General features: G+C 41.5%; 96 protein-coding genes and 1 long non-coding RNA gene across 173 annotated transcripts; 50 read left to right on the top strand and 47 right to left on the bottom strand.

The window, feature by feature from the left end:
- Window positions 1–5,832: 5,832 nt before the first annotated feature.
- Window positions 5,833–55,611, bottom strand: LOC135938572 (probable 3',5'-cyclic phosphodiesterase pde-5). Of its 10 annotated transcripts, none has more exons than XM_065482278.1 (19): window positions 55,368–55,611; window positions 54,018–54,282; window positions 50,105–50,227; window positions 22,171–22,227; window positions 21,177–21,329; window positions 21,072–21,109; window positions 20,017–20,237; window positions 19,012–19,162; window positions 18,709–18,941; window positions 17,777–17,980; window positions 17,387–17,600; window positions 15,070–15,275; window positions 11,227–11,524; window positions 10,221–10,379; window positions 9,711–9,880; window positions 8,949–9,060; window positions 7,908–7,988; window positions 7,417–7,497; window positions 5,833–6,385 (listed from the first exon to the last, which is right to left on the bottom strand). In XM_065482278.1, exons 1-19 carry the CDS (start codon window positions 55,503–55,505, stop codon window positions 6,221–6,223), a joined length of 3,069 nt encoding a protein of 1,022 aa, XP_065338350.1. In that variant the 5' UTR covers window positions 55,506–55,611; the 3' UTR covers window positions 5,833–6,220. The 10 variants fall into 10 exon arrangements, with proteins under 10 accessions (XP_065338350.1, XP_065338351.1, XP_065338353.1 ...); XM_065482279.1 differs by having other exon boundaries at window positions 11,227–11,464; window positions 55,368–55,610; XM_065482281.1 differs by lacking the exon at window positions 7,417–7,497.
- A 760-nt stretch (window positions 55,612–56,371) lies between these two features.
- On the top strand, window positions 56,372–59,114 carry LOC135940260 (zinc carboxypeptidase-like). Its single transcript, XM_065485070.1, has 9 exons — window positions 56,372–56,531; window positions 57,250–57,459; window positions 57,513–57,612; window positions 57,666–57,974; window positions 58,023–58,113; window positions 58,169–58,302; window positions 58,356–58,412; window positions 58,703–58,787; window positions 58,863–59,114. The coding sequence occupies exons 1-9, from the start codon at window positions 56,467–56,469 to the stop codon at window positions 59,060–59,062; spliced, it is 1,251 nt and encodes a 416-aa protein (XP_065341142.1). The 5' UTR covers window positions 56,372–56,466; the 3' UTR covers window positions 59,063–59,114.
- Window positions 59,115–59,396: 282 nt separating this feature from the next.
- On the top strand, window positions 59,397–61,384 carry LOC135940259 (carboxypeptidase B-like). The gene is made up of 8 exons (XM_065485068.1): window positions 59,397–59,539; window positions 59,592–59,801; window positions 60,081–60,180; window positions 60,236–60,632; window positions 60,689–60,828; window positions 60,884–60,940; window positions 60,989–61,073; window positions 61,143–61,384. Exons 1-8 carry the CDS (start codon window positions 59,472–59,474, stop codon window positions 61,331–61,333), a joined length of 1,248 nt encoding a protein of 415 aa, XP_065341140.1. The 5' UTR covers window positions 59,397–59,471; the 3' UTR covers window positions 61,334–61,384.
- Window positions 61,385–62,265: 881 nt separating this feature from the next.
- On the top strand, window positions 62,266–64,294 carry LOC135940608 (carboxypeptidase B-like). Its single transcript, XM_065485582.1, has 7 exons — window positions 62,266–62,357; window positions 62,408–62,617; window positions 62,672–63,159; window positions 63,564–63,709; window positions 63,771–63,827; window positions 63,888–63,972; window positions 64,030–64,294. The coding sequence occupies exons 1-7, from the start codon at window positions 62,290–62,292 to the stop codon at window positions 64,224–64,226; spliced, it is 1,251 nt and encodes a 416-aa protein (XP_065341654.1). The 5' UTR covers window positions 62,266–62,289; the 3' UTR covers window positions 64,227–64,294.
- A 353-nt stretch (window positions 64,295–64,647) lies between these two features.
- LOC135940607 (zinc carboxypeptidase-like) lies at window positions 64,648–66,609 on the top strand. The gene is made up of 8 exons (XM_065485581.1): window positions 64,648–64,718; window positions 64,784–64,996; window positions 65,057–65,144; window positions 65,203–65,596; window positions 65,747–65,883; window positions 65,949–66,002; window positions 66,065–66,152; window positions 66,224–66,609. Exons 1-8 carry the CDS (start codon window positions 64,648–64,650, stop codon window positions 66,478–66,480), a joined length of 1,302 nt encoding a protein of 433 aa, XP_065341653.1. The 3' UTR covers window positions 66,481–66,609.
- A 1,849-nt stretch (window positions 66,610–68,458) lies between these two features.
- On the top strand, window positions 68,459–70,438 carry LOC135939494 (zinc carboxypeptidase-like). Its single transcript, XM_065483904.1, has 8 exons — window positions 68,459–68,530; window positions 68,606–68,818; window positions 68,879–68,966; window positions 69,024–69,417; window positions 69,571–69,707; window positions 69,773–69,826; window positions 69,890–69,977; window positions 70,049–70,438. Exons 1-8 carry the CDS (start codon window positions 68,460–68,462, stop codon window positions 70,306–70,308), a joined length of 1,305 nt encoding a protein of 434 aa, XP_065339976.1. The 5' UTR covers window position 68,459; the 3' UTR covers window positions 70,309–70,438.
- Window positions 70,439–71,798: 1,360 nt separating this feature from the next.
- Window positions 71,799–73,783, top strand: LOC135939384 (zinc carboxypeptidase-like). Its single transcript, XM_065483721.1, has 8 exons — window positions 71,799–71,887; window positions 71,963–72,175; window positions 72,241–72,328; window positions 72,390–72,783; window positions 72,928–73,064; window positions 73,130–73,183; window positions 73,245–73,332; window positions 73,404–73,783. The coding sequence occupies exons 1-8, from the start codon at window positions 71,817–71,819 to the stop codon at window positions 73,661–73,663; spliced, it is 1,305 nt and encodes a 434-aa protein (XP_065339793.1). The 5' UTR covers window positions 71,799–71,816; the 3' UTR covers window positions 73,664–73,783.
- Window positions 73,784–74,957: 1,174 nt separating this feature from the next.
- LOC135938332 (carboxypeptidase B-like) lies at window positions 74,958–77,688 on the top strand. The gene is made up of 10 exons (XM_065481947.1): window positions 74,958–74,963; window positions 75,122–75,270; window positions 75,736–75,807; window positions 75,875–76,087; window positions 76,150–76,237; window positions 76,295–76,688; window positions 76,839–76,975; window positions 77,041–77,088; window positions 77,153–77,240; window positions 77,306–77,688. Exons 1-10 carry the CDS (start codon window positions 74,958–74,960, stop codon window positions 77,560–77,562), a joined length of 1,452 nt encoding a protein of 483 aa, XP_065338019.1. The 3' UTR covers window positions 77,563–77,688.
- Window positions 77,689–79,469: 1,781 nt separating this feature from the next.
- LOC135940664 (carboxypeptidase B-like) lies at window positions 79,470–81,660 on the top strand. The gene is made up of 8 exons (XM_065485639.1): window positions 79,470–79,635; window positions 79,694–79,906; window positions 79,967–80,057; window positions 80,118–80,511; window positions 80,661–80,797; window positions 80,851–80,910; window positions 80,968–81,055; window positions 81,117–81,660. The coding sequence occupies exons 1-8, from the start codon at window positions 79,559–79,561 to the stop codon at window positions 81,326–81,328; spliced, it is 1,272 nt and encodes a 423-aa protein (XP_065341711.1). The 5' UTR covers window positions 79,470–79,558; the 3' UTR covers window positions 81,329–81,660.
- A 330-nt stretch (window positions 81,661–81,990) lies between these two features.
- On the bottom strand, window positions 81,991–84,573 carry LOC135940522 (carboxypeptidase B-like). The gene is made up of 9 exons (XM_065485442.1): window positions 84,429–84,573; window positions 84,164–84,373; window positions 84,014–84,113; window positions 83,654–83,956; window positions 83,505–83,595; window positions 82,535–82,674; window positions 82,424–82,480; window positions 82,280–82,364; window positions 81,991–82,217 (listed from the first exon to the last, which is right to left on the bottom strand). The coding sequence occupies exons 1-9, from the start codon at window positions 84,494–84,496 to the stop codon at window positions 82,036–82,038; spliced, it is 1,236 nt and encodes a 411-aa protein (XP_065341514.1). The 5' UTR covers window positions 84,497–84,573; the 3' UTR covers window positions 81,991–82,035.
- A 116-nt stretch (window positions 84,574–84,689) lies between these two features.
- Window positions 84,690–86,586, bottom strand: LOC135940521 (carboxypeptidase B-like). The gene is made up of 9 exons (XM_065485441.1): window positions 86,366–86,586; window positions 86,093–86,302; window positions 85,943–86,033; window positions 85,589–85,891; window positions 85,447–85,534; window positions 85,261–85,394; window positions 85,148–85,204; window positions 85,002–85,089; window positions 84,690–84,950 (listed from the first exon to the last, which is right to left on the bottom strand). Exons 1-9 carry the CDS (start codon window positions 86,458–86,460, stop codon window positions 84,742–84,744), a joined length of 1,275 nt encoding a protein of 424 aa, XP_065341513.1. The 5' UTR covers window positions 86,461–86,586; the 3' UTR covers window positions 84,690–84,741.
- A 941-nt stretch (window positions 86,587–87,527) lies between these two features.
- Window positions 87,528–89,278, top strand: LOC135940348 (carboxypeptidase B-like). The gene is made up of 8 exons (XM_065485194.1): window positions 87,528–87,662; window positions 87,718–87,921; window positions 88,015–88,408; window positions 88,463–88,553; window positions 88,613–88,749; window positions 88,812–88,868; window positions 88,922–89,006; window positions 89,067–89,278. The coding sequence occupies exons 1-8, from the start codon at window positions 87,592–87,594 to the stop codon at window positions 89,249–89,251; spliced, it is 1,224 nt and encodes a 407-aa protein (XP_065341266.1). The 5' UTR covers window positions 87,528–87,591; the 3' UTR covers window positions 89,252–89,278.
- Window positions 89,279–90,292: 1,014 nt separating this feature from the next.
- Window positions 90,293–92,697, top strand: LOC135940351 (carboxypeptidase B-like). The gene is made up of 8 exons (XM_065485196.1): window positions 90,293–90,409; window positions 90,466–90,669; window positions 91,081–91,474; window positions 91,565–91,655; window positions 92,005–92,141; window positions 92,199–92,255; window positions 92,307–92,391; window positions 92,448–92,697. The coding sequence occupies exons 1-8, from the start codon at window positions 90,339–90,341 to the stop codon at window positions 92,630–92,632; spliced, it is 1,224 nt and encodes a 407-aa protein (XP_065341268.1). The 5' UTR covers window positions 90,293–90,338; the 3' UTR covers window positions 92,633–92,697.
- An 855-nt stretch (window positions 92,698–93,552) lies between these two features.
- LOC135940350 (carboxypeptidase B-like) lies at window positions 93,553–95,304 on the top strand. The gene is made up of 8 exons (XM_065485195.1): window positions 93,553–93,686; window positions 93,743–93,946; window positions 94,019–94,412; window positions 94,468–94,558; window positions 94,619–94,755; window positions 94,817–94,873; window positions 94,931–95,015; window positions 95,066–95,304. Exons 1-8 carry the CDS (start codon window positions 93,616–93,618, stop codon window positions 95,248–95,250), a joined length of 1,224 nt encoding a protein of 407 aa, XP_065341267.1. The 5' UTR covers window positions 93,553–93,615; the 3' UTR covers window positions 95,251–95,304.
- Window positions 95,305–96,286: 982 nt separating this feature from the next.
- On the bottom strand, window positions 96,287–98,478 carry LOC135940722 (carboxypeptidase B-like). Its single transcript, XM_065485737.1, has 9 exons — window positions 98,286–98,478; window positions 98,016–98,225; window positions 97,857–97,953; window positions 97,141–97,443; window positions 96,998–97,088; window positions 96,804–96,943; window positions 96,691–96,747; window positions 96,549–96,633; window positions 96,287–96,497 (listed from the first exon to the last, which is right to left on the bottom strand). The coding sequence occupies exons 1-9, from the start codon at window positions 98,357–98,359 to the stop codon at window positions 96,307–96,309; spliced, it is 1,248 nt and encodes a 415-aa protein (XP_065341809.1). The 5' UTR covers window positions 98,360–98,478; the 3' UTR covers window positions 96,287–96,306.
- Window positions 98,479–98,946: 468 nt separating this feature from the next.
- Window positions 98,947–114,272, bottom strand: LOC135940161 (uncharacterized). 3 transcript variants are annotated; one of them, XR_010574827.1, is made up of 35 exons: window positions 113,910–114,272; window positions 113,657–113,702; window positions 113,548–113,604; window positions 113,415–113,490; window positions 113,331–113,365; window positions 113,196–113,275; window positions 113,029–113,137; window positions 112,616–112,799; window positions 112,530–112,561; window positions 112,205–112,363; window positions 111,274–111,556; window positions 111,124–111,213; window positions 111,033–111,073; window positions 110,916–110,973; window positions 110,698–110,864; window positions 110,595–110,644; window positions 110,431–110,542; window positions 110,156–110,333; window positions 110,069–110,094; window positions 109,968–110,017; window positions 109,802–109,913; window positions 109,566–109,743; window positions 109,481–109,503; window positions 109,297–109,349; window positions 109,136–109,244; window positions 108,872–109,082; window positions 108,798–108,814; window positions 108,684–108,742; window positions 108,282–108,390; window positions 107,976–108,225; window positions 107,901–107,914; window positions 107,795–107,853; window positions 107,604–107,715; window positions 106,453–107,552; window positions 106,331–106,399 (listed from the first exon to the last, which is right to left on the bottom strand). XR_010574827.1 is itself a non-coding variant. In XM_065484940.1 (34 exons), exons 1-34 carry the CDS (start codon window positions 113,958–113,960, stop codon window positions 99,715–99,717), a joined length of 3,444 nt encoding a protein of 1,147 aa, XP_065341012.1. In that variant the 5' UTR covers window positions 113,961–114,272; the 3' UTR covers window positions 98,947–99,714. The 3 variants fall into 3 exon arrangements, 2 of the variants coding, with proteins under 2 accessions (XP_065341012.1, XP_065341011.1); XM_065484940.1 differs by lacking the exons at window positions 106,331–106,399; window positions 106,453–107,552; window positions 107,604–107,715; ... (4 more) ...; window positions 108,684–108,742; window positions 108,798–108,814 and adding exons at window positions 98,947–99,965; window positions 100,019–100,133; window positions 100,246–100,304; ... (3 more) ...; window positions 101,109–101,167; window positions 101,224–101,240; XM_065484939.1 differs by having other exon boundaries at window positions 106,331–107,552.
- LOC135940523 (uncharacterized) lies at window positions 102,086–106,663 on the bottom strand. Its single transcript, XM_065485443.1, has 16 exons — window positions 106,613–106,663; window positions 105,812–105,920; window positions 105,417–105,609; window positions 105,321–105,352; window positions 105,065–105,223; window positions 103,841–104,123; window positions 103,724–103,783; window positions 103,629–103,666; window positions 103,538–103,574; window positions 103,227–103,483; window positions 103,117–103,166; window positions 102,961–103,072; window positions 102,614–102,800; window positions 102,534–102,559; window positions 102,414–102,463; window positions 102,086–102,358 (listed from the first exon to the last, which is right to left on the bottom strand). The coding sequence occupies exons 1-16, from the start codon at window positions 106,661–106,663 to the stop codon at window positions 102,218–102,220; spliced, it is 1,785 nt and encodes a 594-aa protein (XP_065341515.1). The 3' UTR covers window positions 102,086–102,217.
- Window positions 114,273–115,910: 1,638 nt separating the features above from the next.
- On the bottom strand, window positions 115,911–121,146 carry LOC135940117 (uncharacterized). Of its 3 annotated transcripts, none has more exons than XM_065484868.1 (20): window positions 121,093–121,146; window positions 120,890–121,035; window positions 120,779–120,837; window positions 120,617–120,725; window positions 120,174–120,378; window positions 120,092–120,123; window positions 119,365–119,803; window positions 118,891–118,913; window positions 118,772–118,832; window positions 118,495–118,718; window positions 117,974–118,023; window positions 117,808–117,919; window positions 117,570–117,756; window positions 117,495–117,511; window positions 117,393–117,439; window positions 117,223–117,340; window positions 116,972–117,173; window positions 116,710–116,779; window positions 116,536–116,650; window positions 115,911–116,138 (listed from the first exon to the last, which is right to left on the bottom strand). In XM_065484868.1, the coding sequence occupies exons 2-20, from the start codon at window positions 120,942–120,944 to the stop codon at window positions 115,927–115,929; spliced, it is 2,337 nt and encodes a 778-aa protein (XP_065340940.1). In that variant the 5' UTR covers window positions 120,945–121,035; window positions 121,093–121,146; the 3' UTR covers window positions 115,911–115,926. The 3 variants fall into 3 exon arrangements, with proteins under 3 accessions (XP_065340940.1, XP_065340941.1, XP_065340942.1); XM_065484869.1 differs by lacking the exon at window positions 121,093–121,146 and having other exon boundaries at window positions 119,365–119,596; window positions 119,645–119,803; window positions 120,890–120,954; XM_065484870.1 differs by lacking the exons at window positions 116,536–116,650; window positions 116,710–116,779; window positions 121,093–121,146 and having other exon boundaries at window positions 115,941–116,138; window positions 120,890–120,954.
- LOC135940118 (phospholipase A1 member A-like) lies at window positions 121,093–126,305 on the bottom strand. Of its 2 annotated transcripts, XM_065484871.1 has the most exons (7): window positions 126,177–126,305; window positions 124,796–124,943; window positions 124,595–124,743; window positions 123,696–123,956; window positions 123,135–123,314; window positions 122,228–122,408; window positions 121,093–121,961 (listed from the first exon to the last, which is right to left on the bottom strand). In XM_065484871.1, the coding sequence occupies exons 1-7, from the start codon at window positions 126,223–126,225 to the stop codon at window positions 121,739–121,741; spliced, it is 1,191 nt and encodes a 396-aa protein (XP_065340943.1). In that variant the 5' UTR covers window positions 126,226–126,305; the 3' UTR covers window positions 121,093–121,738. The 2 variants fall into 2 exon arrangements, with proteins under 2 accessions (XP_065340943.1, XP_065340944.1); XM_065484872.1 differs by lacking the exons at window positions 121,093–121,961; window positions 122,228–122,408 and adding an exon at window positions 122,481–123,056.
- Window positions 126,306–126,653: 348 nt separating this feature from the next.
- Window positions 126,654–131,971, top strand: LOC135940226 (phospholipase A1-like). The gene is made up of 7 exons (XM_065485029.1): window positions 126,654–126,882; window positions 127,189–127,336; window positions 127,405–127,553; window positions 128,979–129,239; window positions 129,804–129,983; window positions 130,042–130,225; window positions 131,658–131,971. Exons 1-7 carry the CDS (start codon window positions 126,852–126,854, stop codon window positions 131,785–131,787), a joined length of 1,083 nt encoding a protein of 360 aa, XP_065341101.1. The 5' UTR covers window positions 126,654–126,851; the 3' UTR covers window positions 131,788–131,971.
- A 282-nt stretch (window positions 131,972–132,253) lies between these two features.
- LOC135940224 (phospholipase A1 VesT1.02-like) lies at window positions 132,254–136,952 on the top strand. Of its 2 annotated transcripts, none has more exons than XM_065485028.1 (7): window positions 132,254–132,411; window positions 133,294–133,471; window positions 133,533–133,678; window positions 134,111–134,356; window positions 135,108–135,290; window positions 135,373–135,535; window positions 136,667–136,952. In XM_065485028.1, exons 1-7 carry the CDS (start codon window positions 132,351–132,353, stop codon window positions 136,863–136,865), a joined length of 1,176 nt encoding a protein of 391 aa, XP_065341100.1. In that variant the 5' UTR covers window positions 132,254–132,350; the 3' UTR covers window positions 136,866–136,952. The 2 variants fall into 2 exon arrangements, with proteins under 2 accessions (XP_065341100.1, XP_065341099.1); XM_065485027.1 differs by having other exon boundaries at window positions 135,343–135,535.
- Window positions 136,953–137,281: 329 nt separating this feature from the next.
- LOC135940494 (phospholipase A1-like) lies at window positions 137,282–139,925 on the top strand. Its single transcript, XM_065485402.1, has 7 exons — window positions 137,282–137,437; window positions 137,628–137,868; window positions 138,250–138,392; window positions 138,446–138,691; window positions 138,749–138,931; window positions 139,478–139,643; window positions 139,703–139,925. The coding sequence occupies exons 1-7, from the start codon at window positions 137,386–137,388 to the stop codon at window positions 139,809–139,811; spliced, it is 1,140 nt and encodes a 379-aa protein (XP_065341474.1). The 5' UTR covers window positions 137,282–137,385; the 3' UTR covers window positions 139,812–139,925.
- A 2,100-nt stretch (window positions 139,926–142,025) lies between these two features.
- CarT (Carcinine transporter) lies at window positions 142,026–147,927 on the top strand. Of its 3 annotated transcripts, none has more exons than XM_065486313.1 (12): window positions 142,026–142,282; window positions 142,938–143,159; window positions 144,024–144,179; window positions 144,259–144,517; window positions 145,176–145,344; window positions 145,400–145,526; window positions 145,585–145,706; window positions 145,834–146,048; window positions 146,152–146,333; window positions 146,831–147,012; window positions 147,087–147,154; window positions 147,502–147,639. In XM_065486313.1, exons 1-11 carry the CDS (start codon window positions 142,172–142,174, stop codon window positions 147,130–147,132), a joined length of 1,791 nt encoding a protein of 596 aa, XP_065342385.1. In that variant the 5' UTR covers window positions 142,026–142,171; the 3' UTR covers window positions 147,133–147,154; window positions 147,502–147,639. The 3 variants fall into 3 exon arrangements, with proteins under 3 accessions (XP_065342385.1, XP_065342384.1, XP_065342383.1); XM_065486312.1 differs by having other exon boundaries at window positions 147,081–147,154; XM_065486311.1 differs by lacking the exon at window positions 147,087–147,154 and having other exon boundaries at window positions 147,502–147,927.
- A 39-nt stretch (window positions 147,928–147,966) lies between these two features.
- LOC135941072 (heme A synthase COX15) lies at window positions 147,967–150,958 on the bottom strand. Its single transcript, XM_065486314.1, has 6 exons — window positions 150,824–150,958; window positions 150,487–150,764; window positions 149,668–150,040; window positions 149,136–149,381; window positions 148,962–149,075; window positions 147,967–148,368 (listed from the first exon to the last, which is right to left on the bottom strand). The coding sequence occupies exons 1-6, from the start codon at window positions 150,890–150,892 to the stop codon at window positions 148,237–148,239; spliced, it is 1,212 nt and encodes a 403-aa protein (XP_065342386.1). The 5' UTR covers window positions 150,893–150,958; the 3' UTR covers window positions 147,967–148,236.
- Window positions 150,959–151,517: 559 nt separating this feature from the next.
- Window positions 151,518–154,841, bottom strand: LOC135941073 (gamma-glutamyl hydrolase-like). Its single transcript, XM_065486315.1, has 7 exons — window positions 154,566–154,841; window positions 154,381–154,507; window positions 153,347–153,397; window positions 152,851–153,077; window positions 152,686–152,792; window positions 151,745–151,976; window positions 151,518–151,682 (listed from the first exon to the last, which is right to left on the bottom strand). Exons 1-7 carry the CDS (start codon window positions 154,678–154,680, stop codon window positions 151,555–151,557), a joined length of 987 nt encoding a protein of 328 aa, XP_065342387.1. The 5' UTR covers window positions 154,681–154,841; the 3' UTR covers window positions 151,518–151,554.
- Window positions 154,842–156,067: 1,226 nt separating this feature from the next.
- Window positions 156,068–200,515, bottom strand: dysc (dyschronic). 7 transcript variants are annotated; one of them, XM_065486303.1, is made up of 18 exons: window positions 200,226–200,515; window positions 186,146–186,437; window positions 184,883–185,303; window positions 183,318–183,622; window positions 176,740–176,870; window positions 175,787–176,041; window positions 174,207–174,332; window positions 172,426–172,637; window positions 172,177–172,363; window positions 171,682–171,831; window positions 169,991–170,193; window positions 169,017–169,122; window positions 168,640–168,744; window positions 161,288–161,368; window positions 159,950–160,126; window positions 159,552–159,683; window positions 159,050–159,128; window positions 156,068–158,984 (listed from the first exon to the last, which is right to left on the bottom strand). In XM_065486303.1, exons 2-18 carry the CDS (start codon window positions 186,384–186,386, stop codon window positions 158,842–158,844), a joined length of 3,054 nt encoding a protein of 1,017 aa, XP_065342375.1. In that variant the 5' UTR covers window positions 186,387–186,437; window positions 200,226–200,515; the 3' UTR covers window positions 156,068–158,841. The 7 variants fall into 7 exon arrangements, with proteins under 7 accessions (XP_065342375.1, XP_065342377.1, XP_065342376.1 ...); XM_065486305.1 differs by lacking the exon at window positions 159,950–160,126; XM_065486304.1 differs by lacking the exon at window positions 161,288–161,368.
- LOC135941074 (uncharacterized) lies at window positions 163,567–167,348 on the top strand. The gene is made up of 2 exons (XR_010574946.1): window positions 163,567–163,807; window positions 166,911–167,348. It is a non-coding gene; the product is annotated as an uncharacterized LOC135941074 (long non-coding RNA).
- A 778-nt stretch (window positions 200,516–201,293) lies between the features above and the next one.
- On the bottom strand, window positions 201,294–203,370 carry LOC135938331 (trypsin-2-like). The gene is made up of 4 exons (XM_065481946.1): window positions 203,327–203,370; window positions 202,122–202,313; window positions 201,653–201,885; window positions 201,294–201,580 (listed from the first exon to the last, which is right to left on the bottom strand). The coding sequence occupies exons 1-4, from the start codon at window positions 203,368–203,370 to the stop codon at window positions 201,294–201,296; spliced, it is 756 nt and encodes a 251-aa protein (XP_065338018.1).
- Window positions 203,371–203,632: 262 nt separating this feature from the next.
- On the bottom strand, window positions 203,633–205,131 carry LOC135939983 (trypsin-1-like). Its single transcript, XM_065484609.1, has 4 exons — window positions 205,065–205,131; window positions 204,742–204,913; window positions 204,275–204,524; window positions 203,633–203,973 (listed from the first exon to the last, which is right to left on the bottom strand). Exons 1-4 carry the CDS (start codon window positions 205,111–205,113, stop codon window positions 203,671–203,673), a joined length of 774 nt encoding a protein of 257 aa, XP_065340681.1. The 5' UTR covers window positions 205,114–205,131; the 3' UTR covers window positions 203,633–203,670.
- An 11,346-nt stretch (window positions 205,132–216,477) lies between these two features.
- Window positions 216,478–232,192, top strand: LOC135940325 (free fatty acid receptor 4-like). The gene is made up of 5 exons (XM_065485167.1): window positions 216,478–216,647; window positions 218,397–218,761; window positions 227,176–227,496; window positions 229,359–229,759; window positions 231,309–232,192. Exons 2-5 carry the CDS (start codon window positions 218,414–218,416, stop codon window positions 231,625–231,627), a joined length of 1,389 nt encoding a protein of 462 aa, XP_065341239.1. The 5' UTR covers window positions 216,478–216,647; window positions 218,397–218,413; the 3' UTR covers window positions 231,628–232,192.
- Window positions 232,193–237,025: 4,833 nt separating this feature from the next.
- LOC135940006 (uncharacterized) lies at window positions 237,026–241,212 on the top strand. Of its 4 annotated transcripts, none has more exons than XM_065484644.1 (10): window positions 237,029–237,290; window positions 237,632–238,322; window positions 238,651–238,850; window positions 238,908–239,068; window positions 239,134–239,326; window positions 239,392–239,535; window positions 239,675–239,815; window positions 239,923–240,068; window positions 240,133–240,355; window positions 240,559–241,212. In XM_065484644.1, the coding sequence occupies exons 2-10, from the start codon at window positions 237,694–237,696 to the stop codon at window positions 240,960–240,962; spliced, it is 2,241 nt and encodes a 746-aa protein (XP_065340716.1). In that variant the 5' UTR covers window positions 237,029–237,290; window positions 237,632–237,693; the 3' UTR covers window positions 240,963–241,212. The 4 variants fall into 4 exon arrangements, with proteins under 4 accessions (XP_065340717.1, XP_065340716.1, XP_065340714.1 ...); XM_065484642.1 differs by having other exon boundaries at window positions 237,030–237,290; window positions 239,131–239,326; XM_065484643.1 differs by having other exon boundaries at window positions 237,042–237,180; window positions 239,131–239,326.
- An 834-nt stretch (window positions 241,213–242,046) lies between these two features.
- LOC135940008 (arylalkylamine N-acetyltransferase-like 2) lies at window positions 242,047–243,987 on the top strand. Its single transcript, XM_065484646.1, has 4 exons — window positions 242,047–242,156; window positions 242,709–242,857; window positions 242,912–243,130; window positions 243,227–243,987. Exons 2-4 carry the CDS (start codon window positions 242,714–242,716, stop codon window positions 243,548–243,550), a joined length of 687 nt encoding a protein of 228 aa, XP_065340718.1. The 5' UTR covers window positions 242,047–242,156; window positions 242,709–242,713; the 3' UTR covers window positions 243,551–243,987.
- Window positions 243,988–245,495: 1,508 nt separating this feature from the next.
- Dnaaf3 (Dynein axonemal assembly factor 3) lies at window positions 245,496–248,118 on the top strand. The gene is made up of 2 exons (XM_065485604.1): window positions 245,496–246,331; window positions 246,751–248,118. The coding sequence occupies exons 1-2, from the start codon at window positions 245,705–245,707 to the stop codon at window positions 247,531–247,533; spliced, it is 1,410 nt and encodes a 469-aa protein (XP_065341676.1). The 5' UTR covers window positions 245,496–245,704; the 3' UTR covers window positions 247,534–248,118.
- Window positions 248,119–249,303: 1,185 nt separating this feature from the next.
- Window positions 249,304–269,586, top strand: LOC135939300 (ATP-dependent translocase ABCB1-like). 3 transcript variants are annotated; one of them, XM_065483603.1, is made up of 27 exons: window positions 249,304–249,458; window positions 254,415–254,611; window positions 263,364–263,424; window positions 263,851–263,988; window positions 264,049–264,158; window positions 264,221–264,341; window positions 264,398–264,531; window positions 264,579–264,750; window positions 264,846–264,970; window positions 265,161–265,332; window positions 265,515–265,739; window positions 265,794–265,919; window positions 265,980–266,183; window positions 266,367–266,537; window positions 266,595–266,675; window positions 266,733–266,887; window positions 266,938–267,220; window positions 267,278–267,379; window positions 267,431–267,592; window positions 267,650–267,853; window positions 267,906–268,006; window positions 268,056–268,196; window positions 268,250–268,406; window positions 268,461–268,655; window positions 268,711–268,914; window positions 268,964–269,110; window positions 269,168–269,586. In XM_065483603.1, the coding sequence occupies exons 1-27, from the start codon at window positions 249,441–249,443 to the stop codon at window positions 269,360–269,362; spliced, it is 4,101 nt and encodes a 1,366-aa protein (XP_065339675.1). In that variant the 5' UTR covers window positions 249,304–249,440; the 3' UTR covers window positions 269,363–269,586. The 3 variants fall into 3 exon arrangements, with proteins under 3 accessions (XP_065339675.1, XP_065339676.1, XP_065339674.1); XM_065483604.1 differs by lacking the exons at window positions 249,304–249,458; window positions 254,415–254,611 and adding an exon at window positions 263,152–263,276 and having other exon boundaries at window positions 263,856–263,988; XM_065483602.1 differs by lacking the exons at window positions 249,304–249,458; window positions 254,415–254,611 and adding an exon at window positions 263,152–263,276.
- LOC135939304 (cytochrome P450 6j1-like) lies at window positions 255,113–257,762 on the bottom strand. Of its 2 annotated transcripts, none has more exons than XM_065483609.1 (5): window positions 257,307–257,762; window positions 256,586–257,167; window positions 256,314–256,535; window positions 256,001–256,252; window positions 255,113–255,956 (listed from the first exon to the last, which is right to left on the bottom strand). In XM_065483609.1, exons 1-5 carry the CDS (start codon window positions 257,677–257,679, stop codon window positions 255,910–255,912), a joined length of 1,476 nt encoding a protein of 491 aa, XP_065339681.1. In that variant the 5' UTR covers window positions 257,680–257,762; the 3' UTR covers window positions 255,113–255,909. The 2 variants fall into 2 exon arrangements, with proteins under 2 accessions (XP_065339681.1, XP_065339680.1); XM_065483608.1 differs by having other exon boundaries at window positions 255,120–255,936; window positions 257,307–257,761.
- On the bottom strand, window positions 258,002–260,178 carry LOC135939303 (cytochrome P450 9e2-like). Its single transcript, XM_065483607.1, has 5 exons — window positions 259,729–260,178; window positions 259,021–259,602; window positions 258,740–258,961; window positions 258,438–258,689; window positions 258,002–258,379 (listed from the first exon to the last, which is right to left on the bottom strand). Exons 1-5 carry the CDS (start codon window positions 260,099–260,101, stop codon window positions 258,216–258,218), a joined length of 1,593 nt encoding a protein of 530 aa, XP_065339679.1. The 5' UTR covers window positions 260,102–260,178; the 3' UTR covers window positions 258,002–258,215.
- LOC135939302 (cytochrome P450 9e2-like) lies at window positions 260,537–262,530 on the bottom strand. Its single transcript, XM_065483605.1, has 5 exons — window positions 262,081–262,530; window positions 261,447–262,028; window positions 261,167–261,388; window positions 260,802–261,053; window positions 260,537–260,749 (listed from the first exon to the last, which is right to left on the bottom strand). The coding sequence occupies exons 1-5, from the start codon at window positions 262,451–262,453 to the stop codon at window positions 260,586–260,588; spliced, it is 1,593 nt and encodes a 530-aa protein (XP_065339677.1). The 5' UTR covers window positions 262,454–262,530; the 3' UTR covers window positions 260,537–260,585.
- On the bottom strand, window positions 269,385–270,305 carry LOC135939307 (COA8 family protein Y39B6A.34, mitochondrial). Its single transcript, XM_065483614.1, has 3 exons — window positions 270,171–270,305; window positions 269,703–269,978; window positions 269,385–269,645 (listed from the first exon to the last, which is right to left on the bottom strand). The coding sequence occupies exons 1-3, from the start codon at window positions 270,210–270,212 to the stop codon at window positions 269,424–269,426; spliced, it is 540 nt and encodes a 179-aa protein (XP_065339686.1). The 5' UTR covers window positions 270,213–270,305; the 3' UTR covers window positions 269,385–269,423.
- A 277-nt stretch (window positions 270,306–270,582) lies between these two features.
- Window positions 270,583–278,203, top strand: Wdr81 (WD repeat domain 81). Its single transcript, XM_065483601.1, has 13 exons — window positions 270,583–270,773; window positions 270,837–270,963; window positions 271,024–271,189; window positions 271,240–271,692; window positions 271,742–272,055; window positions 272,473–272,673; window positions 272,731–273,058; window positions 273,112–274,389; window positions 274,441–274,869; window positions 274,942–275,013; window positions 275,073–275,545; window positions 275,897–276,871; window positions 277,558–278,203. Exons 1-13 carry the CDS (start codon window positions 270,655–270,657, stop codon window positions 278,044–278,046), a joined length of 5,424 nt encoding a protein of 1,807 aa, XP_065339673.1. The 5' UTR covers window positions 270,583–270,654; the 3' UTR covers window positions 278,047–278,203.
- A 50-nt stretch (window positions 278,204–278,253) lies between these two features.
- LOC135939306 (uncharacterized) lies at window positions 278,254–282,571 on the bottom strand. 2 transcript variants are annotated; one of them, XM_065483613.1, is made up of 3 exons: window positions 282,439–282,571; window positions 281,815–282,178; window positions 278,254–281,477 (listed from the first exon to the last, which is right to left on the bottom strand). In XM_065483613.1, exons 2-3 carry the CDS (start codon window positions 282,168–282,170, stop codon window positions 281,012–281,014), a joined length of 822 nt encoding a protein of 273 aa, XP_065339685.1. In that variant the 5' UTR covers window positions 282,171–282,178; window positions 282,439–282,571; the 3' UTR covers window positions 278,254–281,011. The 2 variants fall into 2 exon arrangements, with proteins under 2 accessions (XP_065339685.1, XP_065339684.1); XM_065483612.1 differs by lacking the exon at window positions 282,439–282,571 and having other exon boundaries at window positions 281,815–282,418.
- A 2,328-nt stretch (window positions 282,572–284,899) lies between these two features.
- Window positions 284,900–338,630, bottom strand: LOC135939305 (uncharacterized). 2 transcript variants are annotated; one of them, XM_065483611.1, is made up of 3 exons: window positions 338,429–338,630; window positions 300,019–300,252; window positions 284,900–285,810 (listed from the first exon to the last, which is right to left on the bottom strand). In XM_065483611.1, exon 3 carries the CDS (start codon window positions 285,797–285,799, stop codon window positions 284,900–284,902), a length of 900 nt encoding a protein of 299 aa, XP_065339683.1. In that variant the 5' UTR covers window positions 285,800–285,810; window positions 300,019–300,252; window positions 338,429–338,630. The 2 variants fall into 2 exon arrangements, with proteins under 2 accessions (XP_065339683.1, XP_065339682.1); XM_065483610.1 differs by lacking the exons at window positions 300,019–300,252; window positions 338,429–338,630 and adding an exon at window positions 291,747–292,813.
- Window positions 338,631–340,632: 2,002 nt separating this feature from the next.
- On the top strand, window positions 340,633–343,396 carry LOC135940250 (uncharacterized). The gene is made up of 8 exons (XM_065485057.1): window positions 340,633–340,818; window positions 340,993–341,461; window positions 341,522–341,834; window positions 341,896–342,037; window positions 342,098–342,170; window positions 342,226–342,543; window positions 342,847–343,202; window positions 343,259–343,396. The coding sequence occupies exons 1-8, from the start codon at window positions 340,781–340,783 to the stop codon at window positions 343,314–343,316; spliced, it is 1,767 nt and encodes a 588-aa protein (XP_065341129.1). The 5' UTR covers window positions 340,633–340,780; the 3' UTR covers window positions 343,317–343,396.
- On the bottom strand, window positions 343,391–350,086 carry kay (transcription factor kayak). 3 transcript variants are annotated; one of them, XM_065485058.1, is made up of 4 exons: window positions 349,927–350,086; window positions 344,905–345,079; window positions 344,367–344,551; window positions 343,391–344,153 (listed from the first exon to the last, which is right to left on the bottom strand). In XM_065485058.1, the coding sequence occupies exons 1-4, from the start codon at window positions 350,038–350,040 to the stop codon at window positions 343,578–343,580; spliced, it is 1,050 nt and encodes a 349-aa protein (XP_065341130.1). In that variant the 5' UTR covers window positions 350,041–350,086; the 3' UTR covers window positions 343,391–343,577. The 3 variants fall into 3 exon arrangements, with proteins under 3 accessions (XP_065341130.1, XP_065341131.1, XP_065341132.1); XM_065485059.1 differs by lacking the exon at window positions 349,927–350,086 and adding an exon at window positions 346,867–347,007; XM_065485060.1 differs by lacking the exon at window positions 349,927–350,086 and adding an exon at window positions 345,159–345,411.
- LOC135940253 (serine/threonine-protein kinase 16) lies at window positions 347,083–358,668 on the top strand. Of its 2 annotated transcripts, none has more exons than XM_065485063.1 (4): window positions 347,083–347,204; window positions 357,231–357,687; window positions 358,105–358,233; window positions 358,291–358,668. In XM_065485063.1, the coding sequence occupies exons 1-4, from the start codon at window positions 347,107–347,109 to the stop codon at window positions 358,540–358,542; spliced, it is 936 nt and encodes a 311-aa protein (XP_065341135.1). In that variant the 5' UTR covers window positions 347,083–347,106; the 3' UTR covers window positions 358,543–358,668. The 2 variants fall into 2 exon arrangements, with proteins under 2 accessions (XP_065341135.1, XP_065341133.1); XM_065485061.1 differs by lacking the exon at window positions 347,083–347,204 and adding an exon at window positions 356,615–356,783.
- A 77-nt stretch (window positions 358,669–358,745) lies between these two features.
- Dph5 (diphthine methyl ester synthase) lies at window positions 358,746–359,799 on the bottom strand. The gene is made up of 4 exons (XM_065485064.1): window positions 359,664–359,799; window positions 359,183–359,537; window positions 358,999–359,130; window positions 358,746–358,949 (listed from the first exon to the last, which is right to left on the bottom strand). The coding sequence occupies exons 1-4, from the start codon at window positions 359,796–359,798 to the stop codon at window positions 358,765–358,767; spliced, it is 807 nt and encodes a 268-aa protein (XP_065341136.1). The 5' UTR covers window position 359,799; the 3' UTR covers window positions 358,746–358,764.
- A 283-nt stretch (window positions 359,800–360,082) lies between these two features.
- Window positions 360,083–368,739, top strand: Klp98A (kinesin-like protein 98A). The gene is made up of 16 exons (XM_065485056.1): window positions 360,083–360,221; window positions 360,724–360,796; window positions 362,009–362,050; window positions 362,327–362,419; window positions 362,727–362,903; window positions 362,961–363,242; window positions 363,304–363,577; window positions 363,631–364,034; window positions 364,913–365,419; window positions 365,681–365,773; window positions 365,837–365,887; window positions 366,341–366,939; window positions 367,579–367,621; window positions 367,686–367,758; window positions 367,816–368,099; window positions 368,155–368,739. Exons 1-16 carry the CDS (start codon window positions 360,175–360,177, stop codon window positions 368,305–368,307), a joined length of 3,195 nt encoding a protein of 1,064 aa, XP_065341128.1. The 5' UTR covers window positions 360,083–360,174; the 3' UTR covers window positions 368,308–368,739.
- Window positions 368,740–369,217: 478 nt separating this feature from the next.
- Ctr9 (RNA polymerase-associated protein Ctr9) lies at window positions 369,218–378,729 on the bottom strand. Its single transcript, XM_065485055.1, has 13 exons — window positions 378,571–378,729; window positions 378,181–378,519; window positions 377,722–378,116; window positions 373,286–373,583; window positions 372,888–373,225; window positions 372,335–372,584; window positions 371,934–372,284; window positions 371,781–371,873; window positions 371,460–371,722; window positions 370,947–371,375; window positions 370,447–370,659; window positions 370,012–370,383; window positions 369,218–369,890 (listed from the first exon to the last, which is right to left on the bottom strand). Exons 1-13 carry the CDS (start codon window positions 378,616–378,618, stop codon window positions 369,791–369,793), a joined length of 3,489 nt encoding a protein of 1,162 aa, XP_065341127.1. The 5' UTR covers window positions 378,619–378,729; the 3' UTR covers window positions 369,218–369,790.
- A 528-nt stretch (window positions 378,730–379,257) lies between these two features.
- LOC135940462 (transmembrane protein 222) lies at window positions 379,258–380,354 on the top strand. The gene is made up of 4 exons (XM_065485358.1): window positions 379,258–379,469; window positions 379,538–379,748; window positions 379,816–379,946; window positions 380,005–380,354. The coding sequence occupies exons 1-4, from the start codon at window positions 379,396–379,398 to the stop codon at window positions 380,084–380,086; spliced, it is 498 nt and encodes a 165-aa protein (XP_065341430.1). The 5' UTR covers window positions 379,258–379,395; the 3' UTR covers window positions 380,087–380,354.
- A 1,845-nt stretch (window positions 380,355–382,199) lies between these two features.
- mmd (mind-meld) lies at window positions 382,200–609,853 on the bottom strand. Of its 11 annotated transcripts, none has more exons than XM_065485337.1 (28): window positions 609,641–609,853; window positions 480,363–480,416; window positions 454,768–454,824; window positions 447,217–447,377; window positions 439,439–439,492; window positions 419,939–420,021; window positions 418,157–418,226; window positions 416,191–416,337; window positions 402,806–403,000; window positions 401,941–402,015; window positions 399,966–400,138; window positions 399,597–399,766; window positions 399,008–399,183; window positions 398,782–398,949; window positions 398,056–398,251; window positions 397,807–397,912; window positions 397,543–397,744; window positions 397,392–397,487; window positions 397,137–397,335; window positions 396,554–396,656; window positions 394,268–394,306; window positions 391,503–391,685; window positions 391,347–391,430; window positions 390,560–390,624; window positions 389,770–390,433; window positions 386,332–386,358; window positions 384,894–385,073; window positions 382,200–383,814 (listed from the first exon to the last, which is right to left on the bottom strand). In XM_065485337.1, the coding sequence occupies exons 1-28, from the start codon at window positions 609,693–609,695 to the stop codon at window positions 383,439–383,441; spliced, it is 4,158 nt and encodes a 1,385-aa protein (XP_065341409.1). In that variant the 5' UTR covers window positions 609,696–609,853; the 3' UTR covers window positions 382,200–383,438. The 11 variants fall into 11 exon arrangements, with proteins under 11 accessions (XP_065341409.1, XP_065341411.1, XP_065341413.1 ...); XM_065485339.1 differs by having other exon boundaries at window positions 402,806–402,997; XM_065485346.1 differs by having other exon boundaries at window positions 383,668–384,167.
- A 2,900-nt stretch (window positions 609,854–612,753) lies between these two features.
- Window positions 612,754–616,391, top strand: Elp2 (elongator complex protein 2). The gene is made up of 12 exons (XM_065485349.1): window positions 612,754–613,025; window positions 613,286–613,583; window positions 613,633–613,848; window positions 613,912–614,148; window positions 614,207–614,412; window positions 614,463–614,615; window positions 614,674–614,848; window positions 614,908–615,027; window positions 615,192–615,357; window positions 615,410–615,552; window positions 615,610–615,934; window positions 616,224–616,391. Exons 1-12 carry the CDS (start codon window positions 612,897–612,899, stop codon window positions 616,360–616,362), a joined length of 2,307 nt encoding a protein of 768 aa, XP_065341421.1. The 5' UTR covers window positions 612,754–612,896; the 3' UTR covers window positions 616,363–616,391.
- On the bottom strand, window positions 616,379–632,937 carry nemy (no extended memory). Of its 3 annotated transcripts, none has more exons than XM_065485354.1 (6): window positions 632,745–632,935; window positions 619,830–620,059; window positions 618,991–619,202; window positions 618,762–618,931; window positions 618,394–618,556; window positions 617,707–617,848 (listed from the first exon to the last, which is right to left on the bottom strand). In XM_065485354.1, the coding sequence occupies exons 1-5, from the start codon at window positions 632,870–632,872 to the stop codon at window positions 618,403–618,405; spliced, it is 894 nt and encodes a 297-aa protein (XP_065341426.1). In that variant the 5' UTR covers window positions 632,873–632,935; the 3' UTR covers window positions 617,707–617,848; window positions 618,394–618,402. The 3 variants fall into 3 exon arrangements, with proteins under 3 accessions (XP_065341427.1, XP_065341426.1, XP_065341428.1); XM_065485356.1 differs by lacking the exon at window positions 632,745–632,935 and adding an exon at window positions 624,923–625,074; XM_065485355.1 differs by lacking the exon at window positions 618,394–618,556 and having other exon boundaries at window positions 616,379–617,848; window positions 632,745–632,937.
- On the top strand, window positions 627,977–629,452 carry LOC135940601 (uncharacterized). The gene is made up of 4 exons (XM_065485557.1): window positions 627,977–628,417; window positions 628,468–628,770; window positions 628,821–629,095; window positions 629,153–629,452. The coding sequence occupies exons 1-4, from the start codon at window positions 628,061–628,063 to the stop codon at window positions 629,427–629,429; spliced, it is 1,212 nt and encodes a 403-aa protein (XP_065341629.1). The 5' UTR covers window positions 627,977–628,060; the 3' UTR covers window positions 629,430–629,452.
- Window positions 632,938–635,616: 2,679 nt separating the features above from the next.
- c11.1 lies at window positions 635,617–642,863 on the top strand. Its single transcript, XM_065485331.1, has 23 exons — window positions 635,617–635,916; window positions 635,971–636,116; window positions 636,176–636,385; window positions 636,551–636,740; window positions 636,792–636,946; window positions 637,001–637,304; window positions 637,354–637,532; window positions 638,359–638,836; window positions 638,891–639,159; window positions 639,220–639,392; window positions 639,452–639,602; window positions 639,654–639,805; window positions 639,866–640,154; window positions 640,216–640,473; window positions 640,526–640,694; window positions 640,750–640,888; window positions 640,939–641,092; window positions 641,146–641,363; window positions 641,450–641,584; window positions 641,651–641,765; window positions 641,821–641,964; window positions 642,022–642,372; window positions 642,434–642,863. The coding sequence occupies exons 1-23, from the start codon at window positions 635,889–635,891 to the stop codon at window positions 642,794–642,796; spliced, it is 4,770 nt and encodes a 1,589-aa protein (XP_065341403.1). The 5' UTR covers window positions 635,617–635,888; the 3' UTR covers window positions 642,797–642,863.
- On the bottom strand, window positions 642,854–644,803 carry LOC135940461 (TIMELESS-interacting protein). The gene is made up of 4 exons (XM_065485357.1): window positions 644,028–644,803; window positions 643,438–643,700; window positions 643,188–643,379; window positions 642,854–643,129 (listed from the first exon to the last, which is right to left on the bottom strand). Exons 1-4 carry the CDS (start codon window positions 644,188–644,190, stop codon window positions 642,983–642,985), a joined length of 765 nt encoding a protein of 254 aa, XP_065341429.1. The 5' UTR covers window positions 644,191–644,803; the 3' UTR covers window positions 642,854–642,982.
- Window positions 644,804–646,000: 1,197 nt separating this feature from the next.
- On the top strand, window positions 646,001–648,693 carry LOC135940459 (hydroxylysine kinase). Its single transcript, XM_065485353.1, has 5 exons — window positions 646,001–646,459; window positions 646,528–646,660; window positions 646,722–647,096; window positions 648,054–648,304; window positions 648,359–648,693. The coding sequence occupies exons 1-5, from the start codon at window positions 646,313–646,315 to the stop codon at window positions 648,551–648,553; spliced, it is 1,101 nt and encodes a 366-aa protein (XP_065341425.1). The 5' UTR covers window positions 646,001–646,312; the 3' UTR covers window positions 648,554–648,693.
- Window positions 648,684–650,729, bottom strand: Alg7 (Alg7 dolichyl-phosphate N-acetylglucosaminephosphotransferase). The gene is made up of 6 exons (XM_065485350.1): window positions 650,396–650,729; window positions 650,225–650,339; window positions 649,952–650,165; window positions 649,655–649,886; window positions 649,408–649,596; window positions 648,684–649,212 (listed from the first exon to the last, which is right to left on the bottom strand). The coding sequence occupies exons 1-6, from the start codon at window positions 650,536–650,538 to the stop codon at window positions 648,912–648,914; spliced, it is 1,194 nt and encodes a 397-aa protein (XP_065341422.1). The 5' UTR covers window positions 650,539–650,729; the 3' UTR covers window positions 648,684–648,911.
- Window positions 650,730–650,757: 28 nt separating this feature from the next.
- On the top strand, window positions 650,758–655,347 carry Mgat3 (beta-1,4-mannosyl-glycoprotein 4-beta-N-acetylglucosaminyltransferase). Its single transcript, XM_065485351.1, has 6 exons — window positions 650,758–650,891; window positions 650,962–651,230; window positions 652,541–652,924; window positions 653,471–653,710; window positions 653,765–653,992; window positions 654,465–655,347. Exons 3-6 carry the CDS (start codon window positions 652,554–652,556, stop codon window positions 654,778–654,780), a joined length of 1,155 nt encoding a protein of 384 aa, XP_065341423.1. The 5' UTR covers window positions 650,758–650,891; window positions 650,962–651,230; window positions 652,541–652,553; the 3' UTR covers window positions 654,781–655,347.
- On the bottom strand, window positions 655,336–704,654 carry shg (shotgun). 4 transcript variants are annotated; one of them, XM_065485335.1, is made up of 18 exons: window positions 704,415–704,654; window positions 679,654–679,698; window positions 667,057–667,190; window positions 663,984–664,220; window positions 662,776–662,925; window positions 662,593–662,616; window positions 662,090–662,278; window positions 660,800–661,526; window positions 659,911–660,605; window positions 659,644–659,797; window positions 659,380–659,582; window positions 658,793–659,320; window positions 658,499–658,737; window positions 658,095–658,440; window positions 657,473–657,688; window positions 657,278–657,413; window positions 657,014–657,214; window positions 655,336–656,888 (listed from the first exon to the last, which is right to left on the bottom strand). In XM_065485335.1, the coding sequence occupies exons 1-18, from the start codon at window positions 704,479–704,481 to the stop codon at window positions 656,593–656,595; spliced, it is 4,587 nt and encodes a 1,528-aa protein (XP_065341407.1). In that variant the 5' UTR covers window positions 704,482–704,654; the 3' UTR covers window positions 655,336–656,592. The 4 variants fall into 4 exon arrangements, with proteins under 4 accessions (XP_065341407.1, XP_065341404.1, XP_065341408.1 ...); XM_065485332.1 differs by lacking the exon at window positions 704,415–704,654 and adding an exon at window positions 684,958–685,096; XM_065485336.1 differs by lacking the exon at window positions 679,654–679,698.
- A 24,824-nt stretch (window positions 704,655–729,478) lies between these two features.
- LOC135940175 (E3 ubiquitin-protein ligase RNF170-like) lies at window positions 729,479–730,467 on the top strand. Its single transcript, XM_065484964.1, has 3 exons — window positions 729,479–729,585; window positions 729,637–729,812; window positions 730,170–730,467. The coding sequence occupies exons 1-3, from the start codon at window positions 729,495–729,497 to the stop codon at window positions 730,449–730,451; spliced, it is 549 nt and encodes a 182-aa protein (XP_065341036.1). The 5' UTR covers window positions 729,479–729,494; the 3' UTR covers window positions 730,452–730,467.
- Window positions 730,468–752,560: 22,093 nt separating this feature from the next.
- LOC135939048 (Kv channel-interacting protein 1) lies at window positions 752,561–784,890 on the bottom strand. Its single transcript, XM_065483191.1, has 6 exons — window positions 784,547–784,890; window positions 761,427–761,496; window positions 758,964–759,034; window positions 757,613–757,777; window positions 757,441–757,551; window positions 752,561–752,760 (listed from the first exon to the last, which is right to left on the bottom strand). The coding sequence occupies exons 1-6, from the start codon at window positions 784,703–784,705 to the stop codon at window positions 752,710–752,712; spliced, it is 627 nt and encodes a 208-aa protein (XP_065339263.1). The 5' UTR covers window positions 784,706–784,890; the 3' UTR covers window positions 752,561–752,709.
- Window positions 784,891–785,699: 809 nt separating this feature from the next.
- Window positions 785,700–787,888, top strand: LOC135939383 (hematopoietically-expressed homeobox protein hhex-like). The gene is made up of 4 exons (XM_065483720.1): window positions 785,700–786,009; window positions 787,285–787,457; window positions 787,602–787,652; window positions 787,705–787,888. The coding sequence occupies exons 1-4, from the start codon at window positions 785,820–785,822 to the stop codon at window positions 787,873–787,875; spliced, it is 585 nt and encodes a 194-aa protein (XP_065339792.1). The 5' UTR covers window positions 785,700–785,819; the 3' UTR covers window positions 787,876–787,888.
- A 1,699-nt stretch (window positions 787,889–789,587) lies between these two features.
- On the top strand, window positions 789,588–790,860 carry ytr (yantar). Of its 2 annotated transcripts, none has more exons than XM_065483251.1 (3): window positions 789,588–789,819; window positions 789,885–790,069; window positions 790,380–790,860. In XM_065483251.1, the coding sequence occupies exons 1-3, from the start codon at window positions 789,719–789,721 to the stop codon at window positions 790,574–790,576; spliced, it is 483 nt and encodes a 160-aa protein (XP_065339323.1). In that variant the 5' UTR covers window positions 789,588–789,718; the 3' UTR covers window positions 790,577–790,860. The 2 variants fall into 2 exon arrangements, with proteins under 2 accessions (XP_065339323.1, XP_065339322.1); XM_065483250.1 differs by having other exon boundaries at window positions 789,590–789,819; window positions 789,879–790,069.
- fbl (pantothenate kinase 3 fbl) lies at window positions 790,848–800,730 on the bottom strand. Of its 5 annotated transcripts, none has more exons than XM_065483241.1 (9): window positions 800,596–800,730; window positions 794,706–794,893; window positions 793,480–793,658; window positions 793,251–793,424; window positions 792,975–793,142; window positions 792,289–792,542; window positions 792,101–792,236; window positions 791,442–791,555; window positions 790,848–791,382 (listed from the first exon to the last, which is right to left on the bottom strand). In XM_065483241.1, the coding sequence occupies exons 1-9, from the start codon at window positions 800,610–800,612 to the stop codon at window positions 791,326–791,328; spliced, it is 1,287 nt and encodes a 428-aa protein (XP_065339313.1). In that variant the 5' UTR covers window positions 800,613–800,730; the 3' UTR covers window positions 790,848–791,325. The 5 variants fall into 5 exon arrangements, with proteins under 5 accessions (XP_065339313.1, XP_065339314.1, XP_065339316.1 ...); XM_065483242.1 differs by having other exon boundaries at window positions 794,763–794,893; XM_065483244.1 differs by lacking the exon at window positions 800,596–800,730 and adding an exon at window positions 794,989–795,142.
- On the top strand, window positions 795,235–866,590 carry LOC135939071 (charged multivesicular body protein 7). Of its 2 annotated transcripts, XM_065483240.1 has the most exons (10): window positions 795,235–795,369; window positions 795,445–795,738; window positions 796,025–796,223; window positions 796,287–796,439; window positions 796,967–797,164; window positions 800,624–800,743; window positions 800,936–801,040; window positions 801,150–801,315; window positions 801,376–801,465; window positions 866,579–866,590. In XM_065483240.1, exons 2-9 carry the CDS (start codon window positions 795,455–795,457, stop codon window positions 801,441–801,443), a joined length of 1,293 nt encoding a protein of 430 aa, XP_065339312.1. In that variant the 5' UTR covers window positions 795,235–795,369; window positions 795,445–795,454; the 3' UTR covers window positions 801,444–801,465; window positions 866,579–866,590. The 2 variants fall into 2 exon arrangements, with proteins under 2 accessions (XP_065339312.1, XP_065339311.1); XM_065483239.1 differs by lacking the exon at window positions 866,579–866,590 and having other exon boundaries at window positions 801,376–801,553.
- Window positions 802,141–804,943, bottom strand: eRF1 (eukaryotic release factor 1). Of its 2 annotated transcripts, XM_065486670.1 has the most exons (10): window positions 804,802–804,943; window positions 804,564–804,739; window positions 804,386–804,513; window positions 804,180–804,330; window positions 803,928–804,118; window positions 803,737–803,866; window positions 803,461–803,681; window positions 803,259–803,406; window positions 802,976–803,074; window positions 802,141–802,638 (listed from the first exon to the last, which is right to left on the bottom strand). In XM_065486670.1, exons 1-9 carry the CDS (start codon window positions 804,900–804,902, stop codon window positions 802,995–802,997), a joined length of 1,326 nt encoding a protein of 441 aa, XP_065342742.1. In that variant the 5' UTR covers window positions 804,903–804,943; the 3' UTR covers window positions 802,141–802,638; window positions 802,976–802,994. The 2 variants fall into 2 exon arrangements, with proteins under 2 accessions (XP_065342742.1, XP_065342741.1); XM_065486669.1 differs by lacking the exon at window positions 802,976–803,074.
- Window positions 804,838–811,093, bottom strand: Fs(2)Ket (Importin subunit beta Fs(2)Ket). Of its 3 annotated transcripts, none has more exons than XM_065486665.1 (12): window positions 810,936–811,093; window positions 810,296–810,354; window positions 810,054–810,236; window positions 809,795–809,995; window positions 809,582–809,737; window positions 808,988–809,522; window positions 808,521–808,930; window positions 807,869–808,411; window positions 807,489–807,632; window positions 807,208–807,437; window positions 806,930–807,094; window positions 804,838–805,325 (listed from the first exon to the last, which is right to left on the bottom strand). In XM_065486665.1, exons 1-12 carry the CDS (start codon window positions 811,006–811,008, stop codon window positions 805,091–805,093), a joined length of 2,934 nt encoding a protein of 977 aa, XP_065342737.1. In that variant the 5' UTR covers window positions 811,009–811,093; the 3' UTR covers window positions 804,838–805,090. The 3 variants fall into 3 exon arrangements, with proteins under 3 accessions (XP_065342737.1, XP_065342738.1, XP_065342740.1); XM_065486666.1 differs by lacking the exon at window positions 804,838–805,325 and adding an exon at window positions 805,885–806,312; XM_065486668.1 differs by lacking the exon at window positions 804,838–805,325 and adding an exon at window positions 805,885–806,224.
- Orc1 (origin recognition complex subunit 1) lies at window positions 811,468–818,792 on the bottom strand. Its single transcript, XM_065486664.1, has 17 exons — window positions 818,589–818,792; window positions 818,311–818,434; window positions 817,653–817,789; window positions 817,394–817,590; window positions 817,152–817,340; window positions 816,889–817,045; window positions 815,631–816,839; window positions 815,135–815,524; window positions 813,265–813,500; window positions 813,101–813,210; window positions 812,929–813,034; window positions 812,705–812,875; window positions 812,501–812,650; window positions 812,329–812,444; window positions 812,123–812,272; window positions 811,940–812,064; window positions 811,468–811,822 (listed from the first exon to the last, which is right to left on the bottom strand). The coding sequence occupies exons 2-17, from the start codon at window positions 818,406–818,408 to the stop codon at window positions 811,656–811,658; spliced, it is 3,708 nt and encodes a 1,235-aa protein (XP_065342736.1). The 5' UTR covers window positions 818,409–818,434; window positions 818,589–818,792; the 3' UTR covers window positions 811,468–811,655.
- On the bottom strand, window positions 819,239–821,814 carry LOC135940990 (T-cell activation inhibitor, mitochondrial). The gene is made up of 9 exons (XM_065486174.1): window positions 821,590–821,814; window positions 821,352–821,475; window positions 821,179–821,293; window positions 820,628–820,865; window positions 820,356–820,576; window positions 820,210–820,301; window positions 819,912–820,156; window positions 819,716–819,847; window positions 819,239–819,657 (listed from the first exon to the last, which is right to left on the bottom strand). Exons 1-9 carry the CDS (start codon window positions 821,652–821,654, stop codon window positions 819,423–819,425), a joined length of 1,467 nt encoding a protein of 488 aa, XP_065342246.1. The 5' UTR covers window positions 821,655–821,814; the 3' UTR covers window positions 819,239–819,422.
- Window positions 821,944–823,847, bottom strand: RabX6 (RAS oncogene family member RabX6). Its single transcript, XM_065486179.1, has 3 exons — window positions 823,512–823,847; window positions 823,215–823,453; window positions 821,944–822,550 (listed from the first exon to the last, which is right to left on the bottom strand). Exons 1-3 carry the CDS (start codon window positions 823,689–823,691, stop codon window positions 822,349–822,351), a joined length of 621 nt encoding a protein of 206 aa, XP_065342251.1. The 5' UTR covers window positions 823,692–823,847; the 3' UTR covers window positions 821,944–822,348.
- Window positions 825,893–828,241, top strand: LOC135940992 (carbohydrate sulfotransferase 11-like). 2 transcript variants are annotated; one of them, XM_065486178.1, is made up of 7 exons: window positions 825,893–826,174; window positions 826,247–826,328; window positions 826,398–826,598; window positions 826,647–826,795; window positions 826,850–827,027; window positions 827,086–827,318; window positions 827,530–828,241. In XM_065486178.1, exons 3-7 carry the CDS (start codon window positions 826,437–826,439, stop codon window positions 827,837–827,839), a joined length of 1,032 nt encoding a protein of 343 aa, XP_065342250.1. In that variant the 5' UTR covers window positions 825,893–826,174; window positions 826,247–826,328; window positions 826,398–826,436; the 3' UTR covers window positions 827,840–828,241. The 2 variants fall into 2 exon arrangements, with proteins under 2 accessions (XP_065342250.1, XP_065342249.1); XM_065486177.1 differs by having other exon boundaries at window positions 825,893–826,328.
- On the bottom strand, window positions 828,068–833,218 carry senju (UDP-galactose transporter senju). Its single transcript, XM_065486175.1, has 6 exons — window positions 832,789–833,218; window positions 832,606–832,723; window positions 832,501–832,547; window positions 832,268–832,407; window positions 832,038–832,217; window positions 828,068–830,597 (listed from the first exon to the last, which is right to left on the bottom strand). The coding sequence occupies exons 1-6, from the start codon at window positions 832,892–832,894 to the stop codon at window positions 830,079–830,081; spliced, it is 1,110 nt and encodes a 369-aa protein (XP_065342247.1). The 5' UTR covers window positions 832,895–833,218; the 3' UTR covers window positions 828,068–830,078.
- Window positions 833,472–835,869, top strand: LOC135940989 (KIF-binding protein). The gene is made up of 8 exons (XM_065486173.1): window positions 833,472–834,030; window positions 834,093–834,382; window positions 834,439–834,537; window positions 834,592–834,788; window positions 834,855–835,095; window positions 835,144–835,404; window positions 835,458–835,608; window positions 835,661–835,869. Exons 1-8 carry the CDS (start codon window positions 833,569–833,571, stop codon window positions 835,781–835,783), a joined length of 1,824 nt encoding a protein of 607 aa, XP_065342245.1. The 5' UTR covers window positions 833,472–833,568; the 3' UTR covers window positions 835,784–835,869.
- Window positions 835,793–838,899, bottom strand: Cog8 (conserved oligomeric Golgi complex subunit 8). Its single transcript, XM_065486172.1, has 7 exons — window positions 838,743–838,899; window positions 838,488–838,559; window positions 838,302–838,426; window positions 837,977–838,252; window positions 837,557–837,910; window positions 837,292–837,507; window positions 835,793–836,622 (listed from the first exon to the last, which is right to left on the bottom strand). The coding sequence occupies exons 1-7, from the start codon at window positions 838,795–838,797 to the stop codon at window positions 835,858–835,860; spliced, it is 1,863 nt and encodes a 620-aa protein (XP_065342244.1). The 5' UTR covers window positions 838,798–838,899; the 3' UTR covers window positions 835,793–835,857.
- Window positions 842,785–862,425, bottom strand: oaf (out at first). The gene is made up of 4 exons (XM_065483228.1): window positions 862,111–862,425; window positions 858,492–858,605; window positions 847,217–847,541; window positions 842,785–844,627 (listed from the first exon to the last, which is right to left on the bottom strand). Exons 1-4 carry the CDS (start codon window positions 862,207–862,209, stop codon window positions 844,359–844,361), a joined length of 807 nt encoding a protein of 268 aa, XP_065339300.1. The 5' UTR covers window positions 862,210–862,425; the 3' UTR covers window positions 842,785–844,358.
- On the top strand, window positions 862,735–864,438 carry mRpS35 (mitochondrial ribosomal protein S35). The gene is made up of 5 exons (XM_065483249.1): window positions 862,735–862,937; window positions 863,003–863,326; window positions 863,375–863,694; window positions 863,750–863,915; window positions 864,270–864,438. Exons 1-5 carry the CDS (start codon window positions 862,868–862,870, stop codon window positions 864,338–864,340), a joined length of 951 nt encoding a protein of 316 aa, XP_065339321.1. The 5' UTR covers window positions 862,735–862,867; the 3' UTR covers window positions 864,341–864,438.
- Window positions 863,941–867,639, bottom strand: LOC135939075 (WD repeat domain phosphoinositide-interacting protein 3). Its single transcript, XM_065483247.1, has 7 exons — window positions 867,456–867,639; window positions 867,226–867,402; window positions 865,457–865,830; window positions 864,868–864,953; window positions 864,710–864,811; window positions 864,466–864,587; window positions 863,941–864,413 (listed from the first exon to the last, which is right to left on the bottom strand). Exons 1-7 carry the CDS (start codon window positions 867,514–867,516, stop codon window positions 864,325–864,327), a joined length of 1,011 nt encoding a protein of 336 aa, XP_065339319.1. The 5' UTR covers window positions 867,517–867,639; the 3' UTR covers window positions 863,941–864,324.
- A 353-nt stretch (window positions 867,640–867,992) lies between these two features.
- LOC135939067 (protein yellow-like) lies at window positions 867,993–881,373 on the bottom strand. 4 transcript variants are annotated; one of them, XM_065483229.1, is made up of 7 exons: window positions 881,189–881,373; window positions 879,650–879,993; window positions 879,034–879,337; window positions 878,443–878,816; window positions 877,344–877,665; window positions 876,546–876,831; window positions 867,993–868,762 (listed from the first exon to the last, which is right to left on the bottom strand). In XM_065483229.1, the coding sequence occupies exons 2-7, from the start codon at window positions 879,965–879,967 to the stop codon at window positions 868,600–868,602; spliced, it is 1,767 nt and encodes a 588-aa protein (XP_065339301.1). In that variant the 5' UTR covers window positions 879,968–879,993; window positions 881,189–881,373; the 3' UTR covers window positions 867,993–868,599. The 4 variants fall into 4 exon arrangements, with proteins under 4 accessions (XP_065339301.1, XP_065339303.1, XP_065339302.1 ...); XM_065483231.1 differs by lacking the exon at window positions 881,189–881,373 and adding an exon at window positions 881,018–881,040; XM_065483230.1 differs by lacking the exon at window positions 881,189–881,373 and adding an exon at window positions 880,055–880,361.
- Window positions 881,374–881,664: 291 nt separating this feature from the next.
- Window positions 881,665–889,736, bottom strand: wcy (WW domain-containing adapter protein with coiled-coil wacky). Of its 4 annotated transcripts, XM_065483235.1 has the most exons (11): window positions 889,553–889,736; window positions 889,358–889,391; window positions 888,774–888,990; window positions 887,881–887,957; window positions 887,598–887,826; window positions 887,014–887,160; window positions 886,741–886,949; window positions 884,923–885,298; window positions 883,950–884,119; window positions 883,765–883,892; window positions 881,665–882,950 (listed from the first exon to the last, which is right to left on the bottom strand). In XM_065483235.1, exons 1-11 carry the CDS (start codon window positions 889,591–889,593, stop codon window positions 882,875–882,877), a joined length of 1,704 nt encoding a protein of 567 aa, XP_065339307.1. In that variant the 5' UTR covers window positions 889,594–889,736; the 3' UTR covers window positions 881,665–882,874. The 4 variants fall into 4 exon arrangements, with proteins under 4 accessions (XP_065339307.1, XP_065339305.1, XP_065339308.1 ...); XM_065483233.1 differs by having other exon boundaries at window positions 887,598–887,957; XM_065483236.1 differs by lacking the exons at window positions 889,358–889,391; window positions 889,553–889,736 and adding an exon at window positions 889,056–889,351 and having other exon boundaries at window positions 887,598–887,957.
- Window positions 889,737–889,965: 229 nt separating this feature from the next.
- Window positions 889,966–894,339, top strand: LOC135939070 (phosphatidylserine lipase ABHD16A). Its single transcript, XM_065483238.1, has 13 exons — window positions 889,966–890,153; window positions 890,643–890,699; window positions 890,755–890,961; window positions 891,020–891,090; window positions 891,152–891,324; window positions 891,382–891,499; window positions 891,549–891,684; window positions 891,741–891,905; window positions 892,859–893,043; window positions 893,096–893,232; window positions 893,291–893,442; window positions 893,494–893,598; window positions 893,650–894,339. Exons 1-13 carry the CDS (start codon window positions 890,070–890,072, stop codon window positions 893,653–893,655), a joined length of 1,596 nt encoding a protein of 531 aa, XP_065339310.1. The 5' UTR covers window positions 889,966–890,069; the 3' UTR covers window positions 893,656–894,339.
- Window positions 893,493–894,915, bottom strand: Urm1 (Ubiquitin-related modifier 1). Its single transcript, XM_065483252.1, has 5 exons — window positions 894,746–894,915; window positions 894,620–894,690; window positions 894,481–894,562; window positions 894,360–894,408; window positions 893,493–894,289 (listed from the first exon to the last, which is right to left on the bottom strand). The coding sequence occupies exons 1-5, from the start codon at window positions 894,781–894,783 to the stop codon at window positions 894,221–894,223; spliced, it is 309 nt and encodes a 102-aa protein (XP_065339324.1). The 5' UTR covers window positions 894,784–894,915; the 3' UTR covers window positions 893,493–894,220.
- A 239-nt stretch (window positions 894,916–895,154) lies between these two features.
- LOC135939074 (short/branched chain specific acyl-CoA dehydrogenase, mitochondrial-like) lies at window positions 895,155–898,391 on the bottom strand. The gene is made up of 9 exons (XM_065483246.1): window positions 898,244–898,391; window positions 898,025–898,092; window positions 897,066–897,189; window positions 896,908–897,008; window positions 896,336–896,713; window positions 896,138–896,263; window positions 895,887–896,069; window positions 895,651–895,786; window positions 895,155–895,594 (listed from the first exon to the last, which is right to left on the bottom strand). Exons 2-9 carry the CDS (start codon window positions 898,055–898,057, stop codon window positions 895,419–895,421), a joined length of 1,257 nt encoding a protein of 418 aa, XP_065339318.1. The 5' UTR covers window positions 898,058–898,092; window positions 898,244–898,391; the 3' UTR covers window positions 895,155–895,418.
- Window positions 898,392–899,735: 1,344 nt separating this feature from the next.
- tna (tonalli) lies at window positions 899,736–960,730 on the bottom strand. 4 transcript variants are annotated; one of them, XM_065486439.1, is made up of 14 exons: window positions 960,561–960,730; window positions 927,564–927,754; window positions 907,331–907,552; window positions 906,535–906,733; window positions 905,660–905,845; window positions 904,992–905,435; window positions 904,550–904,934; window positions 904,172–904,386; window positions 903,800–904,111; window positions 903,280–903,422; window positions 902,928–903,217; window positions 902,667–902,869; window positions 902,151–902,414; window positions 899,736–902,005 (listed from the first exon to the last, which is right to left on the bottom strand). In XM_065486439.1, exons 2-14 carry the CDS (start codon window positions 927,614–927,616, stop codon window positions 901,847–901,849), a joined length of 3,075 nt encoding a protein of 1,024 aa, XP_065342511.1. In that variant the 5' UTR covers window positions 927,617–927,754; window positions 960,561–960,730; the 3' UTR covers window positions 899,736–901,846. The 4 variants fall into 4 exon arrangements, with proteins under 4 accessions (XP_065342511.1, XP_065342510.1, XP_065342507.1 ...); XM_065486438.1 differs by lacking the exons at window positions 927,564–927,754; window positions 960,561–960,730 and adding an exon at window positions 908,164–908,673 and having other exon boundaries at window positions 904,172–904,383; XM_065486435.1 differs by lacking the exons at window positions 927,564–927,754; window positions 960,561–960,730 and adding an exon at window positions 908,164–908,672.
- A 25,130-nt stretch (window positions 960,731–985,860) lies between these two features.
- On the top strand, window positions 985,861–987,415 carry LOC135939500 (suprabasin-like). Its single transcript, XM_065483912.1, has 3 exons — window positions 985,861–985,943; window positions 985,998–986,087; window positions 986,150–987,415. Exons 1-3 carry the CDS (start codon window positions 985,926–985,928, stop codon window positions 987,341–987,343), a joined length of 1,302 nt encoding a protein of 433 aa, XP_065339984.1. The 5' UTR covers window positions 985,861–985,925; the 3' UTR covers window positions 987,344–987,415.
- Window positions 987,416–995,410: 7,995 nt separating this feature from the next.
- Window positions 995,411–1,008,558, top strand: LOC135938547 (fatty-acid amide hydrolase 2-A-like). 3 transcript variants are annotated; one of them, XM_065482232.1, is made up of 11 exons: window positions 995,411–995,559; window positions 999,175–999,353; window positions 1,000,030–1,000,249; window positions 1,000,684–1,000,901; window positions 1,002,148–1,002,259; window positions 1,003,507–1,003,664; window positions 1,004,453–1,004,593; window positions 1,004,649–1,004,750; window positions 1,005,839–1,006,006; window positions 1,007,494–1,007,676; window positions 1,007,898–1,008,558. In XM_065482232.1, exons 2-11 carry the CDS (start codon window positions 999,177–999,179, stop codon window positions 1,008,006–1,008,008), a joined length of 1,590 nt encoding a protein of 529 aa, XP_065338304.1. In that variant the 5' UTR covers window positions 995,411–995,559; window positions 999,175–999,176; the 3' UTR covers window positions 1,008,009–1,008,558. The 3 variants fall into 3 exon arrangements, with proteins under 3 accessions (XP_065338304.1, XP_065338303.1, XP_065338302.1); XM_065482231.1 differs by lacking the exon at window positions 995,411–995,559 and adding an exon at window positions 997,495–997,693; XM_065482230.1 differs by lacking the exon at window positions 995,411–995,559 and having other exon boundaries at window positions 999,099–999,353.
- Window positions 1,008,559–1,010,771: 2,213 nt separating this feature from the next.
- Window positions 1,010,772–1,027,741, top strand: LOC135938548 (fatty-acid amide hydrolase 2-like). The gene is made up of 9 exons (XM_065482233.1): window positions 1,010,772–1,010,953; window positions 1,018,575–1,018,747; window positions 1,022,341–1,022,560; window positions 1,023,770–1,023,987; window positions 1,024,459–1,024,570; window positions 1,024,633–1,024,793; window positions 1,025,025–1,025,168; window positions 1,025,222–1,025,674; window positions 1,026,434–1,027,741. The coding sequence occupies exons 2-9, from the start codon at window positions 1,018,577–1,018,579 to the stop codon at window positions 1,026,533–1,026,535; spliced, it is 1,581 nt and encodes a 526-aa protein (XP_065338305.1). The 5' UTR covers window positions 1,010,772–1,010,953; window positions 1,018,575–1,018,576; the 3' UTR covers window positions 1,026,536–1,027,741.
- Window positions 1,027,742–1,028,450: 709 nt separating this feature from the next.
- Window positions 1,028,451–1,030,868, top strand: LOC135938941 (uncharacterized). Its single transcript, XM_065483008.1, has 4 exons — window positions 1,028,451–1,028,571; window positions 1,028,800–1,028,949; window positions 1,030,215–1,030,375; window positions 1,030,511–1,030,868. The coding sequence occupies exons 1-4, from the start codon at window positions 1,028,475–1,028,477 to the stop codon at window positions 1,030,583–1,030,585; spliced, it is 483 nt and encodes a 160-aa protein (XP_065339080.1). The 5' UTR covers window positions 1,028,451–1,028,474; the 3' UTR covers window positions 1,030,586–1,030,868.
- Window positions 1,030,828–1,042,371, bottom strand: jar (Myosin heavy chain 95F jaguar). Of its 3 annotated transcripts, none has more exons than XM_065483005.1 (24): window positions 1,042,213–1,042,371; window positions 1,037,402–1,037,590; window positions 1,037,105–1,037,178; window positions 1,036,923–1,037,052; window positions 1,036,701–1,036,865; window positions 1,036,382–1,036,644; window positions 1,036,175–1,036,318; window positions 1,036,000–1,036,114; window positions 1,035,792–1,035,936; window positions 1,035,578–1,035,735; window positions 1,035,352–1,035,516; window positions 1,035,135–1,035,285; window positions 1,034,811–1,035,075; window positions 1,034,526–1,034,750; window positions 1,034,268–1,034,475; window positions 1,033,975–1,034,216; window positions 1,033,684–1,033,904; window positions 1,033,057–1,033,180; window positions 1,032,796–1,032,923; window positions 1,032,466–1,032,516; window positions 1,032,213–1,032,330; window positions 1,032,003–1,032,120; window positions 1,031,615–1,031,830; window positions 1,030,828–1,031,449 (listed from the first exon to the last, which is right to left on the bottom strand). In XM_065483005.1, exons 2-24 carry the CDS (start codon window positions 1,037,586–1,037,588, stop codon window positions 1,031,307–1,031,309), a joined length of 3,756 nt encoding a protein of 1,251 aa, XP_065339077.1. In that variant the 5' UTR covers window positions 1,037,589–1,037,590; window positions 1,042,213–1,042,371; the 3' UTR covers window positions 1,030,828–1,031,306. The 3 variants fall into 3 exon arrangements, with proteins under 3 accessions (XP_065339077.1, XP_065339078.1, XP_065339079.1); XM_065483006.1 differs by having other exon boundaries at window positions 1,033,057–1,033,147; XM_065483007.1 differs by lacking the exon at window positions 1,032,466–1,032,516 and having other exon boundaries at window positions 1,033,057–1,033,147.
- A 1,462-nt stretch (window positions 1,042,372–1,043,833) lies between these two features.
- Window positions 1,043,834–1,044,734, bottom strand: LOC135939442 (perlucin-like). The gene is made up of 5 exons (XM_065483837.1): window positions 1,044,541–1,044,734; window positions 1,044,461–1,044,479; window positions 1,044,336–1,044,400; window positions 1,044,180–1,044,279; window positions 1,043,834–1,044,117 (listed from the first exon to the last, which is right to left on the bottom strand). Exons 1-5 carry the CDS (start codon window positions 1,044,598–1,044,600, stop codon window positions 1,043,870–1,043,872), a joined length of 492 nt encoding a protein of 163 aa, XP_065339909.1. The 5' UTR covers window positions 1,044,601–1,044,734; the 3' UTR covers window positions 1,043,834–1,043,869.
- On the top strand, window positions 1,044,730–1,045,692 carry LOC135939443 (C-type lectin 37Db-like). Its single transcript, XM_065483838.1, has 5 exons — window positions 1,044,730–1,044,904; window positions 1,044,978–1,045,002; window positions 1,045,107–1,045,156; window positions 1,045,218–1,045,317; window positions 1,045,402–1,045,692. The coding sequence occupies exons 1-5, from the start codon at window positions 1,044,851–1,044,853 to the stop codon at window positions 1,045,647–1,045,649; spliced, it is 477 nt and encodes a 158-aa protein (XP_065339910.1). The 5' UTR covers window positions 1,044,730–1,044,850; the 3' UTR covers window positions 1,045,650–1,045,692.
- Window positions 1,045,693–1,046,124: 432 nt separating this feature from the next.
- Window positions 1,046,125–1,049,934, top strand: LOC135939878 (AN1-type zinc finger protein 4-like). The gene is made up of 7 exons (XM_065484482.1): window positions 1,046,125–1,046,283; window positions 1,046,348–1,046,607; window positions 1,046,991–1,047,174; window positions 1,047,229–1,047,372; window positions 1,047,424–1,047,577; window positions 1,048,216–1,048,575; window positions 1,049,060–1,049,934. The coding sequence occupies exons 2-7, from the start codon at window positions 1,046,418–1,046,420 to the stop codon at window positions 1,049,237–1,049,239; spliced, it is 1,212 nt and encodes a 403-aa protein (XP_065340554.1). The 5' UTR covers window positions 1,046,125–1,046,283; window positions 1,046,348–1,046,417; the 3' UTR covers window positions 1,049,240–1,049,934.
- A 280-nt stretch (window positions 1,049,935–1,050,214) lies between these two features.
- LOC135939858 (C-type lectin domain family 4 member M-like) lies at window positions 1,050,215–1,051,570 on the top strand. 4 transcript variants are annotated; one of them, XR_010574787.1, is made up of 7 exons: window positions 1,050,215–1,050,358; window positions 1,050,418–1,050,434; window positions 1,050,507–1,050,564; window positions 1,050,839–1,050,878; window positions 1,050,928–1,051,011; window positions 1,051,065–1,051,200; window positions 1,051,259–1,051,570. XR_010574787.1 is itself a non-coding variant. In XM_065484448.1 (7 exons), exons 1-7 carry the CDS (start codon window positions 1,050,284–1,050,286, stop codon window positions 1,051,498–1,051,500), a joined length of 633 nt encoding a protein of 210 aa, XP_065340520.1. In that variant the 5' UTR covers window positions 1,050,215–1,050,283; the 3' UTR covers window positions 1,051,501–1,051,570. The 4 variants fall into 4 exon arrangements, 2 of the variants coding, with proteins under 2 accessions (XP_065340520.1, XP_065340521.1); XM_065484448.1 differs by having other exon boundaries at window positions 1,050,947–1,051,011; XR_010574786.1 differs by having other exon boundaries at window positions 1,050,217–1,050,358; window positions 1,050,418–1,050,453; window positions 1,050,947–1,051,011.
- A 307-nt stretch (window positions 1,051,571–1,051,877) lies between these two features.
- LOC135939856 (uncharacterized) lies at window positions 1,051,878–1,057,607 on the bottom strand. Its single transcript, XM_065484447.1, has 10 exons — window positions 1,057,473–1,057,607; window positions 1,057,000–1,057,072; window positions 1,056,734–1,056,939; window positions 1,056,493–1,056,668; window positions 1,056,314–1,056,437; window positions 1,056,058–1,056,256; window positions 1,055,743–1,056,005; window positions 1,055,469–1,055,692; window positions 1,055,343–1,055,415; window positions 1,051,878–1,055,287 (listed from the first exon to the last, which is right to left on the bottom strand). Exons 1-10 carry the CDS (start codon window positions 1,057,495–1,057,497, stop codon window positions 1,052,052–1,052,054), a joined length of 4,599 nt encoding a protein of 1,532 aa, XP_065340519.1. The 5' UTR covers window positions 1,057,498–1,057,607; the 3' UTR covers window positions 1,051,878–1,052,051.
- Window positions 1,057,608–1,059,125: 1,518 nt separating this feature from the next.
- On the top strand, window positions 1,059,126–1,063,283 carry Tasp1 (Taspase 1). Its single transcript, XM_065482069.1, has 7 exons — window positions 1,059,126–1,059,341; window positions 1,061,532–1,061,599; window positions 1,061,652–1,062,003; window positions 1,062,212–1,062,276; window positions 1,062,334–1,062,453; window positions 1,062,506–1,062,701; window positions 1,062,761–1,063,283. The coding sequence occupies exons 1-7, from the start codon at window positions 1,059,314–1,059,316 to the stop codon at window positions 1,063,027–1,063,029; spliced, it is 1,098 nt and encodes a 365-aa protein (XP_065338141.1). The 5' UTR covers window positions 1,059,126–1,059,313; the 3' UTR covers window positions 1,063,030–1,063,283.
- Rnmt (RNA guanine-7 methyltransferase) lies at window positions 1,059,338–1,061,215 on the top strand. Its single transcript, XM_065482068.1, has 3 exons — window positions 1,059,338–1,059,954; window positions 1,060,008–1,060,305; window positions 1,060,649–1,061,215. The coding sequence occupies exons 1-3, from the start codon at window positions 1,059,401–1,059,403 to the stop codon at window positions 1,061,108–1,061,110; spliced, it is 1,314 nt and encodes a 437-aa protein (XP_065338140.1). The 5' UTR covers window positions 1,059,338–1,059,400; the 3' UTR covers window positions 1,061,111–1,061,215.
- Window positions 1,063,284–1,063,801: 518 nt separating the features above from the next.
- LOC135938432 (E3 ubiquitin-protein ligase TRIM37-like) lies at window positions 1,063,802–1,068,595 on the bottom strand. Of its 2 annotated transcripts, none has more exons than XM_065482065.1 (15): window positions 1,068,237–1,068,595; window positions 1,067,905–1,068,173; window positions 1,067,630–1,067,843; window positions 1,067,263–1,067,579; window positions 1,066,999–1,067,208; window positions 1,066,648–1,066,942; window positions 1,066,062–1,066,503; window positions 1,065,826–1,065,904; window positions 1,065,523–1,065,722; window positions 1,065,223–1,065,468; window positions 1,065,055–1,065,167; window positions 1,064,703–1,064,788; window positions 1,064,490–1,064,650; window positions 1,064,330–1,064,432; window positions 1,063,802–1,064,271 (listed from the first exon to the last, which is right to left on the bottom strand). In XM_065482065.1, exons 1-15 carry the CDS (start codon window positions 1,068,297–1,068,299, stop codon window positions 1,064,241–1,064,243), a joined length of 2,829 nt encoding a protein of 942 aa, XP_065338137.1. In that variant the 5' UTR covers window positions 1,068,300–1,068,595; the 3' UTR covers window positions 1,063,802–1,064,240. The 2 variants fall into 2 exon arrangements, with proteins under 2 accessions (XP_065338137.1, XP_065338138.1); XM_065482066.1 differs by having other exon boundaries at window positions 1,065,223–1,065,465; window positions 1,065,520–1,065,668; window positions 1,068,237–1,068,593.
- A 217-nt stretch (window positions 1,068,596–1,068,812) lies between these two features.
- Window positions 1,068,813–1,073,278, top strand: smid (nuclear valosin-containing protein-like smid). The gene is made up of 15 exons (XM_065482067.1): window positions 1,068,813–1,069,125; window positions 1,069,183–1,069,315; window positions 1,069,375–1,069,481; window positions 1,069,543–1,069,595; window positions 1,069,651–1,069,822; window positions 1,069,884–1,070,054; window positions 1,070,110–1,070,244; window positions 1,070,305–1,070,524; window positions 1,070,714–1,070,990; window positions 1,071,684–1,072,026; window positions 1,072,079–1,072,246; window positions 1,072,308–1,072,430; window positions 1,072,491–1,072,697; window positions 1,072,748–1,072,975; window positions 1,073,035–1,073,278. The coding sequence occupies exons 1-15, from the start codon at window positions 1,068,913–1,068,915 to the stop codon at window positions 1,073,083–1,073,085; spliced, it is 2,601 nt and encodes an 866-aa protein (XP_065338139.1). The 5' UTR covers window positions 1,068,813–1,068,912; the 3' UTR covers window positions 1,073,086–1,073,278.
- A 23-nt stretch (window positions 1,073,279–1,073,301) lies between these two features.
- Window positions 1,073,302–1,076,004, top strand: LOC135938437 (sialate O-acetylesterase-like). The gene is made up of 11 exons (XM_065482070.1): window positions 1,073,302–1,073,392; window positions 1,073,436–1,073,588; window positions 1,073,635–1,073,714; window positions 1,073,765–1,073,860; window positions 1,073,915–1,074,228; window positions 1,074,671–1,074,765; window positions 1,074,828–1,074,967; window positions 1,075,033–1,075,184; window positions 1,075,237–1,075,336; window positions 1,075,533–1,075,628; window positions 1,075,732–1,076,004. Exons 1-11 carry the CDS (start codon window positions 1,073,338–1,073,340, stop codon window positions 1,075,945–1,075,947), a joined length of 1,497 nt encoding a protein of 498 aa, XP_065338142.1. The 5' UTR covers window positions 1,073,302–1,073,337; the 3' UTR covers window positions 1,075,948–1,076,004.
- The last annotated feature ends 16,879 nt before the right edge of the window (window positions 1,076,005–1,092,883 follow it).

Raw genomic sequence — 1,092,883 nt, 5'->3', positions numbered from 1 at the left:
ATTGAGATCAAAACAAATTTTGAATTATTTTCGCTCCTTTGTTTAGATCAATGCACGACTCCTGGGTTGGTTTTGTAGTAGATGGGGTGGCAAGGTTGTTGATTTGACTCCACCCGCCAACCGCATACGCCTATTTCAGGGTCGAAGGTCAGTCCCAAGGGGCATCTGAGCTCGACGGGCACCATGCCACTGCCGACGCCGGAGAAGGCGCACTTGAAAAACGAGGAGCAGTTTTTCCAGTTCCACAGGATGACTAGTTCATCGTTGTTGGCATCTGGACAACTGTCCTGGTACAACACCAAACCTGTCAAGGGAGTTAAAAGATACTGATTTATTATCATATAAGGATTTAGCTTACTTATGAGGCTCAAAATAAACTTTTTGGTGTGATATAATTATCCTTAATAAAAAATCGTAATGTCCTAAACTAAAATGTTTTCCTACCTTTGCACCTCTGACAAAGCTATCATGACAAATCAGACGAATTTTCCGTATTGAAACAAAATAATTTATGAAGCTGTAAACTACATTTTTTCACTACTTATTGTTACCAATTAAAAATCTGATGAAACGTTTTAGGGGTGTGGGTTCCTTATACGTTTGACTCAAAACGTATTCAGTCTATTCGAATTTTTGAAGCAAGTGAGAGCAATCCATTGCGCTACTTGCTGGTTTCCACCTTTTCAGCATGCAAAAGTCTAGCGTTTGAAAAGAAGAAAAGAGTCTTTCACAGAACTGGGCTCCCTTGAGATCCATGTTATTTGTAAGGGTGATTTTGTGGACATGATGATGATGAAGATAATGATAAAACCTTTCTGATCGAGATCTCAACTTTCTTATCAGATTGAATTTTGAAACTTATTGTCAGTCCTGTCTCGTGTGTCTGTTTGCAAAAAGGTCGTTTCCAATTTTGGTTGACCTCAGCAGGTATGTCGATGAATAATGGGTTAATTCCAGAGATTCTAATTCTTTTATCAAATATACATCCAAAAGAAAAAATTGTGAAAATGAAGCAAAAATTCCAGCAAGAAAATTTCTGTCTGAAAGATATCCAAACAGGTGACCGCAAAAGAAATAATTTTGAAGTAGACTGTTGAATACGCAGATATCCAATTTCTTGCTGGGGATCAACACATTTGGAAGAGAGTGTGATCAGCTTAATAATACATTCATATTCAACTGAAAGATTCAACTAGAAATTTTTTGAATACTATATGCTATAAGTTAAAAAAAATAACAAATTAAGAAACATGGAGTGTAACAATAGTAAATTGTATTTCAGAGACAAATCAACAGATTAATTTAGATTTAAACCAAATTTTTGCTTAAAAGACTCCAGAAAAAATTATATCCGTAAAATTGGAGCCCAGACCTTGAATGTGATTTTGTGTGACCGTCGAGAAGCGGTGAAAAGTATCCCCGACAATGCAGCACAAATCGAGTTTGCAAACAAGGCCACTGGAGCGGCAACGCAACTTTGGCCTCGATCCCGAATTGGCATTAACCTCACAATGCACTGGTGGACGCAGCAGCCATGAATGGCAAACCCGGCCAAGCTGTTTTTTCCCTCAAATACAACTATAATTACGGTGGTGGCTGGGCGGAAAGATGATCCGGTGGCACACGTGTGTTTGTAACAAAACCCCTGACAAGCTCACGTTCTCCCTCCGGATCATTATCTGCGGCGTCAAGTGAGCATGAAATAAGGAAAAAAGGGAAAAAGAGTGATACCTCGAGCTGTGGAAACGACGACGAGGATGAGCAGCAGCGCTAATCCTGAAAAGTGAACGAGCATCAATAATTGCCGAGTAGAGCAACGTGAGCGAGCTTCGAATTACGAGCAGGGAGCACAATTCCGAATATAAATCGGCACGCACGCTTCCGTGCGTCTAATTACAAGGCACCCACCTGAGGACAGGCTTGATGAATGTGCCACTGTGCTCATGACTGACGAACGAACGAACGAAGCAGCTCGCCAGAAGAACTAGAACAAGTGCTGATTTATATTGCTAATTGCAGACGAGTGCCGGCATGCAAACGCGCGACTTTATTTATACTCTTGCCGCTTCTCTCCTGCGCGCGCGTTATAATTGCTTTAATAACTCTTCCACGAGCAACGAATGCACAGCATTGTGTCATGCGAAGAGTAGGAAATATGATTCGAAGCCAACTGAGCTCAGTTTGTTTTAATTAAACCAGCCTCGTGCGTCTTTTTTGCTCCTAGAGTTACGGCTATATTGCTAATGCTTGGAATTCCAATTTCACAACATCTTTGAGCTACTTTGGCGCATTTTTAAATAAAATAAATTCAAAGCATGGAAATCTCACCAACAGGATAATAAAACAGAATTATAAAAAATATAAATATCAGTAATGATAAACATTTATTTAGAAGTCTTAACTAAGCAGCGCACATACTAAACTTATTAAGAAAGAAAATAGCGATTTTGTAGGCAGTTTTTGCCTTGTTCAGATGATTTTTCTACGATTTTTAGTATTGAGTAAATTTGGCTAAAATTTAGACTTTCTGTAAGGGTTCATGGTTCCCAAATATCAGACAATTATTCAAATAATCCTGAAACCTTGAGGAAACAAATTAAAAAAATTATTCTATTTTGTATATTTCATTAGAAAAAATTATTCTTATTTCTTATTATTATTATATTTGTTTATTTTCATATAAGTCAATATACTGTACATATTAAATGCAAAGTTCGTTGTGATTTCAATATTTTATTTTATGGTCCAATTATAAACCAAACAATTATAACCCACCCAAAATAAATTGAATGATTGAGCTTTGATGTTGAAATTTCAAAGAAAGAAATAAATCGGGGGAAAATATTTTGTCGAAAGTTGGTTTTATTTTTATTGATTTAGGATGAGCCAATAATGTATGTTTTAAATTAACGCATGTTTGGCTCTTGCATGTTTCGCAACAAAAAATCATAAACAAATAACAGCAAACCCACGTCTCGATGATATACAATTTAGCAAAGGGTATATTGAGTTGTAGACTCTATTAAATTTCAGAGGGGGAATAATCGGAATCACGTATTTAAGAAAACGGATTTCCTTGAGGAAAAAATTGTATTCGACATGGAGAAAGACGCCCAAGCTTTGCGGAACGCGCGGGCCAATTTTTGCCGCACCTGCAGGCCAAAAGAAGCAGATAAAGTTTTGAAGATTTATAGCTGGCCGTGTGTTACGGCATAATAATCTCGCCGGAAAAATGAGCCCATCGTCTTAATGATGCTATCAAAGTTGAAATTGCCTGAGCTCACTCGCGAAAAGTTGAAGAGTTGCTCTTGTGTGCACGACACGCCATTGAATAAGTAGTTTCACTTGGGCGACAAAAGCAATTTGAGCACGCTTGCTTTCTGACATTTCAAAATATTTACTTTTTCGTCAGCACAGACAACTTAAGGAAGTCGTCTGTTTTAGAATTTGTAAAGGCTTCATTATCTCTTTCTACGTTTGTTTGGACTTGCAATTTGCTGTTTCATATCTGTTTTGTTTTTTGGATGTCTTAATACAAAATATTGCTAGATGAGTTCGCGGTGTTATTGGGACCCGGGTTTCAGCATTCGTGCTTGTGCAGTGCGCGCCCTTCCCGGTCCGAGTAGACAGGGATAAAAAAGAGCAAAAAAACATTTTATTTTTAAATTACTACATATCTTTCTATGAAAAGCTTATTAAATCGAATAAAATGGGACAAAGTTCCGCAGAACCATGATAAAAATAATTTGAAACCCAATGTATTTTTTCCAATTTAATTTTAATAGTCAATGACATTGAGATATATTTTAAAATCTTTCTCTATTAAAAAATTTCATATTTTTGTCTTTAATGCTTTGCATCAGCCATAGATTTTTAAAACTTCAATGTGGCGCATACTCTTATTTAGATACGAGTTGCAAACGCAAAACCTTTTTTGCAGACGGCCTTCTACAAATTCCGCCTAGAAGTTGCTGTTTGACTTTTCAGAGTAAGGCAAATAATCCCGGGTGGTGAACCATGCCACCCAGGTCTACGGGCTATTTCTGGCTTTGCAATAATAAGGCTCACCCGGAAGGGATGCAGATGCTTACGTGTTCGAATAAGGGCCGAGCTCTGGTAAGCCTGATTAGATGACCGACCAAAAGCTGCTATGGCTTTGAATAAAGGAGAGGAAAAGATTTTTCCAATATAAAGGGTTTGCTATAGATTTGTTTTATATCGGAAGGCTCAGTTTTAAAGATAATTTGCAATTTTTATAGTTCTACAAAATAGTTGACAATTTTCCTCACAAAAATTATCGTGTACATAGCTTGTTTATTAAATTTAAACTGTATCCAATTAGCCATTTTCTACTCTTTTTGACAAAAATTCAATTTTTATCGAATTATTTGTCGCGAAATCTAGAGGTCTCAGCCAGCCGCGCTGGAACGCGCCAGCCGGAAAATTTTGGGTCACGTGGGCAGCCGTCATAGCCTCCGTGAATCTGGCTAACAAAAAGCTGCGCCAGCCACGCCAGCCGCCGGTGAAAAAGGGTAAAAAAATTAAAACGGTCAGGACAAAAAATGTCTTTCGGCCCTTCAAGCACTATCAGACTTTACGTCTAAAACATAGTCAGCTGCGCCAGTTGCCGAGGAAAATGGCCAGCCGTAGTCGGGGAAAAAATTCGGCAAAGTCAGCCGCCGCCTTAAATCTCGCGGCTGAGACCTTTAGAGAAATTATTTTAGTTAGAAAACATTTCTATGTCTCTGCGCTAAAGCCTAAACAAAAAATAAATTCACATTTTTGCAAGCACTCTCAGAGAAAAGGAATCCTAAACAAAGAAAATTTGATTTGCTTTTATCAATAAGCAGCTAAGGAGTTTGAAACTTGCGAAGAAATGCCCGAGTGTAATTTTATGTGCGACACGGCAAAGGAGGATATCTTCAATTCGCTCGACTTTATTTAATCAAAGCAGAAACTGGCCTCTCTTCCAGCGTCTATTCTATATTAGCCGAAAAATTCAACACTCTCATGGTCAAACCCAATTAAGCTGTGCTGAAACTCAACTTCCTCTCCTAACAGCCTCGACAAAATAAGGGGTCAACCCTGCTCGACGCGTGTGCATTATCGCGAGGCCATTATTGTTGCTCCATTCGCACGTGTAACAGGTTGCACTCAGCGCTGGCTGGGTAGCTGGATGGGGCTGCCGGCCGCACCGGGTTCACCGATCGCTCGGGGTTGGCGCCCCAACACACGGAGGTGCCGCCACCCAGTTGTGGAAGACTCGCCGAGAGGGTGCACCTCTAGACGAGAGCTGCGTTTCTTATGCATTGCGTTGATTTGCTCTTAAATTTTATTAAAATAGCTTTTCATCGTTTTTAATTTTTAATTGTACCATGTCAAAAAGATGGAATAGTAGCTAAAATTCCAATTTTACTACTCGACAAGAAAATCATGGAATAAAAGACTACACAATTGCGCACTGGTAACATTATGTGTAAGATGACTAATAGGAAAATTAAATATCTAGACACGGAATATGATTTATTTTTCAAGATTGTACGGCCAGTAATGATTTGATCTATTTGGAAAATTTATCATTCCATTTTGAATTTTTCCTATTGAATTTGAAATGATTATCTCCTCTCCATTTCAGACCAAATACCAAAAAATAAGACACACTGAAGTGAAAATTTTTTCTAATTTGTTTTCATCTGCGAAATTTTTTTGCGCTTCTGAACCCAGATTTTAATACTTAATTACAGCTCTTATACAACGACACACTCGAAACAATCAACTGATTAATTGACATTTGATGCAACAGATGCACGCAAATGAAAGAGATGCAACAAGTCAAAATATTTCATCATAACATTTATTTGGTTTTGTCACAAAATCCAGTAGTGAAGAGTGTGGTCGAACAACTTGTTGATTTCATCCGTCGTCCTAACTATTTATTTCATATTAACCTCCTTCCCTTTCTCGATAAATGCACAATGTATAATTATATAATAGTACATATTTCCACGAAATTAGACATTCAGCAGTTATTATTAAATATATTATCAGGATCACGATCACATTTATGGACATTAAGCGTAGTTTCGTCTCAAATTTTTATCATCGGTCGGTGTGAGAAAGTAGACAAACATGTTGTATTTTTGCATTATTTTGCTGCAGCTCTCAACTATTTGCGGCGGGCGCAATGAGCAGGCAGGGAGGGGGTTGAAGAGCCTGCCGTTCACGATGGAGTAGCTTTATTTTCGCGCAGCTTTTTCTGCTGCTCGTTGAGTTGCTCCCAGCGGGCCAGGTTGGCCTTGCACTGATCCAATAACGGCTTGGTCTCTGGCATCAGCTTATAAAGCAGCGAGTAGCATGGAATGCAAATGCCGTTGATGAAGCCAACCTGAAAATGAGAGTTGCTAATTAGAAAAAACGTCGGCTTCTCGCACCGGGATTTACAGGCAGGCGAGATTATTTTTTCCCGTCAACGCCAAGCGGATGCAATTTTTCTCTATTTCCCCCTTAATGGAAGTGCCTTTTCCATTCCCTTTTTGCAATTTTGTTGCAGCATGAATAATTGAGTTGTAAACTTTGCTGCTGCTGCTGCTGCTTTGAAGATGAAGACTGATGTGACTGTGTTACGCAGAGACAAACTTCTAGTTCATGTGATTAACTTTTAGCTCGCAATTACTTCAGTCTAGCCTCATTAAACTATTACTCAGTTTGAAACTATAATTTATGCCATGTCATGAAAGGATTCATTGAGTTCACAGAGGAATTTAAATTTGTAAAATTTCATTTTTTCCATTTTGCACTTTTTATTCATTAAATTTACCTTAAATTCTACAAGTAAAGTAAATTTTCAAAAAAATTGAGGACTCCTTTACTTTTTCAGTCAGGATATTTTGGTTTTAGATCAACCAAAAAAATAATTAAATTCACCCCCTATGGTTTATTTTCCTTTTTACTCAATTTTTGGCTTGCTAATCACACTCGTTTACGCACTCACCTTGCAAATCAGGGAATGGGGAATAGAAAAACCTATTTTAACGCCATAAAACAGGAATTGCAGCTGCTTGGATCGACGACACGAGATTAGTCAAGTGGCAGGACAATTTTGCATGCAAATTGCAGAAAGTGCGAGAAAAATATACATGCGAGAAGAAGAGCTGGCAGAAGGTTATAAACTGGCGTGCGTGCCGCGAATGATCAAAATTAGTCACCGCCGTGGTTAAGCAAACAAAAATAGTATGCACTTTTCCGCAATAACAACCGCCGGCCAACAAGAACAAAATTAATCCACTGACCACCCGGTGGTAACCAATCCGTGTTAATGTTTTAATATATATGTATATGAATGTATGAGAGACGGGATGTCTGGATGTTAGGTGAACCTCAAAATGTAAAATGTATATATGGTGAGTGCATTTTCACCTGCATCTCGGCCAACTCAGATTCTTTGTCGCGATCCATCAAAGGAATTGGCACGCGGCCGGCCATTTTTTCTTGATCACCCTGGAACAAGTGAGCACGCCCAGGTGAAGAGATGGCAGGAGCAGGGTGGTTAGTCACAGCAGGGCAATGTTAAAAGTCAGACACGCGCCAACAGAAAGGATTTTTTTTTTTGAAAAATCATTAACACTGAGTCAAATTCAGAACAAAATTTACTCTGGATATAAACGCAATCCGAAAAATTCCGAAAATTAAAATAGTAATTGGATTTTAAGAGAAAAAATTCATCACGCCCTTTCTGTTGGAATGATCAACAAGAGGTTCAAATTAAAATGAAGACAAAAATGCGCAGCTCCGCAATCGTGATTTGCAGCACACACTAAGTTTGGACAGAGAGAAGTAGAGATAGCGAAAGACACTCAGAAAGATTATGCGGCTCTTCTTCATGCTGGAGGAACATCGATGGTGCAAACCTGAGAGGCGGCCTGCTGGTCCGGTTGTTCCCTGTCCATCATGGGAATGGGATTGCGGCCTGCGGCTTTTTCCGCGTCACCCTAATTGTTTTGGAACATGCATTAAAGCCAGACAATCACAAACACACGGTGGCCAGGTTTATTTCATTTAAGAAATTCACAGATATGGGAAGGTTTAATAAAAATTTAAATAATGTAAAATTTAAAGATGAAAAACTTAATTATGCAAATGCCGATGAGGGCAGAAGCACGTCATAATTTTCCAGTTTAAATTAAGTTTTCTTATTTTCAGTGTAACAATCTGATAATATTTTCTTAATTTACAACATGAAATTTGTGATGAAAATGAAAATTGTATCGTCCAAGGAATTTCAACTGAAATCAAATTTAGTAGTGTCTAAATGATAACGCTAAATTTCTTGAGCATAAAATTGTTGTTTCTTTTCTAAAGGTAAAGTTAAATAAATAAAATCTTAACACTTTAGGAAATTAATTATTCAATTTCACTTCTGTAGGTTCAAATCCTTTCCAGAATAAGAAATACTGGACGTTAATTTTCTGAAAAAAAGAAAACTAGCAGAGAAATTTGTTTAAGCCCCTGGCATTATAAAAATGTAGGATTTAACCTGAAAATGACGAGAGAATCCTGTCGATGCATATGCTACAGCATGTCTCGGGAAAATAAGCAGTTTAACCAAGGCCAATTATGTCTGCCCGAGCAAATAAGAGGAAAACGCAGCGCTGTTTACCCCTGACTAAACTGGCTTTCAGCAACAAGCTGCAGCCCGGTAATTAAATTTGAAACTTGCCGTAGACGGCTGCGCTGAAATGGCGCTTTAAGAGCGACAAAGTTTTCCCTTTTGGCGAGCTAGACGGAAAAAAGAAAAGGCCACTTTGCAACCGCGCTCACCCACTCAGTTTCCGCTGGAAAACTGCTCAATTTCCATATGAATCAGGTCCATTAGTGAGAGACAAAGTTTGCGCGCACCAGAAAAGAGAGAGAACTCTTCTCAAGTGCGCAATCGCTCTCGATTGATTTACCTGCTCGTAGAACTCCTCGAAAATCACTTTTACGGTTTTTACTTGCAGCTCCCAGGGCTTGGCACTGGCGGAGAGGTCGCTTGCTGTCATTGTGATTGCCTCGAGCAACAACCTAAACACACAAAAAGTTGTGTTTGTGGCACGATGCGGATATAAGGCGGCAAAGGTGGAGTTTCTGCCTCACCCACCCCATATATAGCAAAGAAATGCAAACAACTTGGCAAAAACGATTTGTTTAAAATGTTTACCACTGTTCTGAACTACGTTTTGCGTCACGACAAAGCAATTTACTTTAAATTCCAGTGTTGATTCAAAAACTTCAGAACGAAAATTTATGACAAGCGTTCAAAGGAGTAGAATAAGGACTACGATTTTTTCATCAAATTGGGGGGAATGTAACCAACCTCTAGTGAAAATTTGCTCTTGAGAATTGCAAAAATATTTGACTTTGATATGGACCTAAATTGCTTGAAATACCATGATTTATGCTCATTTAAATTCCATTACTTTGAAACATCTACCGGGCAATTAATTTAAAAAAAAACTAAACATCGAGCTCTAGAGACAAACTTCCACTCACTTTGTAAAAATAAAAATACACAGTGATTTATTTTAAAACTCACAGCAAAATTGCTGCTTTCATATTTCAACGCCCTAGAGGCAAAGATTTCTCTCAGACTGAGTCAATTTGCCAAATCTGGGTGGGTGGGCGAGCACGCCATTTCATCTGGCGGCAATTATATTATTGACAAATGTAAAAACCTGTGCTCGGGATTGGTCCAGGAAAATTGGTCGTCCTCAACGATTTTTGCCAGTCGAGCCTTGTTAGGGAAAAAGAGAGCCAGGTCGGTTGCTAGGATGCAGTGCTTGATGTTGGACAGCACCTGCTTGTACTCCTCGCTGCTAAGCTTGCTGAAAATGTTATGGCCCTCCTGCAAATATTTGCGCTCTGTCAGCCGTGCAATATTGCTGTCTCGTAAAATTCGGCGTAGTCAATCACGCAAAAAGAAGTCTTTTATGTTTGTTTATTAAAATTTCCGATATATATGAGGAGAAACCCAATTCGATGTGACACAAAAGAGAGCAAGAAAAGCATATATTTGATGTAAAAATTTCACTCTTGTTTCTCCACTTAAAAAAGATTTTAAATATCCACTGTTTTTTGTCTGAGGATTTTTTTACCGTCACAACTAACGTCATAAAATTTGCGCTATCTGTTGAAATAAATGCCAAGTACTCTTTACGGTAATTCAGAAGTGAACAAGGGCCCACCTGTTGCAGTATGGTGATGGTTTGGTTGAAGTGGTGGTGCTCCATGGTGCTAGTGCTGTAAATGCTGGCCAGCGGAGACTCGGTGTCCAGCATGAATTTGTTGTTCTTGCCCCTGTGGTCGAGGTCGTGGCATAGCGAGCCGATGTACAGCGCGAGGCACTGTCAAAATAAAAATAACCATTTCCTCTTGCTTAAAAAGGGCTGACACTTGATCGGGCGGAAAATAAATTCTCTAGACTGGAAGGGCGGAGAGGAAAATGTTTCGTAACCAGAGGGATGCTTTTAGTCGCCAAAATAAAGCACCGTTCTGTCTCTGACACGAAATATAAAAAGCGAAAAAGTTGACACTTTTGGATAAACAAGAAGCTATTTTTATGGATGGTGGAAAGTAAAAACATCGTTGATGGAGTAGAAAATGAATAATTGGGCGGGGCTAAACCAACTCATATTTTTACGACTGTTGCCATTTTGAAATTAATTGTCAGATTTGAACCATGAGGTAAGACATCTTGGTTGTATCAGGGTAATTGAGGCAACATCTTAAATAAATTCAACAAACAAATATTGGAAGAAATGCACACGCAAGAAAATTTATGAAAATAGATTCGAGGTTATTCAAGGAAGGAAGGAAGGTGCATGGAAATTTATATCTTAACAGTAATATATTGATAAAAAGAAAATTATGTTCATAAAATTAACAAGATTTGTTATTACTCTCTCTGCACAAATTTTCATTTTTTTACAATTCTAGCTGTACAAGCGGAGGGGGTGGGTTAGGGCTTGGAGTTATTATCTGAATTATCTGAAAATTTCTTGATTATATGACAATTATTACGGCTGCCGTGAGAAGAAATTTAAAGTTCCACTTAAAGAATAATTTTAGACAGAGAGGCTACAATTTTTTAGACTTTTCTACCACTTTGTGATTGTATAAATCGAGAAATAACGCTTTGGGACCCAACACTCCCCCTTGATCATGGGTTAAAGACATAAGTGGTGCACTTACCTCGTTGGGCTTAAAGATGGTCTTTGAGTGCTTGATAATGGAGAACATGGAGTTGGCGACGGAGAAGCCGTGCGCCCAGTTGTGGTAGGGCACGCGGCGGTAGTTCTTGCGCACGGTCAGCGTGAAGCGGATGATGCTGTCCTGGTCAAAGCGTGACATGCCGAACAGTTCGCTGAACATGGAGACGGCGTAGCGCACCTTCTTCATGTCGTCCAGCGAGTAGATGTTGAAGTAATAACTGGCAACATCAAGTGACGGTGATCCCACCGAGTCCTTGGGCACTGCCCTGCTGTTAGTGCTGCGTGCATCCAACCGTACGTGTTAGCTCTCACACCACAAGCTCGCCATTGCAGGCTGGCTAGTGCACGACTCGCCGTGCAAAACTAGATTCTAGCGCAATTAATTGAAAGCCGCAGACGCGAGTTAACAAAAAATTGGAACGATCAGCTCTGTTCAGGGTTTGCTAAAATTGCAGGGAAATGGAAAAAAGCAGTGTTTTTCTACGGATAATGAAGATAACCACCCACAAGAAGTAATTTTGATGGGACTGGGAATTAATTGGATATTCAGGCCAATTTATCTGGGACAGGTTTTAATTAAAAAATATTTATGGTGTTAAACATAGGAATAAAATATTTCATTCCCACCAGAAATTTAGTTTTCTATTTAAAATTTAAAATTTCTATTGCCGCATACAAAGTTTTTATTTTATAAACTTTAAAATATAAAATTAAATTGTCTGAAGAAAATAAATGAAAAATAAACAGCTCGCTTCACACTAATGAAACTGCATTTATTTCGTTTCTTCTGACAGTTATTACAACACCTCGCGTGCTTCTACATTCATTGGCTTCTATCAAACAATTAAACTTACACATATTTGCTAGAAAAATGAAAACCACAATTTACAAATAAAAAATTCTTAAGCATTTAAATGGATTGGGAAGAAAATTAGACAGTGTCAAATTGGGTAATGCTTAAAATAGCTTTAAAACAAAATAAAATTGCTTGATGCTGATTTTCCAGCCCTGAAATATTCTATCAATTCAATAGGAGATTATTTGAATTATGTTAGCTTTGAAATGCACAATCACCTGTTAATGAAGCTTAAAATAGCTTCATCATTCATATTTAAACAATTTCACCGCTATAGAAATGAAACCCGCAAGCAAATGCAATGATCGAAATCCGCGAGCAGAGGTAACGCGGCGTGACGCAATCAGAGTTCAAAGAAGGGGCAAATAATGGAGCGTGGATCCAATGGCACCGCAGCTGCTGTGCCCAGCGCTATTGCACTGGGCACGTGCTTATTTGCACAGCGGTGCGGTGAATAAATACACTCTGTTCGGCGTTGTATGGGTCGTGATGGGTGGTTCGTGGAAAAGCAGCGGATTAGCGCGCGCGGGGCAAAGGCTGTGTGTGTGTGTGTGCTCCAGTTATTGCCGGGAGGAAAGGCACGGGATCAGGACACAGCAGAGAGAAAAAGGGAGCAGCTCAGCTTTCACGTGCTTGACAACAAGGCTGTTCAATACAATGAGCGCAAAGGGAGACACCCGCCAGACAAATGGGTCGCAAAATTGGTAAAAACACTATTTTTAGCCCCCCCTCCTTCCAAAAAAACGCCATTTTTCATTTAAATTTGTATTGATGGTTTTAATTTGAAAACCATGGTGTTCTGGCATTGAAATTAAAAGAAAACTACAGAGATTTTTCCAACCGTGTTTTTTATCCCTGTCCGAGGACCGGGAAGGGCGCGCTGAAACCCGGGTCCCAATAACACCGCGAACGAATAACATGGGCGCACCAGGCCACACAGGGACCAGGCCCACTCAAGGGCCACTTGCCTCCGCACCGAGGACTGCATTGAAACGCCAGACATTCGTCCCGTGATGTTTATAGAAAAAAGGTATTCTTGAAATTTAGTATCCTTTGGCTAACATGAGACCTGCATTTTAGGCATCCATCCAAAACCGTTTAATCAGTGTCTTAACTATGTTTATTAATCGATTTTTAGATATATAATCGACATAAATATAAACGTTAATAATTTTCCTAAGACCATTTAAGTGAAATCGGCTCTTGGTTTCTTTTCTGATTAATACGACAAATAATCGATTTCGAAGAGTTAAGCCATTGAAAAATGAACTAAATCTTTTTGAAAATTTTTCAGTTTTTTATATTTATATCAACATAAGTTCCTCTTAAAAACTCATGATTCGTACTCACTTGAAAGCTTGAACCTAAAACGGCCATGGTTTTACACATGCCTTCCCATTGTCTGACAAAACCAGATATTTTCTTGCATTTTTTTTCGGAAAAAATGATCTGTCGAAAAAACCTGATAGACAATTGTTCCTGACACCGACTGGCCCGTCTTTTATTCTGCACCCGCTTGTCCCGCCAGGAATTACGCCAACTGTCAAAAAGCTGTCGAAACAAATGTTTTCCCGGACGCAATTTCATTTTCGGCATCGTCTGCCGCTGACAGCAGGTGGAGAGGTGAATTTTCTAGGGTTGCCGATTCAACTGAAAAGTGCCGGAAAACAAAAGCAGCGGCATCCGGGCCAAGCATTCCTCTCACCATGTGGCAACCCCATTTTCTCATCAGCCTCGTGACGTCGGCAGAAATGAAATTCAATCTCGCGACTGTTGTTGGAAGCTGAAAGCAAGAAGTTCCAGAGTGCACGACTTGAATTGAACCAAGTTTCGGGCCAGAATCGAGTTTCTTTCTCGGTACCACCGCTAATGGCTGCTGATTTAATTAATTTGCATGCAGCACGAAAATTCAATTTATTAAGCAGGCGAAATGATCAGAAACGGCGCCGCCGTCGGAAATTTGATTTATTTTTCGCTATTTACGGAATTGTTTATTGAGCGGCTGGTAGACAACCGGCGCAACCTCCGCGTAGCGCAGAGCAGCATATCTCGAAGCGAGACAGGAGTCGAGAGTGTTTGTGCGAGATTTGCATTAGACGCGCAGCCAACCACTCAAAGAGGACACGCACCGAATTTCCTGTGAATACTCGCTTCTGCACTCAGAAGGAGAGCAGTTTAATTTTGTATATCCTTTGCTTATACGTACTCATGTAGCCTTGCGTACTCTGAATTCCGTATTTAAACGCAATAGATCAATTTCTTTACCAGAACGTTACACATTTTATCGTTATATTCTCCGACAAAACTAAAAATGAGTTTTATTTTCCGTGATCTAACAATTATTTACTCATACTAAGGGAACCATGGCTTCGTTACAATCTTAACTTTTTCGCATAAAAAAGATAATACTTGCATGATATTTCGAGAAAACAACAATAAAAGGTTTTTTATTTGAAGCTTTTAGTTTAAAAATAATCTAGTCTCTTTTTAGATTGAAAATATTCAACTGGTGGTCTATTTAACATCACACGCATCCGGGTTTCAGGAAAAAATTGCTGGTTTAAATCTGCAAAAGTGTTACAACCTGTGAAGTGCAATGAAATGGCCATGTTGCCGTTTATATGGGTGAAATTGATATAAAGATAATTGCAACATTTGGTAAAAAATATATTATGCTATACATTTCATATACATTTTTGAATCTATTTATAAATTAGCTCTTTCTACTTGCTGCATTTATCGTAAAAACATATTCGTTTGAATGTAACTATTTTAATTCAAGTTTCAAGTGCTAAAATAAAATAAAATTAAATAAATTCTATGTTTTGCGTTTTAATTTTTAGTGAATAATATTCAAGTACGTATATTAGTTTATGAATAGTCACATGCTGTAAGCGCACTCATTGCAAGCTCGTGAAAACTGAGTTAAATTATTGGAATGCAAGGAAAGTGGCTGTTGACACTTACGTGTCTGTGTCGGGCTCGCCAGGGTCGATGTCGGTCATCTGTTTCATCATGCGCACCTCCTCCTCGGAGCAGGTGTTGTGGTAGCTGAGCACGTCCAACGCAACCCGGTACTTTTGCTCCGAACGCTGGATTTTCTCGTACAGCTTGGCGTGGTGCAGGGCCAGGCCGCAGTAGACGGCAAAAGTCTCAAACGCCTCCTCGTCTTCCTGCCAACCGGAAAACAATTTGCAACTCGGCCATTTGCGGAGGGTGCGAGTGCGAGAGCCCCTTTTGTTGCCCGGCCGGAAGCGGCTGGGGCATAATTAGCGCGATTTTCCTATTTTCCGCCTGCCTAGAGCTCTTTGAGGCCGACCAACTGCTCTCCCAAGGTCTCACCTGTGGGAAGCCGAAAATTTTCTCTGAATTAATATTTGCGCGTCCGCGGCCGGAGATCAAAGACGCGTGCTGGTGATGAGGATTCCAATGAATTTTGGCAAGACGGAAGTTAATCGGAAAAGCGCCAGCAACAACGATACCTAAACCAAAATGTTCCGAAAAGCTAAAACTTTTTAGTTAACTGAAATTATTATCATTTTTAAGGTGTTTTCATCTGGCTTAAAGTGATTCGTGATCATTTTTTGAGTACATATAAGAAAATCTATTAGACGCTAAGTAAAAATGGTCGACTTGTCTATAATTCCCAACCCTAAAGATGAGATACCTGGTTTTCTATTTTCCACTTAATGAAGTATGTGTACTTCACCAGCACTAACAACCTATCATCGAAACTTTCCTTGTTACAAGAGGAGAGAAAAAATAATCTACTTTCGCGATGAGCAGGACAGCTGGTATAGATGCCATATTTCCGCAGCTTTCGTGATAAGCCGAGCGTAATTGAACGGGACCGTAAATACACTGTCGGCAGCTCAGCAACATCAATTTCCCAATCAATATTATGCACTTGTACCTCTCTCGGGACTGGAAAAAGAGAGGAAGCCGTTGCCTGGATGAAAGAGGACAAAGATGAGTCACGTAAAGAGGTGCAATGCGAGTCCCGAGATTTAAAAAAGTGGAGCATTCATAATCGATAGAGTGTCTCGGATTACTCCCGGTGACGTCACGGGCCGAGGGAAGCAGCCCCAATGAGGCCAAGTAAACAACACAATTTGGGGGAAGTGAGCGAGAGATTGTTATGGTTTTGCAAGGCGCGTCTGATTAGTCCAAATCAACAGAAATACAAAATAAAACATTGATACGCGAACGAAGATAAAAGCAATTAAAAAATCCCCTTTTGATCGATGACTGATCATTTACCATATGCTTGCAATTTATTTGGATTGTGGGGGAGGGACTGAAAATTTGAAATTTTGGGTTAATTCAAGTTATTTAATTATTGATGATATTTTTAATAAATTAGAAAAAATAATTTACATATTTTGCAACATGCACAATAGGATATTAAACAATTGAACCTAAGATTTTACAAAATTCTTTAGACATTTACGTGGTTTGGTTCATGTCAAATTTATCAAGCTAATATTCCAGTTTATTATTATGAACTTAATATACTGAGAGCTACAAATATTTGTGATGTTAAATCTGTAAAAATTTGCATTAAATTTTTTACCTAACTGTAAAGCCAATATTGAAATTATTAAAAAAAAAAAATGAAGAGAGACAATAAAAACAAAATTTGTTTATTTCTCCTAGCACAAATATTTCAACTAGGCGTTCAATTAAAAAAAAACAATTACCATTCCACCAAGAGATTTATTTTTAGATTTGATCTGTCAAAACATCAAAGCTTAAATGATTTAGGATAGATTTTCGGCAAATGTCTTGTTATTTTATATTGCACGTTTCTCTCTATGAACAAAGTGTAAATTTTAATTTTAAAATAGTCTACGTGTCTGATCTGCAAGAAGATATATATTATCCAGTTACAAAAAAGCATACTTGCTAAATAAATCAAATAAGAATTTATACGACTTCCTCGGAGAACGGTGGACAGCATAAGCCTTTTGCAAAGACAAATTGATTTATTTTGTCTACGAGCGAGAATTGAGTTGCGTTGTCTCACTTCTGGGTCCAGCACTGTCCCCGAGAGTGCCGCAAAATGCGCTCGCACGCAACGAGCAGAGCGAGAGAGGCAAACACACAAGCGTATGTGCGAGTATATGCGCGTGCGGTGTTTGTGTTTGCGTTCGTCTCTTTTTGTGTTATGTAAGTGTAAGCCTCTTAGAGGGGCGGCGAGCGGCGGCAGTGACGGTGGTCGCCGCAGCCGTCGCACCACCAAATGAATAATTCAGCCTTCAGCCTTCTGCCGGGCGAGTCTCACCTTGGTGAAGAGGCCGGAGCGTTTGTTGACCATTTGCACGACCCCGATGATGATGCCTCTGATGAAGATGGGCATGCACAAGATGGTCTTGGTGTGGTAGCCGGTCAGCTGGTCGACAGTGCGGTTGAAACGCGGGTCCGAGTACGCGTCCGTGATGTTAAGCACCTCGCCCGTCAGCGCCACTTGACCAGCGATGCCGGTGCCCAAGGGAAATCTGCCGATCACACAGCACACGCGGACGCCATTACGCTCCGATCGATTGATCTTACTGATTGCCGCGCGAAACGGACTTGGCACAATAGCGGCCGGCCCAGCAACGGCGATAAAAGTCGCCCACACTGAACGCTTTTTGTAGTACGTGCATTGAGCCGATTAGGGGGGTAAGCCGACCTGATCTCTTTGCCACGCGTCGAAGAGTTCTCCTCGCTGTCCTTGTCCTCGTCGGTGCCCATGTCGAAGATCCTGGCGTACAGCTCCTTGTTCCTCGAGTCGACCAGGAACAGAGAGGCGCGGTCCGCGTCCACCAGGCGTTGTGCGTAGGTCATCACCTTAACAACCAGCGCGTCCATGCTCACCATGTCCTGGAAAATCGATCTGCGCAATGCCAGCAGCATGATGAGGTTAATAACAATGTGTAAATAGAACATTGACAGCAATAAAACTGGAGAAAATTTATGATGTTCCAAGCGCATCAATAATGAATTTCCTAAATTTTTAGGATATTTAGAGTTCGTTCTATTAAACTTGAGGTCCTAAATATAAATATTTCAATTTAGACAAAAAAATCAAAGACCATTAGAAATCAATTATTATAATTAATAAAGTTTCAGATTTCGACTAGTTTCTAAAGAACTTAAATAGTTTATCAAATATTTTTCACTTGATTTTGATTCATTTCATCGCGATCTATCCAACAGTGCAAATTATGAGCCAAATTTTTACTTCTTGCAAAACAATTCAATGCTCGCGCTCGCTGCTTGATTAGCATGAAAATTTCTCATGCATATTTCTCGGAAATTTGTACGGCAATCTGGGAAAATTTTAGCCTTTCCCCTCTATCCTAATATCAATAGAAAATTAAAGGTATACATTAAAGGCAAAGGTAAAATTTGTTATAAAGAATTCACCAGTAGATACCCACATTGAGTAAATAATTGAAAATCCTAATTTGAAAGCTTCGCAAATTATCAATAAAAAAGGTTGCTCTGCTGATACGCAATAAAATAAATCTTGAAATCTAAAATTCAATTTCACAATAACTTTGGTACCCAGCGACAATTTAAATTAAAAATTTCATGCCTAAAAAACATTAAAAGGCCTACTTGACTACTTTGAGAAGGAAATCATTTAGTCTGCGCGTCTTGTCGATGGATAAGAAGAGCTGTGCGTAGTGCAGAGCAATGCCGCCCCAGACGAGGTAGCTGCGGGCAATCTCCTCGTCTTCTTCATGGAACGCGGGCCCCTGCCGCCTCCACATGAACAGCACGCCGGTCATCTCGCTGTCGGCCTGCACGATCGGTTGCCACAGCGCGTGTTCAGCCTCCAACACCGAGTCCTGCCAAACAACACACCGAAACCAAAACAAATATATATACAAACACTCAACACTGAGGGCGAGAACGTACGTCTTTTCCCTCGGAGCGAGGCGACGGCACGGGAAATCTTTGGTCCCCGGAGCCGCGGGAAAGTCTTAGAGGTTCTCGACTGCGCGCTACGAACTCAGGCACGGTCGTCGGAGAGCTGATTGGAATCAGAAGGGGCTCTCCGTTGTCCGCTCTGACAGCAACAAAGGCGGAGAAATTAAAGTGAGATTGATGTTGGCATTTTCTTAGTTTATGATAAGAAATTAACTGTCAACTTGGGGATATCTCAAGAAGACATTTTTGAGTTTATTATTAAATTTTAATTTATATTAAAAAACGATTTATGAGATGAAATGTTGTTCAAAGTGTTTGTCACATGCCCAGAAATTTTCAGAATGAAGTAACTCTTAGTTTCTAAGATACCGAGGGTCTAAGGTTGGAAAATGGAATTTTTGAAGGAGTCCTGAGGTCAGACAAGACCGTCGGAACAGGTAAGCAAAAGCAATCGAACTCTGGCGTCAGGGTAGCCCTTGAGCGATCAATAATTAATTATAAATTCTCAAGACGTGTCACAACTTTACCGGTGCCTGTGGGCTTTGCATTGGTTCGATTTGCAATATCAACACTGTTGTAACGGCCAAGTCGAGAGCTTTCAGAATAAATATGTTAAATTTTTACTCTTTAGAAACCATCAGGGAGCTTAGGACACGCCCTGACGTGCCCACAATCTCGTTCATAAGCAATCCTATGGCGCTTGGAGGGTATAATTGCGACAATTTACAAATGTATGAGTCTGTAAAAACTATTTTGGCACAAAATTTCGATTGTAAAGTTGGCTTCGTGGGTGATATAGCCGCGACTGAAATATATAAATTCCTTCATATATAGTCTATAGGAAAACATATCTGAAGAGCAAAATCATTTTAGCAATTAAGTTGAGGAAATAGATTACCTAAATTATTCAATTTGTCGTGGACGCGGATATTCATATCAAAACAAGACTTACAATGTAATGTTGAGAAATATAAAAAATTAACTATATCCTACCGGAGGTCATGGCCAAGGTATTGCCCAATCAGTTCAGATCCCTTGAGGTTGTCAGCGCCCACCAGGTTGGGATCGGCCAGGTACAATCTGAAGCCGTCGGCGCTGACGGCCGAGCAGATGCAGCTGGCCAGCTCCCAGAGCACGTTGGAGCGGTCAGGCCGTGTTTGCAGAGAATGGGTGAGCTCCTGCAGCATCTGTCTCTTATCTGCATGCACGCAGAACTGCTCGCGGGCCGGGCAGGATGGATAGAACATGAGTTGGAACCACACACATACACAATTTCGGAGATAGATGGACACAAGAGGGAATTTATTGCTCGTTGTTTGCCGGGCGCAAATAGCATCCGTTGCACACTTTGCTGTTTGCAGAGCAAACGCGGCGGAAAATGCGAATTCGCTCTTTCTCCGTGCGTGAAGCTACACAAGCGGCCAGAGACAAAAGGGGCGAGTGTTTGCAAACAACTTAAAAGAGAACTGGAATAGAAAGAAAGTTTGTTCGCCGCTGGAAACGACTCAAGATGATTGCGGAGAGGACAAAGACGGAAGTGACACGCAAAGTTCCTTTTAATGCTCCGAGAATTTACTTTGTCAGATGCATTCGTGTACACAAACGTAAACGTGGCAAAGTAATTTTTATCGAGACCAGTATATTTTTATCTCTTGAAAAGGAAATAGAAAAAACACGAAAGAAAATTCTTAAAATCAATTGAAGTTCCTAAATTACGAAATTGTTTCCATTCTCTGCACCGATCTTAATGTGGGTTGGGGCATTGGGGGCTTTTAGTGAAACATTTTAAAAAAAACTAGCCCGATCCTTATATAGATAAAAGCCTCAATTTCGTGGTTAATTTTATTAAATATTTAATATTAATTATTTAGTATTCATAATGATTTCAAAATGGGGGAATGTATATTAAAACCTCCCGGTGAATTCCAGTCTCAAGATATTGAGTGGAAATGCTGCTTGGAGCAAAAAAAAAAGGAAAACAATGATAAAGCAGAAGCAGTGTGTTTCCGTTTATGCAAAATATTTTCGCTATCCAGGTTAACGCATACCTTCCATCGCGATAGACTAGTTTTTCTGCCGACTTTTCCTGTCAAAAGAAAACAAAACGTATAATAGATTCAGCACACTTCAGAGAACGTCTTGTGTATGCAAACCATTTGCGTCGTTCGACTGCTTTTTCTTGTCGCGCTGCATCTTGCGGATCATCCAGCGCTCCAGTTGCTCCAGATCCACTTCCTCCATGAGCCACTGATCCAGGAACTCCGGGTGTGCCTTGAGGTAGCTGCTGACTTGCTCCTCGCTTGCACCTACGCACAATTCCACCACCGAACGCATATATAAATTCTCGGAAACAGAAATACATATAGAAGCATTGATCGAGAACACTACATTAGCATTCACTATTTCTATGCTTGAAATCTCTCTCTGCTTTTATGTCGCACAACTTTATGCTATGTTCATTAAATGTGACCCCGTTTCTATTTAAAGCATGTATCAACGCAGGAAATAATGATACTTTCTTTTACATTTCCGAAAAAAGAGAAGACTTTGTTTAAAAGGGGGTATAGAATATTGGTGGTTTATAAATCATAATAAAAGTCAGACAAACGGTAGAACTATTTTTAATTTTGCTTTGCTACAAAGTGTAAATGTGCGAGGATAAATTTTACTTTTTTAAGTTTTCTTTAAGATGTTAAGGAATTTTGCATCGTGAAGTTAAAATGTTTTTAAGACCTTTGCAAGTATAAAACTGACTGTGAATACCTATCCTTCGGATGCACGATTTAATAAAGAAGACAATGAAATTTTTAATTAGACAACAACGACAATTCTTGAGATCTTGATAGGGTTTCTATTCTTTAGTCGGTTTTCAGAGACAATGTGGACAGGAAGTGAGATATTTACCGGCAGTTCTAGAAGTTTTGGGTGTTTTAGAAAGTTTTCAAAGTCTAGGGCAAGCGAAATTGGTGCTTATTTTTTTGTTACAAAGTTTCTGGCAAGCACGGAAAAATATATCCAATCGTTTTTGGTTCACAACCAAGTATGAATAATTTTAAAAATCTGACTCTCAAGAATATTTATCAGAGATGTTTAGTAAAAATCAGGAATTCCAAGTGAAACATTTTTTGACATTAAAAGTAACCTTACCATTTTGGTCAGCGTTTCCACTTATATTTACACCACCGTTGAATTTCTGCGGTCGAACTGAAACAGAATACATAAGAAAATTTAGCTTTCGCCTGCTTAAAGCTTAAAGTGCATTTCGCGTTACTGCTCTTTTGCACGAGAGTCACATCATGTGACTGTGGTTGCATCACAATTAATTACAAATAAGTTCATGGTGCGTAGTTGCAACGCGAGGCACAATAATGAGCAGAGAGTGGTCTGTTGCACTCTCCCTTCCTCTCTCTATAAGCCATTAACTGGTTCAAATGTCAAAGAGGCACAAACAACACGATCGACCTGTCAGTATATTGATTGTATTGTTCGAATCGCACTTTGCATATAAAAAGTACGCAGAGTGTGTAGAATGAAAACAGAGTGTAGCATGTAACTCGAATTCCGTGTCGTTGGCATTAAATTGTGCTTGCTGGAACTGGGACATATGCACAAGTTGCGGCTTTTGCAACCGCACGTTACCTGACGCCCACTGCTATTCCAATTAAAAGCACCTCGGCTGGGTAGTACGTAGCACAGTTCCTTTCCTACAAGACCAATAGAATTCCGCTGGACGCCGCCACCGCTAAGGTCTTTTCTCCGCGGACTCTTGCTTGCGCCTGCCCTCACCCAATCATTAAAGCTGACCGCATCAAATTACGCGCGTGCCTCTGCCATTTGATACGCGCAAATCTTCAGACTTTTGCGTCTCAAGATTTTCGGAAACCTACTGGCCTGATTCTAAATGGATCTTTCATATCGAGCAATTATTGGGCACAATTGATGGATTCTTCGCTATATAAATAAGATCATTTATTGATATTGATGCCAATGAAAGCAGAAGCTCGCGAGGTTGTCATAATTGTCCGAAGAATTTAATGAATGCAGCTTCCTCGGTGTGTAGTGAGCTGTTTATATTTCTATACAGAAAGGTCCTGCTCTACTACTAGTTTCAGTCCTAATTCATGAGCTATATAGAAACATAAGTTTCAATTAGAGTCTCCCAAAAATTTAACATTAAAATGTATTAAGAACAACCTAGTATTATAACTCCTTTTACGTTTCAGATTTCTTGCATTTTGGGAAAAAATTTGCCAGGCTGCGTTTAATTTACCTTCCTGTCCCATCTGGAGGCTGAGGATGACTAAATTTAAAAGGCTAAACGGTCTGCTTTGGGCGCTTCACACGCTATCCCTTACCTGCTTTCTTTTATTTTTCACTTCACGTCGTTTCCTGTTAAATTTTCTTTCAAAATGCCAGAAATCAAAGCTCTTTTATTAATTTGGAAAATACTTGCATGAAAAATTCAAAATGTAGAAAGGAGTTACAACACTAGGTTGTTTTTAATACGTTTTAATATTAAATTGGTGTAGACAATTTGTGATAGACTAATTGAAACTATTGTTTCCATTCTAGCTCATGAATTAGGGCTTGAAACCAGTAGCCGAAACTAGTAGAGAAATCTGGAAAAACAAACATCTCAGTTCACTCCGAGGAAGTTGCATTCAATTCTTCTGACGATAGCAAATCATGTTACACGCGGTAATTCTCTCGCAACTCATTTTAGGTTACCGAAAAAAGCTTTCAGAGATCAAAAGGCAGCCTGCAAAAAAGTAATTTACTTAGTGTTACACAACACAGAGGATTACCTGCCTTAAAAAAGGAGTTTGCTCAAATTTAAAAGCCAACCGAAAGTAATGCGCTTTTTGCTGGCGGGAGGGAAAAGCAAAAACATCAAACGATGCCATCCGCCTTATTAAGCCCTCTCGGAAATCAAGATGTAACCTCGAGGGAAAAGCAGTTTATCTGATTCAGCCATGCAGCAACAAAATTAAAATGAACTGATAAGAATATTAATTTGCAGCGTCGGAAAAGATCTTGCCGTAATCCCACAGAGACAAAAGTCTTGGCGCAGCGGCAGAAATTTGCATTCAAATTAAATCTGCGGCCAGCCAGTGGCAGACTGATTATTCGCGCGACAAGGCGTATTTGCATAACAATAATATTCACTTGACCTTAAACCCTGCGCGCATGATGGGTCAACACTGTGCCATTAGGTGATGAGAGCGGCACGAGTTGCAGTTTGTCACGCACCCCGTGGGCGGATGGCCCGCAAAAAGAAAGGAAGGGAAAAACAGGAGAGCGAACACGCACAAATAAAACGCCTTCGTGAAAGAGCACGCAGCCTTTTTACTACGCGGTGTTGCGAAAACACAGAGTTGAGTGATTTTCGAACACCAACCGACTGCATAATCAGCACAGAAGTAGCTGTCAAAGATTTGCAATTTGCATGACTTTTTTCTGTTTCAAAAGATATTCATCTCTTTTGAATAATTTGCTTTATACGAAAGTGTGCAACAGGTCATTAAAAATTAATAAAAACGGTGTGTTCACAATTTCACTTTGGCGGCTTCACATAAAATTACACCATTTTTATCACAATTTTAGAAATGGTTTAATGTAAAAGGCAAATCACATTTGATACAATTACAGCCATGCGTCGTAGTTTGTTTTTCAATTAAAACGTGGAAGCCTTGGCAGGCGTGTTGTGTGAATTCAAGCCCACTTCCAGTTCTGGTCAACCATATCGCATGGGTGACAAAATCAGAATCTATTTAGCACGTTTTAAAAGGCTGGATCTTAGTTAATTTTTATGTGCTAGAGAAAAAAATTATCGAAAAGATCATCCTCAAATTAAGCTCGAGTATTTTTAGTATATTTTTTGAAGTAGTCGGTTTTTGACAATTTCAAGTAGCCTTTTTCAGCAAAATTCATAGTTACTTGTCTCTTTAAATGGAATATTCGGAGAAAACTGTAATTTTCATTGTTGTTTTGGCAGAGGAAGATTTTTAAATTCCCGTGACAACCGGTAATCCATCTAAAATTAATAATTTAAACGGAATATATAATATTTTTAGTAAAATTTGTTGTTTTTCCAGCATCTAATAACCAAAATGGGTAAGATGGAAAGTGCCTTAAAAGTAATTTAATGTTCTACAAAATTTAGACCTCTTTACTTTTAACAAACTTACAATAATAATTAAATATCAGATTGAGTCAGATAATACATAATACCTTTAGGATATTTTTTAAATTTTAAGACATTCTATATTATTAATATGATAAGCAAAAAGTGCTCGATTATTTTTATTTAACATCACAGCTAAGTCTCTCTTGCAAAATCTCAACTAGAATTGGAGCACAAATGGACCTAATTTTAGCAAAATAACCCTAATATTCGGTTCATATATGCGTTATAAAAGAAATACTCCTGATTATGCTCATTTGATGGCTCGAAATGGTTAAAAAAATTGTCGACTGTGAAAAGTAGTACTTTGAAGAAATGTACTGGCCATGTATTTTAATAAATTTTCTAGCTGAATTTCTGGAATAATACTCAAAAGGGAAATTCATTTTTTATACTATGCCAGCTGTTAGAAACTCAAGAGATCGTCATTATTAATTAATATCGTTATGATTTCACGCCCAGCTGGGAAATAAGCTGAGTCACCACATTCATAAATCATTTCGAAATAAATTTTCAATTAAGATCATTTGCACACACTAATCTAGCCGCGAGATGGCAGAGATTATCGGTCCGTGTAGTAAAATGTGTTGGTAAAAACGAGTCCTCCAGACGGAGATAGCGATCAACGGCGCGGCTGTTATGACAGCTTTCGAGAAAGCGACAGCCGCCTGTCCAGCCAGCAGCGACACGCATATGTTGCATCTACACATGTCGGACACTCGTATTCGACGGGCTAATCTCGGCGTGGTGCATTAAATTTGCGAATGATGTGTGTGCGCACTCGTTCACTCTTTTGAAAGAGGATTACGCGCTACAAATGGAGCCTCGATTCGATCACGCCAAAGGGCTCAAGGGGATCCTCCTCGGGTCCAAAGGTGCCGACAGGCAACTGTTGCGTGACGCGTTAGCAACGTTTGTCACTTCACTGGGTTGGGGGATGAAATAGGATATTTTTGCAGCCCATTTGTCATCCCAAGAGAGTGTTTTAATTTGGTATCTGGCACAGCTATTGACAGTGGAAAAAAATTGTATTTGATAAACTTCAATAATGCAGCCAATTGTGCCTTTCTAATAAGCCAAATAAATTTTAAAAAAAATCAATTTTCTACGGTGCTCTTATTTTAACTTAAAAAAGAGCACAGACCTAAAAGAAATATAATTGTTTTGTTCTTGCTTTGATCAAGTCTGAGAGAGTTTAAAAATATTAAATTTAACATTCTTGGCCTGGTATTATTAATTATTTAAAGGGCAGGTAATTTTACAGGGGAACTTGTAAACAAAATCCAGTTTAGGCTGCTTATAACTATTTTACCTAATCATAATATTGCATTACATTTTAGTAGGTTACAATATTTTTAAGACTTCATTATTAAGAGCGCTTATAGAAATCAAAATCAGATTCCATTTCATTACCATTAAATTGATTAATTTTGAGTACAATTAATCATAACCGGGAATTTTTCTGGGTTTTGATTATCTTAATTGCTCAAGAGGATAACTAATTGCCAGTTAAGTTAGTTCAGCGGAAAAAACAATTTTTTAAGCTGTTAAATATTTATCAGCTATACCAAAAATGTCTTGAATCAACAGGTTTCATCAGCCAAAACTTTCATTTATCAAGATTTTACCTGTATGTATATATTTTTATTCCATTTTACACCAACTAATTGTACTATTTTACTCATTTCCAAGGGGCTATTTAGGCTTTTAGATGGTTTTAAGTGTCTAAAAAGTCTTGAAATCGCGTTACTTGTTGTGATCTAGTAATAAATGAGACTCACAGATCAAATATAGTCGATGTTGTTGTCCCAAACAGTCACCTCGCAATTTTAAAGTCACTATACTCAGCCTAATTTTTATTTAAATCCTGCCTTGGAAATCAAAATAATTATTTAAATTAGGATCATTCAATTTCTTAAAAAATTCCCCCAAGTTTCTTCATCAGCCCTGTTTGCGTCGCTGGTTATACTCTTATATCAAAGACGGTCTTTTCGAACGAAGCGTTTCAGGCGCTCGATAGGTGTCCCAGCCCAGCGGCGTGCCCAATAAGCCCTTTATTCAATGCGCCGGTCGGTCTTCGTGTCGTAGGACAGAGAAATATAATCTGATAGCAGCAAGCCGGCGCCAATTTCATCAATTTTCGCATTAGGCGCGCGCGTCGCTTTTTTGCCCGCCGCCCGCTGCTGCTTTCTTATTTAATTTTCCCTTCTATCTCTCTCCTGCCGGCACTGGTGGGCGAGAAAGAGGAGTGCTCATTTGCATAAATTACGAGAGGCATGCGTTTGACGCGCGTGAATGATGTTTCGAGAATGCAGGGCGTGGAGCATTCGATTTGCTTTTGGGTGTACGCTCATCAATCTTAAACGCCGATCTGCTGCTCTTCACGCTCCGCGGCTTTTCAATTGCATTAGTGTGTAAATTGATATTTTGTTTGAGACGGGTTCGTTATTTGCTTTGTCTCAAGCTGGACCACAAGAAAGAGTCTTTCAGAAAAAAGCCAAGATTTTCAGTTTGAGTGTCATATGTCTTCTCTATTTTAAAAAACTTTTCGGCCCCATCAGGGAGCCAGCATCCAGACTTTGGTCGCTTCCAGTGGCTGTCATTGTGGAACTGCGGTCTAGACTCTCGGCTAGCGCTACGTGAAAAAGCCAATCAAAGAACCGCTTCCTTTTCTGATTGGTCACGAGTATCCTTGAGGCACTTTTTGCTTGGCTCAGATCAAAATCCGCTGAATGAACATTTCCGTCGATTTTCAGCATGTTGTGTCGAATTTTTGACTGATTGATTCGCGGGACACAGTCAAATAATGAAATTCCACTGCTACATTTTTATGATTATCAGACTTTACAAGTGATTTAAACAGTTTAAGACGGTTTGAATCGATTTTAAAAATGGTTGAAGAGTCTGAAAATTGCGTGATTCATACTCATTTGATGTCTATAAGTAGAGGTCTCAGTCACGTAATTTTAGACAGTGGCTGGCTTAACCAGCTGGGCCGGCGGCTGAACATTTTTGCCGGTGGCTGGCATAGCTGACAAATTTTGAGAAGCGCAGTTTGATTGTGATTAAAGGCCTCGGCCAATATTTTCCCTGGAAAGTTTTCATTTTTTGACCGGTGGCTGGTGCGCCGGGTGTGGCTGACACAGCTTGGCCAAATTCACTGCGGCTGACCACGTGACCCAAATTAGCCGGCTAGCCCGGCTGGCACGGCGCTGCGTAAATCAGACACCCTGAAAAATAAATAGTTGACCGACTTGAATTTCCAACCCCCAATTGATTGAAATAAATGCTCCTCATTTAGGGAATGGGGATTAAGGGATGAGCGGTTTGCGTTTGCACTACAGACCTATAGGAAAGCAATCGAAAAAGTTGAATTGACTGGCGAGAGGCAAGAAGGCGCCCCCCGCCAGCAGTGGAGGCGGAATCGATTTGCATGACAGCGTCTTGTTGAGAAATCCATCTCGCAACAAGCAAATCCAGCGGGCGGAAAACAGAGCGGCCCTTTCTCGCGCCAGTTAATTCTCGGTGAGCCTGGCCGGGCCCTGCAAAACGCACTCGATTCCACAGGGATAGCCTCGCAGTGCGGCTGGCTGCATTGTGTTTGTTACAAACAAGGCCGCCGCCTGTTGCGAGGGAACAAAATTGATATCGCTCTCCGCTGCGCCAACCAGCCAGCCAGAGGCAGCAGAGCGCACTTATTTATTAACGATTCTCGATTGTCGGAGCCAAATGGAATGAAATTTCGGTCCATCGACCACGGACGAATGGCAACAAAAGCGGAAAAGTTTATCCTCTTCTTTTGATTGTGCCGAGTTGTTCTGTACCGCACTTGTTGCGCCACGTGGAAATTTTCCCATTGACTGCATTCTAAGGGGAATAATTCGGATAAATGCTTGGCAATTCTCAAAAATCAAGCAACAAAATATCAACCCGAAGGCTCGATTGTTATGTTATGGGATCATGGTTTACCGTTTAGTTCTCTTTTCAGCTATTTTTCAAGTATGCCTAAAAAAGTAATCCGAAACCGTAGAATTTTAAGTAATTGCGAAGCCCAAAATATGTTAAGTGACAAAAAATTGCTTGCAACCGACCATCCTTCTCCTTGACTTTCGTAAATTAGCCATTCGGTGTAATTTTTTGTTGAATTTTGTAAAATTACAATTACAAATTTGTTTTAAATATGTCAAAATTTCTCTAAAAATTCAAACTATTTTAAAATATTTGAAAAGTGCGACCACTCGAGGTTGTTTTCATGTTGAATATAATTAAAACCAGGCTTCATCCTCGTTGTCAAATTAAAGAGAAATTCGTCTTCTTTATTTCTCGACCAGTTTCGACGTCACCAAGTACGTCCTAATCATGAGTTACAATTACAATCAAATAACAAACAATACAATAATGTCACATCTAAAATCATATAAATTCCATACAATTTTTAAAAAAAACACCCACCTATTCATGAGGCACTTGAGGCAAGCTCCAAAGACCAAATGTAACAAATTCTAAGCCACCCCTTTGTTAAATAACACGCACATCTCACAGGTGGTAGGGAACCTTTTTGTTCCGTGAGCTAAATTTTCCCCTTTCAGCGCGTAAAATATTTTTCCACACATCACAAAGCAGGTGGCTTGGGTTACTAATAACGTTTTCTGAGCATTCCATTGCAACCGCCTCCAAAACTACCCTCTTCCACAAATTTGTTTCTTGCTTCAAAATTTCCACATTCTTCCAATCAAACGTATGTCCTTTTTTCTGTGCATGCCGCGCTAACTGGAGACCATTGTTCGTCGAGCTTCCAGTGCTTTTTCCTACGGCTCTCCTATGCTCATCTAATCTGTACTGCACTTGTCTCTTTGTTTGGCCAATATATACTGACGTGCAATCTAAACATGGCACTAAATAAATACAGTTTTTAAGTACTGGTTCCGATGGAGGTTTCACGCGCATCAACCGGTCTCTTAGGGAAAGTCCACTTGAGAAAACTACCCTCACATTTGCGATTTTCTTGCTGAAGTTTTTAAATTTTTCAGAAAACCCCCTCACAAATGGAACGACCACCGACGTTGAATGCACCTGCTCCTCCTTGTCCTCTCTTTTTCTCATCCACTTCCGGTATGCCTTCTTGATGAATTGTTTCGGATATCCGTTCTTCTCCAACAAACCAAAAATCGTGTTTATCTCCTGGTTCAAACTCAAACTGTCGCTGCAATAGCCATGTGCCCGTCTAAACATGTTCAGTGCCACCGCCATTTTTGTTTCGCAACTATGATTTGAGTCATATTGCAAGAAACTATTTTCACTTCCTGGCTTCCTATACACCGTCAGTTTGACTTTGCCTTGTTCGTGTACTAGTAACATATCCAAAAAGGCGATTGACTTGTCCTTCTCCAATTCCAATGTAAGAGTTATGTCAGGATGTACACTATTACAGCTATCCAAGAACTCGGCTATCGGAAAACATGCCTGGTCATAAATTACCAAATAGTCATCCACATACCTCCACATCACTTTCGGTTTTTTTCGGAATTTCTCCAAGCATTTTCTCTCAAAATCCTGCATAAAAACTTCTGCGAGAACCGGGGACAGTGACGAACCCATCGCCAGACCTTTCTTCTGCTTGTAAAATTTTCCTTCGAAAATAAAGTATGTTGACTTCATGCTAAAATCTACCATTTCACATAACGTATCAATCGGAATCAATGTTCTCTCCATTAGCTTGTGATCTTGCATTAACTTTTCTTTCAGGATTTTCAAAACACTGTCTCTTGGCACCGATGTAAATAGACTTTTTACGTCCAGACTACAAAAACAATCCGTCTTTCCTAAGCTCATTGACTTAATCATCGGCAAAATCTGCTCTGCATTCTTGATGCTAATAGCACTGTCATTTGTAATTGGACTGATCATTTTCACCAAAAAGTTCCCTTGCGACCAATTGTGAGTACGATTGGTTCAGCGTTTCAACCACTGGCTAAATTTTTGGTGAAAATGATCAGTCCAATTACAAATGACAGTGCTATTAGCATCAAGAATGCAGAGCAGATTTTGCCGATGATTAAGTCAATGAGCTTAGGAAAGACGGATTGTTTTTGTAGTCTGGACGTAAAAAGTCTATTTACATCGGTGCCAAGAGACAGTGTTTTGAAAATCCTGAAAGAAAAGTTAATGCAAGATCACAAGCTAATGGAGAGAACATTGATTCCGATTGATACGTTATGTGAAATGGTAGATTTTAGCATGAAGTCAACATACTTTATTTTCGAAGGAAAATTTTACAAGCAGAAGAAAGGTCTGGCGATGGGTTCGTCACTGTCCCCGGTTCTCGCAGAAGTTTTTATGCAGGATTTTGAGAGAAAATGCTTGGAGAAATTCCGAAAAAAACCGAAAGTGATGTGGAGGTATGTGGATGACTATTTGGTAATTTATGACCAGGCATGTTTTCCGATAGCCGAGTTCTTGGATAGCTGTAATAGTGTACATCCTGACATAACTCTTACATTGGAATTGGAGAAGGACAAGTCAATCGCCTTTTTGGATATGTTACTAGTACACGAACAAGGCAAAGTCAAACTGACGGTGTATAGGAAGCCAGGAAGTGAAAATAGTTTCTTGCAATATGACTCAAATCATAGTTGCGAAACAAAAATGGCGGTGGCACTGAACATGTTTAGACGGGCACATGGCTATTGCAGCGACAGTTTGAGTTTGAACCAGGAGATAAACACGATTTTTGGTTTGTTGGAGAAGAACGGATATCCGAAACAATTCATCAAGAAGGCATACCGGAAGTGGATGAGAAAAAGAGAGGACAAGGAGGAGCAGGTGCATTCAACGTCGGTGGTCGTTCCATTTGTGAGGGGGTTTTCTGAAAAATTTAAAAACTTCAGCAAGAAAATCGCAAATGTGAGGGTAGTTTTCTCAAGTGGACTTTCCCTAAGAGACCGGTTGATGCGCGTGAAACCTCCATCGGAACCAGTACTTAAAAACTGTATTTATTTAGTGCCATGTTTAGATTGCACGTCAGTATATATTGGCCAAACAAAGAGACAAGTGCAGTACAGATTAGATGAGCATAGGAGAGCCGTAGGAAAAAGCACTGGAAGCTCGACGAACAATGGTCTCCAGTTAGCGCGGCATGCACAGAAAAAAGGACATACGTTTGATTGGAAGAATGTGGAAATTTTGAAGCAAGAAACAAATTTGTGGAAGAGGGTAGTTTTGGAGGCGGTTGCAATGGAATGCTCAGAAAACGTTATTAGTAACCCAAGCCACCTGCTTTGTGATGTGTGGAAAAATATTTTACGCGCTGAAAGGGGAAAATTTAGCTCACGGAACAAAAAGGTTCCCTACCACCTGTGAGATGTGCGTGTTATTTAACAAAGGGGTGGCTTAGAATTTGTTACATTTGGTCTTTGGAGCTTGCCTCAAGTGCCTCATGAATAGGTGGGTGTTTTTTTTAAAAATTGTATGGAATTTATATGATTTTAGATGTGACATTATTGTATTGTTTGTTATTTGATTGTAATTGTAACTCATGATTAGGACGTACTTGGTGACGTCGAAACTGGTCGAGAAATAAAGAAGACGAATTTCTCTTTAATTTGACAACGAGGATGAAGCCTGGTTTTAATTATTTTAAAATAGCTAAACAAAAATATTTTAAATTTAAAGAGCAAACGAAGGAATTTTTTGACCTAGCCGGGAATGGGATGCTTCGGCGGAGGACGAAGCTGATGTCTGGCGCACGATGTTGACCCCTGAGGACGTCATTTCGTGAAAAACGTTCGTTCTTTCTATCTTTTCTCCTCGTCTCCTTAATTTCACGGCTGCGATAAGGGCTTGTTATTAATTGCCAAAGTTTTTAGCCTCCCCTGTCGCCCCCAATTTAATAACTCTGTCGCAAAAACGCCGCTCGCGTGCTGCTGCTCCATGTTCGGCCCGGCGCTGCAAATAATATTGTTTCGCCAACACAAATAAATCAAAGCCGTCTCGCGTGAGTGTGTGCTGCAAAATTTTCGCTTTTTATTACGCAATGGACCCGTCTAACGAACAAAAAATGCTGGTTTGTTTTTAGTGATTTTAACATAAATTTGTTCTGATTCACGCGTTTGGCAAACATTTGAACGAATGTGTGGAGGAATGATTGATTTTTCGTTAGAGTAATGGAAAAAAGTTTGAGTGTGTGCTGGGAATAACCAGTTTGCAATTACGCCTCGGGGAAAATGAATATTAGTCTGCTCCACTTGCATGTTCAATTAGCTGCTCTCGCGAGTACCACTCCACAAACACTCTGGTGAACGAGGAAAAAACACAAAATTGACGTTTATTTCAGACCACGGTGGAAGAAGAATGAGTTATGAATGCACTTCCAGTTATTGAAGCGTATTTTATTCTTTATCATCTAAATGACATTTTAATTAGTGTTGCAAAGTTAAAGCTGTAAAACTCTATATCCACAAACACTTTCATGAATTGCTATTTGAAATGGAAAAATGGGAAACAAACATAAATAAAATAAAAAGTAATTGCAATGATTTCTATCAAATTTGGTTATAGCTATAGCATGTTCGAAATTTTCATATTTTTAGTTTGGATTTACCTTAAGACGCCAAATGAGATATAGAATCACACAATTTTAAGAGTTTTAAGTCACATACCAATAATAATCTAATTCCATATTTGGTGCCAAAAACATGTTAAAATTGAAAAAACCTCCAAATCACCTATAAGTACTGAAGCCGTAAAAACACACTCGAAACTCTCAAAATGGTATCTACTCTACATAAATCATGTTTTCCATAGCGGGTTTTCAAAAGATTAATTCATTTTAAATCTGCGTCGATTATTCAAATATCACATATGTTTGGGGGTTAGGAGGTGAAAATAAAACCTGGCGGGATCTTGAACAATTCTTCTCTTTTATAAGACAGTCACTTGGAAACTAAGCCTAACAGAATACAAGGACCTTTAAACAGAATTCATATTCGACTTTAGAATTAATAGTTTAAGAGAATTGACTTGCAGAACAATTTAAAATGAGAAAAGAATTTACCCGGAATGAACCGGGTCCTTCTCATCGGAAATCTTAAGATGCGACTTGTTGGCTCGTGCTTCCGGCGAAAACTAATTTAAATTCAAAATCTCTCTCTGTTGCTTTAACGAATTTCTAACAAATATCTTCTAACAATCATTAATAACAATAACCTAGACCAAAAGTGAAATAGGAGTGGGAGCTCGGCTCCGCAACCACTACATATGTGTATAGTTTGGAGATTCATCCAGCTTTCGTAGAAATTGAAAAAGTCACCAGTGAATAAAAAACCAGATTTTACTTTCAAGCTCCTTTTATTTGAAACTAAAATCAAGTAAATTAATCACTTCCTTCTGAAAATGCAACAAATGAAAAGAAAATTCTAGGAAAACAGTCGAAAACCGTCCAAATTGGCCATCTAAACCAACCATGAACGTAAAAATCGTCTTACCCTCCCGATCATAGTTTTTACGTATTCACGACAAGATTAATCCTAGCACTTTTATATCTCAGGGTTTCAGGTGAACACCTTTTTTTTATCAATTTTCATCAAAATTTTAGTACGGCTAGTTTAAATACATATAACGGAACACAATTTAATTCCTGAAATATACTAAGTATGTAATTATGTGACTATCTGGTTTAAAGTATAAACATTTTCTCCAATAGATGTGATACACATACATTTTAATGAATATGCAGCTAACCAGCTACTTTATAGTTTCTAAAATCGACCCACGATTTCTCGACACCGCTGTTTTGATCAACTAAATTAGAAGGGAACCTTGTTTGCTGGCAGAAACGTGTGTTCACGAGACATGACTGCCAAGAGTTTTATTATTTACTTTGAAAAATGTGATTGTGTTTGTGCAAATATTAAAAATACAATTTCTACCGTTTTCTCAACTGATTTAGACCAACGTTTTTTATTATTATTTAATTTGATTAACGTCTGGTATAATTATACAGAATTGAGCCAAAAGCTACAATAATTTTTTAGTGTCACAAAGAATCAACTTGTTGATTAAATATTCATGTAAGGATTCATAAAACGAATATATACAGTGCACAAACAGTTGTTTTACTTTATCAAGTTGCCAGAGAACATTATATAACGCATTTTACACTTAACGTCAAATCGTATTCCATAAGATTAGAACTGGACGTGTAAATTATGTACTCCTTGAGTTTGATTGCGTCATCATGAAAGTAGGAATTCCCAGCGGGCTCTGCTATTTACCCGGCTCATTAAGCCCGAAATCAAATACCTTGTCACCCAATATTTCGTGCGATACCATCAAAAGGCAATAACCATGCCACTTTTGGGAAAAAGGAATGGAGTGCTGAGAGTGAACTAGCTTTATTCCTCCGGCAGTCTGCTTGAAATTCACCGATAACAGCGTGGCGATAAAACGTGCGAGTTTAGCATGTTGCCTGTGCGCGCGAGAAAGTCGTCGCGCGGAGAGGCAGGTGGCGAAACGCGAGCATCTTTTTGGCTCCAGAGCATTCCTCGAGACAAGATTCGTTCGTTCGTTCGGCGTTTCTAAGCCGATTACGCCTGTGTTCGTCCGCCTTTCGCTGTGCCGCGGCGGCAAACGGGGAATTCGCATTGTTGCTCGTCGCGTGTAATAAGTGAGTGCGCGCGGCGCGTCGGGCAAATGACAAAAGACTTCGGCCTAAGTAGGCCTCTTGGATATTAATGAGACGTGCCAGCGACAAAGGGCGAGAGAGTAATGAAACTGCGACTGACATCCGCCCCAAAGCCCGCGTTTTGCCGCGCGCGCATGCAGAACAGCACAATATCTAAAAGGCGTAAACTTTTAATTATTAACACGTCCAACTCGCGGCCAGCCTCCTTTTGGGAAATTAGTTTGCAAATAAGTTATGACTCCACGCGCTTGATTAACTGCTAGGCTTCAGTTCCGACGTTATTAGTTCTCATTTTTCTGAGGGATTCCATTTTCAAGTAAAGGATCAACTTACGGAAGTAAGTTTAACATTTGTAAGTTTCACATCAACCTTTTTTATTTTGTGTTTATTAATTTTTTAACCACTGTTCAACTCTTCCCGAAGGCTCACTGGGTTCCAATAACACCTGGTGAGCGGGTAACATGGGGCCCGGATTGCCGCAGAGGAGCTTGGGCTTTTCACGCATCGAGTTCTTTTATTGAAACCCCAGACATTTGTCTGTAAAGCCGCTGGAGAGGTGCGGAAACCAGCAATGGTGGGGCGGCGCTGGTACGCCTCCCAGCCCGATGAACTAATTTAGCAGTTGGATAGTTTCCTAATTAATCACCTTTTGCCATCTATGACATTGGGCAAGATTCCCGAAATGCTCAATTATCACTCATTGCCTAGCAAATGCCTTAAACAAATGCGAGCCAATTGCTTGTGATGAATTCTCATCGTTATTTAATTATTTGTGGGTTTTACGGGACATTTTTTCACCTCTATTAGATCCTGGTTGTCGAGAGCAACAGAATTATAGTATAAATAATCATGATGAAATTAAACAACTTAGTAAATTATTGAATTTTGTGAAAACAACTTATTATAAAATCGGTTTATTATTTTTTAAACAGCGAGCGGTAGTTTGAAAAAATCATTATCACATTATTTGGAAGATAAGATAATGAGATTAATGAGGAACCACAGACGTTAGTGAGTAACGCTGTTTCGTATTCTACAATTGAAGGGAATCAAACTCGTGTTTGTGAGAAAAATTGTTACGCTGAAGAAGACGTACTCAATTTTGCTGCTGTCTTATTAGGAATGAAAAAATTTCCACATTTTCATACATAAATTTTTTGATACTCGCAAGTAGTTTTCTGCCGAAACCTCATAATTTTGTTAACAATGAATCGATTGAAACGTTTTTACAAGAAAAATCTAGTAGCAGACTATGTTTTATATAAAAATACAGCGGTTAAATTTGGAGAATAAGCTTCTCCTCAGTACACTGTACCACGTGAGAAACATCCAATGCATATCTAGTTGATTAATTTATGAATTGTTTTGTCTTATGTATATTTGTCCACTAAACAAAAACTGCTTAAAGAGCGCACAAAATAAACATATTTTATCTGTTAATAGATAAATAACAAAACTCTGCGTCCCTAGTTACAAATGAATGCTTGCAAATGTAGACAAAGAGACCAACCTGCGTATTATAAAAAAAAAACAAGTAAATATTTGTTTCGAGTAGCTTATTCATCATCATCAAACATTGCAGTAGAACCAAATCAATATTTATTCAAGGAGGAAAAAATGTCAATTTGCATACGCAAGACGAAAAATATCGACGGGTTCAACTTTGACTTTTTTATCGCACTTTACGCCTTTCAAAAGGTAATTATTAGCTTTTATCAGGCACGTACGTAGGAGGGCTGTGCGGCTCGCATTATCAGCCGCATTGACCGAGGATAAGCGACTCAAAGTGAACTCAGCTGTCCGCGCGGCACAGACTGACTCGCTGAACAGGGAAAATAAACAAGAGTACACGCGTGGCTCACCGTTTCTGGCACCAACAGGTGGACCTGCCCGCCTCCAAAAGCGGCCGAGGCGCTCGGCCAGAGTGCTCCACATGGCATGTTAGGCGGCGCCGGGGGACGCCGACATAGAAACACCGCTGCCAACTACACGGAGCGGCGCCGCGCCTTATTCTTTTATCACGTGTTGCTGATAACTGAAGTGCCAGCCTCGGTTAATCGCCGGGCGGCTGGTCCCGCCGGTGCGCGCAGAATCCCTCGCCGCCGCCCTCACCCCCGCGGCCCCCTCCCTCCCACCCTCACGCTGCAATTGCCCTCGCCCTTCACCGCCGCCTGTGTAAAAAGCTAGGGCCCCCCGTACTCGTGCGTATTTTGCATATTCGCACATGTGACGCAATTTTTTTTCGTTCTCAGCTTTGGCGACAGCTCCACTTTTCATTACTTTCCCCTGGCAGATGCAAAAGCCGCCGAGCTTGCACGCGTGGAATGTTTTGATTTGCCGAAAGCGGTGAGGAATTTCCATCTCTATAATTCCTCTTCCACCCTGTCCTCATACATATTGGTTTTCAATACAGGTATGATCAGCGCCGCGACCTCACCCGACCCTAAAACTGATTGCAAATTAAGTGGCAAACGCGTAGCAGGGGGAAAAGTAGCCGATTTTATGGTTCAGTTGGAACTCCCCAAAAACGAGATAACGTGGAATTTTTAACGTTTCTTATACTAATTTTCGGCTGATGTTCGCTAATCGTAGCTATCTCATGACAAAAATAACACAGTGTTGCAAAAAAATCAAATGAAAGGAGAGAAGCCATTTTGTAACTCTCAGTTTCACTTAATTAACGTGTCCGATTTCTTTTAAATCACCTGGTTCCACTGGGAGAAGTTGCAGCAAAATATTTAATATATTCAACATTGGTTCTACAGGATCAAGTTCAATCTAGTTTAGAACCATATATTGGCGCGCTCGTTCAGAGCCAAAATTACCATCAAATTTTTTACTTTATTTATAATTCAATTATAATGGATCTAAATTTATCCTAAGGCATATTTATCATTCCGAAATTCAAAGAAATTTAATTTTTATTTTTTTAAATTGTGGAAATTCCCTAATTCAGGCTAATCTTCTATTGAAATCCACATGTGGCGGGCCATGACCCATGACAAAACTTATAAGTGCACAATATTGAACAGACGTTTTTCATTCTTTCTCTAGTATAATTTTCTCACATAAAAAGCAAAAATACGAGTATATTAGCTCTCAAATTCTTCAGACACAGTAATTACAATAAAAACAGCAATCTCTATAACAGAGTCATAAAAAATCATATCTGATCTGCGAATTGCTGCAAAGAAAAATAATCTTGTTTTTGCATGGGCCACTTATAAATAATGAGGACGAAAGTGATAAGCAGAGATTTTCATTCTAATTTTGCTTGTGATAACCATAATCATGCTGTATTTACCAATATTGCAAAAAAACTTACTTTTTTTCATTTTCTATCTAACATTCAAAAAAATTATTGAAAAATCAGGAAAATCAATTTTATCTCTTCCCTTATAATTTTGTGTTTGAATCTACAATAATTCATGTTGAGAAAAAAATTCCGAAAAAAAACTATTTATTTTATTTTCCATTCAACAAGCAGGAAATTTTCATTAACACAGTTGAAACATTGAAATCAGTTTACACATATTACTAAAAATCATTTTTTATCTTACGGTATTTTTTTGTGTAACAAAAAAAACAAATTTTCATTTCTTAACAAACATAAAAAAATGTCAAAATCGCGAGTGCAAACAAATAGCCAAGCTAGGAAACTGTCGTCGCTAGAAGAAAAGTTTGTTTTTCTTCCTGTCTCATCAGAAGGTATAAATTTAGCTTCTTAACGTCAGAGCTAGATAACTTGCGCAATTCTTCAAAAAAATCTGGCATCGGATTTTTACAGCTTGTGACATTTTCTGTCCTCTTTTTCCTGCGCAAACAACGCTGTTCAAATTTCCCTTTCTCCGGCCGTCTCCCGATGCCAAGTATAAAAGACACTCATTACTATTCAGCTCGGTGCGAACTCTATTCTCCCTTTTCGCATAAAAAAGAAAACAGCACGCACAAAATCACGATCTTCTGCTCAACGCCAAATTCTCGTTATGAATTCAAAAGAGAATCGGCGTCGATCAGTTCATTTTTTTAACCTCCTGGTCTCTTCGCCGAAACAGAAATCTCTGGCGACGCATCTGCTCTGCGTGGGTGGAGATGAAAGAGCGTCCGAGTGTTATTGTGAAGCTCCCCATACGTGATAACTTGGGGTGCGCTGACGACAGATCAAGTTCCCGGAACGACCAGATCGATGTCACAGTTATTCCGCGTAGATTTACGCACTAGGCAAAATGGTCAACTTGTTCCTATTTGATATCATTCCGACGAGAGTGATATTATTGGAGCTAAATTTGGGTTAATTAGGGTTTATTCAGGGCGTTGTTTACTATCTTACAGAGATATTATGTGGAAGGGGGTAGTTTTTATTGGTTGAAAGCAGGGAAAAAATAAGAGCCATTTGAATGGCTATGATAATGCATCAAATAGCTGAATTCGTGTTACTGTATAATTGTAATTCAACCAAAAGAGATTAAAGTGAATACACTCTTGTAAATGTAAAGAGCTAATGCAACATATATTTAATTACTTGCATCAAATGTAATTATTGGTTAGGCAAAACATCGATTTTACGTTATCTGTTTAAATTCATTTATAATAATATTTATAATGTGGTTAATTTTCTCCATTGGTATAGAAACAAAAATTCCCAACAGTAAATAATCCAACAACACTTAGCCAAATTATTCATCAAGCTTTCCTAACTTTGCATAATCCATCCTTATTATTCTAGGCGGCAGCGTAAGAGAGGAAATGGCGTCGATTTGTATTGCGAATAGTCAAGGAGAATAATTTACAGCATCAGAAGTTAATACAAACGCGGCGAACTTGCCTTCATGCGGCGCAAGATAATTACTTGGCTTGTGCCTTTGATTAATGGAGGTGCACGTGAGAGGACGGAAAAACGGTGACATTGACGCGCATGACGTCGTCAAGATCGTGTCTTCAGCGTGGGATTTTAATATAAATTACGCTAATGCGCATTGACACGAGCACGCGGCACAAAATTAATCGTCTCCCTTAACGAGGACTATTATTTATCGGTTTGCAAATCTTAAACCAACTGTGAAAAGACTGAAATGAGTTTAATTAACCTTTATAAATGGGTGTTTATTTAGTTGAGTTTAGTGGGTTAATATATTATATATAATATATATATTTTTTGTTCCGTCAAAAATATACGTCAAGGGGTCTCAGCTGGGGGTGGCGAAGCATATTTTGTTATCGTAAGAAATTTATTTAATTTTAATTAACTGTTTGTTCTATATTGTGGAATTTAGAAGTTTAAATGCCGAGTTTTAGAGTTTAAAATAATTAATATGATGTGTTCAAACCTAAACTTGAACGATACATTTAGCTTAAATGAGATAAAGTTTTATGTATACGTCTTGTGGCTGTTTTATAAATTCGATTAAGAAGCTTCAAATAGCTTTGGCTGTAAAATTCGCGTCCAACATATTTTGAAAGCCGTTTCTTTCAAGTGCGTGTCTCTTCTAGAGCATTAGTTGACACATGCCGCGAATCTTATCATTCTGGCAGACAAGTTTGAGAACAACTCCTCCCAACAGCTGCTGTCAGTCCACGTTGAGAAAATTTAAATTAAGACGTGTACCCTTACCGAAAAAAAATCTATTTCAATATTCACGAGACGCGTCGGTTTCAAATTTCGCAGTTTTAACGAGTAATAATTGGGGTTTATTCAAGTCAATGTGCCAGGCGCGGAATTTATGTAAATTTCGAGAGGCAGAAACTGGTTGCGCGGCGGCAGGACATTAATTTGGCCAGCCGACACGAAAGGTGTCGCGCCGAATGAAACGAATGCAGATAATGAGAGCCGTTCTGCACGAAAAGCGGTTCATCTGCTCACCTTGGACGCTGCTGTTATCTGGCTCCTCGTCGAACGAGGCGCTTTTGATGGTGGCCAGGGTCACTTTGCGCGGCATCTTGGCCTCCGAGTCACAGTATCCGCGCCCGACGCATTTCCACTGTCCGGCGGCGAGGAAGAAACTTGCGGCTGCGGCAACTTCCTATCGGCGGGCCCGACCGCACGCACTTAAACTCCACACTCTGAGGAAATAAACAAGGGACTGGCTGGCTGGCTGCTCGGCTATGGCTGCTGGCTCGCTCGAGAAGAAAGAAAGAAAGCTCGGGCTGCGGTTGTGCAAATTATGCAGTCGCGCGCGCCGCGTCACCACCACGGGACACGTGCCAAAAATAGTAGCAGTTTGTTCGCCAGCATTTAATTAGAGTCGTTTTCCCCTACGCGCGTCAATATAAATTCTGCACGGATTGTGAAAACGCTTGACTGGACAAAAAAAATAAATAAGCGGTGAAATAAGTGTAACAAATGAATGTTTTCGCCGCAGCGTGTTTTGTTTTCGATTGCCAACCTACAACTCGCTCCGTAAATTGGGTTACAAACGTACCTCAACTGCAAAGAATGTTTATTTAAAACTGTGTTCTGCTGTTGTCGGCTTTCTCGGCAGCGGAAAGGAAGTACGTAATATTCTAATCTCTTTGCTACGGCATCGATAAATCTTAGCATTCATTATATAGAAGCATGAATGGTCGGCAGGTTGTGTTCAAAATTTAAATGAGCTCGAGTAGGAGAGATAAAAATTAAAAACTTGTTCTTCTTTTCCCGGCTCCAAGCGTTGTGAAAAATCATTTCTGCATTCAGCTTTCACATTGTTCGGTTGTTCATGTTCCTTCAATTTCTGTTCTTCAAAATAATATAAATTTAATAACAGCTATTGACTGAACCAAAGTAGGATTTTAGCTTTTTAGAAGAAAAATCAAAATAAGATTCTGCTAAATATTAATATATAAAATTTTATCCAAAAGTTTTTAATTTAACATAGCTCAGGTTGGAATTCTCGGACGTTAAAACATATTTTCTGTGACCTGTCTGACATGATTGTAGACACAAATTTAAGACTATAATTATTGTGTCACTCTTAAAGCCGTCAAAAATGAACAAAAGCCATGAATATTACTTTAGAAAATCGTGGGAAATAGTATATTTTAGAAGAGCCCTTTTGGAAGGTATTCAAGTTTTTGATTGAATTGAAAAAATTGGGATTTTAAAACCTATTCAAGACATAAATATGTATGCTGTAAGAATAATTTGAAATAAAATAATTCTAAAAAATCCATTTATTGTTTAGTTGAGAAGTCAGTGGCTTGAACTTCAAAAATTTCGATGAATAAATCATTTGAAAATTCACATATGAAATCAAAGTGATCTTTTGATCTTTAAGGTAATTGTAGAAGCTAAAATAATGTCAAATAATTGATATTCCCTGAATATGAGAATTGTTAAAACATATGGAAACCCCTACTTGAATATTTTCTTTTTGTCAAAAAATATAAATAAACAAAGAAATAAAAAAAACAAGTTTCTAACGCTATTAATAACATAATCTAGATATTTAATCTATTTAATCCAATATCAGTAGATTTAAATCATTGATAAGTAAGATCCACTTCTCTCTCGCAGACACGGATCGAATATTAGTGTGGCGACACAAAACTATTCTTGGATCAAGTGGTTTGTTTGTGGTCGCGAGCATATTCTCTCGCTTTATTGGCTCGCGTGGTGTGTGTTGTTTGTATGCGGTGACTTCGCATCGTGCTCTTCTTTCACACACAAGAATATTATTATGTACGAATGGAGCTGCGAACTCTCTGTTTTGTGATGTAAACAAAAGTCGTTTCTCTCGCACATACACATACGCTCGGGGCTGACGACTTTCGTTATCGAGAATTTATTGTGTTAATGTGTTTACAAACCGCCTCTAAGGACGAGTTTGCAATAAATGCAGATGGATGTTTCTAAACCGCCGTCAAGCATAAATGACAGACAGAACACACGCAATGGCATTTTGCAACAGTTCAGCTGTATTAAATTGAAACTATTAATTCAAATATTTTTCATGATTTAAAATGAGGAATCTAATCATTTTGTAATGAGCGAAATTAGGCCTGTTTGAACTATTGTCAGAGAAGTTTAAGCTGCAGAGGGAGATGTGAGTGGCGGAGTTTACAAAACTTTGACACTAATATCTCTTTTATCTTGTTCTCAGAAAATTTAAAAAATGTTTCGAATATTTTCATCTTTTGGGTTTTAAAATAATTTTCAACTGAGGAAATGGCTCTGTTTTTAGTAGGAATTCTTCTAGAATGGGTGGCTAAAAGTAAACTAAAGACAAGACAAATTATCTGGCTGAGGGCAGCAGCTGTTTTGGCCCCTCAGGCATCAGCAGCAGTACTTTGCCAGCAAAAACAAAAATACTGTATACTCATCTGCAGAAGATGCTGAATGAATGGCTACTCAAAACAATGGATTACAATCATAACTGACAATGAGTACTACCAAAAATATAAACAGAACAAATGTTGCCGAACCTTCGCTATTCACCCAACAAAACAAATCTTGTAGAAAATTAAAAAAGTCCAAGTTTTATCATGATTTTATTCTGCAACTGACGCCCTAAAATGTTACTGACCATTACAAAAAAAAATATTAAAAATAAAGAATAATGAGCTTTTAAATATTAAATGTAAATAAATTTGCAACAGACCTTGTTGGAATTTTGCAATCTTAGTTAGGACAAAACGAAAGTGACGATTTCCAACAATATAACCGAGCCGGAATGCGTAGGTGCGAAATGAACCGGTCTTTCACGCCTCGAAAAAAAAGGAGAGAGGTGCTTTACGGTGCGAAATAAAAGACATCCGGCGTCTCTTTGACCCTGACTAATTGTAATTGCAGACTCGCGTCCAGGTGTCAACTGCGCGCGTCGAAAGTGGAAAACAACACTGCAATGCACACGAGACACTCACACACAAGCGCCGAGCAGCAGCAACCACCACAAAATAATTAGCGAATTAGCGGGCGCGAGCAGGACACGGCTCACTAGTCCGCTCTCGAAAGGCGACACTTGAAAAATAAACGTAGGACACGCGGTGTATTGCAAACAGGCGCCTCTGCCTTCTCTCACTCTCTCGCGGCTCATTATGTGGGAGGCTTGTAATAAAAAAGACGACGAGTGATCACGTGGCCGCCCGACGCGGACTACGGCAGAGGGGACAAAACTCGCTAAAGAGGAGGAGAACACAAGACTAACAAAATTAAAGGAGCGCAGGATATTCAAGCCTCGCTTTAATTTTCTCAAAAGGGGTAAAAATAATTCTTCAAGCATGATATAGAGATAAGAAAAATAAATTTGCAAAATAAAGATAATTAAATAATATGCAAACAGTTTGTGCATGATTTTTTTTTATAATCGTAAAGATCAGACTAAAATGCTTTTGCTTGCATTGCAACATCACAGACGTTTCTTCGTGCGTCTTTGATCGCAGCACACACTGTTGCAATAAATATCATCGCCTTATAAAAGTGTCAGCAGCACACAAAACGTTTCATTGTTGCAGAGCACCTGTGTGCAAGTTTGTAAGTTCTATATTGCTGCTTTCAAGAGTGGGTGAAATAATAAAATGTGTGCTGCTGCGCGCGGTGAGGACAGTCACCTTGTCATATCTCAACATGCACGGCCGCTTGCCGCTTCCCTTCGTGATAACACAATTTTCCATGCCATTGTATATCGTTTACCCTTTTGACACTGTTCCTTCCACCTCAACAAAAGCTGAAACGCACGTTTGTTGCATTATTTATCAACAAATTTTTTTGACACGCACACACAGCCGGAATGGCACAAAAGCTTTTAACGCGCTTTCACAAGGGCACAATTGTGCTGATAAAATGAAAAGTGGAAATTGGTCTTGACGTTCTCTCTCGAAAAATGAAATTTGCTAACATGGGCTCTGCAAATCATTTGCCAATTTGTGGACATTTTGGAAAAACTCGTATTGGCATCTAAAAGCTTTCTGTTTCAACCCACATGCGAAAGCCATCGAGGAATTTTTCTTAACTATTGAAAATAAAACAATGAAATAATGGTTTAAATAAGAAATTGTGGCTTCCAAAATTGTTTTTTTTATGAAATACAAATTCGAAATAACATTTAATTGTATTGCCTGATGAGTTTAGAGAAAGAAAGAAAAGAGGAGCAAAAATTCGTGCTTTTTGATTATTTTTAGTCGATTCATCTCTGACTTGTTTGTATTAATTTGCTTTTGCCGTTTTAATTTATGAGAAAATCAGGTTGTATGCTACTCAAGTGATGAGACCTGCCTCCGTGTTATATTATCGCGATTCATTTCAAAATTGTACTTGGGAAATTCAACTAATAGTTTGCACGCAATCAATCGTGACGAGAGGAATCGAAATCGAGTGAAACAAGTGACAAAAAAGATTTTTTTTTAGAAATTTGGCAAAATATGAAATATAACTGTCACTCCATCTTGACTTGATTATTTCACATTGTGAAGAATATTATTCAAATCAATTGATCATCTGCAAATAGTAGAATAATATCAATCGAGAAGTCATGTTGCCGACAGAGATTTGTATCGGGTTAAACTGCTAAGATCCCCAAAGTCAAAATTAATACAGCTTAAAAATGTTAGGACATAGCTGAATAAGTCACACATGTTTCTTCTATATCTTCCTTCAAAACACCTTTAACCATGATTTCATTTTATTTGCTGTCAAAGAATTAATACGAAGTGCGCATTTAAATTAATCAATAAGCTATTATACAAATCTAAAAATCCCTTTTGATCTATACCCCGAATACTCAATTCTGATTCCCGACCCTTTAATTCTGTTCTCTTTTTGTCAGTCACATCTGGACCACGGCCTTTAATGTTGATCCAATTACATCAGGGGATGCCTTCGATTTCCGCAGCAGTCCGGCGGAATGAATGAAACTGCTCTACTTGCTAACGCAGTTTTAAATAGCACGCACTGGCTATAACAAAGGCACCACTGCACAAAAGCATTCAGGGCAAAAAATCCAATTTGCTCGGAGAGATTTGCACCCTCGCATACCCGTCGGCGGAGATTAATTTGGCTTTCTCGTGCGTATTCATCGCTCAGGAATTTCGCACACACATTCACTGCTGCGACAACAATAAAAGGGATGCTGTTTGTTCCACAGAGAGTTATGCTCAATCAGCAGGGGGTTAATAGGTTTGACACTCGAAACGCGTCTTTAAAGACGACGAATTGGTCCACACGGTGCGGCTGCTGACGCACTATGCTAGCTCTAAAGCGTAAATAATACGCAACGTTGGAGCAGAGATAAAGCACCTGTCTCGTTTTCCTCTGAGTTTTATAGCGTCGTCAAATTTTTATATCCAGCTGGTTGGCCAGTGAAGATTTGAAATCTCTCTCGCGCACGCACGGGCCGTTTCTCGAAATCAATCGCGCGCGCGGCCAGGAAGATTTTGCAACAATAAACACAGACAGGTTGGCTCTCGGTGTATCTGGCCAGACGATCAGAGACCGCGCCAAAGACCAATAACTTGCGCTCCGACGACCCAGCGGGATCCTAGTCGAAACGAGGGAATAAATAATCGGCCCGCGGCGAAAATTAGGAAATATTTCTGTACGCGGATGTGTCACACACTCACGGCCTACACTTTGCGTCGCTCTCAAAGCTAGATCCCTAAACAATCCAAATTTTATCGAAGGTAAATACAGAACATTGTGGAGGGCAGTTTGGAATTTGAAGTATTTTAACAGACATAAAAACTTATTACTTAGAGTTTTATGTTAAATTTTACGGAAATTTGTGAAAATTGATCATTTATTCTGTTTAGTCTTGCTTTCTTGTGCCGTGATTATCTGACTTTTATCGGTATTTTTATAAAGAGAAAAATTTAAAGAGGAGTAAACAGCTCAAACAGCGGTAGATGGCTGAGCTGGCTGTAGTCGAATTTTGGTGGTGCGGCTGCTGATCGTATTTTCCTACGGCTGGCGTAGTTGACAAATTTTTAAAAATGAAAATAGTGCTTAACGGCCTAAATTGTTTCTTCGCTATTTATTGTTTTTTCCGTCTTTTCATTGATTGCTACATTGCTAGTGAAGCTGGCCCTACTTGCAAATCGGCTGGTGACTGTAACTGGCTACAGGATGTAACGTTATTTGAGGGATATTTAAATTGATTTTTTTATGAAGAGCAAACTTGTTTGAGTTAAAAGTTGATTGAAATTTTTAAAATTACATTACAATGACATTTTTTATTTAGTATCATCTTATACACCATTATATTTGATCGGCTCGGGTGTTTAGACGAGGTTGTGAAAGGCAGAAAACGCGTTGTGTGGTGCTGACTGGGAGGTTGTGACCCGACCCAAGTGCCATTCGCTCGCTCGCTGGCGCAGCACTCGCTACATATCTTTCGCAAATTGAAATTCCAGCCGCAAGTGCCCATTAAAGTTGACAAGTGTGCGCGTCTCGAATGTGTTTTCCGTGCTCAGAACGGATTTTTGCGCCACTCCGCAGACTGAAGCGCGGATTATGCTTATGATTTGTGGCTCGGCCGCGATTGTATGATTTGTGCCCGCGAACTAACACACAGCACCACAGCCGAGCGGTTGTTACTTTTAATGTGCGCCTGCCACCAAGATTATTACTGGGAGATTATGGCTTGCGTTTGATTTTCTAGATTGGCGTAATGAAAAGTTTAAAAGCTCATTCGAGCGGTAATAATCATGAGAGTAATTACTTGTTAAGAACGTGCAAATGGTCATTAAGAGGACTCTAAAATTTAGACCGGTGGGTTTTTTTCTGGGCCCCTATTTGTTTTTGAAACATCCAACGGTCACGAAACAAGTTACTTCTAATTGTGGAACATGCACAAAGCTATTAAAAATGTGTTTTGATCCGTTTAATATTGTACAATTTCATTCGTTGCAAATGTCATTAAAAAATATACAAATTAAAATGAAAAGAATAGTGTCAAAAGTCTCAACAAGACACACATCAATACAGATCTTAAAAATTAATTCATCAATACTAGAAAACTTCCCATTTCCACAGAAAAATTATTTTGCTGCCCAGTTTGTTTGGCGCTTCATCTGAATAGCAATTTATCGATCAACCTGCGCCATGATTATGTAAAAAGCAGGTAATGAAGGTTATGACGTAATGCAGAAAAAAAGCAAATTGCGTTTCCAATTCGATGCACTAAAATGTGCCGTGGACATGAATGACGAGAGGCCGCGTTGCGTTTTTGTTTGGCCAACAGCGGGCGGCCGCGGTGAAACAATACCGCGCGTCAACCGACTGTCCTGGCCCTTTTACAGGCTCAGCGCTATTGTCCGCGCGTGTGTACGCGATCGCTCAAATAGGAATTTGGGTCAATGCGAAACTTGTAATTCTGCACGCAGATAATTGATTAGCACACTGCGAATGCACCTCATTTTTGCGGCTGCTACCGGATTACGCCCGCGACATGTAACAATTGAATACAATTACTATGACGGACGAGTTAATTAGATTCTGCGGGCGTGATCAATTATTGTTCTTTTGCGTCTTCCCCTGGCTTTTAATTAACATCAATCAGCGCATTTTAATGAGGTCCATCGCTATCTCTGCTCTCCCAACAGTGCTATTTTGGAGTCTATGCTCCTCTCCTTTTGAACTTTTCATGCTAGTCTTTTCATCTGTTGAGGATGATAAAATGTTTCCCATGCTCAAGGTCTGATTAAAATTCTCTTACAAAAATTATAATTAGTTCTTTTGCAGTTAACGGAGGAATACTGCAGAACTGCAGAGGCAAAAGTGTCAATATATTTTTTTCTGATTTTACTGATAAGACTATGTGCGTTTAAGTTTGCAATTAAGGTCGAAATATATTGTGGGAAAAACCAAGAAAACAAAATATCTTTTATCATTCCTATCAAATCTTTTGTTTAAATAGTATTGTTCTTGAATGGATCATTTCATATTTTTAGCAAATTTCGTAAAAATTAACTAGATAAAAGGCGTGTTAACAACATTTTTCACATGCGTACTGGAAGGCAAATGAGATATAAAATCCACAGTAAACCCATAAAATAAACCTTTAGAGCATCCATATCGTGGGTGTTTGAAGTTGGAGCAGGGCAATTGCGGCATCGGAATGGAAATGATCGGAATTATTGCTGCTTTTATTGGCTCTCTGATGCTGCTGGTCGGACTACACACAGCCGCAAAACACGCACCGAAACGACATGCGGTCGCAGAAGCAACGCGGCGAGGGTATCAATTTGCATTTGGCGTCAGAGGTCGCCTTTTCAGTCGGCGTCAGGACGGCGCTTTTATTACTTACCTGCTGTAGCCTCTTTGGCGCGGACGCGACGCATCTCATTGTGCGTGATGAACGAGTCAGAGCGGCGTCTCCCTTGCGCGACGGGACTCTTTGTCCGTAGCATTTCGTCTCCCTGTGGCCACGCTGCAAAGAAAGTGAGGCCAAAGGTTACCTTCACTCTTCATTCGACGCGCAACAATCAATTCGAAACGAAGCAATCGAAAGTCAGCTTTCAGTGGCATGAGAAAACTCATCAATTTCCTTATTGAAATATTCTTTGACAGCCAGTAGCATAAAGATCTTTGAAAAATTAATTGGAGCTCTGAGGTATTTTTGCCGGTTTTGTTCTCAATAAAAAAACCAACTTCGCTACTGGCGTCATTATTTCGTTTAGATAGATAAGAAAAAATTACCTCAGTGTCTCTTTTTAGCTTGAAACGAAATTGAAATGATGTCCTAGTTCATTTTTGGCATCGAAGAGTATCCTGCTTTTACTTTTGTTCCTCCAATGTTAATGCTGCTCAAAATATTTCTTGCACGTCAAATTCGCTCATCGTTCCACCGCAAAATTCTCTTAGAGTGGAGGAAACTCAATTTACGAGCTTATTTTCGTGGCGAGAATTAATTACTCATAATCCCGCGCCTCCATTAAATTCGCATGATGCAAAAAGGGGACTGCGTGCCGATAGAGCTGCTAATCGATTTCATCTATCGCCGCTGCTCCTGTCTAGCTAATAGGGACAGGGAGGCTGCGCATCTATTCTTGATTTAATTAGCAGTTCATTTTGCCCGCGCGCACGAATGCACAGTACACACAGAAGGAGTCATCTCATTAATCCCGCTCATTGTGATTGCGATCGTTGTTACGAGCAAATCTATTTCCACTCGCAGCTGCCAGCAATATACAAGGCCGAAAGTGCAAATTGAAAAGTTTGCTCTGCACTACAGTGGCAGTAGCAGCGAAGAACAGATTGACGCGCGAGAACGGGAGCTTGTTTCAAGGACGCAATTGAATCTGCACACTGCACCTCCCAAGGATGAGTGTGTTGTGCTTTCCCAACAACTACTCTCTAAATCGGTTTTCTACTTGAAAATTGCCGCGATTTTTTTTCGCAATACTTCATGTCAGATGATGTTGACAATGTTGACACATATTGCAACATTATTGATCGTTTGTACAACTCACAGGTGGCCTTTAACTGAACTTATCTATTGTTGAAAAATCATGATTTCACTACTTGTAAGTTTTAAATTTTCCGTTGCTCTATTTTTTAGAAACGGGAAATAAATGAGAAGTAAGATATTTATGTGAGAGAGAATTAATATTAAAGCTTGTATTACATCAAAGTAGCTGCAGCTTAAAACACAAGTAATAAAGAAATTTTTTGTTGGCTACGTAGAAAGTGATCCATTGAGTCCATTGTTTGTGGAGTTTAGAAAAAATGTATCTTAACACTGTGCAGTATTTAAATCAGAACCGAGTAACAGCTGAATTTCAGAGTTTGCCCAGTCAAAAAATTAAAAGGTTTCTTGACGATTTTTTTTCGTTCCATTTCATTTCCTCTCGATTGTCATGTATGCGATTTATATGGTAAATTTCCTTTAAGGGGAAAATAAATTAAATAAATCATGATTTTAAATAAGGAGATTGTGCTCCTCGCTTAATTAGCGTGCAAACTTCGCAGCCGATTTTCTAGAGCTAATTTAAACGCCAAATGTGGAAAGAGAGCATTATTTCAAGTTAAGCTAAAAAAGGTTTTTCTGAATAGTTTTGCTGCAACTGAAAAAATTGAATTCGGTAGAACACAAATTCTTCATTTTCAAGGCCCAAAACTAGTTGACTCAAACAGTCTTTTAAATGTATTATAACAAAATCAGCTTTTCATGAAACAAATTAATAATTAATCTTATCATCTATTAATTTGCAATTTTTTTTGCACATGCATTCTATCAATGTTAAGCGTAGTTCAATATTCGCAGCTAGAGTGACGTGCTTCGAGTGGAACACCAAATTATCATGGCCGCAACGCTAATTGAAAAGCACCTTTGTTGGCTCAGCAAATTAAACTGTCGACCGCAGCTTGGTGCAAATAATTAGTTGAATAATTAGTGCTGGCATACATTCAAATACAAACACGCAGCTCATTGTTTTACTTCTGGGTGTGTGTGACAGACGCACGCGGAATCGAATTAGCTAATTGGTATTCGGTGAGCGGCTATCTCTTTCCCTTCAAATGTTATGAGAAGCTCGATTTTTTTATTACATTTTTCTAATCTAATTAAGTGCTGCATTGCCGCTCACGGCCCAAATTCACCAGGGAATTGATTCCAGCGCGCGGCGGCCGGTGCACGCGACTCTTTTTGATGCAACTCGCATGACAACTTTCTTTCGCTTTCCCAATCGCGCATGCAGTTGTGCAACCTTTTTCTTTTCCCTCCAGCGACAACCTACAATAAATTTTTCTGATAAATTGTTTTGTACTGCAAGGAAGTGGTGGCACAGTTATAGTTGAAGAGCCGATATAAAATAATAGATTTTTTCTGTATTTATGTTATGCATTATTTTCTCTGAACGTCTGATTTAACTGATGACAAATGAGTCTGAATCACGCAGTTTTAAAACCTTTAAGCAACACTATAAATTGTCAAAAAACTTCCTATGAGATGAAAACCATCTTAAACACTTCTAAAGCCGGAAAATGGTTTAACCTTACATAATATATGAATTAAAAACTGTTTTTAAGAAAATATAAAATGAGGTTAAATAATTCATTACTTTTCCCTGACCATGTGATCTTTTTGGAAAAAATCACGGGCAAAACGACTAAAAACAAACACTGTATATTTTGGATCTTACAAACCGTATAAAAAGCGTCTTTTTGTCACGATCTCCCAACCCTACTTACTCGTTATGAGTGCGGCGCTTCTCTCAATACAAAAATTGCAACAATAAAATTCCATATCTTTGTCCCAGTTTTCGACACACTGATAACAGCACTAATTTATATCTTTTTGTTGACCTGCCTTAGTGGATTTCAAATCACCCCTGTTTCGTCCTTGCGGATATTAAATTATTTGCCCATGGAAGATCTTAAAAAGTGGATTAGCAGGGGCCTTGACCCCTCTCAAGAGATAATTGAAAAATTGGATTTGCATTTTCCTGCCGATGAATGCATGCAAGCGCAAACTTCGAGACCTGTCGCAATCATAAAGCGCCTTTTATCCGTATTTTATAGAGCGCTGCTCGTCATAAAAAACGCGTTTCTCTATTTAACACTCGCGGCTCGGCTGCTTTTAGCTCTTATCTGCGAAGCATTAATTTTCCCGGTATTTGCCCGCCTACGAGAGAGAGAGAGAGAGAGAGAGAGAGAGAGAGAGAGAGGAGGGGGCAAAAAGTATGTGTTTATTTTCCTAGCGTGAGCGCTGATAAATTATTTACCCTCTCTCGCGCGAGCGGGTGAACGCGCAGAGCGCCCAATCTGTTGGTGGCACCTGTTGACTCGCAGCCTGATAATGTTTCTTGTGTCAATAGCCACGCCTCGCCGCCCACCCTTCCTGTCACCCCCGTCGACAAACGGTCGATCGCGAAATGAGAGATGCAATAGAATTCGTGTCAAAGGCTCGAATGAAAAGAGAGTTTAATTTATTTCTAGCCTCTCCTGATTGAATGGAAATGGAATGAAGGAAAATTAATGGAAGCGAATGTTCTGGTGGAATTTGAATTAAATTCAATTTTCAACCGTGTAAATTGAACAAGAGAAAAAGAGAAACGATAAGTTCAAATGTATGTCAGATGTGCTTCTCTTTTTTCTTTCCTCTAAACTAAATTGTGGAGAACTAATTGTAATATCTAGATCTTAATATTTTGCACAATTATTTCTGCTTATGTACTTAAAATATTTCATTTGTGTGTTACTATTTTCCGTCTCCTTACCTGGAGTCAAAGAGTTTTTTATGCCTGGTGTGGGGGGTGTTGGACTCTTGATGGCCGTGCCTTGGATGCAGAGTTGCTTGCTGGAGTCCCTGCGGACCAATATTGGCGGCGGTTTCGGCTGCCGAGACCTCGACGGGGTCCTGCTGCAACTGGAGGCTCTGCTGCGAGCCGTCGCCCGACTTGGGGACTTGGTCTTCACTGTGATATTGGACCCGGCTTGTTCGCTGCCAGACGCGTTCGTCATGGGTCGTACCACGATCTGGACCTGCCCAAACAAAATAATGAATGTCCTGGTAGTGAACAGTTTGCGTAAATTTATTTAAACCTTTTGCAAAGGATTAGCCAGTTATGTCTAATTACTTTGAATATCTTTAATGGGGTGGTCTTGGGCAAGGCTAGATTGCCGAACGGTAATTCAAACTAACGGCCAGGGTTGCAGGGGTGGGTGAAAAAAACAACGCGATATATAGGTCAAGGTTGCTATATAGTGACGAAAGTACGTTCCCTAGAACACACGTTGTCGGTTAATGCTTATTGATTTCTGCTATACTACAAAAGGTTTGCTGTTTGCTGGTTAAGTACGCTAGCTCTTTTTTTATAAAAGATTCAAAATAAAAAATAATTATAGAGTGGAACTGTAATAAATAAATTTCACTCGATAAGGGATTTATCAAATATAGACTGCTGCTAGAAAAGATTTTATAAGGTTTTTATTAAATAGGAATATAAAATGTCTAGATGAATTTGAATTTTTCCAGGATTGTGCATGCAAGTATTTATATCATAACTAACAAATGCAGAGAAAATAAAAACAAAATTTCTTTGGATTGACCAGGCAATAAAAATATCAAGGTGGATCAAATTTTTATTATATTATCTGCACAACTGAATTATTTCATTTTTGACCTAGGGCAAAAATTCATTTTATCTAGAGATTACTTTTCCTATTTAATAATGATTACACCAAAAACAGAGAAGAAGCCCTTTGAACCAGCCGAAAGACCAATGTTTTTATTTTGATAACTTGCAATATAATGAGAAATCGGGTGTGGTGGGTATGTTAAATAATCTTGGCAAAAAATAATCTTTGATGATGTTGCTGCTCCGTTTAAATTTATTTCATAATCAAGAGGACAGTTTTGTCTTAGGTGCGAATAAAAATTTAAGAGGTTTATTTTGATTTATTTAATGTACTACTCTCAGTTCGAATTTTGACAGATTTTCTCCTGGAATAAAGAACATTTAGACATTACAGAGTCATTTCCATTCAACGTAATTAATTTACACTGATTTTCCAAGATATCGAAGCAAATCCTGGCGTCAAGTTGAGTGACAAGTGGGGGGTCGTACCTCGAACTGCATGGCGTCCTCTTCGGGCGACATCACAGCGAATTCGGGCACTCCAGAGAAGAACTGCGACTCATTGCTGTCCGAGGTGTAGTCAAGGACGGGGTCGCCAAAGCTGCTGCTGGTGTCACTCTCACTCATTTCCGAAAATAAAGCGATTAGGCAGCCCGCTTGCAGTGATCGGACCCTGCCGGCGAAGTGGCCGCGCAAGCGTGCTGCCTCTTAGCTCTGCTCGCGCGCGGTGTCTCCTTTCAAAACTCATTTCCTGGAACACACACTTACTCACTAATTTGACTCGATTTTGTGGGGGAGAGAGGAACAAAAACGTCTTAGCCCTATTCTTTAAGGGAGGACGGGAGTGGTTTTATTACGGAGTGTTTCATTCAATTTTGGCGAAATCGATTCAAGATAAATGTTATTTTTACGGGTCTCTGTGATAAAAGCACAGGCCACCCGCTCGACAGCACTTCTTGCCCGGTTGCATAACCACTAGAGATTGTCGTTATGAAGACACTGACACAGAATGTCAAAAATGGAGAACACTCACACGTCAAATATGAAAAAATATCTAGATGTGATGAAAATCCAAGACTGTGCAGCCAGTACTTAAAAAAATTAAAATTTAATGGAGAAAATAAATAAAAAATGTGTCTGTGCAATTTTGGGCAATCTCGGAACTTGTCAGCAAACCAGACCTTTGAAAATGTTATTTATACCGTGTGCCATTTAGTTTGAAAAATATTCCTGAGCAATTTTTGCTCAACCTAATTAAAAATTAATTCTAAACACACTCTTAAATATTCTCTCAATTGGAAAACAGTTTATATTTCATGTAAAGAACGAGTTTTCTCGATAATAAAAGAGATATGTAGACTTGCAAGACGAACCAACAGCCGAGCGAGATAGGCATCTTACCCACCGCAAGTGGAGCACTCTTCTTGGAACCGGTACAGTCTACCTTGATTAAAAACAAACTCGTTAGAGACGCGAGATTATGTTCTTTATTTTCATCCGTATCTCGGTGAGATCAGTGCGTGCGACTGATTTGTTGTGAAATTCCCTTGTTATTGATTGATCGTTTGTCACTTTTGTGGTTTTCACGATGAAGGTGCTCTTGCTCTGTGCCTCCTTGCTCTGCCTTGCGGCGGCCTACAAGTCTTATGATGGGTGATTGACATTATTATTAATTGTTCTCTTTTTCATTTAACTTCTTATTGTCTTTTTACTTTTGCGTGTGCATATATAATTTTATTTGAAAGCTTAACTCTGATTAGTAGGAAATATAAATTTAAATCTTGGCACTAAATAAAACTTACACTTATATCCGTTCTGTTTTTATTGAAATTAAGCGTTTCGAATTTTGACAAAATTGAGACATATTTTCTACACTACTAAATTAAAAAAAACATTCGTACATCTTTTAAAAAGTCTTGAATTGGATACTGTTTTAAATTTTTAATCGAAAAAATTATAAATGTAGGTGTTCACAATTTAACCATGGTTGTTTCAAAAAAATTCAATAAATGTTAAAATACCAGAGGCAAATCACAATTGCTACATAATTAAGCCATTCGTTTAGTTTGTTTGAACAAATTAAAAAGTTGGAGGCATGGCATGCTTGTCGTGTGGACACATCATGCCTGTTTGTGAAAAAGGCCTATATTATCCAGTTCTGGTTATTGCAGGGGTTACAGGAAATTCATAATCTTTTCGAGACATTTAAAAAAGGTCGTTCTTTACGAACTTTAATTAGTTTCCTTCCAAAACTGCGAAAATTTAGTGTCCCTCTACCAAATTGAAAATAAATATCATAATTAAATTGCATTTCTATCAAAGCAGCATCAATGCAATAAAAAAATGAAAATATTTATTTTTATTCTTGCAGGTATCGCGTTTACCGGACGATCGACTTGGATGCCTCGATGGCTGGAAAAATTGGCTCTTTGATGCATCGGCCGGAGTTCGATTTCTGGACAATGCCGCGTGCCGGCAGGCCATTGGATATCATGGTGTCAGCCGAGCACGCCAGTGAGCTGGAATCCGCCCTTGAGAAATTGGGCTTATCCCCTAAGGTGCACTTGGAAAACGTCGGGCAGTAAGAGCGAAATATGATATTCCTCACGGCAATAAAGGCATGCTTTTTCAAAGGTATGTGCAGCGGGAGAGGATGGAAATCGAAGCGCTTAGGAAGAAAGAGAATGCTCTTGGGAGAGCACCTAGCTTTGACCGTTATCTCAACTTTGACGAGGTCCTAAATTAGCATTTTAAAATTTAAATAAACCGAATTTAATATCACTTCAGATCTTGGCTTACATCGCTGAAATCGAGACCCTCTACCCTGACATTGTGTCGGTTCAGGACATTGGCACCTCCATCGAAGGTCGCCCTCTCAGGGTGGTCAAGCTGTCCAACGGCCCTGGCAAAAAAGCTATTTGGTTTGACTCAGTGCTGCACGCTCGCGAGTGGATTGGACCCCCCACCGCCCTGTTCGCCATCAACGAGCTGACCGAAAACTTGGCCAACGGCAACAACCAGGCCCTTCTCGATGCCAACGACTGGTACTTCCTGCTGGTGGCCAACCCTGACGGATTTGTGTACGCCTGGGAAAACGTACAACATGAATTATTTATAGAAATAAAACTGATTCATAAATTTCAGGATCGATTCTGGAGAAAAAACAGGAATCAGAACGATGGTGCTTTGTGCAAGGGCGTCGATTTGAACAGAAACTTCGACTACAGCTGGATTGGTTTGAAGACAATTTGCCCTGGTCATCAACAGCTATGACTATTTATCATTTTCAGCTCAGGGTTCAACCTGCTCCGAGACCTACTCAGGAACCGCCCCTAATTCTGAAGTTGAAGTTCAAGCGATATCGACTTTCCTTTCGTCCACCCCGGGTATCACTGCGTACGTCGCTGTCCACAGTTACGGCCAGGTACACACATCTAACTATTGTTAATTGAAAGATTGTGATTAACATTTTTTTAGTATCTTCTTTATCCTTATGGAGACACCACCGTAGAAGCACCAACAGTTGACGAATTGGTAAAAATATTAGTTTAAAATTTAAGGACTAATTGACAAAAATCATCAAACTGAGATGGTCAAAATTAATATTTAACTGTTCAAAATACCCTATGAAGACGTATTGAAATTTTTTATGAATTAAGGTTTTGAATTTTAAGGATTGAATTGAAACATAATATCTTTCCCCTATTCGAGATTTTGAACATTTGAATTTCCGTCCCTATTAACTAACCAAATCAGCTTACTTTTAATTGAGTGTTAAAAGCTCTAGGAACACTTTTAAAACTTTAATAATTTGATTAACACAGGCCCGAGTTGCGAACGAGGCAACGGCAGCGCTGACCGCAATCGGAGACACCCCCTACGTAGTCGGCTCCACTTACGACGCTTTGTGTGAGTAGTACTCAAGCACCGTGTGTGTGCCGCAAACGCTTTTGCCCGTAAAACAAATTTGCTCCGTTTCGGCAGACGAGGCTCTGGGCATCAGCGTCGACTGGGCCTACGACAAGGCCGGCATTCCTCTCGCCTACACAATTGAGTTGCGTGGCGGCGGGTCTGGTTTCGACCCTCCCGCCTCGCTGATTGTGGAATCAAACGTCGAGACCTGGGAAGCGTACAAAGTGATTGCCGCCAACTTGCCGACCGCCCGCCGCACAAAGGCTAATTGAACGCTGCTTTCAATTATGTTCACGCGTCTGTAATAAAAAAATTCCCTTGAGAGCCGGAGTTTGATGATCATTGAGGAATTCCCAAAATTATAAATATGGTCCTTAAAATTAAAGATAACCAACTATAATGAAATCCCATGGCATTTGTAGTTTGTACTGATGTAGCTCAAACGCGAGCTGATAAAATTCAAATTGAGTGGCAACCAACCTCGTGCATAAAATTATTGCACGTTTTTTTAATGTTATCAACTTTCGCAACATGTTTCCAGTTCAACCGGTTGACAAAATCGAATGTAGCTGGGAACAAAGTCAGAAAATCAAGAGCCGCTATAGTGAGATAGTCTCGTTATCAGCTTGGCTCCTTGCAATAAATACTGCCAGGCGAAGCTGCGAATCTTTACATTTAAAGATGAAGTTGGCAGCGTGCCTTTTGTTAGCCCTGCTGGGCACAGCCCTGGGCTACAAATCTTACTCGGGGTAAGTTGCAGATCGATATTATTAGTTATTTATCTCAACCAACAGAATTCAGGTACCAGGTGCTGAAGACCAAGGTCCTGACCAATGAGGATGTTAACAAACTGACTCCTTTCCTTGAGCGACCCGAATTCGATTTCTGGATAACTCCCCGCGTTGGTCGGTCGGCTGAAATCATGGCTTCGCGCGAAAATGTTGTCATCCTCAGGAACAACTTGAAGAGACTGAACCTGGAACCTCAACTCCTCATTGAGGATGTTGGAGTGTAAGAAACTCACACTTTTTGTATTAAATTGTGTAGCAAACATATTTTGAAACATAAATTACCAACATAAAACAATTACATTGCTTTGAAAAAAATAACTTAATTTTGAAACGACATATCCAAATGCCTCTAGAATATTTAGGTTCCAATTTTTTTTATTTTCCACTTTGCTATGTCATGTTAAAAATTTAATCTCGCTAATTTAAAAAAAAAATGAAATTTTTAATGCCTATCTTGTGATTTTGGTTGCAATTACTTACGCACTAAATTTAATTCCAGTACTATTGAAAAGGAACGTGCGGAAATCGCTCAAATCCGCGCCCAGGAAAAGAGAGAGGGTCGTGCTCCCAACCTGGACACTTTCCTCACCTTCGAGGAGGTTAGTACAGCAATTTTAAAATTAATCGAAAATGCATCACAATTTAATTTATTAGATCTTGGCCTACATTGATGAAGTGTCGGCCGCCTTCCCTGATATCGTCACTGTCAGCGACATCGGCACCTCGACGGAAGGTCGTCCTCTCAGATTGATCAAACTGTCCAATGGCCCCGGCAAGAATGCCATCTGGTTCGACTCCGTGTTGCATGCCCGCGAGTGGATCGGGCCCCCCACTGCCCTCTTCGCCATCAACGAACTGACCGAAAACTTGGCCAACGGAAACAATCAGGCTCTGCTCGACGCCAACGACTGGTACTTCCTGCTGGTGGCCAACCCTGACGGCTACGCCTACACCTGGTCGGACGACCGCCTTTGGAGGAAGACCCGCAGCCAGACTGGCGGACTCTGCACTGGCACCGATCCCAACAGGAACTTTGACCAGTTCTGGAATGGTGAGTTTTTTTTCTAAATATTTTTGTGTTCACTTTGTTAAATAAATGCTATTCAGAGGACCAAAACAGCAACACTTGCTCAGCAACCTATCCGGGAGCGAACGCTTTCTCTGAGCCAGAGGCCAAGGCTATTGCCGATTTCCTCCTCGCTAACCCCAGCATCACCGCCTACGTTTCCATCCACAGTTACGGACAAGTGATTAAAGTTTTGAGTAATCCAAATATTAGTACTAATTATCTGTTCCCTGCAGTACATTCTGTACCCGTGGGGTCATACTACTGAGCTGCCACCCACCGTTGCCGAATTGGTAAGAAAATAGTATAAAAAAATAACTAAATACAAATGGTATTCTCAGGACCGTGTTGCCCAAGAAGCAAATGCTGCTATTGAATCTGTGAATGGAAACTCTTACACTGTGGGTACTGCCGCAAATGTGCTCTGTAAGGAATTGGAATTTAAACGAAAATAATTTAACTACTCCTTTCTATTTCAATGCTATTTCAATGTAGATTTCGCTTATGGAACGAGTCACGATTGGGCCTACGCAAAGGCTAACGTTCCCATTTCGTACACCATTGAACTTCCCGGAGGTGGCTCGGCTGGCTTCAACCCCCCTGCTTCCTTGATTGCTCCAACAAATGCAGAATGCTGGCAGGCGTACCAGGTGTTCGCCGCCAACCTCCCTGCTTCCAGGCCTTGAACGATGTACTATTCGTGTGAAAATTAAACGAAGGAATGAATGCTAAACAAATCAGTATTTTGATTTAAAATCTTCATCCCAAAATTTATTTATATATATTTGTTTCAAAGATACAATTAATGTTTAAACAATCAGCATACTGTATGTCCTGCAGAAATTATTTCATCATTGTAAAAAATACAGGAAAGTGGATCTGGTGATTTCTTACGCACTAAAAAATCTCATAATAAATAATTCATGAAACAAAAGAGTTTAAAATCAATTCCTATCCATTAAATGCAGATAAGAAGGACAAAATATGTGTGATTCATTAATATAATTTTAAATGCCTACAATGGTTGATTTAATAATGTAGCATTTATTTCTCTAATTTTACGTTACCAAATAATATCCCCTATATAAAAATATACTTATTTTTATAGCTTGTCGATTATTTTTGGCCGTTTAGCTTTGATTTAAAAATTACCTTAAAGATCCATGAAATTGTAAAAAAAAACTTTGATCTGCAATAAAATTTTTTTGATATGATTAAACGGTCTCTTCTAGCCAAAACATCTCAAAATGAAACTAGGTTTTATTGTGCCACGCAAAATAAAGATATTCAAAATTATTTTGCAATGCTTTTATCGATAAAAGAAATTTATTTTAATTAAAATTAATTATATTACCGTTAAGGTACCGCACTTGTTATATCTTGAACAAACTCCTCTTTGTACAATTAATAGTTCAGACATGAACAAATGGAATCTGAAATAATTATAAATTTAATGAAGTATAAAAGCGGTTGGAATTTAACATTTGTTTTCAAATTTCCAATCGCCACCAACCACTACAACAGATCATTTGCATACAAGTTTGATAAGCTATCACGTTCCCTCAGAAAAGCACTTGAGGTCTGTGCTTCAAAGTCATAATAATATAACCTCTTCTTCGTGCCTGGACACAAACACTCAACCATGAAAATCGGCGCTTGCTTTCTCCTCGCCCTCTTGGGCTGCGCTAACGGCTACAAAAACTACTCAGGGTAAAAAAATTCGACTTTAACGACACGAGTAAAGGGTTTTATTTTAACAGGTTCCAACTACTGCAAACAAAAGTCCTAACAAATAAGGACGTGGACTCGATTTCTCCGTTGATAGATTTTGCCGAATTAGATTTTTGGATTCAGCCCCGCGTTGGGCGCTCAGCGGAAATTTTGATTGCACCTGAACACGCTGCATACTTCAAGGGACTTTTGAATTCACTCGGATTGGAACCAAGAGTCATCGTCGATGACATATCCGTGTAAATAAAATTGGGTCTGATTTAAAAAGTTTTATAAACAGTTTTCTTTCACAGACATGTGGAGCGCGAGAGGAACGAAATCGAGCACTTGCGGTTGTTGGAAAAACGCGGCGGACGAGCCCCGGCGCTGGACAGATTCCTGAACTTTGAAGAAATCATGGCTTACGTTGACGAAGTGTCTGCCGCCTTTCCTGAAATCGTGACCGTGATCGAAATTGGCTCGTCCTGGGAAGGTCGGCCCCTAAAGGTTGTAAAACTCTCCAACGGCCCCGGCAAGAACGGCATCTTTTTCGACTCGGCCATCCACGCCCGCGAGTGGATCGGGCCCCCCACCGCCCTATTCGCCATAAACGAACTGACTGAGAACTTGGCCAACAATCAGGCTTTACTCGACGCCAATGACTGGTACTTCCTGCTGATTGCGAACCCTGACGGTTATCACCACTCGTGGGTGCAGGACAGATTCTGGAGGAAAACCCGCAGGCCAAACAACCTCTGCGTCGGAACCGATCCAAACAGGAACTTTGACCAGCACTGGGCAGGTACAATTTTAAAATTTTAAATTAAAAATGATTTTACTCGTACTCTTAGCAGAGTTTGCGCAGTTGTCAATCTAATTTTTTTCACTTGACTGTTATTTTCCTAAAATAGAAAATTAGAATATATTTTTTTCTGTATATGTTTGTAATATTTACTTCGGAAACACAGAAATTGACAGTTTACAATTCTAAAACTAAGCGGTGGGTTTAAAAATATAGCAGTTATTATGCAATTTTTTACTTGATATATCTGGGATAGGGATATTACTCAATGAAAGTTAAAATTACAAAATTTCCGGCAAAAAACGTATGAAAATTAATGAAATATTTGTTTAAAATTATTACACATATTAAAAATTACGTGTTCTGTCAATATTTCGCTTTTCCCAAATATTTTGAGTTTTTAGAGGGTGCCAATTTGACGGAGTGGGAGTGCTCTGCGACCTACCCTGGCAGCGAGCCTTTCTCAGAGCCCGAGTGCAAGGCGATTTCTGACTTTATCTTGACCACTCCAAGCATCACAATGTACGTGGCTATTCACAGCTATGGAAAAGTATATGTTTTTATTTAATTCTTAAACACAGTGTTAATAATTTTGAGATAATTTAAATTAGTACATTCTTTATCCTTGGGGCCACACGAACGACCTGCCACCAAACGTGAACGAGCTGGTAAATCAAATCGAATTTGATTCAATTTTTACTCTCCTTAATTTTGATTTTCATTGACAGGATGCAGTTGCCCAAGAAGCAAACGCAGCGATCACTGCAGTAAATGGAACTGTGTATGAAATCGGGACGACAGCTAACGTCTTATGTAAATAATATGATTTAAAAATATCTATGGACCAAATTGATATCCATTAAAATCTAGACCACGCTTTCGGGACAAGCAACGACTGGGCTTACGAACAGGCCGGAATCTCTTTGGCCTACACAATTGAGCTACCGGGTGGAGGATTGGGTGGTTTCAACCCACCAGCCTCAGATATTAGCCTGGTGAACGATGAGTGTTGGGAAGCGTACAAGGTTTTCGCTGCAAACATTCCCCTATCCAGGAAAAACTTTTAGTTGAGCAAGTAAAATTCACATGGTTATTTCAAATTTAAAATAATAAATGAGATTTTCAATTCGTTAAATTTTGCGTTTTCATGGTTTGCTTTTACACTGGCCCCTGCTAACAAACTTAAGGTTATCACAATTAAAATTAAATTACTTTTAGACTTTATGGAGCAATATTAGGTAAAACCTGATTTTTTATTTCATATTATTAGCACCACGTACGAATTTATTTTACAGCCAGCACAAAAACCGTAATCAATAACAGAGTAGGAAATAGTGACAACGATGAGAATAATCTAATAGGCATTTAACTGTAAAAAGGGCCACCATAGTTAAAATGCGGGCCACAAATCTATTTGCGATACCTTGCGATTCGCGGAACCCTATATAAACGCGATTTAGAGCTCTAATATTGACATATCCAAAAATAATGATGTGGAGTGTATACTTGTTGGTGGTCTGCTGTGCAGCGACCACGCTGGCATACAAATCGTATGAAGGGTAAGCAAAAATAGTATTCATTTATCTATTAGAGTGTGACAATATTAAAATATTTTTATATTTAGGTACCATGTCATTCGTACAAAGGAATTGCAATCTATTGACGAGGTGAAGAAAGTGTTGCCGCTCACCAAGTTGAACGATTACAACTTTTTCATCAATCCTCGTATCGGTTCCGTGGCGGAAATTTTAGTGGGGCCTGAACAAACTGAACACTTGCAAAACACTTTAACAACGCTTGGCCTAGCCCCTACAGTAGTCGTCGAAAATTTTGAGAAGTAATTTGTTTTTAAAAAGAACAATTTTCCTGATGATATCATATTAATGCATTTTAACAGAGAATTGAGGAAGGAGCGGGAGCAAATCGAAGTATCTTCATTACAGCGTAATTCACTTCCAAGTGAGCGCTATCTGAATTTTGATGAGGTATAACATTTTAAATTTTTTTAAAAATCCTCTAAGTTAACTCTAACCTGTTCCATAGATAATGGAATATATCGAGTTGGTTGCAACAACGCATCCAGAAATCGCGACTATCATCAATATTGGAAATTCCTGGGAAGGACGGCCGCTCCGAGTCCTCAAACTGTCCAACGGTCCTGGAAAGAAAGCCATTTTTCTGGAAAGTCTAATTCATGCAGCCGAGTGGGTTGGTCCCCCCACTGTTCTTCACGCAATTAACGAGCTGACGAGCAACTTGCTAGAAAACCAGGCCCTGCTCGACGCTAACGACTGGTATTTCCTGCCAGTGGCCAATCCCGACGGCTACGTTTACTCCTGGACGGAGGACAGGCTTTGGAGGAAAACTCGCAGACCCAATAATGACTCTGATTGCGTGGGGACAGATCCGAACCGTAACTTTGATTACAAGTGGCAAGGTGAAAAAAAAAATTTAATTTTAGACACAGCAAAAGTAAATTAATGCATTATTTTAATGAAAATTAAGGTAAACTTTTAAGTTTAAAAATTTAAAAATTTTGAAACCAAATTTAATTTGAAAATTAAACTATTCCTGGAATATGCTTTAGATGGAACTACAGACATGTGTAGCAGAGGCTATCATGGGAGCATGCCGTATTCAGAACCAGAATGTGAGGCCATTGCAAAGTTTATACTAGACCACAAGGAAATTACTTTCTACCTCGCGGTACACAGTTATGGACAGGTATGTAACATAGAAAAAGGAAATTTTCCTGATTTTTGGCGGAGCTAATTAAATACGTTTTCCAGTTCATTTTGCTACCATGGGCGGCGGAAAATCATCAACATGAACATAATGCTTTGGTAAAATTTCTTAAATGTCATAATTATAGTTAATAAATAAAATATTTTATATGCATTTATAGAAAAGTGTTGCCGAGGACGCGAAACAGGCGATAGCTGCTGTGAATGGAACGCAGTATAAAATTAGATATGCTCATGAAGCGTTTCCCTGTACGTTTCATCATACCTTTTTATGGAGCATTAATTTGTTAACCTGGACGATTTTCACTTTTTAATTGTAGATTTTGCTCACGGAACAAGCTACGACTGGGCTTATGCCAAAGCAGGCATCCGTCTGTCTTACACGATTGAGCTTCCGCCGGGCGATGAGAAATATGACAGGCAAAATGTCATCATGGACAGCAGTAAACTGCCATTAATCAATGCAGAATGCTGGGAAGCCTACAAGGCTTTAGTTTCGCACTTGCCTAAGACAAGAAGGGAAGAATCGGAGGTTGAAGATGAAAATTCAACTGCAGAAACTACAACTATGGGGTGACACTTACTTAATTCAACATTTTTATATTTTTTTGCATTAAATGGGCTTTGAGCATGCGTCTCGGTTACACAGCGTCGTTTAATACACGAACAATAAAAATAAAAACAAAACTTGAGAATTATCACATAATTTGTTTTATTTTAAATAAATAAAAAAATCTTGCTATAACTAGTAATCTCAGCAATGCGATTCTTAGGTGGTAGTTAATTGAATTATTAGTTAATTTTTTCCTGTTGGTAATTGGAAATATGTGCAGCAGACAGCAGGGGCTATATAGAAATTTTGAAATTTAAGTTATATCGAGAGCATACACAAAGCTCCACGGCCCTCAGGGCCCTTAAATTAGAATGTGATACAAATTAGTAATCTGAATCCTTGGGGCCATTCATCTAATGAAAAGTTGTTAAATTAATTCGATTTTTTTCGTATCTAAATGGTATTGCTAGTAAGACATTGCCCAAGAAGAAAACGCTGCAATCACCATAGTGAACTGTTATTCGAAATTGTATCGATTATATACTTAAAACCATGCAAACTATATGGGGCAAGAAACGACTATGTTTACGAAGTTGCTGGCCTATATATCACCTTGATTTTACTCAGTTTTGCTAACCAGCGGAGGGTTGAAACGTAAAAAATATTTCAAATGAGAATGCACTGAAGGATTATAATGCATGTTTAGCGAAAAACGCCTGCAGCTAACATATTTTGTGGTGCGTCGTCCAGCGGAATTAAACATGCGATTCCTTATTGCAGTTGGTTGTTTATTGGAGTTCATAACATAGCAATTAGACCCGGTATAGTCTTCGGGTCTAAAAATTACAATAAGGTATTTGCTTCTCGTTTGAGTGGCTCCTGGCCAGGAGCGTGAGAGTAACACGACCAGTTGTGAGCGAGGGTGAGCGTACAGTAAAGAGTCTTATAAAGGGTAAAGGAGAAAAGCTTATCATAGTAACAGTGACATCTATAGGTTGAGATTAGTACAAACTAGTTAACGTCAAATTTGCGGGACCGCTACACTATCATTGTAAAATATAAATTGCTTTTTATTTTTTTGAAGATGTTTCTCATACCAAGATTCACTCTTGTGTCCTGTTAAGCAGGACAGACTCAAAACATCTTTTATTGGTGTATTTTGTATATGTTATTTCAAATAAAATAATTAAATCATAATAATTATTTAATTGATTCAATTTTTACTCTCCTTAATTTTGAAATTCATTGACAGGATGCCATTGCCCAAGAAGCAAACGCAGCGATCACCGCAGTAAATGGAACTGTGTATGAAATCGGGACATCAGCTTATGTTAATGTAAATTTCATAATTTGAAAATAATTTTGAAGAAATGGTTATGCATTAAAACCTCTAGACCATGATTTCGGGACAAGCAACGACTGGGCGTACGAACTGGCCGGAATATCCTTGGCCTACACAATTGAGCTACCAGGGGGAGGATTAGGTGGTTTCAACCGTCTAGCTTCGGATATTAGTCTGGTGAACGCTGAGTGTTGGGAAGCGTACAAGGTTTTCGATGCAAAATTTACATGTTCCAGGAAAAACTTTTAGTTGAGCATGTAAATTTCATGTGGTTATTTCAAAAATTTAAAATAAAAATATTCTATTTTTGGTTCATAAATTTTGCTTCATGGTTTGCTTAACACTGCCACTACTAACAAACTTAAGGTTATCAGAATTAAAATGAAATTACTTTTAGACTTTATGGAGCAATATTAGGTAAAACATGTTTTTTCATATTATTAGCACCACGTATGGCTTTTTTTACAGCCAGCACAATAACCGTATTCAATAACAGAGTAGGAAATAGTGACAACGATGAGAATAATCTAATAGGCATTTAACTGTAAAAAGGGCCACCATAATAAAAATGCGGGCCACAAATATATTTGCGATACCTTGCGATTCGCGGAACCGTATATAAACGCGATTTAGAGCTCTAATATTGACATATCCAAAAAGAATGCTGTGGAGTGTATACTTGTTGGTGGTCTGCTGTGCAGCGACCACGCTGGCATACAAATCGTATGAAGGGTAAGCTAAAATGTTATTAATTTATTAATTATATGTAGTGTTATTTTATATTATTTAAATAATTTATAAATTTAGGTATCATGTCATTCGTACAAAGGAATTGCAATCTATTGACGAGGTAAAGAACGTGTTGCCGCTCACCAAGTTGAACGAATACAACTTTTTCATCAATCCTCGTATCGGTTCCGTGGCGGAAATTTTAGTGGGGCCTGAACAAACTGAACACTTGCAAAACACTTTAACAACGCTTGGCCTAGCCCCTACAGTAGTCGTCGAAAATTTTGAGAAGTAATTTGTTTTTAAAAAGAACAATTTTCCTGATGATATCATATTAATGCATTTTAACAGAGAATTGAGGAAAGAGCGGGAGCAAATCGAAGTATCTTCATTACAGCGTAATTCACTTCCAAGTTTGCGCTATCTGAATTTTGATGAGGTATAAAATTTAGATTTTTTTTAAAATTCTCTAAGTTAACTCTAACCTGTTCCATAGATAATGGAATATATCGAGTTGGTTGCAACAACTCATCCAGAAATCGCGACTATCATCAATATTGGAAATTCCTGGGAAGGACGGCCGCTCCGAGTCCTGAAACTGTCCAACGGTCCTGGAAAGAAAGCCATTTTTCTGGAAAGCCTAATTCATGCAAACGAGTGGGTTGGCCCACCCACTGTTCTTCACGCAATTAACGAGCTGACGAGCAACTTGCTAGAAAACCAGGCCCTGCTCGACGCTAACGACTGGTATTTCCTGCCAGTGGCCAATCCCGACGGCTACGTATACTCCTGGACGGAGGACAGGATTTGGAGGAAAACTCGCAGACCTAATAATGACTCTGATTGCGTGGGGACAGATCCGAACCGTAACTTTGATTACAAGTGGCAAGGTGAATAAATACATTTAAATTTTAGACATAGCATAACAAAATTATTGCATTATTTTTTGAAAATTAAGGTAAACTTTCACATAAAAAATTAAAAATTTATAAACCAAATTTAATTTGAGAATTGAAATAAAACTCCTGGAATTTATGCTTTAGATGGAAATAAAGACATGTGTAGCGGAAGTTATCATGGTAGCATGCCGTATTCAGAACCAGAATGTGAAGCCATTGCAAAGTTTATACTAGACCACAAGGAAATTACTTTCTACCTCGCGGTACACAGTTATGGACAGGTATGTAACATAGAAAAATGAAATTATCCTAATTTTTGGTGGAGCTAATAAAATACGTTTTCCAGTTCATTTTGCTACCATGGGCGGCGGAAAATCATCAACATGAACATAATGCTGTGGTAAAATTTCTTAAATGTCATAATTATATTTAATATATAAAAAATTTATATATGCATTTTTAGAAAAGTGTTGCCGAGGACGCGAAACAAGCGATAGCTGCTGTGAATGGAACGCAGTATAAAATTACATATGCTCATGAAGCGTTTCCCTGTAAGTTTCATCATACGTTTTTGTGGAGCATTAATTTGTTAACCTGGACGATTTTCACTTTTTAACTATAGATTTTGCTCACGGAACAAGCTACGACTGGGCGTATGCCAAAGCAGGCATCCGTCTGTCTTACACGATTGAGCTTCCGCCGGGCGATGAGAAATATGACAGGCAATTTTTAATCGTGGACAGCAAACAACTTCCGTTAATCAATGCAGAATGCTGGGAAGCCTACAAGGCTTTTGCTTTGCACTTACCTAAGACACGAAGGGAAGAAGAATCGGAGGACGAAGATGAAAATTCAACTGCAGAAATTACGACTATGGGTTGACACTTACTTTATTCATCAGTTTTTTATTTTCAATTATTTGCATTCCATGGGCTTTGATCGTGAGTCTCGATTACACAGCCTCATTTAATAAATGAACAATAAAAATAAATGTGAAACTTGAGAATTATCACTCAATTTGTTTTATTTTAAATAAATCAAAATTGCTACAACAAGTAATCTCAGCGATGTGATTATTAGGTGGTAGTTGGTTGAATTATTGGTTAAATGTTTCTTGGTGGTCACTGAAAATATGAGCAGCATGGGCTAAAGATTTTGAAATTTATGTTAGATCGAGAGCATACACATAGCTCAACGGCCCTCAGGGCGCTTAAGTTAGAATGTGATTCAAATTAGTAATCTGGATCCTTGGGGTCATTATTCATCTAAGGAAAAGTTGGTAATTTAATTAAGTATATATGTATATTTTGTGTCTTAATTTTATTGCTAATGAGACATTGCGCAAGTAGCAAACGCTGCAATCACCATAGTAAACTGATAATAAAAATTGTATCGATTATTTACTTAAAACCATTCAAAGCGTAATTGGGGGCAAGTAACGACTGGGTTTACGAAGTGGCTGGCATATATATCCCCTTGATTTTACTCACTTGATATAACCAGTTGAGGGTTGAAATGTTAAAAATATTTCAAATGAGAATGCACTAAAGGATTACAATGCACGTTTAGTGAAATACGCCTGCAGCTAACCTTTCATGGTAAATATACATTAATTTTTTTGGGGTGTTTGTCAGACCACGATTTCGTTTTGTAGGCCTTATCCTGATTAGGAGGGTGGACTAAAAACACCCAAAAATTTTTGAAACCCCTGCTATGTGTAATTTGGATTGGACTGATACAAATTGTAAAGACAGGGCTATGTTAACTAGATATTCTTTTCATGGCTATCATTTCCTCGTCTGTTCACATAAATGTTTTCATCTCGATGTCACCACTAATTGTAAATGTATTTATTGTGATTCTTTGCTTTCTAGTATGTACCATTTACTAGACTGTGTCAAAAAACCTTTAACTTTATCTCAAGCATTCCGTTATAATAAATAAATTTGTAATTGACTGTTAGTTGTACACCGATGGTGTCCAATAAAATGAATAATAATAATAATAATAAATAATATTTTCGATTCATACATTTTGCTTCATGGTTTGCTTATACACTGCTCCTACTAACAAACTTAAGGTTATCAGAAATAAAATAAAATTACTTTTAGACTTTTTGGAGCAATATTAGGTTAAACCTGTTTTTTTATTTCATAATATTAGCACCACGTATGAATTTATTTTACAGCCAGCACAATAGCCGTAATCAATATAACAGAGTAGGAAATAGTGACAACAATGAGAATAATCTAATAGGCATTTAACTGTAAAAAGGGCCACCATAATTAAAATGCGGGCCACAAATCTATCTGTGACACCTTGTGATTCACAGAACCGTACATATATATAAACGCGATTTTAGAGCTCTAATATTGACATATCCAAAAAGGATGCTGTGGAGTGTATACTTGTTGGTGGTCTGCTGTGCAGCGACCACGCTAGCACACAAATCGTATGAAGGGTAAGCTAAAATATTATAAATTTAGTAATTATATGTAGTGTTATTTTATATTATTTAAATAATTTATAAATTTAGGTATCATGTCATTCGTACAAAGGAATTGCAATCTATTGACGAGGTGAAGAACGTGTTGCCGCTCACCAAGTTGAACGAATACAACTTTTTCATAAATCCTCGTATCGGTTCCGTGGCTGAAATTTTAGTGGGGCCTGAACAAACTGAACACTTGCAAAACACTTTAACGACGCTTGGCCTAGCCCCTAGAGTAGTCGTCGAAAATTTTGAGAGGTAATTTATTTTAAAAAGAGCAATTTTCCTCATGATATCATATACATATCAATGCATTTTATCAGAGAATTGAGGAAGGAGCGGGAGCAAATCGAAGTATCTTCATTACAGCGTAACTTACTTCCAAGTGAGCGCTATCTGAATTTTGATGAGGTATAAAATTTTAATATTTTTTTTTAAAAACCCTTTAAGTAAACTCTAACCTAATGCGTAGATAATGGAATATATCGAGTTGGTTGCAACAACGCATCCAGAAATCGCGACTATCATCAATATTGGAAATTCCTGGGAAGGACGGCCGCTCCGAGTCCTTAAACTGTCCAACGGTCCTGGAAAGAAAGCCATTTTTCTGGAAAGCCTTATTCATGCAAACGAGTGGGTTGGCCCACCCACTATTCTTCACGCAATTCATGAGCTGACGAGCAACTTGCTAGAAAACCAGGCCCTGCTCGACGCTAACGACTGGTATTTCCTCCCAGTGGCCAATCCCGACGGCTACGTTTACTCCTGGACGGAGGACAGGCTTTGGAGGAAAACTCGCAGACCCAATAATGACTCTGATTGCGTGGGGACAGATCCGAACCGTAACTTTGATTACAAGTGGCAAGGTGAAAAAATACATTTAAATTTTAGACATAGAAAAAATCAATACTTTGAGTATCTGAAAATAAAGGTAAACTTATCACATAAAAAATTTCCAAACCAAATTTAAATTGAGAATTGAAATAAAACTCCTGGAATATATGCTTTAGATGGAAATACAGACATGTGTAGCAGAAGTTATCATGGGAGCATGCCGTATTCAGAACCAGAATGTGAAGCCATTGCAAAGTTTATACTAGACCACAAGGAAATTACTTTCTACCTCGCGGTACACAGTTATGGACAGGTATTTAACATAGAAAAATGAAATTATCCTGATTTTTGGTGGAGCTAATGAAATATGTTTTTCAGTTCATTTTGCTACCATGGGAGGCGGAAAATCATCAACATGAACATAATGCTTTGGTAAAATTTCTTAAATTTCATTTATATGTGATGTATAAAATGATTCTATATGCATTTTTAGAAAAGTGTTGCCGAGGACGCGTTACAAGCGATAGCTGCTGTGAATGGGACACCGTATAAAGTTGTATATGCTCATGAAGCGTATTCCTGTACGTTCCATCATACCTTTTTATGGAGCATTAAATTGTTAACCTGGACCATTTTCACTTTTTAATTGTAGATTTTGCTCACGGAACAAGCTACGACTGGGCGTATGCCAAAGCAGGCATCCGTCTGTCTTACACGATTGAGCTTCCGCCGGGCGCTGAGAATTTTGACAGGCAAAATTTCATCGTCGACAGCAAACAACTTCCATTAATTAATGCAGAATGCTGGGAAGCCTACAAGGCTTTTGTTACGCACTTGCCTAAGACACGAAGGGAAGAAGAATCGGAGGACGAAGATGAAAATTCAACTGCAGAAATTACAACTATGGGGTGACACTTACTTTATTCAATCATTATATATTTTTTCATTAAATAGGCTATGAGCGTGAGTCTCGATTACTCGGCCACGTTTAATACATGATCAATATAATAAAGATGAAACTTCAGAATTATCACACAATTTGTTTCATTTCAAAGAAATAAAATTGCTAGCTATATATCAAGTGATCTCAGCGTTGCGATTTTTAGGTTGCAGTTGGTTGAATTATTGGTTATTTTAATTTTTCCTGGTGGTCTCTGGAAATATGAGTAGCAGAGGGGCTAAAGAAAATTTTAAATTTAAGTTAGATCAAGAGCATACACATAGCTCAACGGCCCCCCAGTGTCCTTAAGCAGATTGTGATACAAATTAGTAATCTGGATCCTTGGGTCCATTCATTTAAGGAAACGTTGTTATATTAATTAAATTTACGTATACTTTCGTGTTTTAATCGTATTGCTAGTAAGATATTACCCAAGAAGCGAACGCTGCAATCACCATAAACAATGAGAGGTATTTGAGCAGTTCGGAGATCTAATACTGGCAACCCAATGTCAGAAATGGCAAAAAGTGGTTAGTTTAGTGACTCGAAATGCTCAAATTGCTCAACGGGCTGGGAGGCGCACCTATAGCTACTTGCTGGTTTGCACCTTCCCAGCATGCGTGATTTGGCTTCACGGGACGAATGTCTAGCGTTTCAATGCAGTCCTCGGTGCGGAGGCAAGTGGCCCTTGAGTGGGCTGGGTCCCTGTGCGGCCCGGTGCGCCCATGTCATCCGTTCGCGGTGTTATTGGGACCCGGGTTTCAGCATTCGTGCTAGTGCAGTGCGCACCCTTCCCGGTCCTCCGGTCCTCGGACAGGGATAAAAAGAGCAAAAAAAACAACTTTTATTTCAAAGTTTAAAGATAATATACTTAAAACCATTCAAAGCGTTATTGGGGGCAAGCAACGACTGGGTTTGCGAAGTGGCTGACCTATATATCCCCTTGATTTTACTCACCTGAGCTTACCAGCGGAAGGTTGAAAGGTTAAAAATATTTCAAATGGCAATGCACTAAATAATTATAATATGCATGTTTACTGAAATACGCCCGCAGCTAACCTATCAATGTAAATAAAAATCGTGATTTTTTTTTAGGTGTTCGTCAGGCCAAGATTCATTCTTGTAGGCATTGAAGATAGCATCGACAGATAATTAATTTAAGTACGTTTGGAGAAGGTTTTACCACCAAAGAGAGGGATATGAGGGTAAAAAAAATATCTGGAGATCTAGCATCATCTGGAGGTTTCCACTGTTTCCGGAACTTAAATGGGGGTGAGTACTGAAAGCGGACACTAGTGTGGGAGAGATTCACTACAGCCTTGTCCTGATTAGCAGGGCAGACTCGAAACATCTTTTATTGGTTCATTTTTTATGTAATTTAAAAAAAATAATTATGACATTAATATTCATTATTTCTTAACATTCATTAGATTCTCGTCTTCTTTCTTGTAATCAAGGCCACTGTCCTAGTTTCCGGCATCTCCGTGGCCTACATAATTGAGCTACCGGGTGGAGGATTGGGTGGTTTCAACCCACCAGCCTCAGATATTAGCCTGGTGAACGACGAGTGCTGGGAAAAGTACAAGGTTTTCGCTGCAAACATTCCCCAATCCAGAAAAAACTTTTGGTTTGGCTCGTTAATTTCACGTGATTGTTTCAAAATTGTAAAATATAAAAGAGATTTTCAATGCATTAATTTATTTGTTTCATGCGATGCTTTAACACTGGAGCCTGCTGACAAACTTAAATCAGAGCTAAAATAAAAAATAATTTTTAGATTTTGTGTAGCATTTTAGGTACAACATGCTTTTTGATATTATTGGCACCTTGTATGTGTGACTTTATTTTATAGACACGATAGTTGTAATCAATGTTAAAAGAAGAGAAAATAGTGAAAACGACGAGAATAATCTAACTGGCGTTAAACTGTAAAATTGGCCACCATAATTAAGATGCGGGCTAAAAATCTATTTGTGACACCTTGTGATTCGCGGAACCGTATATAAACGCGATTTAGAGCTCTAATATTGGCATATCCAAAAAGAATGTTGTGGAGTGTATATTTGTTGGTGGTCTGCTGTGCAGCGACCACGCTGGCATACAAATCGTATGAAGGGTAAGCAAAAATAGTATTCATTTATTTATTAGAGTGTAGTATTATTTAAAATAAATTTTAAATTTAGGTATCATGTCATTCGTACAAAGGAATTGCAATCTATTGACGAGGTGAAGAACGTGTTGCCGCTCACCAAGTTGAACGATTATAACTTTTTCATCAACCCTCGTATTGGTTCCGTGGTTGAAATTTTAGTGGGGCCTGAACAAACTGAACACTTGCAAAACACTTTAACAACGCTTGGCCTAGCCCCTAGAGTAGTCGTCGAAAATTTTGAGAGGTAATTTATTTTAAAAGGAGCAATTTTCCTGATATCATATACATATCAATGCATTTCTTTAGAGAATTGAGGAAGGAGAGGAAGCAAATCGAAGAATTTTCCTTACAGCGTAACTTACTTCCAAGTGAGCGCTATCTGAATTTTGATGAGGTGTAAAATTTTAATAATTTAAAAAATCATTTATGTAAACTCTACCCTTATCAATAGATAATGGAATATATCGAGTTGGTTGCAACAACTCATCCAGAAATCGCGACTATCATCAATATTGGAAATTCCTGGGAAGGACGGCCGCTCCGAGTCCTTAAACTGTCCAACGGTCCTGGAAAGAAAGCCATTTTAATGGAAAGCCTAATTCATGCACGCGAGTGGGTTGGCCCACCCACTATTCTTCACGCAATTCATGAGCTGACGAGCAACTTGCTAGAAAACCAGGCCCTGCTCGACGCTAACGACTGGTATTTCCTCCCAGTGGCCAATCCCGACGGCTACGTTTACTCCTGGACGGAGGACAGGCTTTGGAGGAAAACTCGCAGACCCAATAATGACTCTGATTGCGTGGGGACAGATCCGAACCGTAACTTTGATTACAAGTGGCAAGGTGAATAAATACTTTTAAATTTTAGACATAGCATAACAAAATTGTTGCATTATTTTTTGAAAATTAAGGTAAACTTATCACTTAAAAATTTAAAAATTTTGAAACCAAATTTTATTTGAAAATTAAACTATCCTGGAATATATGCTTTAGATGGAACTACAGACAAGTGTAGCGGAAGTTATCATGGGAGCATGCCGTATTCAGAACCAGAATGTGAAGCCATTGCAAAGTTTATACTAGACCACAAGGAAATTACTTTCTACCTCGCGGTACACAGCTATGGACAGGTATATAACATACAAAACTTAAATTTTGCTGACTTTTGGTGGTGCTAATAAAATATGTTTTCCAGTTGATTTTGCTACCATGGGAGGCGGAAAATCAACAAAATAATGATTTGGTAAAATTTCTTAAATGTCATAAAATAATTAATATTATTCAAAATTTGTATAATGCATTTTTAGAAAAGTGTTGCCGAGGACGCGAAACAAGCGATAGCTGCTGTGAATGGAACGCAGTATAAAGTTGGAACTGCTCATGGAGTGTTATCTTGTACGTTTCATCATTACCTTTTTATGGAGCATTAATTTAATAACCTGGTCGATTTTAATTCGTAGATTTTGCACACGGAACAAGCTTCGACTGGGCTTATGCCAAAGCTGGCATCCGTTTGTCTTACACGATTGAACTTTCGCCTAGCTTTGAGAAATATAACGAGCAAAATTTCATCATGGACAGCAAACAACTTCCATTAATTAATGCAGAATGTTGGGAAGCCTACAAAGCTTTTGTTACGCACTTGCCTAAGACAAGAAGGGAAGAATCGGAGATTGAAGATGTAAATTCAACTACAGAAACTACAACTTTTGGTTGACACTTACTTAGTACATTATTTTGTATTTTTTGCATTAAATGGGCTATGAGCGTGAATCTCGATTATACAGCCTTGTTAATACATGAACAATAAAAATAAAGATGAAACTTGAGAATTATCACACAATTTGTTTAATTTTAAATTAATCGAAATAATGCTACCTACAACAAGTAATCTCAGCGATGAGACTTTTAGGTGGGTGTTGGTTGAATTATTATTGGTTAAATTTTTCCAGGTGGTCACTGGAAATATGTGCAGCAGACAGCAGAGGCTAAAGAAATTTTGAAATTTATTTTAGATCGAGAGCATACACATAGCTCAACGGCCCTCAGGGGGCTTATGTTAGAATGTGATTCAAATTAGTAATCTGGATCCTCGGGGCCATTCATTTAAGGAAAGTTGTTAAATTAATTAAATTTAAGTATATTTTGTGTCTTAATGGTATGATATTGTTAATAAGACATTACCCAAGAAGCAAGCGCTGCAATCAACATAGTGAACTTCTATTTAAAATTTTATCGATTATATACTTAAAACCAATCAAAGTGTATAATGGAGCAAACAACGGCTGGGTTTGCGAAGGTGCTGGCCTGCTATATCCCCTTGATTTTACTCAGCACTTGAGATTATTAGCGGAGGGTTGAAATTTTAAAAATATTTCAAATGAAAATGCACTAAAACGATTGCAATGCATGTTTAGTGAAATACGCCCGCAGCTAACCTATTATTGTAAATATAAAGTGCTTTATATTTTTGGAGGTGTTGGTAAGACTAAGACTCAGTCTTGTAGGCCTTGTCCTTATTAGCAGTGCAGAATGAAACATCCCTTATTGGTTTATTTTTGTGTGATTTTGAATAAAATACATTTAGTAATCATTAATTATAATTATTTTGTAACATTCATTAGTTAATTATCTTATTTCATGTATTAATCAGGGTCATCATTCTAGTTTCCGTCATGTGGAGTTTGTTGTAGGATGTTGGGAGAAAGAACAAACGGAGAAATGAGACACGCTGCAAGCGCAAAAGGAGTTCTGTTGTTAGAACCAAAAATGCGAGTGATTTTGCGAAACTGTTTTGGTTTTGTTGATATATTAAATCAATCTATATACTGCTAAAAATATATATGAGATATAGGAGTCATTGCTTAATATTAAATATTATGTTTATTTATATATTAATATAATACTGACTTTAAAGAGTTTTGTATGTCAACGAAGAGATTTATATTAATTACAAATTTGAACTTCTCTTTGATGTCTTGAAAGATATGATTTTAAACATCTCGACATGTTTCCTGTCAGGCTCTAAGGTACAAAAATTTGTGCCTGAGAGCTGACGTGATAGGAACCCCGCTAACCACTAAGGCGCCAGCTAGATCCGAAACATGTCGAGAGAAAAATCTCAACTTTCAAAACAACGAGGTCAAGTCGGAATATTTAATTAATACAAATAATCTGCTTAGTTGAGATATCTCGAGGTTGGTTGTATCCATATTGTAAAACAAATAGACTTAATCCTTGTGGCTTGAATACATTATTCTTTCTTTAAAAATGTCATACTGTACAATTTTTAACTTAATTTAGTGCGAGTTTTGAAGCAATTAATATTGTTTATTTTCATTTGTTTTTGTTCCTAATGCACAATTATCTTGGTACCATTGTAATCAATATAAAGCATGTTAGGAAATAGGGGAATTGGCACGAAAATTTGATTGTTGAAAACTGTGGAGTTAATCGCCATTATTTTTCTGTTAGTTTTCTGACTGTTAAAATTAACCACAATTTATGCCGTGTCTATTTTTAAAGTGGCAATCTCACGCGACAATTAGGGCAATAGCCGTAGAATTGCAAATCATGCAGGTATAGCAGCGTAACCTTCCTTCCGCCGCGATTGATTCAGCAATAGCCAACTTTATCGCACACTCTATACGCAGCAGTCGTTATATAAACGCAAACACGATTCCCCAGCTTAACACACAGCAACCGCGAGTACAATGCTGTCGAGCGCCTATTACTTTTTGGTGCTGATCTGCTGTGCCACCACCGCACTGGCCCACAAATCGTATGATGGGTAAGCAAACAATTTTTTAAAGAAGCAAGAAAATAATCCAATATTTGACCTAACTAAGGTACCAGGTTATTCGCACCAGAGAATTGCGTGCTGAGGACGAAGTGGAGAATGTGTTGTCACTTACCGAACAAAACGATTACGACTTTCTCACTAGTCCTCGCGTTGGTTCTGCTGTTCAAATATTAGTCGGACCAGAAAAAACTGATGCCTTGCAAAGCAATCTAAGGACACTTGGTTTATTCCCAGAGGTACTTGTACAAAATGTTGAGAGGTAAATATCTAAAAACTCTTGGACATAAAATACTCACTAATTTGATATTCTTAAAATTAGAGCATTAAGTTTAGAACGGAAGACATATTCTTCAATGAAGCGGCGGTCTCGAAAATCAGTTTCGAGTGATAGGTACCTTAATTTTGATGAGGTATATATTACTTATTTTTTAACATAACAATATGACGCAAGTATGTCCGCTTATTTTTAGATAATGGCCTATATAAAGACGGTGGCGGAGACGTTTCCCGAAATTGCCACGATCATTGACATTGGTACATCCTGGGAAGGCAGACCTATGCGGCTTTTGAAATTGTCCAACGGTCCGGGCAAGAACGCTGTGTTCATGGACAGCGCAATGCATGCACGCGAATGGCTTGGCCCACTCACTTTAATTCATTTCATTGACCAACTGACGAAAAATTTACAAGAAAACCAAGCTCTGCTCGACGCCAACGACTGGTTTTTCCTTCTAGTGGCAAATCCGGACGGATACGTTTATTCCTGGTCCGAGGATAGGTTTTGGAGAAAAACCCGCAAGCCCAACAACGGATCTGATTGCATTGGAACGGATCCGAACCGCAACTTTGATTACCTGTGGAAAGGCAATAAGAATATTTTGCGACTATTTACCGATTTTATTTCAACAATTTTGCTTTTCAGTTTGCAGTAAACGATAATCTTCCGATTAAATTACCATATCAAACTCAGAAAAGCTTCAGTGTTAAAATTAATTTTTGTTTTGAATTTTTAGAAGCTAATGACGATGTGTGTACCCAACATTATCCCGGGAGGGAACCGTTCTCAGAGCCAGAATGTGCAGCCATTTCCAAATTTATTCTAGAAAACACGAAAATTACTCTCTACCTCGCCATGCACAGCTATGGACAGGTGAAAACACCAACCTAACATTAAATTCGGCTTTCTATAAATATTTTTTTTAGCTTATTTTACTGCCATGGGAGGTCGAAAAAAATCAAACTGAGTCAAGTGACAACAAATTGGTATTCATATTTTGGTGATACATGTTTTGCGTGAGGAAATTAACAGTTAATTTCCAGGAATCAGTGGCCAAGGAAGCACAGAGAGCATTAGCTGCCGTGAACGGAACGCAATATTCAGTTGGAACCACAACTCAAGTGTTGGGATGTATGCACAAACCATTTGTTTATACTGGCCTTAAAACTTTTAATTTTTATTGTCTTCATAGATGTAGCGCGTGGAACGAGCTTCGACTGGGCGTTTGCTAAAGCTGGAATCCAATTGTCTTATACAATGGAGCTTTCGCCAAAGTGGAATGGACAAGTGATAGAGGCTAATTTCATATTGGATCCGGCTAGGATTCCAGTAGTGAAGGTTGAAAGCTGGGAAGCCGTCAAAGTATTTGTCTCGCACTTACCTGAAACAAGATTGAATGTCTAACAGAGGCAGAGAATTCCAATTTGTTATACATTTTTGATGAAAACATTTAGTATCTAGACTAGAATGTTTATTTTTAGCCTGTAATGTTCCAGAGCATATTTGTGGCCTGTTTAAATAAGTTGTATGAATAAATAAAATTTGTTGTATTTTAAAAGGAAGTTTAAGAAGAGTGAACATGCAAAATAATTTTAACCATAAAGCACACAACTAATTAACTTAATTGTTCAGATAAAACAGCTGCACTTTACATTTCCCAGAATTATTTAACCCAGGCTGCTTCGTCCCCACAAGGTTGTGGGATATTATAAATAAAATTTTATTTGCAGATATTATTTAACTGTCAGCCTGTCATTCCATTCTTTTCAGCGTATGAGAGTAGCCGTAGATCTATTAACTTGAAAATTAAATTTCATCTTATATAGGCACTTTCCTTCCATATTTTAAAATGAAAAATCAAAATAATTCTTGAAACTTTTCGTTGTATTGAAATAATTTATATTGTCTTTAAGAGAGCATCACAATTTCGTTTCAAAAAGACAAAATTTGGATTTGTTTTAAATTTGTGAAGCTCCTGCTTGACATTCTCTTAATTTTTTGTCTAAAAAAATTATAAATTCTACTCTAGTCAGTCAGCATAAAATAAGGAAACAATAACAACTCGATTTTAATCAGATTAAATCTCATTTATTAAGTTGAGTATAATTTCTTTACAAGGGGGGAATGTTCTCGGCAAAGACCTTAAAGGCCTCCCAGGTCTCGGTGGCCACAGGAATGATAGCCGAGGCTGGAGGGTTGAAGCCAGCCAAGCCTCCTCCCGGCAGCTCGAATGCGTAGGCTTGCTTGCCAAGGACGCCGAGCACCCAGTCAATGGTTCCTCCGTAAGCGAGGTCTGTGGTCAATTATATTTCATTTTAGTCTCCTATTTCCACATGGGTTACGCGTGATAATTACAAATAGTGTTTGCGATCGATCCGATGTCATAAGTGGTGCCTCGAACAGCGGACAAGGCGTCAATTGCTGCAGTGGCGATGCTGTCCTGTTAATTGTGATTTATCACATCGTAAATTTTATATTTATATTATCTAAAAGCTATACCAAAATTCCAACGTTGGGAGGAAGCTCATTAGTGTCTCCCCACGAATAGAGGAGCATCTATGATTAATCAAAATTAGAATTGACGGTAAAGTTTTGTTTTCTTTATCGTACTTGGCCATAGCTGTGAATGGAAATAACCATGTTGATGCTAGGGGTAGCGACCAAGAAATCAGCATAAGACTTGCACTCAATTTCAGAGAGAGGACCGGTTCCAGGGTAGGTTTCGTCGCAGGGCCCGGGAACACCACCACCTTTGAAATAAAAAATATATATTTTGAATATATTTAGATTATATACACTGCAGCCCAATAATATTTAAATTATGGATTAACTGCTAGCGAGGTAGTTAATCTAACGGCTCTATTAAAAAGTCACAAGAAAAACATTTGAAAAATGTGTCCAAAGACTCAAGTAGAGGATTGACATATACATATATACTTCTTAAAATTCTGGAATGTTTTGTCGGTTGATAAAATTTCTGGCTCTCGAGCTTAGTTAAATATATTTTTGTAAATCCAGGTTTACTAAGAACACATACAGTCCCCTATTCAATTTGACTTATTATTTCATATAATTTGTATGCATAATATTTCTTTGAAAATATAGCAGCCTCTACAATTTTCTTCTTCATTAACTAGACATGTAACATTTATCCAATAGTAAATGTATATAAAAATTAATTAGATTTAGCTTGCCAGAGACTGCTGATGTTTATAAAAAGTTTTGTGAATCAAATAAAACAAAATATTCATTTGTGCCATATTCTACGAGACTAACACTATGATTAATGAGAACTGGCGTGGCCCTGATTTTCACGATAAACATATTTTTACAAGATTTGCTTGTCATGTCTCTAACTATATCTTCTGTACTAATAGAATAGTAATACAACATTATGAACCTAACAACGATTGTACATGTAATTTCTATGGCGAGACTATGAAAAATATTATATTCAAAAGTTTAAATGCAAGAAAATTGAATTTGAGAGAAGCAGATTTAGTGTTGCACGCATTTTGCGTTCAATAAAACATTTTAATAATTTAATAAAAATTAATAAGTCATATGAAAAGACACGAACCTCCCCACTTCCAATCGAAGTTCCTGTTTGGGTCGGTTCCAACGCAGCTCGAGCCAGGATTTGGTTTGCGAGTTTTCCTCCAGAAACGGTCCTGTAATGCGAGATTAAAAGAGTATTAAATTATGATAGACAGATAAAATGTTACGAACAGTGGTCCAAGTGTATTCGTATCCGTCGGGGTTAGTCGCAAGAAGGAAATAGAAGTCATTCTTGTCCAGCATGGCTTGATTGTTGGCCAAGTTTTCGGTCAGCTCGTTGATGGCGTACAGAAGGGTGGGCGGCCCGATCCACTCGCGAGCGTGAATCACAGACTCGATGAAGAGGCCAGATTTACCGGGGCCGTTGGACAGCTTTAGCACTCTCAGGGGCCTGCCTTCGAAGGAGGTTCCGATATCGATAATGGATGCAATCTCAGGGTAATTGGTGACTACCTCGTCAAGGTAGGCAAAGAGCTAAAATAAAATGAGTTTTTAAAATTTCTTTAATTTTTTTGAATTGCCACTGGAAACCTCAGAAAGGTCCAAAAATCTGTCAAAGCTCGGCGCCCTTCCGCTCAATTTTTCCGCTCGCCTCAAGGCCTCGATTTCGGCTCTCTCATTTGCAACAATCCTATAATTTGATTAGTAATCCTCGACTTATGTTGAATTCAGGAAAATTACTCTTCGACGTTTTCGATGACAACTGTTGGCTCCAGCCCGTATCTTTGCAGCCTGCTGTGGAGCAAGCTCACATTTGCCGGCGGCACCATGATTTCAACGGCGTGACCCACCTCAGGGAAGACCCAGAAGTTGAAGGTCGGATCGCTGCGCAGGGCGTCGAACTTGCGCAGGTCCTCCTTCGCCAGGGGCTTCGTCTTCAGGACATGGTATCTGAAGAGATAGTGGCGGATTATTACAAAAACAGTGCGTTTTCATTTTTGAATACCCTTCGTAGCTTTTGTAGGCAAAAGCCGTGCCGCAGAGCACGGCCAAGACAACCACCAGCACCTTCATAGTGGCTGTGCAACTAGATCTTTGTTGGGTTGCTACGTCTTTTAAAAGTAGATTGTGTTGGCTTAGTTGCGAGATAAATCTCGTCGTGTGTAGCAGTCTGAAGGTCGTGTTTGATTAATTTTCAAGTGGTACTTCAGCTCTGTAAGTGGTCATTGTAGAGGTAATTTGAAACAAAACTTCTTCTTGGTGTCTTTAAATTAGTAACTTTTATTTTTTGATTAGCTATATCGATTTTTTTAAAAAAATTATATGAACCACTGCAATTGTGTGGTTGTGGGTGGCACATTTTGCGCAAAAACCTTGAGAGCCTCCCAGGTCTCAGTGGCGACGGGTAAAATTTCTTCTGGAGGAATGTCGAAACCGCCGCTCCCGCCACCGGGCAGTTCAATTGCGTAAGTCAGCGGAATTCCCAAAACGCCATGGGCCCAGTCAACGCTCACGCCATACAAAAAGTCTAAAAAAATATCATCACCAAAAAGCATATTATTTTAACTAAAAATTTAACTAGTGCCGCCGTTTGTCACAGAATGAACGGTGTAATTTGTCCCCCTCACTGTTCTCAGCGCTTCAGCAGCCTCGTTTCCAACACGCATCTATTTAATTAATTGCATACCAAAGTGATAAAATGATTACAATATCAATATCATTTACCAGTTCTGGATACAATGGTGACTGCTCGTTGCTGCTTGCCCAGGGAAATATCATTGACTGGAATTTAATTAGCCGAAAATATAGTATGAGTTATTTGAGTGCTGAATACATGCCTGTCCAAAGCTGTGCAGGTCAACGTAAAAAGTTATTTCATTGTGTTCCTGCAGAAATGACTGGAGGCCTTGAATTTCTGGTTCAGAAGCAGGAGCAGTGCCAGGATAAACTAATGAGCACATGTCGTTGTCAGCTTAAAAGTTCTTAATTAAAAATTTATTTTTTTAACAATTTTATTTTATTACGAGCCCACTGCCAATCAAAATTTCTGTTCGCGTCCACGCCTAAGCAATTCAGGTCATTCAGACTTCTAGTTTTGCGCCAGAAACGATCCTATCGACAACATTTATATATTTATGTTGGAATTTTTAAAAAGCTTCAAAATACTTGTTCCCACGAGAAAACATATCCATCTGGATTAACAACAGGTGCGATGAAGAAGTCGACAGAGTTGAGGATTGCTGAATTTTGATCATAAAACTCGGTCAACTGATTGATTGCGTACATAGCAACAGGAGGGCCGATCCACTCTCTGGCGTGAATCGCTCCGTTGATAAAAATCGCCGGCTTGCCAGGTCCAGTAGAAATGTGTAAAACTCGAGTTGTTCTTCCTTCAGTCGTCGTACCGATTCCAAGCTCTGACACAATGCTGCTGTAATTTGCAACAACTTCGTCCATGTACTGATTGATCTGATATTTCGTATTAAAAATAAATTTGAGATTAATTAAATCAAATACAACCTGATCAAGAGTCATAAAATTTTCCCAGTTTGCCACTTTCAACTTGGCCGAGTTAATTTGGTCTATCTTGAAACGTTCTTCAGCAATTTCTCTGGAATTGGATTGAGTGATTCCAAGAAATTCTCTTGCAAAGAAATGAAAGATTTTCACCTTGATACGTCTTCCGTAAGAATTTCTGGTCTCAACTCTAGCCTTGATAGCTCCTTAAATATTTCTTCCGCCTGTTGCGGCTCGCAGAGAAGAATCGCATTTTTGCCGTTGCGAGGCAAAGACCAAAAGTCCAATCCACTTTTGAAGGCCAATTGAGAAAGCACAGAGGACTCGTGCACGCCCAGGATCTTTGTTTTAATCACTTTGAAGCTGTTGGCGTTGGTCAATATTTCTTAGAAATAAAATAAAATAATTTAAATTAGACAAACTCACTCTTTGTAGCGCCTAGCTGAATCAGTCGTCTCGTAAGCGGCAGTAAGAATTACTGAAAAGGTGAGAATAGAAACAACAGTTCTTGAAATTTGCATTTTTGCGTGATTCCCGCTACAGTGTCTGAGAGAGAAAGAGAGTCCAAATTACAAGTGCTTTTTGCGCAACTATTTGTCAAAGGCGAGGACCCATAAGTGTCACATCAAACATACATTAATTTGTAAGATAAGTGTTAAGAACATGCCCCGACTCTATCATATCAGAGATTTTGATTTTGATTAAATAGTCCGATGGAAGAGGCCTCATAAAAAAGGCCTTAAAACCATAAAAAATCACAGCTAATTATGTTGCTCTGTTCCCTTTAACACTAAAAAAATGTTTATTAATTCTTTACAAGTCCCGTATTTTTTAACTTTGACGTTTCAGCATTAACGATCTATCTGAAAAACATTAAATGCGATAGAATAATTCCTCCTGCTTCATTCTTGATAAATTAAAATTTATTATTCATTAAATATTGACCCTGAAAAATCTCTGAATTCATACATACATGTTTGCAGATGACACACGTTTTTTTTAAATTCCCTTTCGGCAAGTTATCAAATACGTGCATAAATATAAGAACAAAACAATCTAAATTGGTAGACAGCTCTCTTGATTCATTCTTATCGCCTCGTCGTGCAAGCTGATTCCCATGCTAATGATCTATGTTTAAGTTTCACCTCGACACGTTTCAGCCGAGATATGTATTTAATATTACAAGAAATAGATTTCTTTAATTATGGAGAGAATTTTCCTTCTTTGAAATATAAAAAATTCGGCTACTTGATAGACTCATTTTTTATTTAATCCAACCACAATATTTTTATTTAATTCGATACACGTCAATCATGAAAGTCAACGTAGATTTGGTCTAAATAAATGAAAGCTCTTTGGACGCTTAAGGTGAAAATGCAAATAATTAAATGAGTTGTTTTTTTATCATAAGAGTCGAAATAATACCAAATTGAATGATCTATATATTGCGTTCACAATTGAAAATATCTGATTTAGGGTGCTTGTTGATTAAAATTATCTTGAAATCGGAACATCTCTAAATACTCTTCTACGTAGAAAATAATCATTATTCATTGAAATGCAATGCTTTTTAATGACAGAGGGTATCACAAAAGCACTCTCAAAGAACGGTATATAAGCATCAAGCCAAAGATTGATTCTTACTCGCCACCATGAAACTGCTGGGTTCGGTAGTCCTCCTCTTGGTCTTGGGCTCTGCCCTGGCCTTCAAGAGCTACTCAGGGTAAATCACAGAGTATTTTCCACGAAGCAGTGCTAAATGAATATTTTAAAATCAGGTACCAGGTCCTGAAGACAGCTCCCCTGACCCCTGCTGCTATGCCATACGTCAACAGACTGAGCCGCCGCTTCGACTTCTGGGGAACCCCCCACGTCGGAAAGCCCGCAACCGTGATGGTTTCACCCGAAGATGCCCCAATCGTCATTACCGCCCTCAACAGGATGCGCATCTCCCACGAAGTCTTGATTGCCGATTTGGGACCGTGGGTTATCTCTTTTTATACAAAAAATAATAATAAAAAAATAAGACTTAAGGGGCTAAGGTTTTTTTTATCTAAATAAATATAATATTTTAGTGAAGTCGAGAGAGAACGTGCTGAGACCGAGGCCCTGAGGCTCACCCTGCCCCGCAAGCCCCGCGTGGCTGCGTACGACCGCTACTTGACTTTCGAGGAGATCGACGCTCACATCCACGAGACCGTCGCCGCTAACCCTGATGTTGCTTCTCTCTTGGACCTCGGCCTGTCCTATGAAGGACGTGAACTGCACGGAATCAAGCTGTCCAACGGAGCCGCCGGTCAGAAATCAGTTTGGTTCGACTGCGCCATCCACGCCCGCGAGTGGATCGCACCGCCCGTCTGCCTGAGAATCATTGATGAAGTCCTCGCCGATCCTGCTCTCAGGGACCTGGCTGACTGGTACGTTCTACCCGTGGCCAACCCTGACGGATACAGTTATGCCTGGACAGATGTAATTTATCCTAACTTCACCTGGAAGAATTTGCATTAATATATTCTATTACAGGATCGTTTCTGGAGAAAGACGCGCCGTCCCAACGAAGGCTCGTCCTGCGTCGGCACTGACCCTAACAGGAACTTCGACTTCCTGTGGGATTGTAGGATATTTGAATTTTTATCATGAGCACTTGAATACAAAAGTTTAAATTATTTTCAGCTGCTGGTGACTTCTGCTCAGAAGTCTACCCTGGTTCCAGTGCTTTCTCTGAACCTGAGTGTGGTGCCATTGGCAACTTCCTCTCTGCCAACGCTGATAGTCTTGTCCTTTACGTCGCCGTCCACAGCTATGGAGAGGTACAATTCCAATATTCCACGAAGTTTAATTTATTTAATAATTCTAATATTTTATTCCACAGTACATTCTTTATCCTTTCGGCCACACTGTTGAGCCCGTACCCAACGTGGATGATTTGGTAATGACTTAAAATCGTGGAAATTATCAAAATTATTCAATTTATTCATATAGATTGCTGCTGGAACTGCGGCTGCCGACGCCATTGCCGCCGTTGCCGGCACTAGGTACAGCGTTGAGAACTCTGCTTCTGGCCTATGTAAGAAAAAAGAGAGCGTCTTTTAAAGAACAGTTAACACAATCTTGATCTAATTTTTAGACTTCACTTATGGCGCTAGTGATGACTATGCCTACGGCATTAATGCTGTCTCGTACGCATATACCTTCGAGTTGACTGGAGGCGGATCTGGAGGTTTCAACCCTCCTCCCTCCTTGATCCAGATTGTTGTGGACGAGGTCTGGCCAGGCGTCAAGGCTCTTGTCGAATATACTCTTGCGAACTGAAAATATTAATAAATGTGGTTAAAAATATTTTGTAGCAGCTAATTATTAACAACCTCAGTACACCTAAATTTGTATAGACAAGCAATCAATTGCAAGTATGCTGTATGGGGTAAATGAAGATAAAAATACAAATATAAATTTTCCTTTAGCCAATAAGTGCAAGTTTAATCTTATTTAAAATAATAGGATTAACGGGATGCAGTATTAATCTAAATTATCGTAAACTAAAACACCAGCTACAAGTACAAGGGTTGTAAGAAGAATATGCTAATTTATTTTATTTTCAAAAATTATTCGTCCTTTTTTCATGTCTATTTTATATTATGATCTATTTAAATTGCTTCATATTAAACATTTATTACTTTCAATTACTAAATGAGCAAGGATTGTCCATACTTATTTTACTCTTTTAAATCGAATTGAACAATAAAAAAGGCTAAACGCGTCCTAAAATTAACGTGCTAACGTGTCGTGTTCTTTGAAATTGGTCAATGTTGAACATTTTTGCTTGAAATATCATGATTCAATAACTACTTTTCAAAGCTAAACAATGTCAGCGTTGAAAACTATTTTGAAAAAATGGTTAGTAAAAATTATAGCATGCATTTGCACTAACCATTATGAAAAAAATCAATGTTAACTATTAGAAACGGAATTTTTTAAGTTCAAAGTTATTGTGATGTTTTTAATGTCCACAACTACTAATACACACGTAACAAACTAAAAATATCTTGTAATCTACGAAATACATTTTTCAAAGCTTCACTTCACATGCTGGACACATCCTTTGACATATTTATACAACACTAAATATTTTAAATTCAACTTTTAGCCATGATATTGATTTCACCAGTCATTTACAAACTCAGAATATTATCTGATCTGGGGTCCATTAGATGATTGCTTTATCTTAAGAGTTCCATTTAATATTAGCAATTTTTTCCCTTTTGAAATGAGCTAATGAATATGAACCATAATGACTTTTTTGTGGCATATCTTACAGCCTTTTTGGGTCAATAAAGCACTTAGCACCACATGTTCGGTGGTATAAAAGAAAACGAAAAATAATTTTAATCTAATCGGCAAAATGAAGCTGTTAGGTTCGATTATCCTTCTCTTGGTCTTGGGCTCTGCCCTGGCCTACAAGAGCTACTCAGGGTAAATCACAGAGTATTTTCCCATACAGCAGTGCTAATTGAATATTTCAAAATCAGGTACCAGGTCCTGAAGACGGCTCCCCTGACCCCTGCTGCCATGCCATACGTCAATAGACTGAGCCGCCGATTCGACTTCTGGGGCACCCCTGGCGTCGGTAGGCCCGCCACCGTGATGGTTTCCCCTGAGGAGGTGCCAATCATCATTGCTGCCTTCAACAGGATGCGCATTTCCCACGAAGTTATGGTTGCTGATTTAGGACCGTAAGTAAATAATTTTCATTTCAAATGAACAGAACGTTTTTGCTTATGGAAAAAACTATAAGGCTTTTTTTTTAAATTGAAGAATGTATGTTAAATAGGAAAATAGGTCTCTGGATGCAGTAAAGAAATATTTTTTTTATAAAGTGACTAGTTTTGTAAAAAAAAAATATGCTGAGCATAAATTACAACAAAATTTATACTGCAATTTTACTATTCTTTTCTCATTTTTTCTAACTTACCCGTAAAATGTTTCAATGCACCTGCAGATTTATTTATTTTCCTACTTATAACATTAAAAGAAATTTGATATTGGTCTAGTGTCTTTATAGAGTAAATTTAATGTGGCGAGATAATTTGGAAATAGCTTCATTTTTAAAATGTTCCTCACTCTGTAATTTTTCACATACATAGTGAAGTCGAGAGGGAACGTGCCGAAAATGAAGCCCTGAGGCTCGCCCTGCCTCGCAGTCCTCGGGTGGCTGCCTATGACCGCTTCATGGAATTTGAAGAGATCAACGCTCACGTCCTCGAAACCGTCGCTGCTAACCCTGATGTTGCTTCTCTCGTGGACCTCGGCCTCTCCACCGAAGGACGCGAGTTGCTCGGAATCAAGCTGTCCAACGGAGCCGCCGGTCAGAAATCAGTTTGGTTCGACTGCGCCATCCACGCCCGCGAGTGGATCGCACCGCCCGTCTGCTTGAGGATCATCGATGAAGTCCTTGCCGATCCTGCCCTCAGGGACCTGGCTGACTGGTACGTTCTGCCCGTGGCCAACCCTGATGGATACAGCTTTTCCTGGAGTGATGTAATATATTTTCTTTATTATAAAATCGTTTCATAACCGCGATATTTTTGTTTGAAAGAATACACGATTAAGAAATATACATTTTTGCAGGACCGCTTTTGGAGAAAGACGCGCCGTCCCAACCCTGGCTCAAACTGCATCGGCACTGACCCAAACAGGAACTTTGACTTCCTCTGGGAAGGTTATATATATAAAAAAATACTTGCTCTATATTCTATATATTTAAATCATAAACTATATTGAATTTAAAAAGTCCACCAAACTAGATTTTTTAAGACAGAGAAAGAAATATATATACATTACGTCGGATGGTTTGAAATTGTGAATTGTTGCCTTGAGGGAATTTTAAATCACAGAGAGGGCGAATGGTGGTGTTGTCAGGATTTCATAATCAAAGTACATCCTTGATCCGATTTTACTCATAGCAATGAGCAAATCCGGATGTTTTCTAAAAACTCTGATTCATAATTCTCTGCAGCTAATTTTTGCAAAATAATTTTTCTTTTTACTGGAATTATTACTTTTTATAGGAAATAATGAATTCTGCTCTGAAACGTACCCTGGCAGCAGCGCTTTTTCTGAGCCTGAATGCGCAGCGATTGGCAACTTCATCACGGCCAACGCTGATAGCCTTATCCTTTACGTTGCCGTCCACAGCTATGGAGAGGTTTGAATAATTTTATCAATTTGACGCGTTTCTTTAATTAATTCTTTTCTGAAACAGTTAATTCTCTATCCTTACGGTCACACGGTTGAACCAGCACCTAACGCAGCTGACTTGGTAATGAAAAAAAAATATTTATGAATTTCTGCCATGAAATAATTTTACTAGGCTGCTGCTGGAACTGTTTCTGCTGACGCCATTGCCGCCGTTGCCGGCACTAGGTACAGCGTTGAGAACTCTGCCGCCGGCCTTTGTAAGAAAAATATATTGAATTTCCGCTCAAATATCGAGTATGAATTTAATTTTTAGACTTCACCAATGGTGCCAGCGATGACTTTGCCTACGGCTCTGGTGCTGTCTTGTACTCGTATACTTACGAATTGTCAGGAGGTGGATTGATCGGTTTCAACCCTCCTCCCTCCTTCATTCAACCTGTTGTGGATGAGGTCTGGCCAGGCCTGAAGGCCCTTGTTGAATACACTCTTGCTAACTGATTTTTTTAATGTTTTAATTGGTATAAATAAAATAAAAATTAAGAAATCGTATTAAATGTTTTTACTCTGCAATGAAAGTATCAAAATGAAAAGAATAATTTGAGCATTTGAGAAAAAATATAAAACTTTAATTGAACATAAAATGAAACCATTAGGTTAACACAAAGAGCTTTCATGAATTGTCATATTTATTGTGAAAAAAGTTATTTCTCAATTTACATTTTTAAAAGTTAATTTTAAACTATAATATTTATTAGGATCGTGTAAGGTTGCTCAAGATAAAAAACATCTGATAGTATGGTATTCGGCGTTCTTTCAGTCGCATTTTATTATTATATTTTATACATTTTTAAGTGCTGCGAATATTCCATTGCTAAAGTTATCACTCTTATAAACTATAAAATGGAAATCCCATTTATAAGTTTGCAGTTTAAGTATAGGAATAGGACACGTAAATCTCTTGGGGAAACGAAGTGCTTTTTTTGGGTTCATTTTCATTTATCAATAATAGTAATCGATTGAGTCCAGTTAATCGAAATGAACGCGTAATATACAATGCTGATTTTCGAATCAAAAATCACGAAGAATTGTTTGAGTTTAAAAGCAATATTTATCTTATATTTGAGTAGATATGTGGCGCAAAAAATGTTAGCTGGTATATTTATTAATAATTTGTTTATCTGCCGTTAAAACCAGCTGCTAATATGACATATAAATTTTCACATTTTGTAACATTTTTTTGCCTTACATGTATGGGTTTGATTTGCGATTAACTCAATTGATATATCTCATCGTAGGCTTTAGTTGATAGCATTATCTTAAAATATTATTGAATAGCAAATATTGGCACTCTAAAAGACACAAACAATTGCGAAGCATAGATTAATCTTAGGATATCTTGATTGTTCTATTCAAGTCAAAGCACTACCCGCGCCACACGGTATAAAAGAAAAATACAAATCATCATCTTTTCACTCGACACCATGAAGCTTCTGGGATCGATTGTGTTTCTCTTGGTCTTGGGCTCTGCCCTGGCCTACAAGAGCTACTCAGGGTAAATCACACAGTATTTTCACATACAGCAGTGCTAATTGAATATTTCAAAATCAGGTACCAGGTCCTGAAGACAGCTCCCCTGACCCCTGCTGCCATGCCATACGTTAACAGACTGAGCCGCCGATTCGACTTCTGGGGCACCCCCAGCGTCGGAAGGCCCGCCACCGTGATGGTTTCTCCCGAGGACGCTCCAATTATCATTGCTGCCTTCAACAGGATGCGCATCTCCCACGAAGTCTCGGTTGCTGATTTGGGACCGTGAGTTTTATCTCAATTTTTAATTGTTCTTAAGTGGCTGAATTTTTTGTCTAAATAAATCGAATATTTTAGTGAAGTCGAGAAAGAACGTGCCGCGAACGAGGCCCTGAGACTCGCCCTTCCCCGCAAGCCCCGCGTGGCTGCGTACGACCGCTACATGACTTTCGAGGAGATCGACGCTCACATCCACGAGACCGTTGATGGCAACCCTGATGTTGCTTCTATTTTGGATCTCGGCCTGTCCTACGAAGGACGTGAACTGCACGGAATCAAGCTGTCCAACGGGGCCGCCGGTCAGAAATCAGTTTGGTTCGACTGCGCCATCCACGCCCGCGAGTGGATCGCACCACCCGTCTGCCTGAGAATCATTGATGAGGTCCTCGCCGATTCTGCCCTCAGAGACCTGGCTGATTGGTACATCCTACCCGTGGCAAACCCTGATGGATACAGTTATTCCCATACTGATGTAATTTATCCTAACTAACCTGGAAGAATTTGCATTAATATATATTCTATTACAGGATCGTTTCTGGAGAAAGACGCGCCGTCCCAACCAAGGCTCATCCTGCGTCGGCACTGACCCTAACAGGAACTTCGACTTCCTGTGGGATTGTAGGATATTTGAAATTTTTTTCATGTGCACTTGAAAACAAAAGTTTAAATTATCTTCAGCTGCTGGTGACCCTTGCACAGAAGTCTTCCCCGGTTCCAGTGCTTTCTCTGAACCTGAGTGTGGTGCCATTGGCAACTTCATCTCTTCCAACGCTGATAGCCTTGTCCTTTACGTCGCCGTCCACAGCTATGGAGAGGTTTGACTTAAATATTCTCACTGATTAATTCAATATTAAATTATCTTTTTTCTTTTGACAGTTGATCCTGTATCCTTTCGGCCACACTGTTGAGCCCGTTCCCAACGTAGATGATTTGGTAATGATTAAAAAGCACGGAAATATCCCTAGATTTTTATTTTATTTAATCATATAGATTGCTGCTGGAACTGCGTCTGCCGACGCCATTGCAGCAGTTGGTGGCACAAGGTACAGCGTTGAGAACTCTGCTGCTGGCCTATGTAAGAAAATCCCGATATCCTCGCACTCAAATATTAAGTAAACTTTTCAGACTTCACGTTTGGAGCCAGTGATGACTATGCCTACGGCATTGGTGCTGCTTTGTACTCGTACACCTACGAGTTGTCTGGAGGTGGATCTGGAGGTTTCAACCCTCCTGCCTCCGCGATCCAGGGAGTTGTGGACGAGGTCTGGCCAGGCTTGAAGACTCTTGTTGAATACAGTCTTGCAAACTAGAAACTATTGAAAATAAATATCACCTAAGTGAATTTCAAAATGTTGTATTTAATTTAATATTTAACATTGTCACTACTGCCAGTACATTCTTTCCCATTCAACTATCACTATTTATTTCATGCGCAGTACTACTTTTTCTTATAGCTAATAAATTTGCGACTAATCAGTACTATGAACTAATTTAACTATACAAAATATTTGTGATTTATCTGTTTAGAAGAATGAATTTATTTGTGGGCGTTTCTCTTGGAATTTTCCGAATTTTCAATTATTAATTTCACCGCCGCTCAGCCCATTTTTTATCATTTGTATTTTATATCTTTAAAAAGCATCAAGTAGAGAATTGCTTTGTGATAATCAGACTGAGATTGTAGATCCCGTAAGCCACAATTAAACATGCATCGATCAGAGCAGCATTTTATTAAAATCCACGTTAAGAGAGTATTATATGCAACCTGCTCTGAATTGCTGTTAGGCGGCACAGTTTGAACCACTCTGCAAGGCGTGATTTCATCAAGTAGGCGCATCGCATACACAAATCTTATAGAAAAAAATAAATAAATCGTAAAACCACTAGTCTCTTTTAACTTAGTTAATTATTTCTTTGAAATTGTATTTAGTGACCGTAAGTAAGATTATTTAAATCTAATTTGAATGTGCAAAATAAATTGATCGATATAAGAGAAAATCAAAATTGTTGTGTGAGTCATGCTTGATTATGAAAAATTATTTAAAAAGTAAAATTTTAAAACATTATTTCTCGTCGAAATTACTTCATTTCTCACACACCAGATATTTAAAAAAATATTATTTAATTATATCAGGAATGACTATTGAATAAATTGCCCCCAGTTTTGTTTGTTGATGTCTTTGTTTATTGCATTCTTAACTCCCGATAGTTCAAAATACTTTATTGCTATTTATATTTCTTAATTTATCTGTTCTGTTTCCACTATATTTTTAACATATATTTTTTATAACTTCATAAATCTTTGTTCTAATATGTTGTTTCAATTTCATAGAAAATCAATCACTATATATGAAATCAATATATTTTCATGGTCGTACAGCACCAGCCGCAGCAACAGCCAGCACCTTGATTGCCTCCCAGGTTTCAGTTACGACTGGAATGATGTCGGTCGGTGGAGGGCTAAATCCAAATCCGTTACCAGGCAGTTCAAATGTGTAGCTGAGAGGGAGGCCAGCGGCACCATAAGCCCAGTCACGACACGCACCATAGGAGTAATCTAGAATAAGATATAATGGAAATTCAAATATTATTTTTTATTCTAACTTACAAAGAACATTGGCCACTGTTCCAACTTCATACACTGTGCCACTCACTGCCTCAAGAGCTGCAGCAGCTTCGAGTGCATGTCCATTCTGATAAAATACATAGATAATTAATGTTGCGATTCAGATTCATTTTAGTTATTTTACCAATACATCAAACGTTGGCGGCAGTTCTGTGGTGTGTCCGTACGGGAATATAAGCAGCTGCAGGGAAATTTTAAATTTTAACCTTTAGATATTATATTTAAATGAAAATTTACTTGTCCATAGCTGTGGAGTGCTATGTAAGTGGTAATTTCCAAGGTGTTGTTGATGAATACGCTCATTGCTGCAGTCTCTGGCTCAGAAAAAGGTCTTGTGTTTGGCCAAGTTTCGCCACAAGGGTTTGTGACTCCCTCTTCTGTTGATGCAAAATATGAGAACACTGCCAAAAATGAATTAGCAGCAAACTCACCTCCCCAGTGGAAGTCAAAGTTCCTGTTTGGATCAGTTCCAATGCAAGAGGAGCCGGGATTCTCACTCCTCGTTTTTCTCCAATAACGATCCTGTTTTTATTTTTTTCATCAAAACTTTAAAATTTAGTATGCAATTTTTTACCGACTCCCACGAGTAAACGTAGCCATCGGGATTCGCCACCGGTAGGATGTACCAGTCGACGAGGTCCACCAGTCCCTGATTGATACTGTAATTTTCTAGCAGCTCAAACGCGATTTTCAGCGCGACAGGTGGTGTAATCCACTCGCGGGCGTGAATCGCCGCGTCCGTGAACAAAGCCTTCTTTCCAGGACCGTTGGAGATTTTCAGTACGTTCAGTGGACGTCCACCGGTGGATGTACCGATTTGTATCAGAGACGCCAAGTCTGGGTACGCGGCCACTAGCTCAGCCAAATAAGCTTGAATCTGGAATTTTTGAAATTCAAATTAAATTCCACTCATTGACTAGTTCACAATAATTAGAATTGATATTTACATTTTATTTATTCAAACTATAAAATTACTTAGTAAAAAATGGTTGTATATGATTACGACTTTACTAAGCAATGAACAATAATATATTTTAAAATGATTTTACAATGGCTACTCAAACAGGCAAAAAAATTGGCATGACGGAAGGCTAACAAATTGGACACTGGGGCCAAAACAGTTGCTGTACAGTACGAGAGTGTATGTGGCCTTAATTTGCAATCGTTTAATTTGTTACCCTTCGATGCCTTTGTTCGCCTATAGAAGTAGCCATATTGTAAAATCATTAAAACAAATTCACCCCGTGTATTTTATTTTTCTCAAATTCATAATTATTAGTGTTCTATTACCTCATCAAAGGTCATAAAGTTGTCGAAAGTAACTTCCCTGCCATTTTTCCTTTGCGATTTGATCTGCGCAATGTAGTCACGCTCCATTTGCTCTTCTCTTGAATTTTATATATTTATTTATTTTTATTAAGTTCCATACCTAAAATCAATTTTGTATACCTTCCGACGTCTTCGATTATCACAGTCGGATTTAATTTCATTCTGCGTAAAATCCCAGTAAGAAGGGCTTCATGTTGGGGTGCAACCATAATTTCCACAGCTCGGCCTACCATGGGCTGGCTCCAGAAGTTGAATTCCGGTCTGTGTTGCAAGGGGGCAACGCCCTTGATGGATTCCTTGGACAACACATCCGTCCGTATGACCTTGTAGCTGTTTACCAAATACTTCTTAGAGTTTCTGAAACCTTTAAGCATTTAAATTTCATCTTACCAGGAGTAGGATTTGCGCGTTGCGTTGGCACAAGCGAACGCGAGTAGTAGAACAATGCTCAGCGAAAGGCGCATCTTGTAATTCACAAAGACCCGCAATAATGTGAAATCTCTTGTTGATTTGATCTTTTATATCAAGGCAATTGAAAATAATGACAGTTTCTTCGAGTCCAATGCGCGAGCTGATTAAAAAGTCTAGCAAATTGTTTTGAAAAGTTCCTATCAGTGGCATTGATTTGATTTATCAGCTGGAAAATGTAAATGACAAACACATTTACCTTTCTGCTGGACTCTTATCTCTCAAGGGTTTGGCACACCTTGTGTACAAGTTGAGTGTCTCTTTTTTAATAAAACAGTATATCGGATGCTTGGATAGGTTTTAATTGTAAATGTGAACGATTTAAAAATACATAGTTTTATTACAAATTTGCTTTTTTTTATTATGTATTATATTGAGAAAATTTGGTATCAAAATTAGTTTTGCAACAAAGGCTCTGCGTGTTTCATGAAAATTCTTAATTTTATATTTCACAAGCAGTATTTTTTGAAATTATCTTTTTAAATAATTAAAAGTTTTGCACTTGACACAACTGCTTGGTCGTATTCTAGCTCAGATATATTTATATATCTGTTTAGGTTGAAAAATCCTTTAGGGCTGCTGCTGCTTTAAAATGAATTTTCCTCCTAGAATCAAGTCAGTCCCCAAATTTTTGGGGTCTCTGCTGGCCTATATACCCAAAAATTAAATCGATATATTTACTAATTTGAACACAAAACGTTTATTGTAGAAGCGGTGCAGCAACAGAGTGTGCTTGTGATCGATGGAAATAGTATTTAGCATTCAATGAAGATGGCGTGTGTAGGCGCGAATTCAGATCGGGAAAATTGATAAAGTTTAGTGCTGAGAGAGATGCTAATTTTTAAGACTCTAAAACCTCCCTGTGCTCAATTTTAGAAAATAATTATTTTTGGTACATATCTCTGTTATTTTCCTAGTGCAGTGCGAATTGAACGAATAAAAATAATGTGATTTTTTGTAAATTATTGCCGCTCTCTTTATTTCAAACTTTTTGGGGGTGGAGGTAAAAATAATGAAGACCGATAAAATTCTATGAAAAATTTGTTGGTGGAATGGTTTGCAGTTGCAATCCGATCGGACACCCTTTGAATCGGGTTCTGCACAATTAAACGATCCGCGTCAGCACCGTATTGCTGACGGCAAAATCTGAATTCATATTTTTAAAATCATCTTTCGGCAATAATGCAAAATTACAATAATATTTCAAACCACCGACAAATGTTGGATCACAACAAAGCGCAGGACCGCGCACCTGAACCACTACAAAACTATTCAATAATTCTAACACAAAAATTTCTCACAGCAGAGATAATTATTTTGTAATTTAACTTTGAATTATTATTCTTCAAATTCAGTTTACCAAACCATATAGCTCGGTGATTTTCGGGATAGTAGAGTTGTTGGTTTCGCACATAAACAGCGCTCCTGATTCGTCACACTTGGTGGTTGTCCACCGAGAGAGGGTCAAAATGACGCAGATCTTGTCTCTTTCCTCACCGGGAGCGAAAGCGTCGAAAAAAAGGCTAACATTGTTGATCCAATGACTGATTGTTGGCCGATCGATTTGATTTAACCCAATGAAAATCTTTTCTTTATTCATGCCTGATAAACGAATGATTTATTCCCTGAATTCGTAAAAAACGTAAAATATTTACCAGTACTAGTTAACCAAGAGTTTAGTTGATCGCTCTCAATCTGAGACTCGATTATTACAAGATCCGAAGAAATCGCCTGCTGGCATTTCATTCTTGCCTCTTGGTAAGTAAAGCCCTGCAGTACAAAATGATAAATATGTAACCAGTGTTATATATATATATATATATACACACACACACAAATAATTAAAAATAGTAAACAATAAATTCTCTTAATTTAAATTAACCTTTTTTGTAAATAAATAGTATGTGGAAGCGCCAATTGATGTTATTTTGTAATAAGCAGCTGAAAATAACTACTATTTAAAAGCAAATTCTAATTAACTTAGTGGAAATTAACCATCATAGGTGATCCTACAAAAGAGAGGCGTTAAAAACTAAGACTTAATCTGAATATTCATAATATCTCACGGCCTAGCGGCCACGGTGGTGACCTCCGGGGTAAAATTGTCTTCGCAGAGGAAGTAGCGCGGCGTGGTACAATCAGAGGCATAAAAAGCAGTGCCGCTTTTGCTCGAGATTAGACACGTGCCCGTAGGATAAAACTGGGCGTTGAAGTCGGCGTAGGTCAACCAACCCAAGTTGGCCGAATTGACCCAAGAGGCCGCGTTACTGCCAATCAACTCGGCGGACACGTAAAAGTCCATTTTCGCGAATGTTTCTGCAATAAAGGGGGTTAAATCTGTAAAACAATCAATTTTAATGGAAATAATACTGTTTGTCAAGAAAGGCACCACAATTGTTTCCAGCTCCTTGAAGGAATCGAGTACGATCAAGTCTGAGCCATAGCTTTGGCAATAAGTCCTGGCTGCGCTGAAGTTGCTCTGTGAAAAGCAGCAAGGTATAGGAAATTAGGTTAAATAATTTCTGTATGATTTTTTATTAATTAAATTGGACCACATTCCAAGTCACTAATTGCCATATGTAGAGCTCCTTGATTATACACCTGAATTTCACCCCCATTGAATAAATTTCAATTGCTAAATAGATTAAAACAAATTTCACGTAGTCTCTTGAAATTTAAAATTTACAATTAAATAATTATCATAATTTTTCATCTTCCAATGTGCCAGGCAAGTTAAGCACTTACGGTCAGATTGAAGAACTTGTATGTGTGGTCTGTATTGTTAGGGTCGGTCAGCGTGATGACTGAAAATAAAAATCCGGAATTAGTATCTAGGTTTTTCAAAGAATACTTATTTTACAATTTCCAAAGTCTTTTCTAAAAAACATATCAACACGCATTTATAACAGTTTCAAATCCACATATAAATTATTACGATTCTTCGCAGATGAGTGGCATGGGATAGAAGCAATCGACCAAAATAATGCTTGATTGGTAGAAAGCACCGCAGTCACCTGAGCCGTTTATAGCGCTCATGTTGGTCCAGCCTATGACTGTAGGGTCGAAATCAGCGCCGTTTCCCCATTCAAAGCTTGAATCGGCCCCTCTACTTAGGTCAATCGCATAATTCGTGACCCTCAGATCTGAAAATGTTATTTCTTTTAAACGTCGGCAGCAATTCGTTTGAGACTCACCCTTGATGGAATCCCTAAGTGCTTTAAATTCCGCGCTCCACTCTATGGAAACCATCTCCAATCCAAAAAATTTGCAGAAAATGCCTCCGTCGACGGGTGAAATCTGCATATTAAAAAAAAAATCAACGGCTCAGTTTTAACGTACCAACTCACGGCCAAATAATTTATCTGGTATCTCTTTCCGGACAACATTATGGAGAGAGGGTCTACACAAAATTTTAAAATTAGCACTGAAATAAGTTTCGTTAAATTCGAGAGACATTCAAGCTATCAAATATGTTTATGTTATTTAAGATTTAAAAAAAGGATTAGCAGAGATTTTTGTGATGCAAAATTAAATGATATCTATATATGTGTATGGTTCGTTACATTCAGAGGTAGAAGATGGAACACTGAAAATCACAAAAGGGATTTTTAAATGAGATAAATGCAGAGCAAATTATTTGATTATTATTACATCTCGCAGATTGGGTACGCGACAGTGGTACAGTCAATTGAGACCAAAGAGTAGTTGAGGTAGGCAACGCAGTCCTTTGAGTTGTCAGGGTTACCAGGTGCCCATTCTAGGTACCTTTCTCTGGGAAACGAGCCATTGATCTTGTTGACGGAGACGTGGAAAGGAACATCTTCCATGCCTGCGAAACTCATACTAGATTTTTGCTAAGGATAGGTGATTGTGCAGTCCTTGCCCGTGATGTAAATTAAGTACTTGAGCTCTCCATAGAGCTCAAAGAAACGGTCAATCGCTGCTAGGGCGAATTTGTGGTCAAAGCAATAACTCCTGGCCTCGTAATTTGTGTACTAGTTTTGATAATATATAAGCATAAGGGGATAGAAAATAATGTTCGCAAATCACCTGAATAAATAGTTGCGCAGCGTAGTTTCGGAAAACGGAGTAGTTGAGAACTTTGTTTAATTTAAATGATTGTTATTAAAATTATCACTAAATAGAGATATTCAAATTTTGATAATATACCTGAACCCATATTTATATTTGATTTTCTGGAAAAAATTCAATATGAGTGAGGTTTAAGTTAATGATTGCGGGACTCTCACTGGGATTCGCAAACGAAATAAAGGCTTTCGTTGCAAGTCGTCCATCGGTACGAATTGTTGGACAACACGATGCATGAGCCGTTGTTTGCCTTGTTTACTGCATCTCTCGCGTATTTGTCACTGAAGAACGATGCAGACCACTTATAGTTCCACGTCAGTCCCGCGTAAAACGAATGATTTTCGCGACCTTGAACACAGCCAATTTTAATTTTTAATTTGCTTAATATTTTATAAAAAAAATCCACTTTTATTTGACACTTTGCTAGAGATAATTAAATCAATACAAGGAATGGGAAAGTATATTTTTACTTTCCAAGTACAAATGTAAATGTATGTTTTTAAATAACCTGAATTTGGTCCAGTTAAGTTGTAAATCATTTGGAACTTTTCGAAGCAATCAAGGACCACCAGGTCCAATGAGTAATTGTTGCAATACTCAATCGCGTTCGCATATGGTAACTAAAAAAATTAGATGTAAATAAGCGAAACGAAAGATTTCTTACTGTGATGTTTGGACTGAAGATGTCTCGTCCAAATCCGGAAGCATTGAAAGCTAATTGTTAAATGCATTATAAGTTAATTTTTTCTGTTCTCAACAAATGCGCAGATTTACGTAAAATGGGTGCAGTAGTGTCAGTGGTGATCATGGTGGAGGTAGAAGTATTGGTTGTCTCGGTCCCTGAATAAGCTCCGTTGCCACTCTCTTGAGCTGCTCCTAAGAGCACCACCGTTGATGCTGGGGCTGCGGTAGTTGGCCCTGGGACCTGGACGTATAGCGTTGCACCTGGCGGCGGCAGCATGGCTGGCGTTGTTACAACTGCCACCGAAAAAATATTGGTTACAGCATTTGTAACGCCGCCGATTATGCCACTGGGAGAAAACAAAGTTGTATATCATTTAGAGAATATTAAATATGCTGGCTACTTAATTGTTGAAAATGGACTTATATTCGCAAGAGTGCCTGTGGAAATGTTTTTTGTCGTAATTGATAAGTAAAACACTGGAATTGTCATACTTGAAGTTGTGATAGCATTAGATTTTCTCGTCGGCGTCCTGTATTTTATATTGGTTTAATATTTTTTCGTCGATTTCATCTATGTTACAGTTTACTTAGAAACAATGACTGAGGGTTTGCGCAGGGTTGTTGAACTTTCTGGTTCCAGAAAAGTGCTGCCAATTATCGGTGTGAGCGATTGTTAGCAAACGCAAAAATATTATTTTTGGTACCCGACGCCGAGTGCTGTGGCCATGCTCAACAGGTCTTTGCTGAAGGGTAGCTCTTCCCCAGTGTCGCTGATTAGTTTCGGTGGCGGCGCCTCGCACACAAAGTTGGAAACCATGTCGCAACTGACGCCGAGCAGTCCGAGGGAACTGATGCCCATGCAGTCACCAGCGTCGGCAGGGTTCGCTGGCGGCGGCAGCAGTGCCGACGCCAGGTCACCCAGCCAGTTGGAGCTCGAGTCACTCGTCGTCTTCTTTAATGAGGTCAGCAGGGTGCTCGAAGACAGACCTATGGAAATTGCCACAGATGAACAATCTCTGTATTGCGTTTTTGCTACAGATTTCCTTTTTAAATCTGACTGTTTATTTAATTTTAACTTATGATATTACAAGTAAATAACGTTGCACAATGTATTGACAAAACTGTTACTCGTTGTTTTAAAATACTGAAATGTGTATCAGAATAGAGCAGAAATAAATAAATTTCCTATTAATATGCACTATTTACCATTTGGCTGCCTATTATTTGTTCAGTTAATATGCATTGGTTAAAAATATTTAGCATGGATGTGTGAAATACTTTATTAAGATGAACAAATTAGGAGTGAGCTCAGAAAAGTACAATTTTAGACCTATATCACCCTTAAAAACCTTGCTGCCACATATTACGGCAGTGCCGCCGAGCAGTGATTCAGTGCGGGTGGCATAATTATCGTTGATTTTACGCAGTAGGCGAGTTTCACATGACTCACTACAAAATAAACAAACTAGGACGCTACGCTTTTGTAAGAAGTAATCTAAAGGGAACAATAGTTTGTCGTGATGTGAGCCATAGTCGTATTTATTTTAAATTTTCAATTCTAGCGCTTCACAGAGCTTATGATTTGGGAAATAATCCTTTAATAAATCAGACAGGTTTTCTTTTTTTTAAGAAAAATACTAAAGCATCCAAAGATTTCACGCAGTAAATGATCAAAGGATAAATCTACTTCCAATTTTATTTCACTACTGGAATTTAATTTAGTTCACCTCAAAAGGACTGAAATATTGATACCGCCTTGATATCAATTTTTAATTTTGCTGGCATGATTATTGTTTTGCATTGCTAGAACCAAATTTCTATGTGTGTCATCCGAGCACAAAAGTTTCAGAGAAATAATTAAGCACCGCCATGTTTGTTGCTGGTCTTTTCCGGCCACAAGCTCTGTTTCGAAAATTATTTTCGCATACCAATTCCTCCCAGGAAGGCCTGCACAGAGCCGAGCTGCGTCAGCGAATCGAGACCCATCAGTTGCATGCCCTGGTCCTTGCACATGCTAGTCGCCTGGGGCACACTTGCCCTATCAGATGGAGCGATAATGTTTTTACCCCCAACGAAGTTCAAAACGGCTGAAAATATAAATATTTAACATTGGTTGCTTCAAATTATTTGTTATAAAGTAAGACACGTGGAGCAATTTAATATTATTTAATTTATATTGGTTACCATCCCCGATCGATGAAAACAAGTTGTATCCTCTGATGACATTGATGTGATAAAGAATAACGTTCAGATCTAATTTAAAAAAAATAAGTATCGTACTCTGTTGTCTCTCCTGTTGGTGCAGGTTTCTCCTGGCAGGAGAACTGCGAGGGCTGGTTGCAGGAGGCGTTGTAAAAGGCACCCTTGAATTGGGTCAGGCACTCGCCAGGGCCGCCAGGGGGCTTCCCCACGCCCCAATTCAGGTCAGCCCCTTCAGCTGGCAGCGAGGTAAACAGTGACTCCGAACCCAATCCTTATAAATGAAATAAAATAAATGAACTAGGTTTTCAAAATAATAAATTTAAAATTTTATCGTTTTCCAAATACGGTGGGCAATATGCTAAATATTCTTTCCACCCTCATAAATATGTCATTTAAATCATTTCAACATCATTTGTGTTGATACATAAAAAAGCCTGTTTGATTAAATATACCTCACAATCTATATCACTTGCCTATGTAGTTGAGGTAATTGTCAATTGACTGGGACTCCTGGCTATCTGACACTGAAGTAATTTCTAGTCCCTGGTCCTCGCATATATTTTTCGCTTCCTCAAACGTGGCCTATACCTTTGCATGAGTTCCTTTTGGCGTTAGAAATTGAGATAGACACACCTTTTCCGGTGGGAATTTGTATCTCTTTTTGCCAATCGCGACCAGCCGGTGCGACGGACCATTCAATTCGTTCCTCACGACTGAAGAAATTGAAGAATTCAAGGAGCTTGCCAAAAATTAAAATCATTGTATTTGCTCACTTTTTGCTACCCGCAGGGATGCAGTTCCATTCTTCCTGAAAAAGTTGAACCCATAAATGGGATAAGTTTTTTATTTGGCTCACACCAAGGTAGCTTTACTTGTTCCTCGGTCGGTTTTTTGAACACTTTTTATTGCCGCAGCACTTAACAATCATAGCTCTTTTGTGCACTGCCAAAGTTACAAGAAAAGTGTTAATTTAACAGAAAATCTATTTGAAATGTTTAAAATACAATTTTTATTAGATCCCTTGGTCAACTTGACCACCACATGTCTTTGACCTATTCCAACTGCAAAAAAGTATGTAGATAAAATCCCTCGGCATATTTAAAGATTTCCGAACCCAAGGACACTCTGCTCTCGGTGCTATATCCCACATTCCACATAATCTGAGATTTAAAATTAAAATACATATTTTTATTGACTTTACTTGTGCATTTGGAAAAAACCGTGTAGAATAAAAGTATGAAATATAATATCAGAAAAAATTATATCTGACTCACAAAAAGACTTATGCCGATTGAGGTGACAGTGAAAAAGTGCGTTGGCTGCATCTCATTTGCGCAATTAAATCGACACCACAAAATCAATCAAAACCAAAATGGAGCTGTCATCTGCAGCGGCCGATTTACTGCTCAACGAGTGCCAGTTACTGATAGATGAAAGCTTTTTAGCGGATGTTGTCCGGCAACTACGTTGCGATTCCTGCTATTTCCCCTTATTCCACGTCAATAGCGACAGGTTTTCACGGTGACACACGAAATATTCACTCGCTACCCAATAAAAGTTTTACGAAAAGATAAATTGATTACAATATTTCATCTTCTGATAAAATGGTTAATTATTGTTTTATAATATTTCACTTTGACCGATAAACGTCATTTCTGTGATACATTACTGATGTAACACGGAACATCACAGAGCTGACAATCTCGTTGCTTTTAACAGCAGCACGAGATGCAGTAGTTGTTGGGGCTGTATAGGTGTTTTTTTTATTAAATATTCAAACAGAACTCAACATTTCAAAAATTCATAAAGTGCAGACATGCAGTAATTTTCAAAATAGAAGTAGTGTGCTAAACAGAAACAGAAAAATTGTGCAGAATTATTTTTTTGCACTAAATTACAAAATTTTCTTTCGAATTTCATTAACACGCGTCTTTTATAATTTTTATTTTCAAATTGTAGCTGAATCCGCCCCACTTGATTGCTGATTAGTAGTTGTCGGGACTGTGGTGCTATTGGTTTCGCACAAGAATATTGCTCCAGAGTCGTCGCAGTCGGTGGTTGACCATTTAGAGGAGCTCAAAATGACACAACTCTTGTCTCTCTTATCACCACTGGCGAAGGCGTGGAAAGATAGACTGACGTTGTTTATCCAGTGACTGATTGTTGGCCTGTCAATTTTATTCAGCCCGATGAAGATTTTTTTGCCGTCAAAGCCTAAGAAACCAATAATCAACTTTGGATTTGATTAAAAGAATTTATTTTTACCCAATTTACTAATCCAAGGGTTAAGGAAATCACTTTCTTCTTTAGACTCGATTGAGACCAAGTCCGATGAATACTTCTGGCACGTAGCTCTCGCTTCTTGATATGTCGTATCCTGCGAATAAAATTTTTGCAGCAAAGTGAGTTAAATATATATGTAAAAACGCAAATTAAAAATAATTAGCAATAATCACCTTCCTGTCGTTCAAAAAGTACGTTGAATCTTTGAATGTGGTTTCTCCGTCATTATTATCTTAAAAAAAGGGTTAAAAAGATTACAAAATCAATGATGAGTGCTACCTGATTGATTGGTCCTGCAATCAAGAGGGTACGTAATTAACCGAAGCCAAAAAAACAAATAATTTAAACTCGTACGGTCTCGCGGCCACGGTGGTGACCTCCGGGGTAAAATTGTCTTCGCAGAGGAAGTAGCGCGGCGTGGTACAATCAGAGGCGTAAAAGGCAGTGCCGCTTTTGCTCGAAATTAGACATGTGCCCGGTGGGTAAAACTGGACGTTGTAGGCGTCGTAAGTCAACCAGCCTAAGTTGGCTGAATTGACCCAAGAAGCCGCGTTGCTACCAATCAGCTCGGCGGACACGTAAAATTCCATGTTTGCGAACATGTCTGGGATTTATAGTTTGAGCCAAGAAAATCAATGGGCATAATATTTGAGTTATTACTTTTTTTCAAGAGAGGCTCCACAATAGTTTCCAGTTCCTTTTCAGAGTCAAGTACGATCAACTTCGAACCGTTGCGTTGACAGTAAGCTTTTGCTTCGTCATGCGTTTTCTGAGAAAAGCAACAAGATTATTATGATAATTTCAAAGCTGGTAAAAATTTAGCTTTTTAATCTGTTTGCATTATTTGCCGGTTTTAAATTGACTTGTGATTTTAAAATAAAGTTCAAATTGGCAAAACAATTGTGTTTAAATATATATAAACAAGATGTTGTTAGAGCCTCCAATAAATAAAGCATACCAAAAAGTTCAACACTGATTTTCAATCAAATAGACATAAAATTTTGAAATTTTTCCACCCACATTTTAGATAAAAAAAATTATGTTTTCATAGTCAATACGTACGGTCAGTTTGAAGAATTTGTATGTGTGGCTAGGATTCTTTGGGTCGGTCAACGTGATGGCTAGAAAATCGCAATGTAAATTACATAACATTTTTACCTTAAACCAATGTTTTACCCTCTCCAATTTTCTCTCTTAAACGTGAAAAATAACTTAAGTACGGTTTCATCCCAAATCAGTGTTAGCATTACGGTTCTTCGCAGATGATTAATGTTGGATAGAAACAATCAACCAGAGTAAATTTCAATTGGGATATCGCTCCACAGTCGCCGTTGCCTTTCATTTCGCTGCCGTTAACATTCAAGCCAATTGCCGTGAAGTCAACATCGGCACCACTTCCCCATTTGAAGGTCCCATCGGACAGTTTTTTGAGGCCGATTGCTATCGTGTCATTTTTAAAAACTGAAACATGATTTAATTTTAATACTCTGTAACAAACCTTTGCATTTACTCACCGGTGTTTGTCAGAACATTGATAATAGCTTTGAATTCAATGTTTATTTCCACAGACACCATCTCTTGACCAAAGGACTGGCAGTAAATGCTCCCGTCAACAGGCAAAATCTGTAGATTTTAATTATTAAAAAGAACAGCCGTGCTGGTCGTTCCAACTCACGCGCGAAATGCTTATTGAGTAGTTCTTGCTATTTATTGCCAATGTCAGAGGATCTGCATAAAATTTAAAATTTCTTTCAAGCTTCTTCAGTGCACAATTATTAGTGAAATTTCCGACATAAGCAATTTATCTAATTCTTAACCTAAAAAATATAATTATTAATTTAACAAGAATATCTGCTAACCTTTGTAGATGCTGGTAGTTTTGCTGAAAATCCCAGAATAAAGATATTATAAAAAATCCAAAGAAAAATGTGGCTAAATTTATACTTTTCGCATATGGAGAATGTGACGGTGTTGCACTCGATGGAAACCAAGGAGTAGTTGAGATAGGCAACACAGTCCTTGGAGTCATCAGGGCTACCAGGCGCCCAGTATACAAGCAGGTCTTTGGGGTACGAACCATTGACCTTGCCAATGGAGACATGGAAGGGAACGCTTGCCATGCCTGCAAAACCAATGTTGAAACTTGAGTTTTGCAAGCATATGTGATTATTTAGCCTTGCCAGAAGTGTATATGAAATTCTTGAGTTCACCGATCAACTCAAAGCGTTGGTCAATCACAGTCAGGTTGAGCGATCGACTGTAGCAGTACCTTTGTGCCTCGTAGAACGTGTACTAGTGATAATAAAGTTATTGCTAACAAATAAATGGTCAAATTGTTCAAATCACTTGGTTAAATAAGTGAAATCCATAATTTTTGAACACGGTCAAGTTGAGAACTGAATTTTGTTGAATTAGTTATAACTGACACCACGAAAATTGAAATTTACCTTCCATAAGACTCATATTCGGCTTGCTGTTAAAATCGGATTAAAATACATATATGTCACGTCGTGTATAGAGTATTAGACTCCCACTTTGATTCACAGATGAAGGCCCGGCTCTCGTTGCAGGTCGTTACTTGGTATGTGTTGTTGGACAATACAAGACACGAGCCGGCGCCTATCGCGTTCACGGCATCGCTGGAGTATTTGTCTCCAAAGAATTTTTTTGTATTTCCAGTGAATCCAGTGTAAAAAGTCTGATTCTCACGGCCTTAAAAATATTTAAAAAATTTCAAGTAAAATGAAATTATTTAAAAATCGAAAATGATTGTAGGTTAAAAACTATAATATTTTGAACTTATGGAAACCTGAATTTGCGCCGGTGATGTTGTATATTAACTGGAACTTCTCGAAAGACTCGAAAATAACAATATGCATAGAAATGTTTTTGCAATAAGCAGTCGCATTATCACCAGGGAGCTGTTTTCAAATGATTATTTTCAATTGAAAATATTAAAAAATATTTTATAACCGAGATATTTGGACTGAAGAAGTATCGTCCGAATCCTGACACATTGAAAGCTGTGAAATTGAGAAATATGACATGATGAAAAAAATTATAATTAAAATAATACATAAAGGCGGTGGAGTGGTGGTGGTTGTGGTTGTGCTACCAGTTGTGGTGGTTGATGACAATGCAACTGAAGATGCGGCCGGCAATGTAGCCTGCACGGCTGGAGCAGTCAGAGGAGCAGCCGTCAAAACGTTTGTCAGAGCAGTTACGACGTCGGTGATCAAGTCACTTGCACGGGTTAGTTTTTGTTTAATTGAAATTAGATTAAGAAGAGATTACTTTATAATAGTTGCCGGCTCTGGGACATAAACATCCACGTAAGCATCCGTTATTACTTCTGGAAAGATGGTTGTTTAGAGAAAATGATATACCCTAATAAAAAAAGGAGTAATATGCCTTTGGTCGTTATTTTGACGTTTGGTTTCTTTGTCGGTGCCCTGAACAATTATGGTTAAATTCAGACTCGCATATAATCGGGAAATAATACCTAGCAACGGTGCCTGCAGGTTTGCGCAGGGTTGTTGGTGGTTTCTGCGTCAAATCTATTTTCACTGGGACGGCCGGTTCAAAAGACGTTCTGAAAGATTTAACGATTTGGAGCACCTATTGGAGCAATTGAAATAAAAATTATTTCTACCCAATGCCGAGCGAAGAGGCCATGCTGAGTAGATCCATGCTGAAAGGCAGTTCGTCCCCGGTGTCGCTGATTAGCTTTGGTTTCGGCGCCTCGCACACAAAGTTGGACACCATGTCGCAACTGACGCCGAGCAGTCCGAGAGAACTAATGCCCATGCAGTCGCCAGCGTCGGCAGGATTCGCTGGCGGCGGCAGCAGTGCCGACGCCAGGTCACCCAGCCAGTTGGAGCTCGAGTCGCTCGTCGTCTTCTTCAATGAGGTCAGCAGGGTGCCCGAAGACAAACCTGCCAAAATATCATTTTAGCGAAACGTTATGTGAAATGAATTGGCTTTTTTGTGGGGGGTTCCAACAAAGTCAGAAAATAAATGTATTTAAAATTTTATTGCACCTTAATTTTGTATTTTTTTATTCATGGAATCACACTACCGTTTTTCTATCTGGAAATTATATGCTTGAAATATAAATTAAATATTTAATATTTTTTAACGTTTGGATGTAGATGCACTCGAGGTTATTATAATTTTACAGGTGCATTTTCCTCGTTTTAATGGAAGCTCTTTATTTTTCTTCATTTATACAATGAGAAAATAAATTTGGAAAAATTAATAGCACGCTTTATAACGAAGAAGCTTAATTTGGTTTCAAATGGAATATATATAATATTGCTAAAATGTATCTGGATTTTTAATGATTTTTCGTAAACATTTTCCACTTGGGCCATATTTCATTTTTGCAGAGAGTGCATTAAACATCATTTTCAGCGATAAAAGGTGCTGGGAATTTCCAAGTGGCCTCTTTTATATTGCTACGCCATATTTCCTGTGATCGTCATCGACAAAAAGGTGTTTGAAACAAGCATTCCAGAGGAAGCACAGCCATGTTTGTTGCTGAATATTTCCGGTCGTGAGACAAGTTTTCGAAATGAGCTCACCAATATCTCCGAGGAAGGACTGCACAGAGTCGAGCTGCGTCAGTGACTCGAGGTTCATCAGATCCATGCCCTGATCCTTACACATGCTCGACGCCTCGGGCACACTCGCCCTCTCTGACGGAGCGATGATATTTTTCCCACCGACAAAATTCAAAACGGCTAAAATATAAATTGAAGCTTAATAAATTAATATTTTTAACATTAAGGTAAACAAATTAAATTCACAAAATAAATAATTTTGATTTGCATAGCATTTAAAGAGATAAGAAATTAAATGCAGTCATAGATATTTAAAATTAAAATGTATATAATTCTCTATATTCACAGTCTGCAATGGACGAAAGCAAGTTATATCCTCTGAAAATTTAATAAACAAATATAGAGAAATGCAAGTCTAAAAATTTAACGCACTCTGTAGTCTCTCCTGGTTTCTTTTCGCAGGAGAATTGCGAGGGCTGGTTGCAGGACGCGTTGTAAAAGGCGCCTTTAAATTGGGTCAGACATTCGCCAGGGCCGCCAGGGGGCTTTCCTGCCCCCCAGTTCAGGTCAGCGCCCGCGTCGGGCAGCAAGGAAAACAGTGGTTCCGAGCCCAGACCTAATTTCAGACGAATGTAATGAAATAATTAAATTAATACGCATCTTAATTTACATAAAACTTAACTTGTTAGAGAATCATTACAAATTTACTTTTACGCGTTCATTTTTTTCTTGTTTGATAATATTTCAAGCACGAAAAAAGTTTACTTGATTTTAAAATTTATAATAAAATTTTAAGACAAATCATCAAAACATTCTAAATTTAAAAAAATTGCAATTGCACTTGCCTATATAGTTAAGGTACTCGTCGATCGACTTAGACTCCTTCCCACTAGTCACTGAAGCGATTTCCAGGCCTTGGTCCTCACATATCTTCTTCGCCTCCTCAAATGTGGCCTTTAACGCCATTTTTTAATGACGCTATTTAAAAAATTATAATTTTAGAGCAGCACACCTTTTCTGGTGGAAACATATATTTCTTTTTTCCAATCGCGACGATTCGGTGCGATGGACCGTTCAGCTCGTTTCTCACAACTATAGAAAGGTACTAATTCTGGGAAACATTATTAAATTCAAAAACTCTGCCTACTTTTCGCAACTCGCAGGGATGCAGTTCCGTTTTTTCTGAAATGTGGAGAATAATTAATTTTTATTTGTCTCATGCTGAGTTTACCTAGTCTTCGACTGGCTTTTTGAACACTTTTTACGACCGCAGCACTTGACAATCATGGCTCTTTTTGCGTGTTGTGCTGGTACAAAATGAATCACGCTAATTTTAAAATTCGAATTTTCCTAATTTAAATTACAGTTTTTGTTGGATCCTTTGGACAACTTTATAACAACATTCTTTCTACCAAATTCCACTGCAAATTGGAGTGTAAATTTACTTTCTCAATATTTAAGATATTTGCAAACCCTTGGATACTCTGCTTTCAACGCTGTTATTTTCATTCCATAATATCTAAAATTAACATTCATGCTGTACTTTTCACAAATTTTATACGATTTAAAAGAACTGCTGAAGCAAAATATATGATTGATCTTTTTTGTGATCCAATGTACAATGAAACGAAAAAAGAATAAGCAATAAATTACAACACCGAAAGTTATCTTCAAAAATATCGTCAGCTTTATTCAGGGTAAAAATAAATTGTTGCTTGTAACTCACAAAAAAACAAATGCCGATTGAGGCGATGGTGAAGAGAGGTGTCGGCTGCATCTCCTTTTATCAAATCAATCGATTTGACTTTCGAAAAAGCTGGCAGAAAATAATAATGGAGCTGTCATCTACGGTGGTTGTTATGTCGCTGAACGTGTGTTAATTACTGATGTACGAAAGTTGGCTAGCGGATGTTGTCCAGCAGCTACGTCGCGATTCCGGGAGCTTTTCCAGATTGTTAAGCGGCAGCAACAGGTTTGTCACAACATCAACCATTGTTTTACACTCTGACGCATACGCCGCACAGCAAAATAAAAATGTTTTCGAATTTTAAAACAGGGTTTTCTTTACTTTTAGTTTTCGATAAAAAAGTTATCAAATCAATATTTACGTCATTTTTTGAAAATACATCTTAATCGAAGCCTGTATCCGTTGGACGTTTATTCCAGTGAGATATCACCACAACAATAATGGTTATCGGCGTTGCATTCTAATCGTTTGAACGGCAGTATCGAAAGCAGCAGATGATGGCGGTGAAAATGATGAGAAAAATTAAGATGCCTACACCAATCATGATCCCAATAGCCATTATCCTGGAATTATAAATGAACCACTCTTTCAGCTAAAATGCTCTTTGTAGTTAACAAACAATATACAATGAGTTTGAAATCGATTGACAATTTAAGTGGAGTTATTCTTATCCATAGGAAATCAACAAATATGCAAAAACGAACAAAATTTAAAATAACTAATATCATTGGTAAGACTCACGAGTTTTTACTTGCGGAGGCTTCATCGCAGCAGTAGAAATAGAACGAGCCGAAGTCGTAGCAGCAAGAATTGGCGCTCTTGTCGGTACCGTTTGTGGAGTTGCGGTAATTATATTCCACAGTGATGTTCATAGGACCTTCCATGCTATTCTCGATTGGACAGGTCAACGTGTGGTTCACGTCGCTCGTGGTCATCATGTTAATCACATTTTGTGCGAGGGTCGTTTCAGGCGAGTTGCACAGCTTAAACTTTTCTTCTGCAAAATATTCTGTATTTTTTGTTACAGATAAATTTTGGATCATTAAAAAATGCCAGTTTTTTTCCAAAGCGATAAAAATTAAAGAAAATGTCTTTAGTTTTCTTACCGTAGTTCTTAATGTGGGGATGATCTTTTCCTGAGAATTTAGAATGCACTGCCGCTAATTGTAAGGTAACAATGAAGAACAAGAGCACGAGAAACTTAGCGTGCGACATTACTGTTTCCTTGAGGTGCGTTATACCTTTATCATTTAGTTTTCATGCCGAGTGATTCGGCGCCTTTATACTGTAGCCTAGATGCCTAGAAAAATATTCTTTTCAATCTAATTGTAACGTCACTATTGAACGTCATTATCTAATACTTAGTATGTAATTATTTCTTAATGGAACCTATGCTCAGCAAATCTCATGAGCTTACCGGGTGTAAGCTCATAGCACTGCTGAGCGAGGGGCCGCAGTCAATTCAATTTCAATTTATAATTCAAGATCACTTTTGAACCAGATTATTGTTTAATTTTCTATAAAAAGTTAAAAATAACATATTTTTCTCTCGAAAAATGATAAATAAGGATGTGTTTAAATCGTTTTACATATGTATAGTCGGCATTGAGTGAACAATTGGGTAGAATTCTCTGCAACCAAAGTATGGATTTTTCCTTGCAATTAAAGTTATTGATGAGAAGACCTAATTGTAAGTGGCCGGAAAATAGCTGCTGTTTTACCAATAGCGAACGTGAAATAATATGATTCTTCTGTTTAATTTCATTTCATCAATATATCTTTGTCGATTTCTCAAGAACTTGTTAATATACCTTATAGTAAATAATTTATCGATTAATTGTTTGCAATTTAATATGATGTTTGTAAGATATTATGCTCTACTTTGGTCACACAAGCATGACAGGTTGCATAAGCTCATCGTCTTTTCTTTACATTAGGACGAGATACAGAGAATGAGACACGTATTGATTTAAGCTTTAAGTGGATTTATTGTTGTTCAATAACATATAACCCGTTTTGGCTCAGAACAGGGGAAAACCACAGCGGCGGATTCGGTGGCACCAATGCCCGCGCAGTCGGCGTCAGTGCCGCTGCCAGGCGTTGAATTCCAGTTGACGAGGCTATTGAAAAAGGGCTTATTTATGTACCATTTCCAGCCACTATTTGAGTTCCGTAGACCCAAGGCGATCACGTCTGGATTTTTCAGCGCTGAAAAATGATTTTTCTGTTTTGTAAATACGAAGGATATTTACAATAAAAGACGAAAAATAAGAAGTGAATGAGATCTTGATCACTCGGAAGATTTCAAAGTGTAATGTAAGTAATATGTGAAACATAAGAATTAACTGAGCTATCGAATTGTTAAAATTGACCAATTCATTGTGCCCTTTGTAAGGATGTGTAGTAATAGCTTTGTAAAAAAATATATAAATGGGGTTAATTCCAATTAAAAATCTGTATTTTCTTATAAATTGCCTCTGAAAATGATTCCGCTTTGCAAACAAGCTGGTAATGATAAATTATCAGGTCAAATTATACAATAATCTGAGCAAATAACTGAGCCACACGAGGATTTTAATAAACCCAATAACAAAAAAATCCACACCTCCTTTGTTAGCGCTTGACTGCAGTTTGTCTCTGATTAATTCAAACGTGGTAGGACACATGAAACCATCCGAGTACACCGTCCGACACCACTTCTCCGCGTAGTCGTAGTTTATCTAGTTCAGTCAATTTTGTTTATTCAGACCACTTTCTGCTTCTTCTGAAAATTTCATACCGGAAAACCAGATATGGTGACGTCTTTCCCGTAGTACCCAATCGAATAGTCAGGATAAACTGGCGTTTGACTACACATCACAAGAAATTTAAAAATGACGGGCATTTTATGTGGACCATAATTATTATAATATACACGGTAAATTTATCATTTCCTAATTTGATGGTGATTTTAAATCTTCTCAAAAAAACTCTTTTTTTCTTGGGGAACAGAAGATCTGATAATTAGTCATTATTCTAATCATGATCGTAGCAGTACGCACATTTCACAAATGAAAGGCAAGCTTTGGTCGCACTCAACGCTGTGGATGAGAACGTTGTTAGAGGCGACGCACAGGCCCTTATTGTAATTGGGGCTTCCGCTCCTCCAGTCGAGCAGCTGCTTGTTGTCCTTAAGGTACTTCCACGCTGCCTCGGTACCGTTGGACGTTCCATTGTGCACATGCACGTCAGTCATATCCAGGGCTGAATTTAGTGCAATTTATATTTTCAGTATTTTTAGGGTTAATCTCACAAATGTTTTTAAGCAAAAAGTATAGCTCATTGGCGTGTTCAAAAGCTGTGTCGATGAAGGTCAGTGTGGCATTAGCATTAAAGCTGGAGCAGTAGGCGTTTGCTTCACAGTTAGTTAACTATACAGATCACATGTGTATTCTTCGAAATTAAACTATCCAAAATCTTTACTGAAATGCCCATTGGAACAAAGTATCGTCCATAAACTGAGTACTTGACTAGAAACAATGTTCCTTTTGAGAATTTGAAATGACAAAAATAAAAAATAAATACTTCCTGAGTGGTTAGCCCTACGAAAATTAAATTTTTGAATAAATGATTAGTTCCTAATTTTTGGCACAGTCGTACATTTGTTCGCAGGCAAAGTTGGACTTTTCTTCGCAAGGAGTCGTGTAGTAATCACCCCCACGGACGGACACGCATTCGCCAGACCCGTTTTTTATTTCTTGCAGAGGTTGGCTCTCAGTGCTGTCAGGATTTTGGAAACTATCGTTGATCTTTTTTAAAGCGATCAGGTACGATGCATTTTGTCGGTCTAGTGAACGCAAATTTAGATTCAATTTAGGTCTAACTGATAAACCTCAACCTGGAGAAGACTGAGTTTCGTTTATTAGCCTTGTGTACTGTGTGGAACACTCGGCGACAAAAAGCATCATGCCCATAGACTCGCACTTCGTGACAGCTTCGTCGTATGTCGCCTGCATTCAAAATAATTAGAATTTCCCTCAGATTTTTAAAGCCTTTTGTTTCACCGTTTCGTTCGATAGATAGAACGTAATTGACGAATCGTTATTCGTGTTAGCTGAGGAAAAAATACAGTTTGTGTATTAGCTTTTCAATTTACATAATATAGTTAAAAAACGCTATTTATTTCTTAATTTAAAATATTCCTATTTAAGTTTATCATTTGCTCCTGACCAACAAGACAAATATCAACAATCCTTATGGAGAGAGAGAGAAAATGGTTACAAAACCTTTTCTGCTAGTCTGTAAAATAATTTTAAACTTATAGTGGCAGAGCACCCTGATGAAGACAGCCCTTTCAAAGAATTAAACCCTGGAGAGCATTTCTGGAGAACTGCTCTAACCAGCTAATTGAAAGTTCCATTTAGGACCCTCATGCACAATTTGATTTGTTTACGCTTGCATATAAATCATTAAGACAATTTTTTATGATAGATTTTCAAACTCGTTGCATTGGTTTGGTAGTTTGAGTGAACAGGAGCAATCTCTGGGAGTATGTGTGTTTTAATTTCAATTCGAAGAAATGAACCTGTCAACGGCGGGGTATTGGTTGATGACACAGTCGGCCCTGATGTTTCTGCTGTGCCGGTTGTTTTGGTGCTTCCTGTTGTTGTGGATCCAAATGAAACCGTGCTATCACTGGCAGCTGTCGATGCAGTAGAACTTGAACTACTTTTCGCACTTGCCGAAACTGTTGTCGAATCTGCCTTGGTTACACCCGCTGCTGAGCCAGCAGCAGCTTCTGTTGTAGGTCTACGAAATGCAATATTATTTTCACATCGTACGGAAATCCTTTAAAAACTAACTCGTCTGGGCTCGGATCCGCGACCGTCTCTTCTGGCACTGCTGGTGCAAGTTCCTCCGGAGCTAAAAGAATTTTATTGTTTCTCTTTGTTTGCTCTCTGTGGCAGCGAAAACTGATTACCTGGTTGGGTTGTGGTTCCTCCACTGTGTTAAGAAAGTGAAAATAATTTAATAGGATTATATTCCCAAATGATTTGCTGAGAGTTTGTAATAAAGAAGATGTTTGATGTAGCAGGCGTTCAAAGCACAGCCTCAAATGACACATATACCGACAAAACTAGGTCTTTTGGCCTGACCAAAATATTAATTTGGTCGAACCAAAAATGAATACCATTATTCCAAAATGTTATGATGATATGGATATATGATGATCTGCGGTGTAAATTTCGTTGAGTTTGCATGTGACCTCATTCCAATTTTTTTCTCCAATCCGTGACATTTTGTCATTGTTTATTCAATTTTTTCGAATTCATTTATTTTGTTTTGAAAATATCACAAAATCGCAGAAAACTTAAAATGTTTTTTAATGAAGCATGGACAATATTAATGGAATATGCCCTACATCTCCTGAAACATTTTGGTGTGATAGACCAACCTTTTTACCGCAACGTTGGTAGAAGAACCTTCTGGCTCTGGTGCCTGACACACAAAATTGGACACGGTGTCGCAAGAGAGTCCGACAAGTCCAAGCGAACTGAGGCCAGTGCACTCTCCGTCCTTGGTGGGCTCAGGGTTGGGCATGAAGGCGGAGGCTAGGTCACCCAGCCAGTTGGATCCTCCATCTGTCACCTTCTTCAGCGATGTCAGCACCGTGCTGGTCGACAAGCCTGAAAAATTCCTGAAAATCGAAGACTGAAGGGGAGTGAGGCACTTGCCTATGTCGCCGAGGAAGTCCTGCACGGAATCCATCTCCGCGATCGAGTCCAGGGACATGAGCTGCAGACCCTGGCCGGCGCACATGCTCTCCGCTTGCGCCACTGTCGCCTTCTCTTTCGGCACCAGGATATTTTTGCCGCCAACGAAATTGAGCACAGCTGTGAAGAAAAATATCAGAATGTTAAAAGGAAACTAAAGATACAAATTTTACCTGAAAGGAATATTACATTTTTGAAAATATTCAATACAACAATAAATCTCTGTTTGAAATGTGGAATTTTTTAAAATTATGTTGCCAGAAAAATGAAAAATAATTAAAAATGCATGGGCAGAAAAATTAATCTTCAATCTAGGATTTTTTTCTCTTAGAGATTTCTTTTCCATAAATCGAATATCTCAAAAATATTTGTTCAGGATTATTTTATTTTTAAACCATATATTTTTACCATCCTCGATGGACGCCAGAGAGTCCGGGCCGCTAGAATCCGAGCTTTGTAAGTGCGAATTGCTCTTTTTTTAGTCACTTACATAGTAGTGGTGACACCGTCAGGCAGGGGCCTTTCCTCACACGCGAAATTTGCCTTCTGGTTGCACGAAGCGTTGTACATCTGGCCGCCCTCCTGCACTAGGCACGTGCCTGCCCCGCCAGGTGGTGTGTCTTGACCCCAGTTCATCAGGGCCGTCGAGCCTATACTGGTTGCCAGGGACGCAAATACTGGACTGTCCGAAAGACCTGATTATGATCAAGTTTTTTACTTTATTCACATCTTCGTGTTGAAAGCACATAGCTTTAAAGAACTATTTCAACTACATTTTATTAATTAATTAAGTGAAAATTAAGTTAAATTGTCCGTTGCAAAAGAAGTGAACTTAATTAATATGATAGTTTCGCGGATACGTTTCTGACAATTATTAAACTTAACTTGAAATTAAATTATTATAAAAATGGTAGAAAGAGTTAACTCGTTGACCTATATAATTAAGGTATTCAGATATTTTGCTGGCTTCAGCAGGGTCGTTAAAGGAAGCCACGTCCATGTTGTCCTTTTCGCAGATCTTCTTGGCTTCGGTGAACGTAGCCTGCAGTTCAAGTACTCCAGAAAAACTCGGACAACGAATGTTGTTCCACTTACCTTCTCTTTGGGAAATTTGTATTTAGAATTGCCGATTTTCACCAGTTTTTTAGATGGGCCTAAAAAATGGCAAGCGCATAAAAAGAATATGAATATCTTTCAAATTTTCACCATTAAAATCGGTTCTGATGATTTCTGAAAATTTCGTAGACATAAAATGTCTCATCGTACAACAATTTATTTTAAAATATGTCAAAAAGCCAAATCAATTTTACAAAACAATACCCTTTTCTTTTTTCAAGCTCGTTGAGTTTTTTCTTTAAATAGGGATAATTTTTTAGTTGAACGAAAGTAAGATTTTTAATAAAATCTACTTGAAAGTCGTGTCGTGGCAGCTCCTATGACCACAGCATCTCAAAATGTAAGCGCGTTTTGGGTGCTGTATACCATTCTTCCTTCCAATGTTCAAATATATTGTCTGCCCTTGCTTTGGGACTAAAATTTTCCATTTAGGACAAAATCGTAATTTATATTCAGGGAATATCTAACTTTTGACCGAGTTCAAGCGCAGTCCAGTGTTTACCACGCTACCGACTACAATTTTTAAGTGTAAAATTATTAACAATAAAAATCTCAAGACTTGCCTTTCCCGCTTCGTGCCGCCTTGTGGCCTGATTTCGCCGATGCGACATTCTGCAGTTTCGCGTAATAGACGATCGCGACACAGAGAGCGAAAATCGAAGGGCCCTTCATCTGTTTTTGAAGTGCGATGAACAGCACGGAAAAATCTATGCGAATCAGTTCATTTATTTCAGATTTCGTCAGGACATGTGGAAAGTGGTGGAATTTCCAAATGAAATCACAAATTACCCATCATTAAGGCACGTGAGCACATATTTTCAAGCACGAAGCTATTATTGGGGTCGAGCTCATTCAGAAATATTATTTAAAAAATAAATATGTTTGGATATCGCGAGTAAAAATTTGATTAAATAAATAAATATTTAATAATAAAATTAATCACAACTTTTTCAAAAAAATGGGGAAACCAGTCGGATGCAGCGTATTTCCCTGCGTTTGGAGTGTCGTCACTGGTAATTCCTGTGAATCCTGTTTCGTGGTAAAGATGGATTCCGTGGATGTCGGCGTCTCTTCCGCCTCCGGTTGGTCAGCGAGCAAAGGGTCCAGTCCGAGGCCATACGGCGATTCCCAACCCGTGTTCACAAAGTAAACGCCTCTTGTACTGTTAGAAAACAAATTGCTCAAAATTAAAAGAAAAAATAATAATAAATAATCATTTAAATTAACATTTTAAAATCACGTTGTTTGCCACGATGCTCTTCATGGCTGTTTTGATCGATTGAAATTTATATGCTACGCAGTGTCATTTTTTTGCAATAAAGTACACTCTCTCAAAAAATTGAAATTCGACAATTTGACCCATTAATCAAGCAAAAATAAAGCTGTATTTTTTACAATAATATAGACTCTTATGTGCAAAAGGTATACCTTTTAGGACAGTGTTCACCCATTTGGACGGCGTTCTTGACTGAGCGTTTCTCTTCGCACCAGCCGAGCGCGAAGTAAAGGACACTCTGGCACGGAAAGCCGTAAAAGCCGCGCGCCTTCCTTGAAATTGACTCAGCGAAGTAAGCAGGCGCCAGCAGGTGGTTGCACAGCGGCCTATGACCTGAGGGATCACCCAAAAAGGCAGAAACGGTGACACGAAACCGAAGATTAGACAGCAATATTTGAAATTTTAATGCAGAAAAATCATGGTTAAAATATTTAAAATCTCCCACGCCATTCTTTAATTCCAATGAATTTCCGTGGGAGCAACAAAAATGTATTTTGTCTTGCTGACATAATTTTTTAAATTAAAAAATGTTAACTTTGAATTCAATTTTTAATTTAATTTGAGTCGCATGAGTTGTATTTGTGTCAATCTATGATTTTGGTAAATAATAAGTGCTACATTATGTATTTGAATGAATAAGAAGGAATAAATACAATTTCATTAAGTATATTTTTATTTCCACGACGAACTGAGAGAGGGACATAGTATTCGCCTCTTCAAAATGCTAAGAGAAACTTCTAGACTTCATATAAAGGTTGCCCCTCGCAAAACCAGATTATGGTGTTTTCACGTGTTATATAATTCATTAACAAGAGAATAAACTACATTTTAATGTGGATTCAACTCGACTTCTGTGCGTTTTCCTTAATCTTTTTATATCCTTGGCCGTGAAGTAGAAAAGCCATAATATTCCAGTTTGGTTCGGTGCCAAAAATGTTGCTGGCAATCACAGTTATGGAGGCAGGGGAGAGAAGATTTATGCTTTATGTTGGAGCGAGAGAATTGGTGCGTTAAAATGGAAATGAGAGGTAGGCGTCGCGGGCAGAATATCAAACTCACTGTTGTTGCACGCGGGTTGCAAGGTGCCACCGTTGACGTAGAAGTCTGCGTGGCCCGTGCTGTCAATCTTGCCTAGCACGCCGACGTTCGTGTGGATTACGTCGACAAAGCGAGCGTCGTTCGCGTCCAGCTTCCACGACCGACTCAACGACGCAAAGAAAGGCAACGCTGGGTCCAGCCCTGTGAAAATAATCACGTTCAGTTTTTTTTTATAATTGTTCGTACTTTTCTTCTTTGCTTCTAAATAATACGAACATCTAAAAAAGTAATTTTGAAATAATTTGGATTAATGGTATTTTTATCTTTATTTTTACTCATGCTCCTTGAGATTTCCTATTAGCAAAAGAACTGTATAAAATAATTTTTACATAATGGTCAAAGAATTCTGAGTAAGAATAATTTGGACTAAATTAGGTCAAATTCCAATAGTTAACGATTATATCCAACGCTTAGAATCTTCTCCGTGAGTTTTAAGATAAATGTTATTTATTTCTAAATATTCACCAAAATTTCTCACTCGCTTCTTAAAAATTAAATTAAATCAAATAAATAAATTTATGCCTGTTATCCTTCCGATCCTGAAGGGTTTGAGGTAAGCGCTTGCAAAGCCGGCCACGTGGGCGCCGAGGCTGAAGCCAATGATGTGTAAATCGAAGAAAAACCTGCGGGGAGCGCCGCTCCACTTGGCTAGGTGCTGCAGTACCTCAGCAGTGCACCGGCCAGCCTGCCAAGTGTTGAGCACCGCGCTTGGGTAGCACGGCATGTTCGAGTACGCTCGCCAGTCCAAGACTACCACGTTCGAGCCGCCCTCCGACAGGTATGCTTTGAGCATAGAAAATTAAATTATTGGAAAAAGCAGAAAAATTTAGATTTTTTTCAAGAGCAACTGTCAGTGTTATTTGTTTTATAATGAAAATTATGTTTGCGTTAAATTTTTTTTATTTTCCTCCTGGAACTGAATTTTTCTGACTGGGCTGCTAATTATAATTTGTAATCAATATTTGTGTGAATCGTTACATTTTTATTGCAATATGGAATCAATTGAATTGTTGTAATAAACAGTCAGTAAATGTTTCAATCTTCAAGCTGCGAGAGCATAAATTAAAAAAATGCACACTAAAAGAACCCTGCTGGAATTTAATAATTATCTCCATCTTGTGGGGATTCTCCATGTAATTTTTTTAGAACGTTTTTGCTAGAAAATATTAATTTGATATTAAAGACATTTTACTTCCGTTTTCTACATCTTAAAAACTAAGCTAACAGTCTAGCCTTATTAAAATAAATACCCTTACAGACAAAATTAGAACTCTTACACGCGAGTCATATCTTTTTGCTTAGAAATATTTATTTAAAATTGAGAGGTCAAAATACGCATAAAATTAAACAAATAAAAAACTAGTATGCAATCGAAGCTTCTCTGGAAGGAAACGGGTTACTCCGCTTCTTGGCAAGCTCACCTTTGGCGATTTTGAAGGTGGGTTCGTAGTAGAGCGAGCCGTTGTAGCCGTGAATTATGATTTTGGTGGGCAGGTCAGCGTCGAGTTGGCTCGCGTTCAGCGACTCTGCGTCCGACGCGTTCAGCAGACGGTGGTCCTGCTCGTCCAGGCTGTCGCACATGAAACGTGAAATTTTTCGTATTAACGAGAGAACAATCTTACCTCGGAATGTGGTAGAACTTCAGCCTGGAGTTTGTGCAGGGTTCGTTCAGGTGCAGCAGGCACGGTCCGAAGGTGACCTCGTACTTGGTGCCGCCGGGCCCAATCAGGCTTCCAGGTCGCTGCACCGCGGCGCAGCTTGCCGCAAACACTGAAAAACGCACACATGCACGCTGCACTAATTAAGGCACAGATAGTAACGCTGGTAAGTTATAAAAATTTGAAGATCTTCCGTTGCTGTGGCCAAATTATTTATTTATTGCCTTTATCTCAATTGATACCGTACATTATCTCATTTTAGTTTGTCTTCACATTAAAAAAAAAGAAAATATTGAATTAGTTTAATCTAAGAAGAAATATTCTTACATTATAAATATATACAAAAACTGTGGGCTGTCGAGCTTAAATAGTATTTTAAAAACTTTATTTCTGGAGAAAAATATATAGTCTCGATTGTGAATTTTCCGTAAGACAGAAAGAAAAAAAACAAGTTTTGTCAACGATGCGGTCACGCGGAACATTCAAATCAGGTCGAGATTTTTTGTTCACCAATTCTGCGGTCCGATTGCGGCTTTTGTTCAACGCCCTGAGACAAAAACTATGGTTTGTTAATGGTTTGACAATCCAAATAAAAGTTGTCTAACACTCAATTTCATCAGATCAAAGCCACGCGTCACAGCGACACAGGAAAAAATGATAATTCGTCCGGCCTTCATAATAACAACTAAAGAAAATAATGAACATATATAATACAGCCATTTATTTCTCCGCTTGTGATTAAAATTCCAAACAAAAATAAAATTGCTGTTTTACGAAAACATGGTTGAAAACCTTCAAAGGACTTGTCAACACGCCAGGAATGATCAAGAAGCTTGTAAAATCTAAACAATTAATCGGCTGGACGAGGCGGCCTTGGCAGCGAATAATTGCATCTCAATATTATGCAGCAACGCGACAACTGTGAAAGCACGTCCATTCTCCAGCTGCATTTAAACGCATTAAACTGGAATATCAGATTTTTATCGACTAATCTATGAATTTTTCATCTCAGTTAAAAAATATTGGAGCTCCGTTATACGGTGTGAGACGTGAGATGGCATTTCAAAATAATTTTATTTGATAAAATCAAAATATTTACACGTGTGGGCTTGTATTTTATCTAAGGTAAAATGTAGAAGAGTCGAATAAAATATAAACATAACATTATAAAAGCACTCTAGATATTTTGAGATACGCTCTAATATCTCAACTAAACAACAAACATTATAAGAAAATTTTAAAATATTTCCAAACAGAAAGACTTAAAATAGTTTTAAAATTAATTATTTGGAAACCTAAACGAATTAGAAGGAGTTTCAATACTGGCGTCGGATTCGGAACTCACGTGCGAGGACGAGGGCAGCAAGGGACCTGCTCGGGGGCCGCGGGGCCATGCTGGGGCCCTGCACTGCTCTCGTCCGTCTGCTCCACTCCGCGTCTTGTCGGCGAGTGTGCCTGTCGCGTGCGCACTTGATTCATTTCTGTACTCGACTCTACGGCTCTCACACCTGTGCAATTCTTATACTCCACCTTGCGGGTCGCCCCTGACTATCTGTATCAATTTCATATTTCGATGTCTACTTCGCATTTATTAATAATAAATTGACATAATTTATTGCAAAAAAATCACTCGAAGATATTAACAGCTTGCTGCAGAAGACTATCCTTGTATACAGCTAACTTAGCTTACTTTTTTAACTTATTGTTAACTTAACTCTGCTATATTTTGTTTTTTAAGATACAATGAGGTGACCACTTGATCTGCCCATGAGCTAATCATTTTTTCTGTATGGCTGCTGATTGATTACTCAGCTCGCGTGCGGATCGCAGGCTAAATATAGTTTACGGCTGGGAAGCTGCTGAACCGGGCGTTTTTTCGCGAGATGAGATTAATGCGCGAGACCGAACCCGAAAGACGCAGTTATGTATTTGAGGGAAAAAGGCGGCGGGCAAATTGAGCGGCGTAACGGGACGAAAGCGGCTTTGCGCGGCTCGGCCTGAAAGACAATCAGACGCAGACATGCCCTCCGCCCGCCTTCTGCTCCTCGCCGGTGAGTTTGTCGGTCCTAAAATAGCTTCAAGTCCTAATCGGCGAGTCCGGTTATTTAAGCTCTCTTATCTTGTTTTGTTCGTCGCCGCCGTGTACGCATGCTGTACATCTGATTGAAATTTATTTCGTTGTCTTTGGCTATGGTGATTGCTATTTTTCAATTCATCACTGACGCAAATTCTTTTGGTTTTTAAAATTGTAAATCTTGCTGGAAGTTATAACCGTGAAAAGGCCATTTACATTTGAATCTGTTTTTTCCTTTTAAAGAGATTGGTCTCTCAACCCACGACCATTTATTCCATTACAGGTTTTTGTGTGCAGATTGCAGTGGTGGCGAAATCTGGCTTGGTGCTGGGTCCGGATGGATCCAAACTGGAAATCAACGCCGGGGCCTGCATGCTGCAACTCCAAGAACCTTGCGCCAACGGCCGGCTGCTCTTCTACTTCGTCAGGGAGTGCGTGTCCTCCTTCTTTCTTTATATACATAAAGTACATAGTTTTTCAAACTGGATTTTTCCTGCAGTATCGAAGCCGAGGACTTCTTCCTGATGGACACGACGGACGAAAACTCGCTGAGCGAAAGCGGCCTGGATCCCGAGCTTCCGCTCAAGTTGCTCATCCACGGCTACAACGGCTCGCTCAACAATCCACCCATGAACAAAATCGGCCGTGGTAAGTAAGCTTAAAGGACACGAGTTAGATTTGTCAACCTCTTCTAATTTTTCTGTTAAATGAACGTGCTTTTCAAAGACAAAAATCTAATTTAGCGTGTAATTTTTTCCGGTCAGATAACATAAATTTATCAAATTAAATATTTGTTTTTTAAATTTTTAAAAATTAGTCAGAGTATTCTCTCTGTTGTGTTTAGGAAGCATTTGATTTTATTTTTTTCTGGCCTAAATTTAATACTAACTATGTAGATATGAATATAGCCTGCTCAGAGACGAGCAACAAAATCGTTAATTTTTTAAGTACTTTTGGGTCATCCCATTTCGTTCCTCATATCAGTCAAACCAAACATTTTGATTCTACGCATTTATTCTCATTTTTAACCAATTAAACTGACGCTACAAAAAGGAACACTTTTAATGTAAGAATTCACACAGCCAAAACTGTCACTATAAATAGAGCCAGAATTTCGATTTCATGGGTTATACTTTCCTATATATTTTTATTTATGAAATTTTCAACAATTTACGCGACTTGGCCATATCTTTGTTTGAATTTAACTGCTTTCGTCAAAATCTATCCAATGGCTCGTGGCTTGCAAGGAATATTATCTTCTCTAGAAAAATAAATCACAAATTACAGTACGAATTTGCAACTCACCATGGGCAAATGTTTGCTTTCTCTCCACCAGGAATATTAATTTCAGAGGTTGTTTTGACACATCGTCGTAGCCAAATTTACACATTTTTCGATTTAAATGTCAATTTTGAGTAAAAGTTGTAAGTTTTTTGTCGAAATTTCAATGAAAATATCATTTTTGGTGATTAGTACAAACGACATAAACAATTTTTTTTCCAATTGAAGTGGTGCTCTTATAAAAAAATTACCAACCTACGAAATTTTGACAAAAACTTGTTCTATTTTTTCTCTTTTTAACATGAATTATTTTGAAATCGTATTTTAAGAATCGTTTAAAATGTATTGTTAATTTTTATTTGGCTTTTTAAAATACATACTACCTGTGCATTCCCATCGAATCGGAGAGACAAGAGGTTGTACTTCAAGTTGGAAAATATGTGTCATTATTTAAAAATGTTCTAGAGAAGCAACATTTTCTTAACTAAATTTTTAATCAAAATGAACTAGAAACTGACCAAAAATATGTCTCAAAATACGCAACAACATCTACTTTTGCATGTTAAAAACTTTTCGCTCGGGCACTGAGACACTTCCAAACGGTGCCAGGAGTTTAGTAACACAGTTTAGAGCCAAGTCGTTGTTATATTTTTAGTTATAATTTCTTTTGACAGACAGAGCTCCAATAATATATGTAATGTCATTTATATGTTTACATTTAACTTTAGATTTATGCGTGTGTATATTTTCGGCCCACTTGGTTGCGCAATTAAAGTCATATTGTGTGGACAGCGTACGCGGCCGAGGGCGGCTCGAATGTGGTGATGCTGGACTGGAGTGCGTACACCAACATCCCTTGCTACCCGACGGCCGTGCTGAACGCGTGGCAGGTGGGCCGGTGCACGGCCCAAGCCTTGCAGGACATGGCTGCGTGGACTGGCGCCCCCAGAAAGTTCTTCCTCGACCTGCACATCGTTGGCTTCAGCCTTGGCGCCCACGTTGCTGGGTTCGCTGGCTCCTATCTAAAACCCAATCGTATCAGCAGGATAACAGGTTTCCGTCACGTGATTTGCATTTATTTGTAATTATTATTATTTTGTCTAATGTTAATTAATTATATCAAAAATTTCTCGTAGGCATCATTTCACTCTCAGAATGACTAGATTAATTCTAAATATTTACTTAAAAGGTTTGAGGTTGTTTTTTGCAAAAGATTTTCCGTTAATTTGAATCGATCTTTTTGAACAAAAATTATTAATTTTTAATTTTAGAATATATCAGAAGTTACCAACCTGCAAGTAGCATAAATAAAAAAATAATCGGCTGATTGCTCTTTTTCAGTTAAAAGCTAAACTACAAATGACTTTGGAAATATTGATTTTAAAATTTGTATTTAGACTTTAAGTTACATAATATAGTTTATCATTTTATACAAATTGAATTAAACTCGCGATGAAATTGAATCATTCTTCATTCTTCACTATTTAAATGCAAACCTTTATTCTTAAAGGTATTTCGATAAATTTTTACACTAACAAAATTTTTGTATAATGTGTACACGTGCTAACAAATCTTCATATTTTGTCAAATCACATAATATAGTATTTTTATTGTGAGGTCTGGACCCCGCTTTGCCATTTTTCCAATCGCTAAACCGCTCGTGGCGGCTGGACCAGTCGGACGCACGCTTCGTCGACGTGGTGCACACGAACGCTGGGCAGCTAGGCAAGCTGGGCAACGTGGGCCACGCCGACTTCTACGTCAACGGCGGCTCGACGCAGCCGGCGTGCGACCACAGTGAGTGTTTCCCTCTACCGTCCGTACCTCCCAACTCGCCACTCTTGTCCTTTCGCAGGTGAGAAGCCGGCGCTGTGCAGCCACCTGATGGCGCCTGCCTACTTTGCCGAGTCCATCGAGGAGGGCACCAAGGGCTTTTTTGGCTACCCCTGCCGCAGCTTCCTTTACTACGCCGCCGGCTGGTGCAACGAGACCATCGCCAGGAAGGACTCCATCGTCATGGGCGAGTTTTGTCCAATGACGTACGTCAACAATATTTTTTATTTTAATATTTAAAAAAGTAGTCATCACGATTTCACCATTAAAAATCATTTTCTTTTGAGCTTGGTTGTTATAATGTTTTAAATCGGCCACAACAATGATTAACGAGCGTTGAACTCTGATATATTATGACAATATCCATTAAACTATACGACGTCAGTACTTTAAGCAATCATGATTCAGGTTAAACTTTCCTTAATCAACATAGTTTGAAATATTTAGATCGAATATAATTGGAGAATTCGCACAAAAAATATTTTCTATGCAGCTTTGATCTTAAATAAATCCGGCTCAATAAACTCATGTATTGTTAACTGTTAAAATCTTGAACACGTTTTTATATTTTTAATTGTGAAAATTGATGTTTACGTAGTGATTGGTCAAGGTTACGTCACAAGAAAATGGTGTATTTAACCGTAAAAATTCTTCCACCACAAAAATTTATCCGCCTCGTTTTTATGACGCCAGCGGCAGCAATAAGTGGCTTTCCTTTACAAACACAGCTCAGCTATTCCCCTCCTTTTTAGACAATTTTTTTATTAAACTCGCCAAACAAAATTTATGATAAAACGAGCTCTTATAGGCATGAATTCTAATTAAAAATTCATTTTGAAATTTCTTGACAAGATGTCTAGATCTATTTACCCAAGGGAAATTACACAGCTAAGTTTAATGATGTTTTAAAAAGGAATGAAATCGTCAGAATGAAAATAAATTTAACACGGGATTATATGGAATGTGCTCTGAAGGTATTTCGTATTTGTTAGTGATGATATTTTAGATAAATTATCCAGGTATAAAAATTAACTTCCTGCTTCTCATGGGTACAAGGAAAGTAAAGTTCCTCTCATTTTTAATTATTTTGCGGTTGAGATTGATTTATATTTTTGACCGTTGTTGATTTTCAAAGCAATATTCACGAAAACCAAGCTGAAAAATACAATATTAATTTTGTTGGATTATGTCTTTATTCATTCTGTTGTTCTTGAAGAAAGAGACGCTTGGGTTTTCGCAGCATCAATCCCCTCTCCACACATTTTATAGCCTGCCGCTATGAAGTCAGTTGATAATTTCCAAAGCTCTTGGAAATATTTTCAGACAAAGGAAAATTCCAGATCGCGATTTATTCTTGTTAAAAATATTCCAAATTTGCCAGTGAAACCAACTGAATGTGACCTTCAATCTTTTTTAAATCCACAAAAACTCTATATGAACTGTATAAATAAATTATGGAATCCCCATCCCACTGATATTATTGACAGGAAAATTGATATGTAAAAAACGAACAACAAAAATTTCAAATAATCCGTCATTTTTATTTTTTTAAGTCTATCTAATTTTTAAAAAAGGGTATAGATAATCCAGCCTCTAATTTTCATTTTTCATCGTGCTTTCATACAAACTGTTTTACAGGGCTCGAGGGGTTTTTATGGTTGACACCGGCATGGCGCGTCCATACGCCCTGGGAATCGACCTTCCGGAGGTCGAGGAGAAGTACCTGTCTTCGAGGAACTCAAGCCGACGAGGAGATGTCGAACAGTGAGAGTGAACTGGCTGTTTACAAAGCAAAAACACTTTCGCCGCGTGCTGTAAGCTGTGGCCAGCGCGGCTGCAATTAGCAGGCCTGCTATATACCTTATAAGATATAAGATAATTGAAGAGCAAACGGCTCACGTTTGCAATTGGGTCGTTTCGCGCTCTTGAATAAAGGGAAAAGTGTTGCAGAATGATGCATTTTACTCTTGCGCCTCTAGCCAGATGGCCCGTCCTAGCAGAGCAACTTAGCTTTCAGTCTTGCTCAACTGTGTCCAGTCATCGCACGCTTTTAAGTCATTAATATCTGGATTTTTTTCACGTCTGGGCTTAAGAGGATGAATCCCGTAAAGCAATTATTAATGTATGGAGGCGGCTTTGACCTCTGGAGAGCAAGCATAAATTCGGCTCTCCTGCAGTGCAGTGACTTAAACTTTTCGTGCATATAACCTCCAAAAAAACGCTGTTGCGAGGCTGCGGCGACGGCGGCAGGGAGTGAGATGTTGAGTGTACCGCTATTCCTATAGTCAGTTTCTGGCGGTTCTCGCGCGAGAGCGAGCGTGTTTGCTGAGGATGGCCTCCTGCGTGCCCTGGACCGTCGCGGTCCTCTGCGTCTTCGCCGCCTATCTCGCAGGTGTCCGAGTTGTTCAATATTTTCAATTTGTTTTGGCAGACCCGGTGATTTTCATTTTTTGCTAGAATTTGATTCACATTTTGTGTCTGTAAAATTTGTTTTGCATTCATCGAATCGCTTCTCATTCAATCTTATGTAGTATTTCACGTGCGTTTCGACGAATTCTGGTACTAATAACTTGCAGCAATAATTATAAGAAAAGTGCTTCTTGGGAACAGAAAATGACGTCAATGCAGTATTATCGGGTTTCACACATAACTGTTAATTGCCTTTTGATCTGGCATAAAAAAGAACAAATTTACTCTCTTGGAATGACTGTTCATTAGCAAATGAGACGGAAGCAAATAATTGTCTCCAAGTTGATAACGGTGAAAGTATTGAATTTTAGTAACGAATTTTGATTCAACTATTTATTTAACACAAAAGTGTGCAACAGACTAATAATAAAAAATATAATACAGGCGTTCACAATTTCACATCGATATGGCTTCGAATAAAAGTTACAGAATTTTTATACCAACTTCAAGTATATAACAGTAAAAAGGGTGAAATTAAAAAGGCAGATCACACTTGATAGATACACAGCCATTTTTGTCAGTTGTTTGTTTGTACAAATTAGATAGTGGAAGGTAATGCAGACGAGTTGTGAGAACAAAAAATGTCTGTTAGTGAAAAAAGCCAACTTCAACCTCAGATAAAACAACTTGTACGAGTAACAAAAATTCAGCATTTATCTGGGACATTTTAATTATCTAGTTCTGAATGGATTTTTCATAATTTTCTGTGCAAAGAGAACATTGATTGCGAAGATAATCAACTAAAAATCCTGAGACAGCTTGTTTGTATGACAGCTTGTTGGTAAATTCAGCTCGGATATTTCAGTAATTCCAAATTGCGAGGGACAACGACAACGGCCGCACCAAGCGCGCCAGGATCCTCCCGCCGACATGCTACTGCTCGACCGGGAAAATAAAACAGGAAACGCGTCAGCCAACTGCTTACAGAAGGACGAGAGACTGATGTGCCCTGACCCTGATATCAGGTTCTACCTTTACGTCGGGTGGGTTTTTTTGTAGTTGAAAAATCGGTGAATAATTTTAAATGTTTAACGATTTCGACAGATCATCTGGCGAGGCAGACGAAATCAACACGACTGATCCTGAGTGGTTTGCCAGGAGCAAGTTCAACCCTGAGGCGCCAACGGTGATGCTGGTGCACGGTTACCGTGGTGGTGAATCACTTATGCCAACTGTTGTTCTCAAAAATGGTAATTCTTATGGTTTAATCAATGAAACCTGGATAATTTAAACTGATATAAACTACAAGGTGTCTATTATTCTCTGCACTTATCTTAATGAGAGGATAAGGAATATTTTATAAAAAAAATAACCTCGGTACGCAGGCCTTGGATCAGCAGTAATTTATCTTCAAAACAAAATTCATAATTAGCAGAGAGAATAATGATTCAACGGTCAGTTAAAATGTCTGAACGCTCTAATCTTTGAGCACAGACAAAATACGGTGATAAAGATGATTTTTATTTATTTGCAACTCAATTTTTTTGTTTTAATAAAAAGATGAGAGTTATTTAAAGGAAGAAAATTAATAAACCAATTTACGAAGAGAGTACGAGAGAATAAAAATATCTTTAAATTCTCCGTTTTGTCACGAATCTGAGATATTTAATCTTTTTCAACAGCTTACATAAAACTGGGCACATACAATTTGATCACTGTCGACTACGGGCCGCTGGTGAAGACCCCGTGCTACATACAGGCTGTCAACAGCCTCAAGGCAGCGTCTAAGTGCATCGCGCAGATGCTCTACTACTTCCGCGAACAGAACATCGCCTCAGAAAAATTCACCTGTATTGGCTTCAGCTTGGGATCGCACGTCTGCGGGCTCATTGACAATTTCGTTGATACCAAACTTGAAAAGATCATTGGTAAGAAACAGGTTCAAACTTATGATAATTATAGCTCTCTTATTCACGTTCAATATGTCTTAGTGAGTGTCCGGTTAAAATTTTTGTGAGCTAATACATGAATTCAATTAAAGTTAAATGCATTGATGCAACGTGACTTAAATAAAGTCTTTTTAGTGTTATTTAGGATAATGAGCATGACGTTACTAATGATGAAATTTATTTTTTTAAAGCGAGGACCGGAAGATAAAAAAATAACCATTATTTTTATAATTTATTCCGCTGTTCTGCGTTGACTCCCATTATTGAGCACATGCTTAACGTGCACTGCTTGCAATGTGAAAATCTGATATGTTTGGGGTCGAATGCGGGTATTGCAATGCCGAGTTCATTCGGATATAATTCGCTGTTTTGCTGATTCGCACCTTTGCAGCATGCGTGAATTAATTAATTGCATGGGGCGAATGCAAAAGACCCTGATGCGGTGGCAGTGACATGAGTTTGTCCTTTCCTCGACTGGGCTTCCTCCATTGAGGCTCTTGAGCGCATGCTATTCGTTCACCATGCTATTTGTTCACCATGCTATTTGAACACAAAGTTTTCGCGGTTTGTTCGCTATCAGGGGATCGCTCATAGCTCGAAAGAGGTGAACGGATCAACAATAAATAAATGAAATTAGAATTGATCCAACTCTGATCAGATCAAATTTTCGGTTTTTTTGGACCTAATAAGTTTCAGAAGATTTAATTTTGACACAAATTTTCAAATGCAGCTCTAGACCCGGCGCGTCCGCTGTTGGCCAACAGGTGGGACAGCGACAAGCTGGACCCAAAGGACGCGAAGCAGGTGCAAGTTGTGCACACAAACGCCGGCTTCTACGGCCAGACGGGCTGGACGGGCACAATTGACTTCTGCGTCAACAACGGCGCGCAGCCGTACTGCCAAAAAACTCGCAGTGCGTTATGCCGGTAGTGTCGCGACGAACTGATTCTTTTCATTTTGTCAAGGGGTCTTCCGGCCACGGCGTCCTTCTTCAGATGAGCAACTGTGTAGCCACGCCCACGCCGTCTGCTACATGGCCCAGAGCCTGTGGATAGAGCGCGCCCAGGTCGGCGAACCCTGCGCCAATCGCTGTCCGCAGAGCAACTTCTTCGACCGCCGCGGTCCCGAGGTCATCATGGGACAGTTCACGCCGTCCTAGTGAGTCAATCAGGAGAATTTTGCCATTAGTCTAGTTCACACACATTTAAGATTTATTAGAGTGCACCCAAATATAATTTTAAACTCTTGAAATTGTTACAAATTTTGGATCAGTTGAAAATACACAGATGTTATTGGGCATATTTAATTATGATTGTAAACGGCATAACTGATCGAGTTAGTTAACATGATTATTTTTCTTGACTATTAATACAAAATTTAATTAGATATATTTTTAAGGTGAGAAAAATTCTGAGGGGAATAATGTTAAACAAATCGAATGACTATTAGTGATTAAAAATTGAAAACGACTAAATTTTCACACATTTTATAAACTTCGTGGATCTCTTCTCAGGATAAAATGAAAGTAATAGTCATCTAAAATACATTTTTTTTTTAATATTTGTTACTCCTTGTAGAGCAAAACAAATAAATAATCGAAGGTTCAATAAGAAATTAAATTCACAAGTTTCCGTACAGTACAGATTCCTTTTTCCAACCCACTGGCCTCATCAAAATTATCATTTTATTTCAGCTTCAATATTTTAAATGAATAGTCAGATATTCACCTTCCGACCATCTAGAAGTTTTTTTTGCGGATAAAACATGCAGTTATGTCATTTTACCGGCGAAACAAATTCGTTTCCCTGCAAATTTATGTGTATAGTGATTTTGGTGCTAATGATGAGTGATAAAGCCAAATGGGCAGAAACAGCTGCTGTCCTCTGAGTGAACCTTAGTTAAATATGTCACTCTCATTAACTATTTCTGCTTTCAAGAATATACAATGAGATCTAAAACCATTTTGACGAATCAGGTTTAAATCCGAGTGTTTAATGTTGCACTTGAAGTCAATGCAGGATAATTCTGACTTTAAATTTTAAATACAGACCTCATTTAAGACCGGTTTTAAACGGAAAGAAGGCATGAAATAAAATATTAAAAAGTTAAGAACGGCTCCAAAAGTGCGTCAAACAGCTAGAATTGCAGAGTGTGAGGTTTTCGTTATTAATTAACGAACAAAAATTGTTTTGCTTTTTCCTTTTGAGTCTTTTATTTTTTCCTGGCACGTGATTTATTTCCCACTAAACAGATGTTTCCAAAAAAACCAATGAAAATTGCGATTTTTAGTGCGACGGGAACATACTGCGTGAGAAACGATGTGCCAGCCTACTGCCTGGGTGCCGACCCGAACGACCCTGAGTTTGGTGATATCCGCTGCTGCCCTGTTATTCACAACAACACCAGGTCAAGAATCAGCAACTTTGTCAGTGATCGGCGGGCTGAGCGACGCAAAAAGATGTGGCAACGATTCGAAAACGACGACTAACGAACTCGCATCGCAGAATAACCATTTTACCTTTATTGTTATTTATGAAAAGTTTGTTTCGGAAATAAAGCGGCCTTTGCCCCCAAATCCTGCAGTATTTTCATTAGAAACCAGTTTGGCGAGGAGCGAAAGAAAGATAGAGAAAGAGGGGATCCACCCGCGAGCCACACATAAATAATTGAAAACAAAAAACCAGTTCGCCCAGCAATTGAAGATATCTCTCTGTGGAAGAGTTTTTTTTCTGGAGCGCTAGAAGACACAAACACGGTCAATCACGAAGCGTGATAAAGGAGAGAGCAGCCAGGAGATTGACCCTGCCGGCTTATTTGAATGTGGCACCATCAAGATAACCAGATTTATATTTGGGTTAAAAATCGGCGGCTGTTGCGATGGGTGGAATATATGCAATGTACGTCAAGAGAAGAGAAGGTCCCGTTAATGTTGGCAACCGAGCGTCTATAAAGCAGGCGTGCAGCATCCAGGCCACGCACTTCTGGACCAGCAGCAGCAGCTAGGCGCCATGGTCAAACTGGTGCTCGCCCTCGCCGCTCTCGCATTCACTATCCTCGCAGGTACGAAAATATTTTCCTCAAATCGGCTGTTGTTTTATCTGGAAATATCAAATTTCAGTGTACAACTTTTATTTTAAGCTACCATAAAATAACTTAGAATTATGAACATTGAAACTGATAACTTAAAATTGTTTTTAATTTCAGTGTAAATAATTTTTTTTTTCAATAAATCTACGAATTTTATTTGCAGTCTATGCGGAGGATGAGGTGCATGACATTTCCACGTTCAAGTTGGGCGAAGGACCCGTCGAGGAGGCCCTGGCCGAGGGCGAAACTGAAAACCCTGATGTGGTGACAGAGGCGCCGCCGGCAGCCAGTGGAATTTTATCGGCCATTGCTAGCATCCCTGGCATCTCTATTCCGCAGTGCGTGAGGAAGAAGGCCAATCTGACCTGCCCTGACAGCGATATCAACTACTACCTCTACAGCGGGTGAGTGTTCTTTAAAAAATGGTTTGATTCCTAGGAAAAGGAATCGTACGTCTTTTAAAACCATAGAGGCTTTTGAAATTTTATAAATTAAATCCGGACATTGTATTTCCATGTTGCCAAGCGTGTCAATTTTATTTCCCAACTAGTTTTAGCTTAACACCTCGAACATCTAAATGAATACATATTTCCATATTTGCAAATATTAACTTTCTACAACAATTACACTGGTTGATATTGTGTTTTTTCTCTCCAGAGAGAATTTTCAATATGCTTTACCAACTACAGTAAAATGATATAGCAATAATATTAATTTTGAATCTAAATTTATTCCTGGAATGGATTTTTAATGAAAATTTTTCAAACTTATCAATTTTCCCTCAGAGAGACAAAGAAGATGAAGTTTGACACGACCTCTGACGAGTGGTTTGAGCAGAGCGGCTTCGACGTGAACAAACCGACCGTATTCCTATTCCACGGCTACCAGGGTGGCGAGAACGTGATGCCGACGGTCATCCTCAGGGACGGTGAGTGTTTCTCTCATTCGAGAAACGGCGGGCTTAACCCCTCTTTCTTGCAGCGTACATCAAGAACGGCTCGTACAACCTGATCACGGCCGACTACCCGACGCTGGTGAAGGAGCGGTGCGACCGCGCGGCCCAGCAGAACGCCGAGCCGATTGCCAAGTGCACCGCCGACGTGTTCACCTATCTGAAGAAGAACGGCGTCACTGCCGAACAGACCACATGCATCGGCTTCAGCCTCGGCGCCCACATCTGTGGCATCACCGCTAACTTCCTTCCTGAGAAGATGGCCAAGATCTTTGGTCAGTAAACTTGTTCACCAGCCTGTCCAATTTAACTAAATTCGAAATTTTTCTCAGCTCTGGATCCGGCCGGTGCCCGTTTCAATAGACGCAACAAGGACAAGCGGCTGGATGAAGATGACGCCCAGACCGTGCACGCCATCCACACCGACACCAGACGCTACGGCGAGGGCGAGGTCGTCGGAAAGGCCGATGTCTGCGTCAACAACGGAAGGCAGCCCGCCTGCAAGGACGCTCCTAGTGAGTCTTCGAATGATTTTATTTCAAATTTAAATGCGTTTTTTGGCAAACGATAGTTCAAACTCGAGAAAAGGCATAAGCACAGGATGAATAATAATCAGATATGTCCTCGATTTTCTTAAGTTGAAACTTCAATAGTCTTAACACATTTTGGTCCTAGCTGGTGAGGATTTTTCTAAGGATTATCATAAATTAAAATAAGCATCTCATTTTCAAATATTAGTAATACTTTTGTAATTCATTTTTTAAAATTTAATATCATGAATAAAGTGCACTTTGGAGCAGAAACATGTTGAGGCTAATTAAATTTCAACTTTTGAACAGTATGGACGGGTCCAATTATAGCTTGTCCTGCAGGTCCACCAAATATTTAGAAATCAACCCAAAACCTACTTAAAAATAAGCCTAAAATAGCTTTGCCAGGGTATGGGATGACAACCGTTACTTATTTATCAATCTACATTTTTATTTGACATTTATCTTCCAATAATCTTACAGTTTTAAAATTTAGGAGAACAATGAACTGACGCCTTTCTATTCCTATAGATCGACAGCTGTGCAGCCACGCGTCGTCCGTGTGCTACTTCTCGGAGTCGCTGTTCCAGAGGGTGGAGCGCAAGGCGGAGGCATGCGTGAACCGCTGCCCACAGCCGCCGAGGGGCACCAAGCGCGAGGCCGAGCCCGTCTTCGTCGGCGCCACCATGCGTGACGAGTAAGTTTCCGTCTGACCTACACTGAATCTAGAGTTTAAAATTGCAAATAATTTCACAGCGCCCAGGGCATGTACTGTCTGGTCACGGAGGACGCGCCGTACTGCGCGCAATCAAAGGATGCCGAATTTGGTGACGTCAGATGCTGCACATTCACCAAAAAGAATTAGACATATACACCAGCGCTTCTATTTATTCACCGCCCACCTCAACTCTGTTTTAGATTGTAGAGTATGGATGTAGATTTGCTATAAATAAATATGCTAGATAACTTTTTAGAATAATTTGATTTTGATTTTTCTTCGCATACACACATTACTTCATTTCAAAATCATTCGATTGAAGGGAGATAGGGCTATAATTTCTGAACATTATTAAAAATGACAATAAAAATCTATTGTTGAATTAAAATCAAATTGGTTTGAAATTGTCACTTAAAACATACTAATTCGTTTAATGGCCAGTCCTCAATTATCGGACAGTAAAAGGCCTAACGCCTAAAGGCACACACCTCCTTAAGTGAATGGAGCGCTTCGCTTGCCACCTAAATTTGTGCGTCTTCGTGACTGCAGCGAGAAACAAAATAGAAATATTTGGGTGGTGGGGTCAATTTTTATGCCTGTTGTAGAGTTATGCAACTGTTAAAAATCACTAATTCAATTCCATTTTATTTTAAATCATTAATTAAATTTACTATAATGCTTCGAAACCAGCGGATAAGAATGATCCGCCCAGTGGAGAGCGCCTGAATTTTCAAAACTATGCAACTGGTACAACGCGAGCGGTGAGTATGTTGCATAGCCTCTAAATTTATTGGCAACGAAAAGAATTGACCCACAGTTACCAGCGTAATGTAATTCAGAGAAATATCAAAATAATCTAAGGAACGTGCAATGCAATTCCAACGGTTTTGCACACCGTGATGAGTTGATTGGCAAGGAGGGATTTAATGGAGCTGTGTCAGGAGGCCAAGCTGATTGCAAACGTGCACCTAATTTTCTGGTAAAATTTCGTCCTCAGTGTTTACTACACATTAAAAACTCTGGTAAAAATGTATCAAATAACTTGTAATTTCCTTAATTTAATTTAATTTTAGAGCAAGCCAACCATGAAAAAGAGGCATAAAAAATAGTCTGCAATACTGCGAAGCATGATTACAATCAGTTATTTTGTTTAAATTGTTACAGGTCCATTTTTGTGACAGGACGAATCAAAGCCGAAATTCAGATATGTTAGAATTTCTGGCCGGTGGGCTACTTTTGGTAATTTTTTGAGCTGCAGTCGTGGGCTACTAATATATACATGTATTGCACCTGCGAGGTGCAGAGACTGCAACCAGAACACTGATGCTGGACTCGGTGATAAAGGGACACCTCACTTGGTACATATGGATCGTGAATCTTGGTCGTGGATCCGCTCCTGGTTTGATAAACTCACCCACTTCGTTGGTTGGACCCTCTACGCTGTGACTTACGCAATGCTTTCTATCGGTGTTGCCTTCGTCTGCTGCCTCAGCGAAACTGGTGCGCAGCGAGTGGAAAAGTTACTTGGGGTTTACAACATCTACACGTGGGTCGGCGTCACCCTTAAACTCGCTATGCTACTTTGCAGGGTTCGTCTGATGATAAATTTAGCCACAAATAAAGGGATGCTGATTTTTTTCAGGTGAACCTATTGAAAATGGTCCTGCACATCCTCTCCATCCTTTTTTAGATCTTCGATAATATGGGGGGGAAAGGAAACGGTGAAAAATTATTTGTTCGGAAAATCGATTTCGTTGTGATTTAATTCATTTCTTTCTTATACTGAGATTTTGTTAATTTTGTTAGTCAGACAAGGATGCAGAAATGCAGACAGTTATTTTAGTTATCATAATTTAATTTCTATCTCGTAATCTAACATAAAGGTCAAGAAGGCCATTATTGCGTTTAGGATTCTCTATAGATGGCACTCTCCAAAAGATTGACACGCCAATCTGTTTGACCTATAACATATATCAAGATCAATCTAAGAGACCTAAATGATTATAGCCCACAACTCTTTCATTATACCCTTTGTATTTTTATTTTAATTTATTGCCCGCTTCGCTACAAACATTTAAATTATAATTTTGAGAAAAATTATTTTCATTCCAGAATAAAGTGGCCGTGTTCATTTTAATTGAATTTCTAGTTTTAAGAAACTATTACACGTTGACAGCGGAGTGAATTGCTTGAATTATATGATAAAAGCTGTTATATATACAAAATTGTGTTATTGCTGACGCATGCGGAGGAGATAAAGAACATAATGCTAATTATTGGCGCGCATCAGCTAGCTAAAAGGGGGAAAGAAGAAGGGTCTATGCCATAATAAGTTGTCGCGGCGGCAGCTCCAATTTCTAAGGTATCATTTGCTCATTCGTGTCGGCGGCGTTCACTGGGTCGGTCGGGTCGCCTGCTTCATTTGCGGCCATGCAAGCGACAACACTCGATTCAATCTCGCACGCCAATTACTGAATTTCATTCCGACACTCACTCGAGCCCCGAGGATGGACGACCAACCGTCCACTTCATCCCATCACCAACACCAAGATCAACAACAACCCGACAATCATGCACAAAAGGAGCAGCACCGACCTCCCAAAAAAAGAGATTTAAATGTAAGTACTGAAAAAATGTTAATTTTGACCAGATACATATCCATGTTAAAAATTGCACAAAGCAATTAAAAGATGAAATGAATAATACTTTTAAGATTATTTATAACATTAAAAACAATCTTGAATCGAATAAATGATTTTGATTAAATTGTCATGGAAGAAAAGCATGCCCAAAACTTATCATGAAAATTTGTATTGTTCTATCGTTAAATTGAAAGCGTTAATTTTGATTGGTGAAAGTCGGAGCTTTATAAAATATAAATTCAAAACCGCAATTGACGTTGAATGATATGACGTCAAGAATATGCAGCAAGAGAGGAAATAATAAAAATCATAATTGCGTTTTTCTATAACTGTTTTCATTTTTCTTTGGAATCGATTTCCGAATTATAAACATGAAATAATTCAATTTTCAATTTTTGACTGAATTTTAATTAAGAGAATGAGTATTCTTTGAATGATTAGTTTATAAAACACCAAGAATACAACAGAAAAGGTTTCTATTTTATCTATTTTTTAGAACTTACTTTATTGTACAAATCGGAATAAATGAGCTATAGTTATTTCCCATTGTCTTAAACCACTCATTGTGACTTCCACTTGGTTTTCTCAATTTGAAAAAAATTAATTCAAATTCCAAATTTAATATTGACAGGAGCCGATGGACCTGGATGACCTGCTGCCTCAGCTGGATGAATTCGGCAAGTACCAGAAAATCCTGATCTGGCTGATTTGCCTGCCGGCGTGCATCCCGTGTGGCTTCGGCGCTTTCAACCAACTCTTCATGGCCGAGGTGCCAGACCACTGGTGCCGCGTCCCAGAGCTCGAGCTCTCCGGCGTGTCCCAGCACGTCCGAAGAGAGGTTGGTGTGCCGAAGGTGAGAAAAGAGCATATTGTTCATTTTACCTTTTGTGAAATATTTTTAAAGTATTAATTGTGTTTTTAATATGTGCGGAATCGTTTCTATGCTTTAAGAAAATATCAACAAGGAAAACAAAACAGCGGCGCTTGTCACAATAGAATAATACTAATTGCGTGTGTGCGTGGGTGTGATAAAAGCGTGGAGATTAATTCTCCCTTACTAGGTCAAGTGATGCTTATGTCGGCTAATCCAGTTACACCTGCAGCCTTCAAAGGTTTCCTAAGCTTCGGAATATTGGCGGGCTCACGCGCTCGATCGCAATATTGTAAATGCTGGTTTAGAGGTTCCTAATAATGTTTCTTTTATTACTAGAAGTCAAATTATTAGGATTATATTTAATTGAAAATTTTATTGGATTAAAATAAAATAGAACAACCAAGAGCTAAAACATTTATTTTTCTCCATGGCTTAGAGAAATTATAAGGGATGAAACATATTTCATTGATTTATTTAGTTGGACTTTGCTTGATTGGAAAAATAGATATTCCTAAGTTTTAAAAATAAGAGAAACATGTATACACGTAATGATAGCGGTGTCAGCCAGCCGCACCAGACGGCAAATTTTGGATCACGTGGTCAGCCGCCAGGCCCCAGCAAGAAAATGGATATCCGAAGGATATTCATCTGTACAGCCCAATGTCATAGGGTGGATATCCCGGATATCCAATTTCTTGCTGGGGCACCGTGAATTTGGAAAAAATTTCAGCTGAATTACACGGCTGAGACCTTTAATTTACACCAAAAATGATTTTAAAATAATTATTCGACATTAAACAACATTCCAGTCAAAATCCTCCTTAACTTTATTAAAACATTCAGGGGGATAGCTGTCGGCGTTACGCAGTGAACTTCACCACGCTCCTGGAATCGCAGTCATTGATGGACATCACTCCAAACTCGAGCTGGCCGACGGAGGCGTGCGTCCAAGGCTGGGAATACGACCTCTCGGACATCTCATCCTCCATCGTGATCGACGTGAGTGCCAGATAATCTGCGACTTCCCCCACCGGCAATTTATACAAAGCTCTTGAAAATATTTATAAAAATTATCTAGTTCTCGCTGGTGTGCGAGCACGCGATTTACCCGACGCTGGGGCTGGCAGCGCTAAACGCAGGCGGCCCGATCGGCGTGTATGCTTTCGGCGTTCTCAACGACGGTATCGGCCGAAAAAAGTCATTTTTCCTCTGCCTGGCCGTGCTGATCGTTGGCGGCCTCATGACCACCTTCTCGCCCGACTTCTGGACCTGGGCCATCAGCAGGTTCATCGTCGGACTTACCATACCAGCTATCTACCAGATTCCCTTCATCATCGGTCAGTATTCCGACGAAAACTATAGTTTCTTTTATTAATTGCCATTTTTTATGAACAGATTTGGGAATTATAAATGTTTCTTTTATTCTACAATAAGTTTTTAACGGTTTTGGGTGCAGTTTAGATGGTTCTTATAATGTTTTTCTATCCATTTTTTGACAATTTTTTTCTAAAAATGTTACATTAAATTATCCTCTTAAAGAAACCTCAAAGATCTAATTCAGAATTATTATTATTTTCAACTGGATTTATTTTAAAAATTAAAATTTATATTAATAAGATAAGGCTTAAACTTTCCTTAATATCAACTTTAAAAAGCACTAGATTTACATCTTAGATATTATAATTAAAATGAACGTTCTCCTCGTTGTCTTAAAAACTTTATCCTTTAATCTTTCATTCAAAGTTTCGGCTTTCCCAGAAAAACACAACTGGCTCCAACAGCAGCAAACTTAAAAATAAACAGAATTGTGTTTAAGGATGAAGTAGTCCTGTTTGTAATAATTATTATTATTTGCCTATTACAAAACAAGAATAAAATTGAAAAACTACACCAATAAAACTTAAAGGGAAATTTAAATTGCTTCCATGCGTTATGGTCTCTATTGAGCACTGTTTATTTTCAAATCGGTTTTGAATTCTATGAATCGAATTTCAGCACTGGAGCTGGTCGGCGCCAATTATCGCTCATTTGTTACCGTACTCACCTGCATTTTCTACACTCTCGGACTGGTTTTGCTTGCTGGCATTACCTACTTCATTCGCGACTGGCAGATAATGGCCTTCGCCACTTCTGCGCCGTTTCTCCTCTATTTTTTCTATTGGCGGTTAGTCATAATAACAATACAAAATCAAAAGTAATAAACACGTATTTTTGATTAGATGTCTCCCTGAAAGTCCGCGGTGGTTGCTAGCGAAAGGGCGGCTGGAGGAAGCGTCTCTGATTTTGGAAAAGCTTGCTGCGACCAATGGCAAGGAGTTGCCTGCATCCTTCAAGCAGAAGCTCAAGGTGCGAGTAATTAGCAGACAAATACTGTGTTTGAACGATTTAAAATTATCTCGTGCAGCAACACATGATGCTGCAGAGGACCCGCAGCGAGGAACGCAAGGCGGAAAAAGGACCCGGCGTCACGGCCCTGTGCAAGACGCCTAATATGCGTCTCAAAACCACCCTCATCACACTCAATTGGTAGTTAAATTTTTTGTTAAATCGCGGAAAATAAAAATTTAGTGTCTGTTCATAATAAATTTTTTGCATTTCAATTTAAAATAATCGATGGTGGATCATAATTTAAAAATGAATTTCTCCTCGAAAGGTTTGCAAACGAGATGGTGTACGTGGGTTTGAGCTATTACGGACCAGCGTTAGGCAATGACCGCTTTCTCAGCTTCCTACTGTCGTCGCTGGTCGAGATCCCCAGCTACCTTTGCTGCTGGGCCGTGATGGATCGCTGGGGCCGCCGCTGGCCGCTCTCCATCTGCATGGTCGTCAGCGGGATCGCTTGCATTATCACCGTCCTCCTTCCCGCAGGTACACAAAAATAAAATTCATCGATTTGCTACTTTTTATTTGAGCTATTTTGAGCAACATTTTCTTAACTATTTCATACATGATAAATAAATATGATATACAGATGCTGTGGTGCTGACGCTGGTGCTGTACCTATTCGCCAAGTTCGCCATCTCAGCCTCGTTTCTTATCATCTACCCTTTCGCTGGTGAACTCTACCCAACGCAGTTACGAGGCATCGGCATTGGTGCCAGCGCCTATATCAGTGGCCTTGGTCTCATTGTCATCCCCTTCATCGTTTATTTGGTTTGTATATGTATTAATGTTCGACAAATCTTTCACGCTCCTAATTACAAATGTTAAAATGATGTTGAAATTCCAATTTAACCCTCAGGCAATTATAAAATAACAAAGAATATACCAATAAAACAGCATGGTTTTTATGATGGTGACGGAATGGAAGGGAAGATTAAAACTCTGAAATATGAGATAGGAAATTTTCAAAGATGGTACGCCTTGTAATGAAATAGTTCGACAAATTTGTTTTTCATTTTTGAAAACATCTTGAAATTAAATCAATTAAAATTACTCCGTTTTTGTTTGCAATTTTCAAGCTTCAAACTTAGTTCACTGCTTTGTTGCGCGCCTCCAAAGTGTGTTAAATTTTGTCAAGATGTATTCCTGATCAGAATTATGTCGGCGATGTGATTTCAAATTATTTCAATACGGACAAATATTAATTTTTTTCATTTTCAATTAAAAAAACAGCTTCCTTGAATGTAGTTTTTTTTCGCAAAATGTAGGGAATGGAGATGTTGGTGCTTCCGCTAGTGGTGATGGGGGTGATTTCGGTCATCGGCGGACTGGCGGGACTTCGACTGCCTGAAACATTGCACACAAAGCTGCCGCAAACGGTGGAGGAGGGCGAGGAGTTTGGCAAGGACTTCACAATGCAAGACTGCCTGCGATGCGTGCCCATCTCTCGGTCAGACATAACTTTCCTAATTCCCCTTGAAATTTTCGTTCATTTTGTTGATTGTATCTTTGCACAAGTTTTAGGTTGTACGCCAAGTCACTTACAAAGCCAGAACATCAGTATGATTAGTGTTGTAGATTTGGCTCTAATGGTAATTATTTACAAATTTAGCTGTTTCTTTTGAACCCATATAGTAATTAAGGTTAGTTCCCCTCGTAGCCATTGATGGAGTAGAATTTACTGTAAAATATTGAATGTAATTAATTGGTTGGTTTAGATGAATTTGTTTCTTAAATTTGTGATTTGGAAAATAATGAATCAAAATCCCGGCCAAGGAGAGGATTAAATTCTAATTTTATCGTGCCTATATCAAATTTGATTTTGGATTCTGTAATTATATAATTTAAAATTCTTGTCCTCTTTCTTGTGTGTTTCAAAGTAAAAAATCAAATATTTTAAAATCTGGACTTACTAAAATCAACTCTTCAACATTCGCAGGCAAGGTTCATATGAGGACCTGAGCGTGCAGCTGAGCGAACTGCACGACGTAACATCGGAGGAAGCACCTACGGCGGCTGCGGGCGAGGTGACAACGCCAGAGGGCGCAACAGAGGAAACTCCTCTCGGTGGCCGCAGCAGGAGCCTCCGCAAGAGCATCGCGCGGCAGTCCAAGATTTTGGTGCGCCAATCGAGTGTGCTAGAGACGCCTTACGACTCATCCGGCGCAATGAAAATGACCTACTGGTACTGAACATCGCAAACAGTGTCTTTTCCGTTTTCCAGAACAAACTGTGCGCTTGGTTTGCGATTGTGACAAATAGTTAAGTGAATCTCAACGGAAGATTTGCGTTTGTTTAGGTTTGAGTGTGTTGCATGTAAAAAGAAGCTAGTAAAAATTATAAGTACCTAAGATATTGGATAAATCATTCTCTTAAGTAAGGAGATAAGTCATCAGAAATTAAATTTCTAATTTAACTGGCCTGTCACTTCAGTGTTTATTTCTGTAGCGGATCTAATCACAATTCTTTTTATGACTTTTGATTTTTAATTTACAACATCAGTTCCCTTGGAGCAAACTTGCGTGTACACTTTCTTTATTTTGAGAGATCAGCGGATCAATTCAAGAAATGACACGCCTTTTTGCCACTTACAGTGGAAATTTCTGACCAGGCGCCTTCCAGGCGTCCTGGACACTTCAGTCTCAATCAGAGTAAAATTTCGTGCGGAAAAAGTCTACTTTGGCACTCGCTTCAACTCGTGGGACAGCCAGATGGCAAATGAGAGCAGCATCAAAGAGCCTGACTGGTGTGCTGCGGCTATGGGCACTGGCACTAGGGTCAAGAGGGTCGTTATGCCCAACAGCACCTAAAACAGGAATGATGACAAATTAGTTTTTGCTCAACATTATTCAATAGTTTCTACAGATATCGATGCGTGAATTTGATGTCTAGATGGAAACTTCGCAACATTAAAATAGAAAGGAAGAATAAAAAGCATTTAAAAAAATAACTATTTATGTTTATAAAATTAAAGCCAAATGAGGCAAAACAAAAATAGACATCAACTGAATATTCCACTAACGTATAATAAATATCGCAGGATTCCAGACTGATAAAAATTCAAAATTGATTTTTTTGTGCTAAAAGCATTTAATTAAAATGAACATAAATCAAAGAGTACATTTACTTATTCTATAGTCTGTTATATTTTCAACAATTTAACTAATCAATGTATTTTTCCAACACTAATTGCACTGTAGCAGGCCCTGAATGTTTGAAATCACCTTAAAAATGATTTTAAATTAAATTTCCTCCCTAATAAACCCTTAACGCACCCTTTCAAAAGCTACCGTGCGTCAATATTAAATAAAATATTTTTATGGTTCTAGAGTTTTTAAACACCTAATCATAAATAAAAACCTATTAATGTTTAAAGAAATCTTAAGGAAGATGGTTTACCTGCATCCAGGCCATGGCAGCGGCGGCAGCAGCAGCTGTATGCGCCCTGGGCGGAAGGGTGCGCCTCCTGGCAAGTAGCCACACTCCTGTCACTAGCAAAAGCGTCCCCGTGCCCTGATAGTAGATCAGACTCAGTCAGGTCAGGACAAGAAAACTTAGGATCAAAATACTGACCAATACGCGGTGCTGGAACTGTACAGTGGTGGGATTTTCAGTCAGGTTGCGCAATGGCGGCGACATGGCCAGCACGTCCGACGGGATCCACCTGTCTGCCATCTTGGGGAATGAGTTGTACACCAGACCAGCGTCCAGGCCGGCCACAAAGGCGCCGGACACTGCCGTCAGCAGCACGGCCGCCTTGCATCCGTGCACCATTCCTCGAAGGCGTCGCGCCTGCTGCACTGCTAATGCTGACGCACCCTGAATAGCAAACAATTTAAATGTAAAGAGTGAGTTAAAGAGGGTATGCACACAAACGACCCCTCCTCTGCCAATGGAGGGGGATCTATGCTCCTGGGAATTTTTTATCTACCCATAGCTCAAGTAAGGGTCAAAGGAAAATAACCTTAACAAATTATTGTTAACTTTAGGGCAAAAAATAATGCTCAAAATAGGATACAAATAAATTAAAAAAGTGCCCTGAATTTAAAAATAACTTGCAAATTATTCTTTGAAATCCTACTTCAGGAAAAAAATAGGCACAGACCTGGGGCATGGGTTGGGCGGGCAACAGCTGGTCAAGACCATTCCACAGAAGCAGCGTGTATAGGAGGAAGGCGGTACCGAGGTGTGCGGCCAGCCGGTACTGCGACACCCTGGGCTCAGAGCTGTCAGGCGCACTGAAACGTTCATGTTCGAGGCCTGAGCGCACCATATACCAGCCGAGGAGGCCCTGTACGCCAAGAAGTCCGCCACACGCAATCACCCTGCGCTGTAAACCCGGACTGAGGCGGCCCCTGGCCCAAAAGAAGGCGGCCGGAAGGAAAAATGCTGCGCCGATGGTTCTGCCCCACTGACGGTGCAGGTACTCCATCCACCAGATCATCTTGAACTCCTCCAAGCGCATATCCTTATTTTTGCTGTAAAAGAAAGAGCCATTAATAGGAGAATTTAATGGTTTATACAAAGGAAATGGGGTATTATTAAATGAATGGCCAGAAAATTAAAACAGAGTAAAGAGATTCCTATAAAAAAGAACTGTGCAAAAATGTCAGTTATAATTTTTTTCTAAACTAAAAACGTCCCGTCTGTAACGCGAAAACAATGCTTGGTTGAAATTTTGTACTATGTAGTGGTCCGTGTTAACATCCCGAAAAGGTTATATCTCTTAGCTTGTTGAATACTACACCATTTCAATAATTTTGCCAAAAACGAATACATAATTATATAAATCAAATACTAAAAGAGATACCATTTTTAAGCGCAACTAACCCAGGGCTACTTTTTGTAAAACATTATTTTTGGTTTCCTCACTTCCCCACATTATTTGTTTCAGTTAGTACCAGTTTTACCAAGAAATACATACATCTGGAACTCAGGGAACTGCTGGTAGCGGGCAAACTCGTCTTGCCACTCTTGCTGGGTGCGAGGACGGTGCTCGCCCAGCAGGCGCCAAGTGACCATCGAGAGGCCGGACTCGGTGAGACGCGTCACGCCGCCCAGCACCACGGCGCCGAACACCATTCCTCCGCATCCCATCAGCCACCAGCCCACAGCCTTCTGCGAGCCCTCGACGGCGACAGTTGCGGCGCCCCGCACTGGCATCCTCGCCAAAGGGCCAACCAGCAACTTCACGGGCCGAGTCTGCGAATTACGTAACGAAACGTGATATGTGTAAGAAGGGACGCCATACTCAGTGTTACCCTTTGGAGGGGACAGGACATCCGGCTAACGGCCCTCTGCAAACCGCAAGCCGCCCTCCACATCGACATCGCCTTCCGATTTTCGGACGAATTTAGAGGAAAAACACACGTTACCGGCGACTTGTTTTGCTTCGAGCGATGGTATGGTACAAGGACAAGGGGAGTAGGAAAGAGAGCTTGCATATTTGGTAGTACCAGACATCTTTGAGACGAAAATACCGAAAACAGATGTAAAAAATTATTCAAAAATATGATCGAAGAAAAGATTATCATGATATTTGTTTAATTTGGAATGTTTACCGGTTTATTCATTTTTGTCTGATGTCGACACACATTTAACCTAGATACTTCGGATACTTCACTTTACTCCTCGGCATTCATTTCATTGGTGCAATGAAAGTTGCGTCATCTGTGTCAATAATGCAGTAAGGAAGAACTTTTTGCTAATATTCTTGTGCTCCACGCTACACACGTGTCGTTCTCTCGTTTTCACTGTTTATCCTGACGATTTTCAATAATCATGCCATTTTTATAAAAGTTTTCATTTGACTTGCATTGAAAAAATCGAAAAAATGTAAAGTGATATTATAAATTAATCATCTAATCATTATATTTGCAAATTTTATTTTATTTGTGTATATTAAAGTATTATAAGAACGCCACAAAAGCATATACTCAAATTCATTACATTACATTACATTGCGGTTTTAATACTTAATATTCAGAAAGGGTTAGTCAGTGAAAAAATAGCATTGCTCATAAGTCTTGTTAGCAGCGCCGGTGAAGGTCGGCGCGTAGTTGTAGATCAAGCTGCTCCTCTCATCGTCTAAGCTGGTGAACTGATGCAAACTCTTGCGAGCTACGTACGAGGAAAAATTTATTCATTGATATTCCGGAATATTTGATAAAAAAATTTCCAACCTTCATTGACGAAGAACTGGGCAAAGTAAGACGAGACGGAGATGGAGTTTGGCGTGTGCGGGATGTTCTTCTCCCTGGTGTTCCATTCGAAGGCTGGCTTTTCAGGGTGAAACTGCACCGCGTAAATGGGCATGGTGCGTGATTCAAAGGCCGAGACGTAGCGCAGACCCTCGTGGTCCACGCTTGTCGCCAGAATTGCGATGTCGTCAACTATATTGGCCGAACTCATCAGCTATAAAAATAATATAAAAAATAAGATTGAATTTGTTGTTATATGTTAAAATTAAATTTAAATTAATTTAAAATTTGTTGTTAAGTGAAATTTAGGAATATATATGCTCATTCCTAGGATTGGGAGTTTGAGATGGTCGACTATTACTGATTGGGAGTTACTTTTAAACGCCAAATGAGCACCTATGACTCAAATTTAAGACTGTTATGAGCCTCAGATTAGATCATAGCTTTTTCGAAAGACGCAGAAAATCCTTGGTTGCAATATCTCATTCACCATAAATATATAATATGCATATTCATTGGTGATTGAATTTAAGCCAAAATTGCTAAAACTATTTTAGGAACTTGGTTGCAGACTGGCGTGCTTTACAAAAATTCGCAGGCACTTGTCCCCCTTATAATACAAATAATATTTTATTTCAATTCAATCAGAAGTTTCCCCGTAACAAGGATATGAACTACATTCGTCATTGAGGAGAAAATGGTTCGAAATCGGTCACGATAATATGTCGCAAGCATTGTTACAGTGGAAAACACAATTCAGATGAAAATTAATTTCACTCTTCCTTACATAGTAAAGTTTGACAACAAGCTATTTTTTAATGTTTTATGAATTTTGACTTGTCCTCTTTGATTTGTGAACACTCTTTAGAGTCTAATTAATCAAACTGCCGTTTGAAAATCAATCTCAATATTTCTTATATTACCTCTTTCGTGACACAATACCGATGGAAATTGGCGGTGACCGCTTCATTGGCCAGGATGTTCACGACGGCTGGCAGGGCGGGTGCAAACAATTTGCTCTGGTTGAATCCTGAAGCAAAAGAGTCACGATTCAATGTGGGAATTATTATGACTTCATCAACCCAAACCTGGTTCAAAGTCGAGCGGGTCGGCTTTGTCCCAGGCATCACACACGATCCGCGGGTCGTCCTTCCCCGCCATCAGATAGACGAGCAGCTCGAAGCCCAGGCAGGTGCCCCACACAGGGAAGTAGTCGCCCTGGCGATTCAGTTCGACGGCCAGGTTGTACATGATTTCGCCGGCTTGGCCATAGCCCGACGTGTTGTAGAAATTGGCACCACCCGGAATCAGCAATCTTGCAAAATATTTTAAACGTATATCAATTTAACTATAAAAATAGTTAAAAATTTGTCTTTTTTAAAACAACGATGGAATTTTTAAATAATTGTTTGCTATTCAATTTTTTTCAAATTTTGCAATATTTTCTGTTTGCAAGGCCATTGAGTGTAGTTAAGTGGATTCGTATTACGTGAGATTATTATCAGTTTTTGAACGCAAAGTCAAGATCAATTTAATCTTTCACTTTTATAATAATTATTGCTGCAACGAGCAAACGGCACTCACCCGTTGATTGAATGGATGAGCTGCTGGTAGTAGGAGAGATCACGGTTGATCCTGTAATAAAAAAACAGATTTGTAGCCTGTCGTGTGAGCATCAACTGTGTAGCGACCGAGGGTGAATGAAAGAAATAGGAAATTGTACATAAATACTCTTTTTCTTTTACGTAAATCAATTTCTGGGGTTTATCTAAAATTTATATGCCTAAGATACATATTATTTGTTATTGGAAACAGGTGACAAGATTTTCGTGTTATGTAATAAACAATGAAAAATACATTTTTATACTGTCAAATTGTTGACGCCGATCGAGCATAGAGATTATACAAACACAATTCTTGCTGCATGCTTCATTATTGAAGCATGCAAGCTTATAAGCCTTGTAGGTCCATGCCTTTTTGCAGTGTGGAAGTCCCTGTACCAAAAAAAAACTGTTGAAATCCCAAGTGATCATTTCAAGAATTTAACGTATTTTTTCTTATTTGGCTAAAATAATGTTCTAAGAAAGATTTTTGGCTAAACCATATTTTAGTGCCAATGTATCATAATTTTTTACTCAATCTATAGTTGCTTTTATACTACATAATAAGTAATAAGATCCATCTTACAACTGGAGCTTTTATTCGGTATGCTGTGCTCGTCCTGGCAGCGCAGAACATGCGAATGCCAAAAAGAAAATAAAAAATTAAATTTATCTGCAGGTCCTAATTGTGCTAATCAATATTTTTTTGTTGAGATACACAGTTAAATTTTTCCAGCAAAAAATGGATTCTTAATAGACACCTTATTGTTTTACTGTTTGCAATTAAAAAAAATGATTGCGATACAATATTGGTTGATGTTGAAGCAATTTCAACATCAACCGCAAGTCGAAACTTCATTAAAAAATAATCCCCTTGAAGAAAAGCAGACACGCTCAAGTTGGATGGCTGCCAAACTCAGCCAGCTGATCCATAACAACAGTAAAATTTGCGTCTCGTGCAACGCCAAGGGGAAAATTGGAGGAAATTAGAGCGTTTAAATAAGTATTTTTATATACTTGACAGGGACGACCCTGGCGCCGGCGGCCTCGAGGAATTTGACGTAGGATGCGGCGACGAAGCTGGTGTAGTTTAACTCGCCCCACACGGACTCGAGCGAGCTGGACAGCTCCTGCGACAGCACCCCTGCAAGTACCAAGTGGATTGAGTGAAGAAACGCGGGGGTGGGACTGCACGCACGCACCGATCACGGGGCGCAGGTTGAGGTCGCGCTGCGCCGTGACGACAAAGGCCGCAGATGACGACTCTGGGCCGAGCGCCAGCGCGCCGACGCTCAACGCAAACAGCAGCAGCAGCATGTTGTTCTATCTTTGGATGCGACTCGCGTTGCACTGGCTCTGGTTCCTCTCATTGCGTCGGCCGAGTCACGCTTCGCTTATCTGCCTACAGCCCCGTCTAGCTTATCTCGTTGCCGTTGACCCCACGCCTTACCCAATACACAGTGTTACGAAACTCCGCAATCGATACCTATATGGGAAGGGTGGGAAGAGTTGGACGGTCGGCACCGCGTACGCTTCTTTTTGGCGCAAATCTGTCTGGAAAATTATTTGGCCATTTCAGGGATTTTTTATTATTTAATGAAAACAAAATTGAAAAAAATGCCGAACATATAAATCCTCAAAAATTATGGGCAAAATTTTTACTGTCAGCCTTTGGTGTAACATTATCTATCTACATTTTCAATTCATCCTAAGTTTTTGCTTTAAAATATTTTAATAAAAGGCCAATGTTCAGGGGAACTTAAAAAAGGGAAATGCTTATCAATTAAAAATATTAATTTCATTGATTATTTTATTGGCAATAATGTCCTTTGTAAAGAGATTTTTTTACTAAAGTCCAAAAACACTGATAATAAAATGAAAAGGTTTTTTGGCCACAAAGTATTTTATGCAAGTTTTAAAATCACCTTAAAGCGCAATTCTGGCGTAGGAGGTCAGCTTATCTTAATGAATAATTTTGTGCAATACCCTCCATTCGAAAAATAAACATTTTTGACTTAAAATGCCCTAGACCTTTAATATACCAGTAAGACATCAACAGAAATATGATAAGAGTTGCCCAGACAAGTCGTTTCTGAATTTTTGCTCTCCGAGAAACCAAAACTATGTTGAGAATGGGCTCAAATATTTAAAATATTTATTAACCTTAAAAATTTTGTTCGTAAAGATTTTAATGCCAGGAAATTCTCAACAGAATATTCGGTCAAATGAAAAACATTTATACTGCTATAATAAACTCCATTATCATCTATAAAGCTATCCCGAAAAAGAGTGGTTTGCTGTTTTAGAGGATAATATATTAATTTTCTTAAAATGTGAAATATCTTGCAATATGTATATTTTGAAATAACATATTCAATAATTATGCGCCTAAAAATCATATTATGGATCCAAAATAGATATTCAAACCTTTGATTAGAACAGGAATAAACGGAGAGACAATACAATTAACCAAAGGCCGCCCGCTTCCAAAGCAGCTCCTTCAACTCCACTGAATTCAACGTTTGAGTATATATTTCTTTTGACCACTGGTGTGGGCAGCACAAAACCAATCTCCAACTTTCACAAAGACAAAAGAAGAGTTTTCATGGTCTCGAAGCAAGTTTAAACATCTAATTGTTGTCACCTGGAGAAATGCGGTTCATGCGGCGGAGGTCGTGAGGAAATGAAAAACAGCTGCAGCTGATTTTTCGTATGTTCGTTTGCTCTGTCTCATAATTTGTTGTTTTATTTTCTGTTTTACACAATGGTCTCGTTACAGTACTGCATAAAAATTGAAAAATAGGCATCGCACTTGACTCGCTATTTTAAGTTTGCTTTTTATGCACTAAAGAATATATCGTACAGAAAAGAGAGAGGAAACGCAATGAGAGTGAGAGTGAAAGAGTGAAAAGACATTTCGGTTTTGCGCAGAAGGAGCCTTTTTGTGTTTCGTAATGCAAGCGTGCCGAATCAAAATATAAATTTTTGTAATAATTATTTGTAAAAAAACAAGAGTGTGTGAGTTTATTAAGTGAGTTGAGTGAGTGAATCATTATTTATTTCCCCTTTTTTCCCACCGCAATAATCCGTCCGCTCGTTTTTTTTCGCTCGTTTTTAGTGGTAGTAAATATTTGCGCTTTTTAATTATACTCATTATGCACACATAACAGGCGTTAAGGCAGACAATGTAAGTAGATATGTTGAGATAGTGTGTGTGTGTGTGTGTGTGTGTGTGTGTGTGTATGTGTAGCGTGAGTGAGTGTGTCTGTGTGTGACTTTTGTTTTTGTATTATTTTACCAAAGCTTGAAAGAGGCTGCCAACATTTTTGCGGTTTGGTTAGTTGCATCTAAACGCGCGTGAGTGTCTTTTTCTCCAGCAATTCCCTTTTTTCTACCAATACTTTTCCCTTTCTGACCAACGCACACCGAACGTAAGGCATTTCCAACATCGAAATCATCGATTTCCTCTTGAAAGAAAATGACGCGTTTCTCCTAAAATTTTCCCTCAGAATAAAAGCTTGTCTAAGTCGTTGTGATGCTTATCACCTTCCTTTGATAATTACTCGCAAATATTTTCAAAAGGAAAATTTCCATTTCGAGTTTCTGATTGGCAATTAAAGTGCTTTTAGAAAGTGTTCAGAGCTTCAAACGACCAAAATTACTTGAATTTTTAAGATTTCGCCAATTGGATCGGTAGAGATGAAAAAAGATGCATATATTCGGTCGTTTTGGAGTAGCTCTGTCCCACAAAGAAATGAGAAACTAAAATTATCTCTCACTGAAAACTAAGTGATTACACATTTGACGTCTAGCTTTCTGCTCGTTTCCGCTTAACAGGTTATTATATGCGTGGCTACATTTTGTTCAACAACATTTATCGCTTTTTTAAGTTATGTACACTGACGGTCGAGTTAGTGAGTGTCTGTGTGTGTGAGTGAAATGAAACAATGGCTGCTTTTTCTCGATTTCTCTGAGTAGGAGGACCACAAAAATATATGTGTGTAATATACTGCGCACTTACTCGATATATAGGCCTAGCGTGTGTTGTGTGTGTGAGTGAGTGTATTCGAGTGTGAGGTCAATCCCGAAAATATAGACAAATTGCTGAATTGAATCCACATTCTGGTTTTAACATGTTTTTCTTCTGAACACACTTCGATCAAAGGGAACACGACGGGTCAAGAATCTTTTTGAAACCTAACGTGAGAAGGAGATATAGATAATAGACAATAGAGAATAGAAGCTACAGAGGCGCGAGACCGGTTCCAACCAGCGCCTCAACGCCGATTGCAACCCGACTTTTGATATATCTGCTTTGGGGTTTTGATTTCGAGACGAGAACGAGAAAAAAGTGCGGTTTCGCCACTCGCGGTCACAGAAACTCCTTTTTTTGTTTTACACTCGATTTAAGTACACGATCGCGCAGTTTATAGCATGCACACTGCTTGTCTAGAGAGCACAACTTTTTTAATCTTTTGTCATTTTTAGTTAAGTTGATTTATTTCTGTGACAGGAAGCAGGTAGAAACTGCGCTCAGAGTTGGAAGCTAGACACCGAAACATCGAACTGCTGCTCTACGCGAATTTCGTTTCACTACTTTTCCGGTTCGCAACACCTGCGAATCGAGCCTCTCTGTCTGAGTTCTACTTCGAAGGGGCAGTTGGCACATCCATAGTCAGAGGGATAGACCGAAACTCAATTTGGCCCGTCGCCGCGCCAACAATCTTCACGACAACTTTCAAACTGACCGAAATCAAGAATCAAGGCTGGAACGAATAAATCAAGACTCGGATAATTTTGCTCCCACGCGTCAGTAATATATATTGCTGCATCTAAATTTTTAGGCAATGAAAGTCTGGTTAGTATTGATTACAACCAAAATAACACATAACAATCATTTTTCTCTTGAGGGAATTCAATACTGACAATTTATAGAATTTCTCTACCCTTGGGTAACTGTCCCGAGTGAAGGTTAAAAAATGAAGTTACATTTTTGAGCAATTAATTTTTACTTTCAGAGTTCCAAGCTTGCTTTTAGAGGTGTGTTGAAGGTCGATGGTGAATTTTGTCGGCGCGACGAGCGCCTTTTTGTCAAGAAAACTTGCTTTGATGACGCCTCGTCGTGTGTGCGAGTGTATTATTTTTATAGTATGTACTTTTAGCCATTTGCATCCGTTTTGAGAAGGGTTAACGTGTGTATGTATATCCGCCGCTGCGTGTCCGTCTTATATAATATGCAAAACTTAACAAGTAACAACAGAATAATTTCGATGATCGCAGTTAAATAGAAAAATCGGCTCAATCATCGAACTTATTTTTTCCGGAAAAGAGTCCTGCTGCTCTTAAGCGCAACCAATCATGTAGAATGTATTGTACACAATAGCACCGGTCACACAGTCATTATGTCACTGACGAGACTTTTGCTTTTTTGAAAGCTCTGCGGGAATCACTTTGGCACACACCGGCTGCGTGCGTCTCTTACGCCTCGAGGAAAATCAACGCGGTCGGCTTGGCCTCGAGGTTCGACTTCTTGGCTTCCACCACCAGAAATTCGATTTCCGGCCGCGACCTCGCCGCGAAAGACTCGGCAATCAGTCTCGCCACCTCCTGGTGGTGCATCCCTGCGTAAAATAAGACAAAATTAGAAGCTGCGGCCGAATGCACTTAATTTTTGTGATTATTTTACCCTCCACTTTGTGTCCATCCACCTCCAAGATCAGCTGACCGACTTCCAGTCCTCCTGCTTCGTACGCAGCGCCGTTTTCCTGAGGAAATAAATCGAAACTTTAATTTCAAATTAATTTTTATTTGCGTACAAAAACACATTGGTGTTTTATTCAGAACTCATTTTTAAGGCTGGTTTGTCTCTTGATGTTACTTTTAGCTGCAGGATTAATTAGAATTAAACATTAACTAAGAAAAAATAAATACATTTGAGGATGAGCAGGATCGGGAAATCAAGTCGATTTTTTAAACGTAATAGACGTGTGATATAAAAATTTTAAAAACAGTTTTGGGCTTGATTTTAGACAGTTAAGAATCCAATTGTTTTTATCGTTACTGTTTCTACACATCTTATTTCTAAACAATTTTTATTGTAAAGATCTAAAAGGAGCTACCTAAAAATAAAAATATTGGTTAGAAAGAATATGCAAGGAAGCGTTTGACATGTATGAATTGCAACTCACGTGTATGTTGATTATCCTGGGAAGCGGGTGCTTAGTGTTGGCACCACCCTCGATCGCGATGCCCAGCATGGGTTTGCATTTCTTGACGGTGATGCGCAGATTGCCTTGCATGTCAGGTACCACCATGGCGCCCTGCAAACAACAACCATCCCTTGTCCACTTTATTGCAACTCGGTGCACGCCAGGTTAGGGCCAGAAACGACACGATAAATTATTCTAGTCTGTTTCATATGGATATTAATTTCTAAAAATATTCTACATTTAAACATCTGAGAGGGGCCGATTACTAATAGTCAAAAAGACACTCTAAAGGTTTAATATATTTAACTATTTGAACTATACGATCAGAATTATAGAAATAGAGAGTCGGCGCGCTTGTGCAGGTTTGGGTTGTTCACCATTGCGTCTTCGTTGACCTCTTGGAGGTCGCCGCAGGTGGGCACGCCCCTGGCCGCGAGCCTCTGCATGGATTGTCTTCTGCGCGGCACGCCACTGCCATCCGCGTCCATCAGCAGACTCTGCTGGTCGTTGTCGCCGCTAATGTCGAAGCTGCGGCTCAGCTTTTGCGCCAAGTCCTGCGGCAGAATCAAGTTCTCAGCCAGCCGCACGTGGCAACCGGCGAAAGGATCACGCAACCAACGTACGTGTACGCTACAACATGCACGCCGGTAATAAAGGGAAAATGGTCTTGGCCGCCCGCTCGTCTCGGCCTTGCACGGCTCATGCGGTTTTCCCAATTGTTTTATGATCAACTGCCATTTAACACTATCGGTCCTTCAATAAGAAAGATGTCAATGTTTTTAAGATTGATTTGCCACAGATAAGAAAACGCTAATTAATACGTTTTAGTTGGTTGTGAATCAATTAAATTCGCGAAGTCTGTGATGTTAATCAATTTCAGCGGTAAAAAATTGTTAAATTTTCAGATTAAAAAAATTTACCTACAAAATTGAGCTTTTTTTTAAAACAGCTCAGAACGAAAATTTAAATACTTGTCTTTATAATATCTTATTTTGAAGCCAAAATTTTCAAAAACAGGACTTACAAAAAAATGTTGTCTAGTCGCAAACCTTTAAAATAATGGTTTGAAAAAAAGACAACAAAGTTAGATTTTTGACTATTTCTCATTTTTAAATCCACTATGAATATTTTCCATTGGATTTCCATAACTTGTAATCTCCGCATCGTATTAAAAAATCCTTGGTGGCCTAATTTATGTCTTTGATAAAAAAAACGCCTGCATTTAATGAATTCATCACGAACTAAAACGTTATGCATATAAAAATTACTTAAAAAGCTCAAAACTCACTGTCATTTATGTAGCAAATTACGCAACCATATATTATATTGCTAAAAACAGAATTCAGTGGCGTATTTTGACATTGAGAAGTCAGTCAACCTTGTTCAAGGACACATTTTGATTGTCAGCATGTCAGTCGGTCATATGTTTGAAGGCCATTTTCCGCCTACAAAGTGCACTATTTACCGGTCTCGAACTTGCCGTTTGTCGGAATCCTAACTATGATTGATCATGCACAATAATAATAACACTAAAAACTGATCGACTACACGCTCCGGCGGAAGGATTGAACCAAACCGACACGCGTCACCCCACATCAAATCAATTCAGGATGGTCATGCGCCAAAAAACACCAAAAGGATCGAGAAAAGTGTGTGCTCGCATTTTGCAAAACGAACGAGTGAGGAGTGAGTGAGAAGAGGGATGGGCGACTTACTATGGGTCGACCCCAGTACCAGGATTTCACCCTTTGCGTTAGTCCGCCGATGGACGAGCGCAGACCATCGAGGTACCCGCTCTGCGGAGCCAATCAGACACATATTTTCAATTTTCAGTCCCCTAATTTTGCATAAGTGGGCCAAAAGAAACTCTTCATCAAAATTTCGAACGAAAGAAAAACGTACGGGACGACGAATATTGTGTCTCGGCTAAAATCTCGGCGCTCTACGGCTATTCTCGCATTATTTTATATGCAACTATTATAATTGTATAGGCGATGAGTGACGAGAGAGACGAGCTTCCAACAAGAAATGCAAACAAACCGAGCAGGAGAGAATCAAAGGTCGATGACTCAGCGCTACAAATCGAGGTCAAGTGCTCCAGCCGCGTGATTCCAAATTATATTTTAAAATGATTTTTAATCCATTCATCCGAAATATTTTCAGGTGTGATTTTGGAAAAGGTCGAAATATAACACTAAATCAATGGGTTTTTTATATTGAGACATTAATTGTATATTTTCTTGATATTCAAATATAGTTAGTTCTGGTATTTTTTGTTTCTCGAATACATTACAAAAATATTGACTGGGATTGTTTTCGAAAACATTGTTGCGGATTAGGAAAGCTAAAAATTAAAAAAAAATACAATGTTCTATTTTTTTCTTGGATGCCGGAATAAGTATTGAATTACCGGATCTCTCATTACAATTTTTTTCTTGTTCAGGAAATTCACTCTATTTGAGGTGTTGTCCGTGACACGAATCAAATACTCGCGTTTCCAACCTGTATCGCTTTTCACCCGCAAATTGCGAAAACAAACCAACGTACGGCTCTATTTCCACTGCAATATGCATATCGGCTCTGAATTATAATTTTTTTTGTGTCGCATGATATTTAAAATGAAACTGACCCCGTTTCAGGCTTTGTCTTTTGCCTCTGGAAATTATGCTAATTTATCTCGCTGAGATAACATGACTCACCGCCAGGATTATAAATCTGAGCGCGCGCGGGGAAAACGACCACGCGGGGTCAATAAATTTAAAAAGGTTGCTCTCGACGCGCGGCTTTCAATGGAAATTATCAAAGCGGATTTATTCATTTACATGAAATTAATCTGCTCTTTTTGTTGCACGTTTAAATCATTAATTAATTCCATGAGAACCGAGATGCACAGTTATCTAGCATGATCACGACGAGACCGGGAGTTGTATGTATGTAAGTATTGCCGCGGTGCATCGCGAGGTGCAGGGGGGCGTTGCCGCGATTCATCAGGTCGCACAAAAATGTCAAAAGGCGTGTAACGGACCCTTTTATTTCTCTCTGCGCGCGTAACAGTAATGTTTGCTATATTCTGATGTTTTCGTAGCATGAATAAATACACTCACTTTCATATAACGGGCGCCCACTTAAATTGCGCTGCAAATTGACGAGACGTGCAAGAGACAATTCAGCAGTTTCATGCTGTGCGCTTTGGAATGGGGCAGTTAATTCAGAAACAGTTCTGCGGCTTTAATTTATTCGGTAAATTCGAATGAATGAATCTTTTAACTCTCGCTCGATTTAAATTTGTTGGATAGGTACTGTATAGGAATACCAGTGTGGCTTGCATTTTGTTTAGGCATTCTTCACAGTTTCAAGTCAAAAGGAGATGTTTGATCATTTCAGGGATCATACTGATTGACCACTGTCAGAAATGGTAAGAGGTGGTTAAATTAGTGATTTGAAATGCTCACATAACTCAACAGGCTGGGAGGCGCACTTGCTATAGTTTCGCACCTTTCCAGAGGCTTTAGGGGTAAATTTCTGACTTATCAACGAAAAACATCGGTACGTGGAGACGAAAAGATGGCCATATTGGGCCCAAGCTCCTCTGCGGCCACTCGGGCCCCATATTTTATCCACTTTTCAGTGTTATTGGGAGCTCACAATCCACGAGATGTGCTAAAAGTACTCAGGAAAAAATGTGAAGCTTTGTGATAACGACCATTATCAATTGTGTTTTTTAAAATTATGTAAACACGGGTGGTATAATATAAAAGTTTCTTAAATCTAAAAAAAAAGTTAGATCAAACCTTTTATTTTAACACCCCCTGATGCTATAAAAAATGTTGGCGGTGCCTCCAGCACAAACTGGCAAAACACCACAATATTTCCAAATAAAGAAGCAAATTACTGTTTTTTTCTGATTTAGTTTTTAGGTTTTTTCTCTATCCCGATAAAAAGGAGCCTTCCAAAATATCTTTCTTGACAGATTTGATTTATTGAAAAAAAAAAATCAACCTTTACAAAATCATTTGCAATGGCCCTTGGTTTTTGGAGCTATGTCCGTGTGATGGACAAGGCGCGTTTTTAATCAGCGATAAGGAAGATAAGGCGGCGCTGAAGAATCGCGGCAACGTCGCCTCTGGCTCGGCCCTGGCGGTCAGGTGGCAGTGGAGGGGCAGCTGGCTCGCCAGGTACAAAACAGCACACTCGAGCCGCAGCAGCACAGCAGACAACACATCGAGTAAACAAACGTGAGTACTTTGCCAACAACAACGCACTTCTCTCGTTTAACATCTTTGGTCAAACGCAAAAAGACATCCGACGAATTGTGCCGCGAATTAAACACGGAAGCCCGGCAAAAATTTACGAATTTAAGGTGGCTGATGTTAATGGGACGCGCTGGCTAGTTTCCTTTTCGAGCCGTTTTTACTGCCGTGAATTCGCCTTTTATACGAGTTGGGAATTGCCGACAACACCTGGGAAATAGTTTTGTTATTGGACACTGTTTAAAGGTCGTTTGCATCCCGTTAGTTGGGTTGAAATTCGAGCGCGTGGAAGCGATTCGCATCATGTGGCCCAGTAATTGCCGCAGATCGAGCGAACGAGAGAGAGAGAGAGAATATAAAAAATCATGCTCGCGGTCTTCCACAACAACAAAGCGGATCCGATTGCCCCGACGTAAACCCCGCTTAGATTAATCAAAGGAGCGCAGCGCTTTTGCAGCAGGAACGATATACCATTTTCCATGAATGGGATTGAAAATAATTTTCCTTCCTGTTCGTGCCGAACCAAGGCTGGAGGCGAATAAATAAATCTCGAATCACACGTTTGAACACATCTTTTTCATGCCATTATCCGCGAGGAACAACTGTTGATTTTGCCTTGAAACGCGGCGGCGGTGCAGTCACACTTAATTTCACGTGCGTGCGCTAATTACACGGCCGCATGACTGTTGCAAAGTAATTTGCTTCGTCGCCGCTGCCTTTTTTGACACGCGCGAAACAGTTAAATCATCGCCATCACCCATCCGCTCAAATCCAAAGTCACTTTTTAGCTAAGCAGGAAGAAATTAATTCGAAACACCAAGCGTGTAACATCAGCAAATAGTTGCCAACCATCCAGCTTTAAATTGAATTAATTTAACTTGGTTTTGTACCGAAATATTAAGAAAAATATTCCCTGAATATTGGGGAATAGATAAAATTTTCACAGGTCTGTGTTCAAATTTATGAAAAAATCGGCTCCAAATATTTATGCTAATCAAGCAGCGAGCACTGTCTCTTTATTGAAAGTTATGATTTGTTTCGCTGGAAGGGAAATTTGCCTCGCAAATCGCACACCGTTGGATAGATCGCAACGAGAGGAATCGAAATCAAGCTAAAAATCATAAGCAAACTGTTCGTTTGCCGAAAGATTTGTTTCATTCTGAAATTTAATTGTGAACTCAGTCAAAATTTGATAATTGCACATTGTAAAGAACATAATTCAAACTAACTTGATCAACTGCTAATTGTAGACATCAATTCCCATTTAAATTGTTTCCCTGTATCAATCTTAAAATTATAGTGTACCAAAATATTAATGTTTGCATGCCAATAATTTAAGGGAATCATTATTCAAATGAACTATGTAATGATTGCAACTATTTTTTACGAGTGATATAGACAGAATTTTATTTTACAGATAATTCAAATTTCTTGCATGTTTGCTCTATTCGTGCTACAAATTATCTTGAATAGCAATCAGAGCGTATAAAAGATTTTTGCTCAGGCGAGAATCGACCGCTAGTTCTCTCTCTATGCGGCTCTGGGAAACTTTGCAATATATTTTTTTTAAATTCTTACTTCGAATCGAAGTTTGAAAGAGAAGAAGTGCATAAGTTGCAATCTCCTTTCACTTCCGCTCGCACGATCAAACAAGTTGCATTCTATTCAAAAGTAGATCGTCACGATTTTCGTTTCACACTGTTTCCGCCTTGATAGACATTTTAATAGTGCCAAAACAGTTAATAGTCAGGAAATGTCCAATATATCTTTTGAAATTGGGATATTAACATGAAGTTTCGGGTGTGATGACCCTCAAGAATGAAGTGTGTAGAAAACAAAAAAAAACTTGTGATAATTAATGCGATAAATTTTGACCCGAATTAATTCAAGGACTGCATTGAAATCAATCGAAGACATTGAAAACTGGAGATAAGAGCGCTAAAATTATTGGAAAGCGATAAGACGCAGGAGCTCAACCTTGCAAGGCGTAATTCGTGGAACAAAACCAGTGTCAAAGAAATTGGGCGCTTTCTTTTCTGCTTAATTGGCTTGAGAAAAGCGATTATACAATTACTAGAGTGCGTTCGTTCAAGAAGGACGTTTCAAAACAATGAACGACTCATGTGAAAAAATTAGCCAGCCTTCTCCCGGCACCGCGTTTTCTCTCAGCGCGCATCTCTTTTGTAAGGAGCCAGTCGCTTCGCCACGATGAGTCTCCGATCGCCATCTGCTCACTTTTCCCTTCCGAATTAAATAATTTTTACAGCATGAATTCAACAAAAAACAAATCTGCAGATTAGATTGAAGTAATATTATTATTTGCAAGAACATTGCACTCACTTTTCTTTCTGGCGAATCAAATTGACTGTAGATAATGCGTAGGCTTCTGTATTGCGACTTGGGAAACACTGCTGATAATTTTGTTTTTAGATTAGCCTGCAGATGCCAAAACAAATTATGTGCTTTCGAAAAATAATTTTGGTATCGTCGTAGATTATATTAATAGTTCTTTCTGATAAAAACGGCCATTTTTATTATTGAAGAGTTACGTTTTTTAGTAGGGATCGTATTTCATTCGTAGAAAAATAAGTCGTTCATTCTGGAAGTGAATAGAATGACTTACGACTTTCTTTGCCCTGCTCCTTGGGCAAATAAAGAAAAAGCGGATTTGCGCGCCGTATTTTTCACACGCGTTTCGGACTGCATGACGAACGAGCCACAAAGGTCCAGGTTGTGACCCTTTCCACCGACAAAATCGACCGGCACAAAAGTTGTCTCAACCACTAGAGCGAAAAAGGAGGAGCACAAAATCTATTGCTGCTATCGAGACAAAGAACTTTGAGCCGAATAGAATTTTCCGCTTGTACCAATATTAATTTCATTTAGTGCACTGAATTAGCGAATTTCATCGTACGATCAAAGATATTTTTATGTGAGAATAATCTTGAAGGAAAACAGCATTAAACTGATGTCAATCTTGTTTTCAAGTGTTTTTATCTCTTCAAGATGTTTGTTGTTTACCAAATTTTGAGTAGATTGCTCTTTTAATTTAAAGCGCATTAATTTCAATTTCAAATGAAATTTTCAGAGAATGGAGTCGTGGATGAACGAAGTGAAAGTGGTGCGGATCCCGCGGCCAAAGTTTGCGTCGGCAACGAGCGGAGGAGGTGGCGGCGCTGGGGTTCGGCGCCATCTACGGCGCTGTCCAGCTGAACCGCCGACCGACTACGGCGTTGACAGCGTGTCCAACGACCTGGACAGGGCCACCGAGGAGCTGCGACGTGCCGTCCAGGACAAGTTGTGAAAACGGACGCTCTTTTTACTTGTCCGCAGTGCAGTTTGTGATTCTGTAAATACGCTTTTCTCCTCATCAGATAGACAATCTTCGACGCGTAAACGTCCTACACGGGTGTCTTCTCTCCCTGTTTTATTATTTAATTGCGGCGGCAGGCGAACTCGTTTCCAGCCGCCGTTTCCTCTTTTTACGACTGTAAATAAACTTAACATTTATTTTTCAAACTAAAAACATTTGTTTTCATCGAGAGAAAGTATGAATTAAAAATTGCAATTAATCAGTCGCCATGCAAGACTGATCGACAACGTACTGCTTCAGAATCAGTTTCGGTAAGATATCGCATTGCCGTGCGATTAGAAACTTTGAGAGCACGCGATCAAGTTGTTTTTCGTCGTCTCTTTGTCGACGACTTTCAAAAACAATGAACCTGCGTCAGGGTTGCGCTGCCGAGTGAAAGTGAGAAGGCAGGTCAGCAACGCAAACGGGTTGACCCTCATCGGCATGATCTCGTTGCACTTTCACTGCCGCGCCAGATGAAACTCATTTTCGGATTCAAGCCGGTGACCGACAATCGGATCTTTTTCCTTGTGTTTGCGCTCTGAATCGCACAATGCAGCAATCAAACTTTGCAATTCGCGAGAGCTTAACCATAACACATCCACGTCATCTATTAATGCGCAATTTTTCTCCATAGATATGTTATAAAAAGTTACATTTCACTGTAACAGTTCTAAATTAAAAATTAGGCATCAGAATGTGATGAAAGATTAAAAATATTAATTTTGTTCTAATTAATAACAGTCAGAAATGTTCCAAGCATTAATTTTTGTCTAAAAATGTCTAAAATTCCCAACAGCAGCAGTTTTTTTAACTTTTCTTAAAGTAAACCCTTTTTAAAAATGTTAAATAGGAAAATAAATATCAGAATGGAGTGAAACTTTTTCCTAGGTTGAGAGACAAATTTTGTTAATATTCTATCCTGCATATTTAAACAGTTTTATTATATCAATACTGGCCGTAAAATCTTAGAAATATTTTTTCATCCTACGCGTTTAGAGATTTGTTTTTCTTTTTAACGTACGTCTTAAAAATTAAGTCTTATTCCATAAATTTCCTTGCTGGTAAAATTTGAATTGGAACTAAATTTTTAACATTATTTACACATGTTTTCAAACACAACTTTTAATTTCAATGGGGTGATTGTAAGAGTGTGTTATAGTTTTGAAATAAGGAAAAACAAAGTACAACACTGGGTACAGAACTGCTAGAAAGATCGATATCCTCTGTTCTTTATGAATAGTTGGAATAGTTTGACAGAAACAGAAATCCATTCTAACAGGCAAACAATAAAAAGTGGGAAAAGCGCCAAAAATGGAAGCCTATTCATTCGCGGAAACGATGCGAATCACCACCACGCGAGAAAAAGACAAGTAAAGCGCCGGAACGAGATAGAGTATATTCGCATTTTCTTGTTGGAAGCGAGAAAGAATGACAAGAGAGAAAAAAATCGGCGGATACTCACGTTGGCGTCGTACTGGCTGCGGTTGGCGCCGGGGTCGGCGCCAGGGTCGCCTTCCTGGTCGACACCGGGACTCGAGTGTCTCCTGCTGCCGTTGGCACGCAACTCCTGCGATTGGGACAGAGAGCAAACGGACGTGCACGTCCGCGTCACACATCGGACAAGCACACATTACGCGATTGGTCGGCCGTTTCAACAAAAATGAGTCCAAATTACCCCGCAAATTGCGCTCAAGTTATCATTCGTTTTCTGTTTGCTCGTTTGCTCACGCGAAAACGCGTCGGAAAAACACTTTACAGCGGAAGTGAAGGAGACAGAGAGAGATAGATAGAAAGAGAAAGAGAGATAGTTTTCCGACACGATTCGTTGAAGGGACACACCTGCTGTTGGTCGTCGACGGCAGAAAGGTCCGAGGTGCGCAGTTGCTGCGTCCGCAGCGGCCAGCCGTAGGGGTCCACGGCCGGGGTGCGGTACCACGTCGCCTCGCTGCCGGCAAAAAACCCTCAGTAACCCGCACCCCTCGCTTCGACCCTCCGCCGACCCAAGTGGATGCCAACGCACGTGTATTATTTAAAAATAAAAAGAGAAAACATAAATAAAAAAATAAGGATGACGTCAGACGCCTTTTTGTTAGTTTTAATGAGTCATCATTATAAGTGACGTCTTTGCAGCTTCCGTACAATCCTTTATTAAGTAGCACATTTTATGATTCAGGAAACCCATTTTTACCTCTTTAAAAATTTCATTTCAGCCTACAGCTTGTCTATAAAATGAAAACCAGCTCTACAGTTTTCTGGTTTCTAAGTATACTTACTGAAAATTGTGGTTAATTTTACTAAGAGAAGAATCAATTTCACAAAACACAGCTCTATTATATTTAACAAATTCAAATTGATCTCCCAAACAAAATTTGGATTTTAATAATTGCTTAATTGACCCTATTTTTACAAGTAAAATTGTAGAGCTAAATTATTCCGAGAAGTTAAAAAATATCTAATCGAATGAATTGTTCTATTTAACAATTAATGGTTGAGATTTTATTGTTAATCCCTCTTGAATTTTGAGCATACAAATATGTAACACTTTTTTATTTGGTCTGCTGCTTAGGGGACATAAAATTGCTATCTTAGAATTGATCAAACTAAATTAAAAAATTTAATCTCAAATAATTAACAGTGATGACACTGATGTCCCTTTGAAGTATCATTCCTCTCATAATTCACACAAATGAAGCCCGTTAAACCCTTCCAGACAAGATAGGATTGCCTCCCCTGAACTAGTCACCCTGACATATTCAACCCATGTTCACTGTCCACTTTGGGCGGCGGTGGGGAGAAAGGGAGGGGAGCGGTACCTGGGGCCCCACTGCGTGGCCAGGTCGACGCCGGAGTCCTCGCTGGGTGTCTTCATTTCGGGCTGCTCCGCCTCCAGGTGCTGCTGGTGTTGTTGTTGTTGTTGTTGTTGTTGCTGCTGCTGCTGCTGATGCTGCTGCTGCAGGTGATGGTGGTAGTGAGGGTGGTGGTGGGGGTGGAGTGGCGCCGGCTTCTGCCCTCCCACCTGCAACGCGCCCTGCTTTTGCCATTTTCGCGCACGGAGGGTGCCCTCTACTAGCCCGGCGGCGCCTCCAAGGTTGTGGGCATCACCCAGACTCAAGGGACTTTTTCCAAATTCGATCCCTTGAGTCTGTCTTGGTTCGGACCACGACCTTGGCGCGGCATTGCTTTTAGTCGATTAATCAAAGACACAGACCGAGCGACACAAAAAGCACACATCTGGTGGAACACGACTGAGTGTGTGAGTGTCAATCAAACAGCTTTAATAAGTCGGCGTTTATATACTCCTGACGATTGATTCGTTGGCTCCAAAATGTGCTTTTGCGTGAGGGTAGAAGAGGTGCAAATTGCTCTGTCGGTGTTTTTCGTTGGCCTACGAGTTTCGAAAGAGCAGCAGAGGGTGTTCAAGCAATTCTACTAAGTATATAATATAGAGACGTATACGAGAAAAGATAAAGACAGGAGAGAGCAGATCAGATAGAGAGAATTAAGACAGAGTGCTCAAAGGGTAATAAATGCTCGAGAAAGATATAATCATTATGCAGCCTAGCAGTACAAAACAGACGTGGTCAATCTTTATTACAGAGTATCAGTTTCAAAGTAATATTGTTGGCGAAGCTATTTGCGAGATTATGTTGCAACAGAGAGAAAACAAATAGCTTTAATATGAATAAACCAAAACCAACCGATAAATAAAATAAAAAAATATTTCTTAAGTTTTCAAACAAAGTCCAAACAAAACGTTTGTTTTTTGTATTTATTTTACATGCAATTTTTTCCAAAGAGATGCAAATAATTATTAACAGTGATATTTTCACTTGTTTATGAAATTTTTGGTGTTTAAAGTGTAAAATAAACGAAATATTAAATAATGCAACGACTACATTTCATAGATAGTTCGTTTGATGTAAGAGGAAAAAGGATCGAGTCGAGATACGATTTTGACCACGTCCAGTCCAGAAATCTAGTTAGTTGCCTCCCCTGGTGGGTGTGTGTTTTGTGAGTGAGTCTCAAAGGTGCCTTTTCTTTAATGCTCGCTTATTTAGTTTAAACTCGTGGATTTATATAATATTTGACAGTGCACTCTTTGTATAGTAGTTGAATTTTGTTTTACAGTGCCTTTTTACACCTCTCGCGCGCGCGACACGCCACAAGGAAACTCGCAAAAGAATGATAACTTGCTGATTATTTAGTGATTGTAATTAGGACTCATTTTAGGTTTCAAGTGCGCCACAGGTACACGGTTCCGAAAAAAAGGAGATAGAGAAACAGACAAAAACCACACTGCATGCAACTCTAATCTCTGGATATATTTTCTGCGATGGAAAAGCCCCCTAAACACACTAAGGGTCAACTACTAGGAGGGGGGACTTCGGAAGCATTGCACTACGTGCCAAAAGTTAGCGTCTCAAACGACCTGTAAAGCACTCGGATTAGACAACCACTAGGTCGCTACGGGTGTCCAAACTCCGCACAGGTCGCCGGCACATACCCTGAGGTGGTCCTGGCCGCCCCGGTGGCCCAAAAGATCACGCAGCTCCCGGCATCTCTGACCCTCCGCTTCTCTTCGGTATACAAGCTCGTCGAACCTCGCTCTGTCCTCAGGTCGCACCACCTCCCGCAGTTCAATCAAAAGGGTGTACTGTGCACGGATATTTCATTAGACTGCAAACTGACACATGCATCCTTTCCCCACTCTTTAGATGTGGTGAATCAAGCAATTGTTATTGTAGGAACCTGATGCATGCACGCACCCCTCCAGACTTTACTTAAAAAGTCAGTGATTGCTGCATGGATACGGATATGTTTCCACGATAACCTTTCAAAATTTGACTCCCTGATAAATTTCCCCTCCATAACCTGAATATGCCTCCCCTCACAATGTGGAGATAATGCCACCCTTCAATAGCTGATTATATTAGATAATTTTACCCTGACCTGGTAATTGTAATTTCCCCTCTGGACCCTTCTAAATATTATTGCATACCTTCTCAGGAGTGTTGAGCATTTCCAGCAGCACGGCAACAAAGGCCTCGACGTCCATCTGCCTGGCCGCGTACTCACGCTGATAGTAATCGAGGGAGGCGTACTCAGGGTGCGGCAGGATGACTCGTGCCTTCTCCTGCACCATTTGGAGTGCAGCGCCACTTGGTTCGAGGTTGCGCTGCCAACCCCTGCGAACCAACACCCGTCAGGTGAGACCCTAGGATCGGCGATGGCCGTAAGAGGGACTCACGCGGGACTGCGCGACGTATGTGGTAGGTGCGTCTCCCACGCATGACCCAGCAGCCCTGAGGAGGCAGTGTGCGGCGCCCCCGACGACGGCACCTTGCCCACATCACGCACGATCAGACTCATCCTCTTGTGGTACTTGAGCTGGCTCACGGCTTCATCGTGCGTCACCGCCATGAAGCTCTGGCCGTTCACCTCCAGAATCTGGTCACCAACCTGAATTCAAAAAGGGCAAAGTTAACTGTGAAATTTCAATCGATGGAAATATAAAATATTTACTTTCGTCATTTAAAAACTAATGAAGTTTTTGCAATCTCATGGAATGTTTTATTCGCGTGGAAAATTTAACTGTTGCATTGAGACATTGCTCCTTATTAAAATTATATTTTAATTGTTTGCCGGTAGTCATTTTCTATGTTTTAAGTCTGACTAAACGTACAATAAGTACGTTAAAAATAACGGCGAGAGTTGATGATAAACGGTAAAGATTAATTTTATATCTAGGCGATAAATGAAAATGATAAACACGAACGTATTGTGGAAGAGTAGCTTTGAAGACAACAAAACTACATAATACTATTATAGATTCAAGATAGGAGCGCCGCGCTGGTTATGCAACCTGCGCGCCATTGATGTCGTGAAATTGCCTGTGTGAGCTTTTTTGGCATTCTCTGAAAGCGTTTTGGCGAATTAGATTTCCTGCATTCCGAGAACAACGCTGATCGCATGCAGAGTTTTGCGGCGAACGGAAAAAGCGTTCCGACGAAAAGGCAGCAATAACTATAAATCTGCCGAGACTAAAAACACGCTTCGCTCTCAGCCTCCGCAACAACACACAGCAGGTGAATCTGATTTCGCTCCGGCGCAGAAAATTCACTTTGTACGGCGCGGAAAAAGCCGAGTTCACGGTCAAAACAACTAATCGATTGACCGCTCTCGCAACAAAGGGGTGCATTGTTGCCACTCGGCACGCAAGATGGCGGCTGCGTCGCCTCTTGTTCTCTCCACCGTGCTTTGTGCATTTGATTGAGCGAAATGGCAAACGTCCAAACCGACGTAAACAAGTCGTTTCGCCGGAAAAACTTTTCACTTCCGCAGGATCGCGTGCCAAACACCAGTTTCAATCTTCGAACTGAAGTGATTCGCCAGTGCAAAAGTTATATGTCTCAAACAACAACAACAACAAAACACAAAAGGCGCATATTCAAAGTTTTAACTGGCCGCGTGAATAATTCAATTCTAGAAAACTGCTTTTAATTTTTTTCACGGGCTGTTTGATGTGTTTTCCGTTTGATTCGGCGTTTGAACATGATGGAGGTCGTCGCGGGCAGCAAATCAATATTTACCCATTCATCCGCGCGCGCTTATTTATTGAAGCGCTGCACTTGGCCCATCTGATATCGAAAGACCGACTTTCGCTTTGCAACTTAATTGAAATGCAAATCGATCCACCTTTCAACCGAGCAGCCAACTTAAACGTCACCACCGTTTTCACCGTCATCCAACTCTGAATAAAAAATAGCTGCAAATCGAAAGAATTTATTTATGCTGTAATGAATTGAATTTTTGTTCTGCTGCTAAAAATCGGTGAATGATTTTCCTCTTCGAAAAAGAATGTTTTCGAGAGAGTAACAGAATGAGTCCATCTTTGAGTAGTTGCAAAACAAACAAATGTCAATTTTCCCAAGCAAATGGAAGGAAAAAGACGCGAGTATGGGAACTGGCAGCTGCTGTTGTTCTCGGGTTGCGCGTTAGCCAAGGTTCACACAATGCACTCATACTGACCATGAGGCCGCAGCGCTCGGCCACGCTGCCCGGGTCGACGCCGGTGACAAACACGCCGAGGCCGTACTCGACGCCGCCACGGATCATCAGACCCAAACTCTGACCCGGCTCGATGCTCAGCTCCACCTGCACCAAATAACAGACAAGAAAACCCATTTAATAAATTCACGAGAAAAAACGTTGATATACAGAAGATATCAACCGACCTTTTTCAATTCTGGAAGGTGTTGGTTATTGAAAAAAATCCATCACTACAGCTAATTAAAAGTTTACCAAGAACACATAGTTACGAAGATTCCATGTATTATATTTTTAAATAGTATAGGCTATGTTTGTCTGTGTAATGCAAAAATCCCCTTATCTTCTGAATTGTCTTTACTTGCAACATTAGAAAAATACAAAAAAATCTCTGTAAGTGTTGTTCAATGAAAAACATTTTTAAGCCCTGATTTCATTTAGTGTAGTAAAAAAGGACTGGCAATCTTGAATAGCTAAAGAGAATTGATTTCTAGCCAGTTTCTTTTGGTTAGAGTGATTTTTGACGCCTTGGACCTAATTTGGCGCGGTGACAAAGCAGCGGAGGAATTGGAAGGAAACGAGGAGGAAAATGTGGAGCAATTAGCGCGTCGTCAGTTGGTTTTGTTGGTTGGGAGTCTGAAGGTGACACGTCGTTATCGGGCCAATTTGGGCGATTCACTGCTCTGCACTGCGTGTCTCCAGCCGTGGGCTCAATAATATGCAAATCGTCACGTGAGGTCGAATTCCGCCGCCGCCGCCGCAGCGGCCGTCGTTTAACTACGCGGACAATACAACGCAGAAATCCACTTTGACCTTTTTCCGCTCGAAAGCAATTATTTAAATCCTCCTGTCCAATCTAATGTTGAGCTTTTTTCATTTGTATTTTAATCAGCATAGTGTGAAAGAGGTCACTTAGTATTTTGAACGAATAAATAAATTTTTGCAAAAACAATTTTGCTTTTGAAAACAATTTCTTATCTTCAAATCTTAATACAAAATAAAATTTTAATTGAATTTTTACAACTTTGATACCGGAGAAAGTTATAACCCGCTATTGTAAGAAAGTATTTCAAAATACAACATCTCGTTTTGTAATAATGAACGGTTGCCAAAGGTTCTAACTCTTTGTAAGTAATGTAAAAATAAGCCGCGTTTCTTCCTTGATATCGTCCAGGGGCTCAAAAGAACTTAAATATAAATTTTTGCTTAATTTGATGTCAAAAAATGTGAACTGGGTTAAACCTCATTTACTATAGGGACGTTTTTCACTCAATATGCTTATCATGGCTATCATTTTTTTCAGGTTTTTGTGTTTACATTATAATAATTGGACCTGGTGAGCTCATAGCCCACGGGAAGTGCTGAATAAATTCCAAAGAGTAAATTTTGATGCGAGTACTGTGACAAGCACCATATATTAAAATTGACTACCAACAAAAATTTTCATCAAATATGCGCAAAACCTGAACTGTTTACTGTTTAATGCTTTAGTGTTGACCACCTCATGCGTGAAATATTTTTTGTTCTAATCAGAGCATAGAAATAAAATAGTTGTGACTGACCTTTCTAGTTCTCTCCTTACTTCTAGCAGAGTGGAAGTTCCAGGTCCTGGCGCCAGGGCCCGGGGGCGGCAGTGGGGGTGGCCCGCTCAGGGCCGAAGCGTATTCTGGAGGCGGCGACACGGGCCGGCCGTGCCGGTCGGTCCACGTGTACAGCTGGCCCGCCCCCGCGGATGCCGACGCCGAGGGTAGCGCGTACCCCGCGCCCCCCGACGCGCTCCGCACAGTCATCGTCACCTTGCGACACGTTTTGAGCATCTGCACACAAATCATGGTTTATTTTTATTAGATTTCTATTTCAATGAATGTGACACTTGATATGTCAAAGACAATTTTCTAAAATAAAATATCCCGTAAAATATTCGGTAATAGTCTTGGGTCTTATTATTTTAAACGGCTCCATGATAGTGTCGAAACGTTGTTAAAAATAAGGCTAAAACCGAGAGATTTAATCTTTCTTTTTTTGTGGTGTTTGGACTTTGGGAGATGTGATGTGAAAGGCAGCATAGATTTGTTTTTGAAGGAAAAACATAATTACAACTATGCTTAGGTGTATGTTTAAAAAATTAGACTATTTTATAACTCAATAATTAGATTGCAAAAAATGGAACTGTCAGAAAAAAATGAGGTGGCGTTAAAAAAATGTTGTTTGTACAATGAAAGTCGACAGGGGCTCTACGCTAATCTTCAGCATCAACCACTCATTGACGTCACAATGAGGTACATATCAATTCTAAACAACGGATGCGATAGCTTTAACTGCCTCGTATAGTGGCAGAATCAAATTGCAGCATCCTTCGTTTCAGGCGCTTTATAGGTAAACAAAGGCACTAATGACGTCAAAAGTGACGCAATCGCGTTCTATGCTGATTGAATTTTATTCAGAGTTTAAGTCTCAGACGAAACAAAATAAAATCGGTCTTTACAGAAGACACGTTTTGTTTATTAATTCTAACCTTGAGGGCCTCGTCGTGGCTGACCCCGCCAAAGGGCATTCCGTTGACCTCGAGGATGGAGTCTCCGGGTCGAAGGCCGACGTGTTCGGCCACGCTGTTCTCCTCGACCCTCGAGATGTATACACCCACGCCTGAAACAACAAACTCTTTCGTCACACTTCCCACCCCTCACATTTATTGCGTTTTCCCGCTTCTTTGCGGTTTTCCGTCTCTGCCAAATACTAGAGCTCACACTCTGGGAAATTAAACAGAACGAAATTTACAAAAACCACAAAAAAGCGTGGCACTCGTTCGAACGATAGAGCATTTAATGCGAATAAGTCTCGCTTTGTTTTTCAGGCAGGCAGCAGCGTGTGCCAATTCTGCTCAACAGGCACTTTATGAGCCATAAAATACGCTCTCATGATCCCAGCGAGTTTATTTTATTTTTTTGGCACCAACTAACTTTCAACAGCGAAAATCTATATCGGGCAGCATAACTGAAAAATTGATGCATGCATTGTGCTCGTTTGCGAAAATTATGCTAACATACACACAAAGAGTTGGGAAGAGTGCAAAAAGCAGTCAGGGTTAATGCGACGGAAAATTCGCTGCCAGCAAAAGTGCATTCGGTCCAGAGTTGCGAATTCGGTAATAAACTCAATCGGCTGGAAGTCGTAAAAGGAAACGAGACACGCATCGATCCGCAATTTCTCGTCCAAATCGGCCTTAATTCCCGCTGCCACGTGACCTTTATCCCGGCAAAAGAACAACGTCACATTGACCGATATTTGAGATGAACAACTCCGTAAATTGCATTGCAGCGTTCATTGCAAAAATATAATTTTCAAAAATCTTTGAAAAACAAAACTGTAACATCTTTTAGTGACATTAAAACAAATTGAGGAAAATTTCTTAATTGGAAATGGTAATTTTCTATTTTTGCTTGTATGATCAAAAATATTTCTCAATTTGTTTTGACATCATTATTAATCAGTCTAGCCATCATTCCATAAATTCCCGCGTGTACTGGTAAAATTTGAATATTCAGCTTCAATTTAGTTTTTCACTTAATTTCTTCTGTAATTAATATTAGAATCAAATTATGCATTGTGGTCTAAAATACCATACAATCTTCCAAGCAATTTGAATGTCATTTTTTTCGTGAAATGATGTGACACACATATATATGTCATCATTAATTATAAAATAAAATAAAAACCACATAAAAATCTAAAATTCAGTATATTATTTTAATTTTATACGCATTTATGTTGTTTTCAGGGATTCTCTTAAAATAAGTTATAAATACGTTTTGATTTAGTTATAATAATAATTATATCACAAGTGAAACTCATAATGGATGAATGATCATTCAATTTGCTGTACACATCATCAATTCAGCTTAGTTTCATTTTTAATGTATGCAAATGGACTTTGCGTGCGGAAACAAGAGCACAACAATTTGCGACTAAATTCTGCTCTGATGGCTTTCGTCTGGTGATAATGAATTCAATTGCACGGAGCAAAAAGCGGTCATTAATTCGGCTTTTTGTGCCACGATTGCAATCTCGATTCAACGCGCGAGGCGCAAAACAGAGACGCAGAACAATTTATCGCCCAGACCGCAAACTACGGCTTTGCAGCATTGCATCATCGAATATGGCATCATGAACGAGTGAGCCCTTTGGGAGCAGGTGTTATGTAATTTTGTTAATCTTTGTCATTTCTTCTGTTGAGCTAACTTGGATCAACAGAACGATTTTTTCGATTATATTTATCTAAACTTTATGAAGACCTTGTCTTCCCAAGAAGCAAATTTTTCCCAATAAAATTACTTAAATAGCTAGAATTTAAAAAATTCTTATATTAATATATAAAACTTTCGAGAATCCTTGTGACATTTTAACAAGCTTGTGATTAATTTTCTATTGCAGACATTTACTGCTCTCTAAAGTCTCAAGAGCCCCATGCTTAATAAGCTGAAAACCAGGTTTACAACTGTGAAGAACGGGGCCAGCGAAAATTTTACGGCGCCGCCGAGACTGTAAAATTGGCACCGAGAATGTCAAATATGTCTGCTGCACTTGTTTGCAAAGCGCCGACAGATGACCTGGATGTGAGAAAGCCAAGTCTCTTTATTTTTTGTGTGGCAATTCGACGATGCAAAGGTCCAAGTAGACTGCTGTGTGCTGCTTGCGCGCGCGATTAAATTGATTTGCGTCGGGCTTTTTTTCTCTCTCGCGAAGAGCGAGTAGCGAGCGAGGTTGCAGGAGGAGCTCTCGAGAAAGTGTGCCACCCCTCGTGCTCTCCAAGTCCAAAAGGGTTAATCACTCGTTACTAATGATCAGCTGCCGCCATCGATTGCTCTCCAGACAGACACACGCTCCACATCCACGACCCATTTCTTTCCGCCTCTTCACCCAATTAATGATTCTCAAGTTTTTGCATAGCTCGTGCGACCCTCGTTGCGTTGTCTTTTTTGCTGCAGGGCACGGTTCCCAACTCTGCTTCAAATGCCATCCTTTGTTGGAAAATTCATTTCATTAATGTAACGCTAGATTTTAACCGCAAGGGAATTTATGGATAAGACCGAAATATTAAATAGGAAAATAAATTGCAAGATGGAATCATAAATAAATCATAATTTTAATATTGTACAAGAGTATAGAAATATCTAAAAAATTTGGGATAGTTTAATAAATATCGATATAGCACCGGTTTACACTGTTTGAAAATATCTCGTTCCTTCGAAAGATTGATTTTCATATTTTACATTAATATATACATCAATCATATTTTAACCGATAAACAATCTATGGCGGGGTAACAGTTTTCAAGCTATGCATTGAGTATTCATTTTAAAAATTTCTGCGATCATTTAGCTGAAAACAAGAGACTAAAAATTACTCTAAGACTTTATGGGCCTTTTTGCCATTTCTCTGGTGTCCAACAGCGAACAAAAGCCTTTCATGCTTCCTTTGAGACTCAATTTCAGCTTTGACACATTTTCTTGCTGCAAACAAAAGTCCATTCGCCGAGGGAAAAAGCTGTTTGCGGCGCTTTTCTGCTCTCAACTATCTTCTTTTTTGCGTCAAACAGAATACACGAGAAAGTCCTGTTCCCGGGGATCGATATTAATTTTATGTCACGCTAGAGAGAATGAGAGAAAATATAGAGCAAAATGACGTGAATTTAATCAAGTTTTTTAATTTGAAAAATTCAATAAAGCAGCTAATACTGCTTAGCCGTTTGTTAAATGGAATGAAAAAATTAATTAAAATTTAAACCATTTGGTAATCTGAGTTAACTTATAATCTTAGACTTAGAGATGCTTTCTGCGTCAAAGATAGCAATTTTGCCGCGAGAAGAATCGGAGTTTTGACTGGCCTTGAGAAGCGAATCGATCCTTGCGGAAAATGAAATGTGGCGTGTTTTCCGAGCGATTCGTGCATTTTAGATGGGAAATTCTGGCCGACAGGATATTGCACGCTATCTTTTATGGCGCTGCGGAATGTCTAGAGAGAGAGTTCGAGTCCAACTCCGCAACGCCCTGCTAATTAATTGCCCCAACTCTGCCGACAATAGCACACACTAAAACCAACTTTTTGCCCCACATCCCAAAGTGGAAATTGCCTCTAATCTATCTTTGATCAAAGGGAAGCGGCTTAATTTATTTCCACGCTTTTATCTACTTTCATCTTTCTTCAATGTTAAGTTTTAACTTAATACATATCCCAAGAAATTTGCAGCAAAATATCTTTAATTCGCTTTTGACGACATCACGCTTGCCTGGCAAAGGGTTCTGTACAAGTTTTGATCTGTTTCAGACCTTCTAAAAATTAAGCAGTTATATTTACAGCATGAGAAAATTCTTGCTAATGAAATTCTCATCGCCTCAGACAGCATTCATTCTATCGGGGGTTGTGTTTGTTTTCGATTCGGGGGTGGTTACAGAAGGGGTTCAAGGGCCAAACAATGTGCTGTTGGACTCGATTTGGGGCCGGCAACAAAGGAGGAAGGTCGATCAGCACTTAATAAAGGCAGGTCACGTATTCGCTCAGCGGCGCAGAATCGATCCGGCCCAATGCATATGCTGCCGTTCCTTCGTTCGTTCGCAACTGACAAATTAGTTTATCAACTCGCCCCGACAAAATTATCTACTCGCCGCCAGCCGCCAAGACGCTGCCAACAAACTTCGACCGCCGAGAAAGTTAAAGACGCATTTTTTCCGCAGCCTGCGTGGGAAATTTGAAAAAGGGGAAAGATATTACGAAGATTGTAAGGGAGAAAGTCTATTTTGTTAAAAAAATCGCCTTGAAAGTCCCTCAAATTTATTCAAACCAATATTTAAAATATCTGTTGGCTTATTAGCTCCATGAAAATGATTGGAGAAATCGAATGAAATTTGATTTTTGTGTTACGTAAAAGTTAGAAACAAAATATTGAAACATCAAATAATAATAGAAGCTGTCTGGGAGAAAGGAGGAAAAGGTCTTTGTAGAATGTCAAGTCTACGTCTGCAGGAGGGATTAACATTTTATTTTCGTTCGGATTGGAACGTTGGAGTACGGAGAAGCGCCATTTTCCGGCCGCTTTGACAAAGGGCATTTGGCAGAGAGCGGCAGCCTAGAGAAGAGACGCAAAAAGAGCTAATTATCGAGCTAGAGGAATGCGTCTGGCAGCCGCGAGACGCGCGCGGGGGTGCAAACTTGGCACTGCAGTAAGAACGCAATGCGACGCAGATAAGTCATGCGAGACACAATTTCGCCAAAACGAATAACAAGAAAGGGTCATGCAAGAGAGATTTCATCCAGAAAGTGTAGATTAAAGGAGCCTGATGCTTTTTCATTCCATACAGACCGTGAAAAAAGAAGGCTTTTGAACCATCCCACGCCATTATAGCCCACCCGCTAAATTAAAAATTCTCCATAGTACAGCAAAATTAAGAAATAGTGTGATTGCTTAACTTTCACAAAATGCGAGGAAAATTTTGATTTATGTATTTAAAAAACCCAATAACATTTACATATATGCAATGAATGTAAAATTTAAATATTGCTAATCGTTTCAACATTAAAATTTCAAGAAGCATCAAGCCACTTTAAAATCAGTGCCGTAAGACGTGACAAACTATTAATTTAAATCGTGCTCGAAGCAGAAGTGCAGAGAGGAAAAGGAGAGAAAAAACTATTAATCGAAAAGGCTCTCAACTCACCTTTGGCATCTGCGAATGGAACGGACAGAAAAACAGATAGAGAGAGAAAGAAATGAACATAAACACTCCGCCAGACAATCATATTCAGAGAGCAAGAGAATTGCAAGAACGATTTCATAATGCACACATACACCAACGTAGAAATTCAGGTCACAGAAAGAGAGAAAGAGGGACACGAGGAAACCGCGGATCAAATTATTTTGTATGTATGTATCGTCGACGTCGTTGGAAAAGAAAAAAACCTAAAATGCATTTCAGCATGCACGAGAGAGAAAAGAGTCGAGTTTACTGCCGTGTCGAATCCGACTTGATTATCATGCTCACGGGAAACTCGGTCAGCGCGAATACACACACTCTTATTTATGCAAATCGTTGGAGGCAAAAATATGTTTTCCATACTCAGCCACCCAACGTCCTCCTTTTTTTGGTTCATTTCTTTTATCATACATAGAAAGTCTGATGATGGTATAAAATAAATGTAGATGATTGGAAGTTTTTAGATGCATGTCACTCTTTCGAGAAAAATTCAAAGAATTGTAGAGCTTCATTAAAAAAATAATTCACATGGGAAAGGTCCTTAGTTTTCAAAGCCACCAGCAGAGAGAACACCGCAAATTTACAATTTTTTTCGGGTACTATCACTCGATTTAAGATTAAATCCTTTTGTTGTGCATTCTTCGTGTAAAAGGATTTCATTTGACGTTCTGGTAACCAAAATTGGTTTAGCAAATCGCGGTAGAAACAACAGCAAAAATTATTAGTCTAGATTTTTTTTAGTTTCTACAGCGATTTGCTGTACCGATTTGGGTTTGAAGATTTCAAATGAAATATTTTTACGCCAATAATGCATATAAGTAGAAAATAATCTTTTATCGCAGCGCAAATTGTAAAATTGTAAATTGATTGCTTCGAACTCTGAGAACTTCCCAACAGTTGAAATTTGAACAAAACAAAAAACATATTTCTGTGCGACCGTTCTTTCAATAGTGAAACAATTTGTTGTGTCTATTTAAGCAGCACTGAAATTGTAGTTTTTAACTTTGCTAATCGATTTCTGAAGGTCATTTTTTGAGAGGAAGTCGAATCACTCAGGCGAAAAGTTTGACATGACGTGCCGCATTGTCGATAGAGTGATTCTGCTCTCCTCTATAACTCAACCCTCAGGAATCGATAACAATAAATTATAAAATGAAATTCCAGTGACAGTAAACATTTAGATTTTGAAGATATTTAACTTTCTTATTTAAATTACTGGTGGATACAATTTTAAAAAGTTTCATATCCATGAATTTGTGTGTTTTTTTCATTGGTGCTTCAAGAAATTGTTCCTTCGGTTTTGCGTATGGAAAGTGAACAGTTAGAAAGAGTATAGGAAACTAACCTGACTCTCTTCCGCCTTTGACGCAGATGCCGAATCCGTGGGCGGATTCGGCGGGTCTGCTCATGGTGACGGTGCGCACCGGCATGTTGTTCATCATGTTGATGGGCGGGGGTGGCTGGTCGCGGGCCTTGACGCCCCCGGGGCCGCCGGCGCCAACTCCGTGGTTCGACGAGTTGAGCATGCGAATCACCTGCTCGGGCGAGATGGCGGCGCCGCCGCTACTGCCCAGCTTGGCGGCGCCGCGCGACGCCGACGCACTCTGACGCACCGGCGGCGACTGGCTCGCGGCTCGCGCGTTGATCGGCCTACGGGGCAGAACAAACACGGCGGGAAGGTCAGCCGGCGGAAATTTGCTATCTCTTGGGCAATTAAAGTGGGCAGAGAACATAATGGTGGGAGCGGAGAGCGAGCGGAAACTGAATTAGAGCAAATGAGGGCGGAAGTGACGTGCGCGGGGGCAGTTTTTACCTGAGCCGAGCTTGGCTGGCCGGCTAGTGTTTTACAAAAAGATAACTGCAACATAAAGAGCAACAGATAGTGAAAGAAGTGCCAAAAAGTTGCGGAGGAAAAGATCGGGACAAGCGGAAAAAGCGAGCTTCCGGAAAAGTTCGAGCAGTAGAACGTATTTACAATTTATTTGGATTGTGCACACAGAAAACAGTCAGTAACCAATATGAAAAATTCAATAATTTAAATATATCACATACTTAAAACTCTGCATTGCATCAAATTAAATTTAATAACAATCAACAATTATTTATAAATTGCTCGTAATGCGTGAAAATTAAAACATTTTTACATATTATGATTTATGATATTGGTCCTCTCTTCGATTCGGATTTTTGAATTTGAGGACAAAAAATTAAAAGACATTGTATTTACCGCTGGAAAATTTACGACAGTATGTCCGTTTGATAATAACTTTGGAAATATGGAATATAATTTCCTTTCTCTTTACAAAATACTTTTAAATAAAATGTATCAATCATTCCTTACCATAAAACTGCTTTCTCTCGTTTACTGTTGAAATTTAAAAATTTCCTAACAATTTTTACAATTTTCCCATTTACCTAGATTAGAAAAAATTAAAAAAAAATCACCAGTTTTCTCATTTTGGTCAAAGCTACAATTAAATATTGTGAATTGGTGCTGTTTAGATTCAAAGTAATTTAATTGCGGATCAGCAGAGCAACTAAGCCCTATACATCCCCACATTCAGAACAACAGCAAAATATAAAAACATTTTTTTATACCTTTAAACAAATAAAAATTATTTTTTACATTATACGTTCAACCAGTTCTGACCTGCTCATACTAATTAGTTGCTGGTGCTAATCGCAGCTACCAACATAGCAAAAATAAATAGTCTGAATAGAAGAAATATATAAATGATAAAAAATAGCCCGTATTAGCCAACCAGTCAATGTTGAAATTAAAGAGCTTTTTAATTTTTACACGCCGATTTTAAAAGTAACCGCAATGAGAAATCCACAAAGTCGAAGAAAAATTGAAGAAATTAAAATCCAATTTCACGCTCTTAAAAAAGCAACAAATTTGACACCAACCTGAATCCAATCTCGCGGAGCGGCAGGTCCCTTGCGGAAGGTCTGGCCTCGACAATGGTGTAGGAGGTGCCGGGCGGCGAGTAGTACTGTCCGGAGCGGTGGCGGGCAGAGGTGGCGTCCGGGTAGGCGGCGGCATCCTCGGCCTCGAAGTAGGCGCCGCGGCGGTGCGGCTCCGACGCGGGACCACGCTGCAGCGTCTGCACGGCCCTGCGGTGCGGTGAGCACGACGCGCACTGCCCGTTGGCCGCCGCCGTCGGCGCCACCACCTGCGAGCAGCCGCAGTACACGCACCACGACGGCGCCGCGGCCGCCGCGGCGCTGATCAGCCCGCCACTGCCCCGCGCGCCGCTCGCGGCCAACGGGGCCGTGGTTGAGTGGAGGCCCACGCCTCGACCGCTGCACGACTCGCAAGCGACTCCGCCTGCGCAACAAACACGAGTGATAAACGTCAACAACACACGTTAGACCCCTCTCTATGACTGGAATTCCATAATTTCCTTCTCTCGTAGGAAGTTTCAGCCACAGCATGGTTTTGGCCCACGTCAAGCAAAATGCAGGAAATTTCACCGGTAGTCATTCGTGGTTGAAATTGTTTGTCAAGTTTTCGGTTTTAAGATTTCTAGGATTTCTTAGAGACAATTTACAATAAATTTCTCCTAGTGGTCTGATTTAAACAAAATAATATTACTGTGTGCATTTTGCATTCACTTTTCATGCTTGATTGAATGAACGCAAAATTAAAGTCATCAATGATTTTTTAAATATAGGTGTTTCTGTAACAGTCACCATTTTTAAAAATCTTTTGTATCCTCAAAGCACTTTCGTGTGAATTTGTGTGAAAATTTTCAAAATGGTGGTTGAATTTTTATTCGTAAAATTCAACTTTGAATCTCAGAAACATGAATTTTTCGATTTTCGCTAACATTTTCACAGCCTAATTTCAAGTTGTTATACCGTCAGAATAGCAAAAACTGCAGCAATTGAAGTCGTCTTGGCCTTCCCTAACCAAGTGATTGGATAAACTGTCCTAAGATCTGTGTCTTTAAATAAAAAAAAATATAAAACTCCATTAATCTCTAAGAGGTGATGCAGGGGAGGGCGATGAAGGTCGTTTTCGTCAAATTGAAAAAGAAATAAAAAATTAATGAAAAACGGTGATTGATTTCTAATATTGATGTAAAACATGGTTCAAAGGTTCTAAACCTCTTACTCATGACCTTGCCAACCTTGGGTATAGTTAGAAAAGTGAGAAGGTACACGCACCTGCGCGGGCGTAGTGGGCGGTCGAGGCCGAAAAGTGCTGCTGGTGGGGGTGCTGCTGGTGGGGGTGGTGTGGGTGGGGGTGAGCCGGCGGCAATGGCGAACGATGGAGGTCGTGCGGCTGCGGCCTGCTGCGGCTCGAGATCTCCTCTAGCTCTCGACTGACGAGGTACTCCTCCTCGGCCAACTGCGCCGCCGCGAACGCTGCGTCAAAGGCATCTAGGGCGGTTGACGCTGAGGCCATGCACGCGCGGAGCGACACGCCCACCACGACGGCACATCACACTACGCCAGCCTGCAACACAAACATACAATTCTTTGGTTTTAAAGTTGCACTGGAATATTTCATTTTTTGATTGTGCCAATCGATCCCAAAGGGTCGAATTAGATGAGGCAGCTGAATCACTCGGTCGGCAGCGCGACACGGCGTGTTGAAGATCGGCGTAAACGTAAACGCTGTTGATTTAGCGGTTTTTGGTCAGAACCTCTATCTTTTGAACAGTGCGACAAGAACGCTGAAGATCAATCAGGGAAGGGAGTGGTTTTCTCTGGGCTATTTGACGTAGCGCAGGCCTAAGATTGAGACTGCAGCGACAGCCAGCGCAATGAGGCGTCAAGGCTGACTGCTGGCCAGCTGCTATGGCTGACCTTTGCTGACTGTCGCTGTGTTGCCACCGTCTCGGTTCAAGATCTTAGGCTATCGCTACGTCAATGAGCCAATCAGAGAACCTTTCCATTCTCTACTTATAACTACCGGCGTTCTTGTGACACTTATTCAGACCAAAAACAACCTAAGCAACGATTGCAGTGCGTCGCGGAGTGATTCCGCTACTTAACCTAATTTGACCTTCAAGAATCTCCTTAGTAACTTCCATGTAAACATTCGGTACAGATTTTTCTTAGTTTCATTTTGCCTTTTTTATTTTTGATATCAATTGGTTCACCTTTAAACTTGTTAAGGTAGGTTTTTAATTTTTTGTAAAAACAAATAATCCTGTTGTTGAATTGGTGATACTAAAATTGAATTTGTAAAATTATTTTCCTGTTGTTTAAATAAAAAATATTAAAAAAAAACGAACGTGTTTTGGAATGAACCAAGGAATTTTTAAAGAATTCAGTTATTTTGCGATGTCGTACTTATTGTTAGTTTTCCGAATATACGTGATTTTGTAAAGTGTTATATTTTGAGAACTTGAGAGTTCAAACAGTGTCATACTTTATAGAGTGAGAGTTTGGTGGTTTAATTATTCTTCAAATTAAAAGTTGTCAGTTAGCATCGACGATGCCTTGACGTGGCAGTCCAATTCAGCTCAATTATCACGCCATTCTGGCGGAGCAGTGAGTGAGTGGCAGTGCGCAAAACACGCTCGAAGGAAATAGCGAAGAGAGTCGTAAAACTATGGCGTTGACGGCCGGCGCGAATTCGACGAGGGCCATTTCAATAAAGCAGCGAATCCTGTGTTTGCGTGGCCACGGAGGCGCGTGTGTTTTGACAGCCGAAAGGTAAACAGCGTATGCAACCGGGTCGACGCAAGTGCTGCGCGGGTCGCCTAGCTCGACACCTGTTCGGAACGGCGGCGAGACATGCGAATTGATGGCCTTGTTTGCCGACTGCTCGAGTGAGTGGGTGACAAGCGGCCGCGATTGCTCTTCCCCGGCCGGCACACTCGCAACGCGGCATATCTAATTTCAGCCCGCAATCGGTGTTCTCGTAACGCGCGCTGCTTTACTGCCGGCGTCCTCGTGTTTTATGCCGTGTCGGACAAGAACTCGACCGCTCTATAGCTCCTGCTTCCGACTCTCCAAGCGCCCAGCGCATCGATTTTTCCCTCCCCGCTATGTAATCCCTCAGGTAATAGCGTTCTCTAATCGAAAATTAATCTCTATTATCCATTTATGCTGCCACTGCGAAACCTGTTTTCATTTTCCTCGTCGAAAAATATCCAATATATTTTTTCTACATATCAAACATTAATCCTCGATTGTTTCGGCCCCTGTATGCTGTTTTAGTGAAAATTTTTACATTGAATAACTTTCATGATTTATATTTTTGTCATATAAAATTTGGAATTTAATCAAACACAAAAGGAGGTAGCAGAAAATTAATAAATATGATCAACTTGGGAAAAAAGAGGTATTTCCCTTAAATTTAATTCAAAAATATGGCATTATGACACTTAAACTCCAATATCGCTCGCAGGGGAATTTATGGAATAAATATAAGACCACAATATCCAAAGTTTTATTTCTTAAAAAGAAAAAAATTATTGTAAATTGGGGAACCGACCACGATGTCTGTATTAATTGAGCAAGAATTACAAACGACAAAAAATAAACCTGCTAAAATGTTGAGTAGTCTTCTCGAATCAATTTTTTATCTGGAGATTTTCAACGTCCCTTTCTCGAAAACAATTTAAAAGCGAACGGGAAACCGCTGTATCTCCCCATTTACTGAAATAGCTTGTATATCTAATGTGCAACATTCTTTCTTAACCGCTCAAACGTGTTAAATGGAGCAGTTTTTGTACCAAATGTGTTATTGCTGTCGTGGCGCCGGCAGCAGCTCGATTCGTTATTTCCGCCGAGAGACAGCGGACCCATGTTTTCGCAGCAGTTGCGAAGTTGTTTTGTTATTTGGCCCATAAATACGGAGCCGCGTTTGCGTGCAACGCCTTCTCCCGCTTCTTTGTTCACGCACGCACGCCAGCACTCGTGTGCGGAGCGACTTTTTAAAAGCGTAGTCCTACCACGAACGCACAGTACACAAGTATGGAATTTGTTTGTCAACCTTTCAGGCCAAGTGTGCACCTGTTTCAAGTCTCAACTTATTCGGATTGAAACCCAGGTATTTTCTAAAGGACGAAAACTGACAAATAGAGGTGATATTTTTTGCAAATGACTGGAATTTTGTATTCCATGCATTATAAGAATAATTAAAATCAAGAATCTCACTTTTTCTCTACCGGAAAATCTTGACACTATATCATGTCCCTTTGATGCACAAATTTGGTATTTAATGCAAAAAAAAACTAAAATAGCTTTCAAATAGTTATGTTATCCTTATATCTTATTTATAGCAATTGTTTTATCCCACTTTGCTCTCAGTGATCAAAAATTTAAAAGAAACTAAGATGTTAAAATGAAGTTAATGTTTTAATATTAAACATTCACGCGGGAGGCTGTGGAATGTTGCCTAGTCCGGGTCAATTAGGAATGAAAATTATATATTTATGTTAAAACAAATCGGCGAAAAATTTCCATAGATGGATGAGGAAATTTGTACGCTAATGAAATGAAAGTTAAATTTATCTCCCGCCATTTTTTTCATTTCTCAACCATACAGGCAAAAAGACCCATCCACCAACCAGGGAGTTTTCTTCAATTTGTTTTAACATCTTTTCCACGAACTATTATGTTTACCAATTTAAAAAAATTAGTGTCCTTTGTATCTTTCTATTTATTACTCATTTTGTGGTTTTTAAGGAAGTTTTGGGGATCTCAAAATGTGGAGGATTTTTTAATATATATGCCCGTAGAAATGCCGAACGGACAAAATTGCCGACCCTGACTGAAACGCTGTCAATTTTTAACCAATTTCATCGTTGGCTGTTTAATTTTTCACAGAGCGGCGCTCGTTTGTGTAGGTAATCGCATGGGATCAAACGGGAAGCCCTTGCGGATGATCATAGCTCTATTTTGGTCCTTTTTTGCCCTGCACCGCGAGAGAGAGAGAGAGAGAGAGAGAGATTCGCAGCAAGCAATAAAATCGACTAGACACTACCGCCGCGCTTTATCGAAAATCAATATCGCGCGCCGCTTACTTCTTAAACTCTCACGGCAGGCACTCTTCCTGCGCGAAGAAACAAGTTGAAATACTCAAACTCGTTATTTGTCCAGGATTAAATTGAACGGAGGCAATAACTGCAACTCTTTCCTCTAATTTATAACGTCTTTGCTCTACACGTCGCTTTGTAATATTGAAGGAAGCTGCGGAATTTCTTACTCCAAACCGAAAATGAAATGCCGCGAGCTTTACGATCTGCGCGCACGAAACATCTTTTCCTTCTTTCCTTATTACGCAGAGAGAAAGGCAGAAAGACATTTTGGAGACGAATGCGGTGCATAAAAAAGTCTGTTAACCCAATTTTCCAGGTCGTAGCGAAAAGAGCGGAATTTCCTTCCCTTTTGCGTCCCACTAGCGTCCTTTGTAACTCTTTCCTCTTTCAGTATTGCTGGGAGAGAGACATTCACGAGTTCGAAAAAGTGCATTCGGAGGCTGAGCGGGGAGCGGGAAAAGGCCAATAATTAATGTCTCGCTCGTCGGCGGTTTGTTTGATCGCGTCGGCGCTGAAGGGGGCGTGGCCGACACGAGAAATGCTTTATTTTCGCTTCTCACGTGCTCAATGGCCGTTTCTTGGCTGCACGAGAGTGAGAGAGAGCGCAAGCAGAGAGTAATCACATCAGCTTCTCATTCAGCCGCTTTACGGCCATCTCTGATTAATGATCTTTCTTCTCTCCTCTCGCATTCGCGCGCGCTGCGAAACCAACTGAGCAGTTTTCTTTAAATGAAATAAACGCGATTCCAGAGTCCGTTTTGATCCTTGATGAACGAGAGTCCTGAAATTTGTGTTGCGAGCGTGGACGAGGCCAATTTATCAAGCGCGCCTACACTTAACGATCCTAATTAGTTTCCTTCAGCCGCGCCCGTTTCCATTTTCAAGCGGAATAACGCAACACGTTGCAATGCCAAGGCGGGAAACAGTAATGGCTAGATGCCTTCTGATTTATTCAGTTGAATGAACTCGTAAGTCATATATCACTATAGCAATTGGCATTTTCACCAAATAAAATGACAAAAAGTTATAATAAATTCACACAGGAAAAAATAACTGTAATTCTCTTCAGCAAAGATGGATTCAAATACATAAATATACTGCATGTACATCATCTTTCGTGCAATAGGAGCTATACGCATGTATTATTTTTTATAATTTTCTGGTATATATTGTTACGAAGCTATATCGATTTGAAATGAGCACGAACCTAGGAATTTCAAGCCCAACTAACTTTCCTAGCTAGAAATGAACCATGCATTATAAATTTTGAACCAACATTCTAATTTTTGCAAAATTTTTGTAAGACGATTTCTGTGTGTTTTATTCCTTTAATTTTTGCATCTCTACTGTATAAAAACTATAATCAACTAATTTGGTGCTAGATAAAATTATTACTTTATGATAATATAAGGTATAATTATTTATATTACTACTGACAGACTACGAAAGTTTAAATTTTTATAAAAACGTTGGATTTTAGACCTGGCGAGTAGAATTTGAAAAAATAGTTTATTTCAATGAGAAGAAAAATTATCTTTCATTTCCTCCAAAAGGATTAATTATTTGAGTAATAATCTGAATCCGACATCCATGAACCCTTAAAACAGTTGAAAATTTATCATGCAACCGCCTGATTTTTTTACTGAAATTTCCAGAGTAGAATACTGAATTGAATAAAACAAGTGCAAAGATCGTAAAGCCATACCGGTTAAATCTTATTTTCATTATTAAATATAGATCATATTTCTTCTGACACCATCTGAATTTTGCAAAAATTGGTCAAAACAATCGTCTTTTGGTGCTAATCACAATTCTAATAGCTATTTTCAAGGACAAGCTTCACTTAAAATAATTTAACGCAAATTTGTTGATGTGATAGAAACAAAAATATACCTTTTTAATGTTAATAAAACTAATTGCGTATTAATATGCGCAGCCCTGTGGCTCAACTTGTCTTTTGAAAATCAATTGTAAAAGAATAAAAACGTCCAGCAAAATCATTTATCGTCTTCAGCAATTATTGCTTCATGTTCGAATCGAAGAAGTTTTTGAGTAATTTCTCCTGTCTACAAATCTCTCGTCATCCAGCGTGCAATTATCTCTTTTTATTTGAAGCACACTTTAAGCCCTTGTGAAAATCGATGGCAGTCGTTTGTGCTGCAAATCTTGGCAAAGAAATTACGAGCGAATTCAAAGCAGAGGCGCTCTCTCGTTTTCAATAGCCCTTATTCGGCCTCTCGACACGGCGCGGTCTTTCGTTTATTCTTTTCTTTGTCGCCCTCGCCCTAAACAAACTTGGCTTTCCAGTCGAAAATCGGCTTCGTCGCCGAAAAAATTGAGCCAGGATTGAATTGGCAGCAATTTACAAGCGAGCGGGTGGAAAGCGCGGCTAACGAAGCTTTCACCGCCTGCGCGCGATGGCCTTAATTGAGCATTATTGTTTCCTCTCTCACTCTGCCGTCGCATTCTTTCGTTTTCTCCCGATTGTTTGCGCCAGATTCCATTTTCGCTCCTTTGTCCGCCGGATGACGTCCATCTGAATTAACGACCTGAATTGTACTGCTCGCGAATTCTAATCATTTTCGCAACTGTTGTCGCGAGTGGAAGAGAAAGAATTGTGACGCAATTTCTGATCGATTTTCTATTCATTGCAAAGCGAATTGGTTTCAACACATAGCAATGGGATGAAAAGAATAGCAAATGTGCAATTGTCGGACACGAAGCGACAGTTGGTCGTTTGAAAACCGCAATCTAACGACTTCCGATGCTGCCAATCGCTTGTTGCACCACCAGCGTGTCGACACCGCCTCGCATAGCCATTCTATTGCAATTAATGTCCAGCCGAGATGTCCTTTATTAATAATCAGTAAGAACTGCTCTTGTGCGCAATGCAAAATCAAAATTAATAACAAAATTCAGACCAAAACCATATAGTGAATACTTGTTTATGATCTGAATTGGATTTTTATGAGTTTTGACTAATTAAATGCTCCATATATGCAACGTTGAGCTGGAGTCTGCCAAGTCCAAAGTGTAGAAAAGAAAAGTGAGAGGGACAGAAACAGTCCAGGTACAGCAGACGAATGAATCTAGCAACAAATAAGATCACACCCTTTTTTAATAATTCATTTTATATTCAATCATTTCCTTCGCTTTCTTATCTATAGCAATTTTAAATCGTTAAATCTGTTAGCTCTCCAAGAATCATGCAATTTCTTAAAGAGTAACTAGGACCCGACACCAAATTAAATAAATGAGGAACATTTTCGCCTATTCTAAATTTTAATTTTTAATTTCCTCCATTATATCCAAATATTTGTACACGTTATAGTGACCTTGACCTACTAACTACAAATTTGGACACCAGAGAAAAGTAGCAAAAGCTCCTTCAACTAAAATATCCCATTTTTTAAAAAGATGATAGCTTTGAGTTCCTGTAAAATAGGCAAATCTAGGATTTATTTATACCTGATAAATATATGCAGATTGTCCATACATCCATTAGAGCAATTAATACATGCACCAATTTTAATCAAAAACACATTATTTTTATCCCATGCCGTTAGTTTTATCTTCGTTATTTATTGGTCTTTTTAGGGGGAGGGGGCTTGGGAACTGACGATATAACGTACTGCAATGAGTATATTTGTTGGAACATTAGGATCATATGATAGCAGCAAAAATCAAAAGTAGCATGGTTGACATTTTCTAATCTTTACTTTCCTGGGTGGGAATAACATATATGTATTAATAGTCCCGTGAAATTCATGACTGTCACCAATGTAAAGAAACAACTGAATGATTGCTGTAAGGGTGAAAAAATTAGATAGGAGACAGAAAAAGTCCAGAATAAGTAAAATTTAACAACTATTTTCGAAAAATATGAGTAGAAATTTTGTCAAAGATATTTGTTAATTTTATTAATGTGACTTATTATTTGTTAGGAAAATGATATAAGACGCACTGAATACGCCCAAACTGATCGAGTTATATCAACTAGGACAAAGTCTTGTTTTTTCCAATAGTATTATTTTCAAATTTAAATGGTGAAAATCGTGTTCGAAGAAGGCCTTCAAAGATTCTATTCAGAAACCTATCCAACGAACAGCTTCATTTTAAACACTTAAATTTGGCTTTGCATTCATGTGGAGGAATTAAGTCGGCTTTGCGTGCAGCAGTTTATCACTCGTTTCGTATAAAGTCATATTTCGCGGAGCAGGAGCGTTGCCAAAAGCGCTCTCCCGGAGCTAGCGGCACAACATAATTCGTGCGGTGGCAGGGCACGAGACAAATGGATTGGAATGCTCTGGCGTTCGACATCAACAGGCCAAATTCAGAGAAGCGATCAGGCGGGCAGACGAGCGAGTGAGCGTTATGCAAATGCGCGAGTCTATTAGGGCAGCGGGGCAGCGCCCCTCTTCATTATTAGAAACGCACGCTCGGCCTGATCGATACCGTGCCGCCGCCGCCGCTGCTTCGGATGGGATGGAAGCCTCGCTCGCACCACAGCTGCCGAGAGAGCGAGCGAGCATGCCATCCTCCCCCGCCCCGCTCCGCCGCACCCCGCGCCCTTCGACCGCCGCGCGCCAGGCCCAACCGATCCCGTGTTGCACGCCGCGCCGCACCAGACCCTGAAGGCGCGCTTGACCTTGCAGTCCTGACAGCCGGATGGCTTCCGTTTCACCTGTTTGTGCGAGCGAACACATTATGGATTTATCTTTAAAATGAAATCGAGCGCAATACAAGGGCGGAAATTAAAGAGATTTTTATAATAAGCTATACAGCGACGTAGCTGCGGTAGAATGCGAGTAAATTAACGTAATATATTTTTTTCGGTGGTTGGGAATGAAACTAAAATTAACTTTCAACGATTATTCAGAGTGGAAAACAGCTAGTTTTTAGAAAGCACAAAGACGAGGGGAGTTCAAATTAAAATTAAAACCAAAAAAATATGTAACCTCCCGAATTTCAAAATCAATTACATGAGTTCTGTTCATGCAGTTTTACACCTAGTTTTAAATAGAAACTCTGTTAGTTAACAAAACAAGGAAAAACACGGTGAAATTCAAAGTTTCCTGTGTTATTTATACAGATTAAAGTACTGGAAGAAACAAGCTATAGGGCAGAAAGTTGTACTATTTATTAAGCAATCAAATTAGGTTTTCTATCAATTGGAAAATGTTATCAAGCAAAAAATTCATTCTCATGTCACAACGATAAATCGATTTTTTTTCATTCCCTAAGGAAAAATATGTACAAATGATGCTTGTATTCATTTCACTTATGTAATACCACATCCAAATCGGGTATCGCACGTTTTTCCGTTCAAAACGCGTTGTAGGCGTCACGTACGCAGGGGGAATATTGAGAACGGAAATTTGGGTATTGCGCGTTTCCACGTTTAATACGCAAAGAATATTAATCATCAGCAGAAATATATTTTTCCTTTCCAAACAACAGAGAATACAGTAAAAAATAAATATTTTTTTTCTGAGAGTTTTGAGGTGGCTCTCGGCTACCTTCGGGATCCGCCAATATTTTCTATCGCCAAAATTATAATTTTGTATATGCACTGCGTCAAAAAAATTGGTGACCCTCTATATCTATGGTGGAGATCTTGAGAATTCGGACAAATTTTGGAGTTGAGTTTGTCTCATTCACACTCCTGGAAGTCGAGATAGTCGAATTGGAATCAATTTAGTGGCACTTTTTTAAACCCGTGACTTTGTCCCCCTTTTAGGCAATTTCCAGTAAATAAAATTTACTTTTGGTTCAACACCTTCCTAGAGGCTATCAACATATCTAGTTTCATTCAAATCGATTAACAAATAATGGGAAAGCCCTTTAATATTATTTGTAAGTCTTGAACACACAGATGTGGCCAAGTTATTTCAATTGCGCATTGCGCGATAGGTGAGATTTTAAGATCAAAAAGTTGGAAGGCATTTTATTAAGAATGTTTATGCAATGACTGCATTAAAATATTAACATTTTATTCTAGAAATTATCTTAAGTTGCAAATCTATATAGTGATGGTGGAGAAGGCGATTGCGTGTTGCCACTTTACCATTGGGATCGTTTCACGCGAGATGCAGTTCCGACTTTGCAAACAAACCTGACTAGAGCTGATATTTCCTGTAAAGGCTGCATCTTTGCGTGCGTAACAACAACTAACTAACAAAGGTGCAAAGTGAGAACACGCAATTCCCTTCAGCCGTAACCTTTTAGCTCAACATGATTTTATCAAAATATCTGTTCGCAGACTAAACTTTATTAGAAAAATCAATACCGCTATTTTATTTTCTCCAGTAATACTTTCCCTGGGTTCAAGGGAAATGGTTTGCTTTATTTTCTCTGCCTACGTCATCTGTCTCGTTTATCCAAATCGAAAGCGAGAGCAGTAGAATAAAATTCTCTGCATTTTGCGTGCGGATCTGCGTGGAGCCGGAGATGCAGGGGCTGCAGGCAGGGCAGGGGTGAGCTGCAGAGATCGTCTCAGAGAAGTGGCTTGGAGCAGCGCCAAGCATTTGCACGTGCCGCCCCCGCCCCCCGACGCCCCCGCGCCGATAGCCGCGGCGCATTATGCCTTAATTTAGGTGCAAATTTGCGTCTTGTTGCGCCCGCCGCCCCTCGTAATTCACCTTTTGGCGCGCGATGCGCTTAATATTCCGCGGGCACGTTTAACCGGTGCTTAACAAGCCGTGATTTAAGTACTAGACATTCAATCTGCTCCCTTGCCGCAGTTTCCGCGCACCCCGCGAATGCACGCAGGGGCCAAAAAACACCGAAATCAATTTTGACCGCGCCGCGCAGGCACGGCCTGCCCCTCGGAATGCATAAAACATCAGCCAGTGGCTCTCGTTTCTCGACTTTATGTGTGGCTAGGAAAGGATGCAACAGCCAAAAGAGCAGAAAGCCTTTTTAAAAATGCAAAACGCTCTTACGCGACTCGACTTTAGCAGCTTTCGCCCGGCAAATAGACTCTTTCGGGAAAGGCGAATTATTTAATAGCTCACGCAACGACATTTCAAAGCAATAAAAATGAAACTTGAATTCACTCTGCTGCAAATGAGTTTTATTATTTCTTTTTCACAAATTTGTAAGAGTGATTGATATTAATTCTGGTTTCTACGTGAGCAATTAAATTAATCTTAGGTCAAGATCTAAGGCTGCTGATATTGGTTTCTAATTAAAATTTGAAAATGAGCTCACAGAATTTTGATTAAGTATTTTCCAATGATTTGTGTGAACTTGTGAGAAAATTTCAGAGTGGTGTTCATTTTTGTTTTTGAGTAAAACCACTTCAAAAATCAAAAAGACTCTTTCATTTTTTTAAAATGCTTTCAACTCCAAATTTTGGGTGATATTCATCAGAATTTAAAAAAACGGCACATTGTTAGACTCGTCTAGACCTCTAATAACTATTTCTAGGTTTAGGCAGTACTAAAAAAAATAATAATTACATACTCTGTTAAAGAACCTCTCACATCAATAAGACACTATTTAATTTAAAAAAAATTAAATTGATGTATCTTCAAAATGAAAACTTTTATCTTTCAATAGAAAAACTATCTGCAGAAAATTCTGGATTGGCTGGATTTTGAACGACTTAAACAACGAAAATACTTTGAAAGGATGGTAGTGGCGGAAAAGTACATATATGTTTAGATCGTATTCAATCAGTGTGTTATCAACAACTGAAATCTTGATGTGAGGTTATTTGAATTGTTGGTACTATATTATGAAAATAATTATGTGTTGAAAAAGCTTACAATTTGCTGATTATAGCGTGTGCTCTGATTTCGCAAATGAGAGTCGTTTGTGGCTTTGATTGCCGCCTGCCAATTGGTTTTGTCCGGTTCGTCGCGAAAGTTGTTGGCAATCGCGGCGATAAAAGAAGCACCCCAAAGCCGCTTTTCCAAATGTGTGGCTTCGCCGCGATATCAATGACGCCGAATGCAGCACTGCTGGTTTCTTCATTTGCCTTGTAATAGGCGCGGCCAGTGATTCAATTTGCAACACGCACGTACACGGCTGACTGCGAGATGTTGTTCAGTGCGGCGTTGGTTTTTCGCCACAAATATGTATATATTCGCCGCCGCCGCGAGATATTCGGGTCACGTTCGCGGTGCGATATAATAAGTTTCTTTCTGGTGCTGCCGGCGCAAATTGGCCTCGCGTCTCGGCAATAATTGGATAATTGAGCGCCCCGCGACCGCGAGGGGTGCAAACGAGACCCGCTTCACGTGCGAGCACATAAATCACAGGCCGGTAGCTCATGGCTCGCGTGCTGCGCAAATGTCCCGAAAAAACGCTCATTACCCATCAAAATGGCGCAAGAAGGCTAACTTTGGTAATCGCGCGAACAGAACAGATTGCTTTGTTTGCCGAATCGATCGCCCCGCCGCAATCGTAACTACGCATCAAACTGCACTTCTTGTTTCTCGAGCAACGCTCGATTTCGCGCATCAAAATGTATATTTCAATTTAATTTCACAACTTCCGCCTTGACTGGAAGAATTTACGCAATTATTTCCGCGATGAGACTAATTGAAAAAGCACTTTCGTAGGCCACATAAAAAATTGAACGTTTATTATCTTTTGGGTGTTTCTAAAAGAGATTCAATTTGGTTTACTATTTTTTTTCTTTTTTTAGCACCATCCTAATTTATTGGTGTGTTGTTAGGGTCGTATAGTGGTGCATGCTGTAATTCGCCCATGAGTTCAGATTAGACCATGAGAAAAGGTGAGAAATCGAACCCTGGTGTCAGGGTAGCCCTCAAGCCATCGACTATATTTTTATGATGCCTTTGGGTTTTCAATTGGTTCGATCTGCATGATCTGCACACCGTTCTAACGGCTAAATCAAGAGCTTTCAGAATATATTTAATTTAACCCCTTGGAAGCTCTCAAGATGCTCAGGAAAGAGATTTTGGGCCCATCAGGTATTTCGCAGAAGAAAAATAAAAATAATGGATAGTGGATTTCACAGTTCCCATTGAATAATAGCTGACAATGTGAAAATTCAACTGTATATCCTCCTAGTCTTTGGAAATTTCTTGGCTGACGTGATTACTTTTATATTTTAATCTAAAGTTAGAATTAACATGAATATTGATGAAACCCAATTATGGTGCTACAAGAACCAAAAAAACATCTAGCCGAATTGGGAATCTAAAACGTTTCGTCAGTGTTCTGTTAGTTTGAAAATTTTTCATTTCAAGGATATCATTCAATATTTATTTGTATTCAAGATTTATATATGATATCATCACTGAAGTATTGGATTTCGGTTTATTTCACACAGTTGTGTTGCAAAGAACTAACTTGTTATCTTTGTTAAAGTGTATAATCATAAATTTATTCCTTTTGCTCATATAATGGCAAGAAATGCAGAACTGCAGCTAAAGAGTGAATAGATTAGAAATTTAAAGCCAAACAGCACTCACTTGAAAACTACTTTATCCCAGGTAGACAAGAGAGCAGAATAGAAGTGGTTAGAGGTTCAGGGGCAGAGGTCAAACGATTCTTTCGAGAGCAGCTTTCAAGGCCAGCCGAGTGTGTGAGTGAGAGGAGTGCGTTTGTTTGAAATGCGGAATTGCGCCGGCAGCGGTCGTTTGCGTTCACAGAGTCGGGCATTTCACACTCGGTCGAGCCGATATCGCGATTAACGCACCATTTGCTGCTGCTGCTGGTGCGGCTGCGGTGGCGGCGGGAGATTTGCATGAACATAAGTTTCGCGAGCGTGCAATACATGCTGTTTGTGTTTTAGTTTTGGTCAAGCGGGGCTTTGTTTGCTCGCGCTGGGTTCGAGTGCAGTTTGACTCGTCTCTCTTTCTCGTCAGCTTTAACGTGGACGCGGCGGTGGGCGCGCGCAAATCAATAGCCGCTCGGCCAGATAGGGCCCACTCACTACTCGCTGGCTGACTCGAGCCTCAAGGTGGCTCACAGACACCTGCCGCGGCCCCCTTCCCCCAGAGTGCGGTCGGGTCGCCTCCAAGAACCCAGCCGCCTCCGTCGAGCCCGCTTCTCAGCTTGATTTTTAAGAATGTCCGAGACCTCAAGTGTCCAGCTGACCCAATTCCTGGCCGGCCAGCGCCCAATTTTCAAAATAAGACCAAAATTCTCCAGATCATCTGGTGACAATGGGACAGTTCAAACAGGTTCTTTTAATACCCCCAATTTTGTTTTTATCAAATTGAATCAACGGGGAGAGTGGGGAAAGTGACAGACTCAGGTGGACTGACCTGCTGGAGCGCGGATGACTGCTGCTGGCTGGCTGGCGGCTGAGGAGGCTGCGACAGTGCGGAGAGAGAAAGGGGGAGAGAAAGAGAGGAAGAGAGACGGCGGCCGCGGCGGCCACTATCCGGCGGCCGAGGCCCGCTCAGCGGCCTGCATGCTGATGCTGCTGCTGGTGCTGCTCCTTGGGACACACACGCGCGCGCCTCGCACGGACACACGCACTGCTCTCTTTGGACCCGTTCGGCCGCCACTGACTGGACTGCGACAGCCTGGCCTGGCCGAGCTGCTCTGCTCTGCCTCCGCCGCGTTCGCGCCGCCCGCCGCCAGGGGCGCTCGCCCCCCGCCCAGGCAACCCCCGCGACCACCGGGACATCTGCCAGGCCGATACACAACCCTTTCCAGTCGATACGTACCGCCCACACACCCCCGTATGCAACCGGCGCGACGCCAACGACAAGCGCGTTGCATAACCGAACCTCAACCGCAGAATATGATTCCGCGGCTGCGGCGCCAATTTTAGAGGAAATAAAAATGCACTACTTTCTCATTTGAGGTCAATGATAAATAAGCGTGGATTAACATTAAAGCAAATAAATTCTATTGGAAATGTATTTTATGTTTCCTAATATTGAGGTGAATGAATTGAATCGAAACAAAGTAAAAAAATGAACTAGTTAAGGAAGAAAAATCTTTGATAAAGTCTTTATTATAAAATTTACTCTAAAGATTAAAACTTGTCAAATAACTTATTCAATTTTTGCAGTAATTCCAGTTTATATAAAAAACATGTACAAGCAAGCATTGCGACACTGTTATATGATTTTATATAATTACGATGTTTTCACTGCATTATATCACTGTGTGTCCCTTTAGTTTGTTTCATTGACTGATCAAAAGTATGCATTTTCCTAGATGAGATTTCGAGGAAATGGGAAGGTTTCCGGCTCATTTAACGTATGGATTTATTAAAAAAAATAACTAAAAAAACATACGTAGCTATTCTCAGCCATTCTTTCCAAAAAATAAAAAAAATTGTAAGTGATTTTTGAACAAATGATTATTGAATTAATAAATTAAACGCCGGTACTATGGAAGATCCAGTTGCGGAAGGCGGAGACTTCGTAGTAAATACCCAGGTCTGCGTTGCGCTTATCAGCATAGAAAAAGACGCCACGCAGTTCACCATTGTAAACGAGGGGGCTGCCATCGTCGGCGCTAGAGCACAAACCGAATCCAATGGACGGTAATCCAACACAGATCTGATTCTGACCAATTCCTCCAAATCTCGAAAAGATACTGTCGCAATCTGCTTTTGACACGATCGGTGAATCAAACTTCAAGAGAAAGTCGGATGGCACTCCTTGCGTCTGGATTAATTTGAAAATAAATTCAGAATAAATAAAATTTGTGGATATACTTTGAAAGGAAAAACCTACAGAATCGCCCCAGCCAGATGAAGTCATGAGTGTTCCTGCTTGAGACTCGGTGCTCTGAGCAGGCAGCTGGACGGCTTGCGTAGCAGGACCAAACTCAAAAGGAGGGTACACCTGCCACAAGGAGAGGAAGGAATCGCCGCTGTCTATTACTTTCGTGACATGGTGAGTCGAACCAGGACGGGCCCACTCCAAAGTGCCGGCCACCACGCGGAGATATGTCGAAGTGGAACTGTGCGATCCAACAATCAAAGAGCAGTATGATTTATTAATTCAATTATTTTTAAACATTAAAATTCTTAAATCATAGCCGACAGTAAATGGGAGTGTAAGAAAATTCCTAACGAGATTTAGTGATTGATTTTGTTAAAAATATTGAATGCAAAATTTTTAAGGAAAAATAGCTAACATGTTTAAGAACAAACTACTCTTCTAAAATAAATTGTTAAAAGTAGTTGAAGATCTCACGCTGCACAGGAGCCGATTGTGATGATGAAGTCGTGTGATATGATGCTTCCGCCACACCATTGTGACCAAACATAGCCGTCGAAAGAGTGTTGGGTGGAAACTTGCCACGGAAACTCGCCTTTTGAAGCATTTTCCGCACCATATAATATCTTGTTTTTCCACTTGGTTATCTTGCTACCCTGCAAAACTGATCTAAAATATGAAAGTCAACATCATATCTTAAAATTTGCAATACTAATATGTTTTAGGGATGCATTTTTACATTCACAAGGGGATGGAGGAATATTTCAAATTACTACCAAAGACAAGAACGTAGCAGCAAGCAAAGAAAGCCAACACTTTTGACTGCATGCTGAGTCGGATTCATGCTCTGGCACAAGCATTTTGCCTCTCGTATCAATCCTTACTTTAATCTTTCTGTTATCGTGCATATCAATAACCAAATAACACACTGCGCAATGAAATTGATAGGCAGAGTGGGAAAAATTATTTGCTGATAATATGACTTTTAGGGTCTAAATTTTCAACATAATATGTAAATATAGCTCAGGGAAAATAAGTAATAAAAAATAAATTGCTTAACATTTTTCAGCAAATTGATCTTGATTACAAAAAATAAGCTTAGTAGTATATATTGATGGATGAGACCGTCATGAATGGTCCTGACACAGACTCGATGACCGCAGCTGGCACGAAAATCTAAAGGCGGGTCTTACTTCCACAGGTTAAGGTCACCTCTGTTGTTTTCGTCGGTTCTAACAAATTCGATGACCTTGTTTACCGAGTGAGGTTTGTCCAGCAGAAAGGTGCCAGTCACCACTCGGACAGATGAAAGGTGTTACTGCTGTTACAATCACTTGTAATAGAGGCAATAGCAAAATTGGCAAACACGTAATTAGTGTGAAATGATTTATTTATTTTTATTTTTGTCAAAAAAATTATTACTTGTATTTCGTATTTGTGCAAGTGAAGTGACGATGTGCAAAAAAACTGTGCAAAAGCGAACTTGTGTGCAGCACGAGTGCGACAACCCAGCGAGAAGGTGCTTTGCCCTCCCAATTTTTAACAAAAATAAATAAATCATTTCACACTGATTTTCTAATATCACTTTATGTTGGAATAGCTTGTTTCATCTACCCCTGGCTTAAAATAAAATAAATTATGGAATGCTCGATTTGCCTAAAAAAGTGTTTTTAATCTCTAACATCCTGCCGGTTGCGGCCGTGATGATGTAGTCGTTGGTGACCATAGAATCAAAGCTTTCAGAGTAATTATGACAAACTGCCCTCTTTTAATTGTAAATTCAAAAAGCCTGCCAGAAATAGGAGCAAATATAAAAATAAATTGACTTGATATTTCGACAGGCGGGCGTTGAAGTCTCCGTTAATTCGACGCTTGCAAATAGAGATCTTGCTTGAAGTTGATGATATTTTTCATTTTTTAATTTGTTTCAGTTTCTCTAAAGATATTTTTCGTTTTACAAATCCCAATGAAATAAAACTCAAATTTTAAGCAATTTATTGCCCCACAAGCACAAATACGATATAAATCAGATGCCGGTAATTTGACCGATCCAGTCGCGGAACACGGAAACCTCTGTGTAGACGCCAGGGAAACCCGGCACAGCGCAGTCCGCGTGGTAGCCCCAAGAGTAGATGCCGTGGAGCAAGCCATCAAGGAATAGCGGACCGCCCGTGTCGTAGAGGCACGCGTCGACGCCACCCTGTTCCAATCCAGCACAGATCTGGTACGCACCGATTCCTCCGTATATTGCGTAGCTGGCGTTGCACTCACTTTTCGACACAATCGGCACGTCAGCCTTCAGCAGGAAGTCCGATCTTTGCCCAGACCACTGCAAAATGTGACAAAGCAAGGATTTATGTAATTTTTAAACTGTATTATATGTTGAAATATAATTTTGGTATTACATTGCCTCCTTGCTAAGAGCGTCTATTTATTTCTCAGCTCAATGAAAGACCAAATATATATATTAAAAAATTATCTGAGAAGCCTCTCTTTTAAGATCAATCAAATGTAAATTATTTTTCCGCTAATAATAACGTAGATAGAAAAAGAGTTATTGAGTGAAAAAAGCATTCAAGAACTGTCAATTGCACAAAAATGATGCTAAAAGACTGTCTAATTGAATTTACTGTTGTGATTCCCCAGCCTGAGACAGTCATGACGGTTCCTGGCGTGGATTGTGCGCCCTGAGCAGGTAGCCGCACGATGTTCGTGCTGGCATCGAAGGTGAAGGGCGGGTTCACCCTCCAAAGGGAGATGTCGCTGTCTGGGCCCAAAGTCCATTCGGGCGAGTTAATGATTTCAGTGACGTTGTGCACCGAGCCAGGCTTGGCCCACTCCAAGGTGCCGGCCACCACATGCATGTCTCTCAGGTCATAACTGCGTCAGATAGTGTCAGTTTTATAATTTTGTACTTGCTGCACGCCCAACGTTAAAAATAAAAAATAAATATATGAAAACTATATAAAAATTGATAAATTGTGTAGATTTAAAATTGTTGCACGCATATGCGTTTAATAAAATAATTAATGTAAAAACTAAAAATTATTATAGATGCAGTTTTTAACGAACGAATATTAGCAATGAAGAAACTCACGTTGAGCATCGGGCAGTGGTTACGATGAATTCCTCCGAGATTATCGAGCCGCCGCACCAGTGGTCATTGTTGTTGTTGAACTGGATTGACACCTGCCACGGGATTTCATTTTTGGCCACTTCCGTTCCGCCCACAATCCTCTCGTTTGACCTTTTAAAATCTGAAGGGCCACCTGAGGATGAAAAATAAATCAGTTTTGTTCTATAATTTAATGGGAAGAAATTCAAACATAATTAATGTCATAAAATGCAGTTTCGGGACTTAAACTGTTTCAATCTCGTTGGGGGGAGCTATTTTGATGATCAATTTAACGCATTTTTTACCAGTTACGATGACCACGCAGCAAAGCACAGCCACTACTGTGGACAGCATTTCGAATAAACGTGGCTGTCCAATTACTGTCATCTAAACACGTATCAATAAGCTGATTTTTATCGATTCATCACAATCTCTTACGCACGCCGATAAGCAAATAATCTCATTGCTGTGATGATGATGATGATGATCGGATAAACTTAATCATTCAAAATGTAAACATTTTTAACTGTGCATAATCTGAAAAGTGAAAAAAGTTACATATCCGAGGGTAATTTAAAAAAAAAATCTAGATCACATTCTCTTTATTTAGAGACCAGTGATTTGGTAAACCCAGTCGCGGAAGGCGGATACCTCCGTGAACTGGTCAGGGTATGTTGCAACTGGGAAGTCGCAGCCAAGTCCATTGAAAATACTGCGAAGCTCGCCATTGAGAAAGAGAGGACCGCCTGTGTCCCGAATGCACGCGCCGACGTTGCTGCCGGGAAATCCAGCGCAGATCACGTTCGGGACTATGCCACCACTATAGACAAATATAGATGCAATTTGATGTGGACACGATCGGCACCACCTCTACCTTCAAGAGGACGTCAGAATAGGGTGTTGTTGCCTGTGAAATATTGTTCCATGTCTTTTACATAATTCAAATCGTTTGATTTTTTGGGTGTGTGGTGGTTTGTTTTAGATCAGCATTGAGAGTTCTGATAGTAAAGTCATAGATAGTTTGATTTATTGGCATTGTTATATAGAATGAATTAAAAGCAGTTTGGAACTAGAAATTTGCTACATGAAACTCCTTCCCCAATGCAATTAGTAAGATAGAATAGTGAAATTAAAAATATCTAAATATCCAGAATATTGTATTATTATATTATTTTTTAATCTCTCTTTTGTAAAATATTGTAAAGATGTTTTTATCTCACTCATTCTAATGAGTTGAAACAATTTCTCACTGACATATAGCAGATATATAAAATATATTGAATTATCAAAAATCTTAACTGTTCCTCATGTGATGATAAAAAAGGTTAGGAAATATGAGTTTTACGCTGCAATTATTAGTATATTTATTTTCAATTTTAGGTACAATTTGAGACCACCAACATTCAGGGGCTAATTTACAGTCATATTTAAACATCCCAAATTTGAAATGCCTGATGATAGTCATTTGTCAATCATCTTGCACTTGGGAGCTAATATTAAGAACACTGCAAGTCAGCGGTGAGAAAATCTCACCCCGCCGCATGTCACTGCTGTGTGGTGCTGTGTGTTGCAGTGATCCAAAGGAGATCAGCTGGAAACGCTGATTCTTGCGCATGTGACGCAGCATCTACCATTAAGATAAATTTCAAATCGATGCGCACCTTTTGTCCGAGTTTGGAATTGCTAGAGTTGCGCAACATGATCAATTTGCTGCCCGACGACGCTAATCGGACCATGGCTTCTTTCACCAAGCTGGAAGAACTGACTCTGATTGCAACTGATAGGTTACTTTCCTTTCATCACAGCTTAGTATTTTTAACTAATGTTTTTCCAATAGCCAGGATCCACCTGACCATTTGAATATCTTGTCTGCACCTAAACTCGAGAAGGTAAAGCTGACAGGCTTCAGATTCCAAAATGTTGAGTTGCTAAAAACGGCCTAGTAGGTGGAAAATTTTTGAGCAAGATCGACCATTTTACTTTAGAAATTAAGGTTGCCACTAGAGCAAACGTAAAAAGGATTATTATTAAAGACATCGGCTAAAAAAATTATCGCTGCAAGAAGAAAATAATTTGAAATATGCGCATTTCATAATTTTAGTTTCAAAATAATCTTTATTATAGATCTGCAGGGCTATTTTGCCACATATATTGTCCTTAATAATTGCAAATATGAACATAAATGCTAAAAGAGAGGTGAGACGTTGGTTCAATAACTCTTGAAGAACTAAAAACTAAAAAGCTAGAATAATATTTAAGATATTGTAGATTTTTTTCAAATTTTCTTACAATAAAATATTTTAAATAATATAATGTTAGCGGAACTAAACATCTGTATTTGTACAGAGGTAAAAACTTAAAGTTGATAATTCCTTGTCTTTCCTTATGTTTCCTAAATTCAGGTAGTTGGACTGTCATTTCCTGATTAATTATTATTTTTAGACATCGGCCAATTTAGAATCTAGTCCAACATAACGACGTGTTCCGCTTTCTCAAGCGAATCGAGTGCACCTTCAAGAAGCGCGTCGTTGATGAAATTCCGTCTGGGAAATTCGGCGCACTACTTTCCTCGTTCCTTATTTTTCTGTCCTATTTTTGGTTCTTGCAAGAGGGGAACGAGAAGTGATTAGCGCTGGACACTGACCACTCGCCGTCGTGCTGATTTGATTGGCGCGGCTTGTTTTCCATCTTCTCGTTAGGCGTCGAATTCACAGCGACTCGAGGTCAGTGTGTTGACCGGAAAGCCGCTCGCTGCGCCCAATAGAAACAAACTGACCCGAAAGCGACTCATTTATGTGACGCGACAAGAAGCTTACGTTTGCAGATAAGGAGTGACACTTTTGCGTTTCAATTTTACTCAGTCAAGCTGCAACTGTTAATCTCTAGATTTTTAGCAAAATCATGAAAAAAAAACAGGACAAATTATCCGGATTACTAGTTTTTACCTACAATGTCTCGATTAAAAATCATCAAAAACTGGTGCTAAATGATTTGGCATTTATTTTATACCAGTTCAGCAACTTAGAAAGTTTAATATTATAACCTCAAGCGTTTGAAAATGAAAAAACAATAAAGCTAAACTTAATTTTTTAACCTCTGCTCAGCATATTCCGTGGGCTATGAGCTCACCGGGTCCTAATAACACCGCCGAGCGGATAGCATTAGAGATAGGCGCTTGGGCCCAGTTTGGGCTTCTTTTCGCCTCCTCACACCGGGGTCTTTGATTGAAACGCCAGATATTTGTCCCTAAAGCCTTTGGAAAGGTACGAAAGCCAGCAAGTGGCGAGTCGGTGCCGGTGCGCCTCCCAGCCCTTTGAGCTATTTGAGCATTTCGAATTTCGAGTCCCTTAACTCACCACCTTTTGCCATCTCTGACATTGGGCAGCCAGTATTAGATCCCCGAAATGCACAAATATCTCCCATTGCTTTGACACTCTTGAGAATTCCTTAACAATTCCTTAACAATGCGAGCCAACAGGCTGGTTGAATTAAAGAAGATCAGCAATGTTTTCTGAGCTTCCAAACGTCATGGGGTCATTACATAAGCACGAATCACATGTATGTAGTTTTAATTCATTAAAATAATACTAAGACTATAGCTCTGGAATTTTAAAGTTAAAACACCTGTTAATTTTTACGTGTTTTTGGTCCGGAATTTGCAAAAGTTGCACGGCAACAAGGATTTACCAGGATTTTCTCTTTAAATATCAATAACATTTATTAATATTTGAAAAGTGCGACCACTCGAGGTTGTTTTCATGTTGAATATAATTAAAACCAGGCTTCATCCTCGTTGTCAAATTAAAGAGAAATTCGTCTTCTTTATTTCTCGACCAGTTTCGACGTCACCAAGTACGTCCTAATCATGAGAGATGTGCGTGTTATTTAACAAAGGGGTGGCTTAGAATTTGTTACATTTGGTCTTTGGAGCTTGCCTCAAGTGCCTCATGAATAGGTGGGTGTTTTTTAAAAATTGTATGGAATTTATATGATTTTAGATGTGACATTATTGTATTGTTTGTTATTTGATTGTAATTGTAACTCATGATTAGGACGTACTTGGTGACGTCGAAACTGGTCGAGAAATAAAGAAGACGAATTTCTCTTTAATTTGACAACGAGGATGAAGCCTGGTTTTAATTATATTCAACATTTATTAATATACTGCCTTTTTATCTCCAGTTAAATCGATCAAACTTACAAATAGGTCTAATTATAGGTTTACCTACGTTATACGCACATGAGCAACTCTTTTGATGATTTACGCTGTGAAATATTGCTGCTGAACTCCTAACAAACTCGATCTCGTGTACTGGAAATATCATGCCGCGCGCGCCACGTAACGACTTCTCAGCAACAACTTTTCCATTAAAAGGTGTAGTCGGTGAGAGGAAAACCTTGAGGGGCTTGATTCACGTATTTACGTTTCAATGTCAAATCACAACTCGGAGGCAGATTAATTTTGCACTGCACCTTTCTTCAGATGGCTGGCTGGGTCGGCTTGGCTGCACTTGCACAGCTGCACTGCACGCGCGCTTGACCTTAATGAAGCCTTTGTCGCTGCCGCCCGCGCTACCGAGAGAGCCCTGGCCGCACAATCGCGTTTAATTAAGTGCTAAATCTGCTCGCTCTCATCCGTCATCTCGCCGGTGGAGCGAAATTTTCCGCCGCCGTCTTTTCCACTTTGCGCACCCCGCGGCTAATGAAAATTTGCGCGCGCATAAACACGAATTATGCGTCGCGCCCAATTAGCCCCGCCATTGCATTAATCCCATCAGACTATATCGCTTCCACAGCACCCTCTTCTCATAAATTTAAATTTCGTTGTTTGAAAACTGAGCTTCCTGGCAATCCAAAATCGATCTAGATCGTGCCTTTAAACGGTGAATTTATGGTGTGAGGAGCCATGAACTAATTTTTACTACACCGGATTTCGATACTTGAAAAAAAAATTCAAAGCGTGTAAAATTGTCTACATTGTTAGTGCATGTATGACTTTTTACAAGATCAAATTTTTAGGGTTAGGCATTAAAAGTAGCACTCTAGAATTCGTAGATATAGAAGAATAATCGGACATTCTGCGTTGAAGTCGTCTTTTTAAATATGCTTACTGGTTTCGGCGGCCCTAATTAATGGCACAAACTCGCTTTGTAGGCGGGAAGTTTAGGCTGCAGTTGACAGCCTTAACTAGTTGGCATAAATAAAAGGACGGCTTTCAACGAGGAATTTCTATTTTTGCTATATTTTCAGAGAATTTCTCATTGAAATAAGAAAACTCAATAACCAATTTTTGGCCTTTATGATTTTCAATATTTAATAAGTTTGGTTGGGAAGTTAAAATTTTCGTTGTTTGAACTTGTTTTGTTTACAATTTTGATAGTTTTGTAATCGGAAACAGATGTTAGATATGGTTAAGCCGAGTTTGGCCACAAAATCTTTGTTTTGCGGAAAATAGATTTGTATACAAATGGAGTATTTTTAATTTTGTTTTGAGCTTTAAACTCAAATGCTGACTTCAAATTGACATTAGAAAATGCTTCGGACCATGGAAAAATCCAATACGTTTGAATATTTTTCTTCAGATTAAATCCGAAATGCACCAATGAAACTATAACCTTGACCTCAACAGGCTTAAATCATGCTAAGATTTGTAATGTTCTGAGAAATATTATTATTGGCAAAATAAAATTTGTGAAAAACTAAAATTTGTAGTAAAAATAGGGGAAAGCTGTTCCAAACCGTCTTTTTTGTGAGAAGAAATGCCTTATAATCCCAACCATACAAATATTTTTTGCAAATGTTTTCCAATAAAACGAATGGTGCTTAACATTTCTGGGCATTTTTCTCCAGCTGAATGCAAGGTTTCCATATTAAAATCAAGGAAAAAGACGAACTTCAATAAAATAAATAAATCTCGATTCAGCTAGATTTTGCTCCTTTACTGACAATAAATTTCAGGATAATATCTTGCCCTGTATGAATCGATCTGACAGCTTTGTAACGTTTCAGCACTGAAAATAAAAATTATCAAGTTTTCAGTTCCCACTTTTGATTTTTCCTCTCGTTTTCTTGCGTTAACTTGGAACATTTTTAGGGTGGTCTCCCCCTAAACAAAAACTTCGGACCGTGACCTATAATCAATCACTTTAAGCCAGCCACGCCCGCGGCTGTTAATTAATCCGTTTGGAGATGCCAACACAATCCAAAATCGATTTAGCCAGCCGGCAGCGTGGTTAACGCGCGCCACCACACACATGCCGTGCAAAAACCTTTTTTGTCAGCAATGATTTATGGCTTCTCGCTTCTTCCGAGAGAAAGCAATACCAGTCAAAGGCGTTATGGCATTTTTTCTTGTTGCTCAATAAATTTGTTCCAAGTGCTAGGAATCGAAGAGATATACTTGGGAGAATTCCTAAATATCCAAGCATTATACACGATTGTTTGTAGAGAATTTTAAAATTAAATGCATGGAAAAACATGCTTAAGATGCTTTTCAATATTTCTGAGGCTCATCCTGGTTGGGATCTAATAGACCAAACAATTAAATTAACCTGGCTATAGCTGCCTCTAGCTTTTGGCTGAATTTCTCGATAAATTATTAATGAACGGAATTATTTTTAAAGAATGAACCAAATAATGTTTATTTCCTTTAACCCCAATCCATAAAAGCGACACATTTAAATGTAAATCTGGTATTCACACATAGGCAAGTGTTGCTTGCTTATGTGTATTATGTAATTTTTAAATCATTTGCTCTTCTTTATATGTGTGGAACATACAAGTTACAAGTTTCAGTTGTTTTATTCACTCGATGTTTTATGGTGGTAATATTAATTTGGTGAATAAATAAATAAGTATGTAATAGATTGGGGTATTTCTTCGCTTTTTAAAGGAAATCTGCACCATTTCAAATAAAAAATTGTCCGATATAAAACAATCCTGAAAATAGAAACTTCAATTATTGTTTCTTTTCCCAGAGTGAAATTAGAAAATAATAATCATTTATATCCATCTGCTCCAGTGCGTCGTTTCGCAACCCGCTGGACGCTCGAGTCGGACCAGTTGCCTATGCAAGAGACCGTCAATTACGTATTATAAATACATATAAATATGGTCTTACTCTTTGCTGTGCAGTGGCGATCGCTCGAGCGAGGGAGTGTAATCTGAGCAGAGGCGAGTTATGCAAAAACACGCGAAACGTGAGAGTCGAAATTCGCGGGCCACGCCTCGGCGCGCGCTTCCAGTTTATCTAACTTGCCAGCTATTTACCTAGATAAACACGCACCAGGGCAAAACAAACACCACTCCAATCACTACAACAGGGTCTGACACTCTGAACGCATCCTCATTCGATTTCTTTGTGATTATGTATAGAAAGCACACCTAAAGGTTAAAATAAGGAAAAATATATCCGGCAACGGGATTGGGAGTGATTTCTAGAATTTACCGCCGCATTAAGGTCTTCTTTGTGGAAAAATCTGTGGTCTTGAACTTCGTACTAAATTGGCTTGAACTTTTTTTAAATAATACATTTTAAAAAGCTTTGAAGAACTGAAAATTTTAAATCTAAAGCAAATTAACATTTTTCGTTAAAGAGAATTTAGCACAATTTACTTGATTGCACGAACCAATTATTAATTTTGAGATAATTTAGAGCAAGAATAAAGGAATAATTGTGTCTTGTAAAACATATTTATATCAAATTCAGGTTATATTTTCGGAAAACCGACTCACACCATTTGGAAAACTACTCCTTCTTCTCATATAATATCGAAGTTCCAAAAGCTCCAATATCATATCTATCTTATTTACTTTTGAAATATAAATTTGAAAAAAAAACATTATTTGCAGATTTTCCCCTAAAAAAATGTAAATAAAAATAAAATAAATACCAATTCCTTTAAATTTAGAACAGATTTCTTTTTTTCTGACTAAGATGTGAAACCCAAGATGACGGGCGAGGGGTCGGCGTAGCATGACATGAAAAGAACGAACGTGTTTGGATTACACGCGGCGCTGCGCTGGTTTCGCGAATTGCGCGCTTCCTGGGGCCCGCGGCAGACCTGCTTGTAACCAGAGAGCGCGCAGCGGAAGACTCAAGGTGTCTCTCTCGGATCTCGTTCGCGCGCACAATGCGGCATTAGCATTCTATTTTCGCGATGAAAACGGAAGAAATTCATTTTCATTTGGCGACGTCATTCTCGCAGCGAGATGAAAAGATTCGTATAAATAGAATACGTGTGTGTCTAGGGTCTCGGCAAAGGGCGCGAGTCCGTCGTATTTCTGCTTCAGGAACGAGAGCAAGTTTGTTTTGTCTCGACAAGAAAATAGAGCGATTACGTTCGCACCCACGCATCAATTTATTTCCTCGCGTTTGCAATTTCAAACATTATATAGCCTCGCGGTGAGCTTGACTTTTTTAGCTCAATATTTGTTTGATGAAAATTATATATATATTATATCTTATATTTCTGCCAAAACTAGCAAAAAAGGGGTTTTGCTGAGGTTAATCTGAACATTATTGTTTTTTCACTACTACTCGTGAGCGTTTGATTAAAGTTATTTGCGAGTTTCAATAATTACTGATAAAGCACAAGTAAATTTATGAAACGGCCGTTTCTTAAAATTAGCAAAATTAGGGAGAGGGAAATTTTTTATATAAACTAGTAAATAATTGAAAATTTCACCACCTTTCTCGCTGTAAAAAATTGATAATTCCTGCTATTTTATGAATTTCAAATAACAGAAAATTGCTAATTACACACATGGTAAAACAGTGATTATAAGATAAGCCGTTCTGCAATTGGCATAATTTTATAGTCCCTTTCCTTGTCGGCTGATCATCACTTTAGCAAAGACATGTCCCTCCGGTTCGACAAGCTATGTCAGAATCAGAGTAATTATAATTTTCTATATTGCTTTTGCCGCAGGCGCGTAAAATCGACTCCCTTTGAGGCCTAGTTTGCCGCATATCGGAACGCAAGCGAAAGCCCACACGTTTTCCCGCTTGAGACGACGCCCACCCATTGCATTATTTGGCGCACGGGTTGCTTCTTAATGTACGACGCAGGAAAATCCCAGAAGCAGAAGCTTTTCGGCCACTCACCCGTATTAAAATTTGTTAATTTGTCTGCTGCTGAACCTGCAAAATGATGTTCTATTCTCGCAACATGCAGACGATCAAGCAAACGGCCCTAATATGAAATGAAAAAAGCAACCATCGCCTATGCTCAAAAGAATTTTTTGTGACCGGTATTGCCTTCTAACTAAATGATTTACCTCGATTAATGGATGTTCCATTGATTTTCATCCGAGCATCTAAAAGACACATTGCGTAATGTCAGCTTTTCCAACTTGTCTAGCTCACTTCGCTTCTTTTTCGTCGCACTGCTGCGGAGCGAAAAGCTTTCTCGTGCACTCGCCCTATTTAAAATAATAAATAATTTTTGCGTGCTTTCAACAGGTAAACTCTCGTGCTTCTTTTTTTACCAGTGCTGCGCGAGAGGAAAAGTCAATAGAAGTGCGCGTTTTTCCGCTCTCGGTGGACACAACGCGCGTTCGCGTGTTGCCCATCTTGCAAGGCAGAGAGAGAAATAATAAAATGTTTTGTCACTGTTTCCCTTGAGGCTAAAGCAAACGAGGACAAAATTCCGCTTTGTATCTGGAACAAGGAAACCAACCCTTTCCCCATATTTATCCAGCTTGGAAATTAACATCAACGCCAACACAACATGAACTTATGTGCAAATATTGTCAATTAATTGTAAACTTTGAATCGAATTTCCTTTTGTTTTCGCGTTGGAAGATATGCAATTTTGAAATTTCTGCGATTGGATTTCCACTTCAGAAAGCTCCTGAGTGAGTCAAAGAGAGGAGTCCGCATTTGAATGTTAATCGAATCGATTTGAATACATATTCCGCGCGTGGGAATATCGCAGGTGAGCTTTCCACCGCGCGGTTCGCTGAGCAAATTCATCGGAAATGAATGTTTCGCCTCAGATGACGAGAGCAAAATGGTCCAATCAAGTTCAGTGTTTATTTACATTGGAGCTCGGAATTCCAATTAAATATTGAAAATTCGTTATAGCCACCTATACAGACTGTATTTCCCAGTAAGGTTGAACATTGTGAACTATTGTGAAATTTGACTTTTCATTTTGTGTGAAATAATCAAAGTGAATGATGTGCCCAGAGGGGAAGCAGACACTAGCACGAAATCGAATTTTTTATCAATCTGTCACTACATATGGAAGAGCCATTTGAGAATTTCTGTTCAGTGATTATGTATCATCGTTTGCTTTAGGCTTCCTGAAATATTAAATCAGATATAGTTATCTTTTTTGTAACGGTGACGTTCTTGGAAGTGGAGAACCTCAAACCACATTAGACGTCTATTTTAACGATTACTTCATAAATTTTTCTTGGTTGGAAATCATTGTTAAGATGATATATATAAATATCGTTAGATTCCTCAAGCCTAAGGAAAGTAAAGATTAGTAATCAACATTCCCTCTGATTAATTGTTCGGGACAATTTTTGTAAACTCTTCTTTTGGTATAATTAATGTAAATCCAACATGAAAACAAAGTCTGTTACTTTTGTTGAATCCTAACCTCTACAAACCTTCCTCACACCACTAGTAGTTTCAAAAGTCCCTGAAATATCCAAAAAAGAAATTGTTATAGAATGCAATTTTTAATTTGCAGTCAATTAATTAAATTCCAGTACTACAGAAAGAGAAAGAAATGTGTCATTGAGCTTTGCAGAGATACAAAATGGCTTTTAACATGAGGATAGCTTTTAAAATTAAATTTAAAAGCCTCATTTTACATACGATGGATTTTATAAAAATGGCCAGATGAATAAATCAATTTGTCATTTTTTAATGTCTGGAATAATCATATGTTTGTAGACTTTAGCAAGGCTGCACGAAATTTCATTACCATTATTTAAAACACTGAGTCGTAAATTCCCTTTAGAAAAAAATAATTTATGCTACGTACAAAGTACAATAAATTAAATAAATAGTTCAAATCAAAACTGATGAAAAAAGGCACTCTGTCACATCCTTTGTTATTGGTCATTGCTAAATTTACTGTGTGAGCTAAGACTTTCAATGAATATATTATTTTCTGGATTTTTAAAAATACTCTGTGAAACTTGTTTGGAAAGTTTTCTAGGTCGGATGCGTTTATTTTAACAAACTTGCAAACTCTGCTCAGCACGTCCTGTGGTCAATGAGCTCACCAGATCCCAATAACACCGCCGAGCGGATAACATTAGACCCGAGTGGCCGCAGAGGAGTTTGGGCCCAATGTAGCCATCTTTTTGCCACCCCGCACCGAGGGCTTTTATTGAAATGCCAGACATTTGTCCCTAAAGCCACTGGGATAGGTGCGAAAACCAGCTAGTGGTGAGTCAGCGCCGGTGCGCCTCCCCGCCCGTTTCCTTGCTGAACCCTTGTTTATTATTTCCTAATTAATTCTCCCAAATCATTTACTCAACATTATGCATACACATAATGAAATGAAAAATAATATAAAGACAAAACGCAGAAGTGCAGTGGAGTCATGCATCAGAGCGCGTTGCGAGAGAGAAGATAAAGGTGCACAGCCAGGTGGGCGAGCGTGACGTCACGGTGCGCGCGCGGGGTTGGTGGGGGTTGGGGCACGCTGGTGGCGCGCGCTCGGCCTCCATTCAGCCAAGTGAGGCAGCGTCTCCGTTGGGCATAGGGAGTGTTCTGCTCTTGTCTCGCGCTCACAGCAGCTGCAACGGCCGCGCCGGACGCACGCACCCCTCCTTCCTTTCGCCGCGACCACCGACCGCCGACTCCTGGGAAGAGTCATGCCGGCCGTAAGAAGCTCTTGAGCACTCAGTCCACCACAGAAGTGAGTACGAAATGCGTTAATCTTTATTGTCTTTTTCTTGAATTCTCTGCGAAACAGATCTTGTTGAAAAGGTTTTAATTTCCATTGATCGTATTTGTCATGTAAAATATTGTCAAATATTTTATCCGCATTTAATAGAAAATCTTAAGCTAAATTCAGGAAAATTGTTGGCTCACCTTATCAGATTTGCTTACTACGCCACATTATAATCAGAAATGTGCGATTTCTCTCAGTTATAATCATTCTTTTACTTTCCACTACAGTTAAAACCGACGATATCATCAAATCTAACAAATTTTGTAATTGAATAATTAAGGAATATAATATATTACTTAATATTTGTTTATTTACTTTGTTGTTTCAAAGTCAAAGTCTTATACAATCAATATAATTTTAAGAAACGGAGAGCAGAACTAGCATAATATTGCAAAAACGATATACTTCAAGGAGAATCATGTATAAGTGTCATTATTTTGGCTAGAAGTATAAATTTAGTCCTAATTTAGTGGAAAATTAAAAAAGGTGTCGAGTATGGATTTTTCAACTGTAATTAAAAATTTGACTGACAAAAACATTTTCTAAGTATTTGTATTTTCAACAAAAATATTCAATATTACCCGAAATCAATTAATACGATTGGAAACCTTTTAGTGCGAGTAGGATAGTATTGCACCAATACCCTCTGCTGTTAAATAATAGCCTCGTTCACGATCAATACTAAACCGTTCTTTTTATTAAATAGTCTAATTTAATATTATATTTTAATTTGCTTTTTTAAGAAAAAACCTGATATACTTTTTATCATTATTTTGAAAAAATAATAAAATATAAACCAAAACTAGAAATGAATACCAAAAACTATCAATTGGACTTTTATACGATCAAAATTTGCATTATAAGCTTCCAAAAGACATGAGACAGTGAAATAAGCACAACTAATTTTAAGCTATTTAATATTTTTTGTGCCACTTGCAACGAAAACTTGCAAAAAAAACTCTAAATATGCTCAAATGGGTCAGATTATTTTTTTTAAAAAAAAGTTGGTTGAAAAAATCTTCTGCTATCCTTCTTTTACAGAAATGAGTTCCAATAATTATGAAAAACTCTTGAAAATTTTTTTATATTACCTAATATATCAGATAATATTTCATCATTTACCTTTAAAATGTAATCATTTAAGTATGATGTAAAAAGCATTTGCTGAAAATTCTTCTCCTGATTGGCTACAGTGTAACGTTCCAAACAAAAGATATTATTTAAAAAAGTCAAAAACACCAACATTACGTTAAAAGGTTACGTAAATCTGGCATTATTTTGTAACCAGGACAAATTCCACTTCCTCGTTCGACATTGTTTGAGCATTTTAAAAAATGCTTTATAAAGCCTCAATATTTTTTAAAGCAACAAACGTGTTCACCCAGAAACAGGCATTAATTTATCCTTTCTGGACCAAAAATGAAATTTGTTTTGTTACTCTAGATTTTCATAACAAAAATATTCTAGACCCAGATATTTTATGTATTATTTTGTTTAGTTCTTACAATGTCTATTGCGGGCCTATTTCGACATTGCTCCCAAGAACAAGGTTTCATCAAGTTGTTTGCCTTTTTTCACTTTTTTTATTGCTTCTGGCTTGTGTTGTTGATGTATTTGTATATAAGTGAGAGTTAAAATCTCTAATAATAGTAATAACGTGTTCTCCCAGAAACCGGCATTGATTTATCCTTTCTGGACCCTTTTGTTCGGCAGGTGTGCGTGAGAAAGTGATGCCGAACGCATCGTATCTGTTCGGCAATGACACAGTTTCGGGCTGGGGGCCACGCGTCTTCTTCTCCTTCTACAGCGAGTTCGGCGGCGAGGCCCGGCGGCCGGCGGCCGTGCTGGAGGCAGCCGCGCTGCTGGCCGTCGTGGTGACCTCGGCGCTGGCCAACGCGGCCATCGCGGCCGCCATCCTCCGCTACCGCGAGATGCGCACCGTCACCAACGCCTTTCTGCTCAACCTGGCGCTGGCAGACCTGGTGTTCGCCCTTAGCGCGCCCCTCGTCGCCGCCACCAGGATCACGCAGCAATGGATCTTCGGTGACGTCCTCTGCAAGACTCTGCCCTACACTCAGGTCAGTTTGCAACCACAATACTCTAATATATAAAATTATTCTGCATAAAGCCCCGCAAAACTACTGCAGTAGCTGTAGTTTTTTTTAGATTTTTCCGAATTTATTCGTATTTTACCGAATTTATTTACATTTGTATAATGGATCAAAATATGAACATTGAGAGTATTTTTTATTTCTGCTTGTTCAATTTGCTAATTGATTAAAAAACCGAATTCACAAATGTATTACAAATCTTAGGATGCTCCGCAAAGCGCAAACAATAGATAGACTTCATCCGCAAATCTTCCATTCCTTTGTCCGTTTATTTTTGGCTTAAACAAAGCGCCATAAAGGAAACTTTCACAAAAATCGGACCCTTCGTTTTGCTTATTAGTTTAAGAGAGACAAAGACATTCACCAGAACCTCGATGCGTCATCAATGACGAAATTGTTGCCTGGAACAATTAAACTGTAATCAAATTGATGCAGTCCTACTTTGAATTAGGTTAAAGCTTTGCGCGCATGTAGGGATCTAGAACGAGGCAAGTACAAAAATATAACGTCACTAACGACGTTATTTATTTTTTATTATAGGCTCTACTGGCTGGCTCTCTTTGCTTTGCTCTGTTTGTACATCCCGTATATTGCCTCTTTCACCTATAATAACGATTTTTTAAGTTGGTCTTATTAAATGCGCAGTATTTTTACTTTCTTATCCTCCATCGAACCCATCGTTTCATGCACTTGAAATTAATGCTCGAAGTAACAATCGACAAATAATGGATATTTGTTCCCAGAACTCGGTGTTTTTTTCCAATCTGTTTGTTTCTTCCATCTTCCCAGTTTCAATTTCTCCAACGTTTACAACGAGCAGCATTGGAAAAGAATTACGAGCGTGCGTAAGGCAGTATAATTCGCTGTGGTCGGTTCATATTTACACGTATTTTGGAGGCGTAAACACCGAGATGTTTATGCTTTCTATTATGGGCCAAAGTGGCAAAATTCCAAGTGCGCCGCGGCCCTTAATCAATTTTTTTTCGAACGCGAGAGAAAAAAGCCAGGAGACAAACATGTCACCTTGCATTTCCATCTCGAGGTCTGGGGATGAGCAGCTGTTTTGTCCGCGAAATTAGACAGCATTCCGAGCTAGCGATCGTCTCTGGACTCGCTCACGCGCGAAACTCGGAAATAGCTTCACACTAGCGCGAGAGAAAAAAGATTGTTATTAAAAAACGTGCCAGTTAATATTGCTTTCTTGCGTGAAATTGTCTTTTTCGGAGGAAAATAACTGCTTTTTGAATTAGTTCTCGTTGGGATTTTGATTCCGCTGGTTTAAAAATAGACTGCATTCCTAAAACCTATTTTTGTGTGTATTAAAGTGTCGAATTTTTTAGGTTTTGGCAAAAAAGAGGGTGCACTGAAACTTGTGGTTCCTATATCATGGACATATTCAACTTGAATGATTGTAGGATGAAATTTAAACTGGACATTTGTTGAAAATTGAAATTAAAATGTAACACTTTTTAGAAGAATATTGATTTTTAACTAATGATAATGGCAAAGGAGCATATTGAGATAATATTTGAATGCTCATGTGGCACTAAAAATTCAACAGTTTTATGTCATCAAATTAAAAAATATAAACAACAACGACAACTTCTCAAAACTATTTGATAAAAGCTAATATATCACCTTCATTTAAAATTTAGTCCAAATGTTGCTGACAAAACAAATTACTTGCATCGTGACGTCAGCAAAAAAACCAAAGCAGCAACAACATCGCGGCTTGCGGCCTGAAGTAGTCGTCAGCGTCAGCCAACCCCAATTTTCGCACTTCAAAAGAGATTTTATCTGCACAGGAAACCACAGAGATTTTTTGCTGGCCCGTAATTTAATTCTTGGCTGGGATTTAGCTCCAATGGTGTCTGTAGATGACTGGATTTAGCTTCAAACTCCTCCGCCTGCTGTGACTTTTGAAAAATTGGCTCAATTTTTCGAGACGGCAAAGTTGTTCTACAGCCAGACAAGAGTTTGATGAGCGCGAGAAATGCCTCGGGAGGGATGCTACCCCCTAATCAATCGTGTATTCGGTCGCTGTGGTAATTGCAAAAGTTTTTCTGGAAATCAATTTGCTGGCCGCACGTTCGCAGATGACAAAGACAAAAGCGAGAGCGGCCTTGGCTGGCCTCAATTGCGAGGCGGCGCGCTATTAGCGAAATGTTTGTTTGCCGGCCGTCCTGCCTGCCTGCCTGTCTACCGAGGGGGAGGGATTGTAATTGAGTAATTCGCAGCACAGCAGCAAGATGCTCTCTCAGCACGCCGGCAGCGAATAAATAATGTCGGCAAAGCCGTGGAGGCAAGCGAAACTTTGTTAGCCTCAATTGGATAATGAAGGTTTGCCAGACCAAATAAAACCTAATACAGGCAGACGCGCGCTACCCTCTAGCCCCAATCATTAGCTCAAGAGAACTGGGCTATTCGGTTTTGAGTTAAAAGGTGCAAGTGCGGTGTACGTGGAGAATACCTAACAATTTGTACCACAAATGCTCGCTACAATGCAGTTTTTGTTCGTTTCACCAGCAATCTTTTCAGATTCTAAATAAATCAATATAAGAATTACAGCGCAATCAAGGTTAAATTTGGCATTTTATTGAATTTTTAGGGATTAGTTTTTGTGTAGGCAACAAGGATTATCCAGAGTTTTGCAATGTCAATCCTATGCAAACGAGAGAAAGTAGATTTTTTCTAAATATTTTGCAATAAATTATGTTTTTTTGGGGTTAACTTAATTTCGAGACGTTGAACTCTTGCACTGGCTAGGAATCTTGTTTACTTTAAAATGATCAGAGTCTGGAAGAGGCTTTGCGGATTAAAATGAGTGTGCCGTCGATTTATTAAGCCGGAGCCGAGACTCACGCGGGAAGAGGTCAAGAACGACAGAAATAGAACGCGTTTCGCGTCGCAGTCCACTCTTCCCGACAACAAAAATACACATTAAATGAAAGCTCAAGCCGCGGCATTTAATTATCCCGCCGCTACTAATATACATAAAACACATAAAACATTCCATGTCTCGAGCTCAAGCTGGGGGTTGTGAAAAACAGGAGTTTAACGCACTTTCAAACGCTACAAAACAGCAGAAAATTTTAACAATAAAATATATGTTATTTATTTTTTGTAATTTGTTCCAATAAAATACGTGTTGTAATTCTAGATTTTCATAGCAAAAATATTCGCGACCCAGATTTCGTATTATTTTTTTAGTTCAAGAGTTACATCTTACAATTTTACTGCTCATATTTTACATTTGTCTCAGCAAAATTGTATAAATGCCGAGAAAAGTAATGATTGTGCAATTACGGAAGTGCTAAGACAATCGTGACTTGAGCAGTTTTTCCGAATAGCAAACGATATTGATTAGTCAGCAATGCGCGGTGCAACTCACTTTCACGACCCTCCCTCTAATGATCACTTTTGTTTTATTCGCTCGTCCCGTGAATGCATAAAAAAGACATTGATAATCAAGGCACGTTTTCACATGTGCATTATTCAGCAACGACAGCAAGGTCGAGAGGCGCGAGCGAGATGCAGATTAGCTGCTGCAACGCGCCCTCCGCCCCCCGCGCCGCCCTCTGAGAAAAGGCAAATAAGCACCAACATTGTTGTTGACACTCGCTCTCTCGCTCCGTGCAAGAAAACTTTTGCTCTTCAACAACTTTTTTAATCTGATTCAACCGCCCGTCGCTCGACAAGTCAATTTCTCTTCGTTATATGACACGCAAGAACTATTTGCTTTTTATTTCCAATGCAAATTTGACCTCAAACGCATCTCTTTAAAAAAAACGATTTCAACGCAATTTCAGCAGCCTATAGGCTATAGGTATGCGTCATACAAATTTTAACACAGATTTTTAACATCGGTCCGAAATTTGAACCAAAATTCAGCGTATTTTTTATTTCATGCTCTCACATGTTGTATTTGCTCATGAAAATGTACACTGATTAAAGTGAAACGGGTGAAACCAAGCCGACATTAATAAACCAAAAAATGGCTGCGGGAGTGAATGATGACTTTCATTTGATCTCTTTTTGATGAGTGGACACAACTATGAGAGCAGCAATCGTTTTCAACGGCCGGTTAGGCAGATCGTTGAAACGTATTTAATTGATGCCGGAGGAACTGAAACAGCAGCGTTTTGAAATTAAAATCTCATTGTATCCATCCACAAATGTGGCGTAGTAGTTTATCAAGAAATAATAAAATATATATGTTGCCTGCTCTCAGAGCTAAAAAAAACGTCGATTTGGTTTCTACCTAATAGATTTCTCTTCAATAAAAACGAAATGGTGGCTTTTTGCCCTTACAGTTTGCTTTTTGATGTGTATCAAAAGCGTTTGGAGAGGAGCCGGGAAATTGAGGTGTACTCGAGCTCAATCTTTTTTGCTACGGCGAGCCCAGCCAATTTGCGAGTGACCACATGCTCCATTTTGCTGTGCGGCGGCGGAAAGGACGTGGCGACGCGATCAAAATGCAAATTTACCCGAGATCGTCTGCTGATGGATGAATAAGAAATGTTTTACGACACGAAAGTAGTTCGACGGAGGAATATAGGAAAGCGTTAATTTGCCCTGGAACGTACAAAAGCAAACAAAACAAAAGTTAGGGAAATTCCAGCAGCGAATCGCGAGTGTTTACTTTCTCCGAGAGGGCGATATTGGATCATACGGAATGCGCATACATAATATTGGGACGAAGTTTTAGATATTTGACCGGCGGCTGCTGCCGTGCTCTCCTCACAAAGTTTGCGCCTACGAAATTTGCTTTTTCCTTTAGTAAACATTAACTAAAAAAGCATCATGCAACTCATTAAAAACAGACGAGACCTTTGAAACCTGACAAACTCTATTTCGCATAATAGCTTTGAACATTATTTACTATTCCGGAAAGCACGTCTAAATTTGCAAGCTCTGCCTGAATTACAAATGGTCAGTCGGAGCTCTGCCACCACGACTCTAATTTACCGTGGCACTCGGCGTGTTTTAAAGTATTTGCATCCATCAGAGTTTCGCGCAAGAGGGCGGAAAATGGACAGAATACCTATGACCAGTGTTTCTCCTAAAAGGCCGTACTTTTTCATAGCAGTTATGTGTTATGTAACTATAAAAATAAAATCAATAAAAATAGAAAATCCTATCTCTGACGTTGAAAAATAAGTAGTTATGTTATTAATTAGTTTCTACACACATACCTAAAAGACGCTACAAAATTGCTGACCTGGCTTACTTGATGATGTGCCTCTTAGATAGAAAGACAAGATGGTTGAATAATTAATTTTTAATAAAACATTCTCCGCATTGTTAACTTTCCTTACAACTTTACAGCCACATTATTAACTTTTCTATTTCATATTTTAACCTCTAAGTTTGACTAAATATTAAATGAAACTAGTATCTCTACCTGTTTAAAAAACTGAGGGTCTTCTTTCTTAAAATCACACACAATATTCATGTTTCGCGGGAAATTTCCAGGAACAATTTTTGGTCGCTTGGAAAAAACAGGTTTTTGTTCTGTTTTCCAGCCATGGTAAGGCCTGCTCATTCCCTTGACGATCCACGTCACAGTGGAAAAATCCTGACGGACAAAACTGCGAACATCGAGTGCCAACGGTGTGGATTACACCCGAGCCAAACTGTTGCGTTCCGGTCTGAAATTTCCAATTCCAAATCGCCGGCAAGAGGGAAACGGAAAGCTGTTGAGTAGCGTGGAAATCCGGCTGGCAAACAAACAGGTGGGACGCGGCGCATTAAACATCAATGCACAACACGGGGGCTGAAGTGGAGAGGTATTAAAGATCGATCGGTGGAGGCGCAGAAAAGCCTCTTTTTTCCCAGCCGGCACTCTGTCTCCCTAATTACGCAAGCAACTCTTCCGCTCGCAACTCGCGCTCGTAGTCGAACAGCACATGCCACTTTGTTGCGCGCCATGGCGGGCGACGATTCGATTATTTAAAAGAGAGTGCGCGCCGCACTTTTTCATTCATAATCAAGTCCGACTGTGTTTTCCTCGTTGCATTCCGTCTGCGTCGCAGATTTTGATAAAAGGACGGACAATTGACTAAACAAGCGATTTTCCGGAAATAACCGCAATATATTTGCGGCAATTATTGAGTCGCATAAAATTAGGGAAACCCACTAACAGTTGGAAATCAAGGAAATTTTATAGATTGATTAAGTTTTTTCCAATTTGTATATCTTTTGATTTTTCAATTGCTAAAATAATCCATTTTCATGTCCAGAAATGGAATGCAAATAAATTTAGACATCTTAGAAAAGAAATGCGATCCCCCGAGCTTTTGACTTGTCTTGCACTTTTTCGTTCGTCATAGAATTTCTGTTATCTTCGGAAAACCAGTTATTTGTTGCAGTTTAATTAATTAATCGCGAAACTAACCTGCTTGTGGCTCGGTCAAACCGGAAAAAAATAGACACCCACGTGCGTGGCGCTCAGGGTGTTGCCCCTGAATAAATTTCTTGCTCAGTAGCTACTGCAAATTTTATCAATGAATGTGCGTGGGAGTGGAAATGGGGTGCGAGAAGAGCTGTGCCCTTTCGACCCAGATGCAATTTTCCAATAATATTCAGAGTGCAATCACAGCCCTCTCCAGAGAGAAGCAAGGGCCGTGCATGCTCCTCTGCAGGCCGCTTTTCCGCCGCGGTGATTGCATTAGCGCGCCTGCTTTGCTGTTGCGCTGCGCTCTTTGCAGCCCGTGAAACTCGATTACGCCTTTCACCCCGTCGACTCTGCAGCATTCCACCCGCCCAATTTCACGTTTCCACCTCTAATCCGTCCAATGCCCAGCCTTTCGGCCTTTGCACCCGCTCAATCCGTTCTGTGGTCGCCACTGCCCGAATTAAATTTTTTGTGCTGAAACAAGATTAAGGTTCAGATTGCGTGTGAAATTTATAAAGCATTTTTGACTGGAAAAGTTTTTACATGAATTTTGTATTGTTAAATTCTAGTTTGATTAATTTAAATGGATAAAAATTGATTTGCAAATTTTTTTTCTTCTCTTTTTTTGCGGTGCTACATTAATAAAATAAAAACATTCCTCTTATCCGGCAAAAAAATAACTTTTTGAATTGTGAATAAAAAATATGTCATTTAATATCCTCCTCAAATCAACAGACATGTGCATTTTTTTGGCTGGAATAAACTAAATCGACTTGTGTGAGATCTAAAAATGTATACTTTTATCATAATCGAAAAACATAATTTTTTGCTTTTTTAATTTTGATTTTATCCACCAGCATTTCATTGTTTTAACACCAGATATCCATTTCGATGCACAAATCATATTTTATCTCATTGTGATCGATCTTTAGTGAAGATTTCTATTCCCTTTTAACACTCAAATTTTTTTGATAATGTTGCATAACAAATAACTGTTTCAAAATGATGGCTATTTTATAATATCATCCAACAAACTGTTTTGGTCAAAAAATCGACTAAAGCTGCCAGGAAAAGGTAACTATGTTAAGTTCAATCGCCGCTGGGCTTTTCCGACCTTTCCTTCTCATTTATAAAATTTCAGATAAAAGTTTGTCACTCATTATGCTTACGGGCAAAAATCACAAATGCTTTTTAGTAGGAAATGGAATGAACAGCCCATTTCACTGAAATTTTTACCTCTATAGAATATACATTCACATAAAATCAAGCGTAAAGCACGCAAAATTTCCAATCACCAATTTATATACACACACATAAACACAGCAGACAAACTGATATTTGCAAAGCGTGCACGCAGCAATGCGAGATGGGAGACAACGGCTAAGAGGTCTGAGCCGCCCAATTTTTGTCGGCTGCTGGCTAAACTGGCTTAGCCGCCTAAATCTCGCGGCTGCGGTGGCTCGCCTAATATAGGCGGCTGCTGGCTAACGGCGAGGCTCGCGGCGTGGCTCTGCACCCCATTTCAGAATTCTGAAATGAGGTGCAAAATCTGAAACGGGGTGCACTGCACTTCACTGAAACGGGCAACGGCTTGATAAATAAAGCTTGGTTCTTTAAATAAATTACAGAACTATAAATTCCTCATTTATTTTAGTTTCAAAATTCAAAAAATTTTAAGTGTCATTTCCAATTTTGTTAATCTTGTAATCAGGACAAGATGGCTAAAAGCCGTGTTTTGCCATTATATTTGTGTTTTCTAAAATGGTAAAATTTTTGAAAAAAATATTCCCGAATTGCTCTGCATTTTTGTAAAAAAAAAAATCAAAATGCGGTCCAAAACCACCGAAAAAAAGTCGTCTTTTTGTTAAAAAGCGTCTAAAATTCCCAATCCTAGAATTAACCTATGTCGCTTTTCGTTAAAAATGTTGGCGATTTGAATTCCAAGGTGCATTTTAACTAACCTTTGAATATTATTCCGTTTCAGTTTGTGTGCGGGAGCGTGCTGCTGTGGACGCTGACGCTGATCAGCATGGACCGGCACCGGTGTATCGTGGTGCCGCCGTACCGCTCCCGCCTCACGCCGCAGCGTGCTGGCCTGCTGATGGTGGCCACGTGGGCCATGGCCGCGCTACTCTTCATGCCGGTCACCTTGTGGTTCCACGTGCAGCAGGTCGAGCATCCGATTGACCACCACGACGTGCTCATCTGCACGCTCGTCTTCCCGCGCACGGCCGTGCTCACCGTCTCGCTCGCTTTCACCGTCCCCGCCATCCTCTTCGCCTGCGTTCTCCCCATGCTGCTGCTCGTAAGTATTATTTCTTAATCTTCCTTGTTTTAATTACAAAAATTATGGACTCTGATTGAATGATACAATCTTTTAATTATTGGGTGTTTATACAAAAAAAATGTTAAAAATAGCAGATGAAATGTTACGGGTCAGACGAAATATTTAGCATGATCGGGGTCTAGCAAACTTTTAGAAATTTACACGGGAAATTTGTCTTGAATAGCAGATTGCGTCGTTTTCGATAAAATATTTATACAGGTTTACAGGGCAGTTTTGGGAAATATAAAAAGGTGCTTGCTTTAGATTCCTCTTGCTGAACCCATTTGAACAAATACCAAATTTAATGTCCTCAATTGTTACTACTGTTAACTTTTTTCTAACTACAATTTGGAAATGAGTTCAGGATTCAGGATTTAAGAATTTTTAAAATATGTCAAAATAGTTGTCACATGATATGTGAAATTGTTTGAAAATTTCTGCGTGGGTGTTGTTTTATATTCGAAAAATTGCACTTCAACACTCGAAAAAAAAACGAATTTTTCACTTCACCTCGACCTTTTCATTCTTTGCTAATATTGGACTGGTCCTCGTTGCTGTCAGGTTTTGACTCCAAACACTGTTATAGTTTAAAGTTTTGCTAATTTATAAACAAATGGTCATCAATAAAAAATTAAGTAATGTACTTTTACTGAAACAAAACATTTAGATTAATGTGTCTCTAAAATTATGTAAAATTTGACATTTTAAAGTGTTAAATTTTGTTGCACGCATATTTTGCGTTTAATAAACCATTAATTAAAAGTGTTAAATTTCACACCTAACGTGTACAGTACAAAATGTAAGCTTTCACAACTTTTAAATTAAATTTCTAGCGTGCTGTGCCTGAAACTCAATTTCAAAATGATAAAGTGGCCACGCCCGACTAGAGTAATTTACACGCGAAATTGCAAAATTGTTTCTGCCAGCAAACAGAACACACTCGTCGACGCAGAGCTAATTAGCGTTCTAACGCGCGCACTGAGCTAATTTAGCAAAACTGCACAATGTTTTCTTTCGCGCGAGAGAGAGGCGGTGTGTATTATGTTTCGCAAGGTGCACTTTACTCAGTCAGCCAGCCTCTTGTCTGTCTTTGACGTCAAAGGCGACAGCATGGAACGAGATCAGACGCGTTGAAAGCGAATTTCGTTCACGAATTGACAAGAAACGTCTACAAATTAATTCTCTCGAGCAGCAAAGTTGACATTGGTCGCGTTCATGAACTAATTAAATTCGTAGAAATTATTTAAACAAGTTTTCAAACCACATTGTTTTTAATGTGTATATATACAGTCTTTCTACAATATCAAGATTAAATAATAATTCTTATTGGTAAATTAATTTACTAACTTGGGGTTTGCAACTTAACTATTTGCGTTGCTGCTCGCTGAGCAGATCTTCAATAAAATATGACAGTTTCAAACTTAAAACATTTTTGAAATTTTGGAGAAATGGATCTATAGAGATCCATAAATAGCGGTAACTATTCCTTTGGCAAATTGTCATCTTATTTCAAACTCTACCGAATGGTATCGAAAAAAACACCAAAATTTACAAAATAAAAAGGTGTGCTCCCATTATTTGATAAATTTAGGAGGTTTTGGCAATGATCACGATTTAAATTGAGGTCCAAATATTACTTTCTTATTCATTTTTCTCATATAATGTTCTCGTGATCTGAAAAAACGTTGACCGCTTAAAATCCATGTAAAATATTCAAATTTGGTTTAAAAATAAAAATGATTTTCAATTCCTATTCTGCTCGGTCCCAAAAAATCCAGAAGTGTAATGATTTTGAGTGCCAAAAAATCGACATCAAAGAGAACCATGATTTCTGTGGACAGGTGTACCACTACCAGCGCATCTTCCACAAGCTGTTGACGACTCGTAGTCGGTGGCTGGTGCCAGCGAGCTGCTCAGTGTCGCAGACGGCGGCGGGGACGGGCGACAACCATGCGGAGAAGGTGCGTCGCGACAGCCAGATCAGCTTCAGCGGCATCGTGGGGCTCAACAAGACGCTGCGCAAGCTGTCCGTGAACAGCCGGCTGTCGGCGCCGCGCGGCTCCGTCTCGATGACGCAGCACGAGGAGCAGCGCCTCTCCAAGCACCTGCGTGTCGTCCGCCTGCTGCTGCTCAACGTGCTGCTTGTCCTCCTCATGTGGCTGCCCATCACGCTCGTCCTGGTGCTCATCTACGTCGACGGACAGCGCCCCAACGACGCCCCCCTCACCGACTACTTTCTCAGGTATGATTTTATCTTTTTTAGCATTGATAAGGAAACTGTTTTATTAATGGTGATGATTTTATTGAAATTGAGTGTTTTTCGACAGTGAATGATCACCAAAGAAAAATTTATTATTTTACAGGATAGCAATTTTTGGAGCTTCAAAAGAGTAAAACCTCTTTGGGACTTAGACAAATGTCATAGTAATGTAATTTTAAGTCAGATGTTGTCAAAAATCATATTATCCCCTTCCTCTCTGCTGATTTTCAGCAGAACGTTTGTACGCGTTACATCCTATCTTTTTCGCTGGAGGTACGACCGTCGTGACCCCAGAAGCGAAGGGGGAGAGTGTAGGGGCGAGTATTTTTAGGCGTTTGCAGACTTCACACCAAAAATTGGACAGATTAAATCAGACGCCTGATCAGTCCGCTTCTTCAATTTAACGGGGAAATATGCTTGATTCAGTTTACCATAATAAACCTAATAACTTCCATCCTTTAATAGACTCTCTGGGGGGTTAGATGAGCTGCTGGTGCGATTCACTTCACATTTTTCAGCACGGCATTTTGACGTGTTCATCAAGCGCATTGTAATCAATATTCTCGGGAGGTAGTAAACCCGCAAGCTTAAGTTTTAAGCCTCTAATTTTTATTTGTTTATTATTTTATGACTGGTTTTTTACTGTAGAAATAAAAAAACGAACATTGTGTTTCCTTCGTCGCCAAGAACGTCAATTTGTTTTTCCGGCTAGTTAGCATATGACTTTTAAAATTACAATTTTTAAATGTTGTAACATTAAATAGGGCTTCGGTTGTTAAGCTAATTGTAAGGTTGAAAAAATAAAATGACGCTCTTTTGTCGACGATGAAATACTACGCTCTGTTTTTATTTCAACAGATAGAACATTCCTCGAGCGGTTTCTTTAATGGTCGTTTTTATTCATTAGTCAACTATTTCAGCAACAGTTTCAGTTCGAGGAAGATGGTATAAAAAAACAAATAAATACCAGGGAAAATACTAAAGGACAGGAAAGGAGCACAATAATGCAGCCCGAATCTTTCTTATAAAAACTGCCATTTTTTCTGTGACTCAAAATGGTTTGTTTTCTATTCAAGGGGACGCGTATTACTTCGTACTAATTGAATTTTTCCTGGTTATATTGGGTTTTTTCAATTAGTCTGTAGGATCTGAAATTTGTCCGGAATCAATTTGTTGTCCAAATTGGAAACTGTCTGAAAAGTAAAAAGAATAATACTAGACTCAGAAAATAAATATAATATAGAACCTTGATGTTCTCATTCAAATTGCATCTTTTGCTCAGGGGCCAAGGCCTTGTATTTGCAGATAACTGAAAGCCTTTACATCTTCTATCTCTGTATTTCTTTTAGCTACAGCAGAACTAAAAATAATTCTATGATTCAATTGTGAGTTTAAAGTTGTATACCAAAACGGATTTTTTTAAACTTTCATGTCCATACTGTAGAAAAAAAACGAAATAAATGATACCCGACGAAAACATTTTAAATGATTAGTAGAAATTGCAAAAAAAATGTTTGTGTTGGTGTTGCAGGTCATGTCACTTTGTGTGGGCGCTGACCCTGGCGCTGCTGAACACAGTGGTGAATCCGCTGCTGTACGGCGTCTTCTCGGAGAACTTCCGTGCCTGCCTGTGCAAGATGTGGAGTGGTGGCGGAGGTGGTGGGGGCGGCGGAGGCAGTGGCAACATCACCTGCGACCTGGCGAAGGAGGCAGGCGGCCGCAAGATGAGCCTCTACTGCAGTAGCGGCGCCCTGCCCAAGCGCAGCGGCGCCGGCAGCTCTGGCGGCGCCTCCGAGGGCCGCTCGCCCTCCGCCGTGCACGTCGCCAACACCACCAGGACCAAACTTTAACCACACGTTCCATTCCACCTTTTGTTGGCTCCACATACATAATATTATTCGCACGATGGCGTGCGATCTGAAAACTCTCTTTGGCTTCGCTCTCTAAATAAATTTATTTAAAGTATTCCCCTAATTATTTAAATTTGAATATATATCCTTTCTACAAATTTCCGAATGTATACTTTATTTAAAGATGAAAAACTCGCTCAATTAAATTGATCCAAATACACTGATTTTTTAAATCAATGGAATTCATGACTAAACTTTCCTTTGGTTCATTTGATAATTTTGTTGATGAATTCGAAGCCGGGAATGTGTCTCAGGTGCACCGCTTTATCAACCTGACACGTTTTATCTTGTGGAATCTCTATCTGTGTTGACACTTTTGAGATATTATTAATATTGTATGCTATACTTACGCTCGAGTTACGAGAAAAAGAGAGATATATAATATGTGAGTGTGTGTATATACGATGTGTTCTATTTTTGCGTGACTGCCAAAGCGAATCTACCTGGATCAACTTGCATTTAATGTATACATGTATTTTAAATAAACGTCACATATGCGTTAAAAGCTGCCGAGGAATTTCATTTCATGACCTCTCATAAGTCTCATTTTGCCATGTGCATGCCAAGGAAAACTTTCTGTCTTCTGTAGGAATGAAGGAAGGCTTTGATTTGTATTCTGAATTCAAACGCAGAGGACGTCGTAAATAAGGAAAATTAGCCTCCTGCGCTTGACATCCGTGCAGAAGCAATCTCGTTGGCACAAGATAAAACACAATAACAAACTCCAGGGACTTGATTCCGTTCGGAGCAGGCGGTCATTTCTGTTGCAGCTGCGAGGGCGACCCGCGACCCACTTAAATGCACTTTTCCTCTTCAAGCTCGCTTGATAGGAGGCAACCAGGGAAATATTTTCTTGTCTTCTTAATTGAAGGTTGTGCTCATTCAAATGGAAGGAAAAGTTCTGAAGTGGATCTGATCTGAAGCACTCTGAAAAAAATACCTTCAGCTTCAATATCTTAAATGTTCTCTATAGTAGCTAATTTTTCCCTGATTTTATACCGTTTAAATTTCTAAGAAAATCAGCAACAAAGTTTGCATGCTAATCCAGTGGCTCCCACAATCTCCCCATTCAAAATCAAGATTTCCATATTTTTTTAGAAACTGTTCTGCTGGGTCCTACCCCCGAGGGAATAACATGGGGCTTGAGTCGCAGCAGAGGAGCTTGGGCCCATAATGTGCGTGGCCATATTTTCGCCTTCCCGCACTTAGGTTTTTGATCGAAACGACAGACATTTTGTCCTTGTCCCTACAGCCACTGGAAGGGTGCCAAAACTAGCATCCTGTTGAAGAAATTTTTACATATTCTGCAGGTGGTAGTCACTCAAGAGATGTGAATCGACGCTGGTGCGCCTCCCAGCAAAATTAATTTAAACTGTTGTTTTATATCAACCCACATAAAATACATATTTTTTTAATAAATTCTACTCAATTTAAAAAAATTCAACCAAATGAATCAATGAGAAGAAAACTTCTAATCATGTATTCGACTACTCGTTCCATTTTAACAGGAATTTACTTTCACTTTGTCATCCATTCAATCCAATTATCATTATACTTGCCATGTCATTGCGATTAATAAGTTTTTTCTATCAAAATCGGATTAGAACCCTTTGGCTGCTCAAAATACTCCGTATCGGAACCAAAGTGGAGCATTCGACCATCATGCAGTTCTATTTCTGTGCTTATATGGCGTGCGTGTGCGTGCAGTGGAACCGGAATGATTGCGCCACTGGCTGCTGAATGCGTTTGATAAATAATCAATGCCGCCGCCGGTGCCGTGCCGAGCGATTCAAACATAACACAAATTCAATTTTCCGCGGAAAAACTTTTCCCTCTGAGAGCATACTCTAATTTTAGCCTCGAACAACTCGATCATAACAAGCTCCCTATGCTGGTGCGTGTCGAACTTTTCCGAGCCCTTCATAAAAGTCTTGAATTGTTTTAGTCATGTAAATCGAGTTTCGATTTTTCCTTTGTTGTTAGATGCAAACATAGGGAAGTAGGAACATGGCTCAATTTTAACCAAAAATTGGTAGATGAATGGATGCTATTATGCCATGAACGAAATTTATTCTGTATTCTCCATTTCAATAAACAGGGCTGAACTTTGCACAAAAGCAACGGGCAATACAAAATTATAATTATAAAAAATTAATAATTCTTTTATTTCAATTTGAAATTACGTAATCCAAAATCATCACATTTTAGTGAACATCAGTTGTTGCTTTAATTCAGACCTACGATTTTAATTTATAAAATAGAATCACTTTGTTTTTTAATTAATTTTTTAAACTCCCCTTTAGCTCATGAAGTCACTTAGTCCACAATAAAATATTTACGATTTGAATGTTTTGTTGGAGCTACAAGGAAATTACTTATGTGAAAAATGTCGATTCATTTTCCTTATCACCGCGGTTGCAGATGCTGGATGTGTTTAATGTTGTTTGAAAGTGCGTTTGACTATAAAGAAAAAGTGGAGCACGCACCGCAAATAGCATCCGTACGCTTAATTAGTTTAAGCATGCGAATAATATAATAGAAATGTGGAGCAAGTCGTGAGAAATGGCGCGTGTCAACGCCCTCACTCTGATGGGGGCGGCAAATCAGATCGGCCCGCGCGAATACGTGTTTACTTTGCATTAAAAGAAGCCAAGAAGTGTGTTTGTGTTCTCTCTCGAGTCGTCTTGTAATATTTTTATACGTGAGTGCGTCGAGTCGGTCTAAAAATACACGGCGTCTTCCATGCACTTTGTACAATTTTATAATTGTTTTCAAACCTCGTTTCCTGCACAACATTTTTCCTTTTGAGAAGAGATGGGAAGGTCACCGAAATTACGTTAAATACGAACATTTAATTTGAATAATTAGTAATCTAATTTTGATGAAACAGAAATGGTGAATTATTTTAAATGCATGTAAAAATACGCCAAAATCGTACCTTGGAAAGGTGCATTTTTAATTTTGAAATGGGCATTATTTATTAAATGCACTGTATACGCGTAGTGCTGCACCAGATAACAAAATTATCAGGAAGTGAGGCAAAGAGCTATTAGAGTGCTTTCCGCCAGCTTCTCGCGCAAAGATATCTGTTGCTATTTTTGAAAACCGATATGAGGCGATACTTTCACAACCTTTCATTTATTTTTTCATCGAAAGACGAAGGGTGTCCAAGAGTGTGTAAACATATGTTCAGCTTTGAAATTGCATCGCAATATTTTGACTCCCTTCATTCAATAATGACGGCCTGTTCAGCCGGTTGCTTTACTTGCAGTTCTGCAGGCGTTTTGCTCTAGCTCACGGCAAATAGCTCTCTACGCCTCTTTGCGTATCAAGAAACAAACATTTTGACCGTGTACATTTTTTAGCATACAAATTAAAAACAATGAGAGGCACAAATAAATTAAAATGTTATTTTCTCCGGTGGTATTATGTTATTGTTTAATTTGTTTTATAGGAGAACAATTTTTTATAAGTTTGTTTATGTCGCAATTAGTCATAAATTGATGATGTAGTATTAAATTCAAAGTAAATATCAAAGGCGCATATTTACGGGAAGGGAGACACTTCAGGTAAACAAGGAGGACAAAGCCTAGACTAGTAAAATGCAAATAAAGCAGAAAGACATCAAACAAAATCACACTTCAAAATCTTGCCATCACATACGCCTTGCATTGGGAGGGAAACTGTGCCGCCGAACAGCCTCTCAGTGCGGGTGGCATACCATTCCACTCTTTTACGAAATGAAATTCAAACACATTTTTGCCAGTTCAGTGAGAACAGGCGGCTTATTCAGCCGAGAATGCAGCGGGTCGTCACTGCGGTGCACGTGCCCCAGGGTGATTCGTGCAATTGCGTCGTAGTCCGTCACTCCTTCTAGGCACTTTTTGAAGAACGCAGGAGGTCGGTGTTGACAAGCTGGGCCAGCACAGAGGAGATTTTGCTGGTTCGGCGGCGGGAGGCGCAGCGGCCTTAAATAATTAATTATAGATGAATGCTGCGTATACGGTCAGTATTATTATATTGAGGGAAAGTCTAATGGTCCTAATGGAAGTAAATTATTTGTGAATGCAAGTAGAGAGAGCTTGATGTTCAAACTCTTTAAATAACAATTATAGCGATAAAATTTAGTGTAAATCCTTGTATAATTAGAACATTTCGATGCTTTTGAGTCACAAAGTTAATTACATTTATTGTTTATTTTAAACAGTTTCGGCAAATATCGAACACTCAACAAATAGAGTGAAATTCACTTTCTCTTCGTGAGGTCGTCGCTGCGGCCGGAGAACAGGTTGTTCCATTGTGCGCTTGGGTGGTCGTTGGAGGGTGTTAACGTCAGACATAGGACAATATAAGGGTTGTTGGTTCGTATAATTTTATTGTTAATTTAGACTGAAAAATATTTGTTTTCGTTTTCATAACAAAAACTTGCTTATATGTCTACGAACGAAAACATACTGAAAAACTTACGCTGATTAGAACTTATATGAATTTTAGACTATCGACTATTTTTTCTTGAATTCCAATCATTATGGAACGATCAAATGGGCACGAATCATGAAATTTTATGAATTTTAAATATTTAAATCACTCTTAAAATCGCTTAAAACTGTCTGAATTTTCTTTGTTTTTTTAATGTAATAAATAAAAAAATAATCAACTCTGCGACAGAGGTAAAAAATCGTTTCAGTCATGCATTCGGTGCAATGCTCCCTGAGAAAATGACATTTTTTGAGTCGAAATTCCAAGAAAAATTCAAAGTTGTAAGGAGATGAAGTGCCATTTTTTTCGATCAGGGTCTAATTTTTTGATAAACTTATATAAAAGTATGCTTAAAATACGACTAAAATAACTCCATTAACAACGTGGCAGCATACTTTTCTATCAGTGAAACAAAAAAAAATGATATTTTTATTCATCAGAGAAATATTCATAAAAAATACTGCTTTTAACATTATAAACAAAATATCCAAAATATAATTTCCTCCGTGCTTATTTTAATTAAACGGAAAATTGACTTTAAATAGGCGTAAATTTACTTTTTTAGAGTTTCAGCCACTTTACCACGAGGAAAACTTCATGACGAAATTTGTTGGAAAGACATTGGCTTGTTTCAACAAAGCTTTAATTTAAGGAATGCAGTGATGTATGTACAAATTTCGTTGAATTTATTCCTCCTTTCCTGACCAATCCTTCTCAAAAAAGCAGTGGAAGCGATAAAGTCGAAAGCAAAAAAATCACAAATAGAGGTCAGCACTACGAGTCTGTACGAGGATTCAGATTATAAGTAATGTCACTAGATGGCGTTCTAGTGCTTGGCTAGGATGGTTGGATTGGTCTGAAATTTTGGTGAAGTGTAAAAATCGTATGAGTACATAAATTGGTTTGATTCGGATGCGCAATTTTCAAGATGCGCAATTTCGACGGGTTAAGCAAGAATCACCAAGAATGTGAAGAATCTTTGCGAATTTATGCGCTACCACGACGATGCTGATGGTATAATATTGACGCAATCTCTGCTGATGAAGCCTTCTTGAATGTTGAGAATAATTAAAACATTTATTATACGAATAATACTTACATAATCAACATTGGAGAGCTAGAAGGTACGTGCATGTATGTATATGTAAATATATGTATGGTAAATGATAAAGTTACAGTTTCTAATGAGAATCCCATCTTAAAGTAGGGGTGGCGAAAATTGTAACTCGGCGGCGAAAACTGTAGCTTTTCCATGCATAGATTATGTTCAAATTTTACAGTTTTCGCCGCCGAGAGTTACAGATTTTGCTACCCATATATACATATTACCCATACATAAATATCATACATACTTTTATGGGATTCTCCTAACAACTGGCGAGATGTGTAACCCTTCTAAATAACTAACTTCTAAATTTTATTTTTCTTTTACTCCAAAGTGCTAAAATGTGTGAAAATTTTACAGCCTCAGAACCAGACAACCCCCCAGCAGTTCGTCCAAATTTGTGACACAGTAAAATAGAAGTTATGGACTTGGCTGCTGATGCTGAACAGTTGAACATGGCTAGTGGAGAAGAAATCACAGACATTGAAAGCAGAAAAAGAAAAATGGACAACATGAAAAAAGTCAGCCAGTTTACTAGCACCAACAAAAAGCTCCGTCTTGAAGGAAAGGACTACCTTGGCATTAGTGTAGACAAAGACACCAAGATGACAACTTATGTCCTTAGAGGTGGCAAAACAGTGAAACCTGCATGTCCGCCATCCTCGAGATGCATGAAAGATTCGTCAAAGTCTGCATTTCAGTGTCATAAATTATCTCCTGAAGACCGAGAGGGCAATTTCACTGCCTTTTGGAACACGAATAGCTGGCCTGAGAGAAAGGCTTTTGTGAGTGGCTTAACCGAAGTTCGCCACCCTAAACGAGTTACAAATGAAGCTTCTAATGTTCGCCAAACCAGCGTAAAGTACTTCCTGAAGACTGGAAGTGGGGAAATGGTGCCAGTTTGTGCAAACAATTTTGCTAATACCTTTGGAGTTTCCAAGAGGACCATTCAAAGCTGGATTTCACTGAAGACAAAGGAGAGGTCAGCTGAAACGCCTGCCCAAAAGAAAACGGGGGCTTTGCGTGCAAACAGGAAGAGAAAACTGATAAAGTATGTATGTAAGTACCATGTAAATGTATGAATGAATGTATGTATGTGTTCGTATGTATGAATTCCTAGTGTTTCTGTATATTTTCGTTTCATTTTAAATCGAAACAAGCAACACATAATATATTATGATAAGGTAGACTACTTGCACCTTGCACTTTCCGCACACTTAATATATTTTACTCTTTTCACGCTCATTTTGAATGGAAACAATCTATGTTAATATACCCTATCCTTACCGAGAAGTGTGAGTTGGTCAAAATGTGTGAATTCTCCATATTTCATAAAGAGATAGGTGTCATTATTTTACTCATTTTTTTTATTTTTCTAGCCCTCCAGATAGGAATCTTGGTGGTCCTTTCTTTCTGATCGAATGGATTGAGAGTAAGAAGAAGCACATTGCAAAAGCCTCAGAAATATGGTGTCTGGAGGAAACAAACCCTACTTTTGAGAATAAAAAGTACAACGTGCTGTATTCTGAGGCAGGTGGTAAAAAAGTGTACAAATCAGCCATCATTCTGAAAGGGCCAGGTATATTTACTTTAATTTTTTTTAATTTGCAAATTGAACGAATTGCTATTTTTTCAGGAAGTTTCCAGGAGATGAACAGTTGGCTTATAGAAAAAGATGGCACCGTTGGGGGCAAAAGACAACGAAAAATTAAAAGATTCCCACCAAAATCTCTTGAATTTGCCAGTGAAGATGCAGCGTTTATGCAGCCTGCTAAAAAGACTAAAAGAGGCCCCAAGGTAAGTTTCATTGAACATTGTTGATGAAATATCCTTTTACTTAATGAGAATTTTATGCACAGCAGACAGCACAGACTCCTTTGGTTTTATTGGAAGACATTAATATGCCCGAGGCCGTGGAGGACAGTGCTCTTGCTGGAGATGGAAGCACCCAAGAAACTCCTGAAGTGCATTTAGAAATTCGTCAAAGTGAGGCTAGAGAGTGGGACTTCAGTGGCTTGGCATTCAGTGATGTCGAAATCCAACCACAGAAAAAAGGTATTATAGCTGAGCATAGTCGTTTATTATGATCAAATTATCATCATAATTTGTTTCAACTGTAGCTGTTGGCAAAAAGAAGTCGAGAGAGAGCGTTTTAGCAAAGAAGGATGAGAATGAAAGCAGGACCCTCCTCGAAACTGCATGCGATCAGCTGGCCAGCCAGATGAGAAAACCGGAGGAGGAGAAGCAGATGAGCAAAACAGATGGTAAAATTTTGGAGTCTGCTCTTGATTAAAATATGAAAAGTCTGCGTAGCTTACTTATGTATGGTTAAAAAAACTTAAGCGATTCCATGATTTTAAAACATTTATATTGAATGATTATAAATTTTTGCGTTGGTATTAGGTGTTGGCGAAAAGTCGAGGGAGACGGTTTCGGCAAAGAAAGACCAGAATGAAACTAGGAGCCTCCTCAAAACTGCAAGTGATCAGCTGGCCAGCCAGAAGAAGAATCTGGAGGAGGAGAAGCAGATAAGCAAAAGAAATGGTAAAGTGATTTTTTTTAGCACGAATTATAAAAAAATTTGTAACTATTGAGATTAACCAAAAATGCGATTATCGTTTTTGAATTTTTATGATTATTTGCAATTGCAGTTGACGATAATCGTGATGTTCATATGAAACTTTTGATGGATTTGCACAAGAAAGTTGATAAAATATTGGAGATGATGGCAAAAAACAATCCAGATACTACTTCGCCTGATGAGCCACCACTACTCCAAGTGCTCAACAATAGATGGGTATGTATTTGCACATATTATTCTCCTGATATGAAATAAAGTTAGTAATGTCGATCACGCTCAGGTATACATTGGCCGAGGATACGTAGTATCACACAAAAGATACTCAAATGCCGTGATCTACGCTTGTTCCGAAGCAAAGAAATTTGTTAGCCAGATTACCAAAGCTATTTTCGGGAAAGAGCTATTAAGTCAGTCAAGACTGGCTCCAAATAACAGACCATGCATCAAGTCTGAGGGGCAAAAACTGACCTTCTTAGAGCCAGCTTTGCTGGATGCCATTTTCAGTAAGTAGATTTTTAAAATTTTAATTGATATATATCCTCTCCAATATTTATATAGTTTCTCAATTTAAAATTGATACTTGAACTTATTTGGAATGGCATTCCTACCAACATACTCCTTTTTTATTTTGAACATCATAATTAAATTGGAATAATATGTCACAAAAGTTAGAAGTTTTCATTAATTATCACTTGAACTGTTTCAGTGACCCAAGAGAGATTCAGCCAAGATAGAAACATCACTCCGTTAGCCATGTCCCAGATTCAAAGAATTGTATCCTATTTATGTGAAAGAACGAGTGATGTTAAATGCCCCTGGTCAACTCCAGGATTCAAGAAGTTAAGCCAGATTGAACCAGATGATGATGACGATGAAGATCCACAAGAAACGTCAGATCAAGGAGAAGTAGAGGAGGAAGTATCCATTGAAAGGGAGGAGTACTACGTGGATGAAGACCAGTATCATAATCTGAATTCAGACGGAGACAAGCACGAGGAAGAGGTGGAGGATGAAGAGAAGGCTGAGGAAGAAGTGGAGGAAAACGAAGCAGAAGAGACAGATTTTGAGGATAACAAGGTATTCATTTATGTAAAAGTTGATGGAAAATGAGCAAATTGATATGAGAGTATCCATGGCATATTATATGCAAACGTTTGTTTTTGGTAATCCATAACGTATTTCCACGTCAAAATTAACCAGACTGGTAGTTTACCATACGGAAGTGGGTCAGATTTTTTTATTTTGTGGTTTCAAATCAAAGTGAGTTTGAATTGTCTAATTAAAACATTTTTTTGCAAGACTATGCTATCAATTAAACTCATTGCATTTGAAATAAATAAAAGTTAAATCTGAATTGTCAGCTTACATTTTTATTTCTTACCAAAAAACCTGTCTCCTCGCATGTCAGCGGTACAAAAAAGTAAAGCTTTGGGTAACCCTAACAATAAGCAGGATGAGCGAGTTAAGATACAAGGTAATTTAAAAAAGAATATTAAAAAGCAATTTAAATAAAGCTAGAGCACGCAAATAATTGTAATTTTTAAATCGATTACACATTCTGATTTATAATCTTAGCAGCAAAGTTAGTTATGAATATTATATTTTCAATCGTGTTAACTCTATAGGTAAATTATGTGAATCTAAAGCGCATAAATTAGAGCGAAATTTTTTAAACCAATACACTGCAAGTTTCACATTGCCTCTATAATCTTACTTAAAAAACATAAAAACGCAAAGAGCAACAGACGCAAATAAAAGCGAAAAAATCCAAAAAGTAAAATTAAGAAAAAAACGAAATTGAAATCAATATAAATTTACTAATTGCAAGACCCCTTTAAAACAAATAAATAATGATCAAACACTGGACTAATTTATGGAAAATTGATCAAACATAATCAAAATAAAAAGGTTGAGTGAAATGCTAAAATAAAGCTGCCAAAACATAATATATCGCAATAATAGCTCTTTGTTCTTAGAAGCAAAAAAAATGAATTTGCTCGCAAGCAAGAGCAGAAAAATGTCCTGAAGTAATCAAGCGTTGGAGCAAGCAAGAGCTAAACGGTCCGAATTATGTTTTAGTTTATTCTACTACACTGTATTGTAAGGAGTGTGATGCTCTCCTGCACTGGAACAGAGTTGAACATCTCAACAGTAAATGCCGTGTTCGCCGATAGATGTCTACTTAATGATGTCAACACCAAGAACAAGAGGTGGTGGAGTTGGTCCTGGTGCCTACCTGTTCTTTATCTTTTGTCACTCTCTCGTTTTGGTGCTTTAGCTTAGAAAAACACGGTTTTTAACAGGGTTTGTATCCATTTATCTAACACACCTGTTCTTATTTCCCATAATATTTTTCAGCGTCATCACTTCTCTCTTATGATATTAATAGTTTCAATTTAATATTTAGCACATAAAACTTAAGAGAAAAGTTTGCCTTACGGGGTATACCAAAGGGTCACTAGTGTAAGCGTATGTGTTCCTTGTTTTGCGAATTAAGTGAAGGGATTGACTAAATTTCTACTTTAGCTGTTAATTACGTCAAACAAAAAGGTTTTAAGTATTTTATAAAATTATATTTTTATGAAGTATTTTTTCTCTTACGCGGGTGTTATACTTAATAGGGAGAACGATTGTGTATTATAGTGTAATCGGTGTAATCTCTGTTGTCTGTTGCACAATTATGGTCAAGTGATGTTCGTTACTTAACTTTTATTACACCTTATGTGGTCATTTTTTACTAGTTGAAAGAATTTTTACTAAAAATTTGTTTTTACCTCTTACAATTTACAGAAATTTTAATGAGCTTAATTAAATTGAACGTGTAAAATACAAATTTGTATGTTTTGCTGAATTTAGGAGAAATGGATATTCCTAAGGTCTGGATGAAAAATGACATGGGAGTCGTGATACTTGACTTAACACAATCAAAACTAAAAGAAACCCTCCTGTTGATGAGAGATTCTTACTACCCTGAAGAATCGGCAGCAGTTGGCATTAACTTACATGTAATATCAGTGCTGAAAATTAATTACAAATTTAGTAAAATCTTGGCTAACTAGGAGTGTCCAGAGGGAATTGATGAGTTGGAAAAACTCACAATTGAAACATTCGAAGATGGGACCTCATTAATTGCAATTTATGAAGGCAAAGTTGTGGGAGCCTCCTTCAATAAAGTGCAGCTGAAGCCAAAGCCTGGGGACCAAAGCTACTTTGAAGAATTCAGAGATCTGAAATGCAAAACTGAGGCTGCAAAAGAATACGTCAACAACATGATCTTGGTGAGTACCAGCCCGCATGTCCTAATTGATCATTCTTTCATTTTTTGCACTTTTGAAAAAAGTTGATAAAAAAGAAATCAAATTTTGTTTCTTCAGGCTGATTCAAAGAAAGATGCTTTTGAACACTACGGTGTTGAAATGTCACTGGAGCTCATGTTCCTTGGCGCCTCACGACACTGCCGTGGACTGGGCATCGGTCGTCTGCTAGTAGAAGCCACCGTCGCTGTGGCGCAACATAGGCAAATACCAATTGTCACCGCTATTTTCACCTCGGTTGAATCGCAGAAAATCGGGCGAAAACTGCAGTGGGACGAGTTGTGCACCATGCCTATGTCTGAATTCGTGTTCAAAGGAGTTCCATACAGCAATTTCACTGGTAGAAATCAGTCAATGGTGCTGATGGCAAAGAAAACCTTTTAACTTTTTACTCCCACTTGCAATTTCCCCCTGGAATATTTATTTACCTTGTATACGTGATCAGCTGCACGGCAAAGTGTGTGATAAAACGCCATAAACTAACACCACAAATGGTTTCTGTATTTGCTTCACATGAGTTATTTTTGGCCATTTGGGTGGAAATGTATAAATATATTGCAGTGTGAAATTTCCGAGGGGCGGAAAGAGTCAAAATAGAATGATATATTGCCATAACATCAGATTTTACAGAAGCTAAATATGGTTTCCAAAAATTAACTTGTGACTTTATTATATGTAATTCGTTGCAGTCGAAAATTAATGTTACATGTTTGAATAATTTTAAAACGATCTCAAGCTTACGTTTTACGGTGAATTTCTATGGTTCTTATTGTAACTTCATATCACGATTTTTTCCATTAAAGACCCTGTGCCATATTTAATCTTAAGAAACTCATTTACTTTCTTGTCAACCTCAACAGTAATAAAAATGACTCTATTCCAGCCTGACGTTTATACTATGAGATGCTTTTTCAGGGTTAAAACCTATTATGCCCTCAACAAATTTAAATTTGGAATTAATTAAATTGGCAGTGGATATACTTAAAATTGATATCTCTTCTCCATCTAAAAAAGTGAACTCTAACCTGCGTGCCGGCATGCGTCAATCACGCACTGAGGCTGCGTAATGACATCAAACAAAAAATTTCCTGCTTCTCTTCATGACATGTGTTCATATATAGATTTTCCAATCCCAAGAACTCGCGCAGCAGCTCTCTGCTGTACGTAAGTGTAATAAAAGGAACCAATTTGTTTAAAAGAATCCATAGCAACGTCAAGTTGTTGACAAGCCGTGTGCAATAACACCTATACACTACGCTACCACTAACCAAATCTATATGAACAAATGTTATCTGGAACCTGATCGTAGTCATCGTCAGCTCGCCGGCGCGATTGATGTGCTGACAAGTAAGTGAGAGGTATAAATCAATTGGTGTACAGTTAAACAACGAACGAGTGTTAAGCGCTGTTGCAACCAGTTCCTTTGCATGCCCGCGTTGATTGCCCTGTGTGCTTATTAGTCGGCGCGAGCAGTGTGTGTCATTCTTGAATCATCTCTCTGTGCGCGCACGCTATTATTTAATTCCCTTGCTATTTTAATTGGGGGCTGTAAAAGTGAGATAAGAGCGTCACGTCATCCCCGCCCGAGCTGGATAATTAGACAAACGTTGGGCACGGGGTTGCTCCGAAGGGGCCCACGCACGACTGACTTTTTGACTAGTTCGTGAGAACCGACGCCTACAAGCCGCTTCTTGTGTGGCTGAATTTTGGCAATAAATTTGCGTGACACATTTTAATGTGGACGTGCAGCACGCTTAATGGTAGAATAATGTTGTGCCAGAGTGCGTCACATTTATTTTTCAAATTCAAATTTGTTTTTGCAAAGAGAATGACATTAACTGCTTCGCTTTATAACTGTTTCATACTAAGTTCATCTGCAGAATCGCGTATTTCAGACGTTACGTTTTTTTTTCGTTTTTTTTCGTGCATGGTCAAACAAACGGAACCACGCAACGTTATTTATTGTGCGTGTATGTCAACCTAATCTAACGCACCTACACTAATTAAAAATCATTTGAATAGTGTTGTGCGTTGCAGTTTTGGAAATATTGCATAAATCAAAGAGGAATATTGGTTCACTCGCATTAGTAATAATTATTGCTTCTTCTTTATTTTTTTGTCACTCGTTCATTTTTGAGATATATTTCAGCAAATAAAATCTGCTCTTTTCCTTTTTTAATACAAAAGAAATAAATTGTAGGAAGAAGTTAAACCATTTAAATTATCATCAATTTCCTATAACTGCACAAAAATCTTTGTAGTCTTTGTATTATTTTTATTGAAAAAAGCTAGTCTAATTTTTTCACCCAATACAAAACAATATATTTTTGGACCGTGTTTCAATTATTTTATTCCGTGTATTTTTCCATGATTTTATTTGAATAATCACAAAAAAATGAAAAATTGATCTTGTAAATATTGCGTGTTTGAAGGAGTTGAATCGTCAAAACACAATAAATCCCTTCAGCTTCGAAATAACACAATAAAAATCAGACAAAACCGTTCTGAGATTAACACCTGCGACCTTTCTTAGGAAAAATGTGGGGCTTCAGTCCGTCCTTTGACATCCAGGATGAGCTCGACCTGGGTCCTCCGTGCATCAAGAAAGCCTCCAACGTGAACGTCCTGCTGGTCGGTGTGGGCGACTTGCGACACGTCCTCCGCACCATCGCCCGGTCGTACCGCCACCCGAACAACCGCCGCATTAACATGCACGTGCTGGAGTCCTCCCTGGAAGCGACGGCGAGGCAGCTACTGCAGCTGAATCTGGCGCTGGAGCCAGCCGACGTAATGAACCCGCTGCAGAAGGCGCGGATGTTTCTGGAAATCCACGGTAACACCCTGGTGCGGCCCAACACGCTGCAGTACATCAAGCTAAAGGCCTGTCAGATGATTTATATGGTGACCGACCACGTTTATCTCAAGAACAGACTGCCCATGGTGTCCCTGGAGAATCTCAAGTACAAGGAAAAGGACTTTATGGAGGCCACGTACAAGTTCTGGAAGAACTCCACCATCGATTACTTTGACATCACCAAACTGTGGGATATGAGACTCAGGTCGTACCTGGGACAAAGGTACGATTCCAGGGATAACGTGTTCGACTGGGACTACCACATGAAGCTGAGTTCCAGCGCCGAGCACGGCCTCCCCGTGACCCACCAGGTAAATTTGCAATCGTTTTCTTTTCTCTCGTGAAGTCAATCTAGGCGTTTCATTTTTCTCCGGAATGCTACTGCACTATATTATGTGCACCACGAGATACATTAAGTTTCTTGTTTCCATGATGAGTTTACGGAGAGTTAACGTGTGTTTGAGTGGAAAAGCTGCTGCACGCTATGTGTTTGTTTCTGATTGATCCCGGTGGAGCAGACGAATAGAATTTATTTTGTATAACGTCGTCTGTGTTTATTGCTAAACAGAGAGTTGCATGCTACTGAAATAAAAGGATATAAATTGCTTTAATGAGTTTAGCACTTTATAGTCAGCACTTCTTTGGAACTTTTATTGAACGGCAGCAGGTGTCTATTATCTCCAAATATTTTTGGCAAATAATTTATACCACGCAATCCACTTGACCGCAGGAGTACCTGAACTGGCGCGAAACTGGTGTTGCTTTTCGGTGGCTCAATTCTGCCGAATGCACCGACGTCAACATGACGATGGCTACGGGAATAATCAGCGATCCAAACCAAAAAAGTAGCCAGTTTCTTGGCGACATGCTCACCGGCCCCTTTATCAGCTTCGGCGTGGAGAGCGAGGACGCAGAAATTCTGAAGAAGTGCAACAACAAGTACATTCACAGCGCTTCCGCAGTATCAGAGCACAACGTCACCAGGATCATGTTCGAACTGGCTTTCAAGAAACCGTACGATTTTGAAGAGGGCTTCGTCGACGACTGGGGCGCGGTGTACGACCTCTCTTCGCCGACCCCCTCGAGGTTGAGCTCGGCCAGGTCCATCAGCCGCGAAGACTCGGGATACTTCCGCTCTCCTGCCAGGGAGGAGTACAGTTCGCTCATTGTTGACGATATGGAAGTGACCTTTTTGTCGCCTACCACCCTGGCAGACGAAAGGCCGAGCAGCAAATTCCGCGGCACTTTCAACGTCATAATTCTCGGTCAAACAGTTGTGCCCTCGATCATCAACGAAAATCTGCTCTCTTTGGCTGCGGATGACGCCTTGTTGTTGATTGAAGGAAAGAAATACGTGGTTGGACCTCGGAGGTGTGACCTGAAAGACTTTAAGGAGAACTTCATCGAGATGATGAAGGACCTGAAACTGGAGCCGCACCCATATAACACTGAATACGACCCGGTCAATGAAGGACTAGTGCGCTACACGTTTAACAGAAGCAGCGTTCAATGACAACTAGCTCAGCAGCAGAGCCTGAGCAGTACAAATACTGACCATCACTTTGTGACCATTGTGGAGAACCACATGCCTTAATTTACAGGCCTGAACGTTTAGTGTGACTGTAAAGTTGTGCGCTTATATTAAGTGGTAGCAGATCGGTGAATGGAAGTAAAGATCAAATAATTGTTTAAATTGATAAGTTAAGTGGGGAAAATTGTTTGAATTTCACAAGTAATTAAATTAAAAAGATTAGCTTTTTTAGAAATAGTGAATGAATAATACATGTTATTGCTCACACATCATAAAAGCGCAATATACACTTGAATGTGATACAATTTTAAGGGAACACTTTTACCAAGAAGAAGTACTTGCGTTATCGAAAATCAAATAAGAAAAATCAAATATAATTATTTAAATACTTTGCATCCGCGACACAGTTTTCACAAAATGCGATCCAATCTTTGTACAGTTATCCAGCATTGGATTTCCAAGATAAACTCCGCTTATTTTACACTGAATTTTTTGTTATTATTGTTCCTTTCATCAATGTATTTGGTTAAACGACGAGTATGAAAAATAAAATTACTCATTGTATATGTGTAACATTTTTAACGGTATTATTTTAAGACCTTTATTGAAATTTATATTTTTAAATTAAAGCAGCATATACGCAGCTGTCTAAATGTGCTTGACTTAATTTATTTACCCATGATACTCTAGATACAAACCGTGGACATTTTTTGTCTGCTGTTCCCTTTTCACGCCTACTAATTTTGCCCCTCGTTGCTCCAGGCCAATTCCCTGTCATTCCACGTTGGAATGAATGATGAGGATAGGAATTGGTTGGGATAAAAAAAGAGAAACGTTTCAACGCTCGAAAAACAATACCCGCCCACTTGGCATTAAAATTCAAGCGAAGCTGTCACCTAGCATTATTAAAATATGACGGGAAAGGAATTATTTTCGTTCAGCGTCGGCGCCTTTTTACTTGATCAAAATAAAAATCGTCATAAAAACAATCCATTCGCTATGCAGCATATAAAACGTTTGAATCAAAGGCAGAACAATTTTTTACATAGGCTCAGTATGCACGCGAATAAGATAATGAAATTCAGGCACACGGCCAGATAAAGACGACGGGGGAGTTTCTCATATCCATAATTTACCTTTCTCACGGGAGGTTGTTGATTCTCTCTGGCGCGTGTTCTGCTATTTTTGCAGATTTCATTTGGCTGGCATATTTTAATTTTCGAATGAAACCTCTAACGCCGTCGTATTTATTCAATTATTGTTTTGTGATGTCTTTCTAAATTGAATTTTGAACCAGCACAAATAAAAAAAATTATTTCCTTATTCTGAGTAGCCTTTGTTAATTTTATCTTTCAAATCTTCGTTGAAGCTAAATACTTTCAATTCATGAATTAAGGAAATTTGTGGTCAGTTAAAAAATAACTTGGCGTGCAGTTTCACATGTTGTAAAAGTCTTGTTACTAATGCAAAGTGTTTCAGATCAACACTTACGTCGCCCGTGCGAAATTAAATGTTTGCCACCGTGACACCGGTTTCTCCACCTCTCTAAATTCCACCACCCCTAATTGAACTAGAAACCGGTTGATATGTCAAAACAACAGACCGCCGCGCTGCTTCACGCTGCTTTTATTAAGGGTCCGCGCCGCGAAAAACCAAAATCGAATAAATTACGCACAAAAGCGCGGCGATCTGAACACGCGCGACCGGCAAGTCAAGAATAAGATTGAAGTGGTAGTGGCGGTGTGGTAGTGGTGGTGGTGGTGGTTGGGCGGCCGACACGGACCGCGACCGGCCGGAGGGTCATTCATGGGCAGGCCGATTCATTGGCATAGTCCTCGAGCAGCCAGCCTCCTCGTCAGATCTAGGTGAGAGAAGCAGCGGACGACGTGATGCAACCACGCGAGCAGGTAAGAATTAATTCGTATCCTTTTCGGTTTCTTTTATTTTACTATTGATTCAGCTAATGCACTTTTCTTCTCGGCTCTTTTATCTTTCTCGCTCTCCGGCCGGCGCTGTTTTACATTAGTTTTATGGCGGCCGAGGCGCATTTATTGTTGGACTATTACACACTCTCGTGTTCGGCAGACGCCTCGGCCAGCCAAAGTGATTCATCTTTCAAGTGTTTTCGGCTGGTGCGCCGGGGTTTCGTGGTCTGTTTGATTAGCATCGGGAAGTTGTTGCTTTCGGGCCAGACGTGGGATTTCAAATATTTGGGGAGATGGTGTTACAAGAAAAAATCTAAAGAGCACATTTTAGGGGGAAAACGCGCTCTTACTCGCAAGACAGTAATTTTCTTGTTAACATTACAAAGCAAATGACCGTTTTTAAAAGGCCGTTTTAAGACAGAGAGGCATTTTTTAATGTTATAATGGCAAAATTGTGACACGGATTTTTTTGAAAAGCTTTACAGTGTTTGGTGTTAGCTGTCACTCAACATTTAGTAATCAGCTAATTAAATTAATGACCCTTTTCACGCAATGCTTTCAAACTCATTGTATCGCTTTAAAATCCATCAATCTTGTCTCCCTTTCAAAATTTGGATTGCTCCATCGTTCACGAGGTCAGCATTTCCAGGGTCAATTTTGATTGAAGTTGAGGAGACGGCCCTTGGACAAAAACAAATTCAAAAGTAAACCTCTGTTGTTGTTTTTATGCAATTTTATTTTGCAATATTTCCATATGTAACAAAAGTACCAATTTAAAAAACCCAGACTGCTTTTTACATGCAAATTTTATTATAATTTAAATTCAGCATTATTATTGTCCAATTATTTTCAAGAGCACATAATATTTAAATTTCAAAAATTTTGCTCAGTCAATCACAGGTGTCATCTGCTTAATCCTTTTAAGGCGTAACGCCCACTTAAATATTAGCAAATAGGTTTGGTTTGACCGGGCTGTCAACTGAACGACTCAATTCGAGCACAAAATGACAAAACACGATGTTATCGTAATATACGTCTGCTTGTGTATGTTTAAAACAATTAATTTGCATATCAAGCCGATCTGAGTAAACACACAGCCGGCCTCACAAACGAAAATTTATCTGCTCACTCATAATGAGCTCCGCATTAATCCGAGAATTACCGACAGATAAAAGCGTCTGGCCTGGCCGAGAGCTCTTCGTTGCCGACTTGTAGATTCACACGCACGTAAAATTAGTGGGTGGCTATTTTTGGCGAGAAAAATCAAGATCGCACGCAGCAGCAGCAGCAGCAGCAAATCGAGGCTTGTTGAGAAAAAAGGCGGAAAGAAGTTCGCTTTTCAACTAGATCGGCGATATCGCAGGCACCGCGCACGGCAGGGTGGTCCGCAACCTCCGCTTTTTCAGGGCTTAATCTGCGCACGCAAACAACCTGTTCATGACCAAAGCAATCGCAACTCGTGAGCTACATTTGACAAATAATAAGCACGCTCACTCTTGAGGCGCACACACAATGAGCGTATAATTTGCGCACTTGCCATAAATCACTGGCGCCTGTCCGCTATTAAAATCAGAGATACGGACGCGGATATGTTTTTTAAACGTCTGGTACTCGCACAGAAATAGCAGAAGATCGCACAACCAGCACAGTCAGCCAGGGGGTCGAATACTTGCGCTACGCAATATTTTACATCCTCGTAGCGAAGAGACACTTTTATTTTTTGCGATAATACTCTGGCCAAGTTTTTTTACTCACTTGAACATCCTACGAAACGCTCATCCCGTGAACACCTCATACATATTATCTGCTGAAGTGCTAAGACCTCCGTTTATGTAGAGTTTATTTATTTTTAGTTTCTTTTTCTAAAAATCTTGAACTTGAAAATTATTTTATTACCTGCTAATTTGTTAGTACATAATGTCTCTGGATTTTGTTTGTGGGATTGATATGCGATGTAGTAATAAAAAAAATTGCAAGCGTGTTAGGTGTGTTTGTTGCAATAACTTATCCTCAACTGGGTATCTAATATTTCAAATGTCTGCCAAAATTATCTCACTGACGTGAAAAGATTAGCTAGCAATTGAGGTACCTAAGAACAAAAAGGCTCTTTGTTTGCGGACGCGCCTTTTCATGAACCGTCACGAATTTATGAATTTGAATCGTTGACCTGCGTGATAAGCAAATTCAGATTTATCCATTATAGCGAGTGAGTTATTTGGCACTATTTATCTGGTTGTTATTATTGCGGCGGCGAGTTTCCCTGCTGTCGCGCGTCTAGCGTGGGCCGCGAGAAAAATAGACGCGCCACTTTTATCCAATATCAACCTCCAGAATAGGGAAAGCCACTTTATCTAGAGCTGCTCCTAGCCTAATGTTTTCGGTACAAAGCGAGTGCCGCGCGCAAGACCATTTTACGCACACACTCACACACTCGCATTAAAAAAAATCCCCTGGCCAGTTTGTTGCGTGGCTCGTATATATAAATTACGATCTCCTCTTGTACGCGAGCCGAATGCTTGATGCGGCAGTAACAGAAAATTAGTGGCTCCTTGAAAACCTGTAAATTGGTTCATTTGGGCGTTTGTTGCTCCGGGTAAAATATAAACATGTGCGTACGCATAGTGGCTTCAACCTTGATTCACGATTTAACGCCGGAACACACTTTGGAGGAAATTCCCAGAGTTCAATTCTTGATAAGGGAGATTTGTCATTATAATTCCCGAAAATATAGGGCACGCACTGCATGCGTTCTCCCGCCTCGTACCGCATGAGGCCAGGGAAGGTGCCTTTTGATTTATGAATTATTGTTATCTTTTATTTACGACCGGCTGTGTGTTTGCACGCGCACTTGGAATTGGCTGCCTTGTTCGACGACGCTTGAATTTCTATTGAGCACTTGTAAATCTGGACCACTCTGCTGCCGTTTGAAAAGCAATCATTCATCGCCTTTTGGCGTGGCGTGAATTTAAAGATTTGCTAGCAAGCATTCTGTTGATTGACCGTAACGACAAGCCCTCAAAGGTTAAGCTTTATGCAGCAATCTTGCTTTCTATAAAGAGACGGTTTGTTGGCCCTAAAACATTTATTATAACAAAGCTTCAATGGTTCGTTTAATTCATAATTTTGAAACTTATCCTTTGGCAAATGCAATTATGAATAATCAGTTAGTTTTGAAGCCAAAAAGTCTAAATCCACAGAAAATTAACAACCAAATTTGTTGTGCTGTTTTTAAGCAACTAAAAGCTCCTGTCAGTAAGCCAGATTTTATTGTATTGAGGTCAATGCTCTTTCATATTGACATTTTTTTGTGAATTACACTCACTTCGATGAAGATGTGGGATTTAAAAAAAAGCATCTTGACAAAACTGTTGTTGTCATGGTATACAATAAACTAGAAAAACGCGTGACCTTTGAATATCCTGCTATTAGTCACTAGGTAAAGTCGCCAAAATCCTTTAAAACCTTAAAAGCTCAGATTTGTAGAATCCAAATTAATTGGCGACATTTAACTGTGAGCAGCCCATTGTCGCCGATCGACTAGAAGCTTTTGATAATTTATATTTCCTCTCTGGCAGCGAGCGTCTGCGTTTACTTCGCACATAAATCCAGTCTCTGATAAGATATCTGCGCGTCCCTTCTTCAATTCGGCACGCGATTTGTCAGCAGCCAGCGGCAAATCGAGCGTATGGTGCGCGACGGACCGAGATTATGCCAATTTCCTCCTCGAACCACTGCCTCGATAAAATAAAAAATCCCACGACATTCTAGTCCGTTGTCGTAGAAAATATACACGCGTGTGTGATGGCATACAAAGCAGCAGCTACACGGTTGTTAATCTTCGCACCGGTGTCTATTTTACATTTGCGGCGGCTGCCCGTTTTGTATCGCGTGGGTTCGCAGGCGACGGCAGCTCCAATTCGCCTAGCCGATATATTTTATTCACTCGGGATAAGGCCTCATTAAAGTAGTAAAACCGCTTATATATAATTAATCGCCCTCCGCATCTCGGTGCCTTTCGCTGGGCTTTAATATTATTATCATTTAATTGGCCCCACACCAATCAGTGACCATTTTTTTCTAGCTGGATTGCAGGACAACTCGATTTTTTCGCAACGCCGCGCCGGCCATTTATGGCGTCCGCCGGCACGCCAACATAAAATCTTGCAAATTGCCGTAAACAAAAGGGTTTTATAAGCTCTCCAGTGAAGCAGAGACATAAAATGCTGCGTCCTAGAAACAATAGACGACGCTCCTGTATGTTGTTGTTCTCTGTGGACCAGATATTCGAACACGCAAAGACATATGCTTCCAGACGCCACTGGAACATAAATACATCGGGCATGTGCGCGCTTTTTGAGTGGGTTTTTGTCTTTCGTAAATCGTTTCCTCTGGCATCGAAAAATAGCCGACTTCCGCCGCTGAAAGGTTAGATTGATTGGACCAAATGGGCGATTAAAAAACATTTCCTCCACGTGGAGAGATTTGTCTTACAAATGGTCGTAACTATGAAAAACATAATGTGCGTTGGCACATAAAAATTATAGTTTCATTAATTTATATCCTTATACCAACTTTGTATTCGTCTAGGACTGTTGAAAAATCTGTTATAATTATGGTGTGTACCATAATCCAGCGCAACTTTACTGTTATTCTAAAAATTAATAATTTTATTTCTTTCCAAATTGCTGTACTGAATAAAAATCTAAAAAGAAGAAATGTCACACCAAAGATAAACAAAAGTAAAAAGATTTTAAACTAAATTTGAGGCCTATTTTTAATCAATTAGTGTTTTTACTCTCTTCTGTTACCTAAAGTCATTTTTTAAATTTTCGAATAGTTTCTTTAATTAGCTGGAAATTTGTTTGTCAAGTTTATCGTGCCTAACTTTAATTATAAAAAACACAGCTGCTTAAAATATCAATTTAACAAACTTTGCAGAGCAACGGCTTTGGCTGCAGCGCGCACCGGCAGCGTGAAGGCCTCCTGACATTCGCCAAAGCGGAGTGTGTGCTCATGGGGTCGGATCTGCGTTCTGCAGACGAAGAGTCTCACCATATCCACTTCGCAGATTCTGGTTTCAACTCTCTAGAAAACAACTCGATCAAACCCAATGGCAGGCAGTACGAAGAATGCAGGTAGGAGAACCCGAAGCGTGCATGATACAACTCGCTTTTGACAGACTCACTCCAATTTTCGGGCCGTGTACGCGAATTTATCGAACTTTTTGCCGGCTGTAACAACTCGTGCATGATAAACTCTCTTTTCTTTTTGTTTACTCGCCATCTGAGGCAGACATGGAAACGCACTCGAGAGAAAATCAATTTGCTGATATCCAAGTCCTGGCGCTTTTGGCTTTCGACAACATAATATCATCGGCCGAGTTGGCGTTTAATTCGCCGCTGAGTGTATTAAAAATCTCATATATGCATGGTAATCAGCTTACGGCGGGCCGTGAAAACGGCTCTCGCCACTATATTCGAGAATTATGAGCGACCTGTGATGGAAAGGTGGTTCCCTCCAACGAATTTTAATATGCCGACGAGGCAGAGAAAGGCGCGCATTTTGATTAGTAGCGCTCACTTTAAAATTCATTAGCGCATGCATAATCACCTATTGAAATGCCAAGAGAATTTATTTAGTGATCGTAATGGTTATTTTATTCAAAAGCTGCGGCTTGAGTGTGCGATGCATCACAATTTAATTGTCTGCGATGGACTCCGTTTAGAATTGGTAGAATGACTCTATCCTCTGACTGAGTGAAACAGAAAATTTAGTTTCTCAATGTTCGATAAATTTTAATGTCAATCTGACAAACAAAAATTATAAAATAGTCGAGGCTATTAAAACTTTCACCCTCTACAGTCTATGATTGCGTTACATTTGATCAATAATAAAAATGATATAAATTTTAAGAAAGCCCGGACGTCTAAAAAACCAATAGCATGTCGCGTTTTGTAACTTTGTATTTTTATAATGTTGAGCAATTTTAGATCTATAAAACTTATAGGCCTAATTTGTTAAATATTCTTGCAAGGTCAGATACACAAAAACACATCCATAAAAATTAACGGAAAATAATGCCAGGATGGGCATAAGAAAGCAAATACACGAAAAGAAAAACGACTAGTAATCTCTCACTGCACTGAGCCGCTGTCATTGACAATTAATTTACTCCAGGTTTATAATCGCTAGTTAATATATTGCAAAATAACATTCCATCAATTTATTTTGAAGTGTAAAATCATATACCATATTTTTAAGATCTCTTTTTACTCTTATATATAGGATGAAATTAGTTACAAAGGAGATATTTTTAGGTGAAGGCCATTTTTAGCATGAGGAAAGAAATTCCGTTCATCGAAAACCACAGGGTGCTCGGTTTTCTCGGAGGGTTCCAGCATGAAGTTGAGCACAATTGTAGCGATGGCAGCCTTTACTTGCGCTTGAGCGAATCGAAAGCCTGAAGCACGGGTGGTTCGACTAAATGAGCCATTTGGACCGGCAATTTGCGGCAAATTACTCACCGATGCACTGTCTGGGGCCTTCGCCGAAGGGAAGGTACGTGAACGCAGGCCGCGTCTTCTTCGCCTCTTCTGTGAATCGGTCCGGATCGAAAACTTCGGGATTAGGGAAATATTTAGGATCTTGGTGCAGACCATATATTGGGATGTTAATGATGTCTCCAATGTCTATCTGCACGTCAGAATCGGGGATTGTGTAACGCTTGGTGCATTCGCGCGCCAAAGCTCCGACGGGTGTATAAATTCGCAAAGTTTCTGCACAAATATTATAGAATTAATTAGAGTTTTAATTATTTACCAATTTTTTTTGTATTACCATGGAGAATATTGTCCAAGTAAGCACATCCCCTGATATTATCATAGTTTATACATCCATCGGTTGCCTCAAAACTCTTTCTCAATTCATCTCGCAAATTTTCCTGAATTCGAGGGTTCATGGCCAGCTCGTGAAGGGCAAAAGCAAGTGCCATAGAGGAAGTTTCAAAACCATCCAAGAAAAATCCAACTGCTTGAGCAGTCAAAACAACGTCACTAAATTCTGAAAAAACAATCAAAATTTAAAAAGGGAATAAAAATATTCAATTATACCGATTTTTCCACTATCGCTTGCCGTCAAGCTGATGTCATTCGTCTGGTCTTTCCTATCAATCTCGTCCATCTCCACTTCTCCGAGCTTTTTCAGCTGCATCAGCAAGTTAATAAAATCGTTTCTCTTGAATTCAGGGTGCTCCTCGCGATAGGCAAATGCTTTTAGTATCAGATCTTGAAAGAACTCTTCAACGTATTTGGCAATGAATTTTACTCTCAGTAACTCAGCAATTTTTGGGAGGAAAAAAATTAGAGCCATTTCTATCTGCCTCCAGAGAGTAGACGGACTCATGATTTCCTTTCCCATCCTGCGAAACTGGTTGTCTGGTTCAGACAAAGAGTCGCATTTAATTCCAAATGCGCAGCTGCCAACAACGTCCGTGGTGAAATTTTTCGAGAGTTCATGAGCTTCAAAATCGTTGTCTTTAGACTCGATTTTGGAGCTGAAATGGCTCTTCAAGTCATTGCAAACTTCCAGAATCAGAGGAAAGGTGTTGCGAATTTTTCCAGTGGCAAAAGCGGGGGCCAATTTCGACCGAGCATACTTCCATTTTTCTCCCTTCATCGCAAAAATGTTGAATGCTGTATTCAAAACATTTAAAATATTAAAATTTCTGAGTAACCAAATTAATATTTAACTAATAAGTGAATAAATTTCAATTTATGAAAGGATCTAATCAGTTACTAAATGCAGGTAGGTCGCACATATTTTTATAATTACCGAACATCGGATCATTTATTTCGCTGATATGCATAGAGTTGTCGGTGAAGCTTGAGAAGTCTTTTACCATGATGTGTTTTATAAGTTCAGGATCACGCACTATAAGCGCTGGCGTTCTCATTGCGTACAATCCTCCGAATCTGTGTCCCTCGAGTTCTCGATACGCGTCCAAGATACACAGATTCATTTGCTTCTTAAATAAAACTGCGTCTGCGGTGGAACCGAGGAACGGAACCTTATTCTTGATCTCGGGTACTCCTCTCTTCTTCCAATAGTCGAAAGTGCACGTACCGTACCAATACAAAAGGTAGATAATCGTCAACAGCAAGAGGGCCGTGTCCGCGAGGCACGAATCCTCGAGCAGAAGGCCCATTTCTGAAAATTCCGCTTTTGCTTTTTGCGAGTCTGTTGCTGGGCGGAACTGCAGCTCAAGGATAGTTCGGATGGTACAGTGTTTATTCGTGAGGAGGAAGCGCCCCTCTTTAAATTTGGTTCTACTGGAGGGGCCAATATGCTTTTAACCCAAGGCTGGCCCATCAGCACGTTTCCTTCATTACGATACAGGCATGCTGGGATGAATACAAAATATTGCTTGGAGATGCATTCATCGTTTATTCCATAAAGGAAACAGTTTTTTTTTATTTTGGAGCACTGACATTAGTTATCGCGTGAAGATTATTAAAAAGAGGGAAAAATAATTTGACAGCAATAACTTATTCGTGTATTTATTATGATTAACAAATTCCTCTCGTAATTTTAGCAACTTGCGTTTTCTATGTTATTTTCTAGAACAGACAGTGAATCGATTCATATCCATTTTTATTGGTGAATTCAATGGATTAATATTCATAATATGTAGTTTTACAATAATTATGGTCTATTGCTTCTTTTGAGAAATAATAAGAAATCTTAGAGTGGAGAAATTTTCAGATGGAGGCCGTTTTTCGCATGCAGTAAGAAATTCTTCTCATTAAACACGACAGGGTGTTCAGTTTTCTCGGATTGCTCCAGTCTGAAGTTAAGTACAATCGTGGCGATGGCAGCTTTAACTTGCGCCTGAGCGAACCGGAAACCTATGGAAATAATATGAAAATTAATTTTACGCCTGATTAATTCCGGCAAAATGCGAACCAATGCACTGCCTAGGACCTTCGCCGAAGGGAAGGTACGCAAAAGCCGGTCGCGTCTTTTTCGCCTCCTCAGTAAATCGGTCTGGATCGAAGACTTCCGGGTTCGGGAAATATTTGGGGTCGTGGTGCAAGCCGTAAACTGGAATGGTGATCAGGTCGCCAACTTCTAGCTGCACGTTGGAGTCCGGGATGGTGTAGCGTTTTGTGCACTCGCGTGCTAGAGCTCCAGCAGGAGAGTACATTCTCAGGGTTTCTACGTACTCGAAAGTTACACAGGTTTTATATCGAACGCGAATTAATTACCGTGTAAAATGTTGTCCAAATATGAACATCCCCTGATATTTTCGTAGTCAATTTTGCCACCGTTTGATTCAAAGCTATTATTCAATTCCTCTCGCAACTTATCCTGGATGGAGGGATTCATGGCTAACTCGTGCAAGGTGAACGCTAGTGCCAATGACGAAGTTTCGAAACCATCGATAAAAAATCCAACGGCTTGTGCAGTTAGCACGGTATCAGTAAATTCTAAATAAAATTAATTTGTTAATTTTGAGTCAGTTTATTTTTTAGTGAAATATACATACCTATCTTTCCTTTTTCATTGGCAACAGCGCTAATGTTTATCTCCTTCTTATCGTGCTCGTCTAATTCCACTTCACCGAGCTTTTTGAGCTGCATAAGCAAATTGATGAAATCGTTCCTCTTGAATTCAGGGTGCTTCTCGCGATAGGCAAATGCCTTCAAAATTAAATCTCTGAAAAAGTCTTCGGTGTATTTGGCGATGAATTTAATTCCAATGAGCTCAGCAATTTTTGGAAAGGCAAAGAGCACAGAAATCTCGACTTGCCGCCTAAAAGAGGCTGGAGATAATATTTCTTTTCCCATTTCGCGGAACTGGTTGTTTGGTTCTGACAATGAGTTGCATTTGATCCCGAAAGCGCAACTGCCTACAACGTCTGTAGTGTAGTTTTTCGTGAAATCGTGAGCTTCAAATTCATAACAGTTACTGTTAGATTCGATTTTCTTGTTAATATGTCTCTTCAGGTCCTCGCAAATTTCCAGAATTAAGGGAAAAGTGCTGCGGATTTTTCCAGTGGCGAAAGCAGGAGCCATTTTCGAGCGGGCGTACTTCCACTTATCTCCCTTCATTGCAAAAATGTTGTAAGCTGCAAAAACGGATGAATTTTAACAATTAGCCATAACGAAAAAAACATAAATGATGTGAAAATTTAGGTCTATTTTTAAATTTTTAAAGCATATTTTTAAAATAAATGTTGTGAAAATGAATTTACCAAACATTGGATCGTTCTTTTCGCTGGTAATCTGCCCGTTGTCTGTGAAGCTCGAAAAGTCCTTGACCATGATTTGCTTGATAAGTTCAGGGTCGCGCACCAACAACGTTGGTCTTCTCATAGAAAACATTCCGCCGTATTTATGCCCATCTAATTCATTATATAGATCCTGAATGACGAAACTCATCTGTTTCCTGAGCAGCACCGCGTCCATATCTGAACCGAAAAAGGGTACCTTCTTCTTGATTTCGGGTACCCCTTTCTTCTTCCAATAGTCGAAAGTGGATGTGCCATACCAGTATAGAAGATAGACTGCCGTCAGCACCAAAACGACCACATCGGCGATGTACGTGTTCTCCAAAAGCAACCCCATTTTCGCAGCTCTTGGTTCGTCGCTTGTTGCCAAGGCGAAACTGCGGGGACTCTAATTTGGGCGTCAGATATACACTGTATACTCTGGAGGAGGCGCTTCTCAATTTGGTGGCGTTGGTGGGAGTCCAGTTGAGACGCACTTGTCCATAATTAAGCGTCCAATGTATAATATTTTTGTGTCTATAGTCAGGGCGATAAACATTTTTACCATTGAATGAATGCTAATAATTGAAAGTGCCAGGAAGAAATCGAATTTATAAGATAATTCTAATATTACGATATCTCTCAAATAAAAAATCAAGAAAAAGCCATTTTCGTATGAAGGAAAAGCTATCAATTTTTGTTTAGTTAGACGACTGATGGAATATTTTAGTAATCTTTTACTATTAGTATTTTCTATCATTTGTTCAATAAATTTTCTCAATAAAACTCATGGTTCTATGTACTTTTTATATGTGTTCAAACTCTTATTTGTCCTTGGTGAATTACAACGGCGCAATTTTTAGATTCAGACCATTTTTAGCGCGCAACAAAAAATTCGTTTGGTCAAATTTAACAGGATGTTCAGTGTCCTTGGATGGCTTCACTTCAAAGTTAAGAACAATTGTAGCCAGGGCTGCCTTGACTTGGGCCTGAGCAAATCTAAAACCTGAAGGGACAAAATTAAATAAATAAATTTCTTCAACCTTTTTATTTATTACCAATGCACTGTCTCGGTCCTTCTCCAAACGGCAAATAAGTGAATGCCGGTCGTGTCTTTTTACCCTCCTCCGTAAATCGGTCAGGGTCAAAGACCTCCGGGCAGGGGAAGTACGTAGGGTCGTGGTGCATGGGGTAGACGGGGATGACTACGGCGTCGCCTACCTCGAGGTTTATGTTGGTATCAGGTATGGTGTAGCGTTTGGTGCATTCTCGTTGCAGTACTCCAGCGGGAGAGTAAATTCGCAACGTTTCTGAATTGATAAAAAGGAAATTGAGAAAAAAAATCTAAAACTAACAATAAAGTCATGGTTTTAGGCATTGACTTTAAATTGATTTTAAATGCAATCTAGTACAAATAACAAACCGTGTAAAACGTTATCAAGATAGGTACAACTTCTGATGTTGTCGTAATCAATTTTCCCGTCTGTCGCTTCAAAACTTTTTTTCAATTCTTCCCTCAACTTTTCCTGCACTGCTGGGTTCATTGCCAATTCGTGGAGAGCGAAGGCGAGTGCTAGTGAGGAGGTTTCAAAGCCATCGATGAAAAATCCAACTGCTTGCGCTGTTAGGACGGTTTCGTTAAATTCTGTTTGGATAAATAAGCAATTATTTTATGGAAAACGGTGCGTGCGAGCTAAAAATACCAATTTTTCCCTTATCAGACGCCTCTTTTTCAAGTCCACGATTGATCTCTTTCTTATCAGTCTCATCCACTTCTAATCCACCGAGCTTTTTGAGTTGCATTAGTAAGTTTATGAAATCGTTTCTCTTGAACTCGGGATGTTTTTCGCGGTACGCGAACGCCTTGCCTATCAGGTCCCTAAAGAAGTCTTCTATTTGTTGGCTGATTAATTTTAAGCGGAATATTTCAGCGATTTTTGGCATCGTGAAAATTATCATGAATTGCAACTGCCTGAATACAGATTCTGGGGTCATCAAATCTTTGCCCATTTTCCGGAATTGGTTGTTGGGATCAATCAGGGAGTTGCACCTAATCCCAAAAGCACAACTGCCGACTACGTCCGTGGTGTATTCTGCAGCGAGATTGTGCGCTTTGAATTCGCAATCGTTTGAGTCGATGCGGCGCTGCAAGTGCTTTTTTAGTTCGTCGCATATTTCCATGATGAGGGGGAAAACGTTGCGAATTTTCCCCGTGGCGAAAGCAGGAGCCAACTTTGATCGTGCATATTTCCACTGCTCTCCCTTCATGGAAAAAATGTTGTAGGCTAAACATAAATGAAGTTATAAACAATCTTTTGATTTAAAATATTTTTTTACCAAACATTGGGTCGTGTTTGGAGCTAACAATAGCAACATTGTCTGAGAAATTAGCAAAATTCTTCACCATGACATCCTTGATAAGTTCAGGGTCCATCATAACCAACATGGGCCTTTTCATCTGAAATATTCCTCCAAATTTATGCCCCTTGAGGCCCCAATAGAGCTCTTGGAAGTGGAGACTAAATTGCTTCTTCATGGTCACCGACTCCAGCATTGAGCCGAAAAAGGGCACTTTGTTCCTGACCTCAGGCACCCCTTTTTTCTTCCAGTGATCGAACGTGTTGGTGGCATACCAATACAGAAGGTAAAGGGCGGTCAGAAGCAGAACCGCTGTGTCCGCCCAGCAAGAGTCCGCAACCAAAATTCCCATTTTCACACTCGAGCGATGCGCTCTGACTGAACCATCTACTCGCAAGTTTAAAGAGACACTCGAAAAGCCGAGATGACGTTTGATTTGTTAATAGCACCAAGGTCAAAGGAACCGCAGTGATAAAAATAACCCGCTCCAGTGACGCACTGGAAACAAATGCGCCAATCGAACAGGCTGTGTAGATTATCTTTGAAGTTTCAATAAAATTGAAATTTACTCATTGTTCAATTGGAACCTATAGTGTCCATCGTGTTTAAGATATTTTCCTCTACATGTTATAAAAAAAGCAAAAAATTCACCACTGGCTCCAACGCAATAATTTGTGTTACTTAAACATCATTTGTACAGAGTCCAATATTTACAAAATTCTAAATTTGAATAAACTGCTTTCCTGGTAATTTCGTCATTTATACCGTGATGCATTAATAAATTCTCTCTCAACCACACAGACAACCTGAAATCCAAAACTAGGACGGAAATAAGAAGGCACATAAAAGGTTATTACTGTAAAATAGATAAGAAAACAATATTGAATCATGCTCGTCAGCAAATGATCGACTTGTCTTTTAAAATATGAGATGCTGAACATATATTATTTGTTTATTTTAAATCCTCTATCATTGACTATGGCTGATATGGTAAATCAACACGTCAATAGAGAATTCATTCTCGAGTTTAAGGAGAGTATCCGAGTCTCTTCTACTCTCCTTACTCTAGTTCATTGTCGAGCGAGAATGACAGACGAAGAAACACGTCCATTGATTTGTCAATCTTCACGAGCTAAAAATGAGTGTTGTGACACTAAAACTTCCTATCAAATACGGTGAATTACAAAATGTCATTTTAATCGCATTACATCTGTTAATTCTGTTTATATTTTTTCTATAATAAATAATTGTTGTTGTTTCAGGCGAAAAAGAAAAAAGGATGAATCGGATCCTTCGCAGGGGAAATCAGGGGTTATGGGCTTGGTGAGTAAAATTATAGTTTTCGTTAATTAACTAATGCTGGTTTCAATTTAATGGCGGGAAAGTGCAAAAAATTGTATTGTTAAGTATATTCTTTCTCTTTTCAAGCATGTAAAATAAAGCACATTAATTTGTTCAATTTATGGCAATCATTAAAACATTAACTGCAATTCCATTAATTCACCTTTCTGTGTTGGCAAAGTGGGTATGAAGATTATATTATTTTTATCAATTAATTCCATTAATTCTAAAGCAAAAAAATTTATGCTTGAAACACTTCTCTATAACAGAAAAATATGGTGGAACCAGTAATGATATATGCACTCATCACACTACTTCAATGAAATCTATATTCATTTGGACAGAACAAATCGCATTCTTTCACTGCATGTTCAACTGTAAGTGTGCAATTTTTCGTGTTTTGTTCAGTTCAGATGTGCCGGCAAAACAGATTTAATTGTGATGTCTGTGGGACTCTTCTTCGCTGTGATCCACGGTTCCAGCTTTCCAATATTAGCGCTAGTTTTTGGACAAATGACCAACACGTTTATTCAGCAAGCAACGCAAGTAATAATATTTATTTATATCTGGTTGGTGGCATTTTAACTGAAAGCGTTGAATATATAGGGGTTTGTAACAGAAAAAAGAGAGGACGGTTTATCGACAAATTTTACCCACACCAAATTTCCTTCGGGGACGATATCTCATTTTGAACTATTAACACAGTTCAACAAAAGGTAACTAAATATTTTTTGTTTGCATTTTTATAAGTGATTAAAATAATTTCATTTGCTGCTAGTGATCTGCACACGTGGAGGAACCAGCCACTAACTCCAGAGCAGTTCACGTCCTACATGTCAATATTTGCCTTGTATTACGTGTTTATCGGCGTCGGAGTTCTTGTTGCGGCATTTATGCAGGTTTTCAATCGCTGCGAAACAATTTTATTGATTTAACTGACACTATCTTCTTGAAGACTCTGTGTTGGGAGTTGGCGTGTGAGAAGCAAGTATATCGCCTACGTCAGATGTTTTTCGCGCAAATCTTGCGACAGGACATCACCTGGTTTGACAGAAATCAGTCTGGTGACCTCGCAAGCAAACTCTCGGAGTGAGTTAAAAAAATGTTGTTTCAACTGCCTGACTTGTTCATTTCAGCGACATGGAGCGAATACGAGAAGGGTTGGGCAGCAAATTCTCCATGGTGGTGCAGTACATGTCTACGTTTGTTGCCGGATTGATCGTGGGTCTTTTTGCTAACTGGAGACTCACGCTGGTCATTCTGTCCGTGGCACCGATTTTAATTGGAACATCTGGCTACATGGCTAAGGTGCAAAAATAAATATTTGAATTATTTAAATATTTTTGTTAATTTTATATACAATATTATTAAATTTAATAAAACGCGATAAAATTGGCCCACAGATAGCTGCCGCGTCAGCAGCACGAGAGCAGCTAAAATATGGAATCGCGGGTGGCATCGCGGAGGAAGTTCTAACCAGCATTAAAACAGTTGCAGCGTTTGGTGGGCAGGCCAAAGAAGTGGAACGGTAAGGATTACTCTGAAAAATCAGTTGGTTGCATGGTCTTCAAAATTTAAACGAGAATACGCGCTATAAAAAGAAAATGCTCCTTTCCGCGAAACTCGAACAAAGAAATGTCGTTAAAATCACAATAAAACGTTCGTCTAGCGCGAATCGTTTGTCGGTCAGACAGTAATAAAAATTTCTGCAAGCGCAGCTACAAAGAAGCTTTGGAGGAAGGTCGGTGGATCGCGATGAAGAAGTATTACGTGTTGGCGGTCGGCATGGCTGTCGTCTTCTTCATCACCTACGGCGCCTACGGTCTCGCATTTTGGTATGGCGCGCGCCTCATTGGCGCGGAAATCTGCACGCCCGGCAGTGTTTTCACGGTATTCTAATTTGCATAAAATATATAACGCATGAGGGTAATACACTTACTACTGTTTTAATTTTCTTAATATCCGATCACTGCAATGTATATATAACTTAAATTCTCAAATTTACTATTTTTAATCATTTTCTTTAAAGAAAGGGAAAAGTAAATTGTAATGCAAAATGCTCTACTCCTCAGGTGTTTTTCAGCGTTATGACCGGCGCCTTTTCGCTGGGCAACGCTCTTCCATTTGTAAACGCAGTTAGTTCAGCCGTTGGTGCCGCGTCAACGATTTTCGCCATAGTGGACCGGGTGCCTGACATTGATGCTCTGGACCCAACAGGTCTGCGGCCAAAACACATTAAAGGAAAAATCCAGTTTCACAATGTATTTTTCACATATCCCACAAGGCCTGAGGTTCAGGTAATATTTTTGGCGAAGCATAAAAAAGATAAATATTAAGTCTTGGTATTACAGGTTTTGAAAGAATTTAATTTAGTAATAGAGCCAGGGAACAGAGTTGCCCTAGTCGGTTCCAGCGGCGCTGGCAAAAGCACAGTTGTGTCTCTCCTACAGCGCTTTTACGATCCTGACCAAGGCGAAGTACGCGTTCTTGCATTTCATTTGCTCCTCTCTAATTTGTACTGTCTTAAATTTATTAAGATCTTGCTCGACGACGTGGACGTAAAACTAGTTAACGTGAAGTGGCTCCGAGCGCAAATAGGCGTTGTTTCGCAGGAGCCAGTTTTGTTTGGCACCACCATCTGCGACAACATCAGATACGGCCACGATAAGGTTAGCTATGAGGAGGTAATCAGAGCTGCAAAATTGGCTAACGCTCACGGATTCATATCCATGCTGCCACAAGTAAGTGAAATAAAAATTACACACCTGCGACTTTAAAACTTGTAAAATACTTGATTTAAAAATTGAATCGCGCTACTGCATATAGTGTGAAACGAGCAATTTTTTATAAGAAAGAAGTGCTTCTCTAAATTTAGTGTCACTTGGAATAAATGTTGTGATGCCCTGATAAAATTTTCAACACAGAAATACGACACGCTGGTCGGGGAGCGTGGCGCTCAACTGTCTGGAGGCCAGAAGCAGCGAATTGCCATTGCCAGAGCCATAGTGAGAGATCCAAAAATTTTACTCTTGGACGAAGCCACTTCTGCACTCGACACGCAGAGTGAATCTGTCGTACAGGAAGCACTCGAGAAAGTATAGTAGCCTAAAAATCACCTTTTAAGTGCATCATTCAAATTCAAATTGTTCTAGGCAATGGAAGGGCGAACAACGGTGATTGTGGCTCACAGGCTTTCGACTATTAGGAACGCCAACATTATTTACGCAATGAGGGTGGGTTTAAACTGCCGATATACGTAATGGTTCGACATTTTTTTTTTAATATTTCAGAATGGGGAGATTGCTGAGTGGGGCGATCACGAGGAGCTGATGATGAGCAGAGGTCTTTACTACAGCTTGGTTACCCTTCAAACAACGCACAGCGCAGATGAATCGGAATTTTATGAGTCTGAATATGAGCAGGATTTTTCTGAGGATGGCAACAAGTACTTGAAGATAACTTTTGGTCACTTTTTTATTTAAATTTTTTCCTTAGTGATATTTATTTATCAAACAAACCAATGCTGGCAAATGACAAGCCACAGACTGTGAAGATTCAAAATAAGAGCCTTTCTACACTCTCCATTACCTCTTACAATGAGACTGAGATGGAAATGGCAACTCCAAAAGAGCCGTTTTTCAACACTAGCAATATTTCTTTGAGACTGATAAGACTGAATAGCCCAGAATGGCGCTGGCTAGTGCTTGGGCTCATCGGCTGCACCATTTTTGGATCTGTGATGCCCGTGTTTGCTTTTTTCTACGGGGAAATTTTTGCCGTAACATCAAAATTTCTATTAAAATTTAATAAAAAATAATATTTTTCCGTCATGCAGACATTTACTTTGGTGGGAGATGAGCTGCACGCAGCAGCCGAATTTTGGACATTTATGTTCCTCGCACTGGCAGTAGGATCTGCTTTCAGTTTTTGGCTTCAGGTGAGACTCTAAATCGATATCGCTCTCCTTCTAAATATTTTTTTTTCATAGACTGTTGGCATGACGAGTGCAGCAGAAAAGTTACTGGTAAGACTGCGCCTGATGGCATTCACTAACATTTTGAGACAAGCTGTTGGCTGGTTCGACTTAGAGCAAAATTCCGCGGGAAGACTGGTAACTAGACTTGCGAGAGATGCGCCACTGGTGAAAGGGGTGAGGGATGATGGCAGCGAACAAAAGGCCCTAATTGCAAGAGCACTTTCCCTCCAGGCTTCCGGACTGCGCGCTGGAATGGTGCTGAGCGCACTCGTAACCTTGGTGGCTGCTCTGATTATAGCTGTGATTAACGGGTGGAAACTGGCTCTGCTTCTGCTGTTCGCGGTTCCCTTGCTTATCATGTCTTCCTACCAGCAAACAATGCTCCTCAGGAGACACCAACGGAGGGATGCCGACTTGTTCGACCAAGCAGGAAGAGTAATTTCATGATCTTTGTCGAAATTTATTTTTAAAGTCTGATTATTTTAAGATCGCCACTGAAAGCGTTCAAAATGTGCGAACGGTCCAATCTCTTGGCAAGGAAAGACTATTTTTCAATAAATACGTGAAAAATTTGGAGGCACCATTCCGGTACAAAATTTGAATTAATATTCGGTTTAAAACTTCACGAATTTCATAGGGAGGCAAGAAAACAGGCATTATTGTACGCCATGGTATTTTCATTTTCTCAAGCCGTCATTTACTTGATGTATGCTGGAGCATTCCGATACGGCGCCTATTTGATTGAAATTGGAGATATGATTCCTACTGACGTTTACAGGTCGGTGATTCTAATTTTCCTCTATTATTTTTATCGAATCAATAATTTTCCAGAGTATTTTTCGCACTGGCGTTTTGTGCAACTTCTGTGGGCCAAACTTCGGCTTATTTGCAGGACTACACAAAGGCAAAGCACTCAGCAAGTTTAATGTTTGAATTGATTGAGCAGCAGCCAGAAATTGACGGGGCCGCCACTGCTGGAGCTCGACCAGTTAAAGCCCAGGAATTGCGTGTTGCCAGTATTAAAGGAATAAAATAATTGCAGGATATTAAAGGAGACGTCGAGTTTCGGGAAGTGCGATTTCGATACCCAAGCCGCCCTGCTGTGCCTGTGCTCCGCGGTCTCAGTTTCAAGGTCAAGAGGGGTCAAACTTTGGCCCTTGTCGGTGCGTCGGGTTGCGGCAAGAGTACAGCAATTGCCCTGCTTGAGAGATTTTACGACCCTCTTGAAGGGCAAATTGTAATTTTGAGAAGAACAGTAATATTTAAATGAAAGCTTATCGTTTTAACTTCAGCTGGTGGACGGATTTGACATCAGGACGCTAAATCTGTCTTACATGAGGTCCAAAATCGGAATTGTGACCCAGGAGCCGGTTTTGTTTGACTGCTCAATCAGGGACAACATTGCTTATGCGGCTGTTACGTTTGTCACAGACAGTGACATCGTACAAGCTGCAAAAATTGCCAACATTCACAAATTTATATCGACTCTGCCCCAAGTAAATATTCAATTAAATTGAAACTAAATAATTCCAATAATACCTGCAGGGATATGACACGTTAGTCGGTGAACGAGGAACACAGTTGTCAGGAGGCCAGAAACAGCGTGTGGCGATTGCTCGGGCGCTCATTAGAGATCCAAAAATTTTGCTGCTTGATGAGGCGACGTCAGCATTGGACACAGAGAGTGAAAAGGTGTGTTTTGGCTAAAGTATTGATGCAGCTGACAGTGAGAGAAAAATATATCTGCAGGTGGTGCAAGAGGCGCTTGACAAAGCCAGAATGGGCCGCACATGCATAGTGGTTGCGCACAGATTATCAACAATAAAAAACGCAGACTGCATTGCTGTGATCCACCAAGGGAAAGTGGCAGAGGTGGGAACTCACGAAGAGCTAAGAGCAAAAAGGGGCAGATACTTTGCACTGACGCAAGGACAGAAATTGTGAATTTTGAAAGGAAATAACTATATTTTTAAGCTTTATAACTAGAAAAATAAACATTTTATTGCTACGATGACCGATTGAGCCTGCCAAATGATTTCAAAACGAGTATTTTAAAAGACTGCAGCATCAGACCGATATTTTTCTTGTACCATTCTGCGTTGTATTTGACGTGCACTTGCCAGTTGTTGTCGAGGAATCGCTTGTAAAATACAGACATCTCATCTGCACTCAGAGGATCATTATTGCCCTTTTTCCTTTGCTCATTTTCAATAAAATCATTTCTCTCCTGAAAAGTACAAAGCTAGTAAACGAAAAAAAACATTTTCGATAGTTCATCACGTACTTTTATAAACTTTGTGTTGTGGTTACTCCAGAAATCTTGATTCCACTGCAAAACTTGCTGTCTCGTCAGCCTGTATTCCTTTTCCACTGGCGACTCGTTTGCTGGTATGTGAAACCTGATGGGCCGAATGTTTGAGACTTTGTCTGGGGGGCCAACCATGTCCTTCTCGCCAACAGCTTGTATAACGAAGCTGCTGCCATCCGCATGTTTACTTGAAGAGTTTGGACCAGTAGCGGCAGCTCGTTTCAACAACGCTGACAATGAGCAGGAGGGATTCTGAAATAAATTAAACATAAGCTAGTGACTTAAAAATTCTATATAAAATATTCAAGAGAAATTTGTTTCATCTTTAATGAAATATAAAATGAATTATGAACTTCCATAATAATAAAGATTATTCTGTAGCAGTGGAAAAAAATAACACGGATTTGCATAAAATTATACATTTTTCTTTAAAAAAAAACGTACCAAATCTGCCGTTCTCATTGAAATTTGCCGCAGTCGATACATTGCAACGATCCACCAAACGCAAATGTCTATACAACCAGCGACCCTGGACACCACTGCACTGTTATTCAGATTGTTGTCAGAACAGGCAGAACAGCCAGCTGAGCCACTGCCACTAGCCAGCTGTGGGGGCGCGGTTTCAAACAAAAGCGACGCCCCACTCGAAACATCTCCAGTTTGCTGATAAATTTCCGAGTTTGTTTCTCTTCATGGATGAATGAATTGATATTTCGTGTCAGCGTTTGCGTCGATTCCGAAACAAAACACATGACTGCCCTGACTGCAAGATAAATTGAGTTTACTCGCTGGCGCCAACGATGAATTTGAAGAGTATGATCATAAATGACAGATCACCTTTGTTTAAATAATATGTTTTGCTACCACAACCACAGCACGAAAAAAATTTGCTTAGTATGATTATTTTTGCAGATTGATCGGTGGGACCATGGAGAATGATGACGTGAAACAATCGCTGAGAAAGTTTTTGTTCATCCCGGAGAGATACACCAAAGCTGCTAAAAATGACAATCAAATAGTTGCTGTGGTACATCGCTCTTGGCTGAGGTTTGATATAAAAAAGTCTCACAATATTTTAATTCTACTCCTTAAAATTTATGACTGTTGCAGTTCACTTGTGCAAAAGGGGCGCCCAGACATATTCAAATATCATGAGAAACTGACTGATTATGAAGTGGATTTATTTTTGAAACTAGGAGAGCCTTTTGAGCCAGCTTGGCAGCTTGTATTAATTACTGTAAATCGCCCAACCTTCTTATCTGAAATAGAAAACAATGTTTAATCAATTGAATTAAAGGTTCTTCAACTTGAACCAGATGAAAATGTTTACCCTCTGCCTCGACCGAGACAAGCAAATTTGGTTTCCTGGGATGCGCTTAATTTGACATACTCACAACTCCTGCACTACATTGCAGACACCAACTATAAAAACTCATGGAAAGAGGCGTTCAAGAAATATTCATGTATGCTACAATTGAAAATAATTTACTGAGTTTCTAAAATAATGGTTTAGGTCTGCCAGATACCAAATCCGCACAAAAAGTTCCGCTGGTTTCAATGCGCGCAGTCATCCTGGAAGCTATCAAACGATTATTCTCTTGTCCGGTGATAAACCTTGATACTCAAGAAGTGTTTACCGCTCCCAAAGACAGATACAATACTCATCCGAACTGCCTGCCAGCCATCTGTGCCGCCTTCACCTCTGATCACATCTTTCTTCTCCAAAATTACATTCCACATTCGTTGTTTGACTGCGTTACCTTCAGCCCTGCTGTACTCAACTTGGCAAGGTCGAGGTCACTATTTCTCATATACCAAATACTGCAGCTGCTTAGAGATTCATATGACAAAGGAGTTGCTCTCGGAGGGATTAGTTTGAATGATGTGCTGATCACTCCAAGTTTATGGGTCACTGTAGTTCCAAAACTGGAGGAAAACTTGATTTACCCCAAAGAAATGCTGTCAGGTCAGTTCCTCAACAAACTGAAAATTCTTTTTAAAAATATCCATTTCAGAGGAAATTTCAGATGTGGCTGTTCACTGTGAAAAGAAGCCAGATGCATCGCTGAGCAAACTCTTGGATTTATGGGTTCGAGGGCAGTTGTCCAACTTTGACTATCTGATAGCCCTGAATCGCCTTGCTGGAAGAAGATTTGGTCATCCAAGTCACCATTTTGTCCTGCCATGGGTGACAGACTTTTCCTCCTCGCATGGAGGATGGCGAGATCTTACCAAATCCAAATTCCGACTGAACAAAGGGGATCGCCAATTGGATCTCACTTTTGAGACAGCTACCGGACTGCAAAATTGTGATTCATCTCCATTACAGGTATGTTACCATTTCAGAGGTCAGGCAGGACATACTAGACACCTTAATGTTATCTAATCATCAGAGATCTTATTTCTTAATCAGGAAAAATAAATAATAGACATGGAGATTTTAAAAGACAATGATAATGTATAGAATTAATCCTGGCATTCATTTTCTGCAACTAGTAACTCGTTATTTTCCTGAAGTTAAATCCACGGTATATATTTTTGTAGTTTAAATAGTGCAGATGAGGCTGAATTTGCTGCAATCTGGTACAAAAACAAAGAAAACAAATTTTCACTCTTGCCGCTAATTCTGGTTTAAATACACATTCTGTAGTGCTGTTTTTCAAAAATAGTTGTACAAATTTTTATTTTAAATAATGTCATTGAGTTGGTTTACAAATGATGTGGTACGTACAACACTTACTTTCAGATACCTCACCACGTGTCAGACTTCCTATCAGAGATTACATATTTTGTCTACTTAGCTAGAAGAACCCCAAAATCGCTTCTTTGCAAATACGTGAGACCCAATTGGGTGCCTGCTGAGTATCCTAGCTCCATTCAAAGGATGCAAGAGTGGACTCCTGATGAGTGTATTCCAGAGTTCTACACGAATCCCAATGTTTTTAAGGTTGGGAAATATAATATTCCAATGCTCCAGTTTGATTGACATTAATTGCTTTTTCAGTCAATTCACGAAGACCTTCCAGATTTGGAGATTCCATCTTGGGCCACATCTCCAGAGCACTTTATTGAAAAGCACCGACAAGCTTTAGAAAGTGTGTACGTCAGTGAAAAACTTCATCATTGGATCGATCTCACTTTTGGCTACAAACTGAGTGGATCAGCCGCCATCAAGTCAAAAAACGTGTGTCTCTACCTGGTGGACAACCACACCAACATCTCTGGGAGTGGGGCCGTTCAGCTCTTTACCCAGCCACATCCTCACCGAACGACCCCCAATCCTTACATGGATAAAATTGCACCAAAGATTGCTTTCCCATCAAGCAAGAGGAGTAATAAAAATAATTCAATTGTTAACTCAATTTTAACTCTTTCTGTATGACAGGACTAGAGAGCACATTACCCTGCATACTGTCTCCTGCTGTTTCTACTCCTGATAAAATTGATGAATCCAGCGAATCTCTGAGTGATCAAGTTGGAGAAGAATCTCACCCTCTGGAAGGCCCCAAAACATTGCCTAAAATTAAATACACTGTCTCGGCTGAGGATGCTGTAAAAGCTATCCACTTGCCCAAGGATTATGGGATTGTTTCCAGCCTGCAAGCAGTTGAGAACCTCTCCAATTTTTCATTAGAAGTTCTTCATGAAATGCCAAGAGCTGATAACTATGGTCAGCGTCAGTTGTCTTCCCATTACAAGAAAGCAATAGCTGAATCCAGGGTTAAGGAGATGCAAACTCTTGGTTGCTTAATTGTGGAGATTTATTTGTCCTCCAAGTTGAGAGCAGCAGATCTGGTGCATTATGACTTTGCAGCCAGACTAGAGAGGTGTTTGAAAGTGGTGGAAAAAGAGTGGAGGGATTTGCCTTGCGCAGTGAAGAAAGTTACCTGTGTGCTTCTGGAGTTAGACGAAAGCGGCAGAAAAATTTCTAGTCACAGTCCAGATTTCTACCAACCAATTTCTCCTATGGGTCTTCCACCCCCGTCCGCGCATCAGCTGCTGCAGCCATTGCTTTCTTCAGTTATACCATTTCCAGAATATTTTGGACCACTTTACAAATTGTTAGCGGAGATTCACAACTTGGAAAGGAGCTCCGATGAAACTTCTGAGCTCCAAGTCAACATTCTTAATTCAGGACTACCCAGTCTGCTTCCCAAGATGGACGAGGACGGTCTGGACTTGCTGGTTCCTCACGTTGTACGCCTTCTGAAAAGCGAATCGGCCACCAACGCTGCCTGGAGACTTTTCGATCCATTGGCCAAAGCCCTCGGTCCGAATAGGGCTGCAAAAGAACTCTTGGACCCGATATCCGACTTGATGGACAGTGGCGGAGCGACCAGAGCAAAGCTGTATCACAGGAGTTTCCTCCTGAAGCTGATGGTCAGATTTGGCCTGAGGGCATTTATCAACAACTTCATCAAATCCTTAGTCGAGGCGGTCGGTGGCTACAAAGATCAGCAGTGCAAGACTCCTACCCTTGAAGCGGAACGGAGAAAATCAGACACACTGAACGTGGTGGAAAACTTCAATCTCTGCGACAACGAAGCTGGAATATTGTCGCCATTGGACGAAGACTCATCGGCAGACTCTGATAAAGTGATAACTGAGCAAGAAATAGTGCCTGGTAAAAAGGAGGAAGGATCAGACGTTGAGAATGAACCTGGTATTTGTTTCTAATCTCAAGCTAGTTAACAACTAATAAGTTAATTTTCAGAGGTGTTCGTTCTTGAGAATGAGGGTGATGAAAATGACCCTGCTAACTCAGTCACATCTCCAGCTGTGGCCCTTGATCTGATGGCTCAGTTAGAAATTGACATGGATCAAGAGCCTGAAGGAGTAGCCCAGAGTGGAGATATAGAGGAGCCAAAGACCGCTACTCCAAATTTGGAGCCTGAAGAAGCGGCGGCTGCCACTCCGGTTCAAACTGAATGGCGTCCACCGCGCAGACCGAACACGGCCACCGAATTTCCTGTATCTGAGGAGAGCGCAGAATCTTTGCTTTGGTTGGCACACAGATTGGGACCAGTGTTGACAGCTCGCCATTTGTCGAGAAACCTGCTTAGGATGCTGTCTCTTTGTTACCTGGGCGAGTCCAGCTTGGCTCCCAGCAAAGGCCAAGAGTCCTCTGAGTCCTGCTGCCAAGGTAAAACAATATTTACTAATAATTGAACATCAATCTTTCAAACTACTATTAAATTCTCCTTGCGATCTGTAGCAATCCCTGGAATGAAGCTGGTAGGCGATGTAAACTCTGCTCGAGTTTTATCTTGCTTGGCTGAAATTGCTGGTAATGTTTCAAATTTTTTACAGGTTGAAGAAAAATATAACTATCCCTTCATTTTGCAGCAATCTATGGAGAGCAGCTGGTGGTTGTTCAGTATTTTGGACATATGACTGAGTTGATTGCTCTCTGCAAAAGGAAACTCACATTGAATATGGAGGCAGGCTTGATTGGCTGTCTTTGCCTGATGTGCAGCATTGTTCCTTACCTGTCAGATGCGACCCTAATGGAGCAGATTTCGGATATCCTCAAGAACATTTTGCACCCTGCCGTTAGATTGGTGGCCACGTCCCGCGCGCCGTTTCCAAGTGGGATCACCGCCAGACGGGCTTTGGCCTACAAACTTCTGGAGGCTCTCTACATGATTGCCATGAGAATTGGCTCCGACATGACTAGAGTACACCTCTCAGTCACTCTCCAAAGATATTTTCTTGCGTTTGACAAGGCCTACGACATGATTGACGCTGAAAGTGGCTTTTTGGAGGTGCGAAGAGATAATGGAGAATTGCTGAAGGGCTCTCCTTTACAAATTTCACAGGTAAGACAAACTATTGTGTATTTTAACTTGTCAAATTGCAACACTAGTGCAGTTTCTTTAGCAAATCGCAGTCACTGCAATATTTTCTATTCTTGACGGTGCTGGTGATATTTTTCTAGCCCATTTGTTATGGGGTCTAAAAATCATTTTTTTTTATCCCTTCGCATTTCTGATGGTAAATTTAACGTCGTTTTTTTTCTTAGGGTATTCAAAATATATTTCAGTATCCCATGCTGTACCTTAATATTTTCTGTGCTCAATAAGATTTTTTTAAGGATATTTGCGTCAATATTCTTCCTTTGATGGCTAAATATGAAAGCTCTGACCATATTAAATATTTTTCCATTCCAGGTCATGGTATACGAATCAATTGACTCTTTTTCACCGCCAGCCCCCATTCAAGAGGCAGCAAATGAGTTCCGCATGAAAGCCTTGCACGAAATCAAAGCCGTGTTCAATGAAAAACTTGCGCACTGTATTTACATTCCGTTTTACCGGCTCCTTGGCGAAACCTTAATGGAAAAGATATTGAAAAACGAGTCGTTGGTGCGTGATCTCTGCTACCAGTATGAGCAGATGACACCCCGTCTGAATCAGTGCCAAGGCGCTGGAAGCCTGGTGTACCTCTCCGACCTGCTGCCTCCCGAGGAGAATCTGATTGGCACCTCTAGCAGTTTTGGCACTAACGTGTCTGTGATCGGCAACCGAATCGAGCTGCAGCGGCCAGACATTCCCTCGACCCTTCCAAGCCCGGGCTTCAAGAACTTGGACGAGGTGTCCAATATTATCAGCAAGCGGATGGAGAACACCAGCCGGCACCTGCGGGGCAACTGGCTCGCCTACTGGGACCACGAAATCGGCCGCTCGGACAAGGACAACAAGTTCAACTTCAAGCAGATAAAACTGCAGCAGTTCACGGGACACTCGCACAGCGTACGCGCCCTGCTGGTGCTGGACAACGAGAACAGTTTCATCAGTGGCAGCCGCGACAAGAGCGTGAAACTGTGGTCCCTGCGAAGCCAGGGCGACGGCACCACCGCCTCCACCTGCAGGTGGTCTTACAACCATCACCGCAAGTCGGTGTTGGCCATCGCCTATGTTGAGCCCGTTGGGTTAGTGGCCTCGTGCGACTCGGTTGTGCACCTTTGGGACCCTTTCATGGGGGCGACCGTCGCGATACTCGATGGAGCGAGCCGCGTGAGCAACGCGCCCGTCAACGTGCTTCACGCAATGCCTGCGCCAAGCTGCTCTGTTTTGGCCGCAACCACTGACGCGACCTTGAAGGTCATCGATGTCAGGACTGCTGAATATGTCATTGAGATGAAGGTTAGTTGGAAAATATTTCTAAAATCTGTGTGTTGTAAGAAAGTCATTTAATGATGACAGCTTGAAATATTTTATTAATCAAAATTTGAAAAACACTTGAAAGTTTATTGTTTTAATTTGCAATTGCCCTTTTTACTTGTCAAAAATCAGGGTTATTGATGGATAAGCTTATGAGAAAATTTACTTTAGACAATGCAAATTAACTAGGGAACCCTGCATTCTATCCGCTCCGACACGCAAAGCTTTTCCTTAAATGTGTTCACTTTTGTGCTGTTTACATGGACCACCAGTCCAAAGTTTTCAATCGAGCATTGTTTTCCAGTTACGTAATCCAGAGTCCCCTTGTAAAGTTTTGTTTTGTGGTATGCGTGGTATATTAATTGTATTTCTCATAGACAATTTTCAATTATTTAAAATTCAGACCAGACAATTATTTTGTTAACTAAATAAGTATCACTTCAATGTATGACAAGTTATTAATCATTGTTCCTATTTGCTTTTCATTTAACCAAAGTACAAAAAACGAGTTTTCTGGTATTTAATTGCTTGAAAAAAAAAACAGCTCCACGTAAGTATGAATGACCGTGCAATCACTGAAAAATTGAATTTTTTAAATGACTATTTTTTTAATTAACTTAACTGGAAAAATATTCTCAATACTCTATGAATCTATTTATTTGCTCCAGGTAGCGAACGCTGCTGGCGGGCTGATTCGGTGCATTTCCGTCTGCAGTAACGGCCACACGATTGCTGTCGGACAGTCCTCAGGTCACTTGTCGCTGCTTGACATCCGCACCGGCATGATTCTGGCCTCGTGGAAGGGTCACGAGGGGGAAGTGCTTCAACTAGCCGCTTTCCCTGGATCGACCGTGGTCAGCTCCTCTCTGGACCAGACGGTGGCAGCTTGGAGCTCGGAAAACGGCAGCCTCAGGTGCGTGCTGAAAGGTCAGACCGAGCCTGTCCACTGTCTGAATGCGTACAATATGGAACTCATTTCGGGCACAACCGCCAACCGAATTGGCGTTCACACTGCCGTTGGCGAGCAGGCCTCCTTTTCGTCAAATAGACTGCGCAGTGACACCTTCAAAGGAGTCCTTACCGCCCTTGCGGTTCTGCCCCTGAACAGGCTTTTGCTGCTCGGCTCGGATGCGGGGCACATCAGTCTTCTATGCTAGTCGAATTATATGCTTAGCACAACCAAACATTCCACTGTACTCAATCATTTTTAATGTCTGAATTTGCAAAATGCTGTTTGTAGACACGTTTGATATAAGTACAATCATATTTTCTTTGGTTCTATTCTTGAAAAAATAAAAATCCCATTTAAATGAAGACATTATGTTTTATTCAGGTCATTTCGGAAAATAATTAAAACAATTAAACAATCTTTAACCATTTTTATTCCCATGAAAGTATTACAATATCAATATATAATAATATATAGATCTTCTCAAGTGTACGTTATGGATTAGGAATAGCTTATGCACTGAATTAAAAACATTTTATTGGCAACATACGCAATGCACTTTTCACACGCCACTTATAAAAATTTGCCACGACATCCTAGAGAGCACAATTAAAATCGTCTCAAAATGTTACAAGTACAAAAAATGTTCAAACAAAGCAAACTCTCTACAACGCAAGAAATAGAAACCTTTTTGGCACGTTTCCGCGAATGAAATTGAAGCTTCTAGAAAAAGCAGCCCAGGAGTCGGCCTGAAGAAATTTCACTTGAATAAGACGTGTATATTTTTCCTACTATGTTATAATCAAAACTCCTTGAATTTTCCTATTCATTCCTAGGTGCCGTAATAAGTGTGCCTACTTAAATCCATGCAGCCTAACGAGTTGTTCCGCACTATGCCAGATCTAAATTTAAGTAAATGCAAGAACAAATTGAATATTTCGTGGCGCTGGAAGCATAATTTAAACATTATATATCAATTAAATTAATTGAGACAAAATTGCCAGTACATCTCATAAAGGCAGCGAGAGACCAAGTAATTCAGTGCATTCTCAATAAAAGGAGTGGGTTAAGTTGCTTGATTTGGTTTCAAGATACATTTAAGTTGGTCCATAAATATTCAATACTCCAGTGGATTTAAGTTTATAGCTTTGGGAAAAATTGTGCTTGGTTTAGTGTTGCTAAAGACAGAGGATTGTTAAGGATTTCTCAAAAGATTTAAATATTTCTCAGGTAGCATTATTATTAAACAGACTTTTCAATAGAAACTATGAAGAGCTATGAAATCAAATGAGATTTGCTACAAAAATTCGTGATCATCTCCAAAAGAAAGAATGTGTGAGGAGTGTGTGATAAATTAGAATTGATGACGAGGCCTTCTGAGCGAATGATTATAGTTTTGTGCGTCTCATTTTAGAAGGCTACGCTTTCTGTAACGTTAATCTCAAACTCAACGTGACGATCGCTCCAGAATAGAGCAAACCAATCTCGAACTCAATGCCAAACTACGCACCTAGAGTTCCTCTCTGAAATAAAAATCGACAAAATTGCAGTATGATTTTACAACCGGCGTGCCTTGCAAGCTCACCGGGTTGCATGCCTAGGAAATCAGCAGGCGCCAATCGAAATTTCGCTCTCGTTACAAGTTAAATAACAGCGCTAACACACACAGCTAACTTTTGAACGGGCCGACTGTTGTCCGAACTAGCCAAACCGATCCGCCGGGATGGTTTGCGAAATTCAGACAATACGGTCCTGGTTGCAACGCCCGGTCGTACTGGCAGACCCTCTGGGCGTCGTCGCGAATTGATCTACTTTGGCAAAGCACATCCTGAGTTTGTCCTAACCAGTGAATATTGACAAAAGAAATCGATCAAACACAGATTTCCACGTAATTTTGCGGTTATTCACGTACAATTTTTTCTCTTAAATTTTCATGGACACACCACGTATTTCTTCTCATTTAACCGTCGTATTCCAAAATAATTTTCACTGTCGTTTTGTTACATATTCTCTGAGCAATTAATTCATATTCTGCTGTTTTTGTGATGATTCCGAGGGTCGAGTTACGTGTTTTAAATCGCGGGTAAGCTCTTCGGTTGTGATTTGTGACCTTCCTTAAAGCTTTGAACGTCCCCGACTAGGAGACAGACCCAAAATTTTCATCTAGTACAAAATAAACTTCGCCAGCCAATTTTGGAACGCGACTACATTTATAAAACACAGAAATATTATGTTACCTGTGTAAACGCTATTGTACATACACACTTTGGATACCATGAAAAGAAAATAATAATTTTGATTGAGGAAAAGTAAGTTTTTTAAAGACTATACATAGCATTTTTCGTATTTTTATACAGATTTCTTATGTGAATTGTGTGTTGTTTCAAGATTTTCGACACCAGGTACTTTTTCTGAACTTTACAATAGACACTTTAGCGATAGGCTAGAGAATATTTACTACAATTCATAATCAACAAACAGCCTGTTGAAAGTTCCCATTCAACAAATCAACTTTGCCATTTCACATTTTTTCGTTTCTTGTTAATGTTTGACGGTTACGTGATAGTTTGAAAGTGTGTGTGTGAAGACGCTTTAAACAGACATTTAATTTTTATCCATTAAGCTTTAACATTTAATTATATTTTAGTTCCATATTTTAAAGACAGCAATACTGCGTTAGAGAGAAGGTTGAGAGTAAGTTTAGGGTGTGCAATTTGAAAATTGACCAAAACTATTCATGCGGCTCGATATCAGGGAAAAAACGAAAAAAAAATCCAAAGCTCATTTAGATTGCAAGCACAAATACAAAAAAGGAATAGAGTTAAACCGCATTGTCTCCAACATACAGGATCGATTTAATGTACAAAATTGTATTCAAATCTTTTGTGCAAGGAAAAATTCGCTGAACCCTTGGAAATGGGCCGAGGGGATGAGTTCCGCGTTAATTCCCGTCTGCTGCAACACCACACAGAACTGCGCGTGTTATGTTATATTTATTTCAAGTTAAAATATCATATTTAAATGCTCCGTTTAAAATTGGCCGCCAGCAACTTGATTTCGCGTGGCGGCGAGAGGTTTTTTGCGAGTCCACGCTGCGCACTTGTCACGGCGCGCAGAGGCTGCGAGCTAGCGAGAGAAAAGCGGCGGCCGAGCGTAACCCAGCACCAGAGGATCTACGTTTTGGCCAGCGACGGCCTCTTGTGCAGGTGGTCGTTCTCGGACGGCGACTTGACCGTCGACACGAGCGTGTCTTTGCTGCTGTGCGGCTCGATCTCGATGCTGACGCTCTGGCTCTGCGTGAGGGTGGCACCGTTGCGGCCCGTCGGCGCCACCACCACGTCAGCGTCCGCACGCTCCTCGGCAGACGGCATCTCCTGGATGATGTCGTGCGACGCCCTATGCGCCTGTGAGTGGTGATGGTGGTGCTGGTGCGGCTGCGCGGGCGTGCTCGAGTTGCTGCCGTTCTGCGCAGCCGCTGCCTTTGTCAGCGCCAGCGCCGCCGACTCCTCCTTGCGCAGGCGCCGCAGCCGGGCCCGTCGTTTGTGCAGACACCGTCTGATCGGCGACATCACGCACCGCGCCATCAACAACAGCGTCCCGAGGCCCAGCAGCAGGCTGCCCGCGCCCAGGATGTAGAATCTGAAATTAACACGTATTTTTGGGGGTGATAAGTCTCAGAGAACTTGAGTGGTTTGTAATTAGTTCGGTTAGAGTTATGGTAGTTTTGGTATAACAGCAATTTGTTCTCTGTAAACAAAATTACACTTTAAAATTTTTTAAATACTTGTTAAATTATATTCTTTGAACCAAGAGTTGTTGAGTTGATTCATTTTAAACTGATGAATATTTTCAAAAAATAGCTTGGGAAATTAGTATAAAAACCAATGAATCTAATTTTAATTTTCTCTTGCGTTTATTTTTTTAAATGGTAGCAGTTCGAATTGTTTAAAATATGTTCATATTGAATTATTGATACCTGTGATCGCTGGCGTCGGCGCCCGGTTTGAGCTGGACGAGACCGACGATGAGGAGGATGATGCCGAGGAGGAAGGAGACGACGATGACGTGCAGGGTGGACACCCTGGCGCACACGTAAAACTCCTCAGTCTGCGGCGAGTCGATGCCGTGCGGCGGCGTCGTCACGATCGGGCTGTTGGCGCTGCCCGGACTCGGGCTGCCTCCTCTGCTGGGGCAGGGCGAGCTCGTGCGCGACGACGAGGTGGCCTGCTTGTTAGCATAGTTGGCCAGGTAGAGGTGGCCAGGGCGCGTCTTCTTCTTCTCCTGCTTGCGCCTCTCATGCCTCACGGCAACTGCTGGCATGGCACCAATCATCGTCACTCCTGCAATTCGAGCAAAAGTATGCCATCGAGCATGCAGTCAGACATTCAATCACGACCACCACGGGGAGGCATCGGCAGGGCTCGGAGGCTTGCAAGGCTTTTTGTACAGGGTAACTTTTTACTTCCTTACTTAAGTGAGAGAGTGAGCGTTTTTCAATTTTTAGTTATAATATTTACTTGTTTTTATTCGCGGCTACTTTATTTAGGAATCATTTTTGGGCAGTTATTATATCTCCTAGAAAAAATCTTGGGTGATTTACCTTGGAATCTCTGGGTTCAACAGAAAACTGCAACAAATTCCGCACATTAAAAATGCAATATGCGTCTCTGTTAACTTATGCATGAAAGGAAGAAGAAAATGTACGAGAGTGCCGGAAATTAGCAGAGACGACGCTATTTGAAGACGAAAGTTGAAGAGAGTGCTCTTTGCGTGAAACTACGAAGGAGGAGAAGAACCTAAATTAAAGCTCAAGAAAAGTACTTTGGACCAGAAGTAGTTTTTAGCCTCGTAAAATCTCTTCAATGATGCATTTCCTACATAGACCAGCGAGATATTCTGCATTCTTTAACGCTTCTCTGTTTGATTTCCATGAACAATAGAGTATTAACTGCACACTCGGCCGTATAAGATTACTGCCGTATTTATTGATCACATTAATCAGTTTAATTATACGCTCATCGCGTGCTTATGCAATTTAATTACACCGAACGAGCGCTCATCGGCAGAAGCTCTCGCCAGCTCTGGTCCAGAGCATCGCGCGGCTCTCACGTTTCTGTTTAACCAGAAGAGTGTTCGTTCTCGGAGCCTGTTTATTGATCTGCTTTAGTCGGTTAATTTATATTTGGAGGCTTTATGGATGCACCATTAAAATACACAAACACAGGCAAACATTAAGCGTTGGGAGTATAGCATGCTGAGAGAATCATGCGAGGGTTTAGCGAGAAAATTTAATATTCCAGAAGCTGTACTTTATTTGTGCGTCTCTAGGCATGTTTACTGCCTCGAAAGCAGATGAGACCGTCCGGAGTCTGGCTGAAAATGAGTACGTCTGGAAAAAATACACGTTTTTGTGGAGAGTATTTGTCAAATGCTTTATTGGATCGATCAGGGCAAAGAATACAGAAATCATACAAGTGCAAATCGTTTGTGCGGAAATCAAGAAATCGACCGAGTTTTTCTTCCTGATATAGCTAAATGGATAAAATATCTGGTCACACTCCAATTGATTGAATTTAATGTTCGAACCTTAAAAGGCGACTGAGGTTAGTGATTGCCTGAACAGCATAAAAGGGTGTTTTGTACGCGAGTTGCAGATAAAATCCTCTTTTGTTCTAATGCAGCACTAGGGAAATTATTTTCAAAATCAGCACAGCAAACATGAAATTAAATCCTCTATGACAGCATGGGATTCGGTATAGAAAGTGGAAATTTCCTTACCAGCACTTGATCTACCTCTAAAAGAGAAATATGTTTATACGGTCGTGTAAAAGCTGGTGACTACAGCTTAAAACACAAAAATCGGCTATTTTGTGAGATCGAATGCTTTGCATTTTTATAATGTACAAGCGCACATATATACAGCTGTGTGAGTAATAAAATAACATCATTGTATATTTATTTCGCGGTACATAATGTATTTAATATTTGTATGCAAAAACAGTAGAATTCGAGCGAATTATAACTTTCAACTCTTTTATCGCAAAGATATGGTACGATATATTTTTTTAGTAATTTAAAGACTCAAAATTTGCGCAATTTCCGACTGTCATATTGATTCCATCGAAGATAATACATTTAACGAGACGCAGTAGGAGTAGAATTATCCAAATGTAGATATTAATCAAGGGTGACGGTGCGCTGTGATTTTCAATGCGTTTTGAGTGCGGAAGTCATCGCGTCAATATACACGTTAAATAGAAATATCAGTCTTTTAAATACAACATGAGAAGATAATCAGAAAACGTTTTCTCCATCACTTTTCCAAATTGAGACAGTATATTTATATATTCAATGAATGTTTAGCAGACAAATGCACTTGGTACGGATTTCCTTAAAAACTACACTTTCATTGTTTTTTTTAGCAAAAGGAGACTGGTGCTGCCATTTTTATGTAATATTTATTTTACAGTTAGTGAATGCGCTTTGCAAATGCTCTGAACCTTTGTGGATTAAAATACACCGTATTTGAATATCACACGTAAACGTGACAAAAAAGACACTCAGAAAATCAATGACGAAGAAGGGCAGTCCAGCTTGCTACGATTTTAATTCCACAAGGCCTTGTGGAAATCAACCTCTAAGCTAATTTTTCTTGCCACCCAACAAAAATAATTAACAACGAGAAACAGCGAGAGTTTTAAATTGGCACTGAAAGGACTTGAAATATCATTTTGATTGCGCGGAGATTAGAACACCAAACTTGAACTGAATACTTGGTAAATTTGTGCTTCTGGAATGGTGGTAAAGGGCAGTATTTGCGATCGACCAGATGCAAATCAATTATCAATCCCCATTCAGTTGGAGGCCTTGTACCGTCGCTAGAACAAATACTGTTAAATGCAAAGCGCGAGCGTGAAGCGGAAGTAGAAAATTGAAAATCTGGGATCCCTCTGGCATCGTTCCCCCGGTTTCCGTAGCAGTTCGGCCTCGGCCGTCTTGACGACGGCATAAAAGGCTATTCAAGCAACACGACCTCTCGAAAGGAAGGCAACGACGCCCGTTCACATGCGGTACATCTTCATCGAGCGGCTGGTCAGCAGCTCTCGCGTTTCGGACGGCGTCGTCGGGCTGACGCTGCCGGTGGTGCTGTTGGTGGACGCCTTGTCGTTGAACGCGTCCATGGTCAACCGCGTCTCCTCCTCGCCCTTTTCGGTGAAGAATCTCTGCCGTCTGCTGGACGCGATCGAGTACTCGCTGCAGTCCTCCTCAATGATCTTCTCCAGGGGAGGCTCGCCATTTATGCAGGGTGGAGGGGAGTTTAGGGGCGATTTGTGCGGATTCGAGTGGTGGGACCCGTGCACGGGTGCTGGCTCAACTTGGTCCGCGTCCTCCATGTTGCCCTCCTGGCTGTGCTGCAGGCTGCTGGCGCTGTCGTCCCTCGTCTGGCGTCTCGGGGTCGACATGTTCCCCGTCTCAGCGTCCCGCACCAGTCTGTGACCAGACTTGGACCTGTTCAGCTGGTTGGTCACGTAACTGTTGAGGTCGTCGTCGGCCTGCTTGGACACGAAATGGTTGAGGATGATCAGAAAGATGCCGACAACGAGGCAGAAGAGCCCGGAGAAGAGCAGCTCGTTCCACAGGGTCTTGCCTTTCAAGTTGGCGTCGTCGTCCGTCGCCGGCAGGATGCCCGAGACGATGAGGAAGCCGCCGAAAACGATGAAGACGACCCCGATGTGCATCATGCCGACACTGGTCACCACCTTCGTGTCCATCATGGTGGGATGCTTGCGTGGCTTGTGGCGGCCTGCGGTGTCCAGACTGACTATGCTGTTGCGCGGCGACAGCGTAGAGTGGCCGTGGCTGTCGTGTGAGTAGCGGCGTTCGCGCGCACGCTTCTGCTCCTCGCGACGCTTGCGCTGCCGCTTGATGGCCAGCGCTGAATGCAAGCCAACCGTGTGCATTTTGGATTATTCTGCGAACAGATTGCAATTTTAGTTTCCTTTCTGATTAGTTCATTTAACTTAAAATTCTGAATTGTGACATGATTCTACTTGACAAAATAAAAATAAAAATTAGACAATAACCCCCTTGATTTCTTTTCCTTAAGATAGTTTATAGCTCGTTTTACATAGGCAAAAAATTTAGTTCGTGGTATTTTGAGGTTAATTGGAGAGCAGTAACAGCTTGAAGGAAGTTTTTTCTTTTCTAGGCAAAATTTTAATTTTTCATATCTGTAATGAAACGGTAATAATAAATATTTATTACATGTAGAGCATATAATTTAACTTTTTATTGCTCGAAAGAAAAGATGGAATTTTGGTCTAGGAATAGTTATGTCACAGGGAGGATGAGTTCGACGGGGTTGACAAGATCCTGCCACTGATCGTTTCTCTTTATGATTGGCCCAAAACAGCTAGTTTTACAGTACGAAAGCATTTGATATAATTTTTCTCTGCAATTCAATTCACTCTTATATATTATATTGTTGTTTATTGCTCGTGATTCATACATTACAGTCGGAAAAATACAATAATTAAATTACACGAACAAAGGCACAAAATGACAGGCAGGATCTGCATAAACGCGTGAAACAAAAAGTTGATTCGACGTTTTCACGTTCCGCTTAGCCACCAATTCTTTATATTTTTGCATAAAGGAGTAAAAAGAGATTTCTGTTCAAAGGTTTTGATCGTTAGAGATCGAGCTTTTGTGCCATCCTCTCCTGCCATCTACTGCACACTCACTCAAAAGCGTAATCTTTATCAAAGAGACACTTTCCTCAGCAAACACTCCCGGAGGCGAAAACCGATTGGAGTGAGAAATCAGCACAGTTCGACGAGTTGCATGAATAGCAGCTGACAAGCTGCCGAAGCGGGTCCGTGAATATACGCTCCAAATTACTCTCTTTATCAGCCGCTCGACATTTCCGTGAAAGTTCGCGTAGAGTGAGTCGACAAGCATTAAATATTTCACGCTCCAAAGCGCAAAGTGCGACCCGCGAGGAAAGGGATGAAAATTTAAAAGAGCAGGCAAGTACGCAGATTGGCATCAACGGAACTTGAGTTGCAGGAACCTAATTATCCGGCAAAGTTTGGTGCCAGCCAGAAGGCGCCTGCGTGCAATTATTTGTCGCCGCCGCGGTAAGGAATTGCATCGACTGGGAGGGAGGTTTCGCGAGTCATCGAATTAAGTATAAGGGTGCGTGCCAGCTGGACCGGATTCAATTACCGCGCGCACACTTCATTACACCAGGCCTAGTCGAAGGAGACTTATATGTCTGTCGCCATAGCGGTAATTGTGTCTCGTCCCACATCCTCTCCGTGCGTCCGAACTGTAGTGTATTAGGTGTGTTTGATTGCTTTCCGTGAAGAGCATTAACCTCCCAATGGCACGAACTGCTACATTTTTAATGACTCTTCAAAATGCCACCACCAGCGCATATTTTCGTGGAAAGTGATAATAAAAAATTACGCGCTCTGCCTCTATTCCAACTAAACCGGTTGTTCCATGAAGCATCTGTTTCGCTTGCTGGCACATCATATGGGGCGAATAGGGAAAAGCTTTTACGTCGGAAGCAAATTTATTGAAAAGTTGAGAGTCCCCAGGGAAGTACCCAGAAGCGGCCGCAAATTATATTATCGATCCGCCCCAACGGGTTGCTCAGCGGATGAAAAAAAATTCGCAAGCAAACAATTTTCGCTGTGGATCTCGTAGACCGAAATTCATAGCCGTGGCCTATTTACGCCGCTAACACCTTGTAGGAGGAAAAACGACACGAGTGTATACATTTCTGCACGTATGAGCGTGGGCGAAGGCCACGTCTCGAGCGCACACACGCGCCGCTCGGCAAGTCATAAACATAACTTGCGCAGCGTATGGGCACCAGTCAATATCTGCGTCAGCGGTGCCACTTTTTGAAAGGGTGTGTTGCCGTGGACTCCCCGCGGCACTACATCGCCTCGGAAATCTCTGCCACCCACGCCATTATAATGTGAGACAATGTTGGGCAATCGGAAAAGGTCGTGCTTTTTGACATTTAAAGCGCTTTAAATGGCATTGCGATAAGTTGAGAGCAACAGTTTGATAAAAAAAAACTCCCTTATTATGCCGCACGTGTTTCACGACATATTGCAATAAAGTCATTTTGAAAATAAAATCCCTGTGTCTGCGTCTGCACCAAAGCCTAAAGTTAAACAACTGAAACAATTTGGTGACATTAAAAGAGTATTAAAAAATAATTTTAAAAAATGTTGAATATACTCGCACTTTCCAAAGTGAATTCTCACGCAACAACCAATGTGAGAGATCATAAAATCTGGAAAAAATCATTTTCTCTACACATCGAGCAAGCACTGAAACAAACTGAAAAATAGTATAAAAATCATATTTTTTACGATTTTTCAGTTCGTTCCAGTGCTTGCTGGAAATGTTTCGAAAATTTATAATTTTGTTGCAGATTTTGCTTGTGTTGCATGAGAATGCCCCCCTAGAAAGTGTTAGAAAATTAATATTTTTTAATGACAGGGAATTGATAAGTTGCATAGTTATTGTATATAAAAACAATTAACTATACTTTTTCACTTCATCACTGCGCTTTCAAGATATGTTCCAGATATTCATGAGTTTCTCATATATACAGATTTGTGTTACCAAGCAAGGTGGAGTACCAAATTTATTCTAATAGAAATGAGAAGAAAGGGCCAATTCTCTTAATTATCGTAACAGTTTCTTTGTAAGGCATTCAATCAGTTCCCCATTAACTTGCCATTGAATTTGCAGCTGTGGAGGCAGTCGGAATTGCCGCCTGAGAGATCCCATTTTCACCGCACTGCTTACGACCGGCCACTTTAATTAGCCCATTCGCAATTTCTGCCTCGGTGGTCCGCGTGATAACGACTGCCCACGTTCTGCCTGAGCCAGCGAGGCAGTTTCCCGTAATGAGAGGCAGTAACTCCAGCCCTTTTTGACAGCTGAACCACGAGCGCACGCACCTTGGCCCTCGCATTCGGCCTGCACTCTGTGTGTTTCTCCAAGTGCGCAATTTAGACGGCGGAGCTGCTCGCAGAAAAGAGGAAAGCACGTTCGGCGTCTGGAAGCGGAACACAACGTAAATCGCGACCGGGCAATGTTTTTAATGATCATCCCTGTTGTCATGAGCAGAATCCTGTGACGCACACGGCTTGAACACGCTTGAATGAACATTCAGGTCGAACGGAACGATGTTGCGCTCATAAATGCGTTTAAGAATGATTGTGCTTCGTAGAAAGAATTTGAATTGTGAATGACGAAAGAAGCGAACAAGTTATTCATTCGTTCAGGCTGAATTCCTCAGGTGCATTGTTCCATATGGTGGAGACGAGGTATCTTCCAATATTGAATGCAATTGAAATATTTCAGTGAGCGCTTGATACATCTGTTATTATCTGGTTTAGGTTTTTTGAGCTAAAAATTCACTCTATTGTTTTGACTTGAGAATTTAATTTGATTGACTATTTCGTGCTAAGATCTGCACATTGCAGCCAAAATACATTTTTTTAAAATAATTAAAAGACATTAAAAAATGGTGTCTTTAACTCGATGCTGGAAAAAATTGATTGACTGCCGTAAAATACAGATATTTTTCTAAAACAGTTCAAATTTCAGCTCTTGTTCGTTTTAGCCCTCGAAATAAATCAAATACTTTATAGAATAGCTTGAAAATGAAAAGTGCTAAAATAGATTTTATTCCTATTGTGGGAAAAATAACGAAAGTGGCAAAAATGTAATTAGATCAACATCTTATCTTTGTAAATAACGTCAATTTCTCAGAAAAATAAATCAAAGCCGAGCACCAATTTTTTTAGCTGAAAAATGCCAACTAGGTTTATGATACATGTGTGGAAGTGAATATTTTACCCATGAAAAAGATTGACTGTTCTCATTCAACATGATTGTTGCAACTTTCCCTTGAGATTATCGCGTTTGATTATTCCAATGGGTTATTCTACAAGTATAATTCAGCGGTTGCTCGCGTGTCACGAGGGGCAGAGAGGCGCGTACCAAACTGTTTCCATTCCATGAGTTGGGTTGGCCAGCAAACATGTTTAATATACTAGTGCAACAGATGCACGATCGTGGCCTTTTTTACTCGGCATTTTGTCGCAGAAGACGAGAAGTCAGATAATCGATACGCTGCAACAATGCACAAGCACATCTCGTGTGCGCAGTAACAATTTACTTGTCAGAACAACGCTCTATATTTCAACAGTATGAAAGTGATAAAAGCGCGTGAACGAACACCGAGTTAATCTAAATTTGCATTTAGCCTTAAATAATTAAGCAGTGTTTCATAGATATTATTCGACCTTGGTCGGTTTCACGCTAAACCACGCCGACGTGTAATCGGAAGCAAACAACAGTGCGGCGTTCTTGAAAGGCATGAGGGCCTCTCAACTTGCCCGTCACTGCCGTGTGATGAGTAGACAATTTTATTCGCGTCTATACACGCCACTTTTCCGCTTACTAGAGAGAATACACAAACTCTGTGCATTAATAGTTGACTAAAACAGTTCGGCGGGGTGTGGCTTTTTTGCGAAACGCACACTCCGTCCGACTGGGTTAAAAATGACACGGTGCATTACAGCGACCGTCTGTCTGATGATTCTCACGTGACCTGCTGCTCTCGCCCGACAAAGATAGCGGACAAAGGGACATGCAAGCGGCTTATTGAGAGGAGGAGACTCTGTTCGGTTCAAAGCATTTTTGTTTTTATTGAATCTAGAGATAGGATGTACCTGAAGGGGGATCCATCACAAAGGACTGTAATCCGCACGCGAAAGAAAACACACACGCTACGCGGCTAAATTGTGTCAGAGAGAAAACCATTTGCAAATTTCGCGTTTTTCCTGCACAAAGGACTCACGCACTTTCCCAGGGAAAGAGAAATAAAGATGAAAACGAGCGAGTGGATCGCATGCTTTGGTACTCTTATTCCTTTGTGCCACGTTTCTCATATGGTGAAGTGCACTCAAGAGTGCGTCGAACACGAAATCGCAATTTTGATTCCCGTATCACAATTTTATGTTTGATTCAACATCGCACTCATACATTTTCACGTGAATATGGATTTCGTGCACGGCTTTTCCTTCGAAGCATCGTATGTGAACGAAGTAAATTAGAATAAACTTGGAGAAGTGTTTTTCTTTTTATGAATCGATCATCTTTAAGAAATATCACGATGAAATACCGCAGCATTCTGAACATTTGTCCCCGAGTAGATCCCGAACCTTCGGGAGTGGATTGGAGGTTTTGTGTTAATGTCACAATTAGGGCTGCACGCAGCCCCCCGACTGACAGCATCCATTCTGATTATTGCGTCACCATCAATCTTAATGCGTTTGCAGCCGAGCCAATATCACGGTGACGGAGTCTGAACCGTGCGCTTGGCAGCACGCTCTCCCATATGATGTCGGGGGCACGCCGTGTGGGCAAGAGAGGCGCGCGCGGGGCGGGGGGCGTACTGCGGGAAACCTGCCCGTGTTCCAGATATCGGAACGCACACAAGCATTGTGACCGATTTAATTGCGTGCCCCGCTGGAAAAGGTTATAAACAATTTGGCTGCCCGATACTGCATACTACGCGTCACATTCATTATCATAATTGAGTCGGGGTGCCGGGCTGACGAGGTGTTGTCGCGGAAAAGGGACCTTTCTAATGTAATGAGTAACGCGAGACTGAAGAGGGAATTTGCATCTTTTGTCTCAAGGGGGTGCAAATTGAGCGCAAATTGGCTGCTTGTGGGCAATGAACTCTCCGCTTTGAAACAAAGAGGGGAATTTTTTCATCTTTTTTTCTGTGGCAGATTTCGAGAGATTTCTGCAGAACCATGTCACAATCCAAATTCAAGCAAAAACACAGAGGTCACTCACCTTTGCTAGTTCCGCCTGTTGTAAATATGTTATACTGCGTGGAATGTGTGCGGTGCTGCGGTGCGTAGGCAATCACATAATTCGGACCATGCAGGCGGCGTCCGTGCCTTTGTCCCGACGGCTTCTGCACTGGACTACTGGGCACGCAGCACTGGCGGTCGCATCGCTCTCAGCCCAAGGTATGGCGTGTGTGTGTATGAGCGAGTGCAACCTTCGGCCAGCGCCGCCGCCGCCTCCCCTTCGACGCCGCCGCCGCCGCCGCCGCTTTATTGATCCGCGTGGTCGTATCGAGCAGCGGGCACTACCGCCCTGCTGCTGCTGCTGCTGTTTCTGCCAGTAGTGGTGGTGGTGGTGCTCGAGGGGTGGAGTCGCAGGCGCCACCCCGTGTGTACATTTGGCTCTCGCTCGCCCGCCCGCTCGCCCGCTCGAGTGTGTTCCTTCTTCTCTCGCTCTTCACGCGCCGTTTGTAGCTGCTAAACAAAAACAAACGCACTTCGGCGGCCTCGTCTTTTCATCTTCGGCGCCGATGCTTTGCAAATCGCGCCACCACCGGTGATGGATCGTTCGATCGTTCGTTCGTTGATTGTACGTGTCACGCTAGCCCTCGCTGCTTTATTAGACTAACAACGGCTCTGAGCTTCTGCAAACAATGCGCGAGAGGAAAATTTTCCGCTCTTTTAGTTTTTGACTTTCTGCCAGCGGCGGATGACAATCAAGCGAGACTGCTTGAAAAATGTTTTCATTAGCTCTGACTTATGAGGCTTGAAAAGAGACAGAAAATGTTTCAGCTTTATGCAGCTTTATGCTTGTGAGGGTATTAACATCAGTTTTTTTAGTGTGAAACTGTAAAAATGGAAGGAAAATCTTGGATGCCATTTTTTGCCCAAGGATTTGCTTGCTAGCACATTTCCAGGGAAATATATAAGGCTTTTTTGTCTTTCACAGCTTTAATACGAAAATCTAACGGCTTTTGTGATTGTGGGTTCTTTTATGGAATCCTATAGTAAGAGTAAATTCTCCTTTTGTAATTTTAATGGGGTGGCGGCAAGACTGTTGTTTTCTCGTTTTTATTATTCAAAATTTTAATTGAAATAAAAATAAAAGATACACTTGCCAAAGCCGATTTAGACCAACTTGGCATTTTTATAGTAAGAAATTTTTTTATTTTTATAGTATAGAAACTGCTATTATAGTAAGATTTTATATATAATTTATCTAATTTATTACGAGACTTTCAGCTAAATTCTTTAACTGTTTAATTTAATTTCAATGAAACAAAATATCATCTGTTAAAGCAAAGAAAATTTACCCACTGCACTTTTAACTTTCACAAACATAGATTTAAATGGCTTCAAAAATCAATAAAATAATAAACCCATTTAGCGTTTTTCTGGTGTTTTCCAAATCAGAATTGAATTGTATCGCTATTAAGCACTGCTTTGAATACTGTAATGAAATGGGCCCTTGGCATGTTTGACGTAAATGGGCATAGAAATATACTGAAATTCTTGCACGACAGCCTTGCTACCTACAGTTAAAGTCAATATTTTCTCAGTGATCAGCCTGTCAGTCAAGAGGGAAAGCACTTAACATTTGCGATTTGATAACGGTAACGAGGCAGATAAGTGAAGTCGAGTAGATCAGCCGTGATAAACTGATATTGTCGTGACACGCGTTGCGGGGAGAGTATTCAAGTCAGATAATAAATTTATCCCAGTTTTTTCTGCAGAGGAACAAGCTTGCAAAAAAAACAGCCGCTGCGAAGGAGGAAAGCCATTTATTGTAGATTCCTGGAAATTTTCCAAGCGCTCGTCGCATTTTTTTCAGCATCTCTGCAGAGACGCCCTGAGCCGGAATGATGGTGACCCTGATTCTACGCAAAACGCAATCAATGCCGTGCGTCTCACTTTTCCCACTCGTCCAGGTTATTTTTTGCCTTTGATACAAAATACGAGGTCTTTTTCATCGATCCAATTCATATCACCGTCTGTAAAGTAAAAGCGCGCTTAATTAGGTCCGTAGCGCCAAATGAAGCCTAATTGCGTGCTGTATCTCGCAGCTAATTGAATAATAATGCAGCCGCTCCACGCATACGACTCTAACAAAAATAAAAGTCGGCCGCGTTAGGCACAGGCGAGCAAGCAGCTTTTGAATATATTTCCCGCCCACCAAGATATCATGAGAGTGTGCAAACTGTGAAACCAGCTCGCATCCCTTTCCACATCGCTTCGTTTCAAGGCCCAGTAGAGGGTGGATTTTCAAATTTAGCAACAGAAAAGAAAAGCGCTCGTGCTTCAGTGAGCAGGCAAATGCGATGCGAGCAAATGCGTGGTTGCAACAGGAATTGACAATGCCCATATTTTGCTTAAAAATGGCTAAGGTTGCACGTTTCTGACTTTTTTTGCGGATTATTGCGTTTTACAATTTTTTAGTTGATTTTTAATTACATGAATATAACGAATTTTCAATGTTGGATTGAATTTTGAATGCAAATCCAAGCAACCTGGTTAAATTTCCAACAAAATTTTAGTTCAATTGCGCAGTTTAACAGCTTAGCTGTTTAACATCCTCATTTATTTAGCCTGCAGTACACTTTGTATGTTTGATAAAATTATATTATTAATTTTTTTGCTGGTAGCGTTACGAATATTTCGAATGAACAAACAAAAAATCAATCACTAAATATCTCCACTCCTAAAATGGAAACTTAAGGTGAACGATAAAAATTGAAAGAAAAATAATCAATTTCATACATTTTTTAGAACAATCAAAAATACGTAGGATATGCTAAAAACCCTGGAACAAGAAATAAAAATTCATTTTTTGGATTATCTTTCCCAAGAAAAGACTAAAATAAAGCTATTCAGGATTGCGCGTTTGGATGATTGGTTAACAACTGAGGTGCTATGAAAATTAAATTCCCGCGTTTCTAGCCACCCAAGTAAAAAATAACTGCACCACACAATTTTTTAAATATTTTTTTTAAGTGTGACGAGAATTTCCTGCAGTGATTGAATCTAAACAAAGATTTTGAGTAAGCTCTCATCAAAAAAATCGGTAGATTATGAAGTAATGTGGACTGTGCCAAATAATTTATCACAGTCTGTCAAACAGCAGACACGGGAAAATCAAACACAATTAGACGCGGCCGTCTAATTAAACCACTTTAGGTCTGGCAACCCTGGCTGCGCGGCTGGCGCCACTCCATTTTCCGGCGGTAATGCAGCCGTCGGCAAACAAAAGAACACGCGGGTTTCGCCCAGCGCGACTAAGTGTGTGTGCAGCGCATTAAATATTAGCGAGCGGGGCGGCCTCTTTCTGGCGCCGGTTGCCTAGATACCGGGCGCAGCACGGCCACTTGTTGGGTGCGCCATCTAAATCATTATTACCGCGACGACCCGGCTGCGGCTACCCGGGCAGGTGGATATTATTTACACGCTCGGCGCACCAGCAGAATGAATGAGTGTCGGTAATTAAACTGCACACTTCGACAGACACAAGCATGTCACACATTGCAGTGTTTACTTGGGCGTCACGTTTGAACGCACATTATGCAGGCGCCGATGATTCGGGCCTGTTCTGACGCGGAAAGGTTGTGGAGTGCGAATGTACGGCAAAAGTTGAAGAGAGCGCGTGATTGCCATGCTCGGCTGACAAATTAAATTGCCGCGCTCGTTACCCTAGTGCACAGCCGTTTGACATTTTCATTGAAACAAATATGGATTACACAGTTCTCACAATAGGATCACCAGGTAAAAAAATGTATTTAATGGCGCAAGCCGTTCGAGCGAGCTTTTATGGAGCTTGATGGAATTAAATCCAAATGGGATTCAGTCGCTCAGGGACATTTTCCTCATTATTGAAACATCAAATGGCTCGGTTATAGTTTCATCAAAAACTATTTATTTTAACCAAATTTTCCCACCTATTGAACATAGATGTATTTTCGATCAATCTTAAAATTTTTGACCATTTCTTCAAAGCTACAAAGGTTGTTAAAATGGTCAAATCTATAAAGAAACAAAAATAAATTTTTTTAAAAAAATCAGAATTATTAAATCTTAAAATTATTCAATTTGGTCGTGGTTTACAATAAAGACTGATGAATTCGAGATGTTCTTGATATCTGTGGGTTTAATTTAAGAGATATATTGAACAATAAACAGCACGCTATACACCGAGCTGCATTAAATTTCAACTATAACATTATGACAACTTCGAGTCATCTGCCTTCATTGTTATCTCTACTAACAACTGTTTAAATGAAGCTGCTACCCTGGAAAATAACCCAGTTAGCTGCTTTTCATTGCACCAACTATTTTGTTATTACTAAGTCAAATGTGTTTTTACAAGGTTGAATTTTATTAAAGTTTGTTTGCTAGCGATAGCGATGCTCAAATGAGGGTGTAACATTTCAATGTCTTCAATTAACTTAAGGAAGCTCATTACGCGCAATCTAAACATAATTTATCATCTAATTTCAAAGGGCTGTTTACGAGCCTTCGCTCTATTTCCAAACTTCTTCTTACAAAAGACTTTTATTTCAAGACGAAAACAACTATTAAAGCTTGTGAGAAACAAGTGATGCAACCTGTTTGTTCCCGGTGTGCAGCCGGTTGCATACTCTCCGAATCCCACAGGCGTCGGGCGCAAATTGCATCGCGTTTTAGAGCTGCATATTTTAGGGTTCATGCGTTTCCGTATTCAGGCGTCGTCAGCAATAAAAGTAAAAATGGCGTTAAGCAAGGAGGCGACTCATTGTTCCGAATATGATGGTTTGGCGGCGTGCCAGCGGGAAAAGAGTCTGATGATGGCATTGTTTTAAATGAATAACGACGCGGATGGGGAAATTTTAGTGAGCTGCTTCGACGGACCGAAACTCGCACATTTTAGAGCAGCAGGTCGACACCATGGCAACGGAATCCACATGAATTTTATATCAGAGCCGAGATGGAAGGCGGTGGGAAAAGTAAAACGACGGCAGTTTGGAAATCATTGCCAGATAAATATTCCAGCACTTCAGGTGAGGGGTTTCGAAAATCAATCAGCTTCTCTCTGGGGACGAGAGCTGAGAGGAGACAGCGAAAATTGGACCTGTTCGATTGCCAGAGAAAATATTTAATCCTCGGCACGCAATCTTCACACGTCAATAATGACGCAAAATTCTCGCTATTTTTCCTCGCGTTGGAGGATGCAAAGCAAACACATTCTTCTGAGTGCGCAAGAGGCATTACCAACACGTGAGGAAAACCATCAAATTTTCACAGCCAAAGGAGAAACGACAAACGCACACACAAAGCGGGAGAAGAGAAAAAGCTCATACGGCATGCGAGTAAGAAAAGTACAATAAGAAACGACGCTTGTAAAAGGAAAAGGACAGCTCTTTCACGAAAGTGTCACAATGGTACTCTGATGTGAGATAAAAACGGGGAAAACTGTATTTTATGAAAGGGATCTCTTAAGGACGGGAAGTAAATTGGAATTTCAGGCTTTCTGCGCTGACTCGTCCAAAGAGACGCTGGCAACGGGGAATCTAGAAGAGGAGGGCAGGAAATTTAAATTAATATTGCATTCAATTGTCAGGGCCTGGTCGCCAGCCGTTTCAGAGGAAGCAGCTAACACAGTATATACATTTAGACGGCAGAAATATAATAATACACGGGTCTCCATGCGATCTGCTGGAAGTTGAGAGAGAGATTGAGTACCTAGTGTGTTGCGGTACTGGCCACCAGAGAGCAGGAGCTGCAGTATGAGGTCGGAGCGCCTGTGGAGCACGCAGGACCGCCGACCGCACTTACAGTCACTCTCTATGCCCTTTAATCGAGCACGCTGCTGCAAGAATCACGTACACACACCTTGTTTGCTTTGTTGGCTCACTTTTTGCTCATTTTGGTGGAGGAAATAAGGCGAGAGTTAGCTCGTTCTTTTCTCTTTATTTTAAGCTGCGATCCGTGTGTGTATCGTGAATTATTTTTTGGTTCGGTCCGGGATTTCATGATTTGGCATGGATGGACGGGAAAATTGATCGAGCCGCGAAGATGTGGTTTTTGTGGAAGGCTCCGCAGAACGCGAGAGGATATTGCACGGAAATGGACCCGCCGAGTTTCCAGAAAATGGATTAGGTGAATGCTCAAAATAGTTCCCCAGCGCTTTTATCAACTTGGCTCATGCAAAAAGGAAAGTTTCTTTTTACAGCGTTGCAAAGTGCAATTTCGTAAATTTTGCTGTTAGCTGAAAGTGCGACGAAAGTTAATAGACAATTTTCGGAACTTTAAAAGGGCCGTTTCATATTCTAAACTTTCCTTTTTCTCATAACCTTCTTTAAATATGTATGGCCTTGTGATTACAAAAAAGGAAGAAAAGTTGGCATACTTCTTCCACTAAATTTTCAATAATTTGAAAGGGCACTGAGCTTTCTGCCATAAATTAGTTCAATCAAGAATTCCACAAATCATCTGTTTAAAAATGCAATCCTCTCACGTTCTCAGTTTGCTCAGCGACGCAGCAGCAGTTTAAAAATCTTTTTATTCATCGGCGCGTTAGAGTGATGGTAAATGATTAATAGCCATGTGCGACGTGAGACCACCGTTGGCAGCGGTTTTGATTGAAAGCTGCGGACTCGAGAAGCTCACTGACGCGTGAATTGTTGGGCCACACACGCAGCATGAGCGCGTAGCATAAAAATTAAATTGAAACAACACACGAGTTTCGACCGGCATCATAAAATGTTTGTGAAAAACACGGAGGGAAGTATTCCGACGGATTTTTTTCACAGCTAGTAACACGCATTGAATGCAGCAACTAACATCAAGTTTCGTTTATATTTCGAAAGAGGCAAGAGTATGCTGATTATTTTTTCAACGCCTCGTGTGTTTCGCTTTTGATGTCCGTTTGATCCCGGCGTATTTGAAATTTGTGTTAAGGGCGCAACTCAAATAAACGATTTCATTTATGGGATTTAATTGCCTCGATGTTGCTTTTAACTATTTGCAACAAGTTTTATGTCTACAAAATCAACCAGTCAGGTGCATTCAACTTTTAAAAATCTGTTAACTAGGAATAATTAATCATTTGCCATCACTTCTTCACTTTTTTTATTTTGTTATATATTAATATATATTATTCCGCGATTTAGGGACAGGCGTTTCAAACAGAAAATGAACCAACCAAAAAATTGTGTATTTTTGTGTAGGTTAATCGCACTAAACAACACTAGCAATTACCAAAATCACAATCTACAAAAGCTAACCAGTTTGGAAAACAAACAAGGAAGGAGAGAAAGGTGAGCAGATAACATGTAAATTTGCATGTCTGCGAGAGAAAGACAGCAACAGTTTCGTCTTTGTTGTAATTTTGTTTGCGTCTAGTTTTGAGGGAAAACGTGTCCAGGGGAAGTAGTTGGCGTAAAAGCTGACCGTTACGATGAATAGCATGAAGTTGTGCCTTGTAAAAAGAAACGAGCTCTACTAGAGAGAAAGAGGGGAGGTTCGATGAGGAAAAATGTCAGTAATGCGCGTTTGCTGTTGCATGTCTCATGGGTAGCGAGAGGAAGCTTGTAAAGTGGCGAATAAACAGCAGCCCCAGAGGTGGAAAGAGCAGGGGAGACAATAGTAGGTGTGTGTCAGAGAGAATGTGTCAAAATGCATATTCAGCACTTTTCCTTGTTGCAGCCAGTTTCATAGAAATTACAAGAGTGAAAGATGCTAACAATCTTATTAAGGGTACTCAGAAAGAGGTTTTCATTGAAGCGATGAGTATTTTTAAGCGTGCCTTGCTTGAAATCGATGAAAATAAAAATATGACTTTAACTTTTTTACTTACTAAAAAAGGGTTAAAATAAAAATAAAGTTTGGACAGTGCCCTCTGCACCAGAAAAGGTAATGGCCCAGATTAAAAATAAAATGTAATGGATGTTAAAAATAATAAAGTTTATTCTCGGCTACAAAATTTTTAGTGCAAAAATTTAGGAGTTCTAAAAATTCTACAGTTAAAAATCAAGCTTTTATTTATACAAAGGCAAAAACGTTTGGAAAATTCCAAGCAAGACTTGCTATGCAGTGAACCTACGCATTCGCGAAAAGAATCTGTGTGTGTGTGTTTGGATGAACGCTTTCGCAAGTTCACCATACACACACGCGCGCTCGCACGTATCTGCAAAAGGCAAATAGAGAGAGAGAGAAAGAGAGAGAGAGAGAGAGAGAGAGAGAGAGAGAGAGGCAAGGAGAGCAAGGTGTGTTTGCTCTCGGGCGGCGAGCAGAAGTTTTGCACTCACTTTCCTCGCAATGGCGCGGCCGTGCGTAGCTCCTGGAGACTGCAGGGTGTCTGCTTTACTTTCGATGCCGCGGCGAGTCTAGTCCTCCTCCTCAGTCCTAGTGCTTTAGGACGCGCCCTTTGCTCCGCGGCATGGCAACTCCCCCGCCGAGCGGTCGACCGGACCAGAGAGCAGATAATACCGACGCGGCGCTTCTTCTTCAACGACTCTTCTTCTGCTGCTACTTCTCTATTCCTGTAACATACAACGCACGCATTATGTCCATGTGTCGGTGTTTATGACGCGTTGCTCTCGCTTCAGTTACGCGGACCCAATTTTTACTTGTGTTACGCGTGATAAACGGAATTCCTAATTTTGAGTATGCAACCGGCATCACCTGGCTCAATTTTGTCTGATAATATGTACGCTAGGGGACACACAGGGGCGCAGATTGGGTTTTACTAATTCAGGTACCAAGCTCCAAGTTTAAGTTGCGGGTACTGTTGATTTTTTTGCATCATTATCTTACCAAGCAAACCCTAAAATTTCACTTTCACTACAAGTATCGCACTGCAATATTTCAATTCAATGCAATTTACAAAAAAAAATAAAGAGAAATTTAGCTATTTTCACGACATTATTTGTAACACTGATGTATTTTGCTTCACTTCAAATAGATTTTAAAATTAATTAAAATTCCTCTCCATTATTGAGTTTTGGTTTGATTGGTTTAATCAAATTAATTTACAAAAGATTAATTTTATTAAGTAATGTGGATATCAAAATTTCACTCTTTGAATTTAGCTTCAAAATGATGGAATTTTGGGTATCTGAAAATGATTTTTTGTGAGAGGGAGTTTTGTAAGAGAGAGGATATGATGCACGGTTTCACAAGATTTCATTGCTTTTATTTCTCTTTTTATTTTACTCATTGTCAGCAATAAGTGCAGTCAACCGTTAACAACGACTGGTGGTTTGGGACCCTCTGGAGTTCATTCTGTTTCATGGATTTTGTTTTGCAGTTTAAGTGCCCGAAGAGTCGCAACAGCCGCCATCTATTATGATACCGTTTCCTTTTCATATTTTTCACCATTACATCCTCTATCCAAGCCATTTGTTATTTTTTGCAAATTTTGGATTACCAAGTATATATTTTCAACCGTTTCCTGTTGATACCAAATGATATTTATATTTTTGAGTCACGATGTTTATTTCTTCAAATTGTCCTTCCGTTGCAAAAGTGACTAAATAAAACTAAAAATGCACTTAGTGTCTCACATTATGCTCGATTTATCGCGCTGAAAATTGCAGTGTGGGCTTCAAGCGGTTCCGTTTTATGGCTTTCGCGCTGACCGGTGGTATAGCTGCCGAGACCGTTCATTCATACATTCATCACTATTTACTGGGAAAGCAGCCGCCGCCGCTGCTGCTGTCGGGCAGGCGCTTGGTTTTACGGCTGCATTCCGAGGCGACTATCCCATTCATTCCTAGCAGTCACGAAACCGAGAGTGAACAACACCCTCGAAACACAACGCGTGTCCCCCCAAAAATGGAGCATTTTTCACGGGCCACCCACGCGGCGTGTCGTTGTCAATCTTGCCGAATGACCCGCACCATCGGCTAATGAATTAGTTTATCCTCTGAGTGGAAAAATCTATTAAACTGCCCAATAAGTTAATACAACCAAAAAGATGAATCAATTGGTTAATTTTTCGTGGGGAAACCTGTATGTATGAGGCGTTGTAAATTATTCATTGTCAAGGTCATGAATGGAAACGATAGTGTTTCAACGCAAGCCCTCAAAACAAGCAGCTGCCAACATCAACACCGTCATTACCGTCAACGACATTGTTATTAATCACGTTTGGCATCTGGCCACGTGTACGGACCCGTGCTATATTCTTGAGCGTCGCTGATATTGAAATTCCATGGAGGTACGGGAGCAAGTGAAGCGAATTATTGTACTTCGCACGTGCAGCGACAAAAGGCAATGAATTAATTCTCAGGCTAATAAGCCCGAGCGTCAAACTTGTTAGCGACGCCGGAGCATCAATCAAAAGTTGGAAACTCGGTCCGTCGAGCTCTACGCTAGCTATTATCGATCATCGACGGCAATTAAAGCGGCACGTTTTGACCCGCAAACTGCATTACAAATGTTTATCCACACAGGGTGCGGAGACGCCGCCGCGAAGACGTCGAGCCGGGGCGAGCAGGAAAATCAATCGCGCTCCTTTGGCTCACTTAATTACCTGGCAGCGTCGACGGCCGTCTATCTAACGAGACTCGTCGGTGCAGCCAGTCCATCCGCGGCCCATAGTCATGAGCAGCTATTTTCGGCCGGGGCACACATCACAAAAGCCACGCTGCCTGCCCAACTTGGCCGCTGAATGGCCCTATTATGTCTATGCGTGTTTGTATCTGCGAAAAACAGACCAGCCCACCCCTCGCTTGGTCCAGCAGCGTCCGGGAAGACAACATTGCACAACAACGAACACACCGGCCGACTGCTGGATGCGTTTGATGTCTTCTCGGAAGCGATATGCGCACGCGAATTTATTGACGCCAGACGCTCTCCGCACAGGATGCAATCTCTTTCTTGCCTCCAGCTCAAATAAGAGGATGGTCGGCTTATTTTTCGCTTCTATAAGTTTTTAAAATCAGGGTTGCTGTGTTCCCCAGACAAAAGATGTTTTGGAAATTTTCAGTACAGTCAGGATTTTTGTTTTATGCAGTTCATAGCACCAAAACTGAAAGCTCAGATGGGAAAAACTAGCTTGAAAAACCTATTTTACTTCGTATTTTCATTAAATGACTCAGTAAAACATAATTTAAGCCTTCATATTTCCCCCAAAAATGGTTTGACGTGGAAAATAATATTACAAATTTTAAACAGTTAGAGAATATTGAGGAACATGAGGATTCCATTTATTGTTTACCTAACATACTAAGCACAACTGAAATAAATAAAATATATATCACCGTGAGAAACCTTTGCAAAAAAATCAGGGACTCATTTAACTAATTTTTTAAAATAATTTTCTAACGCGCAGAAATCGTTTATGTTCCTTGAAAAAAGTGTGTCTCAGAACTTAAATGAAGGTACAAAAGGAGCGTTTAGTATTTTCAAATAAACGTAGAAATGGTTCAATCTACTTGGATGAAGTAACAAGAAAAGTGCGAAAAGCCATTGAAATGCTTTTAAGTAAATTGAAAAGTGGCCTGCGTTATTCACAGGCGCATGAAAGGCAAATCATTCGACAGCGGCAGCGCCATTTCCCTCGCCATCCTGCAATTTCCCCAATTTTCGGAGGCCGGAGCAAACAAGGAGGGTAACAAGATTATCCGAGTCCGCTCATTGAATAATTCCGGCGAGATCGGCGGCGGCCCGACGGTACAAGCCGACCGACCATCCACCCACGCCCTTTCGCACACGATATCGGCAGCGAGGCCGGCGCGTGTCCCGTAAGACGTGATCTTTGACCTTAACATTCGCAAGACCCGAACAAGGCAAAAATTCTGCACGCGCGCGCGACTTGTTTGGTGAGCAGAGCTACTGCCGAGCTCGGGGGATTTGGGCTCTCTCTCTCTCTCTCTTTTCCCTTTTGCTTAGCAGAAGAGTTGAATCATTCAGAAGCTCACCTGTCGAGCGGGCGTGGGCCGATCCCGCACAACGCGTGCGACACAATTGCGATTTCGTCCGTCGGAACGTCTGTCTCACGGAAAATTTGTCACGCTTCAGTTTAACCTAGGGATTTCCTCGCACGGTAATTGAATTTCAACCTTTTTTCTTTATATTTTTGGCTGTTTGAATTATAAATTTAAAATTTGATGTGTGTAGAATTCAAATTTATCGCGTGTGTGAAGTAGGTAAATTTAGATATGATTTAATAGTTAAGGATACTGACCCCGTTGATCTCGTCTAAATTGATTTTGAACTGTTCAGCTTGGTATTTTCCGATTAATTTAAAGCCATCTAATTTGCCTGCGAAACCTTTTAACCAATTTTAAAAAATTATAGCTGTTTTTAGACATTTAATTGTTATTTTTAAAACCAGTTGGCTTTAGAAAGAGAAGAAAATCGATTAATTTGATGTTACATCTAAACAATTTGTATCGATCATAGTTATTAATTGAAAATTCTTTAGAAACAATTTAGTAAGCAGATTTTATGGATCCTGTTGAGATTGGTTGGCTTTTGCAGAGCTCGGGGAAATGTTCTTTACTAAGCTTTTATTTTTATTTGCGGAAAATCACTCTGAAAATGGCTAATAACTCTCTCCCTCTCTCTAAATTGTCTAGAACAGTAATTTTTTATAAATAGTAAAGCATCTAAAATTTAAAACCTTAACCATTGATTTTGATATTTTTTCCGATTTTACCATACCAATTTTTGTGTTACTTGAAAATTTCATGATCAGTTTATTTTTAATCCAACGTTGAGTCAAAGTTTTTTCCTTCTAACAAGTTTTGAGGATGATTTTGTTGATATTTCTCTAGCTTGCATTTAGACGACGTCTTCCACCCAATACTCAATACTCACGATCCTTGTGCCAACGGCAACTCATTGTCAGTGAGAAGACTTTGTGTACCGCGGACGATTCTACTTGGCAGGGTGAAATTTCATAGCTGTTCGCACGCCATTCTGAAACGGGGTCGGGTGGTTTGCAGACAAACGACGCAGGGTCCGTTTCCCACATCAAAACCAACGCCATTTATCTCGTTGTCACAAATGGCGTGAATCTGGCTGGTGCGGTGACGAGGGGGCTTTTGTGTTTTCCACCGCCATCGCCAAAGTTTGGCCGAATCGAAGGGCGCGCGCGGGCATTATTATTATCTGCTGCGCGCGTTTCCCTCAAGGACGGCGGCTGAGGATGAATCCGCCGGCCGGGTGAGTGGAGAAAAAGCGAACGATAGGGTAATAATCCCGGCACGGCCACTTTTAGACGCTGCACAACTGTCGGCCTTTTGAGCGCGAGCGCGGCAATTAACTTTTAAAATCGTGCCTCATTCTCGTCGGTTAATTTGGAAGGAGAGCTGGAGATTAAGTCGATCCGTCGTCACTCCCTTGTTGGCCTTGTGTGCACCGAGAGCCCAGATTCTGGGTCAAAGTAGATTACACCCACCCACTCAGCCGTGCGGCACGGGGGTTCCGCGACAAAAGTGGGAAACGCGTGCAGGGCGGGCCAGGGGTGCGGATGTTTTTGCCAAATTTGTCTTCGCTGCTCCAGCCGAGCTCTCTCATTTGTCATAAAGTGCTGCAGGGCACCGCGCGGCCAGGCAAAAACTACTCGAATTCAGCCCTTTTCCGACGTGCACGCGAACGCCGGCGAATGCAGATGAGAGGCTAATTCGCTCGGAATTAGCTGGCCAAAACACTGCCGCTCGACTCCCGAGCATGAAATTAATTCTGATGCTTGGGAACGAGCAACCAGGTACAGCGTGCAAAAATGCGAGAGTTCCACGGAAGATTTACCGTTGGGTATTAACGACTTTCAACTATTTTTGCTGAGCGTACAACCATCACTCTTTTTGCACCACATTAGCACGAAGCGCCCAATTTTAAGACTTTAGGTTCAACTTAAAATAATCTAAAGGCAAAAGAATGATATTTCTCTGCTACAGTTGATTTTACATAAGAAAATTTGTAAATAAAAAACATCTAAACATATAAATGTCAGGGTTTTACCTGACAAATTGGCATCAAAACTTGGTTTCTAAAAATTGTCATTTGTAGCGTCGGAAATTTGGAACTACTTGCTCAGACACTAGCGTGAGGAATAGAAAATTAAATTTGCTGTGCAATGGGGAATTGAAAATTATGCCGAGATTTTACCTGAACTAGAAAGGAAATATTATAAACGGTCAAATTTTTCTCTATACCGGAAAACATTTGATTAACTAACTGCTCTGAGCCCTTCTTGTTCTCTGCCTAATTTATTTACCTTAAAATAACGAATATTTGTTTACCTGATGTAAAGCTATGATTTATTATTTTTATATACACTTATCTGTTAACAACCATAATGCAAAAATAATAATTCATACGTTCCCCGGGTACATGCTGTTACGTACACCTTCAGTGCGAATTGTCATGTATGGACGAGGAGTTGCAAAGGCGGAGTGTCTAAGAAAGCAGTGTTGTTTGCAAAAGCGGCAACGATTGATCTGCGACAAAGTTTGCTGAGCGGCTCAAGTGCGAAGTCACTCGATGAAAGCCACCTCAAAAGGCAGCTAGAACCATAAAAGGGGACCACCCACACCGCAGCCGACTGCTCATTTTCTTTTGCGATCAAGTGCGTTGCGCCTCTCCTTACATACGCGTACGCTTGCTTGTATTATTAAAAAGGGATCATAAAAGAGTGCTGCTGTTCCTTGCATAAAAAGTCTGCTTCTTTTGCCTCATTTACTGCCCTGTGTTCTGACGCAGGCTTCGCTTTTTTTAAGCTCGTCGGCATAGAGTGCGTATTATACGCAGAGACCAACAAAAGGGCAAACAGCACTTTTCTTAGGGAATTTTTTTAAATAATGCGCTCCGAGAAAATATCTTTTCATGAAGAAAACGCTTGAAAAGACTATTCACTTAATGATTCGGTTGCCCGATTTTCTTAAATGGGCACATATTTTTTTTGTCCTGCGTGTTAGAAGCAAGCAATTGGGACATATCATTATCTCATTGCCGCTTCTTAAAGAAAAATGATGGATGATTTTGTAGCTTTCAACACCAAGCAATTAATCACGAAGGGGACTATGCAAGATTGATGATTACGTCGATTTCACCAGACCGATAATTAAGTAAATCTCAACTCATTACAGCGTGCGTGCTGAAAGTTACTTGAAAGATTTTTTCATTTATTGAATTTTTCCCTTAGCGAAAGAAAGTTTGTAATATCATACCCGTAAAGAAATTGTTTAATTGCACTCAATTTGAGGGCTTGGAGTTTGGCAACTTAAAAGTTTAGTAAAACTTGCATCGTAAAATTACATTTTAGTGCTTATGTAATAGTGTCTGAATACTATCAAGGCTGAGAAATCTGCGCTGCTTAGTTTAATGAATTCATCCCGCTGAGAAGAGTACTCAAAACTCGGAGCCAAGTGATCTTGTCGATGTAAATCTCGTCTGGCCGGCTCGCTGGGTCTGCGTTTGCATGAATGGAGGATGTAAAATGCAGAGCTCCCAAGTCAAAATATTTGCACAGCTCCCGCCGGCGATAAATTAGCATCACGTTATGGACACCGAGACTTTTGACGTGTTTACGCAGTTTGGATGAAATATTTTGCTCTCGACGAGAGTTCGAAAGAACCTAAGGCTTAATTATCACGAAAGTGCAGCTTTCTGCAAGCCGTTAACGGCAGTTTCGCCGTCCGACGTGCAGACGGATTTCATGATGCCGACCGTGAAAGCTGTGTGTGTGTGTATAGTTTGTTAGATATGACGGGGTTCACATACAAGTTTGTGTATTCGTCCAAAACACTCTCGGATTCAGCTCTGACTAGCCGCCGCGAGCACTGAATTTTTCATTTGACTGCCGGCCGAAATGAAAATCGAGCGCGTATTGCGCCGGGATTATTATTAATACATATGCGACTGCTTTTGCTCCTCGTGTATTTTATTTACTTTGTGCAAATTAAAAAAGCTTGAAAGGTTGAATTTAATTATAAATACATACAAAAATGGCCACCATAAATTTCGCAAGACTGTTTATTTTTGTTGTATCTTCTTGTTTAATTGAACTGCAGTTCTCTTTTTTATTCCAAAAGCAAAAAGCAATGAAATTGGCCTCGAGTGAGAACCAATTCACTGTTAACTGTAACTATATTTATTTAAGCATCTAAAATACTGGAACCAGTAAATAAATATTTGCACATTGTGGGAATTCAATCAGGGGTTTGCAGGCTTGGAAGATCAGGAAAGGCTTTTTAATTAATTAGTCTAAGTAGCGAAGTTATCTTTTAATTTATGAACATGAAAAAATTATCATACGTAACCCTGAAAAGTTTACTCTAAAACTTTTGTGAACTTAAATCAAATATAAACTTATAAGTTTTATTATTTAGGATATAAAACAAATCTATTCTTCTGTTTGTAAAAATATTCGACATCTGTAAACACAACCAACATAAAAACATGACTTTTTAAGCAAAAAAATATTTCTCTGCCATGTGAAAAATCAAAGCAAACGTAAACTAATTAAATATTTTATCTTGCATATTTTGGTAATTATATGACACGCAATATATATCTAATATGATCCAAATAAGTATGTGGCAACTAATCGCTCTAAAATAAGCGGAGATAATGGTTTCACAAGTTAATTAAGTGATTTTTAAGATCAGCAATTTCGTGACCCCATTTCAATGAAACATTTTTACAGTCGGATATTACGCAGGCACACTTCTGGCGCGATTTTGTCGCCCGCAGATCCTTTCCTTTGTACGAAATGTGCGAAATGACAATGAAATTGGGCATCGACGGACCACATAAAGGAAAGGACAAGCAATTCCTTCTGGCTAGATTGGGACGTGCACCCGTAAAAGAACAAGCCGCCGAATGAACATGCTATTTTGGCCCAGTGTCTCGGCCGCTGCTGGGTGCATAATAAATTTTTACGGTCTTTCGGGGATCTCCCTTGCCACGTTTGTGCATGCTCGGAAAAATTTCAAGTTGTCGTCGAAATTTATGTTAATGTATGTGCGAGTGCAAAATTCAGAGACGACGAGTGAGTGTACTTGGGCGTGGCCGTGCGCGCCGACGGATCCGCGAAACGCAATTTCGCGCGCTGCGTGAGCATATCACACGGGTGGGCTGGAGATCGATCGCGAGCCGCGTGTGTTCCTCGCGCACTCGCTTCACGAGAGAGAGAGACTTTCTTTCTTTCCTTCTTTCACACTCGAAAGCTCGAGAGCACGGCCGAATAAGTTCATTGAATCGCTCGCACTCCTCGTTTGCGCGAGGCAAAAAGTGGAGACGAAATTAAAAGCGCTTAATATCAACCTCAACGAATGAATATGAGCCAAAATTAGGAGTACTAAACTGTATCCGCTAATTAAAATAATTTTCACAAACTTCAAAAGCATAAACTTTTATCTTACCATAAAATAATTTTTTCCCTTAGAATTTCCTTAGATTTTTAAACGGAATTTAATCAGCGTAATTGGAAAAAAGTACAATCAAAGCAGTTTCCAGAGCCGGATGTATTTTATTTAAAAAAAAATCAATTTAAGTCAGCATATCAATAACCAAATTAAACAGGGTGAAAACTTTGTCTACAGAGAAAATTTATTATTTTAACAAACAGCTTGCGGTTATTAAACGGACGTTTTGAATACTTGTTACTTAATTTACATCTGAGGTTTGAAGGATACTTTTCAATTTTGATATATATTCATCAATGCTACTTGCTCTGGAAATTGAATCGCAAATGTTGCAGCCTGTTAAATTAAATATATGTTTTTGCAATAGATTCGTTGCCAGGATGTGACAATACTTGGGTAGGGTAAAGTTAATTTTGAAACTAAATTCAACATTTTCAACAAATTTCTAAAACAGAAATTCTTTTATATTTCTTTTTCTTTAGTTTAAAATATAAACTCTTTATGAGATAATTAAAAAAATCTTTATAATGCTTCCAGCAATTTAGAACTGGTGATAGAAGAAATGCCCTCTCTCGATGAGCCTTTTAACATTTAAGACTTTATGACGAGCAATATAAAATAATCTTTTTTCATCCGGCATGGAGGCGTCGCGATAAGCATTAATCCGGCGCGACGGAAAGGTCGGCGACTCCAAACAATGCCACTTGGCCGTCTTTTGAGCCGTGAAATTGGAAATTAAACGGCCGCGTACGAACGAATGGAGGCTGCCGGAGAACAAAACTTGGCGTTGCTACTGTTTGGGACAGTGGCGTGCACAAAACTCGACGAACCGGCGTAGGTAGGAGCGTTCTGCGTCTTCAATGTTGAAATAATGCTCCAGCAGTCGGCGGGCAAAAAGGATGCGAACTCGGAGCGCTGGCGAAAACGGCAAGAATGAAAGAGCACAGGAGGAAAGTGGAAAATGGACGGCTTCCTTCATCCTGCCAACTGCGAGCGACGTATGCAACCTGCCGAGCTTCCCGCCAGCCTCTCGTGTGTGTGCCCCAGCTTTTTGCTTCCTTTTTTTCCTGTTCTGTGCTGGAAAAGCAACCGAGTTCTGTGCTTTTTGACGAGCGGTTCGGATTTCATATACGTGCGTTTTACGCAACACACAACTATTCTTCTCGTCTAATGGAAAGCTGAGGGAGAAAAAACGCGTCGCAAAAGCTGTGCCATTGTAGTCACAGAGTTCAATTTTGGAGGAGGACTCCCACATGTTGATTTTTCTTCAAATACTTGGTGGTCAGAATTTTTTTGCACCAAGCAGAGTGACATTCTGATTGCATTAAAAAAAGAAATTTTATTTCGTGAATAAACTTAATCATTTAAGCATTCCCGTTTAACTTCTTCCTGTCAGCAGGCCTTTTCTCTTCTCCCCAAATCGTCAGCCTTAGTTCTATACACCTGCTCCTATCACGATCTATAATATAGTCTTTTAAAACCTGGTGAATCATGTTTTCACTTATTTTTAGTCTGTTTCTTATCACATGAACTCTATCCGGCATATTAATTCGCATTTATTTTAGTTATTTTTATGAGTGATTTTATTTACATTGTAGTAAATTAAAATGGCACACATTATTCATTTTAAAAAAAATGAAAATCTTCAATTTTGGCTAAACACAATAAAATAAGGCAATTAAACAGATGTAGATGTAATTTGGCTTAACTTAAAACTAAGTGACTTTGAAAATTTGGAAAGAGTATCATGTAACAATATCACAAACTAAAATGCCGTGCAAGAAAAATGACTCAAAAAGCTTCAAAGCTATGCAAAACTTGATACTTTAACTGTAATAATTTTTGTTTTGTACGCCTATTGCGTTTAATAAAAATGTAATATTCTATATTCAAACGTTCAAAGGGTTGATTAAATAGAAAATCAGTGCACTAATATTTAATAAGCAATCCGAGTCTAGAATTTTTGCAATGGTGTTCAATGCAGCTAAGCAATTGATTTGCCCAACTATATCTTGACTCGTCACAGTGTCTTTTTTTTCTCTCTCTCTCTCTCTCTTCTAATGATCGGCAGAATCCGGAAAATTGGCGAGCATTCCATCAGTGTCAGTGGGAGGAATGGGCTCCAATATCAAGGCATTAAGATCAGAGACTGATTGATAGTTTGTCTCGTGTTAGCAGGCAGCCGAAAAAAATTGGCGCTTTTATCACACGAGCGCAGGAAATTGACGCGGGAGGGCGCGAGAAAGGACTGGAGCTAAACATACATATATGCACCGTCATCAACGGTGCAAAAAACGATCTGCGCCGGCGACACGTGTTTCGATTTCAGAAAATGTGGGGTAGAGGTGATTTTTCGCTCAACATTGTCAAAGGCAGGGTCTGTGATTAGAGATATAGTTTGATCAGCTAAGCTGTCTGGTAACTGGAACTTTTTAATCAGCTCGACGCTGATGATTTTCATTGATTTCGATAGAGTTTTTAATTAACGCGTGCTCCCCCGTTGTGCTTGTTGATTTGACAAAACAATATTTGCGCGACGGACGAGCACGCGTATTGATTTGTTGGCTAACTGCTCTCGTGCGTATGGAAATATTCACCGCATGCCAGCCATTTGCCGTTTTATTGTCGAGCAGCGTTTTGCACAGGTGCTGGCACGTGGATTAAACTCGAATGACGACAATGCCGAGTGCGAGTGAACGGCCGTTTTGCATAAACGCACGACGCAATGACGTTGACGGTGGAATGATTCAAATTATTTCGCTTCGAGCAGCAGGCACAAAGCTTGTTAAAAGCGGTCAGTTAATTGGATTTAGGCATGTACTTCACCGAATAATAACGTGCGTATCAAATGCTGCGAGCGAGATTATTTTGCGATATGCTGAAATTAATTTCAAGTTGCCATGTTTTTGTGTCTGCCTGTGCCGGCCGCTAGCTGAAAATGTTGCGTGGGTTTGCGCTACACTTGCGAGTGCACGCGGCTCTGTTCCGATCAATCCGTTTGATTAATGCTACCAATTGTGGCATTGCATATTTATTGATTGCGTTGAGCTGCATTATGGATACCAACGGCAACGAGCTATTCATTAACGACGAACGATATTTAATGCGGACTGTGAGCGTGCAGAATGATTTAAGTTGAATGCCTTTACTTGTCACTTTGTGATTTTGATAATTGCTTGTCATTTGAAGACTGGTAAGATTTGATTCAATTTTGATTACCTTTTAAGATGAAAGGGGAAGGTTTACCAATAAAATCATTTCTACATAGGTGCGGCACGCTAGTTTGACCTAAAAATGTGATTTGTGAAATATTTTTTGAAAAATACTTTTTCTTATGCTACATGAAACTGTTCCGAATTGACTGATAAAACAGTAAAAAAATTTAAACTGGAGGTAAAATATCATGTTTTGTATTTAAGAATTTTAAATTTTTAATGATCTGATTTATTTAAATGTGAGTGGCATGGATTTTTGGGAGCCTATCGTGTATATTTTTTGCCAACGATAATCGGACACACCGTTTTAACGTCTGTTTTCGAATATTGTTGATATTGCAATTTCTGGCCAACCAGGAAACTCATCGGCTCTAATTGAAGACAATATACATAACAAAATTCATTCAGAAAACAATTAGAATCAGTTTCAAACTTGCATCTTGCGCATCTAATACATATTTTTAGATATTCTGTGGATTGGAGGATGGCAAAATGAATTCATAATGTTCCAATTCAAGCTTGGAGCTACAATACTGTTGGCCCATTTGTCTCCATTATCTTATGAATGCAGTATTTGTACATTTTCAAATAAAGTTAGCTGTATTAAGCTGAATCTGCGATCAGAAATTTCAGCGCCGTGTAGTGCTTGGGATTCTTTGCACGCTACTCTCTAGCAATCCCGGAGGAAATAAAAGAGTTTAATAAAACGAGTCGCTCGCCGTGCGGTGACGGAAAAAAGAAGCACGTCAAGTTATTATTATATTCTACAGGATAATCTTGTATTGAAATTTATGAGGGGGAACAGGAGAAATTCCCCGAGAAGGAGGTTAAATTTACCAGCGGCAAGAGCAGAGAGAGTGGCTGCGTAAGAAGTGCGTAGGGAAAACGAACTCAAGCCAGTGTGGATGATATAAAAGTTGATTGTGTGTTGCAACTCAGAGAGGAAGAGGCCAAGCGAGTGATAGACGCACACTGCTAAATGGGCCAGACCCACTTTTGCCAGTGGTGCAGATAAAAGAAAATAACACAGTCGAATATTCGGGGAAACACAGTCGAGAGGGGGAGATTCGAGTTGTATCAGTCTGGCTGTCTCTTCTTTAAACGCCTCAATTTTCCTTATAGTAATGTCCAATTTGGATTTACACCAGTAGAAAGAGCTGAAATTTAAATAAATTAATTATTAGAAGATAATAAGCCAAAAATATATTTTGCAAGACTCGCAAACTAAAAATCAACTGACTTAAATTAAAACCCTTGAGTTCAGTATCTAATTTTGCTCCGAGTCTCCGACGAACGTTCTGCAAAAGGCAGTTCAGGGCCGTTATTATAAACGGACCAGCCATTTGCAGCCGTCCGGCGCCCCCTCAAAGATGTGTCCACACATGCAATTAGCAAAGCTCTTTTCATTAGCCTCTGGCAGGACGTTAAAAGTGAAAACGCAAGTGTCTGCATTAGCATCGGTGGCAGTGCAATAAAAGCTGCCTCTGCGAGTGCCGAAAGCTGCTAATGGCCCGCTTTATAGTGTCAATAGCTGGCTTTTCATGAACCGCAACAGCCGTGCAGAGTCGAAGGCAGATTAAATCTCAATCAGGCAGCCACAAATTGTCGGCGACGCACGCGAGAGGCAGAGATAAAGGACCGCAATTTGCATTTTGCACATTTACATGAGCACCTACACGAATACATATGTTCCAAATGTGGAGCACGGTGCAACATGTGACTCAGATTCTCCTCCTCTGATGCTGACGCGCCTAATCAACTTTCAAGGATGAATGAAATGGAAAATGCAAATGGTGTATGTCAATATTCCTCCCTTTTCAATGGGGTTTAGATGATTTTAGTGCGTTAGAAGTAAAATTATATCATTCAACCGGCATTATAGCCAGGCTCTGACCGGTAGCAATTAGCGCAATTAGGCAATTTAACGCGAAATCAATTATTGTTTCCTGCCACTTGCTTGTTCTCTCTGGAGACGACCATGTGACGAGCTGGACGGAAGGTAATCGATTTGCCGATAATGATCATATATATACAGAGCACTAATTGGCAAACCGTTCAACCTATCAGCTAATCGATCGGAAGTCCTGGTACCAGTTTTGTTCATTATTGGTATGTTACGTAAAGTGAATAAATAATTATACGTATAATAAGTACTCTTACCTTCTTTGACTTTATTATCAGGTGTAATAATTTTATTCATATTGCCAGATTTTACTTGAGCTAACAAGGAAATGGTGAAAAATTAAATAGCGAAGATTAACAAGGAAACCATCCAGATTCTACGTTTTTAAGTAGCAATCTTATTGAATTCAATTAATCCGTCGTGATGTGAGCCAAGTTCGTCCAGTGGTCTAATATTTCAGTGAAAGAATTGGACTGTTGAAAAAATTATCAAAATTATTTAACATTCACTTATATGGATTTTTTGGTCAAAAACATTTTTAAATGAGACAAATTGATCAATGAGCCATTTATGACATTTCGAAAATATTCAAAATTATCATAGAGGGTTGAATTAAAATGCAGGATATTTTCCTCTAAGCTAACAACGTCTATAATAAGCTCTACTAGTTTAAGCTTCAACCCAAAGCCCTATTTCATAAACATAATTTTTTTATTTGTAGAGCGTAATAAAGACTTTGTTAGCTCCGAGGTAACTTTCCAGCATTTTTATTCAATGTGAAAAATACCTCATTTGGATTCACCAGCACTATTTCCTATAAGGGTTTGTTCTGGCCTCTGTAGCATTTGTATGTAACTAACCGGAAAACTAACATATGGAACAAATGTTGGTGTATGTGTATGTTTTAAAAGCTGGTGTAATTTCTCTTTTTCGTGTTGACACATCGATTCGTTAATTTAATGATAAAAAATAAATCTTCATCGTGCACTAACAAAAACTGATGATTTTATTCTTTTGACTCCATATAACGCGTCGAATTTATAATTTTTAAAAGGTGATCTTAGTTACCATCGTTGAAAGTGCAATAATGAAAAAAAATCACCACAGATTTCAACGCAGCATCCTCCTTGTCAGTGATGACCCAATACGATTGAAGGACGGTTGTTGTTCCTTTAGCATATTAATTCAATAGAAAATAGCATAGGTTTTGGGTTAAAGAGGACAAATTTACGTAGCTTGTACGAGGCAATTGCTTTCCGATCCTGTATGTGGCTGACCGAGATTAAAAGGCACTCATTGTCAGCAGACAGATATTCGTACTAAACACTGCCTGCTGCAGGCGTCCGGAAGTGGCTTATTTGTTTAGAAAGCGTGACGAGATTACGCTGGCACAAAAATAATGCCGGCGTCACGCGCGCTTTCCATTATTACAGTATGCGAAAAATGCATAAATTCCAACTGCTGCTACTGCTGGATATGGGACCATTTTGTTCGGCCCTAGAGCAGATAACAAGGGAAAATGAGACACCACCAAGAGCTGTTTGTTTGTTTTTCGAGCGCGTTTGTGCGAGTCGGCATCAGCTGCTTCCTTCATTTGCATCCGACCTAGAAATATTTGCACGGTCGGTGTCGTTATCACATGCTCGGTCTGCGCTGAACACGTCACGTGTACATTGCAAAATATTAGCGTCTGGAAAAGGGATTGAGCCTTCAGGGAGGAAAGAATGAGCCTTGCTCCGCTTCCCACAGCAGGAAAGAGTGAGTTAGTAATGCGAGTTCAATCACTTTTCATGAGATTATAGATGCAAGGACGCCTGCCTGCAAGGGGATTTGCAAATCCCGTGTTATTAGAGGAGATAACACACGCGCTGCTCACTATCACATACTTGTTTGCTGGTACAATGAAAAGGATTTCTTGCATAAAATAACGGTGTAAATAGATGCGGTATTAATTACATAGCATTTGATCTAACTACGAAAGCTAGCCGAGGGTTCGAATGCAAAAACAGGCAACAATGGAATATTCTTCCGTCCAAGATTAAAATTTGTCCACGTTCCTACTATACAGAATACCGTGAAATGTTCAGGGTCTTAAATATTAATTTTCGTGTAGCTGTGAGCTGCAAAAAATGCGTAATTTCTTCTGAATTTTAAATTTTTTTATATATGAAGTTAATTGTTTTTAGAAAAACAACCTAAATTTGAAATTAAAAAGTATTAAATTTATCTTATCAGCACAGTTCATAGAATTACACTCTGTATATTTTCACTTGAGCATGCGGTGAAATCTGATGAGGCAACGCCGCACGCAATGAGCTGTTCAAATAGCATGTCAAAGAGTTTTAAGGCCGCAATGTCAAATCAAATAGCTCGTTTAAAATCTCTTATAAAAAATGTAATGATGATCATAATCTGCAATAAGGCAATGAGAGATCTTTTTGTTTTTAGGGTTTCAAATTTTTACATCTTAACTTAATTTTTCCTGCCTGTGTATCGTTTACTTACAAAAGCACATTTTATAGGAGCTACTAGTATATCACGAAATATTAAACTTAAAAAGTTTCTTTTATCCTTTGAGTTTGAGGCCGGACTCATTGTTCGTTGCTAAATACTTCCTTTGACATTCTAAAAGGTCAGCGTCCGTTGGCGGCGCTTGCAAACCGCGATAGCTTTTCGCAAGCCATTGACATTTTGTTTCCATTTTCACGAACCACAGCAACAACCCCAAATCCTCCATCCAGCTGATAACAAGCGAGTAAAAAAGCAGTTAAAACGCAAGCGCTGAGAGCAACGACAAAAACAAACGAAAATCCCTGGGCAGTGCGTGCGAAAGCATCAGTTTTATCCAGCAAAAATGAAGTCATCACGTGCTCGCGGGAGCAAAAGGGAAAACATTTGTATTGCGCATTGGCGTTGGCCTGTGTCTGTACAACACACCGCCGACCAAACCAGCCAGCTAGCACGAGAGTGTGAAAATAAATTAAATTTCCCATCGAGTCGACGGTGTCGGCGGGTACAATGAAACTGCGAGAGCGAGCGAGCGAGCGAGAAGGAGAGCCGGTCTGATATGGAGCCGTTATGAAAATCGATACCATCTATAGCATGTATGTATACGCGTGTCCGAGGCCAGCAGCAGCAGCGGCTACGTGAGTGTGTGTCACTCGCATGACATATTAAATTTGTGTCGGCCGCTTTTGTGTCCTTTAGTGCAGATAACTGCGAGCGCACATCTCGCTACTTATCCGTGTTTGTGAGTGGGCAGGAAACAATTCTCAGGGGGCGCGAACATGCATCTCTTTGCACAATGGAGAAAAATGGCCAGCGGGCGTGGATCAGATCCAGAAGCACTGCTCCTCGGGGAGCGGCGAGTCGCCGCCGCTGACCGCTCACCAAGCAAGCAGTGTAAAGACCCATTTTCTTCGGGTTGACTTTCAACTCTTGGCCCAAACTGACGAAATGCTCAGTTCCGTGTGTGTGTCGGCTGCTGGAGAACGCCCGCCGGCTTCACTTGCTTTTGTGCATTTGTTGCGGCGAGCAGGCTTGAGAAGCACTTTAAATAATGGGGGGTTGATATTCACACTGCTGCCCCCACACAATAGCAGCTCGCAACCCTTCTGATTGTCTTCTATAATTGTTATATGTATGTTCGGATTGTGAATGTAAGAGTCAGTTGAATCATTTTTCCAGCAGTTTTTTTCGTGGTTAGGATAAGTGACAATTTATGGCCTAGCCAGAAGCTCTAACGCATTGATGTCACGAAATCATTTTGTTAGAGGCCCATTGAAATTCCTTGTCGGGGAACTCTTGAATAAAAACTTCAGTTGTTAAATAAAATGTCTTCTTCCATAGAAACTGAAAAATGGACTACATCCTCGTTGCTTCGTAATCACAATTTATTTCTTTTTCTTTGCTATTTCTGCTTCACAATAGCAATATATATATATCATGTTAAAAATATCAAATTGCACAATCCAAGGCAAAATGAACACACAAAAGTCCTAAAAATTCCTATAAATTTATTTCATGTAAGGCAAAGGCTGTAACGAATAACGAATTATTTTGAGATTTTCTTCGTCGCTACATTGGCGCCAAAAATTGATCAGGGTCACCAGTGACACTTATTGAGAAAAAATCAATTTCTCAATTTTTTTTCATGTTACATAATTTATTTTTTATGTGAATGTCTGGAATGTGTAGTAATTTTGCAATGTGTCTCAATTTGCGTGGAAAATGAACGATCGAAAAAGGATGGCAGTATGCAACGCTTCCGTCTTGCGTGTGCGGCTCGTTGCATAACTCTTTTGCCAGCCAGGCGCGTGCGGTCGCCACTCATCTCGGTGCTCCACTTTGGCGGCCTTCGCATTCTCGGACCAATTTGCCCACGCGCAAAAGGCTCACCTGGCGGAAACGCTTGTGCGTCAGGTAAAGTCATCAAAGTTTCCAAAGGCAGGCGCCGGCCGAGGACCCACCTGCGACCGGGATTATAAACTTAATTGATGGCTAATTCCTGAGTCGGCTCCCGCAGTTGGGCCCGGCCATTTATGGACTAGGCGCACGTTTTAATTAAATTAAATTGGACTCACCTGCGCGACAATAATTCTGCCAAATGGGCGCCGCCCGTGCAGTAATGCTTTTTCTCGGCCGATACGGCAGGTATTATGTTTTGCGTCGTTAGGGATCGTTGTTTACGTGGATCGTTGCAGATTTTAATCTCACTTGTTGCTTACAAATTAGAATATAATTACGCCCGTGGTACAAGTTTCATACTGCTCAACTGAGCAAGTCGAGCTGCAGCGGGGCGTGAAATTTTCAATCAGAATTCAATTTACTCCAAGTTAGAAACACTAAATCCAGGCCATTGGCTGCCTACCGTAGCGCCGTGCTTCTCATGCGTTTCGGGCCAGACGCGTTCGTTGAGCAAAGGTCAACCGATCAATCGAGAGGGAGCCTTGTTTCGCAAGCCCCTTGACTTGTACCGGGTTAATTTGCTCGCAATTACAGTTCAACCTGCAGTCGCGCCCACCCGCTGACTAAAAGGGGTTTAAAATAAATTTGCATGATGCCTGCAGGCGATTCATTCCAGTTCACGGTGCGGCTGCTGTTGCTGTTGCTGCTGCTTTATCGCGCTCGATTGATTTATTAGAGCGGCCACGCAGCATTTAGCATCTCAAGGGGTCCGCTCTGACCGACATATATCTTGATCCACGCCAAATGAAGCCGACACATCAATCGATGGCGAGAGCTCTCTCTTCCGCCGTGTTTGCCGCGCTTTTAGTCTGGAATATATGAGCAACTGTGCTCTCCAAGTCAAAAGAACATCGCACCTGCATCGGAAATTGCGATTTATCTCCTGAGATCGAGCCAACTTATCGTTTGGAGACAAAAGTATGATTCTTTTGGTATCGATTTCAGATTTATTTCTACGACAGCTATCCTTTCTGATGTCAGGAGGGGAATTTTCGAGCCGTCAATATATTCCATGTGTTCTTTCCAATTTCAAGACGACTGATAGTAAAAATTTCCCAACTTTTCGTTTCAAGGAAGATTCTTGACTCTTTTCAAGCACCACTCATCAACATTTTCATTCTTCTTACAGCTGCAATCGTCATATCACCCGAGAATCCAGGAAGCACTCAAAGAAAATTCTGCGGAAAAGTTTAGCTCAGCTAGGTATTTTCAATATAGCGCAATCATGGATACAAGTTGTTTGTTATTTTTTGCCAGAGACTAATAAAACGCGCAGCATAAAACCGCTTTGTATGCCGAGCAGCACAAGAGACAATAACTCCTCCTTTCATCAAAGAAGTCGCGATTGCTTTGAAGTTTGTGTCAGCAACCGTGAAGTAGAAACAATTCAGCATGCCACCATGGACCCATGAATATTTTCCACACTAGCACACAGGTCACTTGAAATAATAAATTTGCAACTTCAATTCAAAAAGAGACAATGCAGGGGTCCTGAAACGGTCCGCAGTGAGATATAAAAATTCCCGAGCAAACTTCCACAAACTTGTCGACATTCTGAAAAGGAAACTTTTGCTTCTGTTCCTCCCAATAATTCTTCTGGTGCACATTGTACCAAATAAGCTTTTCACAGCTGCAGTTTTACGACTTTGAGATTTAATAATGTCGTTATCGCCGAGCAAACTTTCGGAATGAGAATTTAATTGCACTCGCTGGGTATTGCTATAGCGAAACCGGCAAATTATGCTGAGGACTAGCCACTCGCTCTGGATTTGGCCGCCGACGCGAGTTTGGTGCAGGCTCTTTGACTGCCGCTAATTTAATTTGCAAACAAACTTCGTGATGCATAAACTTTTCATCTAATTGACTCGAACATTGCACCACCGGAACGGTTGAAATGCGAGTGGGCTATCCAACTTTTTTGGTTAAAAAATGAGATTGAAAATGATTTTTTTTTTTTTTGCAGAAAAATAGCCCTTGTTTTACGAGATTCAGTATTTACAAGATGTTGGGCTGTTTAAAACATGCGGGATGTTTAAAAGTTTAAAACCGTGGAAGGAAGGAAGAGACTTCTTTCCTCAGTGCCCAGGGAAAAGAGTTAGTTACCTCCATACTTGGTTGTTTCTTTTAACAAAGGCTCTAGAGGAATCCCCATTGCCTACTTTTAAACCAACTTTACATTATTTTTTGAAATCTCTTTCTGCAATATATACGTTTTGCCATCATCTACCACGGTGTATTTACAATTGCATTTGATCTTACTTCACAACAACGCATTGAGCAACGCAAACTCCCCACGCACGAATGTTATTGAAGCCGCACAAGTAATGGCAGTGCTTTCCCTTATATCTGATCGGACAAGAAGGCGCAAAGATGGCTAAGTAATTACGCGCAGAGACAGTCGTATTCATGGTTTGCTTATGTCACTCTCGGCGTTTATTGCAAATTGGTTTGGCGTCGTCACCGCACTCTCATAGATATTTCCGCCTTTCATCCCGCGCGCGGCAGTGGGTGTACAAGCACCTAATCTTTCAGTAAGCACATTATTACAGGGCGCATGAAAGCCTTTTCTGGTCGTCGTCATTTACAACTTTGTGTGTGTGTGTGCTGTCGTATCTCAGGAGGAAACACGGAGAGCGCCCGCTCGCCCGCTTGCTTACCCGTGTGCCCATTAAGTGATGGTCAACATAAATAACTTGAAGCACGCACCGGCGGCAGCTGAGGCACCTGCCTTTGCTCACAATCAGGCAACGAGCAAGGACGAGCCGAGCAAGAAATTGCTAAATGCTGAGTGTGCAAAGATGACATCCCTGAAATGGAAATGCCTGTATGGGGAAAGATGCGCATTCATAAAAATGTGTCAAATGGAAAGACGCGTGAAAAGTAAATTGCTCTCTGCGGACTTTTCAAATCTTTCTCGACGCACATTTCAAGCAAACCTCCTTTTCCTGACGTGCAAACACATCAGTGCAAGCTATTGATCGTTGTTCCCAAGTTCAAAACTTTCAACTACAGATTAAAAATTTAAAAAACCGAAAGTTGAGAACAATACACACGCAGGGAATTTTTATCAAAACTTATCAATTACAAAATGGTACACGGAAGTTTTTCTTCGTGATTTCTCGTGACGTAAGAAACAGATTTCTCTCCTTTAAAATAGATTCAGATGAAGGAATTTTTGTGATGGATAGATAGATCGCAGGGATGGTGAGTAGCAGGGTTAACAAGGTTTCGTCAAACGTACTTATTTTTAATTTGTACTCATAAATTAGTGTTGTCGAATGATATCAACGACCGATGATTCACGATTCTCTGCAGCCAATTCTGTATTCTATGGCATGAACATTTAGCTGAATAGTAGGAGAACGGGAGTTTTAATTGTAATATTTCACAAACCTTAGTAAATTTTGCGCAGAGGATCCCTTTTGCAATTTTCATTTTTCACAAGAACGAGGAAAAACAGTTAAATTTTGCGCTGCTCACATCTGAATTGTAAAAACAATATTTTGTAAATGCTAAAATTGTATGACTCGCTGTCGTAAATTATTAAAATGTCCTTTCCTTCGTCGTAAATAATTAAAATACCAAAACGTTAGCTGTGTAAATGACCGTTAAGCTAGGCCAAAAATGTCTGGCAAATGATGAAAAATCTTCCAACGCCAAAAATCAACGAGCTTAGCAGCAGCCATATAATTAATGCACAGACTACGACAGGGAGTGGCTCAGCATGATTAATATCGTGTTGGTCCCTGAATATAATGTTGTCCGAAACGATTGCGTGATGCGTGCGATGGCTGAAATCCACCCCAACATTGGATCGCAGCGGCTGCGTCCACCTTCCCCGCTGATGCTGCTCTGTTTCTGTTCACTAGTTTGCAATTAGCGCCGAACGAAGCGTGTCGGATTAATGGAGCCGCGCCGATAGATAATTCGTTCCCTCTGTGAAACACAAATTACGCCCTGCCTTGAGATGGGCCTGACACTCTTGTCTTTCCGCTCAGCTGCATTTGCGCTTATCAGAGTGTGTTTGAAGAGGATTGAGTTGCAACTGCTATAGTCGAGGGCAGTGCGTAGCATCGTCAGCAGCAGACGTCACAAAAACAGCTCAAACACGTCTCTAGCAATCGGTATATCTATTCTGTTGACTTTACTGCCACGTTCATCCAAGTTGAGTTGAATTCAATTCCGTGTTATAAAGGGAATCTGAGCTCCACGTTGATAACGGATTCATGAATATTTTATTAAAAATCCCTCTGATCCACTGAGCTACACGAATTGTTGCTGGCACTCTCTACTTTGCTGTAAAGAATCTAGTACTGCCCTTTGCAGATCCTTTTCTCTTTCCTGGCTTGCCCCGCGTTTCCCTTTTATCCATTAAAATCGGTCGGCTGGTCTTCAGGCAGCTTTACCCCTATGCGGACGATCAGATTTTCCCAACTGACGGACCGACCGACGGACGGCCTGCATGCCTGAGCCTTTTAGAAACACATATTTACGTGAAGGCCAACCTGGCCAATATGGTTTCCAACTAATAGATGGTGCACATTCCGTACGCATGCTTGTCTCCCTTCGCATGTGCAAAACATAATCCCTTGAGACTATTACTCTATTGCTCTGCATCATCTAAGCATGTTTGCTGAGACAGAGAGAAATGAACGAGATTTTTTAATATATTGTGCCAATTTCTATTAATGGGAAATGTACAATACCAATAATTATCATGATTAGGGCGCCAGTTGGAGCCGAAACTCGTTGAGAACAATAAAAGTCCTAAATGAAACCAACGAGGGCAAGTCCGTTTATTTCTTCACCGTCAAAAATGACTCCCTCGAATGAAAATTTCAAGTCAAGATTTTTATTTAAAATTTAGCCTTATATATTTGCTATGAAAATAGCAGAAGAAATATGGAATTAAGTACTGGGCTATGCAGTATATTTTTTTTAAAGAGATCTTAAGCTTGATCCGAGATGCGAACAAAAGTGTGTGTATAGAAATATGATTTCCGTCCGTTATTTATGTATCTCATAATAAAGCCAAACCTGTTTAGTTCCATTTCCAATGCTATCTATGAAACGTGGGAAAAATTCACTACTACGTTACATTATTTGAACTACGTAATAAACAAAAACGATGTTTGAAATGAAACGCAGTTGGACCTAAGAGTTGCATGTTGAGGAAACATTAAAGTCTGGCAGCTTTATACTTTCGTACCATCACGCTGTAATCAAAGGTGCCGGGCAGAGTGTTACTTGCGAAATTTACCCACGGCTCTCCTCGTAGGCCAAGACCGATATATTTCAAGCACGAAAGCGTATGCTAAAAGTCTTGATAACAGACTATTTTCATTTGAGCGGCAGGTCTCCCACAATCGTTCTACCTTACAATGTTTAATTTAATTCAATTCCGTTTTTTTTCTACATAGGGACTTGTTCATTCAAAATTATAAATAAAACATTATATTTAAGAATAGTTAAGTTAAGCAACATATATGTGCTTGTAGTCGGTATAGATGGATGGGTGACCGCCTGGAAAGCCTCCCTGCCGACTATACATATAGCTCTAGGCAAACTCGCTACTTGCTGGTTTGCACCTATCCAGCATGCGTGATTTGGCTTCACGGGACGAATGTCTAGCGTTTCAATACAGTTCTCGGTGCGGAGGCAATTGGCCTTTCAGTGGGCTGGGTCCCTGTGCGGTCTGGTTATCAGTTCACGGTTTTATTGGAACCCATTAGGTTTCAGAATTCGTGCTAGCACAGTGCACGCCCTTCCCGGTCCTCGGAAAGGGATAAAAATAAAATAAAATAAGAGTTCTTAATACAGGATGAAAATAAGACCCGAGTAAGAAAAAATGGCAAGACTTAATCTATCGCAATATTTGGCTCCAAAATTAAGTTTCTTGCTTTCTGGAATACTTTCCAGTTGCAACATTTCGTTTGCACGGCGTGTTCGAATTAAAAAATTAATTTTTAACATATAAGTTTACAGTTCCTTTGAGGAATGCTTCATTAATTTTTGGGTTGCTCAGGAACAACTCTTTGACCCATTCCAACTTGAAACTTTGATGAAATTTTAACAGGAACCGTAAGGAACTAGGGATTTCCTCAATCTGGAGTGAGAAAGACAAGACTTAAAGTCTGAAAAGTAAGGTGCGAGAGCATCTTATTTATTATAATAAGCTTAATATTTGGACGGAGTTTGAATGGACCTTATTAAAAGTTCAGCACGGGCAACTTTCCCTCCCCAAAAGTAAATGGAATCTATTTACCAGCCTGTTGAGAGCGAACGTCTCTCTTTCCGGTGGTGGTATGGTGGCTGCCGAAAGGTGGCGCTCTCTCCTACCCTGGCTGCCTGAGTATATCCGTGTTAACCTGATAAGGAGTTATTCTAAACTCGACGATAAACGTGTGCGGTAGCAGCAAATATTGCTCCCTCGGCCGCACATTTTAGGAGTTCGTTAACCTTGAGCACATAGCTCCCTTTTACGAACCCTATAATTGACGAATAATTGAACTACCCTGTTTGTATATTGCCAATCTCTGACAACTCCCTTTTAGGGACTAAATTACGGCAAATACAATAAAGGCATTGCAACAATTTGTGGGGTTTGACTTATCTCGACCATTCCCCATATTTGGTGACCCTCGACGTACTTGAAATTTCAACATGCCGAACGAAGCAATGCCACCACGAGAGGGTCGTTCAACCTTTTTCAAACCTCCTACTTACTCATCTCAGCATGCGGACAAATTCTTCACCATTTTGGAAGGAAGATTCCAGCAATTCCAAATTGTCGATGAGATTGACAAATACCTGACGCTGGCTTCCGCATTGGACTTTGACGACTTACCTGAGGCTGCAGGAAACTTAGTGCGGAAGATGCCTGATGCCACTCCCTATACCCAATTAAAAGCTGCGTTGTTGGAGAATCTGAAACCGCAAAATTACGAAGCTCTCCGCGCGCGCATGAAGGAAATTCCTCTTGGATCCCTCAAACCAAGTGAATTTTTAGCCCGTCTGCGTGCAACAGCAGACGAGGCAACATTGGCGAATCCGATTTTCAAAGCGGATCTTCTATCAATTTGGCGCGCTGCAATGCCTGCGGAATGGCGACATGTGCTTATAGTTGAACCTGACATAGATGAGGCCGCTAAGAAAGCGGATGTGCTGCGACAGTATCAACCTCCACAGGCCGTACCTGCCCCTGAAGCCGCTGCATCAGCACCAGGTCCGTCGTGCGCGGCGCTTCGCACTTCAGCAGACCCGGGCGAACAGCGCCTCGCTGCCCTGGAAGCTGCTGTGAATCGTATGACTGAGATGATGTACCTTATGCAGGTGGATAGCCCGCGCGGCAACCAAGAGCAGCGCGGTAGAAAGAAGCAGCGTGACGACCGCAGCCGCGATCGACGTTCCTCGCGAAGCAAGTCGCGCAAGCGACGCTCTCCTTCGTGCGAAATGAAGCTGCAAGACCCAACCCTTTGCTGGTACCACCAAACTTATGGCGCTCAAGCTACTAAATGCCGGCAAGGATGCCGCCTGTTTCCAACTGCACCTATTGCAAATTCGGGAAACTTGTAGAGCAGAAGAACATTGCGGCGGTTTTCTGTCATTCTGCTTCACGCCGCCTATTTGTTTATGACCCTGAAACCAAATTCACGTATCTAGTTGATACTGGCGCTGACTTATGTGTCATTCCACGTTCTCTAGTGCCAGGCACGCACAAAGAAACAGACTTCCGTGTGACGGCTGCGAATAATGATTTTATTAAAACATATGGATTTACTACCCTGAGTCTCTCCCTGCAATTAAGAAGAGACTTGCAATGGTGTTTCCTAATTGCCGATGTGGCCACACCAATACTTGGCGCCGACTTTTTAGCACATTTTCGGCTCTCAGTCCATTTGGATAATGCGACTCTCGAAGACAAAACTACTGGCATGACCGCAAAAGGCGAATGCCGCCTGGCTCATAGTCCAAAAATAAAGGTTGTAGAAACCTCCAACCAATTTTACCTTATCTTGAAAGATTTTCCTGATCTGTTCCGCGATGCTACGGTGCGCCGTCCAGTGAAACATTCAACAGTGCACCAAATTATCACTTCAGCGGGACCTCCGTCCTTCGAGCGCTGTCGTCGTTTGCCTCCAGACAAACTAAAAGTTGCGAAAGAACTCTTCCAGAAAATGGAAAAATCAGGCGACGTACGCAGAGACAAGAGTCCTTGGGCGTCTGCCCTTCATCTCGTCAAGAAGAAAGATGGGACTTGGAGACCTGTCGGCGATTACCGAAAATTAAATTCTCGTACTGAAGCTGATCGTTATCCCATGAAACACCTGTATGATTGCACTGCGACGCTGTCTGGCTGTTCGATCTTCTCTAAGCTGGATTTGTCCCGCGCATACCACCAAGTGCCGGTTGCACCTGATGATGTCGCAAAGACGGCTGTGACGACGCCATTCGGCTTGTTTGTCTACAACTTTATGCCTTTCGGCCTAAAGAACGCTCCAGCGACTTTTCAACGCCTCATGGATGAGGTTTTTGGAGACTTGTCGTTCGTCTTCTGTTATATTGATGACGTCCTCATCGCTTCTGCTACGGCCGCCGAGCACGAAAGTCACCTTCGTGAAGTGCTCGAGCGTCTGAATAATCATGGCCTAATCCTTAACCTTAATAAATGTGTACTTGGAGCAGAGCAAATTGACTTTCTTGGATATAGAATTTGCAAAGACGGAATTACACCTCTACCTGAACGAGTGAAAGTAATAAACGAGTTCTTACTACCTGCCACAGCCGATAAACTTGCACGATTCCTGGGTATGATCAATTATTACCGTCGATTCATCCCTAATATTGCAAAAACCCTTGTCCCGCTGCACCAATTACTCTCGGGACCTCGGAAAAGCAAGAAAGAACCTGTGAAGTGGAATGAAGCAGCGAAGAAAGCGTTTGAAAGGAGTAAAACTGAACTCGCCAAAGCAGTCTGTCTCGCTCACCCTAAAGAAAGTGCTCCACTTGCCTTGGTAACAGACGCTTCTGATTTTGCTCTTGGCGCCGTCGTACAACAACTTGTCGATGATATCTGGCAACCACTTGGATTTCATAGTAGGAAGCTCAGCGCCGCCGAGAGAAACTACGCTCCTTATGACAGGGAGTTATTGGCTATCTACGATTCTGTCAAGAAGTTTCGTTACTTGCTGGAGGGACACGAGTTTGTCATTTATACGGATCAGAAAGCCCTTGAATTTGCATTCACGAAAAATAGAACGGACTGTTCTCCTCGCCAGATTCGCCACTTACAGTTTATTGGTGAGTTCTGCACGGACATCAGGTATGTACCTGGGAAAGCGAACATTGTCGCCGACGCCCTTTCCAGAGTTGACGCGCTGACGTCAAACAAAAATAGCATTTCCTTTTTAGAAGTAGCAAACGCGCAGAAAGATGACCCAGAAATTAAGGACTACCTTTTGCCAACTAGCTCGCTACGTCTGAAACAATTTCCTGTCTCCGATTCTAACGAGATGATTTGGTGTGATACAACGACTGAAATTGCTCGCCCTTTTCTACCACAAAAATTTAGACGTGAAGCATTCGATGGTCTGCACCGACTGGCTCATCCTGGAGTGAAAGCCTCCGTAAAGCTAGTGATTCAACGTTTTGTCTGGCCTGGAATGAAAAATGACTGCAAAAACTGGGCCCGCACATGCTTGGAATGCCAAAAATCGAAGATAACTCGCCATAACCAAGCTCCATTTAAGCCATTTCCTATAATTTCAGAACGCTTTTCTGTTTTGCATGCAGATCTGATTGGTCCTCTACCGCCTTCTGAAGGTAACCGCTATTGTCTGACGTTAATTGACCGTTTCACACGCTGGCCAGAAGTAATCCCTCTTGCCTCTATCACCAGCGAAGCGGTCATACGTGCTCTCAAAGATGGCTGGATTAGTAGATTTGGTCTTCCAATCAAGTTGATTTGTGATCAAGGAAGACAGTTTACTTCTAAAACCTTCAAGACGTTTGCTGAGAAAGCAGGTATAGAAATTCGCCATACAAATGCTTATCATCCACAGTCCAACGGCCTCATTGAGCGATTTCATCGCACCCTGAAGGCCGCCCTGATGTGCCATTCGACGACCTGGTCAGCCGCGCTAGCACCTGTTCTTCTTGGCTTACGTTCAGCATTGAAGGAAGACCTTGGTTATTCGGCTGCCCAGATGGTTTACGGAGAAAGTATTCGCTTGCCAGGAGAGTTTTTCGTTGAACCTCAAAATCAGATGACTCCGACCGAAATGCTCCTGCGACTTCAAAGTCATCTCTCTCATCTTTGCCCGCAACCAGTATGGCATAATTCCAAGAAGAAATTTTTTGTACATCCTGAACTCGCTATTTCCACGCACGTTTTACTCCGGTGTGAGCAGCGTGCACCTCTCACACCGCAGTATTCTGGTCCACATAAAGTACTGCAAAGAGGTGAGAAATCTTTTATTATTGAGTACAAAGGACAGCGAAAAACCGTTTCAATCGACCGCTTAAAACCTGCATTCCTCGAAGCAATTTTGCCGAAAGAGCAGAAGGAAGCACCTTGGATAACACTGACGCCTGCAGAAAATGTGCAGCAACCTGCCGCACAGCAACCCGATGTGCAGCAGCCTGTCGTGCCGCAGCCCGCCGCACAGCAGCCAACTGTACAGCCGCCTGTCGCACCGCAACGTGCCGTGCAACAGCCGCCAGATCGACCTGCAGAGCCTGCTAATGAACCTCAACCAGGTCCTTCGTGTGCTGCTCCCCAAACACCGTCAGCCAGAAAACCAAACCCAGCGCCAAGTGCCCCACAACGCAAAACTGTTCGAATTCAGCCACCGCCAACCAAGACTCAACCTAAAACAACTCGTTTTGGCAGAACGATAAAGCTTCCGGACCGCTATGGTACTTCCTCGACTTCCAGTCTTCAGTCCGGGGGCTGTATGGTGGCTGCCGAAAGGTGGCGCTCTCTCCTACCCTGGCTGCCTGAGTATATCCGTGTTAACCTGATAAGGAGTTATTCTAAACTCGACGATAAACGTGTGCGGTAGCAGCAAATATTGCTCCCTCGGCCGCACATTTTAGGAGTTCGTTAACCTTGAGCACATAGCTCCCTTTTACGAACCCTATAATTGACGAATAATTGAACTACCCTGTTTGTATATTGCCAATCTCTGACAACTCCCTTTTAGGGACTAAATTACGGCAAATACAATAAAGGCATTGCAACAATTTGTGGGGTTTGACTTATCTCGACCATTCCCCATAGTGGCAAACAAGCGCTCATCATAGTTCCACCCGGCCATGTTTTTATTCATGTATGAATATGTATTCACACGCACACGGCTAAATTTCATCGTGTTCCAATTTAACTAATTTGAACCCAGAGAGCGTATTCTTCGAAACTTTTTTTCTCAATATAGCGAGGAGAGCAGGGGGACGAAAACAGAGGGTTGTTCCAGGAAATTATTACACAAGAAGAGCGTATATATTTTGCTGTGAGACTAGTCTCTGCTTGCGCGGCCTGCATACTAAACGCAGAGCCACCCGAGTAATGCTGTACACCGCATTAAAATGCAAATTGATTTTTTACTTGTAAGCGCTCGGCAGCGGCGACTAATTGTGTTTCGCCGAAGATTCACGACTCACAAATATAAATGATTATTCAGCCAGCGTCAAGCGCGAGCAAATTAATTAGTTATGACACCTGCGCACAGATTGCGAGTGGTCGAGCGAACGACCCCTTTTCTGCTTTCTGCTGCTCCAGCAAAATGAACCAGTGCATCGCGTGCTAGGTGGAATATCGCTTGTTTGTGTTCAGAATACTCGCACGGTACATCCTACTATGACATTTTAGTTTTTTATTCTGTTTGAACTGGAATTTTCTTTTTCCAACCTCAGGTCTGCTTTAAATTTTTAGATTCAAAGAAATTTTTATTGCGGATCAGCAGAGCAACAGCAGAGTAAAATCAGTCTGTAGTGGTTGCGGAGCCGAGCTCCCATTCCTTTTTCATTTTTAGCCTAGGGTATTGTTATTCATGATTGTTAGAAATTCGTTAATGCAACAGAGAGAGAGATTTTTAATTTAAATTAGTTTTCGCCGGACACACGAGCCAACAAGTCGCATCTTAAGAGTTCCGAGCGTTTAATTGTGAAGGACCCGGCTCAATCGGGTAAATTCTTTTCTAATTTTAAATTGTTCTTCAAGACGAATCTCTTAAAATTGTCAATTCTAAAGTCGTTTATCAATTTTGTTTAAAGGTCCTTGTAAACTGTTAGACTAAGTCGCCAAGTGACTGACGTTTATAAACAGAAGAATTCGTTGAAAATCCCGCAAGGTTTAATTTCCACCTACTACCCCCCAAAGTGGTGACCCACGACGAAAATTGACACGAACACGCGCAGCCAGAGTGATATGATGTCGTTTGAGGTGACTGATTTTGGATTCCCTGGCGGGGCCAACGAAAATCTGAACAATCAAGAAGACGGTGAAGTGCTGAGATTAAAAAACGACAATGCAGCTTTGCAGCAAAGAATCGCCATGATGGAACAGCAGTTGCTGAATTTGAATTCGCAACAACGTGGTTCGCAACAGTCGACAGAAATTTCATTGAATGAGTCGATGCAACCATTGTTGATTGATATTGGAAATACTGCTGCTCAGTCAACTATGATTCAGCCTTCTCATTGTTTCAAAATGAACTACAAGCCACCAAAATTCATTCCGAGCAATCCTGAGATCTTCTTCGCTCTTTTGGAAAACCAATTTAAAGAGTATGGTAACCTCTCGGATTTGACAAAATTCAATATGTTGGTGAGCGCGCTGGAGCCGCACGTTCTTCAAGGCCTGGAGAGTATTCTTATGAATCCACCGCTTCAAGATGCGTACAAAACTCTGAAAGTTCAAATCCTGAAGAATTTCTCCCCTACTGTTGGACAAACCGTTCAGCAGTTTTTGAAGGGTGAAAGTATTCGAGCTAAGGAATTGCCAACTGCATTTCTGGCTCGATTGAGGAGCATGTGCTCTAAACTTAACCTACCGAACGTGTCGGATGCATTGCTCAAGGGCATTTTCTTGAAGGGTTTGCCCTCTGATGCCCAAAGCAAAATCTACCATCTAGAAAACCTTGATGAAGCTGCTACCATGCTGGACAGCGCCCGTGAATGGTCTTTGATGGGCAATGAGTTGTCGGTTCATGCGATTGCGAAGACCGCTCCAGTCGAGAAGGAATCGGACATAACGAACGTGCTCAAGGAACTGCAGAAGAGCAACGCGCTGATAATGGAGGAGCTGATACAGCTTAGAAGATCAAGGAATCGGTCTCCCACACCCCGTGGTACAGATCGAGAAAGAAGACGATCATCTTCGAGGTCGCGCCAGCACAAAAATGGTGTCTGCTGGTATCATTACAGATTTGGCGACAGGGCTTTTCAATGCAACTCCCCGTGCTTGCTGGAGAATCATCCCTTGGCCACCCCTCCTGAGATTGAGTCGACAAACGCCAAGGGCAAGCAGTAATTGCGGCCGCTGTTTGCCCACCTTCATCAGGTCGCCTATTCATCCCTGACAAGACTTCAGAACAGGTTTACCTAATTGACACCGGGTCCGATGTTAGCGTTTTCCCGTCATCCTATTTGCGCGGTACTAAATTAATTCCATCAACAATTTCTCTCTCTGCGGCAAACGATACGCCGATTAGAACATTCGGATTCGTTGAAAAAACTGTCAGTTTGGGACTAAAAAGGGATTTCAGATGGTCATTTCTCGTTGCCGAGATTTCAGATCCCATCATTGGGGCTGATTTTTTAACACACTTTGACCTGTTAGTAGATTTGAAGCAGAAAAAACTGATCGATAAATTGACCAATGTGGCTACCAGCAGTTTTAGCAGTCTGATTAATTCTAACACACCCAGTGTGCGGGTGATTGAACAAAACCACTCGTATTTCCATTTGATACAAAAATTCCCAGATCTCTTTTCTGCTGACAACAAACGGCGTCACATCAAACACAATTTTGTGCACGAGATTGAGACAGTTCCAAATTTGGTAGTGAAAAATAGATTTCGGCGATTAGATCCAGTCAAGCAAGCTTTTGCACACAAAGAGTTCCTTAGGATGTTAGAAAGTGGGGAAGCGCGCCGATCGTCGTCTAGTATGTCATCTGCATTGCACATGGTGCCTAAAAAGAACTCGGGTCAATGGAGATGTTGCGGAGATTATCGAGCACTGAATGCGGGAACAGTCCCAAATAACTACCCAATGCGTTCCATCCAGGATTTTACCCATAATTTGGCGGGATGTAAAATATTTTCTGCTCTAGATTTGCCCCAAGCGTATCACTTTATCCCAGTGCATCCAGATCATATTTACAAGACCGCTATTACCACGCCTTTTGGACTCTTTGAATTTCCTTTCATGCCTTTTGGCCTCAAAAATGCTTCTCAGTCATTTCAATCATTCATTGATTCGCTGATTGGAGACTTGGATTTTGTCTACGTGTATATAGATGATATTCTCATTGCATCCAAAAATGAAGAAGATCATCTATTGCACGTGGAAACTGTCCTTAAAAAGCTTGACGAAGCAGGTTTGAGGTTAAATGTGCAGAAATGCAAATTTGGCGTGCAGGAGATTGATTTTCTCGGCGTTCATATTTCAGCTGACGGCATCTCCGCAAAGAAGGAAAGAGTGCAAGCTATAGTTGATTTCCCGATTCCAAAGACGGTGGGAGAATTGCGTTCATACTTGGGCACGATTAATTTTTACCATCGTTTCTTGCCTCACATCGCCGAGATTTTAGCACCTCTGACAGCACTTCTTTCAGGACCAAAACAGTCTAAAAAAGACAAACTAAAATGGACAAATGAACACCAGAAAGCTTTTGAAAAAAGCAAAGAGTTGCTTGTTTCGTCCACTTTGCTTGCTCATCCGTTACCAGGTGCAAAATTGTCGCTCGTTACTGATGCGTCAAATTTAGCAATTGGTGGCGTGCTGCAGCAGCAAGTGGAGGAAGACTGGCAGCCCTTGGCATTTTTCAGTAGAAAATTGTCAAAAACCGAGCAAAAGTACTCCACTTACGATCGCGAATTGTTAGCGATCAATGACGCGGTTAAAAAATTCAGGCATCATCTCGAGGGCCGAAATTTCACTATTCTGACTGACCATCTACCGTTGACTTTTGCTTTCACCAAAAATAGACAAGACTGCACCCCGCGACAATGCAATCATTTGGAGCGTATAAGCCAGTATTCTACCGACATTCAATTTATCCGGGGAAATTGCAATATTGTCGCGGACACAATGTCGAGACTAGCAGCGATCACAGCTAGATTCCCACTTCTGGAATTGGCGCAAGCTCAAGTAAGTGACGCAGAACTTGCTCTTGCACGCAAGGGGAAGTCTGCATTACAACTTCTTGATTACCCTCTGCCAAATTCAGATTTGAGAGTTTGGTGTGATTGCACCAATGGAAAAATTAGACCATTCGTCACTTCACAATTTAGGAAACAGGCGTTTGATTTGGTGCACGGACTAAGCCATCCTGGTATTAAAACCACTGTGAGAATGATAACTCAAAAATTTGTGTGGCCAGGAATGAAGAAAGACTGCACAGAGTGGTCAAAAGCGTGTCTTGCTTGCCAAACGTCAAAGATCCACGTGCACAATCGCACACCATTACAAAGTTTTCCCCTGCCTGAACACAGATTCTCATCTTTGCATGTGGACTTGGTCACTTTGCCATATTCAGATGGTTTTAAATATCTCTTGACAGTCATTGACAGGTACACCCGGTGGCCTGAGGCAATTCCGTTAACCGACATTACTGCCGAGACCGTTTCTCGAGCATTTTATGAAAATTGGATTTGCCGTTTCGGTTGTCCTCTGACTGTGGTATGTGACCAAGGTAGACAATTCATTTCTGATCTGTTTGAAAAACTAGCCGAACAAATGGGATTCAAGTTAGATTTCACAACTGCTTATCATCCACAGTGTAATGGCATGGTGGAGCGCTTGCATCGCACGCTAAAAGCAGCGCTCATGTGCCACAAAGGGCAATGGACAGCCGCCTTGTCAACCGTTTTACTAGGATTGCGAACTGTGTTAAAGGAGGATTTGAGGTGCAGCACAGCAGAGTTGTTATACGGCGAACAATTAAAATTGCCGGGTGAATTTTTCGTTAAATCCGAGAATGAAATGCCGCAACATGAGTTGTTAATTAAATTGCGCGCGATCATTGAAAAATTACGTCCGACTCCTGCTTCACACCATTCAAATCACCTCAAAACATTTGTTCATCCTGATATGGCTACTGCTTCACACTGTTTTGTGCGTACTGATGCGGTCAGAAAATCATTGCAGCCTCCATACACTGGTCCTTTCCCGATAGTAGAAAGAGGACCCAAGTTTTTCAAGTTAGAAATCAAAGGCCAGCACAAAAATGTCAGTGTAGACCGTCTGAAACCAGCTTTTATTTTAGCCACAGAGTCTGTCTCTTCAATAGAAGTAGTTAAAAGCAAAGTGGTGGAAGAGCAGACCGATCAATTTGAAACTGTCGAGAAAACTGCAAAGTCGTGCAGAAAAGTAAGATTTGCAATTTGAGTTTAGTTATTGTCTCTTAAAACTTCCAGTTTACTCCCCCCGGACTAAATGTAGTGGTTGCGGAGCCGAGCTCCCATTCCTTTTTCATTTTTAGCCTAGGGTATTGTTATTCATGATTGTTAGAAATTCGTTAATGCAACAGAGAGAGAGATTTTTAATTTAAATTAGTTTTCGCCGGACACACGAGCCAACAAGTCGCATCTTAAGAGTTCCGAGCGTTTAATTGTGAAGGACCCGGCTCAATCGGGTAAATTCTTTTCTAATTTTAAATTGTTCTTCAAGACGAATCTCTTAAAATTGTCAATTCTAAAGTCGTTTATCAATTTTGTTTAAAGGTCCTTGTAAACTGTTAGACTAAGTCGCCAAGTGACTGACGTTTATAAACAGAAGAATTCGTTGAAAATCCCGCAAGGTTTAATTTCCACCTACTACCCCCCAAAAGTCTATCAGTTCAGTATTCTGCAAAAAACATCTTGCTAACTTTTTGCCTAAATGCACTCGAGTTCTCGTTCATACACAGATTTGGTGACAAATTGTTCAATAGACGATAGCACATGACCTGGAAGCACTGTTCAGACACTGTTGTACACTTACAAAGCAAATAATACCTAATCACGAAGGAAAAAAAATTATTTTTCTCATGAACACGATTTTTCCAAGGTAATTAATTGACTTAAAATAATTGGAATAAGATACCGAGATAATATTAAGAAGAGAAAATCAACAAATGATTTAATTAGCAGCCATCACCCGTTTTTCTAAGTGCTTGTTTGACCGTTCTTAATCTTGGCATTCGACGCTGGGGTTAAAGATAGCACTTGCCAACAATGCCAATTAAATCACCCCTATTGAATTGCTAAGTTGTGACACACTCACACTCTGTACAAGTATTTCTTTCGTCCTACTCGAAACCCACGTCAGCCGCTACATATTTAGACAAATGGTGCAGCGCCCTCTTCCCCATTAGCATTGATTTGTATATTCACCAGCAATAACTCACGATTTGCAATGAAAACAAATAATCTCGGCGTTGACAACTCTGATTTGAACAAATGACAAATCTTGGTGGGGAATGTATTCAGCAGGGATTGCTTGCAAGACCATTAGTCAACGTCTGCTGGCGCGAAAGAAATTTTCTTTGCCCGAAAATAGCCCATCTTCAAATTAAAACGTTATAAATATAGACCTCATTAAAACACGAATCACTTCACTCTCCATTGTGCGCCGAGGATTTTTGATCTCGGCCTGCCAACAGCAGCAGTTCAGTGTCATGGGGCGCGGGGTAATTAAAAAAGCGCCCTCGACTGATTAAGCATTGGGTGGTGCGCGCGCGGGTGGGATGCTGGGGCTGTATCAAGAGCCAAGTGCGAGATTTTATCGCCTCTCGAAGTCATTATCGGATGGAAGCAAGCAACAAATGCAGCGTAGGGGCGGGCAAACTGTCGCCTTTTCCCTTTTCTTTTGTTATTTGGGAAACGCGGGCCTGGCGAGAAGCAAGATTTACCGATGCTACACGGGGATCTATTCTGCTTCCCTTGTTTGTAAATTTATCTTGGCAAAAGTGTTGTGCGTGCATGTTGCCGACGGGTTTTGTGGCGCAGAAGGAAGCGGGCGGCTGCAATCCGCACGTCGTGGCTGGGCGTCTGGCTTTTGTTTTTGCATCGCGCACCAAACCGCAGCGATTTCATTTTACAACGCCGTGTTGACGCCAAATTGAAATCCGCTTGACTGACTGCGAACTCTGCGTACGATTTTTTTTCGATCGTTAAACTTAAACACACTTCAGACCCCTTCCTATGCCATTTTACAGTTTCTTCATGCAGCCAATCCAATCCAAATCAATCTCAAATTTTATTGATTAGGATTACGCAACAATAATCAACAATGATGTTTTTCAAGCCACTAGTTAAAAACATGCTAATAAATAATTAGCAGAGCCTTCAGCATCGCCATTAAGAGTCGCAGGACCAACATAGATATTTTCATTCGTTGAAGAAAAACTTGAAACAACAACTTCCTCATGTGCCACAATCAGAATTACCAATAACGTTTTGACACAAATTAATTTATTTCAAATTCAAACAAATTCAGCTTAATTTTCCGATCCAAATCTACTGCTCTTGTTACAAAATGAATTTGCAGAGTTTTAAAACCATTATATATGCGTGTTAGACCCTTAAATGTGTGATATTAGTTAAAATGTTGGAAATGTAAGACATAGTTTTCAGATTTGCAACTCTTGTTATTTTTTTGGGGGGGGGGGGAGAAGAGGGAATAAACAATTGCCCAATTTACGTAATATCGTATGTATTTTAAAAATTGTAAAAATATCTGGTAAAAATCACTGAAACTGAAAAATGAGAGTAAGTGAAAATTGTTGACTTTTATTAACTGCAGCCGTTAGAGGCAGGTGCCCTTTTTAAATAAGATGTTTACATGGCCACAATAAGCACCATTATTTATGAAATTGGTTGAATCTTTAAATTTGATTATTTAAATTTGAATAGCTTTAGTGCGCCACAAGGCAACGCTTTAAAATGCGTAAAAACAGAGCAGAGAGCAGACCAAGTGGGCATTAAATTGAATTTCATTCAAATGCTCAAAGCAACAGCGGAAGAAAAGGAACTTACGAGTGAAGAAAGTATTGGTAATCTTCCAAAACAGAACAGCGCCAAGAGAATGACAAATTTGCCGTTGGAAAAAAATGTTTCTCCAAGAACAAGAGACAGAACATCCCAGCTCGGCTGTATTCTGTATAATGTATGTGTCGCACGCTTAAGGCATAGAACATTCAATATGCGCCAAACAAACAGAGTGAAGGGGAGTAAAAAATTGGCAGCGGCGTGGGCAGTGAGCCGTTCTCCAAAAGGTCACCGCCAATTTCCACGCATAATGCTGGAGCAAAAGGAACAGGGAGCTGCGAATTAAAAGGGCCGCCCGCGCTTGCGTCCCGGAGCGACACATTATTTTAATTCCACCTGCAGACGGCCCGGCCGGATGATTTACATCGAAAAAGAGCCGTGTGCGCAAAAAGCACCCTCCGAGACGGAAGGTGACATTTAACTTGTTGCTGGCACAACCCTTTCCGAGGAAGCGCGGGCGGCGGCGGGCGGACCGAGCTGCCCGGTCCGGGACTCACCTGAAGGTGTAGGTCGACGAACGGAGAGCATCAAGAACAGGCGAAACACGCCATCAGGCCAGGTCCAGGCAGTTGCGTCGCACCTCAAAGCCGCCCTGCTTGGGCAACGGGTAGCAGGCCCGGCCGGAGCAGATCAAGCAGCACCGAACCTCGCGCGACTTTCGGCCAGTGAGGATACGCGGCGTGTGTGTTGCTCCGGCGGTCGGCTGCCTGCTTGCCCGGCTGCGCTCGCCGCACGCCCTGCCCGCCGTCGCCGCAACCCTTGCACACCTTCTCGTCCGATGGCATAGATGGTGCTCGCCTCGGCTGCACAGCGCCGGGGTGCTGCTGCTCTCACCCCCAGATAAAAGTTTTGCACCAGCCGCCCACATGGAACGTCAAGTTTTCGCACGTACAACATCTTAATTGGCACTTTTTGGAGCTTTTCAAAAGATGAAGCAACCAATTTCTGATGATTTATATTAAAAATTATGGTTTCAACAGGTCAACTCTGCCTCATACCTCCCTACAAAAAATCAATATATATTTTTTATAAAGAGAACTTGACAGAAGCTACATTGGCTTGTGTTCATAAGTATATTTTTCATGCTATTTTGCCTCTGCTCAGCACATCCCATGGGACACCGTCTAGCGAATAATATGGGACCGGAGTGGCCGCAGAGGAGCTTGAACCCAATTTGACCATCTTTTCGCCTCCCCGCACCGAGGCCTTTTATTGAAATGCCAGACATTTGTCCCTATAAAGCCGCAGGAGAGAGCGAACACCAGCAAGTGGCAAGTTGGCGCCGGTGCGCCTACCAGCCCATTTGGCCAGTATGACCCCCGATCCCCGATATGCTCAAATTTCCCTTGACACTATGAAGAATGTCTTAAAGCGAGCCAATGGGCTGGTTGTCAATTTAATTTTAGAAAAAATTGAAATATGATCAGAAATAACATAAATAAAATTGCAGTTATGGAAACTTAAATTATTCCTTTTCCTCTGAATTTACTAGATGAGCAGATTTTTAAAATTCGTTATTTTCGTTGGGCTCTTGAACTTGAATTTTCATGTTGTACAGTTAAGACGAGTTCGGTGTTTTCTTTCATTTATAGGTTTCATCTATCAGTCAAATATCAAAAGTAAAGGAGTGTTAGTAAAGATTTATTCTCCACAAAATGAATACAAAAGAAGCAACATGACACACATGATGTCTCCATTTATTGTAACCTTTTGAATTTTGTTGTAATGACGATCTATTGGAATTACACTTCACATTTTATTTGTTATTACTACGCACAAACTCTCTGCATTTTCAAAGGCCTCTTGAGCCTGGACTCAATATCAAACTCAGTGAGTCGCGAGTTGAATATCTCCTTTTAAGGGCCGAGAGCTCGAGCAGAAGAAGCTGTCTTCAATTTCCGGTTGCCTCCAAGCTATGGGGGACTTTCCGTTGGGAAAGTGGGCGCTTTGCCAAAGTTAGGGTGCGCACGCGGGCGGGTATATGAGAGGTCAATGCCCGGTGCACGCGCCGTTTCCTGCCGCCTCAAAGCACTTGCAAATTAATTTCCAGCGCACTAGTCGTGAGTTTTGTACTTTGTGTGTGCGTTTGTGTCAAAGTTTTGTTTAGTTTCTTGGCCGTCTGAAATGAGCAATCTGACTTCATAGAAATCAACAAAGTTATAATTATTAACCTAATTAATTGTACACATATTACTTTAAAGAATGCTAAAAAATTATTGAGATATATGTTATTTATTTGAATTTTGATCCTTAAAGGGGTTCTAGTCTGAATGCAACGCAACAAATATGCGCACATTACAAAGAATTTGCGTGTTTCAACTTTCGTTAACCTTCCTGTTTTAATTTAAATTATATAACGATCCCTGATCATCCAAAATAATTGCAAAGTTGAAATTTCTAATTAATAATCCAAATTTCGGCAGCAAATTAGGAAAGGTTGAAATAAATAATATATGTATATATTATGGTCAACACGATCAACATAAAAAATTGGAATCTTCAGTTGTTAATATAACAAGAAATTTGAATAAAAATGTTTTTAATAACATTTGTAATATTTTATAGTAAATGATTCGCATATTGAAAAAATTAAAGTTGTTTTTAATTTTTATTTTAGCATCGCAACTTTCCCGCACACAGGCTCCCGCCACTGAAGTCGGTCGATGGCTCTCCCCACCAAGCCACGAACCACGCCCATTCGTTTTAAAGCATGGCGAGGAAATCAAAACAAGTTCATCATCTGTTCATCTGTCTTCGTAAAATTCAAACAATTCAACCTGACTGAATAAGTAAATACTTGGGATACATATAACAAAGTATAAGAGTAAGGTGCAAGGCAAAGCTGAAAAATGGATCTAGTGGATGACTTTTTTGACTCGATTCCTTGGTTCGTGATTCTTTTTTCCTGCGATTTAAAATTACGAAAATCCCTTTATAACAATAATTAATTATGATAGATATCGTCTTGGTGAATAAAATTCAATATTTTTATTTATTTTCCCCACGTATATTATTCCAGAAAGGGCTTAAATTATGTAATTAAAAATTGCTTGTTTCACAGGGACAAGCTGAAGAATCAATCGACAAAGGTTCCAATATCGGAGGAGTGCAGAAAGTTTCTTGATTCTTTCATAAAGAAGAAAGAACCAAATCCAAACACTGAAGCAAAAGAAACAACAACTATTACTAATTGTAAGACACAGGCACATCCTCCTGCAAGTAATAGTGTTGATGCTGGACCCACCAAACCGTACTTTAGGAAGTTGCAATTCCCTCGACACAGCTCACTGACAAACGTTGACCATGCCTCATATCTTTCTGCGAGGTATAGCGGTCAGGTGACCAGCCAAAGCTTGCAAATTTTCCAACAATTGCACCTGCTGGTCGTTGCTGAGCAAAAGGAGTTCAACGAATGGCTAGCCAAAGAAATGGCTGGCCAGCGTCCACTGGTGAACAAAGCCTTACTTCAGATTGGCACATCTCTGCTGGCTTCTAAACAAGATGAAGCTAATCTTCAATCTTCAAATGACGTATGTTAAGTCAATTAGTCAATTTTTAAATTTATAAATTGTGTACTCGGTATTTTTCAGACTTTTAGTCTACACAAGGAGCTGCCCATGAAAAAGCCAGCGACTAGTGAAGTTCACTTGAAGCCTATACAGCATCTGTGTTCTTCAGGTCGAGTTGCTTCTTGCCAAAAAATCAATGAGGGAGCGAATTTGATACTTCAGCCAGAGTTAAATTGTGTCAAAGTCAGCAGCAAGCTGAGAGACGACAAGGTGGCAGAAGGATTGGCTTGCAAGCACTTTGCTGATGTGATCCTCAGCCCTGGTGTGGTTTTTGCGCTCATCAATGCTTCGGGGAAAGAAACAGATGTACCGCTGACTGTTCGAATTATTAAAGGTTTGTAAATAATGTAGCTCACAACTGAATAAATAACTTACTGTTTCTTGGATGTTATTAGATGCTGATGGAAGGGAGCGAAAACTTATTGTGATGGATAAGCCCTTGCCCGCAAAGAGTCTTGGAGTCTATAAGAAAATGACCTGGGCTGCCAAAAAAGCTGCCAAGAGAGAATTCTTAAGTTACAGAGAAAAATACTTTGAGTAAGAACATAAATTTGACTATGTACTCGAGCAAATTAAATTAACGAACTCTTTGTACAGTTTTACTAAAATGAGTGTGGAGCAATGCAAATCAGATTTCGCACAGGATTTGGTCGACTACTCTGCTGCCAAGGTATGTTTAATTTCTTGATACTCTGCAGTTTATTAAACCTTAATTTGTATTTTAGAGCGGCCATGCAAACAGGAATCATGTCTACTCTCTGTGGTGCCTTGAGCATAAAGTCGCCTCAAAAACAGCTGACTCAGCTTGGGGCCGACAAGGGTGCCCCATTAATCTTCTCGTTAGGTCCCAGTGTCACGGGTTTATTGAAGGTGGGCCCGCAGAACCACCAAGGTTTGTACAAATGGGAGTGAAGCTGGAGCGCAAACCTGATTTGGGAGCTGAAGCCCTGGATCTTGCTGAATTCACTCAAGATTGGGTGTCTATGATCTTGCGGCCCGAGGCATTACTTCTCAGAACAAGAGTGGACGCCAAAACACTAAAGGTTAGTTATCTTTTAAAATAATCCTTCAAACACTTATAAAATTAGTTTAAAATTTAGCTTTGCTGTTATAGTTGCCACTCTGCTTCATACTGTGCAGGATTATGTACTCAAATGATTTTCCACATTTTATTAATCACTGCTTGTACCTGAAAAATACCACAAAACCTTTCTGATTCCAATTGATTACATATTTTCCGAATTGTTTGGAATTTTCTATAACCCCATTAGTGAATTTGACTAGTTTTTTGGAAGTAAAAACTAATATTATTAGTGAAATGATTTTAAAATTTACTAAATTTCTAGGTAGTCCAAGTTGAACACAAGGACCTCAAAGTGATTACCAAAGAGGCTAGAGCAAAGGAATTTGATAGCGTTGCAACCTTAGGCGCCCTACATTCGTTGCTGTCTGAGGTTATGCATCTGCAAGAGGGCAGATTCCTGTTGAGAGTTAATCCAAAGGGTGCTGTCGTCCATGTTTACGGGCCTCCTTTGCCCAACCACACCTCTATCAACCTGAGTCTTGATTACAAAAGTCAAGATGACAAGCTGGTAGTTGAGAAGGAACACAGCATTCAAATTGATCCAGAGGTTGTCACTCCACTCTGCTTGAAACACCAAAGGATCCCTGCTACGTTTCTTCCCAGAAAAGAGCCTAAGAGGTAATGTCGATTCTCAGCTTTTTCAATGTCTATTATTTATAATCTCTTTCCCTTAGGTATCGTAAGTCCAAAACCCGATATAAGAAGGGCAAGAAAGCTAAGTTGCAAGATTAGCAGCCTGTTGCGACTGCAAGAAATCTTTTGAATGTGCTGAAGTCATTCATTTTGATGAATAAAAACACAAGGAATTACAATTTGCAATAGATTTAATTTATCTGAGTATCAAAAGTACAATCAACTTGTATACAATCATATTCGAAAAAATATCGTCTGCATAGTCATCATAAAAATCTTAATATTAAATAGCGAAACGAATTGTAGATGAAAGTCCCGACTAGTATGTGCTTGTTTAGCAAAACATCCTCACTCGCCCCATCAAAGGGCCACAAACTTTTGGCTCCCACTTCCCTCCGGACTTCCAGCTTCTTTCGTTGGGCTGGCACTGGCAGCGACGGGCCCCATAGGAGTCAGGCCTGTCCTCGCCTGGCTGGTGATGGGAGCGAGGCCCGTGATGACTGGCGTGAGACCGTTGCTGACTGGGGTGAAGTCGGTGCCGACCGGCGTGAGGCCGGTACCGCCTGCTATGAGACTGTCGAAGTTGAGGCCGGTCGAGGGAGTTGAGATGCTGTAGCCCAGGTCGCTGCTCTTAAAAGAAGGGGTGACTGCAAGGGTTGAAGGCCGGGCCGGACGAGGCACCAAACTGGGAGGCTGGCGTCTAGTTTCGTGGCGCCTGCAGTTAGGTACGTGCGCCTCCAGCAGGAACTCCAGCTCCTCCTTGGCACGGTTCAGTTGCGTGATTTCTGTTTGCATGGCCTGCTTCTTGGCCTCCAGACCCTCGGTTTCTGTGATTAACCTGTTGGTTTCGTCGAGCCTGCGCTTACGACAACGGGCGGCAGCAAGCTTGTTCCTTTCGCGTCGGACTTTCCTCTTTTCTTCCTCCTCGGGACTACACTGCAAAACGAGGAAAAAACCATTAGCACTGTGCCAAATTTACGTCGGTAAATTATGTTCAATTACTGGTTACTGCATGACTCTGTAAATTAGGTTTATTGAACTCCAAAAAAGGCAAGACTAGTACAGCTTGTGAAATATCAAGTATAATCCACTATCAGTTTCATTTATGGCAGAGTAAGCTTTAAATTTAGTAACTCTCTTTTTACTTACATTACTGTTCTTGTTTGGCCGCCTACCACCAACATTCCTTCTGGCCATTGTGGCTGCTGGAGCCGGTGTTGGACTGTTACTGAGGGCAGGACTGGCTGGGGCCGATGGATGACCAGAGATGTGAGACTGCTGATACGGTTTCAGGGTCTCTGAGTTGACAAACACCGTTCCACCACCGCTGTTTACTGTAGACAGATAGAGAAGCTGGATAAGTCAAAAACCACTAAAATTTTCCCGAGTTAAGAAAAAAGAACAACGCGTGTAATTAAAAAAAATCGGGGAATAAACGTACTTTAACTTGAGGAAAGTGACGCAACAAATTAACTAACGCGTGTTAATCTAAGAACGATGTTGAAGCAACTGTAAATTTACACGGTGGTTCAAATTCCTCCCTGCCTTATTGGGCCAGAATAATTAACGAACCAATTAATTAGCAACTCGACGGCCTTATAAAGGGAGAGCCGCCCCGCGCGAGCGAGCGGCGTTTACGAGGAAGAGAGTGTCGCGCTAAACGAAAATAAACCCGCACTAAACTTACGTGTGCTTGCGTGGTTTGAGTGGTGGACTACCGGGGGCACGAAGCCTGCTGAATGGTTCGTGTGTTGGGGCTGCAACTCTAGGAAGGTCTGCTCGATGCTCTTCAGGGTAGTGGGCGTCAGGGTGGGCGTCGTTCTGGTTGGTACACCCGAGTTCAATCCCTCTAGCGCCGCAAACTGCAAAAATACAAAAGAAAACGAACGTCAGCTGAGAATTTTCGAGAGATTGGAGGGGTGGTCAGGTTGCAGCAACCACCTGCTGGAAGAGCAAGTCGGGCGGCGCCGCCAGCAGGTCCAGCAGGGGGTCGGCCATGTAGGTTGCGTTGGGTCGTTCGGCTCGCTCGCGTTTGTCGCACAAACTGAGAGCGCCCGATTTAGAAATTCGCCTTGGCACGCGGCCCAAAGGGGAGGCAAGCAAAGTGACTCAGCCCCCCTGCCCTTCAACTCTTTGACTGCTCGCACGGATCATTGTTGTGCCGATTATGCACTCTTTAGGAACAAAATCTTAGGCGTAAACACAGGCATTACGCATTGCTTCCGCTTTGATATCAAGGGGCGGAAATTTCCTGTTTCTAGCAAGTAAACAACGTTTTTTGATTTTTTGCATTTTAAGTGCACGCTTGGTGTAAAATAATATTTTGGTACACATACCAAAAAAATTAAAGTGAATGAAATGCTGTGGTGGATACTATCTTATCGACGGAAAGCAGCGTCAAAAACCACAGTGGATTTCGAAGAAGCCGTTTTTCAGGAAACGCACTGCACAAACTCCGATTTTTATCACGTCCGACCCATTTTAGCTGCCCTTGTTCTGATAACAGTTTATTGGCCCCCATCATTATTGGCCACCTTTGAGGTGAAATTAAACATATTGGCAATTTAGATAAGGGAACACTGCAGAAAACAAGAGCGGTAATAAAAGCTCACGGCGGACTTTTGATCTTAAAGGTGCAGGAAATACATTAAAATAATCACACAAGAAGCTTGAGCGAGGCGTTGTTACTTAATGGGGGAATCCTATCTTCAATTCAATCCGTTATTTACTTTCAAAGTAATGTTCAAATCGGGGATTTCCAATTGAGAAATTTCTGACTTGAATAGGTTTCCGGCTTCGGTTTTGAAACACGCGGGTCTATCTAAATAGAAAATCGGCGTCGCCAGCGAGACAATCACGAATTGTCATTCGGACAAACAATGGTAAATAAGGAAATTCGTGCGGGGTCGCGCGCGACAAACAAACGGGCTCGCAGGCCAGTTCATTTTCCTCTGCGCCACACCCAGCCAACCAAGTTCTAGTTCCGCTCCTCTTCGCATTTCAGATTTAATTTTCAGCCAACTTTTGTTCTCGTGTCGATTTCAGGGTGAATTTCACATGTAACGAGCACCGCAAATTGCCAAATTATTGGCAAATATTACGCAATATATAGCAAACAAAAACGTGTCCAGGGGGCGTAAATAACTGGTGACAAGCGTGAAAAAAAATTGTCGAGACAACGAGTTGTCATACCGTGATTCGTTCGCAAAAGTGTCCGGCTCGGACGGCGAGAAACTCAGCGGGCGTCACAAACGCGCGGCACGATGAATGGCAACTAAAGCTCCGCGCCTGGCTTTTGCCTTATCAGAGGATCACGTGACACGCCACCTGCCGTAGTGCCCCAAGAATGACGTCATCCCGCCGCCAAGGAGTGCCTCAGCCGCGCCGCGCGGTGTGTCGCAATCGTGCAAAATGAGCCAGCAAATATTTCAGTTCGGATTTTTCCTCCGATCTTATCTGCACCGAGTGATTACGCGAATGGTGAAAAAGTCAAGCCAGATTAGAGGGAAAATGGTATTGACGAGCGCGAGGAATGCACCTGCCGCGCGCAACCGGCGGAGGAATTTCCGGCCATGCCGCCAGCAGGGGGAATGAGTCACTGTTGTTTTCGCGAGGGCGCGACGGAGCGTGAAACGGGACCGGGACTCACCAGTTTGTTCTCCAGCGAGGGTGTGTAACTAAAATCCGAAATCATGGTGCTGTATTCGTCGAGGAACGGCGTAGTCGCAAAGCACTGGGTCACTGGCAGTAAGCACGACATCAACGGCTCTGAACAGGATTACACTCGCACAACTGAGAGAGACTACAGACGCACTGACAATGAGAGCTCGACGCGACCAGCACACTGGTTATAGCCAAGGACGGCAGTGACGTCAGCTCGCCCAATACGATGGAGGGGCGATACTCGGAATCGCCGCCGACCAATTCTCGGCACACGAGCGATGCGCGAGATCTTTCATCTCTCACCAGCTCCAACCTCTCAAATCGGTAGGGACAATGCACCGCGTCCACCCCTCACCCTCCCTTGCAATCCATTCAAAGCGTCCACATCAGGGAATTCTCGAAAATAACACCCAAAAATAATCGACTGGATCTTTTAGTGCACAAATATTTTCTAAACCTATTGTCAGCGTGTCTCGCCCCGCAGCGATGCGGGAGTCACGAGGGTTGTAACATTTTCTTCCCCTCATTCATCTCTCTCTCTTTCTCTCTCTGATCAAGCGGAACATGCAGGTACCTGCTTTGTCCGAATCAATTTATAAATTGCGCACCCGCTGCCAGATTTCAAGCGTGACTGGTGCTGTTTGTTGGTAATTAACGTTCAATTGCGGCCTCTACTTGCATAATGCCAGGGCGGCGGGGGTTTATTTTTAAGGCTTGTTTGCGCTCTTGCCGGCATTTCTCCGTCTCTATTTTAACACCTTGACGATTGCGTTGCGAAATGCTTTGTACAACACGAGCAAGCACTTTTTATCAATTAGTGCTGAGAGGTCTTACTTCTATGAAGCCGCTCGCATTTGTAAGTGACAGAAAACAAGTACAAGCTAGCATTGATAGCGATCACGAATAAAAGGCAAATTATATGGAGTGCCCCATTAATTAAATCTCTCAGATATAGAAACAAAATAATTAATTAATAATAGGTTTTTTGTAAAGGTTTAGCAGTAAAATTTTGATTTGCAACTTGTCTGTGCTTACGCGGGATTAAAAAATGAAATAACAAACTTATCGAACAGCATGCTATTGATTTCAAAAGCGATACAAAGGCGTGCACACACGTAATTAAAGTGGTTGTGATTGATATGAGAAAAAGCTTGATAAACGTTTTTATCTTTGCTAAATGAACTTCTTGAAGAAGCGACGCCAATTCTTGAAGCAAAATTACGAATTAGCTTTCTCAATATATTCAGTGTGCTGTTTCTCCTGTATACAGTATTTCCGTGCAATCCTGCACATTTGTCATTCTCAAAGTGCTCGTAATAAAAAAGCCATACCCTTTTTTAACTGACCACAGCTGCACCTCTGGTCGGCCGGCAGACGAGAGACCGTGCGTACTTGCCTTAAGATTGGCTTTTAATTTCCAACAAACCTCAAAACCTTTTTATATCAAAACCGAAAAATCTGCCATTGATATCGAATTCTTAACAACGATTTTGAAGTCAAACTGCATTATTTTTTTTTTTTTTTTTTTTTGGAAAATCCACACGATAAACCGTATTTTTTATCATGCACCTTAACACAAAAAATTGGATGCTTTAGCAAAACATTTTGCGTCACCCTCCTGCGATTGCGGTAAAAATATATCTAGAAATCGTTTAGAGCGTAGTGAAAGCTAAGAAGAAGATATTATTTTTGGTGTAGTCCTAACATAATTATCAAACAGCACTAATTTTCACTACCATGTCAAAATAAAGACAAACACGCAATACTGGGGCCTCTAAAATGAAGAACATTGACCCTGCAAACCTTGAAACGAAAATAATGGTCAAAATAAGAAGATCTATATTGCAGCTTTGTTGGCGACGAATTATTATTTTAGCTACATTATTTACTTTGTTTCGAAATTAAATAAAAAATACGTGTGTCTAGAAAAATAAAAGAGACGGTTGTTTCACATCCGCGTGCGCCACTCCCTAATCGGCGAGCGCCTTAAGCCATTAAAACGAATAGATCGCGAAATCGCGTCCTGATAATAAAAGCTATTTCCGGAGCTAAAATTCCTTTGGACTTGAGGACTTGTTCTTTTCCTCATCACGGCGCCGGTTATTATTTTTAAACTCGATCTGCGGTTCAGAAAAACCAGCATCTCGCAGTTGGCATTGAGAAACGTGAAAATCCCCGGTGTCTGTTGCAAACACGGATCTGAAGAGTGAAAGTGCTGTACAAGAAAGAGCGGGTGTGGGAGCAGCCCCTTGCATGGCATAGTGGGCCAAATGGTCGGCGCTGACCTCCCCCACTGTTGTTTGGCAACACAGACGAATCGATCGATAGTGGTGCACGCGACGGATCCCACCCCTCGAAAATATGCACCCCAGCAAGCGCAAATTTACTCGTCCGTGCAGTGTACACGAACACAAGGCGACCGAACAGAGAGTAATTTGCCTTCATTTCAACGAAGAATTCTGACCGAATGCCGAATGTTTAATTGAGATTGTTTCATACGGATTTTGCGTTTTCTTTAAGCGGGGCCTCGCAGGGTTAGCGAAAACCCTGCGACGAGCACGCGAGCGGCTAGCAGCGCGTGTTGTTATTATTTGGGGGTGGAAGCACGTGCGGCGATCGATACGGACGGCGGCGCCTGCCAGGGGGAGGTAAGTGCAATAAAAAAACCACCCCTCGCAACTTCATGCGGACATTTAATTTTTTAAAGCCCGACTTGCATCATGAAAGAATACTCGCGGACGATGAACCGCGAATTATTCATAATTTTGCAAAAAATCGTGCAAATTAATTCTGCGTTTGCGTCACTTTGACAGGTGGGCGGGCACCAACAGCAGACGGCACCGCAGCATGTCAACCAGCTGTCTGGAGCTGCGGAAGCTCCAATCGGTTTGCTCAGAGACATAAAATTAATTTTACCGCCTCTCGAGACGCTGGCCTGAAGATGAAAGGGCCAGGGTGCCCCTGGAGGGTCAAGCGGGGGTGGGAAGTGACAGGTGCTATGGACCGCAGAGGACCAATGCACGCACTAGACACTGTCTGTCCGTACCTGAAGGCTTGCTGGCGGCGAGAACGTCTCGCGCTTGATCTCGACGGAGGCCACCGTGGCCAGAGTCGCCAGGAAGCCCGGGGGCATCTTGTCCTGCAGGCCGGATTCGAACATGACTCAACCGGGGAAGCCCAAGGCTTGCGTCACCGCTTCGCTATTTTCAACGACTGACGTCAGGCACGGAGGAACCCCGACCGAACGTTTCCGACCAGTTGCGAATGCTCGCGAAGCTCAATCTGTGTTGTGCTCGTGCTGGCTGACGCTGACTCACCCGCCGCGGCTAGGAGACTCGGGCAGGATTGCCTCCTGCCTGTTTTTTCTGCCCGCACACAGCTTCTCGCTAAGAGCTTTTCTTGGAATCATTTAAACCAGTTCTGAGAAATGTCACGCTTTCCATTCGAATGTTTAGAAGCACACTGAAGACGACTTTCCGTGCAGAAGGGACAAACCTTTTAATTACGGCTAAAGCAGGCAAAGGTTTGCTCGCGCGGGAATAACTAATATGATATTAAAAATGCTCAGCCGCGTGCACAATTAATTAATTTATGCTGCGGTCAACGTAACTAACTGTAACTGATTGTATTATTTGTCGTATTTGTTATAAAGCATATTATAATACAATGTGAACGTTGCCAAAACAACTTTGATCCTGTTAGCATTTGCAATGCATCACTTTTCCGTATAATAGATTTTCATTTGACACGTTTTCTCAATCATATAAACTTGTTAATGAACATGTTGATTGTTGAATCACTTCTAGGACACTTTCCATGTTTCGAAACATTTTCAATGAAAAAACTGAAACAGTAACGCACACAAAAACAAAACGAAAAATATCTTAAAGAAATGTGAGGTAAGTCTAAAAGCCTAAATGAGGAATTTTTCGTAAACACCACATTCAAGACGAAACTTGATTACAAATAACTACATAAATCTCATTCAAAAATAATTATTTTAATCCACCACACGTGTTGAGACCTACAAAAAGCCACTTGAATGCAGTAAAGCTCGGAAATTAACATCGCAAATGAATAATTTTCAAACAAATATTTGATATGAGCCTATGTGTGGTGTGTAAGCGTGCACTGACAATGAGAGGGACGCGCAAATCCGTGCCGTCAGTTGACTGCTCCCTACTTGCGCTAAAAGCAAATAGTGTCCGCAATAATATAACAGTGTGCTCGACTTTTTCATATTAGAGCAATAATGAGACTCATGTGACTGTTCATTATTTCTGTGTTGCGACAAGCACAAAGCACCTGCATCCAAGGGCACGTTAGCCAAGAGAGCATGAGCACAAGTTGTCAATTACTTTTATTATTTCGTCTATAAATTCCTCGCGATATATAAGAAGTGAATAAACAGAGCCATATATATATATTATTTTTATCCATAGTTTTCTACGACAACCGGCATAAAAGTTTCTATGGCAGACAGGAATGGAGCATAAATAATATGACTATGCGGGAAACTTCCTCAAGAGAAACCTGGCGCCAAAATGCAATTAAAGTGTTGACTAGTAAGGCGGCCTCAAAAGCCAAAACTAAATTGCACGGCATTTTGATTTTCGGCCAGAGTTTTCCTCCTTCTTTCCGTTTGACTCATATGTTCAACATCCGCACTTTTTATCACGACGAAATGCTAAACCACAACAGAGGGAGTAGAGGCGGCGTGCGCTCTAACTCGTGACACTCGAGTTTTTATTTTGTCACGCGATTTATCTCTAGCTGGCGCCAAGTCAAGATAGATATAATTAAAAGCCCTCTCTGGAAGAAATAAAAACCCTACAAACTGCATATATTAGCCATTTTTTATAGAGTGTGATGTATTACTCAGGCAGCTGCTTTGTGTTTGTTTTTCAGGGGAGGAAACGTTTTTTTTATTAAATTTTCTTCAGCTCAGCGGCTATCCCTTTTTGTTTGTATTAATTAAAATGCGTCCAAGTACTTCAATTCATATTCTAATTATCATTTCAACATCCTTGAAGGATAATTTATAAACCGGACATACAAATCGGAAACCGGATGTCCCTGCACATCTGCATGGAGGGTCTCCTAATTGCGAATATCTGTCACGATTTTCCCTTATCCTTTTCCTTACTACAGTTATTTTAGAATTAATTTTGAAATATTTTCACTAACATCAAATCTTTATTGTTGTTTTCGTAACCACGCAATTAACACTCACAAAAAACCTCTACAATATTTGCTGATCTAATCATTTATAAGGAGCATTGAAACCACTACTCTTTGTTTTGAGATTTAATCAATTTCATGCTAAGTTGAGAATTTAAAGAATGACTTGATTAACAATTTTATAAAGTTTGCCATAATTGCCATTAACTTTAAGGAACAAATAAAAGGAAGTTGAGTCAGTGTCTGAAATGATTGCAGCCAGAGCGCAACAGCAACAAAAAGCAGCACGCACGCATTATCCGCAGGTGAAGCGGAGAGAGATCTTGTGAGTCCAAGACCAAGGAGCAAGGAGCTGCTCTTTTCACGGGCGTGAGTCACCATCTCACGATGACGTCATCGACGCTGCTATTGCCTCTTATGGCCAAATGCAGTACACCGTTTTCCTCGTGGCCCAGCTGGCGCCGGGTAGACAAAAATCGCGTGACGCGGGACAATTATCGATCTCTGCAGCCCAAAGGCTTTACTAAACACACACGTGTTTATTCGGCCGTTCCTCTATTTGTTAATGCTTATTATTACAATATTTTAAAAATAGCCTGCCAGAAATTTTTATCGATTTTTATTATTCTCTGTAAATTTTATATAATCTCCAGGGAAAAGTATTAATTTTTTCAGCTCAATTTTAAAAGCATAAAAATATATAATGATATTAAATATCATGCCAGTAAGAAATAAATTGTGAGATATTTAAGCTAGAAATAAATTATCTGATTTCTAATGGCGATGAAGGATATGCCTAGAATAATTTTTCATTCATAAATCAATCAAATACCATTATTTTAAAAAACGAAAGTCGTTTTAAATTAATGTCCCACAAATCACAAATCAATAGCCATCAATTAACCATAATATGTGACACATTTATGTAATAATCATATTTATACAATAAAATGTTATAAGAAAAGAAAAAATAGCAGGAGAAATATCAATTTTTTATCCAGGCAATGAGAGAGGTAATCAAATAAACCACGTAATATCATTCTTGTATTTGAAACCTGTATTTAGCTTCTTAGCAAATAAACAGAAAATTCCACAAGAAGCTGGGACTAATTTTAATCGAATGGAAAACACGCTTATACAGCTGAGGAAAAATGCATCGGCGCAGTAAAATCCAGTTTTTTTGCTTTTCTTGCGCGGCTGCGTTCGTTAGCAACAATGTGTTGATTAGCACACTTCTCGCTCAACGAATGTACCAAGAGTTGCCGACCTTGCACATTATCGGGTCTCTCTTGCTCGTAAGTATTAACTGCTTTTTTCTTGCAGCTGCACAGCCGATAATAGAAAATACTGCATTTAAAACGACACGCACTTTGCGAAGGAGTATTAGAAAAACAGAAATTGTTTAATTTAAGGCCACGATGGGTCTTCGTGCTCGCAAGCATGAAGATAACAAGAATCGCACTCGCTGCGCGTCTTGCCGTCGTTGCGCTGTCGTGCTAATTAAGGTATAGCGCTCGCTCGGTAATTAGTTCATTTGCTCTCGTGGGCGTGTCTCGCGACCAGCTTAAACACCAGGAACACGAGCTTGTGTAATTTCAAGGTTTTTTAAACATTGAAGTCTACATAAAACTAATTATTGTATTTATTTAAGGCCCATGAACAAAGTGAAGCTAACTAATTAGTATTAAAAACTAATTTGACTGCAAGAATTCCCAGTCTCTCAAAACCGATTGGAATTTATGCATTTCTTTCCTGATATTCTGTGTAACGCAGTAGGAAATCATCAAAAATCAAATTTTTCGCACTACAACATTAACCTGGAGAGTTTAATAAATTTATGTGAATTTACCTTATTTTTTACACACTAAAATTATAATTTCATTTTTTATACCTTTAAAGACCTATATAATAGGTCAGAAACTTCTGATAAACACGAGTGCCTCATAATTTTACCACGCGCAAAATACACATCAACAGAAGTGACGTCAAAATTCAGCTGCGATGCCGTATGGTATTGAAAAATGGACGTGACGCCAAAACATTTGTGATGCAAAAGTAAATGTGAATGAAATAGTGGCGCTCTCGCAGAGTTCTCGAAAATTCGCATTACGTGAGTCCGCTAGCTATACGATAGACCGCAGCGAGATTTTCACCTCCTTTCCCTGTGATGACGAGGTTCTTTTGACGTCATCTAAGCGAAAATAGCGGCCAATTTAAGATAACAAATAAAAGGCTATTCAGCCGCCAGTAATCGCTGTGCAAATTCGGTACGTCCTCTTTCGAAAGGCGGGCGTGCGCAGTTGATAAGGAACGAGTGCGTACCACACGGCTCGTAGCAGACGTAACCAATAATGAATTTAAATTAGATTATACCGTTCAAAACATTCCCAGATAAACTGAGAGCCTTGCTTACGAACAAAATAATTTCTCTCGAGCTATTAACTTTTGCTCCAAGACATATGATAATCTCTATTCATCTCTATTCAAATTATAATATCTCTATTTCGTAACTGAGTTGTCATTGAGGTGCTCTTAAAGGTCAACTCTCTATGCACCAATAAAAGAAACAATCACAACTGATTAGCATAAAAACGCAAAGATTAACTGTCACATAAACCTACACACTTTATTTCAATGATCAATCAAACATCAGCGTTTGAAACACATAGAGGCACAAAGGTATTATAATAAAACTCATATATTCTCGTGTCGCTTGCGCAAATGATAATTAGTTTCTCTTTCTTTTTAGTACCTCCCTGTTTGAGTGATTGAGACAGATCGAGAAAAAATATTATGGAAAGAGTGACATGGAAAGACAACTTATGAAAGAGCCCATTTCATGCATGTATCGCAACGAGGAATAATCGTTTTTCTTCTGACAACACACTGCTCGCACCTCAGGCCTGCTTGAATCTGAAACGACTTATTCTTTCTAATAATAAATATGCTAATCGCACTCTCGTTGTTGCTTCTCTGCTGCTTTTGCTTCGGCGCGCACAAGCAAATGCGTTTGAGAGAGAAAAAGTGGCTCCGTTACTTGACCCTGTCCTGTCTTCTGGGTGCGACACACGGCGCTGCATTGTCTCGCCAGCCACAGCCTTTCTATTTTCCACACGCACTCTCTCAATACTATATCGCGCACACTGTGTCTGGACATTTTTTTCTGGAAGAACGAAACACGCGCAAAGTTAACAATAACCGCGCGCCTGAAAGAAAACATAAAAACGATTTGTTTTGTTAATTTTTATTTTTGCATTGGGACACGTTTATATAAAGTCGTTTTGCATTATTAATTTTAATACTGGAGCCAAATTAAATTGTTAGTATTAGTTTCAATTATGCTAACAGAAATTGATTTGCTAGATTCAAATTGATGTTTCAAGTTTAACCGTTCGCGTGAAAAGTTATGGAATGATGCATGGACTGATTATTTAAGTTATTTTTATTTGGGAAAAATTTCTTGTGGAGCTGGAAATTATCTCGGTTTAATATCAGAAAATATAGTCTTGTATTCAAAATTTTCTAGATTCAAAATTAAAAATAACTGGTGAGAAGCGAAGCAAATATATGTGAATTTTATGAACTGTCGTCGGACGAGAAGTTATAAACTTAACGCTTTCATATTCAGATTAAAAACCGATTATTTCAGTAATATAAAACAAATTAATATAATGTTTTACCACTCACAGATATTAAAATATGCATTGAGTATCTTGAAGAAAGAAGTGATAATTAAAGAACTTAGTAAAATATGATTCATAAAATCATCTTAATAAGTTCTCCCGCATTCTTTTACACTGAAGACTTGCAGATATACAAATTACAAAATTGTAAAGAACAATGACAAGAACAAAAGAAAGAAACTAATGCAAATACACCTCTTCCTTTGTAAAGAATAATTATTTTTAACTGCTAAAACATGTGCATTATATGGTAATTGACCTGTTGTGTGCATATTGTGTGCCATTGTTATCTGAGCTTGAGATAAAGAATCAAACAATTTGAGTTGAAGTTCTCCTGCCAGCATATAAATCGCGCAATATAGCACCGTATACGTGTTTATAGAATGAGTGCAAAAAGAGATATTATAAATGTTTTGTTATTAACCAATCACTTCTTCCGCGTATTAATTTTATTCTTTTTATTTACAGCATATTATATTGTATATATATGTACATTATTATGTTTCTATTCGAAGACGCTGTTAGAATACTGAAAGACAAAGACAATAAAAAGGAAACACATTAAACATATACTGCCTCACAATTTATTGGTGTATATGCAGTGATATTTTTTAAAGAAATTGTAAAGATAAAAATATTGAAGATTTCAAAGATATAATAATATGAAATAATTCGGATGTTTTATTACCAATCCATAATTTTTGTCAGTAGTTATCGTAATTATATTGGTATCTGATAAAAGGAAACAACCACAGCAATGGCAGCAGATTGTGAAAAAAATTCAAAAAATTAGCCTCTTTCAAATATTATCTCACCGCCGGTTAATTGATTTTTACCGGTTAAGCTATATGCACCGGTAAATTTTGCTAAATCACTGAAGAATATAACCGACAGCTGTAGCTGTAAAATATCTTGTTTTGGTAATGGATGCGATTTCGGACGCGTTGGCCGTTGTGGCCTCCTGTTTTTCGTGTGGCCGCCGACAGAGTTTGACAATCGATGGCCACACAGTGGTAGTTCGTAAAAGACTGGCAACTGGGTAAGAAATTCATATTAAAGGCTCAGAAAATATTATATTTAAATAGATAAGTATAATCGTTATTATAAACTTTTTTAGCTTGGAAATTAACCTAGCTGCTGCCAAGATATGTTATATATTATGCTTATTTTTCGTTTTTGAATAAATTATAAATTTAATATATACATACACCTAGAGCTTAGTAAAATAGCCCTGCAGAACCATAATAATGAACACTATTTGAATAAACTAAAGAAAATCTCTATATGTATGATATTGCTAAATTTTTATTTTTCATTGAATTTTCAGGATATGTTATAATAATATAATACAATATATTTTTTAAATAATGATATTTTGTTTAGCTTTGATTTTATTTACCGTATAATTTTTTATTTGTCTGTACCAGCAAACATTTTATGATATATATCTCAGGAAGATTCAATTTTTAAAAATATTTGATTTCAGAGGCTTTAGTGTCATTGACCTAGTGGAGGAGGAGTCGACAGGGCGACTGCTAGCCCTTAAAAGAATTGCCTGCCATGGCTCTCAGGACGAGGCAGCAGCTTTGCGAGAGGTGGACGTGCACAAGCAGGTCCGTCATCCAAACCTGATCGAGTTGGTGGGCCACCGGTTGTTGACCCTCCGAGGGGCACAATTGGGGCCCACAAGCGAGCTGCAACTCCTGCTGCCCTATTACGAAAGAGGATCCTTGGCCTATGAACTGGAGAGGCGACAGCAAGGTGGCAACCACCTGAGCGAGAACCTCCTGCTGGCCCTCTTCAGACAAGTGGCCGAGGCGCTGAAGGCAATGCACCAGGCTGGAATTTCCCACAGAGACGTGAAACCTCACAATGTGCTGCTGTCTGACGACTTCAGTGCCATTCTCATGGACCTTGGTTCGGCCACAACGGCTAAAGTTCAGGTTAACTGACTCTTTTGCTTCATTAGGCTGTGAAACAGTTTTAAGTGAAGTGACATTAAATTTGTCTCATTTTTAGGATGAGTTAATTGTAAATTTCAATTTTAGAATTTGCAACACAGCAAACCTTATTCAAGTACAAAGAAAATGTTGATATTGTGGAAGCAAATCAATATGTCATTAAAAGTTTAATTAATAACGATTTCTGAAGTATGATACTGTCATGCTTTATCTTCTCTGATTTTAAATTTGTATATTGATATCCATTTTCCCTGTGCTAAATTGTAATTTGTTCTTTAATTAATATCTATAAATTTAAAACGTTTCCACCTTCCACCAAGAAGTCTACAAGGATTTGTCCAAAAGATTTTGGCATCTAATTTTGCTCAAATATTAATTCTGTTTTTGGTGTGGTTGCAGGTGTGTGGAACAAACGACGCGTGCAGACTCCAAGACGAAGCAGCGGAAAAAAGTTCCATGCCATATAGAGCCCCTGAACTGTTCAATGTTGATTCGTATTGTACTATTGACCAAAGGACTGATGTTTGGGTAAGCTCCAATAATTGCAATTGCGCTCTAAACATGACACGTGTGCTAAATTTTCAGTCTCTTGGTTGCCTGATGTACGCAATGGCGTTCTACAAGTCGCCGTTTGACGTGGTGTATGAAAGAGGGGATTCCGTGGCTCTTGCTGTTTTGAGCGGCAACATTGAAATTCCTGAAGGATCGAACTACTCGCAAGGCCTACATGACCTTATGCTGTCGATGCTGAGGGTTAACGCTTCAGAGAGACCATTCATTGACGATATTTTAAAGACCGTGGCGCAGCTCCAAACTGCAGCCCAAAACAAAGTGTGACTGTCCTTCCTCAGTGATTTCAAATATATTTCTAATATACATATTTCAGATGAAGTTACGTCCAAATTAAATTGTATTGTGCTAATCTAATTTGGATTAGTTAAATGATTATTTCATAAAATGAAATGTTTATATTGAAACATGTTGACACATAAACATATTTTAAAACAGCACGAGTATGATTTGGACAAACACGGTTAAAATAATTAATTGGAGGGTGGTTTATTTGACAAGATACTGTTCCAAGTATTCAGTTTCCAGTGGATGCAGTTCCCCAGGCACTATTAAACAATGTAAAGGTGGCCCCAAATCACTCGCAGACATCATCTTCAAGGAACCAGCCATGATCTTCTGGGAGTCTGATCCAACCCTTGCGAGTCCAACGATCAAATTGTCTTCAGTTATCACTAAAACGAAAACTTTTAATAAAAGTTCGCTATATTTTAATCAAAATACCTTTCTCACAGTCATCTTCAACAATTTTCAGTAGCTGTACACTTGCTTGAGCCACAGACATAAACCGAGGAGGAAGGTATTGCTTTACTTTCTTAGTAATGCTCTCCGGAGTGGGCTCTTTAACCTGGATGTCTGAAAGATATCTCTATCATAACGCCGCATTAAGACGCCAAAAACAAATTACCAAGCAAACAAAGTGTGTGCAGTCCTCTTGACTTATTTTTTATGATTTTCTCATAGAAACTGTCTGGTTTCCAAGTTTCCGTCCAGAATGGAATAGAAACAGTTTCTCCAAAGTGGTAGAGCTGCAGACCACAACAGGCCACTGCGTTCATGATGCTGGCGTTATGAATGACCTGGACAGGCACCCCTTCGTTGCGAGCCCTCAGCACCAGGTCAGCATGAGTTGTGGCTCCGAAGGGGTCGCCGACTACCAGGAACGCAACGTTTGAAGACTTTGCTGCCTCCAGCATTTCAGCCGCACCTTGCTCCACAGCATCTCTATCTGCTACCTCCACAGGCTTTCCATAATATTCCTCCTGCAAAATTGAATAAGAAGAAATTTTAAAAATATTATAAAATGATTAAAATTTAATTTATTTTTAATGAAATGTCAAAATTCCTATTTTAAAGTAAAAATGAGGGCTAGTTTAGACAAAAATTACCAAAGCTTCTCTGCCGATAGTGAGGATAGAAGTATAAGCTTCAAGAATAACTCGGTCAGCTTGTCTTACGGCCTCTAGGCCCTTGACAGTGATGTCCTTTGCGTCCCCAAGTCCCAGTCCCACGACGTACAGCATGGTCTTGTTTACAAAGTGCTGCCAACTTATGACAAAATAATTCTCAATTGTGCATCAATTCAAGCCAAATTTGACTGATTAATTGGAAACTTTCAATGAAAAAGTAGCAGAGGGAACATAAAATTGTTAGTATCTAGTTATTTCCATTATTTGTTTAAACTATAATATTGATTAATTTTTTGCAGTTGGCTACACTTATCTAAAGTAAAAGGCGCAGTGAGTGTGAGTGGGAGGAAGCAAGAGTGGCATGCGCATGTGCTGCAGTCACCTGAGCGCTGTCTATTTTTTTATTTAGGTTTGAGAAGTGGACGTACGATGTTCGATCTTAATTTCGGGCTGATTTTTCGAATTTAGGATGCATACTTGAAACGGGACCATGGCGTCCGTGAAAGTGGCAGTTCGGGTGCGTCCCTTCAACCAAAGGTGAGTGTTTAAATGACATTCCTGGGCGACTATGGGCCAAAACAGTGTGCTCGTGACTAAGGTGCACTAAACTTTAAACGTCGCTTTTTCATTTTAAATTTAAAGACCGTTCACATACTATCCACCTTTTCAAAACAAAAATAAAGTGCTCGTGGCGCCAAAGAAATCCATTGAATAAATGAGGTTTTCTTGATAGTAAACTGATCTGATATCTGATCAACATTGACTTGTTTTTTTAAACCTTCGCGATCGAGGGATTATTTTTCTTCTAATTCTATTAATCTGTTCTTGCCAAGGGATTAAAATGTGGAGTGTACATAGTCAGTGATTTTTTATAAGTCGCGGTTGAATGTATTAGAAATACAATTATTTTTCAATCCTATCATACCCGTACCTTCGCAAGACAGACAGCGAGAGTCCCGAGCTCGCTTGACTGGATTTGCCAATTTCAGTTGTGAAACTTGATCTCACAGTGAAACCTGACACATTTGACGTATTGCAGGGAGTTGGACATGGGGGCTAAGGCGGTCATCAGGATGGACGGCAAAAAGACCAGGATTGTCAATCTGTCAAAGGTGATATATTGTTCGTTTTTCAGAGATTTATAGTGACTTGCTGATCGGATTTCTCCTTTTGCGGTTGGTCACCAACTCTACTGGATTGAGTTATATAGCGATACTTCAAATTCGATCAGCTTTCGTGCGTTTATTTGCGACTTACTCTTTGGCACGCGTTCCCTCGCCGCCTTTTCTCTTTCTTAATAAACAAGCGCAATAACACTTCGACTTTTCTACGGCTTGCCTCCGACAACTTATTGCCAAATTTGGCCTCATGCATCGCTGGGCAGTTGTATTTTTTCTGGAGCTTAAAGGATGAGCGAGAAAGCCAAACAGAACACTCTCTTGCGGTAGAGAGCGTGTTTTTAGGTAAAATGCGCGGCAGGCCGAATCGTGAACAAATTGAGACCAAAAGAGTAGTTAACCTCCACCAACTTTCATGCCTTGAAATTTTGCCATAAACACATTTTTCCGTATAATTATGTTACGCAAAAGTTTATTTTTGACCCACTATTTTTACAAATTAACACAAAACATCAGAAATATGACAACATTGGTTAGCTGCGGGATAAATACAAAAGTACTTGAACCCATATTTCTGCTCAAACGGATAGATTTCACCACGTGATATATTTTGCTGTTCAAGTGCTGCTGACGAGGCTCTAATACAGCCAGTAGGGTTGTTCAGCAATATAGTAAACGCCTGTGCTTGTTTTATACGCGACAGCCTAAATCTTCAATCTATCGTTTTATTTAAAATATCGACGTAAGATTATAAAAGAATACTAAATGTTGAAGAATAACAACGTGAACAACTTATAACAACAAGAAAGTGTTTGGCTACCAATGACTTTAATTTGGATAAAATGCACATTAATTTGCCACTTGTGCGCCAAGGTGCTAAAACTTTATACTTGCAGTACGTGCTTTTGAAAGTGTTTCAATGATTTATTTCCAGCATGAAATCGAGCATGTTAAAAGAGATAGAAGGAGGCTGATTGAAGGAGATTTGCTCTGCCAATTTGTGAAGCGTAACGCAACTCACATCAGAGGCATTGAATATCAGTACCTGACACTTTTTGTATATACATTTGTTCACATCCATTTTTTATGCACTGCAGAAAAAGTATGCAGAAAAAACCCGTCAAGGGCGATAGCTCACATTCCCCTGTGTGAACAAACGGCAAAAAAATAATCATTACTGTCACTGACGCCCCGTTTTTTTTCCAGCGTCCGTCCTTAACAGCAAATCCCTTAGCAACTTCGGAATCAGTAAGTTCTTCCGAATTGAACAAACTTGTAAAGACGTCCCTTTTTTGTTGAACAATTCTTGTAAATTAGCTTTGCTTTATATATAAATAGTGATGCCACAGTAGGTGATGCGCTCGGCTGTGGGTAAAGTGATGCTTTCGAGATATCACGCTTTCGTTACGTCTTAGCACTGCAACCGCAGACAGGCTTTGTTGTTTAGAACCGCACAATGCAATTTGCTTTGATCCTTTTGACTTAAACTAACTAGAGCTTTTTTGTTTCCGTCTCCCCTTCCAGACTGCTGGAGATGTTGGCTTCAAAGACTTCACTTTTGATCATTCCTACTGGTCGTTTGAACCATCAGATCCAGATTTTGCCACTCAGGAGCAGGTATACACTTTTTTGTTTATCCTCGTCAAAAGACTTTTGGCACCAATAATCTGCTTCGCGTGAAATTTATATATTTTTGTAGAAAACGTGTACCGCTCATGTAATTATTTTTATTGTGATTTAAAATGACCCTTATTTTCTTTAAGTTATCTGCGCAATTTTTACCAAAATTTAATAAGAAATATAAATCATGAACTATTTTTGTAAAAGATTTTTATTTTGCCAAATAAATTTGACAGATTTCAATGGCATATTTTATTCCAAAATTTACTCGACAAGAAGAAATCATTTTATTTTGATGATTCAGGTCTTTGAGGAATTGGGAACTGAGGTTGTTGCCAGTGCCTTCGAAGGCTACAATGCCTGCTTGTTTGCGTACGGCCAGACTGGAAGTGGAAAAACTTTTACGATGACTGGCCCACCTGATGACCCTGGGCTTATACCAAGGATTTGTGAAGCAATGTTTGGAAAAATGCAGGAGGAGGTTTGAAATGTTTTTATATTTTTGAGGACCGGTTCCCTAGTGCATGGTATTTTTCAGCAAGAGGATAAAAATTATAGAGTAGATGTCAGTTATTTGGAGATCTACAACGAGAAGGTACGCGACCTTTTGGCCTCCAGCAATCCATCAGGTGGTCTCAGAGTGAGAGAGCACCCTCGTCAAGGTCCGTATGTATCGGATCTGTCGCATCACTTGGTGACATGCTACGACCATGTCGCCCAGCTGATGGAACGAGGCAACCGCGCCAGGTGCACAGCTGCCACAAACATGAACGACACCAGCTCTAGGAGTCACGCCATTTTCACTCTTACCTTCAGACAGGTATTGTTCAAATTGAAACAATAGCCATGGAATGCGGTATTAAATTTATTTTGCATTTCAGGCTGGCCTGGGAGCGGAAGGGCTTCCGTGCGAGACCACCTCCAAAGTCCATTTAGTGGACCTGGCTGGAAGTGAAAGAGCGGACGCGACAGGTGCCACGGGCCAACGTCTGAAGGAAGGAGCCCACATCAACAAATCTTTGGTCACACTTGGTTCTGTCATTTCGGCTCTTGCTGAGAAGAGGGTCGGTTCCTTTGTTCCATACAGGGATGCCGTCCTCACGTGGCTCCTCAAAGATAGCCTCGGTGGAAACTCAAAAACCATCATGGTGGCAGGTAAGTTTTTAGTCTGGTTTGCTGATGTATGCTAAGCTTGCCGTTGTCCTTAGCGATATCGCCTGCCGACTGCAACTACAGCGAAACACTTAGCACACTGCGCTACGCAAACCGAGCCAAGAACATCGTCAACCAGCCCACAGTGAACGAGGATCCCAACGTTCGTCTCATCCGCGAACTGCGTGAGGAGATTTACAAACTGCGGGGGTTGTTGGGTGAAGAGACTCAACCAAAGGTGCTGGCCGAGCTTCAGCAAAAGGAGGCGAAAGAGAAGAGTCTGACTGCTGAGTGGGCCGAGAAGTGGCGGGAAACCCAGGCTATTCTCCGAGAGCAGCAGGCGCTGGGGTTGAGGAAGGCAGGCAGGGGTGTTGTCCTGGACAGTGACCGGCCGCACTTGGTAGCAATAGACCAGGATGACCGACTCAGCACTGGAGTCACGCTTTATCATTTAAACAGAGTAAGTAAAGATTACTAGTAATCTTAAAAAATTAATCACGCTCGATAAAACAGAAACAAACCATTTTCACGGCTCATTAAACCGATTTTTTTAAAACTTTAATATGAAAAGTATATAATTAAATATCCCTGTTTGCTCTTAAACCGTTTTTGTTGGTGATAAAATACTCTAGAAAAAGAGAAGACATATCGTTGGACGATTTTATTAGAATATTTGAATGATTTGATTCTAACACAGTGTATTGCACAACAATAAGTTAAAGCTTGAGATTATATTCAATGTAATTTAATTTCGGGTCAGACCCATACATCCCCTCATTCAAAACAACTCCAAAAATATCAAAATATTGTTTTGTTTTGGTGACAAGGGGAAAATAATCAGTCAATTAGTTCAGTATTCTTGTATTCTGTCAATATATGTATCTGCCTAACTTTTTGTTTGAATTCACTTGAGTTCTCATTCATGCGCAAATTCGGTGACAAGTTGTTCCATTGACAATAGTACATGACTTGGAGGCGCTTTTCAGGCACTTGTACGCTTACAAAGGGGGGCAGAAGTCACATTTGATATTCGATGACCTGCCCAACAAATCGACACCATGCATTGTTGTAGCATAGCCACGCAAATGTTCAGGACAGTTATTATATAAAATGTTATGCGTCTGGACTAGTACAAAGTAGTTTACGCCCATCTGTGACACTCAGATTTTGGCATTTTTATGCAAGGGGAAAGTCGCTGTCCACATTTCACGCCGAAAAAGATTAGTTTGCGATACTTAAAATTAGTGAGTGAAATTTCGCATTTTTAATCCCAACGCTAGCCTTTGCCATCCTAAGTATTTGAAATCTCATTTAAATTGATTTTAAAAATATCCACAGAATGGTGACACGGTGATAGGCGCTGCGGAGGGTTCGGACATAGTCCTGCCTGGACTTGAACCTCACCACTGCATTGTCACTCTGAAAGACGGCATTGCTGTTCTCACCCCCAAAAATGGCTACTGCAGCGTGGATGGATTGGCAACTGAAACGTCCTCCAGAATAAGTCAAGGAAGCTTGATAGGTCTGGGTAGAGCGCATGTTTTACGGTACAACGACCCTGCTGAGGCGGCTCAGCTGAGAAAAGAAGGCCGGGTGATGAGCAGAAGCAGTTTGTTTGGCGGATCGACTAGTGATCTGAACCTGAATGTGGAGGAACGAGAACTTGAAACAGAACGAAGGCGGCTAGCCAGAGAGTATGAGGAGCGCAAGAGACAGTTGGACGAAGAGCGAAGGCGGCTGGAAGAGAGGCAGAAGGAGGCAGAGGAGCAGCTCAGACTAAGGGAAGAGAAATTGGAGGAGCAGCGGAAGCGAATAGAAAATAAGAAAGAGGAAGAGCTGGAAAAGGTATGTACCTAGTTTTGCGTCAAATACTGAAACCTTGACTTGATCTCATTTTGATAGTTCACCCTTTTTTTACCACAATTTGAAACTTGAAACACACTTACAAACCTAGACATTTTTTGCACATTAATACTTTTTCTCGTGTTGAACGTCCCCTTTCCTTGAGCTAGTGGTGCTTCTTTTCAACATGCGCCAGCAGAGCTACTTACAATTAAGCTACTGTTGGCATGACTGTTGGCACGAATTGTTTTTCTTTCTCCAAAGGTGGTAGAGGAGCAGTCACAGCTCAGAATTCTCCAAGATGAGATGGTGCGAAGACGGGCGCTGCTGAAAGATCTCATGGACCAGATGGATGAGGTTTGTCATTGAGTTGCTGTTGTTGTTGTCTGTGTGTCGATGTTAGAGTTTTTGCTTATTTAGGAGCAGTCCGCTGAAACCCTAGAGGCCATCCAGCAGGTTATTATACTGCAGGTTAGTGTTACTACTTGCTAGACTTGAAAACTAAGTCCAAGTAGAAAGCTTGTGTTTTTGCATTTTCATCCCATTGATGTTTCCCACCTACAGTTTGCATTTTGAGTCAAGGATTTTTTACGTTAATTAAGTGAATAAATGCTGTGCCTACCTCTGACTGTATTTAAATTTTATTGCTACAAAATTTTTTTTCAACTAAAACTGCTGAGGGCATTAACTATCTTTTAGCCTTTCAGAATTACTTAAAAAAATAAACAATATATTTGGAAAAAATAAGGTTTCTAATTTTTTGGTAAATGCAAGCATTGAAAACATAAATATGAAAAGTAAAATTGCTTATTGACTTATTTTCTATAAGAGAGGTGCCACAATTCCTATCAATATTTTCATGAATGTCATTTGAAACTATCTTGTATATTTTTATTTCATTAGTCAAATCTCTGAATTTTCTAGCGGGAGGAGCTGCAAGAGCTTGAAAAGCGAGTGGTAGAGCGACTAGCAACGTTGCAGGAGCGACAAAAAAGAGTCGCCGAACTGGACGCGCAGCTGGAGGCGGCCAGGGAGGAGGTGGAGACAGCGAGGCTAGCCCTGAAGGAACGCACCGAGGCCGAGTTGCAGGCCATGCACAAACGACGCGCCTCCCTTTCGCTGGCGCTGAACGGCCGCGGCCGGCTTGGGCCGCCTTCCTCGGACGACTCGTTCCACACAGCCACAGACCAACCGCAGACTCTTTGGCCGCCCGACTCAGCCCTGAGCGACTCCGGCCTTGGACTGGCCTCGCCTGGAGAGGCCCTGGCGCGGAAGGTAGCTCAGCAGAAGGAGAAGATATTGACCGCTCTTGAGGATGAGAACTGCGACAAAGAGGCTTTGAATGACCACATTGCTCATCTTCAGGAGCTACAGAGGGAGCAGATCCGCCTCGAGACCAAAATGAACGGTAACCTCAAAGGAGGCCCTGCCAGACGACCTTTAGAGGCTGAGGTCGATGAACCCCCAATAACGGTGCGAGCCAATGCGTTTAGACGGCACTCCGCATTTGAATTATCTTCCCCGTAAGTAAACCACTTCCATTATTTTCTATTTTTAATTGATATTGTAATTAATTTGCTGATTTGACTGTGCATGCTTTCTTTTCATTAAGTTTTGGACATTTGAAGCAATACATGGTGTAAATATATCAATTATTCCATCAATCTTCATGTTTGTTATGGGCAATTTTTATCAATCAGTTATTCAGTTTAGTACGAATACTTGACTAAAATTTCTCATAACATACAATGTACATAATATCAGGTGTAAATCTAGATTATTGAAATTTTCAAAGAGGATCAATTAGGGAAGCACACTCCTTCTGACATCTCATGAATTTAAATAAAAGGGACATGTTTAGGCGCTACATCTTAGTTAGTACCGTTAGTACTAGTTATAAAATCACTGAATTTGGTTCACATCACAACATGCTATGCTATGCCAGTCAAATACAATGAAATTGCAACATATAAGTCATTGCGTAGAATTTCTGGATTAAAGATTTGCGTTCAGGCGTTTCCCTTTTTACCACTAAAAATGTCATGCTTCATCATTAGCTTCTGAATTAAGTCATTTGCGACTCCTAAGTAGTGTAGCCATTAAATTTTGTTCCCCTTCTCGCACGTGTTGTACTTTAGTGATAACACTGTTTGCATTTTTAGGAATCGAATGCCTCTCACACCTGTAATGTTTTCTTCAGTCACAGTAAGTTGATTGCAACTTCGCACTCTGCTGATCAACACTAACAATGAAATTTTAACCATTCCAGAGCTTGGACAGAGTGACTCCCTTAGGGAGGTCTTTGGTGTATTGCTCACCACTTTTGTCTCCAGCTTCCTGCAGTGAGTTTTCCTCATGAATGATTTTATCAGAATTGTACTGAATTTTGCCTTTCTAAGATTTGGCTTTTGCTGACGAACTTGACGAGACTGAACTGCGAGTCAGCGTGCCGTCCTACCTGTTGCGGGGCGCGGGCAGCGGCACTCACTACGAGTACGAGGTGCGAGTGAGCGTCGCTGGCGCCCGGTGGACCCTGCTGCGACGCTACAAGAGATTCAGAGAACTGCACATTGACATGAAAGCGCGCTACGGCGTCCAGGTAGAAACACTACCCTTCCCGCCGAGAAAATTTTTTGCCAAAAATTCTGAAGCTATAGCCAAGCAAAGAAGAAGGCAACTTGAGGTAATCCCGTTAGATTTGTCCTCTCATCATGGTGATGAGTTTGCACTGCTTTTAGGTGTACCTGCAAAAACTGCTGGCTGTCTGTTCACAAATTCCGTCGTGCCCCTTATACCCTTGCAGAGAAACTCCATCCCGACTGGCTCTTTTGGAGTTCTCGTCTTTCTTCAGGAAAGGTGTTTTTGAATCGGGCAAAGCGGGCACCAGCTAGCTAATTTTTGTTCCATTTTTCCTAACTTATATTATTTATGTGTAAGTCGTGCTTTGGGAGCAATCATATTTACCATTGTATATTATGCTAAAAGTGATCATTCTAATCAGAATTAATGTTGTTGGTGTCAATTCATTAAGTTTGGTCCAACGTGTTAAATCCTTGTTGACGTGTGTAAATGCCAAACTAATATTGCAAGTCACTTATGGAGACTTAAACTTTTACAATTCCAAAAATGCAGCGTTTTGTCGTCTCAGTTATTTTTTAATAAAGAAAATTAAGAGTGTTATGAGATGTAAATCAAATGCATTGGCATTGACTGAATAAGAGATTTTAACCAATGTTATCACAAATGTCGAGTTCTCCAAGTGTGTTTCAGCAAATCAATAAACAACGTTAAAGCGTCTAAATATGACGTACACAATTATAATGAAGCGTTGGTCTTTTAATCAGAGGCGTCCTACGCAAGCGAGAAAAACATATTCCTAGTAAGATGGCCCTATTTCTTTATTAAATTATATTGGGCTTTAAAATTTGATCTTGAAAGTGGTTTGCCATTTTCAAATAATTCATCAAATGCAGAGGCAAACTCGCAGGCTCTTGAACTGAATGACACCCTCGCGGTGGCTTTAATTTCAAGTTTAAGTCATTCAGTCTTAAAATTGCCCTGCAGAATCATAATGAAGATCATTTAAAATTATAAGTGACGAAAAATATTTTATGATTATCAGTTTGGGAAGTAAGTAATAATACTCCTTAGTATGTGTATAAAAGTGAATTTGAAGTGTCCAAGAATCATCGATTGCATTCCATCATTTTGGCAAGAGAACTCTCTTCACGAGCGTACTAGGTTTATTTCTAACTAAATTGGAGAAAATAGGCTCATATTTAAATGAAATGATTTTGATAGTTAAGAATCTAAGTGCTTTTTATTATTAAAAAACGTTTACCTTTTAATTTCAAATAATACAATAACTCGGAAGTTAATCATTGTTTAAATTACAACACAAAATATTTACGCTAAACATGATGTCAATCGTGTTTGCAAAGTTTCAGTGATATGAAGGTCCCACAGACCGTGTTGGAGGTTAGCCGTCATTTGACTCTTGCCAACATTTTTACCGTCGGCAAGGAATTTTGTATAATCTTGCCTTCATTTCAACATAAAATATAGTACTGCAAATGGAGCCGATTTCAGTAATTTTGATATTTAAGTAGCAAAGCGCCCCAAAAATTAATTAATGCAACGGTTATGGACTTCCATCCACTATCTATGTTCATTTTTTATAGCTTTTACCAATTGCAATATATTATGACGTGCTGCAAGTCAAGTTTGACTGAAGGAAGTTTGGTATAAGTCACAATTTCAATCATTGATTTAATAGAAGCAAATGTGTATGGTTCGGTTACTCTGAATGTTTTGATTGATGAAACACTACGATTAAAGTTCCATATACACTCAACAAGCACTATTGTAGATTTTTCAATCGCTTCCAGAACCACTTCTAGAGCCACTTCTTGAACGTGAGCCACTCTTATTGGACTTTGGAGAAGCACTTCCAGACCGAGAACCACTGCCACTTCTGAAAAATTCAGATCTAATGAATCAGAGCAAGAAAAGTTATATCTAACGAGATTTAGAAAAGCATCGTTCAATAATTTAATTTACCGCATCCATATAGAAAGAAATCAGTTATTAGTTACCTTTTGCTAGCGGGTGAAGCACTTCTAGACTTTGAGCCGCTCCTATTAGACTTAGGCGAGCCACTCCTGGATCGCGAAACACTTTTTCTGGACCTCGGCGAACCACTGCCAGATCTGGATCCACTTCTAGACCTGCTTCCTGATTTGCGTGAGCCACTAGCAGACCTTGATCTGCTACGGGAGTCCGACTTGCTTCTGCTCCTAGACTTGCTTCTGCTTTTTGATCTGCTACGAGAACCAGATTTGCTGCGGCTCCTCGACTTGCTACGCGATCGACTCCTTGACTTGCTTTTTGACCTGCTTCTTGAGCGGCCAGAGCTACTGCTTGAGATTTTGCGTTTACGGCGACCACCGCTTCTGTCACTTCCCTCTCTGGGGGCGCAAGAGAAATTACAATTAAGTGTGAAATTAGTGAAAATAAAGTCGAATTCTTACTCATCGCTAGCGATTCTGAGGTTTGGATTGTCACTGTCGCTTTCCGAGGTGGATATAACAGCCTTGGAGACAATCCGCATCCTCTGCTTGGCAGACAGACCTTCGTCAGCCTCCATCTTCTTCTTGGGCTTCTTCTTCTTCTTGCCCTTAGATCTCGGACTGCCTCCTTGGTCAGAATCTGAGCCACTTGGAGTACCAGCCTTGCGCTTGCGACTGCAAATATTGCACAGGATTAATTAATTTGATACATTTACCAGAGCCCCTTTATTAAGAAATTCAAGAATTTAAAAGAGAAAACGAAGCTTGTACTCTTTGCTGATAAGGAAAATTGGTGGAAAGTTTTTATCCATTTTAATACAAATTAAGTTAAACAGATTTTCCCAAATGTCTAAGTAATCAAAAATTGCTGCCGATGATCAGGAACGGCTCAGAGAATTTTAAGAGAATGTATTGCCATAATTATTGGTGTAAATGACAGCTTATATAATATGATTTCCTACCTGCGTCCCTTGCCACCGCCTTTACTCCTCCGAGACCTGGGCTCCTCGTTCTCGTCGTCGGCACTGCCGTCGTCTCGGTCCTTGCGGCTGCGGCCCTTCTTGGAGCTTTTCTCGCTAGGCATCTCCTGGAAGAGCAACGCGTTCTTGGTCTTCTCGACGTATTCCTTGCGCTTGGCTAGCATTTCCTCGTCACGCAGACGCCGCTCTTCAGCCGCCTTAGCCATCAGCTCGCGTTGCTTCTTGCGGAAGATCTCGCGCTCCTCCTCCTGCTTGCGCCGCAACGCACGCTCTTCTTCGTCCACCTTGCGTGCACGAGCCACGTGGTACTGCGCCTGTGACATCAGATCCTGGCACTTGCGCTCCTCTCGCGCAGCCTGGGCCAAGTCGAACCGCATGCGGTCGCCATTCACAGACAAGTGTTTGAAAAATCTATAAAGGAGATTCATTATTGAAATATATTGTTTCAAAGCATAGTTTAGTGATACAAACATAATAAATGAAACTACCACTTACTTCTGCGAGAGTGCAAGTTCATTGACTGCTTCCAGCACAGTTCCTAAAGTGGATTTCTCCATTTTGAGAGTGGCGATAGCTCTCTGCTGTAGCACAATGGCAGTATTGAAGAGCAGAACCGAGTCCTGAGGAGCGACCCGCAGGGCCTTCAGGAGAGTCACCTTGGTTTCCTTCAGCTTGCCAGCTTTGAAGTAGGCTCTTGCCAAGTATAGTAGCACTTCCACGGTGTGATTCTTAAAAAATTTGCGGAGGCAATTCTCATACTGAAAAAGGACAAGGTGTAATTAATCCAGATACTATTTTAAATCAGAGGATAGATACCATTTGAATGGCGCTGACATATTGCTTCTGCTCTACATACACGTGGGCAATGTTCAGCCAGACATCACAAAAATCAGCAGTTGCTTCGCGCACCTGAAACAAATTTAATTAAAGATTATTTGCGACTTCAAACAACTAGGATTAATTTTTTACCTGAGCGAAAATATCCCTGGCCTCGATGACGCAGTTTTTGTGGGCCAGAACAGCGCCAACGCCGTTAGCTGCCCAAATGTTTTTGGGATCATTTCGCAATACCTGCTTGTACATGGCAAGTGCTCTGTCCTGGTGCCTTTTCTCCCTTTCCTTGTCCCTTGTTGGTTGGTGCAGGGTCTGCAGCCACACATTGCCGAGAGCAATTAAAGAGTAGGCGTCATCTTTCGTGGCTGGATTCTTCAAGATTCGCTCAAACTTCTTTTGGCCAGGGCCCCACTCCATCTTGGCCAAATGGAGGTTTCCCAGCAGAGACCAGGCATCAGGGTGCTCGTTGTTGATACGCAGCGCTTCCTGTTATTCGAGTTTTAATTTTTGCTCCAACAAATTCATTTTCTGCGCACTTTAAACCAATCAGAGGCTTCGTAAATCTGGCCTTTGTCCCTGGCCATGCAGCCCAAGCGCAAGTAGCAATCTACGTAGTTGGGATGCTCTTTTAAGATATCCTTATATAGCTTCTCAGCCTTGTCAAATTGACACTGTGCCTCTGACAACCGGGCAAGATTATAAGTAGTTGTCACAGCAATCGCATTGTAATAGTGGGGATCATGCTCTGCCTCGCTTCTGGCTCTTGCGAGTGAATCCTCAAAGTAGCTGAAACAGAAGGATTTAATGTTACTAACTGACACGAAATTCCAACCAATTTTTTAGTATCCTTTGTACAAATAAGGATCACGCATTAATTAGAAGTGTCTCAAAAAAGCTGCTAGTTGTAGCATTGGACTGTATTCGATGATATCTTGGCTGGCATTCACTAAATATTTTTAATGATGAATTGCATTCATTAACCATGAATTAAATAATAAGATAATTAGATTTTAAGTTTCCATCATTAGAAGTGATTGTTCGTTAGAGTTAATAAAGGCTCACATCAAGACATATCGATTTCATTCTTACTGTTTGGCATCATCAAGGTTCCCGAGTCTGTAGTGCAGTGATCCAACATTGTTGAGAATTTCAGGAGGCACTTCAGCTCCAACTTTGTCACGGAGAATTTTGGTTGCCGTGCCATAAGCTGTGAGAGCTGCGGCCAGGTCGGTCTGCTCCAGGATCTGAGCCATTTCGATCCACGCTTCCACGTCTTCAGGAAACTGTGTCGTGACCTTTGCTAGATGCTGTCTAGCAATCTCCCTCTTGGCTTGGCTGCTGGAGTTAGCGTACAAGGATCCAAGGATTTTCATTGTTTCGTAATTATTAGGCTGCACTTTCAGCACCTTTTCAAAACAGTTGGCAGCCTGAAAAATAAAAACAGACATGAAGGGGTTATGCACAGCACACAACACAAAGTAACGTACATTTTCAGGATCCTCTCTGTAAATGTACATCTGACCCAAGCCAAAATGCGGCAGGACGAAAGACGGAGGTGCAAACTGAGTCGACTGATAGTAATACTGGAAAGCCTGGTCGTAATCGCCTTGAGCGTGGAACGACCTTGCCAGCTGGAAGCAACTTTCGGCTCGCATTGCTTCGTTCTCGGTGTTGTGGAACGCATGTAAGGCAAGATGCTGCACTTTGTTGAAATCTCGCTTGAAAAAGAAGTGGTTGGCCAAGTGGTTCAGCACCATAGGATTTCCAGGGTCAGCGGCATAAGCCCTGGAAATAAGTTCTTTGGGTAAATAAAAAAGTTTAATGACCATCTCTCTCAAGGAACCACAACAGACAGAGTTTATTGTATACTGCCACAGACAGCTGTTCAGTATTGTACTATTCTTGGCAAGTGTTTGATTTATTGGCAGAATTTATACATAAGCCAAGAGGAAATTTCTCTGACCCGCGTTGGTAAATTTATGCTGAGCAGTTATTTGCGAGATTGGAGGTCGATTGGACGCGATTTTTCAGCGTTGAATTTTTTAGGTGGCAGTCATATTTGCTTAAAGTACTTGTTAATAGATGGTGATATTCCAAATTTGAAGCTCGGGAATGCGGGCGTTCCCTATTTTTTCGGTATCTCAAAAATACCCAAAAAAGGAATTATGTTAATGAACTCTAAACTGCAACTCTTGACTGCGTTGAGGTATCACGTTGAAATTTTCACTGCCTAACCTAGTTTTTAATCCTGAATAACTTTTGCATTTACAAAAAATTCGCAGGTCGAAGGTCAAGGTCACCTTTTGCGACCTTTTTTTGAAAATTCAAAATTAAGGGATGATAGCCCCCTACGATTTTTTTGGGGTTAAGGGCTGAAATGTAGCCCGTGAAATTATGCACAAGTACACCAAGTTTCATAGGTGCAATCGCGATACTTTTGCTGCAATTTGAATTTGAAGTTTGAAAACCTGCTCGAGGCCGCTTGACCGCGCATGCACTTTGAGCGGCGACTTGCTTTGCGCGGGTCGCGGGTTTGAGGGTTGAACCCGCAAAACCCGCACCAAACCCGCGGGTGCGGGTCCAGATTTCGCAAATCCAATATGGCGGATTGCGGGTGCGGGTTGGTGTTGTGCGGTTTGGTGCGGGTGCGGGTTGACTCGGCAAACCCGCAACTTTTATGTAATTGACCAGTTGCATAAACCTTTAGTTATTGAAGCCGCCAACAGATGGCGCAACCACAGAATTTTTTAAAAAAATTTTTGTTTCAAGCGGTTTTAAGACATTTTTGCTGCGATTTCAGACACAATCTAGCTATTTTGCTTTTTTAAATTATTTGCTTTTTTTTGACGTGCTGAAAACCAAAATCGGTTCAGCCATTCGCCGTAGAAACGTTGAAACATATGTTTTTATTTCAAATAATAGTTTTTTCACGATTTTACAGCGATTGGCTGAACCGATTTTGGTTTTCAGCACGTCAAAAAATAGCAAATTAATTGAAGAATGCACGGTAGCTAGATTGAGTCTTAAATCGCAGCGGAAGTGCCTTAAAATCGAGAGTCTACGGTGGCGCCATCTATTAATTGGTGGCTTCAAACACTTAGGGTTTATGCAACTGGTGAATTGAGCCAAATCTCTGAACTCAACGAATTGTTGTCCAGGGGTCGATGGATTTTGATGAATTTTTTTGCTTTAAATTTGACCTAATTGAACTAAAAATCAGTTGAGAAAACCCCCGACTTTCCTATTTTTGCGGGTTTTGCGAGCGTTCAAAGATCAAAATCTGGGAATTTTGAGTATTTCATAACTTTGCTCAGGGTGGTCCTATAACAAAAATTAAAAACCCCGTAAACTCGTCTTAACAAGACAAACAACTTTTATCGTGACCTCAAAGTGGTAGGTCAAAGGTCAAGGTAAAAAAAAATTAATTTTTAGATTTTAAACTCCATTTTGAAAATGAATATATTGAAATTTTTTATGGTACGTATTTTTTGTAAATAGGACCACCACAATCCGAGAATCGGGTGTACAAAGTTTTTTTTATCGAGACGGGTGCAATAAAATGCTTGATGAGCACCAAATCTCGAATTCTGCACTAAAAATCTTGTCGCAATTATAAAACAAAATATAAAATCGAATTATACCCCTTTAGTGCACTTAGGGATGTCGAGAGGAGTCTAACGGTATGTGGTTTTTGAAATTCGGATGATTTGAAGTCGACATTTTTTGGTCAATCACCGTTTTTACCTACCGCGACAAACAAGGGTTTTCGAATTTTTCATTTTTAATTAAAAAAAATTAGGAACAACGCCATTCCAAATTTTAACGTTTTTAACTTAATTTATGTGTTCTACAAAACGGTTTTGAAAAAAATAAAAAAAATTCAATATATCTATTTTTAAATTTAAGTTTTAATTCCAAAAATTAATTTTTGTGACCTTGGGCTTTGACCTACCACCTTGAGGTCAATGTAAAAGTTGTTTGCCTCGTTGAGACGAGTTTACGGGTCTTTTAATTTTTGTTCTAGGATTACCCTGAGCAAAGTTATAAAGTACTCAAAATTCCCAGATTTTGACCTTTAAACGCCCGCAAAACCCGCAAAAATTGGAAAGTCGGGGTTTTCTCAACTGTTTTGCGCGGGTCGCGGGTTTGAGGGTTGAACCCGCAAAACCCGCACCAAACCCGCGGGTGCGGGTCCAGATTTTGCAAATCCAATATGGCGGATTGCGGGTGCGGGTTGGCGTAGTGCGGGTTGGTGCGGGTGCGGGTTCAAATTTTGAAAAAGATATGGGTGCGGTTTGGGTGCGGTACGAAATAAGCGGGTTCGGTGCGGGTTTGGGTTGAAAATTTGTACCCGCGCAAAGCACTACGGCGAGTTCGCCTCTCGTTCGTCAAGTTGATTTTTTTCGCATTTCACTTGCTTAGAAACACCAAGAGGTCCTAGGGTAGACCAAGGAAGGTAGAAATCGACCTTCAGGGTCTGTCCCTGACGTGACCCTGAAATACAAAATTTCGAAAATTTCCAATTTCATCGAACTTGGTGTCTTTTTATAGGTTTTCACCACTGTACAGCTCAAATATAGAGCCAAAATTGCCGAATTACAATCCTGAAACCGGTTCTTGAAGTAATTGTGGTAGCCATTCATCCAGACATGATGTGCAAAATGGTCAAATTTTGAAATCTTTAATTTATGATATGATTCTTCTGTTTTGTACACACAGAGTTCATATTGAGTGTTAAAAATTAACGATTCTTTTTAAAAAAGAGTTAAAAAAAAATTATTTAGAGCAAATAACAATTAAATTACATGTTTAATTTTTTTATAAAAAGAAAGGAAACAAAAATATTTGGTTTTTAAAAGTAGCTTATTTGCCAGTGCATTTAATAACATTTTTTCATAGTATTAAGCATAAGATCCTTTATTATCAACACATATTATGAACTTCATGTGTGCAAAATAAATAGAATTAAGAATTTAAAATTTTGACCATTTTGCACATCACGTCTGGATGAATGGCTACCACAATTATTTCAAGAACCGGTTTCAGGATTGTAATTCGGCAATTTTGGCTCTATATTTGAGCTGTACAGTGGTGAAAACCTATAAAAAGACACCAAGTTCGATGAAATTGGAAATTTTCGAAATTTTGTATTTCAGGGTCACGTCAGGGACAGACCCTGAAGGTCGATTTCTACCTTCCTTGGTCTACCCTAGGACCTCTTGGTGTTTCTAAGCAAGTGAAATGCGAAAAAAATCAACTTGACGAACGAGAGGCGAACTCGCCGCTCAAAGTGCATGCGCGGTCAAGCGGCCTCGAGCAGGTTTTCAAACTTCAAATTCAAATTGCAGCAAAAGTATCGCGATTGCACCTATGAAACTTGGTGTACTTGTGCATAATTTCACGGGCTACATTTCAGCCCTTAACCCCAAAAAAATCGTAGGGGGCTATCATCCCTTAATTTTGAATTTTCAAAAAAAGGTCGCAAAAGGTGACCTTGACCTTCGACCTGCGAATTTTTTGTAAATGCAAAAGTTATTCAGGATTAAAAACTAGGTTAGGCAGTGAAAATTTCAACGTGATACCTCAACGCAGTCAAGAGTTGCAGTTTAGAGTTCATTAACATAATTCCTTTTTTGGGTATTTTTGAGATACCGAAAAAATAGGGAACGCCCGCATTCCCGAGCTTCAAATTTGGAATTTCACCATCTATTAACAAGTACTTTAAGCAAATATGACTGCCACCTAAAAAATTCAACGCTGAAAAATCGCGTCCAATCGACCTCCAATCTCGCAAATAACTGCTCTGCTGAAATATTGATTATCCATGATATTTTTCCTCTCAATGGGACGCTTTTGGAAAACAATAATCCATAAAAATGATTTGCAAAAATCCATTCAGTAATTTGACACAGCACTAACTAACCTGGAGAGCATTTGAACGCCTTCCCTGATAGAATCAGTTGTCTGCTCGTTCAACTTGAGCACAGCAAGGGCGACAAGGGCGCCGACACATCCGTGGTCGAGCTGGAGTGCCCGTTCAAAAGCTAGCTTGGCTTTTTCCAAGTTTCCCTGTCGGGCAAAGCAGTGTCCCATCCCGAGACGAACTGCCGCTGGGCACATGGGGTTGTTGCGCAGGGCTTTTTTGTAGAAGGCAAGGGCACCCCTGTAGTCCTTTCTGTTGAAAGCAATGCAGGCTTTGCCCAAGAGCGAAGGGATGTTGTTGGCGTCTTGTCCCAACACGAAATTGAACTGGGCATCTGCCTGGTCCATTTTACCATCTTCAAGGAGGCAAAAGTACGCACGGCCAAGCAAATGTTGCTATTAAAATGGAAAGTAATATGAATAGATGTAGATGCTTCGTAATGATTTTAGAATTGTTTACCTGATCGTACATGATGATTTTGTCAGCGGCCGTGTACAAGAGTGTGGCTTTGGTAAACAACTCGCGCTTCTTGTCCTTATTTTTCTCCTTGTTAGCAATTTGCACATAATAAGCGGCGAGCATGTCCAAGGCCCGCATCTGGTCCTTCTCATTGTCCCGATAGTCATTGTTCGCCTCTGTCCTGGCCGCTTCGAGGATCTGTACAAACGCTTCATGCTTGCTCTGCCGATAATACTCTTCAGCCAACCGCACCCACAAATGCAGGGCGGCATGTTCCTGCCGCAAAATGCTGAGAACCTCTTCTCCGTCCGGCAGTTGGTCGAAGCTCAGTTCAATCACCTGAAATGTGCATTTTAGAGTGAAAATTTCACATTTGGAAGCTTCTTGTACCTCATCCGTGTCCCGGAGAGGGATTTCGATCGAACCAATCGATGACATGTCACAACAGGACCGATTTCAATCCAAAGACCGAATATTGAAAACCATGCGACGCTGAAACCTCAAAACAACAAGGCCACTGCCACTACAACTTCTTGCCTGCTTCTTACCAGGTCGGAACTGGTCGGATGAACGAATCGGAGTGGATGTGGATGAAGAAAATTGTGGGAGCAACTCGGACGCCATCTTTGCTTTTTGTGCAGCCGTCGGTCGACACGGGATTCGTCGAGAAGTAATATTGGTAAACTAGTATGGCGTCATCACGCATCGTCATGGAATGTAAAATTTTTCCCAGCATGCAGCCATGTTTTTGTGATCAAGGCTGCAAACCATTATAATCCGAATAGTCCGAATAGTGTTATTGGTCAAACTTTTTGTTTCAGTGCATGGACTATATTCTTCTGATAATAAACGATTTTAATAAATAAATTAACTTTCATGTTGATTTTATTTTTAATTTGTTCGTGATGTACTTAGATATTTTATTGCAATCACAATACCTACTTCGATTTAAAATACATATCACAATTTTTGTTGGCAAAACTGCTGTTGTTTATGATAGTTCTAATAAATAGGCGTGTCTACTCCAGGTCTACTCGATCTCAGTGCCCGGTGAGACCGGGTGATACACAACACAACACACACAACAGGAAGAAGATCATCCACGAAACACAACATTATTTTACAATATAATTAGAAGATTATAGGTGGAACAATTAATTGACAGCTTTGAAGATAGTAACGATACGAACCTCAACCTCGAATATTAATTTTTTTATGGAGTGCGAGATGGATCACAGCAGAGCAAGATACCCTTTTAGTATTGTTTGGACGCCCATACCACTTCTCACGTATGCAATTTCTAAAATTCAATAACTACATATCGCCAAATTGAAACATGCTGTAATTTTATTTTTAGATGGCTATTCCCTTTTATTGGTCACATGGGCATCTGCATGTCGTCTGGCGTGATCAGGGATTTTGCTGGACCGTATTTTGTATCCGAGGACAACATGGGATTCGGCAGACCTACAAAATACTGGAGACTAGACCCTAGCAAGGTGAAGGGTGGTCCAGCTACCTGGGACAGGGCTGTAGTGGAGGCTTCCGAGGAGTACAAAGGGAGAATGGTATTATAATCTATCTAGTTTATCGCATCCACATTATGTAATATTTATTTTTTATTTCTTTTTGCAGCATAATTTGTGTTGTGATAACTGCCATTCCCACGTCGCAATGGCTCTGAATTTGATGGAATATGACAACAGTAGCTCCTGGAATATGGTGACGCTGTGCTTCCTTTCATTATTTCACAGCAGATATGTCAGGTAGATAAAAAACAATTACTGTCTCCCTCTCTATGCTAAACGAATCAAACCTCCTTAGTTTTGGGGCATGGCTGAAGACTTGGCTGCCATTTCTGGTGCTGGTTGTGATAATTGTATTGACTGTTTATTTCACAATTTGATTTATAACTAATAACATACCTAAGGTGCTCTGTCTAGTCGAAGAGATAATACACAAATTTTGTTATTACGTATTTAAAACTATTTAATAAATAAATGAAATAAAAATATGTATTACTTGATAAGAAAAGATTTGCTTACATCACACGTGGAAATAGCCACTTGCTGTCAATTTAAGAGACCTAATCGATTGAATATCAGTAAATTGTGCTAACTCAAATACCAACAGGTGGAAAGGAATTAAAAAAATAAAAGTACCATTATTTTTTTCACTTTTCTTATTATTTTCTCATCATTGTCTGAACATTAGAAATAGTTTCAACATTTGGGTTTGTTCAACTGCCGTTAGTGAGTGTGTTTTCGTGTTGTGTATATACATAATTATGTCTTTGCAAAATAAAAACACAATTGATATTTTTCGTATATAATAAAAATTCTTCTCTTTTGTCGCAATGTATACTTACACCTAAAACATTAAATGCAATAACTATTTTCTTCATTTCATTAAGTCTAAAAACTGCAACCGCTTGTGTTTTTCGTAACTCAGGTTGTGTAGGAAATAAATTTAGTCATCTCGTCAACAGTAATAACCAAGCTGGAAACAATATGTCGATTTTCACTTTTCTTGCATCCGTTCGTCACATAGAATAAGTCGGAGAAGATAAGAGGAATACATTTTGTTTTTTGCTTTTTAAACTCTATGAAAACAACAAGAACGTGATTTGCTCTTTCTTTTTTTTGGAAGTGTACAGTGATAACAACAGGTGAGCCTCTTGAGAGAAAACCCAAGCACATACTCGATGATTTCTCTTCCTTTTTCGAAGATGCGGTGCGCAAATCAATGCCAGTGAGTGATTCTCATATAACGCGCACGCATCGATTTGATTCCGAGAAAAGTGTTGAATTCTTTCGCAAACACAACGGATGAATATTATTAATTTTCAGACACAGTTGTCGAAGAACAGAATGATTTTTCAGGCAGCTTTTCTCTTTTTTCCCATTTAAATCCTCGCTCGAGCACGACACTTTCGTTCGCCCATCTTTCACTTAATTATAAATGACAGTTAACAAATGTTTATCTTTGGCTCATTTTTTCCGTCACCATCCGCTCAAACAGCATAATTTTTGCACTTGTTTAAACGTATCTATTTACAACGCTCGTTATCAAGAGTAAAAATAAACAATCGTGTTTATGACAGCAGTTTTTTAATAATTCAATATCTTCACCTATGTTTGCTCGGTTGTTTGTATGCCTGCACCAATATTACATGCAGAGTTCCTCATTGTGTAAATATATATAATATATTTATGTATTTTCTCTCGTCGTCTCTCTTGTAATGTGTGTGAGTGTGTATATTCACTTTCATATTTAAATAATCCGCACGACTCACTCTCGCCTACACACGCACACTGACGCATTCTCATCGGTCGTTCGGTGGTACAAATAACAGCTATTTTAAAAATGCCAACATGCAATGTGTGTGTGTGTGTCTAATGAGTCTAATTGAAGTTGCGCCGGCTCGTACGTCCGCCGGCAGCTAGCCGGCTCGAAAAATATCTAATTCGGGTGATTAAACGCGACTCGAAAATATCGGCGGCCCTTTTTGTAAGGAGTCTGAGCGTGGAGGGGCCGGCGGACGGTCCGGCAACTCTCTGATCGGTCAGAAGGAGACAAACTATATCGCACGCATTCCGCACTCGTCGGCTAAAACCATTTGACAATAAGTTATTATTGAGCTCTTTATTCATTTTGGTGTTGCGAGGTGGCTCTGCATTTAATCTTGGTGCACAGGGAGCGGCAGGCCACGGGATAACACGCGCGTGCGGCGCACACTTTGCGTCTCTGTCTGTCAGCAGTAGTTGAGTTTGTGGCCGGGCGGGCCCAGAACGCGAAAGGCGGGCCGTGGGCCGCGCGCCGGCGCAGGATAAAAAAGCAGCGTTAAATTCGGAGGGGCGCCGACGTTATCCTGCGACCTGCAGCCTCCTTCAAATTAGAATATGACGCTCTTTGCTTGTTAATTTTTTTTTGTGTGAGCCGTATGTGTTTCTCAATACACTTTTCGCTTCACTCTTTTTTATTTGTAGATGACCCGCGCATTCTTCTGGCTCTCGCTTTCTCTCTCTCTCTATCTTTCTTTGCGTATTACGTCGCGTGTGACCCTCGGGCAGTGAACACAGTATATTTCTCTTCTTTTTATTTGGAAACAGCAGCAGCAGCAGTGCTCTTTCAGTGTGAGTGTGTGTGTGAGACACGTACAGAGATTCTCTGGCTAAAAACAAAACTGTCCTTTTTGCACTTTCTCTCTTCAATTCATCTCTCCTCTTCTCCTCCTGCACATATTTTTACGACACGTTTTTCTCGGACATTACATTCTCTGTTTACCCATTTCCGCTCGCGTTGCTTTCTTTATAGTACAATTTATTTTGCGTTTTTGTTCGTTTTTTAGAAATATGTTGTATTAGAGAGGAGATATTTCAACAACAGTTGAGAAGCATGCAGCGCTCAGTCTTTGGTGAATCAATCCACTAAAAATACTTTACAACGAGAGTCCACTTCGTACGTCGGCCGGTCTTTTTCGCAAATTCTTTTTTCTGTCCTTGGAATTAACGCGTGAGAGTGTGTGTATGTCTTCCGGAAACTGAGGGGGGCACAGCGCGCTCTCTTTCTCTCTCTCTTTCTTAGTGTTAGGTTCACTACAAACAGATTGTTCGCGTCTAAAATTTACTTTTAAAGCTCGCGCACTCACGTGGTTTGTGATTAGTTTTCTTGTGTGTGGATTCTAAATATTTTCGTTATCAAAAGTCCGCGTTGGATTTTTAATATATAAAAGAAGCGCTAGCTCGCGTGTGCTGTTTGTAATAGGATTATTTATTCGGCTCGGGAAGTTGTGCTCCTGCTTCAAAAATAATAAAAAAAAAAATTGAGACGGCAGGTATCAAGGAGTAAAGATGTAGCTAGGCTACATTCAGTCCATTTAGTGACTAAAATTGCAACAGAAAACTCATCAGTCCAGTGCTTTCGAATTTAATTTGGTGAATTGATAAATTAAATTTTAAAACTACCTGTTTAGAATTTCGAACCAGTGTACCATTGCTGAATTTTCACAAAATTGATAGCTACATTTGTTTTATAAAAAATTCTCATTTTTGTCCTTTTCAGCAAGTAGTGAGCTTAGTTTGAAATTTAAAATTCGTGTTTCTATTTAGGAAACTGAACATAATGCATTGCCAATTTCGAAAAAAAGACGTGCCCTGGAAGAGCGACCAAAACGAATCGAAGCGGAATAATCGAGGTCAAAGGCGGAGAGGCGGGTGGAAGGCGAGCCGGAAGGAAGCAGGAGCAGCTTTCCTTGCTCAGTGTTTGTATTCGGGGTAGCGCGTGGGCTGGAGCAGCAGAGCGGCGGCGGGGTCGTCGGACGCGGAGACGGCGTCCCTAGAGGACTCTCGGGACTCGTCGCTGGCCGAGAGGCGCGTGTAGGAGGCGGTGAGGCCCGCGGGGGCGGCCGTCGCCGCGTCGAGCTGGTCGAGCGACGAGTTGGGAAAAATCGCCGTCTTGGCGTTGCTGGCACTCGCGGTGTCGTCCTCTTCGTCCGAGTTGCGGCACGTCGGACACTCGGACTTGTCGTGGTCGAGCAGGTGGCGGGACTTGCGCTTGCCACCCGTCACGGGCAGGGCCTCTTCGCTGGCCGACCGCACTAACTGTTGGGCGGCGGCGAACTCGTCGTCTCCACTGGCAGCGGCACACACACGGAATTTTTTGTGTTAAACAGACGGTTTCATTGATTGCATTTTTTTGTTTTGTTTTTCAGTTTGGCAGTAGTAGTTTTGCTTTATTCACTCGTATAATTGTTAACTATTCATTTTGGTTTCTCTGAATTTTTGTCCGCTCGGCATGCAGAGGCGAGATTGATTCTTACTTTTTTGCGAAACAGAGTGTGATTGCATGCTCCAGTCTCAAGTTGACTCTAACAAGCTACAGTTTTTCTTGAGCACTTGGTTTTTTGGCAAAATGTCATATATACTTTCTTTTTGTTTTGTTTTTAGAGAGAATTTTAGTACTGGTTTCTGCCGCGTAACCATTCACTGTTAGAAAAAAGAGAAAACGAGAAATGGCATCAAAATTGTGTCAGTCAAATCCTTATAAATTATATATAAAACTGAGATTTGGAATTAACGTATGTACAGATTTTGGACCAAAATTGTTTTATAGTTAACAATTTTGCATTCTCGCCTGTCCGCAGCAATGAGAACAGCATCGCTGGTAAAATCATTGGCGACGTCATTTTCGTTGCTGCGAAACGGCTGGAAAACTTTTGCTGCGTCTGGCAAAATATTTTTGGCAAAATTCATCGCAATCAGGGAGCAGAAACAAGTCTTAAAATTGTTTCCCAAAAACTTTAAAAAAAATCTCAAAATCTAAAATCGTGGCTATCAGTGCGTTAGATTAAGTGTGCCCGACATTTTGTTCTAATGCGTCTGCAAAAATATCTACCGCTATACCACTTTAACTGTCGAGAAAGCTCCAGAAGTTTGCCAAAAGCAGAAAAGATATTATAGAAATAAACATAGCTCTAGAAAATCTCCGGTAAAGGGTGCTCTAACTATTTAAAGAAATGGAAAGAAGTGCCAATCGGTTAAAAACGGAGAATGAGAAAAAATATAATTAATTAAGATGCAGCAGAAGTTTTGCTTTTCCAGCAAGACTGAAAACAAAGGGGCCGAGGGAAGGGGTCTCTTTGAATCTAAGAAAGTGGTGGGGAGGGGGGCTAAAATGAAATGAGAGCTGAGTGATGTGGAAAAGGTTCGCACCTGCTGCCACTGTGCGGCGCCTCTTCTATTTCCCCCCGGTCCGGATCGGCGCTCTCGTAAATTTCTTCTTCCCTGTATGAGCCGGTTCTGGAGCCACTCTGCGACTGCGGGGCCCTCCGGGTACCCGAGGGGCCCTGCGGCAGGCGGTAGCGTCCGAATACGAAGCGCGGGTCCTGACCCCTGCAAAAAGAGTTAGCGAGGTGTTAGGCGGCGTCGCCTCGGGCCCGAGTGCGACTCCAACCGTCTCCTGCCAAAGAAGGAAAGCCCTGAAATTTGCCTCGACCCTCTGGCACCTGATTTTGGAATTTGGCTCTAATAATAATCTACAAATAACGGGGATTCGTTCCAAGGGGAAATCGTCTGCTGAGGTTCAGAAATGATCGAGCTGAGAATTGAAGGAGTGAGGAGGAGTGCTGCTATGCAACCGGCTCGACATGCTGGCGGAGCGGGTTGCATACTCTGCCCCTGCAGCGATCGACGCGGCGGGCCTAACGCGATTCCAATCAGCTTGTGAGCACTCAGGCGAATCGAGGGCAAACACGGCACTTGGCTAAAATGGCGGGAAAAGTTTGAAGTCGGCGAAATTCAGAGCAAACTTGGTGGACAGAGAGGAGAGGAGGGAATGCGCTGTGGGTTCTGGCCCTCGTCACAGGAGCGTCGGACGGACGGGGGATCAGCGAGAGATTCGAGATGGAGTGAGAGAATGTGTGAGTGTGACTAGATTTGTACAGTAGTTGTGTGAGAAGTCGGGGGGACGGGGGCAAGGGCGAAAGCAGGCAATTTCGAGAGAGTGCACAGAGCGAAAGCATGCGCGAGTGCAGAGTTACCTCCTCTACAGAAGGCACCGGGCCATGGACTTGGGGGCTGGTCATACATTCACATGAAGAATTTGCGAGTCCTGCAACATAGATAGGGTCAGGCTCGCGTCTTTGCTACGGTCTGGTGGGCACCAGCACGCACACACGCACACGCAACGGGCAAGGGGGTGTTCAAAGAGAGAAAGAGATAGTTTTTGTAGTGTGTACCAAGAAAACAGCTACTCTTTTCGTGTTTCTGCCGTCGCAGTGGTAAGACATGCCACACGAACACAACGGGAAAGCGTCAGAAACAGCTTTTGCCTGTACACTGCTTATTGACACTGATCTCAAAATCCGAATCACAATAAATGTATATTTTTTCTCTATAACTTGAATTTTCCAGGGGTTTGCCCTTGTGCTCAATGGCAAATTGGTGCCTTTGAAAGTCAAAGTTGGAATGTTTTCAGGGGATGAATAGGGCATCGTGATAGAATAGACGGACTTGGAAGGGGGACGCTTTAGCGGTAGAAGTGCCGAAATCGTGAAAACAATCTATCGCTAAGTTGTGAGGGACTAAAGCAGGCATTTTGAGTCTAGATAGAGTGTGAAAGCGGCAAAATGAATGAATGTGCTACTAGTACCTTCTCCGTCCAGGTGTCATGTGCACGCTGAATATATTTCAAGTGTTAGTAACTCAAGTCACCAAGGTATAGATAATAATAATGAGAGAGTAGTATAGTAGCAGTAGTATGTTATATAGCAGAGAATTTTGAAAGAACAAGAAACAGAAAAGTATATCTTGTAAAAAGATCTTTGTTTATATTTTGATACAAACTATTGGCAGTTATAATATATATTATATATATCCACAGTTAGGATGACAACGAAATAATAAAATTTATACACCATGTATAGAAAGAGAGTATCTAACAATTGAGTGTCTAATAGTAGTAAGTAATAAAATCGAAAGTTCAATTGGCCTAGGCGCGAGCGTCGGGCCGCCGAGGACCGGAACGACAGATTTTCTTTCGGTACTTGTGTCGTCGGCGAGCCGAGCGCCGCGTCGAGAATACTGAGAAGATGCTGTGCAACAAATAATAAAGAATACATTGATAAAAGGTGTGAAGCAAATCAAGTGAAACGTGCCAGTAAAGAAGATGTAATAATATACAATAATTAACTTGGTGCGATTGACAGAAAGTACACAGTCCTCAATTCTGCAGATAATGAATTAAAATGCTGTCTCGTAATTAATAATTCGAGATAGGAAATAATAATCGTATCGTACAACTACCTCATGCATCACATTTAAGACGTACACTTGCTTGCAATCTGAGTAGTGTATTATTTTTTTTTCATTTTAATTTAAGGCTGCGCCTCTTTCTCGAAACCAAGTCAAACGAACCAGAATATCGACAGAGTGATTGCAAAACACAAGTATAATTAGTTAATAAACTTTTAGCATTTTTATAAGTATTTAAGCATATTATTATGTGAGTGAGTGAGTGCGTGTCCTTTTTCATAGTATATATTTAGTTATCACCATCAATATTTAGAATATCTGCTTCAATCGCAATCCCAAAGTTACTTAAAATCTCTTTTCCGTGCGGTAGAATAGCAGTAGCAGACCCTTTCCGAATCCCCATCCCTGTGCATTTTGACCGCGAGTAACTTAGTGTTTCCTGCCAGATTCCATCAACACGAGAGGGAACGACTCCAATCTTTATTCACTTTCGTAGCTTTCCTTAAAGTACGAGATATTGTTATGTAAACTTATTTTTAGAATTGGGTGAGTTTTTTGTAAGTAGACTCTTTCTTTTTCGCTTTTATTACGACCGGAGAAAAGTTAAAAACGCGCTACGCAATTACGAACCTCCCGCCCCTAAAGTGACAAAGGGTTTGTGAAAGATTTGGGGGTTGAAGAGCAGTAAGTGGTCTACATCTACGGACTAGAACATTAAGTATGTCAGACGAGTCATTTGTAAAATATCCATAGTATCGAAATAAGCTATTCGGGCCAAGTAACACTGACATTGTTCATTGCTAATCAATAATAATAATAAGAACTCCAACCTTAATCAAAATCAAAAAACAGTCGCAAATCAATCAATTTCACCTGCTAGCTGCGATGCTTACATTCGAAGAAGGAACATTGATTCACACAACAGGGACCTGCTCATCACCTCTAACATTAAATCAGCTCCCAAGATACACCAAAGCTAGAGATATAGATAGAGTAGCGTGTGTTGATTGTTACGTTAGCCGAAAGTTTGCAATAATTTTATTGACTCTCTTTTTAGCTAAATATTGATTTTTTTAGGGGGGGGGGGCGTTTTCTCTCATTACAGGTTCTCTTTTGAGCTATCTTTTCTGGGACACTGAAACACCAAAAGGGGGACTGACACTGAGAGGGAGTGCGGGCTCTCCTGGTTCTAAGCACGAGGGGGCTTTTGACTTTGGCTTGTACAAACGGGTTCGAAAAATTCTAGGTGGGAAACAGCCACAATGAGCTTGCGGAGAGAAAATGGGACTTTCTTTCTCGACAATAATAGGACAAAGATCTCGCGCTATCAAAAAATTTTTGATTGATGTTTCTGCTTGAGAAGCAAACACATCATCTGCTCGGATAAAAAAACAAGCCACGCAGTTAAAAACTTCAACTATCGTACAACACATGTGACCTCCGCGAAATTATGTAGATTCATTATTTGAGGTTGAGCTGAATTTATTTATTTGATATTATGTTATATAAACATTAGAATATATAGAGATCTCCCAAAGCATGCTTGCTGAAAAAACCTTACGTACTTGGATCCGATTGTCCAAACTTACCTTATCATATTCTCTCGAAAATTCAAAATCTCTGACGCGCCAACAGTTAAAAAGTCACATTTACGTGTATCTCTCGTGAAAACTAGATTTAATCAACAACAACAGTTAGTTTCTGCTTTAGTTGCGGAAATCGCCCCGAGAAGCTTGAACGAAAATCTGCAAGATGCGCAGGCATCGCGAAAAAATGTTTAGATATTAAACGATTGCTGGTAAATGTTCAACAAGTACAGCACAATGAAACATCGCAGGCTACCGCTCGCTACTCTACGCATGCAAGTGCCAAGAGAGGGCTCGAAACGAACCAACGAGACATCAACACCACAGCTCCAGTTGCCGAGCGAGCGAGGAAATAGTAAAGAGCTCATGCACGTAAGGCTCGGGGATGGCAGAGCACGATTTTCAAAAACAGGGAACAGGGGCAGGGGGTTGAAAACGCAGCCACCGACGGCGGTGGGCTGGGCTCGAAACGGGGCGCTTGAGCGTGACGAGTTTAGAATATATTTCAAGCGTGGCGGTAGACGAGAGGAAGCTGTAATGACGCGCTTACGCACACCACTGTTGGAAGGAACGGCGGCATTTATCTGAGCAACAATGGTGATAAATAATGCAGCGTCAAGTAGGTCTTCCCAGCGTCATACTACATAGTGAGGTGCCGCGGATGAAGAGTGAAAGAGGCGCTGCGTTTTACAGCGTGATAAATTTGGACAAATCTCTGGCGCGTGTCATTTCTTGTACGAGTAAATAAAAAACTGTCACGGTTTTCCGAGGCAAAACAGATTGAAGCCACTATGAATTAATATTTGAAGGCCATCTTGGTTAGCTACGAACAATTAAGCTTTGCAAAGGACCCCTTTGATTACAATTAGGAAGTTGGTCCGGCAGACCCCTTTTCACTCTCGCCCGCCGACGCGATCTACGGTATAATAAGCTCATCTCTTTGTGTGTCCGTCGGTGTGGAAAACGGGGATGTGCGGGGCTCTGTTTTTGGAAATCAGGCGCTCGCAGGCGGCGGTGGCGGCGACACCGACACTGGGGGGAGACACGAGGCGCACTGCTAGTAGTAGTTGTACATGAAAGCCTCTTTATACTATCTAAGGCCCCAGGACTCGGGCGTGTCGGGCGAGTCGGCCTCGCGCCACGGTCTGGGTAGCATGCGTCTGTGGACAGGGGCGGACGGGGGGGCCGGCAAGTAGGAAGGGCGCAGGTAGGGGGCCGGGGAGGTAGTGAAACTGGCAGGCGACACCCACCCCTCGTTCTCGAGACGATAATGCCGATCAGCCTCTGTCTCCGACATTCTAATGTCCTCGGAGCCACTGGGGCTCATGTGGCGCGACGAGTGGTGCTCGAGTTGGCGGATTAAATCCTCGAGGTTGCGGATACGTATCGTGTTGCACGGCGGCACAGCGTCCTCGTCGCCACTATCACCGGCACTGCTTGCGATGGCCGCGGCCGCCACGGCCACCAGCTTTTCCTGGCTGGACTTGAGCAAACTGGGGTTGGGATAGTCGCTGGCGTAGTCGTGCGGGTAGCACGCCTCCTTGACGCGCAACTCCTGACTGCCGAGGCCCGACGGACCCGGCCGGTTGGCAGCCGCCACAGCGGCCGCCGCCGCCGCGGCCGCCTCCAGGCCCACCGAGCCCGTGCGGTGCGACGCGGCCGTCCGCAGCGCCTCCAGGATGTCCTCATGGTAGCCGTTGAGGCTCTTGAGCGTGCGCTCCACCTCGGACACGGGCATGTCGCCCATCAGGGTGTTGTCTGACGAGGACATCATGTCCTGGCTGTCCGACATTTCCTCCACCCACTTGTCCTTGAGCTCTTGCACGGTGCCGTACGGACCGGACTTCTTCAGGATGCCCTTCTCGGGCAACTTTGACGTCGGCAGGTCGATGAACGACACAGCCTCTTCCTCCCCTGAAACACGCCAGCCGAACGTCAGCCTTTCGCGTAGTTTGCTGTTTTTCGATTCAGCATCATAAACGGCAAATTCATGCTGCCGAAATTCTACATTTTTACTACGGCTCGCTCACACATACGCACCTGAAATCATGTCATCTTCGCTGCCTGAGCTGGCACCTAATCTCTTGAGCTGCATTTTATGATCCCTGCAAAAGAAAATTGAGTGTTTTTCTCTTGAATCTCTGATAAAACACAAAGCTTTTCTAATTCCAGGTTTTGTGGGATTTAATATACAACTACATTACCTACAAAAAAAACGTGGTTGAGAACACTTTAAATCGTGTTTCAAATTGAAATAAATATTAAGCTAACTATCCCTGATAAAAAAACGACCAAATGAATGAAAACGTGATAAAATTAGTAGATTTTATGCTTTTTTTTTATTTATATCCCATTATAATCGAGAAAATTGTTTTTCATTTCAACTTGAGTGGCTTTTTTGATAGGAAAAATAATTTTCGTCTACTTCCTCTATGCCTAAAGGCTTCAAAGTAGAATAGCCCCGAAAATCCTTTATATGTGTAGAACCTTAGGTAGAAAATTCTATTTGTATGAATAAAAAGGGCCAGTTTGCTGTGGATGGTGTATTCACGAATATAGATGATTTTAAAATGTGGCCCAAAAGACTTGAAATTGAGTGTTTTGTGCCTAGTTGGTACAAAAAAGATATTGAAACGCTCATAAAAAAATTATATCGAGCTTTTATATTTCCGACCTTCAACAAATATTATTTTGATGCTCAGATGCATTTCTTTTTTATTTTGCTTTAACTATTTGAGAATTAACAGCATTAAAAAAAACTTCATAAATGTGGTTGAATCATTTAAAAAATGAAAAGAACGGTAGTAAAAAATATGACGATACTCACTGTATTCGAGACGACGACATGCCAGGCGCTGTGGCGTGATTTACAGGTCTAAACAAAACTCTACCCTGCGGATCTTGGCGGCTACTGCTCGTAGAAGTGAAAAGGGGCGTCATCAGTAGGGGTTGAAAAAAAAACTCGTATCGATGGATTTCTCACCTGTAGGAGGGCATGTTGCCAAATGTGAGGATTTTGTTGGCACTGTCGAGCGCCGCCTGCTCCTCGGCGGTGAAGTTGGCAGATGGGGGCGGCGGGGGCGGAGCGACCCCCTGGTTTGGGGCGTAGTTCTTGGGCAAGGGTTTCTTGGCGTACGGCGGATCGTACGAGTGCAGGGTGCTCCGTCTAGAATGTGCAAAGCGGCGCCGGTTAGAATGGCCGGTCGATCGTCTTTGCCGGGTGTGTGTGCTGATTTGATGAGGTGAAATATGACTCGGAAAACCCAAATCCGCTGCCGCGAGAGGCTGCCATTGCGCCGCCGCTGCTGAATTTTGAGTTCAAGCTCGACCAATTTGGAAAAATCAGCGGATTTGGGCACCTTTTGATCACAGGACATACAAACAGAGAGTATACATACTTGCAACACCGAGAGTTCAAATTACAGCGTGCAACTTTCAGAGAAGATGAACGAACTGAATCGCCGCCAAAATACTTGCCTCGCTCTGACTGACTATGAAAAAGTAAAACTTGCCCCTGGCAATTCTTTGAATTGAAAATAAAACGAAAGATTAAGTGAAAATGAACCGGCCCGCTTCTAAAATAGTGCTTATCGATGTTATTTGTAAAAATTCGGACCTAAATTAACAGTTACGAATAAATTTTGGCAAAAGAAGTGAAAGAGCGCTAGGTATGCAACCTGCTCGTCCTTTTCGTCTGCAGGCACAGTCTAGCTGAACTTTTTATAGTAAAAGTAAATTCAGGTGAGTGTGTGTATATCATAAATATGAAAGAGACGCATGCATAATACATTTCGGCGCTGGAATCCGTGGAATGACTGATTCATCGGTTTTATAGTTACCTGCTCAGGCGGCAGCTCTTGCGGCGACAAGATTTTGGCGGCGATATGTGAGTGTGCGGAAGTGTTTGTATATTTTTCGTTTTGTGTAAAAATAGAGATACATGGGAGATGGGCAGATGTCGAGAGCGAGAGAGAGATAGATAGATAGAGAGAGAAACTGACGAATTTCAACTCCTACTAAATAGTACACAGCATGCACTGACAACCTATGATAGGTGAGGAGAAGGAAGGAGAAGCAGGGAAATCGATAGTTATTTTTGGGTTTCTCCGAACTCAAAAGCGAGTGCGGTTTGTGTAGTTGTAGAGTATTATCTAACAATAAGATTTCCAATTCTGCGGGTGAACTTGGTGCAGGGTAATCTTGTGTCAGTTAATCCACTTTTCCATAGAACATTAAGTCAAATATTCTGATTGATTTAGCTGAGAGAATATTTTTTGTTATGTTAGCAGCTCGATTATTTATTGAATCTTCCAGCTTACATTATTTAGATAGGCACTAATTAGTCAATGGAGAGTGAAACTGTTGTTGACAAAAATCTAACGACATACCTGAAGGTGAACACTCTGAAAATTTTGCAACAGTTTGTCCGACAAAAATCAAAGGACAGTCGGAGAAGTGTGATTTGAATGGGACCTACGTCAAAAAAATAGTTGTTTCATGCTCTAGATGGTATTTGTAGAATAAAAAGAGAGAGAAACGGTTAAAAACTAAACAAAAATCATATATGAGAGGTTCGCAAAGAGAGAGAGAGAGAAAGATAGAGAGAGCATAATTGTTTCTAGATATAATGAATGGTTCAGTATAGACATGGTTCTAGAGTCTGTTCAAAAAGGTTAAAAGATATAACATCTTTGGGGAGGAGGCAGCACTTAATGCACAACCAAAAAGGTAGTATTTCCAGTTCTCATTTGGAACTTCACGCGTGTAATAGAAAGCCGGCAAAAATGATCATTCGCGCAGCCAATTCGAATCAAAGTTAATAGAATGTAAGTTTTGCACCATCCAGAACAGCGTTATTTTGCAGGGGGTTGAAACGAACGAATTTTGGTTGAAGATTACCCATCATTTGAGAATGTAGTCGTACATGCAACATAAAAGAGATAATTCTTTAGTCTTTTTGGCAGAGTTTAGAAAGATAGATAGAGAAAGTCTGAAAGAAGAGAAAGAGAAAGAGAGAGCAGAGACAAGAGATAGACGGATAGAGCTCAGTCTGATTTGCAAGAAGAGAGGTGAGCTACATTACAACACACTGGCATGCCAACACGGTTCAAATAACTTTGGCTTGCAATAAGTAAACCTGGGTCTACTATTTGTAGCAAAAAAGTTTTCTATGAACAAAACTTATGGGGTATTTCTAAAGATGAAAATTTTAAATTAACAAAAATGCAAAGAATAGAAGAACAGAAGATATTTTCGGGAGCTAACTGAATCGAAAGAGCCAGGTGTCAAAAGTGGGGATCGTTTTTGAAACGAAAGAGAACGGAAACAGAATCAAATGTAGGTCTACTTCTCGCAATTCATAGTAGTCACAGGTTTTTTGTCTGGTTTTCGACAAGGAAACACAGATAGATGTAGAAATGATATTGCCCAATAAAACCAACACTGTTTTTGTTTGATCACACGAATATAGAGCACAATATAAAATCAGAGATGTCGCGGATGTTGAGAATGGTGCATAAAAATCAATTACTCGTCAGAGAAAGAGATTGAACACAAGATGAAACTTTTGATTTGAAAGTTGAGCAAATTTTGAAAAGTAACTTGTCAAATGTACAATCCCGTGAGAAAAAATATATAATTGCTCGAATCAATCAATCAATCGAAGAGAGAAAGATAGATAGATAGAGAAAAGAACACAGATACAATTAGAGCAAGTAATACCTCTTTAGTTCTGCAATGAACACTAACCTGAGACACAGGGAGAAGTTTTTGTGGACAACCACTGACCTGTAGCAAAGGGCCATCAGGGCAAACATAATGAACACGCCCCCCACCACGGACATGAGCGACACCACCAAGAACACTGTGTTAGTGCTGTGGTAGTTTTCTGCGTCACGTCAACCAACAAACCACATTTAAGATTGTTATAGAAGTAGTGTGACATCCAGCGGGATCGGCAGGCACAGGGGTACGGCACATTTCATCGCCATACACGCATTTTGAGTCAGTTTGTACAGTGGATGCAAAGACGGACGAGTCCAGAGAAGACGGGCATGCACCAAACAGACAGAAAAACAAACAGAGAAAAATAAAAATCAATTTTGGTTTACTTCATAGGTCAACATGTTATCAATAATAATAGTATCAGAATCAATCGGAATTTTCATTAGAAGTAATCATGGTCATCAGTGAGAGGACATAAAATTGTTGGGAGGACGATTCGGGGAGCAGAGAATGGTCGAGAATAAGAAATAATGCAGCTCGTGACACGATTAATGGTGGACAGAGTTAGTAGGCACAAATCGAGGCGGTATTCAAAACTGATCTCTACGCGGGGCTGGAGAAAAAGGCTTTAATTTTCAAGAAAAAAGTTAAAAACGTCCTAGAAGCTCAAAGGCAGAAAGATGAATGAATGCATGGTTATGTAAAATGTAATGTGTGTATTTTTTTCTTTTAAAAATGCAGATTATGATCGACTTTTAAAGATTACTGCGATTGGAATTTAAATCGACTGATTACTTAACATCTACTTGGACTATATTGATTATTTTAAATATTTTAAATTACTTGGTTGTTGTTTAAAAATATAAAATATGTTTTATAGTGAAATTCGAGTTTTATGCTATGTTTCAAGTGGGCATTTCAGCATTAAAATTTCAAGTCCATAACCGCAGAAGAACGGCCAACCTTAATTTCCCCAGCCCCAGCATGCAGTTAGTTTGAAAGTTAAAAATTGCCAGGGTCCGCTTTCAGAAATAGAAGCTGCGAGAAGTTCTTTTGGTGGGGCCGATCGATCGATAGGAAAAACGTAACTAACATAATGAAAACATAATTATTCAAGATAGAGAGTAAGTATGTATACAGCTGGTCCGTCTTTTATCTATTAGAACACCGAAAGCCATGGCATCAGCTCCTGCAGGCACGAACTGGGCGGTTTACAGAATCGAAAAATAAATAGTTGTTTGTAAAAGGGCAAATAGCTGGTGAGAACACAGTTATGGGCCAAAGACACAGCTGCATCAGCCTCCGTGCGACACTCACACCAAAGATAATTAATCAGCAGTCAAAACAAAAAAACCATTAATCTTTACTCTCTTTTTTGGCTCGCCGCAAAGTACAGTTTCGAGATATGTATATATAGTGAGAGCAAACAACATCACACACATAATGAATGATATTAAGTTAATTTATAGCGTGTACACAGAGTAAATAATTGTAAGTGTACGTGTGATATTTGCGCCCGCGAGCACATCACAGACTAACTTTGGAGTCTCTGTTGCGCTCGAGAAGCGTTTCATGCAACAAGGAGTTTATAAGAGCTGTACTTTTCTCTCGCTCCTACCGATTTTGTTATATTTCGCGGCTTGTGTGACGTCCCGAGACTAGAATTAATATCTCATCGATACATTGTATTTTTAAATTTTATATTTGAAATGTTCCTATTCTTGTGAGCAACTTGATGGCTTCAATTAATTAAATATATACTAAAAATGATGTAATCATTTTATTCAATTAATTTTCATCTATTTCCATGTATAGGAAATAAGAATCCAGCACTTAAATTCTAACAACATTTAAATTTATCTAATTATTTAGAGTTAAGATAGCCTGCTCAAGAAACATTTAGTGGTGATTTAGCTAGCACATAACTAGTAATAAAAGCTACGCACATTTTAATTTACTCAATTGAACTATCTCGAATCGTCAAACAAACGCAGTGAAACGAATGATGCAAGTATTTATATCAACCACAAAGACTAGCATCAAGAAAGATACAGTACTTCTACCGAGCACAAAGTACAGTCAAATATAAGTGATATTCAATGTGATGGAAATCGATTGTGTTCGATGTTTTAGATTAAAATTATATAGAAAAGCAACCAATATGGTGGAGTTTACAACAACCAATTTAGAGCTTTTATTTTAATGGAAATTTAGTTAAAAATAGAGAAAACACAATGAGCGAGGGCGAGTTATTTGATAAATAAATTGCGCCCGCGCCCAGCTCTGCTGACATAGAGGGGATCACTGTACCTGTAGCAAACAGCCATTAGTGCAAAGCATATGAAGACACCTTTCACTACGCCGACTAATATGAAAACCATGGTCAATGTGGTTAGATTGTTTGATTGGCCACCTGTGAAGAGCGTCACATGCAAACACGGATGAGAATCAACTTGTTCAGTAGCGATGAAAAGCGTCACACAGCTGAATATTAATGCGCCTTAATTGAATCAGCTAATTATTTTTCAAAGGCTATATTGTGCGAGATCCAGCTGATTAATTAATTTGCTCGGGAGGGCGTGATGTTCAGCATAATTTGCACCAAAATGCGTGAGTGAGCATGTTTATTATGCATAAAATGCACGGCAGCAAAATGTAGTGCTTTGACACAACTGATGTGCACATTGCGAATTTTCGACATTGTAGTGCAAATGAGGTGAGAACGAACGCTAAGTCAAACAGGGTTTCTGAAGATTAATTCCCACCTAGAAAAATGATCTCTTATCTCTAAAAATGCAATTATTTTGAAAAATTCTGGAATTCTGCAAAAATTGTTATAAACAAGTGGCAGCTAATGCGACTGCCACGGTTCATTTGGAAAGTGAATTCTCACCGTAGAACTTTTCTTCTCTGGTCATTTTGTCTTTGAAGTCCTCTTTGGTAGAAGTACTTCCAGGCGGGCCACCAGCGGGCGCCGGTACCGCCGTGGTTGCCCCTGACATGGGGGGCAGTTCAGAAACTTCAACCGGCACTGAGCAGTCGACGCCTGCCCAGCCGCTGTTGCAAAAGCACTTGTTCAAATTACTGCACACCTGCCGGCATCAATATTTAATTAGTCAAAATTGTTGCAGCTGTTGCTCCCACTTACCCCATTGCCAGAGCACTGCAGGTTGTTGTGATTACTCGGGCATTTGCCCTGGTCTATGTGTGGAAAAATGCTTACACACGTCTGATTCACGCATATCTGTAATGAAATCATTTTTATAAAAAGTGTTGCGATTGAAATCTTTTCAACTAACCAAATTCTCTCCACAAGGCGACCCGTCCCTGACGAGTCCCATGTCAGGGATTTCATTTGAGTTTATTGAGCCTGACGTAACTTTGCATTCAAACTCCTGTCCCTCGACTGACACGATGGTTCTGTAGTATTGCCTGTCCATGCCAGCGATGATGGGATATCTGTTTCCTCCAGCACACTGCAGCGAGCCGCACCGCACATTTCTGCACCAGGCGTGATAATTGGGAATTCTTTTACGGCACATGTTTAGTAATTCAAAACTCACTCTTTCTCGCATTTGATGAAAAAATCGCCATACTTGCCGCAGTTTCCATTCACGGAACCCTGAGAATTGAAGTGCTCGTAGCACTTGACGTCTGATTCAACGCCGCCTGAAATTTGAATTGCAAAATAACTTATTCTGCGTGCAGCCGAGTTGCTCGCGAATATTAATTCATAATCTGAATGGTAATTTTAGGTCTGCGGTTGAATAAGTTATTCAAGGGCTGCATATTTGACTATTGGAATTGCATACCGAAGCCCCAGATTTGTTCACACTGCAAATTGAGCGTGGGACAGACGCCGTTGAAGCAGTAGCCAGAGTTGGAAGCACACGGACTGCCATTCTTGCGATAGACGTCCACAGGACACTGGCCACTCTCGCCGGAGCAGAATTCGGGCAGGTCGCACTCGTTTGTCGCTTCTCGGCACGGCGTGCCTTTCGACCGCAACTGGAATAAATGGAATTGACCAATTACAGTCACAGCCTTTACATACTAATTTTAAGGAATAGAATTAAATAAAGGAGCAGAATATAAATAATTTGTATTACAACAGTTCCTAATATGAGATGAATTGATTATTTTATAAATAAAAAATTACTAAATTATAGTTAATTTAATTAATTAAAGCGTTAATAAAAATAATTGTAAAACATTGGAAAACAAATAAGAAAATTTTAAATTATTGAATGATATTTATTGTTTATTGTTAATGTTGAAGTCAGCAACATAATTATTAGTTAAGTATAAGGTTTAATGACTATTTTCTGTAATGCAGGAAACTCAATAATAGCTCGACACACACCTTCTCCATGAAAAAAGCCTGCTCTTTAAGATCACAAGACCAAATTACATCTTTTTAGAGATTTGAATTCACATATTTCTACAACTAATGCATGTGAATGATTTTTTTTGTCTGGCTACTGACTAAATTTAATGAAATTGAGGAAAGATTTTGCAGTAGCTTTTAGTTAGCGTACCATGCAGTTGTCACAACACGGCCCAGAAGCGCACTCGGACTCTTTGGTGATCTTGCACGTGAGGGGGTCGCAGCACGGGTCTTTCTCGCGACACGAATCCATTGTGCCGCAGTCGCATTCTTCACCCTCCTCGACGATCATGTTCCCGCAAGTGCGACGAATCTGCAACTGTTGCGGAAATGATCCGTAAAAATGCATTGCTTAACGGGACGTGGTGTTCACAAACCTCAATGTTGACTTCGTTTGGCTTGTTGAGCAGGCAGATGCCGTGGCCGATGCGCATTGCGTCGATGTAGTCGTTTCGGCTGCACTCGGAAAACAAGTAGGGCTGCACATTGTTGTGACCAACGATGCTCTGGGCCATTATGCACCCGTGCCACAGCGTGCACTCGCAATCTTTCCCTGCAAATGCGCAAGTGAAATTGAAAATCGGACTACAGAGAAAATTTGAGTATTACTTAATAAAATATAAAAAATTGAAAGTTGATTTCTCAAAATTTAAACTAATTTTTTTAAAACTTTTTATTTAATTTGTTTTTAATGCGGCAAGGGATTACTTATGCTTCTATTTTTTTTAGTATTTCGCTAGTTTTGTTGCTTTTTTCTTTGGTGCATTTTTACTATTCTGGTGACTAACAAAAATGTTTATTTTCAATAAAACCCGAACCAAATTGACAGGTGATAAAAAAACAAAGCGATTTATTTGTAACAGTAACGAGGTGAGCATTGAAGAAGGCTGGTAAAAAGTTTCAAAGGAAGTAATGTTTAAATTGCGTTAAGAGCAGTGCCGGGAGTTAACAAGATTTGATACTCACTACCGTCGTCGTGCCCCATGCCGATGTTGTGGCCGATCATGTGGGCCATGGTGCTGGCGAGGAGGTGCGGCTCGTACACGTTGATGTCGACGCTGATGCCGACCGACTTGGGCGTGCACACGGTGTCGGACACGGCGATGCCGCTCTCGCCGCCGGCGAAACTCTCCCCCCTGCAAAAGCAGTTGTCGTCTTTAATTAAGGAAAGAGCTCAAATATTGTTGCTCAGGCAGGCAAAGTCGGTCGAAGAAGGAGAGACTACAATTTAAATATTTGCTGCCACGCGCCGTCAACTTGGAACTCGGCACGAATCAGTGTGCAACTTTGCTGCCGAGATAATTTCGTTTGGCGCATTAATTTGCGAGCACTCACGAGAGCAGTTGGGTCGTGTCCTTCTCCACGTTGAACAGTTTGCGTGACGCGTACTCGTTGAAGTTGAGCAGGGCGCGGCTGATGTCTTGAGTGCGGTCCACCATCGCCTGGTTGGTGTTCTGCCACGTCTCGATGTACACCACTGACACTCGCGTCCGCAGCCGTTTGAAATACTGAAAAGTCAAGAGTAACGCTCAGTTGTAAAATGCTGACGCGTCCATTAACTGGTCATAAGAAGTTCATGCACTAAGTAAGGCTAAACCGGATCAATGAGAAACGCCAGGAGCATGAACAGAGACTCAAAAGTGGTATTTTGAACACGCATAAATTCAAAAGTTTTGGAAACGGAACTATCGTTTTTTTACGAAGAACTATCGTGTTTATGGAGTTAATAAATTTCTAAATGTTGGGGTTTTTGTTATCCGATAAAAAGAAAATTACGAAATTTCCGAAAATATGCACCAACAACCGAAAAGATAAAATAAGCCCCGTTCCAGAGTTATCTCTATTCAATGCTATCCTCAAATGAATAAGAATTTATGGTATTAACTTGATAATTCAATCGCTTATTTATTGCTAGTGAAAAGATCTATGCACGCTTTTATACGTACGTTATAAAATCGGAATAAAAAATAGTTTGTTATTCACATTCATTATTAAACATTTTTTGTTATTTCCTAGCCTTGAGCCTGAATAGCAAATTGATGCCATCTTCCCATGTCATCTAATCATAAAGCAAAATCTCGGCCGTCCGGATATTTTGGTCATAATTGCCGTGACAAAAGCTGAAAGAGCTAAAAGACGAAGAAACGGGCGTATATATTTGTCAAGCGTAGCGAAATCATGATTTAGCCCGGCAGAAGACCATGCACACGCTCCACTGGTCTTTTTGTCTGAAAAATCTGTTGCGTAGAGTGATTTATCTGCAGCGTGTGCTCGGCTGTTTTTTGCACGCCAACAAAGGCCAGCCAGCAGCATTCCCTCGACAGCGAGATGAGCGATAGAGGCCATTTCGCGGCACCGACACGCCTAATAATAATAATAAAGCCGGTCTGGCTGGCTGCGTGTACGCACTGCCTCCTGTACAGTGCGAGAGAGATGTGACAAAGTGGAGTAGCACCAACCCATTTTATTCCGGCCGCGCGGATCGTGCATTTTCGCATGCGGTGTCCGCCGCAGATAATCTTTCGCTGTGTATCTCTGCGTGGATGGCTTTGTGCACGCACTCGCTTTCACCACGAGGCTCGCTCGGGGTTGCCACGCTTTGGGTGAGCGAGCAATAATTCACCAATAAAAACGTTCAAATTGAAACTGTATAAACTTCTGATTGGATAATTTATGTTCTTTCACACAGTATTACAATCTGTGCCAATATTTCGTGATTGAAGTAAATTAAAAATTGTTTACAAAAGTGTCGGTTGGGCTTGATATGAAATCGAAAACTCAAATAGAGCGAAAAGCAATAAAACTGGTTCTGGTGGACATGACCGCGAGTGCGTCATATGACAAGATGTGATATGTCACAAAATGATTGTGACATGTTCATTGGAAAGAAAGACAAACGTGAATTGATATAATATACATTGCGAATTTTTATTTTAATCTCCTGACGTGTCATTTACCACGGACTGTTGAGTTCGAAATCCAGAAATAATAATTATTTTCTTTCATACTATTTACCAAGACAACCCAACTCATCCTGTAGTTGAAAAGTTCAAATTAGACAGATTTTTAATGAGAAATCTATTTCAGGCTGGGATGTTTTGCGTCTGGCATGTGACACCCCTAACACGCGTTTGATCAAAGGAGAGTGCGTGCTTTCGCTCCTCCACTCTGACAAATGAAAATGGCGCTAACGGAATCTATTATTACCACTATTCGTCAGGCAAGTGCGCTGCCAGCTTCATACAGAACTATTATCGTTAATCGGGCTTGGGAGGAACAAAAGCGGCAGGGAGGAACAAACGAAACTCACCATGTCGGCGATGTTTGCCACCTGTATGGCGTCCTGAATAACGTCCTGCCGCGAGCTGCCGTTTCTCTTTTCAAACTGAAAGCAGATGAACGTGTTGTTAGAAATTCGCTATATAAATTACAGTTTTTTTTAAAAAAACGGCTGGATTTGCTGTGATTTAAACTGGTTTTAAATAAGGATTTTTGCGAATTTAAATTTGAGGGAAATGATTTTTGCACGTCCTCGTAATGTAATCCAGCTGTCTCAAACTCAGAGCCTGAGACATTCTCAACGAACGTACAGATTTTGCGCGAGCCAGCTAATTTGGAAGTATTATTATCTCTAAGCGCCTCAGGCGATAAAGACGGAAAAAGCTTTTGTGTGGATGTCTTATTTTAGAGCTTCGCCTTCGGGAGTTTAGGGTAAATTATTCTTGGGTTTCGACGCTTTTAGTCGATTACAATGTTTTTGCAATACAAGCATGCTCCGATAATCCTCAAAAACACATGTTGTTAAGAGTGACTGTGAGAATTAGTTAGTCAGAAAAGTTTATAAATATAATTTTTAAAAATACATTATCTTATTTCAACATTTTCTTTTAAATTTCTCCCAAAATAGATTTTTAATTAACAATCGTACTTCTCCCAAGATGCGGAATGTAAAATATGGGTGGTTAAAAGGACACTAATCATATGTAAATCTTGAATATAAATGGAGAAGTGATTTTGTTGACTGTATTTTTTAAATGAATTCCCCCATGAAGTTCATATTCCTGTTTAAATTTAAAATTGATTTATTATTTCAACTTAAAAAATATGTTTTTAATATTATTTATAATTATTTATCAGACATTTTCATTATAACAGGGTGTATCAGGGATATTCACCATGGCTTTGTCCAGGACGAGCGCCGTCTCGATGTACTTGGTGGCGTCACGCACGTCCCTGGGCATCCTGCTGGGGGCGGAGGGGGCGGCCTCCCTGGTGAACTTCTTCTTGAGGCGCCACTCGATGTTGACGTTGTTGGCGCAGCCCTTGTGCTGCTTTGTGCGCGCCTCAAATATCACGTGTGGATGCTTCTGCTAAAGAAAGGAAAGCTGTGCAGCAATCATAATCGAAACAACACCTCGCTCGCTCGCCTCGCTTCGCCTCGCCTTCCACTCACAGTCGGCCGACGCGTTTGCCTCTAATTATTCTGCTCGCCTGCTTGTCTCTAATTCGAGCGAGCAGCCGCAAAAGCGAGCGGCGACAACCGGCAAGTCTGCAAGCCTGCACGACGCCCGCCGACGACGACGACGGCTCGCACTCGAGCAGAGAGAATTATGTGCCAAGAAATTACGCTTTAATGAGAAAGGACAAGTACTAGTGGCGGCGACAGCGCGACTGCTGCGCGAGAGGGCTTTTGTCGCCTGCTACCCGCAGGGATTTGCAGTTGGGCATAATTGAGGCTGCCAGCACCGAATCTATCCTTTGTATCTGCGATTTTCCCGGTCATTCTATTCTCAAGGAAATTAGTCAGTCGAACCCCACATACGCGCCGGTAACTGACAATATCAAATATCTATACAAACTCGAGCATCCTAAACGCAAACAACAGTGAAATCCATGCCACGTAAGAATATTATGACAGCAACGGCTGCCTTGTTTGCTTTTCCACGAACACGGAGAGATGTTCGCCCAAAATACCGAGACAGAATGCTAACGGGGTGATGTAACAAAAAATGTTATCTTCTTTTGTTATCTCCTCTCTTTGAACACGAAGTGCAGACCTTGTCAAGCTGATAAAGTTCCCGCGAAAAAATTTATTCCCGGCTTTGTACCTGACATAGGAGCAAAAAATAAGCTCGAGGAATTTCAATCGCACCAATTAAGCGGCACACCGAATTATTTACATTAATGAATAATCTCATAATGCGTCCAAAACTGAAAAGAAGTGAGCCGTAAAATCATAACGTATTTATCAAGTGAAAAATGAAAATTGCAACTGAAAAGGGTGATAAATTGCATTGATGTAGCAAATCCAATTCAATTTGAATGCCAATAATTTCCCGCTTTAATGAACATCTCCCTCGAAATTTTCAAAATCCGATTCAGCGGCAGACCGGCGTCGTGCAAATTTTCCGTGCGAGATCCGATTACGCTCTGCGTTTAATATTCGGATCACGCGCAAACTGCGCATTAGAGGACTGCTGTTGCGCTCGCTGCTGCGTGTGTTTGTGCTTTTCGTCTGCAGTAATTATGAGACAAAGCCCTCACCACTAATTTGTGTCCCCAGCGTGCAGCTGAGACACTGCTGCGCGGAACGCCACTAGGAGCAAACCGCTGCTGATTTCTTGGCGTCGCCACTTATGCCGCGCAATAGACGTTTTAGAATGGCAGTTCACTTAAAAGTTATGTTTAATTTACTTTTCAAGACATAGACAAATTTCCTGAGGTGCACTTTTTAAGTTCGCTCATTTACTTCAGTGGCTAGTAAATAAAGGTTGATCTGTTATTGATTAGATTTTTTTATTTCGTTATTTGACCTGACTAATCTTAGGGTATTTAGGCTTTTACTGGATCAGGTTATTTAAAATATCCAATTATTCAATTTTAAAATCAATAGTTTTTAATTTTATTCCATTTTCATTAAAATCACAGTTTAACCATTGCTCAGAGGTTGAATGATGCCCATTTTCTATTGAATTTTTAATTATTTCAATATGCTGCTGCTCTCTTTGTTGTGCCAGCCATGAATAAATGAATCGACTCCGCCGGCGGTGGCAGGAATGAGAGCGAGCGAGATGGGGCAAGAGCAAGAAACGGCAGCAGCAGCAGGCAACTTTTGTCGCAGCGCTTGAGCTATTATTTTATTTCTCGCCACTTTCTTGCCTAGCAATTTTCATTTGGAGCGTGCGTGTCGGCCTAATAGAGAGAGCAGCAGCTCTTTTCGCAAGTCGACAGAAAGAAAATTCCGCTCACTCACTACATTTCTCAGCCGGCAAAGTTTTGTGTGTTCTCCCACTCGCTTGCCGCTCGTTGTTAATAATTCTCTGTTGGGGGAAATTTACTTCCTGTTTTGCTCGCGGAAACTTCGGAAAAATTTATGCCTCCCATTCCGCCATTTCACCTTTTTGAGCGAGTGCGTGTGTCTCGTTTCGCAAATGGCGGACAATTTTACAAAATAAATTAATACCCAACGCTCCTGGGTGGATTCGCTTTTCTTGGAAATGCCATCATACTCATCATTGATTTTAATTGAAAAGTGGCGCTTTGCTTTTTTACCTTGAATTATTTTTTACCGAACTTGATGGAAATAAAAAAAAAGTTTTTTATTAACATATAGATGTCAGGCTAATTAGATTTTTTTTTGCAGAGAGATTCGCACTCTCATGAAAAAAGTACTGCTTCATTATTTATAAATATCAATCCGTCAAAACGGCATGTGGCAACGATAAACAATTATCTCAGAATTGAGTGGTTTCATAGATTGGTGGCTCTGAGGACATACCATGTCAAGAGTGCGCTCGAACGCCTTGCCTTAACCGTGGGATAACTTTCGCTCTCCCCTTCGTACTCCGCTGGGGGAAGAATGCAATAAAAAATAATAACAGCATGCCAATCTAGAAGCTGAACGGCCAAACAAAGCCTATCATTTATCAATATTGGTCCAGTCCGGCTCATTGACCGACGCAGTGGACGAGCGGGAATTCCTAATTCTTCCCCGGACACCGCATCGAGGCGGCGCGAGCGATGCAGACAAAAACATAAAAAAGTTATGGCCACCGCTTTACTCTTCGTGCTTCGAAATTTATGATTTGCAGCAGCACTCGATTTTTATATACGCGTTTGTGCCCGGCTGCTTTTTTGTTGCGATGCCCGTGCGATTTCTCTAGCCATCTTCTCTAGCCTCTTGCTCAAAAGGCGGCTTTGAAGTTGCTGCACTTGGCCCGGGTACGTAAAGGGTCACAATTACACGCGCGCGTCGCAGTTGACGTGAAAAGCAGGCGAGTGACTGGCCGAGCGTTATGTAACACGCCACGGCACCGAGCGAAAGAGAAACTTTGGCACTTGGCTTACAAGGACCCTATCTGCCCTTAGCTGCTGCTGCTGACTGCGCCCGGCTCGAGGAATCTGACAAGGAAGCAATTACTAATTCCTCGGGAGGAAACGTCCCCCCCCCCCAAAGCTACAAGTATAAGCAGGCCGACACGACCTACAGAATCGCACGCTCGGGAATATGACCTCATTTGCGCAAATGACCGTGCTTTGCTTAAAATTAACATACAAGAAATTTTACATATTTAGAAAAGGGTAGTTTAAATTAAAAGTTTTTCCAACATTTAGTGGTCAACAAATTTATGCAACAAAAATTAGAACAAGTATTTTTCTGTAGAAATTTTCAGTAAGAAAATTAATGGTTCTAGGCCATTTGAAGAGAAAAATAATTATGCAAAGTGTGACATTATTTTTATAGAAATAAGAGTGAAATTATTTTCTTCTTTGAAGGATGTTTGGAGCGATTGTTATCTGTTATCTTTTGCTTGGTTTTGGTCCAGGAACGAAAGGTAGTGTCAATTTGGCCAAAAGGGTAATAAATTTTTAATTCAGATTTTTTGTTGAGACAAAAACCTTACTCCACGTCAGCTATTGATTACGAATTAAGCCTCTCTGAATGAATTTACTTGAATTTCCTGAACTCGTATTCCTTTATGGCTTCATGAATTATGAATGCAGCCAAGAAGAAATAGTTTTTATATCTCGCTAAAAGCATCCGCAGCCAGCGCCACCCAAAGTTTCGTCGGCTAACAACTCTTGCGAACTGATAAAATTTGAGCACGCAGGTACGTAATAGAAAATGAATGTAGTTGGCAGGCCAGAAGTGCTTCTCGCAAGATGGTTAGGCCGTCCGTTCGTCCGTCTGCTAAGAATTCCGCGTGTGTAGCGCCGGTGGGCACTTCATCTTCTTTATACGATATCCAAATATGCACGTGCGAGAACACATTGTGCGAATCGCCGGTGATTAAATTGGACGACGGCCTTTCGCAGACAGAAATCCGGCCCGGAAATGAGCTCGATTTTGAATTTACGATTGGGTCGCTTTTATGGCGCCGCTGTCCAAGTCGCGTCCGACGCACAAAGCGAATTTTTAACGGCACTCAAGTTTCCCCATGCAAAAGCGGATGTGTGTGCTTTTGTACGGGGGAATTTGAGAGAAAGATATGGGCCGCGTACACTTTTATCTCGTTAATTCAGAGTGGCCGTTGACAGGAAGACGTGTTTTGACGCGGTGACCACCTCGAATATGGGCCGAGGTGTCAGTTCTCTCTTTGTTCCTAAAATATATAAAACTAGAAAAATCAGAAGACATCTTGCTGGAATAGTGTATGGTTTAAACTAAAACAAAATTAATAAAAACACACACGCAGATTTTATTAAAAAAAAAACAAGTGAAAATGCGATAATTTGAAGCATGCTGCTTGCTCGCATTAAAACATTTTACGTCACGTAAATGGATGACAATTATTTCTTTAAATTGATTGGAAAATTGCTACTTCATGTGATGGAAGAAGAATGGAAAATGCATATTTTTAGCTCTTCAAATTAGACTCGATTTTCTATCTTTGAGATTTGATCGATTTTATAAGGCATCGTAATTTTGAAAATATTTTCTTAGTTTCCAATAAATGCCACACGACCACTGTCCAAAATATTTGGCACATTATCCGGCTCTTCGCAGTTTGTCGTGAGATGGGCCCACCTTTTTGACGGGTTTCACTAACAAAGGCAGTTTAATAAAGTCGTCGGTGAAAAGGCAACGAAGGGGCAGCAGTTGTTGTAGGTTTTTCCCGGCAAAGGCCGCCCTTTGCTGGGCTCAGACGCGTTCGATTTGCATACGACTAATGCAGCATCCGGCAGCGAGCCCAGCAGCACCTTGCAGAAGGGCGGCCGCCGCGGCTGGCAGGCCAATTTGCGGCGCACAAAAGCAGCCGGAGGCTGTTGCCATGCCGACGCCGGTGCCGTAAAAAGCGACCGAATCGGGGCCGACGAGCGTCCGCCTGACGCAGATGGGGAGAGAGAGAGAGAGAGAGAGATTCGGTACGTATGTTTTGTTTATTTTGCCAAATAACAGGGTGTGTTTGCGCAATCAACGCGGTCGCGGGTTATTCATTATTATTTGCCTACACTGTTAGTCAATATTGGGTGGGTACTGCTGTGTGTGTGTGGCGGTGGTGGTAAAGCCGAAAAACGTGGCGCATTGCTTTAACTACTCTACAAAATCTGCCCGTCAATTGCATTGGTTGGATACATTTGGCAAACATCGTTGGATCAACTATGATATGCCGACAAACAAAGAAAGCGAATCCAAACATTTTGAAAATATGATAAGCTTTGGGATGAAAAAATCAAGTGAAAATTATAGAACTTTCAAATTTGATTTAAATTTAATGAATAAAATCCGCAGAGTGTGGAGATGTGATTTATGTTTGCTTTGAAAAGAGTTGAAATTGCCTCAATACTTTTTAATATGATTTATAATTTAAAAAGTTCCTGCCCAAATTAAGCATGAAAATTCAAGACCTAATTTCATCATTATGTGGAACAGGGAAAACTCAAAGCTTGAAGCAAATAGGAAAAAAGTCAAGTACAAAAAATTCAAATGCCGTATTTCGTAACTGCATTAAATTGTACGACATATTTGCACAAAGTCTACGTGCGTCAATTTAGACTTCTATTTAATTTCTACCTTGTTGCAGACTGTGCATTCAACCGAATGAATTGTGTATGAGACACTTCAGCTGTCTTTTTCCGCGCACATTAAAAAATAAAAACACTTAACTTAATGAATCGTGACCCAGAAAACTGCGCATTTGTTATGAAAACGACGCCATTTGCTATTTTTACTCGGAAATGTGCAAGTATAGCGCAAGTCTTTTAATTGCAACGGGCGAGAGGTGAAATCCACGTTTTTCGCATTTTCCCTGTGTTGCTTGTGCAGGCGGGTGGGCACACGCTCTAACCGAATCGTAATTAGCAGCGAGCGCTTGCTTGCTTGTCAGGTGCTGCATTTCCAGTTTTATCCCGGCGGCAGTAGCTGTAATTACCCCGAACCGGAGTTGGAGAATGGTACAGCAAGCGAGCAAGCGTGTCGAGCCCGACGAGCGGAAATTTAATATAAATATAATTAAAAACGGCTGTTTGAGCGTAATCAAGCTCGCCCAGTTTTTTAGTATTGCGGCGGGTCGTGCACTCTCGGTGCTCGTTAGCGAGAAAAACCGGAACGAAGTAAGCTTTCCTCTTAATCTGCATAGCGCGCGCAAAGGAAACATTATGAAATACATTTTTTAACGTGGATTATTCGTAAACCACAAAAATATTTTGGTATTTAAATACACAACACGCTTGAATTTTCATTGATGCTGTGAGATAAAATAAATATCAATAGATAATTCTATTTTGGTTTCGTATCATGTCAATTTGAGCAGAGAAACAAACAAAAGAAATTAAAAATAGGCAAAAGTGAAAATTCCTGCTATTTTTCCTTCAGAAATAAATAGCTTTCAGAGTCTGGATGAAAATAAAAAGAAAAAAAATTGTTTTTACAGTCCACAGCCGAAAATTTAAAAAAGGATCTCAAACCACAAACCATATAGGGCAGGAAAGTGTCCTTAAAAAGGATTAGTCGCTTCAGCGTAGGCAACAAACACCGTTGGGGTTGCCTCACGCTTTGAAGGCAGATTCGATAACGCGGCGGCTGTCCAAGAGTTCGTTTGACCGTCTAGTTGACGTAATGGTCGCACACGCAACATTTTGCTCCGGCCGAAATTGAATCTGCCCGGCAAAGGCTATGCAACGCGCATCACACGCGCGTCCGACAAAAAGCCCACCTGCCCGCCGTCAACAGTCTGGCTCTGGCGGCCAGAGCAAATATGGCGGCCGCAGGTTTGCAAGACGGCTGGGTGGCTGGTCGTGCGAAGAAGACGCGCGCTCTTATTGGTATCCAGCTTTATGAGAGTTTACTCAAAAGGGTGGCGCTCGCTCGCCCGGACGGTAAACAAGCGCAGCGGCCTGTCGAGTTGCAGGCACACGCACCCCGGCGACGGGCGGGCAGTGCGAAATCTTGCCAACAATCTACGCTCATAGATCTAAAAGATGGTTTCATAGAACTTTGAAAACGGGAGGAGATCAAAATTTCTCTCCTTCTCTGACAGATGAGAAGAGCCCAGTATGCCGTATGCTTATGCTTATTGAAGTCTAAGAAGTATTTCGAGTTGCGTTAAATATATCATGTTAGAGTGAGCAGTTTAATATTAGGTGATTTTTCAGAAAATTTCTGATCTGTAAGAAAACATAGACAAAAATAATAATCATGCTCTGAATGTGTTAGAGATCAGCAATATCAACCAATTCTGTGTAGCATGCGCAGTGATATATTTTGTGATTTGGCTTTTAACTGTGGCGCCTTCTCGCCACTACTGTCCTAACAACTGTATCGCTAGGTGGCAGTAAAAAGGTGTGCGACAAGCAATGCACCCTTACTGCGCCTTCTCCCCCACTGCACTTAAAGAAGACTTCTCCGACCGCTTCGCAACAACAATTAATTATTTTTAGGCTTTTTTAAGGTTGAATCGAACTATTTTTTAGTACCATTTGACGCGGCCAGTGATTACAGCTTAAATAAGGCATGCATAATTACAGCGAAGGATTTTTTAAAGAAATAATTTTTACTCTTCTGTCAAAAATCTAGATAAATGACTATCTTGACAGCCAAGCAGTTTTAGTATTATAATTTTTCAGCCGGGAGTCTACTATTGTGAATTTATTATAGTAGTTGTACATAAATGCGGAACTCCTACTATCACGAGGCATGAAATATTTTAATTATTAACAGGAAAAATCCATACCATGTTTTGTCACAAACTGTGGCCCTTATATTGTCAGCCAGATAAGCAAACCCAACCCAGTTTAAATCTTTTGGCCATACGTTCCACCAAAAATGTCACCCCCCTCTAGATTCGTAAGAGACTTAAACCTACCCCAGAGATATTACATGTATCTGACATCGCCCGCACTTCCTGCTGAGGGCCGATCAGAAATTGAATATGCTCGAATAAAATTTTCCACGTTTCCAAGTTTCCGCGCCGCCTGCCTGCTGAAGGTGATTCAGCGAGAACGTGTCGACGCAGAAAGAGAGAGAGAGAGAATCGTCGTCAGGCAGTGAGTCGCGATAATAATTACATCAAGCTGCTGGTGACAGCGAAAACTCGCGCCTCGCCTGCATGTATTTTACGCTGGTGGCGCTGGCTCTTAAACGACTTGTCACTCGGCGCCTTCGCCTTCGGAAAAACGCTACGTGTCAGCGTTTTCTCTTTCATGCGCTAGGCAAGCAGCCAGCCAGCCAGCCGGTCGGCTTATTTACAACTTTTCAGCGCCACTCAGCCGACACGTCGTTTTCGCGAGCAATCAATTAGCTTTTCTGCAAACGAACTCCGCGGCAAAAAAAATAACTCGGCGCTCCATCAAAGCGGCAATGCTGCGTCAAAGGCCAATCACAAGCGGCGCCAATTTTCCGCAACGGAATTTTAATAGGGTCGGCACTGTTTAGTGAATATATGTGCTTAGTGTATGTATTTGAGGAACAAATGCTTGCAAACTAGGCAGCACCTACGCCCACGAAAACGATGTCGTCATTAGCGAACTCCTCATCGATCTCTCCGTGAGTAGGAAAACTTCGGAGTTTGCGAACTTCTATTTCTGCCAGCTCCCGAATTTCTTTTTGACAGAAAAGGTATATCTGGAAATTCATGACTCAGCAGATTGTTTTGCTGATGGGCAAGTTGTAATTAGATTCATTTCCGAAAATCACACTACTTGACAAAACAGAAGCCAGAGGTGGGAAGCGGACAAAATAAATTATTTGATGCAGTGTCTATTAAATGAAATGAATTGAGAGTGAGAGTTTTTATTAGTTTCTTAGAATAAGAAAAAATCGCTGGGTTAAGAAAGCTACCCTAAAAAATTATGGTCAATTTGGCGAGAGGAATCCAAAGCACATCTTATTTTTTAAATTGCTGTGAGGGCTTTGTAGAAAAGAATTATTTTATTTTTATTTTTTTCCTCTCAACTGTAGATCCCATGCCAGTTTATTGTTGATAACGGCGACAGTACAGCGTGGCTACCCAGAGGGACGAGCGGGAGAGCGAGAGAGTTACCCTCTTGCTCGCGTGCCGTCAGGAGAGCGAATGTGTGGGTGCGAGCAGGTCATGTGCTCGCGAGAGGGAGGCTCTTGCGTTGCCTTTTTTGATACCTGAGTTTCTCCCTCCACTCTCCCCTGTGGGCGTCCGAAAGTTCACGTCTTTACATATCGGTGCACAACAATTATTAATGCGATCGTAGTATCGACAGGTAAAACCCTGACAATTGCACAACCAGAAATTTTTCCACCATTCTCTTAGTGAAAATTTTGATGACTTTGTTAAATATCAATCGACCCGTGAATTACGCTCTAGAATAAAAACGTAAAGAGAGATGTCTGAGGAAAAATTAAAAGCAGAGCTCATCATTACGCAGCAAGAGATGCTGGAAGGCAGCACGCCGCGGGCCTAATGGCCTGTGATAAAGCTCAATAAACAAACTCTAACGTGTCTGCGTTCGCAGCGTGAGGGAGAATTCAGCAAGCTTATTTTGCGCCGCGAGAGAGAAAGAGACTGGGAAAAATTCACGTCAGCACGCGTTAATATCGGGAACGTGTTGTTGCTGCTCTTTTGTCTCCACTCACGAGCTGGTTCGCCATAAACTCGGCCTTCTGATGCTGCTACTCGCCATTTTTATTGCACGTGCGGCGACGGGTGTACTGCCAAAGCCCTCTGACCCCGAAGGAGCCGAAAGATTCCGCACGTTTGGCCCTCAATGAAGAAAAGGGTTCGCGGCTGCTACACTGCTGCTGCCGAGGCGCTTTTTGACGAGTTTGCTGGCCGGCCCGACTTTCCCGATAAGGGGATTTCAATCACGCAAGTATTCGCCTCTCGGCGGATGGGATTCGCAAAAGTTAAGCAAGAGCAGCTTTCTCTCCGCTGTACGGGCACACACAACTCGCCAACATTCCGATCGGAATAGAACTCTAATGCAATCTCCAGTTCAGGCCAATCCTCTAGTGTCAATGCGCAAAAATAGCACCAGCCCGACGAGAGCGAGTGTGTGTTCATTGCGGCAAAAATGAGGAAGGAACGTTTGCTTTGAAGCGAAAAACTGGTGAGCGTAATATCTGCTGAACAAACAACACTCAGAGAAATGACAAAAACTTATGACACCATTGCCGAATGTCGAGCACCTTGTTTGCTTGGGATGGCTACTCAAATAAATTACAGCAGCTCCGTATTATGGGAAATTTGTGGTTTGTCGAGGAGCCTGCTGATTAACGATCTTCCAAACTATCCCACCGAAGGTCGGTTAGCCAAAAATCTCGAGAGCTCCGCAAGTCCGTATTCTCTAGCCTGGTCGGAGATTAGAGCAGGAACAATCAAATTGGTTTGCAATTTCAATCGTGGCAACAAAATATTAATGAATTGAGCGGATCAATGCAATTACCAATTTAGATCGCTATATACTAATAACCATATGGTTACATAGTAATTATTTGTAAAGTCGATGGCGGTGGGTGCAATGCAGGTGGGCAGGATCCAGCTGACCAATTTTGCCGCAACCGGTCTGGGAAATTGGTTGTTGACGCGAGTGGCAATTTCTCGTCGGTTTTCGGGGTGGGCCTCGTGGGTTTAGCGGGCTGGCGGGCACGAGTGGAAAGTCCAGGGATTACAAACACCACGTTATAATTGCGCCTTATCCACTGGTGGCAGCGTCGGCAGATGAGGGATTATGCAGATAGGCGGAACGCACTACTTATAATTTGCTGCTAATGGCGCCGCAGAGAGGCCGCTGAGTTCCGCCGCGCTCGTTTTCACCGGATTAGGGCGGAAAAACACCGGCGAAGTCCGGTCTGGCCGACCTGTCCGGCGGAGCGGCAGAAAAAAGCTGTGCCCGACAACGGCCAAATAAGATATCGGAAACCAATCGTTTGCCTGCCAAGCCGGTGGTGATTGAGTTGCAGTATCGGAAGAATGAAAAAAAGAAAGAAACGGCTGACTGACAGACAGGACGAGCGAGGCCTCTCGGAACAAATATATGCACGCCGCCAGGCGCCTCGCTACTATGGCCTTCCCGGCCTTACACTTTTGACACATATCCAGCAGTGTCTTTTATGTACTTTCTATATCGGTCAAGTCAACATCTGTAGACCGAGTCGAACGATGGCAGTAATTACAGCTGTATTGCGCTGGTGTATAGAAAATAACAAAAAGGTCAGAGGTTATATATTGTGTTTTTTCCAAGAAATAAATAAAGCAATTCTGCTCTCTGTTTGTTAGCAGATTGTTAGCAACGGTCTGGAAGTCTCTATCACGTTCTAAAAAATAACGTTCCTCCAACTACGTCTAGAATTCTGTGTGAATTCCAATTTAATCATTGGTAATTATTTTAAAATTGCATCGGTGCCTGTTTTAATTATAATTAAGTTTTGTTGAAGTTCTGAAGGGACGTGTATGGACGGCCCTGGTTTACCCTATGCAAATGAATCAATTGATCATACAATATGGGATAATATGTATTATGGCCTAAGAGCCTGGCATTAATAGGCACACCGCAAGTAACTAATTAGAATTCAGCTCCTGTATAAATTATGCGGCAATGCCAATTACAAGCAAGCGTGCATGCTTACGTTAGACGGCTCGAGCGATCTTCCTTCGGCCTGCACTGGCCACACTTTGCCTTATTACGGACTGCACACAGTTCACGTAACAGTGTTTGTGTAGCGACCAACAAGGCATTCACTTGCTGTGATTACTGCAAACCGGCCGGACCCGATGACTAGTGCACGCTCCGCCTCGTGCACTAATGTATTCTAGATAGGTTTCGGGCCGGCTCCTCGCACCAATTAAGACGAGCCGCTCCGTTTGTCTGTGCATTTGGCTCTAGACGGCGCTCGCCTCTCTAGTAGTCCACCCCCGAGGGATGCAAATTTGCGCGGGCTGAATTAATTTGCGCGTTAACTAACTAAACGACTGGTGACAAAGTAACGGTACGAGCGGGTAATAGCAATTTGCAATCGACAACTGTCCTCTCGTCCGTTAACGGCTTCTTTTTAATCAAGCTGAGTATATATATGTAGTAGTACGTTGTGGAGAGTGAGAGAGACGATGATATTGATTCTTTCTGCGCGCTAGCCTAATGGGCGTGACGGCTTGCCGCTGTTGATTGCGTCCCAATTGATTCTACGTATTGGCCCTGGTGGAATGTGATAAAATGGCAGTCGGCTGATCGAATTGGCAAATGATGTGCTGCGCTAATGGATAACTGGATTATCCTAGTTGAGTCCTGTTTGGCACTGAAACGAGATGTTGACTTTTGCTTTGCTCAAAATTAGTTGCCATTTTGTGTAGTTCTGTGGCTTCCCAGATTAGTTTGTGATATTTAACCGTAGATCTAAATCTACCTAACTAAACGTAAACTTTCACGTGGAAAATTAACGCAAACCGACACGCAAGGATTTTCTGCGTTATTTTTCTGACAATAGATTCGTATAGCCTACCATTGGTATGACAATTTTAGCGATTAACAGAGCTCTGACAAATATAGCAAATATTTTAAAATCGATTTAAAAATACAAATTTTTGTTTAATTTAGGGGAGGTTCCTCGACTATTTTGAATGAGACGAATCGATCGATAGGTCATTTTTGTCATTTTGAAAAATCCTAAAAATACCATAAGTTTGTCCGGGCTCTTTAACTTTTGTTGTTTCATGTTTTCTAAATTCACAATTAAATAAAATAAGATTCGAAAGTAAATTTTTAAAAAAAAAATTCTCATTCCGATTTAACTTGTTTTGAGCTCTGTAATACGCTCAAATTGTCAAATTAAAAATTTCCCCCCAATGATACTAGTTTGCACCACATACTGAAATAGTGTGACGAAAGATAAATGTGCATTTCCAAGGTTTGTAAAGCATACAAGAGACAAGATTGACATTACAAAAAATTGTTAACATGCTGTGGAAATTGGCTAGCGGATTACCAGAAGTACGATTTTGTGTACTGCTAGTGTGTTTTATCCGACGGCGATATTCGACGCGCGCAGCACTAGTTGAGGCCGATCGGCACGTTTCCGCGGCGGTGGCGGTGTCGCGAGCGAGCTGAGGCTTATGGGAAAATTTTGCAGGGTGCGACAGGGAAAGACACTCACCGACAGGTCGCCGCCGTAGAAAGGGTGGATCACGAAAGTCTCGTTGCCAATGTGGATTACGCCACTCACGCCGTTGCACGTGTGGAAGGCCGCCGAAGCCGCTGGGTAGTCTTTGACGGTGCCATGGTAGTAACACAGCTCAATCTCCTGCAATAAACACCACAGAGACGAGTGAAAAAGCAGCCCCCTCGAAAATTTTACGCGCCAACTTTGCAAGAGCGGCGGAAAGAGTGAGCGAAAGTAAAATTTTATTGCGACCCCGGTTGAAGGTTGAACTTCCCGTCGTGCAAACTTGCTCAGAATCCATCAAGTCTTGCAGTGCGAACAACAGCAAACGAGGGATCGTAAAAGCGCGGGGAAATAATAAAATAAATAGGCAGCAGTGAAGATTAAAAAAGTCGGCTGATAATGAAACAGCTTGACTCCTTAGCTTTAGCGTCAGTACATTGCTGGGGGCAATTCAATTTAACTACCGAGTTGCTGGAGGAAAAAACGGATTTGAACACAATTATTTTAAAAGTGCTAATAAATAAAAAAATTCAAATGTATTACATCTCAAGGCTTAAAAACATGCATTAAAGAAATGAATTTTTAACAAGGAAAATTAATTTTGATTACAGAGACTTTTACATTTTATTTTTATACAACTTATATTAATTAACTAATTTATTTTCACTGAATCTTTTACTTTAAGTGAAAAAGGCACAATATACAAGCAATCAAGTCACTGAAACGTCGGTAAATAAAAAATTGGTGAGTCGTACACTGCATAATGCAAAATCACATTCACACACGCTAAAATTATTGCCACAAAATGATTTTTGAGTTTAGACGGGAAAACCCGATAGGGATGGTCATGAAACCCTAGTTCAAAGAACAAGTGGAAAATTTGAATATCTTTTCTAATGAATCTAATTTATAAATTTGGGAATCTTAACAATAAAAAGCAACAAAAAGTCGTTACCCCAACTTCAAAGGCTAGGAGATCTTTAATTATTTTTTCAAAGGTTCATTGAAATTGTTCGCTTCTCAAAAATAAAGCCAAGAAAAACACAACTGAATTATTGAACAAATGAAGAAATATTTTCGAAGACAAAGAGATGACCATGTCTTCCTGTGACCCCTCTTTGCAAGCAAAAGTTTGATTCCGAGTTTGTTTGCTTTGAAAAGCAAACGGCGCATGCAATCATGCAGGCCGTTTCTGATTCTATCAATTCCGAGAAGTGCGGATCCCTTCCTATTGTACGCATAGGGGTGTTTTCGAGAAAACCACCCGCGGCGGGAGTCGCAAATAAAAAGTCGATCGACCGAAATGCCCGCACGACGCGCGCAGCAGCAGCGGCAATTATGATGAAAACCCATTGAGCCGCATCCCAGAAGCAGCAGCGTCTTTGAGAATGTTTTACAAGCAAAAGAATAAAAGCAGAGGAGGCGAGTGCGGCGGTGCAGAAAAATCAGCAGCTCAAAAAATGTGTAATGGATATTCGATTTGATTTTCATGGCGACGCACTCGTTCTTATTCTAAAAGGAAAGTTCGCAGCGTGTGGAGTGAGAGATAAATAGCGTCTGCTGGGAGCGCGCAAGCTAGCGCACGCAGTGGAGAGTGAACGACGAGGTTTATTGATGTTTCAATTTTTAAATCCCGGCCGAAAGGAGTAGCGGAGCTGCTGGTGCACGAGAAAGAAAAATTGCCGCCTGCCAATATTATACAACGCACAAAATTGACGTACTGCTGCCGCTGACGCAGCTTGGAACCCCATGAGGCAAAAAAATTAATGTAGGATTTTTTTGGCAAAATTGAAACCGGCGGGGCATGGAAGATACTTTCTAGAAAAATGAGAGTAGAATGGTTTAAATTCCCCAGGGATCATTTCAGACTTTGCATTTACTTCTTAATTAAATCCAAAGTAAAATACGCATACAAAATACAATTTAGCTCGACGAGAAGAAAGAGAAATTGACTTACCTGTTTAGCAAAAATTTCCGCACCACTAGGTAAAAAATGCTTCTGCATGAGATTAGGCGCTAAAAGTTGGCTGCAATCAGAGGAAATCGAATTAGAAGCGGAGCCGCGACGATGGAAATTCAATACACAATTAAATTACAAGAGGGGGCCGAGACTTTAATAAAGTTAACGCTCCTCGGCTTCAGGAACAGCAATTAGAATTTTGCGTCAGACGCTTATCAAAATAAAGCAGTCAGAGATGGAAAAGAAATTATCTCCCGGCGGCGGAGAAGACGGAAAAGGTCGAGGCGAGCGACGGCTGGACGGAGAAAACGGAAGATTAATTGGGAACGTGCTTTATTAGGAACCGCTTTTCTCGCCGACTGCCATTGTCGGAGGAGGCGGATTATTTTATTCGAAGAGCGGCCAGGTCAGCCGACGAGCAGTTTAATAAAACTTGGTCGTTTGTTCTGCGAAATAAAAAGCGCTTAGTGGGAGAGAGAGAGAGAGAGAGAGAGAGAGAGAAAAGGTTTGTCTCTCTGCGAGAGCGCGCAGAGCGTTTCCTTTTCGCAGAGGAGATTGTTCTCTCACAAATCAACCGTTTTATGGCTGACAAATTTCGCAGTAGTAATGAGCTTTTGATTGCTTCTTGGAGCTTTATTTTTAGTTAAAACAAAAGCAGCCCCGAGAGAAACACTCAAAGCGATTTAATTTTGACGTAGAGAGCCACGGCTGGAATGCGAACAAGTCGAAAAGGGTACTCCATTGGGGCGGAATTCCTTTTGAAACACTGCTTTGCCTTGTACGCGTATAATTTTACATTATAAAAAGGCACGCACGTAATATCATTCAAGAAACTCAATAACTAGGATAATTTTTCATCTCGAATTACGTTGGAAAAGCTCGACAATCACAATTGACCCTATTTAAACCTTCAATATACAAGGCCGATTGGTAAATTGCTTCAAATATATTGATACAAACAATATTGTAAATAATAATGAATTAAGAAAAGTGAATGAATTTTGTTGACGTGAAAGCAATTTGCTCTGTAAAATACAATCGGAGTATTTTCAAAATAAAAAGTGTTTTATTGATGCTTTGTTTAAATGTAAGCCCTCATCTATGATTATGTGAGAAACGCAGCTCCAACCGAAAATATTACGAGAAACTCGCGAAAGCAAACCCAAATAAAATTAATTAGAGATAAAGTGCCGAATTCCAGAGTGAGCAAACGTAAAATCGTTTTGCAATATTTCGAGCGGGAAGGCCGGGAAGGCTTGGGCTGTCAAATCGAGTAGAAACAAGCAGAAATATGCTCGTGCATCACATTCCATCTTCCACGCGCGCAGAAACAAATGGCATTTTTAAACTTGAAGGAGCCGTATCGCAGCCAACAACTCCCCGAGCAACGTTTTTCGCCAAAGCAGGAAAATGATTGCCGCGCGCTCGCGTTCGAATTGGCTGCGAGCAAAAGTGCGAGCGCACGAAATAAGGGTCATGATTTACTTTGGTATTTTGGTCCTGCAAAAGTCACGCCCCTCGCCATTTCCATGCGCGATAAATTTTTTTGCGCCCGCTCACTGCTTCTTTACGTGGTTATTTATGAGACACGCGGTCCGCTGTCGCTAACCCTATTAACTTTTTATTCATACGCTCTCATTCTCCCTCCGTCGATGAAAAATTATTATAATCGCTTTTGCGCAGCACTCGCCGTCGCCGGGAAAGTTGCGGGAAATTGAAAAAGCTGTTCGTTTCTGAATAATGGTGCCTGCGAATGTGGGGGAGCGCCGAGCAACTTACGTGTTAAGCTCGAGGTCCAGCCGGAACTTGTGATTGAAGGCCTTGATGAGAATGGAGGTGTGGTGGTAGTGTTTACCCGTATTCTGCAACAAATAACGAGAAAGCATTGAAGTCGAGTTGAACATGATTTTTTTTTGCAAAAAATAACATTCGCGTCTTTTTTACTAGATCCTAGAAATTAATTTAATGTTAAATGAAAATATTCCAAAAATGAATGGTTATATCCATGAAAATTTCTTTTAAAATTCAAAGAAAAATTAGAAAAGGTAACATGGAAAATTAGTCAAATATAAAAAGACAACAAAAATGAAAAAAATTAGGGGTTGGTTAAGTTGGAAACTAATTGGAAATGGGGGGAAAATTTCTAATTTTATGTTTTCTGTTTTCATTAGTTTATGATTATGTAAATTTGTTATAGCAAAAAGCAAAGCAATTTAGGTAAAAAGTGTTTCCCTGATTTTATATTTTTTTAAATTTAATTTTCCGTAGGTTTGGGGCACAGCTTGACAGTCTCTAAAAATACGGATTTCATCCTTTTGGAACCAATCGATTTTAAATGATAGTATTAAAACTGTTTGTTTCGATTTTTGGCGTCAAGCAAATGGTTGGATTTGTTAGAGTTACCGTTTCTGGCAATTTTTGTTTTTTACACGTTGTTATAAAGAGCAAAATTTTTATTTAAATAAAAAAATTAAGCAATCAATTTTAAGTTAAACTTAGTTGTTTTTCACTACCCATTAAACTAGAAGAAAATCATGGATTTTTTTCGTTTTGGCAGTTTTTCAAGATTATAATGTACGTTTAATGTTAGAATTGTCTTTTATTGCATTGCAAAATTGTTATTTCACACAGGATATTGAATTTTAACGCATGTGCTGATTAAATAATTACCTTCAAATAAAAATATATGTGAAACGTGTTTATAATTAAATATTTGTTTATCCGCGTAAATTATTATCGCCATCGCTCTAAAAAATCATCTCTGCCCGGTGACCTGGACAGCGGCTGCTAAAAATTTATCTGCATATCAACTCAATAACTCGATTGCATTGTAAATTCAGGGGGATCAGCATCATCTGCCGTTTGTTCTGAGTCTGCTAGCTTGTTTGCGGCTGACGGAACGCGGGCCGAGACAATCAGCATGAGGGAGGAGGCAGGTTCGTGTCCTCTGCTGGCTCGACTGCTGCTGCTGCCGCCGCCGCCGCCGCCACTGCGTGTGTTTCCATGGCTACCTCTTGTGAGATCTTAATTGAAAGGCAGGCCTCGCTCACTTGCTGATGAATCAATAAAACACGGCGACCAAACCAGCAGCAAAAACAGCCTAATGCGTGGCGCGGCCCGCGGGCCTTCTACGAATCGCCAAGGGCCCGGAAAAAAGGCAACCAGAGGCCCTTAAACTGGGCAAAAAGCGGCGCACAGGTTCCGCAACACCACCGAATCGCTTTTTAATGAGCTGTTGACACATTTGAGCGCCCCTTTTTTGTCTCACAATTTATTTGACCCTTTTTGCAGCGCACTCAAATTAATTAGCACCATGGAATGTGTGCACACGGCACCCGAAATTATTCCACGGTGCTGCGATTTCCAGCAGGTATTTTGTTGTTTTTCGTGCACGTTTTGCGGAGCCCTTGGGAGGTTGGCTAACGACAATATCGTTTTATTTTTATAATATAGGGTTTCGAGAATTGAACATAAAAATATCGTATATTGCATTATAATGGGTTCCTTTTGAGTTTTCTTTTTATTTTTTTAAAGGAGCCTGCTCTTTAGAAAAACCTTTATTAAACAGCAGTCTTTCATTTAACAGCTCCATTTTCAGACGTATCACTTTCTTGATATTAAAAAAGACAAGGATTTCATTTAATTGGAGTTCAGTAATGATCATGCTGCAGAGCTTTCAAATTTAACTCCAATCAAAGTTTCTCGGAAACTCTCCGCCTTTGAATGCAACAATTCTTCCGTGAGAGCGGTTTCGAATTTCCGAGCGTCTGCTATGCTGTTCGAAAGGACGCAAAAGACAAATGACACTCTTGCTACGGAGGCTACAAATGAATGCCAGAACAACTTGTATATATGTATGTCCTCGAGTTTGCAAAGTTTCATTTTTCTCCGCGTATTTCAGGATAAGTTGGAGGCGGCTGGCTAGTCGTCCTTCTCAGCGAGATCAGGCAAGGGACGTGAAACTTCACTTTCACAAAGAGACAGCTCGAATTTTGAAATAGGTTATCAGTCAGCAACTCTCTTTCGGATGACAAAAGAGAATGGCGGAGAGTCGATTTCAAACGTAGCGAAACAAAAAGCAGAGCGATCCTCGGCTGTAAATAAAAGAGACAGGAACAAAAAACTTGCAGTCGTGACGAAAAGTCTAGAAAGATTAATGTCCCTTTTGAAGGCAGGCGTGATTATTTGAAAAGGGGATGTTAATGAATCCAAACACCCAAAAACATGCGCTCTCACACTTCTCATTTTCATGTTTTTTTACTTTATTTATACTTAGCACACACACCGGCTTTCATCTCTTGGCGTTTCGTGCAAAAAAAAAGAAAACAAAGCAATCTCACTCGCTCCAGCATCATTTTAATTTAACGCCAAAAGGCCGGGGGCGGAAAAAAGGAAACGGCCGAGGAGTCGCGAAAAAAATTTCCTTCCTTGCTTCCTCTCACTCTGCCTGCAGATTTATTTGCGGTGAGAGAGAAGAAATGACAAGCTCAATGCATAAAAATTCAGCTGGTGGGACGAGCAGGAGCGGTGAGAGAGGGCACAGGTTTCTCCTTCGAGAGTGTGAGATGGGAAAGAGAGAGAGAGAGAGAGAGAGAGAGAGAGAGAGATCACGGGCGAGCGAGAGGTGTGAAAATCCAATCGCATATTGCGAGCAGCCGTGTGGAAAGCTACAATGTGACATCTTGCCAAAATTACGTTATCACATCCGCAGACCCTCATCAAAAAGGTGCGAAAAATGTGTTTCCTGAGCAGATTAATTGGTGGATGCAAACTCGATATGTCCATGGACTTCAAATTTTTTGTGTTGGTGGATTCTGATGGAAAGGACTTTAGCAATTATTTATTTTTAATAAATTAAAAGTGGTTTTGACAAAAATGGAGCCGACGTGAATTAAATTTAGAAGCTTTTTTTAGCTCACTAAAAAGTGGTATATTGATCATGGGGATGTGCAAAATTAATAAATTATTTTAATAGTTTCCTAACTTTGTCTCATTGGCAAATTTTTCCCAGCGTATACATTTATCACGTGTGAGATGATAAAAAGTCGTGTTTCACTTCCCATAAAAAATGACCAAAAATTTGGTCGATATGCTATGCAATATGTTCACTACATCATATTTTGACAGTGACCATACTGGTATCTCGCGGGAATTCCGACAAGGACCGAAGAAAGGAATGTATCCAAAGAAACTCAAAAAGGGACGTGCCAGGTGCCATAAACTAGAATAACTTCTTCAGAAAATTATTTAGATTGATTGGTTGAAAAAAATAATTGGGTTTTAAAAAAAATTAAATTAATAAGCTTTCTCTTTCTAACAGATTTAAAATATTAAGTTTTTGGACAATATTTAAAATTCAGTTTTCAGTGTCTAAATTTTGGAAACATTTGAACCACTCCCCGCGGACAGAGATTGGATTTTAGACGGAATATCGCAGATAAGCACATAGGCACAGATTTTCTTTCTTTTGGTCCTGCACCAGCACAGCAGGGCAACAGAAGGAGAGCTCGCTCGTTCGCTCCGCTCCTGTTTCATTTATCATAATTGGTTCAGAGAAATAAGATGGAAGTTTGGGGCCCTTTGTCAGCAGCCAATATCCAAGATTGCTTTTCTTTTCAGCGCAGATAGATGTTTTCTCTAGATCTCTTTCTCTCTTTCGCCGGTGAAAAAAGTTGGCAAATTTGCAGATTTTTCCCTCGCAAGCGCTGCTCACCTCGGCAGCAGCAGTTGTGAAACTTGTTTACATGCCGGAGAAATATTTGATCCCTCAGCAGCTTTTGAGCGAGCGTGAATGCAGCGCAGAGAGTGGCGTTTTCGGCGTTTTGCTTTGTTGTAAGGCGAGTGTTTAGTCGGTGCGGAGGGGAAGCGGAAATGCTATTGATGTGATGGATTTTCTTTTCCATAAACAGCCGCTATAACGACGTTTTCCTTTGCTCCTCGGCAAGAAACACACATATAGCAAAATAAAAACACGCTGGCGCAGTCTCTCTGCCACTCGAGCTCGCTAAAAGTATAATGTGTAACATCAGCAACAAGAACACGAGAGGAGCAGAGAAAGAAAAGCGGCAGTAAAACATTTCTCTGTTGCAGCAGAGGCCTTAAGATACCGCGAGCTTCTCTATTTCCAACGCTCCGATGATTTATAGACCTCGCGAGCTGAATAAAAGCAGGCGCTCCTCGCTGCTGGAGCGGCAAGACGCTCGGCTTTTAAGGAGCTCCAAAACAATCATCATTCAATCACAATATATATCTGTCGCGCGCGCGTATACATCATCTGCTGCTGCCGTTGCGGTCGACGCAGGCAACTCGCCCTCTCTAGCAGATGGATATTTGCACCAACAGCGCGGATAAGGAGATGCGCGCCGCACATTTTGCAAAATGGAAGGAATCGCATTTTGCGGCCACTCAAGTACGCGTTCGATTCGATTGACGTGCATTTCGTTTGCCGGTCGACGAATCGTATGATAAATGTGAAGCGTAAAAATTCGAAATAGGCGTTGCTTGCAAAACTATGTGCTGGATTTATGCGCACCGAAAGGGCTGGCAAATGGGAACCGATAAATTTGGAAAAGCCGACTCCTGGTTGCCGCTCGCATTACGCTGCAGGGGTGTGAATTTAATTTAGCGCTACTGGCTGTTTACTTTACTCGCCAAATGCTTACACTATATTGACACTGTACAAATCATAGCATAATTACAAATGAACTTGGTTGTCGGATCTGTTTCGAATCAAAACACGTTGATTGGAACAGGAAAGCTGTAGCTGAATGCAGGTGGAAAATCAAATTATCTGGAATTACAAATAATCAGTGGTAGTTTGGCGATTGGATTGGAAGCGTAATTAAACTTATGCACACACTCTTGATTAATGGCTTTATAGTCAACCAAACACGAGGAATTCGACTAGTTTTTAATATACTATGATTTCCACCAAAATTTACACAGACGAAATTCGATTACGATTATTATATGGCAATATATGTTTATTTAATAACAAGTCCAGCCAATCCGGATGCATTTTGGTTTGTGCTCATATTCAGTTTCTAATATTTAGCTGTCACATAACGAAAATACAGTGCAACACTCCCTGACATATTTCTTAATTTCAATATTACAGTATTCGTACGCTGTAGAATCGATCATAAAATAATATAAGAAAATGATTTAAAAAATGCAGTCTACACACAGGAGCGATATTTTAAATATTAACTCCTAGCCTCTCAAATAAACTGAAAGTCAACTTCAGCTATATCATAACTAGTCAATTATTTTAAGTGAAAAATTGTTGCGACTTTTCGTATTTTTGACAAACCGTTTTTTTGTCTTTTACGAACTTAAATATTCTAAAGACAACTTTCAACTGAGTCAATGAAAACTGTCAAGCGTTCATATTTGTTTGTTTATCGGCCTCTTCAAAGAATTTTAAAATTATTTTAAATTAGGCTAAACAAGTCTTTCAACTGCGTAATTCGTGCTTAATATGTGCAAAAATGTTCTTGCTTAGATTTCATTTTATGTATAAACTTTGTTTTCGTTTAAGTTTAAAACTTTTTCGATTACGTAATCAAACAAGTAGTGCTGTGTGTCATTGGCCACAAACTAGACTACATACATATCTGAAGCTATAACTTTACTCCGACCCCAAGTAAAACTGTCAGCTGAATGGTCCTTGGCCTCCAACTAGATAAGCACACGTCCCGAGAATAAAAGCGGAGAAGCGGCGATTTCCGGTGGCTGATAGAATTCCAGCAGGGGCACGTGCGCATTATTATTTTTTATCTGCCGCCGGCCGTAAATTCGCGGGCATTTGCGTGTGGTCAATTGCAGCACCTGCGGAGCCCCCGGCCGGCGATTGCCTTGGAGAGAAGCGAAAGCAATAAAACGCGCCGGCCACAATCCAGGGCAGCAGAACGATAGCGAAAGGCGAAGGAACGATTTTGCGGGGCAGGTGACACGGCGGGTGTGCGAATTTCGTTTTATTATTTTTTGCTCTCGGCCTGCGTCATAAATAACGGCAACATATAGAATACAATTTGTCAATGGAGCTGGATGGCGGCGGCGCGCGCGCTCGCTCGCGAATCATTAATAATAACTACACTCGCAGGCGTCAGGCCTTTCTTCCGTCGCGCTGCTTTCTCTCGACACACGCATTCAGAGCACAAGGATGAGCCAGCCCAGCCTTGTTACGCGCGGCAAGCGTCAAACTGGCGCGTGAAAAATGGCCAAATTTGCCAACGCCGGGTGCCGGCTGAGTGGAGAACACACCACTTTGGCGCGGCAGAGAGCTTCGCAGCCAAATGAGTTATTTATTTCGACGGACGCCACTTCATTTCTCCTTTTGTAACACGGTTGAGTGCGCGACGCAACAGCAATCGAATTAAACACACGAGAAATGACTTCTCATCGCCGCTGACAGCCGGAGATGGATTTCCCAAATTGTTTTTTACCCGGCTGCGCGCATTGTTGTTGTTGTTGTTCAAAGTAAATTTATGCACCCCGCGGGAGGGAAATGGGTGCTCTCGGGGATTTGATTAGGCAGGACGAGTAAATGCTCGCTCGGCTCAAAATAATGCGCGAGCTAATATCCGTCAACAAGTAATGCTTTCCGAGTTTTCTGGCAGGCGCAGACGACACCACTCGCACGACAGCGTCAACGGACAAGTTGTATACTTTCTAAAATTAATATTTAGAGGCACTTATCCACAGCCGTGCAAGCATATTTTCTAAAAGCTGACGAGACATTAAGTTTTTATGTGTAACTCACGGAATAAAAACGAAAATACGATGCTGTTTTGGAAAATGGATATTACGTTGAGTAAAGTGCTAGTCTCTCAAATTGTTTAAATAGATCATTCAACAAACTCTAGGATAAACATCATCCTACCCTGTGTGGAAAATTCATTCTGGACGGTGCTATTTAATTTTACTTAATATAATTTTTTATCACTATTAGTTAACCGTCCAGAGTTAATTTTACACACAGAGTAGAGCCATTCAGTTTTTCTTAAGTTTGAAGACAAATAAAACCTCATGCCCTTTCTGCGATAGATTTTCATAATTATCATTAATAATTAATCCTTTTATATAAAAGAGTTCTGTTTCTTACCTTACAGAAAATCTAGAAGGATTTTAAACATGCACTCGAAGAAAATTGAATGATTTGCATTCATTTGCACAAATTTTGCAGTTAAAAAATACCAGTGCTACCTCAATCTTCTAGGATCATCTAATGTAATTGCATTTTAATGTGTCATTGTCATTGCAATCACTCTTTAAAACAATCATGCATCATCATTTTTGATAGAACGTCAGAGAGCCTCAAAGGTCTCCAGCTTCCTTTCAAAATGCAAATAAATATACTTGCACATCAATCAATGCCATCTTGATACCCTCAAAACCCACTTGAGGGAAGTGCAAATGTGTTTTGGGAATGAGCTGTCCGAAAAATGTGCTAGGCAAATGTTCGTCGACCAAAAGGGACGTCTACTGCACGCGCAGGTGAAATAAGTCGATTGCGAGCAGCGCCCGAGAAGCAAATTAAAAGAAAGGCGGGTTGGTTTGGCTGTCACCTCGCATGATTGAAAATGCGTCAGCACGGGAGCAGGAGCCGTCGGGCTCCCGTGGGAAATCAAAATTCATGCGATGAGAACGAACGAGAACCCACGTGCGGCAGCGATCGTGGGTCGTGGGGCGCTTAAAGTGAGCGCTGGGGCGCGTGCGTGATTAAATAATTGCCAATCCGGGCCCATAATCTCGATAAGAGCAATTAGGCGGCCACACACTTGCGGTCGTTCTTATCATTCATTCATTGCTGCATCGCTGACGGCGGCAGGGGGTGCGAGCCAACGCAAAATCGGCCCCCAGCGGGCTGGATAAGGCGCTGTTTGTTCTACAGAGGTTTCGCACCCCCCGACGAAATTGCTTCTGCAGACCCGGAGACTCTCTCTCTCTCTCTCTCTCGGCGGGGATTAGGAGAGCCGGCTTCTGTTAATGTGTCTTTCACGCGCCGTCGGGCTGAGCCAAAATTGGCCTCACCTCATCATTATTTAGCCATTTCCTTTGATTGCGGAACAATTGCGCCCAGAATGGCGTCTGAATTAAAGCTTTCTCCCGGGCGGAGGTGAGCTGCTCATAATCCGGCGCCGGCGTCTTTCCAGGATGGGTGAATTTCGTTTAAATTCGCCCTCGGCGCCATTATTTACAAAATATTGCCTTACACACAGATTAGCGCATGATAAGTTGGTTAGGCGCATTATATTCAAAGCTGGTCGGGCAAAAATGATTATAAACCTGGATGAGACTGTGGCGCGAGTGGTTTGAAGGGGGGAAATGTAGATGAGAAAGGCAGATTAACGAAAAACATTTTCTAATCTGAAATTTGTAGAAGACAGTTAACTTGAAAAACATTCAAGGACCAATAATTTCTTGTGACAATTACAGCCTTGCCAGATAGTTTTCCAAGTAGATTTTGAAAGATATATATTAAATAGTTTTTTGTTAAAATTTTTATTCTGATTATTTTTTGCCGTGAAATAGGGCATTGTGAAGCCGAAAATGGTCTAAAAGGAAATAAATGACAACGAGGATAATGCGATAACATTTAACCTTCGAAGAAAATAAATGCTGGATGCGCCGCCATTCTTGTTCCCACGTTAATCCCCAAGAATCGGTCTCCTCGAATTCCATTGAATATCGACAGTCCCCTACTTGGTCCGCCCGGCCAGGCTGCAGGAGAGGCCGGGCGGTGCACACGCAGTTTCCGCGATCCCAGGCATAAAATAAATTCGCCGGGATGACATTAATTCCGCTAGGGTCCCGGCCGGCACCAAATAAATATGCTAATTTTTCTGCAGCCGCCGCCGCCGCGCGCGCACTATGATGTAATAGGATCCTTGCAGAGCTGCGCCGTATCATAACGGGCATGCACTTTATTTCCACGCGCTTATCTCGAGTGCAGCCCTAGTAATATTTCAGCCGATTCGGACGCAGACAGACGGACGCGGCGAATAAAACTTGGGCAGTCGTAATCCGCAGCTGCTGGAAATAATTTTAATCGCATTTGAAGAAAGGCACGCGGCAAAGGTGGCCCGAGCCGGAGCGAGCGAGCAAGACCGGCGGCGGCAGCTGCATGTTAAATAATAGTCGGCCCAGCCTCAAGGGTGCACCTTATAAAACGCGCATCTCGTATAATGCCCGCAGCCAGCGAATGTAATGCGATTACGGTGCGGGATTAGCATATGGAAATTATCAACCCCAATTAGAGAGTCGTCGAGTCGCCGGCTGGACATCTGCGCACCAGATATGACTGGCCGGCCGGCTGTCGACGCGCAAGAAACTTCTATTTATTGGCGCAGGGCAGTGGAAAATTATGATGTGTGCGTAGCAAAGTTTGCCGGGACGCCCACGGCCGGGTTTTGGCCCTCTGACCCTGGCGAGTAAACAAACAAGGCCGCCTTCTCGAAATGCTTGGCACGCGTCGAGACATGTCCTGCATCGAAGTGAATTTAATCGCAATTTCTCAGCCAACTCGGTCTGATGTGTTTGTCTCTGTAAACTTTTGCCGGAGACTCCCGCTCATTAGGGACGCGTTTGGGGATATAGAGACTGTTTTTCCTCCTTGAAGTTTGTTTTGAGATAGTATCCTTGAGAATTTGGCAAACACCAGAAAGGCTAGAAAACCTCATTTGGACCGCTTCCTGCCGAGGCTGCCACTTTTTAATTTTGTAAAAACCAACGGTATCACTCAAGTGCTAAACAACTGTATTTTTGCCTGTTGCATTTTTCTATTTTCTAAAGTGTGATAAAATAGTGTATATATTTTTGAATGCACCCTACTACGGTAAAATTGTGAACATCTGCAATTTTTGTTTTATTATATTTTACTGTCCATTTTCTTGTTCAAAACTGTTTTCAATTTAATCCCATTTGCCTCGGAAACAGTTTAGTGTTTGGGAGTGCCACTAAGTTTAATTTTTGAAAACCTTAAAAGGAGTAAAAGTACTTTTGAAAAATAATAATAGATTTGGTTATGTGTAGATAAAATAATTTTCCATCTATCAAAAATGAGATGATTTTTTGGACAAGTTGGTTTGAAAAATGCGAAACAAGTATGGGGAAGACGTATAAAATTTTTAGAGAGTATTTAGAGACCGAAACTAGAGCAAATTTTGATTGGCAACACGGTATTTCACCAATATCACACTTAACTAAACCACTTCACTTGTTTAGTGTCTATAGTAAGTGACTAATGAACATATTTTGATAGCCAATAGTTGTTAAATTTTGAACCACATCGCAATCGTTTTTTATTTTCATATTTTGAGGTGATTTTACATATATATATTGTTTTTAAATTTTGTAAATCAAGAAAAATTCTTCCCTCAAGTGGCGGAAGGGAAATATAAATTTAGTGAACATTTTTTTGGGTTGTTTAAATATTTCATTTATTAAAACTTTTTTAAGAAGCTTTTTTCTATAAAAATCTTTTGATGTGGTTTGCATTTCGTCGATAACTATGAATACCAGACCTGAAATAGGCATTCGTTTGAAATGGGAAAACTGCAGAGGGCTCACTTCTCACTACCCCGGCCAATATAGTAGCGGGCGATGTCATTCTGAGAAGCTCAAGTTGTGCACGCATTAATTAGCCATCGACGACGGCGAGCGGCGGACGGAACGAGTGCGCTGCGGCCGAAATGAAATCGGCTTCGGTCCGCAGGGACGACCCCGCTCAAACCTGTGTCAGTCAGTGTGCTCGCCAACAAGTTTTAACTCCCTGCCGACCCACCCAGCCCGACTCGGAATTACATAAAATTTCGGTGACCCCGGCGGCGACGAATTGGTTGTTGCTAGCGCTCGTGAATAATTTCGTCAGCAGAAAGTTGGTAGCGAGAGCATGCGACGCATTGTTCTTTTCCTTTAGAAGGGTGGAAAGCTGCTCTTAACCTAAGCGCGGGTCCCACGAGTCCCCATTTTTTCTCAAGACCAAACAAAAGCCGGTGCGTGTTCCACATCACCATCATCATCATCGCCGTCGTCATCTCGGTGGTAATGCAGTACAGAGAGCGGCCGACATGTTCTTTTCTGCTCGGCTGCTTTTTGTGAACTGCACAAGATTAAATCAAGGGGCAGCGAAATTGCCTGATTTTCTCTGTAGCAGCAGCAGCAGTCGGAGCAAATTGCTGCGTGAACTAATGCTTTGATCTTCATCGCGGAAATTTCATTCTGAGCAGGACCGCATTGGACGGTTATTGCCGCATTGGCGAGTTAATGCGCGTAATTAGCACAGCCGAATTCAATGAACTCCCGAATGGCACCCTCTAATTGCAGGCCGTATTTTAAATAATCGCTCTCACTTTGCGTAATTAATCGAGGGAAGGTCTCTTTAAAATATGCGCCATTCGCAGCTTAATGTTTGCTGCACTCATTTGGCCTGAATGACTTTTTTCGGTGGTGCCAATTTCAGACGAAACTGCCTGTTTTATTTCAGCGGTGACAGTAGGGACATGAATGTTGTGTTTTAATTACCCTGTAAAATAAACTGAGACGACCTACACCATGCAAGATATAACCTGTCAATATATGTCTGTATGTAAATGAGGAGTAGGGGACAAGCGTATAAATAAAGCGCGCCTGCTCATATTCTTTATCATTCTGATTCTGAGTTTGCTACCTGGCCGCTCTAGTTAGCCGGCCAGAGCAGGAGCGATACAGCTCAGCTAGTTAGAGTTTTATTCCTAGATCCCAAACCCTAACTCGCTATCGGCAAGGGAGAAACCGGCCTGCGGTTTCCCCTGTACAGCCCGGCTGTTCGTCATACCGTTCTTCCGGTTGACGCCGATTGCGAGTGAAGTCCCTTTCTAAATTCGCGCGACCGGTCGGCTATTCCCTAGTCGTCGTCGGAGTGCCCGTCACGTTAGCTTTTGTTTTAGTATTTAGAACCTAAACCCCTAGACTAACCGGAAGGCCGCTTCAGTGGGGGCTCGGCCTATTAAAAATACTTAATAAAAGTTGAAACCGACCCGATTTAAGATCTATCAAGAACCTAAGTTAGGAACACCTTGCGCTAGATCGGTTTAGCTTTATTTCACATAGAGTTAGGCAAAAATTAAAATCGGAACTCGCGTTAAAGTTAGAGACTCACTACAATCACCATGTTTAGCTCCAAAGATTTAGGTGATATTTTCCATCAACCTAATCCAGAATCACAAACTCTTGAGAAAGAAATAGCAGAAGAACTGCAAAACTCCACTATCGTCAAAACTCATGTTCCCAGCCTTCGCGGAATGTGCGAGAACGTGTTGATGACGGACGCGCTGTCCGAAGCAGACCCAAATGAACTAATCGGTCAGCTCAATCGACATTTCGACCGGAATAGATCCCAGCAAAAAGGCACTGCTGCGTACGCGATCCAGCAATTTAATCACGCGAGAGCCAAGTCCAAAATCGCGGAAAGAAGAACAGGATTAATTGCGAAACAGCTCGAAATGATGAATAAATCGTTCTACACAGCCCCATCTCATCGTGATCGGATCACAGAAAATAACGCGAAGTTAGTAGACATCGAGAATTTTGACGAGTCCAGAGAAGTTCAATTTGTAGCAAACAAATCGGCACCGCCGAATCCCTCAAGCAGTTTGCACCGCGAAAGCGAAGACGCTGATGCAAGTCGTAATGATATGCACAGACGTACATATGAGACAAGGGAAAAATCATTTTACCCTCCGTCAGGGCAACTCGGATACCCATTACCGTCCGAAAGTCCCCAGAATTTGTTCGGCAGAAATTCATTCAGCCCTCAGACCGCTAATTATTTAGCAGCAAATTCTAAATTCAAACGCGCCAGCAATTCATCAAGAAATGCCGGCGACGAAAACATTCCTGACCTACCCAACACCCAAAACACCATGACCACACTCAACAATTCATTTATGAATGCAGGACAAAATTCCACGCTGCATTCTGCTCCAAATTACGCAAATTCCACATTGCATTATCCCGTACACAACTCAAATTCCTTGTTCGGATCGTATGGCATGCGCCAGCCGCAAACAAATCCTACAAATGATAGGAATGTGCAAGGCCAGCTGCATAATGACCCAATTTCACACATTACTCAAGCTTTCCTGCACGCCATGCAAATGACGCAAAAAAACAGCAGCAATCGCGATGAATCAAATAAAATTCACAAAATCAGAATTCCCCAGTATAAAGGCAAACAAGACTCAAAAACCCCGCTGGAATATTTGAAGTTAATTTCAAACCAAGCAAAGACGTACCAAGTAGACGAGTTGCACTTGATTCAAATCAAGATGCCAGCATGCTTGGAGGGTGATGCGAGTTACTGGTATGATTGCGTGGGGAAAAATTGCGCGACTTTACAAGAATTCAAAAACTTGTTCATGACTGAATTTGCAGCCGTTGATTACCTCCGCAGTTTGAAACGCGAATTAGAGCGCCGGACCCAGCATGTTAATGAACCACTCACGACTTATATACACAAGATCAAGGCGTATTACGATATCATCGACAAAAATGCCGACGACAGCGAGATCATTCAGCGGGTACTTGACCAAATGAATCCCCAATACTTTCCGTTCATGCAGAAACACAATTTCAGCACGTTAATGGATTTATTGGAGGAAGCCGCGCGCGCTCAAAGTTTCATGTACAAAACAAAAACGTATATTCCACCGCCTTCTGCCGCTGAGAGTGTCGAGACATCTTTAGCGTATACCGGACGCCCTGTTGACAATACCCTTGCGCCGCAAGAGATTCCGCTCGAGACGCTGAATCCGCAGCTCTCACGTTCACGATCGCGCCGCGAAAAAAGACATGAGAAGAGAGGCAATTCGCGAACAAGTTCCTATTCACGCGAACGTTCCTACTCTCGTGATAATTCGCGCCATAGGTCGAGTGAGCGGAACGCGCATTTCAACAAAAACCATGACAGGCGCCGAGATACGCAAAGATCTTATTCACGCGGATCACGTGACCACTCTGCTAACAGAAACGACAGTCGTAGCGACTATCGCCATTCATCTGGCGATAGGAAAGACAAATACGCGAATAAGTACAAAAGAGACTATTCCGATTCCAGCAAGCAAAAACCAAAATATGACAACAAAACCAACAGCTCAAGCCGCGAGCACAGCCGCGAGAAAAAGCGAGACTTAACTCCACACAACAAAAAGTCGGGAAACTAAAAAAGAAACCTGTGACTCAGGCCTCGGAGAGGCACAGGCGACAAAAAATGAAGGAGAAAAACCTAAAAGCAATGCTTGACCAGTCAGTTCCACAAATTAAGAAAATGAAAAACACAAACAGCGTCAATTACGATCGCCCGTATATTCCTTTAACCATTTTCGGACGCCATTATAAAGGTTTAGTCGACAGTGGCAGCGACGTCACTTTGATTGGAGACAAACTATTCCAAACTATTAGAGAAAGGAAGCAAAAAATTTGCTATGCAGCAAAAACAATTAGCACGTTGGGTGGAAAAACAATCGTAGAAGCATTAGTAGAATTGAAAATTGAGTGGAAAGCAGGAAAAGTCACAATTCCTAGTTACGTTCTCAAAGACAACGGAAATTCCATACTATTAGGCAGAAATTTCATGCGAGCAGCAAAAATCGGATTGACAGTAAATGGTTATTTTCACGCTAGCCAGCCAGAAAAAGTTTTCAGATTCACGCGCAAACGCGAAGCGGACTTGAAATTGTTCCACGCGAAAGTAGACGAGCAGCGAATTTTGCGTGAGCTGCTGAAGGAGAAAATTGAAAACGACCAGAACGACCAATTCCTCGTCATGCTCAAGAAATATAACAAATTCGGAACATTCAGTGAGAGTCCTGGATTAGCAAAAAATTTTGCGGTAAATGTGGAAATAAAAGATGCCCTTCCATTTAAAACATCACTACGACCATTGAATAAAGAGATGCGGACGATATTGGACGCTGAACTCGACAAAATGCTCGAACACGACGTTATCGAGGAAACTGATAATATTGTATTCGCTTCCCCTATTCATTTGGTTAAGAAGAAAACTCCACCTGGAGAGAAACAAAAATACCGCTTAGTAAGCGACATGCGTTTCCTAAACGGTAGGACTATTGCAAGGCCATATTTGAACGCTCAAAACCTCGACACCATATTTAGTCAAATCAAGGCGAAATATTACACAAAAATCGACTTGAGCGGTGCTTATTGGCAAATGCAAATAAAATCTGACGATCGAAAATATTTTGGAATTAACACGCATCGCGGATTATTCCAATACAAACGAGCTCCGTTCGGATGGAACGCGTCAGGTTTCGAATTTCAGAGACTGATGGACAGAACATTAAAAGGATTGATTGGAGATTTTGTTGTTAATTTCTTTGACGACATTGTTATTTACAGCCATTCCTTTGAAGAGCACGTATTGCACGTGGAAAAGGTTCTAAAACGCCTACACTCTGCAAATTTGACAATAAACCCTAAAAAGCTACAAGTAGCAGCGACAGAAATAGAATTGCTTGGACACAAAATTTCACAAGGAAAAATGATTCCTATGGAGGAAAAAATAAAAAGTATAAAAAATTACAAAGCTCCAGAAAACAAGAAAGAAGTCATGCAGTTACTAGGTTTAACCGGATTTCTTCGCCGTTTTGTTCCAAATTACCAGATCGTGGTAGCACCAATTACACAACTTCTCCGTAAAAATGCAAAGTTCAACTGGAGTAAAGCGCAGCAAAAAGCATTAGATCAAGTGATTCACCATTTGACGTCCGACCAGTGCGTATTACATTTGCCAGATATGAACAAAACATTTGAAATTTACGTGGACAGCTGCAAAAATGGAATTGGCGCAATACTGATGCAAGACGTTGACGGAGAAGGCGCAAGACCAATTTTCTACATCAGCAGACAGACAACAGATACTGAGAAAACCTTTTGCGTTTCTGAATTAGAAGCAGTCGGTTTAGTCTGGGCTATTTCTAAGTTCCAGGACTATATTCAGTATTCCCGTTTTGTCGTCTACTGTGATCATCAGGCAATAAAAAACCTTCTGCACCAAACAAACCCTTCCGGCCGTTTAAAACGGTACGCACTTTACTTAAGTGGTTTCAATTGTGAGTTAAAATATCGCCCAGGTGACTCAATGGGAGCACCCGATGCACTTTCGCGAAATGCTATTTACACAATCGACGATTTCAAAAAGCCGAACACAGCGCGTGATTGCACGATCCCTCTGGACGAGATCAAACAAGATGGACAAATTACGTTCAACGATGAAAATTGCCCAACCGAAAAACACAATTGCAATAGATGCGAAGACAAACCAGTCAAGCTTGTGCACTCAAAAGGACCACGGAAAAAGAAAAATAAAGTTGCTGAAAAGGAGAAGAAAAATGAACCAAGCAAGAAGAAAAAATTGCCAAAAGCAAGATATTCAAGCAAATTAGTAAACCCATCGCCGCAAGAACTGAAAATGGGAAACAGACTAAAAGTTCTGATTGCGCAACTCCAAGATCTACCAGATTTCCCAACCAATGACGAGCAGTGGAAAATTGAGCAAGACAAAGACACAGAAATTGTGGCACTGAAACAAGCAGTTCAATCAGGCCATAAACCGAAATACGGTTTAATAAATGATGTGTTGCACTATACTGCCAAAAACAAACACTTAATTGTTTTGCCAGCGCACTTGAGACCTGCCGTATTAAAATATTGCCATTCTGATGTGTTGTCAGGCCATCCAGGCAAGTTCATAACACAAAAGAAAGTTGCAAATTATTTTATTTGGCGCAACATGAATAACGACATCAACGAGTTTGTCGCAGGATGCGAAATCTGTCAACGAGTTAAGTCAAAAAACCAAACAAAATTTGGCTTATATAACAGAAAACTCGAATCTCACGTCGGAAATTTACTCAGCGTAGATGCTATCGGACCTTTGCCGCGCAGTTCAAGTGGAAATGTACATGCCATTGTTTTTACTGACGTATTCAGTGGCTATACAAAAATTTTCCCAACTCGCACGTTGACCAGTAAAGTTGTAGTCGATCGTTTAGTGTCGTACTGTACCACTTTCGGAATACCAGAACGAATACTCTCCGACAATGCTTCCCAATTTGTATCAAAATTGTGGAAAGACACTTGCAAACGTTTAGGTATTGAGTACACAGTGATCAACCCATACAGGCCATGCGAAAATAGAACTGAACGCACAAATAAAGAGTTAAAAAAGAAGATTCGGTGTTACGCACAAAGCAATAACAAATTGTGGGACGTTAATTTGGACGCGATCGCCTTTAGCATTAACTCCGCGGTGTCTTCAAAAACAAAATTTACACCGAATATGCTAATGTTAGCGCGCGAACTCCATCACCCACAAATGCCGCGCGAACCAGCTGACGAGATTGAATATCACGAGTACGCCAATGAGTTGATTAAACGATTAAAGACAGCAAACGAAATCGCACTTGAAAACTCAGCAACTGCACAAGAGAGATACAGGACCCGTTACAACAGAACAAGACAAAACCACCCATTTGACGTCGGAAAATTAGTCCTGCGCGAAACAAATACTCTTTCCAATAAAGAGAAAAAAATCGCCGCTTCCCTCGCGCCAAAGTACGAAGGGCCATATCGTATCAAAGAGATGGTAGGAAAAAACTCATTCCTCCTAGAGACACTAGATGGACGGCAAGTAGGCAAACGACACGCAGACCAGCTCAAATTATTCACATCTTCACCACCCTGGACGTATTAAATACAACAACCAATAAAAACCTTAAACTTAAATATATCTCTAACATAAACATAGTCACACAAATAAACATCAAAAAAATTAAATCAAATTAAACCAACCCACAAATTACATGACTCATCCATATAAAATAATGATTACCAAAACGCTACTTCCGACTGTTGAATTAAACCTAAAAGTATAAAGTGTGCCTGCTGCTCAACGCCGCAACCATTCAGACCGACATACGGTCTACAACCTTTAAGACCGACATCCGGTCTTAACCCTTAATATACCAAAATTTGGTTTATTAGGAGGCCTTTTTGGTTTAGTCAAAACTAACCGCAATTCGGTTAGTTGACTAATAAATCATGCCAATTTTAAAATGCTATTTTCATTACTTGAATAAAAATGTATTCAACATTTATAATTTTTGTGTAAAACGAAAATTCATTATTTGATTGAATGTAAATAAAGATTATTAATATTACTGTTCATATTCAGAAGGTTCATGTTACTAGTCAAAATTTCATTTATGCCCTTGTTGTAAAATGATTTAATAGTTAAAAATTGTTTGTTACATTGATTATCCACAATATTGTACACAAGCCAATTTTCTTTTTGCGACCCCGGATATGAGACGACCTACACCATGCAAGATATAACCTGTCAATATATGTCTGTATGTAAATGAGGAGTAGGGGACAAGCGTATAAATAAAGCGCGCCTGCTCATATTCTTTATCATTCTGATTCTGAGTTTGCTACCTGGCCGCTCTAGTTAGCCGGCCAGAGCAGGAGCGATACAGCTCAGCTAGTTAGAGTTTTATTCCTAGATCCCAAACCCTAACTCGCTATCGGCAAGGGAGAAACCGGCCTGCGGTTTCCCCTGTACAGCCCGGCTGTTCGTCATACCGTTCTTCCGGTTGACGCCGATTGCGAGTGAAGTCCCTTTCTAAATTCGCGCGACCGGTCGGCTATTCCCTAGTCGTCGTCGGAGTGCCCGTCACGTTAGCTTTTGTTTTAGTATTTAGAACCTAAACCCCTAGACTAACCGGAAGGCCGCTTCAAAACACAGGCGTAAAACAATTTCCAACTTTAAGACTGGCTCGTGGAAGTATACACACTTAAAATTTAAAAAAAGTAAAACCAATTGTGATAATGGAAATTATTATTTAGCTGACATAACTTGTTTTTTACTTATTTCTTCCTGGACCATGAAAGAACAGTATTGTTTTAAGAAAACATGAATAATTAAACAAAACAAAGTTTGCTGTCGATAAAAAAACCATAAATCCAACGCAACTGACAAAAAATTAAAATTTTGTGAACACAAAGTTTGCTGCGAGCGTACTAATAGGAGAGTTCAATTAGAAATTAATCAACGCAAAAACAATGCTAAATTTTAATTAACAGCAATTCAATCACAGCTGTGATGAAAATCTTGAATTTGTTTAAAGCAATGTTCCATTAGCATCACAGACAGGAAATCAAATTGATCCCGTGAAAACATTTTGATAGGCCTTTAATGACGGCAGCGGTACTCACCCTTGAGCGCCCTCTGTAGCTGGAGCCACTTTCGCCATAGCCTCTTTGCGGGTACTGCGAACAGAAGGGATTCGTTAATTACGACGCTCGTGTGTGTTGGTCGCGAACAATAAAAATCGGTCGTCGCCAACGGCAGGACAAAGGAGGCGCGCGGGGCCACGTGCACGGCTGGGTAATAAGCATATTGTTTTTACTGCAGTAATATGGAAATATGCGCGGGCGCGCGACTTAAAACTGTTTTATTGCGAGCGGAGCAGCCGCTAATGCCTCTGTACTACATAAAACTAGACATTTACGGTTTCGGGTTTTAGCGGGTGTAATTTCATTCGGCCGCCGCCGCCGCCACTGCCGCGCCGCGAGTCGTGCAAACAAAGCTCAAGAGAGAAAATAAAACGCGCGCGCAGGCACCATGCTTGGTTTGTTGCGGTCGCTGCTTTTTCTATACACACACAACGCCTGGCATTTGCATAACGGGCAATAATTTAGCCGGCGCGCTCGTGCTTGTTGTGCTCGGGATTATAATCAATTATATGTGTGTGTTGTGCTGTCGGTGCTCTTTCCTCTCACTCGCCCGTCGCTCAGCGCCTGATTTATTGTTTTCTGCGATCACAGCTCGCTATTCTTGTTCCAATTAATTTTTTACACCACAATGCTAGCAAACAATGGATAAAAAACGAATTAATTTCCCTAGAGGTGAAATTTACATATTTCGTGCGAAAAAACTGTCATTAGCTGTATCGCCTCAACAGGAAATGTTTGGTTAGAGGCATAGATAGCAAAAAAACTAATATAAGCAATTTGAATTATATAATCTAAGTGGAAAATATTTCCTTCTAGCTTTTCATTCTCATTTTAAGATTTGCTATGGTTAACCAAGCGACTAACCGACTAAGAAACTTTGACTTTCTAAATGTGAGGCCAAAGAAATAATAAATATATAGGCTAGAAAGTTCAACTTTAAAAGCAAACCTTGGACATAAGATATAACGCATTTCTTAATTTTAATATAAAACAGCCAAATAGACAGGTTTTTAGTTGGTTCTAATTGATTCAAAATGCATGATCCGTGAACATTTGCAAAACGACTGGGTAGTAATAAATATAGTTTCAAAGCCCTGATCACGAATATGTTGAAATAAACCCTTGATTGCATTTAGTTGAAACTCGGCCTTTGTATCAGCTCTCGCGGATCCCAATTTGGCGTCAAAGGGATTCACACAGCAAACTCGATTCTCGAGCCGTTTCAATCTCCTCGGCGCGCTTGTAGCCAGCAAAAAGGCGCAACTATCAAAAAAGTGATCTTCCTCCTCAGCGTTTCAAATCTCAATTGGTGCTGCAAAGGAGAGAATCTGCAAGATGCCGGAACAAGGAAAAACAGTTTGCAGGGCAAGCACGCGTGCCGAATAAAAACGGCAGCGCTGATTAGACAGAAGCGCAAGCGAACGACGCGCGTCTTGGGCAGACACATCAAAGTGTTTATTCTGCCGGGCCGCCGGTGACACGAGCAGGCCTCCTTTTTGTCGCATGTGTGTGAGAGCGCTCACGTCTCTCTTTCTGCTGCCGGGCGACGAGGTGGTTAGTTGCATGAAAAAGACGACGAGGGCTCGAGGTGCCCATTAAATTTAATAGCTGTCGTTTAAAGTCTCTTATTTCTTTGTATTTGAACGCGCTCGCAGCAATTTCCTCCCCGCCTGCCGTATGTGTGCAAGAGGGTTGCCAGACGACTCGCCTACTTTTTGATAATCCTGTACTGGTAGGTCAGAAAAACATTTAAATTGATTTGAACCTAAAATTTATTTTTAGAAAAGGTTTTATTGGGAAAGACATGTTAGCCTGGCCGATCTCAAATAGCTATGACTGCTGAAAAGGGCGACTCATATCACACTGCAACATTTTGTGCAAAAAAAAAAATAGAGGAATAATTTGAAACTCAATCTAAAACTTTGCTCTCGCATAATGGTTATCCTAGAAATCTTTTAAACAATTTTTAATCAGAGATGAAACTCCACGATTCATCATATATGTGTGCATCTTACAGGATTGTACAAAGGATCATTAAAGGAGTCCGAGTTATCCTGGCAACCCTAACTTGAGCAAGACGCAAGGCAGACAGGCAGCCAGGTTTCTCCGACTCTCATTTCGCCAGGTTTTTGCATGCCTTTTTGTAACCGTCGACATAATTGTTCTGCTCTTGCTAGAAATGAAGCCTCGGAAAGCAACATCAATCAACGCTGCGCTTTCTTTTTAGCAGCCGGCGCGCGCCGCCAAATGAAATTCTATTTCGCGTGCCACCCACTCTTGAGAAATGAAAAAGGGAAGCACAAAGGCTTTTTCCAAAGCCTTTTGACGGATCAAATTTCCTCGCATCAACGTGAGCTGCTGCAAATTTTGATCTGCGTCTTGTGTAGTAGCAAGACCCCTTTTGCTCTGGCAATAATTTTGGCTAAGCGAGCACACTTGGAGCTTCTTCAGGAAAAAGAATGGGTGGCTTCATTTCATACTGCCGGAGTTCAGAGAATATCTTACTAAGACTGAGCCAGTCTTCTTTCAATTTGTTAAATTGAAACGAACGGTTGTTTTCTTCCCAGGCTGCTCTTGATTCGTAAAATTGAATTTTTATCAAATTGGGACAATAGCATAATAAAAAAACAAATGTGATGAGAAATGCTCACAAATGTTGGAAGTTTAAGAAATAAAACCGCCAATAAAAGGAAAATTGGAGCTTGTGTCACAGAGATTGCTTCCGATGTAATTCTCAGCAGAAATTGTCCAAAAAATGTGAATTAACACTTATGAATAAATCTGGTGGACGTGTTTTTCTACTAAATACATACATATAAAGGCTGAATAATATAATATACCCCTAGTTAGCCATCCTTCTGACGGAACAGAATGAGATAGAAAAATTCTCATCATTATTAGTGTAAAGCAAAAGCGTTGGAAATTCTCCGATGAAGAAAACCGTTGGTAAGCATAAATATGCCCCATTTTTTTATTTTTCCAAATATTTTCCCATCAATTTTTCGCTGTGAACGAAGACCAAGAAACATTTTCCAGGCCTCAACGGCTAGCCCAGTGTTCCTGCTGGTCGGCAACACCTTGAGGTCCGTCTGTCTGCTGCAGGGTGGACCAACTTACCAGAGACAAACGCCAGGCTCTTTCTCACGAGCAGAGCGGCCAAAATTTCGGCGGCGAGCGCGTCTCTTTTGAAGTGCCAGCTGCCCGGGGGCTCTTTCTGTCTGACACATGAGAAGAAGAAGAAGAACAAGGGGAAGAACACAGGGCAAGGTGGTGGTGCTGCTTTTACTGCCGCTGATTTATAGTCACACGCCGCTCCGGATTTGGAGCACAACACACACGCCCCGCGCGCTCGCTGTCTGCGCAAAAGGGTCCAGCTATCCATCACACACACACACACAAGCACACACACACGGCCCGGCACGAAAATCTGCGGAAGATGTGCTGCAGCTGCCTGACTAAGGCAAATTCGGCGCCGCGGGCCGAGGTGGAACGCGCGCGCCTTATCTTTACTCGGCGTACAAGACGCACAAGAGTGCACCAGCTACAAACAAAGCAATTTAACTTTGACTGGGAAACCGCCCGGCGCTTTGTCAAGTCTCGCGCTGAATCGGGATGAATGCTGGCGGCCTCTGTTTACAGCGCTCACCCATTCAGCCATTGAGACAATGGACGTCGAAATTGTGTTCTGATTCCAGTTTCGACAAACAGCCTGCCTTCTATTTACGCTGGAAACCGATTCCCGATGTGAAAGGACTTGCCCGCCCGTCTATTATTTAACGAGACGTGCCGAGCTGTTTGTCAACCACGTACGCGTGGAGAGCGCAGGCAACCGGCATGACACGAACGAGAAGCACGTTGCATAATTTATATTGAATCCTCCCGCGGGTTCCAATCCCAATCACTGTCTCTTGCACTGCTGTTCCATTAAGAGCACTCCAAATTTCATGACAGCAAAGCGAATAGAAGGATTTAAAAATAGTATGAAGTGCAGCTAATCAAAAGAAAAGCTAAACGATATTATTAAAATCTAACTTAATATGGGACTAACTCAGGACCAAAATTACTTATTTGTGCAACTCTTACGTTGGCATTACAAACTGTTTTTGCAGTGGCGTCTCTCAAAGGGATATGAGAATCACAATTATTTTCTAATTTACCACAGTCATATATCGTTATACCGCCAAACATCAAATAGAAGGATCAAGTGCCGTAAATAACCGCATAAAGCAAAGGCCAATATTAGCGGTACCTTGACGTCAAACCAGCCTCAATTTGTTCTAAAAGCGACAGAACATTTCCCACTGGGCAGGCCTGACGTGACACGATTCCAGCATGTTAACAACCCACTCGACTCGAATGCTTTCCTGCGAGGTTGCATTTGCGGGCAAAAATGTGAACATTAATTTTTTCCTCCGCTCGCCAGCTGCATTATTAGACGGAGAAAACAAAGGCGACGCCAACTCTCTTATTATTTCCCTTGCAGAAAACACCTCTTCCAGTGACGGCAGCAGCGGCGGCGGCAGCAGGCACTTGTTCCGAGGAACAACAATCTCATTAGAGGAGGCGGATCGACTGGGGCGAGCGGAGTAAAAACAATTGTATAAACTCGACTGCTCTCGACGACTCCGAGATAAGCTTATTTACTGTTGCTGATTCCCCCGCATTGTCCCTATTTACCGGCACGTATTCGCTGGAATCGGTTCCTTTTGGGATTTTTCCATAATGAACTCGATTTTTCTAGAACCAATCAGAGGGAATGACTTTTCAAATGCGGTGGATTTTTTTTCCTATTTATGCGGGAAATGATAAACAGAGGCTCGTCAAAGCAACAGTGCCAGGAATGTCCAATATTGTGTATTAAAAAATGGTCGATTTTAAAAGCAATCAACGCTTTCAGAGTGAAATACGACAGCGCTTTTTGTGTAAATGTGCGTTGCAATGGGGGAGAAACGCGCATGGACGGGCTTCAGCTTTATTGGCTGGAAAGTATGCATGGAATAATAAAATGTATTACATGTGTGTGTGTGTGTGTGTGTGTGTGTGTGTGTGTGTGTGTGTGTGTGTGTGTGTGTGAGCGCGGCGCGTGACACAACTGCACGATTGCCTCGGCGTTTGCGAGTGTAGTCATATTTTTCCAGCGAGCGCTTCCATCTGATGGCAGCGGCGGCGGCGTGTCAATCGGAGCTGTGTGCCGCGCCGCTTATTAAGTCGTCATCGCGAATTCATTTCCATCGCAGATTCAATTTCACACTGAATGGCTCGACTGATGCGAAATCGCGGCCATGCAAAAGGAACAACTCTTCCATCGCTGCCTGCTACACCGACCGCGTGTACCGCCCCAACCGACCGACAACCCGCCGCTGCCTTTCAGCGTCGCGAAATTGATTCTGCTCGCATCCGAGCGATCTCACAAAAAACGACCCGGCTGAATTCGACTTTGGAATCATTCGAGTTGGAAAGAGTTCTCCCCCTTATGCCTGCATCGCAGAATTTGTAGCTGGAATCGGCTTGGAGTGGAACGGGTCGTCGCGTTTTTTGTCGGAATATATATGTAGATAATCACTGATCGAGAAACTAGCTTGACCGCATGGCTTATTGATAGCAGTTTTACTTATAAGTTCGTCTCAAAAAGGTTTTATGATTTAAATTTAGGTGCTTTTCTTTGCAAGTTTTAATTTTATTTTAAATTTAGAATCTTAGTTTGCTCTGGTTTATACAAATGCCTGACACAGTTAGTCTAGATCATTAAAATCTGCTTGGATATGACTCTCGAGAAAACTAATTACTGATTTTCAGATCAAGCTTGACGATATTTCTCCTTATTTATTTTTAAAAAAACATTAATATGGATTTCATCCGTTCGCCTTTTTTCTATGTAAAAGTAAATGTCTTGAAATGGAATTGTTTAATTTTTAGTAGAAAAGACAATTTTACCACCAAAATATCGACAATTTTGAGCTTAATTCTTAAGAGGATGCACAAACGATTAATTCAGCTGTTTGTAGTTTAGGACTTTAAAGACCATTTAATGCATAATTAAGTAAGCGTCATAAGCTACATTAAGTGCCAGAAAGAAAATCAAACGGAAGGAAACCATCTTAAATTCCCAAACTGCAGGAATCTCTGTTAAGATAAGATGTTAATTTTAGTTTGAAAATTTATGCGCATTAGAAAACTTTGTTGGCATTCACCTCACGCTGGCGATAAAAGTAAACAGGCTGAAACTGGTTTCAATCTGCACCGTTTGGAAATGATAAGAACGGATGAATCTGAAGCAGTGCTCGTGCAGTACATTTAATCCTTTCATTCTCTTCGAGGACATGCCGCGTTATCTCCGTCTATTCCGAGCGCACAGACTGTATGTATGCGCGCCCTTAAAAAGAACGGCCCGCCCGGGACTCCGGCAGGCCGATTTGATTGAACCTTGGGCTGGTCCCGCATCAGCGCGGCTGCTGCGACAATCATTAAATTAAACGCGCACGCGACCCGGCATAAAAAGGTCGGAGATAGCACCTGCACCGCCGAACCTAGATTATGCGGCGGTTGGCGGCAAATGAGTGTGTTTTTGCAGTGTTTCTCGTGCGGGACATCGGCAGCTGGAGCCAGCCTTGTGTTTAGCGATGAGTACAAGATTAATTACTCGGCCACGCTGCTGACAGGCTGACTCCCTATCAATCAATCGGCGGGCGAGAAGGATAGACGCCTTGGGAGCCGGCAACCGAATGATTAATCGCGCGCGCCAAACATTTCTATCATCAACAAAGCGGGCGAATCCGACTGCTCGCCAAGATAATTGCTGTTTACCTTGCCGCGCAGACTGCAGGGAGCGACTCGAGAGGTACGTTTATGTATTATTTCGCGACGTCGATCCGACGCCGACGACAAATATTTATTCTTCCCCGCCCGCGGCTGCTCGCAACGATGGATGTTATTGTTGCCGAAGCGACGAGACTCGACAAAGAGTTGAAAGTTTGACAACTTGCCTAGCCAAGTAAAAAACGCCGCGACTCGAGGATATTATTCTGAGACTTAGCAAGCATGACAGAGTAATGAGAACTGTATCGGAATTGTCGTTTTTGTTCCCCTCTTGGATAATATTTGATCTACTCGACAACAAAGAAGATTTTGAAGAACAATCGAACCAGGCTGCCTTCACATTGACTTTTTTGCTGAGCATTTCTAAAAAGAGCAAGTAGTCACTTTCGATAAAAAAAGTTAAAAATCTTCGTAATATAAAAAAACATTGATTAAGGGCCATTAGGTTGCAACGTACATCTGACTCCTCTTTAATCTAGAAAATATTTATCGTGTCAGTCGAATGCTATAGTCTATGGTTTTGTTATTAGGCTTTGAATTACACAAAAATTGCAGTAAAAACAGGTTCCAAATAAATCCTTGATTTAATCCCAAGAATTAATTTATATATTTTATCTGTATGCGCGCAGAGAAAGCGTAGTGTAAAACGCAACGCGTATATTTCAATTCTGTTATCTATTTCTCTTTGAATGATAATATGAATTCCTTTATTACTTTTCACACAATCAAGTGGAAAGTTAATAAATTAATTCAAAAATTTCCATGTTCCTGAACATATTTTATAAAGTAATCATTCACGTGGAGAACCTTTTTAAAATTGCGTGATGTGCACGCGGAAGATTTGCTATAGTAGATTAGCCGACCAATTTTAATGTCGAACTGAAGCAATTACACAAAGTTAGCTGTGCTGATAAGCGTGCAAGATGCTGCTTTTGCCTTACCTTTCCAGCGCCAACCTCCCTGGTGGAAATTCCCATCTTCTCGTGGTGTCGCAGCTGCACCGGGTAGATGACCTGATAGTAGTGGGTCCCGATGGTTCGCACCATCTCCTGGTTTTGGCGGTACTCGCGGAGGAGCCGCTCCACCTCGTCGGTGTTGGTGCCTGCCACACGAGATAATCAAGTTAGTGCTGAAGAAGCGAAAAGATTCATGACGCTCGTTAAAGCGAGGGCATGCATGTGCAGTCAACGAGTTTGCCTTAATTGTATAATAAAATGCGGCGTCCAAACTCGCAAACTTTTCCGCGCTGCAGCGTAAGAGGCGGAGCAAGTTTCTGAGGAAAAAATTGGGGCGTTCGGCGTGCGGCGACGTCATTATCGGGGAGCCTCCTGTTTGCGTCTTGATAATATTAAATGTCAACGACGACAATTTAATTATTCTGCGTGCACGCAGGCGGAACACAACGGAGCCGTTCGTTGTTCCGCCGCCGCGTATTTACTCGCCGAGCAGCTATAGCTTTCTCTAGTCACTCGCTCAACAAGGAACTAATTAATATTGCATCCAGTGCTGCCTGCTTCTTGATTATTCGACCTCAGGAGCCTGGGCGTCGTGCTGGGCCGACGGAGGACAGATAAATAATACCGAGAATACACGCACTCCCGCTGAGGACGTATTCTGCCAGGTGAATCTGCCAGCTACAAAGGGATTTAATAATTTTAAACCGTCACACGCACGCCTCTGTGCAAATTACACATGTCAAACAGAGAACTCTACCCTCCGTGACGTGAAAATCTCCTCTACGCACATCTCCTGAGTATTATTATATCCAAAAACATTGCAGAACTTTAATAAAAAATACTCATTGGAATGGTGAAATATCTTTCTTACAGCAACTTCCAAAGGCTTTAAAATTACAAAAAAAATATATATTATTAGCTTCACTGTCCTGACGGATAAGTTAACCCAAGTTTATTTTCTACAATTACCAGGACGGTTAATTAAAAGAACTCAGCATGTTTGATTGTGAGATAGACTTGGATCTCATGCAGCGGTAGCAAAACCAACTTATGAATTATGCATGAATTGAAACGGTTGCAAGAAATTTGCAGTCCGTGCCTGCTCTGATCGAACTCACAAGTGAGCAAACAAAGCGCCGTGTCACTGACTCGGCGCTTGCAGAAACCCTTTATTAAATGCGAAATTAAAAAATATCGATTTTCGTCGGTTCGCAAGGCTTTTTCTCTTTTCTGCGCGTGCGGTGGTGCCGGCGGAATTTCTCGAGCAAGAAAAATCACCGCCTCAATAGCTGACTAGCACTTATAGTCTCGGCAAGTGTCAAAAACACGCTTTTTGTTTTGCACGATTGATGATCAGCGGCGAAAATTTTTGATTACGCGCTCCAAGAGACGTGAAACTTGTTTTCGGTCCCAACGCGCTCCAACAAAATGCCGGAGACAACAATTGATCGCTATTTAAAGTTCAAATTGCAAAATTACTACTTCTCTCAATATCTAACTGTCTGATATTCACTGAGTAAATTTCCAGCATTGATTTATTCTCATTATTGTGTCTTTTTAAAAAAGTCGGAGTCATTAATAATTTTCATTGAACTTCCGAGTGATAAAAAAGGAAACCACAACTAACTGGGGAGCTGCAAAAACGGATGAATGGAAAAGTAATCTCTTACTGAGCCCTAAAAACAAAAATGGTTGCCCTCGCAGATGTAAAAATGGCTACGTGGAATTCAGCGGCCATTTTGGATCCCCTTTGGAAGCCGTCTATTTCTGCGGATGCCTTTATCTTTCTGCGCTGTTTGGAAATCGTGGGATGAGCTAATTATTGGCGTAGGTCGCGCCCGGCTGCGCCTTTTCCTCGGTGGGCACGACCAGGCCACTCACTCAATTCATTTCACGCTCCAAGTGCGGCTTACAGTGTCGAGAGCGAGCAGGCGAGCAGGATATATCGACGTACGTACGTGCAAATATAGCCTTGGCGGAACCGGTCGCATCGGAGATGATGAAAAATGTAATGAAATATCACTCGTGAGGGCGTGTAAAGCGACCGTCGAGCCAACTTTCGAGCACCCTTGACTTAATCATCGCACGTCGTGTTGTCTTTTATTTAATATCAATTTACACGGCTGATGGAAACGTGCGGATGGACACTCACGTTCGAGCCACCACACTCGACGCACCAAGGTGTCGTTTTTCACCGTTTTTCCTTTTTTCCTACTCTCCGATTAACTTTTCCACTCACATGGATGTGTGTATTGAGTTTCACACGTATTTCCGCACGTCCCGTTAATCCGTGGAGGAAAAAAGCAAACAAATTGAACGGCAACGGCCTTTTTACGACTCCGAGCACAGTGGGTTTTGTGCTTTCGCTATTCAACCCGGGATTAAATGCGCTGGATTGTTGAGCTCACATCAACGCGGCGGACGGTTTTAACCGGTGGCTAGAATTTTCTACCATTTCAATTGTTCGAGAGTGCTTGGACAAACAGCAAATTGATGATATTTGTGATGGGGAAACGGTGTAGCTCATCATTTCATCGAGTCTGCACGCAAAATGGCAAAAATTAATTATTTTAAGTGCTGCTCTTTTGCAATTATGCAAAATAGGAAATGAAGCAAGCACGAAACACAACTCCTTATTCAAATTAAGACTAAGCATTCCGTCGGAATAAAACATTTCACATTTCCTCGCTCGTACCGCGTGCCAGTGACACCATTATGGTTGTAACAAAGACATCAAGCTGCCGACTCATCCGTCTGCAACAAGCATCACTTTTTGCACGCAGCTTATATGAGGGGGCGGGGGCGGCCGATATAATTCATTCCGCGAGGTATCATTTTCAGCGCTCTCCATGGAAATTAGATTCCATCGCGCGGCGCGTGTTGCAAACACGCGTTCGGATTAATATTAATGGCTGGTTAAACAGCCGGTCTCGCTCGCTCGTTCGTTCGTTCGCGGAGCACTTTTGCTCGCTGGCGATATATTTCACATTCCTGCTCCGTCGCTCGGGCTTAATCTGAATATTCACGCGCACATCCTGGCCTGATCCGTTGATGATATGCACTCGCAGATAAACGCTCCGGCAGCTCCGAGCCGCAGGATCAACACTTTTCATTACACACGCTGACACATTTTGCTACTCCGTACCTCCGCCGTATTATTTATTCCTTCCTCGGTGGCTGCTTTTGACGGCATCATCATTTTGCAATCCGCCAATCTCCCTCTTTCTCTTACGTCGTCATCAACGAATATATGTGTGTGGCTCGCCCGCCCTTTCTATTTATCTCCTCGGCGAGGAGCTTTTAGCCAGGCGCGCGATCATATCACGGCTTCAAACACACAGCGGCGGCTTCTCTGCAAGCTTTTGCCAAAATGATGCTCTGGGGAGTGTCGCTTACGTAATTTTCAAGTTACGTGACACACCAGAAGTATCGCGTTTCTTGCATAGTTATGAAATTTGAGCACTCCCGTAAAGTTTTTGGGTATAATATCAGTCACCAAAATGCTTGAAATGACAAGGTATACTAAATTTGGACTCAAACGTCCCATTCGGCTTTATTGACAAAGTAAAATCAAATTCAGTAAATCTGAAATTTATATCTAGAAGGATTAAAACTTCTTGTAAAATAAATCTGTTTGACCCTGATTGACTCTGGAAATAGTAAAAGAGGAAGCACACATTAAAGCCATCAAGTTGTCTATTGAAAATGATCAATCAATCAGATCCGGGTTGGAAGGGAAAAGCAACAGCACTGCCAGCTGCGTTTGTCACTGCGCGTTGGGACATCTAGCAGTCGCTTGCGTGCGAGGCAAGAAAAGGGTGGTGTGCCGTTCAGCGGCAAATCTTAAGTAGAAATGCCGAAAGCAGACCAGGATTTGGGCATTTTCGAGCAGTGTATGTGCCGCGCGCGCGAGGAAGAAGTAGCGCATAGTGTGTTCCATTTTGTCGCACAGTTGCCGACAACAAAGCGGCCCACACAATGGCCCCATTGTGCCGGCTGTGCTGCTCTCTGCCCACACGCGTCTCTCTCTCTCTCTCTCTCTCTCTCGCTCTCTCTTACGCACGTCTCGTGTGTTCCTTGTTGTCTCTCTGCTCTATATGTAGCAGTGAGCTATTAGATAATGCAGCGAACAAGAGAAATTCGTGTCTCTCGGCGGCATCGTTTGTCTTGGCGGTGTTGATGCCTTGACAATTCTCCCGTTCACCCAGCCGCCTGCCAGCGTCTCTTTAAGGCAGCCGGCCGCGAAACAAATGACACTCGGAATAAAATAAGGAGCACGCAGCCGGTTGACAGATGTTCTAATGCAACCCATTCATCCTCTCCTCCATCATTCGTTCTGCTGAATCGCACTTAAAAACGAAATCGACCGGCAGTTAGTGAGCTTTCCCTGAAAGGATGCAAAAACGAAATGCTTCTTGGAAGAGCCTCTTTCTCAAAGTCGTTATATGTGCCTTGTGGCAATTATCTTTTATCGAGACTGACCAACTGTTTTTATAACTTTTGTTACAATAGTGTCCTGACGAGACATAGGGACAAAGCTGCATCAGGAAAGAAAAAGTAAATTTGATTTTATAGATCATGCCATAATGCACTCCAACTACTGCTTCAATGATATTCTTAAATTTATTATGTTTAAGCAAAAATAATTGCTCAAATTTTAAATCCGCTCTAATGGGCCAAACAACTATTTTCTCTGACCCGATCAGCTTCTTGGTCTCTCGCTTAAATTGAAAGTGCACTGCTTGCCGCTAATACGTCATCAATAACTCCGACCTAATTCACAAGACTTCCGCACACGTCTGATGGAAGCGGAAATGAGAGCGGCATTCATTCATTCATTAGAGATCGTGCCTGCGAGCACATCACCGCGGCAGCACCGGCGGCGAATTCGTGCTTTGCTGATGCTATCTATTGACGGCTGCGTCAGCGAAAAGCGGTGGCTCACGTCAATTTGTGTATGCATCAGGAAAATGAATGCATTTTCCGCACACCGAACCGTGTGCAACTGCTGACGCAGGCCCGAATAGTGACGCGCCGGTGATTGATTGGAAAGTGATTTGGGCACGGGCACTCGCTGGCAAGCTGGAAAGCAGCCAAGAGGTCCATCTACGTCAATTGCCGTGATTTGCTCTTCAGCAGATGCAAAAGCAACCTTATTGGTTGAGGAAACCTGGGAAATACAACATATTTCGAAACGAGACACAGAGAGCGATCAATAACGAACACATTGCGACGCGTGGATTCGCTTATTGTCAAAGGATTTCTAGGCAATTTTGCCACAAAAGTTTTAAACCTGTGTTACGTGAATGAAAATTGACGAAAATAACTTAACAGTTGTTATAATCTCAAAATATTTCAAAGAAAAACATGGATCATCCAAACAGATTTAATATCAATTTATTTATGAAATATAAGCCTCTTGCAAAAAAATAAACAGTTGCGGCCTCCGTACATTGAGCTTGAGCACTGCGGATAAGCCTTTATTCTATAGTTTAATTTTGTTTCCAAAATTGAATATCCTCGTTTTAAAAAACGTTAAAAAATCACAGCGTTGTTCCTCGAATTTTTCATTTTCCGGCCAGTTGCTGGAAACGAAATTGTGCTTCAAAAAATAAAAAATCTGCGCGGCGCTCGCAAATTCAGCAGACAAGCAGCCTCTGCTCCTAATACCCTGCGGCGTGAAAATTAATTATCGAGTGCAAAAATGTTGCTGCCGCGTGACATTTTTTCCTGCGCTAAGCGGATCTCACATACGAACGTGGCTCGGCAGTAAAAAAGTTTGATTAATTTTGAATCCTGCAGGGGTTTTATTATTTAAATGTGCCCGTAATTATCTGTCGGCCGATGCCGGTCACGCGCCGCCGGCTCTCTGTACCATTTTCACAGAGCATGTGAGCTGGAGAACGTGATTTTTAATATTAGTGGGGCACGAAGTAATTTGCCCACGCCGTGTGTGTGACGCTCCCACGCAGCTGAGTCACCCCATTCGAGGGGGGGGGGGGGGGGAGATAGATGAGAAATCATTGATTTTGACGCAAGCCTTGCATAGCGAGCGCATTAATCATAGGTCAGAGGGCGTTGGCGAAGCTTGGAAAAGACTTATCTGATATAAAATTAGTAAAATTACGAATTACATTAAATATGTACTGTGTTTGGCATAAGAATAATTTTTCTTTGATTATTGGCCCTTCCAAATGAACTATATCAATATTTTTATCAAGACTTGCGATTAAAACAAGTTTGACATAAAAAAATAAATTAAAATACATTTTTTTCATCATCTAACAATAATATTTCTTGTGCTTTTAAATTCAAAATGAACAAATAAAGTAAATGATATGGGTCTGATGAACAAACGTGGTTGAAACGTGCAAACGATCGGAGTGCGATTACTTTTTTATTCGTGTTGGCGATGGAAAGTTCACCGTGCTGCTGCAAAGGGGAACCAGAATTTTTGCAGGCACAGCGACGTGCTTTTTTCGCTCACAGGAGAGTAATAAAGCACACTTGTTACGTCAGGCGCCTCGTTATTATTAGACAGACTCGCCCTATTGATTATTATTAGCGCCTCAAGTGAGTTCGCGGGCAAATATTTGCCCGACCTCTTTCGAATGGCGGCTGCGAACGCTCTTAATTGCGCTCTAATTACACAAGACTCATCGCTGAAGGTGATTTCTTGCCCCAAGCGCTGCCAGTCGCGTTGATAAATGAAAAAAGCAGCAGATGACTACGCTTGCTTTCAGCTGGAACGTGTATTTTGCACATTCTCAGGCTTTAAGCCAGGATTACAAGAGAGAAGGTTCCTCACAAATTATGTTTTAGCAACATTTAATTTTTCTTTACATAATGTTTTATGGACATACTATATTTAATTAATGATTAGAACTCACATCGAATTACAAAAAAAATCCGATGTCTATGGGATGCAGATCTTCTGCGGTGCGGAAAAGCTCGAGAATTCCTTAACCGCGTCGACAACAAACACTCGGATTGTTATTCATTGGCGCGCTTTGTCTCTTTCGCAGAGTTGTGCAGCAACGAGTCCTAGATACATTTGCACAACAAGCCGTTGGTTTGTTTTTGCGTGGTTTTTCGATTCACTGCATTCGTCTGCGTCGGTTCGTCCGTTTGCTTCTTGACGCACATTTACAATTTAAATCGGCGCGCGTACAACACACACCGAGCACTTGCTCCGACGGCCCCTTTCCATGCATCAGCATAAATTTGTACAGACGAGCCCAGCACCGCCGCCGCCGCCGCTAGCAGCAGCAGCGGCAGCGCCTGCCGCCTGGGCTTTGATTGCGTAGGCAAGTTGCGAGGTGGAGCGGACGTGCGGGTGGCCTAACATGAGCCGCGACACAACCCACGCTGCTAAAAGGCTTCCTCCGCCGCCGCCGCCGCCGGGCAAACTTATTTGTACGCGTGTAAGACAGTTCCATGACTCCTTAGCCATTTGAGATATGAGTTTGGAAACGGTACTTTGACTGCATGCAACGAGGCATGAAATGATGTTCCAGCAATGAAAAAACAACTCACCACTCGTGGACGGTGTCTCCTCATTCCAATACGAATCATCCAGCGTGTAGTCCGTCTCTGCAACAAACAGTGAAATGCGGCGATCAGACCACGTGGAAAATTCAGCGGAAATCGGAGCCGTCGCGATTATTTCGCGTCAATAATTGGCAATATCCCGGCAGCGACGTTATCTCGCTTTAATTGGCGAGCGCCACAGTCATAACAATAATAACAATATCATCGCGCCGTGAGGCAGTTCCGGTGGTTCTCATCCGGGGCGCTTGCTTATCTTTACGACGGCCTGTTAATTTACCGCCTCGACTAGGCAAATTAACTAAAACAATAAACGGCTCCGGGCGCAGAAATGAGAACAAGCACACACACACACACACACACTCGTTCGTTCCTGCGGGGCACATGGGGGGCGCGAATCGATTGTGTGCAGAGAGAGAAACTTGGCATCCATTTATAACCTCTGAATATTGCATTCAGTGTAAATTGAAGCTTATTTGGCGGAGATTAAGCTGTCCGTAAATTGACAGGTTACACACGAGACTAATGAGATTTTACGAGTATTTGGCCTTTGTATGTTTGCCCAAATTGAATTGAAGTGTATTTGGAGTGGAAAATTACAGCTGAGCTGATGGAAAGTGCTAGGTAGCAAATGTCAATCGAACAGATCTGAATTCAGCGAAAAATACAAAATTAAGCTCAACGTGAAAGGCCAAATTGAAATGGGATCAATACTTCTGAATGCAGGAAAAACTTTGTTGCTATTGCATGGACGCTAATTAATTCTAATTTTCTTAGCTTGGTCACCTCTTTTGATTATTGCACTATTGAAGCAACCAAATCCAAATTAAGCTTACACAAAACATCAATGCAAATAATTTTCAATTTGTTCTGATTTATCAATTTTCAAAAAGGCTGTTGCTTCACATTTTTCTGAGAACAAAAGTAAACCGTTTTTAAATCGAGACCAGTATGCATTGTTTATTTTCTTCCCTTTTCAAAGATCAAACGAAAATTTACGCCTTAGAAGGTTTATCTGGATATTCACCGCGATTTACGTCTCGTCGGCTTAAAAATTAATTCCGCCGAACCGAACAGAGCGCGTTCGTCGAATGGAAACCCCGCTGCGCGCGCGTTTTAATGGCCGCAGATTCAATCAGTGCGTGTGTCTTGGCGAGTAATCTGGGGCTCGGCTGCATTTTCCCATTTATCCGGCGCGGTCGTCGTGCTGCCGATGCAAATGACCCCGGGACATGCCCCGGCTGCGGTCGGGATCAGAAACGGGGCGCCAAGCGCTCGGCCTCGGGCTTTACAAAAAGGAGGAGAGGACTAAATGCTCTAGCCGATCAACCCAACGCCGGGCACATGAAAATACGAAAAGCACCGTCGACTCGGCATTTCTCTGCTTTTTGCCAATCGAATTCCTTTCATCGGGATTTCTTTGCACTCGGTTCTACTACAACCAGAAAAAGGGGGGATTATTTTCCAGGGGATGGCATTTTGGAACTCCGCTGCAGTCCTAGCATTTTTCTTTTAACTGTGTTGCTTCTTTCTTCATTGGCCGGGAAATTGGATAGAAAATGGAATTCCGTGTAATGGAATTTCATTATCGGAGTAGATAGAGATTTGTTATGTAAATAGAATGCCAGCAAAGGGGGGTCAAACAGCATTGTTTTGCTTTTAATATAGAAAATCTAATTTCCAACTTTAATTTATTTTGCCTCGAGTCCGTAGTGTCAGCATCATTCTCGGTAAATAAAAAGGAATGAAGAGAGCACCACTGCACGTTGTCCACATTATGTATTCTCCCTTTGTCTGAAAAAGAACATTTTCGAGGTCGGAATTTCTTTTCACAGGGTGCTGTATCACAGCAGCGTGTGACAGAATGATGGGGGTTGATTTCGGCACGTGTGCGGAAATGAGCAGGGTATCGGAAATCATTACACCCTGATGATATGGAAACCAATAAATCGAGCCTTCATCTCAGCCTGCTGCTCCTGCCCCTTTGTGCGGGTGCTAGAGCAAGGCCTCTTTCGCGATTTTCCAAGCCAAGCAGGCAGAAAAGTTTTGATGAAAATGTATTAATATCTCAGCAGCCTAGAAAAAGTAATTACGCGTCAAGTCCACCGATCGGTGCGTATTCTTCTCTTTGTGCGCCTGAGATGCATCTTGGCTTGAAATTGTTTTGCATATCAAATCAGTTTCAGCACGCTTTTTCGACGAAAACGCAATTTATTGAGTCGATTCAATCGCTCCCTTCTTCATCCTGCTCAGCTATTTAGTTTCAACTCGGGAGATAGAAATAATCATCCCTCAAAACGATGCAACGCAGCTGAAATCGCTTCTCTGCCGTCACTGAGATACACACGCAAGATTGTCTCTTTATTTGAACCATTTCCCGCATTTTTTATTTTTTGCTGAAATCTCCAATTATTTTCCCCATTATATCGTGATTTGTGATAATCTGATTGATGCATTGGAAAGTAGTCTGGCTTAATTTTAATTGAAGTGGATCGATGGCAAATAACAGGAATAAAAAATCAGCGTCAGAGTTTCAATACGCACAAAGCAGGTCAAATCCGCTTTAGCAATGAGGAGCATGCAGTGTGCTCTGTTGAAATACGTCGGCGACATAGTCGAGGTTTGCCATATTATTTTCTCAGTCGAATAATAGTGAAAATTGTCTCTTTGAATGGTCACAAATTGAACGGCTGCTCGCTCGCTACGCGATTATTAGGGTTGAAAGCGAATCAAAATGTTTTGGCCGCAGAGAGCAGCTTTTCTTCTCCATTTCTTTGTGCTCCACATTAATGGCTCGTGCGCCGTAAATAAACACAGAATCTCGACGCGCGGCACTCGACCCCGCTTATCTCTGCGCGTGCAGAGTCAGAAAGGCAGAAATGTTTTTCAGGTGGAGAGCCAAAAAAATAATGGCAAACACACAAGTGAAAGATTATGATTTATCATCAGAAGCGAAGGGTGCTCACTAGCCATTCACCATGCGAGACGACCCTTCGAATCGGCTGTGGACGCAAGATATTCTCCTTTTTTCCTCGCTCGCTCTCTTCGGACGCTTTTTGCGCCGAAATATCGATGTATGATTGATTCCCGACGCAATAAATATCACTCGAGCATTTAGAGTGGTTCGCCGCAACCTACGGCGAGCTCGACAATTTATCATCGACTTGGTCGAGCCCCGGCTGAAGGCTGAAGAAGGACGCCGACGGTTTGCCTTTTTTGGCAACTGATTTGCGTAATAAGCGGCCTCGCATGCCACCTTGCGAAACATTATTTGTCAACGTGACCACGACGGCTGGTGGATAGGACGTTTTATCCAGCCATTGAAATTTCCCTTGTCATTCCAAAATATGTGAATAATCATCCTGAAATTTTTCCTAGGGTTGAGAAATTATGAAAAAAGGAAAAAAGTGGTTTCTAACAGAATCAGCAATTGCAAAATCAAATTTGAATAATATTTTTTGTGATTCATGTAGAGAAGAAATCCCCTGAATAGGGGAGAAAGGATCAAAATATCTTTGATCATTTCATTCAAATAAAAAGATTCAATGGTTTCCCATATCAAAGCTTTTTTACTGCTGAGAACATTGCCAAAATCTTCCAATCAAGGAGGAATCTTAATTAAAAAAAATTTTGTCGCACGAAAAGCCGATCAAGCGGTTTAATTGCTATGCTACTGTTAATGTTAGTGTTAAGTTAGCATGCGAATTTTGATGATCAACTCGAAAAACAAGAGTGAACCCTGCGCTAACAAGCAGGCCGGAGTCGATAATTACGCCGCAGATTTGAGCAAAGTTGCAAATTGAGTTCTCAAGAGCGGCGACGCCGAGCAAACGTTTTGCAACTCGACTAATTTGCAATGCTGTGTGTGGAGCTGGAGCAAGCAAGAGAGTGTGTTGGGCGCGCGCGAGCAGTTTGTGCGTGCTGCGGTTTAGAGCATAATTACGAGGCTCCTTAAGAGCACGCCGCGCGCGCGATTGGGGCTTGCGCCGCGACGGAATTACTTGTCGCGGTTGCGCCTCCAACGCACTTTTACGACGACAAAGAGCAGCGTGCGAGACACCCTCTAAAACATCTCGTTAACTGTGTTTCTCGTGCGAGCCGGGCAAACTGAGCCGCAGCTGATTCGTGGAAAGAGTCGCGAGATTGATTTCAATGGCCCCGGGCTGCTGATGGCGCGGGTTGAGTTGAGTTTCGGCAAGCAATTTGCACCGAGAGCACGAATTCCACTGCTGGGGGTGCTTTTCACGTAATTTCGTTTGCACTTGCTTGCTCGCGAGCGCAAAAATGCGAAATTCGCCGAGAAAAGTAATTTCGGATTCTGATGGTGACACGAAACAGGCTGACACAGCGTTTGCGTCGGGTGTGATAGGTTTTATATTTCATCTTTATTGATATTGCGTGTCTAACAAAGCTACAACAGGCTTACGAACATAGATTTTCATCGAAACCCCTCCCCAAGGCACTGATGAAATAATAATAAATTGGAAAAATAAGCTCCGTGCCGAGGATGCTTAAGGAATTTTAGTCCCGAATTTGTAAAACAGCTGTAACAATTATTATTAACTTTTTTGTGTGCCTCCAATTAACATTTAAGCACCAAATGAGCACATCTCACGCAGTTTTAAGACTTAACATTCTCACTGAAAACTGTATTAAAATGTAAAAATCATAATAATTACTATTAAGGCCGGATAGCGTTAAAACGAGCAAAATTGGTCTACATATTTTCAGTTTATCGAGATAATTAATTGTAATTTCATTTTTTTCCGATGATTTATGAATGAATCAAAAAGTTGTTATTCAAACCTGTTTCATTCTAGGATATGTTATGGTAGGATTATATATTATTCTAGGATACGTTAAAATTTTACTTTGGGCGTTCTAAGCTTTTCTATGCGATATGCATGAAATTTAGAACTCAAATCACTATTTCCACTTTGTTTAACTGTTGAAGTCAGAGAAAGGCCGGTTTCGACCAACAAATTTTGATGATTTCAAGGAAAAAAATTTTAAGTATAATATTGTTTGATCCTGTTTAGCCATGAATTCAGATGACGATGATGGACTTGGGAAATTATTTAGACCTGAAAAATTCCCAATGAGTTTCAAGTCTGTTTTAATCGAAATTCGTCATTGAATTCCCTCCAACGTTGACCATTTGGCTTTTTTTTAGAAGGAAACCAAGAAAATGAGTAACAATTTCCCATGACAATTTTATTTTATTGTGCCAAACAATTGCTAGAGTATAAAAGGGGAAAATGGGTCTTAAACCTTCTAGAGTACAAAACCATAAAAAGTTAGTCACATTTTTTATAAGAAAAAACTCTACAATTCCCAACCCTAACATTACCAGCAGCGCTAAATTGTAATTTTGAATCTATTTTTTGACGAGTAAAAGCGAACTTATCCCCAGCTCTGTTAGGCAACACGGAAACTTTCAGCGCCTGTCACGCAGGCAATGTGTAATATCTGCTCCGATAGATATGGCATTGACAAAATTCGCAGTCACCCGGAACTGCTGTGCTCGTGCCAGCTGGGAGAGCAATGCAAATTGGGACTTTGACAAATTGGAGCAATTCGCACGCATTTATTTCACGGACCAGCAACTGATGAATTTCACGTGTCAACCGTTTTTGTACACAAGACAGCACGGACACCCGCTCACCTGGAAGCGCGGCGGAATTCCCACGAAACAATCTGCTGAGGTACGGCTAGAGCATAAATTAGCTTGGCGGCGTCGCGAATCCGCTCGCGGATTATATTTAATGTTGCGTGGCAATCTCGAGGGCTGTTTAATTATAACGGGATCAGTGGCGCAGAAAACTGCGAGCGCGAGTGAGCAGAGCAGCGGCGGCGGCGGGGTTGCCAAGCGAAAAAGGGAAAGCGAGCAGAACGCCTAATTATTATTGATTCGAATGGAACATGAACGTATAGCTGCCGGGATCACATTGTGTGTGTAACGAAATTTGCAACTTTGAAACGCGCTTCCACATGCATGAGCGGCTGCCTGCTGGATGAGTGGCGTACATAGGGATCTTTTGAAATTGCATAATCGACAGGCGCGAGGCGCAGACTGGAAGCAGGGTGCTGGGTACCGGGTAACGCCCCGTTCAAACAATACGCACGGCGCCACCCGACATGATCAATTAGCAGAAAGAGTTCTGCCTCGGTGTACGCATACGAAAGGAACGACGAGCTACGCCACCGGAATTAGCAACTAGGCGTTTCCATTGCGTCTTTAAGGTATTTAAATCTGTGCGACGAGCTACTCGTTAGCGGAAGGAGATTTCAGTTGAATCACGACTGAAACAAAAGATCACTTCTCCTTCTCAAATCAAATATTTGTTTGATGGGTCAAACAATACAATACAATAGTTAAAAAAAGTTTTCCACAATATTCACACAGAACAAAAAAGACAAAAACACACCAACCCCAAAAGTCGTCAAATTGAGCAATATACAATAAAAAATATGTTTTTTTGTAAGAACGGGATATTTTTAATACGTTAAAGTCCCAGTCAATCTAATTGGAGTTCAAATATGTAATGTTTTAAAATTTGATTGTACCCCAATATTCAGGATTTTCAAATTACGAAACTACATTTACTTTGCCTGGGTACACGCTTAAGCTCGTTTTAAATTTCCAATATAATTGGCTACAAAGTTTTCATGCTAATCAAGAGGCGACCATAAACTCACCTTTCTGAATATTGTGATATTTATTTCGATAGTACGAATTTTTTTGCTCTGCCTCATATCGTCAATTGCACATTTTACCTGTAGAAAAATTGTACTTTTTAATCCCACGAAATGATTCAATCAACCACTTCATATAGCGAACAATTAATTGTTCACTGTTGTTCTGTAAAGGTTTTTTTAAATGCAAACGCCACAGCTTTGCAGCAATCCCCAATTTATTGATACTTCAATATGGCAACAACTGTGCGATTTGAGAGGGCTTCAAAGAGATAAAAAAGGTTTTAGCCCCATTAATGTTTTTCATAGATTTCTGTTGGATTAATAATTAATGAGAATCACTCGGAAAGTTCCATCAACAAAAGGGATTATTGCAACAATTTTCGAGCGAAATGGCTTCGGGGAAAAGCGTCTATACCATTTCCACAAGAAAATAGCGGATGAAAGCATAATACTTGAGCGTAAAAGTACTATCCTTATATCCGCCAACAACAATGAAACTCGCTGAACTCGCCAACATAATCGAGCTTTGTCAAAATCTTCTTTCCTTTACAGTCGGCTTCCGATGAAATTTGTAGGTGCGATGCGCGCGTTCTGTCTGGCACAAAGGACAATTAATTATCATGCATGGAGGCAGCAGGCGGCACAACAGCCATGGCCGCAGCAGCACCGTGCGTTCGGCTCACAAACCCACAGTTGCAGGGGCTCAGAAGCTAATTAATACGAGCATCTCGTCGTTTCGCAGTGTGCGAGCCGACGGGAGAGGTGTGCACATGCTCGCTCGCTCGTTCGCAGATACACATGATCCGCCGTCGAAGCGAGTGCATGCAATTATTGCTGACAGAATCAGATCAAGTGGGCGCGCTCATTGGCTCGGCCTGATTGAGTATGTTTGAGCAGTGACTGACATTAACAAGCGGGCGCTGGTATTAGGCGCCCATCGATGGCATCGCCGCCGCCGCCCGTGGCTCAGCGCCGCCGCCCCCGGGGCAGTGAAAAACGGCGCCATCCCCCTCGGGACCGGAGATCAATTAGTAGTTCGCCGGACCGTTAATTAATTTGGTCGGCGAGCAGCCGGCAAAGTGATTTATGATGGGCCTGGGACACGTTGTTGATTGTGTTGTAAGGGTCCGGCCCTAACGTGTCTCGGTCATTTGGTTATGAAATTGCGGAGGAACCGCAAAATAGGCCGTCGCCATTTGAGGTTCGCTTTTAGCGCTCTAAAGGTCTACGACATTATGCGGCTTGCTGTTTTCAATTAATTTTCAAGCTATTAAGTTGGCAACAAAGTACTGTATTTTAAGAAGACGTGATGTAGACAACATTACACTCCAAATTGAAAGGATCTTTTGATAAAATAATTTTAATCATTATGGCCAATATATACTATAATTTTTGAGGATTGAGTAAAAGTCGAAATTCACCTAGGCAGAAGTAATATTTATTGGAAAAATCTACTAAGTATTTTTCGGGGAGCAGTGTTTGCCTTGGGAAATAGTAAATTCCGTCTCTATAAAGTAAAGGTTGTATGTCGTAAATCTACATATATAAGTATGGTACAAAAACACTGTAACATTTGTAATAAAATAATTTGGCGTTTGCCAATTGATAAAACTATTTTATGTTAGATTCTGCAAAGAATCGGCTTAACCGACTGTTAGCTGGAGATTGCAACAACATATTAATTCAATTATAATTACTCTCTACAATTTAATTTAAATTATATTTGTCTGTTGTGTTCTGAATGTGGGGAGGTGTGGAGCATAGTTGCTCTGCTGATCCGCAATAAAATCACTTTGAATCTAAATTTGATTTCAAAGACCAATAAATTGATTGATTTCTGAAAAAAATTGAAACGGCAAAATGCAAAATGACGATTTTAGTTCGTCGCCTGGGATGACTCAAAAACGTAACTTATATCATCACTTTTAAATAAAGGTTGCAGAAATTTTTAATTTTAAAAAAAAAATAATGGAGAATAAACATCAAATAAATAAAAGACATATTTTAATTTGAACACGCAATTTTTATCACTTCCCCTCGCCGAGAGCTTGGAATGATGAGCCCTTCGATGGGATCCGTGTGAGCTCAGTTTGCAAACATCTAGCTCGACTTCAAAGGGTGCGCTAATCAGCCAGCGATACATATTGAGGACGGGCTGAAGCGAGGGTGGCACAGAACGAGAGTTTTGCATCTTTCTATTGTACCCTCCGACTCGGTGACGCACACACTGTTTCTTTTTGGCAACGCGGGATTCAATTTGCCGCCACGGAGTGCGCTGCTTTCAGCCCAATACATTTATCTCTCGACTCGTATCGCTGCTGATTCGATTTGCGTTTTGGATTATTTTTAGATTTTCAGGCAGCAAGCATAAGCAACCGTCGGCGGATGAGAAGCTGGCAGCAGCGTGCACATGTATACTTTGCCTTTGTGCGGAATTCGCTTTGGCGAGATTTCTCCGGTCGGATGCGAGCGAGCGAGCGAGCTAGCGGCCGACGCGAATATTCAACTCCATTCGGGTGCAGTCACGAGTGTAAAAGGCGGAATATTCGGCTCGGCGACACACGCTGCGTGTGTACGCGTTTATGTATCTCGCGTCATATTAACATTCCGCAAGAAGGCAAAATACAAGTTGTGCGCCAGGCACAATTTGCGGGCCTGCCAGTCGGCGTTTCCGCATGACGAACCGGATTGGGAATAGCATCGGGCACCGGAGCCACCGCCGCCGCCTCGCGGGGATTAGACGTCGAAAAATTGCATCTCCGAAATTACACTCGCACACGTGTCCCCAATCCCCACACACACACGCACTTCGGAATCTGGCGGTTGCGGCAGGAAATTCGAATTTTTCTCTACCTGGAAACGTAGAGAAAAACACGGGCAGCCTGGATTGTCGTCAAACGGAAAAAGGGGGCTCTCGAGTAATTATCCACGTGTAAATTTCAGCTTAGCGTCTCGGGCGGGCGGAATCTCGCTCGAGCAGAACGCCGGAACAGAGGCCCTTATACTTAAACTGCGAGCGGCATAAATATTCGATGGAGCACTTATATCAGCAGCGCCAAGTTTCAAGTGGTGGCTTCAAATTGAATTCAAAGTTGTAGTGCTGTGATTGAATTAGTTAGCGGGTCACTGCTCGCTCGCTGCGAAAGCAGTACGCATCTCTGAGTCGAAAGGTTGGAAAGCACCGCATTCAAAATGGAAAAAAATAGCATGGAAGGCGGGTGGATTGGCGAAATGAAAGTTGCACACGCTGCGCCAGGGGAAATCGGGCGGCAGTGTCGCAGGCTGACTGCAGACGGCTCAGAATAACACGGGCTTGGATTTCGTTCAGTCAGATATAATGAGCTCGAGGAGCACGCACCACTGTTTTGAAACAAATTTGCTGCAAAAACAACCGATCGTTTGCAGCAGTCACTCCCCTTTGCTGCTGTGAAGAGTCAGATTTCAGCAGTTTTTCCTTAAAATAGACATTCGAAATCTCCGTTACGTAACTTCTTCTTTATATGCTTGAATTTGTACACACTAGTTCATTCGTACCTTAAAAGCATCAATATTACAAAATTGAATTCGGTGAAGTGCATTTTGACCAACAAAATATATCATTGAATCATACGTTTTTGACTTTGTCAGAATGCCGAAATTTGAGAAAGGATTGAGGAAAATTAGCTTGTATTGTTTTTCCGAAACATATCATGTCATCAATAATGTTTCTTCCGATTTTCAAAAATCTTTTTCATATAAATAATTTTCCAATAAATTACTCTTTCAACAATTTCTGTGGCGTTCGGACAAATTTAAGATTCAAATATTTTCATATACAAACTACAGCAACCATGTAATTTTTACTCCAATACACACATAGGAGGTATTGCAAACGTTTTACCGAACGTATATACAAACAATTTACCAATTCCAAAACCATTGAGCATCTCCTAAAATCAATTTTCTTTCTTTCTTCTCACTATAGATATGGATTAATTTAATATCAGAATAAAATTATTGATTGACGATGGAAATTTTCTATTTAAATTTCACATAGAGATTTTCAACATCTCCGATTTATGCTATAATCACGATGTTTCCATTCACACAGTATAATACACACCCAATGAATATCTGAATATCGTCAAAGGAGTGGATGATGCTGCTGCTGCTGCTGCTGCTGCTGGCGTCTTGGAGTGTGGCGCACACGACGAGAGAAGCGAACCCTCAGTTTTCAGAATTCAAACGCTTTGCCTGTGACATGAGGCCGGTAAAGCGTAGGAATTCTAAAACCGAGGGCCCCCTTTTGAGTCTGGAGGCGTAGGCTGGGCTGCTCCACGAAGGCTGCTGGCAGGAAATTGTGCCTCGGTGGTGCAAATAAACAAATTGAAATGGGTAGTCAGGCAAAAACAATTATCCCGACGCCGTTCTGCTCAGAGCGCGCGCACGGCACAAAGCCGGCGAGCAGTAAAAACATCTTAATGCTTGCGCACATGATGCTGGCTGCGAGCGGCAGCGAGAGGAGCCATCATCGCAAAATGATTTCGTGTCCCCTTTTTTCTGCCGGCGCTCACTGAAAGCAGGATACATTATTATTTGCGGAACCAGCCGTCTCCCCACGCCCATCCAGGGACTAATGGAGAGACGAGCATCACAACAACAATCAGCGGAACAACTGGAAAAGGAGAAAAACGCTGGTTGCAATTACACGCTCATGTAATACAAAGCGTATGAAATATAAAGAACGCAAAACAAGCAGTCTCTTCGATTTGCATTAAAAATATTTTCGGTACGTTTGCGGCGGAATATTGTACATAATTGCAAAAGCATACAAGTGAACTAGCAATCTTGCATTAAAATGCCCCTGAAATATTGCTCGTTTTTTTAATTTGTCATGTTTTAAATGTTGGAAGAACGGAAGGTTGCAAATTAAATTGTGTCGATATCGTCTGTCAACAAATACAATTTAATTTGTATAGTTTAACAATAGAAAATATTCCATCCCTTAAATTTAATTTAACGTATGTTTATGTTTATAGGGAAGACGATTAGTAAGTGTAGTTGATCTTCAGTGAAATTAAGCTGAATTAATATAAATGACCAGTTCATCGGTGATGTATCACTGTAGGATTTCGTGACTTTAATTAATAATTTTATTGACTCTCAAAATTTTTTTACTTACTACTTCCCATGATGTAAGATGTATTCGACTTTATTAACAGCCCTGTCCACATTTAGCAACAAGGGCATAGTTGAAATAATAATTTAATAAGCTAATTTCCTGGGTTCAATACAGTCCAGCAGTTTGTATAAATTGACAAACCACTTGAGTCCAGAACAAAAGCCAAATATTACTCAACTATGTGTTCCACTTTTGTTCATCATTTGATTAAACCTCAAAACTCGAGTTTTACGCTGAAAGCTAGATGAATTCACATTTCAACGCCATAGTTGATTTCAAAAGATGTTTACCGCAACATTGTTCAAAAATATATTCATTCTCGCGTGAGCTAATAGAAACATTCCCAATCAAGAGTTGAGCAAACAAAGTGTACAGCCAGCACTCATCAGCGGCGAGAGCTAGCTGTTTTGTGACTCGGCGCGTATAATGATTTTCATATACGCTCCGCACGTGTATACATTAATAATACTCGAACTCATGCATAGTCGCGCGCACGGCCATCACACTAATTAAATTTTCCTTTTGAACGAAACTCCCTTGTGTGCGTTCTGATTTGTGAATATTTCATCCGCTTCCATCGCCGGCTGAGTGTGTACACACACACATATTTCCTCGTAAATTAGGCATTAATTGCAAATCGCATGCACAAACAAGCCGCGCGGAAAATGACGTACGTGTACATCGACTAAATCTCTTAATAAATAAGCTCTTTCATCAGAAAATCGCTTTGTTGTCCTTACCACGCTGCACACTCTAAAAAGGCTTGTGTATGACTGAATAAACATTCCCTTCACCACACGAAAACCTCATTACTCATTGTCAGAGGAGCAAAGTGAAAAGAAAATTTATGGATCCGTCTTTGTAAAACTGGTGGCATTAAGACTGATGAAATTGAAATCTCACCTCCGTGAATCTGATTAGGGCTAGAATTTAATTTCAGTGCAGCATAGTTAATCAGCATAAAGCTGTCATAATGCTGTATTTTCTAGAGAAAAGGAGAAGGTTTTACATAATTAAAAGAGCTGCATTTCACTAAAAGCTATACCAAGAAAAATAAATCTAGATTAAATAAATGAGCAGAGCGTTCATTCCTCGCTGTTAATGGTCTTTTGATAACAATTAACCAACTTATCTCGAGTTCCATTAAGGCGCAGAGCCAAATAGAATTGTACTCTTTCTTTGCTTTCTTTGCTGCGAGCGAAGCAAGCTCGAGATACAATCCCCGTCAGTCAGTTTTACGGGGCAAGCCTTTGTCTTCCGCGTATATACATTTATCCGGGATGAGACAAACACGCAGTGCAATCTGGCCGAGCGAGATTCAAATAGCCCGGGAAAATGTCAACGGAGCGCGAAAGAGATAGCAGTCGGGGACGAACGCAGCTCGTGAGACGGCTATTAATTTCAATTTGCTCGAGCTGCATTCTAATTGAGCCCGCCACCCGAAATGAGCCTGCGGGCGTCGACAATGAGTCGCGCGGCGGGTGACCCACTTGCCGAGATGTGTCGCAATTAGATGCTTCCGGGGGTGCGGCGGCGGCTTTTTATTTTGATTACGGTCGAGGATGCAGCCGGGGGAACAAAACTAGCTGCACCTGCCGGCTGACACGTTCGGCCAAGTGGGTGAAAAAGCTGCTCTTTCATCGATCAAAAGCCTTATGCGCTGCTTTTATGTGGGACCCTCTCTCTGCCCGCTCTGCTCGTCTCGTAAAATGGTTGCAGCCAGGTGAGGCGGTGAAACTTTGTCTGTGCCAGTTTTGCTCCAGCGAGCCTCAACCGGTGTGTAAAGCCAAATTAAAAGCTGCGCTAAATGCTGACGAGGCGTGGGCTGGCCCACCCTTCCTGCCGACGCCGACCCCAGTTCAAAAGATTCCAATTTCGCGAATCTGCAATTCAAATTGGCCCGGCTTGTTTGCTGCTATTTTGTTCGGTGGCACGTGTATTTACTCGTCGAAAGGGCTTTACGAGGCTTTTTCCACTTTTCCACGTGCGCCGAATGCCGAATGAGCGTGAGAAGGCTTCCAATCGTCTCTCTTTCGCCACTTGCAGAGTGTGCAGTCGCCCTGAATCGAAAAATGAATGTGTCGCTGAGTGGTCCTAAGTCAACAAAATTGTTTTGTTTTTCTCCATTCCCGGGGGGGGGGGGGGGAAGCAAGAGGGGAGACGCAATTGAATTAGGTAAATCGAAATAAAAATAAGATTGGAGGCGATTCAATGAGGCATCAGTCTGGCAATTCTTCAACAGCTTTTAAACGTTGGCCATAGTTCAGATTATTAATTAATGTTTACTCTCACAATTAGTCATGCTACATGAATGTACCACAGGTCTAAATCAAAGCATGTGAGAAAGGGCGATACTTCAGGTAAACAAGCTGATTAAGACCCTGCTCAGCAGGGCAAAGCCAAAGTAAGCCCAGTAGTAAAATGCCAAAAGCGAAAACATCGCAAAAACATACATCTTTCTGTCATATACGCCTTCAAAGGGAGGAAAACTGTGCCGTCAAACAGTCTTTCAGTGCGGGTGGCATATCATTCCACTCTTTTACGACACGAAAATGGTGGTTTCTTATTTTGAAAATTTCTCTTCTATTTGCTTTGAAATATAAACGAAAACCGCCTCTTTTGCGTATTTTTTGTTTTGATATTTCAGGAAACTACTTTGCTTTTGTTTGGGAACAATTCATCTTTTCTATTTGCTCAATTCCGTCAAGGGCAGCGCATTTGTAATCATTAGCTCCAAAACGAATAGTATAAAGCTTCACCCCAGGACCGTTACAAAACCGTTGCTTTTCATGCGGCATGTAAATGTATGGTCGGGAGATTTTGAAATCCAACACCAACTGAGCCAACGCATTGATGTGCAGAAAGTGTCTCCGCGCCCTTTAAAAGGCTCTCCTCTGGGTCACATCAATTTCATTTGGGGTTTACCCAGCAGCAGTGGCGAATAGCGTAGCAGAGCAGAGAAGTGAGGGCGTCGGTATTTTTATTTGCTTCCCATCGAGTGCGTGTAAATGTGATACTTTTATTTGACTTTCAATCACCGGCAGCTAGAGGAGTCGCCGGGCTAAAAAAGATGCTCCGCCGAGATAGCTGCTGGCTGGAGCCGGAGCAGGCAGGCAGGCATTTGTGTGTCCCTATAAAAGCCGTCGAATGTGTCCACATATATCACTGACGGGCTGCTTATTGGCCCGTCTGGCCGCCGCGCTACCTGCAACCCTCAATCGATTACAACTACCGCCCCACCGACCGACGCATCTAGTTGGCAATTTTAGAGCTCGACACCTCAATCGGAGAGGCTGCCTCAAAAATATCTTTCCGCGCGATGCTATCAGGGGAGCGCAGGAAAAGCCCCCGGTACACTTGTTCGCTCGCTCTCGCCGACCAAATTACGTTCATTCAAACCGGCGTGCGGAATTGATTCTTCCTCTCCCTCTCCGGCCCGCGAGGGCGGCAAAATTGACGGCATTTCGCCACCTGCAGCCGGGTGGCCTGCTCAAAAATTTATTTTGTTTGCAACTCGACTTCGACTTATATGTATCCATCCGCACGCTGCCAGTGTGTGAGTGTGAGCGCAAGCTAGAAAATTGCTGCAGGGAATGTGGTGGCTGACACTTGCTGCTTCTCGGATTTTCTCTCCCGATCAAACACTGAAGGGATATGATGTGACGAAGGATTGAAATTCATATTCGAACACAAAGCGATTGACTGGTAGAGTTAATTTGAAAAGGAATCAAAACAAAAAAGGCCCAATCTTGATTTTTAACAAAATTTAGAGGTTGATTAGGAACATCGCGACTGGCTCATATAGATAAAAATATAGGAAATTTTTGTCATTTTCAAAATGCCAAAAATAGTTAATCTATTTTTTTTACTTTTCTCATCACATTCTGCCTATTTACCAAAATTCAAACACCCAAAACTGTGTTTTAAATCATTTTTAAATTATAAGCCCATTTTTCACAGCTCAATAATCTGCTAACAAAACTTCGATAACTTGATTTGGTTTGCATCTCAAGCTACGTTACTACAACTTGAATTACATCATGTTTCTTGAAATGTGATTCCTGTATGTTAAACTTGTTTTCTTTAACAACCTGGCTATTTTGAGTGAAAAGTGCGTGCGGATAAATTTGAAAACACGTTTAAAGTTCTACATTTTCCAAACAACCACTGAAAACACTTCTCTCCGTGGAGAATTGGATACCACTCATCGTCAGGCAAATCAGCAGTCGATTGTTTTGTCGGGGCTAAAATTAGAACCGAACGAGATAAATTCTACGAAAATTGCGCGTCGCTCTAAATCGAATTCCACACAAAAGGCTGCGTAATGACTGCTTTTCTGCGAACGCACATACAGTGCTATTGAAAACGAGCGAAAGCTGAAGCGGCGCAATCAAATCATGCGAACGCAACGCTGCTTTCACAATTTCGCAGCAGCGGAAGCTTCAGCATGCACACGTGGATGTGTTTTGCCACAATGAAGACGCTCCGGGCGCACGGACGAGATAATCAGCCGCCTTGTATACTCCGTTGTAATATAATCAGCGTGTTTGCTAATTAACTCTCGGAGCAGTGCAAACACTGTAATGCGAGCTTGCACAATAATTTCACGGCTAAAAGCGGTCCGAGGCAAATAAAAACGTTTATTTTTTCTGAAAAAAACCCCCTAGATCAAACGGCCGAGCGGGCGAGGCAGCGAAGGTGGGCCCACGCGCGTGAATTTGCGAGCCTGCTTATGCTTGCTCTCTGCTCTGCCGTCGGCCGGGAGAGCAAACAAAATTTCGCCAGCTAGAGCAGCCGCGCGCAATTTGCTCACCAGTTTCACAGTTCGCGCTCAATATCGTACGATAAATATTTACATAATAGCTAGCTAGTGCTCCGCTCACTCGCTCTCCCGCTGAACGAGAGCGAGCGACATTCGGGGCGCGCGCGCGCGCGTGTTCATTAAGTTAAGTGGGACTTGACATATTGCATCTATCCATTGTGCCGGCCGACCGACCACCCGACGCGCCAAATTACGAACCACCTGCTCGGCACGCGAAATTTATACGAAGCCGCGATAAACACGCGACGGTGTTGCCCATAAGTCATGAAAAGACAGGTGTAATTGAATTGTTTCGCACCGGCTCTGCGAATTGCGAGCATTCCAATTTTTTCCACCATCCCGAGTCACAGTTATTTGTTCAAGCACTTCATTTCTAATATAAAGAGTAAATGGCTTCCAAGTATTTTAAACTTCTAAGGGCACGTGGGACAGAACTCCCAATGAAAAAGGTTTGCAGAAATAATTAATTATTTACAACTTTCTCATTGTGATTTTGAGGAATCTTGGTTTGTGAGTTAAAATTTTACAATGTTGCTTGAAAATATTTTGGGAAAGTTGAATTCATTTTAAGGAGAATTTCATGTTATTGTAACGACGAAAAACATTCAACACTTGTCTATTTATTTTAAGATATTTTGACCCAAATTTTCAGTGTTAGCTGATGTGCCTGTTTTCTTTTAAAAATAGCTCTTGTTGGTCGAATTGGAAGCTACCACGCAACGAGAGCGGAAAAGTTTTTGTCACCAAGTTTTGCTGCATATAAATGTACATCTCACGCGGCTGTTGCTGCAAATTAATGCACAATTGTCTCCATGTCAGTTGACCGAAAGTTTGTTCCCCCCGCTGTGCGTATTTATCTTTCTCTCGCCGCGGCACCGGCAGGAAGGAGGAATGAAAGATACAATATTTGCAAGTCAGAGTGTGGTGAAATTTTTAGCACTTCATTAAAACTTGTTAGCAAATTCTTTATTCACAACAATTGCTCCTGCCGTAATTAGATTTCGGGTGGTGGCAGCCGCAGAGCGAGAGGGAGCAAAACTTTTGCTCGTGATCCTGACGCAAAATGAAAATGCCTTCCGAGCTCATCCAGCTGTTCATCTGGCAATTTTATCCCGGAAAGATGACGAAGGTTTAGAAGTGCTCATCAACAATCTCTCGAGACGTAGTAATTGTTGCAGCTTGTGTCGATAGGAGCAGGAGGGTGGCTGTGCGAGCAGCAGCAAACTTGCTGAAGTCCCCTAAGCAAAGAACGAGTGTCATGACTATGCCGGCATGAGACCCGGTGATTCCTATCGAGGTTCTGAGACGATAATTTCGGGGAAAAGCCGCAGAGCAAGTCTATTAGGGCCGACCAGCGAGCAGAGGTACTTGGGGCCACCCGGACGCGTCGCACGCACATGTGGTCGGAATAGTCAGGCGGCACGACGCGAATCTGGGCGGCAAAGATGTTGTTCATCCAGCAGTAATTGTATCTGTTGCTGTGTAAACAAATTACTCAACGCCGGCGAGGCTGGTGGGGTAATCCGCTTTAAGACGGCAGGCGCGCAGCCAGCGTCGAGTTTAGACGTTTATTATGCGCACGGCTCAATCCAATTAGTCGGCTTTGCAGCCAGCCTGCCTTTCTCTCCGCTCGCTCGCTCGCTTTTTCTTTTCTCCGTCGCTCGCTCACTCGCACTCTCTCCATCGCCGGTTTTAATTTAGAATCTCATCAGGCCAAGAATGCAATGGAGTAATAATAAAGGTGTGTGCCGAGAGCATTGCATTCCCTCCTGAGATTTGCTCCACCGAGAGAGGGATAAAGAAGGAGAGGAATGCCGATCCTAAAGGGGCGATGACTGCTCGTCCAACCGACTAAATAGAAAACGCATTGTCAATTGCGTGATTTGCAGGGAGAGCTTCGAAAATGGCAAATTCATACTCGATAATTACGTAACTGCTCACAAAGGTGTGCTTGACCTACATGAAATTCAATATAAAAAGAAGTGTTCTTTAGATCTTGCAACGCACGAACGCACTTACTTTTCCTCCAAGATACCGCATAAAAATAAGTTGATTGCTTTTGAAGATCGGATCGTTGTGAGAGCAGGTATTATGCAACCTACGCAGGTGCACGCGAAATTCCACGCGAACAATTCCGTTGCGAGCTCTTCTCGCAAGTTAAATTGCTTTCTGCGAACAATGGCCTTGTTTGTCCGTGCGCAGTATCATTCAATCACTATCAATTTTGCCTACATCAAACTCGGTGTGCACAACTTTTCCTCAAGAGCCCGTCACCGCCGCTGCTTTCCTAGCAAGCCGAGAAATTTATCGAGGCAGGGGTGCTGCAGGCAATGTAAATATAATTATCATCAACTTTACGCTCAGGTTGTAAAAGTTGCCGAGCAGCAGCAGCAGCAGCGCGCGCGCCGACCCTTTGCATCATCGTCGTGGTTTACGATTCCGCATTATACATTCAAATCACTTCGGCCATAACTTGCGAGCGCTCCGTATTATGGGGCCCGGGTTCTCAAAGTGGCTCGCTCTCTCGCACTCGACGACCTCTTCTATTGGATTAATTCGGCTGCATGCTCCAGTCTGCCGCTAGCTGCGAGAGCCCGTCGTAAAGTGATAAGTTCCAACTTCTCTCTCTTCCTCTTTGCTGCAACAACACTGGCTGCTGCGAGGACCAGCGCGGGGAAAAAGCCTGGCAAAAAGTTTAATTCGCACTTCACATGCAAACAAGGCGAACTACGTGAGCCTTTGCCCTCTTAGAAAAACTGACACACGCGATATTTGCAGAATGCGAATAATTTGCCCTAGAGACGCAATCTGCGATAGTGCAAACACCGTGTCGCCACTCCTCCGAGTGGATTTTTACATCTGAATTTGAGCCGTTTATAGAGATGTGGGCGGATCTCGTCCGATAAGGTAAACTGCTGTCTGCTGCACACGGGGCTTTTTCCTCTTGTGTAATCAAGTTCGTGCTCTGTGCACATTTGCATCCTCTGCTTTGCATGATGTGCACTCAAAGCGTAACTGAATCACAAAGTTTAAAGCAGATTATATTTACCAAGTTGAATATTGTGACACGAATAGCAATGGAAGCTTTCATGCGAGTGCTGACGGCAAAATGATTTGAATTCATTTGAAAGCTTGTGTAGTTAGAATTTTCGCTAATATCGCAGCAGCGGAATGCTTGCGTGTTGCATGTAGCCTTAATATGCTCAGTCAGTTCAAGCCTTGTTGGCTATTCAAAAAGTCGTGTGTAGCGCGAGAACAGAACAACGTCATGCCTTCAAAAGTCAGAACAAAGAGAATTATTTTTCGTGTTGCTCATCTGTTCCTCTCAGCGTAGAAAACTATGCGCCAATCTAAAATTAAAATGTTTTGTAACTACAACTGCAGATGTTATTTGCTGATGTAGGAACTGTAAACCCCTACTGAAGTAAATATGACTCCCTGAGGTACCAGAAAAACATTCTTAACTTTACCCGTCTAAAGCGAGTTACAGATCTTTTATTTTGCGTGCTCAGCACTCGATTTTGACTGGTTTGCATTTGGCAGATTTCATCTGATTTTGTTTGCGTTGACGGTGAAAAGAGCGGCGGCAAAAACAGTCTGGCGTTATCAACAAACCAGCTGCTCCCACAGCTCAAGCGCGCTGCAAGAAGTACATACACACTGCACAACGTTGGGTGGAATAAGAGCAGGCAAGCGCTGGAGGCGCGAATACAAGTGGAAATGATTTTCTCGCCATATGGCGTGTGTGAAAGAGCCCAAGCAGCAGGAGCAGACAGGCACACACGTGAGAATTGGGCAAAACAACTTTTACTATGATTTTATGGCACGACCTGCGGCGGAAGCTATGCGCGCGAGAAATGCACCCTCAGCACATTCGGCACAAATAACGCGCGCGCAACCCTTTCTTCCTCTCGCCTTCTTTCACTCGCAGCAGAAGCAGCAGTCCGCCTGCTTCGTACAAAAAAACACGGTATAGCAGACCATCGCTTCCCTTGACACAAATTGATCGTTATTTTTGAGGGCTGCCGCATTGATTTACGAGAGCTGGCAATCGCAATGCTTCTTGAAATAAATACAAAAGATACTTAATTTTTAGAAAGTAGTATAGTTGCATAGGTATGGTGGCAATAAAAATACTTTTCTTATGTTTGAATGGGGAGATTGTAAAGAAATTATCAGATGTTTTAAGTTTATTCTTTAATAATATAAATTATACTATGCACATTTTTTGTACAGGAGCACCTAAGTGTTAGGATCCCCTCATGACTATGGCAACGGTTGGAGCCGAAAAATGTTGAGAATAATAAAAATCTCAACTCCAAGCAACGAGAACAAGTCTGATTATTTCTCCAATATCAGAAATGTCTTCCTCAAGTAAAATTTTCAAATCACGAATATTATATAAATCTGAGAATTTCATAATGCTTTTATTGATGGTCATAATGTTCATCAAAACACTTCATAGTGAGTTTATTCAGGCTGAAAGTGAATTAGAGAGATTTTCGAGTGCTTTTTAGAAAGTTCATCAGCTCAAAGGGGCTAAGCCACTGACCCCTCGCGGAAATAAGCCGGGTCGGTGTGCGCTTTCGAGCGGGAATTCTGGTCAAAAGACGTAGAGGCGCGAAAATAATTTCGAGTGCAAATTGATTCGGGTGAAAACAAAGAAGCGAAAGTAATGGGAACGGGCTTTTGAGAGACCGACACCGACAGAGAGATAGAGAGAGAGAAAGCGCCGCCTTGGCTGAATATAAAGCTGGCGGAGAACATCAATCTGACAGCAGGGCCGGATTTCAATTACTTTCGCGTCGGTCGGCGTGTGTATGCAAAGCAAATAAACAGACTAGCTAGCTAGTGGTGTGTGTGTTGGGTTAATTGAAAATTAATTGCAGCCCGCCGCCCTCCGAAATTGCAATCTAGTTGGGCTGGCGGCAGAGGCAATTCGGTCCCTTTCGACTTTCTGCCGCTCTTTATCTGTCGCGTCGTCGGGTCTGCGGTGGTGGCGAAAGCGGCCGAGTGTCAAGATCAATAAGAAATGTACCAAAGTCATTTCGCAGTGTAAACACGCTCTGATTACGACACCCGGGCAGGAGGTGGCGGCTGTGGAAGCGGAGCGGAGAGGTGTTTGGCGCAGCCCTTCAAGCCGACAGGCTGACTTTTTCGCAATATCACAAAACGTCGCTCGATAAATTGACTGCCTTCCGCCGGACACGGCCTCTCTTCCGCACAAATTGGCCAAAAGTAAGCCGGCTGGCTGATTATTTTCTCGGGGGCCAAACAAAAGCGGGCCTCGCCGTTGAAAGGGGATTAAACAATCTGACAGTTGATTGTGAAGAAATGGACAGATCCGCCGGGATGCTGCTGGCAGAACGGAAAACGAACCGCTTCATTCTCCACTGAAAGGATGCTTTCATAAACTGGCAGCGGAAATCATGAATGCAAATTAATTTCAAAAGAGCGGTCTCTTTCAAAACAAACCACCGCGTCAGAATTTACTGCATCAGTTCCTTCTCCCCCTTCCCATCCTGGCTTCCGGCAAGTGCAAAATAACAAGAAAATTGTTTGATATCTAATTAAAACTTTTCCCGCATGCTTGTTATCCGGGCGAGGCCGAAAACTTATTCCAAAATTTGAGCTGATGGTAAGTTAGTGCTAACATAATATGGCAATAAAAATATTTAAGCTTGCATAATGTGAGATAGTTATTTGAGCAGTGCTCAGCTAAAAGCTCTCTGTATAGAATTTAAAGTATGTGATGCTGAAAAATAAATATGTATAGAAAAGAGTTTCCATACTTTCGTTTTATTAAAAAATAAACAGTCATTTTATAGAGCTTCCTGTTTCCGAGGGGAAAACAGTAAAAATGTTGTGTAAATTGCAATTACCACTGTAACCCCGACTATGTCAAATCGAGTCCAACTTAAAATTTGTGGCTAGCAGACCACTAACACTCATTTTAAAGTAATGCCATATGATGCTAGAGTTCATTTTGAATTTCTTTTGCCTGAAATGCCTGTATTCCTGACCACGCACGAAATTCTCGAATCGCGCAAAGCTCGGTATGGAGAAATTTCCCTTCTTGCCTCCGCGACTTTCTCGGTTTTCCATTTCGACTGGTGGCGCCGTTGGTCAGGACAGAGCCGAAGTATCGCGGTCAAAGTCGAGTGATTTCTGACAGAAAAGCGAGTGTTTGGCCGGAAAAGTTTATCCCGTCGGCGCAAAATCGATGACGACGGAATAAACGGCCGCGTGATATGAGGAGGAGATGTGCAGTAAAAGTCGCTGGCCGGACAAGCGTTCTCTTATTTAGTGCTAAAGTTGGAAGTAGTCGTAGTTGTTGATCGTTCCCCTGTGGCTCGGCGCTCGTTGGCGGGCTGTCCAGAAAGAGCGCGCGCCTCCGCACCCTCGTGAGTGTGCGTATGCTCTGGTGACGTCAAAACAAAAAGCAACTTTATCGCGGCAGGAAGAACGAGTACTTTGCGGCCAACGACTTCTGGATTTGTCCGTTGAGCACATCCGAGATTAGGACGGGGGCGACGAACACGACCGAATTTATCGCACTCTCGCCCACAAACACGTCGAATTCGGCCGGATGACCCAATACCGCGCACTCAGAGGAGAGAATATTACGTGTTTGCCCGCTTTTTGCCTTTCCAAACACTGTGGTAGGTTCTGTGTGCAAACCGTGTCAAACGAACTGGCTTCCGTCAATACAAAAGCATTACGTGCACTCGACTGGCTCTCAGTATAAAACATCACGAGAGCCGCGTGGTGTTTATCATCAAAAAAATTACCTATTGAATCGTGAAATGAGCACGCGGCGGGCTGAGACTGAAAGCAGCGCACGCTGTTACTAATTAAAGCAGCGGCGCAAAGCATTGGAACGTAAATACACTCACACATACAAAATGCACAGTACACATATATATAGAGAGAGGGAGTCGTGTGTTATTCTCTGTAATCAACGCGAAGCATGTGGGTGGTTGCGGTGCACATTCACGTACACAAACTGAAAAGCTGCGAGCGCGGCTTATGTTAGTCAAAGGGGGTTGACGGGGGAGTGACGGTCGCGCTGGGCGTTCATAAAATTTAATTCCGGGCGGTGTAAATTCGTCGGAAATTGGCAATCGTCGTTTCGCAGGCGGCGAGAGCAGCCTGCTCTCGCTTGTTCATGAACCGCCATAACTCCTAATTAAGCGCTGAGCTGTGCTTAATTTTGAGGCGGAGAACGGCTGCGGCTGCTCCAGCCAGCCAGCCAGGCTAATCTGCGAGGACGTAAAAATGATTAATTAGGCGGCACGTTTAACTGGCCTATTAGCGGGCGATCATGCTCTTGATTGCGGCTCCCCGCGGACCTGCCATCTAATCCCGGAATATCTTTCTCCAGCCCACCGCCGTTGCACTCGCATATGCAAAAAGCAAATTGCTTTTCTTTAAGCTCGCCTCCTTTTTGCTCCTCAGGCACGCTTAATATGGCAGAAAATTTAATTTCGAGTCGCGCCGCCACCGCCACTTTTTGTCTCCTAATGACGTCGGTGTTCGTTCGTTTGCGTTTCTTCTCCATGCCCGCGCTGGCTTCGGATCAAATGCACTCGTTAGGCTGCAACACGCCGTCGGCACAAATAACCGCAAATTGTCGCGATTTACTACTCTTTGCTTCCGAGTTCTTGAGCATGGAACATTGGAGCTCATTATTGATAAGACAACTTTAAAGGAGATGACTCAGACTGCTGAGACTTTGATCAAATGAAAAGGAAATAATTCTTATAAATAAAAATAACATGTGTATTCGATTCGATTATACCACGACAAAACCAATCTCCGCTGGCTTGAAATCCATCATAAATGACCATAAATCAATTTGAGATTGCAAAATCATTCAGAATTCTTGAAATATATTTCAAACTAATAATCTTAGTGACTTGCAAAAAATGTCCAGTGGATTTACTTTTGACGGTGATCACTAATAAAGAGTGTATCTCGTAAGAAAACGAGGTGCGACGTAACTGGAAAATTAAATAAATACAGGTGCCATATTGTCCAAGGAAAACGCAAATTTTGGCATTCTATTAAAGCTTTTTTTGGCAAAGCCTAGTTTTATTTCGTGGTGTTTGTGCAAAGAGATTTTTCCAGAAATGATCATAGAGCAATTTATTTGCGTATTGTACTAACATATTTGAAAATACACGATCCGTGCTATTGGGATATTCATAGTAAAAAATATGTGTTGTACATTTAAATATAACACTTGTTTATTTTTCCTAGGTCAGTACATAAAGATATATGAAGAAAATCCTATAAATGCTCGTTTCTAACTTTCATTCTTCCCTCTCACAGAAACCAATAACAAAGAACTTTTCAACAAGTCAAAGTTTTTAATTTGATTTGCAAACCATCTAAAGCCTTAATAATGTGACTGGCAGCTTTGCGATTAATTTAATTAAAGAAAATATACAAAAAGAGCACGTCAATAGTCGAAGAATGTGTAAAATTTGCCTTCGATATGCTGAAATAGAGCGCGTCTCGTTGCAATTAGCGAGTGTCTGCACCGATCCTGGCATATTTCCACGCCGGATGATTAATACCAGCTCTCTTTTCACGTTGCGCCAATTCCCAATCTGCACGCCTGCGATGTATTACACATTCCGTGTCGACTCTTCGCACTTGTCGGGAACAAGGTGCGAGGGTCGGATGAGACGTTTAATTAAAGCGACCGTTGAAGCGTGAATTTAAATTGTCGTCACGAACACGATTTTGTGCATCGCCGAGCGACAAATTAGTATCGCGCCGTGCATTCGTACGTACATAACAGCTTAGTGCTTGCTCCGATTTCTGTTCGTGACGCTATGCGCGCGATTTGCATACGAGTGGGGTAAATAATTTATGAGTGCACATATTTCTCACCGTCCGGTCGTCGATACTCGGTGGCGGCAGCAAACGACGAAAACGGCCACTCACCTGGAAGCACACGGAGATTGTGAATCAATTAGAGTGGCTCAAAGGAAAGCGAGAGGAAATTGATGAATTTCATCGACGCGAGCCAGCAGCCTGTCGACGGAGAGACGAGAAATCGATCGGCGGCCCCTCCGGATTCCGCGGATTCCAGCGGCCGACAATCGAGCTCCATATTGCTGTCAGTCTGATAATTTGCGGCCGCAAACTCGCCATATCATACTGACCACACGAACAACAATGCTCCTAGACTCTGGTCGTGCAGGCATTTAATATTGACGCATATATGAGTGTCTGTTAATTACGGATCGTGGTTAGTTTCAATGCAGTTATTACCGTTGATATTCTAAAGTTTCATCTGAATTGCAGCATATCCAGAAAATTTCCCGCGGGAAAATAATTAATTGGTAATTGAAACATTCCTTGGTTTAAGCTTTCAAAAAATTTTCATATTTCTGTTGTATAGGCGAGTGCAATTCTACCAAGATTAGTCTCAGTAGCTTAGGATAGGATACAAAAATAAAAACGCGATTCTGAAAAAATGAGTTTCACTTCAGGCTTCATTTTCATTTTAAGGAAAAACGCTATTTTAAGAGAAAAAAATGCTCTCAACTACTTTCCCAACGTTCTGGTTGTTTTTAATGCCTATAAAATGGGTATTTATAATTTTTAATTTATATTGTTATCCCAAACGTTTCAGGTGTTGAAACGTTGAAAGACTAAATTTATCGGCTCACAAAGTTGCAACAAAAATGTGTGCTTTCGTAAGTCTATTGTTAAGTCTTTGGATGCACAGCTGTTCCTTCCTTTCGAACGTGTTTGGATTTTTGCTAGAGGCAAAGCAAGCTGTCGAGCGTAAAAACCTGCTTGTAAATAAATAAATCGGGGAAAGAAGAACGTGGAAGGCGTGAAAATAAAATCAAGATTTTCCATCTCGCTTAGTTGCGTTCGCCGAAATTTATTTATCTTGCACGCGCTCGACGTGGCCTTAATTCAGCGATAAATTCACGATTTTTTGGGCTGGCACAGCATTTTCAGCAAATCATGAGCAATGTGAATTATTTCAGACGCGTGCATAAACAAGTCTGTGTACACATAATAACACAGTGGGAGAGAATGAATGCTCTGGGCGGGAAAGTGACGGCCGATCGATGCTCTCTCAGCGAGGATGCTGTTTTCTTGAAATGTTTATTTCCAGTGGGAGAGAGAGCGGCGAACGAAAGCGAGTTAAAAAGACGCCAGCGAACAAGTCGGTTTGGCGTGTTTGCTAAGCCGAGAGCGGGCTTGTAATCACAACATTATGATCAACGGCACACACATATAAATACCGACGGCAGCTCCAACCACCCCCGAGCAACCCCATCCCGGCCTTCCCGCAGCAAAGCAGCTCGCTAGAGCGCAAACATTATGCGCGCGACGGAGCAAATTTTACCTGAACGTTTGCTTTCCAGTAGGGGCGGCTCTCGCGAATTCACACTTGGTTAAATTTGGAGCAAACGGAACTGCGGCCAAAATAAGACTTGTGTGTCGTGTGTGCTTTTTGGCAGGGGAACTTTCATGCTGGAAAAGAGGTGGCACCACTGACACAGAATTTTGCCTCCCGCAGGAACAAATAATCTTATACCTGATTAGGATTTTTAATAGTGTAAAAAGTAATTAATTGTATAATATAATTTATAATAATATAAAGAAAAACTGAGTCGCTATACTCTGTGTGGAAAATTAAATCTAGATTAATAGCTAATAGTGAAAATTATAAGAGGAAAAATGAAATGACACGTTCTCGCACTGTACAGCTGTTTCGGCCCCGCAAGCCTCATCAGCAGTACTTAACCTCCAAATTGAAAATTCACAATCACAGCTGCAGAAATTTTTAATCAGTGATCTTCGAATACGTGCAGCTATAACCATTTTTGATTGTTAGTGCGGTGGAAGCGTTCAATCATACGATTTTTCTGTGACTGTTATTTGATCATCAGAGTTTGCTGCGAAAAGCATTGAAAATGAATATTTGGTGAAACCATTGTTGAAGTAGATATTATACTCTTGCAACAGGAAATACGTATTGTGATTTGTTGGCAGACGTCACTGGTAAATATGAGCAGACATCGTTGAGCATTTTGATACCTTCTTTGACATCAAACGACTAAACAAATATAATAAAATTGTCCTGTGTGGACTGGTATATCTACATTTTGGGTAGTTTTTGTCATAAAAACTCACAAAACTTGTGAAAAATGATGCGCATGCCTGGAAAAGCGACCGTCACGAAATAAAATTTTAATTAAGCTCTGAGTAGCAGGTTGCAGCTGTTTGCACCGTCAGAAAGATGCCAAATTAGTGTGACACTTCGCCACTGGTGTATGTAACTCTCTGCTTGGTGCAAAACTTTGCGGAACTCGATCGACGAGCGCCAACACCGGAGGCTAGCGACACGAGCGGAGTCGTACGCCCGATAGTCCGTTTTGCTCCGGCATGCGACCATCTATTTGATGCCGGCCGGCACAAATGATTTCCAGTTGCATAAATAAACGCGCGAGCAAGTTGACTGGCGCTTCAAAGAGCGGTTTGATTGACGCCGCTCTCCGTTTTAATGACCAATTAGACCTCCAGCCGCGGAGAAAAAAAACCAGCCATGATTATTTGGTTGTCACCGCGCACAAAGCTCGAATAGCGTGTTTATTTTGAAGCCGCTCGCACAGTTTGTTTTCCGCTTTGCCCGTCAGTGGAAAGTGGTAAACAAAAATCTCGAGCGGAGCGAGTTCGATTCATAAATTTTGCAGTGCTGAAAGGAAACTTGGGGCCGGTCGTGAAAATGAGATTATTTGCTCAGGCTCGGGTCTCTTTGTCCGTGCAGCTGGTGTTAATCTTATTTACCTTTAAGCCCTTTCATACACTTAATTGCATACTTTATGGCCGTCGAGGAGATTACGGAGACGCCTTTTAATGGGAAGGCGACCGCAGCTGGCGTGTTTGTGTTTACTACAGCACTGGAGAATACAGAATATCAGTGCCGACATCGCGCGCACGACCTTTCTTCTTTGTAAATGGATTATTTCGATCTCAGTCGGCTTGTTCGCTCACTCGCTCGCGCGCCGAGATCCATTTATTTATTTCTCTGTTACCGGAACAGCTGTTTTTTGTTCAGATGGAACTGCATCAGTCTCTCGTTGGATTGCAAGCAGCACGCGAGACGCGACTTATTTACCCGTTATAGCGAGAGGAGAGCGAGTTTGCCGACCGAGTGGTAAGGTATGAAACCCGCGCCGTACATCGCACGTGCCGGTTGCATACGCCCAAAAGCTGCAGGCGACACCATTCAACTTAAAGTACAAGAGTTTAATGTTTTATTCCATTGAAAGTAAAAATTAAATTCTGGTGATTGATAATCTAAAGCGTGACTTCAATTGGTAGGGATGTGAAAAAATTGGAGAAGCAAGGTAAAAATATAATATGTTTCTGAAACGATTTTTGCTCAATGAATTTGATTGTTCAAATTAAAATTTGTTTCCTAGCACAAAATATATTAAAGATAAATAAGCAGATTTTTAAAAAATACTACACAATTATGTTAGCATACAATTGTGTGTTTATTTATCGCTAAAAACAACATAAAATCGTTTCCCCTGTTTGTTTATTTCCACTAGAAATGTGGCAAAGTCCGGGTACATTTTGTAATTATATGTACAAAACTAATTATTTCGACATAAGCAGTGTAACTAGTGCCCCCAGGAATCCCATATCCAATAGAAATCCATTTATATAAAAACAAAAACCATTACAACCATCAATTGTTACCTCATGTGTATAAAAAAACACGTCCAGAGGAGTCGCATCTTACAGTGACAACTGGAAGTATATTTAGCTTGCAGGAATTTTAAAAATTAAGAGAGGGGTAAAAAATTAGGTTACATAAAACCCTATGAAAAATAGCTTGACTAAAAAAATCGATAGCTGGTTTCCTCATCTGGCATCTTCTTAAGAACATTGTATATTTCACGTATATATAGAAGATATCAATTTACTTCTAAGGAATTCAATTCAGGTTTTTAAAATTTAAAATTCTACGGCGTAAGTCCGTGGATATTTACATTTTGTTGTATAATATGCATTTCCGCCTTGCGTTTTGACCGTGAAAATTATTCATGGCGCTCTAAAGTCTTGCAAATCTTTTTGGCGCCAATTTCACGGCCATTTAGCGAAGCGCGAGGCCGATTTAATGGCCTCTGGAGGGCGCCATATATTCCGGCCAACTCGCTGCAGCAAAAAGTGAGAGTGGTGTCCAGGCGCACAATAACTCAGGGACGCGCACTCGTGCTGAGGACGTGTTCATTCGTCATTTACATTTCTGGTGCCAATTTTTAAATTACGCACTCTCCCTGCTAATTTCCTGCTCATTTGGAGCGGCTCCAAGAGCCAGTGTCGTCGTCTGCCACCCTCGGCATTTGCCTATCGCAAAAACGGGGCCGAATTTATCGCCAACGGCGAACGGGAGAAATTCTCTCGCTCGCTTGCTGCTTTATTGCTTCTGTCCGTTGTGTGTTTATTAAGGCGTTTCTTGCAATCAACGCTTCATTAAATATTTCTTGCACGTCCAATTTGGAGCCGCCGCTTTAATAGCGCTAACGGGCGGAACACGCTCTGATTTCTGATGCCGCGCCACGACCAGGGAGGTGGAAGGAAAAATAAAAAGAGCCCCGTCCGCCTCTATGCTCACTCAGATGCGCCAGAGAAAAAAGGCATCGGAAGAGGAAAACTGGTCCCGGCGGGGCAGTGCGCAACAAGAAATTGGAACTTTTTTCATCCCGACTTGCTTTTTAGTGCTAAGAGGGAATTTTGCAGCTTTTATTTTGCCATTTTCTCTTTCCGCCACATTTACGAAAGAGATAAGTTTGCAATCCAAACATTATTTCCATTTTAAATTATCATTCCGACTGCATGAAACAAGCTCGTCGCTACGCAAATCCGCAATAAATCCCATTTAGAAAGAATCGAGGGAGGTAATAATTTTTTAATCATCCATCGACCCGCAAGCAGACAGCAAATTTTTACAGGAGGCCGCAAAATGGATATATGCAGCAGTAAAAATTAATACTTGTGAACGGTCGCCAGTCCCAAATCACACCGTTCGATGGATGGCAACTCATTCGAACGATTGAATAAAAAGCTGATTTTTCATTCCCCTGCGGCGTTTGCATGCGTGTTTGTGCACGACGCATCCGCGATGGCACGTCAAAATAATAAAATTAATGGTCTGTTCGAATCGCGGCAGCGTCGTTTGATTTTATTTAATTTATCAATAACAATTAAACGGAAAGGGGCGAAGGCTGCTGCCTAGCGCAATTTGAGAGAGCGAGCGAGTGAGCGATTATTTATCGAGCGCTGGGGTAATTGTGTTTCGGCTCGCCGGCACTACAAACAAACAAAAGTGGCCCATCCAGCCGTCGACTAGAGTGAGCCAGTTTCACCTGCAATGAATAGCCGAATAAATTCATTGCCGCCGCTTAAATATTCTTTTTACAAGGCTATTAATTAAAACAACAATGCGAACGCGGCCCGCACAATGGACTGTGCGCCACTCTGGATTAATAAATATTTCCATTCGGCTTTGTTGTCGCGTTGTTTGTGTGTACTTGGGCGCAGGATGCGCGCCCCTCCACTGTCACTCTTACTTCCCTCAAATACAAATAGCCACCCTGAAACTAATCCCGCTGAAAAAACACCAGAGTGAGCGAGTACTTCCGCTCTGCGAACACGCCGTTGCCAAGCTTTAATTCCGTAAGTGTCATGCGAAGGTAGTTAAAATCGAATTTCAAAAATTTATTATCGCTCATGTGGTGTAGTTTATTGACAGCTATAGGATGTATTTAGGGTTCCATGACACATGACATTCACGAGGAATAAATATGATGCAACATATATGCAACAAATACCTCGTCAAATTTTTCCTGAGATTTTAATTTTGTCCATATTAAAAGAAAATCTTCTCTTTTACAAGATACATGTTGATTTGCACAGATGTGGCATAACGTTTTAGGCTAGAATACTTAAAACAATTAACATGAATTTGGAAAAAAGGTTTGATAATTCCAAATTAATATATAGAGAGAATATTGAAAAGGTCATTTTTGACACCCTGAAAACAAAAAAGGAATTCTTGAGGGTTTTGTTCTTTTAAAACACTTAATCGCATAATTTTTTGTCTTCTTCTGAAATATGTCAACTTTAAACCGAAAAAACATTTATCGCATTTTTTCTCCTTGCGTGCAAAATTAAAATTAAAAAGGGATTCCACCACCAGCCAGTGACGATGGGTCTGGCTCTCTCTCTCTCTCTCTCTCTCTCTCTCTCTCTCTCTCTCTCTCTTTCTCTCTCTCTTTCTTGCGACCCTGATCAGCCGCACTGCAATATTTTGGAGCAGGTATTGTTTCAAACAAAAGTCTTACCCTGTTCATCCCCCGACCACCCTTGGCCAGAGGGCAAACATACCAAACTACGCGCATGGCAGCCTCGGGAGGCGCCAGATTAGCAATCGGTCACATATTGCACCCGATGTATAAAAAGAACTCCCGCGCTCGTCATGGCATCCTTTCGTATAGTCGAGCAGCCGCCCCGCGCCCACCCTCCTGACAGTAGGCTGGAAATTAATGTTTAAGTTAGTGAATGAGCCTAGCCTCTTTTTAGGCAGCATTAAGGAAGCAGTTAGCGACCATAAAGTGCGTTTCGTAAAAAGCAATTGAGTGATTTTGTGTCTCAATCTTGTGCAGCTGGAAGCAAATAGCTCGCTTAATGGCACTTCCGGAGCCACTTACGAGCCTGCAGGTCTCTTACATTACGGGCTCGTGTGTATCAATTTGGTGCGGAATTTTTCCTCATGTGTGCGAATAAAATCAGGCTCGGAAAGCTCTGATCCTTTTACGTCACTCAGCTTTTATGTATTTCTCTGACAAAGCATCTGAAAACTAGTTCACGTGCGTCGCATGCATAATTGCGCTCGGTTCGGGTGCGAGCTGCTTTAAAATTGATTTCCGCCAATAAAGGCAGCGTGCCGCCGGAGGTCGACGTGTTTCCTTTTGTTTAAATCGAGCTCAAATTTGATGAGATTTATTGCGTCGACTATAAAATTTAACTCCGCCGTTGTTTCATCATCGCAAAATGCAGAGCCTCATTTTCCGCGCTCAATTGGTGGAAAGCGTTGCTGAAAATCGTCAGAATGAATTTGGAAGTCAAATGTAAACCGAGTGGCCAATTAAAGAGCCGCCCAGGCCGAAAACATCTTTCGCAGTGGATTTGCTTTTTATCACAGGAGTTTATTATTCAAGCGCGTGGTTGTTTATTCGAAATCTGTCATATTCCCGCTCTCGCAATGAATTCCAAATCACTTGGAAGTGCTCCAATACGCCGTGGCGAAGGAAAATATTATTCAAAGGCAACGGCTGCTTTGGGAGACTGCTCCTATACTTTGCCGACTTCGGGATGCGAAATTAGGAAACTTTTTCCTGCTTTGAAAAGCTTACAGCAGGGTGATTTAATATAACTTCCAAAACTAATTTTAACTGCGAATCTTGCATTAAAACTTGCCGTTTCAAAAATATTTTTGGTGACAAATATTAAAAAAAATGTTGTTTATTAGAAATGTTTGAATTTAATACGTTTGATAAGTTTGAATTTCCTTTTAAACTAAAAAGCTGTAGCAAGGAATTTTCATTCTCTTTTGTTTAATCGTTGTACTGAGTTTTCGGTAATTTGAATTTTTTTAATAAATATAACTTCAATGAAAAATTAAATACCGGGTAACTAGGATTCTTTTAAATCATTACATAACATTTCAGTCATTTCAATAAGTAATGCTGATTGAACAAGTGAATCTAATGCTACCTTGTTGAAAATCTTTTGTTGGACTACGCTCTGCAAAAAACTGATCGGGCTCAATATCAGGATGAAGAAGAATACATAGCACACACACCGATTTTTTTCTTTTTATAATGCAAATATGCACATAATAGCCAGACTTAAATATGAAATGTCAACGATTAACTCGCTTTTTTCTGAAGTTTCGATCGATATTGGAAAATTGCTTTTACAATGAAAAACACATCTTCTCGCCTTTGTAATTTTGATTATACCAGGGATAAAGTAAACCTCTCGATGTAAAGGCTAGAAAACTCATTTCAGGTCGACTTTGATCGCAAGTTCATTATCTGCGGCCCATTGTTTAAAATCTAGGGCCCTGCGCTGGCAATTTTTCCCCCCGGTGAAACGGCGGATTGGAAAAAGCAATCGCGACGTGGTGAACGGCGGCGCTCGGGCTTCGCACAGCATTTTGCAGGTTGCCTGCCTCGCTCATATTTTCCTTTCTAATTATGTCGGGGCTCTTTGCCGGCCAAAGCAAAAACAGGGTCGAGAGTGCGTAGGGTTGTGCTTGGTTTTTGAAACTCACAGCGGCAGACAGCTGGATCAATCGCGTTGTGCGCCGTGAGCGGTGCGGAGACTCGTTTCGCCAGCCGAAAACAAAACGGGCCGCCTCACCTGCCTTTTAATCAAATGAACCAGCGTTTGATGATTTATACGCGGACAAATATTCAGGCTGGAAATTTTGTTTCAAGCCCGCCCTCGCTGTGGCAGCGGAAAATTTAATTTCCAGTGCGCGCTTTTGATTAAAATGCAAAGCTGTAAATGTTAAACGTGATTTATTTGATGCTGGCAAACAGCACCGTTTGGGATTCATGTGCTCTGATTGAAATATTTTTTGCTTTGGACTCATATACAAAAATAAATGTAAAACGTCAGCGTTATGTATATAATTTTAAAGAAGGCTGCCGGATGTGTTAATTTGGAACGAGTAAATGTTTGTAATTCGCTTCATTTGAAAACAGGATTTGAATCGAAAATCACTCTAACAGGATAATTATTGGACTTTATTCAATGTTTGTTCAATTTTCATTAATAATAATATAATGATTTTAATTTACATAAAATTGCTTGATTTTGCTGACCATTCCATCCTATCTTTCAGCTGATCAACCTCTCCGCATTGATGAAGCTCAAAATGGCTCTCTAAATTTAACTGTCAAAAGAGGTGAGGTCAATAAGGTTAGAGGACGCTCGTTAAAAAACTATCCATCATCACGATTTCCAACAGGACAAATGAGACCTAATAAATATAAAATGAATAGTATCGCGCGAGAGGGCAAACAGGCTGACGAGCTAGAGCTCGCAAATTATTATTGCTCTATTCGTTAGCGGCTTGATTACTTTGCAGATACCGATCAGATTTATTGTCCAGCCGGCAGGTGGAGGTGTAATTTCGCCGGCGTTGTTCCGCTGGCTGCCGCAGGTCGATTGCTATCTGAATGAAACACTGTTGAGTGCGCCCGCTCGCTCATTCATTCACGAAATAAAGAAGCAAAAGGTGTCGAGCGAGCGTGCGGAATGGATCGCGTGCGGGCGCGTCAGATGAAAGGCCGCTGATCGAATTGAACAGCAAAAATTGCCGCGACTGCCGGTTTTGCGTATTGATTTTGCGCTTAAAAGGTTATGTACAGAAAGCGCGAGTGAGAGCGAGAGAGAACTGGCGAGTCGAGCCGAAAGAGTGAGTGAGGCGCGGGGGCGGATCCTATTGTTGGAAAGTGAAATACAATACCTGCCTCTGCATTCAACAGCGAGAAAGGGCCCGCTGCAGCCAGCCAGCCAGCTCTTTGTTTCCACACTGCTCAAGAGCCCGTAGCATTATTTTAAAAGTATAAAAAGACGCTCTCGTGCTCACTCGGCGGGGAGAACAAGCAGCAAGTCTCGCGAGCGATTTTTACTTTTATTCTCCTTTCGCACACACGCCCTTTTTGTCTAGAGATCTATCTCGCTCCGTCCACAATTAAAGAGCAAAGTTCTGATATTCCCGGCGGCGGCCCTGTCGCCCCCCGAGCATTATTCAGCACTCGGTTGCCACCCCCGCCGCCCCCTCGCTCCGCCAGCCCTGCCTCCTCTCTCCACACCTTCAATTAGGCGGCGCGAGAGTTAGTTCTCTCTTTGATATTTACTGCCGATCGAGTCGATTCTATTGCTTGTTTGTTTTGTAATTTGCGCCGCGCGAGGATTTTAAATAATCCAGATTTAAAAACGCTCCGTCAGTCTTTTGTGATTTTGACCGAAGCAAACCGGATTATAGGCATTGCTCGTCCAACGGATTAGCAAGCGAGCCGTCGCTCGATTGAAATCTATTTATTCATCTGCGCTTGTTTCCCAACCAAAGAGGAAATCTCCAACTTTGAACGGAGCTGTATTCAATTCAAATCTGTTTGCCTCGGTTTTAGCTGAAAATCTGGACCGTGCGGTGACACGCAAATGGGATTAAAATCTCCGAAATTTAATTAAACTGGTTTGCAGCTAGTGAAAATTTATTTTAACAAGAATATAACAGCGTGGCCCACTTAACCGGGGTATATTATTAGCGGTTTTACGAGGCATGCAACCGGCTCAACAAGCAAGTGGCGCGGGTTGCATAATTACGTACTAGGGATCTCGTTGCGCCGGCTCCCCCCGGCCCGTCGGCGGCCTTGGGAGAAAAGGAAACGCCAAATTTATGCTCACCTCCCGGCTTTTCGGCGGCATAGTCGAGGCTCAATTAGCAAATTGGCTACCGAGATTGCGGCAATTAGACGCGAGAGCGTAATTGAGGCCAATCTGCAAGTGGAGCGAGCGGATTTTTAGGGCTCCACATTTGGCATGAGCAGGCAGCTGGAATTCGCCATTCTCTCGCTCACTAGCGTATTATGAAGCAATATAAGAGTCGGTCTCTCGTTCTCTCTCAGCAGCGAGTATAAATTTTTATGCGCGCTCGTAAATCAACCCCGCGCAAAATGCGCCGTTATTTTCGACTATGATTGTGTCATTGAGAATGTCCGGGCGCGTGTTTAATTTTATTAGGCTGTGAATAAATTTCCTGATTTGGCAGTAAATCAACCAGTGGATAAGCTATCTTGCTCACTACCATCAGACAAAATACACACACACATATACTAGATCACACCCATCCATCAAATAATGCGCTTTTGCACTCAACCGACCAGACTCACGCTGCCCGCCAAGCGCTCCGTAAATCTCATGTTCACCGAGGGATAAACAAAGCTGTAATGGGGATTACTTCTTAGCCAGTATTTTAGCGATACGACTCTGCCGGAAAGATTTTTTTGGAAATCAGACGTGGCTAATGTGGCGTTGATAGGTTAGTTAAATTTTAGTTTGATCAGATAACCAATAATTGATCAGAGTGAAATTTCTTCGACGCAATAGTGTTGTCTAATAAGCAGGTTCAGGCAAAATTTTGAGAATCTTAACGGTCAGTTTCTTTATTCATTCTATTTACAACCTACCAGTAATACGTTTAAGAATGTTACACTACTTGTACAGCTATTTTAGAAGAGTATTTCGCTGGAATTCCAACAAAGAACTTCGTAGAAGTCCAGCGCCGGGAAAGGGAAAAGAGATGAGCCCCAGATGAACTAAAATCATTTCGAGGAAAAACGTCTGCAGCAAAAAGGTCACGTCATGTCATCTCATTAAAATGGAATCAAGTGTGTGTTACAAAAAGGCAGCTGAGAGTCCAGGAGGCCAACTTACAAAGTCGTAGAAGTGGCTCAGCGACTTTTTTTGCAATACACACGCCCCAGTGCGAAACGCAGAAAGGAAAAAGAATATCCGTCGTGAGAGGCTACGGGAGAGCAAAAGGTGGCAAATTATGCAATTCCAGCAGTGGATTTGCCACCTTGCTGCTGCCGCTGCTGCGGTAATAGAGCGACAAAGAGCGAAATGGCAAAATAAGCCAGCCTTTTGACTCCCGGTGCGGGAATTGGCCTGCCAACCGAGAATAGAGAGAAATTAGACCGGCTCTTGTATATTGCATGAGCGAGCAAGAAGGAAAAAGAAGGAATTCCCCAGCGTGATTGCCGAGATATTTTCTGGTCTCGGTGCTGTTTAGTTGTTGCTGCCGCTGCTGGATGTTGATTCAGAGACTGCCACCGCGCTTCTTTTTCCACGGTTCGTGATCAATATTATGCCCCTGCTTGCTGCAAGTTGCGAGCGAGCAACTTTGAGAGGCTCGCGGCCAGCGAAGCAGCCAGCCGGTGTCTCGCAGAGAACCTCAATTCGCCCAAAGTGCACCTCCAGGGAAATAACAGTAATTGCCGCGGCAAGTGTGCGTTTTTGCTTGCATAAACTCGGGCGTACACGACGTGCAGGTGCAACACCAGGCCGCCGGCTACAAATTCCGTCTGCCACGCTAACCCTCTTGCCTGCTTGCCTAGCCTACAATGCTTGAGGAAGGTTATGAAAAATATTTTCCCGCTCGTAATGGCGGATGCTCCAGATGAGATAGCGTACCTACAGGTAATACGGTACATATTTAACTCTCTGAGGAGCTCTCTCAAAACGTGCATCATTTCCGTCAACTCCCAGAGCTTGATTCATCAAGCGAAGGAAGACATATTTCATGAATTTTCCTCAAGCTTTTATTTTTTTTATTAATTTACATCGAATAAAAATACGATTTGTAGTGCCAGTAGAGCACGTAACTTTTTAATTGCACTCCGAACGCAAATTTAATTTCCGCAAGGAGATGAAAAATCAAGAAACCTCAGCAAAGAATGTGAAAATACGCCAAAGAAAAAAGTTTTTCCGTGTCAGCATATGCGAGGCATTAATTCTCAACTTCCCTTTTGTGCCGCTAGCCTTTGAAGACGCATTTTCCGCAATAAAGACGTTCGCATCTCAACTCACCTGGAATCACAATAAGCAGACAATCAATATCAGTGTTTGCTCACTGAAATATAACTTCTGTGTATATTCCTTTGTACTCGCCTCCTTTTTAATGATATTAATTTAAAAAGGCAGCACCTGCACAAGAAGTTACTCTCCACGTGAGCGTTTCCCAGCACAAGTGCTGTAAGTTCCCACACGCGCGAAAACAGTTCGCTCAGTCAATCAAGAAGCAAACAAACAAACATAGTAACAAACAAGCGGCCAATTGCCTTCTCTCTTGGAGGTGTAAGAGGGATATATAATGATTGATACATGATTATTCCGAGAAATATTTAATTTCGAGGTCGGTCGGCGGGCAGGCATGGGCATGCAGGCGGATTTAATCATTTTGAAATGTATCTATTCAGTTTAGGGGTGGCAAGAATGACGCCATCAACGGCATTGCGGCACAATGGAGTGGTGTTGGTGCCGCCGCCGCCGCCGACGACGACGAAAAAAGCCATCAATCAATCCATCGCCAGCCGTGCACAATAACACGCCACGTCTTTTTCCATTCGGCCCGGCGAGAACGCGTGATGAATTTGCCGTTCCGGCCGGCGTTCGACGTTCCGCCCGGTGCATTCATTATGTATGCATGTGCGAGGCTACTCTTGCCAAATGCCCGGGCGGACAACAAACACAGCTTTTCTCGCGTGAACTGCAAGGAAAGGGCTAGACGGCTCTCTCATGTAAATCGTGAAAGCGCGTGAAGTGGTCTCCAAGCGATTTTCAGCGTTGACCGCCAAGAAAGCTTCATAAGACGGACGGAATACCAGAAACGCTCTTGATAGTCATTGCTAAAAATAAAATCTACTAGTGTCTCGAATAGAATCAAAAACGGAATTTCTTCCAATTAAGAGTTGCAGTCATGGTATTTACTCAGATGTTTTGTAAAATAACTTTCGTAATTTGTAACTTCGGCAAGTTTTGGAGATTTTTTATTTTATTTAAATAAGTGACAACTGTAAATCTTGGCCCAAAGAAAACAAAAAGCCTAGACTAACCGATTTTTTTTAAACGGAGAAAATCCACGTCGGTCGTAAATTCTGTTGCAAGTGTGAAATATGGGTCTGTAATTTACTTTGGAGTATAAGGAACATTGTCCTCTCAAATGCATCATTTCATCATCTGGATGTGCAAATGAGAAATATTTGTGTGTTGTCTGAGTGAATTTGAGAACTATATAAGCCGGCAGGAGCGTGTGCTAAACCCGGAAAAAGGAGAACGTTGCTCGCAGGGAGAGAGGAATATATGATTTCGCGATCATTTGATGGTCCCATGACGATTGGAAACTAAAATGACTTTCTTTGTTTCAAAGACTTTAGTGTTTTTTTATTAGACTTTTAAGAACATAGTCTATCTCAGCATATAATCTAATTTTCAGGAACTTAAGTATATTTAAGCTTGTTTACACTTTGCACATCTAATTTCAGTCATGGTGATTCAGATGGCGATACGTGATTGGAATATTTTAATTTAAAATTGAGTGGTTGAGCTTGTGTAGAAAGCTTTAGGCTTGTTCAAATTTAAATAGTGCGCTTCATCTCTCTTTAGTGCACTCAAAGTGATATACCGCTGGATGAAATCATCTTCTTGGAACGAGCCCAAATATTTAGGAAGAGGAATTCATTGAACCCGCTGAATTAATTTATTGGAACTACATGGTGCTGTATTTCTTTGGTCATAAATTGGTTTACACATTTTGGATACTCGGTCGCAAGTGAACATTTATAGCCTGAATATACAGCGGAAAAATTTACGGTTCTGACTGGACTGTCAAAGAAACACAAACATGTGAGCCAAAAATATTTCAGTCCAGCAGGTAAAATCCATTCCATACAAAATGCTGAAAATAATGATATGGCTTGGTGGAAAGCGAGTTTTCGATTTCCAACAAAGACATTTTTACAGGCAAAAAAGCACCGAGGGGGGTAGCACGCGCCTATTGAGGTGAAAAATGGCCAGCGGAGCGTAGAGGCTCGCTCCTGCTGACTGCCCCGCCACGTTTTGTGCGTACATTTATACACATGCCGGCTGGGCGCGCGCGCAAAATAACAAATACACTAGAGCACGGGAGGCAAAAAGCCACGGGGACGGGCGTTAGACCGGCGGCCGGGATTTGCATGCCAGATAAAAGGATAACGCGCGCGCCGTAAATAAATAAAGCGGGCGCCCCCCGTGGCGGCGCAGGGCCCGTCGTCAGCACCAGGACGGAGATTCTGCTCTTTCCGCACAAAAGCGAGTTCGAGATTCGAGTGGCAAATATTGCTGCAGGAATATTGGCGTGCGTGTGTGCCCTATCTTCGCATCTCGATCACCAGCAAAACAGCAATAAACATGAGAGCCGAGGTGCGCAAAACACGGAGCAGTCTCTTCTTTTGTCCCGCGGCTGACAAATTGCGTTACGCGCGTTAGATTGCAGTTTGTTTCCTCCTTTTGCAAAGTCGGGCGAATAGTGCTGGCCTCGGGGCGACTTGTGGTGACATCTGCGTCGCTCAAATTAATCGTTCCCAGGGCTTGCTTGACGCACACTTCACGGCAAATAATAGCGCTGTTTTGTAGCTCCAACTTTATTAGAGAGAATTCCTATTTTCCTCTTTCATAGCAATTATCCAGGGATGCTTTGGAACGTCTGTGATAAGGAGAAGGCGCTGATTTCGTAAGTGGAGATCCCTAGAACTCAGAGCAAAACGAAATAAAGAGTCTCCGCCCAATCAATGGAATTCCTGTTAAGAGCTTCTTGACAAGGTATTTCATAGGATGCTGCGTTTCAGTTGGTGGTGACTTTATTGAAATTGTATAGTTGAGACGAATCGTTCTATGTTCGTTGTTTTCCTTCTTGAAAATTATCTTCGGATTTTTAAATTCTCTGATAAAATCGCAAATAATGGCTTGTAAGAGGCCGAAGAGAATGTATTAATGTATTAATTGCCGGCGTGGTTCTGAGCTTATTAGCGGTGCGCGAATGAATTTAAAAAATCTATTTATAGCCGCATCCCATTAATTAGGGTCAGTGCTCTCCGCGAGTGGAACAAAGCCGAAAGCTGTCAAAAGCGGCGAGCACACGCAAACATTTGTCTGCCATGCGGCCGCTGCACTGAACAGCTGAGCGGGGCGCTAAATAAACGCGCAGCACGAGGAGGTACATCTGTTGCGTTCGACCCGCAATATTTCACGGCGCGGACAAATTGTATTTCGCTGCGGGCGCCCCATTTTTAAGTGACCCCTGTTAAGGGCGGAATCAATCACTACACTCTGTGTGCACACACTCGGCTCGCTCTCGCCGCTGGCATGATGGATCAGCCGGCTCTTATCTCTCGGTTCGCCTTGTAAATTTGTACGGGACACACGCGCTTGTACGCCGCCGTGTTCGTGCGTGTGTGTGTGTGCCCAATAAAGTAGTCAATGGACTGCCCTTGTAAACGCGCCGATGGAAATGCGAGCGAAAAATCCCGAAGGCTTAGCCTTTGCCGACTGCCCAAATGCACCTACCCACGCTCGCCGCCGCTCTGTTGACTTTGAACACGCGCTGCGTTGCTTCGCACATTTTTGTTGGAGTGGTTTTTTGCGTTGTGTTTCAATTGAAAACCAACGTTTGAAGCTCCACAGGGATATGTGTGATTTTTTTCGTCGCTGTTTTGAATAACATGTTTTTAGGGGGAAAAAGTTAACGGCCCTGTTTGGCCGTGAAATTACTTTGACTGAATTAACAATGGAGAAAGGGTTAAACTGCATATGATAAACGGATACCATCTAAAACTACCTGGAAACGACTTCCGCGCCGCGTCTTTAAGAACGTGGGTATGACTCGGGAGTTTATCTATATGCGTTACCAGGAATTTAGCATCTTATTTCCTCCTGTTTCATTCGTCTGCGCGTACAAATTAAAATGTCGACTTCAAGATGATCTGACTTTGATTGAACTCGAGCTACACTCTAAATCAATCAGCAATATAATTCGCTGTAGGCAAACTGGCTGAAATACGATTTGGATCGCCTCTTGGCGACGCAAATCGGAGAAAATTGCAGTGTTTCGAGACTGAGGGGTTGGTTTTGAGTGGGTCTTTGCGACGACTCTGCTTTAAAAAACGGCCGCCGCGTGCTTCTTCGGTGAAAGTGGGCCGCCGAGTTGGCGAGTGAAGAAAAAGCCTGTTTTGTGCGGCGGTAATTGAATTTGGCGTGCTCAAGAGAATGAAAAGCACTCGCGCGATATTACAAAGGCGCGTGGAGTGTGTGTATGTGCATCGGGCGGCCATTTAAAGCAAGCGGCGGGGACACGGAGACACACCACGACGAGAGCACAGGCTGCGTTCCTGCTCGCCATCATCGCACGTCTCGCAAGCAAGCAAGCAGCAATTGCTGTAAAAAGTTAAAACAACTGCAATATGGGTTGTTCACTTTGTAATGTACTCGCTCGCAGGCTGGTCGCTTCCATAATGCCGCACCGTGCCGGCGTACACTACATTACCCGCCGTGTTATAGTTGCATGTAATGGAGCAGAATAAGCCGCCGTATTTCCTAACGATTACTTTTATCGAGGTATGTATGCAAATGGTCTGGCCACCGGCTTTGCACAGGCGCCCCCCGTGCCCGCCAGCTGCAAACTGGGCTCGGCGGAACAGCCAGGAATTTTCGGTCTTATTAAGTGGAACAATTTATTCAGACTTTCTTTCTCAGCCCCGTGCGAATTCCCTGACGGAGCATTCTACTTTTTCCCCAGCGCTAGCAATTCAACTGGGAAACCTCGTTGAATTTATTTCATTGCCGCACACGACGCACTACACGTGCTCCGCTAATTTGCTGCCTCCTGCATAAAAATTCGCAGTCTTTTTACGTTTCTTTGGCTTGGCAGCCACTCGTCTATGAACTTACGGTGGTCTAATGTGCGGGAAAAATCAGCCTTGTAAAGAAGCCGAGCCAAGAAGTTGATGTTTTTGGCGGAGAAAGGGAAGCATTTTGCGTTTAGAATGTAACAGAAAATCAGAAATACTCCACTAGCTTTATTTAACTGGTTCAGTAGACAAAAATGCTAGCGCCTTAACCTTTTTTAGAAGACAAGAACATATATAGTTGCCAAGAGTACCAAACTTAGTCAAAATCATAACTGATTTATTTTAAAATCTTTCCATCTAGTCTAAAAATCAACAGAGTATCTTCCGGTCGTTAACGCGCGAGATTTTTGCCACAACTTGCCTCCAAAAATCATTAAGAAACATTAAATTCAAAGCTCTTTAAACCTCCCACACGTTATTTTCCAGTCTATAAAAATTGTAATAAAATATGCCTTCGTCATTCTCTGGCTGGAGAAGTCTATTTGCAAATCGTGCAGCTGATCATTTTCTCGTGTGCGCTGATCTGGAAGTAGAAAACGCGCTGCATGCATCTGGCTCATGGAGCGCGTGTGTTTTGCAGCAGGGCGGAAATCGCCTTATAAATTCAGCGCTGGCAGTCTTCCTTTCTCTCACTTGATATTCTTTTCTCTCAGAGCGAAGAGTCAGCCGCTGGCCGTCGGGCGAAAGATGAAGTGGCCGCGCGCACCAACTGGCGCTATTTTGACCTGTTTTCACTCGGCCGGCTTGCCATTCGCTCCGTGCCAACGTGCGAACTGAATATCAAGCAGGCAGCCAGGCGACGAGCCCTCCTGTCTTCCGTCTGTCCGCCCGCTACCTCTTTTTTAATATATTCGCACCGGGCGCGCGTAAATATTTATGATTCCCGATCTGCTCTGCATAGTCTGCAGGTCGCCAGTTTTGTTTTATTCCGCATGTGCATCCACCGCGGCTCGATACTCTATTACAATCGGTCGCAAAAAAATGGTTGCTTTTTATTAGTTTCTGCCTCTGGAGTGGCGTGACATGCAGCCGATGCTAAAGTTCACTGAGCAGCGAGATTGCACAATTGCAATTTCAAATCGGCTCATGGTGTGTGCGGGAAAGCGGCAGACACGAGACCACCGTGACTGTCTTTCGCAATAAAATGTTTCCTTGTAGATGTGTTGGCAACTCGAGGAAGAATATACGGCATGTTTGAGGATTTTAGACGATCGACTAGCGCCTTTATTGAGCTCTGCCGTCTTCGGCCGCATAAAATACAAGTTGAGCGAATAAATAGCAATATTTCACCCAACAGCACGATTTTTCTTCTTTTATTTCCGACTTTCCTGCAGCGCTGTGTAAAATATTCCTCCAATAGAAATTGTAGTAGCTCATATTGCACTAGCACATATATTTTGTTTAGCTTGCATTTCATCAAATTGAATGAATTTAACTAAATCAATCTACACTAAACTGCACATCAGGCAAAAATCGGCATGAAAATGAGATAAAATTTCAGTTTGCAAAACAAAAATGATATTTCAACAACGGATGAAATTACATCCACATACAAAAAATGAAATAAAATATCATAACAGGAAAAGAAAAATATCTGCTTTGGAATTTCATCTCGACAAAGATCCAGATTTCACCCCTATTACTATACACAATTTTGCGGGGGTGTTACGTCAATGGCAAGGATAAAAATGGTTTCCTAACTTCTCTTGAAATGAAGACAATCTAATTTTAATTAATTATTTCTTTGCTTCGCCGCAAGTGCTTCTTCATTGTAAAGTACATTTTAATTACCCAACGGGTTTTCCAGTGCGCACACGGCGTCGTGCTGGCGGCGGAAAGTTTGGCAGAAGCGCGCGTGTCAGCAGCACTCGAACCTGTGCGTCTCGTCGTCGTCGCCATTTGATATCATCTCTCTTCCTGGCCTCTCCAGCCAACGAACGAAATACGCGGCGGAGTGTGCCTTTTCTCCTCGGCTACATGCACACACGCCCTGCTTCTTTTGTTGGGCTTTGTTTAGTTTAATATTTCATGAGCAGAGCAATAGCTATTTGGTTTTGTTCTCGCGCGTTAGGCACGTCTCTCATTCTCTTCCTCTCTCTCTCACACACTCGGCGGCTGGAATGGACAGGTGAAGCAAACTGTTTTATTCGCCGTAAACTCTGTCAAGCGCACTTTGTTATTTCATTTCATCTGCCGGAGAAATATTTCCGCCGTAGCAATTTCGTCGCCGCTGCTTTTCCGCCACGAACCGGAGAAATATTTCCGCCGTAGCAATTTCGTCGCCGCTGCTTTTCCGCCACGAACAATCTCAAACACGCGAGACTGCATCTGAACAGAAGTCTACTCTCTGTGTGTACTTTGTTTTCATTCGACGTGCATGCAGTCTCGCTAGCTCTGGCGCGAAAGAGGAATTAGAGCGAGAAACGCAAACACAAGGCAAGATTATTTTCTTCCGAAATGAAAATATGCGCGCGGTTGGCTGCTATGCTGCTCTCGACTCCATCTAGGGGCTGAGTGATTGAGCGATGACCCATTTCGCATGCAGACCGTTCGCGAATTCCGAGTGGCTCTCTCTCTCTCTCTCTCTCTCACTGCTGCTGATCGAACGAGGCCATCCATCAAGAATGCAAATAGACGCGCGCGCGTGAGGAATTCATGCGCCTGAGCGTCAAAGGGCTGCGGAATTAGGCGCGGTTCACCGACCTCCTGCAGGTTGAGATCAAAGTCGGCGGCCGGTGCAATGCGCCCCGTGCCAACCTGACAGCTTATGGAGCAGCTTGCTTGCGCCCCGCCATATGAGCATATATTGGTATATCCGCCCTTTGCAGTATAGGTGAGAGAAGAGACTTATTGTTGAATCTCGCACGGTAGGACGCGCCCGACAGCTTGGCCCATCGCTCCGCTCCACCGACTCCAATTTCCTTGTCTGGACCGCTGATGTTACTTTGAAAAGATGCTTCCCCCGCGACGCTCCGTAATCTTCAAACTGTTTTTTCTTTATATTTATTTTGTTCGCTATAAAAATCACTCAATCAAATCAATACTTGATCAAACACAACAAGTGTTCAACAGACGAGATTAATAATTAAATTAAACCTCATTAGGGACTTCATATGGAGTTTGATTGCTATTTTAAGCTGAAAAATTTTTTATCACAGTATGCACACCACAAAAGACTCACGAAAATTTTAACTAATAAAAAACGCTCGATAATATAAGTCTGTCTGAAAATATAGCCTCCTTCCAATTTGTGTTGACTAGAGCAGAGGAGCCAAAAAACTGGGTCGATTTCAGAAGTCTTTAAGAGCTAGTTATCTATGAATTTCTTTAATTTTATGCATCAGTCTCCACTCTCCAAAGGTTCATATTTTAAAATCTACTCGTTTTTTATAATCTGTGACAGATAATACGTTAGCCTGTAGTTAATCTTGATACAGATAATACTTGTTTCTCAAATTGAATTACTTGATTTAATTAGTGCAAATTTAGCCCCAAGTGTCTTTCCTGACTACTTGAAGATTTTTTTTTTTTTTTTTTTTGCTCTTTTTATCCTTGTCCGTCCGAGGACCGGGAAGGGCGCGCACTGCACTAGTTTTCATTATGAAAATTTTTAATTTGTTTGAATGTGAATTCAAAATCTAAAAATATCTTCTTGTAGCGTTAAGTAAATGGAATGTGACGGTATTTTTTAATTTTCCTTGATACAATTTAGCCTTAATAGATAATATATGCTACTTTTAGAATTTTAACCACATTTTTTGTAATGAAAGCCTAGCTTGGTGTCCTCATGTAATTACCTCCATATAATCAAAGAAATATAGTTGAACAACGTCAGAAGTTTGAATAGGCGGTAATTACAAACTTTGTTCGCACACGACGTCAATTATTATTAATCCACACACATACAGCAGCAGCCTGGGGACTTTGTAAATTAGAGGCAAAGCAGCCTGAGGAACTTGAAAGGTATCCTCTCTCCCTTCATTAATTTTCTTAACAAGCTCGATTCTGGTGTGAGAGCAGCATGATTGCAGCAGATTTAAAATAGCATGGGGAAAAATAGCTTTTACGTACAACCGAGCAACGGTTTCCAAGATCAAACGCTGAATTGCTGGGGCTTTTTATGTGAAGGAAAACTCCAATCATATTAGTCCAAAATTTATAGCCTAGGTGAAATAAAAATTGCTCCAAGCCGTTCATTAACCCTCTTTGCTGTCATTGAAGTGCGGCAAAATATGAAAGCTGGTGTGGTTGTGGAAAATCACACCAGAGCTTTTTAATTAGGTTATGCATTCGCAACACCTCGAGCGACGCTGCGCAGCAATTAAAAACTTGTCCCATCAGCCGCAGCTATGAAATAACTAAACACTGCTCGCAGTTTATAAAAAAAGAGGGAACAACGTGCGCATCATTACTGCGTGCATTATGAGTAGAATGCGCGAGGCGCGAGTCCATCCATTAGGCAGCAAAACGGGATGGAAAAGTGGCGTATCGGATTGCGAGACACGTGCCGAGAAGTGGGACAGAAACAAAGTGTCCAATCAGCCATCGGGCGTCCGGCTGAGCGGAGGAATCAAAAGACGCGTGTTTCGCTGCTAATAAAGCAGCTGCGGCGGTGGCGGCGGAATGAGGGCGTCGGGGCCTGCAAGGTTGGCTGCAGGTGCTTCTCTCGCGAGGGGTCGCCATGGAAACCACCCTAGGGTGACGTCACGGCCCGCGCGCACTGTGCCGCCACGTCATCAACTTGGACGAACGAACCATCAAGAGCAGGAGGCCGCAGGATTGTGGGCCGGGAAAAACAAAACGCACCTTTTATTAAATGCCGCGCGCTGCTCTTAGTTCCGACTGCTGGCTGACACACACGTGCGGCAAAAAGCAGCAATATTAATGAAAGGCGCGGCCTGCTTATTCTCTCGGAATTAAATTTTCGCCTGCTGCTGCTGCTGCTGTTGAGCTGGGCAAGAAGACGCGCGTACTTGCTCTTGTCTATTTTATCCGGCAAATCGGCTTAACAGTGCCGAGGAAAAAATCCAGCGAGCGCTCTGAATAAATTACACACACCACCCATGCAGGCCGCCGCTTCATTAAAATAAAAGGCACTTTCTTTCTAGACCTGATTAAGCATTTCTTCTCGTATTCTATGCCACGCATTTCGCTTTTAATTCTATGGCCTGTGATAACCAGACTGATATAGTGCGTGTGAAATGCTAATGAGCAACAAAGAGAGAAAAAGTCTTTACACTTGCTTTCAAGTAGATTCAAATAACAGTTTTCTTCTGAACTGTTTTAAATTGGCCACGAAATTCATTTCCATTTCAGACTCAGAATTTCCAAACAGCGCTCCAAATTCCCCCCGGGAACCAATATTCTTCTGGAATAATGCTTCTGGGAGGGTTAAGGTCTGAAAAGACGGGTTTTGTGTCCCTTGCCGAGCTAAATCCTCTGAGGATTTCAAGTATTTGAGCCTTCCTGGCTAAAAAAATGGGTAAAAACGCTGTGTAGTGTGTTTGAAACTGTCTCTCTGTTTTTTTAGAAAAAAAAGGTTTGCACCTATTCCATTCTTTCTGAGCTTAACAACGTCAACATAAACTATGAAACCGAAATATTCTCTCTTGCATTACGGTGTGAAACTGGAATATTCTGTTTCACATGTGAAACATTCTCTCTCGTAATGTGAGAAAGACGTGTGTTTGAATGCCAACAGCTCGCTTGTTGACCGGAATTCCAGAGTGAGAGATGACGAGGTGCATCAAACGAATATTTATCAGCTCGGCTTTCACAATGGAGCGTTTGATGCGGTTTGGCAGGTGCATTTGCATAATTTCCTGTTCCGCCACAAAATGCACTCTCGGCCGCAAAACGCGAGAGCGGGAGAGAAAATTAAATTCTAAACCTTCAGGCGAGGATTTCGGAGTGAATCGGACAGCATGAGAGTCGAACTGGTTGGCGGACGGCAATCCAATTCGCAGCGCTTCAATTAAAGTGACCGTTCCGTTTTAGACCCGCGCATTCTGGGCCCACTGAACAGCAAGAAGTGTAGTGAGCGTGTTTTAATTAACAAACTTTCTCTCGTTCGGCGGCATATTTTGATTTGATGCTCTCCAACCTGCTGCTGTGATCACACAAGTTTGCTCTGGCGACGCTCATTCAATTAATTTGGATCGCTTTGAAAGTTATGGAGAACGATTATTGGGGGGCCGTAAATGACAAAAGACGCACTGCTCGAGTGAGTTAATCAACTTTGGGCAACTCGCGCGAGGCAGCGTCGCATACACATGATGGAATTTCTCATTAATTTCCGCGCTCAGAGTTCAGCCTATTCATTATATTCGAGAGGAAGAATGAAACGCCGCCGCTGAGCTGCCTCAGATTAGAGCAAATAGTGTTTGCGTAAGCCTCGAAAACAGGCGTTATTGATTGCAAATCATCGCCAGCCAATCAAAATCGCTTTTGCTGATGGAAAGCAGCGCGTCGAGTTCCCTCGTCACTACATTTACCAACGCGGGAGCGAGAGCTAAATGAAAATTGCTTTGGAAAGTTGCGAAAAGTCAACTTTGCCTGCGGGATTATTTAATTATCGTTTGAAATTCGTTTCTACCTTACTTTACTCGTAAAATCTCATCAAAAGCCATATATGTTTGGTTATCAATATGAATCAAAGTATTTACGTCAGAAAATTTCATCATCATCGTTCTTGTTTGCTTAGGTTCGTTTCGGGAGTTAAAATCAACCCTCAAACTTCTCATAGCGTTTCAATAAGAACAGTGAAGATTTTGAGCAGAAAAAATGAACTTTTATTGTTCAACCAAGGATCAAAACGAAACTATAATGTCTCACCAATCTGTTCTAAATTAAAGTTTTAATCCTACGAATTTGCAAATATACCTCCACGACTACACGTTCTTAAAGCAACTTTCTTTGGAGAAAATTAGGTTGAGCAACAGCACTTAAAAAGAAATTTCCCTCGCACTGCTACTTTATTTGATAATTTATGTCTCATAAATCACAGGAGCACAAGCGTTAATTTTTTATTCTGACGCCCATTGTCCCACGAAACGTAGGCACAGAGAGAGAGAGAGAAGAATTGTAGCCAAAAGTTCGGGGCGGGCGTCCGACGACATAATTAAATTCGCCAGCGAGAGAAACAAAACTGTCGTCAAAAAAGGGAACTGTACCAAATAATCACCAGTGCGCCGTCAGGGAAAGTGTCACCGGGCTGCGAGAAAAATGAGCGGCACCCCATTATTATTTTTGAAACTCGATTCCGCGCACTGGCCGGTCATATTGCTTCCTGGGAAAGCGAACAAGCGGTCGTGTTGCCACCGCGCTGATTGTCGTTGCACTTAATAAATCACCCTCCCTGCGCCGGACCAAGACGAACTGCTGTGGAGGGAAAATAACCGAAATTTCCGCACCACCACCTTGAAATAAAAAGAGCCCGCGTTGCTGGCTTATCAAATTGCTTTTCAATAGCTCTCTTGACGCTTTTGTGCTCTCAAAATTGATCAATAATTGAGCGCCAGTGTTTTCATTCGGCGGAAAAATGGGGCGCGTGCTGTTTAATTTGCGTGGAAACGAGCGGCGTTGGAGGGATTTCTGAAATTCCACACGCAAACTTTGCGGCCCGAGCGCTAAAAGCGAATTTTTGGCTGGTCACCTCGTAATTTATCAGCGGTGATTGGCAAACATATGGCAGAAACTCAAACAATAGAGGTGCCAACAGTATTTTGAATGGAAACACAGGCTTGCTCGAATTGAAAACAAAATTGCATTTTTCTGGTAATTATTTCCCGGGGAAAATTCTATTGAATACTGACACCGCGGTTTTAATCAAACTCATTTTGGTGTTTTTGAAGTCAGAAGCAAATAGAAGTTTATAAAACTGGATATTTTTATACTGAGAGCAGATATTAGACATTTGAATTTGGCCTGAAACGAAAGTGCGGGGCAGGCAGGACGGCGAATTTGAGTGATGCGGATTTTGCGACAAGCGACGACGAGTTTCATTTTTCGCCCCATAATTTCACATTTGGATGCGCCAGTGGCTGCCGCCGCCGAAAATGAGAGGCAGAAATTTTTCATTCCGCCGTCTGGCCGCGTGCTCCGTTCTTTTTCGTCTCGAGTGCGAAACGCCGCCTCCGCTTTTGCAGCGCTTCACTCGCGTGTGTACATTTTCATCTTTCGCCGAGCGATATTATTAATTTCCGCGAAAAACAGTTTTCAAACTGCTCTCCGACGCACGCGGAAAAAATTCGCTCGTTTATAAATTTCCACCGGCAGGCGTAAAGCTCGATGAAGGGAAGCTTACGTACAAAGTTTTGTAATTTATTAAGCGTATTTCGAAACATTATTCAAAACACAACAAGGCTCTTCAGCCGCGGCAAAGCAGTGGCAGAATAAAATAAAAATATTTCTGCGAAAGCGCTTCGTTGGTCGCTCGCTTGCTTCTTTTCTATAAAGGATTTGTATTTCAATGAGATGCAAATTCACCCGCGCGCGTCTCTCACCCTTACGCGAGCGCGGCGGCGTTTGTGTTGATGAATAATTCAGAAAAAAGAAGAAGTTATTCCCCCGAATGACGAGGTCTTTTGCTCTTTCGCATGTAAACCTGCCCCGAGAATTTCAATTACCCCGCTTTCCTTTAATATCAATCATTTCGTAATCAGGACTCTCGGGGCGCAGGGGACGGACTGGCAAGTTCGTATCTTCCGGATTCCGCTATTTCGGAAATTGATATCTGCCCATCCGTGCCTGTCTACTGGGATATATCCAAAGAAGCGGGGGGGGGGGCAGAGGGCTTGATTAGCATACCTTTGAGAGAAGCCGGTGGATTTTTATTAGCATAATTAACCTCGCCGCCCGCTCTCCTCGGAAAAATCAAATCGCGCGCCGCAAATTTTGCACAACGGCCTGGGAGAACAGTGTGTCCCACTTTGAGCCAGGGTTGGCATGGCGACTGATTGTCAGCCGCCGCTCGCGATGCGGGGCGGGTGTGCAACTCCCGGGCAGTCGTCTCTCACTGACGAGCTGCAGCTCGGACGTGCATGCGTGCATGCCCTTTCCTTCCTGCATCGCTACGCAACGGCTAAGTAGGTTGAGTTAGCTGATGATTGGTGCTCTGCACGCAGCAAGTCGTCACGCAAATTACAGGAAAATTGTCGTTTGAATGACTTGCTTGAGCGTAATGAGGACTCTCTCGTACGAGGTGAACTTGTGCAGAACTTGTAAATAATTAATAATTCATGAATGCTTTTTACAAAGTATGTCGGTAAAGTGGTAATAGGAGAGAGAAAAAAATAAACAAATATCTAAGATGTATTCATGTTTCATAAATATTGCTAACTCTCTACAACATTCAACGCGAAATATATAAAGCGAAAAAACTGCGTTTTGTAGTTTCCTGGAATTATAAGAATTCAACGTTCTAATAAATAAAATATTATTTTTGCGATTTACGAAGCTGTCAAGAAAATTGCTAAACATTTCAAAATTGAATAAATATATTTTATTGTTGATTATATTGAATATTAAGTGCGCATATAAACTTAATTTAGATGATCCTTGGATAATTTTTGACCTGATTTTCCATTAGGGTTTGCTCTTCAAATTTTTACGACAAACATAGAGCTTAATTCTACAAATAATCTGAAACCTGATGATGCGCGTCCTACTTATCGTGAACAGTTATAATTAGTTTTTTATGTTTCCTATCACACTCGATAAAACCATTAAAAATCTGGGGGTCTTTGTTGACATTCTTGAAAATTCAAAGGAGTTGCCTCATTAGCTAGTAATCATATTTAATGGGAAAATCTAAAGAGATTACGTGGGCTAAATAAACCATGAAATTTAGCCCTGCTTGAAATTTAAATTTGGCCTTCGCGAGAATCGTATTTTCCACTTTATTTACTTATTTACCACTCTGACGTGCGCATTGAGTTGAAACTTCCTCTAATTAATTCGTTGGCGGAGAAACGACGACAGCACCTTCGTACACCAACCAGTCAGTGGCTTGAGCAAGTTTAAAACAAAATTGCGCGCGAGATTAATAAAGCGCGAAGTCCTAAAAAGCAGACTGGAGGAGTGTATATCATCGCCCTCGCCCGTTTCGGCCGCGCTGACGAGAGCGATTTCGCAACCTGGAAATATGTGCTCAGCGGCAAGGTGGTTGCCTAATAACGCGCGAATGAATAATAAATGCAGGCGGGCGCTCTTAAAGGAAACTTGGCCGCGCTAGGTATGCAGATTAGCGCGGCAGAAAAAGCTGTGAGGCAGGCCGCCCCCAACAGCACCCCCGCCCCATTAAGGGGCGGACGTGGTGGCGGGCAAATTAACTCGCTTTGCCGCCTTTTAAAAATTTAATTAACTCGGTGGCGCAGCGGCGGTGGTGAGGACTTTGCATATTTTCCTTTCGCGCGCATAAATCTACTTTTAATACATAATACGAGGGCTCTAACTTTTTTTATTTTCGATTCTCAGGAGACCACGCAGAGCATCATTTTCCCGCTATGCAAATACTGGTTGGTCCGAGCGGAAGAAATGAACAACATGTTTAGGGCTTGTCTTATACCTTATACCTCATTCTGCCTTCACGGAGGGCAGCCCCGCCGTCAGTGTTTGCCTAGAAATCTATTTTGCCGCCGCCTCGTTTCTATGCATCGCACGGATTAGCTCCACTCGCCTTGTTTATTTATCACTTGGCGCGCACTGTCGAATTAAAAGGACGGGCAAGGATCGCTTTCCTTTCTGTTCGGATAAATAGCGTCGAGAGCTGTGAAAAGGTTATAAGTGAGGCTAATCTTATTTGTAACTGTTTCGTTTGTAGATGCGGCGCGCTATTGACTTTAACTCACTTTGTTTACGTTGGGTGCGAGAGTTGAATTTCCAAGTCGCTAGAAAAAACTAGTTTTGTTGTTTCCGGGAAAAATGCTAAATTTTGCATTATAATTGCCTGGGGGCGAGTAAACTGCGGCAAACAAGGAGGGATTGAGCTCGAGAGACGAGAAAAACCAAGATTAATTTTCAGGCTCATCAAATTTAGCGAATCCGCGCGCAAGGCGCAATAAAAAAAATTCCGCTCCAGAGAAAACACAGACGAAAACAAGAAAAACAGGAAGGCGCGCAGGCAATAATAATATTGCTTGTTGGCAGAAAAGTCATAAACTCTTATTAAATTTCCACTAAGCTTTGAGTTGACGCGCGAGCATTTTACGCAAACTTCCACAGCTAGCACATGCAATTTAATATTCGTTTCCGCTGAGTCGGGTGGGCGCGGGGGGCGTCCGGGGCATGAAAAATGAGCAACGATTTGTTTATATCTGAAGGCTTTTTGACTAATGCGACGCCCGCGTCGCTCTGATAACCCACCGAGGCGTGCACTTTACAATTTTATTCTCGTCTACATCAGCCAGCGAGCCAGCCAGATAAAAATGCAAAAACGGAGAGAGCGAGAAAAGAGGGATTTTCAGGCCATCTCTCAAGCAGCAGTCGAAGAAGCAAGATATATACCGCGAATTAGATGAGGAGAAAAAGAGACCGACGTCGACGGCCGGATTTATTCTCCTCCTTGAAATGCTAATGCGTTGACCTCCATTCTACGCACCCGTTTTTGTTTCGCCGGCTTAAGCGCAAACTTCTCGGCTATCTTAGCGTCGCAGAACAGCAGCGCGAATTTATTTCGCAATCCCCACAACAAGCCAACTGTTTCCTTGCTGAGAGGCGAAACGGCAAGAAACCCTTTGGCCCTAGCTTGGTTAACGTGCCTGAATCTTGCATGTAAAAATGAGAGAAAGTGGAACGACTCGATAAAATGAGAAATCATTGCTCCAATTCAGAGCATGGCACAGCTTGCATTGCCATATATTCCAGTTTATGTCGCAAAGTAAATTAATGCAGGGCCCTGCAACCGTATAATTTGAAAAACACCGTTTTTTGTAAATTATAAATGAATTATACACGCAGAAAATTTTATGGAAACTATGAATTTGTGACTACTCTGCAAGGAATCATAGGTAGTTGTAGTTTTAAAGGTACAGCACTCATTATTTAGCCTTCAGGACCGAAATGGAAGCTGTACAGTGTGATGCTAGTATTTTCTGCGGTTAATTCACTCATAGCCATCCATTCCCTATGGTCCGTGCAGCATAAAGTCATTTCATTCATAGCTTTGCAAATAAATAATTCAATGCAACTGATTTTTTGTACTTTCTTTATAAGAAACGTCTTACTTTCATGATATTATAAATGTAATAATCATTGCAGGTTTAAAGAGTGCTTATTAAAAATTTCCGACACAATTGAATAGAAAAATAATTAGAACACAGTGCAAAGTTTGAAAGGAAATGGGGCACATGCATGGCAATTTATCGGGACGAAGGCTAATAATAACTCTAGGAAGCCTCAGAAGCAAAGTTTCCATGCCATTATTTCGCCGCTCCTTGTTCTGCTTGCACGAGCGAGCGAGCGAGAGAGCGAAACTTTGTTAAATCTGAGAATTCCCATTTTCTGGTCTGCGGCAGAATTGCGAACAAACGCGCGCGCAGCAGTGCGCTTCGAGTTTGTCATTGTGTGTGCGCCTGAATCGTCGTAATAAATGTAGGTGTTAATTCAGAGAATGAAATCACGAGCGACTGCTTTTTATTTCTAACACACACACACAAGCAGCAGAGCCGGCCGGCTTTTTACGGCCGTGCTCGTTATAACTCGCAACAAGCTAAGCAAGTAGAAACATTTAATGAAGACAGCCGCGCGTCGAGCGAGCGAACGGAGCGCTAAAGCGCCGGAATGATTATGTAGCAATTGCTCCGGCAGCGTGCGACTCTGTCTTGCTATTTCCTTGTGTATGCCGCTCGCTGCAAATTTCATTATTTTACAAAAATTAGCTTCTCGGCACACGCTCCGGGCTGTTGGCGAAAAAAGGACGCCAGCTTTTCATTAAATATTGCCTTCTTGCGTCGCGCTCCATTTAATCTAATCATCGACATGATGAGCTGCCTGCCTGCTATTTGCAAATTTCTTGCTGAGGTAGTGTATACGGAAAAAATATGATGGCTCAGCTAATGAGCGAGATGGTGGGTTGATTGGGAACCTGGGTATTTTCTTCCCTTTTAATTGCCAATTACGATTTTGGAATGAGATCGTTTGGATTTATTTCGGTGAATATTTTCCACGTATATAATTCCAGGTACGAAATATAAGAATGTTCGGTTGGCGTCCTCCGAAGATGGAAAAATTGATTTACAAGAGTGCTCAGACAAGCATTATTTTTGGTCTAAAAGGTTAAGAGTCGTGCCTTTTCAAGAACTAGCGTCAACGACAGCAACTCAGCGAACACTGCAGGGAAATTTGATTGTCAAAGCGAAGCAAAAAAGTTGGCAAAGCAAGAATATAAAGAGTGATTTCGGCGGACGGTGCCGATTTCAGGAGCGGGAGGCAAGCAGCCAAAAAATGTTTTTCGGACAGGTAAACAAGAAGTGCTGCTTTTGGCGTTTTCGCACTTGATTGCGTAGCGGCAAACACAACCGGAACCGCCGCTCACATCAAAAGAAATCGTCGAACTTTGCCTCTCTCTTTCAGGGGGCACTGAGATGTAAATGCACATACAACTATGGGGCTAGAGGTGCTGATTTTGCCGGCCGGCCCACCGACCAACTTTTGCCTTTGTGCCAACCGAGCAGGCGAGCGAAAAATAAATTCACTTTTGCTCGCCTCGCACAGCCAAAAATACGAGCTAATTAGTGTGTGCCGACTGCAAATCCACAGCAGCAACTTGCTTTTTCTCCGTCCGCTCAGCACTTCTTGTTGGCCTGGGCTGGATATGCTGGCAACGCGTGCGGCCAGCAAATTTGGTGGCTCTGCATGCTGCGTAATTAGTCACTTTGGGTTCATCTAGCAGAACGAATATTGTGGGTTTTTTGGCAGGCAGTGCCAAATCTGGTTGAAAGCACGCTCTGGTAGCTACTATTAATGAAATCATGTTTTTTTAATATACTACTTGAAAAAATTGGCAAACGACAATGGAGCTTTTTTGTATTTGAAATCCCACTTCGCGTTTAATCCTAAAATCCTATTTTTCCCTAACGTTTAAATTGTTTTGCCACATAAATTCATAATGTTGATTTGTTACGCAGGTCTAAGGCACATCAAGCATCCCCTGGCCCAATTTGTAAAATTATCATTGCTTGATCAGTGCTTTCCTAATTCTAGTGGAACAATTAATTCGTCACCGATTTTGTGCATTTAAACCAAAACTCTACTAACTATTTTTCTCATGATACTTAACTGACTGAGGTTGTATCTAGCAGATAATTACTAAGATTTTTTGGTGATTAATTTTGGATGTATGGATCCATGGGGTATAGTTGAAACACAATTAACATATTTTTAATCTTTTCACTCTGAAACTCACTCTAATGGAATTAATTTTCTTCATCTGCATGAAGGCGCCATGTTTTCGGGTTGGGCTCCGACCCGCCAGCCGGCTTGAATTCTGTGTCAAACAAAGGGTAACGTGCACAGACATTTTTTCTTCTCGCTTTTTCCAGCCGCCAGAGCCAGAGAAACGGCCCGAGGCATCATTTAGGGCTCTTTTTGTTGTGTTTAACGAGTCCTTTGGTGCGACAAGAAGAAGAGAGTCGTGCTATTGTGTGCGAGCGATCAGGCAGCGCGAGTGAAGGGTTGTTAACGTCACCCTGGCTGGCAAGCAAGAATTTCTGCAGCGGGCACTCACACACATTTGCCGCCGCCGGATCCTTCTTGCTCTCTGCGCGCCGCACACGCTGCAATCTGCGGTGGAGTAGCGAACGAGCGAGCGACATCTGTCACGCCACGTGAAGCACTCGGCGGTGCCAGGCGACCCACCCCCGTCCACCCACCCACCCGCCCGCCCGCCCGCCCTTCCGCCCCCCGGCCGCCTCCGCTCTAATTAAATCATATTCATCCAGTCAGCACAATTATTGCAATTACCCTCCGTTCGCCACCTTTTATCCCCGGCCTCCCGACACTTTGACTCTCATTTAAACGGCAGAAACAGCCATCTGATGAGACACGGCAGCGAGTCGCGCGTCACTAGACGCAGGAAATTGCGAAAATTGCGCGATGACGTACGAAATATGAGACACGCGCGAGCGCGAGGAAAGAGACAGTGCACAGGAGGAAATTGCTGCGATTTTGAGCCCGGCCCAAATTCATCAGACTTGTTGCAAAATTAAGCAGAATTTCCTCCCATCTGCAAACTTTGAACGCAAACCAAGATTTGTATTTATACACGGTTGCTCGCTGAATAGAGGCATCGGTTGGGAGCAGGAAAAATTATTTGCCACAGCAAACTTCGACTCCCTCTGGAAATTTCAATCAATATCTATAAGAAAATCTTCCCTGAGTCGGCAGCTAACTTGCGCAGGCATTTTCCTTGCTGGTTGGGGTGGGCGTTTTAATTTGAATAAAAGCATGGCAGCAGTTCGGTGGTCGTGCCAAATAAGTTTATCATAGAAGCGTTGTGCCTTGTTTATTCATGTCCGCTTTCTCTCGCAAAGGCACGTACTTTTGCATTATTTAAAGTGCTCGAGGCCTGTGCGCCACCGCCACACATGCTAATTAATTAAATAATTTGGCATCCCACTCCCCGGTCCAGCACATTCCTGGTCCCATTAAAACGTGAGGGGGCCGATCCTTTGTTACGAATGTCTTGAACGTCTTAATTCCAATGTAAGCGTCTCGGGGTAGGCAACGCGCTCGTCACACTTGACGGACGGGTTGCATACCTGCCACGCATCCCCTGCTGCAGCCGACGAGAGCATAACTTTATTGCATAATCCAACTGCCAGAACCGCTGCTGAGAGAGTTGTGAATTTTTAAAAAGCTGCCGCCTCCGCCTTGGCGCCGGAACTGCCGCGGCGAGTTCTCCTTTCTTCTATCTTCATAATGTAATAAAAGGGTCTTAAAAATAACCGGGGCTGCTGGCTGAGCGAGAGAAGAGCGCGGCGAGAGCAAAATTTACTTTTTGTTCATGGGAATATAATTATACTAGTCCTCTTCCGCGCTCGCCTTTATTTTATTACGCCCGAGACAAGATTAAAGTTGACAATTGCCCCGAGACGCTTGGCGAAATGAAATTATCAAATTGTAATTTCATTTCGACTTCGCGAAATTAATCACAGAGGCTTTGCACCACGCGGACGAGTGAGATAAACCTGTTTTAAAAAACGGGGGGATGGAATCCAATTCGGTCAATTACGCTCGCTCCGGAGGAGTTGCAGTACGCTCGAATCGGCCGACGCAGAGCTGATTTGTCAAAACTTTGCTTTCGCCAGATGAAGAGGTATTCCGGGAACGCCACCCCTGACCTTTCGGGACGAAGGATTCTAATGACTAGGCTAACCTTGTTTACCCTCTCACCCCTTATTAGCAAAGGGAAACTGATACCCAAATATACGCCTGCTAAAGCTCCTTCCGCTGGATAAGCACAAACAATAAAAGGAGCCGTTCGCCTGGCACGCATTGTGAACGCCCCTATTGAGACTTGACTGAGGAATTTTAATAAATCTTCATTAGCTACAGTGCTGTTGATCAAGTTTAATTTCCATCAACTCACCCTACTGTGTTCTCTATTTCAGACACGCCTTGATTATATATTTCGGCCGTATTGCCTGATCAAGATCTGATTTCGAGGAATTCCAAGATGCTCCTTTCATCTTCCGTTCCATTTGAAATCAAATTAGAAACTGACGACGCTCAAAAGAAAATATATCCTTTCGAAAGTTCTCCTTTTCGGCTCGGCGAGATGGCGTGAGTGCTTGCACGACGGGTTTGTCTATAGATTATTGCGCGCGCGCGCGGGCTGAATCGAGATCAAATTTAATTGGATCCGGAGTTATGTAAGCCGCGGCGTAATTGTTTTCCCTGCGAAATATTCCATCAGCGCAGGGATTAGGGATTGCTAGCTCTGAAACAGAACAAGCAGCTCGTGCTGGCTCGTCCCGCCCTTCGCCCGCATCGATCTGCGACTCTTTTCGCGCACGCCATAAAAAGCACCGACTCTGTCAAACCGCGAAATTTCTCGCAAAAATCAAAGCTTTTAAAGGCAACCGAAGTTTCGTAATGAGAAATCGCTTTTCACAGCGGGCGTGCGTGCATGTAGGAAGTTGGAGGAATTTTTCGCCGTTGAATTCGAGCCGAAGAACGTACGAGGCGGAAAATTGCCTTCAATTGAAAATCTCATTATCTTTTGAGCAGATTAAGCGCGGGTTGGCAAAAAATCCGCTTTACCATTTCCGCGAGCGGCTTTGAACTCGTCGGCACTGCAGTTCTTTCCAGCCAGCGACTTACCTGAAAGCAGAAAAGGACGAAATGAAATGCAACAATTTCTCAGTGAAAAATCATTAGCGAGTTGAAAGACGGATCCAGCGACCTGGATCCGATTTAATAAGGTGTACGCGAGGTAAGGTAATTCAAATATTTATATCATTAGTGTTGCGCGCGCGGAGAGCGAGAGCACGAGCGGCAATTTGGTCCCCAGACCGAGGCAGTCGGGTTATAAATTATTGGCGGCGGTAAATTACACAGGAGCGGCCAATTCCATCTCGGCAGCTGAGAAACTTGGCAAAGATTTTTATTGAATTCTCTGCTCGCTGCACCTCCGCACTAGGGCAGCCCGGCAGCTTTCGGCGCAAAAAATCCCGGTACGCTGGCTGCCGGATGTGCAGTTTGTTTTTTATAGCCAGCCGCACACGCACGACTTATGGCGGCCGCTCCTCTTTTATTATGGTGGAACTGGAAAAGCCTGCCTGCCTGCCTCCTGCCGAAATTAATTTGCTTGTCTTCCGTGGAAATCTGCCGCAATTTGTCCTTCCAGCCTCGCTTACGTTGAAAGTTACGCACGGAAGGCTCCACGTGCTTAACAGGACGCCACGTCTAAAGAGTGTATACTTCAACTTCCGCCCAAAACACGTACCAAATAAACAGCCTACTAAGGAGCAGCAGGTGTCCAAAGCTTGCGATTCAAAATCATCTTACCAGAAATCTTTATTTTATAGTTTAGCGCGTGATTTGGTGGTGTGCTAGGAAGGAAAATAATTTATGATGACTAGGCGGTGTCATGCCGAGTTCATTTTTTTACTTTTAACTCGAAATATAACAAATTTTAAGGTAAAAATTTACTAACACATTTTAAAGAATATTTTCTTTAGGGGATGCATTGCAAGCGTCTAGCCATTGCTTTAAATTAATATGTATATAAAATACGAGCTTTTAAGAGAAAATAATTTAATTTAAATTTCAAATGCATGATTTGTCGTATAATTTGGGTGTTTTGATTGTTATCCCTTTTTCAAATCCATTGTAGTTAGAGTCAGAATTATACTTTTCATTCATTACATCATATAAGCATTTTCTACTTTTAAACATGCAGTCTCCATAATTAACAATTTCCCCCTCGAAATATGCTGGCATGTCACACTGGTAATTTACAGTCGTCTGCTGATTGCTTAGCGCAGACGGAAATAGACTGCATGTAGGCAAACGATTGATTTGCTGAGAAGCAAGCCCAAGATTAATGGCTCTTTATGCTAAAACAACCTCCTTGGGCGCATCGCGGTTGCGGCGGAGAGTCGGTTGTGCTGTCAGCGGATTTTGTATTGGAAATCATAATGGCCGTTCTTATTTTGCCTTTGTGCGGCGCGGGCCTGCCGAGATTTGAATATTACGGCTCTCCGGCTTGCTCTTCTTTTCATCAAAGCAACTTTTAATCTCGGGGGATGACGAGCAGCGGCAAAACAACCACGGGCCTGGAAGAATCGGTGGCACAATGCAGAATTCACCACACGCTACAACCGACACGTTTTTCTCATCCGCCACGATTTCTGGATTAAAATATTTTCTGCAGCCACATCTCGCGGCCAAATAATAAATAAGCACTGCCAGCTTTTTGTTATTGTATTTCTCGCTGACGTGGCTTTGCAGCCTTATTACTTTTTCTGCCAATACTCGATACACATGGTTTTTAATGACGAGTGGTATTTTTGTGTATTCGCGATTACCACTGCTGCGTCATTACTTTCGGCTCCAAATAATAAAACTGCACATTCGAGCATTTTTACGCGAGCAGAATTGTTAATTTTTACCTTTGCCGCAGCTACAAACATGCAATTTTTTTTCATCACGCACTTCAATCTGATACCTCGATGCAAATATTTTATTACATCAACATGATGATGATGTTTCGATATCGTTTATTCGGTTTATTCGCGTCGTGCTGCCACAGGCGGATTCCACGAATCGTGTTCCCCACCCCAACCCTCTCTAAATGTATATGAGCATTTTTTGCCGCGGGTAGAAACCGTTGTGACGTGCCATAAATTTGATAATAATGCTAGATATTATTTCAGTTCGCTTTAAAATTGGGAATTCGAGAAGGGGAATCGATAAAATCCGGTCTGATTACTCGAGAATCGCAGGTCTGGTTAGCTTTTCGCAAAAAATAGAACTGCTAGAGTAAATAGGCAAGGAGGAGAGCAAACACATCTAACATACAAGCGGTGCTCTTCTCGTTCAGCCGGCAAAATTTGCTCTGACGGCAGGTATTGCTGAATATTGGATTTGTTTCGAGCGACGGTGGCAAATGTTTGTCGGTGCGTTTCCTGCCAATATTGATTGACAAACAATCAGGGAGGGAGACAGAGAGTCAGCTACTCTCTCTCATTTTGCAGTGGCTGATTTCACGGCCTGATTGCCCAGGTTGCACTCTGCGCTCCGATTGAGCAGGCCGCTGAGCCGATTTTTTGCTCGAGCTCGAGCGACGCTGTTTGCTCCGCTTGTTAGCCACCGACTAATGACACGACGACAAGAAAAACAATTAGGATTTTCTAGAAAAATCTCCTGCCTGGTCAACTCTAGGGATTTGCCTCTTTACCAGTCCCCGAGAAGAGTGGATTTCATGCTCAAAAGATATGCGGCTTATTTGCGGAAATTGTTTTTCCGACCCCTGCAAAACGCCTTGTTTACGGAAAAGGAAGAGGCGGCTGTCCCCACTCTTCGAGGGTCCGCAGGGACGAAACTCAAGTGACCTTTGGGCTTAATAGGAACAGATCCGCGCCTTTATTTAGAGCTGTTACAACGTTGAATATGCGGGAAAATTTAGACAGCAAACCTTGTTAAAAATTAAATTATGATATTTAACAATTTTCAATATTTTTATTAATTAAAAAAGTTAAACCTGCAATCAAATAGCAAAAGAGAGTTGCTTTAAATTAATAAAAAATAATTTATAGTTGAAGTACTCTTGAAATGTAATAATTGAATTTAAAGCTATGTACCAAAAGCCTATAGTATATTTAATTGCGCCTTGGATATTTCGAATTTTCCTTTCCAAGCTTATTTGTAGGAAACCAGAATTTAAAAATGATTTGCAGCACCGCGGCGAAGTATGCATAATGCTGACAAGTTTTTCTCGTACTTAGATGTAAGTGGACGAGCGTCTCCCGCAGAAAAGGGGAGCAAGAAGAGCGCATAAATCCGCGCAGCAGTGGAAACCACGCGTCAACCGCCGAGAAAAATGAAAAGCTGCCAGTTGTATTCAGGGCAGAGCGGTTGCAGGCAGCGAGCGAGTTGTTGGCACCAATTTCGCAAGTAGCGGCAGCCAACCGCGCTCGCGCTTGCGAAAGAGCCCTTCCTGCCCGCCTTATTATTGTGTAGGACGAGAGGGTGTTTATATTTGCAAGTGCAGATTTCGCTGAATAGAGAGCTAGAGCTGGAAACTCGGCGCGGCCACGGCCACTTTTGCTGCAGCTGAAAAGAGACTCGGTGCATTGCATTATTAACATGTCACTGCGAATAATTAATACATTATGAAGCGCTCGCAACTCGAGCTGCCTGTGCTCCTCTGTTTGCCACATTATTGCATTAGCAGCGGTAATTAAGGAAGTGCTGTCGCGCTTTTTCCTTCCAGGCCAGTACCACAACTCGAGCGGAAAACTTGCTTGTTCTTCTGCCCAGGGGGGATTTCGGCTTCATCCAGATTTTATCGGATGCATCCAACTTTAAACTCCTCCCGCCTCGCGTCGTCCCCGATTCCTGCATGCAATCTGCGCGCGTGGCCCAACTTTTTACGCACTGATTGCTTTCCAACTCCAGCAACCGAGCTTGATTCGTTAATTCGTTGTTGCTGCCACGGTTAAATTAATAAGCATTCTTTACAGGATTTAAATGGAAAATTAAATGTGATGCTCATCAGGATGAGCTAGTTTTCTGCATTGTTAAATATTCCTGCATGTTTCTCTTCCATAAAATATAAACAAAAACGATATCAACTTGATTTTCTACCCAAAATGTGGCAATATCTTTGCTATTAATTTCAGTCTGTGCATTTGCTTCCAAAAATACATCAACCAAATTCACACGTGATGAAATTAAAACATCAATATTTACTCCAATTTCATATTGTGCCGGAGAGCATTACCATGATAACGTGTGTTTTGTGTCATAATGATGGTTCAAAAATCAGTGCGCTAGAAGAAAAAACGCATTTGCAAAAAATTGTAGAAAATAGCAATATTTATAAAATATTTTAAAACAATCGCTTTGAATGAAATTATTTATTTTAATTTTTGTCTAAACATATGCTCAGCTCTTCACTGCAAATCAGGGGTGAGAAAATGTCACTGCGCTGCAGTGAGAAAATCTCACCCCGCCATATATGTTATTATACCTGGGGGTGTCCAAGGTGAGTTTTTCGCACCGCGCAGCAGTGACATGCGGCGGGTTGAGATTTTCTCACTGCAGCGCAGTGACATTTTCTCACCCCTGATTTGCAGTGTTCCAATGGAAACTGGATCTGGATCTATATAGATATGCCCAAAACATTCATGTTCTATGTTGTTTTATAAGTATTATTAGCAACTCGTCCCTGGAATACAAATAATAAGTACTAGCCAGAAAGTTGTCAATCGATGCGCATGCCTCGCAAATTCCGCATTGGTTTTTCAAAGGTAGATGAGCTAAATTCCATTATTTGCGTTTTGCAAAATGAGCAGGAAAAACACATTGCTCAAAAGCTTGTTCCTATTGGATATGTTTTTAGGGGGATCTGATTGTGGGTGCTTTTTATCTATATATAGAATAATAAAATTTAATTTCAAGGAAAACCAACATTTAAAATATCAGACGGAAAGAGTTGCCTTGGTAACCTGGCATTTAATTAGGGTTACCAAATATAGAACATGGCTAAAAAAACTATACATATATGCAAAGCAAAAGTTAATGGCTGGATGCGGACTAAAATAGATCTGTTGCCAAGTAACGCGACAAGATGGTAAATTTGGAGCTTTTACAAAGCAAAGAGGCGATGTTGGACGCGCATGTACATTAAATACGCTCTTTTTCTTTTCATCCCATGATCATTGTTAGAAATTTAAACCCTCGCCGCCATATTTTCAAACAGAGAGAAGCACAGACCCAAATCTGGCGTAGAGGCCCACGTTAGCAGCGGATTTCAACAAGTTTCGTTGCGCGCACAAAGCGTGGGCCCTTTCCGTTTGTTTGTTCGGAAGGAGGGTCTAAAAACAGCGAGGGCAAATTTCCGGCACGGCTGATTATTTATTTTGCAAGGAGTGAGCGTGCGCTCGAGAGCAGAAAGAGAAAATATGTGAAGCAAGCGAGCAGGCATGCATACACACGGCAACCTGTCGTCGCGGCTCATTTCGTGATTAAATTAAGTGCACGCTACGCCTGCCTGAAATTGTTAATTAAAAGGCTTTCGCGCAAAGTGTTCAGTGTGCTGCCTCCCCAATGAGATTTTAGGGTTTCAAATTACGGAAAGAGAACGCCATAGAACTTTATGAATGATGGAAATTGGGGTGACAGCTGAAAAATGGTCCGAAAGGCACTTTATGACTGACAGCTGTTAAAAAAATAACAAAACCATCGCCGACTAGCTTCTGCGTTTCCATTGGAAAATGAGCTACGCTGGCGGTTATATTGAGGAAAACTATAGACACCACTAATAAGTCCTCTTTCAATTAATACACTCCTCAAATTAATATCGAGCGGACAAATGTTTCCATTTGAAGCAATTTTCCGATATAATGGAGCCGCACGAGCTCGACAATTAGGAGGAAATAAAAAGCGGCGGGAAGCCGTGCGAAGGTACGCCGCCGCCGCCGCCAACATTGGCCGTTGGGCAATTTAATAAAGCAGCTAGGCGCCACAATCGGCTATTGTACGCGGTACCTGGCTGCTTTTATTTACTCGGACCTATAGAGAAGCCATTGTGCTGCCAGTGTGTTTGATTGAGAACCCTCAACCTCACGCCGTGTCAATCAAGCACCCCCGACGCCCACCCGAGTCCAAACAATTGATTCCACTGCAAGTTGAAGCGAGAAAACGGTCCATAGAGGGAAAAAGTGCTGCCGGCCGCTTTTTATGTGAAAAATAAACGACGCGAGCAGAAGCTCTTCAGATCTGAGAAAGTTGTGTGTGTGTGTGTGTGTATGTTTGCATAATAAAAGATATATTATGTGCGGCGCGCGTCTCTTAAAAAAGCATAATGCTCTCCAGTGTAATGGAGCATAATAAAACAGCCAGCACTTCTCTTCTGACGGCTCGAGTCTAAAAAGCGGCCTGCTTCATTGGTTAAGCAGAATGTGTTTGCTGCAAAAACATCCGCAAGTGTGCTCAAAAAGTGCGGCGGGATTTTCGATGCAAACATCCTAAATTTTAGAGTGCAAATGCTAAAAGAGAAAGGAGTAAAATTTGGCACCGAGATTTGCAATCAAATCTAGTTTTTTATTTGCAGCTCAAATACAATTGGCTTATGTGAAATTTGGGGGTTTTCCGTTTAAATCGTGAATGAGAAAATTAGCAACAATTTTGGCCTATATTCACGTTTTATGCCAATTTTATGACAATTTTCAATTTTTTGGTGGATAATTATTAACTATATACAACATATTTTGACGAGTTAAGTGTGAAGGGTTGGTCGCATATTCGAAATGGTGAATAAAATTAAATATAAATTGGTCAGATGTTTATGATATTGAACAATTTGTTTCATATACAAAGTTAAACTCGTCAAAAATACCATAAATGATTGTATAAAATGTTACGAAACTTCTTTTACATTTTTATTATCCTCGGTTAAAGCGAAGCCAAGTTGGCTTCTGAGCTACGCAGATAAGGAGGCTGCGCTCGAGCCAACTGCTTCAACTTCAAAGGATCAATTTCACCTCTTTCGCTAGCTAGAAATGCGTAATAAATAGACTTGGTGGTGCACGTGTGACAAAAAAGCGATCATTTTTCAGAGGCAACAAGAAACTCATCCATCACTGCGGGGGCGAAAGTGTCGGTCGCGACACGGAAATCTCGCCGGCAGGAAGCGGAACACGTGCGGCACTCGAAAAGGACAAGGTTGGCGGACAGGTAATTATGGCGAAAGGGCGGCTGGTGTGGGGCCAGGAGACGTGCAAGAAAACAGGAAGCCGCTGCACAAGAATCGCTCGGCGCCACCACGCTTTTTATTTTCAATTTGAAAAGCTGCCGTAGCGCACTGTCATACGCAGCGAATAAATAAAAAAGTATATCTCGGCGGTGCTTGACGGGCGCGGCGGGGTGGTTTTGTATACACTCGGCTCGCTGTGTGCAAAACACGACATGTACGGACTGCTTGCTGACGACAGGGTGGCAATGCGGGGTTAACGCTGTACACCACCAAGCGCGCCCAGCCGTTGTTAAGGGCGAGTAAAGCTGTTGTGATACACGCTCACATTTTGCAGACATCTTTTTAGCGCGGTTGCTGAGGCAGGGGAGGACTGCAATTTCAGCGGATCTTAAAAGGGTTCTTTCTTAAAGCTCGCGTTTTTCCGAAACATCATCTGCAAATGCATTTTATCAATCACGAATGTTCTGTGTTGTGACCATAAAATGATTTTTTTAAATCTTTTAATTTTTTCACCGATTATAAAATTACTTTTTGTTTAGATTTATTTAGTGCTTTTAAATACACCACATTTTCAGACAATTCCGGGGATAATCCAAAATGTGTGGCTTTTCAGCTGTTTTCGTGCAAAAACCAGTAGGAAATTTTTGCGCATTGCAAAATTGTGGAAATTATAAATATTTCACGGCAACCCTTAACATCGATCTCAAAGGTTTTTTCGTTTCTAGAGAGGCCTAGGTGCAGACCTGTGTAGTGCGCACTTAGCAGCGGATGGTGTGGACCCACTCGCATTTCTTTTGAAATTTGAATGCGAATTTTGAAGAGCACGGGTACATTTTTAATCTGAGCGAAACCAGATGCTTTTTAAACCTATTTTCCTCGTGTCTCATTCAATTCAGACCCTCTAGAGAGACAACTCAATGCGTTAAATTGATATATTTGGAGGTGAAAAATAATTTACAGTTCATATTCACAAATTTGATCCCACCGGTTCTCATTTTTAGCGCTTCAAGCTGAACAAAATATTAATGGAAAAGTTATATTCAATAGTACGTCGAGGCGGGAATGGAAAAACATTAACCATCACAAAATGCGAGAGCAAAATTAAAATACTCGCAACTCTAAACATCGTTAATATGGCTGATTCGGTTGATTTCATTGAGCTTTAATTTTACACGCACCAATCATTTTGCTGTGCACACTTTTCTGGTGACAGTTTCGACACTAAATTTGACTGGGTACATTTCATTATTTGAAATTGTAAAATGATATCATACCAGAGAAGGAAAAACAAAAACGTTTTCTGTCAGCTCTACATAAAATGGAGATCATCAATCTTTCAGACCAGTCCGACCCTCACGGGTAAGCACAAAGGGTTATTTATACGATGTTCTGCACGCTGCCTGTATCTACGCACCGCCTGGATATAATAATTACTGAAAACCTGGCCTGCCGCAGCCTCTCTCTCTCTCTCTCTCTCTCTCTCTCTCTCTCTCTCTCTCTCTCTCTCTCTCTCTCGTGCGCGCTCACTCTCAGCAGCAGCCTCCTCTCCACACGGCGTGTTGCGGCCGCCACCAAATAAAAATGAAAACGCGCACATGCGAGAGACTTCGCTTGGCGTGCGGGTGGAATGGAAACTTGCTTGAGCCTCTCTGGCCGCCGATAAGAGGGAGCAGGCGAGGAATTCCGGACTCCGGCCGCAGTTGGAATTCTCGAATATTGTGTGCGAGAGAGGAGAAAGAGAGCAGCGTGCAAATCAGCAGCTTTTGCGCGGAAGAAGTCTCACAGCCGGCTATAATTTCAATCCTAATTTCGGAAGGGAGTGTACTATGATACGCTGCTGCCGAGAGGCGCGAGTGTTTGGTTTGAGGAAAGTTTGCCCGCCGATTGTTTGCTTTCCGGCTGGAAATTTCCGGGGAGCGTTTTTCCGAAAATAGATGATGAAAGTTGGCCGGGCCAAGTTTCGGCAATAATTTATGCGCGTTTCATTCGGATGCGCGTGGAAGAGTTTTTAATTTTTTATCTCGCCGGCAGGCACCACAATTTATAGCCGGCGAAGAGAGCTTTTCAATCAATACTAACGCGCGCAGCACGGGGCATGGGATTCTTTTTAATTCTGATTATTCGCAAACGTGCTGTTGTGTGCTGAACTTTTTTATTTTGATTTTGCTCCGGCGGTGCACACCCAAGGGAATGCTGCTCTGCCGCGGGCTGAGATGCAATCAAAACAAGAATGCATCGCCAGCGTTGATTGGCAGAGCCTCTTTCTCTCGCTCGTGCACCGGGCAGGCGAAGAGCAAGAAGAAAAAAGAAGATGCAGCTCACTAATTGAGGCCACTTTTAATTAAACCGACCGAGAGCCAAAAGGAATGAAAGAAACGAACATACACACACTCGTTCCGCAGGTTTAATTATGCAAACAAAATAGCAACTCCTCGAGTTTTTATTCCTAAAGGTAGCAGCCTCATCTCGTAATTCTGTCAAGCGATCGTGAAGCAATGAAATTATTGCTTGCACATGCGTTGGAAATGTTAGTGCTCGCTTTACCACTTCAATACGGCCTCGCGGATTGGAAATCTAATAAAAATGGAAGAAATGCCATTTATATCATCTGAGGGATGCGTAAATTCGATTATCGATTTTTTTCTGTGACTGTTATTTTGTGTATTATCTCGAATAAGGTACTTTTGAGCATTCACTCAAGTTAAACATCGACTGCTTTTTCAAAGCAGATTATTTCCCACTCGATTATGATAAAACCGCTCAACCAAAACTGTTCTTCAGTTTTATACAGAAATGTTAATTTTTCATTTCTCCCGCGGTTTGTGGCACACATCACAGCCCTTTTTTCAATTTTCCTGGAACCACATCTCTTGATACCTTAACCTCAACTTAACACGTAAAGGTTTTACCGCTGCCCTGTTTGCGGATATGGAATCCAGAATGCTCGAGTGGCAAAGACACAAACCGACCACTCCCCACTATCAAAACGAGGGAGTTTTAGAAACACGGCCGGGAATTTAACCCTCATTAGAGTTGCATACTAAATTCCATCCCCCTTAACCCCAAAAGATACATTCGTGTTCACCGCTGCGCCGCGCATTGTGAGGGCGAAGAAAGAGCAGATCCAACTGCCTGCCGTTGCATCGTCCCCACCGACACGCAGTTATTTCTGTACCTACGTAGAGCTAAGTTGTACACATAACAATAATTATGTCCCGCGGAGGGCAGGTGCCGCGCAGCATTTGTTCCTCGTGTGTTGGCGCAGTGCGGTTTGTCATATCCCTCTCTGCACGAGCGAGCGCGCCACGACCGTCGCCGAGATGAGGATAATTTTTCCCCAACACGTGTAAATGCATGATGAAGATGAAAAATGGTGATTCGAGTCGCTTTTTCCCTCTCACACTCGCGGCACTCAGTCTCTTTTTTGTTCGTGCGGTGTGGAATAAGTAAAAGTCTGCTGGTGTGTGTGTATGCGTTTATTGCCCGAGAGAAAAGGCGAGAAAAAGAGACGGAGAGAAAGAGAGCAGGGTGACCCTGGCCGCGGAGCAGAAGAGAGCTCTAATCAAATTCTGCCGCAGTGGCCGTGCCCAAAATTAAAACTTTTACACCCAACGGCTCTCTCTCTCTCTTCCCTCTCTCTCCTACACACTAACTACGTTCTCGCGCTTGCTTTTTGCGTTAAATTAAAAGTTCTCGTTTTACAAAGCAGCCCTCAATTTTCGCAACGGTCCCGACGATACGGTTGACGCGGTTAATTATTAACTTGATGAGTCACAGACGTGTGTGCCGTTTCCCGAGTGCGAAATTAAGAGGAAAATTCAATCATGCCAGGGGGAGCCTTGCGCCTCTGGAGTTGTTTAAAATTCAGCTCTTTTACGGCTTAATCCTGCTCCAAGTCGTGGGTCTCAAATTTTCTTGCGGGGAACTTTCCAACTGGCAGTTTTTGTATTCCAACCGATAAGACCTAGTTACAGAGTTCAAAATGTCACAACCTCGGCTTCTGTCTCTAGCTGTGTCTTTTAAATCAATCTCGCAATTGCCCGAGGTTCAGCCGTCACGTTCCGTGCACCATTATTTTCTGGCTTGCGCTGCATCAATAAATTAGCAATACCCGCTCTGCTCTAACAAGGTTTAAACTTGACGTGAACACGTCTCAATTAAACCGGAATAAAACCACCTGTGCTGGGTGGTGCGAGAGTGCACGCGCGGTTTGATATTTACGAGAAACCGAGAGAAAGATTAATCCGCGCAGTCACTTTCATTGCCTTTTATTAGCAATTTATCGTTGTCAGGTGAGAGGTTGGATAAATAATCGAATAGCTGGTTTGCTAGCATTTTTACTGCTCCTTGCAAGATGCACGAGCGCCGCTGTTTTCCAACCTCCGCTCTTGGTGCGGTTTTGTCAAACAAACAAGAGAGCGAGCGTGCAGGCGAACGTATTTTTAAAAAAAAAAAAATAAAATCTTCCGTTTCCCTCGCGCTCCTTCTTTATTTTCCCTCATTTATCTGGGAAAAATCTGCGGAAAAGATTCGTATGAAATGGGCTGCCGCTGCTGCTGCTGCTTCGGAGCGGTGCGCGCTCTTTTTAATTACTCAAAGTGAGTGAGGTGCGTGTGCGGATTTTACGTTTTATTTTTTCACTGCCGTGCTCGGCGTTCCTTTTTATTTGTGCTGACGCGGACGAATGTAAATTTTTTCCGACGCTGCGCATCACGAAATTTTCTTTGCTTCCAGCGAGCGGAGGCAGAGAGCTCTTTCTGATTCCAAAGTCGGCTGAAACGCTGCCTGGCCTGCTTTTCCGTCTGCACTGTGCTGTTTTTTATTGATTCGCACAGCATACATACATCATATTATCCTGGCTGGTGTCGCCGGCGTGTATGTATGCCTCAGATTATTCATCACGCAATCTCATTAAATAAATATGATTGCTTTATTCTGGTGGTTGCTTCTAGCAGAATCAGCCAAGTGCTTTCTTGTTTCTTCCATGCTTTTGTTGTCATGAATATTTCATGCCATTTTTTTATTGATTGCTGAGTAAAAAACATTTCGAGTATTGGCTAAACAGCTCGAAAGTAAAATTTGGGACTTAAAGAATAAAATTATACTTTAAGCTTTCACCTCTTAATTGGCATGTTCCCTGAATTTTATTTTAAGAAATAATCGGCTCAAGAGGAGTTGTTGGGGCGGTAAAGCTGCTTTGAATACGGCTCAAGTGCACACATTTGATCAAGCTGGGACCGTAATTGGACACAAATTTGAAATTCGGCGTCTTAAGTGCAATCTAAATCAATTCTCTATAGTCCCGCCGGCGTCTGCTAATAAAGCAAGCAGCCGGGCTCTTGTGCATGAATTAACTATTAGGAAGGCTGGCTGCTCGTGGCCCCGTGTCGGTTCGGCAATAATCTCGCAGCACCGCCGCCTCCGCCACCGCCACTTAAAAATCCATCGTTCGCAGCTGCCTTTCGCAACGACGGGCCAGCATGAATCATTAATAAATACAAAAACGGAGCCTATGCAAATTTTGACGCAGTGGAATTGCAAATCAGACGAACGAGATCGCTGCCGCTGCTGCTGTGCTGCTTTTTGAAATGGAAATCCGCACGATCGGCAAAGGTAGGTAGGGAAAACAGACGGCGCCGGGCATGTTTTGTTTGCCGCCCGTTGGGACTCGTGAAATTCTATGAGTAAAACGTCCGCGCCTGTTTGATTTGATTGGCTCTCCGCGTTGTATTGTCCTGATTTTCTGATTTTCAACCACTGGTCGAGTAAAATTTAACTCCGGCTGCCGTCATAAATTGCTCTTTTGTATGTCACCGCTCGATGAATGTTCATGTATGGAAATAAATGCAGTTTTTCAATGTCCACAGAACTCTTGTGATTCTTTGGAAATCGTGTCTTTCGTGTCAATCAAAACTGGTATAAATTGAATCTATTATTCAAAGTTTTAAAATAAGGTATTAGGAGCTACTGCTCCGATTGCATTTCCAATATTGAAAGAAAACTCAGCTCACCAAATAAAATAGCCGAGTTTCCGTTTTGCCACTCTGCAAATGCTTGATGCAAATCTCGTTAGAAATGAGAAAAATCCCTTTTCCTGTCGAGACCGCCTCTCTCGCGGCGTTGGATTCCTTTTTTTATCTCGTCGCAAGTTAGTTTGCTGCTCTCGCGCTTGTAAAGACGAGATTTTACTTATTTTTATCGCCGCGCGTCGGCTAAGAGAATTTTTTCACCACCGTCCACAATCTCGCCCTCCTTAAACTTTTCATCCCTCGGATGAGCACCAGCCCTTGTAGCGACGAGTTTTGTGGTGCACGCTTCGCTGAGGGCGAGGTGGGCGGGGTAATTATAAAAGTTTCATTGCAACTTGGTCGTCAGGCGAATCTTTAATGATCTAGCCGGCTCGGTCACCAAACTCGGCCCGACGCGGATACAATAATAGAGGCGAGCGAAAGGTGGCTGCTCCCCTGCCTGCGGCCAACGAGGCTCGATTTATTTCGGCGCTATATAATTATCTCCGCCAGCATCACAAGTGAGACTTTTCGACGGTTTCCGAAAGCACTGTGCCGCTAGTTAATCAATTTCTATCCGCAGCTCTTATCACTGTCGCAGAACAGAACCGCCGCACCTTTTTTCTTGGCTGAGCGAACAACACAAATATTACTTTCCTAACCATCAACGTTAATTAAAACCCTTCCAGGAAAAATGAAAAGAAATAAAAAAATATCTACTCTGCTTTTAGCGAGAGCTTCTTTCCTCATAACAACCGTTCCACAGAAAAATATTTTCTCAGTGGTATGATTCTTTTCATTTATATCCAGTTCTATAAAAATAAATCCTGGGTTTTCCTGTTTGTTTTCTAGCCTGTTCCGTAGTTGATACTTCAGGAATTTTCCCTTATATTTTTTTTTAATTAATAATCCTTTTTACCTTTTGTCTAGGTTCTTGGTAGGATATTATTTGTCGCTTTCTTAACGATAAGAAAAAGGGAAGTGAACATAAATTTATTTGTTCCTCTTAAAAGACATTTTAGAACACAAATTTTACTGTCTATTTCACAAAACATTCTAAGCACATTTCAGTTTTCATTTCCTGTCCTGAAATACTATCATTGTTCATTCATGCATTCGTCAAAATCCTTTATTTCATCTTCATTTCATACAAATTTTATTTTGACTGGTGCGTGAGTGAAGCAGCATTTGTTTAAAATGCGAGAATTTCAATAACTGCAGACCTGAATTTAAGTCTCTGGTGCCACTTGGAATTCATAAAAATTCCAGCTGACCATCGTGCATATTTCATCCGTGCTAATTTCCAAAATGGACCGAATTTTCGCATTCGTCCGGCACGGCTCGGTGCGCTACGGTGGAGGAAATTAGCCTGCGCGTGTTGTGTGTGTGTAATTGGCGAGCGAGCGCGTCTAATTAGGGCTCGCGCGTCGCTGAATTATGCAGTGATCGGCGGCGTGTTTGCAGATTTGCCGCGCCCGGCGAGCGCTGGTGTTGTGGTCAAATTAAAAATGCAACCGTGCCACCTAATGGTGGCCGCCGCGAGTTAGTTAGTTCGAAACAAAGCCCATAAATTGCGAGTAGACGACGAGCTGGCTTGTTTTCTCTATGGGCTGGCGCAGTATAAATAAAATCAGTGGAAATCAACATAAACATCATTTGCTGGAATGCACACAATGGCAGATAAAACGCCTGTCCGCACCTAGTCCGTGTTTCTGCGGTTCGGACCGATTCTGCAACACGACACGCGAGTGCACGGGTGTAATTAAATTTATTCTGCAATATTTATGCTGCAAGCAGCGGATACCGTGTATGAGGTATTATGCATTCAAATCCGGGTTATTTTCTCTCAGCGAGATCACATTCCAACCGGAAAAGTAATTATCCACATGGAGAATCCACATGCATTTTGTTTGTGTTTTCACTATGAACAACTGCTGCCAGCAATTTTCATGACACAGTTGTGGTTAAGTCTACAAAATACAAAACACTGCAAATTTAAATTTAATGCGTTCACATGCAACGTTTTAGTTGTGTCGAAAAATGGAAAATTGCTTCAATCCAGCACACTGTTATTTATTTACAGTAATTTAAAATCGTCTTTTTCAATAATTTGATATTTTCATAATGGCAATGAATTAATCAGAGAAGAAAAACAGTTCATACCTAAAGGTCTCAGCCGCGAGGTTCAAGGCGGCGGCTGGCCATTTTCACCGGCAGCTGGTAGCTGGTGCGGCTAACAATATTTTAAACGAGAAGTTTGATAGTGCTTAAGACATTTTCCCTCTTTTTTTATTTTTGACCATTTTTCGCCGGCTGGCGCGGTGCAGCGCAGCTGGCTGAGACCACTATTCATACCTAACTATCCCTTATCTGTAAATAAACGTAATTTGGTAATGAGTGAGGCGAGAGGTGATCACATTTCACTAAAAAAAATTTCGATGTTTATGCGCCCCTCCACCCTAAAAATGGGTTTTTGTGCGAGCGTGTGGCTAAAAATCCAAATGGATGTGGCAGCAGCTTCAGACGTAAAATGGAAATATTAATAAAACCGAATCAGTTTCAGCTGAATAAATGGATTGGTGGGTTTTAATCATTTAACAGAACACATGGACATTATAGCTTTGACCATTTCAAAAGCGATTCTAAACAGTACGACGTTATTGATAATTTAAAATTTATAATTAAAAACATCTCCTCCATGCCTTTATCTTCCAGTTGGCAAAGGAAATTAAACCGTCACTCGTTCAATACCAAAATTTTGGCTATTGTCGCGGCAGCACTTCAGCCCGTCTCCCGTTTACACGGTTTTTGCAACATGGCAGCTCTACTGCGTGAACATAAAATCGATTCAGACATGGAAAACGCAAAATTACTTCGCATTGCAAAAAGGGGCTTTGAATAGAGTCGACTAACAACCGCGACTCGCGGTGTGTCATACGGAATTATTCATTTTACGTGTGTACCTAGTGGCAAACCAAGTTGGTCGTGTTTTGATATTGCAACTAACTGCAAATTAATGACCACTTTGTCCGCTACCCCCGCGTCCAACCGTGACTCCCGCCAAACGGAACAAATATGTATAGCTTGTAAACGCGCAGTATAGTCGGGTTCCATTCGGTTGTACACGTTTAATTGAAATATTGCGGTCAGCTGTCAGTTTCGTTTTATGCCGTGTATCACCAATGAGATCACTCCCGATTCACTATCAATGCGACCACTTTGGATTCCGAAACTGGTCTCGCTGTGCAATAATAATTATTGATGGCTGCGCCAGAGAGCCAGGCGCAGAATTCGTTCAGCACGACGAGGATCAAATTAAAACGGAGTTCGCTTCAAAGCCTTGTTAACTGGCATTTCGCTCTCTCGGGAGGGCTCAAAGGGTGTTTAGCGGGCCAAATTGGAAGATTCTTTGCAGATGAGAAAATAATTAGGAGGCTATAAATAATTGAGCGCGTCGTCGACGTCGTTGGGCTTTTCAGCTGAAGCACGCCGAGAAAAAGAGTGTGATACAAACACAGCCTGCTGCTGCTGCTGCTTCTGTTGGAAAGAAGAGCCAGCCTGCGTACTGCGTGTGTACATATACGTAGTAGGTGCGCGCACTAGAATGAGCAGGCAGCAGCGGCAGACACTTTTAAGTATCAAGCCAAGAGAAAGATAGCGGCGGACGGGTGGGCGGGGGCAGTGCAGTGTAGACGCAAGAGAAATACACGCGAGAGGTGCCGGAAAAATAAATATGGCTCAGCCAGTCTTGCGCCCTTGGGACTCGAGTGCTCCAAATGTAACGCTATAAGGACAAATTCCCAGGGACTTGGCTAAAATTAGAGATGGCAAAGCGAGCAGAACGATACAAATACAAACCGAGAATCTGCTCGCAACGTCGCAACAGCTCTTCTTGTTCTGACAGAGCAAACTAAAATTTAGCTCTTAATATTTCACGTGTCAGCTCCTATCCCAGTCCCTATGTTTTCACCTCTCTCAAACTTGCAGTGGTAAGAAATTATATTCGATTTGCCATTTTTCCAGGATTCAATTTCTTCTGGAATAGCTTTTGTTTCCAAGAATTTTCATCTAAAGAAATTAACTTTCCTCGGATTTTGTAGAAGCAGGACTGGGGCATTTTCTCATTCCTCGTCCCTGGGATAAAAAGGATGTCATTCCTGCTTGTCAAGAGCGTGTGTTCGCACAAGACAAAAAGAACGTTCTCTCCCTCTGCTTCTTGTTCTTCTTCTCGGCTGCTCCTCGAGAAATATGTGTTTGAGAACTTGTTGTTCTGCTCTCAGCTGTTTTACGCTTCCCCCGCAAGAAGAGAAGCAGTCTGCCGCTGAGAACGGGATTCCACCTGCTATAAATCTCGGGCGGCGCCCTGCACGCCCCTCGCCCGCCCTTATATTTATTGCCACTCGAAGGAGGCGCAATAGAATGAGCAAAAAAGATCAAGAATGGGCTCGAGCGAAAAGCTGCTGCCGCTCGCTCGCCAGCTCGCCCGCCCGGCTCGTGCGCGGCCATAAATTTAAATTTACCTGCGGCGAAATAATTTTGGCGCGCCCCTTCACCAGCAGCTAAACATGACATCTGTAGTGGTGCTCCACTCGAGCCTCTGCAGTTCTGCCGGCTGGCGCATTGTTAGTTTTTTCCTCCCTTTAGGTGTATGCATGCATACTTGTCACACCGCGCTGAGCCGCCGTCGAAGCAGTGCATTAAACTCTTGAAAAAGCAGCCTCTCGTCTAGTTCACAGCCGAGTGCCGCCCCGTGTTTGTCATTTCATTTGACTCGCGATTTTTTGGGTCAAGAACACGCGAAATGTAACAATGCCCGCGAGTGCATCTGCAATGCAACCCTCGTGCCCGGCACAAAGAAAACACACGGGGCCGGTATAAAAGCCACACATGCACGCCCTTTGTCCGCGTCCAGAGAGGGGGTGGGGGGAATATGCACACCGCGCGAACTCGTTGCCTTCTGCATTCATCTTCAACTTTGTCGTCATCGTGTGTTTTGGTTTGCAAACATGGCTCGAGGGCTTCGTCGTCTCCAGTGCACACAATCAAACACTACACTAGATATACACGGCCTGAAAACTGATTGATGAGTGGGTGGTTGGGAGTCGAACTGGCGCAAAAACCGACCGCCTGCCGCACACTCAAATATCAATCGAGACGACCGCCTGCGCTTCCATTATTTGCTTTTGATGCTTCCATCTCCCGTGTTGGTACACTTGAATTTACAAGTCATTACATCTCTGGCTCCCATTAGCTTTATTGCCAACGTCTGATCGGCGCTCTTTTTTAATTTGCATTTCACAGAGCTAAAAGCGTTTTAAATTTCAGACTTAATGGTACACCGTTGAATCCAGAGAGTACGGAAGGCGCTCAAAACGTGCATTCTTTTGTAAGTGCGCTGCAAAATGTATAACTGCACGAAGCATTTTCCGCAACAAAGAGACTGCGATATTAAAACTCGGCTGTAGCGCGTGTAGTGTGTAGTGCAGACAAGAGCTAGCTATTTTCCTGTATCACGTGTGTGTGTGTAACAAACAGCCTCTCCGCGCGATCAATATAACGACTACGCAATATTAGAAACACATTTCATCCGGACGAGGCGCTTTGTACGCGAGCAACATTATTTATCGTTGCAACTTAAAAGGAGATTCGGCCTCGATTTCTCTGCTCAGCCAATTCATCAATCGGCAGAACTTCAAATAAGAGCCCCAAACCAAACATGTGCCATATTTTTCCGGACAGCAAATAGAGAGAACTTTTTGTACGCATTGTGTGCGAAAAGGCATGGGAATTCGGTCAGATTGCGAGCAAAGTAAGATGCGGACGCAAACTGCTGAATGCAGGCTCAGATTGCCGAGTGCCCAAGGCTGCTGCCACCTCCGCCGGACAGTAGGTGTATAGCGGCCTCAGGGTCGTAAAGGAAGGGCTCGTCATTACTGCTCTCGTTTTATCCGCTGATAAAAACTCGATAAAGCCGGTGGAGAGGTCGTCACCTCATTATTATACAATGAAGTCGGCGCGGAAATAGCACAAAAATTAATTCGTGTTCGTTCGTCAGGGCTGCTGTTGCGGCTTTACGATTTTTGTTTATTCGGACGCGCGCATTCATTTTCTGCCAGTGGATTTATGGCTGGGAGCACGATAAAAGTTATAATTCGCCCGCGATATGTACGAATGCACGTTTGGCCGTTAAGATTACGCCAGCACTAACCTTTTATCTGTCAGCGCAGAGTGGCAGAGTGAAACGGCTGCCGCTCTGCAGTTACGCAAATTCGACCAAGCGGCGAAGATGGATAATGGACGGCGTTGAGTTAGTATGTATGTGATGCACCCTCGCACCGGGAAAAACGGACCACGCCGGCATTTTATTTCCCTGCGCTTCGTTTCGCGGCAGTTAAGCTTAAGAAGCACGCATCGGCGGAAAGCGGGCATACGTGGCCCGTTCAAGGAAGTACTTGTGTGCAACCTGCACGTAAACTGAATCCCTACTTTTCGGGCAACTTATCTCATTTTATTCGTAATAAAAAGAGCTGCCTCGCTTCCTGCGAAGGCCGGAGTGTTTCAGTGCAAAGGTGGCGAGAAGTTTTTTATCTCCAAAGTTTGCTACCTAGTGGTGAAGTTGGGACACCTCCGGTCGAAATTGTATTCAAAATTCGAAAGCAGCCTCTGCAGTGTGCACGTGGCTTTTTTCGCACAGTTGTGAGTATTGTGAGAGAAGGGAAAACGCAAATCACGCTATCAAAATAAATCTCGACAGCCGGAGGATGCATGGAAGTGCAGATAATGCAGGAGCATACGCCGCATGCACAAGCAGTCATTTATTATCTACGACGTGTGACACGGAGGTAGGTGTGCACGCGACGGAATGCACCACAATAATGTCAAATTAGGTGCCGCCAACACAATTTATCGAGGCCTGGCTGCATTGAGAAACTAGCTGTTGCTCATCGAGCACGAGCAGTGTATGTGCAACAAACAGCAGCAGCTGAAAGTAGCGATCTCTTGCGCGAAAGTGGGTCGTCCTCACTGCACCGCGCGCGTTCTCTGCAGCCCCGGCCTGCGCTGCACAAACCTACGTGGAGCGGCAAGAGGCAACAACACGGCAAATAATAATAATGCGAGCCGTGCTCCACTCGCTCGCTCAGAAAACAATTAAGCACTTGCAGCTGCTCTTGAGTAATAACTCACAACAAAAATGCAATATGTCTGCATGCATAATGCTTGTCGGCCTGCATCCGTTGCATTTTCGTAATAGCATTAATGCACTCACCGGAGGCCAGAAAAATGCTTTTCTAGCTAATGAGCCATTCCGACCCCGTAGTCGCATGCAAATTAGATACGAATGCGATCACTGCAGAGCCTTTTATCGCAATTCTCCGACACGATAATTGCATTCAGTCGAGCGTCGCTAAAACGGTATAAACAATAGCTGTGTATACGGGTTCTAATTGTCAGCACAAGGAGAGTGCCTTGCATTCCTGGAATTCTGCAATGATTGCGAGCGGAGAACTCGCGCAGTTCGAAATTGGATAGCTGATTGGTGTGTGATTGAAGCATGAATCGAAATAGCTGTTTACCTGCGTGCTACGCCTATTACCATCAAGTCGAGTAATCGTGTGCATATGTCATGTTCTGCAAGCAATAACCCGGCATTTCAATGGTTGCAATTCTAGGTTACTTGTTCCGCAACTCAGGATATTGCGTCAATTCCAGAGCTTTCATGCAAACTTTGAGATGGATTCAAAGCTGTGTATATGGAAACATGAACCACGCAAGATCAAAACAACAAACTTCAAAATTATCTGCAGCATAGCAAGGTTCTCATTGGAAGAATTTTAATATTACAATGTTTTTTAGCCTTGGACTTGGATATTGTCAGTACTGTTATCTTATATTATTTGGCCGATATGTAAAGCTTATGACCATAATAGTGGGGATTTTTTGTGATGTTCCTTGGGAAAATAGACATTTTCATAGCATAATTCAAAAGTCTGTTTTATCAAGGTGTGCAAAAAGAATCCTAGCGCAAAATATTATGTTATTTTATTATTTGTTCTTTAAAATTCTCAGGAGCTAAATTCAGCCAAAAATAGTTATTTAAAGCCTTTCTGAATGCAAAATTTATTTTAAAGAGTACACATTTGAAATAAATAAAATCATTTACCTAAGCGAAAATATTGGCTGCTTTTCGAAGAAAAATCTTTCGAGCATTCTACCGTTTTAAGCTAAATTTTTGCTATTTAACCCTTCACCAGTTCAAGATCTCAATTTCAGAAAAGCTTAGCTTTGTAGTAGGTTGAAATTTATTCACTAGTAAAATCCCTCCATTTGGTAAAAATTTACAAACACTGCCCATACTACGGTGGTTCGAAAAGAACCCGTGATAAATCACTTAGAAGCGCTGTAAAAAAACGCACTGCTACTGCTGCCCCGCGCAAATCCCTCGTTAGTAACTCTCCACATCCTTTCTTGGCAGAGTCCAAACAAGCGGCGGCATCCGACACACACTCTCACCAGGCACGGGGTCGTTGTGATTAAAATAAACCGTGCGCTGCTGCAAACTTGTGTGTGCCGTGCTGCAAAGTGCTCGGCGCGCGAGGCACATTCGAGTCACGTCTGGGGTGGACGGACAGAGGCCAATCTGGGGGCCGGCGCGCTCGATGACAGCCGAAAATAATATTTTACGCTCCTTTTGGCGCGCCGCTCATTTGCATGCACGCAACATAACTCGAGCGCAGCAACAGCAGCGCCGGCAAAAACTCACGTACCCCTTTTATTTTATGCAAACCCGTCGGGACGGATGACTGGGAAGCGGCGGTCAGGGACGAAAATGATTTGCATCGCAGCCGCACCGTGCGCGCGGCGACAATCGGTCCAGACGTGAATTTTTTCCTCGAAACTGACCCGTGGCCTCGGGGGGCGCAGCTCGAGTCCTTATTCCGAGAGCGGCCGGAGGCGAGTGTTTGTGCAAGTAATTAAGTCGCTCGCTCGGTCACTAAGTCCGGCCTGGAAGCCCCTGGCGGCGCCAAGCATCTCTGCAGAGAGCGGCTCGTTCGCTCTTTCTCGCCCTGGATATTATTGCAAACATTATCCAATTACAAAACCACTCGAACGCAAACACTCGGCCCCAGAATTCGCCGCGCGCGGCAAGCAGGTGCTAGTGCAGAGAACAAAGGCACACACACACTCACCAGTTTGTACACTCGCCTCCATTTTCCTCCATTTCAGCAAGTGGCGCACCTTGTTGAGGGATAAACTTTGCAATTTTGCGCGTTCGGGGAAATGACGGCGTTTCTGCTCGAGAGTCGATTGTTCAAACCAGAAGCGCTGGGATGCGGAGCCACGAGTCTCCTCCCTCAGGCAGCCTAAGTGAAAACTTCTTCGCCTCGACGGGCTTCGACTGAGGAACTTTGAGGGCTCAAAATATTACAAGTATAATGAGGCTCCATCCCGTCAGGTCCCTAAGTGCTTGTGATCGTTGAGGTGTTTAGATATATTATAGCTCTACTGAACGTCCACTTTGCTATAAAGTGATCGAATTTTCAAACAACTCAAATTTACGCCCAGATAGTAAAAAAGTAATTATAGCTCGCCCTGTGTTTCAGGAATACTATAAAAATTGACATTTTGAATCAACCACAGTTCCTTAATCAGGCATCATCTTCTTATAAAAGGAGCTGTGACCCAGGAATGCCAGAAACTCTAGTTATATTCAACTTAAGTTAGCTATTTTTGTATCTTGCCTAAGGCACTTCATTAAGTTACAAAACTTGATAAAGGAATATTTCTCAGAAATGCTTGGCACATATCGTTGGCGAGGAAAACTTTTTAATATTAAAAAAAATTGATTTTGTCTCAAATTTCCATTTCTATCTACCGAAAAAGAACCAACTTGATCCGTAGATTAAAAGTTTAATCATGAAATAGGATTGTCATTTTGGGGAAAAACGTTATTACCTAACAACAAACAGTTTTTAAGAGTCAGATTCAAACGTGAACTTTACGCGAATAACGTACTCCAAATTAATGTTTACATAGAGTTACAAATATGTTAAAATTCAATTTTTGCACCAAAATGGTTGATTGTTTGCAACACAAATAGATTCATAACAGTTCATACACAGAAAAGAGGAATTCGTAAGGCCCCTCGAAACGACAAATGCAGCCTCTCGACGATGAAATAAATGGATGCTGCTGACTGGAGTAGGTTGGGAAGAAACAGGTGCAAGAATAAGTACTTATCTTTCCTCTTGCGAGGGCTAAAAATAGCCGCAGTGAGCTGAGGAGCGAGCGAACAGGCTCTTCCGCCCAGAGCGAAAAAGCGGCAAAAGCAATAAAAATGATGAGAAGCGCGCGCTGTGTGGATGTGTATGTGAGCTCAAAGTATATGTACTCGTCGGTCTTTTCAACGGTATTTTCCACAATCGCAAGAAGCATTAATTCTCTCGTAGTGTTCCTCCACTCGGCGAAATGAGGAGCGGCAAGTGCAGCGAGGCGGAGCGATTATGCTTCGCCGCTGTCGATGCATCCATCCATTTACGGCGGCGACGAGCGGAGCGAGAGCGAGAGAAATGAGAAATTGCTGTAATTGCATAATGATGGTGCATATATATGACGCTGACGCATAAATCGAGCAGGGAAAACGCGCGTCATTATTGCTCACAGGCGAATGGCGCACACAGACTGGGTAATAGTATCGACACGGCCTTTTTTATGGGCGTGCGCCTCGCAGACCGTGATTCATTGCACATTTTATGGTCCTGAGTGGGGCCCACGTGATCGCAGTTATGCTCCTTTGGTGCTAAAAGGTGCATTTCGGTGAGCGCTTTGCGTCACCCGGTGGATATAAAACGGGAATTGTGGCGCGGATGTTGTGAGAATCCGCTTGCAGACCGTTCAAAAAGTCATCAGTAGAGAAACAAAAGAAAATAAATGCTTGGATGGCCAGTAAACAGATTTAGAGCGTTTTTAATGGAATGCCAGGTCTTAAAATGCACGTATATTTTGAATGGCAACCAAAATTGGAGTGATATGCAACGCGCACAACACTTCCATCAAACAGGTTGCCTACCAATTCGGAATTCCAGCTGTCAGTTTCATTAATAACTTAATCAATTTGCACCACCTGAGGCAGCTGGCATTGGCACATTAAAGAGGCATGAGCGACGGGCGGTAAAAGATGGTATTCAATAATTCGCATTACCTGGCCTCCCGGATTTTTTATTTAGGCCCCGAGTCTTCTGTGCTGCTAGAGGAGGCGAGAGTGATTTGGAACTTCCAAATCCCGATATTATTATTCTATGAGCAAAGTTGTAAGCCTCGGGATTACGCCGCCATTTATTACGTGTACTTTTGTATTGGCCCGGCCGTCAACCCGCCCGGCTGGCAGCACGAAGGAAAAATTGTTCTCCGAGAAAGAGAAAAGGTCTTGCCGCCTAGGGGAACGAGGTTGTATGGGGATGTTTCGCTTGCCTGCTTCGCGCTGTCGTTCAGGAATTGCTAATAAACGCTCGCACGTAAATGGACTGCAGCGGCAACTTCCTCGCCGGAATTTAAAAGGGGACTTTGCACACGCCTGCTAAAACTGAAGGCACTTTCCTTTAAGTAGACCCAGCGCGTAATGTGCAGAACAGCAGAGATAAAATGTTGGTTGACACTCACCTGGAACAGATAAGAAACCATTTGTTAGAACAAAAAGCAAGGCGTACATAGAAATATTAGTTAGGAATTTTATGCAAAACAGAAATTGAAAGATATTTGTTTTTATATTATATGGCCAAAGGGAATTTTGGAGAAAATGAAATATTTAGCATGATGTCCTACTGGACAGCAGCTGTTTCGACCCCTTAGGTCTCTTTAGCAGTACTTAACGGTAAAAAAGAAAAGTGAACATTTCATTAATATCACCAGCAAAATTAGTAAATATGTTAATTACAGATATATAGGGAAAGGAATCCTACTTCGCTCAGAACAAGACACTAATAAGACTTGCACTAACAGGAAAAGACTGGAGTGAAAAATAAATATTATATTCTTATTAAACTCCGTCAAGACGTGGTAATAATATTTAATTATACGTTTGTAAGCGACTGCAGCAGAGTGCAAGCGGCCATTCGCCCCGACGCCAAGTGAAAAGGAACAGATGTCGGCACAAAGAGCAGCAGGTGTGAACGCGTTTTACACGGTTTTTAGAGCCATTTTCCATTCCATTGTTGAGAACAAGGGTGGAGAGGGAAGGATTGTTGTTAAGTTAGAAAGTGACACGCGCGAGAGCACGACCTTTTGCAGTTTGTCTGTGTAAATAATGCACGGGCATAAAAAGGAAGCGTGGAAGTAGTCTGTGTGCCCGCTGCGAGTCGTAAAAACTGACAATTCATATTTTCTCCTTTTATTAGCGAGAGGATACAATAAAAAGCTGCTCGCTGCAGAACAAGGAGATATGAAGTAAAATTGTAGCTGCCACAGATGGAGTCATGCTCTCTCCGGCTGCTGCCATCATGAACTACTTACTACCCGCCGCCACTCGGTAAATGGCTCGTGGCCTGGATTTATTTTAAAATAACCAGCGACACCAGAGACAGAGAGATGATATGCATTCATTATTTCTCGCCAGCTCGCGCGCGCGAGACAAAAGAAAGTGAATTCTATTCGTTGATTGCGAAAAGCTCTCGGGCTCGATTTTGCATCTAGCGCAAATTACACCACGTGCCTCTTTTAAACGTCTATTTTCTCCTTCAGCGATCATGTTCTGTCACAAAGACATCAGGTAATGCATGTCAATCGCGCTTGCACAGCTGATTTAATCTTCGAGATGACAGCTTTCACGGTAGCAGACAAGAGCTCAAAATATCACTCTTGAAAGGACATGCCGCGAGCGCTCTTAAATTTAGTGCAGCCGGCTGAGCCGAGTTCAACTGCTTTTGCGAGACACGTTTATTTCGCACAACCCTTTGGCACACTCACAAATGCACCGCACCCTTTTAAAAGCTTTTAACTGGGGTCTGCAAAGCGGCAGTCAACAAATTGCGAGGTCAAGAGAAACTTTCACTCTCGCCGCTCGCTTTCCGCTTGATCTTTGATTTTTACCCGAGCAACGTTTTATGACACACAATCGTTTATTTTGCTCCTTCCCGCCTCAGCCGTGCACCGATATGAATAATTCAGGCGGTGGCGATGCGCGCGCGCGTCGAGAAACGCCGGGGCTAAGTGGCAAAAAATAAATTGTAGCTCGTTGAGAGCGCTCAATTAGAAGTATAAACAGCTATTGCGTTGAGAAATGAGCGCCATTAGGAGTGACAGCGGTGGCCATTGCCACGCATCCGCCCCTCGCATATAGACCAGCCCGCCAAACCCCCTGGCGCCGGATTCATTTTTCCTGCTCCTGGTGGCCGACAAAACTTTTTCCCTTAATCTCGGGGGCCACTTTAGCACGAGAAACGTCTTAATTGCAGGTGAAATGCTTCATCTCGCACCCGTCAAGCTGAATTCTCGCTCGTTTCACCCCCGAACGCTGAACGCAGAAAAGACTTTTTGCCGAGCCAGCGATAAATTTTTCGACACAAATTCCTGCTGAGCAAATCACGTTAGGCCCTTCTTTGCTGCGGGAGTATCCGCCGGTGGCAGCAGAGTGGCGATAAAAGAAGTGTGAGGGTGCACCGTCAAAGCAGTCGGAAGAGGCGAAATTTATTTCGCAGTAATTAATATCGGATTGAAGGAGAGCGGTGCGTAGAATGGAAAACCCGTGTTCACACCAACACTGACAAATAATATTTTATTGCTCAATGTCAGTGTATTAGCTCTCGACCAATCATATAAAAAACGATGTTTTAGTTCTTCACTTGATTTTGTGCATATATGGCATTTTGCAGAAAACATACATTAATTTTTTAATGTAAAAATGCTGTTTTTAATGCCTCTTTTTAACCCTCTTGGCAGAGAAAAAGTTAAAAACCCATCTAGTTTAACAATTCCGAGGCTTAGCAGTGCCAAATTGTAATGAAATCCAATTACGTATTCCACGACGTGCTTAAAATTGAAAGGGAAGTCTACAAATGTGAATAGCCGTTGTCATCGAAGTTGCCAAACTGTCTTTTTTAGTGCAAATGGAAGACGACAAGAATAAAGTTATATAACTTTAGCCAAATCTGTTTAGCCACAGATACGAGGATAAAGCTGAAAGCATTCCACCGAAGCCATGAGTAAATGCAATTACCAGCTGTCATATTTCCTCACCATACTCAAAAATATAGACGCTCTAAAACCCATTTTATACACATCCTCGAGAGGCAGAAAAGCCCTTTTTTATGTTTGCTCCTAAAATTTACTTTGCGAACGTAAACGCGCCTGCCTTTTCGCTCCTCGCAGTGAGAGAAGTAAGTAACTTCTTCGTAACGAGCAAAAAACCGTCTCTTAATTCGGCATCGAGCACGAAAATCGAAGCATCGTTTCGTCCGGGGAGCGAAAGCAAAACAAAAGGACTTTCATTATGGCTCGACGTGCGTTGTAAATATTTGTATGCATGCCGGCTCCGTTCGTTTGGCGGGAAAAGAGTGGCGCGCTGCTTTTCATCAGATATCGCCGGCAGCCGCAGCGCGATGGTGGGAACGTGACATCGCGATTTTGCAAAGCAGGAGTAGGCACCACGGTGGGGCGAAAAAATTGCGAGCGACGACTTCATTATTGGCGTCGTCGGAGCCGGCAGATTTTAATCTGCGGCACGAAGATGCGATAATAAGATTTTCTGTGTTATTGGTTCGAATGTCATCCCTGGCTGTCTCTGCAGGGAGCGAGGTAAAAAATGCCGGCGTTCCGGCCTACGTGCTTAGCATACACGCTCGGGCCCCGCTTTTTATTTCTACGCTGCCGCCGCCGCCGACGCCGCCGCCGAGGAGGAGGTTTAGTCAGAAGGAAATAGCTTTCAGATAGATTGAGGGCGAAGAAATCACGTTAAATCGCTCGGAACTTTCCCTCGACGGCAGTGGAAAAGTGGGCGTACTCGTTGGTCTCTTTCGAGTTTGCACCATTGTTGGGGCCGGTAGTGCGAAAATGCAAGACTGACTCGAACTTTTGCTCCACTTATGATATCAAACCGATTAGGAAATTGGATTCGCCCCCAGGTGCTCCTAACGCACAGCCCGTTCTGACAGAGAACAACCCCCGGAAGGATTTTTCTCATCCCCACCAACCCCTCTGGCATTCAGTGCTGGAATAAAACAATAAAAAGTGGACCGCCGAGAACGATTTCAGAGCAGCAAGTGCATTAGCCCCAATTCCATTTTTGTGCAAATCCTGCCGGTTGCAGTCTGGGGAATACCATCTCAGGTGATTCTCATGAAGCACGTTCAATTTGTAGAGTGTTGGGGTCACAAAAAAGAAAAGAGGGCCGAGCAGAATTGCACCCAATGGGCACCAGAGATGCAAACTGATTTCATGAGGAACCATTAAAAACATCTGGTTGATTATAAAAATATAATTTGCCTAAGGGAGAGAGAAAAGGGTTTAAGCTTACTTTTATAACTGTTTAGAACTAATCTGAAATTTAATTTAATTTTTCAATTTGTATAAACCTTTGATTTATTTTTAGTAGGTTAAAATTTGGACTGCGAGTACATTGTTCATGTTGTATCGCAATCATTTTTGTTAGTGTTAACAATTGTTAATCTCGCCCCAGCACGTTTTTGACAGCCATTGATTTTCCTTCCCATTCTCTGGTGCTCTCACAAATCAGGTCGAAAATTTCAATGAACGCATTCTTTGGCAGCTGAAATTCATCTCCGCTCCATGATATTGACAAAGGGGGAAACTTTTCGCAACAAAGTTTCAGTTAATAATACAAAACTCAGCGTCTGATTCATTTTTGATTTGTTAGGAGTGGAAAGGGGTGCAAAATGTATGCCGCGCGGGAGTATTCCCCCTCTGTTAAGGGCATTTCTTCGGCAGTTTCCTTTTTATTTGAGAGCAGCACCTGCAGGCTGCCATTGCACACCGAGAAAGTCAGTCAACAGCGCATTACTCGCGAAAACTATGGACCGGCAACTTTTTCCATCCATCACCGAACGAGCCCGGCGAAATAATAAGGACACATCCCTTCTTAAGAATAAGCTGCTGCCGCTGCTGCAGGAATCCGAGCAACAACAACAAGAAGTCAGTGAGTCGATTCGTTTTGCGGCCGGGGAAAGAAGAAAGTTTGCTCGAAAGCAGGCAGCCATCGAGGCAGGCAGGCATCCAGACCGATACATAAAATATGAAATCCGCCTAAAGGCTTACAACTTTCGCAGCAGTGGAGGAAGAATGATATTTTATATCTAGTGACATCACCATTTTATTTATAATTGGATCCCCAGCCAGAGGCCAAGTGTAAATATAAATTCGCAGAGAGGCTCGCGTATTTTTCGTTCGCAGCTTTTCCCCACTCGAGGCCAGGGCAAACACTTGGTGCGGAAGAAACGGATACATCTCATTTCGAACCGGCAGCATGATTGGAATTTCCGACTCGCTCGATTGCCACCCGGATTACACCATTTGCAATATCAAAACCGACGACGATGTGAAGGCGAGCGTGCGTTTTCTGGGTTTATTTACGACCCGCCTGCAGGGATGCGAAATCGATGCCTTTTTCCGTGACGGTTTAATTGCGCCTCCATCTTCAAACTCCTTTCAGCCGAAAAATGTTGTTGGTCATTTTGTAAAACGCCTCCAGTCGCTTTTGACGCATCGAGTTCGAAAACTCATTTCGCGCACCGAATGCAATTTGCGGGCGACGTGCTCCATCAGCACAAAACTAACACTGTCAAAATTTCGATGTCCGTACATTAACCGCAGGTGTAAAAAACAATTTTGGAGGACCAAAACGCCCACCGCGAAAACACTCACTGGTGCCAATGCAAAACTGCTGGGTGGTGTCAATTTTGAATGTCGCATTTGTAAATTATTAGAGTTTTATCAAATATTTTTGCAAACAATATAACGAAGATCAAATTTTTAATTAGAAATATTTAAAGCACTTGAAGCACTCTCTAATTCTCATTTAAGCATTACTTATAAGTATAATAAACACAACACACATATTCACAACTAATATTAATTAGTCTTTTACCATCGACAACCCTGTGCGTAGTGCTCAGTGCTCGCGTTCTGCGCAACCATTTTGAAATTAACCCGCTTTGCAGGGGTTCGAGAGGCAGAGAGACTTTCGACATGGGTCTAGCTGCGGTGAGCTGGACATCAGAAAAGTTGGAAGCGGGATCGATTTTTCGGGGGTGCAGTGGCAAAGGTCAGCTTTCATCAAGGTCCGTTTGTTTCTGGCCAAAAAGCATTCAGAGCGGCCGAATTTAATGTGTGCGCGAACGGGCACAAAAAGCTGGTGCGGCGGCAGCAGGCAGGTGCGAAGCCACACGTGCAAACCCCCCGGGGATGATTACTATTTGCCGGAGGAGGGGTCGACCGGTGAATAGACGTGTAATGCCACCGCCGCGCGCGTCCAGCCGAGAATAATTAAGGCAAAGTTGGTGCACAAAATGTCCGCTTTGATTTTTGCCCAATTCGGTGGCGGATAATATAGGGGCGGGCGGGGGTGCGAGCTGAGTAGTTCTTTTCACTGTAGCCGCCACTCAAAATGCCACACGCACCTTCAGCTGTTGCACTTTTAATGCGCGCCAGCCCCCAGGGGGATCAACTGGAGAGGCCCTCCTCTCCCGGCACTTTCGAGGGCGCGCGGCGAACCCTTTGGCGGCTGCCTGCCTGCTTGCAGGGCGGCTAATTACCCTCGGCAGCTCTCGTTTCCAATTTGATCCGCTTCCTTTCATTCATCTGGCGTGCTCGCAAATTGAATCACGCGAAATCGCCTTTGGTGAAAGCAGGCGCGCGCTTTTTTCGCTCGCTCAACTTTCTCTCCTTGTTCCGAGACCAGCCGTTTACAAGTAAATAACGGCAAACAAGCACAAGCGGCTTTTCTACGAAAACATGATTGAAACGCAAGCCATCAAAGTAAGTAGGTAATTTTCAAGAATAAATAAAACGACAAACTAGAGCTGATCTGTTGAGATTAATAATAAAAGACCTGTGAATTTCTGAAAGTTTTTTACGTTTTAAAAGGGAATTCTTAAGATGCTTCATTTCAGTGCTTGGTTTTTTTCGAGTGTATTTCAATGACGGCTGTGAGTTTTTCCAGGATATTTCTAGACTTTGACCGGAAAATCCCTAACGGCTTGTTAATGGCATGAAATATCGCTTCTATTTTTTCTGAGCTGACTAGAAGATAACATTCCCTCTTTTCATAATTTCCATACTTTCAAAAAATCTAACTCTGTTAGTAGAAACATGTACGTTTTCAAATTTAGGATTAAAATAATTTAATAAAAATTTGGTCTTCTTAAAAGTTGCTTAAGCTCTTACTTGAGAAAATCTATGAGAAAAATATCAACTCATCAATAAATTCATCTAGTTAAATGCAATCTGAAATCAAAAGTTCACCTAAATTGAATTAAAATCAATTTTAATATGTTTGGCCATTTTTCAAACCTCCCTAATATGCCAAAATTGACTACCATTTTGGTATATCTACACGAATTAAAAAAAACACAAATCTGAAGTAAATGTGTTGATGTCTCACATCAACAAAATAAAATGTAAAAATTTAAGAGCTTCCTTCTTGTTAGTGTATTAGGAGTTTTTTTTTAGTTTTCATTTTTTTGTGTTGAGCCATATTTTAATTGCACTCATTAAAAGTTGCTGGAGATTGAAGGACCGAAGAAAACCATCAAACCGCAGTAATTACTTGCTTGTTTGCGTGCGTGCGTTACTTTCACCTAGAGGCAGTGTTAACCAAACACCCACGGTCGTCCAATTAAAGTCTCAAAACTAATTTGAGCTAGCAAAAAATATGTGTAAGAGAGAATCTGTCGTTGCCTCCGCAGGAGTTTTTCACACTTTTCCGTTAATAATGGCAGTGTTGCGCAAGATGAGGTGGTGGCATTTTCTTCTGTCGCAGCGCCGTCGTTAAATGTATATTAAGCACAGTGATAATATTCACAGGAGGAAAGTACGCGCCGGGAGGAAAAGCAGAAACGCATTATTGATTTATGCGTCCATTTTATATCCGTTTTCCCTGAATCCCGGCAAAAATGCGAAAGCCCCCGTTGTCGAGCTGTAAGTAGGTAAATAAGAAAAAATATGAAGAGCAGAAGAAAACGACCTCTAAGCCCCTACTTATTCGCCACGAAAACTACGACGCCGACGTCTGCGAATAAAAAAAGAAACGAGGCGGATGGGGAGATGCGCATAAAAAATTCACCAAACATTGACGTCTGCTGGCTAGGAATTTTCTTCCGTTACATTCAATTAGGAAAAAAGCCATGGGTTTCGTAGAGCTATTTGCCAACTACCGGATCTGTGTTGTCAGAGCTTGCTGATCGTCTCGTTACTCAAAGCGGCGCAATCAAGAAAACACAAGAGCCATCATTTTTTGCGGCTCGCGCGACACTCCAGTGAAGCAATTTCTGTTGTTCTCGGGCGACGCGAAAACCAATAACAAAGCAGAAAAATAGTCTGCAATGCACTTAGAATCCGATTGATCAGCGAATGCTGCGAAAGCCGATTATCGCGCGGCTGTGAATTAGCGATAATCTGTCACTCCTTCCGGAAGATAACACGACCATTTCCGCCCCCTTTGGCTTTATTATGATTATTTTGGGGCCGCGCCGACGATAATTTCGGCCGTTGGAGAGATGGAGTGAGATTACGCACCTTTTGTAATTGCCCAATTCCACGCGTGCACGCGAGGTGCGCGGGGGCCAAGTTTAATTTGAGTTGTGCGGCCGCTCTCGCACAATTACACGCTTGCACTCCTTACTTTATTCTCCTGCCGAGACGCCGGGAGAGTTTCTTTATGAATCCGCCCGAAAGTTCACTGCTGGGGCTGCACTCTGACTTAATTTGGCTCGGTGCTGAAATTATTATACAGCTCCTGCTTGCCTGACAAATCTCTGCTGCTGCTGCTGCTGCTGCTCTCCAGAACTTTTGCTCAAGTGGAGCGAGCTGCTTTTGTGCATGCCAGGCGAAATTTATTTCTATTGCCGCGTTTGTTTATTTGTTACATGCTGCAAGCTGTCGCTTTTTAATTTTTGTGAAAGCGTCGAGGACGCGTTTGTCTTCGTTTGCAGCTCCTCGAGCGTGCTGTGAATCTATGGCTGCATGACGGCGGATCAGAACTAAATGTGATGACACTTAATTAGAATGAGTGGTGGTGTCCAAATCGCTATACAGAGTCCACTTTTTCTCGAAACTTCTTTATTTAAATTAAATTATGTCACGATAGGACTTGAAGATGTTAATAGCCCTTCCCCGGAGATGAAGTGCGGTGCCAAAAATCCAGCGAGAGACTGAAAAACGAAATTATGCAATGTAAAAAAATAATTTATCATGTTCTCTTTGAATGCATGTTTTTAACAAAATAAATGTATGGAAATTTACGAACAAACTGTATTATCAACTTATGTTCCATTATCTCATGAAGTTGCAGGCAAAACCAGTTGAGCAGGAAAATAAATTCTAAATCAATTTAATATGGAAAAATTAACACTGAGATAGAAGGGTGTGGAAATTTCAACTTGAGACATTTAAAAACATTCAAAATAATAATAAATTGTACTTTAGGAAGATTCCAACCAAACTCTCGAAATATTCAATTATGGAATTTATGGAAAATTATCTTATATAACCATCCAAACTACTAAAAATCATAGGGTGCATGATATACTGCTTTAAATGTAGACGCAGCTATTTAATTATTGACCTGCTGAATAATTAATACTTTGCTCTGTATCCAACTGCTTGCATTTTTTTAATTTTTGTTCCCTAGATTACATAAGCTTTCACACGGAAGAGAAAATTATCAGCAACTTTACGCGTTTAAAAATCGAAACGGAGTCTTTTATGACGGCAGCTAGTAGAATTATACCGTCGTAAAATTCTCTTGCGCTTATGATAATGTGAAATCCCCAAAAGAGGCAATAAAAACCCGGCAGTGGACTGCTGCTTTAATCCCCATTTCACGGGTTTCGACGAGCGGTCGCTCTGACCACTTTGCAGCGCACTTTTTCCACGCCAGAAAATCCACACTTCAGATTGAACTGGGAGCAGAGAGGAAAAATTATACCTGCGACTACCTCAAGCGGAAAATTCAGCAGCGAAAGTATGTGTATGCGAACGAACACGTCACAGAAGAAAAGATTAGGCTTGAATTCCCGGTGCGGCGGCGAGCGAAATCACGTCGGAAGAATTCAAATTAAGCGCGCGTCAGGCTAATTTTTCCTGACAAGCGGCACCTGAGCCGAAAATCCTCCCTCGAGTCCCATTAGAGGGTGCGCGACACCTTCTTATTAGCCGCCCTCTCGCCTCTGGGGGCTGAATTATTCACAAGAGCCGCGCCTCGTGCGATTGGATTAATGGCCGCGCGTGCAAATTTTTCGACCCGCAGCCGGCGAATTTATTTTTAATCAACTTTCGAGTGGCGTCCCACGCTCTTGGCAGCCCACTTCCTCTGAGGGGGAATATGGCTGGCCAAGGGTCCGTGAGTGGAAAACTTAAATGGAAACCGGCCCAAGAGAAACCAAATCCGCTTTAAAATTTTAGCATTATCTTTAATGCCTTCAAAAATAGGACTCAACTGTTCCATTCACCATGACAAATTTCATATCACGGTTTGAACAGTTAGAGATTTTGTTGGTAGATACCAACGAAGACACGAGGATGCAATGACGCTTCATTCCATATATGACACTTGAAGGATCAAAGAACTGCCCGCTCATGAAATAGGGCTTCGGGTAGAAGCCGAAACTGGTTGAGCTGAATAAAAAATATTGCTTCGAGGAAACTATCCAGAATTTTCAATATTCAATATGAAGGAACAGACATTGTTAGGATATATTAGTAAAAAGAAGGCTTTTCCAATATAAAATTATGGCAATTTTATATGAAACATGATAGAAATTTCAAATAGCAGCTTCGTTTCCAAGGTTCGCAGCTCATTATCATCATGTTTGCTCGCGTTTCATTTTTTACAGTCAAATTCACTTTCACTTTGAAGGGGCTTGTGTCAAAAAGCCGTTACGCCCGTATATAAAAGTTGCAATTTTCACTTTTGTTTCGCCATTTTTCTCTTGAAAGTGGAACTCTTGGACGTCGTTGACAAAAAGGTCGGAAGACAATTACACCGAGATCAAAGAGCAGCAACGTAACGAGAGTGCAGCGCAGCTTCTCCAAAGTGTGCAGCACTTTTGTAGCCGCAAGGGCGCGCGGATTCCGCAACCAATTCCTCCGTTTTTAATTAGTACTTTGGGGAAAAGGGGGTGGAAGGGGTGAGAAGGAAAATTAGCACTGCGGTTGCTGTTGGAAAATGAATTTCGAGGGAAAAAGTCGGGTTGGTGGGCGGACCGGCGGGACACGTCTTTCCATTCGCATGCGAGGAATGCAGGCTGGCCCGGTTTGTATGTCAGCGCCGTCAGTGTGAGGGGTGAAAAGGTCACATTCATGCGGGGCTAGCTCCTTTGTCACTTAATTGCCCAGCCACAGACTAATGAAGGGTCACTGCGATTGTTAATGGAGCTTTCTTGTAAATTAATGAAGAGATGGAAAACCATTCGCGTGTTTCACGTCTATCACAATATTAGTGTTAGAGCATGCAATGTCAGCTGGGCAAAGAGCTCGGTTCTCCAGCTTTTTTGCTCCATGCCTAAGGATAAGGAGATAAAAAAACTGGAATGTTGCGCATTCTCAGCTTTTTGTCTCGTCCCAAAATTCCATTCTTGCATGATGTTTAGGGGAGAACATTAAATATAAATACACCGGAATTTTTAATAAATTTAGTTCTGCATCTTTCTCGCATTCCAAATTTTAGATCCTCGGCGAGTTTTTAGTCTTTGTGAAGTGTGCTTTTAGTGTGAAATCTGCCAGCAGTGTGAAAGCATTCACTTTACAAATCTCGTCTGCAGTTTCAAAGGGACTGGTTGTCAAGTGCGAGAACCGAACGCTTTTCTAAACGCAGCTTTCATGCAATGCTAGATTTTTTTCTGCGCGTTTGAAATGAGGAAAACGCTTTTAGTGAATGCAAGGTGTCAATCTCTTTTTTGCAAACATTTCAAAATTAATTGAATTGGTGGCTGTCTACTAAACGGATTTTTTTTTCAAACTGAATGCACTCAAGCACAATTTTCCGCTGACCAAATCAAATTAAAGTGCAATTTGATTATAGAAAGCTGTGCAGCAATGGCGGCCGATTCGATTATTGAGAGAGCGAGCCGCACCAACCATGCAGTAGTTGCGTTTTAATTACTTCCGCTTCGTCGCTGCAAAACTGAAGCGTCATTTTTCCGGCATACACGTTGCTGCATGGATCAGGAAGTTTAAACTGATTCATCATGCTGAAATAAAAAAAAATATTGCATTCGGTGTGCTTGCGTATTTTTCCAATTTCACCTTTTATTCACATCTACCTTATTCTCTATAAAAAATATATAAAAATGAATTTGTTCGGTTGATTCATTACTGGAGATATACCTCGTTTTCTACAAAAGAAGTATTTAAAAATGATTTCAATTGCATCTGAAACCAATATAATATTATAACGAGTATTTTGTGATCATGAATGGCAACCGGCTCTGCCTACTTGATCGACCGGTTGCATACGCAATGTTTTTCATTGATCTATCTCGTGACAACGAACAAACATGCGAAATAATCATTAGCCTTGGTTTGCCAAATTACACTGAATTATAGCCATTGGCACTAGGGTGTTTTTAAGTACAAATTTATTTCGAGCCTGTCATGGAACGAGCGTATCAGAAATAACAATCCAATAGCGTGATCAGCAACAAGCAGCAGGACAATATATCGAGCAATATCAATGTCTCATAACTTTCTCTGGCGATTAATTTCATTCTGATGATCATGCAATATAACAACTAAGCAGCTCACAAAATAAAAAGTGTAATAAACGAAAAATCGATTTAAATTCAGAAATACAGTGTACATAATTTAATGTGCTTAGTTTTTGCATATTTGATATCTTATTGATTGAAATGGCTGGAAAATTCTATATTTGAGCTTACTCATGGAAAACCCAGAAAATATCAGGGGTAAAGAATACTCCTGAAACTGTCTATTGAGTTAAAATACGTCTTATGTGCGTTATTTAGTATGAAGCATTGAGTCTTTCAGAGTATTGAGATATTTTTGAGAATTGCAAATGGTTAGGTGAGCGAGAGCAGAGGTAGTTGTGTAAGTTGTGGTATTGCTCGATCAGAAATGGACCAAGATGGATGCATCTCATCTGTATGTTGGACTTGGACGATGAGCAATTAAATGGTAAAGTTAACAATACATGCCATATCTTTATGTTCCCTCCAAATGAGAGAAACGTAATATATAAAAAAGATGGGTCTCCGACAAGCATGAGCTTCACTACTAGACGGCACCCTGACAAAAAAAACAATTCCATTGTTTTGGTAAAAAATATCTTTTAGGGGTTTGCCTTTTTAATACTTGATTACTTAAAAGCAGGTACTCGCAGAAATTTTGCACGTAGTTAAAAGTTTTTAACCTTTATCTTTATCTCCAACATGACGTCGTTAAAGGCGTCCAGACTTTTACCTGACAAGAGGCTGAGCCCACGCTGATTTGCTCGGGTGGATATCATGCCGGCACTTAAAAGCACTGGCGGCTCGGAATTTAATTAAACACACAGAGGCGAGTGGCCTTTTTCTGCGCGCCGTCCGTCGCGCTGCGGGGCTAATGCGGCCCAAATTATATTTTTAAGCCTATGTGTCGCAGCGAGCAGAGCTTTCGCATTCGTAATTTGCAAGAGCAGCCGGCCGCGTTGAAAATTAATTAGCTAATTAGCAAGCCGCACTAGCTGCGAGAGTGCGACTTCCAAACTTGCCGCCGGCGGGCCGCTCGCGTGCAGTTCAAACTATCATCTCACAGCATTTATTCAGTTAATCAATTTAATTAACTAAGTCACAATTGCATCGGAGGCCCAGATTCCGTCGGTTCGAGCCAGTTAGTTAATCAGGCTGCTTTTGTACCGCGTCGCTCGGTTTGCCGTCTCGTCGTCGCGCTGCAAGTTTATACTAATTATTAAGCATCTCTCGGTGGCAGGGCGGCTGCGGTCGGGATTTGCGGACAGACGCACCAATTCGGCGTCTTGCAGTGGTGAAACTGGAGCATGCTCTCGAAAGTCACCGACCGAAACATCTGCTGCGACGTCAGCGAGAACAAGCTGCGCGAAGCCTTGTTGCCGCCAACACACATGCCTCGTCACGTTTAATTTCAAATTAAAAACAAAGTTTCGCTGAATGAGTAATTACACGAGTGGTGAAGTGCGGCAAAGCGGATTTAATTACTTTTAAATTGGTGCACGGTTTGTTTTAACGACATAGTGATTACGGTCGCTCTGTCACGAGAAAATGGAGAGTGCGATAATAACGGCCACGCGGAAACGTTGTTTCGATTGTAATTAGCTGATAGGGCTTAATCTGGCATTTTGTAAAGGAGGATCGAGCTATCAGCGTGTTTGTTTGATAATTACGAATTTTTGAATGTGTGAAAACTCATTTGTGCGGGCAAATTGATTAGTTCAAACCGCACTACCTAAACAGTATCGATTTATGACGACGAAAGAAATAGAAGGACTTTTCCTCGTTGGTTTCAGTTCAGGCTTTTATTGTTCTCAACATGTTTAGGCTCCAACCAATCGTGAAATTTGTACAATTTCTGTTAAAAAACATTGCCACAAAATGTTAAAGAATTTGTTGCTAATTTTCATTTATTTTTCTGTTTTAAAAATTAGTAATAAAATCTTTGCAATATTTTGTGGTAGTGAGAAAATGAACAGTTCTCATAATTAGGGACATTTGAGCCGAAAAATGTTGAGGACAATATAAGTCTCAACTGGAACCAATGAGGACAAGTCCGTTTATTTCTTCAACCTCAAGAGAAAATTTCCCTGGAGTAAAAAGTTCAAGACATTATTATTATTAATATCGATTTACTTTTATAAAAAATATCTGTGAATTCTACAATTTTTTTTAAAAGCGACTTATTCAAATAGGTCGAGTTTCCTTCTCAAACTTTCAATTTGCAGAAATGCCGTGGAGTCAATCTTTGATAAAAGTTAATGAACGTCTTTTGATCCAAGGTGAGGGGCTGAAAGTTTGTCGGCACTGATTCTTTTTTTATTCCTCCTTGCGAAAGGCGAAATAAAGTTGTAGCGGCAGCTCAGTCAGCAGCCTAACTTGTTGATTAATTAAAATGACCGGCATTTCAATCGCGTCGACAATCCGAGATGCACAAGTTCTTGCCTCAGATTCGCAGTGAAAGGGCGGAGATAGCATCTGTCAGAGAGAAAATAACAAATAAAAAGTAGCAGCAGCAGACGCAGAGGCAGTGGTGGAGTTAAAAGCTCGCAGGGAAACTTGATTCTGAATTAACAACTCAATAAAAATGGCGACAAAGACAGCTAGCTGAAGTAGTTACGAGCGCGCTCGGCTGCTCTCGCGCGCGCGGCAAAAGAGAGGCTATTGGCAACTCGAGATAAGTTGTGTGTGTATTTTCCCCCTTCAGCAGCGCCAGCAGCAGCTTTTAAGAGGATTTTCTGTGATCTGTGAATAATTTATTTGCCGCGCGACGCTGCAAGATAAATAAAATGTTTTATTAAAACGAGAGCAACTCCATTTCCCTGCTGTTCTCGTATTTCATTTAAAGAATGTCGCGCGCGCGTTTCGTTTGTGTAGCGAAAAAGGTTTCTCGGCTGTCAACGAGACGGATGTTGCCATCACGATTGGATTTGGGAAGGAAAATAAGCCAGCGACCTGCCATCGGCTCTCGTTTCAAAATGGCAAAGATTATCCTCACGTGTGCCGATCGTTGGGTCTCGTGGAAATTGTTTCTGCATGTTCAAGCGCTGTCATCATTTGTTACCGGTTCTTGGACAGGTATTGATGCCATGTCCACTAATATTATGAGAACGCTTTTCTAAAATTGCGAATGAGCCTCATTTTAACAAGCATAGTCCGATTTTCCAACCAACATTTCATTCTTTGCAAGCACCCAACCCTTTTGCTCATTTCTTTGCGGGTGAGAAACTTTCCAGAAAGAAAGTGTTCGAGACAATCAGGCCTCCTTTAGCCCGAAGCAGCCCAACGCAGAGGCAAAAAGGAGCGGCGGGAGTGTGTTGTAGCCGATAACAGCAGTCTAAGTCGTCCGTCCTCTAGCTGCTGGTCATTCGTTACAGCACGCGCCGGCGGAAAAAAATAACGAGAGTCGGCCGAATAAAGCGCAGAGCAGAATGAAAAATAGAAAACGAAAGCCGGCCGGCCAGCCGGCCGCAAAGTGTAGAGAGAACGGGCGAAATGAGCCGGCCGCGTTGCTTTATTTATTCAAATAAATATAGGAGAGAGAGAGAGAGAGAGAGAGAGAGAGAGAGAGAGAGAGAGAGAGAGAGAGAGAGAGGCAAACGTGAAATGAATTATTCCATTTGTGCTGTTGTGTGTGTAACAGGCTCGGCCGCTTTTTCCTCCGACGCTGTTTTTCAGGATAAAAAAGATTAGCCGGTCGTTTAATGTTGCGGCTAATATTTTACATTTTTGCCACACACGCGTTGCTAAACTACGACGGCCAATTTGGCAATTCCGAACGCCCACCTGCGTCTCGGGGATCATCCGCGATCTCCGTACATAGTATACACACCTGACCCTCATCATTTTTGGCAAATTCGAGTTGGCAGAGTGCAGTGCTTGCCGGCCGCTGATCGATTGAGTTGGAGCAGAAAATAGCCACCGCCCGCCGGCTCGAGGCGGAATGTGTACACATTTTGCGAGCAAAAAACGGCCAGAGGAATAAACACGCGAAATTAACTTTGTCGCGCTGCTTGTTTCCTCTGGGCGGCTGCTTTTTCTGGCACTTGCTTTTTGGCCAACGCGCGTCTTTTGCGCATTCCGGGCACGTCAGGGTGCCGCTCGAGGAGAATATACATCGGGGGTCTAACTGGGATCAAAAGAGCTTTTGACTCGCCAAAGTGGGCACACTAACAAAAAGATGCTGCAGTCCTCTTTCCAAATATGCACGGCGTTTCCCGGTAGTCGTAAAATTTTATTTCGCTAGCTTGCAGCATTAAAATTGGTATTCCAGACATAAATTGAAACATTTTCTGTAAAAGACGCGTGGCAGTGGCGCTACTGCAGAGAATAATTATGCAGAGGAAACGTTTAGATGCCTCCCGGATTCTGTGCAAATTAGCAGTTATTAGTAGCGTGCGTCTCCTTTGAAAATCAACTCTGTAATGAGCAGAGCCTTACGTCAATTGAAACTTTGAGCTGTTATAAAAGGAGGTCGTTCACAAGTGCTTTCAGCGCCGAACAACATTTTTAGCTGCGCCCTAAAATTATGAATAAAAAATAGAAGATGCACGATAAAAAAGTTGATTAAAGCCAAAGGCATTTCTAATTTAGCGAGCGATTCCCATTTGCAAAAGGTTAGCGTAAAAGTGGACGAACATAATTCTAAAGCGTTGGATCGTAAACGCGTGTTTCCATTTTCTCCGAGCAGCAAGCTGCCTTCTTTTCATCTCGGCTCAAGGAGTGTAATCGCAGACATGTCGTGGAGAGAGAGAGAGCATGCACTAGCAGTATTTGCTTTTATGAGCAAGCACTAAAATCATTCCAAGTGGCGCAAATTTTCCGCTCGACCCTCCGACAAAGTCGGATCGCGAAGACGTTCAAAAGGGGGTGAAATCGGTCTGTCCTGAGCAAGTGAACCGAGTCAGGCAAGCATTCTCATTTGGGAGACACTTTAGATGCAGCAGGAAATTCGCCGCAGGTGATGCCGCGGCTGAGTGTTTGTCTATGTTGGTTGAGAACGCCACTGTAATCTAGATATTGCTGTTCTTGTGTCATTACCAGAAGTACCGTACCACGAGCAGCCTCTGATATGTGCACATTATTATAATACGACGACGTCGACGGCTCTCTCTCTCTCTCTCTCTCTCTCTCTGCCGCGCCGCCTTTAGCCTGAGTTTAAAAATAACTCTCCTCGGCTGCTGCCGCTGCTTTTATTATTTTTAAGAGCCTCGTATGAAGCCCTCACAGCTTCCTGCCTCCATTGTTCCCCATCTTCTCTCTCTCTCTCTCTCTCTCTCTCTCTCTCTCTCTCTCTCTCTCTCTCTCTCTCTCTCTCTCTCACTCCCTACATGCTGTATGTACTCGCTCGGTGGGTCGGTATTTTATGAATAATCTGGGTCATGCTTTATGTACTTACTCGTGGATGCATATTTAAACTGAGCCTTCTTGCTCTCTCCGCCGCTGTTTTCGTTTGCAGCTCTGCCGCCGCCGCCGCCTTTCGTGGACCAACCAACTGCTGGATGCTCAAATCGCCGCGAATCACCTTTTTCGCCCTTTGACCTTTATTTCAGCTCGTGGCTCGTCGGTTTCTTTTTCGACGGAAATGTTGCTAAGAGGAGCAAACGTACGTGTGCACATAAACCCGATTCGGTTTGAAAAGGATGGCAGGCAGGGAATTTTACACAAGGCTGCACCCGCTCAACAAAATTGTGAATGGATTTCTAAAACGCTCAGTGCATAATCCGATTAAGCAGGTTATGAAATTTACTGACGTGTGCCAAATGGGAAATTCAGACTCATTTGCAGTTACTTCTGTGTGCAGAGAATATTGTTCATTTGAAATTTCATCACGCTCGATTTAGGTTATTTGTACTATAATAATGGCGCCAACCAAAGAGATTCAGTAGATTGGGTTGTGCACTTCCATTAATTCGAGTATTAATGCATAATATATTCCATCCCGTTCGGCAATAGAAATTTTAAAAAATGTGCTGGAAAGATATTGATTTACTGTGGAAAGTTGCGTTTAACGCTCATCACATCCTGCTATGTTAAATCCCTATAGAAACTGGTGGATAGCACTTTCTAAGTTATTTCGAGTAAAAAAGCAAGTCCTTCTGTTGGTGGATCTCCTCAAGTGCAAACCGCTAATGCGATTATCCGCAAAAAGGAAGAAACGCTTTTTGTGCATATAACTCGCCTATCGCGCTTTAGGGGCAATCAATAATAAAATGGTACAACAGTGGCTTCTGGAGCTGACAAGTTTGTTAGAAATATCCGCGCACGCCTCTGCGAGCGAGTTAGTTTTTGAAAGGCAATCGAACTAATCCTTGATTCAGTGTGCGGAACCCCAGTATTAGCGGCGACATTGATGAATTGCAGTCAAAATCTCGGCAGAAGAAAAGAAGAAGGAAGAAGCGGCGGCCTGAAGGGAAAACGGGGGAGTCGTCGCTCTTACCTGCAACACACAAAATTACCAACTTTTAGCAAAGCTAAGAAGAGGCGGCGAAAGAGATTTATTGCGGCGGAAAAATATTGGAACGTCGTGTCGGCAAGCAAAACAGAAAGTTGGCGAAATCCATTTGGGCTTGAAGTGTACACATATATAAATATATGTTTATCTCGGTTGTCGGTTGCCGCTGAGCAACTGGCACAGAGAGTGTGGCAAAAACAGGCGTCGGACGAGACAATAAGCCATTCGCGCGCCTCGTCAAATTCTCGTGTTTGCAAACTTGGTCGACAAAAGGAGGAAAAGAGACCCCGGACCGAATTCGTGCGGCCTTTGCTGCAATTGACGGTCGGGCAGGCGGACAAAACGCGTGCGGCGGGTCTAGCAACTCAAAACGACAGGGGCCATCGGATTGGATTCCCGAGAAGAGGCGCTTGGACGCTCCCTGCCAAGCTCTTATCCCCAAGTAAAATTTAATTAAACTTTAGATTAAAGGTGGCGGGGGTGTCGGGGGTCTTGTCAACACTTGCAGCTCCGCGGTGGAGGCGGCGGCGGTGGTAAAACTTTGTCGCCCCGCTGCTTGCTGCAGCTAGGCAGACAACCATTTTAACTTTCACGCAGCTTTTTAATATCAAATCAGTGCAGCCTGTGACGACGGTGGCGGCGGCGTCGCCTTTACGACAGCCGCGCTATACTCCTTGTTTCAAACTTGGCATCCATCGGCATTAAAGGTAGCTGAGTGCAAACGTCACTTTGATTCGCGCCCGCTCGCGTTTTAATCTTGCTGTCACTTTTGCAGGTCATATACTTTTCAAATCTTTTGTTACTTAGATGTGAGAGCGTGTTTTTAGTCGTTGAGAATTCAGTTTCTGTTTGACCCACTATACACATACATTCTGATGGCATCTCGTAAAGCAAGTAAATTATACCGAGAGCGTTGTTGCCTGTATTTTTGCTTCCTTATTTTGCACTTTCATCGGCAATGATTAGAGTGCAAAATAGTATATTTTCTATTGTTCATTGGGAGCCATCAAATTAATCACTTCAATTTGAATTACTTCATCAGTATTGGTTCAGTTGGAGAGTTCCAACACGCGCCCCATAAAATTCAGAAGAGTCCTCCAGTTTGTTATTCACTTGCAGTGAATGACTTTTTCATGACATTTTTTCTGCCCGAGAATGATGGAATGTTGCCGGCGAAAAAAGGGCAAAATAAAAAAGTGCGATTTAGAAGTCCTGCTGAGGGTCCTCTTTGGTCGTGACTTGTTGGAGACGCGTGTCGCCCGCTTCTTTAGGGATTACATGAGTGATGGCCTGGCAGTTGGTCGGGCTGACAGAGACACATTAGCATTATGGATGGGCCATCAACGCATTTCAAACTAGCAACTCATTACCAGAATTATTCTGGCGGAAGTGATCCGCGTACCATTTGGCGACTTTCCCTCGCAGCGTGGAATTAAAAGTTTCAAAATAAAACTGTGAGGCTGAAGGCTGGCGAAATCGATGAACTGCTGAACTGTTTACTTCTTCCTTATACATACTTGCAAGCGAGAGCTGCGGGTTGGCAGCGCATTGATTTTCCAGCACACAGGCACGCACCAGCAGAGTAAATAAATATATCCGAAATTCACTTGCTGGAGCAGCATAATCTCACGGCGGTCCCTTCGCCGCAGACACTCGCCAGTGGCTGAAGAATTCCGAGCCGAAAATAAACCGCGCATGCAGGGGAAATTTATTATAAATCGACAAGCAGAGGGCCTTTCACGACGGCTCGTATGGAGAAATATTATCTCTTAAGATTGCGGCCCATGCGAAGGCGGCTGGCTCCTCTCTGTATTTATGCCCGCGTGTACAGCGGCGGCTCCACGGGGAAGTGGAAAAGAGCGGTCCCGGGATTAGGGCTGCAGCCAGTCAAGCGGCAAAGTCAGCTTTGGCCAGATAATGTGTGTGCAAGATTCTTTGTGAGGCTTGACGAATGGCGAGTGGCCGCTTGCGCACAGCCGAAATGGTTGCCACGCGCCGATTTCGGAGTTCTGCGGGGGCAACTTCGGTTTACTGGAGTCAAAGCAGCACATTACTTGTTGTTATTTGCAAGGCGCAGCAAAGGTCAATAAACATAAAGCGATGCGATTGGATGGTGTTTACCTGCTGAGCGAGCTTGGGCCTCACTCAGTCAGTTCTATGCATGCGAATTGCTTCAAAGAGAGGCTTATAAAGGAAAAACAAAGTAAACACTAATTGTAAACTAAATTCCATGGTGAAATGTTGCTATTTTTTTTTACCAAATTGCAGAGAAGCGAAGAATTTTTAATTTGTCTCTAGATCAGAAATATGTCTAAAAACTAAAAATTTTCTCCATAAGTTCTTCATTTCTGTTCTTGAAAAAATGTACATTTCCGCCTTCCCCAAAGTACTTCATCTAAATGTTTAGACAGTTAAATTTAGATCGCTCTTGCCCCGAAACTCCAAAGAAACAAAACTGAGGAGACGACAAGCCTCAGTAAGCAGTGTCATCTATGGTGTGCAATTTAAAGCATTCACACACACGCACACACAACCTGTTGCTAAATTATCAACTTTTATGGACTGTAAAAATAAAGCCACCTTGCACGCACACAGCGCACGCAAGTACGTATACGGCCTGTATAATCAGCCGGCTGGGTGTAAAATTGTCACCTAAATAAAATTAGGGAGTTTCGCACTGCCCTGTCGCAACGCGCGTGCATGTGCGCGAAATGGGGATGAGGAGGCTGGTGGTGCGTGGATTATCCATCCCATGCAGCACCTCAGCGCTCACACAGCTCGCCGGGGTCGATACTCCCTCGTGAGGCGGGCGAAGACTTCATTTTTATGGAACTTTGCTGCATTACTCGGGCGCTAAATTTAAATATTAAATTGCTCTTTGTTAGGCGGGCGCCGATGCTGCCGCCCGCGCGCCTCCGAGGGCTGGCTTATCCCGTGCGGTAATCGTTCCGTCTCCGTCGCGGCCCTGCGGCTGCCAAAATAAATAAAACTTACTTTGCACTCGGATTATTCACTACTTTCCAAACAGCCCCTGGCGTGAATTATCGCTGCTGAGCTGCATCTGCCCGCTAGCGGCTTCTCGCTCATTAAAAGCTTTCTTTGCTGCCGTTCTTCGAAGCGACGAAGAGTTCTCGGAAGCTACACGGCCCCGTCCACCGCGTGTAATTAACGATTTTTTCGTTTTTATCATTTCATCATGCATAATTTTGGTTTCTCTTTAATTGCATGATTATTCTCGTCCGGGGGACAGAATGGGTTAGTGTGATAAAACTGACGCAACGAATTTATGAATGCGGTTGTAAAGCATTCAAATGTCGGCATTAAAAGATATGCGATGGAAAAGGGAAAAGCAAAAGTTATCTTAGTTTCCTCTCCCTTTAAAGCCTATTGTTTTTGTTTGTGCACAAATGCCGATCTTTTAGAAGCGAGAACGTTCAGTAAATTTTAAAATTAGGAATATTAGCTATAGTTGCACCAGTGAATTGTCAAAAAGGGGTGAACTTCTTGCTCTTCAATTTGGTAGAGAATTTGTTTCCATCTTATCATGTTAATTTGAAAATAATGAGGTTTTGTATATTCTAATTCGTCTTATGAATATTTCACAAAATAAACAAATCAAGTAAACATATGTATTTCAAACTTTGTGAATAAAACAGTCATGTTGTTAATGTAGATATCTCACCATGGAATATAAAACAGTGTTTTTGTTTGCTCACAGCATAAACTAGAGTATCAGAATGTTCAAGCAATCACGATAATGGTCGACTCCAAAAGGAACAGTTGTTGCCAAGTGTACGTATTTCATTAGCACATTTTCTTAGGAATGCTCACGACTCTGGAAGCTTGTACTATTAAAACATTAATTAATAATTAAAAATCAATGTAGCGAGCAAAAAGTTGAGCGGCCCAGTGCGCGGCATTACGTGCCTGCCTGATTTGCATATTAAAACATTGCGGGCACGTGAATCGATTTTTTTAACGCCGGTTCGCCGCGCGAGGCTGAAATGAGTGAGCTCAAAGCTCGCTCTTTTATGAATGTGGGAGGCGTTAATATTTTTAGATGTTTTGGGGAATGATATCGAGCGAAGCGTGCTTGTGCAGAGCCAACCGACAAACAGAGAAAAAGGGAGCTCTCGCGTCGGATTGTCGGCGGAAAACAAAACAGCAGCCAGCATAAAATAGTAGCACGCGCATGAGAGCAAAAAGGGGAACCGGAGCTAAAGACGTGTGTTCACGCACGTTTGTGCGCGCCCTCATAATTTGCTTGCCTAACCTCAAAGGCGTGGACGCGAAAGCTGCTGGATTTCAGGGCGAATTCGGCAAGTTAGTGTGCCGATTCGTCAAAGAAAACGACAAACTCCAAAACATTCGCGACCATGACGTCATGCTGCGAGGCAAAGGTCAAAAGCCACTTTCTCGCACTCATTTTTGGATGGTAATAACACCAGCGGAATCAGTTTACAGAGCAAAAGAAGCCAGAGCAAAAGACGCAGCTTGAATTTTCCCCGGCCAGAACTTTTTGTCGCGTGTGAGGTGCCTGACTCAGAGTTTCTCAACTTTTGATTTATACACACACGGCGTATGTGACGCCGCGACGCCGCGTGATGATTCAAATGGCGAGCAGCGTTTTTATCCGCCGCCAACCAGGCAAGGACAGCGAAAGAAAGAGAGAGAGAGAGAGAGAGAGAGAGAGAGAGAGAGAGAGAGAGAGCCGGCATGTCAGCGCCTTTTTGCTCAAAATTCGCAGGCCCGCGGCAACAACATTTATTTCTGCGAGCACGTCAGCGAAATTGAAATGTGCAAATTATAAAAACACTCTCTCTCTCATCTCGCGCGCGCATCTTGCTGCTTGCCGACGAAGCAACTTTTTACTTGCGGCCGCCACCACCACATACTCGCGAGAGAGAGCATACTCGTTATACATACATTTAGATTTGACTCGGGGCAATCCTGGAAACCTCGGGCTTAATATTTGCGGAACACGCTCATCCGCCGACACTGATTTCCATCCGTGCAACGGTTCTGTTAGGGGGAAGTCTGTGTGTTGATAAAGTTGCTGAGCTAATTCAAAATAAACGACTGTCTGTGTTGACGCATTGGGATTGAAAATTAGTCTGCTACATAGAAAAAAAGCATTTGCATACATTTCAGGTTAAAATCCACCGGCAATGACTCCTCGTCAGCTTATCTGCGGTGACAGTTTGACATCAAAGTGAATGTGAACATGCCGCAACCACTTTCTAGTCTGTAGAATTTTCGCATTTCGTGATAAGGTTTGGCATTATGAAATGGAAATTGAAGCGGCCGCGCAGATACAAAATTTGCCAGCCAGGCGTGATTTTCGGAGCGAGAAAATATTTGTGTGCCGAAGCACGGGCGCAGGCAAACACGCACTACGTCAGAGCTGTTGCGTTGCAGACAGGAAACAAACACACACTGGTGGCGGCAGCGAATGAAAATTTCACGAAACGACCGCATGAGCACCTTTTGAATAAAACAATTCAATCTCGGCAGCGGTGGCGTTGGTATGTGCGTTGGCGAAATAATAATAATCACGTCTGTAATGGGAGCGCACACTGGAAACGGGGGGCACATGCACAGCATTCACACCCATTCTCGAGAGTTATCATCGCGTTGTGTGACGGACGGACGCTTGGATGGGCGGCTGGCTGGTCGGTGCGAGGGAGAGAGAAAGAGACTTGGCAGGATGATTCCATTGGGGACACAGGTCGATACCGAGCGACGTACGAGCTCTCGGGTTCTTTCTTCATTGTTTCCGATAGTATAAAGGAGGGACCGAGGGTAGGGTCGATATCGGTCATCGCATAAAGGCCTGCACGTCATGTTGACCTGAAGACGGACCAAGACGAGAGAGCTAACTCGGCTCGCCCGCTCTCGCTCTCCTGGGTTGTATTATTGCTCCGTTATATAACAATACGTGGCGAGAATTCCTCGACATTTTAATCAAAATGCGCCCTCGTCCGATTGTTTTCGGACGACTGCTCCTCTCTCTCTCTCTCTCTCTCTCTCTCTCTCTCTCTCTCTCTCTCTCTCTCTCTCTCTCTCTCTCTCTCTCTCTCTCTCTCTCTCTCTCTCTCTCTCTCTCTCTCTCTCTCTTCCGTGCAAAAAGACACGTTTTGCGTCATTCACGCGCCCACAGCAAGAACCATTATATTGCCCGCAGGGCTTTATTACTCGCTCACTCGCTAAATGCTGGTGCTCGGCTGCTGGCTGGTTCGCCACGCCGCTGCCGACACATGTTTCCGCCTAATCATTTTTAACCACCTTGTTCTGTTTCTTCGTTCGTTCCTTCAGCCGTTGATATAACCCAACCGCATTTGTAAACAATGGTTCTTGTGCTGGACCACAATTGCGAGTTTTGGTGGCGCTGCAGCGATGGTCATAATGGGCTGGAGCGTACACCAAATGGACGCAGATTTCCCAGTTAGCTTTTCGCATGGCTCTGTGAATTCTATTTCTGCCAGAGTTTCAAGTTGTTTTTAAAGATAACTCGTTGTAAGCGAAAAATTTCAAGCTTCGGGTATTGTTTGTAGATCGTTCAGTTGTAAATATGTTATGAGTTATGAATTTTAAAAGCTCAATTCTAACAAGGAAACTCTCTATTCAATTTTTTTATCGGTTCATCTCTTGTAATCCACATTTAACAATGCCAAATGATAAATCAACAGAAAAAATTGTTTACTGAGCTTTAATTTGGGGTTGCAAAGAAGAAAATTTTTCGTTAACTTTGATTTAAGACCCAAGAACTCACCCTAATGGTTAAAATTGAAAAAAAAAATGTTTTAAATATCTCAAATGACCCAAGCATTAAGGTGGCTCATTTAAAATTGGCTCTAAACCTAAATACCGTAAATTTTGAACCAAAATCGTATTTTTATATCAATTTTGAAATATTTGTACGCTTTTCAAGTTCCGTAAATTGCTAAAATTGTCGAATATAAAATTTAGATCAATGCGAACATCACGATATTGGCTTCACTAATCAAAAAAAGGGAAAAAAGAATCCCAACATGCCTCTTTTTATAAGGTTCAAATTTTTAGTTTCATTTAGCATAGTAAAACATAACAAAAATTTTCATTGCAATATAATCCATTTATTTTTCAGTGTTTTATTTTTCACTTCAGTGGACATTTCTTGAGTTTTTAGTGACAAACATTTTAGTCCAATCTTTGCGGCTATAAGCTTCTATAGCGTTGTAGGATTAAGCTTCTCTGACCAATTTATGCCAAACTAAACCATTATTCGTTAAACAACATCATCAACAAGGCACCACATATAAAATGCACAAAGCAGCTGACCCGCAGCTCCAAGTTTTTGCGTCTCGAAACTTTGACGACGCTCCGGAAGCAATTACCCGTGGCCGGCCTTATCCGATGGTACGCGTGTATCAACAATTAGCTTCTCGATGTGTTTGCCGCCACGGGATCGAGTATGTATATTTACATGGAGCCGGCTGCTGCTGCTGGGCGTGCCGAGCACACAGCGTACATTATGCTGGCAGCCGGGGAGAGCAGAGAACAGTTAATTTGCCCGGGGCCCAATAATTTTCCATTCATAATTAAAATGTCATCGTCCAAAGCGTGGCTGGCGCGCGCATGAGGATGACACTCGTACAATAATATATTCCTCCTACCCCGTCTAATCCAGCGCCGAGCAGATTCTATCAACCTACTATTGTGCAAACATGTACATAATATCATTTCAAGCCTGACATGTATCTCGGCGCTTGCTCATTTTATTATTCGCATTTATTTGACAAACGCGCGCGCCACGTACCGCAGTATTATCTTGCATATGGCCATTGTTTTGCGCAAAATTCATTCGTTTTTGCCTCTGCCTCTCTCTCTCTCTCTCTCTCTCTCTCTCTCTCTCTCTCTCTCTCTCTCTCTCTCTCTCTCTCTCTCTCTCTCTCTCTCTCTCTCTCTCTCTCTCTCTCTCCTCTCTCTCGATTGCGAAACTTGCCGTCACACAAAAGTTTGCGCTAAAAATTTAATTTCACTTTTTGTTTCCTGCCGGTTTTGAACATGGTGTATGCTGCGGGAAAGAGATTCCGTGGGATATTTGCCGGCTGGAATCTGCGTGTTTATGCTCCGGATTGTGTTGTAATCAGCATGCAGGATAAGGCAGGGGGTCCGTTAAAAGCAACAAAGGTCTTTTGGTTGGATAGCGGTGTAAGCGAGGGGTAAATCGAGAACATTTATCATGAAAAATATACTTAACATGTTTGTTTTTGGTATAGTGTCTAACTGAGCACTCTAAAATATTTTTTTCATCGTGAAATTTAGAAGAAAACTGACACACATATTAATGGTCGGACCTTTATTAAGTGTTTTCGATCCGTGTCCAAATTACGTTTAGAAAAAATCATATTTATTTACCCGGCATTGTATTTTTGCTCTATAATCGAGTTCATTTGCTAGGAGGTTCAACGCTGTTTTATAGGAAACAGTTTCGCTTACACTTATTTTTGCGTCGTTTTGATGCAGCTGAATGGAGCGTGTTTTCGAGTCAATAATTCAGAGTTGAGATGGCGTTTCACTGGAATTCTACTGGAAATAATTCGAGCAGCCGTAAAGAGGCTGGCGATAAAGAGGAAAGGAGGTTCGCAGATACCTGGCCGCCGTTGGCAGCTATTGTTTTGACATTTACTCTGGCGCACTAAAAAATAATAGAGCCATCACACTAAACTTTTACTGCCTCGATACTCAATTTCCTATACAAAGTAGGTTGGCTGGCGGCTCAGCTTAATACTTTATTTACATGCTGCTGTATGCGAGCGAACGAACGAGCACTTAACAATGCAGCCGGCCTTTATCTACAGGTAGTCGCGGGGCTGGCTCACTTAAAAATTAGAATATATTATGATTTTAATGCGGCTCGACGTGGAGCAGGCATGCTATCAAATTGCAAATCAGGTAGCGGGGCGTGTTTTATTTTTTATTATTATGACTCTCTCTTATAAAAAGTGCCGGGGAGATAAAAATAAGAGAGAGAGAGAGAGAGAGAGAGAGAGAGAGAGAGAGAGAGAGAGAGAGAGAGAGAGAGCCGGAGCGGGGTGAGTATAAAATTAAAGTTTGGCCAACGTGATTACATCTTTGTGCCCTTCGCCGTGGAAAAATGTTATTAAACTTTGTTCTGTGTACACGCAGCTCCTTTCCTTTTGAGGGCGAATTTCGCAGCTCGCGGATTCCCAGCCAGTGCGTGCAATCTCACCGACCCATCTGCGAAAGCAAGAGGGAGGAGAGGAAAAATTCCAATGAGCTGGGGCAATTCAATTAAAGCGGCTAGCCTCGAGGTGAAAAAGTTGGCTTAATCTCTGAGAGGACTTTCAACTGCTTTTACGTGTTTACAGTTTGTGAGAGAAAAACAAATATGTAATAGGGCAAAATTGTCTTCTTTGCTCCGTGGGGTTTGGAAATTTGAAGACATGACTGATTTATCTTATAACTCGTCATATTATTGTGACCTAAGACATGGGTTTGAGAAAAAATTTATTACGCCACGCAGTATGAGCTTTGGTTATCGGAAGAAATGCACTTAGAACGTTTACAAGAGATTTGTTTTCATATATAGGTCGCAGAACTGCGTTATTCGAAGAAATTTAAAAGAACGTGTAAACAAAATTATCGATTTGTAGGTAAAACTTTGTTTATTGTGCATAATTCCTTGTTAAAACAAATACAATATGACAGGGTTCTGCGAATTGTGAATCCCGTTAATTGCTTTTTATATTGATTGCAAGTTAATTCGCATGAAAATTCTAGTCGGATGGTGATTGCAAAAGCTGATAGAATTAATCTAAAAATAGCGACAGGCTGATGGTAAACATGTTCTACCGGATGCGATGCAAGGCTACTACGTCTCATTGCATTGAGAGGCTCCCGTATCGTCCTACATTTGACCTCAAATCTGAAATGGAAAATTACACGCGGTGCGGAGGCGGAAAGCAATCAATAATAACCAACATCACCGGTGAGAGAGCCGCGCACTTGACGCAAAATCAATTAGCGTTCGCGCGTAATAACGATGAGAGGCAGATTCCAATTTATATTTTACGTGTGCGCGGCAAATAAAAGCTGTGGCGGCGCCAAATTCCATCAATCGAGAGTATGGGGCAGCTATTTTCGGTCCACATCACAATCATCGGCACAGTGTAATCACCGCCACTATAATATAATAGGACGGCTAAATAAAAAGGGCCGGCCTTTTCATCGGTTGAATTTTTCGCCAGACGTGCGCGGGCGGTGAGAGGTAAAATCCGACTCAATAGCCGAGAGGTCCGTAATTGGCGATGATGGCCTGCTGACAAAAATGCCGCGCGCTCAGACTCAGCAATCAATTAAGGCAGGATGCTTTTGCCCGTGCTCACTCTCTCGCACACGCCTGGCCAGTGCCAGTCCAGTGCCGGCAGCAGCGGTGAAATGACGAGAGATTTGAGCAGTCTAATCCAATAATTTAATGGAGGCGGGGCAGTGAAAAACGAGACTCGCCACTTATAATCCTGCGCTGCAAAGTGCTCGGAGAGGCTTAAGCTTTCTCTCTCTCTCTCGCAAGGCTATCGCACGTTTTCGTCGCAGGACGGAATTTGCACGCGGGATTATTAGTTATAACAGATCTACCCGTGTGCTTGAGTGAGCGACATACTGCGAAAGCGGCTTTGATCGAGAAAAGGCCAACGTAATCAGGCACCATTACTTTGCTGTGTTAAGCATGTACTGCGCTGAGTCAGGAAAATTATTCTGCTTGCTGCATTTGAGAGGGTAAACATTTTCTGCAATTTCTAAACACTGTGGGATTTTTGCACCAACTTTTTCGCTTTTCTTTTGTTTTTAAAATAAAATTCACTAATTAGGCCCATATAGCCACATAATTTTTTCTAATAGGGGCGCAGTAGCAGCCCTCATTAAGGTAGATGAGAATTTTTCCTGAAGATGTTTTGCATATGAAACAAAATTTCACTACTTGAAACGAATTTATTTTTAAGCACTAACTGTCCAAAAGGGCTGAGGGGCCAAAATAGCGACTGTGTTAAGTACATTTATTTTTTATATTTTTGCTTGTAGCTGCCTCTCCTTGAAACAAACCCACGTAGAGAATATATAAATTCATTTTAGACGAATAATTGATGTGAGAAAGGTCTGAAAATGAAAACGGGATTTCTAAAATCTTCAAATTCTTACTCGACAGCACCGTGATTTCGATAAATTCATGTGACCAATATTTTTCTAAAGAATGATATAGTATTCAAATCACGCTGCCAATATCCATCAAAGTGTAACATAATTTTCCGTCTAAATGCAACCATTCTGCCCTCGGCAGAGCACGTATATTTGTAATTACACGTGCCATTTTCCTCTATTCTTTTGCTGACTGCTCTGCCCTTTTTTCTGTGCAGTGCACACCTCAGTGTCCCTCAAAGTCCAGCAAATCGCATTAGTTGAGCGCTGCCGGCACAAATGCAATCAGTGTCAGCGCATCCGATATTAATTGCGATGACAAACGGCTAATTGAAAAGGAAGAATTTCTGCCCGAAACGGAGCGACGGCGGATTAAAACTGGCTGGCAGCCGGGGCAAAGTGGATGCTGGAGCACTGCTCTCGGGCTGGCTCGTGTGAAAGGCCATTACAATAACACAACAACATATACATATTATACTCGGGTCGGCCGGCCGGCCGACCGGCAGCTCTATCGACACAATCACATTTCACTCTATGAGCACCACATTAGGCCCAAGCGCTAATGGCTCTCTGCCGCCGCTGATTTTTAATGGTGCAATTCTCCATTAGCGGCGCGCAATTCGAATTAATTTGCCAGACGTCAGTGCGCGAGACTTGGACGTGTCAAACGAATTTGCTGCGTTTCCAACGTTAAAGCAGATGTGTTTGGTGGCGGGGCCGCCCTCCACCGCACCGGCGATAATATCGATTGTGACCGCTTCATTTGCGAGCGCTTTTTGTTCCCGGATTGGTCGCGTTGGTTCAATGCCAGATGGAAATCAACGGAGGTGCTCGCTACTCTCATCGGAAAATTACTCGAAAAAATGAAAATATTTCTCTCACGCTCGTTCGCTCGTCTCTCGACGGTGGCTAGATCGTATCTCTCCACTAAACGAAATCGGTGCGGCCATTTATTTTAATGTCGAGCGTGTACTTGCTGTTTTACAAGCGCTACATATTGAAATGGTGCAGCCCTCGAGACAAATAGTATTTCCTCGGCTCGTTTCGCTCGCGCGGCACGAACTGAAATATAAAAGAGCGTGGTGGATGGGAAATAAATGCTAAAAAGGAGGAATGGTTTCTTCGTAAATTACCTGCTCATTGCAAATATTAGCAAATCGGCTTCCTACATCAACAGCTGGATTCATTAAATTAGAAAAAACTGTTTGTCCAAACTTGTTTAAGATCTGCCATATATTCAATGTAACTGATAAAATTAATTACAAATTAATAAAATATTGAGCAAAAATTTACCATGATATTTCAAGTGTTTTGCCCCTACAATGCATGATGTTGATTTGTTAGGCTTGAGAAAGGTGAAACAACAAAATGTAGAATATAATATTAAGATAAGGGATATGAATTATGAAACATGGTTCATTGACTGCATTTGTTGAAGCACTCTTTCGGCATTTCCAATATGAAGCGCTCCTCTCTATATTGGAAGAGGCGACCGTTATTGTGAGACACGTGGAGTACATTATCCACCAACGAGCACGGATTTCAGAGGCCCCATCGACATTTTTCTCCTTTGACGAGCGCAACATGTCTGATGATTGGCTTCCAAAAATTGTGTTACGACTATTAGTACGACATGATCAATCAAAGCTTGCTGCTCGCTTTGAAGTCGCCGAGATGTTGCGACGTACATAAGAAAAATTACATTTCCTCCTCTCTGGTCAAAGCACAGATTCCTGACGGCAGAAAGCAAGATCTGTCCACGGCAGCCGAGGAGGAAAATCCGCCGGTGGGTAATCAAAGTTTTCCTGGCGCTACGTGTGGCAGCGGATTCGGTCCGACCCAGTGCACGTGCGGAAAATCCACCTGCCCGGCAAAACAAATGCGGCATTTCTCGGGTTATGATATTTTACGGCCGGGGTGCATTCAGCCGCCGTTCGCGCTGCGGTCGGTCGTTCAGTGCGTGTCGAGGGGAGAAGAAAGGTTGCCGGAAATTTCGTGTATATTTCACACTTATTGGAGGCAGCAACCCTAACACAAGTCTCTGCCGACTTCGCATTTATCACTCGCGCCGGGGTGAATAATGCATGCCACCCCCGAGCCCCAGCCCCGGAATAAAAATCGCAAAACCGGAAAACGACCTGCTAAGAGCGGCTCTCTGTGATGAAATTCCCCTGTCTCGGCCTGTGGCACGTTCGTTCGCTCTGCTCACTCGCTCGCTCACCCGCAAACTAAAGCGAAACGTTTTTATTTCTCGCGCCCTATGCAAATGTCGCCGTCAGAAAACGGGGTGGTGGTGGCAGCGGCTTCGGGCCCATTTCCGTTCGATGATTGACACACACATCCCGGCCGACCGATTTGCATTTAAGGACCCACTGCCCCAGTGAAATTATTTTCGTCCCCTCATCTCCAGCGCCGATAAAATCAAGTTTACAACCAGACGCGGCTGCGGCTCGACATTCAGACAAACTGTTCGGCTTGCTCGTCAATTCCTTACTCTCATTTAATCTTTCAATCGAAAGAGCGGATGATATCAGAAAGAAAAACGCTTTCGTGCAGCTTTTGAGGCCAAAATTTATGCACGTAGGAACATTTTCTACAAGGAAACACGTCAAAAGCTTTTGGCCAATTCCATTTTGCTCACGTTCGGTTTCAGTGTGCACCACCTACTGTGTCCATTGTCTGGCACGGGGTACGCAAAATTCATTTAAGACCCCTCTTCACTAATTTTCACGTCGCGCACAATTTCCTCAAGCCCACTAGCGCTGTCAGCGGCTGATTTATTTATTTTTGGGGAAAATGCGCCAGGAAATGAGGAAAAAAGTTTTGTTGATAAGGAGAAAGCGTCGGGCGGGCAGAGCAGTGCCTCTTCTAATTATTTTGGTGGGGAGCGAGAAACAGCATCGACTGGCAATATTCCAAACACAGAGACTTTTGCTCGAAAATACATAGATTCAGTCATCAGAATTAATATTTTTCCGAGCAATTGCATCCGACTGACGAATAGACCGGCTTCGAAATATGAAATACAGCGGATAATTCCCCTCGCACCCCGGGTGACGACGACTGCGACGCAACACATGTGGCGCGTTTTTGGCGTCGTAAAATCAGCGCTAACAAGCAATTACGACATGCCAAATGGGCGAAAAGCCTCGTCTGCGCCCGGCCGCGGCGCACGCGCAAAGAGACACCTCCGCTTTTCCCGATTTTCGGCCCATCAATCGAATTCGACAAATCAGAAGGCAGCCGCATCGTTTTCTCTTTACGTGGACTACTGGGATGAAACTTTTTAGCCAGGAATGAAGACTCCGGTGCTCTGTGGAAAAGTTCGGCACCATCGGACTTTTGTTTATTTATTCATTTTTCCTTTCCCGTCTGATTCCTTGCCTTTTTTCCTCCTTTCCACGGCGCAGACAACCAATCAGCCCCGAAGTTGTGCACTACACACGCGTGTTCGTATATGTATGAGAGAGTTTGAATTCGCAATTCCATTTGCAGGGCGGCGCCGCTTTCCTTCTTCATTCCCTTTTTGTTTCTACTGCAAACACAAACAGACACACAGCACGCGAATAAAACAAATAAATAAACAAGCAGGCAAAAAGTGAGCGGGGGGCCAGCAGCAATAATTCCTTGCCTGAATGTTTCAAGAGGAGCAATTTTTTATCCGCGTAAAATGGTAATTCGAAATCTATTACGCTCGCCGCGGCGCTCGGAATGAAAAACTGACTGCATGTAAATTTTCCCCGGGAGCAACATCGCGCAACCAAAAACGCTGAATACCAAATTTGTTGCTTTTTCTGTGCATTCGGTCGGCGCCATTTTTCTTGTTGCGCCCTGCCAGCCTGTGTTCTCCTCCACAAAAGCGGCCATAATTACACACACACCGACCGACTCTATGAATATGATAAATAGCCCGGCCAACTTTTGATATCTTGCGTCGTGGTCAAATGTCAGGCGAAATAAATTGCTGTCGCCGCCGTCGCATTACGTTATGCGCGCCGCAATAAAATAAACCCACCGTCAAGCTCCACTGAATTCCTGCTTCATTACGTGGAAGCTTTGCTCCAGCATGATTAGATTCGAATCGCGCAGATTACCAATGTGCCGGCAAAAGGGGCATAAATCTTGTTTAGGCCGCTCGCATAAATACAAACTGACAAATTTCGATTTGACAAAATGATTTATTTCTGATCTTGTCGCCATCGAGAAAAACTAATATCTCACCTAAAAGCTATAGCCTCGACATTCTTTTTGCACTTGATAAGAATTTGATATTTTCTACTGCCTGAATATATTTTGAATCAAAGAAAAAATCATTTCCATTCACTGACAAATACAATTTTACACCAAAAAATATCTCTCGCCACGAGATTGAAAAATAAGATCATATCTAAGAAGGGAAAATTTTGTCAACATGTGAAAGGAACATTTTTAGTCTTAACTGAGATCCAATTTTTTTGGTCTCATATTAAGATTTTTTGTGAGTGTTTTTTATGATCCAGCTAAGTGAGCTAAAATTAACAAAATTCCATCAAAATAAATGCTTCAGTTTCCAAGAGTTCCAGCTGTTATAATTTTTATGCTTCTTTTTAGCAGACGTGGTGAATCCAATGTTTTTCAAATAGGTTTTAACCATCTCGGGTTGTCAGCACGTGTTCTTTTCTTGCCTCTTGAGGCAGTTTAAAGTTTGAAACAAAAAATTTAAGCATTCAAAACACGACCCCTTGAATGTGGATTTTTTCCTCTTTCTCTTTCTGGCTCGCTTTCCCTCTCTGCGGAGTTAATATCTTCTTTAACTTTAACACGGCCAGAAGGAGATTGAAATTCAGTCGGCCTGCCGCTGTTGTTTGTCTTTTTTTCGTGTAGGGACGCGATGCGGTGCCCGTTAGGCAGGTTGGAAAAAAATTAACTGCAGAGCTAGAGAGCGTTTTATGTATTCGTCTTCAACTTTTTAATGCCATAACAAAGCCGCGTGGCAGACGCAGACCTCAAGGGATTTGTTATAATACTGGCTCGGCGGCGTGCTCTCGCTGCCTCGAATTTATTTATTCTGTGGCAACGACGAAAACACTACTTTTACAATCATCGCCGTGCTTTTTACAACGCATTTTGTAAACCACCTCCAGACTGAACTGCACTGGGCGGAAGGACTTGCTTATTAAAGTTCTTTTATTGCATTACACGCATTTTTCAGATTTCGAGCCGCTCCTCGTTTTGGAGAAATAGTCCAGAGGTCCCTTTTTTTCCTTTACCCTTGGCCGAATTTTTATTATGCATGAGACAATTTCAAGCACTTTGAATTCCTCGAGAGCAAATTAAGTCACGCGCCCCTTGCAGAATAAATAACCGAAATAAGGTCGTGGAGGGAACAAGGCAAAGAGGCACCCCTCTAGGGAAAAAACGAGCGCGAAGCAGATGCTTGGCAGCGTTTTCCAAAACACTGCAGAATGTTGTTTCTCGCCCAATAAATAACATTGCCATTAATACAAATTCTAGAGGGGGCAGCAGCATTAACCCTAAGTCACTTTCCACGGGTCACTGTTAGTTGAAAAAATAACTGTGAGAGTGCGGAGATTCGCTACGTTAAATATTTATTCGAAGGACCAGCCGAGAGCAGCCAAATTGCGGCTTTTGTCGTGAATCGTGTGTGTCTCCACCTTTCGTCAGCCCTCAGGGAGTAGTGCAGTTTACACAAACGATAGCAAAAGGTGTGCGCTGGGCAGGCAAATAAACAGTGGCACATGCCCCTCGTGCAACCTGAAACTTTCATCCCCGATGGGCTGGGCCACTTTGCTGCCACTCACAGCTGACCACAAATTTGCAGTCCGAATTAATCCTTTTGTTTGTGCGATGGAAAAATCGGAATTAATACTTCAAACTCAATTTCAGATGCCGAATCCATTGCAATAATCAAAAGCTTTTGAATTAGGGCTGCACAAGTTGGGCTGAAACATTCTGCAGCAGATCTACAGAAAATATCACCAACATCCAACATAAAACATTAATTTCAAACCCAACTCCAGATCTCCTATCTGTTGACGAATTTCAAACATTATGTATAAATATATATTTTTATTTTTTGTGTGCAGTATAGCAACTTCGAAAGAAATTAATTTTCTTACTTGAAAATTTCATCGTCTTTCTATCCCTTAATTGTCTTTCGTTCTGAATCTGAAGATCAGAACACGACAAGGCAAGTCAATTAGGGACGACCGCACTACCGCACCGTACAAGAACTCCTGCACAATGCCGAGTTATGCAACGCGCCGAGCATGTGTGTCGTGCGGGTTGCGAACCACACACGTCCATGTCGGCGGCGACAATCAGACCGAGAAAAGAAGGCACTCATTTGGTCCTGTTGAGGCCGACAGAGAGAGAGAGAGAGAGAGAGAGAGAGAGAGAGAGAGAGAGAGAGAGAGAGAGAGAGAGAGAGAGAGAGAGAGAGAGAGAGAGAGAGAGAGAGAGGTCTAGGTAGTAAACATGGTCGATAATGCCAGTTTATCATGGCGGGGCGTGGAAGGGAGCGCGGAGGGGTGCGGGCGGGCAGGCGGACGGGCGGACGGGCGGGCGGGCAGCCTCTCGCTCTCTTCTGGAGCTGCCGAGCAACCCTCTCTTTCTCGCTCAGATAAAGTATGGATGTGTCAACATTAGGTTGGAAAGCAGCATCTCCAGTTACCAGAATCAAAGCGAGTGAGAGAGAGAGAGACCCTTTTGCTCGGCGCAGCAGCATCTTCCTCTGCTTTGCTTCGGCTACAACCAACAATGCCATTTCGCAATTTCATTTGCAGCCCGAATCCATCCCTCTCTCTCTCAGGCAGCTCTAAGCTACGTGCTCTTTGCACTTGATTGCTCTTCTTATTAAATAAAAAGTGTAAAATGTTACTCCCGTGTGACACTCTTCTCGGCAAACAAACCGAGTGCGCGAGGAAAATAATAAAAGCATTCCTGTTAAAAGCCTTTTCTTGGCGCGGGATGAAAATGAAGACGATTTTTCATGTCAGGGAGCAGACAAAGGTCTGTGAAGAGGGCCTGGACACCTTATTTTTAAACCCAATTTCTTCACACGCCATTTGTTTGTGTTTCCCCCTCACTCCAATTACTGATTTGCTATACGTTGAGGAAGATGTATCCGCTTTTGAAACAAAATATAGACACAAGCTACAGGCATGCTTGAAATTTTCTCGAGCAAAATGATGTATTGCGAAGGGAGTAGAGATGCTTCAAGTACGCGCAGCTTAACACGATACTGAGAGCGCCAATTAAAATGCCGAAAGTATCATGGGGGTTTGTTAACTTTCCCCACATGAGCCTTTGTATAACAGAGCACGGCCATAAACATTATGGGCACTAAATTTCAATTTCACGAAGATTCACCGAGTACGAAGAGAAACACCCTGCGGGGAGACTTGATGTGACTTTTGATCCGCATAAAAACTTTAACCTCTTCGTGATTTTAAAGTCAGAGGATGGAATTTCTGATGAAATCAACTTGACGCTTAAAATGAAATTAAAAAGAACGGGAGACAAAGTGCTGCTGAGGCACTTTAAGCTTTGTCTTGTATAATTCCTTTTCCGTTCTCTTCGTCCCCTCCTTTCTTACTTTAATTTCTGCTGAAACCTCTTTTCGTAGGGGGCGAAAAGGAAGCGCGGAGACAATGTTATTATAATGTAATATCACCCGCTAAGTAAGTAAGAGAAAAGGAAAGCAAGGGTGCTCCCATTGAAAGTCGCCGCGTTCCGAATCTGCCGCCGCGCGGGAACAAGGGCAAGGTGCGGAAAGAATTTGCCTGCTTCTTTTTTCGCGTTCCTCGGCAAAATAAATTGAATTAGACCCCTTCGTAGGGCCAGGTCGAGATAAGTGCTGCTGCCGTTGCCTTTTTCGCTTGCTCGCTCGCTTGCCTGAATTCTTCTCAGCAGTAGTAGCAGTACGGATTTTGCATTATTAAGCTGAATAACTCGTTGAGAGTTGAGCCATGCATTCATGCAGCCAACCAACGATGAATTATTTGCATGTGAATTCACACTCTAGCTTTGTTTCTGCTCTGCTGGTCGTGATCGCCGAGTAAACACTCTAGGAATATTAAAGCGGGTCAACATCTTCATCTTACTTAGCCCCAAGGTTCTGTGTTCAGAGCAGTATTGACTGTTCTGGTGCAGGATGGCGATTTTTAACTGATGTGCAGCAGGGTTAATTGACAAGAGTCATGGGGGGAGCAGCAGATTGCAATTTGCGAGCGCTGATCAGAAATAGATTAGTAAAAATTGCTCGGCAATCGAAACAATGTTTTTGCTGTGACCATAAAAATAAATCCGACTTTGCAAGTGTCAACTGAAACGCGTTGGGACAAAACGTAATTACATGTCAAATATGGGTGTAACTCACGGACCGCGCGCGCGAGCGAATTAAAAATACACAGCAAAAAATGAGGCTGTGACACATGGATGACATAATTCATGCTTAAAATTTCGTGCGCTCGCGTTTTTGTTTCCAACAGCGAACATTTTTTATTAATTATCGTAAAATGTCTCCTCTGCCACACTGCGAGAGAAAGAGAGAGGGGGTCTCTGCATTTTAATAAAAGCCAGCCGAGTATTCCGGCAGGCAGCCGTCGAGTTGAGTGAAAGGGTGAGTGAGTCTGCAAATCAATCAATAAAACCGAGAGCCGTCGGTTTTATTTTTATTTCTGCCGCTGCCACTATTGAAAAGTACAAAAAGCAATGTGTGTGTGAGAGAGAGAGGACAGACCTAAACTTTACGAGCAATAAACACGAATTATTCTCTGAAATCGAAGCACGTTCTGCGTCGAGATCACATCGATGGTAGCGCAGGGCGAATTGAGCAATCATAAAAATATTTTTAAATAATCTAGACACGAACACATGAGTTGCAGGAAACCTTGGAGTAAAAATTGGTCAATGTGTTGGATTTCAAACGGGCTGAATCAGATGGGAAATAAAATATTGTAACAGAATTTATTGGCTCAAAAGCACGAAAACGGTGGAGATTTGAATAATATAGGTCAACGCATTCCGAGCACCAATTAGCATAAAAATATTTCCTCGGTGAGGTCGATAAGCTGCGATACATTTTGCGTCCGTGTTGTGCATTTTCCTCTTGTGCGCTCGAGAGCAGCCATCCAGGATGCATATCACCCTTGTATCGCGCTTCTCTTTTCTTCGGCGACGCGCCAACACGGGCTGGGGCCATTGAAAGAGAGACACTTTGTAAGTAGGATATCGATCGTTTGCTTATTAATAATTACTGTCGACTTTAAGGCTGCTAACGCGGCGTGTGTGCATGTGTTCGAGTGTGCTGCGCAGCGCTTCGGTTTAACTGCTACCTGGCTTCTGGGTGTGAGTTTTGAGCGCCAATTAATTACAACATTTGGTAATAGGCTTACGTAACGCCTCCTCGGCACCTGACTTCAAACAAAAGATTAATTATGAAGTTAACACGGCTTGCTTTCAATTTGACGAATTCGAGACATTGTGATTTAATGTGACGTTCCTCGAAACGCAACGGCTTTTTGAGCGTGATTAAATGGTTGGAAATAGCGAACCGCCATGTTTGCGTCTAGCTTCAATTCTAAAGGCGCAGTGGATGGTGTCGTTAATGAAAAGCATGGAAATGAATGGTACAGAAACTAAGACCTCTTCTGGTTTATAATGGCCATCCAGCGACCGACCTTGTTCGCGGTTAATTCTAATCTGCGGTGGTCACGAAAACTAGATTCAACTCTCGACGCCGACCAGCAATTTTTCATAATTAACGGCAGTGTCAAACTCAGCTGTCACCTGTTTCAAGCCGACGTACACATATGCATTCCTCGGCGCTCAGTGTCTGCGGGTCGGGCCTGTGGAAATCGACTCTGCAGCTGGCTGTTGATTAATTAGCAAGGCGTCACTTGCCAGTAATAAACGTCACAACTCTTGTCTGCGTGGGCGTGCTCTGCCAACTCATTATCCTCTCGCTCTGCCTGCCATCCCAGCAATAATAATCATCATAATGCTCGAGACCGAATTCATGAACCCCTCTCGCCTGGCTCCTTCATCTCGCCGCTCGCCCGACCAAACACTTGGCACACAATCCCGCCCGAACAACAACACATGCACACAGCCAATGAGCATATACATCTCAGCATCGCTTTTCGCGTGCGTTTCCCTTAGCCACAAGTGCTGGGCGACGGGGGTAGTTGGTGGTCGGCCGATTTTGTCCGCACGAGCGACCACCGAAGTCAAATCGCCTGATTTGAAGAGCTGTTATCCTGTCTCGGCTTCTCATTGAAATGTAGAAGACACAAAGACTTAAGTCAAAAGTCAAAAATTGATTTAATGACAGTTTCTAGCAATTTTTCAGTCTAGTTTGGTGAAAAATCTGTTTCCCACAATCATTTCTCTAATCAAACACTCATTATTGTACGTTAAATGGAAATTTAATTTTATTTAAGAAGGAAAAATTATTTCATTAGGTAATTTTTTGTATAAACTTCTGACCGTTGTAACTTGTATCCTGATGAAGCAAAGAAAAAATAATTTCTGGATGAAATTAGAGTATAATATTATAATTTCTTTTGGAGTTCATTCAAACTTGCCACTTTGATAAAAACATAAATTCTATTGAAATATGCATATTAAAAATTATCCTCTGATTTTCCAAAGAGAAAAAAAGGGGTTTAAAACGTTTTCGACCCTGTACGTCTCGTATCAAAGGTAGAGATAAAACGGACAAGCAGTATACCCATATCAAATTTTTTCTCGTTTGTGCGCTTGGGAAAAGAGGAAAAATCCATCAAAAGAACCATAAAGATCGGTAGCTAAAGAAAGCAGCGCGTGGAAAAAGAGCACTCAAAACGAGCGAAGGATCAGATATTCGCAGAAATAGAAATGCTTTTTCAACACGGAAAGCGCACGTGATTTAAATTGAATCGCCACCTTCCATAAACAGGCATTTGAGCACGGTGCGTGGGCGATATTATGCAAATTTTCAGCAAATTCCCCATTCTAAAGAGCTCTCTCTTCGTTCTCAAACGGCATTTTCCTCTCAATAAAAACAAGCCCCTGCTGGTTGCCAGAGGCGCACACCCTCCGCACGCTCTCGAATTAAGCCTCTTTCCGTGGCGTCCACACTTTTTGCAAGAAATTGTCGGTAATCCGCTAATTAGAAAAGTCGCCGAGGTGGCCGGAGAGGAGAGCGAGACTCAAAAGCATTGCAATGAACATCGTGCGTGGGTGGAGCAACAATTTACTCTGAGATTCAGCCAGCTGCTCACTCTCACTTTCCTTCTTTTCTTTATTTTTCGGACCGTCCGGAAAAGCGAAGAAAAGATGCTTTTCCCTTCCGCAACCCGTTTGATCCTGCTGGCCTCGTATAAACTTTCCTCTTGCTTTTTGCCGGCCGAATATTACACAGAAAAAAGAGAAGAATAAATTACTTCCCTGCTTTCTGGGAAGAAGCACGTCCATCTTTGTGCAGAAAGAAACACGCACTCACCTGAAAGCAGAAATTTGCGAATTAAGCAACAAAAACAAGCAGCTGACGAATTTAAAGGCCACCACCGACAAGGGATTCGTGTAGTCTTGTTTGCTCTTTGTCGCCGCATGTAATACCTACTCTCGAGTCTGATAGCAAGAGAGTGTGGTTTTTCCTCTCTCGGTATACGTGTACGAGCACCGCTAGATTATACAAGAGCGAGTGTGTATGTGTTCAAGGCAGCCTCGTTATTTAATCTGCGTTGCGGCCAGCCGTGTGATTATTTACTTATTGTGCGCCAACAGCCGCGGGCCCAATATCTAACTAAATGAATAGCCAGGTTGCTGCAGCGCATTTCGCCGCGGGCCCTCGTGTCATGTCCATAAACTGAAACTGCTCGCATTTGTTTCGACCCGCAACGCTCGGTCAGCCACAGTTTGTTTTCCATAAGCGGTTTGTTGAATGTCAATTTGAAATTCGTTCATTGTTATTTGGAAATGCCCCGTACCAGTGGAGAGAAATGTTTACGCAAAAACCAGAAGCGGAAATAATATGCCTCTGAATAATTCACCCTCAATTATGAGCACATTCGAGTGGAATGTTGAAAAATGTGCAGTTTAGGGAGAAGTGAAAAACGACCAAAATATTTTTAATAAGTTCGAAAAATAACAATTCATGGGGAAAGCATATATTTTCGAAATACACACCTTCCACATGCAATAAATATGTACAAAATTGAGCATAACATAATGGAGAAATTAGCATGTTGGACGTTTCTCGAAATAAGTGACGTGACAAACATCAAACATGGAGCAAATTCAACAAACGCAATTGAATCTGTTGGGATATTTTTGTGTGACTTTTCCTTCTTTCGGTGTTAACTTGTTGGATATTCAGTTCGCATTGGGAGTGGCAATTCCCGGGAAGTTTGCAGCGATCGATTGATTTCGAGCATCCTCCCCTTTTTAGGTTCACCCTTTTCCAAAGGGAAAATCTATCTGCCAAAGCAAATTTCTCCTTTCTTTTTCGGCTGCAAATTGATGTTTTGCACGAGGCGAGAAAAGCAGCGCGTATGAGGCCAAGGAAAAAGTTTTGGGGCCCTTTTCGCAGGCCGCTCGTTAGCTCCTTTTACAGAGAAAAGAAAAGAGAAAATATTTATTCAACAAACACGCACATCTCCACTCCGTCGGAGGCGATGCAGGCTCCGAAAAATGTTTCTATCGATCATTCACGGAACTTGATCAAACACTTTTAAGGTCTCCTGCTCCTCCTCGCGCTCGCACACACACACACACACCCTTATCTCGCGTTCAGATACATTAAGGCGTCACACTCCCATCTTTCCGCCCTCAGCCCTCTACAATTGGACAACTTTTTCTGCTTGTTATGCAATTTATCACCGACTGCTGCCGAAAAATTGCACCGTGCTGGCGGCAGCATCCTGAGCCATAATTTGGTGGGAATATCTCACCAACATAAATTTTTACTTCCCTTCGCACAGTGGCTAGAAAAAACAAAGGAAAGAGGCTGGCTTTTGTTCTTGGCGAAATTTTAAGGTGGATTAATTTCAGCCGAGGCGCGCATGAACAAAGAGTAGAGGAAAGGGGCTAAGTTGAGCGCGCGCAATAAAAATTTGTCTCGAGCTCTTGCCAAGAAATGTGTAAAGCACTGCAAGAGGAAGCAGATCCATGAATAAATTCATTTGCATTCACCTCGCCGAGGGAGGAAGCAGCAGCAGCAGCAAAAATATGAATCCGTCGCATATTTTTGAAGTGAAACCGGCTGTTGTTATGCGCTTGGCAGAAACAGCTGCATACTTTGCACGCGCATAAATCTCGATTGTCGCCCGAATAAAGGAAGAAGGTGAGAGAAGATGCAAATCTCTCGCATCCTTTCTCGCCAGCCAGCACTTCCAATCTCCTGCAGCCACCATAGCACCCCGGCTGCTGAGTGACACAAATCTCCCCTGATTCATTTCAATACTTAATCACGCCGGTGTGATTCTTCAACCGGCTGGTTTATCTGGCTAACTCGCCTGTGAATTCGCAATTTTCTCTGCTTTTTACACTCTCGGAACAGGGCCGCTTTTTATTTCAGCCGCCTGGTTGAAAAGTTATATTAAATAAATGCGTGTGTGAAGCGGCATATGCGGGCACCAGAAAAGAAAAAAGGCTATTCTCTTTTTTTAAGAGTGCGCAGCTTTTCATAACTTTTGTTTTACTTTAATGGCGTCATAAATTTGCGCAATACTCGTAAAAACTCGTCGTTTTTCTTAGCGGGTCACAATGGATTCCACAAACAAGATTTTTATTCTTAGCGGGAAATTCGTATTTCGCCTAGATTTTTGTTGAAATACATATATGTATAAATTGAGAATCGCCAACATATTGGCTTCAACAAATAGCTTTTCGTCCCGACTACACCACTGTATTTTTATCACATTCATATTTTTTATTCTCCCGTTACTTTGTTGAGTACGGGAGGGAAACCTTAAAACCGCATAACGTTGCCAGTCGGAAAACTACAAACATGACGTACACGCTGAATATTTATTTCTTCACTGAAGAGAACAAACATAATCTTTTCCTCGTTTTTAAAACAGTATGCCTATAGTGCACATGATCACGTGATTTGTATTCAAGCAGACTTCGTCGCATTAAATATTTCGACGAGCAAACAAAGATTGGCGCAGAAAGTAAATCTGTTTGAGTTTCGCGTTTTCGGCGGCGACGGAATTAGATTTGGAGCGCGCGAATTCAACAGCGACATTTGCAGCCGGGGCGAAAGAGCAAAGAGAGCAACGAAAGGCGAACGTCGGTTTCAGTATAATCAGTTCGGCTCGTGCATATTTTACGAGTTCACGTTTAGGCCGCAGAAGCAGTTATAAATGGCGCGGGGCAGGCATATGATATGATATAGTCTCTTTCTCTCTCTCGCTCTCCTGCTCGCTCGCTTGCTCTGGATTGCTCTCGTTGAATAATAAATGGCGTGAGGAGCTGCTAGGTTAAGCATACGCTTTGTACTGCACCCCAGGTAGCGCTGCCTTTAATAATGCGGCGGCTGCTCCTGCTGGGCCGCACACAATGCCCGGCCGGTGAACCGAAATATTCAAATCATAAAAATCATCTTCCGCCTCGTAAACGGTTATTTATTCAAATTGGCCGCGCGCTCTGCCGCAGAAACCACGCCCCCTCCGAGCGCCGGCAAATTGGACCGGAAAATAGCGAGATGCTGCGTCTGGCTGCTGGCCTAGGCTAATGAAATAACTTGATTACTCTAATGAAAACTAACTAACTAACTAACCAAGCCGACTTACACGCTAGCTATAGCGCAGTGAAACTCGGCTTATTCTCTCCCGACTGGTCTTACTGCGGCTAATTTAATTATTCGCAGACTTAGCCGCTCCACACACCGTTATGTATCGGCGCCGGGCGCACGGACATAACTTTTTTATTGTTAATTTCCTGCAAGGGCGAGGATTAGTCTCGCATTATATCATCAGCCAGACGCAATAAGAACATTCTCTGACCTGAAATTTAATTTGCAGCGCAAACAGCACTCTGACTCTGGGGCTTGCTGCTCTTTGTTGTGCAAAATTCTCGAGTCCGAGAGAGCTAATTGAATAATAATTTGAGGCCGCGAAAAGAAAGGTTGGCCGGAATCTGCACTGAACATTAAAAATACACGAGGAGCGTGCTCGGGACATTCATACTGCTTTACAACCGCGCGGGTGGGCTGGAAAAATCTGCCGGAGCGAATTTTATTGCCTTTTAATTACGGCTGACGTTAATTGCACTTCCATAAAGTGCTGTTCCCTCTCGAAGCGAGAGATTCAAATCTTTGCAGCAGTAAAAATTGCACGAGACGACCGTTTTATATTCCGTTAGAACCCTTGTGCTTTGATAAATGCGTGAAATTGCTTCAGCTGGGATTTTCCTACATTAGCAGTGACATGCGCGAGCACTAAAATTTCATGTTGATGGCGTTAAAGGACAAATTTTCGTACAAACACGATCCACTGATCCTCCGAAATGGCCACTGACGTGATTTCAGAGGAAAAATTGCTGCCGGCGGGCTAATGCAGCGCTCTTGAATCTTGTCAATTTTGATTTGCACTTCAATAACCCATACACATGGCTTTTTATCCGCCACCGGACCCAATGGGGCGTAAACGAGGCCAAAAGTTTCGAGAGCAGATAACCAACTGCACAAATCGCCGAGCTAATTGAATGCAGATAAACGTTGCGCCACCGCAACGGTATGATCATAATAATAATAATCATGGCAGCGCACAATTCTCGCAACGTGTGCAGAGGGAACCGTGAGTCTGCTGAATGTACGCGAATGTTTGAATAATGCCCATCTCTGTGTACATGCTGATTGTGTAGAGGTGTGATGCAGAGAATTATTCCAGTCACATTGGTTCGTGCAGTTGCTATGTGGGGCGGAAAGATCGCGCCTTTCGCACCACCAAAGGGGCACCGAAAATAGCAAAAGGGAAAGAATGAAGAGAGGCATCTTTTAGAGCGGCTGTCTGGAATATAAATACGCGTAATCAGCCAGAGCCTCACGATGGATATCGGCCTTCAGGGCAGTGCTGGAGAGGTCATGTAGCAGAGAAATGCAGAAAACTACTTATAAATGGGGACTATGCAACCGGTGCAACATATGTGCGGCAACCGTTGCCTAACATTTCTAAATCTATTTATGAGTGATTTCTATCAAAAGAAAACAAATAACTCATGTATTATCCAGATTCAAACCGTGGCATGCTGTGTTTATTTAATATCTTGATATGAATGTAATTAAACTTTAAAAATACCTCCTATAACAGTATTGGCTTGGAACAACGTTCATGAGACTTATTTTTAATTCAGCACTTTCGTGCTACGGTATTTGTTTTATCTTACAAAGTGTTCTAAGAAAAAGCACACCCACCGAGATAGCAGGCCAACAAGGGGCCATAAAGCTTCCGTGACTCGGTGCCAACAGCAGCAGAAGCAGAAGTTTCGTGCTCGTTCGATTCTCCACTGCCCCGCAGATCAGCAGCGAGGGTGAGGCCTGACAGATGTGTAACCAAGCAGCCTTTGTGCGGTGCAGCTCGTTGACTGCTCTGCCTTTCCTAGTTCGTTCGGCGGACGAGCTGCATCTCGGCAGCCAATATTGAAATAAGCTCCGAGCTGCTGCCGCCGTCGCACACGGCCATAGCTCTCTTCTTTTTCAATAATAATAGATTACAAAGTGGCGCTCTCACGTAATGCGCTGCAGCTGCTCTGCAAAAGAGCTGCCTGCAGTAAAAAATTGCGCCTCCTGATGAAAAAGACGAGATGAGTTTTTGTACCAGAGTCGCTTGTATTCTTTGTGCAGATTAATGTATCTTTTCGGGAGCGCGAGAAAGAGAGAGAGAAGGAAAAAAGCAACACGGCACTCAGGAGAGGGCTTTCGCAAATAAAGCGGATTACGCGCCTCTCCGCGTTTGCCTGCATGCTTGATCAACGCGTGCGCTATTTTTTAATCGGGCCCAAAGAGCGAGGAACGCGCGTTTTCGAATTAAACCAGCGGCGTGGATCCCTTTGGCGGGATATTGGAGAGCCCGAAGCGAGGTGCGCATACTTGAGAATCGCTTATAACTTCGACATCAAAGCAACTTTCGATAATATACCTCTACCACCGTGCAAATAAACGACTAACTTTTGGTGCTGAATAAACAAGAGTTTTACGCGGCATACCTGCTACTCCACTTCTGAAGTAGTACTTTCACTTTTAGAAATTTCGTCGAATTGGTTTTGCTTTGCAGGAACTAATTAGGAAAAAACAATGTTTTAACACCCATTTGAATTTTTTGAAAAGCCGAGTCGTCAAACAAATAGGCTAAAATAGTTAATTTTTTAATTTAGGTTTCACCAAGTTTGAAAAATTCCCTAATACACCTTGACTGATTGGAATTGGAAATCAGGATTTTTCAAAAATGTTTACATGACACTCCTGGTATTATGGCTTTCACTTTTTAATATTGGGAAATACTATGCAACTATTGCATTTTATTATTTTTCAAACTGATAAAAATTCTGGAAATTGGTTGAAGGACACTAACCAAAAGTTGCATTTTCCACTTTGCTTTAAAATGTGTATGCTCTGCATTTTTGTGTCTAATTAAATATTCATTTATTCAATGCTACATTTTTCACGTGTGACAAAGTGCAAGTGCACCTATTTTCGGAACTGGTTGTTTTACCTCTGAGTAACCATGTTCAAAGCAAACTCGCCCAGAGCAAACAGGGCAAATTCACGTTTTCGGCCTCGAGCAAAACTCGATTAAAATGAAAGAGCAGTACAGCTTTTTTAGTTTGGCCTCGGCGGCCGGGCGGACGGGCGAAAATAATCAGACGCGGTGGCAATATTTCGACGGCGAGCTGCTCATTTGCAATTCATCCCAACGGCACCGGTGGCAGCATAATTCAAGCGTTCCCGGCGCGATGATTACGCAAACATTGCCGCTAATAAGTGGACGGACGCAATGCACGTTTATTGGGGCATAAACACGGGTTTGTTTGCGCCGCGACGGTGGAATTCATTTCTACTCACCTAACGGCGTGCAATTATATCCCGTTTGCGGCTTAAGCATCGGCATCGCGCGCGCGAGCATGCACGCGTCCGATTCGATTGTTATTCAATGTATGCTAAGCGTGTTTGCCGGTCGGCGAGGTGGAATTTTCATTCGGCGCGCCCTGTTGATCCCATAAATCAGCGCATCGCCGGCGTAAATTTGCGCTAGTTGCACGAATTTGCTGCGCTGCCTCACCGTTGTTTATGGTGTCGACGACTCGGCCCGGCCGCTCGACCGGCAGACGGGCGACCGACCCTTCGAGAGAGCACGCTCTCCCGCAGAAATTAATTGCCACTAGTTCTTGCTCCCTGTGGCTCGTTTGCAACTTTTCGCTTGCACTGTTCAATTACCGCTTGCTCGCGCAGGTGTGACATAACGCAACTTTCGGAAACTAATTGAGTTTCAATAAACGTTGATCCATTAAAAACACCAGGTTTGCCTAATTTTAAAATAAATTTTTAATTACATCATTGATTGAAATGCTTGAAAAAATAATATACCTAAAAATGACAACGAATTGAACAGAAAAGAGCTCTAAATTAAATGTCAAGAAAATTTAATTTCAACATTGATGGTTGTGAATTTTGTTTGACTAGTTAAGATTTGCTAATATGGCCTGGTGACCGAAGCATCTCTGTTTTTCAGTATTAGTTAATAATTAAATGCCTCGATTGTCCATTTTGAGTCACCAGCCACCCATCGAAATTTAAAAACACTTTAATTTAATAAAGCACAATTTCCTCCTGCATTTTACTCAACCATATCTGTATATTTGTCTTTACTAAAATATGCACACGTGAATAGAGGGAATAGTAGAATCGCATACGTTCAAATGGTGTGTTTAGCCTCGTTTGCGAGCAAACCATCGATCCGATCTTTGTTTGTTCAGACATCTAACTATTTTCCCAGCACGCTCTAAAAAGCTAAAAACATTTTTGCCATTTTTGTGATTAACTCTTGCATATCACGAGAGCAGCGGCGGTGGCATTCCTCAGCAAAAACGTCCGCGGCATGAAAAACTGCCACGTCTCGCGTTCAACGTGTGTCAGCGCGAGGCGTCCCTGCGTCAAAATGGCGGGAAAACGGTGAGTGGTGTCGGTGCCAGCGAGCAGGGTGGAAACGGCAGCCAAATAAACAAGCCAGCTAGAGCAAGCAGCGAGTCATTGGGTTCCCGTTCTGCTGCACAAATTACACGTCACGCCTGTCTGTGTAAACAACCGCGGCCCGACACACACCGTGCTCCCTGCAGCTACATTCATTAATTTCGCATTCAATTATGAAATGGACTCGTCGCGTAAAACACTCGCAAATTACGTTTTCGATTTGCAACGCCGGCAATAACGCCTGCCGATCCGCGCATTTGGCTATCCAATGGTGACAAATTCAGTGTCACTCGCAGATAGCGCGAAACTTGCCGGTGACAAATTAAAAATCATCAGACTCGTCCGCGATTGCAATCAGCAGGCACGTCCCACGGTGACAAATAACCACACTGATCACTCCGATTGACGTTTGGACAGCCGAAACTTTGCGTAAATTGGGTCGAATTAGGTCTCAATATTAATCCGATGCTGAGTCAAGGATGCCTTCCTTATTCTTGCCTTGCCTGAAAAATCGGCCCCCATGATCTCAATAAATATTTTTATATTTTTCCTGCCCTCCCCCAAAAGTTCGCAAATCAAATCGATATTCCAAAACGTTATTTTTGAGTAGTGTCGTCCCCTTGACGCTGAAGCACCCATTTGTCTTTTTGCGACGCCTCCCCCATGCCAGATTTACGTCCTCGACCATTTGCCCCGGGTTTTAGAGGGCGATTTTTTCCCTGCCAAATTTTTATTGTTTCGGCAAGGAGGCAAAAGTCGCGTCTCCGAGTCAAAGGGGTAGACGCGCGCGCTGAAAGACCCTTCTTGGAAATCCGCAGCGTGCATTTTGTGTCTGGGGTGGATGCAGAAGAGCTACTTTTATGTTTGCTTCTTTTGCAGCTGCCCAACTTTGTTATACGACGACGGCAGTTTCAAAAGAGATCACACAGAAACAAGGTTAAGGCTTAGCCGGTAGGGCTACCGTGTGTGTTGTGTTTGTGCTCTTCCACCCCTCCTCCCTAGGCATCTTCTTCTTGCAGTATTACTTTTACTTTTTAGCAAATTCTCCTTCTCCTCTTCTCATATGTACCGAAGATCAAAGGTTTTACACTTTATCACAACTGTCGAGGCGCTTTCGAGCCGGCATGATTCTGCTCCAAGAATTTCTCTACTTGCAGCCAGACTAAATCACATTTCGCACACATAAGTGTGCCCGCCCACCCGCGTTTCCATTCCGTTGCGGCGACACACAAGCGCTGATGAAATAAGCCGCCTCAAAGCGGAATTTGGCGGCTGTCTTCCCAAGCAGCCTGCACTGCACTTTTTTAATCAAAAGACCTAATTTTTCGTCGGCTGCCAAGCAGCTCATTGCCAAACGGCACACAGACGACCACCTATTTCATCAGAAAGCCACCGATTCAATGCCAAATTTCTTTGTTTTGGGGTTCCCGCCAAATTCTTGACCCCTTTTTACGATTGATAAAATAATGGTACTTGTGTTTAATGGATTTAGTAAAAGATGACAAACAGCAAGCTCATAATCCATCAAAAAACAAACATCATAATAATTTTATCTCACACAATAGGAAGTAAATTTCAACTTTAAATTTATAGCGTTTTTACACCTGAAAAGGATGGACGGCTTTAACGGAATAAAAAAAATATCTCACACGTTCTCTCGCTGGACAGCAGTCTGGATTAATTTAATCAGGAAAAGAAATGCTGATGAAGCCTGGGGGCCGAGACAGCTGCTGTCCAGTAGGAGAACATGCGAGTTATTTTTTCTCTTCAAATTTTGCACACTAAGCCAGCATTTATTAATTTTTAGCTTAACTTTATTTTGAACTTTCTAAAAATATTCACATAACTTGTTCAATTTGTTTTCAATGACCGACAAGGAAACATTATTTGTGATAGAGTAAGGGAATGGGTTTAGCATCAGCTAAGTGGATTTCCACTTTTGAAGCCACAAGTATCGATCTCTAATCGTGAGCACCCTTTCAACAAAGCACAACTCCTTGCTATCTGAAATTCCACACAATTAGTTCGCAGGCAAATGCAGAGGCTTTCGGCGGGTCATTGTTCAGGGAAGGGAGGCGTGACTCGACGGGCGAGCGACACACAATTGCGGACACGGAATAAGAGTCGCAAAGTGCATGAAATTACAGCCGGCGCGCGGGTGATTACCCATTCAGAAAGTGTCAAACGACTGTGCAGGTTGAGCGCGGCTACGGCAGCGGCGGCGATTAGCATGCACGTCGGCCTCTCCAGTCAATGTATTGAATTTTGCCGACTCGTGACGGGAATTATTTAGGCAAACCGCACTCTCTGTCGTCGGCCGACGGTCGCCAAGTTCTAGTTCTTCTGCCAGCAGCCGCTAGAGTCGTCGGGCACACGCCATTGGCAGTGGCTATTAATTCAGCCGGCGCGATGAATATTTTATTACGCCGCCTTTGAAGTTGGAAAATTGTTAGTATTAATAGCTGCGGTAAACCGTGAGTGTTGCACACGTCATGCACATTGGTCGCCCTGCTGCCGGCTGGTCCATGTTAATAAGCCAGCAGAGTGCGCCCTGACGATTTTCATGTTCGCTCTCGGAACGCGATTCGCCCAGTCAGGCAATGAAATGGTAACCGCGCGCGCTATCAAAACCCGCTTTCTGTCAGACCGGCTGCATGTGTATGTGATTTTAAAATTCGTTTCGACCGCTGAGCAATTTGAATAAAAAAGCTGTTACGCCCCTGATATTTCGGAGTGGAATTTTCTATGAAAAGGTTCAGCCGACTGTATTCAAAAGTCATTTGTAAGGCTGTGGAAAACTGTTTCAGCGCCACTTGTTTCACTTTTGCGTTCCGATTGTATAACATGATTGAAACGAAATTGGTTTTAGCTTTTGAATGGCTGCTTTTTGCTCTTAAATGATAGTTTTTTTTCTATTAAAAATATTTATTTTTCAACCAGAAACACTCGAGTGAAGAGCGAAAGCTAGATTGATCAATTTCACTGTACAATGGGAAAGAGCAAATGTATTGATGTATGTTCAATTAAGGTTCGCATGTACAATAGTGATTGCAAAAAGTGAAAATGTCGATTTCTGACAGGAAATTATTCCATAAAGAATAATTTATTTCCGGGTTGCTTATAAGTGGGAGTTTACCACAGTTACGGAACACTTTTTTGCCTCAATAGAGGTTCCAATCAGTTCGTTTTACTACCGTTATGAGCGTATATGTAACATAACACGCCTTGAATTTTCAATTTGAATTAAAATTTCGCTATATTTATGCTCTCGTTTCTGCATAAAAAAACCGTCCATTTTGGCCTGTTTTGGTTATCATCACATGCGATCAAGGTTCGGAAAGTCCACTTTTATAGATATAGTTTGCCTTGGTGACCCGAAAGATGCGACATTTTCTCATGTGATGTGTACATACTCCATTCTCAATTTTTTCTTTCAAGACCACTAAACACGAGCAGAAATTTGAAACCTTTTTCATGTTACAACTCCTTCTCTCAGCTTTCAATCAATGTAAAATTGTACATGGTCCTCAATGAAATTGTGAATTTGCTGCTCAAGAACCTAGGAGCCGCCATGCTTGAGTTACGATGAGTCGTGTATTTTCCTTTCTCATCATTTGTGTTGGACGTCATAAAATTAAAAAAAAAAATCCAAATAAGTTCTGGTATCTTGCAGACCCTAGAAAAAAACTAAAAAAAACATTCCACCAACGAGTCTGTGGGTTGGGGAAAACACAAGTTTTACGCGTTACATAATCTTCAACCACCCAAAATTTAAGTGCTATGTTTCAAGCTTTTCCAGTCCATTTACCCTTGTGATCCCACGACGCCACTCATTTCCAACCCTTTCCCATTATTTTCTGACTTGCCATTAGTCAGTCACGACTCAAGAGTGGAAAGCAAGGCGGTGACAAACGAAGTAAGGTGTGTGATTGCATCGGGGCTCTTTGGAGCAGGCGGCCCACGAAAATATTGATCATACACCCGTGCAATCTGGTGGCAAAAACTGCTTCACGTCGCGTCCGCTGCGGAAAGGAAAAATCGTCTTATTTTCGTTCCACACAATGAGCGACGACAGATCGAGCGACGTTTCCTCCATTTATTTGTCGAGTCTGCTGTTTGATTTACAGTTCCAATTACGAGCCACTGATCAGACATCAAAGGGCGAATATTTGCCAGGTGCACGAAGCGAACGTGCTGGCTCACTCCCGGGTCCGAGAACGATTTATACCAGCATACGCCGCGGCCATTATTTTCCCGTCTCCTCTCTCGTGGGAAAAACGATGTGTATGAATTATTTCCGCGCACAAAAAGAGACAAGCTGATAGATAGCGGTCGTACGAAGAAGTATCGCATTATTAGTGCATGCAATGGCTGCGCTGCCGCTGCACAATTTCTATGCAAATATACTGGTAATTTGCAAAGCTTCGAGTTTTCTTCCTCCTTTTGATCCTCAGGCTGCTCTTCATCGGGTTAAATTTCGCTGTCGGACGTAATGAGAGTCAAACAAAATGGATTTGGTTTGCTCTCCATCTCGCGCTCTCTTTCCTGCATTTTCAGAGTGTGCAGTGCCGCTTTTTATAGAAAAAGCGCTGAAGAGAAAGGGAGCTTTGAATTTCCTCACTAATAGCAGAGGGGGATATTTATAATGGGATGCGCGCCATAAAAAAGACGAACGTCTGACTTAATCCCCGTGGAAAAGAACAATATCTCCGGCATTTTATTTACTGCAGTTCGCCCAATTAAGGAACATCTGGGCGCGTATAAACTCCGACCATTAGCCAAACGTTCGGCCTAATTGTTGGAGTGAGCCGTCGATTTAATGACTATGCGGGAAGCAAGTGTTCATTTTTCCGCGAGGAATGAATTCACCAGCGCTTAAGTGCGTTTGCATAAATTATTTCAGTGGAAATATTAATTGGAGGCGGCGGTGGCGGAAGCAGCATCTGGGTGGATCGGAGTGCAATTTGTCTCTGCACTCGGGCGACTCATTCGTCTCCAGGTTAAAAGCATACGCCTCGCACGTGATAAATTGCGGCGCGGGGCGAAATGATTCAATAGCGAGAGTAAACTCGCGGCACACATTGCACGCACGTTCGCTACGTTTCATTGCGAGAGTGCGCGCGCGTTTTGTTGCGAACAATACGCGTTTAAAGAGCCCGAATTTGCGTGTGGCGCAGCCAAAAGAGGTGATTAATTCGCGCCCGCCCGCTCGAAACTGCTCGGTGCGAGACAAGTTTTGACAAATAGTTGCCGGCACGCTGGAAATAACATCTTAAACCGAATCTGTCAGCTTTTGTACATTCGTATTAATTCTGGAGGAAGTTGTCTCCGCCGGCGCCACTTCTCGCTCGGCCTGGATTTATAAATGTCAGCGCAAAAAGTGGAAGCGGCTGACTTGGAAATGGAAAGTAATGTGCTGCACCATAAACTTGTGGCATCCTTCTGCTCTCCGCGTCTGCACTTGCTTCCTAATTGAGTGAATTGAGTGAGCGACCAGTGTGGAGGAGCGGTTCTCAAGAATGGCTTTCAACGTGCTCCTCCAAACTTTTAGATGCCTACATGTGATTATTTTTTTAATTTCAAGTATTTCTGACAGGGCTTTCCGCACATCATATTAAACCCGCATAAAGGAAATATTGATAGTATGTATGTATAAAATTGTACTCTTAATCAATTAAAGATAAAACTCAATGAAAAAAAAGGAAGCTAACGTATTTGGGAAGGGAAAATTTAGGAAACAGCAAATATAAAGCGTTTTTAAATACTTTCTCATGTCTCTAACACACCCCATGAATATGTCCTCAGCTCTTTTTAAACCTAGAGCTCAGGACAATTTGAAACTTGCAAGTCAGCTACATCGGGAAGCAAGTTAGACAAGACAGCGCTTTCCAGGCAAACATTTCTTACGTGTATAAGGGTTCCCAAGACTTAAAGCTGCTTCGAAACAAGTTCCGGCCTCGATTTTGCTATCCAATTAACACTGACCCAAATAGCTGCTGTTCATACAGAAAGTCTGACATAATTTTAGCACTTTTGAAACAATTTCATGAATGCTAATAATATAATAGCTGATGTTTAAAGCTCTAATTTTGTAATCCTCTGGAAGGGATTGTAATTAAATACAATGTTGTAATTAGCTGTAATTAATAAAAATTAGCTGGAACTATTGAGTCACGTGATTATAGGTTTCAGACTAATGCTGTCATTGTTTCACTTATTATTTTTATCCGCATTTGCCGTGTATTTAGCCGCTGCGCTAATTGACGCTGAATGGTGCTCTGCTGGAAATCACTTTCAAACAAAGGGAGAGTTGGAGAGTCCACTAATCCCTGCAATGATTTTGCAATACGAGCGAGTAAGTGCAATTCTAATGTGTAGTTAATGAATCGGGGTTAATTATTATTGCCGCCGGGGATAATACAACAAAATGTGCGCTGTAATCTCAGCTGGATGTGTATGTTCACATGTGGTATATAATTAGAGCGCCAAGCAAACTTGGATTAACGGTAATGGAGTTATCTAATAACCGGCGGCAATTTGACGTCCTCCCCGAATGAATAATTACAATAACGCAATCAAAACTTTGAAAGGCGCCTTTTGTGCTGAGTCGCGACAAGAGCGGAAGCGGCGCCCGCCTGGCCTTCTTCTCTCGTGTGCCGATTTCTAACAAAAAGCAGCGCCAGATATTTTTGTTTGTCGTCGGCGGTATTTTCGCAAACGCACGCACTTTCCTGCCAAATTCCCCGGCCGAGCTACGAAGGGGAGAAAAATTGAAGCGTCGCAAAAAGCGTTTCTCACATACATATATTGAAAAAATAAATATGCCGCACGGCGTGTGTCGAGTTGTCGCTCTGCACCTTTGCGTCTGCGGATTTAAATTTTTATTGCCGTCAGCCATCGATTTGCTCTCCGTCAGAATATTTCAAGGAAAACATTTCCTCTCTCGGGCGAATCTGATAATAATTTCCATGGGAGAAAACAGAGACTGAGGGGTAATCTTCCTTCCTCAAAGTAAAATACTCTCTCGCTCTGGTGCGAGATCATAATAAAAAAGTAGGCGCAGGAAGTCAATTTGGGTCGTGGAATTTGGCTGCGTGGAAGAAACACTCGTCGGCGGCGGTGTCATTTAATAAAAGCCCTCATAAAAATGCCCGCGCGCGATATATTTTCATAAGAGGTGCCGGTGGAAAAGAAAACGGGTGCGAGAAAAAGCGCGCGCGGCGATATTATCATTTCATCAGGAGGCGCGCATGTGTATGTATGGTAATCTGCCCGCCGCCGACGGTGCTTGCTTCTCTATCTCTCATTCACTGCTGCTCCACTCTCTATTCCACTGATCACCGGGGCAGTGAACAAATAAATGGAGTCTTCTTTTGATGGGCTGCGAGCATGCAAGCCAGTGAATTATACAACGTCGGCGCCGCGCGCCATCCTCAATTTCGGGAACGTGCCGTTCGCACGACTAGTGAGATATTCTCCACCGCTTGTTCAGTCTGTCGATTCTGTATACGCGCGAATTCAAATTCTTCCGATGAATTGAAGATGAGGTTTGACTAAAGAAGCCCTTCCAGCAGTGGAAAAAATAAAACTTGAAGTAGTTGGCCATCTTCGAAGGGAGGAAGGTTTCCTCAGTAGGAAACTGCACAGATTAAGACAATCGGCAAGAATGAAACTATATTATATTATGAATGCTTTCATTCGCATTCCATGGTCGGAGCTTGAAATTATAGTTTTGGGTCTATTCCAAATTAGGAAACACGTCGTTAGTGGAGCACCAAATCTCTGGATCTGCCTTTATAAACAAGTCTCCGCGGTTAGTTATGTTATAAGAACCTTCTTTTTTAAGATAGCTTACGGACGCCTGCAGCAGATGGCGCCAAATTGACTCAGGGAGTGTTAATACCGCGTGGCAACGACTTCTCTGCCCATTTCGCAGCCACTTGGCGTCTTAATTCGAGTGCATTTCACTGCCCCCAGGCCTCAGGATTGTGTGCAGTGCGGGCTTGCGGAGAAGTGCAGGCGCGTGTGTGAAAAGGAATTTATCTGCTCGAAACAAAGCAGCTGCGAAGGCGGCGGGCGGAGGGAGGCGGGCTGCCGGCATTTAACTCTAATGGCGTTAAACTGCACGATATCCCTTTCTCTCTCTCTCTCTCTCTCTCTCTATTATTAAACAGTAGTCACACGAGCAGCGGGCGGGTGCCGAGCCGGGGGAAAAGCAGGCGAAACCATAATGGCACCGCACACAACAATCTATACTTGACTGCAGAGAGAAAAGTTGGACGTTGAAAAAGAAGCAGCCTCGGCCAACAAATCTCTCAATCGGGGAGTATGCGACGGGATTTGCCACTACTTAGTCAAGGCTTTGATTTATGACGAGTGTTTAGCATGGAAATATCACTCTCGGGCGCGTCCCAAAGGGGTGATTGACAAGCGGCGTGTCGTTCTGGCTTTGCTTTGCCTGCACCGCTCGGCTCCCTCTGCATTGATTGCTCTCTCGTACACGCGCGCGTTCGAGGGGCCCATTTGCGCGTGAAACTATGCCGCCAGCTTCGCCATAAATCTAGCCGAAAATTGACGCCTGCTCCAAGTTTGCCTGCCGCAAATAGAAAAACAAAATAAATGGTGTGTGAAAGATGAAGATTTGTTTCTTTTTTTCAATGAGACCTTCACGCCCAGAGTCATGCGATAAATCGATCCGCAGGAGCGAGTCACATGCTAGCTGATCTCTGTTCTGGGGTCACGAGGCTGTGTAACAAGTGTGTCACTGCGTCGGTGATTTATGACCTGTTTGTGAATATTTCGTCTGCGTCGATTACGTACAACCCTTTTTGAAATGCTACTTGTGCTGTTGAGCCCCGGTATTCCAAGAATGCGATTGTGCATGCTCCAGATTCGATTAAAGGCGTGAGTCTCGAGCGAGTCGACTTTGCATGTTGGTCCCCAGGGTGCAATTTATTCACTGCTCTTCTTGTTAAAAGTTTTTAGCAGACTCAACGCACTCGTGAGCATTTCAAAGTTGCATACTTGATTCCTCAGCAGATATTTGAGCGTTACCAAAAAAGCGCTGCCTTTTTTTCCTTTTGTAATAACAGTAGCAGTTCAAGGGGATGACGGTGTTTTCGGAGAAATCCAGAGGGTGATAAGTTTTATCTGTCAGCCAAACGCATATCAATAAAAATAAAACTGGCATGCAGGAGGTGCCGAAAAGGATTTCCCTCATTTGTGCGAGCGATAAAAGTGATGGATCTGGAATCGACGCTCGGAATTCTAGGTCAAGTCGGGCGTCGGCAACTGGGTAACAAGTTTCGAGCGGCGTAATGATCGGCGTTTCGGATTTGTGCGGGGGCGTGTAGCGCGGAATAATATCCTCGGGGACTGAATCTGCGAGTGACTGGCTGCATTCAGCCAGAACCCAGTCAGCCGGTCCGGATGCAATGCCAAAACCAAGTTGGCTGGAAGTGGCACATATAAAGAAGTACTATAATGCTCGCGCGCGCACTCCACGGGCCATCACACAGCCATAAAGTGCGAAGGCGCCCCAGGCATTTCAATATGTAGACCAAAAGCCGCTCGCAAACCTCCGCCGCCACGGCTCGACCGTTTTGCCGCGGATAACAGGCCAAATCTGCCGGCAATTAATGAGCAAAATCTTTTCGGGCTTGCCGCAAATCTTGCCTAATTCCGATCGCAGTAAAACAAACTTGGCCCGCCGCGTGGCTGGCACGGCGAAAAAGAATTAGAGAGCGGTGCAATTTACATTGTTTGGTGGGAGTAGGTAATTTGTTGTGTGTGCCAGATGGCTCGTAAATAACGTGGTTTGGCGGCAGAATCATGCGTGCGACCATTGTGCGAGTGTGTTTGTTTGGAGTAATTTCGCGGAGGGCAAATTACACACTGTAGAGCGCACGCACGGCCAAAAAAGAATATGAATTCCAGAGCCACGGTGTGTGGCCAAAAGCGCTTTGGGAAAAACTATATGCACCATGCTTTTTCGCGGTGGAAAACTACAACCGTAACAGTTATGTACTCTGCTAGCTGCTTGTGAATTCCTTAAAACGACAGTAAAAAGTGAATTAGGGATCGTGTTAATGACCTGGAAACTCCTAAACGACTCGTAAAGTAAAAATTTACGAAGCAGCCCTTTTGCTGCAGGAGACTTATACTAGAAGATTTAAATGGATTTTCTTTTTGGGTCAATAAAACAATATCACACTATAAAAGCAATAACGCCCCTTTCATTGCGGAAAAAGATATAAACCTTGGTTGGCTTTTCCCTCGCATTTTTCATAAAGATTTTCCTTCTCTTTAAAAGCACTTCAAAATTGACATAAATTTTGAGCCAGTAAAAGGAAGGTGGCAGTGAAATAAAAATTCATGCTTAATATTACTAAATGCTCCAAACGACTAATTAAATTATAAAGATCCATGGTTTAGGATTTGACGTCACATCATTATGTATTCAAGCACGCTAGATGAATTTTATAATTTGAGATATGGAGCAGCAAAGGGGAAACATCCTCTCGTGAAATTTTTCAAAGGGTATATATTGTTTTAAAATTTTGACTGGCATAAACCAGCATAACCAGCCCGTTGGCTCGCATTGTTAAGGCATTCTCAGGAGTGTCAAAGCAATGGGAGGTATTTGAGCAGTTCGGAGATCTAATACTGGCTACCCAATGTCAGAGATGGCAAAAAGTGGTTAGTTTAGTGACTCGAAATGCTCAAATTGCTCAACGGGCTGGGAGGCGCACCTAGCTACTTGCTGGTTTGCACCTTCCCAGCATGCGTGATTTGGCTTCACGGGACGAATGTCTAGCGTTTCAATGCAGTCCTCGGTGCGGAGGCAAGTGGCCCTTGAGTGGGCTGGGTCCCTGTGCGGCCTGGTGCGCCCATGTTATCCGTTCGCGGTGTTATTGGGACCCGGGTTTCAGCATTCGTGCTAATGCAGTGCGCGCCCTTCCCGGTCCTCGGACAGAGATAAAAAGAGCGAAAAAATAAAGATATAGAAATTTCATCTGACTTTTAACACGTTAGGTGTAAGAGTTTCGGAACCCAGAACGAAACCCTTTTACTCATTTGGAATCTCAGATATGACCCACTGATCGATTCATCTCATAAAATATTTCTAAATAACCCTTCATTGAGGAAATATGATGTATTTTTAAATATTTATTCATTTATCCAAAGCTCCAGAAATTGCTAAAATATTCGATTCAGATATTACTTCCAGTGAACCAGTTTCAAAACACACCAGGCTAACCTCGAATCCAATGAGATCTCTACTTGTCAGAACGGAAAATCCTACGAGTTTCCTTGTTAGTGGTATGACGAGATTACGAAACAGCGGGTCAAACCAACCTCTCCCCATCCCTGCGGAGAGCCAGGGGAAGCAAAAAAGTGTTCGCCAATGTATGTCCTTGTCAAATTTGGGCAACAGCTCGAGTGGCGGCTTCCGCCGGCCAGTTTGTCATGTCACTTTCCCAGGCGGCTCTCACGGACCCGATACGGCGCACACACCGGCCGACTGACTGACTCAGAGACACGTCGGTGTACATACGTATGTATGTCATTGATTTACCAAGCATGCAACCTGATTATTAAGTTTGAAGAGAGCTGCTGGTGGCAGATCAATATTTCATATACATGCAGCCAACCAGCCAGCCAGCCAGCGAGAGAGAACGAGGAGCGAAGCGACCACCACCCTGCCAACCCGCCGCCCGCCACCCGCTCGCCCTCCGCGCGCAAACCGATCCGTGGCCGACGGAGGTGCGCGCCAAACTCCAAACGACAGCCTATTTATGATGTGTATTTTTTTTAATTCCGTTTACACGCTCATTTTGCCTGTTCGCACGTCTCAATCTTGCTTAATTAAGTCAGTCATGCGAGCTGATTATGCTGGGCTGCACACGGCGTCACGCGACTCCCTGCGAGGCCATGAAACTTAAAAAGATATAACTTCTCGGCCGCGTTATGTGTGCGTTTTAGTGCGTGGCGCGTCCTTTGGGTCCACAAACCGACCCCGTAGGGGCAGTGAATGCACTGCAGCAGTCGGCTGCTGCAATCGAGCTGTTTTTGTAATTTGGTGCGCGGCAGCGAGCGTGTGTTGCTGGTTATTATGCTGTGGTTGTGATTCTCGCGGGAGCCTTATTAAATATTGTGCAGACCCCTGCTTTTTTAGCGTGTAATTCATTTTTGCACCTCCCCGGATGATCATTTCATGTAAATAATGCAGCATTCAAATTGTTTTAAAGAGCGCGCGAAGTTGAGGGGAAGTTGAGCAATTTAGAACTTAATTCGTTAATGTTACGACGTTAAAGCAGGAAATTAAAGTGTAACGAGGGGAAATAGGGGTTAAGGGAAAACGTGTTGAGATTTATCGGTGCTCAAGTTTAGGATATAGCCAGTGAAGTACGATAAAATTTCAAAATTAATGGAAAATGATAACTGGCTGCTGACAGAGCCAACATTTGCAATTTAAAAAGACTAATTGATAGAATCTAGTACTCCAGAGTTTGCTTAGGATGAAATTGCCTGAGGTTTAGGCCTGTCACGGGTAACGTGAAAGCGATATGCAAAAATGCGGCCCTAGTGTGGCGTAAATCCATTTTCCTTTGTACTCTATCGAGAATGGGAGCAATAATTTTCTCACTTCCCCGTGGAGAAATCAGTTTGGTCGCCGAGAGTGCGTCGAGTCGAGTGATGGTGTGATGCTGGTGGCGGACGAGCCACCCAACAGACTCGGCCTCTCTCCTGCACTCTCGTGATTTGGAGCCAGGCCGTTTGTTTGCAGGCAAAAACGTTCGTTCGCAAAGGCATCTGGCAAACGGGGTGCGCCACGTGAATTATGGCTTAATACCGGCTGGCTGGCCCCATCCTATGTGTGGGTGTGCTAGTTGTGTTATTAAATTCGCCCCTCTCGCCCCTTCACAAGTGGCACACACGCCATTCAAATGCAAATGCGGCCGTGACCAAAAAACTTTAATCTGCGCGCTAATTGATTCCGGGTGCAGTGCTCGAAACGGAAATTAATTCACACTTTTTGTCCAATTAGGATGTTAATACTTGACATTTTTCGCAGGCATCTGTTGCGATATGATCATCATCGCCAATCACAAGCTGCTGCAAAGTGCGAGCCTCGGGGGTTGTAAAACGACGTCCCTCGGAGCGTTGCCAAGAAAGGCAAGCCGGGCAGACACGAGCCTAGGGACTGCTTTTTTTAATTTATTCATGGTGGCCGTAAAAAATTGACAAACAACGCTGGCGCTGGCTGGCTTCTAGTTTGTTTGCGGATCCAGGCAAATTGACGTCCAACGCGCCAAAACTGTGTTTTAATTTTTTCACTGAGCCAACGTGTGCGTAAAGTGTAATTTGCCAAATAATTCACTTGCCGTCGAATGACTCTGTTCTAAATAACTTGAAATACAAAAAAATGAATACCAACGGTCGCATCGACCAATTGGATTTCCAGCGGAGTATTGAGTCCATTCGTTGGCAACAGGTTTTCATTTTTGTATTTTTTTTATTCGGCACACCGACAGAGAGAACGGAGCCTTTGTTTGTTTAATTCTGAATTCGGTGTTTGTGCGCATTCAAAGCGATAGGAAATTGCGAATGGTCGTTTAATTCAAACACGAGGAGCAGCAGGTAATTGAATAATTCTGCAAAACAATAAGTCAAAGGGTCGGGGGGCGCGGAGGGGATTGCTCGCGTGCACACGCGTTCCAAACAAACAGTGCCAATTAAATTATTCATTTATGCCTACACATTGCCGGCGCGTCACTAGTGCAAAGCTACAATGACCGGGCATGCAGCATTTCCATGGAAATGCAGATAGTCATCTCGCATAGATAGGCACTGCAGGAGATGGACGACGCGCCCATTTGTTCCGACCCGGCTATTTATTGCGAATCAGAGAAACAAATCATAAAATGCGCCACGGCGAGCTGTAGCTATGTCGGCTCGCTGTATCGACGGCGCTGGGGACACACCCGAATAATATATCACGCGCTCGATAAATCACCCAGAGTGAAACTTTAAATTATGACACGAAGGTCCAGTGCGGCGGCACACCAGCGAAAAGGCGGGCAAGCTAGCTCTTTTTTAGATTCATTTTGTTTTCCAGCCCATTAGCCGTTACTGCGGCTTTTTTGTAGTTAAAGTCGCGCGGGAAAAGAGGTAAACTATATATGCACTTCCCTTTTTAGCCGGGTAACAAAATGTGGCCGTGCAAAGGTCCCACTTGACTCACCTAGAATCAGAGATAAATGATGTGAATAAAAGCAAAGAATTTATTCATTTCCAAGAAAAAACTCTTAAGAAATTAAAAAATCCGCTAATTCTTAAATCTTTTCCCTCGTGAAATTATCTGTGTTGTAATTACACAAAATATATAACAAGAGCAGGTTGTACGCAAATAGATGCCACCGAGCCAACTTAGCTTGAAATCAAATTACCCTCTAGAATAACAAGAAAGGAGGCAAGGAACAAGATGGCAATGCAGAGTGTCGAAACGAGCAGAGTTCATTTTGTGGATGGCGCGAAAATTCTCGGGGCAACAATGGGTAGAGTCGGTGGCGAGGCAGCTCGTTAGTCTTTTCTTTCTTTGCCCAGATGGCAGGATGGATGGATGGATAGATGGGAAAGGCTGGCAGTCTGGCGGACGGGCGAGCCGCTGGAGGGAGGGAGGAAAACGAGAGAGAGAGAGAGAGAGAGAGAGAGAGAGAGAGAGAGAGAGAGAGAGAGAGAGAGACCCAACAGCATTAAAATATGAATGCGGTGCTCATTAGTGCGCTCAAACTCCCCGGCAATTTCTCGCTCGGTTCTGTTCTGGCTGCGCGCGGACAAAATCCACCACCGCTGCTTATTATCATTCCATGTGTATTTATTGCAAAGGAAGGGCGAAAGAAAGGAAACAAGCGGGCCAAAACTTTGCACCCAATTTCCATCATACGCACTAATGACTCGCAATTGTCAAAAATCGTGAATTGTTGGCAAGCGGAGTTGCAAAAATATTCATTAATGTGATTGGAGGGCCATTTTCCAAATTTAAACTTTTCGATCGTGCGACTTTTTCGTGCAGAGAGGGAAGAGGAGACGCGAAATCAAGTGTCCCTGGGCAAATAAATACGTTAGGTTAATTGATGGCTGCGAAGGGGTGATTAATCCGAGCGGCCTCTCCTTCGAGGGATCGATGAGGTGGCGGTGGCACGTGTCACGGGGCCGAAAGCCGCCCCTGCCTCTATTAAGGAGCAGTGCCGCCGCATGTCTCATTGGAAAGGCAGATAGGCAACCTGTGCGACACGTGAGCCGAGCAGGTTGCCTACACGGGCCGTCTCAAGGGGCTCCCGGCAACGAACGGCCTGCCTTTTATTTTGCTGTCCGTCTAAACTCGCTCTGCCCGACTTTATTTCGCCAACACACAACAACTTGCATCCCAAATTAAGTTTAAATCTTCATAGGGTTCCGCCGGGACCGTCTCTCTACATCTGGGGCCTTGTAGCGACGCAAAGTTTGCACGCTCGTGCAAACCCTCGCTTTGTAAATTGCTCTTGAGCAGTTTGTTTACGGCAAACGAAAATCAGACGGTAGGACCATCTTGAGAGGGCTCCGTATTGCTCGGAATAAAGGATTTAGGGGCGAGATTCGCCAGCTGGATTTCGTTTCCTCTCAGCACGGGATAAATTTAAATCGAGGCGACAAAGTTAAAATCAGTTTTGCCTGCCTCCGAGCTGCGGGCCAAACTTGGAATTTATCACGGCAAGTTTAAGAAAAAGCCGGTCTCATTATTTCTTCTCGCCTGCTGCGAAGCGAGAGTGGAAAAAAGTTAGGAGTTTATTTTTATTGGGCTCTTTCCTCAATTTATGGTCGCCCTGCTAATAAATTATTAAAGTGCTAATAGCAGATTAAAAGGCAGCCACTTTTAATGGGCAATATATCAATTTTAATATACACAGGCGACCGTGCGAGCGCGCTGACTACGGTGGAAAAAAAATAAGCCTGCCACTCTGGGGGAGGACGAAGGCGGCAGACAGGTTATCGCCGGCGAAATTTTCAACCGCATATACGTAATCTGTCAATTATTTCGACCCGCGCGCATCCATCAAACGCACCCCTGATTTGTATAAATCTCTGACAATGCGATCAATCATCGCTGTGCAGAAATAACAAACCGCACGCGGAATAATTTCATGGCAAATAAAAGGAAAACAACTCGTGGATCTTTCTGCTGACAAGATGGACTAATGTACCGATGCCGATCCTTTCGTGCTTACTCTTGTAATAACCATCAATTCATAGAATGTATTAGTTTAATGGCATTCAAACAATGAAATGTACTATGTAGTGAAACGGAATCCACAGAAAACGAATATTTCTTTTGAATTTAGTTCCTTGAAAAAACTTCAATAAATTATCAGTAAAAACGCTTTTCACTTTTTTAAGTTCACCGAAATCGATTCTTTGGCACTTTGACCTTAAACGTGCTGGCAGCATTAGCAAGTTTTCGATTATCCCGAATAAATTAAAGGAATTGTGACTTCCATTTCAGATTGGAGGGAGTCGGTGGAGAATTAATTAAATTCGATCCTACGCGTTCTTCAAAGGATTCGGACTGCAAGTACAACTTTTTTTACTAAAGCAAAGAACTAATTTGCTCCATTTTCCCCCTCCTTATTTGTCCTCTTAATCAAGCCGTTTGAAAATCAGCGTCGAGGCGGCCTGCAGGCAGCAGAAAATCAAACGAGCGAGCAGAGAGCTGCTCGGAACAAGTGCAATATAAGTTAGTTTTTAATAAATTACTGCTGGAGCTTCTCTCAGCTGGTAATTTGATTTTCTGTTCTTTTTCGCTCGCGGCCCAAGTAACAGAAAGAGCAAACAAGTGGAGCACGATCAAGTTAGTTTCTGTCGTTCCCAGCAGAATCAATCATATTTTGCTCGTTCCGCCATTTGCTCGATTCAAAATTTACGATCACTCGTGGGGCCTCCTTTGCAATCAATTAAAAGTTAGGAGAAGTCATAATATTAGCTGGGAAACCCAACTTGTTTGAATTTTTCCTATCGCTCTTCCCACGCGCCGCACGAGAGCAAAATTGTCGTTTGCTTTTCCAGGGCGCTCTCTCATTCTTGCCTTGAAATAATTTTGTGGCTCGCGTGCGTGCTTTGTCTATTCCACTTCTCGTCTATGGAGTTATTTATTGATCACAATGGCGCCCGCCGATGGGCAGTGCGAAAAGAGTTCACGTGTGCGCCGGCTGTTTCGGGCCTTTATTGCCGTTGACAGTTTTGTTACTTTTATTGCAATGAAAGCAGACATTGCTGTCAAATTTAACGGCATTTCTATGTTTTCTGAGTTGGAGAAACATATTGCACTCACTGATCGCAAGTTTACGGACAATCGGATGGCTGTTGTGACAGGTGAATTCACGAAAACCAAGTGAAAGAAAACGTAGTTGTGATTTTTCTTATCCTTTAAATTGATGAAGAAGAAACTTTCGAGCTCGTCTCATGATTCACTGCCCTCAGATCGCCTCTCAGAATTTCTAATCGTGACTAATGACCATCTGGCCAACTTTAAAATAGTCCTGCGCTCCACCGCAATTACGGATATTAAGCAATACAATCCCCTTGTGCATACAGAGGCAGCTCGCCGAAGGAGGAAATTTTGTTTTAGGCTCGCGTGCTGTTCGAAATTTTACTTGTCGACAACGACAGCGAAGAGTCAGGTAAGTTCACATCATAAAAGTTGCGAGGCCAATTTAAATCTCAATGAAGTGCTGAGCGTGTTGCCGCTTTTCGAGGGCGGGGAGCGAAGGGGCCAGACACGGAATCTTAATAATTAATTTATCGGACACTTGTCGCAGGTGGCTGTAGTTGTGAAAACAAAATGAACAAGAAGGCTCTTTTGGAATTATTTATTATTCATGCGGGATTTCTGTTGCTTACTTGACACCTGTTTTGGGATTTGATTTGAAAAGGTGTGTTTGTTGGCTGCGAACTTTTTCCATCCCTTCCTGATTCGCCGTAATAACTTTTATTGGCCATAATTCATTTCGTACAACTCGCTGCAATAAAAGTGTATTTTCCCCTCGCATATGAAAATCCGATTTCGATTGATACGTCTCTCGAAATATAAATCCAACTGGTTGGAAACGATATTGGAAAGTTATTGCTCGGCCTCATTTTTTGCGGCCTGGATGGCAATAATCTGAGAATTACATCTTCCACGACCGCTGCTTCTTCTGCATATTTGATATTATGCCCGGCGGGTGAGTACACACGCAGATTCCGGCCACCCCGACCCACAAAAGCGCCCCGCCTTCGCAGCTCGACGGGGGAGGCGAACCAAAATAAAATTAAACAACTCTGTGGCCCACTTTGCTCAATTTCGGTGTTTGCTGACGAAACGTGGGATTTCACTCAGTAATCGCCGACGACGACGACGACGACTACGGCGCCGCTGCTCGGGTCCAGGGGTGGATTTCGGGAGAGGTGGTCGGCGCGCGCGGGGCAAATGAAGACGTAAGGGCGGCCTTTATTGGCTTAGTTTAACCCGAAAGACGGAATTTGTCAGCAGGAAGATATAACAGGGTCGGGCCTAAGTGCTTTCCATTGTAGCTGCTGGCTCGGCGCGAGCGGCAGTGCCGGCGATTTTTCTCCTTTTTATTTAAGATGCTCGCATGTCGTCAATAAATTTCGTCTCGTGGCGTTACAAATGTCTTGCGGATTTCCCCGCCACCGCCGCAAACCATTTTTACTACTATTTTTGCAGATGCTTCGCCGCTGCTGCTGGTAGAAGGAGTAATAAGACGGCTGGCTTTCCGCGATTTTCCACTCGAGGCGGACGGTTTGTGAGGATGCGTTTCGACAGAAACTGCTCTCCACCACAAGCACTGCCGGTATATAACGTACACGACTTGCCACCGTACAGATTACAAATTCGGATGACACAAAAAAATATGTAAAGTTAAATAAAATCAACAAGCTCCTTTCTTTAATAATAAAACATCATTTATCCTGCCACAATAGTTTAAAATTTTCAAATCAAGTTCCCTAACTTGCGGTAATCGCTGACTAAAAGCCCATTTCGGCACAGCCAATTTGCATCAGAGTGGTTTTGCGTGGAATGTAATTTTATTGCAGCACTTACCCCAAACTTTTCTTTTTCTCTTCTCTTTGCTCAAAACGGCCAATTAATGGTAATGTCTTGGTCTCTTTCCTACTAAGACCGCCCGAATTTATTATATCGGCAGCAGTAGCAGCGGCGGTGGGGCGGGCAAAATTTTTCGCTTCCGCTTCATTGAAAGATTTTTCACGGGCTCGTTAACTCTTTGAAAAAAGGAGGGAAATTTTGCATGGCGGCGGCAGGCTCACTTTTACTTTTTGGCCTGCTGATAATCTTCACGCTCACTGCGTCACTCAATAAATCTCGGCAAAATTTTTGCATCATTTTTGGAGGTTTGCCATGCGAGGCAGCAGCCAGCCCGCCAGCCAGCCAGCTAGTCGCCGTACGCTCACTTTCCATCGTCGCGCAACAATCGCCGAAATTCGTGAGCAACGATGCTTTTCGACACTTTATCGCTTCTTATTGTCTGAGTGACACTTGAAATGTTTATAACGAGACAAATTTACGTGCCGCATAAAACCGGATAATCTCGTCCATAAACTTTTGGCCCTCTCTCAGCAAACACTTGCGCGCAAATTATTATTTTGGAGCAAAGTTTTGAAATTAATTACGAAATTCAACTGCTTTCCCATCCATGCAGCGCGCGGGCGAAAGATGGAAGTTTTTACGAGTCAGCTTAACGCGCGCGCAAAGAGTGCAAAGAAAGTTTGGCCAAACTATCGCTCAAGACACTCGAAACAAGTTATTGCTGCAGACTCGGCGCATAAATTTTAACGCGAGCGAGCGGCCTAGGCGCGCGCTCAATTTCCCCGAAAGTTTCAACAACAACAACCATCGCAAATTCAGCTTTTATGGTGCGTTTCTGGTAATTCTACGCACATACACAGGCAAACTACGTAATTTCACCGAACGACTGGGTAAAATCGTCGAACACAGATTCGCGCATTTTTGCACAAAGTCGAGTGGGCCTACTTTGCATTTAGAAGTTTTGATGTTTCTTTTGACGAGTGTTCTTTGTACTCCATAAGCTACTTTTTTAATACTAAAAATATTATGTAATGTCAGATGAAAAATAGTATATATCATGTCTGAGAAAAAACACACTGACATTAAATCCATTTGATATTGTAAGGTTTGTGTCGAGCCAAAAGTTTTAAACCCTGTGTCAAATTTAATAAAATTAAGAGATTTTTCATTGATTTTTTCGCTTTAAAAAATCGAAAAATATTTTAAAACCCGATTTTAATCATTTAAAAAAACAATCACGGAGAAGTGGATTTGCCGGTCGGCAGAGTCACGAGGAGGAGGAAAAACTGACCTCTTTTGAAGACGGAGCCCCACGCCGAGGCTATGAGCAGCCACAACAACAGCATGCTGGGGCGCGCTCACGAGGCCGCATCTGTGGGCGCCATGATCCTGAGGAGGCCCTTTGCAGACTTCTTGCTCTGACTGAGAGGACGAGAGAGAGAGATGGTGGTGGTGCTGCCTTCGATATCGACCTCCAGCGCCCGTCTGATCCGGCGGCGGCGGCCACAGCTCGCGGCCCGCAGCTCTCTGCGCCGGCCCGACTCTCTCCGGCGGCCCACCCCCTTGCTCCCCCCGCCCGCCCGCCCGCCCTCGCCACCCCAGATTGCCGGCACCTGCTGCAATCGCGCCCGCCAGCTCATGTGCAGATTGCCCGCCGCACCGACCCCGGCGCCACCCGCCGTGCACGGCACACCACCTTCCGCTGGCCCGCCCGCCCGCCCGTCCACCACCCATCCACCCACCCAGCCACCCCCGTACCCCTGCGAAACCGCGGCTCAATCTTGTTCTGCGAATGCATTTAATGAAAGCGCCGGGCAGAACGAGAGATATGGTCGCCGTCGAAAGCAAGCAGTGTGCTCGTTCGACACTCTTTGACCACCGCCACGCACGCGATGTCGCACTCGACGCCCTTTGAAATTTTTCATTCGACCAACAAGCAAGTTCAGTAACAGCACACATGCATGCAAGATTATTTGTACATTAGCGTTAAACAAGCTGCTATATCTTTTTTAAATCAGTCTTTTGTTAATTCAGCAAGACAAATACATGGTTAAGTTCATTAAATAAAACCATTATCACATTTAAATATCACGCCTAATGCGTGTGATAAAATTTTCTATTCTATTTTAATATCACAGGCTATCCTGACTGAAAATCAAACTCCAAAAAACTAAATATATATTCCTTGCTCTCTGCATCCCCGCATTTTTCATCTGATGGATAATTAGCATTCGCACACAATGCCTCCGTTTGATTCGGTTTTGTGTTTTGATAATTATTTCTACTGTTCGAAATTTAAGACATGTTTTCTTTTAAAAAAATACGATTTTTTTAAATTCTTTGCGGCTTCATGTATGCGGGTTTGAAGCCTAACGAATACAGAAGATTTTGAGCACCATCAAAATTTACGCCACAGTTCCTTTCATATGCTATAATATTAACCTTTAAAAACGTTACACTTTTACCAGATGAGTCGGTGGATTTAATTATACTATTTGATTTAGGTCACTATTAGTTAAATCACAGTTCATGATATTTTCTTTAGGTCAATGTTTTACAGCGGTGACTAATCGAAATAAGTCCGAATCGTTCTATTTATTTTATCGATAATGTCGTTAATTTTAAATCCAAATTTTTGATCAGTATTTGAGTTGAACAAAATTGTGTAACAAGCGCGCAGCGCGCACCATATTATTATAATTAAATTATATATAAAAACCACAGCCAAGAAGATTTACTCTAGGTAATGAATAATAGTGAAATTTAAACTGCATTCAAATTTTTTACAGCCGTAAGAACCCCAGTGAATATGTTGGACAGTGAGGAGAGTGAGGTATTTGATTATTTAAATGGTCCCTGCGCTTGACCTACTCAGATCACCCTAAGCAATTGCAGTTTTAATGTAAGACTCTAATTGTATGCATGGTCTATTTAAGTCACTCATTGTCAGTTATTCAATCAGTGTTAATCAATTTGTCAATGAGTTAATCGTTTGAGAGTCGAGCTACACCTACCACAAAGATTTGCAAAAGGACTTTATTTGCCACGAGCTCGTGCGTTTGAGTTTAGAAAGATTCTCGAGCTAATATTTTTTTTAGCTAAAAACCTAAAATAGAGCGATAAATTATCAGAACTTTAAAATCCATAATCTCACTTGACATCACCAACAATGGGATAAAACTCAGGTCTATATCTACAGGTCCCTCTCACCCCCGCAAATTGGCATAATAATACTTTATTAGTTTCATTGGCAGATCCGTGAGTATTAATTATGTTTTGACTGTGCATTCCATGATATTTGTTGAAACGGCAAGGGTGCAGGTTGTGAAGACAAAATAAATAATTAACTGCGCAGCTATTGAGGAGCCGAAATGTATGTTTGAATTTATTGTTTAACAAATTTATTGGATTGTCTGTTTCTGTAAGTGGGAGTCAGTGGTATACTCATACTATCAAGCCAGAGATTATGAATATATTAATAGTTAAGCAAACTAGCATACGATGTAAGGTTTAATGTTGTACCAGCCTAGTAAAATATTTGGTTGACGTCTAAAGAGCATATTATAATAATAGTCTTTTGGAACTACGCTTACTGTATGCAAAGTGCGATAACAATTTTCAACGCCGTCGCGAGTTAAGCTGAGAGGCAGCGAGAGGTAGCTTGTATACAACTCGCGTGCATAAATTTCTCCACCGTATGGTCTATTAACCTTTGCATACATTATGCATGCATTACAATTTAGCCTCACTTTTGCACTCCTAGATGGTTCAATTCCACTCACCCTGCATGCCTGAGCGCAAAGTAGCAATTCTCAAAACATATAGTGGGGAAGAATAGTACACATACACACTCCTTTCAACACATTGTTCCATTAAAGTTGCCTTTGACTCTTCCCTCAACATTACATACATATTTATCAGGAGTCTGAATGTTTTCTTTTTTAATTAAAGATTATAATAATTACTCTACTGATATTTTTCGTCGATGCAAAAATACCTTGAAATATTATTATACATTTGAATTATTCTCGATTTTAATTTTGAAAAAATACAGTTATTGCAACATTTAATATATTTATTTAAATGACATCACAATTAATAAATTTATTGATACGCATTCATCAAAATACGTCAGGTTATTTAATTTTCACGAAATATTGACGCCTTGGAAATAATAAATTACTGTAAAATAAAGCTACAGTGATGATCTGGATGCTTCCTGTTGTAATTTAACGAAAAACTCAATATTTACACTATCTGTTCAAAATTTGAGAAATTTGATAATACACCAGGCGAGCACTGAAGCATTGTGAAACTTATCTTCGCGCGCTTCAACTTTGATTCCAGAATGAACCACGCCCCTTTGTTTTCATTCTAAAACAGCGTGGTCAGGCCAAAACAGACAGCGCTGCTTCTCTTATTAAAGGGCTGCTCACCTTTCTGTCATCGTAGACTTTCCAACCACTTTGAGCGTAAAGTGTGTCTGCCCTTCAGGCTAGGCTGGTGTTATAACTTCCGCCTAAGATTCAGTCATCCTTTGAGCCACTATGAAGGTGGATCACGTTGACAACGTCTACACCTCCTGTAGTTGCAACCGGAGCCCTCATTGTCTGGCGTGGAGTTCGCAAAATTTGATTTATTACGGATCGTGCAATTCCATCGCAGTCTATGATCACGTAAGTTTGTAACGTTAATTTTATAATAGATAATTCTGTTTAAGATCTAGTTCAACGAAGCTAGGTGGGAATCACAAATTGTATTTATTATTATTTTTAGTTAAATATGTATGTATATATTTTAAATATTTAATACTTTTGTGATTCCAATGAAACGGTTGATTCTGATCTATCAGATATTAAAATACCACAAACCGTTACAATTTGAAAAATAAATTTGTAAACAGTTAATTTAATTTGTTTTTTACAATACTCTTTAGGAAAAGTTGAAAGTCCTTCACACCGTGCAAGGCCATGAACAAGAAGTGCGAAGTGTTCAGTGCATCAGGACCAGTCGAGGGAATTTTATAATCTCCACGTCAAGCGACAAATCTGTAATTGTTTGGAAAGAATGCGCGCAACTTGGCCTTAGACGTGTGGCCACCCTGAAGGGACACTCAGGAGCAGTGACAGTCGCGCATGGAATTGAAAATGATGGACAGTTACTAGTAGCCACCACTGCCACTGATCTTTCTGTGAAAATTTGGACAGTGCCCTTGTCAGAACAGGATTCGTTAGGTTTGTTTTTCAGTGTTTTTGTTCATTCTAATCAACTTTCTTTCATCAGAATTGGACTGCAATCAAATATTGAAGGTTGGCTCAGGATTCTGTCTTGATGTGCATTTTTGTGCCTTGCCAAGCTGCCAGCAAGTTATCTTGGCCTGTGCCCAGGATGATTTTAAAATTGGACTCTATTCTCTTGACGCTGATGGTCAGTTTGTGAAAAAGGAAAATTTGGTCGGTCACGAGGACTGGATTACTTGTTTGGATTCCGTTACGATAGGTAGTTTTTAAATTACTTTGCCTGGAACATCTAAAAATTAATGCATTTTATTTGACAATACAGGAGATGATCTTTTTATTTGTAGCGGCTCCCAAGACACTTATGTTCGCCTGTGGAAGATTTCCGTTTGTTCACACCTACCAAAGAAACTACACGAGCTTGGTCCTGAGGAGGATATTGAGGTGGAGGAGAAAATTTTCAGTATCGGGAAACAGATGTATTCTCTCAAACTGGAAAGTGTGCTCATGTGTCACAATTCTTGGGTGCAATCGGTTGCCTGGAGCTGCAAGAGTGCAGCAGGTTATATTTTTTAGTAAATAAATGTTTGTTTGTGCTCATTTTTGTTTAATTTACTTAGATAATTTTGGCTTTTCGATCTTGAGCTCTTCAACTGATGGAACAATCTGTGTCTGGACCAAAAGCTCGGATGTGGACTTGTGGATGCCTAATCGTCTTGGCATTTTGAAAGAAGATTCAATGGAAATCTTGGGTTGTGTTTGGAACCCGACCGGAAATGCAATCTTGGCCCACAGTCTTCATGGCGCACTCCACCTGTGGAACAAAGTATGTGCTCAACTTGTTTTCAAAATAAATCAGTCTTATTTTTGTATCAGGTCGAAGGAACTTGGACTGCCTCATTTACAGTGGGTGGAGGCCACTTTGCTGAAGTATCTGACCTAATTTGGGAGCCAAATGGGCATTTTTTATACACCTGCAGTGCGGACCAGACAACAAGAATTCACGCGCAGTGGAAAACCCATAAAGAGGTTAGTTCCTAATTTAACTTGGATCTTAAAAAGTATCAAATTGTTCTTTAATTGACAGGAACTTTGGTTTGAACTTGGTCGGCCTCAGGTGCATGGCTACGACTTGAATTGTGTCGCGTCTGTTTCAAGAAGCATGTTTGCATCTGGTGGAGATGAAAAAATTGTCCGTGTCTTCAAAACATCAAAGCAGTTCCTCTCATGCGTCCAGCAATTGTGTGACGTGGATCTGAAAGGTAATTAAAGAAAATTATCTGAAAAATCTTAAAAACTACATTTGTTTGATCGTTGTTAGTCGAGGGACAGATTTCTGACGCTGCATCTCAACTGGAACTGGGCCTTTCCAACCTGAGTGTGACAGAGACGCCAGACTCAAATCAGGCTTTGATCTTTGAAGGCATTGAGAATTCTAAAGGTTGGATTTTTTAGCGTTATTAACACACTTTAAAAAGAAAACTCGTTGACAGCTCACAGTTTCACTTTTAGGCTTGACAATTGATAATTTTCAATATTTTTTTTTTTTCATTTTCAATGAGCCAAAGAAGACAAGATTCTACAATTGTGTCTTTCGTATTTTAGATCCAATCCGAGAAGAGCTCTTGTGGAAGGCAACTTTGTGGCCTGAAGAAAGGAAATTATACGGTCATGGATTTGAGTTGCACTGCCTTGCTGCCAGCCGCTCAGGGAAATATTTGGCTTCAGCGTGTAGAGCAAGACTCAAAGACCACGCTTTTATTATAATTTGGTAAGCAAAGTAATACTTTATCAATATAGAATATTACAAAACTTCCAACCAGGGATGCACAAAAATGGGTTGAAATCCAGAAGCTGTTTTACCACGACCTGACAGTGACCCAACTGGAATTTTCTCCCGACGACTCGCACTTATTGGCAGTGTCTAGAGACAGATGCTTGAGCGTATACAAAAATGTTGATGATGGTAAAAAATGATTTTTTTCCTCTAAAAGTTCTCCTGATTTATTGCAATTTCTCGCAGAGCAAGCGCCTTTCCAGCTTGTGTTTTCGACAAATAAAAAGAACTCTGTGCACACGAGAGTGATCTGGTCGTGCAGCTGGTCTCCAGATAGTAAATTTTTTGTAACTGGCTCACGTGAAGGCAAAGTTGTTGTCTGGGAAGTTGGTGCTGAATTTCAAGTTATCGGAGCTCATCTGAATCTGAATCAAGCGGTGACAGCTGTTGACTTTTGGCACCACAGAACAGACTATATCATTGCTGTTGGGTGTGAAAATGGGATCATCCATTTGTGCAATTGGAAGTCGGTGGAAGAAAATTGGACCCTTCTTTACAGCTTTGATCAAAGGTAATGAACAATGCAATCTCATTTTTAGTTTAAAATGTATTTATATCCTCTACCTTTGAACTTTAAATTTAAAAGAAAATTTTTCTTGGAAGCTGAATTTCTCTTCTTCTCTATAACTGGTCTTCCTACAATTGTTGTTAGCCAGCGCTTTCAACCTCAGAACTACATTCTTAAGAATCACTCGTATGTCGCCTTATTTTTGCTTTGCAGAGTGACTTGCTGTTTGAAGCTTGCTTGAAACATTGACTCGAACTAAAAGTGCGGGTGGATATCTGCTCTTTGCTTTCAGGATTGCTCATCACAAAGCTATTCGTCGGCTAGCATTCCAGCCAACTGAAGATTCTGCCCATGGTGTCTGCCTTGTTCTCGCCTCATGCTCCAATGACTGCTCTGTAAAACTCTTTAAAATCTGTCTTTTGGACGAATAATAAATCAACTAATGTGAGTGTAGCACAAAGTTTATCTTTATTTGTCTGTATCCAAAAAGATGCTTAGAAAACAGAATTCTACAATTTTTCACGTGTACAAAATTGGACCTCAAGACATTAAACCAGTTACACTGGGTTTCAGTCATCAGGGTCGTCGAAATCCTTGCGTCACCAAAGAGTTTCCTTTCAATATTGGCATTATTCATGATTGTGTTGGGTTTTCATGCTTGTATAATATGAACTCGTAGCTTTTAAGGTACACATAACAACAGTGTTAATTTCACGATTAGCTCTTTCTTTATGATTCTAATGTGTATGATGAATAAGGGCGAAAGAACACAGATTAGTATTTTTTACCAGATGCTAGTTGACAATTCGACCAAAACGAACTCGCTTACATGATTACAATGGAGCGATGAAGTTGTATACGCATAGAAGTGAATTTGGTCTCTTTTTTGAACTTGAATAAATTATCTCTCCCTAACAAACAATATCTATAGGTCCTCATGCAAATTCTGACCTCTCCGAGTAACTAAAATCTGGAATGGCTAACAACAGTAAATAGAGCACATTGTTCCTTTTATTACACACCAATGTATTAATTGTAATATTTGTTTTATATTTAAAGAGTATTTCTCCTTGTTTCATATCAATACTACAGTTTAATAATAATAGCTCCAATGGTTTAAACGCCCAGTCACTTCCAAAGTATTAAATGGTGTAGAAAAGTCGCGTAGGAAATTTTCACACAAGAGCAAAGTCATTATATAAACTAATGGAGGGTGTAAAATTGAGACATTATTTAAAACGTGTGGTCCACTTTTTTGTGTTTCAAAGAATTTGAGAAAAATCTGCTCTCATAGTACTAGCAGATTGATAAAGCAATTTGCGTTGAAACATTTTGAGCACAATTCATATCATTTTATTTTGTGCCAATTGTGCTGAACACGAATGATTGCTTTCTGTGCTTATTCAGCAGGTGAAAAGAAAACTGCAGATTCAAACGAGGATGCAGAACTCCATAATTCCATGCCATCTTCAGTCTTTCCACTTTGCCAACATTTAAGATAGACTAGGAAGCTGGCGCTTTTTAAATAAAAGCGACAGATTCCAATATACAGTTTTCACAACATACTCTTAACTTACAGCTTAATAAAACTCATTTTCAATACAAAAATGCCAGACAGCAACTTAAAAGTTAAATTATTTACACCTTCCGAGGGAGATAAAGTGTTTAGCTTAAGTTTGTTGACACGAAAATGAATTTGAGAAAATTTCGGGTTTGGTTCGTTTGTGCGCGTTGTTGTTGCTCTTGCTAAGTTCCTGTTCACAAGGAAGGTTTTACTTGATCTCGGCCACTTTCAGCGTTGATCCGATGGGAAGTTCTCGGCGAACAGCGTACGACAGCAGAATGGCCAGCGCCACTAAAACCACGGCTAGGGTGTTCACTACTATCCCCTCAAGAGGAAATTCGGAGTATGTTTCTCTGCAAATAAAATTAAATGTATGTTCACTGAGGGTCACAATAAATAATTTTATCATGTTAGTGGAGCACCAATTTGAGTTATAGCTTTTTTAAATCAATAATGAAGCCATGAATTTGAATTGCAAAGAATTGTGTCATCAATAGGTGAAGATTAATGAAGAGTTAAAAGTCTCGGAATGAAAAATGTTTATATTCTTAAAAGCAGAATAGTAGATTACAGATTTCCTGGTTTTTAATTCCGAAAATTGTGACAACAAAAAGTGGTTCATTATCGTACTTTTTTCCAATATCCACCAACTTGAATTTCTCTTACCACAGAAAGTCAATTTGCAGAGATCGCGAAAGTCGCAAAACTCACACATTCTGAATCAACAAGCATAATAGGAAAAGTTCAAAAGGCAAAAGCACTCATGCAGGAAGAAAGGTTAATAGAAAAGAATTTCTCCATCACCGACAGAAGCTTTGTCCCAGCAGAGTGAGAAAGGCGAGCGGTCCAATACATATTGTAGCAGGAGAAAATCAATTAAACGAGGAGAGCTATTTACTTTTGCGGTCTACAGGTCGCTCTGGATGGAGACGAGCATGTGGCTCTTGTACTTGAACTCCTGCCTGGCAAGGGCGTAGCTTACGAAGATGGCGATCGCCACAAGCACCATGGCCAGCGCGTTCACCACGATACCTTCCTCAGGTAGCAACGAGTAGGAGCTGCTGCAAATTTCAGACACGCATGCTTACGGGATGGGAAATAAAGAGCCTGAGCCAATCGCCTGCCAACTTTGTGGACAAAAAGTGACTGAGCGGCAAAAAATTCTCTTTATTTCACGCACATCAACACACTCATGCTCTTTTTTTGGGATGTTCCATTCAACAACCAAAAGGGCGAGGAGAGGAAAGCAAAAACGGCTCGACTTACTTGAGTGTGAAGAAGACTTTCTCGGTGAGACCAGTGAGGCAAGTAGCCACAGCCAGCAGGAAGGTTGTGATTCCGAAGGTGGCGTGGATTGGCACCAGAGAGGCTCTGAACGAGGCTGTCGCGTTCTCACAGCACAGCAGCACCAGGAAGCTGAAGAAGCCGACCACGAACTGCGAATTTTAATCAAAGTTACTAACTGCACCACGGATGACATTTCTTGCGAGCCAACCTGCAGAACAAACAGCCCCATGGTGACGAATCCCATCCACGAGTGCAGGCTGTAGAAGTTGGGGATGGGCTCGGGGGTTGCTCTGTTGTGACTCTCGAGGACTGCCATGAAGCCGAACACCACACAGGGGATGGCCAACAGGTGGAAAAGGGTGTGCAGCAGTTTAACGTAAATTCGGCGGCAGCAGCGGCAGATTCTGTACATCAGCACCGCTACGGAAAGTTATCCGTCAGAATAAAATGCAGAACTATTGAATCTAGGTTTAGGGCAAGATGTAATATTGTTGTTATATTTATGATATCTGCATATTTACACCAGCTTGAAATTTCGCCTGAATTTGTAGCAAAAAATTAAAATACATTTTATAAAAAGTAAATGCTGGAAAATTATCACAGCAAATTTTCATTTACTCGCACTTGCTAGGGGATAAAAAATATAGAAAAAATACTTCAACGCCAGCACCCTGACTAGAATAAACTGTTTCAGAGGTATTGAAACCTCATCAAGTCATCAGCTTTTATAAATTAATCTTTACTAAGAACGACATGGAACAGGGAAGTGATAATTTCAAAATAATCTTTATTTTGTTAATATAAAGAATTTATTTTTACGTTTACAGCATCCACTAGTCATATTTTAAACTTTTTTGTGATGGTTTTTTCCTTCCATTTTACCTACATTTGAAACAAAGAGCATCCTCACATGATTTTATTTGCTTGAATTGCATATGTTTTGAAAAATCTGGACCTTTTGGTCACATAATATTTTAATAAAAGCAATAAAAAACTCGGATTTCAAAATAAAAAATAAGTTAAGAATGAGCAGAAAAATTATCTCACAGAATCCAGAGAGGGTCACGAATCCAGCAATCATGAGAATCGGGTGGTAGTTGAAAAGCAGCTCCGGTTCATCCAGCCAGCCAACGCCATTGCGGTAGTTGAAGACCCAGAAAATGACGAGACCAAGAGCGCCCAACAGTAGGATGCTGGCGACCACCACCACGAGCAGAAACTCGAACCAATTTCCACATGCCCAGCCGCCCCTATCCTCGCCGGAGTAGCGACGCGACCTGTGAACAGAAGAGAGTCGAATTTCAGTTTTGTTCGATCAGAATTCAATCATCTGTGCTTTGAGTGCATGCACGGTAAAACAGGTTTTGCTCTCGTCGCAAAGTGGCGTAATTTGCGAAAAGACACCTGAATGATATACCCCGCGGCAACCATCCATATGCTCTTTAAAAGACATCACCTTGATGGATACTTCAGGCACTTTAAACACGACAGACTCATACATCAATTTTTGAGGTAAAAAAGAAAAATGTCTGATCGTTTACTCTCACAACTAGCTCTACATATCTTATAACTAAGTAACTTTTTTTCTATAATTGTTGCTGCCAATTACAGGAGCAGTATTATTTGCAATCTTGAAATAAAACGGGAAGTACGTTTTTATAATATATTTTAATGTTATAAAAAGCAGTCTAAGTATTGCAATTACGTTTCATTTGCAGAGGCATATTAAAGTTGTTCTCATATCAAGTGCAGTGCGAATCCAGTTTAGCATTACCTCACGCAAGCATCGGCGGGGTAATAAAAGTGTTTGCGTAACTTGAACCCTGATCGTTTGAACCAAGTGCGCCTGCTGATTATTTGCGGATCGAGACTATTACACTCGGCAGAGCACGAGCCAAACAACCTGTCTCTTTACAGCTTTCTCCGCTTTAATGCTACACGCACTCACCCAGGAAGTAAACGGCGCGGTCGATTGTCAACCAGTTTTTTTGGCACCCCGCTTGCAATTCCAGCACGCTCGCAAGCGTGAATTTTAATAGCATGTGATATCTCGTTAAGTCGGAGAACAAGAGTCGGTCAGTGTAAGCATGATAAACCACGCGGCATGTCTTTGCCGCGAGGGGAAACGAGCTCAACTAGTTCAATTCTTTCAATCGCGTCCAAATTAGTCACATCTGCGCGTAACGCGATACATGGCGAAAACAGGCGTCGATCCTTGTTCTCTGGTTTCGCGGATCGGCATCACTTACATGAAAAATTTTTCTTCTGATATCAAGAAATGCGATTCCAAAAAACAAAATGAGCCTGTCAGACGTGCGTGGTTTTAAGCTAAATTACAAAACCAGAATCTAACTTTTCTTTCTTCAGCGTAATGTGGTCAGTTTCACTTTTCAATCTCTGAAGAATATGCGTTTGCGAAAAGTACGTCGGAATTACACCAATTTATTTTTCAGCGTGCAATATATCGGCTTGCGAAATATATGCCATGCGCAAGGGAATTAGGGTCGGCGGCACAATCGTCGCTCGAGGCGCTCGATTGGGCTTTTTCGGTGAATAAAGGAGCCATGATTGAACCGCAAGTGCAGTTATTAGGCGCTGCAGAAAGAAATGTTGTTATTGTCTAATGACCCGTGCGGCAGCTCCTCTTGATGGACCATTGCCCGCTCCGTGTTGTTTTTGCCACTCGAGCTGCACCGCTGAAATTTCCTGCAGCAGACAGCTATTTCTTATTGCCATCCGCAGCAGACACGGTTGACTGGAGAGTAAATGTGTGTCAAATTTGTGCGAAAGAAACACATTCCGCGGCCAACACAATAATAATATGTGACCCTTCGAAATTAGAAAGGGGTCGTCTGCGGAGGAATTGTTTTAGCTCTTTGGAAATGTTCCAGCCAACACACTGACTCGCATCCCAATCAGTGACCGATAAGTGCACGCTGTTTTGCCTTCGGCTGATTACCATTCCCGAGACGTTGCAACTATTTTCCGTTCATCGTGCACGTTTATTATTGAAGTGTGCAGCATATTTTAAATAGAAGCTGCTAGGGTCAACGCGGAACAATGCCGGGGTTATTCGTAAAAGTCACGCTGAGCCAAACCGAGAAACTCTAGATAAGAGAGAAGCTATATGGACGGATAAGAACGTGCTGCCCTAAGGTGAGAAGTAAGGAGGAAATGAAATTGATAATCAAAGGTAGGTGTGTTTCACGCGCGTAGGGGAAATGTTAATGATGGAAACGACCGCGGAGGAAGAAAAGCTAGAGCCATGCTAGAGCGGCGTTGAAAATAATAACGTAATAAAAAACACACACGCCCACGTATCTTCCTTTCCACGGTATAAATAAAGGTCAACTTTTTACGCCGATCATTATAGATGATTCCACGCTCGGTATATATATTGAAAGAAGACGAACTAATGATTGGATTGCACATATTTTGTTACAAAACTTTGATTGTTTTCTGTCACGACGTATCGAATTTTGAATTATTGTAAACAAACCGGTTTCCACCACCAGAGCTAATGATGGTATCACTCGAAATAAATGCTAAAAAATTCAACTACATGATTTTATTATTCTAAACTCCTGGAAAAAAATTGAAATTTTGGATTGGCTATCTACTTGTAAATCAAAACACAGCACCATCCGTATAATTTAAAATAACAGAAAGCCTGTCTCGCAGACGAGCTAATTAATTGTTTACGCGTCAGGTATAAACAGAGTGTATAATTAGCGAGTAAAAATTGAGAGCATCAAATACGCGTATCTGGTGGAAATCACTCTCGAACGCCCTGCTCTTACTATAATTGCACCGTGTGGGAATAATTCCAGCACCGATCATCAGCTTTCGTTGCTATATTTTGCGCGCTCCACTTGCTGACGGCGGAGAGTAAAAAAAAGGAAACCAGATCGCCGTGTGGTGCAAAATACATACCTTACTTTTATGCTCATTTTTTAATGTTTTATGCAACGACGATTTCTCTGTCGTTTTGTTTCAAACTACTTTCTTAATTATCATTTTGGACTTCATTGTTACGCTTGCTCATTAAAGAATATCTTTTTTATTACACTTTTTAAAGAGTGCCAGTCCTCCAGAATACTTTTTATCTAAAATGACGTGGCACTTCAATTTTGTATATTTCGTGTCACTTTAAATTTTCCAGCATTATCAATTTCATAAAAAGTAGAGTGTGAGGAAAAAATTATGATTAAGGTTAAAATTAAGATTTAAAAAGAAAATGTAACCGAAAGTAATCGATAGCTTCGTATATTTGAAATGCCACACCGGACGAGGAGGAAAGGATAGAAAGGAATTTTGGTTGCTTGTGCGTGATTATTTGATTGGAGCCAAGTATGCGCGGCAGCCCCTTTTGACCTTAGCGATCTCTTTAATGATGGGGGCATGTGGTCATTTGCATAATTCACAAGTTATTAGTCTCTATGGCTGACGACACGGGAAGTGCAAAAACGTACTGCCAAAGAATAAGTTATTTGCTGAAATCATCGTTGCATGTTCGCCTCGAGCACTTTGTTACATCAACAGTGGATTTTGCTCGAAATCTCGCGTTTTATTGCTGCTTGAATAGGACACACGCGAAGCAGGAGTATTGTGAAGGAGAGGAAAAGTGGTTTTTCGTGTCTTTTGAACGATAAACTGAACGAGTTGTACCTTCTTCGTGGAAAAAAATTACTTAAAAGTGTCTAGACTTGAATCAAAATGAAATTATTACATTTTCACCGTTATACTTTCGTAATTTTGGACACTCATTCATCCGGGCGATTTCCAAGAAAAAAGGTCAGACGCCTCCATTCATTGATCGGAAACCATGTGGCCCGCATTTAGATGCACAATTCCGCCCATAATCTGTGCGCCTTAAATACCAAACGCGCGAGGTGATGAGAGGCGAGATTTTTGGAGCGATGGGAACAAAAAAGGTAAACGTGGCGCGACGCACGAGAAGCTGCCGGCTCTGGAATTGAGTTTTGAGAATAATATTATTGACTCAAGGTCAGAGATAATTGTCTCCATTGGAGCCGGCCGGCCGGCCGCTCAAAATACAAGCAGACGATGAAGCAACGCGGTCCCTCAACTCTTGTGAGCTGCTACCTTTAATTTTATCCCTTCGGGAAATTCTCTCTTTCGTTTTTTATTCATACGAGAGAGAAGAGCGCCTCTGCCAAGACCTGATAGATGTGTATGCAGCAGAAAATAGAATACGCCTCTCGCCTCAGGCAATGCGGTGCATTCTTATTCGCTAATCGCAACTGGAATCCGTCTGGAACAACTATGCTGTCAAGTTTGCATGCTAATTTAAAGCTTGCTGGAAACTTAAAAACTGGTCGTTTGAGATGTAGAAGGGATTATTTATTTTGCACCAGTCGTGCGTGTTTGATAGGAAATGAGATCACTGGGCCCGAGTACTAACGTCAACGCCCTGGTGATTGTTCAAAATTGGATCCACCTGAGAGCGAAAAAAGGTCGAATTCGACACGGTAGCGTCTGCAACACAGTTTGCGCAAAGATTAACGGTGGGAAAATAAATCAGTGTTGCACCAAACTGAAGCTTGAGATAAAACTTTGATTCTTTCCCATCAGCATCTCAAAAAGAGCATTTTAAAATTAATTAAGGTCGAGCCAATTCTGCGTTGGGAAGAAGGGAAGCTAGAGCATATTGCTGCAACCAACTTTTAGCTTTGAGAACAGGCGGAACAAAGCACTTCTGCAAATTGGTAAGCACTGCATAGAACATCCGCACGCCGTTTCGCAAATTTGCCTAGTGCGTGTGGAGATGCGAAATTAATTATTCAAAGCGTTTGCGGCGGAAAGTGCGCTGCCAGCCTCGAGAGGGATGCGTGCTGTGTGCTGACGGGCCAACTTGTTGCTCCAAAAACTATCCGCTACTATACACACACATTTTATTCGGCCACAAGGGTCGGAAAACAAAGCATGCACTTCCACCCCGGTATGCACCCTCGGCTTGTGTGTGTATGTGTGTGCGCAGTCAAATTGTATATAAAACTCGGCGGAGTGATAAAAATTCGCGCCGGGGGTTGCTTTGCTTTTGTCCGAGTTGGGCGGGGTGGATCGATAAGAGAGGCTGCATGGGGCGGTGGTTGCTAGGTGCGACGCGTGGTACTCACTGAACGTGCATGCTGTTCTTAACCATTGCTCAATGAAGGGATGAAAAGTGCGGCGCGCACAGATCTTTTCGCTCTGCCTGACGCGGACGGACTGTGCCACCAAACAGTTCGACGACGCCAGGAGAGCATTTTCCCTTTCCTTCGCCGCCGTTGCCAGTGAACCGCGCGTTCCGGCGTAAGCGAAGAGCCATCTCGCTTTCACGCCGACAACTCCGTCACGTGCAATCGGTGCCTGCTCTCTGTCTCAGACGAAAGTTTTGTATGCGGGGCACGACGGGGATGCGCCGAGTGACCAGGGGTTCGTTTTCTCGTCGTGGAGATAATATCGTCTCTATTGTTTAACGACGGAATTCATAAGTGACTTATGTTTTTAGAGACACTTAATAAGTGTTTCTATACTATCTTACGGCCGTTTAAGAAAATGACGTTGATTATTTAATTGCTCTTCTTGAGAAGAAATGAATTTTCACAAATTATTTTTAATGAAACCAGTTCAGTTAATACAAGGTTACTTACTTGGAAAGGTAAAACGGACAAAGGCTTAAATGTGCTTTAAAATTCCATGTATTTTTATTGTGTTTATACTCATTAATTGGTTTCCATACTATAATAACAAGTGTTCGGCTTAAGTTTCAATTATTAAAGGTAGCATAAACTACTGAAAGGAACAGTGATGCAAAGGTTGCACCAATTGTAACATTGAGCTGCTTCCGCGAATTTATGGAGTGCATTGATAGAATGCTGCGGAATTTGGCATTCTGAACGTTTCGCTTCAACACTTCTGATTTTTTAATTAACAGCACATAATCGTTAAATTGTTTCATGGTTCTGCGCACAGGAAACTGACGAAAGAGAGTTACTAAATTTATATTTATTTTTCTGAACTTGTAAAAATTAATATTGGCGTGGGAGTTGAAATTTTTAAATCATCAAAGCGGTCGCAAACTATCGCTTCACTCAGGTTATTCTTTCCAAATACTTGTGTCATCAAATGCAATGCAATTTGTGAAAGTCCTCCCTTTCAGCAAACACAATCCAAGTTTGCAGCTTCCTTAAATCGACGCGACGGTCGGCAATTTGCCATCGCATCAGCGCAACTAAAGGCAAGTTTGATCCAATTTAACTTTTTTACTCTCAGCAACACAGCGCTTTAAAGATTCACGACACGTGAAAAGCTGGGTGAGTGCATTTACCGCGCGAGCACTTTCATCTTTCACCCCTCTTCGATCCAAGCGAGCTTTCAACAGGCACCGAATTGATTATCTCGGCGTGTTATAATTTCGCCCTGAATGTATAATCCTTCCTTTCGGTGCAAGGCACGCCGGCGAAAAAAAAACAACTAATCCGCTCTCTGGTGAATTAAGAAGCAGATCAAAAATTTAGAGGAGACCAGCCGCGTCACAGTTGACAAAAAGCGACGGCCCTCGAGACGGGGAGGAAGTGAATAATGATTGACTCGAAGCATGAATATGAAACACACGCTCTCCGTGCTTTTTATAGCGCGACTTTTGCCGAGACCATGTGCGCCCGAGCGCCTTTCCTCGTGTCGTCTTCACAGCGTCATTCGGCGCTGGTGATCAAGTTTTAGAACCAACACAATTTTATTTTGTTTGTTCACACTAAAAATATTCTATTTCCAGACAAGAATCTGAGGGTTTCCTTATGACACGGACGACGAGAGCAATTTCAACACAGCCAGTCAAATAAAGCATGGAGCTAATAGAGCAAAATTGTCTACGGTGGCAATCAAGAGTAATTGCTCTTTAGCGTGAGTCAGATCAATTGGAGCGGCGCAAGCGATTTCTTCCTCTCACATCTGATTGCATAGGGCAGTGATAAGTCGTTGAGTGGTATATTGACATAAAACATTGTGTTTTTATTCTTTCCCGAGAAAAAATGGTAAAAATAGTGCGTAAATTAAAAAAGGGATTCTTTGAATAATTTTATGAATTTTGCAATTTCCCAGTTATGATAATTTACTAAACATGACTCAAACACGAATTTAGCTCATGACATTGTCTTCAATTTACATAATTGGGAGATTTGCAAGTGATAGAGACACATGAGTGCAGTTTCTCAACCTTGAAACCCGTTGCTTGGAATTCCGTGCACTTGCCGCGCTAGCTGCCCTTTAAAATTGCAAGTGACCCTAGCTTAAGTAAGCAAGCCAGTCGCCCGCTTTTTGCGGCTTGCGTGAATTATTGCAGCACCGGAGTCACGGAATGGAATTTCACGTGGCAAAATATCACACCGCGCAACATAAAAGTTTTGAGAGTGCTCCGCTTGTTGCTCTAAAGCGGCGATAAAAGGTCATAATTCAATATAACAATCACAACAGAAGTGAATCTGCCATAAGGCCTTGTGGTTTCTTTTTTACAACACAAATAAACAAGGAGCCAATCGCAACGAAGCGTTCCCAATAGCGATTGAAAATTCGGCAGATTATAATTATGTAGAAGGTGAATATAAAAATAAACTCTTTTACAAACTACTTCTAGTTAATTTGAATCAAAATCAGAAGTGAACGTGACAAAAAAATATTAGTTAAGTTAAAAATCTGCAATGCCAGAGACTCACAAGGCTTTTCTGGAATAATTAATTCTTTAATTTTGTAGATCCTTCCAGTGAAAAGATGCAACAGTAGCAACGGGACCTAAAATTCAAGGTACATGCTGCTGAAATTAAAAGCGAGAAGCATGTAAATGCTCTAGAGGTTCCAAACAACACGAACCTGAGAGCTGATTGCAAGATTTTAACATTAGTTCGCACTTCACTTTTTGTTTGCTACATAAACAGCTATAATTATTTTAAAAGTGGCAATTATGTTTCATAATGAGAGCTTTTACTAAAAAGCCCACAATAATCTTAAGATTTGCTTTTATTCCTTAATTTTAATAATCTTTATTAATTTATAATTTTTTGTCAGGAAATCGTTATAATGATAATTTCATAACAATTGAGAGATATAATCATAACCCTTCCGCTCTTATTGTTGACATTTTATTTTGTTCGCAAAATTCTTTGTAACAATCGATAAAGTTAACACTCTATTGCAATACATTCATTCTTGGAACTTTCAAATCCCGTTCGGTCCACTTTACGAATTCCTCCTGAAATTCTCCTCAAAATTCTTTAAGAATGGAACAAAGCCTGCTTTTGGACATGGACAAGACCATGAATGACCTGAACGGCATCGTGGATCGTCTTCAGCAAGTCAACCTCGTCCCGGAAGAATCTGTCTCGTTGGATAACGCCACCGATTTGCAAGGTTCATCCGCGAATCCCGACCAACAGAATTCGCATGCGTACAATGCCACATTCGTGTTGAAAAAATCCAACACCACTTACTCGGTAACTGATTTGACGGACATGGAGAACGCAGACTTTGCCATGGATCCATCCGCCTTCGCCGAGCCCAATTTTCCGCCAAACATTTCGACTCTCTCCTTGGACGAATCTCACCATCACGTCATCAACAGAAACGCACACCAGCAGGTACGTTTTGACGTGCATATTAATTGACTTTTTTTAAATTTAAAACACAGGAGAGCTTGAGTGGTTACGAAACAAAAACCAGCGGCCACCTGCAGCAAAAAAATCCCCAGAGCAACGTTCCTCAAGTGCTCCATCATCAGCTCACTGCCCGGGACATGAACCTTACTTTCCCTCGACCTGTTCCCCCGAAACTCAGTAATGTGCACGATGCGCCCATCAAGACAGTGCCAAGTGAAACTAGGTGTCCGCAGCCATCTTCAAGTCTTGATAACAATTTGGATCACGGGCAGAAATCAGCTTTTGACCTGCTCAGAAACAACCTTGACACTGTCTTGGATCACGATGGCAAAGTGGTAAGGATTTTAAGCGAGTGAAAGTCTCAACTGACCACCTTTTCTCTCAGGTGCACCGTTCTGAAAGGAGTGCGGATGTACCCCATGGACAAGAAGCACCAGAAGGGGGTGTTGCTATCATCACTTACGAAACGGAAGGCAACGGGATCACCGTGACCAAGAAGCGCACCGTTAAAATGACAGAAGGCCAGACGAAAGGCAAGGCCGTCGAAACCGACAAATGCACCTACACTGTGATGGGGCCCGAGTCTAGCGTCGATAACCTGACTATAGATCACAGCCAAGTTTTGAGTTTCGACATCCCCAAAGAGTTAACTGCTGATAAGTAAGTACACTAGAAATAATTTAATTTTGGTGCTAACTAAATGTTTTTTGCAATCAGTTCGGCGGAAACAACGAGCAAGCACCTTAGTGAGGACGAGAAGATGCTTGTGATGAGAGAAGAGCTCAAGTACCTTCTGGACCCAAAGCAGTGGACCCTGGACGACGCCCCTGAACACAACCCGACCCTGATGGGAGGAGCAGCATCCACCTCAATCGAGAAAAGCGAATACATTGTGCCGGAGTACTCGCCTGACGAAAGGGACGCTATGATGTGGCTGCAGAGCCGAAGGGACGAGTTTGGCCGATTCGAAAGGGTGCTCAGGGACATGGACTGAATAAAGCAAAATTCCAGATAGAATTTCTTCTCTGTGTATTATTTCAATCCCAGCCCTTTGCTGAACAAAAATACTCTTGGTCTGAATTTCGAAACAAAAACACTTTCCAACTTTATTCTCCCACATGGTTGATTTTGAAAGAGGCAAAATCGCACGCACGAGCAAAAGGGCGGGAGGGTGCGGCCCAAACGGGCAGGCGAACGTTCACCATCCATCCATCCAGCATCCCTCTCGCTCGCTCCAAGCACGGTAACGATCGCATGGACCACACCCCTGTTTAGACTGAATGCCGGGTGAGCCTCCCGCACCCCCAAACAACCCCCTATAGTCGCGGACCGGTTATAAAAGTAAAAGAAAGGGTGCCTAGAAGCACTCGAAAGGGCCGCTCGCGGTCCTTCCGGGGTCAAAGGTGAGCCAGTCAATACACGCAGCTTTATCGACCCGCCGGTGCCCCCGGTCTCTCAGGGCTGGGTGGGTGGGTGGATGGGTGCTGCCGCCCCGACGACCCACTCACGGACTCACTTGTTTGTCGCTCGCTGCGCAGTGATAAAAAAATAAGAGCGAAACGACGACACTTTAGGTGGCGTGACTGCAATTATTAATTTGTTGAGGAACACATCTCTCTTTCGGAAAGCTGTTTTGTTTAAAGCGGAACACGTTGGGCGCGACTGAGCAGCGAGCACACGCTTCTCTTCAAAAAATGTGTGCCAACTTCCTTTTTCATTTGTATGTTAATTACGTTGCACAGTCATTACACGGGGTTATTATCACGAAAAGTTAAATAATTAGAGATGTATCTCGAGTCTGCGATCAAATTCGGGTCTTCCAATTGTTAAAACTAGAGCTTATGTTCCGCAAATAGCGCCGGGAGGATCGATTAATGTAAATTAAAAATTGATAATGATAAATTGTCTTATCAGGAACAATCATACTTTCCAGAAATTTCCACCGCCCTGATTGCCTATTGAACTGACGTTGAACGAAAGCTTGCACAATTCAACTGTCAGGTGGCTTCAGCCTCGGTTTTCTTGAGCTCGATAAATTATTCTCGCCGGAGCTTGTCATAAATTGCGGCGCGCAGAGCAGTCGAAAGATCAATTATTTACAAGTAGTGCTGCTGTCCAATCGACCAAAAGCCGGCGGAGCGGAGCTGCTACCAAGCCTGCACCACCACTGTTGTGGAAAATAAAACGCGGGCGGAAAGAAAAGCAAACATGTGTGGTGCACACTTTATTATATCGCGCGCTCGGCACATTGACAGCCACAAAAAGGGCGGCGGGAAATGGCCCGCGCACCTGATGCACTTCCCAAAATCTAATGGATTCCCCCCTGCCGCAATTAATTTCCCTTCCTGAATAGAACCTGATCCACGCACGTCTGAATCAATTTCGGAATTAAACGCTTCTCTGCTGAATACATGCCGTATGGATTTGCCATCAAAAAATGATTAGGATGTCAGTCGAGTGTCGAGTGGCAGGCAAATTGCAAACGCGAAGCTGAAAGCGCAAACACTCCAAGGCCAAACGAGTGCGATCAACTCGCTGAGCTTTTTGCTGCACTAGATGCTTTTTCTTTTGGAAAGATGACAGATATTGCATAATGTTGTAAAAGGCTCAGCTTTCACAGACATGACATTCACATGTCTAATCGATGGAGGAGATGTGACTTAAAAATGAACAGAAAGGACTCCTGCTCTAAGATTTAAATTTATTTTGTTTACGAACCAAAATAAAAACAAGTGTTTTTTAGCTCAATAGCAAAAAATTTTGTTCTTTAAGCACCTGGTTAAAAACCAGCCCTTTGGTTCACATTCTTAGGAGTGTCAAGGCAATGTAAGATATTTGCGCATTTTGGGGATCATGCACTGGCTGCCTAATGCCAGCGATGGCAAAAAGGTGGTTAATTTAGTGACTCGAAATGCTAAAATAACTCAACGGGCTGAAAGGCGCAACGGCGCCGACACGCCACATTCTGATTTTTGCACCTATCCTCTTCTACGACCACTTGAGCCCCATGATATCCGCTCGGCGGTGTTATTGTGACCTGGAGTCCGTTATTGAGACGGGATGTGATGAGCAGAGAATCGAAATAAAAATATTTACAGGTGGACCTGAGGTGGACCATGCTTGAGTCCAAGACCATAAAGTATTATGGCTCTTTTTTCCAAAGTTCATTCACATCTGTGCAGCATCGTCAAAGTTATTTCCATTTTGTTACTTCTGCAAAATGCTAAATAAAAACTTTTTAACTTTTATAGCTGCGCAAAAATTAAAAAAATTATTTAGTGGAAGTTAATTAATTTTCAAGTTGCATCATGACTCACAAGATGCTCACAGTTTTCTTTCTATCAAATTCAATTAGTGCTGCGGAAATGATTAAATTTTGCATGTCATGAAATATGGTTACTGTTTTTTTTTATAATCACATGTGCTGGTGCTAATACTATGGGAAACACATGTGCGTTGAATGCTACCAATCTAGTCCAGAACACCAGGGTAGTTTAATTGAATTTTGGTTTAGGCGTGCGTTTAAAGGCAACCTTTTGAAGCGTTCAGTTTCTAACCTTGTTTTCCATAAAACTAGTTTTGGAGAATCACAAGCCGCTGTCTAAGGAATATTGAATTAAAAATAATTAGGAACGGACCGCTCGCAAGTCGTTGTTGCAAGCTAATTTATTTGTATTTTTAGTTTGATTTGCATTTCTGGTTTCTATTAAATTTTAACGAGTCCCACGCCTACTCGAATTCTAATAATAATGACTTTTTATATTTTAATAGAAAAAGGTTAAATGCCTATTTGTGAAAGTTCTTCCAGTTTTATCCTCGTGAATCACTAAATAGCCAAAACCATAAAAGGATGATCGTGGAAACTGGTCGAGTTTAATTAAATAACTATGAAATGAACGAGGATGAAGTCTTTATATACCTCTCAAGGATCGTGGAAACGTTAAAAAGCATTTCGTACATTCAGTGCCTCATCCAACGCCTTCGCAAACGAAATAATCTCGTTCCCAGCCCGCTCCTTCCAGCTCGGAAGCCCGCAGCTATTGAATAAAAGAGTGTCCTTGCCCAGAAAGCAACGATTCCCACGCGCAAATCGTCTCGAAAAAAGAGAGCCAGTCGCGAACGAAACGCTTGCAGTAAATAAAGTCGGCTCGATTGTAACAAAGTTAATGGCCCGTTATAGAAAAGCGGGAGCGCGGGGTTGTGTGTGTGTGTGTAATTCTCGCCCCCTCCCCCTGTAAGTGCAGCCGCCGGGGCAGCCGAGACAAAATAAGCAAAATTAACGGCCCCAAAAATAAAAATTCAGACTGACTTTTGGTCCTCGGCGGCGCCGATGGTGGCCGGAGGCGGCGGCAGGTCGTCGGGGCCGCCGTCCAGCTCGTCCTGCGGGCTCTTGTCGAACTCGGCCATGGGTGCGGACTCGGTCAGCGAGTTCTCCATGTCCACTTGAGGGCTGGCGCGGAGGGCCTGTCTCAGCGCATCGGCAGCTGCTCGAGCACTGCACCGAAAACGCCGCCGCGCTCCTCGCTCGCTCCTGCCGGGCTGGGGGAGGAATCTCCTGCCCGCCTCCTGCTTTCGGCGCCGCGCATGACTCGCCAACGCCGCCCGCCGCCCGCGCTAAGACACCCTTGTTCCTGTTTCTGCGTTATCGGCGGGTCCCACCAAGGATAAATCGCGCACTAATGCTAAGCGCAGCGATTTCTCCACACCAAATGAGCGAAACGAGGGTGTATTTTGCACCCCTGCACAACGCACATTACTTGCAATTGCTGCTGAAAGCGAATTTCGCCTCGACTTCATGCCTGCCGCCGCACTTAAAATTATTGCTAATTATTGAGTGAAAAACAAGCGCTCGCCTTAGTACAAAATGTTGTTCTGTAATCTCACATTTTGAAGGGTTCAAAGTTTATTCTTTGCAACACGTGCATGATAAATTGTGGCAATAATTTATCATTTTAGCAAAAGCAACTGGCATCCCAGTAAAACGGAAAGCATAATGTATATTAGTCACAGGATAATTATGATTGTGACATGTGTGTGCGTGCTGTCTGCTTTGTTTGAAAAGAACACCACCTGTCAATGCTAGTTCAGCCCGTTTTATTACAGGGGCTGCTGGCGAGGGGTGGTACTGTTGTGACGGCTAAACACAAAAGTTGCTCATTTCTTATCGTCGTATACAGCCACGGAAAATAAGTCTTACTTATTCACGCCATTTATCCACTCAAACTACTCAGAGAGACCGTTTTGCGCTTGTTGAGTTCCTCCACTAAAGTACATATTATCCTAATTCAAACGCGTGTTGTTTTTCACCTTTTCAGGATATAAAGCCCCTTCATTTTCAATTTTTGCTGGTAAAATCGCAAAAAGTTATTTAACAGTTGGAGATATTTGATATAAAAAATTAAATAAGTAAAAATTAAATTTAAATATTTATATTTGATTAAATACACCACGTAGCTTTGATTAACAAAAAGACTTCAGGAGTGTTTATTAATTTCCAGAGTTTTTTAGACGTAATTTAAAAAAGTTTTAGAGCCAAAACAAACCAAAATGATTTTTTTTTTAAATTCCAAAATATATTTTTCTTGTAAATTGTTATCTGTAAGCATATTCACTGAAATAAAGTAAAATATGACCGATATAAAGTTTTTAAGAATAATTCTGATATGTCAAAAGCTTCGTAAATCGTTAGAACTGTCCCTATTATTCGATAATGTTTGACCACTAAGAACTGAAAAAATATTAAAAACAAACAAATAACCTATTTCCAAACGAATATTTGAATTTCCATTGATTTTTACAATGGCAAAATTTCTTAAATTTTTGCTTGGTTTTGATGAGGCTCGAATTTTTATGTTTTCTAATGAGCAGAAACGTAAACAAAATTACTTAATGAATAATAGTGGTTTTTATTTTTCAAAAATCCAGCATGGTTGCATTTTGCTGGTGTCTGTGAAACATTTAATATATGCAAGAACACATGTTTGTATTACAACTTACAAAACTTTTGTGTTGTGGAACAAGAGTCCTCCCTCCGAGTGGCGGGACAGCGGCGCTTTGCGCGTTACGCGATCTCGGTGTGAAATTTTTTATGCGGTCTTCCGCTGCGTTTTTTGCATGAAAAAACGAGCATTGCGCTCTCTCTCTCTCTCTCTCTCTCTCTCTCACACACACACACACACACACACACACACACACACACACACTCGCATAGCTTAATTAATATTATTCCCTCTCGTGTCACATTTTTCCTGCATTCAGCATTCCGACCTGCTCTCTCGCCCCAAAAACTTTCCCCCTTTGCCTTTCATTATTTTAATGTTTCAGCACGCATAATAATACACCTCTCCACCTCGGCATCTCTCATTTTGAGTATCAAAAACGCGCTGGCGAGAGGGGAATGGACTGATGAAGCGCGCGAGATAAAAATACTAATCGTGTGTTTACGTGAATTAAAGCGACTAAAGCACTTTTGTTGATTGCGAGGCAAAGTTACCTATTATTTAGAGTAGAGAAAAATATGCACAAAATCGTGAAAGCTAATTATAATAATATAATTACATTTTAAGAATGAAAAAGGGCTTTAAAATTTCTTATTCGCATCGCATTTCCCTTACAATCAAAATTATATAATTAGGAAAAAATCGAAAAAATATTATAAATGCAATTCATTCATCACAGAAAATTAATGCTATTATAGTCGCGCGTCCTATAACAATAAATTCTCTGAATTTCATTTAGGCGCTCTCTATTGCTAAACATAATTATTTTAATTTTTCAAATAAGTGATTTATGATTTCAAGATTTAACATGTTTAAAAAGACTGTACTTCTAATGAATGAATGAAAACTTAGTAAACTTATTTAAACACTATAGTAAATAATAAAACATAAGGATGAGGATGCACACTATATATAATGAGAAGCCATAATTAAAACATTCAATTTATTTAATAGAGAGGATAATGGATAATTCAAAAATTTTCTCTGGATTTGAACAAAAATTAATAATGATTTCGTTGAAAGCGAAATTAAGTTCTCGACTCAACGCTTCTCATAAATAATAATACTTCTTAAAAATACGTAGTACAAAAAATACCGTATTGTCTATCGTTTGGCAGAAGTATCATGCCATGCGCCATCTATCCGGCAATGTGCAACTACTTTGACAGTTCGGCAAGGTCGCCACTCGCCGGTCAGGTGTTTCAAGTCATGTGATTCTGGAGGATCCAAACATAAACAAATGGGTTTGACTCTAGGTCTGGGCATAAAAAAGAAACCGTAGAGCAGGAGCACACTGTACGCAACAGTATTAATATAAATGCGAAGGTGTCTTCTTCTTTTACGACACGTATTAGATAAGGAATTTTTCGACACATCACCTGACAGTGTGTTGTTATTGTGAATCTGCGTTTTATGACTGATTTTACTGCAAGATAAATTTAGAAGATTGCAAAATGCAGAGCAAGGAAACCCAAATGTTTGGTGCGTATTAAACGGCAGCATAAATGAATTCGAATAGCAAGTCTGGATTTTCAGGGGTTTTGCGATCCTTGGCAGAAAAGATCAACGACAAGGATGAGCTGGTCAGGGCCAACGTCGCTCTCTGCCTTCGAAACATTGCTAAAAACAAACCTGACGAGGTTCTGCAAACGCTCTGCACGTTCAGAAAAAGCCAACCGAAGGTGAATGATAGTTATGTTTACACCAGATTGATTGTACTAATTTAATTAAAATTGTCCAGATGCCAACAAATGAAGTAGCACAGCTGTTGTCTCTGGCCGAATCAATATGCCGGGCCCTGAACGTAGACCAGGTGGATCCTGACACGACCGTCATTGCCCTGGTGGACTTGGCTGTGCAAGAAATGACACATTCCAATGAGCTCATTCCTGACTGGCAGCTGCCTGCCTCTCAATTGCTAGTTGCCATCGGCAGAAACTTTTGCAATCGAGTAAGACAAAGAGTTATATAAAAAAATGTTTTGTATTTTTATCTGTTGTGTTCTAAATGTGGGGAGGTGTGAAGCATAGTTGCTCTGCTGATCCGCAATGAATCACTTTGAATCTAAGACAAACTAATTAAATCCCTCTCTCCGTGATACAACTTTTTGTTAAAGGTGATGGAGGGTTTGACAGCAAAGGTGCAGCCTGGAGTTGCTCCCAACTACTTTGTCACCCACACTCTTGGATCTCTAGCAGCCGCCAACCCGCTGGCGATGGTGCCATACATGAAAACTTGCCTTACAACCCAACTGCCCCAAATGGGTGGCCTCCGAAGTGACCAACTCAAACAGGCTTTCGCCTACAGTAATGATTTGTTGTAGATGATTGTCTTTTAGTTGAATTTTAATTGCGCAGGCCTAGCAAGATTTGCCGACGCCATCACAGATTATTTGGCCAACATCGAGAGGGTGGACGATCAGAGCATTACCAAGGAAACCTTCAGCACTGAAATGGACCTGGCGTTCACGACAATCGCCAACGTCTGGCTCCCAGAGTCAAGAGACCCTCAGGTTGAATGATGGTATTATTTTTGAATTAAATTTAACGTTTTAACATATTTCCAGTTGCGGGAGCAAGTGCTGCATGCGATCAGTTCCACGTTATCGCTTCTGCCTCCTGGTCGAGTGGAGACTTCATCCCCTGGTCTGCTTACAACCATTTTAAGCCTGAGAAAAAAGAGACACCCTTTACCAGTGGAGGCGACAAGGTGTCTAGAGGCAATCATCTCGCATCCTGAAGTAAAAGCTTGGCCGCCTCTGGATCAAATCGTGGCAGCCCTGACTGAACTGGTGATGGAGGCACCAGACCTGGAGCAGCCCTTGACCATCAAGAGCCATTACGAAGCCCTCAGATGCTTCCACACAATTGGTAATTAATTAAAAAAAATGTGGGATTTGCCTCATATTGTGTTTTGCAGATAAACATTTTCCAGACAAACTTTCCACTTTCTTAACGCAACATATGAAGAGTGGCAGTGACAAGGACAAAGCCATTTCTTTGGTCATCCTGTCTCACTTGGCTAGCGCAGGACATGTCTCACATTTAAACACACTTATAACCGTCGTCAGCTCTCTTCTGGATGATCCTAGTCTGAAAGTAAGATCGCTTTTTATTTATTTAACTTTCTCCATTGCAATTATTAGGTGTGACAAAGAAACAGTGCAAAAACATCAAATCACGGAAAATACAATTTTGAGTGTTTAACTTCCAAATACTACATTTTTAATAATATTTTTACTTTCTAAAAGTATGTGCTTGCCAGAAATATTTTTATTATTATTTCAGGGAAAGTTTCATTTAAAGCCATAATTTAGCCAAAAATTATTTTGTAATAATGATGTTAAAAGGTAATTTGAATTTGTTAATTTTGAGCATAGGAAAATTACCAAAATCTTGTCACAAAATGAACTGATTTGATTTTTCACTTAGATAAATTTTGAATTCAATTTTACAATATCTTGTCACATATTCAGCCGATAAAATTTTTTTGTTATCAACAGTAAAAAACGGTTCTCTTTGTGATGCGATTTCAGTCATTTGCTCAAAATTAGCAAATTAAAATTATCCTTTAAAAATATTACAGTTAGAATGATGTTTTTTTCGAATTTTGGTTATTATTGATTTACAGTTTTTTATCAATTATATGTTCAGAAAAGGATACACAAAAACAGTTGGTTTTAATTTGTTGATGAACTTAAGTGATAAATTAGATAGCAGTTGTATTAAGGCCATAGCAGTTGTGTTGGCCTTAATTCCAGCTCAGGTCGAAAAAATTTTCTTTGCTTTAAAAATGAGCAAATTTTCCATATTTTTTTTCACGAGACACAAAATCATTGAGCTAAAATCATGCATGAATAAATGTAAAAATTTTTTATTATAATGCCAAATTGTTTTAAGAAAAAAAAACACGTATTATTTCTAGGTAAAGCGAGCTGTCATAAAAGTCATTGTAGTATTGGCCCACAAAGAGGTGATATCAGGCAACGAGGGAGCCAAAGCCCTGAGATTCATTGTCAACAACTGTCAGCAAACGGGCTCCACGGATGAGTGCTTGGAGTTCCGCCAAACCTGTCGAGACTCACTTGTGCTGATCTGCACGACAGCTCCACAGGTGGCTCCAGTCCTGATGCCGCTGCTGCTCAAGTGCTTTTTGCAGCCTGATTACCTGCCTCTCGCTGGCTTCCTGGCCAGGTGTCTGGCTCTGCTCCACGCCAAAGAGCCTCTGGAAAAATCAAAGTGGCCCGAGGTGCTCGCAAAATGCGTTGTGCTGATCGGCGCTCCTTTTCCTGAAGTTGGAGTTCACACACTTAACTTCATGAAAGCGCTTTCGTCAGGCACAGATGGTGAGCTATCTGCCCTGCTCGACTGCGGTTCTTCAAAGCTCATTGAGGAGTTACAAGGTAGAGAAAGTATTACATTATAGTCTTTTTACTACATGCAACTACTTTAAATAGATTCTCAATGGAGCGAGAGTAAGTGGGAGGAGTCGCTTTTGAAGTTCATGAAGTCTTTGGTCAAGGCGGTATCAGACCTAGTGTGGCTGTCTGAGTTTGCTGAAGCTCTGACCAAACTTGGTCAACAACACAGCAATCTGTTTCCGGAGAATCGAAATTCTCAGCTCTCTTGTCTTGTCAGCATTTCAGTTTACAAAAAAGATGCCATGGTAGCAAACACCTTGATTCATGAAGCTCTCACTGCTGCCAAACTTCCAGACTGTCAGAAAGTAGGTGGTTCATTTTTTATTTCTTGCACCTTTTTAAATATTTTTGCAATATTTGTTAAGATTTGCGCGTCAGCTCTGGGCAGGTGTGCTGGAATGGAGGGCGAGGGCCACCTGCAACTCACCTTATCCCAGCTGAAGTTGGCAACAAAAGAGTTGCCGATCCAGAATAATAGTATGACCTCTAAGTACATGCCTTCCTTCTTCTCCAGTATCACGGGTGGAGATAAAGCAAAGTAATATCCCTTTGAGCATTTATAATCTGGTGTTTTATTAAAAGACGGTTTTGAAACAGGCGAAATGACCAGAACCTAAGATTTGATAGGCTTAGAGCGACTTTGCTCTTAAGCTATGGTGAAATCGCAACCAGAATCCCTGGAGCAGTGGCACTGCTAGAAAGCACTAACATTTTGGAGTGGATGTTGGAACAAATTTCACAATCAAAGGTTGGTTTTGCAGTCAATTTTAATATTTTTGTTTTAATTCCTCTTATCCAGGACCAATTTGTCGTGGAAAGTGGCCTGGTGGCGTTGAACAAAATTTCTGTGAGCTGTTCAGGTCTAGCGTGCAAGGATGAAGCTTTAGACGTTGTTATGGCTCAACTTAAAGTGGGTGGAGTCATGTCCATACAGTGCATAGCGTCGCTTGTGTAAGACGAACAACTTGAAATTTTTTGATCATTATTTAGGTGCATATTTTAATCTTATAGGGGCCTTCCTCCACCTGTGAATCCCGACACACGTTTGGCATACCTTAAGGAAATCTTTACCTATGTGATTGAGGAGAACTCTGAAGATGCTATCCTGTGTACAGCTCTCTTAGATGTACCTAAAAAAATTTTGCTCAGCGCCGGTGTCAATCCTGCCTCTCTAGATGAAATAATCACCCTGCTGGAGCCATACCTTAAAAACCCAATTCCCTCTAAAAGAACCATCGCGACTAAAGTCCTGGAATCAGTATTACACTCATACGCAAATAATCTGTCCCCTGGACACGAGGTAGTACTCTCAAGTGTAAATCAAGCGCATTAATTAATACTCAAGCAAATTAAATTTACAGTGTCCAAGCAAACTGTGCTTCTCAACTTCCCTTTTGGCGCTGTGCATTCCCAGGTGCACGGACATCAGTGGTGCGTGCAGACGAAGTGGAGTTGAGTGCATTCGCTTGGCTATGGAAATCAACACCTTCTACGTTGGAGAAAGCCAACGGGATGTTTGCAAGAAGCTTAAGACTGAAATCAGTGATGAATTTATGGCGAAAATTGCCAAAGAGAGTGACCCAGACACGCTGTACTATTGCTCAACATTGATTTCTGAGGTAGATTTTTTTATAAACTGGAATTCTGGAATTTTCATTGCTGCGCTTTAAGGTGATTTTGAGGCACTTGGGAAGTGGCCAGGTGGTTTCTTTGATAGATGCAGTCATGCAGTCTCTCACTGATCCTGAGGCTGGAGGCTCTGCTGGAGCTTCTGTGGTGCTGACAGCGCTATTGAAAGAAAAAGGTCACGAGCTATACCACCAGGTTCCAAATATCATCAGTAAGAGCTAATTGATATGATTTTTGGAACAGCCTAAACAAACATCTTTGTTTAGATGCTTACTTAAGGATTTCACCTCAGCTAGGCTTTGAAAGTGTGAAAACTGGTGCAGTTGTCAGTATTGGAAGTCTAACTCAGCATCACCCGAAAGCTGTGATTAACGCCCTCCTAAACCAACCACTGCCTTTCTCCGAGTAAGCCAGATTTTTCTCTAGTTATGGAGATGTACCATTTTCTTAAATAGAGCATCGCTGAGTTTGTGGCGCTGGATATCAAAAGAAGAAGCTTTAGCAAACGAAGTGTGTTCCAACTTGCTTTGCCTTCTCGCGTCAAATCCACTTCTGGAAGAACCAAGAGACGAGCGCGCCCCCAGGGTTGCGCGAGCGATTCCATTGGCCGTAAGCTTATTTTCCTTGAAAAACAAATGTAATTTAGAAACCTAACTATTAAGGCTGTTAATGGACTCTGCGTGATGCTGAAATCTGAGAGCAATATCATCCACGATCTGTCAAGATCGGCGTTTCCTGAGCTCTTGAGCGCCCTTCTAATTTCGTTGGCGGCATTTATTGGTGCATGCACGCCTGTGAACATGGCGCTGAAGGGGAGCAAACCCAGGAGCAGCTTGTCTTTTGTGCCCAACAGAGAAGCATACGGACTGGTACCAGGAAGGTAAGGATTGTGATATTTTCATTCCATAATATTTCCAGGAATTATTGCGAAATGATTCAATTTGTAAAATTTGTTCACTTTCACAGAGTTGCACTTGAGGCTTGCCTAGCTCTGCTAAATGCAAGTGGTTGTGCTCATTTAGAAGATGTTATTAGCTCCTGTCGAGTCGACGTTGGCGAAAATTTATCTTCGTTTATGGTTGCCACTCAGAGTCTCATTCGGTATGTGGCTTGCAATTATTTCAATAGATATATTGCAACTATAGTATAATTTATATCAATCTGCAGTGGAGTCATTGAGGTAAAAGGGAACATTGTGCCTCAACTGGTATCAGTTATTAATCAAAACGCCACCAGTCCTGAAGAATCGACAAGGATAACAGTGCTCGCAGTTTTGGCAGAAGTATATAATATTTATATTATTTGTTGATTCAAATATGATTTCCTGAATTTTATAGCTGGTCCAATGGCCAGGGTGCAATGCGGTTTTGCTAGAAGGCCTCGTTCAGCAGCTGACTGCTTCGCTTGATGACGAAAACCCGTCTGTTCGCCAGTTATGCTTGCAGGGCTTGTCACACATTGCCAACGTCGCTCCTCATTTGGTATTTGCTCGAATTTTCTTTTGGAAAAGTGAAAATAACAATACATTTTAATTTCAGAGGGAGAGATACGTATTCTCTGTGTTTGTGGCGCTTCTACAGGGTCTGGAGGAAACGCCTGGCGAGGGCAAGGCAGCTGGCATGGCCACTGAGGCCCTCTCAGGCCTTGCGGCGGTGTTGCCCCACGTAACTAAGCAGCAGGTGGGCGAAATGCAATCGTCCCTGGTGCTCCGGGTCACTCCTTTCCTCACCAAAGAGACAAAGTCTGTCAGGGTTGCCGCTTTCAAAGTATTTGTGCAGTTGATCATTTGCGCTGAGGGGTGTGGCGGTGACGCTTTCTTGGAGCAAATGCCTAGCGTGCTGATCAATTTGCTTATTGGACTCAGCGACACAGATGCGAGGATTGTGCAGGTTTCCTTTTGAATCGCAGTCCTTTGTTTTAAGATTGAAAATTTGATTTTTTTTCCTGCAGGATTGCCACCTTGGAATAGTTGGACTGCAGAAAGTGCTTACAGACGAGAAATTCGTGACAGCCGTGAATAAATTGAAAACTGGAATGCCATACGAAAAGGTTTTCATGTCTCTAGTACCCAGCTTGGCAGAAGCCTATCCGGACATTCTTCAAAATCTGCTGACAAACGCATGCGGCTTCACCAAAAGCGTCCGTCAGCAAACAAGGGCGTGTGCTACGTCACTGATTGGAAGATTGTGCAGTTTCGGGGACAGCACTTCTTTTGAAATGGTCTCCACTAAATTGACGAAACTGCTTGATGACCCTTGTCCGATAGTAAGGGCAACCGCGGCTCAATCATTGTCAAATCTCTACACATTCTAGTCGCAAATGCTGCACTAGTTAAGTTTATGTAATATTAATATTCTCAAAATATATGTATAATCTGTTACACCAAGATTTTTATTTCAATTAATGCTTATTAGAACGTGATATTTTACAAAAATATTAACTATGTATAAAGTGGCACAGGTCACAGGATATTTTGTGCAAGAGTGCTTTGAACACTAATCACATCGACAGCAGGTCTCCAACTGCACTTTCCTCTTCTGCTATTCTCCTCTCTTCTTCTTGTTGCTGCTTCAGCCGCTCCAGTCTTCTTGCCTCGGCCATCATTCTGTTGCGAATTATTCTTTCCCTTTGCTCGTCCGTAAGGCCCTGATTCAAAAATTATAAAAACTGTCTTCATATCAGGGTAGGGTGCAGCACTCCTTACCTGATTGGTTGAGGAAGGTACTGGCTGAGGCGCAGGTGGTAGAGGTGGGGGCGAATCTGCTCTGGTTTGAGCAAGGAGTGCTGTAAAACTGGGCTCGTCATCTCTTTCCTCAACATAATCATCGCCTCTGATGGTTGTGTCGTGGATGTCTTCAGAACTAATCATACCCATGCGGATTTTCTTTAAATGTACCTGTAAGATTATTCATTAGCGTTTAACAAAACCGTTTGGATTTTCTTCTTTTAAATACCATAACATTTTTCTTTGAGCCCAATTTTTCCATTTTGTCCAAACAGTCATCAAATGTGTAGCTGGGGAACAATCTATGCGCCCAGTGTTGCATCTTTCCTAAGACTAGTTCAAGATCTTGAAGCTCATGGCCTCTACCCTTCAGCTTGACATCTTTCATCTCTGCTTCAAGAGCCAGTAGGCCACGCGGTCCCATCAATCGCTGTGGGTCCAGCTTGGGCCGTGGGGCCAGAACCCTTTTCTTCTTGTCTTCATCCTTCTCATCTGTTAAACGGCAAAAAGAGAGGAAGTAATAATTACTATAAAAATTATACAAGCATAAAATAAATTTGTACTGTTTAATAAGACCAACAAGACAGATTACATATACATAATTGTATCTTTGCGAGTTTTGCTTGTAGAACCAAAATTAAATTTATGTTATTGTATTTTTTGTAAGTTTAACGTTATTGTACAGATTAATATGTATATCAATAACTGATACACGACTACGGTCATATTTGAACAATAAAAGCGTATGTATGTTGATAGATCATATTATTTATAATATTGGATACAATTTTAAATTAATTATTATCAAAGTGAACTCACCATTATCTTTTTTCTTCCCACTGGGGGCTTCCACAGCTTCATCATCACTTCCCCCTTGACGGCGGTCGTCATCTTCAGCTTCTTCAAAAGCATCACCCTGACGCTCAATGATCATGTCCAAATCTTCATCATCTTCTTCAACGAAATCATGCTCGGTGTCCATGGTTTCCTTTTGATACTGCTCTATTTTTTTTACAAAAAGCTGGTAATCAAATTCCAAGTTTATACTTGCTGTACTTGCTGAACAACAATCGCGCCAGCTGTCAGCTGAGTGCAGAGCAGATTGGCGAAAATCCCGCCAATTGACGGTTACGGTAGCGATACAAAAATTACCGGTAAAAGCTTAAATTTTATCAATTTTGTAACATCAATCACAACAATAAATATAAAATATTTCTGCAGCTGTAAGTATTATGTATATAACAAATAATTACACTATGATCTCATTATAAATTCAGGTTTTCCAGTTTCCTGCTTACTTCACAATCAAACAAAAAACTCGAAAAACCGGTTTTTGTTGTTAATAAAAAATGAGGAATAAAAATGTCAAAAAATGTAGCAATCAATAACAAAGCAAACAAGACGTGGATGTGAAAGTTCCGCTTGTTTTCATTAGCTAGTGAATTTTCTTTCCTAATTCACTCTTTCCGAAATTATTTGGTTAAATTTGTTCCACTATAAAATCTCTTGCACAAAATCAGTAAACAATGCCACGCCCCCTTCTCTGGATCCTTAAAACTAAAGTGAGTCCGTAGCCCTGTTTGCAAAAAGCTTTTCACGTGGCGAAATCATCAGCCGACTGGTCTGGTGATTGGAGTTGGTTGTTGTTGGTCGAAGAGAAACGCTGGATGAGGTCGTCGTTAGAGTTCATTCGCTCCAGGAACGAAGAGAGCAGTCTGCGATTGAGACGGTCCGTCTGTGTTAATTCACGAACCACTGCTTCCTGCTCTTGCTCTTGCTCGCCATTCTCTTGCCCGTTTTGCTTTTCCGGCTCATTCTCTGGCTTTTCCTCCGGCTTTTCTTCTGGTTTTCCAGGCATCTTCGTTGCTAGTCTGTCTCACACTTTCCTGTTTCTGTTTCTTGCTGTTGACTTGTCTCGTGTTGATAAAAATACGCTGCACGCAATGGGATTGGATGCGTGCAACTGCGCAGTGCACGTGCTCCGGTCAGGGATTGGTCGGAATGTTACACCACTAATTGCGGGAAAATAATGATTGAAAAGAGAACTTTAATAATAATATTGTGTAATTTCCGTGGTTTCAAAATGACTCATATAATTATCACGAAAATGTGTTGAAAAACTCTCGTATGAAATCATCTAGAGTCAAATAACAAGACTAATATGAAAATTTGTAGAGGTATTAACATGAATAATTATCCTATCACACTGACTGAGAAAATTATTGGGCACATATCACGAATCAAAACTGATATAAATAAAAAAGTTTGTTTCGGGTGTTATGCCCCCCATGCAGGTAATACGAATTTTTGTCAGATAATTTATTTAATTTGCCGCATGTTTTCAGTGTCCAAAATTTTGAACCATCATCTCTTATGATTTTTTTTAATACGGCATTTAACTATATTCAGGACATTCAATTAAGTTTTTTTAATATAAAATCTATTTTACTAATAAAACTGGTTATTCTGTTTGGTATTATTACTGTTTTGGCAACAACATTTAATTTATAAATATTCCGTGAGAGTATTCCTGATGATATCTAAAAGATAATTATAGCTGTTTCAATTTATAACTGGTAGTTTGAACATCGTTATCAAAAGTATCAAAACGTTTTATTTGCTCTTCTGTGAATGCTCTCTCTCTCTCTCTCTCTCTCTCTCTCTCTCTCTCTCTCTCTCTCTCTCTCTCTCTCTCTCTCTCTCTCTCTCTCTCTCTCTCTCTCTCTCTCTCTCTCTCTCTCTCTCTCTCTCTCTCTCTTATCAGAGCCGAGAGATTATTTTTCAATTCAAGCAAGCTCACTCAAAACTATATATATCATTCAAAAATAGCCACAAATCACTTGAATGCGGGCTGCAAAAACAATTTTGATGTCTTGCAGCAATCATTTGTTTCGCATTTATTTATCATCAAAGCATCCTCTGTGCAACCTTTGACCCCTCTTGTGTCTAAATCAAAATCAATTAGGCGAGCTTGGTAGCAGTGCTGCTTTCAGAAGGGCGATAAGTGCGCTTATTTGGTTAAACACTCTCCAGCAGTCGGGTTATTCAGTTCACACCCAACCTCTGGTTAGGAAACAAACAGCGCTTCTCTTTGCGTAGGAAAAATGAGCGAGGTACTCAAGCCTGGTCAGCAAATTCGCCCAAATCTCAGCGTGGAGGAGGCACGAGATCTGGTTGAAAAGTTGTATGGAGTAAAAGTGGAGTCGATAAAGGAGTTAGACGCTTATGACGACAAAAATTACCATATTCTCGTAAGGGAAATTCTTTTATCAATTTTACCAACGCTATACATAAGTATAATGTTTTGTCATTTTCATAGCTTAAAGATGAAGCTCCACAAGGAAATTTGCTGTCAATTTGGCCTCATGGCTATGTGTTCAAAATCCTCAACTCCATGGATTCCAAAAAAGTGTCTTACGTGGAGGCGCAGAACAAAATGATGCTGCATTTGAGTAAATTTTGACTCATGCTATAAATCGATGCAATAATAATAAATTATAAAATTATTTCTAGCAACAAAGAACATCAGATGCACCCAGCCAATGCCAAACCTCAACGAGCAACTCTTATCTGTAGAGGAAATCAATGGCGCTCACCACATAGTGCGGCTCCTCCAATTTGAACCTGGAAAAATCCTGTATGACATCAAGATAGACTCCGAGCTGTGCATCCAGACAGGCAGCTTTCTGGCTGAAATCAACACAGCCCTGGAAGACTTCCAAAACGCCGCCTACGAGAACCATTCCACCATCTGGGCTCTAGACTCGACTCCAAAGTTGGTGGACTTCCTTTTTGCAGTCACTGATGAAGACAAGAAAAAATTGGTTGCCGATGTGATTGCTGCTTTTAATGACAGAGTCATGCCTCTCATCGAAACTCTTCCTAAAGGCAAAATTTTATTTATTTCACACAATCAGGGATAGGTTTAATCAATTGTGTAACGGGTAGAAGTGAACGAAATCCGCATTTTTTATTTTGACCACGGTTAAAAAAGACATGTTTTGCGTCATATATATGAAAAAGAGTTTGGAAAATTCTATAGATGTTAAAAAACGACTATATTTTGAAACAACTAGCACTAAAACTTTATTTTTCAATTACAGTTTCGTCGTCCAACATTTAATATAAAGTATCTATATTGAATTTATTTTTTCCAATTTCCAATTTTGCCCGTTCGAGCGGTCAATTATGGAATTTTGGTGCAGCCCGTTAGGACGTAAAAAAACATTAAATTAAAATTTTCAAGTAGGAAATGGAAATTTTCCATTAGTTTGCACGGTTAGGAGATGAAATGTATATATTTTGTTTTTTAATTATCCTAATTATGATCTTGCAAATTTTTTAATTTCACTTCCTTACATTACGAACTAATGGAAAGTTTTGCCACTAACTACTTGAGAATTTTTCTAATTTAAACTTATTTTTCATGATTGATATTCTGTAAAAATGAACGTGGTTTTGAAAAAAATTTACGCAAAATTTAGGAACTCCAAAAATCTGTTTTTTGTAATGCGCAGTGTGTTATATATAATGCGGTTTTTCGCAAAAACCCTGAGGGAGCTGCATGCTACATTTCATTGTAATTATATCTCTAAACGACGTTTCTAGCACTATAATTATGATATAATTCTACTCATAAGCCACAAGTCTTTTTGAGTGTTATTTGAATATTTGTTTACTGACCCACTATTTTTTAAGTTCCCAATCGGGTTCTTTTTTCTTTTATATTAAAATTCCCACAAAACTATTTTATCTGCATTTGGCCGTTGCAAACTTTTAAAATACAATATAATATCCCAGGGTTTAACAAATGAAAAAATAATTTAATTCGATGAATCTCATCAGGAATGATCCATGGCGACTACAATGAGCACAACATTCTCGTGCGCAAGCATTCAGAACAGTGGGTGTCGGACGGATTGCTTGATTTTGGCGACTCCCAGTACAACTGCTACCTTTTCGAGGTCGCCCTGGCCGCGTGCTACATGATGCTGCAGGCAAAAGAGAGCCTCACCCCCGTTCACGCAGGCACCCTTGTGGTGGCTGGGTACCACAAGCTGAGGCCACTGAGTGCCACTGAACTAGGTCTCATGAGGGTAAAACTAAAGCAACATTTTCCACGAATAATTTATCGGAATAACCATTGACAGGTTTGCATCTGTGCCCGTTTGTGTCAGAGCTTGGTAATGGGCCTCTATTCGCACGCGCAGGATCCAACCAACACCTACGTTCTGCAGACGGCAAAATCAGGGTCTGGATGGACCGTTTTGGAGAAAACATGGCAAATTTCAGATGAAGAATTCGCAAAATCTCTGGATCAGGCTTTTGATGAAACAAAGCAATAGAAGAAAACCAATAAAGCTTGAAAAACTGTGGCAATAAATATGTGAGTTGTACTGAGCATTTAAAAACAAATCGATTAAAATTTCGCGCTATTTACATTTGAAGTGTTATCTTTAATAATAACTTGTGGAATTTCTAGACATTTTTGCATTTTATTCATCCAACGACATACACACATCTGACATGCACACCAAGCCATAAGTCTTTATCATCACGATCCTTTTGATGATATAAAATTTTTAAACCTCAACATATTTAGATATTCATTGCATTAAAAGTCTAAAATGGGAAACAGGCAGCGCAGGGTAACACTAGAATTTCTTTGGTTTAACTAAATGTACATAATGAGTGGGAGATAATTTACAAATCGTAGAAAACGGCAGCAAGAGGATACCTGATGGCAAAAGCAATCACAGTACCAACCACCTGAACCACAAGCAGATTCTTGGTGAGTGCTTCTTCATGAGTTGGACCGCGCCAGTGGAGCATCAGGTTGATCAGAGTTAGGTTGTTGACCTCAATCTCCCCTTCCTTGCTTTCTTTCACCATCGCAAGCCCAAACATGCTGAATATTTTCAAACAAAGCTGTCCTAACACATGGATTTCACTCTTCTTCACTTTGGTGATGCTCATTTCCAGAAGGCCCGTTGACGGGTTCAGCCTGAAAATTCGATTGTTTTTAACTTTAAAAAATATGCCGCACCAGCCGGCACTGACTTAGAGAAAATAGAAAATTTCCATTCCCATTTTCTCAATTTTTTCACAATATTGATTGGTTGAAGCATTGGTAGAAATTTAAAGTAAGGTGCTAATGGTAATTGATGAAACTAAATAATTTCGAGTAAAATTTTCTTACCTGGGCATCCTGTGCCTCGGACATGGCACCAAGCGGAAGAGTTGAGGTACTGAGTAGAGGAAATTAAAAACCTGCGGAATGAAGAAGAGAAGCATTGTCTTGCTGAAGTGGCCGAGGATGCCGACTACGGCAAAGGTCATCCCTGAGAAGTAGCAGAAAGTGTCTCCAACAAACACCTGGCTTGGATACCTTAACGAAATCCACATTTAAAATTATAAAGGTCAGGGTTACGCATAATTTTTCCTACCAATTGAACTTTAACAGGGCGAGAGATGTGGCAAAGTAAGGCAAGATGAAGAAGAGCGAAAACTCATGATTGTCTCGAAGGGGTCCTCGCATTTCAATAAGATTAAAAACGGCGATGGAGGCGGAAATCACCACAGACTGGCCGACCTCAAGCCCATTGATTCCGGCCAAAATGTTGATGGCGTTGGTGCAAAAAACAGCCAACATTCCCATGTACACGTAATATAGAAGGCCTAGGAGAACAAATAATTCAAAAATTAAATCAGCTAAGATAAAGAGAAAATTTAAATGTACTGACCAACATCAACAGCGTAGCCGAGCCAGGTCCTCAGGGGTAGGGGGACAACTACAGTGGTGGAGTTGAAGTTGACGTAATAGACCATCAAGAGTGGTAAGGAAGCGATTGTCGGCAGCAGCAGTTTGTGACGCCATCTCAGGTCGAGCACATCATCTGCGAATCCCAGCAGAAGCATGCAGCAGATGGACAGAAGGGCTGCCACGAATTCTACGAACTGTTTAAGCAAAATTAATTTCTGTCTCTCCTCTGTATTAGTTTAATTGTTAGTTAAACCTGATCGTGCGGAAACTGCTCATCATCGACGATGAAGTTCAAAAAGGGAACAGGTATGAAAAGGAAAAGAGTGACAAGAAAGGAGCACCCTGTCGCAACCCCCAACGCCTCCGGGCTGCAATATTAAAACAATTAAGTATTTTTAATTACGTAATCATGTTCATTGAATACATTTTGTGTTTCTCCTTTTTGTTCATGTCCACTCCGTAGAGATTTGCTTTAAAAAACATGTCCTTGAGGGTGGGAATAAGCTGTACGGTGGCCACATAGGCGCACACACTCATGAAGACGTTGATCAGAAGGGCAGAGCTCATGTTTCTGCCCGCGGATGCAACTCGGTTTTATAAAAACTGGCACTACACAGCCCGTCCCCAAATTATGCCGATTTCGCACTTTCAATCCATGCTCCTCGCCGTCTGGGTGCTTGCGAGTTTGACCCTTACTCGTTGAGGAAAATGTGCCGGCACGGCGAAATTTCGGAAGACGTCAGCGGCCGTATGTTTACATCACGTCTGTGTCGAGTGTCGATCATATGGTGGGCGTGCGCTGCAAAATGATCGATGACAACGCGCATGACCTGGACTTTTAACATAATTTAAAATATAAACATTGCAGCCTGTAAAACTGCGCCGCTGCATCGATTATTTTAACGACTTTCATTAATCTGGTGAGCTTGCAAAATATGTAAATTTCTTAAATTATGCAGTACATACTCTTAATTTAATTTGAAATTTCAGAACGTCAACCCAGGGACGACTCTTTTGGCAGGGTGAAAGTGAGACGAATGCGCATGACCTGCGGGTTGCGAGGGGAAGAAGCGGGCGGCTGGGCAGACAAGGGTGCGGCCAGACTTATTAGTGACTCAGCTGGAGACGCACCCAAACAAGCAGGCAGCCAGGCCATTAGGCGACCCGGCCGAGTGAGCACCCACCCGCACACTCGAGATGCACACCTCGCCCTGAGCCCGGCCGCCTCTGCCTGCACTCGTTGACCAGCTGCCCAGCAGGTTACTATGTTACAGCTCTTTGCTTGGGCCGGGTGACAAGCCGAACGAGCTACCCTTAGGCCTTGGGGAAGCCAGTAGGGCTCTAGAGAGAGAAAGTATAATAATACACACGCGCGTCGCAACAAAGAGGGATGACGGGAAAGTTGCTTTGCCAATTCTGGGTGGGGCACTTGCGGCCAATTACACAGCCACAGGCCGCTACTTTAATTAGTGTTAAGTGTGACTGGAACTGTTGCTTGAGCTTTTACCTGATGCTTTATTTGAGTGTTTTAATAATTTTAAGACCTTTTTTTAGTGTGCATTTTTAATATAATTTGTTTGCTTCTCTGACAGGAGGGGACTTTTACATATTGCAATTTTTAATTTGAGACCTACTAAACCGCATCATCTATGCATTGATCCAAATTGTTTAAATGTTTTGCATCTTGGACTTTTCCGTATTCCCTTGTTTGTTTAAGGATTTTTTATCTAGATTTTTATTAAAATAAAATATTTTAGTTGGAAACCTACCTAATTGCACTGTTTCCCTGGAAACAGAAGAAAATGTTAAACCCAGCCCTTATTGGTCGTTTTAAAACATTAAATGGTACATATAAACTGGATATTTATTTCACTGTCAGTATTTAAATTTGATGCTGTATACACTTATGCCTAGAATGCGAAAATAAAATAAAATTAGTAGACATAATCAATTGACAGGGAAAACCGCGGTTATTTGGCATCAAACGTGCAAAATTTTGTCACATAAACATGACCTACTGGTCAAAATCGTTCTACCTAGTATTGCTTTTGAGCTATGGGTTGGAAATTTATTTTGGAAACCTTGAAATTCGATTTAAAAATCAATTTTTGGTCCTGCACGATGTTTTTTGTATATCATATTATAGATTCTCACTGATAAGACGAATCGATTGGTGGGTCATATTTGACTTTCTTCAAAACCACTTAATTTTCATAGAAGTACAATGTTTTAAAAATTAATAATAGCACTAAAAACATGATTAGGGAAAGCTGATCAAATTTGCTATAAATGTGATTAACTGGTTTTAATTTTATACAATTATTTAAATACTCTTTTGGAGAAATAAACTGAATTGAGTTTGCAAGTCACCAGCTTTTTTTCTGATTCAACATGAAAGTGTCGTTAAAATTAAAGAAACACTCAAAATTATAAAAACCGGTTTGTCAAGGAGAGTCTGCAAACCAAATTTCATAATGATTGGAAAAATTGCCCTGTTTTCAATAAAATACTTCAGATGGAACAACCCTTAATTTATACAAAATTTTAAAATTAGAAATTCTGGTTTCAGGACAGTAGGTGGAATGCGCCTGCGGGTGCTAGACGGCCGGTGGCTGTCCCTGCTGGTGCTGCTGGCCGGACAGGTGGTCTTCACCGTGTACTACGTGGTAGTGGTGGCACCCCTGAAGCCGCCCCTTGCCCCCCGGCCCCTCGCCCCCGGCGTCAATTTCGTGGAGACACCACCCACGAACGTGTCCGCTGGCCACCGACCGCTCTCCCCACCGATCCCGCTCAGCCTCTTTCAGCTTGACCGCAGAAAGTTCTTCCTCGGGCTCAATTCAAGCGACTGCTTCCTGCCGGGCACTGAACTCAACTTCTCCAAGCGCATTGGCAGGTGCCAGTGCCAGCAGGGGTGGCATGGCCAAGACTGCGGCCTTCCAGAGGTCATTCTCAGGTACAGATAATCTTTCTCCTGGAAAGTGAACGCTTTGGAAAAAACAAGCAGCACAAAAGGATAGTTTTTTGAAAGATTTGCTTCAACATATATAATTATGCATTGTGTTGAGCAAGGATGGCTACTCACTGTCGTCAAGAAGAAATTTTATCAGTTGCTGCAGAGGAGACAAAAGCAGAGAGTCAATCGGTAGTTTGTGTGAATACGAGCCACGCTCGCTACTTTGAAAATATTCTTCAGTCAGTCCGTGAGCAGATGGGGCGGAAGACTGGTGGGCATTTTAAGAGCCAAGTTTGCTGCTGGTGAGACTTGGGATTAGCAGAAATTGCGATACAAACCAGTGCTCCAATTGATTCTGCTATTGATTTTTCTGCACAACTATTTTTCAATAACAATTCCTGACTACGACAATTAGAAAATAACGCCCTCATTCTATTAGGGAATTTTTCTCCATTCTGTTTTAAATTTGGAGATTTTAAAATTTATTAAAATAACTGGAAAATGAATTAAAATGCTGAAAAAGTATTTTTCGTTCCATATTTTCAGAGCTTTCATGACAGCCAAGTACACTGAGCCACCTAAACTGCGCCGCCAACCACGCCGGGTGATCTGCATAGTTAAGTGGAGTTCAGACACCCTGACAGAAATCCTCCTGTCCGAACTGGAGGTTGTGGTCGACCTGTTTATCTTAGACAGAAAGCCCGACGCCAAAATCAACAAGGAGAAGGTGCTTGTTCTAAAAAGTACAGATTGGGCTTTCATAAAAACACAACTAGCAGACCTCAGGTACGCATTTCCTTCAAAGTATGAAATTCCGCATTCAACCGAGCTTTAATTCAGGTACGATGACCTCGTCCTGAGCGTCGCTGACAGTGAGATTCCAAATCCTAAAGCGTTGCTGTTCCTCAAATTTTACAATGGTTGGCCTTACGAGCCAATCACATTCCGCATGAGGTGGTCCGTGTTTGGCTTTTTCTGGCTTCACCCCCAGTTGACCGTGTTGGCGGGTAGGGTCTGCTCTGTTGGAACGTTAGCCAGGAACTTCAAGGACAACCTAAAGTTGATGAGGTAATGATCTTCCTGATTTATATTTAGTTATACAATTTTCTTTAACGATACACCTAACTGATACGCAATTGGGAGAGAAACAAAATATAAAGTAACAATATTTAACACCAAAATCGAGTTGTGTTAGTGCCATTTTTAGAAATGTTTCCAGCAATCAGATGACATTAATACAAGAAAGATAAGTAAAATTGTCAGATACTAATGACACGTAAATTTTTCATAGTATTTTATTCTTACCTCTTACAATATGCTGGCCTAAAGGTTTGGTGAAGTTCAATTTTACTGCGTCAATAATTTTTCCTGATTGACCAAACTAAGTTAGATTGGTAAAAATGACAATGCTTGGTGAAAAATACTGTTAGCAAAGAAAACGCAAGTTAAGTTTGCGATATTGCACACTTAATTTCTTCCCCCTTTTTTGAAGTATCCTGAGTTTTTCACAAGTGTCCGAAAATTACTTATACTATTTTAGGGCCAGTAATGAAGTGCTTGTTGTGGGTGATCTGAACCATTTTGGAGGATGGAAGTGCCAGTTGTGCATGGACAGCGCCGAGGACATTTTGCGAGAAGCTCAAGCTAGCAAGGACAAGTCGTGGAACCTAGATGGGCGGCGCTTGGACGCGGAATACGTGTCTGACTTGGTCGGCCAGGGCTTGTGGATGGACGGCAAGATGCAACTGCTCCGGGCGAGCCCATCGAGGGAACAGGACTACTTTGCTCCAGCCACTGTGCGAAATGGTAACTTCGGCCATCTCTTGCACAATTTTTATGAGATGAACACCTACTGATTTTTGTGTAATCTAGGTAACTTTTTTCTTAATTCAAACTGTCAATTTATATTTTCCTTAATTGTTGTTTATTCTCACATTTTGAGACTTTCATCAAAATGAATTTTACTTAATTCGTCAAGTAAGTATACTTGACTCGCTTAATGTAACCTTTTTAAGAAAGAGTACAGAAAGGAAATTTCATCTGGTCTGTGATACAATGAGTATATATCTGTAGCTTAATAATTAACTGAACGCAGATTTGAAAATCGAAACAATCAGAGGACAGGCCCAAAAATAGGGCAAAGCCTGCCAAGTGCTTGCCAGGGTTGTAATAGATTCACACTCGATGCGACCAACGAAACTTTGTGATGGACTGAGTCTGGTTTTCTGTAGAGAGTGAGAAATGTTTGTTCCAGAATTGAAACCTAGAAAATAAACTGGGCAGCGCACAAAATCAAGGACTGACTGTCAGAGCTGAATATTTGTAGAGTAATAAAAACAACACACGTGACAAAATGATAATGCAAGCGAAATAGTTAAATCAAGTGTGAGTTGTAATTAAACCCACTGGAGTAATTGAAAGAATTTCTTTTATTTCATCATTTCTTCCGACATTTCTTTCACAACGGAATACATCAATGGTATCAAAAAGTTATTTTAAAGTTTTATGTTTACGCATTCTTTTAAATCTTTTAAATTCGGACAAACTTTCTTCATACATTTTAACATTATTTTGCGACACGGCTCCCAGCAGGGAATGTGTTTGATTATTGGCAGTGGACTTTCAAAGTGCTTGTCTCGTTGTGATATGCTCTTGCTGGGAGCCTCACAAAAGTCGTGGACATTCGATTTTCAGTTGCTTTATCCTCAAAATACTCATTTAAGGTGATAACTTCAGAAAATATCAACATCGAGGGACCAAACTCTAAACAGTTTCCAGATACACTTGAGTCTCACATGAAAGTACATTGTTGGAAAATTCATCAAACATTCACCTTTCTATTCTCTCTTGCTCCCCTCAAAGTCCTTCAATAATTAAATTACTTAGTAGCTATGTTCGTTTAAAATTCTTAAAATAAATTGCACTCTCGTCTTCGGGAGTCTAAAGAAACTAAAAAATTGGTCTTCTCGTATTAAGTTACGCAATTAAAACCATTTGAAAGAAGCACAAATTTTTACTGCGTCAAAATTACTGTTCAATCCACACCGCTGCTTTAATCACCAAAAAGTGTATTTTGATGCATATAGAAAAGGGAGAAAGCCCCATTCTTTGTGCTTGTCACACAAAGTTTCTCCTTGCGCACTTTTCTCGCCGAAAAAATGAAAGCTTTTACACTGTTGACGCACTCAGCTCTCGCTCTAATTTCTCAACCTTAAGTGAGACCATCATAGTAAGGAATTTAAACAGGTCAGCCAGGGCGATCATTGGAAACGAAACCCTGATTGGACATAGCTGCCCAAACACAATTAATTAATTGTCCACAAAAAGCACAGATTGGAGAGTTGTGTAGGCCCTCATTCACGGAAATTGTCAATTGTCCGATGGAATCTGATTCTGCCATTGCTAGAATAAGTTCGCCGTTGTTGCACTTAACCCAGGTCTCTAGCGTATGTCAATGTCGGACACCAGCGGACAAAAAGGATGCCCTGGCGCAAGTCGATGTGGCTTCTTTGAATTATTTCTCTTATTGTCTGTTCGCGCGTAAACTAAGGAAAAAATGATGTGGCACGTGGAGTGCGAGCGTCCAGCTAGGGCAAGGACGCTCGCCGCTGCGTCCGTCCCATCACAGACAACACACTCTGGTTGCAGTCTTTTGAGATCAGCCTTGTTCAGCACCAGCTCTCGGAGCCAGGCACCTCGTAGTTGCCTTCGCTCTCGTCGCTCGAGTGCTCTCCGTACATATCGGCCAGTTTGCGGAAGCGCGGCCCAAAGTCGGACAGATACTCGAAGTTGAGGTCACCGTCATCTGTACCCGACGCCAGCGAGGACAAAGAGCCGGTCGAGTTTCCGTCGCCCTCGTACGCATAGTGCCGCAAGTTGTCCACGGGCTCGTCAGTGTTTTCCTCATCCACCTGTCGCTTCTTGCCATCGAGGAAGCCGCATATATCTGGCACCTCGTCATGTGCTGCAATTTTTTTTTATAATCTCATGTTCTTTTTTGAATGGGTCAAACAGCTATTTAGTTCAAGCGAAAGAATGTACTTCCAAAAAATAGTGACATTAATTATCAAATGTGCTAGGAAAACTTACGTCTAGAGCCAAGCAAGTCATGAGGCTTCTTGAAGTCACCGTCGTAATGCTGCAGTCTAAGGACGTTGAGGTCGTAGCCAGTCATGTCTCCCTCGCCGCCACCCTCATCTTCGTAGTTGATGATGTTTTCTCTGATGTCATCATGGTCCTTGTACATGTCATCGCTCTTTCTCTTGTGCACGACCACGGCCAAAATGAGGACTGATAGGAAAAAAAGGCAAATTAGTTTCCTCTCGCCAGCAAAGACCAGCAGATTCCTCTTACTTAGAAGCACTGCGATGCAAACGAGTAGAGCAACCAGGAAATTGGTGTCAATGCCAAAAGTGACAGCCTGAGTGAGAATTCTGCTGCACCCAGGCGAGGCGCTCACTGAGTAGCTGGGCTCTCCTAGGTTGTAAACCTGCGATATGGGTAATTAGTGTAAGATTGAAATTAATAAGGATAAAATGATTTTCTTACGTGGTCATTGAAGGTGAAGTTTGAGATGCAACCTACAAAGCCTTTGCTAGTTGGCACGTAGGTCCAGCCTAGCTGGGAACCTAAGGCACCCAGGTTCTTGGAAGTGCCTCCCACTTGGACTGGTCCGTTGACATTGAGGAATTCGTGCGTTCCGACCGGCGCTGCCAAGCTCATACATGTTCTCATTGTGCAGCTATCTACGATCAGCTCTATGTTCTGGAAAAATGAAAAAACGCATGAAAAAGGTTGTATAATAACTTATAAATGGTTAAACCGACTACTCCTCTAACAAAATTTATAGGACCCTCTAACAAAGTTTTATTTAATAATTTTAGTTACAAATAAAAAAAGTAAAAATTATTATATACCAACTAGGATTTATATAGCTTTTAAAATGGGGAATTTTATTTGCTTCGCAAGTTGAGTTATGAAAACCCCTAGATCGCAGAAAGTTTTTTTTTATAAGATAAATTATCTTTCCCCTGTTCACATATTTTTATCAAAACCTCTCAGCAATCTAAAACTCACGCTGAGAAGTTAGTAAAATTTTACACATTTGATTTTCCTAGCGGAATCACGGTTAAGTATACCACGAACAGTTTTATCTTTACAAAATTCTCACCTTTGAGTTCCACTTGATTTCCACGTCGTGCTTGCGGCCATCACCAATGTTCACTTCCTTTTGTTCGAGCAGTGAGGTGCCTGTGCCGTAGTCCACAAGTAGCTTGGCGAAACCATTTGAGACCTCCAGCGACATGAAATCCTTGACCTTGAGCGGACTGCCAGTGTAGGAAAGTGGCCCAACGTAGAAGATGAGTCCGTTATCTGTGCCGGTCTCCAGTTGCAGGTTGATGCGGCCAGATTCACAAGCGGACAGCGTTTCGTACCAGGCGTATCCATCACCGCTGAAGCCGACGTCAATAACTTCGCATCGGGGGCCGCTGTTGTAGCCTTCAGGGCAGTTGCAGCTGAAAGTTTTAAAGCGATAAGTGAACTTGCTAGTGGTGCAAATTATGAAGGACTTACGTTTTGCCCACCATGGTGCCGCCATTGTAGCAAATGTTTTCGGCAGGAGGGGTAGAACAATCGCATTCAGTCTGGATCTCTGCGTGGACGCCAACAAAGCTGGTTCTGTTTGTCCTCACGGTTTGCGGCCGCTCGTGTTTGATCAACACGTTCATGCAACTCGACTCGCAGCTGGCTTTCTCTATCAGACATTCATCAATGTTCACCATGTACACCTTGCCTCCGATCAAATCTTCAAGCTGGAAAGTTTTCATTTATTACTATAAGTTATTGTTTTTTATAACAGTCTCTTACTTCAGATTGATGTTCAGCAAGTTTTCCGTTGATCTTTTCAGGCATGTAGTAAGGCGATCCATGCGCCGAGAAGCGAACGTCCAAAAATTCGCCGGTCTTTGTGGTGAAGGCAGTGAAAACGTCCACGTTGTCGGTGCTGATGTTGAACAGCTTGCCAATGTACTTCTGCAGCTCTTCCCTCTTTGAGAGCGCTATGAACTCTTCAGCAGTAATGTTTGCAAAACGGATCGATCCTGATCGGTCAATAGCGATCTCAGGAATTTTCTTGATCACTACCCTGACTGACGCGTCAACAGTGTGACGATCAAATAGCCTGGAACTTTCCCAAACGGAGAACTCCAGGTCAAAGGTGCCTTCTAGCACATCTTCATAAATGGGATTGTACATGACACTGATGTCTCCAGTTTCTTCATCCAGCTGGAACTTGTCACGGTGCTCGCTACTTTTCCAGCCAAATGTCTTGTCAGGCAAGTCCCAGTCATCTTCGTCTTCCACAAACACGCGACCAATCACAGAGCTGCTTAAGCCCTGCAAGATATTTATTATTCTCTTTGCTTTTCATAGTAGATTTATATTTTATGCCATACCTTGTAGTTGTAGACGAAAATTTCGCTATGACCTGGCTTCATTTCATTGTCGTTCTCATCTCCAATGACAACAGTAAGCGTGCTGGTACCTGACATCTGCGGGGTTCCAATGTCAGAGATCACAATAGGCACTAAATAGGTCTTTTGCTGTTCTCGGTCAAATCGCCTGATAGCCTCGATTTGGTAATTGCTCTTTCCATCATCTGAGAAGCAGAGATAAGCGTGATTAAATAAAAAATGGTGCTTGAAAGATGGCAAACTCACCAGTGATGCGGAATCCCTTTTGGATAACTTCAGGCGCAAAGTTATCCAGTTCAAAATGGAAAGGAGGACCGTTATTATCACCGTCATTGTCGTTGGCATGCAGTGTGGTGATCACTCCTGGATCCCTGTTTTCAGGCCAAACCACTGGCTCAGGCTACAAAAACAGTATTTGTTTAGAACGTTTTGTAATATTTCGCTTTGTATTTTGAAGGCAAAATTCATAAAATCTTCCTTATTCAGAATATGTATTAACAATTTGATTCTTACCATGTCAAGGTATGGTGCATTGTCATTGATGTCAGTGAGGATGATGGTGATTTCAGTGGGTGCGTGCAAGCTGTTGGGACCGCCATCCTCATCCTTGGCGTTAATGTAGATCTGCCACTTTTCGTAGCCATTTGGAGGGTCGCGATCCAGTGGTTTGATCAGAGTCAGACATCCCGTGTCGTCAATCCTCATGAACTCCTCCAGCTCCGGCTTGACAATGTAGTACTTGATGTGCTGATCTACATCTTTCGACAGGTCAGGGTCGTAGGCCTCCACTTTGACGATGCAGCCTTCGCGCAGCTCCTCTTCAGGAATGGTGGCGTTGCGGTTGAAATCAAGAAATCGGGGCCGCTCATCGTTGACATTCTCGATTTTGATGATGACATCTGCGAAATCTTCATAAATCCCGTCAAACGCGCGCACTCGCAGGTTGTACGAAGTAGTGGTTTCGTAGTCAAGATTTTTGTTGACGCGGATTTTGCCGGTGTTCGGCTCCATCTTAAACTGCTCGTTTGGATTTCCGTCCACAATGCTGTAGTAGACTTCAGAAGCGGTATCATTGTCAACTGCCCTGATTTCGGTGACCAGAGCGTTCAGGTTGGCATTCTCAAGAGCCTCAGCTTGATAGTTTTTCTGCGTGAACTTGGGAGGGTTGTCATTGGTGTCTCCAATGATGATGTGGAATGACTGTTGACCTGGAATTCAATGCAATGGCTCATCAGAAAAGTACTGGTACATAAAATTGATTTGTAACACAAAAGAAAAATAGACAATCCCCTCCTATTTCTAACGCACCAACTCATTAAAAGAGTTACAATAGCTATGAAACGAGATTTTGAAATACAATTCCAAACCAGAAGGGTAATTATCAAGCAAATCAATGCATTACCTCTGTTAGGTTGTCCGTTCAGCAGAAGAGCTGATTCAGCGTTGTCCATGGCGATGACCTTGATCACGTACGAGTCCTTCTCCTCTCGATCAAATGTGATCTTGGTCGTGATGTTCCCAGTGTACTCATCAATCTCGAAAAGGTCCCTGTGGTCGTTTAGCTCGTACTTGACTTGGTTGAACTCATAGGTACCGTCGGCATCAAAAGCCCGCACCTGCATGACGGGCGCGCCTGGAGGCTCATGCTCCAGCACAGTGCCGGCGGCAACGTCCTTGAAAATGGGGATATTGTCGTTGACATCCTTGATACCGATGTTGACCACGGTCTCGGCCGCCAGGTTGTACTTGTTCTGCACGCGGATCGTGATGATGTAGTCAGTGACCCGTTCGTAGTCGAGCTGTCCGCCCAGTTTGAGGTACGCCATGTCATTTTCGGACTCGAGAAGGAACGTATTCATTTTGTTGGTCTGCTCAGTGCGTCCTTGAACAATGGTGAATACAAGCTCCTTCTCCGGAATGTTTGATTTCGCTTTGAAGGTGGCGATCGGGTGTTTGTAGTCTGTGAAGTTCTCGAGAAGCTGTATCGCAGTGCTTGGAATATCAATGTATGCGGGCGGCTGTTTGTCAGAGTCGACGACTAGAATCTCCAGCTCTGTGGAGGAGCTCTGTGACGGAGTGCCTTGGTCGGTAGCTGTTGCGTTCAGGCGGAACGTGTAGGGAGCCTTGATCTGCAAATTCAAATACAAAGGCTTGAAATTATTATGCTCCTCAAAATACTTTTCATGAAAAAAAAACTATCCTGAAAGCAGTGATCTGCTATTAAAAATTACCTAACTATCCAAGGCGATGTAATGGAAAATTCAAAACTTTAGCTAACTCAAAATTTAACTTGTTACATATGATTAATTTCATCAGAAAGTTGAGCTCTAAGCTGTTTTTTTAAACTTCAGATAGGATGGTTACTAGACACTCTGGACAGAGCAATCCAAATCAATGAAATCAGTTCAGGGAATTGGTTGAGGGCAATTGCGCGAGCAAGTGCAATTCTCCGACCGCGATTTTGAAGGGGTTGCCAAAATGCGTGGCATTCTCGTCAATACGCTTTCCGTTAGGTGCACGCACACTCCAAACAACCCCTTTCAGTAATAGCCCGAAATCACTGGCTATCGGCTGAAGTGTCGTTTTCCTGCATTCGCGCGTAATTGGATTGAGCTGTCGGACAAAGGCGGCGGCGTCTCAAGGGTTATCGCCAGCTTTGTCCAGCGCGCGGGCACAACAACTTGACACTCACGTCGATGGTCCTGTTGAGCGTGATGACGCCGGTGTTGCGGTCGACGCGGAAGTAGCCGCGTTCTCTCTCGTCCATCGGCTGAAGGTCGTATTCGACGATCGAGTTTTTACCGTCGTCGATGTCGGTCGCCGAAATTCGCATCACTTCCGTGCCTGGCTGCTTGTCTTGAGGAACAGACTCGCGATACGCCTGTGAGCGGAGAACAACAAGAAAATGTTATTTCAATGGAGAAGAAAAGAAGTGAGCTGAAAAGCGGGTTGTGATGCTAAAGCTCTAGTCTATTCGATCCAAGGCGAAAGAAGAGATGTGTGTAAATGATGTGCTCGACTATAATACCATTAAATTGTTTTCAACTGTTACCAAAATACTAGTTCAAATTAAATCAATCATTCACGTTCGAAACTTCTTCAGTGAGAATTGTGAAACAAAATTTGTAAAAAGAACTCCACGTGCATGCGATCCATGCAAATTAGTGCCAATACAAACAATTTTGATTATCCAACCTTCCAATATGATCCTCGAAACACCTAGTAAAAGCACAAGACCAGTGTTAGTCAAAGTCCATTGTTAGTCAAATATGGGTCTACTTTATATTTGTTCTACCCTTCCCCGAATAATTTTCACCTAGATGAGTTGACTCCAAATCCAGCCCAGATTGTTAAAAGAACGCGCGAGCGATCACTCACCCCCTTGTCAAAGATTGGTTTGTTGTCATTGATGTCCTTGATGGTCACTTTGATGACGCAGACGTCGTCCAGCGGAGGCTTGCCGTTGTCGGTGGCGCGGACGGTGATGAACGCCTCCTTCTCACGGGTCGGCTCGTCTCGGTCGAAAACCTAGATAAGAGCACGCGGCTTGATTATATATTTATGCAAACACCAGCGCGTGAATATCAAATTAAAAGAGGTTTTGCTCGCAAGCAGCTGGCCGCCACAGAATTAATCGGCGGGCAAATTTTCCGAGCGGGAAAGTTTCGCAATCTGCGACGACGAAAAACAAGCAAAATTTGCATTTCGCGCCTCGCGGACAATTAAAGTGGGACCAAAATAAAATCAGACCCAAGTTTGTCAGAGCGAGCGGAGAGCAAATATTAGCATTTTGTAATAGAGGACGTGAGCATTTGCAGCAGATTTGATACCGACCAGCAAACTTGCGCGATTTTTTCCTTTTATTAAGTGGCGCGAGCAAAAGTTGCCAACTTAATAAGCTTCTCCTTTCGAAAGCAGAGAAAGAAGAAGCGACAGTGCCGGCTCAAGAGAGGAGGCAGGGTGAAAATTTTGCCCATCGCGAATGAAACAAACTTTCCTGCTTTGCGCGTTCAAATTAAAACGCCACTCAAAATGAAACGACCAAGTCTCCTTTGCTCCGCCAGACGGGGTGAGGCGGCGAAAAAAGATGCCCCCGACCCACCCCAGACGGAATATTTTAATTCCTCCTTCGGTTTGCCAGTAAGGAAGAAAAGCAATCGCAGCCGCTGCTGCTGCCGTTCGAGAGGAGCACTTTTTTTAGCGCGCTCACTCAATCTCGAGGGGCTTTAATTTGGTGGAGATCGGCGCCGATTCAATCCATCAAATTGTCTGACCGCAGCAACTTTCAGCAATTGCGTGACGTGTGCATCGCTCCGGCCGACACGCCGCACACAATTCAGCAATATTATTTCGGCTGTCAAAACACTAACTCATCAGTGAGGAATAATTAATTGATGGTGGAAACGTGATATGTTCGTATTTTCACTTCACAGAAATCAGAATTGAAGTGATTGGCCGCACTGCTCAAGTGGCGAGAAAACAGTTTCAAAAAAATAACGAAGTGATGAGTTTTAACTAACATTTTGCTTTAAAACACTGGATTTTTTCTCGGAATTCGAGGAAAGTGAAAATAAAATTAGACTTACCAGCAAGGTGGAGATTTCGCCGGTTCTGTTGTTGATTTCAAACTTCTGGCGCTCGCCTGGCGCCACGATGAACGTGTAGGTGATGGTGTCATTGGGGTCGCGGTCCTGGGCCTGCACGGTGAGCAGCTTAGTACCGCGGTCCTCCTCCTCCTCCAAGGTTGGGTTGTACTTGCTGCAGCTGGAGAAGACCGGCTTGCGGTTGTTGTCCGTCTTCTCCCTGGCCGCCTGTATCGGGATCTGCGGATGATAACAAAAGAGAGTCGAGATCAGATAATTGGACCGAAAGCCGACGGTGCGAATGGTAATTGGAGTTGGGCCGAATGTACATATGTACACCTACACCGATCTTTGCACAGGTGGTGCTCGTTCTCCGCGTTGAAAATTTATTCCCGCAGACGAAATAAGATCAATTAGACCCTTATTCGCACGCACCGCGACATTACTCTCTCGGGTTTAATCCTCTGGGGAGAGGCCAAGGACGGCACGTGGATGAAAAATGCCCGTCGCAGGCGTGCGGTGTGCATTAATTATTTCATTAGCTCGAGATATGTCACGTGAGTCGCCTAGTTTACGGCCTCAAATATTTAGAGGGCAGTTTATCGCCGGCAACGGAAAGTCGGTTTGTGAAGTGACGGGAAACAACTTGTGAAACACGCTTTCAAACTTAAGGAGTAAAAATTGTTAAAAGATGTTGGTAATGCACTTGTCTGGCCACACAGTCTGGTTTCAAAATTCTCGTGACGTCAGGGAGCAGAGCTTTTAACAAATCTTTCAGTTTTTTTCGGGTGAGCCACAGGCTTTGATTCCAAGAAAGCTATTATACGCTGGCTCCGTATGCGCATGAAAATTTAACAACCTCGAGAGTAGTAAAAATTTGATTTGCCGTCGTCAAAAGTGGGCTCCGTACGAGCATTGTGTTAATTTTTACGCTCGAATAGCCCCGGGGGACAATTTAGCAGCAAAAGAAGCTTTTGGAAGTGTGTGTAAATTCAAGTCCTTTTCGCCGTTCTTTGTCGCACTCGCGAGGCGTAGCGAAATGTGCTGCCGACGAGAATGATGAAGAATTCATTTGGCCCAGAGACAATATGGTCTGAATTTACACAACGAAATGGGACTTTGACTTCTTGCACGGCAAACTTGCACCTGTGAAATAATTCAAGCAGCGGACAAAAACAACCGACGACGAGGCGAAAGAAAAGCAGCGCGGCCCCTTTTCATTGAAATTTGGACGCCGCCAGCCGTGTTTGGTGCAGTCAGAATGACATATACACACGAAGAAAAATTGTCTGTGCGGTGCGCAGCATTTTTGTCTCTTTAAGGCGAATTCGGTAGAAGCTGGATTCATTTATATCAAGCGGTTTGACAAGCTTTCACAGTAGCATAAGATGAATTTCGAACGTAAGTGAACAACATGCCACATTTGAAGTGAAAAAATTATTTGTTATGCACGCTATTTTAAAGTGGTACCACCCGATATTTATTTTCAAATTTAGAGAAAAATTGTGAAGCCTTTTACTATTCTAGATTTCATTTCAGAACCTAAAAGAAGACGCAATTATTTTTAATGTTTGTTGCTCCCATAGTAGTGTTCTTGGCAATGGAGAGGGATGATTTTGCGTGCGGCTAAAAGCATCAATTATGAAAACTTTGTCGCGTATGAAAATTGGGGTTGCTACGGTATCTCTGGGGATGCGATCAACACGAGCGCGCAAATAACGTGTTCTGTGCGACCCCGCAGGATATTGGACGGCAGCCACAAAAGATTATCGAATTAAATTGTTATTGGTTTGGCGAAATCCGAGTGAGTGTTGCCTGGCCGCCACTCTCACCCGAGCAAAAGCCGAAATGAAAAACACCCTCGCCAAGCGGTCGGATCAAAGGCGAATTTCCCCAAAGTGGCGGGGCCGCATTCCACGTCTGCTGGGATCGGTCCAGCCATTATTAGGCAAATTTCATTTGCTCCTTCAAAAAGCAATGCCAGTTTGATGGAAAGTAGATTGCGGTCTCTTGCCCGCTCTCGCGCCTCCCCGGGGAAAGCACGCCGCACCGAAATATGGCAGTGTCGGCAGCGATAAAAGCGAACGGCGTTGCGACAAAAGCTGAAATAGGATTGTTTCGCTGGATTTTTTCCCCATCGGATCGTACATATTTTAAAATCCGACGGCCCAATGTGCCTGAAAGAAATATTTCATGCTCCACGAAAGCTTGAAAAACTTTCAAAGAGGAAACTTTTAACTATGTCAGTTCTTTCCTATGCTGGTCTAAAAACTGTCAAAAAATATAGTGATTTTACTGCGGTAAAATAAAAATGCAAAACCAAAGCTTGGAAATGTCGCCACTAGCAGATGTGTTTTTGCGTTCTCAGAACTCTCCAAATATTTCCATAATAAAAATAAAAATACTTCATTTATGATAAAAATTAAATTTTCAACGATTTTGCTGGATATGAGCCAAATCGCTGTTAAATACTATTAAATTAATTCCCGGGCGATCGCATTTAAAAATGATTCAGCTTAACGCATCGTTTGTTTTCGATTTTGGCGGCGCAGTTGACGCGATTTGCCGTGTAGTCAGCGGTCATTAAGCGCGATCGAAAAGCATTCGGTGCTAAATCGCGAGCGGGGCACCATTTGTTTTGTCAGCTGACCGGCGGTGCGTCCGAAAATGACGTAGATTTGCTACGATTTAAGCGGAAAGCGGGTCCAGACCGACATTCAACTTTGATGGAGCGGCGGACGGCCACGCGCGTCCGGCCGACCGGTGGATGCCCCAGCGCGCGCGGTGATCGATTTTTAATCACAAACGCCCAATTGTGGAAATAGCCGCTGCGACAAGCGTTCCATTAATCAAATCCTCTTGTGACAACTATACGTAGAGGGAGCTGCTAGCCAACCAAAATACATATTTGCACGCCAGGTTAACAATTAATTAATGCGCAGCAGCCCGCGGCGGCGGACGATTCCAAACAAGCGGCAGTCATGATAATACCCTATTTATTTCCCTGGACGCGAATTCGCAAACAGCGGCTCTGGCAGGGCTGCGAGCCAAAAAAGGCACGTGAGAAAATGCATACCTTGTTGAAGCTCAAGTAGTCATCCTGCTGCGGGTTGGGCCCGTGATTTCCGCTCCGGCCGCTCAAGTGCCTCGAGTGTCGCAGTTTCGAAGCATGCTGCCAAACTCCGCCAGTGCCACCGCCGCCGAATCGATCTGCAAAAACAACAAAACGCACAAATTTACACTTTTTCCTTCGGCACAACCGATTTTCCAAAACGACTAAAAGCTTTTAGGCGAAATCTGCGGTTGTCATCATTTTCAAAGAGCGTACTCGCTGCGGGAATCGCATGTCATTTGCGATGTTTATTCATCGCGATCATCGCCGTCGGGAACAAAATTAGCGAAATTCGCGCAGCACGGCAGCGTGAAGAGTAATTTCGTTTTAGCGGGGTGGTGAAAATTCTGCCTTCTGGGAGGGTGGGAGTGAGAGAGCAAGCTACCGACGTGCCTCGACGCGCATAAACCAAGTTTTAATTGGAAATTAATATTGTCGGGTAGTGCTGTTTGTCCGCCAAAGGAAGAGCAACATTATTCGTTTGCCGGATCCTGCTTGTATGACAAGGGCTTAATTAATGTGGCGATGAAAGCGACACGCAACCCCCCAAGAAAGGCGCCGCAGCAACCGCGAGGATTCGCCGTTTGCACGAGTTAGGCCACATTTCACAGCCAGCAGGCGTCAGCGCTGAGCACATTCGAATTTTTCAATCTCGGTACGCAAAGTTTGAGCCTAACGTGCCCCCAGGATGAACGAAAGTAAGTATCGTTTGCATACTGTTACAAGCAAGCGAACAGATGGATCACATTTGGTAAATTGAATATTTTTCTGTTTGCTACATTTTGAAAACATGAGCAATTTCCTTTCCACAAAAGATATTTTTGCGGCAGTGTTAAATTTCAATTTTGCTATTGGGAGTTCAGGCAAGAGCATTTTGGATCTTCGCAGAACTCAAATTTACATTTATCTGCTTTTAAAGGCTTGCTTTGTATTTATCGCAGACCTTAAAAAACCAGTCATAACACCGTTTAACATTCATAAGAGCAAGTTAAGGCAATTTATCGAGTATACAAATCAAAACCTAATTTCTCGTTTTGAAACTTAAACATGAAAGTAATGTTTAACGTCCACATGTGCAAATAAGACATTTATTTTAGCTGTTTACCAAGGGTTAGTTTTTGGTGGGCAAATAGCAGTCGCAACTTAAACCTCCACTCTCAAACTTTCCTCTCAGCTGCTCGGCTCTGTTCTAGTTTCAATATTTGAGCAGACGCACCGGTTATTACAGGTAACCGAAATCGATTTGTTCAGCTCCATGCACGCGGAGTGTGATTTAAATTCATGAAAGTGACCACGACGAGCTAATACGCAGTTTTAATGCCCGTCAATTCCATCCCTGATTTACAATTCACATCTCCTGCGCAGCGAGATAGCAAGCAGTAAAAGCGGTTGTCGTCATCACGCGGCGGCACGGAGACGAGCGCACCAAGTTTTTATGCTTAATGAGATTCTTTTACAACTGCACCATACAATTTACGGCCACGCAATGCCGGCCTCGAGATATGAATACATTAGAAGACAAAGAGGCCGTTGTGTTTTTAGCCCTTTTCATCACTTTTCGGCTCGTTTTACCAAATTTCCAGCGCTTAACTCGAGACATGCCGCGCGAACAACGCTCTAAACCGCAACTTCAAAGCGCTCGCTGGTCTGAAATGAAAATTACGCCCCTGCCAGGGAATCTTTCGGCATCCTTTTTTTTAAGACAAAAGTTTTCGGAAGAATATTTCACAACTAAGAAGTGTAGCACATTCGATTAACTTTTTAATGACTGTATACGCTCATCTTTTGTCATAAGATAAACCAAATTCTTTGTCAAATAATGTACACACTCAAATAAATGAAGTCCAGACAAGAAAAGTATTTCAACTGATTTGAAACAAGATATTTCACAACAGTATTTTTACAGCCACTATATAGCTCAAAAAAAGGGGCACATAGGGATTAACAGTTGACATCGACTCAAAATCCTATTTTGTGAGGAAATAAAGGCTAACATGTTTTAATCTCAATGCTAGGTGCACATTACATGAATTGGATACGGATGCAGCATTTTGAAATAAATTCTATACGATAGCTTAATATTTCCAAATTTTGCTCTAAACTACCCGCCTTTACTGTGCTCCATAATATATTGTATATTACAAATGTGAGAATAAATTGTTTATAATTTATTTATCCAATTTAGTTTTCAGACTGATTAGTTTGTTCTGCATTTCTGAGTTTGTGTGAGTTTCACGACTGAATTAACTTATCGTCCCAATCAATTTCCACAGCGCTTGATTTTCAGCGAAGAAACTCAATCTGCTTTCCTCAACACAATCCCTGTGTATCGGATGATGCACGATGATAAGGTCATATCGGATTCCCTCTTTGAATTATCCAACGAAGATATTTTGAAGCCTCCAACATTCCAATTACGATCAAGCAGACAGCAATCAGACCGCATTTGCCCACATCTGTTGAAATTCTCGGCAGTAACGACAAAAGAGACTTTCTTTCTTCCTTCTCCATCCACCTCTTGTTATTTTTCGATTACGCGCCACTTGTTTATTCCCCGAGATTCGCGTCGATCACGGACGAATAAATTAAATTCGGCAGAGTCGCACGAAAGGAATACAAATCGAACAAAGTTTCTCTTTTCTCATTTCGCGCTGGCAGATAATCAACTTGTTTTCGGCGGGCGCGACGGAAAAACAGGGAGGACGGGAAAAGCTGCCGAAGCGAAAATAAGGCGAGAGTGGTGCATCGATTTTGTGATTTAATTGTTATTCAGCGTCGCACGCTCTAATTTTTCGCTACACCTGCCCCAGCTGCCCCTGCATTTTACTTCTTTGACACTGATTCGCTTTGCGCGTGCATGAGGGTGTTCGAAAATTGGTAATTCGCGCCCACGTGTGGGTGCTGACAGGGGTGAAATGGCCAAGAGTCGAAACGCACCAAATGGAAATTAGGTCGGCGGGAGTCAAAAGTTTGGGGAAAGAGCAAATTGGATTATGTTTGAATTTTAAATTAGAAACCGGAAAGTTTTGTCGTAACTAATTTTTTAATTTCCCAATGGAAATGAACCCAAGTTGAGAGAGAAATTTTTTCCAATAAAATCACAAAATGATCTTCGTTTTATTTCCTCAAAAGTTCATGTACGTTATCAGTTACATTATTAACAGTCTGGCAGAGTTGACTGTCTGCAATACAACCGAATCCAACCTTTTCTATTGGTTTACTAAACAGGGAATGCTAGCTATTTCAAGAGCGAAAGGAACTGATAACTTATCCTTCGATTTGAATTGCATGAATTGCTCCTGAATGGCAATTCCCGGTTTGGATACACGTTCATGATCGTAAGCGACCTAATTTCTGGTTAAATTGGAAATGGAAAGCAATTAAATTATACGGCGAAAAGGGATTGGCCTTTGTTCGTTTTGAATTGCTGAGCAAGCCGAATAACATAATTATCATAAAATACGACATAATAATGGGATCAGTATCAGAGGATCATCGGGCTCTTTGCACGGGACATGGATCGTGACAAAGTGCGGCGAGCGTGCTCTGGCCATTCCAAACAGTACAGCCAACTCGCGTACGCAATTTTCGCGATAAACTTTGGCAATAATTGGTGTGCGGGCCAAATTAAAGGTTGCGGCTCACGACGACAGATCAGCAGAAAGAAGAAATAAAAGGAACGGGGGCAGAAAGCAATAAAGACGGCGAGCAAGCAAAATTAATTTCCCCAGCGCCTGGCGGTGGTTATTATTGTTATTTTCGGCCGGCTGGAAATATGGCACGTACGTGACACGGACGCATCTTTCTTGCTCCGATTGTGGGGCCGAATTAATTCCGCGGCGCCTGGTCGAGAATTAATGCTGCTCTGGCGTGCTCTTGGAAATGCAAATCCACCCGAAGGAAAAAATTCGGCTCTCGCATGTCGATATGCTGAATAATGAATTCTTTCCTCCGCCTTCAAGCCTTCGCACGCGCGCGTCAGCGCTTGACGAGATTCTCCTATTCTTTCTCTCAGGCTCGCGCAGTCCGGGAAATAAATTCCAATCGTTCGACGATAAATTTGGTTTTGTCGTCGTTTGCAGAGTAAACTCACGGCCGCCCTCGGGTGAATTAGTAAAAAGAGCCGCGCGAATTATTAATTGGCCGGGGTTGTCGGCGAAAAAGGTGTCCTGCGGGACACGGAAAGGCAATTTGGCGGTGGCGGGCGAGGAAAAAACTGGCTTTACGCGCTTTACGACGCACGCATCAAACTTTGAAGCGGCTGTGAAAATAAAAAGCGGCGTGCTCGCGCGTTTACAACTATAGCTTGCTTAAAAGTGTATGTACGTAGTCACTTATGACGCGTTATATGCGCGCACACCCCGCGCGACGAGTTGCACTTTTTTATATCTGCTCTCCAGCAATCTCGAGTGGCAAGAGAAATTTCCTGCCGCCGATCAAGTAGCTTACTCTAGTTCAGAACCATCAGCATTTTTTTAAAGAAACGGAGCTGAAGAGAAAACGTACGTTCTTCATGCCCGGCGTCCCGAGGGAAGTGCTTCATTTTTCTAGACACTTATGTTATGGCGTTCAGTGGCGCTAAATAGGCAATCACGTTAGCTAAAATAGACCAATAAATATTTGAGCACATTTCTCTTATTAAATTCGATCGCAAAGATTTAAAGAGGGATAAGGGTTTATATTAGAAGCTGACTCTCATTTGTTGAGAAAGTTCGATTGATGAAAATATAAATTCGTGGAAAAGCGCGAAGTAACGATTCTGTACCAAAGTAATCAAACCTCAAGAGCCTCTTCCCAAGGGCTTTGGATAACTACATAAATCTGACGATTTCCCCTTTGTGTTCGCGTTTCGAGTCAAAAGCTTCAACAACTTCGTGAACATTCCTCGAGAGCAGCGAGTTCTATGCCAGCGAGTGGATCACGTGCGAGTTGAAAATTAAGGGCGAAAAATCACATTGCTGGCAGCGAAATTTCCATTTACGTTCCTCCGACCGGAAATAAAAATCAGACGGACGATCCGTGTACGCGCGCAGTGGAGAAAAGGGAGCTGGAATTATTTGATTTCAGGGACCGTGGCAACCGTGCGCGCAGCAAAGAAGCATACATAAATACAAATGAGCTCGGTGGGTGATAATGGGGCTGCTTGCACTGCGAAGCGCTGGAAATTTATTTAAGACGCGAACGATTCCTCGCGATAAAGTATTGACGACGTCGTCAATATTTGAGAGCCACCGTCGGCTGGTGCTGCTTTATTTTGATCAAATATGCATCAACCTACCCTCGCCCTCCACTCTCCTACTTGCAATTAACCCATTGTGAATATTTACTCTATGCGCGGAAAACAAACGCAACGGGGATCGATGCCGGCGACGCCGATGACCGAGGTATGAATTAATTATTTTGTCCGGCTGACACAAACACGGCCGCTGAGGAGGTCGAGCGAATAACAAGCCAATCCGAGTGTCAAGTGCAAGTCGTGTCAAATGAGCGGTGTAAAAGAATCCTATATGTATACACGTTTCGAGGTTGCGAAATTCTAGCAGCAAGATGAGCAATCTCCCCGTTGAGAAGGAAAGATTTTCGTGCACTCTTTCGTATTCTTGAACGAAAAAACGTCTTTATCATCGAGAGTCACTTGAAATGGGACTCGCAGATTGCTGTTACGGGAATGTCGATTGGCAGGGTGACTTCCGTCACAATTTTCTCCAGCCAGGAAGTTTCCAAGTCAAAGTCGACTTGAGAAGAAATTTAAGTAGTGTGTGACGATGTCGGATGCGCGGGATTACTCTGGTTAGGGAAACATACAAAAATAATCTATTCCATACTCCATACTGCGTTTTTCAAGTGTCAAGCTCAACACAGAGTCACAGGGCAAAAACTTCATCTTTTTTTTATCAAAGAGAAAAACATTTTACAAGTTGATGAATAATGCATGGCAGAACGCACGTGGCACATCGCACAGAACAAGCGGCACTCAGCTCAATTACGGGCAATCCTTTCCGGCAGCCCTTTCAGCACCTCGTACTTGACGACAAGTCAGCTCAGCGGCCCTTTCAGTGTTCTTTTATTGGACATGCACGACTCCAGGGGGACGCGCGGTAATGAATTAAGCCGACGGACACGCATGCAAGCGGCGTGTGTGACGTCACGCTGAATAATTCAGCTTCTCGGGCCGAAATTCGAGCGGTTTGCCAGGCGCATCCGATTCTCCAGTCACGATCCGCCTTGATGAGAGCGCGCTAAGGTAAACAAAATAGCGCAAGCATCACACCGCCTGACTCATGCATGACGCGGTGAGCAACACATCACCGCCGCGATAATGCACCCACTCACTATGCGACGTGAGAATCAATATTTGTCTCCAGCTTTGCCACACATGGAATCGACGAGGAAAATTGCAGCTAGCATGCTCGCGTTATTACATTAGAGTGGGCGCCGAAAAAACTTCCGATTGATCTTGCGGATGGACCATGCAATATCTCGAGCTTTTGGCACGGACTCGGTTAGACATTTAACCTAGTTCGGTGGGAAATGAAAAGAGTCAGTCAATTTATTTGTGTGCCTGTTTTCTTTTATCCAAACCAGACCTTCTTGGCGGAAGTACACCCAGGAAAAATCACCTACTCCAGCGTCACCTGGAGGGGGATGAAAAAATGCTGTTACTGACGTCTTTCATACGCCCTTAAAGCCATTAAGCACACTCTCCAGAAGATGGCATATTATGCGTTATTGCTTTTCTCAGGTGTTTCCCTAGTATGTTCCAAACACAACATACCTTTGCAGGTGGCAGCACTATATCAGCGGCAAGAACGATTTGGGAACACTAACTGGACGATTGCGGTCTGGCAAGCCTTGAGGGTCGTTGCTGAGTTCAAAGGGAGAAAGAAAGTCGCCTTAATTTGGCGCGAGGGCACTTGCTTTGTGCCCTTCCGTCCGTCCGCTGGCACTCTCGTTACAACAGGTCGTTATGCCGTACAAAACCCGAGATGAAAATGATTATTTTTTCAGCGCCGACCGGATTCAGAACGCTCGGCCGAGAAGTGTTGATTTACGAGGCGCGTTATTCTTGCCAGAACGGGGCCCTTGGGTCCGAATCGCAGGTAAATAAGGCAGAATCCACCGCGCGCCGAGCGAGCGATACTACTTTTACATCCGCTGCTCGTGCTGCCGCCCGTTCCAGCCGCCTACAAAAGGGGCTCTCGTCGTCGTTTGTAAGCGGGTTAAGTCGCCGAGGAATGTGCATTCGCAGGTAAAACGACCGCTTATTCAGCCTCGGCAGTTTGTGATGTACTGATAAACGCCGCTCTCACCTCGAAACAACGTCAACCGTGCGAGCTTCAAATGCATTTTAAATGCACTGTTGATATTCGATAATCGAATGAGGTGAAAAATGGCGCCATGAGCACGCGCGTGATTGAACTTAGAATTTGAAGCATCATGCAGAGGTCGAGCCAGCTAAATAAGGCTCCTGAGGATTATGCAACCGGCGAGACCTGGCTTAATGCTAACTCTGACATTCAAAAGCGAGCTGAATGTCCCTCTGAAACGATTTCCATTTGGTCGTGTGTAATTTTATTTGCGCGAATTATGTCCAGCGCATGTTAATCCGCATTGTGCAGCGGAGCGAGAGTTTCACGCCAGCCCGAAAGCCACTGTCCGCGCCGAGTTCTAATTTTGGTTTAAATTGAGAGCGTAAGTCACGAGCGCCAGAGCGAGTAGTTTTGGGCCCGTTTGAGATAATTTGCATGAAAATTGCGCGCGCTCGTATAACGAAGAATGATCAAAGCGCACGTTAAAGTGGGCCTTTTCCATTCCTTCTTTCGAACAGCCCGTTACTATCTTTTGCACCGTGCGTGTAGAAATAAAAATCCGAGGGAATTTTTTTTTTAATCTAGATCAAACAGGCGCGATGTCTTTTCCATTTCCCAGCTGAGGCAATTTCCGTGCATATGACTTCCTTTTTCACTCGCGCATACTTTTACTTGCCAATCGATCCTCTTCTGCGCGCGGAAGTAAATTCGACCGCTGTTTCGTCTCAGGCCGAATTATCACCCACTGGCTAATGAGTTAATTTGGGAAATGGCGCACCCGGAAAAAGCAGCACGCTGCCAAGAGTCTCACTTTTTGCAGCAAAATAATCAATTTTATCAGCAGCAGAAGGGACGGACAGCAGCCATCTGGACTTTTGGCAGCCCTTCCAAATTGGCGCAAAAAGTAAAACCGACGTCGAATCAAATTGTTTTTTCCTACTTGTGTACGGAATGAAAAGAGATAAGAAGATCTCTGCTGCAGTTCATTGAATAGAAAGCTCTAGTGACGCTATTTTTGGGACTCCGGCTTACGCCGAACCCTTTTTTGAAAGTGCCGAACATCTGGTGTAAACTCTCAAGAGCAACGTATGCAATTTTTTACAGTCATTTGTCAATATTTTGTATGGTTAGGGGTGCTGCAAATTTTAGTTCGTTTTAAACTTCTGAATGAAGAGCACCGGTGCGCATATCTCAATTTTGTACGACTATAGTTCAAGACTTTCTTATACATCCAAGTACTAAAATATTTGCATATCTAAAAGTTTGCTAAAATTGGACTGTATAAAAGAGATACTATTTTACCATTCTTGATTCTTGCACACTATATAGTCAATTCAGGAAATCTGCATGAAACTGGAATTGAAATTTTCGCTCTAACTCACACAAATACAAAATTATTTTAGTTCTTTGCAAGGCACAGGTGCCTTTGCGACAACTGGTGCTAGTACCATACTGCTTAATTTATGCACTGCCTGTGCAGAGGTGACGCTAATGGCAGTCACCGCCTTTCCTCTTCGCTCTGACCCCAGCGCAACAGTAAATTAGCATTTTGCATCGGCGAGGGTCTTTCCCTTTTCTTCTCAACGATCACGATCTCATGCACGACTTCTCGCAGCTGCACAAAATATTATTATTTTTCTGGATGTGCTGCGAACTCGCTTGCTTGCTCACTCGCTCACCGTCTGCCGCCATAAAACGCGCAGGGAAAAAGTCAAACAATATGATATTTAGCTTCTCTCTGTTTGAGGGGTCAGCGGTTTTGTACTTGTGCGCTTTTCGCATCAGAATCAACAAAACTCGAACTCCTCGCATTCGCTTTTATTGCGTTTGATTTGATCAGCTTCATGCCAAGCCGCAATGTAAAGTGGCGTCTATCTCGTGATATCGACAAAATGTAGCACGGAAATAGACGCTATTTTCCGCAATAAATTACTGACGTTTTTACGAGCTTTTCGAGTGAAAAGAAATTTTTCATCGCTCGGCACTCGCACCATTGGAAGAAGAAATATTAAAATTCCGAACAAAGGCGAGGCGATAACGAAAAAAACTAGTGTAAAATTTATTCCTCGAGTTCCTTTGTGAAGCGCAAACGGAGAATTTCCAACTTAATTCGCAACTCTAACTTTTTGCCTCGTCGAGCGGCAACTTTTTTCCGGTGAAACTTTGCTATATTTGCTTAATGAAAAAGAAAGGGTGGCAGAAGCGGAGCGCAGCCAGCTCCCGCAGATAATTAGCTCTCGCGGCGTGGAAATCGAGAGCGTGGAGACGACAAAAGTGCAGTTTTTACTTCCCACGACATTTACCTGTGCCTATAATGGTAAAATTTCGTGTGCGACAATCGTGGCGGCGGCTCTCAAGACAACAAGCCTCGTTTTGTTTTCATTCACACGCTGCGTAAGCGCATTACGCTTTTTCGCCGCCTCCAAAGTCAATGGGAAAGTTGATTTTTCCCAGCACTTCGCGAATGTGTCAAATCAGTAAGAAATCCTGGCGTGTATGCGTTACAAGACGTGCTATTAGCGCGGAGTGTTATATGTTTTGTCAGGCAATCCGCTTGACTTGGAAACACGTGAAACGGGGATTAGCACATTTGCATTTGTAGAGCGTGTCTGTGATATTAAATTTCCGCACGCAGCCGGCGACTGGAAAAAAATCGACGCATTAATCATATTATATTAGCCAGTGCAGCGTGCTTGTTTACTTTTCATTTCTCTCCAGTACAGATGGTGTAAATTTGCCGAGGAGTTAATAATATTCTTGAAAATTTGGTAACTTATTTTCTAGGAGCTGCCATTACTTAATAAATCACACGAACGGCAAAGTTTACCAAGAAGAAACGCTTGAAAGTTTCTGATCCGCGTGTTGTTACAATTTTATAATCGAAAGTTTGAGCCAACATGCAATGGCACGGAAATAAATTTAAATTACAAAGTAACCACCGCATTAATTGCTTGGGCAGGAATCTGCATTAAATTAATGCTATTGGTGGTTTAGAGCCAAATCCTAACCAGAGTAATTAGTCCTAATGAGGCAGCAAGACGCAAGGAGCACGATTTATGCCCGGAATCATTGCCGCTGACGGCGAGTACATGTGCAGGTGATGACGACGTTGGCGCCAGTTAATTAATTAAATGCACAATAAATATTATTATGCTCCCACTTGGTGTGCAGCTCTAATAAAAGCGGTCGAGGCGCTAAATCACCCGCCAAGCAGCGGACTCAGCGTAGAGTAATTAATTAAGGCAGCCAGCATCGACCCAAGCGCACCCGGTCAGAATTATCATATTTTATGCGCCCAGAAAGCTAATTCATTAATTGCTTTAGAAGAGCGAAAAGGCGAGCAGCTTCGAAAGAAAAGATTGAGGCGAGAAAGTTGGCCGAAATTTTCACTGCGCCGGACGCGGATAAAAACTTTTAGCGTCCGCTCATATCGCAATAATTCGTATCTAGGTAAACGAGCAAGCGAATTATCCGCTAGGAAAATAAATAAATTTCCCAGCAAAGTTTTGGGCATCCTTTAAGATGCGCACAGGAAGATTTATACTCGCGCCATAAAAGACCAAAGTTGTGAAAAATACCATCCTCGGGTAAAATCATAAGCTGCAAAAGATGCGAAGAAATTCATGTGGGCTCCATTATATTTTCCGACGTCCTTTGTGTTCCGTTCTCACGCGGGGGAGCGAACAGAGCAAAAAAAAGGCTGAGAAGTCACACGAGGAAAGGTCTTCCAAGGATAGGATGAGCGAGCCAGCCGAGTACACCTGTCCCGCTGTGCTCCACGTAGGGGAGGTTCAACCGAGGTGGAGGGGAAGCAGCAGCCACCTGCCAACCTCCCCCGCGGGCACTTGCTGCTTCTTTAAAAAGTAAATCAGCCTCGACGCATTCATCCTTTCCTTTTTTTATTCGAGAACATTGCTTGTTATGACGATGAGGTGGAAATAAAAGGAGGGAAAGCACGGATTTTTCAACGCTTGAAGTGTGAAGCGATGAAAAGAGCTGCTCAATTTGTTAGAACTTAACGTGTCTGCTTTATCTAGCTCAAAATAATGTAGACACGTAACAAACTAGATCGACATAAAACATTGTTTATTGGAGTGACTCTAGAAATATTTTTTGCGCTCAAACAATGTCAGAAAAGTATTCTCAATCTCTCAATCAAATTTGAGAGCTGATAGCTTTGAACGTCTCCAGATTTCCCTTAACTTGCTTCGCAAAGGAGTCGAAATTCCATCAAACGTCTAACAATAAGTCGCTTTTGCTTGAATCCAGGAAGTTTTAATGAAACAGAACGACACACAGAATTTGAATAAAAACGCCATGATTCCAGCGAAACAGGGGTGAATCACTTGTTGTATGTTTTTTCGCGTCACGGTGCCGAAGATAAAAATCATGAACGTACAATGCCGTTTAATCAACGCGCACACAACACACAATGCTGAACTCGCCGCAGCTCGTCTGTTTTTCACCCCTTTTGTGAGAGTGTGTGTGTGTGTGTGTGCACGGGGTGGATCCAGCTCAGCTCTGCTGAGCGTGACGAAAAAATGACGCTCGATCGGGCCGCCGAGATTATTAAGCGGAGCGAAATTTATTCGAGAGCGCAGCGTTCGTGACATGCTCGAAAACAGCGGCGGCAAAGAGATAAAATCTGCGTTACACATTTTGGCCATTTTTCGTATTTGATGCATTCATTTTCAGCCAGCCGGATCGAAAAGCGGGCGCGCTGGGTTAATTGGCACAAGTGGCGCCTGATTACGTTCGTGTCCGCGAAGCAAATATACGCTTTTGCTGCCGTCAATTACATTTCTGGGTTCGGAAATCAGTGTGCACCCTGACTCGAAGGCGTGTGCGAAACGAGCGGAGGAATTGTGGCAGCAAACGGGTTCCAGTTCTCGGCGTGCACTTGAATTAGCATAAAAATAGAAAACGCACTGCTGGCTTTTGTACGAGCGCACAGCCAGAGAAACAAAGCTTGCGCCGCTGTTGTCTGAATATTGTATGGCTCGGGAAATTTAGCTGACGTGACAAAAAGCGGCGCGTGTAATTGCAGATTTAATATCAGGGCCGCGACGAGAGAGTCGGAGAAGAGAAATAGAGGCCCTCGGGGACCCAGGACAAAAAAAGTAACGTCTGCACCCCAGGCTTGGCCTATCTGCGCTCCGGGATCAAATTTGGTCTGTCGCGACCGCATAAATAAATTGTGATTTCTCTCTTCCCTGCCTTATCTCGAATCAAATTTCAAAAAACGGCCTGCCTGCAAGATCTCCTTCGAAAGCAGCCACTCGGAATTGGTCCTCACCTAAAACAAAACAAAAGCAAACACGGTTAGAGCCATGTATAACGGTGGCCGCGGGAAAGACAACAAATTTCGGTTGCGTTGACGTTTGACAAATTTTCATGTCCACCGCACAAGCCTGCCAAAAAGGAAAGGCGGCGTCTTTTCTCTGTGTGTGTGTGTGTTTGTATCTCTCGTCTTGGGGAAAAGCAGCAGCAGCAGCTCATGAATAGCAGTCGCCACTCGCTATTTGCTGCTGCTTCTTTTTTACGGCTGCTCGCTGCTTTTTTACAACACAAGTCATCACATTTATTTGATTTCCTCGTCGGCACGCACATAAGAAAGCTGACCGCCGCCACCGCCTCCGTTCCGCACTCGACGGCTGCAAACAGAACAACTAGATCGGTGGTCGGTCGGCCGATCGTAGATTCGGTGCGTTACATATTCAATAATTAATTTATTCCCGCTCCGATCTAGTGCCGACGATGCTCATAATAATGATAATAGCGGCGCTGCGCGGCGTTCACTTGTGCAATTAATGAGCCGCGTTCGCAATCTATTCGCCGCGATCCGCAGACTCGCTCGTTGCTGCCCTGAATAATTGCCCGACGCGTATGTGAGCTTCCTGAGCGTGCCTGATTACATGAATGTGTAATAACGTGCGCGCATCGCAAACTGCGGGACTCCTCGAAAGGGGCCCGAGGCGCCCAAGCTAATTTGCACAGCTCGACAGCAATTTGCGAGACGCTTGGACCCTGATAACTTTTCAACGATAAGCCTGCCCGTGGGTAGGAGAAAATTACAAAATCATCGTACTAGAGCATCACTCGAGTATGAACAACAAATCTGGTTTCATTCATATGCTCACACTGCGTTTATATCGACTTTGGTCCTTACATTCATGTTTGTTTCTGTTCATTGTATCGATCTACTTTATCATGAAACAGATAATAATATACGTATCATCCAAGGGTCGCAATGGGTTGAGGACATGGAATCATTGGTTTTTAAGAACTGAGATATTGCTCTGTATACCCTGCTATTTTCATTGACAGGCTTTCCTTTTCGAAGCAATGGGGCGAATTCTCACGCATGAATAGTCCACTTGCTCTTTTCCATGCTGAAGCAAAATTTTCGCAAAAAAAAAACAGTCGTGTCTTTTTGCGTTCATAAACTGTGATCATGATCACATGATAATCTCCCTTACTCCCGTGTAAGCTCAAATTCAACCGTTTCATGAACTGGAAAATGTAAGAAAAAACCTAGCGTAGTTATTATTTACAGTGTGCTTTCCTGATAGCTATATATCAGCATAATTAATAATTGCAGGTATTTGAGCAGAAAAAGAGTAAGTATGTAGTAAAATTAAATTACAAATTAGGAGCTTGGTCTAACTAGTCTCTTTTTCTAGTGGAGAACAATTGAGTTTGGCTCTAATCTAGTTCCAAGAGATAAAGATAAAACACTTAAGTGGCCGAGGCTCTATTCTATTCCGACCTCCTATCGGTGCACCCACGTGAAATTTAGGAGTTTAGTGGCCCTGCCTACACCAATAACTCGGGCAGCTGTCCAATGATCCAGCCAATCGAAATTAGCGGGCCAGAGGGGTGTAATAATCAGCACGGCTTGTTCGATTTTCGATCAGGAATGCCGTTGAAAACACGGCTTACAACTTTATTAGCTCGCCGGCGATTTTGCAGCTGCGAAGAAGTGCTCGATCTGATCATAATGCACGCCGATATTGCGAGAGCGGCTCGGGCAAGACCACCGCGCATTTTCGCCAGCGAACCACGGTGGCGAATCGATCTCGCGCGAGTCATTATTTTATTATTTTACGATCGCGCTGCTCCCGAAAAGCTTAATCGACTGGTGGAGAAGAAAAAGCGCTAAGACTCTGTGTTTACCAGCCAGCCGGCATCTATCTATCTTATCGGGATTTTGGTGAAAAACAAGGAGGTTCACGCCCGAGAGACTTAATTCCGAGTGGGAAATTCATAATTTCACGCAGCATTACTCACTCGTCGAGCGAGAGAGCGAATGAGGGCGACAAAAAGCTCTTAATTGAGAGCACGTACGCAGCACTAAATTAATTTCGGCGGGCAACAATGCGTGAAACTGAAACAATTAAAGGCTCTGGTTGCAGGCGGAGAGTGAAGGGTCAGCGCGAAAGGTCGACGCCGCAAACAAACCGCGCGCGTTTTGCAGAGAACATTAAATACATAAAACACGACCAGCTTGGCTTTGTACATACGTGTGTGTGTGCGTGGAATTAAAAAAGGGAGGAAAACTGAACCGGTTTGCCAGAGCGCAACGCCACACTTGACGTCTTTTCAAAAGTTATCACTCTGCTCTGTCTGCGCGTCGTGTCCACCGCTGGCGACAAATCAAAACGACAAGAGCCATTTTTTACACTTTGCTCGAGTGCAACTGTTGCAGCGCCGGTGGAACAACCGCAGATGGCACGCCAGGGTCAAGTGCACGCGCAATAAGGGATGAGCAAGCCACCCCCACCCCAGCTGTTTTTTATTTTCATATTATTTAAAGCACAATGGCCCAGCTAATCACGAAACGTCCGCAGATGGCTCGAATTTTATTCGGCTTTTCAATTTGATTGCACCACTTGTTCCGCGTGTGCTCTCTTTCATCCCCTTTCGCATAGCGGCTCCCTTTTCGAGGGCTCGCCGCACGCATCATGTTGTTAAACATGCGATTATGCTCATCGGTGCACAGCACTCCATTTGATGATTAAAACGCACGTAAAAAGAGTGGATTGAATTTCCGTTTCACCAGCCAGCAATTCATTTTTGTTAAAATTTGTAATTCGTTTAATTTTTTACCAGCCGAGAAAAACATTCAAATATTTCTTCTTATTCTGAGCAACGTGTATGCTATGTTTCCTTTTCAATTTCCTTGCTGCATTCCGCGCAAAAGGATGTGTTGGGAGCACCTCCCAGCGTTTGTTTTATAGTTGCTCGCATTATATCTTGGGAGTCGATTTAAAATTCATGAATTACGGCTCCCTCGCGATGAGACCGGGCAAAGCGGCAGACTGTCCATCCATTTTAGAAAAAAACAAAAGCAGCGAATTAAAATGCCAGCGCTCTCTGTTTTCTGCTCAGGTTCGGTGGGTGTGGGAATTGGCTGACTGCTCGAAAAAAGACGACGCAGCGCAGAGCTTCCGGAAAGAGGTAATTACCTGCAAGAAGCTTCTACTTTCCTCTGAGCGCGCGCGTACCCATTCACTTCGGAGGCAATTATTTTTATATACAACGAACAAACCTGCAGCGCCATGATTCAAAGGGAGGATCCGCATTTTTAAAAGTATAAAAATAATGATAGCCGAAAAAGAAAAAGCCCATCCCACGAGAACCCTGTTGTTGATTAAATCCATCTCTGGGCTGAAAACAGCACGCGCGCGCACAACATAGGCATGCTATGAGGCACAAATAATTCGAAAACAGCTTTATTTCGTGGGTGGGCACGCAGAGAATCACGCAACAAAAGGTGGTGGATCCACAGAATTTTGCCAATTAGCAGCAAAATTCGCCTTACATGAATGGAGCGAAAAAAACGACGTTGTATGTGACGCACGTTCTTCTTCGGAGTCTGCGTCTGCTGATAAGATAAAAGCGGCAGAGCAAACAAGCGGCGGGCGGGAGGGGGGAGGGAAGAGAGCGACAAAAAGCATCTTTCTTGTGCAAACCGGCATTCGCAGGAAATAACTGCGATAATTCGCCAGACGCATACCTTTCAAGTGCCGTCACGTTCCTTCTTCCTTCTTTCAAACAACGATTTTCCTCAGTAAAACGACCGTGTTCACTCTCGTCAGACACGTTTCGAGTGATTCATCATCAAACGTGATTTGCACCTTTTTACATCTCTATAACGCTGAGAGTACTTTCGCACTAATATCGCGATTGTTTTCCAACCGCACACGGCACTGCGGTGCTAGCTAGCGCTAAAAAACGATTTGGCCAGTCGGACGAATTCCCCAGTTGGGCGTGAAACAATAATAATTCCAACTCGAATCGCATCTCTCCGCGTGTGATTTATGAATTTCGCTTTGTGAGCGAGCGGGCGAGTGGCGGCGGCGAGTTGGTCGGCCGTAATAACTGTAATTGATACCATTGCTGCTGGAGAGCGGCGGCGAGAGGCATGTGCATATTCATGTTGCGACGAGATGTGTGTAATGAAATTACTTGGCAGTCCGTCCGACAGACCCGTGATTAGCCGGCCGCCGCACCAAGAAGAGCACCAGCGTTAATAGTGGTCAATAATTGGGCAGCCACCCTGAGGGGTCAAACGTGCTGCGAATTACTTTCGGGACCCTAATCGTTGCCCGCCATACTTTTGCCTCGGGGAACTTGTTGGAATATAGGCGCATGCAGTCCCTCGGTAATTGTATGCGAAACGGGCCAAATTTTGACAGGGGATGCTACATAATAAATGTGTATTGAACTCGACCACGGAATGAATTAGGGTTTACGCTTGACCTTTATTCAGAACGGTTGTGGTACGGCAGAATACCAAGCCAATTTCGGCACAATAACTATAGCCCACAAATTGCAATTGAATTTCATAGAATATCAAAGCCATCATCGAGCTTATCAATGCATGATAACCCGATTTATGTGGCACTTACTATGCGGCCAGCCGGCCACGACATTATTGAACCATAATAACATTTTTTGTAGGAATTTAATTTAATTTTAACAAAAGATTCGCCAATTTTATTAATCGTGAGAGGGCTGCTGACGGGTTAGCTATATATTGAAAGGCGCGTGTTTGCGGCTGGTTGAAACCTCATTACAAAATTTAGACGCCGAAAGACCTCATAAACCGCCAGGCAATGCGCAGGACGATGATTAAAAGTAATTCCTGAGGTGCAAACCACCACGGCAGGTAATAACAAAGGCGTCGGTCGGGCGTCCCGTCTCCATTAACAACCGCATTTAGGCGGGAAACCAGCTTCCATTTGGAGAAACCAGCTCCGAGTCGTCGCGTAAATATACGCCTTCATCGAGTTTTACATGCCTTGCAATTGCATTTTCTGTGGAGGAAACTCACAAAGCGAGCGTATAGACAATTGAATTATTTTATCGGCAATCAGAGAGGACGCCAGACTCTACTTTTATGTGCGAAAGTCGCGTGGTTGGCCGGAAACCGTTCAGCGCGAGGCAATAATTTTAGGAGAAACACACGCAATCCGTTTCTCACACGGACGCCGAATTCCCTGCATGCTGTATATATAGCGTATAATATAGTAAAACAATCAGTGTTCACCGCGGGCCTTTCCGTCCGTCCGTTGCGAGAAGAGATGCTTCTTCCACACTCGACTCGCGCTTGGCCTTGAACGAGATGGCCTGCGCCAGACGACGGACCCAGCGAGCAGTGTATGTTCCTCCATGCTTGAGTGCGTGACTTTCGGTCAGAGGGGAGGGGCTCGAGGGGCTACCTGTGTTGCTACCTGAAACACGCTCTCCGCCAGCCCTGCCAGCCAGCGTCGGAAGAGGCGAGGGAAATTAATATGACGGACGAGCAGTTAACAAGAGAATAAGAAAGCCGGTCGTCATCGTCATTTATAATCATGTGCTTAGCGTCACACTGCCCGTTAAATTGTCGTCCCCGATGCAATGTGTCCACCGCTTCAATAGGCGTGAATCAGAGACACCTTTTGTCGGCCAGACTTTTCCTCATGAGTAACGCTCAATCAAAAGCTCTTGAAAATTAAAGCGCCTCTTGTCGGGCACTCAGCTTTCGGATCAAATTTGAGTTTAACGGACGGTGAATGAAGAGCCTACTACATTATGTAAATCTTTCCGAGTCCGAAATTGAACCAATTTAGGTGAATCGCTCTACTTTTTGATGCAGCACCACGGACGTGCCTTTAGATTTTCGGCTGTGCGTAGCGTAGTTTAGCACGCTCTATCTTCGAATTGAATGTATAAAACGTGCATCGGAACGAGGAAATTGTCTTGCGATTGCACGAGAGTTGGCTAATGGCGTAACATGCTTGGTGATGTCTGCGAAATGACACTGAAATTGAATGGGCTGATCAATAACGACGAACGAAAGAGAAAAAACTTGCTCGCCAGCTGTGCAAGCAAAAGCAAGCAATATAAAATGTATATTCACGTATAGCTCGATCGTGCCGTACTTCTTAAAAGGCTCACATTCGCGATTCCCGTGCATGTTTTACTTCGACCGAGAGAAGAAAAAAGACAAAAAGGGGAGCTTTCATCTCGGCCAATCAATTCGAAAGCGAAACTGCATATGGCACCCTTTTCCTCTTCTAGAGATGCCAAGGAAATGAAAATTCCCCGAAACTTTCCACTTAGCAGCAGGGCGCATTCGCGATTCTGAACTGACTGAAACGCGCACCCTTTCTGTTGTGCTTGAATAGGTAATCAATTTGGCGAAGATCGCAGTTTGATTTCACTTTCAAAAGTGTTTCCCGTGGCGAGAAGCACTCCTCCGCTGACTGGCGAGAGAGCACAAAGCCTCCTCTTCTCCATCCGAAATAATAAATAGAAGGAACAAATCAGTCTTAACGAGCTTCAATTGGAGTGGATGAGATATGAGAGCGTCTGCCTGAAGTGATTTTCCTCCTTTCTTTCTTTGTCTCGCGTTCTAACGACCCCGCGCTCTCTGCCTCTGCACCGAGGCTTTTTTAATCATAATTTCACTTTGCCCAAAAACCACCCACCCTCCCACCGAGCAAATCCCGTCGTGCCGTTGCGCGTGAAGCGGCTTTTTTAGAACAGCGCGCCATGATCTTAATTGAATATTTAACAAGAAGCGAATGCGTGAGTGGAAGAGCCCAGCAGCCGCGCCACCGTTAATTAAAAATCAGCTTTATTACAAAAACATTGGGGCCGCATTCAATATATGCGTGGTACCAACACCGTAGACGCTCAGGGCGTTCTAAAAAGTGCGTTGGGCACTTCATGTTTGGTTTACTCCAACACAGGAAAACTTCCTCTTCGTTAGCATAAAAGCAAAGGCAGATTTTTTTGAAACGAGATACAGATCGAGTATGCTTTAATTTAAATATTCAACTTGGCATTTTTCTTTTTACTATTTTCAAGTAATTAGATAGACTTTTAGCAAAAGATTTTATTCAAATTAATAAAACTATTGTAATGGCTCTTATTATATTTCCTCCCTAACAATCCATGTGAATACTCTTTTACACAATACAATTTTTAAAATATATTTTTTAAAGCTTTTTATCGTAAATTTGACACTAAAAAATAACAAAGAGAAAATCAAATGCTGCTTTACTCCAATTATCCTTTTTGCTCCTTTGCTATTTCTCAGCATATAGAAGCTACAAACTTTTAGCTCTCCAAAACTCTTCCCCAAAAGTTGGCACAAAGGAATCATTGCTCTCTTTTGTGATAGCGCAGCAAAATTGCAGAAAGAATTCAATTCCTCCTTTAAGTCGAGAGGGAAGACGATTCAACCCGGCCTCTTTCGCGGATTCTGTCACAAATTGCCTCTCGTCATGGCCGGTCCTCCAGACGGCTCCAGGTTGCAGCTCCGTCAGCGTCACGTGCTCCAGTCGCTGCAAATTTCCGCACCTCGCGCGCGCCAACGCGATTATTATGATTCGCACTTTGTCGCGGATGACGAGATTATAAATTTGGAACACGCTCGCGCGGATTAAAACAGTGCAAGGGAGAGATGACGGCTTGATAGACGCAAACAGGATAGACTCGGCTGCACCGGAGGCAGCGGGGTGGGTGGCTCGGTGGGCGATGCTTTTATTGCCCGCATATGCAAATTGCTCACACAGTGATTGCATTCTCAGCTCGGGACACGCCCTTTTAGCTTAGCTTCCTTCGCTTCAGCCGGATCTTTATTGTTATTACGGGGTTTTTTTTCAGCCGACCGACAAAGGAAGAGTGACTCTTTTCAGCAGAAGGCAATTTCCCTGACACGCGGCACAGAGCATCAAAAATTAAAAATTTTCGGGGTCTCGTCCGCCGCGCCACTCTCTCATGAAATATGAAAGCGTCTTTACGTCTGTTTGTTTTGGTGGTTGCGAAACTCAAAAGGGTCGCGAGATAAAAGACCGCTGCGATAATAATGCTATTCATAAATAACAACACGGACTCGAGTTTCGTAATTAGATTACAAGCGTTTCCTCCTACCCTCCGTCTCGTCGCTCTACCCTCTTCTCGGAGCAAACGAGCCACCAGTGCATCCATCCCTCTCGTTTAGAGTAAAATGTAATCCGCAGAAAAAACTTCAAGTGAATGCATTTCTACCACCGGCAGCAAAAACGACCCTCCCTGTCTGCCGACGTGAAACCACTTTTATTTGTTCTCGTTGTGCGTATAATTTTCAAAAAGCAGAGCAAAGAAATCGCGCTCCAAGAATCTGCAAGCTATTAAAAGGGGGATGGAGCCAGCATCCCTCTGGCACGTAGGGGCCGTGAAACATTCCGTTTCAATTTGCGGCATTGCATGAAGGAACATCATTCTTTCGAAAGATGCCAATAGCGCTTGTTGAAGGTGTTACGAGACCTTTAAGATATGTGAAAATGCTGAATTTTTTCTATAATGTTCCCACCAACTATAAACATCGCCTCTTTCAATGAATGCAGTATTCGTGCCCTCTCGTTGTTAACGTTAGTAGAAAATCGAATACTGGCGTACCATCCAAACGGTAGAGGCAACAAACAACTCAAAGGCGTGCCTGTTTCTTTTTTCTCTTTTCATACATTTTGAATGTCCGCAATTTTGCTGAAGTATTTTCCGTGGAAAGCGCCCGCCTGCTAGTCGGAGCTGCGCTGCTATTTCTATGCGGCTATTTCACTTTCAATTTTCCGTCGGATCATTTTCTTCTTTTCCTGTCTTTCCTTCGCAGAGAGCAAACACCGCACGTGCGGGCGTACAAGTGCAAATAATGTCTGTTTTCTCTGCCGGGTCTGCGGTGGAGCAGGACCTTTTGATTATTTTCGCACACTGCCCGGCCGCCCGCCCGAGAGGCAACCGCCAGCGAAACGGGCCTGAGAAAGACAAACAAACGACTTGATGGAATGCATTGACATGCAGATTAGCGAGGGGTGCCAAATTTACGAATACTTCCTGCACACGCGTGCCGCTTCTCTTTGAACAAGATGAGACGTAAGCCACCGCCCCCCGCGCAATTGCCATTTAACAAACCGCAGGGGAGGTGCCGGGGGTGCAGAGTTGCAGACGCTCGCGTAACTAGTTATTGTTTGCAATCTGACTCACACCGAATATAATATGAAAAGTCAGCGCGCTTTTGTTGGCGCCCGCTCAGGATTTCGCTCAACAGCAATAATTGCCCGGCGCGCATGCATATGAATTGGCAATTTTGTGATTAACCCCTGATTTATGGTTCCGACCCCTTTTGTTGCTGCCTCAAATGGGATGCTACTGGTGCCGAGGGGAGCCGATTTTTAGGAAAACCATTTGCACTCGCTTCGGAACTACACAGAATAATTTCGAGGCGCGCAATTTATTTGAGAGGCTGCAACTGGGAGAATGAATAGCTCTAAATTGCTCTTGAAACATGTGTTGAGGCTTTTAATAAAAGCGAAAAGTTAAACGAAAAACGCGCAGCAGTGCTGTGCATTGTTTCCTCGTTGAAATGGAGGGCGTTCGCTGCCGCTGTATGCATTTAGATGAAAATTACTTCGTAGAAGCGCACTCGAAAATATTTATTTTCCGTTCCGAGCGGGAAATGAAGTTAGTTGAACAAATTACGAGAGCAATAAATCTCCCCCTGCTGACTAGTGCAGCAGAGATAATAATTCAAAGCCGGCGTTTGCGACAATCCTTTGACTCTTGAGATTAGTGCGCCCGCGCGCGCGTCAAATTAAATCTCGAAAACGTCAAAATAATGAACTTCGTTTGCGTCCCGTGCTCTCATTAATCCCGCAGCCGTTGAGGAATCTGCTCCGAATGCAAAGCTGCTGCTGTCAGCCTTATTCGGAGGCGAGGCACGTTTTCGTCAAATTCGCCATGTTTTTAGTAAAATTTCAATTTCCGTCTCTATCCAATTTCCGACGCCGCGCCCAGTAAAAATAGTTTCCGTTCCGCTCTGTTATTCTTAATTATCAGGGGGTGATCGCAAGTCGCACGCCTTATGTGCGAATTTCCCCTTCCTTTTCGTTAGGGTTAATCGGGCGAAGCGATGCAAAGCGGGGTGCGATTAAGCAGCACATTAGACCAGACTAATAATTAAAGGAGCGAAGCCAGAGTCGCCGCCTTCTAATAATCTGCCTTTGCCGCTCGAATTTCAGCCCAACTAAAAGCAGATAAAGAGCAGAGAGCTCATCTGTGATATTTGTACGCAGTTCTTCGAAAAGGAAACCACGCGAAAGCTCAACATCTTAACACAACCAAAAAACTTTGGGCAGATTTTTTGTTTAAGTCTGCTCGATATAGCACCGTTGTAAATTTGCCTTAAGGCAGACGATTGTATAGACTAATTTGCTGAAACAAAATTGTCATTTACGAAACTTTTGAAAATTATCAACCAAATAAATTTTTTTCTCAAAAAAGCTAACAATTTTATCATTAAAAGTTAATTTGAGTTTTCGCATTAACTTGCGTGTGTTACTTTGAAGTCTCAAAAGCAACACAAACCAAAATAAGACACTCAGAAAAATCTAAAAAAACATAATTTTAATTTTCTGAACGTATCCATTGTTATCTTTTTCTATAATTCCGTTCGCAATACAACTCAGTTTCATGAAATGCATCAAAACAGCACTGAGGAGCCCTTGCGGTAGGAGACGGACGGCCGGGAAGGCAATTCTTTTTCCTCTCCTCTTCTCTTTCTCAGCCAGGTTAGTTTCAAGGCCTCAGGTCAATACCCTGATCGCCGCTTGCGAAAGAAACCATGCGGGCTGCATGAAAATAATAATAAAAGCTCGCTCGCTCGGTCTTGTGCTTTTCAGACCAACTGACTGTTCTTCCTCGTCGTTCGCCAAATGCACTTAGCAGAGCACTGCCGCGGCGAGCGTATTCTAATTGAGCACGATGGAGGGGGAAAGCTGAGCCGATTGCACACGTCGTTGTACTCGCGATTGGATTTGCAGGCCAGACGATGCAGTGTTCAAAGTTTCAAGGTGCTTGACCGTCGTCAACAATTAATACTCTGACACTGGCCGATTGATCGCATTGAAAATCGCCTGGGCGCACCGCACCGCACCGCAAACCTGGGCACTGGAGAATCGACTGCATCTGACCGCTGATGCGCGACGGACTGTTCCGTCAGAAAAAGGGCTTTTTCTCACCTGCAACAAAGGGGAAAGGTTGGAAATTAGATTTAGAGAAAAATGCACACAAGCGGAGAACAAAATGAGTTGCGGAGGAGAGAAGAGACAAAGGCGGTCTTTGTCCCTAAATAAACAACGCCAGCGTGAGCGAGTGATATCTTCTTTTATGCACACTATCGCTGCTAAATGATCTGGTCAGAGAGACAGAGCGAAATCCTTGTACCCACCGCACAAAGAGCAGCCCTCATCTCGCGCGCGCACACCGTCCAACAGCTCGTCGCTTTTTCATCTTTTTTCCTTTTAAATATATTTCGAATAGCTAACCAGCTTGCTGACTGACCCACTGGCTGCCCGCGCCGGCCGCCGCAGTATGCACTTGATTTCAATTAGATTATTCAAAGCGGCGGGGTAGATTAAGATTGACCAGCGAAGCAAAACAGCTGCATGAGCTAACCTTTTAAATAAAACCCACTATCCGTTCAATTGCGAATGCATTCGAGGTCGCGGCAAATAGCGAGAGACGGCTGATGCTGACGTTAGCTGAAAAAGTCTTTTCCGGGCTCTAATTATTCGTCCGACACAGCAGTTCTCGCTTTTTGGCATCAAAAGCAGTGAACTCTGTGTACGAGGGGGAATTTCCTCTTTTAATTTTTCCAACTCATCTCCTGCGTCCTGCGCTAAATTCGCTCACGGGCTCTAATTTCACAGCCTTAATTAAGCTCCGATAACAGCACGCAATAAATTCGATTCTAACGAGCTTGATTAATTAAAAGAGGGCCAGCACCGCAGCCAGGGATGCGAAAAATGAGCTCCATCCATTTTCAACGTTGGCATTTTCCGAAACAAACCCCCTAATTACGCAAACAGCCAACAAATTAACCGCTCAACTAGGCATAAGAATGGAAAAATAAATCCAGAAGGGGAAATATTGAAGGGTTTAAATTTATCAATTCACAGGTTCCTATAAAACTCGTACAGATTAAATAACAGCAATGATGGCCCACTAAAATCGAGATTATATATTCTGTCTTTAGTTGGTCCAAGAAGTTGAGAATTTACTTGCGCGCGTGTCATAACAAGCTATGCAAATGGTCTAAATGTGTGGGAGCAGAGTCGACAGAGATGTGAACCCTTCTCCACGCTCAATTTGTTCCAGAGCAGCAGAAAACCCGAGAAAACACTTGAGTTGGCGGATGACTGGCTTTCAAGTTGCATTTCGAGTTTATCAGCAGCTTTCCAGTCGGGGAGTTTTATTTTCCGTGCCGCCCGCTTCGTGCATGATTTTTCAAGAGGTTTATTTTAAGACGACAATTATAAATCTCCGTAAGAGGCGGAACGCAGGCCGGTCGGCTGTTGAGCCTAGTTAAGGCAATTACCGAATGGAGGGAGAAAGAGCACTTAACATACCGTTGGTTGCTTACTTGAAACTGCTCGCACACAGAAATACATAATGTATTTATTTACAGCGCCGCACAAAGAGCACTCTCTTGTTAGTGGCCCAAAGGAAAAAAGGAACCGGCTCCGCAGCGGTGGAAAAAGTTGGCGACGGACGAAATAATAGTAATTTCGAGGGGATTTGCCTCAATTTAAATTCGTTATGACGACAATGTTGATATTGCACGACGCAGAGCACACAGAATATAGCTGTGAGCCAAAAGGAAGGCGAATAAATCCGCAAAATAGGGGCTGCGGATTTTTCTGGGCAAAAAACCAGACGCATGTCGGTTGAGGAAAGGCAGCTAGGCGTGGCCAATAGGACAAAGACCGGTTGCCAGTAAATATTTGAAAGCTCACAATCAGGAACAAATTTATGAACAGCGACCCCTGCAGCTTAGACCTATTAAGCAAGCGGACAGAAGAAAAATCGTTTCATGCAAGCTTGGGAAAATTTTTGGGGAGGAATGCCGACAAAATCCAGCAGCATTCGCTGCGCCTTTTGTATCACACCTTCTGCTTGAACGAAGCAGGAAAGAGGAGGGGACGGCTATAAATTGTGTCAGATCAAAGCGACAGGAATATTTTTGCACCTTTACAGAGGAAAAATCGTGCGTCAAGAGGGCACTTTCAATGAAGCGAGTCAGCATTCGCTAAGAAATGAGCTAAATAAATGTCAACAGCGCACACTGCTTTATTCATCTTCACCACTCTCTTTGTCACGCCGCTGCTTTGCTTTTTCACTTCTTACAGTTGTTGCAAGACGGGGCGTGTTGCGAACCAACTCGATTTGTGCCAACTTCAGCTTTAGATTTGCTTTCCACCCGTCATCATGCGCGGCTGATCAAAGAAAGTTTCTCGCAAGCCTGGTGGCAGCAGTAGCGGCAGAACATTCACAAGAGGGAGGAATTATAATGTCTCGCGTCTGTGCACATTAGCTACTTGTTAAGTAGTGAATCTATTTCGTCGCTTTGTGGTGCATAGCTCTTGAAATTTGTCCAACAGGACAGCTCAGACTCGTGGCTCAAAATTAGACAAAAACAATTTGTCTTCTTCGCCAACTTTGTTCCCTAATTATTCCTCAAACTTTGGATTCGCAGTATTATTTCGGACGGAAAGCTTCGACTTCAAAGAGTTTAGAACTGGGACCAAACTATAGTGTACGAAACATGCAGCATTTCTACACAAAGTTCCCTCCCTCTTCTTGTGTGAAACCATATTAATATTGTTAGATCATTCGTCTGTCACAGAGCAAAACAAAATTGAGCGAAATTCCACTCTGCTGCTATTTTTAATCAGCACGTGCTTTGCAAAAACGATTCGACAGAAAATTCGATGCCGATTTTGCTTGGCGCAAGACGCAAGATTAATGCCCACAGAGATTGACACTTGGTAATTTATCCGGCGCGCGTCTCGAGAGCCCTCTTTGCGTGGCGGCACCAAAAGTGGAGTGCCATCTATTCCACTGGCAGCAATTTAAAAAAAAAAAGTGTGAGAGACAGCACACACACAACTTTTTGGAAATAAAAAGCGGCTCGTTATTGTGTGCGAACGCGAGTGCAAAAATAATGGAGGGCCACCGCTGCCGAGCTGGAATTGGCCTCTCGCGTGCTTATTGTGGTCATATTTCAAAGTGACAAAATGGCATTCAAAACGAGCTGCATGCTCAAAGTGCAAACAAGCCGCCCGCGCACTAAACAATCCTTTTTACAAACACAGAAAAGAGCGGGCCGGCTCGCAATGTAATTATTAAATTTTAAGGGTGCCGTTTTTGCTTTTTCTGTTTACTAAAACACAAACATAAAAACACATTGATTGAACGGAATTGAATTTAAATTTCAGCTTCTTTCCGACTAAAGCTGCCTTGACCTGAGGAATTAATTACTCAATATTACTCCACACTGTATAATGCTTATCGGAATCTATACCCGAGTCCCGGATTCATCCGGGGAAAAATGCTGGGATACTATACAGAGCGGCGGAGCAAATCTCTTATTTACATTGAATGGCAACCGCGGCTACCAAGCGGGTTAATTAAAAATAAAATCCACGCGTCCGTTGCTCGGCAAGCCCCGCTTCTCACCGGGCATTTTTTGCGAATGCATATGTGCGCAATATTTGCCGTCAAAAGAAGCGAATGTTTTTTTATTGAAAGCAAGATGCGATTGGATATTGATCCTTTTTTTCGTTCAATGACGTGCCCTCTCATCATTTAAAACAATATTTTTCATTTTTCATCCATACAGATTTAGTCGGAAATCTGCTGTGAAATTCGGGTAAATTATTCCACGGCAGCAGTAGCACTTTCTCTTCTGAAATTGGCCAGTTTTTCATTTTCCGACGGCAGAATTATTTATCGGCGATTCGGGCCCGAATATAAATTAAGGGAGTTCACCTCATAAATAAGGGTCAGTTTTAATGCAGGCCGCCGGGTGTCGCATTGCCAATTACCCTGCTCAGGCTGAGCGGTCGACTCACGTAACTGGCAGGCTCTAAAAGTTGGCCAAATAAAAATAATCGTGTCCAAAACTGCTCCCTTTTTCTTGCGAATCGCTTTTACCCCCGCTGATGGGCCCATCAATAAATGACCCGGCCGGCAGGCTCGAGATTTATAAAATTGCGGCCAGTAAACAGCACGTCTCGGTCCAAAATATTGTATCGGCCCAGCCGGTCGGCGGATTAGCCGCCAAGTAACTCGTGAAGTATGGCGCTTTCCGGTCCATCCCATCAATTTTAAGGCCGATGTGGCGCGCAAGTTGGGCGACAATTCTTCAAAAGCGCTCGCGACGAGAGGACGCAGGAGCAACCGCAGCTGCGGCCCTCACAATGACACTTTATTAATGCAACAATGAATGGCTATTATTGTAGTACGATTATGGTTACTGGCTGCTGATCGAGGGCCCGAACACAAAAGACGACGGGGCCCCGTGCTGCACCCCCGTCCTATATGTGTGCGCGGCGACGGGGAAACAATCGTTTTTGCCTGCTCGCGCGCTGCCAACAGATGTTGAATGGCCATATGGAAGTAATTTCTGCCAAAGAGAAAATATTGCCACTTCATTATTTATCCACTGTAACTGATATCGACGCTGAAATATGCTCCTCGTCAATGCAGAGCCGTTAATCTTGCAGCGGTAATGCTCTTGGCAATCGCAACAGTCAACGAAAACCCCGGCAGACTGTTTGTCCGTTTCTGGTAGGAGAAATATTTAAGGTATGGATTTGTCGTTGGAATTTGTGCTAAACTTGATTAAATAATTTATCTGATATCGTTGTTTGCACAAATTGGAGAATTAACTTCAAGAGGTATTTGAGTGAATAAAACAAGACACATAATCCAAACGGGGAAAATTGTTCCTCGTCAAGCAAGTGAGTGTTGTTTTTGTGTGCGATTTGGACAATAGATAAAAGTGCGGGCTGAATAAGTGAATACGCAGCGACCCGCCCTCTCCTTGGGAAATGAGCATCCCCTTTTATGCGAGATTTATATTTTTTCCTGCTGCTGTCAGTGCTGCCTTTCTTCTGTCGTTTTTATTTTTTATTCGCGCCACAGGTTATTTCTATTCAGCTCAATAATGGCGTCAGGTTTCAAGTGCGGCAAAAAAAGGAGATGCGTTTGGGAGCGAGCTGCAGCTCACACAAATCCACTGTCTGCGGGCGGGCGGACGTAACAGCCAGCCAGCAGCAGCAGCAGAAGAAAAGAACGCGGCTCAACCACCACCCTATTCAGTAATAACCTCATTACAACCGATTGAATTACATAATCTGGTTACTTACAAAGAGGGCGAAAAGAAACCCGACCACGGAACTGCCAGAAAAAAAAGAGGAAAATTCGAGCTGTTGCTCTTCGAGAGAGCAGGCCTAATTTTCCCATCATCGAAACGAAATATGAAGAGATTTTTCACTGATGAAACGACAAGTTTTATTAGCACAATGCGAGGGATGCTCAACTTTATTCACAAATTATATGCAGGGAATAAAAGCGAGTTTGACGAACACATTAACAGAATCGTTCAGGTCCATTATAACCGAATTTAAGAGCTTAGTTTGCCGAAATTTCCGCCAAACCAAAGGCTTATCACGAATAAAAACTGCACTGGTCGGCAGCGGTAATTAAATCCCGTTCCATTAAAGCAGCTAATGTAGTTTTTACGGCTGGCGATGTGATTTATTCTCTGTCGCCATTCATCAAAAAGTGTCGCATTTACGACCTGCTTACGTTTTTATTCCACCGACGTATTCATCAAAGCCGTATTCATCGAAACTGACCGAATGTAAAAAGTGGTGAAAAGTCGTGAAGGGAGAGAGTTGGAGAGAGAGAGAGAGAGAAGTCAGTTCTTGCCGGTGCCGCGTGAAAAGGAGTGGTTGCCTGCTTCCTTTCGCCTGCTTGCTTGTCACCCTCTTGAGCTCGAGTTTCTCGCACTTTTGCACTTAATCAAAGTCGTGCACCCAACTAAGTTTGAAAAGCGATCCCACCAAAGCGAACGGCAGTGAGAGCAAAAAACGTGATTAACCAGCCGATCCTGGCCCGAAATAATAGCTGGCCAAATTACCCGGCCCCGCTGGACACACATACACGCCGACCAAACTTTTACTGCGCGCACGTTTCCCGGAGTAATGACTCATTTTCTGCACTATTGTTCCGCGGCAGACGAACGTGCTCGAGAAATCGATCAGCAATCAAAAGGCAACCGTAAAAAGGACACAAACCCCAAAAGCACAACTTGGAACCAGCAGGGAGTTTGGATATTTCTCTTATCTTTTGGTATTCCATTCAATTTCCAAACCACGTTAAAATACAACATTTTTTGAATAACCTGGCGTGAGTTAATGTTGCGCAAAAATGCTACATTGCAAAATGAATTCAAATACGGTCGAGTCATTCTCCGACTCAACTCTTGCCTAACAAACAATAAGAATAAGAACGAAGCATACTCTCATTGTCAGGTCTGAGCCAGCGCGTGATTCACCGCACGAATAGGCGGAGGCACCTTTTCCTCGTCCGCCAACAGGATAATATCGTGAATCCCGAATTGTAAGGGCGGTTACCGTGGCACAAGCCTGTGTTGCTACTTTACTTATCGTGCGGTCTGGCATTAAAAAGTGCCAGCTTTTTCGTTTCATAATATTATAAAGAGCTGCTGCTGCTGTGCGCCGGTGACGAGGAGCTGAATGAAAGGGATAATGCTCGACGGGATCGGTCCACTTCCGGCCAGCAGCGATGGTCGGATGAATCGCTCTTTAATCCCGCGTGTCGCATTCATCTCCACCGCGGTGACCTGTCCGTGACGTGAATCGCTCATTCCACATTATGCATGTGCTTCTCCACGCTGGGGCGTGCGTTTCGTTGACGGCCTAATCACGAACAATGTGATTACGTATGCACAAACACAGCCGAAATGCGATGGAAACTGTCAAACAGCGTGGCGACACAGCGACGGACACAAATCCGTTGTTTCGTGAAAGGAGGACTTCATGATTGATGGGCATTTCAACAAGTAACCGTTGGGCACCACGAGGATACCTATGGCTTTCTGTCGAGAAATGACAAAATATATATTTAATAAAATGGTCTTGCATTCACTGCTGACAGGATAATGCACTTACGTCCCTTCGCTTAAAAAGATTTAAATTCAGCGCAGCTGTCACAAATATTTATATCGCTAAACCAATTTCTGTAGCCAACAAACAACCTGCTTAATTAATTACGCCACCCATTTCAGAGGTATTTACGTTTTGCATCATCCCTTGGAGTGATTTAAGCTTGGCTGCGGTGCTGCAGCTGTACTATATTACAATAATCTGCACCATGCTCTCAAGGCACAAATGAAACTGAATATTCGCAGAGCTCACATTAACGCTAAGTGCGGCGTGTGCTTCACATACATATTTAATTCATCGCGTGAATTTCCTTGAGCAAACAGAACGTGCCGTTTTTCTCTCGTTTCACTATCCTTTCATCGCGAATTGAGGCTATTGGAAAGCAGAGGCTGCTGATTCACTTGTTGTCGTCGGCTGGCTTTTTCCATAATTGCTCTGACTCAGTCAGAGTGTCTTACGAATGGCATTCGCGGTATAGCGAAATGTACACAGCGCACCATTAAAGGGTCTTTGTTACTCCCATCGGCGCGCGCGTGTGTTTCGATCCGACCAACAAGATTAATCTCCGCTCTGTGGATGATAATTCCAAGAGTCAAACGGCTCGTAACTCCTTGTACACGCACGCTGAGAGATATATTCACGCAGCTATGTAGAGGACCTGTAGTCAGCTGGCTGCTTTAGTTTAAGCGGCACGACGGGCGTGGGTGTGATTTAATCAAACGACACACAGCCGGCGATATGAGCTAAAGGGTTATCCAAAGTTAATTTCCGCTTTTCGACGCAGTGAAACAAAACAAGAGGATGAAAAATCGCCACCTCCACCCTTTCGCCGATAACTCAAGAGGCACGCAATATATGAGAATCTATTGCCATGTTGTTTCACGTCTCGTCTGGGTCGGAGTGGATTCTCGGAGACGAACGGCTCTTTAGGCCCGAAAATGTTGCTCGCTGCGAGCGAGCTGAAAAAGGAGAGAGGGTAGTTAGATTATTGGCTGGTGCTCACACACGATTCGGACGCAAACAAGCGGAACGACGATTTTTACGGAATTATTACCACGGTCGCTGCGCGTGCTGAATGAATATGGACAAACAAACGGAAAAGCAATCAACAAAATGTTCAACAAATAAATTGAAAGTATGAATGGCGCGGTAGTACACTCCATCTCGACCGCTGAAATGTAATTACGCGCGGTCGGGCGGCGGAAAAACAGCGGCGGACAAATGATAATGACGTTGCAGCGAAATCCAGCTAATGATTTTCATTTTAATGGCAATAACAACGACGATGACAACACAATAATTGGGCATTCGCATGCTCGCGACCCGTGGCGAGTATTATTATCGTTCCGTGCCGCAAAAATCCGAGTGGGTCGATCGACATGCCCTCGACACCTTCCGTGTCGGGCGCGAATTTTCTTCCTTTTCTTCTTTAATTGCCAACTACCATGAAAATGACGCCCGCTTGTTTACTCGGAAGGGCAAAGCTAAGAAAAAAGAATAGTTTGCATGCATGCCCATTTGATGTGTGCGTTGTTCTGGCTTTTATTGTTCTTTTCTCTGAAGGGAACAAGTGTGTGGCATTTCAATTAGGCGAACTTCTATCGCAACAGCGGATATAGCGTCAATTGCTGGCCCTTTTGAATCACCTGGCATGCAATTAACAGTTTCAATGCAGCCCCATAAACCATCAAAATAAATAAAACATTTACACGAGTTGTTCCGGATTAAAACAAAATCGGTCGCAGACGTCGCAGTAAAATTAGATATTAAATCAGTGCGAAATTTTACGAAGACAAAGAACCCTACTCTTGCACTAGAGTTAACAACTGAAATTAAGGCTGACAATAGGAGCAGCACTCAGCTTTATCTTTCACGCGTTGATGCAGAAAGTGCGTGTTTCTCGCGTTCCATCCGGCTGAGCAAAAACTTGTGGAAATCATCCCCCGGCTCGCAATTATCTCGCCTGCACCGAGTTTCGCGTCGCTGTCAAGGAAGAAAGAGAGCGAGAAGGAAGAGGCCGACGTTGCAAAAAGAGGCATTTAACGGCAGCCTGTCAACGCAGGCTTTTGTTATTGACCTCTGGGTGTGGACAAGCGGTGGGCGGGTGACCTCTCTACGGTCATTAAGGGGATTGAGCAATCGCGGGCCTGTCTGGCAGCACAACGGCAGCCCGTCTGCTTCTTAATTATGCGAGCGGGTGCGTAAAAAGCAACGAGACGCACTCAGCTTTAACTGCTCCGCTGGCAATAAAAGCAAAAATTCGACAAACTAACTCTCGTTTATATTTTCTTTTTCCGGTCGTGCCTTATATTTGAATGCACACACGCACGACCGGCCGCAGCGGCAGCGTCGCCAGCTTTGGCGCGCGGAAACCATCTAAAGTCGAATAACAGCGGGGAAGCCCTTCAAACAGCCCCCGCGCGCAGGTACACCCGGCCCCTGCTGCTGCTGCTGCATTTTCGCAGCAATTGGTGCGGAAGGAGAGCCACTGCCGGCCGTCGAGCGCAAAATGGAGCAAAAAGGGTACTTTCGTCGGCGCCACTGCCGCATTTCATCGCAAATACTCGCATTATAATCTTTTTGCGCGCGCCAAATTGCTTTAAATTTTGAGCTGCAAAAAATTCCGTGGGCCGAAACGTAATATTTTCATTGCGGACACCAGCGTCTGCCAAATTGGGGCGCAAATTGCGTTCGGCGGCCAACCTCGCAATGTGATTACGCTGAGATGTGTACGAATTTCCAGACAGAAATGAAATTCGTTGGAGCAAAATATTCCTTAGCTCTTAATATAATCTGAAACGGTGGAGCGGAATTTTTCATTTATTAAACACAATTTTCCTTTCCAAATTTATATTTAACTTTCACTCCCTCGCATATACCGCGCGGTACTTGAAACTATCCCGCAGCAAGGTCCCTGCCGGCACTGCTTAATTGAATAAAAAGCTAAATGGCGCACTAGGTCAAAGTTCAGACAACAACCGCCCCCGTCATTTTCACGGCATCATGCGGCATAGCCGGGCCCTAGGATCATCATTCGTTTACTTTGGTTAATTTTAATGAAGAGGGCTGATTTATGGAGGCAGCAGCCCGCCCCTGCGTTTGCGCCGAGCACTAATGAAACCAGAATCTTGGGCACCAGTTGGGAAGCGAAAAGCACCCTCTGCAGCCGTCTGCCGAACGCGCCGCCCGCATTGCCTGGCTATCGAGTTTCCTCTCCAAAAGAGACACCCCCGGTTTTTTCAGTGCTAAGCAAACCGCACCTTGCTCCTCAAACAGCTTCGCAGCTTTCAGACGCCCGAAACTCGGTCACGGTTTCCTGGACATTTGTCACTTTGCCACTCTTAGGAAAACAGCTGCAACCCCCATTAGCGAACGGTGAGATTAAGAAAACACACATGCACCCCTTGTAACCAACACCCCGGGCAATTAACGCTTGGTTGCAACCCCTCCAGCCGCATTTTTCTCATTCCAGAAAGAAAAATTCCTCACCAATTCTCACACTCCTGTTTCATTTATTCTGAAGTCAGTTTTGAAACTGTGGAAAAAATTGCACACGAAAAGACCAATTTTAATCAGAATGTTTTAGTGTAGATAGCGGTCGTGCTGGCATAGTCGCAGATTCTAGGCAGGGCTGTTTATCAGGCGACGCAGAGCCTCTCTCGTCTTTTATCAGACTGCGAGCGAGGTGAGGTCTAAATCAAACACGGTGTCGGCTGATAAGCCGGCCGGCTGCTCGCGGGGCGCGTCTCCGAGCCGCCGTTAGGAGCCCCAATTTTCGAATCGGCAAAAAGGGCCGGCTCTGACGCATTATTCAGGCGCCGCGTGCAAACTTACTCGCCGCCTGAATAAATGAACAGTGGCGGGCGGACCGAGCATGTGCGTGTAATTGTCAGAAAGGCCTTTTCGCTGCGACGAAACTTGATATGAGCGGCCATTCCTTTGATCTGGCCGAGTATTAATTTTGCAGGTAATAATGCAGAAAGAAAATTCACCGGCTCGTCTCTGTCCGTCCGACGCATGAATAATTCACGTGCGGCTACGACAGTAATTATCGCGCTAGTCAAAATGCGTAAGCCATTAGTAAATGACTCACTGAGTTGCGAAAAATTTCAATCAAGATAATTGCCTTCCGGTTATGAACACGGAAAATTTGTTACCTCTCATTTTGCTTCAAAATTTGTACTTTAGGATATGATCGATTGTTATTTTTTGAGCCTCAATTGTTCTAAAGCACGACATTTTTTTTCTCGGTTCACCCGTCGGTTGTGACTCTTTTTAGAAAATGACCTTAGTGAAACTTTCACAGAAAATACAGTGGAGAGGGTTGTTTTCATGGGGAAAATGACTTCACAACACCAGGGGGTATTGTATTTTTTAAACGTGCCCATAGCAAAGGAGTGTTGTTATTGTTCAAGATGAGTTCCAACAAAGGCTTATAGCTGACAAAATAGGAAAGAAGTTTCTTAATAATATTCTTCACGTTTCTGAAACATCTGCTGTGCTCAAACCTCAGCTCACTCTCTTTCGCCACAAAACTCAACTAGCATTATATTTTGAGCAAAAAATAGAACTACTTAAGTGTAGTATGATCTGATCAAAAAATTACTCGCAAGCAGTGTATAACGTATTTTTTAATTTGTTATGAACTCTCATCATTTATTTATTAAACACTATCATGTGTAAACGAAGTTAATATTACAATTTGTCATTTTATTTAGCTGGGCACTTTCCAGCTTGTGTCAGACTCTGTGCCATGAACTCTGCCATGGTTTCAAGTGATTGCGGGATTGGCAGTTTTATTTATTTTGCGATCAGTAATCGCTATTATCTTAACCATATTTGGTACTAAAATCATTAAGCTGCATTTGAAACTAGTAGATAATTTTAACCCACTGATAACATCACATCACATAAAAATTGAGAAAATTTTATTTCAAAAAGCAATTTGTTGTTCCAGGAAAAATATGACATCACTCTTCTCCAAGAGATAAAAACTAAGAGCTGAAGATAAGACAAATCAAAGCTTCGAATGTGATACAATTTTCAATATTTTTTAAATAAAGCACTATATTTATTTATTTCACCAAGCATTGTTTTCTTTCACGTTTCACGTTCGAGCGAAAGAAGCGTTGCTCCCAAGGAAACAGCCGTTATTTAAATACGTCGAACGTGAAGTCACTCCGAATAGGCTTCAACAGTTCTTATCGATCAATAACTATTTTCCAAACTCAACTTCTCACGTTGCAACAACCACCACAAACATTCGGAGTGATTACGGAGAAGAAACTAATGCAAGTTGACAAGAGCTGACGCAACGGAGGAAAGAAAAGGCAAGAAAATGAAGTCACGCCGCTCTCTTTGGCTTCGAGATTGTGTCAGTCAGCAAACAAATGATTTCGCTCGCGGGGCCGCGAGCAATCAACCTCTTCTCCAGCTCCAGTCTTTTTCTCCTCTCGCCGTTCTAGGAAAGACGCGCGCTCAACAAGTTTTCCAGCTCAGGTACGGCGGCTGTGCCCCTCCCTGGTGACGTCACTAGCTGCGACAGCTCCCATTGGTCCGCACCTGGCGTCTCCTTCATCTCAGGAACCTCTCGATTGCCAACTACTCGGCATCCCAACCGCCGCCGTCGTACGACTCGAGATCGGATTGACCGTTTAGCCCTGCACTCTGACCCGCGGCAATTGGCCGTGATTCACTCACTCTGGCCGAAATAAATTAATTTTCATTTTCGAGGAACGGCCGCTGTTTCCCGGCCGGAAGGTTTCGGTCACGCGCAGGTCGCAGCTGTAAAATTTTACGACCGCCGCTGGAAATTTGGGCTTTTTGGTGGTGCGGCCGCCACGGGATGCACACTACATAAAACGCTCATTTCCCAATCTGCACCGACAGCCTGAAATCGAAATGAGGTGCGAACCAATTTTCGGCGAGTTACCACCAGTGAATAAACACAAATTACAGGCAAAACTAACACGCGTTTACTAGTAATTTAGAGCAGAGGTTTAAAATAAACAAATCTCACTCGTGCCAGGTTCATAATAAATTATAGTTTCTTTCAAAATGATTTTGAAGGCTTTAAATTTATTATACATGGTTGAGTTATAGAAATGGAACCCTAAGTCGTAAGAGCAACATGAAAAATATTTCGTAAAAAGATTTGAAAGCGTTGCTTAAGCTTAAGACCAACAAAATTTCAAAAGCGAGCGTCGGCGTTCTCTGAAGGTACAATGTATGGCAGGTGGTGGGGTGGGGGTTGAAGCGTTGGAGGGCGAAACAGGTGCCGGCATGCCGAGATTTTTTTAATCGCCTTGCAGCGGAAAATGCATTCGGGCCGAACGGCCGTTGAATCACCGCTAAGTAATGGGCTCGTCGCCTGAGCGTGACGTCACCTCCTCGCTTACTCAGGTCGGCAGGTACGAGAAAGAGAAGGAAGATGGACGTGGCTTACCTGAGGTTGGTCCGGCGTGCACGGCCGCGGCCAGCAGGGCGGCTACACAGAAGACGACGGTCCTCATTGTCGGTCCATAACCAGGAACTTTTTCGACGCGAACACTTGTTGATGGCGTTTCACGGGGAACTCGCCGGCCTCTCACACGGCGCTCGTCCTCTCTCTTTCTCTTCCTCGATTTCTCGCTCACTCACCGACCACACGGTTCAAGTCCGAGCACTATACTGACTGCCGGCAGCAGCTTGCTCAACGTTCAGCGAAAGATCCCGGCGCACGCTGGCGACTGCAGCGCCCCGCTCGGCCGCTAGCCGACACCAAGCAAGCACTGCACGCACGCATGACCTCGCAAGGAAAAACTTTTTCGGCTCGAAATTGATTTCGAGAGGTCATGTGTCGAAACATCATTGTGTCCTATCGGCCGGCCCGAAAGCTCTGTTAAAAAGGGTGAAATGTAAACGACTGCTTCAAAGGCGGAATGTGGCCATTCCGCGAAATGTAAATGATGGACGAGCCGGTTTACATGCGCGCCTGTTAAAAAAATACAAGCCTGCTAAATAAAATGTTTGCTGACAGAGTAATTTTAAACAGAAGCTATTTTTGAAAAGCGCTGTAGCTCAAAATGAAATATTACATTTCATAGGTGTTCCGCTTTGTCAGTTTTGTGTTTTGTAGTTGGAATCGCAAGAGAATATTCAGACACATTTTTGTCCCATCTAAATCATCTGACTTAAATCGTTAAAGAATTTTATTTTCACAATCATCAAATATTTGTTTTTGAATAGGGTAAACAAATTACAAATAATTTAATTTTCCTCAAACCTGAATAGAATAAAATGAAAATTTAAAATTTTCAAGTATATAGCATAATAACATTTTATCTTGTTGCCTACGCATAGTCCAAAAAATACAAGTAAGCACTTTTGTAATTTTAAATAACGAAACAATAATGCTTCAAGATTTGGGTGATGCATTATGATCCAACGGGATATTCCAAGAAGGGGATAAGCCTCATGAATTTTCACGTTTCCTGAAACTCAGATTAGAAGGAGCTGAGGATCTTCATATTGCTGGAAGGTTATATAACCTTTTGGAGCCAGATTACTTGTCCTGTATAAACAGAAGTACGCTGCTCGCCATTGCCCAAAACAGAAACACAACCAAAAACAGATAATGCTTATCCTTTCTGTGAAACAAGTGACGTTCATTATAATTTATCAATAATTTTCTCTACTCGTTTTTCTTAAGATTTTTAAAAGAAATTCTTGGATAGTTTCTAAAAATTAGTATATTATATTAACTCTTATTAAAATATTTGATCAAAAGATTGAGGAATTAACAATATTTTTGCCATATCCAATAACTTAATGTCAAAAGATTTTAATATGTGATACACTAATACGGTGTATAAAATCCAACTACATATATTTACAAACATTTTGCATTATACTGTGTAGTATTAGATTCTGCATTTAACTTCGTGCGTTCCTTTGAAATTGTAGGTAAACTGCCCGTCTTTAAAAGGCATCATTATTTCAAAATTGTTTCAATGGCTTTAAAGCATTGTGGTAAACAGTAAAACCGCACGAGACGGTATAATATGTATATTCGCAGAGCGGAAGAAGCCATCGTAAAACAATGTACATCGATCATAAAAGCGGTACCGCAAAATGTGCAGTAATATTAGGATGAACAAAATCTGCTTTGGCGCATAATAGCAAATGGACGCTGCTTTATTTCACTCTCTTTGTTATCTTTTATTAATGTTATTGCGCGTTCCGAGCACACAGCGTGGTGGCACGAGGGAAAAAGTGAGATTTTTCGGCCCAATAAATCCTCTGCCCGATTCTTATTGCCTGGTCTCTCATCATAAAAAGCTTCTGTGCCTCAAAATAAAAACTTGTTCCTCGGAAAAATAATAAGTGAGACGTTCTATTATACTGCCGTACTACATGCAAACTTTCTTTATCGCGTAGTCAATAATAAATTTTGCCTCTCGCGCTGAAGAGGGCAGGCAACGGTGAGAAAAGGGAACGAGAAATTCTAATGCAGCCGAGGAAAAACAAAAGGGCGATTTGTATCTTTTCCGTGACGGTCGCCCGATTTTCCTCTTGCGCGCCTGAGATTAGGCCAAGAAGTAAGGGGATCACTTTCCAGCGAGACCGAATCCCCTTGCCACCGAATGGATGTTCTTGCATTTAGGCACAATGCGCGCAAAGGGCGAAAAACTTGCCGCATTCGTGCTCTTGCTAAATGGAATTAGAACATGGTGTCGCACATCCAATCAGTAGAAGCTGCGGACCGGCACACTTGAGATAAATATCCGCACACCACCAACGTGACGCCAAATCAAGCTTTGTGAAAGCGCGCAAGATCTTGATTTATTTTTATATCTGCTGATGCAACTTGTGATGTGTGCTCTCTGCTGCAATACGATTCAGATTCAAAATTTGATATATTTTGGATAATTGAATGATTAAATTTGATATAAATTTAAAGCTGTGCAGCTATATAAAGATTTGTCAATGAAAAATATTTTTTTAGTTATATTATTTACGGAGGAAATACGATTGCGTAATTTTGAGCTCACATTTTTAATTTCTTCATATTTTCAGTCTTATTCTGAATAGTATGATTGTTTAAAAGAATAATTTAAAGCGTAACTGCAATTATTTACAATCTAAATATTTATGTCATATGTCATAAAGGACACTATATAATTATTATATGTTTGTGGTGATTCTCGCCACAAGTGTGCGTGTATGTGTATAGTGTAACCGCCGCGTATTATGCAAATAATTAAAATGTTTACAAATATAATATTTAATTATTAGAATCATATATATATATAGCTACGTTTCAGATGGGAAGTATAGTTTTAGTCAGATTTTGATACCTTTAGTTTATTTTGGGGCTCTCATCGGCTGTGTCCTCCTGGACACGATCTTATAGCAACAATAATATAATTTTGATTTAAAACCTGTTTACCACAAGTAATGTCCTTTATCACATGCTTAGATTTAAACTTGTGATGCATTAATTTCTATATGACAAACTGTGAGAGTAAATATCCAATATTTTTCATGGTATGACATAAAATCAGATAGTTGCCTCACATAATATATAATAGAAAATATACAAAAACTTGTTGAATTATCTTATTTAGGAATGTACTCAAGACAAACAGGAAAATTTAGATTGCAAATGTCGCAACAATTTTTTGAACTTGGTTTCTTTGGAAATATCACAACATAAAATCTTCCATAGACAAATTGTATTTAACTATAAACAATCTGTCAGCAAACCCTAAGGAAATAGTCATCGGGGTGGAAAATTGCCCTGAAATGGCTTTTAAAAAGCTCAATTATGCAGCTAAATCTGTCATTTACACGCATGTAGGCGCGAAAGGCTTAAATTTTTAATTTATCAGCGGCCGGCTCGGCGCCGCAATGTGTGAGAACCCAAGTAACTCACTTCCGCTGAATAAAAACCATCGTGTTAGTCACGCTATGTCTCTGCACGCTCATTTATTTTACGACAAACAGCCAGTCAATTATCGGCGTTGCATTTGTTATTTTAATGGAAGCGCACCGCGCGGGTGCGTTTATTTTTTCAACGCATCGTAAAATAATCCCACCGCTTTCACGCGCGCGCCACACATCACATTATATTTAGTGATATACGTATTTCGAGTGAAAATTTTACACTCTCGCGGGCATCCCTGAAGCACGTACACGCACAATATTCAAAAGTTAGAACAGTTTGATTGAGGGTAAATATTAGCCCGCTCGTGAAGGTACCAAGAAAATCAATCGACCTCCACTTCGAATTCAAATCTATTTCACATCAATTCACGTAAAGTGAGAGTAATGGAAAAGGGCTATTTGCATATACAATGTATAATTCAAATGGTTTTTATACATGAAAACTAGTGTTTTATATCTAAATCACAATCCAGAAGAATAGGATGTGGCAGCATGGACTATTTCTTAACACTATCAAAACAACGGCGAGATATATCAAATTTTAATTTTTTCTTACATGTTTTCAATAAAATATTCAATGAAGTGTTAACAGAATATTACGAAAGAATGGGATCAACATGAATATTTTAAATAAAATTTTTCTGCTTGATTTTCTGTCGTCCAACTTTTTTCTACAACATTGAATTGTCATTTGTTTTTATGTATGTTATTTATTTTTAAAGTGACAATACACATATTTAGAAACTAAATCAATGAAAAACGTTTGAGTATAGTTTGCATAAGCACCAAATACCGAGACCATTAACCACTTTTGCTTTGTCGTTGAAATGCCTACGTCATGCCTCCTATATACAGGCCCTAAAACACCAGGGCTATTATACCTGGCACGTATGGTGTTCAACTTTGTGACGCTTTCTGCAGCTTTGCTAAAATAGGCCGCACTACCTGACACCTCACACCCCTCTGTTGAGTTTCACCTCTGAAGTCTGCTTTAATAAAAAAAACACCTTAGTCAAACGCAGGCAATTCCCTTCTCTGAAGCAAGCTGATGTATAAAAAATATTTTACCGGGGTGAATAGTTACAAAAAAAAACACTTTACTCCCACCACGCGTGTACAGAGTAGCATTTTTAGCAGGCGTGATGGGAAGCTAACAGGGAAGCTTAAGTGTCCCTTTTACACACATATTTGGATGCCGCGCGGCTGCAGTGTCCCGCGAGAAGTTTTATGACTGCATAATTCACTTTGTTGCCGTTCAGAATACAGATCAAATTAATATATAAATGGATAGCAACTGCCAGATTGCTAGCTCAATAGATCTTATAGATTCATATCCTTCCAAAAATATTTGAGGCTAATTTAATTATAAGCAATGAGTTTTTTAATAGCATCCCTACTGTTTTAACTGTGGAAAAATGTTTTATTGCATGGAGATGGGCAGCTGTTTTGTCAGTTAGGAGTTTTCAAGCAATTCAATATTAGGATACTCTCCTGCAAACAGACATTTTGAAGAAGGCTAATTAAATTGTGAATTATTTCTTATGTGTTTTTAGGGTCTCTTTTAAACGGCAATTTTCACAAAAGCAGCTATTTTACCGGCCAACATGCATGCAGCAGCCTTGCATGCGGTCTCTATTATTAATGATTCACAGTCCAAAGGAGGCAAAATGAGCTAACGCTTCTCGCCGCCATGCTCACGAACAATTTCGTTCGTTATGGGCCAACTTTATTTTCGGCTAATTGTGTAATTGCGCTGTTGGTTGGCCGAGCTTGATTTCCGAGAGTACGTTGTCCTCAATTAGCCACTTCTAGAAACGGATTTTCATTGCTTTATTAGATTATGATTAAGCACAACGAGGGTCTAATGCGTTTATGGCGCGAGGGAGGGCGCGTGTACGTTTATTATATATATTTTTTTAGCCCACGCGCTCGCGAGCAGAGGGAAACATTCCAGCCGGGTCTTTTCACGTGTAATTGTATTCGTGATTTTTGTTCCGTCCGAAGTAATAAATATTTCACAGCACGCACCGGCAGCCAGCCTCGTGTGTCTGTTGGCCAGAGGACTTAATTCAATTTTTAGGGCATTAAATATGAAAAAGCGGGCCAGAAATTTTGCAGCTCGGCTTGTGAGCGGAATTTAACAGTTGCTTTTGTGTGCCAACGAAGTCAGCAACTTTGCTGCTGCCTGAAAAAAAGAAAAACCGCAACGCCGCGCTCTAGAACTCACACTTTCGTGAGCGGAAATTCCTTTGACATCAAAATTCACCCACACAATAATTTATTCGCTTTGTTAAAATTTTTATGAACTCGACACCAATAAAATTTAATCCAATAACAAGTCCATCCAATTATTGAAAGTGGCCAAATCATTAACAAATTGAGTATATTTCCTGCAATGCAAGCATAAAATGAATTATATAAATATTTAAATGAATATTTTATCAAACAAAATTTAGCAAAAAAAGCAAAATTTGAAGTTCACTGCGCGTTACACTTGCGGCTTGAGACAATGTCATACTATGTTTTAATATTTTCAATTTGGAAGTTGATTTTTGTTTATCATGCTGCATTTGCAAAACCACAAGAGTAAAAGAGGTCATTTTTTACGAAATTCACACTGAAAGGCGTGACAAGGCTTGTGTCACAAAAAAATATTTTTGAGTATCCGCAAACAATGCCAATTCCAATTTAATAAATACATTAGTGAGTGAAAATCTTTGAAAGAAACTTTATCAGGAAATATCTAACAGAATTGAATTTTAAATAGCCCATTGTGTTAATTCATTCATTGACGAGGTCTGACCACCAGAAGCTACCACCAACAATTTATGGCTAGCGATGAGCCCGCATGCCCACCAAACAACGGTCAATTGAATCGTGTGTAATATCTCTGCAAGCAAAATTGATCAGAGGTGCTGGAGGAACGTATGGGCGCATAACAGTGTTTGTTTGTCAAATACGCAGACTGTGTAACCTCAGTGCTTTCCTATGCGATATAGTTATTTTGTGTGAGCATATAATTAAGATTTAATGGGGGATAGGGGATACACATATATGCTGCTGCCCAATGGCTCGCTTTGTGTCACGTCCAATGGCAATATTAGATATGAAATTTGCTGAGGTATTTTGTTGTGACTTCTGCTAGATAATTTAATACTTGATAAGGCCTCCATTGAAACCTTAATTACCTAATTAAATTTTATAAAGCATTTACAAAATATTGCATGATACAATTAAAAATATCATAAGTGTTATCAATGCTTTAAAAAAAGACGAGGTCAGTGTGCCGCTGGTGCATATGTGAAAAGGCATCACGTTTTGCAACCTTGGCTCTGGCAGGATTTTCCCATAAACAAAGTGCATCGCCCTGTTTTTCACTCGGCTTAATTTGTTTTATGTTTTCCTACATCGTGTGGTGCCAGGCTGGAAGTCCGAAAGTCATCACGGGCTTCACCATTGTCAAGTAAGCTATTCTTTTCACGCGTGGCGTGCATCCCCGCAAAAATAAATATACATTCAAGTTTGTATAATTTTCTAAGCACACACATGTGCATGTCGAATCGGTCATGCTTGATTTACAGTCAGTGGTCTGATCTTCCGCTAAAATACAAAGCTTATTGTGTTTGCCTGGTCATAAAAAATAAAATATAGTCTCCTTAAGGGATGCAGAGAGTGACCGCTTCTCACGATCCTTTCTTCCATACCAAGGAAATGAATTTCTTTTAGCTGTCAAAGCTTTCTTTTTGACATCCCTGGTCGCCAAGGATAATTTATCATTGCACAAGTATATAGTTTCGTTTATTATTGGTTTCCCTATTGATTTAATTACCTAATTTATTCCACTATTTAAAGCGGAAATGTATTTTATACTTGCTGAAATAGGTACATTACTACTCTTTTTAAATACCAATGTTTTTGTATACAAATAATACCTTCTCAAGTATTTTATATTTTGGGGAATATCGAGATCACCAAAATCCGAGGTTTACAGAAAGTAAATTAAAAAAAGACGTCAAAAACACGCTAGTGGCTGTTTGTTTTGAATCTTTCGAGTCAAAGCTCAAAGCCTTATTTTTTGTCGCATATTTTGATTCCTGGTTGGCATCTGTCCAGGTCACTGTCAGCTAAAGAGCTGGCAAATTCAGCCGCAGATTAATGCTGCCGTTTTGTGAAAGAGGGCCAGCTCTCCTGAATTCGCGAATCAAGCGGCCGAAAAAGCAGCGTTTCCGCTACTGCCAGACGGACCAGCATCCCTTTGCCGTTAGATATTTTTAAACCACTTGATGATGCTTGAAGCCAGATATTATCCGCTGCTGAGGCGGAATAAAAAGCGTCCGCAAAAAGCAATCCGTCTCAGACGCGGTTCGTAGATCGAGTTTTTTGACTCGGCATAATACCCTGAAAGGGCGTAATGAGTTCTGTGAATAGTTTAACCAGCGGGCTGGCTGCGAACACGCGTTCTTGTAATATGAACATTCAGCTATAGTTGAACATTAGGCCGAGCCGAACTACATTATGGAGTGTAATTCTCTCTGCGCGGCTTTCACCGCCGCTACCACCAAGCAGGCCCTGCTGCGCGGCTCTTGTTGAATATAAATACACAAACGACGCTTAATGGCATGCGATTAGGGGCCGCATTAAGATGAACAGATACGTGCACCAGCTTTGTGAGCCGAGTTGTGTATATTTCTGCTGGAAAATACGTGTGTGCGGACGCGGACGCGCACCAAATAATGCATTTTCGAGGGCGCGTTCTATTTTAGGCTGCTCTGATCAGTGTGTACGCGTGCTGGCATCCAATTATCACGCACACGCCCCCATCTGGAAGACTTTGTAAGAGCCCGTTTTATAACTTTTGGGATGGAGGATTTTAGTTGAACCATGAATGGAACTCTAGAATTGTTTTATTCCACGTTGTTGACGCGCGTTTACAGTGTGGAATACTATGATACAAGTACAAAAATTGTGGAAAATATATTTTGTTGACTTCAGCAATTCAATTTTAAAGGAGACAAAAGCTCACCAATTTAATAGCATTATAAAGTTGGCTGCTCTTCCAAGACTTTTCTACCAAAACGACTTCAAAACATGATGCGAAAAAATTAGGTCTGAATGTATAAAAAATTTAAAGCGTTTGATAGAAAGATGAACTCGTAGCAATGCAACAAATTTCATCGCTTTTATGCCGCACAAAACGTTATGTTCTTGGCCATAACATCGCACAAATTGCTTTCTTTCAGGGGAAAGGAGATGCAGCGTGGAGACATGATTGGCCATATGGGCGGCAAGCAACCCAAACAACTTGCTAAACACCTTTGGGATGGCATATTGAACGCTGGAGCCATAAAAAAGGACCAAATATATACAAAGGCAGGCAAGATACATGCATGAGGATTCCGCCTCGAACATGGCTGGATGCTGTGCCGCAGTGCATAAGCGGATTGCATCTCATTCCAAGTTTTCACGACGTGAAACATCAATATTTAATGGGAATTCACACGGCGACTATTTTCCCCGACCCGAAATTAGGACGTTCCCTCGCTCGCACGCACGTCTTCCAAGCTGTATAACGTAAATAAATAAATAAATAAATAACGGCGCCCTTTTAAAACTTTGGAAATTCTGCTGTCCTTTCGGGACTTTTCTAGGGCAACAAATCATCGGGCGCTGGGCGAAATGATTAACTGGCGCGTCGGCAAAGGCAAAGACCGAAAGGCTTAATCTCCTCAGCAGCTTCGCCGCTACCGTGCCACCACCACCACCAACAATTATAATTCCGCACAAAGTGCGCGCCGGGCAAAGGGGCGGAAGGCAAGTTTGAAAAGTTACAGCTCCAGAATAATAATTACGCCTGCTGTCCATTTTAATTAAGAACATCAGCGCCAAGTTGATATTCCAACTTGAAAAAAGCCTACTCTCCCTATCTCCGCCGGTGCGAAATTTTTCTAAAAAAAACCTTTGCCCACAAGGGAAATGACTTTTGCGCGCGAGTATAAAAATTTAATTGCAACACGTATACAAGTGGGCGCAATTACAGAACGACACTCTCAAAATGATCTTTCTGGTGCGAGCCCGCACACTCACCCCATTTCCGCACTCTAATTAAAAATACTTTGCAACGCCTGTGCGCAAATACATATAATAATAATAATAATAATAATCCGAGGAAAACAAAAACCAACACCGTAGCAATTTCAGCCCGGAATCAACTGCGCCTGCGGACAGAAAATTCAATTTTCCGGCTGGCCGAGCGACATTAACGCGCACTTTGCATGCCTTCTCCCTTTTGAAAACGGCAAAGAGTTTTTCCTATTATTTGCGCTGTCCAGCTCAGGCATAATTTTATTTTCCCACGCGCAAAAATGGGATTTGGTAATCATGAAAACAGCTTCAAGCAGTAATTGTGGTGTTGACATTTTTGTTCACCCAGAGCATATAGAGATAAAATATTAATTTACATCAAGACCGTTTAATTTATGTTATTAAATCATTTAATTCATCAGTCGTCCCACACGACTTTTTAGTGTTATGGCAAAAACCGATGTATTTATATTCATGGATGTCACAAGCTCAGCCAAAATGCCAATTTATGAAGTGTCCAATTTGCCGATGTTTGGGCTAAAATATAAGGACATCAGATCAAAGATTTTTTCATTAATTATTTGCTTCACTGTACTCTATTTTTGTCGAATCAATTAATGAGATCGAAGTTTATATAGCATGGCTTATTGAAAAACGAAACTCTCACTGCCACCATAAATCCATGATTTTCATGTTTCAAAATATTCGTGTAAAGGTCACATGCATTTTTCAGCACAGAATCCTCCTGAAACATGGGTTGATGAGTCACATGAATGTTTTGCTCAAATTTTATTCAGCCGTTTTCATGCCTCAAATAATACGACTATTTTAGTCTCGTATATAAATACATTTTTTAGCTATATGCATGAATTAGGTAAAACATTTCATTCTACGTCAAATCGCCAAGGGGGATAGATAATCAACAATATGCATTAGCATCATTACATAATGTTGCTTCAGTTTGACGAAAATTCAGCACCGCCATCAGCTATATTCGCATACATTCGGGAGCAACCGTTTCGGTTTAGGTTCCTCGTATACGCGCTGCTTGTGCGCGCGGTGATTAGATGTTTTCACCCGCGAGGGCTGGAGCCGCGTGCTCTTCTAACAAGAATAATGTAAGTTTACATACGTACATGTATTTGCAGCCCCAAATTAATACCCTGGCGCGCGCGTCCCGGCTGGCTTCATTAAAATTTACAAACGAAACACCAAAATGCATTTTCGCACTCTTAATTAATTCTACGGCTCGGCGCGCTGCCGGATTTATTGCTCAAGCAGTTCAATCCATTTGGGGTTAGTGCTGATGAAATTGTTTCCCGGCGCAATAACACACAGAGCTCGCCGAGTTTATCTTTCGCGTAAAGATCCTCGAATGCGCGCGTGCTTTACTCTCTCCACATATACAGCCAGCTAAGCGAAAAATGTAATTGCTCTTCGTTTGGATTTGTTCCAATTACTCTCATGTGCGCACCGGCAGATTTGCGGTCTGCTCTGAAAATTCAATTGCCGCTCGCTGAGCAAGTTGTAATTAATCACCAAGCGCGGATAATAGCCAATAACAATGGCTGGTTTCTAAATTAGTCATCAACGTTTAATTGCTCCTACTAGAAAAATATAGCATTTAATTTTATACCACATACCAGTTATTTTCACCAAGTTTTATGATAAATTTGGTTTATCAGCCTCATTAAAATTTTTATGTCACCCAAATAACTGCAAAAAAAATACAAGACCGTAATCAAACAAGGAAAAATATTATAATTTTTACTTAGGCTTTATGTCTTTGCTATGTAGTTTCTTAAATTTTAATTAAATACTTAATTTTAACATCTTATTCCTAAAAATTTAAAGATTAAAATTCAGATGCGATAGGTTTTAACGGTCGAGGACAAGTAGTGTTAGAGCAAGCTTAAAATCATGTTGGATATTAGAAAAACTTCGAATTTTCCTCGGCCGGCGTTTTAAATTTATTTTCAAATCTAAATTTTTCGTCTCTACTTCACTTATAGATTTGTAAATGTTTTCAAACAGCCCAAGTTGGCCATCGAAATCCAGGGAATAATTTTCGGTACATGATTAATCTTGTACGGCCCTCGACTCGCGCCCTTGCACGCACCTTGCGCAGCCTCTGGCCGCTTCACACTCAGAATTTATGCTGTCATATTTACGTACTGCAATACTACCGATTCACAGATATGACGAATCTATGTGCCACCTTTGAAATTTCCAATGCGCTTAATGAAACAGAAGGTCAAAAAATTTTTCGGCCCATTCTATTAAATATTTCTTGCAAATTTAATTTGAATGCAATTATGCATTCAAATAAGAACGGTTCATTTTCTAGGAAAATTGCGGATAACGAGTTCGATTGGTTTTTATTCGAGCAGAAAATTTGTTTTATGAAATTTTCACTGAGTTTCAATGGGAACGGTGCTTTATTCTAAAGCAGTTAGTCAACCAGGAGCTACATAGAGGTAAATATATAAATTTCAGAGTGCTCGTTCGAGAGTTATTAAAGCGGTGGCACTATATAAAGGGCGCGCACGAGCCTTTATTTTGCAAATTTCACTCGCTCGCAGCTCCTCTCATGCGCTGCCTGCACAGAGGCGGCGCGATGTTATTTTTCATTTTGGCGTGGATGATAGAAGAGCACGCCGCACGATGGGGCAGTGTGAAATTCACTCTTTGTTAATCAACGCGCGACGCTAGAGTGGCCCATGCAAAAAAGCTCACGCACCCGCTTCGTTCCATTCCGGCTGTGCGTGACGCTTCTAGGGCAGAGCCTAGTTGGAGACTCGTCAGCTTTTCGCATTGCCCAGCAGGTGAAAATCGCTCTCGCATCACGTGGGAATACACCTGTGCGTATAAAAAGTACGCGTCTATTATGAACACGGTGGCGGCGGCGGCCGCAGAATCGATACACGAGGTTGAGCAACTTGATATTCTGCAGTGATTTGTGATGGCTCCATAACGTGTGCAGGCGCACAGCGAGAGAGCGAGTGATACGATGATGGCCGCGCTACTCTAGCACAGATTTGTATCAAGAAACAGCCCTCGCACTCCTTTCCCCCGCTTTTTGCGCCGGGCATGTAGGTTCATGTAAGCGTAATGAACAAGAATTTATTTTGTGCAGCACTCATGGGCATGGGCATCACGGTGCTTTGGAACAAGCACCAAGCACTAACGATCTTTCCTCCTCCGCGTGTTCTGGTTCCAAACTCGACTCTCGGTTTCCAGCTGACCGCTTTTCCAAGGATTGAAATACGTAGATTATGAAGTTTTTGGTTTATAAAGGCAAATGAGCGAAATTCTCAGGTAGCCATTTTCAAAATTTACATTTGGTGTTGGATTGAGTACACAACTTTGGAGAATCTTGAGAACGCAATAAACTAGATGAAGTGCAATAAAGGAGATAAAGTGCGCCAGGGGAGGTTGATGTGAGTGATGAGTTGAACGGTGTGTCGTTTTTGCGTTTTCCTTTGGTTAGAAGCCAAGTTTTGACCGCCTACAATATTTTTCAATTTTCGATGTAGTGAATTTCTCATAAAGAAATGCCTAGTGAGGGCATTTATTTTCCAGATTTCAAAACATTGCGCTGGTTTTAAAAGTTACAAAAATCATCAGTTTCCTAAAATGATCCGAAATGGCTTTTTCCTTGACTAAAATCTTACAATTTATTGTTCATTCGATCGGGTTTGTCGAGAAAATTCCTAATTTCCCGTAATTTTATAAATTTTGTCACTATCAGAAAGGTGATGTCAAAATTTTCCAACAAATTCCAGTGAATACCCGCAAAAATAATTTCTTTTGCAGTCCGTTGACTGTTAAATTCTTCTCTTTTTTAATTTTAATCAATTAATTGTTTCTTTAGATCTGAATAAAAATCGCTGACAGCTGCGAGAGAATAATAGACTGAAGAGCTTTGGTCGAAATGAATTCAAGCGCACAACAGGGAGGAGCTCTCTTTATTTATTTGCCAGTGTGCTATATTGAATAAGCAGCTCGGCGCGTGATGCATAACTCACCACCACCCTGCGACGAGAGAAAGGCTCTCTCTCTCTCTCTCTCGCTTTCATTCGGTAGCTTGCCTCTCTCGGTGTGCTCTTCCTTCCTGAGATAAATATGCATCGCGCAATAATAACAGTGCTGCCACTGCCTTCTGACCGCTCCTTTTTGTACCACCGTGCTTTTTATTTATTCCTTCCTCTTCTGATTGCATGTCTGGCCCAAATGATAGTGCGCCGTGTGGCTGTAAATTTTTTTATAAAAAGAAATTCTCTCTCTCGTACTCTCTCTCTCTCTCTTGTGAGATGCGACGCATGGAATACCATAGAAGCAGGCCGGTCTCCAGGGGTGTTCAAGGACATAAGGATTCATGACACTTGCTTCCTGAGAATCTATTACAGGCAGTGCTTTTTGTTGACCTAATTTTTCCATTGCTCACGGTATAATTAAAATGGCCGAGAGAATCTGAATTTGAAGAGTACATGAAGGGGGTGAGGCTCCCTTGGGTTTCAGCGTCAGCTATTTGAAAATGCAGTTAAAACTTTTAAAAACGCATCCATCAAAGTGTCCGCAAGTACAGGGCTCGGCGGCGTGCTCTGAGGCCACAATCCAATTTGTCGCGAGAGGGGAAACGAGAGGGGGCCTAGAAATGACATCATCTCGTGTGTCCCTAAAGAAAATTTGCATTTCCCATGCAGCAGCCTCTCTGTAATTTCCAGAGATCTTGACGCCAGTGCACAAATAAAATTTGCAAAACCACACACAGAGAAGTTTTTACCCCTTCCTCGGTTGATAACAAGAGCCAAGCTGCTGCGATCTCGTGTTCTCCGCCTTCCTCTGCATAGCTTCATTAATTATTATCCATCTTCAAGCGCAAACTTTTTGATATGAGAAATCCTAGTTTTGCACGAGAAAACGTTAACGCGAGACTGGGAGAAACAAACACTTTTCTACCTCAAACAAAACTCGGCGGAACTTGCAGCTGTTGGTTCGATCCCAAGTTTCTCGCTCGTCTCGCGAGCGCTCGAGTTTGATTAATATCAACGACGGGGCGAATGCAATTACGCAAAATGTGTGCCGTCACTCCGTCTTAATTGTTAATATGAAAAATTGGCGCCCGAAACGACATTGTTAATTAACAAAACGACCTGCCCGACGGCGTTTCTGAAGTGATTGAAATTGTATCAAAACATGCCTGTTCTCGGAGAAGAAACTGTTGCTGCTGGAATGGAGTGTAGGAAAGGCATCATTATTTTGTTTCTTCTCCTGAATAAATACGCCCACGTCTCTACAGCGCAGAAGAATAAAAAAAAGCATCGCGTTTGTGTCCTCGTTTGCCGATTCGCTGATTTCGGTAACGCAAACACAGACGAGAAGGGTCGAGTTCAAAGTTGCCCGGGGCCTATTCACTGCATTAAAAACACGCACACTCGACTTTTGACGAGCGCTGGTCGCAGCTTTTGTCCGCGCGCCGGGTGGAAATAAAGGCCGGCAGCTCTTTGATATTTTGAGTCTCGCTCCTTCCGCGTGATGCTTCGCTTTTTGCCGTAGACTAGACACACACATGGAGAAAATCACCCAGCGAGCGCGCCAAGCTGCGAACTTTTCAATTTTTCTCTTTGCATTCAGCAGTTGTAGGCGTCACAGGCGGCGAGAAAGACAAGAATAATGGAGTGACAGCCTCAGAGCGAGCCTTCTTTTCCAGCCAGAGCAAACTTTGCTTTCGTTCCCGAGTGCGAGCGAGAGAGAGAGACAGAAAAATGTATGTTGCGTGCATGAATAATCCAGCAGCAGAGGCGGCGGCGGCAGCAGTGCGCTCGCTCGCTATTTTATTATCTGCTGTGAATGTGCGGTGTGATGAGAGCTAAACAAGAAGCGGCGCCGCGCATGAATAAATTGCCAGCCCGTCTGCCTGCTCAGCAGTGGGGCTACTTTCCATTTGCCTCATTTGCAATTCGCGCCCGCCCGCCAGCCAAATCAATTATGGACTAAATTGCGCACTTTGCCTCACGTGCGCATTAAAAGGTCGAGCCGAGATGTCGTGCGCGGAAATTGAAAAAAGCAGCCTTGCTAGCTTAATAGGTGTGTTCCAGTTACGATGATTATTAATATGTTCTTTGTAGAAGGTGTCAACAATTAGAATTAAACTGTTTTTTTTTCATTATAAACAGAATTTATGAAATGGCTTCGTCATAATGTTGATAGGTAAATGGAAGAGAAAAAATTATATCAGTCGATTTCGTAGGAGGCATCAGCACTTTCGATCCCTCGCGGCTGCAATAGAACTTGAACCTCTCGAGAAAAACAAAATCTGCTCTGCAGAGTTAACCGCAGAGAATTCTGAATCGCACGCCGTTGAAAAAGACTAACTGTAGCGCACAAAAAAGGATGATTGATGATTCCAGCTGCCCAAATCACTCTTGCAAAAATTTTCTAGTCTAGCTAATTCAAAAGCTTTTTCAAAACGAGAAATTCAGCTTCTCGCATTACTAAAATACTGGGGAAAATATTTTTTTAACAAAGGCAGCGGGCTGCAGCCCAAATTGATGAGGATTTCTTAAGATCCTCTAAAACATTTATCTCCAATTAAATCTATTAGTCTCCTCTTTTATTCGCGCACAGCAATGAATGCAGTAAGTCTATTTTTCCCTTGATTCTCTGTCTCTTTTATTAAATGCCAAAATTTGTTAGCGAGCTGATTTGAAACAGTACAAAGGGCCGTCTATGTTATGAATGTTAAAGAACTCGGATTCCATTTTTGTGACGTGGTGGCACATTAAAGCAGCAACGCAACGGATATAAAAGAACAAATCCCGAGTCTCGCTTTTCTGTTTTCCACTCCGACTTTAAAATTTTGACAGCCCACTCTCGCAAAGTTCGCTTTCGTTATGCGTACTTTTCCTGGCATACCTCTGCTCGCGTGTGTCGCCAGAAAGCGACTTGAAAATTTGTGTACCAACAACTGACGCATCTTCTTTTATTTTAATTTGTGCTGCAGGTAAAAAAAAAACAACAACAAAACAAGGACAAAAATCCCGCGGGGCTGCGTGCTGAGGCGAAAGCAAACGCACGCACGTGCGGCTGGTCGAAAAATTGAATTCAGCTTTAAAAACATTTCCACGCGTCGCCGTTTTCATGAATAAGTCATGCCAAACCGCATATATGGGCACGATTCCTTCCGACACCGCACGTGAAAATCGAGGTCGTAAATTTCCTTCGTGCGTCTCGCTATTTCGGGGCGGAGTAATTACCTCGCGCGAGGGTTATTGAAAGGTGTCCCCCACTGTTTTATGGGCTCGTAAAGTAATGATGTCTTGGCATGACTGCATCCCGCTCCTCGCAAAAGGCCCGCGGGGGACTTTTCTTTCTTCAGCTTTTCTTTCCCTTCACTACGTCCTATGATGACTCACTCAAATGCACTCACTCTCGGCACTGCATTAGAAAACGATATCCGCACATGAATAAAAAACGATATCTCACAAGCAGAAAATCGTCCGATCAACCGACGCATGTCTCTCGCACACGACAAGAGCGCTGAAAGCATCTGGAAAAGTGCTGTGCGGCCCCGGGGGATGAAAATTAATTTGAAGTCTTTTTCCGGCGTGTTTGTGTCCGTCTAAAAACGGACGCGATGAAGAAAATTCCGCGCCTGCGGGGTAAATGAGGCCAATTTCGCCTGTCTGTTTTTGAAAGTTATGCAATTTGCTCGGTGCAGATGACAAGCCGGTTGCCTACCCGTCCGCTCGCGCGCATGATAAATTGCGGGGCCCGCTAGTTAGCAGGTACAAACACCTCCTGCCTACGCACACACTCACTCTGTCCCACGATTCGTCTTAATATCTCGGTGCCGGGCAAAATTAATCAAGACTTAACTCGGCAGCCGCCGCGTTTCTTCTCACAGAAACAGCCCTTTGTGTGCAGATGGTGTCCTTTTGATTCTAGTTGAAATTAATGTCGACTTGCGGGGTGCCGTGCGTATAGTGCCCTCGCAACCTCAAGCTGAAAGCGGCTATTGTTGGTTTAACTGGCTGAGGGAAATTGATAATCGTAGAACACCGGTGCTTCAGCATCAAAATTAGCTGGAGAAAAAGCTACTATTCGATTTAATAATTTTAGAAATGGTAAAATCGCATCAATTGAATTCCACCCTAAGTGTAACTTTGGTAAAATCACAATTTATTCTAATAGCAACAATATCAATTCGATTAAAAAAACATTCTTTCCATCATATTAATCAATAGTTAACGAAAGATAGTTACAACTAACTCTTAAGATTCAACGCTCTAATTGGCGAAGAAATTCGTAAAGCCTGGCCATATCAAGTGACAATCAATTTGACAATTTTGGCAATCTACAGAGACTTGAATTTTTTAAAGTTCCCAAATTAAATGAATTCAACGTCAACTAAAACATAGCAAAATTAGAACTTTTCAGGAATTTGAGGCAATTTTGGTCACTAATTTAATCATAATTTCAATTAATCATCTTTCCATAATTACTTGGAACTATCAGAATAACTGGACTGTTTTCGGAAGATCTCTATTTTAATAAGCCTTTAATGAGTTTTTTTAAATTATCCTTAATTTCTTCTACTTCAAAGAAAGGCACAGAAGTTGAAGAATTGCTTTCCATTTGGTTATGGATACGGTACCTTAATTTTTATCCCGGATTACTTACTGTAAGTGGTGCGTTGCGTGCAGAGGACGACATGTTAAATTTTAAGCCTCGTTTGTATATAGGCTTAGACGGCAGATTTATATGCATAAACAGAGGCGCCGCCCGCTTTTTCTCAAGCACCTTTAAATGGGTAGACTGCGCCAAAGCGACATTCGCCGACAGTCGACCCTTGTTCCACTCCAATTTCTCTCTTAACCATCGCACTTTCGCTTTCGCAGAAGTACTCAGACGTTATTTTGCAGCGGATTTTGTGTGCGAGGTGCTGTCTTTGCAAAGCACGAGCAAACAGCATCAGCACAAGGCAAACAAAATCGCTCCCGCGCGTCGCCAGCAGAAACGCTTGGCTTAATTGAGAGAAATATCTTGCTCTAATTAACGCAATGCGATTACTAAAATCACCAGGCGCACAGACGGCGGAAGGAAAATTAACCAACGCAGCGCAAATGTTTATCCTCTGCCATCAATATAAACAAATAATATATGCGGCAAGCACCTTCAGGTCAGCAACCCCGGCTCTGTTGTTTGCTGTGCTCTAGATTGTCGTGATTTTCCCGCTGGAAATGTAGATTGCCGTTAATAATCCCGCAGCGAGAGTGCATTAAAACAAAAGCCGCTTATCGCTGGCCGATCTCTGATCTAAATTGAGACGAGTTGATTGTTGCTCTCCACTGCGCACTAAATTATTTTTATGTCCGCGCGCGAGCGTGTTTTTATTTCCTCGGAGTGCAAACATGCGTTGTAATGCCTCATAATGGGCGTGGTAATGTGTGGCGTGGCAGTATTTCTCTTTCGCTCGCTCTCTGTCTCTCTCTCCCTCGGTGCAGTGCACAGCACACCCTCGCTCCCAAATCGAATAACTTATTTATGCGGGCGAAAATGGATATTGCATCAACATGCGATGCACTCAGCGAAATAATCGGTGCCTGAAAGCGGTTGTTCGCATGTAGACTCGTCTGAAATCCATTAAGTAATACAAAGGAACCGATTTTAAATATTTCACCACATCTCAGTCACGTGTTTTTGTACTATAAACAGAAAAAAATATTTCAATAAAATCAATTAAACTAATTTCTCCAAAGTAAATTATCTCGTATAAACTTTATTTCTCCATGCCTCACATTAATTTTCAGGAAGCCTCACATATTTTTGTTCAGGTGAAATTAGGTTTGGTTTTTTTATAATTATTAATCGACGGGCTACCAGAGGCGATGTTTTTTCTGCCTGTGTTGCGTAAACAGATTTTATCAAACATGCAAGCAAAATTGAATTATCGTCGGGCGATTAGCCGAGAGGGATAAATATTCGTTGCCAAAATGCGAAAGTATTTCGCAATCCAGCCGCATTTGAAACATTCAATTTTGCAATAAATTATTCAGATTAGCTTTCACGAATGGTCGCTCCCTCTTTTTAATAATAGAGCTACTGATAACAACCTCACCGCATCGTGAATTAATATCGTTCCGGCACAAAAAAGCAATAACAATATTCTGATTGTCACAAACGAATTAGCGCGCAGCATTTTGCCTGGCAATTATTATTATTATTTATTCGAACACCGTGCTCATCGCGAGGGCAATTAATCACAAAAGCGGGCGCAGCGGCATTATCTGTTTTGGTCTCGCAAATAGATTTATTGACACGAGGTGCAGATTGAGCGCACGTGGTGTTCTCGTAATGATGATTAATTGCCGTCCATTGTTCGGCCCGACGTGAGCAGTGCAGCAGTCCGCCTTTGGACAAACACAATCGGCAGCTGATGCACACAAAATAATGATGTTTGCGTCGAGGTCCCCTCCCCCGGCGGCGGACACTGATGACGCCCAAACCGAGCCTGCATCTCCTCGTCGATTATTTGTCGGTTGGCATGATTTACTTTCCAACAAACACCGAAAAATCATCCGCCCAGGTGTCAATTTCAGCTCCCTGAACCGACAAACCATGGTGTGTGTGTGCACACATAATGTTATTGGACTTGTTTGCAGTGTAAACGTTGTGTTTATTGTAGACCACGTGATAGGAAATTTATCCGCAGCTAATGAGCGGAAAAATTAATAGCTCACCCGCGGATTTTTCCCCATCGATCGATCAAAGCTTCCGCGCAGTTTTGTTCGTTTGGTTTTCCACGGCCGTTTTCTCCAAAAACAGCTCCGGCATAATCCGATGTATATATTTTTTTTAAATTCATCCAAGTTTTTCGGCACATTTTGAAATATGCGACCACTCAAGGTTGTTTATCCACGTTGAGAAAAAATAAAACCAGGCTTTATCAGGATAAATCAGTAAACATTTACAGTTTATAGAGACTGAAAATTCTTTTTAAAGTACAAATAAAATGGCCAGTAAAATCTCTAAAATGTTCCAGTGAGAAAGAGATAGATATAAAAATTTGTCTAAAACATAACTGTTTTGATTATAGTTATTAATAAATCTGTAAACCGACGAGGATGAATTTTTTTCATCATGCTGTGGCCAAGCAATGATATTATTTAACTTTTTGAAGCGGCTTTCTCCATCGAAGAAAAGCCAAATTTATTTATTACAGGGTAAAATATTCCAGTTTTCCGGATTTTCCATCCTTGTTTTCAATAATTCCAAAAACTCCAATGTAAAGTGCGTTTTTTCGGAAATTTCCTGAAAACACCGCTGGACAGTCTCTTTTGGTCAATTGTTTGCCCTTCTTGCCAAACCGTGGAATCGATGCGTTTTCGATGGAAGGTGTCCAGCAGTAAATTCACGGCAGGCCCGAAACCAGATATTGACCTCTTCGCGAAGGCTTTTATCTTTAAACCTGTGACGTTCCGCTGCTTCCACAAAGCGTTTCGAGAAAATTGCGTCGGTAAAGCAAATCCGCGCGTCAAACCCAGGAGAAGAAGTGTGCGAAAGCTCGCAGCAGGTCTTGCTGGCTGGCAGAGGGCGTTGGTTTTGGCAAACAGAGGCTCGGCGGCGAATGCAAACAGAAAATAAAACAAATTTGTTGACTCGCCCCGGCACGCAATATTGCACAGCAGCATAATAATTTACAGTGCCCTCTTGTGTGTATGTGCGCCGACAGTCAGAACCGTTTCTCTACGCTGCTCCTCCTTAAATACTCCCTAAGGGGGTTCATTACAAACTTGGGCGGGGAGGAAACTATTTTGCGTGTGTGCCGCGCTTGATTATGAGCTGTGCCGCCACTTTTGACGAGCACTTTGGCAATGGGCACAAGCAGCTATTGTTATCACCGCCAAAAGCAGCCAACTCGCTAACAAACTAGAATATTAGGCGAGTGGCGGGAGCAGCCGTTTGATTGGAATACTTTTGCTCGGCGCAGATTTTGCTTCCTCTCTCTCCGTGTGTATGTGAACCAGCTCTGCGCGGGAACGCCTGCGGCCTCGTGGGCTGCTCCTCCGCAGAGTGAGAGAGCGAGCGAAACTGCTAATTAATTGTTTGCTCCAAAAGTCGACTCTTTGCATTGCTTTGTTTGGCGTGCGAATTTTGTGCTGCAGTGAACAACTTTAACATCTAGTTTTGACTTGCTCTACTACGCTGGGTGTAACACAGTGGAATTATGTTTAACAATTGACCTTACCTTTCATGGAAAACTATTAATTTTGTTAAAAATTAACAGTGAGATATTTTCTGAAATTTATTTAATGCATAATGAAAATGAATTTAAAAAAATCAGTTGAAATTCTCAATATCGTTTACCTCTAACCCTTCACCTTTATCTTCTTCCCATTTGCCCTTTGAATTTTTCAGAAATTAACGCTTTATCCATTTTAATAAAAACATTGAAAACTTCCTTTCGCAAAATATGGTGAGAGCAAAAAGGTTTTTGGTTTGTTCGTATTGATTTTAAAACTAAATATGTATCTGCTTAAAACCCATTGTTAACATAAAATATAATATTTTTCTCGTGCATGGAATATTTTTGCTTTTAGGGATTAAAAAAGATCCTTGATGTATGTGAACGGGTTTTGCTAAATAAGTACTTTCCGTTCCATTGTGGGCACGAATTCTGCAGATTTTTATTTTTCCGTTTTGCTTTTCAATGGCCAATTTACTCGGCCCACTTTCCCTTTTGAGTGTAAATTGGCGGATAGCCACAGAGCTAGCGATCGAAGAAATGAATTTATTTCGGCGAGTCGTGATATCGTGGAAAAAGCAGAAGGCCGAGATAAAATCAGCCACTTGGTGCTTTTAGGCTGCTTCAGACTCTGGACGAATTCTCGGCTCTTGTACTACCACCTTTTTATCTTAAGCCCTCTTAACTGCCGCTCGACCCTCAATATTTCCCGAACTGCGGTGTATAATCGCAGCATCCAGTCAAGAACATTTACGGCTCCTAAATTATAAGTCCTCGATTGCAGGGCGTAAAATAAACTAATTTCGCGTGGCTCATCTCTGCTTGCGAAAGAGGCAGAGAGATAACATGAGTAAAGTGCAATGGGAGCTGACGCGCCGCCGCTGCTTCTTTGCGTAAATCCCATTCAATTTGGAGCAGCAAGTGACACTACAAATCTGAGAGGCTGAACGCTTTGCTCGGAATGAGCAGGGTCTTGCGACACTGCTTCTCCTCATTTGCGGACGTGCCGGGCTGATTTGCATAATCTGCTGGAGCACGGCCTCTCTCTCTCTCTCTCTCTCTCTCTCTCTCTCTCTCTCTCTCTCTCTCTCTCTCTCTCTCTCCCGCCGCCAGCGCCCACGGACCAAAAGACCCAGCCGGGTCTTAGCGGCTGACAAAGGCATTATTATTAGCCGCGTCTCAGGCGCAATTGCACGAAAGCGGGTCGAGAGGTAAAAAGTGATTTAATCTATAAAATGGCCGGTTATTTTGCACCTTCAAACGCAGCCGAGCGGTGCGCTCGCCAGGGACGGCCCGGTCTATTTATTTAATGGCACCCGACGGAATGGACGGCCATTTGAAAGGCTGATGATATCGTCCAGCAAAGAGAAAGGCCGCCTCTGGATCGTCCGTCCGGCACCGTAAAAAGCCACCCACCCATTCAAACACACAACACACACACACACACGACCACTACCCAACTGCAAGAAACTAACAGCGTGCTTTGATGGGCGCTCTCGCAGTGGCAGCTGCAGGCCAAGCTTTTTGCCCACTGTGAGACTTACGCTGTGGTAGATTTGAGGATTTTCATGCACAGAGAGTTCCATTTTTTTCATTGCAGATTAAAAAGTATTATCTAAGAAAAAATTAAATATTTTGTTTTGTGAGTCAATGCGCTTATCAAAAGTTAATATCAAAGGAAAAATAGTATGTAATTTTTAGCATTCTCTTTGTACCATACAGCAGCAGCACTATATAGGACGCATTTTTAAATCAGTTTAAAGCTGAATTAGACGATCAAGTACTCACCATCCGCCGCCTTCAGCTTCTATAAGATAAAATGACAGCAATTACACATCACTGGCATGTAGAGTCACACCATCATAATAAATATTAAATTGATGTATTTTGTTTTAAATAAATTATAACGTGATAAGCATCCTTCAACTCTTATTTGTCACTTTGCACGATTTTTTTTGTAAATATGGTTCCTCTCAAGAATGAACGTATTAATGTGATTTTTTTGTGATATCATGTTTAAAAAAAATGTTTGACTTGTTATGGAGAAATAAACAGAATTGAATTTCCCTAATATGTATTTTTCATTAGTAGATTACAACATTGAAGATTAGGTTATTTAACTTAAAACCATATCATGAAGAAAGTGTAGAAGTCGATAAATGAATAAATTGCTACTAACGTATCTGCTTTTGGAGTCTTCGCATTCCATGAAAAAGCCAATCTCTTTATATTGGATCTGATATCGTTGGGAAGTACGCCACTGGCGACCGCAGGAGAGTGACCTGTTTGCTCCAGTGTTGTAAAAAAGGCACAAGCATTATTAATGGTCGCAGCTTGGTCGTCAGGCCAAAGAGACCCAACGAACGGCGTGGCGGCGGGCGCACGAGGTAACAAAATTTTACTGTAGAAGGCGAAAATTGAAACGAATTCTTCTCGCCTGCCACGCACTCCACGCTGGTAATTTTCTTTATGTGCCAACTTGGTCGGCTCGATCTGATTTTCTTTCCCGGCCTGACAGTGGAATTCGACGAGAGCATCCTCGTGCTATCAACAGCAAGAGGCGACTCGGGGTGGTAATTTTTTTTTCCCGAAACCAATTTGCCGTGGATTGAACCAACAACGGATCGATGAGTTTGGATCTCCTTGTGAAGAATTTGGCTCACAAAGCATTCTGGTTTCGAAAGGTAAGCACATCGGCTCATCCGCACGTTCTGGACGAGCGTGATTTGCCTTCCGGACAAATGTCTGGCATTTCAATCAAGCACCTTGGTGAGAAGGCAAGTCGGCTTTTTATGCGGATCGAGCGCTCATGTTTTCAGCTGAAAGGATAGTGTCGCTCGACAAAGGTCTACTCAATCTAATTGGAAATTTTTACGAAAAATGCTTTGATAGTGATCAAAAGAAGCTGTGGTGGAAAAACGACGAGTGATGAGTATTTTTGAGTCGTTGCAGATCCAAAGAGGGTTTGAGGTTTTGAGGAAATTTAATTAAAGCATATTTTCGACCAATTAAGAAATATCAACATGAATTCCAACCGCAGGCATTTTTGGAAAAAGTTTTCACCAGGAAAAATCAAACTAATTTCACGCCTATGTCAATAGAAAAAATTAAAATTTTGTGTTAAGAAACTGAATCGGCTCAACAACAATCGATAAAATATTGGCTTGTACAGAAAAAGACAATTGTTGCGGTTATTCAAAAAGTTTGATCACGAAAATCGCTTTGCATCCAAATTTATTTTGAGGGGGACCAGCTGCCAGCAGAGACATGCAATCAAAAGAAGGTGACGACGTATGCCCAATATGTAGATCCAACCTGGACTTGCCCATCAAAACAAGCTGTGGGCACAAATTCTGCGGTATGCATTTAGAAATGCAGCTGCTCTAAATCTGATCGTTTGAATGCACAGGCGGTTGCTTCCTGTCTTTCTGGAACCATGTCAAGGAGGAGCACGTCAACTGCCCGTACTGCCGCTCGCCCGTCGACCAAGTGCAAGCCGAGTTTTCAATGGACTCCTTGCAAGAAGACTTTGAAAGGAGGGACAAAGTTGTCCGTGAGCTGAAGCAGTACAACCGCGGATGGGGAGTAAGTGCAAATAACTTTGACGAGATCACGTCTCAATTATTCTTCCCCTTGATATTTATTTTTGATAAATAAAAAATAATTCAGATATACAAACTGGCGAGAACAACATTTTCAAAATCGTCATATATCTTCACTCAATATGCATGTCTTTTGTTTTCTGTGTAAATTCTATTTTTCATCAAACGATGAAAGTAAATGTTAATTCTGCGGCGAGTTTTGCTAAATATATCGCTTTCCAAAGAAAAATGACTCTTCGAAACTGTGCAAAATGCAATAGTTAAACTACAGTATATGTGTAATAATTTAATGATGTACATCTATGGAATCTTTGATAAATTGTTTTTATTTTTAATTCAGATAATAAAGAAGTTGCGCAAATCGGCGTTGGATCTCCTACTTGACCCTCGGTGGATGTTCCTCGTCTTCCTGGCATTCAACTTGGCCATGAGCATGCTGATAGAAATCATGGTTCTCGTTCTGGGCTACGAAATCACCAGCTCGCTGCTGCCCATTCCCCTATTCAGGCTGCTCAACTATATCTTCTACTTGTTCGTCAAGATAATTTTGTTTCTGTCCACGGTGCTGGTCCTCTCTCAGTGGAGCACAGTTGGGCTCCAAATTCAGTTACAAATATTGTAAACTGTGATTAATGAAGGAGATTTAGTGTGCATTAAATGAAATTTCCCGTGCTTTGCCTCAAAATAATTTAACCGTAACAATATTCAATACAAACCGTAAAACTATTCACGGATTTTTACGAAATATAGGCTTAATTTTCAATTTGAACCGACGTAAAAACTTATTTATTTTATTCCCATCCGTTTTGTAATTACGAAGCTACACACCATTTTCTTTCATGAATAAATCACGAAATTAAACATGCTTTACAGCAATGTATTAACTCTTTCCCAAATAATTCAGAGAGGAAAATTTGCATTTAAACTTTAAACTCGGCATAAACGTTGTGCCGCTGGCAGGTACAAAATAAATATTTGCTTTCAAGATACAACCTGGCTCCCAACCGGTTTTAGAATCTTCGGCGCAAGTCAAGACGAGGGAGTCTTTCTCGTCTTCACCGGCGAAAGATAATTTGGTACAATCTGAGCAAAACTGGCCGATGTTTTTTTTATCGCACTATTATTTTAATTAATTAATTAGCGAATCTGTTTACCGAGAACGAGCCGCAGCAATCACCATTAAAAGGAGTTGCTATTGATCATGCACACGTAGCGAATAAAGGCAATTAATTTAAACCCACATCCGTGTACACAATCGCGGCGGCAGCGAGCACATAATGATTGCCATCGTCGGCATCCAATCGGTCTGTCACCGGACAAATAATGCTCCATTCGCTCTCTCGAAGCCCAACAACGTTCAGACGTGTGCGGGGGTGGGATGGATCATATACACGGACTTGTACGTACGAACGTTCGAGCACACGTCAGCCGAAGCTCAAACATGAATTGAACAAATAAACGGAACACTTGGTTGGCTCACTCTCAGTCTGCGCATACCGCCACGAATTAATTAAAGCGCTGCCGCACTGCTGAATTAATCAATTCAATTGGGGAACGGGTTCGTTGCATTGTTTTGTTCTTCATTTGCTCTGTAAGCCGCTGAGCATTGATTCGGCGAAGGAAAATATTCACCGTCATGCAGTGGTGCACGCTAAGCTCGATTTGTGATTCCATCAAGGCTTTGTATTTTCATATTTCGAATCGCGGCGCCGTGCATTGGCACTAAGAGCAGTAAGAAATAATTTTACACTAGTTTAAAATAAAAATTCACCTCTTTTTCTATAAAAAAGATATCACATAACATGTCAAGGGTAAGATCTTTGGAGTAATTTGGAGTTATAAATGTCTTACTTAGTTGCTTCCAGTAATTGATGCATCTCCCGCTGCAATTATACCTTTGAAATTAATTTCACTGATGATGTGACCTTCAAAAAGATCGAAAAACTAGTTGTTCATGAAGGTTAACATTTTGATTCGAATAAAGTTAATTGTTTATAAATTTTTACGTCAATGAAAAAGATATTAAAATAAATTGCAGAGAAATTCCCAAAATGGTAGAGGAAATTTTCCATTTGCATGTACGGTCAGGAGGTGATATTTAAAAACTGTGCAAGGAGGTCAAAAACATAATTAATCACGTCTTACAATTTACAATTAAAAAATTTCTTCAGTCAGCCCGCGTGCAAATGTTGCGGACAACTGGTGGATATTTTAATAATCAGGTTTGCTGAAAAGGCACTTTGGAATAAGCCGAAATTGTAATACAAACCAGTGATTCAAATAATCATGTTATTGATCTGCTTGAAAAAATTTTAAATTTCATTTCCTGACAGAAAAAGCAAATAGAAATTTTCTTCTTCCAACTTGGAAATTTTTCCCCAATTTGTTTTAACATCTTTTCTATTCACAACCTCCCCTGTGAACGGGTAAAATTGGAAAATTAATTTCAATTTAACATATGAACGTTAATCGCATCTATAAATTGCAGGTAAAATCCAGTCTTAAAGGTCAAATGCGGGCGTTCTGAGAGCTTTAACACCCACCGAATTGGCGCCACCAGCCGCTTGGAGAGGCGCTTAGGATGAAATATTAATGACTATTTAGTCGTAATTCCTACTTAACATTTTAATTTATTTCGTTCCGGAAGTTTTCCCGTCTAAAGGCAAACACCATTTAACATTACATTTTAAAGCACAATAAAACACTAAAGAGTATTAATTGTTCTATATTTCAAATCGTTTTTTGTAAGAAAACTCCAAAAAATATTCCATCTACTCATTTACGAATCGTTAATTCTTCTCTCTTTAAATTGAGTGAGTCAACAGATCTTTGACTTAATAAGCCTAGTTTTTGTGCCTTTCCATTTCCAACTACCCAAAATCTAAAATCTACCTAATGGACTTCATCATTCTGGTCGTTGCATAATTCATCGTCTTGATGGAAAGCACCAATTTAGCATAATCCAGAGCAAACTCTAAACAGATTAGTTTATTTCCCACAGTTGAATTTTCATTATTATTATCACCTCTGGCAACAGTAGCCGCGGATTCCAGCTAAAACTAAAACACATCATTACCAAATCACATGCAATTTGCATCGCAACTGCCTCCAAGGGGGTTGTGGCAGTGCTCATAATTATAATTGTTTGAAATTGTAGTTGCAGCGGCGTCCGTATGACGCATTGGCCACGGGACAGATGAATAATACAGCCTTAATGACGCCGCCTCCGCTCGCAATCAGCCCGAGGCGGGCAGTGTTGCGCGCTTCAGGCGGCGAAATGCTCTGCCCTGCAACCAACGCCCGCTGGGAAAGTGCGTCAACATTTACCGAGGCCCGCCGGGACAGGTTGTCTGAATTGTCTTCATCGACGCCACCGGTGAGTGAGGCCCGACACGGTGTATGTTGTGGTCAAAATGTCAAGAGCGAACAGTTCGCGGGTGCGCAGCGCATCCGTTGACGCCTATCATTAGCATCACACACGGCACGACACGTTTTTTTCCGAGCGAACTCCCACATTTCAAACTAACGGGGAAAACGTTTGATATTCATGCTGTGTTGGTATTTTACAATGATTACCAAATGGCTTTACTCGATCACTCGAAATTTTGACAAGACAGGTAGTATATAAAAGTGATATGTTATTTGAAGTGAAAAATCTCTCACTAGTTCTAGTGACCAGCACATTATAAACGGCGCTTGAAATAAAATATTTCATATGACACCGTTAGTTGTGATAGAATTGCATCTGTAGTGTCTCCAAACACTTCAGTTGAACCTTCCAGTGGATGAAATAATAATGTGAAGAATGTTTTGCGAAGGGAACAGACGCGAAAACCGCGTAAAGCTGAGAGTCGGATGTCGCGCTGATTTTCTGTTAAACAAAAAATAGCGCCATCACGAGTTATCACTAAATTAGTTACCAATTAGTTGGGCGTAATTATGGAGGAATGTTTTATCATGCTTCTTTGAAAATATTAATTAATTAATTTGAAAATAAAAAATTTGACCCATGACCTCGCCAAAAATGGCTATTTGAAACTTATCTTTTTGTTCCAACCACATTTCTGTTTCTATCTTAGAACATAATTTATTGCCGATTTTTCGAAATAAAATCTTTCGAAAGGTGCCAAAAATAAAAAACTTCTACATTGAATATCTCGACCGGAAGTACATTAACGTTTGATCTGAAAATTAGGCAACGAAAACCTCTAGCCAAAGGTTACAACATATATGTGAACTTAAAAATGGTGCTATGTCAATTTTTTGACGTGCTAATTCACTGTAAAGAATTTCTTCAAATATTTTTCACGCCTAGATTTTTCTAATTGGAAATTGTGTTTCAAGATTATTAAATGTTTTGTTGCCTTCTTGATTTGTTGCTGTTTTTATTTTTTTAATCTTACTTTAATTTTTTACCTCAGCATACGTTTAAAGAGTGGCATTTACGACTACGAGTAATGATATTTTGACATTTTTAGAAACATTCATGAAAATCAGCAAGACTCTCTCTTCCAGATTTCAATTTAAAATGAATTATGATCGCAATTTGAGCTTGGCATTTTCGCATTCTCTGCAGATAGCAGAGGAAAGCATTGCGGCGACCGATTGAAGCATTTTTTTCCGTCAGCAGAGGCGGGTGAAATATTTGTCACCAAAGCAGCTTGGCGTGCGCGGAAAGAAGCGGTCTGATTAACGGTGCTGCCAGGCAGCGAGTGATTGCTTCTCGCTTTGGGAACGGCCACCTCTAAATAAATGAATATGTGCATGCCACATGAACTGGGAAGCAAGCGGTCTCACCCGCTCGTGTCTGATAAATTGACACCAACCCTTAAGCCCGGAGGCGCAGACGAAACGATCGGGAAATAAAAATACACGCCACGGGTGGCTAAATTTCATTACGTGCGGCTCCTTTGGCTGGAATAAGACCTCGCTTTTTATTATTATCCACACCTTGAAAGCCGCTGCCAAAAAGAGAATTTCCCTCGATAGGACGACTTGATTATCGTTTTTCTTTCAGCTACGCTGCCGGGAAGATATCACGTTTTGAAATTATTAAAAATTGGTTTTCCAACTGTGCAAAGAGTCAAAGCAATCTCGTGGAAGCTCGAAATACCTTTTCGCCATTTCATTAATTGGAGCTTTTCTTTTTTTAATGGAGATATTTATATTTCATGCAGGCTTTGATGATATTACTTTATGAGTTTGTACAAGCTCTCTCGCTAAAAATTGCAGCCAAGAGAAGCAGCTATATATATCTGCGGTTGTGACGTGTAGGAAAAATAACATCAGACAAAAGCATAAAATCTCTTCACTGAACGTGTATAATAGGAAATGAATTTATGCATGGTGTTCTATACTCGCGAGAGGATTCATCGCTTCACGTTCATGCATAAGTGAGAGCAGTGTGAGTGAATCGCCCACGTTCCGCTCAGCGCGCGGCGCTTGGCGCAAAATGAGCGAGAGATGATGGGGGTTTTGGCGGATTGGGAGAACGCTTGAGCCGAGAGAGCAGTCGGCGTGTTGTATCTCAATATCCATCTTGAATTCATAATAGGCCTTTATCTATCTCCGCAATGACAGAAACTCCCTTCCGTCTCAACGCCGCCTCCGTGGGGCTTTCTATACTTGTCTGCAAGGGGGAAAAATGTTGTGTGCACTCACGAGAGATACATTTTCTGAAGAGCAAATACGAATAAGATGAGCACACAAACACGCAGCTCGTTAAAAATTCACGAGCACTGGACTCCTTCGTCTGCACTCGCCAAGAAGGGACTTTTTGTACACAAGCATTAAGTTTGCAAATAAATAAGGGATGAGCCAAAACCCAAATATTGCGATTATTTTTTCTGTGGTCTCTAAGATAACAAGACCATCAAAACAAATAAGCACAGACCGTTATAAGTTTTTCAACATTCAACAGTAATACATTTTTACTATTTTCTGCAAAACCAATTAATAAAAAATTCTTGGATTTTCAAGGAAATTATTTCAGTAATTTTTCGCTTCTTCCACCGGTAATAGCACCTATCACACCGTTCCATTTTTTGAAATTTTTGGTAATTGCACCACTCTCCTCACCGCCTTATTCGAGATTCGCTCTCCTCGAGAAATTCATAATTATTGTGAAGTGTTGGCCGGTAGATTAGTTTTTGTGAAGACACTTTGAAGGCTCAAATTGCAAAACAAATTTTTTTGGGGAAAAACACACTGACATTTATGCGATGCAGATCGACTTTACATTACAACTATTGGGAACCAAATATTTTTTTATTATTGACTGAAAAATAAGTAACAAAACCGTTTATTTAGCGCTGGGAAACAAATTAAATCAACTAACTAATTTTGCAAATCCCTACAAATTAAGCTTGAAGAAAGAGCGTCTCTTTTCAGCTGGGAGAAGAAGATCGGAATCATCCCGCCGGAACTTATCCGCCGGACACTTTTTGTTCCTGCGCGATCTCAATTTATTCCGAAGGCCGCCGCCGCGATAAGATCCTCGTTTTTGCTCCGCGCATTACAAGAGCGTATTTATGTTTTGCCTGCTAAGTCGGTAAGTGTTCGGGAGAGAGAGCGACTCTCTCTATCTCTCGCTCTCTGCTGGCAGAGCGGGGCGCTAAAATATGCGGATGCTGTTGGGAGAGAGAGGAGGAAAAGCTGCATTCGCTTTTTGCCAGCGCGCGGCAGTGGCCGGCTCACTTTCCCCCGGCCCGTCGACTCTCTTTTTGCCCTGGTGATGAAGCCGACTCAAAAATAAAACGCTTCTTCTCGTTTTTCCCAGCACCGACAAAGCGTAGAGGAAAACAAAACTTGGCACGCTTCAGAGCCACTACAACTCGCTTTACTTCTTCTGGCCACCAGGTTAAAACATTAGCCGCGCGCGCTGCTAATTTATGCGAGAGCCGCTTTTGTGAAGAGTTTCAAGCGGCTCGTCGCCTCACCCCCGCGGCCTTTTTTTGTGCAAACTCTGTTTGCCCTCTTAACTTTAGCGTCGGCACTATCAATCACAAAAGCGAGTCAAAAATAATTAACGCTGCGCTAATTTTGGTCCCTCCGCTTCTTTTCTTTGCACTCTCCTAATTTCCAATCCGCCCTCGTGGCACCACACTCTGCTGTTCTTTCATTTTTTGTTTCCTCATCAGGCTATATTTTCATTTTCCCTTTTTAGACGAACAATAGGTTCATGCCACGATGTATGGGCTATTGCTTTGGCTTCACGAGACCAGCCAAGCGTGGAATGATTTAAAATTAGGGTAATTCGGGTAGTTATGAATCCTCTTGCCATTTTCGGTAAAGTTAAAAGGAACACAGAGCAAGGCAATTAAAAGTAAAATTTGTGAAAAAATTGGATTTTTAAACAGATCCGATGAGGAGTCTTTTACCACCAAATAAAACTTGTATATATCTCTTATTTAATAAAAAAAATTTGGGTAAAAACATTTTCTAGATTTTCACTATCAGAGACTGGCACATTCAATAAATTAATGGTTAACCAGCTCTTTACGGCCTCTAAAAATTGACCAGGAGTTTTTTTTTACCACCTCTAATTATGTTCAACCGAAAATTGGGTGAGAGCTTTTTGTTGATAAAAACGTTCACGAGACACAATTTTCACAATGTTCAACACTTCGGCACGAGGTAAAGACTGGGTGTGTAATACATTTACTTTTTTATTCATGTTATTTTCATTATTGAAGCATTATTTTATACTTCGTGAGAAATCTCGACAAAAAACATATATTTATATATAACGCATACAAAAAGATTTTAATTTCAAAATTAAAAATCTCTTTACCCCTCACCCCGAATTGTAGGAAAGAAAATTAACAAAAAGAATTAAAAACGCAGGTCAATCGTTAAATTTCTATAGACTGAATGGTTAATTATGATGGCCAGCTATTAATGAAAATTCTGCGAAAAAAAAATTAAATAACGCACGTTCTTGCTGCGGCTGTTTTGATCCCGAAAAAGCAATCTCTCTTTAAAATAAGCTTTTCATTACAATGTATGAATAATGAAAGCTTTTCATTACAAAGGATGTTTTTTTAGCTTATGAATTTTTGTGTTATATCACAACGAGGGCGAGTGGTGAGGTTGACAAGGTTTCGTCACTTGTATCATCTTTTCGGTTTTTAGCAATGAGTATAAAGCCTGAAGCCTGATGTTTTCAATGATCGATGATTCAGAATTCTCTGCAGCTAATATGGGGTTTATCAATTTTGTTTGGGAGGAAAAGTACTGCTGATGATGCCTGCGGGGCCAAAACAGCGGCTGTACTGCACGAGAACACGTGTTATTTAATTTTATTTTCATAGAATTTTCAAATAGCTGTCCATCCTAATAAAATTTATTTGTCAGAAAAAAATGTTAATTAAAATTACATTTGTTTTCCTGTTTGTTTGTTGCAACATGCTTTCCTAATTAAAAACTCCAATCATGTTGAGAAGAGAGCCAAAAATAGGTCCCGGAAAAATTCCATTCCAATGCAATTTGGTATCCATTTTCCACTGGAAAGCCACTTATCAAAACAAGGAAAATATACGCTCCAAAAACCAACAAGTAGTCACGTTGTATTTACTAAAGCACTCTGTTTCCAAGGCTTTTAGTTTAAAATTATCCTTGGCGTGCCTTGACGTGGAATTTTAGAATCAAATAACAGCAGTCGTGTGACACGTCACGTACGTAATGCGATCTCGTGACGCACAAGTCAAAAATTTTCGCTTTCACCGATGTCAAAGTCGAGAGCTTTGATTTCAATTTGAAACGCGTGCACCCACCGGCCGTGACAAGACAGAAATTTCATTGGCGAGCGTGATTACGACAGCCAGACAGTCGGAGAGCGAGGGAGAGAGAAGAGAGAGGCACAATTAATCACGGAAGGGTGGGAAATTTATTGGGCGATATGAGGGCCATTCAGTTGGGCCTTTATTATTCCGAGTGTCGCCGCCGCTGCCACGCGGCGATCAAGACAAATGACCCGCCAGCCGAGCTGTCCCAAAAATTCCACAGCGTATATTTACCGGCGAGAAAAATTAAATCCGGTGTACGTCCGGCTAACGACATTGCGTTTTTCTTGTCGCACACGTGCGAGCTTCACAACTTTTTTTACATTTTTATGACACATCCGTTCTCTTGGAGCAGAAAAAAGAAGTGACGATTTAATAATTTATGTTACATTTTTATAGCCCACTTCTTTTATTCTCATTTCAATTTATCGCCCTTGCAACCCATTCAGTCCGGATATTACACGCTTCTGTGTGAGCGAGACGACAACTTTTATCTCCATCCTCGTACCGCGCCTCATTTGTGAAATTGCTCGCGTCTCGTTAAATTTCTTTCCCATTTGAAGCGCGGAATGCAATAAAAATAGGAATCTCTGGGAAAATTGTTCGCGGAGAAGTAATTCAGCGCCTTGTTAATTATTATGTCATCTCGATCTGGCTTGGCGAGGAAACTTTCTAAACGAGCTAAAACTGATCCTTGGAAATACAGCGAGAGAATTATTGTGCTCCAAATGTCACCCGGCATTTCCCAGTTCGTTAGTATTCCGCGGCATTTTCACATAACTTTTTGAAACGCTGCTTTGGCAAAAGTCCCATTAAAAGTCTGTGGAAATCGACTGGCAATGGATGAGTAGGATGTTGTTGAATTCAAAAGACGGATTTGCTTAACGAGAGAAGAGAGTGCTTTTTATGTATCTCCGAAAGCAAATAACCTGAGTTTTCATTTGCTTTTTGAATCAACTCTGGCTAATAATAGAAAAAAGCTTCGAATCCTACATGAAAAAGCAGATCAAATTCGAGCTGCAAGCAAATAAAAAGAGGCTTGTAAATTCATTTGAACACGGCCGCATTGCCTGTGTGGAAAAGGCTTTTCAAACTTTATTGCACGCGTAAAGTAATGAAAAAACGCCTTCTTTATTCACTTGCCATCAGATCGATGCTCTGCACGTAATATAGGCAAATATCCGTTCGGTTATACTTAATTTCTTTCGCGTCAAGGGGCGAACGAGCCTGCAAACACTTTGCATGCCGAGCGCCAGGCCGGCACTTGTGAATCTCATTTCGCATGACGTCTCGCTGTTTGTGTCAACAAGCCGGTTTGATGCGTGCTTTGATTGGATTTTCCGCCAACGCTAAAATGACACTCACTCGCCAGATTTCGGGGGTTGATCCTCGTAAAAACACAAAACGCTGCTGTCAACTGCTTGTTGTGACGGAAAAATATATCCGCTACATGCGGGATTTTAGTTCCGCTCTGAAAAACGATACCGCCTATCGTTTCCGCTAGGGATGTGATATTTAAATATTTAATACAGAAATGACCGTGTTTTAGACTTGCTTTTTCAAGCAAAATTGATGTACTGACAACAACTGTACCGGAATGGAGAATAAATAAATGAATATCAGAAAACTCCAATTAATTAAACTTCTTTTAGCTTCAATTAATTTTCCTCTCTGTTTTTCGTTCTCATGATAAATCCTCAGATAGGGAATAATTGATGATACTTTTCTACAAAATTCTATCGAACAGTGCAGCAGTTTTCAGCATGCATTAAATTGAATGGAAATTTCCCGCCTTGGTTTTCAATAGATTTTGAAATTAATTTTGTAATTAAAGTACCTCTCTGTACTTAAATTTGGGGTTGCAGGTTCTGATTTATCAGATAGAATTTTGCGAAACAGCTGCTGTCTGGTGCCTGAATGTACAGTGTAATTTTTCCCTTAAAATTTTCTCTCTTAGTCACCCGTCCCGAAATTTTGAAACAGCAGCGTTTTTTAAACTTAAGTTAAACATCTTATTTACATTTTTCAAAAAATCAAAAGTACCGTTTTTCTTGCAGCATTTAATATCTTACTTAAAAAATCAAGCTGAAGAAAAAATACTTATTTAAAAAATACGTTCCAGCCCTCACTGGTTGCAGCTTTTACTGCAAGATAGACTTTTTTGCGCAGATCTGCGCGAGTTGCGCGACTCCAGGGTTGCGATCAGGATAGGGAAAGCAATTACGGCACCGATGTCAGCTAGGTCGATTGGATTTTCAACCCAGAATTGTGTCATTCTCCGAGGAACGGCTAATTTTTGCGCAATTTGCAAGAGAGTCAAAGCTGGCTTTGAGCAGCGCCCTTTGATGCCCGAAATAGCTGCTTGGAGCGTTCACAAACGGCCCGGCCGCTCAAAAGGCCACCGACGTACCTGAATTCCCCCAAAAAATCGCACGGAGAGTACAAAAGACGGTCCCCTCCACTGGAGAAGCTCACTTGGCTGTTAATTGAAAAGCAGCGAGTCGGTTATGCAACCGGCACGTCGCGCTGATTCTGCCGGCAGGGCCGGACTGCCGCGGGCCCATCGCTGCCACCCTTTTGAGGCGGCGAAAAGAAGGCCAGTCCGTGCCCCGCCGTTTAGACCACACACGAGTTTGCCCTTTTGATGCGCGGCGTGCGGTTTCACAACTATTAATTACCACTCAGCGCTGCGAGATGGAGCAATTAGCCGCTCTCGTACAAATTGCGCGCTGCTCGGCAATCTTTGGGCTTTCAAAGCCGTGATCCAGAATGAGAGCGGAGCACTCTGTAGTCTGTACGCTCTAAAAATTGCTGCCTGAGGAGAATGCATATCAATACCAGTAGTATACGCGAAATTAGGCCAGGCAAATTCTAAGTAAGCTCTGGTGAGTTTTGTTGCACGATTGCCAGCTCACTGCCACTCGTTTCCTGACTGAACCCTTTTCTGTGGATTTTTTCACTCTTTTTCTATTTTGCTGATGAATTTTGACGAAAGTTCTTTTTTAATCGAGAAATTGCATCTTGAAGTTCATATTTTGTTAGATGTTTGGTTCTTGATTTTCCATATATTATGCTTAAATCGAAATTATTTTAATTGACCAGTTGCATAAACCCTCAGTGTTTGAAGCCGCCAACAGATGGCGCAGCCATAGACTTCATTAAAAATTTAGTTTTAAGGCACTTCCGCTGCGATTTTAGGCTCAAGCATTCTTCAATCAATGTGCTTTCTTTTGACGTGCTGAAAACCAAAAGAAAGCACATTGATTGAAGAATTCTTGAACCTAAAATCGCAGCGGAAGTGCCTTAAAACTAAATTTTTAATGAAGTCTATGGCTGCGCCATCTGTTGGCGGCTTCAAACACTGAGGGCTTATGCAACTGGTCAATTGAATAATTATTTTGCTTCTTTTATTTCCATTAATTTTAATTACCATTATGAAACCAAGCCGTTGGTCCGCATTGTTGTGCGCATGCTTTTCGTGCAATGTGAGGACCCTAGCGATGTTTGGGGTCGATTATTGCGGGCTGATTTGAGCTTCCATTTGACTCTCTTTCATTGCAATGACGATTCCATTCAGGGAGGATTGCGAAAGCTTTCCGTCTCACTTCTTGTTAGTTTGCACCTTTCCAGCATGTGTGAATTCATATCACGGGACGTATATCTATCGGGTTAACCCGATGCTGGGACAGTAACAAGGTCTTCCTCTTGACTAGGCTTCCTCCAATGATGCTATTTGTTCGCGATGCTATTGGGACGCGGAGGTTTCGCTATTAGGGCTTCGCCCATCTCAAAAGAGATGAACCGAAAATGGCATTACCTATTTCGATGTCACCTCACAAATCTGGTAAATCCATAAACCAAAACCTGTAATCCAATACCAGACACGTGGTCAGAAAATATTTATTTACGTAATGGCATAATTGATTTTATTTTTGACATTTTACGTTTCTGATTTTTGAATGTATAAATTTATTGGATAATGTTTTAATTCATAAAAGTGTTTTATTAGTAAAATGTTTCCTGAATTTTCGATTGCCTGTTTTGGAGTACAATTTCCATCCGTTTTACGATTTTTTTCATATGTGCACATTTTCGCAGAATATACCGATCATTAGCTTTTTCAATAAAGTTATTTGCCATACCCGCGTTTCCACGAAACTCTAATAACTCTCTCAGTGTGTACATTCATGCAAAAATCATGGGTTGTGCGTGAGCAAACTCACTGGAATAAAAAGTTATGACTAACTTAGAATGCTGTCTAAGCGAGGCACTCAAATGAACGTTGATTGGCACATTTCACCATTTCATCCATCAATGCGTCGAAAGCAAATGCAGTTTCGTTTAGTTCCAATGTTCAAAAGCAGCTGCGGCGCATGCATAAAAAATCCATCCACAGCAAAAGAGATATTATACTCTGGCTATGGTATTTCAGTCACGGAGAAAATTGCTATGCGTGAGATAATTAGTCGGTAAATTGCACAGCGACGCTCTCATTACAGATACTACTCAGCAGCCGCAAATTCCAGCTTCAAACAAACTTTATACCCTCTTTCAAGCCATTAATTTTTAGTGTTGTGTAATATAATTCAGTTAAGACGGAGCGCGCGCGCGAGCTAGCGAGCGGCACATTTTCCAGGCGGTGCTTCGCGTTAGGATAATGGGCGCGCCTTGTATAATCTGGAGAGCGAGCCAGACTTGCTCCACGTCTGTCTGTCTGCCTAATTTCTCTCCCTTCACTCCAGCTTCTACTTAATGGTTCTTTAAATTCTCGTCGCAGCTCAACTTGTGCACGCACAACGAGAAAATGTTTTTTCTAAAATTATCATATGACTTGGAAACTTCCAGGAACGTGACCTGCTTGCTGTGATTCTGAATTTAAAAACTTAAAACTAATGATAACGAAATGGCTCTTATTATTCTCTGCGAGGAATTGAAAAAGGGTGGATGACTTTTACAGTGAAATTCTGAGAAGAAAAACAACTGAATCCCACGTTGCCGCACTGTGGTTATGAAATTTGTTTTGAAAGTAAAAAAACTGGTGGTGGTGATGTGCCTGCAGGACCAACACAGCCGCTGTAGAGAACGGAAACACGAGAGATGTAGTATACTTCTTGGTTTCAAAAGTTATCTAAAAACAGTTCCGCGCAGAGAATAAGAGACATTTTACATGAAATCTCCAATGAGTGTATTGTATTTCTTTCACTTTTCGTAACTGAAATGAAATTTAAGGTTTGGTAAAAAGATTTTGATATCAAAGCGTAGATCACAACGAAATTTTAACGACAGTCGATTAAACGTTAGTTTTGCGAACAATTCTGTGAATTTATTTGTTCAAAAGCCCTAGAGTGGATCGATGCCAAGTTGATGGTTGAGGCCACTTCAGAAAATCAGAAAACATTTACTTTGGAAGGCTTGCACCGCTTGAATTGACTGTTTCGTGTTCCCTTTGATGTATTCTCACAATTTAAATGCGACAGCCAGAAATAGTCACTCCTGTTGGTTCCAACGCGCTTCAATGGGTCGTTGTGCTATCATCGATGAATGAATGGCATTTCCTCTTTGCGTGATCCCGGTGAATGCTCGTTCAAGGCGCGCGCATGTGATTTTCCACACGTCAGCCACACTTCCAAAGGAGTTATTACCCCTATTTTATTGAGCTGAGAGACTTTAGGAGATGCATAATTAAAAAATCATAAGTTTAAAGTGGTAGTGTAGTATTTTTTCTTTGATATTATCGCACGTGTATTTTTCTCCAAATTCATTCAATCAATTTTGACATTGGGAATTCACTGTCGTTCCAGCAAAAGATTTAATAAAGAATCCAAATTTAAAATTTAATAAAACGCATGAGGTGATTTCTCTGAAGAATTTTCATAAATTTTCCTCTCTGGCAAAATAAATAACAGTTGAAAGCATTTTTCGACAGCACGATCACGGTTCAGATGGTATTTGAGGAACATTAAAACGCGCTGACGGAAAAATTGATGCCAGTGTTGATAAAAATACCGGCGTCAGCCCCTGGTAAATTTGCTGATCAAGCGAGCTGCAGAGGCGATCCTGCTGTAACAATCACAGATATGGCTTTTATTGCAGTGCATGACGAGCAGCAAGGAAATATTGCTTTCGTCTGTCACGACACGTACACACAATTCACCCTCATTCATTCAACTTTGATCATCGTCCCTTTTTTCTTTTATTGCACCCTGTGATTGCTGGTTAAAAAGCTTTGAATTTTTATTGAACACAGTTCAGAAATTTTTACACGTATTTTTGTTGATATTCAATTTTTACAAATATATATAAAATTATGTTAAGAAATATAAAAAGGTTGTTATATTTTATTAAATGTTTTTTGGTTTTCATTTTTAAACTGTAAAAGGTCCTTCTTTCAGGAGAATTCCGGCGGTCTAGCTGCTTTTTTGGTACATTTACTCAGTATTTACGAGATTTGCCCCTCGAGAGCGAAAGCGGACTCCGCCGGCTAATGAGTTCTGGCGAAAAAGTACGCCGAGTTTTTTTGCACACAACTTTTTCTGCTCTCGTCCAGAAATTAGTGTTTATTTCCCACTGACGACCGCAGGAAATTAGCGGCGCCGAGTTCGCAACTTCACTGATTTTAAAAACTAGAATAGGAAATTTGTCTATAAATAGATTCAGACAAGTATTAATAACTAAATAAATAGTTTATATTCTGTTCGAATTGAGTCTGCATTTCGGGGAAACTTTTAGAAAGTGAAAGAAATAAGTAACACCGGCCTCTCAAAAATATAAGAGCGGTATGAATCACCATAAAACCGAATATATCTTCTATGTTAAAGCCTGGCGAATCTGGCGAGAGTGGCGGAGATTCGCGATTTGAATGGGTCGCGTCGTTTGCATTTCGGTGAAGATAGCGCCTCCCCGGAGAATGAGCAACTGCGGCTGCGGGTGCGTTTGACGGGAACACAGGAACCCCATTCGTGCCGGGCCCCCTAGGACTCTCTTTCCGGTGAACATCAATAACTCCCGCAGCAATACAGTAATTTGAGCGGCAAATATTGCCACGCAGAAGCTGTGCAAGACATTTTTCCTCCTCTAGCTCATTACTGAACTCTATGAGCTGCTCTCAAGATATTCGAGTTGTCGGTTCAAAGCCACTTGACAACTCACTGTAGGAATTTGCCTCCGACTTGCTGGCAAATTTAATTGAATCAGTCAATTACATTACAATTCAATTCAATTCAGCACGTCCTATAAGACGAATAATTATTCTTACTTGGAAACGAATGGCTTTCAGACTAAGGAAAATTGTTTGTTTAATTTTCTTTAATTCATTTTTTAATTCTCCTCTGATAATTGTTTCTGCTGTCATTGCAGTCCCATCACTTGCTGCCATAATGTTTCATGAAACGCTAATTAATAAAATTATCACTCTCAAAATATACAAATAAAATAGATTAAAGTTGCTCGCTCTTATAAGGAAAGGCTATATCTAAATATCCAGAAAATTTATGGTTTGTTCTGGATTTTATATTTTCCTAGAATATAATTCAAACAAATTTTGTATAATTTATTTTTTGAAATATTTTGAAACTATGAGGAATTAAAATGAAAACAACACTTCGTAATAAAAACTAACTTAACCAATCAATTGTACAACAAAAGATGCTGACAACGCAGAAATTAAAAAAAAACATTTCAGCTTTATATTTTATCTTCACAGAAGCTCATTATTAGGTCTGCGGTAAGTTAAACAACTAATTAAAAGCGGAATCCATCAATGCATTATTTATGTTATTTATCCTCTGTGCAATGCTAATGAACTCCTTGAAATAATCCTATTGCTGTTGACCTAGATACGAGCAAAAGCATTGTGCTCATTTAATTATCAATAATATGCAGTCTACGCAGCATCCTCTCTAACAGTGGGACTGCTTCAACTTTGCTACTCGCATATATAAGGCCCCTGCAGTGCCGGGTAAATTTCTCATCTAAATTCAGGGGAAATAAATCCGGAGGTTCATTATTTGCGCCTTGATGATTTGTCGGATTGCCGGGCGCAGAAATTCGCATGCCGCATGAGTAACGAGGCGAGTGTGTTTCCGACTGCTTCTGCTATTTTGCATTCCCTCACGAACGCTCCATCCATCATCACGCGCCCGCGTTCCTAATCACAGCAGTCTGCGAACAATAACATTATTGGCTTGACGTCGAGACCATCCGCTCTCGCAGCACGCTTTTGCGGCCGCGTACGTAATAACTTTTTGCGCCGTCCGAAATGAGCATCTTTCATTCTGCCGCTCCCGCCAATCGATATATAAAAAACGAATAACAATATAGGAAAAGCAGCAGCAGCCATGTGGGTTATAAATAATGCCAATCTAGTGCGCCAGACACTCGCTGTTTATTTATTACTTAATAAAAAGCTACTTTCAGTAAAAGTCCAAATCTAAACAGCTCTCCTCAATAAAAATCAATTTCATTGTCCTTCGCGTCGTAAATCGAAAGGCACTTGCGGCGCAAATCCTTTTTTTCCCCTACTCGAAAGGATGAAATCCTAAACTAGGGCAGTTTGACTGCGTAGCTCATTCAGGCGTTTTGTTGGTGCTGAAGCGGAATGAGCTGTTCCTCGCAATTGCTACATCGCTGAAATACGCAGTCTGCCGGGAATGAAGACATTAATTTTAATTGTAGTTGAGAGAGAAATCCCGCGCCAGCCCTGACAGAACTTGAGCAGAGTGCGTCGCTGGCCGTGCGAGGGCAGTAAGCGGCAACAAGAGCGGCAGGGGTGCGTGCAGGGGTGCCCTCCGTTTGGCTCCATCCTGCTTCAAAAGCAGCAACTAACCCAACAGGATAAGGTATCGCAAAGGATTTTACATTCTTTTGAAACTCTCGAGGATTGTATGGAGTGTCAGGTAAATCATTGCTCTTTTTGAGTGATAGAGATTACATTTTTTGCATATTGAGAGAAAATTTAACAGGGTGTGTTCTATTTACCTTCGTGACTCGTCGTCCCGTCTAATTCACCATGTTTGGTCACAATATATAGGCACATAATATATTGATGTAAAAAATAATACAGGCATGGAATAATTTGTTAACAGACTCTAATTAAAACTCATATTACATACTAGCTCTTGAATTAGGGCTACAACTAGGAGCTGAAACTAGCTGAGCAGGACATTTCTTTAGAAATACGGAAACTAAACAGCTTACCACACACCAAATAGGAAGTTGCTTTTAATTTCTGACCTTACTATATATCGCAATATTTGGGACTAATAATCATGGAGCTTGTAATAACCATACTTTTTTGGTAAGAATTCAAACTATTTTATAAAAAATTTAAAAATTAAATGTAATTATTACTAAATCAAATCATAACAGAGATTTAGCATTTTTCCAATACCGAATTATTTACTTTTTATTTGTTTACCGTTAAATTTCAAGCAAATGAATTTGTATAAATATATTAAAAAGCTATAGTAACTTTTTTACATAATAAATATTTTTGTGTTTTTCTTCAAAACAATATTAGATTTTAGCAAATTATCAACTTGTGAAAAAAGCAGAAAAATATGATATTAAATAGTTTCAGGGACATTGGTTATGGTTAAGTTAAATTATGCAACTATTTCTCCCTCTCCAACACTTCATGTGAGCTATCAGACTAAAGATTGACATTAAAATATTACTTGGGTGAAGATTCAGATGGGAAATTTCTTTTATATCGTTAAATTAATTCACGGCACCAGAATTTTTAATATGAATGATTTTTTTGGAAATCTGATTCTTAAAGTACAGGCCAACCATGGCATTTAGAACATTTTGCATCGTTGACTACAGCAAAAAGTTCATTGAGTATATTGTTTGTGAAATTTAGCAATAGTTTATCTCTTTACAATGTGCAATAATGAAATGAAAACCGAAGGAGCAGTTATACATACTGCAGATTGCTCCAAATTACTCGAAAAATTAAACAGAGTTATGTCAATGATTTCTTCACTTGATTTTGATCCCTCTCGTCATGATCTATCCAACAGTGTACAAACTATGAGGTAATTTTCCCTTATGACAAAATAAATCATGATTTCCAATAAGGAGACAGTGCTTGCCGCTTGATTAGCATATAACCTCTTGAGCCGATTTTCTCAAAAAATAAAATGGCAACCAGGAATTTTTTTAGTTTTTCTATTTTTTGGTAAGCGTATTTAACTAAAATTTTAAAGGATTTTTCACAAACTTTATGTAAAGCTTTACTTTAATATGGACAGAGAATTGAACCACACAGCAGGGGAACCAAAAGTGGCTCTGCAACAATAAGCAATTTTATTCCGCTGTTGATCATGCAGAGGGTTGGCGTGATTACGACGAGAGTGCTGGAAATGCGCGCCTCCACGTGTGTTTGTGGCATCTGCTGCTCATCTCCGCGTCGCGCGGCTCTTCTTCCTTTTCAGGATTAACCGTCGTCTGCCGAGCGTGTGATTTAATTAGCCAGTGCATGAAATATTCATAAGTGGAGAGCATTTTGAATTATTTCCCGTCCCCGGCAATACACGGGTTAAATTAACGCCGCGGGAAGATGGCAGCGCGAACAAGTCGCAAGTCAGCCCGAATTAACAACAAGCATCGCTTTTGTATTCGTAATTTTATTGTTCCATAGGACTAGAAGCACATTTTTGTTTTTCAGTAATTCATCAATGTAGTGTTTTCACTTTATAAGTAAATAACAATTCATAAATTTCACTCTCGGCTTTTTTACACTCTATACACTCTTGCACGTGTGAACAAATATAACGTGTCGACCGTCCATGCTAAAGATATCTACGGGAATTTCATCTTTTACTTTCTCGCAAATGTACCTCAGATTTTCTCTCGATTAAAATATCATCGGTGGACAGTTAATTTCGATAAAAATTCGTACAACAATCACTGTTCTTTGTAAATCAACCTGCATATTGGTTCTAGCTCTCAGAATTGGCGCCTCGGCTGTTTTTGTTACAAAATTAGGCCTTTGCAAAGTGATTGCATTCAACAGAACAGTTCTTCTCGAGTTCGATTTTGAGATCAAAACTTGTCACACTCACGCATTTTATATAGAAAAGTTGCCAGGAGTTTTTAAACGAAAGGTGCTACAAAAACTCCGAGGAGGCGGAAGCGTGTTAAAAATTTCACCTAATAATCTTAAATTGACTGCATATACATACACTTAGTATTTTTTTCCATTGTAAAATACAAGACGGTTAAGAGTGAGTGCATGTCCGAACGTTTGAAAAATAAAAACAGACACACGCGCAGCAATTATCAATTTAGAAAAATGGACGTCGATAAAAAGACAAGTGTGTTTTAGAATATTCACCATAACGGCCTAAAACGTTCATACCAGTCAGGGCAAACGAATAGAAAAGATGGCAGTTTCGGGAAGTAAGGAATACAATATATATGCAATGTTCTCGTCGGTGCATGGTCTTCAGTCGAAATTTCAGCCTGGCTTGCAAAAAACGTCTCTCGCACACACAATTTAGGCCACTTGCTCGGATTTATATTTACAAAACGCAGAGAAAACTGTAGCCAACCGCAGATGGAAATACAATATCGTTTTATCATCGCCATTCGAATCGTCCACGCACACGCTTCCACAAAAAACAAGAGGTCCAACTTGCGGAGCCACCGCGGAGAGATTATTTGTGCTGTTATTCGCAGAGAGTATGAAAATGTACATAATATAATATTGGAAGTTTGCCCGGCGCGGCGACGGAGCCAAGAAAGAAACGCAGGATTAACTGCTTCCCCAGTCGGCAGGCCATTTTTTCGCAATTTGCCGCAATTATCTACTGCCCGGATCGCGAAATTTACTGACTCAAATTTATGCAGCCGTGGGAAAGCAGCAGCAGCAGCAGGATTAGGAGCTGTGCCGGTGGCGCCGTACGTGGCCCTGTTGGCCGAGTGGCAAAATTATACTCTCTCTGCCTATCGATTGGACGCCTGAGAATCTTTGCAGCGAACGAAAGAGCGACAGGCGCGGAGAGAAAGCTCATCTCGCTCTCCGCCGGCTGCTCCACGCGCATACACACTCAGTGTAAAAAGTGTACGTCACACGCTAAACGCGAAACTAACCTTACAAAAATCTCTTACGTACGCGAGAGAGCAAGTAGTGTTTTGATTTGTAAATGGAGAGATTTTGTGCATTAGAAATGAGTGCGCGCTAACTGTCTAACTGATGTCCTCGCAAGCTTGCTTTCCTTATTTAACATTACACGCTACGTAATTTTTTGTTTTCAATTATAATTTAACCTCTGACCCTCTACGCAACTAACCTTAACTCTCTTTGGAATGCGTTTAAATTGCGCCTTCGTGTAACTCGTGGTGTTCTGCTTTTTAATTATTCAAATCGCTGATTGAGCTCTAGACAACGACGTTCTCTCACTCTCGGTTTTTTGCACACACTTGTTGTGACTATGGGGACAAGAAAAGCATGCGTGAATTCAAAACTTGCAAGCTGATAGGGTTATTCTGAGATTTTAAACACTTTTTGATCGAGATGACTTTAAGGAATTTAAAACTGTACAGCAACGTTTTATTAGAATTTTTAACGACATTCAAATTATTACACGCGCGTCTCTGAGTTTTCCTTTGTAATCGCTTTAGGGAACCTGAGTTAATTAATTTAGTTCAATCGAGAAGAATTGCTATGATACGATCTAATGTGAGGTTTAATCTTTACTCTTTCTCTAACATCAGCAACAGTTTGACTGCTGGAAATTAAAACACCGGCTCCAGGCCTTGTGCCGAGCCCGCCGCGCTTTTCAATGGAAACCGTGCATTATTTACGTTTATTAAAATGTTTTAATTGAATTCAATTGCTTATGGACACAGACATTTTCTTGATTTAAATACCGGAGACGCTCGTTTACTTTTTAAAAAGTGAAATGTTTTTTTTTTAAACTGACGACACATTTTTTTGGTTGCAAAAAAGAAAGTGAGTAGATTATTTCGTGTTATTTCTCTCCACTTGCGCGAAACTCTTATTTACAACGTGTGATAACAACTGCAAATATTTTTTGCCTGTTGAAAGACGACTACAGGTGCGTCAAACGGACGTCTGGCTCACTTTTTTCAGAGTTCTCCTAGCCTCGGAAGCACAGATCGTCTACACTTGAGGCACCTAAATCTAAAATTATTATTTTTGTTCTCCCTCCTCTTTTTTATCTAGCTAGTTGATTAAAAAATGGAATGCAGCTGAAAATCAAGACAATCAGAGCGTGTCTTACGTCCTACTTATGTGGGGTAGTGATAATTATCCTTCCTTTTTTTTAAATCGATCGATTGGTAATCTCTAAAAACTGCGGTGTGCAATTTAAAAATGTATATCACACTATGTTTAATCTTCCTTGCGCCAAAAAGCACTAAAATTAGTCCGCACGTGGCCAAAAATTCCTCGCCCTCCTAAACCATAGCACAAACAAATGGAAAAATACTTGCCAACAAATGTGTTAAATTCGAGAGACCCGTGCACGCAAAATCATTTTCGAGAGCCGTGAGCAAAACCTCTGATTTCGGAAAATCCTCAAACGAGAAAGAAAGTGTGTGAGCAACGCCAGAAATAAAAACCAAGTTCACAGACTTTGATAAAAAGGAGTGGAATAAAGATGCTTTCCACGAGCCCTGCACGCGGCTCCGTGTTCGAAATCGTGAGCAATTCTCTCTATCTCTCATAGTCGGAATGGAGAAAACAGCACACGGATTCGGAGGGCGAGAGTACCTTTTGAGATTATTGCTATGCGGTCGAGGAGGAGCGCGGGGGCGGGGGGCGGGGGTCGCACGCACTGGGACACACACACACTGCACTCGCGGTTCCTCGCAACGAGTCTGCACTGCACACCCCCGAGTCGGCGGTGGCGGCGTCGGTTCGATCCCCGCCTGTCTTTTGCTTGATTATCCGGCACCGAGCACGCAGCGCGACATGAGTTCGGCCACGAAGATGGCCTCGAAGGCGTCGAGGCGCGCCGCGCAAAGCGCGCACAGCGGCGCCGCGTCCACGACGATCCGGTGGTGACGCAGCAGCAGCAGTGGCGCTAGGCGCGCGTGGCGGGAGTAACGCTGCGGCGCCGCCGAGCATCATAGCGCCGCCGAGTCGAACGCCTGCAACGACTTGTGGATCACCTCGTCCTGCAAAACGCAACACACGCGTCAATCAATTGCAAAGCATAGCGTCTCCGCAAGCACGGAGCTTTTGCGAGAAATAATTGTGTCAGCAAAATTTACTCTTGTTTAATTTAAAAAAATTGTCTAGTGTTTTGATGCTTGTGTAATGTTGTTATCATTTTCTTAAATTTTAATAGTATTTTCCCTGGTCGCCGTTATTAATCACAATTTAAAGATTAACTTTCTACAAATGTTTGTTTATGACTCTGCAATTTAGGTGGAACCAAATCAAGTTGTTGATGAACAATTTCATTTTAAATTGTGAATGATGATAAAATCCTACTGTTACCCGTCAATGAATTTTTGAATACAAGCCTAGGCCGAAAATATGATTAAAATAATTAATATTTCATCTTGATACAATTTTCCTTGCTGTTTTTAATAATCTGTTAAAAATATTTTTGCAAACAATTGACATTGAGATCTAATTATTAATTGATTTTACGATGGCTCCACCCATAGGGAATAAACTAGGAATGGAAGGCTGAAAATTGAAAAATTTTAATAGAATAATATCACACGGTCTCGTACTGTACAGCAGCTCTCTCGGCCCCGCTGGCCTCGTCCCTTCGTCAACAGTGCTTAACCTCCGAAACAAAATTCACACCACAGTATTTGCTGCAGAGAATTTTGAATCAGCGATCATTCAATACGTCCGCCTGCACTCATCTCCGAGTGCAAACGAAAAGAGAAACGAGCAACGAAACCGACAACTCGCAACTCACATCTCTCTGTGATTAAAATATCCTCTTACAAAAATTCAACGAAGCCAAAAATTCCATCCTCTCTTATGTTAGCTATTTTCAAAGAGTGAAAAGCTGCTTCAAACATCACGAAAAATAACGAGCAATAATTTTAAACCATTAGCAAGCTAAAGTCTAAAATACAGGGATTCCTCTTGTAATGTTTGCTTGAAAAAAAAATGATATCTATCGATTTTTCTCACCGAATCGCAGTCTCCCATGCAAAATCATCTTGATTGTAGGTCAACTTGGTTCAAATTTGAATTCAATTTATTCCTCAGTTATATTCAGTTCAATTTTTTTGGTAAAATAACATAATAGTAAATTGAATTTTCAATGGAAAACTCATAGTTAAATTTCAATATCAAGGAGTAATATTTATGTTTTTTTTTAAAGAAATTAAATCCTAAACATATCAGACGTTTTTCTTCTTCGATATTAATTCAGCTCGTGTAGTGGGTATTATATACATACTTGTTTATTCTTGATTGGTTTACCAGCTCGTTGGCTCGCATTGTTAAGGCATTCTCAGGAGTGTCAAAGCATTGGGCAGATACTTGAGCTGTTCGGGGATCTAATACTGGCTGCCCAATGTCAGAGATGGCAAAAGGTGGTTAGTTAAGTGACTCGACATTCGAGATGCTCAAATAGCTCAACCGCGGACTCGCCACTTGCTGGTTTATGCACCTTTCCAGCGGCTTTTAAGGACAAATGACTGGCGTTTTAATCAAACCTCGGTGCAGGGAGGAGAAAAGATGGCCACATTGGGCCCAAGCTCCTCTGCGGCCTCTCAGGCCCCTCGTTATACGCTCGGCGGTGTTATTGGGACCCCGGTGAGCACATGGCCCGCGGGAAGTGCTGAGCAGAGAAAAAATTACAGCAACAATGAAAATTAATGAAATGCGAAAACGATCAATTAAAATTGCAACCTCACTCCGCACTGAGCCACAAAAATTTATAGTTGGCAAAAAGCCCTCAGAAATTTTTTTATCAAAGAGTTAACGCATCGCAGGTATAGCAACATGTATAATTAATTTAACCATCCATGCCTTAAGTCAAAATTCAAAAGCATGATGACTAAAAGACACTTTGAAAGTTATTATAAAGTTGTCTATTATGTGCGATTTCATACCCATTTTAGATTTGATGTAATAGTTATAATTATTATTGGATGTTTATTCTTACACTTTGTCATAAATACATTAATGTATCACAGTGAATTACAATTGGAAATCATGTGAGAAAGAATGACACTTCAGGAAAACATGTGACCTTGCCCCGAAGGACAAAGCCGAAGTGAGCCTAGACTAGTAAATGGTATACTCATTTTAGTTAAATATTAAATAATCATGACACCTTTAAAATATTAAAGTTTAGTTTTCTTTCCATTATGATCCAATTATGAGCTTTAAAATATTCATTATTAATAGCAAAAAGAGAAAATGTTTAATGAAATGAATAGAGCGTGTTTAAAAGCGTCAAACAAACTCGCAGACTCTTTTGATGCATAGGGCAAGCGGCTTTTAGCAGAACTAATTTTGTCAAAACGCCGGCATGATTAGGGAAACTGCGGCAGGAGGCAAAATTGATAACGTGAGAAATTCCAGTAATCCGGCCTGGCGGAGATTTATTTTGCGACGGGCAAAGTGGAAATGTCGTGTGTGTGCGCGGTGGCAGCGTTGAAACGCGCTCAGCGGCAGATTTGCCGGCCGCGATATGAAGTCGTCGTCGTCGTCGGGAGGGCGGGTGGGTGGGTGGGCGGGCGGGCAGCGTTTTGCCAGCAGCAGACAGCATTTGCGGCTAACACTTTTGTACATATACGAACGTTGCTTTTTGACAAAACCCGGCTTAATGCCGAGTGAGCGAGCGAAGCAGCACACAAACAGGGCACGTGTTTGATGCACATGCGGCGTGTCGCTTGTATATATATGCATTTCGCCGCACTCGCTGCCTCTCTCGAAAATAAACCGCGAGAGCAAGCCGAGCATGTTAATATGCTGCAGCGTGCAGCCCCGGGTTTATGTTTTGGCACATCAAACGCGGCGGCGTGCACGCGACTCTCGAAATCGAGTCACTCAGCGACTCGCAAACTTCCCAGATGATAATAAAACGACACACACACCCGGATGTGTCGCTCGAAAACCGCGTGCCATGAAAATTTCGCGTCGCATGCAGCCGCGCACCACGCCAGATAAAAACGAGGGTGGCGTGCGCTGGATGGGAAACGATCGCGTTCTGTTTTTCACAGATAATACCGACGTGAAGAGCCCAGAGACGCTCTTCAAATAGCCTAAAAGCTTTGTGTGCAGCGCAAAGAGACGTTTTTAAGCCGCTTCGAGATGCATGGAGACTGGGGAGTTTAAAGAGAGCGATTCAGTTCATTCGATTGTAGGAAATGCTGATGCCCATTGTTATAGCGGGCAAGCTCCAGAAAATATCAAAAATTTAATTTTTTCCCACTGAAGAAAACATAATTTTCCTAGGTCATAGTGATTACGGTTTCTTGCTCATTTTTTTTCAATCGATACTATCGCATTTCAGGAGAAATTATATTCTTTTACATGATTTTAAAAGAGCTATCAAGTCAAAATTCAGATTTTGATTACTTTCGAACAAACATTTCGACAAACTTCCCACAATTGGGAAGTTTTCTCTGTCGGTAACTATGTTCAGAAGCTGTCAGAATATAAATTAAATGCAGTTTCCTCGTTGTGTAGCGAGAACAGTTTGTTTTCCAATTTTTTTACAGAAACATCTTGCTCAACTAGTTTCAGCTGCTTGTTGCAGCCCTAATTCATGTGCAAGAATAGAACACGAGTTTCAATTAGATTTTGTAAGCAAATTTCCATTTAATACATGTTGATGTATAAATTGACATATATGGAAATTCGTTAACAAACTCTAATTGAAACTCGCGTTCCATTCTAGTTCATGAATTAGGTCTGCAACCAGCAGCTGACATTAGTCGAGCAGGACTTTTATGTAGAAATAGGCAAAAATAAACATCTTGATATACACCGAGGACGCTTTATTTATTTTCTTCTGACAATTATGACAACCTCGCGTGCTTATGCTTTCATTGCCATCTATCAAGTTTGGTTTCTAAAAAATCAAACAAACGCAGAGAAATAGTTGATCGTCTTAAATTTTAGTAATTGCAAACTCAGTATGTTTCTTAGTTGGAAGAGAAGTATTTGCCTTATATGGAAACCATCATTTTGCGATACTAGTAGCATGATACTTGACCTGAATGTAAGGATATAACTGCCCAGGGTTCCAAAAACCCGCATTATTTATTTTTAAATGCAGTGCAGTGGTAAAATGACAATGTTTTCACCTTATTTTTCAAGTATTTATCAATTTGGAGCTTATAACCCCGACTTGAAAAATTGTCAGACATAAATTTTTGGAGAAATTGAGGCACCAAAATGGCAATTTAAAAGAAAATATCTTCACAGTGGGGGACATTTTGAGTCCAACCGAAATTTTAGATTTTCACAGAAGAAAAATGGAATAAATTAATTTCTTTCAATTCTTGCGCAAGAAATTGGTAAAAATTGAGTGGTAAAAACCGTTAGAAACCAGTGGTGAAAAACCGGGTGGTAAGCAAAATGCAACCCTGTAACTGCCAGAACACTTATTGCCATTTTGAAATAGGTTCCATTTTATTTCAAGGTTTTTTATATATATCTGATTGCATTATTCAACTATAAAATTTAAACAAAATCCTCGAAAAAAAAGCTCAATACTAAATCATACACAACATTATTAACAAATTTTTCTCTTTGAATTTTTAAAATAAATGAGAGACCACTCTGATGATTTCCATAAAATCTCCCTTTTGAAAATAAATGTTTAAATTAATTGTCAGTTGCTGTCAAGAGTAAACAAAAGGTTTTACCTTGAGGCAAGACTCGATGAACTCTTCGAGGGTTATTACGCCATCCTGGTTGATGTCCAGCTTCCTGAACACCCTGTCGACCTGCTCGCGCGCTTTTCGGTCCTCGTCCACCTGTCAAGAGGGCAGAGAGGTGAGAGGAGGCGAGCCAAGCAGCCGCGCGCGGCATGGGTACCTGGTGCGCCTTGCGCCCCATGAGCTCGTGGATCGCGACCACGATGTCGGCCAGTTCGGAGCGCGTGATGCAGCCGTCGCCGTTGATGTCGTACAGCTTGAACGTCCACCGCAGCTTCTCGTATATCGAGCCCCGCAGCAGGGTGCTCAAGGTCACTAGCAAGTCCTGCAAGAAAAAATCAATCCGCCGTCGCGCATCAAGCCGGAACTGGATGTTTCCGCACGGCATCAAAGCAAAAAATGGTGGTGTGTACGGCGCAAACCAACCATTTTGTGCAAGTGCAATGCTTTCACGGAGGAAGAGCTCAAAAGGCTTTCCCGCTGATAGCCGTCGCCGCCGCCGCTCCATTGACGGTTATGCAACGCGCGCGGCCGGGCAGCCGAGCGGGGTGCATACCGCCGCACTTGCGGGGACTGAAATGTGCCAAGTGCGTTCGAGACTAAACCGTATAAATTGTTGATGTATGACGCCTATATTATTTTCACATTGTGATGTGAACCAAAATTTTTCAGACCGAAATTTCGAGTAGTTTTTGAGTTTTCATGAAAATCCCCTGAATTTGTGTTTATTCTGTTTCCATGAGAGGAATCAAAATTAGATATTTTCTCAAATTTACCACTCGAAAAATTTTTTTGGGGTCCTAAAATAGATTTCACAAATCAAAGAATCTTTTATGGTATTTTAAATAGAAAAAGTATATTTAAAAATATTGCCATTCATCATGTTAAACTTCTCTTTTTTATTGGAGCATTGTTTCATTACTTGGATAAATAGGATTCCTCCGAAATTCAACTTTGGGGTTGTAAAAACTTAGTACTTTTGGCGTCAAACCGTTAAAAGTAAAAAAGACAACGGTAGACACGTATCAATGTCACCCATTGCACAAAAATGGTTTCAAGATGTCAAATACCCGTCCACTTTCCACATCATAAGTTTTTTCCCGTTTTTATCTCTTAAAATTTACGTCAAGGGTGGAAAGGGGATGGTTGTTAGAATCTTGAAATAACTGAACAAAAAATGTGTTAAGTAATTTTCCTTAACCTTTGACCTACCAAAATAATTATTAATGGTTAAGTTGTTTGGTGTAAAAATTTCTGGCAATTGAATGAAAATTTCATTTCGGTATTTTGACAGTGAATTTTAGATTTTTAAAAATACTGTTACGAAAATTTGAACACTCAAGCATAAGTTAAATTAAATATTAATCTTAACAATATTTCATTCCATTTTTTTCAACACACTCGCTGTTATCAATAGCTATTAAAGAAGTCAAAACTAAAATGCTTGACAAACTAAAGATCGATTTGGTCTAGGGAGCATGCCAACGCAGCTGCCTCTAAAATATGCTCACCCTAAAACTGATGGCACCATTACTATTAACGTCGAATGCCTTGAAGACATAGTGCGCGTACAAACTAGAATCTGAAAGCAGAAGATGAGGCGAATCGGAAATTAATCGATGCGTGTCGATGGAGTGGAAAGAGCGAAATAAAAGGAAAGTGGGCCGCTCGCGTTAAGAGCTGCTCGCTCGCTGGCTGGCTGGCTCTCTGCTTTGGCTCAGAAATGTTTGAAATAGCCGCGGTGAATGGGATTGTTCCTCGCACGCGTGCGTATGTACATATATGCGACCGCCGAGCGGGTGGCGAACAGGACCTGTCGATCGCGTTGCCGTGTTTATTTGGTGATTCCTCCGAAGACTCGGCGCGGCAATAAAATAAACAACAGCAACGACGTCTATTATTCCAAAAAACCCGGAAAATAAATCAATCGCGCCGCCCAGGAGGACGAGGAAGCTGCCGCTGGCAAGCGAGCGAGAGCTGTAAAATTTCGAGCCCTTCGCCGGCGCGTTTATCGAGTTTCGTTAAAATTGAATGACCACTTAAAAAGTGCAGTACAGGTACTTTCTCGTTCCGTGCTGACTTTATCGCGTCGGCGAATGCAGTGGCTGCGGGCCCGATTCAAAATTAAAGAAGGGCGTAGGGCCGTTTCCTTCCGGCGTGACACGCCAATAAATTTGGCCGGCGCGACCCAGAAAGCAGGACACACACACACACTCGAGCCCCATAAAATGTTTGTGCAGCGAATGACGCGCAAAATACAACTTTATCTTTATGGCCCATCCAAGAAAGCCGTAATGAATGCGGTGAAATGGAAAAAGGGCTAGAAGACATTTGCCGCCAGCCGCCGGGCGAAATACGCAGCAGCTGTGCGGGATAGAATCCTCTTTGGCCCCGCTGACTGCACTTCACCACCCAAGAAATGAGAGAAGCTCGTTTTCGGTGCGATGAAAAATGCGCCCAAACCCGGCTGCCGCGCCCGGCTTTGGCGGCGTGAAATACTGCTCGTTAGCTTTCATTACTTTGTACTTGGAATTTATGAGCGAGCGATGAATTATTACTAAAAGGGTGTTTGAATAGTGTGGGTAGTTTGTCTACAGTCTAATGTCTACTGGAATAGAAGCGCGCTGGACAGAAAACACTCGAATAAATCAACGTCTCAAGGGCTAAAAGCATTCGGGAAAGCAAGCCAAAAGTTTTGATTTCAGTACATCCGGCAAAAATAATCATTTTAATGCTTCTTTAACATTTATTATTCTATTTCCTCAAATTTACCGACCGCAGAAGTGTGAAATTTTTTAACAAACATGGCAGCACCCAGATGCCTGAGTGAGTAAGACAGGCGATGCTGATTATATATATGCGAGGACTAATGTAAAATTATACATAAAATGAAAAGCTGAGATGACAAGCTTTATCGCCATGCGTTTAAAATTTCTGGATTATAAAATGTCTAGTGAATTTAAAAAAAACGAAATCTCTCATTTCCAGGTCAACTATGATTTTATGTGGTAAGAAAACTAGAAAAATACTTTTTTGTAATTTTTTTATCAGTATTGCATCAGACCCGAACAGAAGGATTTTTAGTTGAAACGAGTGGAAAGTGTTGCGACAAATTTTATGTTCTCGTTGGCACAATGAACCTTTCGTGGCGTCAAAACACGATTTTTTTATCGTTTAATCACCATTGTTTGAAATAAAAGTTAATAATAATATTAAAAACTAATAAATAAACAAAAAAATACTGACTTTGATTATGTTATTTAACAAAGGTTGTAAATGGAAAACTTAATTTCTATACAGTAAATCTTCCAGCTCGCTTCTATTCCAAGAATATCGCGCAAAAACACTGGAAACCGACACTTTACACGTTCCAAACAGCAGTGGTCCATTCTACACGGTATATGAGTTGGGAAAAATACAGAAATGTCAAAACGCATTATCAGCAGATAGATACGCATTTACATGTCTACATTTCTTAAAAGACTTGTTTTAAAATAATTATACTACCTAATTTTGTAGAGATGGTACTCTGCATTTTTTTTTTGCTGCGGTCTAAATTGAATTTTGTTCCGCCGCTATAATCTACATTCAAAGGGAGGAGCACACGACATGGCATGAATTTAAAATTCGTAAAAGGGAAAAGAGGAACATGTTTGGCATTTTGGCCGGGTAATGAGTCTCAAAATTAAGCGTTAATGTAAGTAAAAATAGCGTGCCGACGCGCCAGTTTTGTATGCGCGTTGTCGGGCTAACTCGCCTAATAGGTAAGCAGGCAAACTTTGGCTATTAGCCTCTCGTTTCATTATTCTGTGTCCCACGCTAGACGCGGGCAGGCAATTTGGTCGGTCGGGAATGCAAAAAAGGGCGCGGCGAGGGTAATTAATTAGCTCTTGGCCGGGGGAGGGAGGGAGGGGCTTAGAGAAGAGAGATACAAACAAAGAAAGAGCAAGGGAGAAAGAAAGAAAGAAACTCACTGCCGTGCGGGAAGAACTTGGCGTAAATATCCTTGAAGGCGTCTTCATGAACTAATCCCTCGGGGCATTCCTGCAACACACAAAAACACACGAATGAAAGGCGGCGTCGGCACGGCAGCAGCACGCAAACTCTTGCTGACCACCGCTGGACAGACTGACAACTTTTGGCACCGCTCTTTCGACGCCAAATGTCACATACGTACACACGGCAGGGGAGAAAATTGTCAAACGGCTGCTTTTTCGGCGGCCTTGAGCCGGAAAGGTTGGTTTTGCAGCGTCTCGTCGGCGCTACTTTTTATATTCGCCAGCCGTTTTCGCGGTAAAGGTCAACACGGAAAAGCGATAACGGGTGACGCGGGCCATATTTCTGCGAAATGGCACGTATTATTCGGCAGTGCAGCGGGTTTATTGGGCGTAAAAGGCAGCGCCTGAACCAATATTTGCGTTTAATCCGAGAACGAGCCGGCAGCTTTAAAGCGCAGGAGAAGAAGAAGAAGAAGAAGAAGAAGAAGAAGAGAAGAATAAGATCGATCAGCCCCAGCAGGGTAAACAGGCGGCGCGCGCGACACGAGAAGAGGGGTGAAGTGACTCTTGAGCCCCCAATTAAACAATCTCGAGAGGCGGCCCGAATGAAATGACAAAACACATCTAAAATATCAAACGTGCGGCCGGCGTTGCAGCGAGAAAGTAACTTGCCACCGAGCGCCGCACTTGATGGATGAGCAGGATACGCCGCTCTTTCAATTTTACGCCCTCCTCCCGCCTCCTGTCACTTTTCGCCGCCTGGATACACTAAAAATTCTCCAAATACAGCACGCCCTCTTTGACACGTGCAACTTCAAAGTGTCTTTTGCCTTACACTTTGATCGCCCCTCGGCCAAATTATGTTCTTTTCCACGGCCGAGGAAATTTTTTCTCAGCAGATGCATTATCAAAATTGAAAGCAAAATGCTCACAAGGAAAAACTTACGATGCTACGTTCTAGTTAGTGGTCAATCTATTGAATTGGAGCACGTTTCAACAATGTTAACTTATATCACTCGGTGACAATTTCTTAATTCGACGGTGTTAGCGAGGTATGAAGTCCTGAAGAATCAAAACAAATTAAAATTATTATATATATAATTAATTTTCAAGTGCGATTAACTTATTCAAATTCAACTAACGAAACGAGTCAACGCAATAGCAAAACATGAGCAGCTATTTCAAAATTGAATTTATATCTTTTGTTTTCATTTCAGTTTCAAAGCTTCGTAAATCACTAAATCTGATAAATCGAAGACAGCATCTGACCAGTTCACATAACGACAGGCAGCAAGAAACCAATGAAAATGTTAAATCCTAAGTTTTTCCTTGTCAAGTTGCGAGCATTTCCCCAAGTTGAACTCGCGAGGAGCGAAATAAAGTTTCTTTTCATCTGTTTAAAAGGCTGCACATCTGCAAATTCTCATTTAATTTGCTCCGCAGTGGAGGCCAGTGCAAGAATTTAATCGCACCCGCAGCACCAGTTTCCTCCGGAACGAAGTGTTTCAAACAAATATTTCTGCTCGGCAGACAAATTTCCCAGCAGGCGAACTCGTCTACTCGGCGCGGAAAATGCGTCGAGAAATGCTATTTGAAAGGTGCGAAACGGAGGCGGAGAGACGGGCTTTCTCGCTTGAAATGCCAGCAGTAGACCTTTTTCAACAAAAGGCCGAGTAAGTGGCTAAGCTGGAAATTGTCCCATTGAAACCTCGTCAGCACACACTTAAGCAAACACACATACACTCCCATTCGTGCAACAAAATTCATTTTAATTCGCGTGCGTGGTCCCCCGAGTCCCGACCTTCATTTTACTTTTCCGGCAAATTTGAGGGTCGGGCGGGCACTTGAGCGACGCGATCAAATTTTCCGCGACGGCTAGCACATTTCGGCGACGGGATCAAAAAGATGGCTGCTCTCGTGATATATTTTCACTGAGTGAGCGGCGGTGGCGTCGGCGAGATAATTCGGCGGAATATTGAATTGTGGTGACGGTGCAGTGTTTGGCGCGCGGCCAACAAGCTGAAAAAACCGCCCGCGTCAAAATATGATCCGCAGATTCTCCACTTTTGAGTGTCATAAAATGAGCACACGCGCCCGCGGATGTGTGAAAATCAAAGCTCCCAACGTACGCGCGCATCCAGACACTTTCTTGCTCTTCTCTTCTTCGCGCCGCAGCCAGTCCCTCGTGTCTATTGACATCAAATTGTGTTTGCCCGGCATTCAACAGCACGCCATGCAATATTCATGAGATTTGCTCAGCCAGCGTGCTGCGTATTTATTACACTTGCATGTTTTCTGACCACAAAGCTCTTGTTCGCACCGAAGGGAAATTGAATTTCCTCAGGATTCCGTAGATTTATAAGGGAATTCAAAAGATCATTTTGTAGACGATGCCCTAAATTTATTGAAATATGAATTGCTATTAAAAAGTATTAAATTTTTCTTCTGGACTTCGTATTAATTTTTTTTAACTACCAAGACTTTTATTATTAGCTACAATTTTCCAGTGAATTAAAATAATCGAAAGTCCAAGTATTGAGTTACATATTTTTCAAACGGTTGATACAAAGATTGCAAAAGGAATTATTTAATATGCCATTGGGTAATTTTTATTAATGTCATTTCAAGGCTTTGCTGACGGATAGATGAAAAGTTTAATCTATAGAGGTGAGCACAAACAAATTATTTTTAAGGGAAGTAAATTTTTAACAATGGTTAATCCTTCACGTTAAGTTTTATTATAAACAAACTCTTGCAATAATAAGTCTCTTGTCTGAACTAACGAATGCCCCGATTTGCGATATTAACCTGTGAAAAATTGCGACTGCTGCAATTCGCTATTGAATTTCGCAATGGTAAAAATTAATAGAACCATTATGAAATTATAATTCGTCACAAACTCAATTAAAGTAATTCGGTGCATCTAAAAGAATTTCATGGTTTTAATTTTAGTTCATTTTATATGCTTTTTTTGTCCTGTTTGACTGAAAGAAATAATTCAATAATTGAAATAATTGTACATTTAAAACAGTTTGGTTTGTCCTTCAAGAATAACTTTTGTTTCACTGATCGGCGGTACTTCTACAATTCAATCTACATAATCATTATCTTGTTAAACATCGGGTACATAGCTCTACTCAACAGCCTTCCTTTGAAACGAGTAACGACCCTATCTATCTTAACTGCCCTCCACTTAATTCCGGTTTCACATGCCTATTCATAATAAGAAGCGGAATAACTTATTCATATTCAAGGAAGGTCTCGTGCTCTCACATTTTCCGAAATCTTAATTTCACCGCGCTCGCAAGACTGGATTAAAACCTCCCCGCAGGACACTCACTCATTTGGTATTCCATTATGGAGGCTAATCAAGGAGCCGGGCCTAATTAAAATGCAAAGTGGTCGTCACACGCCGGGCGAAGACTCACTCGCAGCTCGCAGTGAAGAGCGCTCGCTGTTTTATCGGACATTGCGTGGCCTCGCTCGCCCCTCGGCCCGCACGCTCGAAAAAACGCAAATGGATCAAGATCGAGTTACGATCGCAGTGCATGCCCCTGTTTGTTTGCCGCCCGCGCTGATAGCGCGCACGAATGTTTTCAAAGGGTTGAAAAAAGTAATAATTCCGCTGTCAGGCGTAGTATTGATTTGACAAATTTCGTCGCGCGCCCACTGCTGTAAATATTTTTGTTTCGTCTGCGTTCTCGTGACCCGACCGGAGGACACGCGTGACTGCGATGTTTGCACGACACAGCAGAAAATACAGTATGTAAAACAACACGGCTCAATTCGTTTCCCTGCATCAAAAGCTGGCTAATTTACTTGAATGTTTTTCAAGAGCATGCTCATCGTAAGAACTCATTCAAGATTTACATTTCAATGAATAATTCTTCAGACACGAAACTGCTCAACAAACATTAATTGTTATTATTTTTCAAGTTTAAATTAGAAGCAGCTTCCTCGGTGTATTGTGAGCTTTTATTTTTCCATGCTCTACTAGTTTTGGTTACTGATTGTAGTCCTAATTCATGAGCTCCCTTTCCCAACGAAGGTAGTTCAAAACTAATTACATGAAATGACGCAAGGTTTAACTAAAAAATCAGATATGTAATCTCAAAATACTACTTAATATGTATTAAGAAGTTAAATTTCACTCTAATTGTAAGAACACTCCATTCTTCATCGTTTATTGTCCAGCTGAATTAGCAAATGACTCTGCTCCGTGAAGGTTTGCCAGTACTTTTCCACTTCCATAGCGGTGTAGAAAGCTCTACATTTATCAAGGATCTTTTAGATCTGTCTGTTCTATTGCTGACAGAGAAAAATATTCTTCCTTATATTTATGGCTATTAACGCAATTCATTAGAGTGCACTTTGATGTGCAAATTGCATAACGGCGGGTAGCGGTCGCGTGCAGCCGAGTGATGAATGAATTTCTCGCGGGCGAAGAAGAAAGGAAGGAAGCGAGCGGCGCGTCCTGAGGAGCTGGCATGCCGACCTCGGAAAAAGTGACACATCTGGGTTGAGGTTGGCGTCGGGAGGGGGATGGGTCGGGGGAGCGGATGAATTTTTCAGCGGCGAGGCCATTGAATTCGCGCGCGCCTTCTTGGGGGACGTGAGGAATTGGGCGCCGGAGAGGCGAATATCAATAGAATGTCGCGTGCCTCTCGCTCGCTTGCTCGCTAGAAAAGAGCGAAAGTCCCAGCGGGCCCGCAAAAATAGCGGCGGACGCGTAAACATTTTGCTCGGCGCTTGGCTGAATGCGGTATGAGTTGAGAGCTCACGTGCGGCCCGTGATTAAATGGGCGCGGCCATTCATTTCACTGAAAGAGCCGACCGGAGAGGGAAAAGGCTTCGCCGCAGCCACAAAAGGGGCAGTGAGCGAAACTTGCTTAGAATGGATGGCTGTTGTCGCCATACTGATGGGCCCGATGCAAGTGACAGCAGGTCTTAAAACTGCGTGTCACGCACGAACCACCCGCACCAGGCGGCCAACGCACTTTCAAAAGCTAAATCTTGTGGGATTCATCTCTTTTGAAGAAAGCAATATCCCCAAGGCGCCGAAATGATCGGACAAGCATATGTCTTACTGAATTCATAAACATACTTTCTTCATGGAGGAAATCTGAATTTCTTTATAACTAAATAAATATTTCCTAGCAATTAATATGCACAAGAACAATCATTCTATTTATGAATAAAAATATGACCCTTTCATTCGACACATCCATAAAAATTATATTCGTAACAAAATTTAAGGAAAGCATACCATTATCAGTTGAGTTTTAATTTTAGATTAATTGGGAAATCAAGATGACCGACTAATTTTTTCGGTGCACATCTCGTTTAATTTTACAAACCAAATGATTAAGAGCCACGCAATTTTTTCACTCTTGGACCACTCTTAAAATCACCTCTCATTTTATCGTTTTATTTCATCGTGTCTATTCAAAAATTGATTGATATTTTAATCAGAATAGATGTTTGAGTCAAATTTGACTGGTTAAATTGCGCTATGAAGGGAAAATATTTTTCCACACTGATATTAATATTTCAGCATTTTTTTTTAATAATTGCAATTCACCATAGTGAAACCAAAACAGTTTACAACTATATAATATCGTTTAAATTTGTCAGCCCAAGATATCAACTAACTCTTCCTTCTTTTCGGTAAAGACTTGTATAACTACTTTTGGAACATTAAATGTTTTTGTGACTTGTTAAGTGGATTTACAAAAGAGCAATAAAATTGGTGATAAATAAGTTGTCAAAAGCTCCTTAATAGCTTAATAATAGGCCCGTTGTTGTGCAAATTGGAGGAAGCAGTGCTAACGAGCACAGTTTTGAGTAGTTTCCGCACTGCCCTTGAGTGATTACACGCAACCCTTTTTCCGCTGACACAAACTGGGCTGATTGGTAAAACGAGACGTTGCATTGTTTTCATTTTAGCTTCTGTGCTTTGGATGTGTCTCTTTTTTCGCTGCAAAGGCGGTTTTAACGGATCAATTTTCGTGACACAAACTAGTGCTTTGCGCGGGTCGCGGGTTTGAAGGTTGAACCCGCAAAACCCGCACCAAACCCGCGGGTGCGGGTCCAGATTTTGCAAATCCAATATGGCGGATTGCGGGTGCGGGTTGGCGTAGTGCGGGTTGACTCAGCAAACCCGCAACTTTTTTGTAATTCTAATAGCACCAACAACAGACCCTCCTGCCAGCACCAAAAACAGAAAAAAACGGCCCCTCCTGCTAGTACCAAAAAATGACCATAGGGAGGGGTCATTTTTTTCCATAGGGAGGGGTCAATTTTTTCCCTAGGGAGGGGTCATTTTTTTCCATAGGGAGGGGTCAATTTTTTCCCTAGGGAGGGGTCATTTTTTTCCATAGGGAGGGGTCAATTTTTTCCATAGGGAGGGGTCAATTTTTTCCATAGGGAGGGGTCATTTTTTTCCATAGGGAGGGGTCATTTTTTTCCATAGGGAGAGGTCAATTTTTTCCATAGGGAGAGGTCAATTTTTTCCATAGGGAGGGGTCATTTTTTTCCATAGGGAGGGGTCATTTTTTTCCATAGGGAGGGGTCATTTTTTTCCATAGGGAGGGGTCATTTTTTTCCATAGGGAGGGGTCATTTTTTTCCATAGGGAGGGGTCAATTTTTTCCATAGGGAGGGGTCAATTTTTTCCCTAGGGAGGGGTCATTTTTTCCATAGGGAGGGGTCATTTTTTTCCCTAGGGAGGGGTCATTTTTTTCCATAGGGAGGGGTCAATTTTTTTCCATAGGGAGGGGTCAATTTTTTCCCTAGGGAGGGGTCATTTTTTTCCCTAGGGAGGGGTCATTTTTTTCCCTAGGGAGGGGTCATTTTTTTTCCCTAGGGAGGGGTCATTTTTTTCCCTAGGGAGGGGTCATTTTTTTCCATAGGGAGGGGTCATTTTTTTCCATAGGGAGGGGTCATTTTTTCCATAGGGAAGGGTCATTTTTTCCATAGGGAGGGGTCATTTTGCTGAAAAAAGTGACCCCTATGCACCAAAAAAATGACTTCTCTGCACTAAAAAATGACCCCACTGCACCAAAAAATGACCCCTATACTCCAAAAAGTGACCCCTATACACCAAAAAGTGACCCCTCTGCCTGCACCAAAGTGACCCCTCTACTTGCCTTCAAGCCGTGTTTAATTTAACGTAAAATTTGGAAAATCTGAAATTTAATTTTCCGTGGTCTTGATTTCATTACTACACATTTTAAAGATAAACTGACCCGCAAAACCCGCACAAAACCCGCGGGTACGGGTCCTGATTTTGCAAATCCAATATGGCGGATTGCGGGTGCGGGTTGGCGCTAGGTTGGCGTAGTGCGGTTTGGTGCGGGTTCAAATTTTGAAAAAAGACATGGGTGTGGTTTGGGTGCGTTACGAAATAAGCGGGTTTGGTGCGGGTTTGGGTTGAAAATTTGTACCCGCGCAATGCACTAACACAAACTGCTGCTTCTGACGCTCACAGCACAGACGTAATTCGCTAGTTTCCATTTGCCGTCGAAAGTTGGAAACAAGGCCAATTTGTACGGTTTAAATTGGAAGAAAAGGTGAAATGACTTCATCACGAGTTTTCAACTTTAATTCCAGCTCTGCCCCAGTTGCTCCAACTTGGCTCTCCACTTAAGAGCAGCGCACGTGATTTCTTATTCCCTCTCAGCGTCTTCGGAGCGGCTGACTCGACTCGCGGCCCGAAGAAATTATTATAAATGCATAATCCCGTTGATTAAAAAGCGCCCCGTTCGCTAATGAAAAAGTAGGCCCAGTGCCAAAAAGTAAATCATCGCCAGCGCCTCCGGAGGTTTATTCACCGCGCGCGCGAGATGAAAATGAAAAAGTAACGAGCGGACGTGCACACACACTTGTTTGGCGCGAAACAAAAAGCGAAAACAATCGGCTGAATTTTGCAGGCGCTAGTGAGAGAGTGAGAGAGAGAGAGAGAGAGAGAGAGAGAGAGAGAGAGAGAATTGCCTGAAGGCAAATATTGGGCGCAACGGGCCGTTTCCGCAGCGCCCACTGCACAGCAGATAAATCATCTTTTTGGCCTCATTTCGCAGTGCCGTCTTCAGGGAATAATAACGAAACACAACCAGGCAGAATTCTGCATTCGCTCCCAACAGCGGAACAAATTTGCCCGGGACTACCTTAACCAAGCGGCAAACGAGTCTCGTGCTCGGATAAAATATGTGTACCACGCAATTGCTGTAGAGTAAACGTCTTGAAATTTTAAATTAAGACTGTTTACTGTTGTTCGACACAATTTTTACACTGCTTTGTATTATTAATTGTGTAATACTAGAGAAACACTATTTAAAATTAATTGAAATGTCTTTTCTTTTTATTTTCTTCTCTTTAAAAGTGAGTGCGAATTTTAAATTTCATTGATCAAAATGCTAAATATTTAGATTGTGGCATTTGAGATGATTTTTATATGAGAATCTAAGTTTTTAAACATCAAATTAGCAGGCATTACGCACTTTATAGAGCTTCATAAAATCATCTAAAACCATCTTTGAAGCTCATGTTTAAAAATCAGTCTGAATTTCTTAGAAAGTTTGATTAACACCTCATTTTGCAGGAAATGTTGTATATATAGTGTTGGTGCATTAAAAAATTCTGCCATCCCGTTGGCTCGGCTTATTAAGGCACTCTCAGGAGTGTTAAAGCAATGGGAGATATTTGAGCAGCTCGGGGGTCTAATACTGGCTGCCCAATGTCAGATACATAGCAAAAGGTGGTTAGTTAAGTAACTCAAATGACCAAATAGCTCAACGGGCTGGGAGGCGCACCAGCACCGACTCACCACTTGCTGGTTTTCACATCTTTCCAGCGGCTTTAGGGACAAATGTCTGGCGTTTCAATAAAAGTCCTCGGTGCGGGGAGGCAAAAAGATCATTGGATCCAAGCTCCTCGGGCCACTTACGATCCACTTGGCGGTAATATTGGGACCTGGGACCCGGTGACCTCATAGCCCACAGTGCTGAGCAGAGGTTAAAAAAAAATCACAAAACTTTATTTTCAAGTGGTCTCCTTTAAATTAAAAGGTTTATTTTTTTAAATCTGTTGGTTTAACAAATAGGAAAATTTTAAGGCCAATATTGAGCGATTTATAGTTTTTAAAGCAAGACTCACAAAAAGAGGGTTTCAAATTACAAAGTTATCGTCGTTTGATATTGGTTCTGTATTCGGCAACAGACGAGTTGACTAGTTGTGCTGTAAAAATAATTTCTAGGGGGATATGGGTTTTATTATTCTAAACAGATTTTTTTCCTATTGGGCTAGTCAATTGTTGATTTCTTTGAAAAGTTGAAAAAAAATCCAAATTTTTATTTTTGCAGAAAAACTCGAAAGTTCACCACTGAAAAAACTATTTTACTGATGCTATAAAATGTGATACAATAAATGTGATGTATTTTGCAAGAAGAAAACAAGAAAAAATGGGAAAACAGTCTAAAACCATCTTAATAACGCAGCCAAATACCGCACACAAGTCATCGTTTCAATAAAAAAAAAGTCTAAAATTCCAATCTTCTTTTAAGACACGAATAAGATTAGAGAATTGGCCTATCATAAATCGAACTGAATTGGTTCCAACTCACTATCTGATTTGACGATCGCCTTTATTCTCACTGTTTTGTTTGATTCGTCATTGTATCTATGATTTTTAAAGTGCGAAATAAACACATAATGAGGCCTGGACGAGTTAAATAAATTAATTAACCTCGTTCAAATTTTGAAGCTAAGATTTGAGCCCAATGCAGCATCGTCTCGTAAAAATGTAGCCAGTAGCCAAGCACGGAAAATAAAATGAATAAAAACGTCCCCTCGGCCTGGGGCCAGGCCATTCGACGAAAGAAAACAATTTCCTCCCAAGGCCTGCTATGATGTTGACCGAATGAGAGAGAAAAAAATCTCCATCATCGCGGGCCAATCCAATTTGTCCGACTGCTGGCTCGGCTGCAAATTAGTCCTAAACGAATCGGCCGCCCATCTTTTTTATTCCGGCCCATTTGGCGCGAATCAAGGCTGCGGGGCACACATATGCAATTTGCCGGGAGTGCGTGTCGGGCGCGTTGCCTAACCGGGGCACTGCGGCAGGCGTCGCGATCCGCGACTTGTCGTCGGCCGCCGACGCGACGGCCGGGCAATTAGACGCGTGTGCAGGCTAGCCCGAGAAATGAGCCGGCCGACGACTGACTGACTGCACTCGGCGGGCGTTCGCTGTTGCCTAGTGACGTCACCACCTATTGATTTTACGCGCGCCCAGAGAGAGGGCGTTGCGAGATTTGCGAGAGATATGTTCCTCGATCAACAAATCACTCCGCCGATTAGATTATTCCTCAGCTGAGTGAATTAGACGAGGTTTTGGCACGTTTTGCTTGTTTTCAGAACTGGTTTGCACTTTGGATTTCTCTCGGGACCGGTGGAATCGTGTCTGAAATCAATCTCGAGTGTTGCAAAAGGTTGGAAAAGATGCCAATTTTAATTCTTGACGGTTTTTTATTTAATTAAATAGAAATGCACCTTGGATACATCAAAGGCAATATAAAACGGACGGACGAGGCACGTGCCGATGTGATAAAGGAACTGCAGTATTCCGCCATAAACCAATTTGAGCGTTCGATGCAATAAAGCATCGGCAAACGCAAGGTCACGTGTTTCTCGGCTCAGGTCGCTCGCTATTTGCAATTTCAGCGCGCGTCTAGCTTATCGATGCACATGCACTCATGCTCAGCTATGCGAGGCACGCGAGAAACGGAGAAAGTTCCATGCAATCGTAATCTTTCGCTCGCTCAGAATAAAAATAAATCCTAACCACCGATTTGATCTCGGCAAAGCAGAGAATGAAGAAAATCGCATTTCGCGTTTCCAATCGAGTTGTTCCGCTGAAATTTAACGGATGTCACGCTGCAGGGGTGAAAATAGACGTGCCGGTCGCTAGACGGATAAGAAGCGGCGGCCCTGATTCACGCGGTGTGGTGGTTTTTTTAACGATCGTGTGTTCCAGCTCCATAAGACCCTTAATTGCCATTAATCATACTTCGAGCACGCGAACCGCAGGTATGCAACTGGCACGCCACCACCTCGCATTCAATAACCTTACCACGAATTTGTTTTTCTCTTGTTTATCAGCTCATTTCTGCGGTAAAATTGATTATCATCTCATTCTCCGCTGTCCGCTTACTATTTTATTATGCTGCCCTCACGAGGAAAGTTCAACACGCCCAAAATAGCTGTGGGCAGAAATAAAACTGCCCTGCAGAGAGGTAGGGTCGATTTTTCTGGACCTCAGATTAGAGTGTTCGTGATTAATAACTGACCGTGGGTTTAATCAGCTAGCCTTTATTGTTTCACCTTTCCAAACTTACGTGCACTTACGAAAATCATGTTTTCCTTTTTTTTCAATTCTACCGTAGCAAACTATCAACATTGATTTGGAATGCCTAGATGTGATGGAGCACTAAATCCAGTTACTGCCATCATTCAAGAAGTTCAATCGCATCGGGAAAATAAGTAAAAAACTTTCTGTTTTATCGTCTCGCTCACTCTCCCTTTCGCCGGTCTATCTTTATGCGCATATTTACTCCAAGTTTTAAGCCTCAAAGTCGCGTCGGTAAAACTTTGCCGTTTTGATCCAAGCACGCGCTCTCTTTGGCACTTTGGAATAAGAGATGAAATAAAAAGTCTAGTTATTACTTACTCTCTGCGCGTGTGTATTTTGCAAGGCCGGGGGAAAAGTGTTCAACGACTGATAAAGTCGACATTTTACAAGGCACGATTCCAATTTATTTATTTATTTCATTTGGCCGCTGGCAGCGGTGGACGCTATTTTTGGCACCGTCCTGCCAAAACTTTGCACGCTGTTCACTTATTCATGAGAATGTAATGATCAAAATTTATGGCCCGTTTGCAAACTCGCGACGACAAGGGGCGAAGTAACACGTCGTGAGGAAAATGTCGCAGTTCTAAATCATGTCGATATCGTGTGCTCTTGATAGACCACTTCGCAAACATTCCCTAGAGACATTTCGTGCCTGGCGGTTTTTATTTAATACACCCGGAACGGGAATAAACGTAATTTGAATTGTGTCATTGCTGAAAATAACTATGGTGTCTTGAATTAAATGTTGTGTGGTTTATCAACAGAATGGGTGACTACATGTGGACAGTTAAAGTGAAAAAACACATGGCACTGGACAAAGTACAGAACATAATTTATATTACTGCAGAGGATTCTGATTAACAAATCGTAAAAAGTGATTGACTGCACTCATTTCTAAGCACAATGAAAATGAGAGCAACTGCGAAGTCTCTTTACACTCTGCGAATCACCCTACACGTGACACAATGAAGCTCTTTCAAAGTGAAAAATTCAAACCAACATTCAGCTTCTACAAAATATTTGTGCCTGAGAAAAAAATCAATTAACTTGAACTGGGACAGACTTAATTTGAATTGGGCGAGGCCTCTGTTCCAAATACGTATGTGCATACTAAAAAAGAATTCTGTTCGTCCCTTGGACGAATGCGATATTTTACATTAACCCTTCACATCGTTTCCTTTTATAAATATTTGAACTTTATTGGTTTTCCAGGAAGGGCGTGCAATACCTCACTGATATTGTGGGTCTCCGCAATACTTTTTAAAAGGATCACGTTGGCGCATAGGCCACAAAAAGATACACATCTTTGGATTTTTAGAGCTATAAACCAAACTTTGCCGCAGTGAAGCAATGAACGATTTTCGTTTGCAAAGCTGCAGTGTACAAGAAGCGGTTGAAAATATTTCCAAATCTCGTTATTTATTCTCCGATATTTTTATGGATCAAACCAATAAATAAAAACATTTTTTTAATTCACCAGCAATGGGCTTAGAACCTCTATTATTTTTGTGGTAAGAAATCTTTCCAGCACGCGAAATCGCGCATTCTGCTCATGAAGAAAACTGTGACGCTGGCACCACTTTTTACGATAAGAACTCATTGTCAGCGTTTTCAAATAATTAGTTACATTGAAAGTGATGGTTGCCACTCCGGGTGTGCCCCTCGAGCCGATGTTCCTAGGCGTTTGGTGACAAAAACCGACTAAAGAGGCTGACTTGTTGATCTCCTTCAGATTGGGCCCGAGCACCGTGCAGTTTTTCCTTGGCTGTCGCTCGCAGTCGCAAGAAGCGAGCGACGTGCCACTCATTATTCACGGCCCTTAATTAATTAGCGAGAGGAGCGGCTGGTGCCGGGCAGCATTATTTCAAGACCGTTTTCTCCGTCCGCTCTCTCGCTCGCTCATTACGGGCCGAAACAAATGGCCCGTTCCGAGAGCGCACGCCAACTCGGCGCGAAGGAAAAAATGTGTGCGCCTTATCTGTTGATCGCCAACTTTTTGTGCACTTAGCAATAAATAGCTATTACGGCCGGGGCGCAGGAAAAGGAGGCTTATCTTGCTCGCCGCTCTACATGATCCGAATTGTTATGGCTCTGTTCGCGGCACGAAACTATTTCTCTGCGCTTGCTTACATTCCAACTCGCTCCCGCGGCAGGCATGAACAATTTTCTTGTTAAAAACCATCTGATACAGCACGAATAGGAATAATTGCGGCTTTCCCAACTGGTCTGCTGTTCACGGCTTCTGATTCAATTGAGAAAAATTTTAACATAAAAAAGTCAGTTGATTTTGGATCAAATGATGTAATATAAAACGTAACCGGTTGTATTGATTTAAAAAAATTAACAGATGATTACATAAATGTACCACTACGCCATCACACTGGCATATGCCTTGTCCGCCCGCGCGCAGCTCTCGCAGAGGTGCGAAAAAATGTAAAGCAAGCATGGCCGCCTCGAGAGCAGCCCTGAGTAGTGAGTGAGACAGGTGAAGCTGATTATCTCCGCATATTCAGTGAGGATGTCATGTAAAATATACATCGACGGAAAGCTGAGAGAACGAAATTGAACACGGTAGGTTTGCAGAGGCGAACTGGAGGAATATTTAAAATTAAACCTGCTAAAAGCAGTCGTGCCTTCTACGCTACAAAAGGACACGTACCGGCAAGATACATATTAATCTTGGTTAAAAATCTGTGCGTACCAATTTTTAGCTGAAACAATGGACAACAATCGAGAAAGAAAAATCAAGAATAGCGGTGACAGCGAAAAATTCTAGGAAAAACTCGCATTTGTTTGGCCACTAAGGCTTAAACGTACATATAGCAATTCAACCATCGATTTTATTATTATTATTTTCGATACCTTCATATAAAAAATTAAACTAAGGCAAAACAGATAGATTTCGGCTATAGCCAAAAATAAAAATTGCGGAAGTGGAACAAAAATTTAGAACTCTTGCTGGCTGAAAAATAGACCAATTGGGACCTGTTTTAGATGTTATCTGAAGTAAAATAAGTACGAAGATTACATTCCCCCACCTTGAAGGGATTTTAACAAAAATTATAGTTATGAAATCAATTATAGCATGCGATCACGATATCACATCTTAACCTAAATTTACATCACAAAGTTATTTTTCTTTGCTTTAAATTGGTGTTTAAATTGACATAGAGACACAGATCATCACTGGAAAGACAGAGAATATCGGCTCCGAAATAAACTCTAAAAATTCCAAGCTGTCTTGAGTTCATCGATAATCTTGGGAACTGACAGCATGTACGATCAAATGAGTGCAAATATTTCCTCGCATATTTCACGGTAGCACTATTTTTCTACGTATAAATCAAGAAACTGGCGTTGAATTTCTGCGCGAGTAACTTTTCCCCATCCGACCCAGTTTGCACGGAAGAAACTAGGCTACTCTTTGTATCAATAAAGCTGGCAAACAAAATAAAAATAAAACGGACGTGAGAGCCTCGAAAATAATCGGAACTTTTTCTGTTCTTGCCATTTTCATAATTCGAGCATCGACGTAATAAAATAACCATGGAGCGAGAGTTGATTCGGACGGGTAATGTTGTTGTTCAGCCACTTATTGGCACGCACGCATTGTTATTCTCGAGGATATCGCGAGTGGCACATAAGCAAGCAAGCAAGCCGAGGAGATAGACGCAGAGGTTTGGCTTCGGGCCAGCAGCTAGCCGCCACTGCCGCCGCCGAGACGAATAAAAGGGATGAAGCCGCCGTGCTCGTCATTTATCATGAGACGGCTTGTAAACAAATATTGATAAAGAGCAGGCGAGTCGTCTTATTTATTGGTTGGCGCACGTCAATTAGACACGTCAATTACTTCTCCGCTCCGTTCCACCTCGCTGCCGACTTCGCATCGGTGCTTCCTTTTTGCCACTCGCGCATCAGCACACCTTGCCAAGAGTACAACAACGTTGTTTCGGAAATTTGAGCTTTTTTATAATGGTTCATTTTATACTGAGTGTAACAATTTCTGTGACAAATTATCAGCACTTTAGACCACTCTAAAAGATTAATTAAGCGCAGCTCCTAAGAGAAATGCGCACCGGTTGTTTCTATTTGTAAGTCAGACAAAAAAAGCGTACTTTAAACCAGACTACCTGCATTCAATTAAATTCTTTCATAATTATGAAGGTATATGATCAGATCTTGACAACACGGTCTCACGGTATTTTTCTCTAAATATCTCTCGACTTTTGGGGAAAATTAGAGAAAATAAAAACCTATTGATTTTCCTTTGTTTGCACATCTGGCCGGTTGCTCATGGCCGGGCATTATTATTTAGAATCACACGAGCGAAGTTGTTAGCGGGGAATTATGCAGAGCGGCGTCCCTCGTGCCTCGCGGAATGAAACACAAGGGCCGAGAACGCGAACAAAGGCGACCAAACGAATCGACCTTCTGCCCGTTTTGTAAATAAATCCAAACCGATGATATATATCGGCCGGGCCGCACAGCAACTGCCGCAGCTGGGTTGCATGTTAATGAGGGCAAAATAAGCTGTCGAGCTGATCGCTTGTAAATCAGCTTTGAAGAGTTCAAAATTGGAACTAGCGATTAAACGGCAGTGGCTTTTGCAGATAACTTGCGGCACGAGAGAGAGAGAGAAAGAGAGAGTGAGCGCGGCAAATAAATTAGATTTTTATCCCGGCGAGCAGGCGAGGTGAGCCGAAGGTGCTCTTTATCTCTCTCACTCCCGCAGCCTCGGCCGCAGAATTGACTCGGCACTTTTGCATGCGGCGTGCACAGACAGTGGAGGCCAATTTCGCGTTTGGCCTACTTTGACGCCGATTCCCACGCCCGAGTGCAATTTACTAGCGGGGGAGTGTGCAAAACGGCCTAAACGACGCACGCCGGCAAAGAGCCGTTATTATCTCAGCCTTTGCTGCCGGAAAAAAACCTGGTGGGGGCTCGACTTCTTGAAAACATTTGCTTGTATAACCGGGTCTGGGTGCTTTTTTCTTTACATGCATCGATTTTTAGTCTGTCAATGTCTTTTTTTAATTTTGTGGAATTATTAAAAAAGTAGAAGTTTCTATATTGTAGCCTCTGCTTATTCATTTATTTGACAAAAGTGTGAATAAAAATCCCTTGGCTTAACTACTTGAGCTGGAATAATACCAAACCCTTCTTATTTTGGACTAAATAGTGGTGAGGGTGAATTATTATTTTAATCTAGTCTTTTAGACACTATTAACAAGTTGCCAACAATTTAGATGGGTTCGATCCAGTTGTTATCGTTTAATTTGATCTCCATTGTTTTGCTCTAATTTAATCTAATTTTCTACAGCAGTTTATAGACCATTAATTAACATGAACGCCGCGTGTTTCGCATAGTTTTGATTTTACAATATCATTAACGTCTATGAGAGCCTGTTAAATAAAAATAATGCGAGTTGTTAAACTAGAGAAGATCTACTCTAGTGTGAATTTTGCAGCGTGCCAAAAACTTTTTTAAATTCAACTCATGAGATTCTATTAATTCTAACATGTCAATTTGAATAGATATTTTCCTTCCAATTCTATCTTAAAAATGTTGAAATCCAAATTTGCAGTGGAAAATATTTGTTGACATTTTCTTTTGTTATAGAACCCTCTATTTTCTGAAAATGATATCGACGACTGCAGATTCCCCTTTCACAGAGCCCCAGTAAAATTTCCAAGCAAATAACCCACTTGAAGGGCAAAATTGCGGGCGTCTCTCACGAACGAACCCCTTTTAAGGCGTAGCTGTAAAAATCGCGCTCTCTTCCACTCCCCCTGCTGTTGCAAGCGCCAAAATTGTTATCATTTGCTCGGCATCAAGTCCTCTTGTCCGTGTTTTGCCGCGGCTACCCTCCTTCACTCCTCGACTGGGGAATAAACAACACACCCTCTGGCAGCGAAACAAGCTGCGCCGTCCGCAAGGCACCACCACCTTCTTCTTCTTCTGCATCTCGGGAAGCAAGCAACACGTATGCTAATTTTCGGCGGTGCGTGCGTGCGAGCTGAGAAATGAGATGCCTGCGCGCTGAATCATGATTTTTACGCCGCTCCAGCATATATATATATATGCCAACCCTCGTGCGGCCTAGATGGAACAAATTATGGAGTCGTCGAGTAAAGTTTTCGGCGCGCGGGCAAGCAAAAAGTGCATCGATTGACAAAGTGTGTGTCTGGCTGGCTGGCGAGGCGAGATCGAACCACACACGCGGCAAGTCATTAGGGCTTGTTTTGTGTCGCACGCCCCTTGGCGCGTGTAATGCAAATAAAGGAAGGTGCGACCCGCCCGCCAGCCCGCGCTACTCCAGGAAGCCGGCCTTGCGCAAGACGTGACGTGCTTCTGACTTTCGAGTCGCATTATATTTGCTCTTTGCTCTCTGCGCGTTCGCGAGCAACCCTCCTCTCCCGCAAGGCAATACGTTCTGCTTTTATAAGCCCGTTTCTATTTGCAAACCTTTCTTTGTTTACCGCATGACTTGCATAATCAATTGAAATTTTATTTTCTCCTTCTCCTAGGCAATAAGGCGATGAAAGTCCTACTGAACCGCAACGAACGCGCTCTTTGCCATAATAGGCCATTACTGGCTCGATTAGTGCAGCCATTGGGGCTTGCGTAAGTGGCCTTGTGCGCCGGCTAAAAGCACATAAAGTATGCGATAAATATGCAACTTTCGCAACTTCCACAGCACGGTTTTTGCGGTGAAAACATTTCAGCTTCGTTTTTTATTTATTTGGATAGTCCTAATCCATGAAATACACATGAAAAATTTGCATTGAACGCAATCAGGTCACTTTTTCATATTTTTAATGCAATTCACGGAATGGTTTGACGACTGTCGCCTGACCTATGAGTTAATGGTGATTAAAATCTATGTGATAATTATTTTGGTTAGTCTTTTTACATGATTTAAATCGGTATATTTTGTCGGGAACAAACTGGACATTTTTTGGGTTAAAAGTAGAAAATGGAGAAATTAATGATAGGGAATTAAAAATTAAACAACTGCCAACAAATTGTGTGATTTTTATCGATATTCTGATGAATGTAGTCGATCTTTTTAACAGATAGTGATTCATAATCCTCTGCAGCTAATATTTACTTTTGGATTTTTTTATTTCAGGTAAAGTAATGCCAAAATCAAAGCGAGAACGTGCAAGATAATTTGAACTAGCAGCATCAGCCCAATATAAAGTTACTATATTTTGCATAGTTCATTCCACTTTTTACTGGTTCGATAATAATTTACAATTGTGCATCATCCATTTAGTTCTGTATTTAGTTTTAATTCCATTGGTGCACATTCAATTCAAGCCACCCACCCTTTTTTAGATCAAAAGGGTCTAAAGAGCAGCTCCATTCATCTGGCCTCTTAAATATTATTCATTATTTTTAAAGAGTAACGGAAGTGCATGCAAGTGTCCAAGTATGGTTTATGAGATAAATGAATCATTAATTTTAGAAACAACTTAAGATTTGGCTTCGCGTCAAATAAGTGTTAATTAATTACAAGATTAACATGCAAGCAACAAACTGTTCATTTTGTCTTGCTTTATCGTTCATAATCAACAATTAATTATGCCGTAATAATTTAACTGTTCTTTTCTTGACGGTTCTTAAGTAAAAATCCTACACTGGAGGAAAGTTCCTCAACAAATTAGTGGGCCCTAAAACCTAATTTTCGCAGACGCGTTAATTACAAAGGTGATGAAAAATTGAAATACTTTAGTTTACGGCGTCGTAAAATCCGCAAACAGCCTTTTAGTACTCGCCACCCAAACATCTGGAAGGAACTCGGTTGAAAAATCCCCCTCTTGATTACGGACCACCACTCTCTGCACCCCGCGACACCCGAAAGTGCTGCAGAGGCCATTTGAAAACGTAAAGCAGTCAGCCTTGGCTGCGGAGTTACTTCGCACACTGCACCGCCATCAAGACCATTCTCCGTAGGTGCTGCATTTGGGGCCGAGGAGCGAGCCAGCGGGGCCGTAAATAGACTGCGCCAATCGCTGAAGGCAAGGTCGATACTTCAGTCGGCGCGAGCAGTGTGTGTATGTATTTGTGCAAGCACCTCCCGAGAGGGAAGCAAACGAGCTGCAGGTCATTTTGTCTTGGCCGCACCTGAGGGCCGTTTTTCTTCTAGTTGGCGGTGCGACAAACATTTCGCTCTTTATCGCCGCTGCCAACCTCCTGCAGGACAAATTTTACGGCCGGGCACTGCTTCTCAAATGAAAGATTAGAAAAAAGGACCAGCCTTTCCGGCTCGCATTGCCAAGCAAGCTCACGCTTTTGTTATAATATATGAACCGGCTTTCCTGTGTTTTTTAGGATGATTAACGGTGACAGGTGATCTGATAGGTGCTTTCCGTGGTATTTGCGCCGTGGTTTCGCTTTAAAGCGTGTTTTGGAGGTGAGATTGGAACATTTTTGAGATGAATATCAGTAGGAAATGCGGCAAAGCTATTTATGCTAATTAAAAATAGCAGAGTTCAAGTTTCCCGCAGTGCTTGTACAGTTGTGACATTGTTAGTAAAAAATATGCGAGAAGTAGTTTGAAAGAGTAAAATTGTGGTAGAATCGCACAATATTTCTCGCTCTGTTGAATACACTCTGCGGAATGAAAGACATCCGACAAAAAATCGTCAAAGACTATATTATAACAGCAGCAAATAATAAAACGCTACAATACGCAGTTTACAATTTTGAACAGCTTCCAAAAATCTCATTTTTAGCGCTGCGATGTGGCAAAAGTAGCAAAACGAGTTCGATTACAAAAATCTGGCCGTCGCGCAAGAGGAAACGCTTGATTTAAACGCCCCTCCGCAATTAGCACGAAATTTCACCAGCACACGAAGACTGGAAGGTTTTATCGGCTGCGGAGTACGCATTCTTGGTTCTTGGCCGGCCGAACGCAAGAGGAGCGACAAAGACGAAGAGCCGGCTGTCACGAGTGTCCACATGATGGAAGCACTCTTGATTGGTGACCACGCCGGACGCGCATAATTAAGACCCGGGCTCTTTCTCTCTGCCTGCTATTCCTGGCCGCGCGCGGCCGCCTAAAGTGTTTTCATTTCGGCGCCGCGCGGGAAAATGACGATTCGAATAAACGCCGGCGGCGGTGGCGGCGAAATTAGCGGCCGAGCACGAGGAGGATGATTCCTCCGAGGCCCCTTCCACTTTGCTATACATGCATGTTCTCACTATATTTATCTGTACTGCGCGTACGTGTGCTTGCAGAGCTTTAATGGTGTACTCGCTCTCACACTCAGCTGCTATCTCATTACACACGAGCCAAACAGATTCAATTTCCAGCTAGAATGACGCAAAATCCACTCGCTCGCTGTGTGTATCAACCCGAGAAGCGAATTTTTGCTTCGTCGCTCGCTCACTGTTCGTCAAACTGCACTATTGATCCAATTAGTGCGGCAAGACGCTGGATTTCCGTCTGAGGTTCAAAAGGCCATGCAGCGTACGTCGTCTCGGTTTGCAACAGACTGCCTTTTTAATTTGAATTAGTTACGCAGCCGCTCCTTGGCTGCCTACTTTTTTATTTTTTTCAAAGGAGGCGCAGAACCAACAAGAGCCGCGAGTTTTGTTTTGCGTTGGTTGGTTGCTTCAAATGCTTCATTGAAATACATACTAACACAAAAGGATTGGCTAATACTTGTGCTCGGAGGAGTTCTATTTTTAAAAAGATGAGTAAAGCTTCAGTTAAATTGAAATTGTGGCTGGCATTTGCTGAAAGAATTGCAATGAGTTCTTATTTGGGACTCGCGCTTAAGTCGCAATAATTGAAGTATTTACAGAAATATCTTTGGCTGCTGTTGAAGCACTTGAAATTTCATCCTGTAGCTAATAAAATTTATGTAAAGCAATTTTGTCTAGCTGCTTGTGATAAAATTTCGCTCTCGAGGGTCCCTCCACTTAGAATTTAATTGAACATTTTTCGTTTCTTTCCTCTAAATTGGTTAATGAGAATGAACTTAATTAATCGTGATAAATTCGGGTCGACTCCTTGACAAAGCCCGTCCGTCATATGATCAATTGATTTTAATTGAATCCAAATTTCAGACGGGAGCGATCAGCTGCGACCGACTCCTTCGCATTCCGCACTAATTGGCGAGGATCAAAGGCAGATAAATTGGCGGCAAAAGAAAGACGGCACTGAATTCGATTCGCGGGAGATCCATCTATCAATGAGGCCGTTCGCCCTTTTTCTGGCCGGCCGCGGCCGCTGATCACTTCGCTCGTTCGCCAGCCAATAGATACAGCGTGTAGTACTGCTTTTGGCACCATTATCCCGGCCCTTTTCTTGGCACGCCGTGATTCTCATTAACAAACATTTGCCAAAATGTTTTTGTAGACGACACCGCGCGCAGGCCAACACGTGTAAATTTCTATTGCCTGCCTTTTCGTTCGCACAGGTGGCAACGCAAATTCCGATCACGTTCGGGATTTATTTTCGGAAACATCAGGGATTTCCGCGTCAATGCAAAGAGCTGCTCAATGAACCGGTGGTAATCAGTGTGTTTCAACTGTGAAGCTGATGTTTTATTTTGTGTTAAATCACGCTCGGCGTTTTCGGCTCTTCGCGCGAGGAACTGCATAGATACAAGAGGATTACACTCCAAACGGAAATGTTTTTCTCGAGCACTTTCATCTTTGTAACGCGCATGCTGGCCTAGATATCTGGAAATTGTGTCATGAAAATGGGCCGTTGCTTTGCACGGAATGAGTCTCGTTCTTTCGTTCAAAAATAGTGCAAATACCAGGGCTGAAAACTTAAATTTGTTAATTTCAGTCAATATAATTTTTCGAGCCATATGTAGATGGTAATTGACATTAAATCTTTACGAGTTATGTAATTGTGATTTCATAAATGGCGTGTTCAGCTGTGATAAAAACGATTGGAGTCTCGCGCAAGCAGCCAAATCTGTGATCAAGTGATTTAAATTTGTATAGTTATACTAATTTTATTGTTGTATGTGAATTGTATTGTCTCGTAGCACACCTTGAGTGTTGAATAACTTTACCATCATAAATGGCGTCTTAAAACCAACTTATCGCAGCTATTTTTGTAACTCTAGTATTTTTGGCGTTAACCGTGAAAATTTAGCTTTATTGTGGACAATTGACAAAGAGCCTTATTTTGTTTTACAAGAAGATTTCGGAAAACAGCCTTAATAATCGTTTTTAATTAAAGTGCTAAACGATTCAGCTTTAAGTTGGCACCATATTTAAGAAAAAGGTCCAAACAATAATTTTTTAAATTAAATTCCAATCGACAAAACATATGTTGTTAAAAAGTTAGGGTTCAGTTAAAAGATTTCATGAGGCATGTATTGAAAAATGCTAAAAACAAAATTTTCTAGGTGTATGTTATACCTTTGGATATTTTCTACTCGATTTCACCTTGATCTGTCGAATTCCCGGGATTTTTCATTTTAATTTTACTCTGAAATCGGAACTGGCCGCATACACAGCGCGATTTGTAGGAAGTAAATAAAAGCAGGGATAGGTCATAAAACGAACCCCCCAGCCGGATTTAATCGCAAGGGCCTGGACAACGATCGGTCCCGCGGGCGAGGAATAAGCGGCCCACGGAAGAGCGAGAGGCGCCCGGAGGCCTGTATCAGCTGCCGCGGGGGCGGTGGTGGCGGCGGCGGGGGGCTGGAGCGCATACCTGCTTGAATCCACGGTACATAACCCTGATCTCCTGTCGCGTGAACTTGGTCTGCCTGCAGAGGTCCTCGAGGGCGACCGGCCGGTGTTTGGGCAGGTTGCGGCTCGGCTCGAGCTCGAACACGATGTCGTCGACGGGGCTGTCGGGCGGGGTGGCCATGGCTCTTCGCGGGGTGCTCGTCAGCGGCGGCCGCGCCTCCACATGCTCTCGCTCGCTAGGCCGCTCGTTGGCTCTGGCTCGCTGCTCGACCCGCACTCGCACTGACTCGCTCGGCTCGCTGGGGACGAGGCAGGCAGCTCGCAACGGCGGCGGCACCGGCACCGGCCAGGACCGCGAGCGCTGCGCGCGCGCCCAATCAATCCCATTCAGCAGCCAGCGCAGCTCCTGCTGCCTCGGCTCTGCTCAGCTGCCGCTGCGCTTGCTGCTTGCTCGCTAACTAAGCCCTTTCCTGCCACCTGCCCCTCTGGCGGCCACTCGCGGTGCCCACAAACGCCGCCTCCGACCCCTGCCCTGACGCCAGGCTCGACGCTTGATGATAGGACACGAGCCACGGCTTTCCTCACCTCTTTCTCTCTCGGATGCCATTTCTCTAGAATCGGAAATTTGAAATTAAATAAAGCATTCTCATCATGAAACTAGGGCATTTATTTTGCACTCAAGAAAACTCTCAGGAGGCCAAGTTTTAGTTATTAAAAAAAATTGTATTGGATTGTATATTGCAGCCTCTTGTGATGTGAATCATGTTCAGTGTTCAAATTTCTCGAGTGCTGCTCAAAGATAAAATTTTGATTTATTTCAAAATAGAATTTTTGATAACTTTGGTTTACAGACATGATTTAATGAAATAGATCTATTGGTCCAGTATAAATTTTACATTATATTTACAATATTTACCCTCTTAAAGGGGAAAAGTGGTCATAAAATAGACTGACAATGCTTACCGTGCTGGTGATCGATATGTTAAGCACACTGTGTCCCTCATAATAGATTGCATTCGTCATTTAATTAAGCTTAAATAATTCCTAATTAAAAAAAGACTGACGACTTGATAAAAGATTATTATTTTATCGAATAAAGATATTGCACGGTTTTACCCTGTATAGTGAAGTCCTAGCTTCCTCGATGTGCAGAGCAGCCTCTAGCTTTGACGGAGGTGTTGATGATATAGCAAAAAGGCGTCGTGTACTTTGTTTTTTAATCTCCAAATCGCTCGTCGGAGATTAACTCGGCGTGGTATAGAAATCAGGGGCCGCGCGGCGCAAAGCAGTGCGCGATGAGTTACGACGGCGACCACACGCAGCATCATCACTCTTTGCGACCCTCCTTCCTGGTCGACGACATTCTCAGGAAGGAGCAGCACCACCAAGCAGCCCTGCCCTTCCGCCCTTTGCCCGCCTACGCCCCGCCGTGGCTGTGGAGCCAGCAACCGACGCCTCTCACAACCTACTTCCACCCTTACAGAGGTATCTCGCGTTTTTTGCATACCCCTCATTAATCATCCACCTGAATAAAGGACGGGTGGATTTTGCCTCTTAAAAAGATATCCCAAGACTTTCGTGACGCAACTGTAAGTCTAGAATCATTTATAGCACGAAAAATATGTTTCAGTTCAAAATAAATGCAAAGCATGAGGTCCAGCGAGTTGTTCACTAATTCTGGAAATGCCTATTAAATCTCCTAAAATGAGATGATGAGATTTTTAATATTACATTTTTGTGATGACAGGTCTTGAAAAAAAACCTTAAATTATTTCTAGTGCTAATTTATTGAACATATAAATTATTTGAGGAATCAGAAATAATTTTGGAAGGTGAATTAGCATGCTCATTTGTGAAACGCAATAATTATGGATTCAGTTTTATCGTTAATCACAATATCTGGGGGATTAGCCAGCACTAAATTCATGTTTTAGTACAGCGAGAGAGTTTAGAGATAGGTGCAACAGATAGAGAAAGTCAATCAAATTGAAGGGTCTTTTAATTATCTTGTGTATTCCTGTCATAATATCTTTTTAAGTGTATGCAACTGTTTCAATGACAGTATTAGTAATCAATCATCGGCAGTAATCCGCGATGTCTTCAACTTTCGGAGCTTAAACAAGATCTCTATCATATTAATCACTTGTTATTTTTCTGCACCATCTTGCTCAAATTGTCCCAACAAATCCACTGATAACGGTGTCAATTCGTCGAGGATAGGCTAGTCGTTGAAATCTATGCCTTGACTTTGATCTTCGTCGGCCAATTCGCGCCTATTTGCTTTCCTCGTCTATGCATAATCTATTCGATCTACTCCGTCAACAGGAATATTGAAGTTTCAAGGGTGGAACTAGTGATTTTTGAGAGCTCGCGTCTATTCACTTATGTGTGTTTGAACGGTGCTCAAGTGGCTGATAAGCTAATGACATGTCAGATTGCCTGTTGACTGACTTGTTAAACACTCGATTACTCACTTTATCAGCTGCCAATATCGACTTATTAATCTCTCCAATATACAACGCTATCACCTCATCGTGCGCATTATGCATGTATAAAAAGCTATCTCTGTGCGCGCTGCTTCTGCTGCTCGAAATAAGCGTTTCAAGGCATGCGGACCCTAATTATATGACAAATTATTGTTTCATTAAAATGTTTTGCTTCTTATCTGCGACACGTTAATTTCTTCATATCTTAATCACACTCATTAGACGCGAGCTGCAAAGAATAAACACTCTTGGACTGTAATTTCTTTCCTTCCAGGGTTTCTGCAGCCGCAGTGGTTTCACCTGCGGCCAAACAAGAGAAAGGGTGGCCAGGTGCGGTTCTCCTCGCAACAAAGTGCTTTGCTCGAGAGGAAATTCAAAGAACAACAGTACTTGAGCCCGGAACAAAGGCGACAACTGGCCGAGGCGCTCTCGCTCACCGAGAGACAAGTATGTCACTTGCATATCATGACTGTGCCCCAAATCGAAATACACGAGCAAAAAATTCTGAGAATATAACCTAAAAAATAGGCTTTATCTTTTAATGCACTAACAATAAGAGGTTTTTTTAACTATCGCTTTTTATATTTTCAGATCAAGACCTGGTTTCAAAACAGAAGAGCTAAATGGAGAAGGTCTAAAGACGTGAGCTTTCTGCTAAAAATTATAATACATTTTCTTACTATGAATTTTTCAGGGCACCCAGGAATGTAGCAGCTCGTCTGACACGGAATCAAATTCTCTCTCGCACAGTAATGATGCTGGAGTCTCAAAAAAGACTGTAAATTTTTCTGAATCTGCTAACTTTGGTCATGGAAAAATGTCTGAATCGTTTGAATGTGGCGCAAGTCCCGTGAATAAAGTTTGATTTTTTTTCTTGTTATGACAAATTTTCAATTGAAACTTAAACCCTACAATCTTCCTGTTATTTTACCATTAGAGGCCTCTTTCATTATGTCGTGCGCCATTTATTAGACATTTTAGCAAAGTTTTAAATAATATCAATGACTTTGTAGTTTTAGTAGAGGCATGCGAAGTTATGCAACTTCTTGACACTCGCACCGCGCAGGTTGCATAACTTTGTAACATGCAAATTAGTCCTAGCAAAATGTCTCTTGGCAGGGACGTGTGACACGTGGATTAATTTTGCGAAACATAATGCGATGAATAAAGAAGTACTATCAAGGCACGAGGTAAAAATTTGTGTAAAATCAGGGAATCTTTGAAAGCTTATCATTAAAAATTTATCTTTTATAATCTTTAGGATAAGTCTGATTCTATGATACCTAAAATGGAAAATTTCTATCAATTTTTAACCATAGTTAGTAGAAAATCTCGAAAATCTCATGATTGCAGCATAAGGTTGCAGCATAAGGCAAAAAAACAGCCCGTTGGCTCGCATTGTTAAGGCACTCTCAGGAGTGTCAAAGCAATGGGAGGTATTTGAGCAGTTTGGAGATCTAATACTGGCTACCCAATGTCAGAGATGGCAAAAAGTGGTTAGTTTAGTGACTCGAATTGCTCAAATTGCTCGACGGGCTGGGAGGCGCACCGGCGCCGACTCGCTACTTGCTGGTTTGCACCTTTCCAGCATGCGTGATTTGGCTTCACGGGACAAATGTCTAGCGTTTCAATGCAGTCCTCGGTGCAGAAGCAAGTGGCCCTTCAGTGGGCTGGGTCCCTGTGCGGCCTGGTGCGCCCATGTTATCCGTTCGCGGTGTTATTGGGACCCGGGTTTCAGCATTCGTACTAGTGCAGTGCGCGCCCTTCCCGGTCCTCGGACGGACAAGGATAAAAAGAGCAAAAAAAAGGTCAACAGGGAAAATTTAATTATATCTATGAGTTACAAATCATGATGTTTTTTAAAGAAATACTTATTATATTTTTGCAATTAAAAAATCTACAGTACATATATTATCTTTTCTCTCTATGCTCTCTAAGTATGATTATTCAAATTCAACAATCTATTAAATAGGCCGAAATAAAATATGTTATTGACAAAACACTTCTATAAATATAATTATATCTCTTTTGGACTCTTTTGCAAGCTTTCAATGATTTGACCAATTTTTATCTATCATATCTGAAAATAGGACTAGGCATTTAGCAAAGCAGGACAGATTCACATCTTTTTAAATTACATTGTTGTAATAGTATGGATGTAGATAACCACAACTACATACTAATAAACAGTAAATAATAAATGTGCTATGTAGTTTTTTTCTATAAATTGCTGTGGTTTTTTTATTAGAAACTAAATACGTCATTTGCAAAGGAAACTTAACTTAAAATAACGACAGAATAAATTAACAAAAGCGTGAAAGTGAAAAGTCCCCGTGGAATACTGCCAGAAAAGCAGGACGTACGAAGCGATTGAAATTCCGCCACAAAACACTCACGCACGGCTCTTATTATTACCCATAATTATTATTACAAAATTAATTGCCATGGCAGCACGTTGGCAATGGTCGATTATCGCGCGCACTGACCAAGCCGACCAGCGGCGCATTCCCGCGAGTCACGCAAAGGCAAAGAAAGAGTTTCAAAAAATGGCCGTAGAGCGCAGCACGGGCGGCCGGCTGGCTGGTGGAGAGGCTAGGCAGTGGCACAAAAATTGATTTTTTAATGGCTGCCGCTCCGTCAAAATAAAAACTGGACTTCCCGGAGAATCGGACCGAGAGCTGGTGATCTGACCCTTGGACCCGACTGACATGGGCTACGGCAGCCGGTCGCCGAGTCCGCGGCGCCGCGAACGCGACCGCGACCGCCGGAAGCGCGGCAGATCGCGCGACCGAGGTGAGCGCCGACGCAGGTAAGGAGTTGCGAGCGAAAAAATCGACGCTTTTTTTCTCAACGCCGCACTTGAAACAGGTCCAGATCGAGGGAGAGGTCACGTTCCAGAGACAGAGACAGGTCTAGGGAAAGGGACAGGTCGAGAGAACGCGACAGGACCCGCTCCAGAGACAGGGACCGAGAATACAGCCGCCGAAGGTCGAGGTCCAAGTCGCCGCCACCAGCGAGAAGCAAGGCTAAGAAGCAGGGAGAACGGCCTGAGGTCACAGGTGAGGATTTTTTTCCGATGAAAATCATACACTTTTGGACGTCTTGGAACTCCAGATCATTAAAAATGAATATAGTATTGTGGTCTTTGATCAGCAACATTCAAACTAATCAAACCATTATATAAGAGTTTTTTCATGGTTCAAGCGAGACACTTTACTTAAGTCATTTTAGTCCAAATAAATGGAAAAAATTTCCCTGACAAATACCACCAACTTCATCCCTCTTTCTCTTATAGTAATAATCGCATAAATTTATCTATTTAGTCAATGTTAATCATGTTAATAAAGAAAAACTAAAATAAAATTTTAGAGAAAGACTTGGAAGGAAAGAGCCCAGAAGAAATCGAGATGATGAAGACAATGGGCTTCTGTTCATTCGACACAACCAAGGGCAAGCAAGTGACGGAAAAGGATCCAGGAGCTGTGCACGTGATCTTGAAGAGAAAATACCGCCAGTACATGAACAGAAAGGGTGGATTCAACCGTCCACTGGACTTTGTAGCGTGAGCCAACACTGTGTTTGGAAATTGAACTGATACGCTGCTTCCGCGCACTTAAAAGTGTCGATTTTTGTCTTCGGGTCAGGATAGTTGTTTACCTCAAGCAGATGCCTTCTTCAAAATTTACTGACAAGGGAAATGGGGATTCAATTTTCAGCTAATTAACTCCATATTATACCTCCATCTCATCAGGGATATCACACAAACTGTAATACCTCTTGTATCAAAACAGCAACTAACACTCTTCATGTTGTGTTAATAAAGAAAAATACAATCAATTAAAAAAAATTATTCATGTATTTTGCTCAAGATTGGTACACATTTTCTGAGAAACATATTGGTTCAATGGTTTGTGATAACTTACAACATACACAACACAATAGTAATAAATTACTGCCGCATATCTCGTCAATTCTTAAAAGGCAAGTGAATGATTTGCATCCTCTAAGCTTTGTATAATTATGACAAATCAGAAGTTCACTTACTAGCAGGAATAATTATATACAGATTTTGGAGCACCACTCTTGTGAATTGTGTCCATCATAGAAATGCTACGCAACAGCTAACAGAATAAAAAAATAACGGGGATATTTTTGTCTACGCAGGCCACCTTGGCTCTTTTCGTTTCTTTTGGTCACACATAGCTCTGCATGATAATGGGCTGACATTGAGATACAATTGCTGGGATGGCTCCTTGTTCCTCATCACAGGAATGCTTCTTTTGTGCAGAGGGCCTGGCGCGTCAAATTCTATCATTTAACTGCTGCCAGAACAGTGTAGTTGCAGCAGACATCCGACAGCTCCAAAGTATCCCTGAAATTGCAAAGCCCTGTAAGTCTGTCTGATGCGGCAAGAAAAAGTTGGGTTATCACCTCGTGCTCCAAAAACAGCGCCTTCAAAGCCTTTTTGGACCAATAGTCGAGTGCATAAGCCAGCAACTTCATCGCAATGGGATTTACTCGCAAAAAGTTGCCAACGAACACAACCTAGAAAGATACAAAACATTTAAAAAACATTAAAAAATCTGCAAAACAAAATATAAAGGTTTGTCAGCTTTCAAAATCTGAGAAGCATTTTGCTTATTTCGCACTCCATTCTCCACTGTCTCATTTTATCGTCATACATGCAAACATGAACCACCAGTCAATTTTTTTTATCTAGCATTGGTTTTGAGTTATGGACTGGACAATTTTTGTGGAAAAACTTATATTAATTTACCTTTGTTCAATCACGAAAATTTTTGGTTTATTATTTATTCTCTTGACCGAGACAAATTGATTGGTACTGTTTAATTTTTTAACTCTCCGAGAAACCAAAATATTTTATATAAGACAATATTTTATGTAAAAGTAGTTTTTTCTTAATATAAGTGGTTCTTCAAAGTTCATAGCAGTCTACACGTTTGATGCAAAAAATATTACGTCCTAATAAATTCCTAGAGCGATTGAACTATACAAAATTTATTTCGCGTCTATTGTTAGGGTTTTCAGTTTACCACTTTCCCTACTTTTTAAAATATCTCGTCACATACCTTCTCAATTTTTTCGTTCAGAGCACACATCCTGGTGATGGAGCCAATGTTGTTGGTAATGGTGACCAGAGTGGCCCTGGCCAAGTCCTCCCTGCTGACCAATTGCCGCTTGTCTTTGGAATTCATGTTTCCGAAGCTGCAACACCCAGTCAGCAACACACCCAGCAGAGTAAATAGACATTTCAAACCTGCTCGCAACCAAATCGCCCGGCAAGTCAAAGCGGTCGTAGTCTCCGCCATATATGTCCCTCACGAGTTTGTCGACGGACGTGTTGTCACCCTTAGAGGCTAGCTCGATGGCTTCCTCAAACGAATTGCACCCAGTCAGCAGGCAGCAGAGGCCCAGGAAGGTGCCGCCACCTAGGCTGGTTCCCGAAATGCGCTTGTACACTCCTGGTCCATACACCGCCAAAATGCTCACTCCGGAGCCAATATTGACCAACTGCAGACAAATGAGTGGGATTTTATTTATTTTGAGTTGATAGATCTCCTGATAGCAAACAACTTTAGTCCCATAACATTGTGAATGAATAACATGAGCTCAAAAGCCTCATTGGAAGAAACCAATCTAAAAAAGGACCCGCAACAGTCAATTGTCGTTTTATTGAATTGCTAGACATTCAACCTGTGAGATTCACGCATGCCAGTGAGGTGCAAACTAGAAAGTAAAACGAGTGGTACAGCTTCCGCAATCCTCCCAAACCCAAATGGACTCGTAAAATTGGAAAGCAAGAGAGGCATAATTATTTAGGCTCAAATCAGTCCGCAATCACTTGTATTCTCACTTTGTAAGTGCGCGCAAAGTGTTGTCTTCCCAACAAAGTGAGCCAACAGCTTGTTAAAAAAGCGGTCAATGATTACGGTTAATACATACCAAAAATGGGTAGGGTTGGCTGAAGTCAAAGTTGACTTTTTCGCACTTGTCTTCCCGGGTTGGATGTTTCCAATAGTAACACTCTGTGGGGTTGTTCATCTCAACATATTGCAGGCCGTACAGCAACGAGTCCAGCTCGTCAAATTTGTGCAGAGATAAATTCAGAACCTGTCAAGATCCCCATGGTTAAACTATGTCACATCAGGAATTTTTTGATAAATTTTAAAACATTTAAGAAAATACTCGAAAACTTTATGAGTAAATAATGTTTCGCACCTCTCTAAAGTTTTTTTCGAATTTGTAAGCACCACCTCCAGTGGCGCAGACTGAGCTAACCAAAGTGGCCATGCCCTTGTCCTTGGCCAGCTCAAGGAATTTTCCCATGGCACTGGTTGGGAAGCGTATGAAGTGGAAAGACCCTCGTCTTCCACGCACGACGACATCATCCATCTGTGGACGACAATTTAAATAAGAATTTCCTTTGACTTCTAGGATTTTAATTGACCTGGAGGTGCGTGTCCCTGTGTCCATCTTTTCCGTAGGCCGAATTTTTAGTCAAGTAGCGCCGAATATTCCTCAGGGTTTCCACTTCAAGCTCAGCCTCATCGGGAGTGATGTCTTTGGGCTCAAAGTAGACGAGCTTGCACAGCGTGCCTCCAATGTCCATGCCAAACCATGGCATCGCTGCAAATTTTTAGAATTCTTCGTTAAAGAGTCAAACACAAGTGTGAGATAGAGAGGAAAGCATGAATAAAGACATAGAGATGGGGAGGGGGCCGCTGGTTTTGCCCGAAAATGCAGTCAAAATGCAATGCTCAAAATATTGTTAGATGTTGTAATGCCTGAAAAACACTTGGCTGTTAGCGTGGAACTATTTTGAGGGTTCCAATTTTGTGTGAAATCTGTGATCTCATTGTCAGAACATGGCCTTGCTCAACTGTTCTAGAAAAATGAGGAAGCCAAAGATATAGTTTTGATAATAATGACGCTGCCTCTACTATCAGCAATAATAACGTAATTTTTAATGTTTTTTTTTAAATAGTTTTAAAATAAAAAAAAATTATGTATAATTATAGATTACAAGACTGGCAACCCAAAATTCTGGCGAAATTAGTGAGGAGGTTCTGGATCTTAATAATCCAGAAACCAATCTATGTTTCTTTGGGAAATAAACACAAAGCAAGAAGTAGTAGTGGGGACTCACGCTTTTCTCACACTTGGGAAGAATCAAAATTAATGCCCTATTCTAGTGTAAGAAGTGTGAGTTGGTCGAAAAATGTGAGTCTTCCATAGTTAATTATGTCTTCCTAAATGAAAATAACTCTAATAAACAACAGACCACAAAAAATTCAGATATATTTCCCATTTTTGGGCACTCCGTTTTAACCTATTTTTGAGCAAAACCATGGTACCCAGAGAGAGGTGTTTGAATAATAGGGCTTTAGATAATAGCAAATAAGTGCGGTAGAGAGCTGTATTTTTTTCTACTCTTTTAGTTTCTGTACAGGCCATGTTTTTACCAACCTTGACAACAGTTTTTCAACTCTTTGAATCAAAATCTAAAGCATGAAAAATAATTGTTTTCGTGATTCACGGAATTTACCTAACACACAAGGCATGAGACACACAATAATATCAATCTAAGGTTTCAGCGGTTTCAGAAGAAACTGTTATACGGGAATCATCTGTCTGCAGTAGCATGAAGCACCGCTACAAAGCAGACCCACTCACGTGGCCCCATGGAAGAATTAGAAGGTGGTGTTTTTTCATCTGTGTGGACCTGCTTACTTGTAGCCATAGCGAGGGACCGGCAAGCGGCACACTGGCACTCGTCAGACTTTATCGCCCCCATCCATAGCTGGCGTGAGGCGACGATCAATTGCGACGAGTCCAGTCTGGCTGCTTTTGACGCTCTCGACCTGTAACAACACGAAAGTTTTATAATATTTCTCCATTGACACTTACGTGAAAAATAAATATTAAACTAATGTGATATGGAGCAAAGTCGCAGTACCATATTACCTCGCATGCAACGCTATGCGAACGGTCGATGGTTTATGTGTGAGGAAGTTCCCCCGATCTTAAATATATTTCGAATCGGACATGTCAATAGTCAATCGCCAAGGACGCGAAACGCGAAAATGCAAGAAGAGGTAAGTGGGTCAAACAGCAGAAAAATGTAAGTTAACCACTCCCACTAGCAATCAGGTGTTTTACTGCACTTCTTGCCTTCGACGGTAGGTGGCTGAGCGTTCGTTGAGCAGATGATTGTTGTTTTGGTCTTTGGTCGTGTGTGTGCCGTAGAAAACACGGATCTGGAAGTTCAGTTATTGACTTCAAATTTACAGGCCGGTGCCTAAATACCGAAGAACTAGGAATTGAAAAGGAAGCGCTGGTAAAGAAAATTGAACGCATTCACATCAGTTTGCCGTGTCAAAGCATGATTTTGCATTTGTTTTGTGCTTTGCAGAAACGGAATCATGGCCAGCAACAAAAACACCTTGGCTCCTCTAGTGCCAAAGGAGATTTTGCCCATGGATTGGCAGGATGACGAAAGGATGAGCTTTCTACTTTCAGCATTTAAAGCCAGGAGTTTAAATCCAGTTAGCTACGATGCCAAATTAAAGTTCTGGCGAGCTATCATTGAGGACTACTGCTCCCATTGCAATCAGATTGTGATCGATGAAGCTCTGCTGAAAAGAGCGTTTGAGAGGAATGGCACTCTGCCAGCCTGTTTGTCTACTGTGATCGAATCCCTCAAAAAGTACAAAAATTAAATACATTATGCTCCGCATTTTGTTTTTAAGTCGGGACTTAGTGTTTGAAAATTTTCTAACAAAATAGTACATAAATATTTGATAAATCGGATGAATTTTTTCTGTAACTAAAATACGGCTTAATAAACACAAATCTCCCACTAAAATTACTTCAAAGATTTATGAAATTAGTCTGGCGTGAGAGCGGTTTTTTATTGCTCTTCTTTGTGAAAAATCCAAAATCTGCGAATTTAGAATTTATCCTCAATAATTGTAACCTTACAATTTTTGCAGTGATGGTAAACTCATTCCACTGGAGGAGATGCAAAAAATGGGATATCATGGTCAATCGTGGGCAGCGTGGACAACTGACAAACTTCTCAAGAACCCTGCGTCATTTGCAGCTAACAAACTTTGGAGTGCTTTAGGTTATGACAGCAGCTCTTCAGCGCAGCTAACTAGCCAGAAGCTGATTTGTATTCCAGCATTAAAGGTAATAAAATTTTCAAAGCACTTAAATTATAATTTACAAAAAATGCTATCTTTTTTACTCAAGGCGCATGCTGAAGAATTATTGAGCAAGATGTGCCCTGACCACAGCATTCTCCATGCCTCTTCAGAAGTGATGCTTCTCGCAGATGTACTCAAAGACAAACCCAACAAGCTTTTTGCGGAACTTGCAATCATGTGGCTTTGCAGAAACAATCAGGTGAGGCTTCCCTCAAATCAATTGCTCAAGTTTTTTCTTATCGCATCATGAAGGTTATATTTAACTCAAGCAACTTTGCTGCTGTTAAGTAATTTTGTGATATGAGCTGATATAAAATTTCGTTTAAATTTGAAACAAACGTTGCCCTGAAAATATTCAAAAATGTTGTATTAGCTGCAATGTCAGTCTATACATCTTGGATTTTTATTTCTGAATATTAATTATTTACAAAATGAAGTGCTAATCAATAAGTTCAACTTTTTAGCATTAATCCAGTTGTTGACTCACGCATGAAACTATGTACTAACAATCGACATGGTATTGTTTGTATTTCCAACAACTAACTAATTAAATATCGCTTTTTCAAGAAGCTGACAAACAGCCCAACCCAACGCAGCTTGCATTATCTATAAATGATTCCATTACTCAAGATTGACCTATTAACCCCAGAGCCTCTTGGGGCAGCTTGAGACTTGAGAGGCGATTAATTTGTTAATATTTATTTGCCCCTTCATGACGATTTACAGGCGAGTGTCGAGGACAACGTAAGCCCAGCTCTGGTCAAATTCGGTCCCAATGCCAAGATCAGCGACTTGGACAGGCAGACGATCTCCCTGCAGAGGCAAGAGACTCTTCTCACGCGCAAACTGCATGAGCTGGAGGCGGAGAAGGAGAAATGTGTCGTTGAGGCCTCAAATTATCTCGCTAAGGGCATGCGACCCGCGGTAAGTTTGAAAATTCACTTGCTTTTGCTGTTGATTATGTGATGATAATGTGCAATTGACATCGGCTTATGAACCAAGTCCAAAAGTGCGCAGACTGTGAAAAAGCAAAACTAATGGTTAGGCACTGTGCGTCATGGGTCGTGGGTTTTTTGCAACATCATTCAGTTTTTTGCTGCTCTGACATAAGCATGACCACAACAGAATGCACTGAACGACAGGAATTGAATGTTCCTGTGACCGCCTGAAGGCACTTTACATTATTAAAAGATGATGCTGCAGATGCAAATGACGTGGTTACTTTTTTATATATTTGACAGCCAATCAATTTTGACCGCAATCTGTGCTTTCGACTGCTGCTTTTTCGTTTTATATATATATATATATATATATATATGATATTTAGATGATTCGAATTTATCTCATTTTCGCTTAGATCTAAATTGTGGCATTCCTTTATGAAGAACACTGATTTTTCTAATTTAATTGTCATTCCACTTTCCTTGACAAAGTTGAAAAATCGTTTTAAAACCGCAAAATTTCCTCTTGATCTAAAAAGAACTTCAGATACGTAAATGATATCCTACTCTCTACCACCAAGCACAGCGTCCTGTCATAACGGTAACTCACCCTCAAATGGTCATAAATCTACATTGGTGTAATAGTTCTTCATACAAACAACCACATGTGCGTGTCGAATTAGGTTCTTTTGAAATTTACAGGCGGACAGTTTCTCTATTTATCCGTCCATAATATAAATGAGGAAGCACCCCGCTTTCCCAATATAGTAGACATTTCTTAAGGGATAATCTCCGAGAGAAACAGTCGTTTGACCCTTTCTCACGGTTTCACATTTCCAAAATAAATTATTTTCTTCTGGCTGACCACGTTGTGTTATTTTATCGACATCGGAAAAAGCATAGGGATATTACAACTTTAATCCCTTCAATGTCTTTTTTTTATTCCACGATTTTGAGCGACAATAGAACACCTTTGTACTTTATATTCTTGGAATTTCCATTTTATCATGCATTTTCCCTATTTACACTTTTGTTGAATTGGTCATCATTCCTGCACGTAGGCATTGGATAAGAATTATCATAAAAATTGCCATTTATAATCCTCAAATGCCGTCTGCTGAGGAGATTTCCCCAGGGTAACCGGTTGAGGCAGCTAATATCTGTCAACATGGCTCGGTTTTTCAATTGGCTACTCGGGGCAAGCCTCTCAAGCCAGAAATTCTTGAGGCCGCTTTTGCGAAATAATTTATGTTATGAGAAAGTGGAATGGCTGAAATCAGCATGTTGAGGTGAGGTGTCCGATGACCCGCCGCGCTCGCATGCGAGACGCAATTCGAAGTATTTGATCACTCGTGCACGGCGTGTGCTGTCGCTGTCTCAGCGCAGCGCTCGCACGAGGGATGAGCACCGTTCCGTCCACGCACATCGTACGAAAACAAAAGTGTCAAGGAAGGCGCAAAACAGTTTTCGTTCGAAGCGAGGTCTTTGTCGCTAAAAGCGGACCAAATTTTTGGCTGTTGCACGAACCGTTCTAGCACTGGCATTGAATTATGCGCCAAATATTACGCGTTGTGCGCGGATAATTATAGCCGAGCAGCCCATCGTCGCCAATTATAAAATCAGCCATGCGCTCCGCCCTGCCATTGATTAGATTGTACCCAACGCACGATAAAATCGAGATGAGAAAGAGTCGCATGGGTACCGTTTAAGAGATAAGCCTCAAGTTCAAAGGATTCCAATATTCTCACCTTGAAGCTCGCTATTTCGCCCTGCGTTTTTTGCTTTGCGGCTACTGCGCTGCTTTAGCTACGGATAATTATGTTGTTTTCTGTGGTTTCATTCGTCCTTGAAAAAACATATATTTTTAATTATCTCCTCGTCATTAAAAATGGCAAATTAATGTTTTCAATATTTGAAGAGAAAAAAAGTTTTTTTCTCTGAAAAAAGTGGCAAGCCAAACACTTAAGATTTGCCCCCACCCCCGAGTTTCTGCGGCCTACATTAAAATAATAATTGCTATGTATAGTGAAGTATTTTCTGCGTCTGTGTTTATTTTATCGTAGTTCTAAACCGAATGACGCGACAGAAAATGCAGTAATGCGAGTGGAAGTGCTGCATTTTAATTGCAAATTAATTAGTATCGCACCATCCGCCAGCAAAGGTTCGTTCTCGAGCGCGAGATCACTGCGAGGAAAAATATGTTTGATGCATAGTTGCCGGCATTGGCCCAATTGAGCCTCGCGAGAAGGAAAAAAATACGCGTCTCGTGTGTTTGTTTCTCTCGCTCTTGAGTGCGCCAGAGAAAGTTAAACGCATACGTGTAGTAGTTAAAAACCGGAAATCAGCAAAAGTGGAATTTCTACTTAGAACACCATTGTATCCCTACGTTTCTCTTGCACTAGGTTAATATTTTGAAAAATGTCCGGGAGATGATGATTGCATAATCGATATAATTCCAAAACAAGGTGAAATCTCGTCTCGCCTCGAGCCATGTAGTATCCACACCTTGAAATGGCCTGATCCTCTCATCGGTACTAATTGAGCCTCGAGCATCACTTGGCTTCTCGGCGGTGGAGCAACTCACGGGAAGCGATCCGTATTACGCGGTATTTAGCGCGGCGGACGAATTGCTTCATCGTTTCTTTTGAATGAATTGCAACAGTCTTGGACTCGCACGTAACGCTGAATTTAATTTTAGGACAGGTTACGCAAATAGCTCGATAAACAGTAGAGGAAAAATTACTTTGTTAATCGTGATACAATATTCCTCCAAACAAAGCATTTTAATTTTTTGCGCTCAAAGATAAAGTTAAATTGAAGACTTACACTCGACTTATCACGTGTGGAGCATAAGCGGAGTGACCATAGATGAAAATAATTTACTAAAAAGGCAGCTTAACTTATTGCTGTTCAATTTTATGAATTTTGTCTCAATCAAAACCGTATGCCACAAGCAAATAAGAGCGATTCCTCCCTTTTCCTTATATGCGTTGTTAAATTGCAACTTCTGAGAAACCCTTTTGCGAAATCCACCTAAAAACCTACATGTGAGCGCCAGTTGTGACCAAAGCATTCAAACCTAAAAGCTTATTATGGTTTCTTTCCTAGTAATCGTAAAATAATTGTATCCATTTGAACGCTTCTCTTTTAAAAACAATTCAAATGATTTATATTCAATGTTCTAACTAAAACACGCAATATAAAACTGCACACGTATAGTCTCAATTTATATTTATTTTAATTAACTAAATATCGAAATTTTTCTTGCTCGAAATATAGTTTGTTTAAAAGTGTAAAAGAATTTAAAATCCTTACGAAATTTCCAGTCAGTTGTTTGATATTGATCTTACTTAAAAAATTACCTAAATTGTACTCTTTTAAACTGTCAAAGTTTCAAAAATAATTTTCACTCACATCGGGAATGGAAACATTGTGTTCACAGGCGAAGAATTCTCTGCGGAAGAAGCGAGAGCTGGAGCGTCGGGTGACCCAGCTGTCCGACTCGTTGACCAACCTGCACCTGATGATTTCGCAGTTGAGCGAGTCCGAGTCGCAAGCGCAGGTCAGTATTTGAGTCTCAAAAACGCCTCTTGGCCTTTTGCACTTTGCTGAGGCGCGAGCTAAGCTGAACTGTTTGGTCTGCGGCCGCGCTTGCAGAGCCGTGTGTCTCTCGATATTTCCCCTTCCAAGCGTCCGGCCCGATTCGATTGGCTCCAAGTCAAGCAGCGCTCTTTAACTTTAATATGTTGTGTAGGTGATCGGCGCGTACAAGCATGCGTCTGCTTCGCTTAAGGCTGTCTACAAAGAGACCGGACTCAGCGAGGACAACGTGGCCAATGCGATGGACGATGTTGAGGAGGTCAGTCCGCGAGTACGCACTTGAAAAATAAACTCCGATGGTCATTTGCATCGCCTTCATTTCTCTCCCTCTTGCCTCACAATCGGTTTAACAAAATGATTTTTTTAAGGCCTTGGAGCTGCATGATGAAGTGAAAACCATGATTTCTAAGCCTGTTGGCCCAGCTGTCGCCTCCATCGATGATGATGAGCTGGAAAGAGAATTGGCCGACTTATTGGAGGAACCAGAAGGACCTGGACCTTCAGATGGAGGAATGCCTGACTTTGATATTAACAGTAATTTACATGGTCTGACGATTTTAAGGAATTTTGATTATACCAATTTTTTATTTGCAGAGCTTCCCAATGTGCCATCCTCGCCAGTTGGTGTTAAGACGCTAGAAACGCAATACTCGCAGATTTGAGGAGCTGCAAGTGGGCTTACATCAAAAGTTATTGACTGAATATGTTGCAAATTTCAACTTGCTCCAGATACTTGAATACCTTGAATATAAATACATTCTCTCAATAAAAATTATTGTATATTTAAATTTCATTAAAAAAAATCTGTTCTTGGTAGATGCCAATGAAAGCAGTTGCGCAATCAAGAACGTGTCTTTGTTTCGCTAGTGTAGCTTAAAATGCAGCTTATACTTTGTATAAAGCGAGCTTTTTTCCAAGTTTCCACTGAAATTTCCTACACAGCTAGCTTGCATACGGTGTGTGGTCTTAACTCATAAACTAGCAAGGAAAATAAGTTAAAATCAGATTTTGTAAATTTTCATTCAATATTTCTACTTCATTATGTGTTTAAAGATACCGTTTTAAGTAACTTCCTGTCCCGGTCTTATGGTTAAGGTATCTAAAATGAAAAATGACTGACTCCCCTGGGTTTGCAATTTTAAAGGCTTTGACCCTAGCTGCGATTTCCCATTTCCGGCCTATCATGTGCTTCCTTTTTGACGCTACCACAAAAACTAAGAACAAACCATAATGACGAGTCAGTGTGGGAAAACCAGCGACGAGGCCGACAGCTCGCCTAATGCCAGCTTTTAACCTCAGGGATGTTAGAATTGAATTAATTCTACTTAAATAGGGTTTTAGAAGGGATTGAAACGCCGGTTTCTGAATATCCCATTTTTTATTTGATATACAATTGCAAATACTCCTTTAAGACTTTTGATGATGAACTGCACAAAATTATAATAGGAATAATAGTTACAATCAACGTTCTTATAACATGCTTTTAGAGGCTGTGGTCAACCAGGCTGCAGTGCTCTTGTAAAATCTATTTCTCAATCGCGCACAACAAAATGGCTTTCATTTTCAGAAATACAAATTGGTAGTGTCTATGTAAAAAACCAGAAGTAACCAATTTGGTTCAAAAGCAAGCACTGACGCACATTCAAAGGAGAAAAGTGGGTAGTTGGTTGGTGTGTGTGTGCTGTTGAATTTGACCGTATGAAGGCAACTCAACGAACTTATTCTGAAATCGATATCACTTTGAGTCCGCAGACAACGGTCTTGGTTTCTTAGTTCAGTAGTCTTCCAGGTCGTAGAGGTCTTCGTCCATATCGTCCAGCTGCATACACTGGAAGTCCACCTTGTAGCGGAGCAAACCTGATACCAGAGAGCGAATTAGAAGAGTTAGGGCAAATAATAAGGAGGGTGTTATTTCAACAAAATTAAAATGCTGGGCAAAGAAACTGGAATCCTCTCTTGATAACAGTTAGTCTACGACAGTGAGAACTCCGACATACATTTAATATGAAAATATAGGTGTTTGCTATTGAAAAATAAAAACAGGTGAGCACACTGAGCACAATTAAATAAAATTAATGAAAATCAACCGTGCAAAATAATAAAGCTGGGCTAAATTATTAATATCAAAAACTCTAAAAATTAACGAGTAAAATGGTCCATGCTGAACGGTCGAACACTCGTGCCAAGGCGGTACCTGGCCATGTTCAAGCAGGTTAATACTCGTCAAGATCGACATCATCCAACGGCTCATCGGCCTGAAGTGACTGGAAGTCAACTTTGTAGCGAAGAATTCCTGCGACAACCCCGCATGATTGCTCTCAATTAATTTTTAAATCCTATCAGAGTAGGACCGTCAATATTATAACAATAATTTGCAGTTCTGCAAGTTAATAACGGCCAAGACAATTGGATGCCACTCAATTTTAAATCCCCTGGATGGCATGGTAACATTTCTTTAATTAAAAAAATAATATTACCTCCAATGCCACCAAATCCTCTGACAAACTGAGAGCCTTCTTGCGACTTGTCAGTGATAATTTCGAGGGTGGCACCAAAACTCTTGTAGTTGTTGGCAAGCCACTCAAGCAGAGGTTGGCACTCAACCAGTTCCAGCTCCACACCAGTCTGTAAAATTGGTCATTAGCAAGCTTTCAAGTTAATTGTTTTTCTGGTCCTCACCTCCTTGTCAGTGAAGTGAGACTTGTCCTTCTCCTGCTCAGGTGTCAGGTGCAGAATCTTCTCTTCAGAGGACGTATGATTTTTGAGCACATAGCGTTGAATGTCTAAGTTCTCCCAGCAAATAAGAATCTCTACGCTGCCCAGCTCGAGAGCTCGCAGGGTGTCTTCAACTCCGAAACAGTATTTACCGGTGTCTTGGCTAATTTCATCAAAGTACCGACCTGCACAACAAGAGATTAACCATCTCAAGTAATAAAATATTTTGCTACAACTCACCAATCAGTTTCTTCTCTTGGATAAATTTGACATTGTGCAGAGATTCTGCCGCAAGTTCGATGGCTTGGTTGAAACCGTTTTCGCCTCCGTAAGATACGTCCACCAGTTTGATAACCTTGCCTTGCAATCTCTGTTAACAGAAGCTTTCAATGTTGATCACATTCAATCATTAGAGAAAGGGAGTAACTCACGGTGTCAAACATGTCTGATTGGCTAAGCTCAGTTTTGAAGTCTGCACTACCCGCTAAAATGAGGCCAGCAATGTTCGGTTTGTCACCAGGCAGGAAAAGCGTCACCGCAACTTCAGCAACTTTCCGCACGTAGTTGTGTCTTTTTTCCATTCTCAAACGCGCAAAACGAAGGGCAGACTGACCTCCTCTTCCTATGAAGCATCATTAAGTAAAATTAACCATCCAAGAGTGGACAGAGGCAGCATTTCTTACCGTGCTTCTTAGGCAAGTCGACGGTAAACTTGTGGAGGACTTCGCGTGTGTTGCCCTGGAGGGTGCCGAAAAGGGCGCCGTTTCCGTCCATGACAATGAACCCAAACTTATTATCATCCGCCAAAAGGGCAGTCAGTGCTTCCGTGTGGAACTGCAAGTATTCAAAATCAGAAACAAAATCTCTAGGTTTTGGAGAAATTTTGTACCTTGTTATCGCACAAGTAGAGGGAGGTGTTGATAGGTTTAAAAGGCTCGAAGTCAATGTTGACCTTCTTCTCTTTTCCCTCTTCTGTGACGATGGTGCCGCAATAGATAACAAGCCCGTTCGGTGGCACTGTGAAAGAAATGCTTAGAGAAAGGACCGATGCTAGCATATTTTGCAACCTTTGGTGTAGAGCTTGAGTCGGTGCTGGACAGAAGTGATGGCGCCGAGCACGGACAAACGGTTGACACGCGACTTGATGTTGGACGCAGTACCAAACTCGTCGGCCAGCATTTTGCTGACCCGGGAAATCTGGTCCCTGGGCGGAATGATGAGCGAGATCATGCTGGTGCCGTTCCTACAAGATTAAAGCAATTAAGTCTGGCCTAGCCCAGGAGAAAATAATAAACAGGGCTTTACCCTCTTGCCATCTCGAGGCTCTTAATCAGTTTCTTGATCTTCCATATCTCGACGTTCCTGTCCGCCGAGTTGTCCTCGCTGCTGTAGTTATTGGACGACATGACTCTTCTTCAGTCGTCCGACCACTCGAGACTCACAAGGCGGCCTAAATCGGCACAAATGAGTCGGCAAAGCGTGTGGCGAATCAGTCAAAATGGCGCCACGTCCCCAGTAGCCGCCGTATTTTTGGCTGAAAGGGCTGCTCCGCTGTGCTGGGCTCACCTAAAAATCGACGCGCGGGCTCTTCAACTTAGCATAGGCTGGACAGCCGACGTCCCTTGCCCACAAAACCACGGAATCGGCGGTAAATTCGGCGGTTTGTGTCAGAAAGCACATGTGGATCTTCCGCTCGCGAGGTCAATGCTGCGCAGAACTGCGCATGCGCTCCACGTGCAGACCTCAACTTGCTTTTGAATGTCACGCCCACAAAGTGGACATGGCGATCAGGGGGGCGCGCGCGACTTGACCTGACCATCTGATCAACGCTATATTTACGAATAACAAAAACACAATAAAATTAAGGTTAACGATGAAATTGTTGAACTTGTAAACATTTCAAAACTGTCTTCAGCAATTTTTAAAAGCAAGATAATCGATACCAAATAATACCAAGGGAAAGCCAATTTTTTATTCAGTCGAAAAGCATTCTTTTAAATCGCCGATTTTGTTAGCTATAATTCTTGGTAAGATTCATTCTTAACAACATAGTGATTGACACAACGTCAGCTGCACCAAAAATAACTATTAAGCCAGCCATTTATAATTAATTTTCAGTCAATCAGAATTCGATCCCAGCGTAAAATTTTGATGATTAACCGTTATTTAATGCATCTATTTCACAAACAGTATAGAGATAAACTCGAAAGGTTAGCTATAATTGAGGTATTCCTTAAACAATAAACTGCTCAAAGGGTTGACAACTTACAACTTTGAGAGAATTTTGATTTCAAAATATTCTATACTGTACAAGCTTGGATTTTACAAAATTTATTTAGTAATGAAAAAACTTGATATAGGGGTACACACAGAACTAAAAAAATGTACTTTAAATTAACTGGTTTTTATTGAAATCGACATGACCCTATCCTGGGCCAGAGTACAGAGACAAATAATCGGGAATGAATTATCAAATTGTTGCAAGGGGCGCCCTGGGTGCACTGGCCACCCTCAAAGACAAGCAGTCAAAATCAGTCTCACTTTAGGGTCACAGAAAAATGCATCCGTTCAGCGAATCATTCTCACACACACCTGGCGCGCGCGCAGTCGTCTCTTCAAATCTCGCATAACACTTTCAGGAAAAACTCGGCCTCAGAACACTCATATAGGAATGCAGACACTCTCTTATAGCACCCCCTACACGTTTCCTCCAGGGCCTTCAGATAATCTGCAATCACACACAGACAGCGCTCGTGCATCTTCACATTTTTCGCTTGCTTTATAGCACCAGGGACTTGCGAGTTTAATTCCTCCTTCTGGCAAAGGAAAATAAAATATTTATATTAGATCCAATAAGGACGGGGACGTTGTCTTTTTAATGGAAAATTGGGACCAGCCATTTAAAAGCGGCTGAGCAAAATCATTTAAAAATGCTATTTATTTTAGAGTGTCAGTCCAGCAGGCATTTGTTTGTGCTTGTAGCCCACACTTTGAATTAATTAAAAATCACAGAAACTCTTTTGAGACAAGTGGCAGGTTCAGCAGCAAAAATTTAATCACCCATTAGCACTTTAGAAAGCCTCTGAACACAAGCAAACCGGCCACTTTAGGGGGTTACCAACTTTAAAATAGACTCACTCCAACAAACAGACTCGGCAATCAGTCTCATACTCAACATGAGCAGCAAACATAAAAAGTGTATAGATAATGAACCAAATCAAAGTCCGATAATGAAACTTTTGAAAATGAAAAGACGTAGTAGTTTTGAAAGAGAAAAAGACAGAAAAGGCACATATCCCACAGTTATGCTCTCAAGTCAATCAAAATCAAGGAGATCTCTGTTCGTTCAGTAGAAATGGCACATGGCATCACAGACTAGACTGGTTTGTTGCATTCGCGCATCACACGCCTCCTCTCTCCTCTCCCTACTTACCAACTTGTTGCGTGGTTGCGCAGTTTGCGCACCTCTCTTGTGGCCCAGTTGGCAATGTTCTTGGTTTTTGTCACTCGCGAACGACGCCCTTCGGTGAGCATTTCGTTGACAGCTTCCGCGTCAACCAGAGGCAATACTTTTGCTCCGTACGTCAGGCAAAGGTCCCTGCAGAGAGATCCAAGTGAACAATGAAATGAGATTTATTGAGAACAATTAAAATGGATAGAGGCCTCATCCAAAGAGTTAAGTTGTGACGGTAAATAAGAATGTTTAATTACCCTACTAATCCAGCACAGTTGTGAATGATGGAGTCCGAGTGGTCTGGATCTTGTGAGCACGTTGAGACGAAATGGATAATTGAAGGCAGATGAGACTCAAGCGCTAAAAGACATGTCTTGCCCGCTTCATTGTTGCCATCTTCGTCTTTCAATCCTTGGATAATTCCTGTGTAGGCCTCAAGGATTCCCTCTCGAAGCTCATTCAGGTAATCCAACATGTCAAAATCAGACTGCACATGAATGAGTAAATCGCGACAATCTTTCCAAGGCAAAAGACTTACTCTATCTACATCAACCTGAGAGGCTTGGGCCAAGGTCTGCAGAACGACAGTGAGATATTTCCCGAAATCATGTCCAATCGAAAGAGCTATATCACCAAAGACAGACAGAATCTGCGGTTTCACTGAACGATGGACTGTGTTGTCCTGAAACACAAATAAAATACGACTTATAAAAACAATGGCATCGTACAGAGGAATCCAGTAATAAAGAGGGCTCTTTCTTCAACCAAGTCGTAAAAAAGAGTTAATTTGTTTCTCAGTGTATTTGTTATATTAATTTATGTACAATATTTAAAAAGAGAAATTAAATAAAAATTAGATAGAAACTACAACCTTTCTTAAATTTTAACCTTCACGATTATAAAAAATACAATACTTACGCCCAAATTCTCTAGAAGCAGCATCATAATCTCGTCGCAGTATGGCAGGATTCGGGCTCGTAAGGCACGAGCGATATCTCCGGTAAGGCCGACAGCAGCACCACACACCTGGTACTCAGCGCGGTTTTTCAGACCAAGGTGCAAGAAAGGCTTGAAGGCCTCCATATACTTGAGGAACCCTTCCCCTAGAATTTCGACTAGAGTGGAAACAGCCATAAGAGCATCTTCCTGCACTCCTCCAGCCTTGCACGAGTTTGAATTGAACATTTGCAGCAATGCAGTCATGATGGTGTCCGATATCTTGGGTGCATCTTCAGTGCTGACCTTGCGCAGCACGCTCTGCAAGGTGCCGCACAAAAGCGACTGGAGGTCGTTGTATTGAGCGCGGTCTGAGTGCGACTGAATGTGCGATTCCATTTGCAATACATGTTGCAGCCTCTCCAGGATGACCATGGTCGTTTTTTGAACAGCTACATAGCAGTCGCGTGGTGAATTTTTCACTAATTCCATAAGTGCTTCATAAGCGCTGCTCCTAAGATTTGCCTGCAAGTACAAACAAAAAGATTTTGTTCAATTTGGTGAAAAATCAATATTGCAAACAGATTATGGTAAAAGTTAAAAAATTTATTAAACCACCAAAACAAATGTTTACCTGAGCCCCATCAGGTCGGTCAGTAGTTTCAAGAAGTCTCTGGACGATGAACTCAAAGTATTGGGAGAGGCAATAAGTTTCGGGCTGCGCCCCATCGTCATCCTTGCCAGCGTTCATGGCATTTTCGGCTGCCTCATATGCCGCCTCAGCTAAGCCAGTGAACGCCCAGCAAACATTGTTGGCAACTCTGGGTTCCGCTTTCAAACCGTTAACCAGTGCCTCAAGAAGCGACTTTAGATATTGCTCGTTGATGGCTGCTTCAGGAACGATTTCACAGATGCGGCCAAAGGTCCATGCGCAAGTGTCTCTAACTTGGACACTCTGGTCGTACATAAGCTCAATTAAAGTGGGCATGGCTTGGTCCACTAGAGGCTTCAAGGTGGTAGGCTCAAGCCCTCCCAAAATGGAACCTGAAAAAATATTATGACATCTTATGGACAATGCTTAAGGGTGACTTCAGCTCTTACCAAAGGCCATGAGAGCAGCGTCCCTGCACCTCCAGTTTGGAGACTTGATGTTGTCCTTGACGAACGGGAGCACGTGAGGAATAATGTCGTCCTCGCAGCAGGTAGCAAGCAGCATGAGACACACCCCTGCCGCCTTGCTAGGATTCCAGTCGTCTTCATCGTCATTCTCCTCTTGCTTTGTCAACTTTTGCTGAAGGACAGGCACCAGAAACTGCAAAGCGCCCTTCGCGTAGAAACGCGAACATCTAGAGGGGACGCGGCCTGCTTCAGAAGCCTCCGTAGCTTCAATGCTCAAATCCATTTCCTCGTCACTGACGTTTGACCAAAACTCGATGCCCTGGAGGGCAACCTCGTCTGTTTCAGATTTCATGGCGTCAAGAGTTATGGGGAAGAGCGCTTGGCCCATGTAAGACTCCATGTGTTGGTAATACAGGGACATGATCTTCACCAAGCACTGCAGGGCAGATACCTTGACCGCTGTGTCTGTGCTTTGTGTTGCCTCGCAAACTACTTCCATTATAAAATTACGCTCAGTCTGCAAAAATGCAACCACACAACATTATTTAGCACAAATTATTGCTTCAGGAAACTCACGTCTGTTTCAAAGTTGGCTCTGGTAAACTCCAATGAATTTTGTAAAGCGTTTGTTGCTGCGAGCCTGACATGATTGCTGGGCTCATTTGATCTCATTCCGTGTATAATCGCTGTTAAAATTTGGTTTGCCTGCAGCTGCAGAACCTCCTGGTCTTGCTGCAATTCGTTAAAAAACATTATCTTCAATTAAACGAACCAAAATGCAATAGTTACAATTTCTTGACAGATGTAGCCAATAGTCTCCAAGGTGGCTTCCTTGGTCATTTCAGTGCTGGAGGTATTGACGACGTTTGAAGCGAGGCATTCAATCAGTTCTGGCCATTGCTTGACTGGTAACTCTGCTACAGCCACATACGCCACACACTGGGCAGCAGTGCTCGGCCTGTTATTTTCTGTTCCCAAAGCACCCAAGATCTGGCCAAAAGCAAAAATTTAAACAAACCAAGTGGATTGCATGAGAGTAAAAGCTTACATTCTGTTTAATGTACGCTCTAGTTTGTTCTGGCAGAGCTAGCCACCTGTGTTGGTATTGAATAGCAATATTAGGATCCTTGGAAGTGAGGCTGTTCTTAAATTGCAGGCCAGCTGCCATCCGCACAACTGCTGAGTTCCCTCCATGACCCAATATTTCAGAGAGTCCTTTGCAAAACTCAGGCTGAAAATCATTACCAGAACTGCAATTATTTTGTGTTATCAAATTAAATTTAGTCTTACAAAGTTTGTAAGTGCTGCCTGTTCGAGGTATGTCTGAGCAGCTTCGAGTTCATTTTTGTCTGGAAAGAGGAGAAAAATTGGTACAGTTCAGGCACTAATAATTGCATTACAACAAAAGTTTATTTTGGCGGCCAGTTGAAACAATTGGAAATTGGGTCAGTAAACAAAACCGCGAAATTTTAATTGCGCCCACGCTGTATCAATCTACTTGTCGTGCGAGAGGATTTATATATGTATTTAAAAAAAATAAATATTTGCAAACATTTAGGAGCAGATTAATTGTGAGGAAGTCTAATAGCAGCCGATATGATAAGCAGTTCTGCATTGTTAGTGGGAAAAATATGCCGAGATCAGAGAGCTCGGAAGCCATGTTGCCCCATTGATCCATGGCCGACAGTGCTCACGGAACCAAAAACACCAGCCTCATCAGAGAGAAAGAAACGTGCGTGACAGGTTCTTTCAAGTCGTATGATTAAAATTTTGAGAAAATTGGCAAAAAATATGACATATACTAAGGACAAACGAAGGATATTTGAAGCAGATTAAATTATCGTTGTAACGAGGAAAGTCTAGAGCATGGTCTCGATGTCAAACAAAGTTGGTTGCGTATCGATGCTATTTGACGGTAATTGGTACTAACCTGGTGAAATCGTCTTCTCTAAGATGTTAATTAACTGAAGTGAAGTTTCGGCTGACATGATGAGGTTATTCATTCAACTGGCGTGGCGAAATTTAACAGTCGATTTTCAACGACAGCCGGCTGTGGCGCGAGCAGGCAGGCAACTACCAGGAAACGGAAACTGAGTTGTTATATTCCTCCGCCGGTAAATAATTTTACCGGCCCCGCGTAGTCTAAATTTAATGAATTTGTTTTGGCTTCAATCTGAGATGATTTCATCCAAGTTGATTTAAATTTCTGATACTGCTGCTGCGTTACTTTTTCAATGGACACCATACAATCCTCTCACCGTGAGGGAAAAATTATGTTCGGATCTATTTTTTGCGCGGAAGAGTTATTTGAAGCGTATGGCGCACACGAGACGGATAGTTCAAGAACTGGTGGTGTGGTTTGTTGTTATGCAATGCCCAGCAATACCATTGCTGCCATACAAAAAATGCGTTTTAATTTTATATTGCATAGGTTTAAAATCTAAGGTAGACAACGCAAAAAATAATTTATAAATAGCGTGCTTATTTAATTTTCTATTATTATAATCAAATTTAAATGACATACACAGCATCTCACTTTAAGAATATTTTATACAAAGTTTTATCCAAAATTACATTTATTAAAACAGTATGATTTTTGAAAAACAAATTTAGAGCTATTCAAATAGAAAAAGGCACATTTTATTACTGATCAAATTTGATTTGAAACTTTCAGAGCATAGTGCAGGTCATCAGGGTTGACATTCAATGAAATCCTTTGTCTCAGTCCTGCTCTATCTTGCTCCGCAAGAACCAAACGACAAGATGCCAAACGAGCACAAATTTCAGATATTTTTGAATCTGTGAAATCCGTCACACCTGAAACATTAAATTTAAGAAGTTACTTAAATTAAAAAATGTATTTAAGACAACAGACAACAAGAGCTAAGAGTGAAAAATTATCAAATTAAATTGCGTTTTGAAATTCTAACCTACCATGGAACAGTCCATTTGATCTCATAGATTTTATCACTTCACCAAGTGAAGTTTCCTCAACACCTGTCCTTTGAATCTCACTTGCCATACAGTTCAAGAATAGCTTCTCCAAGGGGCCAAGGTTTCTGTGGCAGCATTATTTAAAATCAGTAACAGCAAATACCATTTTGATTTTTCTCGTACTTAATGGTTTCCACTGTGGGTGTTTCCAGCATTTCCTTGAGGGATTTCATCACATGGCTCATTTGCACACTTGTGTTCTCAGCCAGCTCCAAAGCTCGACGGCATATTTCAAGCGCTCTACGAGCGTCACCACTCAGTGAAGCCACTTTCCTGTAAAAATAGGTTGAGTCAATTTCGACGTCACAATTCAACTAATCAGATCATACCTGGCAACTAGCTGTCTTGCATCACTATCAAAATCACCTGATTCATCCAGCTTGACCTGAACGATTTTTTCCAGCTGTTCATATGTGTAAGGTCGGAACGTCAGTCTTGTCAAGCCCTTCCATGAAAAAGATGTATCAGTACAGCTTATGATTCTTTTGATTAGAAACATACCATTCGGCTGGTAACTTTTCCCTGAAGAAGTCTCTCAGGCAGGTCCATAGTGTTGGCAATAGTTAGCACAATCAGTTTAGATGTGGCTTTAGTTGGCCATTCAAACAAATGGTAGACGACGTCTTGCTTCCTGGTGCAAAGCATGTCAAGCTAAAGCAAAAAATTAATATCATGTTCTCAGCTATCCATAAAAACCAAAATTACTTCATCGACTACGAGAATTGTGGAGAGGCGTTTCTTATCTTTATTGCTGAAGTACTTAGCAAGGCTTGATTGTGCAATGGCTGGAGTCATTTTGCTCTCCAAGAGAATTTCAGCCATGCGACTAAATATTTGTTGAGGCTGAGTAAGCTCCATTCCACTCACTTGCAGCAACTGTTAAGACAAAATTCTTAATACTTCAGTTACACGTGATTGCAATCACTTGCCTTAAAGTCTATTTCTCCTGATTCTCTTTGTTTGAGCAAGTTCAGCAAAACCTGGTTAACAGAAGCAGTTTTCCCAGTTCCTGGCAATCCACTGATGTACATGCAACTAAAATTATTTTTGTTTAAAAGGGACAATTGCGTATTGTTTAGAGGAAAAGACTTGCTAACTTACCCTCCAGTTTGATCTTCCAGCCTGGACTCAATGAAGTCCTGGATGTTTGCCATTTGGTCTTCCCTGCCAGGCATTTTTTGCTCCTCAATATCACTTTTCTCAGTGGCAAGCTTTGAAACCGAACAAAAATTTAAAAACAACTTTTCTTCTCATAATATAATTACCTTTCTCCGTTTCAGAGTTGAAGTTCCTCTTTTTGGTGTGCCTACGGTTGATTGAGGCCTTCCTCTGCCTTTTCCTATCTTTGGGGTTTGAACTGAAGTTTTGAATGCTGGCCGGCCTCGTTTCTTTTGCACCACTGGCGAGTCTTCTTTCTCTTCTTCATCACTGCTCTCGGAGTCTTTGTAGCGCAGGGGGGACCTGTTCTGGCGGGCACTCCTTGTAACAGTTCTCCCAGCGTCTGTAACAAAAACAAAACTTATAAGGTAGAGGTGGCTGCCACACAAAATGTGATTAGTTACGAATAAATGGAGAATCAGTGGATTGAAACCAAGCATTGTTCTCGATAACGATCAACGCATTTTTCTACTATGAGATGTTCGAATAATTATGAATCTTCTAAATCTATTGCATGAGCATGAACCCAACGGTAGTTCAATGTACCTGATTTTGACTTTTCAAGGGAAATTGTCTCAATCCGAGCAGCAACAGAAAGTCTTCTTTTATTTAAAGAGGTTTTCTCAGGAGATGGTACTTGAAAACTCATTCTTCTTGAAACTTTGCTGGGTGTCTTTGTTAGAAAATTTTTAGGTGGCCTCCCTCTTCTTCCAGAAGTAGGCGTCTCAGATTTTTGAGGACTCTGTTTACTCAGAGAGGGTGAATTAAATAACATATCACGCTCTTTAGGTAATGGAGAGGCGATTGATGGTGTAGTTTTTGGAGGCCTTCCCCGCGGGCGCGGTGTAACAGGAGATGATGGTTCTGGATTTATCCTAGGTCTTCCTCTTTTTGATGTACAAGACAGCACAGATTTTTCAGGGGATTCAACAGAAGTCGACAATTTTTTGACACGAGAAGATGACACTTTTTCAGTTGTGCTGATTTTCATCGAAGCGATCTTCTTGATAGGAGATGGAGTTGCTGATGCTGCTTTTGGAGGTCTTCCTGGCCTTCGAGGCGTGACAGGTGATGCCTTCACAGTTTTGGGCACGATTTTTTGACCAGAAAGCTCCTCAAGATTGACTACTTTCTTATTATCTTGGCATGGAGAGGATGAACCTGCTGAGCAAGATGCTTTTTGCTTGTTGGAAGATGGTGTTTCTGACGCAGCTTTTGGAGGTCTCCCTCGGGCGCGTGGTGTTTTTGGAGATTTATGATCCTCAGGTTTGACAGGAGACTCGGGTGGAATCTTGCCACGAAGTGACAAATCTGTTTCCTCAGCAAGATTTGAATTCAAAGATTCATTCAGCTTCTCTTGAAACAATGGTATTGTGATTTTGACAGGAGACCTAATCCTCATTTTGAGACTGCCATCTTTCGCTGGACTTGCCACAAGAAGCTTTTTGACTTTACGGCCATTTATTCGTATTTCATCAATGTCTTTGGGAATCAGTTTTTCCTTGCGACTTTTCTTGCCTGGCGCCGTTGGAGAGCAGGGTGTAGATGTCTCTTGAACAACGTCAGATTTGAGGGGAGGCTTCTTGCCTTTAAGTATAATCGGAATAACGTTCCTTGTCTCAGTATCTGAATCCTCAACTTCGCTTGCCGTCACCTCAGAGTTGTCAATGTCCCTCAACTCAATACGGAGTTCCTTGTGAACCGACTCTACTATCGGGATGATAGTATCGATTTCTTGATCACAAGGGATTTCTCTCGTGTCAACTGGCTTTGTAGGAGATTCATCTTCAGAGCCCGCTCGAAGCACATCATATGGTTCATCAATATAATGCTGTTCAGAATTTTTTCCATCAAATTCAGATCTTTGACTATGATTCAAGAATAAGTCAAAATCATACTCTTTTCTATACTCTTCAGCTAGTCTTTCGCGCATGGTCAGTCGCTTTCCTGGGTCTAATTCAGTAAACTCATACTCACTGGCTTCGTTTTCTGACGTTTTCTCAGGGGTTCCTTCGCGGTTTAGGTCGGCATTTTCTTCGCAATTTAACTCTGCATCTGGCAACTGAGAATATCCATCCAACGAGTCCATGGGAACATTGATGACTTGGTTGTATTCTTCTTGTTGTTTCCCGAATAGATTTTTGAGAGACTGATAAGGCTGGGCACACAAATTTTTTAAACGATCGCCTTTGTCCGGTGTATCATCAGACTGATTTTCAATTTGAGGACTGGTAGGTGGGGTTTTAAATTCCTCATCTGAGATTGATTTTGGCACTTTTATCACCACTGCAGAGCCAATCGGAGCTCCCTCTGGTCGGATGATCGGGACAATGACATGGGTTTTCATCTGGGATGCATCTTCATTTGCTGAAAAGTTGTTTACTCAATTTTCAAAATACACTAGAGGCGTAAATTATTTAGATTAGAGCAGAATTGAAAAACGCAAGAATGGCTTTAAAATGCTTTAATTTACCTGTCATGGCTTCGGATCTTTCACTCCCATGTTCTGCAGAACAACTAGACTTTGAAGGTGCTATTTTTCCCTTGCCCTTCAATGTCTGCTTCAAAGATAAAATAGATGATTCCATGAGAGGTTGACGGCGAGGTCCTAGCTTATTGATTTTTGCTTCAGAATCCGACACATCAGATGACAAAATTCTGTGGATTTCAAGTCTCCTTTTGTTCTTCAATCGCTTCCTTTTGTGGGTTTCCTGCTCATGTGAGTCACCTGACTCACTCTCAGATGACGACTCTGCTCTAACTTTCCTCTTCATCAAGGTTGGCATCTTGGCCATCTTGGAAACAAATTTATCTGATTGCAATTTGGATTTTGATGGTTGGTCCACTTGTTCCACAATCACTTTGTCGTCACTGTCGCATGATATTCTTCTGAAGCGTTTCTTCTCACTGGTTGGCACCTCATTTACGTCAGAGCTGCTGTCACTATGCATAACACGTATTGTCTTGTTTAACTTCTTTCCATAGTCAAGAACAGCTTTTCCCTTTCCAGTTCCAAACTTCTGGGCAGTATTTTCAGACTGGTTCTTCCTTGGAGTGTTAAAAAGCACATTATCAGAGTCATCACTTTTTTGCAATTCTTCCTGGATCATGGGTTGTGTTTCGGGAACTGACATTCTATTGCTTGATTTCTTGGTTGAATCTGGTCTATTAATTTTTGCTTGCTTTTCAATCTTGTTTTTCTTAGGAGTGTTGAAAAGGATATCATCTTCATCGGTATCCTGACTCACAGTGTTTGATTTCTTGTCAAGATTTTCTCTTTTGAGGAAGTCCTTTATATTAGACTGCTTTCTTTTGGGCACAAATTCTTTGTCATTATCAGATTGGTTTGTGGAACCTCTCAGGTCTTCATCTTCTTCATTGACAAACTCAAAAAACTCCTTTGCTTCTTGCAGTGACTTGGTGTTTTGCAGCAATAGAGCAGCGTTTTTCACCCTTTGAGACTCCCTTTTGGATGTGCCAAACTCTGGCGTGTCGTCGTCCTCTTCCTCCTCCTCGCTTTCAGGGTATTTTTCTAGGTTGGCTAATCTTGCCGACTTTCTTTCTGGAAATCTCAAAACTTTTGATTTGGTAGATTCTCTTTCTCGCAGCTTTCGCAGCGGAACTTTCTTCACCTTCTTGGCTGCGTTGTCCTCAGAAGTCGGTTCATCATCAAATAAATCGTCTGAAACTTATTTATTACTTGACGATCGACTAGGTTAGTTAGTGCATACCATCTGTATCATTGCTGGGCTTGCGCAACTTAACTTTCTTAGGTTTGTCCAATGCAGGGTGATCAGGCACAGGTTTTGTGTCAGTTGCATTTTTCTGAGCAGTGGAGGATTCGGACATATGTTGATTAACATTTTTATGTCCATGAATCAGAGCCATCTAACCCAAATTATAGAATAAGTTTAGCATTAAATATAACCTCATTTAGAACGTTGACATTTTTATTTGTTTTAATTCATAATTTATAATCAAACATTTTACTTGCCTGATCTCTAAGCAATTCCATGGTAAGCACTTCCTCCGAGTATGTGTCTGCCTCCAGGTTGGTCAATTTAACCCTCGGTACTAGTATTGTGAATCCTTTGGAGAAAGTCAAATCAAATCTATAGCAATACTTTGTTTTGCTCTCTTTCAGGCGGCTATCAGGATCATCTTGGTAGTGAATCTTCACCATCTAAAAAATTGATGATTTAGATGCTAAAACATTGTTGAACAATGATGTCATACCGACTCCACTGAAGCAATATTTTCCTTTTTGATGATTCCATACTTTACAGGAAGTCGTCTATCAAGAATCACATCATGTACTGCAAGAGGTGGAAAGTTTCTCGCACCTTCCTTATTTGGGAATACTTTCCTGACTTCAGAAAGCTTATCAGAATATGCATTGAAGTAAAAAATATGGATCAGAGGTCCATCACGCCCTGTAAACATAAGATTTGGTTCACTTCAGGATTGTAAGAATTAGGAGGTAACTTTGACTTACGGCTCTTCATGATCCTGTAAACTAGCCCAAATTCTGGTGGAGGAAGAGAAAAATCTCCAGGTGCTTTAATTCTCTTGACGTCTCTGAGTCGAATAAAGGATCCAATCATGATTTTAAATGAACCAAACTGGAGACATCTGCAAGAAAATGCATTATTGTTTCGATTGAAAGAAATAACGAGCTCACTCATTGCAAACTCGAATAAAAATTTTAAGGAAATAGGAAATGAAGAGGATTATAATTATTATACTTAGGTTTTTATTAAATAATTTCAAAACTTGCAGTGCATTGGTTTTTGGGGTTGTTACAAGTTTCTTGCGGTTTATTACACCCTCGAAATAGACCGATTAGACCATTAAAACCAATGTTCAACATCAGAAAATCAGTGGTTCAAAAAGCGCTAAGTATTTAAATGCTTTTTTCGTAAATAAAAAATATCTATGACAAATTCAATTAAAACTTTGTCTTATAAAGGTTGGCAAGAGAGCTAGAAAGCCTAGAAAGGCAAAATTCAATGGCTGCAAAATTTGTTCGCAAAAGCCCGGGAGAAACTGCAAAATATGTACAAACTGCAAAAAACCGTCTACGCAAAAAACCGAATTATTCCCATACCCTACCCAGCAAAGACTACAATACAATTAATTTATACTATACACACCCATATTGTTCCAACTCAGAAAACGTCTTCTCAAATCTTGGATTGTCTTGGCTAATTTTGTGACTGTATTTTGAAGGTGCATTGTTGAATCGGTTCATATCTGACTGTATGTATTCAGTTGAGGCTGAAATGCAAGCATTTTGATTATTGATAAATATTCCTCACACATAATTTTTATTAAAATTATGCATACATAATAGAGATACATACATTCATAATATATAATTATGGACCTACTCCTTATACCTAAGTATGATATTAAATATGTATGTACTCACAGAAAGTCGCTATGATATTCCTGCCTGCACTTTTGGTTAAGGTAAGATGATATGACTGAACTGCATCTTCCAGATTTAGACGAATGAAGTGGTTTAATCAAAAGCGTATGATATGTCATCTACTCACGTACCAAGTATTTTTCGTCTTTAGCTTTTTGTTTTCACATTCGCACCGTTGATGCGGTTGCGGTATTTGTATCTTTGTATGTTTATACGTTGGTGCAAACCAGGAACAGCGATTGGCAGAGAAACGACTGGGCGTGACTGCTCACCAAACAAGCGCCAAAACGAATGTAGTTTGCAGGGGATTAACTTAACACTGAACAGGACAAGAGGCGCTGCACTGTTGCGTTAAATTTGCTTAAAGCACGAAAAAGATATTTTCATTGGAAGAGACTGAAAGAGCTTATAAATAGTTATTGATTAACAGTACGACCGTATTGTTGTAATACAAACACAATTATTATCAATGGAAAAATTAGTTTCCACGCCATTTCAGATGAGAATCACATAAAAGTGTGGATTGCGAAAGCTTTAACTTTTTGCGAAATATGTTTTTCCACAGATTATTTTAATTATGTACATAATACTAGTCAGATATAATAGGATTTTTTTTATTTTTGGTACTTTTCTAATAAAACTCATATATATTTATATTGCATAAATTTTTAATTTAATGAGCTTTAAATGTTTAATTTGACATTGATCTTAATTAATCACAGGAATTCAATCACATAAAATTAAATCGACATTAATCAAGCTATTTTTGTTAAGAGGTATTTAAATTTAAATTTCAAATTAATTTTTTGCCCACCAAAAAATATTTAAAATTATTTAAATAGTCCAATCCCATGGAACACACACTTCACCATCAGCATGAACAGAGTAGTAATGGGTAATTCTCAGTTCTGCGCCCTTTAAATTGTCCCCCACCATTGGAATAGCATCCAGAAGTCTTTCACAGCACTTAACCATCCGTTCTGGCGTGACAGCGTCATCTTTTCTCAGGTCATCTAGGCCCAAATGAACTAGTACCTGTTTTTTCAATATCTTCTCCAACATTTTATCACTGGGATGGAATAATTTTATTTTAATGTACTCAGGAATTTTAATTTAAAGTCACATACCTTTGATACTTTGCAAGAACGCTTTTAGCTTTGTCTAAGTTTGATGATAGAAAATTCACCAAGAGAAATGCAGGACATGACGAAGGGACAATAAACTGTCCTGTTGGGGATAACATTAAAGGTCCAGCAGCCCTGAAGAAAAGAGCGATAAAATGTATATGAATTAGTTGAATTAGCACAATTCTAAATTTCTTACGTTTCTACTACCAATCGGAAATTCTTGAGGGATTCAGGCCACTCTGCCGGGTAATTTCTGAATCCTCTGTAATCATTTAAACTTGTTGCCAACCTTCTCAGCATTGCTTCGTATTCTGAGACTAGCACTTTTTGCTGAAACTTTCTCCTCACGACCATGATATCCTTTAACAAGCCTGAAACTGCTTGTTCCAAACTAGGGATTCTTTTTAGCGCTTCGTCCGCCTTGGGAATTTGTTTTACCAACTGAAGCAAATTCAAATTAAATTGAATCAAAAAAGTAAGTTATCTACTCGCACCTCTAGCCAATTATGTCTAGGTTCTGCACTGTTGATCATGACTAGACCGTCCAAACTGACTCCAGTTTCGTTTCCAAAAACTAGCCTTCGACCTGTAGGACAAGCAGATTAAATTTATATCGCTAGAACAAATAATAAGACCAAACCCTTCAAAACTGCTAAGAGATCAGGGTGGTCGTTCGTAAGTGTCTGGAGGCTTTGAAGGCAACCTATAAAATGAGCTTGGCTCCAGCCACAGTCCCACTTGACCTCTTTTAATTGCAGAGATTTTGCTAACGCTTGACTCTGGCGCAGCGCTTCCTCTCGGGTAGGAGCTGCCGCTTCTTGTCTCTGTCTTGATTCGTCTCGGTTTTTCTCTAGCCATGACCTGCAATGTACTTCTTAGTTTTAAAAGTAATTCAAATTCAAATTTAATAACGTCAAAGTGAAGCTCGCCCTCTCCTGTCGGACTTCTTCGCGAAACTGGAAATCGCTCTTGTTTGCTTTGTACTTGGTAAAATCTCTTTCAAACCGGTCCTCTTTTTTCACATTCTCTACAACTGGAATTTTTTTGGCTGCCTCTGTCGGCAGCGAACATGATTTCAGAACACTGGTAACAACTTGCTGTAGGTCCCTTGATTTTAGAGCAACTCTAACCTCTCTCAGTGGAGTTGGTTCTGTGGTAGAGAGAATGAAAATTAATTCTCCATTAAATCATCATCCATAATATTGACGGTCTAGTTTAAATATAATTTATGTGTAATTGTATTAAATACGGGTTTTAAAATTCACTTTAAATGTTTCTAGTTATTAAATATTGTAGTAGAAAAAACAAAGGGGAGAGGAGGAATGAAAAATAAATTCAAGATTAACTGTGATCAACTTTTTCGAAGATGAAAAATAAATTACACGTGAAACCAAAACCACGTGAGAATTTATTTTGTAACATTTTACTGACGATTTCCAAAAAATATACCGTGTGATACTCACTTAGACCTTTTTCCCCTTTGAGAAAAAACCGAAGTTCTGTAGGTACCGGCGTCTGGCTTCTTAGTACAGTTTCAATATATGAACTCAGTTGCTGCAAGGCCGTTTCATTGGCAGCCTGGAAAAAATTTACAAATAACATAGTTTTAAAAAAAACACTATGCTTTGGCTGCTACTCTTTCTTTGGGGTGTTGGCCAAACAAGTCAGGGTGGACGACAAAGTAAAAAGGCCGGAGCGCTGTTGAAACCTCGGAGGACGTGCTGGCTGGACGACAGACCTTTCTCCACAAACAGCAACTTCTGCAGGTTTAAAAAGCGTTTCATTCAATTCATATTAAATGGTTAATTAAACCAAAGCAGAGTCGTGAAATTATCCAAGAATTTGCAACATTAGTATTCCAATGACATGCTTACGATTGTAAAAGGTAGTATTTTTTATATGTTGAATTGGTGCACAGCGCAGTTATCAGAGTGGCCATGACGGTTTCAAATGAGCGAAATGCGATTGGCAGAGGTCCCGTTAGAGAGTTAGCTCATTTGCCCGCCGATCTGGCTCTGGCGGTGCTATCGTGGAGGCGCGCGCGTTTCGCAGCTTCACACCTGTGTTGCAGAAACTCCACAGACTTCCAATTTAAGTCGCCATTCAAAATAATATATTTAAGACGTCCGACCTTGGTCTAATAATAACAGCTAACATATATAATTATTTCAAAATCAACTTAAATAAATAAGTTTTGCATAATACTATGGTTGGTAATTTTGAATAACTTTCTTTTTGTCTTTGTAAATTGTCATAAATTTGAATAATTGATTTATTTTATAAGCGAAATAAATCTCATATATTGGCTCTCAATATAAAAGCGCATCAGCAACAAATTGGCGATAACAATTTTCCAATCATTATAGTTGACGAATATTTCGCTCCTCTGCGCCAGTCCCCTTTCACACTTGACACATTTTCAACCCACAACGCAGCAGCACTTCACATTTTTTACACCTGTAGAATTTAAATACACTAAGAAGAAGAGTTGAGACTCTGATGCAAAATGTGACACACAAAGCAAAATTGGCAAAATTACTTTTTTTTACTTTCACTGCTTGATATTTGGCGGTTCCAAAAGGACCGCTCTATAAATGCTCTTCTTGACACGAGGGAAAGTAATAAAATTCTCACTAACACAAACAAGAGGGGTCTGCAGGCTCAGGGCCTGGAGGCGTAATCTTGAAGCTGTCCGTGTCCATTGCCTGCAGTTCGAGGCGCGACCGGTTAGCCTGGACGAGGTGCTGCGCGATGTCCGAAAACATTTCCTCTACTCCTTGGCCTGTTTTGCATGAAGTGCGGTAGGTGGCGGACACAAGATTGTGACACTGCTCACTGCCAAGGAAGAAAATTTATGAATGCAACGCAATAAATGAATTAAGGTAGGTGTTGGTCACGTTAATCAAAAGCACTACCTTCCCTTTGAACGTGGAAAACATATTTAGTCCTAGGTTAAAATTAATAATTAATTCATTTTCAAATTTTCTACCTCATCAATAATGCCACTAATTTTCTTGCAACCAAACAAAATAATAACAGTATAATTATTGTTCTCGAGTGTATAAAATTACATGAAAATGTGAAGACAAAAAAATTGTTAGGATAAAAACTTGTTCCAGCTAATAATGACCATGGTGTTAAAAATAAATATAGTTTATCAAGAATACATTTTTTAATCCTGCGCTGGGATCACGAGAAAACCCTTATTGACATCAGGTTACAAAATAAATTAGTTCAGTTACTATCTTTGCCTGTCAAGATTATTGTTTAATTAGTTTAATTGTTCAGAGGTTATTGATTTTATAACCCCCATCACTTCTTCCTTGCTTGTAACGACTCTCACAATATGATGTTAGAGCTTTGTGGCATAATCTGATGGTTAATAAAAGAAATCTCCTCAATCGTGTTGGGAAATAAACTAAACAGAGTGAATATTGTGCAATTTTATAGGATATGATATAGATTTAATAATGGAAAAGAACTCTTAGCATAAAATTACCAAAATGTCTCCATGTCCTGGTCAGTGACCTGCTGAGCACCAAGATCTGATTTATTCCCGCATAGGAAAATCTTTGCATTTTCCGCGTAGGTGACAATGTCGAGGAGGTGCTGGGACAGCACGTGGAATGAGGCCGGGTTGTCCAGGCTGAAGACGAGGATGGCCGCCTCAGCGAACTTGTAGTAACTGGACGTGATGGAAGCGACACGTTCCATGCCGCCTGTGTCCCAGAGCTGCAACTGCAATCGCAAAACAGGTCAGACGCGATGTCAGGGATGATACCAAAGGGTGGCCTACCTTAATAAACTTGTCATTCACTTTGTACTGGCGCTCGTAGTGGTCGAGGCCGAGAGTCGACTGGCGGTCACTCGAACTGACGAAAGTGTTGGCCGCGTAACGACGGAACAGTGAGCTCTTGCCGACGCCGTATTCGCCGCACAGGATCACCTTCTGCTCGGGAACCTTGGTCAACGCCATCGTTCGCTCGCGTGTCTATCACGACTTCAGACGCATGCTGTCCGAATCTGCGTGGGACAAGCAAATCGACGCACTTTATTTCTATCTCTCTGCGAGCAGCCTCAAAGTTGGGTGTCGCGTTCTCGGCCAGACATATGACTTGCAAACAAAGGCTAGCACGGGGCAGGGGGCTACCACTCTTATGGGCCGAACTCGTTCCCGCTAAGAGCTTTCCCCCCCAACCGTTGGTGTCGCGTCGGTCGCTTTAAAACAGGGTTATGGCCGCCATATGCGGTGTTTTGGGGGGCGTAACTTTATGACGTCACAAAGTTACGCCCACAAAACACCGTATATGGCCGCCATAAGACCTGTTTTAAAGCGACCGACGCGACACCAACGGTTGGGGGGGAAAGCTCTTAGCGGGAACGAGTTCGGCCCATAAGAGTGGTAGCCCCCTGGCACGGGGCGAGACTAATGGGCGGAGCCAGCCCTTCGGCACGATTGCGCGCGAAAGAGGCCTGTGCATAGTCTCGTGATTCTTCCCAATTTGGATTCAAGCCAAGATTTCTAAGAAATAATTGATATCTTTTGCCTTGAAATAAAGATAATCAGAGAATACTTGTATCAGTGAGTGCAAATTCTTAATAATGATAAAATTTCAGAAAATTTCATTTCTAAAATTTTATATTTTGATATAGATCAAGTTGATTTCATGTGTACTGTTGTTCATTGCATAACTTACGAGCGAGGTCGTTCGACACACATTTTAAATTTGAATAGCGTGCAAAAAGTGGCTTAAGGAATGATGAAGCAATTTTTGGGAAACCAATGCTAACTGTCCAGCTGTAGTAAGACAATGCATAATTATAGTGGATATGTGCTAAATCGGTTACAATAATTTGCATACAAATAAAATGAAATGCTGAAATGCTTTATCCATTTCAAATCGAAGTATTGCATGACAAAATAAATTACACTCTATGCACATATTTTAAATATTTTGTTAAGAAAACGCAGAAGTATTTTTATGATTGATTTTCAGAAAAGAAAAAGACACATACCGTAAAGCGTGATACGAAAAAAATATACAGAATAGGCATCTCTTCGTTTTAGCGTGCAGAAAACCATAGTACGCTATTTTTATGCTGCGCGGGAATACCTAAATCACGCAAAATACTATACCAAAATATTTAAATTTTAAAAAACGATTTTCATTGACTGGAAAGTTGCAGAATACGAAAGTAAAAAATAGAAGTTATTCATAATAAAATTTTCCCCTCGACGACTCACAATATCACATATATTATTGCTTAATATACCCTACCACTTATGGTTCCACCAGATGAAGCAAAATGGTTATTCGCACAAATGCGTCAGCAGAAAATGTGATTGATATGAGAGATTTATTTCCTATTCCCGCGGCGTGGCCACGTTTTACAAGGAAAATTAAGCGTTTGGATCCATTTCTGAGTTTTTGCAGGCTTTGAAATAGTCACCGCGAAGTTAATAATTGTTCGCCACACCCGTTTGAACGAATTGTGTCAGCATACAGAGACAAATTAGAAAGCAAAAAACAATTTCCAAAAGACGAAGTGAAGTATTGTTCAAAGAAGTAATACGTCCAAAGCTGAAAGAAAATGCAAGAAAGAATTAAGCAAGCAAGACGAACTAAGTTTCAGTGAATTTGTGTCGCATTATTTGATCTAGGAAGATGCAGCCCATTAACACGAACGAATAGAAATGCAACAGATAAAACTCAAGATATAATTTTCAGTTTTAATCCCCATTGGATATCTTTTTTGCACACCGTGCATTGTGGAATACTACACAATAGCTATCTCAGAGACCAAATATACACATGGTTTCTTTTGCAAACTCTGATGACTCAGTTGAACCAGCTTGGGAAAACGGTTCAAACAGTGGGAGATCAGTCGGCGAAAAATCACAAAAATACTTTGAGATGCTCACTAGAGAAGAGATTCAAAAGCTTTACAAAAAATATAAACTGGATTTCAAACATTTTGGATGTGATCACACAGAATACTTATCTTTGGGAATAAAATAAATGTGCGTTGTGCATGATTTTTATTATTTGCTATTTCAGTCTTTTACTAATGGAGATTTATATTAAACGTAAGCATAGCACAACTAACTTTTTTGAGCCAACAACTTTTCACTTTTGCGGGACGGCTGCCAGAGTTCACCCAAAACCACAAATTATATGGTGTGAATGGAAGTGAATACTGCGTGAAAATGTAAATAAGCAAAGCTCGCTGACTGCTCTAATGAATGAGCGCACCTGTCAGTATCGCTCACTCGCAGTCAGATAAGAGCGGAAGAACAAACAGTGAAAAAGGAGATCCGCCGCGTTTGCAGTGTCGGCTAAAAGTTGCGGCGCAGGGAGTGGTGCTCAGCTCAGCTCAGCTCAGCACTCGCAATCCGCAGTGTGCGGCTGGCAAGGCTAGGATACGGAATCGAAGGTGGGCACGGTCACGTGTCATCAGGTCTGACCAATCGGCACTGTGCGCCAAAGGTTGTGGACCTGAAGAATAATAATTTCTGACACATGTGTATAGCAGCTGTATTTTGATTCAAATGATCGTGACAAATCTTTGCGCCATTATCAGTTGAAAAGAGCTTGTTATGTCCTCAAAAAAGGTATCTGCAATCTCTGAATCATTTTAATTTTTGGTACAAATAAGTCGAACAATTATTTTTATGTTTCAGGCCAGATAAATTAAAGGTATCACTACGTGATGAGATTGTATGGCTTATTGCTCAGCTTGTTTGGCTACCATGAGGACCCCACGCATTCTTCGCCTGCTGGTTTTGGCGTTTGTGTCCATATTTCTCTTACTTGTTTATAGGAATTTCCTGATAGGGGAAAGCCACGCACCTCTCACCACAGCCCAAAAAAATGAACTCCTGGTAAAAAAATAATAAAAAAAAATATTAAAAATCCCACTGTTTTATCAGAAAGAAGCTGAGGCTGACATGAACAAGAGAAGAGTGCTAATTGAAAGGGTCTGCACTAAGTACAATTTGGGCTTGTACCGAAATTCGGCCGAGCCACAGCTTTTCAAACACCCTCCAACTCCCCAATACAGCGTTTTCTACATTGACAAGTGAGTTTTGGCGCCGAGTACAAAAGAGTGGAAACTAATCCAATTCGCTTTCAGGCAGCACAAAATGAGTTATTGTCCCATTTACAAAGCGGCTTCAACTACCTGGCTTCACCAAATGCTGATTTTGTCTGGTCGATCAGAGCAATCAATCAAAAGCAAATTGAAAGTGCAGCAGCTGAGCGAGCAAGCGAGAGAGGTATACCCAGTTGAGGATAGCGATCAAGTGGAGGAGGTGAGACAGATCGAATTTTACGAGGAGGCGCCTCAACTCACTTTGAGTGGCATTACAGGCGCTGAGGACGTACTTGAAATTAGTGATTGTGCGCCACCCCTTTGAAAGGCTGCTCTCTGCGTACAGAGACAAACTTGAAAATATAAACGTCGGCCTGGAGCATGGTGTCGAGTACTTTTACAAAAGCCACGGAAGAAAAATCGTTAAAAAATACAGAAACGAAACAAGCAGCAGACTTGAACCTACTTTTAGGGAATTTGTGTCTTATCTCATCAAGGAAGACCCAATCAGGTATAATTATTAAGTTCAACCCCATGAGTTTGAGTCGTTCAACATTCATATTAATATTTTTTCTTCTAATGCATTTCTAATTTATAATGCATTCATTGTAATTTCGTTCTGAAGCCAATATCTCTTACCGAAGCTGCCTCTTATTAAAATTGTAAATAACGAATATTCTATTCTAAAAGCGTTAAAATAATACTCACGGGGTGTTAATTAGATTCGATGACCACTGGATCCCATTTTACCTCTTCTGCACACCGTGCCTTGTACGATACGATGTCATTGCCCACGTGGAGACGCTCTTCAGAGACCAGCTCTACATCATCCGAGTAGCCGACTTGGAAGATGAGATCAGTCCGCTGTGGGCCCATTTGACGAAGGGCCAGAGGTCTGCTGGGGAGACAGCGAAACGATACTTTAGTCAATTGAACAGATGGCAGGTCCAACAGTTGTTTGAGAAGTACAGACTGGATTTTGAGCTTTTTGGCTACTCACATGACGAATACCTCAGCTTTGCTGAAAAATGAGAGCTGGTGAGTGTGAAAGTAAACCTAAAAAACGTCCTTACCTATATCAGGAATATTTATTCCTATGCCAGCTTTGCTCTCATGGGTAAAGTCTTTACAAGATGTTTGCCAGGTATTGTTTTATATAATTTTGACAACTTTTTATTAAATTAAATGTATTGACCTATGGTGAGAATAAACAACAATAATTTAAAAGGGTGTGATAAGCCTTGAAAAAAACTCTTGAGCTTTTAACATTTCAAATTTATTTTGGTTTAGCATGAACTGACATGGAGTCAGTATTTCACTGACAGTATCTTAAAAGTAAAACAACGTTCGACTAGAGTGTAGGATGCGAGTTCTGTTTGAGCATTTGATAATGCTCGAGATTTCTGAGAAATTAAACAAACGCAAAAATTAATGCATTATTTGTACATGAAAATAAATAATTATGACTTGGAATAGACGGATAACAAATTTGTAGTGAAACACTTGAGAATCTACAATTATTATGCTCGACAACTACCAAGCATTAAACGTGAATATCCACTCTTAGTTTGAGTTTTGTGCTCAAATCTCTAGTAAGAAGTGTGCGATAAGTAAGTAGAAACAAGTTACAGCATACAATTGATTCATCGAGTTCTTCGTTTAAAGTTACCACTAATCTTTTAAGTTTGATGCGTGAAAGAGAGTTCGTGAATGAATTTGTGTGGCTATATTGGGTTGCTGTACAACGGTTGGTCAGGGCAAAGGACAGAAATCATATTTGGCACAAGATGAGTTCGTCAAAATGAGATTCCAAGCAGCTGAAGAGAGAAGTGTTAGTATTGCCTTGTCATCACTACCGATCAATAAAAACGCGAACACTCGTAGCAAACGTCCGCTGTTTGCTGAAACCAGTCAGCTTTTGCATTCAGGCAATCCTCCTGGTTAAAAATTACGCGCCGTTTATCCTTCTCAACCTTACAGTATTATTAAATCTTAAATATCTTCAGTTGCAAGCCTTAAGTCAGACAATAATGCACTTGATTTGGAACAAAATTCTTCCTTTTCAGCCTCGTTCTTGGGTTCAGTAGGCCTGAGGTTGTGAAAATTTTTAGTTTTGGACTGGATTGAGAGAACGTGAGAAGAGTGAATTCGAAAGCTTTACAGAGTTATGGTTCTATGTACTGAAGTAACATGACATGGATGTGTATAACCATAATATAATCACACGTTTTTGGGGCAAAACATTTGCAATAATTTGCACTCAAACGGTCCTGCAAGTAAAGGGTTCTTCTAATTTGCACATTTACCAAACTCGTTGCTAGATGGCAATATTTGTTCATTTGGTTTTTTTTACAACTTGACGTGTTGCAATATTTGTAAAAATTTTGATTATCAAAGGAAGTTGGGGTGTATTGAGTGCATATTATTCTAGCAAAGTGTGTATCCTGTGTAAATTGGGTGAGTGTGTGTGGCATTCGAGGTTCCCCAGCAATGCAACAGTAAATTCACCAGCTACCGAAAGTCTCGATTTCACGGTAAAAAACACTTGCGCGAGGAGCCAATGGGTTTATCAAGATTATAGAGTAGTAATTATCGTATATATCATAATAATGTATAGTATTATGAAGTTGTAAAGATCAAATTCCATGAATTATGGCTAGACGACTTGTTTAGGGGTGAAAATTCCACCTCATATGCAGTATGGGAGCAAGCATAGTAAGCAAGGTCTGATGGTGTATAGAACCACACAGCAGCAAAAGCGGGGGCATGTTGCTCAAACAGAACATTACTTAAGACTTGTAGACTTCTATCAAAAATTAGATAAAAGTATGGTGTGTGTATATATTTATTGGTGAGGCAAATAAATCCCACTATAAATTCACCTTTGGTATAGGCAGTGGTATCCAAAGCAATTTTTTGCTGATGGTCCTATTAAAATTTTTATTCCAATTGAATAATTTAAATACAAAATAATTGAAAACCACAAATTAGTATCATTGTTATGCTTCAACTGCAAACTGACTCTTTGAGCAGCGTGTCAAAGTTTCAATGTATATTATAAACCGACCAGAGAGGAATTTTAACAAATCTAGAGATGGCTTTGGTATTTGGATACAACTAAACTGCATACCCTAAGGCAAATCTCTTCTACCACTTGACAGGAGCAATTTACAAACTCATAGTTTAGGCTTAAGTTTCAGCTATTTGAGCAACATTCTAGCTACTGACCAACGAGACATAGAGGGAGGGAACAATACTTGGCGAAAGGAATCTAGACCTCCTCAAGATCCTTGATCAAAGGTTCCTTGATCAAGGGCTCCTTGATCATGGGCTCTTTGAGGGACTGTGCGGACGTGCTGGTGGGGGTCTGGTTGACGACGGGATTTTGTGAGTAAATCATCACAGAGTAAGAGACCACAGCGATGGCGAGCACAGTGCTCAGATGAATTGGAATGCCAAAGAGGAGCCAGCAAAATACAGCTGTGAACATGAGTTCAAGCGCGCTAGCGAAAGTTTTCACGATCGAGTTGAGATTTTTCAGGAAGAAGCTGGTGATGATTCCTATGGCTGCGTTGTTCAGCATGATCAAGAGCACCGTTGGCCGCAGCACGGCCGCTAGCGCGTCGGGCTGGAAAGCTTCCTGCAGGTTTCCCTGCACCATCAGCACGCCTGCGTTGCAGATGATCGAGTCGATGTACATGAACACGTTCTGCACGTAGATGTTGACCTGGGCTCCCTCGCCCTTTAGCAGGAACTCATTGTACACCCCCGCAAAGCACGAGCATACAGTCTGCAATGCAAGTAAAAAGTAAGTTAAAGATTATGCACTGAGTTAACAGACTTATCATTTGTTTATATTTAGTTGAAATATCAACCAAAGTGAGAAAATATTATTTGAATGCACATGATAGAATCATAGCATACTTGTGTGGTTATGCAGTCTCAAATGATTTTTAAACGTGCTTACTTAGTTGACAGAGACACCAACTCTAGTGAATTTAATCGTGAACTTGATTTTACTAATTCAATCGCTCTCATTTTGCAAATTAATTGATAATTGAAGTTTACCCTTACCACTTTCCATAAATAAAGTACATTAATGCATCACGTCTCAAAATCAAAGTATGTGAAATAGGGGGACACTTGGCACTTCTGGTAACCATGTTGCTGTCAAGGAAGGTCCGCTTTTGAACTCTTTTGAAAGGTATCAAACTCATTGGATTAAATTACTTTTCATTTTCAATGAAGTAAGCTAAGATCACTGAATGAAAATGTTCGATCTGGCCATATTAGAAGTTATGAAGCCTTAAAGGAGTTAAGTCCTTATGTGATTTAACATTGGGATTATTTCGCAATGAAATTTGGAAGCCAGTCTTTTTCCGATCACAACGATTTTTTAAAAGCATACTCAATTTCATGAGATGAATCTATCAGTGGGTAATTTTTAATTTACGGGTCCTATTTTAGGTTATTAATTCAGTAAATCATTTCAGACCAGTTTAATAATTAATAACGACTTTATGGCTTGAGATAAATTATTAAAATTTTCTGTACATCAATACAGATACACATGCTTAATTTTCGCCATTGAAAACAGCTATGTTATATTTAAATTTTAAATATTTGATCTACACGTATTTGTTAAAAGAATAAAGCTCTTATTTAAAAATACACATTTCATAGAATGTCAAAAATTACCCATCAATCGATTCCTTGCCACAAAGGTATACTTTGATCCAAATTTAATCAATTTTAAGTTCAAATATATTAAAATAATTAATTTTTAAATTTAGCAATTTACGGGTCAAATAATTTAGACTACTGTAACTGGTTTGAATCTAGAAAGGCTGCACAAATCTGAGTTTGTCAACCGTCAAAGACGAACGGAAGCGGACTTTCCTTGTGAGATAAAAAGTTGCGCGGATGAATGAAATTACATTTTAAAGCTGTACCACAAATTTGTAAGAATACAAAAAAACCAAATAGAATTTGCCACTATTTTTCATGAAACTAATTAAGTGTTTTGATTTTTCAATTTCTAACCTACTTCAAAATGAAAAATACATGTTGTTGATGCATTATACCACAAACATACTATTTTTGTAGGGAAAATGTTTTGCAAACAATACTCCCAGCACAAAAACTACATAAATCACTGGAGCTTTGATAATTATGATGTTACGTAATAAAAATATTATTTAATTCTAACGTAGTAAACAATGTCACTTACTTGCACAAGGATGAAGAGTGTGCTGATTTCCCTGCTGAAGCTTGATTCTGCAATCTTGTCAGTACCTTTGGTGGCCTCATGGCCAGCGTTGCCAATGTCAATGTGTTTAATCATGCACCCCAACGTCAGCAGCAGAAGCGAGATCCATTGCTTACAGCTAAGCTGTTTTTTGAACAAGACCTAAAAGCAAAAGTCTCTAACGCTGTTTATCAAGAGAGGAAGTAGCTTACTTGAAATACTACTCCAGTGATTACAACGCGAAACTGCAGCAACAGATAGTATGTTGTCGGGTCATAGGTAGCCAAATTAACAAAAGCCAGGTTATTGTACAGGCAGTACATAAAGGCAGGCACAAAGTAAAGCATCATCACTGAAAAATTTGCATTTCATGAATAATTATCTCCTTTGTCATTATTAAGATAATCCCCATGAAATAGGGGCAATTATTTTAGAACATACATACCTCTGGAATATTTCTTGACTTCATATAGTAAAGACGGGAAGGAGGCACTGGAAGAACATTTTTTTATAAGACTTAACTTTTCTTCTTAAATTATTTACAACATACTCTTTGCAATAGAGAGCGATTGAGACGAACAGTTTGAGAACTTCAGTCAGCAACACCACAGTAACTGTATTGTAATTGTATTCGCTGGTAGAGCTCTGAGAAGCAGTCACCAAGATTCCTGCGAAAAATTAAGTGAAAACAAGATTATGTCAGAAAGCCGGAAGGCATTTCTGGGTGCCCCACCTTGGTTTATGAACAGGCCCATGTAGGTGACAAAAATCAGGGCGCTGACTTTTGTGGGGAACATCTCACTCCAGTTGGAGTGCATTCCACTCATTTTACTCTTCATTTGAAGCTGTGGTGAGCCAACTAGACCGGCAAACTGCGTTCTCCAATGTTGTTGTACAACGACTCAAGCTCGGGGAGTAAATATACGCAGTGCAAACAACTTATAGGCGCATCTTCTGCCTCGATCTACCGGTGAAAGTGAGCAGCTTTCCTTGACCCGTCCTCGAAAAATTCGCTGCTTTCGTTTTGCAGCATCACACAGTTGTTGATCAGATGGCTAATTTTATCGATTAATCCAGTTTAAAAGCGGAAAACATCAGCACATCAATAATATTGGTCGACACTACATTTTGCATTTTGACGCAGAGCAAGGCGCAAAGTGCACTGCCGGCCAACTTAACAGAAATTTAAAAAAAAAATAATTTTCCTACATTAACAATTTTTTGTACGGTATTACAGTATGATTATACGGTAAAATTCTTTTTTTTATTTCAATAAAAAACTTCTTCATTAAAAGTTGAGCATTATTCATCGCTAGAATTCTTGCAACTACTGTCCCTGGATTGGGTTAATTCTGTTATGTTCATGAACCTCTGTAACATCTGTTTGGGATCCCCGCCCCTTTAATCCTTAATGTATTATTGCCATAAGAGCAACAAAATTAAGCCGAAAACCCCGAAATTTTCGTGGTTCGAATTCTCCAGCAAAGAATCTAGATATCAAGATTAAGTGGCCATGGAGTCACCGCTGAAGAACATTCCTATGGACGTGCAATTAGAACTGCAAGACAAATTTGAAAAGGTGTCGAAGCTTTTGAACGAAGAGAGCAAGCTGGACCCACCTAACAACCCGTACAGGTCTAAGTACAAAGCACAAGCCATCCTCAATGAGATGAAGACCTTAATCACGTACCATATGGATGACCTGGCGTCGGATGATGCGGAACGCCCTAGAATCCACGCAATGTTAGGATCGGTGCTCTTGAACCTGGGTGTAACATCATTGGATGTCGAGGAGCTGTCAACGGGCGAAGAACAACTCAACAACTGCATTGACACAATGGAAGAATTCAGATTACACCCGCTTTGCATTATTTTCGTTCTAAATGCACTAAACCAACTTGGAATTCTCTGGTCCGAGCGTGATGACCCCAAAAGGTCACTGGAGCTCTTGGGATTGGCGGAACAAACATACAAAGTACTAATTCTTATTTTGTTTGATTTCTGTTTTGTAATAATAGCTAAACCAATGTTATCCAGGACTTCAAGGCAGACCAGCAAGGTGCCTCAAAAGCTGCTGTGTCTCCGTATGATTTGTTTTCCACCAGTGACAAAAAGGATGACGGGGAGGAAAACTTGGAGAAAACCCACACTCTCACTTTGTACTACCTGGCTCAGGTTTATGGAACTCTGGGTCACACCTTGAAGTCTGCTCTTTACTGCCACAACACACTAAGGAGGCAACTGGAGAGCAAGGAATTTGACCCAATTGATTGGGCCTTAAACTCTGCAACTCTGTCGCAGTTCTTCGCGACGCACAACGGTTTCAAGTAGACAATTATTTTTGCTTTGAATTGCAACTGTGATTAATTTGGATACCTTACAGAGAAGCAAGACACCACTTGGCTGCAGCTCAGCTGATACTTGATAGACACAAAGAGACCTTGGATCAACAAGAAGAATCCACGGAAGAAAAGGATGCAAAGTAAAATTTACTAGAGCTACAAAGACATCTTAGGCATTCCGTTTCAATTTTCAGATTAGAGAGACTGAATCACAGGAGTGCTGATGTTTCCCGTTGCTGGGCCAAATATGGACTGAATTTGTTGCAGATGTCTCAATCTAGACTTGTTAGACTTTCCAATGAGGACGCACCAGACAGTAGAATGCCCCCTTGTGTAGAAGATGGATCGCTGACCCTACGGAACCTTGCTGTCAGCTCTTTAATTTCGCCAGGTAGATTTTAAGGGTGTTTATCAACTTTTAATTGATATGTGGGCCACCTAAAATGCCTTGTTGCAGATAAAGTGGAGAATTTAACATTTCCCTCTTTGGAACTTGATGTGCTGGAGACATGCGTCACTGACAAACCCGCAAACGTGTTCGAAGAGGCCCGTCCAATATTTTTGAATGCCAAAGATTGGCTTGACAAAGCGAAACAATACTACACAATGGAAAATCACGCATCAGATGCCGTTGAGATCATGCAAGACACTAGTAGGCTTTACCAAAGCTTGATTTTCTTTGAGGACGATGAGGACAGGTGACTTGAATACTGCTCTGATTACGAAATGAATAAATATTTCTTTAGGCAGAGTAAAATGCACAAGAGACGGATAGACATTTTGGAAGAAGCTCTAGGACAGCTCAACCCTCAGTTTTACTTGCCTATTTGTCGACAGCTGTGGTTTGAACTGGCAGAAACCTACACTGAAATGTTTGAGATCAAACGGCAAAAAATGAGGAGTTCCGATGAAGGGCCAACCCCCCACTCCTTGCATAAGATTAACCAGCTTGTTGCCAAAGGAGTTCAGCATTTGAATAATTTCATTCAGTCTCTATATGCCAAAGGGTAACTTGATTGGTTCTCCCGTAGACGATATTTTAACAGCTAATTTAAAACAGAACAAAGTGTTTGCCAGAGGTTATCCAAGAAGAACTGGTCCGGCCATTGTTGCTTGCCTTTTTCTATTTGGGTAAGCTGTACCGCGAATTCATTGTTCCAGAGAGGGAAGTGCAATTGAGAAATCTAAACAACAGTATTGACGCTTACAAGGTAGTTTGCAACAGATAAGTCAAGAGGAATTTGCTTACGTTTTTGTTTCCAGTTCATTGTGACATACTGTGATAAGCACGAGAGTGCGAAAAATCTGATGAGCGCCGAACTTGGAATATGCAGAGAAATGCTCGAGTTGCTGCCACTGAAACTGCGCAGATTGAGCGAAGCATAAACAGTCAACTTTTTCATTTCAAAATCATTTTATTTATAAATCTCTGGAAGTGTAGTCAACATTAAAACAATAACTCATTGCAGCAAGTCTTCTGTGTGCTCTTCTGCCTTAACTTCAACGCTCTCACTTAACTTTGTATCCTCCACTTTGACGTTACACATGTCAAATGACTCGGTGGAGGTGGTCAACTGATCTTCTCCAGCTGACTCGACTATTTTTTCAGGCACTAGCGGAACATCAGTCACTTCGGTGCTATTATTTATTGCATCCGTGTTATCTTCATCCAAAATACTCAGCGCATTTCCGTTTGTCTTCTCACCGTTCTCCTTCAACAATTTTACAGGCTGCACTAAGCTCAAAGGCTCGATGTTCACAGGAAGCAAATGCTTAATGGGCTCTACGATTTCAGCCTTGTTGAGTAAACCAATGCCATCCTTCTGGATTTGCTGTGGGGAGAGGCCTAAGTGGGAGGCCAACACATTCACAGGGTACAGTCCGAGCAGACATTTTTGAATGTGAGGCACGAAATCGTCGGCGAAACAGGTGCACAGCCGCTGCACCCCCTGCTGCTCAGAGCTGGAGAAAGCCAACTCCTCTTGGCGGTACCTAGTGAGAATAGCCTTGGAGGCGCACGTGAGGGAGTTCTGCAGAAGGGCTGTGATCGGACCTGCCAGAGCAAACGGTGCGCTCAGCCGCAAGGTGTTAAAGGCGCCAAGAATGGCGTTGCAGAAAAGAGCCAACGGGCTGAACTGGAGTAGGCTGACTGGCGGATGCATTGAGTTCGGGGATGCTGGCGGGTGTGAGTTGCTGGTGAATTTGTCAAAGTTCATCTTTTCAATCTGAAAATGATCCATGCGAAAATTTCAATATTCCATTCGACGAAAAATAGTTGTAACAATTTCCAAGCAGTGGGTTAGATAAACAAAACTTTTAAATAATATTCTCCTCCCTTGGTGAGACCTTAACCATGTTTTATTTTGACCAGGCACAGAGTATTAGAAAAACCTTTTTTTGTCTGTTAGGTAAACAGTGTCAATGAGCTTCGCTAGCCCCTAAGAAAATATTCATATATAAGTCAGTCTTTGTGCAGATGTGTGTGCAAGGCGACTGGTGGGTATTTCAACAGCCAGGTTTGCTGACGAGGGTTGGGATTAGCCGAAATTGCAATACATACAATGGTGGCAATCGCTATAGTTAAGTGACGATCTTAATTTTAAGTTAATTAACTGGCTCAAAGCCGCTCTGCGGTGTGACCCAAATATTCAAAATGTGCCTAGCGTTAATGAAATCTAAATTTTTATGTACAACTTTCTTAAGCTCAATAAGAGAAACCAAATTGATCCCTTTGAAGTATATTAAAAACTTCAGGGTCCGACCCTGAGTGTTAAAACAGGAAAAATTGTCTATAAACTCATAGAGTTTGTTGGCATTTCATAGTTTTTTGACCGTGAGAAATTGCTCATCACCTTTTAAAAAATATTACGCATCCACCTATATAATTTAATTACCTGATTTTCAAATTCTTTAGTTGCTTTCTTAATGGTGCTTTCAAAATTGTGCTTGATCGTTCTGGTGAAGACAGGAGCCATAATTCCTCGAAAATCAGCTCCGACTCTCGCCAGGGAAAGACCAAAATACATGCACTGACTAAATATCGAGTCCAGAGACTCAGTTTCATCGATTTGAATCAAGTCCACTTCCAAGGTAGCTACAAATTGAGATATCTACGAAAGCAAGGTATCAGTATTGAGCGGTATCAAATTATTTCACTACCTTTTGGTTGAGCCAGCCATGGAAAATGGCTCCTTCATTGTTGGTGGCTCTAGTGGGGTCGTCACTAAAAGCGGCCTTGTACTGAGTGGAGATGGCAAAGAGGTGCTGCCTGGACAGTTCGATTGTCCTGGACAAGTGGTCTCTGCCTTTAGGAATGCTGTCGAGCTGCGAGACCAACCACGAGTCTCTTGCCTGCAGGAACTTGAGCCGCATCTCTGCCTCCGAAAACACCTCCATGCGCCTGAGCAAGCCAACGACCAACAGGCACTTGGGCAACGGCAAATCTGAGCGCAACTGGGACAATAGCTGGTGCAACATCACTTGCCACGCGGCTTGCGTGTCCTTCACAATGCTCTGGGGAATTTATGGGAAAATTATTTCACGTTTTTAGAGTCCCAAAATTATTTTAATATATCTTACCGCGATTGCCAGAATATCGCTGTATCTTCTTTCTAGTCTTCGGACAAAAGCAGACAACTGGAGAGCCTCTTCGTAGTGGCCACCATTTACGCACATGGTCATAAGTTGGGGAATTTCCAAAAGCTCAAGGATCTGCGTGCTACGGGACAGGGTCAGGGAGCACAACCTTCTTTTGGACTCGATGACAGAGGAAGAACGGCTAAAGTCCTGGCACTGCTGAGTAAACTGAGGCACTTGACTCAGCAAATCCTCCAAATGATTTTCTGACTTTTTAAACTGAAGATTTTTATTGGAGACGTATTCCTTTTTGTCCAATTAATTTTACCTGCTGAAATATTGCTCGTGAGCATTCTGCCGTTTGAATAAATGTTTTGTAGTTTGCAAAGGCTAAATCCTGTGTTTGTTCTAAGACTGCAGCTTCGTCTTCAGCTAGTCTATCTGGTTCTCTATCTGAAAAAATATTTTGTGTAATAGTAAACAAACGACGACTGCATAGTGGGCGTTTTCTTACTCAATTCTTCCTTTTTTAAAGACCCTAATTTCGCTAGGTATGCAGGAAATTCCGGACTCTCTTGTAGGTGGGCTGAAAAGAAACTTTTAATCAGTGCTAGCAAACTCGATATAATTACAAGTTTGAGCAAACTTGAAAAAATTGAATGAGTAGCCGGTATTTTTGACACGTATTTTGGCTTGAAAGATTAAAATCCGCTTTAACAAAACCAAAACTTTTATGATCTCTTTCCTTCGAACAGACGGGAAAACTAACCTGGCAAACCATTAGGAAAGATTAAATTGATAAGGTTCTCCGAGTCTTCGTCCATTTTTCGCAATAATTTTTATATTCAGGCGAATCGCAAAAATTCAGTCCTGTCAGAAGATTGTTTTGCTCTTCCCTGCTGATGATGTTGTCAAGTCGGCACTCCCACCCGCACCCACCTCCCACTTGGTACCAACTTAATGGAGTTGAGATTTTAATAAGAATCCTTTTTTATTCTGAAAGATAAATAAGAACTATATATTTTAAGATTGTAAACACCTAAAACCAAAATTTTATTTTTATTGTATTTTTCAATGGAATCAAGACCGTGAAATGAAACGGAGCACGCAAAGTTTTTTATTAAGTTGGCTACCCAATGCAGACTTTGGGTGAAAAAAACAGCGCGAATCAGCAAGGGGTAATAATTTTTTAGCACGAAGTATAGTTTTATTGGCTTCGAATTTCACATTCACGCAGTCACCACAAATTAATTTTAAATTATTGTGTCTAGATGGTTTTGATTATAATTAAAATACTAAACAATTTAATTGTTCTAGTCAAAGGAACCACAAAATTTTACCGAAATATATTATCAAACAACGACATAATTAACATAATTAAAAACACGAAAAACTCTTTAAAAAATTAAATAAGTCAAATTATTGACTCTTAAACACCCCAGAAAAATATGTGTTTCCATGCAGAAACTTATCCCTAAGGATCAATTGAAAGCCAAAACTGACCAAGGTGTATAATAATAGCACCGTAAATTTTTTAGAAAAGTGGCTGCATACGGTTCAATCGGTGAGGACTGTCTCCAAACTTGAAATCTTAATTTATTTCACAGCAAATAGTTAACCAAAATGTTGAAAACACTGTTAGATATAGATCTCAACAAGGGGATTCGAAATATGCCTGATATATGTAGACGCGCGTGAGCTTTATTTGGGGAAAAAATGCAAAATTTTAGTCAAAATGTAGCAATCCTCTTTTCATTAATGCATATTTATGGTAGTACATATTGTTCTAAATAATAATTTTATCACCTGCCTATTGATGCCAACACCAATTATTTCAATCATTGTAACATCCAAATAAAAAGAAAATTCAGAAAATGATTTATGTGAGTGCTTTTAAATAAAAATTAGTGGTCACGTAAATTTGATAGTATAGTTGCTTAATTTTACTAAAACATTTTTAAAAATATTCGGCAAAAGAAGTTACGTTTCATGCAACTTCCACCATTATTTAAAAAATGAATTTTTCATGAATTATACCATTTGTGAAAATGGAAGCAAAACTGAGAGGGAAGGAGGAACGCACAATACACACGACGATGCTGTTTGCAGATAACACGACGCACTTTATAGCGCTCGTCTTTTATCACCAAACAAACTGAATTATTATATATATGTGTGACGAGTGAGCGTCCCAGCATTCTGCCATAAAAAGCGACAACAGCACACTGCTAGCTTTTAGTTGATTATTTTGGACAAAATGGCACGAGCAGTTTATAATCGCTCTCTATATATGCGCGAGGCAATAATAATTTTGAACAATATTTTTCAGGCTTTCTGTTATTTTTTATATTAATCTATTTTATACGATGGTTTTTGGCACTCAAAATAAGTTAACAAATTGCGTTTAGAACAGAAAGGACGTGGTAGAAAAATGTTGCCCTCGTGAAGTTGAGATGATCGATCCACCTTTCATGACATGCCACCAGGTGCTGAGCAAAGAGCATAGGGTGCTGCGAAAATGTAATGCAAAAATTCCATCAGTCAGGCGTTGACTAGGATGACAGGAGAAAGAGACTGCGTCACGCCGTCATGTGAAAATAAAAACGGAGAGAGAGGCGCGACAAAAGCAACATCAAACTTCATCAATGCGACGCGCAGCCGGTGCCGTTGTTACGAGCGGGTCAGAAAGGGTTGCAGCGCGCGGAAAACGGCCGGGCGGCTCGCTCTCGCTTTTTTAAATAACATCCTCGTGAACCAGGTTTGCACTTATATGGAATATCCTACGCCCGCTGGAGAGGAGGCGCTCTGCGGAAAAATGGCTTTTAGCTTTTAAAAAAGGCGTTCGTCATTTTTCAGAGTTTGGGGAGAAGCGGAAAGCGTGTGCAGGATCCCCACGCACTTTTCCATGTTTCACATCCGACATTTTTGCAGCGGTAGAGAAAGGAGAGCGGTTGGGTTTCATCACGTCAGCGAGACTCCCCGTTCGATCGCCGTTTTAAATAGTGTGCAAAAAAGAAAAGCTGTTTCGAGGGTTTTGCATATCGACTAGTAATGAGGGGCGATGAGTGTCCAATTCAACCATGATTTGCACAAATAATTTAAACGCAATCGTGCAGCGAGGCGTTATTGCAGCAAGATAAATGCTGATTTGATCAGATTTTCCATCATCAATATAATCATTTGTGAACATCACTGACAATAAAGTTAAATATTCACCTCAATAAAATTATTAACTGTATGGTTCGTGTGATTTTCTGACTATGTAAACTACTACTGTACTTTTCCCACGCTGTTTTGCTCTGAGCTTAAAACAACCAAATGGCAAAAATGTACATTTCCACTATGCTCATTGTCAGTATAAAGTATCAAAGCAAAACAGAAACTGGATGCGTGACTAACAATGAAATTTTTATTGTTTACTTCTGGTGTTGATTTTATTTTTTTTAGGGCCAGCCGATGAAGAGTAAACATCAGTAATAAACAGAAAAACATACATCGCAAGTTTTTTTAACTAGGCAGCAGTTTTTTCGATCCCTCGGGCCTCATCAACAGTGACTAGCTATTCCTGCAAAACAAAATCCTCTTCATTGATGAAGTACGCGGAAATTTTCATGATATATTAGGAACATTTATTTATCCATGACTATGCCAGCTTTTAAAGTTAATGGGCATTCAATAATTTAATTATATACGCGTTCTAGAGCAACTGGAAATCGTGTCTCATGCAGAAACCATAAACATCAAAACACAATATTTAACTGCTGCCGGGAAAATTGGTTTACCCTTGAAGAGATTGAAGTTTTGTTTATTTTTAATTAACCTTTTACCTCTGAAATAACAGCCCACGGTGCTCTTCGCTTAATGGAACTCCGCTGTAAACCGTAAATAAATTATCTGCATTTCAGTCTTGGAAAATCAGGAAAATAAATAAACTGAAATGGCTTTTCTTTGCGTTTGTGGAGATTTTTTGCTAATGCTGACCATCCTGATTTTAATTTTCCACGCAACATAGAGCCATTCAGTTTATTTAATTTAATGATTGACCTGCGTGTATTTCTTTCTTTATTCAAATTTTAAATAGAATATAAACCCTTGGCGAAAAGAATTCTGTAAATTATTAAGTATTTCGAACGAGTTTTCCCTGCCGCAACGGAATGAAAAACCTCAATATCTATCCCCTGCCCATCGCTCCGTTATTTTCCGCCCTTTTTATACAATGCGCCCCATATTTCCACGGCAGGCAGCACACAATTTGGTTAAGGTACATAAGGCGGGCGCGGAGGAGGGAAAATTGCGGTGCGGGATTGTGTGTAGCAGGGCACAATGCATTGTTGTGAAATTTTTCGGGAGTGATATTGCAGAAAATGCGTGTGCCCCGTTGCGAGGGCCTTTCATCAGCAGGACCGCATTTGAATAGCGGAAGAACGAGAGTGGAACGGACGGGCTTTGTGGTCGGGGAGAACAAAAATGAGTGTTCGCGTTCGCTTGGTGCGTGGCGGTTGGGCGGGCGCCGAGCGGGCGGGCGCGCCTTTTCCATTTTCCGGCGCCGGCCCGCGCACTTGCGAAACACAATGCGGTGGAATGATAAAAAACGAGCTGCGAGAGCAATAAAGGCCAGAGGCGACGCGAATAATTCACCCTTCTCTCTCTCGCATGCTTTTACGCAACCCACTTCCTCCCCGCCCTCGCACCTCTCGCGGATGAATTTACCAGTCAAATCTCTCTGCCGGCCTGACGGAATGAGAGCAGTTTTTGCGATAAATTCGGGCGTGTGCACTTTGGGTTTGCAAGGAAATGAAACGAGCCGCAGGTTATTTTTATGAGATGTATAAAAATCCATTAAATACCACCTTGATTTATTCACTCTTTTAGTATAGGCGAAGAACACACAATAGTAACATAGCTGTCTTTATTTAATATGTAACTGTAGTACGCGAATTCGCAGTGTTTTATCGCTCAACATTATTTTAAATGTCACAATTCATCAGCGATGCTCATTGTAAATAAACGCGGGCAATTATATTTATGGCACAATGTTTGACGTTGTTCTGGGTGTAGGCCTTCGTACGCTGCTCCTCGTATACAGTCTCCGATTTCATCTATGCGCAAGTTGCCTATTTACATTCGTTTCAGGCCTCTCATAAATCTATGAGTGATTCAATTTCTTTCTACCTGCAAAGCCAATCAGGAAAATATTATCGTGTTGTAGAAATATGAAAACGCTCGTTATATTGAAAAAGTCTTATCGCACTCTTTATACATTTTTTGTCGTTAGTAACAATTGGCCCATGAATTTTACTAATGCAAAAATTCTAAATGCAATTTTTGTCTCTCAAAATTCAATTCCGAGCTGCAACAAAACTGCCATGTATTTATTTTGTTGATTTTCTCAATTTGATCAAATTAGGCCATTCTTTGCAGTAATTGACGCTTGCACCGTTTTTTATGTTATTATTAATTTACCATTTTACAAAATGGGTCTAATTATGTCTAGCAAACGCAAAAGCGAAATCATCAAATATTTCGTCTACGCACACCTATAGATCGTTAGGAAATGTATCTATGATTATACTAACATGACAGAGACACAGAGCGCAACATGGAAACTTACAGTATCGCGAAATTTTGAATACAACTCACGGTGGTTTGTGAAGCAAACGAAGTAGCCAAATTTCTCTGATTTCCTCTGTTTTCGCCCGCCGTCAGAATAAATTACTCCTGAAAACTTCACAGGGGTGAGTTTCACTCACAATGCAACACAAGTTTTTGCAATGCAGATTGAGGCCGGGTCAATAAAATACAGGGGCTGAATGACTGACAGAAGGAGTGGAATGGAAATGAGCGCATAACGCTTTAATTAAGGCCTCCATTGTAAAGCAGAAAATCGAATGGGGAAAACACAAACTCTTGTCACGGAAAAAAGTCAATTTTAATGAACCGGGCGCGGCTTCTGTCGCATAAATTAACATAAGAATTAGCCGCGACCAGTCCATTATAATCACAGAGGGTAGAACATTTTGATTAGAACATTTTGAAATAAAATATTGCACATCTAGTGTAAAGAAATGTGCTAGCATAAAATACCACAACCGAATAACTAACAAAGGGTCTAGCCTCCGACAAAGTACAAAAGTTAGTTGTCGTTCCGCTCACCAGCCACAACGTGTCGCTGACTGAGAAACCCGTTCGTAACAAATTAAAAATCGCGTTCAAATATGTATTTTTACAACGCTAACACAGCCAAGTCGAACAAATGAAGCTGCAAAAAGGTGGTACAAAAGTGGTGTCTAACTAAGCGCGTGCGGGTTGGTCCAAAATGGCAAGAGTCGGGCGTCACCGTCTTTGATCGCGAACGGAAATCCGGAAAAAGGTGGTGCGGCTGACTTCACTCGTCCCACAGACAGAGCTGCTTCTGCCGCACCGGGTACTCGAAGAGGCGGCACTTGCGACACGTCTTAATGCCGCACCGGTACGAAACAAGCTTGCCGCTGTTGTCCTTGCTCTTACAGAACTTGAGTCCGCACGGGTACCACCCGATACACAGCTCGAGATGGCACATGCAGTGCCGCCACGTGTCCGACACGTGTGCGCACCGCGGCGTCACCTCCGCTCCCTTTTTTGGCACCACTTTCAGCAGCTGCGTCAAGTCCTTGCCTGCAAACATGAAAACAAAACAAAAATTCACTGAACTGATTCCAATTCATCCAACTCTCAAAAACCTGTGTTCATAATGAGGAAGAATGAGTTTGATCAAGATTGATTTGATTTCATCTATTTATTCTGCTCCAAAAATCAGCATCTTAATCTAATATGGGTGGATTTTACATATTTCAAAAGTGCTAACTTTGGAAATAAATTTTTCTCCCTGGGATTCCGTTCTCATAAAACTTTTCCCATTCCCGACATTTCCCAATAGCCCAACAGATATAATTTCTCGGGAATTCCCATTTCTGACCCCGTTCCCTCCTGTTTATCTCCCTTGTAGCAAATGTTTTACAAAAGTGGGTGTCGCGTGTGCTGAATATTTTAGACTTTCAAATAAAAAGTTAACCAATTTTCCGACTTGAGCCCTAAATAACAATTTTTGAGAAATTTTCATACCAGGATATTTTTTAGCTTCACCAATTATATAAATATACAGGATTTATTTGAAATGGTTGCTAATGAAGTGCAAGGCGCCTTAATTACTTGGAAAAATAGAACAGCATTTTCTTTTAATTGTTAAATTTGAAGCAGCTGATTTAATTAATTTTCATAGCTGGGTAGTGTTCAGTGAGGAACCAAAATGATCGAATCCATTTTAGTCGGATAAAATAGAATTTAACCTTCAAATTTTAATCTAGATTTGGTTTTTTAAGTTTGCGGGTATTAAAACCTATATTTCGATTTCCACAGTAATTGAAATGCTGGAAAATGATTAAAATGTTTTTAATTCTCCTTCAATGGCCTTCTACTCTACTTTTCATTATTATTTCTTTTTAAATAAAAAACTCATAATTTAAGACTTGAAATTAATTGAGGGTTCATATTATACAGACGCGGCTTGTTAGGCAAAGCATATATAGGAAGACAAGCAATATTTTAACTTTGCTTTAAAGAGATTAATCTATTCATCAACTTCCCACAATTAACAGCAAAATTAATTCATCCTAAAATAGAACAGTCAAGAATTGAAAAAAATCCCATTTGCTTGTGTGCGCGGCGAAGCAAAAATTAATTACCCCCTAAAAATGATAAAGCGAATAAAGCTCATGCGGCGCGAAGTAATTCGGCGGCGAGTTTCCATGAAGCTGGCGGCGTAATTAGCGTCCAGCGACCGTGTTTGTGTGTTGTAACCGCGGAGCGCATTCCACGAGCAAAAGCAGAGAGATAATGCCGGACACGCTTTCGTCAAATCCCTCACTTTGTGCGGATAACGAGCACGCACACCGCTTACTCCGTTCGTTTATTCGGGTCTGCTGAAAAACAGAAGCAGGCGGCGTGCCACTCGGTGTGAGGCGCCTTGGCAATCGTCTGAAGGGGGCGCGTGCATTGCTGACATGAGCAAACTGCCTCGTCGTGCGGCTGATTAATTAACGAGACGCCGGCAAATGACAGAAAGCGCAAGGGTAAACAGCTTGAACGGTAGGCTCACTTTGCCCTAATAAATTGTTTTGCAGATAACCGCCGACGTAAATTAGACCGGCCCCCTGCGCACCCCCCAGCCTCTGTGTGTGTTAGTCGTGCGCAGCTCATGTTAAACAAGCAGCCAACAAAAACAACGCGAGACATATATTAATTAATGTTAAGCAAGACGAGTTGAGATGCGAAGCACAAACTCGCCCAAGTAGTTAGCAGGAGAACTTGGATGTTTGTTTTTTCGCTTCGATGATTAATTCCAGCAGAGTGAACAGGGGATATCGAGCATCAAGCTCCAACATTGTACAAAATTTATCTCATCCATTATTTCTAACTAGCTAAATTCATTGATTCCACTTTACGCGATTTTTCACCCCGAGAAGTGGATGGAAAGAAATATGTTATCATTCTGTACAGCCGCGATTTCGGGCTCAGATAAGCAGTGCTTTACCTAAAAAACAAAATCCGCGCATTGGATTTTGAAGCACCGGCTGTTGATTGACTGCACCTTTTGCCGAACGCAATCAAAAAGAGAGCCAAGTGATGAAATCTCGATTAACTACGCTACTTACCCTCCCTACGACAAATTCAATCGCTGCAAAAATAAAGCACCAACCCAAAATTTCATTTTTTATTGTGAAGCTGTTTCAAATAGCGAAAATCTGCTTTTCGTGTTATAAAACAAAGCCTAAAAGGAAAAATTCCATGTACCTCAATGAAGGATTATACTGCTGTTCTATCAAAATGGATTTTGTGGCAAAGCTTGTGGGAAGTCAAATTTATATGGAAACAACATAAATGCTGCGCTTGATATCAACTCCAACCACGGCATTCCAAAATGCTGCGGTTTTGTGGGTTTATCGTATTTAATTTTACCGTTGGACACGGCTTAAAATAAGTTTCATAACGTGATGCCTTTGCTTTAAATAAATAACAGAGTTTCTTGACTAGAGAATGGACATTGTTACACTACTTATATTTTCTTGTATGGAGAAAATTTCCGAAAAATCCTAATTCCGTGTTTATTGTGCCAAATCCCCTACTAAAATATTCTTAAAACTATAAAATGACTATTTTTAAAATTTTCTCAGGTGGCAAAAATTTTGATTTTGTGACAATTTTTACCTGCATGCTCGCTCCAGATTTTGAGGTCTGCAAGCGGCGCGTACGTCGCGTCCTTGGCCTCGGCGCACACAGTGGGCAGCAGGGCGGAGACGCTTTTGGCGCCGGCGAACAGGTCCAGCAGACCGTCCATCGTTGTGTTCTGGCGTCCGCGGTCCTCCTCTGGGGTGCGGACGGTCGACGGGTTCTTCTGGCGCAACTTGGCCATTGCGTCGGGCGAGATGAATCCCTCTGACTTGTCAAAGTGCGAGACGAAGCACATGACCTGGTACTGGCTCTGGCCGCGCTCCTCCTCGCCCAGGATCAGTGCCTTCAGAATTTCCACTTCCTGCCAACAGACATCAAGTTGCATGTGAATAGCTTGTAATCGAGGTCGACCGCATTTACTAACGCCCTCGAGCGTTCATTTTCTCGAGTGCTACAAAGAGCCAAGTACGCTTTTACAAAACTGCAATTAACTTTTTACAATTTTGCTTTCAGAGCAATTCTAGTCTCACCCTGCTGCTGCATCGATTTTAGCTCATTTGCAGGGTCGGGAATTGAAGACAGTCGACTTACATGTTCCTGCGCGTCTGATTTACTTTTAGACAACACATGAATAACGCAATTTTAAAACATTTACACCGCGCTTCAATTCATCTGAAACCGATTTAGGAGCCCAAAATTGTCTAAAACTGCCGAAAGTCGTCAAAATCGCATCATAGATCAAAGATTAGCAGAAAACTGTGGATGCATTAAAGATTTTCTCAAAAATATTTCTATATTCAGACCGGGTTTAAAAAAAATTAATGTTACCTTTTTAACCATGTTAGCTCTAGAAATAGAAAAAATGCATTTTAGCCATTTCTAGTAATCAATGCAATGTTTACGAAAATTGTTTAAGCTGAGTTTAACCTGTTAATTTTATGTGGTTTACAATAATTTCAAGGGTTTCTTTTAGCCTGTTGAGCTATGAAACTATTTAATGACTTTAAAGAGTTTGGGAAAAGTTTCGGACATTCAGAAACAATTGCTGCAATAATTAAGATTTACTCCAGTCGAAAATTATCCAAATCCATCAGCAAAAATATGAATTTCACCTTCACAATCTTCTTGGAAACGTGAAAAATGTAAATCGATTGCAACAAATGCGATATTATTGGAAGAAAAATAGTTTTTATCTAGAAAAATCCACCGTATTAAATGCCCTTCTCGGATTTGCATTATTGATTCCGTAAAAAGGATAGGCCAATTTATTGTGTTCCTTTTCAACGCGACACACTAGTGTCTGCATATGACAAGAAAATCAGCTAGCGTTCAGTTTGCGCAAATTATTCGCCAATCCACGTAACCACGGTCCCATTTTCCGCAGTTCCGAGTCCAATTTAACCGTCTGTAGGAGTTGCAAATAAATGCGTCTTCGTATTTGCATTTGCACGTCAGCAGCAGCAGCAGAAGCAGCGGTAGCTCGACAAAGCAATGGGCTTCTCTCTCGGCAAAAGAAGGAAAATCGATGCGCACGCGGCATGGAAATTTTACGTCGGCCCTAAAAAACGGACGCGAAAACTTTTTGGGGCGCAAAGTGTCGTCGCTCGTCTTTTCGCACTTAACGAACGAATAAAAAGAAGGCGGCAGCTTCTGCTCCGCACATGGGCTCGGCCGGGCAAAAAGGTTCCCGCTCTCCGGCAGGCAGGCAGCTTGCTTATTCAGCCCGTCGAGCACCTACGTGTTGCGGCTTGTCTAAGTAAACAAAATAAGAGACGCGCGCTTGTGAAATTGCCACCAGCAGAGCCGGCGGGCAACTGCTGAATTTTTATAAGCCTTGCTTGCTGTAAAGCAAGGCGGCCTTTTTGCAATTCTGCGTGCGACTGAGATTTACTCTTTCGCCTGCCGGCACGTTCCTCCGTTCCCCGCATACATTCTCGCATGCCAGCCAGTCAACCAACCAGCCGAAACCCTCTGCAGCAGGGCCCGAGCGCCGGGCCCACCAAACGAACGAGCCTTTCATCAAATTTTCAGCCTCGCACTAGAGTGGACCGAATTTCTAGGTGTTTGCAAAGCGCAAATCCCGACGTGGCTAGACGCTGCCGATTGTTCTATAGCCACCCTAATTAGGTTTTGATTAAATTTTCAGGGAGCTGGTTCCGTAACGCACGGTGTTGCTTCAACAAAGCGAACAAGTGAACGTGCGCGTCAAGCTATAAACAGAAGACCAACCAACGCGAGCTAGCGTTAAATTTTTGCCCAACAGCTTTTGCATCGCTGATCCTTTGCACTTTTTTGTGAGTAGAAAATGCTGTATGATGACTTCATTAGATTACAACGCCTGGCACCTCGTCAGGCAAACTTAGCGACTTTTACGCATATCTTAAACACAAATTCAAGTCGATAGAAGAAGTAAAGGAACAAATAAACTAGGAGATCATAATTTTAAATGCTGGTTAAGAAATTCTACAGTAACGATTTTGGGTTGTCTACTCAATAAATATGTAATAAATATATATAATTTATTGCCCTCAACGAGGAGGATCTCAATTTCAACTGCGGTATGGTCGGCGTGCTTTGAATTATTCAGAGGGCGTGTTTATTTGATCCTTTAGGACCTAAATATATACAGCTACCTCCGACGATAGCTCATAGCAACAGTTTTCTTTTAAAAATGATAAATTTTCATATAATTAAAATAATTTATTCTTGATTTGGTCTGACTAAAAGAAAAAAATGCCCGAATGACTCTTCTCATTATTTGTTGAGCATGCTTTAACCGATTTCAAGTAGGCACCATCGCTCTGCACAGCACAAAGGAGGTTTCCTGCATGGCTCGATCACAAAGACGAACTTTGACTTAGGCGAAGGTGGAGACAAATGTACGTTGCAAAATCGACGGCGTTGATATGCATTGTTTGAAGGAAAGTAGGCCATCCTTGATGCTCTGTCTTCCCCAACGCCTGCCTCACTTCAAAGCAGAACAGAGATGATGGCAAGAAACAAATATCGACTGGATCGTACTTTGACAAAGTTTCTCGCTGCAAGGCATCGTGAGTGAGGGCGGGATCAAACGACACCGTGTCAAACGAAGTTATATAATTTTTCCCCCAACGAATCGTCAAGTGGAAAATTTGCATTAATTATAGCAGGCGAAAGAAAATTAATCAACTCCCTTGCGGGCGCTACCTTAGATCAAAGGTGGTCCCTCGTGAAAGGAAAGGTCTGCGAAAGGAGCCGAATCCGGCCTGAATTCCGGCGGGTTAGAAACACATTCTGTGCTGATGCCTTTGTGAATTATAGAGAAAGCCCAGGAGAGTGAGTGAAAGAGGAAGAGCGAACGAGCGGGCAACAAAGGCGGCGCCCTTTAATTCTTAATAGCAGTGTAGCTCTTCCATTTTACATCGACATTATGTCTTTTTCTCTCCTCAGGCTAGAGCACCCGCCCGCCGTGCCGACGTGAATACAAAGAGAAAGAAATATCCACTTTTATCTGCAGCCGCCGCCGCCGCCGTTGCCGCCGCCGCACCCCGAAGACAACTTCCTTCCTGTCCCTCTTCTTGACTTTTGCCATTCTCTTCAAACAGAGTGGTCGCCGGCGTCTTTTTGCGCGATGTTCATTACTTCTGCTGCTGCGCCGGCCAACTTTGATACTGTGTCCCTCGGGACGCTCTCAAAGGGCCGAGCAAAAAGGAGAGCCTGCCTGCCTGGCGGACATAAATTTTGATCCGGAGCACTCGCGCATAAATCGCCCATCGCCTGCGGGGAATTCGCGCCAAATTTCGGGCACGTTTAAAAGCAATCTTCGCTCAAGCAGGCAATCTGCAGTCATCGCAGCGCACCGGCATCATTCTTCTTTCCACCGGGAAAATCAAAGCACCAGCGCCGGTGCTTTGATGGCTTATTTATCGCCGCTTCCTCCGCAAACAAAGATGCATGTTTTTCCCCGCGACATACTGGCGTCTCTCTGCCATCGGAAACCAATACGCTCGACGTGTTTGCTGAACCGGATAAAGAAGGACATCTAGCAAGCACCGGAAAAAAAGACGGCCGCGAGTCCTCGTCGACTTTCTTTCATTGAGTTTGGTATCACAACTTGGGGACTCGCTGCACGAAACTTGTTTCTTTTCCCACTCCTTATTGCGAAAGTTCGCCAACCTGATTCAGCTCGAGTGCTAAAAGTTTTACCTTTTTTTCCGACTCTTAGCAACGAAACGAGATTAAATATGGCAAGCCCTTTAACTAAATCAATTTTGACCGATGCAAGTGAACAACTGACAAAAAAGAGAGGTTTTAAAATTGTTAATGTTTACTCGGCTAGCTTAAATTCTACCCAACGAATAAGTTTTTAATTCTTTGCGAAATGTGGTCAAATTTGTAGCCAACCAATATTAACACTACGTGATATAGTAGAATTAACACACTTTCGCGTCCAATAAATTAACGTGACGGACGATCTCCAAAAACCAACAAGTATTTGCAACCCATGAATCGACGATGGAGCAAACCGGAAATTTGGTTGCCAAAAAGGGTCAAAAGCGCGCAGCCTGTTCAATTTCCTGATGGAACGACAGCCATTAAGAGAGGCTAATATCATCATGGCATTTGCAGGCGCACGACCGGGCGTCGCTAAAATCGGCGTAAAAATCCGAGCGGCATGAAATAAAAAGCAACGACGAACGTGACTTGCTTTTCCTAAGTGCCGGACACGCTAGATAAGGCAAAACATATATTTATATTGCGGAGATTAGGTTGAGTTTTTTGCCCCCGGTAGTGAGTGTTTTGCATAATTAACCCTTAATGAGCGGAAAACTGCGAGGGCGAGACGTGGTTCGTGCGAAATTTCATTATTTCTCAATCAGATAGCGCGCCGCAGAGAAGAGGACGGGCTGCTTCAACGAGGCCGATTGCACAGAAAACTCGAGTGCTTGGGGAAGCAATTATGACTCCGCTAACGAGACGACGCTGTGTTGGGTCGCCATTTTTTCCTCCAAAGTTTCAATAATTAGAGAACTAACCTTAACATGGAACAGCATCATTAGCAGAGACTTTACGTTGTAGAGCCAGGTGAGTATACAAATTTGGTTTGAAAATTTTTCTATTGTGAAATATGGCTCAAGTTTCGGGAGATCTTGTGGGACACTTCCAGAGCACCACCAAACTTGTGTGGTGTGGGACTAGCTCAGTATTGGTTGAAACAGAAGTTTTGGTGAGCAACCTTAATCTAACTCCCACAATGAAAAATTCATGCATCTTTGCACTTGGTAAGAGACTTTCTCGGTTCACGGTGCAAAGATTCGGTCCTTTCTTGAATATTTGATGAGGCTTACGGCGTGCGGAGAGATTGGGAGCCGTCTTGGCTGCGATTTAATGCGACGCACTCGGGAAAGTGCTTTTGAATTGCAGCTCCTGCTGACACTTCGAATTTCCCGTTTTGAAGGAAAACGCGGCACCCCGCCGTCACCATCCTCCCCACCGGTCGTTTGGTTTGCTTTGAAAGGCGAGCCCCGCTTTTTGCTCGCCACTTCATTTTGCACCGCTTTCTTTTACAAATAATTACAGCTGCGCGCCTCGTTAGCGTATCATAATAATAATGATGTTCATCCCCCCGAGCGCATGCCGCCCCTCGCCGCTGTTGCCGCCGCCGGCTCGGCAGCGCCAATTACGACATCCGGGGGGACGTATTTGCGGGCCGGGAAATGGCCTAATTGTCCGGCCAACGATCGCAGCAGCTCGAGTTGGGCGAAAGAGGGCGTTTTGTTGCTGCTGCACGCGGCCCATTTGCTTAATCGCCTCTTAATTATGTCTGCGACTCGAGCCCAATCGGCCGGGCGGTGTTAGCAACGCCCCGTGAGAAATCTTCATCAGGCTGGGCGTAGGCGAAAAGTGGTGCCCGGGGGAGCGCCCACGACATAGATACCGCTAATATTCAGATTAAACGCTTCCAATCCGCGGCATTACGTGCGTTCTCTCGGAAAAGATAAGCCGCGAACAATGCTCTCTGCTTTAATTAAAATCGATTTTCCCAGCAATTATTGTAATGAGATGCCAGACTGAAATCGTTTCATGCATGAGGGATGCTGCATGCACCAGATTCTCGAGTGAATTCAGCGGATTATGTCTATTTCATTAACTAGAATGCTTAGCAGCGTGAATATTTTAAATTAGTAAAAACAGCACACCACGGTACATATATATAATTTATGTTTTTAACAGCGAATTCGGTAAATTCCAGAATTTAAACTCTTTCTAAACTTATAAAAGTCCGATTTAAGCGCTGTAACGTGACTTGCGTACTTTACCATCAAAACGAGAACTGCTGGCTGGCTTCATGAAAAAAAAATTCGGATCGATTTTATTATTTGCCGTGGCAAAAGTAAATATTGGAGTTGGGCAATCTTGTTTCAATAACTTTTTTATGGAGCTTTATTGTCAGCCAGCCACGCTGGGCTGGAAATTTAGCGTCACGTGGTCAACCGCCGTCAGCCGTGAAAATAGACAGCGAGCAAAAACACGCGCGGTCTGTTGAATTTCATATTTACCAACAAGGCCCGCAGGAAATTACGCAACCGTTGAATTTGCACAGAACAGAAAGTCCATCAGTCTAATTGCTTCGAATGAACGTAAAACTTTTGAAATTTATCACGAGAGGACCCTAGCCCTGAGGCGTAATTACTCGAGCCAGATGACAACCTCACTTAGGAGAAATTCAAGCGGAACAAACGCAGATGTCTTGAGCCCAAATACTGCCATTCTCATCCAAACGTGAAATTTGGACTGCTCGGAGACACACGAAATGGTATAGGGGCTACCCAGCTGACGCAGCCCGCAGGACCCGAGGCAGAAACACTACAGCAACAACTCGCTAAACCGCTTAGAACCCCTGCGATCGTTTGTGTAGGCTTCCCGTTGGTCAAGCGGGTCGAGCGGGTTGCATAACACTCGACCGCTCAGGCGTTCTCGGAAGCATCAGCCACTGTTATTGTGTGTTTGTCTTTCAAGAACAGAAAAAAACATTTTTCTTCTCCTCGTACGTTTACAAACACTTAAAAAAGAAATTACGTTCAGAAATAATGACATGAGAGCTTTCACCAGAGTCAAAATTGCAACTCTCTAAAGAACATCTAAAATTACGCGGCGCTTCAAAGAGGAACCGCAGCAGACGACGGGATAAAAACACCTCCATAAAAAGACCTTTTTTAAAAGCGAGGCAAAAAGCAAAAAGCAAGCACGCGTCAGTTTTCCCTCACAAGGCAAATATTGCGTCCCGTGTAATATTTTAGCAGAGCAGTCTCCTCGCTCGCTCCGCACTTTGTGTTATTGGACAGGCGCACGCGTTTTTTTATATATATTAATTTCACGAGAGAGCGAGTGGGAGCTTTGTCAGCAGCGCTGATCAGTTGTCTGTCTGAACGGGCTGCAAAGTTTGCACAGGCAGCACTCGGGTTAAATTATGCAAGGCATGCAGGTAGGCCTGGCGGAAGGTAATAGCAAAGAAAGTTGAGCAAACAACTCTCGAGCTCTTTGAGCGGCTCGTCTCTCGCCCGACGTCTTCAAACATTTAAGCAGCGCCTGCAGCCATCCACAATTTCGCGTGCCAGCCAGCCACCTCGGCCAACCTGTTTGTGTGTGTGTGCGGAGAGAAATGCGCCCTGCCTAATCCGCAACACCTCGTTCACTCGCTCGCCCGAGGCACAGCTCCGCTCTGTTGATCCGGCTGATTAAAACCGATTGGGGCGCGCATCCATTCAATTTGCGCGTCGACCGACTTGAACTGCTGCCAAACCAAACTGCCAAGAAATGAACACCCACGCTGCCAAATTGATTCCCGCCGCTGCTGACAAGCGAGGCCGGTCTGCAGGGCGCTCGGCTCGGCTCGGGCCGGTGCCAGCCGGCGAGGGCGGATTTCCCGTTTTGATTCGGGCCGCGATTAAACCCTTGCCCGATCCGATCGCGCCGTGCGGATGCTTTGTTGACGTGATAATCGCCGGTCTGCCCGCCGAACCCGAGCTGCTCAGGTCGGAACGCAAGCGAGTGGATTTTTGCTTGTTAAATAATTCATTAGGCGGCTGATCAGTGGAGGAAATGAAGCCGGCCCCGGCCTCGCCGGCGCTTCCGAATTCTTTGCACTGACGACCTGACACGAATAAATTACATGCCTTTTGATTGGTGCTACGATAAGAGAATGGGTACATCATTTACACAGCTTCTCAATTAGTTCGAGACAGTCGTCGTGAATGACGTCAGCAGAGTATCGACAAAAACTAAGTGCAATACTTCTGAGAAAAATCCTCCTGGTTTAGAAATGAATTAATATTTAACTAAGGATCAATTTTTAATTTATCAAAGAAAAATATTGTATTGGTTATTTACACAATTTTACATACAGTCAAAATACATATAAGAAAGGAAAATCATTCAGCTTTTCAGAGCATGTACAGTACTTAAAATATGAAGTGTTATAAAGGCTTCAAACAAAACTTTGAAGAAAAATTTTGGATTTTGTTTGAAATATAAAAAAATGACACCTCCAAAAATATTTTCTTTACGCCAAATTTCAGCAAACTGGAACTTTTATTTTATCTTTACATATCTGTCAATTTTTTAAAATTATTTAATCGGACAATGTCAACTTGGTTACCATCGCGACAGGAAATCCACTGAGATCGCTTACTTTTCAAAATGCTTAAAAGTTTCCTTGCCCGTTTTTTGCTTAAACTAATTTCCAGGCGAGTACACTGAGGAAATATTAACTTTGGAGAAAGTTCTTTGAATTTATTTCAAAGGAAGTTTTGAAAGCACTTGAATCCAATTTATTTTTTATAAAACAATTTCTGTGCTGAAATATATGAAACAAATCCGTTTAAACTCATGAATTTTTCAAAGCAAAAATCCCTTCTCGCGAATGAACACATGAAATATCCACTCCAATTCACATTTCTCTTCCATTTCCATGCCGCTTAACAATATCATCTCGTCTTGCCCACTTTAAATAGATTATGCGCAGATAAATCGTGTGCCGGAGTGCTGTTTTTGCCTCTAGCTGACGGAGCCATAGACACTGCGGCTTTATTGTTAATTAATTCCAACTGTCTCTCGCCAGGCAGCACACATCGGCGTTTTTTTCGATTGCCGGTTGTCAGTTGCACGAGCGAGAGGAGAAAAAACTCGCACGACCCATTTCTGCGTCGCCTTTTTGCTCGCTTGGCCACAATTACGGCTCGGGCCGCTCAGTGGACGCGGCAAAAAGTTGCACGAACTCAATTTCCGCCGAATTACGTAATATCAGGCCTCAATTAAAGTCTCGGGCATTTCCGCGCCCGGTGTAATCAAGTCATCTCACGTCAGCGCGCGGCCAACAGCCGAGAAGCAGGCAGGCAGGCGCCTTCTTTTATTCCCGGACGAAATAACGCCAATATCGGTGCGCAATTTGATTGTGCGTCGGGCAAAAGTGCTCGGGAATAAAAGCTCCGAGAGATCCAATTATCGGAGCCAGCAGCAGCGGCGGCAGCGGGCGAATTCTTCCTCGGTGCAAATTCGTTTTATCCTCGAGCAGCGCGAAATTCGATCAAGTAATCCGAGGGCGAGCAGGCGGGCTGGCTGTTGCTCCCTCTCACACGGCTTTCTCTCTTTTTTGCCCTGCGCGAGAGCGAGAATATATATAAAAGAGAGAGAGAGAGAGAGAGAGAGAGAGAGAGAGAGAGAGAGAGAGAGAGAGAGAGAGAGAGAGAGAAAGAGAGAGAAGAGGACTTTGCGTCTCTTCAGGGAGAAAGAAGAGGAGCGGCGGCCTGTTGTTAGGCTCGAAAAGTACATCTCAATGTGCAGTCGACACACATACACACAGAGTGTTGGCATTGCCGAGTCAGTTCGCGTATATTTATCGATCGCAGCGCGCGCGGGCTCTGGCCTGCTGCTCCTCTTTCCCCAGACTGCCTTTTTCTGCGTGTAATCGCCCTCGCCTGCTCTCTAATAATATGACTACTGTTGGTTGCTCGCCCGCTCGCTCACTCGCCCGCTTCTCGTCCCTTTCTTTCTGTAATCGGCCGCCGGGGCAAATTGCGAACGTGCTGATAAAAAATTGCTGCTTCGCCCGGAGGCCCCGACCGGCGTGCCGCACGGAAAATTCTGTACACTACGTAAAAAATAACGCACACGCAGGTTCTGCCTCTCTCGGGAGCCCGAGCTTCATCTTCTTCGCAGACAAAATGGGCCGCCTTTAATTTTTAACGCTGATAAAGAGCCGGGCACAGCTTGCTTTTGTGCGCTTTTTCATACGCGCGTTCCGTTCCGTCTTGGGACGTGAAAATTATTTTCCGAAGGTGCCTGCGGAACGAAAAGATTCCAACTGTTGTTCGCAGGGGTTCTTTTGACGCAAATACTGTTGCGGTTTGAAAAGAAAACAGCCTTTGATGCTGGGTGCTCGATCGAGCTCTTTGATCTTGATTTCCTTTTTATTTATTTTCAATCGTTCCTTTCGGCGTTTCCATCCAGAAAATGGAATTGCAAACACGATCGACGCGCTGAAACTTGAACAAAGCCGTCGCTTGGAAGGCAGCCAATCGAAAAATAGTTGCTTTACGCCCAATTGGACTCATTAATTTCGCATTCATATATAATTTAACGCGAAAAAGTTTGTTCTTTGAGTGCACATTATTGGCTTTTTGTGTGTGCTAGCCGGGCAAACAGCGCTGAACCAATATTCCCGTTTATTTGACTTGATGAAGGCCAAACACGTCAACAAAATTTGCTCCTTTTCACAGGAAGCACACACCGGTGGGCCTAAAGAGCCGTGTTTACCATTCATCAGGCTGATAAATCACGGCCAAATCTCAATTCCCCGCCGGCAATTTAGCGATAATTTATTCTGAGATAATTTATTCACGGTCAAAAATACCCATGTCGACGAGGTGCGCGTATGATTGGATCGGCAACGGGGCGGAGGAAATGATAGCGCAATTTCCAAGTGCCTTTGCTTGCCTGCCAGACATGAAACGAGAGGAAAGTCGCGTGTCGGCCTGCAGAGCCGCGCGCAATAATAATAATAATTCGGCCTGCAACACAAACAAAAGATCGCATCTAATCGAATCTCGCTTCCGTTGCAGCGAATAATTCGATTTGGGCGCAAAAACGCAGCCGCACGTAAATAACAACACAACACGGTTGCCTGCGGGGTAGGCGGGCGGCGGGTCGCGTGCCGATTCTCCGCTTATGCAACCAGCGACAAACAAAATGCCTGCCCGCCCGCCCGCGGCTCGTGAATAAATGAATGAATACGCGATACACGAGGGTAAAATATTATTGTGGAATTGCTTACGTTTTTGAAGTCGAGCATCTGGGTGACGAGGGTGCCGTCGGAGCGCTGGAACTCGAGGCTCACCCACTCCTCGCTCATGTTGGCCGCGATCGTCTCCTGCAAGACGTCACCGCCCTGCAAGCAGAAACGGGAACAGTCAAAAACAAGCGTCATTTACATACACATGTCATGCTCGCAGGGGCCGTCGGAAATGGGAAACGGAAAACAAACAGTTTGCTTTCTGCCGCATGTTTAATGTGGATTTGTTGACCTAGCGCGTCGTGAATTTTTCATTGGAAGGAACACTGCTCTCTTCGCCGAAATGGGTTGCCTGTTGGAGGTTTGTGCAAGCAATCGATTCAAAATCAAATCAATAATAACCAAGAAATGTAATCTAAGATTCAAATCAACTGCAATGCAGAAGAAAACAGCCGACTCCAAGAGAGTGCGGCTGAATTCACTTTATTAAAACCAACAAAATTTGACAGGTCTAAACGATCAATATTTTTGTGTTAACCTTAGTGAGACGGTTTTGTTTCAAAATTCAGCCACCCCAAGTGAAAAAGAAAGCGAATTTTTCAAGGCGGTTTGTTTTGACAACAAAATGAATTCAAGTGAAAATTTAACACGAGATATACATTACAATAAAAAATAGCTACGCGGCGCCAGCACAGCCAGTATTCTTTTTCGCCCATTTTGCCGGGGCAATAAATTCCAACACAGCCCTTCCGACTTGAAGAAAAATCGGCCTCATTCATATACATTTTGGGCTGAAATCGTTAAAGCAGTCGGAAGAGCTCGTCCGTCTCATGATCTCACTCCCAAAAGTTTTATTGCCATCGAGGTAAGAGCTGGGAAATGTTGGCCCGCGCGCATTCATTACTATTCAGACCAGTGGAAAATGGGTGGATGTTAACGCGTGTGTAACAAGAAAGGCGAGTTGTAATAACTTGATCGAGGGGCAGGACAATGGGCGCGCAGTAGTAAACCCGGCAAGTGTTTTGATCCTCTTCTTTTTTGCACACGCACCGCTTCTTTCTTCCTCCCGAATTTACTGCCTCTCTGCCCCGGCACGCGGAATTTGCCGGCGAGAAAAAAATAAAAGGAGAAGAATAAAGAAGAGATCCTTTCGCTGCTTTGTGCCTTTTGTGAGAAAGAGATAAAGAAGGAACGAAATTCAAGACCGTGACCATATTTATTACAAAAGCCGTCCCATTCATCCTTCAAAATATTACAGCAGAAGCTGTATAAAACGTGTTCGCTAGAAGGCTGCCCGCGTGCTTGCTCTGGTGATGAATTTTTATTTCCTTTGCTTCTCCGGCACACCCGTTCCGCACAGATTTAGCATTTTCCCCGAACGAAGAAGACAATTTTTATAAAGACTCTTTGGCAACAAAAGAGTTGAAAATTCCATGCTATTAAGTATACTTCGAATTCGGCTGTGGCATACTCATGAAATAGGGCGGATTGGATTCTCCGAAACTGGTTGAGTTTAATTAAACAACTCTGAAATCAACGAGGTTGAATTCTTGTCATTCATTTACCTCTCAAGACTACTTTAAATCCCCTAATTTGGATGGTAAAATCGGGTAATATGATTGATTAACAGCCAATTGTTCTATTCTTTCAGTAAAGGTTGTTTAAAAGAGATAAAAGAAATGCCTAGATTTCTGATTGTGATTTTCCTTATTTTCCGAATTTTGACATTTTGCGACAAGATTTAATCTAACCAAATTTATTTCTGTCCAACGTAGAACGAATTCGGAAATTCGATTATATGCATGTGGTTTATCCTATTTTTTCGTTTTCTCGTGTTGAAACAAATATTCTGGCAATAAAAAGTGTATTTTTAGCCGTGAGGAAAATAAAGTCATTCAGTAGGAAAACTTGTATGGAAAAAGAATATAATCTAAACTATGAAATAATCAAATTCGACAAAATTTCGGATGAGCTGGCGCTGCGTACATTTTGGATTCCCTTCATTTCAAATTGTGCAACAGAACGCACAACCGACTTCAAATCCTGAAATTCACTAATTTGTCTCTCCGTTCTGTCGCAAATTTTCTAGATTTCCTGTTCTTTTCTCTTCCCGTTGCTATTCTTTAAAAAAAAATTTGAAATACTATATTATATCGATCCTTAAATGTTTTTTAAAATTTATAGAAATTTCAACACACTGTCCTTGCACTAAGAGCCACAATGCCTTCTTGAATCAACAATTTATTGCTGCTGAAACAAATAAGAACTTGATAATTCTCCCGTTCAGCCGCGTAATGGTCACTATTAAACTTTTAAACAGAGAAGCAAGTTGCCTCCAACTTTTCCTCAGAGGAGTACACAAGTTGCAGAGAAGTATTTTTCGTCCGTTTTGCGATTGCCGCCGGATATCCTGATTTCTGATGGGCCTGCCACGCAAACGACACTACTTTACAACTTCTTTTTCACGAGGAGGCAAAAGTAGCCATTAGCACGAAAACCCGAGGGCGGCCTGCATAAATTTCGCAACAACACCAACTTCGGCTAGATGGGTAATCCCTGAGCAACATTACGCAAAATCAATATCGCAACGAGGGAAAAAAGGCTCTTCATTTCGGCGTCTACTTTGCATACGCATGCAAAGTTGGGCCATTAATTCGGGCAAAAGTTGCCAGCATAATCCGGCGTACACACACCCAACGGAGGAGTAGGCGAACTTACCTCGTGAGAGTGCAATTAGTTTGGGCAAGATCGTCAGCAGCAAAGAACTGCTGGAGCAAAAGGGATAATCCTGTTAATCTGCAACACAACTTGCTTGCTGCCGCCGCCGCCTCTGCTGTTTATCTCGCACACGACGTGCAAGAAGTACATTATGTACGCTAGGCTATGTGCTAGCAGGCGAGCAGCAACCAATTGCATTAGGCGAGCTAATAAAATTAAGCGGAGCGACAGACACTGAGCCAGAAAATACATGTTGCAGCTCGGCCGGGCTCGAACTTGCAAAGCAAGCGCCGCCGGCTGGATTACTTTTATTCATTGCATAAGCGCGATTATTTGCGTCGTTTCATTACGCCCATTAAAAAATTATCAACTCTTGTGATTGCGAGAGAGCGATATTTAAAAGGCGCGAAACTGCCCTGAGGAAAATGAATGTTTCCATAGATCGATCAACGAACACGCGGAAGGCTTCAGCGAATCCAAATTTAGACCTGGGAATGGTACTGCGGGGACCTCATTGGTCTTGTTAATGCGCATTCGTTGTTGTTATGCGTGAATTTAATGGGGGGACCTAATGCCACTATCTCTGTGGGTGTAGCTCACACTGCAAATATAATATTGTGACGCATCTGAAAAGAATCTATTAACACACGCACTCAAATGTTTAATTAAAACAATTTTCTGCTATTCTTTTTATTTAATAGAAAGAATTAATAGAACAAACGCTCACAAAAAGACTTGTAAATTTTTCATTTAAAATCTCCAGGTAAATATTTTATCACCAAAACAAAAATTAACCAAATTGTCTTATTTATCTTCTGGTTGCCTAACAGCCTCCATGAAAGGCAAGGGCCTCAATGTGATCACCAGAACCGGCTAGACAACCCTTTCGTGACGCAATAGCTCGCTCTCGGAAGGGTACCTAAATCGCAACAGTAAAAATCACCTGGTTCTTCACGTTGATTAGCAGCTGGGGTGCGACCCCTCGGCCAAGCACCACCAGGAGCCCAGCCAGCAGCCGCACCAGCCACCACGGAGGCCGCATTTCGGTCAGCAGGTGCTCACGCGTCTGCCATCAAGTGGTCAGCGTCCTGGAACGCCTGCCACGGCCTGTTCTGCGTTCTGCACCGAGCACGTCGCTGCTTCGCTTCGTCCACCTTGTGATTCTGCCTCTACTTGCTCCATCCACCGTCGAGGAACGCTCACTCAACAAATTTCCTGAATGGCCTTGTCTGCTACTGCCATCTTTGCAGTTTACATAACACGACCTTTAGAGATTAGTCAATGGACCGCAGCGTGGCGCCACAAACCGAAATGTTACAGTCAGAAGAATGAATAAGGAATGTGGGTTTTGGTTTTAATTGCTAAATAAAATTCATGTGTGGACATTCATTCTGTAACTTGAATACATAATAAATATGTACAAAGCTCATAAATATAAAAATAGAATTATATTGCTTTTTTAATTTATCAGGAAGCGGTAAAGAGAGTCATATTATGTATGCTTCCACTCTGATTTTAACCGGTTTTCAATATTACTTGCTACCACCACCGTCACCGAGAACCGAACCGACACCGAAAGAAAAGGAAATCAGAACATGCCGGTGGAAAGGAAAACCAAAACAAACGTGCATGCGATTTTGTGGAATTAGTTTCCGTCTGTGATCTAAGTGTGAAATTAGTGTAATTTAAAGCCCCAAACTATGATGTGTAATTCGCGCTATCGGCTTCTCAGGATTGTAGCCAAATATTCTACGGATGCATCTAACACTGGTAAGACCACACCTCGAGCTCTTCTTTCATTGTCTGCAAAATATTGTACATACTTTTCTCTGCAGAATTTCGCGTTCTCGATCTGAGAAAGGGTTCTGGTGAGAGTGCCATGCAGGGTCGAGGGCGCTTCCAAAAGAGAACAGAAGGAGGGCCCCAGCTGCTTCCTCCTCGCGAAACCAGGATGCCCATCGACCAGGACTGGCCCAGCGTGTGGCCAGGCCCCAGGACGTTCCATCCTGCGTCTGTTCCACTTCCCGTGCGCCAGGGCTACCCTGCTAAGGACCTTGCCGCACCGCCCGGCAAATACGCCAACGCTGAGCTAATGAAAATCCCAAATTTCTTGCATCTCACACCGGCTGCCGTTCAGAGGCATTGCCAAGCCATCAAAAGTAAAGTTTTTGTGAGCTGCATTTACGTGTATTAAGACAGCTTTTTAGGATTCTGCACGCCCTGGCCGAGTAAACTGACAAATGAGGACGCTTGCGACAAGTACTTCCCTGTCCAAACTACCACCTGCGATTATTTGCACTCGTCACCAAGCATCAGAGATCCATTGGCGAGAATCGTCACGCTGCAGGTGAAGTTGTCAAGCTTGCCGCTGGAAGGAAGGACACGAGACAAGTTCTTGAGGCTAGTACAGGAGAGGTACAATCCAGAAACTGACATGGTGACAATCGTCGTGGACAGATGTCCAACCAGGAAGCAGAATTTAGACTACTCCCATTTTCTTCTCACCGTGCTTTATCATGAATCAATGGTACAAATGATAATATATTATCAAAGCTTGAGCCTAAATATCTTCATTCCTCTAGAAAGAGGAGTCTTGGGAGCGAGAAAAGAGTCCTTTGGACAACGAGTTGTTTGAGTGGCAGACTAGTGCATCCAGGGCAGCTATCGACAGTCTCGCAGTGAAACAGAAGCTCGACCCTGATTATATTCAGCATTACTCTGAGGCGTTGACCAACCTCATGAATAAAGGTAATTTAAATAACACACGTCTAACTCTCCAGATTCAAATGTTTAATTAATTATCCTTCACAAGTTTCAACACATATAAATTTGAATTGGACTGAGAATATTAACAAAATCAAGTTTCAAGGTACGCATTGATTCAATTTTGCTCCAGCAAAAAATAAAACAGTCAGACTAAATCAGTTGCTCAATTTAAAAGAAAAACAACGAAATTTGCGACAATACCCGAATCACAAGTGTTACTAACTTTTTATAAGTTTTTTAAAACTTTTTTAAGTTAGTCCAAGCCAAATCAGGCACAAAAAAATCCAATAAAAAAGTTTATAGAGCTCATTCTCACACTCAGTCATGGTTTTGCAGGTGAAGACCAGGAGACGTTGGCCGACTACAAAGAGCGCGCGCTCCGGTTGCTGGGTCACTCGAGGAATTGAGAAGACACGATGCGCGAGCACTCGCCATTGAGGGTAAAAGCAAACTTGTAGTAGGAGCCGTCGGCGCAAACCACTGAATAAATTAAAATTGAGGGCTATTACGTTAGTTTCACTGCATGACTTACCTATGACTGAGTTTCCTTCGGAGCCAAAAGCGCATATGCACTGCGTTCGGTTTGGCAAATGAAACTTACTGAAACTCCATTTTGACTCAAAATAACTGGGCAAAAAGGTCGCCGACGCCAAACTGAAATGAATGGCACGTTGGTAAAAATTCCTAAATTAATACTTACAACGTGTTAACTTTAGATGCCAACACATCATGGAATGGAACTGTTAATTTTCATTCAATATTCAAAACTAACTCACCTTGACTCTTTATTTTTCTTGGGGTCTTCGGCTGAGAAAATATGAACTGTTCCACGGTCACTTGCTACACAGATATGATTCGAATCATTGCTGAAATTTATACTGCAAATGATTTTAAGATTAGAATCACGCATACAGTTATTAAGAAATTTAATTACCAGTAAATGGTAGCTGCGTTGGACCCTCTCCGTACTTCATTTATCTTTGTACCAGTGGCTGTGTCAAAAATTCTGATCAGAGTCCCCTGTTAACAAATAAAACCAAGAAAATAATTTTAAAATATGAACTAATACACGGCTATCTGTTTTTAAATTACTTCTAATCCGAATTAGAAAAATCATAGAAAAATCCTCCTAAATTAAATCAAGATAAAATTACAAGAGTATTTTTTGTTGAATATTGTAAAGTAATATATAAAAGGAAATTAGTATTGGAAAATGACTAAATCGCATCACACAGAAAACCAATTATTGCACTTAACTTTGATTTAACAATGTCTTTATTGTGCTAATTATTCCCTTTTAGCAACATTAACAGCAGACCCGCATTTGTACGCGTATCTGATTAATCCAAATTTTCTGGAAACCCTACCCAAATATGGTAAGAAAATTCACTCTAATAGGATTGGGGAAGTCTGATCATATTTTTAAATTTATGTAAGCTAACCAAACGCAATGGGCTCTTATTCTTGAGTTATTTTACAGTGAAATTCATTCCGACACAGTCAAGCTGTAGAAATAGTAATACCTTTTCAGAGGCGGTGGCAAGCCTGGTGCCCTGTAGGTTTAGGGCAATGCAGCTGAGAGGCGACATGTGTGCCAAAATGTCCACAGGCGGACTGTCCGTGTTGGCAAGGTCGACCAGTTGAACGTAGCCCGTCTTTCGTCCAGGGAAAGCAAGGATAGAATTGGTGGAGTTGGGGCACAGGACGCACAGCCCTTTAGGATTCGGACTCGTTTCAAACACGTGCACTTGCTGCGGGTTCTGGGTGAATGTGTAGACTTTGATGACGCCTTCGAGGACCACCACGATTCGATCTCGTCGCAAGCGGACGGTCTTAACGGGCGCGCTGAAGTCGAGAGAGATGGCGGCCTCCTTCTTAAGATCGTCCCAAATTACCACTGTAATTCGGATGAGAGTAAATTAATTTTTGTTAAGAAAGTTTAAATTCCATTTTTCGACTAAGGATTTTTTTAAGATTTTCAAATCATTCACACACATATTTACAACGTGGAAAAAAATTCACGTCTTGATTATTTTGTTGGTAACGCTAGCAGTATAATAATCAAATTAAGGTTCAGGTATAATTAAATAGGGCTCAATTCATTTTTAATAGAGATATTATAAAATCGCCCTTCGTTTTCCCTGTTGCTATTCTTCAGTTTAGATGGAAGAACATGAACATTTTTCTGGATTTTTGTATAGTGAATTTAGTACAGCTCTCCTAAAAAATGGTGAATTTCTGGTAATTTGGACAAAAGCGTTAGATTTTTCAGTAAAAATGCTAAAATTTGAAAGTAATCACACGTTGTGCTAATTCATTAGTTTTAATTTTTCTGGAACGGTGTCTCGGAAAACCGTCACAAAAATCGTAAAACAGTATAAAAATAGTTTACTAATTCTAAGCAGTCAAATAGAATTTGTATATTAATAAATAATTTTATAGGGAGAGAATAAATACAGAGAAAACCGTTTGGCAAGAAGATTGCAGCGATCAATAGTCAGAAACAAGTTACTAACTAGAAAAAACTTGGACGTGTTTTATTTTACCATCCTTAACACGTACCGAAAACGCATTATTTCTCACATAAGGGTGATTTCTGTGAGCAATTGTAAAAAAATTTGTAGGAAAAATAAGGAGAATACCAGTTAAAGTTGACTTTCTACAATATTTTAAGTTAATTCAAAGAGTTGTGTGTTTCAGGCCTATTAAATCAAATTTAACAGTTAAATCTGACTTCTGATCTATGGGTAATGCGAGTAATCTGCTTCAATCAACAGCTGGGGAGATTTTAAACTTTTTTTGCGTGGCGTATACCATGACACTCGGGCATGAGGTGAGTGCAAGTTTTTACGAGATCTCAACGCACTGTGGTATTTCAACGATTTCATTCAGATGGTAAAATCTTCAATTCTTAAATATGAGACAAAAATCTGCTTTTATGCCCGAAATTTGCTCAAATAACAAAAATAAATCTCATTAGCTGCTGACTATCAATTTAATGAAATTTTTCAAAACTAAAAAATGCAATCAAAATACCTTTTCCTTTTAATTAAAACTTTTTGTTGCACATGCGATTTACCCATACACACACACGACACCATTCAAGCCTTTTCAACAAATGAGCCGCATTCTTTTGGCTTCACAAGGGCATAAATACACACTTTTTTATCTCGTTACTGATCTTTCGCGTAAGTCTGAGACTGGTACATGCACAATATGCCTTACATGGCATGACAAGTTGTCACGCCATGTACGCCAAACAACAGCGACTCAACCTCGCCTTTTAACTTACCCCTGTTGGGAGGGTACTTTGGCTGAGGTCCGCCGCCCACGAGGGCCACGTAGTTGCACCGGAACAGCATCTCCACATGTCCGAGGCCACCGTCCGCGAAGTCTTGTCTCTCTTTCTCCTTCAAAGGGTCGCAGTTGAAGACCCTGAAACCGCTGCGCATGCCGCACGCGAAACAACCTGCGGTAACGAGCGTGAGAAGCGAGTTGCGCCCCTTTTCTCCGCACACTCACCTTGGTCCTGGTTGAATCCGGCGTACAGCAGTCCAGACACTCCCTCGTCGGTCACGTTCATCCTAGAGGAGCATGGGACGACTCACGGACTCGGGAATATTATTTTAGCTCTATCCGTGGTTAGATCGTTGGCCAACAAATAAGCCGGAACAGCTGAGTTGGTAAACACCAGCAGGTATGCGATGCGGTGCTTTTTACTCGCAGCAACCGGTTTTGTAGGAGAGGAGTGGGAGTATTACTAACAAAGCGCGCGAACCAACGCCAAGTAGCACCCCCGAGGCCTGCTCCACTAACAAGAATTTATAATGCCAACTTTTAATTAAGTAGAGTTTCAAGTGCAGTTTAAAACTACAATTATGTACATTTCGGTTCAATATTTGGCCCCGGGCATATGTGCGACCGTAATTAAAAAAAACTTTACGAAACCTTTTCCCTTTTTCAGCGTGGCAAATAAAAACAATTAGTTTATTTTAATTATGAGCTCTTTTATTTTATCATGCCGTAGTTTTGAGGTTGCAAATAAAAAACTTTTATAACTCTAATTGCAATATTTGTTTTCGGTTCTTTATTTGTTATTTAATTTGGTTATTTTCAACAATCACAAAATAAATTTCTTGTGTGTGTTAGACTATATATAATCTGATGAAAGTAAACTCTACTTTCTATTATAATATAAGGGTCGTTGGCTTATCTGCATTGGTATAAGTAAAGAAAACTCCCTGCCATATAAAATAATTACACGTATTATATATATGAGGTTCTGCTCAATTCCTTTCTATTTTTATTAATCTAGTGTAGACCGAAATTTAAAAACTTCAGGCGTATTTTTTCTCCCTACTGTCCAACAAGTACGATATATCTCAGCAATAACTATGTTTATATAACCTCAGATGGACCAGTTTTTGATCCGTTTTGCTATTTCTGTAAAACAACAATTTCAAGGCTGCAACACACAAGCAAAAACTTAGCAACTTGCGCGCGAACTCATAAAAATATTCATTAACATGATTACATCGTCAACTGCTCCACTTGGATTTCAGTTTCTTCTCTCTTCACAGCATTCATTCTCTTTATACATTTTTATATGTGACCATTTTCATTTTTGCTCTTCTCAATAAGCGTCCTCGCGCACTGTCCGCACCACTCAGCTGACAGGGGCTCCGTTGGGCCCTTCTTCGCGCAGGGCCCGCTCAAGCCAGTCGGTCTCTCCCTCCTCCGAGTCAGAGTTTTCCGGTTTGAGCACTTCCAGGGTGTCCGAGAGAAGCAGCTGGTTGTACGTGCGACGGTGGTGCTTTACTGGTGGCGTTCTGAAGGCAAAAATCGACAAAAACGTGATACAATTTACACAAATTAAGTTATAAATTTTCAAATTCGCATCAGTTGTAAATTCATGATGTGCTATTTAATTTTTCACTGATTCAAGGATTTTCCTACGAAATTTTGTCTAAGATAATAAAGATCGAGTGTAAATCGTTCATAATTCTCGCTTGGAGCCAAACGAGTGCTGAATGGCGTCAGTCCAAATTCATCAACCTTTCAATACGTAATGATTTATTTTCGAACGATGATGTGTCAAAATTTGAAAAGTCTGAGAGGCTGTCATGTTAATTATCAATGGTCCAATGTGGGTCAGTGTTTTGCTTTGATTAAATTTGGTTTATTTCTGTGGTCCGAGTAAATATAGCCCGCCCGCGATGCCTAAAGGGACGAAGAGCAGAATGCAGAACAACAAAAAATAGATAGACGTCCGTCGAGGAACTCTCAAGGGGCGAGCAGGATAAATAAACGGACGAGGGAGCCGTAATTATGCTTTTATAATTTCGCGGGGTGGCTTTGTCGAATTGTTTTAAAAGCACTTTTTCGACGCGCAGCGCAATAAATCTTTTCGCACGCCGGCGCGGACAAAGGCAAATATTCAAATGAGCCAAATTGACTTCCGCTTTTAACCGAATCCGCCTTTGTAATTAGGCATTATGTATGTTCCGACGCGTTTCTCGTTTAAAAAAATCCAACTCCCCCTCCTGGCAGAAAGGCCGTATATTCTGGCAGCCGCTGGCGAACAATTTGACGCGTTTTCGCTAATGGAAGTGCAAATGTGGCGCGGCACGAGGAGCTCGCGTGGAAAACTCCCGTCTCCAGCATCGGATAATCGTGTCCAAGAGCAATTATTTCCGTCATTAAGTCGGCTTCCATGCACGACCACGTTCTTTTTACATGCATATTTTCATAATTAAAAACCAGTGCTATACAACAGCCGCGTACTATGAATATAATTTTACAAAATTGTAATATGTTAGAACGACGATAAATTTTACTACTATTTTCATTGCGTATATTTAAGTATACAAATGCCCTTTTTTAAATAAACTATAAACCGACGTAACTCGGCTCGATTAGCTCTTGGCTTGTTGCGAAGGGTTAGTACCGAGAAAATCGCCTAATTGACGATAATTAACGTGAGCGCAGGCTGGCAATCGGCACTCGCTATTAATAGACGCGCGCGCATCGCTCTTCATGTGACCATGCAGTGGCAAACAAGCTCCCTCCGCCGCACGCGGTGACGCGTCACTCATTTGGCACCCACTTATTAGTCCGCTTAACACATCTTCCACTTCAAATATTTTATATCAGCTGGACGTGCGAATTGGCTCACGGCGACGTCTAATTAGGCCCTAACGTCATGCGAAATCGTGCGGCACCGCACACGCTAACGCAAAATAAATGACTTTCTTCCACACACACAAACTCACATCGACGCTAACACTTGTAAATCAGTTTATTTTTCAACAGCATGTTTTCATGTTAGTACATGGGGCTGTGTAAAAAGCAACCTTAAAAGGAGGAAACGGTGGTCAAGACGGAAAACAACAACGTGGCGATGGCGAGTGAATTGCTGGTGGCGTCGTTCGAGTCCTGCGACGTCCAGTCATTGTACATGTACGACTTGGCGCCAACTGCAGCCTTGATTAGCCTGAAGTTAGTCTCATCCAGGTTCAACTTGCGCTGCAGCAGCGCCTGCAGCTTGTTGGCGATCAGCCACAGGTTGTCGGACGCGTCGAAGGCGAAAGTGTCCGGCCACTGCAATACTTCTTTATCCTGGAATGTTTAAAAATTGTTGAGAAGCTGAGGAAATCACGGACTAGATAATTGAAGTCCTTTAAGATAACTCAATGTCAGTAGACAGAAAAAAAATTATAAAAAGGCTCAATTGTTTTTTTTTCATAACGCAAAAATTTAAGTTGCCCTTGAAATCTCTAGCGTCAATTTTCTTCATGCGAATGCATTTCCTTTAATGGTTTAGCGTATTTCTACAAAACTATTTTAGCTTAAGTGCCGGATCACGCAAGTTAGCGTGGATTTCAACCATGTAACTCTTCCATCAATCGCGTAACAACAAAAGTCAGGTCAAGGATTATAGGGCAGCAAACAAAATTCCGTGAAAAAAGTGTAAACATTTTGATTCTTCTACTCAACGCTGAATTGATTTTTCCTCCCAATTACTTAATTAATGTTACTGCCCAGAATCTACAGAATCGTATAAAGAGCGGCTCGCGTGTTTTGTTGATTTACGAGGACAGCTCTAGATGCCACATGATACGCGCGTTTCCTCTGCTATATTGAATTACACAAAACTGCGATTACCTCAAAAACCAGTTCCTCCCTGAAGGAGAATTTGGTGTCCCAGGTGGCGACGGACTGCTTGCCGAGGAGACCGAAATACATGAGCCCCTTGTTGTCCATGGACATTCCCCTGGACGGCGCGGACTTGGTGCCGACCGACTTGACCGTCAGCTTGTCGCTACCGGCCCTGAGCTCGGACACCGGCACGGAGAACAGTTCCGGGGAGCTGAGGGTGCTGAAGTACAGGAAGGTCCTATCGTTCAGCGGCGAGAGGGCGAGGCCGCTGACGCCGAGGTCGCGTCCCAGGGGCAGGGGTTCGTGCTCAGGCTGGGCCGCCAGCATGGACGGATGCTGCACGCGCCACGATTTCTTCTTGCCCAGGCTGAACACGATGATGTGTCCGGAGGCGTCCGAAATGTACGCCAGCCAGTCGTCCGACGTCTTGTCCAACACCAGGTCGGACAGCAGGCTAGAATTACGCGAGACCACGTCCTCGGGGAACTCGTAGCGCAGCTCGATCGAGTTGTTGTTGTTCAGGTCGAAAATCAGCAGCTTTGGCGGACACTTGTCCAGGTCGGAGCGCCGCTGGTTCTTGCGCGTGAACAGGCGGCCCGCGTCCACTGCCCACAGCCGGCCGTGGGAGTCCACTTCAAGGCCGAAGACGTTCTGAAGGGCGCTGCAGTTTCCGATTCCCTTTAAAAATGTTAAATAATTTATTTATGGATCCATAAAAATAAACTGCATGTAAAATATAAAGAGATTTGAGTTCATTCATATTGACTAGGTCTCAGCCGTTCCTGATCTTAAAAAAATGAAAGTGCCCTTTAATCACTTAAAAATTCTAAAAGGGGTCTCTATTCGTATCTTGAATTGAGATTATATTTTTCGTTTTAAAACAATGAAAACAGGGAAAACAGCTAAAAATAATGTGTAATACAAGTTTATTTTTTTAATCTTCCTGCGCGGACCTTATCATTTTTTAATCAAAATCAATGGAAATTTAGAGCTAAGTAATAATAAGTGAAATATAATTAGCATAAACCAAACTTTTTTTAATTTTTAACACTAATTTTAAATGTTTGTAGTTTTTCTTATGATTTTCTTAGGACTACAGGAGTGTTTGAAACCTACTCGAGGAGCAAAAACCCAAATATTTATCAACAACAAACAACAAAGGAATAGTTCGTCTAATTTCATCACACGACGGCGAAAATTTCTTTAGCAAAACAAAATTATTTAATTTGTTTAATTTAATTTAAGTTATTTAATTAATTTATATCATTCGTTATACATTTATTAATCCTTGCGTGTTCACCAGTGGAAAGTTTTCCTCAAGTAGTTGATCGCATAGAAAAATATAATATGCAAATGGGAAGTTGCGAAACTAAAAGAGCATTAGATTAGAATTATTGTCATTGACCTTTTTGAGCAGGAATTTGAGACAAATTTAAAACTTGGTATGGAGATGAGTCAACAAGCAGAGGATAGCGTTAATAGCTGCTCCTTTGAGGACAACGAAAACACACCAGCTTTGTTTCTCGAATGTTTTCTTTGTTTCTTAATTTTCTGACCTGCGAGTTCAAGGTCGCTAATTGCAATTTTTAGCTTTTTATTTCTACTTTGGATTGTTTTGTGAACAAAGTATTTATTTTTATATTCTTTTGTTTTCAGAGATATGCTCAAATGAATAAGACGAACTGCGCATCCTTTCGCATTTGAGCAACATCGTTTAAAGAGCGTAATTGTATACCTCTTAACTCATCAACAGTAAAAATTTTATTTAAAAAGAAATCTTCGCTCGAGGATAGGAAAATGGACTTGTCCTCATTTTTAAGCAGGTTGCAATTTTTAATTCCAAAAAGCGACAAAACAGATGTGGCTAAAAGCTTTATTATTTACGAGAAATTTAAGTAGGACAAGTCACTCCAAAAATCACTCAACATATTGCTTTACTTTGTTTAATGTTGAATTAAAACATTGATTTGATTACTATATTGTATTGCAATAATTATTGTTCTGCATGGCTTTCGCCAAAAGTGATTTCTGATTCCAAAGATAGCGCGCACAAGAAAAAAAAATCAATAATACCTGCATATCCCACGAAGGGAACGGGTGCAGTTTCGGCGACGTCGAGGAGGCCCCATTCGACGGCAGCCAGTTGAGGGTGGAGGGCACTCCCTGAAGGTAGCGCGGCACGCTGACGAAGACCCTTTGCCCGAGGACCGCAAGGCCCGCAGGGGCATTGTGTTCGGGCTGGTAGCGGCCGAGACTGAGCGCCTGGGCCTTGCTCGAGTCCGTCGGCCACGCGTAGTCGATTTTGTTCCACTGGTAGACGACGCTGAAGTTGAGGGTGTTGGCCGAGGCCGCCGTCAGGGCGAGCAACGCCGTTGCGAGCCACGAGAACGCCGTCATGGGTGCGTAGCTGGCGACGCCGAAGCTAAACTGAAGCGCGACGGGCTCTGAAGAAGAACGGCGGCGGCGGCTGCGGCGGCGGCGGCGGGGACCGCCCAGGAGGGGAGGCACGCTGGCCGACGATCGAACGGCCGCGGCAGGTATAGAGATTAGCAGTCCCTCCACCTGACACGCGGACGGCGGGCAACGGTCATTATTTGGATGGTTTCTCGCAGCAGAGAATTAGAGACGAGGCAGGTGGATTAGCCGCTTGCTTTTGATTCTCGCGCAGCAGGTTGAAAGTGAATCCAATCGCTCTAGCGCGCGGCCCCTTGTTTTTTTTTATAACAATATATAACCGAAGCAACGGGGTTCGTCCGGTTAAGGTGGAATCCGGTTGTGTTTTCATTCTCGTTGCGGCGTAAACGTGCCAAGCTTCTTCAAATTGGAATATAGTTGAAGGAATTTTGGTGCAAGAGTGGAATTCTCCTTGTATTCTTGCTGCCAAACTTCAGTTGGACTAAAGCCAAATATTTCAGACGTCAGATTAATCTTGCTGCGCTCCCAGAGAGAACCTCAAAGGGTTGAACTTTTTTGATGAGCACGACAGTTTCTAACAAATTAAAAAAAAAACCACTTACAATATTAGAAAATGCCTCGGCACTCACAGCCGCGACGGAAATCTGTGAAAGCTGCTATTTAATTTCCGAAATTTAAGTGCCGAAACCAACAAACGACTCCAGCCGAGCAGCAAACCGTTTTACGACTCTATTTAGAACGCGCGGTTTGACCGGCTGATTATGTATAATAAAAGCAACCAACGAGCACCACACAAAGAGCGAGTCGAAATGAATGCGCGAGCGGCAAAATGAGTGCATCTGGCGTGAAATCCATTTCATTTCTCGCCCAGTCTCCCACTAGGTTAAGTGCATCCCGACTTATTTTGAAAGGGCGCGAGCATAATTAATACGAGAGCCACAAGACGGAAGCAGAGACGAAAACGCCTCGAGTGCAGCGCGCATCTGTGATTTATTAAACACTCTCTGCGTTTGCATGACAAGAAAAAAAGCGGTCCTCGATTGGCAAGTTATCGAGCGCCAAAAACGTTTCAGCACGCGCAGAAAGGAAAAGTTTGCTTTACACCGTGAGGCGTGTATTCGTCTTGGGCGTGATCCAGCAAACTAATTTTGTTTTATTATGCAGAAGGAGTAGCTGTTTTTATATAGAACCGGTTACGTGTGTGTGCTCGTCTTCCTCTTTTATCATTTCTGCGAGTCTGCCCTTGCAGCTCGCTGCTCGCGCTAGACTGAATTTCAGCTAAGTCAGAGCTCCGGAAAATTCGCCAGAAGAGAGCGTTAGCGTTTTGTTCTAACAATAATCGCCGCCGATTACGTCACTCTCAAAGGCCACTCATTGATAATTGTTAAGGGAGGGGCGCATTTCTACAACACAACAACCATTCATCATCACGCCGAAATACAAAATGGATAGGAATGCGAGCCCAGAATGCACGTGTCTATTTTCTATTCGGTCGAAAATATGGAAATCAACGAGACACGCCTACGTGAACACCTCGCTGGTACGGTACAACTCATTAAAAATATTCAAGCAAAAGGTGATAGTAATTTTCAACCTTGTAATAATGTGTAGTAAATAAGGATAATGTACTTCTAGGTATTAGTGCACGTCATCAAAAAAGAAATCACGGCAAAATCTGTAAAATTTATGCATTATGAAGACCTTTTTCAATTTATACACACCCTGCGATGTTGGGAATCTCAAAAATGGATTAAAAAATAGGAAGAAATGTGTCATCTTGTGAAATTATAAAAAACATGACATATTTAATTGAAGCATTATTGTAACAGACTTTTATTAAATATTGTTTTTGTTGATTTCAAAACAATTTCATCAACAGCAAATTGCAAATACACGAAGGTACGTTCTCCTAAACTTGCAGCCGTGTTGAAATGAGAAAAAAAAACCAGGGAAAATAATACTCCTAATCAATCAACTTGAGCACGAGAGTCAACGGGTTGGAGATAAACAGGTGCCCCCATGCGCGCAGCGTGTGTGTTATTAGCAGCGCAGGGAAAGGCTCCTAGTGTGTGCTGAGGAAATTGCGCCCCCATAATTTCCTACCCCTGGTCGGCACGCTAAACATCTGGTTGGCCGACTTTTGCTTCCCAACGGCGCGGCTGAATTGCATAGTACACATTACGGCCGGCTCTCGCATTTTCCACTGCATCAAACTGACGGAGCGGCATGCGATTACTCGCTCAATAAAAAGGTCGTGACCTAATTTGAGCCTGCGGAGCTGCGACTGCATGCCATGGATAAAACATCATTTTACTTTTCCATTAATTACTGCGATCGATTCACTCTAAAAAAGGACGATTTAGAAAAAAAATTGGAGTCAAGACAATAGTTGACAGCCTTGGACCCGCATAAAATTAAAGTCACGCGCACGCACTATTTTTTCAGTTCCGTTTTTCCCTCCGTGAATTTTGCTGTAAGGACACGTGATCGATGACCCCGAAAAATTTCGCTCTTCGGGTCCAGCGGCGGTTTCTGCCGCATTTTAAGGCCACCCTGATGAGTTGTGTGGGCGCTGCTTATGGGGTCAGTGACCTTTATGTTCCATGTGGCGCGCTCGCGACTGCTCTTTTAGTTGGCAGCCGCAGAGTGGAGGGCGCCTCCTCTCCAATCCGATTTAATTCGACAGTCCCAGAAACGCGTGCGTCGCGATTTTTTTCGGGTTGGGATCATAGAATGCCGCCGTCACACAGGCGAGAATGAATCGAAGGGGTGACGACGCAAAAAAGATGTTCGTGTTCCGGTGACATTTCGGAAGAAATCGTGTGTTCTTTTTATGTTACCCCGGGGAGATGGAAAGGTTAATGTTTTTATGGAAATGTATGTGCAGGGGCGAAATTTAGGTTATAAGAATAACTTCTATATTTGGAATCCCACAAAGTTCCAGCCCTTTTGGCAGACACAAATCAAAGAATTGTTGAAATTTTTAATAAAACTTGACAGTTAATTTACAACTGATGCAAAAACATATTTGCTACTCACCTGCCAGCAATTACGACCGCGAGTGCAGCCACGACTGCAGCCACCGCCGCACTCCAGAGGGTCGGACTTGCACCTATGAAGTGGAAGCAAACGCCAGCAGCCGCCGATCCAATAGCCAGACCCATTCGCCACGACGAGGAATTGTAGCTGGAACCTAAAGAGCGCTCAAGAAGGGCTCCCCCGGCACCCTGGAGGACCCCCAAGAGCGGAGCTAGCGCTGGACCCTTAAGCAGGGGTGCCAGGCTGAACTCTAGAGCCAATACCAGCAGGCCAACCAACGCACCAACTGGAACAAAAATTCATTGGTTTATAATATTTATTTTTTAAAAATGGCCTTTCAACAAAATGAACGAGAAAAATACAAAAGATTATTTGATCATCTTTTAGAGAAAGTGCAGTTTTTTGCTGTACGATTCAGTTCTCATACAGATTTGCAGACACCAAGAAAATTAAAGGTTTTCATTCATGTAAAAAAACCTATTGAAACAAATATTATCAATGGGCCCAACTTCACTACAAAACATAATTATGGTGAATTTTTCATTAAATTTTGTGACACTTGAAAAATTTCCAAAGCCTTTTGTGAATTGCTAAAATTGTCAAAATGAAACTTTTTACTGCATTACTGGTTGTCATCACCTGCAAAAACGTTGAATTCTAACAAGAAAAAATATCCAAATCCCATTATTATTCTTCCCCAGATATTTGTTATAATTAATTATAAATTGAAATAATTACCCGAAAAACAATCGGAAATAGAAGGATTTTCAATCATTGAAATATTTTTAATTTAAATACCAGGATTTGGGGCTGCCCTGGCCCAGGCCAGTACAGGAAGGGCGATGATTCCCTCTGCCACCATAAAGCCGCCGAAGATGAGTTCATAGTTGAAAGGGAAGCCGTCCAGTTCAGCAACGTGCCACAGCATGAAAGTCACCCCCGCACCAAAGGCCAGGCCTGCGAGACCGGCGGCCAGGCCGCGGGCCACCAGGCGCAGGGGGGCTGCGGGGGCGGTGCGCTTAATGGGGGCCGCGAGTTTGCCAGGAGGCAGTGGCAGCAGCACCAAGGCGAGGAATGCAGCCACGCCGTACGATCCTGCCGACGCCAATGGGTGCAGCACCTGAGGCACAAAAATAAAATTATAAATGCATTTCTAACAGTCTCCATGGTGCGGATGCGGAGATAACGAGACGGGAGATTAACTAATGGAAAAGCATCCATGTTGACACTTTGGAGATGTTTGAGAAAGCGTTCCCATTTATTTAACTGCTGGATGGGTTATCTGCCTCGGTTTTTGTTAATGAATATTTAAAACGAATTTTATGCTTTGTTAGTTTGGTTTGAGCAGTGTTGATGTAGATTTATTCTGAAGGTGGTGTAAAAAATACAATTTATGAATTAACACATGGCTCATTGCAATAATTACAAAGAAGGTCGGTGCCTTACTTTGAGAAATCATCCGATAAAAAATAAAAAAGATTATAAAATTATTAAATTGTCTGCTGAATAAATCATAATTGAACTTTACCTCATTTTCCAAGAATTGAAAATTAATGAATTAATCTCAAATCTCAACATATTGTGGCTCAAAATACATATATATGGTGCTTTATTATTTGAGAGAAACAATTATCTTATAAAAATTGTCATTTAAACTAAAAATATATCACTGCAAAAATACCTTTCCTTGAGTCTAAACACCAATAAGTCATACACAGGTCATAAATAATTCGGTTTATATTTTGCAGTGCAGAGTCCCTGCCATATTTTTTGTCAATTTTCAATCTGACTTTTCTAGTCTATTATTTCCATTATTTATTAAGGAAACTTAACTAAAAAATCATCTTTAAGAAATTGCTATTTCTTCGTATTTCGTTTTTTTTTTTAAAAAACTTACCGCTTGATGCAGCCCCCTAGCGACGAAGCAAGGTGCGCCCCAGGTCATGACGGCGGCCAGCGTGGCGAGGCAGACGGCCGACAGCAGTCGGCCCCAGGCCACGTGCTCACCGCTCATCTCGAGGTGTTCGGCGTCGTCGAGCCGCTGGCGCCAGAGAGCGGCCACGGCCGGCTCGGCCAGGCACGTGAGAGCGGCCGCCAAGCAGCAGAGGACGAACGCCGCGCGGAACACCGGAGAGTCAGGTAGGTCTGAGACGGCCATCACCGAGGCCAGGCGGCGGCCACGCCACGTGTCTGTGTCCGCGTTGTTGTAGTCAGGGTAGTTTAGGGAATTTTGGTACTCGTAGATCGGCGGCCGCCGTTTCGCTTGCGGATCTGTGACGATAGACGAGTATTTGATTTTTCAGTTGAAAGGTATGCAACTCGCACGACTCCCATGCGTAAATGATTGCATAGGCCATGCCCCTTGATTTAAATGATTTTATTGCTTCATTTACAAATATTAAAGTTTAATAATTTTTCTTAGGTTTTCCTATTTCCCAAAACATAATCGTATGAATTTATACTACGCAGAAGTAAAAAAGCATAGTACCTTCAATTTCTTGAGGGTAACCTTGCTGACCCATTCCGTAGTCGTCTTCAAACAGAGTTTGCTGGTTGTTGTCATAAACAGCCATCAACGTAGTGGTCACAATCAAAGGTGGAAGGGTTGGCGGCGTCGTTGGTACGGTTGTGGTTTTCAACGTGGTGCTGGCCGACGAGCTTTTCCCCAGACTGGTCTTCAGCATGATCGGCGGTCGAGAAGAGGTGGCCGCCTCGGTGGCCGCTCTGGCCATAATGCCATTCACTGGCGGCGTAACTGTCAGGTTAGAGTTGCCCATGCAGTGTGTCACGTCCTAGAATGTGTGAAAAAAATCCATTTTGAGGGCAAAATAAATTAAAAAACTATATACGATTGGAGGAAGGCAGGAAATGATATAATATATTTTCATCCGCCATTCCTTCAAATGTAGTTTACAGGATATCGCGATAAAAATTATCAATTTAATTAAAAAATTTGACACCGATGGTAACGTTCAGAGCTTATTGGCAAAATATTTAGGGCCGAAAATATTTTTCCAGGCATATTTAGTATGATAATTAATTTTAGTTTCCCTCTTTTGAAGGAACATAAGGAAAAAATTGTACTTTTATCTTTTCATACTGACCCTTGGCGCACCCGAGGGAGGCACAAAAACGAGGCACACGTGAAGGGCGGCAGCGAGCACCAGTCCGAGGACGATGAGCGCCCTTCGGCGGAGGCCGGAACGTCGCACTGCCAGCATCCAGACGGGTGTCAGCAGCATTTCCACGAGGGCCTGGGCGGCGATCACGAGTCCCGCCTCGAGGGCCGTCAGCCCAAGGTAGCGCAGGAAGACAGGCAGCAGGGGCAACGAGAGGAACGACTTGCCCACCAGCACCACCGAGAGGAACGCGTTCGTCATGAGGCGGGCGCACTCGAATTCGTGCAGCGACGGCAGCACCATTTTCGCTCGAATGTTCTCTCAGCTCTCTGAAATATATATCTGATTTAAATACTCTCGAATAAATACTAAAAAGAAAGGACAAACAACCCTCTGCTAAAGTGTTCACCGACCGTCTGATGCAGAGAATTTTCCTGCTTTAGATATATTTCTAATCTGTTTCCGACACTTGACTTTTTTACTGGGAATAAGGCTTCATGCCGGGTACACACAACATGGAAAAATAGAGCTGCAGTCGAACTGCTTGCTATGAGGGATTTCGATAAGCGCAGACTTCCGTCACCACCAGCACAATCACTACTTTTAAAACATCTGCGCTCGAACGATAAGCCGGCATAAAATAAAGCTTCTCGTGCAAGAGAGATCGATTTGAATTAATTATACCACCGCCATCAACTCGAGCTCAACGTAACAGCTCTTATAGAAGTTCGTACACAAAATAATTGACAACTTCTTTATAAATTCTTATTGCGAATTTAAAATGAGAAAATGTTAACTAATAAAATGCATAATTTTCTTCCTAGTGGTAGCGGAAAAATTAAGCAACTTTCAACAACCAAACGCGAATTTCCTTGTTGCAAGAAAAAGACTACAATCAATGCGACAGTGAAAATTTGGGTGTTTGTTGAAAGAGAATACGCAATTTACCGCGACCAGGACTATTTGCAGGCTCATATAACTTTTCCAATTATTATTTCATGAATAGGTACACACTGTGCTTTTCAGAACTATAATAGAGCAACAATGTGAAAAATTACTAACCTACAAATCGACTTGGCAGTGTAGAAATACGCGCATAACTCTACAAAAGAAAAAGTCGAAAATTTTAATTTCTCATAAATAAAGGGCAAAAATCAATTCAACAACAAAAATTACATGTTTGTTGAGCTATCATACGCGTAATTTCTACGCTGTCTGCAAGTCTAGATGCAGATTTCAAATAACACTACTTCCTGCATGTTGTAATAAACTGCGATAAAAATCAAAACGCAATGAATGCCTGAGCATTGTTGCAATTTGCAACCGCCCAATAAAAGTTCGTCCGGTCACGACCTTTGGCCTTGAAACAAGCGACCCAGAAACCACTGCCAGTGTGTTATCAGCGGTCGAGAGGGTGAGTGTGTGGTGTGGCCAAGCATGCAGGCACCCAGCTGCGCCAGACAGGCAGCCAGAGCAGCGAAGAAGGGAATTCTGCTAATTTAACAATGTCGTCGGTGAAGTTACCTCTGTCCGAATTGCTGCGGGGCAGATGCAGCGGACTCAGTCGGTGTGGAGACAGACAACAGAGCCGCAACCTGTGGCGACAAGCGGGCCGACGGCTGGGCTGCTTGACGACCGGGCGCAGCTTCCGACGTTCCGACAGCGCGTTCGCTCGCGGAATATCGACCGCTCGCGCACAGTCGCCCCCCACTCCCACCCCCGCGCGCCGACGACCGCCCCAGTTCTCATTCACTTTTGCCCTTTTAGCTGGAAATGAGCGGGGCAGCCCGACGAAGAGGCGAGACGTCGGAGCTGTTTTACGTGCGGCCGCAAAGAAAAGAATAAAAATGCAAGATCGATTTCGTTCACATCGCAAGTCGTTATTCACCGAAATGACGGAGCAGCAGATCCTCTGGATGGAGAAGCTACGAAAGGCTTAATTATTTGCAAGGCAAAAGCTGCATTCATCAGTTGGCTAACGCAAGAATAAAAAAGCAGTGTGCGAGGCGCAAGAATCGAGGATATTTATTATTTGTCCCCTGTGCATAACACCATCTGTGAAGTCACATGCACAAGCAAGAGAAAATATCTAAAAACAGGCAAGGTGCTGATGCGCTGAAGAAAAGAGTTCACAGAATTGTTTGGTCGTCGCATCAAGAGTCGTCGAGGCAAAAGCGCTTAGACTAATGGATGATGCTGCTCTCTTAGAAATGATTCCAACGCAATGAAAATATTGTTCGTCGCTTTTTAGGCAGTTTTATTATTTACAATGAAAACCGAGTCGACAGAGTTTGGATAAAAAGAATATCTACAGCTTTGATGGCGACGAGTACATTTAACTTTTATGTTTGCTGCTTTTCTTTGTAAGATTCATGTTTTGGACACCTCGATCTAAATAATGGTGCGTCGGACAACTTCTCAAACTGGGTCTGTTGTTGAATTCAGCTTTTTGGAAGAAAATATTAGAAGTGATATAATCAGTTGGGGTGTGTGTTCGTTTAAAGTTTGAGAAGTTTCGAACTCGAATAATTACGATTAACTTTTTTCTCATCTTTTGTGAATTATTTACAAAAAGCTTTATTTTTATCTTTTAAGATTATATGCAAGTCCTATAACATTAATCTAAATGCAATGAATCCGCCGCTCTCATCGGTGTTCTCGCTTATAATTCAGCAGTCACTCCATTCCACGCCAGTTTCAGGCAGACAGAAACTATATAATTCCAGAAGGCAGTCGCCTATTGCAAAATTCACATCACCAAACGACAAATCTTCACTTGTTTATCTGAACCATCAAAACGCTAATCAAGAATTCTGATGTTTGAAATAAATTGAAAGTTTTTTTTTGTCCAGAAGCAAACCACAATAATTTCGATCGATTAACTGCTTGGTTGATTCTCTCTGCACAACAAAACAATCAGGAGTATAAGTTAAAACGGGACACTGTTGAATTGGTCGAGTGTAAAAAATAAAATTGTATGCAATGCAAAGTCCAAAAAGACAGTCAGTGATGATCAATGATGAAGTTTCGCGCACTCTTTTTCTCACTGTCCAGTATCACAAACCAGCAATTAATGCTAGGATTTGCATTTCGGAGGAACAGAACAATCGCCGCCACTTTCTGTTAGCTGCTGCAACCACCCAAATCGAATAATTAATTTCTAATTCACTCTGGCAAGCGAGCTTGTCAACTTCCACTCGATTTTTTCCACTATGAGTCTGACATGAATGAGTTTAGTGACTTCAATTCCTCGAGGTTCTGGATTTGTTGGCGAAGAAACAAAATTCTGCAACAGGGGAAAGACACATTAGAATGAAGATTCATAGCGAATAGCACATAACAAGAAATGTAGATCTCAAAGAGAAAAAGTAAAAAAGCCTTCCAATACATCATGATCGTAAAATGGTAAAATAAAAAACTAACGTAATTAAGAAATTGTGTTATAAAATTTGGAATTTGTGTTAATTTAGCTTTTTTTAGACCGTATATTTCATAGAGCTTTTGAATACAAGTTCTAGGATAAATAGGTGGAATCGTTAGTAGCAAAACTACTGACCAGCTTAGTTTTTTAAGAAATGGTATGGATGATTAGGAATACAAATGACGCTTCACTTAATCAATTCTCTAGCAACTAATATGATGAAATCAGTAATAAGTGTGACAATAAAATATGCCAAGTTTTGTTGGTAGCAAATAATTAAAAATTTCTTAGAGTTAACAAACACTCATCAAGCGAAATCAATGATTTTTGTTTTCTGTCAAATGACAACATTTGATTGATTTCTATTTCATGATTATACTACGATTTTTAAAATAAATAAATTAACAGGAGATGGAAGATGGCATGTTGTACATAGAGTTTATCAGTTGTTTTCAAACAAGAGAGTTACTCGTCAAGATGCACCCATTTGTTTCTTGGAATGTTGCAAGTAAAGGAGACTTGGGCATATTTTGAATTGACGAATAATTTAATTACAGTGAAGGGACCATACAAACACCATTGCACTGTACGTAATAAGGTTTCTCTGATGATGTTTGGTGTTTCATAAATAGACTGTCCTGTCTAGAGTAGAAATAATGGGATTTTCAGAATAACTTACCTTTGTTCTTGCAAAGTTGCTTGAATTTCAGTTTGTCTAACTCTCGAGCGCGCCATTTTGAGTTCCGCTGACACTTTGGTACAATGAAGGCTGCCCAGAATGTAAGCTTCGTCGTTCAACTTCTGAGCCTGTAATAAAATGAACAGCGTAAGGATAACTATTCCAAGGTCCACAGTAAAATTTACCTGTTTTTCCACTATTTCAGCAGGCATCCCGCGAACGTGGTTTACGAGGTCATCTCTGTAGAAATTCGCCAAACTAGGCGTTAAATTGGGGCCTTGCGGTCTTAACGCCTGCAGTGTGCTGCTTCCAGATAAACTTTGAAGTGAGCTCAAACTGCTTGGAGGGCTATTTGCTGAAAAAAATATGCCAAAAATTAATATAAGACCAATAAAATATTTTGCGGACTTTCTAACATTCAGTAAAACTGAAACTTCATAGGATTTAGGGAAAAAGATTGGATCAGTCAGAGGATTTTGATTAAAAATCAGAGTTCATTACAACAACCTAGATTGTTGTCATTGAAATATGTTCCACCATATCAAGATTTATATTACAATTAATATTGAAAGAAATCATGTACAATTTATATTGTGATTTTCCACCAATACTTTGGTACTATAGAAACTTTCGGACGTTTCCCAAGCAAGTTCCAGAACATTTGATTCCAAATTACTCTTTCTAAATTGACTTTAATAATTTATTCTAATTAAGTGACGAAATTACCTTTCCAATTAAATGATGTAATTAAGTACTGAAAATTCTGACAATAAACGTAAACCAAATTTCATTTCAAATAATATTTCAATAAATATGACACATATTTATTGAGATCATTACACTAAATTACAAGACCTCTTTTTGAATTTGTGAAGTCAATTTAAGAAGTAGGTGAGTTACTTGTCGTATTTCAATAACCCGACACCTACTCCTACAATATTTTACCCCAACTAAATTAAACCTCATTTCATTTAGTTAATAACTATATCATTTAAGACATTTTTTTCATTAAATACAAACATTCATTTCCAATCTCTCTTAATGTGAACTTGATTTGCAAGAAATGAGCTAGTAAATAAATAGTTATAAAATTGAATAAAAAAAATGAACTTTAAGTTAATTTTAAAAAAAAGTACAAAGTCGGGAAAGCAAACCAACCTTTCCTAGGATCTTGATAATCCTGTGATTCTGAGTGAGTCGGCGTTGGCGGTCCCTCTGCCGGTGCGGCCCCGCTGCTCGTGTCCACTTTTAGGGGCTGCGATGCTGACGTCGAGGCCACACCTGCTGCTGATGAGGTCGCTGAGAGGGAGTTCAAGCTGTGGTGGTTGTTAGTGTCAAAGCCTGGCTGCTCCAGCGACACCTGCCGCGAGAGCAGTGTTTGGATCGTCTGGAGGCTTTGCAGGGCTTTCTGCGGTGACAGCTCAGATTGATCCCCAAGGCCTTTTGAACCAGTTATCTGCGATAGCAGTCGCGGCAAACTGGCCAAGGACATTTGCTGTGTTGCTGTGGAAGTCGGCGTCGAAGATGGACTAGCCTGTTGGATTAGAAAATAGAGTTAGTTTCCATTTGCTCATTTAGAATTTTAGAATACAATTTCAAAATCAACTTAATGTGGGCCATAACTCAATGGCGAATAATTTTCAACCAATTTGGTACTCACAAAAAGCAGACTTTTAAGTTTCACCAATGTAAATAATGAGGTTACAAATGTGTCTCATTTAATACTGATACCAAATTTTGAAATAACGGCATTATTTTTTTTTGCTACCTAATTTTCACTTTTATTTGAAATATTATGTAGAAAGACCATGAAGTTTCATTTTAATATTTGCTGTCACCAAATAATTTTAATATGATTGAAAATATTACAAAATCTAGGCCTGATTCCTTCTCAAGCCTAATTTCGATATTAAGAGAATGAGTGACATAATTATATAAAGCCACTACCCACTTTCCTTGTAAGTTAACTCCCTTATAGAAAAATATAAGCAAAACATACCATCCTAACTATGAAGCTGTTTTAAAGAGTGAAATTTCTGCTTCCTTTCGCAAAAGTATTCAAAACAGAATTATTATAGTGATTCTCGGCTAAATAATTTAATATTAAAAAATTCAACGCTTACTGGGCTTTTTGAGAAGCTGACCTGCCTTGATTGATCTTAAAAATACTCCGAAAATATAATTTCCTTTTAATCTAGTTTGATAAATAGTTGAAATGGTTAAGGGTGCATTCTAGCTGCTCTACACTCCATATTAATCTATATAACTAAGCTAAATCTTAGCCTTTTGAACACACCAAGCATTTAAATATATTTTCCACGATCTGATTCACTCAGTTGCATGCAGATTAAATTAGCCTTTCTACTATAAATCTGGCAGGCGAACTACAAGGTTGGATATATGCAGTAATATGAAGAAATCGGATGCTACATGGAATTGCATATGCCTGAAATTACTGGGTTAATCCTAAATCTTATTAAAATTGTAAATAATTTACTTTTATAAATTTAAGTGCGCATGAATGAATTATTTTTTCCATGATTTAAGCTGCAATTCACAGCCAAAACTTGTAGGCATCAAATAAAAAGAGGACTTTCAGCAAGGCGTTTTTTCTAAACTAAACAAACCTCATGTGCTACCTTCAATGCAGGGTTCCGAGTTTTATCGACCCGGTTTAAACCAGCCCAGTTAAAACTGGGTTAAATAAGATATACCCGGGTTTTTTGGGTTTTTCATTTCATGTAGCATATAAAACCAAAAAAATTTCAAAAATTTTAATGATAAATTTTTTTACTGATAGTGAAATTGTAAGGTGAAAGTGACGAAACAAAAAAATAAAGTCGTTTTAGGCCAAACTGGTTAAAACCGGTTTTAACCTGTTTAACCCAGCCCACCGGGTTTTTCGGAACCCTGCTTCAACGTCAACCCGCTCAGTCAATCAGGAAAACTTTCGAGCATTATTGTAAATTGTCTTGCCTGTGGAGGTGCTGCATGTTGCTGCTTTCCCCCAGGGAAGCCCCTTTGAGGGGTAGCTGGGGTGGAGGTCACCACCGTGTGGTGACCGCCTAACCTAGAATGGGCGTGATGGTGTTCAGTAGCAGTTGCCGCATTTGGCGTCGTGCGGGAGTATGACGTCTCGGAAGTTGGTGTGCTGTCCCCAGGCGAGATGTCCATATCTTGCGATTCTACCGAACATTACCAGTGTCCAGGTGAGCAATTTAGTCGATTTCATTTAAAAGCGTTAATCACCATCAACAGTGTGTTTTCTTCGGTCGTGAGAATCATCTTCCCTAGTAGACTGGTAGTAATTATTTTCTCTATCAGACTGGCGACTTGAACTGCTTTTCTGGTCTCTGCTACTGCCACTACTCCTCGAGTTGGAATGTTTATCATGGGCTGAAATTCAATTTAATAGTTGTAAAAATTGTGAACAAGCAGCTTAGAGATTAATAAAGTGAAGAATTAACAGGAAAATAATTATAATAAGGTGAGTGCATAAATTCCAATTTAGATGAATCCACTATCAGAGGTTTTCAACTTGAAAATCAATTGTTTTAACTAACTTGAAGGCTTCTGATAGATGTGATAATACTCAAATATGAAAAGTTACACAATTATAAAAATTGTTTTCAACATAAAAAAGTTGATATATTGCTGATATTAGTGTTACAAATGATTCTGTAGAAACAGTGGCAAAGACATGTAATAAATGAATTTGACGAGAAGGGAAATTCAATAAAACAGTAACAAAAAATTTAGTCTCAATTACCTGTCAAAGAAAAATGTGAAAGGCATTGCAAAAATTTCTAGCAAGCGCCAACGCCAACACTCACTTGTTCTGCTGGAACTCCGCGAACTGCTACTGTAGTTTCTGTCCCTGTCAGTGTCCCTCTCCTTGAAACTTCTTCCTCTATCCCGCTCTTTTTCCACCCACTCTCTTGGCTTTTCCCACTGAGATACTTCTGTTTTGCAGTTGTAGTAATACTTTTTCCCTGTCGAGCTGAGATGCTCCGACCAGTCACCCTGTCGGGACCCTCCTCGGTCTCTGTCATCACGTTTGTCCTGCAATCCATGGCCCTGAGAAACTGCATTCTGCCGGCTTGGCAAAGCACTTACGTCCGAACTCCGGTCATGGTTGCTTCTGTAGTCAGAATCTCGACTGTCTCTGCTTCGCTTTGGAGATGATCTGGAATCTGAAAATGACGGTTTAAATTCACTGCTTCACTGTACTGAGGATAAATTAATTTAAAAGTATTTTACTCCTGGTCCTGGCAACCATTTCTGGGGCTAGAATGATCAAATTCATCCTTTTTTGAGAATTAATGAATAATCTGCACTTGACGTTGGTTGTCAAAGGAATGGTGGTTAAAACTTCTAAAATATGTTATGAGCCAAGTCAGCCTTGTTCTGAACAATAGTTGGAAAATGCATTCTACGTGGAAGGGGAGAAACTATGCAAGAGAACGCACACATTGCCGGTGGGGGTGCAAAGTAAAAAAGAGCAAAAAAGAAATAAAAGGATAACTTTGATACCTGTGGAACCTTTCAAGACTGAGTTTGCGCATTTTTTCATGCATTTTTATAAAAAAAATTCCTCCTTCTCCAAAATAAATAGTAACCAAACATTCCACCACTTCCCGCGCAACCAGATAAATTAGAACATTAACTTCAATTTAAGGTATTGCTACCCTATAATAAATATTAGCAATACTACTATAAATTACGATGATTTTTAAGAAAAAAATTTATGTTCTCATGAAAAAGACTGCAGTTAGAGACAAAACAAGTCGAGAAAAATGAAATAATAATTTAAATGACATGTTAATTTGTTTAATCAGCGGTAATTTAAATAACTTCTCAAGAATTGGAGGCACGCACTTTTGCTAATGCCACAATATTATTGACTTAAAATATTATTAGATGACAATCTAACAGAAGCTTTTAAGTTAAAATTTTGATACAGGGTTTGAAACAGTGGGACCATAAAAAGGGTATCACACAATTTTTACCTGAATATTTGTCCCTCGAAGATTTGTAGTCTCGACTATCTCTCTCCTTGTCCCTGATTTTCGGCATGTAGTTTTTACTTTGATAATTTCTTTCTCTAGGACTTTGTGAGTCTGGACTATCAGATCTGTACGAGTTTCCATTCGGAGAGTCTCGCATTCGATCATGCCCATAGGATCTGTCTGATGAGTAGCTTTTTGACCCTCCGTACTTGGAATTCTATAAATCAGCAAATAAAAAAGTTAGGCATAAGCTAAATAACACGTAACTTCGAAAGGTATTACTTAACGTTAACCTCATTTCTGGTTTAAGTTTATAGTTTTTGTTGTGGCAAACATTGCTTGAGGCGATTGTCAATGTTGGCAAACAGATTTTGAAGAATTGAGCCGTGCGGTAATGAAAACATCGCGGCAAGTGTGCCCGAGTGATTGATCCACGTTTTCAAAGGTAAAATGCATGTCCGGCAGGTCGTTAATTTTGCTAATTGCCAAATAAACAATACGGGGTCGCGACTTAAATAGCAGCCACTTGTGACAGTGGGCCAGGGAAGACGCACAGCCAGAAGCAACTTCCATCACCCGCGTACCTGATACGGATGGGTCTGGTGCTTCTCGAAGTACCTGAAACACAACAGGAAAGAGTTAGATAACGTATTAAAGCGTCCGGCGGGGCTCGAGGCAAAATTAAAAATTCGTCGACGTCCATTTTCGACGTCTGAATATGGCGAATGTTAGGGCTTGTGTCAAAGAGAAAATTGGGCGGTCATTTGCACCCCGCGTACCCATCGTTGATCCTTTGGGGTTTCCTTGCATGCATTACCATCAATGCAAGAATCTTTTAAATGTACTCTGCTCTTATTATGGCGGTGGAAATAATAAAAATTCATAAAAAACAATGGTTCGAGCTATCCCTCAACAGTCAACTTCCTTCTCGGACGCCATGTCACGATCGTCAAGCGCGGAGCCGCGGCGAACTAAAATCCAACAAAAGACACGCGCCGTGCGCGCCAGTTTTCAAACAACCTAAGCAAATTTTCTTGAAAAAAAGCTCTGATAATGAAAATTTAACCTATTGAGTCTCACGTTATACGGATAAAAAACATTATACTCTACGAAACTGTCCCTTACAATGATTTTTTAAAGAAATTTCTTTCGTTATAATATTGCGCCACCAGCTGTGTTTTGCCTTTGCTTATAAGCTCCGCCCACTTCTGCACTTACGGTATGGCAATGGCTGGATGAGTGGAGGACAAAAAGCAAGCACTCGTGCCACTCGTGAGTTTCAATCCATGCTCCTCAATGGCTCCACATTATTTCAAACTGTTGATGCAATGCCTGACCAGTCCTCGCTTGTACAGAATTCACGCCGCAGCCTCGAGTCAGGTAACATAATGCAAACAAATCCAGACGAATGACATTGCCAAATTTCCATTCCTAGTCCACTTTCTGGTGAAAGTTTCTTGGGCCTTGATGAAAATAATTATTGCAAGTGCATGGTCACTTGAAAACTTCCAGCGATATTATTGTGTTTTGCTGCATCACCGCGTGTATGCGGAATTTAATTTTCACGAGCAGAAGTGATGTCATCAATGAAGCTAAAATAATAACTTGTTTTATAGATTCAAATTTGAAAATATGTAGAGATGTTTTCTCTTTTTGCTTTATTATTTCTAAGAATAATTGTTGTGAAAAAAGCCTTCAGCAAAACTAATCCCTGACTATATCTACCTAATAAATTTTGGTGGTGAGCAAACTTCCCTAATTTATTCTTAACTGTATGTTTACAAATTAAATATTATGGAGAATCTGTTATGATTCACGAATTTTTTGCTCGGTGTCATTGAATTCATAAAAAGTTTTAATCTTTTCCAGGGTTTCAACTACGAACCAAAGTTACTCGAGAGGTGGGGTGATGTAGTGATTAAGTCGGTGAGTAAATAGCCGTATACAATTATGGTCACTATCAACTTCAGGTTTTTTTCAGTTCTGGGTTCTGCTGAACCTAAAGGTGATCTCAATACCAGTCCTCAGCTTTGCCTTGTATCGCAAGTGTTATGTGGGTCTCACTGGACTGGGACTGCTGCTCGCTGCATCTTATGGTTTGCGGGCCGTTGGACGTTCCACCAACGAAGTTTACATCTCCTTTCTGAAGACGCTCACTGAGGCGCAAAAGGACGTGAGAGCAAACAAGGCAAGCAATTTCAATAACATTTTCATACAACAATTCTGATCAAATAATTTCATCACAGAGAGCGCTTCAACAGTACGACTTTGATTTCTCAGCTTGGCCAGTAGAATTCAAGTGGAATGAGAATGACGGGTACTCGTTTTGATGCCCAAGTTTGGTCATTGAAATTACAAAATATTCACTTAATTTTTAGAGATGAATCCAAGCAGCGTATTTTCCTGAACACATCAAGCTCTCAAGGCCAGAAGAGTCTGCTGGACCGTATTTTGTCGCTGCCTGTGAAGACAATTGGCTACTTGGTGGCTCACAGTGTTGGATATAAACTCATGTTCCCTGGAAGCATCCAAACCCTCCAATTCTTTATAGGTATAAGAAAATTTACTTAAATTATTCCTTTGAAAATTAATAACTTTTACCTTGAAGATAACGCGATAGTTCAAGGCAGAATAAAGTTAATTGAGGAAGAAAGGGGAGAAAGGTTCAAAATGCTAACTCGTGATGGAAATGAACTGGATGCAGTATTTGTCGATAAAAGGAAGAGGTTGTAATTTAATCACGTGTACCGTGCAAACTTATCTTCTAAATTCTAGGCATGACAATGGAGACATTTTAGTGATTTGCTGCGAAGGAAACGCCGGTTTTTACGAAATTGGAATCATGGCGACCCCTCTCGGCTCAGGCTACTCTGTGCTCGGCTGGAACTACCCTGGCTTTGGCTGGAGCTCCGTAATATACTAAAACCTACCAGTGACATTATTTTCATTGGAACTTAATTTTCACAGGGATATCCATATCCGGATCATGTTGTCAACGGAGTTGATGTTGTCATGCAGTTTGCCATACACAAGCTGCATTTCCAGCCAGAAAATATTATCCTCTATGCCTGGAGTATTGGTGGATACGCTTTGAGTTGGGCATCAATGAACTACCCTGAAGTTAAGGGAGCCGTAAGTGTGATTTTTTGAAAATAATCAAACTTGGCTAAAAGTAGTGTTTCTCTAAATGAGTTCGGGATTCAGAAAAAATTTACTTTCTTTGGAAAATGCCAAACTGTTGGCTCGCATTGTTAAGGCATTCTCAGGAGTGCCAAAGCAGTGGGAGATATTTGGGCATTTCAAGGATCTAATGCTTAATGCTGTCTGCCCAATGTCAGATATTTAGCAAAAGGTGGTTAGTTTTAAGTGACTCAAATGCTCAACAGGCTGGGAGGCGCAATGGCGCCGACTCACCACTTGCTGGTTTACGCACCTTTTCAGCAGCTTTAAGGACAAATGTCTGGCGTTTGAATATAAAGACCCCAGTGTGGGGAGGCAAAAAGATGGCCACATTGGGCCCAAGCTCCTCTGTGGTCGCTCGGGCCCCTCGTTATCCGCTCAGTGGTGTTAATGGGACCTGAGACCCGGTGAGCTCATAGCCCATGGGAAGTGCTGAGCAGAGGTTAAAAAGTCGCAATTCATTGACCATTAAGAGATGTTGCAATTAAATTTACATTCAGCTAACTTACGTTATGTAACTGTGACGAAGATAAGCTTTTTCCCTGAGCTTCAATTTGCCCTAGCAAGTACTTTTGAACGCCTTAAATTGGCTATAAATCCACGTAAAGTTCTTTTTTAGCTTATTTTGTTAATTTCTACTAGGAGAAAAATTTAGCTGGCCGCTAACATTGCGGCTGGGGAGCGCCATGAGGCCAATATATTAGATGAAACAGGGCGCACTGGGGACTGCGTTCTACGCCCTTATGGCCTGTCTGGCATTTTGCTTGTGTGAATGATTGCGTAGAACTTACAATTAACAGAAACCAATCCAACCAATGATAATCAGAAAAAAATTTAAAAAGTTTTTCAAATAAAGTTGAATCAATATCATTGTCATAAATTATAAATGCATTTTTTCTGTGCAGATTGTAGACGCCTCTTTTGACGACGTGGTTCCACTCGCCCAAGCCAGATTCCCAAGCAGCTGGGGCTCTTTGGTCAAGCAGATTGTGCATGATTACATGAATCTCAATAATGCAGCCCAGCTGGCTCGCTACCCTGGTCCAATTCTTTTCGTCAGACGCACCCAGGACGAGATCATTGCTATCGAGTAAGCATTTCTTTCAGAAGATTTTTCGATAAACAACTCGTTCCCTCCACAGTCCTGACATCCTGGCCACGAACAGAGGGAACAACTTGGTCATCAAAGTCCTTCAGCATCGGTATCCTCGCCTCGTTGAGGACAAGGCATTGGATGCTCTCTATGAGTGGCTTTCGACTGCCAAGAGCACTGAGCAAAGTAACACAATTCTTATTTCTTTTTAATCGTGGAACTAACCAGGCTCTTATCTCGGCAGACTATATTCTGAAAAAGTTTAATGTGGATGAAGACTTGTGTGCATCTATTTTAAGCTCGTACGTCTCTGAATATTCCAACAAATACCCAATGATGATTGGGGGAGACGACAACTTCAAAGAAATCACCAAAATCCAGCTAACTTTGTTTTTGGTAACTTTTTACTCTCTGCATATGAACGACTTTTCTAATAAAACTGTTCAGGCTCGCAGATACTTGTTGGATTACAACTCAACTCACTGCACGCCACTGCCTGTGAGGATGTTCGTCTTGCCTTGGGACATTGCTCCCGACTCAGATTTTGTGAAGGTACAGGAAATTTGAGTTAAAAATTGTGCGTAATTCCGGTCTTGATTGCAGTTGTGATAGAATGCGCTCCACAATACAGCTATCCTCTATGAAGACAAAGTCCAAGCTAGTTATAAATGCCACTAGATTTTTGCTTTAAATATGATCATGGCTATATGATAGCCTAACATTTTTTCCTAGCTGAACTTAAATAGCAGTTTACAATTTTAACGCCAGCACAGCATTCCTTTAAATGGCATTTTGACTAATTGGGATTCAGTTGGTGTGCTTTGGATTATTAATTTTCTTGACAACCGCCATTCTTATAAAGATAATATTCAGGTCTTGGTTAATTTGTACTCTTTTATATCTATGTTGAAGCTTGGCTATTTAATATCACAGCTTGATGCTTAATATTGTTGTATAGCAAACACATCATCAAGTAGCTTATTTGCCTTTCCTGAGCTGAAACGACCTGTAATAATATCAACCAATTTTTGCTCACGGCTGTTATCCCTTTGAAGCGTAATACTTCTTTTACTTATATAATAACTCTTCTAAAGAAGTCATTGTTCTTGTTGATAATTAAATTTATTGAAATTTTAGTTGAATTAAAAGAATACAAAATATGGGGATCATACAATTAGCCTCCATGAAGTGTTGAGATAAAATGAACTTGATCGCCATCACACAGCTCATACTCTGTTTGCCCCTGTAGAAAATATATGTGATGAAATAAATATCAACTTTTTGGGACACCAACATGTGCCTGAATTTCTTACCAATAAATCCCAGTCGGTGTCATTAACCAATACCAAAATTCCAGGACGGCTGAAAATTAAACAAGATATAAATGGCATAACTCAAATTAAGGTTAATTTATATTTTTAAGTTTAAACTTACACCGAATCATCTTTAACGAAGAGCTCTTGTTTGCTTTTCATCTTATTATCTCTTATCCACGCAATTAGCCTCTTCAAGTTCCCTGGTATTTATAGTTAAAAGGTAAAAATTCACTTTTTTTTGTCAAGTCAAAACTTACAAGTCCCATTGTCAAGAGGTAATTCTAAGTCATGCTGTTTCAAGTTGTCAAATAGGATTTCTGCACCTCCACTAGAAAAGCAAAAAAAGTCAAAATGATTTTGATCTTTAAGATTCCTGAACTCACCCAAAATGAACGGAAATTTTTAAAGAGTCTGATCCCATTGCAATCTTTTACTTTAAATATACAAAATAATAATTTATTTAGACTACATAGACTTCCTATCCCCTGTTCACTCAAATCTCACAATACATACAACATGACATGTGATTGTTGTTTACTTGCGTCCTTTACCTCTGGCACTAGCATTAGCGGCAGGGGCGTTGTCTACAGTTTAAATGTTTCAGCGCCAAATCAACGTGACACGTAGGTTGTGTGATTGGCTGATCTTAGTTAATTCTGTTAGAAATATAACAGGCTTGATGGAAAGTACAGGCTTCTAATATATTTTATTTCAACCTCAGATTTGGCTCCATAATTATAATAAATTAGCAGAATACTGTAGGATTTTTTAATTTAGAAAGCAAACTAATCATTTTAATTTATAAGGCACTTTTTATTTGTTTCTTTCTAAAAATAACAGGCACATTAAATTGCTTTTGATTATAAACAAAATAAGATTCTTCAACATTAGCATAATATAAATCTTCTGGATAAATGGCGTTTTTCGATTCATTATGGCAAGTGTGACTACAACACTCTCAACGCGAGGAAGCCAACAGAAATGCATAGGCACATATTATTCATCATCTTAGAGAACAGGAGCTTCAATTTAGACTTTTGGTAATGATGGAAATGTTTACGAAAACTCCTGCTTAAGATACTTGGCAACGGTATTGAGTTGGATGTTGGACGTGCCTTCGTAGATGCAGCCAATCTTACAATCGCGGTAGAATTTTTCCTGGGGGAAGTCTCGCGTGAAACCCACGCCTCCCATCCATTCAACGCAGCGGGAGGTTGTCTTGGTGGCCACCTCTGAAATGGAAAGACCCTTTAATAAAGTAGTCCTTCATCAAACTGGAATTATTTACCTGAGGCGAAATATTTGGCCATGGATGCAATCTTGATGAAAGGTAGGCCAGCCTCTTTGATGCGAGCGGCATTGTAGACCAGAAGGCGGGCTGCCTCAATTTCGGTGTGGATTTCAGCAATTTGATGTTGCATGCCCTGTGAATGGAATTGATTATGAATTAAAAATGACACTGTTGAAAATAAATAATACAAAAATAGCCACATAGTAGATGACATATAGAAAATTATTGCAAACCTGGAAGTCGTAGATGGACTGTTTGAACTGCTTGCGTTCCAGAGTGTACGGGATGGTGGCATCAAAACAGCCTTGGGCCAGGCCCACCATTTGAGCACCAATGCCAATACGCCCTTCATTCAGCATGCCAGCTGCGTACCTGTAGCCCTTTCCATACTCGCCGAGAATGTTGCTCTCAGGCACCTTTAATTCAAAGGAATATTTTTTAATAAATCCAGGATATCACAACTTTTCTCATTCGCTTTACTGACCCTGACGTTGTCGAAGTGCACCATGCAGGTGCCAGACGCCCTGATTCCCAGCTTCTTTTCCTTGGGAGCGACGCTCACGCCAGGCATTTCACGGTCAACAATGAAACATGTAATACCGCGGTAGCCCTGAAAATTTGAAACATTTATAAGAAAACTGCGTTCTCCTTAAAGAAAAATAAGGAAAAACTATATATATACCAGTGAGGGGTCAGCATTAGCCATGACGAGGAAAACACCGGCAACGTCAGAGTTGGTGATCCACATTTTGGAGCCATTGATGACGAAGTGGTCGCCGTCCTTCTTGGCCTCGGTCTTCAAGGAGAACGCGTCCGAACCAGCCAGAGGCTCCGAAAGGCAGAAACTGCCGACCATGTCCTGGGAGAGACGTGGCAAATACTTTTTCTTCTGCTCCTCATTGCCCAGCTGAGCCATCAGGTTTACCACCAGGGTGTTGTGCACGTCGCAGGCGGCAGCCACGGAGGCGTCAATGCGCGACAGCTCCTCAACCACAAGCATGGAGGAGAAGAAGGACGCGCCAGTGCCACCATACTCATCAGGCACTTCGATTCCCATGAGCTGGAGATAAAAACCCATCAGTTAAAACTATTAAAAATAAATTAATGCTGTCGTCAAGTAAAAATATTAATAATAATTATTACATTATTCTAAAATCTGTTTGAAAAAATTGGCATTTCATTCACTTGTCATGCATGATATTTAAAATCAACTGAGGGGCAATTGGCAATTATTTGCGCAGGGGCACAACTCACTCCATTATCAAAGAGAGCCTGCAGAACGCCAGCGTCGATTTTCTCCTCCTCGTCCATCTTCTTCACGAGTGGGGCAATTTTCTCAGTCGCCAGTTTGCGAACTGTCGATACAAATATTTAAATTTTCATTTAATTCATGCTGAAATTAAAATTTTTACCTGTGTCTCTAAGCATGGTTTCTTCATCGGTGAAGTGGGTGAGAGGAGCGCCAGTCTCGACAGTGTGGCTCTTTCTTGTGGCCAAAACTCCGTTCACAGCACGCCTGCTCAAAAGGGGAGCAGCCTGAACAAATCCAAGCAAAGTGCGAAGGAAATTAATTGAAGGACACGGTGAATTATTTTAATCTATTTTGGCACGACTTTTTAATGAACTGTGCAAATAAAAATAAATAATTTTGATTTCGACCGTTCCTCGGCCGTCAAAAATGATTTAGCGGACAGTGAACCTTAAGATAAGAGTTAGACAGGAACACCAGTTGAAGGCTGAATTACAATTATTATCAGCCCGTGCCAACAATTTGATAAATTATACTTGCAATAGTTTCAGACCAAAGAATATGAGCAGGAGACCCTGCTTTGAATTAAAAATTATTATATAATAGGAATAGGGTGTATGGACTACGTGCGTCTTTGCCTTTGCGACAGCGGAGCAGGTTATAAAGCAGCGACCTTGATCTTGGAAAACGAAACCCGCAGCGCGTGGCTAAAATTACACTTTGCTAAGTGGCAATGCCAAAAAATTAAAAAAGAAAATCAAAAAAATTTAAAAGGCCTTGAATAGTAAAACGCGCCGCTCGCAACGTTATCACAAGCGAACTTGGGTAGAGCAAGTATTAAGTATGAATTCGTGAGCTTCCCGCAGTGCTGGGCTGTATAGATAAAAATATTTTTCAACTTTTATTCCAAGCTGGAGTTGCTCAAGACACTTTCAAAAGAGCTGTGTGTTTAAATTTTTATTTAAAAAGTAAAAATCCTCTATGATCAAAATTGTTACTCATCTTCACCAAGGAATAAATAAAATTCCCCAAATTAAAATTCGGTATAGCAGGTGATGGAATTTCTATTGGCAAGGGCGGCAAAAGTGCTCTTGTCTGTGGAAAAAGAGAATAATAACTCACCCCCCTGGTAACCAGATGCCTCAGTCCGTTCATCTCGGCGTAGCTGCGGTTTATTATCCTTCGTAGACCTTGAGCGGGCAGAGAAATAATTTTTTAGCACTCAACCAGGACAGCGGTCTCACCGAAATGGTGAGGGGCAAATTGAAATTAGTTTACAGTCGAGGGTTAATTAGCGATTAATTAGGAGGCAAGCGGGAGAAAAAGGCGAACGACACCTACAGGCGATCCTTCTCGCGGCCGAAAGAGATATTTTGGTTGGGTTCCTCTCGTTGGGGGCCCGTCTTTCTCTCTCTCTCTCTCTTCTCTCTCTTTTTCTCTGCTGACGAAGTGCAACGGGAGGAGGGAAGGCAGAGGAGAGGGAGGATTCCGGACGACGACTTGCCGAGGAGAGAGAGAGAGAGCAGAGCAACAGGCCGGCGCCGCCTGAGGAGAAATCACACTGGGCACAACACACCACCACTTTACCTTGCCAGCTATTAGGCCTTGAGCAGAGACGATTTTTCTCGCATTAAATTTGTTAGCTGGCGAGGGCGTGACGTGAACCTGAATAACGAGAAGAGTGTAAATGAAAAGTCACTATTTAATAAGTTTGAGTTTGACTTACTATAGCGCTTACGAGAAGTATAATGACCAATTCCTAAGTGACAAGAGAAAATTAAAAACAGTCTGGCTCTATATACATGTTATTTTCTTTTATATATTTATAAAACTTAATTACTCTCTACTCTCAAAATTTTAAAAATGCTCTATTGCACACAGAGAGTGTAATAATGATTTTTTTGGTTTTTATCACCTGTAACATAGCATAACCAAAAAAAAACGCGAAAAAGTAAAATTATTAATACTTAAAAGTCAAAGAAATGAAAAACAAAAATGTTTTATTGGAATACATTTTTATGCTAATGGCATTTAAGAGGAAAGTGTTACTTTTTAAGTTTTTCGCCTCAGTAAAAATAAATTTAACAGTTGTGGATAAGTTATATATGGGTAAAATATTTTTGCAATCTTAAGTTTAAACAGCCAAAATAGCCAAAAGAGGATTGCAATTAGTTGCAAAACTTGGCAAAGATGTTGAGCGGATGTTACAAATCGAATGCCGCTCCCAAAATTCAATCAATTATAATTCAAGCCATCTCCCTAACCTTTACCATAATACTATTGTTTTATCGATCGTACCAATACTATACGCCATTTTCAAATTTTCAGCTCTACACTACTATTAATCTGAAAACACGACGATTTTTAATATGAAATCTCGATTGAATATTTTAATATGATTATTTGGGATGAATATATTATTCAGTTTTAATTCCTTGAAAAGTAATATTAGAGCAGGGCCAATGAGATCCGTTGTTTTCTCCTGATGAGCTCGCTCTCACGCTATTTTTCATCCTCTCGCTAGCATTGAGAGTTTTTACTTTATTTATAAGAGCAGCAAAAATCTTGAATCAATCGAAAATAACATATTTTGGGTTCCACCAGGACTCGCGAGCCTAGTTAGTCTGTGTCTTTCTTCCGCATAGTGACTAGATAGATTAAATAGATTTTAGCTGTTGCGCTGCTGAGCAATCTCCAGAATCAACGATTTAGAATTTTGAAAACCAAATATATTTATAATTTTAATCTAAATTATAAATTGAAATAGTTGCTATGATACTAATTTAATTAAGGGATCAGTACAATGCGAATCATAAAATAAAATTCTTTAAAGTATTTTTAATCATTTTTATTTTTATACATGATTTTTGTGGTTGGTTGATTGGTGATCTAGTTTTCCATTGGACATGTTTTAATGTACAATATATTCTTTCGTTTCAATTGTTTTCAGAGATGCACTTTTCAAAACGTATATTTACAGATTTCGTGTGTCCCTTTTATCGCACTTGCATCGTTTCTGCTGTGGTTCGTAAGATTTTTGTGGGTGATGAATGAGGATGAGAATTAATTTTTTTTATTATTCTTGTGTTGCACTAAACTCAGAGTCTATCAGGCTATCCCTTTGTAATATTACTTTTAGACCACTTTGACACATAAAAAGGAATTTATTTTGATCAACACATCGCTGCTTCTTTTTATAACTTTTCCATTAATTACTCTTCTCTCTTTTCTAATAAATATATATCTTGTAATCTTATTTTGTTACAAATTATCTCTCCTTGTGGTAGATGCGTGGGTGTGTGCTTTAATTGATTTTTTAGTTCAACGTTTTATGCGCCGCACAAACTTTGATTTTGGCTAAGCAAGAATTCCAACTTTCGCGCATTCCAGCGCAGAGAAAGGTCCAAAAATATCTGCACAAGCTGATTTTGGTCACAAACCTGGCGGAAAGGTCAGAATGCGTAGACAAATGATAAACAACACTATAGATTTTGAAGGTGTTTAAAATTTTATAAGAAACTAGTAAAGAGCTTTCTTTTTACCTACAAAAGTGACGCTTGCATGAATACTGTAAGAGACGAGGGCAAAACGTGAAGAAGTGGTCTTGTGGCCAAATCGAAAACGAAAAATGCGAAACCCTGAAACCGAAAACATAGTGTTTGTTTGTGTGGCCAAAGCGACAAAACGGCTCACCGAGCTGAACAGACCAGTTTTTAAGTTTTAATTTAATAAATTACAACGGCATTGTAATATTGTTTGATTGCCTCGTGAGTCGATTCTACGTGTTCGTTAAGAGCCACGGGAGCCATTCTGCGCAATAGTTATTTGTACTTTGAATTTTTGTGACGCCCAACAACCAAAGTTTTGAGAAACAAATCGAAACGCACACAGCAATCAACCTGGTCAGTTGGTAATCTCATTGCCATTGAAGCTCAGTAATGAAAAACAGTTAAATTAATAATTAAGGCCCTCTTGCACATTAGAATCGATTGAAAACACACTCTCCTCGCGTGGATCGTGAGATTAATTGCTATGAATTCTCATCTGCTTCAATCAATCAATAATATTAGTCCTCTCGCAAAAATATTATCGTCTCGTCATTGAAATAATTATATCACATTTTGTATTGACTTGGCTTTACACAAAATATACAAAACAGCACACAATCAACAAACACAGACAGACATACAAGATCTCTCTCTGTACAATGGCAATAAGATTAGTTGGTTTTTGCACTTGTAAATTAATCAAGTAATCCCTGTTCTTCAAATAAAATTATTTCTTTTTACACTATCGAGGACAAGTTCCTTTCGGAGAGACAGACAAACTGATAAGAAAGTCGGAGGTCGGCGCCCAAAGTTGCTGAGGAGGGTGTAAAAAGAGCCAAGCTGGGGGGAAAATAGGAAAAAAACGATGCATTACACGGTAATTATTTATAAATAACAGTCTTGCTACATTTCATTACGAGTGAATAACCAAATTTAGAATCAAAAATGCGCTCCGATTCCCGAGATTTGTACTTTCGAGTTATATTCCCAGCTTGCATTTCGCGTCGACCAGGAACTGAACTTTCAATATGAAAGTCGAAAACGGGAAATCAAACAACAATAAATTTTCACTGGCTAACTTTGGGCGCCATGCCCCAGAAGAGAAGAATCCGCTTGTGCCACAGGCCCAAACGCAGCGCGGGCGAAAACCCGTTTTTAAATCACATTTCTTAGTTCAAGATGAAGCTGGTGGTTTGGGCGAGGGCTGCAAGCGGACGAAGAGAGTTCACTAAACTGTCCACCGCACTACTGGCCGAGCTATGTACAGGTAGAAAAGCACTGGATGAGAGCGAGCGAGCGAGTCCACACAGCAGGTAAAAAAGAAGAAGTAGGAGGCTTTGGTCAGAGTCAATAAATCGCGCGCACTCGCGAGTCTTTGCTTTTCCCCGTGGGCAGTCTAATCGAAGAGGGCGAGAATGTCGTCACTGGTGGGCGCACTGCCCGGCGTGCCGTTCGCCCCCGTACTGCTGGCGCCACTTGAGGGTGGCGTTGCCAGGTCTGGTGGGTCGAGGTATGATAACAGCTCCATCGGGTCCACCACATTGTCGGGCAGCAACTGCAAGGATCATGTTCGCAAATAAGAAACCCGAAAATATGGCAGGATGTTAAAGCCAAAAATTAAACGCATTCTTAGTACAAAAACACATACAATTATTCCACGAAGAAGTGTGGTTTCGCTGTGAAAAATTCAGGAAACTTACATTTAGTGCCTCCTGACCAGTTCCCTCGCCATCAATAATTGCCGCCGGGTCAAAGTTGAGGTCGGAGGGGATTTCGGCAGACGAGTCTGGGGCTTGGATGGCGTTGGATGAGGTGTTGTTGCTGCCAGGACCGCCATTCGAAATGTTGGGGTCGTTGGGAGGAACGCTCGGAGGACCGCTGTTACCACCGCCAGGCGTGTTGGCCTGGCCAGGCGTTCCTGCGACTGCTCCTGGCGTGTGAGGGGTGTGAGGTGTGTGTGGCATCTGCAACAAAGAAAAAATTTTATTTGCTGATTTTTTTCTAAGTGGCAGGTTTTGCTATAAAATGTACGATGTATTAGCGTTAACATAAAATTTAAAAAGCTAGATTTCCAGTCTCTACCTCTATTTTTAACAAATATTAAAAAAATATAGGAAAGGAGAAGCTGAAAGTTTTAGGAACTTGTGATATTTTTTTTTCAAAATTATTTATTTTCAGCAAAAAAGATTTGTTTATAAAAATGGAAATTTTCTTACCTGATCATTAAGACTCTTCTCCATCGCATTGAGAGGGTCCAGCGAGCTGACCGACTCGTTTAGGTGGGACAAAGGACCGCCAAACTCCTGTCCAGAGCTGCTGGGCCCTCCAGGTCCACCCACAAATTCGTACCCGCCCATCCTGTTCATATTCGAGTTGTAGGCAGGGGGCGCGTTGTTCATCATGGAACCACTGGCGATACCTGAAACGGATAGGCGTTCAAGAAAAACTGCCTTGAAGTCCATTTGTATGGCACTCACTGTTCATATCTGGCGGAATGTAGGGTGACATGGACTGGCTCATGTCCCAATTGCTCGTGGTGGGAAGGGTGAGGCTGCCTGGAGACATCATTTTGTTGTGCCTCTTGGCGCCGCAAGAGTCATCTGACTCATTCTCAGCCTTGACGTCCTGTGAACTGCTGCTCTTGGCCGCTTTCCAGTTGGCCTGCGCATCGATGGTGACTTCCTCGGCCTCCGAGTTCGGGCCGAGCTGGGTCAGGATGGCCCAGACGTACTGGTCCACCTCAAGACCCTCCAATTGCGCCGATTTGCTGCGAACGCAAACGGTCTGGTCAGCACGGGAAACGGAAAAGAGGAGGGGATTAGGACTTACTTGCAAATTGGACACCGCCACGCGCCGCGTTCGCAGTTGAGTTGCAGGTACGATTCGAGATCAAAACATTGGATGTGTTTGCAATCGTGGCCTCTGGCTGGCAAAATTATCCTCTTGCAGGTGATGGGGCATTTGAGTGGTACCTGTGGAAGAAGCAATTCAAAGAATTAGTTTCAGATTTCACAAAAATATTTTAATTTTGCTTTTACTATAAAATTGATAAAAACTAAGAACGAAATAAATGGTTTGCTATTCTGCGCGGAATTGTTTGAAGATGGGCGGCTGTGAGTGAATTTCAAGAAGAAAAACTAATTTTGATGTTCTCGTAAGCTTATCCTATGGCATGAATTTTGATTTGAAAAGGGCAGCGCAGATAAAATAGCCACTCTACATAAGGAGAACGTGGGATTTGAATTTTATTTCTAAATTTCGCTCGTAGCCACTCATTCTTTGTCAGTTTTAAAAAGCATAGTTCTTAAGTTTCCCGTTTAAAAAAACTCATTTTGAAATTTTCTCTCACCTTGAGGGCGGTCTGCTCCACTCCGTCAGACGGGCCCAGCGCGTTTGAGGCCGGGTTGCTGAAGTTGCGCTTGATTTTGGCGATGCAGTGTTCAGCCATGAGGAGTCGCTTGCGCAGCAGGCCTTGCAGCACGCTTTTCACACTCGGTCGGTGTACGAGCTGCAGGACAAAGAGGTGCGAGCAGCAGCACGCCGACACCGTTATTTGGATCGTGTTCCGCCCCGCCTGGCACACTTCCTTCAGGTACAGTGGCTTATGCGAAGTTTTGTTCTCGCCGCGGTCAATGTTGAGAGGGGTCGCGTTCACTGAGACCTGCACCAGCAGACGGGAATTCAGAAATTCTGCTCCTCGAGCGGAATGTCCGAATCGTACCTGAACAGAGGCCGGCCAGTTGGTGCTCATTTGGCGGTCCTCGTGATGGAAGCACTTGAGCTGCAGCTCCAGGTCGTTGCGCCACATGAGCGTCTGGTGAACAGTCGGCTTCAGCTGGAAGACGTGGTTGCTCACCGCCAGGTTGTGCTCGAGGCGGAATGGCGACAGGATGACGCCGTCGCGCACGGGGAACGTCAACCGCAATTCATCGTCTGCTAGAATGGCAAGTCGACAAAAGTTACAATTAGTTTCCATCGAAAAAAACTTCGTTACAAAAAATAAACCCAAACTGCTACTAACTGGAGCCATAAGATTAAAAAAAATTGTAATCAATCCAAGAAGCAAATTTTGGTAAATGTTTCAAAGAAATAGACTCACTTTGCATAGGTAAGGGTGGCTTTATGTCCGGCAGAGACGGGTGAGGTGCTTTTCCTTCTTGCACTATGTTGGACTTTACGTCCTGGTTCGGACTGATGTACGGTGGTAAACTGCTGGCCGGGGTGAGAGGAGGGGTGGGGTTGCCGGGGATGGGGCTGTGCTGGTAGTTGACCGAGCGCTGACTCATCTCCTGCTGGAACTGCTGGAACATTGGCTGTTGCTGCTGCTGTTGCTGTTGTTGCTGCTGCTGTTGCTGCTGCTGCTGCGGTGGTGGCTGCTGCTGAGGTTGCGGCGTCGTCGGCATTTGGTGGCTCATCTGAGGGCCCATTTGACCACTCATCTGCGCCTGCTGCGAGTTGTACTGCGCGTACTGACCATTGTTGACCTGCAAGAAAGAGGATTTTACAACTCGAGGCGAGGGTTTTTGACTACAAACACTAACCATTTGCCCTCCGCCAAAGTATCCCTGACCGGACTGCTGAGGGTATGGGGGTGTGTTCTGCCGCATGCGGGGGTTCATGCCAAAGCCCGGCTGTCCGGCCTGCGGACCTCCTTGTGGATGGCCCTGCGGATGTCCCGGGGAGAGACCCGGAGGAAGGCCCTGCGGATGCCCTTGAGGATGGCTCTGCGGATGCCCCTGCGGATACTGACTGGGGAACCGCTGCTGCTGCGGCGCCGGCTGCTGTTGCTGCTGCTGGTGATAGGGGTAGTGTTGGGGGCCGCCGTTGAAGCCCCCAGGGTACTGACTGGCCAGTTGCTGCTGCTGTTGTTGTTGTTGTTGTTGTTGTTGCCTTTTCTGCGTCATGTGCATTCCAGCCGAGGGGTAGGGGGCCATCCGCCGGGGGTTGGGACCGGGGTACATTACGCCTCCACTTTGCGGACCCTGCTGGAAGATGAGGGCAACGCTAAAGAATCGGTTCGAAAATTTTCTGGGAAGGCATCTCTTTAGGATTCGGCAATTTAGATTGGAAATGCAAACCGAATGCAGGAGGTTTGAAAGATAATGACTGAAAATCCAGTTGAGGCAAACCATACGATGTATTAGAAATTTCCCAAGCCAAAGTCTAACCTTTTAAAAATCCCCATAATAAGTATGTGTACAATACAAACCTGCATCGACATTTTGCCAGATATGTTGGGCATCATGTTAGGGCTCTGGGGCAGCGAGCCGCCCTGTCCGCCCATCATCATGCTGGGGTTCATCTGGCCCATGGAAGGTCCCATGCCAGGGTTGCCCATTGGCATCCCCCTCTGGTTGTACTGCTGTTGGCCGTAGCTGCCGCCCATGGCGTGCATCTGCAACATCCGAGGTCGGGGGTCAGGGACATTCCTCAGACTCGAGGGGTTTGCGCGGGTGGAGCCGCTGCTCACGGAGCAGCAGCCGCAGCCGCCTTTGGTCTAATTTAAGCTGACTGATAAACAATGAGCCGCGTTCGTCTGCGTCACACTTTCTCTCGCAACGCAGCCATAAAGCACGCTGCTGCTCTCCCGCGAGCGGCCTTGTGCCCAATATTCATTCCTCAAATACTCCCTAAACACTCAAAAATCTCATGTGCGCGGTACGGTGCGGTGCAATCAACGCGTGCGCTCCATTGAACCATTTAGACGGGCGTTGCGAAATGAATAATTAATAATTTCTTGCTTGAATGCTAATTCCAGTGAGGTAATTTTTCGCCCACAGACTCGGGCATGCATTTGAATTGGAAATGTCAATAGAGTTGCGCGTGAGATCTTTAAAAGGTCACAGTAGTTTATAATTTAAAGGAATAATAATAGTTCACAGCTAACTTGAAGAACCAGACCAGTTTCAAAGGAAATGTTAAATTACTTGTACTACGAAATAAATAACACAACCTCAAGGTAATCAAAGATTGTTAATTCTATATGATTAAATTAAAACGTTGCATTTAAGGCAAATTACGGTCATTCCAAATGAATTAAATGAAAAACACGAAAGTAAACAACATTAAAATCGTCACACCAACCTGTGCATACTGCTGGCTGATTTCCTGGCGTTCCTGCATGGCGACCACACTGGCCGTTGCAGTCGCGGTGGCCGTGGCCGCTGCGACCATAGCCGCCGTGTTGAGCGCAGCCCCTGGGGCTCCGTACTGCGCCGCCGAGGAGTCGACGGGGCTCGGGCCCATGTGCGGGTTCATCGAACCATTAGGCCCACCGCCGTACCTGTGGACGTGAATTGCAACATTTTTATTTTCTGGATTGAAAGGTCGATTTCGACAGTAAAGCAAAGGAGGCGGCGGCGGCCAAGGCGAGAAAGACTGCTCATTTCTGCGTGCACTGGGCAAGAAGCGTGTCAAAACGAGTGGAAAGCGAACCATGGTTTTCTCTCTCGGCCTTGCATGCCGCGCCGAATTTGTGCAAATGTACTCGCAGCGCAATAATTATTGCAGACCACGAGTGAGAGAGAGACAGCCAGAGAAAGAGCAGCAGCGCTTTCTCGCCAAGGCCCAGTTGCTTTTCGTCTGATAAGAAGAAACGGAGTCAAAAAGCTTTCGAAATCAATCAGAGGAAGAACACATATAGAGAAAACCGTTATGTTTTTGTAAGGTTATACTATTGCTCTAGTCAAATACAATAAATAATAAAATACATTCAAAGAGCAATGTTTGAAGCCGTTTCGTCAAAAATAGCAAATATTTGTAAAAAAAAGATTTCAAAGAAAAATTAAAAGGAAATGATAAATTTGAGGGAAAAATGAGTAAAAAAAGTGAAAGAGAATTTTTCACAAGGATGACGAAAAATCACGACTTCGATACTGACCCATTGCTAGGGTGAGGCTGGCCGGGTTGCCGGTGGTGGTATCCCTGCGCAAAGTTTCCTGGTTTGTGGCCGCCTCCAGAGGCGTTCGGAGGGTAGGAGGCCGGTCCACCAAAGGAGGCGGCCGTCGTGTGGTGGGGGCCGGCCTGGCTGGAGGCCGTCATACCCCAAACCGTGGTCACCACCGAGAGCTGCTGGGCAGAGCCGCCGCCTGGTGGCCAATCCCTGAAACAGTGCATGAGCACCAAGTTAGACGGCTGCCAACAGTCCTACTCCGCCAACAGTCCAAGTCGCACTCGGCCCGAATCCGATTCGGCCGAGCCAACCAGGTTTGGCGAAGGCGATTTCACGATTTTATAAAATAAAAATTTGTCGGGGATGAATAGCGTTGGCAGGAAGTAGTGCTCGTTTCTGATAAGTATAATTAAGTTGAAAAAGCAAAATTCAACAAAAAAACGACAATTTTTCCTGATAACTTAAAGAAAGCGATAATTTCGTTTCGGTGCGGAGTGGGAAAACTGATAGTACTTATTATGCAGAGCCGTCGTGGTTTTGTCCGTCGGCAAAAATAATACCATCGGCGCAAGCTTCCTCCTACCAGCCACTCGTAGATTACTTTTTATCAAGCAGACCAAAAAATCTGCGACTTTTCATAAAATCAGCGATGAATCAAAAGCACAATAAAAGCGATATCGCATTTTTCGAGTGCTTATTTTTCGAGATAAAGCGACGCTTCCGCGAATAATAAGTCATCTCGTAATCGCAATCGTGCGTATTTGCACGAATTGCACAAATAAACAGCGGACCGGCACGTGCGGTCGTGAAAGATTCGCTACCTGTTCGTGGCTGGGGGGCACTGTCTCGCGAACGGCGCATAGTGCATCGCTGTTGGGGTGTGTCGGAGCAGCTGGGTCATCAGTGGTCATAGGTCGGGCCGGGGTCACCGCCCTACCGGGGCACTCATTTGTTCACACACACACACACTGTCGAACCGACACCACACAACTAACTTAAATCCAAGCGAGCGGAGGCTGCGTGAGGTGCGTCTCGAACCGAGGTCGCGGCCAGACTGCTGGCGGACGAGCGACTCGACGGCCCCAAGGGAGGGGGGCCCGACCGCGGCGGCGGCGGGAGGGGCGACCCTCGTCCGCCCGCCGGTCGTGCACACACCAGCAGCAGCCCGAGTGGCCGGCCGCACGTTCCATTGTCTCAATTTGAAACTCAAAACCCGTCCAATTAATTTTTATGACAATAAACCGAGCCTCTGTACCGAATTCCGTCGCGGATCCTAGCAAATTTGTTCATCAGCGGACATGCCGACCGGGCCATTACACTTGAGACATTTTCCAGTTTATTTTTTCAAAATCTGGGAATTTGATTTTTGATATGAACTGCGAGCACCTGCTTTTCTTTCGATTTGCGCGAACAATCAGGAAATATTTGGGGCGTGTGATGCGCGTTGAGAGAAAGCACACAAGGCAGCGCGACTGACTGTGGAGATCGTGACTCTTCACCGCCGCGTCGAGTGCGGAGATACGATTTGTGTTACTAATAATTCGGCCGCCTCCTCTCTCGCGCGCGCGAGTTGTTATTACTATTATTATTGTGCATTTCTAAAGAGCAGTTAGTTTCGAATTCAAAAGTCTGAGCGCTGCGCAGCTCTGGCGCGCGAGCGAGCGAGCGTCACTCGCGGCCGCTATTTATTTATTTACGCCAAATTGCGCCAGCTCGAAATTCCTTCTCCCTCAACCCGCCGCGCCGCGCACAGCCGGATCGCGTTAACAGCACTTTTAACCTTATTGCTCGCGCGTTAATAGCGGCCGGCATTGTGATTGCTGATTGGCTTGCTGGAGATTTCGAGCAGGATCTTGCCAAGGGCCGACACTGCTCTGTGAAATTGGACAATTTGTTGCCGTGCTTTTCGCACAATTGTTGCTTTGGATTTGAACTCGTTGACGTAAATCCGACTTGGAGGAGGCTCTGTGCTTCTTGGAATGAGGCACAAGTAGAAAATTAATCTATGACACGACTTTGTGCGGATTCACAACCATGATGGGCGGTTAAAATGGAAAATTTTTGTCTTATTGGACAGCTCTCAGGTATCAGCCCCTTTCCTGCGACAAAACTCCATCTCTAAATTCAAAGATTGAAATTCTACTAAAACGAAAAAACCGTGAACAATCTGGTGAATATTTTCCCACCGGAGAGGTTAATTTGTGCTCCTCTGGATTGCAAAAAAAGAAATCGTCAGTTTGCATCAGGAATTATGCTCAAAATAATCAGCCGAGGGCAAAATTTTTACAAGCTTGCAGCCCACACGTTCAACCAGCAGTTCTGCAACGTCCTGCGCGCGGCTTGAAAGCCGATTCTTTCGCGCTTGACAAGCGCGCGATGCGGTGGTGCTGGTCTGGTAATTTCATAAGCGGCTCGTCGGCGGGTTGACAAGAAACACGATAATTGCCTTTAACACTCACACACACGCGCATATGCATATTCATCAGGTGCCGTTTGAGCCGGCCGGTCGCGGGCAGCGCTTCTTTCGTTTTTATCAATCGCCGGCTGAGTGACCCTTCCTCCGATCGCGTGAGAAAAAAGTCGCCCGTCGGCTGGCGGGCCGGAAGTGAGCGGCCTTCTAATATAGAAACAATACGGTCCGCGCCCTCATGAGCCGCAGAGACAAAACAAACAAATAATAATAATAATCTAGCCATATATACAAGCACAGACGAATTTAGGCGTTTCGATGGGAATCCTCGGCGATTGTAACTGTAAAAACGGGAGAGAAGAAAAGAAAGACGCCGAGCTGAGCAAGCGAGAGAGCAGGGCTCATTACGCTCGCTACTCAAATAAGCACTTTTTTCGCATAAAGCGGAGGGGGCTTTAATTAATAACGGAGCAGATCAGTCAGAGTTGCACTGTCTGACTGAGAGAGAGAGACCTTGCGTAAAAATCGGCCGCTACGTACACGCGCGGCGGGCGCACTAACTGCAAAATAACACAATGCATAATGAGAGACCGAGTGCAGTCACTCACTCAGCCACTCTTGAAGCGAAATATTAATAACAAAAAGCCACTTCCTCCTCCGCGCCACGCAAATTCGACCGTGAATTCCTTCCAGCTGTAAAAAGGAGCGTATTCGCGGTCAAAAATTATATCGTTCCGCGATCCGACTTTGAAATTTATTATGAAGAGGCGCAATGCTTATTCCAGAAGCAACTTTTTGTCAAAACGGAATCAATTTTACCGCTTAGCGTACCAAATATTTCTATATAAATTTTATAAAGGAGATGTTGCTTTAAAAAAATGCGAATTGGAAAGCTTTTTCCTTATTTCCATAAGCACGCACCGACCGACTCAATCAAAGGGGAAAGAATTGTTAAATTTGTCCATAAAGCTGCTCCGAACACACAAAATCAGGATCAGAACTGGTGAAGCCCTGAACAGTTAGCGGCAATGCAAAAATTGGTTCGAACCCGTCCGAGTGGCAGATGCAGCAGGCGCCTTGGCAGCCCATCGGAGCAAACATGCGTTCAGCCGCGTGACCGAAAAGTGTATCGCGCACAGGTCGCTCCATGTGCTATTACGTTACGCGGCGTCAGCCATTGGACCCTTCATTTCATTTCCTCTGTTTGGTGGGCATTTCCACTGTGCACGTTTCGAGAATGACGTGAGCGCTGCCGCCTAATGGCTTTTCCCGATACACCGAGAGATTCGGATTGTTTGCAAATTCGAGTCGAATTCCTGCCGATGGGTTTCCACGTTGCTGCGAGATGTGCTGTTCGTTCTCTGCGTCTGGGCGCAGCAATAAAGCAAGCGTCGTGTCCCGCGCATTGAAAAATCACGACTTACGCGTGATGAGCATCGAGAATGAGGTCACGAAGGTTACCAGAGCCGCAACAGCATCATTTTTGCGCCGGCTCTCGCCTGATAGCGTTTCCCAGATAACGACGGCGTTCATACTCGGCGTCGGCGAACAATTAATCTTGTTCGCCGCCTGCATAACCGGCCGAATTTTTCATTCTCTCGCCGCGCAGACGATTCCCATGAACGCTCTCTCAGCCACGCAGCCAGTGACGGATTGATGGACGCTCACACATACGCCTTGACTTTGATCTTTCGCGAAAAAGTGAAATACACTGCTCGAACCCATTGATTTCCTTCTTGGGTTTAATGACTCTTCACTCCGGCTCAAAAACAGACAAAAACAATCGTTTTAAAAGCCATCAAAAGTATCTTCCTATTTCGTGATTAGCGGCTTCAAATACATTTTTATCGTAGTTAAAAAATGGCTTAATTCAATAGTCTTATCAGTGTCTGCATACGCCGTCGTTTATTGCATTTGAATGGAAGTGTTTGTTTTAACAAATAAATAAAAATTGTAGGCCACGACAAGCGTGTCTTGTGAATACGCATGTCTTGCAAGAAAAATGAGAAAATGTCGATTTAATTTTCGGTCAACCATGAAAAATTAACTGGAAATTTTGAAAATAACAGTTTTCATTATTTTAAGGACACAAAGTTGTTAAGCGGCTGTGATTTCATGCATTTTAATGAAGAAAATATAGTGTTTCTGTAAAAAAATCCTGCTATTTTTGCTTGTCTCTGAAAAAAAATATTTTGTAAATATATAGTTTGTTTAAAACCCTAACTGTTGTTCAAATGAATTAGAAAATTGAGGCATTTGTCACGGTAGCAGTTTCGTCTCTTCCTATGGCATGGAAGAATGAGTTTAGAGCAAATGCACGGAAAGAATGTAAACCATGTCGCAGTTTAGAATTTTCTCCTTACGCCCGCGATTGCATATGAATGAAATTCAAAACGATTAAAGGTTATCTACGGGCCGATTTTGAGGTTGTGAACTTGAAAAGGAGAGAGAGAGAGAGAGAGAGAGAGAGAGAGAGAGAGAGAGAGAGAGAGAGAGAGAGAGAGAGAGAGAGAGAGAGGCCGCGAGCCGCGTGCATGCAGCTGTGCAGAGCGGGAGACGAACGCGCTGCTCGGAATAACAATAATAATTGCAGACGCGAGTGCATCGGGTTGGCGACGTGTGTGTAGTATACGAATCTATTTGCGTTGAAGGTGAATGAGTTGCTTGCACGAGCGACCTAGATCGCGTGGCAGGCCGACGCGGCCGATTCGGCGGCCGAAAGCGGACTTTAACTCACTCACTCACTCACACGTACGTGGAAGTGAAAAGTCTATAAATAAGCGCGGAGAGCGGCGATGATCGCCCTCGCACGCATTTATTCCTTGCTCCAAATAGACCGTTTTTACGCTGATCCCGCGGCGGATGAGCTCACTGCCTGCTAAATAAAGCAGCCGCGCAGCCGAAATATTGAACCCCCCGAGCTCCACTGGCGCGCGCCGTCCGCACTCTCGGCACAATCCGAGCCCAAGCGAAGCTGGGAATCGCTCGGCTGTTGCAAAACAAACGGCATTTTAATAAAAGAAGCACCACTTGGCAGACGCACCGACCAAATCTAAATTTAAAAAGTCATTGCCTGCATCGCGCCGAATGAGTGTGTGTGTGTGTGTTTGTGTGTGCGTGCGTACGCCGCGCTTGTGCGTCGCGAGAAATAAAGAGCAGTAAATTACGGCTAACCGCTGCTTGCTCGCTCGCTCGCAGCCAAGAGTGAATATTAATTTTGCAAGATTTGAAATGAGTAATTTGTCCAGAATGATCTCGATGCCTTGAATTGGCAATCAGTACAATTATCGGAATTTTATCAGTGGGTGTCATCCCAACAATCAGCAAAAAGAGCCTTCTAGCGAAATATCAGCCGACTGGTTTTTACGGCCTATTGCCAAATCGGCGTTAATCAATGCTGCTGAATGAAAGGCGGCCGTCCGACCTTTATGCAACCACAAATGCCACACGTAAATGAGCGAATTCGACCCAAAAGCAGTGCAACAATGCGCCTGCCCGAGGATCCACAGATTTCGACAGAGCAAACAGCGCCAAAAACAAATAGTCGCGGACTGCGGCGTGCAAATTCGGCTGCCGCACGCACGGGGCGAGGCTGACGGGTGCCCGGCGCAATAAAAAAGTGCGAGATTGAGCTGCCTGAGCAAACCGATAAGGCCGCCGCCTCTTGATAAGAAGGTGTTTATTGTTGTGACAGCAGCCGCGGCTACGGCGGCGGCAGCAGCAGCAGCAGCCGCCTCACCTTGGGGGCGATATTCTGTTTAATTGTGACGTAATTGGGGCAAAGTTAAGTGCGCGCGGGGCTGACGTCACTTTTACCGTGCGTGTGTGTGCATACATCAACCGTTGCCGTTTTCGCGCGACACACAGTTTCGATCCGATTTATTCTCGCTGCAAATTATCGGCCATTCCATTGTTGTGCGGGGGCAACAATGAGTTAGTGCCACACACACCCTCGCAGCCAGACGCATATTTCATACGACGGCGGCGGCAACAGTTATGCGCTCGGCTGCAGACCTCCCAGTGAAAGTTGAAAAGTACACAGCACAGACACACATATTATATTGTGCGTCGGTTTGCGCCATATTTATGTGCTTTGATGGATATCTATCTATCTCTCAGCGCCGAACGGCCAATCTGCGTGCACGATTTTTTGCCACAACTTGGCTAATTTATTGACTGACTGTCCAAGAAATTATTTTGTAATAGATTTCTGTATAGCTCGGAATTTTTAAGATCCTGCGGCGTGTGCAAAATTTGAATTATAAATCATCGAAAATAAAATGCAGCCAAGTGTGAATTACCGTAGCTTCCCGACGCGATATTAAAAACTCTTTCCCGGGGTCGTTTAGAATTTATAAAAGCTAACACATAATTTGACAGGATGTAAACAACTCCACTCGACCGGCAAAACTAGCGTTTTGCAAATTCGACGCGCGATACCCCTCCCCGTGAGCATGACATGTGACTGCGGCAAAAGCAGACGACTGCACGATATTGAAACGGGGAACTCGGCCCGTCCTATTTTCGTGCAATAACAATTTTGCGCAATTGCCACGCGTCAATTTGCATGGCGGAATCGGCTGCGCTGGAATGAGGTTTGACCTGCTACGCGGCCGCCGCCGCCGCCGCTGCTGCCGTCGCCGCCGCCGCAGCGAATAATGAGAGTCGAAAACAAATTTCTCCTGAAGTGCGTGCAGACCGAGTTAATTGGCCGAACGCGGCGGCGTGTCGTTGTCGTCGGCCGGCGAGTCGGCGATCGCGGAGCGCGTGCGACCTTGGCCTGATCAAGCAAGAATCGAGCGGCAATAATAAAAAATTCCTCGGTTTCTCCATCAGATTTGTGCGATTGTTGAGAGGAGCTGGCTGGCTGGCTGGCTGGCTCGGCAGGGCGGGCGGCGGGCAGGTGGGAGGCTGCGAGAAAAAGGCAGCTACGCACCTCCAATAAATATAAATGAGTAAATATGGTGCTCACTGCTTTTTGCATTTTTATTTCGCGTTCGCCGGCTCGCTCACTCGCTCGCTCTGCCTGCTTGGAGGTCTCTCGCGAAGGTTACTTGTTTATTATTTCTTCTTTTTATTCCCTCTTATTTACATGCTCGCGAGATGTGAGCGAGCGAGTCCCCCTCTCGGCCGGCGCAGATAAATATCGCCTCCTCACTTTTCTTTCTCGGCTAATCCCTGGCCGCTTTAATTTTATTGTTCCTTCTCGCCCGATCCGTTTTACGGCCATTCGTGGAAAATTGCAAGTGCTTTTCCGCAGCCTTCAAACAAATGTAATTTATAGCCAAGCGGAAAATTTTCCAGGCTTCAGCCGCGTCGAAAAGTGTTTTTTAATAATCCCGATGCGAGCACTGTACCGTATTTAATAAGAGAGAGAAAAATCGTAATGGACCGTGCTGCAGCTCCTTTTGTTCTTTCCGCCGCGGCGCGTACCTGCTTTTCTCGAGAAAAAAGGCCGATACCTCACAGCCAACCCCGACCGCGCAAGGATCACGCAGACCTGTTGATCCTTCTGGGAGAGGAATGCAAAGGATTGATGTCTAGACACAAATTAAAAGCCCGCCCCAGAGTGGAATCGGGCGCTCGCTTTTCCTCGTGCGCAAAACAAAACTCATATCGGCAGCTTGGGAAACAACGAGTGGGCCGTTCTTCACGCATTAATGCCGTTTTTTGTGAGCGCGGCACGGCGGCCAAGGACGGTCCCTTACGGCCGGGGTGGCAGGTGCAGCGGGAGGCGCGAATCTCGGCCCCGTCATGCGATCGCCGCGGCCGGCATTCCGAGACGCACGAAAGCCCGCGTTTCGCCGGATAAAAAAGTAAATAGACACAATTGGATCGCGCGCGCAGGGTCAATTACTCTCGGCGGCGCGCAGACACACGTGCTGCCGGTGCAAATTATGCCGCCGCGGCCGGTCCATCTGCCGGCGAGATGCAGATGCTGAATATTCGTCCACTGATATATTCACCACCGTGCGAACACAATGCGGGAGACCGACGGTGTGGGCACGGAGGAGAAAAAAAACGAGCAGCACCTGCCCTTGTCCTGCCGCCATGGGCGCGTGCAGCAGTGTTTAATAAGGTGGCATGGAAAAAGCAGAGACCCTCCCGCGGACGCAGCTGCTCGCCGACCCAGTTGGCTCAGGCGAAGGGTTGAAACAGTTGTTCAACGTGTGTCGATTTGAACGAGTTTTTCAATAGCAACATTTGCTATACACGTTGTCGAACTTAATGCTATCTTATCTGCCGAATTGAAGCTTCAAGTGCTCATTGAAAAACGCTGACTCGGATCAGTTGGCATGTATACGACTAAATCAAGTTATCTCAATCAATGTTCTATATAATTTGGTATAAAAAGTCAGCAGACGCGATTCACATAATATGTAGTTGACTGATAAAAGGCAACAATCGAACATTATTTGCATTGTTGGCTTCAACAAGTGGTCATTGGAGTAGATTTTTGAACAATTCGACTCGACCATGTGCTAGAATCAAATCAATGGAGGAGCAAGTTGCAAGAAAAATCAGATATTGTCGTCTAATTTTTCTTTGTTTTTCGAATATTTACGTCTTGACCATTTTTTCAATGCTTCATCTTGTTATCAATTTATTTTTCCAGCGGAGAAAACATCTTTACAGCCACTTTTTCCTTTTATTCCATTTTTCCACTTTTCATTGTCACCAGGGAAAATTTCCATCCAACGGTTTTATCGGTTTCAAGAGAGCTACGTGCTTGTTTGATGGGATTAAATGTTTGTCCCTTAAAAAGATAGGAAGCGTGGGAGAGTGTAAAAATACAAGCCAGGTAGAAAATCGAGGTGGATTGAGGATAGATAGCAACCTTTTTTTATTTACCAAATGTGTGTCCCAAAGTGAGAGGGTATGCAACCAGTGCGTCATTCGTATATTGGGGTTGCATACAGGAACAAAAGCAAGGCGCTCGCTTTGCGGCAAATTAGCAGGGTTGATCGAAGGATGGAGTGCATGCATATAGTGTGTGCAGTCGTGCTGCGTTTTCGAGTGCATGCATCCATTTATCCCCGTCGCCGGAGCTGCATGAGGGGTCATGAACACAACAAGTCCATTCGAGTCGTGCAAATAAAGAAGCGGCGGCGGCGGCGACGACGATGGAGCAGAAGAAGAAGAGATTCTCTCATTCCTCGGCGAGCAGTCTTGTTAAAGCTGAGGCTGCTCGAGTGATAAAAATCTGCTTCTCAGAATGGTCTGCGCTGCATAAGAAGCAGCAGCAGCCACTCATTTCAATATCATTACCCACGGCGAGCGCAAGACCAGCCGGCCATTTGTATTTTTGCTCAGATCTCGCTGCATACTTGTGTTGCGCACTCGCCGAGCTGTGTATCTCACGACCGCGCGTGTATACATTTACTCTTGCTTGGGCAATCGGCTCGGACGCGAACGCACTTCTGTGAAGTCGCCGAGATCGTCTGCGCGCTATTTGGAAGGGGTGAATCATCGCACGGACAATGAGAATCAAGAAAACTGCGCGATCGCCAGAATAACTTTTAATTAGAGGGAAATAGCGCCGCCGATGACTAAATATGCTCGATTCGCAGCGCGGAAATCGGAATTTTCCTTCACTGGAACTGGCTGGCCAAAATTCCGGAGGCACAGTACTTAGCAACCTGTTTGAATTTGTAAATCTCGCGGTTGATTGAGCCAACTACCGAATTCAGCCATAAACCAATGCCATGAGTGTTGACAACATCTGAGACGAGACCAAACCGCCAAGATCCAGTTCGGCTGTGTGCTCGGCAATATTTTTTAGCAAATTAACCACCGCAGGCAGAATTGATCAATGAACTCCAAGTAAAATGACACTGAGTGCAAAAACATTGCAAGTTGCGCCTAAAAGCTCGAGTGCTCGTCTGGTGTCGCTTTCAGACCGATTAATTAATTAGCAGTCAGTGATGATGAGTCAAGTGAAGGTCAGTCAATGGAGCGTTGCTGGCTTTGGCCGGTCGAGTGGTGCGGCGTGGTGTGGGTAGCTGCTCGTTTTCTCACTCGATCGCCGCACAATCAAACGTATATAAAGCTGCTGCTGCTTTTTATTTCAGCAGGATTGTGTGTGGCGTTTTTTTTCTCTCCGCGCGTTCGCTCGCTCGCAAGCTCGCTCTGTTGCCATATCAAACACCGAAAAATTACACACACGACTCGTTCCCGTCCGTCGTCCACGGGCACTGATTTTTAATTCCGATTCAAATCGACATAGAGAGCGCACCGAAAATTATGGATTTAATGAGGTGGGTGGGCGAGCTAGCAAGCGAGCGAGCACTCTCGGATTCCGCCCAGTAAGCACGGCCATTATTGTCCGTGGCCACTCAAGGAGCCTTCCTGTCTTCCACCCTTTCCTCGCAGCCCGCTTCCGGCGCCGAGCATGATTATTCATGCGCTAATAGAATTAATTAAACGAACAAAATACACAAATCGAGCTCCACGACGGAGAGCTACGAGTGTGTCTATGTATGGAAGCGTCGTCGGCAGCAGCGTGTCTGTGAGTGATGTAGCCGTGTACGTAGCTGCAATTATGGTAAATCAGCACTAATTGAATTGTTGCCATTATATCGGGCAATTCATCCAATCGAATTCGGATGCAGAATTGTTTATCGATTTATCTGTGAATCGTCGGTCGAGGGATGAATAATGAATCGAAATGAAGAGCCCTTGGTCGCCTCTCAATCATCATGTCGCCCCATACAATTTGCACCAACAACAAAGTGTCTGACTGAGATGAGCTGCGTAAATCGACACCGCGGGCATATATTAGCGAAGAGCGTGTGATCCACCAAGAGACTATGGTGCGGAGCGAGAGAGAGAGAGAGGAGATGAGATCACATTTGATCATTATTATTTCGAGGGAGATCCGGGGGAAAGAGCTGACTGACTATACGAGAAAGAGAGACGAGATTTACAAGAGAGTTCACCTTGCTTGCTTTAAAATAAAATAAAGAAGGAGCGGCACGGTTCTCGTTCGCTCGCTCGGTTCGTTTGGCCACGGCGGCGGCGGCAGCGGCGGGCGAGAACACTTGCTGATGAACAACAAGCAGATGAAATAATGTGTACTCTCGACAATAAAGCGGCGATATGGCTGCGCGCGGATGGGTCGCCGACACCGCTCAGGAATTCTTTCCACTCGACAGTGGGAGGGCATCACCTTCGCGCGCTCTGTCTTCTTCTCTCGTCGCTCGCTGCTTACCGACCTAAGCGCTCGATCCCAAAGCCAAACACACACACACACACATATCGAGTCCAACAGGTGGGCTTCTGCGACCGTCAGCAAAACAACGGCGTGACGCTCACAGTGCGAAAATGCCCACGGACGCACCCATCAAGATATTGTTTTTTTCTTCTCTCACGAGTTGATGATTTGCCTTTTTTATTTTGACTCTACTGATTGGAATTCGGTTCAAAGCTCCCGAGCGGCGAAGCGACGAATACTTTATTATTTTGAAGGACAGGCAATCGTTCTCATTTAGGAATGCATCCAGCGTCCTCGTAAATTAAAGACTGTCGGACAAGAAAATTAGTCGCTCTCTCAGTATGCTTATTAAAAAAGCATTCCGACTTGAAATGGAATAAAATTCCATCGGAACACGCGTTTAGACATATACGTGAAAAGGAGGTGCACCAAACTAACTGTTTCCAACTCAACAATGCAGCCGGAGATCTATTTAGGACAAAAGGCGCGCTTAATATGGTGATATTCGGCCGCGCGCGTAGTGCGTGATCCAGCGTAGGAGGCAGCTCAAAGGGCAAGGCACCCAGCCCCCCTCCCCTCCCACCGACGCCGGTCCATCGGCATCTCCGGTCGGTCGGTCGCACTCGCTCTCGGCAGGTACACAACCTGCTGAACTCGGCTGCTGCGTCAGTTTAAATGCCCGCTGCGCGCGACCGAATCGGAATTCGGCCCGAAAGGCGGCTGTAATTAATGCGGGCGAGGCGAGATTGAACAAAAACGCGCGCGCGAGTCGATCACAGAGGCATCCTTGATGGACTCGCGCCTCGAGCAAGGGAGGGGTATCAAGGTAACTAACTGTAGACGGCCGCGAGGACATTTTCGATAGGAAGCGAGTGCTCGCATCCCTCGGCCAGGGTGTGACCTCCTCTCGTGGGAAAAATTCTCGCGGCGGTGTCAAGGGTCAAGTTCGTGCGAACGTGAGGTTAATCGGCCGCCCTTCCCCTCTCCAGGGCTGCGGCGGTCCTTGCAAAGGTGTGAGGGGTTCGGCGGACCGACGAGCGGGCGGGCGGCTGGCCGGCAGGCAAAAACAAGTGTCTCCCCCGCGCGAATACCGAGCGGAGCCGTCGTGTGTATGTGCAGGAATTAGTATAGTATATTCAGTCAGTCAGTTCTTCTCGAGCGCTTTATTTGGCGTTGACCTTCGCACGGCCACTCCTCGCCTGCCTCGCGCTGCCCCTCCCCTACTTGATCGGGTGATGATGGGCAAAGCACCCATTTCACGCAGCGCGCAGTCAAACTCGACCAAACTGCGCTGAGATTTATGACTTTGGGAACAAAAGCGAGCGATCGGGCTGCCGCGCACGCAAATTATCAGGGTGATCACCCCCTCCCCTCGATATCTGCAGGGCGTCAGCCGGCCCGAGGGGCAGACGACCTTGGCGAGGGCGATCTTTTTCCTCGCGTCCATCTCGCAGAAAATTGCAGACACATAACTCACTGTTTTTTTTCTCTGCCCTCTGAGACTCGTCGAAGGAAGAAAGGGTACCTTCGGCCAACCTCTCCTTTTCGCTCTCGCGCGTTTCTTGCTCTCAAACAAGCAGATTAGCGTCGAATTTTTTTACCGCGAACCGACAGAATCCCGAACAATCATGCGGTGGCTTCCTTGCAGCCTCATTTTTTTGCAATCTGCAGGAAGCGATTGGCATTTTTATTTTTCGTGTAGGCAGCAAGGGCGCGGGTGGGCTGCTGTTATCGCACGTTGACGAAAATCGGTGGTGACGCGCTCGTCTCAATATTATTATCGTCTTGTTTTATTTGCCAGGCAGATAGCGGCGAACTAGCAAGCGCGAAGGGGCTTAATCGGCCGGCGTGAAAAGCGAAGCGCGGAGAAGAAACCTGAGTAGAAGCGGGCAGAAGAAGCGACAACACAGCAATTCCAATAACAATGCTCCCGAGAGCAGTTTGATTTTTTTGTGTTCGGTCACCCCCACCTAGTGGCTGCCGCAGAGGACAGCTCGCTCACTCGCTCGTTCGCTCTCAGGTGCCTGCCCGTTGGCTCGGCTCAGGTCCGGCTGCCGCCGCTGATGAATGGACCCGCGTGGCCCCAGACCATATTGAATATACATTTACTCGCTCGCCGCCGCCGCCGCCGCTTGAATTTCGATCTCGGCGGACTCGCAATAAAAATCTGAATAAATAACAATTTTATCAGCGCGAGCGGCTCTGCATCAAAAGAAAGCGTAGCACCTATTTTTATCTTGTTTGCTGCTGTTGATTTAATTGCAAAGCTCGGGCGGTGCAGCTTCAAAACGCCCTGTTTGGCGACTTTGATTTGCGTGGAAGTGATCTGCACATTTCGGCCAACGTTTGCAACCTACTAAAGCGGCGAGTGAATTCCAGCGCGAACGGGAACAAGCGAATTAATGTCAATGCACATCCTATTAATTCCAAAGTAAACAGGCAAGCGACCGTTACTTTATTATTATGATTATCGAGGAGAAATCATGGTGATCAGCGGCGGCAACAATGAATGCATCACGCTCGTCAAAAGTCGCCCGCGGGCCCCGATATGAATTTATTGCGCAGCTCCTTGCGCGTCTATTTTTATTTGTAAAAAGCTCAGCTGCTGCGAAACTCCAGTTATGAAAAGCGCCAAGTTTCTTCAGAGCGCTTGGCGAAATCAGCTGCGCCGGCGAGACGAGTCCGGAAGCGCCGGCCCGACCAATTTCCTCACTTTGTTCTAATTATGTTCATGTCGAGGAATAATCTGCCAAATCTTGAGCGCGCGCAAAAACTGTGTCGTGCAAGTGAACGTGCATAATCAAATCATTCCTTATTCGGGCTTTATTCAATTGTTTCGGCCCTGAGCTCTACTTGCTACCTTGCGTACGAATATTTAAAATTTCTTGCCTCACATGTACGCCTTTATTTCGAACCGGATTCCGGGATTTGCGCAATAAACGATTAGTTCGCTTCTCATTTTTTTTCTCTCTCAGCCCGACTTTGTGAGAACGAAATATCCGAGCGAGCATTATGGTTGCTGCTGGCAGAAATAAAGTTATCAGAGAAGGAAGCAGAGTCTGCGATCGATCTCTGCCAGGGTGCACTCGGGCCACTTTTGCAGCCGGCGAGATTCTGGCCGTCGATAAATCGCAGCATTGGCGATTTTCTGGCTGAGCGGGCGCGCGCACCTGATGAAGCGAGAATTCGGGCGTCAAATCGCGGAACAAACCATCACAAGTCTGACTAACTGTTCGCCGCCAAGCTCTCGAATTTACCGTAGTAGGTGCGCGATGCGATCGAAGTCGCGCGTAATTGTTAGCTGGCCCGGCTCATGAGAAAGGCTAAACACACTCAGAACAGAATTAGCCTTATCAGAATTGGCACATCTTCCGACGAGAGACGGCTTTTCGCCAGCAATCCCTTCGTTTTGCACAAGTCTTTCGTCACTCGGGAACCAACAAGCGCACCGAACAGCTCAGCAGCAACGGCAGGCCAATCTCAGCGCCGAGAAATGACATACCACCGGGCCTTATTGCGCTTTCTCATCACTCCGCATGCAAAATTGATGGTTGCGCCGACGAAGGGGCATCTTTTATATATGAGACGCCCGTCGGTCGATTTCACCCCTTCGCACCCCCGACGACCCAGCCAGCCAGCCAGCCACCCCACCTGGCTGAGAGCGAACGAAAATTCGTCCTTCCTTTTTCGACTGCGCAGCGCTGGGCCAAATGAATGGAGAAATAAAAAAGCCATTCACACTGTACTTGCTCGCACGCCCGCCACGCCGCATAATAGATTTTGATCGAGATAATTGATAGGCTGGTTAACGCCTCCCACTCAGCGCCGCGCGCATTGAATAAGTGCTCCTTTCTTCACTTTGTTAGCACACACGTGAACAAGATCTGCTGTTTCAACGACACTTTGCTCCACTTTGACGACCAGAGCCCAGGACTAGCCGGTGCAGGAGAACGAATTAAATAGAATTACGTAATTGTTTATAAAAATGAATGAAATATACTAAGGATTTAATAGTTTTTTAATGAAGACAGAAAATCGCAAGTCAATTGAAGAACTTAACAATGTTCTGTCTTTTTAAAGTTAATTAGATAATGCATGGTATTAAATTTTGGAGTTTTTCGAGTCAGTAAGTGGTAATTTCAGGTGATTTTTGAGCAACTAGAATCTAAAAGGGTTAAATACCCCATACAATTTACAGTACTACAACATTTTTCCATAGCAAGATCTATCCAACGGCGTTTGCCTCTCACGACGGGGGAAACTCCTTGTTTAGATAGATTTCAATATGCTTTCTAGTAGGAAGACAATGCTCTCGCTCTTTGAAAATAAAAATGGAAATACAAGAAACATTTAGCTTTGACCCAATCTTTAGGACATGGTCAGCAGGGCCGATTCCTCACGAGTCCTGAGCTTTATTCTCTTAGCCATAACTACGGAAAGGGTTTGACTGCGTATTTATAGCCGGTCGATAAAGGAAAGCAGGGTCGGTGGTTTGAAATCCATACCTATAATGGCGATTTATTGGTGTTGGATGCGATGAGAGTATTACACTGCGGCTATCCAAGGGATGAACAAGGGAAGAGAGCTAAAGGTGACCCGACTTGACCGGTCCGCCGCCAGCATGAGAAGAAGGAGCCGTTGCGGGTGTGTGTGTGTGTGTGTGTGTGTGCGAGCGCTTTCCTCCGTGAGGGGTGGTTGTATAACCTGAGACTCTCCCTCCACGCTCCCCTTTGGGTGTCCGAATATTTTACATTGATTGCCTCGTTACAAATAATATTGATCGTAATATCGTCAGGTAAAACCCTGACAGACATATTAAAAGTCGAAGCAAAACTGTTTTCTCAGTGTCAAAAAATAAATTATCTCTCGCCGTCATTTGACCATTAATGAATTTTAAATAGGGATTTTTTATAATTTCCTAACAATAAGTAAAACAGGTTGTTGCTTATAATGCCTTCTCCCTCGACAAAGTGAATATTCAAATTTCATTTTTAAAACTTATTTTCCTGAATTAATCTTTATTGAGGGTGAGCAGCATTTAAAATCTGCGTTGCGCATATTGGACTCAACGAGCTCAAGTCTCTATTTCGCTATCAAATGACTTCTAGATGGCAATCTGCTGATGGCTTCAGGTGGCGTGTCCGCGTCGACAGTAGACACCGGGTGTCTGTTGGGCGCGCGTGTCCATCCGTCGGCTCGGCGGCGGGTGCATCTGCCAAAGCGTCTGCTCCTCGCCGCTCTCTCACCTGTCACGACCGCCGATCGCACAAATTATTCGAACTCGGATCGGTCCGTTTGGAAACAAGGTGTGCGGCTTAATTAAATATAGCTGCTGCTGCTGGTCGTTTTCGGGACCGAGACAACACATTGTCGGCGCGCGTACGCCGCCTGAACAGCTTGCCCCCGCAGTTTGATTTCCTGTGCCAAATCCAACCGAAAAACGACTTCTAATAATTTAATAACAGCAGAAGAAACGCATGCATAAGACCGCCAGTTGGTGCCACGCACGTCCCCTCTATAAGAGCGTGAGAAAAGTGGGGTTGCACGCCTTGCGGGCGGAACTAGAATGCTTTTATTAGTATAATCGAAGCAGAATTGATCCAATCCGTCTATTTTGGCCAACTCGTCACCTATTACAGGCGCGTTTAATCGGCTGTTAATGGCGTTGTTTTTCCAGCAGTTTCTAATAACTGGTCGGCACCCGATTCTCAGCGATCGCCGTTCACTGTAATCTGAAAATCTTCTCTCAGGGCGAAATGAAAACACTCGTCACGCTTTTGGAGCGGTGAGAATATTAATTTCGTGGACCAAATATCCGCTGAGAGACAAAAGAAAGCGGGCGGCGTGTGCGAGCGCGCGGCGATTTGGATAATTGAGGTGCAGCGTAAATAGTGCCCTTGATAAAAAGTATTATTGTGGAGCAGATTGCGGTGTGTTGCGGCTAATACGGCACCTAGGAGGCTGAGTACGCACCTAACGGCACCTGACGCCGTTGGCCTCGAGGACCAAAGCGCGCTCCCTGGCGAGCGAGATCAAATATCGGTACTCGCGTTGCCGCCGCCGCCGCGTTCAATCGGACGCCCGCCCAATTAACGCGTGTCACTCCCGCCGAGCTCGAGTTGAGAATCTTTTTCAGGAATGAGGACCGGTTTCTTGAACTTCAAGGACAGCCAAGGCGATACATTGAGCGTGGATTCACAATATAATTATTGTCAATTTCTTCTCCATGACGTTTTCAGAGTGAATTCATTTTGAAATTATTATTTTTCTAGTGTATCTAAGTCTCATCAAGCCCTGCTCTAAACTGGAGCACCTTCAACAACAATGTAAACAGGTATTGTTGCAATACATTCTAGATCTTCCGGATCTTATAGACTCCAGAAAAATACATGATTAGTCACATACACATGCGTTGTTTTTTTTATAAAAATAAAGAATGATGTAAATCTTGAGAAAAACACACTCACCAATCTGCTTTTGGTTTTTCTAGTTAGTCTTTTAACCCAATGTTGCGGAAATTTGTGATTGGAAATCAGTGCTTGAAGCTAAGTAAAATTTTTAAATTATTGTGAGCATGTTTGCAAGAAAAGTGCTGACTGGTCTACCGACAAATAATTACTGCAACTGAACGCGAATTTCAGCGGCTACACAATCAGAAATATTTTTTTAGAATTTAGAAACATTAATTAAATATTAACAACTTTCACACGGTTCTAGCTCAGGGTTGCCAAATAAATAAATGAAATAGAATATTTTTCATCCATTTAGTAAGATTTCAAAAGTAAGTCTTCCACAAATTTGAAATAAGATTTTCATTTTTTTTTTGTGGCCGAGAATGTATTGGAACAAATATCCAGTTTCTAAATCAATTCTGTCAATTTACACCAAAGAAAATCAACACGAGAAAAAGCCATAAATGATTTCTGCAGAATTCTGTTGAACGTGTGGTTTCACGAAATATGAAAGAAAAAGCAGCACGCGCAGTTAATACAGCAGGTTCCACAACGGAAGGCGTCTGCGACCTGAGTGTGTACAGCATTATATTATAAACCTGACTGCCCTTGATGAGCTCAGGGTCTATTTCAGGGTAAGGAAACGAGGTGTGACTTACCGACGGGCTATGTTTGGTATATCGATTCGCATGTTTTCACGCATGAAAAGACCTAATCGTGTTTGGCTAGACGAGGCGTCGTCGCAGGTGCTCTCGAAATTTTCCGATTTTAATTGCCGCCAGCGACAATTTCGCGACGTCTCGCGTTCACACGCTCGCTTGAGGGGGTCAAAAAATGAAAATTGCTTCTTTTTATTTCTCAAGGAGCGTCGGCAATTACACGTTATGCTAAAAAAGAGCCGAAATATACATAGACGTACACGCATATACACAAATAGCGCGAGAGTTTGTGTGTGTGAATACCGGTGAATACATATTACAATGAATTATTTATTCGCCGCGGCGGTGATGAGAATATAAATAAAATGCCGGGAGAAGATTCTCATAGGCGAAAATATCAAGCGGGCGTTTTTGCCTCCAAAAATTTTCGTGTGATTATTTTTCGTGTGTTGGCACTTGCTCAGCCAGGCAGCTCCGCCGCTCTGCGCTTGACTGCATTTTCTCATGGAGGTCAAAACAATAGTTTATTGTGTATATAATATTATTTTCGGAAAAAAGCACGGGGTTTACACGCATTCCGTGCCCCCTACACGTGTATAGCTTACGCACTGAATGTATACCTTTTCAAATCAAACCACGCGGCAGCAATCTATTAGAAAAAATGAATTCTCCTCTCACGCACTCGTGGGCGTCCCTACGAGGGGTTTAGAGGTATTTGACGATCTCCTCGATGATGAGAAAAGGTTTAGCGTAGCTTTTTGTGTGTGTAGGTTTCGCTTTGGAGCAAAAAAAAAAAAAAAAATGAATGTACGCACGCAGATTCCAGGCTTTTCTGCTGTTAATATAGCTCCCGTGTCTGAAAACACTCTAATCGCCCGGCGAAAAGTGAAAGAAAACTTTTTAAGTGATGCCGAGCGCATTTTCTCCGGCTGCGCCGCCGGCCGGTGTTCGCCGCGAGTCGAGTGTGCGTATTGGCAACGAGGAAGTGAGTGTTGCGCGAGTGCAGAAAGGTCACAATCGAGGTCAGCAGCTCCAATAGTACGTTAATAATAAAAAAAAGTGCAGCTCTCTCGTTTACGCCGGCTCTGCTGATGCTTTATGCAATTTGTTCCGCGGTGCATGCGTCCTCTTCCCTCACAATTTCGCTGCCCCGACCGATTCTCACGATTTGCATTTATTTATTATTTTATATACGACGAGCAGTCGCGTCTATTTGTCTTGTCTCTCACGTTTATTGAGAGATTCAATTCAGATTTCTCTCTGCTTTTCTCACACGCGGCGGCGGTGGCGGCAGCGGACCCTTCTTCCAGTGTACGAATACCCACACAGACAAAAACTACAGCACGTATATTTTCGCTACGCTTGTTCCGCGAGCTGTAAACTTAATTAAAAATAATAACCGAACGTGATGAGAGCCCGGTGGAAACTGACGAGATGAGAAAATAACGCATTGTTCTCGAAAAGTAAATATGAGTAATCCACTGACCCTTGCAGTCCCATTTTGCTGTTCAGCGTGTTGGCCGGCATCTGCTGGTGCATTCTGGGGCGGGTAGCGTCGGTGCCGAGCTTCTTCTTCGGCACCGCCGTTTGGTCTATAACTTCTGCGGTGCCTCCGCTCAGAAGTGTGTCTTTGTGTAAATTTTCGAAGATCAACCTTTCATTACTGAGCCTGGCAAGCTGCAACAGAAAATAATTCGATTAACTTGTAATTCCGTAGAATACTGTCGACTAGACACGCAAGTCTCGACCCTGTCCCTCGAATCCGGGGGCCAGCTCAAGAGCTTATCGGAGAATTTGTGCCGCGGAGATAATCGGCTACTATACAAGTAAATTAAGGTGACGCATAACGCATAAGTGATTTTGAGTTCCAATCACAAAATTTTTTGTAAATATTTGACGGTTTACCACTCAGAATAATCACTTCTTTTCCTCGATCTGTGGAGCTTCAAGCATTCAATCCTTTCCCCAGAGATGAAAAATTTTTTAATTTTCCCACAATTGTGTATTATTCCGTTCGGAAAGAATGTCGGAATGCTAGCTCGGCTAATCGGCAAATATTTGAAATTTGCCGCTCATCTCCTCTAATTTGGCAGTCTGATCAAAATTCCACTTCGCAATTATTATCAAAATGAGCGCTCATTGTGAACGCCCGGAAATAGCGTTTCAAATTAGCTTCAAAAGAGAGCTTTTACTCGTCGAAGCCTTGACTCGTGTTGGACTGGAGTTTCGCGAAAGTGGCGACAAGCGCGATAACATCTTTGCTGTGTCGCTGATAAATATTTACAATCAATTACAGATGTAAACAAGTTTGAGGCCGCACGAGCAGCTAAGAGTGTGTTTATCACTATGGCAAGGGTCATTAAACCGCCGCCGCAGCAGCAATTAGTCAATAAACAAATTAATTAATTGCCTTTTCCGCTAATGAAGCGGAGATAATGCTCCGCGAGCTTAGCTCCCATTTTAACTCCGCGCCGTTTGTTGTTTCTTCGCCTCCAGTGCGATCGACGGAGAACGGCGACGCTGCTTCTCCAGCGCGGCACCTGCTTTGATTCCAAATATTTCCATCTATAGGAATATGAATTTAACTAGTCCAGGCAGCTGCCAGCAGGGTGCACCTGAAAGCTCGCTAAATAATTTCCGACTCTTTTTGTTAGACCAAATAGGGGTCATGTTGTTGTCGCTTCACGGCATTGGTCAACGCTGACTACCCTTTTCAAATAAATAAAATTATGAGAAGCTGGCTATTTTTCGTTTGAAAAATAAGGTATAACCTATGTTAAACGCAACAGAGTAATTCGTGACAAAACGCTCAAAAATGCACCCATAACAATAAACACACTGTCGGCTGAGTGACATTCAAAGCTATACCTTCGTCACAAAGAAAATTTTAAAGAACCTGGAAGGACGAAAATCAAAGCAAGGGCTGGTTCGTTTGAGACCCCGATTATGGATGTTTGGCCTTCAGAGATGCGTGTGTGCGACAAAGAGGGCTGCTGGCATTTTTCGTTTTCCCTTGCGAGTGATGCGTTTCCTATACGTCAGTGATCTTTTTAAAGAGAAGACACCCTGAGCAACAAATAATTCCCCCTCTTTACTGTTATATGGTTGGGATGCTGACAAAAATAATAATAAGAGGTAGAACGCGGAAACACATTTTAGGGAGAAGAAACTTTTTCATACTGGTGAGCTTATTTTTATCAACTTTTAGAGTAAAATATAGTTTATTGACACTAGAAGGGAAAATTGCCTTAACTCTTCTCATACTTTAGTCACTATGCTTTCGGACCGTAAAATAAAACCAGTTCAACGGCAGGAATTAAAATCACACGTTCGCATAAGTGATTTATAATCTAAATTGACAGAAACAACGTGAAAACCAATAAACACGCGAGATGCAATAGATATATTTGTCAGCGAAAGATGGATCGAGTTTCTTGGGAGGCCAAGAGCAGGCGGCGAAGGAGGAATGTGGTCTCTTGGTCGAGGGGATGCAGACAGTCCTATTGAGGCCGCGCATCCCCTTATTTAACAGTCCCAGGTGGGTGAAAAATAATGGGCTGCTTGTTAAGACGGAGAATCGGAGGGCAGAAAAAATGGCTCGAGCCAAAGAAGCTGCTGCTGCCGGGGCCAGGGGGGCAGCTGACACTCACTCGGGATCCCTCCGCGTGTCAGACAGGTGATCATCACATCTTGCAGCCATGGCCTTCTCTCGGACAATAAAAAACCAACCTAACGCAAGCTCATTCAAGGAAAAGGGGAAGATGTTTCTCTTTCTTCACCAGGGAGGATTTTCACCGTTCAAGGGCAAAAGCTCCTGCATCTTTTGGTATCGCATTTGATATGAATTATGACCCGAGTCGCATCTATTCTCCGCGATCGAGGCACTAAAAGTAAGAATTTAGGGTTCAAACCACGTTCGATTGTGGTATGCGTTTTTTATGAAGGATATAAAATTATTCAGTAGACAGTTGCAAAAAAGAACGCATTTAAATAGGAAAATAATTCAAAAATAAAATAGTCTTGCTGTATCGTAAGATTCCAAAAGTTAAAGCAGTATTAGCTGGGAACAATCGTCATTACTGAATCGATCTTGAGAGATTAAGGTTGCCGTGCATCAGCATACACACTTGATTAACGAAACAAAAGGCAGTACGGCAGTGCGTCAAGTGCCCTTGCTATTATTCTCAGGGTCCTTTTCAGGGTAAGAAGCGGCGTCACTCTCGCGGCGTGTGGCACGTCCATCATCACCCTGGCTGATTAGCATCTACAGTACATCATAGAGCAAAAAACCGCTCGTTCAAGTCTCCGCGACGCAGACTGTAAAGCAGGTTTGCAGCCGAGTGAGTGTTGAAGTTGAGTGAGTGAAAATTGGGCTGCTGCAAGAGTGCAGGAAGTGCGGCCGCGACTCACTTAATGAAGCTGTCGCAGAAAGAAAAGGAAAGGTCAACAATGGAGCAACCGGCCGGTCGACTGACTGAGGGAGGACTGCTCCGAGACCGACAGTGAAAGTGGAGCGCAAATCCCAAGCTCTCGCTCGATCCAATTGCCCAATAACTCACTCGCAGCGCGCTAGTTCGCTTTGTGTCGCGCTCGCCGGCAATCCGATTAGACTGATGTCCGCATGGCCAAAAAACCAAACTGGCTGGCCTACCTCAACCCTGTCTGACTTCTTGATTTGAATTTTGCTCGCGCCGGCACAGTCGGCTGCAAAAAAGCGAAACAAGCTCGCGCCTCTAACCTGCTGCAGAAGAGCGAAAAAGACGGAAACTGCATCACGTGCGCGGGGAGAGGACTCGATTCACGAAAAAGCCATAATTGATTCTTTTTGCGGGCCGTAAAATGCAAATAGCTCAAATGATTGGCAGGCCGCGGTGCTTGCACGTTCTGTGAAACAACAGGTGGGAGTGTGTGTGTCTCGAGGAAGGCTTTCGCAGTGAAAGGGAGGGACGAAATTGTTATTTTTGGATTCTTTTCTCTCTCCCGCCAGTGTCGAACGATTTCATTTGAATACGAGAGCGCACTGGATGCAAAAATAACGCGCTCGGGATCGTTGTTATTAAAGAGAAATCCATCCTATTTAACGTGCGCGATTGCACCGGCTCTCGTCGGTTTATTGTGCAGGCGTGGGAGTTGTGGCGAGATGCACGGGTTTCACTCTACGTGCCCCGAGGCACACGAAATTTTCCGCCTTGTGAAATAAAGCAAAGCAACGCTCTCAGCATCAATCCTAAAACAGTGCTGAAACACGATTAAATGGGAAGGAATATTATAGAACCTTGAGAAATTAGGCAAACACGTCTCTCTCACTCTCGAATCGAGTCAGATTAGGGTTGTAAAAACGTAGTAATAAATTCAGTGTTAAGCAGGCGGTGAAAAACAAACTTAGGTGTGTGAGTTTGTGATTAAGCGCGAGCGCGTGTGTGTAAATTTGGAGATTATATGAGCAGCAAAAAACGGCGAAAACCAGCGCCAATATTGACTCTGCCGGCCGATCGTGAAATGCCTGGCCGCTCTTGGCCGGCTTCAAAAATAATAAATTTCCTGCGCGCATATTTGTACACATTTCGAGAGAGCAGATTTTTGCTCCAGCCAGGCAGCAGCATCAACGACGAGCGAGTAGGAATAAGAAAGAGGATTTTCTCTCTCTCTTTCTCCCCTCTAAATGTTTTAATTTTGGAGCGCGAGCAGGTAATGTGCCCAGCACCAGCACTAACAGGATGTTTCACTCACTCCTCTCCTCCGCCGAATATCATTTTTTATAAACTCCTTTGGCTGCTCTTCGCTGGAAGCTCGAGCATAAACGCAGCATCTTTTGTCAGAGGGAGATGCCTCCTAGAAATGATTTTCTCACGGAATAAAAGAAAATAAAAGATAAGGCGAACGTGCCATCGTGGTAAATTTTCTTACGAGACTTGCGTTTGCATTTTTAAACAGAAAATTGTTGCATTCATGAACAATTATATACTGCAAACACAATATTAATATTTCACTTTAGTGAGATAAGATTGGCCTTGAATTTTCCAAGAATTTCTCGCACCAAAAAAAATGGTTGAAATTTACAAGACCTGCTGAGCATGGAAATAAAAATAAATTATTGTGCATCTAGCTGGAGTTTTTGCAGTAATTGACTGTCCATAAAGTCGGAATGAAACAGTTAGTAACAAATCGATGACAAAAGCCGAGTCAATTGCAAATAGATCTGTTCTTAAATTCTGCTAACTAACCATGAGTTGCGGAAACTATCCTACTGGAAAATGACTTAAATAATCTATAAGCGGTAGTTTGGAACAGAATCTTGCGACAAAAATTTCCAAGGTCATGCTTGATGACTTATGGATTTTTTTTTGCCAGAATCAGCCCCTTGTAAAGCCTGAATAACTGATCAAATTGCTTTGTCGATTAGAAAATTCGATTTGCTTTGAAATAGAAGGCAGAAGTGAACCGGCAATTCACCAGTTGAGCGAGCCCTCAGTATTCGTAGCTATCAACAGATGGCGCCACGATCTACTTCTAAAGGCACTGCTTCCGCTGCGGTTTCAGTCTCAATCCTGCTGCTGTGCATTCTGCTTCTAGAATTATTTCTTTAGACGTGCTGGAAACAAAAATCAGTCCCGCCATTCGCTGTAGAAATGTCGGAAAACATATTTATATATGAAAATAATAGTGGTTTTCACAATTCTACGGCGACTGGCTTAACCGATTTTGGCTTTCTGAATGTCAAAAGAAAACATATTAATTGAGGAATGCACAGTGGCAGGATTGAGTCTAAAATCGCAGCGGAAGTTGCTTAAAATCGAAAGAAAAGTACAAGTAGACGGTGGCGCCATCTGTTGGCGGCTTCAAACACTAATAGCTTACCCAACTGGTGAATTGCACAACGTTTCCCCGCATTCCACTCCATCAAAGCAGTGCGTCTCGCCGTAAAGTGCTTTTGTCTTCCTGTGCTTTCCTCCCCTTCAACGTAAAGCCATTTTCTCCTTATTGAACCACTATTGCTTGCCAATAATAAATCAAAGTTTTCCTGTTCCTTTCAAACCCGCTCGTTTCCATTGCTACCAAACCCACCTTTAACCAAGTCAGGGTAGCATTGTGTCTATTTCCCATAGAACTATAGGCATCAGGTTAAGTGCAATAATTAAGCTAACTGGTTGAGCCGCGAGCGAGAAATAAAAAATGAGGTCAAACTTCCCTAGATAGAAAACCACAACCCTCTCGGCGACGGTGGAAGCGCGAGAGAGCCAGGTCAGAACCCCCTCTCAAAGCCCTTCAGTGAGCACGTAACATTATTTCAATATTGGTTATTGCTTTTGTAATTTCAGTCCTAATACATCCCTCACGAAGTGAATAAACAGCACCACTTGTTGTGAAAACTTTGCCTCCAGATTTCCTACTAATACATATGCAAAATGCACTAAATGGCGGCCAACGTCCACTACAATGATATTATTTAACCGTGGAAGCTGAATTTAATTTTCTGACAAAATTAATAATACAACTTACCGACCGATATCTGCTCCGTCTGGTCAAAAACGAATTTCTGTAACCCTCTATCACAGCCATTATATCCATTGTAAAAAAAATCAAAATCTTAACGACTGCAAGATGAGCTCTGTCCAGCACACACAAAAATGCGTTTACGCCATGATTTACAAAAAAATCGTTTACTTCTCCCCCGCTTCTGGGCCTGGTCCAAAGGGGGTGTCACCAGGTGACAACCCCTTGGGCTCTGGTCGCTATCCACAGGCAGCTGGTAAGAATGCTATCCATTTTACGTTACCACACACAGAGACAATTCACCTCACACCCTCTGTCAAGAGCAAGTCGAAACATAAAAAGTGTTTGAAAATAATTTGAACTCTATGAAATTTAAATTAAACAATTAAAAAAATGGCTTCCAATATTGACTTTCCATTTTGAACCGAAAATACTGACTGTAGATGTAATTTCTGTGGCAAGACATGTGAAAAATATCATATTTAAACGTGTATACGGCAAGAAAATTGACTCTGAGGGAAGCTTAAAAAATAAGTAAAAATGTACAAATCGTGTAGATTTAAAATTGTTGCATGCGCTTAATAAAATCATTAATTAAATTGACTTTCGATAAAACAAGCTCACATTTTGCCTCTGTTAAATGTGTTGAAGGAAGTTTTACGCCTGCCAATTCTGACTTTAAAAAAGGTGATCGAGTGCGATAAATTTGCTCGAGCGCTTGGCGGCATAATTGTCTGCGATATTAGGTCAGATGCGGTCTATTATTGCCCCGACCTGAATATCAAAATATGAACTTTCAAATGAAATCCAGCTGACATCAGTCTGTTTGAAAATAAATAATTTTACCCTGCAGATTTGTCGCTCTTTATATTTTTTCCTCGTATAAAAATCAAGCTTTGCTTCGAGCGTTTCATTGAAACTTCATGGTGCGCCTGAGATTATAGGCAACATTATTTTCATTTCTGCTCCCTGCCTCCGGCACTTTTATTCCTCGCTTATTTAGCTGCTTGGCTCAATCGAGTCGTGGGTGCACGCAGAACTTGGCGAGGCCGCCGCCAGAGCGCTCCACCAGCCGCGACTCGCATCGTTTCACGGTGAACAGAGCCGAGTCGCTTTCAACAAGCCACTTGGCCATATCCACCAGCCAGATAGGTCGCGGACCAGGGCCTCCTTGCTGACGGGCCCGACCGTGAGGAAGGAAACAAATTTAGGAAGGAAAAATAAATTTCTAGATTTATTTTTAAGGTTGTTCGAATTGGAGATGAAAGTGAATAAAAAAGTAAATATCAAAACAAAGCAAAGACACGTAAAGTTTTTATTTTTATTTTTGGTTTAATTCTATAGAGTAAACAGGAAGTTGCTTAATTTTTGGCAGACTTCCTAAAGTATCCAATCTGTAAAAGCAGCAGCGGACAGGAACACACTTCGACAAGTTGGCTGGAGTTGAAATTCGACTTGAAGTTTTTTTCTGTAACTCGAGACGTGCCGAAAAGTCGCTCATTTATAACCGCCGGTTGGCTCCCGGCGCCCTCCGATTATAATTGGACGCCGTGCCGCTTCCGGCTTTGGCACAGGGCCCTCCACGGCGACGGCTTCGCTTCTGCTGCCTCGTCCCCCCACCCAGGCGCAGCGCGCGAGTGGCAAAAAACGCGTGCGGTGGTTGCCCGCCCGGCGGGGCTCCCCCTATCGGAGCGTATGGATTGCAGGCAGCGCGCAAATTCAGCACGCGGACAAACGGATGGTCGGATATATTTACGAGAGCTGTAGAGAGAGAGAGAAGAGAGAGGGATGATGGGCACCCGAGTCTGGTCGGGGAGGCGCCGCCGCTTTTGCTGCAACGCGCGCTAATTAACATTTCAGCTCCGACGCCCGCAAAATTGCCGCTGCCGTTTTCATTACGCATATTCTGCGCAGAGCAGCGCGAGGGAGACTCTCGAGTCTTTCCATTCCTGTGCAAAGCAAAGGTTCCGGCTGACTGGCCGAAAATCTAATGGGCGTGAATTCGTGGCTGCTGCACGCATTCGAATGGGTCAAAGACCCGAACAAAGGAGCAAAAGATATAATGCCGCTTTGCATGTCGGGTAAACGAGAGAAAACTCGAGTTTCACGCAGTCTGATTTTTCACTCGGCCGATTTAATGATGTGAGCTGCTTTTTATACACGCATTATTTCGGCGCACGGCGTGGGTGTTGTTTTATTTGATTGTTCGGCTTGGCAACCGCGCCTAATTGCCGCCAGAGACGTCGACCTCGCCAAATAAAGCACAAATAAAACGGGACACGCGCAGCAGCGAATTCATTTTCGCGCTGTGCTGTAATCAAATTTGAAGATTATTATATGTGCATGTATTTAAAGAGCCGCTCGTTCCGTCCCGGCGCGCGCGATGATGGTTTGTCTAATCGCGGGGTGTTGATATCATTGCGGGGGATGCCCACCCCGTCACCCCCTCCCGTCGATCGGGTGGCGGCGGCGGCCATCTGTCAGCCCCCTCTCGCGCCAACCCCCGACAGCCATCCAGCCGCCCACTCCCGCCGGTTAATTAATTTACACGCTGGCTCTTTTAGAGCCGAGTGCGCGTGACAAACCGAGAGAAGGACAACTCAATTGCAACAATGCACGCCGTTTGTAGACGGAATTAAACAGCAAACGTAAGCCGGAAGGCGATTTAAACCCTTTACTTGTCATTGCGTTGAATGCCGTGCCCCACATGGACTTGAAAATGGCAAATGTTTAGTGCAATTTCTCCAAATTTAGGTCATTTAGGGTGGCAAGTTTGATGGCTACTTCCAAAATCAATAAATTATCCTGATAATGAGTTAAGCTCTAAATGATATAATATATAATACGTCCAGAATTGTAACATGTTTAAAGCGTAAAAAACAGATGAAGCACAATTATGAGTGTTGTGCCAAATTAAAATGTTTAGTTTATTAAGTAATTAAAATTGCGATTTCAATCGAGATGGTATTTATGGAATTAGTTCCTGAACATTATTTAATTTGTACTCATTATCGGGTAAAAAAACAAGAAATTGTTCAATTGATAATAAATTAAATTGATAGTAATTCTGATCCGAAGTATAATTGCACATTTTTAAACTTTTAAACTGGGTCGATAATTTCTTATTTTCTTTCCCTTTGTTTATTTTGATTTCGCCAAGTGGGTCAGTTTGCGGTGAACTTGGCTAATGGCTCAAGAAATTAATTGTGTTAGCAAAATTGAAAAAAACCCTCCAAGGTCACAATATTGCGCAGCTCGTCTCCTCCAGAAGCCACTAAATCAATTTCCTCCCATTTGCGGACTAATTAATCGACCAATTAATAAATAAAGGGCAGCAGAGACCGGCGGTTTTCTTCGTCGGGTGGTCTGACAGTTCAAAGTTGACGGCGCTGACATGAGTGGGTCAGTCGACGGACGGCGAGTCGTAACGCGCCATTTTTACGGCACACACCTTCCTCAGGGTCAGGCTAATGTGGTTGTCAACAACAGTTTTATTGAATGTGGCTGGCTACTGCTCTTGCCGTGCTGCTTGGCCCACACCCTTCAGCAGCGCGGAGAGATAAAAATTCCATCTTCGGTGCCAAGCAGGTCAAATAACAAAAGTTGTAGACGCTGCTGAAAGGCAGCCAGCGAGCGCAATTTCATCTTTTGTTCCGATCTCTCTGCGCGCGGCTGCTGCTGCAGCAACGATGCACCAAAACCGAATTTATGGCTCTCTGATTGGATTGTTTTCACGGTGAAAGGTTCTGCGTTGACATTTGAGTGAAAGGAAAAGTGCCCGCGCGAGCGTCGAAAGTTTTGATTATTGAACTGTTTCTGCTCAGGCATTCAAAGGTCGAAAGTTTCCAGAAATATCGATTTATCACACGCACTCAACGGTGCTATGCGAATCTCTTTAAAAGGAAAAGTGGTTTTTCATCACCTGTCAAATAAAATATTCTATGTGCCAATGAAGCACTTAAGACGTGAATGCTTCATTGAAAAATTAATACAAAACAAATCCATTTAATCTCTAGCAAATCTGCTCTTATCGCTGCGTTCTAAATGGCAAAAATACTTAACACCTGGGTTTGCTTGTGTTTTTAGCAACCGACGTGAGAGGTGAGCTCAACGCAAATTAAGTGTTAACAAGCAGAGATAATTTTAATTGCCCTCTCCGCCCGCTCGCCCGCCCGACGCAGATTCTATCTGACATTATTAGGTTTTCTGCCGAAACCAGAGTGCATTTTATTGAAGCATCAGATAATGCGATGAAATTAACGCTCTCGCGTTTTCTCTCTCTCGCCTACCCCGCCAGGTAGAAAGCACGTAGGGGGAGGGAGGTGGAAATAAAACCACCGCTAATCGGACAAAAGTGGTGAAAACAGCTGCCGTTTCGGGGGCTTGCGCGAGCTGGCTTCCTGTCACACAAAAGGCAACAACCATGTAAATTAGCAGCAGCGTCTGCAAACAAATCGAGTCGAGTTTCCAAATGAGCCGAAATACTCAAAATTAGGTACCAATTTTTCGGGGAGAGGCTGATATTGATTTTGGCACGTTTGTGCAACAGCATGTTTTGTACAGTTGCCGCCAATCAATAATTCAGATAATGGATAACCAGGGGATTATTCTCCCGCTCTCTATGCCCCATAAATGGACAGATAGATAGATATTTATTTGTGTTCACATTCGCATCGTGAGTGGATATAATTTATTCCGAGGGTGCAATTTTGACAGCAGCCAGCGACGCCGAGAGCAGAGTTTCATGTTCATTTTATCCATTTTATTGCCCAGCGCGAGAGCAGGCGGGCGAGTGAGTGTGTGATTCAGTCGGCCAATAAACAGCCCCCACCCTCTGCCGCCCCCTGGCAAGAGCGGTAATCTGGCCAAAAGTGGTGTGCTGCTGCGGAAAATCATCAACTACGGCCTCGCTTGCTCGCTCGCTCGCTGACCGACCGGTCGAGAACAAACAAAACAACGCTGGCGACGGGGCATTATGGAAATGGCCGTTGAGGAAATTAGGAACGGCCTCGTGGCCTTGCAACTATTGGAAATGCTCTCGCACTGGGGAAAGAACCGAATTATGGGAAATTTCGAAAAGAGCACGGCTAAAAACATTTTTTTATCGTCTTAAAGGCAAACAGGTTGTTCAATGGAGGGCATGTATTTTTACATATTTTGACGTTGATAAATAATTTGAAGTATAGAGTGAATGAAATAGATTAATGAATCTTTGAAATATATAATAATTTAATTAGTCAAAAATATCTTCACTAACGAGACTGACAATAAGAGCATAGACCAAAAAGACTCGGTCATGGAGAGACTAATAAAACATTTTAGCAAAAGCCATCAAATAAAACTATTTAAATATTCAAATCAATGGAAATTGGTGCCGCAATTTTAATCTTCTGATTTACGCGAGGTTGGTAGCACTATGGTGTGTTTTAATGTTAGATTAACAACACAATAACCCCTCCCGAAAGACAGGTGGCCAGAGGTCGCAGAGAACACTACTTGGCAACCAACGCTTTAGATTAACCATAATAACTAACAAGTTTTTTCATAAATAAATTATACGTTTTAGCATAAAATGATTATTTTTCTAAATAATATTTTAAGAAATTTAATATTGATTTTAATACGAAAAAATGCTTTAATAAAAAAGCAATCTGTTGAAGGCTATCCCCCAGACTAGCTTGACGCCCTTTTGCGCATTAAGAAGTACAATATATCAGTTGCAAACTACGCACAATTCAAACTAAACGCGCACACAGTGAAATTCGGAACCGAGTTCACCCTCAGACTTCCCCACCAAGTTGCCAGACAGCCGACCAAGTACTAACTAGTGAGCAATCATTTCCCATTTCTGCGCAACACACGACCCCCCTGTGCAGCTCCCAATTGCTCATCGTTCTCGCGAAAACGCGCTGCGAGATGCGGCCGCTGTTGCACAACTGTGCGAACCGGGCCGTCGCGGCAGATGGGGTGCATGGGTGGCCGCCCCCTTCCAACCCTCGCAGCACGTGCTCCTGTGCAAAGCGGGTGGAGGCGAGGGGAAGTTTATGCTGCTCGCACGGCGGCGGCGGCGGCGTTAATGGGGCACAAGCAGAATTAAAGAAGCGGCCGGAAAATCATCTCATCTGCAACCCTCTAGCTGCGTCAACAGATTAACCGGCGACTCGCTAGCTCAAGGGGTTGATTTCACGCGCGACGCATCGGCACCCCCTCTTTTTCATGTCGACTGCGAGGAGACGCATTTTTGTAAGGAATTCGCAGCCAGCTCGAAAGTTGCTGAACTTTGCTGCTCGGCAAACAGCGAGAGGGTATGCATATACCCAGGCTTAATTAAAGTTGGATTGTTAATTTTTCCTCGTAGGGGTGAGTTACACCCTTTTGAGGCAAGTGAATGCGTGCTTTTTTAATATGGGTGGTGATTAATAGTGGATAAGGACGTGCTGTCTTATTTAAAAGCACTGAGGAGCAGAATGGATGTGAGTTTTGATTAAAAAATTTCGTCACTTTTGGGAAAAGATAAAACTTTTTCATAACAGAGGAAAAAACGGCTTCTCTACCTTGAAGATGAACGCATTCGTTTTTTTTAAGAATTTCAGAACTAGATTTATCAAGAGTTTAAATTCGTTTGGTGTATGTATAAATTATAGCTTGTTAAAAATTAATAAAGGTTAAAATGTGGTACTTCTTAATAGTAAATGATTTTGGGCCCATTTTTCATTTCTGAAGAAAAAAACTCTTCTTGCGTTTTTATATGATTTTTCTTAAAATTTAAGGATACAAAAATATTTGCAAGTGGAATAAAAGGTAATCATAATATGCGCGATTTTTCACTCTGACAAAGTGCGTTTCAAGTTACAAAGCTCAGCAAAACCACGCGGGAAACTTTTTAGGAATGTTAAAATACGGCCTAACGATCGGTTTTCTCACCATGCATTGACTAAAAACCAAAATCTACTCAATTTTTCCAAAAAGTATTTTTAAATTGATTTTTAAACACTATACATTTTTTAAATCTCTTAAAACTGTTTAAATTGTCAAATCGTAAAATTTGGAAGACAGTATTTGGTTGACATGACAATAGGCTATAAAAGAATACTTCTTCTTGTAAAAACATAGACTCAAACACGTAATTTGTTCGAAATAATGAACAAATTTAGTAGAGAGAAAAAGTTTCGAACATGCTGATAATTTTTTATTAATTTTGAATGTCAATTTGAATTTATTAGTTCCCCGCAAAATTACACTCGAATGACCAATAATGTTGCAAACGTGCAGTCAAACATCCTGTATTACAGAGCTATCACCATTTTGAATATTTTTTGCAACCCGTCTAAAAGCGAACCCCTCGTTGTCGGAAGTGTGGACGACACCCTCGCGACGCGTCTCATCAAGCAAGAGACTGCATGATGCCGTGCGGTCCAAGCGGCGCATTCGGTTTAAAAGTCCAGGACCCTCGCTGCTAACGAAGCGGATGTGTGTGCGGCGGGGCCGCGGAAAATCTTGCGAGGAGCGACAGACACGTCGGGCGGGCACGTAGTCGGATTCAGAAATCAATACGCGATTCCACGGGTGAGTCAAAGTGGCCCTCGCTCACACTCACAATGCGTGATTTCAATAAAACACACACACACACGCGGCGGCTGTTTGGGGCCGTCGGTCGGTGGTGTGTGTGTGTGTTATGGGGGACAGCAGCCACACACGGGTAAAAATATCGCCAGACGCGACCAAGCTGGCAACGCCGCCGCGTCCGCTGCTTCTTCGCGCGTCGAGGGTTGCATTTCCCCAATCGATACCAAATAAATACACTCGCAGCCACGCAAATCCACCCCCTGGCCGCGGAATTGGCTCAAATTAATCTACGAGAGCTGCTGAACACCGTCTTCAGTTGCCGCGTTTTGCACGCGCGCAACAGTTGAGACGGCGGTGGCTGCGGCAAGGGTTAAAAATTGTCGCGCACTTGTTGCCCCCAAAGCAGATTACAACAATCAAACGGCTTGTTTTGATTGCCAGACTGCGCCGTCGTTCTGGCCCCCTGAATTACTTGCTCACTCTATGCCATCGATAGGAGTTTGGCGCCAATTTCCACTAGCACGTACCTGCGAACAGAAGAAAAGGAAAGGAGCTGTTAATTCACTATCAGATGGGCGCATTTTTTGCGAGCTGCGTGAGAGCAATTAAAATGAAGTCAGCGGCGTCTAAAAACGGCCATCACGTCATTCTCTTTGAGCGATGGACCTGTTTAATTGGGAGCACAAAGACAGAACAGAACGCCTTTCGTGGCGAAAAAAACTATTGTTCTCACGAGCCACTATAAAAGTAGCCTGAGGAGCTGTGCAATTTGCAAGGGATCCATTGCCCCTCTAATCGTTTAAACAAATCAGTACTAAAAGGGGCAGTGTAAAAGACTTTCAAATTAGCTGTCGAAACCAAAACTGGTTGGAAATTTAACATGTGAAAAATTGTGGCAACGTTTGTCATTATTTTTTGTAACTGTTAGCTTTGATAATACTGGGGCATTTCGACATTTTATTTTAGGAATGAAAATAAAGGTAAAAAGCTGTTTAAATAATAATTATGTAGCATTTGTATGAAATTTTAATCTGGGGCTGCAAATTTTTAAACCCGTTAAAATCAAATTTTATATCGTGTTTTGGTTATTGCACTTTGTAAAAATTGTTTATTAAACTGGCAATGAAGCGTACAAAGCAGATAATTTGTTAATAATGTCACCCTGATTGAGCCGATTTAAAAAAATGCTCAATTGGTCAAACAATGATATTCCTGGAGATTTCCAGAATGAAACTCTTCCTGCTGTCCAGCAAACCAAAAAAGTGCTGTCTTTGCTTTTGTGCAAATTCGTGCCGGGGGAGCAAAAAGCGTTGTTTTGGCATTTTGAAATTTCTAGCACGGCAAGCAGGCAAGTACAGTGGCTGCAGCGGAGGGGAAAAGCCGCAAGTTGGGTCGGGAGGCCCGCTGGAAGAAAAATGGGAAAGCGGCTGCTGGAGTGAGCAAGCGGGCGACGATAACGAGTTTGCAGCAGGCAGGCAAACCGAGAGAGAAGCGCCGGCTGAGCACGTAAAGTGAGCAGAGAGAGAGAGAGAGAGAGAGAGAGAGAGAGAGAGAGAGAGAGAGAGAGAGAGAGAGAGAGAACGTTGTGAGTGAGTGAGTATTTGGGTGTGCTATTGATCGGGCAATAGAGTCAGTGCGAGAAGTAGCACCAGATTACACCCGACTGCCGACCGACCAGTGAGAGAGAGAGAGAGAAAGAGAGAGAGAGAGAGAGAGAGCTGCCTCTGCCTGGCTGGCGAGCCTGCAAAAGATCAATCTCCAGCCTTTGTCATCCCTCGCGCCAGCAGCTTTTTTCCTTCTTTTCTTTCTTTCTTTCCGTTGGTCTCGTGTCCCTTTTCCTTTTCTCTCGCACCACCCCGCGGAACGAACCCTAAGTGAGCGAGGCAAATCTGCGAGGCATCCACCGCTGTCACGCGTGCTGTTCGTTCCTCTGCTTACCATTCACGCCCACGCTTAATAACGGAGCAACGTGACCATTCGAAATCGCCCCGACACAATTGCGCAATTGCAACAGGTCTACGCATGCGTGATCTCAAAAATTCTCAACGAAAATGAACTTTTCCTTATTTTTTAAAATGATTCCAGAGACTGGGGTCGAAATGTGATACTAACAAAAAAAGGAAGAGTACTTGGAGGGAAAAAATGTCTTCTAGAGGAAGCAGAATCATAAATTTAAAATGATGCTACCAGGAAAGGAAATAAAATTCTTATGCAAAGCTAAGGAGAAGAATATGCAGCAGCAGTATGTACTTGATTTCAGGGTTTGAGACTGTCCAGTAATTTTCGTTTTCGGAAATAACCAATTTTTCACAGCAGTTAATAGAATGATTAAAAACAGGGACCTTTGGTAAACAAGAAAACATTATCATTTAACTGGAATTTTTAAATCAAGACATTACAACAAAAAAGCAAAAAATGAACACTTCAAACAGTTAGATTAGTACTGATTTAGAACATTTTATCACGTAATCTTTCTAGCTGTATAGTTATCTCTCACTTAGTACCAACAAATTCGCATGATATTGGATGTTTCCATTTTTCAATTTTTATATTTATTATCTTCAAAGAAGAAGGATATTTAAACTGTTCCGTACTAAGAAAATATTTAAATTTCAATGGCAATATTTTTTTCTGCCACTAACCCTTTTTATGGTATATATACAACTTTCACTAGTTTTAAGCTTTGATTTTAGCTTTCCGTATGATATGTGGTTAAAAATTTAACTGGAACCAATTCCTTAACATCTTTGAAAAGTGCTCTTTGGCCTTTAAGTTTTTAATTTACACTTTTTAAAGGTTTGTCGGAAAAATTAAGGTGTAAACCCCGTGCTGACTTAGTTTTTTTTTCGGGAAATCACACGGACAAAATTGTATGCAAAGCTCGATTTTCTTCTTTAAAATAAATTTGGTTTAGTTCAAATCCTTAAATTGACTAAAATACAAATACAAATGCAGTTGTACCATAGCCATCTTTTGAGTAGTGCACAGGCGGCAAGATATGCATTCCACCTGACTGACCTGTCGAAGGGGTTGCCTAACCTCTTAACGACCAGGATGCAACAAAATCTGCAGTAAAATCAATTCAACCCTTCTCAAATGTCACGGGTGTGAATCAACACACCCTTTTACACCGCAGAAAGAATGAAAACGAGTGCGAACATGGTTCTGCACGCGTGAACAACCCTTTGAAAAGTTCCACTTGAAAACTCTCGTCGTGCAACCTATACACACACATTTTACATGTGCGTAGAAAAAAGTACTAAAAACTAGAGAGAGTGAGCTCCATGTTTGCCTACTCTCGAATTCACATGAAAAATGAGACTCGCCCGGAATCGATTGGCCTATTAATAGATTGCTATATAGCCGCTTTTCGACGAGATGAGCCGCCGCTTGTGTTTGGTTTGGCCACGCCGCTATAGAGCAGGCCAGAATGCAATAGTTTGTACACTTTTTGGCGAGAGATCGATGGCTGCCTGGCGCGCGGTGTCGAGGACACGATTCATAATGATATCTCGTGACCCCCGCGCGCGTATCGATGTCGGTCGCGGGGTGCCAGTCCCCGCACTCTCGCGCTCGTCGCGATGCGAGTCGAAACACCTGACTAAGAGGCCAATTACACGCAGCGCAGCCGCCCCGACACACCACGCGAACGAAGAGCTGCTGCTTTTTCAGCGGCCGAATTCGACAGCGGAGCAAAAGCACTCGAGCACTTCGAGTGTGTTGCTCCGCGGCCGCAGATTTTCCACTTCATTTGAATATCGATCAAACAATGCGATTGAAAGTTGATGATTACTTTGCTCACATGTACTCTGCGGAGAGCAGTGAAACAGCGAGTTTGCACATAATTTGTTTGTCTTCCGCATTAGAGTGGATCGAATTGAAATTTGCGTTCATTTTAGAGCAACAATGGGCCCAAACAGATTGCCATGCTCATGAAAATTTTATTTTTTCAAGCCTGGGTTTTTTATAGACTGTATAAATAATTTGGAAAATTTAAAATTTTGTTGCACAATGTAGATAGCAGAAATTCGAAACAAAAAGCCAAAAATTGACTGTTTTGAGGGACAAGTTTAATTTTAAACGTAAAATCTGAGAAAATTAAAAAGGAAAAAGTCAACGCTTTGTGGATGTTTGCATTTTTGACGCTGAGAAACTGAGATTTGGTGGTGAAAATATATGCTAATATTGCACAATTCCATTCAATTTTTATTTGAAATATTTCGAGATATACATATGTCGATTTCTCATCTAGACCGTTTCAGTCATCAAACACAAGGCCATAATTCTTTTATGTAGTGAATAATCTGAGGGGTTGTATTTAAAGGTATTTTTAGATTTAGTAATTTAGCTCCTTTTTACATTAATGTTTGATACAAAGATATTGCATTTTTTACAGACATGAAAATTATACACATGGGAAACGTAAACTTTTTAAGAATAAACGTAAAATTCAATTTAAAGACTCACAAGTTGGGTAATTTAACAAACTCTTTTGAAAATCTCACGAAAATCGCATTTCAGTGTAAAAATTGTCTCGTGATATGCGCAAATTATTATCGCAGACAATTGCTATTTGAATAAATGTTAAGGGAAGCGACTAAACAAGATGTTACCAAATAGTGCAATTATTGCTACACCGTTTTAATATTCCAATTCAGATAATTTAGATTGATCGTTGATCATCCTCCAGTCAATAGACAAGGAGGATAAATCTAGAAGGTTTCATTTCTACCTCTTCAATATCGGCAGTTCCGCGCATGACTTTAAAGTCGACTGTAAATTTTCAATCTGTTAACACCGCGCGGCGCAAAGTTTCGCTGTTAGCTTCAATCCGATCCGCACACCGTTCACAAGCCAGCCAGTGTGCATTACGCGTTTAATAAGGAAGTTTATAGAATTTCGCCGTGCAAACAGCCGCCCACTCGGCTCGGCGTGCAAGCACCTTTGAAACTCGCGAAACTTCATTACACCGCATAATATCACACACACAGCGCAGCGCGCGCGACGGCGGCAGTCTAGAATCAAATTTTAATAATGCGCTCGGCGGCACGAGAAGCAGAGAGCGAAAAGTGGAAATTTGGGCAACGAGGTCAAAACGCCGGAGGGCAACGGCTCGGTGTTGGTTTTGCTGCTGGAAAAAGCGGCGGCGCGCGCGTGTTTTGTTATCAGCTCGGCAGCCGGTCGGCGAAATAATTAATTCACAAGGTGGGAGTGAGCACAGGGTGGGCGGGTCTGCCATGCTCTCTCTCTCGCAGATAGGCAGGCGGAGGTGCGGGAAAATCGATCAATAATCTGCTCCGCATTAACCCTTTCTTCGGCGGCTGCTCTCTTCTCGCTCCACCGGCCTTCCTCGTGCCACCTCCGAAGCCGCCGCCGCCGCAGCACGTTGCGATCGCCCTTCACACTCTGTTTATCCAAATTAACCCACTCTTTAAAGGGTTATTTACGCGCGCGCACTACCACTGCAAAACGTACGTGCTGCGCGCTCGAACGCTCACGACGGTATACGCACGCCAACGGCAAAGATTGGATTGCGGCTTCTTCGATCAAGAAAATAGCATTTTCTAGGAAGATTGGGATGGTTTCTAGGAAAAGACCGATCATGCAAACCAGTTGAAAGCTCTGGAGGAGGAGGAGCTTTCTAAACGCAATCATCTGGAATTTCAATCCAAATATTATTGAAAAAGATTCAAAATGTAATTCATGAAGAAGTTAATAAAATTGCATTTCCTCAGAAAATGCGTTCAAATCATAAAAAATATGTAAATTAGGAACAATATTTATATTAAAATTTTTAAACCAAATACAAAATTCGAGTATTGTTGACGTAAACTGTCTAGGATAATGTCAGTTTCAGGCGTTCAACCCTCATCAGCTATAAACTTGATGCCAAATGAACTCAACCTTTCAGATTCAGTCAAGTAATATGTTACGCTCTCTGTTAAATTAAAAATAGTTCTTCATAATTTAAATAATATCTCAGAAGCATTCCAAGAAGTACTTTTTAACTAGGCTTAATTTTTAATGCATCCTAAATTTTTGAAAATAACAAAAACTGCGATCTGTCATTAAAAGAAATGATAAGCTTTTGTAATATGTGGAATTTTTTATCCATTATGCCCAAATTTGGTAAAATTGCCAGGATTTAGAAAAAAACCTTAGAGGATACTTGCGGGATATCTTTCAACTTCAAATATGTCTCATAGATCGATTCGTCTTATCAAACCCGCTCTAGAAACTGAATTTCACAAAAAACTCAATTTGAAAAATTGTTTATTTCTTAAAGGGTTTGAATATTGCTAGAACTTACACAGATGACTTATCTACTACTAAATTTGGTTCAAATTACAACAGGCTTCACGAGTCCAATGGGATCGTTACTAGTCAAAACATGGGAGCCCTGTAATGTTAATTTTTAGTGCTTTGAAATATTTCCAATAAAAATCACTTTTAATGCTTGTAAAAATGTTTCTCTGTTTTTGAAAATTATAGTGAAGACCCATTTTTGATTTAATTCTGTTTTCAAGGAACATTTAAAAGACTGGGACAATGTTGCAACCACTTACTCCACTCAGCCTGGTACTGAATATCTTAAAAAAAGCTTTCAGTGCACGCGCGTCCATCACTTGACGCGCATCACAATTCGTTATGAAAAATAGGCTAGCGATAAGGAAGAGCACAAATTCAGTGCCCATTGTGTGTGTAAAACACTCCTCGGGCAAACAAAGTGTCTTCCTCTCAGCTGACCCTTTTGATAAGCGAAAAGAAAGGCTGCACTGTCTCGATTCCAGCAGATTCCCCCTGCAAACTTTTTCCTTGGATTTATGAATGCTTTTAATTCGATGACTCATCCGCTCGCAGCCAAGCAGCTCTGCAATTTGCGCAGCTCGCGCTGATTACGCGCAAAAACAGACAAAACGCCCTCTTTGTTGGCGAGAAGAGAGGAGTAAAAAAGCAACAACAAATAATCAGAAGCAGCCTCTGCCGCCACCGCCGCCGCGCAGTTTTCCTGCTCTCAGAAGGCGCGAGAGAGCGGGATAAAGAGACTGTCTGGCTGGCTGGCTGGCGGCCGGGCGGGCGGGCGGGCGGAAGCGGACCCTTTGGGGTGTTGTACCTGAAGACGACGAACGACGCGTTCGGTGTCGTTTACGACTTCCTGCAGCACGTGCGCCGCCGTCCGAGTGCACGTAGGGGTGAGAGGCACACCCAGTCAGACTGGTTTCGCTTCCACCAGATGAAATAAGGATTCCGCGCCCCTCTTTCCCCTGAACAGTGCTGAAATCGACTTTCAAACTAACTTATGTCGCTGCTTCTGAGGGGTGTGACAAACGGCTTTACGCGTTTGAGGAAATTAAAAAAAAAATATCGACGAATTTGATCCTGTGAAGCGTCGTTCAAGACACAAATTCCCAACTTTCATTTGGCAATAATTCAAATATTTTTATGATTTTTGGTATGTTGCTAGTTCCAAGCCAAAACAACCAATTCATCATAAAAATCTACTCTATACTATTATATATGTTTTAAAATTAAATGTTCATTATAATATTGTGAAGGATTGATCTGACAAACACTTTTTTCATTTCAATCTCACTCTTGCAAATTGGAGCAAGTTCAGCTCAAATGTCTCCCTAATTATTTGCCATTTTTCACGCCCCTAGTCTGTGAAATCTTGGGGAATTCGAGAAAAACAAATGGTCGCGAGCGGGTTCATGAAAATAAAACCACACCACTCTATTTTCGGTCGGCGAGCAGCCCTCTTTTGACGGGCTGATTATTTTTGTCCTAATTTACGAGCTGACTTGTGTGTGTATATGTGATTTTCGGGAGAGTTACACATATTTCCTGCGCATCTCCTCACGTTCGCGCGGATCTATTTTCCCACACGAAACATCAGTTAAACAAATTGAAACATTTCTGAGCGTGTGGACAGATTTACGACTCGAGTCTTGCGTTCGTTGAGCGGGCGATCGCGTCCTTCTTTCTCGTAAATCGAATTGATCGAAATTTTAACAGGGCATCTTTTTATGAACTTCTCAACGGAGTAAAAATCTCGTCAGGCTAGCGAGGATTGAATATGATTTAGAAGCAACAAAGGCCGCACTCACATACGCATACAGCATCTTTTCACTCGGTTCTCCCCTTTTGAAAAATCCATAACGACATTCCATGATACAAAATGATTGCGTCACGGCCGCCGCCGCCGCCGCTGTTCCTGCTTTTCTTCCTCTCCGCGCGTCGTTTTTTCTTCATTGAGCGGCGCAGCTCGAGATTAAACGGCCAGATAAGCCTCCAAAGACACAATCAGTCTGCTCCTTTCTTTTCCTTTTCAAAATGTGTATGTATTCTTGTTGTGGTGCGGCGGGAGGAGCGGGAATAAATATTTTTACCGTCTCGAATTCGGCATCCCTGGAATTAATATTATTAATGGTGTCTACGAGCAAGCGAGAGAAAAAGCGGCTGGAAAGAGCACCTTTTTCTCTCTCTCTCACTCCAGCTCTCGCTGCGGCTCGACCCTCTTCACGTCTACTTAACAAATTGACTCGTTTTCTCAAGGATGAATCCATATTATTCCCGCGCGCTCGACCTTTTCCCTCCACTTTCAATCAAATAAAACACTATCCGTGGACGCTGAATTGGCGTTTTAATTGAATGTTAACTTCTCGAGAGTTTTCTTTTCCCACCGAGCGTAGGAAATAATTTGACCTCCATTCTAGCATCATAGAAGACTAAAATGTATTGTGTGTGCATGTTTCCTATCATGGAATATGTTTGTTTATGAAGAACTTGTTTCGTAACCAGTTGTTTTGGAAATTTCTCACAAATTTCACCCATTAGCACTGGTCTGCTTATCAGACGCACAAAAACCGCTTTGGCCTTTCTTAAAAAAACCACAGCTTTAAAAAATATATGCTTCTGTTAATCATCATCTCTCTCTCTCTCATTCTCCCCGTGGTTCAGCAGACGCAACTTGCTGGGTGGTCCCTACATCCAGATAGTAGCATTTACCCCATAGTTTATAGAGTAAGAATGAATTTTCGCGTTCCGCGTCTGTGCGGCAAATCGTCCTTTGATCAGGGTGATGCAGGAAATCAGGTCAGCAGATACATTTCAACTGCCACACCGGATTAATTTTGGTTGCGGCAGGTCGGGGCGGGTATCTATCTATAAACTCCACATCCGCGCACCTTTTGTGTGCAGGGAAAATCACGGCAAGTGTGAAAGGAAGCGATTTGACTCGCTGTTATCTTATAGTGAAGGGTGGGAAAAATTACAGTTTCCTGTCATGCACGATTTTTGATTGCTGTTGGAACAAAAGTCGAGACGAAGCCCCCGATTTCCCACGAAAAGTCTTGACCTCGTGATTTTTTATCAAGCCTGAATTCGTCAGCATTTTTTCGAAAAGAAAGGAGCTATCTGTTCCCTTGCAACCGGAAATCGACTGTTCCAAGGAGTAAAAATAGGCGGCCTACAAAAGCGACGATTTGCCAGTGCCTTAATAATTGGCTTCATCAGCGGTGAGGCATTCTTTTCTGCTTTATTTTATTTTGCACCCCTCGGCGGCGAAGGAGCGGAGGAAAAAGTGTGGCGCGCGCGCGGCGGGCGACGAGAGGCTCTCGCAAATAGTTGGCGGCGGCGGCAAATTTGGTGCGCGCGGCAATATTTTTCGCGGCCGGCGCGGAGGGGCTCCTTTTCTTTCTCGCTCGGCCGAGCAATAGTTCATCACTTGGGTTTCGCGGCGGCTGCGGCGGCGGCGGCCGGGGCTAAAATTAAAGCGGTGCTGCCTGGTAATAGCCGCGCAGATAGTTTCATCATGTAACTAATGAGTTAGCCGAGGATGAATTTGCTCAAACAAAACCGCCGGCTGACAGCCGCGCGGCGAGTTATATGCCTCGGCTCGCGGCTCAATTAGCACTCTCGCGCGCCCCGGAACTGCCCGAAATGCTCACCGCGAGAAAAGGTGAAAAGCGAAACCGTTTGGCCGCGCGACCGTAATTTCTGCGCACGTGCCAAACGCTCCGAATCGACTGTGTGCGTTTGGACAAAACCTAAAAAACTCGGGAGTGACGTCTTATGCTGCGTAGTTAAAAGCCGTGCTGCCAGATGGCGCTAGGGGCTAAACCGAAATCGACCTTTCAAATGAAAATGTCTGTGTTGCCGTTCATCAATTATCCTGTGAAACGCTTGTTTTGAAAGGTGTCAATCTGCAGGCCGCATGTTGCTCCACGCACGCGTCCAGCGGATCGGCGAGCAAGAGGCGGGCTGGCGGCGGGCACTTTCGCCATTCCCTCGGCAATTCCACCCGGCTGTAAACAACCTTTGGCGTCCGGCGGTCGTTTCGGGGCAAAAGTCTGCTTGGGTCACCGCAACCAAAATAGACACTTCTTCACTGGAGAGGCGGCGGCGGAGGCGGATTTGTATCTAGCACCTAGCCAGAGCAGCGTGTGTCTGTGTGCGTTAGTGGATTCCAGCGCGCGACGGCAGTTGGCTCCAAATTGGGCTGCTGCATTTAAAAATAAGAGGTTCCCGTTGGGGGTTTGAATAAATTCCTGCTCTTCTTATAATAGCCGCGCGGACATCTTTTGCCGATGATGGGGTGCGCTCTTCATGATTGGCCACCGGCCAACTGGCTCCTCAGAACGGCCCGCCGAGCACGTGGCCCCCGCTGCCCCAAGCACACGCCCCCACCTTCCCACCCACTCGACCGAAGGCCGAAATTCCACCGCTGGGCCACACAAGAGTCCACTCGCGAAACTCACGGAGTGTGTTATCTCACCAACATGCAGGATTTGAGTCTGAATCTTGTTGATTCATGCTTGTATCAAAAGAGAGAGACGAGAGCAAGATATTCTAATCCAGTAAAATCCTGTTTCTTTTTTTAAGTTTGATGACAGCAAAAATCGAACTAAATTTTCTGCTAGATTAAAACAGCAGTTTTCAATGCATTTAGTGAAATATTATGTCCTTCTTTTACATCTCAATTTTCCTACTTTTACATGAACAAATCTGCAATGAACACCACCTGTTAAGACTTTTCACATGTTTTTTTCGAAACCAGGTAGCATTTTATCTTTTACATCAAGGTTATCAGGTTTTACCTTTTCCTTGGACGAAAATTTGATCGTATCATGTCCTTTTATACAGATTTCGAGATGTCTTATGATTTTGAACTTGGTGGGTAATTTGAAACTTTTTTCGTAAGATCAGCTTCTTGAAATTGCATTTCAGTTTAAATCGCCTAGAATTTCTGAAATAAAGAGTTATAAATTTGCTCTTCTTTGCTCTTAGTTTTGTATAAAAATCCATGTATTTGTATTTCAATTTTTGCTATATTTAGATTTTTGACCTATTTTAGAATAGTTTGTGATTATCATCGCAAGACGGTAAATGGTGAGGTTCCACAGAATTTCGTCAAATGCTCTCTAAAATAGGCTATCAGCAATAAGTCATGTTTAATTGTTTCAAATAACTGATGATTAAGACAAATTTTCGCAATTTTTATTTGTGAATGGGTACAGAGGCAAAAACTAGAGAGCGTAAGATAAATTTTCCCCAAAATTGTTCACATTTAGCCACCCATCCTGATCAAACATAATTTAAAATTGCGAGCTTCATTTTTAAAGTTTTATCACTCTCAAAATGAAATATAGGAACCCGAGCTTTGTTAGGCAACAGATTTTAGTGTGGACACCATGGTCACTGACGACACAACAGAGGAAATCATTTATATTATTTGAAAATGACGCCTGCGATGCAGGTTGACATAAATTCGCGCGCTGTCCGCTTCCTAAATCGATTAGCGCGCCACGGTCCTTGAAAACTTTCCGGGAAATCGCTCTGACACGAATATGACCGCACAGCTCGCACGCGCGTCTCGTCGCCGTACGAATTTCGTTGCAATAAAATATGTCGGCACCTGCAGTTGCTGGAAGGGAAAAGAGCCATTCTGCGCCGGTCGCAATAAAAGTAATTAACGAGACGCGCGGTGCGTGAATGAAAGACGCCGGCGTGTGTGTTTATCCTCGACACTTAACGCCGCTTTAATGGTCCTAATCAATTAATCGATCCTCAAGAGGCACCGCCGGCGTGTGCGTGTTTGCTTATTTCCGATATGATTTAGTGCCGAGTACAAAAATGACCGCGCGCGGCCGGTTCATTCTTTTGTTTTGACTGCTCCAATTACAACCGCGTGCGCGAGCGCTCACCGCACACTATCAGCTCCTAATTATCTTAAGCTCTTGAAACTTAAGCGCGCGGCTTGCGCTTTCTGTCTTTTCAACGCTCATTAGCCAAGCCTCAGCGTTTGCTTGGCTGACTCGCAGCAACAATTGCCTGCCCTCTTTGCGCAAACCTCCTGCAAGGGGGCAGCGGGGAAAAGTGCGTCCGGCTTTTGAAACTTTACAGCCGCTTTGTAATTTTAAAGAACGCTCTTTTGAAACAAGGTCTTCATTGCTAATTGCAGTCTTCATTTCAGCTTCTGCAACATAGTAGGCGTGGAGTGCAACGAATTTTTTTAAGAAGATAAAAGCACTTCGAACTGGTGGTGATCAGATCAGGTTTCAACACTCTGTGTTTCAAGAGCTGTTAGCTGGCCTCAATGATAACATTAATACATTTTTGGAATTTTTGCTTCGAGGTTCATTGAACCCTGGAATCAAACGAATAAAGACCTGTGCATCACTTATAAAAAGAGGAAATAAAATAATATAAAAGGAATGAAAGTTTTAATACGAATTTTGCTCCAAAAAGAGCAAGATTAGTTTTTTTCTACGTTGCGGTTTCTCTGCGCAGCGCAACTGTGTAATTTTGCTTCAATGTAGTTACTAACAACAAACATTTCGATTAAAACGTCCTATTTTCTCCTCGACGAACTTGACACATTTTTCCGCGGCCATTCGCGTGATCTATGCTTGCAATCGGAGGTTCCCCCAGCGCAAACAGCAAAGTGACAAAGTTTGAAAGAATTCGCGCCGCCGCAGGCCGAGTAAATGTACTAAATTTAAAGCGCTTGTCGTGTTCAATAATTGGTTGCGCAAGAGAGCGTGGTAACGAAGCGATGTTTCTCGGTCGGATTTTGTTGGCACAAGTGGAAAATGAAGCCCAATTGCGAGAACAAGGGTGTTGAGCGGCTTTTTTGAGTGCGCGCATGTTGTTTTTAGATTTGCTGGCACATTAGCGGGCGAGCGCGCTGGCGCTCCCCGCGAGAGAAATAAATGGCCGCTGTTGGTGAGCTTGTTTCGCGGCCACCTTGCTCTTTCATTAGCCGATTAATTAATTAATCGGTGGGGGCCAACTTTTTGAAATTTACGCGCAGCCAAGTCAAAACACGGGAAACCCCTTTAATCCAGAACCAACGTGACAAATTTACACTAATGCGATGCATCTTATAAAATATTTATATTTAACATTGGGACAGGTCAAATTAAAAACTAATGTTGTTTAGGAGTTCATTCATTAGTTTCACTTACGAGACTGAGTGAAGATGATATTTTTAGTCTCAGCTGAGGCAGTAAATTTAACTGACCGCTGATTTTGCGCAATGTTTTCGTCTGAAGTTTCACTTAAATGAGTGTTGAAAGTTGAAAAAAAAATTAAAAGGAGATATCCGAGTGACTGCATTTTTCGCTAATTTTAGACGTGGGATGTCGCATTCTAAACGTAGCGACTAATTGCAATCAACATTTCATTCCTTTCCTTCAGCGAATGGCAAACAAACTGAGAGTGAGCTCCTCTCTTCTAAGAATTGTCTCAATCAGAGGAGGAAATGTGGATTGAAATCTCGTCTTCGGCGGTCCGATGTTTCTTTTTAAGTGCGGCGGATGGAGCCGGTGAGAACGGCAAGTCACACCGAAATAATCGGCGTTCCTGCCCAAAATACTCGCGGCCGCCAGCGCACCCCTTTCACATGGCCGCGCGCGCGGGTAATTTTAGAATAAGTCGCCGCCAACACAAACCGACGCGCAAGTGCTGCCATTGTGCGGCGACGGCCGACGAGTTTTCGGATTAATTAATTCGGATGATGGCGCCGATTTTCGGGATGACACTTTGCTCGGGCGAAAGTGAGAGCCGCCTGCGCAAACGAGTGGATAATCCAGCAGCAGCAGCGTTTGTTTGAAGAACAAAAGCACTTGAATTTCCAGCAGACTTTCACAACTCGTAGGCAAATTAGAAATTATCATCTCATTGGCCGCCCAGCGCCAAGTCAGTATATGGTAGCGTTAAATCCTCTCGCGTCGAAGCTGTGACAACACACCATCACAATGTGTCATTATGCGCATTAGCCAGTAGACCTTGATAGAGAAATTGGATCTGAAAATGGAGGTGACATGTCTGTTGCTAAACCTTTTGAAATTATGCGCCACGATGTGTTGATTTCGTCAATTGAATTTCTTGCTAATTGAACTGTCACTTCATTATTTGCTAACGCACTTTATAGATTTTTTGTTGTACATGAGTGTATCTCTTGAAAAGGATTAGTTTTTAATCTAATTTGAAGACTTTAAAACATTTTAAAAAACGTTTTTCAAATTTGTTTTTAATTAAGAATAATTAAAAATCCAAAATTAATTTTAATGGACTAATACAATCTAATAAATTTTAATACAAATCATAAAAAAGTAACATTGACTGTTTTAAGAATAAAAGTAGTGAATTTGTAGTTTAAATGAACGGAAAATCTGTCATTAAAAAAGTAACAAAGCTGGACAAAGTGAGGGTCTGTAAAACCCCTAATTCAATCAACCTGTGGCAAGCCCTGTTTTTATATTGTAAGTTCTCTTGTATAGAAAAATTGGATATTACAAATTCCGCAGAGACATTTTGCAAGCGTGCCTCTGTGTTATTTTTAATTCAACGCTCAGCTGTCTTCATAATTGTTTTATAATACAACTGCAGTGCCCAACCCTGTTGGGCACAATTAAATCATGACCTCTCAACGTCTCAAAGCTCAAAGATGTATCGCAGTGATTACCGGCGTTACGTGATGCGTGCATGAACAATTGTTGCGTGATATTAGTTTAGATTATTGAGGTCATCAGGTGCATCATCCGACGATCACCATAATAACGTTTCGATCGTGCGACCAAGGATTTATCATTATTTAATATCGCGTTGATCCACTCGCACGTGCGGCGTATTACATTTGTTTATTAAAAAGCCGATGTCAAAAGAAACGCATCCTCGTGGAGAGAAAAAAGCGTTGAGCAACGCACTGCGCGCCGGGCTTTTAATTAATCCCATCTCCGATTGCTCTGCCGCACGCATAACACATTGCATTGCGATTGTGTTCGACTGGAAAACACCAATGACACAGGATTAAATCGAAGAAGCAGTGAGTTTCGGTTTCAAATCCGAGTGCACAGGTATTCCGCATGAGGGGTGGCTTTTTGCTTTCAAGTGCGTGCCGAGGGGTGAGCGCGATCTCGCCCCTGAAACGATGATTCGGTGGTGCAGTGAGAAATCAACCCCCCAGTCGTCTTGTGTACAAGGGTGGAAAAAAGAACTCTGTCGTGGCAGCAGCAAGAAGTTTTTTCCTTTCTCACAGGCTCGATTAATGCCACCACGAATTACTCGGAGAGCTCCCCGAGCTCAAGGATAAATTTCAAAGTAAATATTATGATTGTTTTTGTTGCTCGCGAGTTTGCACTGCTCTGCCACTACGCGACCTATTTTCCTGCCTGAGTGCGGCACGCGTTCCGCCGCGCGTAATGAGCAGGAAAAGCGCCAGTGATTCGATTTACAAACACAATTATCCTTTTCGCATTTCCAGTGAAAACTTTGGCCCGCACGCACGCCCTGTCCGGCACGAAACTGTTATTTTTTTTTAATTCACTCCATTTTTGCCTCTCACGTAGTCTGCAAAGTTCAGAGCTGCATTACTCGCGCTGAGAGAGAGAGAGAGAGAGAGAGAGAGAGCGCCGCACTTTGCCGTCCGCCGCCCGCGCACTCCATCATCCTCGTTAAGCCTGCGAGCGCGGGTTAATTTTTCGTCTAGGACTTTTGATTCGGTAATTCCGCGCGGCGCGACTCAAATTTCTCGGGCGGCGAAAAGAAAAGTTGGGCGGCAGGTTGCGGAAAGTTGGCTGCGTCGGTGCTCACTGGCTGCAGCGGGGAGGCGGCCGCGGGGGGAGGCGGGGGCGGCCGGGCGGGCAGGAGGGGGCGGGCACGAGAGAGTAAATGGCAGTGCAAAAGGCACTCGCAGAGAGTGAACCACAGGCGGTCGGTCATGCCTTGGCTTTGCTTTGCTCCCTCCGCAGATCAATAAACCCCTCTTGCAGTGGCAAAAGCGGCACCATAAATTCAACAACTCGCCCGCCGCCGCCGCTGCCGCCGCCCGCCCGCCCGCCCGCCGCACCGCCTGCACACTGAATTCAAACCAAACAAGCCCCAAATGATCCTCCACCTGACGGAGAAAGTCTGCAAGCGCCGCGGAGGGGTGGGGGCTGCCAACCCTTAACCGGACGACTTTTTGCAGCGCGCTAACGCGTTTCCGGGTCAAGGTATTTTCGATAGCCCTGCAGAGTGTAGAGCCAGTGTGTGTCCTATGCCCACTCTAAGATCAAAGGGCTAATGAAAAATCGATGCTGATGCTGTTGTTCCAGTTCAAAAGGGTCGTGACTTCAAACTACTAGAATATTGCACTTCCTGATTAACTCTCACGCTGGATTTGTTCACCTGTTCCCCCTGCACGCTGCGGAGATTTTATTTTTAAATTCATTCAACAAATCAGCTACTATATAAAGTAAGAAATTTTTGTAGTTTCCACTTATGTTTCAAGTCCGAACGAACAGTAATCCTTGCAAAAAGGAATCAACATAGTCCATATATAGTGTTTTATTTTATAGTCTCAGTATGCACCGCGGCGCCAACCCGCTGCATCCCAGGCTGCAGCAGCCGCCGGCCCGCACCGACCTCGGTAAAAACGTGTTTGACTTTTGTGACGTAAAAGAGCGGAATGGTATTATGCCACCCGCACTGAAAGACTGTTCGACGGCGCAGTTTCCATCCCTCTGCAAGGCGTATGTGGTAGCATGATTATAAAGGGTGATTTTTAATTGTACCGGCTTTTTTCTTCGTGGGGAGTGTCTAATAACTTGTTTACCAGAAGTGTTTAGGTTAATTGTGAAAGTTAACATCAATATAAAACGAGAGCTGAATAAAGACACTGTAATTCCTTTTAAATCTTTAGATATTTGGCTTCCCATGCCATTATGGTTTTAATAATTTATGCGTTCTGATATGGATTCCTTTTGTTACAAAATTTACGCTTGGTTAGTGGTTTTTCCCGTTTTGTGTTAACATCGACCCTACCCGTATTTCATCTCGATTGGATGTTAAACGTGGCTTTTTGAGGGTTCAATTACGCACTTGTGATAGAAAACAGTCACAGAATGGAAAGACACTTTGAGAAAAAGGGACGGGAAAAAATAAATAAGAATTTGTTAAGAAACACGTGCAGAGCATTTAAAAGTGGTTTGCTCATACAAATGTAAATAAGCGAGACAGATTCGTCTCAAAATCGTCGACTCCTCAAAATTGAACTGAGCATGATGGTTTTTCAAAACCGGATCTCTCACATTTAAATGTCCCGTTCACAAACCGCACACGTGTATACAAATCATACACACAGCACTTCTCCGAAACGAAATGCATGATAACTGAGACAGGGTTCTCACATTATTTTTAATTGGTGAACTATCAAGTGATAAAAGCAACTATAGCTGTGTGTTCAACTTTCAACTCGAGAGACGGAGAGATTCTGGTGAAATCTGAGGGCGGGAATCCGGCGGCGCAAACAAGCGTGGAACGGACATCTCCTAGTAAGTGAGTGTAAATATATATCACGGAGAAAAATCAAATGAGCAGGAGCATAACGGGCGAGACCTCGATTCCGAAACTCACCGAGAGTTTACCTACTTATTCGAGAGCGATTGTGCTCTCGGCCGACATCCGAGAGGCGAGCCGACCGACTCTCCCCACTGCAAGCGTGCGTATTTGAATAATCATTTTATTTGTGCTGAGAATAAGGAGCAGAAACAGACAAAAGGCGGCGGCGGCGGGCGGAGGAGAGTGAAAATATTGTGATGCTGGTTGAGTCATTGCATCGACAGCCATCCAGCCAGCCAGCCAGCATCCCCTAGTGCCGTGCCGGCACCCTAGCAGTAGCTGGGAACAACCCTTGTTCGAACGCTCGCTCGCTCGCTCGCTTGGCGGCGGTGGCCGCCCCTGAAACTCATGTGTTTCCCACGCCTCACGTCACTCTTTCTCTCAAACAGCTGCACGACCAGCGAGCCGACCGCCGCCGATGGGAAAAAATGTATATTCCGCTCTTCAAACACAAGAGAAGAAGTGCAATTGATTGTTGCGCTCACTCGCTGCCAATCAGCACGCTCTGCACAGTTCTTGCGCCTTTTCCCCAATTTTCGTTTGCTCGTTCGCCGCGAATATGATTATTTGAACTCCTCTCTCGGCGTTTCAGGTCACGAAACACGCACCATGAATTATCATTATTGCTTTGTTTCGCAGCGCAACGGCTCGAATTTCTTTCTTTCTCTGCTCCTTGAGAGTGCCACGAAATTTCTAACTGTCTAGCGCAAAGCAGTACATTTGCTGTGCGACGCGTGTGCGATTTTTTCAACTATCGTTTTATGGTCTGCGGAGCGTTTGGGTTAATAACTAGAGGCACTTCACTTATTGTCATGGAATAATAATTACATCGGTGGAGTCGATATGTCCCAAACCACTTTTTTCCATTAAAGAAAATAATTCGAGATTATTTTTCTCCTTAAAAAAATTGTAAAAGCATCTTAATTTTTTGCGGTAAGCAAATATTACTAACTAGAGTGTCAATTAATCGCAATTTGACGTGGGTTCAACAGCTGTCCAGTGGCTGCAAAGAGGCTGCGAATATTTGATGTGCTTGTCTAAATATTTGAAGGACGGATGCTTCCGCCAGAGCGAAAATCGAGGAGGAGAATGAAGTTCGGCACGCGCGAGTGTGGATGTGTGAAAATACCCGGCGAATGAATGAATGAAAGGGCCGTCAGGTGTCGAGAAAAGTGGCTCTCTCGCTCATTAAGTGGCGCACGTTTAATTGCACCTCGGCCACGCCCCCTTCGCACTCTCAAAACAATTCTTCGCCGACCTTGCTGGCCGAGAAGAATATCGGGAAGAAAAAACAGAATTTCTTTAATCAGAGAAAAATATGTTTTCGTAATATTTACAATATTCCAAGGTTTTGTTGTAAACAAAATTATCTTCGTTATCAAAAGAAATTCGAAAATCAACTGAGATAGTTCAACCTGGAGACCTCAGTCGGAGGCCCCTCGCACGTGTTGGAGGCGGCACTGCCCTCGACCCTTTTGCCGCTCTTTTCCTGGTTCGGGTCCTTGGGGGCAAAGAATTTTTCCAATTGGCGTCCTACCTTTTAGAATCAAGTGTTGTGAGGGTGTCCGTGCATCGGGGGCGGCTGTCACCTGGAGGCGGAGGCCGGGACACGAGACACACCTGGACACACTGACACTGACAGACGCACACAACCGACCGACACAGCTGCTCGCCGCGCGACACACGAATGCGAGCTGAAGCTACGCTACAGCCGCCGCCGCCGCTGAAGAGCAGGCAGGCAGCAGCTCGGGGGCGGCTTGCGGAGGGGAAGGGCCGCCCCGACCCCCTCCCTTCCGCCGCCCCAGACGACGCTTCCCGAATAAATGCACACACACACACACACACACACCAATAGAGCACACACACAAAACAGAAACTTTCGCTATAATATCGGGGTGGCGCGTGTGAACGATTTGCGAGGACCAAAGAGCGAGAGGAAAAGTTGCGTGGCCGTTCGCTTTTTGATCTTGTCCCTTTTTTTCGTGAATTGAAAATTTTTCATAGTTAAATGTTGGCTCTGTCAATTAATATTGGATTAAATTAAAAATAATCGTCAACACAGGTTTTGAATGGCAAATAAAGCAAACGCGTCAGAAGGGTTTTGCGGAAAATATTTAATATACAGGAATTTCAACTTGATTATTTTAAACACTGGAACAACATTTTATAGTATTCTAATTCATAAGATTAATCTGAAATGTCTCTACGTATAAAAACACATAAACATTAATAATTTTTATTATTTAAAGCCTAAATTGGAATTCACCCTAATAACCGACCTGTATATTATTTTTAGTGTCTTCCACGTATACAAAAGGTATTATTAATTCCACCGGTCGATCTACATCACTTTTCACATCCTTACCAGCGTTATACGAACGTGTTCTTGACGTCGTGAATTTTGTTAAACGGTCGTGGTGAGGCAGTTATGCATTATAAAGATATTTCCTTGTGCGCAAGCGGCCAATTGAACACAAAACATTTGCACAACAAACGCGGAGTTGAGTGAAGGAAGAAAAAATCACTCCCCGCCACAAACATGCACGCATTCGCAGGAGCTGTTGGCTTTTGGCCGACTTCTTTATTTCTCTTCAGATTTTCGCACGGAGGGGTGCAGCCCTGTGCAATGGGGGTACCCACCCCGTAGGCCCTGTTCACACGCTTAGTTGGCAAACACTCTGCACTCATTATTCCCCCTTCCGACTCCTAGATTGACCTGTAATTGTATTTTCGAATCGACTTTTGATTATTTTCCAATCCCCCGGAGCCGAATTTCAATTGAGTGACTGACTCACTCTCGCGAAGACGCGGAGCAGCTCTCTGCTTGGCATCCGCGAGCAGAGTGTCCATCTGACAAACAATTATTATGCATGCGGTTTTATTATTCATGAGAATTATTAATATTTCAGCGCCTGGTGCAGCGCTGCTGCCTGTGTTTCTTTCAATGAGCGGTGCAAGTCACGGTGCGCGCGGTAAGTCACCGCGCGAGAAAACCAGTTTCGCTGCCATATTTCCAGAGCACGCGGATCATTCAGCAGAAACAAACTGCTTTTGCGCGCTAATACCATAACACACGCTCGCAAATCTGCATCGCGCGCGAGCGAGTGCTGCAGCGGCCTCTCTTGTGTCGATTCAACACGCTCGCGAATTCCGTTCTGCTGCCTCCTTCGCAAAGTATGGCTATTATTGCAGCCCCGAGCACATACTTGATCCAAATACGAAACAATAGTTTCCGACACGCCGCGTCGTTTAATTAGAAAATCCTGCAAATTTCGACGAGCACCGAGGAAGGAGGGAAAGGGAACGTTGAAATATTTCAATCCGCCGTGACCTGTTTTGCAAAGGATAACGGCGGAGTTTGAAATATCGATTCGTTGAAAAATTTATTGTGGAGTAAATGCTCCAGCGTTTTATTGTTCAAAGGCCTTTTCCATCGTTTCCACAGCCATGACATGACATACTTTCTTATTTCATATTTTTGCAAAGAGAACCTTCATTTAATGCTGATGTTTTTTTATATACTCTCCTCGTGTCCCATGATTTAGCTAATTTTAGAAGCGATTTGGATGATTTGATGACGCAATGACGAGGAATATGCTACGTTTGAATTATTCACCAAAATCATATAAATCGGGCACTGATTACGAGCTAGGTGAATAATCTCAATTCGTCGGTTTTAGGTAGGCAAAAGGTGATCCAAATAAAAAAGGCAGAGAGCGCGCATTTTCCCCTGAAAGATTCATAATTTTCTCGTTTGCATTGGAGTTAAGTGCAAAACAATTGGAAAGGAGACGGGAAATGCACATAAGTCGAGATCCTTCTTTTTGCAAAGCAGATGCACACAGTCGGATTAATTCAGCGGAACGTTTTTTGGTTTCAGATTGCAGAAATCGGAAGGCGCGTTTTTAGAGCTGACGGCTTTTGCTCGCGAGGCGTGACACTTTTGTCGTTCGGCGCGTCTCGCTCTTCGTCCCACGAGTTTTAATTGCAATCTCTCAAAATGCGATAAATGGGGCGCGAGTTGCAAGGCTTCCCTTCAGATTAGGTGACTCTTCTCTGCGCGCTGCATAAACAAGCGCAAATTCCTCCCGCTGCCCGAGCGATATTTCATTACACTTTTTGCCACCCGCCTCCCGCGACCAAATTTAATTTCCTGCAATATGAAAAAACAAAAACTGCGGCTGGCAACACGAGAGTATTTGTCTCGTGAAACAAATTTGTACAAAGTGGTTTCGCGTAAGAGAGAGAGAGAGAGAGAGAGAGAGAGAGAGAGAGAGAGAGAGAGAGAGAGAGAGAGAGAGAGAGAGAGAGAGAGAGAGAGAGAGAGAGAGAGAGAGAGAGAGAGAGAGCTTTGCAAATCAAAGAGGGCGAAAGAGGAAGACGGAAATTTATGTCACTGACATATTTACTTTGTTCAAATTCTGTTTTGCAAACACAAATAGGAAGAAAGTCACGTCTTTCAAAAGTTGAATAGCTCTCGCTCTGAAAATGGAATTAAAGACTAAAACCACAAATCCTATAAAATGTTACCAAGAGGAGCTAAAATTACAGTGCAATCATAATAAATAAATCTTGCCTTCATTTTTATTTAGTTTGAAGAACTGCTTATGGATGGAAAGGAAAAATCAAATTGAAACGGTTTTTGTAAGAAAGGAAAAAGTCCAAAAATGTTATGAAAAACAAGTTGCTCTATAAATTTGCTGCTTTTGCTTTTTGAGAAAAAAAGAAAAAATTGATATAGAAACTGAACAGTTATTTTGAATGGAATTTCCAGTATCAAAACAATATAACAGAGGCGAGAGGTTATTGACCGATTAAACTACTTGTTTAGCTTCTGCAATGCTCTTGGTTGCTGTTCTCTATATGCATGGGTTTGAAGTTGGAAGTGATTTTTTAATGAATGCGTAGAGTTTTGCAAACTATCTCTTGCTAAGATAAGCAAAAAGTTTAATTCAGTGAAGGACTTTTATGATTATGGCCTTTTCTTTTATTGAGTGACTCATAGTTTCCTGACGCATAGCTGATGTAATTCCATAATGTTTATTGGCCTCAAAAAACAAATGCAGTCACACATTTATTGAATCATGTCATGACAATTTTCACCACAATGATAAGAATGAATAGAATCGAAGTTTGGCTGTATCAGTGTCTATATATAATAATCATTTTTTTTTTTTCAAAAGAATTGCCCGTTCCATAATGTACAAAATTCAGGCAGAACCAAACGTTTTATTTGATATTTTTTTTTTTGCTCTTTTTATCCTTGTCCGTCCGAGGACCGGGAAGGGCGCGCACTGCACTAGCACGAATGCTGAAACCCGGGTCCCAATAACACCGCGAACGGATAACATGGGCGCACCAGGCCGCACAGGGACCCAGCCCACTGAGGGGCCACTTGCCTCTGCACCGAGGACTGCATTGAAACGCTAGACATTCGTCCCGTGAAGCCAAATCACGCATGCTGGAAAGGTGCAAACCAGCAAGTAGCGATATTGGTGAGAAAAAAAAAACAAATGATGTTCCTACAACCAAGACATTTTAATAATAAACCGTTAGCGTCTCTAATCATATCGTGTTTTTGTGCCTTGAATTTATCCGTTTAGAATCGAACTTTTTTCTTACATATAATTACAGTCGCAATTGCATGCTATTCAGCTCAATAATTGCAACCTCGGTTGCAGGGGGTGGGTCCCAACCCTCGACCATGACCTCGAAAAGTCACAACTAATTATTTTCAATCCAATGTGTGTCGAAACCGTTCGAAATCTGCACGAAAATGGCCATATTTACAAAGACCTCGGATTTCAAGGTGAAAAATATATTTTTTCAAACTTTGATCTTTATTATTATCATCATCTCAAAAAGAGAAAAACATCATCAAATTTGGAAATGTTTCTACCACGCGTCTAGGCCATAATTCGGCTTTTTCGATTTTCAAAATGTTATATAATAGAGAATGTCAGAAAATTTTGTAAATACTACCTGATATTTCTGACCTCGAACTTAAACCTACGAAGTTAGTCAATAAAGAAAAGAAGTTGTTAGACGTCAAACGTAAAACACATTTTTGACACCAGCTTTGGGATTTTACACAATCTGATTAAAATTTAGATGATGCTCTGGAAAATTTTTAATTAGATTGCGCGAATTTATTTAGTACATGCCAAAAGAATTCTCAAAAATTCTCACCATGCAATGACACTGTTATTGGTTTTCCCCATTGAAAGCGCTTTTCTTCATATCTTCGTTACATTAAAAACACTAATATAAAAAGTACAAACTAGCAGAGCTACGAAGGCACAACCGAATTTATCGTCACTGTTGCGTCAACTGATTTTCTCCCTTCAAAGGGTTGGTAGTTTAAACAAAGTATTTTTTCTAAAAGAGACAAGCGTGGGGATGACGCTTTTAGGTTGTTACCCTTTGGATTCTTTACAATTTACAACGGTACATTTTTAAGTTCTTTGTCAACGGTCAGCGTCACCAGTGGAAGCGGTCACTTGAGGCAAAATGATATAAATTCAGGGCCATACAAACAAAAAGCCCGTGGAAAATTTAAGGAGACAAAAAATGCGTGGGTGGCGTGCACCAAAAATTATGCTAGGCAGGCAGCTATCGACCTCTCTGATTATTTCTTAACTTCCTCATTGGAAGTGCATCTCGACAAATTGTGGACCCAACGCGCGGAAGATGATTATACCAAGACGGGCAGGAACTCCAAATAAACGGGAGGCTGCGATAATCGCTGCGTGAAGCCCACGCGACAGCACGTGCCCTAGCTTGGGTGTCCTTGTCAGCTCAAGATGGGAGCAAACTTTCTCGTGCGTTGGACTCGATTAATGCCTCGTTGATAGTGTAAATAATTGCCTGTTCATCCCGATGATATATTTGCTAAAAAGGAAATTCAATGTTTCGCCAAGCCTCGGTGAAAATAATAAACCGCTTCCGCGGTTTAGGAAGATCTCATGTTGGGGGAATTGCGGCAGCAGTCACCCTTAAGCGTGCTTTAGTCCTCAAATCCCCGGGAAAATTTTGTGTTCGGCCTGACGGTCTGATGAGGTTGCCACCGCCACTAAAAATAAAATAAAAAGACACATTTTTATGCAGCTCGTCGCCTGACAGCTGGGATTGCGAGTGACAATCATCCCCCGACCGCCCACCCGTGCTCACACCACCTAGAACACCATCCAGCCACCCCTCGCATCCTTTGCTGCTGCGGCTGTCGCTGATTGATGCTCTTAAAACAGCAGCATGAAAATTCGCAGCGGCACGCATCGAAAATCGATCGCGGATCAGTCCGGAAAAATGCCGTAATGAGCGAGCGAGAAAATAGATTTTCAGAAAGTCTGCTTTTCGTCCAGAGCTGCGGTGCACGTGTGGTGTGTGTGAGTGCGTCTTTTTAAAAATAAAACACACCCCTGCGCCCTACGCCTCGGCGGCGGAGAGAGAAAGAGTGACAAACACCCTGTTTGTAAATCGCTCGGATTCCAGGCCCACAATTAAATGAGCGTTTTCCCTGGCTCGATTGACTGCGCTAGAGCTTTGACACAAAATACGCTCTAGAGAGGGGCTCTAAAATTTTAAGTGGCTCCTTCGATGGTCGATTGAATTCGAAATACAGTTGCTTTTCAACGGAAAGAATAATGTTGTAGGATTCTATTTCGCCTGCTACCCTTACTGGTTGAAAATGTTTTCCACCAAGCAGTTAATTTAATTTATATAAAAAGCTCCTAGACTTAGTAATTATAAAAATCAAGGGATCGTAATTGTATGTAATTGGTGAAAATTCTATAATATGTTGAAGCCTATTCAGAAAACTTAGTCAATTGAAAAAAGGAGGGGATTTTTTTTTAATTTGTCAGCTTCTTTGCAAGAAGATATTGAAAGGGACAAGACATTTTAGTTTAGTCTCTAAATGATAATTTGAATTGCATTGTATACAAAAAATTGTACAGGGGGGAGAACAATACCCCGCTGAGGCAGGTCAGAAGGTGATTGGTATGTATATGAGCGCTTGTTTTACCGACCGTCTATTCGCTTCTCTGGCTAAATTTGCTGCACGACTAATTGATTCAATTCACTCACTCAGCAAACATAATTGGCAAAAGAAAACGACCACCCTATTCATATTTCCTTCGCTGAGAGATTTATTTCTGATTTTCGCTTTTTATAATTTCATTAATTTCTTAGTGTGAAATATATGCAGTACGTATTAATTCAGCTAAAGAATTCACCAATAAAACAATTTATTGCTAAATTAAATATATGCCAGAGAGGGGAAAATATTTTAAATTTTAAAAATTACATTTGTAAGCCTGCATCAATTACTTGTGGAAGTTTGAAGAGCATCTAGAAATACAAATAATAAACATAATAAACAATTCGATAATTATCATTGGCGTGTTTTGCAACTCTGCCGTAAATTTAAATTACCAATTAAATACTTCCTAAATAGAATGAAAAATTTAGACCTTTTATACCAAAATTTTAACATCGAATTATCAGCAACAAAATTAAAATCAAGTGTCCTAGATTCAAAACCATATTTGTTTGTCAATTGTCCCATGGTGGCAAATGGAGTAGCAGATGGCACCGAGAATCATCGATACACAGGTCGCAATCCAGCTCATCAGCAGTGTTCGGTTTGGCGGCTTTTTTCACCAAGAGTTGATTACTCGGGGGCGGAGGGCATCGGGGGCGGGGGCGCCTGTTGACACGCAGATGGACGCGGAGGCTGCCCCGTCTGCGGCCGGTCTGGGGGCGGGGGTGCATCATCGATTGTCCCCATCCGTCCGTCCGTCCACACACACGCACGCATCCTCCCTTGTTTTCTGCAGCGGAAGGGGGTGGCCGGGACGATCAATATGCGCGCGCGGGTGACGTCATGCATCCCCTCTCGCCTCCGACGCGCGGCCGCCTCCGCTCGCTCAGTGGGTCACATAAGAGAGCAGAGAAAGAGCCGCAATTAACCCTCCCACCCCCGCAGCCAGCGCACTGACCTGCACCACCTTTTGCATTTTTACAGCCGCATTAAGATCTACCGCTCCTTCTCCCCCGGACACCCTCTTCGTTTTAGAAATCCGCCTGCCAGGGATAAATGTTTCTTTTGTTCTTATTTGCTTTAGCCGCCGGCAAACAAAAGTCGAGTCTTTCCAGCTCCGCAACTCGGGTAAACATTCTGGGGGTGCATTTTTTCCCTGCGAAAGCTGGCATAGATTTTATCCCCGTTTAAATTTGGATGGAAAAATCGGCATTTAAATTCATTGTGAGCTTGATAAATCATTTAGGATTTTGTTGGAGCCCAAATTCAGCCAGGTAAAACTTAATATTTTTAAGCTGAAAAACATGTTGCATATCACATGGTGGCCAGTCTTTCAAATGGAACTTTCCCTTTTAGTTTCGATAAGGTTCTCTGGCACAAGATATAATTTTTGAATGGATTCAATACATAAATGTCTTGAAAAAATTGTGCTGTGAATTTGAAATTTTTGGAAATATTGGTGGTAGCGTAGCAAATGGTTTACACATTTTAGATTTTTAATTATTCAAACAATTAGCTCAAACAACCACTTGTCTTACTAGAGTCAGAAATATAAATCATATTTAATTGCAGCTCTGCATAAATCAATCCTCTTTAAAGATGAATGAAACTGCAAAAACCCGATAAATCCTTGTAAATACAAACTGCATTAAATTATCCTTGAAAACTTAGTTAAAGCACAAATAATCGACCAAGGTAGCAATGTAAATTTGTGAGAAAAGAGGTTGCCATGTTAGCATTTACAAATGGCAAGAGCGCCATGTCTCCTTATTTGAGATCTTACTTTGTTTGATGGTTGCACAAATCGTTGGATACCTCTTGACGAAAGGAACTGAAATCTGCCATGAAAACATGGACAAGCTTGCTCAATTTTTGAGGAAATTGACAAAATTCTGTCGGCTGCGTTTAATTAATGAGCTTGATTTTAATTGAATTTTATGCAACCTTGGATTTATAAATGAATGTTCAGAAAACATTTATAAAAAACTGAATGAACGTTTCTTGTGCTCTTATAGTTGCATTTAATAGGTCTTGAGACTTTTTGCTGCTTTGCAATTGATCTGGCGCCAAGGTTTGCAGCGGAGATGATTTGATCCATTAAATCTATCACATGCAAACGCGAAAAAATGGCCGAAAAACTAAACCGCAGGTCGGTGCCAAGGCTGTCTCGGCGTCGAATGTGTCCCAACTCTAGCAGCGGGGCAAAAAGCTCAATTGAAAAACTCAATTGCCCGCGTCACGGCGCGTACGCAGCCTCTCAGCCAGTCAATTAGCCTTTGAGATTTTTATCTGCCATCGTCTGAGTCGGTCGTGTTGATGTTTTCGCCGTATCCATTCGACTCACTGCTCACTTTGTAATTAAGTCGTACACTCGCTTGTCGATGGAGCAGCTTTTATTGATTTGAGTCACGTCTATTTGTTGACGGTAAACAGGTTAGCTTCTTCAGCAATTCACACGCTCGCGTTCCCCGTCTTTTTCTATCGGGGAAGAGAAACTTTCTTTCTATCTTAGCGCCGCAACGGTGAAAAACGCAGATTGTCCGAGATATTTTTGGTCAAAAGCGTGCCGCGGGTCTCAAGGTCACTGCCTTTTCGGGCTGAAGGTCTCTTCTTTTCTTCGCAGTGTGCGTCTGCATTTTGAATTAAAACAGGGCAACTTTAAAAAGATTTGCACTTATTGGGCTTCAGTAAGTGGTAGTTTGAGTCGATTGTTTGAAACATTAGACGTTTTTAAAGTTCAAGACAGGCTTAAACTGATAAAAATCATAAATTCTGTTTGTGGCTGTTGTTGGAGCTAGTCTTGCCTTTTCGTGAAATAGGACACACGCTACTGGGACCCCTAAACATGTCGAAATAAGGAATTTTTTAATGCAACTAGTATGAAGTAAATTTTAATTTCATCATGGCAAATTCAGATTTAAATTCAAAACTCTTCTTGAGAAAAATTAAACGGGGTTTATGCATTATGGTGGGTAAACTCTTTGTAACGAAACAAAATGCGATTATTTTCAGTAGGGAGACGATCAAATAGATGCAAGAATGAAAAAAATAACTAAGAAACAAAAATGAAGTGAAAAAGCAAGTTAAATATGGCTATTTTACTGGAGGGCTACCACCTACCCTTTTGCAACTAGTGAAGACTGCAGTGCAAAACCGACGCTTCGGAGATGCATGCTCGATCAACCAATCGAAAAGGGTTATAAGAACAATGGCGTGCACCAGCCAAAAATCCATCTGAACTGCCTAGATTTTAATAGTTCATTAAATAGTGATATTGAAAAAAATAAATGAAAACAATGGAATAAATTTGAAATCAATCTTCTAAAAAATTTACAGTGATCCCTATACATAAGGCTCTAAGTCAAATGCTATAATATATGTATAAAGGCTAACAGAAACAAGGATTGTTCTGGGTTCAACCGGATCATTTCCTCTTTTTGGTCATCGCTAATCATCATTTTTTTAAATTTTCACCTATATATATGCATTTATAAATGTCAGCTTCAACAGAATACAAAAACTAATCTATTCAGTGAAAATCCCCATAGATAATCCACGGAAAGAAATCAGACTGCGTAGTGACAATGTTTTGATTTAAGTGTAAGACGATACATATGTCATCCACAGCAAACAGCAAGCCAGCGCATAACATCGCGTAGGTTAATTAATTTTAATTAGCATGACCTTTACTAGCATAAGGCGCACGCAGTTATTTTCAACAGTTTCCCCTCCACGGTGCTCATTAGTTATTTTGTGACTTCATCAACTCGCTTCAAGAGACCTGTCTGTGTCTGTGCGCATAATCTGCGCAAAATTACCACCGACCCTTGCGGCAGCGTCCTTAAATGGCCGCCCCGCGTTCCCCTATCACTGACCTTCCCTCGAGCGGCCTACGCCGAATTGCTAGAATTTCGGAATTGGGCCTTCTTCTCGCAGGGCATTTCGAACGAGCTCTCTGACACTCGCACGTGGGCGTTTTCCTTCCAGGTCTCGTCACCCAACGCCGGATAATTATATACACGCATGAAACAGAGCGGCAGCGCTCTCGGGGAAAAGCGCTGCTTCAACTTGACAAGGACGAAAGCGCAAATAAGGACTCGTGTGCACGGCCAGATAAATAAAAGCAAATATACTCACGCAGTATTGTGAAATGAAAAAACTGCTTGTGAAGGAAATACTATGTGCGATAAAATAAGAAACCTGCATCTCGCTCGCGCTGTTTTCCTGATTAGCCCATTTACGCCGTTTTCCATGCAGATCACGTTCGTGATCTAGGCGAATAAGGCGCCTTCTGCTATATACCGCTTGGCTAATTTCGATCCGATCACTCAATAGTCGAGTAACCCCGGGTTTGCACATTTTCAACGGTCAAATCAACGACGTGCTTAGGATGTGAATTGACGAAATTGCACAAGCTATTTTGTGTCAAACAAAATAATCTAATTTAATTTGGAACTTCAAACATCGGACTCTTGAGAGAGAAAATTTACTCTTTTCATCCATTTATTGCTTTTTTCTGCAATCGTAAGTCATTTTCCAAAAATTAAATTTAATTCGCTCTTTCAAAGTATCAGACATCAAACAACAATGTTTAAAAGATAGTTTGAATTTAAATTCTTTGAACTTTGAGAAAAGGAAAAAACCTAGTGGGTTGATTTTAATTAAAATGATTTTATATTATGGCTACTCCCAAAGGACGACCGAATAGGCCTAGAAGGCTAAAAAATGAAAATTTTGGCTTATACTTGAATTTTTGAAGAGGAATTTCTATCACAAGAGGGAGATTAGAGTTGTGGGGTTGTCAATTTCTTTGCTCGTTTCACTTTTCGTTTGCACTCAGTCAAGAGATGAATGTAGGTGGACGTTTTCTACGATCGCTGAAACAGAATTCTCTGCAGCTAATTTATTGTATTTTGCTTTGGAGGTGAGTACTGCTGATGAGTGATGAGGCCTGCGTCGCCGAAACTGCTGCTGTAGATTACAAGTGCGTGTGATATTACTTTTTTCAATTTTTCAATTAGTTAGCCTGTAGAAGTAGCCATCGTAAAATTGTTTTAATTCTTGGTATAAAATTAAAATAATTTTTCCGAGTGAAAAACGAGATGTCCTTGTTCTGCTCCTTAGAGATAATAAGACGAACGCACAAAAATCAATTGATGGACTGAAATCCGCAACACAAATCGTCTCCTTTTATCAGATAGATGTTCTATATTGACATTAAAACATATTTTGTGTGCACAATCTGAAAATTTATAAATTTACTACTTAATCCTTCCCAAATTAATAGAACGTATAAAGAATCCACTGATTATTCATATTTTATCCAATGCAAAGAAAAATATAAATATAACACCATTGCACGAATACCAATTTGATTATTTTACCCGCTCAGTCAGTTCACACCACTTGTATCAGTTTCAGTCAAGTTTGTGTGATATCGTAATGAAGGGAGCAATTCTAATCTAAAATGCGAACAAAGGGGAAGAAAAGCTCGGCTCAAGCCTTAGCAACAGCGATACCATATTAGCCGTGCATTATCCGAAACTGCGTTTCGGTGCATCACAATTTTATAAACGCGCACTGTAGCACTACTGGCCGAACGCGATAAATCATTTCGAATGACCCTTTCATTGATTTGATGCGCACGTGCGACTTTTGTGTTGGCTCTGTTTAGCGTGATATTATGTTTCGAGAAGGTCCACTTTTGCGACACAAAGCCAGCGCTCGCGAGCTATTTATCCGCCGCGCTTTTGATTCCTCCACCTCTTTCGCCAAGCGTTTAAATCCCCGAAACAAAACTGAGAGAAATTTCGTCATAAAAGCGCGCAGAGCTTGATACTCGTTCGGTCTCCTGCTTTTTCTTGCGACTCGGAACTCAATACTTGGAAAATGAAACTGAATCCCGGCAAAGGGAGCAGCATAGCAGCAGTTTTCAGTCTCTGTATGTGTGTGTATTTAATACATACATACATGTGTGTGTTGTGCGAGTGTGTTCCGACACAGGCACAGTCTGTGCCGCTGCTCGGGTGATTTTTTACTCATTTTGTGCATGTGTACTTTTCGGATGGCTTTCTTGTTCGCCTTGAAACTCGCTCTCGGAGACAAAAACGGCTCTCAGCGCGATTTGTTCCTTCTGAATCCGGGCTCTTGTTGAATGGATCAAATCAAACGCCGCGCTAACGGGCAAACCGCCTTCGCCCTGAGGAACGAGATTACAAAAAGCACGCTTTTTATTCAAGGATCATTTGAATGTATTTCAGATCCTAGACTAAAATCCCTTGTCCATGGATAAGGAATTTAGATGGTTTTATGGTTTTAATTTTAACGATTTATAATTGTACGCCATTTATTTTAGTTTTTCCTCATTTTTTAGATCGATCAAGTCATTATATTTCTGCAAGTCAATATCGTAAACTAAAAAATTAAAATAAATTATATTAGGGACAGCGTTTGATGAATTTCTGGTATTTTCAATCAAATCATCAAGATTTTGGTAATTTCGGGAATTTCTACGATTTATAAGTAATTAAAATGTAATTTCATGGTTTCTACTCAAAATATGTTAAGTCAAATTTTTACTTACTATACAACCAAAGAATTTAAAGGAGTACACCAATTCTGACAATTTTTTCAAAATAATTGTGACGATTCTCGTTTGAAATCCAAAAGAGGCACAATGGAAGAAAATTATGCATTGCATAATTTTGAACATTTGGGATGTCTTTAAACATTCCAGAGGGGATTCAATCTTTTTATTTATTTAAAATTCAAATTACATATTGGTGTAGCATAATAAAAAACTAATTATTATGTTAAATAGAAGTCTAATAGACACAAAAAGTAGTGCGACCTGTATTAGAAACAAACGGTAAATGGTTTATTATGGATTTAAAGGTTATTCAAAGACCGAACTTCTACATAGTTCAATTAACGCCTTAAAGTTGCTTGAAGTTGGGAAGTACAAATAAATTAATTAATAAAATTTGTTTGATTTGCCTGCTCAATTCAACGGCTTTTTCTATGTTATTTTGTAATTAACCTTTTTGCAGTGCTTCTGTAGCTCTGCTTCATATTTCCTTTTTTTTACAACTATTTTTTATGTATTTCCGATCTACAAAAAACGTTAAAATAAATTACAAAAAGTAACAAATTTTGCAAAAATGAACAAAAAATCCATTATAGAAGTAACGATGGATTTACCAATGGCCAAAAAATTAGTTTTCCAGACAAACCGGTGCCTGCTGAAATCAGAAAGCCATCAAGACAGCCGATTTTCAATTTACAGCACGTGCCTGTCGTAAAAGAGGTGTGGGAATTGGGCTCGTTCGTACAGTAGCATGGAGAAAAGACGGTCTTCGCGTCTTTTGGCAGGCGAGAAGACACATGCAGAGGAAACGTACGCTTTTGTATGTGTATACATTTACGCCTGCCTACGAGCGCCCGGTGGAACTATAACTAAAAGGCGAGCAAGTGACGCACACGCTGCGCTCGGTTAAAGCAAGAGCGAAAAGAAGGACCGGTCATGCAAATTAGCCGCGCGAGATAATTCCGAGATGATACATTCATTAGAATATTGACTGCTGCGCGCTGCCTCTCGGCGGCTAACCTTTTCTTTTCTTCTCGGCCCCGTCGCACAGTCAGTGAGAAGCAGCGCTATTTTGTTCGCTCGCTATCGCAACACAGAGGTGGACGAGCAGGCAAACAAACAAATACACACACTCACTCACTATATAGAGGAGCAAAGCAACTTCTTTTCAGGAGGCGCGATTTAGGGAGAGAGTCGTGTCATTTATACGCGTTTAGTGCACAAAAAGATTCTCGAGCATCCGAATTTCGAGTTTGGCCTATTCGACGTTTCAAACTTCTCGAATTCTGCAGATTTAAACACAGAAAATACTGCAGCAGGAAATTTCATAAACTGAAAAATAAAAATATTTGTTTGTTTTTTACGATGATGCCCAGCTAATTTCGCGCAGAATAAGCCTCTGCGTCAACTTTTAGCTCGCAATCAGTGATTTTTTGATGTGAAATCCAATGCAAGGTTCGAGAGATTAAAAAGTAATTAGATTGTCTCTGATCCATCCTAAAATCGCACACTTGTTTGCTGTGGAAGTGGTCTAATTGCATGTGGAAAAATAAATTAAGCTGGGTGTTGTTCGAACGAAGGCGAAAGAGGATGAAATGTGAAACCCAAAACGAAAAAGCGCGGATTAAATTACGCGTTACGAGCATTACGGGAATTAGCGCTGATTAAACTGCTGGATGAGCTGCGTGCTAAAGCTCTTTTGGCAAATATATATTTTTTTCTTTTTTAACTCACAGGCAGACTGAGCGAGCGGAAACGAGTTAATCGATTTTTATCTCTGCTACTTTGATTGATATTTGTGACGAATATTTGGATTAGAAAGGCGAATGAATTTTTAAGTGCGTTTTATCTCATATTTGAAGTATTTTGTGGTTACGGTCCGAGTAGATTAGTTTTATTTAATTTTAACTGAGTATCCTAAACCAAAGAAAAATAGATCAAAATAGTGGGTATGCCAAATATTGACCAAATAAAAACTGTTTGAACTTCACAAAAAATCCTTTTTGAATTTGTTAAGTTTTGGTAGCAGTAAAAAAATATTGTTAATAATAAAGGAACGTGTGAACAATTTTTTATTTTATGTTTCGGCGTGATTTCAGTAGAACAACTGATTCTAACACCATGTAGAGCTGTGCTTAATTTTTGCCCCGATGAGGCATTCTGCAAAGGTCAAGTTTTTTGTATCTTACGCGGAACGTGTTGGGAAAGAATATGTATAAGCTTTCTTTGTAGCGGAGTCCCACATTCGAAAAGTTAATTTTTGTTCAGCCATATGTATACAGACGAGGATGAGTCAGACTTAGAGATCCGAAAGAGCGATGATGTTCCAATTTTAGCACTTGGAGCTCTCTGTCTCGAGGAATCCATCTCTATCTGTTTTATTTGGGAGCAGCCGAGGAGAGCAGAGCGAGTCTCCCTCTCCGCGCTGCCCCTGCTCCCCGGCATCCACCCTCAAGACGGAGAATTTCTCACATTTTGTACGCAGCCAGCGCAAGTAGAAAAAAGGCAGACGCGTGTGTGTATACGCATGCAGTGCACCCGAAATAAAACCTCCGAAAGACATTCACATTACTCACTCGCTGCTCCTGCTTGCTTGCTCTGGAATTAAGGTTTTGTTGTTTCTCAAGAGAGAGAAAGCGAGAGAGAGAGAGAAGCAGCGCACTTTAGCAATTCAGCTCGTTTTATTTTGGGCATAATTGCTCATTATTATTTGTCTGCTTGGGCAATGCAATTATGATTGCTGGCTGAGCGACATATTTGCGCGTGGCAAGCGGGCGGCGCGCCGCCGAAGTCGATCGCACTGCTTGTTGCGAAAGCAGACGGCTGGTGCAATCGTTCTTTGAGTTTCATGTTGCCCGCAATTTGTAATTTGGTTTTTTTCAATTTTAAATTTAAAATTACATAAAAAGGCAGTGTAATAATGAGGATCCACTTTTGAGCTTCCAATCGTCATGGAAATATCAAATGTGCGCGAATTATGAGATTTCAATTAATTTGATTCATATTTTATGCAATCGTTTACAACAAAAAAATCAACCGACATGTCAAAACGATTAAAAAAAAGTCTGAAATCGTTTAAATTGGTTAAAATTTAGTGCAAAAGTGCAATATTTATTTAGGGGTTTTAAATTTTCTGAGTTTCCATAATCATGATAGTTCGAAGATTTATCTAACAGCTATAAAAATGTTAAAAGCATGATCTCTCGAATCCGATAGTTTGCTTAAATACATTTGTCCTAATACCAATTCAAGTTCAAAATATTTGGGATTCTCAGAGGCATTTTAGTATAAAAGTATTATTTTTATTAAATTATTCTTTTTTGTGAAAATAATGAATGTCTCTATGGGAGAAATGCAATTTAAAGCTTAAAAATTCGTTCTTAGGCTACATACGCTTAACGCATATAAAATAAATCGTCAGAAATCTACTATATGGCAACGAAATGTCTAAAAAACTATTATGTATTTTACGAAAGAGAAACACGTATCAAATTCAGAGCCTGGCCTAATACAGATAATTTGAGGGAAAAATATAAAATTCTAACTGTTCCGTGCTAAAATTTCAATTTTTCTGCATATATTAAAAGGTTTAGTTCAATTCAACTTGCAATTACAAAACAGATCATAAATTTTAAAATAAATATCAACCAAGTTGCTTTTGGTGTTAGTCATGTGAATTTTTTACCCCTCAACAAACAAAAAAATTAAAAACTGGGATAAGTGTTTCTTGTTTTCATCAGGCAACAACTTTAAATTCATAAAATCTATTCCGTTTTAGGAAAAGTGTCGTTGACTTCCAAACTCCCACTTGAAAAATAAGATATTTTTATATTTCTCTCCTAGAACGGGTCTCCAAATTATAAAATAGAAGAGTTTTTTTCATCAAGCAACGTGAAATGTGTGTATTGTTATGTTATGTAAGTTATTTTCATAGAGTTTAGTTAGGTGAGTATCTAATGCGCGACAATTTAATAGGAGCACACAAACAAAAGGGCGATGCCTACTCCTACATGATAATAGTTTTGCGCAACCAAAGCAATTACTCTTGCCTTGTCAGTCGATTTTTTAATAATGGTAATGTGTGCACTCATTAAATCGATCGACGCAAAAAAATGGCGGAAGCGTGTTTTCACGCGCGCATCAAGGAGCGAAAGGCGAGAGTTATTACTTTTTTCTGTGACCACTTCTTCAAAATAGATTTGCGTTGTGTGTGTGTATTCCGCATTCTCTCTCGCAGCACATCCAGCACAATACTGCAACTGGCCAGAGGAGAAAAAAAATCAAGAAGTCAGACTGTAAACGGGGAAAAAATTAATTGCTAAGCGGTGACGTAATGCATCAGGTGAAAAAGCAATTACTTTTAGAGAGGGCGGAATCAATCAATCAAAGTGTGCGAAATCGATTTGCATTTGGAGAAAAAAATATCGTCGAGTGAATATTTGATCAGCTGCAGAAATAATAAGGTCCGGGAGTTGTACAAACTCAGTTGGTCCTCGCAGCAGCAGTCGCCGAGCAAAAAGCCAAGGATTTGCGGTTGTCCTCTTATTATTACTCGTAGTCGATTTCAGCACGTCCATAGCAAAATCAACAGCTTATTATTTTGTCTTGAAACACAAGTCCGTCAAGCCACTTCCTTACTGGCGAAAAAAGTGAAATATATCTTTGTTAGAAAATTAATATTGTATATAAACTTTCGACTTTTGAATAAAGTTATTTTCCTGAGTCTCTGATAGAGTTTGAATAATTTTTCAACTCGTCAGTATTTGTTTTATTAATTAAACACGTTGATTAAAAAACTAGTGGTAACCACACGACTTTATTGGAATTTCAGCCGTTAGAAAACAATCTAACTAACCGTTGCTCTTCAAATCCATCAAGATGGAGCCTCACAGAATCCACTTATTTGTAAATTAATAGCGGTTACCTCGATTCAATTATCACTTAATCGGGCACTCTAAAAGCCAGGATTTCGAGATGGAATTTAATCCGAGTAAACCATTCCTCAACCCGCCGCATTTACCTTTTAACGAGATAAATCGAAAAGCGTGTGTGTGCGATAAGCACAATATTTTGAATAATGAGTGAACGCAGAGTGGAGACGTGGATTCCAAGTCAGTCGGATTTTTTTTCTCGAAATGCGGAGCACCCATCAAGAAAAGTATTTGACCTTGCGCGAGGGCACCGCGGCGGCTTCCATAGCGAGCAGCCGAGGTTTCTTTTCTTCTTGTGTGCCTGCCTGCCTGCCCGCCTGCTAGCCTGCCGCCGTCGGAGCGCGCTGGCTGTGTGTTTAAATAATAACAATATGGACTATAAGAAGCAGTGAGACGAGCAGCGCGCGGGACACACCTTGAAAAAGCCACAGCCACAAAAGGAGAAGTGAATAATCGCTCCCAACTACAATTAATATGAATAGAAAGACAGAGAACCAAACACTCACACACACGCGGCGGCGATCACCAACTTTGAATCTGCGCCGGGAAATGCGTTGGACGAAAATTGTCGCTGTCACGCAGTCGACGCACCCAATTAAACATATTTCTTTGCCTGATGTCTCTTATACTCGAGGAAATTAATGGTAATTTAATCGTGCATTACAAAATGTATGCTCAACTCAAGGTTCTGCAGCGAAGAATCTAAATTAATTATTTAATTATTACAATGGCCTATTTTTGCAAAAAATTCATCACGAAATTTTTAGCTGTACGAATTAAATTCATAAACAGTTATCAGTCTTTATTGCATTGTTTAATATTGAGAAAGTAGTAGGTTCTTTTACTTTTAAATGCAATTTAAAATTTAACCTCCAGAAGAAAAACAAAAGAAGTTATATCGTTGGGTCCGCTTGATTTACTTGCTACAAGCTATTCCTCGTTGTAACACAAGCTGCGTGTCCAGTTTTGAGTTTGTTTTTCACGCCGCGGCCAGAATGGATTTGTCACAATAAAATTTTAAGAGTCTCGTAAACCTCACAGCAGCAGAAATCAAATTTGAAAGAAATATTGTAGACTTTCAAATTTTACAGGGTAATAAAAATCGTTTCATAACGTTTTCAGTTTTGATTACGATTTATTATATTAAGCCACGTGAACCCTAGCAAAAGAGTTTCCTCGCAAGGTTTTGTTTCCCGTGCCACCACTGATTGGAAAGCATTCGAGTAAATAATGAACGAGTCCATTATTGTTGATGCCAGCGAGTAGAAGTTAGGAGAGTAATTCGAGCGGCACTTTTCCCTGTTAGCTCCCAGTGCGAGGAAAAAAGAAATGTTTGCCAGCAATAAAAAGTGATTTATTTTTATTACTCAATCTCGTAATGCCCGATAAATAAATAAATTTTCCGCCAAAACCCAGCAGCCTCTTCGCGTTTTTCTTAAATGAAATTTTCATCTCGGGTGGTCCGTCTAAGAGCACCCATATGGCACTGGCGCCGGGAATTAATCCTGGCGTATTGTAAATTTATGTGCATTTTTGACACAATATTTTTTCTGCCTGCTCTCTTTTGAAGTGCTGAGGAGGCAAAGAAAACAAAAGTTCTGGACACACATAGGCGGGAGGCGCCAGCGATCAAAGCCTCTTGAAAAATGGCATCTGACCATTTGAACGTCAACTCCAGATTTATTTCTTGTTGTCCTTCTTAAAAATATCGTCGAATTTTAAAATAAACAAGCAGACAAAATTACGGAACGAACGATTTGTTCGAACGCAACAAGTGCCTCCCCATAAATCAACCCAGCGAGATGTTTCAATTTCAAAATCATCCCCGCACCTGCCCTAGAAATTTGTTAATTTTTGTCCACTCGCCGGGAAAGAAATTAATCTTTTTACAAGTGATTTGAAACCACTAATCCCCGCATTTATCACAACCCCCCGTGCCCATTAATCGTGCCAAAGTGGCGGCTCCTTTGGCTGACTAATTTATATGAACTAAAGAGCGGCACTACTTTTAAAACACAAACCGCGCAGGTGTTCGAGTGATTTATTTTCATGCGAGCTTTTCTGGCCGCTCTTGAAAGCGGCTATTGCGCGACAGATGGGGGTCGCCGCCACTCGCAAAGGGGTGAATCATCACCGCGCGCGAGGCAGCATTCATATTTCGCTTTTGCCGCACCATTGGTTTGCGTTTCAGGGTTTCGAGTGGGCTTCGCTCCGGCGCGTCACTGGGGTGCGAATTCAAAGCTCCCGGCCAGCATCAACACAGTGCAAACTCGCAAACAAATGCTGTCTTTCAGCAACCGGCGCCTCTCAGCCGTCACGCAGGTTGCATACCTCGCCAATTTGGCGTGCTTCTAGACTGGTAGTAAAATTGGCAAAAACATAGCGATGGTAATTGTTTACGTGACATGAATTGTACATTTTTGTTGTAATTTCCTTCAATATTAGTTTATGTAACTGCAGGAATAAAAATGGTTAAGAGAAAACGTCAAGAGAAGAAGATTCATGTCAGTTTTTTAAGAAGAACTTAAGTTTTTGTTTAACAGTTTCATCCAATAACTACTCAATATTTCAGATTGAACGAAAATTGGAAAATATTGTTAATAACAATTATAAACCAAATTTGATTTTGTAAAAAATTGTAATAAAAGATAGCTTTAAATTAAAATCCAAAGCATAAAATCAGAGCGAAGCAGGCAGCTTAATTTCATTAACACTGAAATAGGCAAACAATTCTTTTGGTATAATTTTAATTCAGTACTTTTTTAACCCAAGATTTTTTGAACAATTTAAAAAGTAAGACAACTAAAATTATGAACAAAAAGTTTATATATAACAAATTTCAATACATGATTTAAATTATAATGGTATAGAAATAGAACAGTTTGAAAAATGAGATGATTCTTAAAATGTTCAAGTACAGTACAGCAATTGTTTTTGCACTTCAGGCCTTGGATCAGCAGTAAACTTTACTTGCAAAAAAACCCTCAACCACAGGACAATTGCAGATGATTCTCTATTTGTTGAAAACGATTGAGTTCTGAGTGCAATAAAAAAGAGAGCGAGAAATGAATCATGCTTACCTTCCCTGCGACTCAACTCTCTCTTAAAAAATTCACAAGCAGAAAATCCCAACCATTTCTCGAGATTAGATTTCAAAGGAGAGAAATCCTGCTTCCTCCATCAAATGGCTCAAGGTAAAATTATCTCATTTTCAAAATCCCTGACTAGACAGCTGTTTCAAGCACTTCAAATTGCATTTAATTTTGACAGGTGATAATTTTCTCTTCCTCCATGATAAGACCTCTCGTCTCTAATAGACGAGAGGTATTTGAGTTAAATAATTGAATTGAAGCATCAATTTACTGCCACTAGAGCAATGGATATTGAGACCCTGTTGAAAATAAAAATTCCTAAAATTTATTCATGAATAATCCTTCTGTTGTCCTGTTCCCTCTGATTATTCATTTTGAAAAAACAAAATTGACGTTAGTTGGTACAGAAAAACATATATTTTTAAAGGTTCCACTGGCAATCAACACATTTTTATTTTTCACCAGCATACAAACAAACAAAAAGCAGCAGCAATGCGCGTTCACCAAACAATGTTGGGAGGCATGGCAGTGTGCGATCGAGATTTTGCGGCACTAATTTCAGCAGTCGGAGGACGGGAGCGCGGGGGTGCGGGGGCCGGTGAGCGGCCCGGGTGATTGTGATTTTGCCAATTTATTCATGGAGCCGAAAACGCGTGCGTGCGTTCATTTGGTGGCGCGTTCCGCGGGGAATTAATTTCAGCGGCGCCTCCCAATTATTCATCGCAGCTGTGCCGCACCGGAAAGTGCCAGCAAAAAGCGAGAGCTGCCGTTCGACAATGAGCGCGAAAATTACAACAATCGGCCGCCTCCGCAGGGGGTGGCAGCGCGTTAATTATATGCGCCAGGACAAATTTAATTCGATTCGGTCCAAATCATCTCTGTTAAGGTCGAACGGTGATGAATATTTGCTGGTCGGCATAATTTTTCATTTTGATGAGTGCGTGGGCCGTTTTCCGCCACAATTCCCCGAAGAACGGATGATTGAAGTGGCCGGTCGAGTGAAAAATCGGACCAAGCCTCATCTCTCGTTTGGATAGGCAACCGGACAGCCACGCCTGCCTGCCGCGTTACATACTTTTAGCCGCTTGGAGGACTAACGCCTTGCCAAGCTTCATTGGTAATCGAAATTGCGTGTTTCATTAAATTCTAATTTAAAATTTTCATGTGTTATTTTACATTAGAATTGCTACGTGAATTGAAAATTGAAAGTCACGTTCCTATTCTGATAAATAAAAAATAATGACATCAAACAACTTTAGAATTTGACCGAATTTAAAATCTTTTTCATATTTCATAAATGTTTAAACTACATAGCTCATAAAGCTCTGCTCAAAACTGGCCCGGCATTTAAGGAAATAATGTTAATTTTAAAATTCATGAAATTTGCATATTTGTTAAATCACCAAATTATTGAGATGATTACTCTACTCTAGCTATCCTGTTTAATTTTTATGGGGACCGACTTTTCTGTGAAATGAAATTTGTACCTCAAATAATTAAGATGATGCTTGGCTAAAAATTAAAAAAAAAATCTATCTCAAAATCAAAGCCCTGAAGATTAAGAGTTAAAAATGGCAAAGAAAACTAGAGCAGTTCTATAACAGTCCGCAAGATTATAAGGTAATAATAACGTTACAACTATTTTTTTTAAATGTTGCCATTTCCATTATTTAGGTTGGAAGCGTCATATAATAGCCAAATCTAGTAAGAAAAATTATAAAAATATGCTCTATTTCAAGTATAATCTCTCACCGCACTGAATGAGCGAACAACTAACAATAAATAGAATTGAAATGCATATAATATGCATAGTCAGTAAAAAACAATGACAATAATTAGACTGATTGATATTTTTGAAGTGCCAAAGAGGAAAATTTATATGAAAATTTTTGTTACATCAGAAGCTCGGATTGAAATAACTTTAATGTACTCTTATATAATCCACAATACATATTAACAAAATTTCATTTCTCATTTCAAAAATAAAATATAGAACAAGGTATTTTTGTGTATTATTTCTATTAAAACATTGCATCAATTTATTTTCAGATCCAGGAAGCAAACGAAAATCAAACGCGCACGCTGCGTCATTACAGTTTTCCCATTACGAGTGAGATTGCCTGGAGGCTCACGTGTTTCGCTGGCACCTGATGAAATGTGATTAAAATAATGCTCTGCCTCTGTGTCGGCGGGGGATGGCGGGGTGCCGAGGGATGGTTTTTCGCCCCGCAGGAATGGAGGGAGGGCGTATTGATCTGGGGCTGCTCATTTGGTTACCAGATCACATCCAAGGTGCTGCTGCATAAAGTCGTAGACCTTTTTTCCACCACTCGCCCTCCCCCCTCCTCCTCGCTTTTCCAGGCAGGCGAGCAGAGGGCGCGGGGGCAGGAAAAACTCGCACAAATATAAATCCTGTTGCTCTACGACCGATGAACGCGCAACGACTCGTTTTCCGCAACTAACACACACACACGTAAAGCGTCCCTTCCTCTTCTCTCTTTTCACGCTAAAGCACATTACGATTTTCCGAGGAAGAAAGAGGGAAAATGGCGTTTCGGGCGGAAAAGTTTTGAGACTGCCCGCGACTTGATATTATTCCCGTGCGCACTCGACACCTACGTGCAAAAAATACAGACGAGACACGATGGAGAAATCCTTCCTCTCGCCAACCGGGGGTTGCAGGGGGCGGTCGGGGCTGCAAGGAAAATGCCGATATCCATTTGCTAATTATACTTACATACCGGCGGTTTCAAAATTACGCTGCGGCGGCAGGTGATTAGGCGTAGCGACATCAACCGTTCCGAAAAAATACGACCTCGAACAAAAGGCGACTGGGTCAGTTCTAAAAATACCACCTTTTACCTTCTTGCAAATGGGAGAGTAAAAATTTATTTATATTGTTTTGGTGCTTTGGCACCAAGGATTTCGCACTAGAAAACCGGCTATATTTAAAATCGGCTACAATTATAGAAATTTATCTTCTCTTCATTTAAAATGTGATATTATAGCTGCCGAATTTCCAATGAAACGTAAAAGCGTCAGAATCTCATTTTGATTATAAAATTCTGGCGATATACATGAATAATAAATCTCAATGAATTGAGTTTTTAAATAAAATAATTAATTATTTAAAAAAGCTATCTTTTAGAACAAAGATGAAGTCTTCAAGGTCAGTGCTAAAAATTATTTCCCACTTTATCCTGAGTTTTATGCTTTTAAAATACAAATAAGAAAAATTATTCTCAAATTTGATTTAAAACATAATTTATAATCAGTGCTTGCGTCATTCCTTAAATTGCCGCGTAAACGAGTGAAATTGATATTTTAGCTTACATGAAACACATTTTTAACATAATATTTATTGTATATATGGCTCCATTCAAAGGAAAATACATATATAAAGTTTGATGATGTAATCTTTAGATAAATGCAATCATTCTTTATTATTTCAGCTACCTTTTATTCAATTACAAAAGAGGTTAACTTTTTAAATTTGAAGGTTGATTACAAAAATTGCTATTCCTTCATATTAATTTCCTTAAAATCATTCTAACGGTCTTAAATTCATATTTTAAATTTCCTTAAAAGCAAAATTGGAGTTATTGTCCGAGATTTTAATACGTAAAACGCACCTTAAAAATTATTGCATTTGGTTTCAGTTTTTGGAGTCGGGGGTAGGGTTTACCCAGGTGGCCCAAACGGAAATCAGATTATCAGAAGTCGCAAAGGTATGTATTTTAGCTAAAGTTGAAGGCATTATAAGTTGGTTTCGGTCATTTTTCAGGCAATCCTATTCGTAATGCAGAGAGGACTAAATATTGCATTTTAAAACCTTCAAGTCCTCCACATTTTTTAAAAATTTCCTATAACGCTCAGTCAGACATTACAACTTACTTAAGTGCAACCAGGGCATATCTATTTTTACCCATTTATCGCGGTCATTCTGCACACTGATGAAATGTATCAGTTTGAATATAATTTACTATCGATTACATGTGCGAATGCGAAGATAGTGAAGGACAAAGTGACCTAATTGTTAAAAATAATCTAAAATGCGAGTCGTGCAGTGCGTGCCGGGGAAGTTAGCAAATTACCTGTTTCCTTCCTAAAAGCGGTACGCATGCCGACCTCTGCGATTGAGAGCTAAAAATAAGCACCGGGGACCTTTTACCAATGCAAGTCGCTGGACCAGTTGACTGTATAAAAGCCGGTCAACTCCCACCGATTGTCACTTCAATACGCACTCTCAAACATGGCGCACCAATTCAAAGTGAGGACTTGCAACTTGGAAAATCTAAAAATTTTCTGATAAATTAAATTCCAGGTTTTGACTCTGTTGGCGGTCTCCGTCTGCATCGTCCACGGCGGCTTCGTCCTGGAGCCGATCGGCAAGTCTTACTCGTACATCTTCAGGGTGAGTAAATTTTTACATTAAATTATATCATGCAGGGGCTAACGCGAAATTGCCCTTTGCAGCGCGACTTCGCCGGCAGCAGTGGCTTGGACAGCAGAGGAGGATTTGGACGCTTCGGCGGCTCAGGCTTGGAGGGCGGCAGATTCGGCCAGGAGTCTAGGAGGTTCGGACAAGATAGCGGTCGATTCGGACAGGAGGGTGGACAACAGGCTGAAATCTCCAGACAAGACTCTGGACGTGCCGAACAGGATGCTAGACGCTTCGGACAAGAAAGTGATCGTGCTGGACAGGAAGCTAATCGCTTCGGACAGGAGGCCGGACGTTTGGGACTGGAGGGTCAGCGTGCTGGGCAGGAAGCCGGACGCGTTGGACTGGAGGGTGAGCGTGCTGGACGCTTCGGACAAGAGGCTGGTCGCTTTGGACAGGAAGGCAACCGTGCTGGACAGGAGGCCGGACGTTTCGGACAAGAGACTAGTCGTGCCGGACAGGAAGGCAACCGTGCTGGACAGGAAGCAGGACGTTTCGGACTGGAGGGTCAGCGTGCTGGGCAGGAAGCCGGACGCGTTGGACTGGAGGGTGAGCGCGCTGGACGTTTCGGACAAGAGGCTGGTCGCTTTGGACAGGAAGGCAACCGTGCTGGACAGGATGCAGGACGTTTTGGACTGGAGGGTCAGCGTGCTGGACGCGTCGGACAAGAGACTGAACGTTTCCGCCAGGAGGACAACCGTGCTGAACAGGAAGCAGGACGTTTCGGACAAGATGCTGAGCGTGCTGGACGTCTCGGACAAGAGTCTGGTCGCGTCGGACAGGAAGGCAACCGTGCTGGACAGGAGACCGGACGTTTCGGACAGGAGTCTGAGCGTGCTGGGCAAGAAGCTGGACGATTCGACCAAGGAGGTCTGCGCGGACAGGAAGGCGGACGTGCTAGCGCTCAGGAGGCCGGTCGTCTCGGACAGGAGGGTGCTCGCGGTGCTGAGGAAGGCTCTTTCTATGCCAGATTCGGCCTGAACTTTGGCAGGCAGGAGGGTCGCGGACAGGAGGTTGCTGAACGCCGCGGAGAAAACAACAGGCAGGATGGCCGCCAAGAACAGGAAGTCAGGCGCCAGGGGGAGGAGACCGGACGTGTCGGACAGGAAGACAGACGCAGTGGTCAAGAACAGGAAGGAAGCCGCAACGAGCAGTTTAATTTCGGCTCAAGAGGCCAGGATGGTCTCAATTTGGTCCGCAACTTTTTCGGTTACAACCGTTTTTACTAATTTTGCATTTTTATATACATTTCATTAATTTATTCAATAAATAAATAAATAACATTTTTACTTAAAACAATATGAAGAGGCTGTTTACTTATAAAAATTACCTTCCACTGAAAATAAAAAAATGCATGCCGACCTGGAAGCGAACAGCGAACACAACCGTTTGCCAGTTTAGGAAAAAAAGGCTGAAAAAACAGCAGTTGTTACTTTTGTACACAGCGGCATCAGGAAAGCTCTGCCATCACCGCTACAAAATAAACAAAAGCAGGCGCTGGGATTATTGATTGATTCGCTCGCAATCAGCTCTCTCGCGGATCACAAAGCAAAAAAGCAGCGAACTTTTTCGTTCCATTTCCACTTTTTCGTACGCACGTCACCTGCAACTCCAAGTTATTATTTACTTTCCCGCAGCAACCGAACCTCCTTTTAGCTGAATTAGTGAATAATTTTATTTATTCTTAACAGGATGCCTAAGGCACGTTTATGTGCCTAATGAGCAAAAAACAAAAATTCGCTCTCCAAGCGACAATCGAATCGAAATGCGTAGAGACAGCGGTTTTGCAACTTGCTCCACTCAGCGACTGCTTCTCATAAATGGAATTTACACTTTTTGCGGCGATATAATTGCAACATTTTAATCGAGTGGATATTTGCTCTTTCTCTTAATTTTAGCGTGTATGAAAAGGAGAAATTTAAGCATAGCTTGCTCATTCTTTTGCCCCCGACAGCATTTGATAAAAAACCAGTGCTTGTATTTTGGCTACCGATATTTTGCTTTCAACGCAGGCAGTTGACACAATTACTCTTCTTGCAATTGAAAACATGATAATCCTGCCTCTTCAAGGTTCAAAATTTCACTTTTTAGAGGGTAATAAGATAATAAAAATCAAATTACATAATATAAATTTAAGCAGTCTACTAATTATATTGAGATTTTAATCGATAATCTTACTATATATATTTCTATTATTTATAAAGAAAGCCCTCAAGTAAACCAAATACAATAATATCGTGTAAGTTTTCTTCATACCATGAAATTTACAAATCCGGCTTAAAAAACGTAAAAAAATAATTATGCTGGAGAAAATCATTTGCGTTTAAATGCATATTTATTAACATAGTTCAGTAAATTTAGATAAATTTTCGGCTGGTGCATGCAGAATTTTGGTATTCCGGGTATTCCCAGAAATAAGGCATTCATCTTTTTAATTTCTGTTTCGCTTATTTTTCAATATTTTTAATGAAAATTATACATGCAAATATAATGTTTCGTTTTATATAAAACTAGTGTCTTCGTTTATCTTTTACTAAATTGATTTGTAAAGTGTGATAAAAAAAAACCGTAATAATCAGACACTCAGACCCCATAAAAAACAAATGTTAAAAAATTTAATATATTTTAAATGCTGGAATTCCAGGAGAATGCTAGTTAGGATCATTAAAATTAACTGTCTGCACATGGAATGAGCAACAGAAACATTTTTTTAACTGGATTCAACCTCTGTTTTCTGACAGCGCATCAAAATGTTGTTTATTTTGAAGACCTACTTTTCTTTGCCTGCACGCTTTGCATTTAACCAGTAGCCTGTATAAAAGCGCACTGAAAATAACAGCAGTCATTCCGTTGGTCCCCTTCATCAGCTCAAGAACAACTACAAGATGAAGTTCTTCTACTCGGTGAGTGTAAAAGTGATCTGTTGCTTCTGCCATAGTGAAAAAATGTATGACTTTGCAGGTTTTCTTATGCATCTTGAGCGCAGTTGCGTTTTCAGAGGCGGTATTCATCAAGAAGTTTATAAACGAAATAAGACATGAGGAAAGGATCAAAATGAAGGCAACATCCGAACCCTCAACCACACCATCCACAACCACACCATCCTCAACCACACCATCCACAACCTTACCAATGTCTCCATATCAGTTCCAACATGACTGCAGGCAGCTTTGGAACGCTGCTCTCTATCAATATCTTCACCCGTCCAGCTATTACGATTCTCCTTATTTTTACTACCCTTATCTTGGTGGTCATTATGACCAAGTAATGGTGCAGCCCGTTTCTCAGTATGGACGATTGGGTCCCAAGATGAACTATCACGGTTCCCAATGATTTGTCGTTTGAATTACCATGTTATTTTTATTCTGTTTGCAATAAAATAATTTGTTTATTAATCCACGGTATTTCTATGTAGGAACCCTTTCAGTAATTTTCAAAATTTTATTTGTTTAAATTTCAGCATTTTCTATCGCTTCTCTCACCTAAAATACTTCCTATTTGGATAGGAAAAACTGCTTAATAATATAATACAAATCTTCAAGTATACATGAATAATTTTTGATCATGATTTAGATCAAAATTTTAACCAAGATATGCTCACTTTTATCATCATATTGTATCGCGTTGGAAAAACTTAAATTTTTAAAGCCATTACAAATTATTACCGATATTTTGATAAGAGAATAAAGCGAGAAGAAATGAAGCGTAAAGCAGAAGGAATGAAATCATCCTAAGCGGGAGCGTATCTTCATAAAAATTTGTCGATAAAGCATTAGTGGAGAACTTGGTGCAGCGCCGGACGAATTATTCGAGAGTAGAGTGGAGATGTAAGCAGAGCGGCGCACGCGTAAGTCTCGGGGTGAGGGTCTCCACTTGTTTGAGGCAAGAGAGCCCAAATTCCCACGCCCTGCAAACTCTCGCTGCTGCGAGAAATCACAATTCCCGACACTTTCTCTTTCCTCGGCCAGAAAATCGATGCTACGCGCAAATTCATCACGCGGCCCGCACTTTGCTCGGGCCGCCAACCTAGCTTTTTGAGACAAAACGACGCACCGGTTTCTGGAAACACGCAAACGCTGGCGTCATTTGAAGTGAGAAAACGTGCCCTTGCTGAGCATATTGAATGCGAGTGGGAGCGAAGGGGCGGTTCAATAGCGGAACAAGCTGCTGGCTGGTGTGATGTTATTTTATTTGCAAAAGCAGATTAGGAATAAAGTTACAAAGGCGGTTGCTTCTTCTGCCTTTCTTCTTCTTCTCTCTCTCTCCTTTTCCGCTCCCTCGTCGCCAGAAGAGAGAACTTTGATACACTATATGCTCCAAGTTTATCACTGTGGAACGCTGCTAGAGAGCGTCAAGAGACTAGAGCACGCGCTAATTTCACATTACTTAAAACATAAAAATTGAAGGCTGTAAAATTATTTTACAATTTAAAAGGTTTCAAAACTCCAACATGCAAATTTATCAACAAACGGAATCAGCCAAAGAAATATTTTTTATTTAATATAAAACGTATCTTTGAATTGTTTTAAATATTAAATATAAAAAATAATCTATAAGTGGCCTTTGCGCCAGCAAAAATAAATAATTCAAAAAGGTGTGCATATGATTGAAATGCTAGATATTCTTACGTCTAATTGCTTATTAAAAAGAAAAAATATTTCACAATCAAGGAAGGAAAGTCAGAAATTAATTGCATATATTTTTCTATTTAATTAACAAGAGCATCAATTTACTCCATAATAACAAGAGGCTCTATCTAATTAGTTCCTTTATGCGCATTTTGCAATACTGCCATCAAGATCTTGCCCTGAGGGCCAAGCAGCGAGAGGGAGTTTCCGGTCTGGCGCTGGCCTCTAGGGGCGGAGGGCGCGTGCGTAGTTCCGCATTATCACGTGCGGGCTTTAATACCTGCCTCGGCATAGCTGTGGTCAGCCATCCATCTTCGCAGCCACCCACCCCAGAGCCGCCACCCTCTCCGCCGCCGCTGCTTGGTTGCCATAGTGACGCCGCCCCATCTCCAACCCCCGCTGACACCCACCGACTTGCTTTTGGCCTTTAAAGGTCACCCTCTTGCACCCGCGCGGCAGCCGGCCGGCCGCTCGGTCGGACAGCACTGCGAATCGGCCCTCCGCCTCTTTATTATTAATTTAAATCTGGCCCGGGCATAATCGCCTAATTTCCAGGGTTGTGCTACCCTCTTCCCTCGTCGTGTGCCAAATGGAAGTTCTCCGGCTGCTAACAATAACAACCCGAGTGGTTGTCAGACATGCAATTTTGCTCTCAAAACAACTCCTCAAAATTAGATCGTTAATTATTTTTTTAAATATAAACTGATTTTATTTTATAGTTGGCATTCATTAAAAGAACACAGAGCTAAAAAAATCAAATTTCACCTATTTCCTAGAAAAATTACAGTGTTTGCATATATTTTATGATATATTCCGATTGCTCTCAACGAGATCTATCCAACGGTGTATGCCTTAAGATAGAGAAAATGCTCCTGGAAATATCATTAAGTGTTATGTAGGGGAGACAGTGAAAAGCACAATTTCCTAGAAAATATACACTGCACCAACGAGAAATTTGGCCTCTAATTCTATTCTCAAAGACTATTTTTTGTAAAGTAGGAAAAAATAATTTTGCTGCTTTTGGATCTTTAATCATTTCTGCCAGCGTTCATCTTCTCGGCCCGTGAGCGTGAGATTGCTGGTTTTGATTACGGAATTTCCGAAATTTGCTTGTTGAATGGGGGGTGATTTGTGCGGGGTAGTCGTTTGAATGCTAATTGACGGGGCGCAGCGCAGTAGAGAGGAGCAAGAGAGAGAGAGAGAGAGAGAGAGAGAGAGAGAGAGAGAGAGAGAGAGAGAGAGAGAGAGAGAGAGAGAGAGGAGTGTGTGTGCGCGGAATGGCAAAAGAGGAGTAGCAACAAGAAACGCGCGTCGCGCAATATTGGCCGAGTTGGCGCCACGCAAGGGGTTGATGCGGAATAAGGGATGCTGTTGAGTCGGGGGACGCCGGTGGCGGCATTATTACTCATCTCTCGCAGTTTATCTCTGGAGGAGAAATCTTATTTCGAGCGAGTGAGAGACCCCTGTTCCCTTCGCGCTTCGCTCTCTCTATTGATTCACAAGAGGCGTGCGAACCATAAACTTTGTGTCTCCTTTTCTCAGTGGGCCGCCGACCGACTAGCTGGCTGCTTTTGCACCAGCAACGTGACTTCTTCGCCTGTCTCCTGCCACGCAACATTTGAATAAAGCACACCCGAGTGCCCCTCTCGCTCCTACCCCTTCTCGTGCAGCCGCGCAAACACCCTTCCAGCTCTTTCTTTCTTTCTCTTTTTTCTTTCAACTAACTGCGAGCGCTGGAAAAGCAGACTCCGTGCGCTTTGTCGGTTTTCGCTTTCGATTAATTTTTATGTTAAAAGAGCCTGAGCGCAAAAAGTGAGGCGCACGCCATAGCGCAATGGTCGTTGCTCGCGTGCTCACAACTCAAACGCCGCCGCTTTTCAACACTCGGAAACCGAGCATGGTAAAAATAGTAAAAAGTTCGGCTGTAACTCTTGCGCCCTCGAAGTGGTTTTCGTTTTAAAAGACGAGCCACACTAATACTTTGCGGTTGAGTGTATGTATAAAACGTTAGCGTGTTATAAACATTATGAGTTGTTTTCTCAAAACTCGGCTCTTTTTCTTCAAGAAATTGTTTATCGCCTTATTTAGATTCTTGAAATTATATAGAGAGCTGCAGTAAATTTAAAAAAAAATGGGTAGCAATTTTAGTTGCCTTTAAGAAGAAAAATCATAAACACACAATCATAATGTGAGGAAAGCAAAATGCATATTATAAAACTTATAAACTGCTTTTGCACATCAGGAGATGAGAATCGAGCAACGCGAAATTTGGCGATTGCTATTTAGTTAGTATTGAAAAAAATCGTGTTTTTCAGGATTAAAATTTTTTTAAAACAAGAGCGACATGGCCGCAAAAGCTAAAGGAAAATTCCACTTCTAACTTGGGGATTTTTCCAATTTTAACTATGTATTTCAGGTTTAAAAGTCCCATAATTTCCAGAAAGTGACCTGTGATGGCCTTATATCGGGATTTGCAATGTACACGTTTTTTTTTTAATTTCGCCACTATGGTGATAGAAGCATTCGCCTTAAAACCTTCAAAAATTAAAATTATGACAGCTTTTTGTTTTGCAAATTTTCCTAATTTGGACTACATAACAAATGATACAAAATGTACCAAAACTGCCCCGTGTGGATTCTTTCGTTCAACAATCATTTATTTATGTTGAAAAACAACAATGCATGAAATTGAAAAATGATATATCAGTTGTGGATTACTTTGCTCTATATTTAATGTATTACTGTTTTAATTATACAAAGGTACATACGATAAGGTGGTAAATTAGAATGAGTTTCGTATAATATGAAACATTTTTTAGTCCAGAGTAAGCATGCTTTAGTCTTTAGTGCATTTTTGCTAGCAAGGAGGTTGAAAAGGGTGGTGGTTAACGACCTCCTAAACTCTTTCGCAGGTCAGAAGAAGTCGAGGCAAGTCTGACGGTGAGTAGTTTTTGGAATTCTGATGGTTAAAACCCGAGATTTAGTGTGACAATATTTGTAAAACATGAAAAACGTTGAAAATCCGTGTTCTGAAGTGGAATTTCTCGAAATCGAAAAAAGAAAACCACTCTGAAACTTTACATATGTCACGAGACGAATATTAAGCACATTTTCAAAATACCGAGAGTCATTTTAAAATTATTAATTAGAGTCGAAAATTCCGAAAATTAACAACAGTAACCTTTGTCCTTGACCTAGGACATGTGGCACATTATACAGAGAATGATTAGCTGTCAAAGCTGTGTTTTTACATCCCAGTTACAAATTTGGACTCGGCGAGAGGAATCCAAAGCATACCTAATTTTTTAAATTGTACCACTGGGAGATGAGATACATTAGGTGTCAAAAATTCCCAAAACTGTCTCGCAAAAATATTTTGACCGAAAATTTTATGGCCTGCCAGAGACATTTCGTCTATTTCAGTTAAAATTAAATGCAGTTTCTAAAGTGTAAAGCGATCTGTTTATTTTTCCATATTTCTGCAGAACATTTCTTTTTTATATAATTTCAACTGAACAATTGTGACAGGCTCGTGTATGTACTTCTGCCTGCATTTGACATCTATCAACAATTTATATAAATATTTCACTCTCTTTTTATCTAATTTATTATTGCGTGATGTAGAACAAAAGCAGGTGGAACATTGTCAATCGCGCAAAGTCAACCACTTGACTCTGTTAGTAAATAATAAAAATCCATTTACTCTTATCACCATATGCCGCACGCCGGCTCCAAACGCAAGCAGCCCCTACAAATTTCATCATCGAGTTAACGCGAGGGCGCCTGCGGGCAGAGTGTGCAGGCAACCCGCTTCAAATTCGTGAAGCGCCGGTTGTATAAGCAAATCTCGGCAAGGGTTAAGTAGCCACGCGACTCTGCTAAAGCAGTTCAAGACCGAGGATAAATGGCGGCAAAAGCAGCTTTGCGAAATCAGATTAGTCGCGAAAGCTGTTTTGACTCGACGGGGGAGGCGCGTTGTTTGTGTGTCTCGCGACAGAGGCCACTACCGATTGGGGGTTGGCGCCGTGCAGCTAATCGTTTCCGCGTTCCCATCCTATGATTTGATGAAGACTTGGACGCCGGCAGCCAGAGCAAGGGCACCGGGTTTTTGGCCGCAGCGGATGACAAGGCCGCGCTGGGCTATTGTGGCACAAGACGCACGCCCTGAAATTGCATGTCTTCTGCTGATTTGACTTGCGTCACTCTCTCATTTCGCGCGTTATGTCATGCCGCTACGATTCCGCGAACCACCAAACACAAGCAGCTTTGTTTCCATTTTCTCAAACGCTTCTTTTTTTCTCAAAATCCTTCTAAGGCGTTTCAAGCATTCATTAGAATTTTGACGTGCTTGTCCAAGGCCGACTCGTCCCCGCGATCGCCCCCACTCCCTCTTATGCAGCGAAAAAATGCTGTTTTTAATACGAAGCAGACTAGTTTAATGACTAATTGCGGCATAGAGCACATGTAGGAAACGATAATAACCCTTTCGCCTTCTACGATACGCGTCTCGCGCGTGCTTCTAATCGTGCACGCGGCTGAGGAACACAATCAGGCTAGACGGGTTTACTAACATTCCTCCTCCTAGTTTTCTTCTTCACGATTACGAAAACGGGACAGGTTTGCAGGAAAACGCTAAATAACAGAGACCTTGGCAATATCAGGGCACCTAAAGAGGAGTCCCCGCGCCAAGACGGACGGCAGTCTGTTTCGCACCGCAGCAGCAGAACTTTCGGCTGGAGCGCTATCTCTGTCTGAGGGATAGTGGCCAGATTCGACGCCGCTTCGACTGCAACCGAATTTTTCCTGCACAAACACAAGTACGTGTATTTTACTCCCCAGGCTACATCTCAGCATTGTGATTTTGTATATTTTGAAAGTAATTATAATTTTAATGGTGCTAAAAATATGTTAAATTTATAACGCCAATTTGTCCTAGAATGAAGTAAAATGATAACTCGATTATTTTGTCCAGTATATTCTGCCAAATTTTACGTCAATCCCAAAACATAATTTAGGAAGCACACAAAAGTTTACAAATTTCATCGCTATGCTCTAACTAATATCTTTTAAATGGCTATACTAAACATATTGTTGATGCATTACGCATTACTCAAAGTATGTTTAAAAATAATTATATCTTACCACTCGGTGGTCATCTACTAGAAAGAATTATAAAGCAAGAGAGGGCACTTAAAGAGACTATATTTCACTTCCTCGTGACGGTTGACTAAACGAGCTCTTTTTGGGCGCAGCTTACGCATTTTTATACCTGGTGAGCAATATCATAAATTTATGTTAGTTACCTTGCGAGTCAAATTAGAGTTCGAGGTCAATTATAGCTGAGGTATTAAATTTAATTCCACGCGATTTTTAAGTTTCAATATCGTTTCCAATTTTACAGTTTTCGAACAGCTTCTTATTCCCTTATCAAACCCAGAAAAAGCTGCAATCCTAATAAAATTTTAATTTGCATAACCAACTTTAAATTTCCAAATTTGGGGTAATCGTTACAATTTGCGGTTTCAAAACAATCATAATGCATTTATTATCTTCAACTAAGGTAGCTACGTTGGGATTGGGAGCTGAGGCCGGTGATCACTCCTTACGTTTGTAGACGTAGATAGGCGCAAATTATGGAAATAATATTTGAGCAACACGTGCGACAAAATCCTTCCTAGTCGATCTGCTAATTGCAATTAGTCTTTGACCATATTGACAAAAGGCTGTGTTGATTAACGTGCATATATAGATCAATGAATGAAATATTTATTTATGAATTTTTTTATTGAGGAGCCAAAAAATCAGGGTGCATTTTTAATTTCGTTATTTTGATTGATTTATATTGTGACGTGGAGGTACAAAATAAATTATTACACTAAGAAAGCCAAATATTTATTGAATGGTCTTCTTATCATCTGATTAGTTGTTTACTTAAGTCTAACACTGAAGGATATTATTTGCTTTCACTTATTTAAAAAATAATAATAAGAAAAAAACACGTTGCAATGAGTAGAACTTTGCTCCCATTCTCAATTAAATGATTAAAAAATAACTTCCGTAAAGAGAGTGATATGCAAGTTGCTTTACGACTATGTGCCAAGTGCAAGTTCAGGGTCTCCACGCTGTTCGTTCACGCCGAGATAATGTTTCTTACTTCCCTCACGAATGCTACTTTCCTCACATATTTAGCGGTAAAAATAAATTTAAGAAATACAAAAACTGAATTAAGAGGAAAGAACTTCTATCATTATTTGTCCTTCATTGCATTTTCGATTGCCTCACCCGAGAAAATCTTTTATTCCCATCAATACTGCTATCAAGGTGCAATCGCAATCATCCGCTCATCAAGCCTGATTGTTTTGCGAGAAAATAACTCAATGGTGATACATTGTAATTCGAAACACTCAGCTGCGTTTTCACGCAGAATATTTTATGCGTCGCGAAGAAATATAATAAAAAATTGATATTTCTACTCTTATTTCTACCGCGCATTTGTTGTGATAATGCTGATCAAGACTAGATTGTTAAAAATGCCTCTAATATCAGGAATCTCAATAATTACTCTCTGTTGCAAAAGTAAATATCATTGAAAATGGCAAAGTATCTAATAATAGCCACGCACATGCAACAACCAATGACAAATGATGATTTTTAGCATCGGACGAGCAGGCAGGTGAGCAGGTCGGAAATGACCTTGTTCGTGCCCTGAGAACCTGAGCTAAAGGTATATATAGCGGCTCAGGCGGGATATGCACTCAGTGCTGCTGGTTTCGCGCAACGCGACGGCAATAGTGTGATAGCGAGCAAACCAATTCGTTTTGGTGGCTCCTAGATCGGCGAAAGTAACCGCAGCTTACTTAATTAATAATTTATTATTTCAACCTTACCAACGCCAAACACACTTTGCCAAAATGTTCTGCTTTAGGAAAAAGTCCGATTCCAAACTTAAAGGTACGTGTATCTCTTATTTGAAATTTCCACATTTGTTTTCAAAGACTGCATCCATTATTCTCGAGTGATGCAGATGCATTAGCACACACATCTTTACATGTCCTGGTTTAAGTGCCACATATTGTAATAATTTAAAATTCAAATTTCTTGGGTCAATAGTTTACTAAATCAAATAAATTTCTTTTCTTTTGTCCATCAACTTAATTTTTATTCCAATTAAAAAAATATATATTATCGTTTTAAACGTAAATTAAATTTGAAAGGTAAAAAATACAACAATTGCATCAAAAATAATATTAAAATGGATGTCTTGGGTCACACCATAGTCATAAAAACGTTGTAAACAATGTAAGTAATTTAGTTTGCAAACCAGGTAATAATGGTATATACAGATGACATTAATTTTGGTAAAAGATTTGCTGCACAATTTAATTTTTCAATGTAATTTCTGTAATAATCTTAGCATCCGAACTAAAAGTATCTGTAAACACAATTAATTCCAATAACAATTGTTATCTTAAAAAATAAATATTTCAAACTAATTTTAAAAGCTAAAATATTTTATTAAATTGTATTAGAATGTGCTCTTTGTGTAAGTAATTGAATCAAAATATTTTTACGCTTTTATGGTTGCTTGAATAAGTTACTAGTGTGTTGCTGCCCTTGTTTGAGATCTAAACAGCCCAATGACACATAACCGTGACCACAATCCTATATGCATAAATAGCAAAATCTAGTTCCTGAAGCGCTGCATCTCCAGCAGGGCGGATTATTAACCGGTTGACTCGCATTCTCCGTTTTCCAAGCTTGTCGAACAAGTTTGCAAACGGGGAAATAATGAATGATCCACACATCTCACGCGCTAGATGAGTCTCTTGTCGCGCCAAGTTCATTGCAAACTAGATCCAATTGCTCTTCCTGTATCGGCCGGTGTTGCCGGTGTCGAGCTGCCAATTTCAAGGAGAAAATCGGAAAAATATTGTAAAAACAAATGGGTTTTCCGATGTTGTGGAGGAAAATATCCGCATTTTGCAAGCGATGGAAGAAGCAAGTGGAATAATAATAATAAAAAAAGCTTTGACCTCTGGCGCGATATGAAATATGCAGTCGCATACGCAGCGCGTGCGGAATTGTTAAATGAAGGAAAATAAAAGGCTCTCAATGCGAAAAATCGCAATAAATTGCGTGCCTAGCGTTCGTAATCCTAATTTTGCAAGGCTTTTGTAAAGCTTTCCTTTGAAACAAATATTAAAGTTCCAAGGGTCACTTTCCCTTTATCAGAAAGGACGCGCGGCGAATGTAAAATAATAAACAGTTCCCGCCGCTGCCGAAGAACTTATGAATTTAATCAGATGCGTTGCCAGCTGGCACAAATACAGTGCTCGCGGGCAGTGACGTTTTGTATCGTCAACCGCGGAGGATGCACCCGAAAGTCGGCCTGCACATCGTGCTGTTGATTAATCAGGAAAATGCGGTTGCAGAGATGCTGAGCGAGTGCGCCAAACGCCTGCTGTGGATCCTGGTCTGGATCGCCGCTGTCATCGCGCACCCTTTCGTCCGACTGGCCAACCTGCGACGGCCCAAGAGCCTTCCTCGCATCCGTAATCCGCTGCTGCTCGAGAGGGCGACCACCCTTGCACACAAAATCCGTACCCAGCAGGTGAGAAAATATTTTGCTCTTAATAATATTTAATTTTGTTTTGTTCAGCGTTTTTATCCTCTGGGAAAAATTAGGGGAAATAGTTGAACTGAAATATTAAAATATTTTGATGAAAAGAATATTTTAAATTGATCAGTCAAACTTTTAGCTTGGAAAACCTTCAAATTTTCCACTAGTCACTTCACAAAATACTTCAATCATGTCAAAGAACAAATTACTTTATTTGTTTCCTTTCAAAACTCAGACTATTAAAACAAAGAAACCAAGGATGTACTATTTGAAATATGCATATTAGACTAGTCTTGACCTTGCGTCGAGATAGCTCTTTGCTGTGGCAGCAAGCCGCGACTCTGTGACACAAACGGATAACCTCGTTTTGAATCCCACTCTTAGCGGAATAAAATACACGCGGCTACAATGCGCTTATCGAGCTCGTGTTTGATATTCATTCACTTTCATTCTTGCCTAGTCACTTCCTTGATGCCAGCAGTTCCTTAGAAATGGAGGAAGAGTTAATTACACACACACACACACACTCAAAATAACAAAAGGGCAAACAACTCTGTCATTCCCTTAGAAAAAAATGCAATGAGCGCGTAACTTCATACCACATCACTAGCAAAATATAATTACAATTAATGTCAAGGATTAATCATCATGAGAGTGTTCTTCGCAGGTTACCAGTGAGGAAGTAATGAGAGCATTCATCGCTCGCACCAAAGAGGTCCAGCCACAACTTAATTGCGTGGTGGACGAGAGATACGAAGAAGCCTTGCAAGAGGCTCAACAAGTGGACAAATTCATCCGCTCCGGCGCCAAGAGCGTCGAACAAATGGAAATGGAGACTCCCTTCCTGGGGGTGCCCTTCTCAGTCAAAGAGAGCATTGCCGTTCAGGGTGAGAAACGATGGCGTAAAAATTAACCAAATAAGTCGTGTCCGTGACTGAATGAGAGCCAATTAAAAAAAAGAGTCTTTCAACAGGCATTCATTTATTTCATTCATTTTATTTCGCTTGAATGCCACGTAAAGGAGCCCAAAGTATTTTTTTAATTTAAAGGTGAAAGTTAGAGTTTATCAAAGCTTGGTATATTTTTTGTTGTTTTAAATTGGTTTCGTTTATTAAAAAGCAGTTTTCGGAAAAAAACTATCTTACAAGCAATTAAATAAAAAAATTTCACGTTGAGATTAATTAATAACTTTTATTTAGAAATTTTATTCACCTTAAAAATAAGAATTCAATTAAAATAAAAAGTAATTCTAACCCGATGGTGATTTAGGTGGTCCATAAAATTTATAAATGTAGTAATAAAATAATGTGGTAAATTTTAGGACTGAGCAACACTTCTGGTCAAAAGCTCCGCACAAAGAAAATCGCGGCCCAAGACGCGCGGACCGTGTCGCTGGTGCGCGCTGCCGGTGGTATCCCCTTCGTGGTGACCAACACGCCGGAGCTGTGCATGTGCTACGAGACGGACAACAACAACACTGGTCGCACCAACAACCCGTACGATTTGCGGAGATCGCCCGGTGGCTCCTCCGGCGGAGAAGTAAGCAACTGTTTTTCGCACAAAACACCGCAGTCGGGCGCCAGAGGGCGCCTGCCCGTCGGATTTCGCTTTCTGCGCGGAAACTGACGATCCATTCATTCTAAATCTTAGTTAGTCGGGTGGGAAACTCTTAGTTATATAAGGATTATTTAAGAAATTTGGGAAAATTAAGAAAACTTCAAATTTTTTTCGCAACTTATGTAACTCATAATTGTTGGGGATTTTAGCGATTTTTCGGGGCAGGGATAATTTTTATTTTTCTTAACCTTAATACTCAAAATATTATGGTTGAATGGCCAACGAGGTGCTTGCATCATAGACCAGTTAGCGAATTATCGACGTGAGGTGGCCAACTGCGGCAATGACAGCGTGAAAAAATAATTTTACTATTTGGGTGAACTTGATGGCTGCTGCCGCACGGGTTTTGGTTGCGGTGAAGAAATAATTTTGTGACCAGTCTGTGACCTTGGCACACATTCCGGCCACAGGTCTCTATCGCATTGGCAGGACACCGCCACTATCATTATAATATAATTCGAGCGCGAGCCAGATCGGCCAGAAAAGTGACCAAACAGGTGGATTTGTGTGTCGTGCTTTTGGGAATCAAAACCAGTTCGATGGGCCATACGGCACCAAAATTGTTGTTCACTAGATAAAAATGGAAACAATGTTTTTATAGGGAAGGTAGAAACCTTGACGTGCATTTGAAATTAGATTATTTAATGAAAATGCAATATTTTTAGTGCTGTATAGTTTTTTGAAATTAAGAATTCATCCCTTAAAAATCATATTTAATTGAGGAAATAAATAAGACAATTCTCAAAATAAGACCAAAGTATAACTAACTATTCTGTAAAATCTCTTAGCGTACGAGAAATGAAATAATCAGGGAAATTTACTTTCTAACTTGATTGGTTTCCAAATTAGCCGCGGGGGCAAGCAATTAAAATACAGCTTCAATATAAATAATTTGAATGTATTTGCACAAGAGATGTAATTAATTATTTCGTGTCATAGGCTTGCCTAACGCCTAACTGCCTTTTTATTGGGAGGGTACAAAGCATTATTTAATCTTTAAAACTATAAGTACAGGCAGGTTCGCGAAAAAATTCCTTGTTTTCATTGGCTTCTTAGGGCATGAGAATCACTTTCCTCATATGGGATCAGCCTTCAACAAAATGCAAAATCTCCATGCAGCATTACAAATTTGCGCCAAAATTTTAAAACGTTTTGCTTTGTTTTGCAGGCTGCCCTTTTGGCTTCGGCAGGGTCAGTGGTCGGACTGGCCTCTGACGTGGGCGGTTCGGCTCGTCTTCCCGCTGCATTCACCGGCATTTTCGGCCACAAGCCTTCCCCAGGTGAGTCCCTTTCCAAATGTTCAAGGCCGATGCAGACGCGCGGCCGGCTTCCGCAGTTTTTCTGAACGCGCCCAGAGCTCACATTTAGAGCTGTCTGAGCAGTAACGCTCAATACGGCGAACTGCAGGTTGCATGTTGCTGGGTACTGAGAGAGGCATGCTGTTTTCTTAACTTGAACTTCCTATACAATTAAGGCGGCAAAAGATGTTAATTACTCTGTAAAGGTTAAGGTTCTGTCACGGACCTTGTGTTGACTCTGTCTGCGATATATATTTTGCTCGTTAAGTGCAGAATTTGCTCTACGCTCTGGTGCAATGCAAATTCGAAAATGCACGAGTTAAGAAGCTTGCAGTTTCCAGCTGCCCTTGAACCTGAATGCGTTGGGAATTTTGCGTTTTTGTCTGCTACGCAGCCAACTAAAACTGAGTCTCTAATTACGTCGGCGAAACAAGAGAATCAAAATAATTAAGGAAGCCGTGGGATGCAACGATTTCATTCTTCCTCGCGCCTGTTAAATAATTTAGTTTCATCCAGAGTTAACTTTATGCTCACATGATTGAAAAATACACAGTTTTGCGGGATTTTTAGGAATGTACAAAACTATTATCATGGATTACTTATTCTGTGACTGCGGTTTGATGTTTGGAGAGCACCAAATAAGCACGAAATATGATTAGGTTGAAGGAATTCTGACTTAACTTAAATTTATTTTTAACATTATCTAAAACCAAACGTTTTTATTTGCTGAGTATTCATGTCTAAACTGGAAAATCCCAAAAATAAAATTTTACTATTTTCCGCGAGTTGGGCTTATGCTGGCTGCTCCTTAAAAATATTTCAAAAAACCACAAGCCTACTAAAATGTTTAATACTAATAGATGGAATAATTGTTTTAAACAGCTGAATGTAAATAAAAAAAGATTTTGCTATCTGAAAATTAAAATCTCAGCAAAAATTTAATGTGACAGAGATAAATCCAAAGTCTAATATATCCTGAAGGTTTTTCGCTACTTAGGTTTATAAGGTGGGCACGACCAAGGAAAATAACAAATAAATTATCAAAGATAAGCTACGAGAGCAGGATTTGAACGCCTGCAACTACCGCACTAATCTTTCTCCTTATAATCCGCTCGTGCGGAACCGACCGCTTGAATATTTTTCAATTCGAGAGGGACGAAGTGTTAATTAATTCTCGACCACATTTTTCTAACACCTTGGACTTTTCTAACACCTTGGACTGTTTGCAGGTTTCGTTTCCAACGAGGGCCACTGTCCGAGCTCGAGCGACCCCAATTGGGACAGGTTCTTCAGCGTGGCGCTGATGGGCCGGTACGCGGAGGACCTGGCTCCCACCCTCAGGGTCATGGCTGGCGAAAACGCCGCCGCACTCAATCTGCAGCAGAAGGTACGCAACAATTAGAAAATGCCATTTAATCGGTGAATTAGTGTCAATGCGCGCGCTCGCGGCGTGATGAAAGCAGCAGTTTTGGGCCGGCGCGCCTCGAATTGCGCAACCGGCAACACATGATCTTGTCTCTCGCCAGCGGTGTGTGTTATACAATAATTTTGGGAGGCAGCATAGCAGCAGCACACACTCACACAGCTGCAGCTAGCTAAGTGGAACCGGCTCCATAAACTTTCTCCTCCGCCCATCTCCCGCGCACTTGTTGTTCGTATAGTCGGCGCCGCCGGAATCTTGCTGCATTTTTTTCTGTCGCAATTTTCCGTGCAGATTGTCATCGGTGCCGAGTTTGAAACCTTTTATCACCAACCAAAGATCTGCGCTAGGCACCTGCCGCGAGCATGCTTGGCAATTATCGCGGATTAAAATTTCCCCCGATTCCCTCGATTGTAACCTTTTATGTATGCTTCACGAGTTTATTAAGGAAAATTCTTGAACGTTTTTAGTTTTATTTCCTGCAACACAACCCGTTCACATTCGAATCTGTTCACAAGCTGGTCCGTCCATTAATTTTACGTTCAAGTTCAAACAACTTTTTGGCACTTTAAGGTTGTAAAGTAATATTTTTTGCTGACCGCAGCACCTAGCAATGATTTATACAACTACGAAAACACATTGTCTACTTTCTATTTCATCATATTACGAAGGAATATGTAAATTTCTTCTCGCATCGAAACTTCACTCTTTTAACACAGGCTGAGTGACCTTATTTAATTAGAACTTTCGTCTAGGTGGACCTGAAAGGGATGCGCCTATGCTACGTCGAGGACGATGGCGCTGTCTTCACCCGGTCGCTCGATCCTGAGGTCAGGTCCGCCCTGAGAAAGGCCGTCAACCACCTGGAGAAGTCGTGCGGCGTCAAGGCTGAGAAGGTGAGATGAGGGAAGTACAGTTTGGGCAGCGTTTTTTTAACCAATGTGTCGGTAGTTGTGCATCGAAGAGCTGAAAGACATTTTCGAAATTGCATCCACCATCCTGCTCAAGATGAACGCCGTCGAGTGCATGTTCCAGGTCGAGCCCGGATCCAAGGTGAGAATAACTATAGCGAAAAACGAGTTTTCTGACCCCATTCCGCGACCGGCTGATTTCTCGCGAATATAGCCGCTGCTGCCGGCTCTGATTTGGACAGTCGGGGCTGCTCAATCAGGCTAATTCGTAGTAAACACCGATATGGACCGAAACGTGCCTTGCGATAATTTTGTTTATTGCGTCGGGAGGCACGGCACGCGGCGGACAGACGTGAAATTAATAAATAAAGCAGCTCAGCAGTAGCGCCGAGATCGTGGTTTGCGCAAATTTCAATCTCACAACACGGCAGGTGAACTCTCTCTATTTTAGGTGACTTCTAGCCATAATTGAAGCAGCTTTTGCCGTCGCGAATAATAACCTTTAATTGTCGAAAACGCAGCTAATTGAAAATTGCAGAAATTATGCTTTTGAGAATAATTCTAATGCTACAAATTAAGTTCAATTCTATTAAATGGATTTCTACGAAAATTTTAGGCGTTAAATTTAATGATAATCATTTTTAGGGCTAAATTATTTAAAAGGATAAACAAATTAATTAATAAAGATATGCTTGTTCTCAACTTTCAATTTGGAAAAAATCTGACAATATTAATTAACTTGATTGAAGTGTTGGTATCTATGTTGGTTGTTCCATATTATAATTAAAAAGACAAATTAATGAAGTCCATCGAATTCTAAACATTTCAGTTTGTTGGAATTAAATTAATAAAATTCATCGGTTCGATTTATTTTGGTGGAAATAGCATGAAACGCGTGCAGTATTTTATTTGATCTAAAACATCAAATTTTTTAATGGTAGTATAGTGTTTGCAAATTAAAGACAATTTTCCGCACTGCTTTACTTCCAAACAATTACAACCGTTACTTATTTCCTGCATTCCATAGTCGATGAAATCACAAAGCTGGATTAAAATAACCGCTCATGCACGCGACTAAATTTTTATACTGTTATGCCACATCAAAAAACTCGTCGTTAACTTCCTGCCTTTCAAATTATTAGCAGCAGTTTCACACATTTCGCGCAGCTCGCATGATTTTGATTACTTACACATCGTTAAAAAATGTTTTTTTTGTTCGTTTATTTTCAGGAATGGAAAAGCGTTACCTGGGAGTGGGTTCGTTACTTCGCCTGCATGTCTGACTACACTTTCCCGCCTCTTCTCTATGGAATGCTGAAACGCATTGCAGACAAAGTGTCTGAAGAGGACTTCAGGGAGATGGTATCTTGCAACCAGCGAATCAAAAATATTTTCAAGGTAATAAATTGCGAACATACAAATTTTCAGGTGCACCATGTTTGATATTATCCGAATAAAAAATCCTCCCGGCCTATCAACAGGGCAATAACACTTTGGAATTCGCCCAGAAATTTTGAGCTTGTTAATTTCAAGGCTGAAACATAAATTTATAATTGTGCTACAGAAATCTGCACATGTCATAAAACGTGTTGCTCTGCAAGGAACAAAGTTGGATAATTTTTTTCTCGCAATAATTTGAGGAAGAAAAAACTTTACTTTGACATGTGAAGGTCATGAAAAGAACGAATTGATTTTTAAATACTCTTGAGCCTAGAGCTTATTTATTATCTCGGACACGGTAATTCATTTTGACGGGTCAAGCGGAAACACGGCTCTTGACCAAGGGAGCTTTTTCACAATGCTCGCGGTTGGTGACAATTATAAACGGACGACCGTAGTTGCGCACATTAACGAAGAAGGAATTGATCAGGTGTCCGAGTGGGTCGCAAGGTCGGAAATTAGACGCTCGTTACACTTCCCGCTCGGTGGCATAAAGGTGCGAAGTCAGTCGGCCGCCGGTCACGGTGTATTATTTGCGCAATGGTTGCAATATCTCGCCTCATTGTTCTGCTCATGACAATCACGAGGGGCGGAGGAGCGTAGCCCTGGGTCAAATTGAGCATTGTGTTCGATTTTAGCTCTTTAATGCGTTTGCGACACTCAAACAATTTCCCCTCCGTCACCGGTGATAGATTTCTAAATAATTTAAGGAGCCTTGCGATTGGGATCTGCGCGACGACTTTTTTATGAATGCGGAGATGCCAGTGGCCAATCCTGTGGTCGCAGACTTAAAAGAGGAAAAAGAATATGAAACAATTGCGGTGGGCGGCAAGAAGGATGCGAAAGGAAGAGAAGAATTGTATGTTGAACAAAACATACTGGTTTCATGTCGACTGCGACAAGGTCAAATTTTGCTGTTTAACTGGCTCGTCTCCCTCTCGCCTTGGGTAGACGTGCTCCGTACTTTACGTGCTCAGCTTTTAAGTAAATATTTATTCTTAAAATGGCACGGGACCGATTTTGGTTTATTTCAAGAAGAGAATGTATCCTCGGTTAAACGATGCAAAAATCTTCTTCATTTATGCTGTTTATCTTCCGACTGGTGTACATTTAAAAATAAATTTGTAATGGCCTTCGTATGTGCTTTAACGATTACCTAACGATATTAAACATCTGTTAAGTACCTTAATTATTCATGCTTGACTGCTTCCGGATTTCTTGCTATCCTTAATGGAACATGTATAGCTGAATTTGTTCAAAAGACAGGTCGTCCTTGTTCAATCAGATAAAAATTTTTGAATTATATGCGTATAATTTCCTCATGAGCTTGCAAAGCGCACGCAACAAGGCAGGTGTAAAATTTCATTTGTCACCTTGGCGTTGTCTATAAAAATTTTTATGGACCTAGTTTCAATGCAATCAAAATTGAATTTAAACGTTCGCAGGAGAAGCTGGGCGAACACGGCGTCGTGATTTTCCCTTCCTTCACCGAGCCAGCACTCCTCCACCGGGAAATCTACTACAAATTCCTCAACGTCTCCTACCTGGTGACATTCAACGCGACTGAAATGCCTGTGACCAACTGCCCGGTAGGCATGACCGCCCAAGGACTGCCAATTGGAATCCAGGTACGTCATATCTTTTGCCGAAAGAACTTTTTTTAACTCGCTAATGACGTCGAAGCTCGATTAATTTTTCTCAACTCCAGCACATTGCTGGCGGCAGGAGCAAAAAATCAGAGCTGCTCTCAGCAAACGCATTCATAGTGCTACCATCAATCTTGTCACGTTTTTTTGCGATCCTGCCCTTGGTTGAAGGTGAATGTCAAAATCATTGTTTTTTTCCTCAGGTGGCCGCAAACCCTCTTCAGGACAGACTGACCATTGCTGTGGCCGAGGAGCTGCAAAAGGCCTTCGGGGGATGGGTCGCCCCACCCTCCGACGAGAAGGAGACGGTTTGAAGGCCGTCATAAAGAAAAAACGGCTCCAAACCACCTGAACCGTGAGAGGGCAAGAACGCATTTTAAATAGCTCGAAATAAATGGGCCCTATAATATAAATCGAGGAATTTCACCAAAGGATTAGGAGAGACACACTGTGAACTACAGATTCGAGTTTGGACACTTTGAATATGCCGTTCGTTACGGTAAACAGGATCTCTCCTCAGCACTTAGGTCGATTGTGCTGTACCTTTGCTGATTTTTGAGGGCGAATTGTCGAGTTCCTGTTCAGAAACCGATACCGCGGTTTGGGACGGATCGCCGAAGAATTCGCAGCTCTGTCTTACGTACCTGATTTGAGACCGACTCCCTGAAAAGCCTCGTTCAGGAAGTTAATCGCACTAAAGGCCCTTACTTGAATGTAATTTTGAGGCGATGAAATTGCCCAGACACGTGTATGACCCGAGAGATAATTGTTGTTACTTTTATAGTCGTAAGAAGAGACTGCAGTTTTTACCCAACGACCATAAAACATGAATATGACAATAAAGACAAAAGAAAATCAATCTAAGTGCCAGCTTATTATTTCTCTCTACCCTGATTGCATGTATTCAGAGTCTGCGGGGGACGATATGAAATAGCAATTAACTAAAATACCACCCGAAAGGTCAAGTTCAGATTTATTCGCGCCGTATTGGCAGCGTCAGCGAGCGTTCTGCGAATCAGAAATTGAAGGCCGAATTAACACTTCTTTTGCTGCTAGCTCGCATAAAATTGGAAGTTTCTCGCTTGAATAGTTTTTATAACACTTGACCGAAAAATTGTTAAATAAATAATATAAGAATGACGTCAAGCGTGCGCGAAGAGCTACGTAATTGCGGACAGAAAAAAAGCGGACCACACAATGGAAGTCGCACGATGAGTTTTAGTTTTTGTCTCGAGTCTGGTCACTCGGCTGCGTAGATAGTTTGAAAAAAGAAGCATTCTTATTCAACCGGTTCGCGAACGTTCCAAGAGCAAAAAAGTGCATTGGTTGGTTGCGCAATATTCGCATTCAAAGCGAATGAACTGCTGCCCTTCAAACATATTTATGTTCGCTCGAACTTGCTATACATGTTAAATTTTCAAAGATTAATAGTGTCTGTATATTGTATGTCTGGAGCCGCGTTTTATTACACCTTCAACGCGGATGAGCTGTGGTAAAAAAGGCAAAGTGATTAAATTATTATAAGCGTAATAAATATTTTGAAATCATACCACTCTTCTTTCAACGCGGACACTGTATTTTCCATAATTTGTTAAGTTATTATTAACAAAAATATCCTACAGTAAATTTATAAAATAAAATGTGTTAATTAAACAAACACTCTTGGCATAACCTTTTAAATTGTGAAAAAAATATATTATGCAATCACTACGCTACGATAGAAGTTAAAAAAATAGCATAAACTGGTTGATATTTCAGTACAATAAAAATTAAGTTATCTGTTAACATACTACGCATATTATTTTTATTTCATTTCGTTATTCAGACGAATGGAAAATTTCACAACTTTATGAGAGCGTAACTTCATAGGAGCCGGAAATTTCGGTTGTAAATAGTCTTGCTTCTATTTCACCTTGTGCTGTTTGACATCATTTGGTGTGAGCAAACATTTTTTGAACATTTTTCCTCCTCCTCATTTGTTTGTAGTCCCTACTCCTACTTTTCAATGGATTTCCCACATTCAAGTCATTAAATTATTTAACCTCTTAAGTAAGTAGCCCATATTATACAAATCAACGATTTTCAAGAATTCATTTAATTTTTTCGAAATGTTGTTCTTTCAATTTTTTAAAAGCGGTAAATATACTCTCAAGCGTTTCTTTAAACCCAATGAATGAACATCTGGCAAAAACATCGATTTTTTCCCATATAAACTAAAAATGTACTTCACATTAAACTAGAGTTTGATGACCTGAGCGTACAACCCAAAATGCATTCACTATGTGGCCGACCAAATCAAAGGGTAATTTACAAATCATCGGTCTAAAGCTTCAATTTACCTCTTGAGCATTGCAAGGCAATTTAAAATAATGAGGTGCCGTTTAGCTCTCGCATATTTATTCAATTCCTTTAGAACTCAATGACTAAAGCTCCCTCGAGTATTGCCTTATTAAAAGCAGAAAAATCACGCACACAAAACAAACACAAGGCTCGCGCGGCTCCTGTGAAGAAGAGCTTGCCTTCTTATTTAAGTGCATGCCCACAAAGTCAAATTGATCTGATAAAAAGGATGACTTTGCGAAAAATTGGCAAACGAACTTGGCATTGGCTTGAGAAATTACGTCTTTGACTCGTTAACATGGAAGGTTCGATGCAGACGTCAAAGCTGAAAAACAGAGCCTGCGGGCCTCCCGGCATCTATCTCTGCTGTTGGAATTACAGAATTTGCTATAATTCAGTTCTTTTCTGCACAATTATCACGTCCGGCGGATCGCAACACGCATAATTGAGGTAATTGCACAGAGCTTAAAAAAAGGTTCAAGTTAAGGGTAATCACAAAGCGATTTCATCACGCCCATAGGGATTCCCGGCAGACTTTTTTGCTCTGGATTTAATGACCGAGCGGTGCGAGAAGACAAAAAGCGATTTTTAATTTGCATCAGCAGCCACTGGCAGGTTTTGAAGAGTTTCAGCGCAGCTTGCAAGTTCATGGGGGGTTATTGTTGGGCGAAAAGACGAGATCCGCGAATTCAAAGAGTGGGGGCGCACACGACCTGAGCCAGGGAGCCCCGGTGCTCAGGTGGGGATCCACAGTCTTACCGTGCGACTTGGCCTGTGAAAAGCGAAACTGCCGCTCCGCGAGTGCTGCCTTACATAACACGCACGAGCCAGACCGTTTTCAGCGCAATAAGTGGACTTTTCGCTTCTTGGCAACTACCCTTCTTCTACTAGTGAATCCGCTACCCACTCACCCCATCGAGTAAGTTTTTACCCATTTAAATATTATTCGAACTCTATAATTTCGGAGAGTAAAGCTCTTATTTCCCATATCAAACAAACGAATTATATTAAGACACCGGAATTCGTTGCTTTTGCCCAACGTCGATGAATAATGGATACTAACAATCAGTTGGCCAAATCGGCGGGCCTGAATAATACACGCGTGTGCTGACAGTGAGAGCGTGCGTTTAAATAATTATTACGGCAAAACTCGTTGTGTAATATTGATACGCAGCCGCTTTTGGCTGGCATCTCTCTTCAGAGCACATTCACCAAGCTGGAACAGCACTGCCGAATTACTTGCGCCAGTGCTGCACGGCAGCCGCCTCTGGTGTCGAGGCCTTAATTTTTCACACCACTATACTAATTTTCTAATTCATTTTTGTATCATTAAATATATTTTCATGAAGAAAGATGATGTAGTAAAAATTTGAAAAAAATCCCTTGTTGGATTAGGAAATTTTTCTTTATATGTTGTAAGTCAGGAAGTGAAATTTAAAATTTGTAAAAGGCACTGCCTGATTCTGTTATTGATCTCTGCCTCCTTAAATTTCAATTCCTGCTGACCGTACACGCAAATGGAAAATATTTTCCTTCAACTAGAGAATTTTCCTTTGATTTTCTTGTCCTGGTCATCTAAGCAAATAAAAATTTTTCACTTCCAATTTTAAGAATATTTTTTACATCTTTTAATCTTGTCCAACATTTTTATTTCTTCTTGAAAAAATTTGACATCTGTTCTGAAAATTGTAATTAAAAATTAAAAAAATTAAAATAGCTCTTCTCTGTGTGCTTAATATTATAAACGACACTGTAAACTAAAAAATTTCTGGAGTGAGACATTTCGTACTTTATCTATTTTGACACCTCAGTCCTTAAAAGCAGTACTTTACCTGCAAAACGAAATCCGAGCTGGAGATGATTCTGGATCAAAAATGGCTGAAAAAGATTGGGTGCACTCATTGCTGGCACAAATAAAAAAGTGAACAAGGTAAAGTCTTGAGAAAACCCGCGCCTCGTCCTCCTTGCGAAAAAATCCTTTATTTTGAGCTACATATCAAAGAATTAATTTCTGACTCTATTATCTTACGAAAATTTTAAAAGGAAGATTTCCGAGTGCCTCGTCAATTTCAAACGCAATTTAGTTTAGTTCGAGAATCATTAAATGGATGCCACAAATTCCGTGACCTTCAGAAACACTGACCATGAGCCTTAAGGTTTTCATTAGGATATTCTCATAAAAAAACTAATTTTTTGTCGAGATTAATATCCTAGGACACAAATAGTCATTTGCGTGTGCCAACAGAAAACATCGGCCATTGGCACTTATAATTGGGAGGTCATTGTTGTGGTTTTCACTTCTGTTTGAGAGACAAAAGGCCCAGGTTCAGCGAAAGTTTGCGGCTTCTAAATAGCTTTGTCGTGGAGTATTCCAGAAGAAATTAAGCACCGTTGATTGCTTTGTGGATGCGTTTCTGGAAGCTGGGATTAGAGACTTCATTACGATCAGTTGCCTATAACGGTTGCATTTCACAAAAAACGAACGCATGCCTTGAGTTACAATTTACTCCTCCACTGAGTTATAGAATGTTGTTAAATAAGGCACATAAATATTTTGCAATAAAATAAAAACAAATTTTCCAAGCAGGTATATCCCTGAACTATTTTATTTTTTATTTAAAAATTTAAAAAAAAATCATAATGCAAAGATTTGTCTATTGTGCGCGCACGCATACATTTTTTCCCCTCACTGATCTTGCTAATTCAGCTGGAAACCATATGTTCAACCGCAAATTTTGTCTTCAAGCCACAATTAAGCCAAACTAAAGTAATGCTACTTGCTAACGCACCCAAACAAAAAAAACCTGTCATGATAATGACCTTTCCACGAGAGCGCGAAAGGAACAGTTTCCCGATTAAATGCAAATTCTTGCCCCATATATGTAGCCACCGGATTCATTGCTTTTCGGTTCGCCTTGGACAGGCGTCTAACTTTCGAGCCTTGAAATGTGCTGGGGTTTTTCATTTTTGAACAATGTTCGACTGGTCTGTTGGGAGAAGAGTGATCCTTCAAGGCGATCAGACACTGAAAGCCGTTTTCCGGCAGACTCCGCGACTTGTTTGCGTCTCTCCTGTACTAGGCGGAGTATTTGTTGTAAAACATTTACTGCACTTGACCCCAATCACCTTTTGCACAGCGGCGCGGAGCGCAAATATTTAGTCGTTCACCATACGTTCAGTTTGAAATAAAAATATGAAAAACTATCACCTTGTCATTTTGCCAAAAACTACGAGGGTCAACTCATTAGCATTAAGGTTAGAGTCGTCGTATTCCAACCGGGTGCTGGAAAGAAAGGGAGAAATTGAGTAGCCGCAATTAATAGAGCCCTGTTAAACAGTTCAAAATCACGTGTCGAAAAATGCGCTCGAAGGTCGCCCGGTTGTTCAAATTGTTGACCTTTTCGCGAAACTGTCTTCTTGTCTAGATAATCTGGGTTCCCGGTTTGAATTATGGTGAATTTGGAAGTTGAACAGCGCCACGCGACCCTGAGTCTTGTTCAAAATGTTACGATCGCGGCCGATCAGGTAACAACAACTTTCTGACCAATCAAGATCAGCTTCCTCGTCGGCATTTTTTTCGTGCGGAAATCGCAACTACGCGTCCAGCGAACAAAACCTTTTGAATTGCGTGCACACACACACACGCCATATATGCTGAAATGCGAAAGACAAACGCGACAAGCGACGTAAATATTTAAGATGAACACACTGATTGTGAGATATTGCATTATATTATTAGCACTGTCTCTGTCTGTCGTTGGTCAATCACGTTGCCGGCTTGCATCTATTAATCAAATCCAGTCGCACTCGCTGTTGCACTTTACTTACGTACGAAGTGCACTTATTTCTCATCATCACACAATTCTATTGCAAGCAGATCTCCTTTTAAGAGTCTCATACTAGTCGAGCTGCTCAACTGGATTCGACTGCAGGTCAGTTATGCTAATTGTATAAGATGAAGTGAACCGTATACAATTTCTAGTAATGCTACATTCGTAAGTGCGTGTTGTACATCATACAATCAAGTTGAGTCATGTGTTTTACTCGTTGGTTCTTTTTAATCCAGCAACCCACTCATTTAACAATATTTAGCAACCAAAAAATTCAATTTTGTTTTGTGCCTTATATTTTCAAGATTGAACTTATTCGTGAAGATTAAATAAACGGCAGCTCAAAAGATATAGATCATGGCTTTCGTGCAGACTTAAATAAGTCATTTAATAAAAGCAGAATAAAATTATCATTTTATGGCTTTGTACTGCAGCACCATTTGTTTTATTCCTCTCATATTTTTCTTTCCAATTCTTTGCGGCTATGGCCATGCAAAAGCGAGAGCAAGGCTAAGATGACATGCAAATATAGGTTTTCTCAAATATTTGCTGATGCAATGCAAGTGATTCCTAATTTTCACGTCAAACAAGTGGTTCTGGAAACTTCCTTCTTATAGTGCCTGAGTGAAAATTCAGAGTAAATACGGTTCAGATTAAATGTGTTAAACTGCCTGGCCAGAGCAAAAGGTGGGCTCGAAGGAACTCACTAATCAGCGTAAAGTATTATCAAACCCAGCACTTCCTCGAAGCTCTTAAGGCGAGTTATTTTAGGTGAAAGTGAACACGGTGGAATAAAACCGAGCGGTTCATTCGTTTTCAAAGGCACATCAGCATTTATTGCTTCATTAGCTCGTCAGTTATTTCACACTTGCAAAACCAAATTTTGAATGAAGGAAAAGGAAAGGACCGCACTTTCGAAATGTGTGCTCATCGCTCGCACCGCAGCTTTGTATTAGACGCACTGCAAAAATTAATTACTCCTGATCCTGATGTCAAATTTCCTGCTGTTTTTATATATTGCAATTATTTCCGCATTTTATTCTACCCCTTAGTATAATTGATAAACCCGCCCAGCATTGCTGCTGATTGAGAACTCATACAACCACAAGCAAACAACTTTGGTAGTACATTAATTGGCTGCTGGACTTGTACTATAAACCTAATTAGCATTTTTGACTAATAAAAAATGACCCAACAGAGAAGGAAATTCAGAGCAACATAAATGAATGGGACATATAATATCTCTGCTGATCCGAAATAAGCTAAAAAAATCCAGTTATTAGCCCACATTTGTAAATGTTAGTTGCTCAGTGCGGCGAGACATTACGTTTTTACTTGACAGTTTTTGCAGTATTTTGCTAGTTCTTTATACCCACTCTTGCATTAAACTCATTCAATTATTTGTATTTTTTATATTGATTGTGCAGGAATAATCTAGTATATATGGTATTTTCTAAATAAATTTCAAAACATAAAATTTAGGGAATTATATAAAATGGAACTGAAATAAATTTATGAGACCTTAGGCGCCGTAACAGCTCCTGCATGTGTGCATTATGACAAAAAATTCTCTTGAATGATAAATTTTAACCATCAATCCAGATCAAGGGGAGATGCATTTTTAAATTTTCGATTCTGATAGTAATTGTTTTTTATGGAACTTTCACGCAGTTTGAGGGGTTTAGATGTTTGATTCTTTGTTACGCTCTTACTGCGTCTCAAGTTATGTATTTATTTTTGCACAATCGCATTCAAAGAGATCTTTTGTGGGTCTGGTGCGCCAGAGTGTGGCCAGCCCTGAAGGTCGTCGCATTTTGCCTTTCCTCCTGTTCATTTATCCGTGAAATTAGACTGCACCGGATAATTTCATTTAATTATTACCACCTGCCGAAAAGTGAACGTGCGTGCATGAAATTTAATTTAACACGCATGTGAGGTGATTATGCGTTTGCTCTTCACGACCACTTTCACTGACCAGCGCGTCGATTCTAAGGATAGGGCAAAATCCCATTTTTGTCCGAAACGCTGCGGCCATTGTTTATTATTGCGCAAAGGAAACGGGTTCTGCCGCTACTGCCTCTCTAACGCGAAAAGTGCATAATTTACGTCAAAAGTTGATCAACCCGCGGGATCAACGCACTTTCGACCTTTCAGCTCTGCGTATGACTTGCTTTCTTCATTTATCTCTGTGGTGTGAGTAAGCGTGTTTGCATTCAGTCTGGTCGTTAGATAAGACTGCCCATTACTCGTGCAAGTGCTCTTGCACTAGAGACTCAAGTTCATGGCGCGAGTCCGTTGCATAAGCACATTTATGCGGAATCACAGCTAAGCATAATGCGCAGAAACCGAACTATTAGTCAACAGCTCCTTTAACAGATTCAATGGGCTCTTTGTAAGTGTGTGCGAACGTGCTATTCGTGAATGTTTTTGAAAAGCACACAGCAATTATCTAATTTACGAGGTAATTCAAAGTTGATTAGCAACAGTGTTTTGGTTCCTGGTGTTTTAAAATCGGGCAATTAACTATTTCATCCTGTAATTATGCGCCACACCATCTGATAATTTAATTTTAACAAATCTCGTCTCCAATCAGGCTGGTAGTCGCAAATATATGCAGCTGCAGATAAATTACTTCCTCTTGAGTGCCGGGACAATTAACTTGATTCCAGAACAATGTCACACATCCTTACGAATATGAATTTTTACTTCCTTTGTTTTCGCGAGCACGCAAACCTTAAAAGAGACTATTTGTAATCTGGGAGTGACACGCAATGCGTATACGCAAAACCGGAGTCTTTAGAAACATTTATTCTCCATATAAAATATGCATACGGAAGAATCATCGACCAACAATTACTCAACATCACAAATATTAGCAGCTTATGTCACAAGTCGAATATTCAAATGAAAGAATTACATAAGGAAATAAATAAAAACAATAGATATTCATGAACAATTAATCTTTTCCGTCATGAAATATACAATCAGGTTCAAAATGAAGACATTTGGCTCTTCATTACGTCAGGGTTAAAGATATCCGCCTCTCACCAACTGAGCGTCGAACGACGTCTTATTCGTGGTTCGATATTGATGATTTTAGTCTTTTTTTTTTTTTTTTTTTTGCTCTTTTTATCCTTGTCCGTCCGAGGACCGGGAAGGGCGCGCACTGCACTAGCACGAATGCTGAAACCCGGGTCCCAATAACACCGCGAACGGATAACATGGGCGCACCAGGCCGCACAGGGACCCAGCCCACTGAAGGGCCACTTGCCTCTGCACCGAGGACTGCATTGAAACGCTAGACATTTGTCCCGTGAAGCCAAATCACGCATGCTGGAAAGGTGCAAACCAGCAAGTAGCGAGTCGGCGCCGGTGCGCCTCCCAGCCCGTCGAGCAATTTGAGCAATTCGAGTCACTAAACTAACCACTTTTTGCCATCTCTGACATTGGGTAGCCAGTATTAGATCTCCGAACTGCTCAAATACCTCACATTGCTTTGAAACTCCTGAGAGTGCCTTAACAATGCGAGCCAACGGGCTGGTTGCAGAGCAGAATATTTAAGGTTTTTTTTCAGAATTTTAAATGGTTGCAACCCATAGCAGAGGCGGCTGTGCGAATTGGGACTCTACACCCTGATGCAGCAGGCTCGTGCGAGTGGGAAGCGTCCGTCTTAGTCCACATTATTTATACCTTGGTCGCCATTTAAAATTATGAAAATACTTGAAAAACTCCACAAGAATTAATGTCAATACTCAATAACGATAAGGCGTGGTTGTACACACAGTTGGTGCAAGGGGTAAATGATAACCCTGAGAGTGAGTGATCAACCCGCAAAAGTGCGGCACCACCATTAGAAAGGGTCATGCTGACCAGAGAGTCACTTATGAAGGGGAACGGGAAACAAAACAACACAGATCACACATTGTGACTTTGCTACAAATAAATTATTCACTCACTAACGGTAACTGTCTTTCAACGCGTTTGCGGCAATATTCCATCTATTTACCACGTAAAAGTATCGTAGCCAAGCATATAGTTCTCGTTGGCAACAAAACAAACCAAGACGGGTCTTTATTAAACCATGCTTGTGCGTCCAAAATATCCTTTTAGAAATGTTTTTGAATACTTGTTATGCGTTTCAAATAAAGATATTAGAAGTTAAAATTATGTTATTTACTGTTTCACTAATCACTTTATTTTAAGTGTTGTTAAGAATGAGAGGCTAAAAAAAGTAAAAAATTGTTTGTGTATTGGACAGTAGTTATTTCGGCCCCTCAGGCCTCAAAAGCAGTGTTTAACCTGTAAAAAAATCAACCTTACGGAGGATAAATCACTACTGTTGAAAACAATTCACCAAACTAACTACTAATCACACCTCAAAAAAGTGGTTAAAATTTAATAAGTATAGTAATTGCCATTGTTTATCAAATATTATGTTATTAAATTCTTCACACCTCTAGTACTAGAAATATAATTTTATCTTCACAAAACTCCTGTCTACCTGTGAACAAGTAGAGGAAGGTCACGGTCCGCAAGCTCAAGGATTGCCTCCGGCTCAATAATCTCCGAAAATTAGGCCATCTGCGATAAGATCGAGCATAGCGATGAGGCCGATTCTTATATAACAAACCGCTACAGATTAATTCCATTATTTTTTTATTAATTGATTCATCTGTCTGCCTGTTCACAACGTCTCATTTTCATTTTCAGGGATGGAGGTGCTTCTCAGGTTGTGTGCGGCCGTGCAGTCGCTGGTGCGCCTCTTGACCGGGCCGCTCTTCTGGCTGATCAACCTGCGCCCCGCTCCCCCTTGCCCGCCCATCAAGGAGCCCCTAGTTTTCATGAGTGCCACCGAACTCGCGCGGAGCATCAGAACTGGACAGGTGAGTGGCAGAAAAAGGAAAATCAACAGATGCGTGCACAACTTTCAATTAGCGGACTAATTTACAATTCTGAAGGATAACCTGTTACTCGGCATTCTAGATGTTAGGAAATTTGTCAGCGCTGTTTTACCCCGACCGATTTGTTTTGTTTTTGCAAAAAAACTGGTTCACGCGTTTCAGGCGAAAATGTCAGCTGTTATTTTTCACGAGTTTTATGTGAAATTTGTCGGTGGAAAGTGTATTTTTTTTTAGAATTGCAAACCGTAAACCCCATATATGATAGAGATCCCCTTCAAAAAGTGTGCGATGACGAATTCATAAGTGAAAGCTATATTACCCTGAAATCAGAAAAAATGGGATATATTGAACACGAAAGTGTGTAACAGACAAATTTAAAAGCAACCAGGTATTACACTTTTTTGCTTGCAGCTTCAAATAATTGTATGTATTCTTTAATAATTTAAAATGTAAATAAATTTACTAGATTTTAATCACAGTTCAAAAATGGTAAAAAGATAGTCATCACCCAGTATATTCGTGCAGAGTCGTTTGATGCATTTGATGAGTGCTACTATGGCAGCCGTGTCTTATGCACTGTGAACTCGTGCCTGTTTATGTAAAAGGCCGATTTCCAGTTCTGGTTACCCATGGCAGGAATGCCACAAAATCAGGATTTTTAATGATTCGTCATAATATTCTGTGCAAGAGAAAATATTGGAAATTATTGAAAAAATAAACCTAAACAGCTTTGACTTCATGAATATAGATCATATTTTAAAGTCCTACGCCTTAAATGATTCTAATTATTAAAATTCATTTGTAAAATCGGTCGGGTTACTTCAAAGCCTAAATTAGTAATTGGTCCAATGGTTAATTCAAAATTTTTAAAGGTTGTGCTGACGAATGGTTTTGGAACAAAATATGGAGGTGGCAGATATTAGAAAAAAAAGCTATTTTGGCTTCCAGAAAAACAAGTTTTTGATATGTTATGTACTTCCTGCTTGCAGTTCGCTCGGATTTTTTTTCTAATATTATGACTTAGTTGTGTTCTGAATATGACTGAAAAAAGCTTTTGAAATTTAAAAGTTAAAATATTGTCACGCGACATAAATGTTATTTTTTATTGATCTTCAGAAATCTTGAACATTTTATGGTTTCAGAGCGAATGAAACAAAAGTGTATAATTTGAAATGAACTGCCCTGATTGCAAGATCAGCGCTGGCAATCAAAATAATTTTGTCTACTCCTCGATATGAATATGCGAATTTGCAAACTTGCACACTTAACGCGCGCAGCCGGTTTGGTCCACGCGCTGAAAGCTGGTTTGTTGTTATAGCTCAGGTATGTGTTATGCAAACGCGGTTATATCACATTTGGCCCACATGCTTCACTCTCGGTGGCGGCGAAAGTTTTGCAGCCGAGGAATCGTGGCGACCTTTGATTCTTTCCTCGCGAAACGGCGATCCAGTTTCCCTCAGGAGGGGTTTTCCTGCCGCGTTTTCCCCGTTTCCCGGCGCCCAACACACCAATGTGGGTCGCACGCGAGAAGGCGCCGCGCTATTTCGAAACCAAAAGTGGCTCGTTCATTGACTCCTGCCCGCCCGCCCGTCCGCCCGCGTGTGCCTGTGCCGCGCCGCGCGAACCAACTGAGGAGAAGAGAGATGCCTGGCCGAAAATGAAAGTAGTGCGAATTCGGCGCCACCCAAAGTCGGCGGCGTTGCACAAGGACCGGCGATGCACCGAGTTTTGGACATTCCTCGAGTACTCCTCTGACCCAGATTGGCCGGGTCCCCAAATAAAGTATAAACAATGGTGGTTTGCAAACGCGTCTCTCCGCATTGGTCCTTAAAATTAATTAAGTATATTTATCTTATCGTTTCGAAAGCTCTGCTGGCTGCGTGTGCGTTGCGAAAAAGAAGAATTGAATGATTACCGATCCAAGGATGACGGCAACGATATCGAAATTATAATAAGTCTTGAATTCGGCCTTTTTTGTTGCAATCAACATATAAAGATAATAAGTTTCTTTTGTTGTGAGAAGCATAGAAAATCAGGCTTTGCTTTGTTTTTACTAGTAAAAGTTGTAACATCATTCAAGATAAACGTTAATCTATTAATCAGCGGAGAAACCAGCCAGTGACAAAGAAAATATAGCACATCAAACGCGCTATTAATTCTTGTTGAAAGAAAAGTCAAATTAAATTAATGAAAGACCTCGATTGAATCGTTTTGCCACCATGTGGAAGCCATGTTAGAGTTTATTGTCTAAAATACCGAAGGGCATTAATTAAATTCACATTAATCTTGACAACTCCCTGAAGGTCTGATCTGTTCCTTTGTAGACTGACTCTTTTCTGCCTGAAACCTTATTGCATGCCTGGAGAATTTGATAACTGAACCAAAAATACCATATATTTTGCGCTTAAAAATTAAATAAAACGGTCTAATATTTCCTTGATCATGAAAAACAATCGTATTATTTTATTTTTTGAAGTTGCCGCCCAAATAGTGGGCTACGGATTTTATTTTTGAAAGATATATTTTGACACGCACAGAAATTATTCTTAATCGGCTAATCGGCATGTATCTCGATCCTGCGTCATTTCCGCACAAGCTTGAATTTCAAGGAGAACACACTCTCGCTTCGCTAGCATGTTTTTTAGATTTATAATTGGCGAACAAACAAAACATCTCATTCTTAATAGAACGCGTGTGAAAACAACGAAAAAAACACGTTAAAAGCTTCTAGCCCGCGCACAATTCCGTGAGTCTTGGTCATTGAATGTCAATTTGATCATGCAATGTTACTCTTTTGCCTTCCGACCCTGCGGGTAAATGAATTATAGTAGGAATATTGAAGCGAGCTGATCTAGCGGAAGCGCTTTCATAAACACAATTAGACCGTACCATTGAAAGCTCAGGTCAATTTTTAATGAATTGAGGAGTGGGGGCTCTAAATTCGTCTTGGTTCCCGCGCATTCGGCACACACTTTTATTGTTCTAAATGCTTGAAAAGTGAACTGACTTTACGTTGAGGCTTCAATTCGATTTTATTGTTTTAGCACCGCAAAAACAACAGCAAAAGTGAAAACACCTTGTGTGAAATATTATTAGCAATACCGTTGATTGCTAAGTAAATAAAACTTCATGTAGTGTAGCAAGAACGTCTTGACAAACATTGTTGTATGACCTCATATTTTTTATCGAAGGCCAAGAGTACCTATATGAGCATTATTGTTTTAAACTTTGAAATTAGCAAGCGTCTAATGGACTGTTTAAACACCCTCTCACTAAGCGTGAGTTCATGGTTTAAAATTTGTTTCATACTACTGCAAAAAGACCATTTATCAAGTAAAAAGCAATTATTTAAAACAAATCTCTTCCTGTATTTTTATTATTTTAAAATTATCTTGCGACAAAACTGTTTACCCCTTAAAATCCGCTTAACAGGAAGTAATCTATATCCTTCCGAACAATAAGAGCACTTAAATTACAGGTTCCGTTGTCCAAATGCAAAGGCCAGCGGGCAAAACAGCGCAGTCCTTGGACACGCGAATATTATCAATCAAGTGATCAATTTCCTCGTGCCGTAGGTGACGAGCCGCAGCGTGGTGCAGGCGTACGCGCGCCGCATCACCGAGGTCAACCCCGTGCTCAACTGCATCGTGGAGGCGCGAATCGCGGCCGCCCTCGAGGAGGCCGACGCCGTGGACCAACTGATTGCCTCCGGCCAGAAGACGCTCGAGCAGATGGAGAAAGAGACACCCTTCCTCGGCGTGCCTTTCACAGTCAAGGAGAGTTGCTCCGTCAAAGGTACCAAATTAGCGCGTATTCTCGCAAGTGCAATGTGGCTGCAATTTACACAAAACCGGTTCCTCTTGACGTCATATTGGTCCGTTTCTGGGCCAATTAATTGTTTGTAAATATTGCGAATATTAGTTAGCGGGCTACGCTCCTAGGCAACTTCATTCAAAAGCGTTGAGTATAATGAGCAGTGACGCCTCGCCGTCGTAACAGGTTGCATCACAGAAAACAAATAGCGCAGTGTTAGTGATATCATTCTTTGAAATTGAAAAAGCATTGCTCATTTACATTTTTTCACATCGATAAATTATTCAACCAAAATACAATAGCTTATAATTACATGCAGTGAGCAATCATTGAAGGAAACTTTATTAATCATTAGTAATTTACCTTGTGAAAGTTCAAATAGTGAAAATTGACATAAAATAGAGATATTTAAAAACGTAAATGGCTATATACTTAATGTTTTTAATCAGTACATTTTAAAAGGGGGGTACGGCACAGGGAGGGTAAGTTGCGTTGCTTTACAAAATGCGCCCTCTTTTTTTGTAAAAGCTGTCGATAGTATACAACGGCCGGTGATTCAGTTAATTATGCAGCATGGATTTTGTTTTGCACTTTTGTAGACCTGTAAAGCACCGAGGGGCCAAAACAGTAGCTGTTCAGTACAATAACATGCAAGATAATTTTTCCCTTCCAATTTTAGCTCTACCTATCGTGATCCAAAATCACATAGAGTTGATCAATCTTTTTTGTTTTAACTATTTTAATTTCATTTAAGAGTCTTTTTATCTGGGTAAAACTGTATCCTTAAAGAACACTTGAGTCAAAATGTACAATCAGTTCCATCAAGTCTAGATTGTTAAAGCAAGCGACAGAATCTTAATTAAAAGAACGACCTTGCTCTGACCAAAAGAATGATGAAATTTAATGATAATGATAAACAAGAGCATATAGAGCAAAAATAATGAATTAATCGCACAACGCTTATTCATAGCATAGAGTTAGCGACGCATGGCCCGTCACGACGCCAAATTAAAATAACGATGCGTCCATGTGCTCATCGTGAATAAAAAGGCTCTCGCCGCGTAATAATTAGCAAACGCAAACCTTGAACGCGACAAGGCACACCTTGATTTTGGCCCGTCAAATTTATGCGCTGCAAGTAGCGGCCAGACATTTCAATTTTTGCTGAAAATGGTTCGTGACCTTTTCCAGGGATGAGCTACGTGGTAGGCTCGGTCGGTCGCAAAGGCCGGCGCGCCGAAAGAGACGGAGGCGCCGTGGCGTACATGAAGAAAGCTGGCGCCATCGTGCTGGCCATCACCACCACCCCTGAGCTGTGCCTCAGCTGGGAAACCAACAACCTGGTCATCGGCTCCACCAGCAACCCGTACGACACGCGCAGGACCTCGGGAGGATCGTCTGGTGGCGAGGTCAAGCTCGTTTAGTTTTCCTTTCAGCGGCGTGGAGAGGGAAATTATTATTTATTGAGAGAAGGATCAAGACCAAATAATTGCACCAAGAAAACTGCTTGAAATAATTTCTTGACCACGGTTGGAACTAAGAGCTTGATAATGCAGAGCAATGTTTTTATCAAAGCCATCTTCTACGATTCTTGAGTTTTTATAAGTTATAATCAAATTTAATGGCGGAAGCTATTTTGTATAAAATAATCCATTTTAAATGGAATACTGTTGGCTAATTTTATGTTCAATAATTATAACATTTAAAAGATAAAAAACTAGCGATTCACACTCTAATCCTCACAGCAAATTATTTTTTGTTTAAAAATCACAGGATCAGATAACTCCTGTGCACTAAATTGAAAAAAACGGAAATTATGAAAATCCAACTCTGAAAATATCAATATTTGGCGTTATTCCTGACCTGAAATATTGTTACAGGCGGCCATAATCGGCGCCGCTGGCTCGGTGATTGGCCTCGCTTCAGACATTGCTGGATCAATCCGCATCCCGGCCATGTACAACGGAATTTACGGGCACAAGCCAACACCAGGTAAGACCTCCCCCTCAGTTCAGTCATTCGCACGTGTTCTAATAATGTTTTTTTTCATGCAGGAATCATACCCATCACTGGACACTACCCGTATGTGGACGAAGACCCCAACTTCCTTAAGTACTTGGTGATTGGTCCCATGGCAAGGTACGCCGAGGACCTGAGGCCCATGGTCAAAGTCCTTTCCGGCGAAAACGCCGCTAAACTCAGACTGGATGAGAAAGTAAGTTACCTTTATTTCAACTTGCGATTTCGAAGAGCTGGAGGGACATGCCCATGATAGAGTCAAACACTCTAAAATTGCTGCACCTGTAAATACATTGAAATCAAACTCTTACACGTACACGAAGAAATAATATTATTTACAGGCCTCATGAGAGAATATCAAAAGAAGAACTGTTTCGACAAATTCCCCTTGGAAAATAATTCTGAAGTTTTTTTTATCTTTTAACAGGTCGATATATCCAAACTCAGGATATACTACATGGAAGACGCAGGTTTCTCGATGGCCGTGCTGCCGGTGGACAAGTCAATCAAAAAGTGCATCAGGCACTCAGCCGAGGCCCTGAGGAAGGAACACAACGCCTACGTCGAAAAAGTACTTTTATTGATGAGCGAAACTAGTCGAAAACTGAAACATTAATTTCGCAGGCCAAGTTGAAGGAATTCGGCCAGTCTCTGGAGATCAGCTCTGCCGTGTTCTTCGGTATGGATGGCATACCTGATCTACTGAACAACCCTTACAACCCCAAACAAAGCCTAAACCTGTACGTGGAGATCCTGAAGTCGTGCTTCGGCCTGTCTAAGCTGGCGTTCTCCACACTGGCCTTCTACTTCTTGCGCGACGTCAACTGCTTCATTCCAAAGAGAAAGTTCCAACACTACCTGGCGAAGAACGAGGCCCTGAGCAAGAAGCTGAACCTGCTGCTCGGCGACGACGCCGTCCTGCTCTACCCGACGCACCCCACGCCTGCTGGCTTCCACAACGAAATGTACGTCAAGACCTCAGGTGTGCTCTACGCCATGGCAATCAACACGCTCGGCCTGCCGTCGACGCAGGTGCCCGTCGGCTTCAACTCGCAGGGGCTCCCACTTGGTTTTCAGGTTTGAGCCAAATTTTTATCATAGATTGGGAGCTATCATGATGGCGGGGATTTCCTTTCCTTTTTTATTTTTAAATTGAGCGATTTGCCAAATTCTAATATCTTGATTGAAACAGAGGGATACTTCAAACCTTTTCTCTCTTAGATAATTTTATTAGAGGTTTCAGCTGTGTAATTTTAGGCGGCGGCTGACTGCTGAACTGCCTTTAACCGAAGTTCGGCCCGGCGGTGGTTGAGCATTTTTTTGCTGGCGGCTGAAAAAATTTGAAAATTAACGTTTGACTGGCCAAAACGGTCAGCGACCAATTTATTCCGACACTTGATTTTTTTACCTTTTAACTGGCGTGGCTGGACCAGCTTAGCCAAAGTCAAGGCGGCTGGCGGCAGACCACGTAAGCTAAAATTAGACGGCTAGCGCGGCGCAGCGAAGCTGGCTGAGCTGTATAAAATGATGTATTTTTACATATCTCTGTGATTCCCATTCAAAGGATCTCTATGGTTTCTTTCTGCAAATAAAAGAGAGCAAACGCCCACTCACAGACCAATTATCGGCAATCAAATCCGATCCAATCGCACTCACCAGACAAAATAAGCATTCAGTCTTGTTTCCAGCAAATCGCGTTTTGTATCTAAACACTTGTAGAAAAATTGCGCTCCGTGCCTCGGAGGTATCAGGTGAATAGCTGCTAACGAGTAACCCCATCACAATCACACTCTCTTTGTATCACTTGTCGTTGATTAAGTGTTTTTTTTCTCGCAGGTGGTGGCGGGACCAAATCAGGACCGGCTCAGCATTGCGGTCGCCGAAGAACTACAGCGACTGATGGGGGGCTGGACGCCACCGGGGGCCTGCGTCATGTAAGGAGTTGTGCACTTCAAACTGCCATGAATACCGAATTAAAACATGAGGAAAGGAAGAGGCACAACGAACACAAAGCTCGTCTCAGGAGCGCGTCAAAGTGGCTGGACTCTATAACGACGGGTTGAGTGGACTTTCGACTTTTCTCGCGAGCGTACTGACACCGCAATAAGAATAAATGTGCTTGGTTGCGTTTGTACTGATGTGGAAATATTTATATTTGTGACTATACGCACTCGTCGTTTTTTTAGTGTTAACACATTATTAATCCGCAACATTTTTATTAATCGACTATATTAGTTTGAAAAATACGCACGAAAAGGGCGAGGCTGCGCCTGTTCAAATTTGAAACTCTTTCTAACAATTCTCATCATGTGTGCATGTATTTTTAAGAGAAAAGATAATTATTCCAACGTGCCTTTTAAGACTTTAGGGAACTTTTGTTACTCTGTGACAAGCATTTCGCTGGAACAGACTCTTTGTTGTTGGATTGATTATTATTCACTATTTTGCAGTCATTAACAGGAGAAAGCAATTATTAGAACATATCTATAAAACGTACAAGCTGTGCGATGCAAAGACGAAACATGAAAAGCAGTATGTAGTTAGAAATTGTGTAAAATACAAGTCTGCTAATATTTTAGCAGAAGAGTGTTTGAGAAGGGGAATTATCGCCAGTGTTACGAACAAAACTTCACATTATTTTCTCCTTCCATAAGTTGTTGCTCAAATGGAAAAGGATCCAGACATTAATTGTAATCTGAACTTAAACTATTATACTATTTAAGTAATTTTTAGTTCCAACAAAATGCATAAAACTGAATAAAAATTGGCACATTCAAGATGAAACCAACCTGCAATATGTGTTCCAAACGCTTTAGAGCGTTTTCTGAGTTTTCTTCAACGTAATATTTAATCCTAAATGGAATCAATGTGCGTTAATTGAATTGAAAGGCTTTTGGTCAGGTTGCCTAGTAAATAAATGCATTTCAAACACCTTTTGGTCTGCACATATATTGCAATTTCTGCAATAGACTAGCTATTTTAGTTGGAAATAAAAATCCTAAACTATTAAATATCAGGCAAACTTGAAATCGTTCAGGATGTGCAAGACGCTGGATATATAATGTAAGCAGGGAATGACAAATACTAATGCACTTTTCAAGCAAATGAGTGCTGCCGTGTGGTTTTTTAATAAAAAAATTTAAAATCAAGCAAAGGCTCTGAATGGGTGTTTTTATTTTTAACCTGCGAAATGCAAGACCCCACACCGAGTCCATAAATAGATGGTGAAAATGCGAGTAAGCCCCTGAGATATCACGACCGGCAAAAATGCTTTCTTTTCGGGCGAAAAAGCAAAACAGCAGCTGAGCTGAAGCAGAGGGAGATGCAAAAAGGCCGGCGTGCTCCATTAGGTGTCTATATCAAAAGAATTTAAATGCGATCACGCAGGCATGAGTCCATCAGCAGGCTTCCTTTGTCGCCGCAGCCACACTTTTTCGCAAGCACCGACCAACCCTCATCGCAGATCCGACCCAAATCATTACAAACTCTGGAAAGGAAATCGACACTGGAAAATAATATCTCTCAAAATTACTCATAATAAATTAAATAAATAAAATTATTCATAATACTCTGATGCAAAGAATCTTTTTCGACATTTTTCGTAGAAAGGTATTGATTGAGATTGCCATACCTTATTTTAGCATTAAGTACTGTGTGAAACAAAAAACAACGCAATTTGCACCCATTCAACATTGCTGGAAAAGCGTTTCGCGAAGAATGACCGGTCAGGGCCTTGGCGGTGCAGAAAGGGTGGTGGAGGCGGGCGGCGTCTGCTGCCTCCATGGCAACGCGGGCGGGCCAACAGGTGGGGTGACGTCACGTGCTCTTCGGGGGTATAAAGGGGGCAGTCGGGGGTTGCTTGTGGTGTCAGTGCGAGATGCATCGAGAAGCAGTGTTGTTGGCTGCGCTGCTTTTCGCCGGGGTACTTGCTAGCCCCGCGGCCTCTGAGCCCTCCAGGACCAAGAGAAGCATAGGTGAAGTATTCAAATCCGAATATCACTTCTGAGTTTGAATTATCTAGAGACTGTCACATTTGTCACGTCTTTAAAACTAGTAGAGGTCCAAGTAATTTTTAGCGCCACTTCACTCCTAATGTAACGTTTAAAACTCTTAGCTTATGAAGAAAAAAAAAGAAAATTGTCATGAACGTTTACCGCCATTATTTGTTGCTAAAAATTAACCCTGCAAATTTCTTTTTAAAGCATCGATGCCCGAGCTAGGGTCTTTGTTGTCCCCTGGCTTCGTTCAGCGGGTGCAGCAGGACAAGGAAGGCGACCAAGAAGAGGTTCAGGACAAGCGGCATTCGAAGCACCACCCATACAGCGAATATCTTTTTTGGCTGCGGTCTGGAGGTGAGAGAGATCAAAGCAACCGGCAGAAAATTTTACGTTTGAAAATTTTCACAATCGAGATTAAATGCACGGGATTTTACCCGTATGGAGTGATGAAGGGACAGAGAGCGCAGAAGGCCGGATATTGAGTTAGAGCGGTGCTAATTTGGCGCTTCCTTGCCCGACTTTTTCCTATGTAGGCTTGAACCAAATTAATTTCTAGAGCAGCCTATTGGAAGATATTTTTGCTCGTTTTAAAACAAGGCCAATTATCTGTCCCGCATCGCGCTCTCTAGGTATTCAAAATAAGAATTCCATAAACCAATTAATTATATTTTTCCATTGAAATCATTATTTTTTTCTATAATTGGTGCGATTGAAAGAAAATTGTTTCCCTTTTCTCTACACAATCAAGAGGGATTTCGCATGAGCTGCCGTTATGATACACCAATTAGCTAAAAACTTGAGACGGGGTGCTAACTCAATTATTTCTCAATCATATACATCCACAACATTATATGATACGCAGCATCTTTGTTATGAGCTGCCGCTCTCGAGTGGTGCGGATTTAACTCAATTAGCTGATGAGAAGCCCCAAAGAAAAATGCCCCCACGCATTTTACGTGAAATTTTTCTCTCTCTCTCTCTCTCCTTTTTTGTTCTGCTTTCTCTTGCAACGGTGGGCACAAAACACGCTGCTGCTCCGTCATTCCCATTCATCCCTGCTCTCGCCCCAGTGTATTGTGCCTGTGCAATCAATTTGCAGAATTAGCCGCAAATAATGGCCAGAGCGACGATTAGGCCTCGATTTGTCCTCACTTAACCACGACTGAGTTTAAAAATATCCACACTTCAACCCAGGGATTAGGCTCACCACCAATGTCAGTCTGAAAAGCAAATTACTAAAATGCTGATTTATTCCTGTTTGATTTTTAGCAAAAATTTACGGTTTACAAAATAGTGGATAACATTATATTTTTATATTTCAAGCAACAATAGGGAGCGTAAAATGATAAAAAATACTGCCTGATTTTGTGGCTTGAGACAAAACAGCCCATATGATTTTTTCACATTTGATAATATGAGAATGTTTATTATTTTTTGTAATAATAATTGTGCTTAGGAAAATTAACAATTAGTTCACTATAAAATACACAGCAGAAACAGTAGCTTTTCTAGACCCTAAAGTAACTTAATAAGTTTCTATCTTTAACAAAAATCAAATAATGCAGTTAAAAAAATTAAGGCTCTCAGAGTTTTTAAAATCCACCAAACCTCATTTCCAGAATGCCCAGATTCGGAAGAAGGCAGTCCAGGGTTCTTCTGTCCAACTCCAGACACGAACGGCCAGTGGCGGTGCGTGACCGAATTCCAATTGTGCGACCACATGCGCGACTGCCCGAACGGCGAGGACGAACTTCCAACCCACTGTCTCTTCTACAGTGTGGTAAATACCTACATTATCTCGTTTGGTAATTTCATTTTGCTTGCTCCAAGTTAAAAATATTGTTTCATTACTTTCCGCACAAATTTTTGCAATGAAGTGAAAAAATACTTCTCTATGGGCTAACCCTCGTTGCAGATCCAAACTCATTTCTCGAAGCTGACTAAGAGTTTGTTGCTGCGACCCATCCTCAGCAAACACAACCACGTATGATAAACTCGGACGCGGCCCTACACCCCATGCCATTTTATTTCCTGAGTTACGGCTGCTCGTTGAGTTGATTCCGCGCCCAACCCACCCTGCGGAGCCGATCTGGCAGCTCCCCAGCCTGGAATGGTCGCAAATTCTGAGCCTTAAAAAGGAATCAACCCTTGGCGTGCTTGTCACATCATTCCTTTGACCTCGCTTACGTTTTGCTGTGTGCTACGGTTAGTCACTCATTGAAACCTATTCCATCAAGGTGCAAATAAAAAAGTCTTTATTTGATTCGCTACAACATACGGCGTCTCATTTCCAAACATTACGTTCTCCCTCTAATACCAACAAAAGAAATGCGTTCTTAAAGTAGTTATTATAACAACTATATTAATTTTTCAATCAACCATTTACAGAACGCAAAACGTGTCATTCAACATTAAGCTGCACTAACAAGAAGTTATCGATTTAATTGTGATTGTGCTGGAAAATAACTCTCTACACATAAGTTAACACATATAATGTGATCCATTCAAAACTGGAGGAAACTTTGACAATTGCACTAAAACTTGCTAAATTCAAACAAAGAAAACAACATTAAATAGTATAATTGAAATGTGATAAATGGAGGCGAACCTATTTTTAAATCTTCACAACATGTTACATAAAAATCCCGTCTACCCTTCAAATTTGATAAAAGTTTGAAAGCAGCTGACTAGGGGTTGGTCCCGGTTGTGTCTCACTTTGCACGCGGCTTGTACTTTGGGCCGCCGTGCTTTTCCCATTCGCGGTTAAACTCGTGCTCGAGAATTTCAGCGCCACGCTTGCGAGTCAAGCCAGTTTCATCCAAGCTCAGCTCGCACATCTGCATGTCGTCCACTCCTGAACAAAGCAAATTGGTTTCCACATTTAAAATGTTATCCGCACTCAGGACTAAAGTTTAATAAATTAAGTTATATGATGAGATAAGCAGGAAAATGAACACTTGTGTTTCAAAAGTGCAACTAATGAAAAGTAGGATTAAGATAATGAAAATTCTGTACTCACCAGCAGTGAGGAGGATGGCCTGCTTTTCAGGGTGGAGCTCCATCTGCCTAGCAACGTACTGTCCATCAAAGTGGGCATACCACCAGCCTCTCTTGTTGTTTTGGTCGTTGACGCCACCAGTTCCAGGACGAATGAACGGAATGCGGAAATAACGATGTTGCTCTGTGATGATTGGAACTTTGGAATTGTTGTTGACGTGTACCAAAGGCTTGCTAGCTGCAATTCGTAAGAGGGAAACACATTGAGCACACACTAAACTCAGTAAAATTAATTTATAGGCCTAGTTTTATTTGAATAGGCGACTTCATCGAGTATGAACAGACAAATTTAAACAATTCAGAAATTAGGTTTAAAATAAAAAATCTTAAAGAGAAAAAATGCAGCTTACCTTGCTCCATGATTGATCGTGGCGCTCTCTCGTTTTCATCCATGGTGGATCGCCTCTTGTTCTTGGCCTTCCAGGCGTGGTACACCTTCAGGCGGCGGTGGAACTCAATTCTGCAAGCCTAAATTGAAAAATAGAAGCAAAAATCGGGTAAAACAGTCACTAATACAGCTATAACACGTCCTTAAAAATTAAGTTTCATATTAAACCGACCTCCAGAAGCTCAATGTCGCATGAAGTGTTGATCGTGTCCCTGAGCTCCGAATACTTCCACTTGGAAAGGTCGTACTTGCCCTTGCTGGCTGCCTGCTGCGCTCGCACATTCTCAGACCTGTCATACCAGCATTATTAATCTGAATAATGTGTGAAATATTTTGTGTTAAGCATTTCACCAACAGCGTTAAACATGAGCGAGCACACTATTTACAGACTGGAGCTACGAAATGTTCATAATGTTGACTTTTACCTGTTGAGCCGATAGTTGTTGGGACTCTTGGATTCCGCCACCCTGCTGAGGCTGTGGACAGACATTGAGGCGACCGCACAGTCAGAGACAACAAGCACATTCACGGTGAACAAAAGCAAGGTATTGAAGCGGAAAATCAAATGTCGCGTCTGCTTCTTTCCATCGGTATTTTAGTATTGTTCCCATGTGTGTAATACCCAATGAATTGTATTAATTACATAGTGCATTTTGTGCCCTTGAAACCCCTCCTTGTTGGTATTGGTAGAGAAAATGTATGTACATTGATTGGTACGAAAACATTTGAAGTGTGAAAGTTGTTTGGACACTTGCCTCCGCACTGGTGTTATGTCCTCGACCTGGCTGTGCGTTTCTTGTGCCAGCCGTAAAGCCAACTCGTGGTCTCTTCTCTCTTGCTCTATTTGCTCCCTGTACTTGGAGTTCTCTTTCTCCATCTCAGCCTGACGTTAAAATAAGTACAAGTTCAAATTCTCTTTTCAGATTATTGCAATCAGTCTGATTAAGAGCCACAAAAAATTGATAAGCATTAACTTGACTTAATAAGTGGCAAAAAATAGTGGAGCACCAAATTACCTGGAGTTTCTCTGCCAGTATCTTATCCGCCAACTCAAGCTTCTTTCTTTCCTCCTCTTCAATTTTCCTTCTGGCTTCCATCTCTGATTTCCTGTGCAATTGGTCAAGTTTAAATAAGGAGTTTCTGAGAATTGATAAAAAAATATTAATATTTTGTGACACCAAGGTCAATATTATGATTTTGATTTGTGATGAATTCTATTAGGCTAAAGCAATGTTCAATGGCATCTGGAGGGGATAGGCATGCATGTACTCGATTTGTTTCTGTTGGATATTACTATTTTTTCTGTGTCAATCAGATGTATTGTTATGAACCCCAAGATATTTGTAAAAATGTATATTTTGTGGTGAATGGTAAAAAGTATCATATTTTGAAATGTTTAACAAAAACAAAACTAGTTTAACAGAAGCAGCAAAAAGAGTTGTAAAAATCGATACGGACGATTGCAAGCTTATTATTGAACGGATAATTGCGTTTAATAAATTATTCATTCAATATAAAAATTTTAACCTACTTTTAAACTACTAGATGTTTAAAATACAAAAGAAAGGAATTTTCTTCAATTATACGTGATAAAACAAAGAATCAGTGTGAAAATTGAAATTTTAAACACCGGCCTTGCTTACTTTTTCCTTGTCTCCTCTTCTTCTTTCTTTTTGCGCTCCTCCTCATCCTTTCGCTTTCTCTCCCTTTCCATTTCCTCCTGCAGCTTGCGGATACGTTCCTGCTCCTCAGCAATTTTCTGCGCTTCCACTCTTTTTTGCACAGAGGCCATGCAAGTGTTGGCCTGATTCATCAGCTGGGTATGCAGCAGGCTCACTTCTGACGGCTTAATCTTTGGATTGGACTACAAAACAGATAATGTCAATCCAATAAAAATTGAAGGACAGACACATAATTGGTATTTAAAATCGAACCTTGATTCTTTGGATGGCAGCATCCATGTCCTTCTTCAGCTTGGTCACTTCTGCCGCACTGGAATCTTTGTCCTTCTTCATCTGGCTGATGCACTGCTCCATTCTAGTCAGCATCGAGCTAAGGCTCTTGATCTTGCTGATGCCGCGGTACCTGGGCTGGTGCTGCTTCTTGCACAGGTGCATCCGCACGGTCTTCTGGATCACCACCAGGTTCTTGGCGCGGTAGACGATTTTGTTCTTAACTACATTGAAAATTAGAACACCATAAATTCTGCGAAAGTTTGTTATCTCACGTTTGATGACGCAGAGAGCACCATATTGGGCCTTCTTCCAGCGCGACATGATCAGCCACTTCTGCACCTTGGCAACCAAATTGGCCAGGTTCTCAGGGTCTGACTTCATGATTTCGTCAAACTCGGCGAATTTTCCTGGTCTGAAGAACACTTTGGTCAAGCCAAATCGGAAGTCATTCTCATTAAGTCCCAGAGCTTGAAACAGGGCCTAAAAATATTTCGAGTAAAAAAGGAGGTTTAATAAATATTGACTTTCACCTTGCAGAACATCCTAGCATCTAGTCTAGCCAGCTTGGGTGGCAGATAGTTCTTGTACATATTGTACAGCTCAGAGAAAGGCGCTCTTGAGGGGAAGCCTTGCTGCATCAGCTCCAGAACTGAAGTCATGCCGGAGCACTGCAGTTGAGAGAGAATTGAGCCGCCCTCAAACTGATGGTCAACCATTCTTATATTAGGCTTGATGCACCTGATGAAGTTGGTACCCTGAGGGAAAGTGATTATTCAGTTATTTTAAAGAATAATAAGCCTTTTAGCAAGAATTACAGTGCTTCGGAGCTTTTCCATCAGTTCCTCAAGCTGAGTCTTGAATTTGGAGCCAACACTGATGAAGGTGAGTTTTCCCTTCTGCTGTGAGGCGTTTGAGAAGAGCACTTGTACGAAAGGATTCTGGCTTTCTTGCACCAAACCTTCTAGAGAGGCGTGCAGAGCATCGTTATTCTTCTCAATGAATTGGCTTGTGTGGTAGCAGACAGCACCGGCAAAGTGGCGCACAAGGAAACCTTCATCATCACGCACTTCCCTGTGGTCTCTGCAATTAATAGGTTGAAATAACCCTGCCTTTAGTTTGCAATGAATTTTCTAGGATACCTGAGTTTTGATGCGCGAGGAAGAGCAAGTCGGAAGTGTCCACCAAGTCTTGAGTGAACTTCAGTGGTGAAATGAGCTCCACTGGACTTTGGCAACTTTGACTCTTCGTCCAAAAGACTGAAGATGCCGTTGCCCCTTGCCTCAATCAAATCTAAATCAAAATTAATTTTAATTAAAATACATCAGAACAAATCCTTAAAAGCTCATTAAAATATACCAATGCAGTCCTGGTTGTCAACAAACTCGATTTTCTTGACGTTGAGCCCCTCCTTTTCATACAAGGTCTGTTCTTCCTTCAGAATCCTCTGATTGAAAAACTGCTGGAGCTTTTCATTGCAGTAGTTGATGCAGAACTGCTCAAAACTATTGACAGTGAAATACTCTGCGGAAAAGACAAATATAAAATCACGTCAACATTTAATAAATTATCTCTTATTTCTGACCGAATCCAGCAATGTCAAGTACTCCAATGTAATGGCTGGAGGTTTTGAAAGGAATGCTCCTGTTGATCCTGCCAACAATGTAGTCAAAGAGGCGGCTGTAGAGCGCCTTCGCCAGGGCATCCCTAGCGTTGTTTGCCTCGTACACCTTCAGAGGCACCCTGAGCACATTAACAATTTTATTTTTTTTCTGACACGGAAAAATATGTTACATTACATGATAACGGTGCCCTTGAGACCGCCTCTGCTGGTCTGCATGACTTTGGAGATGAGGGCCTGACGCAACTCTTCTTTGTCAGCGCCTATCAGGCCAGCAGCCAAATTAAGAGCTTTCTCTGATGAGGCACACACTCTGCAACCACCTACAACAAACAGATATTAGTTGGTTTAAAAATTTTAAGCCCGCCTAATTTGAAATGCTATACCCTTTGTGTCCTCGGGATTTTCTTCAAAGGAAATATTTCCCAAGTGAAGAACTGCAGCGACTGTGGAGTAAATGGAAAACCTTTCCTGCTCCTGAAGTCCCAGTCTGGTCAATGCCTGCGAACAGCATTAAATCTTAATAATTCCCAATCGACTATGCGTTGGAGGAAAACTTACTTTGTCCATCTCAACAAAGTCATTGCAGTCATCCAACATGGGATCTCTTAGGCCACCTTTGGCCTGGTGTGCTTTACTTAGCTGGCTGCTGTTCAGCTTGCTATTGTTGCTCACAAAGTACTGAGTGCAACCATTCTTCAAATACTATAACATACAGTAAAGTCCCGTTAAAATTTAAAAAACGTATTCCCGCAAGAGCAGACTCACGTGAAAGTCATCTGGTTTCGTGAGTTGGAGCTGCTGCCTCAGTTTTTCAGGTGCTCCAGCACACAGCTGATAGAAGACATGGTAGTTCCGCTCCTCGGGTCCTTGCATACAGATTCTTGACTTTTCAAGCAGGTAGTGGGAAATGAAACCTCCGACCACTTGGTGTTTGGAATCAAAGTGCACTTCAATGAACTTGCCAAACCGACTGCTGTTGTTGTTCCTGGTGGTTTTGGCGTTTCCAAAGGCCTCCAGCACAGGATTGGCTAGAATGTAATTTAAAATTAGTAAGAATAATTTGGCGAAAAATAAAACTGCTGACCATCCAGAATTTTTTGCTCAATTGGCCCCGCTGAGGAGCCCCAGTGGTCGCACATGTATCTGAGGAGGTACTTTGTTGACTCAGTCTTTCCAGCTCCAGACTCGCCCGAAACGATGATGGACTGCGATTGCTTCAACACTCTCATATCGCGGAAAGCTTTGTCAGCTGTGCAAGAGGCTTGTAAGATATTTTCATGACAGAGGATTGAAAACTAGAGCGTACCAATCGCAAAAACGTGGGGCGGCATGGTGCCCAGAGATTTCCCCTTGTACTTTTTGATGGTTTCACTGGAGTAGAGGCCCTTCAGCTCAGTGTACGGATTTACAGCGATCAGGATGTTAGCGACGTAAGTCTTAAATTGTCACGCACTGGTTAGGATGAGACGATTAAAAGTTACAACTTACATAGATCTTATCTTTGCTGTAGCGCAATTTAATGTTATGCAGTAGTGTCGCTTCGTTTAAGTACATCAAACCACCTGGAATGCAAAAATTATAGAACAAGAGGACAGGGATAAAAAATAGAGGGTCATTTGGCCAGAGCCTCAAATTTGTTTGTTATCCCAGTGGAATATTTTAGGAATTTTCTGGAAGAATCAACCCATTATAAATTCAACAGGAGGATTGATTAAATATTTTAAGTTAAGAGTTTAATAATTAAAAAAATCATCAATATAATTTAGTGATTGATGGAAAACTCACAGTTGTCATCCACTTCTTTGTTTTCATCCTCCTCAGCGGGGTAGACGCGGTCTAGGCCGCAAACAAAGGGTTTCCGGGATCGATCAAATGCCTGCACGGTGCATTCGTCGAGACCCAAGTCGACGATGCACCCCATGATGAAGCCATGCTCAGGGTCAGGCACCCACACCTTCTGCCGCTGGAACATCCCTGGGGACGAGAAAATCGGCCTTGAAAATCGGCACCAGGTTTCCAAAGCGACTGCTTTCTCGACAGGCACTTTGGCTTTTCGCTCTTACAGCAGGTGATAAGATAAGTTTTGGAAATGAGCTCATCAGTTGCGATAAGGGCAATGGGGCATTTGAGTTGACGTGGTGCTGCAGTATTTTTTTCACAGCTGAACATTAAATACTAACAATAATTCTAAAATAGTAAATTGCATTAAAAGCAATGAAATAAAGTGCAACAAGTTTTTCGACATGCTAACCAACAATTAAAAATTTGGAGCACGCGACTGACAAGTTCCTTTGCGTGTACGTTTAAAGCGATTTGTCAACCAGTAATTTGCGGCCTGATTATAGCAAGAGCGCGTCACTCATTAGCACAAAACGGCATTTTCGCTTTCGAAACCGATTCTTCTTTTGTGCTCTGTCGGGAACACGACTGACTCGCAGGCGTGCGCTGGAGAATTTCAAGAAAAGCGTGATCCGCGCTCTGCGCAGGGTTGAAAAGCGAATGAACCGCAGCGTAACAGTTATTTTCAATTCTTGCTCACGTAACACCGCAGCTATAATCAGGTTAAAAAGTTGTGCGGCTTCTTCTGCTTTGAGACACGCGAGCAGTGTTGTACGAAATCAGAGGAACGAGCGAGTATGTGAAAACAATATTTTGCGGGACAAATCGATGGCTGTAATCGGAAACAATAATAGCGAGTCTTAATTTCGATTTAGGGATCATAAACAAGTCAGTGACTCATCAGAGCCTAAAAAGGGCCCGCGCACAAACTGACGGTTTTGCGGAGGAGTTGCAGCCGAGTTTTCGCATCAAGTCCAGCAGGATCGATTTCATTGGCGTTGCTGAAAAATACTTTTCATGCTCTGCAGAGTGACGGTTTAAATTTTTGAATGTAAACGGTGGAGCTTCAATGAGAGGAGACTAATAAGAAGCAGAAATTTCATCGCCAAAGCAAGCGTGTATCCTGCGCTGGAGAAAAACAGAAGCATCGTTTGGAACCAAATCACATTATTATCTTAATAAACGGTATAAATTATGCTTGAGCCCCTTAATTTCCTTTGAAAAGCGAAAATGGCAATTATCGTTAGCCTGCATCTGAGTGAGATGCACCTGATACACTATTTAACTCAGAGAGAAGAAAGTGATACATCAGATTCTCCCAGAGGAAACCGCAATAAATGATTTCTCGCCGGCATTAGCCGCAGCGAGGCAACAAAATAGAAACCGCGATATTGGCAGGCGTATCTTCCACGCATTAGAAATTCTACAAATTCGAGCAGAGATAAAGCATTAAGGAATTCGGTTACGTCGAATTGGGAGTTAGGAAATAGTAACGAAATGATGCCTCGTGTGCTTTAAAAATGATGTATGGCCGGTGCGTTTGAATAAGCGGCTTGACACTCGTTTCAATTTAATTGCTGATATCGGCACTGTTTATCTCAAGATTAATTGGAATGCTGCTGTCACTCGACCAATAAACTGACGCACTCATGAAGAGCTACACTATGATTGCAAAAAGCAGCAAAACTTACAACACTTCTGATCAGGCTTGTACTTAAGTTCAATTAGCAAACGTTTCTGATAACCAAGGTGGTTATCCCTGAGGTGTACTATTTGTTGATTTGATTGCTCTCTTAAAGTCCTAACTTCATGCATTCACAAAATGCAAATGGGGAAACTGATAAAAGAAAATATTGATTTTAACAGGAGAAGAGGATAACTGATATTAAAGATTAGCAACAAGTGGTTGATCAATATTCAATAGAAGAATATTTAGAAACTATATTTTCAATTATGAATATAATGTTTTTGAGCAGTTCTTTAAAATTAAGTAAAAAAGATAACTTCTTTTAATAAAGTGATAGCAACGGTTATTTTTCTTGCAACCACAGGTACTTTCGCCGCAATATCCAAATTAATCTGGAAACTTCTGCTCGTGTCTCAAACATTCGCAAGCTCGTAGGAGCGAAAGGAAATTATAGTGCAGCTAATTTTCACTTAATCTCATTTCATGCACGTCAATTGTGTTAAAATGAAACATGCGAAGTGTAACTGAAATACATACGGGCCGATGATAAAAGTTGCGACAAATTCAAATGTGTGCCGACAAGCGGCGTAATTGCACCTTTGAATAATGCCTTTTCCCAGCGACCGCGGCGCGGAGAAAAAGTAGCGTCAGCAATAAAAGAGCGTTGTTCATTTCGTTCGAATGTGTTCCGTGTAAATGAGGCCGTTACTTTTTTCGCTCCCGAGTGAATGAACATCGTAGGAAGAACAAAATCGTCATTACCTTTTCCGTACGGAGTCACAATCACGCATGATGAGGCAGCAGCAATTCACAACAAACGCGCGAACGTAACGGAAACCATGCATCCAGACCAAAATAGCTAGCACGATTTTTGAGACAGTTAAATTATTGCGTAATTTGTGATTTGATTTTGTTCAAACACTGGACTGCGAAGAATGCGCATTTACATCCAGAGTCCGTCTGCTTTCGGTCGGAGGAGAGGAAAAAGTAAAAAGCAGCAGATTGATGTGCTTGGATTGTTTTCGTGGCCAACTCAGCGTGCAAATTTTTCATTCCCGCTGTTGCTGCGTCGAGCAGAGAAAGTGAGCTGCACTAATTTTATTTTTTGGCTTGACGTCTCCTGGGACGATGCCCCACAGGAAAACCGCACCGAAGAAAATACAGCTAAAAAGAAAAACCTTTTGTCAGCAAAATCAAGCAAAACGCTGATCAACACTGTGACTGCGCCTTGTGCTTTAAATTCTCTATATTCACGCAGGCCGAAAACTCGGATTGAAATTTTCTGAGAAATCATTAGTCGCAGAAAATTAGAGCTCGATGAAGTGCAAACCATAACAATCCATATTATTATTATTTGAAACGGCTTTTGTTCAAATTTGTGAAGGAGGTATATCCGTTGGAGTTTGAGCAAGTTGCTGATGTCGCGAGCTATTGAATCAAAACAAAATCTTATGCCGCAGCAGATGCAGAGGGAGATTTCAAGAGCATAAATATAGTCCCATTATTTTAGTAAATTTAAATTCCAAATTTGTATAAAACAGCCTGTTAGGCACACTCAAATGCAAACAAATCAATAACTAATTCCCCGAAGCTTGAAAATAATTATGTATTTAGCTTATGGCAGTGGGAAAGCATAAATATTTGTCCGATACTGCAAAGAAGAAAACAAAAAAGTTAAGTACAAGGGCAAGGAACCGATAAGTTCTATTTAGGTAGCACACTAAGCATGTTTTGTTGTTTTGTTTACAATTTTGAACTTCCAGCGTTGGTTGTAACGCGAATTCGGTTCGCTGACTAAATTTCAGAACAAGACCCTAGGTTCATTAGCCCGCGAACCGCATTGACAATGAGCTTGCTCTGTATTCCGAAATCAGTGTCATTTTACAGCCACCCAACCGACTTTTTTTAGGTGGTCAGGGTCGGCTTGAGCGGTCAGGGCTGGCCGTTGCGGGGGCGTGGAGCGGAAACGGCTGCGAGACAGGAAGCCGATTTTCATTAAAACCCGCGACATTCCGCCCCTGGTGCGAGCAAACTTTGAATTTCACGCGAGCAGATGACGAAATGCAGAGCGCGCGAGTCCGGCTGAAAAGTGCATTCGGCCGCGAATCAGGTTTCGGAAGAGGCAGGTCAATGTTCATTACTCGTCCCCTGCAACTACATAACGGGTTGCATCTTTTTCTCAAATCGCTTCCGCGTTTTCTTCCAGTTTCGTAACTTGTATAATGCACGAGGCAACGAGGCAAGGGGCAGCTGTTGCATTTAGATTCGGTTCTCATTATTCATTCGATGCGTGCTCGCGATAATTGCACTCTTCTCGTCTCTAGTCTCATTTGTCCGCGCGTGTTCACTCAATCGGAAATTTAGTGCACGCATAATTGAAGAAGGGGGTCTTTCTCAAAGCGGTAAAATATGCCGAAAAGCTTAGGATTAATTTATGAGCAGAAAGTCCTAGAGATGTGCATAAGAGTGGAAATAAAAAATTTGGGGCTTGCTAATCGCCCTGGGAAAATATCTTAAAATAGTTCTATAGGACTATAAATCAGGTAATAACATAAGAAAAACTTGTTTTGCTTAAATTTAAAAATAAAGGATAAATTTAAAAAAACGTTTTTACATTTTAGCAGTATACAGAGTAATAGGTTTTTTAATTATAATGTAATATGACTGAAAAACAATAATTAATACCTGTTAATCTATTAAAAAATTTATAATATTTTCCCGTAAAACCAAAAGATATTTTTTCCAAAAGAGAGCATCGACATCGACAAAAATAATACCTTCAAACTATTATTTTAACTTCTTTTTAAATCATCACGTTTCGTAATTTCAAAATATAATATATGCTCTCATGCTGCAAAATATTCGTGTGACTCACTTCCCTTCCAGCCGAGCGAAACCCTGGAGGAAAAAGCTGAAAAAGCGGCCTCGCGTCAGGTGAATCAGCTGGCGGCGCAGCAAAGCAAACAAAGCGCGAGCGGAAAGTGGTGAACAACCCTCTCGCGTAATTTTCTTCGGCCAGGAACGAAAGTCAACGGTACAACACTAAACTTTGCGTGGCGACGGAACTCACCGGCAGTGGAAAATGCGGAAAACGCGCTTTCCTCGCAGCTTTTCCGTCGAAAACAGATTTGGCCGAGTGGGCGCGAAGCGAGTGCAGGCTGGCGCGGAAGGTGCTCTCCTCTCGTCCTCTCCTCGCACGACTCACTCGCACTCGCTGTCCGTGCTGGCTGGCGGCCGGCAACGCCGCTCCACTCGCTCGGCTGGCTGGAAGTTCCCTCCCCGCCCGCGGCCCCCTCTGCTTAGCTCCAGCGCTCGCCGACGCACGGTTGCAATTTGTTACGTTCAGCGGCCTACTCTTTTGATGCAGATCAAAATTGCTCATTTTGTTTAAATTGAAAATTTTCCTTTTTTAATCTTTAACAACACACGGTCAGTAGTTGAAAACATTTTTAATGATTTTCTCTCTGTAATTTTAACTAAAATTTAAAATTGATTAAGATTTAACGACATTTTATTTCAATGAAATTATCAATGTAATTGATTTTGAATGAGACTTCGAAGAGACCGAACAACCACAGAGTGATTACTTTTGTTTCCGTATTTTCCTCTACGTTTTGAAAAATTTGACCATATGATGCGAATCATTTTGTCTATAATTAAGATTATTAACAATATTTTTAGTGCTGCTTAAAGAACAAGAATATCTCGTAATTAAAAATTGAAACTGACAAAGTTGATAGTTTGTACGAATTGATGATATAAAACATAATATATTTTGTTAAATTATTGTCCATTTATCTTTAAAAACCCATTCTAAATTCGGTAAATGCGTTAAACAAAATTATTTGCATTTGCAGTTAGTTTTAATTTTCTAGAAATGAGAACTGCTATTTCATGAAAATTAGGTGGAGCAGCAGAGAGGCGAAGTGTATCATGCTGCAGCCTTTTTTGCTACGTTAATAGTGGGAGGATGCTGTAGCTCGAGAGCAACAGCATCATCATATTTGCACACGTGTGCGCTTGTATAATGTGTGTATATTATGAAGGGCGAATGATTCACCAAAGAGCGATGCCTGCGAAACAGTTTATTAGCTTGTTCGATATTCTTTCGAGTCAAAAAAGTCAACATGGGGGGATTTCAACGCATGGATTCATCTAGATTAATTTCCTCTCTTCAATTCAAAGGAGAAGGAGAAATTAAAATAAAAAAAAGGTAACGTTATATAACATATTATGTAGGAGCTAAAAAAAGCTGTGGAGAATGGAATTTCAATTTGGAATGAAACAATAGCGATAAAGGGGGAAACGTGCAAACAGTCGTGAACCCGTCCAGCAGTCTGCGTCTTTTTTCCAGCCAGTGCCTTTCTTTGCTTTCGTGATTTCTTTTGTGTATCTCACGTGAAATCGTGCCTTCTGGGACGGGAGAAGTAAACCCGGCGCGCATATTCTGCGCTTTGTCTGGACGCAGGCTAAAAGTCCAAGTCACTGACCCTGCCGCTTAGATTTTTATTCGCACCGCCATCTACAGCCAATCAGGCCAAATCGAATCGAAACAATATTAAAAATTGACTTTATTCTTATCTTTTCGTTGAAAAAATCGTCTTTGCGAATTCATTACTTTTTTTATTTGATAAATTAATTTAAAAACGGGAGAAAAGATTGCACAAAAGACTGAGTTAAAATCGTTGAAATGTATTTGAAATTATTTATTTTGTGAGAGCAAATTTTCAAAAGCTTGTGACGTTGGGACATGGGTGCCATTCGCAAATGAACAGTTTTTCCGCGTCGCAGTCGTAATCGTTCCACAAGTGGTTCATGTCGATGTTCAGCTCGACGCAGTCTCCATCCCCAGAAGGCTCATCAGGTCCCCAGTTTTGGAACGGACCGATGGCAACTCCGGTAGAGTCCCAGTAGAATGCGTCGTCTTGGAAAAGGTCAGAGCCGGAAATCCAAAAAGATTCGGTCGTCATTGCGCCTAAAAATATCAGTGATGAAGTTTAATACAGACATTTTTAAATCTGTTTCATTTTTACGTACTGACTGCGTTCATGATGGCGCTGTTTTCGCTGACCGTTTCAATGCTCACCAAGTCCTTTCCTTGGATTCTGCACAAGTTTCTTGCGCTGAACCAGTCAAGCTGAAAAGAACGATTTTTCCCGGAAACGCCTATTAAAATAAGATCTTTGTCTCTACCCGCAAAGCAGATATATCATAGACTCCATCCTCGTGGGTGAACTTTGCAGAAAAAGGCTTCAAAGCTAAAATTCAACACAATTATACGCGGCTGAAGTTTTCCCTTAAAGGAACAAACAACCTACTTTCAATATTAGCAGCAATCTGTCCAGCATAAACACATTTTTAGTTCAAAATTTACTAGCAATTGCATATAATTATATACCGTATGGTGGATTGCGCCCAGGAGAAGAATTCCAAACGTCGCTTTCACTATCCGCATCATGCTTCTCGTTGAATTATTGTGTGCGCTAAACTTTTGAACCCAAAAATACTGATCTGCTCTGTAGTGATAAAAACTGAATGATATTGGCTTGCAACCCAATAGAAGTTTGTTTTTCAACAATTCAAGGAGGCAATCTCAAGGTACATTCCCATCAAAACGCTGTTATCTCAAGAGCAGAGGTTTTTGGATGGACAAACAATCAGAAATCGCACTGTAACACAAGACATCATTTTTGAAGGAAAAGTTCAAGATGAGCTCCTACAACGCAATTATTTTTGTCATCTGCTTCTGCATCGCGGTGTCGGTAAAAATAAAAAAAAATTCTCTGCCTCATCTGCTATGGCGCGAGTTAATCTCTTTTTTTATTTCCTCCACAGAACGGAACTGGGGCCAAGAGAGTGAGTAAGTTACCAATTCTTTACTTTCCCAGCTTCGAACAACACTTATAAAAAGCTTTTATCACATATTTTTAACTAAATTTCTTTTATTTTTTTGTGAATTTTTAGGCTCAAGATTCACTTTTGGGAATTCCACCTACGAAATTTCTGCAAACAGGGTAAAAATTTAATTTTCAAATATTTTAAATGTTGTTAAAACTTCATTTTTAAAAAAATAAGGCCGGTTGGGTACAAGCAAAGAACGATTGCAGAATAAAAGGAATGAGGCTTCTGAGCATTGAAAGTGCTGAGGAAAACAATGCAGTCCTTGAAAACATCGGTACCATATTATATTTATTTTCATTTGACAATTTTATGAAATTATGATCAACAATAATTTAATATAAATTATCTTCGCACATAGTGTTAATGCCCGGCGAACGATTCTGGACTTCGGGCTCCGATCTAGGTCACGAAGGCGCCTTCTATTGGGAAGCAACGGGGCATTCGGTGGGCCCCTTCATCAACTGGGCCCCTGACCAGCCTGACAACGCTCAGAGTAGAAGTGAGCACTGCATCGAATTGTGGCATGAGGCAAACCATCTATGGAATGACAATAAGTGCGACACCCAAAGCCTTTACATTTGCGAAGGACATCCTTGCGAAGAATGATCGGAACCAAACACTGAAAGGCCCCACTTATATAAGTTGAATTTCAGTCTAGTTTAATCAATAAAAATGATTGATTTAAGGAATAAATATTGTTAATTTTAAAATTTAAAAGATATACCAAAAGGAGCTGGTAGCTACAGCGGTTTCTAAGGTTATTAGACTTTTAATTCTTCTAATTTTGTTAAATAAAAAAATATATGCCACTTTTTGTGATTAGATTTTGTTTGCCGATTTTTAAGATAATATTTGAAAATAATTTTGCTATTTTTTGCATTTCAATTTTGAGCTTTCCCTAGGGTTAGTCTGATTTTAAAATTTAAAATGAAACTTTGAGTTGAAGGAATAATTTTTGCTCATTTTTAACATTTTTAAGATGAAAAAATCACGTTAAAAGCGGCGGCTGTGCAGTGTGCAGAGAACACGCGGTGACGGTGGTAAAATACATTGAGTTATATTGTTATGAGTTGGCGGGCACCAGTCGAGACAGAGGAGGGCGCGTGCGCTGAGGCCCTTGAAGAATCCCCACCCGGATCCCGCTCGATCATATGGTTCCGCAGAGCAGACATCATACAAAAAATATAGCATACGAAAATGAGACGGCAGTGATCTATTCTGCGACTTCCACCCGCTGCAGGTAAGCCGAGGGAGGCACCTCACCTTCGACACAGTCGTAAGTTTGGAATCCGGTCTGTTCGCAGAGTGAAATCGAAGGGGCCGCGGGAGGAAATGCGCGAATTTGGCACGGAACAGTGAGCACCAAAGAGGAAGATGTCAAGAAGCAATAGCCGCCGAAAGCCTTTGGACAGCAGGGCCAGCAGGTACGCCGGCGTCCCTGGCAGCTCCAAGCACCAGCAGATCGAAATCATCGTCGAGACCTTGTCAGGGACGGCCTTCGAAATGACCGCCTCGCCCTCCGAGACGCTGCTTTCCATAAAATCGAAGATCCAACACGTCGAGGGTGCGTTTCGCTTGCTCAAGGACACCCCGTTTTTTATTATTACGATAATTCGGTGGTCACGAAACATCTTTTGCCTTTGTTTAAACGTTTTTTTTTAACCGAATGGTGATTGATGATAATCTCGAGGCTTTCACAGAAATACATATTATTATACACTTTATTGGAAGTGTTTTGACATTCAATGCAGTGCATTGCCAATGCCATTCAGTGGTTCTTTTTACAAGTTTTATCTTGATTTTCTTAACACTGGGCTATTCCTCATAATTTACGTCGAGTCTTGTGATCAAATATTTGCTTGAAATCATTAGAAATGAGTTATAATGAGTAAATATTATACTTAAATAGATAATGTCACTTCTCATTTCCTTTTTAATTAATTACAGGAATTCCAGTAGCCCACCAGCACCTAATCCACAATCTCAAAGAGTTACAAAACGACACAGCAACCCTTTCTGAGTGCGGCCTGAAAAATGGCTCTAAACTGAAACTGGTGTTGTCTCTTCGAGGCGGACCGATTTCGACTCGTCGAATACCAGTTCTCACATGCAGTGGAGACGACTTTGAGCAGTATTATCAAATGATGAGCCCAATGTTCCGACTGTCTAAAACCTTCTCTCGCAGAGATTTCGAGCCTGTTCCTTCTGGCAGCCACATAGTGCTGCTGACGCAAGAAGGAGAGTACCTGAGTTTGCTGAAGATGGTGAAAAACGAGGATGGTAGTTTTTCACCTCTCAAGGAAGACTGGCCTAGTCCTGAGTTACTGCTGTAAGCGCGTTAGTGTGTTTTTAAACCCTTGAAATTATTTTTGAGCTGAAGGGAGAACAATGTGAGCGATTTTGGGGCCGACCAGCGTTTGCCTTTGATCATGCCTGCTCCTTTGACTGATACTCGAGAAGTGCAAAATGCAATCACAAGGAGCAAAATCGAGGACCTGAAGCAAAGAATTGAAAAACTCTCCATAAAGAAAAAGGTACTTGTCTTGTTTAAATTCAAATTTAATAGTGTGATCAGAAAATGTTTTATTTGGATTAAGGGAACAAATAAGATCGTTTTTGTTTATAGCCATTTATTAAATTTGAATCAGTCCTTGGCTTGCTTTGTTAAAGTATTCCTTTAGTAGTGTAAAGACAATGGGAGATATTTGAGCTTTTTGGAGATATAAATCTGGCTGCTCAATGTCAGAGATGGCAAAAGGTGGTTAGTTAAGTGGCTTGAAATGCTTGAATAGTTCAACTGGCTGGGAGGCGCATTAGTGCCGCCTCGCCACTTGCTGGTTCTTGCAACTTTCCAACGGAATTAGTGACAAAATAACTGTCTGGCGTTTCAATCAATGACGAAAAAATGGCCACATGGGGCCCAAGCTCCTCTGCGGCTACTTGGGCCCAATTTTATCCGCTTGGCGGTGTTATTGGGATCTGGTGATTCTGGTGAGCTCATAGCCCACAGGACATGCTGATTAGAAGTTCAAAAAAATTATGAAAATAAATAATTACGTAACTACGGGCCTTAATTTGTAATTATCATTGATCTCTAATTTCTAACTTTATTTTTGAAGGCTTTAAGCTCGCCTATTGATTTTATTAATTGATATTTTGGTTTTATTTTCAGACAAAAACTCTGCAGTTGCTCTCTCAGCAGCCAGAAGTTGCGTCTGAAAGTGACTTGAACAGGAAACCTTTGCTGCCGCCAATCTCAACCCAGAAGCCACCAAACGACTGTCCGGACCCATTGGCAAGCCCCACATTCGTCAAGCAAATCCACCTAAACCACTTTGTCCTTGACAATCGACCTCGGACAAGCCCGGAGACACTGTACGTGGTGGGGCACAACTTGAATCAGGCTGTCCAGAAGGAGGCCAAGGACATGTGTCGGTTGCTGGGAGAGGTGCGTCGACGACAATGGACTAAAGCGTCTACATCGGAGCCACAGCCTGCTCAGCCGCCGCCACCGGCCAAGAAAAGATGCAATGTGAGTAGCGTTAATACATCAAACTGATATAACTGAGGTTTTCAACTTCCTGTGGCTCTCGCTTTTGTTTCACACTGAATAAAACTTCCCTGCAGTTTTTAACCTTTCCGAAAGAAATCAGCCTAATAATGTAAATGATTAAATAACATTTTAAATGGAGCCAAGAAAACGTTGAAGCAGATTTCTTTGAAATTAATTTTGGTGTGATATCCGGTAATATCTCTACCTATTAATTAGCTGAATGATTGAAGATACACTGGCTTCAAAACTTTGATTTTAAAATAGCAATACTTTATGTTAAATGTCACAGGCGCTTAACTCTTAAAATGTAACTCTCTAACCTAGTAAAATTCATAACTTTTGCATGGTGATCCCAATTTCTTTTATTGTGGAGAAGTGTTTAAGCGAGACTAATTAAAGCATTTATTATAAAAATGTAGTTGCATTTGACTAGTTTTTGAAACCACTTAAATTTTGTCTGTAGGTGTGTCGACGTCGACTGAACATCACCAATAGCCATACGTGCCGGTGCTCTGGAATCTTCTGCGCGAGCCACCGCTACGCCGAAACCCACGACTGCTCATTTGACTACAAAGCAGAAGGGCGCAAGTACCTCAGCCAGACAAACCCCTTGGTTGTTTTACCCAAACTGCCCAAAATTTAGTCCCTGCCGAATCAGGTTCTGTGACTTCCTCGACTATTCTAAAGTTTGAAACTCTTCTCTTTATTAATTCGTAAGGATTGTTATTCACCTTTGTGTTGCTTTGAGATTTGATTATGTATTAACATTTAACAGGAGCTTCTTGCTTGTCAAATCAATAATTTTGAGTGATATTTTTGGATTGAGAGCACTTATTATGAGATTATTCCAATTTAATGCATTATACCTAGTATTATATATATTATACTTTTTTCATGCTAATTGCATTTTTGATTCAAATTCGTCTCACAAAACATAATAAAAGTCTAACTCGTATGGCACCACGTAGAACAACGAAAGAAAAATGCTACAAGGCAACAGTTAAGCTCAACTGCAATTACATTAATTGCCACCAACAAATAACCGCATATATCACCAATGTAGTCCTTCTCTGAATGTGTCTTGGAAATGTCTATTGCATTAGATCAATAAATTAATATACAGATTAATAGGCGTATATAATAATTAATATTCTGATGAATCATGAGCAATGCGTAATATATATATATTGACTAGTGGTTGTTGAATTGAGCCGCTTCAACCAATCTGTTCCTGCTCTATTTTAATGTGATTATACACCTTTACGTGTTTAATGTTGTTTAAGGTTTTTCTGTTCAATAAACATATGCAAAAATATGGTATCAAACGTTTTAATTCAATTACTGATTTTTATTTTAAACTGTAACCTTAAAAATCCAACATAAGGTTAAATTAAACAAGACGTTGTAAACAAGCAAACGGAATTATGTTTAAGTTCAGAAATCAAACTATCGTTTGTCTCACTAGCTTCGACTTTGAACTTTTCTTTACATTTTCCTGGTTTTCAGCGTTTTAAAAAACCACTTTACTGATAACCTGAAACCCCAAAAAGGAATTGCGCAGTAACAGTTCAACATAGGCTATCGCTCGGCATATTCCGTGCGCACATCTCGATTCATTTAAACGTTTTAATTGGTGCGTGGTAGTTTCCTTTAAGTCGCTGCTGTGAAGAAAATTGATGCTATAGCAATGAAGACCGTACACGAAAAGGACTTGCTTTTCCTGCTGCTCCTTGCTAGCTTTTTTGACTCATCTTACTGTGAGGTATTTGCAGAAATCATAAATTATTATTGAGTGAATTTAATTTATTTTGTTTTAAACAGGGTTACGAAGATTACACGTATGTTGAATACAATATAGTATATATGAAAATATACTCCCTACAACAAATCCATTTAATTTTCTCTCTTAGAGGGCCTATTGAGACAATATCCGTAACCACTGCTGTTCCTCTATCAAGCAGATCAGAGGTTATATATTTCATTTATACATTTTTACAAAGTGTGTGAATGATTAATTAATTTAGGTCTTATTCGCTTGTAAAGTGTTTTCAGCATTATCAATAGCGTGTATGAAATGTGAAGGGGCAATCTAAAGGAAACTTGATAAATCCAAATTTCCTCAAATTTCAGGCTGTTATTTTATTAGCATAATGTGTAGACTTTTTCCGCGATAGGAATTTTAAAGCTGAACAAGTTTAAGTTTGGTCAAACAATACTGAAATTATGTTCCTTGAAATTGCAGAACATGTCCGTAACAACAGAAGCTGCAAAAATTGCTAAAGGTAATATAAAAGTCACCTTCTTGGAATTAAATCTTAGATGTTAGCCAAGTTAATGAGTTTTTCCTCAGATGAACATATATGCTTTCAAATCGATTCGAGAGACTACTGTTTAAAAACTAGTTTCAAATCTGTGGTAAGAAAAAAGTAAACCAAAATAATAAAAATTCAACAAAATTAAATTTGTAGGCGCAATGGAAGGACTCAATTGCTCAATGTTCAGCAATCGGAGCTACATTAGTTACGAATTTAACCAGCACTCTAATGTCGGACATTTCATCAAAATTGCACCAAATTTTTTCAGAGCTAAAAATGAGTGAATCAGGTCAGTGTCCAATATGCGAACGAAATGAATGGCTTTAATTCACCATTAATGTCGGCAGTCAAGTTTATCTGGGTTGGTCTTTCTTACACTGGCGACAGCAACGGAAACTTCGAGTGGTTGAATAAAGAGAAGCTCAGCAGTGAAAGTGCCTTGTGGGATTCAGGATTCTACGGAGGTCAACCTAATAACCATGATGGAAGAGTTGGGGAATCCTGTGCAGCTCTCCAAATCCAAACAGCCAAATTGGTCGACTTAAATTGTAACAGACCACAATTCTTCATGTGCACAAAAGATGACTGAAGCAGAGATGACTCGGTTCTCAACGTTTTCTTTATCTTCGGCATAAGTAAATAAAATTCAATTCACATTGGTTAAGAACAATTTTAATAAACATCCTATTTTATTATATTACCACAAGTACATAATTGAAACAGAGTCACAAAATAAGATATTCAAATTGTTTGAATATTTTACATCTGAAAAAATATATCTTTTACTAGAGAAAAACAGATAAATTTTCAATTTCGCACTATATGTCATGGACGTCTTTATCACAGTAATTAATTGAGCAGCAATAGTCCATACGATTTAAAAAAGTAATATAATGATGAATTTAAAATAACCCCTTCCCAGACATTTTTGTTTCTAAGCAAATAAGTTCGAATATTTCAAATTTATTTATGTTTTTTTAATATTATTCATTTGTCTCGCATTTTACTTTTCTCATAACTCAACTACACATGCCTATAGCATGGGGTTGAATACTGTCCCGCCGAGAAGGGCTTCATAGCAGGTTGCATAAAACCGTTCAATCTGAACAATTATCTTCAAAGCCTCGATATAAATTCGAGCTATTGTCTTAGTTTTGACATCTCGCCTAGAAATGCTACAGCACAGCTTTCCTCAAACACCTCCTTATTCAGTGAGTCAAGGTTCGAGGTGAATAGTTTTTGCACCAATTTTCGCGGGTTCCTCAACGCAAGTTGGTGCGGATACTCTCCGGCTGCAGTTTTGCTCGAAACCAACGACACGTCATAGTAGATGAAATACTGAACTTCCTCAATTGAATTAAACTCTGCTGCGAGGTGGAGAACGTTTCGATTTGCATAATCAACAGCAGTCATGTCGGCATTCATGTCGTCCGTCAGATACCAAATCGTCGACAGTGACGAGTGCTTGGCTGCAATGAGTATCGGTGTTTCTCCGGCAGCGTTTCGTGCATTGACGTCAAACGGGCCCAACTCGAAAAGCTTTTTCGCGAAATCTGGCTCTCTAAATTTGCAAGCATAGTGCAGCGCGTTGCACCCTTGATTGTTAGCGGCGAGAATGTCTGCTCCATTCTCAACCAGCTCTTCCAATATTGTTAAATTCCTCTCAGAAGTAGCGGCTACTAGCAAAGGAGTTTCGCCTGCAAGATTTTTTGCGTTTAAATCGAAAAGCCCGGTTCTCATTAAATATTCGACACTTGATGTGTCGGCCGAAAAGCAGGATAAGTGCATCGCATTATTCAGCTCTGCGTCGACTGCGAGAATGTCGGCGCCTTGCTGCAGAAGCAGATTTGCCAATTTTGCTATCGAAAATTCACCCACGTCAGTCTCATGGTGCCTGCAATAATATTCAACCTGGCTGGATGCCACTGCCAAGAGAAGAGGTGTTCTGCCGAAATTATCTCGCGCATTTACGTCAAAACAATTTAAACTCAAAATATGTTGAATGACGTTCAGATTGCGGCCAAGGCAGGCATAGTGCAAAATGTTTCGACCAGAAGCACACTTGTCCAGTAGCAACTCCCTGGACTTATTGTTTAGTATTTTCTCGAATGTGAACAGACACGTTTTTTGCGCCGCAAGGTGCAACACATTTTGTCCCAACGCATTTTTTACTGATAAGTCAAATCGGTTCATGTCCAAGAAGTAAAACAAATTAATTTCTTGCGCTCCTCCAGCAGCTACATGCAAAACGTTCTCGCCTGCCGAAGTAAGTGCGTCTAAATTCGCATCCCGTCCAACAAGAAGGTGGCACATTTCTAGCTCCGAGCTCTGGGCTGATTCGTGGAGAGGGCTCCTGCCTTTTGCGTCAAGTGCGTCCACCTCCGCACCATTTTCTAAAAGATACCTTGCTGTTTGCAAGTGGTTGTTTTTCACAGCCCAGTGCAGCGCCGTCGTCTTTTCAATCCCTATTTCTGTGTTCACGTTCACGCCGCCGGCTTTTACTAGAAGTTTTATTGGTTCGAGAAAATCATCACCGACGACCTGATCATTATCGCTCTGCTTGTCGTCTTTTCCAATTAAATCAACGAAGCACTGCTGCACGTCAGCCCCTCTATTAATCAAAATTTGCATAATGTTAACCTGCCGTTTACAGGCCGCGACCAAGAGCGGCGAATCCATGATTTCTGAGTAGCCCTCCGGTGTGTACGTCTCTTCCTTCGTATTGAGATATTCATCAACGTTTGGCCACTCGTCAAGGTACCTCTTGAACAAATCATCGTGCCCCCTTTCCACGGCCGCACTTATGAGCAGTTTCATCACAGCCGTTTTCTGTTCCCTTTTCTCCGATTCCTCGATAGTCCTTTGCAAAACGCCCATGTCGATCAACTTCATTGCCACTTCTGGCCATGCACTGCTCGCCAGCGACATGGTAGACAAATCTGTCGCGGTTTCTAACAATTTCTCATGTTCCAAAATTTCAAAAACGTTCGTCAACCTTTCCCAAAACACTCTATCCAACCTCCATTCCGTCTCCAAAAGATAGTCACTAAGCTTGGTGCACAAATCCCGACTCCGATTTTTAATGTCCGACAGATAAACGTCGACGTAGAACCTACACCACTGGTAGCTTGGCTCGAAAAAAATCTCGTAAAGAGAGGATCCAGATTGAGCGATTTCACCAAGAAATTTCCTGGCCGTCAAAAACTCGGCAAACGTCCGGTGCAGGAAGGTTATGTCCGTCTGGTTTCCCTGATAAGAGGGGTCTATCGAGGCTATGCCTGTGTTATTCACCTTTTCGATTTCCGATTTGCTCAGCTGTAACTTGACGTCAGAACTGGTTCTGAAAAGGTAATATGCAGCAGTGTCTTGCAAGAGGCTCATCCTGTCTTTCAGGATCGAGTTAAACCTCCTGTTGCTTTCGTCGTAGCACTCTCTATTTTTTAACGCTTCCCGCACACGATGCTCAAGCACCTTTTCATAAAAGTGGTACAAGCTATAGGCGTTTTCCGCAATATCGGGAGTTTCAGCAATCATGGTCAGATGAAGAGGGTTTCCTAAAATGTTGTTATTTTCCATGACAGTGAATCGACTCTGAATACGTTGGCACTCTTCCTCACTTTTGTTCGTGATGATTTTCAGCAGCTCGGTTTGCTCCGAATCATCAAATGGATGGATGTTATATATTTCAGGGGATACATCCTCGAGCAACAATTGGAGATCTTTTTCTTGCGGCCTGCTGGCAACCCACAAAGGCAGGCGCAGCTCAGAAATCGCCCTTATTAATTTCAAAATTTTCGGTCTTAGTCTTTCGCACAACTCATCAAATCCGTCCAAGAATATTATGACGTTTTTTAATTCCATCACTCTCTGCACATCGAGTCTGAGAAAATCGCGACTCGCTCTGGTGAGAAATTCGCGTACGCCTAACGAAGGACAGTCGTCGATAAAATCGTACTCGCTCAAAAGCAGCCACCTTATGACATTTTTTTCGCATTGTATTCGTTTGAAATGCTCCGACATCTCCCGCATGATAACCGTCTTTCCAAATCCCGCCCCAGAGACCAAAAGCCTGACGCGGTATTCATATTCATTCTGATCGTGTGACTGAAAATAGTCTCTCTCGCATTCAAGGAGCAATTCATCGAAATTCAAATCGTAGTAGTCAGACGCGAATCTTGGCTTTATAAATCTGACAGGCCAAATTGGGAAGTCGAGCAAGTGCTGCAAGGTGGACATAATTTGGGGCTGTAATAAAACATTATTCACCATTTTTCTTGAGCTATTCATCGTTTCAGCAGCCACCTCTTGCAAACTCTTCTTTCCATTTCGTATTTCAGGGTTGTCAAACATCCGGACCAATTGGTGACTTGCATCATCTAAAGCAAAAATATAAACTATTAGAAGTAATACTTAATTTGAAAATCAATGTACCGCCGTTTGGTTGAATTTGCACAAACAGTCCGCTGTGATTTGTGCTGATGATATTATATAATGAACCCACAGCCTGAAATGATTCACTTTAAGTTGAAAAATTAAATTTTATTTTAAATGCACTACTTTTTCGTGGTAGGCATCGCTGGATGTTGCTTGATTTTGAAAGAAAAACAATTTCGGCCTCCCAATCCACTTTTCATTCGACGGTCCAACAAATCGGTAGATAATATCACAAATTGGCACGGTACCTCCTTCAACCGAGACGCAAATTTCACCGTCAACACCAACACAAATTCTAGCAAAGTAGAAAACCGCAACGCAGCCAACATCACTTTGCTCTCCTTGAACTAAAAATCCGTTAAATGTGTGACACACGTATAGTGCTGAAAAAACAAACCTTTTTCGTACAAATTCTGCAAATCCACATTCGAGTTGTTTGCGACGCTAGTTTCAAAATTGACTTTCTCCCTCAAAATCTGTTCCAGCGTTTGTACGTTCTTATCGAAGTAATCACAAATCAAAATAGCTTTTTTTCCTCGCACGTTTCTTTCGCCGCTAGAGGAGAGCCATGGGAAAAAACTCGATCTGGTGGCCTGATGCGTTGGCCTGGGATCCCAAACACCATCGTACTCATTGATTGTAGGAGTTGGAGTTTTCACTCTAAAAACAGTGCGTTGATATTCAATGAAAATTAACATGAACAATATAATACCTCATAATCATGAAGCCTTTGTGAGGGAAATATTTTATTTCCGGTGTTTGGCCTTTCTGATTAGCTGATGAGTGGATTTTATTCTGCACTAGAGTCAGGTAAACAGTCAAAGGAACATCTTTCTCGGTGGTATTGAGTACTTCGCAAATTTTCTGGACAAACACTGTCCCGAATTTAGCATTTCTCTCCGCTAAGGTAGCTAAAATAAACAAAATAAATATAAAGTGGTGTTTCAGGCGCTTAAGGAAAAATATACTCTCTACCGTCGAGTAGCAAATCACAAAATTCGGCTCATTGGGAAGTGTGTTGACGCTGCAAGAGCTTTTTGAGCTAAATTTTGAGGAGAGGAGCAACGGGTTGCCTTCATCACCACGGCAGGGCTACGCATTTTTCTCGTCAATAATCATAAATTAATTTAACTCAATATTGGCTCACTGCGAAGAAAATTAGTTTCAGACTGTCCTTGAAGCTATTCAGTTCTTTGAGGCTGTCCAATATCTCGGTTGTGGAAAAGGAAACGTATTTGCCTGACTCATTTTTATGGTCTGTGGCAATAATTCCGTTTCTTTTTCCGTGTGATAGTATAAAAAGAATAAAAACTGACGGTGGAGCTGTAAATCAAAGAATATACAGGCTATATTTAATTTTAGTTTGATTTGTTGATCGTTGAATTTACTTTGCGAGTCAAAAAGTTGTAAGAGGTTGTCTTCATTCGAAATAATTCGCAGCAAATCTTCCTTTCGCGGAGAGAGCAGCTGGCAAAATCTGCAATTTCTTCTGACATAAAAGGTCTCTCTCAAGTTTTCTCTGTCTTTTTCACAACCATAACGGATGTGGTTGATGTCTTTCTCAAACTTGTAGTCGATAACCAAAACGCACACACTAAAATGTATAATAAGGAAATTATTTAAAAACAGTAATATTTTATATTGGCAAAAATACTTTTCAGCTGCCTCTTGTATTTCTTCAAAATAACCAAGCAATGACGGTTCATTTGGCGATCCTTCAGTTTTCCCTACAATCAGCGAGATGCAATAACTTAACCCCAAAAACATATAATAATGTTAATAAATGTGACTATAGGATAGTGACTGAGTGGAATGATATAGTATATTTTATGCCTCCCTCTTTGAAAGACTGCTCTGCGGTGCAGTTTCCTTCGTGTGCAGCACGTGTGTGAAATCAAGATTTTAAAGTATTATATTGTTATGTGATTTGTCTGGAACTTGGCCCATTTCGGCTTTGCCCTTCGAGGTAGAATTTTATCAAGTTGGGATAACTGAAATAATGCCCTCTTATTCTCACCTCTTTTTCTCTTGTTGGACAAATTCTATATTCCACATATATTTATATGATCTGACTGCTTTAAAATGTGTGAGAATAAACAATTATACATAAAACAGATTTTTTCTCACCAAGATGTTGAAGTGAACTTGCCATTTTTTATCGTCTGATAAATACTGATCAATAGATTTCTTCCATGTGTTTATTTTTAAAACAGGTGTGCGTGTTCAAATAAAAGAGAGTAGGCGAGCCAAGGCGGTACCGAGCCGGAACCTGAGGTCAATGCTCATCACCAGCAGATTTTCTAAATTGAATGCTGGATGTGCCCTCTTTCGGTTACATAAAGCATCAGAAAGCAACTCGAAAAACGAGTGTATAGCTCTTCGGATTAAATCAGAATTTTTGCAGGTTTACCTTCCATTAATGTAAAAATATTAACTTTTGCATTCTATAATACAGACAGGAAAATAAAGTTTCCTAAAAAATCTGCTACTAAAACGATCTATTTTTTTGAGTGCTTTTAAGAATTAGTATTATTTTTAGCTTCACCATAAATTTATTTTGCTCTGAAAAATTTCTCTAGTCTTTAAACAGTTATAACCAATATCTTATTCCAATCTCTTTCGCGGCAGGACATTCCTCCTTCAATGAGATTGAATTTTACTGTGGAGATATCAGCCATCCACGCAGCGCCGCGCTAGAATCCGGTCGAAAAATCGAAAAAGTTGCAAATGTGCAGGGAAAAAATCTATCGCTTCCTCAAAACTTCGCAGACCATATAATGCATTTGGATAGCAGTTCGAATTACTGTAATAACTAAAAATCAAAACATTTTGAGACTTGCTTGAGCTCTGGTCTCAAATGCGGCCGCAGCATTCAGTTTTCTTCTCACAAACATTGATAATTAATTTTCCGATATTTTAAACCGCACACAATTGTAGTTTATATATATAGTTGTCCTGTGCAGCCGAAAACGCCTGAAAATAATTTTTCAAAATGATCTAGAATAGCAATAGTTTTCCAAAAACGCTAATTATAAAGGGGAAATAGAAACGTTTTGCATCCCAGCAGCATCAAGCTGCCAGTTCAAAACTCGATTTGATTTTGTTTTGTTGGAGGTTGGATCGGAGCTTGAAAAAAGAGGCACGCAGGTCCCCATGTTTTTGAAGAGAACAATAATTATTATTAGCTGTTGATGATGAGGGATTGATGATCCAAAACAGCTTTGAGTGAATTTATCGGCACTGCGTTAAAGATTTGGATTAGTTTTTCCAATCAAAAAACTTATAATTTAAATTCATATTAGTTCTCAACGTTGACATTGCACCAAATATTATAATGTTACATGAATAAACAACTTCTTGAAAATATTTAATAAATTTAATTTTGAACAGCGATTTTCCCCCTCCGCTTTAAAACAGAAAATTAGCAACAAATTATCAGACGCAATCATTTTTGTTATACCTTATAACGAAAGGAAAATTCAAAATTATTTTCCACCTGACTATGGTGCTTATGCAACCAGCAGGATAGAAATGTCAAGCGGATTGCATACCTCGCTTACTTTTTCGTTTATTCCCATAAAAGATCAGGATGATAGGGACCTAACAGTGAAAGTTATCTTTGCGATATTAGTACTTCACTTTTTATTATCTTTTAGGTGATATAATTTTCCCAAATTTTATATGTATGTATATTAGATCGTCATTTAGAGGAAAATAGGGATTTTTCTTGCGAGACTTGTTCATGCATCTGCGTAGAGATGGCGCTGTGGGTGTCGAGAGCGCGAACGAAAGAAATGCTGGTGTTTATTTTCAATGAGTTGGAGCACATACACATAAATCAGAGTAAATCCGTGCAGTGCAGTACAAGAAGTGCAGCTAAGCCGAGTGATTCGTAAACAAAAACTCGATCACTGCACACGCTGCCCGTTCCATTCCAAAACCTTTAGCGCCGTCCGAAAACTGAACACATGGCCGGATTCATCAGTGTCCACATAGGTTAGTATTCACGACTCGTGCCAAACAAATCGCAATCGCGCAAACACCAAATCGAAAATATGTCAGCGTCGATGCCGTCTCTCTTCGACGAAGACCCGCACCAGGGTCGACCTGCCGAAGCAGAGTCTTCGGGCAGTCAGCAGCAATTTCTGCCCGACCTGAGCGACTCGGATTCGAACGAGGCGCAAAAAAAATCTCCAGACGAGCCGGTAAGAAAATCTCCAGACGAGCCGGTGAGGAAGCAGTCGCCGGAAGAGGCAGAGAAGCTGCCCATCGAGGTGCCGGAGGCGGCCGTCGGCGGCGGCGCGAGCCTGCCGACGCCGGGGGCGGCCGTGGAGGTGGTCGCCTCGCACTACAATGCCATCGAGAACGCAGGACTGGAGGCGAGGAAGGAGACCCGCATCTTTTTCATGCGCAACTTCAACAACTGGGTGAAAAGCATGCAAATCGGCGAGTACCTGAAGAGGATCCGCGCCAAGGGCACGACCACGATCAAGGTGCTCGACCTGGGCTGCGGCAAGGGCGGCGACCTGCTCAAGTGGATGCGGGGCAACGTCAGTCACGTCACCTGCGCAGACGTCGCGGCCGTCTCGATGGAGCACTGCGAGACGAGGTGAGCCTCCAGAGGTAATCCAAAGAATGAATTAAAAACTCGTACTCCCACAGGTTCGCCGACATGAAGAAAAAGCAAAGAGGCCCGCTCTTCACCGCCGAGTTCATCACTGCCGACTGCACCAAGGAACTGCTCAGGGAGAAGTACAAGGATAGGCAGGCCGTTTTCAATCTTGTCAGCTGCCAGTTCGCGTTCCACTACTGCTTTGAGAGTCTGCAACAGGCCAACTGCATGATGCAGAATGCGGCAGAGAAGCTGGAAATTGGCGGATACTTTATAGGCACAATACCAAACGCGTATGAAATAGTCAAAAGGCACAAGGCTGCAGGCGAAGACAAGTTTGGTAACGAAGTGAGTGTCATCATCATTTCCTTTGTCAATTATAAAAATGTCGCACATTTTGGAGTGAGCAGTTTTTTGTATTTTTGTATATTTTTTATTTTAAATTACGATTTTTTGCCTTTTTTGCTTGAGTTTGGTTTAGAGTAAATAATTCGATTTATTATATTTTTCTGCTGAGTAAAAATTCCACATCAATTTATTTAGAACGTCAAATAAATAGTTCTCATACTAAAATTATGTTATAAAATAGATTTAAAATGTTTTTTCCTAGCAATTTCCAAGTGAAATTCTAAAATTTATATTTAAAAACATTTTGGATCTTTTGAATTAATTAAACTTCTTCCACTTTCAGGTGTATCAAATCACAATGCAAGAAGAGAGCAAGGGTTACCCCCTCTTCGGCGCAATGTACAACTTCCACTTGCAAGATGTGGTCTCCTGTCCTGAGTTCTTAGTCCACTTTCCAACTCTAGTAAAGTTGGCTGAGAAGCACGGCCTAAGGTTGATTGAGAAGACGACATTCCCTGAATTTTACGACCGAGTGCATGGCGATGGACGTTTTCTTTTGCAAAAAATCAACGCTCTCGAAACCTACCCACCGGGTAGTGAGCAAACGTTGCTGGGCAAAGAAGAAGATTATGACCACGCCCGCGAGCACCTGAGGAGGAATCCCAGGGCACAGAGCTTAGGAACTCTGTCCAAGTCTGAGTGGGAAGCAACTTCGCTCTACCTTGTGTTTGTCTTTCAAAAATATCATAAGCAGCTGAACTTGGATGACTATCCAGAAGCCAAAAAGAAAATGAAGAGGAAATGAATCTCGAGACACTTTTTGTGCCCCAAACCTTGTTGAAAATGTTTTTTAAACTAGTTGATACTCTTAAACTGTGTAAAAATAAATATTCAAATCTCTTTTAATGACTGCAAATGCTATCAGTTCAAAGTTTCCTATATCATTATTATAATTTCATCTCCCTATTGTTAAAAATATATAATTACTGCATTAACTAAATATTGTCTAATGAAATTAGTGGAGATTTACTTATCTAGCAATTAATTGTGTATTGATGCTGCACTGGAATGACAGACTAAATTTTTGGCATTTTCATGTCCAGGTTGCTAAGGTTGACTATTATTTTGTAAAATTTGTAGAGCTAATATCTCAAAGAAGCCAATTTTTGTTTTTGACGAGCCATGAAAATACGGAAAATACATTTTAGTTATTGAACTTTTGCCAGGTGCCGGGAAACACAGTGCGAGCAAAAAGAATGAATACGCTAAGCTGTGTAAAGCTGCTTGCAGAAAGGTACAGGTGTTTATCAGTTTCGTTACACCATTCATTAAGATTTTGTGTTCAGGGTGTCTCAATTTTGGCAGAAGGCAAGTCGGCACTTGACGCAGCCACAGAAGCCGTTTCTCTGCTTGAGGACAGTCCCTTAACCAATGCTGGTATTGGTTCCAATCTGACGTGGGAAGGAACTGTTGAATGTGATGCCTGTGCGATGGAAGGCGCGTCGGGCCTGTGGGGCAGCGTTGGCGCCGTCGGGACGCTCAAGAATCCTTGTCGAGCCGCAAAGGCGCTGTGCCTCGGACAAAAGAAGGAAGGCACTCTAGGCAGAATCCCACCCTGTGTCCTTGTTGGCCAAGGAGCGGCAGACTGGGCAAAGAATCATGGAATTAAAGTTGTTGATAACTCTACTCTAATACACGGTGCGAAAGAAAGGCTTCTGATTGAATTTTTAAAACTCCTAGTAGTGCCGTAAATGCTAAAGTTAAAAGTATCCAAAAGCATCTGAGCAGCTAAGACTATAATCTAACCTAATTAATTTTGGAATTCGGTTCCACTGCACAGATTAAATATCACATTAATTTGATAAATTTTGTATTCGATAAAATAGTACTACTTCTACATTTGCAGGAAGAGCATTGAAGAAATACAATAAGAGCAAAAACATGATTTTAAATTGCGACAAGCAGTCTTTGGTAAAACTCAACAAATACCAACAAGATCAAAATAAATCATGAAAAGCGTTAATTTAGGATTGCATAGACGTGTGTACTGATACGGTTGGTGCGGTTTGTGTCGATGGAAATGGGAATTCTGCAGCAGTTTGCTCAAGTGGAGGGATAATTCTGAAAAATTGTGGAAGACTTGGGCAGGTATGAATATAATTTATTTCGATTTTATCCTTTTTCAATTAAATTCCACAAGGCGTCCATGTTCGGAGCTGGCTGCTGGGCGGATGATGGAAGTGGCAGTGGACCAGTAGTGGCTACCTGCACAACCGGGTGTGGTGAGCATCTCATCCGTTGCACCTTAGCAAAGGCTGTGGCGAAGAATTTGGCAAGCTGCCCTAATCAGCCTTACGCATCTCAAATGCACAAAGTGATGACAGAGGAATTTTTAGGTATGTGACATAAAAATGAAAGGAAAGGAGTGTTGCATCTTGGTAAAATTTCTCTTCAGAAAATCGACTTTTAAGTGGCATTGAAGAAAAACTAGGAGGGGTTTTGGCACTCATCTGCAGCCCTCAGGAAGGCTGTGGAGAACTGCTGTGGAGCCACTCAACGCCTTCCATGGCTTTAGGCTACATGGAGATGAACTCGAAGCCAAAATTTAAACTGTCGGAACTACCAGTTGGGAAAAAGAGTGGCAAATGTTTGCTAGTGGAGGGAGTGACATTTAAAGTGCCCTTTTCAGACTGTGACAGTAATGACGATATGAATAAGCAGTGAATACAACTAAACTGGTTTTATTCAAAAATCTACATGACATCAAACCGTTTATGCGGAAAAGCATTCCATTTCAATGGCGAATGAACTGAAGCCGCTGTCCCATTGTGGGTTATCCAAGATCGTGTTCCTCTCTTGAATGTCGTTATCAGCCGCCAGAAGAGATTGGAGATATTTAATGTAATTAATAGCCATCCTAGAAATTTCGCACATTACAGGTGTTCCGAAAATAAAAAATTTTAACCTCAAAGACTCAATTTTTGACATTTTCTTTCCGAGTGGTTTGCAGGATGGTAATTTGCTCCGCAGCGACTCGAATGCCTTGTTCATATCTCTCATTCGGATACGTTCTCGATCGCAGGCCGTTTTCTTCGGGTCCTCTAATTATTTATAATAATATATGCATGGCAAATACGTAACTGAAATCTACCTTTAATCAGACACCAAATAGGATTGATCAAAGTCTCGATCTTCACTTCACTCCCCATTTCCAGACCCGCAAGTTCTGGCAATACTGTGGATGCTTGGGCGACTTCTGGAAACTGGTCACTTTTTACTTGCAGAATTAACTTTTTGAAATCCATGCTGTGCTGCGGATCGCATTCAGCTGCGCTATTGAAGGAGACTGTCTGTCAACTGGCTGCATTGGTATAGTGAAGCATCTACGCAGGTGATTAATATAATCCCCTAAACACCACCATGATGGTTGCAAAGCTGCATTAATACAGCAATCACTAATTCTCATGAATTTAAGTGAGGATTAAAAATAAGAACAGAAAGTAATTATCGTTTAATCATGTTTTATGTTAAACAGAAACAAAAATGAATAACAATAAAATATTAAGTTTTCGCTGGCGTATATTTTTAATACAGATCATTTTACAGTTAAGAGTTTTAGAATTAGTTTTGCAGTTTATTTTGGAGCGGCTCAAAATATGTTTGTATATGTCTATGAGGAAGAGGAGTTCATAACATTTGGGCTTAATTTAATTAAGCTATGACTTTGCTAATATCAAATCTGCATGTTACTCAACCCAAATGTGATAAACTAAATGGTTCTGAAGCACCACCTAAACAACAATTATATAACTTCAGTCCGCAAAGTGCGGAAACAAGCGTTTTGAGATGAGTAGACACGATTTTGTGGAGAAGGTAGATCTACTTGTTTCAGTGCTGCTAATATACATATATTAGTCCAGGAGTAGCTTTGAAGATCAATTCTTGTCTCCAGTTGGCTCATCAGGGCTACAAAATTGGGAATTTTAGCAATGCTGGCTACTGATTTAGAACGAACAATAAATACTTTTTGCTGTCTTTGATGGGTGTCGTCTGGTCTTCTTCTTGAGCAGTGGTAGTAGTGGTTTCAGCAGTGGAATCTGCTTTCTTGTGCGCGTCACGCTGGGCCGCTGTATTTTCAACCCAAGCAAAGTGAAATAGTTTGTTTTTAGCGACTCTCAACTTACCACGTTGTGGAATGGGTTTAATCAGATCTTTGAAGTAGACGGATCCTCCGATCGGGGGATACACTCCAGGTTGCGAGGTTGAAGCAGCGGCTGAGGCACCTTCATCGTGTTTTGGCAACAAGGTGGCGGATGAGTCCTGTTGTGGAATGGCGTGCGAATCGCTGATAGTACAAAACGTTAACTTCTACTGACAGCAACCAAAATTTAAGTTACTCTCTCGCAGCTGCAGATGAGCTCGTGTCATCATCACTGGCTAGCTCAAGTTGCTTCACATACGACAAATAAGCGTTCAGGTGAGCCTGCAATGCGATTCAAAAAAATGGTTCTTCATGATAAAACTTTCTTAACTTAGCACAAGTTGGGAAGTAAAAACCACACAGCAAAAATTATGTTAGTGACACAAATCTAAGCTAACTGATATGCATCATCTGCCAAAAATTTTTAAGTCCAAGGCAACAAACTTAACTTTTACTATTGTTTAGCAAAGAGTAAACTACTATACATAGTAAGTTTTAAAGTAATTTTTATTACATTAAGGAAAGTTCAAAGCATCATATTTGTATACCTGAGTTGTGGGGCTCAAGCTTCTTGTTTGGGATGAGCTAGAAACAGTCGAGGCAGCAGCTGCAGCAGTGCTGTGTCTGCAGGGCTGGCGAGAATCAGATCGACTCTTGCTTGCTAGTGAATTTTCAATTAATTATTTATTTCCCTCTATTTCAGTAACAAAGTTTACATTTTTGGGTGAGAGATCGTATTTCGTCAATTTGCGGCAAATGAGGCTCAGATCTAGGTGACATTGGCATAAATGCGCTTTGGCGAGAAGGGAGATTGTTGTTGCTGTTGCTACTGCTGCTGCTGCTTGAAACGCCGAGTGAAGCCATGTCCAGTTGCAGAGTGTCCAAGACACTGCTGGCAGTGGCCAGCGGCTGCCGGCTGAGCCTTCGGGGTTTGAACCAAGCGCCCGCGACATTCAGACCTGGCAATTTGAGTTATTACAACCCGATGTCACAACTTTGAATCCACTGCTTGCCAGATGGATTACTGATGCTTGGTCGCTTCCAAGATGGATCAGCACCTGTGCCACTGGCGCTGGATGAGTTCCGTTCTCTGTCTTGCAACTCAAATAAGTGCAGTAGCATCAGTTCTTCCCCAAGACTAGATGAATCAACAACAGAGGGTCTGGAAGGAATAATTTTCAGTATGAATTGATGGTGATGTGGAAAAATTGAAGAGCTAAAATTAAAACAGAAAGAGACAAGTTTTTATCCTCAATTTTGCTGCCGCTTAACTTTGTATACTAATGGAATTTTATCTTTTTAAAGGTAGTTGAACTCACTCAAAAGATTCAGCACTAGCTGCCAGGAAGTCTGGAAACCGAAGCTGCCTTGTGATTGAGAATTCCACATCGTTATCACCTTGAAATAAAAAATATGGTTTAAAATCCGAAATAAAGTTGATCTAATTTCCAGTTTTCACCAAATTTATACAATCTCAGTAAAATTCAGCTGGTGAAAAAAACCTTTAACGTGCAATTAAAAAAATAATTGGCTGAGACAAGAGAAAATAATTTACCCGACATTGCTTCGACGTCAATATCATTCTCATCATTTGATACTTCATCAAGAACAGGTCTCCTTCTCCTCACAGTGCCCATTTCAATGGAATCAGAATCCTTCATTGAGTTGCTTATCTCGCTGTCGCTATCGCTGCTGACAGATGGATTGCGCACCCTCCGCAGCGTCCTAACAGGCGAGGATTCTGCAGAAGTGTCAGTTCCGACGTCCACGGCCCGGGGCAGAGTTTGCTGAGAGGGCGACGGGAACCCAGGGGGCAACTGGAGGGTCGGCGTGGTTGTGAGGGAGACTGACTTTGGGTTGGCTGCGGTGGCCAGCTCTGAGGTGTTGGCCAAAGGGGGCTCGCTGCTGATGCTCAGCGCTCTGGTCACGTTCACTGGTGAAGAGTTGGACGAGTTGTTGACTGTCGCGTTGCCTCCATTCCGCAACATTGACACTTGCTGGAAAAAAAATATCAAGGATAACGGTTTTAACCAAGCGATAAAGAGTTTATGACGTGTATATTTCATAAAGTCCATGACAAATGACCAAAACAGATTTCAACAAATTAAATACAAATTACAAAATTTCAAAATGACACTAACCTCTTTTAACGTACTGATTTGACTGACATATTGGGACTGAACGGTGAGCAGCTGCCCAATGTACCACTGTTGGTCCCTGCACCTTTGAAAGAATGTGGGCGGCCTCACTTGGAAGCGCAGGATTAAGGTGTCGAGGCTTGTATTCAGGTAGCCTTCACTTGCAAGAAGATCTAGACGGAAGAAGCGGTTGTAGCCCCAGCACTCACCCACCTCAAAGTCGGAGGCGAATTCACGGATAATATTTTTGCTGTTGTCTCTTGAGCCTTGATGGACCATTTCAACTCGGTACTCGTACCTTTGAAAAAATTTAATTCAGATAATCAGGAAAATATCAATGGAGATTTAACCCACTTGGATGTTTCAGGTAAACCAGAAGCAAGCTCAAGGAAAACAGACAGGTATGTGCCCCTGACAACTCCATTTCCATCAGGATACACCTTCAATTTCCAGCACAAACCATTGACAAAGAGAGGTGGTGAATAAACAGGGTCGGCCTTGTGCTGCAGCTGACTGAAATTCTGCAGAATAAAGTTGCTGCTGTCGTAATTTGGCACAATTTCACTGCAATCACAAATCAATTAATGAGTAATCCAATTTAGAAATCTAGAATTGCACCTTTGAAAATCTGCTGGAACAGGCGCAGTGACAAAGCTAGTGGTCGGTTTCCTTCTCACGGCATGCAGTTTTCGAGTCAGCTCGCCACTCCTTCTGATGAGCTCACTTCTAGAGCAGGTGTGCAGTTGCCTGTCAACCTCATAGAGCAGGGCTTCCAGCTGTTCAGTCTCCTGGATCAGCGCCGTCTTCTGCCCCATCAGTGTCATCAACTTGGCCTTGAGGTGCGAATCAAGTCGAGCTATCATCTGTTCAACAGCATTCCTGATTTCCCTGACGCGTTCATCCTTGGCTGCTCTCACTGACTCGACATTTCCTTCCTGCAATAAACTAAGAATCATGTAAAACAATGGATAACTTTTTTTCTTACCACTTCTTGGACAAGTCCTATCAGCTCCATTAGTCGCCGACGCAGCTGGTAAACTTCATCTTTGATTTGGGAAATGTGCTGTTCGTACACCTCCTCTAGAGGCTTGAAAGTGTGTCCCGAGTGAGTGCCACCCCAAAGAGCACACTGGTGGCAAATACACCTTTGACACGTCCAGCAGTACACTGACAGCTTCTCCTGGTGACTTTCGCAGCGGCTGACATTAGGGGAAATTTGTTTTAAAGTCCAAAACATAAGCATAGATCTAAATTAGCTACCTGTCTTTGTCGACGTTGTCCGTGCCATCAGTGTTGGCAGCACCCATGGCCTGCAGACTGTCCAGCTGCTGAGTGACATCCTCAACCCAACGACAGTTGACCAGCTCATGCAAGTGCAATGACGCTCGGCAGTGAGGACACTGCGACCTGGTCTCCGTGAGCCATCTTCGAATGCAAAGGTAACAACACAGTTTGGAGCAGTGCGGACACAGGTGAGCGTCGCGCAGCTTTTCCATGCAAATGAAGCAGCGAAAAACCTCTGCCAGCGACTGCGAAGGAAGATTCAGGGTTGTTACTCAGGGCAGAGGGGATGGCATGTTCGCGTTACGTACCTCGACACTGTTCTCATCCTGCTTCCTGCTAGACGAGTGACCTTTTTCTCGGATTCCTGCCATATTGCAAAGACTGAGGTTCAACAGAAGAAATTCAAGAGAGGAGTCGCGAGAATATAATCATGGCTTAACGATTTTTAGCTGAAAGGTTGGAATTCACAACAGCATTATGAATAATTATTCAGTTCTCAGACTAAAAAGTGAAGAATATTTCTCCTTGCTCCATTGTTGTTATTGGTTGTCAAGTAGTAGTGTCAAAATCTGGGATGGGATCGTCGTCCTATGCTAGCTAAGCGAGCGCAGAGCCATCTTCACGTAGGTCAACAAAAACAGGTTTGCCCTTTAAAAATCCAATTAAAATCCCTGATTGTATTTTATATAATTCATTAATTATCAATCACAAGATTATGAATTTTGTTTAATAAAACTTAAATCGCTCAATCGTTTCATCAATCTAGAGGCAAGAGAGTCTGTGTTTTTTCAATGAACAATGAATGATGTTTTCCGACCTTAACGAGGCCACGCCTCTTAAAAGTTTAGCGCCTGCAGCGCCGTGATTGCTATATTTTCAAAACTAAACAAACCAAGCGTTTGTTCTCAATCATATGATTCAACGGCAGCTGCCCAAGCCGGCTCTTCCGTTGAAACTTTCAAATTTTCGTCATTGATTTTTACCATGACAGACAGAGGATCACCGAAAGCAAGTGGTTCCTCCAACGTCGAGGAAGCTGACACGAGCGGTGGAGTTACCATTGAGGATGAGGAGGTTATAGATCCTGCGGACGACAGCCAGGGGGACACGTGCAGAGAGTCGCCAAACTCTAAGAAAGTGAAGCCAAAGTCTAAATCTTACTTTGTTGACAGGATACTCTTGGAGAGGATTTGTAGGGTTTGTATGATGATCAAGTAAATTTTCATTGTGTAATGTTGCTTCAAATTTTCTCAGTATGTGCGGAAACTTCAGCAGAATGGAGACGATAGAACGATTCATGTAAATGATGTCATCAATTATTTGATTCGAGCGTACCCTGAGTATGAGAGGAAAAAGAAAGACATTTTCAGACGAGCCGTTGAGTCGGGTATGTATGCTTTCTAATTCTAATCCTTGAAATGCGTTTAATGTTGATAATAATTTCAGCTTTGAAATCAATTCTGGAAAATCTAACTGAAGAAAGCAGTGACTCTGACATTGAGGCAGCGGAGGATGATGGAAGCCCAGAGGCAGTTATTGCCGAGGCTAATAAGGTACCCTGTTTCCTGTTCTATCTGCTTTGCTTTAATGCGATAAATTATCCATGTGTTCTAGAAGTGCTCCAATAGCATGTTGGACCAACTATATTTGAAGAAAGCTCAAGCCAGGTAAGGATGAGATAAAATAACATTTTCTTTGGTACTCATAATATAATTCATGCAGAAATGAGAGCAAGGTGCAAGAGCTGATAGACATCACAAGTTCAGAAGATGAAAGCCCTCCGAGGTCTATTTTTGCTCCTCTAGCAGAGCCTCCAAGAGTGAGCATCATCAGAAACACAGTTGCGCCTCCTGGAAAACCTGCTGTTGCTCAATCATCTCAGAAAGTGTCTCAGGTATAGCTTATCTGGCATCCAAGCTAGACAATATGCACAATATGTTAATGTACTTTTCCAGGTACCAAATGCATCCTCAAGTGCTTCAAAGAAGCGTAAAAGCCCTCTTGATGAAAGCAGCTCTGCGTCTCAAAAGGCTTCAAATCCTTCTAAAAGGAAAAAAATTGCTAATGAAGCAAAGGTTTCAACTGTGACGTTTAATGATGTTGGTGGCAACGAGAACTGCCTGAAGGTATTCATTAAATAATGTAATGTCAAATTAATATAAACTCACTGGCGTATTACAGGAAGTGTGCCAACTGTTAGTTCACATCAAACACCCAGAAGTGTACAATCAGATTGGTGTGACTCCTCCAAGAGGGTTTTTGCTGCACGGTCCTCCAGGTTGTGGCAAAACTTTGCTCGCAAATGCCATCGCTGGGGTGAGTCAACCTCATTAAAATATAGTTCTTGATTTTTGTGTCTTGATATATGTATAATAGGAGCTAGGCATCCCGCTGATGAAAGTTGCTGCCACTGAGCTCGTGGCTGGTCTTTCTGGAGAGTCTGAGGAGCGCATACGAGAGTTGTTCGAGAACGCCAAAGCCATGTCTCCTTGTGTTCTGTTCCTGGACGAAATTGATGCCATTGCTCCTCACAGAGCAAACGCCCAAAGAGAAATGGAGAGACGGATTGTTGCGCAGCTTCTTATGTCCATGGATGGTATGCTTGTATATTATGTAAAAGCCTCAGCAGAGTAGAAAATTCGTTGGTATATCACTATGTCCCCCTTTTTTTATGAGAAAAATTCACGAGTTTCACTAACATTTTATTAAAGGGAGAAAATCTTATATTCTCATTGATTTTTTCGTATTTTATTAATAATCGTGACTAACTGAAGAATTTTGACAGAGCTATCATCGAGTGATGGGCAGGTGATTGTAGTTGGAGCCACAAACAGACCTGACTCGCTGGATCCTGCTTTGCGCAGAGCTGGCAGATTTGATCGAGAGGTTTCTTTGGGAATTCCAAACGAAAAGGCACGAATCAGCATTTTGAATGTGCTTTGTGCCAAGTTGCGTTTCTCGCCTGACTTGAGCATGGAAGAACTGGGGAAACTCACTCCAGGATTTGTGGGTGCGGATTTGAATTCCTTGGCGCGAGAAGCAGCCATGGCTGCGGTCAACAGGTAATTAATGTTTCTCCTTTGAGAAAGATAATTTTGGTCTTTTCATATGAGTTAGTTGCTACTTTGTTTAGGTTAACTCTCTCATGTAAGTTTGAACAAGAGAAAATCAAACCATCAAACCTAATGAATGGTTGGGCCGAGGGTATGGGTTTGCCTTCAAGGCACTTCTGTGAATTTGATGAGTTGTAATGGCTCAATTCAAGTGTCAATATTTATTTAAAATTAAGCTTGGACCACAAATTTTTGGCAATCGATTTAAAAATAATCAACATTCCACTATAAAACCAGACTCCCAGTTTCCTCTGCAGGTTGCTGAACTGTGGAAATTTGATTTTTAGGTGAAGTGACCTGATGAGGCTAAAATACACTTGTTCATTATAAGATTATTTTTGCTCCTCAAAAATAGCTTTCCATTTTTAGATAAGAATTATTTTGGGTATAATTAAACCTCTTGAATTGCGTCCACTTAAATACTCTGATAAACAATTGTGTTCTGTCCAAGGCCTTTTATGTCTGTAGGGGAATATCATAAAAAACCTAACTGTTATAAACTTCAATTAGCTGAAATTACCAGATATCCGGAATTAGTAAAATCAAAAGCTCTATGTCTGTTCGCAGAACCGCTTGCTAACAAATTTTTTCTGTCAAAGATAATCAATGCGTGAAAATGACTTGCGATTTTCCCATCAACAGATTACTATTTTCACTGAAAGGACAAGCAAAGTCTACTGCTTCTACCTCAAAATCAGATGACCCTGCTCCGACTGAAAATGGATTAGAACATCCTGAAGAATGCGGAGAGAAAAAGCTGAACAAACTCACTCTGGAAGACTTAGTGGAGTGGTTGAAGGACAAACCGCCGCTTACTCCAGAGCAGCTGGCCAAGCTGCAGATAGAGCGGCAAGATTTCATTGTGGCCTTGAAGAAGGTCCAGCCCTCAGCCAAGCGAGAGGGTTTTGCCACCGTTCCTGATGTCACGTGGAATGATATTGGCTCTCTCAAGGACATCAGAGAGGAGCTGAAAATGACAGTTTTGGTACACGATCTATATAGTTCATGAGGAATAAGATTATAATTTTGTAATTCAGGCTCCAGTTCAATTTTCTGAAGAGTTTGAAAAGCTCGGATTGTCAACCCCAGCTGGTGTCTTATTATGCGGCCCACCAGGCTGCGGAAAAACTTTGCTGGCAAAGGCAGTTGCCAATGAAGCGGGCATCAATTTCATCTCAGTCAAAGGGCCTGAATTGCTGAATATGGTGAGTATTTTTTGATGGTATTTTGCATTTTTATTTTATTAAATTCATTTATCATTTCCAGTATGTTGGTGAGAGTGAAAGGGCGGTCCGCCAGTGTTTCCAGAGGGCGAAAAACTCTGCTCCATGTGTAATATTTTTTGACGAACTCGACTCGCTTTGCCCAAAACGATCAGAATCTGGAGAAGTAAGCGTGAACTCCCCTAAACGCCATTGTATTTACCTGTTATTACATTGATTTTTTCAGGGAGGTGCCTCAATGCGAGTAGTAAATCAAATGCTGACAGAAATGGACGGCATTGAAGGCAGACAAGGCGTGTTTCTGATGGCGGCCACCAACAGACCAGACATTGTCGATCCTGCGGTTTTGCGACCTGGTCGATTAGACAAAATTTTGTATGTGGGCTTGCCTGATGAGGATGACAGAATCGACATCCTCAAGGCCCTGACAAAGGTGAGAACTTATTATGCTCCATGGATCTGCGATCTAGTATTTTCATGCAGAACGGAACACGCCCTCCATTGTCTGATGATGTCTCGTTGGAAGAGCTGGGCAAAGACGACAACACGGGTGGCTACACTGGTGCAGATCTGGCCGCCTTGGTGCGTGAGGCTAGTTTAGCGCTCGTCAAAGAGGCCACGTTAAATAAAAGCTCTGCCAAAGCTCTGCTGGTCGAGCAGAGGCACTTCCAGACTGCCGTACAAAAACTCAGGCCTTCAGTTTCAGACGCGGTATGTTAAAAGTCCTATAAATAGTTATTTTGGAACTTTAATCATTTTTTTTACTACAGGATAAAGTGCGCTACGAGCGGCTGAAGATCCTGTATGGACCAAAAAATTAATCATTTTAAGAAATAATGCCTTATCCTGAGAGATCAGTAGCCCTCAAGCTCTTATCTGGGCCAACCCAGTGACCTAGAGGATCTGTCAATATATATTTAGTTTGCTGGATGTAGCTTGTTAGATGTCATTTGAATGTTATCAAAAGATTTCTTTTGTAATGATAAAAATAAAATCATTGGTTTTAAAAAGAAACTATGAATCTATCAGTTCTTCTTTACCACTAATAAGACTTAGTTTGGCAGGCGCATATCATGCAAAATTTGCTCCTTTTCTCTGCATTGGTAGCGTATGCTTTGCTACAGACATGTGAGTAAAATATATAGATGCACTACTTGACTTGTCAAAATAGGCGATGCTCAAAGCTTCCGCCTATCTAACACCTTTCAGAGCAACATGATGCTTCAGCAAAGTCCAAAAAGGGCTCGAATTTGGGGGTATGGCCAAATTGGCGCCACGGTGCTAATTAGTTTTGAACAGTTCAGCGATTCAGTCACGATTGGAGGTATTTAAGCTGAACGCCAAAAGGGCATAAATAAGAAACATTTTAGGCAACGCTACGTGGTCTTTCATTATACCCGCGCACGTATCGGGAGGCCCGCACTCAATTTTGATAGAACACAATGCACGGGTGAGATTTTTGTAGACAATTTTCTTTATGAAAATAATTTCCACACACAGATAGGTCTCAAAGAGAGCGCGCTGTTGGAAAATGTATATTTTGGGGATATTTGGCTCTGTGCTGGCGAAGGAAACATGGAGCTCCCAATGAAAGATGTAAAAATTAAAATATTTTTGCTGTACTTTGAGAGATGCAATAAATAAATAAAGATTTTAGATTCCACGACTGAAATTGAGAACGTGATGCAATACAGTAGCAAAATCTGGACTGCGAAGCTCCAGCCGAGCACCGCAAGCAGAGAACTCAATGAACCTTATCCATACAATCAGGCTTGGAGCCAACTGAAGGCGGAAAACGTGCCTGAATTTTCTGCCCTGTGCTTGCTGTACGCGACCAGATTGCTGGACCAAGTGCCTGACCATCCGCCGATCGGGCTGATACAGGCGACGTACGCCAGTTCGAATATCGAAGGCTGGATTTCCACGCGGGTGATCGATGTGTGCAACACCACACAGAGCCCCGAGTAAGCACTAGTTCCCAATTTTCAAAGCTGTGTAAAATTCATGTGATTTTTCAATTAAGGCTGTAGTGGTCGGGTTAGTATCAATTTTTGTTATTTTTCTGGCCATGAGTTTCAGTGACTTGCTCATTAATCATATACACAAAGCCGCTTTGTAATGTGATATTATAAATTAACATTAAATTTTAAAATTGTGTTTTGCTACCTGTTATCAGGTAAATAAGATGAAATGAAAAGTCCTCTCCCTAAGTTGATTTTTGGAGAAAAAAATCTGTTGTAAAAGTTTCCTTCGGAAAATAACATACTGATAAGAACAAAATTAGAAATAAATCTCGAATGCGCTATTTAAAATATATTCACAAAAAAGTGGCGGAAAAATAATTAAACGGGATTGTATGAGAAAATCAATAACACTGCCTAAAATACAAACAGTTGCTATTTTTAGATTTGGACAAGGTCTGGTGGAAGAGAGCTCAATTTGGAACGCAATGATCCATCCCCTCACGTCTAATTCCATTAGAGGAGTTATCTGGCACCAAGGTATAAAATATATAGAAAAAAATAATAATACGTACGCACAACAAGCTATTCTGTAAATCCAGGCGAGAGCAACGTGCAGTACAACCTGCCTTACTATACGTGTCAGTTTAAAAATTTGACATTTGACTGGGCAGACACGTTCTTTGACGGAACAGTCCCAACGACTCCCGAGGGCTGGTATTTCCCATTTGGATTCGTGCAGGTGCTCTCGACAAATGAGAGAGTGAAAGCTGAGAGATGTGTAATTTTTTTATCGGATTTTTCCAGCTCGGCCCGATGGAAGGCGAAAATGATCAACTGGTGTCTGACCTCCGTTTGCACCAGACTTTTGATACGGAAGTGGCGCCGAATAACTTTAACAATGAAACATTTATGGCACCTGCTTACGACCTTTACGACCCTTCGTCTCCCTTTGGAAGGTGGAATGAAACTAATAATTTTGAAATTAATTTTTTTGAGTTGATTTTTTAGTGTCTACTTCCGTGACAAGCAAACGGTCGCAAGAAGACTTGCCCACTCTTTCGTGTTTCTTTACTACGACAGGTTCGACCTCGAATTCGTTGGGCCCATTGTAAGTTTAATTAAAAGCGGGGTTTTCTTCACGCGTGTAATAGTAATGATGGTCCGGTTGGAATATTAATTAAGATGGATTAATACTCCCTCTCTCAGACATGTTATTAATCATAATTTTCTTCCCTTTTATTTCAAATGAATTTTTTGCACCTTTCACAAAGATGCGCGATTAATAATGGTGTTTTGCCTTTCAGCCTTCCATTCGAAGAGATGATCTTACAATGTGCACAGTTACGTACAGCTGGCAGGTTCAGTTTAACGGACAAGCGGGTGACCCTTCAGGATTCTATGTATGTGCTAAAATTATTTTAAATTACATTTTTGCAGATCTGATTTGTTGCTATTTAATTGATGAATACATTTAAAGTGGTATTTTTAAATATTATCTTTTAGTTCAGACGGCTTGATGGTGTATGGGTGGAGGCACCCATTTACAACGTGACCTCTGACACATTGACCTATATGATCGAGGAAACTGCGACAGAAATGGCGTATGGGTGGTCAGCTAAGCCGTGCGACTACAAATCATGTCCCGTTTACTCCACCGACCGAGGACCTGATGGATTGCCGGCCATAATCATGTCATTCCCTTTGTTCAAGAGCCCTTAAATAATAATGTTGATACAGTGTATAAAGATGGAATGATTTAACAATAAATTTTGCTTCCAATTATGTCTTGAGAAGTTTGGAAAAAACGCTTTTACTCTTTTTCCCAAGCGAATGGAGCCAAAAAATAAGTCGCAAAAGGGATTTATTAGGAAAGTAAGTCTCCTTCTTAATCTTATTTACCAAGGAGAAAGTTTCTAAAAACAAAGTTTGTATCACTTCACAAAGTAAACGTGATACAATACAAGATTCGCAAAAATAGCACGCGCAGTCATTGCCAGACAGAGCCTTTAACAGAGCCGTTGCCTTGTATTCTGCTGTTATGAGAATGTCAACTTTGTAGGCATTTTTTATAAGTGTTTTTTCTTTTAATTTTGGCTCAGATTATTAACAGCTGGTTTGATTGCCTTGCCCACCGGTTCCTCAGAAAGTAGAGATTTACAAGTGACGAAGAAGCGAATCCACCCCATCGCCAACCAAAAGGTCAGAATAAGCTACCACACGCAAGAAGTTTGTCTTCTGCCGACCAAGTTAGCCATCGAGTTTTTGACTTCGGCACGTCTGAAAACGACGAATGTGACCATTGTTCAAACAATCTAACTCACAATCAGCATGGTTCGTACTTAGAAGCAAATCATCGCGGTAAAAGAGACGGCAAAAGCGATTGCTCTTTGTAATGAAATGAAATAAATTTGGAAAATTATAATAAATATAATTACGAAAAACATCGTAGGGAATATCACTCCTGCTATATGGTGTCTGAGAAATGTGGACTTACGCTCGAAGTTTGATTCAAATACTTAAATTATATACTCCGATGCGCCGGAAAAAAAAGAAAATAAAATTCCTCTTCAAAGCGAACCAGTCAGGTTTTAACGCCATTACAATCACATCAAAGTAGAAATAAGGAATGAATTTCCATTTTTGCAAAAAATGTTGTTGAAAAATGGTGTATATTTCAGGGGCAGTAAGTGATCGGATCGTGCTGCGAACGCACAAAAAGTACCAGCCGATGTCACTCTGTTTGCCGGGGAGTATCCACCTAGGGAAAAAGTTCAAAGCGTGTCTGATGGCGTACGTACAATGACGAAAAGAGGCAAGGAGGCGGAGCAAATTAAACGCAGGAAAAGTGCTCAGCGGCAGCATCGGAAGCAGGCCGTCGGACGACATCAGACTCATTTTAGAACAAAAAGACTCGATTCTGCTGAGGCAAAAGTGTCGTTGTTTCAACAACCACACATTGCTCAAGATCAGATATTGCGAGTTTGATTGAAGCGCAGAAGAGAAAATTGAACAATAAAAAGTTTTTCCTTTACGAAACTCAACACTAGTTGCGTTAACCAAACAATCTCGATAAATGTCAGCTAAATCTGAGCTGCAAGAGTTTGATTTACGACAGCTAAAGCAAAGTTGCTCTTTCGCGAAGTGCACGGCATACAAAGCAAAGTGTCGTAAAATGTGCACAACTGCAATTATTATTATTATTCGCCGGCAAGTTGGTGCTAAGCGAGCGTTCCGCAAGTTATGCAACCGGTTCAAGTTGCGTGCTGCACTGGAAGCAAACTTTACCATCAGTGCCTGCTGTGCCGCGGGGCGATAAATTATTACTTTATTCCAATTACGCTCTTGCGGCCGACCGATTTTTGTCGGACGGGCTTACAGTCTCGCCATACTATTAATTCAACTTATCTCGGACGAAAAATCGGGCTGTCACGGACTCTAAATAGATAAAAGCAACAGAGCTGATTTAAGTTTTCGAGAGCCATAAAATGGAAATGCTATATACACACACTTCAATTTTGCCATCATGCAAGTGCTGGTGATTTAGGGCCCCCCGAATCGCAGTCGGCCAAAGGTATAATATTGCCTTGTAAATTATGTATGCATAGGCAGAGTCAGCATTCGCCTCCGCCTCCGCCGCCGCGTCTCAATTTGCGCAGAGAGAGCGGTCCAAATTCGCAGCGAGAGATTATACACACAGGCAGGTGGATGAGGCGGCTGTGAGTGGAGGCGACGTGTCTCACGCGGACGTAATGCAGCAACACGCTTTACACGTGTAACGAGCAAGTTGCCTAACTAGCAAAGTGCTAGGCGCTTAAATGTATCCAGCCATGTGAAAATGCTGCTTCAAAGTTTAACACCTCGCCAACTTGCTTGCTCCGTGATTATTTCCAACTAAAGTAAAGCGTTGAGCCGAGTTAATATTATTTGCAAGAGAAAACGCGGCTCGCCGCAGGTCACATGGCGTTTGAATTAATTTAATTCCCGCTTTCCTATTTTTCCGCGCGCAGGAGGTGCAAAGCCGGGCGTCGTTCTTCGCGCCACTCGAAAAGGCTTGAGAGGCAATAAAAGTTAACCCGGTGGTGATGCGCCCCATATTCTTATCTCCGCCAGTTCAGCGTGGGCCGCGCGCCGAGTCAGATATGTAATCCATTTCTCATATTGCCTGCCGAGCGATTCCGAGTCTCACGTGTTCGCGCATGATATTGCTTTTTCGCCACGCACACTCACCCTCCGAGTCGGTGTTTTATTTCGTGGAACACGAGAATGCTCGCGCGCCGAGTGAAAAGTTTGCTGCATTGATATGACTGTGTTTGCCGTTAGGAAGGGTACACGTGTGAGAAAATGCTTTCTGTTCTCTCCAAAAAGGGGTGCGGAATGGGCTCCACTTGCTGACGGACACTACCGTGCCGTAGTTCTGGGTAAAATTTCAGTGAAATGTTTTTACTGCAACCAGTCACAAATTATTCAAGAAAAAAGTGGTGTCACAATGATTGTAGGTCTTTTCCCATCAAATTTTATTAAATCAATCTTTTGATGTCCGGAACTGATATTTTTAGTTAAAAATATAGGTTAAATTTATAATATTCCATTACATAAAATTTTTAACTGGCTGTGTTTGGGTATTTTATGTGTTCTCAATTTAAACTGTTTCCAATTACTTCCTCAAATATTGAATGAAATTAATAAAAAAAACATCTAATTATGTTGAAAATAACTAGTTTAAACTATTCTAGAATATCATTATTTGGTATACAAAGAGATTTTTAAACATTTTTAAGTGCTCAAACTTTATTATTTCATGTTATACCAAGGGATGGTTAAGTTGTTGGAAGTGGAACCCTTAAAATCTCTTTAATGCATCAGGGGGTGTCAAGACGAGTCGACCTGTATGCATTTTTTAGCAACCCAGACAGTTAGTATCCGAAATTTGTAGTTTTCGCAGTAGCTATTACGACAGAGAATGTAATTATAATCATAAATCAATTCTCGAGTTGTGTATTGATTCAAAATTAGATTTATTGCGGATCAGCAGGTTAGCTATGGTGTGTTACGTATTAGAGAACTTTGATGTATGTATAATGATCAAAATTGCACACCAGTCGACATGTCTTGACTTATCAACAAATGCGTGGTTTGAAGGTGATACAAACAAAATTTCATCACTCAAAATTCGTATTTTCGTATTGTTTTGTGGTGCAAATACGGGATTTGAAGTGGTAGCACTTCAAGACTCATTCAGTTTCCAATGGAAGGTCAAGACGAGAAAAATGGTTTCCGGTATTCGGAAAATCAGTGTCCCTTTAGAAGCCAAGATTTTGCTGTTACGTTTTTCAGAAACCCGAGACACCCTAACAAGTAATGTTTTTGCTGTTTTTATTTTATCAGTGTTCATTATTTATTTTTTTTAAATTTTGAGTTTTAATTAGAAAAAAATAATAGGCATTAGACTTTGTTGAAACTGAACACTTTCATCAGAGAAAAAATTATTTTACATGAAAATCGTGAGTTCAACATCGACCAAATTTTGTTAGTCTACAATCATATTAGACAACATTTTTTGAACTAAAAAATAAAGATTTTAAGAAATAAAAGAGTACCTGTTGAACCCCCCCCCCCAAAAAAAAATAATGTGACGTAAGTGTTTTGGAGCGATTGTATCCTGGAAGGAAAATGAAATATGCCCACGAAAAACAATCCCTGCATGAGCTCTATCCCTTATTAATAACTTTGTTAGAATCACAATAAAAGTTAGATATTGCGAAGAAGAAATGTAAGGATGTTTCTTCATCGGACGCTGTTCCATATTTTGAAAAATTTAATCTCAGCCAGGTGCAATCACAATTTCTTATCACCGTCCCACTTGTTGCCGACTGCGGTGTTGCACTAATCATTTAGCGCAATTCCACCGCGAAAGATAAATTACAGCCAGCGCATTTCTCGCTTGTTTCCGTGTGTTTTGATAGTGCTTTCCGGCCGCTTTTTATTTCCAGAAGCAGTAGCAACAACTCTCTCTCTCTCTCTCTCTCTCTCTCTCTTTCTCTCATAAATTGCAGAAAAGTTTAAATTAAATTTCAACCCCCGTTTGCATACGCGCCTGCATGATTGTAAACTTTAAGAGCAGCGGAAACAAACTTGTGGCGCGCTATGGATGAAAAATGCGAGTGAAAATTCGCTCGCGGCAGCTGTGCAAATTTCGCCGTGCCGCCGCCGCCGCCGCCCGCCGAAGCGCAGTCACGGGACATTTATTCATGCCGGCGCCCACGGTACAAGAAAGGGACGACGGAGGGAAAAGGGGTTGTTGCCGGGCTTTGCCAACGATTTATGTGCTCAAGATGGAGAAAATAGTTCTCGCGCTATTTCCCAACACCTACACTATCAAAGGAAATGGAACTGAGATATAAATCCTGCCGCTTTTAATATAAATCTTGTTCTTTTTTATGCCCGCCCGCCTTCAAACGAGCAGTTCTCTTCCTCGTTCGGCCGCCCATTATTTTCATTCTCTTTCGGCCTGCGTGCCAAATCGCACAGCTCGCTATTTTTTTTATCCGCGAGCTGTGATTAATCGCTGATAATTGCGTCAAAAGCAGGGATGTTTTGTTTATATTGCTCGCTTTGGCGGCGGCGGCGGCCGTCGAGTGTCCGTTCGGCCAGATAAAAAGGGACGTAAATTAAATAAAAGACACCGCGCCCGAAAGCTATTGAGAAAACCTAATCTTAATTGATGATTAATTGTACAAGTGCAAATGACTCGTGCTTGTACAAGTCGTGCAATTTACACGTACATGAATGAGCTGTAAATGTGATCGTATATTTACATTTAAAATCACTCACTCGATTAAAAGAGAAAGAATTTCCCACCGAGCTGTTTTCAACCACATTAACATCAAAATTTGTGACGCTAATGATCTGCGAGTTATGTATATTAGTCGATCAATCAAAATTCTTAATCTGGATTCAAAAGATCGCCAGGGATATGTGGCGTCGTTTTATTGCGTTCTCATAAAATCCGAATAGAAGTGTGCAGCGAGGAAGAAAAAGGAAAAGGCGTGAGACACGAAAGAGCCTGGGCATTTCGGACGCGGAGATTATCGACGTCGTAGCTACTGCTGCGTTGCCCAAAATAGGAATGCTATCCGCCGCACGCGGAATAATCAGCGCAGTTCAATCTCTTTTCGCCCAAGACGCTGACAGCGAATTAAGAGAACGAGCTGGCTAATTTATTCTCGTGGATTAAAATTTATGTGCACGTGCAAATTCGCTTAATATCTGCAGCATGGCTATTTGATAATCTCTCGCGCGGCCAAAGGAACTGCTCGCCTGGCAAAAAGGCTTCTGGTTTCTTTTTTTCTCTCATCTCTTTCCTTTTGGCTCTCGGCGAAACGAATATTTGATTTGTAAGTGCTCTCTCTAGTCTTCATTTCGTTCTACTAACTCTTGAGACTTTAATTTTCTGTGATTGGCTCAAGCTCTGCACTGATTAAACGAGAAATGGCCTTTCTGCTTATAATTACATTAGAATCTTTTTATTGACGAGCTCATAAAATGGTTTACTGCCGGTCCGATGCTATCGTGGCACGGCTGGAGATCGCGGAAAATAAACACAATAAATAGTGTCGCGAAATTTGGAGCTTTTGCCCGCCTGCAAGGCTGTAAACTTAATTTCGTGCCATTAAAACAGAAAAACTGTGTTTTCAGTTTTTTTGCTCCACTTTTACAATCCACGGTGGTGCGAATAAGTGTTGGTTCTGCGTGGAATGGCGTATTAGAATTATTACACTTAATTGATCAATCCCCGGCAGAACAGATTTCATTTGTGGCGTGATGGAATGCCGTGCGCCAGAATTATATATATTTTCTGGTTAAAATATAATTACGTTCCACACAAGGAGCTGTTTGTATTCAGCACCTGACCAAGGAGAGCTTTTCAAATTGCTTCAAATGACCGTCAATTATAGACGTGCTGTCCTCCGTTATTAAAAAGCTGTATCACAGTAGATCTATAGAGAAAGTAATTGTTTTAGAAACGGTTGTTTCTTTAAATTCGTGCAATTATATCGCATGCTTAGAGTCTATTCCAGATCCAGCAACATACAAATCACATACATGAAACAAAATTGATGAAAATATTAAGGAATGTTACAAAATTGAGATTTTTGAAGAAAAAGGAAAAAACAGAATATAAAATTCATTTAATAAAAATGAACAAACATATACAGTATATGGCTTTGCTCTTTGTCGTTTTTATCAGGAGTGGCTGAAAGTGAAAATAGATTCAAGATAAAATATTATCTGGGCACGTTCTCGAACTATGCAACAGCTGCTCCGGCTCTCAGGCCTCATCAGTAATACTTAACCTGCAAAAAACCATGCCACAGAATTATCATCGGCCGTTTAAAAGATTGACTCGCTCATTGCTGAGTACAAATAAAAATAAAACGCAAGCTACGAAATCCTTTCTAAATTTCACAAACCCGAAATTTCTATCGTTTTTACATCGAAATTTCGTCTTTTTATCACAAAAAACCGTTTGTATATTTCTGTTTAAAGATGTCCATATATATGTGTTTTTAAAAGTTCATCACTGAAATTGAATTAATCCGGATTCCTGACGCGTTCAGAGCTTCTTTATTTTTACGGTTTTCGTTGTCGGGCATCATTAGCAAGTTGCATGAGACTTATTCCACTCTGAGCCACCATAAAATGCGACTGTGCTTAAAGAGCTCTTATATTGCCCCCTGCAAAATGCATTTGCGTGGCAAGTCCCTCTCGCCATTCAAAATTAGAGCAGGGAAGCTGGAGGCGAGGGTGGAAAGGGCAAAATTATTCTCACAGACTCTCAGACGAGCTCACTCATATATGGGCTCTGAGCCTGGAATTTTTTTTATGTAAAAACGGGCTTTTGAGGTCAGCTTGGTTGAGAATTTTGAACGTGGCAAAAGTTGGCATTTTCGCGCAAAAACCGCTCAAAGCAGCGGGGTCAAGGTCATAAAACATTGCCCGCTTGGTGGATGCAAAAAGCAGCGTGGAGCGACCGAGGATCACTCGCACACACATATATGAAGAAGCCGGGCAGGTATATAACGGTGCTCTGTAAACGCAGACGGCAGTTTGAAAAATATATGTTTGTAGTGTGTGTGTATCCGTGCGCATACTCAGGTATGTGTCAGGATGAGCGAGAGCGGAGAGAAAGAAGATGAGTTTCCTCTCCTTGCCAGACGGCATTCCACATAATAAAACGACGCCGTGTGCACCTGTTATCCTCGCTCACAATCAGCATTAATCATAAATTAGTCTGCGTTATTGCTCTTTTTTCGCTCTCGAAATCTCGTTATATTGGGCCAATTGTCAGTTCTTTTTCGTTTCTCTCTCCAAGAGGTTTGTTATTTACGAACCAGTTAAAAGCAAAAATATAATTAAACTAATTAAATTGATGTATCAAATCGCTAGTGTGTGTCAATAAAACAAGCAAACTAAAAAAGTGGTCCTTTCTGCGTCGTATATTGCATACAAGGCGAACGTGGCAAAAACGTCTCTCAGGATTCAATATTTGATGTTTCGCGGACTGATTGGGCAAATAAAAAAATGATTTCTGATTGCCACAATGATTTATTGACCATCAAGGAAAAAGAAACGCTTCTGAGAACGGCTCTTACTGGAAATATCAAACAATTATTTACAGTTCGCCATCACACACGCCCCTGGCAAAATTAAATGTAAACGCCTTTAACTTCGTGGATGGCCTAAAATGGAGATAAAATAAATTGTCGTATCGCAAAATGAAACAGAGTGTGAGCCTTTTAAGAGGAATGATACAGCAAAACCCAGAAAATCCTTGTTGGTATTGCATAAACTAGTTCTTAAAGATAAGTTTTTGCCGAAATTTGCCCAGGTAGTGCAATAAATTTTGAGAAAAGTGGCCACAAAGTTTTTGTGTTTTCAAAACTCTTTTAAGAATCGTTATTTATTTAATAAAAAGGAGTACACCGTAGGATATAATGCAAATTTAAATTGGCTGTTGAAAATGGTATCATATGCTTTCACGAAATTGAATAATTTCTAAATTTTTACAATAGCATATATGTTCCTATTTTAGTGATTTCGTCGCGTATTTTTTCAAACAGACAACTTATTCAAGGAGCTAGCAGTAAAATAATAAATTTTCAGTCTATTTCAGCGGTCACTGGAACTGTTCCAAAAATTTGTGGTTATTTCGGATTTTAGAATTATTTCGTAATGGTTTGTTGTGTTGCTTAGAACGTCTACTCTAGCATGTCACAGCAATTCAAAATTTGAGTTAAAAACTCATTTGAGAAAACTACTAAAACAGAGGAAAAATCACAGGAATTCAAGGGATCATATTTGATGTAGTTAAATTAGAGGTTAACTTAAACTTTTGCCAGGGTCTTCTCATCAAAGTTTCCATCACATTTTTCTGCGAAGGTTTAAAGCCGGCTTTTTCAGTACGTATTAACGATCTTTTCAAAGAGGCACAAAGAGCACAGCGGTGGCGGCGCACTTACATAAATATTTCAGGTGCTTTCAAAAGGACTCACGGAGCACGTGCGTGGTTTGAAAGACGCGGAGATAAAAATCGGCTTTAATAACTAGAGGGAATTGTTGCAGCACACAATAAAAAGGTGTGAGATTTCGGTTTGGCGCGCGGTGCTAAAAAGCAGCGATTTTAGGCGCATCGGCCAGCCGCGCGCGCGGAGAGATTTCATTCACCTGCTGATAAAATTTATGGGCCTGTGCATGAAAATCCGCCCAGCCGAAGAGGCAGCCGCAGCGTCTGCGGCGGGTTATTACTCTGTCAGGTACCGTTACGTTGCAATTACGAGACAAAGTAAAGTGGCTCGTATTTATTACCGAGGGCCATTACTCCGCGTACAATACGCTGGCGTTCCGTGCATTCCTCGCCGATTCCAAATTGGCACTCTCGCCAGAAAAGTCACCTGGCGGAAGGAAAACGACCTTTGCTTATCAGATTGCGCAACTGCGTGACGCTTGTGTGTCGATTGCATTGCGTGTCGGAGTCGGCTGTCAGTTTTTTCCACCGGTCAGTCAAATTTTCGCTTCCCGCCGCGTGTGTTTTGACGTTGACGTCTTTTATTCTTGCACATCACCGTCCCTCGAGCGGAATGGATTTGCTGAAATTTTGGCAGCATTACAGAAATTTAACTTATCCACGTTAGCTGGCACCATGCGTAAAATGCCACGAAAGAGATTTTTATTTGCCCGCTCGGAATCCAACAATGCATTTCATTCGCCGGCATCGTCGTCTTTGGTGTGTTGTTGTACGTTCCAAAACACAGCAAAAGGAAGAACAACTCGAATTTAATAAAACGGGCCCGTTTTGGTATATAAAAGCAGAGCCGCGGGAGAAATATTTCGGGCGCCGAGAGAGATAGAGTTTTGCGTGGCGCGGCCGCACGCGCGTCAATTTGCAGTCGGTGCTGATGGAATGTGCGTGAATGGAGCAAGACAAAGGCCAAAAAGCAGCACAGCGCATGAATTCGCTGTGTGCGAAAGAGAGAGAGAGAGAGAGAGAGAGAATGAAGGAAAAAATATCGACTTTGCACTAAAGCAGGAATTCGTATGCGTCTCGTCGTGCTGCGAGTTGTTGTTTGTTGTGCCTTGGCGCCATAAAAGAAGTTCCAACAAGGGATGACAGCGTGCAGTCCATTTTATTATCAACGCGTCCATAGCTGGACTACAAATTGAATCATTGACATGTTTGGAATTCGTCAGAAACCCTGCCAAGATTTCACGAGCAGTATTTGTTAAGGTCTAACCCCGATGAAAGGTTTTATGAAAGTTAAATGGACTGTGCTTTTTTCAAAAGTGGTTTAGTTTCAAAATTAGATTTCAGGCTCGTTACGAAAGGTTTTTTTAATTGCCCAAAATGCAGAACTGAATTTTGTAATGTTCTCTATAATTCATAATTTTTAATTATTGCGCAACAAATCAACTAAAAGGGCCAGTAGTCCCGTGTTAAAATTTGTGCTTCAACTCCCTCCTCAGATAATCTATTGAGCGCTGCTTTGAGCTTTTCAACCTGGCAGTTTCTCGGGTTGCGAGCTGTGGAATTGAGAAAATTTTGTCTAAACTAACGTTTCAGGAATTTCAACTATAGAAGCTTATGGAATTACCACTACCAGTATTAAATTTTTATCCGTTATTAAGTTTGTTTTCAAGATTTTTTTGCTCTTTTTATCCCTGTCTGAGGACCGGGAAGGGCGCGCCAGAGACTGATGCAGAATAAATAAATTCATTGCTGACTATCTCTATTAATATAACAGGGCCTTATGTTTTTCTTTTTCGCCACCCCTGCTCTGGTTCAACAGGGAACCAGGGGAGCCTTTTTTCTTTCTTTGCTCAGCAAGTTTCATCTAAGCATTCTCGAGCTTGAATATATTCACGATCAGATACAAAATATACATTTTTAAATGGCAGAAATCCCCTGCTAAAAACAGATCATTTTTCCTGCGAAAAAAAAATTGGATCCTCCTTGTGAATCTTGATTGATTGTCAAGCAAAATCCGAGCAGCGGTGACATCACGGCTTGGAACCTGAGCGATAAGCAGGGCAAATCTCATCTGGCAGCAAATTAAGCATGACGTCAACATGGGTGAGACGTCAAACTTGATTCGCAACTCGGAGCTAGAGCATTATATTCGCCGGTGCGATTAATTAGCTCAAGTTCGCGAGGCACGCATACACACGTGCACACCCCCCTCACCCTATATCCATGTACGTACGCTCAACGGGGGAGAAATGTGTAATTAATCGAGAGGCACGCAAAATCTCCAGCGTCGAACGCGAGTAGAGTGCGAAATAATGAAATTTGACTGGTCGATGATGTAAGGACGCGGGGGTTGGAGCTAATAATTTGCATACACTCGCGTTTATATACATACAAACTCTCTTGTTTACAGCGTCGGTGTGTCGCAAATTTATTGCCCTTTCGTCCTCTCTCTTCGCCGGCACAACAGCAGCCACCGCAGCGTTTCCAGGGGAATCTCTTGAGCAATTCATATTGCACCTTCATAATAATGGTCTCTCTCTCTCTCGTCGTAAGCAAAACAGCAGACACGAGGTCTTTAAATCTCTATGTACATACATTATTTTGGTTGCTAAGAGAGCCGCCGCCGTCTTTGCTTTTCTTGCGGCGTATATAGGAGAGGACTACGTGTTGAGTGTTTAAGGCGGTTTCTCGTTTACGCCGCTGACATATTTTTCATCTTCTGCGCTCAGCGCTTGGAAAATAATTTACGCTCGAGGGTTTGCGTTTTTCTGCTGTCCCCTAGCGTGAAGTATTAAGGGCCCTCTGCATTATTCCTGCGCAAGTGAACAAGTGAAGCTATTATATTAAATTAGATTCCTTTTTATTTGCAAATGAGGAGCTGGTATTGTTTCTTGCAAAATAATATTTTTATTAAGGATTTTAAGGCACTTCCAATGATCATACAGGAAAAGTTGTTGATCGACAAACAATCACAGTTGAATTAAAATGTCTAATCTGTTAGTGTAACAAGATAGTACAAGGAGGTTAATTTTTAAAAAATGAGCAAAGTAAATGATATGAAACTAGTATAGCCATGACATATCTCACCACGTTCTATATTCCTTTTTTACTGCCAAAGATTTATTTGTCTTATGCCTGTATATTTATCACTGCACAAACGTGTGTCTTTTAGAATGCATGTAATAGGTTGGCTGATGCTTTGTTTGGAAAATTGTTAGGGTTGTGCGAAATCAATTGAACATTTTAATTGTTCATGGTCAGAAAATCATTGCGGTCAACAGCAAAATAATAAAATTATTAGTAGTCAGTATTGCACATACATTTTGACTGTGAAATCCGCAACCACAATATCATTCTTTTCGTTTCGTTTTAAATACATTTCTCATTGTTATGCTTGCCCAAAAGAAGTGGGAAACACAAGACTTGAGTAACGCGAGTTAAATGATGAAGCAATTCGATATTGAAGCAGCGAACATAAAGTAAATATAGCAATTAAGTATCGCTGTGTCGCTTAGAATTCTATCACGTTGGACTGATATAGAACGATTTGTAAAGCGTGAAATTAGCTGTTGGCGTCAAGATCTCGTCCGGGCTGTTTAGCTCCACTCATTAGCTCTTCTCTGAGCGCGAGTGAAATAAAACCAACAAAAAGTTTTGCTGGCAGCGAGGGAATAATTATCAGCAGCGAGCAAACTGTCGTCTCCGCAGCCACGCTCTGTACAGACAGAATGACACAAACAAGGACTCTTCGCGGCGACGGCGGCATCCGAGCCCTTTTGCCTCGCGCTCAGAAAGCAATTCCCGCTCTCTGGCTAAACCAGTTCTCAGCGCGGCGGCTGCTGCTCTATGAATGTGTAATTAAGTAATTATATTTTGTATACACACGACTCTTCTTGTTAGACTTTGCGCACATTCATTATTATGAGACAATTTGAAAGCACTACGCGCCCCGAAGGCACGACTCGCGTGACACGCGAGCATTTGCGCCAGCAATGTTACCCAGCGGAAATTGTTTTAACTGCTTGCCGAAATAGCTGCGGCTTCAACTCTCCTTTCGGCATAGATAACTAGAGATAATTTATATTTAAAATAGCAGCTCAAATGAAATTCCTGGAATGTAATAGTGCGAATATTTTCTGCTTTATTATGAACGCCAGTATTATAAAATTTATTGTTATGCAGATATTACAGTTGAGCATAAGAAGCTTAAGAATGTCATAATCCTACCGCTCTGTCTGCAGATGATGAATTCATTTAAATATAACTTAATTAAAACCTGCGTTTATATGATACAGCAACGACAAGAGAATTGGAATTGCATTATTTTGTCTGCAATTTTGGTAAAAACCCGGGTTTGTAGAGAAATTTTAGCCTTCGTATCGTATCTGCCGAAAAACAAGCTCTTTGAAATCGATTTTGATAGTGACCACAGGATACGGGCGTGATTCGAAGGGATATAAAAAAGGGAATGTGCATAGCGGGGTGTTTCACCCGGAATTTTTTTAAAAACGTATCTGGTAGGTTCAATAATAACACGCGGGAAAATTCTACGTTTTACTGATATGAGTATTTTTTAATCATAGATGGAAAAACTAATAATATACAAGAGCAATTCCACGTGGGATTGAAGAGCAATTGGATGGGTTTGTGGGACGTTTGAAATGTTAGCTGTAGCCGAAATTTCCTGGATATCATAGGTGAGAGATGATGGGAGTCGAGGTCGGAGGTTGCTATGTTTTCGGTTATTACAAAATTCACGGAAAATGAGTGTTCAATCTAGGGAGACCGATTTAAACTTTTGTTTACAAGTAGAGGAATCAACATGAAACTTTCAAATGGATAGTTTGTTCTGCACGTCCTTACTAAAGTTTAAAAATTGCGTGATTCGCACATTTGGTACCTAAAAGTTAGTGGGACACACCAGAGGGTTCAATATTCAACTGCTTTCCCAGCAGCGTTAATAAAGTTTGATATTTTAGCCCAAACCCTCCAAAATCGAGTAGAAATGGTATTTAAAAGTATTTTTTCATTTAAAACTGCTGTATAAGAATCCCCACTTGCTATTTGTTTGAAAAATTCGGTATAATATGCGTTCCCCAGTTCCGTGAAGCCCAACCGTGGCAGATCCAGGCGGACAATCATTTCTCGCATACTTTTGTTTACCATCTGATAAGATTTGGCTAAAGAGACGCAGGCAGTTTTGAATAATAATTCGCGTATGCTAATGTGCGCGCCCCGGAGTAACAAACTCGCAACACAGATATAGAGCTACTCTGGCCATGGCAACACACAATATCTCCGCGCACGCATTTCGAATTGAGAAAGAGAGAGAGAGAGAGACGCCAAATTGTCTAACCGTGCGTGAATACAAAACAAAATGCAGGCATGTGTTGTGTGCGCCGCGCGAGATAACAATAGCATCATAATTATGTAAGAAGACAATGTCAGCTGCGTGGAGAAAAAATGAAAACGCTCCACGAGGACTAAAAAAAAGAGCAGTCTTGGCAAAGAGCGTGGTGTTGCGCTTAATTCATCGAGCCTCAGCTCGCTCCTCCCTGCCCCCAGCGGGGTTGGCTGCAATTTTTTTGCAAGTGCCAAATTTCATTAGCTGCCCTGCAGGCCTTGCGTCCCAACCGTGAAATTTGATTATTTGCTGAGCAAAGTGAGCGCGTCAATAGAATAGAGGCAGAGCTTTATTCGCAGGCGGGCCACCCAAAATTCAATTACGCGGTCGCGAATCTTCACCGGCATATATATACAAGACCGTTTTTGTCGCCACCTTTCAAAGTTTGTTTTTGCCGGCGATGTATACATTAACTAAAACAGTTTGGCTCGCAAAATCTGCTGCCTGACAAGTCGATAACGTTAGCGTTCTTACAAGAGGGCTTTCAAAACTTCCTGGCAATATAACGCGATGGCTTAAAGTTTGCACATAATATTCCGTTTGATATGAAACTTTCAAACCGTAACATATTTAAAGATATATTAATAAACCACAGATGGCTTTTTGCTCCATATGTTTTTGAATCAGAATGAGCAAGAGCAGGCAGCGAATACTCTTGTGTAATATTTCTGCGTACCTTTCCTGCGACGAAAAATTCGCAAACTGAAATCCATTTAAAAGGAAAAGTTTCAAAAATCTTCTTCCGTTATCATGAAATAACTTCGTCATGATCCCGGCAAAATTGCGTAACTTTCAACAACCAAACGCGAATTTCCTGTTGCAAGAAAAGGTCAACAATCAATTCGACAATGAAAATTTGGGTGTTTGTTGAACGTTGCGCAATTTTGCCGGGACCAGGACGACTTGATGAAAACATTATTTTTCGTGCAGCTACAGCTAAATCAAAATGTATAGCTTTTTCAATTTCTAGGTGAAACACTAAGTTGGAAAAGGTCAATCGATTTAAATGAAACTTGGTATGTTGATAGCCTTAACAAAAGTATTTAATTTTTCCCAAAATATAAAAATTGCATAGCCTACAGGGGCGCACAGAGGTAACGTGTTCTTGATTTTTGTTCCTGTTTCCCCCTTTAAAACCTCGAATCCGAGGTCATTTTTAGTTTAACTTCAGTTCTTTTACCAAGAAACATAATTATTTTGAACTTAACTACTGGTTGCGGGTATATATAGCTTCTGGATTCATTATTTTACAAATTTTTACTATCAGTGTTGAGGTAAATAAAATCTCGTTGCCATTAGAAAGTGTCCAAATTTGTGTGTTGCTTTATTTTATATAATAAATGCTGGATTGTTACTTCGAAACTGAATAAAATAAAACTCTCAGGCTGAAGAAGAGCAAATTCCGCGTGGCACAGGTGAATGCATTCCAATTGCTGGTTTGAATTGAAAACAGAGTTTTGCTGAAATCAAGAAAACGAGTTGAACTAATCATGGAGCAATTTCAAAACTCGCCTCCCTCTTCTTGAAAAGTAGCTATGGGGCTCTAACGAGCTTTTAATCATACAGAGTGAATGTGCAACCCTTCGGTTCGCCACTGATGAAGATAATTGATGAAACGATCATTAACACCGATTGTGACGCGCACGCGGAAAATCGACTCGCACTTATTCAAGACGTATAATACACAGTCTAATTACACGCAGGCGGCTATAATTATCATGCCTTGTCCGTTTTGCTGGGCGAATATTGGCGACGACGCCGCCGATCGTGCGAAGTCGCCCGGCCGCCCGCACCCCTGGTGCATTCCGCTCGTCAAGTATGCAAGAGAGAGCGCTCTCGCAAGAAAGGAAACTCATTTAAGCGGAGCACACCTCGGCAATCTCGCCAATATTATCGAACCTTGGCGGCGAGAGCGAGTGCGAGAAAAAGCCGGCGAGAAGAGAAAAGGAGTCGGTGGGTCTGACAAGAAAATAACATTTAAGGAGGAGTATCTATCATCGCGCGCTCAGCTTTATTTATCGCGACGAGACGTGATGCGCAGCTATAAAAAGCATTCACCAGAAGCACATCATCCGAGCTATAATGATGATAGACTTGGAGCTTGCGAGTGACACTTAAAATATGAGCTGCTATTTATCAGACTGAGCCGCCGCCACCGCCGCCGCCGCTACATGAGTTTTGCCAATTACAAGATGTGCGTTTTCATGACTTTTTCCGACTCGAGTTTCCCATCCGGCCGTGGCTGCCGAAAGGTTATCATCGCGGCTGGGTTTCACAGATGAAATAATACATTCGTAATGGGATACTATAGAGCTTAATCAAAAGTGCCACACATCCTGCAAAAATATTCTCTTACCACAAAACAAAAATAAACACGTCTATATTATGCAAAATCCAATAATTATTATTTATTCACGCCCTTTGTTCAATGTTTAAAAAACTTACACAAAAGAATATTAGTGGAAAAACTCTTTTGCACAGAGCAATAATGATGTTTTCGCCTACTCTATAATAAAGCCTCTGCCGCAGGTGCATTAAGATTTGCGCGTGGGATTTCAGGTGGAGTGTTCGGTAAACTTGAATCAACTCTTTTTGTTTGGATCGCACGCTCTTTCCGATCGCAAAAGTTCGCAAATGAACTCCCTTTTAATAAATTGGGCTTCAAAGGTCAAACGACGCCCCGTTGCCTTTATGAGCCTATAATTACAGTTTTATATCCTTGCAGC

The sequence above is a fragment of the Cloeon dipterum genome, chromosome 3, assembly GCF_949628265.1.
Source record: "Cloeon dipterum chromosome 3, ieCloDipt1.1, whole genome shotgun sequence".
NCBI classification, from domain to species: Eukaryota; Metazoa; Arthropoda; class Insecta; order Ephemeroptera; family Baetidae; genus Cloeon; species Cloeon dipterum.
Note: the sequence above shows the minus strand (reverse complement) of the source record. Positions and strands in the feature narration are given on the sequence as shown.

What these genes read in the sequence shown, in the direction of transcription:
- LOC135938432 (XM_065482065.1), bottom strand. Translation starts at nt 1,068,299, where the DNA reads ATGGCAGGAATCCGAGAAAAAGGTCACTCGTCTAGCAGGAAGCAGGAT. An exon ending in GCTAGTGCTGAATCTTTTGA is followed by an intron (nt 1,065,723 to 1,065,825) that starts GTGAGTTCAACT and finishes TTTTAATTTTAG; the next exon opens with CTCTTCAATTTTTCCACATC. An exon ending in ACCAAGCATCAGTAATCCAT is followed by an intron (nt 1,065,469 to 1,065,522) that starts CTGGCAAGCAGT and finishes AACTCAAATTGC; the next exon opens with CAGGTCTGAATGTCGCGGGC.
- LOC135940522 (XM_065485442.1), bottom strand. Translation starts at nt 84,496, where the DNA reads ATGAAGGTGCTGGTGGTTGTCTTGGCCGTGCTCTGCGGCACGGCTTTT. An exon ending in GCCTACAAAAGCTACGAAGG is followed by an intron (nt 84,374 to 84,428) that starts GTATTCAAAAAT and finishes CTATCTCTTCAG; the next exon opens with ATACCATGTCCTGAAGACGA. An exon ending in CTTCGATTGGAAGTGGGGAG is followed by an intron (nt 82,675 to 83,504) that starts GTTCGTGTCTTT and finishes TTTATTTCAAAG; the next exon opens with GTGGTGGTGTTCCCGGGCCC.
- Dnaaf3 (XM_065485604.1), top strand. Translation starts at nt 245,705, where the DNA reads ATGTGGGGCTTCAGTCCGTCCTTTGACATCCAGGATGAGCTCGACCTG. An exon ending in GCCTCCCCGTGACCCACCAG is followed by an intron (nt 246,332 to 246,750) that starts GTAAATTTGCAA and finishes ACTTGACCGCAG; the next exon opens with GAGTACCTGAACTGGCGCGA.
- LOC135940521 (XM_065485441.1), bottom strand. Translation starts at nt 86,460, where the DNA reads ATGCAAATTTCAAGAACTGTTGTTTCTATTCTCACCTTTTCAGTAATT. An exon ending in ACCTGCACAGCTTTGGACAG is followed by an intron (nt 85,205 to 85,260) that starts GCATGTATTCAG and finishes ATTAAATTCCAG; the next exon opens with TCAATGATATTTCCCTGGGC. An exon ending in TGTGACAAACGGCGGCACTA is followed by an intron (nt 84,951 to 85,001) that starts GTTAAATTTTTA and finishes ATATTTTTTTAG; the next exon opens with ACTTTTTGTATGGCGTGAGC.
- LOC135938331 (XM_065481946.1), bottom strand. Translation starts at nt 203,370, where the DNA reads ATGGTCACCAACGACTACATCATCACGGCCGCAACCGGCAGGAT. An exon ending in ACGGCCGCAACCGGCAGGAT is followed by an intron (nt 202,314 to 203,326) that starts GTTAGAGATTAA and finishes TTCATATTTTAG; the next exon opens with ATCAGTTTTGCAGGGTAGCA. An exon ending in TGGCTGGGGCGATTCTGTAG is followed by an intron (nt 201,581 to 201,652) that starts GTTTTTCCTTTC and finishes TCCAGACGCAAG; the next exon opens with GAGTGCCATCCGACTTTCTC.
- Mgat3 (XM_065485351.1), top strand. Translation starts at nt 652,554, where the DNA reads ATGCGCCTGCGGGTGCTAGACGGCCGGTGGCTGTCCCTGCTGGTGCTG. An exon ending in ACACAACTAGCAGACCTCAG is followed by an intron (nt 653,711 to 653,764) that starts GTACGCATTTCC and finishes GCTTTAATTCAG; the next exon opens with GTACGATGACCTCGTCCTGA. An exon ending in GACAACCTAAAGTTGATGAG is followed by an intron (nt 653,993 to 654,464) that starts GTAATGATCTTC and finishes ATACTATTTTAG; the next exon opens with GGCCAGTAATGAAGTGCTTG.
- LOC135940607 (XM_065485581.1), top strand. Translation starts at nt 64,648, where the DNA reads ATGATGTGGAGTGTATACTTGTTGGTGGTCTGCTGTGCAGCGACCACG. An exon ending in GTCGTCGAAAATTTTGAGAA is followed by an intron (nt 64,997 to 65,056) that starts GTAATTTGTTTT and finishes GCATTTTAACAG; the next exon opens with AGAATTGAGGAAGGAGCGGG. An exon ending in TGCTCATGAAGCGTTTCCCT is followed by an intron (nt 66,153 to 66,223) that starts GTACGTTTCATC and finishes TTTTAATTGTAG; the next exon opens with ATTTTGCTCACGGAACAAGC.
- LOC135940601 (XM_065485557.1), top strand. Translation starts at nt 628,061, where the DNA reads ATGGAACAAAGCCTGCTTTTGGACATGGACAAGACCATGAATGACCTG. An exon ending in ACAGAAACGCACACCAGCAG is followed by an intron (nt 628,418 to 628,467) that starts GTACGTTTTGAC and finishes TTTAAAACACAG; the next exon opens with GAGAGCTTGAGTGGTTACGA. An exon ending in TGGATCACGATGGCAAAGTG is followed by an intron (nt 628,771 to 628,820) that starts GTAAGGATTTTA and finishes CTTTTCTCTCAG; the next exon opens with GTGCACCGTTCTGAAAGGAG.
- LOC135940350 (XM_065485195.1), top strand. Translation starts at nt 93,616, where the DNA reads ATGAAGCTTCTGGGATCGATTGTGTTTCTCTTGGTCTTGGGCTCTGCC. An exon ending in CTTCGACTTCCTGTGGGATT is followed by an intron (nt 94,559 to 94,618) that starts GTAGGATATTTG and finishes AATTATCTTCAG; the next exon opens with CTGCTGGTGACCCTTGCACA. An exon ending in CCGTCCACAGCTATGGAGAG is followed by an intron (nt 94,756 to 94,816) that starts GTTTGACTTAAA and finishes TTCTTTTGACAG; the next exon opens with TTGATCCTGTATCCTTTCGG.
- LOC135938941 (XM_065483008.1), top strand. Translation starts at nt 1,028,475, where the DNA reads ATGCATCGAGAAGCAGTGTTGTTGGCTGCGCTGCTTTTCGCCGGGGTA. An exon ending in CAGGACCAAGAGAAGCATAG is followed by an intron (nt 1,028,572 to 1,028,799) that starts GTGAAGTATTCA and finishes TTCTTTTTAAAG; the next exon opens with CATCGATGCCCGAGCTAGGG. An exon ending in TTTTTGGCTGCGGTCTGGAG is followed by an intron (nt 1,028,950 to 1,030,214) that starts GTGAGAGAGATC and finishes CCTCATTTCCAG; the next exon opens with AATGCCCAGATTCGGAAGAA.
- LOC135939302 (XM_065483605.1), bottom strand. Translation starts at nt 262,453, where the DNA reads ATGGGAATTTTGGTTGCGGACTCTTGCTGGGCGGACACAGCGGTTCTG. An exon ending in CAAACACGACCCAATGTTTG is followed by an intron (nt 262,029 to 262,080) that starts GTAAAAAAATAT and finishes ATTTATGTTTAG; the next exon opens with CCTACAACATTTTTTCCATG. An exon ending in TCTTGATAACGTTTTACACG is followed by an intron (nt 261,054 to 261,166) that starts GTTTGTTATTTG and finishes TTATCAATTCAG; the next exon opens with AAACGTTGCGAATTTACTCT.
- jar (XM_065483005.1), bottom strand. Translation starts at nt 1,037,588, where the DNA reads ATGTTCCAGCGGCAGAAGGTGTGGGTGCCTGACCCTGAGCATGGCTTC. An exon ending in GCCCCACGTTTTTGCGATTG is followed by an intron (nt 1,036,866 to 1,036,922) that starts GTACGCTCTAGT and finishes CCTCTTGCACAG; the next exon opens with CTGACAAAGCTTTCCGCGAT. An exon ending in AAATCCCGAGGACACAAAGG is followed by an intron (nt 1,035,937 to 1,035,999) that starts GTATAGCATTTC and finishes TGTTTGTTGTAG; the next exon opens with GTGGTTGCAGAGTGTGTGCC.
- Cog8 (XM_065486172.1), bottom strand. Translation starts at nt 838,797, where the DNA reads ATGGACGAAGACTCGGAGAACCTTATCAATTTAATCTTTCCTAATGGT. An exon ending in CTTTCCTAATGGTTTGCCAG is followed by an intron (nt 838,560 to 838,742) that starts GTTAGTTTTCCC and finishes GTTTCTTTTCAG; the next exon opens with CCCACCTACAAGAGAGTCCG. An exon ending in CACGAGCAATATTTCAGCAG is followed by an intron (nt 838,253 to 838,301) that starts GTAAAATTAATT and finishes AAAAATCTTCAG; the next exon opens with TTTAAAAAGTCAGAAAATCA.
- Orc1 (XM_065486664.1), bottom strand. Translation starts at nt 818,408, where the DNA reads ATGAACCGATTCAACAATGCACCTTCAAAATACAGTCACAAAATTAGC. An exon ending in AAGATCCGAAGCCATGACAG is followed by an intron (nt 815,525 to 815,630) that starts GTAAATTAAAGC and finishes ACAACTTTTCAG; the next exon opens with CAAATGAAGATGCATCCCAG. An exon ending in CAACTCTGAAACGGAGAAAG is followed by an intron (nt 813,211 to 813,264) that starts GTAATTATATTA and finishes TCGGTTTCAAAG; the next exon opens with CTTGCCACTGAGAAAAGTGA.
- LOC135940494 (XM_065485402.1), top strand. Translation starts at nt 137,386, where the DNA reads ATGGTCAAACTGGTGCTCGCCCTCGCCGCTCTCGCATTCACTATCCTC. An exon ending in AACTACTACCTCTACAGCGG is followed by an intron (nt 137,869 to 138,249) that starts GTGAGTGTTCTT and finishes ATTTTCCCTCAG; the next exon opens with AGAGACAAAGAAGATGAAGT. An exon ending in GAAGATGGCCAAGATCTTTG is followed by an intron (nt 138,692 to 138,748) that starts GTCAGTAAACTT and finishes AATTTTTCTCAG; the next exon opens with CTCTGGATCCGGCCGGTGCC.
- oaf (XM_065483228.1), bottom strand. Translation starts at nt 862,209, where the DNA reads ATGCGGCCTCCGTGGTGGCTGGTGCGGCTGCTGGCTGGGCTCCTGGTG. An exon ending in AGATGCTCGACTTCAAAAAC is followed by an intron (nt 847,542 to 858,491) that starts GTAAGCAATTCC and finishes GTCTGTTGGCAG; the next exon opens with GAAGTGGAAATTCTGAAGGC. An exon ending in AATCTGGAGCGAGCATGCAG is followed by an intron (nt 844,628 to 847,216) that starts GTAAAAATTGTC and finishes TCATGTTTGCAG; the next exon opens with GCAAGGACTTGACGCAGCTG.
- LOC135940260 (XM_065485070.1), top strand. Translation starts at nt 56,467, where the DNA reads ATGAAGGTGCTCTTGCTCTGTGCCTCCTTGCTCTGCCTTGCGGCGGCC. An exon ending in CACTTGGAAAACGTCGGGCA is followed by an intron (nt 57,460 to 57,512) that starts GTAAGAGCGAAA and finishes GCTTTTTCAAAG; the next exon opens with GTATGTGCAGCGGGAGAGGA. An exon ending in CTGTCCACAGTTACGGCCAG is followed by an intron (nt 58,303 to 58,355) that starts GTACACACATCT and finishes ACATTTTTTTAG; the next exon opens with TATCTTCTTTATCCTTATGG.
- LOC135939048 (XM_065483191.1), bottom strand. Translation starts at nt 784,705, where the DNA reads ATGGCCACCCCGCCCGACAGCCCCGTCGACGACATCGTGTTCGAGCTC. An exon ending in ATGGTGCCATCAGTTTTAGG is followed by an intron (nt 757,778 to 758,963) that starts GTGAGCATATTT and finishes TTTTTCTTGCAG; the next exon opens with GACTTGCTAGTGACCTTGAG. An exon ending in TGGGGCGCAAGGCGCACCAG is followed by an intron (nt 757,552 to 757,612) that starts GTACCCATGCCG and finishes CCCTCTTGACAG; the next exon opens with GTGGACGAGGACCGAAAAGC.
- ytr (XM_065483250.1), top strand. Translation starts at nt 789,719, where the DNA reads ATGGGCTACGGCAGCCGGTCGCCGAGTCCGCGGCGCCGCGAACGCGAC. An exon ending in CGAGGTGAGCGCCGACGCAG is followed by an intron (nt 789,820 to 789,878) that starts GTAAGGAGTTGC and finishes CACTTGAAACAG; the next exon opens with GTCCAGATCGAGGGAGAGGT. An exon ending in AGAACGGCCTGAGGTCACAG is followed by an intron (nt 790,070 to 790,379) that starts GTGAGGATTTTT and finishes ATAAAATTTTAG; the next exon opens with AGAAAGACTTGGAAGGAAAG.
- LOC135939384 (XM_065483721.1), top strand. Translation starts at nt 71,817, where the DNA reads ATGCTGTGGAGTGTATACTTGTTGGTGGTCTGCTGTGCAGCGACCACG. An exon ending in GCTATCTGAATTTTGATGAG is followed by an intron (nt 72,329 to 72,389) that starts GTATAAAATTTT and finishes CCTAATGCGTAG; the next exon opens with ATAATGGAATATATCGAGTT. An exon ending in CTTTGATTACAAGTGGCAAG is followed by an intron (nt 72,784 to 72,927) that starts GTGAAAAAATAC and finishes TATATGCTTTAG; the next exon opens with ATGGAAATACAGACATGTGT.
- LOC135939443 (XM_065483838.1), top strand. Translation starts at nt 1,044,851, where the DNA reads ATGAGCTCCTACAACGCAATTATTTTTGTCATCTGCTTCTGCATCGCG. An exon ending in GCTTCTGCATCGCGGTGTCG is followed by an intron (nt 1,044,905 to 1,044,977) that starts GTAAAAATAAAA and finishes TTTCCTCCACAG; the next exon opens with AACGGAACTGGGGCCAAGAG. An exon ending in TGCAGTCCTTGAAAACATCG is followed by an intron (nt 1,045,318 to 1,045,401) that starts GTACCATATTAT and finishes CTTCGCACATAG; the next exon opens with TGTTAATGCCCGGCGAACGA.
- LOC135940351 (XM_065485196.1), top strand. Translation starts at nt 90,339, where the DNA reads ATGAAGCTGTTAGGTTCGATTATCCTTCTCTTGGTCTTGGGCTCTGCC. An exon ending in ATGGTTGCTGATTTAGGACC is followed by an intron (nt 90,670 to 91,080) that starts GTAAGTAAATAA and finishes TCACATACATAG; the next exon opens with TGAAGTCGAGAGGGAACGTG. An exon ending in CACCTAACGCAGCTGACTTG is followed by an intron (nt 92,256 to 92,306) that starts GTAATGAAAAAA and finishes TAATTTTACTAG; the next exon opens with GCTGCTGCTGGAACTGTTTC.
- shg (XM_065485332.1), bottom strand. Translation starts at nt 685,081, where the DNA reads ATGGAGGAACATACACTGCTCGCTGGGTCCGTCGTCTGGCGCAGGCCA. An exon ending in GCGAAATCTCCACCTTGCTG is followed by an intron (nt 662,926 to 663,983) that starts GTAAGTCTAATT and finishes GCTCTTATCTAG; the next exon opens with GTTTTCGACCGAGACGAGCC. An exon ending in TGACTTGCTTGGCTCTAGAC is followed by an intron (nt 656,889 to 657,013) that starts GTAAGTTTTCCT and finishes AAAAAATTGCAG; the next exon opens with CACATGACGAGGTGCCAGAT.
- LOC135938547 (XM_065482230.1), top strand. Translation starts at nt 999,114, where the DNA reads ATGCACCCGAAAGTCGGCCTGCACATCGTGCTGTTGATTAATCAGGAA. An exon ending in AGAGAGCATTGCCGTTCAGG is followed by an intron (nt 1,000,250 to 1,000,683) that starts GTGAGAAACGAT and finishes GGTAAATTTTAG; the next exon opens with GACTGAGCAACACTTCTGGT. An exon ending in GACTGCCAATTGGAATCCAG is followed by an intron (nt 1,007,677 to 1,007,897) that starts GTACGTCATATC and finishes TTTTTTCCTCAG; the next exon opens with GTGGCCGCAAACCCTCTTCA.
- LOC135940175 (XM_065484964.1), top strand. Translation starts at nt 729,495, where the DNA reads ATGCAATCAAAAGAAGGTGACGACGTATGCCCAATATGTAGATCCAAC. An exon ending in CTGTGGGCACAAATTCTGCG is followed by an intron (nt 729,586 to 729,636) that starts GTATGCATTTAG and finishes TTGAATGCACAG; the next exon opens with GCGGTTGCTTCCTGTCTTTC. An exon ending in AGTACAACCGCGGATGGGGA is followed by an intron (nt 729,813 to 730,169) that starts GTAAGTGCAAAT and finishes TTTTTAATTCAG; the next exon opens with ATAATAAAGAAGTTGCGCAA.
- LOC135939500 (XM_065483912.1), top strand. An exon ending in CTTACTCGTACATCTTCAGG is followed by an intron (nt 986,088 to 986,149) that starts GTGAGTAAATTT and finishes TGCCCTTTGCAG; the next exon opens with CGCGACTTCGCCGGCAGCAG.
- LOC135938572 (XM_065482278.1), bottom strand. Translation starts at nt 55,505, where the DNA reads ATGAGTGAGAGTGACACCAGCAGCAGCTTTGGCGACCCCGTCCTTGAC. An exon ending in AGGACGCCATGCAGTTCGAG is followed by an intron (nt 54,283 to 55,367) that starts GTACGACCCCCC and finishes TTGTTTGGGCAG; the next exon opens with GTCCAGATCGTGGTACGACC. An exon ending in GGCGAGCCCGACACAGACAC is followed by an intron (nt 11,525 to 15,069) that starts GTAAGTGTCAAC and finishes GGATGCACGCAG; the next exon opens with CACTAACAGCAGGGCAGTGC.
- Urm1 (XM_065483252.1), bottom strand. Translation starts at nt 894,783, where the DNA reads ATGGGATCAGACTCTTTAAAAATTTCCGTTCATTTTGG. An exon ending in ACCTCTTGACAATGGGACTT is followed by an intron (nt 894,563 to 894,619) that starts GTAAGTTTTGAC and finishes TATAAATACCAG; the next exon opens with GGAACTTGAAGAGGCTAATT. An exon ending in TTCGTTAAAGATGATTCGGT is followed by an intron (nt 894,409 to 894,480) that starts GTAAGTTTAAAC and finishes TTTAATTTTCAG; the next exon opens with CCGTCCTGGAATTTTGGTAT.
- LOC135938548 (XM_065482233.1), top strand. Translation starts at nt 1,018,577, where the DNA reads ATGGAGGTGCTTCTCAGGTTGTGTGCGGCCGTGCAGTCGCTGGTGCGC. An exon ending in CGGGCACAAGCCAACACCAG is followed by an intron (nt 1,024,571 to 1,024,632) that starts GTAAGACCTCCC and finishes TTTTTCATGCAG; the next exon opens with GAATCATACCCATCACTGGA. An exon ending in ACAACGCCTACGTCGAAAAA is followed by an intron (nt 1,025,169 to 1,025,221) that starts GTACTTTTATTG and finishes TTAATTTCGCAG; the next exon opens with GCCAAGTTGAAGGAATTCGG.
- Rnmt (XM_065482068.1), top strand. Translation starts at nt 1,059,401, where the DNA reads ATGTCAGCGTCGATGCCGTCTCTCTTCGACGAAGACCCGCACCAGGGT. An exon ending in ATGGAGCACTGCGAGACGAG is followed by an intron (nt 1,059,955 to 1,060,007) that starts GTGAGCCTCCAG and finishes GTACTCCCACAG; the next exon opens with GTTCGCCGACATGAAGAAAA. An exon ending in AAGACAAGTTTGGTAACGAA is followed by an intron (nt 1,060,306 to 1,060,648) that starts GTGAGTGTCATC and finishes TTCCACTTTCAG; the next exon opens with GTGTATCAAATCACAATGCA.
- LOC135939074 (XM_065483246.1), bottom strand. Translation starts at nt 898,057, where the DNA reads ATGAACGGACTGAGGCATCTGGTTACCAGGGGG. An exon ending in GGCATCTGGTTACCAGGGGG is followed by an intron (nt 897,190 to 898,024) that starts GTGAGTTATTAT and finishes GGATTTGTTCAG; the next exon opens with GCTGCTCCCCTTTTGAGCAG. An exon ending in AGTCCATCTACGACTTCCAG is followed by an intron (nt 895,787 to 895,886) that starts GTTTGCAATAAT and finishes TTCCATTCACAG; the next exon opens with GGCATGCAACATCAAATTGC.
- LOC135940250 (XM_065485057.1), top strand. Translation starts at nt 340,781, where the DNA reads ATGGATCTAGTGGATGACTTTTTTGACTCGATTCCTTG. An exon ending in GACTGTTCGAATTATTAAAG is followed by an intron (nt 341,835 to 341,895) that starts GTTTGTAAATAA and finishes GGATGTTATTAG; the next exon opens with ATGCTGATGGAAGGGAGCGA. An exon ending in TACAGAGAAAAATACTTTGA is followed by an intron (nt 342,038 to 342,097) that starts GTAAGAACATAA and finishes CTCTTTGTACAG; the next exon opens with TTTTACTAAAATGAGTGTGG.
- Wdr81 (XM_065483601.1), top strand. Translation starts at nt 270,655, where the DNA reads ATGGAGAATGATGACGTGAAACAATCGCTGAGAAAGTTTTTGTTCATC. An exon ending in CTCTGAGTCCTGCTGCCAAG is followed by an intron (nt 274,870 to 274,941) that starts GTAAAACAATAT and finishes TGCGATCTGTAG; the next exon opens with CAATCCCTGGAATGAAGCTG. An exon ending in CTCCTTTACAAATTTCACAG is followed by an intron (nt 275,546 to 275,896) that starts GTAAGACAAACT and finishes TTTCCATTCCAG; the next exon opens with GTCATGGTATACGAATCAAT.
- nemy (XM_065485354.1), bottom strand. Translation starts at nt 632,872, where the DNA reads ATGGAGAACTCGCTGACCGAGTCCGCACCCATGGCCGAGTTCGACAAG. An exon ending in GGCGCCGCCGAGGACCAAAA is followed by an intron (nt 620,060 to 632,744) that starts GTCAGTCTGAAT and finishes TTCTGTTCACAG; the next exon opens with GTCGCGTCGCTACTCCGGCG. An exon ending in TGGGGCTGTTTGTTCTGCAG is followed by an intron (nt 618,932 to 618,990) that starts GTTGGCTCGCAA and finishes TAAAATTCGCAG; the next exon opens with TTCGTGGTCGGCTTCTTCAG.
- LOC135939878 (XM_065484482.1), top strand. Translation starts at nt 1,046,418, where the DNA reads ATGTCAAGAAGCAATAGCCGCCGAAAGCCTTTGGACAGCAGGGCCAGC. An exon ending in GAAGATCCAACACGTCGAGG is followed by an intron (nt 1,046,608 to 1,046,990) that starts GTGCGTTTCGCT and finishes AATTAATTACAG; the next exon opens with GAATTCCAGTAGCCCACCAG. An exon ending in AGTGGAGACGACTTTGAGCA is followed by an intron (nt 1,047,175 to 1,047,228) that starts GTATTATCAAAT and finishes CTTCTCTCGCAG; the next exon opens with AGATTTCGAGCCTGTTCCTT.
- Elp2 (XM_065485349.1), top strand. Translation starts at nt 612,897, where the DNA reads ATGAAGGTGGATCACGTTGACAACGTCTACACCTCCTGTAGTTGCAAC. An exon ending in CACTCCACCTGTGGAACAAA is followed by an intron (nt 614,413 to 614,462) that starts GTATGTGCTCAA and finishes TTTTTGTATCAG; the next exon opens with GTCGAAGGAACTTGGACTGC. An exon ending in CTTTACAGCTTTGATCAAAG is followed by an intron (nt 615,935 to 616,223) that starts GTAATGAACAAT and finishes CTTTGCTTTCAG; the next exon opens with GATTGCTCATCACAAAGCTA.
- LOC135939303 (XM_065483607.1), bottom strand. Translation starts at nt 260,101, where the DNA reads ATGGGGTTGCTTTTGGAGAACACGTACATCGCCGATGTGGTCGTTTTG. An exon ending in AAAGAACGATCCAATGTTTG is followed by an intron (nt 259,603 to 259,728) that starts GTAAATTCATTT and finishes CCGTTTTTGCAG; the next exon opens with CTTACAACATTTTTGCAATG. An exon ending in CAATGAAAAAGGAAAGATAG is followed by an intron (nt 258,962 to 259,020) that starts GTATGTATATTT and finishes AATTTTATTTAG; the next exon opens with AATTTACTGATACCGTGCTA.
- LOC135939075 (XM_065483247.1), bottom strand. Translation starts at nt 867,516, where the DNA reads ATGAACGTGACCGACGAGGGAGTGTCTGGACTGCTGTACGCCGGATTC. An exon ending in CGGATTCAACCAGGACCAAG is followed by an intron (nt 867,403 to 867,455) that starts GTGAGTGTGCGG and finishes TCGTTACCGCAG; the next exon opens with GTTGTTTCGCGTGCGGCATG. An exon ending in AACGCAGCTACCATTTACTG is followed by an intron (nt 864,812 to 864,867) that starts GTAATTAAATTT and finishes AATCATTTGCAG; the next exon opens with TATAAATTTCAGCAATGATT.
- LOC135940008 (XM_065484646.1), top strand. Translation starts at nt 242,714, where the DNA reads ATGGATATTCCTAAGGTCTGGATGAAAAATGACATGGGAGTCGTGATA. An exon ending in CAGTTGGCATTAACTTACAT is followed by an intron (nt 242,858 to 242,911) that starts GTAATATCAGTG and finishes TTGGCTAACTAG; the next exon opens with GAGTGTCCAGAGGGAATTGA. An exon ending in ACGTCAACAACATGATCTTG is followed by an intron (nt 243,131 to 243,226) that starts GTGAGTACCAGC and finishes TTGTTTCTTCAG; the next exon opens with GCTGATTCAAAGAAAGATGC.
- CarT (XM_065486311.1), top strand. Translation starts at nt 142,172, where the DNA reads ATGGACGACCAACCGTCCACTTCATCCCATCACCAACACCAAGATCAA. An exon ending in CATCCTCCATCGTGATCGAC is followed by an intron (nt 144,180 to 144,258) that starts GTGAGTGCCAGA and finishes AAAATTATCTAG; the next exon opens with TTCTCGCTGGTGTGCGAGCA. An exon ending in CTCTATTTTTTCTATTGGCG is followed by an intron (nt 145,345 to 145,399) that starts GTTAGTCATAAT and finishes ATTTTTGATTAG; the next exon opens with ATGTCTCCCTGAAAGTCCGC.
- LOC135938332 (XM_065481947.1), top strand. An exon ending in AACGACGAGTGCTGGGAAAA is followed by an intron (nt 75,271 to 75,735) that starts GTACAAGGTTTT and finishes ATATCCAAAAAG; the next exon opens with AATGTTGTGGAGTGTATATT. An exon ending in GCATACAAATCGTATGAAGG is followed by an intron (nt 75,808 to 75,874) that starts GTAAGCAAAAAT and finishes TTTTAAATTTAG; the next exon opens with GTATCATGTCATTCGTACAA.
- Ctr9 (XM_065485055.1), bottom strand. Translation starts at nt 378,618, where the DNA reads ATGTCATCGATTGGTTCGATCGAAATCCCTCTCCGGGACACGGATGAG. An exon ending in AAGCCTCTGATTGGTTTAAA is followed by an intron (nt 372,285 to 372,334) that starts GTGCGCAGAAAA and finishes CTCGAATAACAG; the next exon opens with GAAGCGCTGCGTATCAACAA. An exon ending in CCAGGGATATTTTCGCTCAG is followed by an intron (nt 371,874 to 371,933) that starts GTAAAAAATTAA and finishes AATTTGTTTCAG; the next exon opens with GTGCGCGAAGCAACTGCTGA.
- LOC135940461 (XM_065485357.1), bottom strand. Translation starts at nt 644,190, where the DNA reads ATGGACACCGAGCATGATTTCGTTGAAGAAGATGATGAAGATTTGGAC. An exon ending in TGGGAAGAAAAAAGATAATG is followed by an intron (nt 643,701 to 644,027) that starts GTGAGTTCACTT and finishes GCCGTTTAACAG; the next exon opens with ATGAGAAGGATGAAGACAAG. An exon ending in TACCTTCCTCAACCAATCAG is followed by an intron (nt 643,130 to 643,187) that starts GTAAGGAGTGCT and finishes TTTTTGAATCAG; the next exon opens with GGCCTTACGGACGAGCAAAG.
- mRpS35 (XM_065483249.1), top strand. Translation starts at nt 862,868, where the DNA reads ATGATGTGTAATTCGCGCTATCGGCTTCTCAGGATTGTAGCCAAATAT. An exon ending in TACGGATGCATCTAACACTG is followed by an intron (nt 862,938 to 863,002) that starts GTAAGACCACAC and finishes TTTTCTCTGCAG; the next exon opens with AATTTCGCGTTCTCGATCTG. An exon ending in GCATTGCCAAGCCATCAAAA is followed by an intron (nt 863,327 to 863,374) that starts GTAAAGTTTTTG and finishes ACAGCTTTTTAG; the next exon opens with GATTCTGCACGCCCTGGCCG.
- LOC135940992 (XM_065486178.1), top strand. Translation starts at nt 826,437, where the DNA reads ATGGCTTATTGCTCAGCTTGTTTGGCTACCATGAGGACCCCACGCATT. An exon ending in AGCGTTTTCTACATTGACAA is followed by an intron (nt 826,796 to 826,849) that starts GTGAGTTTTGGC and finishes ATTCGCTTTCAG; the next exon opens with GCAGCACAAAATGAGTTATT. An exon ending in ATCAAGGAAGACCCAATCAG is followed by an intron (nt 827,319 to 827,529) that starts GTATAATTATTA and finishes GGTGTTAATTAG; the next exon opens with ATTCGATGACCACTGGATCC.
- LOC135939306 (XM_065483613.1), bottom strand. Translation starts at nt 282,170, where the DNA reads ATGATTGGTGCCATGCCAGCAGTTGCCGTGAGGCATGAGAGGCGCAAG. An exon ending in GCCGACGCCAGCGATCACAG is followed by an intron (nt 281,478 to 281,814) that starts GTATCAATAATT and finishes TGTTAATTTCAG; the next exon opens with ATTCTACATCCTGGGCGCGG.
- LOC135939304 (XM_065483608.1), bottom strand. Translation starts at nt 257,679, where the DNA reads ATGGGCCTTCTGCTCGAGGATTCGTGCCTCGCGGACACGGCCCTCTTG. An exon ending in CTTGGACAATATTCTCCATG is followed by an intron (nt 256,253 to 256,313) that starts GTAATACAAAAA and finishes ATATTTGTGCAG; the next exon opens with AAACTTTGCGAATTTATACA. An exon ending in AGGCCCCAGACAGTGCATCG is followed by an intron (nt 255,937 to 256,000) that starts GTGAGTAATTTG and finishes CCCGTGCTTCAG; the next exon opens with GCTTTCGATTCGCTCAAGCG.
- LOC135940259 (XM_065485068.1), top strand. Translation starts at nt 59,472, where the DNA reads ATGAAGTTGGCAGCGTGCCTTTTGTTAGCCCTGCTGGGCACAGCCCTG. An exon ending in CTTTCCTCACCTTCGAGGAG is followed by an intron (nt 60,181 to 60,235) that starts GTTAGTACAGCA and finishes TTAATTTATTAG; the next exon opens with ATCTTGGCCTACATTGATGA. An exon ending in CACCCACCGTTGCCGAATTG is followed by an intron (nt 60,941 to 60,988) that starts GTAAGAAAATAG and finishes TGGTATTCTCAG; the next exon opens with GACCGTGTTGCCCAAGAAGC.
- LOC135939307 (XM_065483614.1), bottom strand. Translation starts at nt 270,212, where the DNA reads ATGTATCGACTGCGGCAAATTTCAATGAGAACGGCAGATTTG. An exon ending in CAATGAGAACGGCAGATTTG is followed by an intron (nt 269,979 to 270,170) that starts GTACGTTTTTTT and finishes AATTTATTTCAG; the next exon opens with AATCCCTCCTGCTCATTGTC. An exon ending in ACAACACAAAGTTTATAAAA is followed by an intron (nt 269,646 to 269,702) that starts GTACGTGATGAA and finishes TGTACTTTTCAG; the next exon opens with GAGAGAAATGATTTTATTGA.
- LOC135940161 (XM_065484939.1), bottom strand. Translation starts at nt 113,960, where the DNA reads ATGCAGCCGACACCTCTCTTCACCATCGCCTCAATCGGCATTTGTTTT. An exon ending in CACCACTCCACCGCCTTTAT is followed by an intron (nt 110,645 to 110,697) that starts GTATTATTTTAA and finishes TCAATTTCACAG; the next exon opens with CTTTCAATGTGTCAGGATTC. An exon ending in CAATGTTCTGACAAACACCG is followed by an intron (nt 109,083 to 109,135) that starts GTGAGTAAATGC and finishes ATCATGTTTCAG; the next exon opens with TTTTTAAAAATGACACGATA.
- kay (XM_065485058.1), bottom strand. Translation starts at nt 350,040, where the DNA reads ATGTTCGAATCCGGCCTGCAGGACAAGATGCCCCCGGGCTTCCTGGCG. An exon ending in CGCCGCCAGCAAGCCTTCAG is followed by an intron (nt 345,080 to 349,926) that starts GTACGGACAGAC and finishes GTATTTTTGCAG; the next exon opens with TTTGCGGCGCTAGAGGGATT. An exon ending in CTCAAACCACGCAAGCACAC is followed by an intron (nt 344,552 to 344,904) that starts GTAAGTTTAGTG and finishes ATCTGTCTACAG; the next exon opens with TAAACAGCGGTGGTGGAACG.
- senju (XM_065486175.1), bottom strand. Translation starts at nt 832,894, where the DNA reads ATGAAGAGTAAAATGAGTGGAATGCACTCCAACTGGAGTGAGATGTTC. An exon ending in GGGCCTGTTCATAAACCAAG is followed by an intron (nt 832,724 to 832,788) that starts GTGGGGCACCCA and finishes AATTTTTCGCAG; the next exon opens with GAATCTTGGTGACTGCTTCT. An exon ending in AGTCAAGAAATATTCCAGAG is followed by an intron (nt 832,408 to 832,500) that starts GTATGTATGTTC and finishes CAAATTTTTCAG; the next exon opens with TGATGATGCTTTACTTTGTG.
- LOC135940462 (XM_065485358.1), top strand. Translation starts at nt 379,396, where the DNA reads ATGGAGTGCGAGATGGATCACAGCAGAGCAAGATACCCTTTTAGTATT. An exon ending in AGGAGTACAAAGGGAGAATG is followed by an intron (nt 379,749 to 379,815) that starts GTATTATAATCT and finishes TTCTTTTTGCAG; the next exon opens with CATAATTTGTGTTGTGATAA. An exon ending in TTTCACAGCAGATATGTCAG is followed by an intron (nt 379,947 to 380,004) that starts GTAGATAAAAAA and finishes AAACCTCCTTAG; the next exon opens with TTTTGGGGCATGGCTGAAGA.
- fbl (XM_065483241.1), bottom strand. An exon ending in TCGAAAAAAACTTTAGAGAG is followed by an intron (nt 793,143 to 793,250) that starts GTGCGAAACATT and finishes GGATCTTGACAG; the next exon opens with GTTCTGAATTTATCTCTGCA. An exon ending in GCCAACCCTACCCATTTTTG is followed by an intron (nt 792,543 to 792,974) that starts GTATGTATTAAC and finishes ATTTGTCTGCAG; the next exon opens with TTGGTCAATATTGGCTCCGG.
- Dph5 (XM_065485064.1), bottom strand. Translation starts at nt 359,798, where the DNA reads ATGCTGTACGTCGTGGGACTGGGACTTGGGGACGCAAAGGACATCACT. An exon ending in GCACACACTTTGTTTGCTTG is followed by an intron (nt 359,131 to 359,182) that starts GTAATTTGTTTT and finishes GATATCTTTCAG; the next exon opens with ACATCCAGGTTAAAGAGCCC. An exon ending in TGAAGATGACTGTGAGAAAG is followed by an intron (nt 358,950 to 358,998) that starts GTATTTTGATTA and finishes TTTTCGTTTTAG; the next exon opens with TGATAACTGAAGACAATTTG.
- RabX6 (XM_065486179.1), bottom strand. Translation starts at nt 823,691, where the DNA reads ATGGCGTTGACCAAGGTTCCCGAGCAGAAGGTGATCCTGTGCGGCGAA. An exon ending in TGAATGACAAGTTTATTAAG is followed by an intron (nt 823,454 to 823,511) that starts GTAGGCCACCCT and finishes TTGCGATTGCAG; the next exon opens with TTGCAGCTCTGGGACACAGG. An exon ending in CAGGACATGGAGACATTTTG is followed by an intron (nt 822,551 to 823,214) that starts GTAATTTTATGC and finishes CTTCCTTGGCAG; the next exon opens with TGAGCAGTGTCACAATCTTG.
- LOC135939067 (XM_065483229.1), bottom strand. Translation starts at nt 879,967, where the DNA reads ATGGTGCTGCCGTCGCTGCACGAATTCGAGTGCGCCCGCCTCATGACG. An exon ending in CTAGGGGGCTGCATCAAGCG is followed by an intron (nt 877,666 to 878,442) that starts GTAAGTTTTTTA and finishes TTTGTGCCTCAG; the next exon opens with GTGCTGCACCCATTGGCGTC. An exon ending in GCGGTCGTAATTGCTGGCAG is followed by an intron (nt 868,763 to 876,545) that starts GTGAGTAGCAAA and finishes TTTTGCCTTCAG; the next exon opens with AACGCCACCAGTAAAGCACC.
- LOC135940118 (XM_065484871.1), bottom strand. Translation starts at nt 126,225, where the DNA reads ATGGCCCCGCGGCCCCCGAGCAGGTCCCTTGCTGCCCTCGTCCTCGCA. An exon ending in TGCTGCCCTCGTCCTCGCAC is followed by an intron (nt 124,944 to 126,176) that starts GTGAGTTCCGAA and finishes TGCGTTTTTCAG; the next exon opens with TGTTTGCGGCAAGCTGCGCC. An exon ending in AAGTTCTACCACATTCCGAG is followed by an intron (nt 124,744 to 124,795) that starts GTAAGATTGTTC and finishes CATGTGCGACAG; the next exon opens with CCTGGACGAGCAGGACCACC.
- LOC135939071 (XM_065483240.1), top strand. Translation starts at nt 795,455, where the DNA reads ATGGCCAGCAACAAAAACACCTTGGCTCCTCTAGTGCCAAAGGAGATT. An exon ending in CTAAGGGCATGCGACCCGCG is followed by an intron (nt 797,165 to 800,623) that starts GTAAGTTTGAAA and finishes TTGTGTTCACAG; the next exon opens with GCGAAGAATTCTCTGCGGAA. An exon ending in AGTCCGAGTCGCAAGCGCAG is followed by an intron (nt 800,744 to 800,935) that starts GTCAGTATTTGA and finishes TATGTTGTGTAG; the next exon opens with GTGATCGGCGCGTACAAGCA.
- LOC135939494 (XM_065483904.1), top strand. Translation starts at nt 68,460, where the DNA reads ATGCTGTGGAGTGTATACTTGTTGGTGGTCTGCTGTGCAGCGACCACG. An exon ending in CTTTGATTACAAGTGGCAAG is followed by an intron (nt 69,418 to 69,570) that starts GTGAATAAATAC and finishes TTTATGCTTTAG; the next exon opens with ATGGAAATAAAGACATGTGT. An exon ending in AACATGAACATAATGCTGTG is followed by an intron (nt 69,827 to 69,889) that starts GTAAAATTTCTT and finishes ATGCATTTTTAG; the next exon opens with AAAAGTGTTGCCGAGGACGC.
- LOC135940325 (XM_065485167.1), top strand. Translation starts at nt 218,414, where the DNA reads ATGCCGAACGCATCGTATCTGTTCGGCAATGACACAGTTTCGGGCTGG. An exon ending in AGACTCTGCCCTACACTCAG is followed by an intron (nt 218,762 to 227,175) that starts GTCAGTTTGCAA and finishes ATTCCGTTTCAG; the next exon opens with TTTGTGTGCGGGAGCGTGCT. An exon ending in TTCTCCCCATGCTGCTGCTC is followed by an intron (nt 227,497 to 229,358) that starts GTAAGTATTATT and finishes TTCTGTGGACAG; the next exon opens with GTGTACCACTACCAGCGCAT.
- LOC135939305 (XM_065483611.1), bottom strand. Translation starts at nt 285,799, where the DNA reads ATGCACACGGTTGGCTTGCATTCAGCGCTGGCCATCAAGCGGCAGCGC.
- LOC135940117 (XM_065484868.1), bottom strand. Translation starts at nt 120,944, where the DNA reads ATGAGACATTTTATGTCTACGAAATTTTCAGAAATCATCAGAACCGAT. An exon ending in GACGGTGTCACCACTACTAT is followed by an intron (nt 120,124 to 120,173) that starts GTAAGTGACTAA and finishes CTCGGATTCTAG; the next exon opens with CGGCCCGGACTCTCTGGCGT. An exon ending in ACCAACGTTGCGGTAAAAAG is followed by an intron (nt 118,914 to 119,364) that starts GTTGGTCTATCA and finishes TTCTTAACACAG; the next exon opens with TGGAGGAACCACAACCCAAC.
- LOC135940990 (XM_065486174.1), bottom strand. Translation starts at nt 821,654, where the DNA reads ATGGCCACTCTGATAACTGCGCTGTGCACCAATTCAACATATAAAAAA. An exon ending in CTAGACATAATTGGCTAGAG is followed by an intron (nt 820,157 to 820,209) that starts GTGCGAGTAGAT and finishes AATTTGCTTCAG; the next exon opens with TTGGTAAAACAAATTCCCAA. An exon ending in TTCCGATTGGTAGTAGAAAC is followed by an intron (nt 819,848 to 819,911) that starts GTAAGAAATTTA and finishes TCTTTTCTTCAG; the next exon opens with GGCTGCTGGACCTTTAATGT.
- LOC135939858 (XM_065484448.1), top strand. Translation starts at nt 1,050,284, where the DNA reads ATGAAGACCGTACACGAAAAGGACTTGCTTTTCCTGCTGCTCCTTGCT. An exon ending in AAACTAGTTTCAAATCTGTG is followed by an intron (nt 1,051,012 to 1,051,064) that starts GTAAGAAAAAAG and finishes TTAAATTTGTAG; the next exon opens with GCGCAATGGAAGGACTCAAT. An exon ending in GCTAAAAATGAGTGAATCAG is followed by an intron (nt 1,051,201 to 1,051,258) that starts GTCAGTGTCCAA and finishes TAATGTCGGCAG; the next exon opens with TCAAGTTTATCTGGGTTGGT.
- LOC135939070 (XM_065483238.1), top strand. Translation starts at nt 890,070, where the DNA reads ATGGCTCCACATTATTTCAAACTGTTGATGCAATGCCTGACCAGTCCT. An exon ending in AACCCTCCAATTCTTTATAG is followed by an intron (nt 891,325 to 891,381) that starts GTATAAGAAAAT and finishes TTTACCTTGAAG; the next exon opens with ATAACGCGATAGTTCAAGGC. An exon ending in ACCCTGAAGTTAAGGGAGCC is followed by an intron (nt 891,906 to 892,858) that starts GTAAGTGTGATT and finishes TTTTCTGTGCAG; the next exon opens with ATTGTAGACGCCTCTTTTGA.
- LOC135940006 (XM_065484642.1), top strand. Translation starts at nt 237,694, where the DNA reads ATGGACTTGGCTGCTGATGCTGAACAGTTGAACATGGCTAGTGGAGAA. An exon ending in AAGTGCTCAACAATAGATGG is followed by an intron (nt 240,069 to 240,132) that starts GTATGTATTTGC and finishes GATCACGCTCAG; the next exon opens with GTATACATTGGCCGAGGATA. An exon ending in TTTGCTGGATGCCATTTTCA is followed by an intron (nt 240,356 to 240,558) that starts GTAAGTAGATTT and finishes GAACTGTTTCAG; the next exon opens with TGACCCAAGAGAGATTCAGC.
- LOC135940989 (XM_065486173.1), top strand. Translation starts at nt 833,569, where the DNA reads ATGGAGTCACCGCTGAAGAACATTCCTATGGACGTGCAATTAGAACTG. An exon ending in CAGCTCTTTAATTTCGCCAG is followed by an intron (nt 834,789 to 834,854) that starts GTAGATTTTAAG and finishes GCCTTGTTGCAG; the next exon opens with ATAAAGTGGAGAATTTAACA. An exon ending in CAGTCTCTATATGCCAAAGG is followed by an intron (nt 835,405 to 835,457) that starts GTAACTTGATTG and finishes AATTTAAAACAG; the next exon opens with AACAAAGTGTTTGCCAGAGG.
- LOC135941073 (XM_065486315.1), bottom strand. Translation starts at nt 154,680, where the DNA reads ATGCTGCTGCTGCTGTTTGCGTTGAGCGTCGGCGCGCTGGCGCTCGGC. An exon ending in CCCGCTCGACTTTGAACCAG is followed by an intron (nt 152,793 to 152,850) that starts GTTTGGGTTGAT and finishes CTTTTGCTTCAG; the next exon opens with GATTCAACCAGAGCAAATTG. An exon ending in GGTATTGTGTCACGAAAGAG is followed by an intron (nt 151,977 to 152,685) that starts GTAATATAAGAA and finishes TTATTTTTATAG; the next exon opens with CTGATGAGTTCGGCCAATAT.
- Tasp1 (XM_065482069.1), top strand. Translation starts at nt 1,059,314, where the DNA reads ATGGCCGGATTCATCAGTGTCCACATAG. An exon ending in TAACTCTACTCTAATACACG is followed by an intron (nt 1,062,004 to 1,062,211) that starts GTGCGAAAGAAA and finishes CTACATTTGCAG; the next exon opens with GAAGAGCATTGAAGAAATAC. An exon ending in GATGACAGAGGAATTTTTAG is followed by an intron (nt 1,062,702 to 1,062,760) that starts GTATGTGACATA and finishes ATTTCTCTTCAG; the next exon opens with AAAATCGACTTTTAAGTGGC.
- LOC135940253 (XM_065485061.1), top strand. Translation starts at nt 356,668, where the DNA reads ATGGATGCGATTTCGGACGCGTTGGCCGTTGTGGCCTCCTGTTTTTCG. An exon ending in CCACAACGGCTAAAGTTCAG is followed by an intron (nt 357,688 to 358,104) that starts GTTAACTGACTC and finishes GTGTGGTTGCAG; the next exon opens with GTGTGTGGAACAAACGACGC. An exon ending in ACCAAAGGACTGATGTTTGG is followed by an intron (nt 358,234 to 358,290) that starts GTAAGCTCCAAT and finishes CTAAATTTTCAG; the next exon opens with TCTCTTGGTTGCCTGATGTA.
- LOC135940523 (XM_065485443.1), bottom strand. Translation starts at nt 106,663, where the DNA reads ATGCAGCCAACGCACTTTTTCACTGTCACCTCAATCGGCATAAGTCTT. An exon ending in GTTTTCATCGATCGGGGATG is followed by an intron (nt 105,224 to 105,320) that starts GTAACCAATATA and finishes TTATATTTTCAG; the next exon opens with CCGTTTTGAACTTCGTTGGG. An exon ending in CACTACTGCACCCATTTTAC is followed by an intron (nt 103,167 to 103,226) that starts GTAAATCTGCGC and finishes TTTAACAATTAG; the next exon opens with CTTTCAATGCTTCCGGATTT.
- LOC135939383 (XM_065483720.1), top strand. Translation starts at nt 785,820, where the DNA reads ATGAGTTACGACGGCGACCACACGCAGCATCATCACTCTTTGCGACCC. An exon ending in CTACTTCCACCCTTACAGAG is followed by an intron (nt 786,010 to 787,284) that starts GTATCTCGCGTT and finishes CTTTCCTTCCAG; the next exon opens with GGTTTCTGCAGCCGCAGTGG. An exon ending in AATGGAGAAGGTCTAAAGAC is followed by an intron (nt 787,653 to 787,704) that starts GTGAGCTTTCTG and finishes TGAATTTTTCAG; the next exon opens with GGCACCCAGGAATGTAGCAG.
- LOC135940608 (XM_065485582.1), top strand. Translation starts at nt 62,290, where the DNA reads ATGAAAATCGGCGCTTGCTTTCTCCTCGCCCTCTTGGGCTGCGCTAAC. An exon ending in CACCAAACGTGAACGAGCTG is followed by an intron (nt 63,828 to 63,887) that starts GTAAATCAAATC and finishes TTTCATTGACAG; the next exon opens with GATGCAGTTGCCCAAGAAGC. An exon ending in GACGACAGCTAACGTCTTAT is followed by an intron (nt 63,973 to 64,029) that starts GTAAATAATATG and finishes ATTAAAATCTAG; the next exon opens with ACCACGCTTTCGGGACAAGC.
- eRF1 (XM_065486669.1), bottom strand. Translation starts at nt 804,902, where the DNA reads ATGTCGTCCAATAACTACAGCAGCGAGGACAACTCGGCGGACAGGAAC. An exon ending in CTCACTTCACTGACAAGGAG is followed by an intron (nt 803,407 to 803,460) that starts GTGAGGACCAGA and finishes CCAATTTTACAG; the next exon opens with ACTGGTGTGGAGCTGGAACT. An exon ending in AGGATTTGGTGGCATTGGAG is followed by an intron (nt 802,639 to 803,258) that starts GTAATATTATTT and finishes CTCTGGTATCAG; the next exon opens with GTTTGCTCCGCTACAAGGTG.
- LOC135939300 (XM_065483603.1), top strand. An exon ending in TTAACACAGTTCAACAAAAG is followed by an intron (nt 264,159 to 264,220) that starts GTAACTAAATAT and finishes ATTTGCTGCTAG; the next exon opens with TGATCTGCACACGTGGAGGA. An exon ending in ATGCGCCACTGGTGAAAGGG is followed by an intron (nt 267,593 to 267,649) that starts GTGAGGGATGAT and finishes CTTTCCCTCCAG; the next exon opens with GCTTCCGGACTGCGCGCTGG.
- smid (XM_065482067.1), top strand. Translation starts at nt 1,068,913, where the DNA reads ATGACAGACAGAGGATCACCGAAAGCAAGTGGTTCCTCCAACGTCGAG. An exon ending in GCAACGAGAACTGCCTGAAG is followed by an intron (nt 1,070,055 to 1,070,109) that starts GTATTCATTAAA and finishes GGCGTATTACAG; the next exon opens with GAAGTGTGCCAACTGTTAGT. An exon ending in TCCTCAAGGCCCTGACAAAG is followed by an intron (nt 1,072,698 to 1,072,747) that starts GTGAGAACTTAT and finishes ATTTTCATGCAG; the next exon opens with AACGGAACACGCCCTCCATT.
- tna (XM_065486435.1), bottom strand. Translation starts at nt 908,243, where the DNA reads ATGACCCAGCTGCTCCGACACACCCCAACAGCGATGCACTATGCGCCG. An exon ending in CATTCCGCCAGATATGAACA is followed by an intron (nt 902,870 to 902,927) that starts GTGAGTGCCATA and finishes TATCCGTTTCAG; the next exon opens with GTATCGCCAGTGGTTCCATG. An exon ending in AGAAGAGTCTTAATGATCAG is followed by an intron (nt 902,415 to 902,666) that starts GTAAGAAAATTT and finishes TCTTTGTTGCAG; the next exon opens with ATGCCACACACACCTCACAC.
- Alg7 (XM_065485350.1), bottom strand. Translation starts at nt 650,538, where the DNA reads ATGAGCTCTGCCCTTCTGATCAACGTCTTCATGAGTGTGTGCGCCTAT. An exon ending in AAAAAGGAGAAACACAAAAT is followed by an intron (nt 650,340 to 650,395) that starts GTATTCAATGAA and finishes TTAATATTGCAG; the next exon opens with CCCGGAGGCGTTGGGGGTTG. An exon ending in AGCAGTTTCCGCACGATCAG is followed by an intron (nt 650,166 to 650,224) that starts GTTTAACTAACA and finishes TTGCTTAAACAG; the next exon opens with TTCGTAGAATTCGTGGCAGC.
- LOC135940348 (XM_065485194.1), top strand. Translation starts at nt 87,592, where the DNA reads ATGAAACTGCTGGGTTCGGTAGTCCTCCTCTTGGTCTTGGGCTCTGCC. An exon ending in CTTCGACTTCCTGTGGGATT is followed by an intron (nt 88,554 to 88,612) that starts GTAGGATATTTG and finishes AATTATTTTCAG; the next exon opens with CTGCTGGTGACTTCTGCTCA. An exon ending in GAACTCTGCTTCTGGCCTAT is followed by an intron (nt 89,007 to 89,066) that starts GTAAGAAAAAAG and finishes TCTAATTTTTAG; the next exon opens with ACTTCACTTATGGCGCTAGT.
- Klp98A (XM_065485056.1), top strand. Translation starts at nt 360,175, where the DNA reads ATGGCGTCCGTGAAAGTGGCAGTTCGGGTGCGTCCCTTCAACCAAAG. An exon ending in ATTTTGCCACTCAGGAGCAG is followed by an intron (nt 362,420 to 362,726) that starts GTATACACTTTT and finishes TTGATGATTCAG; the next exon opens with GTCTTTGAGGAATTGGGAAC. An exon ending in TTTGTCTCCAGCTTCCTGCA is followed by an intron (nt 367,759 to 367,815) that starts GTGAGTTTTCCT and finishes TGCCTTTCTAAG; the next exon opens with ATTTGGCTTTTGCTGACGAA.
- dysc (XM_065486303.1), bottom strand. Translation starts at nt 186,386, where the DNA reads ATGGCCTCAGCGTCAACCGCCCTAGATGCCTTTGACGCAGCGTTCGCG. An exon ending in CATACGTCGCGCAGTCCCGC is followed by an intron (nt 172,364 to 172,425) that starts GTGAGTCCCTCT and finishes GTTGGTTCGCAG; the next exon opens with GGGTTGGCAGCGCAACCTCG. An exon ending in AGGTCAACGAAGACGCAATG is followed by an intron (nt 159,684 to 159,949) that starts GTGAACAACCCA and finishes TGTTGTTTGCAG; the next exon opens with GGCGCCATGGTGGTACCTGA.
- LOC135938437 (XM_065482070.1), top strand. Translation starts at nt 1,073,338, where the DNA reads ATGCAAAATTTGCTCCTTTTCTCTGCATTGGTAGCGTATGCTTTGCTA. An exon ending in TGGAGCTCCCAATGAAAGAT is followed by an intron (nt 1,073,861 to 1,073,914) that starts GTAAAAATTAAA and finishes AAATAAATAAAG; the next exon opens with ATTTTAGATTCCACGACTGA. An exon ending in TCGAATTCGTTGGGCCCATT is followed by an intron (nt 1,075,337 to 1,075,532) that starts GTAAGTTTAATT and finishes TTTGCCTTTCAG; the next exon opens with CCTTCCATTCGAAGAGATGA.
- LOC135939983 (XM_065484609.1), bottom strand. Translation starts at nt 205,113, where the DNA reads ATGCTGTCCACAGTAGTGGCTGTGCTTTGCTGCGTGGTCATCGTAACT. An exon ending in ACCACTGCCCGATGCTCAAC is followed by an intron (nt 204,525 to 204,741) that starts GTGAGTTTCTTC and finishes TATCTGACGCAG; the next exon opens with TTATGACCTGAGAGACATGC. An exon ending in CAGGCTGGGGAATCACAACA is followed by an intron (nt 203,974 to 204,274) that starts GTAAATTCAATT and finishes CACATTTTGCAG; the next exon opens with TGGTCTGGGCAAAGATCGGA.
- LOC135939442 (XM_065483837.1), bottom strand. Translation starts at nt 1,044,600, where the DNA reads ATGATGCGGATAGTGAAAGCGACGTTTGGAATTCTTCTCCTGGGCGCA. An exon ending in ATGATATATCTGCTTTGCGG is followed by an intron (nt 1,044,280 to 1,044,335) that starts GTAGAGACAAAG and finishes CGTTCTTTTCAG; the next exon opens with CTTGACTGGTTCAGCGCAAG. An exon ending in CGCCATCATGAACGCAGTCA is followed by an intron (nt 1,044,118 to 1,044,179) that starts GTACGTAAAAAT and finishes TGATATTTTTAG; the next exon opens with GCGCAATGACGACCGAATCT.
- LOC135941072 (XM_065486314.1), bottom strand. Translation starts at nt 150,892, where the DNA reads ATGTCGATGTGGAGGGCGGCTTGCGGTTTGCAGAGGGCCGTTAGCCGG. An exon ending in CAGTTCCCTGAGTTCCAGAT is followed by an intron (nt 150,041 to 150,486) that starts GTATGTATTTCT and finishes TTTCTTTTACAG; the next exon opens with CAAAAATAAGGATATGCGCT. An exon ending in CCGCCCAACCCATGCCCCAG is followed by an intron (nt 149,382 to 149,667) that starts GTCTGTGCCTAT and finishes TTTGCTATTCAG; the next exon opens with GGTGCGTCAGCATTAGCAGT.
- mmd (XM_065485337.1), bottom strand. Translation starts at nt 609,695, where the DNA reads ATGCTGTTGTTGTGGCTGCTCATAGCCTCGGCGTGGGGCTCCGTCTTC. An exon ending in CGAGTATCGACGACCGGACG is followed by an intron (nt 454,825 to 480,362) that starts GTGAGAAATATG and finishes TGTTTGTTGCAG; the next exon opens with AGACGGACTACACGCTGGAT. An exon ending in CAGAGAAGAAAAGTTCTACG is followed by an intron (nt 396,657 to 397,136) that starts GTGAGAATTCAC and finishes CGCTCTTCACAG; the next exon opens with GTGGCCAATCAAACAATCTA.
- wcy (XM_065483233.1), bottom strand. Translation starts at nt 889,593, where the DNA reads ATGGTAATGCATGCAAGGAAACCCCAAAGGATCAACGATGG. An exon ending in AAGAAAACACACTGTTGATG is followed by an intron (nt 886,950 to 887,013) that starts GTGATTAACGCT and finishes AATGTTCGGTAG; the next exon opens with AATCGCAAGATATGGACATC. An exon ending in CTGAAATAGTGGAAAAACAG is followed by an intron (nt 883,893 to 883,949) that starts GTAAATTTTACT and finishes ATTTTATTACAG; the next exon opens with GCTCAGAAGTTGAACGACGA.
- LOC135940459 (XM_065485353.1), top strand. Translation starts at nt 646,313, where the DNA reads ATGAGCGAGGTACTCAAGCCTGGTCAGCAAATTCGCCCAAATCTCAGC. An exon ending in ACAAAAATTACCATATTCTC is followed by an intron (nt 646,460 to 646,527) that starts GTAAGGGAAATT and finishes TCATTTTCATAG; the next exon opens with CTTAAAGATGAAGCTCCACA. An exon ending in CATCGAAACTCTTCCTAAAG is followed by an intron (nt 647,097 to 648,053) that starts GCAAAATTTTAT and finishes GAATCTCATCAG; the next exon opens with GAATGATCCATGGCGACTAC.
- LOC135940224 (XM_065485027.1), top strand. Translation starts at nt 132,351, where the DNA reads ATGGCCTCCTGCGTGCCCTGGACCGTCGCGGTCCTCTGCGTCTTCGCC. An exon ending in CTTCGCCGCCTATCTCGCAG is followed by an intron (nt 132,412 to 133,293) that starts GTGTCCGAGTTG and finishes CGGATATTTCAG; the next exon opens with TAATTCCAAATTGCGAGGGA. An exon ending in AACTGTTGTTCTCAAAAATG is followed by an intron (nt 133,679 to 134,110) that starts GTAATTCTTATG and finishes CTTTTTCAACAG; the next exon opens with CTTACATAAAACTGGGCACA.
- LOC135940226 (XM_065485029.1), top strand. Translation starts at nt 126,852, where the DNA reads ATGCCCTCCGCCCGCCTTCTGCTCCTCGCCG. An exon ending in GCAGCCGGCGTGCGACCACA is followed by an intron (nt 129,984 to 130,041) that starts GTGAGTGTTTCC and finishes GTCCTTTCGCAG; the next exon opens with GTGAGAAGCCGGCGCTGTGC. An exon ending in GGCGAGTTTTGTCCAATGAC is followed by an intron (nt 130,226 to 131,657) that starts GTACGTCAACAA and finishes ACTGTTTTACAG; the next exon opens with GGCTCGAGGGGTTTTTATGG.
- LOC135940722 (XM_065485737.1), bottom strand. Translation starts at nt 98,359, where the DNA reads ATGCGCCTTTCGCTGAGCATTGTTCTACTACTCGCGTTCGCTTGTGCC. An exon ending in ACGCGCAAATCCTACTCCTG is followed by an intron (nt 98,226 to 98,285) that starts GTAAGATGAAAT and finishes TTTGGTAAACAG; the next exon opens with CTACAAGGTCATACGGACGG. An exon ending in CGCCAACGTTTGATGTATTG is followed by an intron (nt 96,634 to 96,690) that starts GTAAAATAACTA and finishes GTATTTTATCAG; the next exon opens with AATGGACATGCACTCGAAGC.
- LOC135939856 (XM_065484447.1), bottom strand. Translation starts at nt 1,057,497, where the DNA reads ATGGCAAGTTCACTTCAACATCTTG. An exon ending in AAGTTCACTTCAACATCTTG is followed by an intron (nt 1,057,073 to 1,057,472) that starts GTGAGAAAAAAT and finishes CGCTGATTGTAG; the next exon opens with GGAAAACTGAAGGATCGCCA. An exon ending in TGAAACTAATTTTCTTCGCA is followed by an intron (nt 1,056,438 to 1,056,492) that starts GTGAGCCAATAT and finishes AAAAATGCGTAG; the next exon opens with CCCTGCCGTGGTGATGAAGG.
- LOC135940664 (XM_065485639.1), top strand. Translation starts at nt 79,559, where the DNA reads ATGCTGTCGAGCGCCTATTACTTTTTGGTGCTGATCTGCTGTGCCACC. An exon ending in CTTTGATTACCTGTGGAAAG is followed by an intron (nt 80,512 to 80,660) that starts GCAATAAGAATA and finishes TTGAATTTTTAG; the next exon opens with AAGCTAATGACGATGTGTGT. An exon ending in CACAACTCAAGTGTTGGGAT is followed by an intron (nt 81,056 to 81,116) that starts GTATGCACAAAC and finishes TTGTCTTCATAG; the next exon opens with ATGTAGCGCGTGGAACGAGC.
- c11.1 (XM_065485331.1), top strand. Translation starts at nt 635,889, where the DNA reads ATGCAGAGCAAGGAAACCCAAATGTTTG. An exon ending in CAGTGCATAGCGTCGCTTGT is followed by an intron (nt 639,806 to 639,865) that starts GTAAGACGAACA and finishes TTAATCTTATAG; the next exon opens with GGGCCTTCCTCCACCTGTGA. An exon ending in CCAACGTCGCTCCTCATTTG is followed by an intron (nt 641,965 to 642,021) that starts GTATTTGCTCGA and finishes TTTTAATTTCAG; the next exon opens with AGGGAGAGATACGTATTCTC.